This window comes from Bubalus kerabau, chromosome 17, assembly GCF_029407905.1.
Source record: "Bubalus kerabau isolate K-KA32 ecotype Philippines breed swamp buffalo chromosome 17, PCC_UOA_SB_1v2, whole genome shotgun sequence".
Lineage (NCBI taxonomy): Eukaryota > Metazoa > Chordata > Mammalia > Artiodactyla > Bovidae > Bubalus > Bubalus kerabau.
The window spans coordinates 37,958,960-39,081,315 of record NC_073640.1 but is presented as its reverse complement, the minus strand read 5'-3'; the positions used below and the strand labels follow the sequence as shown (position 1 = coordinate 39,081,315).

General features: G+C 48.2%; 49 protein-coding genes, 7 long non-coding RNA genes, 5 other non-coding genes and 1 pseudogene across 140 annotated transcripts; 31 read left to right on the top strand and 31 right to left on the bottom strand.

Moving 5' to 3' along the window:
* Positions 1-4,721: 4,721 nt before the first annotated feature.
* LOC129631875 (uncharacterized) lies at positions 4,722-18,048 on the bottom strand. 2 transcript variants are annotated; one of them, XR_008704218.1, is made up of 3 exons: positions 17,910-18,048; positions 8,864-9,157; positions 4,722-5,006 (listed from the first exon to the last, which is right to left on the bottom strand). It is a non-coding gene; the product is annotated as an uncharacterized LOC129631875 (long non-coding RNA). The 2 variants fall into 2 exon arrangements; XR_008704217.1 differs by lacking the exon at positions 4,722-5,006 and adding an exon at positions 6,061-6,268.
* A 347-nt stretch (positions 18,049-18,395) lies between these two features.
* LOC129631874 (uncharacterized) lies at positions 18,396-19,357 on the top strand. Its single transcript, XR_008704216.1, has 3 exons — positions 18,396-18,523; positions 18,931-19,091; positions 19,207-19,357. It is a non-coding gene; the product is annotated as an uncharacterized LOC129631874 (long non-coding RNA).
* Positions 19,358-46,206: 26,849 nt separating this feature from the next.
* On the bottom strand, positions 46,207-75,956 carry ZFP90 (ZFP90 zinc finger protein). 7 transcript variants are annotated; one of them, XM_055551096.1, is made up of 7 exons: positions 75,106-75,952; positions 74,693-74,788; positions 67,953-68,104; positions 67,075-67,143; positions 52,513-52,639; positions 52,088-52,183; positions 46,207-48,257 (listed from the first exon to the last, which is right to left on the bottom strand). In XM_055551096.1, the coding sequence occupies exons 4-7, from the start codon at positions 67,105-67,107 to the stop codon at positions 46,606-46,608; spliced, it is 1,908 nt and encodes a 635-aa protein (XP_055407071.1). In that variant the 5' UTR covers positions 67,108-67,143; positions 67,953-68,104; positions 74,693-74,788; positions 75,106-75,952; the 3' UTR covers positions 46,207-46,605. The 7 variants fall into 7 exon arrangements, with proteins under 7 accessions (XP_055407071.1, XP_055407072.1, XP_055407070.1 ...); XM_055551097.1 differs by having other exon boundaries at positions 67,953-68,085; XM_055551095.1 differs by lacking the exon at positions 67,953-68,104 and having other exon boundaries at positions 75,106-75,956.
* Positions 75,957-116,934: 40,978 nt separating this feature from the next.
* On the top strand, positions 116,935-117,291 carry LOC129631424 (HIG1 domain family member 1A, mitochondrial). Its single transcript, XM_055552409.1, has one exon. The coding sequence runs from the start codon at positions 116,995-116,997 to the stop codon at positions 117,274-117,276; it is 282 nt and encodes a 93-aa protein (XP_055408384.1). The 5' UTR covers positions 116,935-116,994; the 3' UTR covers positions 117,277-117,291.
* A 3,120-nt stretch (positions 117,292-120,411) lies between these two features.
* Positions 120,412-121,808, top strand: LOC129630810 (uncharacterized). Its single transcript, XR_008703759.1, has 3 exons — positions 120,412-120,452; positions 120,917-121,019; positions 121,481-121,808. It is a non-coding gene; the product is annotated as an uncharacterized LOC129630810 (long non-coding RNA).
* A 23,073-nt stretch (positions 121,809-144,881) lies between these two features.
* SMPD3 (sphingomyelin phosphodiesterase 3) lies at positions 144,882-226,822 on the top strand. 2 transcript variants are annotated; one of them, XM_055553389.1, is made up of 9 exons: positions 144,882-145,076; positions 202,280-202,350; positions 216,335-217,865; positions 222,581-222,656; positions 222,768-222,923; positions 223,433-223,522; positions 223,696-223,759; positions 225,505-225,667; positions 225,918-226,822. In XM_055553389.1, exons 3-9 carry the CDS (start codon positions 216,546-216,548, stop codon positions 226,017-226,019), a joined length of 1,971 nt encoding a protein of 656 aa, XP_055409364.1. In that variant the 5' UTR covers positions 144,882-145,076; positions 202,280-202,350; positions 216,335-216,545; the 3' UTR covers positions 226,020-226,822. The 2 variants fall into 2 exon arrangements, with proteins under 2 accessions (XP_055409364.1, XP_055409363.1); XM_055553388.1 differs by lacking the exon at positions 144,882-145,076 and adding an exon at positions 201,426-201,710.
* On the bottom strand, positions 148,555-171,564 carry LOC129631998 (uncharacterized). 3 transcript variants are annotated; one of them, XR_008704254.1, is made up of 6 exons: positions 170,674-171,564; positions 155,227-155,425; positions 153,670-154,250; positions 151,901-151,936; positions 149,641-149,719; positions 148,555-149,060 (listed from the first exon to the last, which is right to left on the bottom strand). It is a non-coding gene; the product is annotated as an uncharacterized LOC129631998 (long non-coding RNA). The 3 variants fall into 3 exon arrangements; XR_008704255.1 differs by lacking the exon at positions 153,670-154,250 and having other exon boundaries at positions 170,674-171,534; XR_008704253.1 differs by lacking the exons at positions 149,641-149,719; positions 151,901-151,936; positions 153,670-154,250 and having other exon boundaries at positions 170,674-171,349.
* Positions 188,196-199,591, bottom strand: LOC129631999 (uncharacterized). Its single transcript, XR_008704256.1, has 5 exons — positions 199,414-199,591; positions 194,167-194,382; positions 191,277-191,563; positions 189,278-189,550; positions 188,196-188,636 (listed from the first exon to the last, which is right to left on the bottom strand). It is a non-coding gene; the product is annotated as an uncharacterized LOC129631999 (long non-coding RNA).
* On the bottom strand, positions 202,230-212,059 carry LOC129632000 (uncharacterized). The gene is made up of 3 exons (XR_008704257.1): positions 210,097-212,059; positions 207,459-207,678; positions 202,230-202,363 (listed from the first exon to the last, which is right to left on the bottom strand). It is a non-coding gene; the product is annotated as an uncharacterized LOC129632000 (long non-coding RNA).
* A 2,608-nt stretch (positions 226,823-229,430) lies between the features above and the next one.
* PRMT7 (protein arginine methyltransferase 7) lies at positions 229,431-270,925 on the bottom strand. 2 transcript variants are annotated; one of them, XM_055553386.1, is made up of 18 exons: positions 270,806-270,925; positions 267,184-267,361; positions 264,372-264,408; positions 257,684-257,833; positions 250,443-250,551; positions 245,519-245,631; positions 243,200-243,441; positions 242,823-243,003; positions 239,175-239,302; positions 238,633-238,768; positions 237,547-237,630; positions 237,044-237,091; positions 236,269-236,358; positions 234,999-235,160; positions 233,742-233,816; positions 231,412-231,572; positions 230,412-230,508; positions 229,431-230,187 (listed from the first exon to the last, which is right to left on the bottom strand). In XM_055553386.1, the coding sequence occupies exons 2-18, from the start codon at positions 267,276-267,278 to the stop codon at positions 230,008-230,010; spliced, it is 2,088 nt and encodes a 695-aa protein (XP_055409361.1). In that variant the 5' UTR covers positions 267,279-267,361; positions 270,806-270,925; the 3' UTR covers positions 229,431-230,007. The 2 variants fall into 2 exon arrangements, with proteins under 2 accessions (XP_055409361.1, XP_055409362.1); XM_055553387.1 differs by lacking the exons at positions 250,443-250,551; positions 264,372-264,408; positions 267,184-267,361; positions 270,806-270,925 and having other exon boundaries at positions 257,684-257,814.
* On the bottom strand, positions 260,344-260,469 carry LOC129632618 (small nucleolar RNA SNORA19). Its single transcript, XR_008704608.1, has one exon. It is a non-coding gene; the product is annotated as a small nucleolar RNA SNORA19 (small nucleolar RNA).
* Positions 270,923-279,206, top strand: SLC7A6OS (solute carrier family 7 member 6 opposite strand). Its single transcript, XM_055553409.1, has 5 exons — positions 270,923-271,177; positions 271,305-271,583; positions 276,832-277,035; positions 277,600-277,720; positions 278,448-279,206. Exons 1-5 carry the CDS (start codon positions 270,983-270,985, stop codon positions 278,573-278,575), a joined length of 927 nt encoding a protein of 308 aa, XP_055409384.1. The 5' UTR covers positions 270,923-270,982; the 3' UTR covers positions 278,576-279,206.
* A 1,855-nt stretch (positions 279,207-281,061) lies between these two features.
* SLC7A6 (solute carrier family 7 member 6) lies at positions 281,062-309,491 on the bottom strand. 6 transcript variants are annotated; one of them, XM_055553404.1, is made up of 11 exons: positions 309,312-309,491; positions 309,079-309,204; positions 308,804-308,929; positions 290,821-290,946; positions 288,671-288,815; positions 287,926-288,049; positions 287,638-287,741; positions 285,304-285,400; positions 283,255-283,404; positions 282,954-283,137; positions 281,062-282,519 (listed from the first exon to the last, which is right to left on the bottom strand). In XM_055553404.1, exons 2-11 carry the CDS (start codon positions 309,194-309,196, stop codon positions 282,425-282,427), a joined length of 1,269 nt encoding a protein of 422 aa, XP_055409379.1. In that variant the 5' UTR covers positions 309,197-309,204; positions 309,312-309,491; the 3' UTR covers positions 281,062-282,424. The 6 variants fall into 6 exon arrangements, with proteins under 6 accessions (XP_055409379.1, XP_055409374.1, XP_055409375.1 ...); XM_055553399.1 differs by lacking the exons at positions 309,079-309,204; positions 309,312-309,491 and adding exons at positions 301,092-301,648; positions 302,427-302,479 and having other exon boundaries at positions 308,804-308,905; XM_055553400.1 differs by lacking the exons at positions 309,079-309,204; positions 309,312-309,491 and adding exons at positions 301,092-301,648; positions 307,188-307,259 and having other exon boundaries at positions 308,804-308,885.
* A 4,076-nt stretch (positions 309,492-313,567) lies between these two features.
* On the bottom strand, positions 313,568-330,493 carry PLA2G15 (phospholipase A2 group XV). Of its 3 annotated transcripts, none has more exons than XM_055553405.1 (6): positions 329,995-330,493; positions 320,929-321,085; positions 318,333-318,451; positions 317,986-318,084; positions 317,362-317,586; positions 313,568-315,464 (listed from the first exon to the last, which is right to left on the bottom strand). In XM_055553405.1, exons 1-6 carry the CDS (start codon positions 330,239-330,241, stop codon positions 314,953-314,955), a joined length of 1,359 nt encoding a protein of 452 aa, XP_055409380.1. In that variant the 5' UTR covers positions 330,242-330,493; the 3' UTR covers positions 313,568-314,952. The 3 variants fall into 3 exon arrangements, with proteins under 3 accessions (XP_055409380.1, XP_055409381.1, XP_055409382.1); XM_055553406.1 differs by lacking the exon at positions 329,995-330,493 and adding an exon at positions 327,159-327,351; XM_055553407.1 differs by lacking the exon at positions 329,995-330,493 and adding an exon at positions 327,159-327,352 and having other exon boundaries at positions 315,182-315,464; positions 317,362-317,461.
* Positions 322,504-323,158, top strand: LOC129631997 (40S ribosomal protein S15-like; annotated as a pseudogene).
* A 3,041-nt stretch (positions 330,494-333,534) lies between the features above and the next one.
* ESRP2 (epithelial splicing regulatory protein 2) lies at positions 333,535-339,436 on the top strand. 3 transcript variants are annotated; one of them, XM_055553383.1, is made up of 16 exons: positions 333,535-333,732; positions 333,821-333,949; positions 335,431-335,544; positions 335,672-335,786; positions 336,127-336,225; positions 336,451-336,505; positions 336,580-336,687; positions 336,763-336,895; positions 336,974-337,016; positions 337,184-337,485; positions 337,603-337,815; positions 337,912-338,110; positions 338,261-338,447; positions 338,766-338,931; positions 339,007-339,084; positions 339,161-339,436. In XM_055553383.1, exons 1-16 carry the CDS (start codon positions 333,535-333,537, stop codon positions 339,284-339,286), a joined length of 2,265 nt encoding a protein of 754 aa, XP_055409358.1. In that variant the 3' UTR covers positions 339,287-339,436. The 3 variants fall into 3 exon arrangements, with proteins under 3 accessions (XP_055409358.1, XP_055409360.1, XP_055409357.1); XM_055553385.1 differs by having other exon boundaries at positions 336,577-336,687; positions 338,345-338,447; XM_055553382.1 differs by having other exon boundaries at positions 336,577-336,687.
* Positions 339,437-340,045: 609 nt separating this feature from the next.
* Positions 340,046-433,872, bottom strand: NFATC3 (nuclear factor of activated T cells 3). Of its 2 annotated transcripts, XM_055553381.1 has the most exons (11): positions 433,478-433,872; positions 401,531-402,665; positions 399,565-399,727; positions 382,000-382,199; positions 375,663-375,835; positions 372,936-373,076; positions 370,362-370,417; positions 369,137-369,263; positions 362,500-363,501; positions 352,722-352,825; positions 340,046-342,926 (listed from the first exon to the last, which is right to left on the bottom strand). In XM_055553381.1, exons 1-10 carry the CDS (start codon positions 433,578-433,580, stop codon positions 352,725-352,727), a joined length of 3,201 nt encoding a protein of 1,066 aa, XP_055409356.1. In that variant the 5' UTR covers positions 433,581-433,872; the 3' UTR covers positions 340,046-342,926; positions 352,722-352,724. The 2 variants fall into 2 exon arrangements, with proteins under 2 accessions (XP_055409356.1, XP_055409355.1); XM_055553380.1 differs by lacking the exon at positions 352,722-352,825 and having other exon boundaries at positions 433,478-433,871.
* Positions 354,978-355,085, top strand: LOC129632658 (U6 spliceosomal RNA). The gene has a single exon (XR_008704645.1). It is a non-coding gene; the product is annotated as a U6 spliceosomal RNA (small nuclear RNA).
* Positions 359,170-359,241, top strand: TRNAC-GCA (transfer RNA cysteine (anticodon GCA)). Its single transcript has one exon. It is a non-coding gene; the product is annotated as a tRNA-Cys (tRNA).
* Positions 433,873-439,675: 5,803 nt separating the features above from the next.
* On the bottom strand, positions 439,676-471,886 carry DUS2 (dihydrouridine synthase 2). Of its 7 annotated transcripts, XM_055553394.1 has the most exons (20): positions 471,810-471,861; positions 471,262-471,339; positions 469,810-469,886; positions 468,561-468,600; positions 467,674-467,801; positions 467,455-467,559; positions 461,553-461,598; positions 459,164-459,255; positions 457,913-457,956; positions 456,683-456,743; positions 452,642-452,689; positions 450,282-450,347; positions 450,029-450,099; positions 447,991-448,077; positions 446,502-446,670; positions 444,360-444,481; positions 443,016-443,165; positions 441,607-441,694; positions 440,432-440,505; positions 439,676-440,206 (listed from the first exon to the last, which is right to left on the bottom strand). In XM_055553394.1, the coding sequence occupies exons 5-20, from the start codon at positions 467,797-467,799 to the stop codon at positions 439,969-439,971; spliced, it is 1,587 nt and encodes a 528-aa protein (XP_055409369.1). In that variant the 5' UTR covers positions 467,800-467,801; positions 468,561-468,600; positions 469,810-469,886; positions 471,262-471,339; positions 471,810-471,861; the 3' UTR covers positions 439,676-439,968. The 7 variants fall into 7 exon arrangements, with proteins under 7 accessions (XP_055409369.1, XP_055409370.1, XP_055409367.1 ...); XM_055553395.1 differs by lacking the exon at positions 471,262-471,339 and having other exon boundaries at positions 471,810-471,883; XM_055553392.1 differs by lacking the exon at positions 468,561-468,600.
* Positions 471,887-471,927: 41 nt separating this feature from the next.
* DDX28 (DEAD-box helicase 28) lies at positions 471,928-473,825 on the top strand. Its single transcript, XM_055553390.1, has one exon. It carries the CDS (start codon positions 471,959-471,961, stop codon positions 473,636-473,638), a length of 1,680 nt encoding a protein of 559 aa, XP_055409365.1. The 5' UTR covers positions 471,928-471,958; the 3' UTR covers positions 473,639-473,825.
* Positions 473,826-476,505: 2,680 nt separating this feature from the next.
* Positions 476,506-478,959, top strand: DPEP2NB (DPEP2 neighbor). Its single transcript, XM_055553160.1, is given in 3 exon segments — positions 476,506-476,649; positions 476,652-476,691; positions 478,034-478,959. Coding segments are annotated over 3 exon segments (375 nt in total). The 5' UTR covers positions 476,506-476,619; the 3' UTR covers positions 478,339-478,959.
* Positions 478,960-486,383: 7,424 nt separating this feature from the next.
* LOC129631363 (dipeptidase 2-like) lies at positions 486,384-490,988 on the top strand. Its single transcript, XM_055552331.1, has 10 exons — positions 486,384-486,624; positions 486,892-487,018; positions 487,332-487,461; positions 487,548-487,689; positions 487,982-488,051; positions 488,172-488,348; positions 488,958-489,042; positions 489,691-489,766; positions 490,432-490,567; positions 490,657-490,988. Exons 1-10 carry the CDS (start codon positions 486,422-486,424, stop codon positions 490,912-490,914), a joined length of 1,404 nt encoding a protein of 467 aa, XP_055408306.1. The 5' UTR covers positions 486,384-486,421; the 3' UTR covers positions 490,915-490,988.
* A 2,904-nt stretch (positions 490,989-493,892) lies between these two features.
* On the top strand, positions 493,893-498,203 carry DPEP3 (dipeptidase 3). 5 transcript variants are annotated; one of them, XM_055552032.1, is made up of 11 exons: positions 493,904-494,324; positions 494,612-494,738; positions 495,220-495,349; positions 495,435-495,576; positions 495,824-495,890; positions 496,004-496,180; positions 496,472-496,556; positions 497,087-497,162; positions 497,306-497,470; positions 497,638-497,773; positions 497,863-498,203. In XM_055552032.1, exons 1-11 carry the CDS (start codon positions 493,981-493,983, stop codon positions 498,100-498,102), a joined length of 1,689 nt encoding a protein of 562 aa, XP_055408007.1. In that variant the 5' UTR covers positions 493,904-493,980; the 3' UTR covers positions 498,103-498,203. The 5 variants fall into 5 exon arrangements, 4 of the variants coding, with proteins under 4 accessions (XP_055408011.1, XP_055408008.1, XP_055408007.1 ...); XR_008703930.1 differs by lacking the exon at positions 496,472-496,556 and having other exon boundaries at positions 493,893-494,324; positions 497,863-497,999; XM_055552036.1 differs by lacking the exon at positions 497,863-498,203 and having other exon boundaries at positions 493,893-494,324; positions 497,589-497,692.
* A 6,653-nt stretch (positions 498,204-504,856) lies between these two features.
* On the top strand, positions 504,857-526,703 carry SLC12A4 (solute carrier family 12 member 4). The gene is made up of 24 exons (XM_055554172.1): positions 504,857-505,050; positions 509,997-510,091; positions 511,499-511,630; positions 515,279-515,425; positions 515,509-515,563; positions 517,457-517,587; positions 518,791-519,032; positions 519,178-519,392; positions 519,952-520,116; positions 520,194-520,292; positions 520,579-520,636; positions 520,973-521,147; positions 521,508-521,626; positions 523,060-523,158; positions 523,317-523,436; positions 523,636-523,740; positions 523,993-524,161; positions 524,456-524,651; positions 524,765-524,934; positions 525,021-525,152; positions 525,235-525,342; positions 525,513-525,700; positions 525,838-525,969; positions 526,128-526,703. The coding sequence occupies exons 1-24, from the start codon at positions 504,936-504,938 to the stop codon at positions 526,219-526,221; spliced, it is 3,261 nt and encodes a 1,086-aa protein (XP_055410147.1). The 5' UTR covers positions 504,857-504,935; the 3' UTR covers positions 526,222-526,703.
* A 93-nt stretch (positions 526,704-526,796) lies between these two features.
* LCAT (lecithin-cholesterol acyltransferase) lies at positions 526,797-530,189 on the top strand. Of its 2 annotated transcripts, XM_055554178.1 has the most exons (7): positions 526,966-527,078; positions 527,201-527,289; positions 527,798-527,954; positions 528,033-528,148; positions 528,244-528,339; positions 528,425-528,649; positions 529,489-530,189. In XM_055554178.1, the coding sequence occupies exons 3-7, from the start codon at positions 527,860-527,862 to the stop codon at positions 530,061-530,063; spliced, it is 1,107 nt and encodes a 368-aa protein (XP_055410153.1). In that variant the 5' UTR covers positions 526,966-527,078; positions 527,201-527,289; positions 527,798-527,859; the 3' UTR covers positions 530,064-530,189. The 2 variants fall into 2 exon arrangements, with proteins under 2 accessions (XP_055410152.1, XP_055410153.1); XM_055554177.1 differs by lacking the exon at positions 527,201-527,289 and having other exon boundaries at positions 526,797-527,078.
* A 217-nt stretch (positions 530,190-530,406) lies between these two features.
* On the top strand, positions 530,407-534,106 carry PSMB10 (proteasome 20S subunit beta 10). Of its 2 annotated transcripts, XM_055554179.1 has the most exons (8): positions 531,451-531,675; positions 531,910-531,997; positions 532,089-532,186; positions 532,298-532,438; positions 532,715-532,830; positions 532,941-532,999; positions 533,631-533,782; positions 533,907-534,105. In XM_055554179.1, the coding sequence occupies exons 1-8, from the start codon at positions 531,620-531,622 to the stop codon at positions 534,016-534,018; spliced, it is 822 nt and encodes a 273-aa protein (XP_055410154.1). In that variant the 5' UTR covers positions 531,451-531,619; the 3' UTR covers positions 534,019-534,105. The 2 variants fall into 2 exon arrangements, with proteins under 2 accessions (XP_055410155.1, XP_055410154.1); XM_055554180.1 differs by lacking the exon at positions 533,631-533,782 and having other exon boundaries at positions 530,407-531,675; positions 533,907-534,106.
* An 855-nt stretch (positions 534,107-534,961) lies between these two features.
* Positions 534,962-538,292, top strand: CTRL (chymotrypsin like). Its single transcript, XM_055554181.1, is given in 9 exon segments — positions 534,962-536,413; positions 537,041-537,144; positions 537,235-537,311; positions 537,431-537,501; positions 537,555-537,576; positions 537,677-537,819; positions 537,886-537,960; positions 537,963-538,066; positions 538,131-538,292. Coding segments are annotated over 9 exon segments (822 nt in total). The 5' UTR covers positions 534,962-536,349.
* An 84-nt stretch (positions 538,293-538,376) lies between these two features.
* PSKH1 (protein serine kinase H1) lies at positions 538,377-563,807 on the bottom strand. 3 transcript variants are annotated; one of them, XM_055554174.1, is made up of 4 exons: positions 563,598-563,807; positions 554,325-554,434; positions 552,482-553,508; positions 538,377-540,777 (listed from the first exon to the last, which is right to left on the bottom strand). In XM_055554174.1, the coding sequence occupies exons 1-4, from the start codon at positions 563,688-563,690 to the stop codon at positions 540,460-540,462; spliced, it is 1,548 nt and encodes a 515-aa protein (XP_055410149.1). In that variant the 5' UTR covers positions 563,691-563,807; the 3' UTR covers positions 538,377-540,459. The 3 variants fall into 3 exon arrangements, with proteins under 3 accessions (XP_055410149.1, XP_055410150.1, XP_055410151.1); XM_055554175.1 differs by having other exon boundaries at positions 554,349-554,434; XM_055554176.1 differs by lacking the exon at positions 554,325-554,434 and having other exon boundaries at positions 563,598-563,732.
* A 753-nt stretch (positions 563,808-564,560) lies between these two features.
* On the bottom strand, positions 564,561-564,642 carry TRNAS-AGA (transfer RNA serine (anticodon AGA)). Its single transcript has one exon. It is a non-coding gene; the product is annotated as a tRNA-Ser (tRNA).
* A 3,451-nt stretch (positions 564,643-568,093) lies between these two features.
* Positions 568,094-569,500, bottom strand: NRN1L (neuritin 1 like). The gene is made up of 3 exons (XM_055553847.1): positions 569,410-569,500; positions 568,583-568,715; positions 568,094-568,472 (listed from the first exon to the last, which is right to left on the bottom strand). The coding sequence occupies exons 1-3, from the start codon at positions 569,498-569,500 to the stop codon at positions 568,187-568,189; spliced, it is 510 nt and encodes a 169-aa protein (XP_055409822.1). The 3' UTR covers positions 568,094-568,186.
* A 371-nt stretch (positions 569,501-569,871) lies between these two features.
* EDC4 (enhancer of mRNA decapping 4) lies at positions 569,872-581,019 on the bottom strand. 2 transcript variants are annotated; one of them, XM_055554113.1, is made up of 29 exons: positions 580,720-581,019; positions 578,259-578,415; positions 577,761-577,872; positions 577,360-577,459; positions 576,901-577,090; positions 576,647-576,794; positions 576,453-576,557; positions 576,029-576,138; positions 575,868-575,951; positions 575,680-575,775; positions 575,481-575,583; positions 575,189-575,369; positions 575,022-575,094; positions 574,832-574,923; positions 574,569-574,768; positions 574,366-574,481; positions 574,128-574,278; positions 573,373-573,806; positions 573,175-573,279; positions 572,940-573,092; positions 572,819-572,855; positions 572,504-572,681; positions 572,242-572,397; positions 572,023-572,138; positions 571,779-571,944; positions 571,506-571,692; positions 571,195-571,414; positions 570,664-570,827; positions 569,872-570,425 (listed from the first exon to the last, which is right to left on the bottom strand). In XM_055554113.1, the coding sequence occupies exons 1-29, from the start codon at positions 580,802-580,804 to the stop codon at positions 570,233-570,235; spliced, it is 4,212 nt and encodes a 1,403-aa protein (XP_055410088.1). In that variant the 5' UTR covers positions 580,805-581,019; the 3' UTR covers positions 569,872-570,232. The 2 variants fall into 2 exon arrangements, with proteins under 2 accessions (XP_055410088.1, XP_055410089.1); XM_055554114.1 differs by having other exon boundaries at positions 574,569-574,756; positions 580,720-581,018.
* Positions 581,020-582,986: 1,967 nt separating this feature from the next.
* On the bottom strand, positions 582,987-597,815 carry NUTF2 (nuclear transport factor 2). The gene is made up of 5 exons (XM_055554118.1): positions 597,634-597,815; positions 587,103-587,230; positions 585,395-585,466; positions 585,212-585,310; positions 582,987-583,507 (listed from the first exon to the last, which is right to left on the bottom strand). The coding sequence occupies exons 2-5, from the start codon at positions 587,199-587,201 to the stop codon at positions 583,394-583,396; spliced, it is 384 nt and encodes a 127-aa protein (XP_055410093.1). The 5' UTR covers positions 587,202-587,230; positions 597,634-597,815; the 3' UTR covers positions 582,987-583,393.
* A 2,320-nt stretch (positions 597,816-600,135) lies between these two features.
* THAP11 (THAP domain containing 11) lies at positions 600,136-602,088 on the bottom strand. 2 transcript variants are annotated; one of them, XM_055554115.1, is made up of 2 exons: positions 600,855-602,088; positions 600,136-600,382 (listed from the first exon to the last, which is right to left on the bottom strand). In XM_055554115.1, exons 1-2 carry the CDS (start codon positions 601,748-601,750, stop codon positions 600,370-600,372), a joined length of 909 nt encoding a protein of 302 aa, XP_055410090.1. In that variant the 5' UTR covers positions 601,751-602,088; the 3' UTR covers positions 600,136-600,369. The 2 variants fall into 2 exon arrangements, with proteins under 2 accessions (XP_055410090.1, XP_055410091.1); XM_055554116.1 differs by having other exon boundaries at positions 600,136-602,076.
* Positions 602,089-607,146: 5,058 nt separating this feature from the next.
* CENPT (centromere protein T) lies at positions 607,147-613,126 on the top strand. Of its 4 annotated transcripts, none has more exons than XM_055552758.1 (13): positions 607,147-607,342; positions 608,418-608,526; positions 608,667-608,754; positions 609,176-609,245; positions 609,370-609,503; positions 609,610-609,646; positions 609,864-610,012; positions 610,667-610,867; positions 611,176-611,496; positions 611,762-611,852; positions 612,453-612,629; positions 612,711-612,815; positions 612,894-613,126. In XM_055552758.1, the coding sequence occupies exons 1-13, from the start codon at positions 607,230-607,232 to the stop codon at positions 613,015-613,017; spliced, it is 1,719 nt and encodes a 572-aa protein (XP_055408733.1). In that variant the 5' UTR covers positions 607,147-607,229; the 3' UTR covers positions 613,018-613,126. The 4 variants fall into 4 exon arrangements, with proteins under 4 accessions (XP_055408733.1, XP_055408734.1, XP_055408732.1 ...); XM_055552757.1 differs by having other exon boundaries at positions 607,148-607,342; positions 608,436-608,526; positions 609,149-609,245; XM_055552756.1 differs by having other exon boundaries at positions 607,148-607,342; positions 609,149-609,245.
* TSNAXIP1 (translin associated factor X interacting protein 1) lies at positions 612,768-623,932 on the bottom strand. Its single transcript, XM_055551128.1, has 16 exons — positions 623,886-623,932; positions 622,350-622,452; positions 618,876-618,988; positions 618,620-618,779; positions 617,412-617,505; positions 616,654-616,850; positions 616,108-616,243; positions 615,508-615,677; positions 615,277-615,436; positions 615,068-615,198; positions 614,798-614,923; positions 614,489-614,641; positions 614,278-614,387; positions 613,940-614,066; positions 613,740-613,846; positions 612,768-613,530 (listed from the first exon to the last, which is right to left on the bottom strand). The coding sequence occupies exons 1-16, from the start codon at positions 623,930-623,932 to the stop codon at positions 613,290-613,292; spliced, it is 2,175 nt and encodes a 724-aa protein (XP_055407103.1). The 3' UTR covers positions 612,768-613,289.
* Positions 623,933-624,524: 592 nt separating this feature from the next.
* On the top strand, positions 624,525-684,941 carry RANBP10 (RAN binding protein 10). Of its 2 annotated transcripts, none has more exons than XM_055554400.1 (14): positions 624,525-624,802; positions 625,590-625,701; positions 644,960-645,012; positions 666,904-667,071; positions 672,242-672,264; positions 674,028-674,212; positions 676,610-676,722; positions 678,442-678,550; positions 678,652-678,800; positions 678,996-679,200; positions 679,934-680,055; positions 680,547-680,692; positions 680,941-681,052; positions 681,473-684,941. In XM_055554400.1, exons 1-14 carry the CDS (start codon positions 624,568-624,570, stop codon positions 681,601-681,603), a joined length of 1,863 nt encoding a protein of 620 aa, XP_055410375.1. In that variant the 5' UTR covers positions 624,525-624,567; the 3' UTR covers positions 681,604-684,941. The 2 variants fall into 2 exon arrangements, with proteins under 2 accessions (XP_055410375.1, XP_055410374.1); XM_055554399.1 differs by having other exon boundaries at positions 679,934-680,091.
* Positions 649,210-649,282, bottom strand: TRNAG-CCC (transfer RNA glycine (anticodon CCC)). The gene has a single exon. It is a non-coding gene; the product is annotated as a tRNA-Gly (tRNA).
* A 2,322-nt stretch (positions 684,942-687,263) lies between the features above and the next one.
* On the top strand, positions 687,264-727,119 carry GFOD2 (Gfo/Idh/MocA-like oxidoreductase domain containing 2). 6 transcript variants are annotated; one of them, XM_055552401.1, is made up of 4 exons: positions 687,264-687,485; positions 710,007-710,093; positions 715,622-715,967; positions 725,484-727,119. In XM_055552401.1, the coding sequence occupies exons 3-4, from the start codon at positions 715,709-715,711 to the stop codon at positions 726,380-726,382; spliced, it is 1,158 nt and encodes a 385-aa protein (XP_055408376.1). In that variant the 5' UTR covers positions 687,264-687,485; positions 710,007-710,093; positions 715,622-715,708; the 3' UTR covers positions 726,383-727,119. The 6 variants fall into 6 exon arrangements, with proteins under 6 accessions (XP_055408376.1, XP_055408375.1, XP_055408379.1 ...); XM_055552402.1 differs by lacking the exon at positions 687,264-687,485 and adding an exon at positions 702,082-702,123; XM_055552400.1 differs by lacking the exon at positions 710,007-710,093.
* Positions 689,413-689,859, top strand: LOC129631421 (cytochrome c oxidase subunit 7C, mitochondrial-like). The gene has a single exon (XM_055552406.1). The coding sequence runs from the start codon at positions 689,537-689,539 to the stop codon at positions 689,726-689,728; it is 192 nt and encodes a 63-aa protein (XP_055408381.1). The 5' UTR covers positions 689,413-689,536; the 3' UTR covers positions 689,729-689,859.
* A 2,862-nt stretch (positions 727,120-729,981) lies between the features above and the next one.
* Positions 729,982-731,636, bottom strand: C17H16orf86 (chromosome 17 C16orf86 homolog). Its single transcript, XM_055551847.1, has 4 exons — positions 731,532-731,636; positions 731,083-731,309; positions 730,496-730,743; positions 729,982-730,391 (listed from the first exon to the last, which is right to left on the bottom strand). Exons 1-4 carry the CDS (start codon positions 731,634-731,636, stop codon positions 729,982-729,984), a joined length of 990 nt encoding a protein of 329 aa, XP_055407822.1.
* On the top strand, positions 731,330-735,308 carry ENKD1 (enkurin domain containing 1). Of its 2 annotated transcripts, XM_055551844.1 has the most exons (8): positions 731,330-731,963; positions 732,127-732,226; positions 732,314-732,514; positions 733,052-733,224; positions 734,231-734,356; positions 734,444-734,607; positions 734,708-734,844; positions 734,935-735,308. In XM_055551844.1, exons 2-8 carry the CDS (start codon positions 732,142-732,144, stop codon positions 735,093-735,095), a joined length of 1,047 nt encoding a protein of 348 aa, XP_055407819.1. In that variant the 5' UTR covers positions 731,330-731,963; positions 732,127-732,141; the 3' UTR covers positions 735,096-735,308. The 2 variants fall into 2 exon arrangements, with proteins under 2 accessions (XP_055407819.1, XP_055407818.1); XM_055551843.1 differs by having other exon boundaries at positions 731,331-732,226.
* Positions 735,309-735,620: 312 nt separating this feature from the next.
* PARD6A (par-6 family cell polarity regulator alpha) lies at positions 735,621-737,374 on the bottom strand. 2 transcript variants are annotated; one of them, XM_055551845.1, is made up of 3 exons: positions 737,213-737,374; positions 736,611-736,833; positions 735,621-736,369 (listed from the first exon to the last, which is right to left on the bottom strand). In XM_055551845.1, exons 1-3 carry the CDS (start codon positions 737,273-737,275, stop codon positions 735,621-735,623), a joined length of 1,035 nt encoding a protein of 344 aa, XP_055407820.1. In that variant the 5' UTR covers positions 737,276-737,374. The 2 variants fall into 2 exon arrangements, with proteins under 2 accessions (XP_055407820.1, XP_055407821.1); XM_055551846.1 differs by having other exon boundaries at positions 735,621-736,366.
* A 135-nt stretch (positions 737,375-737,509) lies between these two features.
* ACD (ACD shelterin complex subunit and telomerase recruitment factor) lies at positions 737,510-744,029 on the top strand. 3 transcript variants are annotated; one of them, XM_055551842.1, is made up of 12 exons: positions 737,510-738,350; positions 738,451-738,587; positions 738,732-738,825; positions 738,912-738,988; positions 742,219-742,263; positions 742,376-742,410; positions 742,591-742,646; positions 742,726-742,822; positions 742,902-742,988; positions 743,167-743,540; positions 743,654-743,763; positions 743,843-744,029. In XM_055551842.1, the coding sequence occupies exons 1-12, from the start codon at positions 738,231-738,233 to the stop codon at positions 743,919-743,921; spliced, it is 1,311 nt and encodes a 436-aa protein (XP_055407817.1). In that variant the 5' UTR covers positions 737,510-738,230; the 3' UTR covers positions 743,922-744,029. The 3 variants fall into 3 exon arrangements, with proteins under 3 accessions (XP_055407817.1, XP_055407815.1, XP_055407816.1); XM_055551840.1 differs by having other exon boundaries at positions 738,090-738,350; positions 742,495-742,646; XM_055551841.1 differs by having other exon boundaries at positions 738,127-738,350; positions 742,495-742,646; positions 743,672-743,763.
* Positions 743,988-756,435, bottom strand: CARMIL2 (capping protein regulator and myosin 1 linker 2). Its single transcript, XM_055551126.1, is given in 42 exon segments — positions 743,988-744,138; positions 744,225-744,302; positions 744,550-744,630; positions 744,777-744,998; positions 745,103-745,174; positions 745,330-745,366; positions 746,214-746,336; positions 746,422-746,785; positions 746,869-746,969; positions 747,809-748,044; positions 748,523-748,589; positions 748,685-748,834; positions 749,077-749,164; positions 749,245-749,405; positions 749,590-749,703; positions 749,786-749,914; positions 751,069-751,170; positions 751,250-751,412; positions 751,590-751,762; positions 751,867-751,924; positions 752,007-752,103; positions 752,195-752,276; positions 752,413-752,482; positions 752,655-752,759; positions 752,848-752,985; positions 753,021-753,109; positions 753,223-753,335; positions 753,419-753,505; positions 753,586-753,680; positions 753,781-753,869; positions 753,948-754,023; positions 754,168-754,241; positions 754,359-754,429; positions 754,626-754,717; positions 754,848-754,972; positions 755,097-755,159; positions 755,419-755,469; positions 755,565-755,659; positions 755,926-755,968; positions 755,971-756,053; positions 756,056-756,136; positions 756,336-756,435. Coding segments are annotated over 42 exon segments (4,539 nt in total). The 3' UTR covers positions 743,988-744,037.
* Positions 756,436-762,175: 5,740 nt separating this feature from the next.
* CTCF (CCCTC-binding factor) lies at positions 762,176-807,930 on the bottom strand. Of its 6 annotated transcripts, XM_055553555.1 has the most exons (14): positions 807,720-807,930; positions 803,721-803,837; positions 802,165-802,277; positions 801,759-801,839; positions 782,095-782,884; positions 781,586-781,756; positions 778,490-778,623; positions 776,063-776,183; positions 775,328-775,477; positions 769,692-769,852; positions 769,155-769,337; positions 768,195-768,330; positions 764,936-765,097; positions 762,176-763,735 (listed from the first exon to the last, which is right to left on the bottom strand). In XM_055553555.1, exons 5-14 carry the CDS (start codon positions 782,873-782,875, stop codon positions 763,473-763,475), a joined length of 2,262 nt encoding a protein of 753 aa, XP_055409530.1. In that variant the 5' UTR covers positions 782,876-782,884; positions 801,759-801,839; positions 802,165-802,277; positions 803,721-803,837; positions 807,720-807,930; the 3' UTR covers positions 762,176-763,472. The 6 variants fall into 6 exon arrangements, with proteins under 6 accessions (XP_055409530.1, XP_055409528.1, XP_055409532.1 ...); XM_055553553.1 differs by lacking the exon at positions 801,759-801,839; XM_055553557.1 differs by lacking the exon at positions 801,759-801,839 and having other exon boundaries at positions 762,176-763,651; positions 807,720-807,929.
* A 7,483-nt stretch (positions 807,931-815,413) lies between these two features.
* Positions 815,414-836,863, bottom strand: RIPOR1 (RHO family interacting cell polarization regulator 1). Of its 3 annotated transcripts, none has more exons than XM_055553552.1 (23): positions 836,746-836,863; positions 828,986-829,112; positions 828,719-828,871; positions 828,474-828,552; positions 827,732-827,755; positions 827,587-827,640; positions 827,281-827,433; positions 827,105-827,168; positions 826,973-827,016; positions 826,769-826,894; positions 826,225-826,373; positions 826,022-826,151; positions 824,276-825,946; positions 824,071-824,192; positions 823,072-823,204; positions 822,674-822,809; positions 822,390-822,551; positions 821,978-822,133; positions 821,614-821,810; positions 821,442-821,525; positions 821,244-821,334; positions 820,479-821,104; positions 815,414-818,530 (listed from the first exon to the last, which is right to left on the bottom strand). In XM_055553552.1, exons 2-22 carry the CDS (start codon positions 829,087-829,089, stop codon positions 821,007-821,009), a joined length of 3,930 nt encoding a protein of 1,309 aa, XP_055409527.1. In that variant the 5' UTR covers positions 829,090-829,112; positions 836,746-836,863; the 3' UTR covers positions 815,414-818,530; positions 820,479-821,006. The 3 variants fall into 3 exon arrangements, with proteins under 3 accessions (XP_055409527.1, XP_055409525.1, XP_055409526.1); XM_055553550.1 differs by lacking the exon at positions 836,746-836,863 and adding an exon at positions 829,937-834,486; XM_055553551.1 differs by lacking the exon at positions 836,746-836,863 and adding an exon at positions 829,937-834,486 and having other exon boundaries at positions 824,071-824,189.
* LOC129632127 (uncharacterized) lies at positions 829,351-852,612 on the top strand. Of its 2 annotated transcripts, none has more exons than XR_008704307.1 (4): positions 829,351-829,956; positions 846,671-846,797; positions 851,881-851,967; positions 852,501-852,612. It is a non-coding gene; the product is annotated as an uncharacterized LOC129632127 (long non-coding RNA). The 2 variants fall into 2 exon arrangements; XR_008704308.1 differs by lacking the exon at positions 829,351-829,956 and adding an exon at positions 835,396-835,575.
* Positions 852,613-862,683: 10,071 nt separating this feature from the next.
* Positions 862,684-864,217, top strand: AGRP (agouti related neuropeptide). The gene is made up of 4 exons (XM_055551295.1): positions 862,684-862,737; positions 862,852-862,984; positions 863,142-863,233; positions 863,423-864,217. Exons 1-4 carry the CDS (start codon positions 862,693-862,695, stop codon positions 863,603-863,605), a joined length of 453 nt encoding a protein of 150 aa, XP_055407270.1. The 5' UTR covers positions 862,684-862,692; the 3' UTR covers positions 863,606-864,217.
* A 114-nt stretch (positions 864,218-864,331) lies between these two features.
* Positions 864,332-903,606, top strand: ATP6V0D1 (ATPase H+ transporting V0 subunit d1). Of its 2 annotated transcripts, XM_055551290.1 has the most exons (9): positions 864,332-864,607; positions 888,810-888,983; positions 889,415-889,586; positions 897,463-897,641; positions 899,028-899,107; positions 902,341-902,418; positions 902,543-902,719; positions 902,843-902,920; positions 903,017-903,606. In XM_055551290.1, the coding sequence occupies exons 1-9, from the start codon at positions 864,478-864,480 to the stop codon at positions 903,176-903,178; spliced, it is 1,230 nt and encodes a 409-aa protein (XP_055407265.1). In that variant the 5' UTR covers positions 864,332-864,477; the 3' UTR covers positions 903,179-903,606. The 2 variants fall into 2 exon arrangements, with proteins under 2 accessions (XP_055407265.1, XP_055407266.1); XM_055551291.1 differs by lacking the exon at positions 888,810-888,983.
* On the bottom strand, positions 903,417-909,762 carry HSD11B2 (hydroxysteroid 11-beta dehydrogenase 2). Of its 2 annotated transcripts, XM_055551293.1 has the most exons (6): positions 909,388-909,762; positions 905,785-905,997; positions 905,483-905,668; positions 905,236-905,373; positions 904,949-905,032; positions 903,417-904,087 (listed from the first exon to the last, which is right to left on the bottom strand). In XM_055551293.1, exons 1-6 carry the CDS (start codon positions 909,650-909,652, stop codon positions 903,990-903,992), a joined length of 984 nt encoding a protein of 327 aa, XP_055407268.1. In that variant the 5' UTR covers positions 909,653-909,762; the 3' UTR covers positions 903,417-903,989. The 2 variants fall into 2 exon arrangements, with proteins under 2 accessions (XP_055407268.1, XP_055407267.1); XM_055551292.1 differs by having other exon boundaries at positions 904,086-905,032.
* A 129-nt stretch (positions 909,763-909,891) lies between these two features.
* On the top strand, positions 909,892-944,118 carry ZDHHC1 (zinc finger DHHC-type containing 1). 9 transcript variants are annotated; one of them, XM_055552524.1, is made up of 13 exons: positions 909,892-910,087; positions 930,535-930,672; positions 930,966-931,011; positions 932,423-932,665; positions 937,061-937,236; positions 938,904-939,005; positions 939,399-939,523; positions 939,616-939,774; positions 940,048-940,160; positions 942,918-943,000; positions 943,233-943,326; positions 943,468-943,546; positions 943,657-944,118. In XM_055552524.1, exons 3-13 carry the CDS (start codon positions 931,003-931,005, stop codon positions 943,920-943,922), a joined length of 1,449 nt encoding a protein of 482 aa, XP_055408499.1. In that variant the 5' UTR covers positions 909,892-910,087; positions 930,535-930,672; positions 930,966-931,002; the 3' UTR covers positions 943,923-944,118. The 9 variants fall into 9 exon arrangements, with proteins under 9 accessions (XP_055408499.1, XP_055408503.1, XP_055408498.1 ...); XM_055552528.1 differs by having other exon boundaries at positions 909,905-910,020; XM_055552523.1 differs by lacking the exon at positions 909,892-910,087 and adding an exon at positions 923,154-923,431.
* Positions 944,119-944,970: 852 nt separating this feature from the next.
* On the top strand, positions 944,971-948,602 carry TPPP3 (tubulin polymerization promoting protein family member 3). Of its 2 annotated transcripts, none has more exons than XM_055551723.1 (4): positions 944,971-945,128; positions 947,461-947,654; positions 947,767-947,920; positions 948,045-948,602. In XM_055551723.1, the coding sequence occupies exons 2-4, from the start codon at positions 947,467-947,469 to the stop codon at positions 948,231-948,233; spliced, it is 531 nt and encodes a 176-aa protein (XP_055407698.1). In that variant the 5' UTR covers positions 944,971-945,128; positions 947,461-947,466; the 3' UTR covers positions 948,234-948,602. The 2 variants fall into 2 exon arrangements, with proteins under 2 accessions (XP_055407698.1, XP_055407697.1); XM_055551722.1 differs by having other exon boundaries at positions 944,975-945,138.
* Positions 948,603-952,474: 3,872 nt separating this feature from the next.
* Positions 952,475-1,012,792, bottom strand: LRRC36 (leucine rich repeat containing 36). 2 transcript variants are annotated; one of them, XM_055551720.1, is made up of 14 exons: positions 1,012,705-1,012,792; positions 1,001,303-1,001,430; positions 997,746-997,938; positions 996,878-996,974; positions 993,902-993,990; positions 976,281-976,408; positions 970,310-970,361; positions 966,452-966,892; positions 963,393-963,682; positions 960,138-960,303; positions 958,706-958,851; positions 957,808-957,931; positions 955,141-955,255; positions 952,475-952,950 (listed from the first exon to the last, which is right to left on the bottom strand). In XM_055551720.1, the coding sequence occupies exons 1-14, from the start codon at positions 1,012,784-1,012,786 to the stop codon at positions 952,725-952,727; spliced, it is 2,277 nt and encodes a 758-aa protein (XP_055407695.1). In that variant the 5' UTR covers positions 1,012,787-1,012,792; the 3' UTR covers positions 952,475-952,724. The 2 variants fall into 2 exon arrangements, with proteins under 2 accessions (XP_055407695.1, XP_055407696.1); XM_055551721.1 differs by lacking the exon at positions 966,452-966,892 and having other exon boundaries at positions 952,480-952,950.
* A 148-nt stretch (positions 1,012,793-1,012,940) lies between these two features.
* On the top strand, positions 1,012,941-1,040,486 carry KCTD19 (potassium channel tetramerization domain containing 19). The gene is made up of 16 exons (XM_055552006.1): positions 1,012,941-1,012,985; positions 1,015,685-1,015,981; positions 1,026,248-1,026,398; positions 1,027,380-1,027,571; positions 1,028,798-1,028,929; positions 1,031,989-1,032,199; positions 1,033,335-1,033,495; positions 1,034,777-1,034,880; positions 1,035,372-1,035,514; positions 1,035,710-1,035,793; positions 1,036,058-1,036,172; positions 1,036,558-1,037,185; positions 1,038,520-1,038,711; positions 1,038,884-1,039,038; positions 1,039,380-1,039,481; positions 1,040,373-1,040,486. Exons 1-16 carry the CDS (start codon positions 1,012,983-1,012,985, stop codon positions 1,040,484-1,040,486), a joined length of 2,784 nt encoding a protein of 927 aa, XP_055407981.1. The 5' UTR covers positions 1,012,941-1,012,982.
* An 88-nt stretch (positions 1,040,487-1,040,574) lies between these two features.
* PLEKHG4 (pleckstrin homology and RhoGEF domain containing G4) lies at positions 1,040,575-1,049,935 on the bottom strand. 3 transcript variants are annotated; one of them, XM_055552003.1, is made up of 23 exons: positions 1,049,839-1,049,934; positions 1,049,400-1,049,535; positions 1,048,817-1,048,977; positions 1,048,564-1,048,659; positions 1,048,361-1,048,484; positions 1,048,179-1,048,272; positions 1,048,016-1,048,090; positions 1,047,819-1,047,935; positions 1,047,551-1,047,649; positions 1,047,308-1,047,456; positions 1,047,018-1,047,156; positions 1,046,807-1,046,923; positions 1,045,105-1,045,287; positions 1,044,351-1,044,853; positions 1,044,029-1,044,275; positions 1,043,223-1,043,312; positions 1,042,918-1,043,139; positions 1,042,655-1,042,825; positions 1,042,397-1,042,574; positions 1,041,965-1,042,081; positions 1,041,588-1,041,824; positions 1,041,383-1,041,498; positions 1,040,575-1,041,211 (listed from the first exon to the last, which is right to left on the bottom strand). In XM_055552003.1, exons 3-23 carry the CDS (start codon positions 1,048,908-1,048,910, stop codon positions 1,041,206-1,041,208), a joined length of 3,174 nt encoding a protein of 1,057 aa, XP_055407978.1. In that variant the 5' UTR covers positions 1,048,911-1,048,977; positions 1,049,400-1,049,535; positions 1,049,839-1,049,934; the 3' UTR covers positions 1,040,575-1,041,205. The 3 variants fall into 3 exon arrangements, with proteins under 3 accessions (XP_055407978.1, XP_055407977.1, XP_055407976.1); XM_055552002.1 differs by having other exon boundaries at positions 1,041,588-1,041,821; positions 1,048,817-1,049,535; positions 1,049,839-1,049,935; XM_055552001.1 differs by having other exon boundaries at positions 1,048,817-1,049,535.
* Positions 1,049,936-1,053,738: 3,803 nt separating this feature from the next.
* Positions 1,053,739-1,073,828, bottom strand: SLC9A5 (solute carrier family 9 member A5). 2 transcript variants are annotated; one of them, XM_055552004.1, is made up of 16 exons: positions 1,073,581-1,073,828; positions 1,070,313-1,070,615; positions 1,068,621-1,068,784; positions 1,068,396-1,068,474; positions 1,067,930-1,068,107; positions 1,067,029-1,067,249; positions 1,066,619-1,066,821; positions 1,066,305-1,066,394; positions 1,066,137-1,066,207; positions 1,065,296-1,065,425; positions 1,064,730-1,064,818; positions 1,064,443-1,064,569; positions 1,060,355-1,060,525; positions 1,059,770-1,059,839; positions 1,058,986-1,059,120; positions 1,053,744-1,056,187 (listed from the first exon to the last, which is right to left on the bottom strand). In XM_055552004.1, the coding sequence occupies exons 1-16, from the start codon at positions 1,073,771-1,073,773 to the stop codon at positions 1,055,709-1,055,711; spliced, it is 2,703 nt and encodes a 900-aa protein (XP_055407979.1). In that variant the 5' UTR covers positions 1,073,774-1,073,828; the 3' UTR covers positions 1,053,744-1,055,708. The 2 variants fall into 2 exon arrangements, with proteins under 2 accessions (XP_055407980.1, XP_055407979.1); XM_055552005.1 differs by lacking the exons at positions 1,068,621-1,068,784; positions 1,070,313-1,070,615; positions 1,073,581-1,073,828 and having other exon boundaries at positions 1,053,739-1,056,187; positions 1,067,930-1,068,021; positions 1,068,396-1,068,469.
* A 1,550-nt stretch (positions 1,073,829-1,075,378) lies between these two features.
* Positions 1,075,379-1,091,780, top strand: FHOD1 (formin homology 2 domain containing 1). Of its 4 annotated transcripts, XM_055551390.1 has the most exons (25): positions 1,075,538-1,075,660; positions 1,077,343-1,079,410; positions 1,083,531-1,083,637; positions 1,084,035-1,084,099; positions 1,084,361-1,084,428; positions 1,084,505-1,084,610; positions 1,084,687-1,084,781; positions 1,085,048-1,085,159; positions 1,085,243-1,085,337; positions 1,085,447-1,085,590; positions 1,085,729-1,085,862; positions 1,085,944-1,086,159; positions 1,086,292-1,086,315; positions 1,086,704-1,086,757; positions 1,087,609-1,087,724; positions 1,088,217-1,088,422; positions 1,088,732-1,088,887; positions 1,089,106-1,089,288; positions 1,089,374-1,089,493; positions 1,089,571-1,089,732; positions 1,090,395-1,090,585; positions 1,090,677-1,090,869; positions 1,090,948-1,091,110; positions 1,091,185-1,091,385; positions 1,091,458-1,091,780. In XM_055551390.1, exons 2-25 carry the CDS (start codon positions 1,079,312-1,079,314, stop codon positions 1,091,538-1,091,540), a joined length of 3,093 nt encoding a protein of 1,030 aa, XP_055407365.1. In that variant the 5' UTR covers positions 1,075,538-1,075,660; positions 1,077,343-1,079,311; the 3' UTR covers positions 1,091,541-1,091,780. The 4 variants fall into 4 exon arrangements, with proteins under 4 accessions (XP_055407361.1, XP_055407364.1, XP_055407363.1 ...); XM_055551386.1 differs by lacking the exon at positions 1,077,343-1,079,410 and having other exon boundaries at positions 1,075,379-1,075,660; positions 1,087,812-1,088,422; XM_055551389.1 differs by lacking the exon at positions 1,077,343-1,079,410 and having other exon boundaries at positions 1,075,379-1,075,660; positions 1,091,458-1,091,779.
* A 107-nt stretch (positions 1,091,781-1,091,887) lies between these two features.
* On the bottom strand, positions 1,091,888-1,103,722 carry TMEM208 (transmembrane protein 208). 3 transcript variants are annotated; one of them, XR_008703801.1, is made up of 7 exons: positions 1,103,647-1,103,722; positions 1,102,999-1,103,183; positions 1,093,419-1,093,514; positions 1,092,871-1,092,930; positions 1,092,627-1,092,789; positions 1,092,272-1,092,356; positions 1,092,075-1,092,170 (listed from the first exon to the last, which is right to left on the bottom strand). XR_008703801.1 is itself a non-coding variant. In XM_055551391.1 (6 exons), exons 1-6 carry the CDS (start codon positions 1,103,149-1,103,151, stop codon positions 1,092,033-1,092,035), a joined length of 669 nt encoding a protein of 222 aa, XP_055407366.1. In that variant the 5' UTR covers positions 1,103,152-1,103,154; the 3' UTR covers positions 1,091,888-1,092,032. The 3 variants fall into 3 exon arrangements, 2 of the variants coding, with proteins under 2 accessions (XP_055407366.1, XP_055407367.1); XM_055551391.1 differs by lacking the exon at positions 1,103,647-1,103,722 and having other exon boundaries at positions 1,091,888-1,092,170; positions 1,092,653-1,092,789; positions 1,102,999-1,103,154; XM_055551392.1 differs by lacking the exons at positions 1,102,999-1,103,183; positions 1,103,647-1,103,722 and adding an exon at positions 1,093,952-1,094,083 and having other exon boundaries at positions 1,091,888-1,092,170; positions 1,092,653-1,092,789.
* LOC129630614 (F-box/LRR-repeat protein 2-like) lies at positions 1,094,197-1,106,899 on the top strand (the record flags this gene model as incomplete). The annotated part of the gene is made up of 2 exons (XM_055551125.1): positions 1,094,197-1,105,447; positions 1,106,675-1,106,899. Coding segments are annotated over exons 1-2 (936 nt in total), but the record flags the coding sequence as incomplete, so codon positions are not given.
* Positions 1,106,900-1,110,215: 3,316 nt separating this feature from the next.
* On the bottom strand, positions 1,110,216-1,114,739 carry ELMO3 (engulfment and cell motility 3). The gene is made up of 20 exons (XM_055551851.1): positions 1,114,511-1,114,739; positions 1,114,325-1,114,365; positions 1,114,152-1,114,224; positions 1,113,908-1,113,958; positions 1,113,547-1,113,716; positions 1,113,362-1,113,461; positions 1,113,108-1,113,259; positions 1,112,948-1,113,026; positions 1,112,768-1,112,818; positions 1,112,560-1,112,682; positions 1,112,339-1,112,470; positions 1,112,131-1,112,232; positions 1,111,907-1,112,015; positions 1,111,662-1,111,798; positions 1,111,398-1,111,561; positions 1,111,185-1,111,297; positions 1,110,989-1,111,093; positions 1,110,806-1,110,888; positions 1,110,646-1,110,732; positions 1,110,216-1,110,552 (listed from the first exon to the last, which is right to left on the bottom strand). Exons 1-20 carry the CDS (start codon positions 1,114,586-1,114,588, stop codon positions 1,110,340-1,110,342), a joined length of 2,163 nt encoding a protein of 720 aa, XP_055407826.1. The 5' UTR covers positions 1,114,589-1,114,739; the 3' UTR covers positions 1,110,216-1,110,339.
* Positions 1,114,740-1,114,975: 236 nt separating this feature from the next.
* On the bottom strand, positions 1,114,976-1,121,636 carry E2F4 (E2F transcription factor 4). Of its 2 annotated transcripts, none has more exons than XM_055554307.1 (10): positions 1,121,440-1,121,636; positions 1,120,908-1,121,017; positions 1,120,605-1,120,766; positions 1,120,236-1,120,279; positions 1,119,450-1,119,511; positions 1,118,935-1,119,232; positions 1,118,253-1,118,378; positions 1,116,261-1,116,308; positions 1,116,002-1,116,046; positions 1,114,976-1,115,899 (listed from the first exon to the last, which is right to left on the bottom strand). In XM_055554307.1, exons 1-10 carry the CDS (start codon positions 1,121,572-1,121,574, stop codon positions 1,115,784-1,115,786), a joined length of 1,146 nt encoding a protein of 381 aa, XP_055410282.1. In that variant the 5' UTR covers positions 1,121,575-1,121,636; the 3' UTR covers positions 1,114,976-1,115,783. The 2 variants fall into 2 exon arrangements, with proteins under 2 accessions (XP_055410282.1, XP_055410281.1); XM_055554306.1 differs by having other exon boundaries at positions 1,118,253-1,118,447; positions 1,121,440-1,121,635.
* Positions 1,121,637-1,122,356: the final 720 nt, after the last annotated feature.

The window sequence follows — 1,122,356 nt, the reverse complement described above, 5'->3', positions numbered from 1 at the left end:
TCCAAAATCACTGCAGATGGTGACTGCAGCCATGAAATTAAAAGACGCTGACTCCTTGGAAGGAAAGTTATGACCAACCTAGATAGCATATTCAAAAGCAGAGACATTACTTTACCAACAAAGGTCCGTCTAGTCAAGGCTATGGTTTTTCCAGTGGTCATGTATGGATGTGAGAGTTGGACTGTGAAGAAAGCTGAGCACCAAAGAAATGATGCTTTTGAACTGTGGTGTTGGAGAAGACTCTTGAGAGTCCCTTGGACTGCAAGGAGATCCAACCAGTCCATTCTGAAGGAGATGAGCCCTGGGATTTCTTTGGAAGGAATGATGCTAAAGCTTAAACTGCAGTACTTTGGCCACCTCATGTGAAGAGTTGACTCATTGGAAAAGACTCTGATGCTGGGAGGGATTGGGGGCAAGAGGATAAGGGGACGACAGAGGATGAGATGGCTGGATGGCATCACCGACTCGATGGACATGAGTTTGGGTGAACTCCAGGAGTTGGTGATGGACAGGGAGGCCTGGCGTGCTGTGGTTCATGGGGTCTCAAAGAGTTGGACACAACTGAGTGACTAACTGAACTGAACTGAACTGAATGACTAGTGATGGTAAGCCTTTTTTCATGTGTTTGTTGGCCACTTGAATGTCTTAGAGACAGATCTATTCAAATCCTTTGTCCATTTTTAAAATGGGTGCTTGTCTTTTTATTGTTGAGTTGTAAGAGTTCTCTACATATTATGGATACTAGACCCTAATTCAAATAGTTGAATTATTTGGTGTTCAAATACTTTCTCTGGGGGATGTCTATTCATTTTCACAATAGTGTCCTTTAAAGAACAAAAGTTTTTATTTTGATGAAATCCAGTTTATCTATTGTTTCTTTGGTTGCTCATGCTTTTGGTGTTGCATCTAAAAAATTGTTGCCTAATCCAAGATTATGAAGATTTACACCTATGTCTTCTAAGAGTTTTATAGCTTTAGCTCTTACATTTAGGCTTTCAATTCAGTTTGATTTTGCTTTTGAGGATGGTGTGAGATAAGAGTCCAGCTTCATTCTTTTAGATATCCTGTTGTCCCAGTACCATTTGTGGAAAAGATTATTCTTTCTCTGCTGGGACCCTTGTTGAAAATCAGCTGCTACCATTACAATATCAAGTAGTAAGAATGACATCATAAATAAGAATTTTATCACCTACTTTTTCATGCAGGTATTGAGATGATCACATTTTTCTCCTTTAACCATACCGTGTAGTATATTACATAAACAGTTTACTTTTTTTTGGGGGGGGGGTGCTGTTGAAATGCCCCTGCATTCCTGGAATAACCATTTGTGATTATTTTCTGCCCTGAATTCCTTTTCTAGTTCCATGTCTTAGATTATGCTTTGGAGGGGCAATGGCATTTCCTGTCTGGGTCCTCATCAAAAACTCCAGTTTCTTAGTTGAATGTTCTCCCAGGAGCTTCTGGAAGCTTGGATTTGCTCATTAGTAACGTGGTGGGGGTGGCCAAGAGGCTCCAGGGCAAAGCCAGTGCTTTCAGCTGTGTGAGTATTTGCTGCAGAGGAACCAGGTGAAAGTCAGGTGGGAGGCAAGTAGCAGTCTCCCAAAGTCACCTACTTTTGTCCTTAAGCAATGAAATTCAAATTCTCTGTCCTTGTCTCTAAAGTTTATTCTATCTCATGAACTTTTTTTTCCTGTGAAAAGTATAATTGAATCATTCTGTGTTCTGAGCACTTTCTATATGCCAGACACAGTGCTTAGGGCTCTCATGTTAATACATTATTAACAATAATTCCAGCTACCATTGGCTGATACTTTACCTGGTTCTAGGTAATTGTTTTACAAAAGTATTGCATTTAGGGACTTCCCTGGCAGTACATTGGTTAAGACACCATGGTCCCAATGCAAGGGGCATGGGTTCGATCCCTGGTTGGTGAACTAAGATCCCCCATGTCCCACAGTGTAGCCAAAATAGAAAAAAAAATTTTTTTCTAAAAAAAGTATCATCTCTAATTTATAGATGAGGAAGCTGAGACTGAGAGAAGCTAACCTGTAGAGGTTAGGTTCAAAATCAGACAGAGCTGAGGTTCAAAATCAGGTTTGTCTCACTGCAGAACCCATGCCTTTAACCACTGCTGGACACACTGTGGGTAATTAATTCGCTCTGTCAGCCCAAACTCCCATGATCAGTATTAAGCACCAACAGTGCCCTGTCCTGTGACCAGCGCATGACTGAGCAGTGCCACACGTGATAGGCTGGAATCATCTGTGGTCTAACTGGTCTCAGTGTCAGGCCATGACACTTGCTCACATGAGGTGTTCTGCAGTAACATCTCCCTTAGGGAAATTAGTGTGCATGTTTTCATAAAAGCTTTTTACAAAATAACAGCTTTGAAATGTAATGTATCTATCATACAATTCCCCAATTTAAAGTGTACAATTCAGGGGCTTCCATGGCAGTCCAGTGGTTGGGAAATGAAGCTTTCATTGCTGGGGCCTGGGTTTGATCCCTGGTCCAGGAACTAGGATCCTGCAAGTCGTATGGCATGGCCAATAAAAGGTTTCAAAATAGATCAATAAAGTGCACAATCAAATATTTTTTGTATAGTTACAGACTTGAACAATCATCACCATGATCAATTTTAGAATAGTTTCATCACCCCAAAAAGAAGTTTTAAACGCTTTAGTAGTTATTCCTCATTTTCTCCCAAAGTCCCCATTACTGAGCAACTGCCAATCTGCTTCTGTCTCTACAGATTTGCCTATTCTGAGTATTTCACCTAAATGGAATTATACAGTATGTGGTCTTTAGTGACTGGCTTCTTTCACTTTGAACAATGTTTTCAAGGTTCATCCATGTTGTAGCATGTGCCAGTACCTAATTACTTTTTATTTTCAAGTAATATTCCATTGTGTGGATATACCATATTTTGTTTATACATTCATCATTTGATGGACACTTATTGGCTATTGTGAATAATGCTGCTATGAATATACAGAGAAGTTTTTAGGTGGACATATGTTCTCAATTTTCATGCTTCATTTTTTACATGGCATTACTTTTTTTAATGCAATCTTTGTCCTTGTCCAATTCAACCTCTTACAACTTAAAATGCTCAAGAACATGGATAAAGAAATGGCAACCCACTCCAGTTTTCTTGCCTGGAAGATCCCATGGACAGAGGAGCCTGGCAGGCTACAGTCCACGGGACTGAAAAGAGTCAGACAACAACTGAATAACTGAGCCGGAATGAAAGGTGTTAACAGCCTAATCCCTGGAACCTGTTACTTTTCAAGGCACAAAGGATTTTGCAGATGTGATTAAATTAAGGATATTAATTTAAGAGAAGGTAAGATTATCCTTCACTCAGTAGTAGCCACAGGACTGGAAAAGGTCAATTTTCATTCCAATCCCAAAGAAAGGCAATGCCAAAGAATGCTCAAACTACTACACTATTGCACTCATCTCACACTCTAGCAAGGTAATGTTCAAAATTCTCCAAGCCAGCCTTCCAGATGTTCAAGCTGGGTTTAGAAAAGGCAGAGGAACCAGAGCTCAAATTGCCAACATCCGTTGGATCTTCGACAAAGGAAGAGAATTCCAGAAAAACATCTACTTCTGCTTTATTGACTATCTCAAAGCCTTTGACTGTGTGGATCACAACAAACTCTGGTAAATTCTTCAAGATTTGGGAATACCAGACCACCTGACCTGCCTCCTGAGAAATCTGTACACAGGTCAGGAAACAACAGAACTGGACATGGAACAACAGACTGGTTCCAAATAGGGAAAGGAGTACATCAAAGATGTATATTGTCACCCTGCTTATTTACCTTATACGCAGAGTACATCATGAGAAACACTGGGCTGGATGAAGCACAAGCTGGAATCAAGATTGCTGGGAGAAATATCAATAACTTCGGATATGCAGATGACACCACCCTTATGGCAGAAAGCGAAGAAGAACTAAAAAGCCTCTTGATGAAAGTGAAAGAGGAGAGGGAAAAAGTCGGCTTAAAACTCGACATTCAGAAAACTAAGATCATGGCATCTGGTCCCATCACTTCATGGCAAACAGATGGGGAAACAATGGAAACAGTGACAGACTTTATTTTTTTGGGCTCCAAAATCACTTCAGATGGTGACTGCAGCCATGAAATTAAAAGATGCTTGCTCTTTGGAAGAAAAGTTATGACCAACCTAGACAGCATATTAAAAAGAAGAGACATTACTTTGCCAACAAATGTCCATCTAGTCAAAGCTATGGTTTTTCCAGTAGTTATATATGGATGTGAGAGTTGGACTATAAAGAAAGCTGAGCACCAAAGAATTGAGGCTTTTGAACTGTGGTATTGGTGAAGACTCTTGAGAGTTCCTTGGACTGAAAGGAGAACCAACTAGTCTATCCTAAAGGAAATCAGTCCTGAATATTCATGGGAACGACTGATACTGAAGCTGAAACTCCAATACTTTGGCCACCTGATGTGAAGAACTGACTCACTGGAAAAGACCCTGATGCTGGGAAAGATTGAAGGCAGGAGAAGAAGGGGACTATAGAGGATGAGATGGTTGGATGGGATCAATGACTCAATGGACATGAGTTTGGGTAAACTCCAGGAGTTGGTGATGGACAGGGAGGTCTGGTGTGCTGTAGTCCATGGAGTCGTAAAGTCGGACACGACTGAGTGACTGAACTGAACTGAAGATTATTTTGGATTATCTGAGTCAGCCCAATGTCATCAAAAAGTCTGTATTCATGAAAGAGGGAGGGCCAGAGATGGAGAAGGAGATATGACGATAGAAGCCCTGTGATGCCCCGTGAGGAAGGCTCAATCATCGCTTGCTTTGAGGATGGAAGGATGTCATCCTCAGAGAATGTGGGCAGCCTCCAGATGCTGGACAAAGTAAGGGGATACGTTCTCCCGGACAGCTTCCCTGGTAAAAAGGCAGCCCTGTCAACACCTTGATTTTAGCCCAGTGACACGTTTTGGGACTTCAGATCTTCTGAACTGTAAGATAATACATTTGTTCTAAGTCACCAGGTTTGTAGTCATTTGTTACAACAGCAATAGAAAAGTAAGACAATACACTTCTGCTTTCATTCCTTCAGCAAAACTGTTATCAAACACCTTCTATGTGATAGGTAATAGGCACAGGAGACTCTGGAATGAATAACCAGATGATGTCCCTGTCCTCATGGAGTTTATGTTCTAATGGGAGAAAGTAGATACAAAACAAACAAAAATGTAGTATGTTAGGTCGTGTTAAATGCTGTGGAGGAGGGTGAGAGCGTTAGAAACTGATGGAGCTCAGGGTTGGGTGGAGATGGAGGAGTGGGCAATAAAGGAACATCTGAGCAGACATAAGAAGTGAGTCCATTAAGTCTCTGGGGGAGACCATTTTACACAGAGGGGAGCAAGTGCAAAGGCCTGGAGATAGGAAGGCACTTGGTGTGTTTAAGGGACAGCAAAGAGACCACAGTGGCTGAAAACGGGTGAACCAGGGGTAGAGATGCAGAGTGCGATTACAGATACGGGCAAGAGAAGAGGGCCAAATCATGTGGGGTCTTGAAGCCTTAGTAAGGATTTTAACTTTTACTCTGACCAAAATGTGAAGTCCCTGGAGGCTTCTGAGCAGAAGAATGATGGGATATGACTTAAACTCTAAAAGGATCGCTCACTGCCGACTGGAGAACACAGTGGAGCCAGGAGGGCAGCAGAGAGACCAACATGGAGGCCCCAGCAGTAATCCAGGAAAGAGATGATGCAGTTCGGCCCACTGTGATAGCAATGGAGTTGGTAAGGATAGGAGTCAGGATATATTTTGGAGATGATAATACATAATTTGCTGAAAGAGCAGATGTGAGTGTGAGAAAAAGGGAGGAGTCAAGGAACTCCACATTTTTTGGCCTAAGCAACTGGAAGAATAGAGGTAATATCTAGAGAGATGAAGGCTGTGAGAAGAAGGTATATTGGGAAGACTGGTGTTTCAGTTACCTATTGGAACAAAAATAAATCGCCCAAATGTATTAGGTTAACAATGATTTATGATTTCTCTTGACTACTGGGTTGGCAGTCTGGCTGTTCTTCAGCTGATCTAGCCTGGGTTGAGTCAAGTGGTTATCTGATAGCCCATGTGGGGCTAGATGGTCCAAGACGGCCTCCCCAACATGGCTGGATCCAGAGCCAGCTGCTGGATGGGCTGCCTCACTCAGCTTTCCACATGGGCTCTCATTTTTAGTGAGGTGAGTCTGGATTCTTTTCCACGGTGGCTGCAGGATTCCAGAATGAGAAAGTAAAAGCTTCTTATGTCCTAGGTTCTGAAATTTCTACTCCATCACTTTCTACTGATAAAAGCAAAATACAAGGCCAGCCCAGGTTTGGGGACAGGGTAGGGATGTGTGTGAAGAAATTAATGCTCACATTGCAAACAGGCATGGACACAAGGGTGGGGTGATTCACCAGGACAATTCTTATACCAGTTACTACAATGAGGAATTGGTTTGTGGGCACATTAAGTCTGAGATACCTCATAGACATCTGGGTGGAGATGTTAAGTAGGCTGTTGGATACATGAGTCTGGAGTAGAGGAGAAGGGTTTAGGGAGAGCATATATTTGGGAATAATCCTATAGTAATTAAATCCACAAAACTGTAGGAGAAAACCGAGAGAGAGAGAGAGAGAGAGAGAGAGAGAGAGAGAGAGAGAGAGAGTATAGACAGAGAAAATGGTTTAAAAAAGGAGTCCTAAAAAAAAACACAACTGAGTCCTGATGCACTTCAACGTTAACAGGCTGGGTTGACGAGGAGAGATCAACAAAGTTGACTAAAAAGGTAAGAGGAAATGCAGGAGAGAATGTCATTCTGGAATTAAGGAAAGAAATTTTTGTAAGGAGCAAGGAGGAGTCAAATTCTGCAGCTGACAGATTGAGCAAGGCTAGGGACTGATAAATGACTGTTCAGTTTCCTACAGTGGAAATCACTGGCGAGCTTTATGAGAGACATTCTGGTTGTCCACTGAGGCAAAAACTTGATGGGAGTTGGTAAAAGAAAGGATGGGACAAATGGAGACAGATGTTCAGACCAGTTTTTCAGGACTTCCACTGGGAAAGGGAGCAGAGAAATGACGTAACAGCAAAAGGGAGATTTAGGTCAAGATAGAATTTTCCCCCCAATATTTTATTAATGAAAAATTTCAAACACCAAAGGGTTGAAAGAATTTTACACTGAACAAGTAGAGCCACCACTTTGATTCTTCTGCCCACATTTTCCTAGACTTGCTTTATCACATATATGTCCATCTATCTGCCCATCCCCAAAATAGGTTTTTAATTTTTTTTTTAACATTGACACATTATAGCAAGACTGAAGGTTTCTGGGAAAATCCAGTGGGTGGAACAAATTGATGAGGCAAGAGCAAGTCGGGGGAAAGATTATGAGTACAATGGGCTGGGTGGGAAAGAGAGGCTGCGATTGAGTGCTAAGAAAGGGGTTGGCTTTCAAAAAGGAGCACAGACAGACTAGCCATCATTACAGGAATGAAGATGAAGCACGGATGCCAGAAGGTAGGTGCGTGCAAGTGTGGGAGCTTGTGGAAGTTCTCTCCTAATGAAGTCATCCATTGAGAGTGAACACAGTGGGCGGAGAAAGAGTTGTAAATTAGAAGAGAAAGGAAAGAGGTGTGCAATAATCTAGAAGAGTGGGAGGCTGATTTGTCTCAGAAATACAGGAAGAATGCCAAGCAACCCCGGGGGTCCATCGGAAGTTAATGGTCAGGCATTTGAAATGAGACAACACGGCTTTAAGTTTTCCTCAGCCTTGTTCAGGTGCATGGGTACAGGTGCAATCCAAGAGTTAGATGTAATAAATTTTTTTCCCACGTGAGTATAGCAGAGGGGTAGAGAAGTTGAGGATGTACACGCAAGTATGACAATAATACTGGAACATGGAATTAAAGCCACACAAAGAGGGAAGTGAGGAAATGATAAGGGTAACAGACAAGGGAAAAGTGGTGGGATAAATGCACTTCAGGTCTCAAAAGAGTCAGAGGATATAGATAGAGTTTTGAGTCGCAATTAGTGAGCAGGATGCTGGAAACTGAGATTATGGAGGGGCTGAAATTATTGGAATGATAAGGTCAAGGCCATGTTCATGGGAGTGAGTGACTGAGGTGAGGTGTAGAGGACAGAGTATTAGGGGAAAAGAGATCAGGGAACTGAGCAGTTTTTAAAAACAGCTTTCCTGAGATAAACCTCTCATACACTTTGCCCATTGAAAGTGTAAAATTCAATGGTTTTTAGCATACTCAAAGTTGTGAGAATCCATCACTAAAATCAATCTTAAAAACATTTCTTATTACTTTCTAAAGAAACCCATACCTTTTTGCCATCAACTCCTATCTCTCCACATTTCCCAGCCCTAGGCAACCACTACTCTACCTACAGTATCTATGAATTTGCCTCTGGACATTTGACACCAATGGAATCTTATAATATGTGGTCCTCTATGACTGGTTTCTTTCACTTGGCAGGATATATTTGAGAGTCATCCTCTTTGTTAATATTGGAATGACTAAAAAGTTATGACTGTTGGTGTTGGAGAAAAGGACAGTGATCCAGAAGTTAAAAAACCCTCAAGGAAAGGGAAGTGACCCAGTGTCTGCAGAAGTCTGCTGTAAGGAGGGGAAGAAGATGGTACAGTTTGATGAAATCAGAGTCGGCGCAAAGAAAGAACAGTTTACTCCAGGGAGTCCAGTGAGAGAAGATGATAAGGCTGGCTACAAGGTACCAGAACCAGAGGTCAAAAACCAAAGTTGTGCACCCGGGATCCCATGCTGCCTCATGCTGCCGCTCCCTTCCCTCACCTCACCTGCCACAGCCTCCGGAGCTCCCACACTCCATAGCCTTTCCTTTCACGCATGTTATGTTGCTGTCTGATTGACTTCATCACCAGGTCCTACATTCCCAGGACAGGGAATGAGATGGGCTCAACGCAGTCCGAGAGTTGGTGTCCCCCTGGATCTGTTCTTCACTCCCGGTTCAGTCAGTCCTGGCCTGAGTGGTTACGGTGGGGTCATAAGACAACACGGCAGCTCAGGCAGTGGGTTGAGAGCCTCTCAGAACCGACATGACTGAGAAGAGGAGGAGCAGCCTCACGGGATCCCTGAGGAAGGCACCAGAGAAGAAGGCAGGGCAGCTGTGCTTATGTTCAGGGCACTGCTGCCCCTGTGGTGGAGCTTCAGGCTAATGCCACCTGTGGGCTGTCCCAGCCTGGGGAGCAATTTCTGGCTGTCCCACACCTCCCCAACCCTCCCCAATAAACCCTCACTTTTCAGCAGGCAGGAGTCAGCCCTGCTGCTGGAGGAAGCCTGACTAACACACTCTCTTCTCACAAACCAGTGCTGGAGGATTTGCTGAGGCCTCTTCCTCTCATTTCACAGAAACTTCGGGAGACAGAAATTTTATTAAAAGAGGTCAGTCCAACCACAACCCTGCCAATGCCCTGAGCTGATCTGCAGGGAAGAGAGAAGGGAAATAAGAACAAAGGAAAGAACTCTCTGAATTTGAAGGGAAGGGGAGTTGAAGGTTATTTTATTTTTAGAAAGTATTATGATTAAAATAAATAAATAAACATACAGAGACAAACAACACAATTATTGAAATTAAAAATACTCTAGAAGGAATCAATAGCAGAATATCTGAAGCAGAAGAACAAATCAGTGAGCTGGAAGATAAAATGGTGGAAATAAATTCTGAAGAGCAGAATAAAGTAAAAAGAATGAAAAGAACTGAGGATAGTCTCAGAGACCTCTGAGACAATATCAAACGCACCAACATTCGAACTATATGGGTCCCAGAAGAAGAGAAAAAGAAAGGGTATGAGGAAATTTTTGAAGAGATTATAGTTGAAAATTTCCCCAACATGGACAAGGAAATAGTCCATCAACTTCAAGAGGTACAAAGAGTCCCATAAAGGATAAACCCAAGGAGAAACATGCCAAAACACATACTAAGCAAACTAACAAAGACTAAACAAACACAAAGGAAGAATATTAAAAGCAGCAAGGGAGAAGCAACAAGTAACATACAAGGGAAACCCCATATGCTTAACAGCTGATCTTTCAGCAGAAACTCTGCAGGCCAGAAGGGAATGGCAAGATATATTTCAAGTACTGCAAGGGAAAAATCTATAACCAAGAATACTGTGCCTGGGAAGGATCTCATTCAAAATTGATGGAGAAATAAAAAGCTTTTCAGACAAGCAAAGTTAAGAGAATTCAGTACCACCTAACCAGCTTTAAAACAAATGTTAAAGGGACTTACATAGTCAAGAAATACAAAAGAAGAAAAAAGATCTACAAAATCAACCCCAAATAATTAAGAAAATGACAATAGGAACATATATATTAATAATTACTTTAAATGTAAATGGATTAAATGCTCCAACCAAAAGACACAGATTGGCTGAATGGATACAAAAACAAGACCCATATATACGCTGTCTACAAGAAACCTACTTCAGACCTCAAGACACATATAGACTTTCCATGCAAATGGGAAGCAAAAGAAAGCTGGAGTAGCAATCCTCATATCAGACAAAATAGACCTTAAAATAAAGAAGACTACAAGAGATAAAGAAGGACACTACATAATGATCAAGGGATCAATCCAAGAGGAAGACGTAACAATTGTAAATATCTATGCACCCAACCTCAATACATAAGACAAACACTAACAGACATAAAAGGAGAAATTGACAGTAACACAATAATAGTAGGAGACTTTAATACCCCACTCACACTAATGGACACATCATCAAAACAGAAAATTAATAAGGAAATATAAGTCTTAAATGATACATTAGATGAGATGGATCTTATCGATATCTTCAGGACATTGCATCCAAATGCAGAAGAATACACCTTCTTCTCAAGTGCACATGGAACATTCTCCAGAATAGACCACATCTCAGGTCAAAAATCAAAACTCAGTAAATTTAAGAAAACTGAAATTGTATCAAGCATCTTCTCTAACCACAATTCTATGAGACTACATATCAATTACAAGAAAAAAACTGTAAGAAACACATGGAGATTAAACAACACATTTCTAAATAACCAACAGGTTACTGGATAAATCAAAAGGGAAATAAAAAAATTTCTAGAAACAAATGACAATGAAAACATGACAACTCAAAACCTATGGGATGCAGCAAAAGCAGTTCTAAGAGGGAATTTATAGCAATACAATCCTACAAGAAGCAAGAAAAACATCAAATAGACAACCTAACTTTACACCTGAAACAACTGGAAAAAGAAGAAGAAAAAAAACCTCAAAATTAGTAGAAGGAAAGAAATCATAAAGATCTGAACAAAAAGAAATGAAAGAATCCATAGTAAAGATTAGTAAAACTAAAAGCTGGTTCTTAGAGAAGATAAACAAAATTGACAAGCCTTTAGCCAGACTCATCAAGAGAAAAAGAGAAGAATCAAATCAACAAAATTAGAAATGAAAAAGGAGAGGTTACAACAGACAATGCAGAAATACAAAGGATTATAAAAGACTATTATGAATAGCTATATGGCAATAAAATGGACAACCTGGAAGAAATGGGCAGATTCTTAGAAAAGTTCAATCTTCCAAGACTGAACCAGGAAGAAACAGAAATTATCAACAACCCAATTACAAGCACTGAAATTGAAGCTGTGATCAAAAATCTCCCCCAAAAAACAAAAGCCCAGGACCAGATGGCTTCACAGGAGAATTCTATCAAACATTTAGAGAAGAGCTAATGCCTATCCTTCTAAAACTCTTTCAAAAAACTGCAGAGGAAGGAACACTTCCAAACTCATTCTACAAGGCCACCATAACCCTGATACCAAAACCAGAAAAAGACAACACACAAAAAGAAAACTACAGGCCAATATCACTGATGAACATAGGTGCAAAAATCCTCAACAGAATTTCAGCAAACAGAATTCAGCAACACATCAAAAAGCTCATACACCATGATCAAGTTGGGTTTATTCCAGGAATGAAAGGAGTCTTCAATATACGCAAATCAATCAGTGTGATGCACCATTTTAACAAATTGAAAGATAAAATCATTTGATAATCTCAATAGATGCAGAAAAAGACTTTGACAAAATTCAGCACCCATTTATGATTAAAACTCTTCAAAAAAGGGCACAGAAGGAATCTACCTCAACATAGTAAAAGCCATATATGATAAGCCTACAGCAAACATTATACTCAATGGTGAAAAACTGAAAGCATTCCCCCTAAGATCAGGAACAAGACAAGAGTGTCCACTTTCACCACTGTTATTCAACATAGTTCTGGAAGTCCTAGCTACAGAAATCAGAGAAGAAAAAAAAAAAAAAAAAAGGAGTCCAGATTGGAAAAGAAGTAAAGCTATCACTGTTTGCAGATGACATGATACTGTACATAGAAACCCCTAAAGATAATATCAGAAAATTACTAGAGCTAATCAGTGAATTTAGCAAAGTTGCAGGATACAAAATCCACAGAAATCACTTGCATTTCTACATACTAACAATGAAAAATCGGAAAGAGAAATCAAGGAATCAATCCCATTCACCACTGCAACAAAAAGAATTAAATATCCAAGAATAAACTAACCTAAGGAGACAAAAGAACTGTACACAGAAAATTATAAGACTCTAATGAAAGAAATCAAAAGTGACAAAAACAGATGGAGAGATATTCCATGTTCTTGACTAGGAAGAATCAATATTATGAAAATGACTATACTACCAAACGCAATCTACAGATTCAATGCAATCCCTATCAAACTACCAATGGCATTTTTCACAGAACTAGAACAAAAAATTTCACAATTCATAAGGAAACACAAAAGATTCCCAAACAGCCAAAGCAGTCTTAAGAAAGAAGAATGGAGCTGGAGGAATCAACCTTCCTGACTTCAGATTATACTACAAAGCTACAGTCATCAAGACAGTTTGGCACTGGCACAAAAACAGAAATATACACCAATGGAACAAGATAGAAAGCCCAGAAATAAACCCATGCACCTATGGGTACCTTATTTTTGACAAAGGAGGGCAAGAATATACAATGGGGCAAAGACACCTCTTCAATAAATGGTGCTGGGAAAACTGGACAGCTACATGTACAAGAATGAAATTAGAACCCTTCCTAACACCATACACGAAGATAAACTCAAAATGAACTCAAGACCTAAATGGAAGACCAGAAACTTTAAAACTCTTAGAGGAAAACATAGGCAGAACACTCAATGACATAAATCAAAGCAAGATCCTCTTTTACCCACCTCTTTTTTCCACCTAGAGTAATGGAAATAAAAACAAAAGTAAACAAGTGGGACCTGGTTAAACTTAAAAGCTTTTGTACAGCAAAGGAAACTATAAGCAAGGTGAAAAGACAACCCTCAGAATGGGAGAAAATAATAGCAATGGAAACAACTGACAAAGGATTAATTTCCAAAATATACAAGCAACTCATACAACTCAAAGCCAGAGAAACAAACAACCCAATTGAAAAGTGGCAAAAAGACCTAAACAGACATTTCTCCAAAGCAGACATACAGATGGCTAACAAACACATGAAAAGATGCTCAACATCGCTCATTATTAGAGAAATGCAAATCAAAACTAAAATGAGATATCACCTCACACAGGTCAGAATGGACATCATCAAAAAGTCTACAAACAATAAATGCTGGAGAGGGTGTGGGAAAAGGGAACACTCTTGCACTGTTGGTGGGAATGTAAATTGATACAGCCACTATGGAAGATGGTATGGAGATTCCTTAAAAAGGCAAAAATACAATTTAATGAGACAAAGCAAGCATCAGAGCCTGATTCAGACTCAGACATGATAGGGATGTTGCAATTATCAGACCAGGAATTTACAACAATTATGCTAAGGGCTCCAATGGATAAAGTAGACAGCATGTGAGAAAGATGGGCAACATAAACAGAGAGCTGGAAATTCTAAGAAAGAACAAAACAGAAATGCAAGAGATCAAAAACACTGCAACAAAAATGAAGAATGCCTTTGGTGGGCGTATTAGTAGGCTGGACACAGTTGAGGAAAGAATCCCTGAGCCTGAAGATATTTCAGTAGTAACCTCCAAAACTGAAAAATCAAACAATGAGAAAACAGAATGTAATAATGAAGAACTGTGGGACAGTTACAAAAGGTGTCACATATGCGTAATGGGAATATCAGAAAGAGATGAGAAAAATGAACAGAAAATATTTGAAACAATAATGATGGAGAATTCCCTCAAATTAATGTCAAGACACCAAACCACAGAACCAGTAAGCTCACATAATATCAAATAGGATAAATGTTGCCCTACTCCCACACTTCACTAGGCATATCATTTTCAAACTATGGGAAGTCAAAAAAAGAAAAATCCTGAAAGAAGAAAGAAGGGGGGAAATTACCTATAGAGGCTCAATTAGAAACCATTTAAACAAGAAAAAAGCGGAGTGAAATTGCTAAACTGTTGAGAGAGAAATTCCACCAACTCAGAATTCTATACCTTGTGAAATTATCCTTCAAAAGGAAAGGAGAAATACAGATTTTCTCAGACAAAAATCTAGAGAATTTGTTGCCAATACATCTAACTATATGTTGTCTATAAGAAACCCACTTTAAATGTAAAGACACATATAGATTAAAAGTAAATGGATGGAGAAAGATATACCATACTGACACTAATCAAAAGAAAGCAGTGGCAGCTATACTGATTTTGGACTTCAGAGCAAGGATAGTTATCAGGGATAAAGAGGGGCATTGAATAATGACAAAAGGGTCAATTCTCCAAGAAGACATAACAGTCCTTACCATGTAGATGCCTAACCACAGAGCATCAAAATATGTGAGGCAAAAACTTATAGAACTGTAAGGAGAAATAGATGAATCCACTATTACAGCTGGAAACTTCAACAATCCTCTATCAGAAATAGAGAGATCCAGCAGGCAGAAAATCAGTAAGGACATAAACTCAACAACACCATCAATCACCATCAATATAGACTACTTCACCCTCCAACAGCAGAATATATATTCTTCTCAAGCCCATATGAAACATTCACCAAGACAAACCACATTCCAGGCTATAAAATATATCTTACTAAAATTAAAAGGACAGAAATCATACAATGTCTGCTTTCAGACTTCATGGAACTAAACACAAAATCAATAACAGAGAGATAGCTGGAAAATCCCCAAGTACTTGAAGAAAAAACAGTACACTTCTAAATAACACACAGGTCAAAATTCAAGATAAATTTTAAAACATTTTGAACTAAATGAAAATACAATTTATCAAAAGGTGTGGGATGCAGCAAAATTCATGTTTAAAGGGAACTTGTAGCACTGAATCATGTATTAGGAACTTGGAGCACTGAATCATCCATTAGAAAAGAAGATTTCACTTCAATCATCTAAGCTTTCACCATAGGAAACCAGAAAAATAAGAGGAAATTATTTCCTTTTCTTTCGGCCATGCCATGCTACATGTGGGATCTTACTTTCCCAACCTGGGATTGAACATGTCCCCTGCAATGGAAGTGTGGTGTCTTAACCACTGGACCACCAGGGAACTCCCTAAGAGAAAATAAAACTCAAAATCAGGATGAGAAAAGAAATGGTAATTAGGGCAGAAATCAATGAAATTAAAAACTGCAAACCAATAAAGAAAATCAACAAAACTAAAAGCTGGTACTTCGAAAAGATCAACAAAATCAGTAAACCTTTAGCTAGACTAAGGGAAAAAAAGAGAGATAAAAATTTCTAATATTAGAAATGAAAGAGGGAATATCACTATAGATCCCCAGGACATTAAAAATAATCAAGGTATACTATGAACAACTCAATGTCCACAAATATGATAACCCAAATGAAATGGACCAATTTTCTGAAAGATACAATCTGTCAAAACTCACACAAGAAGAAGCAGACAATCTAAATAGACTTGTATCAGTTCAAAAAATTGAGTAAATGATGAATAACCTTTCAAAACAAAAAGCATCAGACCCAGATGGATTCACTACTGAATTCTACCAAACGTTTAAGGAAAAAATTATACCAGTTCACTACAATCTCCCTCAGAAGATCAAAGCAAAGCGAATACTTCCTAACTCATTCTATGAAAACAGTATTAATCTAATACCAAAACCAAACAAAGACATTAAAGAAAAGTACAGAACAATATCTCTTATGAACACAGATGCAAAAATCCTCAACAGAACAATAGCAAATTGAATCAAATAATGTATAAAAATTATACATCATGACCAATTGGGATTTATCTCAGGTATACAAGGCTGGTTCAACATTTGAAAATCAATGTAATTCATCACATCAACTGGTTAAAGACGAAAAATCATATGATAATATCAATAGATGCTGAAAAAGCATTTGACAAAGTTCAACACAAATTCATGATAAAAGTTCTCTGTAAACTAGGAATAGTGGGGAACTTTTTCAACTGAATAAATAATTATCTACAAACCTCCTGAAGTTAACATCATGCTTCATGGTAAGAAACTTGAGGTTTTCCCACTAAGATCAGGGACAAGGTAAATGTCCCCTCTTACCACTGCTTTTCAACATCATACTAGAAGTCCTAAATAATGGACTAAGGTCAAAAAAAGGAAATAAAAAGGATGCATACTGAGAAGAAAGAAATAAAACTGTCTTTGTTTACAGATGACACTATCATCTATGTAGAGAATTAGAAAGAATCAAGCAAAAAATTCTGGAAATAATAAGTGATTATAGCAAGGCTGCAGGGCACATGGTTATTATTTTTTAAAAAGAAAATCACTTTCTAATATATTAGCAATAAACAAGTAGAATTTGAAATTAAAATCACAATACCACTTACATTAGTATCCCTCAAAATGAAATACTTAGGTATGAGTCTAACAAAATAGTACAAGGTCTAAATGAGGAAAACTACACAATTCTGATGAAGGAAATCAAAGTTAATAAATGGAGAGAAGTTACATGTCCATGGATAGAAAGATTCAATACTGTCAAAGTGTCAGTTCTTCCCAACTTGATCACTAAATTCAATGCAACCCTTATCAAAATCCCAGCAACTTATTTTGTGAACACTAACAAACCTCTCTAGAGTTTATATGGAGAGGCAAAAGACCCAGGACGGCCAACACAATACTGAAGGAAAAGAACAAAGTTAGAGGACTGACACTACCCTACTTAAAGATTTATTATTAACCTGCAGTAATCAAGACAGTGTGGTACTAGCAAAAGCACAGACAAATAGATCAATAGAACAGAACAGAGAGCCCAGAAATACACCCACAGAAATACAGTCAACCAATCTTTGACAGAAGAGAAAAAAAATACAATGGAGAGTAATAGTCTTTTCAACAAATAATGCCAGAACAACTGAACAGTCACATGGAAAAAAAAAAAGCATATAGATACAGACTTACACTGCTCACAAAAATTAACTCAAAATAGATCACAGACCGTAAGATAAAACACAAAACTATAAAAACTAGTAGAAGATAACATATGAGAAAATCTAGATGACCTTGGGTTTGGCAATGACTTTTTAGATACAACACCAAAAGCACAATCTCTGAAAGAAAGAACTAATTAGCTGGAGACTTCATTAAAATTAAAAACTTCTGCTCTGTAAAAGACACCTTTAAGAAAATGAAAAGACAAGTCACAGACTGTGTTTGCAAAAGATGTATCTGATAAAGGACTGTTAACGAAAACACACTTAAATTTCAACAACAAGAAAACAAATAACCCAATTAAGAAAAGCACAAAAGATCCAAGAAGACAGAAAGTAAGCATATGAAAAGACACTCCACATCATGTCATGAGGGAAACGCAAGTTAAAACAATGAAATACACACCTATTAAAATGGCCAAAATCCAGAATGCTGTAACACTAACTGCTGACAAGGAGCAACAGGAATTCTCATTCATTGCAGGTGGAACCCTATAGGCAGGGAAGTCTGGGAAGTGTAGGACTTAGCTTTCCTACATCAACAACTAGAAGAGGGTGAATGACCCAGGTGGAGAGAGCCAATCCACAGTATTCACTTCACCCTCTACAGAGGCGTTACCAAATTTCACTCCCAGCAACACAGGATCTTAGCAATACTTTGAGCTTTGCCAATTCAGTAAATGAAAAACATCACCTTATTGTTTCAATCAGCACTTCTTCCCAGGTGGCTTACTGGTAAAGAATCTGCCAGCCAACACAGGAGACAGCTGGTTTGATCCCTGGGTCGGGAAGATTCCCTGGAGGAGGAAATGGCAACCCACTCCAGTATTCTTGCCTGGATAATCCCACAGACCAGAGGAGCCCGGTGGGCTACAGCCCATGGGATCTCAAAGAGCCGGACATGACTTGAGTACTCTCTTCCTTTGGGAGAAGTTGAGTATCCTCTTACAGACCACTACAATGTGCACCTCTGTGAACAGAATTCATTGGGAGTACTGCCCTCTGCTGCTGTGCAACATGGTGAGCCTGTAATATAGTTACATACAATTTTAATTTCCTTTTGTGAATTCTTTAGATCCTATGCCCACAAACTGGCTCCCCCCACCCCAAGATATATTTAACTGAAAACATACATTAGGGCCTGAACATATTGCATCTTCAGTGTCACAGATTTCCAAACCTACCCCTCAGTGTAGGTTAATTTTGTGTCAACATGCCTGGGCTAAGGGATGCCCAGATAGCTGGCAAAACATTACATCTAAGTGTTTCAGGAATAGATTAGTATTTATACCAGAATGAGTGAAAAAGACTGCTTCATCAATACTGGACATTATCAAATCCACTGAAGGCCTAAATAGAACAAAAAGGCAGGAAAAAAGTGAATTTGCTTTCTGCTTGAGCTGGGACATCCATCTTCTCCTGCCCAGGAACACCTGCACTCCTGGTTCTTGGCCTTTGGCCTTGGACTAAGACTTCTACCGCTACCCCTCCTCCGCCGCCAGGCCTCTGAGTTTGGATTGGTACTACATCTCCAGCTTTGCTGAGCTGACTTCTCAGTCTCCGTAATTATATGAGCCAAACCCTCACAGTAAGTCTCATTCTATATGCCTATATCCACCCTATTGGTTCTGTTTCTCTAGAGAACCCTGACTAATACACCAAATCACCACACAACTTTTCTCCCTTTTTTTCTTCCTCCCCAGGGATGGTCCTGGTGAAGGATAAGGGAGGAATAACCTCAACTTGAAATTTAACAAGCATTTCAAGCTCTGGAGCTCTAAGAACTTTAAGTTGCATTCAAAGTGCTTCTCCCAAACAGTTTACATGAAATCCTCTTTTGCCTCCTGCCTGCTGCAGATTTAGTAATGAATCACGCTGGACGGACCCATGAGGACACAGCGTGCCTAGTAAGCTGGGTGGCCTTTCCTGCCTGATGGGCTTGCGTTCTTGAGGTTTATAATGTCTTCTCAGTGAATAATAGCCTCGTGTTCATGCCAAGGCCTTTTCGTCTTTGCTGACCAAAGAAGATGGAAGCCTGAGATCTCAAATTCATCAGCAGGCCTTTTAAAACTGGTCAATCAGGCCACATGGAGCCACAGAAAGTACAAGCTGCTGATGCAGAAGGACCCAAGCACTCAGAAGAACACTGTGGGGCTAAAATATTTTTCTCTGTAAAATGTCCAGTTGCTAAGGGGCTTCAGGTGCTCAGTGGCAGGGCCAGCGAGCAAGGAGTGTACTTAACAGACTTCCCTCTAAGCTCTGATCTGATGCATCAGATTCCATCGTTAGATATTCATTTCTTTGGCCCAAATCTTCCCACAGTAACCCAGCAGTCTCTCCTGACTTGATTATTTTTCACTTGATCAGTCTCAAAGCATCCTAGTCATTTTTAACCCCTTCCTCTTGGTCCCCTCCTCCCATCCCCCATTCAATTAATGATGGAGGTGCCTTGATTATTCCTTCAGTGTGTCACTGGGGAAGGTCTACTGGAGTGGGAAAAGTACTGGTTGTGTGACCTTGAGCAAGTGATTCAGACTCTCTCTGAGCTTCAGTTTCTCCATCCGTAAAGTGGCACTAATAACATCCTACCTCATAGGGCTTTTTGTAAGGATGAAAAATAATTCATGAAAATACACACACACAATGCCATTTCCCCAGAAGCCTCTTCAGTTGGCTAGTGTCAAGCCTAGTGATTTATAAGACCCTTTGCATATATTATAGGACACACAAATAATACATGGTTTTATAAAAATGAGATCAGAGTTCATCTTTTGAAAAGAGAAATGTGGCCCAAGTTGTTTTTCTCTTTTCTGTTCCCTGCTCCACAACCCTAATTCAGGTCATTACTACTTTCTACAAAAGCTTCTTAATGGTCCTCTCTATAACCATCTCCCCCAACCCTGCCCCATGTGAAGTTTCCCTCTCTCTAAAACATCCTCTCCCTCACTGATGCTGCTCAGATAATTTTTCTAAAACAATCTATAGATTAGAACCTCCTCATGCTCAGACACCTTCAATGGCTCCCATTGCCTTTGAGTGTTGAGTCTAAACTCTTTAGCCTGGCACTGAGGGTCTCTCCTGAACTGACCTAAATCTCATCCAGTTCAGCAAGCATTTCCCCAGAGCCCATTGTGTGCCAGCCTCAAGCTTAGCACAGGGATGGGGATTTGAGGCTTAGACATAAGCCTCAAATTGCCTACATTTGTTGGATCATGGAGAAAGCAAGGGAGTTTCAGAAAAACATCTACTTCTGCTTCATTGACTATGCTCAAGCCTTCGACTGTGTGAATCAGGACAAACTGTGGAAGATTCCTCAAGAGCTGGGAGTACCAGACCACCTTACCTGTCTCCTGAGAAACCTCTATGCAGGTCAAGAAGTGACAGTAAGAACCAGACATGGAAGAACTGACTGGTTCTTTTCCAAGTTGGGAAAAGAGTATGACAAAGCTGTATATTGTCACCCTGCTTATTTACCTTCTATGCAGAATGTGAAATACCAGGCTGGATGAATCACAGGCTGGAGTCAAGATTACCAGGAGGAATATCAACAACCTCAGATATGCAGACGATACTACTCTGATGGCAGAAAATGAAGAGGAACTAAAGAGCCTCTTGATGAGGGTGAAAGAGGAGAGTGAACTCAATATTCAAGAAACTAAGATCATGGCATCTGGTCCCATCACTTCACAGCATATACAAGGGAAAAAAGTTGAAGCACTGATAGATTTTCTTTTCTTGGGCTCCAATCACTGCAGACGGTAACTACAGCCATGAAATTAAAAGACATTTACTCCTCAGGAGGAAAGCTATGACAAACCTAGATAGCATATTAAAAAGCAGAGACATCACTTGGCCAGCAAAAGTCTGTATAGTCAAAGTATGGTTTTTACAGTAGTCATTTTCAGATATGAGAGTTGTATAATAAAGAAAGCTGAGCACCAAAGAATTGATGCTTTTGAATTGTGATGCTGGAGAAGACTCTTGAGAGTCCCTTGGACTCTAAGGAGATCCAATCAGTCCTAAAGGAAATCAACCCTGAATATTCATTGAAAGGACTGATGCTGAAGCAGAAGCTCCAATACTTTGGCCACCTGAGATAAAGAGCCAACTCACTGGAAAAGACCCTGATGCTGGGAAAGATTGAAGGCAAAAAAAGAGATGGTTAGATAGCATCACCAACTCAACAGACACAAATTTGAGCAAACTCCAGGAGATACTTATTGTAGAGGAGCCTGGTGTGCTGCAGTCCATGACTTAGCAATGAACAAGATTTACTCAGCTCCACCACCTACTGGGGAGGGAGACAACGAACAGCTATTTTCTGTAAGATAACAGTAGGATAAAGGTAATCAATCCCAAGGCACTCTGAAAACTTGGGAAAGGACCTGTCTACCTGGTCATGTTCTCATCTCTCATCCAAACCCTCCCTATTCTGAGTCCTGCACGTATCAAGGCAATGTTTCACCCTCCAGGTGGGCAGGGCCTGGTGACTCAGATAATAACACTGAAAAAGCGTCTGCTGTCCATTATTGCTTTCATTGATTGCACCACCACCAAGACTGCATACTCTTCAAGGACATCAACAGTAGAACAGACAAATCAACTGACAGGCTCACCCAGTAGAACACTAAACAGTAATGGGAATGAATGGGCTGGAATGACAGTCAACATGGATGAATCTCATGGACATAATGTTGAGTGAAAGCATCCAGACACAGGGACTTCCCTCGTAGTCCAGTGGTGAAGAATCTGCCTGCCAATACAGAGGACATGGGTTTGATCCCTGGTCCGAGTCGATCCCACGTGCCGCAGTGCAATTAAGCCCATGCACCACAACTACTGAGCCTGCACTCTGCAACAAAGAGTAGCCCCCACTCACCGTAACTACAGGAAGTCCGGGCGCAGCAATGAAGACCAAGCGTTGCCAAAAATAAGTAAATAAATAATTTGAAAAATGCTTAGCACACAGTAAATATTAAATAGATATTTGCTAAGTCAGGATTCTTTCCTCTAGGATACTGGAGTTACCTCAACAGCCTCCCACTTCATTTCCTCTTTAAAGGGCTGTATTAGTTAACTGTTACTGTATAGTAAACCATCATGAAACTCAGCGGCTTGAAAAACAATTGCTCATGAGTCTGTGGGCCAGATGGGTGGTTCTGCTGCTCTGAGCAGGCTTGCTCATCTCACCTGGGCTCATTCATGTATCTGTAGTCAGTCAGCTGGCAGGTCAGCAGGTGGCTGGCAGGGCTAGGATGGTCTCATTCATGTCTGGAGTTGGCTGGCTTCTGTCTGGGCAGCAGGGGTGACTGGGCCATGATGATCCAGCAGTCTAGCCTGGGCTTGCTGTCATGCATGCAAGGCTTCTTGGGGCCTGAATGTGATCCACCATCACTTCTCCAGCACTCTATTGGCTAAAGTAAGGCTGGTCCCTATTCAAGGCCTGGGGAACTAGACCCTACCTTTTATATGGAAGAGTAGCTAAGTCATATTATAAAGGGTATGGAGATGGGAGGGCTGAATGTGGCTAGTTTTGATATAAAACTAGCACGAGAGCATTGATGCCTGGGGCGGGGAGTTCAGAATATACTTGTCAGTTGAGGAAGTAGGAGTGTCGCCTCCCAGTTTTAAGGCCAGATCAGAGTGGATTCAAATGCCAGCTCCAGCAACCATCTGAGAGGCCTTTGGGTGACTTACTCCACCTCCCTGACCTTCGGTTTCCTCATAGGGTTGTTGTGAAGGTCAATCAAGAGAACACAGGGAAGGGGCTGAGCACAGGCCAGTGTACCTGACGCTCACAGAGTGAACAGTCAACAACTAGAGCTCACCTCATCCTTAAAACACAGGGTTCATCCTGGGCTCTGCTGACTCCTGCCTTGGCTTCCCAAGGCTGAGAAGGAGATGGAAACCAAGCCATGTGGGGGCATGATTTCATATTGAGAACCATGAAATGTCAGTTACAGAGTAAGATTTTCATTATAGTTCTTTGGGGAAAGAAGGAAGGAATGCGATCTGGTGGGCAGAAGGGAGGGGGCTGAGGAGGAGGATGGGGGCAAGAGAGATAGATGGAGGTCAAGAGGGAAACGCTGAGCCATCGGAAAGGAGTCTCCCCTCATCCCCTAAAAAATAACTTGAATGACATTTTTATTTGATGTTTTGTTTTTGCTCTGATTACAAAATTACTGTGTGTTGACTTGACAGAGTTTTAAAAATGCACAGACCAAGAGCATTATGCTAGGTGAAGTAAGTCCAACACAGAACATGTGTGCTCACTTAGATGTGAAATCTAAAATCAAAACAAAAAACCCAAACTCACAGATACAGAGAACAGATGGATGATTGCCAGAGGTGGGGGGTGGATAAAACGGGTGAAAGGGGTCAAAAGGAGCAAACTTCCAGTGATAAATAACTCATGGGATGTAATATACAACATGGGGACTATAGCTCATTATACTATAGTGCATATCTGAATGTTGGTTAAGAATAGATCTTAAAACTTCTCATCACAAGAAAAAAATGTGTAACTATGTGTAGCGACTAAACCACCACCACCACATGTGGTGATGAATATCAACTAGACATGCTGTAGTGATCATTTAACAATATATGAAAGTGAAAGGCACTCAGTCGTGTCTGATTCTTTGAGACCCCATGGACTATACAGTACATGGAATTCTCCAGGCCAGAACAATGGAGTGGGTAGCCTTTCCCTTCTCCAGTGGATCTTCCCAACCCAGGTCTCCCCCATTGCAGACAGATTCTTTGCCAGCTGAGCCACAAGGGAAGCCCAATATAACAATATATATATATATATTGTATATATACAAACAGCAAATCATTATGTTGTATAGCTTGAAGTAATATAATGTTAATGTCAATAAAAACAAAACAGAACAAAAGCAAAATACACAGACTTTTTCACTCCTAATCCCACCAACCGGGTATCAGCGGCTGATATTTACAAGAGCCTCAGTGTGTGTGCCCACACTGTCACAAATGCTGTGTATGCCCATGACTCTCGTGGTAACTCTAGGAGCTGGATGTCTTGGCCCCATTGCACAGGGGAGGGGCGGACGGGAGCACAGAGAATGTAAATCACTCACCAGGGCCATCAGCTCTGATGAACAGCAGAGCCTGGATTCCAATCCAAGCTACCTAGGGCCTGAAGTCTTGCATGTCCCCACGGGGCAAGGCACCACCTGGGCACGGCTGACACTTGGTATATTTCCCTCTATTTTCTTTCACTTTCTGGAAACGGTACCACTACTTTATTACTTTTTCAAAGGCTATTTGAAAAATGAGTACTTGTTAGATGTGGCTGTCTTCCCCTTCCCATTTTTTTTTTCTGTAATTTGTAATTTTGATATATAGTCATCCCTCCATATCCATGGGTTCCCTAATGAAGGATTCAACCAACCACAGATTGAGAATATTTGGGGGAAAAAAGTCCAGAAAGTTCCAAAAGCAAAACTTGAATTTGCCACATGCCCAGCAACTACTTATATGGCATTTACATTGCATTAGGTATGATAGGTAACCTAGAAATGACTTAGCATATAGGAGGATGTGAGAATGGTGTTATATGCAAATACTGTGCCATTTTCTACAAGGGACTTGAACATCTGTGGATTTCGGTATCTACAGTGGTGGGAAAGGCAGGGGGTGATACTGGGACCAATCCCCTGTGAATACCAAGGGACAACTGTGACTTCAAACTTACAGAAGTGTTGAAAGATTAGTATAAAACACTCTATATCAATCAGTTGTTTACCACATATTTTCTCTCTTCACATAATTATTTATATGTGTGTATGCATTTTTCTGAACACTCTGACATTAAATTGGAGACATCATGGTCTTTAACCCCTGAATGCTTCAACATGCATTTCCTAAAAACAAAGACATGTCCATTCATAACCACAGTACAAAGAGCAAACTCAGGACATTTAGCATTGTAGCAATATTATCATCTAATTTATGGTCCATATTTAAACTGTGTGTGTGTCTGTGTGTGTAATTTTTTTCCCAGTCCAGGATCTAAACCAGGATCCTGTATTGCAAGTAGCAGTCCTATCACTTTAGCCTCCTTTCAACTGGAATACAGTCTCAATCTTTGTCTTTTTCCTTTTTCTTTTAAATGAAGTATATATGATTTACAATATTGTGTTAGTTTTAGATGTACAACATAGCAAGTCAATATTTTTGCAGGTTCTATGCCATTACAGGTTATTTTAAGATAATGGGCATAATTCCATGGTGCACCATATATTTTGGCTGTTTTGAATAATGCTGCTAGGAATGTTTGTGTACAGATTTTGTAAGGACACATTTTCCTTCGTCTGGGGTATATACATGAGAATGGAGTTGCTGGGTCACATGGTAACTCTACATCTAGTCATTTGAGGGACTGGGAGTGTCCCTCAGTGGCTGTTCCATTTTATCTTCCCACCAGCAGTGTAGGAGGATTCCTTTCAAAACACTTCTACAAATAGAAACAACCCCAGAGATGGGCATCACTACTCTCATTTTCCCAACAAAGACAGAGGGGCAGAAAGGGGATATGACTTCTCAGAAGACACCCTGCCACAAGGACTGGGCGCCAATCCTGGGACTGCCCTCCTTCCTTCAGGAAACCTGACTTTCAGGCCAAAACAGTAGGTCTTTGAGAGGTGATGGGGTAAAGGGCAGAGAAAAGGAATCTGCAGATACCAAGCCTCACAACAGAGATGGAAGTTTCTGGTTTTAGGAATGGAGATATCAAAGCCACTTATGTTTTTGTTTTATTAGGCGACAGCCAGAGCCAGGTTCTGACTAATTAATGATGATCAAAGTGCTCTGGCAAGATGGAGTGCTCTGCAAACACCAGCCATGAATTATTCACAACTGGGTCTTCTTAGCTGGAGGGGAGGAGGCTGCCAAGGAGTAGAAAAAATCAAGGTCCTCACTTCCCCCTCAGCTTGCATGAGCCTGAGCCCTCCTGCAGGACTCAAGTTTCTCAATCCAGAAAATGGGTCTAGATATGAGCTCTCATCCCTTTACATTCCTAGGCCAGGACTTGGCAACCTGAGTCCTGTTCCCATCAAGGCAGTACGTACCAAGCTGCCTCCACCAAACAATAATTAATAATCCCACACAAAGTTCAGGGGTAGACAAACGTTTTAGGGGTAGACCAGGTCTTTGGGCTAATTCAACACTTGTGCTTTGCAGGGTGTCACAGCACTCACCCCTGCCCTTGCAGCGCAAAGGCACCACAGACAATACATAAAGGAACGAAAGCAGCTGTCCCATGAATGTTCTTTGTGGACACTGAAATTTGACTTCTGTATAATTTTCACATGTTATAAAATATTCTTCTTCTTTTGATTTCTCCCTACTATTTAAGAATATAAAAACCCTTCCTAGCTCTTGGACTATATAATAACAGGTGTTGCCTTAAAATGTTAAACATAATTGCTGTTTAACTCAACAATTCTACTCCTAAGTATATACCGAAAATAAATGAAAATGTAAGGGACTTCCCTGGCAGTCGAGTGCTTAAGACTCCACACTTCCAATTGCAGGGGATGCGGGTTCGATCCCTGGTCAGGGAACTAAGATCCCATATGCTACATGGCCAAAAAAACAAAGTAGAAGAAAAACACAAATGTCCATCAACTGATGAATGGATAAACAAAATGTGGTATATCCAGTGAAATATTGTTCAACCATAAAAAGGACTAAAGTTTTATATACACATGTTACAATATGGATTAGCCCTGAAAACAGTCAGGCTTTCAAGAAAGCCAAGGCTCAGAGAAAGCACAGACAAGGACATAGGTAACCAGTGGTGAGGTGTGAGCAGAACCAGGTCTTTGAAATCCCTGTCCAGTGCTTGCTGCAGCAGACTTTCCCAGAATTACATTCAGAAACCGAAGTATGTCACTCCTCAAAGCCCCAGGGAAGAAGAGATCTAGGGAGGGGACACCTCCCTAGACCTGTCCCTCCCTCCTATGCCTCTGTATCACCCTTCCTGTTCCTCTCTGCCCCTGGGCTCCTCCCAGTCCTTTTCTCTCCTTTCCTTCCCAGAACCACTAAGCAAGGCTGTCCCTCCCTACTTCTTACTCAGGGTGCTGGGGAGGGGGGCAGTGGGAAGACTACAGGGAGGCTTCTCCAGAAATCCAGTCCATGTGACACATCTGGAAAAGGGCTCCAAAAGTGTGAGGAACAAGTCCAGGTCACACAGCAGATATGCAACATTTGAGTTCCTTGATATTTTTGAGAATGAAGAGAGAGGGTTTGGGGCAAGAATAGGGTTTGCGATGAGCCAAGCTCCATCCCATTCCTTATTTTTCTCCACATAACACATACCCCCATAACTTTCCCCCACCCCTGCCCTGCTTCACACTTTCAAAGGCACTAACTACTACAAGAAGGGCTTTTAAAAATATTAAAATACTAAGTGTAGATAAAACCCAGCACCTGGATTCAAATCCTGGCTTCTTCACTCACCATCGGTGTGACCTCTGGCAGCTCATTTCATATCTCTGACCTCAGTTTCTTCACCTATAATATGGGCATGATAACAGTACCGATTCAAAGAGTTGTGTGACAATTAAATGAGGCTATAAAAACCACTAAAAACAAGTGTATGGCCCTAGCAAGCACTTAATGCATCATTCAATTTCCCCAGTGATTTCCTTCATACATTTTTTTCCCTACAAAAATGAAATCATTCTGTATTCACTATTTTATAATGAATCTCACCCCTCACCTTAACTGAATTAACATCTTTCCATAGCATTAGAAATTTTCCTATAGAACATCTTTCTTTTTCCTTTTTTTTGGCCTCACCATGCATGGCTTTTGGGGATCTTAGTTTTCTGACCAGGGATCGAACCCAGGCCTTTAGCAGTGAAAGGAGAGTCCTAACCACTAGACCACCAGGGAATTACCTAGAACATCTTTCTTAAGATAGCATATGCATATGTACTATTCCATTTCCTGAAGTGGGATCCTTAGTATGATCTTTGTTTTTCCATGACCAAACATGTTCTTCCTTGTCTTTGACCAATTACTGCTTCAGGGTAAATTCCTAGGGAATTGGCTGAGTCAAAGGGTGTGCAGGCGTTTTAGGCTTTCGGCCCGTAACTGTCAAACTGCTTCTAAGAAAAGTTCACAACTAGTTTCACTTCTATCAACTTGGAAAAGAAGGCTCCACGCTCTCCAAGGCCTTGTCTCCTCTTACCGTTTAGAAACGTCATTTCTAACTTGACCCAAGAGAAGTGCTATTTGCTGCCATATTTTGATCTGCAGCCCCAACTCTTCCTAATGGAACTCAATTCAGGCATCTGCTTAACCCTATGATTCTCTGGGTGGCTCTGGGCTGGTCATCAACTTCTCTGAACCCAGAAGTCTCAGCTATAATTCACAAATAAGTCCTTAGTTTCTCTCTCTAGCTTTTTTTTTCCTGCACCAGGTCTTACTTGCAGCATGTAGGTTCTTAGTTGCAGCATTATGGATATAGTTCCCTGACCACGGGTCGAGCCTAGGCCCCTGCACAGCCTTAACCACTGGACCACCAGGGAAGTCCCCTAAGTTTCCTACATAACATAATATATGTAAAAACTCAACTCCAAGTCACATTCCAATTATTTGAAACATGGCTGTAGCAGAAACAAGGATGGCATTTCAGGAGACCCCTGTAGGTAACTGTGGTGCACATGGGGAAACTGAGGCCTGGGATGCGGACGTCTTCCCAATAAGGAAAAATCAGAAATATCTTACAGAAAATGGGTGAAAACATGACTAGGCAATTTAGAGAGGAAATCTAAATGTGTGCTACTAGACAAAGAGATGTTCCAAGTCATTAGTTATCAGGAAAATGCCATCCAAACAAAGAGAAACCAAGTCACAGAGTAGCAAACACTACGAAGTTGGATAAAACCAAGTGTCGCTAGGGTATAGGGAAATGGGGCTTTATACACCACTGCAGAAGCAGACTAAGACCGTGAAACCCAGCAATTCCATTTCTGGAAAAATATCCCAGGGACCTTCCCACCAGCCAGGATGTTTACTGCAGTTGCTGTCTGTGGAAGCTAAATAGTGTAGTGTTAGTCACTCAGTTGTGTCCAACTCTTTGCGACCCCATGGGCTGTGGCCCATCAGGCTTCTCTGTCCATGGAATTCTCCAGGCAAGAATACTGGAATGGGTTGCCACTCCTTTCTCCAGATGATTTTCCCAACCCAGGGATCAAATCTGGGACTCCTGCACTGCAGATTCTTTACTGTCTGAGCCACCAGGGAAGGAGAGAAATGCCCCTCACTGGGAGCAGATATGCAAAATAAGAGAAAGGCATCTTATAGAACAATTATGCAGCAATTTAAAACAATGAAATAGACCAGGGCTCAACAAACAAAGGCCTGTGGGCCAAATGTGACACGTCACCTGTTTTTGTACAACTTCACTCGAGCTGAGAATGATTTACATTTTTAAATGGTGGAGGAAAAAAGAATATGTTGTGACATATGAAAATGAGTAAACATATTATCTCCCTTGACTCCTGTGGGTCAAGAGTTTGGGAATGGCTTGACTGAGTGTTTCTTACTTGGGATCTGTCATGAAGTTGCAGTTAAGATGTCAATGGGGCTGTAATCATCTGAAGGTTTGACTGGGGTGGGAGAATCACTCAAGATGGTCCACTTACATGGCTGGCAAGTTGGAACTGTTGGCAGGAGGCCTCAGTTCTTCTTAGACCACTCCAAAGAGCTGCTTGAGCGTCCTCACAGCATGGCAGCCGGCTTCCCCTAGAGGGGTAATCAAGGGCAGCAAAGAGGATACTGCGATGTCATCTATCCCCGAGCCTTGGAATCTGCACACTGATATCTTTGCCAATAGCCTATTTGTTGAGTAGGGTATGCACTTGCATATAACTGCATACAATTGCAATACAACTGCACTGTATTCAGTGCAATTCAGCAAATATTCAGCTCTCTTCAGGGACTGCTCAAAGATATGAATACTGGGAGATCTCACTGGGGGCCATCTTGGAGGCTGGCTACCACAGTAAGAAACACAATGTGACCTACAGTAGATCCTTTTAATTAAAAAATTAAATTCACAGTCACATAAGACAATACTACACACTTGACAAAGCTACGTACAAATTCAAAGGTATTTATTATAAATGGAATGGGGGAGGAGGGTAATGGGATTGGAGGGGAGGGATGACAAGAAATGAATGAAAGAGTGAATTAATAAAACCAGAGAAAAGCCTTGCACAAACCAACTAAGAGTGGGCTAGGAACTGAGAGGATTAATTCAATTCTCTTTATTCAAGCCCCCACCCTACTCTGTACCGCTCCCACAAAGGGAAGAGAGATGAAAAAAACAGTTTCCTTGATTTCTTAGATCACAAGAACCCAGCCTCCCTCATTAAGCACCCCTTTCTCTGCCTGACACACATTATTCAATTCATGGTTGTCCTGCAGGGTTTCCAGAGTTCCAGTTCCTGGTTAAATAGAGATTTTTGCCTGCAGGAAGGGGTGTGGGGACCAGCAGAACAAGCCTGGGAAGAAAAGCCCTAGCTATTACCCATATAGTGGTGCTGGTGCATTGCTCACCCCTCTTGCTAGGGTTCTTCCTTCTCTGGAGACAAAGGGCTTTCAGAGTGCAGAGATCTGCAAATGCCCTGAGGTCCAGTGTGTGGGTGGTGGGAGAACTGAAACTCATTTCTTTAAAAATATATCTTGTGGCTCTAGGCCTCGTGATTTCTTTTATTTCTTTTAATCTTCATAAGCTCACTATGCAAGAATTGTTATTTCAAGATATCCAGAGAAGTTACATTGTTTTTAACTGTTTTACCTTCTTGTAAAGTCATTCATTCATTCATCCAGCAAATACTTATGGAGAACCTACTATGTGCCAGTACTAGCCATACAGCAGTGAACAAAGCAGGCAAAGCCCCTGTCCTCATAAGGGGGTGGGGGAGTAGTAGGAACAGACATTAGACAGTATACAAACAAAAAATATAATACGTAAACTAAAATCGGCCAAAGAGACAAAAAGTCATTGTGTTATTAGGGAATTCTTGTGTTTGAACTGAGACCTGAAGGGTAATAAGGAGTTAGCCCAGTGAAGAGATGTTTTGGAGGAAAAATAGCAGGTGTAAAGGCCCTGAGGTAGGAATAAACTTGTGTTGGAGGTGATTAGGAAGGCAGGCAGGACTCATATCAGAGAGGTTATGGTAGTTCTTTGTCTAAAGAACTTGGGCTTTATTCTGAGAGTGTCATATACAACTGACTCCACCATAATTAGTCACATGACCTTGGCCAAATTACTTCACTCCTCTGAGCTTAGTTTACCTATCTATAAAGTGGGTAATATTCAGTTAGCCAAAAAAGTTCCTTCAGTTTTAAAGTAAAAATAAAGGACACATTTTCCATGTTCATCAAGAACTTTATTGAACGTATTCACCATTTTGTTCTACTACCTTCTGCCATTTTTCAGGCAACTTCATAATCCCATCTTCCCAGAATTTTTTGTCTTTCTGAGTAAAGAACTGGTCCAGGTGCCTTTTACAGTCTTCCAGGGAACTGAAACTTTTTCCATTAAGAGAATTTTGTAAAGAACGAAATAAATGGAAATCCGAAGGTGCAATGTCTGGTGAATACGGCGGATGAATCAGAACTTCCCAGCCAAGCTGTAACAGTTTTTGCCTGGTCATCAAAGAAACATGTGGCCTTGCATTATCCTGATGGAAGATTATGCGCTCTCTGTTGACTAATTCTGGACGCTTTTCATCGAGTGCTGCTTTCAATTGGTCTAACTGGGAGCAGTACTTGTTGGAATTAATCGTTTGGTTTTCTGGAAGGAGCTCATAATAGAGGACTCCCTTCCAATCCCACCATATACACAACATCACCTTCTTTGGATGAAGACTGGCCTTTGGTGTAGTTGGTGGTAGTTCATTTTGCTCACCCCACGTTTCCTTCTGTTCCACATTATTGTACAGTATCCACTTTTCATCGCCGGTCACAATTTGTTTTAAAAATGGAACGTTTTCATTACGTTTAAGTAGAGAATCACACGTGGAAATACGGTCAAGAAGGTTTTTTTCACTTAAGGTACGTGGGACCCAAACACCAAAGCGATTAACATAACCAAGCTGGTGCAGATGGTTTTCAACACTTGATTTAGACACTTTGAGTATGTCGGCTATCTCCCTTGTGGTATAACGTTGATTGTTCTCAATTAATGTCTCGATTTGACTGCTGTCAACTTCAACTGGTCTACCCAACCGCGGGGCATGGTCCAGTGAGAAATCTCCAGCACGAAACTTTGCAAACCACTTTTGACACGTTCGATCAGTCACAGCACCTTCTCCATACACTGTACAAATCTTCTTTTGTGTTTCAGTTGCATTTTTTCCTTTCTTGAAATAATAAAGCATAATATGTGGGAAATGTTGTTTTTTTTCTTCCATCTTCAGTATTAAAATGGCTACACAAAAATTCACCAATTTTGGTTAAGTTTTTTTTTTTTTAACGCATGCTAATATGACAGCTATCGCAATACAATCTAACAAAATTGTTTCCAATGAAGCTAACGACAACTAAGCACTACTAGATCAATCTTGCAGAAAAAACCAAATGAACGTTTTGGCCACCACATCTTAAGATTCCCATGATGAAGGGAATCAATTACTGGTATTTGCAGAAGGCAATGGCAACCCACTCCAGTACTCTTGCCTGGAGAACCCCAGGGACGGGGGAGCCTGGTGGGCTGCCGTGGATGGGGTCGCAGAGTCGAACACGACTGACGGGACTTAGCAGCAGCAGACAAGGGGTAGAAAAAATGGCTTCAGTCGATCTGAGTTACTCCAGTTTTCTCCATCTTCTGCTACTCTGCGACCCCACCTACCTACCCTTCCTCCTCTTACTGCCCTGAGCACCAAAGCCCCTTCTTTTATAGCTCTGCTTGAGGTCTCCCTCTATACTGGATTTCCCTTCCACCAGCCCCCATCTTTTTCCACCCTCTCCCCTGAGCCCCTCCTCCTCTCGCTTGAATTTGAGCTACAAACACTTTCTATTTCTAGCCCTGCCCACTTTCTGGGACACCTCTATCGACGTCTCTCTTTCCCATCCCTCCTCCAAACTACGCTCCCCACCCCCCACACACACACTTTCTCTCGGACATCTCACCAAGCTGTTTAACCCTTTCTCCTATCTTCCAAGAAAACTCTTTAAACTGCCTTCCTCCACCCACCCTCACCAGTCCCGAAACAGTCTTTGCAACCTGTTCACTGTTCCCAAAGTTTACTCTTGAAACGTTATTCCTTTAACACCCTCATCTTCCAAATCGTTCCCTATTACCCCCAATTCTTAAGTACTTAGCTCCTCAGGACCCGACTCCACCCAACTCTTCTCCGGTCTCTCACTCCACCCACAAAAGAAGCTGGATCACGCTCCAGACAGTCTCTTCCTTCCAGTCACCCTCCCAACTACCGCTACCAGCTGCCTCTCCCTCCACCACTTAAAACGTCCCCTCGAAAGAACCTCACAGTCCTACCCTCCGCTAAGTCCCCTCTCTGATGTTCCCGCTACTTCCTGGGTTCCAGGTCTCCACGACTCTCGCAAGCATCACGCGCAGGGCTCCCTCCCCACCCAGGGAAGAGCCCCTTCCCGCATATACCTCGAGGTTCTGGCCCGCGCCGCCCCTTTCTCCGTCCTCCGCCCGCGCTTGGCCACTCTTTCCCTGTTTCTCCTGCTCCGTCCTGTTCGCCCCCTTCCATTTCTCCGCCTTCCGACTCAAAGCCACTCATTTCCTACTCCACAAAGAGGGGGGCCTCCCTACCCCAGGGGTCCCTCTGGGGCGCCCCTACTTCTGCGCACTTCCAGCCTTGCGCGAGCACTTCCGGGGCAAAGCACGCGAGGGCGTGCACGTGGGGCCGCGGCGCAGAGGATAGCTCCTAGTGTCAAATCCACCAGCTGTATAGCTGGGGAAGGGGCGTGGGGAGCTGGGATGCGCTGGGGATGGGGAGTGATGGTGTGTGGAGTTCGAGCGGATGCAACTTGCGTTGGGGCTAGTGGTTAGAAGAGTGGTTGACAGATGCTGGACTAGTCGTGTGAGAAGCTCTGGGTTCTCCCTGTCCCATGAGTCCCACCGCCACTACAGTAGTTGAGTCTGATCTGCAAACTTGGCATGCAATAGAGATAGATGTTTGCCAAAATGCAGGTTCCAAGCCCCCGGCCCCAAAAGACTGAAATTCTGGAGCCATGGAATAGGACCTAGAATCCTGCGTTTTTTAAAAACCATTTTCCGACATTTTGATGCAGAAGTCTGCGAAACTGAGACTCAAAAGACTGTCAACATTTCGTGCTTCCTTAGACTGGTCGTGGTATTTATTCTCTTCTTCACCAAACTCATCCCTACCCCTCAGAAACCTCACACACAAAATACAAAGGAGACCTTAGTTCTGCCTAGAATACAACTGGTCAGCTCCATGTGACTCCACTCAAATGCGCACTCCCAGTTAGAGAATGAGGTTATAGTCAGTCTTCTGCTCCAAGATCAAGTTTTAGATTCTCGTCCCTCTTTTCCTGGACCACTTCCTTCAAGCAGTTGGCAGGACTGCTAGAAGTCTGGGTGATGCTCTATGTCTTGATATTTTAAATATTTTTTTGCTGAATTTTGATAGAACCTGTGTGTGCCATGAAAACATTAGTTGAATATTTAGAAATAAACGTCCGTTGGACTTCCTGACTGTCCAGTGGTTAACGCTCTTTTCCCTTAATGCAGGGGGCCAAGGTTCCATCCCTGGTCAGGGAACTAGATTTCACATGCCACAACTAAGGGTTTGCACGGATCTAAATAACCAGAAACTAGCTCTCAGGGCCCGGAGAAGGCAATGGCACCCCACTCCAGTACTCTTGCCTGGAAAATCCCATGGACGGAGGAGCCTGGAAGGCTGCAGTCCATGGGGTCGCTGAGGGACTTCACTTTCACTTTTCACTTTCCTGCATTGGAGAAGGAAATGGCAACCCACTCCAGTGTTCTTGCCTGGAGAACCCCAGGGACGGGGGAGCCTGGTGGGCTGCCGTCTATGGGGTCGCACAGAGTCAGACACAACTGAAGTGACTTAGCAGCAGCAGCAGCTCTCAGGGCCTCTATCCGCAAGGGATGCACCTGAGGGGAGGCGATCTGGAGTACCTGGCAATAGGGCAGATCAGCGTCAGCAATGTTAAGACGCATCCAGGCATCCCTGCAACAAGCTCGCCTGGTGCAAGTTCTGCAGCCTCCAGGGCACCCTCTGCGATGCGACACCGCCCTCTGGTGGCCACAAGCATGCTTGCGGCGTCCGGGAAGGGAGACGGACAGGACCCTGCAGGACTAGCTCTCATTGGGACCCGCTTTGGGATAGTTCCCCACAAGGGCCGCGCCCCCGCAATCCCGACTTGTTCACCGTGGGACCAAACATTTTAAAGAACGCCAACTAAGAGCCGGCACAGGGCAAAGCGCTGTACAGATATTAGCTTAATCCTCACATAAATCCTAACAGGTAGCCTCATTTACGGAGAAGGCAATGGGATTTTCCAGGCAAGAGTACTGGAGTTGGGTGCCATTGCCTTCTCCTGCAGCAGCTTCATTTATGAGTTTGCTACAGGTCACTCAGAGAGCAAGTCTTCACTGTTTTTAGTTGTATAAAATATATTTGTCTCCATTTCTGAAAGATTTTGCTATATACAGAGTTCTAGGTTGACAGATTCTTTAAACACAATGAAGACTTCATTCCCCATTCATACATAGGGCTTCCACAGATGCTATTGGGAAGTCAGAAGTTAGTTTTTTTTTTTTCCTCTAATTGCTTATTTACGTTTTATATTACTACTTTTTCAGCATGATGTATCTGTTGTGGACTTACTTTTAGTTATCCTCTTTGAATTTCACTGGGTTTCCTGAATCTGTACCTTGGTATGTCTTTCATATACCTTTTTCTGTATTTTCCTTCTGGGAATCTGATTAAATCTATATTAATCTTTCTACCCAACAGCTTAAGGTATTTGTCTTCTGTACTTCTCTATGCACTAGCTTCTGAACAATTTATTCTCACCTATATTTCAGTTCATTAATTCTTCTTTTATATTCAATTTGCTGTCAAACGTATGGCTGTTTGAATTTTTTTTTAATTAGCTTTTTAAAAAAAAATTTCCATTTGGTTATTTTCTCAAACCTGCTATGTCAATTTTTTAAGGTTTGCCTTCATAGATGTTTTCAACAGGGTCTTTTATCTCTTTAAAAATACTAAGAAAAAAATCAAGAAGTGCTATTTTATACCCTGTTAATCCCAATACCTGATGTGTTTGTGTCTGTATTTGTTGTCTATTATTTCTGCATGTTCTCTTTCACGATTTATTTCCTCGAGTGTCTGATTATCTTTGAGAATGTACTGGACGTTATTTGAAAAAGAAGGGTGTGTGTGAATACTTTAATGTCTGAGACGATAATATCTTTCTCTAAAGGATCATTTTCATTTGCTTTTATCAGGCAACTGAGCGCACCACTAGATCAGTTATAGGGTTTGAAGGCTGAGGATCTCTACACCTCCAAGACAAGCTGAATTTGGGAGACATGTCTATGCCACGGCTTATGTCCAGTTTAACATTTTCATGAGGGTGTCTCCATTTGGGGTCCCAGTTCAAATGTGGGGCGATTATTCAGAGTCCCAGCTTTCAACATATTTACACTTGTATCTCTTATACTGCAAGTCCACCAACCTTACAGCTGGGTTTCACAGGTGTCTCCTTCCACCAGCAAATGTCTTCAGGTAAAAGTAGCTTTGAGCATTGGGATTATGATTTAGTCTCTTGCTTCTCCTAGAGTTTGATCCTTAATTCTTCACTCTCCTCTTAGCTCTTTGGAATGCTTTTCTTTTTCAACGTTTTATTCAGTTGAAGTTATTTTCCATGGAAGAGTCAGCCCTAATTAAGTAGACTACCATTCCCACTAGTGTAACCCTTCACTCAACGCTACGTTATTCTCCCTCCAGCCTACCTGCACAGGACCCTTCCTGTCCCCAGGAAGGGAGCTGACTGGGAGAGAGAAGAGGAGATGGTGTTTCTGGTTTTATGGCTCTGTTTCAAAGTAGAAATTCACAGTTCCTCAGGAAAAGCCACACTTTTTCCAGAAAGTGGAGATAATACCTTAAATTTCTCCACTTACCTAGACTACCTCCTGTCATAGGGTAAGGGAGTTAGAGAAGGCAAGGTTTGGGAAAAGAACTAGACCGGCACTTTACAGGAACAGATCACCTTTAATGAGGCAAGAAGGGGCAACAGTATTAGTGAGCTGCTGCACTAACCCAAGAAAAGTGTAAGTATATATAGACATATATGTGGAAATCTACTGTCTTAAGGGGGCCAGCTCTTCTCCAAGGTTGTTCAGATTAGTTATCTCTTAATCTGCTGGGGCAAGGAATTCTGGAGATCGGCCAGAGGCTGGGCCTGGCTGGGAGCTGGGCATAATCAACCTTAACGTCCATTTTTTTTCTTCTGGTGAGAGTTCTTTGTTTTGCATAGAATGGTGGGGAGGATCCAGAGGGGAGTTTTAACTCCGGGCTATTTTGAGCGGTGTAACTTTCCTTCAGTATGATTCAACGTCTCCCAACTTATCCAGATCAGGTGACAGAGATGGCAGTTTCCGGCCCATGGGCAGAGCGCGGGAAAACAGGACAAGGTCCCGGCCTGGGGTGTTCTAGGCTAGCCATGGGACACGGGTGGTTGCTGGAGGCCACAGGAGGGTAGCCTGGCTCTAGGCAAATATCATGCGCGCGCCCAAGCTCTTGCCCTCTCCGCACTTTCTCAAAAGGGAATGAACACCAGACGGAGTGCAAACGTCCCCGCGCAGCTCGAAACTGAATGTGTCAGGCAGGGGTCAGACCCACGTTCCTCTCGCAAAGAGCGCCCCCGTCGGCGACGGAATACGTCAAACCGGAAGCAGAAGTGCTCCACCGCCAAGGCTTTCGGGAAATGTAGTCTCCAGCCGCGGGATGAGTCCCTGGCCGCTCCGTCCGTATGCGTGTGGCCGAATTTCGTGGACTACACTCCCAACCCAGAGCTGGTACAATGTTCCGGGGTGGAAATGGGCTCCCTTTCTTTTTTCTGGCCTCGCAGCATGCGCGATCATAGTTCCCCAACCAACACCAATGGAACCCGTGCCCCCTGCAGTGTCTTCCTCACAGGGAGATGCGTGCTGGTTTGGGGGCTGCGTTCAGCTTCATCCCAGCCCACTGTATTCATTCATAGAGGAGTGGTCTACTTCAGTCCTCACCTCCAACCCCTCTCCAGGTGGGTCACACGCGAGTTTGGTGGGGTAGCCCCTGGGACACAGTCCAATGGCTCCTGCCCACCGTCTAACTTCTTTCCTTGGGTGAGCTCATGCACAGGATAAACACATGTCCCGGTGTGCCAGCACAATCCCAGCTTCCCATCTAGTTAGCTCCCCCTTGAAAATGAGCTCAATGGTCCTGGTTTAGTGGATCAATAACGAGTGAACACGCACTATATAGTCACCCTAACCCAAGATCCACTGAAATCCTGGTCTTCTAAACGCTGACGGCAAAGTAGTAGGAGAGAGCCGGCTCGTCTGATCCCCTGACACTCAGTTTCAAACTCCACCTACGAACAACACAAAGGCGGACCCTCAGAGGGCTTCACACTCAGTGGGTAGAGTTTACTCCAGCAGCACACCCCTCCCTTCAGAAATCTCCAGACTGTTGCAGGCACCTAGCGGTGTTAGATTACTCCCCACCGCCTTACCACCAAATACACACGACATGAGTGTATGGCGAGCTCACCTAAGAACTGGGGGTAGTAGCCGCGTAGTGGGCCTGTGGTTTTGCTGAAGATAAAGACATAAGCTCCAGCGATTTCAGATGCCCCTAATATCTTTTGGTGCCTGATATACCTAGCACCATGCATGGGGAGGGATAGAGGCCTCACCCTATGACCAGAGGTACCATCTCCTCTGGATACGACTCTCTTCCGTGGTTACATGTCAGTGGGGCCCTAGGAGTGAGAGGCTGTGAATCTCCCACTTCCTAATGAATCCTGTGGGGAGCATGTGCCCAGTTCTTGTGGTGCCCTTTAGAAGGTAGGGGAACATGACATTTTTCATCTTTCAGACTTTAGCAGCAATTCTAAGCTAACAGAAAAATCCATGCCTAAACCCTGTGACAACTCATAACTTTTGAAAATGAATATTAAAATTTGAGAACTCGTAACTGCTAGTTCCTTAATGCACTTTTGTTTTAGTAAAACAAAAACCCCATTAATCATTACAGCTAAAAATTATCTGGTCGTACAAGAATAAAATACCATCTATGTTGGCTTCCATCTATGTTATCAGGTCCAAATTTCTTGGCTCCTTTATCCATTAAAATGTTTACCAAAAAAGTTTTTCCAAAATTATAAGGCTTTCACTAAAATTTGCTAGTAAAAATTAGCTCTTTCCTTCCACCAACACCTGCCAATAATCATTTATGCTGCTTATCTATAGGAAGCCCTCTGCTCCCCTGTCCTCCCTTTCTTTTAAATTATTCCCTCAAATGACATTTCTAGAGAGTGGGAACTGCTGTACTTGATTTTGACAGTACCGAGACATCCCTTTCCTGGGCCTGGATCAACTTCCCATCCTTGGAAACATAACTGCCCATTATTCCTTTTCCTAAATCCTTCAGGCATGCTGAATAGGTCAGCAAAGGTTCATGGTACGAAGGGGGAACCAAGCTTGATTCCCCAGCTTGGTTGTGTGTGAGGAGGGACCAGATTAAGAGCAGGGAGGCAAACTAACTGTAAAAGAGTTTAAAATTCAGAGACACATATACAACAAATATGCATCACCTTCTTTTAACAAATATTTTGAGTTTTATTAAAAAAACAAAACTATAAAAGTTTGTCTGTCTTTATCCCTTCCCATCCCTTTCCCCTCTAACTCCAGAGGAAACCACCACTCTAAAGCTGATATTTTAATACTTTCCTACCTTTACTTCGCAAATTGATTTTTAAAAAGGTGATACGGACCTTTAATAAGCTTTATCACATTGTATATAATCCCTCTGTAACTTTATTTTCAATTGTTTTTGATGTTAGCCTTGTTAGTACATGTACATGCAGTCCAACCATTCATTAAACATTTGCATTATCTCCTATACTGTGGAAAGGGCACTAAGCAAGATATGTAAGTTGCTGTTCTCAACCATCAAGCTGTTCACCTATTTTTGTACTTTAAGAATGTTATGTTTCAATAAAATTTACAAGTAGATCATGAAAAACGCTGGACTGGAAGAAACACAAGCTGGAATCAAGATTGCCGGGAGAAATATCAATAACCTCAGATATGCAGATGACACCACCCTTATGGCAGAAAGAGAAGAGGAACTCAAAAGCCTCTTGATGAAGGTGAAAGTGGAAAGTGAAAAAGTTGGCTTAAAGCTCAACATTCAGAAAACGAAGATCATGGCATCCGGTCCCATCACTTCATGGCAAATAGATGGGGAAACAGTGGAAACAGTGTCAGACTTTATTTTTCTGGGCTCCAAAATCACTGCAGATGGTGACTGCAGCCATGAAATTAAAAGATGCTGACTCCTTGGAAGGAAAGTTATGACCAACCTAGACAGCATATTCAAAAGCAGAGACATTACTTTGCCGACAAAGATCCATCTAGTCAAGGCTATGGTTTTTCCTGTGGTCATGTATGGATGTGAGAGTTGGACTGTGAAGAAGGCTGAGTGCTGAAGAATTGATGCTTTTGAACTGTGGTGTTGGAGAAGACTCTTGAGAGTCCCTTGGACTGCAAGGAGATCCAACCAGTCCATTCTGAAGGAGATTAGCCCTGGGATTTCTTTGGAAGGAATGATGCTAAAGCTGAAACTCCAGTACTTTGGCCACCTCATGCAAAGAGTCGACTCATTGGAAAAGACTCTGATGCTGGGAGGGATTGGGGGCAAGAGGAGAAGGGGATGACAGAGGATGAGATGGCTGGATGGCATCACTGACTTGATGGACATGAGTCTGAGTGAACTCCGGGAGTTGGTGATGGACAGTGAGGCCTGGCGTGCTGCGATTCATGGGGTCGCAAAGAGTCGGACACGACTGAGCGATTGATCTGATCTGATCTGATCTGATACCCCCCCAAAAATAGAAGGGCATATAAAAAGGAAGTAAAATATTTACTAGGTCAGGTGGTGCTAGGTATTGTAGAGAAAATGAAGCTGGGAAGGGAGATGGGAGTATGCCATGAAGGGGCACTGGTTTTCTACTATTATTATTTTTTGGCCACACCACACAGCTTGTGATATCTGAGTTCCCCTCAGCAGGGATTCAACCTGTACCTTCAGCAATAAAAACAGAGAGGCCTAACCATTGGACTGCCAGGAATTCTCACAAATTGCTATTTCGGTACAATAGTCAAGAAAGGGTTCACTGAATAAATACCTGCTGGAGGTGAGGAACCAAACCAAGTGATATCTAGGGGAAGAGGATTCCAGAAAGAGTGAAAAGCAACAAGATATGGCCATCCTCATAGATCCTGCAAGTTAGCAAACAGAACTTAATGAACCTTGGATGCGGGATGTGAAAGAAAGGAATCAAAAATGGTTACCCAGTTTAGGGCTTGAGCAACTGGGGTTACCTTTTCTCAGATGGGAGGTTTGAGGGAGGAACTTGATAAAAGATGAGATTGGGATGGGGAAATCATGAGTTAGTTCATCTCTGGACATATTAAATTTGGAATGTCTGTTAGAAATCCAAGTGGAGAAGTCAAGTAGGCAGTTGGTTATGAGTATGGAATCTTGGAATGGAGATAAAATTTTCAAGTGAGTATTTAAAGCCTTCAGTCTGGATAAAAGCCCCAGTGAGTGGGACTGTAGAAAAAGAAAAGAGGTCCAAAGACAGAGCACTTTAAGTCCTATATCAAGAGCAAGGGAAGATACGGAACTTCCCTTATACTGCCAACAAAATACAAGTTCTCATTTTCCCCCTGCCAGACTTCAAACATTTTGCCAGCCTAATGAATATGAAATAATATCTCACTGCTTTCTTTTGCAGTATTCTGATTTCAAGATAGAACATCTTTTCATTTTGAAAAGCCAATCTTCTTTGACTATCAACACATCTCCACTGTACTGTTAACAAGACTACATTAAGTACCTATTGTGTCCCTGGCATTGTGATAGCAAGGGAACAAAAAAAGTTAGCCAAATGATGTGGACTCTGCCTTCCTGGAACTCACCATCTACTTCAGGGTTGGGAGAAAAACCAATCAATCAAAAGTACAAATCATGGTAAAGTGAAGGACATCAACATAATCTATTAGAATTTAAAAGAAGGCCAATTTAGCCAGCAGTCATTAAAACCTTCCCTGATGTGACATCTGCATTTTTAACAAAAAAGGAATTAACTAGTTCAGTATCTATCAAAGCCCACTGTAGCTATAAAGACCTGAGCACTAGCATCAGTATACCTAATAACAGAATAATTGTTTTCTTATCCACCCTTGCACAGAGAAATGCAAGAGGCTTTGTAGGACATAATGCCTGCCCTGGGGCCTTTCCCCACACATACCCAGGCAGCAGGAGTGGAAGATTGGTTTTCTCCTGTTTCTCTTTTGTAATTTTGGGACTATTATTCCTGCACTATTATATCTAGTTCACTCTTATATGAGCCTCACACCATCTGGTTATACTTACCTATATATGCTGACACAGTAACCCCATTCTAGATATTTATCTCACTATGGGTATTTTAAGAAAAAAAATTCCATGGAAATAAAAAGGCAAGGGTGCTTCAAAAGGTATAAGTATTCAATGTCATTATTATAAAACCAATGCCCCAAACTACCCAAATATTATTGCAATAGTAGTGGATTTCTTAAGGGGATCATGACACTATGTAGCAACATGAAAACATTTATAAGGTTTTTTATTTAAGTATGATACAAGATTTTATCTACAGTACAGGCAAATACAAATAACTGATATATTAAGAGGTGAAGGTTGTGGGTGAATTGGGGGGACTTAATTTACTGAAATAGTCAAGAAAAACCTTCCAAGGTCCTTCATTTTGTTTCCACTTGGGTCTCTGATTTAAACTATCACCATATCCCTTCTTCCATTCACCCTCAAAAGCCTGTTATATGCAGCTCCTTGAACATAACATGGCTCTGAAGACACGATGAAGATTAGAGGTTAAGAGCTGTACTTTTGCAGCCAGGCAGTTCTGGGTTCCAAGTCTGACCTCTCTCTGGGTTTTTCTCCCCATTAGAAAACAAAGATATAATACATACACTGTTTCTTCAATGCAAGAAACAGAAATATAACACAAGGGGAATCATTCCACTGGTCATGGGAAACCCACTGAATCCCAGGAAAAGCTTTGGAAATTGAATCCAGTCCAGGGACTTTGGGAATGAGAAATGAGAATACCATCATGTCACCTCATCCTCCACAACAGCAGACCTGCTCTCTCTGGTAAGGAATCAGGTTCCAAGCAACTTTAGGCCTTCACCTTACCAGCCTAGCAACCTCAAATCAAAGTATCCTTGCTAAAGTCTGTTTTGGAAAAATTCTGTTCAAAGACTCTAATTGCCTCAACAGTCCCTGAAATTATCTTTGAGCTCCTGGATGTCCTGACTTGTGTTCTTGTGGTCAGTACAGTAGGGATTGTTACAAGAGGAAGAGGGGGGCAAAAGCTGAGCAAAGACAAGATACCACAAAACCTATTAGGGGAGCTGTTAGGATTAAATGAAATGATGGCTGTAAAGTACCTAGCAGTGTCTTTCAAGAAGTAAGCATTCAGTAAATGCTATTATTAACTCACCTGGATGTGATGAGTTTAGCAGTTAATCCCTCTTCCTTTGATGCATCACTCTTTAATCTTAGCCAAGTTCTGAAAATGGAAAAAGACAAACTGACTCCCATTCAACTAAGAAGGCTATTTATTGAAATAATACAATGATGTTCCAAGTATGTAATTCATATTGCCTAGAAAGCTCGGTGTTCGTAAATGCATGGTGTGTGGTTGCTGGGACTAGGCAATCCTCCATTCATGCATGCATCCTGGGCTCCCCCTGCCAATGACGATGTGCTGAGATTCAGGGACTGGTTGGATCTAGGCCAGACTCCACACACAAACCAGTGGTCTCCTTTAGGTATCCTGGAACCAAGTCTTTATAAACTTCCGTAACAGTTATGTTGCACTCAACTGGTTACAATTCATGCCATTCTTGCAAACAGTCCACTATGGGGATCCCCAAACAAAAGCAAAAAGAGTTTCTGATAGGCTTCCCAGATAAGAAGCCAATCAGTGGAGGAGGTTCTGAGTAGAATTACTGACAACATAGGCATGGTCTTGGCATTGTGTGTGCACAAAGGACTAAGTGGTGAACATCACAGAAAAGGTATTTTTGAACAGTACAAAAGTCTTGGGAGGACAGATCTGCTACAGAATAACCCATCGTGATTCACGTGTGATAAATGCACTGGGCTAGACATTCCACATTTCTGACCCCACACACATTTTTCCTGCAGAGGATTATGAAGGATGTTTCGGAGCTGCATCACGTTATCCAGGATGAGACAAAAAGGATAGCTCCTGCTACCTGGCATGCAGAGAAACCAGTAAGAAAGGATTACTATCAACACCAACCTTTACCACTCCTCCCCATGATTCATCATTAGGATGGAAAAATCTGCTTATCCTGGGGGCAGGGGCAGAGGCTCTTTCATGAAAAGTGTCAATTTCCACAGCTGCTCCCAAGTTTATCTGCACTACTGGTGCCAGTGAATGAACAAAGATTCTGGAAATTCCTTTAGCACAGCCCATGGGAGATTTTAAGGGATATTAATGACTAGAGTGGGCTCCTGACGTTTACCTCATGCTTTACTGATGGAAAAGCACCATAGAGCCAAAAATGTTAATTTTTTATGATGAAAATTTCCTTGGCACACAAAATGACCCGCTATATGCTGATTCCCTTAACTGATTTATAGGCAAATTTTATGGCAAGAGATAAATGGATTCATACTTTAGAGTAAAATTAAATTGGGGGATTTTTTTTTTCTCTATGGTTCTGTATTGTTTTCCCATTGATCAAATCAATATAGGAAGCTTGGTGCAGTGCTGTCCCATGGGAGGATCATGAAAAGCACAGCAGAAGACTTAATAAATTCTATGAAACTGACCATATTTCCTGAAATATGATACTTGGGAAAAGGAAAGAAGTCATTAGTAGTTCTACTATTTACAACTTTGGTTGTAAGCTTCCAACAAGCTGCTTTAAATAAATATGACAAATTTGCATATGTCTTGCTGCCTCTTATATTCAACTCCTGAGTGCTTCTTAAATATTTGTGCATCGGATTTATTTTAAAACTTATTTTAAAGCCCTGAATTCCAAAATATCTTTTCAGTGGCAAGACCATGGGGCCAAAGATCCAGAAGACCTGCATTTTCCACCCAGCCTTACTGTTATAAACTGTATCAGGCTTGCAAACCACTTCAGATCTTTGGCTTTCAGTTTCATCTGTACAAGGAAGAGGCTGGACCAGCTGATTTAATTCTTTGAACGGTGAATTCCTGGAGGTGAAACTGGTTTCCATGGTAAATTTAATGTAAGAGCTGCAGTTGAATTCATTTGTCAAGCAATTTAAAAATGAGTTTTGGTCATCACTGTGGGAGTTTTATTTATTAAAAAAGGCTGTAAACACTGAGAGTTACAAATTAAATTGTTGAAAGTTGGTGATTCCCTGCATACATATATTCAAAAGCTTTACAAAGTCCAATATATAGGCATGTCATTTCTAACAGATTATATAAGACATCTGTAGTTGTTTTCACATGTATGTAATCAGATCTGAGAATGTGGCTTTTATTTAAAAAAAAAACAACACTGCTAGTACAGAGATCTCTCAACACACAATGCACACAAGCATACACACCTGCACACATGCGTGCGTGCACACACACACAATTCATTATATCCTCAAGCTTCCTCTCCAGTAAAAATCTTCTGATACTGAATAATATTTTAACTAAAGCTTTCTTCGTATTTCTTAATGTCAAGGGTCCTAGAGTTTATTTCGTGTATGAATTCTCATATGTTTAGTAAGAGCTGAGCTTCGACTGAAGTTTTTCCCACATTCCTTACAAGCATAGGGTTTTTCTCCGGTATGGATCCTCTGATGATCATGCAGATTGGTTTTCTTTCGGAAAGCTCGCCCACATTCATTACATTCATAGGGTTTTTCTCCAGTATGAGTTCTCTCATGCTGAATGAGGGATGAACTCTGACTGAAGGCTTTCCCACAGTCAATACATTCATAGGGTTTCTCTCCAGTGTGGGTTCTCTCATGTTGAGTCAGTGATGAGCGCCGACTGAAAGCTTCTCCACATTCATTACATTCATAGGGTTTTTCCCCAGTATGAATTCTGTGATGCTCTATGAAACTCGTACTCCTTTTGAAAGCTTTTCCACATACATTACATTGATAGGGTTTCTCACCAGGATGAGAAATAGGTTGTTGACTGAAGGCCTGTTCACAATCATAGGGGTTCTTGTCTCCAGTGTGGATCCTCTGATGGTCAGAGAAGTCTGCAATGTGACTGAAATCTTCCCCACAGGCATTGCAATGATAGGACTTCACTTCAGGGACATTGCTTTCATCTTGAGTAAGAGATGAGCTGTGCTTGAAATCTATGCTGTAGTTATTGCTTTGGTAAGGTTTGCCTCTCTTATGAATCCTCATGTGTTTGTAAAGGGATGGGCTCTGACCAAAAGCTCTCCCACATATGCTACATTCGAAAGGTTTCTCTCCTGTATGTGTCCTCTCATGTTGGACAAGAGAAGAACATCGACTGAAAGCTTTCCCACATTCCTTACATTGGAAGGGTTTCTCTCCACTATGTGTAACCTCATGCTGAGTGAGGGATGTGCCATGCCTAAACGACCTCCCACACAAATTACATCGATAAGGTTTTTCTCCTGTGTGAATTCTCTGGTGCTGAACGAGAGAGGAGCTGCGCTGGAAGGCTTTCCCACAAAGACTACACTGATAGGGTTTCTCTCCGGTATGAGCGTTCTCATGCTGACCTAGGGAGGAGCTATGCCTGAAGGCCTTCCCACACACATTACATTCAAAGGGTTTCTCTCCAGTGTGAATTCTCTGATGCTCAGTAAGTTGTGTCTTCCAGAGGAAGGTTTTCCCACAGTCAGTACATTCATGGTGCTTCTTTCCAGGATAAATTCCCTGATCTGTACTGTTGGGGAAAGCTCCATCTCCTTTATGAGTTTTCTCATGTTTAGTCAGAGATGATCTGTGAATAAATGCTTTTCTACATTTATTGCATTTATAAGGTTTCTTTTTTGCAAGGATATTATTCTGATTAAGTAAGTCTGAATTATGTCCCAAATTGCTCCCAAGTGTATCACATTCACTAGACCCTGGAGGAATGTTCAGTTGTGTAATCAGGTCTGTGTTCAATCTACAGTTTTCACCAAATGTATTTTGCTCACAAGTTTCCTCTGGTGTGATTATTTTCTTCTGGGTGGATGAATCTGGCCCCAGATGTCTCTTCCAGTTTTCCTTATGCCTTTCTAACTGGCCACTAAGGTCCCAAGCATCTTCTCCCGTGGTATGTGAGAGCTCATCTGTGCTAAGGGATACTTTAGATATACTCTGCTGCAGATGTGAAGATTTGGCTTCAGGCCTGGTCTTCCAGTCTGAAAGAAACCCAAAGTGCAAATATCCCCTATTCCCCTCTGTTAAAACAAACTGCTACAGTAGGAATGAAAAGACAGCAATTATATATCACTTTGTTTTGAAATTAGTCCAATAACTTCAAAAGAAGACCCTGAATGGAGAAAGGAGGAGTGGAGAGAGATGACAGAGCTATCATTGCAGAGCTATCATGAAGGATAAGTCCAGAATGAGAAAGCCCACATAGGGAGTAAGGGAACCAGTCAGCATGAGAGAGTTAGGCACAGATACAAACAGAATAGGATCATAGTCTTTCATGCAGAGTCCTATCTGCTATTCATGCCTCTTTGTCCATTTTACAAACTGCCATGGAATCTATCTTCCTAATACATTCATTTCATAATTTCTTTCAAGTCATTTCTGAAGCTTCAGATCTTCAAACCTTGCTGAGAAAATATGTAGCCAGTTAACTAACTGAAATGATTCTTTGACATAACTGGAGATAGAGGGCTATACTTCCCAAGCAGATAAAAAAGTAGTATTTCAAGAGGCAAATCATCCTTGCCCTTACAACTAGAGCTGTGGTTTTAGTCTATTTGAGTTCTGATTTTACATTAATCACCTCTCTTAACCAAAAACAATTTATTTTAATCTGCCTAAAAAATTGACCTTTAAACCTTTGTTTAACCTCTGAATACTAACAGCAGAAATTAATTACTGTCTAGGTTCTAAGAATGGTAATCTTTTAAAAACTAAGGGGAGGGAGGTTTCTGGAATGCTGGAGATGTTCCATATCAACAGAAGTTTGGGTTAGACAGGAGAATGCATTTGTCAAAGTCAAATAAATGGTGCTTATAAGAGGTGTAAATTTCACTGTAATGTTTTTTTTAATTAAAAAAAAAAAGAACTATGAACAAATACTGAACTCCAGTCAACTATATACATGCTGAAGTATACAGGGGTGAAATGTACTCATGTCTGCAACTCACTAGGAAATGCATCAAAAGAAAGACAGATTAACAGATGGATAAAGAGATATGTGATAAAGCAAATATAATAGGTTACTATATAACAACAGGTTAACAATTATAGCATCATGGTGGTAGTATACAGTGTTCACTGTATAATCTTTTCAACTTCTCAAATGTTTGAAAATTTTCATATAAACATTAAAAGGGGAAAAAAAAAAACCGTAACTAAAGAACCCTGAATTCCAAAATTCCTTACCCTGGAACAAGACTCAATTCTAAATTCCTGAAGACAGAGAATACTTTGCATTCCTTTTAGAATATTTCTTAGTGGGACATTCAAGAAATGTTTGGTGAAATTAATGAATGAGAAAGTTCTTTCCCCAGCAAGATTCCATAACAATCAATAATTTTCTGACTGCCTTCTATATGCTCTGCAACACAGAAGGAAGATATTTAGAAACATAATAAATAGACACTCCAGGAGCTTAAAAATCTAAGAATAAAAACAAGACAATCTTTTGATGACTTAAAAAAAAAAACAATAGATGGCATGTAGTAAATTTGATTTTGTGTGGTAGAGATTATATAAATGGTATTTGTGACCAGGGAAGAAAGAAACAAGTATATTAGCTTATATTAGGTTTCATGAATGAAAGAGACCTTGACTTTATAGATGGCTTTGGACAGAGAAAAACTATTATCTAATGAGGGAAATTGTATGCTTCTTACAGAGAACATCGGAAAGTATGTAGGGGTGAAATGTACTCAGGTCTGTAACTTCAAAAAGAAATTCAGCCTAGTGGAGCTCTCTTTGGCAGGAATAGAAAGATATTACTGGAAGGTATGATGGGGACCTTTAAATCAAGGGAGTTTCTGCTTCCTATAATGAGGTAAAAGGTTCTTTCAGAGAATGGTAGTTTATGAGATAAAGCATTAAAATCCAACATGGTCCATGACGTGATGAATAAACAAAATGTGATATATCCATACAATGCAATATTACTCAGCAATACAAAGGAATGAAGTTCTGATACATGCTACAACATGAATGAACCTTAAGCTAAGTGAAAGAAGCCAATCACAAAGGGCTACATATTATGATTCCATTTATAGAAAATGTCCAGAATAGGCAAATCCATAGAGACAAAAAGTAGCTTAATGGTTGCCAGGAGCTGGGGGGAATGAGGAGTAGAAAGTGACTGCTGATGGGTATAAGATTTCTTTTTGGAGATATTGAACATGTTCTGCTTAATTAGATAGTGGTGATGGCTGCACAACTCTGTATTTATCCCAAAACAACCACTGAAATGTACACTTTTAAAGGGAGAATTTTATGGTATGTCAATTATACTTCAATTAAACTATGATTTTAAAAACCCAATATGGATTACAAAAAGATAGAGTGAGCAATTTCAACTGGGAATTATAGTAATCTAAATCTGAGGTGTGGTTTAAGATGTCACCAGTCCAATTTAAAACGCAGGAAAATCTAAGATATTTCTCAAAGGAGGAAAATAACTTGGATTGAAAGAAAAAGACTAGACTGACTGTGGTTTCTGGCCTGAGGGACTGGCAATCTGATAATTCCTGATGGGCAAGAGGAGATATGGGTAATAGGTAAGGTAGCAAAATGTGCTGACTGGGGATGCAAGATGATTAACTTAGACTTTACATCTTTAATAAGAACTCTGTGGGACTTGCATTGGAGGGGTCCTGTGGGAAGGGAAGAGAAAAAAAAAAGTAACCAGGGTATAAGTAAGGACAATTCTGAGTCTATAGCACAGAATAAAGACTTGTGACTATCAGAAGGCAGGCACCCTTTTATAGAGAAGTAATATAGAATGGGCTTCCCAGGTAGCTCAGCTGATAAAGAATCCACCTGCAATGCAGGAGACACTGGTTTGATTCTTGGGTCTGGAGAGTTCCCCTGGAGAAGGGATAAGTTTACACACTCCAGTATTCTTGGACTTCCCTGGTGGCTCAGACAGTAAAGAATCTGCCATGCAATGTGGGATACCTGGGTTAGATCCCTGGGTTGGGAGGATGCCCTGGAGGAGGGCATGGAAACCCAGTATTCCATGGCATTCCAGTATTCTTGCCTGGAGAATCCCCATGAACAGAGGAGCCTGGAGGGCTATAGTCCATGGGTTAGGAAAGAGTCAGACATGACTGAGCAACTAAGGACAGTATAGAAAGAACGGAGAGGAAACCAGAAGGCAGGCTCCTAATCCTAAAGACAGATTCACTAGGAGGGAAAAGCAAGAAAAGCCAAAGACCTAAAGCCAAGAAGCACTGAACAAGTGGGGAAGTCAGGAGAGAAGGATACTCTAGGAGCTTTGGAGAGTAGAAATGAATCAGATGGGCAGGAGTGCAGGACAAGAGGAAGATAGCATTGGTCCCCAGACAGGTGGAACAGGAGTGCAGTCAGGGAAAGAAGTCTGGAGGGAGGGAGAATCAAGATTATGGGTATTCCTACAAGTCTGGGGCATTGACAGTGAAAGCAGCAAGATGAAACAAAGAGGAGACATGGGAGTTCAATTAATGTCTGAATGAGTAAGAAGAGAGATCGCCAAACAATGCAGGGAGACTGAGGATACTAGAGGAGAAAATGATCCAGAAGTAGGGTTACAAGACAGGGAGAGATGGCATTCTGACTAAGACAAAGGGCTACTTTCAAAAAGGAAAAAGGGGTACCTTTTCCTCCGAGACCTATCAACAGCAACACGCCCTACTGGAGAAGGGAGACACACAAAGGTGTCATCCAGGAGACGGTGCAGCTCTTCTACAGATGGAGGAGCTCCCAAGGCAGCAAAGTGAAGGTGCGTCCCTCTCCCTCAGCTGTGCCACATTCTGCACTGATTCTTGGATTCTCCCTCATTTACCTGGACAGACAGGTCTTTGGATTTCTCCCTCTGCTATCCATGGTTCTTCTCCTTGCTCCAATTTGAAGATCACCTCTGGCTTGGAAACTTGATATCCTGCTCATAGGTAAACACATAAGATTTGGTTGTTTATGCAAGTTGACAAAAGAACCCTCTAAAAGTCAGAACTAAGACTTATCCTCAGCAACTCTGAAGGGAAAAAAAAAAGGTGCAATTTGAGGAGTCATGCAATCAAATGGCCTATTTCTGGTTCCTATTTACCTAAAAAGCAGGCTCAGAAACCCATAAAGCTGGGTCTCAACAAGATGAACAAACTCTAACCCTGAACACCCTGCTCACAGTCACCCAAACTATGAGCCCCACAACCTGATCTTCTGAGAAAGGGAAGACCTGCCAATACATAGACAAGAAGATGTGGTCCTTACCAAGAGAAACCAAGTGGCTATAGTTCTCCAGCATCACATCCCTGTACAAGCGCCTCTGAGCAGCATCCACGTGGTGCCATTCTTCCTGGGTGAAGTTCACAGCTACATCCTTAAATGTCAGTGACTCCTGTAGGAACACATTCTTGCTCAAGTAGGGATCAATCCCACAAATGTTCCCATGGCAATACTGGGAACCTACTATAGGGTCTATCAAAAAAGGTGATCACATGTTTGATATCCTGAGGGGGCAAAGTGGGTTAAATATACTAGTTGTTACACAATTTTATAGAGAATCTAATATGGCACACAGGAAAGTCACGAGGGGCAATATATTCCACAATCCTGTATGCCTACTTAGCTTTCTTCTTGTTCCCTTCAAAGCCAAGTCTGTCTATATTATCACCAATTCCTCACTGCCCATGCACTGTCTTTGCTACAAAACCCAAATACAGCAGGGAATAAAAAGTGACTGCACCCCTCCATCCCCATTGCCAATCCCACTAAACTCCCTACAAGTAACTACTATTAACAGTTTGGTGTATATACTAAGCCGTCCCTTTCCATGTTTCCTTCACCCCCTCCCCTCCCCCACACAGTCTTGTTTTATGAACTATCATTTATATTGTTCTACATCCTGCTTTTTAGATTTAGCTATGCATCTTGGAAGTCTTCCCTTAGTGCTTTGTATACTTTCACCTCATTACTTTCAATTGCTTCACAGCACTCCAGAGTGCATTTGGAGTACCATCACACACCCATCACCTAAAACTCACAGTACTCTACTGTGCTAAGAATAAGATTCAAGCTCACCCCATCCCTCACTGGGCTCTGGCCCTGCTGACCTTGCTGACCCCTGAACACATTAAGCTTCTTCCCACCCTGAGCGCTGGATTGCCACATGGCTGACAACCAGTCACTAGTCCTTTAGGTCTCACATCCAGAATTGCCACCTGAGAAAAGGTGTCTCACCACCTCCTTCTCATTTACTATGCATCATATTACCATGCTTAATTTTCCTCCTAGCACACACAAGTATCTCTCACTGTCCAAATTCCTGCCACCTGAACTTTAACTCAGGAACGAAACAGATGCAGATTTAAAAGGATGCTTGTACTTCTAGTAATTATCTGGAATTTCTTATTAGCTTTTGTGTCTCCCTGACTGCACATTCTGTGAGAATAGGGACTTTACTATCTTATTCAGTTATATGCCCCTCAAGTGCCTAAAGTGATACCCAGCACATAGTAGATGCTGAAAAAAATACTTGGTGAATGAATAAATGGACCAATTCCTTTTGGATATTTGTATTAATTCCAATATTTTGCTATTACAAGCATCACTGCAATACACCCTTTGGGCAAATATGCTAGAATTTCTGTAGGCTGGCTAGCTAGAATTAGAAATGCCAGATTAGAGGTATTTTGCAAGCTATACTCCCCTCCAGTCACTCCTTCCTTACCCCCGACTGAAACCAGGCTGGCTAAGGACTCCCATGCCTCTGAATAGTCAAGTTCTGCTGTTCATGTGTTGATTTCTGTCTTGCCTCACCAAGCCTTGTTAAGATACCTGTCATCATGCTCAATATGAAATACGTCCTTTGGTCTTGGTGAAACTGATTTCTACCTCAAGAAGTACATAATGAAGTATGTAAAGACGATCAGCAGGAAAGCAAAGCCATGAGATTGCTGGAGCTGTAAGGGAAAGTTACATGGTTTCTGCCTGATTTCATGCCCTCCCTGTGTGCTGAGCTATAACTGAACCTAAAGAGTTCTTAGGTTCCTGGAAGACATCATCCTCTCCCCACCCTCCTGTCCATCTGTCCCTTGCTAATTACATTTCACACTTTGGAGGTAGATTAGCACATCTTCACAGAGGTCTTCTATCTCCCAACAGAGGGTCAATCCCCATATGATGTGCTTTAAGCCGATCTGCAAATCCACAACTATTTAAACAGACCTAGTAATCTATTTAATCCTTGTTACCACCCTTATGGCAGAAAGCGAAGAAGAACTAAAGAGCCTCTTGATGAAAGTGAAAGAGGAGAGTGAAAAAGCTGGCTTAAAACTCAACATTCAGAAAACTAAGATCATGGCATCCGGTCCCATCACTTCATGGCAAATAGATGGGGAAACAATGGAAACAGTGACAAACTTTATTTTTCTGGGCTCCAAAATCACTGCAGATGGTGACTGCAGCCATGAAATTAAAAGACGCTTGCTCCTTGGAAGAGAAGCTATGATCAACCTAGACAGCATATTAAAAAGCAGAGACATTACTTTACCAACAAATGTCTGTCTAGTCAAAGCTATGGCTTTCCAGTAGTCCTGTAGGGATGTAAGAGTTGGACTATAAAGAAAGCTGAGCACTGAAGAACTGATGCTTTTCAACTGTGGTGTTGGAGAAGCCTCTTGAGAGTCCCTTGGACTGCAAGGAGATCCAACCAGTCCATCCTAAAGGAAATCAGTTCTGAATACTCATTGAAAGGACTGATGCTGAAGCTGAAACTCCAATACTTTGGCCACCTGATGCAAAGAACCAACTCATTGGAAAAGACCCTGTTGCTGGGAAAGACTGAAGGCAGGAGGAGAAGGGGAAGACAGAGGATGAGATGGTTGGGTGGCATCACCGACGCGATAGACATGAGTCTGAGTAGGCTCCGGGAGTTGGTGATGCACAGAGAAGCCTTGCGTGCTGCAGTCCATGGGGTCGCAGAGTCGCATATGACTGAGCAACTGAACTTCCTAGTTAGATGGTGAGCATTATGAGAGCAGGGGCCATATTTTTTCTTTTTTTAACTCTAAAATACCAGTGTCCAGTAAGTATCTGACCCAACACTAAATATCTGTTTCCAGACTGAGCTGAGCCTTAAGGAGATGGCTGAGATCTGAATTTTAGAGAAAAGGGAGTGGCCCCCATCTCCTAGTGACTGAGGTGCATGATCACATTCATAAACAACAATGGTTCCTCCCTATCATATCTCTGCTCAACACTGTGGCTGTGTCTCCACAAGAACAGTGAAGGGCTGAAAATGTGGTAGATTTTTCTGACAGAGGTCAGGAATCTGACTGTGCCAGGCAAGATGATGCTAGATTAAAAAAGAAAAGAAAGACACTAGATATGTATTAGGTACCTGGCTTTACCATATGCACTGTGGTAGAAGAAAAATGCAAATGAAAAACACTGCAGTCCTTGAATAGGTTTCAGTTTATTTTAAAATGTGTGATTTATTACTGTGTATTGTGAGGTACACAGTAATAATACACAGTAAAGTGAGGTGCTACCAATGTTCTGGGCACAGGAGAGAAACTTTAAGGAAGCTTATGTACTGGGCCTTGAGGGGTAAGTACCATTAGGCAGGGAGAAGAAAGAATGGGAATCCAGTCCTGGGATTGACAAATGAGAGAAGGGAGGCTGGTCTTGGGATGCAGATGACCAGCAGGGAAAAGGTTTGGACCAAAGCAGACATTTTAAGTTAAGTTGTGAGAAGTAACACCTTTCCATTCCTACTCTGTCCTCTAAACATATAGCCCCTGTGGTTTAGGAACAGAGTTGCCAACCAACCTGTATTCCTTTGCTTAACTGGTTCCCTATGTTTAATGCATGGACTCTTGACTTTATTCTGCTTCCCCAAATAGGCTGAATGAATGGTAAAGTACGTGCTGACCAGTAAACATATGTCTAGTCCATGCCACTCATCACTTCTTGCCCTGGTTGGACAGCTAACCTGTTCTACTACTCATGGTTTCACCAATTCTTTCCTATGTACTATCAGAGTCACTTCTCTAAAACACACATTTGATCATGCATACAAACCCTTCATTTCTTCCCACTTTTCCCAATACTTACTGCCCTCACTCAGCGCATGCCACCATCATCTCTTACCTGGGTCACTCCCGCCTTTTCCACTCATGCCCCACCCATCTCAAGTCTGTTTTCCATATAACAACTAGACTCATCTTCTTAAAACCTTTCAGAGCAGGTCATTCCTTTGCTTAAAAGCCTCTGATGACATCCCAATTGACCCCAAGTAAAAGTCAAAGTCTCTACAGTAGCTACACAGTCCTTCACAATCCGCCCCCACGCCCCAACTCCCTGCCTTCATCCTAAACCTCATCTCCAACCTACTGCTCTCTTACCTTCACTCACCCCACCCTCCTAACAACAACTGGAACACAATGCACATGCTTCCACCTTCAGGTCTTTGCTTTGCCTGTTCCTTGACTTGGAAGTCTCTTCCTGAAGATATGCACACGGCTCCCCACTCACTTTCTTCAGCTTTTTGTTCAAATGTCACTTCACCAAAGCAAACTTCCCTGACCACATCATATAAAATAGCACCCCCCACAACCCTCAACTGTCATTCTGTTCTTTTCCCTTTTCATAGTCCTTATACCTGATATGTGACATTTTCATTTGTTTACAGGCTGCATCCCACAGCAGAATATAAATTCCAGGAGTGTAGGAATATTACCTATTTTCTCTATAGCTAATAAATATTTAATAAACTTTCCTTGAGATTAAAAATTAGACTCCTTGTTGTGAGCTCCTGAGCCCTTCCTAAGTCCTCACCTAATCCCACAGCCTCAGCTTTGGCTTCTCTTTCCCTTGCACACCATGGTTCAGTGTGGAGAACATTTACACCTCCTTGACACAAAACGATCTCTTTCTCTTCTGCAAGTTCTGCTTCAAAAGGCTGGTCTTCCCTTCTCTGCCTGCCTAACACTCTCACCAAGACTCAATCAAGTTCTCCCCTTGAGGCTCTATTCCTACCTACAGCTCTGGGTTAAGTCCACACCCACCACAGCTCCCTCCCTGGGTTTCTCTTCAGCACAGCTCCTAAGACTACATAAATCACAGTGACTGTTACCTAATTGTTCAGTGGTCTTCTAGGGGGTCAAGTTCCTTGTCTTAGGAACCTTCAAATCTTCAGAGGCCAGAACCATTTCCGGACATAAGGACAGTCAAGAGTTTGCAAGATTAAATAGGTAAAAAGAGCCTTGGTGTGAGTCAGCCACTATGAATTAGATCACCTTTAGGGCATTCTAATGCAAGTCACACCTCAGACTGTAATGATCCAGTGATGCCTTACAAACACTGCTTATCCTTCTTCCAGATATAACTGGAACTCATAATCAATAAGTTTTAAAAATTAACAAGGAGTATTAAATATTCCCCTCCCTCATGCTGACATAAAGAGGACCTTGGCCAAAAGATGGAGCCCAAAGCAAAGAACTGGAAACAGCACATGCTAAGTTGAGAAGGCCCAATGTCATGGGCCCCTAAAAGGCTCCACAACTAATAAATGTGTAGTTTCCTTAGACAAATCACACACATCTCCTGGAGATCCAATTTTCTCATCTATGACACAGACTCCCTGAACTGAAGAAATAAGAGTTCTACCAGCAAAAGGGTGAAAGAGTATATCCAGAAAGGACATTTACAACTGTAAAGCGACAGGTTCCTTCAACTATACCCTATACCAACCCTGTGGGAGAACTCCCCTAAAACTAATACTCCGGAAACTTTGTAGTTTTAAAACTTTGCAAAGCTGAAAACCAGAGTCTGGCAGCTAATGAGTAAAAATAATCTTAATTATTTGTTATATATTTTAAAATATTATATTTATACTATATGTAATCTTTATTATATTTAATAGAAAATGTAGTATTTAATTAGGTATATTATATACAATTGGCCACACAATGCCCTAACGTGCTAGATCTATGCTGTCTAATACAGTATCCACTAGCCACATGTGAATACTGAATACTTGTAATGTGGCTAGCCCAAATTAGGACATGCAGTTAAGTGTGAAACAATGGATTTCAAAGACTTAGTACAAAAAAAAAAGTAAAACATGTCATTAACAATTTTAAAACGTTGATTTACGTAGAAATGGTAAGATTTTGGCTATATTAGCTTAAATAGTATAAATTACTAAAATTAACTTCACCCGTTTTTTTTAACATTGTGGCTACTAAAAAATTTTAAATTATCCATGTAGCTTGTATTATGTTTGTTTTGGATAACACTGTTCTAAATTGTTCTAGATCTCCACCTCAGGTCATTCTCTCTAGGTGACTGAATCATCTTTCTAATTTTGCATCCTGCCATACATCCCATGCTTTCCACAAGTGGACTCTTTGCCCTAACTATATTATTACTCTTTCACGTTTCCTTGCCTTTGCACATCCTGTTCTGACCATTGTTTATTTTCTTCCCTCAGCTCTAGACGAAAAATTCTGAGTCATCCTTCTAGAACTAGTTCTTCAGTCTCTTTCTTTCTGAAGCTTTTCCAGATCCTGCATCCTCCCCCTGCCACCTCTGGTATTTGGTCTCTATCTCCATTTCAGAACTGTAGCTATATTTTCATGTTCTTCTCCCTCAACAATTTCTCAGACTTCTTTTCACTTCAGTATTTTCAAAACTATGTATGTTGGAATTTTCCAGAATCACATAGGCAAATTAGAAAAATTGACCAAGCGTGAGGGGCCCTACCAGGCAACATTTAAAAGCCCCTCATGTGATACATCATAAAAAAGCAACAATTAACATTTATTGAGCATTCACCACAGCCCACACATCCTCTCACTAAATTTTCTCACTGACTCCTTACTGCCAGCCCACAGGAAGCAGGCACCTTCTCCTGACTGGTTCTGAAGGGCAACTCTGGCTAAGAATACCACCTGGCATAGAGCAGGCATTCCAAAAATGTCTGCTGAGTAAATGAGTAGGGTCTGGGTAATTCTTACCAAAGGAAAATGAGGAGTTATTTTGAGGGTTAAAAAATATAAAAATTAGCAAATTCTGATCTTGAATTATAAAAAGCAGGGGTAAATGGCAAAATGATGGCATTAATAGCCAAATCTAAAAGCTGGCTCCTCTGAAATACTGGCCAAACAGAAAAATCTCTGACAAATCTAGTGAAAGAAGAAATAAAAATAAATAAAATTTTAAATAAGGGGATACAAATGTCCATTGCTCAGGCATATACAAACTAAGGAAGATTTTTAGCAAGAAGACCCACCAGCAAGATTTTCTGATGTCCGGTGGACAAAGAAAGATACCTTGGTTTTGGTGATATGTATAGAACAGGAGCCTGCCAGAAGAATTTTTTTGAATAATCCTGAGGCAGACTAATTTTGAGTGGCCTGTTCTGAAATGATGGATCAAAGGGGCAATGCGGGTCACCTTGAATGCGACTACTAGGTATAGTGGAAATGAGTATGGAACACAGTTTCTGCACTACCAGTGTTTAACAGTTCGGCCAAATGTCATCCTGCTGTGAAGAGATTTACAGCACCCAACTTTACTTTTCCAGATAATTAACGGGTTTCATATGTGATAAAATTTTTTTTTTTGAAAAGCAGAATATTTATAAACATATACAGTAGATGGAGCTTTAAAAACACAAAGAGATTCTACCATGGGGTAAGATATAGTAGTTTGCAGCGGACCAGAACAACAACAAAAGCACTCACAAAAAGCATCTAGTTAAATGCAACTTATTGGTGTAAAAACAGAGAAAGCTAGAATGTTAAAATTCAGGAGAGAAGTAAATGACAGAAAGGATATGGGAAAATATAGTTGTTTTTCCTGGGGGCACTCACCGATTTTGGCTACAGGAAGGAAATTGAATATTGAGTTTGTCTCAAGCAGAGGGCTATAGCTTGCGGGGGTGACAGGTGAGGGTTAAGGGAGATCAGAAACCAGGGAATGGAAGAATTTAGGCAATCAAGGCTGGAGTGAAAATTCAAACACAGCCAGTCTCTTGAAATTTTCGGAATACTGACACAGGGCAGGAACTTGAAAAATCTAAGCTGAAAAACAGTATTGGGGGAAAAAAATGAACAGAATTCATGAACTGCCAGTAGAACAGACTCTTGGAGAACACAACATGCTAACAATAAAAGCACAAGGTCATCCCAGAGGTAGATTGTATCTTATCAAAACTGCAAATAATCCCTGACTCATATTTAAAAATCTACCTAGAAGGAAAACTCAGAAACAGATGTCTTCACTCACTGTAGTTATCTAAATGTTTAAAAAAGAAAGAATACCAAACCTTTATAAACTTTACAAGAGAAAGGAAGGTGGGACCTTTCCTGTTCATTTTATGAGGCCAGTACAACCTCAACACCAAAAACTTTAAGACATTTCAGTAAACTCAAGTTATAGATCGCTTATCTTATGAAATTTAGATGCAAAATCCTAAAATCAAAAAAAAAAATTCCAGCCGTATCAATGGAAAATATACCTTGACTAAATGATGTTTATTAGAGAAATCAAAGGATGGATTTAATATTTAAAATTCAACTGACTTAGCCTTCTACTCCTCTATCTCAGATTCTCCTTTCTCCCTTGCATTTTGTACATTTCTCTTCTGCCTTCCCTTCTCAGAGTTGAAGAGTCAGAACAGCCCTGCCTTGGAAGATGAGAAAGGTGGTATGGCAATGTACCCACCTGCATCAAGAGTGCTGAGGGCAGGTGGAAGAAATTGTTAGCATGGCTGAGATACCAGTAACACTGAGCAGATAAGTAAATGTATTGAGGATGTTGAGAGCCTGGTTTCTCACTGCTGGAAAAAATTATCTAATAAAATTGAAAGGAGAGAAGCTAGGAAAACCACCTGGAGTACTGGACTGGAATGTAACTCAAAATTTTAAATACACAGAAATAGTTATACTAAAAAAAATAAGGGGATAAACCAATAAAATACCCAACAATGTGTTAAGAAATGTGAAAGATCTTAGTGAAGTGGGTAATTTTAAAATCCTAGGCCACCAATGTTGACAGAAAAAAGGAGAGGCAGTAATTGAGGAAGAAATAGAGAAAGTCATCCTTGCTATAAAAAGCCTGGATCTAAATGTTTTATAGGTAAATTATTTCAAAAGACAGAACTGAAAAGCAATCAAAATGTTTCTACAAATTAACTGTGAGCATGCCACCAAAACCTGCCAAAGAGCCACCTCTTGCTCTGAGGGTTGCTTTACTTAAGAACACAGATGTAATTAAAAAAAAAATTGTTTTAATCACCTATTGTAACCAATGGAATTTTATCCCAGTATTAATAGTAGAAGCATTAGAAGCAATTTAAATGTTCTATGAGAAATGGTTAATTTTGGCATATATTTTAAGCAATATAAAACAGCCTTAAAAATGATTTAAAAAATGAAAGATTCTCTCAAAAATTATACTTAATGTTTAAGGGACGTGTTTAAGGGAAAAACATATATAGGGAGAAAAGAAGGAAATTCATGAGAATAATGAAGTGCTAAAAGAATTTTTTACTAAAAAGTCTGTATTAAATATATGCTCACATACTTTGATAAAATGTATTTTAATAAAGGTAATGGAAGTCACAGAAAAGTCAGGAAAAAAATTTTATTTTTGAAATGTGTCTTAGAGGAATAGGTTTTGACATACTAACACTGTCTTAAAAACAAATTTCTTAAAACTGTTCAGTGGAAAAAAAAAAAACTGTTCAGTGAAAGTCACACTGTTTCATGCAGTTACTTTATCAAAAAATGAGCATCACCACAAATGGAAAAATTACATTTTTATTATGTGAGGAGAAGAAAATGCAGAAAGTATAAAATGACTTCTTAGGGTTAAGTGATTATTAATGTTTGTTCATGAGACACCCACTTAAAGCATGTGTACTTTGGAGCAAAGGATGAAAGAAGTCAGGTGGCCCTGCTGCACAAAAGCAGGAAGCCCCATACAGAGACAGATGGGTAAGCACATCACTCCATGACCTAAGAGAGCACTATGACAAGTATGCACAGTGCACAGGAGAGGCACTTGATCTTACCCAGGGGAAGTAGGGTCTGAATTGAAGCTTAGAGACCAGCACAGTCAGCTCGGGAAGAGGTTAAGAAAGGGGGCCTCCACACAGAGGGAGCCTGAACATCCCTGACCACAAATATCCTGATCTGGTTCAGCAAGTGGCTTGGTTTCCCTGGAACATTGTGTCTGAGTTGCAGTGACTTGAGACAGCTTTTGCTGGGTCTGTTCATCCTGATGACCAAGCCAGAGCTCTCTTGGGATCTAAAGTCAACAGACACCAGGGCCTGGTCCCTTTGCAGTGCCTCCCCTTCAAGATACAACACCGAGAAACCTGGTCACCACAAGCAGCTTTTGCTTATAAAACCTTCCTCATTTCCTACTTTTCCAGTGGCTTCAACTTTAAGAATGGTAAACAGCTTTTCAAAATCCTAACTAAAAACACAGTACATATATAATGAAAAAAAAAAAAGAATGCATAGGGTTTACATAGCTATAGTTACTAACAATCTATACATAGATCCCCAAGATTTGGGGGTATCTCACCTGACCCATCTCTGCTCCCACTGCCCTCCCACCATAGGGTGACTTCAATTGTTTGTTAGCCAAGACCTGGGAGAAGGTCTTACCCGCAGGAGCCCCAACTTTCAAACTCTTGCTCCTGCACATCATTCACAGCAATCTTTAATTGTACAGTTCCCAGCTCAAAAACTTGGGCTCAAGCTACAACAATCTCCTCGCAGCTCCTTGAACACACCAGACACACATCCCACTGTTTCTCCAGACATGAATGTTAACTCCCATACTTCCTTCCATTCCTTCATTCATACAGTCATTGAGCATATAGTTAATGAACCCCTATGATATGTTAGGACACTTTTCTAGGCAATTGGGAAACATTAGTAAACAAAAAGCAGAGACCATTACAAATTTTGTTCACTAACGTATCCCAACCATCTAGAAAAGTGTCTTGGGCTTCCCTCATGGCTCAGCTAGTCAAGAATCCATCTACAATGCAGGAGACCTGGGTTTGATCCCTGGGTTGGGAAGATCTCCAACAGAAGGGAAAGGCTACACTCTAGTATTCTGGCCTGGAGAATTCCATGGTCTGTATAGTCCATGGGGTTGCAAAGAGTTGAACACAACTGAGCAACTTTCACTTCTTCAGAAAAGTGTCTTAACACAACATAGGGGTTCAGATAGGGGTTCAGTGACTATCTGCTGAATGAATGAATGGATTACCAAGGCCAAAAAGAAAAAAGCCCAAAATCCCTTGTATTCTCATCTTCCCACACCCACTGTCAGACAGGACAATGGTTTCAGGTGTAGGCCCCTCATCTTCTTGCCTCCCAACCTGTGTTCCCAGATGCTCAGTTGTGTCAGACTCTTTGAGACCTCATGAACGGTAGCCTGCCAGGCTCATCTGTCCACAGGATTCTACAGGCAAGAACACACTGGACTGGGTTGCCATTTCCTTCTGCAGGGGATCTTCCCAATGCAGGGATAAAAACCACATGTCCTGTATTGGCAGGTGGATTTTTTTTTTTACTACTGAGCCACCTGGGAAGCTCCCCAACCCCTGACCACAGTCAGTCAGCTCTACTCCCATTCCCTTCATTTTTACTTGCTTCGAGCCTGCTCCTATTCAAAGATGCAATCTTCATTGAATCTTTCCCACAGGCACACTTTCCTCTCCCTTCTGAACTTAAAGCAGGCTCTGGATCTCTGCAGCAACACTTGACACCACCTTTCTAGTGCTATACTTCTACATGAGGCTGTCTTTCCCTACTAAATTAACTTCCCGGATAAGTAGTCACATGACTCACTATTCAACTTTTGTACTCCTAACAGAAGCAGAAGATATTAAGAAGAGGTGGCAAGAATACACAGAAGAACTGTACAAAAAAGATCTTCACGACCAAGATAATCACGATGGTGTGATCACTCACCTAGAGCCAGACATCCTGGAATGTGAAGTCAAGTGGGCCTTAGGAAGCATCACTACGAACAAAGCTAGTGGAGGTGATGGAATTCCAGTTGAGCTATTTCAAATCCTGGGAAGATGATGCTGTGAAAGTGCTGCACTCAATATGCCAGCAAATTTGGAAAACTCAGCAGTGGCCACAGGACTGGAAAAGGTCGGTTTTCATTCCAATCCCAAAGAAAGGCAATGCCAAAGAATGCTCAAAGTACCGCACAATTGCACTCATCTCACACGCTAAATGCTCAAAATTCTCCAAGGCAGGCTTCAGCAATACGTGAACTATGAACTTCAAGATGTTCAAGCTGGTGTTAGAAAAGGCAGAGTAATCAGAGATCAAATTGCCAACACCCGCTGGATCATAGAAAAAGCAAGAGAGTTCCAGAAAAACATCTATTTCTGCTTTATTGACTATGCCAAAGCCTTTTACTGTGTGGATCACAATAAACTGTGGAAAATTCTGAAAGAGATGGGAATACCAAACCACCTGACCTACCTCTTGAGAAACCTATATGCAGGTCAGGAAGCAACACTTAGAACTGAACATGCAACAACAGACTGGTTCCAAATAGGAAAAGGAGTACGTCAAGGCTGTATATTGTCACCCTGCTTATTTAACTTCTATGCAGAGTACATCATGAGAAACGCTGGACTGGAAGAAACACGAGCTGGAATCAAGATTGCCGGGATAAATATCAATAACCTGAGACATGCAGATGACACCACCCTTATGGCAGAAAGTGAAGAGGAACTAAAAAGCTTCTTGATGAAAGTGAAAGTAGAGAGTGAAAAAGTTGGCTTAAAGCTCAACATTCAGAAAACAAAGATCATGGCATCTGGTCCCATCACTTCATGGCAAATAGATGGGGAAACAGTGGAAACAGTGTCAGACTTTATTTTGGGGGGGCTCCAAAATCACTGCAGATGGTGATTGCAGCCATGAAATAAAAAAACGCTTACTCCTTGGAAGGATGGTTATGACCAACCTAGATAGCATATTGAAAAGCAGAGACATCACTTTGCCAACAAAGGTCCGTCTAGTCAAGGCTATGGTTTTTCCTGTGGTCATGTATGGATGTGAGAGTTGGATTGTGAAGAAAGCTGAGCACCAAAGAAATGATGCTTTTGAACTGTGGTGTTGGAGAAGACACTTGAGTCCCTTGGACTTCAAGGAGATCCAACCAGTCCATTCTGAAGGAGATCAGCCCTGGGATTTCTTTGGAAGGAATGATGCTAAAGCTGAAACTCCAGTACTTTGACCACCTCATGCAAAGAGTTGACTCATTGGAAAAGACTCTGATGCTGGGAGGGATTGGGGGCAGGAGGAGAAGGAGACGACAGAGGATGAGATGGCTGGATGGCATCACCGACTCGATGGACGTGAGTTTGAGTGAACTCTGGGAGTTGGTGATGGACAGGGGGGCCTGGTGTGCTGCAATTCATGGGGTCGCAGAGAGTCGGACACGACTGAAGGGCCATGCTCACAGAAAGAGAACCACTGACAATGGGAAATTTCTGCCTAAAAAGCCCCATTTGTAGGGCCAGTGTTCTGTCATGTCCTGTCCTCCGTCTAGTCATCAACTGCAGCCTGAGGTAGGTAACCCAAGTGAACACCGTCAGGCAATTCTATGAGAATACAGCTGAACCAGAGTGCTTTAGGGAACACAGGCTTAAAAGTGAAGTTTAAAGAGGTCCCTAAGTTCACTGCTCAGAACACAGATCCATTTTCACCATCAAAACGTAATCCTACCCCCAACGTGGAAATGATAATCACCTCCATGATGTGTTAAGTATGTTAAGTCATCTGAATTCTCACAAGCTGAGGAAACACTTTATATGGAAAGGTGCTGATGACAGTGATTTCCTCTGGCTCTCCTAAAACCAAGTAACTGTTTGTTCTAGTTTTGTTACTTGTCTTACTCCTGAAGGCTCACTCATTAAAATGAAAACATGTAACAAGAAGTAAAATAATATAAAGGCATGATATACTGTGTTTAATTTACTGTAAACTGCTTTTAAAGAACATCAGTAATTTTTATCTGCTTCGACTGTCTCCTGCCCTAGCAACTAGAATTTGTGATTTTTTCCCCCTTAACTGTAGGAGAGTGTGGATTAAAACACCAACTGAACCTTGTTGTATTTTCACGGATAGACTCTATGTAATTCAATGGGTAAGCTCAGAGTTGGGATGCTTCTAGAAAGTGCCTCCTCTCTCACAAGAATAAATAGGTTCACAAATCAGTATCATATTAATTAAGTCGAAGGCTGGACATCTTGGGACGTGCATTACTATACCTGTTAAAGCAGAAAAGAACACGAAAAGCTATGGGACAATCTTCCTTTGTTGTTTCCCTCCTTGCCTGGGAAGAGACCATCTCCAGCCTCTTCCTAAACAACTCCAGACCAGGCTTCTGTGGCACCTGGGTCAGAAGCTGGGGCTCCTCTCTCCTTTACTCACAGTCACTTTCCCCTCTACAGTTTTCTATCCTGTCACCCCACCCTCCAGATTCCTAATCGAAAGAGTTCAAGGAATTGGCTTGGCACTCGGGAGTCTCAACATTGGCACTCCCCAACACGTCCACTCTCAACTCCTCCCACAAGACCACCCCTCCCTGGTCCCCTCCTTCCCACAATGCAGGCCCCCTTCGGAGAAGCCCGCTCCGCCCAGCTCTGAACACTCTGGTTTCGCAAGGCTAGGAGGCTCCGAGGGGGCGAAAGAGCCGGGAAGGGGATTCGCTCCAGTGGAGAACAATGACCGCTCCAAATACACCCCGGGGTAGCGACGGGCTGCTCACCTGGTGCCTGGCCGTCGGAGGCCTCGGGGCCATCCCTGGGTCGCCGGGCAGGGCTCCCAGGGACAGGGTCTGGGGAGAGAGAAGAGAGCCCACTCAGCCGGCTGTGACCGCCGACCCCACCGCGGCCCGCCCGCCTCCGCCCCCGAGCCACTTCTCCAGAGTAGAGAGGTGGGGAAGCGCGCGGGCCCCGCGTGGGCCTGCCTTCCCCAAAATGAAAGGCTCGCCGCCGGCCTGACACTCTCCTCCGGCCACGCCCAGTACCACCCGCGGGACCGTGGGCGCGGTCGCGCGCACGCACGCCAAGCCCGTGGGAGGGGCCGTCCCAACCGGCGCACTCGAAATCACCGCCTGCTGGGGCTCCGGACTTCGCGGCCTCGGGCCCATACGGTGCTCCGGCCGGCTCCTCCCGCTCCCGCTGCAGGCCTAGTTCTCGGCAATTCTGAAGCGCTCGGGGCGGCCCAAAGCGGCCCTAGCCGCACCGCGTCTGGACAATGGCACCAGCGGCCCGTTAGAGCGGGAAGTGCGCCTGCGCACGCGGAGCCCAGCTCCCTCCACCCCCGGCCGTGGCGGGCACGCGACTACACTTCCCAGAGGCGCCCGCGCCTGGGTCCCACCGAGGCTGCCGGGGAGGACACGCGTTTTCAGAGGCGCCCAGGTGGGGACTGCTGTGAGGGCCCAACGGGGCAGAGAGTGGAGCTTGAGTACTCCTGCGTGCGAGTAACAATCACCGAGCGTCTTCTCTGTGCCAGGGGCGTGTTGCTCGTGGCAGGATACTGCGATAAATCGGGCAGGAAAGATCCTGCTTTTGGAAAGCGAGCGTGCACTCCTGTGGACTAGGCAGTAAAACGTAAATATATAAACAAGACAATTTCACTTACTGACTTCAGCCATAGGAATGAGACAGTGAAGGGCACGGGGCAACATTGTCTCTTCTATGCCGTCTTCATTCGTGGGTCAGTGCTGAAGGCTTGGACACGGACTCCCCAGACCACATATACTACGACTAAAATACTTGATGAAATAGTTGGTACTAAAGAAAAAACAGAAAGCCTTCAGATGAATCCCCTGGTAGCCTCCTGAACAGTATTAAAAAACAAACTGTACTGTGTTTCCTGTGGTTAGGTCACTAAGTCCTGTTGATCCCTGTTGCCAGCCCATAGACTGCAGCCCACAGGCGCCTCTGTCCATGGGATTTTCCAGGCAAGAATACTGGAGTGGATGGTCATTTCCTTCTCCAGGGGATCTTCCAGACCCAGGGATCCAACCGGGGTCTCCTAAGTTGAAGGTGGATCCTTTACTTGACTGAGCCACCAGGGAATTACAATATTCAATCAGTTCAGCCGCTCAGTCGTCTCCATCTCTTTAGGACCCCATGTTCTGCAGCACAGTCGTCTCCATCTCTTTAAGACCCCATGGACTGCAGCACGCCAAGCTTCCCTGTCCATCAACAACTGCAGCCTACTCAGATTCATGTCCATTGAGTTGGTGATGCCATCCAGCCATCTCATCCTTTGTGGTCCCCTTCTCCTCCTGCCTTCAATCTTTCCGAGCATCAGGGTCTTTTCAAATGAGTGAGTTCTTCACATCAGGTGGCCAAAGTATTGGCGTTTCAGCTTCAGCATCAGTCCTTCCAATGAATATTCAGGACTGATTTCCTTTAGGATGGACTGGTTGGATCTCCTTTTAGTCCAAGGGACTCTCAAGAGTCTTCCCCAGCACCACAGTTTGAAAGCATCAATTCTTTGGTGCTCAGCCTTCTTTATGGTTCAACTCTCACATCTGTACATGACTACTGGAAAAACCAGTTTCAACTATATGGACCTTTGTTGGCAAAGTGATGTCTCTGCTTTTTTAATACGCTAAGTTTGTCATAGTTTTTCTTCCAAGGAACAAGCATCTTTTAATTTCATGGCTGCAGTCACCATCTGCAGTGATTTTGGAGCCCCAAAAATAAAGTCGGTCACTATTTCCACTGTTTCCCTATCTGTTTGCCATGAAGTGATGGGACCAGATGCCATGATCTTCGTTTTCTGAATGTGGAGTTTAAGCCAACTTTTTCACTCTCCACTTTCACTTTCATCAAGAGACTCTTTAGTTCTTTTTCCCTTTCTGCCATAAGGGTGGTGTCATCTGCATATCTGAAGTTATTGATATTTCTCCCAGCAATCTTGATTCCAGCCTGTGCTTCATCTAGCCAGCATTTCTCATGATGTACTCTTCATATAAGTTAAATAAGCAGGGTGACAATGTACAGCCTTGATGTACTCCTTTTCCTATTTGGAACCAGTCTGTTGTTCCATGTCCAGTTCTAACTGTTGCTTCCTGACCTGCATACAGATTTCTCAGGAGGCAGGTCAGGTGGTCTGGTATTCCCATCTCGTGAAGAATTTTCCAGCATTTGTTGTGGTCCACACAGTCAAAGGCTTTGGCATAGTCAATAAAGCAGAAGCAGATGTTTTTCTGGAACTCTCTTGCTTTTTCAATGATCCAGCGTATATTGGCAATTTGATCTCTGGTTCCTCTGCCTTTTTAAAATCCAGGTTGAACATCTAGAAGTTCATGGTTCATGTACTGTTGAAGCCTGGCTTGGAGAATTTTGAGCATTACTTTACTAGCACATAAGATGCATGCAATCGTGTGGTAGTCTGAGCATTCTTTGGCATTGCCTTTCTTTGGGATTGAAATGAAAACGGACCTTTTCTAGTCCTGTGGCCACTGCTGAGTTTTCCAAATTTGCTGGCATATTGAGTGCAGCACTTTCACAGCATCACCTTTTAGGATTTGAAATAGCTCAACTGGAATTCCATCACCTCCACTAGCTTTGTTCATAGTGATGCTTCCTAAGGCCCATTTGACTTCGCATTCCAAGATGTCTGGCTCTAGGTGAGTGATCATACCTTTGTGGTTATCTGGGTCATGAAGATCTTTTTTATATAGTTCTTCTGTGTATTTTTGCCACCTCTTCTTAATATCTTCTGCTTCTGTTAGGTCCATACCATTTCTGTCCTTTATTGTGCCTGTCTTTGCCTGAAATGTTCCTTTGGTATCTCTAATTTTCTTGAAGAGATCTCTAGACTTTCCCATTCTATTGTTTTCCTCTATTTCTTTGCACTGATCGCTGAGGAAGGCTTTCTTATCTCTCCTTGCTATTCTTTGGAACTCTGCATTCACATGGGTATATCTTTCCTTTTCTCCTTTGCCTTTCACTTCTCTTCTATTCACAGCTATTTGTAAGGCTTCCACAGACAACCATTTTGCCTTTTTGCATTTATTTTCCTTGGGGATGGTCTTGATCCCTAACTGCTGTACAATGTCATGAACCTCTGTTCATAGTTCTTCAGGTACTTTGTCTATCAGATCTAATCCCTTGAATCTATTTGTCACTTCCACTGTATAATCATAAGGGATTTAATTTAGGTCATACCTGAATGGTCTTGTGGTTTTTCCTACTTCAATTTAGGTCTGAATTTGGCAATAAGGAGTTCATGGTCTGTGCCACAGTCAACTCCTGGTCTTGTTTTTGCTGACTGTATAGAACTTCTCTGTCTTTGGCTGCAAAGAATATAATCAATCTGATTTCAGTATTGACCATCTGATGATATCCATGTGTAGAGTCTTCTCTTGTGTTGTTGAAAGAGGGTGTTTGCTCTGACCAGTGCATTCTCTTGGCAAAACTCTATTAGCCTTTGCCCTGCTTCATTCTATACTCCAAGGCCAAATTTGCCTGGTTACTCCAGGTATTTCTTGACTTCCTACTTTTGTGTTCCAGTCCCCTATAATGATGGAGAAGGCACTGGCAACCCACTCCAGCACTCTTGCCTGGCAAATCCCATGGACGGAGGAGCCTGGTAGGCTGCAGTCCATGGGGTTGCTAAGAGTCGGACACGACTGAGTGACTTCACTTTGACTTTTCACTTTCATGCATTGGAGAAGGAAATGGCAACCCACTCCAGTGTTCTTGCCTGGAGAATCCCAGGGACGGGGGATCCTGGTGGGGTACTGTCTCTGGGATCACACAGAGTCGGACAGGACTGAAGTGACTTAGCAGCAGCAGCAGCAGCCCCTATAATTAAAAGGACATCTTTTCTGGGTGTTAGTTCTAGAAAGTCTTGTAGGTCTTCATAGAACTGTTCAACTTCTTCAGCGTTACTGGTTGGGGCATAGACTTGGATTACTGTGATATTGAATGGTTTGCCTTGGAAATGAACAGAGATAATTCTATCATTTTTGAGATTGCATCCAAGTAGTGCATTTCAGACTCTTTTGTGGACTATGATGGCTACTCCATTTCTTCTAAGGGATTCTTGTCCACAGTAGTAGATATAATGGTCTTCTGAGCTGAATTCACCCATTGCAGTCCATTTTAGTTCGCTGATTCTTAAAATGTCGACGTTCACTCTTGCCATCTCCTGTTTGACCACTTCCAATTTGCCTTGATTGATGGACCTGACATTCCAGGTTCCTATGCAATATTGCTCTTTACAACTTCGGACTTTATTTCCATCACCAGTCAGATCCATAACTGGGTGGTGTTTTGTTTTGGCTCTGTCTCTTCATTCTTTCTGGAGTTGTTTCTCTACTGATCTCCAGTAGCATATTGGGTACCTACCAACCTGGGGAGTTCATCTTTCAGTGTCCTATCTTTTTGCCTTTTCATACTGTTCATGGGGTTCTCAAGGCAAGAATACTGAAGTGGTTTGCCATTCCCTTCTCCAGTGGACCACGTTTTGTCAGAACTCTCCACCATGACCCGTCTGTCTTGGGTGGCCCTACATGCATGGCTCATAGTTTCATTGAGTTAGACAAGGCTGTGGTCCATGTGATCAGATTACAATGTTATTTGATTACTTATGATAGTTCAGTTGGTAAAGAATCTGCCTGCAATGCAGGAGACCCCAGTTTGATTCCTGGGTCAGGAAGATCCGCTGGGGAAGGGATAGGCTACCCACTCCAGTATTCTTGGTCTTTCCTTGTGTGGTTCAGCTGGTAAAGAATCCGCCTGCAATGCGGGAAACCTGGATTCAATCCCTGGGTTAGGAAGATCCACTGGAGAAGGGAAAGGCTACCCATTCCAATACTCTGGCCTAGAGAATTCCATGGACTGTATAGTCCATGGGGTCATAAAGAGTTGGACATGACTGAGCGACTTTCACTTCATTTCTTGATTCCTTAGTATCAATAGTTTCGAATGCCATTGCTTAGTATCCCCATTTTGTACTTGGGGAAATATATAAATTATGGAAAATTTCAACACAAAGAATTAGATTTACATAATTATGTTTTGTCGGGAAGATCCCCCTGAAGAAGGAAATGGCAACCCACCCCAGTATTCTTGCCCGGAGAACCCCATGAACAGAGGAGCCTGGCAGGCTATAGTCCATGGGTTTGCAAGAGTTGGACACATCTTAGTGACTAAACCATCAATTATGTTTTATATACCACAAATAGTCTAAAAACTTCCTAGACTTAGACTTGACTTTTTGACATTAGAGAATCACACATTCATGTGGTAGAAAATAATTGCAAGTAAATGTTCCTTACATGCTTTATCAAGAGGATGGATATTAAAAAAAATAATGCTTTCCACCACTGCTGCAGGAATATAATGCTCTGGAACAAAGCAAGCATCATTCAGAAATATGAATGAGTGGTCTAAGGAGGCCGCTCTGATGCAGGGACTCAGTAGACTGAGACTTAAGGAGGCAACTGCAGGAACGTGAGGGAGAAAAGAATTTCAGGCTGAAGGAACTGAGGGTGCCGAAGTCCCACGGTGGAAACAAACTTGATGGGTTTTGGAAACTGATACCTAATGGAGCTGTAGCAGAGTGAAGGGGAGGGAGAGTGACACAGAGGTAAGACAGTTAGGCTGGGGTTTGATGAAGCAAAGTTTTAGAGGCTATAAGGAGTGTGGATTTTACTTTAAGTGTGATGGGAACCACTGGATTAGCAGCAGTGAAGTCACTTACTGCTATGAGAGGATAAGAGAAATATTTCCTGTTGTTCCAGAATTGGTAACCAGGACTCAGAGCTAAGATTAAATTCTTCTGCATTGAAAAGAGAGACAAGGGACTTCTCTGTTGGTCCAGTCATTAAGAATCTACCTGCCAATCCCAGGTCCTTCCTGGACCTGGTTGATCCCTGGTCTGGGAAAATTCCACATGCCATGGAGCAACTAAGCCCATGTGCCACAACTACTGTGTACTCTAGAGCCCATGCGCTGCAACAAGAGAAGCCACCGTAATAAGAAACCTGAACACCTCAACTATAGAGTAGCCCCCATTGCGGCAACTAGACAAAGCTCTTGCACAACAACGAAGACTCAGCACAGCCAAAAATTAATTAAAATAAAATAATTAAAAAAGAGAGGGACACATGGCATTTTTCACAGAACTAAAAAAAAATATTCTAAAATGTGTATGGAAACATTAAAAACCCCGAATAGCCAAAACAATTTTGAGAAAAGAAGAACAAAGTCAGAGGTATCACACTTCCTGATGTCAAGCTATATGATGAAGCTGCAGTGATCTAAACGGTATTGGCACAAAAGCAGACACATACATCAATGGAACAGAATAGAGAGCCCAGAAATGAAGCTACACTTATATGGGCAATTAATCTATGACAAAGAAGACAGGAATATACAATGGGGGAAAAAAGATAGTCTCTTTGATAAACAGTGTTGGGAAAACTGGACAGCTACATGCAAAAGAATCAAACTGATACTCTCTCACACTGTGCCCAAAAATAAATTCAAATGGATTAAAGGCTCAAATGTAAAACCTGAAATCATAAAACTTCCAGAAGAAAACATAGGCAGTACTCTATTTGACAGAGGTCTTAGTAATATATTTTTTGATATGTCTATCCAGGCAAGGGAAACAAAAGCAAAAATAAGCTAATGGCGCTACATCAAACAAAAAGCTTTTCCCCAGCAAAGGAAATATCAATAAAATAAAAAGACCACCTACTAATGAAACAGGACACCTACTAACGGAACAGGAAAAAAAAATCTACTGAATAGAAGATACTTGTAAATGATATATCCAATAAGGGGTTAATATCCAAAATATGCAGAGAACTCGTACAACTCAACATAAAAACCAAACAACAAAATTTTAAAAATGGGCAGAAGATCTGGACAGACATTTTTCCAAAGAAGACATACAGACATATGAAAAGATGCTCAACATCACTCATTTTCAAGGAAGTGAAAACAAAACCACAGTAAGATATCACCTCACACCTGTCAGAATAATTATTATAAAAAAGACAACAAATAAAAAATGTTAGGATACTGAGAAAAGGGAACCCTCATGCACTGTTGGTGGGAATGTAAAGTGCGACAGCCACTATGAAAAAAACTGTTAGAGATTTTTCAAAATATTAAAAATAGAACTGCCATGACCCAATAATTTCACTCCTGGGTATTTATCCAAGGAAAACAAAAACAATTACAAAAGATATATGTACCCCTATGTCACAGCAGCATTATTTACAATAGCCAAGTGCCCATCAACCCATGATGGGCAACCCAAGTGCCCATCAACACACGAATGGATAAAGAAGATGTGGTATATACACAATAGAATATTAGCCATAAAAAAGAATGAAATCTTACCATTTTTGACAACATGGATGGACCTAGAGGGCACTATGCAAGGTGAAATATGTCACAGAAAGACAAATACTGTTTGATTTCACTTGTATGTGGAATCTGAAAAACAAATGAAACAGAAACAGTTACAGATACAGAGAACAAACAGGTGGAGAAATAGATGAGGAAGATTAAGAGGTACAAACTTCCAGTCCTGAAATGAGCCACCGGTATAAAATTACAGTGTGGCAAATATAGTCAGTGACAAAGTAATATCTTTGTGGTGATGTACTGTAACTAGGTGATCATTTGATGTGTATAGAAAAAAAATCACTATGTTGTGTAACAGAACTAACAGTGTTGCAGGTCAATTATACTTTAAAACTAAATAAACAAACACACAAAGTCATAGAAAAAAAGATCATATTTGTACTTACCAGAAGCAGAGGGTAGCGGGGAGAGGAAATTGGATAAAAGCAGTCAAGAGATATAAATGTCCAGTTATAAGTAAGTACTAGAGATGTAATGTACAGCGTGAGCTGTATCATTAACACTGCTGTATGTTATACATGATGGCTTTCCATAATGGCTCAGGGGTAAAGAATCCGCCTGACAATGTAGGACACGCAGGAGAAACAGGTTTGATTTCTGGGTTGGGAAGATCGCTTGTAAGAGTAAAAAATAACCCGCTCCAGTAATGGCTGGGAAATCCCTTGGACAGAGGAGCCTGGCAGGCTACATACAGTCCATGGAGTTGCAAAGAGACGCGATTTAAGAGATAGAGCACACACCCACGTGAGAGTAAACGAAGAATTCTTCAGAAGAGCAAGCCTTCCACCTAGTGGGGAATCTGAGGTTCTACACCCTCAGCCAGAAGACTGTGAGAAAGAAAACACTGAGAGCCCCCCAGAAGGGGAGGGTTTATTAACTACCTCAAGGCCTCCCCAAAGAAAGGGAAAGGGGAATTAGAGAAGAGGATGATGGAGTGTAAGGAGAGCAGGCTGAATTTTCATTACTTGTGTATTAAGTGGATGCAGTGGAAAATGACTGGACTTCATTCCCCGGGGTGGTGGGGCACGGGTGCAGCTCACAACAGTTAAGAGGCTTTGAAATTAATTGATTATGAGAAGAAGCTGAGGAGTTAGAAGAGGCCGAAGCAGAGTCAGAGCTCGCAAGTCTAGTATTAGCAGGTTTCCTCTAAAGAACTCAAAAACACACGTCCATTTTATTGATGAAATATTTTAAAAATCTTTTAAAAGGCACTGGGGGATTACAAAATGGGTAAGGAACACACAGAGCCAAAATGAAGCAAAACTAACTCAGAGTAGTAGACAGAACACGGAAAACTAGTTTTCACCTGGAAGTCATTTGCCAAATGAGGCAAACCTGAACTTTGTCTCATGGTCCTGTAAGTACTGAGGCCAGGTGATGAAACTCAAACCCCATCCAAGGATGGGTATCTAACAGAAGACACACAAACACACCCCAATTCAAACTGGGACCCCAAAGGTGAACACCCTCCTGGTGGAGACTAAAGGTAAATTGCCTGTTTCAAATCTTGGCAATGAGTGGAAGAGGCGGAAAATATCTCCCCTGAGAATTTGTAACAACAAGAGGGTCCCTATGTGGATTTGCAACCTGAATTCACAGTCCCTGGGTGGTCTAAAAAACTGCAAGTTAGGGGCTTCCCTGGTGGTGTAGGTGGTTAAGAATCTGCCTGCCAATGTAGGGGACACAGGTTCGATTCCTGGTCTGGGAAGATCTCCGACATGCAACAGAGCGACTAAGCCTGTGCGCCATAGCCCGTGAGCCACAACTACTGAAGCCTAGGAGCCTAGAGCCTGTGCTCTGCAACAAGAGAAGCCAATGCAATGAGAAGCCCGAGCACTGCAACAAAAGGTAGCCTCTCCTTGCCCTGACTACTGAAAGCCCGTGTGCAGCAACGAAGACCAATCACAGCCAAAAAAAAACCCTCGCAAGCTAAAAACTTAGTTTCTGTTGGTCCCAGGTTAATGGAGCATCTGGCAGAAGTAAGCACAAATCCTGCCTGGAGGAAACTACGTTCTCAAGAAATAGAAGCTCACAGTCTTGAATCACAAAACACATATAGGAAACAAGGAACAAAGAATGACAGTAGGAAAAAACTGTATAGTCAGATTTATAACAATGTCAAATAGAGGGAGTTTTCAAACACAGAATTAACAATAATATGTCTAATATGTTTCAAAAATTATTTTAATAAATTCAAGTATGGGTTGAGTGTGTGAGTAGAGATCAAGATTCTTATAATCTTATAAAACAGAACTGAATAAGATCCAAGTAGAATTCTTATAAATGAAAAACTATAGTAGGTTACGGGCTTCCCTGATAGCTCAATTGGTAAAAAATCTGCAATGCAGGAGACCCCGGTTCGATTCCTGGGTCGAAAAGATCCTCTGGAGAAGGGAAAGGCTACCCACTCCAATATTCTTGGGCTTCCCTTGTGGCTCAGCTGGTAAAGAATCTGCCTGCAATGCAAGAGACCTGGGTTCTATCCCCTGGAGAAGGGAAAGGCTACCCACTCCAGTATTCTGGCCTGGAGAATTCCATGGACTGTATAGTCCATGGGGTCGCAAAGAGTTGGACTCGACTGAGTGACTTTCACTTCACTTTCATGTAGGTTACATTTAAAACTTCACACACAGAGTTAACAGCAGATTAGGCATAGCTGGAGAGAAAACCAGTGAGCAGAATCTAGACCTCAGGAAATTATTCACAAAAGGACAAAGAGAAGGAAAAGATGAAAAAAGCAGAGAGCTATAATATATCTGATCTGAGTTTCACCAGTGGCTCAGCAGTAAAGAATCTGCCAACAATGCAGGAGAACCAGGTTCGATCTCTGGGTCAGGAAGATCCCCTGGAGGAGGGCATGGCAATCCACTCCAGTATTCTTGCCTTAGAGAATCCCATGGAGAGAGTAGCCTGGGAGGCTACAGTCCAAAGGCAGACAAAGAGTTGGATATGACAAGTGACTGAGAATGCATATTGTATTTAACTGGGTTCCAAAAGAATAAAAGAAGAAAATAATGAGTCTGAGTAATATTTGAAAAGATAAAGGCTGAGAATTTTCAGAACTGATGAAAGCTACAAACTTACAGATTCTGGAATACCAACATCCCGAGCCAGATAAATAAAAAGACACTTACACTGAGACACATCTTAGTGAAACCAAAAAAACCCCAAAGATCTTAAAAGTAGTGATAGAAAAGACAGGTGATCTTTGAAAGAATGAGATGTCACTCATCACAAGCTCTAGGGATCAGAAAGGATCTCTGAGAGGCAGGAGGGAGACTTGAGCTGGGCTGGAGCTGGGTGTGCTCAGCCTTCGGCGCTCAATGGCAGTAGGATAGCAAAATGGTGCAAAGATTTATTCATTTTTTAACGTAAGATTTAAAAGTCTTCAAATGTCCATTTCAAGGATTATTTGTAAAACCTGAGAAGGGACCACCTGGAGATTTTGGAGGGCAAAGCCCCTTGATTCACATTGCTCTGGTGGCTGGCTTGGATTTCTGCATAGACATATTCACAGACAGACGCACACACCCGGGAGGAATCTCTGATTCCTCCTCATGTTCTGAAATCCCACCCCAAACCGAGGTACCCCTAACTGTTCTCCCAAACCAGTTCACCCAAGGTCTGGGTGGTAACTGGTGCCTGTCAGCTGACTGCTGATCCGGATATCTCACAGGGCTCTGGGCCCTGGGGAGGAAGCCAAACCCACTGAAGAATGGGGGGATGGTCTGCGGGGAGTCCAAGAGCAGCCTTGAGTAGCTCTAGACAGTGGCCCATGGGTCCCAGGCACGGTCCCCTTCCTTCTGCTGGAGGTCTGCACTCTGGACAGGAGGGTAGGGGCACCTCGCAGGGAAAGTGAGGCCGTACCCCATCCGGCTCTGCTGCTGGAGGTCAGGGGACAGTTATAGACTGGCAACAAAGCACAGACATCTGAGTGGCCAGTTTCCTCGAACAGGTTCGTACCTGCGGGTAGACCATCATGCCAGCTTGCAGTTACAAGCCTCCCAGCCAATCAAGAGTCATTTTCTTCTCTGCATCCTCCTGTCTCCATGACAACTACCTCAGCATCTGCTGCAGACTTGGAGTTCTCCCGCTGAAACAACTTTCCTGCAGGTCCAGTCCAGGTTCCCTGCTAGGGGTTGGGCTAGGGAGATCGGGGGGCGGGGGTCTAAGCATGCTAGTGGTACCCCAAAGCCTCTTCACACCCTGAAACCTGGTGGGAAGGGTGTTGTGGAGCAGAAGATGCTAGATTCAGCGGGACTCTGTCTCAGCCAGGGCAGAGGTAATGTGCTTTCTACGGCACCTGCTCTTTTACTGCCCATATAGATTTGACCGTTAACTCTTCACTAGGTCTGCTAAGGGTCTAGGTTTTTGGCTGGGGCCTCCTCTATAACACAAGCATATTCAAGTTCCAGTCATTTTAGAACATTCATTAAAATGTCCCACTCTCCGATTTCCATGAAAATTCGTGAGAGGATACGGGTCCCGGCAAAAGTAGCTGGCCCAAAACAACCCTGTTAAGTCAGAAAACCAGCAATTCCTGGAATACCAGGGAACTCAGGTCTCCTGACTATCTTCCATGTGCACATTTGAGCCAGAAAGACCAGACGGCGGCCCTGAGTGGGGGCTGTGTATCTTCAGCCATCCACTGCAAGATCTTTGGCTGAGCTTTGAGTCGGATTTGGGGAAGCGAGTCTCAGCACCCCGGTCCTCTACTGCAGATAAGACCAAGCACCTGCTTCAGTCAGTTTGCGGCTTCCAGAGCATCCTTCAGCGGAGCGTGGGGCTCGAGGGCCACCTGCCTGCCACTGTGCATCTACTGCTGTAAAGATATCCGCATAGCCAATAATGCAGTTATTGGAAGTTTCTGCCTGGCTAGGTGCCTCACATTCAATACAGCAACTGAATTTAACAACCTATGAAATGGATATTCGCATCCCAATTTTACAGGTTCAGAGAATTTAAGAGACGTGTCAAGGTCACTTAGCTACCAAGGGTCAGATCCAGGATTCATCCTATCTCAGGCATGCTCTTGAAAAGTGAAATGTTAGTTGCTCAGTCATGTCCGACTCTTTGCAACCCCATGAACTGTAGTCCACCAGGCTCCTCTGTCCATGGAATTCTCCAGGCAAGAATACTGTGTGGGTAGCTATTCTCTTCTCCAGTGGATCTTCCCAACCCAGGGATCAAACCTGGGTCTCCTGCATTGCAGGCAGATTCTTTACTGTCTGAGCCACCAGGAAACCCTGTGCATATACTCTCCCACGTTACAGTTGAATCCCTAGTGATCCTGTTCCGAGGGCCCTCCAATGGGGTCTTCTGCCTGCCTCTGACCCTATAGGCTTAGCACAGTTTCCCCCCAGACCTCTCATGCCCCTCTGTGGTTCACCACCCACTAGTCATCAGAACAGAGTCTGGCTGGCACTGAGACTCACCTGATGGTCACTGTGCATGCAGGCCACCACACTTTAAACTGTACCACCGAATTTTTTTCTTATTGCCAGTAGATTCAGGGGCTAAGTTTTCATTCATTACTAGGTTAACCCATTTAATATGTTGTAATGGACATCTTTTTTCCCCTTCTGCTCAACATCCCTTCCCTTCTGTCTCAATAGCACCCCCCTTTCTTGAAGGAATTTCTTATCCCTCCTCTATGAAGGGATGGCTGATGAGGGGTGGGAGAAGGGAACGGGAAAGGGGGATGAGAGAGAGAACATAGGAGCGAAAGATTGTCTGAATGAGTCCTGCACTAGCTGGATTTGTGTGTGCAGCTGTTGCCCAGCTGGTCCATAGTTCGATCACATGCACCAATAATTTCCTCTGTTCTATGCCAGTTTAAAATGACTTCTTCATCTCTTGCCACTAGAGTCCTAGATACTACATTACAGGAACCACCTCTGAACTTGAAATATGCAAAACAGATTAAAGCCACTCACTAGCCCTGTACCCAGTTAACTGGGCTGAGTCCATGAAATGAAGGCTTTGCTTAATCATAGAGGGCGATGGATTTTGAGATCAGCCAGGCCAGCTTCTTCATTTTATAAAAGCAACAGAAGCCCAGACGAGGAAAGACACTAACTGGAGAGGAAGAAAATGGTATAGGAAGGAAAAGATGCATATGATCAGCTAAAGGAGATTCTTCAGTTACATTGTAGCATCATATATATGCATACACACAAGTGTATTTAAACGTGGGGTTTAAAACCTTCTAAACTAAAAAACGGATAATAAAAAATGACACATTGCCATATTGGTCTTTCTCTTCAGCTCCATTTACAGGACCGCTGTTGTGTGGTCTCCTGCATGTGTCTTTCCCTCTCTGGGTTTCTATTTCATCTTTAAAAGGAAGGCTCTAGTTTGGCTGATCCAAAACCCTATTTTATATTTCTTCCACAACTGCTATGCCTGGCTCAACCAGGAAAATAATGACCTGAGTGGAGGTGAGAAAACAGGAAAGTGAAAGTCACCTGAGTCCTTTGTCCCTGCCTTTGCCTGGAGCTGATGGCCACAGATGCGGGAGCTTGGGCGTTCTCTGCACCTCCCTGCCAGAGTAGGGGTAAGGCAGCAGTGGGCTCTGCGGTTACCACGGCAACCCAACTGCTGGCTTATTCTCTGTTTCCCTCTAGTGGACATCCAGGATACCTACAGCTCTGTCATTTTTCCCTTGGGCGGCCTGTTCCGCGGGCGGCTGTCCAGGGAGGAGGCCCTCCTACAGGCCCTGCTCTGCTAGGCCGTTCTGAGCCTTGGCTTCAGTGGGCCTGGTACCCATCCCACCAGTTCAACCATTCCAGCTTCTCTCCCCTGGAGCCATGTTTCTCTGACTTTGTTGCCCATGCCCAATAGTCCTAACCACTCACCCCTTCCAGCCAGAGTCCTGGGGTCTTAAGGGCTCTTACCTAGGGCACTTCCAGAATTCCCCTAGAAAGTGCAAAGTCCAATATGATGTGAAATAAAACACTCTTCCTTCAGCCAGACCCCACCTCTCACCCCAACAACCCTTAATTAGAACTTCAGCTTCTGGAGCCACTTTTCCAGATGGACTTTGTCCATCCTTAGGATGGGGTCCCATAGACACAAGAGCCTGGCCAGGATCCAGGAAGGGACCAGTGTGGTGTGGGCATTACCAGAGCTGGGTATGGCAGCCTCAGTTGGGAAATAGACAAGGCTTCAGACAAACTAATCCAGTATGGGACTTGGTGGCGGTCGGGGACTGGAGGAGGATTTCCCTGGTGGTCCAGTGGCTAAGACTCTGAGCTCCCAAGGCAGGGGACCGGGGTTCATATCACATGCTGCAACTAAGAGTTGGCATCCCACAGCTAAAGATCCCACATGCTGCAACTAAGACCCAGAGCAGCCAAATAAATAAATACTTCTTTAAAAGTATATGCATGAATTAAAAAAAAATGTGACTGGGGATGGGCAGTGACAAGGTTGGTGGTGCAGGGTACACTGGGAGCAGGCATGGGGAAGGGGGACTCTCCCCAGCTTGAACCAGAAAGAAAAGCTTCTTGGTGGATGCGATGTCTGAGTTGAAGCTCCAAGGATGAACAGACACATGGGCTAGAGTAGAGATGTGAAGGGACTGGGAGGTCTTTGGAGTCTGCCTTCCTGAGGATGCTGTTCCTCATCAGGGTCCATGGATCCTGTCCTTGTCCTTTTCCTCTTCTCACCCTGCTCCCTCTCCCTGGGCAGTCTCCCCCAGTCCCAGGATTATAACCAGCATCCCTTTGCTACCTGTGATCCATTCTACCTTGTCACATGCAATCCCTTATACCTGGACTGCCCTTGACTTACATGCCTCGCTGGGGAACCCATCGCTCAAGACCCACCTTGATATTCCTTCCTTTTTGGTGCCTTTTCAAAACCAATCTTTCAATCATACATCCATTCTACAAACTGCTGTTGAGTACCAAGCGTTAGGTCCAGAATGGGTCCCTACATTGTAACTGTTCACCTGTCTGTCTCTCCCCAGCTGACCAGGATCTCTTGGGGGTAGGGGCAGGCAGGATTATGTCTTTCGTTTTCCTAAACCTCAGCTTTTAAGATTATTCCCTGTATGAATGGATGGCTGGCTGAATGAATTTAGGTATAGCATCTGCTTGTAAAACCACAAGAAACACCCCAGTTACCAGAGCTGGAACCCTCTGACTCCCAATTCTGTCTCCTGACACTGTCCCCAAAGAATGTGCCATATGTTATTAAACTGAAGTGAATTAAAATTTGCTTGAAATAACCACAGACTCCCCCGCTCCCCTGAGCCTGCAGTGACCATATTACATCTCTTCCAGGCACAGAAGTTTGACATTTCATTGCAAAGTCATTTTCTTCTCATTTCCTTATGTTGCTAAAATATTCTATTTCTCTTCACTTCCCCTTTGTGTTCCCATTACTCACATTTAGTTAAATTTATCTGCTGCCATTTAATCATCTGAGATAGGCTTGCTGGTGGGGACATTCTTAGGGCACTGCCTTCCAGACCATCTGTCTCCTCTGGGGCCACTCTGAAAACAGGACCCACATCCCTGCCCCAGGGCTTCTAGGCTGACCCTCAGACCTTCAGTTTGTCCCCAAGGCAACTCTGACTTCAGTCCCCTCTCCCTCCCATAGCTATTGCCTTCCTCACCCCAGCTTTCTCCTCTTCTATTTCCTGGGGTCTGGTTTTCATTCTGCCTCTAAGCTTGACATCTTATAAAACCCCTTTGGTCACCCTGAGCAAGGGGCCTCACAACTGTTCTCTCATTGGGTTTCCTGAGAAAATCTTTAATGGTACAAGGTACCCAACAAGGCAGCCAGTGTGGGGGAGTTTGGTGCCTGCTTGGGACTCGGCCATATCCACCATGTTTCTGTGGCTGCTGGACACCTTTCTTCTTACCTGCCCACCTACCCGCATCACGTAAGGGTGGGGAGTATTCTTTTCCCTGGAGACAGTTGGCAAAGATCAGGAAGGCAACTTTGGCTTGAAGTGGAATTCCAGTTTCCCTTCTCAGTAGCTGTCACTTAGGGAGCTGGGGTTGCCCTTGGGACTGAGGGCTTAGAACTGCTCAGGACAGGGGTGGTCAAGGCCCAGTGGCCACAGAGCCCCTGCCTGGGCCCTGGTGGGGGGCAGGACCAGGAGCCCAGGATGGCTGCCATTTCCTGGGCATTTGCAGTGTGCTGGTTGCTGTGGGCACATCTGGAGAGCTGGGGCCATGAATCTCCTCTTCCCAGGGGGATAGTGAAGGATGCTCGCTCCCCACCTCAAGCTTGGGGAAAGGGGCTTCTGGGAGACCACTGCAGAAAGCTCAAGACATGTCCTTTGGAGCCTCAGGGACACAATGAACTGGGGCGACTCGTGCCAGAAAAATCCTGATGGAAGGAGACAGGCTGGCCAGATGGCTTCGCGGTGCAGCTAGGAGAGTAGTCATGTCGGGATCTGCCTGCCCGCCCAGAGATCAGGAGGGCAGAGGATGAACGAACATTTGCAGAGGATGAGAGGTGGCGCTGACAGGAGAGAGCCAGCATGGGGCTGTCTCACGGCCTGATCAGAAAGCCTCCGGGAGGAACAAAAAGACATCAGCCGAGGGGTGAAGAAGGGGTCAGGAGGCGATTTAGCTTAGATTTCACCCAGGGGCTGGAGAAAAGGTAGCTTCATAAGTACGTTTAAAGGACAAAGGGAGACAAAGATAAATTGTTTTATAGTTAGTTCTGTTTTATGAGTCATGTCTGTAGGGCTACACATAAATTCCTCTTTTTCCTTAATGAAATGTACGTCATTCTTGTGTCAATTCAAAACATCTTCATCTTTCTAGAACAAGGTCGTATTTCCAGTCTTTACTTATCTATATTTTCTATGGTCTCTGGTTGCCCTGAGGTTAAAAACATCTATTATCTTTATTATATCTGAAATAGTTTATGCCCTAGAACTCTTATTTCAATTTTCACAACAACCCTGGAAGGGAAGGGCTCATGTTAGCCCTGTTCTGTTTTTGAGGGTCAGAAATTCAGAACGGGGCTAAAGGGTACACAGCAGTGAGTGGCAGAGGCAAAGTCTAATCGGAAAAGCCAGGCCTCTATTGGGGTGAGGGTGCAGGCAATGGTGGTGCAACAGGGGGTGAGGGGCAGCCTCCCCCAAGCTCCATCCCCACCCTCATTATATATATATATATGCACATACATATTTATTTGGCTGGGTCGGGTCTTAATTGTGGCACACGGGAACTTCATTGTGACATGTGGGCTTAGTTGCCTCGAGGCATGTGGGATCTTAGTTTCCTGACCAAGGATCGAACCCTCATCCCCTGCATTGCCAGGCAGATTCTTAGCCACTGGAGCACCAGGGAAGTCCCCCCCCGCCCCCCACTTCCATCTTAAGTATGCACAGCTGTTGTTGAGATGCCCTCTGAGGATGTTCTGGGTGGGGCTTCCTGACAAACACCTATAGGACAGTGGCCCTGGCTGCTCAGGTCTTTCACAAGAGTGCATGAACCACTCTGTCCCCTGGAGACTACCCCACGAAGGAGCCAGAAGGAGGTCTCCTTAGTTGATAGCCGCTCTCACATTACTGGATCAAATGGGATGGTTAGAATTAGTGAGCCCAGAGTCACGCTTGTGTGAGTTCAGGTTTTAGGGGGAGTAGGACCCAGAGCTAGGAGATGGGTGAGCAGCCCCAGGTCCACACCAGGAGATGCTGCCTGTGACTGACAGTTCCTGGGAGGCCTGGAGGGCTCCCACATTTGGTTCCAGCCCAGGATCTCCCTGGATCCCTGCAGGGACACGTCCCCTTGTAACTTTGGCTATTGATGGTTCTATTCTCACATCAATAAACCCCCAACTAAGAAACTAAAAAACTGGCTTTCACAAAAAACTTACAATTCCCTACCTGCACTGACCCACACCAGATTCCTCCTTTCTTAATGCCACTTACTCATCAGCACTGTGTCTCTAAGAATGCTATGTGGTCCCAAGAAGGCCACTAGCCCTGCCTTGGTCCCCTAGCCTCTTTTCTGCTACTTTGTTTCCTTGGACTAGATGGAGAAAAATGGGAAGACTGGTCTAACACCTAGCCCTTTGTCCAGCATGTGGCTGTAGCTTGCAGGAGGGACAGAATGAAGTCCCATGGGTTTTTCTCAGCCCAATCTCACCTGCCTGGTAGGTCAGAGGGGATGTCTGCCAGAGGCTCAGACGCAGCTGACATCAGACTGGTTCTGAGCAGGGGCAGGGGGTACGGGGGAGGGTGCGGGGACAGGGGGGTGAAGGGGTGGGTGGGGGGCGGTGTCTTGCATTTCACTCTTTCCTGGGACTTCACAAGCGATTTAATGTGACTGTGGTAGAGGCCACACTGGGGGTATTTGGCAGGTGCTATTTTCAATCAGAAGCTCCTCTTTCATTTTTTCTGGTGAGGGGGTTTCAGCAGGTGTTGAAGAGTCTGAGGCAGTAGAGGGTGAGCTGCAGTAAGCAGCGTGTGTCTGGCATCTAATTTGATTTGACTTGTTTTCCTGGCCATGCGAACCTGTAGCCAGGAATAAAAAGCACAGGCTGCAGGGGTGACAGCTCCCTGCCTCGTGTCTCTGGCTCCCTCCAGCCCGAGGGCTGGCTCTATAGCTACAGGGCCATGCAAAGGGAGCACAGCCAAGGACTCCTGCTAGGCATACAGCCTGGGAGATTGTTTTTGATTATGTTTGAAAACCTCCAGAAAAATCTCTTCCCCAAACTTTCTGCAATTATGCAAGCAGGTGATTTATGAAGCATGGGTCAGACTGGGCCAGCTCTCCTGGTTGACTAAAATTGGCCTAAAAAATAATGTGTGGTTGTCAGATCCTAAATTAAATGATTCAAATACTACTGCGGCTGATTAAAGGACTTTATTCAATTTCTTCTTGACCACACGCTCTTCTGTGAGGGCAAGAGAGATACCGTTTCTGGAAGAATTGCAATGTTTGGAGACCGTTGGTCTAATGTAATGGATGTTTATTAAATATAGTTCCTCCTCCCTTCTTTGATGAAAGGTGAGACTAAAGAGGGAGGAGGAAATGACTTACTGTTTGTTTTACTATGAACGACCCTCCCTCTGCCAGGCATCTGGTTATGAGCCTCCACAGTGAACCAAGGCTGGGTGGCTGAGGAATTTTTAAGGATCCTTAAGAGACATCTAGGCAATAATAACAAAGGTCAACAAATGAAACTCAAGCATTAGTAAACAGATTAAAACAGTGAATGCATCTGGGACGCTAGCAGACAGTCTTTAGTGGTGCCTGCCGCAGGACTCTAAAGAGCACCCAGAGCCTGGCAGGAGAGACAGCCTTGTGCTGGTCCGTTCATGTCCTCCCTTCTTGGCCCCGCTGACTGGACCAGGAGAGGACTGTGACCCAAAACAACCCATCCAGAGACACACAGCACGCTGCGGCAAACAGCAGGTGAGCAAGCTTGGGAACATGATGGCAGAAGTCCAGCCCTGAGGTGGTGAGCGGCTGGTGCAGACACGGAGAGGAGGAAAGGGAGAGGTCAGGAATTGGGGTCGGCAGTATGTTCAGATGTGAGAAAGCAGGCACTATCTGGAAACGGAAGCTAGGAGACGGGAAAGGAAACTCAGAGTGAAGGAGAAACCAAGGATCTGCTGGTCAGGAGAGAGAAGACAGCAAAGCAGGCTCAGAGACTGAGAGAGACAAGGAGAAGCCCACTGGCCCCAGGAGCGGCCCTTCCCCCTGGCTGCCCTCTGTTCCGGGCTCTGGCCCAGTTTGTGCTCGTCTTGAAAACCCCTTGGTAAGGTGGCCTAAGCAGGACTCTAAAGAGCCCAAGGGAACACAAGAATCAACAGAAGTTTTCAGCACTAAACAACAGGGCAGTTCACCATATGAAACACAGGCAATTTATAGAGAGTGAGTCATCAAATCTCAAAGGGATGTGATGAGGCGAAACCAGCGGGGAAAGGAACGGCCTTTCGGCCGCAGCAAGAAGGACAGTGGCAGGCACTGGGCAAGAACTGGGTTCGCCTCCTCCAGGGCCACCCCTGACCCTCCTCTGGGCTACTGTCTCTGGAGGAAAGTAGGCCATGCAGACAACAGTCATGTCCTGGCCCTTCTACTCCAGGGCGACAGTCAGGGACCTCACTGAAGGGAAGTTCACTTGTGAATCCCAGGTGCCGCCTAGATCTGGAGAGGCAGAAAGACCACGGAGGCCTGGGCACCCACGACCCCGCAGGGCCCATCGAGAGGTGCTCCCTGTACAGGCCGCTCCCTTAGAGTCTGGGGTTTGGGTTGGATGGTCCCCTGGTCATCAAACCTCTTTCATCGCATTTCATAGGGCTGACTTTTGCTGCCATCCCAGCTGAGAAGGGCAGAATCTGGGTTAGTTATCTCCACCCAAATATTCATGGGGGCTTCGCTTCTACTTCCCCACATCACACCCTCCTCTGCTGAGACACATGGGGTCAGCTGTCATGTGGGACTGGTTGCAGAGAAGTGAGCAAATGCCCAGGGCATTTTCCTCACTAAATGGTTAGCAGGCAATCCTCCCTGAACACCTCCCACAGCCTGGGCACTGGTGATAGACCAGGGAGGCGGGACAGGAGCCCACCACCTCCTATCCAGCAGACAGCGCCTTCAGCACTGACCTCAGGGACTTGACCAATGCTCCTCCCACTGACATCCACCAGGCTCCCTCCTTCCCTTTCTTTAGGTCTCACCTCAAGTGTCACCTTCTCAAAGAGGTTCAGTTGATGCCTGATTTAAACAGACCCACTCCTCCCTACCCTGCTATTTCCCCCATGCCCTACCCCACGTGCCATAGAATACGATTTCATGTTCACTGTCTGTCTCTTTGCACTGGAGTGTAAGCTTGAAGTTTTGTATGTTTTGGCATCTATTCCCCTGCATCTGAAATAGGGCCTGGCTCACAATAGGCATCCAATAAATACTTGTAGAATAAATTAATTTACCAAATAGTTTTAATTTACACTTCACTTTTTACCCAGAGTTTATGTTTCTCATATGCTGAGAAACAGTCTGGTGCCGTGAGAAAGGTCCTGGACTCTGGTGCCAGGCTGCATGGTTAGATACTGGCCCTGCCACTTACTTTATAACCTTGAGCAAGTCACTTAGCCTCCTGTGCTTCAGTTTACTCATCTGTGGGATGGGAGTACTCCCTAGTAACGCTTTTGAGATTTAAAGGAGTTGATGCATATAAGGGCTTGCAACAGATCCTGGTATGTAAACATCACCTTAATGTTTTATTGGGCGTTTGCATTTCATTTCAAATGTCTCTGTTCCTGTCCTTTGACCATATTTATGGGGGTACTTTTTCTAATTGATGGGCAGGCTCTTTAAGCCAGTGCCCTCCTGGGTGTGTGCTGCACATTCAGGGCTCGCACCGCCTCCAGAGGGCGCCTGGGCCCCACTGGCACTGGGGCACAGAACTCCAGACGGAGCTAAGACCTGTGGGTTGGTCCTCCTCGTCTCCACCCTCTTCCCGCTCCCTGACCCAAGGACAGGGAGCTGGAGAGGGGTCCAGCGTGGATGGCTGGACTCATCCTCTGGGGAGCACAGCCTCCCAGATCGGCCCCCACTTTGGATGATATCACTACCCACCACCCCCACTACACCCCGCAGAAGCAAGCAGGAATGCCCAAGGGTCTTGGAGGATTACCCTGCAGGTTGCCCACAACTCAAGCAAAAGGCAGCCCTGGTTATTTTACTCAAAAGAATTTGTACATTAACATGTCTTCATGGGTGTCTCACTGTGATGGGAGAAACTAGGGACAGAAGCAGGGGTGGAGTGGGGTGGGGGGAGTGGGAGGGAACTGGGGTGGGGCTCCTGCCAGCCTGGCTAGTAGGGTCACCAGGCAGCGGCTCCCTGCCCAAGCAGGGGTCTTAGACGGCAGCACCTGGAGCCAGGGAGGCAGATGATGGGCTTCAGGGGCCCCAGAGGGAGGTAGTGGGATAGACACAGGGTCCCAGCTGGAAACGAGGGGACACAAAATCCTCAGGGCTGCTGACCAGAGACCTCCTGAGAGAGACACAGGGTGCGGGGTGTGGCCAAGACCGTACGGGGTCCAGTCTGGACACGGCAGCCTGAGGTTGAAGCAAACGGAGGGGCATCAAGGAAGCTTGTGACCTGGATGGTGGGATGGGGCGTTCACACCTCATAAAAGTTACCCAGAGTGAAGACGGGTCTTTGAAGTGGGAAAGGGTGAGTCAGGGCCCAGAGCAAGGACTGGGAAGTCGGGGGACAGCATGAAAGAGCCCCAGAGGTAGGTTGGGGGCTTTGTTTAAGGGCCCAGGAGCCATGGTCTTCAGGGGTGTTTGGGGAGGGGGAGCTGGAGAATGAGCAACAACCCCCAGGGGCTGTGGGGAAGCTGTGGTGGGAGGGGGCGGGTTAACAAAGTAGGAGATGGACAGAGAGGCGAGCACGTTTCTACGGGGATGGTTCCTGTGGTGGGAGGACAGCAGAGGGGAGCAGGTGAGAAGATACGAGACTTCGCTGGATAGGGGTGGGGCGGGGGGAGACTGGGCAGGCCTCAAAGCACCCCAGGGCCTCCAGATAGAGGCCACGACAGCAGAGCCCTCGCCTGTGCCCCGACCTCCCTTCACTGCTGCTGCTTCTTCGCAGGACCCCTCTCCTGTCAAGAACCCCCAGCACCACAACGGAGTCCTTTGGAAGGAGGGAGCCTTGGGCTCTCAGCACACACCCAGGAGCTGCACACGTGAGAAAGCTCCCGGAAGCCTTTAGCGCTTTAAAGGGCCCCAGGCTTGGTGTGCTGGCCCCATTAGAGGGAACATTTTCTCACAGTGGAGGCACAAGTAGGTTGTTTGATGGTAATTGCTTTTCTAACCCATAAAGAAAGTGCATCACAAACCCACCGCAATTAAGTGAAGTGGTCACAGTCCTTTCTTTTTTGATTTAGAGCTATTTAGAAATATAAGCAGCTGACTTTGCTTCCAGTTTTGGTTTTTTTTTTCCCCTTCCCTCAACTGAATTTTTATTTTTTTCCCTTTGAAACCCATTAAATAATCTAAGTGCTCCAGGAGGAAAGAATGAAAAGATGTTTGCGTTTCCAGCTCTGCAGCCAACCACTGTTCAGATAATACCCTCACTGTGTAACCTGGGAGTTTAATATCCTCAAATATTTATAATTATGTAAAAATAGCCCTAAGAAACGTTCAGCTTACTCACAGCTAGGTAATTATCCGTATCCAACATTCACAGACTCAGAGCTGCTTCTCAAAGTTCAGGGGCATTCCTCTGCCACCTGAGGCATTCTGGGTACATGGAATCAGTGGGCAGATCCCTAAAGGGGCAAGGAGATGGCTGCAGGTCCCTCTCCCAGGCACACTGCAGCCCCCTCCCCTGCTAGGTTTCAGATCCCTTTTCCTGGGTTGGGAAGATCCCCTGGAGAAGGGAACAGCTACCCACTCCAGTATTCTGGCCTGGAGAATTCCATGGACTGTATAGTCCATGGGGTAGCAGAGTTAGACATGACTGAGCAACTTTCACTTTTCCTTTGTCAGAGCAAGAAAAGTCCCAACGTACAAAGCAAATGGCGCCCAGCCCCACTAGTCATGAGGAAGAGTCACTACATTGTACAAACACGCACAAAAGGAGGACTCAGTCATTCCCAAGAAATCCTTTAGTCAACCCATGGATGAAGTCCCACACCAGGAGTATCCATGGAGTCTCAGATGCCACCTGGAAAAGGATGCTATGATCAGATAAGCAGGGATAAGCATACTCTACGCCATGGTCCTTTGGAGAGGCACAATGCACAGCCTCTATTAATACATTTCCCCTTTCCTGTCGTCTCTTCTGCTGCTCTCTCTGCTCCACGCACATTTCCAGAAGAATATCAAGAAAACTATTTTCCCTGCATAATTACCCGCCTCCTCCCCACCCACCTACACACATCTTTCCTGCTTTGAAGTGGCAGCTGCTCTGATTTCTTTAAGTGGACTGCACTCTGCATTTACCAGTCAGGTAGAGTTAAAGGGAGGGAGCCCCAGCCAGGCTGGAGGTGAGGGACCTCAGCACCAGCCCTCCCCTCACCAGACCTGCTGCCCCTTGGTTCCTCTGTCTGATTGAGGGCACTTTCCCACCTCTCCTGAGCTGGGGGTGCAAGGCTACAGGTCCCTGAATGGGTCACCAACATCCTGAACCCAGGCAGCCCCAGTTTTGACCTTGCTACCTCATTGGAACTTCCTGTTTAGTGAGATCAGCTAGCATGCTCTCAGCTGGAGGTGACAGATAACCCAGCCCAAACTAACACAACAGAGTGGGGTGGTTCATGCAGCCTCAGAGTCCAGAGGTAGCCGATGTTCCAGCTGAGCAGGGCAGTGTCTCCATCACCCTGGTCCTATCAGGCCTGCCTGCCTCTGGACCTCATCCCCAGCCTGGCCACACTCAAAACCACAAATGGGACAAATTTGGTCCAAACCCATGCCCCCATGTCTGTGCTCTGACCACTCAGAAGAGTCAGTAGATCTTTCTCCAGATGATTAAGATAACATGTCTCAGGGGCCCTTCAAAAGTTCCCCTGGTCTGGTTGACGCAGCTTGGGTATGAGGTCCACCCCTTAGCCAATCACTGGGGCCAGGTGGACAGATGTGCGGACTCATTTCACTCAATCAAGGCCCACCATGAGGCTGGGGGCAGGTGGGAAGTTCACAGGCTGCAGGGGGAAGGATGGGCATCCCAATAAAATGTGGAACAGGGTAACAAGGGAAGGGAGAATGGATGCCAGAGGCCACAGTGGCAAATGTCCCTTTCTCTGGATAAATCACCTTATCTCTTTGAGAAGCAAAGGCGAACCTCCTTCTCTGTGCACCTCAGTAATGAGATTTCCCAAGTAGGGTCCTTGCCTCTCTTGTGTCTCTGGTGCCTGGAACACTGGCTGACCAACCAGGTGCTCTATACCAGGATGAGTGGGAGGAAGGGATCAAAGGGAGGAAGAAACAGGGAAGCCAACTTCCTGCTGGCTTGGTGTGGCTGGCTGTGGGCTCTGGGTGAGTTGACGGACTGTCAGCCCTGGGATCAATGGAGCTGGATGGCAGGGGGCCCAGGGCCCAGAGTGACACATGCCCTTCTCCACAGGCCTCGCTTCTGAGATGGCCAGGAGGAGGGAGAGCTTTTACCAACAGATCTGTGTGTGCCTGGCATGTAAATATTTCACTACCCAGGCTACAGGGGCAATTCAATAAAATTCTGGAAGCATCTGTGGAACGTCCACTTAGCCCAGGTCCAGATATGGGTAGTGCAGAGCTCAGAGCAAGTGGACAAGACACAGCAAGCCTATGCCTTGTGGGTGTACAGTCTGGTGGATGCAGGCCACAACAAAGCTGGCACAGAATCAGGGGCACTTCATCACCGGCTGTGGGAGGGGTCCCCTCAGGGCACCCTCTGTGTCACCTGAGGTCTGTCTCTCTGCAGCCAGGAGGAGCCCCTAGGTGCTCTCGTATAGATGCTGGGTGTGCTGGACATTTTCCTTTTATAAACACATGGTTTGTGAGAAATCAATCCAAACCTGCATGTTTTCACCTTAGATGCTAAGGCTTGAAGGGCAGAGCGCCTCTCCAACTTTCCTTATGAGAAAGTTGGTACCTTGGACATAATGTTCAGCTTCCTTGAGAGCTCTTCTTAGTAAAATGAATACATTTATTTCTTCAGGAAAATAATCTGTTGCTCTAAATTTTTGAAAACTGCCTTAATCTCTATGCCCAGTTCCAGAGTGGATGTGTGTTCAATGTCAGAGGTCAGGAGACAGCCCAGGTCAGGTGCTGGGGCAGTGGCGAGAAGGGATCCTGTGGCCTTGCAAATCCAGCTCCCATTTTCCAAGAAACAGAAAGAGGAATAAAATGAATAAGAGCCACATGGCAGCATGTAACATAAGGGATGCAGCAGGGACTTTGTTAGTAACCTCTCTGGCAGCTCTTTCCTGGATTGACCCCTTCACTGAGACCCCCTAGATCCCCTGAGTCTGGGAGTAGCTGGGTCACCTAAGAGGGGCACTCTTGGGGTTGGGATCCATGGTGTGTTCAGTGGGAGTCCATGTTGGTCACCCCCGGAGGGCACTGCTTCCCCCTCCTTGGCTATTCTGGTTCATTCACCAGACAAATGTATCCATTCACCTTGCAAATAAATGTGTGTTGGTCACCGTCCATGTTTCAAGTTCTGTTCTAGATGCTGGGTCTGAAATGCTGGGCTACCTAACTCTCAGGACTGAAGAGGGTCTCCGTGTTCTCCCCATTTTCTCAGCCCTAAGGAGGAGGCGTGGCTGAGAACAGGTGCCAAGGAAATTTCCAATCCAGGCTTCTCCCTGGGCAGACTGTGTTCCTAGAATACACGTGGGCTCTTCTCACTGACATGTCGAGCAGGCAAGTGCATACCTATGCCATCCACGTTCAAGGCTGCCTTACCAGACACTGGGAAAGCATCCCTGAATAAATCTCACAGGCTTTAGTGGGAAGAATCCCCAGTGACTCTCAAGTTCATCTCTCTTGTTTGATGGGTGAGCAAACTGAGGCCCAGGGAGGCTGGAGGTTTGCCCAGGAGCCCATTAAAGCAGGATGGGGACAGAGTGGTGAACTGAGTCCTGGACTCCTGATCCCCAGGGCAACATTTCTATCGGATGGATTAATTAGGAAAAAGCCCAGCAGTATCTGCTGAGAATGAGGGGACTTGGGTGAACTGCCTGCACTGGAATAACTGCTTTCTGGGCATTATGTCATTTTCTAAGGTGTCCAACTGTCCTGGTTTGTCCACTACTGTCTACTATTGGAAGTCCCCTGAAAGTGGGACTTCCAGTGTAAAAATGGAAAAGTCCCAGGAACTTACCTGGTGGTCCAGTGGCTAACACTGCGCTTCCAATGATGCAGGAGGTCTGGGTCAGATCCCAGGTCAGGGAACCAGATCCCACATGCCACAACTAAGAGTTTGCATGCTGCAACTAAAAATCCCGCGTGCTGCAATGAAGATCAAAGAGCCTGTGTGCTGCAATTAGGACCCGGCACAGTCAAACAAATAGATAAAAATAAACAGTTAATAATAACGAGAAGTCCCAAATGGGACGAGTTAGTCACGCTACATTTAACCCTCTCAAAACCTTATGAAGGGACCACCACTGCCACTTCCATTTTTTCTTTTTTTTTTAATTAATTTATTTTTTTACTGAAGGATTATTGCTTTACAGAATTTTGTTGTTTTCTGTCAAACCTCAACATGAATCAGCCATAGGTTTACATATATGCCCTCCCTTTTGAACCTCCCTCCTATCTTCCTCCCCATCCCACCCCTCTAGGTTGATACAGAGTCCCTGTTTGAGTTTTCTGAGCCATACAGCAAATTCCCATTGGCTATCTATTTTACATATGGTAATGTAAGTTTCCATGTTACTCTTTCCATACATCTCACCCTCTCCTCCCCTCTCCCCATGTCCATAATGCTGCTTCCATTTTAAAGATAAGAAAACTAAGGTTCAGAGATAGCATGTGACATGTTAAAGGTCTCATGCTGCTGCTGCTGCTAAGTCGCTTCAGTCGTGTCCAACTCTGTGTGACCCCATAGATGGCAGCCCACCAGGCTCCCCTGTCCCTGGGATTCTCCAGGCAAGAACACTGGAGTGGGTTGCCATTTCCTTCTCCAATGCATGAAAGTGAAAAGTGAAAGTGAAGTCACTCAGTCGTGTCCGACCCTCAGTGACCCCATGGACTGCAGCCTACCAGGCTCCTCCATCCATGGGATTTTCCAGGCAAGAGTACTGGAGTGGGGTAAGTCAGTTAATAAAAGCAGCAGCCTTGGAACCCAGAAAATTCAACTGCAGAGCCCACCAGCCTAATCACCAAGTCAAATCAGGGACCTTTCCTAAAGGAGGAGGAAACTTGCAAAGTTTGGCCTGTGAGCACATGTATTTGGGAGACTGTTTTTTTCTGGAAGAAGAGTCTAAGGCACTGATCAGATGTTATAGGGGCTTAGGTCCCCACAGAGGCTGAAGAGAAGATCTGGGGGAGGCTTCACAAAGATTCCTATGCCAAGTTCACTTTCCTTTTGCTCTGAAGACAGAAAAGGACTCACGTGTAAGATTAGGCCTCTCAGGGTTCATGTGCAACCGCAGGAAAATACAGATGTGGGCTGTACAATTCTGGATGGGTCCTGAGGAGTTGTAAAACTGCCTTCTTTGGAAGTGTTTGCAAAGGGGAGAGTCCCTGCTCAGCGGCTATGACTCAAGCTTGACCTCCACCCAGCTCTGGGGGCTCTGGGGGTGCTAGCCCTCGGGTGCCCCATCTGGGGAGGCAGGAAGGAGCTCCCAGATTTACCAGCTCAGCAGGTCTGCTTGCCACTTCCTGTCCTCCCTGCTTTGGTCAGGTCAGCAACTAGTAGGGGCGCCTTGGGATTCCCCTGGGAAGGGCTTTTCTAGAATATACCATGTAAGCTAATATTGATGGAGTGGGTATTTACAATTTGAAGTACTGTGCTAAGTGCTTTATGTGAAAGAACTCATTCATTCCTCACCACAGCCTTATGAGGTAGATACTATTACCATCCTCATTTTACAGGGTAAACTGAGGCTCAAAGCTGGTGATGGACTTGCTGAGGTCACCCAGCTGATAAGAACTGGCCCTGTGTTGGAATCTAGGCAGTCTGATGCCAACCACCCCTCTACCAAATGCCTGGCTGTTTGCTTCTCCTGCCATTATGGTCTCTGTGGCTTGTTCCTCTCCCGCTGGGTGCACAGGGGCACTCTGAATGTCCCTCCCCACAGCTTGGTGCTTAACCTGTTTACAGACCCCTTGGGAGACACTACGGACATCAGCATGGTGACAGAGGTCAATGCCCCTGCGTCAAGGATGGAAAGCAAGAGGACAGAGAACGAGGCCTCCCCACCCCGACCCGTGTGGCATTCCCCAGGATGAGCCCAGAGAAGACAGGAGCGAGGGGCCCACAGCTACTCAGCCTGGCAGGGCAGCAGCGGGGCCTCACCTGCAGGATGAGAAGGAGAGCTCTGACCTGGAGAGGAAGGCTCTCATCCACATAGGCACACCCCTGGTCCTTCTTCCCCATGTTGTCTGGGGAGTTGTTTTCCCACCAGCATCCAAATAAGCATCCCATCAGCTGTGGCTCCTGCACAGCCCCACATGCTCCCCTGAGCTCCAGGCCTGTGAGCTGCCTCCAGATGTGAGCTGCCGCACAGAGCTCTGGAATCTGTTTACTGCACAAGGGTGGGTGGGCGGCCAAGGGGACCCACGGGGCTGAGGTCCAGCTGTGCTCTGCTCACCCATCCATGTGCCCTGGCAGGAGGCCATCTTTGCCTGAAGGAAAGGACGGCCTTCCCTCCTCTGCACAAAGGCTCCATGTGGGCTGGTGGAGGCCTTGCATTTGTATCGGTCTCTTGATAGTTCCACTAGGTACCTGACAGGCATCTCAAATGTTGCAGGATCAAGACTTGAGCCCTTGATGTCTGCCCCTTCAACCTGCTCCACTCTGGACTTATTCTTTTCAATGACTCACACCTCCATTCACCCAGTTACTCACCCAAAACACTGGACTCTTCTCCTTTTGTTGCCCCTCATGTGCAAACCAGTGGCAATTCTATCAGCTCCACCTTCAAGCTGGCCAGCTCTCCTGTCCTCCATAGCTCCATCCAGGAGAAAGGCCACTGTCTTTGCCTAGACTGGTACAGTAGACATCTATCATTTCACTGCCCTGCCTCAAACCCTCTGGGGGATTCCCCACATTCTTAGAATGCTAACATCCAAACCTCTCACAGTGGCTGACAGATGCCTACAAAGTGTGCGCTCCACACTCCCAAATCCTCAACAGAAGGGAGCTGGCCTGGGCTCATCATAAAGGGATCTTGCCCAATAGAGCTTCCTTCCAGGTGAGGGGCAGTGACATAAAGAGGCTGGCGTAGATCACAAATGGCCACTGGAGGAGGTGAACCCCATTCTGAGAGCTGCATCTGGAGGTTCCTAGTGGGGAGGGCATGAGGAGGAGCTCTGAGGAACCCATGCAAGCACCCAGCTGAGAAAGATCCAGAAGTTACACATCAGTCACAGAGAAGGTCAGGATGTTGGATCCCAGCTGCAGCATCAAGAAAGACCTTCTTGGGACTTCCCTGGTGGTCAGTGGTTGAGAATCTCCCTGCCAATGCAGAGGACACCAGTTCAATCCCTGGTACTGGAAGATCCCCCATACCATGGAGCAACTAAGCCCTCTGCCGCAAATGCTGAAGCCAGCCTGCCTAGAGTCCATTCTCCGCAACAACAGAAGCCCCTGGTTTCAGCAACAGAAAGCCTGCGTGCAGCAACAAAGACTTGGCACAGCCAAAAATAAATAAATAAATAAAAATTTAAAAGAAAGTCCTTCTTGCTTCTCTCTCCACCTCACACCCCCCTCCCTAGTCCATCCCCAAAGAGATGGACTACACAGCATCTGGCAAGTGGAGGATAACCTGGAGCAAGAAAGACAAGACAGGCCCCCCACAACCTCCTTGTCCCACTGCAGGCTTCTGTGGTGAGCCAAGACGAGGTCAAAGTAGGACAGATACTTGATTACATGAGGGTGGCTGGAAAAGATCTGGAGCGTGCTTGAGAGGTTTCCTGACAGGTGGAGGTGAGACTAGGGAGAAGGCAGGGTTTGCAGAGGCCAAGTCCGGCTCGTTTGATAAACTCCATACAGGAAAGTTGGAGACAGAAAAGTGCCAGGCAGTGTCCAGGGAGCAAGTCACTCCATGTAGCTGCTATGTGGCGCATGCTTAAGGCAGTTGTGGGAATGGTGGTGGGGAGCAGGCAGGGACAGGTCACACCGGCCTAACAGATCAGGTCAAGTCATCTGAACCTTCCCCTGAGGACAGTGGGGAGCCAGAGACAGTGGTAAGCAGGGAGTCCCAAGCTTTGATTCATATGTTATAAAGTTCATTCTGAGTGTGAAGGGTCAGAACTGACGTCTAAGGGGCCTGAACAAGGCCAAAGGAGGTGGGATTGCCAGGGAGGGGGTGGACTGGTGAGAAATCAAGGAACTGAAACTGGCAGCACTTGCTATCTTGGTCCTAGAGTCCTTGCTACACTAATGAGTCACTGAGGCCTTGGGGGAGGAGCTGAGCATTGTAGCATGTCAGCCCCAGGCTGGGTCTTTCCCTTTGCCTCCCACCCAGTCCTTAAATGACCCTGGAGGCGGGGATCATCACTCCAACACGGCCAGTGAGGGGACTGGCTCAGAGAAGCCCAGTGATTTGTTGGAGGCCATACATTTGGGTAGTGAAGCAGCCAGGACTGGCCTCATTGCTAGCCCTGAGGCGGGGATCCTTCCTTTCCTGCCACTCACAGAGGAAAGGGGGTCACAGGAGACCAACTGTCCTTGTCTACTCACTGAGGGACAGAGCAGGGCTGGGACCAGTCTGAGCCACAGGGGTCTGCAAAGTGTCAGGTAGGGTTCTGAGTGTTTCCCGCTTAATTCTTTAACCTTCTCAGTGGTCCTTGGTGTAAGTTACTATTATGACCCACATTTTACAGATGAGTAAATGGAAGAACAGAGAGATTCTCTAACTTGCCCAAGGTCACACAACATCTGGTAATTGACCAGGCTGGGGCTTGAACCCAGGTGGTCTGGCTCAAGTCTAACAGTGTATGTCCTGCCCCCATTCCTCCAAAGGCCCTCCTGTCCCCCTCACCCCCTGCATGTATCCTCTCCTGAGCTTTTCCATCTCACAAGATGTTCCTACTCCCTCAGCCTGAGCGACCTTGATCCAGCCTCAGCCTCTCGTCATTACCATGGCTACTGAGCCCACCCCTAAGCATCTGCCTTGACTTGCTCAAGTGCCTCAGGCCAGGACCTCTGGATGGACCTTCCCTGTCTACTTGGCCTGAGGGGAGTCAAGTAGACCTTCGGGGTGGAGGAAGGGCACCACCCCTGCAAGCATGACCCTCAGGGGGTCAGATGAGGGCTGAGAGCTTGGCCCACTGGCGTCCCTCCCACCACAGTCTCGGCACGTGCACAGGCCACAGACCACAGAGACACCAAGTCCTTTGTTCCACCCAGTTTAAAATAAGTCCAGCCCTGCTCCACAGCAAGGGTGTCAGGCCACCCTCCTCAAATGGACTTGTGCCTAGGGAGCTCTGGGACTGCAACTCAGTGACCACTATGACCACCTTAACCCCTTCCTCTCCATGGAGAGAGTTTCCAGTCCAGACGGTAACCCTCTTGTCTCTACTCTGGGTTCCTCGCCCTCCAGCGGGAGTGGTAACTACAAAGAAGGAGGAGGGGCAGTGGTTCCCTGGACTCCAAAAGGCCTGGGGTCAGAGGTCCGGGGTCCAGGGCAGGCAGAACCGGGCCTCAGCCTCTCCTGATCCTTTGGTGTTTCTAGGGGCACTGTGCAGCCCAGCCTACGAGGAAGCTGAACTGGCCTGTGATCCCATTTTAAAGATAAGGTAGTGAGGCCTGGCCCTGGAGAGGGGAATGGCAACTCAATCCAGTATTCTCGCCTGGAGAATTCCATGGACAGAGGAGCCTGGTGGGAAACCAGGCCATGGGTCGCAAACAGTCGGACACGACTGAGCAACTAACACAACCACAGTGAGGCCTGGAGAGGTAGGAGCTACCTAAGGGCAGGGAGGGAGGCAATGGCAAAGCAATGGTTCAGGCCCATAGCTGTGGGCGCCCTGCCCCACGAACACTCCATAACCACGCCTGAGAAAGGCCGTGTCTTGTTCTGACGCCCTAGGACACCTCAGCCACGCCAACGAGGCAGTGACCTCGAAGCCTGTTCTCTCCAGTAGTTTTTCCTAACCACAACACCATGATTTTCCCTTTCATTTATTTTCCCACTCATCCACATGAAGAGAACATAAAGAAAACATAATAAAAGAGCTCCTTAATTAGAGATGGTCCATAATGGTAAAGAAGTTTAACTATAAATAGAAGAAATCTGACCTCTCCAAGCTGCCCCTGGGATTAGGCAGAGACCTTCACCCTCTCATTAAACAGCACCCCCATCCTACCTCGGGCCCTGGGAGGCAGCTGGGTGGGGCAGAGATGGGGGCAGGGGGCACCTAGGGGCCATGTTGCACAGACACACTTCGAGTGTGGGGGTTTTGGCATCTATTGTGCGCAGCATTTCCTCTGCTGGGGAGGGAGGCCAGGGACAGATCTGGGGGTAGTTCGTGGACGGCATCACCTGGGTTTGGACAAGATGCCTGGCCACTCTCTCAGGACACATTCTTAGACATGGACGTTGGACGTTCAAGGAGATTCAGAAGCAGCTGGTTCAGCACCCTTGACGGCTAACCTTCCTTGGGTATTTACTATATGCCAAACCCAGCACCCCCCACACATGAGCTCATTTAACCCTCACGACAACCTTGTGCTGTAGTATTATGATTGCCTCATTATACAGATGATGCACAGAGAGGTTAAGCAACTGGCCCGGGTCACCCAGCAGATAAAAAGTAGAGACGTTTGAACCAGGAAGCTGCCTCCAGTGCCTGTAGGTCTAACCACAACACAACCCTGCTTCCCGGAAAGGGCTGGGGAAGAGATCTATGTCAGCTTGGAGAGGGGTCTCTGATGCCTTAGCCCTATCTGGTTTGACAGGCCCAGGATAAGGAAAGAGGTAAGTAATAGACTGGCTATGATAGAGGATGACAAGGAGCCACGAGGGAGAGAGGAAGGGAGGGGTGGCTGACGTGAAGGAGGATGTTCCTGATCCTCAGAGTTACCTGGCAGGAGCTACAAACCACCTCCATTAGAATGCAACATCCCTAGGGGGTCATGGAGAGCTGGGAAACAGGTCCTCAGAAACAGGAACCCACGTGGAGGGAAGGTCGTGTGCCATGTCCGAACAGCAGTGCATGCCGCAGGTACCCATCCAAGCGGGTGGTTAGAGAGGCCAACATACTAGAAGCTGGCCCAGGATCACGAGTCAGCAGCCACTAGGTGTATGGCGGCCCTGGGTCAAAGACAACTAGGATCACGGGTACCCTAGGCAGCAAATCCTCAAGACCATGGGCCTCCAGGGTGCCACATCCCCAGGCCTTTGAAGGCACCCAGGGCCACAGATCCTGACCCATACCTCCCTCTACCTCCAACCTCCCTGGTCAGAGAATCATCCCAGTAATGGCAGACGGGTTTGTGGTCCCAGTGTCTGAGGGCAGCAAGGCTCTGAGAGGTGAGGACGTTCTGCTCAGCATGAAGATGCCCAGCACAGACAGGGGCCCTGGAGGCTGGTGTGAGGTGCTCTTGGCTGGGCGGCCCAAAGGGTCAGGTAGTCTGACCAGAGCACAGAACACAGGAGGAGACAGACTGTGCCATGTGGCTTTGGGAGAACTCAGAGCCCGCTAGGGGAGGGTGCTTGAGGGGCCAGGAAGGAGTCACAGACGCGGAAGGCCTGAGCTAAGGCAATGTGGAACGGTTCCTCGCTCACAGGCTGCCCTAGGTTGAAGGCAGAGCCAGTCTCCCATTCAGGGCCCCAGAGCCCTGGCTATATTCAATCCTAGGAGGCATGCTGAACACAAAAAGCAAGGCCATCCAGGAAGACAGCCAGGATCCTCACCAGGGCCCCGAGATTTACAGAAAATGAGACGCCAGATGCCACCTTCTGTAGGCCTTGAGGGACCCTCACCAAGACTGCTGGGGGTGGTCTGCCTGATTGTTCTCTGAAGACCCCCATCAGAAGCCTGGCCACAGTGTTCAGGGTGGCCACCCTGGAGCCCTGGACCAATCCAGACCACTCAAACCCTAGGTGTGGCCTGGAGAGCCAGACAAGGGGCCAGGAGAGACAGCTTCGGCCTGGCCTTGACACCCTGGGACCAGTGTCTCCAGCAAAATAAGGCAGTGCTAAGAAGGCTGACTTCTTTCTCTGGCATAATACGCTGGCACTAATAAGGCCACTGCTGTGCACATTTACAGAACCTCTGATTTCACAATCACCGAGGGCTTTGCAAGTATTAATTAAGGCTCAAAGCCCCTGGAGCCTGGAGCAGATTCTCATTAACCTCAATCTGCAGAGGCTATGACTGCCTCCACCCCCCAGCCCCATGGATGTGGCAAGAGCTCCAGCCCTGGGAGCTGGGCTGGCAGGGCTTCCTCCCCGTGTCTCAGGGTGGCAGGGTAGACAAGGCTCTGGGCTCCTGATGACTTTGTGACACTCAATGTCAGAGCTGGGTCTAGATCAGACAGATCGCAGCTTCTACTAGAGTAGCCGACACAGAAAGGATTTCCCTCCTTTTGGCTTTTTAAAAAACAACCGCTTTGGGAATTCCCTGGTGGTCCAGTGATTAGGATTCTGCACTTTCACCGCCAGGGCCCAGGTTTGATCCCTGGTCTGGGAACTAGATCCCACAAGCTGTGTGGTGCAGTAAAAAAAAAAAAAAAAACAGCTTTATTGAGATATAAGTCAAGCATCACATACTGTGCCCACTGAAAGCGTTCAATTCAATGTTTTCTAGTATATTTGCAGAGTTGTGCATCCGTGACCACAATCAATTTTAGGACAATTTCATGACCACATTCTCATGACCACAAAAGGAAACTCTCACCCCTTGGCCATGACCCCTATTTTCCCAGTATCCTCCCCAGCCCCAGGTAACCACTAATCTACTTTGTGTCTCTATAGATTTGCCTCTTCTGGCTTGTATTTATTTATTTTTATTAGGGGAAAATATGCATAACCTAAAATGTACCAATTTAACCATTCTTAAGCATCCAGCTCAGTGGCATGAAGTACGTTCAAACTGTCCTTCACCACCATCCATCTCTGGAACGTTTTCATCTTTCCAAACAGAAACTCTACACCCATTAGACAGTGGCTCCCTGTCCTCCTTCCTCCCAGCTCCACTGTAACCACTATTTTACTCTTTGACGCTGAATTTGTACCTCTGTTACCTTGTGAAACCATATACAATAACTGTCTTTTTGTGTCTTGCTTTTTTCACTTAGTGTAATGTTTTCAAAGTTCACTCTGGCTTGTTTACTTATGAACTACTTAAGCCAAAGGTAGAGAAAACAATTTGCAACACAGCTCCCTTATTTAAGTCACATATCTCTGATCTATTAAATGTGTTTGTTAGCCTCTTGCTATATTTGCTGTTTTCATCTGTTTTTGCTATTGTCTTCCTCAGAGCTAATCCACTTGTATCTTTCTTGTTCATGTTTTCATATTTTCATGACCTAAGTTTATAACCATAACAACACATGGTACTATTCTGTGTCTTTACAACATACTTACTGCTGCTAAGTCACTTCAGTTGTGTCCAACTCTGTGTGACCCCATAGACGGCAGCCCATCAAGCTCCCCCATCCCTGGGATTCTCCAGGCAAGAACACTGGAGTGGGTTGCCATTTCCTTCTCCAGTGCATGAAAGTGAAAAGTGAAAGTGAAGTCGCTCAGTCATATCCAACTCTTAGCGACCCCATGGACTGCAGCCTACCAGGCTCCTCCATCCATGGGATTTTCCAGGCAAGAGTACTGGAGTGGGGCGCCATTGCCTTCTCCATTACAACATACTTAAACGGTGTCAGATACTGTCCATCTTATCATTTTCCCTCCACTCCATATTGTGTCTCTGAGATGGAGGCGTGTTGGTCTGGGCAGCTCTGGTTTGCTCATTTCTCCTCCTACACAGTGTTCCTGTGCATTGTGTACTCCACTCTGGCTTTCTTCAGGGGCTTCCCACATTTGGATTCTCACGAGAGAAGCTAGGGCCACTCCCATCTAAGCTGGGCAGACACAGATATGCTCCCAAGCAGTGGAGCAGCCACCCAGCAAGAAGGCTGAACATGGCAGTGGGCCCAGAGCCTCCACTATTCATACCAGCGCAGGCTCTGGGCTTGGACCCATGAGGGCCACGGCCTGCCTCCTGTGCGGGGGCCAGCACCACAGAGATGGAGCAAGGGTATCATTCTTTGTTTCATGAACTTGGTCTCTCTTTCTAGGTTGCAGACTCCCTTGAGAGGCTCACTAAGCCAGGATTTTCTCTCCCCATGGAAATGCAACCACAGAGAACCTGCAAGCTCAACCACTGGCCCCCAGGGTTGGGCTCCGGTCACCTCTTCCCATTGGCTTCTCTACACAACTCGGGGAGCCGTGTGGCTTGAAGGTGTTAGGGAGGTTTGACTGGACCTTGTAGAGATGCTTGGTAACTGCTTGCTGAGTGAGCGATCATGTGAATGGATGGATGAGAAAACACACAGAACCTCTGGCACAGTGCCTAGTGGGTGCTCAGAAACAGTGGCTGTGATTAACATGTGTGTGTGTTTAAAGTTAGTTTTAATGAAGTATGTTTTACATAGAGTGGAATCTACCCTTTGTAGTAAACAGTTCTATGAGTTTTGATAAATACATAGTCACATGATCACCATCATATTCAATGTATAAAATATTTCCATCACCCCAAAAGGTTCCCTTGTGCCACTCTGTAGTCAAGAGTCCCAGCCCACCCCACCCCAAAGCCCCAGAAACCACTAATCTGTTTTCTGTTCCTATAATTTCGCTTCTTCCAAAATGCAGATGAAATCAACAGTATGAAGTCTTTGAGTCTGGCTTCTTCCACTCAGCATAATACATCTGACATTGATCTCTAGTGCCACTCATATGTGTAGTTGCTTTCTTTTCATTGCTGAGTAGCATCCTGCTATGTGGACATACCACAGTTTGTTTATCCATTTGCCAGCTGAAGGACATTTGGATTGTTGCCCAGTCTGGGGCAATTAGGTCTAAGGCCACGATAAATGGCGGAATACAGGTTTCTGTGTTAGGTTTCTAACTTAATTTCCCTTGGCTAAATATCTAGGAATTAGGGTTTCTGGATCATATGGTAAGGACATGCTTAGCTTTATAAGAAGATACCAAAGTGTTTTCCAAATTGGTTGTGCCATTTTGCTTCTCTCGAGTTCTCTTTGCTTCTCTATGGCTCAGAGTTCCAGCTGCTTCGTATCCTAACCAGTACTTGGTATTGCCAGCTTTTTTCTTTTGACCATTCTAGTAGGTGTGTGATGGTATCTCCTCATGACTTTAATCTTCTTCCCCCCATGACTAATGATGACGAATCGACATGTTTTATTGCCAGTCAATCCTGCGGCCTGTGGTGTGTGGCTGACCAGCCTCCAGGTGCAGATATTGCAGGGGAAGCGCAAGCAGCACCCCTGTCACCGTGAGGCCCAGGTGGGGACAAAAGGCAGGACTGGACCTGTGCCAACAGCCCCATTTTGCTCAAAATGAGTGGGACACCTGCTGCCTCACCACGCTCAGCTCCTCACCTAGGCCTGGCTGGCTGGCGGGGTGGTAACTTGGCTCAAGCTGTGACAGCTGGTGCTGAGAACACCTTCAGCTACCACGGCGGCCCCACTCGGGGCACAAATGCACTTGTGGTACCAAGAGTAAGGGTGAAGGGTGGGGCAGAGCTGCCCACGGCAAAGGCTCGTTCAAAGGCCACACTTGCTTCCCATGAGCTCCACTCCACACCCGTAAGGACAGAGGCGCTGCCCCATTTTATGGGTAGAGCCCCACAAATAGGGGTATCTACTTCTGTACCCAAATGAGCTCTCAGTGGCTCCCAAGCAGATCCTGTCACCCTGCCCCACACCCAGTTTCTGCTGCCTGAAGTCCCAAGGGAGAGGCTGCAGGTGGTAGGGCTTCAGCCTCACCTCACCAGAGACATCCAGACCCAGGCCTCCTGGCCGCCCCCATTTTCCTGTCTTTTCCACTGACCACAGCCGCAGCTGGTACTCTGAGTGAAGCACCTGCCTGGCCCTACCAGCCCAGCTCTCTGACCAGGCCTCCACTGTTCATCTACACTACCCATCCTGGCAGACTCCAGAGAGATGATCTCCCCTTCGGGCCTAGTTCCCTAGAGTCCTGGTGGCCTCCAACCTCCACTCTGGCCCCACCCAGCTGTAGATCTGCTGGTCTGGGTCTTGCTCACCTCCCACTCCTTTCTCTGGCAGCCTCCCTCACTGGCTCCGCAGCCTGCCTGAGACTGGTAGTGGGACAGGAGTAGATAAGGCAGGATGTCCACAAGGGCTGGGGCAGCAGGGAAAGCGTCCTGCAAGACCTGGAGGACAGAGCGGGCCTGGGAGGGAGCAGAGGAAGTTTGGAAGAGGGAGGAAGGGATGTCAAGGAGCAGGAGTCGAGGTGCTGCTGGGGGTGAAAAGGGCGTGTGGGAAAGGGTGGAGGAGGGTCTGCCACATCTGAAGGACTCGATGTTTGACTCTAGAGGAGCTTGGTGACCAGCAGGAAGGCCAAGGTCAAGGGCTTTCCCAGCCTGTTCATTTCTTCCCACCATCCCCCCATCCAGACCTGCTGGAGCCCCAGTCGCCCTCCCTCCCATGCTAACTAGTGTAAGGCCTGGGGGCTGAGGGCCCATCTGTCTGGCCACTTGCTCCTCCCCTTCCATCACTCACTCAGCAAGCAGCCCATCTCTTCTGCCCCTGAGCAGGCAAGCCCTGAAGGACACAGAGAAAAGCCGGAGGAGACTTTGTGGGGGTGACTTGTGCCTTAGGGCAGAGCCATGTCCCTCTGGACTGTGTACCCCACATCTGCAGCTCCCAGGTAGCACCAGGAGGCCTGGGGAAGTGTTTGCTGCACAAACACAGCACAGAGATCACAGCCCCCCCTCCCCGGTGCATGCCCTGCCCAGTCCTTCCACATTTCTTCTCACTTACCCAAGGTGGGAGGGCAGCCACCCCAAGTGGGCCCCGCTGGCAGTGCTATGGAGATTTACAGAGTGCCCCTTCCTCCAAGTTCCCCAGTCATCAGCAAGAATTCATGCCCTGGGTCCTGGGATGCCCAGCTTGTACCATCTGGCCTGGGGCCAAACACCTCATCATGGGCCTCATTCCTGGGGTTTCTCAGGATGGCACCACCATCCAGTGGCCGGCTCTGGTCTTTCCCATCGAACCAGGGGAGGGTCACCCTGGACTGAGAATAATAACACCTCCGGGCTCCTGCTCTGTGTGCCAAGCACTACCTGCTTAGCCAGCACTGGGCCTCTCCAGCTCCATCCTGCCCGGGGGCTCCTCACCTGTGCTGTCCATGCCTGGACCACTTTCCCCACACCTGCTGCTATCATGGCAATAGTCTGGTGGACAGGGAGGCCCTATCCGCCAGCAGGCCTGACTGGGCAGGCCCTGAGAAAAGTCTCAGTGGTTCAATGGGCAAGGGCAGGAAGGCCCTGATGGTGGTGCCGCAGGGCAGGGAACAGGCCAGTTCTGAGTCAGTGACCACTGGTATCCTGTACCTCACAATGCCAAACACGGAGGACCCTGGGGAGCCCTCAGGGCCCAAGTGAACAAGCGTGGCCCATATCTGCCAGTGCCTGGACTCCTCTTCCAACCTCTCCAGGCCTCCATTTCACCTAACATCAAATGGAGGGTTGAGTGGCCACCTCTAAGTGCCCTCCCAGCTCTGATAAACTAAGGTTCACTCACTGTCAACCTTCAGCATCAGCTAGTCCACGAGTTGCCTCCTGAGCAGGAGAAGCAGGAGTAAACATCTTTGACCCCTTTTCCCAAACCCAATTCAGAGGGTCTGTGCTCAGTGTCTTGACCCTCACAGGGTCCAGATTGAGGCCGAGGGAACGCAGACACAAATACCAACTTGCAGAGCCTGTGACTGGGGTCTGGATTGTCTCAGAGAGGGGAAGGGATTGTCTCCCCTGGTCACCCAGTGAGGGTGGGGCAAGGGATTGGAACTCAGGATTCTCAGCTTCTCCGCATGACCTCCGTGCTCTATCCTCTACACCAGACACACGCACCGCTCCTGCCCATGGCCCCCCCTCAGCTCTCCCACCTAACTCCTCCCATGCACACATTTTGAAGATGAACTCTGGTTATGGTGAATGCCATTCTGAGGTCACCTGGGGACTGAACTCTGCAGGTCAGTCTAAATCACAGAAACCTGCCAGGACGGTGCTGGACTCACTGTGAGTAACCAGAAAAAGGTCACATGGCAGCAAGGCTCAGGGACTACAGCTGAGACGCAGCTCCTCAGCGTCATCAAGCTGAGTCATCAACCTCCCACCAGGCTCTGGCTTCTCCTCCCTTCCCCTCCTGCCCCCAAGGATGGGGACTCCATGGGAAACTGAAGCCTTTCCTTCCCAGAAGTTCAAAGTTATGGTCCTTGACTGCCTGAGGAATCCTGGCAAGAAAGGACAGCAGGGCTCTGTTTCACAGGTGACTGACAGCCTCCAGGAGTCCATTTATTTGCAAGTTATCAGATAGGAATCACTAACATCCTGCTGGGCCAGGGAGACACCTGCAGTCCCCACCTTTGCCTCAGTGAAAGATGGCTGCCCAGGCAGGAGGTGATGGATGGGTGGGCAGAAGATGTGTGCCTTGACTCGCTCCTGAGCCAAATGGCCATCCCTCTAGCCCTCCAACCATCCTTGTATTTATTTTTTATGTATTCTGGGTTTTGATGGAAGCCGGGAAAGAGAAGTGTCACTGAAGCCAAGACAAGAAAGGGCTGGTGGCCATGGGGAGGGAGGACTCTCCTCTCTCTACAAGAAAGTCCCTCCCTTGTCCTCTCACCACCACTACCCACTCAGATCCCCCGTCGCCTCTTCCTAATGACCTTCCTGCCCATGGTGTGTCCACGCTCAAATCCACCCTCTGCTTTGGCTGCCAGGGTCCCTTTCTAAAACACAAGCCTGGTCTAATCACCACTTGTGCCCCTCCCATAAATACCATCCACATCCCTTAGCAGGGACTGGAGGGTTTCACAACCTGACCCCAACCTGCCTGAGTCATATCTGGTTCCAAAGAGGCACTGATTAATGTTGATGAATGAACAAATGGATAAACAAAGAGCACACTCCAAAGTCTGGTGGGGCTCACTCACACCATACAAATATCAAGGTTCAGAAAGGCCAGGCCCCCGCAGTGACCAGAGGGACATGGACGTCAGCCTTGCCTTCTAGTCCTGGACGCTGCTTCACAGCTCCTGCCTGAGGGGAATGGGCCAAGATCAGCAGCCTTGACCTGAGTGGTCCCCAGGGTTCTAGAGCCTTCGGTTCTATGGCTTTTCCTAGGGAAGTCTGGCCTGGAGGCTGCCTCCTTGGAATAGGGCCCTGAGCCAGGGGCCAGACCTCTCCCACAACTGACTGGGGCCCTGACACCAGCTGAAATCACTTATTAACACAAAAATGAACTTCTGTGGAAACTGGGCTGTAACTGTTGGACTGTGGCTCTTTGGGCCCGGAGGAATTTTCTCAAGTGCTGAGCTAGAGATGCCTTAGTTCATTACCCTCAGGTCCTGTTCAATTCCTCCAGCCTCTGGGTAGTATCATTGACAAACAAGCCTCTTAAGATGATGCCAAGTCTGACACCATCTTCTGGAAGGATTTCCAGGAGACCCCTCCCTCCCTGTCTTGGGCCTGAGGAGTGCATGTCTCAGGGATTCAGCTGTAGTCACCAGCTAGACAGATGCAGTGGAGATTCTGTTCTGAGGGTCCACCCTACATTTCATAGCCAGTCAAGAAAGGGTATGTGAAAAAGTCATACATTGTTCATGGGAATGTGAAATCAAACAACCATTTGGAAAATAGTCTGGTAATTTCTTTAAAAGTTAAACATATACCTATCATATGACCCAGTCATTCCATTCCTAGCTGCTTACCCAAACATTCACATGCAGATATTCATCAGCTTCAAACTAGAAACAACCCAAATGTCCATCAGAAGGTGAAGAAATAAACAAACTGTGGTATAATCCATGCAATGAAATACCACTAAGCAATGAAAAGGAATTAATTATTAATATACACAACATGGATGAATTGCAAAACAAATATGCTGAGTGATGAGAACAAGCAAAAGTAGTACATACTAGATGAGTTCATTTCTACAAAATTCAGAAACATATAATCTAAGCTGTAGTGACAGAGAGCAGAGATGGGTGGTTGCCTGGAAACAGTGGGGATGGGATGGAGGGATGACAAAGGGACACAAGGAAACTTCCGGAGGAGATGGATGTGTTCACTGGTGGTGGGGATGGTTTCACATGTGCACACATATATCTGTTATATACACATATACACTAAAGCTCACCAGATTGTACACATTAAGTATGTTCAGTTTACATATGTCAATTATACCTTAATAACACTATTTTTAAAAAGGAATAAACAGGTGAGTCTCCTTGGACCTTCACTGCAGCCTTCAGGACAGAGTCCCCACTCAGCTTGGTCTCTAAGGCCTAGTTTCCTGCATCCTGGCTGTTCTCTCCAGCCTCTTCCCGTGTTTCTCTACTGCATGGCAACCAATCAGCTGTGGCTCCCTGAAGGTGCCAGGCCCCTGTGGCTTTGTGCACACTGTCCCCTCCAGCGGCTGGGTCATCTGCTGCCTCATCCACACAGAGAACTCCTCCTGTGTCAAGCCCTGCTCAGCTGTGCCCTCTCTGGGGAAGCGGGTCACAATGAACAGCTCCCTCCTCTGCACCCCACAGACCACGTACACAATCTGTCACCAGCATTTGTCTGTCCCAGCCAGACTGGGGGCTCCTTGAGGCTAGGGACACTGACATGTCCATCCTTATCTTACCAGCGCGAGGCACATGGACAACCATCAGGCTTTACTCAGGAGATTCCACCTGCCCAAGAAGGTGAGGTGAGTCAGCGTGGGGGTTCAGAACTAAGGAGCTAAGAAATGGGGGAGCAGGGCAGAAGGAACAGCTTCAAGGAGAGGCAGGGTGTCTCCCTGGGAAGGGGAGGACTGCACTGCTCAGGGTTCAGCCAGCACCTCAGGCAGGTGGGGATGGATGGGGTGCACCCCTTCCTCCCTTTCCAAGGGAGCACAAGCAGCCTTCACAGAGAAGAAGGACCGGCTCTGCCTCTTGGTCCTAGGATTCATCGAGAGCTTCCAAAGTCTGTTTGTGCCCCAGGTCGGGTGGGAAACACAAGAAATCCCATCTGCGGTGAGCAGCTCAGAGGAGCAGAGTGGGTGGCAGGCTCTATAGCAATTCCCGGACACAGTGAGAGAGAAACATCACAAAGGGACCCACAGGAGGGCCCCGCGCTATGGGTGACTGTCACCCAGTCCTGACCTCATCCTCCATGGTGCAGGGGTGCTGAGTGAGTCTCTGGCTGAACACTGTGCCAGGGCGACCCTTTTGCCACACAGCCCTGCAGCCTTGACCTTCCTGTTTAGCGTCAGCCTTAGCTAAGCTAGCTCATCTTTATGTTGGGAGCTGGGCCATGCAGGCAGATGAGCGCTCCCACTCAGCCTCATCAATCAGGGAACAGTGCAGAGGCTGAGCGCAGAAGGCCTGGGGGAACTCAGTCTTCAGGGTTCAAATCTGGGAGACTAAATACCCAGAAATGATGCCCCACAAGCTTCTAAGCTAGTAGCTAGAGACACACGTGTGCTTGGGGCTAAAATTCCTGCACCTGAGCAGCATATTAGGGAGGAAGGACATTCATGAGCCAGAGGCACTGCCCAGGGTAACAAGCCTGGGCTGGAGGCAGAATGTTGCTGTTCCAACCCTGGTCAGACTAACTCCTGACACCACAGACAGATGGTCATAAACATTGCACTTGTCTCAGAACTCGAGTATCCCTGTGGGGAACTGCTCCCATTCTTTACCCCTCAGGAGAACCACCTGTGAGCTGGTTGTTCTTGGGTCCCATCCTAACTGGTGTAGTAACTGGTTTCCCCCCAAAGGGCTCATTAAAGTTCAGTCTGTCCTTGAAGGTATCCTGTGACACCTCCCTCAGAGATGTACCTTCTAATGTTGCATTGCTTGCAAGTTTCTCAAGCTGGTATCACCAGGTGAGGTCCTATAAACTCATTCTTAAGTCCACATACTTTGCTTTGGAAAGTTGCCAAGACTTTCAGCATCTTAGCATCTTCCATTTCAAAGGGCCTGCAACTCACTCCCTTTCTTTCACAAGTACTTTGAGCGTGCCCACTAACGTGGAGCTCCATACTAGATGCCTCAGGGAAGACAGATGAACACCCTGCTTCATGGAGGTCGCAGCCTGCATTCCGAAGCTCAATGACCCATAAAGCCTATAGAGTCTGGTCCAGCGAGCCTGGACCTGGGGATGTGGAGAGTAGGAGTGAGGGGTAGGGCAGCACTTGACCCTGTTCACAAGGGGCCTACAGCCCAGTGGGGGGACCAAGAAGCCAACACAATCCCAAGTGCTCTGTGAACTGATCAAAGAATGTTCCAAAACAGGTGTACCAGGAAGGAAGGTTGGGAGTAGCACTTGTTTTATATATTCTCATTCAGAGCTCACTCTCCGGCAGAATTAGATGAGCTGCATCTTTCGATTGGGAGTGTCAATGGTCAGGGCCAGCTTGTGGGGAGGTGCTGCTTGAACAGTCTCTGAGTAATAAACAGAGGTTTGCCAGGTAGGTGAAGGGTGAGAGGGCAGCCCAGGCCAAGGAAACAACACAAGTACCTCTCCAAAAAACATCTTATGATGTGAGATAAGAAGAATCTTGAAAGAATTATAAACTTTGCCATAGGAGTTCAAAGAATTCCAGAGAAATTCCCAGATTTTAAAAAAAAAATGCAGTGATGTTTGCCTCTCAATACAAGAATGGGTGCCTGAATCTGGTGCTGGCCTGATTCTCCTCCCTCTGCTTCTGTAGGGAATGTCTTGGAGACAGCTCATGCTAAAAGCCCTTAGTAATGTTTTCCTCCGAAGACACACCGATTCCCCACTGGATAATTAGGATAGAGCTGAACCTTCCGGGAAGGTTCGAGAAGGATATTGCCTTCCCAAAGGCCCTAAACTGCCGCAGCCCAGGGACCAGGGCTCCTTAATGATGCATTTTATCCCCATTTGAATCTCATTTTCCATTTTGTAAGGGCTTGTACCTTTTTTTAGCTAGATGAGCTTGTTTTAAAAGCTGTCTATTTTATGCATGCGAACAGGTAAAAATGGAAAAAAGGGCTGCACTTGATAAGCCAGTGACTTCCTTCTATAAAGTATTCTATAATGAGTGAGGACGGTGTGACTTTTCATTCTTACAGACCTGGGCTGCTCTATAGCCAATGCGATTGTCTCCAACCTGCTCCCACCCCACCTGACTCTGAGATCAAAAAGGATCTCTCTGGGCTGGGATCCTGCAGTGCACACTGTCAGAGTGGATATCTGGGAACTGGTACAAGGGCCATGGGGACCAAAATGACTGAGGTTAAGCTCAGGGAAGGACAGGAGGGTCCCCAACTAACAGCAAATGGGGCTGAGAGGACAGGATACTGCAGTGTCATCTGACCCTGAGTTTCAGGAATTCTCTTTGGGAATTTTATGTTATTCATAAAAAGCAGTATCTATGACCTTGGAAACATGTTAAAACCCTCTGCAGTCAGGGAGTGCTGTGGTGACCCAGGCTAACACTGGTGGTGGGGTGGGTGTGGGTGGGAGAACTGTAATAGCAGCGGGTGGAGGGGTCAGAATTGACTCCGGGGAGAGCCTGCACAGCCTCCAGGGGACGCCTTTGTTCCAGCTCCTCAGGCCAGAGAGAAGCACTCTGACCTCCTGACTCCAGAAACTGGTTCCTCTGGGAATGAATACTTCCCAGTGATCTTTTAGTCCCAGGGGATTTTTTTTTCCCCCGCCAGAGGCTAGGTTCACAAGCCAAGTGTGAACAAAGGGTGTGCAGTCAAACACCCTTGGAGGCCTAATAGGTATCATTTCTGGGGATGCTGCTGAGGCCGTGGGCCCAGACTTCACCAGGGGCCCTTCATACTCCCCAGCACTGAAGCTGGTAGTCAGGGACCTCCTCTATCACTGGCACCCAGGCCAGCTTGGCTGTGCTACAGACCTTCATGTGTGGGTCAAACTTTAGCTGGTACCTCAGGGGTTGAAAAAGGATACACAACTCTGGGCATTAGCCCCCCAGAACCTTAGGCCTCAGACTTAATGACTGGGCTCCCGCTTTGTCCCAGGGATCCAGCCCCACCAGGACATAAGAGGAAAGGGAACAGCTGTTTACTATGCCAGGAACAAGCACTACGTGTAGAGTTCTGTCTTTACCTTCCTTTTCTCATTTAATTCTCCCAGCCACCCTTTGAAGTAAATAAGACTGATGCCCAGAAAGGAAAACTGACCTACTCAAAATCACACAGCATGAATATATTGTATAGCACAGGGAAATACAAACATTATTTTGTAATAACTTTAAATGGAGCATAATCTATAAAAATACTGAATCACTAGGTTGTACACCTGAGACTAATATTGTAAGTCAACTATACTTCAATCTTTAAAAATCAAACAGAATGAGAAGCTCCTCCAACTTCTGTTTCAGAGAAAACAAGTGCTGAAAACAACCCCAAATACTAGATGAGACATGAAAAACCCTTTTTAAAAAGTATCAAAAAACTGGCAAGAGAGAAAGGAATAAGGTCAAATCAAAAGAGAGGCAAGAATTGTGAAAAGTAAGGAGCACCAAAGTCATTTTGGCTCTGTGGGTGTTGGCAGCTACAGGTATATGTAAATCTCAGTCTGAATGGCTTTGAGGGACAATGGGGACAAATGCTAAAACTTGGGGCCTGTCACAAGTCAGGGACCTACCAGGAGACCCTCTTAGATTAAGCTGGCACCCTAGAAGGCCTTACCTCCAGGGGAAGGCAAAAGAAGAGGGGAGGGTATGTCCCTGAGCACCTGTAACCACAAGCTAGACTCCTTACAGAGTAGCTGCCCAAATTCACATCACTGAGTGGTTCAAAACGGCTCAAGTCATGAATTCAGTTCAAAGCACTCCTGGACTGCTGCCTGGCAGAGGATAAATACTCTCTGGAGGAAGGCAGCTCCACCTCAGGCTTCAGCAAATAACTATCAGTAAAATTTCAAGTAACTTTGAGCAGTACACAAGTCAAAAGTAACCAAGTACACAAGGAAACAACGAACAAAAACCAGCAGAGACCACAGACATGGATGTACAACAACTTCAGATAGCAGACAGATTATAAGCCAATCATGCATACTATGCGTAATGAAATAAAAGACAAGCTTGAAAATATCTGCAGGAAGTAGAAAACTATAAAATGTAACCAAACCAATTTGAGAAAGAAGTAAAGGGAACTTCCAGAAATACAAAATCACATAACTGAAATTTTAAAATGCATTGAAAAAAAAATACATATGTATAACTGAATCACTTTGCTCTACACCTGAGATTAACACAGCATTATTAATCAACTATATTTCAATACAAATTTTTTTAAATAAAATGCATAAGATTAGATTTAGCAAAAGGGACAACTTGTGAACTGGGAGGTGGATTAGAAATAAACAACAGAAAACAGCACAGAGGGACCAAAAGATAGAAAATATGGAATAAAAGCTTAAAAGACACAGAAAAGGAGTGGTGTATCATTAGTAGGAGTTCTGGTAAGAGAGGAGAAAGAAGAGAAGAGAGGCAATACTTGAAGACATACTGGGTAAGAATTTTCCAGAACTTGTAAGAGATGCCATTCACAGAGGTTAAGTATCCCAAGAAATTCCAAGCAGGATTGAAAACAGAAGAGGAAAAGAAAGAAATACACCCTTAAACACATACAGTAAACTGCAGAAAATACGGGCTAGAGAGGGAGAATCAAAGAAAAAGTCAGTGTGCTTAGATTACAGCTGATTTATCAATGGCAACAACAGAAGCTGGGAGTGGGAGAGACCTGACAGGCCAGAATTCTTTATTTGGTGAAAATAACTCATTCACTCTATGAAAGAGCACAAAACAAACATTTTTCAGATGAACAAAACCTGAGAGAATGTATAACCAAGGAATTCTCATTAAAGGATATTGTAAAGAATGTATATTAGGCTAAAAAAAAAAAAAAAAGGCTACAAATGAACTTATCTATGAAATAGAAATAAGATTACAGATGTAGAAAACAAACTTGTGGTGACCAGGTAGGAGGAGGCGAGGGGTAAACTGGAAGATTAAGATTGACATATACACACTACTATACATAAAATTGGAGAAGGCAATGGCACCCCACTCCAGTACTCTTGCTTGGAAAATCCCATGGACGGAGGAGCTGTTAGGCTGCAATCCATGGGTCGCTAAGAGTCAGACATGACTGAGCGACTTCACTTTCACTTTTCACTTTCATGCATTGGAGAAGGAAATGGCAACCCACTCCAGTGTTCTTGCCTGGAGAATCCCAGGGACGGGGGAGCCAGGTGGGCTGCCGTCTATGGGGTCGCACAGAGTCAGACACGACTGAAGTGACTTAGCATAGCATACATAAAATAGATAACTAATAAGAACCACTGTAGAGTACAGAGAACTCTACTCAATACTCTGTAATGGGTCAGAATCCGGTAGGAACCTGAAACGTCTTGAAGTTGTCTGAAGATTCTTCAATCACTATGTCAAGCGACACAGATATTTCTCTTTCTTCATATGATGAAGATCAGGGATCTAAACTTATCCGAAAAGCTAGAGAGGCACCATTTGTCCCCATTGGAATGGCAGGTTTTGCAGCAATTGTTGCATATGGATTATATATATTGAAGAGCAGGGGAAATACTAAAATGTCTGTTCACCTGATCCACATGCGTGTGGCAGCCCAAGGCTTTGTTGTGGGAGCAATGACTCTTGGTATGGGCTATTCCCTGTATCAAGAATTCTGGGGAAAACCTAAACCTTAGAAGAGGAGATTCTGTCTTGGTCTTGTTGGTGGTGCTTGCTTTAGTTAGACATCTCATATTGAGGTTATATGTTTATGCTGAAAATAAATTGTTTGGGTCAGACAAGAACATGGTAATTTGAATACTAGCTTCCTTTCTTGCAGGCTTGATTGCCTGGTGACCAAGTTACTGGTGACTAGTTCACTAACTAGGTAATTCAGGAGAGTCAGATCAGCACAAAAGAAACATGTCACTTTTAAATATACTTGATAGTGGTACCTGTCCACCTTCTTAAACTCTTCTGTTGAAATTAGTTCTAAAGAAGACAACATGCCAATCCTGAAAATGCTCCCAGTTGCTGCAGAATATCATATGCTTTTGATGGAATGTAGGAATCCTATTTACCCCAGTTAATTTAACTTTCTGACGGCCTTGTGGACTGAGTACTGTTTTAAGGGCTGGTTGGCTCTTGAGGAACCCTTTCAGAACAGTGCATGGAATACAACATTATGAACCTCCCTGCAAGTCTGTGTGTGTTTTTAAACGAAAACTAAAAAGCTGGTAACAGAGCCACTTTGAAGTAGTATTTATTTTAGAATCATAGTTATAAACATGAGAGTAACTTAACTTGTGGATCCCTTTTAGCTTTTTTGTAATTGCAGAATTATATTTTGCTGCTGTTATATTAGAATAATTTTAAATTATTTTGAAACATGCATTTTAAGAGCTAATGCAAAGGTAAATGAAAAACACTTTTTAAATGTGTGCAGTATGTTTATTTTCTCCAAAAGTATCATCAACTAAATAAAATGCCTATAATGGAAGTCATTGATGAGCAAGCTGGTTTGGTCAGACATTATACAAACTTTGGTATATCACAGAATGCTTTGTTGTACTGGTGAAATTCTCATCTAACCTGAAATTACATTCCATGGTGATAACATGGTAAATGTAGTGTTATTAAAGTAAATGAACACACACACACACAAAATACTCTGTAATGGCCTATATGAAAAAAGAATCTAAAAAAGAGTGTGTGTATATATATATATACACACATATAAACTGAGTCACTTTGCTGTATACCTGAAACCAACACAACTCTGTAAATCAACCATACCCCTAATAAAAATTGTAAATGGATGTACAGTAGGCAGAAAAAAAAATTATCCCAGATGGAAAATCTGAGATGCTAAAGGTATGAAGAGCCAAAAAAAAAAGTAGTAAATATGTGGGTAAAGCCAAACAAACATTTGCTGTATAATATAACAGGAATTATAAGGTCCTTTGAGGTCACAGTAAAACCAGAGAGAATTAAAGCACATTACAATAATGTAACAGTCAGGAGGGGGTAGACAGGGTTAAAATGTTTCAAGATTTTGCAAAGAGGAAGGTAAATTGATTAACCTTAGATCTTGATAGGTAGGCATGTGGTAATGTCTAAGAAATCTAAAAGGAAAAAGAAAAAGAAATACAGTGTATAACTTTCAATTAATAGAGAAAAAAAGACTAATAAAATAATAAATTCAAAAGAAAAATAAACACAAAAAAATGAGAAAAATAAGAAGCACAAAATAGGATAGTGGATTCAAGATCACTGTGTGTGTGAGTGTGTGTGTGTGTGTGTGAAGCTGGCTTCATTTCTGGCTCCACACAACCTTGGAAACTCATCCTCCATCCCGAGCATCCCCACTGCCTCCTGACACAGCCCCCAGCATTACTTGTCTACTTGTCTACGGCATGGGCTTCACATCCTGCCCCTTCCAGTGACCCTCCAGCAGGGTCGGGCTCCCTAAGGGTAGAGACTCAGCATGGCATTAACAGTGATCATCTGTTGAGTGCCTCCTGACTGACTGTAGGCACACACTGTGCACGCCACAGCCATATCCTCATTTACTCCTCACAGCTACTTCGCATGTTGGTTGTGACATCATCTCAGTTCTACTAATGAGGAAACTGAGGCTTTGAGAAGTGAACTAACTTGCCCAAGGTTACCCAACTATGAAGCCAAGGTTACCCAACCTGCGCCTGTTTGTCTAATTCAGAGGTCATACCCCTGAAACATTAAGCTGGCATTCAAGGATTTTAGCTGGGGGCAGAGGTATGGTAAAATACCTACGACATAAAATATACCATCTGACCATTTTTATATGCCCAGTTCAGTGGTGTTAAGAACAGCCACATTGTTGTGCAACCATCACCCATCCATCTCCAAAACACTTCATGTTACAAAGCTGAAAGTCTGTACCATTAAACAACTCCCTTCTCCCTCCCCCAAGTCCCTGACAGACACCATTCTACCTTCTGCCTCTTGGTTTTCCAGGAATATATACCGACTGGTCCCAAGCTCCCATCTAACCATTTCAGCCTACGCTCAGGCAACTTAGTCCTGTCCTCTGAGTATGCCCTGCATGATCCTAACTCCTTGCCTCTGCTCACGCAGATTCCTCCTCCTGCAATTTCCTTCTCCAAGCCCTAGTCTTCTGAAGTCTCATCCTAAATGTCTCCTCTCCAGGAAATAGCTCCGGCCTTTATCGACTGTCAGGGACTTGCATCATGCCCAAGTTATGTGTTTACATGTCACCTGCCCTACTGGGCGGCGAGTTTACTAAGAGCCGGGACCGTGCATGGTTTGTCCTTCAGCCCCCAAAGTACCCTCTGCAGTGCATGGTGTGCATGTTTTCTGAAACCTTTAAATCCAGTTCAAGCGGACTGGTAGAGGCTGCTCACAAGCAGATCCTTTCCCAAGAAGTGCAGCTTGAAGGACAGGGCACTTTCTCCTGGAGCTGGGCACCGAAAGCATTCCTGCCCTCCCTGTGGGGCAGCAGTGGAGAAGTTTCTGTAGGCAGGGATGCTCCTGGTGGTGGAAGGGCTGCTTCTGAGCTCAGGACCCCTCTTACATAGCGCCTCAACTTCAGGAATGAGCTCCAGCTCCTATTAAGCCCCAGCCTCCAGCCCTGAGAACAGTTTGCATCTCTATGACACCACAGCATGTTTCCTCTCCAGAATTCACAGGAAAACTATTAACTACAGCTGGCAAACCTCTCACCTTCCTTCTAAGACTCAGACCCGGGCAAATCAAACCAAAGCAATCACTGCCAATTTGGTGCTGCACTGATGAGGCCAGGGGCTGAGGAGATACAGTGGAATGAGGAAGGATCAGTCCCGTTCCTGCCCAGGAGGAGCTTACAGTCTAGGTGGGGAGATAAGACACAGGGGAAAGCTATGCAGAGGAAAATGAGATTAGGCCCAATTACCAGTTGCAGGCCATAGGGGAAGAGATTCCACAAGACTGAGCCTCAGAGACAGGCTTAGCACATGTGAGGGGAGCCAGGGCCAGAACAGGCCCGTGCAGCTGAGAGAATCTGGGACCCAAGCTGATTCTCAGGCGACTGAGCACAGGGTCATTCCTATGTGCAAAAATGAGGGACTGGAAGAAGGGTGTAGACCAGGTATGGGGTGTGACCTTGAGGTGACCAGCTTAGATAGGTGGACAGAGGGCTGATGCAAGGGTCGGGGAAAGGAAGGTGAGGTTGGAAATGGGCCAAGCTGGGGACACCAGGCTGAGAAGCTTGGGTCTTGATGGGGACAGGGCTGAGGAAGCACTGAGGAAGATACAGCAGGCAGAGCCCCCCGACCCCTCCCGCTTCTTTCTCCACAGACTCGGCGCAGGGAGCTGACCCCTGAACCCTGCAGAAGCACTCCCTTTCCAGACCCAAAAACAGTAGAAGAAAAAAATAAAGCCTAGATCCACTCAGAAAAGGGTAAACCAGCCTCTCCCAAACTTTCCTTTGATTTGCCCCCAAGACCTTAAATACACCCTTTCAACCCCTTCATTCATCGCAGTTGCTTTTCTTTGAAACCATCAACAAATGTGGGGCTATAGTTTGTCTTGCTGGCAGGAAAATTCCACACACAACTTGCAGCATTTAAAGGGTGGGAATTGCTGGCCTGGGAGTAGAAGTCTGAGTGTGTTTCTTTTCTGGACCCAGGAGTTAAGTTGCATTGTGATGAGCTAGTTGGGTAATCTTGAGCAGGTCACTGAATCTTATGAAACCTCAGTTTGCTCACTTCTGATATGAAGATAACAATACTTGCTCCCACTCAGGAAGGCTTGCCTACCTTCCAAGCACATGGGTTTCTGTAAGTGTCAACTAGGATGTCAGGCTAGTTGAGATTCCACTTGTTTTTAAGAATTCTAAAATTTGCTTCTCTCTCCCAGCAGGGAGTTCCGGACCCTCTGGCTGTCACTGTAAGAGATAAATATCTGGGAAGGCACATTGTCACCAACACTACGGTCCATCAAGGCTGGAATGGCCTCAAACGGATGCTGTCCTGGTCTTTGCCTCCGTGACCAATGCCAGATGGGCATGCTCCAGGACATCCAGAGCAGGGGGAAGGGGGACAGTGTCCCCACCAAGTGCTTGAGTGTGAGCAGGAGATCAGAGGCTGAACAGCTTAGGAGACATCAGAGACAGGACAGTGGCTTCGGGAAGAGGTGGAAATGTGGAAGTGTGGGAGTGGGGAGAGGACAGAATACTAACTCACCCAGAGCACCAGGAATCTTGGAGGAAAATGGCTGAACCTAGACCCTTACCTCACACTGTATACAAGCATTTCAATGGATCATTGACTTCAATGTAAGAACTAACATTATAAAATGACTAGAAAAAAATACAGGAGAAATCTTTTATGGCCTTGGATTTGGCAAAGATTTCCTATATGATACTCAAAAAGCACAAGCTCTGAAAGTCTTCATCAAGATTTAAAACTTTTGTGCTTCAAAATACATTGCTACAAAAATTAAAAGGTAAGCACGGACTAGGATAAAATATTTGCAAACCATGTATCCACCAAAAGGCATATTTTGGTGAATATATATATATATATAATATAAATTATATAAATGTTCAGTTCAGTTCAGTTCAGTCGCTCAGTCATGTTCGACTCTTTGCGACCCCATGAATAGCAACACGCCAGGCCTCCCTGTCCATCACCAAATCCCGCAGTTCACTCAGACTCATGTCCATCGAGTCAGTGATGCCATCCAGCCATCTCATCCTCTGTTGTCCCCTTCTCCTCTTGCCCCCAATCCCTCCCAGAATCAGAGTCTTTTCCAATGAGTCAACTCTTCGCATGAGGTGGCCAAAGTACTGGAGTTTCAGCTTTAGCATCATTCCTTCCAAAGAAATCCCAGGGCTGATCTCCTTCAGAATGGACTGGTTGGATAAGCAAGTATAAACTTTAGTCTCCTTGATGTTTCAATATAGTTGTTACCTGATTCCATTTTACCACAGAAACTGTCAATAAGTTCCCAGAAAGAATATAATATATTTGAATAGATATTTGAAATACAAACCTTTTGGTGGATATACAGTTTGTAAATATTTAAATATAATATATAATCTAAAAATATTTTCTAAACCTAAGATATATTTTAATTTTAATGTATAATATGTAACATATAAAATATGTTATAATTATTTTACCTATTATATTAATGTGAACAACCCAGCTTTAAAAATGGGCAAAGAATTTGAAGGGACACTTCACCAAAGAAAATATATGGATGGCAAATAAACACATGAAAAATGTTCAACATCACTAGTTATTTGGGAAGTAACTAATGGTAAGTTAATAAGATACCATGACACATCCCCTGGAATGGCTAAAATTTAAAAGACCAATCAATTCTGAATGTTGACAGGGATAGGGAGAAACTGTAAGTGGAAATGTAAAATGATTCAACTATTCTGGGGAGAAGTTTGGCAGGTTTTTTTTAAAGTTAGACACATGAGCCAGCCATTTCATGCCCAAGAATCATAAAAACATATACTCACACAAATTCTTGTATTGATATATGAACATTCATTGAAGCTGTATTTCTAGTAGCTCCAAGCTAGAAACAACTCAAATGTCCATCAACATATTAATGGATAAACCACTTGTGGTATATTCATATGGTGGAATACTACTCAGCAACAAAAAGGAACAAAGTAATCATATATGCAACAACATAAATAATAATGTTGAGTAAAAGAAGGCAGATAAAAAAAATACACATACTGTATGATTCCACACACATCCAATTCTAGAAAAAGAAAACCAACCTATAGTGACTGACAGCAGATTGATGGGTGGCTGAGTGGGCAGAAGGGGCAGGAAGGTGGGGCTTCGAAGGGGCACAAGGAAATGAGTGACGAATATGCTCAATGTCCTGACGGTGGTGATGGCTTCACAGGGGAGACCTAGGTCAAACTAATCAAATTGTATTCTTCAAACATGTGAGTTTACTACACATCAATTATACTTCAATAAGGCTATTCAAAAGAAGGAGGAGGAGGGAACGTGGCAGCCTTTGGCCCCTTGGTGGAGACCAGTCACTCTGCTCTCCTGGTTGGGTGCAGGCGTGGGTGTGGGGTTTATCTACAGAACTATGTCTCCTCTGCCATCCAGCTATTCTTTACCTATTTGGCTATATCTCCCCCAGTTGTTTCAAGTTTCTCAAAGGCAGGGCAGTGCCTTCTGTGTCCAGCCTCTCCCCCTGGGGAAGAGGAAGACAAGGATGGAGCAGCCTCCATGGGGAGCAGAAAAAGGGCTGGTTTTTCACTGGGACCAGTGGTGATGACATGAGGATCCTGGAGAGTCCACCCAACCGAGTGGAGCATACAGATGGCTGTCATTCGTGCCTTGTTTGTGGGATGTGTAGCAACGTACTTGGGGAATACTCCTAACACTGCTGCAGAACTGGATAAGGCAGAGCTGAGATGCTGAGCCCTATCTGATTCCCGAATGAGCTTACCCTTCAGGTCAGGCCTGTTGGACAAGATGGTTATTACAAAACCTACAACGAGTTGTGAAATAATTCTGGAGCCAGGAAGACAACGCTGTGTGCAAAGTACTCCTCCAGCAATTGACAGAACCCAAATTCCAATCTTTACCATCCTGACCTCGTTGAGATCTCTATGGTCCTCTGGACAGACTGTCATTCTGGCTGACTCACCCAGAGGTTGGTGACCTTGTAAAGCCAAATTCTTAACTCTCTCCCTTCTAGTACCTAGGCCAGCAATTCTTCATGACATCAGGGCTTGGCTTTCTGAGGGCCACATACTCGACTCCACATGAGGAAGTTAATTTCTATTGCATTCAAGCACTACAAGGGACTACAGTGGCAACGGTTCCCACTGTTGTTTTGTCGGTAAGTCGTTTTCAACTCTTTCGTGACCCCATGGATGGCAGCACGCCTGTCCATGGCTTTTCCCAGGCAAGAACACTGGAGTGGGCTGCCATTTCCTTCTCCAGGGGATCTTCCTGACCCAGGAATCAAACCTGTGTTTCCTGCATTGGCAGGTGAATTCTTTACCACTGAGCCACCAGGGAAGCCCAATGGTTACCATAGATTTATATAAACTGAAGTATGAACAAGGCTGAGAATGCAATTCCCCATCCTGCTGTCAGCCCTGCCAACAACTATGACCCTCCGTCACCCCTTGTGGATTATCCTCGACAGCATCAGCCTCACTGAAGGAAAGCCTGATTCAAAATGTTGACCACAGAGTGGACATTTGGGACTACTTCTTTCATGACCAAAGGAAAAACTGTTTCCTCCACTCACAATACTTCTGATACCAAATGTGTGGGGTTTTCCCTTACATTCAGCAATTCTGACCTAGAATTAGAACAGACCCTAAAGATAAAAGGCTCAGCCCCACAAGATTGCCCCTCTTCAGACAACCATCAGAAGTAGTGGGTCTTCCAGGTTACCCACACTTCCGACTCGGCTACAAATTGGGAGTTTCCATGACCCCCCTCTTCATGTTCCATAGTTTGCTCACAGAACTCAGGGAAGCACTATACTTACTATTATTGGTTTATTATAAAGGTTCCAAGTTGGGAACTGTCAAACAGAAGAGATCCAAGGAGCAAAGTATGGGGAAGGGGCACAGAGCTTCCATGTCCTCTGTGGGCACATCACCTGCCCAGCACCTTAAGAAAAGAAAGAAGAAAGTGTTAGTCACTCAGTCGTGTCTAACACTTTGCGACCCATGGACTGGAGCCCATCAGGTTCCTCTGTTCATGGGATTTTCCAGGCAAGAATACTGGAGTGGGTTGCCATTTCCTCCTGCAGGAGATCTTCCCAACCCAGAGATTGAACCCACATCTCCTGTGTCTCCTGAATTGCAGGCAGATTCTTTACCAGCTGAGCCACTAGGGAAGCCACCACCAGCACCTTAACGCGTTCACTAACCTGGAAGCTCTCTGAAGCCCTTCATTTAAGAAGCTGAGATGCACATGAGCCTGAGACTCTCTGTTGCTGCAGCTGGCTTCCTGTCTCTGCTTTTCACTCGCCACTTCCCTCCAAGCCACCTTCCTCAGGCTTTGGCCTTCTCAGCTGTGAGACTCGTGTTCAGTCTTCACTCACTCTGTGGACTCATACCAAAGCTGGACTTCCTTGGCCTGACTCCTGAGTATCCCTGTGTCCAGCTGCTCTCTCCCTCCTCTGGCTATTTTGTCTCCTATCTGATCTAATCTGGCCTCACCCCACACCCACCTGCCAAAGTATCGAGTTGGCTGGTCGTGCCTTACAGGCATTCCCTGATCCCACTTGATGGAGGATAGTCTAGAAGGAATGAGGGGTATGACAAAGTACGGGGGTTCAGGGTAAGAAACTAGCAGCTCCTCAGGAATTAGATGGGAACAGGAGCTCGAGGCAGGTTCATTCAAGATTTGAGAGATATGCTTGAGGGGGCCGTCATGACTGAGGGTGGAAGCTTCCTGGAGATCCCAGGAGCCAAGCTGAGAAGTTAAGAGCGGCTAAGCTGGGCTTGAGGCCAGGAATCAGAGAGACTGAGGGAACTCAGCATTTGGCTGGAGACAGCTCTCAAACTGGGCACCTTTGTCATCTGGACTCCCTATGTTCTTGTCTGCAGCATCTCAGAGACACTGCTGGGCAAAGCACACCAGAGACTGGAAAGGCCAGAAGAGGAAGAGCCACAGTGGCCAAGAGAGCTCCACCCTGGGGTGTTCTGCTGGGTGCTCTGGAGAGGGTTACATGCTCACCTTGCAGACCTGGCTAGATAATCCCTAGGGCATGACACCACAGGTCTAGAACGTCAAGAGTTCTCTTAGCTCCTTCAGGCCACACAGATACAGTTAGTAAATCCTGCCCTAAGGAATTTCATATTAACTGCTCCCATCTGTTTATCATCCAAAATCTAGAGTAGAGCTGGGATGAGGCAGGAAACACATATTACAGTTCAAGATGCCAGGATCTCAAACAAGCATCAAGGAGTTAATTTGGAAACGTATAATCAACTCCCAAGAAGAATGTGGCTCCAAGGCTTCTAAGAAATGAGAATGACACTGAGATGCCAGCTTCCACCTACGAGCAGCCATGTGGCATGTGCTGACCCAAACCAAGGCAGTGAGAAGCCCAGCGCTGAGCCTAGTTCTGCCACGATTTGCTGCAGGATCCTGGGCAGATCACTTCTTTCCTGGCTTCAGTTTCCTGGTCTTTACGACACTCCCTGCCCTGTGTCAGGCTGCACAGGGAGCCTCACCTGCTGAGCGCAGCTCAGTCTAACCGGCCTGATTCCCCAGTAAAGGCTCTCTGGGCTGTTGATCTTCCCCCATCAGAGAAACTGAACTTCTCTAAACCTCTGTGGCTCTTGGACAGCCTTTTGCTGGCACAGAGCACTTTGGGGCCAGTCCTCTGAAAGTGGCCACTTCTCTCCATGTGACCCTGACAAAGGACAACCAAAAGGAGAACAGAGAAAGGAGAAGCAGACCAGAGGTGCGTGTGCCCCAGAGAGCGCTCGGCTTCCTCCCGCAGGCCACAGGGCTCACTGCTGGTCTTCAGAGGGACAGAGTGTTTGAGCTGGACGGCTCCCATGGCTTCTCTGCTCTGTGGCCTTGCTGAGTGACTGTCCTGCTCTGTGCCTTGGTTTCCCTGTCTGCCAAGGGGCCCAGTCATGAGAATTAAATAAGGATGTGTGTTAAACAAGTGTCATAAAACAAACACCTCACAAGTGTAACTTTCCTCCTTGCTCTCTTTCTAACCACCTCTCACTCGTCTCCAGGCATGGAAGCAGCTGCTCTGTAGCTCTCAGTTTGCCGTAAGTTCAGAGTGGACCTCCAGGCTCTGCATGAAGCAGTTAATGAATGGCTGTAAAAATGTATAGTTATGCTCCGAATAAACGCAATTTTGGGTGTTCCCTGTTGCTTTCTTTAAAATCTATTATTTTTTCCTAGCAAACTCTACCACCAGCTGAATTTTGGAAATCCAGTGTTTTTGATCATTTTAGTGGATAGGAATAGCAAAAAATTATGTTAGCTCAAACCACTTTTTTTAAAAAGGGAGAACAAAATTGAAACTGAATTTATTTTTAGAAATGTCTTTTTGAGGACAAATATGTATTTTTAAGACAGCAAGAATATTAACACACATATGAAAAGGACTTCTCCTACCAAGTATTTGGCTGCTCAGGCTCAAGAAATCCCAGAACTCTTCAAATTTTCCATTCTGATCCAGATCCAATTTCAGGGCTTTCTACTCATACTGAACGGAATATGAAATTAACTCTTCTATTCTAAATAATATTTGTTGAGAAAACAGTCTTACAATTTTAAAAGCAAATTTGTTCAGAAATATTTCAGAACCAGCTTTTATGCTGTTTCTTACCATGCGTTATTATTGTTTGCACTGGAGTATAGTTCGGTTAGTCAAAATTGCCTGACTTTCACTGATGATTATCACGTTGACTTTACATTTCACTAGATTAGACAAGGAGCCACAAACTGGAGAAGCCAATCACAGCTGTAGTTGACTTAGTCTCTAGAAAGAGTTTCCATACTTTTCCATCATATAGTTTAAAAAAAAAAAAACCACACACACATTTATTTTTATTTGGCTGTGTTGGGTTTTAGTTGTGACACACAGGCAAATGAATTAGAGTTACCTGTGTCAATATGGAAGATTCTGAGATGTAACATGGAGCTGCCAGCCCTATGGGCACAGAGCCTTCATGAGCCATGCTCTGTTTCACTGGGTCCTGGAGCAGGTAGGGGATGGCTTCCTAATGGTGAATGTGAGAATCATACACAAGACTGGTCTGCAACAAAGTCACGAAGGGTCCAATGCCCAAATTTCCATCATTAGAAATTTAATCTTCTGGGTTAAAGTTAATGGGCTGTTTTAGAAATCAAAGAGATCCAATAGTTTCTGGTTCCACTGTACTCTGCTGGGCAGCCACCAGCCACAGCCAAACCCCTTCTCACTAAAAAGCTCATGGAAAGAAGCTGAGGCAGGAAGGCTGAGCAGCAGGGCCAAGGACAAAATTGGAGGCACACCAGTAGTTAAGGTTGATGAAAGGATGTCAGAGCAAACAACTGGGAAACATTAGGAGACAAGAAAAGCCAATGAGGGACTTCCCCAGTGGCCCAGTGGCTAAGACTCCAACTCCTAACGCAGGGGGCTGGGGTTTGATCCCTGGTCAGGGAACTAGATCCCGCATGCTGCAACTAAAGATATCACGTATCATGACAAAGATCGAAGATCCTACATACCTCAACCATGAACTGGCACAGCCAAATAAATAAATATATTTTTAAAAAGCCAATGAAATCACAAGAGTTTAAGGAGGCATTACAGAAACTGATCACATATCACAGAGGTAAATCAGTTCACATGAAAAGATGTCATTAATAACTTGACAAAGTGCCGCTAGTGGCCTCAGCAAGGGCAGTCTTGTTAGAATGATGGGGGTAGAGTCCCGACTTGGTGGGGAATCAAAGAGGGAAATGGAGGCTCAAAACATGGGTTACTTTCAAGACCTTTGTTCAAAAGACAGTGTGGGAGGTGCCCAGATGAGATAGTAAAGCTAAGGTTTTCTAGAATGGGACAGAATTATGCTTGTAGAGAGAAGGAAAGGAAAGGGAAGGATTAGGGAATCAGAGAAAGAAAGAAAGGGTAATTTATTGACCTGGGTCCTGGAAGCGGCAAGAGAGGGTAGGAGGGGGAGCCTAGGAGGAAGTTGCCCTTGGAAATGACACATGAATCCTGTTGGCAGCCAGAAAGCTAGGAGCTGAGAACCTGATACACTCCATGCTCCCAGAGCAGCAGACATTACAGTCACTGGAGACAGAGACAGCAGTGGGGTGGTCCATCTGAGGAGAGCTGGACAAGCAGGAAGCAGCCACCATGGGGAATGAAATTAGTGTCTGGCCAAGTGTAAATAAAAGGACTGACAAAGAGCCGGCTGAGGTGGAAACCACATCTCTGTAGTGGTGCTAATTTTCTTTTGTCCCAGTAGAGCTGGACAGACCTGAAGCCCCACAGAGACACTGGAAAGCTGGATTATTCCAGGAGGGGGTAGGCAGAGAGGGTACAGCTGGACATGGAGCTTAAGGCCACCGAGAGTGCTGGTTAGGTGACAGCAGCTCTGGGGACAGCTGGGGTTGGGGAACAAAATAGACTTCTCCAGTTTTCTTTTTCGTAAGAGACAACAGTGTATTGTTGTATCTTAAAAGCCATTATATAGAAAAGCCATCTGAATGACTGGAGTTGACGTTTTCAACATTGAAGTAGCCGGCTGTACCCCACCCTGCTTCTGGGTCACTCACCAGTCAAGAGACTGCTACGGGCACACAATTTTCCCCGCCTACGTTTCTGGGCCTCAGGTCCACTCCACAAACTCAGAGGTAACAATCAGAGGAGATTTCTGTCTTTACTTCCCACCCCTGCACCAGTGACTGGTACTTAAGGTGTTAAAAAGAGAAGTTTACAAGTTTCTAAAATGTGGTATTTTGGTCAACCTGATGAACCATTATTGACAGAATGCCTGGGTTGAAGACTATTGTGTCCAGTCCTTGCTTTTTGAATAGGGACTTGCTGCTGACCACTGCAGCAGTTTTATCACCCTCTTAAACATCTTTAAGCAATTTGTCAGTTTTTCAGAATTCAGAGATGTGTTCTACTTTTTTGCGCTTTACAATTTTTAACTCATTTTCTGGCAACTACTCCTGCTCTGCATTGTTTATACTCATAAAAAATCAGAATTACCTAAATATCCAACAGGAGTTGTTTATAGTCCTCTTTTCTCTTATTAGAAAAACAATGCATGTTCATGTCATAAAAGGTAAAAGTGCAGACAGGAAAAAGAACTGAAAGATGTGTGGACTCCCTCCCAGAGACACCAGTGCTGGTGAACACCCAGAATCAAGCCTTCCAGGTCCTTCTCTAAGCCAGTATATAGTGGGTTCACAGCATATTTACTTTTTGCAACCACTTATAATTGCCTTAAGGAATCCAGAACTCCAGGCTTTCCCCGACACACACCTGCTGCCTGGCTTGTGCCCTAGGGAGGGGGTTTTGTAAGTGAAAGCTGAGGATGCAGTGGGGTAAACTTAAAGAGGAGGAGAAAGACATTGTGGGCTCTTGCTGGAAGGTGAAATGGCCACATCTACCTCAGGGACTGCAACGCCCTCACTGAATAATCATGTTTACCACCACCCCAGGACATCTGTAAGTCATCTAGCACCTTGTAATTTGTGCTTTTGGAGAGTTCCACAAAGCCTTGGGGAGCCCCTCAGCTGGGGACACTCAACTCATGGCCGAGTGGAGACAGCGAAACTTGAACTTGAGCCATAACAGACGAGGAACAAAGTTCAAAGGATTAAATGAACTACAAATGCCAACCACCATCCTTGAATGGTTGTTGTCCTGAAATAACATAGAAAGAGTGCCCTTTTCAGACGGAGCATCCCAGGGTGTGGAATGTGGAATGAGAAGATGTGCTCCAGACCCCCAGAGGTGCTGCCTTTCCCTGCCCACCATCAAATTCTGTGACCCGGTTCTTTCAGCCTCCAGTACAGGAAGATGGAACATGGGGAGTTTCTTTCATGCCCCTAGGACACCGCAGCGGACGGCATTCCCCATGCAGTCTTCAGGAAATTGATGGGTGGATTGGCCTCAGTGGGCCACATGGTATATCATACTTGGTTCTACCCCATTCTAGACCTTGAGAAAGTTACCTAATTTCTCCAATTCTCCAATTACTTGCCCATAAAATAGGGACCCTGGTAGGATTATGAGGACTAAACTGAGGCTGTGTATGAAAAACACCTGGTACCTTCCCTGGCATGTACGTGGTGCCCAGTGAATATTAAACTCTTTACCTCCCAGCCCAGTGGTCCCATCATGCCTTCTCAGACTTACCACAATCTGAGTAAGAGCATCCCAGAGACGGGAGCAAACAGCATGTATTCATTCAAGTCACAGTTACACAAAGTGCCTGTGTGCCTAGCACCCTGGAACGTTGACTTCACTTAAAGATTTTTCAAAATACTATTCTAATATTCAGACAAATCTCATGGAGAAGAAAGCAAAATTTGCATTAACTTTAAAGAAAAATGTGAATCATCTGGCCCATGCCCCAGGATTCCTAGGAATCCCATACAGAGAGGCTTGAAGGTGCTAAGTCGACCAAGGACAGGACCTGAGGCCCAGGTCACACAGATCGTCACATTTTCCTGCAGTGAGTCACAAACCAGAAGTGACATGGGCCCTCCCTAGAAAATCAGGGTGGAAAAGAACTGGTCCAGAGAAAACCAGCCAATTACACAGCGAGGCTTCATGGTCACTGTGTTCACTGTCCCCAGAGCCTTGCTTGCACAGCCTGTCTTGCTGAGAGTCATCCTTGGGTCAACTCTTTCAAGATTATCTCACCTTCAGTTCTCTGGAAAAGATACTCCCATTTCTAGGAAGACATCATGAAATTTGCTGTATGTCAAATCTGGGATGCTCGGCCAGGTCAAAGTTGTTTTCCTCACTTTCTTTCCTCTAGCCTCCAACACTTCCAGGGTCACTCTCCAAGGTCAGATTCTGGGATGTAAACTGGATGTGAATCCATCCATTTACTTTTGTTCTCTGTGCCCTGATGGACTCAGATCTGTGGGGTCCTCTTAACACAGGTCAACCTGGGCTGGAAATCATATCTCCCATGTTTATCTTCTCATCATAAAAATGCAACTCCTTCACTGAATCAATCACCATGTCAGATGTCAGCTAATTTCATATTTGATATAAACAGAAAAATAATAGCCATAACCATCTCTGAGTGGTGGGAATTTTTATCTCTAATTTCATCATTTTGCTTACCTGTATTTTCTCAATTTCAACAATGAAATGTACCTTTTGTGTACAGAGAAAGAGACAAAAATATAAAGATTAGCATTCCTCTCACTTAGCTGTTTCCCAGTAGATTTACATTCTAAATTCAAGCTTAAAATTCAAAACCAAAAGCAACAGAATATTTTTCCATAGGATAGGAGACTAGAAATCCAGAAACCCCTCCTTGCTCTTGACCAAGCTGAACCAAATTCCAGTTTATACTTAGGTTTACCAAATCAAAGGAAAATGTTTTTGAGGCAGGATTATTTACCCAGTGTATTTTGCATATGGTTATGAGCCAAAATCACAACAAAAGCAGAAAACCTACTGGTGAGATAATTCAAAGCCATGGGCTGGGGAGATCACGTTATTCTCCAAAACAATGTAGTAACCTGAGGAGGTGACACCGGTTGTGCAACTAGATTTGCAATTCATTCAACAAATATTTGCATATTCTCTGTGTTCTAGGCACTGGGTATGCAGCAGTAAACAAAACTAGCAAAAATCCCTGGACTCGGGAAATCCCTGGACTCGGGAAACCTGTATTCCGATCAGGGAGACTGAAACAGGAAACTCCTTAGCTTACTATTAATGCTATTTCTATTGTTTTGATTGGTTTCCTGTCATTTTTCTCAGTGAAGGAGAATTTTCTACCAAGTCCCTACTGCCTCCAGTGGCTGGGTATTTCTTGATACAATCCTTTCAGGAGTGGGACAGACTGGATCCCAGTACCTTTGGAGTCACAGTAATTAAAGAACTGGAGAGCTGCCCTGCCTTGATCTTGCTGCAGTGATTGTCACAAGGACTTAGCTGATACCAAGTGGTTCCTTTATTCCTAGAGGAAGAGGATGAAGCGCCCCAGCCATGAATGGAATCGAGAACTGAGCCAGAACCCTGGGAGACCAGGAGCTGCCACAGCGGGCTACAGGGATAAGCTGAAACAGGAATAAGACTGACGTAGGGAGATTTTAGCTCCAGGTAAGTGAAAATATTTCAATAGCCAGAGCTGCCCCACAGTGGAATGCGCTGAAGAAAAGGCAATTCCCAGGCTCTGCTGATGAATGACCAGCTCAGCTCTGCCACTTACTGACTGTGTGACTCTCAGCTACTCCCATAACCTCGATGGGTCTCAGTCTCCCTGTCTGTAAAACGGGAATTGCAGTGGTGCTTAGTTCGTGGAATTGTGGTAAAGATTTAATAAGAGAAGCACATAAAGTTCCAGGGTACTGCCTGATACAAAGTAACTTAGACACTGAAAAACTCTACTTAGATCAAATGATGTTTGAGAACTTACATTCTATGCTGGCTTCATAGTGGATTTTATCTTATTTGATATCAAAATAATATTATATACAATCATATTTGGCAAGAGGATTAAAATCTACAATTGCAGTATTAACATCACAAAGATCACTAGCTAGAGCAGAGATAGAACCTACAGTCATCTGTGAGGATCACTCTGAACAATGTGAACGCATTTCTCATATGCTATGGTCCAGGCCCAGCCCATGACCTCTGGCTGATTTGGACACACCGTGATCTTTGTCCTCCCTGGAGGTGCACCAGGGTACTAGGCAAAGGCCAGGATCAGACCAGTACCAGTGTTCAGCACTCAGGGAGTGCCCTAAGGCAGAAGTACCACCCCCGATACACGTTCCGGGCTGATTTGGGCATGATCTGGGGTTCAGAATAGAAAGTCCCCAGAGAGGCTGTACTCAATGTCACAAAACTCCCAAGGGCCCATTCATGGCACGGCAGCAGTGCCAGCCTCAGCCCCACTCTGGGTCATCCAGGGCTGATGGATTCAGATGGCAGCCTGTGAGGCAGGACTCTGGAGGCACAGCCAGGCAGGGCTGGAGAGCCCCAAGCCACAGCTCAGTCGGACGAAGGGCAGCCTGAGGCAGCGCAGGGTAGAATCCCAACCTACTCATAATCCCTCCTGTGTTTCCTGTGGTGGGGGCCATACTCAGACAGGTCTCCTCTTCTGCCCCAGTGAGGATGCCCAGGGGCAGCTGCACAGCCACAGGTGACCTGCTTAGCCCCGCCTCCGGCCCTGGCTGTTGGTAATGGTCCAAGGGTAGGAGAGGGCAAGTAGCTGGTCCGCCTGTGTGTGCCCAGCAGGCCCTCTGACAACTGCCATCTCCATTCCGACGGCCTTGGGGTCAGTGGTCAGTTTTTAGCTGTTGAGCCAGTTCTAACCCACAAGTTCCTGCCATCACACCCTCTCACCAGCTTGCCAGGCATGCCTAGACCTGTCTGAACTCTCAGCAGGTACAGAGCTCAGGCCTACTGGCTCTGAGTGCACACTACTTAAGTATCAAAATCCCAAACAATAGTATCTTATATGTGTGTGGAGCTTGGCATTTTTCAATGCACTTTTCATATCCCGTGTATGTGCTGTGTCCTGTGCTTAGTCGCTCAGTCATATCCAACTCTTTGTGACCCCATGGACTATAGCCCACCAGGCTCCTCTCTCCATGGGGATTCTCCAGGCAAGAATACTAGAGTGGGTTGCCATGCTCTCCAGAGGATCTTCCCAACCCAGGGATTGAACCCAGGTCTCCTGTATTGCAGGCAGATTCTTTACCATCTGAGCTACCAGGGAAGTCCAAGAATACTGGAGTGGGTAGCCTATCCCTTCTCCAGGGAATCTTCCTGACCCAGGACTCGAAGCAGGGTCTCCTTCATTGCAGGCAGATTCTTTACCAGCTGAGCTACCAGGGAAGCTATCCCATGCATAGCTCACAAAATCTCCAGGAGACTTGAGACTCAATGCCCCAAACCCCAACTCAGCAATGGTCTAAGGAGATACCACCATGACTAGAGCCCAGCATACAGGCCCTGCCACTTGCACCACAGACACCCTTATGCTGGATGGTGCTCATAACACTGCTCTCACTGGAAACTGAGATTGCACCCATCAAGTCCCTACAAGGGTTATGAAGCAGACCCTGCTCCTTTGCTGTCACTGGCTTCTAACTCAAAACTGGTGAGGGGTGGCACAGGTTGCAGGTAGGGCTTGTCTGACTGGAGAAGCCTGAGCCTGAGACCAGTGTCTAGGTCTTAGTTGAAAAGGAAAATGGCTCTACCTCATGAGGCGTGGAATTCCTCAAGCACAGGAGGGAGGCTCAGCTGCCAAGCAACCAAAATGAATGACAAATATCCAGCCTCGCATCTCATTCCATCATCCCACCAACACTTGAAGTTGTCAGAGAGATTCTTATTATCCCCATTTTAGACAGCAGAAACTGACCAGGGCAGCTTCTTTACACATTGAAATAAAACAAGGAGAAAAGCAAAGTCTTGTTTTTGGTCAGGTTTAAACAGATTAGCTGCAGAAGTATGGAATAACAGGAACTGGGTTTGCCTTCAGGTCACGTAAAGACAGTCTTAGAATCTCAGCAGACCTTGAGCTTCATGTGAACCAGCTAAAGAGGCTGCTGACATGGCCACTGCAGACTTGTGAGTGCGACAAGGTCTTGGTCTCTGGGCCTGCCAGACTTACCTGGGGTTGACCATTCCGGTCTGACCACATTTTTGCAGAGACGGGCAGCCAAGGTAGGGAGGTTCTGTAACAACTGGTGCGTGGGCTCTGCTGCTTCAGAGGGCAGAAATGGGGCCACACGGGAGCTACAGGGACCACATGCCACATCAACACCTGTAGAACAGGGCGAAAACAAGACAGGCTTCTTTGTTAGGTGGAGAATACCTTATGTGTGTATACCTTCATGTACAAAGAATACCTTCCTGTGTATACCCCACTGCCAGGAGAATACAAACTCTGGTACAGAAAGCCATCTATCAGAAATTTTAATTGAACTAGATGATAACTACAGTCCCTTCCCACTCTAAGAGGCTATAAGTCAACAATGTGCTCTAAACATTGGGCATAATCTACAAGGTAGGAGAGTGACCCTCCAAGAGCCTCCTAGGGACCCACAGAACTAAACAATGACAAAGAAAAACAGAAGTGTGCGCTCTTCCTAGACATCAATTACATGCAAAAATAAAAGCAAAGGTCATTTTATGTGTTACATTAGCCCAAACTGAAAAGTAACGTTCAGTACTGGAGAGGTTGTGATAAAACTGGAACACTCATGCTGGCAACTAGGTAAAATGGGTACCAATCCTTTTTGAAATCAATGAGGCAGGTGGTATCAAAAAACCAAAAACATATTTAATCCTTGACCCCAATAATTGTTCACTTGGGAATCTACCTTAAAGAATAATTTGTAAAGGGGAGTTACTCTATACTTAGAGGTACTCATTACATCATTATTAATAACAAACAAGCAGTCTTAAACAGAAGAGAGAGATTAAGTATAGTATGGTGTTAGATGTCATATTAGGCAATCATTGTAGATGGTGTTTATAAAGAATCCCTACTCCTCAAGGGCAAGTCCTGCATCCTATTTACTGCTGTAGCCCCAGCACTGTCTGGATCATAGAAATGCCTCATTTGGTATTTGTTGAATGAGTGAATGAACAACTGAACAAAATAATTCAATCTTAGCAAGGGAAAATGCTCATTATATGTTGGAAAAAAACAAGCAGAACTCAAAATTATATCTAATTTATGATTTCCAGAATATGAAAGATTATATACATGTGTCCTACATGTGGACTGTGTGAAAGTGAAAGTGTTAGTAGCTTAGTCGTGCCCGACTCTTTGTGACCCTATGGACTGCAGCCCATCAGGCTCCTCTGTCCATGGGATTTTCCAGACAAGGACACTGGAATAGTTTGCCATTTCCTTCTCCAGGGAATCTTCCCAACCCAGGGATCAAACCCAGGTCTCCTGCATTGCAGGCAGATTCTTTACCAACTGTGCTACCAGGGAAAAATAAAAATAGATGTTAGGGTCATATACTAGGGATGATGTGTTATTCATTCACCATGTTTTTCTGAGTACCTGTTATGTATCAGGTACTATGCTACATGCTGTGAGTAGAGCAGTAAACAAAATAAGACACAGTCTCTACCCTAAAGGAGAGTTAATTCTGGTGGGTTAATGGAGTGAGAGTGGGGAAGAGACAGATAATAAACAAATAAGTAAATGAATATATGTCAGGTGGTAGGTAGTAAGTGCTATCAGATAAAAAAAAAAAAAGAAAGAAAGAAAAGCAGGAAAGAGGGATAGAGAGCTCCAGGAGAGGAAAGGCTGCCATTCTATATGTGATGTCCATGAGCATATTTAGGGAAGATCTTTCAAGCAGTGGGAACAGCAAGTGCAAAGGCCCTGAGGCCAGACTGTGCTTGATGCAATCAAGGAACAGCATGGAAGTCAAAGAGCTGAAGCAGAGGAAACCTAGGGGATGAGGCGAGAAGCTATAGGAGTCAGCATAGATGAGGCCCTTAAGCCATCATCAAGACTTGTAGGGCTTGCACTCAGAGACAAAGAGGCCACTAGAGGCATTTATATAGAGATGTGACTTATGTTTAAAAAGGAATCACTTCTTTTTTATCCTTTTATAAGAATATTTTATGAAAGTTTAAGATGAAAGGGAGAATTTTAAACAATGGACAGATTATCATAACATTCCTGAGTTGATTCACAAAATATTTTCTGAGTCCCCCTGCTTCAGAGGGCTGGAATAGCATGTCTGTTTCAAGATTATAAAGATATATCAACCATACAAAAGTCTTTTTTTTTTTGGCCTCACAGCACAGGATCTTAGTTCCTCGATCAAGGTTTGAACCCAGGCCCTCAAACAGTGAAAGAGCTGATTCCTAACCTGAGACTGCCAGGGAATTCCCCACACACAAAAGTATTTTTAAATAACACTGTTTTTTTCTTTAAGAAGAAAAAAAGAGAGAGAGATTATTCAAATTAATTAACTGATTTTGTCCTTTTTTTCTTCAGAAATTATGGAGGTAATTTTTAAAATTAACATTTGGATGCACATTTCATATTCTATACCAAGTCCCTTAATTGTAAACTAATCTGCTACTTGGGAAATCCTAAAGTTGGCTGCTTATTTGACTCCTCTTAAATATCTCATGCACAACTTCTACAGCATCACTCACAACCCATCATTACTGACAGGAGACCCTTGTGGGAAGTCTGTATGTGCTGGCAAGATGATCTGAAAGACTAATAAAATCCTTTTCAAGGATGCAGAAAGGAAAACGGCTACATTTCAAATTCATGGCATTTCAAAGGCATGAATTAAGCTCTAAACTCTACATTTGAAAAAAAAATCAACACAAGTTCTCTAATTTATGTTTTAAACTGAGAAAACAAATCGTTGCTAAGAAATGAAATTTGCAAAATTCTTAAACACATTTCCTAGTTGATATGCATGTACTTAAAACTACAAACTATACCAAAATATAAATGCAGGAATCACTAGCATTGAACTTGGTTGATATGATTTCATCATGAAATCTGGAATTGTTGTTTGGTTTGGTTAAATTTATTTCTAGATATTCTGCCTTTTAGGTATATATAAAACTGATCATGTGTAGATGATATTGAGATGATACTTCTGTGAAAACATATGAGAGAGTTTATTCCTTCTCTTCCTACTTACCCCTGATGCTCTGGGTAAAAGGGCTCCTTCTTAGCTCTTCAACATCTTGATTACTGTGATAATCATGTCAGAGGGCTCTGCACCCTATCCCTTCTCCTTGCCCTCATCTGTTAACTTCTCACACAACATACAGTTTGGCATGGGGCTACAAGACTTCTTCTCTCCTTCAGAGCAGTCATATTCCTGGAAGACTTCCTAATGACCCATCCAACAAATGTGCTTCTCAAACCCATGACCTCCTCTGTCCACTCCAGCCACCCCGCCCCTGCCTCTGCCCATAGCTCCTCTACCTCTGACCAGCATGTCTGACCTCTCTGCTCTTCCCCACTGAGAACCCCACCCCTCCCATCTTTCCACCCCATTCTGGCTTCCCCTCCTTCCTTTTTCTTGGTGTACTACCTCTTCTACCTCTCTTGTCAGCATCTCCAGCTTCCTGGAAGAATTGTCTCCCTTGTCCTGAAAGCCCAGCCCTGGATCAGGCTCACCAGTAGCTTTCTCCCTATCTCAGGGCTGATGGGATGATGAAGAAAGCCCATGCCTCACAGATTAGTGCTCCCACAAATCCATGGCCTCCGGCCTCATCAGTCCCTCACCACTAGCCCGCAGTCTCTGTGGGCTGCTCTTAGCTTTCACTCCTCTTCTCCACAGCAGCCATCTTGAATATTTCCTTCTTTCTTCAAGCTTCCCACCCCATCTCACTTCCTCACACTGAGCAGGTATTCTTGCCTCCCATCCCAAGAGAAGTAATAGCCGTCAGGCGTGAATTCCCTCCATTTCCTGAACCCACCTCCCGACTACCTACCAACCAACTTTTGATCTACCTGCATCTCCAACTCCTCCTTCTGCCTGAGGCTCACTCTGAACCTCACTGCCCCACCTCCATCCTCTTGCTGACCTCACTTCATTCTTTAATCCTTCTCTTTCCTATATCCTCAACTATTCATATACAGGCTTTTCCCTACGAACATTTTTAAAGGTCCTAATCTCTCCCAATTTAAAACTGTCTCCCAATGCTATTTCCTTTCTGGTTTTCTCTCTCCTCCCCTTCAAAACTGCTAACAAGAGTTATCTACATCTACCTCCCACACACTCAGACTTCCACCCTGCTGCTCCATTGAACCTGCTCTCTCTAGGATTGCCAGTGACCTCTTTGTTGCTAAATTTGGTGTTCATTTGTTCAGACTTTGGCTTACTAGACTGTTCTACAGCATGTCAACTCAAATCCTCCATGTGGCTTCTGTGCACACTATTCTTTGGTTTTCCTCCTATTTGTCTGTTCTAACCTTTCCTTCTGGGCTCTTCTTCCTCTACTTGTCCCTTAAATGTTGGCATATCTCAAGAGATTTTGTTTTCTCTTTCACCCTCTCTACAGAAGATTTCGGAGAAGGCAATGGCAACCCACTCCAGTACTCTTGCCTGGCAAATCCCATGGACAGATGAGCCAGGTAGGCTGCAGTCAATGAGGTCGCTAGGAGTCGGACAGGACTAAGCAACTTCACTTTCACTTTTCACTTTCATGCATTGGAGAAGGAAAGGGCAACCCATTCCAATGTTCTTGCCTGGAAAATCCCAGGGATGGTGGAGCCTGGTGGGCTGCCCTCTATGGGGTCGCACAGAGTCGGACATGACTGAAGTGACTTAGCAGCAGCAGCAGCAACAGAAGAGTTACATTCATTTCCATAGCTTCAGTTATGATGTATATGTTAAGAGCCTGATAACTTAAGGTACTTTCTCCAGATCACATCTCTCAAGGATGACAGGCTCTCAGGCTCTTTTTGGTTGGAATTAGGTTCAGAGTAATAGTATCCATGATCACTTCTTCTTTGGCCTGAATTCATTACTCCCATATATTAAGGCATTCTCCCAAGATAAACTCCACATTACCCAATGGACATCTCACCTGATGTCCCACACACCTCAGACTTATCTCCTCCTCTTCCTGCCTAAGCCTGCTCTTTTACTATTCCATACCTCACAGGAAAGCACCACCATCCACACACCTAGTTATCCAATGCAGATACCTGAACATCATCCTTGACTCACCACTCTCCTCCTCACCCTCAGCTTATCACACACAAAGTCCTCTTACTATTTCTTTCTTTTTTTTTTTTTTGGCCATATTATGCAACTTGTGGAATCTTAGGTCCCCGAGCAGGGATCGAACCCAGGTCCCTGGCAGTGAAAGCAGTGAGTCCTAACCACTGGACAGCCAGGGAATTCCTTGAATATTTACCTCCTTAATACAGCTCAGATACACCCCTTTTTTCATCTTCATGGACTCTGTGCTTGATAACCGCAGCAGCTTCCAACCTACATCTAAGCCTCATTCTCTCCTGGTCATTCTCCACACAGGCCCTGAAAGTGCAAGTATTAGTCACTTAGTCCTGTCAGACTCTTTGCGACCCCATGGACTGTAGCCTACCAGGCTCCTCTGTCCATGGAATTCTTCAGGCAAGAATACTGGAGTGGGTAGCCATTCTCTTCTCCAGGGAATCTTCCCAATCCAGGGGATTGAACCCAGGACTCCTGCATTGCAGGCAGATTCTTTACTGTCTGAGCCAATAGGGAAGCCCCCACACAGGCCCTAGACCTTTTCAAAATGTACATCTTCTTAAAAATCTTCATTATCGTTAAAATAAAGTTATATTTCTGATATACTAGGCTCTTCGGGAGCCCACCCCGATTAATTACTCCAGCTCCATGTCTGAGATTCAGCAGCCAAGTTAATCCCCTCATTATTGAATTAGAAGACATATGGAACTTCACCAAGACCTTTTGTCTCTAACAAGGTAAGAGGCTAGATCAGGGTTCCCCTGGAATCCTTTGCAACTCCAGTTTATAACCATCTAGAATTTTTCCTACAATTCTCTGCTCTGAAACCACCCCTCCACCCTTAAAAAAGACAAAACAGGGGACTTCCCTGGTGGCCCAGTGGCTAGGACTCTATGCTCCCAATGCAGGAGGCCTGGGTTTGATCGCTGGTCAGGGAACTGGAACCCACATGCTGCAACTAAGAGTTTGCAGACCACAGCTAAAGATCCTGCATGCTGCAAATAATACACAGTGCAGCAAACAAAAAACAAAACAAATATGTGGAGCGCATGTCTGAGCAAAATCATATAATCATAAGAGAGGGAATGGGGATTTGAACTCAGATTACCCAGAACATTACCTCCTGTCTATTTATTCATAGTCAAACCAACTTCTGATTAATTCAAGATGAAGATTGTGGAAAGAGACAAACATTCATTCAGTGCTTAATATTTACGAAGTGTTTTACATAAGGCATTTCATTTCTCCCTTTCAACACTGTCAAATAAGCAAACTGTAGATCTGAGAAGGTGGTTTTACAAGGTCACACAGCTAGTAAATGGGTTTGAATTCCCCACCTCCACCTTATTAGCTGCTCCCTACCACCAATAAACAGCATTTTACAACTGAAGAAACAGGTCCAGCCTAGGGTCATATACACCTAGTCAGAGGCAAAGTCAGAATTAGAATCTGGATTTCCCGACTCAGCTTGGGTGAGTGGATGCTATTTTAGTCCCTGCTTTTTGGGAGAATTGTGGAACCCTGACTTTTACCCTGCAGATAACAATTTCCTGAAAACTAGCACTACTCCTGAAAGGCTAAGCTGACCTCTCAAGTTTCAACTGTTGCTCCAGGAGGTCTTCTTGGGCAGCCTCCTGCTGATACTGTGCTGCTGCTGGGCTGATGCCCACCCTGTGGTGTAGTCCTCCCCCCTTCCCACTTTTCCAACAACCTCTGCTCTCACTGCATCCACAGAACTAGGCACTATGTGTCAGCACAAATCCCATTTCCCCCTGCCTCCTACACTTTCCTCATCCTCAGTAATAAGACACTCAACTGTCCATTTAGCTCCAAAGGCCTTTCCTCGTGGTTTAACCAAGATCAAAGCCTCTCTGTCATGCCCCGTAGAAATCCTGTTAGTTCTTCTCTAACTGCAATCTATTTGACTCCTTCTCCCATTCTAGCCTTCCCTCCCTGCATGTCATCAACACAAGGACTTCAGGGTTGCTTTCTCGGGCTCTGTCCTTTTGGTTTGAATCAGAATCAGATTCAGATAAACCTCCTTGTTACTTCTCTGGCCAAAAATTAACTATTCCTGTTTATTAAAGCATTTTTCCAAGAATGCTTTAACTAAAATATATCCAAAATGCCTGGACATAGTGACGTGTGAAGCACGTGTGGGATTAATTGGACCATCTGGCCAATACCAGGGTTCCGAATGGGGAAAAAAATCAGAAAAGATGCTACCTAGCAAGGTGGGATAGCACACCAGGGCTCTATGATGCTGAGAAGAGGGCTGAAAGAAGGGCAGGGATCTCAGACTGTTTTTACTTCATTACTGACAGGAGCAGGAGCTCTTTCCCAGAAAGGGAGTGGGAGGCAGAATGTTTAGGCACAGAAAGAAGAAGGGCCAACAGCTAGAAATAGAGGAACACGAAGAACTGATGACATTTAGGGGAGAATTCACAGGACTTCTAAGGAATAATAAGCATAAATCTATCACTCCCTGCGTCACAGGACTGAAAACGTCAAAGGCCCTCTAAGCACTCAGGCAAAATTTCAATCCATTTTGTGAATAATATAAACTTTTCTTCAAAGGGGTGGCATCTCTCTAGTTGAACACTTTCAGCAATGGGAAATGTCTAACCTTAAGAGATTAAAATCATGGAGGTGGAAGGCAAATTCAATTACACTACATTCAGTTTCAACTCTACAAGTATCTACTATGTGCCAGACACTATAGGCACTGGACTCTATGTGTGAATAAAAGGCACGGTTCCTGCTCTGTGGATCTTATCTGTGGAAGACAGATATTCGAACAAGTAGAATGAGGGAAGTAGAGAGTGCAGCTCAAACACAAGGTGAGGTATCTCATAAGTAGCCGGGCATCTGGGAAGGCTTCACTAAGGAGGCAGCGTCTAGGCTGGGGCTTGAAGAGCGTGAGTTAGCTGAGCGCAAGGTGGAGGGACCCACGGGAGAGAACGGGTGCTTAAGGCGTCCCAGCTTCCAGAGAAGTTCAGAGTGTGGCAAGAAAGTGGAGTCTAGATCTCGAGGGGCCTTTAGATTGATACTGAGGAATGTGGTTTAATTCCAGAGGCAATGGGAAGCCTGGTGAACGCTTTTTTAAAAAAGCAGGAGAAGCGCCCTCTCTACGCTGTGAAAGACGTTGCGGTACGGGGAGGAAGGGCGTGAAGGAGGCCAGAAGCCGGGTGGGAAGGCCTTGATGGCACAAAGAAAATGACCCAAAGTAAAGCGCCTCTCTACGACAAGACAGGGCCAAAAACAAAGGGATGGAGTTCAGAATGCGCCCCTTCCACTCTCAAGCCAAAAGTCTCCGTCCTCTCTCACCATTGCTGGGCAAAGCACGGAGGCTCGCTCTCTGTTTCCCCTCACACCGTGGAGTGTGGGCGGAGAGACGACTCCACGCCCTTTTTCCCATATAAGAAAACTGAGGCCCACAGTCCTGGTGTGGGGACCAAGGCGAAAAAACAATGCAAACGGCCTCCCAAGAGGCTGCCCGAAGTCAGGCACAATCCGTCGAGGGTCCCGTGGCCTGCCCCATTTCTCCATCAGCCATTCCCAACTGGCCGCCTTTGCTATAGAAACAGTCCTCCCGCCCTCCTCAGCGCTTCGGTTTCGTCAATGCACCCTGGGAAATGCAGTCTATCTCTCGTTACCTGTCCGATGCATGAGCCCACTCTGCGTCCCTAAAGGACTACAAGTTCCAGAAGGCTATGCGAAAACTCCGGTGGTCTCTCGGGGATGCTGTCTTGTACAAGAGACAGAGGAACCCCGCGGGCGGGGCCGAAGGGAGTGGGGATGGCGCCCCCAATGGGCGGCCTCCTGGGCGGAGCCCAGGCCACCATTGGCTACGGCGGCACGGAGGAGGCGGGGACAGCGGAATGAGGCGCGGAGCTGTTCGCAGCTCCAGGTGCTGAGTCCGAGGGAGGCTCTGGACCGGAGAGCCGCGGTCGCAGCCGTCGCCGCCGCTGCCGCCGCGAGAGCCATCGCCTGGAAGCTGAAGCCGTGAGGAGCCCAGAGGAGCTGGGTGCGCTGCCGGGCGGCGATAGCCCTCCCGCCTCTCTGAGGTCGGTGCTGCTGAATTCGCTTTTGTTTTATTGGGGAAGGAATGAACCGAGGCGTGAGGGGACCTGGGAGTTGATGGGACCAGTCCTCGCCGCCCCCAAGACCATCTGTCCCGGAGAGCTGCTGACCGGCTCCTCGTGAGTCTCCCTGTGGCCCCGTGCCTGGGACCGGAGCAGCTTTGGTTAGTTTTTGTCTTATGGTGAAGGAGGTTCTTGAGCGTGAGGGGCGAGGAGAGGACTGGGGACCTGCCCCACCGTCTCTCCTGAGAGGGCGTTGAGAGACGGGAGCCTGTCTCAGCCTGTGCCTGAAGTCGAGGCTGCTTGGATTATTGAGGATGGGAGGGAGTGTTCCGGGACGAAAGATTCGGAGGCAGGAGGACCCTTCCCCACAACACCTCGGCTGCTTGGCGTTACAAAGAAGGTCTGGATGTGATGGATGAAACTGCGGTGCTCCACCTCCTCTGCTCAGACCCTCCTGAGGAAGGGCTGTTTGGGGACGTCAGAAAGACCCTTCCTCGAACCCACCCCTCCCCTGAATCCTAGGGTTTTTGTGAAAGGGGAGGGGGGCGGGAACAGGATGAACATGGAGACAGAGGACTCTTCCCCCTCCCAGTTGGACCCACCTAGATTATTGCGGGGGGATGGGGGTGTAGGGGGGAATGCGATGTGAAAAAGCTGAGAGACCCCTCCCCACCCTGTTAGGAGTCGCTGGGACAGGAAAGCACTGGCGGATTCTCCGGGTCCTCTGCGATCTGGGCCCCGTGTCTAAGGTCGGAGTGGCCTGGGGGTGGGGTGTGTGGTGGGGAAAAGTAAGAGGGATTGAGGAACCCCCTCCCGATCTCTCCCCTCCCGGGCTTTATCGCCTTGTCGCTCTCTAACTGGATTCAGGCCAGGGGCCCTAAGTTGAGACGACCCTCCCCGCCCCGCCCCGCCTTCGGGCTCCTGAACCGCAGCGGGTAGCCAAACCTGGATGGGCACGTGCTGGGCGGGACGGGGCTGGTCTTCTCTCAAGCGCCTTAGAGCTCCAGGCAGACGCTTCTCCGCCCCCCGCACCCGCCCCGTCCCCACAGACCCTTGGGCTGTTCCGCTCGGCGAGGGGCGCGCCTCAGATCCGACTGCCGAGACCTGTGTCCCAGGCATGCGGCGGCCACTCGGGGCGCGGGGCTTTCGCGCTCAGCCCCCGAATCCACGCGCGAGAGGACAAAGCCGCGGTCGCCGCACTGGCGGGCCTGCGCCACTGGCTGGGCGCGGGGCGCGGCCAGGAAAGGGGTGGGGGTGTCTTCGGGCGCGGCGCGGGGAGCTTCTGCGGAAACGTGCGAGAAAGCAGGCGGGAGACAAAGCGCGCTCGCTCCTTGCCGAGGGCCCGCGCGAGCCGGGATGGAAAATCCCGAGGGAGGAGGCGGCTGCTCCGGGCAAGGCACTATACCCCGCACCCTTCTTCCCCGCACACCACCACTCTCGCTGGTCCGGCACCCAGGATGCCGTGTGTGCGACGGTAGCCAGGGTCCCTTCTGTGGAGCGTTCAAGACCTGTGACCACGAGGACGTGGACAATTAAGGGGCTCCGCCTCGCGAGGAGGGTCCGGGGTTCAGGATGCATGAGTGGGCCAGGGTCGGTAGGGGCATCCTGACTGGACCCCCTAACCCCACTCCATCAGCCGGTGTTGGGTCAAATTTGGTTCCAGGATTCAAATGTGTGTGTATGTGTCACAGTGTGTTTGCAAGGGTGATGGTGTGGATCCGAGTGTGAGTGTGAATGTGTATGCCTGGGTGAGGTGCCAATGTGTGCTCCAGTGTTCGTGTGTGTGTCATGGTGAGCTTGTGCATCTAGCTGGTTGTATGTGAAAAGAATCAACTGCTGGCCTTGGATGGTGGGGGTTGGGGTAGGGTAGTCATCCCGTCAACTCTCAGGCCTCCGTAATGTCCTAGGGTCCCAGTGCATGCCCTCAAGGTGGAGGTACCTTCAGAGCATGTGCATGTGGTGTGGCCCAGAAAGTGGGGCCTCACAAGTATGTGGAGCTCTTGTCAGCCCTTCTGGTGCTTTGAGTCTGACCCTGATAGCCTCACCAGCACCCTCCCCTTCCCATCCCTCAGAAACCTTATCCTGCTGTAATGGGCTGCCCTGAGGACCAGAACTCTGCTCCCCACCATCCTGGGCTGACAAGTGGAGCTTGGGGAGCTCATCAGCAGAATCCTTTATGGGGCGGGTGCAAGATTGTGTGGCAAGACAATTTTCGTCACTTTGGCCTCTATCTGCAAGGGCCATGAGACCGGAGTTGCTGGTCAGTTGACAGGTGGGCTCTCAGTAATACCAAACACTTATGGTGAAGGCACGACCATGACAGAGATATCACTGTGGGTAGATATCTTACAGGATGAGGATAGCCTTCCCAAACCTGCCCACTCCCACCAAGTGACCTCAGTTATACAGCACTTTGACAGCAAAGGTGCTGTCACCAGAGACTCCTTTCTCGTATGAGGGGTAGACAGTGGCCAATGGAACCACAGGAAGAACAGTTATCAGACAGAGCCGCCCTACCCGGCGTCTCCACAAGTGTCCACAGCGACCTCTGCTGGGCAGAAGTGTAACCAAGCTGAAATTTGGCAACGAACACTCCCTCACATTGTGAAAGCTCAGGTGGGTGTGGGCATTGTTAGGTAAAAACCATTTGGGGGCTACTTGTCTGCTTTTGGAGTCCTGAGTTGAAGTTCTTGTCTGCAGTTCCTTCAAGCAATGGAACAGCCACTATCCTCCCCCGTATAGAAATATTTAAAGAGAGCCTAAAGACCTTTGTTCAAGGTTTCATCCAACTGAGGGTGGACATTAAATCTGTTTAAGAGAAAAATGCATGAAAAGCATTCATCAAGCTCAGGGAGGTTTAAGCATATTTCCTGTCTTTTCCTCTCTTTCTTCAATTCTTTTCTTTTTTTTATTCCTATTCTACCTCTATCCTCCCCTCTTCCTCATTATTAATCAAAAGCATATTTTTCAAACATATACTTTCTTTTTCTCATCAACAATATGGCCTAGAAAGTATCAGACCCAGGTATCAGGGTGCTATTTTTAAATGCAAAGAGCTAGTAAACACTGGCTCCTCCAGGCCTAATGATGGGAATAGGGGGGTGGATGGGATATGCTCAGTCTTAAATGCCCACCTGCTGACACACATCTCCCCTCCTGGAGTTGCTCTAATGTGATTTCAGGCAGCCACAAACTCTTCAGTGCTCCTTAAAGTAAAAGAGATATTTAAATACCTGGTATTGTTCTTACTTTGGCATCCGTGTGATTTGCATTGAACTACATGACTCAGTATCATAAAGTAAAAATAGGACTTAATCTCTTCCTTGCCTGTTCAGAAGGTGACTGTGTATGTGTGTTGTGTTCTGCACTGGAGAGTGAAAAGATAAATTATCTCATAAATTGAACTACCTGCTTATCCTGATTAGAGATTGTCACTTAACATCACATACAGGCAATGACATTATGTTGTTTTTTTTTTAATTCATACATGAGTCTCTGTCTTATAAAGCCTTTCTTCACACTCATACATTATTACTTTCACTCAAGGTTAATCAAGAAGGTTTAATCCTTGTACTGAAGCCAAACAAAGTAAATATCAGCGGATACAGGAAGATGTGGGTGGTATTTTTGTTCTTCTTGGGCTCAAAAAAGGAAAAAAAAAAATCCTTGGAGTTCCTAGGAGAGAAGGAAAGGCCCTGATGATTTGGTAACTCTTACGGATAGGGTTTCTGAGGAGGAGAGGCTCCTCAGAATTTGCCAGGAGGGCTGGTTGTGTTGAAGAATCTGAACATGCAGTCACTGGTACACTTTCTGGGAGTGAGACTGAGGCCCTTGGGATCCCTAAATCCCCACACTAATGCAGCCCTTCTGGGAAAATCCCCCAAGTCCTTCATGCTCCCTCAAGGCGCTCAGCAGTCCGTAAGGAGTGGAGCTGTCCAAGGTTCTGGAGCACTGGCCTCAGCCCACCTAGAGAAAAAGCAGAGTTTTAGGGCATGGAGTAGGAGCAAACTCTGAGAACCAAGGCCTCTGTAAGGATTTCCCCACAGCTGGTCACAGAACATAGCTGTAGATGATCTACTGCATCACTTTGAATGAACCCACCAGCAGTCCCTATTTAAAGAATTGCAGGCTAATAATAAGAGGAAACATTTCTGAGTCAGGCTCTTCACATGTAAGAATGTATTTAATTCTCAGAGTCCTATGAGATGGGTGGTGGTGTTATTCCCACTTTCAAGATAAGCAAATGAAGCTTCGAGAGGAAAGGGGTTTGCCCATGGTTATACAGATCAGAAGGAGCAACATTTATATTCCAATCTGGAAATCTTAAAACTCCAGAGATTCCTCTTTACCACTAATTTTTTCCCTACTGCTATTGTAAAAGAAATATTGAAGTATTGTCGTGTCCTCTAAGATATTCTAACCAAATTTTACAGGAATTAAATTGGGGCCCAACTAAGATTCAGACATAAATCACAGAGTCCTTTCAAACTGTGCAAGCGTATTGTCACATACATATTACATTTTATCCTGACAAAGGGCTCCTAACCTGAACTTGATTACCAAAGAAGGAGAAAGGTATATGGCCCTCATGGCCAGTGGTGCAGGATTTTCTTTCCAGCATGGAACTGTTTCACAGGAAGCCAAGCATGCAAGAAGAGAGAGAGAACCATGAGGATGCTGTTATTATTCAACAGAGTTCATATAGAGCTAAAGAAGTAGGGCTTATCTTTATCGGCTAGCATCCTGTTCCAGTGCTGAGAACACTTGGATATTAAGAGGCTTCTTCCACCCATTCCCACTCTCAGATTTTTCACATCAAACTTTCTAACACAAAAATAAATTTTTTCACTGTTTTGAGCCTCACCTAATCTCAGGAAAACATCGCATTTCTGCCCTCATGTCATCACAGCCAATGTTCCACTTCCATATGTGGCTACAGGAGTCCTGAAGGTGGGCAGGTTTGGGGCTTGACAGGCTTCAAGCCACATATCCTCCAGGTGGCAATGCCAATTGCCCTGGTCTTGCAACACACACACAGGAGGCCTGTGCCTGAGAACTGCCCGTGCAGTTGCTGCAGGTTTGGGTGTCTAAAGAGAGGAGAGAGAAACAGGCTTGTGCTTTTTCTCCTCTCCCTAGAGCTCAGTATGCACAACACCCAGGCAGGGGGCTGGCCTTTTAAGAAACTGTTTCATGTTATGGTGGTTCTCCAAGACATTTTGAGCAACTCCTTCCCCTTCTAGGTTGGGATTTTGCAGGGCTCTGACGTCTGGAGCAAAAGCTGCTATTGCTTTCCCCCAGGGCACTTGGAGGCCAAGGACTGGCTCCCATCTGGGTCCGCTCTGACTCATATGACTGCAGACAGATTTGATTGTTTTCTTATTTAGAGTCATTAATTAACTCTCCTCAGCATCAGAACAGCATGTAATAAGAGGGAGACCGTTTGCGGGGGTCTCCAGGCAGCCATGCCTATAGCTGAGCACCATCTCCTTGGCTAACAGGATCAGGAAATGGTTTCTAATCCTGGCTATTACCCTTCAGAAAGCTTAGATTGTCAGGGTTTTAGGCTAATATGAGAAAGGAAATAAGAGTATAATTAATTGCTAAGGCTGCTATAGTTACTCTAGCAAAAACCAAGAGGCCCAGGGGTCCCTCAGAGAACTGGATTTTCCTTCACTCAACAAGCATTTCTTGTGCCTGCAGCATGCCAGGCACAGAGCTGGGCATAGGGATCACATTACTCCAGCTTGGGATAAGCCCTGTCACACAAAAATTGTGCCTGGAAAGAGGAAACGGCTGCAGAAACCCTGGAAAGGGTGTGTGCAGTAAGCAGAAAGAGATTTTTAGAAATGGAAAGAAACAGTAATCACAAACCATCATCTTTTTTTTTTTTTTTTTGGCCACACACGCATGGCATGTGGAATCTTGGTTCTCCGACCAACGATTGAACCTGCACGCCCTGCATTGGGAGCATGAAGTCTTAACCACTGGACTGCCAGGGAAGTCCCCATCACCTCTCTTTCAACATGAGGAAAGAGGCTGAGGGAAGTTGAGTGTTGCCACTGGCCACAGCCCCAGTTAGTTGTGAGAACTGAAACCTAGATTTTATAACTCCTGAGGTATGTTCCCTGGGTTGGGAAGATCCCCTGGAGAAGGGAAAGGCTACGCACTCCAGTATTCTGGCCTGGAGAATTCCATGGACTGTATAGTCCATGGGGTCACAGAGTCGGGACATGACTGAGCAACTTTCACTTTCTTTTAAGGTATGGTCTTTCTCCTGTCCTAAACAGCTGCTATGTTTTATTACATTATCCAAAGGGCACATTTCCATTAAGGTAGCCTTTTATGATCCAATCCTAATGCAAAACCAAAATTTAAAGTTGAAATAGAAACAAATAGATGAAATAGGAAAAGGAGAATGCCTATTTATATCTGTGTTGTCCAGTATAATAGCCATATGTGGACTGAGCACTTGAGCTATGACCAGTCTGAATTGAGACTAGTGCTTTAAGTATAAAATATACATCAGATTTTGAAAAGCTAGTGTGAAAAATATAAAATAGCTCAATAATGTTTTGGATAAAATATAGTAACATTTTGGATACATTCAGTTAAATAAACAATATTAAAATTAATTTCATTTGTTTCTTTTTACTTAGCTGCTGTTATCATCAGAAGGGGTTCATAGAATCTTACAAGACAGAGGCAGGAGAAAGAGAAACAAGCAATTTTCAGATAAATCAAGCAAAAGATTTACTACTAGTTAAAACATGATTGAAAACATTTGCAAGTATGAGCTCATGAATTACCTTGATGTAGGCCCCATTTTCTTGCCAATAAGAATACTAGGGGAGAAAGAGAAAGACAAATACTGTATATTTTTAATGAATATATATTGAATCTAGAAACATGGTACCAGTGTTCCTACGAGGGGCAGCAAAGGAGACTCAGACATAAAGAACAGACCTTTGAACTCATTGGGAGAAGGAGAGGGTGGGATGATTTGAGAAAATAGCATTGAAATATACACATTACCATATGTAAAACAGATAGCCAGTGGGAGTTTGATGCTGACACAAGGCACCCAAGGTCAGTGCTCTGTGACAACCTGAAGGGATGGGGTGGCAAGCAAGGTGGGAGGGGGCTTAAGGAGAGAGGGGACACATGTATGCCTATGGCCAATTCATGATGATGTACGGCAAAAACCATCACAATATTGTAAAGTAATTATCCTCCATTCAAATAAATATTTAAAAAAGAATACTGGGGAAATATTTCAAGCCATTTACATAAGCATACGATGAATAGACAAATCAGCTAACTGAATTATGCACAGGGCTTGACCTCGGCTAACGAGTTGAGGAAGAGGATGATTAGAGGGTACGTATAACAGATGACCGAAAAGCTCTAAGTCTCTTGGACTCCAAGATTCCTCAGGGGAAATGAGAGCCTTGTGCTTTAGGAAAAAGATGCTGGACAGGAGTCAGACATACATGAGGTCAAAGCTGCTCTGCCACCCATTGGCCTTGATCAAGACACGGAGTTTTAAGCACTCAAAAAATGACAGCTATGACTAGCTGGGATTTCAGGTGTTCTATAACAGAAAAGTTTCTAATCAGAACCTGCATGGTCTTCTCGATAATGCTACTGCTTCACTCCTTATCTTTGCTTGGTCCCCAGGAGGCTTAAAGGACAGTTTCATTTGATTATGTCTACACCAAAACATTGGGTCTCAATAATGTGGGGCACACCTCCCCATCTTTCATGTTCTCATCTGTCCAATTAACTCACATGAGGTTCTGTGTCTGGGATGGTGAGGCAAGCAGCAAAATGGACATCATTCTGCCATATTTAAAGTTCTAACAGTCTGATATTAGTATTTAGAGCACTTTACATGCAGTTTTACTTTAAAAATAAAGGGATGTAAATCCAGAAACCATAGCCCCAGGAGAATGTGGCCGTGGTCCCTTTACTTCACAGCTCTGAGGGAGTACATCATTGCTATCCTTGACCATCTCTTTTCCAAACGTTTGCCTTCCAGATCAAAGAAATACATGTTAAGCTCAGTGAAGACTTATGTTAACAGACTGTGTTGGAACCAAACTCCTTCCTATAGACTAGTCCCACGGGAAGTGCAGGAATTTCTGGAGGTGTTTTAGAAGGAGAGAGACACAGTCAGAAATCCTGGATCAGTGTGGTGAGTGGTGGTGAGTGGTGGTGAGTGGGCTGATGTGGAGAAGAGCCTGGAGGAGGGCTCACCCCTGGTTCTGTTGAGAGGCCCCTGACTTCCATTGACTTAAGTACCAGGGCTAGGTTCTTCGGGGATAGAGTCTGGTCTTGAAATGTATTTTCCCCATCCATTCACTTTTTTGTCCACTCAACAGATACTGAATGATACATAACTGGGGTAAGGAGATTTGAGAAACATTGCTCTGGAGGAACCCAGGGTCTGGCTGGGGATAGAAGGAAGGCCCACATGAAGGGTAAACTGAGGAATAAGGGCTGACCTAGCCACAGGAGGCCTATTAGGTGGGTTGGCTATGGCAGTGCAAAAGCTGTGGATCTCAACCAGACATACCTGACTCTGCATCTCAGCTCCATGACCAAATATGTGACCTTGGGCAAGTGCTTTAACCTTTCTGAGCTTCATTTTCATCATCTGGGGCAATGAAATCTACTTTTCCTGGGCTGTTACAACCTTACATGGCAACATATAAAGAAAATTCTTAGGATAATGCTAACTCTCCTTTACTGAGTGGTTACAGTGCATCAGGCATTGTGCTCAGCCCTTTAAATGCAGAAAAGAGCTCCTGTTATTATCCGTATTTTATAGCTGAGGAAAGCAATGCCCAGGAACTTCCAGTAACTTGCCCAAGGTCACACAAGCAGTAAGAAGTGGGCAACCTGACTGCAGAGCCTCCTCTTAACCAGTGTGATTACTGCCTCCCTGGCTCAAGGTCAGCAGAAACACAATAAGTTCTTTTGAAGGAGGGCAGGGTGCTTTGTGGATCAGCTTGAGGCGAGGTCTTCTGCTTGGTCTTCAAGGGTGGGGACAACATGGAGAAGCTCTGAAGGGTAAGCAGGGTGGGGAGGGCAGGCAGGGAAAAGCTGTGACCACAGAAACAGGGCTGGGGATGCTGGTGGTGTATTCTGGAGGCCCTGAAATGGAGAAGAGAGTTTCAGTAGGAAATGGATGTTTGGAAATAAGGGTTTAGAAGATCTATGGCTAACAAGTGTTGGCCAAAAAGAAGTTCATAGACAAAGAAAGGGTTGTAAAATCTGAAACTACCAATTTGGGGTATCTCACTGAAATGGGGCATTTTGTTGCAGTATGGAACGTGTTCATCAAGCGTGCCCAAAGCCAGAGCTTGTGGAGGGTGTGGCCAGACAGCACTTCATCCAGCATTCCTACCAGTGCTCTTTGCTTTTTAGAGAACATGCAAGGACTTTTCTTTCATTCAGTCTTCATGAAAGCCCTAGGCAGGAGAAGGGTGGGAGGTCTGCTCCAAGGATCGCTGCCTGTGTCAAGTGACAGGCAGCACGAGCTGCCAGGAAGCACACATTCTAAGCAGAGTGCCCAAGTCCAGGCATAAAGCTAAGGAGGGCTTTTTCTGTGAAGGAGGAGGCAGAAGGTTTGCCCCCTGGGCTGAGACCTTTTCTCTGTGCTCCAGGAGGCAGGTGGTATTATCCTTTGGTTCATGATTCTCCAGTGACAGCCCTGAAGGGCTGTCTCCCAGAGTGGCTGCTGTGAGAGGCTGCACTGGGGTCACTGTAAATCCCACAGCCCATTCTGGATGCAGCATCTGTCAATCAGTAACCACTCCCATGCAAAGAGCTTGTTTCACAAAAAGGGATTTTTGGGGGGGACTTGCCATCTTGAAATTGTTCAGCTTATTCTCTGCAAACCGCAGGGACTAGACACCAGACCCCATTCTCCTTAGTAAGATGAAAAGGAAAATCTATCTTTTCTAATGGCTGCAGTCGCTTCTGACCACCAGATTTCTCTCCATGGCTACGCTTCTAATAACAATGGAAAACAAAGGCAGGAAGGGAGAGGGACATGGATGCGGCACTTCTTGCAAGAGGCATCTGCGGTTCTGTGAAGGGTGAGAGGCAGTAGGGAGGTAATACTCACAGCTATGCAAGAGTCCCTTGATGAGTGGAGGGGGAGTTTTGATGTGTAAGATGATAGAAGATGAAAGAGATCATGGTGCTGCACTGCGTTTCCTCTGGAAAGTCATGCGAGTTCCAGATGCCCTCCACGCTTCTGGAAGGATAAATCCACGGTTTGGCAAGGCCATGCAGATTTTGACAAGTTGTCCAGGGAGAAGTCCCTAGCGATTACAAACATAACTCTAATGAGAAATGACAAACACGTGGTAATGGAATGTTAAGGGCTCATCTGGTCATTGACCCCAGTAATGATTAATGTGTGTCCACACACACTGAGTGTGACAGAGTGGAATGGTGACTTCTGAAGAATAACATCAAATTGAGAAGTCAGAATAATAATAAAGGCAGGGATGTTTGGAATGGCTGGGTTTCAGGAAGTAGAGCTGTAGTTTCTTCAGAGCAGCTTCCCAGCCAGGTCTCTTTTACCTGATCATTCTGACCCCCAGGCTCTGACATGCCAATTCTTAGACATTCCCAGCACAGCACCTGCAGCTACTCTGTGTTAAGCCCTGCACTAAGCATTGGAGAGATGGAAGCGAATGACACACAGTCCCTGTCCTTAGGGGGTTAACTGAATCTAAAGCAGAACATGGAGTACAAAGTAGGAAATGTGAAAATGAACATGGCTACTTTGTGTTGTTTACTTATAAGTGCCGCCTCACCTGTAGCCCAGCTGCTGAGCCAAACTGGTATCTTAGAAATATTGCTAACCAAATCGAAGCAGCTGGGATTCCAACTATGGACTCTAGGGTAGCAGAGTGAGGGCAAAGGAGGCATAGGCTGGTGTATTTCAGAAACCTGTTGCATACATTCAGCAAAAATGTTTTTTCTTTACATGTCTCCTTTGAAAGACCTATTCTTGAGACCCTTTGCCTGCAATTAGAGCATGCTGCCACAAGGGGCACCATGAAGCAGTGTGGCCCAAGCAGCTATGCTCCTCACAGGCTCAGTCAGCTTAGCAGAATTTTTCAGTTATTAACCTTCAGAAGAACATAATTTTCAATTAATTGATCATAGAAAGATTGCATATTTAATAGAGCCAAGAAGTGGTTACCTGTTTATAGTGAGTAGACAGTGAATTCATCAACATTCATTTAACAAAATTCATGTGTGCCTACTGTATATAAAAAACAGCACCAAGTACTTTAGGTACTCACTCCTGTCAGGAGGACAAACACAGATAATTCCCGTGCAGCTAGATAAATGGTATGATGGAGGGATGAGCAGACAGCACTGGAAACACAGAAGAGGAACGACTATCACTGACAGCGGGAATCATACACAAACACACACACACACGCTTGTTGGGTCTGGACATTAACACCTGAGTCAGAGGGTTTACACCAATTCATATGAAGAAGAAAAGCGAATGCGTCAAAATATTTTGAAATACTGTAAAGAATTGGAATCAGCCTGTTGAGTGACCTTGGATATGTCGTCTACATCTCTGGACCTCAGTTTCTTCATCTGATGCTCCAAGAGCTGGACAGTAGCCATTGTGACCATGTGGGTCTGGAGCAGCAGGGAGATTAGACTGATGACCTTGACTCCAGTGGCCAGGCGTGGCTTTGTCCCTCCTTGGCACCTGCTTGTACTAGACCCTGATGATGCTACCTCTTGATTCTGGCTTAAATGTTCCAAGCGTTCCCAGAGGATCAGCTGAGGTGCTGGTCCCGAAGAAACATGGTGTTTGTAAGGTGTCAGCCTCTCGTGTCTGATGGAAACGGTCTAGCTCTCCTGAGTAGTTACTGGCTCACCACCCTCCCCAGGAGCCAGGCTGGCCCTGTCAAAGCTCTGACCAGTGCAGGCACCCCCCTTTTTACCAGCTGGTCTTCTGACCTGTGGCCACTCTGAGGAAAGCCTGGGTCCTGTCAGGCAGAGGATCCCTGGTGGTAGGATAGCCCCACCCTCGCCTCTCAGGTCCTACAGAAGACGAAGCCTTGTGATAATCATTTCACAACATATACATGCATCAAATCATCACATTGTTCACACACACACGTTTCAGATCAGATCAGATCATGTCAGTCGCTCAGTCGTGTCCGACTCTTTGTGACCCCATGAATCACAGCACGCCAGGTCTCCCTGTCCATCACCAACTTCCGGAGTTCACTCAGACTCACGTCCATCGAGTCAGTGATGCCATCCAGCCATCTCATCCTCTGTTGTCCCCTTCTCCTCTTGCCCCCAATCCCTCCCAGCATCAGAGTCTTTTTCCAATGAGTTAACTCTTCGCATGAGGTGGCCAAAGTACTGGAGTTTCAGCTTTAGCATCATTCCTTCCAAAGAAATCCGTTTACTTCTCTACATAGCTGGGAAAAGCAAAAAACGGACAACAGTGAAGTCCAGCCTGTCTCCCTCTGGAGACCTTCTTGGCCTTGGCAAACTGTCCTCCCCAAGCAGCCCCACCTGCCTTTCCCAGACCCCAGCCCTCCCCCATCTGTGGCTGTGGTACTGTCATCTCTGGAACTGGCATCTCTGTGGTAAGGGATACAGAGGAGCAACTTTCTTGCATAAATTTAAAAAATACCAGAGTGTTTAAATTCAAATAAGTCATTTAAAGCTGTTAATTACCCCATAGAATACCTGGGAGCAATACCTGATTAAGAGAGAAGACAAATTGAGGCCCTGAGAAAGCCCTCACTGAAATTCCATTTACAAGTCTTAAAAAGCACACCCACCCTGGCCCTACACACACACACGCACAATATTTTTTGGCATGTGGAATCTTAGTTCCCCAGAGACTGAACCTGTGTCCCCTGCAGTGGAAGCATGAGTCTTAACCACTGAGTGCCAGGGAATTCCCAAAACAAGCATAATAATTTATGTGCCCACAACACTGTAAATCAACTATACTTCAATTTTAGGAAAAGAATATAAAAAAAATTTATGTGCCTGAGAATTTTCATGCTGGAGACTGACAGGCCCTGAACTACCTGTCTACACCAGACCCCGCCAGCTCTGGTCTGCCATTCCCCACCCACCCTCACTCTGGTCCCTCAGCCCTGGGACACTCTCTCTGCAGAGAGCTCACCCTTGCCAGCTGGGCCGGGTCTGCTCAGGCCACTTTTCTCAACCAAAGGCCAATAGGCACTTCTTCCCCAGGCTTCCACAGGCAGCAATAATGACACTTCCTGCCCTCTCCCATCACCATCATCACCCCCCCACCCCCCGCTGGCTAGAGCCTGGATGGTCCCTCCATCTCGCTGGAAACATGGGGCACCTCCTCTGGAGAGAAGCTCCTGCCCAGCTACGCGAGAACTCCCTTCCCAGAGTGAGCAAACAAAGAAATCAACAGAGGGCCTTTCAGCCATTCTGCAGAGGGTGTCACCTCCCAGAGATGCTAAGGGCCAGGCTGAGATAAGCAGAGCTGCTTACAAACCAAACACAGAGACAAATTAACACTTTGTTGGAGGCCGAAGGATGCAGACCAGTGGAGTGAGAAACAAGATGTCTCCCTTCCAGATCACTGTGGAAGGCAAAAGAAAGCATCAGCTATGGCTCACAAAAGTCAGAAAAGAAATGAAATGCAGAAAACACAAACCAAGATGACAGAAGGCCACCCGCAATGACTGGACAATAAATGAAAAGTCTTTCCCACTCCCTTGTTAGAAGACAAAGTCTCCCGGATTAAACAAATACAAGAGACTCACCTAAAATAAAATGATTCCAGAGTAGGCAAAGCTATACCAGGTAAATGCAAACAAAAGAAAAAGCGTGAGAGGCTCTGTCAGACAAAGCACAATTTGAAGCAAAAAGCAGCGTCAAGCAGAATAAAAAGGGTAATTTTATATTCATAGGAGCAATTGTGAAAGCATAAATGTTCTGAACATTTGTACACTTAGTATTTTAGCATCAAAATACTTGAGGCAAAAACCTGTTACCATCAGAAATACACGATGAAGACAGTTGTGGGCATAAATTTACATACTACTCTCAGTACCTGACATCAAGTAACTAAAATATAACAGAAAGGAGGAATTTAATGAAGATGATTGAATTGAAAGGTGGGTGCTGACCTTTGTAGCAGTATGAATGATGTTGGCCATGTTTTAAAAGACCAACCCTAGATTGATGCTTGTGGTATAAATGTTAAATTATGTATAAATATATATATATGGTATAATTATAATTGCAATTTTAAAAACCACTGAAAACCTGCAAAAGTCGCTGAAAGAAAATGTACCAAAATGTTAACATGTAGTGTGTTCAAAAAGGGTGGAAATTAAGTATTTAAAATTTTAACTTTCCACTTTCTCTTCCAAATGTTCTTTAGTGATCATATCATATTCTAATGACTATGTAAAAACAATTGGAAAAAAACAAACTGTAAGACTCCTCCCCACAGCATAGGATTGATAATTTCCAAGATTTGGGTAAAATTTAAAAAACAAAAGCAGCAAAGGGAGTCCCAGCAGGCTCCACAGAGCCCTGGCCTCTGGGCTGGGCCCTCCTGCTCACTCCCTTCTTGAAACCCTCTGCTTCTTTGCCCTGAGGCACTGTGTTTCCCCAACCGTCTCTTCTGTGCCTCAACCCTTCCGCCCTCTACTGACAGCTCAGGCATGGCTGCCCCAAGACAGATCCCAGTCTTTCCCCCTCTGCCCACACCCCTGGTGACCTCACCTACTCTTTTTATTTTTAAATTATTTATTTGGCAGTGCCAGGTCTTTGACCTTCCATTGTGGCATGTGAGATCTAGTTCCCTGACCAGGGATTGAACCCGGGCCCCCTGTCCTGGGGACTCAGGGCCTTAGCCACGGGACAGCTAGGGAAGTGCCCTCACCTATTCTTGTAGAGATGTGTAGCTCCCCTCCATATGCCAAGGACTCCTAAATTCATCTCTAGCTCCAAATTCATCAAAGTTCCAAGTACATCAACCTACAGACTGGATGTCACACTATATGTGGGGGTCAGGTGTGGTGGACATAACTTCAGAGGAAACTGCCACTGAAGCCCCTCTGAACATATGACAACGCGGGGCAGGATTGATTGAGTGTGAAGCAGGGATGTCCCAAGGGGTGGTCATGAGAGCATTTCATCATCCAATCAGATGTAGGTTTCATGACAGACTCAGAATAAATCATCATCATGAGCAAGGCCCATTTGAAAACAAAACCTATGGTTCTGATTTATAGGACTATGAATATATTGTTGCAGTAATCAAGAAAAACAACGGTCAAATTGTAAAAACTAGGTCCAGGCTCCCCTACCCCTTGGAATGCTCACCCGGGGTCCATCAAATCCCCTTCTGCTCACCACACACATCTAGCCGCCAGTTCAGTGCATAGACCTTGATCTAGCACCAAGATTTGCTGGGCAGTGGTTTCTGGTCTGGCCTCCTGACTTTTCAAGACAGAGTAGGAAGTCTGTAAATAGCCTAGTCTTTAATCTACTGGCAAAGCGAGTGAGATGAGATCAGGTTGTGAGCCCACTTATGTGGTATGGTAATTTAAAGGTACAGACTCTTTTGAAAATGACCAAAATAAACTTAAGTACTAATTCTAACCATACATGCTTATCAATTTCAGCTCTAAGTACATACTCTCATTGGAAAGTAAATGACTTTAAGAGAGCTTTCTAAAATTATTCCATATAATTTCTCTTGCATTCCTAGGTCTAGATTGCTATCCAGTTACCGTTTTATTCTGAAAGGCAAAGATGCATGGGATCCCTCTTTAGAAAGGGGGTTACATGAAATACTATGCAGCTACCTGGTTTGGAGAAGAGAAGTCATCTCTAGGGAATCATTTCATGTCTGACTCTTTGGGGCCCCATGGACTGTAGCCTGCCAGGCTCCTCTGTCCATGGGATTTCCCAGGCAAGAATCCTGGAGGGGGTTGCCATTTCCTTCTTCAGGGGATCTTCCGGATCCAGAGGTCAAACCCTTGTCTCTTGCACTGGCAGGTGGATTCTTTACCACTAGTGCCACCTGAGAAGCCCTTTCTAATTCACAAACTCTTCTTAATCATGAAAAGAATCATCTCTACCATAAAATACTGTTATAGAGTCATATTTGCTCATATAAAGTGCATTATACAGTGTCTGTCTTGAAGCAGGAGCTCCGTGAAAAGCAGTTACTATTCTCATATTAGTGGCTTGCAGCCTCCCTGCCCTAGCCCATGCACACGATGGAGGGGAGTCCCAGTTACCCCAGTTTCTCCAAGTACAGCTCGACCTCCACATCCTTTCCCTTCCTACTCTAGAACCATCAGTAGGCACATGATTGAAATGGAAGTGATGACAGGAAAAGCTCCTAGAATGTCTGCCTGTTTGTTTTTTAGGTATTGGGTTGGCCAAAAAGTTTGTTCAGGTTTTTCCAGAAGATGGTATGGAAAACCCGAATGAACTTTTTAGCCAACCCAATAAGATAGTTTCGAACTTTATTACTTTTCTCATCAGTAACAAATTGGTAGTGCTTCCCTGGTGGCTCAGTGGTGAAGAATCTGCCTGCCAGTGCAGGAGGCACGGGTTTGACCCTTGATCCAGCGAGATCTCACATGCCACAGGACAACTAAGACCATGTACCGCAACCTCTGAGCCTGTGCTCTAAAGCCCACGAGCCACAGCTCTTGAGCCTGTGCACTGCAACTACTGAAGCCTGCATGCCTAGAGCCCATGCTCCACGACAAGAGAAGCCACCGCGGTGAGAAGCCCACACATTGCCACTAGAGTCACTCCTGCTCACTCCAACTAGAGAAAGCCCATGAGCAGCAGTGAAGACCCAGCACAGTCAAAAATAAACCTTAAAAAAAAAACCCAAAAAACTAGTTGCTTAAAAAAAAAAAACAAAAAAAAACTCAGTGAGGATGCATCAGTGTTTAAAAGATAAGTCCCAATTATTTGAGAACCCAGTTTCTCAGAACCAGCTATAATATAACTTCCCTAGGGAGCAGAAGCCCTAATATCCATCCCCCTCCCCCATCCATCCATCCATCATGTGAGACCTGGTGTGCTGTCTCCATGCCCCAACCAGACTCTCAAGCCACTGGGTGTCTAGGGCCACATTTCTTACTCCCCTAAACCTTGTTCTCTCCCCTGTGGCATGTTTCCTGGTCTTTAACTGACAATTAATAAATATTTCATGAATAAATGCATCTGAAATCTGGCCCCACTTTTGCACCTCCTTGCACTGGGACTGGCAAATGTGTGTTATGAGCCAAAATCAGGTCAGGTGACCTGGCTTCCAGCAATAATGTGCACAGAAGACAAGTGATTAAATAATGCACGTCTACCCACTCGACACGACATTCTGCAGCCAGTGGAAATGATGCTCTTGAAGACTCAAAGGCCACACAGAGTTGCATCTAACATTAACTGAATAAATAGACCATAAAGAGAATTCCCAGGTCCAGCCACCACACACATGGGTGCAGATCGAAGGGGGAAACCTAACAGAATTTGTTGCTCTGAGACAGGCACAATTCCACATGACGTATTTCCAAATTATCTTCCATAATGTTTGGTTTTCATGCTGAACAGTAGGGGTGACAGGGGGAAAGGCCCCCAAGGTTGGAAATTAGCCCAGGGCTTCCACACAGGCACATGGCCAACTCAGTGTGTGGACTCAGAATGAAACCTAAGGAGCTGAACCAGGGAAAGGAGGGGTAAGCCAGAGTCCATTCAGGAGTGAAATGTAGACTTGACCCAAAATAGCTGTCATGTTCAGAGTCCGGATTAATCCTCCTCTTAGTTTATTGACATCTATGAAATTGATTCTCGCCACAGAATCACAAGCTGTGGCCCTGGCATTGCAGTCGATAAAAAGCGTGACTGGGGAGGCAAAAGAAAGCAGCTGCTCCAAATATTTGCAGAGGGACACTGTAGTGGGCTTTGCTGAGCTTCACGTGTTCTCTCTGGGAAATGTTCCTGTGCATTCCCAGAAAGAAAAAGAAAGGGAGAGAGGGGAAGGGGAAAGTGGGAGGTAGCATTATGTGGGTAGAGGAGCTGGCAGGAAGGGCAGGAGAGCAAGTATTGTCTCCTCTCACAATCACCCTGGAAGCCTGGCCCCACTTTAAATTCCTTTCCTCACTGCAGACCCAGAAATTACTCCACTCTCTTCAGATGGGGGGCTCTGTAGTAAAGAATCTGCCTCCCAAGCAGGAGACCTGGGTTTGATCCCTGGGTTGGGAAGATCCTCTGGAGAAGGAAATGGCTACCTACTCCAGTATTCTTGCCTGGAGAATTCCATGGACAGAGGAGCCTGGCAGGCTACAATCCATGGGGTCGCAAAAGAGTCAGACACAACTTAGAGACTAAACAACAACTTCAGATGGGCCCCACTGTTTGGTCCAGGAAGAGCTTCCTCCCTTAGTCCTCAAGTTCTTCATTTGGAAAAAGAACTGGGAAGGGCATAGCCCAAGGGGCTGGTAGAGACTCATGTTGACAAGGAGAACTGGGACAGGCCTGTGTCAGCCTTGAGCTACACAGCTCTGCTCATCCCCAACCAGGCTGTAGTTGATCAGGCTTCACTGCAGGCCAGGAAGGAAGGGGCCATCACATGAGCACCGAGCTCCCACTGAGAGCAGAAATGACGGTTCTCCTGGAATCAGTGTTGTAGCTCCGAGGCCCAGCATCCCCCAACCCACTCAGAGCCTTCCCAGGAAATCCAGTCAGGCACCAAGGTTGCCAGGGCAGTCAGAGTTCCCTGGTCCCCAGACACAGAGGCTGGTGGAGTTTTTAGAACAACCATGCTCCAGGACAGAGCATGAACCTGCCTGCATGTGGTTCTGACTGGTTGGTACCTGGCTCTGTAAGTGAAAGTGCAAATGTTAGTTCGACTCTTTGTGACCCCAAGGAACCCATCAGTCTCCTGTGTCCATGGGATTCTCGAGGTAAGAATACTGGCGTGGGTTGCCATTTCCTTCTCCAGAGGATCTTCCCAACCCAGATATTGAACCTGGGTCTCTCACATTGCAGGCAGAGTCTTTACCATCTGAGCCCCTATTACACTGAGCTTCACCCCAGAAGTGCAGGGTCTGGCAGGCAGATTGGACTGAACCTACTACGTCCAGCAGTAAAGCAGACAGCCTTGGCTTTCCTACATAGGAGCCCAGATTTCCAGTAACACAGCTCTTAGCTTCCTTATATCCTAGCCTCGGGGCACCTGGTGGACCAGGACCAACTCCAGATCCATAACCCTGCAGGAGCCTAGACCCTCACCCATGTCTGCCTCATCTTCGGCACCTGTTGTGCAGCCATAACAGAGGGATCACCTCTCATGGGGCAGCCAAGTTTGGGCACATCATTGAGGCTCCCCTGGCTGGGGCAGGCTAGCCTGCTCTGACTGTCCACTGGGATTTCTGACCTCACTGTAGTTCCCAGAATCAACAGCTTGACTGATCATGACCTGCTCTGGGTTATTTGTACATAGCAGCGTGGCCACCTGTGTCCTCATCTGACCCTCTCCAGCCCCTAGTCCAGGCTCAAGCACAGATGGAAAGTTCCAGGGTGTGGGAACCTCAGGGAGGTCTTGTAAACGTCCCAAACACTGCTTCTTCTCCTTCCATAATCAGAACAGGAAAGGAGTTGGATGTCCCAAGTCTAGCATCACACCCTGGGAAGGCCCTTTACTCCCCGTGACTAGTGCTGCAATCAACCTCCTGCCCTTTTGGTCCAGACATCGAGGCTCAAGGCAGCATGAGGACAAAGGGTAAATCCATCCCAGCCCTTGAAAGCCCACGGCAAGGACGCCCCTCTGCAGCAAGTTGCTCAGGTCCTTTTGGCACTGCACTACCACCCCCACATCTGCAGGGTGCAGCAGAAGCTGGTGGAGGGGCATATTCAGTTTGCAAAACCAAAAGCCGAGTGGCCGAGGCAGCCCGTAAGGCTGTCCTATTGAGTGTTGCCTCTGATGCCTTGTCAGGGATCTTCCCAAGTCTTTCTGAGGGCAGTTTATTGCCCTCGGCTTCCAATATTTTTTTCCATGGGCAATGCTTGGGCAAAGCTTCTAGGGCAATGTTCACAGAAGCAAAGGGCCTTTGAATTAGAAAATCGCAGGCCGTCAGTCACTGTAAGTGGAGCCAAGTGAGTTTGTCTCCACGGTGATGTTTATTTTCCAGCTCCCAGGATGAGGCACAGGCTGCTTGGATGCTCCAAAGCAAACAAAGGAAAAGGATGTGGACGGAGGTGCACACAGCTCACAGGAAGTCTAGGGCACCTGGCAGAGGGACAGGAAGCTGCTTCCCCTTGGGGCAGAACCACTAGCTGACACTGAGAAGACTTCTTTCCTTCACATTCATGGGGCGTTAGCTCAGAGAACAAGGGACTGGGTCCTCGGATGAACTCCTCTGATACCTGCCTCCACCCTCCAAGCCCCTCCTCTCGCCTCTCCCTGCCCACTCCTCCCTCCCTCCTTTCTGTGATTTAAGGTCTCAGCTCCCACACCTAGAGGTGACTGCAGAGGCCTCACCCACTGAGGCCTGAGCTCACGGCATGCCAGCTTGGGCCCCAGCCATTTTCAATTCCCTGTCCTGTTCCTATGACCCAAATGCACGAGTTGCACAGATCCTGATCTAGTGCCATCCTGCTGGTTTCTGCCCCCAGCCCTCGGTGAGTATTAGTCCAGCACAGTAGCCACTAGCCACATATGGCTATTTAGCATAAGTTAAAAACTCAGGGGACTTCCCTGGTGGTACAGTGGGTAAGAATCCACATGCCAATGTAAGGGATACAGGTTTGATCTCTGGTCTGGGAGGATTCCACAGGCCACAGAGCAACTAAGCCCATACGCCACAACTACTGAACCCACGCTCTAGATCTCATGAGCCACAACTATTGAAACCTGTGCCCCCCAGAGCCCGTGCTCCACAACAAGAGAGGCCACTGCAATGAGAATCCCACGCGCTGCAACACAGTAGTAGCCTCTGTTCATAGCAGAAAGCCCATGTGCAGCAACAAAGACCCAGGGCAACCAAAAATAAATACATTTTTTTTAATGCAGTTTTTCAGTCACATTTCATGTTCCCTATAGCCATGCGTGGCTAGTGGCAGCCGAGGTGGATAGCCCAGACACAGAACACTTGCATCATCACAGTTCTATCGGACAGTGCTGCCCAGGGCCTCAGGATATCTTAGGGGCCTCTTTCACTAAACACGTTCCCAGTTCTTCCCAGCTCTTCCCTGCCACCTTCAAGTCTGACAACCAGAGAGAAGTAGAAAGGCCATCTTGTTGGAATCAGACAGAGTTTAAATCTCTGAAACTTGGGAGCTGAGCGACTGTCAGTATCTATGAAATGGTAAAAATCATGGACCTAAGCAGATTGATGGGAGGATTGAATGAGCAGGTTTAAAGCACCTGGCAGAGGGAAATTTTCAAATGTATTGTTGTTCTTATTAATAAGGCAGTGAGCAGCACAGGGCCGAGGCCCAAGTCTGGCTGGTGGATGTAAACGCAGGCACAGCCACAACTGGGAAGCAAGGGCCGTGCCAGGAAGAGTCTCGAGGAGTGTAGATCTGTCTCTCAGCCTCTCGGGGATATTTCTATGTGGGGTGCTATTTCCTCATTGGATTGATTTTATATCAGTTGTTAGGAGCTTTTCATTGTTGCATGTTTTCTGAAGGCTGTCTCTCCCTCGGACACTCAGCAGCTGCCACTGGAAATGCCATCAGTGAGTCACTTCTGTAAGAGTCATGGTGAGCTGCTGGGCCAGCTGGCAGTCAGCTTGAGGTGGCCATGGGGAAAGCCAGAGGACTTCCTGGTCTGATCATGAACTGCTTATCAGTTTGACCTTGGCCAACCTGCTTGCTGTTTCCTCTTCTCCCAGTGCCCTGTCCCCATGCTGACAGGGTTGTCGTAGACCAAATGAGGTTATCAAGTCAACATTCATTTCCTTGTGGGTGTACCTATGCCTGGCCCCCCTGGAACCTGGTTCTGCATGAAACGTTGGACACTCAGCACACATGTTGCCTGAATGGCTGATCATAGAAAAATCCTGTTTAGAACTATGCTCTGCACTTTGCAAAAACGGGGCAGGATGATTAGTGCAATAGATAAGAGAGCCTAAAATAGACCCTCTTTTATTTTTAACTTTGTTCTACTCTCTGAACTCTAAAGATTTTCCTTAGAAAAATCCAGTCCATGGTCAGTACCAGGGGTCCCCATTCCTTTTTTGGTCAAACCCACCCCCTTAGCACTCCTCTGGGCACCCCCAAATGCCAAGCTCTGTGCTGGTGGTACATCATCAACCTCAGGGACACACGTGCAGTTGCCTTCTTTGCAGTGTAAGACAAGAGAGGGGCTGGCACCCCTCGGTGCATCCCCTCTGGGTCGTGTGCATTGCCCTCACTCAGCAGGGCTGCCTGTTCTCCAAATCCCTGCCACTGGGCACTAGCCGGGGGTGGGCCTGGTCCAAACATCTTGTTTAGTATCCACCAGCCTCCCAGCATAGAGGAAGTCTTCTCACAGCTCCAACAATCCAAAGAGCTTAGGATCTGCTGCTTCCCACAGGGCCTCCAGCTTCCTGCCTCTGTCCACCCAGACTTTTGTTATGCCTTCTTCCCATCCTAGATCTGCTCCAGTGGCCAGATCTCTGGCTCCTTAGGGGCCTCCCTCTGTCCCCCTGGCATCCAGCTGAGTTTCCTCTCATTCCTGCCATGTCCCCCAGATCCAAAGGTTCTCTTGGGGAGATGAGGAAGCTGGTCCCTGTCCCTCCCCACTGGGGGAAACCCAGCCACTGACTCTTCACATAGACTCTTTGAACCTTGTGGCTGGAAGAGACCCTCTTGGCCTGCAGGGCTCCTGCCTATACTACATCTGCCCCAAGCATCAGGGTTGTTGCTGTTCAGTTGCTAAGTAGTGTACGACTCTGTGACCCCACTGGCTGCAGCATTCCAGGGTTCCATCTTTCACTATATCCCAGAGTTTGCTCAAACTCATGCCCATTGAGTTGGTGATACCATCCAACCATCTCATCCTCTGTCACCCGCTTCTCCTCCTGCCCTCAATCTTTCCCAGCATCAGGGTCTTTTCCAATGACTCAGCTCTTCGCATCAGGTGGCCAAAGTACTGAAGCTTCAGCTTCAGCATCAGTCCTTCCAATGAATATTCAGGATTGATTTCCTTTAGGATTGGCTGGTTTGATCTTCTTGCAGCCCACGGGACTTTGAAGAGTCTTCTCCAGCACCACAGTCTGAAAGCATCAATTCTTTGGTGCTCAGCCTTCTTTATGGTCCAATTCTCACATCCATACACAAAGCATCCTACTTCTTTTCAATAGAGAAGGTCCCCCTCATTAGTTCCAGCCTTGACTGCAGGCCACTTCTAGTGACATCCATGAGGATTATCTTTTTGTTCTGTGTGCTGAGAATCTACAACCAAGAGTGTAAAGCCAGAGTTTCTGATTCTGGCTCTTCTAAGCCTATTATTGTCGGATGATGTGGGGGTGGTATGCCATGATGGACAGCATTCTATCGGCTGAGGCCCAGGCCCCTCTTCCACCCTGTCTTGTGAGATTTCTGTACCCTTTATTGGGGACTGTTTTTTTTAAGGATCTCTTCTGGTTTACAAGAGTCACCAGGGCCACAGTTTTGCAGGGGAACTACATAGCATCTATTGAGCTTTTGGGTGCCTGGAACAGTGCTAAAACATTCTATAAGAATTTTCTCATTTCTTCCTCTCAACCATCTTATAGATGAGAGAACTGGGGTTCAGAAGTGAAGTTACTTTACCAGTCATGGCACACTTGGGTCCAACCTGACTTCCATGATGCCACACACCCCTGGCACCCACCACCAATGCTCTCCATGTAGTGTCCAGGAGTCACAAGGGTCTCCAGAGAGGCCTACTCCCCTGCAGCCCCCATGACACCACCTGGAAGGGCGAGCAAAGTGGGCAGTAGAGCAGGGCTGATGCCCTGCGGGAAGGTGCAAGATTCAAAGCCCCCAGACAGCATCTGCAGGACAGTGATATTATGTCATGTACACACAGAGCCGCTCTAGTGGTATAAGGACATCGCAGCGCTCCCGGCCAAAGAAAGGGGTCAGAGGAGACAGCTGTCCCTGTGGCAGGACGGGAGGGCGGTGATCACCCCCTGGCCCTGGGCACCAACCTGCTGTGCTTCTGTGTGTGCTGGCCCAGCATCTCCCCACCACCTCAAACCCACACCTGAATCCCTGAAGGGTGAAGCCAGGGCTCTGTAGGGGTTTCCTCTGATGGAGCAAAGGGAAGGGCTAGTAAGGAAAGCAACATCTGGAGAAGGTGGAACCAGATCGTCTGACTTTGTGCAGGGAGGGCTTGCCTCCCTTTGAGCAGGAGTGCTTCCCAGTCCCTGGTCACCTCGACCTCTTACCCTCATGCTTTTGGCCACGTCCACCCCAGTGTGGGCTGCCCCACCCTCTACTGAGACCTCTGAATGGTCCGTCTTTCCAACGCCGCTGAACAGCAGCCCCCACTCAGGCCCTGCTGGGCTCCAGGGCCACCCATGCCAGCTTCCATGACTTGCTGCATCTGTCAGCCTGTTCCTTCATGCTTAGGGCTCCCCAAGGCCTGGAACAGGGCCAAGCTCAGAAATATCTGATAGCAGGTAAACAGTGGGGTGGGCCAAGGCCCCCCGTCCAGGCCTGAAGCAGAGGTATCCCAGGACAAGTTTGGAGCCCTGCCAGGTGTGGTCACAGAGCAGGCCTGAACAGGATGTTCTTCAAGCTCCCTGCTGCGTCATAAGGAGGCCAGAAAAGCTCAGTCAAGATTCTGGTTCTGAGGACTTCCATGGGGGTCCAGTGGCTAAGACTCCACACTCCCAGTGCAGGGGGCCCAGGCTCAATCCCTGCTCAGGGAACTAGATCTCACATGCCACAGCTAAAGATCCTGCATGCTGCAACCAATGCCTGAATAAATTTTTTTTTTAAAAAATCCTGGCTCTGACAACTAACTTGACCCAAACACATCACCTCTCTGAGCCTTGGTTTCCTCAACTGCAAGATGGGACAATACCAGTTCCAGCCTCAGAGGCTGTGATCAATGAACTCTTAACTTTGCAAACAACCACAAACTGCCCCTCACCCCAGGACAGTGTGAATGTGATTAATCATAACCAAAGCCCTATAGACCAGGGCAGGTCCACGTATATGTACAATGGTAAAAGAAACTTCCTTGTCAAAGAGAATTTGACACTTTAAGCTGGAAAGGGGCCTCAGAAATCCTAACTGTAACCCCCTCACTTTGATGAAGAACCAGTGTGGCTCCACCCAGGCACTCCCACCTCTGCCTCCCTCTCTGTGGCAGATTAGTCCACAGGAGGCAGAGATTCACTCTTCTCTCCCTGGAGGTTAAACTGAGGGGAAGGAATCTGCCTTCATCTCAGATCTGTGCCTCAGGGGACGTTGCCTCCACCCCTTTCTCTGCAGATCCTTGGCATCATCCACCTATGGCAGAGACCACCAGTAGCAACCGGAACTCCTCCCCACCGCTTCTCACCTTGCCCGGCACTTCAAGCCACTGGGGCTCATACTTCTGTGACAATGGTGAAATTCTCGTTTTCCTCCTCCGAGTACCTTCCTATCTTCTGTTGCCCACACTCTTCCGGCCCGTTTCCAGGGGGCTCATCCCTCTGTCTTGCCCAGGGCCAGGCCTGGCACCCATGGCTTCCCCCGTTCTGGGCAAGGAAAGAGGCTGATTGTGATTTTGTGTTGGCCTGAGCAGAATCCAAACAAACCTCTTCTCTTGCCCAGATTAAACGATACCTCCTACTGGGAACTTCTGATGTACTTGGACGATGCTGAGGAATTTATTATCTCACAGTTTCAGAGGTCAGAAGCCTGAAATAAGCTCTGGGCTCAAATCAGTGTCAGCTGTTTGCCGCTCCTTCTGGAAGCTCCAGGGAAGAATCCATTTCCTTGCTTTTTCTAACTTCTAGGGACTGCCTATATTCCTTGGCTGATGGTGCCCTCCTCCATCTTTAAAATACATCACTTCTGCTTTTATCTGCCTGTCTCCTTCTGCCACCTTTGGCGTTACCACTTCCTCTTACAAGGACCGTTGTAATTACATCGGGCCCCCTGGATAACACAGGGTAATCTCTCCAGGTGAAAATCCTTGACTTAATCACATCTGCAGAGTTCCCTCTACCAGGTAAAGTAACGCAGTCACAGGTTTCAGGGATGAGGGCATGAACACCTTTCAGGGGCCACCACTCAGCCCAGGTAGGCAGGTCACTTAACCCCTGAGCCTTGGTTTCATCAGCCAAGTGGGGGACAAATGCCCACCCCCAGACTCACGTGAGTCAATTCAGGGGTGGCCTGGCATGTCCACAGCCCAGGAGTGGAGGATGAGTGCTCAGTACTGGGCCTCAATCCCTGGCCAAGCCAGAAAGGATGGTGCCTGGGAGATGGGAGGGGACAGCAAGGGGTTTGGGTCTGGTTGCTCCCTCTGACATGACTTCACTGGGGAAGTTGGGGGAGCCCATCTGCACTAACAATGCCAAGTTGGTCACAAGTTCCCTGAGCCCAGTGCTGGACACGGAGGGCATAACTGCCCAGTGGAATGGATCTGATAGCCCAGAGGGGCGTCTAGGGATCCTCCTCCTTTCTCATGCTGCCTCCAGGTAGTTACGAAGTCCTGTCAATCTCCTCTCTATCAACATGTACACACTGCTATATTTAAAATGGATAACCAACAGGGACCTACTGTAAAGCACAGGGAACTCTGTTCAATGTTATGTGGTAGCCTGGATGGGAAGGGAGTCTGGAGGACAATGGATACATGTATATGTATGGCTGAATCTTTCTGCTGTCCACCTGAAACTGTCACTGTTAATTGGCTATACTCCATTATAAACTAAAAAGTTAAAAATCTCCTCTCTAAACGCCTCTCAAGCTCCTTCCCTCCACTGACACGGCCCACTAGAGTCTCATCCCTGCTCCCCTGGCTCATCACCCCGGCCTCCTCTTGGCCCCACGACCTCTGGCCTCCCCCTCCCTCACCTCCCACACATGTCTCCCTGAACCGTCATCTCAAAGCATAAATCTGACCCTGCCCATCCCTTTTGTGGTTCCCCCACATCCTTGGGTAGAAGCCCAAGCTTTCTACCCTGAGTTATGTGGTCTCTTCCCACCTCCGCACTAGCTCCAGATGTCAGAGCCACAGTAGGCAAGCGGCAGACATCTGAGGGTAGAACCAGGAGTGAAGGGTGGGGACACTGCAGAGGTGGTGCAGGGCCAGGCCTGACCCGAAGGCCCCATGTACAACACAGTGGGTTTCAACACACTGGAAGGAGCCAGCTGTGGGCTACATTGGCTCCCCGTTAACTGAGATGGGCCAGGGGGTGGGCACCAGGTAGCGCCCAGCCAGGGAGCTCTTGGCCTGGACCTAACTCAAATGGGAAATGGCTTCTAAGTACTGGCTATTATTCTGAAGTCTGGAAGAACAAGCGGAAGTCTTTTCTCTGCAAATGATTCTGGTCAAACCCCAGGGATGAGGAATGCCCACTGGGGCCTGGCCAGGCTGAAGGCCAGGGCTTGCTAGGGGAGAGACTTGGTGTCTTCTTGCATCAGCTAAAGACATGGAGAGTGAATCCAGGGCCCCCGTGTACCTGAGCCGCAGCCATGAAGCTTAATTAATGCTTGCAAAGTACTTGGAGGCCTTGGCTGAGAGGCCTCCCGTGAATGCAGAATGTCCTTATTAATCACTGCCGCAGTGCCAAGTGGGATGGCCAGGGGGGCAGCTGCCTCCATGCACAGAACAATGGACGCAGCAGAGCAGTTAAATTGTGATTCTGAAGAGCGGTCCTGATCAGCTGGCTCAAAAGCAGCTTAGCCAGGGGAGGCAGGCCTGTGTGGGTGCTGCTTAACTCACCTGGCCATTATCTCCATGCATTAAGTAGAAGCAGTAGACCCTCCTATCCGGCTGGGCGGGAATCATGATGAAGCGCCACTTATCATCCCAGTAACCAGGCTGTACAGCTTTGCAAGGGTGAGACCAGCTCCGTACCAGGCTGAGTATCTTTGGGCAAGTCCATCAACCTCTCTGAGCCTCAGTTTCCTCACCTATAAGGAGTGATGATAACAATAATAATATCTTCTCCCTTATAGGATTGTGAGAGTCAAATGATATAGTACATGAAAAGGCCTTGTGCCTACAGCAATGATATCAATAAAATAAGAAGAGCCATAGCTGGTAAGAACGCTAGCACGTGTCAGGCACCCATCTAAACACATCCCATAATTAGGCACTGAGCCCCATTTTATAGATGAGGGAGCCTGGCACAAAGAAGTCAAGCAACCTCCAGTTTCCCACGGCCAGTGAGAGGTGGAGCTGGCCTTCGGACCCAGGCAGTCTGACTCCAAAGTCTGTTCTCTCTTTGACGCTCTGCTGCTGCCTTTATCATTGTTGTCATTATCCTTGTTTGAGGAATAAGGCTGTGTGCTTCATCACCACCACCACCATCACCATCATCGTTACTCGGGGTAAATGCACCAGCCAGTGCTTGGAAACTGGACTCTGAGGCATCTGCTATGTGGAGCATGGGGGAGGGTCCCTGGTCATCTCCGACCCTCTATCTGCCATGGGAAGAGAAGAAACTTATTGAGATGGAGGTGAAGTATGTGGGTTTTCTCACTCATCAAAATTCTGGAAGTGCAAGGAAATGTGTAGGTAACAGGTTTTTAAGACAAAAAGTCAATAGATGCTAAAAGAGACTGAAAATGGAGCCCTGCCCCACCTGCTTCCTCAGGCTGTGCACTGAGGGGGACAGACAAGGGGCTGCCTGTGTGATAGAGGAGGACATCCCTGGTTCCCCATGCATCAAGTGTCCCTCTGCACTGACTGATCCCAGAAAGGAAGGCTCTTGAAGCCTGAGCTGAAGGGTCGTCAACCCTCAGCCTCTCCCCCTCTCACTAGTGGCCATAGCAGCTCAGCAGCAGTTCCTCCCAGATTCACCTGGCCCCTCTCAAGCCAGCCTCAGGGGTATGGCCTGCTACCCCTCACCCTTCCAGGAGTAAATGCCCAGCCAGGTACTTGTTGGGCCCCAGCCTCCCTCTACTTCTTTGATCTTCTCCCTCTTCCTGAGGCCCACTCCTACAAAAAGACCAACTGGGGCTTCCTCCGTGCCCACCCGCTCTCCATCCTGCCCTTGAGCCCCATCCTCAGCATCCTGCCCTCACACCATCCCCGTGTCCTCCCTAAGAGGATGCACCCAGGAGGCCTGTCCTAGACCTGCCTGAGGGCGGTTCCTGCTCCATAGACCTCACCCCCAAGAAAAACTAGCATCTCTAGTTTCACACCCAGTTGTGGATGAGCTCCAGAGCAAGGGTCAGGTCCGTGTGGCTTTTACGAGGGGAAGAGTAGGGACCTGTTGACCTTAGGGACAAATAAAAGCTTTTCCTAAGCCACCACCCTCTTGAAATGGGCTTTTCTGTTCCAATACAGGTTCCAAACTGGTTTGCAAGGTGAATGAGTGGCACGCGGGGAGTGAGGGCAGACTACAAAATGCTTAGAAACCCTCCTAAGCTGGCTGGGGGAGGGGAATGCGGTGGGGATGTTATTCTTCACCTTTTCCACTTGCCTTTTGGGGAACGTGTCTCTGCAGGAAAGTGAGTCTCTCACCCGAGGGAAGATCTCAGCTTTAAAAAATTTAGTGCAATTCTTTTTATATCAAGCTGTTATATTTAAAGTATTCAAAAACCTAGATTTACATCGTCTTGGTTAAATTACTCATCACCAATCTCTCATCTACAACGTTTTTTTTTTTCATTTTCTGAAGGTTCAGTTTACATGAAGAAGTTCTAGTTTTTCTCCAGTCAAGTATGTGCTCATTTATATCGTGAGTGTTTTAATTGTGTATCCACCTGCCTGGATAAACAATCTGTGAACATCTCCACTGGCCCTGCTACTGGTCCACACAGTCTGCTGGGAGCTGTGGATGCCTGGGTGGGCATCCTTCTTCCACAAGAAAGTATAAACTCAAGGGCCCAGAAATGCATCTTGGTTAACAGCCAGCATGTGACAGGGAGTAATGAAGGAGATCAGACTACCTGGAAGGACAGGTTTGCGAGAGCAACACAATTTCATTTAAAAAGTGTTATTAACGTCTTCCATTTATTGAGCACTTGATATGTATTAGCCATGTGTTTACTGTATGTATCTTCAAAATAATCTAGTGATGCAGGCATCAGGCCCACTCTCTGGCTGAAGAAACTATGGTTCAGAGAAGTTGTGACTTGGCAAATGTCCTACCTGATAACCAACAGCCAGGTCTGTCTGACAACACAGCCTTAATGCTGTATGTATGTGCTTACTCGTTGATACCAACCTCATTCCAAACAGACATGAAGGCAACTCTGAGAGAGTTGCATGATACCGCAAAGCAACCCAAATAACAATACTGAGGAAGGTGTGTTAAGGGAACTCAGAAGGTACCAGGGTGTCTTGCAACACACGGAATGGGGTCCAAGCTTCCTGCAGCCAAAGCAGAGAAAGCCCGATCATGAGCCCAGTTGTTGGTGTTGGTGGCATAGCTACAAATCAAAGACAGACTAGGTCTTCCCTGGTGGCTCAGTGGTAAAGAATCTCGGGTTCGATCCCTGGTGTGGGAAGATCTCACATGCCTCAGAGCAACTAAGGCCATGAGCCACAGCTATAGAGCCTGTGCTCTAGAGCCTAGGAACCCCAACTACTGAGTCCATGAGCTCCAACTACAGAAGCCCGGCACCCTGGAGCCCGTGCTCCTCAACAAGAGAAGCCACTGCAATGAGAAGCCTGCACACCAGCAATTAGAGAGTAGCCCTTGCTCCCTGCAACTAGAGAAAAGCTTAGCACAGCAACAAAGAACCAGCACAGCCTAAATAAATTTTTTTTTTTTTTAAACCCAGACCAAGGGCCCAAAGCAGCACAATTTTTTCCGACTGTCCAAAACCATGTATCTCCCAAGTAACCTCTTAGGAAGGCTTGAGTGTAAGAACAGAACACCTGAGATACTTCAGCAGCCCTGACACAGCATGGCCAGGCAGGTGGCTCTGGATTGAGAGTTTGGGGTGGGGGGTGCATGCTGGGTCAGCCCTGCCTCTCCCTGAGCTCAGCCACGACAGCTCTCTTAGACTGGGTTCCCCGAGTTGTGTGCAAACTTGACAGTGAGTGCAAGGAAGAAAAAAAGGCAGGACTGAGCAGAGGGAGAAACTAAGCCTGACTGCCGTTGTACCTGAGATCTCAACAGTTCTCCAGGGAACTCAGGGGCTGAGATGGCCCCTCAGAATTGTCCCAAACAGTGGCCTAAGGGCCTGGGCTTGGAGCCTCCTCCCCTTCAGCTGGTCATGGCCACAGGCCAACCTCTGGGAAGGGGCTTAACCTTGAGAGATGTAGGTCACCTCCCCCGAGGGCAATTCCAGGAAGGGACGTGGCTGTGAGACAGTCACAGCTCCATCAAGGGGATGGTGGTGCCAACCCTAAAGACTTGGGCTAGGCAGACCCCACAGCAGCCACTGCACAGAGCTCCTGGGCACAGCCTTCATGACTGAGTGCCCCGGCACTCCGTAGGGAGCTCTCCCACCACAAAGCTCTTGGTGGGGACTGACACATCCTCCAAGGACACAGGCCTCTCGCCTGGGCTTGGACAGAGCGGACCCTGGGACCAGCCAAGGCGTCCCGGGAATATAGCATTGCCTGTGCTCTGACACACCAAGCAGACAGTGCTGGAGCCCCTGGGGCTGCTAGGGTTACGTGGGCAGCCATTAACTTCAGCCTGGAAACTGCTTAACACCCACCGAAGGTACACCTACCTACACATACGCAGCTTCAAAAAGTAAAGGTCCATCAAGCGCCCGCCTTTAGCAGTATTATTGCTTCCTGGTGAACTTGTCAAGGTAAACTATTTGCTAAGCATACGAGGAGGAGGCAGGGTGAGTTGGGTGGTGCCGGTGAGAGGAAACCTTCCAGGGTTGGGAGAAGACAACAATGGCCTGAGGCTTTGCAGTTTGCTGGTGCCCTGCTGCCTGAGAGAGTCAGGAGGGATTAGGGGCAAACCCTGCTGGGGCGGCTGCAATGATTTGGGGAGGCAAGACGGGGGCGGGAGTGTAGGCCTAGGACAGCTGAGGGTCCGAGGCCCCAGGGAGGGGTAGATGAGAAGGGCCTGGCAGGACACAAGGGAGAGATGAGGGCAGGGAGGAGCAAGGCAGAGCAAGAGAAGAGTTCAGCTCTGAGCCGTGCCCATGACAGTTTTCCTTCCCAGCGAGGAGTCCTCCCTGATTGGGGTCCGGCAGGCAGCGGCTGGCACCTGCCTGATCACCAGGCAAGAAGGCGACAGCAACCTGGAACTTGTCTTGATGGAGGTCTGCTCTCGGAGCCCCGCGGAAGGCAGAATCCACAGCTCCATACAGGTTCCACTTGGTTCTACCCAGCCTCGCCTAGCTGCCCTTGCCGCGCAGCTGTTGTTGGTTTGAAGCCGATTCAATGAACTCTTTAAATAGCTGCCCTAATGGATAATCAATCATTTCAGAGCTTTAATACTAAATCAGGCTGTTGGACACATCTGGGGGCAAAGCTGCTGTATCCGAGCCAAAAACAGCCCTTTCTCTTTTGCTTTGCAAAGCAGAGTGTGTCACATTAAATACCTAATGGCCTAAGACAGGTCCCTGGTGACCTGAAATAAAGCTGAAGAGGTAGATTCTCTCTGAGAGCCTACAAATTACACATGTAATTTGCAGATCTTTTAAAATTAGGCTCTTCATTGAAGAGCCTAAAGGACAGTAAAATAGAACCTCATGTTAATGTTTAATATAAGCATTTACTATAAACATTTTTTAAGTCAGGTTAAAATAATATAAACACAGTAGCCCTGGTTACATTTTAATCTAAATTAAAAAGATCCTGTCAGGGAGATAATTTAAGATGTGGGATAAAGTTTCCATTGACAGATCTCCTGGAAACTCCCAAGGAGCCCACCTTGAATCTTCTCTCCAGGAAAACAGACCATCTGCAGAGCTAGCTGAAACCACAGCATGAACCTTAGCATTGCTGGCTGAGCCAAATCCACCTCAATCACCCACAGGTTAACCCAACCAGGAGCCCAGTCTCTAAGGCAACCCTTTCCACGGCCCTGACCCCTGCAGACTCTCATCTCGGGGTTCCCTGGACACCACACTCTCCCAGTCACCCTTCTTTCCACTCCTTAGGTTTCTCCATGGAGTCTGTTTCCTTAAGCCTGAATGTCCGTCATTCCTGGAGCTTGTCCTGGCCCTCTTTAGGCCTCACCCTATGCCTTCCCTGGGAGATCTCGTCCACTCTTTGGCTTCAGTTACTGGCCACCTGTGAGCTGGCCTCATCCACTTTTCCGTCATTCCTGGAGCTTGTCCTGGCCCTCTTTAGGCCTCACCCTATGCCTTCCCTGGGAGATCTCGTCCACTCTTTGGCTTCAGTTACTGGCCACCTGTGAGCTGGCCTCATCCACTTTTCCACCTCTCTCTTGACTCTCTCCCTTACTGTGCACGTCTGTGTTCCACGGCACCTCAGTCACCAGGATAACCCTCAGGCACCTCAACCTGCATGACTGACTCACCATAAACATCCACATCCATACCACCTCTCCCTTCGCGCTCATCCCATGCTGAGCCCTCACATCTGTGCAAGTGGCCAGGCCTCCTCCCAGGCCCATCTGTCCCTTGCCCTCCATGTCACACCACCCCACCAGCTCTCCAGATTCATCATCTCTGCTTCCCCTGCCACCATGTCCCCGGGTGACTAAGGCGACCGGGTCCTGCTTCCTCTGAGCCCTTCCCCTCCCGCAGCCCATGTGACCTTTGTAGAGCACAAAGGAGACATGCCACTCTCTCCAGCTGATGGCTGTGGGATCTGGCTGTGGCCTCGTCTCCTGCCACACCCCAGCTGGCTGGAGCTGAGAGCCAGCACTCTCCCCTGAAGATTTCGGCCCATGCCATTTCTTCTGTTTCTCTGTGTGTGCTCTGTCATGTCCAGCTCTTTGCAACCCCATGGACTGTAGCCCGCCATTCTCCTCTATCCATGGGATTTCCCAGGCAAGCATACTGGAGTGGGTTGCCATGCCCTCCTCCAGGGGAATCTTTTTCCCAACCCAGGAATTGAACCCACATCTCCTGCGTCTCCTGCATTGGCAGGCGGATTCTCTACCACCGCACCACCTGGGTTACTTGGACACAAATCAAGAAACAAAAGTCAGGTCCCATATGTGGGAGCCTCCCACGTCTTGGAGGGTCTGCCACCAGGAAACCTGACTGCCATCTCCTAGATGCCATCAGTCGGGGTGCTAGTGCGGGAGAGACAAGGCTGGGCCTATTTCATGAGCAGGGCTGCACAAAATTGACCAGAGATGGGGCCTTGACTTAATAAAGAGGGGACACAGCTGTTCCTTATCTTCTCAAAAAACACTCTTAAAGATCTTCTCCAAGTTTTTAATAAAGAGGAAAGCCAGGATTTTCCTGTCCAGGCTGAATTTTCAAGATACTCTATCATTCCCCCAACACTTGCTCAGCTTCACAAAAGCAGTTAAATTACCAAGTGCCCTTTAAATGTCCTCGTGATAGGGATCTCACAGATACTTGTTTATCTTCTAGCTGCAAGGCCTTCACAGGTCACCCAAGTCCATTTGGCAGAGCCCATCAGAGTCTGGGAACGTCTAGGGGGCCAGAGGTGGGGAAGAAGGCCAGAGCAGGGGATCTGTCTCCGGGCCAGGTTGTGGTCCAGAAGCACCCTCCATACTGCCAGCAAGCCAAGCCAGGACACACTTGTCTGCCTCTCAGGTGGAGAGTGTGGACGGGCTAGTGGGAAGGTTCTCAAAGGCCCACAGGCCTGCACCTTGCCAGGCAGCACCCAGGCCACTAAGGACAGCACCGAGACCAGGGCTCTTCCCCATTCTGCAGGTGAGGGAAATGAGGTTCAAGGGGTGAGGGTACTCACTCCAGGCTTCTGGTGTGGAGTGGCTGGTCAGAGATTCTCAGCCAGGACCCGGGTCTGCATGGCCCAGGCTCCACCCATTCAGTCACTTTCATGTCCTTGAACTTAAAAACAGAAACTTAACACACATCGGGGAGAGTAAAGGGGGGGATTATTATTATGAGCTGTTTCTGAAGGAGGATTAAATCCCTTTGGGGATCCATTTTAATACACCGCCACGTTTTCGTGACTAGCCTGGATTTCTCTGAGTCCACTTATCTTTTTATAGTTTGACCTTTACACAGGAAAAACCTCAATGATTACGGAGATGGATGTATTTTTCTGAATGATTAGGGAATGAAAAACAGAGCCTGTCAGCATTAGAGTCCTTCAGGAGTGATCTTCCCTGGAGGATGGGGTTCACAAAACCACCCCTTATGATGGGGCTCTCGTAGCTGCGATTTGTCTTTCAGCTGCAAACACCTTGCTGCTCATGGTCTGCCCGTGGAGAGGGGGTAGGAGGCTTTGTCCCGAATTCAGGGGCAGGAGTGGGGCTGGTCCCCCCCGCCGCCACCCCTCAGACTTTCCAAGGCTGTGGAGGCTGAGGCAGGAACATCGGGCCCCACATTGAGCTGATGGGGCAGTGCCAGCATCAGCACTGCCCCAGAGAGCATCACCTGGGCTCCAGCCCAGGGCACCCACTTGTTGTCAGAGAGCAGGCTTTCCACACACGCCCCTGCCAGGAAACCGCAGGAAGCCAAGGGTGACATGGAAAAAGCATTAGCAGTGTGTCTGGGACAAATCACTTCAGCTCTGTTTTCTTTTCTATAAAGTGATAAAGATAATAATTACTTGCAGGATTGTTAGGAGGTAAAGGTATTTAGGTGGGTGAATATACAGTAAGGTTTCCCTGGTGACTCAAGTCAGTAAAGAATCTGCCTGGAGACCCAGGTTCGATCCCTGGATTGGGAAGATCCTCTGTGGAATGAAATGGCAACCCACTCCAGTATTCTTGCTTGGAAAATCCCATGAACAGAGGAGCCTGGCGGGCTACCGTCCATGGGATCACAAGAGTTGGACACGAATTAGTGACTAAACCACCGTACACAGTAAGCGCTCAGTAAATGGGGTTTCATTCCCTGCTCAAGAACCTAAACTTTTAAAAACACTTCCTAACATGTACCATACACTGCCCTGCCTTCTTTTTTAAAAAATTAATTTTTATTGGGGTATAGATGATTTGCAAGCCTGTGTTAGTTTCTGCTGTATAGCAAAGTGAATCAATTATATCCACTCTTTCTTAGATTATTTTCCCATATAGGTCATTACAGAGAATTGAGTAGAGTTCCCTGTGCTATACAGTAGGTTCTTATTAGTTATCTATTTTATATACAATAGTGTGTATATGTCAGTCCTAATTTTCCAATTTATCCCTCCCTTCCTCCATAGTAACCATAGGTTTATTTTCTACATCTGTGACTCTGTATCTGTTCTGTAAATAGGTTCACTTGTACCTTTTTTTTGGATTTAGATTCCACATCTAAGTAATATATGATATTTGTCTTCCTCTGTTTGACTTACCTCACTCGGTACGATAATCTCTATTGTCCATCCACATCTCTGCAAATGGCATTTTTCATTCTTTTTTATGGCTGGGTAATATTCCATTGTGTATATGTACCACTTCTTCTTTATCCATTCCCCCATCGATGGACATCTTTGTTCCTTCCATGTCCTGGCTATCATAAATAGTGCTGCAATGAACCCTGGGGTGATAATACATGTATCTTTTTGAGTTGCCCTGCCTTCTTAAGCAATGGAGATGGAGTATTATTCCACAATGTCTTCGTAACTCTAGATCCTCTTTATGAAAATGTGGCAGTCATACACTGTCAGTCTTCAGTGGGAACTGAGAGCTTGGCCAGGCCAAGCCCTCCCCATCATGATCTCACACGTTAGAGATTTGCACTGCCATTTACCTTGTGCTTTTTCCTCTTGATTTTGATTTTTTTAAAAAGTTGAAACCAGGTTACAATGTTGATCAGAACTATGTGTTACGTAAAAGCAAGTCAGCTCTTGGCGGAGGTGGTGGGGTGAAGGATGAGGGAAAGGATAGTTAGGGAGTTTGGAATGGACATGTACACTCTGCTATTAAAAGGATAATCACTCTGTTAAAAAGGATAACCAACATGGACCTACTGTATGGCACATGGAACTCTGCTCAATGTTACGTGGCAGCCTGGATGGGAGAGGGGTTTGGGGGAGAATGGATGCATGTGTATGTATGACTGAGTCCCTTTGCTGTTCACCTGAAACTATCACAGCATTTTTAATCTGCTATATCCCAATACAAAAGTTTAAAAAATAATAAAATAAAATAGCCTGAATTGGAAAAAAAGCAAGCTGGCTCTGAGTGAGGGTTTCAGGGTCCTCCCCTCTTATCGGGGGCAGTGGCAGCCATTATGACTGATTACTTCTGGATTCACAGCTATGTTTGGGGAGGTACAAGTGGCTGGAAATCTGCTGAATGTCCTGATCCTGACCGTTTATATGTTTGGTGTTAGGTGGTCTGATCACTTGTGGGACTTGAGGGCTGTCACCCAGGCTGTGGACTTCCTCCCCGCCCATGCCCAAGGGCTGTGTCTGGCAGCCAGAAATGGCAAGTATTATGGCACTGGGGCATTGGGCTAGTGGGGACTCATGGTTCTATGAGGTGCTATGTGGGGAACCCTGACTGTCAGTAAAATGTTCCTCTATGTCCTCACCATCCCCTCATTCCTCGTAATCTGCATGCCATCCCCATCCCTCTGCCATTCCTCTCCTGCACAGCTCTGCCCATCACCCCAGCCTCCACGGGATGCACTTTCCCAGCCATCTCCTGCTTCATCTCCTCCCTCCTGTCACCTCCTCTAGATGCATCCCGATGCATCACTGCTTCTAGATGACCGCCCTCCCCTCAGCACTACCTTTGGCTTGTTTCTCTGCTCAGCAAATGCCCCTTAATTCGCTCAGTCGTGTCTGACTCTTTGCGACCCCATGGACTGTAACCCACCAGGCTCCTCTGTCCATGGAATTCTCCAGGCACAAATACTGGAGTGGGTTACCATTCCCTTCTCCAGGGGGTCTTCCCAATCTAGGGTCTCCTGCACTGGAGGCAGATTCTTTACCATCTGAGCCAGCAGGGAAGCCCCTTGGCTCTTCATAAACTTTCTGCTGCAACCAACCCTCACCAGCCTCCCGCCTCTGTGGCTTCCTTGGTCCAGGGCCATTTTTGCAGCTGCCAGTCACCTTCTTGAATTCATCATGTCAAAAAGCACATTTCCTCCACACCCTCATTCCTACTCAAGGCACACTGGCCTCCCAGCCACCCTGTCTCCAAACCTGGTGATGAGACTCCTGAATTCCTTGGGTCTGCACATCACTTCCACTCTACCCCCCAACTCCTACCCTCTGCACTTCCTGATGGCCATCCACCTGCCCTGGGGTCTCTGGGGTATCAGAGCCCCTTCCCATGGGTACTACCAGGACAGAGCAGGGAGGGAGCTTCATTTCACAGAGTCAGAAGTCGAGATAAAGCTTGGGGCTCACTTTAGTCACCCAGCTGGTTTTAGAAGGATGCTCTGCATGTTGGCTGTGCCTTCCTCTGCTGCTGCCTCCTCCTCATCTTTGATCTTTAGCCATTGTCACTTCCACCTACCCCACCTTGATTCTTGTGGGTGGCCCAGCTGGCCATCAGCTCAGCCTCAGTCCAAACCCTGCCCCTTCCTCTCTCATCCATCGCTCCCCACACCTCCATCTGTGACTGCAGGGGAGGCAGAGGTGACTAAGCCAGGAGTCAAGACAGGGGCTTGACTGGGCCCCACAGGCCTCCATCCTGAACTTTACTGGCCACATTGGCAGAGGATGGTGAAGGGTGTCAGGAAATTGCCCTCAGACCCCAGCTCTTGGCCCCTACCTGGCCAGGCAGCATGATCCCTGTAACTGGAGCTCCCCACTCCAACCCCACAGCAATGCCCCAGTACCAAGTGCCCAAGGAGTGTGTGCTGGCCTCTGATCACTGGATTGAGGTGGTCCTGGCAGGAAGACAGGCCTCCGGGAGCAGGGGGACTGGGTTTACCCTCCCCACAGGTACAGCCACCCGAGGGATGGCACACACGCTGGCACTGTCTGGACACTGCCTGCGCCACCCCTACCCCACCCTGCCCCATGACCTCAGAGGCATTCAGATCTTAGGCCAGTTCAGCCACATGGTCTCCTCCTGCCGCTTTCTCATTCTGGTCTCTCTTCACACCTTCATGCTGAGCAGCCCCCACTCTCTCGCAGTGGCCGCCAAGCTGGCCGGCAGAATCCTCACTTGGGCAGAACCCCAGCATCTGCTGCGGAGTCTGAGCGACTCCTGACGGCACATTTCAGATGCTGTGGTCCAGCTGTTAGAGGAGTCCTCACTCCGCCTAAACCCTCTCCGTCCACTGCAGACTCAGGGCCCACACTTGCAACCAGTATCGCCATCACTGTTTATTTCACCTGACTGACTTGCTGGCCCTTCCTCTGGCTTATACGTCCTTTTCCATGTCTGGGCAACTTTGCAACTAACAAACAAAAAATCTAGGACCTAACTCCAGTATTTCCATCCATGGTGGTAGAGAAACAGACAAAATGATTCTCACTGGAACCCTGATGCTAAAATCTGTGCCCGGAGCCCTGTATTTCCTAGCCTGTGGAGCAACCCTAGTTTCTAACACTAACGCCAGCCCTTGTGGGGCATTTGTGTGTATGGCTCTGTGCTGTGAGCCTTCTCTGGGGGCCTTCACAGCACTCAGTTCGCAGCCCTCAGGGGACAGGCAGGGCAGTCAGAGAGCCCTACTTCTCGCACAGGGTTAGCCAGACCACAACGCTTCCCTGAGTGGCTGATAACCTCAGTGTCTCCTCCATCGAGGGAGTGAGGACTTGCAGGGATGGAACTGGAGGGTCCTTCAGCCTCCAGGGGAGGGTCACCAGCACAGTAAACCACAGCTACTGGAGTCTGGGCTCCAAGCCAGACACTGCAACAGGACTTCGAGAGGCCTTTACCCTCCAGACCCCTTGATCCAGTGTTACTGAGCAACTATGCCAATCCCCACTTCAGAGATGCCCCCTGCTGTCCTGCCCAGACCAGTGCTTCTGCCGTCTCCCAGCACCTCACTTCAGACGCAAATGCCCCCACAACACACACCCAGTATGGGACCCCAGGGACCCACACAGCCTACCCTGGCCACAGGCCACATCCTGCTGGCAGAGGCATCCCCCTTCCTGGGGGCTTGACGTCCACGTCACAGCCTCCTGTGTGGCGGCCCCAGCATTCCAGACCTCAGGGGCCTCCATGAGACCCTGCCCCTCTGAGCCCAGGGCTCCACCCTGTGGCAAAATCATTCTCTGCAGGGCCAAAATGAGCCCTCGAGGGACTCCTCAAAGAAAAGGGTGAAACAGAAAGGCTCTTCAGAGCAGCTCAGGAATCTGCTGGGTGACTGAGGATAAAAGGCGGCTGCAAACTTGCTGGTGGAATGTGGCACCTGCTCGAATCTCACCCTCAAGCCTGCTGGGAAGACAGCTAGAGACAGATCAGCGCTGTCACTGAGGGTCCCTCCCCCACCTCCCCGCTGGCAGGGCCACAGGAGAACCTACACAGCCTGCAGAGCCCTGCAGTCAGCATTCTGTCAGAAGGGCCACAACAGAGCTCTTGAAAAAGAAGTCCAACATCACAACTGCACCCACTCATCCAACTCTTCATAACTACGCGCCCGCCCCACACCACCCCGGCAGGTCCATCCAGGAGTTCTCCACCACGAAAGCTGGCAGATTTGACTGCGGCCACTGAGAGTTGTGAAAATGCTCCCACTAAGTTGCTCCCATGAACGGTGGTTGGCATTTTATGGTACGTTTCCCATTTTTAGTTTGTGAGCTATTAGCATCCAACTCCATCCAGCTGAGTGGCTACTAGGAGCCACTATTAGGACTAGGCGTCCCGGGGTGTTGGGACTGCGTCCTTGCCCTCCTGGAGTTCTCAGCCCGGGAGAAACAGAGCCATGGTTGAGTTCTTTATGTGCACGATGTACCAGGCACTGGTACAGAGAAATAGGACACGGCCTCTTCCCAAGGACAGGCCAGGCACACCAAATGCCTGGGTCCTGGTCATGACCTTGGCTCGCTCACCACTGAAGTGATTTATTCAACAATAAACTGACTGCATCGGAGCCACCCCAGGTTCACCCACCCAGATCTTAGTGAGTGCATCAGTCATTGTTGCCTAAGCTTTGCTCCTCACCCCAAAATTTCAAAATCCATCCTTCCTTTCCCAGATATTTTAAAAAAATCTTTCCCCCCATTTTTACAGACGTTTCCTCTGCCTCTCTTACTTTTATAAATTCACAAATAATCAATACTCATGAGTTGACATGCTTTGTCCTAAACGTAGCTGAACCTATGTAATTGATTGCTTTCCCTCTTCACCTTGGATTCCAGGGAGTTCGGGATTAAATTTAGAGGTTGATCACAGAAGGTTAGTCACTATAGTTAGAAATTTTGTATTCTCTTTTCTGACTGGGTTTTAATTTCCCATTTCTATTTTAATAACTTCACTGTCATATCTTTTGTTATAAGCCTCTAAAACCCTTTTTTGATAAGAGGCGGAGAATGAACAAAGTCAATTTTTAAAAGGCATATACCCTCCAGGTATTCTTTCAAGAGGTTATTGATCATTTAAATTATCCTTTTCTGAGGAAGATGGCTTTAATTTATACCTATAAGGAGCATTCTCTGTACTTCCAGCATGCTGTCTCAGATGTGAATTTTACAAATTGATGAGGACAGTTCTCATTGCCTACATTCTATTTTCCCTAAATGCCTTTAGTAATCTGTGTGTGAATCAATGCGTCCGGCCAAGCTCCATTTATGATTAAGCATTAATTATAATATGCCTGGCCCTGTACCTCAAAGGTTAATCTCAAGCCAAAATGTGTGTCCCCTTTCCTCTTTTCCTGACCAAGCCTCTGCCTCCTATCTGGCCCCCATACCCCATCCTCATTGGGAAGTAATCGGAAGACCCTGTTAATGAACAAACAGCCTGGAACACTGGAGCACCCATCTGATTTTAGAAGATTTCCCGCAGGCGAACGTTAAATCCTGTCTCTACCACCACCCTCCCCGCCGCCAACTACCCCGTGCTCTGCTGTGCTGCTTTGAGCGACTTTCATGCCTAACAGCTGATTCTGTTCAGCAAAATGTTTGTAAATGTCGGTGGCCATGTCTCCTCCATGCTCCCGCCCCCTGAAACTGTGTTTTCTGAGGCTTTTGTGTCTCCTAATGGCGCCTGGAACATTTTGAACATGATAAGGAACTCAAATAAAATGAACAATACACATTCCCAACCAGCTAGAGCTTTTGATGAGGCCCTTAATGAAAACACTGAGCCGCATCAACGTGTGATAAAGGCAAACATCTGGAAATGCCAGCGGCAGATGTCCGATCCTGCTGAGGCTGATGAATGGGCACCAAGCTCTGTGGGCTCAGCTGGGCCTGCTGCTACCTCAGCGACAGCCGTCCCCCTTCCCAGGACACCATATGGGCTGGAGAGGGCTGAGAATGCCGGCGTGCCCACTCACTAGCCTGAGCCACCCCAGTCGACCACCGACAGGGGATTGTGCCCAGTCTTCAAGGAAGAGGAGGGGCAGGTTAAATGTATCTTCTCTTTCACTTTTCCATTTCACGGAAATATATTTTCTAGATGAAAGTGTTAATTATACCATAGGCACCATCAAATGGCACTAAGTGATAACTAAATGCTCAGGAGGCTGACATGTATAGTGTTCCAAGTGGCTCTGTGATTTATTACCTAATTTAGATAAACGGCAGATAGTGGTATCGTAATAGCCCCCTTTTATTCTGGTTTACGCCTCATTGTCTCTGGGTGTAGAATAAGACATGAATCATCAGACAGGCCTCATGGGAAGAATGGCAGACAGGCTAAGAGCACAGGCTCCAGCATTAGACTCATGGGGCTTGAAACCCCAGTCCCACTGCTGAGCAAGGGCTAAAGCCATGACCACTGAGGGCTTCTGGGATGGGACCAGGGTTAAGTACAGAGTGAGGTGAACCCCTTGGCCCCATGTCCAGCATAAAGCATGGGCTCCACCTGTGTTGGCTATTGTTAAGTCTTGGATTGAGGGCTGAGGGATGACTGGATCTCCACTCTCAGAGGTGAGGGGCACTTGAGCCCCCAAATTGCACACAGCAAGGAGGGGGTATGAACCAGGGGTATTACTATGAAAGGGTAGCCCCTGTGGAGTGCCATCCTGTGGCTGAGATGGCATCTCTCCAGGGCCCTGGCCATGTTTACTTACATTTCCGAAAGAGGAAAAGGCCTTTCAGGCTACATGTTTTGCTCCAAGTCACTATTTTCTTCTGAGTGTAGCTTGGCTCCTCCTGATGAAAGAGGAACATAAGGCATCCCAGACAGAATGACTTTGCGCGTCTCCTTTCATGAGGGAGGCAGTCTTGGGAACCACGTGGTCCTGCCATGGGGACAGGAGACACAGGGCAGCCATGAGTCCTAAGGATGTGACCCCAAACCTTTATCAAAACACCTGCCTTGGGGGGAAGTAACCTCGCTGTCTCTACCCATAGTGCCTCAGATGTAGGTATCCACTAAAAGCTACAAATTCCAGAAATAAGTTAAAAATCAAATCATCAGAAGAGGGAAATCCCATTTTCTAAGAGTTACCAAGTGTCTGGGTAAGAGCCAGGGTCTTTCCCAGCTAGGCCCACAGGCCCTCACAAGTCCGCACACATGTGACCAAGGTCACATCGGTTGCCCCACATCTGGTGTTGCCAAGAACAAGGTCTCCTGCAGAGTGTTCCAAGTCACTGGAGAGGCCCCGCCAAGTATCAGTGCCTTTTCAATTCCAATTCGGGCAGAGAGCTTTCTTGTCTATGCTCTATTCTTGGAAACTGTTTCAGGCTGTCGTGATCCCCCTGATTCTGTACTGGGCTGGGCTGTGCACAGCCTCTGTGGCCAGGAACCTCATGACAGGTGGGCCAGAGACACAGGTGCTCACCTCCTGCTTCTGAGGGACCTAGACTCGTCCAGCAGTCCCACTACTAGAGGTTCCCCTCTGACCCAGAGTCTCCTCGCGCCCCAGCCTTGCACACTCACCCCTGCAACTGCTGAGCTGTGGTCGTGGGTACTCCAGGAGGAAACACGGTAACCAGGCCAGGGATGGCCTGCTGCCCCTCATCTCAGGACTGGCACTCCCTGCAGAGTGAAGCCCCTAGGTGTTCTGAGAGTTCCTCAAGGGCCTCAGCCCATTCAGTCACAGGCATTCTGTAAAAATGGGGATCTTCTCTCCTCCACTTAGGAGGATCCAGTGACGTATCCTTCAGGGTGCTGGCCCAGCCTTGGGGCTGAGGGAAGCCGGGGTGAATGATCCTGCAGACGATCAAACATCAGCAAATCCACTCTAATCCACTTCATTTAAAACTTTTGTTTTCCATAAAGAATTAAGCTAGGAAAGAATTTAATCATACCAAATCCACTTCCAAAATGGTTACAGATTCCATGATCAAGAGTAGTGATTAGGAAAAAAAAAAGATTTAAAAAACTCAAAAACCCTGGATGTTGAGAACTCCTGTTTGGTACCTAACCGATCAAAGCAGCCTTCCTGACTCCAAGAAGTAGCCTTCCTCTGGGTTAGGAGGAGAAAGACAAATGGAGGGGAGATCAGGACACTTTTCTTTACACAGAAGGCAGTTCTGACCTGCAGCGAATTTGCACTGGTGTCTTCTATGAGCCTGATGACTCAGTGGTAAAGAATCCTCCTGCCAATGCAGAAGTCATGGGTTGGATCCCTGGGTTGGGAAGATCTCCCAGAGAAGGAAATGGCACCCCACTCCAGTATTCTTGCCTGGAAAATCCCACGGACAGAGCCTGACGGGCTACAGTCCACGGTGTCACAGAGTTGGACACGACTGAGTGACTAAACAACAACTGCTCTAAGCTGGCGCTGTTCTGGGTGATCATGGGGAACAAGACAGACGCAGTCCCTGCCTTGATGGGCTTTACCTCCTATTGGAGGAGGAAAGACAATACAGAACTGCATACTGTGTGAAACGGTGATATTCGGGAAAGGAAAGTGGAGCCAGGTAAGGGCATAGAGAGTGATGGAAAGAGTGTTATTTTATATAGGGTGGTAGAGGCCATGTCAAGGAGATGATGTTTGAGCAGGGACCTGAATATAGTGGGCAGGTGTGCTGTGTGGATAGCCCCTGGGACAGAGGCGGTGGTTACAAATCTCATCTCCAGCTTCAAAGAGGCAAGACTAGCTCCTCATCATTCCAGGAACAAAGCCTCCTTACCAGCAAGTCAGCAGAGCTGGTCTCAGTCCCAGTGAGCCATTCTTCCCTTCTCAGCATCTTCCTGGAAGCCTCCTAATTCAGCACAGACTGGCTTCCAGGGGAATGATGTGCCAACTTGGGGGTGAGTCCTGGACTGAGATACCAGCATCTGAAAGGAAAGGCTGTACCCAGCCATTGCCTTTAACACTCAGTTACAGTGCCCACTGGGCTGGGCAACCAGTCAGACCTTGGGAAGGCCACCCACACCTTCCACCACCAGCATGACCATGTCTGCCGAGCTCATGTGAGCCCTGCTCTGCGGGGCTCCCACCACCGGAGCCAGAACACTAAAGCCCAACTGAGATGATTCTGGCCTAAAGCTTGTCCTCTTACTCCTCGTGCTTAGCTGTATCTGACTCTTCGCAACCCTACGGACTGTAGCCCGCCGGGCGGATTCTCCAGAAAAGAATACTGGAGTGGGTTGCCATTTCCTTCTCCAGGAGATCTTCCCAACCCAGGGATCAAACCTTGCATCTCCAGCATCGCCTGCACTGGCAGGTAGGTTCTTTATCACTAGCACCACCCAGGAAATCCTCAGCTTGTACTCAGATGGTGACAAATGTACCTGCCAGGATCAATCCCAGGCTCACAGCCCTTAGCACCTGGATGCAGTCCTCCTCTAAGGCCTGGTATATCTCACACCACCCCCATTTTATGGGGGAGAGACACTGAGGGTGCTGATACGCTCAGGGCTCAGTCAGGAAGTCAGAACCATACAAACACGATGGCATGAGATATTTATTATAGGAGTTAGACCTTACCACCTGTGAGAGCAGCTGGGGAAGCACAGTCCTAAAGAGGAGCTTGATGGATCAGAGGAAAGTCACTAGCCGGCCCTGGTGTGGGTGGGGAGTGTTCTTCCTTGCAGAGGGGTCTAGAAGGCAGGCTTCTGCAGCAAAGGGAGGCTGGGGTAGGAGTCTGCGGAACATTGTTGGCTCTTAGTGGCCACCACCTCTGTGAGCTTGCAGAGAAGGGTCTTGGATCACTCCTTGGTGGTCAGCTGGGCTGGCAGTCGGGAACAAAGTGGGGACCAAAATTTCAACCTAATCTGGAAGTAACAGATCCAATCAGTCCTCACTAATATGATTATGATCTGGCCTATGTGACTCCCAAACCACCAGTTAGCAGAGAAATTCTTTCCCACTCAGAGCTGGTCAGACATTTTCTATGTCCACAAACTCCATGGCTGAGAATTTTATGATCCTCAGGCACAGAAAGGGAAGGGCCAGCCCCATTTACTGGCTGATCTCCCAGCTTCGGTTTTGAACAGGGCAGTGTTCCAGGGGTCTAGGTACCTCTGTCAGGACTGGAAAGATGAGACCATAGCAGGATGAGGCTGCAGGTGTGCACGTAGCCAGTCTGAAAGTCACCCCCATCTACATTCGGGACACATGACTGTGTATACCTATAACGTATGGCACTGAGAAAGTTTCTCTTCCATTTAATTTTTTTTAAAGCTCTCAGAAAGTACTGGTTGGTTCTTCTTATGAGTCTAATCCAACCATCACTGTTGTCTAACTCACTAGACCAGCTTCTGTATCTTGATAAATGTTGATAGAGTCACTCCATTGAATTAGCAGCTGATTATATCTGATTTACCCTATAACAGGGTTAGGTCCATTTCCTGGCATGTAGCAGAAAGGCCTGATGGTCACCAAGCTGATCACGATTGCTTCTTAAATTGCAGTCCAGATGGGTCACGCTAACAGGTCCCCCAACTAAGAAGGACACCCAAGGAGACCTGGGCAAGACTTGATAAGAAGCACCATGGCTTCTAGTACCTCCATAGAGCCCTTGACCCTCACCCAGGACCACATCAGCCATGATGCTGACATCTGAGGATGCCCCCTTCCAGAGACCACTTGCCAAAGGCAGGAGGTGAGACCAGGATGCTCTGTGACAGGATAGATTGAGAAGCTCTCTGGTTTCAGAATCAGATGGACCTGGATTCAAATCCCAACTCCTCCCTTGCGATCTCAGGCAGCGTGCTTTACCTCTCTGGGCCTCAGTTTCCTCATCTGTAAAATGGTTAACAATAGCAGTTGACCTGCTACGATGTCAGATGGGGAGGTGTGGCAATGTCAGGAACTCAGCCTCAGACCCACAAAGCCGATGGCTTTGCAGTATCACAGGCCTCACCGACCTGCTGCGTTTGTAACAAGGCACTCCTCTCTGGACGTGGTCATTTCAGAAGTGATGTCGATACCTAGCTGCTGGTCAAGTCCTCTGATCAATAAGGACAGGGAACTGGGCAGTCTGGGCAAGAAGCAGCCGACTGGGCTCTGAGTCATCCAGGAGCCACGGGGACCACCATCCTCCCCCCACAGTGCAGTCAGCTACATCTGGGGGAAGTCTGGGCCTGGAGGGTCCTGGTATGTCAGTGTCCCCAAGATGGAATGGATGGCATTTAGCTCTTCTGACTCTGTGGGACTAGAAGGGGTCCCCTCCACTCCCCCTCCCCTCCATCCCAGGTAGCAGCCACGGTGGGGAGAATTGGGGTCGGGGGGACTCCCCTGTCATCCTGTTTACATACAAACCTGTGGGACCAGGGACCAATACCCATTCAGGAAGCAAGGTGGTGACATATGTGTAGTGCAGCATCAGGCCACCGGGCAGCGGAAGCTGGCCCCTTCCACCTCACCCTCCCCACCTCCACCCTGAACCCAGAGTAGGAGCCCAGCTAGATAGAGAGGCCAGAAGTCCCCACGTGGGGGACGTGAGCCTTACCCTGCAGCCCAGCCAGGCCTGATTTTGAATCCTGAAGTGACTCCCCCCACCCAGCAAACCCCCATCCAGGTAAATGAAAGCGTTAGTTACTCAGTCATGTCCAACTCTTTCTGATCCCATGGACTATATAGCCCGCTAGGCTCCTCTGTCCATGGAATTCTCCAAGCAAGAATACTAGAGTGGGTAGCCATTCTCTCCTCCAGGGGATTTTCCTGACCCAGGGATCAAACCCAGGTCTCCCATACTGGAGGCAGATTCTTTACTATCTGAGCCACCAGGGAAGCCAGAAGGACAGTTTTCTTCCTTCAGTGGTCCAATGAGAGGCCGAGAGCCCAGGCAAATGGGGAGAAGCTTCAAGGCCCGAGGAGGCCTGGAGGATCTGTTCTGTCTGTTCTGAGCCAGAAGCTACAGGCTCGGTGTTTAAAAACATTTGCATCAACAGAGGAACTGTTTATCAAAATTTAAAAAAAGAAATGTAATTAGAGGTTGGCGCACCCTCAGGGCTCCAGGCCATATATGTCAGGGTTCCTTGATCTGGAGCCTGGGGGCGGGAGGGGTGGGAGGAGGACAGGGTGAAAAGAGACCACAGACATGGGCTGCTATCCCGCAAACCCCACTGGGCAGGGCTCCCAGTCAAGGCTGATGAAAGCCGCCGTGGTTGATGGAATGGCATTTCACATGCGTCCACATTTTTCTCTTCTAGGTGGTTTTTCTTTCTAAACTTGGGAATACGGACATTCTATTTTAAGGACATTAATTACTGTCCAATTTTAATGTTTAACTAGTACGAACAAAAAACCCCAACTCTGAACCAAGGAAAGGAAACAAAAGTAAATTTATGGGGTGATTCCGTGTTCACATCCCTCAAGACTGCCTGTGGACATATGTCTAACGCATTTATTTCTGGTCAAGAAAAGTGAATACCTGGCTTTTTGGTGGTGGTTTCTGGAGAACGAGCTGAGGGCTGGCTGAATCTGCCTCAGAGACGCCAGCTCGGGCCACCTCAGGCCAGGATGCCTCCTCCAGGCTCAAAGAGGTAGTGTGAGGAAGGTAAAAATAGAGAAGGACTCGGCAGCAGCTTTGACACACGTTTTTTTCATCCCAGGGACTGCCACGTAGGGCCCTCCTGTTTCAGCTATTCTAAGGGAAACAAAAAAAATTAAGACTATCTGAGAACTAAATAAAAACAGTGCTATATCTTAGCTTCCTTTTTTTTTTTTTCTTCTGCATTCTTCCGCTTTTTCCCAAGTGCTCTTTTTGGCTCCTCTTTCCTCACCAAGCCAAAAATGGGATAAGTCTCCAAGTCTGTCCTTGACCTCTTTCTTTCCTCCCCCTGCCTTCCTCGAGAATGGTGTTCACAGCTGTGGCTTCAGCTTGGGGTCCACGTGGCCACAGCCCTGCACGTTCCAGGCACTGCCTGCCTCTTCGACAATCCCCCTCCCACCATAAGACCCCAACATTCTGCAACCAGATTTGGCATCTCCCTCTGGAGGGTCACACTTGGGGTTCGTTGCTGCCCCCATGTGTCAGTCCCCTTGCCCTTGTCAGTATGCAGGTGGCTAGGTCCCAGCCCCTTCCAAGCTCACCTGGGAGGCAGGGCTGGGAGCTTCCGCAGGAGGTCCTAATACTGAACGCTGGGGGAAATCAGGAGGGCTTCCCTGAGGAGGACACTTTTCAGCTGAGGAGCTATCAACCAAACAAGGCGGGGGGACTTCAGCACGAGGGGACAGAGTGAGGAAAGGCCTGCCCTGAGAGAGACAGGGACCACAGAGGAAAGTCCTCCTCCACAAGCAGAGGAGGAGACTAGCAGAGAATTTGGGAGAGGACGGTGGGCTCAGGGCAGGGATTTTATTCTGGGGGCAATGAAAGTGTGTTAAGCCTGGAAGGTGCTCAGGTTTGCATGCAGAAAGATCACTTTGGTTTCTGGGTGAGAACAGATGGTGGGGGGCCAGGCTGAAGGAGCAGGTAAGATAAACTGAGCTTGGCCAGCATGTCCCCTCAACCCCTCCCTGGCCCCACGACCAGAGCTCTATCTGGCTCCTGCTGGTTCTATCCTTCCGAGCCTCACCAGCTGTCTGTCCAAGGCAACAGCCCCATCCGCACTCTGGTGCTAAGTTCCCCAGGGACAGAGGATGAGGGCATCAGAGAAGGGAGGGTGGAGGCTACAAGGCTTCCCGGACCCCTGGGGTATTTGTCCCTGGACTGCACATGCCTCTGTGGCATTAGGGAGTCCTGGGTGGAGGGTCAAAATCTGAGCCAGGAGGGGGCCATAGATAAGTCCTCCCCACAGAGTCTGGGCTCTGCCACTTTGACTTGGACAAGTCACTTACCCTCCTCAAGCCTCTGTTTCCCTCTCCAAGTATGGGAACAATAATACCCAACCTTCCCAGGCTGTTCAGAGAATTAAACAAGTGGTTCTGCATGGAATATCCTCAACACAGTTTCTGGCACACGGTGGGTGCCCCTAAACATGGGTGATGGTGATGGTGTGGTCTCAGCCAGCTGCAGGCACTACACACGGGAGTTCACATGGGTCCTTTCACCTTTAAGGCAGCCTAATCAATGCACTAGTTCAAACAGTGGGGAGTTTTCTCACAGCTCCTGCTGTGCCACCTGGAATGTACAGAGGGAACTGAACCTTCTGGAACTTCTGGAACTGAACCTGGCCAGAAACCATTTTATTATTTCAACCAAGGTTGAAAGTGTGTTAAGCTTGGAAGGTGCTCAGGTTTGCATGCAGACATCCCTGGGTGCCTCTCAGGGACTGGGCTCAGTGCTTGCTGCTTTGGGGGCTCTGGGCTGCCAGCACAAAGCCCAGTGGGGGTGCGACTGAAGGGAGGGGCTTGAGAGCTGCAGTGCTGAACCTTAGAGGCTGGGTGCCAGGTAGACCAGTTGGGGAGGGTGTTCCAGATACAGGGAACAGCATGTGCAAAGGCACAGAGGTGTGAAAGAGCATGGCATGTTCCAGGAAAGAGGAAAGCCACAGGTTGAGGCCATCTGAATGAATCATGGCAGAAGCGAGGCTGTGGAGGGCAGGGCCCCCAAATCAGGCAAGGGAGGTGGATTTTCTGAGTGTGGAGGGAGATTTGAGGCACTGGCCAAGGGCAGGAGGAACTCAGACTGCTTGTGGTGGGGATCACGGGCTTGGACTTGGAGCAAGAAGGTGCCACACATAGGCTTGGGGACTGTGCCACCATACTGGCAAGAAATGAGGAGGCCTAAGTGGAGATGACAGCCAGAGAAAGGGGAAACAGGGACTGAAAACGAACCACAGAGCTGGGAGGGACTGCCTCTGAACAGGACAAGGTGAGGGAGAGGAAGAGGCCAAGGAACAAGTCTCTGCCCACAAGACTGCAGGGGCCGGGCCTGTGGGGCTGGGAGCAGGGATGGCAGGGTGGGGCAAGGAGGGGGGCGGTGGGGGGGCGGTGGTCCCTGGAGGCAGGACTCTGGCCCCTGCCTTCTCTCCACTGCTTTCAATCTCCTCTCTTTCTCTCTTCTTTAAGTGCCACCAATAGGAAAGCAAATACTTTTTAAATTGTTTAATATATTTCCTTGATTTTCAGTTCAGTTCAGTTCAGTCGCCCAGTCGTGTCCGACTCTTTGCGAGCCCATGAGATGCAACACGCCAGGCCTCCCTGCCCATCACCACCTCCCAGAGTTTACCCAAACTCATGTCCATTGAGTCAGAGATGCCATCCAACCATCTCATCCTCTGTTATCCCCTTCTCCTCCTGCCCCCAATCTTTCCCAGCATCAGGATCTTTTCATGTTTTTACTGTTAAAAAAAAAAAGTAAGTGGAATGTTTTCTATCTCTTCCTCAAATAGAAAAGCAAAATTACCCACACATGAGGATTCATGTGCATGAATCTCTTGATGTTTATGTTCCTTTGATGCATTAAAATAAAAGTGGGGGGACATCATTTCAGGCACCAGGATGAGGTCTGGCAACATCCTTTGGTGCCCAGCTGGCCCTGGGTGCCCTCCCCTCACCACAAGAGAGCCCAGGCTGGCGGCCACAGCCAAGCTCATTACTCAAGGGCTCAAGTGAGACCCTGACATTACAGCTCTTTACCTGTGGGATCTGCCAATCTTCCCTTGAAACCAGAGGGCAAGTTTTCAAATCCCAGGACGATGACATTTTGATAAAGTTAAAAAAAAAAAAAAAAAAAACTGATTTCACTTTGCAAGACAAACAGCTAATAAAACAAGATCTTTTTTGGTAACCACCCATACAGCAATCAATCTGTCACTCGGAAGGCTGTTTCCTGAGAGGTGTGAAATAAGGCCACCCTGGCGCGCTACGGGAACAGAGAACCCCCACCCAGAAGACACCTGCCACCCCAAAACAGGGAAACAATCCAATTTAGAGCACAGGAAATACACAGCTAATTAGCTGCTCAATCAATACTGACTTTTGAAAGACAAGTAAGAGGTATCTTCCAGTGTTTACATGCAGCCGCTCACACATCATGAATATATCTCACCTCTGTTTCTTTTCAACTCCATTCCTATTGGGAACAAAACAAAAAAGTATTTCCCACCCTGGGGTCTTGCAGACTGAGCTGCACCAGGGAGCTGTTCTGTGCTGTAGCCGTTCAAGAAAGAACTTGAAGGGTCAACACCAACAAACATCAAAAGGACAGGTTTTAGTCATAAAATGAATCCCCTCTGTGCCCATCTGAGGTCAGAATCAAGATCCCCTCTTTCACTCCATCCTCCCATCTCTGCTTCATGTTTTTTCCACCTTTATTTTCCCTTAGCCCTAATTTTCTCACTCCTTAAAAAAAAAAAAAAAAAATCTTAGTACATTGCACATAGAACATCTTTTCAAAAACAAGATGCAATAAATCTTAGTTAATCAGAATCTCCCTCAAAGCAGCTCTAACTGCACAGTTCTGAGTTAAACTTGGAAGGGAAGCAGTTACCACAAGCTAGGTGCTGAGCAGCTGTATCTCCACACAGTGGACTCTCAAGAAACATCAATTAACTTGTTTTTTAGATGATGGAATCTGCAAAGCCTCCAGAGCAAGTAAGGCAAACTTAGTAGTAACTACTTTGAAAGAAATACATGAACAAAAAACTATTAACGGGAACAGATCAGAATGACAACAACAACAAATGGCTGTAATTCCATGACTATAAAAGAACTGAAAACATCTGGAGGTAGCAGTTTGCATAACTGAAACAAGAGAACAAAGGAAATAGTGATGTTGAGGATAAAAGAAAATATCCAGCCAGAAATGGAGACACAGAAAACAAAGAGAGGCGTAAATAACTGATTTGAAAAATGGGAAATGGGAAGCCCCCAAAATAGGAGACAGAGTGATGAATGGGGTAGGGTATATGATGAGGGAAACATCTGGAAAGAAATAATACAAGAAAAGATTCCAGAGATGAAAAAAAAGTTCAGCCTAGAACTAAAGTACACACACTGTGCCTTTCAAGTTTGACTCTCAAGGAAAGAAATAAACATTTGCCAGTTATATTTTTGAATGATAAATTATCTGGCAAGCTGAAATGAAGAAAGAGGTTCTTTTGAAATTAAAATGACAAAAGGACTAACATCTTGAGAGATGAAGCTGAACCTAAGGGGAAAATGTGCAATTCTACCCATGTATTAGTTATGCTCTGAAATGAGATTTGCTCTGTACAAGTGGAAAGAAGAAACAAACTCCTCTCACTAGCCACACCTAGTAGTTACTCTAGGATATTTCTGCATCCCCTCTAAGGTCCCAACCAAATGCACAGACTGGCCATCTCAGCTTGCCTGTCCAGCCATGCCTCTTCCCTTATTTCTCTATTGGGTTTCTAGGGGTAACTCTTTCACCAGAGTTCAGTCAAGACATTTTTCCAAGGCCAGCAGATGCTCCCTACCTTCACCTCAAGGGGTTTCTGCCAGCCCAACTTAGTCTCAGGTCTGCACGAAGTCTGACTCTGACACTCAGCTAAAGGGCTGTGTGACTTTGTGTAAGTTACCAAACCTCTCTGGGCTTGAACCTTGTTGACAGTAACCTGACTCCAGCATCATCATGTGGATAAATAAATCAGCCTCTTAGGTGCTAGAACCTTTGCAAACATTATTTCTGAACCTATGAAGTCAGTGTTATCCTCATTTTAAGAAAGTAGAAACCAAGACTCGTGAGATACCCTGCTTGATGCCCACTACTTACTGGTCTTGGGAGCAGGTCTATCCAACTCCACAGTTGGTTCTGCTGCCCAGGCAGGCTGTGTCTCAGGACAGGAAGAGGTATCCAGGAACCCGGACCAAGCTCCGTGTGTCTGGGCACGTGGTCTCACTTGGAGCAGCACGTCCATCAGGGGTCATCCCAGGTGCTGGTCTGTGGTCTAGGGGCCTGTGGGCGTGAGGCTTACGGTGGACAAGCAGGCAGGCGCATGCTTAGGACCACTGCTGGCTCGGCAGACACTGCCTGGCTGTGCTGGGTAAATGGCCCACTTTCCATGCCGGCCCCCCCCCAGACCCTCCCACTGCCTATTTAAGCAACAGGCCCTGACTCCACTGGCCCCAGACACCGCCAGCTTCCGGACCTAGGAGAGCAGTGCTGCAGGCCTCGCTCACTCAGGATGAAAGGCCCTTCTGTTTCACCATTTCCTACCGGTGCGTTCTGAATGATGATGCTGAGCTGGGTTGTAATGGGAGCTGATTCTGCTCGCCTAGGAGTGTACTGAGATGTATAACTGGCAGAGGGAGGTTCTGATTGAATTTTTCCCATTTCTAATCCCTGACTTGATGTGATCTTATTTTCAAAGATGGAGAAAGGCTGTAGTTTGTTATAGGACAGAGGGGAGCATATTTCAGAACAAGGTCTGGCTCAGAATACCAGTGCTCTGACATGTTTTTCTTTTGAGAAAAGAAAAGGTTCTGTAATCTCAAGGTTGCAGAGATTCCTTCCACTTCCCCTCAGGAAACCCTCCCTAAATAGTTCCTGTCGATTAATTTTATTTTGAAAAACAAACACACAGGGGATTTTTCAGAAGAGTCTGGTAGGGGAGAGATGCTATACAGCCTATGGGGGATAGTATGGGGAACATCTAAGGACAAAGACCCTCCTTAACAAATTTCTCATTGAGAGATGAGGTGGGAGCTCCTCACTGCTCGTGGAGAAGGCACAGGTTGGGATTGCCGCACAGGTTGGGATGGCTCCAGAGAGGAATGCCTCTTTTATGTCCACTTCCAGATGCATGCCAGCCTGTGGTCTAGGGGCAGGTCAGCCCGATGAGAGGGTGAAAGAGAGAGGTGAGGGTGGGTTGTCAGCTTACTGAGGGTGAGGAGGCTGGTGTCCAAGGCACAGGGGACAAGGCACCCCCTGGAGGCCAAGACAGTAGGCCATCCTCTAACCTCTCGGCAGGGTGGACTCCCTACACCACAGGTGGAGAGGGAAGACTGGGAAGGAAATAAGCTCATCAGGAAACTCAGGAAAATAAGCCAGTAAATAAGCCAGGGTGTCCCCATGGAAACAAGGGCCCCCTCCTGCACAGTGAGGACCTAGGGTTCCTCCGCTTCCTTCTTCCCACTCTGATCTGGTAACATCAGTCCCTGTGCTCACTTGGTCCTGGCCATGACCATCCAAGACTCTGTAGTGACCCCCAGTGTTACAGGGGAGGGGGCATCTGAGGCTCAGAAGTTAAATGACTTGTCCAAGACCTTTCAGCGGGCTAGAATTCTTGTCTCACTGGAGCTTTTCGAGTGTAACCCTAATCAGGAGGTCGCCAACTATTTCCCAAGTGAGAAGACACACCTTCCAGCTCCACTCAGGCTTGAGGGCAGAGGGCTTGGAACACAAATTTCAGGTTCCTCTGAAACAATTTGGGTGATTTGCAAAATAAGTGTAACTAAAGGACAGAGGCTGGTCCACAGGGATTCTGGGGAGTGAGTGACTTCTGCCTCGCCTGCGATGGGAGGGTGGTTAAGAGGGCTCTGCGCCGACGGGCAGCAGGACTGCCTTGAGAAAGTGGAAGACCAACGAGCTCCACGCGGGGTGCGGGCTGGGCAGAATCAAAAAGCCAGGGATTCAGCTGGAAAGTCGGGGGCGGGACTTGGGGTTGGAAGGAGGGACTAAAGAGCTAGGACTTTGCCTGAGGCCAGGGGGCGCGGCCAGAGAGCTCTTGCCTAGGGCCAGGTTTCAGGAGGCGGGGCCAGAGAGTCAGTCCGGGCAGTGTCCGAGACCCAGGGGCCGGGACCAGAAGTCGGGGCGGGTCCGGCACCTGAGGCCGGGGCGGGGCTAGAACGGAGGGGCGGAGCCAGAGATCGAGCCCGGGCCCAAGAGACCCTCCTGTGGAGTGAGTGTCTGAGCCCGCCCGATCCTCCAACTGGGTCAGCAGGGAATGCGGGGAGCCGGTGGCTTCGTGTCCAAAGGTCTCCGCGTACACGAGTGCCCTCCCAAACGCACCCCCCTCCGAAGACCCCACTGGGTTCACGAAGTGTCCGCGCCGAGCCTTCCCTCTGCCGGTCTGTCTCCTCCACTCCTTATCTGCTGCCAAACGGCTTCCTCCTCCCACCCACCCCTGTCCCAGTAGCCACGGTCCCTCTTTTTCCGGGTCTGGGTTCAGCTCTCCACCCCTCCTCCCCCCGCCCTCAGGTATCTCGGGAGGCTGAGATTATACAAAGCTCCTGGGAAGAGCTCTGATTGTTCTAGCTTCAGTTATCAGATCAAACCCTGGCCCCACTGCTGACGCTCTGAATTCGCCTCTCCCCGCCCCTCACCCTGCACAGCTCTGGCCTGGTCTGGGTCCAGCTGTTCACATGGAAGCCTCATGCCTCCCACCCACAGAGTCTTCCCCACCTGTCAACCCGCGTATCCCCAGCCTGTCTATCCCACAAACCTCCGCCCCCACCCCTTCTGGCTGAACTTCGTGGGGACCGTGGGGCCCACACCCTCTCCTTGGCGACGTGGAGGGTGTGGCGGTGCCTCCTGCACAGGTGCGGCCCCTAGGTCTTTGTGCCTGGCTCACCTGTACTGGGCTGCTCGCTGACTGTTGAGTTCCGGGCACTTCTGTGAACCGCTCATTTCTTTTCAGGTCCTTGACTCCGAAGTGAGTGCTCCCTCTTCTGCCAGAAGGACGAGAAGCTCCCAGCAGCGCCTCCTCAGGTATGAGGGGCTTCTGGAAGGGAGAGGGGGATGGGAGAGGACCCTTCAGGCCTCCCTTCATAGATTACTTATCCACATTTTATATAAAGAGGTGCTGTCTGAGATTGAGATAAGGTTCTGCTTCTTGGATAAAAAGTTTGAAAACACAGCTCTAGTGTAAGCAGTCTGGGGCAAACAGTTTGCTCCCATTCTGAACCCACCCTCGTGGTTCAGTGCCTGCAGAAGGGGTATGTCTGACGCAGGCAAATCTATGGAGACTGAAAATGCAAACTCCTTCAATAAGGCGGAAAAAGATTGAGGCAGTATTTTGCAAAAATGAAGGAATACAATTTAAATATCCTGGAAAATACAATCAGATATCATTTCCCACTGAACTATAAAAAAAGTTTTTTTTAGTGCTAAAACCTGGAGCTGGCAAGGATACTGTGAAACAGGCACTCTCAAATGACCTTCGAGAAAAGCAGTGTGGCAATGTGTATCAGAAGTTTTGAACTTTACCTTGTAATTCTAGTCTTGAGTCCATCTCAGAGAAATAATTCAAACCATTAGAATAAAAGTGGAAACCAGAAACACAGAGACCCCTGGAAAGTTCGGAACCTCAGTCCAGTAGCCAGGACAGCAAGATCATTTTAAGAACCTGCTTCCTCCCAAATATGCAAATTAGATGCTTTCCTGGTTTCTGGGGAGGTCACCAAGCTGGGGGAAGGGAGATATGGGGGTTCAAGGTGATGATGACTAGATGGAAAAACAAAAAGGGAGCTGGATGAGGCTGGCAGTTCACATGGAAGATTATTGGGGTCTTCACTAAGGGATCAGTGGGGGTAGGTGACAAATGTAACCTTCAGGAACTGGAAAAGGGAGGCGTAAGAACAGGCAGATAGTGTGGTGAACTTGTCCCAGAGGTAGGTGGGCTTGGTGCTGGACAGCGCTCACTTGCATATTTTGCATGTGTTTGCATATCATTTGTATTTAATCTTGGTGGAAATGCAGAGAGGAAAGGAGAATTGAGATCCGGTGACCAGGCTACACCGCTCAGGGACTGTTGTTTAGTTTTCAGAGTTTCAGTTTTCTTATCTGTAAATGGAACCAGTGGTATCTGGTTGGGATGGTTGTACCATGTAGATGCACCATTCAGTGTCAAGAGCTCATTCTGGGAGGTGCGTTCTGTGCAGCATCTGCTCAGATTCCCCATGAGGTGCATCTGTTTGTTCTGCCTCTCTGAGGCTCATTTCTAGTCTCCCTCATGTCTCTGCCATGGACGGGCTCATAGCCCCCCACCCCCACCCCACCCCCTGCACAGAGAGACAGCATGGAGGGGAGGGAGGGAGAGGATGAATTTGAGGTCCTGATGGGCCACCCTGGATGAACTGGATTGCTGAAGCCACCCAGGCCTGCAGGGGGCAGGGCTGTCGCCTGTCAGTCAGTCATCAGGGGTTCTAAGTATCTGCCTACTCTGTGCCCAACATACTGATAAAATACTGAGTGCCTACAAGGGGAAAAAGGAGCTCGAATTCCCCAGGACTGGAGGTTGAAGTGGGTGGATGAGCTCCCAAGCGGGTGGTGTCACCATGTGGGCAGGGTCCCTGGCCCTGCAAACACCTCACTGGGCCACACACAATAAGCCCTCCCTTCCTTTGTGTGAGGGATGAGATTTGCCAATGTTGCTCAAGCCTCCCCTCTCTAGGTTCTGTGTCTAGTGTGGTAGATCTGAGCATGTGGGAGGCTGGTTATCCTTCTGGTGTGCAGCCGGCTCAGGGGCAATAAATGCATGGACACTGCCAGCTGTCAGGAGAGAAATAGCTCGTTTCAGCCTGGTCAAAGGTCTCTAGTTACCCCTGGGGCCACAGAGGAGGGGACTGGCAGTGGTTGGTTATAAGATCATCATCGTGACTTCCAAACCCTGAGCGCCTCTGCTGAGGCTTTTGCACAGATAATAGCTGCAAGGAAACGGCCTCAGCAGAGGCATGGAGCACGGGAAGGGCTTGGGGGGAAATTGCGCAGGTTGGGTGGTGGTGGGGATGCCCTGGGACTTCAGAAGTAGGCAGGGTCACTGAGCAATCAGGCTGCTGGGCCTGCCTGCTCTTTCCTGCCAGGTGCAGCTCCCTGGGGTCAGCAAGGACCACTAAAAGTTTAGCAGGCCATGTGGTCCGATGTGTAGTTTAGAAAGGTGCCACCAGCTGCCACAAGGACCAAGAAGGGAGGCCAGCTCCAAACCAGGTGATGGCTGTCACAGGGTCTAGGTGGGACAAGATGAGGCCTGAATTGGGTGTGGCCAATGGGAATGGATGCCAGGGATTAGGGAGGCAGAACCATGGACCGGTGAGAGGAGGGGGTGGGTTTGGAAGAGGTCCAGGGACCTAGGAGTACTCAGGAGACAGAGCTGGTGTTGGAGAAGTGGAGGAAGACAAATGATAAACTTTTAAGGGAAGATGGAGAGCTGGTCAACTACTTAAATTCATGGGATCAGAGATCAGGAGAGACACCTGGGAATAGGTAACCCACAAAAGATCAACCAAGAGAAGAAGAGGCAGGGAAAGGTACAGCACTTCCAGGGTAGTGGGCCAGGGAGGAGGGAACAACAAAGGGCTCAGAGAAAGAGCAGTCCCAAGGGCAGGGAGGGAACGAGAAGAACAGAGGTCCAGGACCAGGGGGAAGGGCTGAGGGACAGATGAGGAGAAGCAGCTGAGGTGTCCTGTTGGGCCTGTATCTTAGAGCAAATCTGATTGAAACTGCATAGACTGTTTTCTCAGCAGTGCTGACCTCTGTTCCACAAATTTTCTTTCCACATCTCTACCAGAAAGGCCAATAAGACACCCTGTCCACCTTCTGTCTAGCAGTGGGGGGAGAGTGCAGGTAGCCTCAAGTTGGGGGCTGCCCAGACTCCCAGCCTACCAGAGGGTCACAGCCAGAGGGTTACTCAATCCTCCCAGAGCACGGCCAGCACGCACCATGTGCTCTCACTATTCTGAGACCCAGGATGGGATGTTAACCAGACATTCTAAGCACTTAAGTGAAACAAACCCAACGAGGGTAAACTGCAAGTGAATGAGTTGGAGCCCCCTCTCAGGGCCAATTTCCACGGCTGCCCCTCCCCTGCTGTCTCCTCCTGGCCTGTAACCTGGGTCACTGTGGCCGCCAAGGGCACAGGCTGGCAAGCTGGACTCCTGAGTGTCCCTGTCCTCCTCGTGCCTACTTGCAGTTCTCTCCACCTCACCTCCTTCCCTTGCTCAGTGCTTGCTCCACCCACCACCCACCACTTTCCTGTCTCCATCTAGAAGGACACCCCCACACTCAAATATACATACCTAGAAAGCAAGGCTCTGCCCCCAGGAATTCTGGGGCAGAGTGAAATACCCCAAGCAGTAAGGGTGCTGCCTCTGACTCTCAGGGATGGAGGCCAAGCACCCCCAGCCTCCCGCCTTGACAGTCACTGCCCTGCTCCTGCTCCTGCCCCTCCAGCCCTGGCAGGTACCATCAGCCAGCAAGACCTAACAGTGTCTGACCATGCCTGGTCCCTGGGCTCTGACCCCACCAAGCTGCTGGCTTCATCTCCAAGCTCCCTCTTCCCATCCCCTGCAGGCCCAGTGTGGCCCCTGGGACCAAGCTGGCACACCTGCTGTGCAGTACCCTGGCTCCTCTGAGATACCCATAGCCTTCACTGACAGCTTGTGGGGCAGACCTAGTCACTCGATCCCACCCAACTGCAAGGGGCCCAGGAGATGCAGTCTTGCCTGATGCCCACAAAGTAGGCCCAGAAGAAGTAAGGCAAAAGTCCTGTCCTAGGCTTGCAGGCAGGATACAGGCTAAAGCGAAGAAAAGCCTACCCGGATCTTCACAGAGTGCTTATCTTTTTAAGTCAGTCACTGTCTACACTAGCACGTCTACACCAGCCATCTGGGGACATGTGGTCTCCAGCCAAGAGTTCTTTTCTCCCTTTTCCGAAGTGTATGATTCAGCAGCAGGTGTAGACAGGGCACCACTACCAGAGAGGCAGGGATTTACTGGAACCCAGAGGCTCAGAAGACCCTTGGCAGCAGGTTTGGTGGCAGCAAATAGAGGGGAATGGAGGGCTATAGACTCCCCCAAGACAGCTTCCCTGTTGGTCTTTGCTGTGGACAAACACTAATTTACAGTCTTATTCAAATGAACCTCTAAGTCCCACTCCCTGGGGTAGCAGACAGCAGCCCCAAATCCCCTCCATTATATCTTCTGGAGCAGGCCCAGGACAACCCTGCAGGCAGGTCAGAGGCCTCCCTAAGCAAGTAGTTCATAGTTCAGCCAGAGCTGGGCCATCCTCCTTCAGGAGGTCTTCTGGTTGATTCTATCAGAGCCAAAGCCTCCTGTAATATCCTGAGCAGAGGGAGGACCTGAGAGGGGCAGTGACCAAGGGTCCAAGGTCTCTGAAGAGGCCCAGGACCAGGGCCTCAGCCCTCAGTGGTAAGTGATCCCAGAAACTCAGCCCTCGGGCCCAGCTGCCCAGGGCTATACCGGAAGGCTGGTGAGACACTGATGCCTGATTTTATTTACTCATCCGCACTGATTTGCTTTTTAATCTTTGCATGAATTCTCCTCTCTACGACTCAGTTTGTTAAATGTTCTTTGCATAGAAAACCTGAGGTTGAGTGTGAAGTGATTTCCTTCAGAAGAATTTGAGCAAGTCCCTGCCGTGTCAGGGAGGTGTATTGTCTTCATCTGTGTTCTCTGGTGCCTTGAAATGTCTGCATGCTGCTCAGTGGGCCAATCCATTCCAGGAGGAAGCGCTGTACTTGAAATGCAGCTGAACACTGAGTCTGCATAAATCCTGCCGTTTGTGTGGACTTGTATTTAAAGCTCTACTCCCACAGAAAGTATGCTGTCACTTGTTCTTAAGTGAAGTGTGTTCCCAGCCTTGTTCGGCTCAGGAACCATTAACATCAGCTCTCGTGTCAGGGAAGCAGGGACTTTGCTGGGACAGAAGCCTCAAAAACAGAGCCTGAGAGAAGCGAGGTTCCTCCTAGTGTTGGTCCCTGAGGAGGGCCTCTCCTGAGTGTGGAGGTGGTACTGGGCAGCAGGGAGCTGGTTGGGGGCTGGTACTCAGTCAGTTACGCAGCAGATACCCCAGGGCTCACCTGATGCAGTGACGTGACCTGCTGGGGAGTTCCAGGATCCCCAGCTTCCGGCCACTTGCCAGGTGAGGCTCAGGCGCAGACCTCAGCACACAGGAGGCTCAGAGCTCTTGAAGTAAGAGGTCCAGCCCCATCCAGATGCTTGGCTGTTCGTACATGGTCTCTCCAGTAGTCACAACTGCCTGCTCCAGTCCTGTCCAGTCAAAGCCAAGTGGAGCAGACCCTGTGAATGGGGCAATCTCAGACCTGATATTCATCATGCAGGAAGCCCTCATCCCCCAAGAACACCCCTACCCCGGGCTCAGCCACCATGAGGGCACAGGACTGGTGGGCACATATGAGCTCCAGCCCTCAGCAGACTCTAGGCAGACAGATCTGGCTGCAGACAGATGCTTGAGCCTTAGATAAGGGTAAATGGGAAGAAGAGAAGATGCCACTCAGGATGGCTCAGGTGTAGATTTAGATATCAGCCATCATCCAGCCTTCTCCTTAATGGCCCCCTTTTCAGTTACCAATAGATGATTCTGGAATGGCAGGTCATAGAGGGCTGGGTGGCCAGATCTTCAAACTCAGCCCCCTCCCATGATGGAGCCCATACCCCAAGGGCAACTGACCTATGACCTTGCAGCACAAGGTCCTGAACCCAGATGTACAACAATTTTAAACACTAGGTAGTATGGGGTGCCCTGGTGCATCTACCTCCCACCTGCTTAAGATTTGCTTTCCAGTCATGCAGAAATTGGCTTTATCTGGGCTTTCTGAGCTCTGACATGGAAATGCTGAGGCTGACTGATTGAAGGAGTGCCACAGAGCTGCTTGCAGCCTGTTCTATTCTCAGAAACCACATGACGCATTAATAGCTCCCTTGGAAAGTTTCTTTTTGAAAATTTTATCACCCCTCTACCTGCATCTGGCTTCTGCAGAGGCCTGTGACTTGCGCTTGCACGAGCAGCCCACAACAGACAGTCCTGCCCGGAGATGGAGGCCCCTGCACCATCCCTGCCCCTCACGTGGGAGAGCAAGCAGGGCATATTTTCTGTCAAGCAACTGACCACACAAGGAGGAAACTTTGAAGGTTCCAGCTGTATCTTCAGGGCCATTGCAACAAGGAAATTAACAGTAGTAGTAGTAATAAAATGGGCTTCCCTGGTGGCTCAGTCGGTAAAGAATCTGCCTGCAATGCAGGAGACTCAGGTTTGATCCTGGGTCAGGAAGATTCCCTGGAGAAGGAAATGGTAACCCACTCCAGTATTCTTGCCTGGGAAATCCCATGGACAGAGGAGCCTGGCAGGCTACAGTCCATGGGGTTGCAAAGAGTCAGACATGACTGAGACCACCACCACCACAGTAATAAAATATTACAGTCTTCCCTCACTATCCACAGGGGATTGGTTCCAGGACCTCCCACAGATACCAAAGTCCACAGATGCTCAAGTCCCTTAAGGTCAGCTCTCTGTGACTGCAGGTTCCACATCCATGGATATGGAGAACTGAGGAACCACAGAAACGGAGCGCTGACTAGTACTGTACTAGAGATGTGTGCGGCACTGTGCTAAGCGCTGCCCATCTGTCATCTCCAACTACCCTGAGATGTTACTATGTGTGCTTAACGGATGAGGAAACTGCAGCTCAGAGTCAGGCAAGCACCCTATCCAGGATCGGCAGCAGGACTTGAACCTGGCACGGCTGACAACAGAGTTAGTGCATGGCTGTCTCTTGAGGGATGCTCATGGGGCACAAACCACAGGCGCTAGGTCTTGCCAGGCCTTCGGGGAACTCAGAAGAGAGACTCCCCCTTTGCCCAGCAGGCAGGCCAGGGGGCACCACAGGAGGTTTGCACAGGAAAGGAAATGATGAGAATTAAGTTTTAGAAAGATGAAGTAAAAGGTTGATATTAGACCAGATCCTTTTAGTGGCAGAAACCCAACTCAAACTGTCTAGAGCAAGGAAAAGGGTATTTTGCCAACCCATTAATTAGAAATTCTGGGGGCTGTGTTGGCCTCAGGCACAAGGAAACTGAAGCTCAAAGGTGTCACCAGGACTCAGCCTCATTCTGCAGCCCTAAGGTCTGTTTTCCTCCAAATTGGATTCACTCTCCAGGAAGGCTCTGGAAGCTTCAGGTTCTTAGTGCTTCCGTCTCAGAGAAAATGCAGGCCTCTTGCCTGAGGGGTCCAGAAAGAGCTAGGGTTATGTGACCATGTAGTTGGGGGTCGAGAGGTTGTGGTGCTGAGTGGCCTGGTAGGGCTCACTGCCCCCCACCCAGATGGCTGTGGGGCAGACAAAAGTGGGTCTGTCACAGCCAGAGAGCTGGAGCCGGCTAAGATTTGGGCCTGTGCTGGTGCTTGAGACTCCACTAGGCGCTCCCAGGCTGGTGGGGGCTGATGTGCAAACTGGCACGTGCCTGATGAGATGGGCAGATGCGGGTGTGCAAGGGAGGGAGAGTGTAGGAGGGGCAGGGAGGCTGGGGAAGGCTACAGGAAGGGGAGGCAGGGACTCTGGCTCTGGAGGGGTGAACAGGCGTCTACCTGGCACCGCTGTGTCAGCAGAAGGCGTTGCTAAGCACATGTGTGGACACTGGACCCCAGTCCCCAGTTCTGCTTCTGGGACTTGGTTTGCAGGGATTAGCCCAGATTTGTCTGACCTGCTTCACTCGGGAAGGCATCCTCTTCCGTCGTTCTTTGTGTCCTCCCAGCCACGAGCTGACTCCAAGTTTCAGCAGCTCAGAGCTCATGTTGCCATGCCAACCCCTCCCAGCAGGCATCCAGGCAGAAATGGGCCGCCCCGATCTCAGCGCTGCCAGCTAGGCGAGCACATTTTGATAATTGTATTGGAGCAGTCTTCTCCACCTTCCTTGAGGAAACCTGGGGCTTGGCCCAGCTCCTGCTAGACATGAGCCTGTGGACATGATGAGGATAAGAGGAGATCCCACTGCTCCAGTACTCTCAGCCCTGCTGCCAGGAAGAGCGCTCAGCAGGCATGAGGACCAGATGGAAGTGAGGGAGGGCCTGGGTCCAGACTAGCCCTACATGGGCAACACCTGACCCTCATTGAATCCCCAGAAGTTCCCAGAGCAAGGCTTAGAGATTCCAGAAGATGGCGTGGGCTTCCTCAGAGGGAGCAGGGCTTGCCTTCACCAGCAGGACTGATCTGGCTTACTCACTTTCGCACCGCAGGAGAAATGTAATTCAAAGTCAGCACTCCTGGACCCCGTGGGCCTCTGTGCAGCTCACCGTGGGGGCCAGCACACATGCTAGGTCCACTTCCCAGGAAGCTGGAAGTGGGCTAGCATCTCGGTGCCGGTGCCAGAGCTGTCCATTGCGGCTCGCCCACAAGGGCTGTCAGGGACCTGTCTCTCTACCCTCCTATTCCCTGCATCTTCACCCAAATAGGACCAGGCCCTATTCCTGAGGATGCCCTCCCCAGGGGGATGGCAGATCAGTCAGCCCTGGAGCCCTGAGCACAGTGACTTTGATGGAGCTCAGGCCTCTGAGCAGTCTGAGGCCCCATTCCTCATGCTGTGGTGGCTGTAGGTCACAGGTTAGCAACCAGGGGTCTCCATGGTGACACGTCACCGCAGATCATCAGTCACCTGCAGGAGCAGCTGCTGGCAGTCCATGGCCCAGGCGTTGCCTGCCTGGGAGTGGCTGGGCCCGTGACCTCCCAGGTCCTGCCCAGTCACCTCTTCCTCTCTCACCTGCAAACTGTGGAGTTCTCTGCTCCTTTGTCCATCCTGGCTCCACAGCCCAGTCTCCTTGTCACAATCAGACCCAGTCTAGTCCTCACCACGGTGGGAGGAACAAGTTAGTGAAGGACACCTCTGAGGATCCGAAGGCACTGCAGGTCAGTGTGGGGCCTACAAGTTCAACAGGTGAGTTCAGGCTTCCCACAGAACAGCACACAGAACCAGCTTGTCTTGTCTGCAAACTCCACTGAGTTTACAGGTCAAGGAGAGCAAACAGGGTGCACAGGGGCCAGCGTCAGGGGAAGGGTGGTCAGGGAGGTCCTGCAAAGAGCAGGGGAAGGTAGAAAGGAAGCAGGGTCAGCCCTGTGAGCCGCGTGACCCCTCTAATCCTCAGGATGGTCCTGGGAGGCAGGTATCGTACTCCCACAATGAGACAGAGCCTGATTCCAGTGCCAGGATTTCAATCAGGTCAGCCTGAACCTTGAGCCCGTGCTGAACGTTAAGCAATGCAGCCAGGGGTGAGGAAGCGAGTCAGGGGTTCTCTGCTTCTAGAACAGAGTGTTTTGAGTCCTGGGAGCCCTCCCTTGGGAGCTGTGTAGACCCCTTCCTGAGCCTAGAGCTCAGAAGTGACTACGAGGACCTGAGGGTGTCGGGTACGCCAGGTGAGTTCTGGAAACACTAGTTTTAGGGAAGAGGTCATCCCAAGCTACCCTGGAAGCCACACACCAGGATTCACAATAGGGATAATCCTGGGAGTGACTGTTGGCTTTAAAACAGAAACCTCAAAAAAGCAACCCTGCCGTGTGCTTGGCTGGCCACAGCTCAGCACACAGGGCCTTTGAGGGATCCATCAGCTCCATCAGAAATGGCCACAGTGGACTTTGCTTGGCAGAGGTGCCAACCCCAGGACACAGAAGCAGAGATCTGGACAGGGAGGAGGGATGGGTGTTCTCCCTGGGAGAAAGAACTCTGGCCGGGGGACACCCGTGCTCTGGACTCTGGACACCCGTGCCCCGCCATCCTGCCCTCCAGCCTGCTGAGGACTCTCGGGCTCCCTGAGAAGCTGCCAGCCTCCAGTGTTTAACTTTGCTCTTCTCTTTGGTGGGGAAAGTGTAGATCAGACTAATTAATGTGTTGTTGTTTGTTTACCCTCCTTTCATTTCACTGAGACAAAATAATTAACCACAAAGCTTTAGAAACTGGCTCCATTGGTGGCAATCCCTTCTGTGTCAACTGCGTCAGCAGCTCCCATGCCTGGAGGCAGGGACTGTGAGTGGCTACAGGGCAGGGGGGCAGCACCTGAGGTTCCCTCTGCCCAGGACACTGTGGGAGGGGGATGTGGGGGGCATTCTGGAAACAGGACCCAGGGGAGCTGTGAAGGGCCGGGGTGCTTGGATCTACCCCATCTTGGAGAAGCACCGTAGATCTCTGGGCTGCCAGCCCATCGATGCCTGAATGGGGACAAAAACATTCCTATGACCAATCCAGGGGAGGCAGAAAGGTCACACCTACCACTCAAGCGAGGCTAGGGAGGGAACTTGCCCAGAAGTGTTCCTGTGGCCACAGCAGGAGTGAGGAGGACCCAAGGAAGCTGCAGGGGGACACCCACCCCCCACCCAATAGCCCTATCCCAGCCAGTGTTGGGGATGAGCCACACAGAACAGAAGGTTAAACCATTTCTCTCAGGAAGCCTTTTATGAAGTGAGGCTGCATGTACCTGGCCAGGGAGGGCAGGGGCATAGAGGACCCCTAGACAGAGATTGGGAGACTGGACTTTGTCCCTGAGACAATGAGACCACCACTGGGAGAACATAATCAGATTGTTTCCAAAGCTCCACTGACTGCTGTGCAGACTGTGGGTCTGGGGCTTGTGGTCTGAGACTGGTGGTGCTGGATGGGGCGGTGCTCAGGGGAAGATGGTGTTGGTTGGGCTGGGCTGATGACCTCAGGCTACAGAAAGAGGGGAGGGAGGCGGGGGAGGAGGCCTGCTCTGTGACACTGGGCCAATGTCCTGGGGTCCCCAGGTGTCTGGCCTGGACCCTTACCCTCAGCACCTTGGTACCAACCACAGGTGCTGCTGGCAGCTGGGGTATCTCTGGACAATCCCTGCACCCTCCCCAGCCATAGGAACAGGACCTGCAGGCTCTTCCTCTGGGCCATGTCCTCTCCTGTAGCTCTCGCTCCAGCCAGTCTGAAGTTGGCAGACTCCACACAATGAAGTGTGCCAGTCTGTGTACACGTTGTGTGCCAGAGGTGGTGGGGGCAAACCCATCAGGCTACATGGGCACGTGAGTGGGCTGTCAACCCAATTCCAGGTTAAACTCACATGAAACTGCTAGGATTTAAATAAAGAACAAGTGAGTGTGTCAAGATGGCAGATGTGGCCTGCCTGGGCCACCAGCCTCTCCAAGCCTGAGTCACAGAGGTAACACTGCTCTGCTGGGGGTGGTTAGAGGAGACCACGGCACAGAGGGTCAGCAGGCTTGCAGCAAACCCTCCAATTTCAACCACTGTCGTTACAAAGTTGGTCTTGGGGCCCTAAGCCCACCAGTCTGGCCCAAGTTCACAGGCCCACTGAAACAGCTGAGGCCATCACGGTGAGGACATCCCCAACCCGGGGTCTGGCCTACAGAGGCCAGGATTTGGGCTGGATGTGGGGCAGCTGGTGAAAGCCACTGGCTGAGTCCGAGGCTCCAGGCCCCACAGCAGCTGGCGGGGGGTGGGGGGTGGCAGGGGTGGTGGGGGGTGGGTGGGCGCGGGACACTGAGGCCCGCTCTCTGGCCTCACCACAGGGAGCCCCGTTGCTCACACCTGAGAGACTCCTAGTCAGATGGCTGTGGTTTGGGTAGACAAACCTGCTTTGAAACGTAACCTTCCAGTGTTTGCTTCAAAACGATTTTCTCTAAAGGAAGTAAAGATCTTGGTGAAACGCATCCTATAGAACCAGACACTACCACCAGCTTAAGTTTATCTTTCAACAGGAAGCTCTGTTCTGGGGAGAGCGCCTCACCCTCATGTCAGACGGTGGCTGCAGGACAGCAACTGGGTGACGGAAACTCCCCCTCCTTAGACCGCGAGGCAGGTTGATCTGCATTTACTCACTCGTTTCCTGAGCTCCTGTTGGCGCAGCTCCAGGGGCCCTGGCACCCTCAGGGCAGCTCCGTCTCTCAAGGAGCCCCCAGTTCCGCAAGGCGGCAACCTCATCTCACACGCAGTCATGATCTAGAACTGCAGAAAGCAGGCCATGCACAGGGGGCACGGGAGCCCCCAGTGGAGCTAATGGAGCCACCTAGCCGGGGGCACAGAAGGACCCGAGGAGGTGATCTTTAAGCCGAGTCTTAGAAGACAGGAGATGAACTAGATGACGGGCAGAGGAAACAGCAGGGCATGGGCAGGAAATCACATCTGGAGGCTGGGAGGTGAACACAAAGAGGGCTGGGGCCACAGACAGGGGTGGGCCTGGCTGGGGAGATGCAATGCCCAACAGGGGCTGAGCGAGGCTTCTGTGGGGCTGAGGCGTCTGCAACCTGATCAGATCAGAGTCCCTCCAGCCATCCTGTGGAGGATGGCCTGATGAGGAAGAGGCGGAATATGTGGGTGGCATGTGATGCAGTCCTGGAGCAGCAGGGGGCTCCAAGGGGCTTGGGTGGGTAGCGGGACTGATGGGATGTGGGAACTGAGAGAGAGGGCAGAGTCCAGATGACATCCAACTTCCAGCTGAGGTGGGCCAGGAAGGCAGGAGGAAGAGAGGGCATGGGGCCAGGATGGATGGCATCGGGGACACAGACCCCCAAGGGGCCATGGCAGCAGACTGGCTGGGCTGGTGAGATGATGAACAGGAAATGAGTTCCCCGGCTGATCTGGCCATGAAAACTCTGGGTTATGTTTGTACCAGCTGCACCACAGAATGATCACCCTGGGTCCCTGGAGGCTGGGTAAACACTCCAGAATCTTGTCTTTATTGATTCTACGTTTAGCACAATGAACGCACCTGTGGCTTCTCCCAGGCGGGGCCCTGAGCCAGCTCTAAAACCCATGGCAGCTCCCATATGGGCTGGGGTGGACTTACTCTGGCAGTTCTGGGCCTCAGTTGGACCCTGGAGCTTATCTCAAGGACTTAAGGGGGAAGTCACAGGACCATCAGGGTCCCCTGTAACTGGGTGACTCTGAGCATTCTGGAGCTTGGGAAGAGCCATGCTGTGTGCTTGGGTCCCCATCAGGCAGGGGTTCCTGCAGGAATGGGAAGGCAGAGATGGTCTGATGCTGCAGGCTGGGGCACAGTGAAAGCCTGGTTATGGGGGGCCCTCCTCTCAGGGGTCCTGCCAGCCACACTGCCCTCTGCCCCAGGACCCTCTAGCCCCTTTTCTCTGTAGTTTGTTCCCTCACCGTCCTGACCCAGTGGGCACCTGGTGACAGGTGGCTGTGTCCACAGCTCCTGACTCAGGCTCACCCCTTGTCTGTTCTAAACACACCCCCTGGCTCGCGATGGGCTGCTCCAGGCCAGCGTTCTGCACACCCACAGCCTGTGCTCAAATCCTGGGCCAATTTCTAAGCAATTAGGTCACAAGGTCAAAATGGTCACCTAGGGAATTACCTGGCAGTCCAGTGGTTAGAACTCTGAACTTCCAATACCTGAGATCCAGGTTTGATCCCTACTTGGGGAACTAAGATCCTGCAAGCCACAAGGCACAGCCAAAAAAAAAAAAAAAACATGAACTAGAGGCAGTCACATCATTAGTCAGTTTCCTCCAAGAGAACCAACAAACACTTTGCCTGTGTTTACAAAGACAAAGAGTGCCAGGCTGCCTTCTGGCCCCAAACACCCCCATGTGAGCCTGCTGGCTCCAACCTGGTCCTCAGAGCAGTCCTGCTGGGGTCAGAGGAGGCAGGAACAGGGTGAGTGGGGCAATGGCTCAGCATCTGATCTACCCCACTAAAGATGAATAAAAGCCCCTCACTTTCTGTGTTGGGCTTTCCTGGTGGCTCAGTGGTAAAGAATCCACCTGCCAATGGAGGAGACACGGGTTTGATCCCTGGGTCAGGGAGATCCCCTGGAGAAGAGAATGGCAACCCACTCCAGTATTCTTGTTTAGGAAATCCCATGGACAGAGGAGCTTGGTGGGCTATAGTCCATCGGGTTGCAAAGAATCAGACATGATTTAGTGACTAAACAGCAACCACACTTTCTGTCTTGCAGGTTCTCCAGCAGACCTTGGTGGCCCAGAATGGCCCACTGAAGGAACCATGACTGGCTGGCCAACACACACCACTGACCACCCAGAGCCGTGTCTCACCAGGAGGTGACCCTCCTCCAGCTGCTCCCCTACTCACCTGCCCCACCCAGGAAAGTGCTCTCGCTGCCAGGGACACCATGTAGTAGGGCTGGCCACAGTGCCCAATGAGCTGCGATGGTTTTGTACACGACCCCCTTTCCCAACAGCTGTCTGTCCGCCCTGCACGCCGTGTCCTGGGCCCTCATCTTCCCGTGCTACTGGCTGGCAGACCGGCTCCTGGCCTCCTTCATACCCACCACCTACGAGAAGCGCCAGCGGGCAGACGACCCCTGCTACCTCCAGCTGCTCTGCACCGTGCTCTTCACGCCCGTCTACCTGGCCCTCCTGGTCGCCTCGCTGCCCTTTGCATTCCTTGGCTTCCTCCTCTGGTCCCCACTGCAGTCTGCCCGCCGGCCCTACGTCTACTCCTGGCTGGAGGACAAGGGCCCCACCGGTGGGGCAGCCCTGCTCAACGAATGGAAGGGTACAGGTCCTGGAAAAAGCTTCTGCTTCGCCACCGCCAACCTCTGCCTCCTCCCGGACTCGCTGGCCAGGCTCAACAATGTGTTCAACACCCAAGCCCGTGCCAAAGAGATCGGGCAGAGAATCCGCAATGGGGCCAGTAGACCCCAGATCAAAATCTACATCGACTCGCCCACCAACACCTCCATCAGCGCTGCCAGCTTCAGCAGCCTGGTGTCACCACAGGGCAGTGATGGTGTGCCACGGGCCGTCCCTGGGAGCATCAAGAGGACGGCCTCTGTGGAGTACAAGGGCGACGGCGGGCATCATCCTAGTGATGAGGCTGCCAACGGCCTGGCCTCCGGGGACCCAGCTGACGGAGGCAACCTTGAGGATGCCTGCATCGTGCGCATCAGTGGTGACGAGGGGGGTCGGCCCCCTGAAGCTGGCGATCCCCCCAATGGGGGCCAGGCCAGGAACGGGGCTGGTGGGGGCCCACGGGGCCAGACACCCAACCACAGTCAGCGAGATGGGGACTCGGGGAGCCTGGGCAGCCCCTCGGCCTCCAGGGAGTCCCTGGTGAAGGGCCGGGCCGGGGCTGATGGTGGCAGCGGGGAGCCGGGCGCCAACAGCAAGCTCCCATACAAGGCCTCGGTGGTGAAGAAGGCCGCCACGCGCAGGAGGCGCCACCCAGATGAGGCCTTTGACCATGAGGTCTCAGCCTTCTTCCCTGCCAACCTGGACTTCCTGTGCCTGCAGGAGGTATTTGACAAGCGGGCAGCCGCCAAGTTGAAAGACCAGCTGCACAGCTACTTCGAGTACATCCTGTACGACGTCGGGGTGTACGGCTGCCATGGCTGCTGCAGCTTCAAGTGTCTCAACAGCGGCCTCTTCTTCGCCAGCCGCTACCCTATCATGGATGTGGCCTATCACTGTTACCCCAACGGGCGGTTCTCCGATAGCCTGGCCTCAAAGGGAGCGCTGTATCTCAAGGTAGGGGGGCCTCCACCAGCAGGCCTCTGAGTTTGGAGGGTAGTGGGGAGGCAGGCTGCAGCTGGTCACTCTCTGGGAGGGCAAGGGGCAGACAAGGCCTTTCATGGAGCTGAATTAAGGGGGCCCTGGCTCAGAGACAAGGGAAATAATGACAGGAGCCAAGTCTCCAGATTGGGTGATCTCTGCATCACCATTTTCCTGTCTGTAAAGCGGGGGCAACGTAGAGCCTACTCACGTGGTGGGAGCCATGTGGGAGGGGCAAGGCCTGGGAGCTTCTCAGGGTGCCGGTGGTGAAGGTGGCAGACGGTGCTGAGAGGAGGTGGCAGGGAGCCCCTGCTCTGAATCATTGCAGACAAGCGGGTGCAGCTTGCAGGCAGAGTTCTCAGGCCTGGCTGTTACCAAAGCCGCTCCCTCAGGCCACCAGCCCTCCCTGCCGGGATGTCCTCTCCCTCCTGGCTGTCACGCAGCTGCCACGCCAGGCACTCTGCCCACCAGCTCCAGGCTTCACTTCCGGAGTCACTAATTAAAGTGAATCATAATTATTTCTGCTAATTTGGATGCAATTGCAGGAGTTTTTAGACCATGGTAATTTGGTCATTACACATTATCTTCTCCTGAGCCTGACATGCTCAGCATGTCGACTTTCTGCTCCCTATCAAAAAGCTGCTCTTGGTGCCTCCAGAGTTTTCTAAAGCCCCGTCTGGCCAGCTGTTACAGAATAGGCGTTTCTGCCCCTAGAGGCAGCAACTGCTTTGGGTGTGGATTCTCTCCACACTCCCCTTGAGGCTTCTCAGTTCCGCTAGCAGGGGTCCATGATGGAGCTGGCTGGTGAGGCTACTGAGGAGGCCCAGTGTCGGGGGTGCTCATCCCCAGGCCTCAGCTCTGACCTGTCCAGGAAGCTGCTGCCTGTCAGCCAAGGTTCTGCCAGGAGTGTGGGCCCAGGCGGATCATCTGCACGGAGCCTGCCAGGGCCCCAGCCCAGCACCCAGACACCCCCAACTCCTGTGCTCAGGCCTCTTGTGTGGCTCAGCAGGTGCAGAGCTGGGGTCCCCAGCTCTCCATTCATAGCCTTAGATGCTGAAATTGAAGACACTCCTCTTACAGGAGACCAACCTCCCCATTCTGGCATGTGGTTCGTCACTGTTTCATTCCACAGATATATTTTTGTCTCAGCAGCCAGAGTGACTTTCTGGGGAAGGAGGCACCATGCTGTCAGTTCGGGGGTTGGGGGAATGTACCCTTTCCCTTGCACCTGCCCTACTACAGATGGCTCAAAGGCCAGGGTCCCCCTTAACCCTGCTCCCAGCCCACACACCACCTCTTCCTCCTCTCTCCCCTCAGGCCAGCACCCCAACTATCATGCACACCAGGGCCAGCCCCTCTGCCACGGAATTTCCTCCCAGCCCCTAGCTCTCCGGCTGTTCCTTCCGGGCCTCTTCTCACCTGCTCATCTTTTAAACACTTGTGCCTCTACCTCCTGGATCTAAAACTAGTCTGCAGATATGTTTAATTTGGTTCCTGCCATTAAAAAATTTTTCATGTTGGCCAACATTTAAAAATCAAGCTATTTCACATAGAGCCCAGTTTGCAGCTCCTCTCCCCACCCTGGCAAATCTGGCAGCACCAGGCCTGCTACATTCTGCCCAGCTCCCAGCCTGAGCTGGGGGGTTGGCAGCTCCCAGAGCAGACAACCCCACTTAGCCAGCACTCTTCACTGCTGAGTCGTTACCATGGGCAGTCAGCCCCAGGAACCTGCCCTGGGGTGCCTCTGCAGCTTCCATTTCCAGACTTGCTGAGGACTCTCTAACCCTGAGCCCAGTGAATCCACCCAGGCTCCCAATTTCACCTCTGGGTCCACCCTGTATGTCCAGCTGCAATGTCATGGTTCAGGCCACCATTCCTCTGAGATTTGGGACTGTCCTCCCTCTTCTACCATCCTTCTGGTGTCGGGTCTGACTCCTGTTACCCTCTTACCACGCCTCAGGGAGAAGCCAGCCTCCACCTGCCACCCTCCCCGAGCTCTGCTCCAGCTGCATTCTTAGGGGCCTCCGTATGTCACCCTATGTCAGTGGAAGTTTCCTTGGTGGCGTCCAGCACAAGCCAATTTTCCTTTGCCGGTTCCTCAGCCCTGGCCCCAGGGCCTTGCGCCCCACCTCTCCTGTAAGGCAGAACTCAAGAGTGGAGCGGAGGTGCCTGGCACACCAGAGCCAGCTCATCTCTGTGGGTGACAGCGTGCCTCTCTCCACGTGGAGGAGTGAAATAAGTGAGGTTTCAGGAGCCAGCCCCAGCAGGGCCTGGCTGCTCCCTTCACCTGGGGTCCCCCACCCAGCCCCACCTCCCCATCCACTCCTTGAGCTCCTCATCCTCAGAGAGGGTCCAAGAGATGCCTGAGGAGGGAGGGAGGGACTGGACCAGCTTCTGCCTCCTGAGCAAGAGCCTGGTTCTGGGCCCTGCCCTGTTGACGGTCTTTGCCCACCAGGACTAAAGGCACAGCCTCTCAGAGTGATTGTTTTTGCAAGTGAAACACGAGCCTCTGCAGCTCCCCAGTACTCAAGCCCTGGAATCAATAAGTCCCAGCACATAATAAAGCAGATCTTGGACTGACTGGAGGAAGCGGGTGGAGGGGCTGCTGTACCTTCTTCTGGGTGCCTCCCCTCCGGGAGGGATCTCCTCAGAAGCAGGGCCTCCCTGCACTTGTCTCTGTCCCCGCCCAGGGCTCGGCACAGGGAGGTGACTCCAAGTGCTGAGTGTGGGGCTCCTGCACTAGAAACATCACATGGCTGGTGGCTGAAAAGCTTGGCTCAGTCACCAGCTCAGAGAGTAGCGTAAGGCAGCGGGAGGAGCTGGGTGTGAGGATCAGATTTCAACCTGCCTCAGTCACCAGAGCCTCATGACCCCAGCCACCGATGGTGTTAACTTTAGTGTAATCCTCATAGTTGCAAGGCTCCAGTAAGGCTGCATCCATGAAGCAGCTGGGCATAAGTATTACTATTGAGAAGAGAAAACAGGCTCTTGGCCGGAGGATGCAGAAAGCACCATCGTGTGGCCTTTGGGAGCACTGTGGTTTTAAACTGTGTTGTTTTTGCAACAGGGGGCACCAATGGTGTGTGATTTCCAAGGGATTCTAGAGGCAGGGATACCACTGGGCTGAGCTGTGGGTTCGGACTATGGGCAAGACGTGAATGGTGAACATATGAACTTATCAACAGTCCCAAATCTGGGCCCATTATCAAGTAATCAGACATCCATCCACCTGGGCACTGGAAAATGAAAGATGTACACCTTGCCAGGCTGGGAAATGAGATGAAGAGCTGTGGAAAGCTCAAAGTGTTTAATAAAGAGAAAGTCCTCATGGAGGGCAATGCCAATCTGACTTCAGCAATACAAGGATGGACGCCTCCCAAGGCTCTCAGAGCAGAGGGCCTGTGCCGAGTCTCGGCCACCTCAGCTAGAGGACAGGCAGAACTCTGCTCAGTAGAAGCCAGGGCACCCGCCCTGCTGCTGCCACACCTCAGCTAAGAATTGGCCTCCATGGTCACGCTCCCTGGAGACTTCCCAGGGTTCAGGGTCTCGTCGTCACAGAAAACCCAGGCCAGAATAGATTAGCAAAATTTGGGGAAGACAGCTGAGGCTCAGAGGGAAGAAAGCCCAGAGAGGTCCAGGGTGAGGATCCAGTCAGAAGCCTCTGGTCAGGGTGCCCAAAGATGGAGCCTCCAGCAGAGGGCCTGAGAACCCGAGGCTGGGTTGTCAACCCTCACCTCCCAACCACAGCCTGACTAGGGCTCAGGCTTGCACCACACTCACCACTGGGGGCCGAGTTGTCTGTACTGAACAATTGAGGTGCTTGTTTTCATTATGCCAACCTGTGGAGATGGTCTGCCAGGGTCACCTGTGGTTGGGCAGGGAGTCAGTGAGGAGCTCTCAGCCCCACCCCACCTGCCAGGGACTCTGTCTCCAGTGGAGGAGAACAAGAGGCAAGGACGGGTTGGGCAAGTAGAATGAAGAGGCCCCTGTGGAGGAAGGGCTGGGCGTGGGGTGGCAGTCACAGGGGGCCTGGGGTCAGCCATGACAGGTGCATGGAGACACCAGCCACAGCTGTCATCCCAGATCTGGGGACTAATGGGAACCACGGCCAAGAAGCAGGTAAAATAATTGCTCATGAAGCCAGAGAGTCAAAGACTGGGATGAGAAGACAGAAAGCAAGGTCCAAGGCCTCTCACGGGGACAAGGGTATTGAACTACGTGGCTGGGCCACATCCTAGAGGAAGCCTGACTTAGACTTCAGAGGAACAGGCTCCACGTCATGATCAGGTCCAGGGTGTGACCGAGGGGAGGAGGAAGGAGCCACGCGAGTGGACAAAGCAGTGAGGGACATTCGTGTGAACACTCTGGTCATCAGGAGATGGCAGGGGTTTCGGGAGGAGGTCTGTGGTGGTTTCTGCATCTCTCTCCCACAAAGCGCTGCAGGAACTGTCGGTGGCATTAACCCTGCCATAAAGTGGGTATTTCTTCATGCATCTGCCTCCCACACTGGAGCAGACGCTCCTAGAAGCAGGCAATGTGCTGTTCTTCTCAGGCCCCAGGCTAGCCAGAAGTCGACAGAGCTGGGTTTCTGAGGGTTAGACCTGGCTGGGGTCGGGCATCGCCAGCGTCCCTTTGTGCTCAGAGCAATGGTAACTCTAGGTCTCATCACCAACACTTCCTCCTCCCCACAGGTGCAGGTGGGAAGCACACCTCAGGACCAAAGAATCGTCGGGTACATCTCCTGCACACACCTGCACGCCCTGTCAGGTAGGGTCCAGGGGCCCGAGCTTCAGCAGGTGGGATCCTCAGAGGGCTAGGATTCGCCTGGCAGGGGTCCTGGCAGCAGCCTCATCACCTCCCTGTGCTTCTGCCCCACAGAGGACAGTGACATCCGGTGTGAGCAGCTTAACATGCTTCAGGACTGGCTGGCTGATTTCCGAAAATCTACCTCCTCGTCCAGCGCAGCCAACCCCGAGGAGCTGGTGGCGTTTGACATCATCTGCGGAGATTTTAACTTTGACAATTGCTCCTCCGGTGAGGCGGGCTCCTCCCCATTAGGGTAAACCATGCAGGAGGCATGGGCTCTGCTCCTCAGGAGCACAAAAGTGGGACACAGAGAGACTATGATTTCTCTGCCCTCAAGAAATCCTAGAAGAACCCCTGCTCTGCCTAGAAAGCTTAGAGGCCACCTTGCTGGAGGTCAGGAGATGCCCTGCAGATAAACCTCTGGCAGTGAAGGCAGGGAGCCTCTGAAATCCAGACTAATGGGGTGAGGTCATGATACTCACCAGGTCTGTATTCAGCTCTTACTTTGTACCAGCCACAGTTGTGATGGCTGTTACAGGGGCCATTCTCAAGGACACAGAAAGCCAGTGACAGATGAACCACAGCTCCATCTGTCCGGGAACACAGACCCTACCCAGAAGCAGTTACCTGAGGGACAGGATCTGATGACTCTGCTCAAACCAGAACCAGAGGCAGGTAGCCCTCCAGGGCATGCCAGACACCCTGAGCCTCACAGCACTCCTTCCCTCCCTGCACAGATGACAAGCTGGAGCAGCAGCACTCCCTGTTTACACGCTACAAGGACCCCTGCCGCCTGGGGCCTGGGGAGGAGAAGCCGTGGGCAATTGGTGAGCTGGGGCTGGGGACAGGCACAGGGGCGGGAGGGGCACTGCTGAGGCCTGACACCCCATGGACTTCCTGAAGAGACCGCACCACTGGGGGGAGGGGGGCACTGAGCTGCCGAGCTAGCAGAAGCCCTGGTTACTGCCCACAGTAACCTCTCTCACCGCCTTGTCCCCAGGAACTCTGCTGAACCAGGACCGTCTCTATGATGAGGAAGTGTGCACCCCCGACAATCTGCAAAAGTAAGTGGCTGGCACCCACAGTGCTATGGTCAGGCAGGTAGGCAGACCCAGGCGGCTCCCAGGTCTGGGATGAGCACGAACCCAGACTAGGTGTGGAGAGGTGGGCTGTGTGGGCCGATGAGAGCCCACAGTTCCCTGGGACGAGACGCCTCTTAAAAGCGTCAGGGATCCAAGTTTGGGGTGGGCAGAGGCTGTGGTGGACCTCATGCCCCAGGGGTGTCCTTACCAAGAAGAGGATCCCGAGGAGGCCTGGGGTCTCGAGGTGGTTTTTCTTACACCAGCACCCCAAGTCTGGGCTCATTCTACCAGAGCTTGGCCTGCCCTGAGCCCCAGCCTGCCTCAGGCACAGGAAAAAGGACCATAACCTCCCAGGGCGAGGCCAGGCGCCGCAGAGATCCCTGTCAAAGGGCCCTGGGGATGGCATCTGTGGCAGGGGACCAGAAGCCACCAGACAGGTAAAAACACAGAGCTAACACAAGCCAGTCAATGTAGAGACAGATCCACCCCAGCCAAACTGTATTCTTGAATCTGAGACTTCTGAAAAGGACACATTTGAGAGGCCAGCAGCAGAGCCAATTTATAATTCACAGCCCGAGACAGCCCAGAGCCCCAGCGATGGTTCCCTGAAGCTAATTTGAGCCAATTAATTAGATTATAGACTAAATTTGAAACATCATCCCAGGCCGAGAAAATTATCTTTTTATGAGATGACGATTTAAAAATGACTTATCAGTAACTCTTAGATCACTGATGCTAGAATTAATTATCAAAGGCACAGGGCAGGAATGGATTACATTTCTGAGATGGAAAGATGTTCTGTGTGTCATCAGTGTATATATCTCAAGGCTGATAAAGACCTTGCAGAAACTCGTGTTTGCTGCCATGCCTGTGCAGGTGCCCTGTTCATGTGTCCAGGCGTTAGTTGGGCGGGTGGGCCTTTGCGTGTCTCTTGGTGGCTGTGCCTCTCGCCCCAACACTGCCCTCTGAGATGGGGTGTCCCTTGAAGGCTCATTCCCAATGGTGCTCGGACTCTGGAGGAAACTTGGCAGGAAGCAGAAGGTAGACAAGGAGTCAGAAGAGACCTGGACTCAGGGCATAATGTTCCACCTGAGCGCCCTGCCCTCCCTGTAGAATTCTGACCAGCAACTGTATCAGTTTCGTTCCTCTGAAACATGGGGTGACAGCCGCATCCCACCTTGTTCCTAACACACCTGGTCCTCAAAGTGTCCTGGGGTCTTGGGAACAGACTGACACAGGAGTCCGGTCCTGGGATGGGGTCTGGGTGCTTTCCTGGCTCCCCTGCTGACCTTAAATGGGAATCATGGGGGGCCTGGGGACTTCCAGAAGAGAAGGGCCTCTGGGGTTCACTGCAAAGAACAAGTTCCCCCCAAACAGGATCCTATTAGCTCAGAGCACAACACTACCCTGGAGAGGGGGTGGGCAGTTCTGTCCCCAGCTTGGTTACAGGTTTTGGGTGGTGCCAACATTCTAGTTCAGAAAGGGAATGTGAGTGCTGCTGACCCCAGGTGGGCATGGGACACTCCCTGCCAGTGGCTCAGTCAGTCAGGAACTCAGAGGCTCAGACCCAGTCTCTATCCACCCCAGTCCCTTTCTGGGCCCACGGAGAAGACAGATCTTAAATGTAGGGGTTTGGTCTGACTTGGGGGATGGAATGTGGCTCCACCCTTAGGACCTGGGGCTGGGGCTGTGTTCACCTTGCCTTCCTGTGCCTTCTGTGTGAGCAGGGTCTTGGAGAGTGAGGAAGGTCGCCGGGAGTACCTCGCCTTCCCCACCAGCAAGAGCCCCGGGGCAGGCCAGAAGGGACGCAAAGAGCTGCTGAAAGGCAACGGCAGGCGCATCGACTACATGCTGCACGGGGAGGAGGGGCTGTGCCCAGACTGGAAGGCCGTGAGTCTGGGCTGGGCTGGGCTGGGCTGGGCAGCCAGGCTGTGCCCGTAGCAGGACATTCTTGCTCTACACCCCTTTGCAGCACCGAGCTCTCCTCTGAAAGGGACATGCCACTCCAGGAGGCCTTTGGGGCCCCCCAGGATACTCCCACTCTCTGCCTTCAGGAAGGTCCAACCAGGCCCCTGCTTTATAGGATGCCCTCTGGGTCTAACAGGGATATTTCTTCCTTCTCCCCTCCCCACTCCCGCAGGAGGTGGAAGAATTCAGTTTTATCACCCAGCTGTCAGGCCTGACGGACCACCTCCCAGTGGCCATGCGACTGATGGTGTCTGCAGGGGACGACGAGGCATAGACCAGCCCAGTCACCATGAGCAGCGGGGCCTCCGCCAGCCCTTTGAGTCGCAGTCCCTCCCTGGCCGTGTCCCTTCCAGCGAGCACCACTGGTGCTGGCGGAGGAGGGCAGGGGCCTGGGAGAGCCGCGGCCAGTCCTGGGTGAGCTGGAACCAGCGCTGCCCGGCACCTCTGGGCACTCGCCATGGACAGGAGTCAGGCCGGCCTGGGGAGTCCTGGCTGCCCAACCAGTGCCATTCTTTCGAATCGTTGATTTTCTACAAATCTACAGCACAAGCTAGTTTATAACCCGTGGGTTAGTATGAGATCCGGGTTTCTGTACTCTTTGTATCTCTTCTCAAGCTTCGTCCAGGGTTCATTATTTCTGTCTGCTGCCATGTTGTCTCGCATGCCTGCACCCTCGCATGCACGCTGCCCGCATGCCACATGCCACACCGTAGCCACAGACCCCTCACTCGGGCCTCACCCAAGGCCAAACTCCAAACACAATCAGAACCAGCCAAAGAAGCATTCCTGGACACGGGACCGCCAGCTCGCCGCCTCCAGCCTGGACAGCTCATGAGCAGGGACCACGAAGGCTGTGTCCAGTTACCAGCGAGCCCGGGCTCTTTCCCAGGGTCTTGCATTCAAGGGCGATTACATTTTAAAAAGAAAAACAGAAAAAGAACAAAAATAACCCTTCATTTTAAAGGGTCTGCAAGCCACAAGGGAGAACGCTGTTCTTCCTGAAAGGGGCTCCCTTCCCCTGGCACAGCAGAGCCCGGGGCCTCCGTTGGAGACTCCAACGTGGGCCATGGAGCCATAGACAGGATTCTAAAGAGAGAGCATCCTTTTTTTTTTTACAGGAAGAAGGGCCACTCACGGTTTAAGGGGGGAGGGGGACTTCTTGTTTTGAAAACGGTAAGATTTGTAGCTTCTGTTCTGTCAGAACCAACACATTCTCTTTCTGCCTGATCCTGTCTCCCGTCCGGACACTCTTCTGGTTCAGGACCAATCATCCCTTGGTGACTGTCCCTATCCGCGTGCTGGATGAGCTCAGGAACTGTCCCCCTACATCTGGGAGTGGGGGGGCTGTGGCTCTGTCCTCCTAGGCCCATCCTCCACAGTGACCCCAGCCCTGGATGAAGGGACTTGGGGATCAAGGCGCAGAGCAGCCTGTCACCTCACCAGTGTGCAGCCTGAGGGGGCAAGGCTGATGGCCACTGCTCGTCCCACACAGGAAGCAGTACTGGTTGGTGTTCAGGTGCACAGGCATCCAGTCTGCCACCATGCAACCAGGGCCAGCCCCGGGTACCTGTGCAGTGTGGCAGAGCCTGCAGGGGAAGCCCATAGCTCCTCATCCCATGGCAGCACTGCCTCTGCCCACCTGCCTTTTTAAACACACCTGAGAACGCCCCCTGCCCCCAGTCACACAGGGAGGGTTTTGTCTATTTCCAGGTGCAAGGCCCCTCCAATTCAGGGGGTTACTAACAACCCCTCACTGATCTCCCCTCCTCACAGCGCCCCAACCAACGTGCCACCTGGCTTGAAGCCAGTTTTGCCCAACGAGGCTGGGGACGTACCAGGACTCTGCTACCAGGAGCCTCCTGGTGCTAGTATGCTGACGCTGTGCCTTGTCACCCACTGAGCTGCAAGAGGGACCAAGAGGGGCAAGGTCAGAGGCCAGGCCCTGCACTGAAGGGGGACACTCCCAAGAGCTGCACGCAAGGCGGTGCGGGCTGGTCTGAAGCCCCCTGGCCAGGGCAGCAGCTGGGCAGAGGGCCTCACTGCCTGGTGCACTCCCCTGGCCAGGCCCCCAGCCCAACCTCCCACATCAAGCCAAGAGGGCAGCTCACCATCCAGGGTACAGTCCTCCCTGGCTCTCCACTGCACCGCTCCTCCAGGGCCGTGGCTCCTGGGGCCCTGGCTAGGCTTCCCTGGGTCAGAGGCCTCTAATCCTAGGAGCGGCCAGAAATCTGCTCGCAGGTGGAGCTCAACAGGGCAGATGTGATACCCAGACGTCTGGGCCAGAGCCAAGGCTCCAGGCTGTGGGCCAGCTGTGTGCCCAGGAGAGCCGTGGAGGCAGGGCCTGGCTCCTGAAGTGGAATGACTCTAGCACAGATTCCAGCCCTCAGAGGGGCTGCTGGAAGGGAGCCAGGGCACGGGGCACATGCTTCTCTCCCTACTCATGGGGCGGCCTTAGGCAAGTCATACCTCCCTGTGCCTCCGTCATTCTCCCGTCCTAACAAAGTCGCCTCTGCCCAGCCTGCCTGGTCTCCAGAGAAGGGCCTGCCTGCCTCCCCACTCCCCTCGCGCCGCCCTCTGGGGCCTCCAGTGCTGAGGCTGCCATTGCTCAGCCACGAGTTTCATCAAACCTGTGCACCCCTGGGGCTGTGTACAAGCCAGACTTTTCCATTTCGATTTTTAAAAAAGGAACACCTCAGATGTTTCTGTGGCATCTAGGCCTGGAAGGACGGACACAGGTGTCACCTAAATCCCCAAGGCCCTGCACCTGCCCCGGCCCAGCCTCCTCCACAGAAGCCAGGAGGCCAGAGGTCAGCTTCAGAGAAAAATGGTCACTTCATCTGTCCAAACCACCTTCAGTTTTAAGTATGGGTATTAATCTTGATGCTTTTTAACTATTGTATTAACCTGCTGAAATTTAGAAATACTGTTTTAAAAAAGAAAAAAAAAAAACACTTTTTTAATTTCTGTATTTTTTTCTGTATTGTATCCTCATGGGACATTAGGGGTTTTCTATGGTAAGCACACCTAAGGTTTTGGTAAAAATGTTATCAAATATATTATCCAAACAATTCTTCCCTTGAAGAAAAACAATCTTTACACCTGATAAAGTATTTTGAAAAGAGAAGTGTTTTTTTTTTTTTCCTTTACTGGTGCTGAAAAGAAGGATGGATGAGGAAAAAAAAATAAAACTGTGAGGCTCAAGGCTGGTGTTCTGCACTTATTTGACTGAAAAGCTGGTCTGGACCCTGCTTTGACTCCAGCAGGCGAGGTGGCCAGGCAGGGCTATGGGGAGACCGCCATGGAGGGCCTACCTTTCCTGCCCTTCCCCATGGGATGAGCACAGCCTGAGTCTGCCCTGAACCACTCAAAAACCAGGCCACTTGGGTTCTCTTACTCACTCCCCCTGGAACTAGAGTAAACAGCAGAACGGGACCTTGTGTGTGGGAAGAAACCAGGCTGGGCCTCCTTGGGACTCCCTGCCCTTCTCTGGCAAGGTGAGGCTGGGGTGCCTGCACTAGTACCCATCTGCCCAGACTGCTGGGGGATGAGGTCCTTTTGCGAGAAGGGGGCACGTGGGAAAGGGCTGTACCTTCAGGCTCCCTCCTCCTGCCGGCTGGTATCCTGGATCTGCATCTGAACTGCTCTGGGACAGCCTCCTCCCTGACTTCAGAAGAGCAGCCTGGTGTCCAGGTGCTGGTCTTGGTCACCTGATGATGCTGCACACGGAGGCCAAACCCTTACAAATGTGGATTGGGGCCATTACCTAGCAAACAAAAAGAGTCTGAACTTGGTCCTCAGTCTGGCCCTACCAGGGTCTTCAAGACCCAGAGCCCAGCCACATCAGTAACTCTGCCCATAGGAGCCTCTCTGAGCTGGAATGGGCAGGTGGACGCAAAGGTCCCCAGAGCTCAAAGCCAGGCTGGCCCAGCTCCAGGAGAGTAGCAGACCCACCCAGCCCAGTCAGCCCTGGCTCCCTCCCAGGGAGAGCAGGAGGGACACTGTGGCCGGGAAGCTCTCTGAGCACTTTAAAAGCCACTGCAGGTGGGCTCCTTGGTGCCTTCTCAGTTCCAAAGTAATCCCCACTTCCTGCCATATCTGGAGCAAGGAGCCAGCAGTACAAAAACACAAAACGGGAAGTGGTCTCCTCCAATCCCCGAGGTCAAGATGGGTCCTGAAAGGCAACGTGCCTTCACTTTTCTCCATGGAAAGCCACCATTCAGAGCCCAGAGCCCTCCTCCACTTTATTTCTCAACAAGTGAGGGTCAGCACCCACTGTCCAGCGCATCTGAGAGCGTGAAATCCATGGTGATGTCTCCAGTGTCGGGGTGGAACTCCACAGTGTAGGTGACGGTCTGCGAGTTGCCCGGCAGCACTCTGGGGTCAAGTGTGGTGTTGAAGAAGTACACGGCCTGCTTACAGTGGGGGTTCCAGCAACAGTCCCCCTGCAGAGAAAGCAGCAAGAAGGCAGTGAGGCTTCTGATGTCCCAGCCAGCCCTCTCCTGGCGAGCCTCCAGCCCAGGCAGCTCTCAGTGAGAAGCTGCTGTTCGGAGCTAGATGACCCGGGACCACTGAGGAGTCACTACCCGGAACGCCCAGAGCACACGCGAGTGGCGCGATGGCTCCCGCTCTCAGGGTCCGCCTCCTCGGGGCCTGTACACAGCACTACCTCGTCCTCTGCAGGCTTCAGGAGGCCGGTGCTGACTGTGCTGTCCGCGGTCAGGTAGTATTCCATCCACAGGACAGCTCCGTGGCTCCTCCCGCGCCTAGAGACGGGCCGGGGGGTGGAAAGAGACCAGAAACAAACAGCTGCACGAAAGACTGGCATGGCCATGGCTGTCCTCTGCTTTTCAGAAACCTCTCATCCTCCCTACTTCCATCCTGCCCTGTCAGGAGGCTCCTAAGACTCCACCTGAATGAAGGCCACTCAGTAAATGTGGCCTTACTAAGCAACCAAAGTGCCCACTCACTCCCCACAGTCTGGCCAAGTATTCAGAGTAACCCTAGGGCAGGGCCAGCTGGCTGCCAGCCTGGCCTCCTCTGCCTGAGATCATGGAAAGGTTGGCCCAGAAGGTTGAGAGAGGAGTCCAGGCATCGAAGTCTAGATTGCTCCCAGATAAGTCTGGGCAGCAGGCACAGACAGGCAGCTGCCTTGGCTCCTCCTTGTCAGAGGAGCCCCAAGGGGCTCTGGGCTCATGGCTTCCACCCAGTTATAAGAGGGAGCTTCCTCCAGGAAGCAGCCGCCCCTCCCCGTGAAGGAAGCTGGAGCTGGATGGGCCTGACCATGTAGCACGACGATAGCCCCTGCCAATTCCTAAGCTGCTTCAATTCCCAGGAGGGTTCAGGGAAGAATATGGTCCAATGGGTAACCATAGCAACCAAATTCACGTTTCTCTGCAGCTGTGTGTAACATACTGCTGAGCTCAAAGGGAGCCTCAGACGTGGGAGGATGAGCAAGCCCACTCTGGCTTTTTCCCCCACCCAGAAGCTATGGGGACCCCCACACATTTCAGGGTCACTTGAAAAAGCACAAGCCTGAGATAAGGACAGCCATCCCACCCACATGAAAGTGACCAAAGTAAGTGCTTATAGCCATTCAGACAATAACTATTAGAAAGCAAGCCCTGCCACTTCCTTCCTCACTCCCTGGCCCTGGAGCCTCTGCTCACCTTCTCAGTTCGATGGTGCCCTCAGCATGGATAGGCTGCAGGGGGACTGGCTGCCGAAAATCAAAGGTCAGGATCTGCTGGGGCTCGGAGAGGCTGCGGCACGGGTACTCCCACAGTGGGTGGGGCTCGGCCTCCTTGCTCTCCCTGAAGTCCAGGGCACGCTGAGAAGGGAAGAGAAGGCGGGGCTCTGCAGAGATAGAGCCAGGTGGCCAGGAAACAAGGGGGTCCTGTCCCCATCTCCAGAGTTTATCTACGCCAGTGGTCCCTAATCGCCATGGCCCTGTCCCTCAGGGTATTTGCCATGGTCATGTGGGGTAAGTAAGCCCCCATAAAAGACCACAGGCGCCTGGCCAGACCAGCTGGCTTCTGGTACCACTCACAAGCAATCTCCTCAGCAAGGCACTCTAAGCTTTATTTTCTGCTTTTTAAAACTCAAAAGCCCCTGCCCATCTCACAAGCTACCTTGACCAACTGCCTACACTGGTGAAATCACCCATCACTTGGACACTTGCCCATTCAGTGACCCTTACTGATCACTACAGCTGCCAGATCACCACCCTACAAGGCTCCCAGTCTAGAAGGAGACAATTGGGGAGCAACTGCAGTGTCTAGGGGACACTGACAGGCTAAGAACAGGGTTGAGCAGGAAAGCTGCCCGGAGGGGTGACCTGTAGGCTGCCTCTTGAAGGTTACCCAGGAGCTGTTAGCAAAGAGGCGAGTGCACACAGCCCAGCAGGGAATGGTCAGAGAGCAAAGCGGAGCCAACAGAGTGGCAGGGGCTGGCTGCAGGGGTGAAGGTGGGGGCTCAGGGTTTTCCCACAGAGGACAGACAGGGCCAGACTTCAGATCTACAGATTCACTGAAGCTCCCTGTGGAGAAAGGCTGACGGGAGAAGGAGCGGGGTATACGGTCAGACACAAGATGCAAGTGGCCCAGATGAGTAACAGCAGGGAAAGAAAACTTGTTCACAGAGGACCTGATTGTTATGGAACCCAACAACCAACTGAATGAGAAGGCAAAGGCTTGTCTGGGAGGTTGCCGGGGCTCTGAGCCCAGCTGGCAGGTATGAAGTGACAGCAGGTCTAGGACAGCAGCACTGGGAGGGCCAGACTAGGGGCGGGGGAGGAGTAGGTGGATTCTGGAGGCAACGGACAGGAGCGCCTGAAGACATCTCAATGGAGTCACTGCTCTCAGCTATTTGGTCAGAGCTCAGGAGAGAGGCAGGCAATGGCCAGCAAATAGAGAGAATGGAGACAGCCACAGGGGTCTGGGCAGGGACCTCGGGGAGCCCTAGAACACAGGACACCTCAGGGGATAAGAAGAGGGGAGGAATCCAGGAAGGAGCCTGAGAAGTGGCCAGAGGGAGCTAGAGTGTGTGGTGTTCCCAGGAGCATGGAACAGTCAGTGGTCTGCTGTGGACAGGCAGGTAAGATGAAAAACTGCAAATGTTCCCCCAATTTTTTTTACTTAAAAAATGTTTACACAAGGAATCCACAATCACTGTAGAACATGTAAACAGAAAGAAGCAAAAGGGAGGAAAAAACTAAGCACTTCCTATCAGAGAACTAACATTTTGGTGTCTGCACTCCACCCCTTTTTCACTACATGTGTAATTTTTTTTATAATTAAAAAAAAATTTTAATGTTGTATATACTTTGTACAGGTCACTTTCCATTTACAGTTATTACATGTGTGAATTTTCTTAATACATAAAAACGTGATGGTGTCCTGCCCTTCTCACAGGGCTCGTGACTCTTCACATCTATCCTGGCCAAGTATTGCTGGCACTTTCATGACTGCCCTCGTTTCTGGGAGCCGCAGACCCTGGTGGCTGGCTGGATCCCCTACTAATGTACAGATAACCCTGCAGGAACCCTCCTTCTACATCCCACCCACCTCCATCCTCAAGCACCTTCCCCTAAAATGGAGTCCCCAGAATGAAAACAGCTGGCTCAGAAGGTTGCCAAAATCACCTTCTAGAGAGGCCATCCCAAACAAGAACTAGCTGCTGACACCGGCAGGAATGGTTCCAGTGGTCTGGTGACAGACGGGCCCCAGCCCAAAATTTTGATTCCGGGATTACAGCCCCAGGCTGAGAATGGCCTAACACCAGCCAGACTTGGAGATGCAGTGGCTCTCAGGTTCATGCTCACGGTGAACCAAGAAGAACAGATATGCCTGTCCCTGCTGCCCCCAACAGAGGAGCTCTCTGCGTACTGCCCACATTGCCCAACCCAGGTCCCTCCATGGAAGCCAGACATCCCCTTCAGAAGCCTGTGGCCCGATGGGAGTGTGGATGGAACAGTGGCGGGAGCTGCGGCCCTGCATACCTTAATCATGTCATCCATGATGTGCACATCAAAGCCTTCACAGTCACCACAGGGGCTCCGGATCCGCCACAGGTCCTGAAAGGAAGGTACAGCCTTCACTGACACCCGCCCGCCAGAGCACGCCAACACCCCCACCCATCAATGGGGGTGGGTGGGCAGGCACGGCCATGGTTCTGTGGGACAGCACATAGATGTCGACACCCACTCAGGCACACCACGTGTGGTGACAAGAGTAGGAAGGGTAAGAGGCTGGGGCTGCCCCAACTCCACACCTGAGGCACATCTTGCTGCTCCCACAGGCCTGGAAGAGACTCCCACAGCTGAAGGGACCCAAAGACACCAAAGACCCAGGATGGTTCCTCAGACCTGCAAAGCCTCTCATGATCCCAAGCCCTCTCCACTGAGGGACAGCTGACCAGAGCTACTCAGACAGGCTCTCTAACCCCTCCCTGTCCATCCTGAACACTGATTCATTGGGAAGAACTCTGTCAACCACTTCTTGAGTCTCTATGCCCATAAAGAGAGTGTGAGGACGACAGGATCCTAGGAGGAGACCAGAGGTTACTCAACCCAGTCACTCAGTATCCTGTGTCTCTTGGACACATACCTGGGAACAGCATCGTTCTCCCCAGTCCCTCATTGGCCATGAAAACCAGTATTCCTGTGGAAATCTGGTCAAGTAAATAAGTAACGCAGAAGAAATGGCCATAAAATTAAGTGATAGAACCACTAAGCTACCAAGGCATAAAGCCATCCTTATCAAAGAGACATCAAATGAAGTTCACTCTGTATTTCAGGTTAAAAGCATTTCAAAATCCTTTTAATAAAAAATACCTTTCCCAAAATGACTTTTTGACTATGGTTCTGCTTTGATGAGAAAATGAAAATGAAGCTTTCAATTTTTCTTGCATAAGGAAGCTGACTCGCCCATCTCAAAATGCTTTTAACAACTGGAGCCTCAGCTGTTAATGAGAGCAGAGCAAGCTGCACAGCTTGTCTTCTGAAACTCTTAATTTATATTTTAAAATTATTCTGATAAGCCGTAATTGTAAAATGACAACACACAACCATTTCCATTTCATGTGCTAAATTACTTCATTTTTACAAAGGCGAGCCTCTTCTATTCAGCCCTGAGGTGTGCTGATATAGAAAAAGAGGTTCAAACCCATTAAGACCCTAGGTGCTCCACCTGCATTCAAGGTCCACACAAGAAAACAACTCCCCACCCGCTGCCAAGAAAACCTCCGGGTGGCCTACCCTGAACTCCACGACCACCACGTGCAGCGAGGCGGCCTGAGGCATCACCACAGCGCCAGGCCCCAGGTGTTGGTCCACAGCAGTCCGCACATACCAGAAGTACAAGTTGTGCCATGGAAGCAGGCTGGTGGTGAAGAACGGCTCACCCAGCAGGAGAGAAACCTGCCAATCAGAGAGAAGCAGGCCCAGGTATCAGAAGGATTCAGCTGAGTAATAAAGGACAAGTTTCACAGGCACATTCATTCTTTCACTCACTCACCCACTTGGTCGGTCAGTCAGTCCACATGCACGTCAAGGCCTGCACCTACCCTTGAGGATATAAAGATGAGAAACAGACACGAGCCCTGCCCTCAGAAGCGCAGAGTGGAAAAAGGGAGCAGACGAGGCTAGGCGCCGTCCTCAGAGAGTGCGGTAGGCTCTGACAGAAGCAAGGAAGGGGCTCACAGAGGGACCCTAGAAGTAAGAGCTTCAGGAAGAGATTCCAGGATGGCATCCTGGAAATCCTACTCAAAGCTTTATCCTGACAATTCATTGTCAGTGCTAGTCTGTCTCCCTCACCAGGCTCAGAGACCAGGGAAGTGGGGACACTGGCAGACACAGTATTCCCAGCACAGTGCCTGGCCCAGAGCAGATGTCAGTGAAGGTTTGTTGATCAGATGAATAAATGCATGAACAGGAGACAGAAAAGCAAAAGAGTGGGGAGTCCAGGCAGAGGTGTGGGCAGAGGCCAAAGCAGGAGTGTGAATGACAATGAGAGTAAGGCCCTTCTGGGAGCTCGCCAGACGAGCAGGTAGGGTAGGACAGTAAAGGAAGAGGCCAGAGCAGTGGAGAGGAGCCAGGTCACCCAAAGGCAGCTGATGACAGGAAAAGGAGACTGAACTATGCCTTGGAGGCAAGAGGGGATCACTAAAAGCTTTAATCAGGGCTTAATATGAGAAGGAATGTGCTTTAGAAAGATTCTCAGGAGTTCCCTGGTGGCCTAGTGGTTGGGACTTGGGGTTCTCACCACAGCCTGGGCTCAGGAGCAGTGTGCTGTGACAGAAAAAGGGAGGGGACACTGTGTATCTCTGTCCATCCCAGCAGAGCTGTTCTGCTCTTGCTGAAGGAGCAGCGATTGGAGCGCAATGCAAGTATTCATTCATCAAGCATCTCTGCGAACCTCATCACACCCTCAACAGTGGGGGACCCACGGTGAGGCCCAGAGAAGGGGGCAGTCAGGCCATCTCAGAACTGTGCTATCCAGAGCAAATGCACAGTGCTCTCTACTCACCTTTTTACCCTCCAAGTCTGCAGGTGTTAATAATTCAGGCCGTTTCTCTATTATATTAATTTTGTCTTCCAAGTGGTTGGCCTTGAAGATCTTAGAGAGAAAACAAAAGTGTTGGTTTTGTTGAGAAAAAGAACACATCTCAGAGTTGCTTTATCTGTGTGCAGTTCTCTGGCCAAACAGTTCTGGAGCACCACTTTCAGCTACTCTGCTGAACTTCTCCCCTCCAAGGGCCTCCTACAGACTGCAGGTGACATCGTGAACAAAATGTCTTAAGAACAATAGAAATTTCTCTTGCAGGCACACTGGCAAGGCTCAGAAGTAGGCTTGTAGTCCTGGTGGGGTGGGTTATCCTTCAGAAAGGAAATCAAAACCAGTCACTGGCCAGGACGTGAAACACCATCACAGAACCAAGCAGTCAGGACAGCTTGTGAGCAGTGACTCCCCGGGTGCTGGTGCCCCAGAAACAAAACTTTAGTTCTATCACCGCAAGGAGTTTTGGTTTTTTAGTTTTAAGTGAAGTGAGGAGAAAAGCCTACACTTCTTCAGCCACAAAACACAAAGTAGAGTCTAAACTTTGCTCACTGCTATTCAATGACAGCTCCAGAAGACCTCCAGGCCAGCTCTCGACTCAGGATTCACAAGAGAGTCACTGGCAGCTGCTAATCCCCCCAATTCCCTCAGCACTGACACTGATTCAAAGCAATCGATCCCAGACTCAGGAAGGCAAGCCCCACAGGTCCCCAACATTATTTCAATAATGACAAGTATCACTTACTTTTTTCATCAGTCTATGAGAAGCTGCTGAATTCTCTATTGTAAATACCTAAAGGGAATATCATATTAGTTGTAAGAGATGCACTTAACAGAAAAAGTAAATAAACAGATTAAAATGCAACTCCAGGGACTTTACTGGTGGTCCAGGGGTTAAGACACTTTCAATGCAGGGGGTATGGGTGTCATTGCTGGTTGGGAAACCACAATCCCACATGAAAAGCAACTCCAAAGCAAAGGACAATACCTAACCAACTACGTCTGTGCTCACGATCCCCCCGGATAGTACAACATTCTGTGCTGACCCCGGATTCAGACTCAGGAGCTGCAGCTACATGGCAACAGCTATAGTCTGACTCCTGCCTGCACCTGAGGCAACAACCCCTCAGACACCAACCCAAGCACACCCACAACGTATGTGGCAGCTGCACTTGCAAAGAGTTTTAGTCACAAAACTGTGACTAAAGAGCATCATCAGGAAGCTGGCAGAAGGCACACGGCCAGTACCTGCTCCGCCCCAAGGTGATAGGCCAGCATGGACAGCAGACTGCCATCACTGACGCACAGGCAGACACTGTCCGGCTTCAGCACCTGCAGGAAAAGAGCAACCTCAGCACAGATTTTCTTACAACGTTGAGAAAATTCTTGTTGACAAACTGACAGGCACGTTTTCCATCTGACCCCCTAGCCCACTCTGTGATCATTCAATCCCATCTCCTCCTCACTCCATCGCCCACATGGCCTGGCTGCATTTTCCTGTGCCCCAACAACGGTCAAACCTGCCTCCCAGGCCCCGGTGGCAACCAGCCTCACCCTCCAACACACCCTCTGCCTCACCTCTCCCCACTCAGACCCCACTGTCAGGAGACTCTCCTCAAGCCATCCTAGAAGGCCCCACTGAAGGCCTGCCCTGTTTATCGGAGGCCACCCCCCAGTCACGACCACAGGCCTCTTCCCTGTGAAGTCACAGCACAGACAGCCACGGGCATGTCGAATGACTCCTCACATCAGGGATGCCTTTGTGGGTCACAGATCCCTCTGAGAGAAACTCAGAATGTCTGCGATCCTCCCCCCGCCCCGACAAAATGCAGGCATGTGCATACAAGCACACATATTTCTGCATACAACTCCAAGGGGTCCAGAGACCCCCATCCAAACCTTGTGGTCCGCAGGCTGAGACCCCTTCTATAGGCAGCAGGGAGCAAAGGTTTTTCAGAAGAGCTATATGACCAGATTTACAATCTAGAACATTTTAGAAAGAAAACAGCAAATGAGAGGAATAATGGGGTGGCTGAACCCACAAGGATCGCCAAAGGAATTGCTGGTGACCATAAAGGCAAAGTGTCCAGAGGGACAATAGCAAGGGCCAGGGAGAGGCTCCTATAGAAGAGCAGAGAACAAGCCCCTACTGATCCAGAAACAAGCTCCCAGCCTTGGCTCGAACGCCCACCCAGTAGGAGCTGGTTGAAGCTACTCGTGGACAGACAGGAGAGCACAGAAGACAAAACCAACTGATCATAAGTGAGCAGTGGGTTGGGGTCCACAGGACAAACCCCTTCTGGCCTGTGACCACCCAAAGGGCTGGACACTCACCGTCCTCAGGGCCTGGATGTATTGATCAGTTCTGTTCTGATCATTGATCTCTCCAAACCGAGGCCGGTTCCAGAGCAGGTGAGCCTGGCAGTCACACACGGGGCGCACTGGGTGGACTCTCCCATTCTTTTCAGGACTGGATCAGAAAATGAACAGATACAGGCTGATGACCTGCTAGGCAATGGCGAGCATGAAGGCACAGCACAGGGACCTGCACCAGGGAAATCGAGGTGGACAGGGGACACATCCATGGTCCTCTAGGGGACATGAGTCTAGGCACTGGCTCTCGAGTGGGCCTTAGAGGTTGGAGGCCCTCCAATTCAAGACTTCTCATATATATATCTGCCCCAAATGGGGGTCCTACCACCGGGGTAGCCTCTTCTCAGTAGACACAAACAGGCACCCAGCCACAAACTTTTGCCCTTATTTGGTTCAGATACAAATGTGCCCATTCAAAATCTCTACAGGGTCTGTGGAGGGAATTTACATGAACACACAATGTCATAAGCCTAGTGTCCCACCCCACAAGGCCAGAGGCACACCTGGTCTTCTGAAGGCTGTACCACACACAGTAGTCGTCGTGGTGGGCTACCAGGCAGAGGGCTGAGCCCTGGACAACGGGCTCCTCCTGTGGCAGGAAGTACACACACTGCATCCAGTGGTCCCGCCACTGAAACAGGAAGAGAATCAGCTGTCACCAAGCTGCAACAAGGGCAATGCATCAAATCCAGGGGCCGAAACCCAAGCCAAAAACCAATTTGCTGGGAGACCACTGTGTGAACTACACATTGCTACTATGGCCAAAGAGATAAAGAAAATTTTTAAATTAGAAATGCTAAAGGCCCAAAAAATTCATGGAACACTGCTGGCTTTAGGAAGACAGAATGTAGCTGATAGCAGTGGTCTTTAGGGTGGGCTCAGATGAGGGGACTCCAGCCCCTGCCCTGTATGTGTGTTGGGGCAGAGGGGGAAGGGGTGGAGTTGGAAGGAGGGAGGGAGAATTCAAATATGGTAAACATTAACAACTGGTAAATTTAAGTAGAGGGCATACTGATGTTCGTTTTCACTTACTTTATGGATTCAAAATTTTCAAAATAAAAAATCGGAAAAATAGCTAGCACCACTTCTCAGGAGGGCATTTAGCAACCAAATACTGTTTGTTCACCACTGGTTCTGTAAGAACAAAGTAACTAGCCACTGCAGTCCCTACTTTCAACATATCCTGAAAGGAGTTTGGGGTAGAAATCAGGAATGAGAGAGCCAGTGGTCTGGGAAAAACTCACAGAACAGGGCTTCAGACAGTTATTTTCAGAAAACCTTATGAACCCAATTTCTTGTATATTCTCATATCCAGAAAAGCACTAAATTCATTAACAGAGATACCTGATGACTAACAACAACCTTCTGCCAGAATGTGTACTTAACTGCAAGTATCTCCCTTTCATTAAAATCACATACTGATCTTCACACACACACACACACACACTCCTTCTCCTCCTTCAGAGCAGCTCCTCAGAGCTATCTTAGAGGCTATAATCCTCATTTGGCTTCAAATGAAACTTAACTTGCAACTCTCTTGCTGCGTTCTTTTTCCCCCAGTTTATCCTACCCGGTCTTGAATTTAACTTAAAGTCCAGTGAATGCCATTCCTATCTCTCTAAGATGTCTATTTGTAGGTGAAAGTCGCTGAGTTGTGTCTGACTCTTAGGTCATATCTCTTTGCAACCCCATACAGTACATGGAATTCTCCAGGCCAGAAAACCGGAGTGGGTAGCCTTTCCTTTCTCCAGGGGATCTTCCCAACTCAGGGATGGAACCCAGGTCTCCTGCATTGCAGGTAGATTCTTTATGAGCTAAGCCACAAGGGAAACCCCTGAAGGTAAAAGCTAGGAATCAAATCTAACCAGATACACTCTGGGGATAATAAACAGTAACAAGGAGGGGGGAAAAAGATTCTCAAACTTGTTATTCATCCTTTACTCTGCCCTCCCTGACTCCTCCCAGGCTCCCGCGATACTTCCCTGTCACCATGTCCTTTCCACACACCAGACTCCCAGGTCCGAATGCTAAAGAGCTGTGACAGAAGCCACTGTCTGAGGCTGATCAAGGGCAGCTCAGTGAAGTCCTGAGGGAGATTCATTAGCAGCTCTTCAAACTCTAAACAGTCCAAAAGTCACCACTGGCAGAGGGAGGACACAAGCCCCGTAGCCAGGAGACTTGGAGACAAGCACCCACCACTGCTGCCTAGACACGAGGTCCTGCTCCCTGCACTGGGCCAGGCTCTCTGTGGTTACCCAGGGGGTCTTATATGAAGATTCAAGGAGAAACTACAAACAGGAACACTCTGAAGATATGCAAATGAGAATCATTAACATTTTAATGAAATTCTTATGCTCGTATTGCAACTACCACACTCCTGGAGAAGAAAGCATCCCAGTGTCGACCTGAATTCTGTGGGAGAATTCTCCCCCACCCCCAACCTGTACCACACACACACAGAGACTCAGCCTGCAGTGGACTGAGGCTGTGAAGAGTCGAGCTGGGACAGCTCAAGGACCCAGGAGGACTGACTGAAATCCCGCAGCAGTCATGACCCTGTGGCCTAAGCAGGAACTCAGGAACTTGGGGAGATGCTAAGGCCTTCCATCAAGTCACCATGTGTACACCCAGAACCATCAGCTGAGCAATCAAAATAAAGCCAGTGCCCAGCAAGTGGTAACTGAAATCAGAATACATACAGGATGGTGCCCAAGGCCTCCCAGCTAGAGGGAAGATTTGATTCCTTGGCCCTAAAGCATCTTTCCCACTTTCTTCCCCTTGTGTATAATGCTCAGTTGCTCAGTCGTCTCCGACTCTTTGCAGCCCCAGGGACTGCAGCCCACCAGGCTTCTCTGTCCATGGTATTTTCTAGGCAAGAATACTGACATGGGTTGCCACTTCCTACTCCAAGGGATCTTCCTGACCAGGGATCAAACTCAAGTCTGTTGTGTCTTCTGCACTGGCAAGTGGATAATTTACCACTAGTGCCACCTGGGAAGCTCCAGTGTGTATAGAGGGGTGGATAACACGCACATGAGAGAAAATTCAAAAGATATAAAAGGCTCATGGAGTGAAAAGTAAGCCTCCTTTCCATCCCTAACCTCAGCCCCCTTCCCAGAAGCAACCTTTTTTACCAATTTCTGTGAATTCCTCCAAAGATACCCTCATATAACACACCACACATATACACTCAGAAACACATACATTTTCCCCCAAGATCGCACCACACACACTATTCTGCACCTCTCGTTGTTTCACTTGATCTATCCTTGAGACATTCCCACACCAGTGCAGAGAGAGCCACCTTACCCTCTGAGCATGCAGGAAAACTGACTTAGCTAGTCCCTGCTGGTGGCCTCTAGGCTGTTCCAGTCTCTTCCATTAGAGTAGGGCTGTACTGAGCATCCTGGTACACATGCCATGCTACACATATGCAGATCCAACCAGAGCCTAAATATTTAGAAGTGGCGTCACTTTCCATCCTGCCATACTGTGGGCCTCACTGCACTCTGTGACGCTCTGACCATCACTTTCCTGCTCTGCCCCACGGCTCTACCAATAGTCTGCAGACTCTGAACTTTATTCACGAACAGGTGAAAAATGGTATTTCATTGCATTTTAAATCTGCATGGTTCTTATGAGTGAGGCTGAACAGCTTTCCACACATTAAAGAGGAATAAAATATGGAATTAAATATGTATTTCCTTTTCTGTATGTCACATCCTCCCCACTTTCCATTGAACTGAAGGTAGATTTTAAGGTCACAGAAAATGAGGCTGCAGACAGGCTGTTGTTCTCTGCTGTTCAGCTGCTAAGTCGGGTCTGAGTCTTTGCAACCCCGAGGACTGCAGCACGCCAGGCTCCTCTGTCCTTCACTATCTCCCAGAGTAGTTCTCTACTCCAAGCTAATCTGAGGTCCCCTGGGAGTACTCTAGGGGCCAGGTCTAACAGTGGCTGTGCCAAGACACAGGAGAGCCAGCACACAAAAGCTGCCCAGTGGTTCACTGTGACCACTGGTGCTGGCCATGAACTCAGTCCCTTCTGTCTCTAAATGCTTGTGAATCTAAGACCCAACATGCTCCTTTCCCAGGACCAAAAGTGGATGACAACTTGCTGATTTCATGAAAATGTGTTTAGCTCCTGCCTCTTACCTGGAGCTCCTCTGGGTCTGAGTGTGCCCAGGAGGGGGCCATGGTGCACTTGATCTTCCCCTCAGGGTCCATTTCAATGTCCCACCAGGAGAGAACCACCTGAGCTCGGCCAGACACTAGCGGTTCAAACTGCCTGCTATGGCAGGCTGCTGAGCTACTGACTTGCTTGCTGAAGTCCACACTGTAAAGAACATTCGGGAACTGAGGCAGATTTTAAGCTCACACAGTCCATTTTTAAGCTTTTATGGTGACCTCACCTACAATGAGACTTGTTTGCAATGGACGCCTGATGTCAAAATGAATACAAAAACGACTGCCAAAGACCCAATTCCACCAAGTGTCTCCAAGCGTCATGACCCTAGGTGGCTCCGTGGTACCTGAACATAGGCAGCACGTCACTGAGGATGGTGAAGTCAGCGGGCGACACCTGGTTTAGCTGAATGTCACAGACAGAGGGCGCACCAGGGCACCTCTCCAGTTCCAAGGGGGGGATGATGACCCGCTCTCCACGGCTGGTCTGAACACGGATGGGAAACAGCTTATTCCACGACCACATCCTCCTGGACTCTACCAGCTGTGCATAGATGGTTGCTCTGTGAGGCACTGCTTCACAATTTGCCTAAGTTTATATTCAAAAAGTATAACAAAAGAACAAAAAAATAACCAGTTACACTGACCCACAGTAATTCCCATTGAGCAAAAGAGATTTATTCCCTAATATGAGGCAAGTTTAGTAACATCTAACGCCTTATATATTAGGACAGTGAACTGTTTTCAGCCCAAAGCCCTTGGGAAAGGAAGAAACTACACTGCAGAAAGAACACACATTATGTCTAAGATCATTTATGTCAGCTAAGTTCCTAGTTACCTGACACTCTTGAATATTTCAAAAATAAACCTTAATTGTCATCATGCTGATTAACTCCCACACAGACTTTGAAGAAAGAGTCTAAGTCTTCCTGTTAAACAGAAATCCTAGCACTAGGCTCAGAGCTTCCCTTCAGTGCAGCTCTCACCCAGACACTAGAACCTTCTTATGGCACAGCCCAGTAGACAAGTGTCCATCCTCAACCGACCTGACCTCCTGGCTGGGCACTGCCGACTTGGCTGTGGCTGCAGCCTCTCATCCAGTTTTCCTCCAACCCTCCAATACGTTCATCTGACACCCTCTACACGCCAAGCACTAGGGGTCTCCCCACCCTCCCCCAGCAGGGTGGGCAAGACCTCACCCCACCAACCTCCATCAGAGCGGACCTCAAACCGTACTGTGACCACCTGCCCACCTATCTGCCTTGCCAGGAGCTCACCTTCATATTCTTGGTACCCTAAAAAGGGCCCAGCAAAATGAAGGCACCAATAAAGGTGTCTTCTGAGACCAATTCCTGGGCTACTGCAACACCACATGGCCTGTCAGATGCCCCAGTGCCCCAGTTTCATGACCTCCAATGTGGCAGGAAGAGGGACAAGGTACTGGAGACCATGTTGCCATAGCTCCTTCAAGTTCAGGCTGGGCAGCTAGGGACAATGATTAGAGTGGACAGCAAACACCCGGCTGCTATGGGCCAACTGGGAGAGGAAGCTGAGAATAGCTGCTAGCGCACCTTTTAATTATGAGATGAATCAGAGAAAGACAAACTGGACAACATTAACATAACTCTAAATATCCTTGTTCTCTATTTCAAGGATTCATCTAATTGATGGCTTTAATGTAGAGAAAAAATAATTTCAAACACAGAATTCTGTATTTTGGAAATGACGAGACATCTCACACAGTATGGGAATCTGCAGGACAATTACCTCACATGCTGACCATGTGAGCAATGTGGACTCAGGCACCAATTGCATTGGGAGGAGCCTCCTTCCTCTCTTCAGGGGCACTAAGCGCCCCCAAAGAGAGTTCCAGGTTAGGACAGTTACAGACTCATGAGAATGCTGCCCATATGGCAGGTGTTGGCAGAAGCAGTAGACACACATGCCTTCCCAGCTGGCCTCTGCCTCAGTCTCTACCTCCCCGTTTATGTTCATAAAAAAACAAGGCCAATGTCTCTGAACTAACATGTTCAGTATATCTTTCCCTTCTCAAAACAACTGTCAAAGGCTATCACCACTCAAGGTTATCAACAGCCTGGCATTCAAGGCCTACCCTCTACCCATTCTCCACTGTGAGCTCACAAGCACCACAGACTGGTGCTCTCACTGCCCACTAAACAGGTCCTCGGCCTGGGACATCTCTCCTTTTCCTCAGCGCCTTCGCAGATTCCACCCTCTCCGTGCAGGCCCTCATCTCCCTCCTGATCCTTGACTTTTTCCACTGGCCTTAAACCAAACATCAGCAGTGCTTCTGCCTACCTCTCCATTCGGCCCATCAAGTCCTCACCACTGCTGACTGGTGTGGATCTTAGAAGCAAGAAGGACATCTTACACTTCTCCCTGGATGCTAGAAGACCTTATACACAGTGTAAGAATGCTTGTTGAACTGAATCTGAAGATAGTTTCTAGTCTTTTGACTCTAACCTACTAAGACTCAGCATTCAAGAGGAAGTCATGACTGAGGAGAACCAAAATCTCGTAGGAATCAAAGGGTGCCCGAGGGGATACAGAGAGGTGCTGGGGCTGGGGCTGTGCAGAGTACTGTGCAGTGATAAGAGCCATGTGAGATCACACCAATTTGCCCGAGGGCAGCTGCAGTCCCCTACCTGCACGAGATGCCTGTGTGCATGCTCATAGGAGGGCAGGGCTCCCTCCCCAATCAGTTCCGTGTCAAATAGCTCCGTGATCAGGATGTTGGCACGGCATGGCATGTCACCATCTGAGAAACACAAGGGAAGAGTCAGAAGTAAGCAACAGATTAGAGCAAATATTTACAACAAATATGTAAAAAAAAAAGGTTAATAGGTCATTATAACTAAAAGCACACACATATGCTAAAGTGTTTAGAAGAGTCATCATGTCTGCAACTGATTTCCCAACAGTTCAGAAAACAAATAAAATCCACCTTGGTATGCATGTGTATGTCAAAATGCCAGCAACTGATTAAGTCTTGCTTAAGAGAACGTGGGTGTTCACTGTACTACTCTTTCAATTTTTCTATTTAATATTGCAAGGGGCTTGTAAAACTGATTTAAAACAGACAAACAAAAAAAACTACAAACATTCCAAAAGAACACCAGGCAAAAATACAGACAATTCAAAATAGAAAGCAAATCAATCAACTATATGAAAATGTTTTCATTTTTATTAGCAAATTGAAGAGATACAATTAAATTATTAACTATTAAATTAGCAAAAATGATTTGAAAAGCAGAGACTGAATGCTGGTACTTCAAATATTTCTAGGCTGCAGAGAAGGAGAGAAAATCAAAGTAAGAGAGAGGTTGATTCCACTGATACCTAAAGATACAACTGAGATCCAGAACTCAGAGGCCCCAGTTCATTAATATTAAATCCCCCTGAATCAAGTTAGTTTCTTGCTGCCAAACAATCCCCTAAATAGCACTTTTCTTGGATAGCAGGATTATGGAAGGTCTTTCTGCTTTTCTACTTTTTAAACCTCCATAATACAATGTAATATTACTTCTACAATTACAATTTTTAATGAGCCGAAACAAAACTGACTTTGGAAGGGGTATTCATCATGGAGAATTAACTGTAAATACTCCTAATGGCTCATGAATTATAATTTGACAAAGCCCACTCATCTTCCCTACACAGAGGACAAGGACGGGTGATGCAAGAAAAGAACAGCATTAAGAGTTCAAAGGCAAGTGTAGCAGAGACAGCATGAGCCTTGAGTCATAGAGTCCTGGGCCTGGATCCCACTTTCTAACCTTGAACCTTCAGTCCTGACCATCAGTCACCTCATCTGTAAAAGAGGGGTTGGTCACGAGATCTGCTTCACATGGTGGTGGTAATTAGATAACAGAGGTCAGCCTGTCCAGTTCCTGTGAAGTACATGTGTGCTCAAAGGCAGCACGACATGAAAACAGGCTGAGAAGAAACTTCTATCTCCTGGTACACAGACCACCCTCCAAGTCACTGCCCATCCTCTCTGATATCAAGGGAGACTCCAAGTGAAATACATTGTCCCAAACTAAGCTGACCAACCCACGCACACACGTGCTTCTCTGTCCAATGTTTCTGCTCAATGAATGGCACCACCAATCACAGAGTCCTGAAACATGGGCATCACTGGCCAGCTCCAGGATGGTACCCTGACTGGCCTGGTGACCTCTGCACCCCAGGGCCTGGAACAGTGCCTAGCAGCACCCCAAAATAGTCAACAAACATCAGCTAAATGCTTGAACCCTCCCTCTTTGTCACCCTACATCCCAATCAATCACCAAGCCCTGCCAATTCTACCTTGTGAATACTTCTTAAGCCAATTATGTAACTTAAAATGATTTACTGTCCAAATCTGCTTCAAAGATAAAGCTTTATGATCCAATGGATTTCAAGAAATACTTCTTGAGAGCCTGTGAATGCTACTGTAGAAGGGAAGAGACATGCAGGGGGAGCCTGAGTGGGGGCGGTTACCCCAGGGGCCTCAGACATTTTCACCAAATGACTCGATGGATGAATAAATGCCGCCCCAAGTCGGCCACTACACATCTTGGTGCATAATCCATCTTGGGGGAACAGGTAACAAACCCAGATGCCGTTTTTTAAAAGAGCTCAGAACAGAAGCTTGGAAATAAGCATTTGGGAGTAGGAAGGAAGCTGCAAAGGAGAACAAAGACTGGGAGATGTCCCTGAGGCCTGGGAAGAGAGAGTTTTCAGAAGGCCTGAACTGCAGCAGTATCGAAGCTGCAGTGTTTCCCATTTACCACGAGTTAAGGACCAAGCAAAGTTGACAGTCTACTCACTAAACAAATATGACTGAATTCTTCCATGTGCCAGGCCCTGTGCCAAATCATGGAATGGAATAATTAGTAAGATCACACAGCCCATGAGCTCAGGATGCTTCAGCTGTGTGGCGATAGAAACATTAAATATGTAATTACGTAATTATTTCATTATTGAGGTTAAAATCACTACATAGAAAGATATTAAGAAAGCTGTGTGTGTGAACACACAGCCTGGAGGTGGCACAGGACAGGGCACAGAATAAGTGACATGGCACACGTTCGCCACCTTGGGTCAAAATGGAGTAAGTGGGTTCAGACTTATCTACCATCATAATCAACTAGAAAACACGGCAAAATATATAAAACAAGTGTTTTTGGACACTGAACAGCAGGAAACAAAGTGAACCCTTGCCCTGGCTCCTAGCCGGCAGGCACTTTCCAGACCTTTGTCCACATAGTGAGAAGCCAAACAAAGTGTCTTGCTGAATGAGACAGAAGAGACGAGTTCAGGGGAGTGAGAGTCAGAGAGGAAGCTACATGGGAAAAGGGCTTCGGAAATCTGCACAAGGCTCCCCTCATGTCTCTTGCTGAATATATCCAAACACACACACATAGGGTAAGCCTCTAGAAGGCTGGACAAAGGATGACCATGTAGCTATAACCTGAACAATTGTCAGAGCTCAGAGGACTGAGCAACATTCTAGTTCTGATCAGCCATGACCCAGGCTCTCAGCAGACACTCCAGAAAGGTCACGCTGTACTAGTATAGCTGAAGCAGCCCTAGAGCAGGGGTTCTCAACAGGGTGAGATTTTGCATACACACACCCCACACTTGGCACATTCGGCAATACCTGGAGACATTTCTGATAGGCACAAATGGTGCTGAGGAAGGAGATGCTATGAGCTTCCACCAGTTAAGAGGCCAGGAGTAAACATTCCACAATGCACAGGACAACTTTCCCAGCAAAGAATTACTAAACCCACAATGTCAACAGTGCTGCAAGTAAGAAACCCTATCTTAAAGCTATTCTAAGCCTGTGCCAACAAAGCTTAAAAATAAGCCTTGAAAGGCTTATATCTGCAAGAAACCCAACTGCATGCCAGACAAAGCTTTTAAGGGAAGACAACAAAACTCAGCACTTAGCAATGTAAATCTCCCAATATACACAACATGTGAATAAAAATTACCAGACAGGCAAAGAAGGAAAACAGGACCCAGAACCAGGGTAAAAATGAGTCAAAACAAGAAACCCAGAAAAGACAAAGAGAGGCAGTGGAATAGAGGGATGTTAAAACAGCTAATATAAATCTGCTAACTATTTAAAGGAACACACGAACACATAAGAACAACAGAAGTTATTAAAAAAAAGAAAAAACCACAAAGGGAATTTTAAAGATGAAAAATACAGTATCAGAAATGAAAAGTTCACTAGATGTGCTTGACAGCAGATCAGACACTGTAGAAAAAGGGATCGGTGAACCAAAAGACCCATCCAGGAAACTACCCATGTCCATCAGTAGGTAAAGCAATGAACAGAGTATGGAATGTATCCACATGAGTGATGCTCACTAACAGAAAGAAATGAACACTTGATACATAAAACACTGGACAAAACTCAAAAACCCTGTACTACAAAAAAGAAAGCAGACACAGAAAAGTACACACTATAATTGTACTCAAAATTCTAGAAAAGGCAGATCTAATCTATAATGGAGAAAGCAGATGAGTGAGTGCCTAGGGCCACAGATATGGATGGAATGCCTGTAAAGGGTCACGAGGAATCTCTTTGGGCACGATGGAGACATTCTAGTATCTTGATGGTAGAAGTGGTGACAACTGTGTTTACATTTGTTAAAACTGAAACTATACACTTCAAATGGGTACATCCACGTTATATAAATTACACCTCAATAGGAAATTCCCTAGCAGCCAGTGGTTAAGACTCTGTACTTTCACCGCTGAGGGCCCGGGTTCAATCCCTGGTCAGGGAACTAAGATCCCACAAGCCATGCGGTGTGGCCAAATAAATAAATAAATAAATCATACCTCAGTAATGTTGATTAAAAATGGGATGATCTGTGCACTCTTTTGTATGTATGGTACATTTTAAAAATAAATAAAGGGAGTATCAATCCCTTCTTTTGTGCATGTTCCAGATCTTCCATAAAAAAAAAGCTTTTCAAATGTGAGAAAAATGCTAAATTTAGGTAGATGCTTTTTTTAAAATACTGCATGTTTAATATCCATAACCTCATGCTAGAAGTTTCTCTTGTAAATCTTTTTCACTGTACTCTCCCTGTATCAGTAGCATGTGAAATGTCAAAAGTCCGATTCAAATTCCCAAACTATAAAAAGTATTCTGAAAATCTGAAGACCAAGTTACACAGGCAAACCTCTTATGCTGGATACTGAGACCGGATACTGGAACTAAGCGAACCTCTCACTGTCAACCTTTTACTGTTTTGCTTCTGTCTAATAAAACTCAAAACCAGATAAATTGAGCCAGACAAGTATTTCAACTTGCTTAAGCAAAAGGTTTCATTTATTTACATCAACACTCATATACTTGATTAGCTCTGGTTTACTCATTCCTCATTTATTTTAATTAGTGGAGAAATAAACTAATAGAGAAGTGCTTATCTTTAGACCAGCACATGGAGAGGTCCCAATTCTGTGCAATTACCTGGGTATATCTCTCCCAGAAGCTGGAATAAACCTTTTTCTCTCTCCCACAAGAGCAAGTAAAGCTTTTGTCACAAGATATGTTGCTCTCACCTGGTCCTATAGTCACCTCAGTGGAATGCTTATTGATAACCTTAATCTTATCACTGAAGCCGTTTTTCTCCACAATCTTCACAGCAGCGTCAGCCATAGGCTTGAAAACCTAAAAATTAGTGAAAACCCAAATAAAAATAAGCAGTAAGTTAAATAACATCCTAACACCCGGTTTTTGCAATAGTCATGTATGGATGTGAGAGTTGGACTATAAAGAAAGCTGAGCGCCGAAGAATTGATGCTTTTGAACTGTGGTGTTGGAGAAGACTCTTGAGAGTCCCTTGGACTGCAAGGAGATCCAACCAGTCCATTCTGAAGGAGATCAGTCCTGGGTGTTCATTGGAAGGACTGATGCTGAAGCTGAAACTCCTATACTTTGGCCACCTGATGTGAACAGCTGATTCATCGGAAAAGACCCTGATGCTAGGAAAGATTGAGGGCAGGAGGAGAAGGGGACGGCAGAGGATGAGATGGCTGGATGGCATCACCAACTCAATGGACATGGGTTTGGGTGGACTCCAGGAGTTGGTGATGGACAGGGAGGCCTGGCACGCTGCGGTTCATGGGGTCACAAAGAGTTGGACAAGACTGAGTGACTGAACTGAACTGAACTGTAGTTTAACGTTCTTGACTTCTTGCTGGACTCAGGGGCCTGTGAGCCTCTCTGATTTTTAGTGTCATCTCCAGAGAGGGTCCTTTTTGACCCAGCTTCCAGAAGGCTGAGCAACTGAATTGAACTGAACACCTGGTTAGCAAGATATACCTTGATTCTGGTCCTCTGATTTGAAGTAAAAGAGGCCTCAATTATGGAATTTCTTCCTGAATACACAAAATGTACCTTTGTTACCATTTGATACAGGCAAAATATTTTGTTGGGCTGTTTTGATCTAAATACACAAGATTTCACCTATGTAATTTAAATGCATCTCTAAATGTGTGTCATGGAAATGAACACAAAAGGATGAGATTCTACTAGGTTTAACTTGCAGCTAGGTGTTCCCATTACATGCCAGGCAAAGGAGGGCTGCAGAGGACTTCCAAGGAGACTACACCACCTAGTAAGGATGGCAGTATCAGTGCTATGCTAGAGGGAGATGCAAAGGGGATGTGCCTCACAAAACCATGACTGGGGACCTGGGATGTGAAGTGATGTGCTCTCTAGAGGAAGGTGAGACTATATTAGATATGAAGTGTGAGCACCTCACCCTCCTGCTCAAAACTGTCTCAAATCCCCACTGCTAGTGGAACACAGCCTCTATTCTCTTATGGTATCTGAGGCCCTCCATACTACGGACCACCTTACTTTTACCCAGCCTTCCTCCCCTCCCACCACCACCCCCAATACACGTATGCACTACCAATGCTACAGCCACACTCATCTCCTGACTGTATAGGCAGGAGGCAAGCCTGAGCCTTCTCTGCCCTACCACCACCTGCCAAAGCAAACCCAGCTTTTCAGGGCAGCACAAATCCCCTTCTGATGGAAGTCCTTCCTGAACCCTTCATGTGTCCCTAAACATAAGCTCCTCTATCTCTTCGTTTCCCACCTGCCCAATTTAGATTGCATAGCTCTGACTACATCACTGCATGAAACATACAGATGCACATGCAGCCATGCGCACATAGAGGAAATTTCAGTTCAGCTGGTCAACTGTGTCCGACTCTTTGCAACCCCATGAACAGCAGCATGCCAGGCTTCCCTATCCATCACTAACTCCCAGAGCTTGCTCTAACTCATGCCCATCAAGTTGGTGATGCCATCCAACCATCTTATCCTCTGTCATTCCCTTCTCCTCCTGCCTTCAATCTTTCCCAGCATCAGAGTATTTTCCAGTGAGTCAATTCTTTGCATCAGATGATCAAAGTATTGGAGTTTCAGCTTCAGCATCAGTCCTTCCAATGAATATTCAGGACTCATTTCCTGAATATACAGGAAATTGACTGGTTGGATCTCCTTGCAGTCCAAGGGAATCTCAAGAGTCTTCTCCAACACCACAGTTCAAAAGCATCAATTCTTCGGCACTCAGCTTTCTTTACAGTCCAACTCTTACATCCATACATGACTACTGGAAAAACCATAGCTTTGACTAGGCAGACCTTTGTCAGCAATGTCTCTGCTTTTTAATATGCTGTCTAGGTTGGTCATAAATTTTCTTTCAAGGAGTAAGTGTCTTTTAATTTCATGGCTGCACTCACCATCTGCAGTGATTCTGGAGCCCCCCAAAACAGTCAGCCACTGTTTCCCCATCTATTTGCCATGAAGTGATGGGACCAGATGCCATGATCTTAGGTTTCTGAATGTTGAGTTTTAAGGCAACTTTTTCACTCTCCTCTTTCACTTTCATCAAGAGGTGCTTTAGTTCTTCTTCACTTTCTGCCATAAGAGTGGTGTCATCTGCATATCTGAGGTTATTGATATTTCTCCCAGCAATCTTGATTCCAGCCTGTGCTTCATCCAGCCCCGCATTTCACATGATGTTCTCTGCATATACGTTAAATAAGCAGGGTGACAATATACAGCCTTGACGTACTCCTTTTCCTATTTGGAACCAGTCTGTTGTTCCATGTCCAGTTCTAACTGTTGTTGCATACAGATTTCTCAGGTGGAAGGTAAGGTGGTCTGGTATTCCCATCTCCTGAAGAATGTTCCACAGTTTGTTGTGATCCACATAGTCAAAAGCTTGGTGTAGTCACAAAGCAGAATTAGATGTTTTTCTATAACTCTCTGCTTTTTCAAAGATGTCGTGAATGCTGGCAATTTGATCTCTGGTTCCTCTGGCTTTTCTAAATCCAGCTTGAACATCTGGAAGTTCTCGGTTCACATACTGTTGAAACCTGGCTTGGAAAATTTTGAGCATTACTTTGCTAGAGTGTGAGATGAGTGCAACTGTGTGGTAGTTTGAACATTCTTTGGCATTGCCATTCTTTGGGATTGGAATGAAAACTGACCTTTTCCAGTCCTGTGGCCACTGCTGAGTTTTCCAAATTTTCTGGCATATGGAGTGCAGTACTTTCACAGCACCATCTTTTAGGATTTGAAATAACGCAACTGGAATTCCATCACCTCCACTAGCTTTGCTCATAGTGATGCTTCCTGCTGCTGCTGCTGCTGCTGCGTCACTTCAGTCGTGTCCGACTCTGTGCAACCCCATAGACGGCAGCCCACCAGGCTCCCCCGTCCCTGGGATTCTCCAGGCAAGAACACTGGAGTGGGTTGCCATTTCCTTCTTCCAATGCGTGAAAGTAAAAAGTGAAAGTGAAGTCGCTCAGTCATATCCGACTCTTCGCGACCCCATGGACTGCAGCCTACCAGGCTCCTCCATCCATGGGATTTTCCAGGCAAGAGTACTGGAGTGGGGTGCCACTGCCTTCTGTCTGGCTCTAGGTGGATGATCACGCCATTGTAGTCATCTGGGTCATGAAGATCTTTTTTGCATAGTTCTTCTATGTATTCTTGCCACCTCCTCTTAATATCTTCTGCTTCTGTTAGGTCCATACCATTTCTGTCCTTTATCGAGCCCATCTTTGCATGAAATGTTCCCTTGGTATCTCTAATTTTCTTGAAGAGATCTCTAGTCTTTCCCATTCTATTGTTTTCCTCTATTTCTTTGCATTGTTCACTTAGGAAGGTTTTCTTATCTCTCCTTGCTATTCTTTGGAACTCTGTATTCAGATGGGTATATCTTTCCTTTTCTCCTTTGCCTTTCATGTCTCTTCTCTTCTCAGCTATTTTAAGGCCTCCTCGGACAACTATTTTGCCTTTTTCAATTTTAGAAATGATTTTGATTCTAGAAAATGATAAAGTGACCAGTCATAATGACAAGATTTCCATTTTTTTCTAAGACCTTTTCTGCATCCACCTATATTTTCTGCACAAAAGCATATTTCTATTACAATTAAGAGGAAAATGCTATATACTTCTACAAAAAATATGTGCTCGGGTAGGGGGAAAAAAACATTCACAATCTGTTTCAAATTATTTCAAGGCTCTAGTTTGATGGTTTTGATGTCGTTGGAGGGCCTCAGACCCTCAATTCTCACCAATCAGTCTGCCTCCACCCCAAAAGTATCACGTGCTCTTACCATCCTCTCAGCCCTCCTGCCCCTTCATTTATCTCCTCTGCTGACCCTGCAGAGTCTGTCCTTCACAGCCTCTTCCTCAGCCACCAAGAACTCAAGAACTCACCTCAAACAGTATCGAATGAACCCTGAAGCTGATTTCTCAACATCATCATCCTGTGTTCTCCCCTAGCCCTCAAATCAGTTTGCAGAACTAATCTTCTTTCAAGGGATGTACTGTCTGGTCTAAGAGCAAGTGAATCTTTCTTGCCAGGTAAATGAAATAAATTAAACAGCATTTAACTTTATTTTGGCCAATGATATATCCAAGGAGAGGTTTGCTAGAGATTCCTGGGAATGTTCTTTTTGCCCTTAAAAAGGAGAAAGAAAATGAGGAAGCCAGGATCATGCTTGGTTTTCAAGGCATTGTGCCACAGAAGTCACTGTAACCAACACACCTTCCCCAAGATTCCTTCCTTTTCAAATGTACTAAAAGAGTAGCCTGCAGACAATGCAGGTAATTTCTTATATTCCATCCAATCCTCAACCCTACTCTCCTGAAAATATTGCCTAAAGGGGGTCACCAATAACCTCTTAGCTGCCAACCCATAGCTTTCTCAGCCCCCATTCTGCTTAATTTCCATACTTGCACTAATACAGTAGCCACATGTAGCTATTTAGATGTAAATGGATTAAAATGGAGTAATATTTTAAAATTTCAGCTCCTTAGGCCTAGGAGGAGCTGTCCTCCTAGTCACATTTCAAGTACTTAGCAGCCACATGTGGCTAGGGACCATGATACGGGACAGCACAGTCACAGATTTTCACCATCACAAAGTTCTAATAGACAGTGCTGCTCTAGTAACATCCACACTTGCTGATCACTCCCTCTTTCTCATGACTTCCACGCCATCTGCACCTGCCTTCTAGGGTCTCTTCACTTCTGACTGGACTTGACTTCATGGCCACTCTTGTTCCCTCAGCCCCCTGAACACATCCTGCCTTTGCTTTTTTCAGTCTACTCTCTCGCCCTGGACAGCCCCCTACACTGCCAGCTTTAACCTGTCATATCTTTAGCAAGTGAGTCCCAAATCCACTGTACACGCCACCCTCAAAAGGTTCAGACTCCCGTCTCTAGGGACCATCAGGTTCTCTCTCACTCATTCTTCTGGACCTGTCTTTCCTGTTGCCATGCAGTTCAGGCGGAGCTGCAAACCACAGGGCAGTCCAAAGACAGGAAGACCAAAGAATCAACCAGGTAGTCATCAGAGCAAAAACTGGGAGGCCACCATAAAGATCTGAAGAGTCAAATGGAAGAGGTCTGACAGTCACAAGCCAGGATAGCAAGAGATTAGAAATCCAGGTAAGTGAGATGGAAATATGGAAAAATCTAAGAAAACAGTTCTACCAATACTATCAAAAAGTATGTTCTCATCCTATATTTTTCATTAGCAGTCCACAAAGGTACTGGCTCCTGCCCCAACAGCTGTCTCATACATAACATGTCCAAAATGAAATGCAGGGTCTTTCCCACAAAATAAGTTACTGGAAAGAGGGACTCCTCTTATCATCAATGGCATCCCTGCCTCCACCCTAGACACCCACACTAGCACTCTCTCTCACACACACATACACCGTCCTATCAAAGCTACCAGTGTGGAGTGAGCACCAAATTAGGAACCAAAAGACCAAGATCCAGGTCTAGCCCTCCTACTTATTAAATGTGGGACTTAAGACTTTAACCTCTGTGTCTTGGCTTCTTCATTTATGAAGATAAAATCTACTTGAGGCTATCAAGGCAACTATCCTCAAATACTGATTTCTCTGTATCAGCTCAGAGCCTTGATGACACCCCCAAAGGCAAAGAATGACCCTTAATCATTTTAATGAAATGCTAAGACAAGTGTACAGAATTGCATGTGGGTACATGCACACACACACAACCTTACCACTACCATTGGACTATCACAGAAACTTGAAGCCCATTAACACCTAACTCACAATATTAAAGTCTTTAATGTGACACTCAGGTCTTCCAGAGTCTGGCTACAATCTACCTTTCTGGGTTTTTCTACCATGACACCATTTGCCACAACTCTGGACAACACTGTTCCAAACACACCATGGTATTCCCTCAGCCTAAACTGTCACCCTTCTAGACTATGTGCTTGAGGGCCACCCTGTAGACATGGGGGTAGGGGGCAGGTGCTGGAAGGAGTCTAGGCAGAACACCCTAGAGTGCTGACCTCTATACTTTATGGGAGAAAGCAAAAAACTTCTGTTTAAGCCACTGTTATTTTGGGACTTTGTCATCTGCAACTTAATCGCCATATGAAACAACTTTTGTAGGGCAAAATACACCAAAATTTTAACAATGGTTAGTTATCTATTGAGTCAATACACTTCTTCATATTTACCAAATTTCCTATAGTGGTATGTATTATTCACATTGCACGCATGGATGCATGTGTGCTAAGCTGTTTCAGACTCGTCTGACTCCTTGAAACCCTATGGACTATAGCCCACCAAGCTCCTTTGTCCATGGGATTCTCCAGGCAAGAATACTGGAGTGGGTTGCCATACCCTCCTCCAGCTCTAGGGTATCTCTGATCAAGGAATCCAACCTGTGTCTCTTGCATCTCCTGCATTGGCAGGCGGGTTCTTTACCACTACTGCCACCTGGGAAGCTTATTATTTGCATTACCAGAAAAATAATTTTGTTTAATATTTTATTAAAGGAGTGAAATGGCAGATTGCCAAACTATGGGTAAATGCAGTAAGATAGCTAGCTCTGTCAGGACATTTAAGGTAGTAGATCTCAACCTTGATGCACTTTAAAAAATCCCAATGCTCAGGCCACATTCCAGAACTATTAATTAAAATCGGGGGCGGGGGCGTGCAGGACAATGACTGATTAGGCATTAGAATTTTTTAAAAGCTCCTCAGTGATTCTGATGTTCAGTCAAGGCTGAGAATCACTGTTTTCAGAGAAGAAAATATTTGAGCTCCTGGAGGAAAGAATGGTGTCTGATTCATCTCTGTGTCCTCAGAACCTGGCACTGTGCTTGGCATGGAGCGAACACTCCATGTATGTCTGTGAAGAAACGGACCGGGAGAGTGCAAGGCACACAAGAGACTTTCCACACAGGACAGAGAACATACACATGAAGAGCGTGGCTCACCTCAATGGCATAGCAGAAGTCGGCACCAGCCGTGACCGCCATCATTGACAAGAGTCCTGTGCCAGTGCCAATGTCAAGAACCAAGGCCTTCTGTCCTCTGTCCTTCACCCGGCTCACAGCAGCCCGGATGCCCTGGTAGTATTTCATATTCTAAGAGAAAGGGAGAAACAACTGTTACTTCATACCAGTTATTATAAGTGCTTTGTGAAGTTTTAGAGTCACGGATAGCAGCAGCAGAGTGAAGTCCCGACCCTGTGGCCTCTGTGGCTTGCACTGGTTGAGTTGAACAGGCCTCCCGAGGCTCCGGGAGCACTGGGTCAGCCTCTTAAATTTATAAAGTAATTGCGTCTCTCCTCCACACCCACTCTTCCATAATCTGCTTAGAGATGCTGAGGCTCACGCTCTGCAAACCACACTCTCCTCTTTCCAGCTTTTAGACGACTGGACAACATGCGAACTAGAGAATGGAGAAAGCTTGTTCCTTCCCACATGTGCACTCTCTTCAGGCCCTTCAGAGCTAGGAGCAGCACTCAAGCAGCAATTCCCTTCAGAGATCTGAGCATCAGCTCCACAGGACCTCTCCTCCACACGTCTAGGTTCTGGGAACTCCAGTCTTCTCCCTTTGTGTCCCCAGGTAAAGGAACTGCTTTCTGCAATTACTACCACAAGGTTACCCTGGTGCTTCCCAGTCCTCCCATACCTCTGTAACCAATTCCTTCTCTTGAAACAGATGCATATGCTTGTGTGCCCAGTGGTGTCTGACTCTTTGCAACCCCATGGACTGTAGCCCACCAGACTCGTCTGTTCATGGAATTTTCTAGGTAAGAACACTGGAGTGGGTTGCCATTTCCTCCTCCAGGGTATCTTCAAGACCCAGGGATTGAACTCATGTCTCCTGCATTGGCAGGGGGATTCTTTACCACTAAGCCACCAGGGGAGCCCACTGAAACATATAATGTGGCTTTTGGTTTCCTCACTAGACTCTTAATTCATACAGCTTCCTGGGCTAAAAAATATTTTCTTCTCAGGAAATTGTTTCTTTGTTTTTAGTTCAGGTCCTTAGTAATTTAATCAGATATATATATATTTTTTTTTTTCCTCTGTAACACTTTGGCTAATTAAGTACCTGGCCCTAGGATCTCACAGGCTGTGTGGTGCAGCCAAAAAAAAAAAAAAAAAGAATAGTACTATATTTCAAAATAGCAACACTGAACTCTAAAAGCAAATGGAGTGATAATGTCAAAATTATGAAGTGATTTCCAAACTAGAATCCAGCCCTTAGTGTGAGGACAGAATAAAGACGTTTTCAGGTAAGCCAAGCCTCAAAAACCTTACTCCCCATGAACCCTCTCAGAGTAATGTGATAAAGGATGAGCTTCACTAAAGAGGGAGGGAACCAAAGAGGAACACAAGGAGACCCAGGAAATGGAGGACTCAATACAAAAAGAGGAGCAAAGGAGATCTGCAGACAACAAGAATCGCAGGTCTAGAATGCACCTAGTCCAGACTGAGGCCAGGGAAAATGACCCAGGAACAATCTCTAAGATGAAACTGACAGAACAGCTGACTGTTTTGACCTTCCTTTGGAAAGAAATTTTAGACTACTGGGAGAAAGTATGGACATAAAAGGATGACTACATAAAACATAAAGCAAAAATAAGTTAATTATTAACAAAGAATAATGCAAGAAAGGAACAGCAATCAAAATTATCACATAGCTCAACTGTGAACAGTGTTTATACATGCCTAATAAAGTCAACATGATTTTAACTAACACACGTTTATATAAGCGCTTACCTCATCACAAAAGGGGGTATTATTGCTATCCCTATTTTACAGATGAGAAAACAGAGGCATAAACAATTTAAGTGACTTGCCTACTGAAACACTGAATATTAATTTTGCAAAAACTATAACTGTGCTGGGAGGAAAGGAGAACGAGTGGGAAGGAGGAGCTGAAAGAATATCAGATTCTTAGCTCTTACAGTGGGAAGTCAATAGATAATAGTTATTTAGGTCTGGAAGTAAACATAAAACAAACAGCTCAAAGAGAAGAAAGGAGGTTGCCTCTGAGTGTAAGCATAAAAATGTTTTGTCTGGGGGAAATGATACACCAGGGGACTGTTATTTTTCACAATAAGCCTCATAGAAATATTTGACTCCTAAAGTAATTGCATTTTTGTCTTGGATAAAATCAGTATGGCATTTTATGTTACGTGCTTTTTATGGCAAAGAAAGAAAAAAAGTTAAAATAAATCAGGATGGCAACTGATAGAATTGTTGAACTAGGAAAATGAACATCAAATACACTATTTCCACAAAAAGCAGGAGGGTGCAGATTTCTCTGTGTAGCTGTGGCTGTGCGGTAATGGAAAGAGAGCAGGTCTAGGAGCTGGTTCGGGAGCTTCAGTTCAGTCTGCGAGCCGATCACCTGAGAACCCTCATCAGCAGCATCCTCAACAGGAAACAGGGTTGGGATACGTGCCAAATAAATAACATACATTAAATGAGCTATCATTTTAATTATTTTTTAATTTAAAAAAGTTGTATTTTCTATACAACAAATACTAAAATACCTGCAATACTTTTTCAATTTTCCTAACATACAAAACCATCACACAATGCAAAAAAATACAAAATGTAACTTGGAAGTTATTGACTGTTGTCTGAAGGTGACTGACAGCAATGACTAAATTAGTCATGCTGCTAATTTACCTCCACGTTTATTTAGCACATCAGAAATATCTTTTCTCTGACATAAACAAAAAAGACAATGAAATGTGCACAGCGATCACTTTTTAAACATCCAACTTTGAAGTTACTACTGCTGCTGCTGCTGCTAAGTCGCTTCAGTCGTGTCCAACTCTGTGCGACCCCATTGACGGCAGCCCACCAGGTTCCCCCATCCCTGGGATTCTCCAGGCAAGAACACTGGAGTGGGTTGCTGCCAGGAGCCGGCCAGAGACATTCCACTCGTGACAAAGGTCATGAGGAAGGAGGCTTGGCATACGCAAAGGCGGGATCGAGCCTCGGGAGTCCCCCCCCGGATATTCTCGAGCATCTACCCCCAAAAAACCAGAGTCTGCCTACTTTATTGCTTTGTGCTCTCACCTCTGACTTTACTGGGGGCTGTCCCCCATCACCATCTCACTCTCTCTGTCAAAGAGCTAACTTACAGCTCTAATTAATAAAGTTCCTGGGCAATTAGGAGTGTTTAAATCCAAACCCTTCAGATGGCTCTCTAACTCGCCTGACAAGTTTACCCGGACTCCTACAGCTATGCATACGATTGTTTACAGTCTCCCAGCCTCGAGAGGCACGGGAAGCTTAAGATATTCAAATAGCTTAGAGCCTCTCAGAGAGTTAGAAACTGTCAGAATAAAACTAGTAAAAGATTTCATTGATGAGCCAATGCTTGTTGCCAAGTTTCCACATCCCCTGAATTGTATCCTTGAATGTGTATTAATTAATATAGTTGGTATGTAGAAAAAAGAAGTAGTGGCCTTGGTGTTAGTAACTTTAGACCCTTAAGGTAATAAATTCTTTCCTTTGTAAACCCATTACACATCCACCCTATAGGAATGCAATTTTATCTTCGGAAGATGGCGCCAAACCTTAAAATAATTACTCTTAGAGAAAATAAGTCTTATGGTTGATAAGTCCTTGTCAAGAGTCATAAAATGTTAATAGGCCTTCTGGCCAGATGATGTAAATCACCTAAACCATTTGTATACGATAAATTTACAGGAAAGAAACCCTGGTTTTTGATAAGGATCAAAGACTGCTGACTTTGCATCCCCTATTATCCTCTATGTGTAACTTAGGGTATAAAAGCCCCTGTTGAAAATAAAGCTACGGGCCTTGCTCACCAGAGCTTGGTCTCCCCATGTCATTCTTTCTTTTCACATTCTGGCTGAAGTCTCCATCTGGAGCACGGAGGTCCTCTGTGACCATTTATTTGCCTGGGCTTCTAAGACCCACTCGAGAAGGTGTCTAAGGTGGGGCACCTTCCGCTATTCAAGAGGGCGCCTGCGGCCTCCCTGGTCAGAGCTAACCTGGTGTCACAGGTTATATTGATTTTCCGCGTAAACCAAGCTACTCAGCCTCTTTTCTCCACTGAATTTTCCCACTGAGCTATCCTCATTCTATTACTCTTTATATCTCTAATTAACATTTGAATAGGTCGCCGACACCATCTCCCCTTCGAATACCCTGGATCAGCCGGGGCTGGACCTCGGCAGGTTGCCATTTCCTTCTCCAATGCATGAAAGTGAAAAGTGAAAGTGAAGTCGCTCAGGCATGTCCGACTCCTAGCGACCCCATGGACTGCAGCCTACTAGGCTCCTCCATCCACGGGATTTTCCAGGCAAGGGTACTGGAGTGGGGTGCCATTGCCTGGAGCTTCTTAAAAGACAACTAGCAGTATCCATAAAGAGTCCTATGTGAGTTCATAATCCTAGACTACACTAAAGATGATATTTGGATGGCAAATAAGCACATAAAATGATGTTTGACACTATTAGTCATTAGAAAAAATAATTTCATGTGCTTATTTGCCTTCCAAATATATTAAAACTACAAAGTTAAATAATGTACATTCAACATATAGACCCAGCAATTCTACTCTGATATATTTATATGAAAGAAATGAAAACATGTCCACACAAAGACTTACATGTGAATGTTCAAAGCAGGACTATTCAGAACAGCCAAAAACTGGAAACAATCCAAATGTCTATCAACTGGTAAATGGATAAAATACAGTTTATCCATATAATGGAGTATTACTCAGCAATACAAAGGAATGGATACTAACACACTCAACATGAATGACCCTCAAATGATGAATGAAGGAAAAAAGACACATAGACTACAAATTATATGACTTCATTAAGATGAAATTTCCAAAAAAGGCAAAAACTATACAGACAGAAAAATCTATCAGTGGTTGCCTTGTGGGGGGGGGGGGGGGGGGGCGCAACCAGAAGATTGAGTACCAGGATTGATTTTATGGGATAATAGAAGTGTTTTAAAACAACAACAAAATGTAAGGAACCATACAAAAGTACAGAGAAACATGTTTTTCTTGACTGTCACTAACCAGCAACTTCTGACTCCATTTCCTCATGTGTAGAACTGGGAAGAGGAGAATAGAAGTTAAGAGTTAAATAATGAAGACTCGGGAATGTTCCATCAAGGAATTTGAAGTTTACCTCAAAGGCAGCAAGAGGACACTGAAGGGTTTTAGGGCTGCTGTACAGAGGAAGGCGGAGAAGGCAATGGCACCCCACTCCAGTACCCTTGCCTGGAAAATACCATGGATGGAGGAGCCTGGTAGGCTGCAGTCCATGGGGTCGCTAAGAGTCGGGCACGACTGAGCGACTTTACTTTCACTTTTTACTTTCATGCATTGGAGAAGGAAATGGCAACCCACTCCAGTGTTCTTGCCTAGAGAATCCCAGGGACGGGGGAGCCTCATGGGCTGCCGTCTATGGGGTCGCACAGAGTTGGACACGACTGAAGCGACTTAGCAGCAGCAGCACAGAGGAAGGAAAAGAGGGGCCAACACCAGTCAATGACTGCTGAGCAGGCAGTGGGGTTGAAAGAACAATAGAATTTGGTGGTCAATCAACTACAGGCTTAGATAAGGGAAAGACATCATCTTTCTAGCTTGGCTGACCGGATGCATGATACCACCATTTGTCCAAATCCTCTGGAAGCTGAGTCAAAAAGGACTCTCTCTAGAGACGACACTAAAAATCAGAGAGGCTCACAGGCCCATGAGTCCAACAAGAAGTCAAGAACATTAAACTACAGAGGATTAGTCAAAAGCCAACAATGTTTGTTCCCCATTCTGTAATTCCTCAGCACATCAGCAAAGGCACTTGGATATTTGACAAAAATGAGGGAGGCACTTAGCCCCTGTGGTGTAGTCTGAACACTAATGGTGCTTAAGGAGGCCCTTCTGTCACAGTGTTGCCAAGAAGCAGGCAGTTAATCCGGGCTGGGTGAAAGAGACACTGCCATCAACACAGCCTCATGACCAGCCCTACCATGTGCCTTGATCCTTCTGCCAAGCACTGCTCAGTTTTTAAGCCTGGCTCTGCATCCCTCTCCTTCAAGCCTCCCAATTTCCGAACGATCTGGATGAGGCTGACTAGTTAAGCACTCTGGGAGACCAGGAAATCCTGGGTTGCTAACCATGATAAGACCAGAATTATAACATAATTCAAACAAAGAGAACTCAGATGAAACAAAAATGAAGGAGAAAAGCTGAAATGTAATTCTGCAGTGAAAGCCAAATATACTTTACAAAATACAGTCTGCAGTGACCTCTAGAGATTCTATTTTAAAATTACAAAGTAACTATTCCAGGTAAAACTGTATTTTGTATCTAGAGATCATGGAAATCAGCTAGTATGGCCCACTCATTATAAATTCTATTAAGTGAGATCTGCAGAGGTCTCATGTTTTCTCCAAGGTCATGCTCAAGTCAGTAACAGAGGAGCAAGAAGGACCCAGACTCCTTCTTTCCCAAGCAGTGCACCCTATTGCTGCCTCTCTGTGTCATCCTAACAGCGTGCCTCTGGGGGCAGTTTTTAACCACATAGTGGAAGGTTTCAAACACCACTTTAAGATAACAGTTTCAAAAAGACAAATAAATAAATAAGTTTCCTTTTACACTTACCCTATCTTTGTCATGCAACATATCAGCATAGGATGACCTAAAAAAAATAAAAAGACAAGTTAGAAACCTCTGCTAATAATGATAAACATCAACGTATGAGAATATTCACATACATAAATGCATTCCTACATCAGACAGAACAAACATCCTGGTCCATTTTAAACTATTTTAACAGAGCTATAAGCTGTCATTCTCTCATACTGCAGCAAAAAAAAATCTTAGTGAAACATGTTTATTTTTAGTAAAGAATCTTGGATTGAAACTCCTGTGATAGTTAGCCCTGTCACAGTAATTCCACAGTCCCAGCATACTGATCATGTTATATATCATATAATTTTTTTCCTCAGGAACAACTCAGATGTGTCTAACACTTCACATAGTCTTACATATATTTGTATACAGGGATAACCACAGACGGAAGGAACACCAAGGAGAACAATCAGGGAAAGAGAATCTATATGCCTGCTGTGTATATGAAGGCACTTTCCCTTATGTCATCAGGGACAACTAGGAAGAGCTCATCAAACTACAGAGAAGAGGGCTGCTTATCTGTATGTTCTACCATAGTAATACACAAATCTGAAAAATCTCTGGCAGGGTTAGGATAATCCCCAGAACTCAGCAGATTCAACCCAAAGATGCTTTCTGAGAGTTCCAGGTGAGAATTAAGGCACTCTCAAGAAAAAGAGGGCCTCCAGCTTCCGATCAACATCAGAATTAATGGAGAGCTTTTTTTTTTTTTTAACATGTGGCTTCCCACAATACATGCAAAGAACTTCTGATCCAGAAGATGGAGCTGGAGTTTGGAAATCTGCACTTGAACTGGTGCTCCAGGCAACTGTGACACAGGCACTTCATACTCCACATTTTGAGGAGCACTGCACCAAAAGCAAACAGTTCTGCTGCTTCTTTTTTTAAATGACATACCAAGGTTTTTAACATGTGAACCTACCTACGAGTGTTTAGTTGAAATCTGGTCCTTTCTACTTTCCTTCACCTCAAAAGGGACATTTTCACACCCAATCTTCCCTGCCTCATCACCCACCCACTCCTCCCACTCCACTGACATCACTCTCCCTAAGCACCACCAGCTCATTCCCATCACTTAACAGCTAAGATTTCTCTGACCCTGCTAGACACTCCCCTTTCTGAAATGTTCTCTTCCTTTCTACTCTCTGGCCATCCCCTGCTTGTTGTCTTGCCTCACCAGATATTCCAGGATTCTTTCTTCAGCCCTCTACCTTTCTTATCCCACACGATCTCTGAAAGCCTGCAATCTCTTCCAGCTTCAACTCTCACTAATAACTGCAAACTGTCCAGATCCATAATTTATCTGTCTACTGGCATTTCCATCTGGATGGCCAAACCCAGATACTGATCTTCATCTCCCAACAACGTTCATTCCTCCTGTGTTCTCCTTGGGATGGAACTGTTTTCCATCCACTTACTCAAATCAGAAATCTTGGTGCTTCTTGAATTTTCTCTCTCTTTCCATCATTGCACCCAAGAGTTACCAAACTTAGGCTCCCTCAAAGCTTTCTCCTCCTCTCTCCACCTCTGCTGTCTCAGCCATGGGGCTGCGGTATCTACCCAAATGCCCACAAGTTGTTTGCTCTTTCCACACTGCTCTCAGGGAATGTTCCAAAATGCAACCTCATCTATTTTCTTCCCTATTTAACATTTCAATCACTCAGAAAATAACATTCAAAATACTTGGAAAGTAATGTGTTTGAGCTCTTATTTTGTACCAAACATTGTACTTCATTCAATCATCAAACGATGGTAAGAAAAGGGTATCATACTATGGGATACATGTTATTATACTGAGGCATGTACTGTTATACTGTACATGGGGCACATATTACTACTTCGAGGCTCAGAGAAGTTTAGAAGCTTGGCCAATGTCACAGACTTAAGTGGCAAAGCTAGAACTTAAGAGAACTGTGCTCCTCTTCCAGCATTTTGCTCCCATCAACTACAACATGACCCCACCTACCTTTTCAGCAGCCGCCCTCACCACAGCGCTACTTTTTCACCACACTCCAGTCACACTGACCTGCTAGTCATTCCCCAAACTAGCTCATCTGCAAGTCTGCACATAATCCCTGCTGCCTGGAAAGCAATCACTCTCTCTTTAGATTTGGGAAATCATTCAAATTATCACTCTCCCAGCAGAGCTGGTTCTTGATGCTTCCATGCACTTTTGTGCCCATTTCCACTGATCTTCATCTCATGGTGTCATAATTTTTTATATATCTGTCTCTTCCACGAATCTGCATGTTCTTTGAGAACCAGAACCTTATCTTCTTCATTTTGGTATTCACAGCCTTCACACAGTGTTGTATACACTTAATGATCGCTTAATAACAGTAACTCACTGACATACTTTTAAACATCCCTCCAAAGGAAAAAAAATAATTCACTTTCCCCCACGTTTTCCATTAAAGAGAATTTAACCATATGATAAATGTGTCATCATTTCAGTGACTCAATAATTAAATTTCGTAAGTTCGTCTATTGCTGTTATTACTACTGAACCCTGGGTCCTCTTTGGTCCACTAGACAAATCCTCTGGGGCTCTGATATGGCTGCTACACAATGTCTGACTCTCCACACAGGTATGACTTTGTGGAACTCCCACACAAACCTACCTAGCTGAGCAGACCTGCTGGTGAGCAACACTGCCCTGGTCAGAAGCACTTGGTGACAATCTATTCCCCACTCAGACTGGATTCCAAGGAATTGGCTTTGAGATCAACGGCCCTACCCAGCTACAGTGAACTGTGGGGAAAAACAAAAAAACCCCCATTACCTTGCAATCTCCTGGTGGTAGTCATAATGCTCATCCTCCTCCAGCCACTCCACAGATCCTGTGGTCGGATTGGCCCGCCCACAGAAGACTTTCATGATGTCAATCAGCTTCTCAGCTTTAGCAGAGAAAAGCAGCCTTGCCAGTTGACTTCTTGTAGACAAGTCTGATCGTCAGAAATCTATTCAAATCATAACGCCCCAAAATACAGAGGGAAATGAATTTTTTTAAGACAAGGGGTAAAAAAAAGAACTCATGAAATGGATGAAAATGTCAGAGACACTGAAAATATTAGTTCATCAGAATTTCGATCTTCCCATCAAGAGTTACTTAGTTTTATATTCAGCACACATCAAAAATCATTAAGACAAAAATTCAGAAAGCTATCTGGAAACTTCAGCAGGCCTCCATGGTTTCAATGGGGTCAAATGAGCCTCAGAGTTGCACCTGAGTACAGCCTCAGGTGAAGGCAGGTGAGAAGAGAAATAATGCAGAAGAAAGGCCTAGAAGGAAAAGGGAGAACACAGAGACTGCTGCTGCTGCTGCTGCTAAGTCGCTTCAGTCGTGTCCAATTCTGTGCGATCCCATAGATGGCAGCCCACCAGGCTCCCCGGTCCCTGGGATTCTCCAGGCAAAAACACTGGAGTGGGTTGCCATTTCCTTCTCCAATGCATGAAAGTGAAAAGTGAAAGTGAAGTGGTAAAGGAGTGTCAGCAATACTGTCTTAGAATAGTAAAATTTAGTTTAAGGAAATATGCAAAGAAATAGTAATTCAATTCACCTAAGTAAACCTCACCTGAGCAAATAAATCATAGCTAATATTCAACATGAACAATCCCAAAAATATAACACCAAGCCAAAGAATAAGCAAACCACAGAGTATACATGATTGTATTCATATGAAATTCATAATTATGCAACAGAGAATATAGTCTTCAGGGATCACACCGAAAGCATAACAGGGAATGATGATAGTGGTTACCTATAGGAATGAAGGGAAAAGGATGGAATCCACAAAGGCCTTCAAAATCAAAGGCCTTCACAGGAGACTTCAAAAGTAATAGTAATTGTTCTTTTTCTAATTATACTGTTTTTCTTAGTGCCTCACTATTATGTTATATTATTATGTTATTATATTACTGTTATGTCAATTACTTATCTACTCAGTACTGAATTTTAAAAGCAATTTTAACTTTCTTCGTCTAAAAAAAGGCCTCGAATAAATGAAACGTCACCAGATCAATGTCTTATATGGCCTGTTTCCTGCCAAAGATCTATTTCTGAGAGAGAAATCCCACAGCTCAAAATCTGAAGGTTCTTCTCAGCAAACATGGCCTCTCACAGTGCCCTTCCTCTTATTATTCAAAAAACAGTAAGTGTTCCACCCTTTCCTTCATTTCTTGATAAGCACTGATCCATCATCTGTAAACTTTAAAAAGAATGCCCACTCCGCAAGACCCTAAACATTTGTAAGGCATTTTACTGGCCAGAGTTACTGACTTTCTTCTGAAATCATCTAAACTAAGTAAACACTGAATTCTTATACTAGAGGATGGGGAACAATCTTTTCTGAAAAGACTCAGTCACTAGCCTGGTTCAAAGTAGTCAATTAGTCCTTCAGCAAAACTCTTACTTCAGTATATCTAGTCTCTAATTTAGTGGTTATCAAGCTTTCTGACAACCCCAGTAAGAAATATATTTTACCTTGAGACACAACACACACACGCAATATAAAGTTTCACAAAACAATTACTTAGTCTTCATGTAGGCAAGACCCTCTGATATAGTCCACTCTATTTAATTTTTATTTGTCATGCAGGTCATAATCCACTAAATTGTTTTAATAACTCACCAAAGGGTTTCAACCTACAGCTTGAAAAGCACTGCTAGAATCAGCTCTGCATATCTCATAAGCTAATGTCATTAAAAGGGAGAGTATCTAGAACTACCATAATCTGTAATATGCTTTAGAAAACACTTCCAACAAATGCTGTAGTAGAAAGAAGTTTAAAAGATGGGTAGGATTTAGATGGGGGAAGGGAGGGAGAAAGTACTTCACCAGATTAGAGAGGCTTAAAAAATCATGCACAGTGAACTAATAAATTAACCTGAAGTTCCATTGAACAAGAAGTCAAACACGTTGATGGGGTCCATACTGTGGAGACTCCTAAAACCCTTATCCTCTGGTCCATGTGTAATCAATCGTGAAGTCACTTAAAGGTTAAGGGGAAGTAAAGTATTGTAATTTATGGAATTCTCTTTTCATCTATGATGTTGCAGAGGCTGTAACTAGGACCACAGTGTCTTTTCAGAACTGTAGAGAAGTCACTGGTTTCATATAAATCTAAACAAATGCTTGAGGACAGAAACTATGTCCTGTAACCTCTCTGGGTGAACACTATATCTTCCACACATGAATCCCCTCATGTATTACTATGACTTGTCCTCTCTCCCAGAAGGAGTCCACAATCTAGATTCAGGATACTCTAATCTCCTCCTCATTCTCCAAGAGCTGTGTGATCACATGGTTATTTACAAGGAGAGGATGGAAATCAACTGCCAAGCCCTAATTGCTTTACTAGTCAGATTTCAGAGTAGACCTCTGGTTCAGTCACTCAAAATTTACTAGGCACCTTCTGTATGCCAGGTACTGTATTAGGACTGGAGGACTACCATAAAGAGAAAGGAGGTTCTTGTCCTCCAAGAATTTATAGATCCTAATAAGAGTAAATAAAATAATTACAGACTACCTGAGGGCAAGAAAGGAAATGCATAGGGTGCTATGAAAGAGAATAACAAAGTTATGGAAAGGCTCTCTGAGGAAAACAGCATCTAAATTGAGGCCTGAAAGATAAGCGGGGTTAAAAGCTATGATAGTGTAGTGCTCATATTTCAGGAATCCTTACCCCAACTTTTCCAAGAACAGGACGTAAAATGTCAAGAATTAGGTGCAGAGTTACAAAAATCTGAGTGACTGAAGCACTCTGAGCAGAAGAAATGATGGGAGATTAGGCATGTGGGCTTCTGCAAACCGTTGTGCCATGCTGACTTTGGAAAGGTGTTTTGATTTTGTTCTAGATGCACTGAGAGCCACTCAACGGTTTTAAGCAAAGGAGTATCTACGGCGGATGTCGCAAAGAGTCGGACACGACTGAGCGACTGAACAACAAACGGTGGGTGTACGCTTTTACAGGGACTCTCTGACCAATGTTTGGTAAACAGACTGGTTTCCAACTACTGAGAACACTGTGACTGGGAAAGACCTATGAACCAGGGGACCATGGACCAGTCAGGGTGCGACAGCTGAAGCTCCGAAAGACTGACGTGCGGGTCTCTGTCGCTGAGAGGAGGCGCCAGGTACTCCCCGCGAAGGTGCTCAGTCACAAGCCAAGCTAGAAGCAATTACCTGACTGAATGGCAGAGGCGGGGACCCCCTAGAAACCCGCACTACCGCCGTTCGGGAGCTCTGAGCCTCCCCATGCAGACTCTAGAAGTTCCTTCGGAGTCCCGAAGAGGTGTGTACCTCAGTGTTCAAGTACGACCGAGGCCGTGGGCTGAGTACGTTTCTGGCTGCATTCGAGCCTTCAACCGCGACCCCACCTTCCCAACCCGTCCAGCGTCTCACCCGAGGCGGGAACAGCTCCATTCACTTTTTCCGTCTCCGCCATCTTGCCGCGACAGGCGTGGGAGGGCGGGACCTCCCTAGACGCTCTGAGTGTGCCGGGGGCGGGGCCCGGAAGCGGAACTGAAAAGCTCTTCCGTCACACCCAACACATTCCCACAGTGCTCCACGGCAGCAGCTATGGAGGCTGGAAGTACAGCTGTGCTCCGGGTGAAGCGGAAGCTCGGCACAGAGCCCGCCGAGGCTTTGGTCCTCGCTTGTAAACGCCTCCGCTCCAGTGCAGTTGAATTGGAAACTCCAAAGACGTCTCCAGAGGGTCTGGAGAGAGCAGCAGAAAATAATGTCTTCCAGTTGGTGGCCACCGTGCGCTCACAGGTATTGGGCCTGGAAGGAGCCGCTGTGAAAGGGATCTTAGGGTACAGCTGGGGTGCATCCTTATCCGTGACCCTTTCACCAACCCCTGTTTATGCCGCCCCACACCTCTGCTTCTCCCCAACCCTAGGAGGAGCCAGTCCAGCCGCTCCTGCGGGCCGCCCTGCGCCCGTCCCAGGGCAGCCAGCAACGTATCCGCCATCATCTCCGCGCCTCTGCTCGGGAGATCCGACAGGAAGGCCGCTACAGACTAGTCTCTAGCCGCCGATCCTCGGGAATTCCCTCGGACAGCTTGGAGTCCGAGGATGCGTCAGGAACCCCAAAAGCCGCCGACGACGCAAGCTTTCAGCTATTAGACCTGGTCCACGAAGAAGATGCAGAGGTCGCCGCCGCCGCGATCTCCTGCAAAGTGAGTACAGCCCCAGAGTCGACCTCTGGGCTTCTCTGCGCAAAGTCAGAACACAGTTAAAGAGGGTACACGTGGCCTCACTTCAGTGATGGATGATCCACCCAGCTTGATAGCCACAATTTTCAGGTTAGGTTATCCACTCAACATTTACTCAGCGCCCACTCTGTGCCAGGTATGATTCTTAGGTTCTGTGGGTACAGCAATGAGGACCCAGCATTCAGGTGGAGAAGAGAAACATCAAACATATAAATTCAGTATCACATGGTGTTTATATCTTTCCTTTTCTCCTTTGCTTTTCGCTTCTCTTCTTTTCTCAGCTATTTGTAAGGCCTCCCCAGACAGCCATTTTGATTTTTTGCATTTCTTTTCCTTGGGGATGGTCTTGATCCCTGTCTCCTGTACAATGTCACGAACCTCATTCCATAGTTCATGAGACTGTGAAGAAGGCTGAGCGCTGAAGAATGGATGCTTTTGAACTGTGGTGTTGGAGAAGACTCTTAAGAGTCCCTTGGACTGCAAGGAGATCCAACCAGTCCATTCTGAAGGAGATCAGCCCTGGGATTTCTTTGGAAGAAATGATGCTAAAGCTGAAACTCCAGTACTTGTGCCACCTCATGTGAAGAGTTGACTCATTGGAAAAGACTCTGATGCTGGGAGGGATTAGGGGCAAGAGAAGGGGACGATAGAGGATGAGATGGCTGGATGGCATCACTGACTCGATGGACATGACTCTCTGTGAACTCCGGGAGTTGGTGATGGACAGGGTGGCCTGGTGGGCTGCGATTCATGGGGTCACAAAGAGTCGGACACGACTGAGCGACTGATCTGATCTGATCGGATCACATGGTGATATGGGCCATAAAAGGGGCAAAGAAAAGAGGAAAAGCGTGGTCCCATTTCAGTGTCATTTTCACTGAGATGACTTTTGAGTGAAGACTTGAAGGAGGTGAATGGCTGGGCACTACAGATGTCTTGGGGAAAGGGATTCCATACTGAGGAGCTGTAAGTGCAGAGACCCAGAAGCCAAATTTGTCTGATGTTTGCAAGGTCAGTGTGCCTGGAGCCCAGTGAGTTGGGAGAAGATAGTAAGGAATTTTGGAAGAGGGTATCTGCTAGATCCTTTCAAGTCAGTACTTGAAAGGACACCTTGCCTTTCACCCTGAGATGGGGAATCGCTGGAGATTTTGACCAATGTAAAAATAAAGCCGATGGGAAAACTCATCAAAGAGAGATTAAAGGACCAGGCCTGGGTAGCATACCAAGTTTGAGGCAGATTTAGGATTAGAACGCAAGTCGTCCTCACATTTAATTCAGTGTCACTTTCTACTAATTACATTTTCTAAATTAGTACCTCACTTCCAAAAAACAAAGTCAACTACATGCATAAGACCAGAGAAATAGAAAATTCTCAATCTAAGGTATGCCTTCTCTTGATAAACATTTTTCAAATATCAATCTTTTTAACGGTTTCTGAAGTTTAAAAAATGAAAAACAAACAAAACAGTTTTTGGCTATGTTGGGTCTTTGTTGCTGCCTGGGCTTTTCTCTAGTTGCGGTGAGTGGGGGGCTACCCCCTAGTTGCAGTGCACGATCTTCTCATTGTGGTGGCTTGTCTTGTTGCAGAGCACAGGCTGTAGCACGAGCTTCAGTAGTTGCAACACGTGGACTCAGAAGTTGCAGCTCCCAGGCTCTAGAGCACGAGCTCAGTAGTTGTAGCTCACAGGCTTAGTTACTCCAAGGCATGTGTGATCTTCATGGAACAGGGATTGAACCCATGTCTCCTGCATTGGCAGGCAGGTTCTTTACCACTGAGGCACCAGGGAAGCCCCCCAAAATGAAATTTAAATTCAAAATATATCAAGCAAAAAATATTTAATTGTATTACTAGTATACCTGGACATGACAGCCATCTGTTTTACCAAAACTAATTCCAGACTGTGTCATAAGTTACACATTTTAAAAGTGAACCCATGTTCAGTGGAATCAAGTCAGTTAAATAGCCCATTAAATAATCTAAGAAAAATTAGTAGATAAGCTAGGAAGGACCTAAACATAGGTTTTCCCGACAATGCAGTACAAACTGTAAACACATCAAAAATGTTTGCAGATTATTAAAAAACATAAATTTAAACAGAAAGCACACGAGGTTTTATGCTTACTAGATGACTAGGAAAAGGGTTGCTGATAGCACTGTTTGCGAGGTTCTGATTAAAATTGTACATGATCGTAGTGCTTAAAATTGATGCAAGCCTTTGGGCTTTACAGTAATATCAGGCATCCTAAAAATACATTGGAGCCTATTTTTCAAACTATTTTTATTGTTTGCACTTTAAAGCCATCCAAAAATCTAAAGAAAATTTAAAATTGGTGATAGCAATCTCACCCCCAGGATTTATCCTAGGGAAATAATTCCACAGAATCAAATAGCTGTGGTATTAACAAAAGCTACTGTTCGTATACTAAGTAATGTGTCCAGTACTATGCTAGGTTCTTTTTTTTTTACTTTAACTCATTTTATCCTCACAAAAACCATATAAGGTAGGTATTCTTATCTCCATTTTTCAAATGCAAGAAATGACACGTTCATCATAGCGCTGTGTATGGAGGCTAACAATTATGTATAGAAACTGATGTATATACAACTGGTTAGACCATTAAATTGGTAACCATGAAGACTGGCAAGATGGGAAAATACTTTAACAACAGAATGTAGCATAATTGCAAATATAGGTAAAGAAACACATAGACTAGATTTAAATTTTTTTTTCTTTTATGAAGAAAAGAGAGCAAAATAAAGGGAGGAGTGGGTAAATTCCTTAGCAGTGCAGTGTTAAGACTCCTTGCTTCTACTGCAGGGGGTGTGGGTTCAATCCCTGGTCAGGTGTAGCCCCAAAAAATAAAGTAGGAGAAAAATGCATTCATTTTACCCCCATCCCAAAGATAATTGGAACAAAGCTGGTTTATTTTTTTGTCTAGCACTTTTGTTTTGCTAACTTCTGTAAATTTTTTTTTAATATTTAATGGCTGCATAAGTTGTTGAACTGAGGTCTGTGGACTTGTGAGTTACAGTCAGAACTTTTCTTGTAAACAGCTTTGAGGTTGGTCAAGAGTCTTCACAAAACCTGACATGTCTAGTTCTTCTTAACTTTAGAACAAGGAAGAATTCTGTTTAGCTTGTAAAAGATGAGAACATTGCTCTCCCTTTATCTGCCTTGACCATGGGGCACACCCTCTTCCCCCCATATGGTGTTTGGTTTGAGCTGTACAGCTTGTAAATGATGAGAACATTGCTCTCCGTCCATCTGCCTTGACCATGGGGCACACCCTCTTCCCCCCATATGGTGTTTGGTTTGAGCTCTACAACTCTCAGTGATGAACCCGTCAAGAGTGACTTGCAGCATGTCCCTCTCGTTTCCAAATTAACCCATGCTACAAAGGCAGAGGAACCAGAGATCAAATTGCCAACATCCGCTGGATCATGGAAAAAGCAAGAGAGTTCCAGAAAAACATCTATTTCTGCTTTATTGACTATGCCAAAGCCTTTGACTGTGTGGATCACAATAAACTGTGGGAAATTCTGAAAGAGATGGGAATACCAGACCACCTGATCTGCCTCTTGAGAAATTTGTATGCAGGTCAGGAAGCAACAGTTAGAACTGGACATGGAACAACAGACTAATTCCAAATAGGAAAAGGAGTTCGTCAAGGCTGTATATTGTCACCCTGTTTATTTAACTGATATGCAGAGTACATCATGAGAAACGCTGGACTGGAAGAAACACAAGCTGGAATCAAGATTGCCGGGAGAAATATCAATAACCTCAGATATGCAGATGACACCACCCTTAATGCAGAAAGTGAAGAGGAACTAAAAAGCCTCTTGATGAAAGTGAAAGTGGAGAGTGAAAAAGTTGGCTTAAAGCTCAACATTCAGAAAACGAAGATCATGGCATCCGGTCCCACCACTTCATGGGAAATAGATGGGGAAACAGTGCAAACAGTGTCAGACTTTATTTTTGGGGGCTCCAAAATCACTGCAGATGGTAACTGCAGCCATGAAATTAAAAGATGCTTACTCCTTGGAAGGAAAGTTATGACCAACCTAGATAGCGTATTCAAAAGCAGAGACAGTACTTTGCCAACAAAGGTTCATCTAGTCAAGGCTATGGTTTTTCCTGTGGTCATGTATGGATGTAAGAGTTGGACTGTGAAGAAGGCTGAGCACTGAAGAATTGATGCTTTTGAACTGTGCTGTTGGAGAAGACTCTTGAGAGTCCCTTGGACTGCAAGGAGATCCAACCAGTCCATTCTGAAGGAGATCAGCCCTGGGATTTCTTTGGAAGGAATGCTGCTAAAGCTGAAACTCCAGTACTTTGGCCACCTCATGTGAAGAGTTGACTCATTGGAAAAGACTCTGATGCTGGGAGGGATTGGGGGCAAGAGGAGAAGGGGACGACAGAGGATGAGATGGCTGGATGGCATCACTGACTCGATGGACATGAGTCTCGTTGAACTCCGGGAGTTGGTGTTGGACAGGGAGGCCTGGCGTGCTGCGACTCATGGGGTTGCAGAGTCGGACACGACTGAGTGATCTGATCTGACCCTGGATAACACAGCCTCTTGCCACTGGAGCACATCTTACCTGGGCAAGTTCTGTTCTGGGGCAGTACATCTCTCAAACTATCAGAAAAAGGATTATCGAGTCCCCTCCTAGTTTGTCAGCAAAAGCAGGATGTCAGTGTGAGCAAGCTAGTGGTGGGTGATGGCTGGTACTAGTCACCAGGTACCAAGAAACGCCCTTAGGCCCCTAGAGGTGGCCACACAAAATACAGACCCATTTGATTGTCAACCACAGGGGTGCTGCAGTGGGCCTGTGGATCTCCAAAGGGAGAACATCATACCAAAGGAACTCAGAGAAGGCCTGCAGAAGCAGAGCCTGGGGTGAGATGAACCACTTGTGCTGGCTCTCCCCTTCCTCTAGTGTTCCTTTGGGCTCTCTTGTGTCAACCCACAGAAGACTAGCCAACTATCTTGTAAGCTTCTCCCTTAAAAGTACTACTACATGTTAATTTTATAGACTTTATTTATTTCATAGATAAATGAAAAAAGACTAGTTGGCCATGGGGATAAGAATCTTGAATTCCATGTAGAACTGCAGGAATGCCTCCTTCACCAAGCTCTTAGGTTCCTCCTCTTGGGACATCCATGTTTTAGGTTATGCATGTATCATCTCCTGTTCTCTTTACAGAAATCTGACCCAGATGTGATCCTCTGCAACTGTGTAGAGTTGATCCGTGAGGGGTTGAATGTATCTCAATATGGACCAAGTTCTGGGCATCAGAAGGAACAAAAGGACGACTTTGTGTATGACATTTACTGTTTGGAAAGGGCGACTCCAGGATGGATTGAGAACATCCTCTCTGTGCAGCCCTACAGCCACGAGTGGGAGTTGGTAAGGGGCCCCACGAAGCAGCCTAAGCTTATTACCCAATCACATGCTTTGCCTCCCTAGGTTCTATTCCTGATCATTGTTCTTACCCTTTCTTAAAAGGAAAAATTTATTATAAATGCCTGAGGTTACTATCGGAGAAGGCAATGGCACCCCACTCCAGTACTCTTGCCTGGAAAATCCCATGGATGGAAGAGCCTGGTGGGCTGCAGTCCATGGGGTCGCTGGGAGTTGGACACGACTGAGAAACTTCACTTTCACTTTTCACTTTCATGCATTGGAGAAGGAAATGGCGACCCACTCCAGTGTTCTTGCCTGGAGAATCCCAGGGACGGGGCAGCCTGATGGGCTGCCGTCTAAGGGGTCGCACAGAGTCGGACACAACTGAAGCGACTTAGCAGCAGCAGCAGCAGAGGTTACTACAGCCACTAGCAGACTGCTCCGTTTTCTCTTTTTCACACATCACCCTTAAATGACGTCTCTCCAAGTTGGTCTGCTAATAGCTTCCCTCAGAGCATACCTTTAGAGGTTTTGACTTAACACTCACGTTTGTGTTGAGATGTGCAGGTGAATGATGACCAACAACCAGAGGACATTTATGATGATGAAGATGATGAAAACAGTGAGAATAACTGGCGCAATGAGTACCCAGAGGAGGAGAACAGTGATGAAGATGAAGATTCCAGAGGTAGGTAATAGCAGCCCTGGTTGGGGAGGGATTGATGTGATGTGGGACTGAGATGTGAGCAAGATTGACAGGTATATCTTAGCTGGTTTTCCTTTTCTGCCATTTGAGCTCCACTAGCTCAACCATAAGCTGTTGGAGCTGTAGGAGATGGAAGGACCGGTGTTTCCATGGGGGCTGCCGGAGGTATAATGTCAGTCAGGCCTAGGTTCAAATCCTTAGTTCTGTCATTGCCTACCAACAATCCTTTTCCCTTCTACTCTGAATAAAGTACTGGAGAGGTTCATCAGTAGGAGTAGTCCAAGGGTTTTCTCAGGTACTTGTAAATTGTTGCATTTACAAGTGTAACAACACAGACTAGGTACCTCGGGGAAGAGAAAGGAAGGATGCTCTGGCACCACCATTCCTTGAATTTCTTAGTGTTTGGTAACAGAGGAACAATTCAACTACGAATATTCTACTGGGGAAGTGGCAAGGAACAAAATTAGATGTGCAATATGACAGCTGTTATAATAAAAAAAAAGTCCCATACTTAGGGGAGAAATGATGAAACACTCCAATGTTAAAGCGCTTGGTTTACATGGTAAGAATTTTATTGCTTCTTTTTTAATTGTTCTATATTCTAGCAAGTATTTTATAATACAAAACAAACTTTTTGAGAAGGGAAGGGACTTTTGTGGTCATTTAGAAAACCATACAATTAGAGCCCATTCTTATTATCTTATTCTAGGCTCTGACAATTACAGCAGCAGCGAAGAAGAAAGAGACAACAGCAGACCACCAATGTGGAGCAAATACCCTTTGGATGTGCAGAAGGAGTTTGACTATGACAGCCCCCATGACCTCGATTCAGACTGATGATGCTGTGATAACCACGAGGTTCTACCACAAGCCCCTGGGGGATCTGTGACCGTAGGGTCCGCCACAGTAGTTAGCATCCTCCTAGCCTAATACAGGGAAAGAAAAAGCATATCCACCCGCACCATTCCACCACAGGGAAAACATGCACTAAGGGAATGTCCTTTCTACTATCTGTAGGGCCCGTTTATCTTGATCAAAATCAACCCTGCAGTCCACAGGCGGGAAATGCTATAAAAGCGAAGCTTCCTGGCCCAGGCATTTTCCCAACATTCCCATTCTCCTACGCTGAAACCAGTTAAGTGGAAGAGAGTCTCTTATTTTATCAGCACTAAGCCTGGGCTTTTCCAGGTTACCTGCCTCTAGTAAAAGCCAGTTTCTTTTGATAGAGGGACTCTAGAAAGGCTGCAGTGAGTCCCTTACAGTGGCACAGACTGGACAGTAACGACCATTAGGAAAGGAAATAGAATCTGCCTGCGACATGAGGTTTTAAACAGCTATCCCTACCTCCCTGCTTCCTGACTCTGATAACACTTGTAAAGATTGCTTGTTTCCTCTGGCAGTGGTGCCAAGGAACAAGGTATGTATAAATGTATTTAATAAAAACTTTGAACATTGGGAGCAAGTAAAATTTGTCTTACATGTTTTCCCACCATATTCCCTGCTTCCCCTAACACCTGCCAAAAGGAAGTGAGAAGTTTCAAACACTGAGGACTTAAAGCAAGTGAGGAAAAGCAAAGCACATCCTAAACTTGGCTTTCCACTGAGAAATGTTTTAACTAGTCACAGCAGTCACCAAAAACAAACTGCCGTCAACAGGACCAATATTGTTACCAAAACTGGTATCTCTTGTAAGCAAACTCTGTCCCTACTCCTTTCCAAACCACAAATGCCTTAACTTTGACTAAGATGGCATTTATTCTGTAATGACGAATATGTTCTCTATCTGCACTGTGCAGTAGAAGCCATTAGCCACATACAGCTGTTGAGCATGTGAAATGTGATTATTGCAATGGAGGAACTGAATACTTTAGCTCTTTTTGAATACTTTAGCTCTTTATAGCTAGTAGCTACCATGTTGCACAGGTCTAGGGAAACAATACACAGAACCTTCGATTCAAGGTGTGCCCTCTTGCTCTGGGGCACAGACTTACTCTCACAAGGGAAGATAAACAAGGAAATGTCTTCCTGCCCATTCTAAGATTTCATAAGCATTTCTACTTTTCTATCCTACCTCCACCCATTTCACTTTCTATTTTATGTACATCTTTGCCTATATTCTTAACTACATGAAGTTGTTAAACCTCCTAAAGTGATTCACTTCTGTCCTACTCTTGCAGTTATAAAACCAATAGACAGACTTGGTTTCCTATCCTAAGTATCCACTAAGGTGCAGTTCAGTGCTGCAAGCAACAGGCAACAACTTCCAGGTTTAATACCAGTCATCTCAGTTTTCTGCAGGCATAGAAGCAAAGGATTGAAAACCACTCTGCTATTATAACGTGCTCACTGCTCTTAATGTACTCATTAAAGTTTGCCAATATTAAAGGGCTGACAGCTTCACCAACTGTACCCACTGCAGAAGGATTAGCACACCATGAGAAGGACTGAAGGAGATCAACAACAAAGACCTCGAAGAAATTATACAACAAAGCTGTAGTGCTGTAGGGAGTCTCTGGCTTCCCTCCCTCAGAAGGGTTCCTGGGAGAAGTCTGTATCCAACACAGAGGGGAAGAACACGGTCACCATCCAGTAATGAGAGGGGGTGACCTGGCTCACTAAGCAAGTATGAGGGAACCCAGAGCGTGAGGTCCTTGCTTGCCTGGCAGCCACTGGGAGATGACAAGTTCCTGAGATAAGCTGGTCATTTACTTCAGTGAAGAAAATTAAAGCATGCGTGGGGGATCCTTCAAGACAAGCATACTCGAAGGATTAGCTCCAGAGGATCCCTGGGATAGGTGCCAGCTTGGGTCAGACAGGAGTCATGTTTACATAGTCTGGGCAAGTCAGCCTTTGCAAAAGACTCCCTGTTGTCAGGCAAATCCACAACCCATGACAGGAGGAATGTACTCCTGTGTTCTCACAGAGGCATACCCTGAACCAAAGGCAGCTGTGAGCATGCTCCCCTAAATCGCCTTAATTGAACAAGTATGACCAATGTCACTCCCTTGTCTGCAGCTAGGGCCAGTATGGTGGAGAAGAATGCTCAGAAAGGTAGACTGCCTCATAGTTCCTGTCTTTATCATTGATTTCAAAACCTAAGGACAAGAACCCCATGGGGGCATACCAAGCCAGCAGGTTCTTCTGGGTCCGGGATGAGTTTCTGGAAGCAACACTGGACGGCTGTCCAATCCAGAGCAGCCTGGTGGCCCATGAAGGAACATCCGTTAGGTCAGATGTACCACTCTGGCCACACCTAGGAGCTAAAGCGCAGCCTGAGCACCAGAATTAGTTGCTTCTGATCGTGAGTCTGCTGAAGAGCCAGGTGGAGGTGGAAGCAGCTTTATTCCAGAGTCGTCACTGATGTCCACAGGGAGAAAACAAGTTCCCACAAGTACCAAGCTCTTCCTGAGACTGCAGCCCCCCCAAACCTCAGGCAAGGGGAGGCAGGCAGAAGAGGACTGCAGTGTCCAGATGACCCACACCAAGGTGGCTCAGAGTGTAAACAAAGCCTGGTGTTGGGGACAAGGAGGACGATGCAGCCTAATGTGAGGTTTCCAGGAAAATGACCACTTCTAGCACCACAATGGGCTTGCATGGGTCTGCACAGCAGCCCCTCAGAGCAGCCCTTACAGAGAGGAACAACTTACTTGTCAGCTTGGGTCCCGGAAATGGTCTCTAAGCCACTGTCAGCTGAAAGAATTCAAGTGATTCACCTGAATCCTAGGACAGTTTCTGCCTTCTTAGACTTCATACCAGAAACCAGGGATTTGCCAACTAGAGCAAAGAACTAAGGTCTCAAGTAAAATAAAGGATTAGCCTTCAAAGTAGCAGTTTTACCAGGCTTCTGACTCTCGCATTTGTTCATCTGTCCTTGCTGGACTTGAACCAGGTGATTGTTAACGTGTGACCTAGTGTAACCGGTACAGGAGTAAAAAAAAAAAATCTTTCCAGAAGACTGTGCTAAAACTAAGCAAAAAAATCTGTGGTCAGAGTCTCACCAACCACCACAGAGATACCTCTAAGGTCAGAGGGACTCACTTTGGGGTACTTTCCATTTTTAAATACAATCAGCCTATTACATCCTGTAAATTAATGAAGACCAATGCTTTGCTGGAACTGGTGTTCTGGATTAAATAATATCAATAAATAATGGAAGACAACCCTCTCCCCAAGGAAGGATTCTGAGCCAGAGGAAGAAATGGTAATATTTCAGACCTCTAAAGTCAGGTGCTTGGACCTGGTCAGAGGAAAACTTTCCACAGAGCATCCCCTTAAGAGAAACTCCTGGTTCAAATGTCAAATTCAGAAACCAACAGCCCCAGCTGTTAACCTAGCACTCCCTCTTCCCCCAGTGCAACTCACCAAGTAAGTGTTTGGAAAGGCTGCACCTACTCACCAGAACAAAACTGAACCACCATTCCCCTACTGCCCAAGTCCTCTCCCACCACCACCCTCTGAAGTCCCCACCTTCAGGCTGGCCCCAGACCCTGAGATTCCTCCCATAGCTTACCAATGAGAGTGAACACCTGAGCAGGCCATCAGCCCTAATCCCCCTTACATAATGTGGGCCAACAGCCCTCCTTTAGCACAAAAGGCTTGGGTCCACACAGTCTTGTAATCTGGACTTCGGTGGCTGTGGCCACAGGTAGCAGTCTTCCAGGCCTTGGGGGATATCACCTCTGGCCTCTACTCAGTTTTCCTCTCAGCCTGTCTCTCTTCAGCTACATCTAGCTCAGTCAGGACGCAAAAGCAAAGCTTCTGGGTGACTTTGGTGATAGCAGCTAAATGAAAATAGAGAAGAGAATTTAGCAAACTGATATTCAGTGACAGAATGACAGCCCCAATCTAAACAACACAAGGCTGATTAAAGTACGTGGTTCCTCCCACCTGTCCCCTGGGCAACCTGTGCCAGTCTCACCCCCAGCAAACCTCACTGTTCTCTACTCCATACCCAACCAGAGGGTCTGATGCATGACTCCTTGTCTTGCTACGTGGACTGCACTTTCAGGGAGGGGGTGTTTAACTGCAAAATAGGACTCTAAAGTTAGAATTAAAGTGATCATGTCAAGATCAAAAGGGGCAGCCAGGTCTCCAGCATATCACTAGTAAGGGGAAGCCATTAGCCATCACACCCACCTGTGCACACATCTTTGTACACACACACACACACACACACACACACACAAAGCCAGTGTGTAACAGGCAAAGAGCTCACCAAGGACATTCCGAATGAAGAGTGGCCTCCGAGACTCTGGCAGATAAACACCCAGGAAGTAGATGGGAACCCCAGAGAGGGTGATTCCAATGCCAATGAGGGAATTTATGGTGTCACTGAAGAGGGGCACAATCACCAGAAACAAGGAGCATATGCAGAACACGATGGGAAAAAACAGGCTCAGCTGAAATGAAAAGAGGTGAGATGTTAGGTAAAGCGTGATGAGGGAATGGGGGAATGGGAGAGGGGGAAGACCTTGCAGAGATGGCCCACCCCTCCTGGTCTGCCCAGAGTCACTGACCTTGAGAGGTCGTGGCCGATCAGGCTCCTTCCAGCGAAGGTAGAGCTGTCCAGCAACAGAAAGGCCCACAAAGAACCAGTAGCTGAAGCTGAAGTAGTTGATGAGCAGGAAAACATCCTCCACAGTGAGGTAGATGAGTGTCATGGTGCACTGGAGGGGGAGAGTAGGGGGAAAAGGAGTGGGCACTGTTACCACCGCCACCTGGAGACTCCGTCACTCAACAGTCAGCACCAGATCGGCTGAGAGCTGACTCAGCTTCACCAATGACCTCTGGCTCTTTTCAGTGACCCCCCTTGGCATCAGATAGGTCCATTCTCCAGACTGGCCTTCCCTCCTGTCTCTGTTGGAGGCTCTTCCTGCATTCAATGCCTCCCTTCTTTTCGCAAGCACTTCAGTAACAAGCTAGACTCCTTTCCCCTTCTGATGGCAGACAGTGAGGCCCTCCTCACCGTGATGCACGAGCCTCAACGTGTCACCCAGTGCCCTCTGAGACTGTCATACATGGGTCCCAACTACCTGGCTGAAAGAGGAGGAAGTGTCTCCAGAACCATCTCACTATCCTGGAGCCTTAAAAATGCAGATTAGCAAAACAGACCCATACCCCTGGGAAGAAGTATAACAGGATTTGCCCTCTGGAACAAAAGAGTTCTGGAAGACAGAAGTAAGGGAGTATAGAGTCTGAGGAGAAGGATTTGCTTTAACTTCAAGGATATGGAGTTCCCTCTACCCATCTTTTCAGATTATCAACAAAGGATTGAAAACAAAAAGAGCCCATTCTAGAGAGAGAAGGAGACCCAATACTGAGAGGAGAAAAGTAGGGTGCAAGGTGATTAATTTAAAAGCTATGATGTCAGACTGTCCTAAATTTATACATTTAGTTTTATTCCAATCAATATATTGAGGGTATTTTTTATTTTGATAAAATGATACCACAGTTTATCAAGACAAATAAACAAACAGGTGAGAACTGCCATGAAAATTTCAGGGAGAGGGGTGAACTGAACAAGTACCCTCAGCCCCACTTTAGTTCTCAAATATTCAGTATAAAGCTAAATAAGGAAGCTTGGTGCTGATGGAAGGATGAATTGAGATGATTAAACATTTAAGGGGCAAATCGCTGTACATGGCACATAAGAAGCATGCTAAAAAATTATCATATGATAAAAATCTGAAAACTGTGGGGACTTCCCTGGCAGCCCAGTGGTTAAGATGCTGCACTTCCACTGCAGGGGGTACAGGTTTGATTCCTGGTCTGGGAACTAAGATCCCATATGCTACAAGGCACAGCAAAAAAAATCCTAAAAAAAATTTTTTTTAATTTGTTTGAAAAATGTAGAAAAATGGACTATTCAATAAGTGATATTGGTATAACTGGCTAGCCATGTGAGAAAAAAAATTAAGTAAATCTCTTCCTCATTCCATTCACCAGATATAAACTCCAGATGAATACAAAAAAAAAAGTAATAAAACCATAAAAAAAAAAGAAACTAAATGATAAAAACAATGAACTATATTTCAAATCTTGGAGTAAGGCTTTCCTCAGGGTCCTTGCTATCCTTTACATCTAATAACACCTCAGTGCAAATTAGAAAATGACAGTTCTTCAGGACTCCTTCCATCTGTCAGAATACTTCATCATTTACTAATTTTGTTGAAAGAAAACACTGTAATGCTATCTACTATATAGAAATCTATGATGCCTACAATATGAACAGAGGCTTCTAGGGTAGCGGGTGTACAATGGCCTGGATTTATAAGTATGATTTAAAAAATAAAAACGAGGAGCTAGAAGGAGCAGGAGGAGAAAAAAGAAGCCACTGACAGAAGAGACAGATAAATCTGACTGATTCACTTTTATATTCTTTTGTAGCATTTGCCTTTTCTATGTTTTACTTTTATGTTTTTAAAAATTGTGGGAAAAAGAAACACTGAGAGGCTCAGGAAGTACCCCAAGAAGCTAGTATACCTCGCCCCAACCAGTCCTCTCATAGACTCAGCAGGAGTACCACACAGGTATGTCCAATGCCCACACTCCCCAGCACAGCTTACATTAAACAGTAAAGCAGGGATAGGTGTGAAACGCTCAATGTGGATCATGGACAGGAGGTCCGGGAGGTGGCCCTCACGGGAGCCCACAAAAAACAACCTGGAAGGACAAGAAATGTCAGGAGAATCCTTATACTCAGCCATGCAGCCACACTCCCCACTTAAATTAGGCTCAGGCAGGCCCAGAAGCCTGCAGGGCCAGTCTCTCAGGATCCTCCCATGTTCTCTATGCACAACCAAGCCAACCTTCACCTCCTTTATCCATGGATATCCCCACCATAAGCCATGACCCACTCTTACCCACTGACACCCCCACGCCGCTGCGATGCAACTCACCATCACCCAACTGATACCTCACCCTGCCATCACCCACTGGCACCCCAATCCACTCCCCTGGGGTACCCTACTCTGGCACCCCACAGACTTCCTACTTAACATAATGGCTTTTTAAAGAAGGGCAGCCAGACTTCTGATTGTCTGACCTCTGTTCATCTTCCCTGAGCTCCAGATACATAAAAGGTCAGGGAGAGTCTGGGACTCAAAGAGACAACTCAAGTTTCCTTTCTGCATCTGAAGAGCTCCACTGACTGGAAACAGAGCAGCTGAGGTGTGAAAGCATCCAGGTAGTCAGCAGCATCATGGTGCACATAGCACCTGGCTCGGGGTGGGCTGGGGAACAAAAAACTCCTCAAGAGATGACCACATCTATGCTGGGGAGATGAGCTGGGGTTTTCCAGAAGATGAGTGTTGGGTGGGGACACAATATAGGCAAAGGCAAAAAAGGTTTAGAGGCAATGAAAGGGCATAGCCTCTTTGAATGTTGATACTAGAATGCCCGTAGTTCCAGGATAAGGTATGTGAGAAGTGTGCTGGGAAGAACTTGCTTATGAGGCCGTGCTGTGGACACTTAACTAACACCAAGAGCCAGCAGTGGTTCTAAAGTAAGGGCTTGACTGGACTTGACACAGAGACTCTGGTAGCATCACTGAGGCCAACTAAAGCAGGGAGAGGCCAGGGTATGGGGGGAAGGCCAGACAAGAAGTTTATCTGGGACAACAGTCCCATAAGAGAGGGGGCCTGAATGAGGGTGGACCCCCTGGCGGAGGACAAATCTGGTGGTCTTCTGTGCCTGCACATATATTTGAGGCTGGGAAATGAGGGTGGACATCAAGGGAAAAATGAAGAGGCCAAGAGGCTGGGAATTCCCTGTGGTCCAGTGGTTAGGACTTTGAGCTTTCCCTGCTGAGGGCCCAGGTTCAATCTCTGGGTAGGGAACTAAGATCCCACAAGCTGTGTGACACGGTCCCTCCACTGAAAAGAAAAAAAAGATGCCAAGTAAGGAGGGCTGATGGATCATAACTGGAGACAAGAACAGGCAGAGTGCATGTTAAGTTTGAGATATTTATGGGCCATCCAGGTGGAGCCACAGGAGTTGCTGGTATCATCTGGAAGGGTGTCAGAGGTTCACAAGGCTAGTATCTGTACTGAAGTAGAGAAGCAGTAGAGCAGGTATAATGCTGGAGAGGACGTGTAAATGAGCCAAAGGTAGCGAGTACAGAGCCAAAGACAGCAGAACAGGTAATAAGGAGAAAGTGAAGAAGGTAACACAGGCGGAAACAGCTGTGCATTATCTTGACATGGCTGCAGTCCACCTTATGTGCAGGTCCACATTCTTACTCTGAGTCCCCTACCTTCATCCTGTCAATGCCACAAGATAGCTCAGGATGGACTTACTACCTAAGTATTTGGGGGCAACTGGCAGAGCCAGAACCTGGGAATCCTGGGATCAGGTAGCAGAATCAGCCTGGAAAGGCAAAATCAGTCCTCTCTCTGAAACAACAGTGCTCTAACAGGTAAGTCTCTAACAGGTGTGGGGAAGAGAGCTGGAGCCCACCTGTTGGCCTCAGTGTTTTCTCTGACGTGAGGGGCAGAGTCGTCCTGTACCAGTACAGGTACACAGCAAGTGCTCAATAATAATTCATCACAAGAATGAATCCTGTGCTAGGCCTGCAGCATAATCCACAGGAACATAGAGTCTGGTCTGATCCCCAACAGGATGGCTACTGTCCAAGCTAATGCCTTCCTCCCTTGACCTCTTACCAATCTGTCCTCACCTCGGGTGAAAATGTGAGCTCCCAGCATACAAATGTTTGCACAAAGGCAAGCACACCGTGTGCACACCCGCATACACAACACAGAGTACTAACCACTACACGATCACATATACACTCTGCAAGTCCAAGAGACAGAGAAAGGAAAGGGGCTCTGATGGAGTCACCTAGACCCTCAGAGAATTAGATACTGTGGTGTGTTATCGGTGAAGCAGAGACACAGTACCTTGATGAAGCGAAGATAGACGCATTGAGGCCCCCAAAACAGGACAGGGCGACAGCAATGGGAATGGTCCAGCTAAACATGCCAAACGTCTGGTCAGCAAATGTCTGGGGACAGAGCACAGAAGGGCACTCAGCACAGGACAGAGTGTCCACAGCTTCCTGAAATGCCATCACTGCTGCAAAGCTCACCCTCAGGCCCAGACCCACCACGTGGAGTGGCTGCAGAAACAGAAGATTCAGCCATTCAGTATCAGAAGATGACGAGCAAATGGGATCCCAAGAGACTCACCACAGCTACAGCATCACTGCCAAGGACATCAGAAATGCTCAGCACTGTGTAATAGGCCACGTTGGTTAGGATGTAGATGAGCGTCACAATTGGCATAGAAATCCCAATGGCCAGGGGCAAATTTCTGTCAGAACAAATGAGACAGAACTACCTGGAACCAACCTCTCCTTGAGGGTCAGAGCTACCCAGGAATTCCCTGGCCTCTGGATCTTTGAGGCTGACTCCTCCTTCCCACATGGCTTAAGGGCAGGATGTGTCCCATGCCCTGGGCTCTTTCTACTAAGAAAGGAAGAAAGCCCCTTCTCTGGGAAGATGACTCAGGATGAGTATTTGATCCTTGTCCCAGTGGGACCACTGGGTCTCTCTGAAGGAATAGCAATGTCCTTTAGGGACTGGAGGACAGGCTGGGGACCTGGCTGCTCAGAGTAAGCTTCTGGCTCCGCAGGCTTCAGCATCAGCACCAGTCCAAGGTCTTAACATCTAAGCCCCAGCTGGGCTGGCTGTGGCCCACCGAAGGACTTCTCCTCCAGGAAGGACCTTGGGGATCCTCCAACATTAACGTGAGGCTGAGGAGCCAGGGGTTTCCCTCCCTACTCCCATCCTAGCCCCTCATTCCTCCGAGCTGGAAAAGGGGGGAGTAGGGAGAAGTGATGAGAGACGAAGGAGGAGGGGTGGGAGGGGGCAAGTGTACCCACTATCAGCAGGAGTTCCAGCCAAGTTGAGGAGAATGGGATCTCGCCTTTACCTTTCTGGGTTTTTGATTTCTTCTGTTACAAAATTAAGGGTGTCCCAACCTGAGTAAGAGAAGAGGGCAGAGTAGAGGGCAAGAGAGAGGTCTCCCACATCCCAGGAGGAACCCTTAAAGGCATCCTGAAAGTGCTCAGAGTGTCCTGTGGGGGCAAAGGTAGGTGGGGGTGCAGAGAGGAGAAAGAGGGAGGAGGAGGAGGAGGACAGGAGAGATGGAAGGTGTAAAGAGAAAAAGAAGGGGGTGCAGGGCAGTGAGAAAGAGGAAGGGTAGATGGGGAAAAAAGGAGAGAGGAGCATCAAGAAAAGAAGGAAAAGCAAGCAGGCAGGGAAAAGAAAAAAAGAAAAACAATTTAGTACCAAAAGAACCACCACCTCCAGCTCCCTGTACTTCACCATCCCACCCACTCCTTCTGAATCTTTCATTTTCCTTCAGCAGAACCTGACAATCTGAGAAGAAAAAAAAAAAAAAAAAGGCATTTCTGGCTGCCTTCTGAAGTGATAATCCCTTTTTGAAAGCCCTAAGGAATTGCCATTTCCTGCAAGAGACCATGCGGTCAGCCACAGCTCTTCCTCCTATTTTTAGAAAGAACCCTCTTTCACGTAAAGGAATCATTTTTTCATTAACAATTAGATCTTCCTGTGGAACTACTTCTCTTGGCCCAGACCACTGCCTATTTTGGTTCAATGGGTTTCTCAGTCTCACGGAAAGAACTCTGTTGCTCTATTCGCAGTGGTTATTCCACAGGAAATGGTAGGCTTTGTAGGAACTGAGATCTTATTTATCATGGGGTCTGGGGTTAGGTATGGGCCACCTCCACCTTTGGAGAGCCTCCCTAGACAAGTCAGCCTCCTTGAGGCCTTCAGAGACTGCACACTTGCAAGCCAAGGGAACAGCACCCCACTGTCCAAGAGACAGACCTTCTAGACACTCTAGTCTTATCTTTCAACAAGACCTAGACTTCTAAGGAAGCCTGCTGTGACCTCCTCAGAAGGCCTAAACCCATCCTTCAATGTGGCCAAAAGGGCTGGGTATGCAACAAAGAGGAAGGAAAACAGAGTCCTGCGAGCCCCCAGCATACCAGTCATCATGCACGGCAGTTATTCCCAGGGCACAGATCTTGGGGGGAGAATTACTCAACTACCCAATTTGGCCTCAAGATATTTCAGAGACTCTAGGAACATCCAGATGGCTGGCTATACTAACTTGCACAAAGGTTCTAGGTCAGCTGCCTAAGATTCAACCAGGGCACTTTTTAAAAACATAGCTTTTTCTTTGTTTGATTTTTTAGTTGCACCACGCAGCATCTTAGTTCTCTAACCAGAGATTGAACCTGGGCCCTCAGCTGTGAAAGCACGGAGTCCTAACCACTGGACCACCAGAGAATTCCCCAAAACACACCTTTTTCAACTCCAAACCAACCAGAGTTGGATGGGTTGAGATGGGAGCCTCAGCTCTTCAGCTGACTGTAAACACAGCCAAGTTTAGAGAAAGATGCCCTAGAGAACTGGGATGATCGAGACATCCTTGGCCAAGGACACCTCAAGGCTTCTCTAAGGGGTCAGGGGATCTTAAGAAGCCTGTAACCCTCATTACCAACCTGCTGTGGTCTAGGAATGAAAAGCTCTCTAAAGTCAACATGCACAAAAGTCAGTGCCATCTTTGCAATGTTTTAATATTTTTGCTGAGAGCTGACTCTCGGAGGGAATGCTAAATAAGAGCAAGTCCAGATGAAAAGTAAAGGCTGCAAAATAACCACTCATTTCCAGACCCCATCTCCCCGCCACATACACCTCTCACCCCTCTTAAGAAGGGCTGAGCCCTCCTCCCCACTGCCTGCGGTCACACACCAAAAACAGGAACCAGGGCTCACTTTATCTTGATCACTTTTATGACCCAATTACAACCCAAGTTTCAAAAGCTCCTAGGCCCTTGGCTCACATCTTACAATACTCCCCACCTCCACAAAGGGATGGAGGCCCAAGAAACTCGAGAACAGATTTCTCGTTCTCACTGACACAGTCTAGCAGGTACACAGAAAGAGCTGAGCAGTAAACCTAATGGAGTCCCCACGTTGCATGTTTTTCTCAAGGAACCCAGGGGAACTCCCAGAGTCACCCACCCTCCTTCCCACCTGGGATTCTCCTTACCCTGGCACAGTTTAACAAGGCCCATGACAATGATGGCAATGAGTGCCAGGACCTTGGCATAAGTGAACATGTCCTGCACACGTGTGCCCCACTTGACGTAGGCGCAGTTCACAAATGTCAGCAGACCTAGGAAGAAAACCACAACGTCAGTGGCAGGCGTGAGATGAGGGCACCAACGCCCAATCTCTCTTTACAAAGCACATCATTTGTATCCTGTCTGCCTAAGGCAAAGAGGCCAAAGGACTGGTCAGAACCAGGAGAACAGGCAAACGGGGTACATCTTCTATCTGCCCCAGCTGAGAGGAGAACATCCCACCACTGTGGACAAGATACAAAGGCATGTACTACCGCATATTCATACATTCTGACAGCCAGAACCGTTTTTGGAAATTCCCCCTAGGCCCAGGAATGGTGAACTTTACCCACTCTTCCCCACTGAGACTCCCAAAGTTTCAAACCCCCTGGGGCATTAGAGACTGGGGACAAGAGAAGTCCAACAACAACAAATGAGGTCAATTTAAATGCAGGTGGCAGGTCACCGAGGAATTAGACAGGCAATGTTTTTATTTTTAAAAAGTCTGTCATGTGCCTGACAATTTCACATACATCCTCTCAATTAATTCTCACAACCACAACAGACATTCCTATTCCCATTTTCTGGATGAGGAAACTTGAGGTTGAGAGAGGTCAGCTACCATTCCCAAGCTTACATGGCGCCCCCACTGATCTCCCCCACCACCATTCCTATCCAAACACCCTAATTCTCAGATAGGCCCGTGGAGACGTGGACTCGCATCAGCACTGCTGGCTTTATGTTCCAGCTCCTCACGTACCTCAGTGATATCTGGTCCTGTGTTAGGGCTCCCACCACCTTACTCCTGCTATACAGGAACTGCTCTAATCCATGGAGAGAACATGAGAACAATATCCAAGGGGCTCCACAGTGACACCTCTAAGTAATGCCCCTAGCCTCCAAAAATGACTTTTATGGGAACCTCAAATGTTATTACAAAATTTGGGGGCCCATCCTCCTGGCCATATCTGCCTACTTCTACCCTCGCTGTGCACTCTCCTTCAGCAGACCCTCTCTGTACTGATGCTGTATATATACATAAGAGAAATATCCTCCCCTCCTCCTTCTGCCTTAACCAACAGCAAGTCCCACTTTCAAGGTCTAACTCAGTCCCCACTCCCTGCAAAACCTTGCCCAAATACATCAGCCCGCTCCTGCCTCAGCTCTCTCTCCCTCAACCTACCATGTCCTCACTTCACAGCACAGCTTAGAACTGCGTGCTATGGTCATAGGGACACCTGTCACAGCAAGGTCCCTCTCTCTTCCTCAGGCATTTGGGTGGTACTTCCAAGGATACCACAAATTCTTAGTGGGAAACAAAAGCATACGGTTTTCTTAAGCTTATTGCCAAGCAAATATAGGAACTGATGAACCATGGTTGGAATCAAGATGGTGACTTTCATTTAACTGCCAATCCCCTGGAGCAAGGGAACTTTCAGAAAGTTGGACATTCCTCCACGCAAATGGAGAGGAGAGCCATCAGCCAATGTGTGGTTATAAATATGAGTGGCTGAATAGCCTCCACAGGGCACTTAAAGAGCTTTCACGTAGTACTCTGGCAAATGACACAGGTGTTTACTAGTCAGTCATAAAGATGTGTGGCAGCAGGGGGTCAAATAATGGCCAAAAGGGAGGGGAGAAGACCAAAAGAATGCACACTGTCAGGCAGGTCTTTCCAAGGACCTGCCCTGCTAATCCAAGTTCATTGTGGGGAGCTAAGCCTGGATCAACTAGTGAGGATCACCTAGTTCACAGCCACCAGTAATCCAGACTCCTGTGCAATAGAGTCAGCATATTTTGAAGTACCTGCCAGGCCCCTTCTTGGGAACTGCTCCTCCTACCCTATCATGGCTGGTAGAGCCCAACTGTGGACCCAAGCTGAGCCTATTTTGATCATCTCTGCCAAAAATATGAGTTCGGATGCCAAGAGACTGAACCTAACGAACAGCAGCTGGGTCAGGAGCAAGTAAAAATCACATACAAGCCCTTGTAATAGAGGAAGAAAAGCCACAAAAAGCAGAGGAAGGAAGTGGGACTACAAAAAGAAGCAGAAGTGACAGCAGTCTGTGAGGAGCTGTGCAGCTTGTGAGAAAAAAAGACTGATGAAAAGACGCAGAAACATACACAAAACAGAGGTGGAGAAGAGACAATGACGAGGAGGCAGAGACAAAGAGAAAGAGACAAAAAAGAGACAGAGACAGAAAGATGGCCACACCCATGGAGAAAAAGGCTGTCTTACAACGTCCTGACTGCGCTTACTGTGCTCTGGTTTCCACCACGAAGATGAAGATGCGACTACAGGATGGGGACAGAAGCTCACACATTCCTTGGCCAGCTGACAGGCACACTCTCCTCTAGCTTCTGCTCCTTTTCCTTCCCTCCATCCTGCTACAAACTACCCCCACGGCTTGGTCCTCTGTGCACACAGTGGGAATTCAACAAGTAAAAGCACCGCCTCATGGCAGCCCCTGCAGAGCCCCTACTCAAAGGCCAGCTGGAAGGATACAGAAGAGCCTGGTCATTGCCTCAGGGAGGAAGACTAAAGCTGAGAGGCAGATTTTTTTCACTGTACACCCTTTTAAACTTTGACCTATTTACCATGCACATACACTTCTTTCTCAATAAAAGTACTTCATTTAAAACAACATGTAGCCAGGCAGCAGGGCCAAGTGTAGAGTAAGGTGAGTAAGGAGCCTACGACATAAAAGTGAAGGAGGCACTCACTGTCACGGGATAGCTTGGCAAACCTGCAAGTACTGGCCCCAGGAGCCTCACTTGCTTCACCGGACTCTCAGCCCTGCCAGAGAACACAGAGCTCCAAGAATAGCATACCAAGCAAAAGCCAACTACCTCAGATGCTTTCCTGATTCTAATTAGGAAACAAAATTTTACCATCTGACCCCCACCCCTCCTGCCTCCCAGAACTCCTGTTCCCATCCAACACCAAGGATCCTATCAGAGCTCAAGCACCAGACAACCAGGCTGAGCCTGGAGGCCACAATTCAACTACCACAATAAAAACACCCAAGTCCTTGCTCTTCCCTGATCTCATTTCTTTGCTGAAAACCTGCACCAATGGCTGCGGGACCCATGTGAGGGTCTTTTCAGGCTCTCTAGGGGCCTGTTGCTGGGAAATACTCAGCAGATACAGACCCAACCCCTGTGTGTGTGTGTGTGTGTGTGTTGGTCATTCAGTCGTGTCCGACTTTTTGTGATCCCATGGACTATAGCTCACCAGGCTTCTCTGTCCATGGAATTCTCCAGGCAAAAATACTGGAGTGGGTTGCTATTCCCTTCTGCAGGGGATCTTCCCAACCAAGGGATCTAACCCAGGTCTCCAGCATTGCAGGCAGATTCTTTACCACCTGAGCCACCAGGGAAGCCCCAGACCCAATCCCTAAGCAGAAACAATCCCCAAAGGCTATGTGGCAAAGATGGCTATGTATCTTCTAATATCTGTTCTTCCATCTTCCTTTAGTAATAGAAATTTTAACTGGAGTCTGGTTGCCCAAAATAAAGATGACATTTCCCAGCCCCTTTTGCAGGCAGGTGTGGCCAAGTAACTAAGTGGTTAACCTAGGGATATAAGCAAAGTTTCACATAAATTACACCTTAGAGGAGTATCTTTGATGGGTGAGAGGTTCTTTTTTTGTGCTTCCCATTGGCCACACGCAGACATGACTAGAGCTTGAGCGTCCATCCTTGACCACCAGCCAAAAGTCACATGTTGAAAATGGCAGAGCCATAAAACAGAAAGAAGGAACTGACTCCTTGAAGAATTATGAAGTCATTCTACCAGCCCCTCACTGCCTACTTTTAAGATGTGAGAGAAATAAATTTCAATATGCCCTGAGCCATGTTCCTTTTGGCTTTCAGTTGTTTGAAACCCAAACTAATCCTGATTAATCCATGTGCCCTCAGACAAAACTGCACCTCTTGCTGATAAGGAGATGGCCTGGCATCTGAGGCTGTAGTTCTAGTTATGCTGATTATCACAGCTTCCTTCTCCTATAGGAGAAGCACTGGAAGGAGAGGGAGCCTCCCAATTCCTCCCACAAACAAGCTGGGTATGACAAAGGGTCGTTCAAGGATAGAGGAGTACAGTCCTGAACAACAATGACAAAGTGGGAAAAGAAAAAGAAGCAGAAACAAACATCTTAAGAGAGAAATGTTTTACAAGAGTCCAGGAGAAGTAAACCCTTCCAAATGGAGCTCCCAGAATCAGAAGCTGCCTCTGGGCATGTGTATGGATATGTACCTGCCTTCTAAAAAAAAATAAAGCCTCCTTTTTTTTAATTACACAAATATACACATTGAGTCTTATTATCAAAACATTCAAACTGTATATAGAGTTAGAGTCCAGGACCTTTGAGCAACTGCTGTCAAGACCAGTCCTCCTCAGGCCTGTTACTGTCAGAATATGAAAGCTGTCTATGTGTAACAACAACTGACCAAAATAGGAGAGAGCAGCCTTCCTGCTCAGAGTAGAACCTTGCCCAGAATTAAAAAAAAAAAAGAACCCTGCCCAGGCATGAGTCCAAGACAGCAAAAGGCAATAGGAAGCCATTCAGACATCACACAGTGCTTCCTCACTGCAGTCTCACCCTTGACTATCTCCCTTTTCTTCTTCTTTCCCCTCCTCCTCCTCCTTCCTTGTCAGCCTTACCAAATAAACCCTTGCGGACAATGGAGTCTCAGCTGTGAGCAGACCTCTGCTGATGCCATGGTGTCAGTACTGAACTGACTTCCATGTCAGTTCATGGCAAATACTCTTCAATGATGTATTTGAGTTTACATAACAGGATCCCACAAAGATAAATGCACCAAAACCTAAGCCAGAAACACACACTTCCCTAAACAAATCAAGTACTCCTACATAATGCTGAGCAGCTGGGTTACCAAGAATGCTGCTGGTCACCTGGCCAGAGAAAGGAACTATGAAACCTCAAGAAGTGCCATTTGCCTCCGCAGTCCCAGAAGTGAATTAGAGCCCCAAGCATATTGAGTTCAGTGGGCAGCCTGAGGTCCCACTAACCACAGAAGAGCCCAAGATCCCAGAATATATATGACGAGAATGACAGTTTCTAAATTTCAGCACAATTGACATTTTGGGCCAGAGAAGTCTGTTGTGCGGGGCTGTCCTGTGCGTTATAAGATGTTCAGCAGCAGCATCCTTGACCTCTACCCATTAGATGCCAGCAGCATCCCTTCCCAGAAGTTGTGACAATGAAAACTGTCTCCAGACCAAATGTCTCCTGGGGAGCAAACTCACCTCCAATTGACAACCACTGTTCTGATATAATGAGTAGCTAAGACAATCTGAAATTAAAAAAAAAAAAATGCTGCTTGGATCTATCTTCCTGCAGTGTAACCTGGGACTGGGGTGGGGGGTTGTCGTAAGACACGATCTAAAATAGCAGTGCCTTCAGGACCCAAGAAGGTAATATAAATGAGCAAAGACAAGTATGTCTGGATATAAAATGAGAGGGAGTGGAGGACTGGGGTGAACAAGAGACTATATGCTTCATTTAGAGGAGTAACCACTATTCAAATGCAACTGCTGGTGTAAGGATGGAATATAGGTCCAAGTTTGCCAGAACTCTAGATTTTTCAAGAGAAAGGGCAAGTCCTGATTTTTAAATGTTGGCAAGTAACTCAAAATTTTTAGAACACTGTATAGGCCCAATACATGTGTGGACCAAGTCTGGTCTGTGAGCCATAGGCTTGCAGCTTCCACCTAGAGTTAGCTACATGGAAACTGCCTGGACCCCTTCTTCTAGGATGGAACCTTAACAGTCTACCCTGGCATGGATATAACTTCTTTAGGCAGTCTTCCAATAAACAACCTGGATCCCTGTCATGTCTCAGTTTCAAGACTGACTTAATTCTCCTACCCGAGCCTCACAGTGGATTCAGTGCAGATCCTTGTCTTTTGCCCTAATTATAACATAATTGCTTTCTTCCCATGTATATCTCTTGAGACCAGGCTGCTTTCAGTACCACCCCTGCCCAAGGAGGCTCCCTCCAACACACCCCATCTTAGCTGGATGATACCTCAACCTGATTCTACACCCTAATTTCCAAAGAGAAAAGTAAACTGAGCCCTAAAATCTAGTCTGTTAGGATGGGTCAAGGTTTTAACAACTTGGCTGCAACTTTGACAAGTTCCTGCCCTCAGGCCTGCTTTATGGAAAAGCCTTAGTTTCTAGAAAGCGAGTTTTCAGGAATTCAAATACTGAGTAATCTGAGTAAAGGTACATTTGAATAAAAGAAGTTATATGATATAACCACATTTTCTAACAGGTGAAGCTGCTGCTGCTAAGTTGCTTCAGTCGTGTCCGACTCTGTGCGACCCCATAGACGGCAGCCCACCAAGCTCCCCCGTCCCTGGGATTCTCCAGGCAAGAACACTGGAGTGGGTGGGTTGCCATTTCCTTCTCCAATGCATGAAAGTGAAAAGTGAAAGTGAAGTCGCTCAGTCGTGTCCGACTTTTAGCGACCCCATGGACTACAGGCTACCAGGCTCCTCTATCCATGGGATTTTCCAGGCAAAAGTACTGAGTGGGGTGCCATTGCCTTCTCCGAACAGGTGAAGACTCTCCTCCAATCAAAAAATTAGCTCCTAGTGTGGAGACAGGCTTCCTAAGCACAAAAAACAATGGGAAAAATGATAAAGGAAAACAAGATTTAACAAATAAAAATCTTCTTTATATGAAAAATGATGTAGAGAAGTGCCCTTTGACATAGGGCTTCCCAGGTGGCACTATGTAAAGAATCGGCTTGCCAATGCAGGAGATGTGGGTTCGACTCCAGGGTTGGGAAGATCCCCTGGAGAAGGAAATGGCAACCCACTCCAGTCCTCTTGCCTGAAGAATCCCATGGACAGAGAAACCTGGCAGTCTACAGTCCATGGGGCTGCAAAGAGTCAGACAGGACTGAGCTCTCTGATTTAGTTATTCTTGGAATTCATCCTAAGGCCATCACCAGACCAATGCACAGACACTTACAGGTACTCAGAAAGAGTATAGATTCATAAAACCTTCTAAAAAGCAACACAAAGAAACTTAAAACAGCTTAATTCTTTAGACACAGGGTTTTCTCTTATATAATTCTACCCTATTAGAATATGAAAAAACTCTGAAAATGATTTCTACACAAAGATTTCCCATAGCAGCATTATTTTTAATAATAATATTATAAGGCACTCACTACATGCCAGGCAGAGAGAAGTATTATACGTGTACTGATTCATTTATTCCTCACAACAATCTTTTCAGATAGATACTATCAACAAACTGAAAAAAAAAAAAAAAAAAATTGCCTGCCCTATCAGCCGAACAAGGAATGCTGCAGCCATCAAACCATTACAGCTGCCCCTCAGGGAGCCCCAGGGGAACTCAGGATGAAACAGGATGCCCACCAACTAGCAGGCAGCCACTCCCTGACACAGTACCCTGAGGAGACTCAGGATGTTTAGCAGAGGTATATATCAAAGGAAGGATGTCAATGACCCCTGACTTTTCTCATAAATAGAAAAGCACTAAATTCTTTAACCTGGGATATCTGGTTTTCTTTAACTAACAGTAATCTTTTGGGACTTCTCTGGTGATCGAGTGGATAAGACTCTGAGCTTCCACTGCAGTGGGCATGGGTTCAATCCTGGTCAGAGAACTAAGATCCCACATGCCTCGAAGCAAAAAAAAACAAAACAAACAGTAATCTTTTAATGTTCCAACTACTGGATTTGCTGCAAAAATTCCTATATATCCTGGCTCCTCCCTTACCTCTTCAGAAGCTATCTTAAGATGCTGTGCCCCAGGCTTAAGTCCTCAGTTTTGTCTGCCAAATAAAACCTAACTCTCAACATTTAGGTTGTGTATTTTTTTTCCAGTCAACAGTACAGTCAATATTCTCATTTTACAAACAAGAACACTAAGGCAATAGTCATATCCCCTCCAAGGTCAATAGCTGCTCAATGGTAAAGCTGGAATCAAACCCAGTCTAGCATGGGAGCCTATGATTCCCCAGCCCCCAACCCATAATTCCCCCAACCCACCCCCCTCCCCATGGCATGCAGGGTCTTAGATCCTAGTTTCCTGATCAGGGAGCAAACCATGCTCCCTGCAGTGGAAGTGAGGCGCCTCACTGGACCACCGGGGAAGCCTCCCGTCCACCACCACCACTGCCGTCTTTTCTTGGCCAGGCAGAGCAGCTTGCAGGATCTCAGCTCCCCAGCCAGGGACTGAACCCAGGCCACGGTTTCAGAATCCTAACCACTAGGCCACCACCAGGGAACTCCTAAGGAGTCTATGATTTTAACCATTACACTGCATGGAAACTACTTCTGTGTCCCAAACCACGTTTTCTAGCAATATTTGATGAAAGGGATTTAATATTAAAAATTATTAAATACAGTATACAAATCACAAGGAGTATGATCATAAGGGTTGCTGTGTCCAACTGTTTGTCACCCCATGGGCCATAGCCTGCCAGGTTCCTCTGTCCATGGGATTCTCCAGGCAAGATTACTGGAGTAGGTCGCCATTTCCTTTCTGACCCAGGGACTGAATCTATGTCTGCTGCACCGCAGCCACCAGGGAAGCTCTGATCTCAAGGGTACTTTTTTAAAATGATGAATAAACAGAAAAAAAAAAATACTGGGAGGTATTTCACACAATATTTATAGTAATAGTTCTCTCAGAGGTAAAATCATGGGTGATTTTAATTTTCTTTTTTCTTTTTGCATTTTTCTAATTGTCTGTAGAGTCTATGCATTATCTTTTAATAAAAGGAATATATTTATGTTACTTAAAAATGTTTCTTTTGAACATTTCACAAAAGGGAGGGAAATTCATGATATACTAAATTTAAAAAGTAGAATATAAAGTTATATACAAAATATGGTTCCAATTCTATAACAGAAAGAAATGTGACTGAACTATTAAAAGTACTCCTGTCTTGGGGTAGATTACAGGTGATTTGAGGCTAATTTAATTTTCTCCTTAACAAACATGTTTTATAATCAGAAAATTACTGCCTTTTTTAGAGATCTCAGTCAGGCTAGAGACCCCTGGTGAAACCCTATCAGATACATAGCTGAGTAACCACCTTCTCTCCTCCCACGGGTATCTGTAGAAAAGTTTCCTTTAATATCTGTCTTTAATAAATTCCTTAAAGTCAGGAAGCACAGCATATTGTACAATCCTTTACTGCTAACTCCAAGGTACTGTCTATTTTTAACACTGGATAAGCCGCACATATTGCCAAAGTTTTGCAAGCAAAGATATGGAAAAAAACAGTATAATTAAGTGCCTCTGGCAGCACCGTGCTAAGAGACACAGGGATTTCTGGGTCACTTCTCAGCTAAAACACTAGCTTTACTGGACTAAGTTCACAATAATCTTCTCTCCCGTCCAGTGATTTCACACAAAATTCCTCCTTACTACCTCATTAGAAAAAGGAAGATAAAGAGAGATCCACTGGGATCTCTCAGGTTCTGTCCTCAGAAATCCAAATACAGGGAAGAAGCCACCTTCCTTACTGGCTGTAGAAGGAGCTTGTTTACACAGTCTGCATAAAAGAAATCTGAAACACCAATGGGAAAAAGCCATTTTGGTGTGGTGCCTGCTGCTTAGATCAGCCTGCAGAGAGTAGAAGTTGCAGGAAGGAGGGGTTTCACCATGCGCCTACAGGATACAAAGTCTTGGGACCCCCATAGTCTAAAGAAGACCATTTCCTCACTGATGACTTTAAACTGTTTTAAGATTAAAAGAGGGGAAGCAAAATAACTTTTTTTGGGGAGTAGCAGAATAAAGGCCTCAGCACTGAGGGATTTTTCCTGGGTCAAGTTACAACTAGCCATATTGACACCAATCTAAACATCTGACAAGATAAATATAAGACATTCACCAACCTGTCACGTAGACTAAGGAACAGAACTCAGGGACAGCCAAAAGTGGAAGGAAAGGAAGGCACCAAAAGCCACAGACAGGTTCAAACATCCCCCATCCCTATCATTTACCCTCACTGATCTCAGGAACAAATGACTTCGGTAAAACTGCTTCTTCAAAAAAGTTAAGATGCCTCTGTTCCCAATACATACACAAAAAAGCAAAATAGGCTGTTCAAATATAAATTACCATTAGAATTATAAAAATCACCCCGCATACACACTCCCCCATCAAGCCCTCAGACTTACACATGCAGGCTGCAGCGAGGAGACGGCAGGCCAGGTACGGGGGCTCACAGGTGGGAAAGGAAGGCTGGATGATGTAGTTGGCAAAGGTGATAGCGATGATGGCCTGACCGGTGGGCTCAACAATTAGCAGTGAGGCCCAGAGGCGGATAAAAGCAATGAAGCCCCCAAAGGCCTCAAGAATATAAGCGTAGCTGGCTCCAGATTTGGTGATGGTGGTCCCCAGTTCTGCATAGCAAAGGGCACCCACAACGGAGAAAAGCCCACCAACAGCCCAGATGACCAGTGACAACCCATAGGAGGCAGTGTAGACCAGCACGCCCTTGGGTGAGACGAAGATTCCTGAGCCGATCATGTTGCCTACTACCAAGCTGACGCCATTCAGCAGAGAGATCTCCTTCTTCAGCTGCATAGTTTCTGTGGCCTGCTGAGGCAGCATGCGGTCACCTTCTTCCTCCCTAGGCTGGCTGGCCTCAGGAATGAGATGGTATGTGGGTGTGGGACTCTCCAGCTCCCTGGCTTCCATGGCAAGTGGTTCTTTCACCTGTGTTTACTACAGCCTGGCAAAGAATATAAGTATTGTCAGTCTAGGGTAACTGCTGATAATGCTCTAGTTTAGAACTGCAAAGCAGGCGGATTTCCCTACCCACCTCTTATGTAGGGACCGTGTGACTCATATACAGACCTAAATACAATGAGCCTGTCTCAGTTCCCACCACAGGATACAGAGAAATGGAGGCAGACTAACCTCCACTACTCCAAGAAAGACACCAAAAGGGCTCAGGCACCATATGCTGGTGACTTCCAACAGAATGCCCAGGGTAGGCTAACATTAGGTTTATCCATAGCATAAATTCTCCCTGAGATGTAGGTTTTGCTCTGTTTTTTGCCCCCCCCCCCCTTTTTTTCTGTACTGCCTAGCTTGTGGAATCTTGGTTCTCTGACCAGGGACTGAAGTTGGGCCCTCAGCACTGAGAGCCTAGAGTCCATACCACTGGACTGTCCGGCAATTCTCTGTTTTGCTCTGTTCTTGCCAACTTAAAACCTGCAAACTTGCCCTGCAGAGAAGACCAAAGTCCCAGTACTAGCCAGCCTGCCAGGCCTCTCACTTTCCATGCCCACTTACCTCTGCCCAAACATAAACAGGCACTTCTGCAGTCTCTAGCTACATGTGGAGAGCTCTATAGCTACTCTCAGGCCAGTAAAGAACATGAACATGTGATGGGAAGGGCTAGGAAGATCCTAAAGATAGGGCATAACACTATTGCAGAGACTGGACCAAGGAGAGAAACTCCATGAAAACATACACCCATGTGTTGCTATGTCCACAACACTCACCTTACTTCCCACACTGCTGCTTGCCCGATCAACCTTTCTTTTTCAAAAGTGCCCTAAAGAGAGGGATAACATAATAAGAACAGAAGGAGAAAGAGCATCCAGGGAGCACCCTAACGTGAGACTCGTCTGCTATTGGCTTATTTGCTTTCCTCCTCAGCACACCCCTCACTACCACCTGGGGGTGCAAAGAGATTTCCCCTTAACAGGACCCAGAACTTTGACAGCCAAACAAAAACTGTAAGGCTCCTCTTATCCACAGATCTGGTATTGGAAGGCAACCTGTAGGGAGATGGTGTGCACATGTACATACACACACACACATACACACACACACTCGCTGCTACTTTTGGAAAACGATTGGGCCAGTCCAGAACCTCAAGGAAGTTGGATCCCATACCAACCTATGGATGAAAAACCCAGAATCTCTCAGAGGAAGGCAAGCACCTTCCTGATCTTCCACTCAGCAGAACCTTCTCGCTCCCTCAATTCCTACGCCCTAGGAATTGGGAATTCAGATCCCCAACCCCTAGTTCATCTTCCTCATCTTCAGGAGGAAAGAGTCTGATAGGCCACTTGATTCCACCCAGGAGGAGTCAGTCCTTTAAGGTCACAGAGATAACTTCCAGGAATAAGAATGGGAACAGTACATCATCTTCCCAGAAGCTTTTCATCTAGTCATAAAAATGGGTATGCTGGAGTCCTGCCTCACGGAGCTTGGAGCAAGTGAACCACAGCCACTCAAGAGTGAGTAGAAAACTCCAATCTCCACAGGCCCCATTCAAAACTCCTGCCTTACCTGCCCCAGCCCCACTTGAGAGTCTAGACCTCAGGCCGAGTGAAAAAGCTTCTCTGGGGCCTTTAATAACCCTTCCCCCACTCCCAGAGGTTGAGCCAGCCTACTTCTGCTTATTATGAGGCCTGGCTTTAAGGCAGCACCACTTTGCCTTTCATTCCTGGCACCAAGCCATGAAGGTGACTCTCTGCAAGCATGTGGGAAAATATTTGTTTTCACGTATCTGTCAGGTGAGCTCAGATATGTATGAAAACAAAACTAGGAAACACCAGAGAAGCCTACCGACTCACATGAATCAGGTGAAGGGTCTTCATTCATCAGTGAGTGCTTTCATGTGTATACTCTATGCATATTAATAAACTTGATTGTTTTTCTCGTCAGTCTGTCTTTTACCAGTCTAATTTACAACACCCCACCCAAGGAACCTAAAGTGGGTGAAGGGAAAAGGTCTTTTTCTCCCCTCCCTTACATTCCTTAAAAAAAAAAAAAAAAAAAGTGCAAAGATACTTAGGTGGCACTTTTTCACTCACCCCAACATGGAGGCAAGCAGAGAACCTGGCCTTCCCCTATTTATCACCCTAGCTGGCAGGGAGAGGGCTGGGGCTTGGACTTCTGATACCAGGCGTGTATGTTTTCCACCAAACAGTTCTGCAACACCAAGCAGATCTGGTGTCTGCTACAGTTTAATCAACTCTTACACCATCTACCTGAAGGCAGCAACAGATTCCCCAGGTTAAGTGCTCAATCCTACTAAACAGCCCTTTCCCACCCAACTTAAGAGGCCAAATTGCAAGTCCAGTTGTTCCTTTGCTTCTGACCAATTAGCTATGAATCAGAGGTTTTACTACTCCCTCCTCAGGTTCAATTAATTTGCTAGAGCAACCCACAGAACTCAGGAAAAGTTTACTTACTAGGTTACCAGTTTATTGTAAAGGCTGTAAGTCAGGAACAGCCAGATGGAAGAGATGCAGGTGGCAAGGTATGGAGAAAGAGGCATGGGAAGATCTCCAAAACTTGCCCTTTTGGATGCTTCATTACAAAGGCAACACTAATCAAATCACTGACCACTGGTGATTGATTCAACCTCCAGACCCTCTCCCTTCCCAGGAGGTCAGACCTTAACTAAAACTTCCAACCCTCTAATCACAGGGTTGGTTCCTGGGGCAAGCAACCCCCATCCTCAGAGGATCTAGATGCTTCCAAAAGTCACTTCATTGACATAGACTCATGAATGTTGAAAGAGGCTTGTTATATAAATAACAAAAGATATCCATTTAACCTTTATTGATCTGGAGCTATTTGAGGAACTGGGAACAAAACTAATATTATAATAAAAGATGCCTCTATGGCTCTTATAAGGAAATTTCAGGAGCTGTGTGACAGAACAGTGGACAAAGACCAAATAAATATTTTATCACGGGGTGGGGGGAGAAAGAGAGGTAAGCTCATTTCACTGGAAAATTTTAAAACAATGGGAAATGTAATTGCCTTGACTTTTAACTTTCACTTAAGATATAGCAAGCTGAGAAAAGCATCACTCCCACTCCAATGTCAAGAAAAAACAGATAATCTACAGAACTATAACTTTTCTTGAAGTCATTAGCGAGATGAGGTTACAGGCCAACCAACGAGACTGAAATTTAAGGAAAAACGAGTATCCCCAGAGAGATGCAAGCTCTGGCTTACCTGTGGCAGAAGGAGAACGATGGAACCACTATACAGGCAGGAAAGAAGAATTTAGGTACAATTTTTAATAAATTACTAAAGGTCAAGTTTAGAAATTTATTACTAATAAAAGTCAATTAAAAGCCATAAACACTCAAAGGGTTTTCTCCAGTGAGACCTCAGTGGGTGCTCACGGGAAATACAGCGTCGGAGAAAGCCTCTCAGGCAGGCTGGCCTGGAGGAGGAAAGCAGGGACTGCTCTGGGAAAAATACAAAGGTCCACCTGCTCCCTTCTCTAAAGAATACAATCTTAAACCCCTGGGAAATGGGCAAACTCTGTCACTCCCAAGGCAGCTGAGACCGAGTGAAAGAAAAATAAAACCACCCTCTTTGGCTGGGGGAGGGGCCGGAAATTCTGGTCCAGACCATAGGAGGTGGCAGGCTCACCCAGATAGATCCACTCCCCAGGCTCACGGCAACAGGGCCTGCCTAAGGCTGAGGCTGATCCAAGACAACAGAGAACCCCTCTACTCCCCACCACCAGGTGAGCAAGCATCCAGCAACAAGGCTGCGGGAGAGTGTGCACTGAGGCACAGGTGCACAAAGAAGACCTAAAGCTGAGGGTGGAGCATAAACACTGAGAAAAATCCACTCTCAGGGCCGGGGGCACTTCCCAGGTGGCTCAGTGGTAAAGAATCCGCCTGCCAATGCAGGACGCACAAGAGACGCAGGTTTGATCCCTAGGTCGGGAAGATCCCCTGGAGTAGGAAATGGCAACCTGCTCCAGTGTTCTTGCCTGGAAAATTCCATGGACAGAGGAGCCTGGTGGCTTATAGTCCATGGGGTCCCAAGGAGTCAGAGGTGACTAAACACACACACACACACACACACACACACACGGTAAGGAAACAGCAGAGGAATTTGAAGCCGCTAGTGCACCTAAGGTAACCACAGCAACAACAAAACCCAAACCCAACTCATTTCTGACTCAAACCCCCACATTAACAGGCTAGCAAAAGAAGACCTGTACCCTCTGCCAGTATATACCTCAGTCTCTACTTTCCCACATATTTTATCTGGCAATCAGTAACAAATCACAAGCCACCTAAAAAAAGCAAGAAAAACAACCCACTATCAAAAGGCAAATCAATCAACAGGACAAGACTTAGAGATGATCCAGATATTGCAACTATGAGATAGGGAATTGAAAATAACTATGATTAACACATGAAAAGCTTTAATGGAAACATTAGCCAACATGTAGGAACAGAGGTGGAATTTCAGCAGAGAAATGAAAACCTTAAGAATCAGAAGTGGGGAAATAAAAAAAGAGCACCTAAGAGTTGTAAGACAGGGAATTAATTCCCTGACAGTCCAGTGATTAGGGGTCTGCACTTCCACTGCAAGGGACACGGGTTTGATCCTTGGTCAGAGAACTAAAATCCCACATGCCTCCAGGCACAACCAAAAAAAAAAAAAAAAAAAAGAGAGAATTCTATGACAATATCAAATAGTCTGAGATAAATATTAAAAATATAATTTTTGCTTATTTTAATTGCTTTAGAATATATCTAACTACCTAAAGCAAAAACAGTAGTAATACAGTGTTAATGCATATGTAAAAGTAAAATGTATGAAAACAGCACAGAGATAGAAAAAAAGAACTTGGAGTTAAACTATTGTAAGGTTCTTATATGTGAAAATGATGTAATACTATATAAGGTATATGTTGAGATATTACATATAAACTACAAAGTGGACAAATTCTAACTGTACAACTTAATAAATATTTATACATATGTACTATGGAAAAATACTATTTAAGATAGACTGTAATTAATTAAAGATGTACATTGAGAAACTAGGGCACCCACTAAAAAATTAAAATAAGTATAAACAGTAAGCCAACAGTACAGCTAAAACAGATCAAAGAAATACTCAGTCCAAAAGTAGGTAGAAAACAGAAGCAAAGAACATATGAAATAGAAAACAGAAAACAACTAGCAAAGCGGCACATTTTAATCCAACCACATCAATAACAACACAAAATGTAAATGATCTAGACACATCAATTATAAGACAGACACTGTTGGATTAGATAAAAATGCAAAATCCAATATGCAATTTATAGGATGCCCACTAGAAATATAAAGACATAAATAAATTACAGATAAAAAGATGGTGAAAAACCATATAACAATAATCAGAACAAACGGGGAGTTAACTATAGTAACATCAGACAAAAGACTTCAGAGTAAGAAGATAAACAGAGACATTATATAATGATAAAGAGGTCAATTCACCAAGAAGAAAATTCTGAAACTATCTCCTCCAACAGGATAGCTTCAAAATACACGAAGCAAAAACTGATAGATCTGAAAGGAAAAACAGATAAATCCATAATTATAGTTGGAAATGTCAAGACACCTCTCTGTCATCAATAGAACAAGTTAACATAAAATCAGCAAGGATCTAGAACACCTGAAAATGGAAGGCCCCAACATAGTTCTTGGCTAAAAGTATGTGAATTCTGAGGGGAAAAAAAAAAGAGCCTTCAACAATAGGGCTTACCTCCATGAAGGAGACGGATGTAGCTCAGGAGTAGGAAACAGACTTACAAAAGGAAAAGACTGCTTTGGCTCCTCAGTTGCACCACAGAATAACCTTATTATCTACTGAGCTGGTTGGTATCAGACCATAGTTAGAAACCCTTCCTCAGTTGCTGCTTGAGAGGTTTAGGATCAATTTCAAACTTCTTAGCAGGGCCTTATCACTAGACCCCCTGCTGCAGACTAGTCCCTCCCATGGTCCAGTCACAATGAATCATTTGCAGTTTCCAGAAACCGAAGGAGTCCAGGGCTTCCAGAGCTCATCAGACAAACGTCTTGGCTCATATACCCTTTGTCTCTAACACAAATCTTTGTTTCTAACACTGTTCTTCCACCTTTTTCCTCAGCATTCTGGCTGACATCTTTCTCCACACATTTCCTTGTGTCCCTGAGTGTGTATGTCTCAGTCTCCCTTTCTCTAAAAGTCTCTAAAATCATTGTTAAAGACAAATTCCATTAAACAATTCCACGCACCCGTTCTTGTCTTGAGAAACTAGTGTTAAACCCCACTTGTAAGGACACAGACACAGCTTTCTGACAGCTTTTATCCTATTTTCCAAGTTCCTGAGGCAAATAATAAAGAATTCACCAGACCACTAAAATTTCATGAAAATTTAACCATGAAAATAACATATGCAATTTTCTGGGGGGAAAAAGTGGATCTTTCACAGTTCAATTATGAAGAATATTTTACAAGCTAGATTTGAAAACTTTTATAATTGATGACTATGCCAAAAAAATTGCCGTCGAAAAAGATAAAATCTTAAATGCGGTGACAACACAGAGGACCTTTTTTTAATTCTTTGAGTTTTACAAAACTTCACGATGAAAATGCATTGCTATTTTTAATGCTTAAACTTAAATTATATGTGTATATATTTATTATTTATGTTTATTTACTATTGTACTTTATTATTTCATAAATAGTGAAAATTATGTGACTGTTTACATTTGAGTTTTCACCTAGGATACCAGGAAACTCAAGATCTAACTCATTTCCCAATCACAATGAACAGATATCTTCACTTTTCAACAATACTTGATATCTAGTCTTTTCCATGGCTTTGGTTTCCTATTTTTACTTGCTCATTGCAAGTATCATTAATTATAAACCACCACAATTACTCTTTAGAAAGAGATATAATAAATATATAATTTATCTAATAAAATTTAGTGTTACATAATTATTAATTACGTGTGAGCCATTCTCTTCATTATTATTGTATCCACATTGTACTCAAGTAACTAAAACTCTTTACAACTCACAAAGATCCAAGAAAGTTAAGGAAGAGCAGAGCAATTTTATTCACCTGTGAGGAAATAAGCAACCATCACACTTTCACAAGCCACTTCATCATAAATGGTCAGGTACAAAGAAGAAAATGAAGTCTCCCCAGTCAGACTAATTCCAAGTGTCTGTCTTGTCGAATTAATCTCTGCAACAAAAAGTGAGAGACAATTTATCCAAACACGAACCTAGTAAGCAGCAAGACCCTATTTCCTTTTGTAAAATCTAATTTTGACATGCCCAGCAGGGGTAGCACTGGAAGTCCCATCACACCCACAGTGGGGTGTAACTGAATACCTGTCTTGAGAACTAGCCTGGTCACTTCAAACCATGCATGTCTAGACAACTGCAGCTCCTCTGCCCCAGGTCCCATGAGCACCACTTCAGTCACTTTTATAGAAAAGTATCCACACATCCTGGAGACTACAACAGGAAGCAGAGGACATAGGTCAGGAAATTTCCTGTACCAAGAAATGCCAGGGAAATCAGCCATATAACTGGTATTTACTTTTAGGCGGTAATAAAAATACCTTCATAGACAGGGAAGGAGGCAGACAGGAGAACATCAGACTTGCAGTTTCCCACATATTTGTCACGAAAGAAAAATCAAACATAAAGAACTTTAAATGATAATCTGAGACCAAAGTTAGCAAGCAAAAGCCACCAGCACACAGCAGGACCTCAGCATTGCAAGCAGCCTGGGTCGTTTACTCAAGGGCCTCCCAGCAAGAAAAGAAGAGAGTTGAAAATGATTTCAGGAAGCACTCACAGGCTTTCAAAAGTCTGCTCCTCCCAGATCTTCAAAATCAGGCATCAGTCCTCAGAGATAAGCACCAGTTGGCTGAACTTTCTGCCACCGGGCGCTAGATTTGTTGGCAGTATTTTTTTTTTTCCCCCATCAAGGGCAGAGATTGAATTCTTTTTACAAGCACAGACCATTGCACACAGATGTATTCGAAAACAAATGTTAAATTAAATATTGATTCCTGCTTATCACTGCCTATAACAGTGGTGCCCAGTTTGCTCAGTGCTTAGTGAAGAATTCTTTGAATGCTTCACAAATACCGCCTTCCTTTTAACATGAGATGATCAAACAAGATGACGGAATGTGAAGACACTAAGAGGAGCACACCGTCCTCCCTCCAACAGGCTAGACTCCAAGCCCAGCAGGAGCCTGTGCGCCCCCCCCAACCCCCGCCAAACCCCCCCCCCCAACCCCCGCCAAACCCCCCCCCCCCCCCAGAGAGCTCGGCTCAGGCGCTCACATGCTCAGTCTTGCCCCGTGAGCCGTGCTCAGTTTGAGTCTCTCCCACGCAGCACAGGTTCTTTCTCAGCATGAGACCCACATGCGCTCTCTCTCGTGTTCCCAGGGCCACACTCGGGGCCACTCTGACCGCGGTCTCTCTCACACTCACGGCCTCTCACCATCTCCTCTCTCCGTCTCTCGCACACTCATGGGAGTCATGCTCACGCCCAGGGTCTCTCTCACACACAGCGTCACCTTCACACTGCGTCTCGCACACTCAGAGTCACCCTCAGACCAACTCTCTCTCTTTCCAACAAACACACACACGCCGCGTCTTCCTCACACACTCAGTCCTTACACTTCTGCAATTCCCCTCACGCTCAAGGTCCCGCTCACACGCACGGCTTTCCCCTCAGGAGGGAGCGAGCTCACGCGCAGCGTCTCTCACGTGCCCGCGGCCTGCGTGGCCCGCGCGGGGTTCCCGGGACTGCATCCCGCACGCGGCGCCGGCGCGGCCCGGGCCTGGCTCCCCGGGCCCCGCTCCCCTCGCCCGGCCCCCTAGCCCCCTGCCGCGCTCTTCCAGCCCCGCTCCCCCGGCGCGCCCGCCCGCGGCCCGTTACCTCGCGGTGGCCCGGCGCCTCCAGGATGCTCGGTCGTACTGCCACCGCCCCCGCCGCGACCGCTCAGGCCCCGCCCCCGCCACGTCACCCGCAGCCGGATCGCGATAGCGCGCGCCGCGTCGGGACAGAGCGCGCGGCTCAGAGCGGGCCTCGCGGGCGGCGGCGCTTCCGGCCAGCAGGAGGCCGCAGCTGTTTCAGAGATTCAGCGGGCTGCGCTTCGGCGCCCGTCGGTGCGGTCCCGGCTCCCGTGACCCGGGCCCAGCCATGCTCGCCGACTGGATGTCCGCTCCCAGACTCAGGGGACTCTCTGGGCCACTGAGAGGACGCATCCGCGGGGGAACTCTAAATGACCCCACACGCGTTTCCTCTGTAGTTCTTGGCCTGGGCCACACTCCCGCTTGTGGGGGGGGGGGGTACCCCATACAGCTCACACGAGGAACTCTGAAGAGCCTCCATACTTTGTTCGCCGCCAACACTGCTACTAGAGACCCTGGGGAGACACAGACCCAGGACGCAACTTCCGACTACCGCGCATTTTTTATAGTCCCCACAGACACATAGACACCGCCGGGCTTCCAGAGTAAACCCCAGGCCTCCCTGGGGCCCAGGCGTGAGGATCGTTTTCAGTCTTCATCCTGCCTGACTCGTTTTGGAACTGCATCTTCCTTTCTTCCTCTCTCTGGTTCCTCCTCCTCTGTCTTCTTCTAGGGATCCTTTTCCTCTGGTAGCTCCGGGGCTGTGTTTAGGGCCTCCTGTTCTCACGGAAAGCTGAGCTTAGCCCGTAACTTCCACACCTCAAGCCATGATTCTCTTCTAGGCCATAGAGGCATTTCCCCCAGACACATGTTCACAACTGCACATCCTCTCCTTTCAGACTGACTACACAAAAAACCTCCCCACCAGGCAGTGACCCTGCAGAAGATGACCCTTCCTGGCCCCTAGGCCCTCCATCTCATGATTTTCTTCTCCCAGCCAGAAGAGCCTTCCAATTCCTATCTGTCTCTAATCCATTCCCCACAGAGTAAGCTGTGCTCCTAAAATAGAGATTGGAATGATTTCATATCTAAATGCCTAAAAGCCCTTCCATCTCCTCCCTATAGACCTGAAATGATGATCCTTGAAAAGCTTTCACTGGTGCTGCCCTCCTTGCGCTCGCTGCTTGGATTATTTTCCCTAAATGTGAATGAGAGTACAGGCATAACATGTCTTATTGCTCTTCGCTTTATTGTGATTTGCAGATATTGCATCTTTTACAATTAGAAAGTTTTTGGCAACCCGATTTTGTCAAATGATGGTTAGCATTCTTTGGCAATCAAGTATTTTTAACGTAAGGTATGTACATTTTTTTAGACATAATGCTACTGCACACTTAATAGGCTATAGTGTAAACAGCTTTTAGATGCACCAGAAAAAAAAATTCATGTGACTCATTTTACTGCGATACTCACTATTGCAGTTGTCTGGAAATGAACTCGCAGTATGTCTGAGGTATGTCTGCTTGTATATATTTGGAATCATTAGAGTCTGACCCTTTGCCCCCCCGGATCAGTCCCTCCTGCCTCCCTGGCCTGGAGAGGAAGGGCTCTGGATACTTGTGTCACTCAATGGCAGCCAGTCCACTTGTCCTTGTATCAGCAACATACATGACCTGCAAACTCCCAAAACCTCGGGCTTCACTGTCTCACACCCTGCCAGCATCCTGCCACCTGAAAGCTATTATGAACCAAGTGCTGAATCAGATGTTCTGTAACACCATCAGTGTTCCTCAGGACTACTGTGGAAGGGACATTTATTCATACCCATTCTTCAAATGAACTGAGGCTCAGGGAGTCAGACTACTTAGCTAGAGCTGGTAAAGCTCATATTTGAACCCGTCTGCCAGTTCTGAAGTGTGCTCTGACTTCATATCCTTTCTCTGCAGCTGTGAAACCGAGGGTAGAAGTGGGGTTGAAATAGGCCAGGGGTGAAGATGGCTATAAGGCAGTGAGTATCAGATAAGATGTCAGGGCATAGCTAACAGGCTGGGCAGGACCTGAGGGTAAGGCCAGAGATGCAGCTGGATTTCTAGACATCCAGCTGTATTTCTATTTCTAGAAATACATCCAATATACTTCTAGACATCCTAACCCTCAGAGCAACACATTTTTCCAGGTTGGGCCAGTAACTGGTGTAGTGAGAGGGTTCAGATCGCCCTCTACTGGCCCAGGATGTATTGATGCCTAAAACCTAGGCTAGCCAGGCTCCTACTGAAGAAGGCAGGAATTGGGGTTCCCACCACTCACACTGGCCCTCAGCTCTGCACAACAGAATTCAGGCCTGAATCCCATCCCTATGCATGTTTTCCTGTCTCAGACGCTCTGTTCCTCTGTCCTTATCCATCTCCGTTTGCTCCCCAGTCTCTCAGTCCCTGTCTCTGCCCATCTTGGTCTCTCCCCCTTCCTCAGTCTTACCCTGTCCCCAAAGATGGACAGATGGTGGGCAGATGACCTTATGAAGCTAAGTAGAAGGGTGGCATCCTAAAAAATTCCAAGGATGCTGAGACCTGTAAGTTGAGGGTGGGTAGAGGCTGGGAAGGGGAGTCCAGCCAGAGTGACTAGCAGAATTGCCCTTGGCTGCCAGCTCTCAGGTGGCATTTGGGGTCTGTTGACCAGATAGGTGCAGGGAGAGGACAGGAGATTCTCTCCAACAGGAATGTTTCACGTCCTGGTTCTCAGTCCCAGGACGGGAACTAGATGCCCGGAGAGAGGGCAGGAGGATAAAGCCCAAAGAGGAGCACAGGAGCCACGGTTTGGTGCTGTGAGACCGCATCAAGGCTCCACAAAAGGTCAGGGTCTAACCCCCTGATTACCTGCCTCTCTAGCCCCTTCACCTTCCACTACCTCCCTCCTCTCATGCTCAGAGCAGAGGCTAGGCCAGGGCATTTTACAGCATCCAGAATACTTTTATTGCCAGAATCGAGGTACAGCCTGCTCAGACTCCCATACGGGGCCCCCCACTCAGGAACAAAGGGAAAAACTGATGCTAGGTATGAATGTGACAGAGAAAATCCCACTTCACAGAAACCTTGTAGGAGCGAAGCACAGTCCAGCCTGACTGTGGCTTTAGGGCCCCACCCTAGAGGCCAGACCCAAGTCTTGGCCGTCGCCCACTTGGAGACCACCAAGGCAGATCCTGATCCTCCATCCCTCCTGTCACAGGGAGAGTCATGCAGTGCCTCTGGAGCAGGAAGAAAACCCCCAGGGATCCCTCAAGGCACCTGGCTTTCTCAGGGGCCCACTCAAGTTTCTGGGCTCGTCCCTGCTGACTAAACACCACTGAGCTACCTGCTGGAGATAGGTGCTGGGCAGAGTGGGCAAGAGTCCCACCTCCTCTCAGTCCTGTGCCAGCCTATGTGGGTGCTACAGAGACCCTAGGGCAGGGCAGCTAGCTATGTGGCAGGTTAGCAAGAGGGCAGCTCTGGGCGGCTCTGATTGGCCTTGGCTGCTTCCTTGAGTTCTGTTTCTTCATGAGTACCTAAAGGGCAAGGCACCAGGCCCGCTCTCATCCTTGACCCACAGCCCCAGGGTGAAGGGAGATAGCATCAATACTGTGTGCACAGCCCAACCATGGAGATCAGGGCTCCTGGGACCCCGTCCCCAGCCCTGAGCTAGGCTGTTCTTAGAGGTAAGAGAGGTAGGAGTTAATGCCCCAGGCCCTGGGAACACTCAAGGAACACTGGGAACACACGGAGAAGACAACAACCCACCCCTGCCTGCAGGGGGAACTGGGCAGCTCCCAGAAAGCCACAGTTGGAGTGAGCGAGCAGTTAGGCCACAGGCAATCCAGCAGCTCCAGCCACTCATGGCCAGTAGCAGGCCAACGTGTGGCCAGTGTGTGAGAAGGTGCACCCTAGGGACATGGAGCCCATCCTAGGGACCACAGGCCAGTAAGATCCCTCATCAAAAGGCTGAGGAGCCAGGGCCTGGTGGGCGAGTGTGAAAAGGCCACGGGGGTAGGAAGAACACACGGTCCCAGCACTGGCGAGTGGGGCCAGGTGCCAGTCAGTCCCCCTATGGAGCTATCCTGAGGTCACAATTCCACCAGCAGTAGCACTCTTGCCATCAAGGGTCCCTCAAGTAAGTCCAGACTATGTCTTCCTCGATTCCAGAGAGGAAGGATAAAAAAACACCATTTCCCCATTTCACAACCCAAGATCTAGGAGTTTAGATGATCAGTCACAAACCGCTAAACTTGTGGGCCATGGGAGAAGAAGCCAGAATCAGCAGCGGCGGCTGGGTCACCCCATGGCCCTGCCCACCACGGCCATCAGGGCCCAAGAAGCACACGTTTCAGGTAGGCCAGGGTAGTGGTGTTGGCCAGCATAGCGATGTGCTCATTGCCTGGCAGTGCCTGCAATGACACTTCTTGCTTCTGGAGGCCGCGCCAGGTATGGCAGTGCAGGGCACTCTGCAAGTTCACAGTGCCATCACCGGTGCCATAGTGGATTTTTGGGTCATGGTCTGGGAAGCTCTCGTAGTCAAAGGACTCTGGCGTGGGGACCCCCGTGCCGTAGAGGCAGTGCAGTCGCACGCCAGGCGGCACTGTGGCCTCAACCAGCCCCTCCGTGTCCTGCCGCATGGACCAGCCATCTTTGAAGCCGATGTCCTGGAAGAACTGGCGGTAGTCCTGCAGCGTGTAGTTGGCCTTAGGTGTGCGCACGAAGACTTTCTGCGGTGACCAGGTATAGCTGTAGGGCAGCAGCCAAGTGGTGGAGACGGCAGACCGCTGCTGTGCCCGGATCTTCAGGGACCTGATGACCGGGATCCGGTTGTTGTCTCCTGTGGGGTTAGGTCAGTCTTTGCTAAGGAATGCCAACTAGCTGGGCAGAGTGCTAACCGCCAGGCCCCCTGCCAGCCCCCAGCCAGTGCCCAGCCAGCACTCCACCATTGCTACACTGTGAACATCATTGACAACTCCCCTATTTCCCTGTATTTTTGCTCCACCTGGGAAGCACATGACCAAGACTCGTTCCTTTCCTTCTGCATTTTGTCACTAAGGGTTCAAGAGCACACACCCATGGGGTGATTTGTGGTTAAAAACAATACCTTCCTCAGAGTACTTATCACCTGGCCGGTATGCACTGACCCTGTCGAAGGTGAATCAGCAGGCTGGCAGCCCAGAGACCCATTCTTCTGAATCTTTTATCACATGGAGCTTTATAAACCTTTTTCCCTTCCTATGCTCAGGCCTACAGCCAAGCCAGCCCTGGTCTCATCCATCCATCTACCTGGCACGTGGGCACCCGGGCCTGCAGGAGACAGGGCAGGAGGGGAGGCCGCAGACAGAGAAATGACAACAACACAAACACATCACCAGCCAGTGAGATCTCCAGAGGAGAAGCAGGAAACATGGACCCCGTGTCCTACTCAGAATCCAGGGCCACCCATCACCCCCTCTCTGACGGCAGACCTTCAGTTCTGCCTGACAGGGCCTGGTTCCAGGACCCCTCAGGAAAGGGAATCCCTAGCTATGGGTCCATGACTGCCACCCTTCCTGCCCCACCCCCACTCCCAGACTGCCAAGGCCTGCCTGACAGCAGTTTCCCAGAGTCTGAAGCAAAGCTCTAAGGGGGCTCATGGGGAAGCTCTGAAAGGGCCAGCTCTGAATTCCCCTATAGCAACTTGTCTCAAACTCAGAGGATGCCCACATCTGTCCTTTCAGGTCCAGGCTGGACAGAGTAGACAGTGTGATGAGTCCTTACTATAACTGGATCCACTGTCCAACTAATTCAGGGTCACTACGGACAGAAGCCTGATCACAGTGATCACGTGACCAACAGGCAGGTCAGGCAGTGCTGGTCACTTGAGGAAGAACGCTCATCAGATGCTTGGCCCAGCCCCTGGCTCACGGCTCCCACAGTCAGGGGCCACGGGGCTCACGTCCAGTCCTAGCAGAGGGAGGAAAGCCCTCTGGCTCCAGCTGCCAGGTTCTAACAGTTGTGAAAAGGCAGGTGGATTGGAAAGGAACAGGGAAGGAGGTGGTTTTCCCAACTGCCAAGCAAGCGGGCCCGGATAAATCTGCACCTGCTTCCTCTTTGTGTTGCCCACAGAGGCTGCCTGCGGCTGCAGAGGGAGGTGTAACTCATAAACAGGAAGCCGAAGCCCAGCCTTTCTTCTCTGGGGTGAAGGTGGGGATGAAGAAATGAGGAGGGGGGTCAAAGAGAGGGAGAAGTCTCCTGCAGAGAACTTTTTTTTTTAATTTTTTATTGTTTGGCAGTGACATCTTAGTTTCCTGACAGGGATTGAACCTGCACCCCCTGCAGTGGAAGCACAGTCTTAACCACTGGACCATCAGGGAAGTCCCTCCTCCAGAAAATTCTGGATCAAACCAAGTTAGACCAGCCAGGCCCACACAGTGTGTGTGTGTGTGTGTGTGTGTGTGTCTGTGTATGTGTACATGTGTGCCCTATATGACCAACAGTTATGTCCCTCTACATACATGCTGCAAGCAACTTACACAGATAACAAAAGTCATCGACTAGAGAGGTGAATTTAGAGGTAGTGTTATATTCTCTTTTAGAAAGAGATATCTGGAAAAGAATACCACTCTGGAGAGGGAAGGCTCTGGACCCAAGAGAAGAGACATGAGGGTGGCCCAGGAAGACACGAGAGAGGGAAAGAGACTGTGTCACCCCCAGCACCAGCCCTCCTGACGCTGGGCCAGGTGGGATCTTACCTGAGGCCAGGACACGCAGGGTCTTGGGCACGCCCCCCCAGGGCGGACCCAGTGCTACGAAGGCACGGATGTACTTGTCCTTCCAGTCCTGTGGCTGATGCTGCAGAAAGTAGAGCATGTACATGTTGCCCATACTGTGGGCCACCAGCACCACAGGGCCCCCGTACAGCTGGTACATCTCCTCGATCATCTTGCGGAGGGCCAGGAAGTAGGGCCTGTTTTCATCTGCAGGCCAAAGCCAGGCGGGGGTTAGGCAGGAAGGGTCCTTGGGCCTGAACCACCGACCATGTCTCAGGCCAGACCCAGGACTACACGGGTGGGGAGAGTGTGAAAATTCCAAGGGGAGGGGGTCTGGTTTCCCCTCAATTTCCACAAAGGGAGCAAACAGAGGAGCTCCTTTCCTCTTCCTCTGCCTCATTTGCTATTTCCAGGGCTCAGAGGCCCGGAAATCTTGGGCCGAGGGTCGGGGAAAGACAGAACAGGGTGACCAGGGATGGGAGCAGTGACGGCTGGGCTGGATGCCAGAGACTCGGGCGTAAGGGAAGGCCCAGAGCCTGTGGTGGCTGTGATCTCCTCCTTCCCACCTCCCATGGCCTCTGGGAGGAAACCAGAGCAGCCACTTACTTGGAGCTCGGCGCCAGTCATAGGGGGCCCCCCGGACATCCTTGCCTCGTTCGTAGCCCCAGCTCACAAGGCTTTCCACCATGGTATGTAAATAGGAACCTATAGGCAGAAATGCTTAGGTTTAGACAGAGTACAGCCACTGTCAGCCAGCCATACCACGCCTACCAAGGAGATTGTGACATCTACAGCCAGGAGATCCCCAGGAGAGCGCTCTACAGCTCTGTGCCCACATGGATCAGAGATGGTTCACAAGCCACCTCTTCAAACCAGCAGGGTTCCTCCCACTCTAGGAATCCCTCAGAATCTCCATCTCCATTCCCTAGGGGGCATGAGGAAGGGCTACATACCCACACTGCTTTTGCTGGGGTCCAGGAACTCCATTGAGAAGGTGTCCCCAAAGCCAGGGACACGCACATCCACACCTTCGGGAAACTGGGTGGTGTGGGACGTTTGATTGTAGATCAGCCTGCCAGGAAGGGATACTGAACCAGTGACCCAGAGGCAACACCAAAGTTGACATGTCCCAATACTGTCCTGGGGCCTGAGCCATATTCCCTTCCCATCCTCAAGTCTGGTCAGATGTATAGAGACCAAAAAGTAACAAAGCAAGTTTGTAAAGCATAGATCCAAGTTGTTGTTGTTGTTTAGTTGCTAAATCATGTCTGACTCTTTTGCAGCCCCATAGACTGTAGCCTGCCATGCTCCTCTGTCCATGGAATTTTTCAGGCAAGAATACTGGAGTAGGTTGCCATTTCCTTCTCCAGGGGATCTTCTTGACCCACGGATTGAACCTGCGTCTCCTGCATTGGCAGGCAGATTCTTTACCACTGAGCCACCAGGGAAGCCCACAGATCTGAGTAAGCCCATCTAAATGAGGACCCCATCAAGGCTCACTCCAGAGACTGGCTCCAGAACCCATCGGGGAATATTCCCTTCTCCTCAATGTCACCCACATGAGAATGCACATTTTAGATCTTGTGGGGAGAGAGACCTGGCTGCCAGGCCTGGCTCTGCAATGAACATCACACTTTACCCCAAAACTCAAGCAGCCTAACTTTGCAGGCTCCCACCACTTCCTCTCCATGGATTCAGTTCCCACCATCCACCCTAACATGACCCAGGGCAAAGCAGATGATGAATGCAACATACAAAGAAACCTGACAGAGAAACCCTGAACACCAGTGGCTGCTGTGTGAGCTGGTGGGCAAGGCCTGGAGAAATGATGGGGCCAGGGTGGTAGGAGACAGGAGGAGAGCCTTGTGCCAGGTCAGGACCTCTGCTCTAGCCTCCCCTGATAATAAGAAGGCAAAGGTGCCCGAAGAAACACAGGTTAGACCTGCAGTCCCCAGAAGTCCTGAGTCCCACCCACCCTTAGGGATCAGCCACAGAAAGCTGATAAGTACCCAACACTGGCCCAAATAAAAGTCCTGGGACCCACTCTCTCTAGGGTGATCTGGAGATGATCCCAATGGCCACTCAACAAAGTTCTAGAAGGCCAAAGCACATCTGGTCTGGATGCAAGTCCCAACAGGTCAGGGGCCCAAGAAAGGTAGACAAGCCCCTCTCAGGGTGAGTCTGCCCCTCCTGCTGGCATTACCTGAGACCATTACGTCTCCACCACAAAAATAGAAATGCAGATCAACATCCTAGAAATAGCCCTGATCACACAAGGAGGAGGAAAGAGTCAAGAAAGCTGGTGAAATAAACAACAGGGAAAGGCAGGACACCCAGAGAACTGGCTGGAACCAGGCAGTGTGCCTCCGAGGAAAACATTTTAATTTGTAAGATTCCACTCAGTTCAAATACTTACTGAACACCAATTATGTTTCAGGTTCTACAGCTTTAAAGATAAAAGAGACACAGTCCCTGCCTTCAGGGAGCTCAGTGTGCTCAGAATATGCTCAGGAACCCTGAGCTCAGAGATACACAACTCTGGGTTGAATTCCAGTTTGCCATTTATTAGCTGAGTAACCCCAAACAATTTTGTAACCATTTTGAGCTTCCAGATTTCCTCATCTGTAACACAAGTTACAGCACTATTTCATAGGGTTGCTGTAAGACTCAATGAAAAAAAGTGGAGGAGGTGTTCCCTGGTGGTCTAGCAGCTAGGACTTAGCACTTTTACAGCTGGGGTCTGGGTTCAATCCATGATTGGGGAAATGAGATCACGCAAGCCACACAATGCGACCAGAAAAAAAGAAAGAAAGAAGAAAATACGTAAAATATATAGTGTCTATGTTCAATAATGAGTAATTCTCATCAATGACTATCTTATAATGGGAGAAACAGCCTAGAAAACTACGTTTGGCAGGCCAGGAATGCAAGTTAGAAGAGGCAGAAAGAGAGATTAAGAGCTCTGAGGGGTGGCAGGGAGACTTCACAAAGGAATCAGTCTCGGGGAGAGGGATGGTGGAGATTTGTTTGTTTGGCTGCACCACGTGGCATGTGAAATCTAGTTCTCTGACCACAGATCGAACCTGAGCCCCCTGCGCTGGAAGTGCAGAGTCTTAACTACTGGACCACCAGGGAAGTCCCAGGCTTGGGTTTTAAAGAGTGAATGGGAGAGAGTTGATCAGGCAAAGGGTGGAGAGAGAGATTCCAGAGTGAAAGAGCAAGTGGAAAGGAATCCCAGGAAAAACAAGCAGCTGGAGAAGCAGGCGTGACCAAGGCAGAGGCAAGGGAAGGGGTGGGGGTGGGGGGGTGAAGCAAGGCTGTGAATAGCAACTGGGGCCTAGAAACCACAAACAGGGCAAGAAGCACTGGAGAAGGGAAGGGGAGAAAGTTCTGGCTGGGAGGGCACAGAGGCAGTGCAGACCAGATTGGGGAAGGGAGAAAGGTCAGTGACCTGGAGGTCCCTTGAAGCACAGATGAGCTAGAAACAGGCTCTGGAGGCCTCTCTGGACTAGGTCAGGGAGCAGCACCCTGCTGTGCCCCAGCCCTCACCGGACATTGTCGATCCAACAGTCAATGATGACGGGCAGCAGCAGCTCCAGGTTCAGCCACAGTGTGAAGTAGTGATCCGTCCTCTTGGAGCAGACGTAGTGCACGACGGACGGCTTGTCCAGCTTTGCCTCCAGCTGGTTGCCCATGTCACCGGGCACTGCGGGAGGACACAGAGCATGAATGAGGCCCTGGCCCTGGCTGGATACCCAGCGGCCTTCTCCCCACAGCTGTCCCAGGCTGCAGAGCAGGTGACACTCAGCAGGGCCCTGTGGGGCTCCTGGACACAAAAGCCTTTCTGTGTCCACCATTTCTTTGGTTATGGGAAATAGGCTTCTTTCCGCCTCATGACTTCCCTGAGTTCCAAGGGGCAGATTCAAGCAGTAGTTAATTAGCAAAGGGAGGGGATGGGAGACCTGGGAGAAAAGTTAGTCAGAAGACAACCGTGCAGCCTTGGGGCAAGGCGCACACACAATATAGCTTTGAGCTATTTTTCAGATTTCAAAACCCCCTCCAGGTAGAAGTTAACATGGTATGGATGGTATGCTGCCCACAGCAGAAGTGACAAGCACATTCAAGGGATTAGATCTGTTAGAGTGCCTGAAGAACTATGGACAGAGGTTAGTGACATTGTATAGGAGGCAGTGATCAAGAGCACCTCCAAGAAAAAGAAATGCAAAAAGGCAAAATGGTTGTCTGAGGAGGCCTTACAAAAGGCTGAGAAAGGAAAAGACTTGAAAGGTAAAAAAAAAAAAAAAAAAAAGGAAAGATATACCCATCCGACTGCTGCTGCTGCTGCTGCTAAGTTGCTTCAGTTGTGTTCGACTCTGTGCAACCCCATAGACGGCAGCCCACCAGGCTCCGCCGTCCCTGGGATTCTCCAGGCAAGAATACGGGAGCGGAGCAGGTTGCCATTTCCTTCTCCAACGCATGAAAGTGAAAAGTGAAAGTGAAGTCGCTCAGTCGTGCCCAACTCTTCGCGACCCCATGGACTGCAGCCTACCAGGCTCCTCCATCCATGGGATTTTCCAGGCAAGAGTACTGGAGTGGGTTGCCATTGCCTTCTCCGACCCATCTGACTGCAGAGTTCCAAAGAATAGCAAGGAGAGATAAGAAAGCCTTCCTCAGTGATCAATGCAAAGAAATAGAGGAAAATAATAGAATGGGAAAGACTAGAAGCACAAGTTGGAATTAAGATTACTGGGAGAAATATCAATAACCTCAGATACGCAGATGACACCACCTTTATGGCAGAAAGTGAAGAGGAATTCAAAAGCCTCTTGATGAAAGTGAAAGAGGAGAGTGAAAAAGCTGGCTTAACTCTCAACATTCAGAAAACTAAGATCATGGCATCTGGTCCCATCACCTTATGGCAGATAGATAGGGAAACAATGGAAACAGTGACAGACTTTCTTTTCTTGGGCTCCAGAATCACTGCAGATGGTGACTGCAGCCATGAAATTAAAAGACACTTGCTCCTTGGAAGAAAAGTTAGGACCAACCTAGACAGCATATTCAAAAGCAGAGACATTACTTTGCCAACAAAGGTCCGTCCAGTCTTTCTGAAGAACCGACAAGATGACGGAAGTGGAACAGAAGAGGAAGCGGAGGTTCTGCAAGTTCACCTACTGCGGTGGCGTGGACCTCAACCAGCTGCTGGACATGGCCTATGAGCAGCTGATGTAGCTATACAGTGTGTGCCAGCAGCGGGAGCTAAACCGCGGTAAGCGGAGGAAGCAGCACTGCTGCTGAAGCGGCTACTCAAGGCCAAGAAGGATGCACCGCCCATGGAGAACCTCCAGGTGGTGAAGACACACCTGCCACATAATCATCCTGCCTGAGATGGTGGGCGTCTACAACTGCAAGACCTTCAACCAGGTGGAAATCAAGCCTGAGATGATCAGCCACTACTTAGGAGAGTTTTCCATCACCTACAAGCCCGTGAAGCACGGCCAGCCTGGTATCGGGGCTACCCATTCCTCCCACTTCATCCCTCTCAAGTAAAGTAACCTGCTGGCCAATAATAGCAACACCTGCTGCTGCTGCTGCTAAGTCGTTTCAGTTGTGTCCAACTCTGTGCGGGCCCCAGAGATGGCAGCTCACCAGGCACCCCCGTCCCTGGGACTTTCCAGGCAAGAACACTGGAGTGGGTTGCCATTTCCTTCTCCAATGCATGAAAGTGAAAAGGGAAAGTGAAGTCGCTCAGTCGTGTCCGACTCCTAGCGACCCCATGGAGTGCAGCATACCAGGCGCCTCCGTCCATGGGATTTTCCAGGCAAGAGTACTGGAGTGGGTTGCTGCTGCCTTCTCCAAGAAAGGCAAAGACTTCTCTAAAAAAAAAAAAAGGTTTGTCTAGTCAAAGCTATAGTTTTTCCAATAGTCATGTATGGATGTGAGAGTTGGACTATAAAGAAAGCTGAGCACAGAAGAATTGATGCTTTTGAACTGTGGTATTGGAGAAGACTCTTGAGATTCCCTTGGACTGCACGGAAATCCAACCAGTCCACCCTAAAGGAAATCAGTCCTGAATATTCATTGGAAGGACTGATGCTGAAGCTGAAACTCCAATACATTGGCCACCTGATGGGAAGAACTGACTCTTGGAAAAGACTCTGATGCTGGGCAAGATCGAAGGCAGGAGGAGAAGGGGATGACAGAGGATGAGATGGTTGGATGTCATCACAGACTCCATGGACATGAGTTTGAGCAAGCTCCGGGAGTTGGTGACGGACAGGGAAGCCTGGGTGCTGCAGTCCATGGGGTCGCAAAGAGTCAGACACGGCTGAGCGACGGAACTGAACTGAACTGATGCTGTCCACAAGCATGTAGATGCCCACAGACTGGCTGGAACCAGAAGGTTGATGATCCTCCTTATCTCACCACCAGCCCATCAGAAGAATATCTAGAAGAATGTTCACAAGCTGATTACACTCTCTTTGAATCTTAACTATAAAACTTATCACCCTCTCCAAGTTGGGACACACAGTTTTGAGGGCATGAGCCCACTGTGGCCCCCTTTGCCTGGCAAAGCAATAAAGCTATTCTTTTCTACTTCACCCAAACTTCTGTCTCCGAGATCTAATTCGCTGTCAGGGTACAGAGGCCAGCTACAGCTTCATAGGCAGGGTCTTATACTCTGAAAGAAGGATCAAGAAACAGGACAGTGCACATGGCCACTTAACCAGTCAAAGCTAAATCCAAAGAAGGCACTCTGGGACAGGCTTGTGGAAGGGGACTATGAACAAAAAAGGTTGAGAGAAGCTGGCACCGGCCAGACTACCAAGGTCCTCAGACCTTACTAAAGGTCAGAGCCCAGCTGCTAAATCCTGCTACAGATTCCCGAGGGCAACTCATCTGGGGACCCCAGCACCTTGGCACACCTGGACCCTGGGTTGGAAATGGCTCTCCAGAAGCTACATACGGTTCCAGCTACAGCCCCATGGGGATGGGTGTGGCCAGGCTCCACTGATGACTTTTCTCTACCTGTTCAGTCTATACAGAGTCCTGCATTACTGCTTTGCCAGGCAAAGGGGGCCATGGTAGGCTCATGCCCTCAAAACTGTGTGTCCCAACTTGAAGAGGGTGATAAGAAGTTTTATAGTAAAGGTTCAAAGAGACCGTGATCAGCTCATGGACATTCTTCTGATGGGTTGGTGGTGAGATAAGGGGGATCATCAACTTGCTGGTTCCAGCCAGTCTGCAGGTGTCTACTTGCTTGTGGGCAGCATGCTGCTGCTGCTGCTAAGTTGCTTCAGTCGTGTCCGACTCTGTGCGGCCCCAGAGACGGCAGCCCACCAGGCACCCCCGTCCCTGGGACTCTCCAGGCAAGAACACTGGAGTGGGTTGCCATTTCCTTCTCCAATGCATGAAAGTGAAAAGTGAAAGAGAAGTCACTCAGGCATGTCCGACTCTTAGCAACCCCATGGAGTGCAGCCTACCAGGCTCCTCCGTCCATGGGATTTGCCAGGCAAGAGTACTGGAGTGGGTTGCCATTGCCTTCTCCGTGTGGGCAGCATACCGTCAACTTCTTGTGACACTCAAACCCACCCATCTCCATTCCTTCACCAACCCACCTTCAAGGCCCTTCTCTTTCCCAGTGACCTTTACCTTTTCTGCCAGTGACCTTTCAGACCTCAGTGCTCCCACATGTCACAAACATAGCCCCATGTAGGATCCATGATCACTAAGTGGACAACCAGTGTTTGGCTCTTGTGAGCATTCACTGGGCTCCAGCTGTGTACCCAGCTCTGCAGAGGACACGCCCTCCTTGGGCACTGACCTACAGTGTCCTCAGGGCAGCCACGGGAGGGAGGTATGGCACTGGCTCTTATCTCCCTTTGTGCTGTGGTACAGAAGTGGGGAGCATGACAGCCCCTAGATGACACGCCTGTGGACTAGACAGTGCAGTGGCGAAACCTTGGTCACTGTGTCCACCACAGAGGAAATATCTGAAAGAGGAAGTCACCAGATCTGCTCTGCCTGGATACACTTTGCCTTGGTCAGGGCATGTGGTCTCTAAAAGCGTCTCTTCCTAGAACTAGGGAAAGAGCCATCCCCATGCCTTTCACCTCAAGTAACACTGGAAGACGTGGAAATAGCTTGCTACAGTTCCATCCCACTGCCCAGGACCTTCTGTATCCCTCCTCTGGCCTCTACTTCCTCTACTACCAATTGGAGACCCACTCACGAAGACTGGTCACCCTTGGATGCTGATCCTCTGATGGCCAAGGTCAGCTCCCTGCTTTGTGCCCAGAAACAACTTGTCTGCTGCCCACCATGGGGTTTCCCAGGACTAATGTCAATAGCCTCATTCTCTGAGAAGCTAGGCAGGTTAGGATTCCAGTTGCTCTGTGTCTCTAGGTACACCCTGAGGCTCCTCTGCTGTGATGGAGGATAACTAAGAACTGAATGAATAAATGAGTCCATTTAGCACCAATCCAGGAGAAAGGGCCTAGGATCTGTCCAATCAGAGACCACATACTTCCCAACGCCACATTCTTCATACTCAGTACTCCATAGGTCCACACAATGCTCCTGGCAGGCCCCCAGGGTGATATCCAGGTGACCCAACCAGTCTCGAGCCCTGACCATCCACTATTACCCCCACTCCATTATAGACAGCCTGCACTGCTCAGCTTTCTCCCTCTGATACATAGTTCCCTCTGCCTGGAACTCTCCTGGCCTCGGCTCCAGCTGCGTACTCCAGGAAACCTTTCCTGACCCTTGATGTTATGGATGGATTCTCTGTGTTTGCCTAGCACAGACCTTACCTCTGGGGATCATCCTGCAAACTTACAGAAGGCAAGGACAAATATGCCCAAACTCCATGGTGAACCTGGGCCCACCATCCCCCAGGGAGCATGTCCTGGCCCAGAGTTCCTGGTGAAGGACCCCTGGGATCACAATGCCTGCCAACCCCAGCTCTTCATGGGAATGATGGCTTGAATGAGGCATCCAAAGCCCCCAAGACAGAGATCTCATCCCTGCCATACCCACCACAAGGAAATACTGCTGGCTTCTGTACAGCTCCCTGGGCTAGAAGCGAGGAGGAGATAAGACTGGGAGGTTGCCTAGCCCCAACACAGCACAGTCCAAGTAGGTCTGACAGGGGTAAGGGTGCCATACAACATCTGTTCATAGCAAGGGTCTCAACCCTTCCCTCCACCTGTATCCATCCTCAGATTCCCTTGGGCCTCCTCCCTCAGGCTCAAGGCCACATATTTGATAAGTTAGGGGAAAGCCCTGGCAGCAGGTTAGGAGAGTAATCCTTCTCCAAAGAGCTTATTTTCAGTAATGCCCCCTCTAAATGTGTCGGGCTGGAAGGGTGGAGGGAGACAGCCTACTAGCCAAGCCCAAGTCAACGCTGAAGCCTCTGGGGCCAACTTCGAGGGCACTCTACCGCCTACCCTCAGGAGTAGGGTAAAAAAGCCTCGGTCTTTCCAGCTAAAAAATGGGGATAAGCAGAGGCGAAGCTTGGAAATGAGACGACCCCGCGGACCGATGTATAAACACGCGATAACCCTCCCACTTAGCCCCACGTTCTACAGAGAAAGGTGACAAGAGTTTGACCACACCCGCGCCCACCATAGCGGGAAGTGGACGGACCGACCCAGGTGACAAGACAGTCATACGCTCCCCCACCTCGTGCTTAGAGGAGATGCAGACAGCCCCGCCTGCACCCCATCCAGCCGGACGCACAAACCAACGGACCCACAACTGGACGCGCGCCTCACCCAGCACCACCGGTGGCCGACTTCCAGCCGGGAACGCCGGATCTGCGAGCATCAGGAGGAACAGGAGGCCACCCGTGAGCAGGGTGGAGCGGTAGAGGCAGAGGCAACCCATGGCAGGGATCTCAGCTCCGGGTCAGAGGGGCGGACTCAGCTCTCGGGTCTCGTGCCTAGGCCCGGCAGTCAGCGACGTTCTTAACCCCGCCGCTAGCAGCCTTCACAGCAGCCGGGCCAATCAGGGCCCGCCTCCTGCAAACGTCCAGCCAATAGGAACTAGCCGCTAGGGTAGTCCTTCCCAGTCGGAGCTCACCGCCCCGCCCCTACCCATCCCTGGCCAACTCTATTAACCGCGCTGCACGCCGAGCGCATCGATCGATAAAGGCTCAGCCCTGCTTTCGCGCACGCTCTCAGCGGTTCTCACCCAACCCGCCTCTGCTGGGTACCCAGCCCAGCCCTCCGCATCTTAAGTCTGCGATGAGCAGTTCTTATCCCTGATTCCTGGCGCTCCCCTGATCTAGGATGCGCCGGGCCAAGTGGGAATTCAGGGTACAATACTCAGTAGCTCGCTGCTGCTGAGCTACCCGGGCCAAGCCTGAGGAAGAGGATAAGTGAACCTCGGGCTGTTCTTGAGCCGGAGGAAACTGACCAAGACCTTTGTTCAACTCCCAAAGCGATTCTTGGCACCATTCCCCGAGAGCACCTGAGTTCAGGCAACATTGACCCAAGGACCCACCTGCCATCTGCCTGGGGTAAGGCCAGGTCAGCGTGTTTCGCTTCCCAGTGAGAGTTCAGCCCGCCTGTTTCTGGTTCTGGAGTGTGGAATCACCCTCTCACCCCCATCCCTGGCCAGTTTGTTCGCCGGGTTAAGAGTGGGCTTGAACCTCAACCCTGCGCCTGCCCAAAGGCGAGTTCCCCTGATGTTCCTCCACCATTGTCACCCCACGCAAACCGGGCATCCAGAGAGGACACAGGTTCTCTATGCATGGAATGGTGGTGGTGGGGGTGGGGGGTGGCAGGGACAGGTAGCAAATAGAGTGGGCAAAGGTTTGACAGCCAGTAATATTCTGGGACCCGGCATTACTTTGGAATAGAGAACCAGCATGTTTGGAGAGGAGCTCTTGACCCTTCACACATCCCTTTCTTGAGAGCCAGTCAACACCCTGGTCATCCCTGGCTGATTCTGAGACCTCTTCCTGCCCCTTCCTCCCTCCTTCTCTCCCTCCCTTTCTTTCTCTTAGTCAGTGGCTGATAGTTTCTAACCTCCTGGAGTGACCCTCAATGAATCTACTCACCACCTTGGCCTGCCCCTCCCATGTGCTTTTAGTGAAACACATTTGTGGTTGGGATACCCTCCTCTCTTAAGGTCCAACTATCTTCCACCTCAGACCCTGGCCCAGGGACCCCCTTCCAAAACCCTTCCTCACCTCCATCCCAGACCCCAGCAGAGTGGCTGCTGAGGACTGATATGGTGCAGACCCAGTATGGGTGACCATACTAGGCAGATGTCTAGAGCCAAGGGTCAAGTGGGGACAAGGTGGAGATCAGGACAGCCTGGGCTGCCTTGGATTCTGATCACAGTCTAAATGCCTTGTCAGCCCAGTGGGCTCAGGTGCCTATGGGCCCCTCAGAAGGTGGCCCTGTCCTTGAGAGTGTTTCCCTGCTGGCCCCCTCCCATAGGCCCTGAAGATGATAGAGCCATGACCACTGGAGGAGGGGGTGCCAAGGTCTAGTCAGTAATAAACCAGTGCAGGCACTGTGGAGAGGGGCCAGAGGGTGAGGGTCCCCCATTTTTAACATGATCCCCTGGGCTGCCGGAGAAGGCAATGGCACCCCACTCCAGTACTCTTGCCTGGAAAATCCCATGGACAGAGGAGCCTGGTAGGCTGTAGTCCATGGAGTCACTAAGAGTTGGACACGACTAAGCGACTTCACTTTCACTTTTTACTTTGATGCATTGGAGAAGGAAATGGCAACCCACTCCAGTGTTCTTGCCTGGAGAATCCCAGGGACGGGGGAGCCTGGTGGGCTTCTGTCTATGGGGTCGCATAGAGTCGGACACGACTGAAGCGACTTAGCAGCCTGGGCTGCAGACCTCTAGATACCTCCTTGACTTTCAGACGCACAACTACGTGGTCAGGTCACCAAATTTTCCCAGCTCTACTCTCCCAAAGCCAGATTACCCGTATCTCCCTAGCAGCCTCCTTACTTATGTCCCAGTTTATGCCCTTATTCCTGTGGCATTAAACATTAAATCAGATCACATTGAGACTTCCCTGGCAGTCCGGTAGTTAAGATTCTGTGCTTCCACTGCAGGGGGGCACAGGTTCGATCCCTGGTCTGGGAACTAAGAATTCTCAGGGGAGGTAAGTGACCTGGGAGGCGATGTTAAGGGCTTCTCCTTTCACCTCGACTATTCTAGGGTGAAGTCTCCAATGCCAGCAGCTCCTCCCTACTCTGCAACACCAGGTTCCGTCGATGGAATCAATACGCCCTCTGGTGGGTAGTCAGCGGATATTCGCGGAGCAAATGCATGGAAATGGAAACTCCAGGGAACCCAGTGCGCTAGCTATTCTGGAGGCTTGCTAGAATAGGTAAGAAAGGGTCGCAGCTTTTCTGGGGGCCGCTGGCCGCTGAGGGTGGGGATGGGCCTGGGCTGGCGACTCTGGATCGCCGCGATGGACCCCAGGCAAGCGCTCAGCCTCAAACCCTCCGACACCGGAATATTTCCTGGGAGTGAGGAGAGTGATTTTACACCATTCCTCGTCTTGGAGTTCCAGGAGAAAAGCCACACTCCTCAGGTGATGAACCCCACCCTGTATCTGCTCAGACCTTCACGTACCTGCAGCTGGAGCGCCCACTGCTTTAGTGGCAGGCTTCCAAGCGCTGCAGTGAGGACGGGATTCCGCTAGCTTGCGGGCAGGCTCACCGGACCACGTTGCTTTTCCTGAATACCCAAAGTACTGTTTGGAAAAGGAATCTGGCTGTGCCGTTGGAGCCTCGCTGACGTCTCTTGCGTATCTTATCTCTGATTCATTCATTCGTGACTTGTGAACACTAGCTAGTAGCAGGGTGAGGATGGGGGACATTTATCAGTGAACTACAGAAATCTCAAACCGCAGTGGGTACCCTTGCTACAGAGGGAGGTGCCTTGAGGGGAAAATCTGGAGGGAGAGCAGGGGTTAACTAGGGCAAGGGCGGGTTGGAAGGAGAGGAAAGGGCACAGATGAGACTCTAGTACAAAGGTCCTGTGGCCACAGGGAAGGTTACTTTTGATGGAATATGGGAAAAGTGCTTAGTCAACCATTCATTCATTCTTGAGTTACTACTATGTGCCCAGCAGATCCAGTGATAGATTTTGGATAAGCCTTTCCTCAAGGATATTCTCATGGGGCTGGGTTACAGTGGGGGATGGATAGGGGATGGATGGTGGGGTAGGGAGACAATAAATGATTTATCGTGTTAGGAGTTGTTTTAGTGGTGGCAGAAGACGTGAGAGCCAGTTGGGGGACAGGAATGTGGGTTGTTTAGTATTAATGGGGTGATCTGGGAGGACCACCTGAAAATGAGCAAGGGAGCTCAGCAAAGCAGGGGGACCAATGTAGTTTTAACAAATTTTAGTTTTTCAAGAGTCCTAGGAATTATCATTTGGGGGATAGGGGGCGGACAGGTGCGCGGGTATCTGGGGGAGCCGTCCCATGCTTGGGTTTACTACTCCGCAAGGATCTGTACACTTATGAATGCGTCTCCAATGGAAATGCGCTCAGGTTGGCTAGACGTACCAAGGGGTTACCTCGAGCGGGAGGCTTCCCCAGGAACCTGACGTTGAGACCTACCTGCGCTGAATGATGAATAAAAAAGGACCTAGCGCGATGGGAATATCAGACCACCTGACCTGCCTCTTGAGAAATCTGTATGCAGGTCAGGAAGCAACAGTTAGAACTGGACATGGAACAACAGACTGGTTCCAAATAGGAAAAGGAGTACGTCAAGGATGTATATTGTCACCCTGCTTATTTAACTTATATGCAGAGTACATCATGAGAAACGCTGGAGCTGGAAGAAGCACAAGCTGGAATCAAAATTGCCGGGAAAAATAGCAATAACCTCAGATATGCAGATGACACCACCCTTATGGCAGAAAGTGAAGAGGAACTCAAAAGCCTCTTGATGAAAGTGAAAGAGGAAAGTGAAAAAGTTGGCTTAAAGCTCAACATTCAGAAAACGAAGATCATGGCATCTGGTCCCATCACTTCATGGGAAATAGATGGGGAAACAGTGGAAACAGTGTCAGACTTTATTTTTGGGGGCTCCAAAATCACTGCAGATGGTGATTGCAGCCATGAAATTAAAAGACGCTTACTCCTTGGAAGGAAAGTTATGACCAACCTAGATAGCATATTCAAAAGCAGAGACATTACTTTGCCAAAAGGTCCGTCTAGTCAAGGCTATGGTTTTTCCAGTAGTCATGTATGGATGTGAGAGTTGGACTGTGAAGAAAGCTGAGCGCCGAAGAATTGATGCTTTTGAACTGTGGTGTTGGAGAAGACTCTTGAGAGTCCCTTGGACTGCAAGGAGATCCAACCAGTCCATTCTCAAGGAGATCAGTCCAGGATGTTCTTTGGAAGGAATGCTGCTAAAGCTGAAACTCCAGTACTTTGGCCACCTCATGCGAAAAGTTGACAATTAGCTGCAAGGCCGTGGCCGGGAGGAAGACCGGACTCAGCCTGGCGCACGCGCTCTCCTAGTCGGGTGAGGGAGGGCTTTACCTCCCTGTTGCGTCCCGCCCACCGAACAAATATTTGACATTCCAGGCTTATCTAGAGGAGGGTGGTGCCCGAAGAGCGCTTTTCCTCCTCCCCCCGGACCTAACTGGCTCAGTGAGTCCAGGGGTGGGGTCAGCGGGCTGGCAGTTGGGTGGCTGTCTAACCTGGGGCAGCGAAGCGCGGACACTCGCCTGCACTCAAAGATGAAGCGCGGGTCGCCAGCAGCCGCTGGAAGGCCAGTCTGCCTCCCAGCCGCCGTGTCCCGGGCGCCTCAGTCTCTTCATCCGCCTAGGGGGGACGCCGGTGCAGTGTGTATTAGAGGGTAAGGCCTCGGAGGCGCCTCCTCTACGCCGGGCTTTTTCGCTCTCACTCGTCCGAAAGTCAGAACGCAGCGCCCAGCGTCTCTGAAAGCGTGAAATGCGGCTCGCGCCCCAATTCCAGCTCGGCTTCGCAACCAGGTGTGTCTACTCTTCGCTGGGCTGGAGCCCCTTCTCACCGGATTCTTCTTCAGTTTCTCAGTCACATAAACGGGAGAATTTGGGGAAGTCCGGGGCGGCCTGGAAACTCACCGTAAAGGAGCTTCACCAAGCCCGACGGGACGAAAGGGTGCTGGGAGCCCTCCACGAGAGACTGTCCAAAGAAGAGAAGAGATGGAGGATCTGCGGCCCCCTTGAGCACATTGCACTTTCGCCGCTAGCCCTCATCGGCTAACTCAGCAACAGGCCTGTTATCCAGGCGGAAGGGCGAAAGCATACCGCAACTCTAACGTCGGGTGGGGGCGAGGCTCCTTGCTGGGGCAGTCCGGCTCAGCGCCGTCTAGAGGCCCGCTCTCGGGAGCTGGGGCGGGGGATGTGGGAGACGCGCTTCTTCCTTCCCGAGAAACGAGGCCTGCGCAAGTCCGACCGCGCTCTAGCATCGCAGGCACTTCCAAGAGCCCGGCTAAGGCCCAGACTTCGCACCTGTGTTCACAAACTCTGCCCTGAACCCCCCAATGGTTCTAATGCTCTCTTGTGCTTCCTGCCACTCTCCTCCCACCCCTGTCGACCTCTGGCAATCACCCCACAAGCCTTGGGGTGATACCTGGTAACTCTTACCTCCCCTTTGACTTTACCCCTCCAGACCGGCCGTCGTGACCCCCTACAACCTCTAGGCTGCCGCTTACGGACTGAAGAAGGCCCCCAGTTTTGCACTTTCCTTGGTAGAGCCTTGGTGGGAGAGGGGAGTGGGAGGGGATGGGGGGTCGCCCCAGAAGTCAGGCAGGGTCGGCTGCGGGAGTGGAGTCTGGGTCTTGAGCGCGAGCCCAGGCCGGGAGAGCGAGTGTGAGCGTCCAGGGCTGGATTCTAGCGGCCCTCCCCCAACGTTCCCGGGCCCTCGATCACGTGGCCGGCGGGGCAGACAGGTAACTCGCCCAGAGAGGGCGGGGGCCGGTAGCCGCCCCGCCCCGCGGGGCGCCGCGGGCGGGTCTCAGCAGCGCCCACTGCGCCAGCCGGGCCGCAGGTGCCGCCCCCAACACACGGTGTCCCGCCCCAGCCGGGCCGCGTCTGCCGTCGGTCGGTGCGTGCGTGCGCTTCGTCGATCCGCGTGTGTCTGGCCGAGCGCCCCTCTCCTCTGCGGCCATGACTCCGCCGCCACCCCAGCCGCCGCCCCCAGGCCCGAACCCCACTGCAGACTCCGCTGCCGACCCCCGTCCCGGGCCTGGACCCCTGGTCGTACTGTTCGGGGCCACGGCCGGTGCGCTGGGGCCGGACCTGGGTTCCGACGAGACCGACTTAATCCTCCTAGTCTGGCAAGTGGTGGAGCCGCGGAGCCGCCAGGTAGGATAGGAAGTGGGCACTGAGATCTCCAGAGAGCTTCGGGATCCCAGGAGCGCAGTGGCTGATCGGTTTTCCCCGCCGTTCGCAGGTGGGGACATTGCATAAGTCACTGGTTCGCGCCGAGGCGGCCGCGCTGAGCCCGCAGTGCCGCGAGGCGAGCGGCCTGAGCTCCGACAGCCTGGCGCGGGCCGAGCCGCTGGACAAAGTGCTGCAGCAGGTGAGCGCCGGGGCTGGGGTGAAAGGAGGCACGGCCGGGCTGCAGGGACATTTCTCGGCGGGAGAGGCGTCAGGAGGGGAGGCCTGGCGCACCACAGCCAAGTGGCCAGGGTGGTAGGACGGGTTCCTGTTTGAAACTTTCAGCGACTCCCTAATGTGCGTGTGTCCGCATGTGTCGGCCGTTCCAGGGGGGCGTCTTTTCAGACTTCGCAGTGATCCACTCCTAATGAAGGGGTGGAGATGGAGGCTACGAGACCCCTCCCAGAGTCCCAGGCCTGCGGGGGGAGGTAGGTGAGACGCCTTTGGGAACCTGCCTGGCCAGGTCGTCCAAAACAGCAGCCGGAAGCTGAAAGGGCCGAGGGGCCCAGACTTGGCCACAGGTCACGGTCCGTGCCGCTTGTGTCCTCGGCCCACCCACCCGCCTGGGAGACGCTGCAGCGGGGGCGTAGGGCGGTGTCTGTCCCCGAGGTAGACGCCGCCAGGTGTAAGCTGCTCGTCCAGGCCTGTCCCGGTCGGCTAGCCAGGCATGGGCGCTGTCCGGACCCCGCCTGGGGGCTACCTGGCTCCTGAGTGCAAAGGCCTGGGTGAAGTGGAAGGCGGTTCCCTTTGCTGTTTTTCTTATCTTCTTTACTGCGCTCACCCTGTGCCTGACTCTTGGGTGGAATGAGTGAAAGTGCTTTACTAGCACAAATTCTTTTATCTTCCGACAACTTTGGTGGTTCCTGATGAGGAAACAGGCACAACGATGTGGAACATGAGTCTGTTACGGGACTCCCAAACTAGCCCCCACTTGGGATGCGTGGGCTGGGTCGCCTTGCTCTGCTAGCCTCAGATGGGAAAGCTCTGGCTAGGGAAGGTTCTTGGGCCTGTGGTTTGTGCTCATACGTGTTCGCCGGCGGGGATGAGAATGGGGGAGGGGCTGGGCCGCTTCCCGCCCCCTCTATGAGCAAACACCTCAGTGCCAGCCGGTCGATCGGGTCTGGGTCAAAGCTCATGCTGCCCCTGGCGTTCAGGTGCGGAGCTCTGTCCTTGGAGTTTCTCGGCCCCCGGGTTGGTCAGACCTAGGGGCGGGGCTGCCATTGACCATGAGCAGGCTGGGCCTCCCACAGGACTGGGCCTCCCTCACCTGTCTGAGGGTGGTGCCTGGCCAGGGACAGGTTTAACCTGCTTTGTCCCGCCCCTCCCCACCTACTTGTCCCACTCCACCAGGTGTTTGCTCTGGCCCCATTCCAGACTCCTGGAGTGTGTGTGATGGGGGCTTGGGTGATCTGTGACTACTCCCATTTGGCCTGGAGAAGGTGACAGTGGATGGGGAGGGAGCGGGTGGGACACAGAGCCAAGCCCAGCAGGCGTGGCAGCCTCCTTCCCAGGCAGGGAAGGGCTGAACATCTGGCTGAACCAGCTTTGCAAGCCTGCACCCTCCCTCCCCCTGCCCACCTGGCTGTGAGTCCCTCTGTCTCTCTCTTCACTCCCTATTCCCAGTTCTCACAGCTGGTGAGCGGGGATGTGGCTCTGCTGGGCGGGGGCCCCTACATGCTCTGCACTGATGGGCAGCAACTGTTGCGACAGGTCCTGCACCCTGAGGCCTCCAGGAAGGTATGCCACCACTGAGGGTGCAACAGGGGGCACAGTTCCCAGGATGCCCACTCTCACAGGGCGGGGGGCGGTGGGAGGCCAGGGCAGCTCAGTTCCCCCATTCATCCCCATTCCCATGTGCCCCCAGAACCTGGTGCTCCCCGACACCTTCTTCTCCTTCTACGACCTCCGCAGAGAGTTCCACGTGCAGCACCCGAGTGCCTGCTCTGCCAGGGACCTCACCGTGGCCACCATGGCACAGGGTATCTGTGACCCAGCAGAGTGAGGGTGGAAGGGTGGCTGCAGGCTGAATATGTCTTGAGTATGTGCATGCTGGCAGGTTGGATGAACACATGCAAGTTTACATGAACCGCTCAACCCCTGACTGCAAGTCTGTGTGTCTGTGCTGGGGCACATTTGGAATGTGGGCATGTATCTCCATTTATCTAGGCTGCGGACCTGTAATGGCACAGATGAGCCAAGCCAAAACAAATGTGTTTGCTGGGATTCTGTGTGTGTTAATGTAGGGGCTGTGAGCTTCAGTGGGACATGCCAGTTGCCCTCTTGTGCTGGGATTTCCTCATTGTTATTCTCTGCTCATAGAGTTGGGGCTGGAGACAGATGCCACAGAGGATGATTTTGGGGTGTGGGAAGTGAAGACAATGGTAGCCATCATCCTCCACCTGCTTGAAAGTCCCAGCGGTAAGGTTCCCCTCACCACCTTTCACCTGTTCTCACGGCTGGGTGAATGCCTGCCTCTTTCTTCCTCCAAGTTCCCCTCCCCATGTGTCACCTTCTCTGAGAGGCCACAGGTGAAAGCTCCTTTGTTGCCTCCTCATCCCCCTCAACTGTCCTTTTTGCAGAGCTTGGTGGGGAGACACCCCTCCCCCACCAGACCCTGCTGACCCACATGCTATCTCCTCTCAGGTCAACTGTTTTTGAAGCCTGAAGGGGTGAAGCAGAAATATGAGACAGGGCCTTGGTGAGTGAGGGAGGGGGCAGGGTTGGGGGTGACAGCAGCTGGACAGCTCTGATTGTGCCTTGCCCCCACAGCAGCAAGGCTGACGTGGTGGACAGCGAGACTGTGGTTCGGGCTCGTGGGCTGCCTTGGCAGTCATCAGACCAGGACGTGGCTCGATTCTTCAAAGGGCTCAATATTGCCAGGTAGGTACAGCAGGGTGGATGGGCACAGGAGGGCAGGCCCACCCAGGAGGGACTAACGCAGTGCTGGCTCTGCAGGGGTGGTGTAGCACTGTGCCTCAACGCCCAGGGCCGCAGAAATGGTGAGGCCCTCATCCGTTTTGTGGACAGCGAACAGCGGGACCTAGCGCTGCAGAGACACAAGCACCACATGGGCGTCCGCTATATCGAGGTGGGGCTCTAGGGTTGGGAGCGGAGCAGGGCAGAGCTGAGGCTGGGCAGGCATGAGACCCATGGGCTGTCCCCACAGGTGTATAAAGCAACAGGAGAGGAGTTTGTGAAGATCGCAGGGGGTGAGTGTGCTCCCGAAAGTGCCTACTGCCCCCTGGCTCTTGACATATGTCCTGTTTCCTCATGCCTCGTGCCTTCCTACTTCCCTGGGTGCCGGTGTGGGTGGGTATTTGGAAGGGCACAGATCAAGTCAGTAGGTGACTCCCACGCCCCCCCTCCCCCCCCCAAGGCACATCACTAGAGGTGGCGCGTTTCCTGTCACGGGAAGACCAAGTGATCCTGCGGCTGCGGGGACTGCCCTTCTCGGCTGGGCCAGCAGACGTGCTAGGCTTCCTGGGGCCAGAGTGCCCAGTGACGGGGGGCGCTGATGGGCTGCTCTTTGTGCGCCACCCTGATGGCCGGCCCACGGGTGATGCCTTTGCCCTCTTCGCCTGTGAGGAGCTGGCACAGGCTGCGTTACGCAGGCATAAAGGCATGCTGGGTAAGCGATACATTGAACTCTTCCGGAGCACTGCAGCTGAGGTGCAGCAGGTGAGCCCCCCAGGCCCCATGCCCCACACCCATGTACCTCTCCAGGGTGCCCCTTCTCTCCCTGCCTTGGCCTTGTCCTCCTTGGCATAATCAGCCTGCTGCTTCCTTTCCTTCTAGGTCCTGAACCGCTACGCCTCCAGCCCACTCCTTCCCACCCTGACTGCTCCACTGCTGCCCATCCCCTTCCCACTGGCAGCCGGGACCGGGAGAGACTGTGTACGCCTGCGAGGCCTGCCCTACACAGCCACCATTGAAGACATCCTTAGCTTTCTGGGGGAGGCAGCAGCTGACATTCGGCCTCATGGTGTGCACATGGTGCTCAACCAGCAGGTAAAGCTGCTGCCCAGGAGGGCCAGGGGGGGGCAGCATGGTTAGGAGTAAGGGATCCTCGCACATGACAGGCAGCTCACAAGGTGGTGTGCACAGGGCCGGCCGTCAGGTGATGCCTTCATCCAGATGACATCAGCAGAGCGGGCCCTAGCTGCTGCTCAGCGCTGCCATAAGAAAGCAATGAAGGAACGCTATGTGGAGGTGGTCCCCTGCTCCACAGAGGAGATGAGCCGTGTCCTGATGGGGGGCACCTTGGGCCGCAGTGGCATGTCCCCTCCACCCTGCAAGCTACCTTGTGAGTGTCCCAGGGGCTGGGGAAGGAAGTGGCATGTGGGAGCCAGGCTGTTACCACCCTTACTTTCTACGTGGGGGGACTCTTCTCTGGCTGCCCCACCCAGGGCAGTGCTGGGCTCCCTGCAGATACACTCTCTGCTTCTGCCTCTAGGCCTCTCACCACCCGCCTACGCCACCTTCCAGGCCACCCCGACCCTCATTCCCACTGAGACAGCAGCTCTGTATCCCTCTTCAGCACTGCTCCCAGCTGCCAGGGTGCCTGCTGCTCCCACCCCAGTCGCCTACTACCCAGGGCCAGCCACTCAACTCTACATGAACTACACAGCATACTACCCCAGGTACCCTGCTGCTAAAAGAACTTCAGTCTTGCCCTCTTGTCTTGGTTTGCAGGAGTCTCAGGATCCATGATCCCCTTCCTGAACCACGTAACTCAAGGTCTCTTGGAGCTCCCTTATTCTGAGACAGTGAGGGAATGACAACTAGGGGCTGATTGATGCCACCTACATACTGGAATAGGGAGGACTCTGTGGAGGCAGGGGTTTCAGGGAGGAGGAAATGAACCAAAGCACAAGGCAGAGGCAAGGGAGGAGGCGGGTAGGGCTCAGTCTAGGCCATAACTGGGACTACACTACTAAACCCCTGCCTTTTCCCCCCAGCCCCCCCGTTTCCCCCACCACTGTGGGCTACCTCACCACACCCCCTGCAGCCCTGGCCTCTGCTCCCACCTCCGTGTTGTCCCAGCCAGGAGCCCTGGTCCGTATGCAGGGTGTCCCATACACAGCTGGTATGAAGGATCTGCTCAGCATCTTCCAGGCCTACCAGGTGAGGTGTGGCTGGAGTGCTGGGGAAGCTGGCTGAGTCTGGGGCTCCCTGCCTAAACCTCTGTCCTTCCTACAGCTAGCCCCTGATGACTACACCAGCCTGATGCCTGTTGGTGACCCAGCTCGCACTGTGCTACAGGCCCCCAAAGAATGGGTGTGTTTGTAGGTGAGGGAGCCAGGAGGTAAGAGCTGACTGATGTCCTCAGCTAATGGGACTCTCCTGTCTCCAGAGAACCAGCGGCCTCAACCTGGTGGCTTCTTTTTGGCTTTTCAAAATTCTCAGAAGGCCCCCAGAGGAGATCAAGCCCCAGCTCCATCCCCCAACTTATTGCTCTGCCTGTCCACCTCAGAGATGACGGCTGGACCCTGCATGCAGGGCTGGGGGTGGAATGGCGCTACCCTGCTCCCAGTGGTCGGATCTGGGCTCCTTAAGTAGCACCCAGAGAGCCTTTGTTCTGTTCTGGCTATGGCCTGTACCTACAGGTTCCAGGGGGCTGATGTCCACAGCAGGCTTGGTTTCTTTTAAAAAAATGTAAGCCCTGGTGTTTTCAGCGTATGACTCCAGGGAGCTTCTTTCTGAGTAAAGATACCAGTGTCCTATCTTCCCGTCCCTTCTGACGGGGCGCAGGGCAGCAGAGAGTGCTGGTCCCACTCCCCAGGATACTTGGACCTCAATGACCACATTGTGTCAGGGGTGGTCCCACGTAAGGATGATGGCCCCCCTGGAGCTTGGCACAAGGAATAGCAGATGGCAAAAATCACAAACAGTTTTGATGGACTGTACTGCAGTATCCCCAGAGGACACTAGGGGGCAGGAGGCCCCCACAGAAAAACTCAGGCTTGACTTGTAAAGGGACTTCTGCCTACTTTTCATGTACACCTTGGGCAGGTCAGTTTTCCTGAACTCAACAGACACCTTGGAATGTCCTCTGCACCCACTGCAGGGTGCCCAACTGAAGCTTCAGAAGGAATTTGGAATTCTACCCTCTCCTCTGTAAAATAAAGGTTCCTAACCAAATGGACATTTTAAAAGCCCAAGTGCCCTTCCCTTTGGCACACAGTGAGGGGCTCCACACCAGCCCCATGCAGAGGAACACTCAGGCAGATTTCAAGGAGACTGTTGACCTGTCACCGTTTATTATTTCAGCACTGTAACTGAGGAGCCTGAATTGCTGGCTTCTTCCCTTTGTATTTGTGTAAGGAGCACTGTACTCCTATAAAAGGTTTTAAAATACAAAATGTACAAGAAAACACAATCTCAAGTGCTGTAAACATAACTAAGAACCAGTTCCTTAACTGAACATCATCCATTTTATAAAATACAAGGTTTCAACTTGAACCCACCTGAGCCATACAGATGACCATCTGTTCTGAGTATCAACAACAGGGCTTTACAGCCGGACTCAGCAAAGCTCTGTTGATAGGGGCTAGCCCTGGGCAGGTGTGGGATGCACCCTGGGCAGCAGCACCACACTCGAACTCGAAGACATCTGTTCCTTTAAAAGCTGTTTTCAGCCAAGTTTCTTAGTGCATCTCCAGTAAGCAGAAGGCTGCTCATCCCATTCCTCAACCCACGGTCTAGCAGGACTGGAGCGGGCAAGGGAGGGTGCTAGCACGTGCCAGTTGCTCAGTGCTGTTGAGTTCAATTGCATAGTCCAGTGGATGTGTGCTCTAACACCACTATGTTGCACAAAAAGTAAGGTCTCTGTCTACAAAGCCAAAAAATACTGTCTCTTACACCAAAGCTTTTACAAAGCTGATACAAAACTGCTTATGTAGTATACAAAGCTCTATTTTAAAATTTAACTTTTATTTTAAATAGGAAAGCATTTCTAGTGCTACAGGCATCAAGGTATTTAAAAGGCATCAAATTTTGGTGCATAGCAACTCTGGATCATAGAGGTTTTTATTCTTAAGGGCAACAGAGCAACCCCCAAAGGGTCTTGCAAGGGAAGCTCTTGTAAGGACCCCATGTGAGGTGGCTACCCCAGGGGTGTGAGGGTGGAGGAAAGTCTGGCCATCTCAAGAGGGTCAGCCCCCCAAAACCCTCCAGAGGAAGCTCTGGGCTTCCAACCACAGGCCCCAAAGCAAATCTCACTATCTACATTCTGTGACACAAAACTCACTTTCAAAGAAAATGTGAAAACACTGGGCTCCAAGAAGGACTAGAGTGATTTGCTGAAAGTAGACATTTTTCTAACTAATTTTAGGGAGAAATTGAAAACATTGTGGCTTAAAGGGAAAAAAAAGACCATACCTCATTGTAGGTCAACAGTTCCTATCTGGCTGACTAGAGATGGTGGACACTGAGCTGGCTCCCTCCACCCAGGCCTCACTTGGCCTCAGTAGAGAGTCCTGGCATCTGGGACCTACAATCCCCTGGGGTAACAGCAATGGAGCCTGTGACCAGCCCACCACACTGTCTCTCCTATGTAGGCACTCAGAAAATTTACTTCCTGAATAGAAGTACTACATTTCATTTGAAAACATACTGCAAGCTTCAGGGGCCCTGAAATAGGCCCAAGCCTTGGAACAGGAAACTAATCCCACTAAGGGGATAGGTAAGGGCAGGGTTTGAAGAGAACCCAAGTTGGGCACCTCCTTTGGTAGACAGCAGGCTGGAGTTTCTTGCTGGCCCCTCTTTGGGCACCAGCCTTACCAGCAGCAGCACCAGGGCATCTTTGGTGTGGAGGGTCAGGTTTACAATGGTATCTCATTTTTGGATTTGCCTCAAAGCCTTCTAGGGAAAGGTTGTTTTTTACGCCATGTGGATGGGGCAGGATAGGCCAGGATCATTTCAGGCTGTAAACAATGAGGGAAAAGCCTCCCATGCCAGTGCAGATCTTAAGAGCTTCCCATCTGGAATCCTGCAGGTCCTCTGCCCGGGTCCTGAAGCATAGCTCATTTGTGCTTGGCTTCTGACACAGCCTGGCCTCTAGAGATGAGCTAGAAGCAGCAAAGTTGCCTAAACAAACCATCAAGAGACTGTGGCAGCCAAATGCTGATGCTTCCACTTGGAAAAGGTCTGGGACCAGAGGACATAAAAAGGAAAAATACCCCACAGCCTACCTGTTAGTAGGATGGCAGGAATTCAAGATATCAAGCTAAAAAAACCCCCATCTTTCAAAGCTCCCTTACATGTAGTTAATTTACCCAAGGCCCTGAGGGAAAAAAAGGAATTTCAACATGGAGAAGGTATGGAGAGACAGCAGGAAGATTACCTAAAAAGTTACAAAAATGCTATGCTCTGGAATGTCATTTTGTATTCCAACACTTCAGTGATTGGAATGGTCTCTTCTCATTTTACCTAAGAGTTTACTTTTATAAAGAAGTATGAGCTACATTTGGCTTTACTTCCTATGAATCTATGAAAGGCTTCCAGGACACATGCTGAGTTTCTGAGGCATAGGTGTGGGCTTGGGGTAAATTTTTTTTTTTTTTTTTCTTTTACCTCTGGAAAGTTTTATCAAAAGTTTCTACTTTAAAAATATCATCAAAACTAAAGAGTCCTTTAAATGACCTAAAGCAGTACAAATCACCAATCCTAGCTAAGCAACCAGGTCACCTGCAGAAGCAGCACCTCTGAAATGGAGAGCCTGCTGCATTCACACTCAAAGCACCCATCATATAAAAGTATCCTATTTAAATATAAAAGGCAAAGCTCATTTCTCCAAAGATCAAACAGCCTGTACTACTCCTGTTCTCTTACAAAATCTTCCCAAGGCCTGAGTTGGAGGAATGCTGCTTTCCCCACATTCGGTGATCCCAACTCCTGGCTCCATCCTGAAGGTTGCAGAGTTGGAAACCCAAGGTCCAAGGAGAGAAACATGCTGAGAAGTACATGATGGTGGACACAAGGCTGCAGTGAGCACTGTCAGAGCCCGTCGGATCTTCCTAAATCCAGGGAACTGGGACCCGGGAGGGGAGCCTGCCTGCTCGCCCCTGTCCCTTGGGAAACGGAAATCTGGGACATGTCTCTCCCAATTACCTCGTTCACTGAAAAACAAGAAAGGGAAGAGTAATTAGTGACCTCTGTGTGACTGACCATATGATGCTCGAAGCCGAGCTCTATTTCAAAGATGTTTTTTCCCTTTCTCTGGCTTTCTAATGAAGCCTACTCTTGAACTGGATGGAAACATCGTTCCAAAAGTTTTTCCAGGCCCCCCTTTCTCTATCTTTCAGGTCAGTTTTATTGGGAAGGGGAATGGCTCAGAGAAAAGGGAAACGTTCCTACCCTCACTGTGAAGGCTCAGGCTGCAGAGCAGAAGACAGGATTCTTATTCACTTAACCTAACTTTTCCTTAATCTGCATCCCTTTAGGAGAGTTTTCCTTTCCTGATTCCTGCAGTGCACCTTGGATATAAAATGAATAAATAAATACTTTGATGAGAGTTGAGATTTGGGGATTACTTTGTTACCCTATGCTAATACAAACATCCTTTATTATGTACGGGCATTTGTATTATTGCTGATCCTTTCAGAAAAGGCTCTTGATTTTGTTGATTTATAGTCTTCTGTGAGGTCCAATGCAAAGAATTTTAATCTTAGGAACCAATATAGAAGCAAACATCCCAAATATGAACCTTTAGTTCTCTCACCATTAGAATTCTTTGCTTTGAAATGAAAATTCTTTTGCTTCATCAACTAAAAATTCTATACTAAGACCACTCCTAAGCATATACTCAAGGGATCTGAAAACTACTTCCACATAAAAACCTGTACTCAAATGTTCATACCAGCATTATTCTTAATAGCCCCAAAGTGGAAACAACCCAGTTGTCTACCATTGATGAGTGGATAAACAAAATGTGGTCTGTTCCATACAATGAAATATTATTCAGCCTTAGAAAAGAATGAGGTTCTAAACACATGTTGCAACATGGATTGAACTTTGGGAACATTATACTAAGTGAAAGAAGCCAAACACAAAAGGTCCTATCTTGTCTGATTCTATTTATATAAAATGGTCAGAACTGACAGAAAATAAACAGGTGGTTGCCAGGTATTATGGGGACAAAGGAACAGAGAATGACTGCAAAGAGGTATGGGGTTTCTTTCTGGAGTAACGAAAATGTTTTAAAATTAGATACTGATGATGGTTGTACAACTTTATGAATATACTAAAAACCACTGAACTGTATTATTTTCAAAGATGAATTCTAAAGTAATGAATGAATAATGAATCTCAGTACAGCTTTTATAAATAAAAATAGACCAAGAGAAAAAAAACTTTCCATAATTAGCATCTGAAGTGATCATAGAGCAAAGGAGACACTACTGATCATTAAAAAAAAACTTCAAGTATTAATATCTAATCTATTCTTTAGGTAGTTAAGAAAAAAATTTTTCAAACTCATATACTCATTATGGCTATAAGGAAAAGGGAAGTAACATTCACTCCACAAATATTTATTGAGCATCTATGGGTTAAACTTAACTGAAAATTTGTATCTTGTTTCAGCTCATCTTGACAACAATTTAGGATCAGTATTATCCCTCTTTACAGATAGATAATAGAGGTTGTGTCACACAATTTGCTTAGTAAATGGTAGAATCAGTTTCAAAACACCCGTTCAGCTTCTTGAAAGTCAAAGAGTAGAAGAGGATGGAAATCATTTAGACAAACAAAATGCAAAGGATTTGGACAAAAACAATTCTAAGAGTGAGTGTGGTGACTGTAAGAAGAGGAAAGGATTGATTCGTTACTACCACCAAGGCTCTAAGTCTAGGAAGAATAGTGCTGTCACTACTGGAGAAAAGCTGAGGAGGAATTTAGAGGAGAAGGTGGTAGAGGTCAGCTCTGGAACTGAATTTGGAAATTAGAACAACCAAAAGGAAAAATCCTATGGGTAAGAAACTACAGTGAACGATCAAGAGGAGATTTATGCACCTTCTTACTAGAGACTTGCAAGTATGGGAGCAGTTTCACAGTCCCACTGAAGAGCAAAAGGCTGAGAAAAAAATGAGTGGGAGTAGCCTTGTGACCCGAGGAGAAAATAAGACCTGGGAAAGCAAAATATGTAAGCAAAGGAATGGCCTGGAAATTAGGTTTGGTTTGAATGCAGGCTTTGCCACTAATTCCATGTGTATCCTTGACAAATTATTTCACATATCCAAGATTCCCATTTCCTTAGCTAATCAATAATGGTGTTATAAACTAATAAGGTCTCTAACCATAGAAGTCTGTGATTCTCAACAGACAAATTTTCAAGTAGCAGCATTCAGAAAGGCAAAGAAGTGAAGGATGAAAATATGGCTTGACTGGCATTAGTAATCACACTGACTGTAATTAGTTCAACAGTATGTGAACCGTGAATTTCCAGATGTTCAAGCTGGATTTAGAAAAGGCAGAGGAACCAGCGATCAAATTGCCAGCATTTGCTGCATCTTTGAAAAAGCAACACAGTTACAGAAAAACATCTACTTCTGCTTTATGACTAGGCCAAAGTCTTTGACTGTGTGGATCACAGTCAAAGATCCACACAGTCTTTGTGTGGAACATTCTTAATGAGATAGGAATACCAGGCCACCTTACCTGCCTCCTGAGAAATCTGTATGTAGGTCAAGAAGCAAGTTAGAACCGGACATGGAACAACAGATTGGTTCCAAACTGGGAATGGAGTACATCAAGGCTGTATATCGTCACCCTGCTTATTTAACTTATATGCAGAGTACATCATGCAAAATGCTGGACTGGATGAAGCACAAGCTGGAATCAAGACTGCAAGGAGAAATATCGATAACCTCAGATACACAGATGATACCACCTGTATGGCAGAAAGTGAAGAGGAACTAAAGAGCCTCTTGATGAAAGTGAAAGAGAAGAGTGAAAAAGCTGGCTTAATATTCAAAAAACTAAGATCACGGCATCTGGTCCTGTCACTCCATGGCAAACAGATGGAGAAACAATAGAAACAATGACAGACTTTCTTTTCTTGGGCTCCAGTATCACTGCAGATGGTGACTGCAGCCATGAACTTGAAAAATGCTTGATCCTTGGAAGAAAAGCTATGACCAACCTAGACAGCATATTAAAAATCAGAGATATTACTTTGCCAACAAAGGTCCATCTAGTCAAAGCTGTGGTTTTTCCAGTGGTCACGTATGGACGTGAGAGTTGGACCATAAAGAAAGCTGAGAGCCGAAGAATTGATGCTTTTGAACTGTGGTGTTGGAGAAGACTCTTGAGAGTCTCTTGGACTGCAAGGAGACCCAACCAGTCTATCCTAAAGGAAATCAGTCTTGAATGTTCACTGGAAGGACTGATGCTGAAGCTGAAACTCCAAATACTTTGCCCACCTGATGGGAAGAACTGACTTACTGGAAAAGACCCTGATGCTGGGAAAGACTGAAGTCAAGAGAAGTGGATGACAGAGGATGAGGTGGTTGGGTGGCATCACCGACTTGATGGACATGGGTTTGAACAAGCTCCGGGAGTTGGTGATGGACAGGGAGGCCTGGCGTGCTGCAGTCCATGGGGCTGCAAAGAGTCAGAAATGACTAAGCGACTGAACTGAACTATGATTAGTATTTAATGCAGAATAGTAAAGAAACAGAACTATAAGCTAAAGTAATTAAGTACAAAAGGGTGAAGATTAAGTAGTGCTGGCTAGCTCCAATAATCATTAATTGAGATCAATTTCTGAAGGTCATTGATACACAGACTTATGAAGGCCTGTGCCAAATAGATGGTGCTTTTTAAATAAATTTTCCAGGCTAGGACTTATTGACCATTCTTGATGGTCTGCACAGAACGATAGAATTAATCTAAACTGACTCTTGACTGCTAGAAATAACTCACTGAAATAGTATGTAAATGAAAAGTTATGGGGATGTATGTCAGAACATTTTCTCTTCAGTTTCCTTCTAAGTATAATGAAGATTTTTTAAAAATCTTATATAGTATATATATGTATTATATGTGTATATATATATATATATATATATATATATATATATATATATATGGGATTCCCTGGTGGCTCAGCTGCTAAAGAAATCGCCTGCAATGGGAGAGACCTGGGTTCGATCCCTGGGTTGGGAAGATCCCCTGGAGAAGGGAACGGCTACCCACTCCAGTATTCTGGCCTGGAGAATTCCATGGGCTGTATATAGTCCATATATATAGTAAATAAAGGGACATAAATAGACAAGGCAGCCTTTGACACCTCTGTCATAACAACAGGGAACAGTGTTTTCATTGTGGATTCTACACGTGGGTCTATGGGTTAGTTCTGTGCCAAGAGAGAGCCCAAGGATGGCTGTGATCTCTGTGCATGGCCTCTAATGTTATTCATCTCATTAGACTATCAGTACGTATCAGTATTATCTGTCTCTCAAATAGCTTATGAGCTCCCAAAGGACAAGGACCTTACTACCAAGGAAACATCAATTTCTGATAACTGAATAAATGGATCCTAATTGTCTATGCCAAAGCCTTTGACTGTGTGGATCACAATAAACTGTGGAAAATTCTGAAAGAGATGGGAATACCAGACCACCTGACCTGCCTCTTGAGAAACCTATATGCAGGTCAGGAAGCAACAGTTAGAACTGGACATGGAACAACAGACGGGTTCCAAATAGGAAAAGGAGTATGTCCAGGCTGTATATTGTCACCCTGCTTATTTAACTTATATGCAGAGTACATCATGAGAAATGCTGGAGCTGGAAGAAACACAAGCTGGAATCAAGATTGCTGGGAGAAATATCAATAACCTCAGATATGCAGATGACACCACCCTTATGGCAGAAAGTGAAGAGGAACTCAAAAGCCTCTTGATGAAAGTGAAAGAGGAAAGTGAAAAGGCTGGCTTAAAGTTCAACATTCAGAAAACGAAGACCATGGCATCTGGTCCCATCACTGCATGGCAAATAGATGGAAAACAGTGGAAACAGTGTCAGACTTTATTTTGGGGGGCTCCAAAATCACTGCAGATGGTGATTGCAGCCATGAAATTAAAAAACTCTTACTCCTTGGAAGGAAAGTTATGACCAACCTAGATAGCATATTCAAAAGCAGAGACATTACTTTGCCAACAAAGGTCCATCTAGTCAAGGCTGTGGTTTTTCCAGTGGTCATGTATGGATGTGAGAGTTGGACTGTGAAGAAGGCTGAGTGCCGAAGAATTGATGCTTTTGAACTGTGGTGTTGGAGAAGACTCTTGAGAGTCCCTTGGACTGCAAAGAGATCCAACCAGTCCATTCTAAAGGAGATCAGTCCAGGGTGTTCATTGGAAGGACTGATGCTAAAGCTGAAACTCCAATACTGTGGCCACCTCGTGCGAAGAGTTGACTCATTGGAAAAGACTCTGATGCTGGGAGGGATTGGGGGCAGGAGGAAAAGGGGACGACAGAGGATAAGATGGCTGGATGGCATCACCAACTCGATGTACATGAGTCTGAGTAAACTCCGGGAGCTGGTGATGGACAGGGAGGCCTGGCGTGCTGCAGTCCATGGGGTCGCAAAGAGTCGGACACGACTGAGCGACTGAACTGAACTGAATTCAATACAATTACTTGGAAGCTATTTGGAATTAGTACCCTGAAAGTTCATTAGGTGGTGTGGTAGGAAAGGGACCAGAGAATGTTATTAAAATTCAGACATGGCATCTGATTTTGACTTGGACAGTGTCTATTTTAAACAGGTCTCACAGCAGTGGCAAAAAGCCAAATATAGAATCAAGTACTCAGCTCACAGTCATCTTTTCTGTTGCTTATTCCTTCCAAAGATGATAATTTCAGAGATATTATAGGCTGCCATAAAACCACAGCTTTTTCAACTCTTATCTCACTGTTCAAGTTTTAAAACAAGATGATTAAAAATGGTGCTCTATCATCATAAAAAAACACGTAATACAGTTTTCGTGTGTCTTTATGAGGAAGTCAGTGCTTACATCTTGAGAATGAGAGTCTATAACCAGCACTATCCACCCACTCACCAAGTACATTTTAATGATAAACACATGATTTCCTGAAAAAGTCAGGTGATAATCTTTATAGCAAAAGCCTGATCCAAGCTGTGTTATTTCTGCTTCCCTTCACCAAAGTTCTGCTCTCCTTTTGCCTAGTGTGCTTAACTTCATTTTGCTAAAACAACCTGGAAGGTTCTTGACAGTTCCAGATTTTAAGACTAAGATAAATCCAAGATTCTTCACAAAGAAGCACTCAAGCTGACTATACACAAAAACACTTTGATATATAATATTAATACATAATAATTAGCTAGTAGATTTAATTTCCAATGGGGCAAAGAACTCGTCTATTTTGGTCTCCACTGACTCCTTAGTGCTTGGTAAATACTGAGTACTGAATAAAATTACATGCCATTGAATCTTTAATGGTATGCTGGCAAAACAACAACAAAAATTATGCTCAAATAATAGCTACTGAATATGAATTTTAGGCCAGGGAGTCAGTACTGCAACAAAGCAGTCTTGTCACCATTCTTCAGCAATAACTTGAGAGCAGTGTGGTATACAAGTCCACTGCTCTCCCTTGCCCCTCACTTTTCCCTTAGATTGGGAGCTCTAGGCTCTGGCTCCCTAAGATAGCCTTCTAATGTGGCCAAAATTTGTCAACTTAAGCAAATCAAAATTATTACTGATAAACAAATCTATAATGTAATTTATAGGTAAATCATTAACAATCTTGATAAATACAGTACTTCTTAAAAACATTAATGCTTACAATTTCATTTTTACTTCCTTTTGAATGTATATATGCATGAATTTATTGATTTAAATCCTATTCCATGAGGATAGGATTGGCTTTGAGTTGGCTTTATATTTTTCACCAATTTAAGGTAAAAACAAAGTTATTTATACCCCTCCTATACAACATTCTCACTTTCTCTCTCTAAAGAGTAAAATGCAGTAAAAGCCTAGAACAACAGTCAACAGCCATCAACACCCGTGGTAAGAGGTTATGTAGGTCACAGCATTTGGCCCACTTGTGGCATCCACTGTCCTTGACTCCCATGACCCCAACACCTGGATTGCCTGTGTCACCACAACAGAAGTAGTCAGAGCCATCAGCAATATTTGCTGTAAGAAAAAACTTTTTTTTAAAATCCAGGAAATGTTCAAACTGTAGTCCGCTAAAATGCTATCTACACACAAGAATGAGGTGTCTGAGTAACACAGGCCTCTTCTTTAGAGCTATTTCCAAAGCTTACGAATTCAGAGTTAGAGCTGGGCATGGTATGGTATGAAATCTCACCACCAGGTGGAGGGGCAGGGTAACCTACAGCCCTGCCTCTGGAGTAGGCACACACACATTGTCAAACACACACCAGTTTAAAGGGTCTTCATAACTAGCATTTGAGCATCTTGATCATTTTTGTAAACTATTTTTAGGTCTAATTAGTCTCCATTTATGTATACTATTTCATTTTAAGCTCCAATCAATGAACATTCATAAAAGTTTGGCAAGTTAATCTTTTCTTCCTTTCCTTACACCCCAAGATTAAAGGTACAGTTCATTCTCTGGCAGAACAATTTTATGGAGATATTATTTTTTATAAAATGAAGGTACAATCATTTTCTAAATTTCCCTTGAAGAAACCAGAGACATTTGGAAGTAAAGGAATAGAAATTATTTTAAATGGATGAGAAACTAGTACTACTTTATGGTTTATTACTCTAAAGCAGAGTTTTCCTAAGATTTACTTTCAGGTTATTAGGTAAATTATAAGAATACTATCTAAATAAAATACATAAAATACTGAACTCAACTAGTAATTATTTTGCATTTATCAAAATCAGACTAATTTGCCTTTTCAAGCTAAAGATAGAAAAACATTCCTGAAAATTTAGAAGTCTACCTATGGTAGACTGCTACTGTCCTAATTCATTCTTCTCTAGTAACTGAGCTTACACTGAACTCTAGATATTTCCAGCTCTAGGGCAGATTCAATTTATAGGCACAATGATCAGAGATATCCTTCACTTTTAACATTAGGTTTAACACTACTAGTAAAGGGAAATTATGACACTTTTTGTTTTCACAACTGACTGAGGGGGAGGTCAGTCCTGCTATTACAGGCCCTAAGAAACCTTTTATATATGTGATACTACACTGTTATACAGACCTTTCCTCTAAAAGAAGTTGTGACTCAAAACATTCTACAAAGACAAACACTGAGTCTCCAGCTAAGTAAATAGTACACAGTTACTTGAAAGTACATTCAAGTATCAGCACGTGTGTTTTTCTATCAGCAAAAAAATGAAACGTTGGGGGACCCCAAGACAAAAAACTTCTTTTCAATTTGGGTTAAGATGTGAGATTCTGAATTTTAGGCTTATCAGAAGACTGTCCTTTTCCTTTTTTTTTTTAATTTGAACATTTTCTCTGAGTAATCTTGTTCATTTCTGTATACTGTCAACTCCTAAATCTACTGTCTTCAGATCCCAAACCTGAGCTCCAGAGTTGTAAACCCACACAACTTATTCCACACCTATGCTATGAATCCCACACGCTTGCCTCTTCAAGACCTTGTTCCATCAAATTTCTTCACTTTTCCATCTCTTTAATCAAGCTACCCACCCACCCTCTCCTAAGATTCTTCTCATCATTACTTAAATATGGGTAAGTCTCCATCTAAAACCAGCTAGCAAATAAAAACCCTAGACCTACATGGCCCTCTATCTCTAATTTTTTTTTTCATTGTTTAATATCTTAAAGGAGTTATCTTCCCTGCCTGCTGTTTTTCTGTTCTTACCTCCTGTTCATTCCTTAGCCATCCCTTCACTCCACAGAAACACTTCTTACTAAGATCACAAGTGAGCAACTTGTTGGCTTCATACATGGGAAGGGCAATGGGGTAAACGCTGGGAGAAATAAGCTTTAATTTTGGTTCAGCTGTGATGTGACTAGGGCAACCTAAACTTTGTTCAACTGATTTTTCTCCACTATAATACTAGGAAATTCATTTAAATCCTGGTTATAACTCTCCTGAGAGTTTTAATTTCTTTTTTGTTGTTGGTTTCTTTCTTTCTTTCTTTTTTTTTTTTACTATTTTTAAAATATTTATTTTTTGACCATGCTGTGTGCTGTATGGGATCTTAGTTCCCCAACCTGAGGTCAAACCGTCCGCCCTTTTATTGGGAGCACAGAGTTTTAACCACTGGACCACGAGGGAAGTCCCTATAATTTCTATCACAGACTTTCTCAGGTGGCTTTGAGAGTCTTTGAAGAAAGGAGCTGTATGAGGGAAAGGGAGGGTTATGGTTGCTTGCTGAGGCAGAAAGGCTTGGCTCCCTCAAAAGCACAGATTCCTCCCAAATAAAGTCCCAGATGAAACTACCAGAAATGGAAAGATGGGCCTAAAGGGCAGGTTCAAGGGTAAATAATCCAAGTTGCCTCTGGCAAATGGCTAACATTTCCTGCTTTATTTCCATTCCATACTGCCTTATGTCAAAACCTAAAAAGATACTCGATCAGAAATGAGTAGGCTTATACGCCTGATCAGCAATTACATCTACTCAGCACGCAAGCCATAGAATTCATACAGATAGGCCTCCCTCTGCTTTGGTTTAATAAATCCAATCAAACACTCATTTTCCTTTCATTCAAACCCACACTAAAATTGTTAAGTACAAATGTGAGAGCCTGAGTGTGGTTAAATTTACAAAGCAGAGTGTTAAAGTTTAGCTCCAAAGATGACGAGTGGGCCCCTACCAGAAGATGCCCATGGATACCCCCTCCTCTGTAGCACATGCAAATCCTGCCACTGCATGCAAATATCAGACTTGGGCACAAAAATAATCATACATTTCAATCAACACTCACCCTCTAGATTCTCCAGAAAGGAGGTGGACATGAGAGCTCACTGTGGTTAGGCCATTTCTCTGCTGAACCTGATGGCTGGTGTTCCAAGTCAGACATAAACTGGTCTGTGTCAAAGAAGACAACATCACTACTGAATGGAACAAACCAGAGGGTAACAATCTACTACATGCCCAGCTTGTTTTTTTCTATAATCAAGACGAATTTAGTTTTCCTTTACCTGCCAGTCATGGAATACAATAGCTCCCCACATTTTACTGGATAATATAAATACTGGAGTCCAGAGAGTTTAGGTAATGCTGATTTATTTTCTAAATTTAAAAGGGAAGTAATTTTTAAAAGTTACAGTGATGGTTTGCAGTGATTGTCAAGGATAGATTTAATTTTCAATAAACTAGTTTCCACATACTTGTCTGTGGCTGTATCTTTTTTTTTGGCCGAGATATGTGTTATGCAGAACCTTAGTTCCCCGACCAGGGATCGAACCTGTGGTTACTGCAGTAGAACAACTGGAAGCATGAAGTCTTAACCACTGGACCACCAGGGAAGTCCCTCTGTGGCCACATCAGAGTTATTTGGGCACTTAATAAAAAAAAAACTTCTGGGCTCTAGAGCACAGAATCAAAATGTCTAAGGGTAGGGGCCCAGAACACTATATGCATAAGTAAATTTGCAGGTCATGAAGGAATGTTTTTTAAACTAAAGTTCACATCTATTAGCTTGTTATGAAATCAATAGAGTAAGCTGAAATCAGTATTAAAAAAATAGAACAAAATAGAAGATGGGCTACATTTTCTTTAATAAAGGTTAAGAATTGGCTTGTGAGACTTTCACATTAGTTGTCTGTTTTTTGTTATGTAACGGATCCATGCTATAAAACTTATTGTTAGAAGTAGTCAAAGTGTTTGAAAGTCACTGTACTCAAGGAGAGTCACTATTGTCAGTTTTGTGCTAATGGATGACACACTCAGATGCCCAGCTAAAGAGTCCACTATACAATGAGGCAGCCTCCTCCTCTGGCCTATAAAAAATTATTTTTGGCCTTTGCTGTATGAATTCAAATAAAAGGACATAACCTTCTATTAGATTCTAGAAGAATGCTTATTTTATTGTGGAAGAGAAGAAACTGTACATAATCTCGGTGAACTAACTGATACCATACCCTCCCTGTTAGGCAGATAAAAGAGGGAAAACCAAGGAGCAGCCAATCTCCTTGCATTCTAATGACTGCAAAATGCAGTCTCACTAAATGGGTCAAAACAAAACACAAAAGCCAGGAACTCTTTATGCTTAGGCAAAATTTTTCTGCCTGAAGCTTTTTTATTACTAAATTTGAGATCACTCACCTAGCTTCAGGGGTGACTTAAGCATTATAATACCTTCAAAGGTCTCCTTTATGAGGCTGCCCAATCTTCACAACTGAATCCTTCAAAACAGACTCTTTGGTACAGAACATGGGATTTCAGGTAAATCAGCACATAAATTAGAAGAAAGAGAAGTCCAGGCCAAGATACACTGGGGGCTTTTGTGAGTTGGCTGACACAGTGGTACTTCCAGATTGTACTTATGGAAACTTGCAGCCCTCAAGACATTCTTCTAGTTCCTTGAAACACTGCTGCCAGCTCCAAAGAACAACTGATTTATCTCTATCACAAAAACTTTGGCCAGACATTTAAAGAATTAATACTAATCCTTAAACTCTTCCAGAAGATTGAAGAGAAGGGAACACTTCCTCTCATTCTAAAGCCACTATTACCCTGATTATCAAGGTCAGACAGACACTACAAGAAAAGAAAACTACAGAATATAAATGGGAAAACATCCCATGTTCAAGGGCTGGAAGACTTATATTGTGAAAATGATACTACTACTTAGAGCAAGGTATAGATTCAATGCGATCAAAATCCAACAGTGCTTTTGCAGAAACAGGAAAATCCCATTCTGAAATTCATATGGAGTCTCCAAGGACCCTCAAGAGCCAGAAAATGAAGTGAAAGTGAAGTCACTCAGTCGCATCCGACTCTCTGTGACCCCGTGGACTGTAGCCCATCAGGCTCCTCCATCCATGGGATTCTCCAGGTAAGAATACTGGAGTGGGTTGCCATTTCCTTCTCCAAGAACAGTCTTGAGAAAGAATAAAGATGGAAGACCAACACTTCCTGATTTCAAAACTTACTATAAAGCTACAGTAATCAAAACAGTATTACACTGGCATCAGGACAGACATACAGACCAAAGGAATAAAACAACCCAGAACCAGTGCTCACTTCAGCAGCATGTATACTAAAATTGGAATGATTATAGAGGAGATTAACATGGCCCCTGTGCAAGTATGACACACAAATTTGTGAAGCATTCGGTATTTCTAAAGAATTTTAAGAGTGTGTGTGTGTGTGTGTGTATATATATATATATATACACACATGTATAACTGATTCACTGTGTTGTACAGCAGAAACTAACACAACACTGTAAACCAACTACACCCCAAATAAAAAAAATAGCCCAGAAACAAACCCTCACAATACATGGTCAATTAATTTTCACTTTCAAACAAGGGTTCTATTGGATATACACAGGCCAAAGAATGGAAGCTGGACTCACCCCTCGCACAAAATTAATACAAAATTAACTCAAAACAGATCAAAGGCCTAAACATAAGAGCTAAAATTGTAAAACTCTTAGAAGAAAACATAGGGCAAATCTTTATGATCATGGATTGGGCAATGATTTCTTAGGTATGACACTAAAAGCACAGGCAATAAAATAAAAAAAATAAGATAAATTGTACTTCATCAAAATTAAAAACATCAAAGAATCATATCAAGAGAGTAAAAAGACAATCCATAGAATGGGAGAAAATATATGCAAATAATTTACCTGATAAGAATTTTTTTTAATTAATTTTTAACTGAAGGATAACTGCTTTACAATACTGTATTGGCTTCTGCCATACATCAACATGATGGTAAGGATTTAATATTTGAAATATATAAAGAACTCCCATAACTTAACAACAAAAACCTAAACAACTCAACCAAAAAAAAATAGGTGAAAGATCTGACTAGCCAGGTCTCCAGAAAAGATAAACAAATGACCAATTAGCTCATGAAAAAGATATGCAACATCATTAGTCACCAGGGAAATGCAAATTAAAACTGCCATGATACCACTTCACACCCATTTAGGGTGGCTACTTTTTTTATATATGTAAGTGTTGGCAAGAATGTGGAGATACTGGAGCCCTCGTGCACTATAAATGTAAAATGTTACAGGCACTGTGAGGAAAATTCTAGTTGGGCAGTTCCTCAAAAAGTTGAACAAAGAATTCTACATAATCCAACAATTCTACTCCTAGAAAACCCAATGGAATTGAAAATAAAGACTCAGATACCTATACTCCAATATTTATAGCATCATTATTCACAACAGGCAAAAGGTGGAAACAAACCAAATTTCTTTCAACAGATATATGGACCAAAAAAATATGGCATACACATACAATGTAATATTATTCAACCATAAAAAGGAATGAAATTCTGATATATGCTTTTAACATGCTGAAACTTGGAACCATTACACTATGTGAAATAAGCCAGACACAGGAGGACAACTGTCGTATTCTACTTGCATGAGGTATCTTGAGAAAGGAAAGTTATAGAAATAAAAAGCTGAACACAGGTGACCACAGGCTGGACTAGGATGAGATAATGAGGAATTATTGCTTAATGCCTGTAGAGCTGTTGCTTAGGGTGATGAAAAAGTTCTCTAAATAGACAGCAGTGATGACTACACCCTACTGTGAATGTACTTAATGTCACTGGACTGTACACTTAAAATGGTTAAGCTTTATGTTATACATATTTTACTGAATTCTTAAAATTTCAAAAACAAACTGGGTTTTCTCATGGGAAAACACTGTACGAAATGACTGAATGAGTTTTTCACAGCTCTGTCATTAACTCAAAGCAACACCCAGAGGATTTTTAGTGTCAAGTTGTTCAAATAGAGTAGCTACACGATGGGTATTATTTATGGGAACTTTCTGCCTCTGGAATTATTCATCATAAATATGTTTAAGGCTGGATGGCACATACACACCTCCCAGCAGAGTATTCATGAGAATCGTTGAATCCTAGTTAAAAGAGAACGTTCAGTATTATCTACCTTCCTCCACTTCTGAGTCCCTAAGTGACTAAACACCTCATTTGTGACCCATCCTCATCATTGGCTATGCATTTATTTATTTAAATACAACACACACCAGTAAAATGAGCATACAACAGGTGGACTAGAACACTGACAATATTAGCTGTGCTGTTCCTCCATACCAGCATCCTGATTCTCCCATCCAAGTTAATCACCTGAGTCTTGCACTTATCTTTCCCTAGGAACTTGAAAGCAGGTTCATCTGCTTGTCACCTATACCGAACCACAACAGCTGAGGTCACATTAGAGTCCCTGTTTACAGTCAAATTAGCAATTGCCCTACATTCAAGATCAGCATGTTACTGCAGAGCCTGCAAGTGGCAGTGTCAGTTTTCACCACAACAGCAGGTCAGGCTATATTTAACGTGTACCCTCTTCTCTGCTGAAGAGCTGCAGCTGCGATTCTGTTAGTCTGTGAACAGAGGAGGACAAGAGGGAACTGAGGGATTCTAATTGAAAGTTCTCACTGGTATCAGCTCAATCACAAATTAGAAGAACCTGCATTTAAAGGTCTAAGACTAGTTTAACAATATTATAATCTTAATTAAAAATGCTTAAAACACAGCTGTGACAATTTCTACATTTTTGTACTGTTTTAATGTATATCACTTGGTCCAAATCTGGGACATACACACGATAAAGCACAGAAATGTTTAGGAAAAATTACAGTTCCAGGCACACAAACTTTAACACTGGAGTAAAAACTCAGAAGTAACACATGCTTGTTAAGCAGGGACAATGGTATTAATACATCTAGGTAGCAAGGAAAAAAAAAGTAGCAAAGGAGTTTTGAACAATATTCTAACTGGCTGAATAAGTATATATTACAAGCCTTCTAAGGAGACTGCTTGAAAGAGAACATCAATTGGTAAAAGCTGGTATTCTGCTGTTGCTATTATCCCAAGGAATAAACCCCTCTGAGGAGGGAGCCACATTACTCTGAAAATGTTTCTGAGACTCACCTGAGCCTGGAAGACTGATGTGAGGAACCCAAATCACCTCAATGAAACCAAACAAGGATAACTGCAAAGTTTAGTCTTGGGTTCCAAAAACAATACATGTAAAAATCCACGGAGGTGGGGCATGGGGTGGGGATACAAAATGGACATGATTCAGTTATGACTAATGACTAGTGCTTATGATTCACTAAATTAACAGCAAGATGGAACTAAGAAAATCCCCTAACCTACACCAAACTGATAAAATTTTCTGAACAAGGAAGGTGACGCCCAATCCACTTCTGAGCTGGCTAGAGTGTTGCCTTCTGGATACGGCACTATGAAAAGAACTAAACCCCAGGGTTCAAACAAGGGAACAAGCATGTTAGTAAGGCTGAGGGAAGGATGAGATTGCTCGAGTGTTTTTAACACTTAGGAAAGAGATAAAGATTTCACACACATGAAGGATTATTACAGAAGAATGATTAGATTTGCTCTGTATGATTCCAGACACATCAGAGCCCACACAAAACAAGGGCAGCTGGAACTTAAAAGGCCCTGAGATGTTCCAAAGAGCTGGAGAGGAAGAGACTAACAGGAATATAATATTACTAGGGACACCAGATAATGAATTCCAGTGTGAAAAAGGAGGGTGGAATAGAGAGGCTTTAAGACTTCATCTCTAATGAGAATCTAAAATTTTAAGCCCTGGTCCCTCTCACAAACCAAAGCTCTGCTGAGAAAATAGCATTTTCTCTCATCTATTCTGCTGAACAGATGCTACTCTGCGGATGCTCTACATCCACAGTTTCAGACTACAGACTGATGAGAAACATGACTGCAAATACTGAAAAAACTCCTAGAGTCCTGAACTAGGAGCTCTGATTTGGGTTTTATTTATTTTTCTGACTTGGGTTTTACTCTGCTATTAAATCAGTGTTAACCTGGATGAATACCATAAGCTCTGTAAAACTCAGATCCTCTACCTATAAAATGAAGGGGAGCTGTATTATTTTCAATTCTGTAAGTCTTGAATTTCCAAGCTGAGGTGCACTAATATCTTCTCTATTAAATGTCACTGAATTTATAATAAAAAATTAAGGTGTTAATGTCTGCATATCTAAAGGTAACAGACAAGTTTGAATGAGTCTTGACAAATTCTATTTTAATTAGAAATCTCAAAAATAAAAAGGATATTTTATTTGCTTTAATCTTTGATTAAAAAAAGAAAGGGGTAAATAAATATAAAACAGAAACAGGATTAACAAAAGTTATTAAGATTAGATGATAAATATATTTTTCCTTCCCTGGTGGCTCAGAGGTTAAAGTACCTGCCTGCAATGCAGGAGACCCAGGTTCAATCCCTGGGTTGGGAAGATTCCCTGCAGAAGGAAATGGCAACCCACTCCAGTAATCTTACCTGGAGAATCCCATGGACGGAGGAGCCTGGTAGGCCACAATCCATGGGGTCACAAAAAGTCAGACACGACTGAGCAACTTAATTTACTTCACTATTTAACTAGTGTAACACAAATTTTAAAAAAAATTACTCATGTCCTCTAGTTGTAGAGTGGAAAATTACTTTGTACTTAATGCTTAGCACAATATAGAAAAGTTAAAGTAAAATCTGAGCTCAAGTTAACTGCGAAGTTCACTTTAAGTAGTATACTTTCAGTCATTTTTGGTATGTTTCATGGCTAACTTTTTTTTTACTCTATTTTATTAAAAATTATTGTTAATCTCCTACTGTACCTAATTTATAAATTAAATTTTATCATATGTATGTATACTTGTATAGGATGCTCAGGCGCTCAGTCATGTCTGTTTACAACTCCATGGATTGTAGCCCACCAGGCTCCTCTGTCCATGGGATTTCCCAGGCAAGAATACTGGGTGGGTTTTTATGACTTACTTTTAAAGCTTATCATAAAGTGGACATTCAAGTGCTACAGAGTTCAAGGACTATGAAATACATAACTGTCGTTTTTTAATGAATTTATATTAAAACTCTGCAGAACCGTAGGATTTTCTAAGCATCTAGAAGTTTACCTTCAAAGGCAAATCTAAATAACGTAATCAATGAATCAGTTGGCAAATATCAAAAATTCATTTTAGAGTTCATGTTAAGCACCAAAATGCAAAAATTATACATCTAAGATGTATAATCCAAGATATACAACCCATCCAAGATATACAATCCAAGATGAGCAGGAGTGTATTTTAATCCCTGAAACCCCTCTTTGATTACGGCTAGCGCCACTGAGCTCCTGTCAAGTCTCCTGAAGGGTGGCAATGAGGGAATTCTGCAGCCAGTCCTTGTCCTCTGTGGGGCTGCCATCTGGGAACTTTGCTTAATTGTGAAGGGGACAAAACGGAAACTGTTTTACTTGCCCTCATAGATCTCATTTTTCTAGATTCTCTGCAATACATTTTCACATATTCAAAAGATGAAATAAAATCTTCATAAAACCTTTCTAAAAGTTCCAATTTGCTGTGCCCCCAAATCACTGTCTGTAGTAAATTATAAAGAGTAAATTCCAGTTTTGGTGTGTTTTTAGAAGAAAAAAAGTCTTCACTTAGAAAGAAAATGAGCTGGAATATCCCATGAGACCTGCTTAATAAATCTTGTATCTTCAGTGCCATTACTGAAGAGGTAGGTTATCATACTCCAGGTCTCACCCTATGTTTCAGGGACTAAAATTTTAAACACGAACCCTGAAAGCAATACTAGTGTGACGAATCAGATGCAGTTGTGTACACACATTCATGCAGAGAAATTCTACACATGCATTCTGGATAATGTTCCACTATTCTCGAGGAATGAAAAAAAGCATGAGGGATCCCATTAAGCACTCAATTAGTTCTAACCATCATGGTCTGCTACTGGTGGGGGCAGCTGCAGTGCTGCAAAAGAAAAAAAAAAGACTAGACTGAAAAGATCTGATTCCAGTCTCAGCTCTACAACTTACCAGCTATGTGACCTTCAAAAAGCCTAATTCCCTAAATGAAGCTATCTAGAGGATTCAGAGCATCACCAACTCAATGGACATGAGTTTGAGGAAGCTCCGGGGGTTGGTGATGGGCAGAGAAGCCTGGCATGCTGCAGTCCATGGGGTTGCAAAGAGCTGGACATGCCTGAGCAACTGAACTGAACTGAGAGGATTCAGTAAGAGTCTAATTAGACAACAATGCTACGAAAATTGTAGGTTTTGCTTTAGTTTATTATACCTTTTGTTTACACACAAATGACCTGGCCAATCCCCTTGGCGCTTTGAAAGCCATCCTCTACTTGCCATCTGCCCTCCAGCCACAGATAATCACGCTTTCCCAGACACAGCTTTATGTTTCTGCTTCCGTTGTCTGATTTTCCCTTTGATTCTCATTTACTGATACTACACTTGATCTTAGCCAAAAGGTTAAGAAGTGATTGATCCTCATTTACTGAAAAACATACTCATCTTCCAAGACTGGCTTAAATGTCATCTCCTCAAGGAAGCCTCTCTGAATCCTTCCTATAGAATCTTTTACATCTTTTTGCTGATCTCCTAATGTGCTTCTTTTATATCTTGGTTGTAAGTGACTAAGACCTACTGTATCATTGTTTCCTCATGACACTGTATCCTCATTTAATATGACAGTAAAGCCGTGGTGTCAAGTTGGGGATAGGGGTAGGGGCTCCCACATTTTATCATTTTATTTATCTTCCTTTTCTCTTTTGCTTGGAATTTGGAATTTAACACCAGCTTTGCAACCAAGGAGTAAATAGCCTCTCCAGATGTATAAAGGAGAGGACTGACCTAGTGTTAACTTTTCAATAGATTACAGAATGAGAACTAAAATTCTATTTCCATATTTCATACTGAAAAAATGTTACAGCTAGATTTCACTGCATTCCTATTTAGACAGTTTTTCACTACCATATAAATAACAAAGCCAAGAATAAACTCTAAAATTATTACCTGAAAATTCTACCTTGGGGGAATTTTCAACTATTAATACCGCAGAATCTGCTGTCCAATTTATGATATCATAAAATCAGAGGTCTACACACCAACTTGTTACATTTATATAAATAGCTTCTTTTTATCATGGTGCCAACAGTTGTACCAGCAGCAGCAAACCAGTCTGGACTTGTACCATCATCACTATCTGACTCAGCAAGCTGGCAGGGCCACAGAGAAGCAGGTTCTTTACTTGTGAAGAATCTCCTCAAGGACAGGAACTCTACCCTGATACATTTCTAGTATTTCTAGCATCTAACTCTGTGTCTTGCAAAGGGATAGGACTCTACAATGTTTACTGAATTAACATTTCTGAATTCCATTCCCTTCGACGCTGCAACCTCACTATATGTTCTGGAAGAAAAACTGCCCAATAAAGCTCACATCTTCAGTTTCATCACAAATAGGTGGTAGGTTATTACTCAAGGTCTTAGCCTTCACAACAGATATAAGTAGTAAAATAGACTTTAAAGCATGTATGTTCATGTCTATCTGTCCAGAATCATATATTAACATATTTCTAGTAACAGCCCAACCATATGCAATAAACAATCGATGGTAACTTTCTCAAGACTCTTAAGAGAAGGAAGGTCCTGAATCGTTACTGCTTCAAGAACATAAAGATGAACTTACCATCATCTAAAGTGATGTCCTGCAGACCAATTGTAGAAAAATTAGGTTCTTGCTCTTCAGGTTCAGGTTTAATGTTCACAGTTGCCTCATCAGGTGGAAATGAAGCTGGATCACACAAACTGTGACATAATAAAGATGAAGGTGCAGAAATACCTCCCTGGCCTGTACTTTGTGCTTGAGCTGAGTGCTGTCCAGGATGCATTCTGGTGGCTAGAGACGGTGATGAGGCAGTTCCTGAGCTAGGAGAATGGTAAGGCATAGGCTGCAGCTGAGGAGATGGTGGCCCAGAAAGTGGCGAATTGGCCAGGGGATGAGAGGCTGCTGGGGAAGCGGTTGTAGCAGTCCCTGAATGTGAAGGACCATACATAATGGGTTGTAACTGAGAGGAAGGCTGACCTGTGACCTGATCGGCCACTGGAGAAGAAAGAGATCTTTGTCCTGTGTTTGAACAATGGTATCCCACTGTCTGCAGATGAGGCAGGGTCTGCACAGAATGAGGTGTGTGGGCTAAGAGATGTCCTGTTGAGCCTGAATTTGAAGAATGAAAAGGTATGGATGATGGTGTTTGACAGCCAAGATTTATTAAATTAGGAAGAGTTGCATCCTGCTGAAACAAAACTGCATCAAATTCTTGACTAGAGGCAGCATTAATAGGAAGACACGTTGGTCCATTGAATACAACATTAGTTTGCATAGGCTGATAGGAAGACCCCATAGGAGGTGTTGGTGTGACTTGAAAAGGCTGATGCACGACTGAAGAAGATATCATATGCTGTTCTTTACCAGCACTTTCATCCCTACACTGCAGCTGTGGCAGATGGGATGCAGTTACCATGGATGCGTATGTTTGCTGGATGGGACAAACCAAGCTTCTCTGTGCAGACAGTACGCTGTCATGTAGGTGTCCTGTATCTGAAGAAGTCCTCTGAGTCTGGGCAGGATGAGGCAACGATGGAACTGAAGACAAGTCAATCTCTTCTCTGTGTTCTTGCTTCATCAAAACTGAAAAGGAGAGATTAAAGCAAATGTTATTATATAATACATAAAATAATTATGAATAGTCTTCATTCTAGGCTATACAACTATATCATACATTCAAGTTTAGGGGTTAAAAACTCAAAAGGCTTCAGGGAAGCCAGATAATTTAACCATATGTTTTTGCTTATACATTATGAATATCTCTGGAAAGATGTACAAGAAACTGGTTAACTGTTGGGTTTACTACTGGGAAGGGAAAATAGGTGAACAGGAGAAGACTTACTTTTTACTGTAAAAAGTTTTGGGGCCTTTTGAATGTTTCTCACCATGTATATATATTATCTATTAAAAAATAAATAGTTTTTTAAAAACCTAAAGATCTTTATGAGGTAGAGATTATTATTACCCTGCCTCACAGATGACTATACTGAAGAGGAGATTAAAGACACTAAGATCTCACAGCAGCTAAGTGATATCATAAGGTCTTGAACACAGGTTTCTCTGCCTTCTGATTCTTGTTCAGGTATTTCAAGTTTGGTTCATTGTGTCTATTGGCTCCTGACCTCTCTAATGTCTTTTTACTTCTCCCCTTAATGTCTTGATGTACTTACTTTTCTTCGACTTTGGCAGAACTAGAACTCTGTCCCTGTACTACTGGATTTTTTTCATCTTTTACTTTGCCTCCAACTCTGGTCTCAGGAAGCCACAGTGAATCCTATACCCAGAGTCATATTTCTACCTAAGGAGGGAGAATATCCAAGAAAGCCTATTCTCATCCTTTAATCCTGAATGGAACAGCTGGGATCCTTGGTTACATAAATGGGTGGTTATCGTGTACTAAAAAGGACACAGAGGGACTGAAAACTACAGCATAACATCCACCTTTTTTGTGTGTGTGATCTAATCCTTATTTCTACATTCCTGACCAATATCGGGGTATCCAGTCTGAGAACTCTGCTTTACTAAATCAAGTGCATGTTCACTCTGCCACATCAAGAATTATTCTTTTGGTCTATAAGGAATTCAGACTCCAACATGAGGTCCTCAACACTGGTCTATGGTAATTTATTCTTGTTTGGAGGGAAATACAGTTAAACATATCTTGCAATATCTACAATGAGACAAGTTTTGGAAACAGATTAATTCTACCTTTTGTATTATACAATCTATTTCTCAAATTTAGAATGTTGAAGAACAGAGGAATCCAGAAAAAGAAAAAATCAACTGGTCTAGTGGTTTTCAAACCATGAGAAGTCTCGCACTCTTCTTCAAGTGACGGATATAGAATAGGATCCAAAGAGTAAAAGCTCTGGACTTCCCTTTCCAGTGCTAAAAGAGCACCCAAGCCAGCTTTATTCTCATAAAATTGCTATTTGCATAGGATTTTATTTGAAGAATGTGTGCTGTGCTCAGTCACACCTGACTCTTTGTGATCCCCATGGACTGTAGCCTGCCAGGCTTCTCTGTCCATGGGATTTCCCTGGCAAGAATACTGGAGTGGGTTGCCATTTCCTCCTCCAGGGTATCTTCCCAACAAAGGCATCAAACCCATGTCTCCTACATTGGCAGACAGATTCTTTACCACTATGCCTCCTGGGAAGCCCTTATTTGAAGAATAAAACAATCCAAACAATTTGAAAATCACTGTTTAGTATTATATCCTCTTTTACAGAGGTTAGGCAGTAGATACACTCCGTGGCAGAACTGAGATTTGATCTTCTGATTGTAAGGCATGCTTTTCCCCCCAATCAAAACAACCAAAATATAAAAGTCAGTTTACCCAGTCAACTATTTAGAATACAGACTATACCCTCCCACAAGCGAAATATTATATATGAGAGTTTGACTCTAACACTGTCTGAAAAATCCCCATGATTCCAAAAACCAGAGCTCAGATGGTATCCCCATGTACAAATAACTTCTGCTGGACTTCAGAGGGAGATACACTTTCTCTGGGGTGGGGGTAGGGTCCCCCACATTGGAAGTTCTGAAGCTATTGAATACAAGCTGGGCAGAAGTTCAAGTAGCTGAACCCCAGGGAAGGGCTGTGTGCCTTATTACCGTCTGTGGTAAGGTTAATGTGTAAATCATACACATATGCTGTGTCAGAAAGCAAATGGATTGTGGGACAAATAATACTAAATATAATCCCTAATTAAAAACAATTTGTTTTTAAATTAGCCACTTGTAGTTAATGATTATTCCCCCACTGGATATTGACACTGGTCAGATCCCTACTGTGAGGAAGTTGCCAAAAAGGAGGCAAATAAACAAATCCTTTAATTAAAAATAAGCAACTTACAAATATATAAAGTTTTTATAAGTAAAAATTAAAAAGGAATTATTGTTACACATAAAATGGCTAAAATCTCTACTATAAAGCATTCATACAAATTAATGACAAACATAGTAACTCTACCATAACAAAGGGTCATACAATAGAATACTAAAAAGCTATTAAGATTCTGTAAAATTATCTGCTGATAAGAAAAAATAAAAATGTTCAGGTTATAAAATTAGAATATATATAAGATAGTATGGTCTCAGTTCTGTTTTTAAGATGATATAGTTATATATGGAATTAAAAGATCTAAAGAAGAGAATGATAGAGTGAAAGAGAATACGGATGCTTTAAAAAATTTTTTCAACTTGTCCTTTAAAAACGTTCACAGTAACATATTTGCCTTTGTAAAAACTTTATTCAAAATTTAATTTTAGAAAAAAGGTGAAAAAAGTCAAATGTGACAGACAAAAGGTAATAATCAAGCAGAATAAGGACTGTCCAAACACTTGTGTGTCCACTCTTCCTTCACTAGTGTGTGCCACCTGATTTGTATTCTGTCAACCACAAGGCCAGTGATGACAGCTCCAGTCCAATCCAGTGTTCTCTCTGCACTCCAGGGCCCCACTGATTTCCATTCTCATATGGAATGCCCTCTAGGACTCTGCTTTTATATTGTCCTCTCAATTCAAGAGCTGCTAATGTAGAGGCATGATATTTGCTCCTTTCTGTCTGCCTGCTACCACCACTATGATGGTAGTAAGCAACACCTCTAACATGCTGACACTACTGCCTTTTCCCCCCAACTCCAGAAGCTCTCTTCCTTCTTATTCAGGTTAGATTCTATAGTTCCTCATCTCAAAAGAATTTAGTAACATTCTTGGACCCTGGATGAGCCCTATTATTCATATTTCACCACCTGCCCTGAAGAATCTGAGTGCTGCTTAAGAAATCTACACAGGAGAGCTAATTCGTATCCATAAATTCACCAATATCAACATCAAAGGTGTCCTTTGATTATCCTGTTAGGTTTCGGTGGTAACTTACTCTCCCTTCTCTTTACAATAACTTTTTCATATTTCTCCACACCATTAAACTGCCAAATCACCCACATTCTCCTCTCTCTGCTCACAGAAGGAGGCCGCATGTCATTCTTTATAGAAACAAAACTGAAGCTATCATTTGGAAACTCCCTAAACTCTACTCCCTAAACACTACTAAGTCTGTAAACGTTCTTAATGTGCATCCATCTTGTTCATCTTCTTTACCTTCCCTCCTTTTCTTTTCCCATTTAAGGTCCATGCCAATTGGGATATTTTAAATCCTATCCTTTCCCTCTTCTCAGAAACCTGATATTCTTTATTATCACTGATGCTCTTGCCTTTGTATACTCAAAATACACTAGCTGTTTGAATCACGTTTTATTCTTCCTGGTCTTTCCTATATAAATTTCACACTCTATAGTTAGTTAATTTGAGGAAAGACTAAACTGGTCATTGACATCTTATAAACTGACAAAAGAACCATGGGAAAAAATCATTTTTGAAATACAGATCTGATCATGTCACCTCCCTGTTAAAGTTCACTTCTTACAACTCTTTTAATACTCTCTGATCCAACCAACAGTAAGGCCTTTGCATATGCTACAGCCTTTATGTGGAATGTTCTCCCACTCTTTATCTAATAGTAATTAACAGTATAGACTATTCAGCCATACTGCAAAGATTCATATCTCACGTTTGCCTTTGTTAGCTATGGGATCTCACTTCACTCACTTGCCAAATGGGGAGGGCAACACTATCTACCTTATAGCGTTATGGGAGAATAAATGAGTTTGTATGTGTAAACTGCTTAAAATAGCACCTGGCACACACAAAATGCTGTTTGCGAAATAAATGAACAAATGGATGTAGTCTAGGTTAAGTCAGGAGCCCAGACTCTGGAACCTGACTATATATGATGTTTGGCTCTAGAATATATGCTTTGGGACCTTGGGCACATTACTTAGCCACTCAGTGTCCTCATTTGTAAAATACGGCAACAACCTACCCCACAGGTTTAAGAGGATTAAATGAATACAGAAAGGGCTGAGAACAGTACTAAAACATAGTAAATGTTATGTAATTATAAACTATTACTGTTATTTTTCAGTTATTAACTCAAGCATCACTTGACAACCAGTTAGTCTAGCAAGAGTCCCTCTCTTATTTTCACCCACAGCATTGTTTCCCTTTCCTTAACAGTTCTTATATGTCTAACTACAAATTTATAAATTATTTACTTAGAGATTTATTAGCTTCTATTTGTTCCACTAGATTATAAGCTCCATGAGAGAGAAGCTGAGAGGTTTTGCTCACTTAGTGTGCACCCTTAAATACTTATTGAATTAATGAATAAATGAAATGGCTAACCAAAATCCTTAGTTTTCAAAGGTCTGAAAATTATCTGAAATATTTTATTACCAAGTATTGTACTAACATGATCAGGTAATAGTAATTTTCAGATTCTGGAATATAAGCAGTCTTCAGAGGCTATAAATGAAATACAGCCAGGCTTTAAAAAGAATATGGTGACAAATGAATGACTAATAACCAGAACCCTCTCAAACTCAGTGTTTGTTCTTTTCATTTACAATAAATCCTTTAAAAGTTTTTTACAAGAATAAGTTTTGGAGAATAAGCTTCATTATAATTTTTTTATCATACGTTCTGATGACTAATAATATAGCATCTAGCACAGAGAAGACCTCTATAAATGTTTGTTCTCTAAGAATGTAAACATCAGTATGAATTACTGCATATAATATTTATGTGTCACAATCCAGACCTGGAAAATTACAGCACTTGAGCTGCTGCAGAAAGAGGTGTGGAAGTCTTCTTTGTTAGGGTGTCTCTATAAAATTAGGAATTCTGCCATCAATGTTATATTCCCCCAAAGCCAACACAGGCTATAGTTGCTGCTTGCCAAATGAAAAATTTAAGGAGAAATTTTCCATTTTGATTGGAAGTGGTTGAGATGAATACACTACAAAACAGGCACACTGCTTTTTTGCAGTGCAAGGGGCAGAAGGAAAGTTCACACGTATTCAGACATCTATCCTTCCAACAGTGCTGGTGACCTTTGGTAACTCCTGAAAAATGGACTTCAAATCTACATTCAACCTTCTAATTTCCTTATAACAAATGACAACAAAAAATAATTGTTATCGGCTCTAACATTTGAAATAAATACAAACTTTACAGACAAGGCGTATATTGGGATTTTTATTCATTATAAGCACCCTATCTTAAACACACTAACTAATACAGGATTCACTGAATAACCTTATTCATTATGAAAGCAAGCTCTATAGCAAACCATCACAATAACTCCTCATACCTGGTGTGTAAGTAAAACGTTGAGACTGGCTTTTTTTCCTCTTGCCATTGCAAAGATAAAAGTGCACCTGCACTGCAGCTGTAACTGCTGGGTTATGATATGGAGGAACTTCAAGGACAATGTGGGCCTAAGGAGCATGGAAAGCAAGATTGTGTTACACTCAGAACTAAAAATGAAATGCACCTGCTAAACTCAACACATCTCATGAGTCTTAACTACTCGGGCTCATTATGCACATTAACTGGTCATATAAGTCATCTGGGGATTTACTCCAAGGATACTTCAGTCTTAACAGAGAAAAGCTCTTTCAAGTAAACCATTAAAGGAGAAACTGCTTTTCACTCACCTACTTGGGTTTCTAGTTGCAGCAGAAATCAAAAGTCTTATTATTTACTATGTAGTCAGATATTTTGCTCTAATAAATATTACATGTTACTATACATCTTAAGTGAAAGCTTGTTCTAATTTTTAATCAAAGCTTAATAGCTCCCATATTGTGTTATAGATGTCTTATCATTTTTTTTTCTGGCCTCACTGCGAGGCCTGAGGGATCTCAGTTCCCTCACCAGGGATTGAACCTGGGCTACAGGAGGAAAAGCATCAAATCCTAACCACTAGCGAACGCCTTTATCTTAAATTTTACATTGAAAATGTTCTAAATGGCAAAACACAAAATCTGTATCTATATCAAGAATAATCTTACATATGCATAGAGAAAATTTTTAGTCCCAAGTCAACCACAATCCTTAATCTTAACTTCTCTAGGTCTTTAGAGAACACTGTGAGAAGTGATATTGCCTACCCCAGAGAAAATTCTGTCTCCATTCCAACCAGGATGAAGGGATCACAGCTTTCAGTGTTGAATCCTGGAAGGCTTAATGTGGAGGAGTTGGAAAGAGTATGTTAAATACAAAACCCCTGAGGGCTTGTCCTCCTATTTTTTTGCCCATTGTTTAAAGATCTTCACTGAATTCAGAGAAGTAAATCAATGATAACTTCAGTAAGAACTTCTAATAATCTTTCATTTCTAATTTCTCCTTCCCTATCCACAAAAAAGGGGAAGACACCAACAGTTTATCTTTCCTAAACTTTATTTTAGTACCAGGAAAGCAGTCTATCTCATGTCCAAACTTCTAAAAAAGACTCCTCATCTATACCACAAAGCAACATTATCTAATTTTCACATTAAACATCTCAAATATTTCCAAAGAAATAAACTTCTTACCCCTTGACATTTTTCCTTGATTATTTTCCCTTCTACTTCCCACTGAGGTCGTCCATCTATTGAAAGAAACAATTTACAGTTAAAAAGAAGTCAAAGAGTATGCAAACAAAATCTAACTTATTTAGTATTACAAGTTTATTGGCAAAAGGAATCTTAATCTCACTGACTTCTGTTATGAAAATGTCTACCCATGGGGAAAAAAATGTGAAGAAAGATCTTAGGCTACCTGAATTTGCACGGCCTGTAGACTTTAGTCTACTAAGTGATGTATGAAAATCTTCTGAGAACACCTCTACAAAGTGGCGGCCAACTTCTTTCTGCTTGTGTGCCTTAAAGTAATGAGAAACTCATTCCCTAACCAAGTAACCCATTTCATCTTTGGATAATAACTGCTGCTAGAAAACTGCTCTGTCTTCATGATAGATAACATGTCTCCTTCAAGTACCCAACCTCTGGCCTAAGCACTACTCCTTGTAGCCACCCCCTAAAAATCTTGAGTGTCTCTGTGAGACAGTATTTCATATGTTTAAAAGCATCTGTGTTTTCCTGTGTCTCCTTTTCTGCTGCCTAGCACCTCTAGTTCCGCATCTGTTCCCTAAATGATATTTTAGCCCTCCTAGTCACTCTTCTTTGAACAGTCTTCCAGTGTGACCATCTCCCTCCAAATGGATCAGGCTGAGGACTGAATAGACCAGGTGAGAAATGATTCAACATGACAGAGACTGACTGAGGCTCTTGTTGTCTTACACGTAGATGCTATGTCTCTGTGAATATAAGTTATCTGAGGCAGCTACACTATAAAGAGTCTGACACTTCGCATGTGGCCAGCAAGTGTCCCTCAGTCTGCCACATTTCCTACTGCCAAGCTCAAGCTCCCACACTGTGTACTCATGCAGCTGGGTTTGATTTTTGTTTTTTTTTTTTAACCCCCAGCCCTTGCTATGTGAGTTTCCCCCAACTAGACTTCATTTTCTAGGATTGCTTGGCTTGTCAAGGTCTTAGAAACAGATGGTCTTGTGAATAATTTGCTAGGCTTTCCAGATTTGGGTCACCACAGATCTTTATTATCTGGCCAGCACATTTTCTGTCTCTTCGTCACAAGTGACTTGTTTACCTGGGGAGCACCCCATCTGCTACTAGTGCTCGCATTCCAGTCTAATGTGCAGCTATTCTAAAGCATTCTTTTTATGTCATGGGCATTCACCCAGTGACAAAACCAAAAAGTACCTTCACTGCTAGGATGACTTCATCTGGTCTGTGAAGACTCGGTGAAATGCCTTTTCACCACTTTCTATTCCAACAACTAAGTATGAGCTACCCTTGTGCATAAATGCTATGCCTACTCAGAACTACAGCTCAGTTCAGCAATCATCTGCTGGGTCTCAACTTGCCAGGCACTCTGGGTTGCAGAAATAAGAGACAGGATACCCTACCTTCTGTCTGTGGATGAAAGGCAAATATAAACAGTTCACTATAATGAAATGTGGTGGTTACAATAATTAATAAAGATGCATTCTGGATGTACTAGGAGCATAGATGCCAGGGTCCTTATAACTGAGTCTTGGCTACTGTAAACGCTGTGCAATGAACATGGGACTCTGTATGTTTTTTGAGAGAGTATGTCTGTTTTCTTCAGATAAATACCCAGAAGTGGAACTGCTGGATCATATGGTAGTTCTACTTTAAATTTTTTAAGGAATCTCCAAAATATTTTCTGTAGTGACTGCATCAGTTCACATTCCCACAAACAGTATACAATTCCCTTTTGTTCACAGACTTGCCAACACTTGTTTCTTCCAGCTTTTTTTTTTTTTAAACAATAGCCATTCTAAGAGGTGTGAGGTAGTATCTATGGTTTTGTGTTTTTCTTTTTTTGGGGGGGCTTTGCGGGGTCTTCACTGCGGCATGTAGGATCTAGTTCCCTGACCAGGGAATGAACCTGAGACCCCTACATTGAGAGAATGGAGTCTTAGCCACTGGACTACCAGGGAAGAAGTCCCTCTCTATGGTTTTGAATTGCATTTCACTGATGCTTAACAATGTAGAGAAAGAATCTTCGTATTTGTTGGTTATCTATGTTCTTCTTTGGAAAAATGTCTACTGGGATCTTCTGTTTATTTCTTAATTGGGATTGTCTGATTTTTTACTATTGAGCTGTATGAGCTCTTTATGTGCTTTGGAAATATTTTCTCTCATTCAGTAGGCTGCTTTCTCATCTTGTGGATAGTTTGTTTTGTTGTGCGGCTTTTTAAGTTTGATGTAGTCTGTTTTATTTCTGCTATTGCTGCTTTTGGTGTCAGATTCAAAAAATCACTGTCAAGACCTATGCCATGGCTTACTACCTAAGTTTTCTTTCAGTTTTACTGTTTCAGGTTTTACATTTAAGTCTTCAATCTATTTTGAGTTCATTTTTGTGTATGGTTTAAGAGAGTGGCCCAGTTCATCTATTTTATATATAGTAGTTTGTATCTTCTTATCCCAAACTCCTAATTTATCCCTTCTCTCTCCTATCCCCTTTGGTAACCATAAGTTTGTTTTCTATGTCTGTGTCAACTCAAATCTTATATTATTTACCTTGTCCTTTCTCAAGAAAGATGATTTTGGATTCTGGAAGAAAATTAGATCCAGTAACAATCATTTCATGACCTCCATTTACAGAACAACTGTTGATACTGTACTTCTCAATATGAGGAAGTTCTTGGGCAGACCGCTGAGCTGTTTTTTAAGAGTGGAGAAAAATAAATACTAGTTTACAGTCTTTCACATGTAAATGACCAATTCTAGCTATAAAAGAAGAAAATTCTGGGCTTTTATAAAATGCAGGACAATATTAACAATATCTACTAAATAACTATGCTATTTAGAAAACAAAATACTTATTAGTCATGTGATTCTACATTATTATTAGACTACAACTATAGAGAAACTAATAAAGAGAAATTAATCAACGCCCGCAACTTATGTGGACTCCAACACATTTACCTCATCCACTTTTCTCTTTTTAGCTTAATACATTTCTTCCCCACAATTTGCCTTTTAAAATTGGCAAATTTAATATAAGAAGAAAACTAAGTCCAAAGATGCATAATTATATTACATACAATTAAAAGAAGACAAGTTTCTAAAGGACAAACACCAAGTAAATCTTTCATCAAGAAAATAGCCAGATCATCATGACATCAGGATTACATTTTTGATGATCTTCTGAATAACTAAACAAAGTATACATGAAGTACATATTTAAATACAGAATTTTTTAAAATGAACATAAATATTTCTTAGTGCACTCTACTCTTCCTTCCCAGGATATATGAACACAATTTATCTTAAAGCTTGTAAGTTATTATTTAAAGTATTAACTTTTCCTTGGTGCCATCGTTTTCTGATATCAACTGATTTCAATTGTTGGTTTTCTGGAGATCCTATTTCTAGCCTTTCTTTTCTTTTTTTAAAAAATGCTTGAGTTTCAAGCTATACTTCTTTTGACTGCTTAGGTTCTCTAAAGGTTTATTCCTGTCAAAGGCCTCAATAACTATGTTTCTCTCTGGATTAAAATAAAGTGTGGACTATACTTTCTTCTTCATGTTTTGGAAACAGGTCTACTTTTAGTCCTACTACTTGGGTGGAAAATTGGTGGCTTAGAGGGTCAGCTGTGTTTTGTTTGGCCAAAACACATTTTTAAGAAATTTAAACAATTTGACTGCCTTTATGATGCATGCAGTCCCAGTTCACTATGTCTCTTCCAAGTACTTCACACCAAGCCACAAAAGGTATATGAACTGGGATCCTAGTCCCATTCAAAGAGAATGTGTCATAGGGGATGGGTCTGGTTAGGATGAGCTACAATTTGGAAAGTACCAAGTACCAACCTAGATCTCAGAAAACATTTATGAAAACATTATGTCCCTATTTATGTTCTAAATGGCCCAACAGAGAAGGAGCATAAAAACAAGCACTGACCAGCCTAGGGAGTAAGACTAGTTATTTATGGTGGAAACCAGCCATCACAAGTACATTTGCTGAACACTCAAATTGTGTTCAGCAAATAGTATAGCCATAATAAAATATTATGCATGTGCTAAAAGTATTTTTGAAGAATATTTAACAATATGAAAAAATGCCCATTATAAGTGAAAATACCAAATACTCAAATACTTAGACCCCAAAAAAATCCAAAAAATGGTTAATAGTGACTATATCAGAGAAGTGACATTACAAAAGATTTTAATGCTACTCTTTATACCATTCTGTGCTTTCTATATTCTCAATAGTCACACATTAAGTTAATAAACTAAAAGAGAAAACAAAATAATTTTAGCATAAATTCATCTCAAAAACTCAAGCTACTCTATGAACTTAAAATTATTTAAATTATGTTGCTAAAAATTAGAGAAATATATGCTTAAATGGGCACTTGTCTGGCAGAGTAACAAAAATTATGGCAACAAAAGCTGTTTCTAAGAAGAGGAATTAGCTGACTTGAAAATTTACTATTAATTCTATACTTTTTTTTTAGGTAAGAAGTGGATTTATTCAGATTTAGAGAGAAGCACACTCCATAGATAGTGTGGGCCACCACAGAGGGCAAGTGCAGGGGCCTAACTCTATACTTTTATTCATTTAAAATTCTGCACCATATACCTGTATTATCTATTAAAAGTTAATACAAAAATTATGCCCTAAAGGATCTAAACCACAATCTCAGTATTTCAGTACTAACAGCTAACCTGCCTGAGGTCCACAGTTCTCAATCCACAGCTTGAGTAGATATCGGGTTCTAGGGCCTTTTTCAATTTCTTGGCCTTGAAAATCTGGGTAAATGATATTCACTTTCTCAAGCTGGTGTAAATAAATATACGATTAAAAGCCAAAAGCCTGTGAGTCCATAGTTAGGTGAAGTGTCAGCTCATAAAGACAGACATCTTCCAACATTTTAATAAAACGAAGGTGACCAAGTAATAGTGACACTTAGTGTCAGACTCAATAGCTTCATGACTTGGTCCTCAGGGGTCATCAAGCCCCATTCCTCATTTACAGGTAAGAAAACTGTAGTCAAGAGAATAATGTCTATAGTCACACAGGCTACCTAGGGTCTGATTATAATGCAAAGCCATTTCCTAACTCCAAGATCAGTACTTACTCCCACTACACATGTAGTTTATTTCTATATAAGAAAATCACACCAGCTATCCAGACCCTGGGTTTCAGTTTACTTTTGATCTCAACATAATAAATAAAACAGAAAATGAAAATGACCTTTTATAAACAAAATTTAAAAAACAGCATCACAAGCTCACTTACAGCATTCAACAGGTATAGAAGCTGTTTGCAGAGAAAGGACTTTTCCATTGGGCTGTGGGATGTGTACACGAAACACAAGTCGAACTCTAGTATTCTTTCTGCCAATATCAGTTTCTCCTTTTCGAAGTTCTATATCTGAATTTCGGAGTTTCAAAATACCGGCACAGTCAATACTAGCGGAAAAGAATATACAAGTGTTATTGGCTAACTGAAATTAGTGGTTCCAAAAAACTCAGCTAAACAGTTATTGTTAACTGGCCAGGCACAACTATCACAACCTAAAATCAGGTCAAAAAAGAAAGATATGACTGCTATTTTCTGCTATTTAAATTAAAAATAGGATTAAAAATGTTTTGGATGACAAATACTAAGTGTACCAACTGACTGTAAAGAGGGATGTAAATAATTCCTCCCCATACCTGTATTCCCATGCCACTTTTCCTATTAAGAGGTAGAGTAACGATGTCCCCTCTCCTTGATAGTGGGCCTTATGATTTCCTTTGACAAACAATGTGGCCAAGTGATGCTGTGTAAGTTACAAGTCTAGCCCTGAAGAAGCTCTGGAGCTTCCACTTTTGTTCTTTTGGAGCCCTGAGACACAATGAAGAAGTCCAACTAGTATGCTGGAGAGAAAGGCCCAGATAATCCTCAACTACTATGCACTACTCCAGCTGAAATCAGGTACACGAATGATTCCAGCTACCACCACATGAATGGACCAGCCGAGTCCAGCCAACGAAAAGAATCATGAAAAATAATAAACAGTTACTATTTTAAGCCACTAAATTTTGAGGTGGTTTGTTACAGAACTACATAAGTGAAATATAAAGTGAAAGGCTCTAATTCTATACATATAACTTAGCCCAGAAAAGATTAATTTATAGGACCACAAATAAGTCATCAATAACATATTAAAACTTTTATATATGTTTATTAATAAAAACAACTCATCAGGCTCGAACCAAAAAAGCTCAAGAAGAATCTGAAAAATATAATATTTTCACCTTCAAAAAGGCAAGGAAATTTCTAAAAAAGTAATACTTTTTAAAATAAACATTTTTATTTATAAATAAACTGTATTTAGCTAATATTGAAAAACTGTACCTTAGCTCAAAACAGTGCTGATCAAACTGTATCAAGGTAGTATTCATGCTAATATGCCAAATGAGTATTTGGTGGGAAATACCAGAGATTATCCATTTTTATTGAGTTTCAAGGGAAGGTATTTTAGCAGACAGTTAAGTTTCTAGCAGATGACGTGGAGTATCAGAAATGACTATCTTAAACTCTGGCTAAGCAATGCGAAAAAAGAAAAAAGCAACCAAACAAAACCTAAATTTATAGGAATGATAGTAACTATTAATTTCTACTTACAACACAATTATATCCTAGATCAGAATATAACACTGCCACATCCATATTCATCAAGTTCTAAATCAAGGAGGAGTTATGAGTAGGGTAAGGCAATGAATATTGGCATACTATATTTAAAGCATCTTGTAGAGTGGTTCTATGGTTATGGGTTGAATATCAGTCTTAATTAAAGGATATTACCCATACAAGATAGATTAGGTTTGAAACGACCAAATTTATGGGATAGCAGGCAGAATAAAGGGACTATCTCCCAATCTTCCCCCACGCTACTGCTTTGAGAGAACAGTAGAGCTTTTTCTTTCTTTTGGCCGCATCATACAGGATACTAGATCCCTGTCTAGGGATAAAACTGGCACACCCTGCAGTGGAAGTTGTTGCACAGTCATGTCAAACTCTGTGACACCATGGACTGCAGCACGCTAGGCTTCCCTGTCCTTCCCCATCTCCCACAGCTTGCTCAAACTCATGTTCACTGAGTCAGGGATGCCATCCAATCATCTCATCCTCTGTCATCCCCTTCTCCTTCTGCCTTCAATATTTCCCAGAATTAAGGTCTTTTCTAGTAAGTTGGCTCTTTCGCATCAGGTGGCCAAAGTATTGGAACTTCAGCATTAGCCCTTCTAATGAATATTCAGGATTGATCTCCTTTAGAATGGACTGGTTTGATCTCCTTGCTGTCCAAGCGACTCTCACGAGTCTTCTCCAACACCACAGCTCACAAGCATCAATTCTTTGGCACTCAGCCTTCTTTATGGTCCAACTCTCACATCCATACATGACTACTGGAAAAACCACAGCTTTGACTAGACGGACCTTTGCTGGTAATGTCATGTCTCTGCTTTTTAATATGCTGTCTATGTTTGTCACAGCTTTTCTTCCAAGGAGCAAGGGTCTTTTAACTTCATGGCTGCAGTCACCATCTGCAGTGATACTGGAGCCCAAGAAAAGAAAGTCTGTCACTGTTTCCATTATTTCCCCATCTATTTGCCATGAAGTGATGGGACTGGATGCCATGATCTTCATTTTTTAATGTTGAGTTTTAAGATAACTTTTTCACTCTCCTCTTTCACTTTCATCAAGAGGTTCCTCAGTTTCTCTTCGCTTTCTGCCATAAGGGTGGTGTGTCATCTGCGTATCTGAGGTCACTGATATTTCTCCCCACAATCTTGATTCCAGCCTGTGCTTCATCCAGCCCTGCATTTCGTATGATATACTCTGCATATAACTTAAACAAGCCAAGTGACAATATACAGCCTTGACACACTCCTTTCTCAATTTGGAACCAGTCTGCTGTTCCATGCCCTGTTCTAATTGTTGCTTCTTGACCTACATACAGGTTTCCCAGGAGGCAGGTTAAGGTAGTCTGGTATTCCCATCTCTTTAAGAATGTTTCACAGTTTGTTGTGATCCACACAGTCAAAGGCTTTGACTCCACTAGCTTTGTTCATAATGATGCTTCCTAAGGCCCACTTGACTTCGCATTGCAGGATGTCTGGCTCTAGATAAGTTATCACACCATGGGTCATTAAGACTTTTTGTGTATAGTTCTTCTGCATATTCTTGCCATTTCTTCTTAGTATCTTCTGCTTCTGTTAGGTCCACACTGTTTCTGTCCTTTAGTGTTCCCATCTTTGCATGAAATGTTCCCTTGGTATTGCTAATTTTCTTGAAGAGATCTCTAGCCTTTCCCATTCTACTGTTTTCCTCTATTTCTTTGCATTGTTCACTTAGGAGGGCTTTCTTATTTTTCCTTGCTATTCTTTGGAACTCTGGATTCAGAAGGGTATACCTTTCCTTTTCGCCTTTGCCTTTCACTTCTCTTCTTTTCTCAACTAAATTTTAAGGCCTCCTCAGACAACCATTTTGCCTTTGTGCATTTCTTTTTCTTGGGGATGGTTTTGATCACTGCCTCCTGTACAATGACACGAACCTCTGTCCATGGTTCTTCAGGCACTCTCTATCAGATCTAATCCCTTGAATCTATTTGTCACTTCCACTGTATAATTGTAAGGGATCTAATTTAGGTCATACTTGAATGGCTTAGTGGTTTTCCCTACTTTCTTCAATTTAAGTCTGAATTTGTTCTTTCTGGTCTATTCCAGGCAGGCAGTGTCTGCCACCTCCGGTTGGGGAAGGGAACATGAATCTTGACTACCACCTCTATTTCATGTTTGGATCCTACAGTTCTGATAAGTTCACATTATTTGGTATGTAAGGCTTTCTTAAATTCTTGAAAATTTGTCTTAGAAACTCATGTACTCTGTTTTCTTTAATTTATTGATTTATACATTATTTTAAAAAATGATTTGAGGCATTTTACAACATAAACATGAATAACGTCAAGAAGAAATAGAAAAAAAATTTTAAATAGAAGAAACAGGAAATAAATATATCCCAAATCTAATGTTATGTGAATTACTATCATTACTATAATTGAGCTTGATCATGAACTTCCAGGAAGCTGAGGTAAAAAATAACGATGATAAAGTTTTTGTAGGTCTCTCCTTGTCTGGTAAAGTCTACTGCTTAAAATATCCAGAGGAATGAATGGAAACATGGCCTGCAAACTGTCACCTAAGAAGCAATTTTATGAATTCTTAGAAAAAGATAGTTCAAAGTTGATTTTCAAATTCCCCTCTGCATCTGAATAACAGTATTTTCATGTGTTTTTGATGCTAAATGAAAAAGATCCTAGGGAATTCCCTGGTCATCCTGTGGTTAGAACTCTGTGCTTCCACTGCCAAGGACCGGGGTTTGATCCCTGGTTGGGGAACTAAGATCCCATAAGTCTTGTGGTGCAGCTAAAAAAAATTTAAAAAGTAAGATCCAAGAGTAAAAGGGAGGAAGGGAGGTAAGCCTTCTTGCATTCTCATTAGAAGCTGGCCACCTCACCTTTTTTGAAAATGGGTCAAATAGGATGCCTGGAAACAGAGTTAACATTTTTCTTTAAGAGTTTTGCTCATGTACCTGAATAAGGATCACCTGAGAATACAAAGTTCTTTTTATACACTGCAGAACACAAAAAGTATAAGAGTAGAGATTATCAGCTAACAGTGCCCCAGCCATGAAAAAACTCTCATTTTAGCCCATGTATTGACTTAATAGGATTGAGTTCTCGAGTACTATTGACTTGAACAAAGCAGGCAAAGATAAGGTTTTATTTAAATCTATATTAATTTGTCTTTTCTGCTAGTAAGTAAAAAGCAATTCTTATTTTATAATTGTACAGTTATATCATAAATTACCATGTCTTCAGGGGTATATTCAATTAAATAAAAATATAAATTTAAAAGAGGAGAGCCTGAGACTGAAATCCGATTTTAACAGGACTATTCTTCCAATAGCCTGGGACAGATATCAACGCCACCTTAAGAAAGACCTATATTATAGTTTGAAACAATTTCTCTAAAAAAGTCACTGTAAGTTTCACATACCTGATTGTGGCAAAGTAATAGTTGCCTACTAAATATCCTTTTTCTGTTTTTCTCAGTAACAGACCCCTATTTTTTTAGGGGTGGCAATGTACTCAAGTTAAAAACAAAACAAAACAAAACATATCCAGGTCTTCCCTATATACAAGGATGATCAATGAGATGCAATAAAAGTGTTGGGTAAGTTTCTGGGAAAAGCTGTTTAAAGAGGCCTGACTCAGATGAAAATTCTCTCCCACCCTTCCTCCTACCCCTTCTTCCTATTCCTTCTAGGATTACAGTTATGATGGCAAAAGCTCTAGCTGCCACTGTGGATCATGAGGTAATCTTGAGGATGAAAACTACAACCTAAAAATAGCAAAGAAAAAACAGAAGGAGCTTGGGGCCCCAGTGACTTATGGAGCCACTATGCCAGCCCTAAAATGCCTATCTATATATTTCTTTTGCAGAAAGAAAAATTAAACCTCTCGCTGTTTAAGCCACTGCACTTCAGGTTTCTATTACAGGTACTATACATTCCTAACTAATCCACTTGAACAAAACTCTACTGCATTCTCATTCAGAATTTGGCAAAATCTCATTTTATTTGGATATGGATAAAATGGGACATCTGAAAGCAGTCAAAAGTTTTCTTTAAGGAAACTTATCATTCACAATTGTACTGCAATTATTTATTGTCGACCCTATGAAATTAAAAGACATTTACTCCTTGGAAGGAAAGTTATGACCAACCTAGACAGCATATTAAAAAGCAGAGACATTACTTTGCCAACAAAGATCCATCTAGTCAAGGCTATGGTTTTTCTGTTAGTCGGGTATGGATGTGAGAGTTGAACTATAAAGAAAGCTGAGCGCCGAAGAATTGATGCTTTTGAACTGTGGTGTTGGAGAAGACTCTTCAAAGTCCCTTGGACTGCAAGGAGATCCAACCAGTCCATCCTTAAGGAGATCAGTCCTGGGTGTTCACTGGAAGGACTGATGTTGAAGCTGAAACTCCAATACTTTGGCCATCTGATGTGAAGAGCTGACTCATTTGAAAAAACTCTTGATGCTGGGAAAGATTGAGGGCAGGAGGAGAGGGAGACGACAGAGGATGAGATGGTTGGATGTCATCACCAACTCAATGGACATGGGTTTGGGTAGACTCCAGCAGTTGGTGATGGACAGGGAGGCCTGGCGTGCTGTGGTTCATGGTGCATGTGGTTCACAAAGAGTCGGACACGACTGAGCAACTGAACTGATCAGACTGTGGGCTACTTGAAAAAAGTTCACATATTTGTGTCTCTATCAACTAGCATGATGCTTGCCTGGTAAATACATGGTCATAAACTTTTGCTGAATTGAATTTTCTTTATGGAAATATGATACCAACCTTAGCAAATATACTCTAATTGTTTATAAAATGTTATTCAGTTAATTCAGAATAGTGACTATTTTATTTTTGTGCTATTAATATAAAAATAATTATATTTTCTTCTGAAAATTATTTCAGGAAAAGAAAAAACAGTCCATTTCAGGATGTTTCAAGATACCTGGCTGACATATTATTTTCAGGAAGAAGTGGAATTTCCAGAACCTTTGTGCTGGCAATTATTATCTCTTGGCTTGCAGTAGCAACTGTCTTCCCAGTGATTCGATGCACCTGGTAAAATGCATGAGGCCGTAAATATCGGTCATCTGCTGTTCCAATAAACATCTGTAGATTTATTGGCTTTTCACTGTAGCCCAGGAGCTAATTTGGAAGAGCAAACACAGAAAAATAACAACTCATTATCCATGCATTTTACAGTAAGTTTACAACAATAAGTCTTGTATTTGTATCATATACTATTGATACATAAAATGTTATCTCAACAGTCAAAACAAGTAATAGGTGAACAACCCTCAAAACTACAGAAATATTTTAAGAGTTATAAAATGCTGAAATATATTACAAAGGGATGAGCGGGTTTTGGGGGATTAAAAGCTGCTGCTACTAAGTCGCTTTAGTCGTGTCCGACTCTGTGCAACCCCACAGACGGCAGCCCACCAGGCTCCCCCGTCCCTGGGATTCTCCAGGCAAGAACACTGGAGTGGGTTGACATTTCCTTCTCCAATGCATGAAAATGAAAAGTGAAAGGAAGTCGCTCAGTTGTGTCCAACTCTTAGCGACCCCATGGACTGCAGCCTACCAGGCTCCTCTGTCCATTGGATTTTCCAAGCAAGAGTACTGGAGTGGGGTGCCATTGCCTTCTCCAGATTAAAAGCTAGATCAACCTAAATTCTGAAAAGCCTTGATAAAGTGCTATGTAGAATATAAAAGAAATGTTGATTCTGTGCCCTAGGCAACATTAACCATCCAGATTGGACTTACAGATCAGCGTATGTGGGAAGGTCCCCTATCAGGCTATTAAAATCAGAGACACTTTTAGTAGAAATGACCTGAAAAGTCCTTTTCCATGTTTCCAACTTAGAATTTCAACTGACTTAAAAAGCTAGGCTACTTGACTTTCTTTGGTACTCTTCGGCTATTGCCTGGGTTAAAACAGCAACACAGGATGAAGAAGGGTGATGGCTAGGAGGTACTGGAGGTAAAAATGGTGACCACAAGAAAAGAGGCGGTTAAAAGAAACAGAGCCTCAAGCACTTAGGGAGACTCCTGTGTTCAGTCTGATGGCTGAGTAGCACCCACTGGACCTGCCATCATGCAGACAGCAACTACGTTTGCTGTACTGTGCTTAGTCGCTCAGTCGTGTCCGACTCTTGGCGACCCCACGGACTATAGCCCACCAGGCACCTCTGTCCATGAGGATTCTCCAGGTAAGAATACTGGAGAGGATTGCCATGCCCTCCTCCAGGCAATCTTCCCAACCCAGGGATCGAACCCAGGTCTCCCACATTGCAGGCAGATTCTTTACCTTCTGAGCCACCAGGGGAGCCAACAGCAACTATACACTGGAATAAATATAAACAATGACTTTGAAAGGAAGGAAAGTATCAAAGTAAAGAGACACTAGAAACTGACATATGTAAGAAGAAAATAAGGGAAGGTGTGTTTCCTGTTTTTAAGGCTTTAATCTGAGGGAAAGCCACAGTCCATGCTTTAGCAGTGTGGCTGAAACTACCAAAGAAATCTACAGTCTGAAGGGCTTGAAGAAACAAGGACAGAGCCTGTCATAACCTCTGGAAAGTAGAGGCAAATCCCAGAAAAGAGAGCCAGAGAAGGGGTGCTCCAAGTTTTATATATATACACACACACACACACTGGAGAGGCAATGGCACCCCACTCCAGGACTCTTGCCTGGAGAATCCCATGGACGGAGGAGCCTAGTAGGCTGCAGTCCATGGGGTCGCTAAGAGTCGGACACTACTGAGCGACTTCACTTTCACTTTTCACTTTCATGCATTGGAGAAGGAAATAGCAACCCACTCCACTGTTCTTGCCTGGAGAACCCCAGGGACGGGGGAGCCTGGTGGGCTGCCGTCTACGGGGTCGCACAGAGTCGGACACGACTGAAGCGACCCAGCAGCAGCAGCAGCAGCATACACACACACACACACACACACACACACACACACACACTCTCTCTCTCTCTCTCTCTCTCTCTCTCTCTCCACCCAGTTCTTTGGCTGACCTGTAAACCATCCATAACAGAACAGACTCAAGCAGCCTAAGGCTAAAATAACTGAAATGAGATAATGAGCTACCACCAAGCACAGGGAGACAGGTTTTACAGGTTGACTCCAACCAAGTTAAGTGCCTGCTTAAACAAAAAAGTTCAACATTCTTTGGGAGTACATATGGGTGGGCATTTATATTTGTTTTGATGTTGTTCATCAAAGTTGTATGAGTTATTCACATAATCTGAATATTAATCCCTTGCAGATATGTGATCTACAAATACTATCTCCCATTCCGCAGGTTATTTTTTTTTACTTTCTTGGTTGTGTCCTTTGACACACAAAAGTTTTTAAATTTTGCCTTTTGCCTTTGTGCATGCTCAGTCATGTCCAACTCTGCAAACCTGGACTGTAGCCCACCAGGCTCCTCCGTTCTTGATTTTCCCAGGCAAGAATTACTAGAGAGGGTTACCATTTCCTACTCCAGGGGATCTTCCCAATCCAGGGGTTGAACCCATGTCTCTTGTGTCTCCTACATTGGCAGGTGGATTTTTAACCAACTGCACCACCTGGAAAGACCCTTTTTAATTTTGATGGAGTCTGATTTGTTTCTTTTGTTGCTTGTGCTTTAGCTAACATACTTAAGAAACCACTACCAAGTCCAATGTTGAGAAGATTTTCCTCAAGTTTTCTTCAAAGATTTTATAGTTTTAGGTCTTACATTAGGTCTCTGATCCACTTTGAGTTAATTTTTGTATATCATATAAGGCAAGGATTCAACTACATTGTCTTGCTTGTGAATATCTAATTTTCCCAGCACCATCTGTTGAAAAGACTCATTTCTCCCACTGAATGGTCTTGGAACCCCATCAAAAATTAATTCATCATATATATTAGAACTTATTTCTGGGCTTTCTATTCTACTTCATTGGTCTTTATGCCAGCATCATACTGCTTAAAATACTGTAGTTTTGTAGTATGTTACAAGTCAGGGAGAGGAAATCCTCCAACTTTATTCTTCTTTTTCAGGACTGTTTCAGCTACTTGAGGCCCCTTGCAATTCCATATGAATTTGAGAATATGATTTTCCATTTTGCAAAAAGGACTGTTGGAATCTGGCTAAGTACTGCATTAAATCTGTAGATTTCTTTGGAGAGCACTGATATCTTAATTAAGTCTCCTTCCCATGAAAATGGGATGTCTATTTTTGTTCCAAATATACTTAGATTTTATTTTTACTTTATATTTTTTTAAACAATATTGTTTAAGTAGACCATTTTTAAAAGTCTTTATTGAATTTGTTGTATATTGCTTTCTATCTTATGTTTTGTTTTTTTTGGCCTGGAGACACATGGGATCTTAGCTCCTCAACCAGGGACTGAACTTGCACCCTCTGCACTGGAAAACAAAGTCTTAACCACTCAATTGCCAGGGAAGTCCCTATTTTTACTTTATATATATATTTTAATTACTTTATATATTTCCATTTAGTTTTCTTTCAGCAATATTTTATAATTTTCAGCATACAAGTCTTATATCTCCTTGGTTAAATTAATTCATAACTATTTCTTTTAGATGCTATTGTAAGTGAAACTGCTTTCTTAATGTCCTCTTTGGGTTGTTTATCACCTATACGTGCTTCCCTGGTGGCTTAGATAGTAAAGAATCTGCCTGCAATGTGGGGACCTGGGTTCGATCCCTGAGTTGGGACGATCCCCTGGAGAAGAGAACTAGCTACCCACCCCAGTATTCTGGCCTGAAGAACTCCATGGACTGAAAATAGTCCATGGGGTCGCAAAGAGTCAGATACGACTGAGCAACTTTCACACAGAAATACACAGAAACACAGATGCTTAAGTATGAGTTGATCTCCTGCCCAGAAACTTCCCTGAACTAATTTATTAGCTCTAGCAGCTTTCTTGGGGATTATTTGGGATTTTTAAAGTAGATGAGCATGTCATCTGTTAATAGAGATAATTTTACCTCTTCCTCTCTAATTTTGATGTCTTTTATTTCTTTTTCTTGCCTAATAGCTCTGGCTAGAACTTCAGGCATAAATGCTGAATAGCTGTGACAAAAGCAAGCAACCTTGTCTTGTTCCTGATCTTAGGGGAAAAGCTGGCAGTCTTTTACCAGGATGATGTCAGCTATGGGCTTTTCATAAATGACCTTGATCATGTTAAGGACTTCCCCACTTTTCCTAGTTTGCTTGGGTGTTCTTGTTTTTTTTAATGAAAGCTGTTAAATTTTATCAAATGCCTTTTCTGTGTCAATTGAGATGATCATGTGGTTTTTATGCCTTCTTTCTATTAATATGATTATAACAACTGATTTTCATTTGTTGAATCACCTTCTGCATTCTTGAGGTAAATCCCATTTAGTCATGCTGTATAATCCTTTTTAAAAAATTATTTATTTGGCTGCATTGGGTCTTAGTGGTGGCTTGCAGGTGTACTTGCTCTGTAGTATGTGGGATCTCTGTTCTCTGGCCAGGGATTGAACACACTCCCCTACATTACAAGGATTCTTAACCACTGCACCACCAGGGAAGTCCCTGGTGGGGGAAGTCCCTGTATAATCCTTTTAATGTGTTGATGGATTCGGTTTGCTAGTTTTTTTGTTGAGGATTTTTGTCTTATATATTTTAGGGATATTGTTCTTGTAGTTTTCTTGTATCTTTGTCCTTATTATCCTTTCAATTAAAAAAATTTTTTCCACATCTCTACTGGAATTCCTTCATCCCTTCACATATTTAGCCCACCTTTTCTACTAGCTAATTTAGCATTTTTATCACTGTTATGTCAAAGTCTCTTTCTAATAAGTCCAACCCAGATGTAGGGCCAGATTTGGGCCACCTCTGGGTCTGTTTCTATTGACTGTTTTCTCTTCACTGTGGTTCACAGTTGTTGTTTTTTTAATTTTATATAATTATGTATTTATTTAGTTTTGGCTTTGCTGGGTCTCTGTTGCTTCACTGGCTTTTCTCTAGATGCAGTGCACAGGCTTCTTACTACAGTGGCTTCTCGTCGCTGAGCACAGGCTCTAGGGAGTGCAGGCTTCAGTAATTGTGGCACATGGCTCAGTAGTTGCAGCTCCCAGGCCCTAGAGCACAGGCTCAACAGCTGCGGCACATAGGCTTAGCTGCTCTGCAGCACGTGGGATCTTCCTGGATCAGGTGCTGAACCCGTGTCTCCTGCATTGGCAGGCAGATTCTTTACCACTAAACCACTAGGGAAGCCCTGGTTCACACTTTCTTGTGTGTGTATGCATTGTTTAACATATACTAGATATTTTGTATAAAAGAACTCTAGGAATTGAAGTAGAAAATATTTATCTCCAGAAAGAGGCATGCTATTTAAAAAAATTTTTTATTTGGTCAGTTCACAGTTCTTAAGCTGTCTCAGCTCTACTACTGCAGCTTTAGTCAGATTCCTCTGCTTTGGGATGGTGGTTTACATGGCACCTGGTGGGGAGGTCTTATAAGCTTCAGAGAGATACTCTCAGCAATCCTCACTCCTACTTTTGGACCTAAGTGCCCCTGGGAAGAAAATTTGCCAAGGGCACAGTATGATAATATAGACTGCATAAAGTTTATTTTTCAGTAAGCACAGTGGAGGAGCTCTTCAAGGCAGTGTAGTTTCTGGTGCCCAGACCCAAGCACTGTCTCTACAAGCTGTGGATGCTGAGTCAGAGTCAGTGATGTTTTCACTAGAGCAAAACTGAGTAGGGTGGCTGGACACTGTTCCAGGCCACATAGCTTTCAAACCTGAGATTTTATGAGCTACTTAATAACCTTAAAAGAAATTCTCTTCTATTTGTATATTATGGTTTTGTAAAGTATCCTGACATATGGTATCAATAGAGTGCCTAGTACAGTGCTTGGCATGTAGCCAACAAATGTTAGCTATTAGTGTGCATCCGGAGTCTAAGTATGGAATCTAGTCAGAGTTTCAAATTTAGTTGATTATGTTGTCCTTCAGGTGAGTGTTTTACTCCCTCAGGCTTGCCCATCCCTGGCGTTACACTGGAGTCTGTAACCAAGCAACATCATAATTTATTGATTATCCTCCTCTACCCAGGAAAGGACATGAAATTTTTTGCCTATTATCAGAAAAAAAGGATTTACTCAGGATGCTTTTCAGTCCTGTAACATTTAGAGAAGCAAATAAAGCCTGAACCATTGCAACAGCCTTATAACTGCTCTCCCTGTTCTTACTCTTGCTCCTTGATAGCCTGTTTTCTGTCGAGGAGCCAGAACAAACTTGTAACATTAACCGGATAACTTTACCTCCCTGCTCAGAACTCTCTAGTAGTGGCTTCCTTCCACACTGAGAACTAAATTCAAATGCCCTACAAATATTTACAAGTCCTTTGTGATCTGGGCCCTAGATAATCTGCTGCCTTACCTTCTCCTACTCTCTCCCTTCCACAGTCTGTTCTGATCATCCTGGCCTTATTGCATGAACCACTTAAGCTCATTCGGACCCTCAGGAGCTTCACACATAATATTTTATCCCTTTGGAATATTCTTCCCTCTGATCGTCACATTACCTCAGCTTGCACTCAAAGGTCAGCTCCTCAGAGAAAACCACCCTATCTGAAACATCGTATTTCACCCCTTTATCCTGTTTTATTATTTTTCATAGTATTTATTACTATTAAAAGTATTTTATATATTTGTTTATATCTGTTTGCCTCAGTACCAAATAAGTTTCAAAAAGGCAAAAACTCTGTCTTGTTTACCACTCTATCTTTTCCTCTTTTTACTGAGGATGTGTTATGAAAATATCTCTATCAGTGTCACTGCTTCAGCCAGTATTATATAGGTGACACTAAAACAAAGAACAAAGTGGCATGTATTAAATTTTAAGGAATTAGTGAAGACCTTTAAAGGCAGAAATCTATTAATCATAATAATATAGGAAATAGGGAAGTACATGATAAAAAGCAATTAAGGCTCTGTTTAGGAAAGAAAAGACAAAATCATGGAAACCAGCTAAGAGGCTAAAGCATTAAAATCATGTGTACTCAAAATTTAAACAAGGGTAGAAGTGAGAACATGAATAGAAAATAGGAATGAAGATGGATTAATGCAATAAATCTTTCTTATGAGTCCCTGAAGGGATTTTTATAACTGACTACATATAGAACAATAAAGAGAAGGGAACAAAGAAATTAGAAGTTCTGAGCTTCAGTACGCAGGAGAATGATGGTATCCCTAGCAAATAAAGAAGTCACTTATTTAGAATACATTTGGAGAAAGATAAGGCCATGTCTTCAATGTTAGTCATGTTGTATTCAAGGTAATGCTGAGATATCTAGATGGAAATGTGAGGCTATGTAAGACATACATTCTTTTAGCCTAGCCATAGCGCTATTGCGCAATAACAAAATTATATACTCTACTGTGCTTTAAAAGGAGTGAAATGCTTTCTGTTTCTTATTTTGACATGATGAGAATGATGACATCATGACAACATGAGTATACACTGTGAAAGTTTCAGTACTCACAGCTCCTGAAACACTACCAAGTTTTAACTGTATCACTGATTTGTAGCTTCCTGAGCAGCACTGTGAAATGATTAGAGTGCCAGTATACTCTCTATCTTAACTACTCTGTCACTGTTGCACAAAAAATAGCCACAGTTAATATACAAATGAATGAGTATGGCAACATGATGACTGACGTGCACTAACGGTATTTAATGCAAAAGAGCCAGAAATCCAAATTCCTATCACTTCATGAGATACTCACTGTTCTTCAAATACCTATCAATGTATGAGATAATCATTGTTCTTCAAAGAGCAGAACTAGCCTGTGTTGCCCAGAACTTCTGAATGTCCCATCATGTATATATATTTATACAGAAAAGTTTGTGAACTTGGAACTCAACTCCTTAGAATATATAAATATCACCCAAATCACAGTTTTAACACATAAGAATTTCTCATGAATATAACTGCCATGTAAATTGAAGAAAACTTAAGCAAGAGTTGATCATTTCAGAAAATCATGTCATTGTCAGTAATGCCACTCACTTGTGGCATTCAGGCTGCTGATCAACACATCTGCCTTTGTGCCTGCGACACTGTAGTGATGCTGTAGGTACAAATATCTAGCTACTTTATTGTGTTTTGTACAGTTGTTACCACTTCCCTTATGGCTCAGCTGGCAAAGAATCTGCCTGCAGTGTGGGAATCCAGGGTTCGATTCCTGGTTTGGGAAGATACCCTGGAGAAGGGAAAGGCTACCCACTCCAGTATTCTAGCCTGGAGAAGTCCATGGACTGTATAGTCCACAGGGATGCAAGCTGAGCACTGAAGAATTGATGCCTTTGAACTACGGTGTTGGAGAAGACTCTTGAGATTCCCTTGGACTGCAAGGAGATCAAACCAGTCAATCCTAAAGGAAATCAGTCCTGAATATTCACTGGAAGGACTGATGCTGAAGCTTCAATACTTAGGCCACCTGATGCGAAGAAATGACTCATGGAAAAGACCCTGATGCTGGGAAAGATTGAAGGCGGGAGGAAAAGGGAACGACAGAGGATGAGATGGTTGGATGCCATCACCAACTCAATGTACATGAGTTTGAGTAGACTCCAGGTGCTGGTGATGGACAGGGAGGCCTGGCGTGCTGCAGTCCATGGGGTTGCTGAGTCGGACACAACTGAGAGACTAAACAATTGTTACCAAGCCTTTTCATTTTGAAACATAACTTTTTGCTATAATTTAGTTTTCTAAATGTATTCCCTCAATATTAAAGCATTATATTGATATTTCTAAAATTATATTATGTAGGCTGATTATATTATCTTTGCATTTCCATTCCAGGTAAATAAAGTAGTATTATAAAATATTTGTTTAAAATTTTGAGAGTGGGGTTGGGTCTGATAGGGTTGAGAACCACTGGTCTAGAATATTTGCAAGTCAAGAGGCACAAAGGTATTTTATCTTGACCAGTTTGCCTAAAAGCAAATCCTCCAGTCTCCTGTCTAGGGAACATAAACCTTTAGGAGTCAAGAGGAGTTAGAAGTCTCTCTATTCAGGACACAGACTTTTATTATGCCTCCTCTTTCAGCCCCATACCATTTTCTGTATAAAGGCCCAAACCCTGCTTCAATTATTCTAGAACCTAGAACTTCTATTTCACACTCTCTAAACAATAAATTTCCAAAATTCTCCCAAGGTAAGCCAGTGGTTATCACTTGGTTATACCACATAAGAAACGAAAAACTGTGACGTTTGCTTGTTTTGTAGATCTTCAACCAATTCTTCTGTTTTCAGCCTCACCTCACACCCCACTTTCAGAGATATCAGTGCTTCAACCCTTTGAGCCTTCCCAAGGTTCTTTAGTGTAAAATGATTTCTGGTTCTTATGTAAAATGATTTCTCCAACCAACAAGCTTAAGCTTTAACTGCTTAATGTCTAATGAAGGTAAACGTGTTTAATCCAGTATATTGAACTGGAAATTTCAGTTTCCTGTAAATACTTAAATATTGTGTATTTAAGAAATCTATTAATATTAGTTGTGATATCTTTTTACATCTTGGTATAAACAAGTTAATAAATTTTAAAGCTTTAAATGAATGGAAAATATTCCATAAAATGATAAAATGTCAATATGATTACAGTAGGAAAAAAAAAAAGCCTAAATAAATCGCTAACTAAAGAAGAAATAGTAAAAATGAGGGTGTACATGTACATATGCACACAAATAAAGTTCAGTCATTTTTCCCTTTTGGTTTGTATGGAGGCAGATGGGGTAAGTGACAATGCAGAAACAGATTCCTCCACATTTTGACCCAGAGGTGAAAAAATAAAGATAGAGAGTAGAGATACACTTTAACTAAATTAGCTCATTTAATTCTAAAACTCCCATGGAATTTATGCCATTTTCTTTATAGATGAAGAATCTGAAGCTAAGAAAGGTTAAGGAACTACCCCCAAATTCATGGTTAACCATCCTTTCTGCTATACTTACTGCTTTTTCATGTTTAATCCTACATTGAACAAATTACTCTATGGAACCAAGTGTTCATATAGTGGAAGAGAAAATACCAACAACTTTACCACTTGCCCCACAGTACTGTGAAGAGGACAGCGTCCATTTTGTCATCTCCAGAGCCTAGTATAGCACCTAGCATGTTAGAGGCATCTAATCATTGCTGAATGAATGAATTTTGGAACGAGAGAGTACAATTTGGTGGAACAAAATGACACCAGGTTAGTCAACAGAATTATTTAAATAAGAATTACAGCCACTAAAGTGATTACTTTAAATGAAGTAGTAAAATCTAAAATAGAAAATATAAATTAAAAACTTTATTACTATCTATAAAGTTACCCAAATATCACATAACATACCAGTAAGTACTATTCAATATATTCCAAAGTATGCCAGTTGTATTAGATGACTCATATTAATACCAGTTTGGCAAAGACATAAGCCACCTGTCCTTTATATTTGATAGTAAAATGAGCCAGTGATGGAGGAAGGTAATCAGGCATATAAAATTTCAAAGGGAACATATTCCATAATACATAGTTCAGCCAACATCTGCTCCAAGCATATATACTACAGCACAGGAAAAACAGGGCTTCTCCTTCGCATTTCAAGGATTTTAAAAGAAGATCAAATTAATTAGACTATTATTCCATCCCATCCCATCCCATCCCATTTGTTACCCATGTTATAGGAAACAAATTATTGTTACTGTTAACACTACTCTAAAATCTTTCTTTTGGTATCAGGACACTTCTCTTCAGATCACCTTCTGGGCTGCAGAAGAAAGTAAGCTGTTTGTTATGATTCTGTATGTTTCCATAGCAAAGGTCTGTGTGTGCTTAATTTAACTAAAGCTGGAGGGTTAAAGCCCGAAGGTCACTACAGGACAGACTAGAGCAGCTTCAAAAAGGGGAGTTCTATTATCAGTTCTGCTACCTTACTTGGAGGGAGGGGATCTGAATATATTAATATTAGAAACATGATATACAATGTAGAGATACTAAAAGTTCAAAACTTCCAAAATATCAACTGCTTCAAACTGTAAATGTGCATATAACAATATCATATAAAAAGTCATTACCTGGAAACGAATCTTAGTATATGATGAATACAAAGTCTAGTTATGGAAAAAAATACTATAATCTCCATCTTAAATTTCAGTAACATTCAGGGTAAGACTCAAAATATTTATTCCTTTATAAAACTTATCACTGTATAACAAAGTATGTGTGTAGTTTTATGCAATTTTATCCCATATGTAGATTCAAGTAACCACTGTAACAGGATCCAGAACGCCTCATTACCACAAAGGAATGCTCTTGTGCTACCCCTTTACATTCACAATCTTCAACCAATTCCTGTTCCCTGGCAACACTAATCTAGTCTCCATCTCTACTAATAGTGTCACCTATACAAATGCAATCACAATAATGTAACCATTTGAGACTGCAGCCTGGCTTGCTGCAGTCCATGGGGTTGGAGAAACTCAGACACAAATAAGTGACTAAACAACAACAAATACTTACTGAGCATTTTTTTTTTTTTTTTACTGAGCATTTATTATGTTCTTTACATGCAACATTTCGTTTGATCCCCCTTAACTCTTTTTTTTTTTTTTTCCCTACACCCTAACCATTCCCCTTAACTCTTAACTAGGTGTATTATTATCCTCATTTTAAGAAAAAGGAACAGGAGGTAAGGTTCCATCCATAATTAACCTCTATCACATCACAGATTAATCTTATCTACAGAAAGTGTTAGTCGCTTAGTCATGTCCGATTCTTTGCAACCCCACAGGCTGTAGCCTGCCAAGCTTCTCTGTCCATGGGATTCCCCAGGCAAGAATACTAGAGTGGAAAGCCATTCCCTTCTCCAGGGGATCTTCCCAACCCAGAGATTGAACCCAGGTCTCCCACACTGCAGGCGGATTCTTTACTATCTGAGCCACTAGGGAAGCCCCTTCTCTACAGAAAACTAACAATTCTACCAAAAAACCAAAAACTGCTGGAGATAATAAATGAATTCAACAAAGCAGAAGCACATAAAGTCAACACATGAAAATCAGCTGCATTTCTATACACAATGAACAACCTGAAAAGGAAATTACAAAAACAATTCCACTTACAATAGCACCAAAAAGAATAAAATACCCAGGAATTAACACAATGAAAACTACAGAACATTGCTGAAAAAAATTAAAGACATGAATAAATAGAAAAAATCCTATGCTCAAGAACTGGAACCTAAAGCAATCGACAGATTCAATGCAATCTGCATAAAAATCCCAAGTTATTTTTACAGAAATAGAAAAATCCATCCCAGAAGTCATATGGAATCTCAAGGGACTCTGAATAGCCAAAACAATTTTCAAAAACAAAGAACAAAGGTGAATACACCCACTCTTAGATTTCAAAACTTACTATAAAGCTACTGTAATCAAAACACTGTGGGACTAGCATAAAGGCATCAAGACCAATGGAGTAGAATAGACAGCCTAGAAATAGAACTCTTGCACTTATGGTCAAATGATTTTTTTTCAGTTTTGTTTTTGGCCATGCCACACAGCTTGCAGGATCTTATTTCTCCAAACAAGGACTGAACCTGGGCCCCAGCAGTGAAAGAGCTGAGCCCTAACCACTGGATCACTAGGAATGATTTTTAACATTCAATGAGGAAAGAACTTTTTTCAACAAATAATGCTAAGAAAACTAGGTACCTACATGCAAAAGAATATAAATGAATCCATACCTAACACCATATACAAAAATTAACTCAAATTGAGAAAAGACCTAAATATTGTATGATTTAAACTATAAAATTCTTAGGGAATCTTTTTTTTTTCTTGGCTGCTGTCACATGGATTGTGGGGTCTTAGCTCCCTGGTCAGGGATTGAACCTGGGGCCCTGGCAATGGAAATACTAAGTCCTAGCCAATGGACTGCCAGGGAATTGCCCCTTCCCTTATTTGGGGGTAGGAAATTCATTTAAGCACGTGTAAATAATTTTTCTCCTGGTAAAAGAAGTCAATTTCTTAACTTTCTATGATGACCTACAAAGTTCTATGATGACCTATAAGACCTTCTAGAACTAACACCATGAAAAGATGTCATTTTCATCATAGGGGACCGGGTGGCAAAAGTAGGAAGTCAAGAGATACCTGGAGTAACAGGCAAGTTTGGCCTTGGAGTACAAAATGAAGCAGGGCAAAGGCTAACAGAGTTTTGCCAAGAGAATGCACTAGTCATAGCAAACATCCTCTTGCAACAACACAAGAGATGACTCTACACATGGACATCACCAGGTAGTCAATACCGAAATCAGAGTGATTATATTCTTTGCAGCAGAAGATGGAGAAGCTCTATACAGACATCAAATACAAGACCGGGAGCTGATGGTGGCTCACATCATGAACTCCTTATTGTAAAATTCAGACTTAAACTGAAGAAAGTAGGGAAAACCATCAGACCATTCAGGTATGACCTAAATCAAATCCCTTACGATTATACAGTGGAAGTGACAAATAGACTCAAGGGATTAGATCTGATAGACAGAGTGCTTGAAGAACTATGGATGGAGGTTCATGACACTGTATAGGAGGCGGTGATCAAAACCATCCCCAAGAAAAAGAAATGCAAAAAGGCAAAATGGCTGTCTGAGGAGAACTTTCAAATAGCTGAGAAGTGAAAGGCAAAGGCGAAAAGGAAAGATATACCCATCTGAATGCAGAGTTCTAAAGAAGAGCAAGAAGAAATAAGAAAGCCTTCCTAAGTGAACAATGCAAAAAAAAAAAAAATAGAGGAAAACAATAGAATGGGCAAGACTAGACAGCTCTTTGAAAAAATCAGAGATACCAAGGGAATATTTCCTGCAAAGATGGGCACAATAAAAGACAGAAATGTGATGGGCCTAACAGAAGCAGAAGATATTAAGAAGAGGTGGTAAGAATACACATAAGAACTATGCAAAAAAGATCTTAATGATCTGGATAACCATAATGTGATCATTCACCTAGAGCCAGACATCCTGGAATGCAAAGTCAAGTGGGCCTTAGGAAGCATCACTACGAACAAAGCTAGTGGAGGTGATGAAATTCCAGTTGAGCTATTTCAAATCCTAATAGATGATGCTGTTAATGATGCATTCAGTATGCCAGCAAATATGGAAAACTCAGCAGTGGCCACAGGACTGGAAAAGCTCAGTTTTCATTCCAATCCCAAAGACAGACAATGCCAAAGAATGTTCAAGCTACTGCACAATTGCACTCATCTCACACGCTAGCAAAGTAATGCTCAAAATTCTCCAAGTCAGACTTCAACAGTATGTGAACCGAGAACTTCCAGATGTTCAAGCTAGATTTAGAAAAGGCAGAGGAACCAGAGATCAAATTGCCAACATCTGCTGGATCATAGAAAAAGCAAGAGAGTTCCAGAAAAACATCTACTTCTGCTTTACTGACCATGCCAAAGCCTTTGACTGTGTGGATCACAACAAACTGAAAAATTCTTCACGAGATGGGAATACCAGACCACCTTACCTGCCACCTGAGAAATCTGTATGCAGGTCCAGAAGCAACAGTTAGACCTGGACATGGAATAACAGACTGGTTCCAAATTGGGAAAGGAGTACGTCAAAGCTGTATACTGTCACCCTGCTTTTTAACTTATATGCAGAGTACATTGTGCAAAATGCGGGGCAGGATGAAGCACAAGCTGGAATCAAGACTGCCAGGAGAAATATCAATAACCTCAGATACTCAGATGACACCACCCTTATGGCACAAAGTAAAGAGGAACTAAAGGGTCCTTTGATGAAGGTAGAAGAGGAGAGTGAAAAAGCTGGCTTAAAATTCAACATTCAAAGAACAAAGATCACGGTGTCCAGTCCCATCACTTCATGGCAAATAGATGGTGAAATAATGGAAACAGTGACAGACTTTCTTTTCTTGGGCTCTAAAATCACTGCAGATGGTGACTGCAGCAATGAAATTAAAAGATGCTTGCTCCTTGGAAGGAAAGCTATGACCAACCTAGGCAGCATATTAAAAAGCAGAGGCATTACTCTGCCAACAAAGGTCCGTCTAGTCAAAGCTATGGTTTTTCCAGTAGTCATGTATGGATATGAGAGTTGGACTATAAAGAAAGCTGAGCGCCGAAGAATTGATGCTTTTGAACTGTGGTGTTGGAGAAGACTCTTGAGAGTCCCTTGGACTGCAAGGAGATCCAACCAGTCCATCCTAAAGGAGATCAGTCCTGGCTGTTCATTGGAAGGACTGATGCTGAAGCTGAAACTCCAATACTTTGGCCACCTGATGAGAAGAACTGATTTACTGGAAAAGACCTTGATGCTGGGAAAAACTGAAGGTAGGAGAAGGGGACAACAGAGGATGAGATGTTGGATATCATCACCAACTTGATGGACATGAGTTTGAGCAAGCTCTGGGAGTTGGTGATGGACAGGGAAGCCTGAAGTGCTGCAGTCCATGGGGTCGCAAAGAGTCGGACACAACTGAGTGACTGAACTGAACTGAAGAAAAGTCAAAGACACAAGAAATGGGGAATTTCCTGGTGGTCTAGTGGCTAAGACTTAGTGTTTTCACTGCCAGGGCCCTGGTTCAATCCCTAATCAGCAAACTAAGACTCCGGAAGCTGCATGGTATGGCTTAAAAAAAAAAAAAAAAAAAAAAGGTAAAAGAATGAACCAAAGAATCCTTCTTCTAAATGAAGCTCTCATTTAAGAGTAAACTAAAGTTCTAATAACAAATGGTAAAATTCCTATGTTGAGTTTTCCTGAGCTTTCTTTTTCTTTCAGTTTTATTGAGCTATAATTGGCATACAGTACTGAAATTTTAAGGTACACAGCATAATTGCTTGATTTACATATATTGCAAACTTACTACCATGATAAATTTCATTAACATCCATGACTTCTTACAGTTATATGGGGGGAGGGTGTTTCTCGTGATGAGAACTTTAGGATCTACTCTCCTAGCAACTCTCAAACATAACATAACTACAGTCACCATATTGTACATTACATCCCCACTACTAATGTTTTAACTGGAAGTTCATATCTTTTGACTACCCTCATCCATTCCCCCTCTTCCAACCCCCTGCCTCTGGTAACCATAAATCTGATCTCTTTTTCTAGAACTGACATTTCTTCTTACAAGTCATTTAAAAACCCACCTAAAATGTAAAGGTTTGTTTGTTCTTCATGTTTAGATAATGAAAATAAATCATAAAATATGGCTAGTATAGGAAATGATCAGCTATAAACTGTATTTGTTCAATTAATTTCTCCACTACAATACACAATGCCGTAAGACAAGCACTAAGAGAAAAAAATAAATGACAACATATTACAACATTGCCGTTCTGATGTTTGAGTATATAAAAGCAACAAATAATTTCATACATGAAAGAATCCAGGGAATAAAGAATCCAAAGCCCTCCTTAAACATTTAAACAAAAAAAAGCACTTTAAAAAGAAATAAAAAAGAATTAGTACTAAACCTGGAATCCAACTACATATAGAACTAAGCTAAACAATAGGAGTGGTGGGACATAAGGCAGAGAGATGACTACAGATTTGAAAAGAAGATTAATTAATATAAGCAGCAAAATTCAGGAGGTAGACAGCAATGCAGGGAGAAGAAGTTTAAGAGAGACAATTACCTCATTTTTCAGAGTAGGGAGCAATTTGTAACATTTAAATCTAAGACAAAAATTCAATTTATCAATAATTTATTTAATTTCTTTAGCCTTAGAAAGACTGTTCAGTATCTCTTAAAGTGAAGAACAATATCCAGAATTTAGCAGTTCATATAGTTTTGGTTCCTTTTTTTTAATGTTTCATTCAAGTAAAATTAAAGTTAATATTCAACTCTTAAAACTTACATATTGTATTTTATACACTCAGATATAATTTTAATCATTTCACTTTAGTTTTATTTTCTAATAAATTAATTTAATTACAAAGATGTTCAATATATAGTCCTAAAAAATCCATTCATTTTTCTAGTCATCCATCTACTCTTCCACTAAACATACAAACAGAATTACCTGGATTGTTAATCAAATGCCAACGACTGCTTATTTCTGAAGGATTTAGACTTGAGGTAATTCATTGCTTTATTCTTTTTACTTTTCTGTATTATTTGGACCTTAAACAAACATGCATTGTACTTATAAACATAAACAGTCTTTTCTTTTAGTCAGAAAAACAATTATTTGACCATTATGATCTTTCCCTAGAGGTTTACTAGCTGAAGAGTCAGTCCAGTAAGAATATCTTTTAGCCTAGCCAAAAAAAAAAAGAAAAAAACCCATAATGCAGAAGTGCAACTGTATCAACAAGGACACAAAACCTCAATGGAAGCTTTTCAGGTTTGAAAATTTTCTCTCTTCAGGCTCAGCAGTACCTGACTGAATGGACCCTACCAACAACAGATATATGGTATCTGCAAAACAGACCCCTAAAATCTCATACCTTCACCACAGGATGTCCCCCAGTAGATGCTTTTACTGCTCCTCGGCTACCTTCAGTTTCATAATGGGCTCGGTGATGAGTTTTAGGTTGCACTTCTATTTTCAGTTCACATTGTCCAAAATGAGTTGGTAAAGGCCAGTCTAGTGGAGGTAATGAAGATGTGCTATAAACAAAACACACAAAGACCCATTTCACCATGCTATTATTGCCAGCCAAACAGTGATTCAAATTATTTCTTTGAAGGCACCAACATTTCTTCCTATGATCTTTGAAGTGAAGTATTTAAAAAATAAAATTTAAAGAAAAAGAAAAAAAACACAAAACTTCTCTTAGTAAGTTGTAACCTGGATACAGAGGGCATTTTAGAAATAATTAACCTGATAATAAAATCAATTTTATTTATTTTTGGTTTCTATTTTTTTAAAAAAAGGACAAATTCTAATATTTCATTTAAAAATAAAAAATTCCATAAAACTATAACTATTTCTCAACTATGTGTATAACCACAAAAACAATCAAAACAATTTTTAAATAGCTTAAAGGGGACAGGTTCATTTAGATATGTTAACAATGAAAATATGGAATTAGAAAAGAAACATCTTCTAAGTCTATAGGTATATTAATGGACCCAAAGCTAGAATGATTTGTATTAAAAAGTAATATCTTCTATTTAAAAAAATATCTTAATAATTGGTGAAATGAGACTTTAAACGTCTTTTCTACCTTTGAATGCTACCATGCCTGGAGTAAATTTCTAAGTTATTTCATTGTTCCCCTTAATATCCTTGGCCTAGCATTACCAGCTACTCTGAAGCTCAAAGGTAGTAATTTTTATTAGTCTGAAACAACAACTCAACTTCATCAACTCTCAGCAAGTTTCTGCACTTGTTTAAGCAAATCCCTAAAAAGATTAAGATAATTTTCAGAAGCAAAGTGATGGGTTCAAAGGAGTCTTCAATAGCATAATTCCACATTATAATTTTCTAAATATCTAGATTCAGAAATAAACATTTGTACCAATAACAAAGCATTTTTTAAAAAAGTAAACAGACCCACCTTTAACACATGATAACTTATCTTCCCTAATCAATTACAGATTAGATTGATTCTAAAAATGGCACTGTGATAACTGATAAGCCATTTAGAAAACAGTCATTACAACAGTCTTCAGTCCTTAGGTGGATTCAAGATTCGAAAAAATATATATATGTACAAATACAAACAGCATTTATGTTACATACATATATTATAAAAATTATACATAAAAATTAGAAACGTGAAAGTTAGATTTTCTCTTTATTTGTAGTTATTTTAGAGTGGGATAGGCTTTCAAATATAACATAAAATCTAAAAGCTGTGAAGGAAAAGACAAATTTGAATATATAAAATTTAAAAATTCCTCTAAACCAACAATAAAAATCACACACTTATATGAAGTCTAAAAACAAAATAAATTATGGAAAAAACCACTTGTCACAAATATAAAAAAGGCAAATTTCACTTGTATATTATTGAGTTCTTAAAAATATAAAAATTCAAAAATATATATATAACATCCCTAAGTGGGAATAATTAGTAATTTAATTTATACTATTATCTTTTTTTTTTTTTAAACTTTACAAAATTGTATTCGTTTTGCCAAATATACTATTATCTTTTATAAGAAGCTTTTGTGGATAAGAAAATTCATTCTGAAAAAAGAAAATTCATTCTAGGGCTTCTAATGCAATTTGTTATTCTTTACAATTCATTATACACTTTTAAAATGATAACTTTAACCTATTTAAAGACACTTTTAAGACTACAAGGAAAATAAATGTGGTCTTTTAAGTTGTCTGGAAGAAACTAAAGAACAAAAAGGAGGAGGAAAGATGGTCAAATTATTCTACATAGATAATGTAGTAATTACATGCCACCAATAAACATAAACATGAAAAATGACCATTCGTCATTTCCATCAACTCACCGAAATATAGGGGTGTGACCAGGCTTTGGTTTGCTCCAGGTAAAGGGTGAAGGAACTGAAAGAAATTGGTCACCAGATGAATCTTTCTTTAAAGGATACTGAGATCCAAGGCCATCATCTATTGAAGTTTCCCGTGATGGTGAAAGATTCCCTTGGTCATCTGAACAGAGTTCTAATTTTCCTGGTAGAATGAGAGCTTGATCTTCAGAAGTCTTCCTTGTTTTCAGAGGAATATCAGTTTCTGCACAGTACTGAAATGGAAAAATCGCAGGGCCAAGCCCTGATCCACCCTGGACGGAAGCATTGAGCCAGGTATCTTCTGTTACACTTCCCCTGGGGGAGTGACCAGGAGAAGGAACAGGCGAATGATGCGGTGAAAGGGACCCAGGGTAACAAACCTCAGCACTAGAGTGCCGCCGTTTCCCACAAGGGGAAGTAGGCCTTGATGAGGGTCCTGAGGCTGGCCTGGGGCTCAGCCAATTCTCATCAGTGATACTAGATCTAGGAGAGTGGCAAGGAGATTGCCTAGGTGACAAGGAATGTCCAAGTCCATACTGTTGATGCCAGGACTCTTCTCCAGGGCAGCCTCCTGGAGAGCCACCAGGAGAAGTCAGAGGGGATCCGAGAGTAAATCGGGCAGCAGCTTCATTCAACTCCGAATCCACATCATCATAAATATGTGAAAGAGATTCACAAGAAGACGCATCTGAGAACCAGCTCCTAGAAGAGATGCTACTGGCAGGACTAGGACTAAGGGAAGATTCCCGGTAGGATGGCTCAAGAGGAAGATAGAGATGATCTCTAGAAGGCCTTTCCAAATATTCCCTTTCTGGGTCATTTATGTGTAGGTCATCTTCATGAGCATCAATTTCTTGATGACAGTTAGGAGAGATGGATGTAATTTGAATACTTGGGCACTCAAAGGGTTTGGGACCACTTAATGGGCTGTATTTAGATTCAGGAATTTCACAAGTTCCTTCATAGTTTTTGTGACCTTGGAGCTGAAACGATGGTGACAAAACAGAAGAGTGAGACGGTAATCCATGATGTGGTAAGCAAAGTGGTGAGTTTAAAGTAGATGGAGGTGGATCTACATTAAAGATGTAAATGGATGCACAATCATCTGGCTCAAGATCTATGGGGGTTGGGGGGAGCAAAAAAGAAAAATAATTAACAAAACAAGAAATTCGAAATTTTAGATGTATAAATTACTAGATGAGAACGTAAATAATAATAATCTTGAGAGAAGAGAGTGGAACAAAAAATGTACATCATTAGCTCCACTAAAGAGTGGCGTGTCTGTGTGTTTTAATGTATCTGTGGATACATGCAATTATCATTTTTTATGCAATTTTTTCTTTTTCTTTATTTCCACATTTTTCTAAAATTGAGAATCTGAAAACAATAAATGCTTTTATAAAAGAAATAATCACATCCATAATTCTAAAAAAATATCCACAAAACTATATAAGGATACGATCATATAAATTCAGCCTCATCTGGAGTCAGCAGGTTAAAATGAAGTAAATAAAGGATAAAGCAGAGTTTTTGAAAAGTTTTTAATTGTAAATATACACACTAGTTTATTAATGGAAAGGATACATTGTTGTTTAGTCGCCAAGTCGTGTCTGACTCCTTGTGACCCCCTGGACTGCAACACACCAGGCTTCCCTGTCTTTCACTATTTTCTGGAGTTTACTCAAATTCATGTCTATTGAATAGGTGATGCTATCTAACCATCTCATCCTCTGCCACCCTCTTCTCCTTTTGCCTACAATCTTTCCCTGCATCAGGCTCTTTTCCAATGAGTCAGCTCTGGGTATCAGGTGGCCAAAGTACTGGAGCTTCAGCTTCACCATCAGCCCTTTCAATGAATATTCAAGGTTGATTTCCTTTAGGATTGACTGGTTTAATCTCCTTGCAGACCATGGGACTCTCAAGAGTCTTCTCAAGCACTATAGTTCACAAGCATCAATTCTTTGGTGCTCAGCCTTTCTTATGGTCTAACTCGCACATCTATACATGACTACTGGAAAAACCAGTAGCTTTGACTATATGGACCTTTGCTGGCAAAGCAATGTCTTTGCTAATTTTTAATACGATGTCTAGGTTTGTCAAAGCTTTCCTTCCAAGGAGCAAGCGTCTTTTAATTTCATGACTGCAGTCACCGTCCACAGTGATTTTGGAGCCCACGAGAATAAAATCTGTCACTGCCTCCACTTTTGCCCTTCTATTTACCATGAAGTGATGGGACCGCATGCCACGATCTCAGTTTTTTTATTGCTGAGTTTTAAGCCAACTTTTTCACTCTCCTCTTTCACCTTCATCAACAGGCTCTTTAGTTCCTCTTTGCTTTCTGCCATTAGAGTGGTATAATCTGCATATCTGAGGTTTTTGACACTTTTCCCAGCATTCCTGATTCCAGGTTGTGATTTATCCAGCCTGGCATTTCGTATGATATATTTTGCATGTAAGTTAAATAAGCAGGGTGATAATATACAGCCTTGACATATTCCTTTCCCAATGTCAAACCAGTCAGCTGTCCCATGTAAGGTTCTAACTGCTGCTTCTGGACCCACATACAGGTTTCTCAGGAGACTGGTAAGGTAGTCTGGTGTTTTCATCGCTTCAAGAATATTCCACAGTTTGTTGTGATCCACACAGTCAAAGGCTTTCTTGTAGTCAATGAAGCAGATGTTTTTCTGGAATTCCCTTGCTTTCTCTATAATCCAATGAATGTTGGCAATTTGCAACACTGGAGGGACAGAAGAATCAGTTTCTTCAATCAAGATGTTATTTTTAAATTTAGTGTAATTTAGGGCCTTCCCTGGCGGTCCAGGGTTAAAACTCCATACTTCCAATACAGGCAGGGAGTATGGGTTCGATCTCTGGTTGGCTGCATGGTGTGGACAATAAATAAAGTTTTTTTAAAATTTAGTGCTATTTAGGATTGAAATGATTCTGTATGAAATATGATGTTTTCGGGGTGGGGCGGGGGCAAAAAAAAAAAAAAAAAGAAATATGATGTTTTCAGGCTGCAAAGGATGGAAAACTGAACTCAAAAACAGCTGAAGGGGAGGTGATATTTATCATTCAGCAATAACACAATATCCAAAGGTAGAACAGCTCCAGTATTGGTTATTTCTTCAGTTCAACAACAGTTTCTTTCCATATTCCCATTTTGCCCGTCGTAACTTTGTCGTATTCACTTTTCAATCATATATGTGTATTTTGCCCTAAAGCCAAAAGTAATGTGATCATTCAGTTAAATATTTTTCGAGTAGGTACTATATAGCAGACACGTTGTAGACACTGAAAACATATGAATAAACAAAAAAAGTCCCCATCCTCTTAGATCTTACATTCTAGTAAAATGTCAGATGGCTATATTTGCTATAAGGAAAAATAAAAAAGAGTAAGGAGAATGGACTAAGTAGGAGGGGAAGTTAATTTGGATAGGTTAGGAGATTGACAAAAACAAAAATTATAAGTATTACTAAGTAGGGGGAAACAGTCTAAAGAAGGAACCTATTTTACCGAGTACTGGGATGGCCTTTCTGAGAAGACAGCACAAGAACCAGCAAGCAAAGAAAAGGGAGGTGGTGGTGGTGGAGAGGCATGGGTACACAAGCTTCAACACCAGGGCAGCTCCAACACCGCAGGACAGCACCAGCAAACAGTGAGTCAGATAAGAGCTCGGCTTCTCTGAAGAAATGAAAGGCCCAACTATGCTAGAGCTAGCTAACAGCTGAAAGGGGAAAACTGAAAGAGGCAAAACCTAGAAGGATCATGGTAAAGAGTTTAAATATTATTCTAAGGACAATATAAACCAGCAAAATTTTAAAAAGGGAATGGCACGATCTCTACTATATTTGAGGATAATTTCATTCCTAGTTACTACAGTAAACCTAGGATTGACCAGAACAGGAGGGTTTCATTTTTTTGGATCAAGAGTTTAAAATGGCAGATTAAAAAAACTCACCCCTGTAGTTGAACAAAAATGGGACTATACTTAATGCTACTAAACTATATACTTATAAACGGCTAAGATGGTAGATTTTATGCTACGTATAGTTTACTAAAATTTAAAAAACAAAAATACAAAAAACTGCTGGTACATTAGTTCAAAGCAAGATAGCAACACCTAACTATACAAAGTCACTGACTTCTTTACTACCATACTCTCATAGTTAAAACCCAGCTTTACTTAGAAATGTACTTAATAAAGTAGCAAAAATTATCAATATATTAAACTTGAAGCCTTTGAGTGGGAAGAAAAGGGTGGGTGAAAAGAGAATAAAGTTACCCTTGGAAGATATGGGTTCATTCAAATGTATTATTGTACCAGTGCCATTTTGTGTAGAATAATGCTGAAATTCACACCCTTCACACGAATAAATTGCAGATGAAGAGATATATTTTATATCAGAATGATGTCTTAAAGCACTGTTGAGATTTGCATACAAAATTTCGGGGAGTGCTGTTTTATCTTTTTCCCTAAGTGTCACCAAAGCCCACATTCTGGAAATAATGAGTTGCCACTACAATCTCCCTATGATAAATAGTCCTACATCTAGATTTCCAACTCTAGAATTCTCAGATTCATGGTGCTTCAAAAATTTGACCATCTCAAGACTTATTTGCTCCCTTCAGCCACCAGGGGGCCCCAGGCAAGCATGCAGTAATCTAGGCAACACAGGCTGCCTACCAATGTATTTAAACTGTAAAGCAGGCACTGGCAGAATACAGCCCACAGGCCAAACCTGGCCTACCACCTGTTTCTGCATGGGCTACAAGCTAAGAATGGCTTTCAAATGGTAAGAAGAAAATCAAAATAATACTGTTTAATGACACAAAATAATATGAAATTCAAATTCTGGTATCCACAAATAAAGTTTTATTGGAATATAACCATGCTCATTCACTTCTGTACAGCCTATGGTTAATCTCACAGAACAATGGTAGAGCTGAGGAGCTGTGAGAGATGTTTCCCACTGTTACTTGGTGCACTAACAGATTGCAGTGACACACTGGACAGCATTCTGAGTGCAGTGCATACTGAGGTAACACTGCAACATTTTTAAAAACTTACCAGTGCAAGGACTTCCTGGTGGTCCAATGGTTAAGAAACCACCTTGCAATGCAGGGGATACAGGTTTGATACCTGGTGAGGGAACTGAGATCCCACCTGCTGCAGAGCGACTAAGCATGAACATGTCACAACTACTGAGCCTGAGCTCTCTGGAGCCTGTGCACCACAACTAGAGAGTCAGCACCCCATAACGAAAGATCCTGCATGTCACAACTAAGACCCAACACAGCCAAATAAATAAATACTAAAAAAAAAAAAAAAAAAAATTCAGGCAGGCGACGGGACGTAAAAAAGAAACAAACAAAAAACTTGTCAGTGCATAGATATCACTAAAAAGAGGAAAGACAAGAGTGGACTTCAAATTGAATGTCATGCTTCTAAGGCACAATGGAGTGTGGGCTATCTCCTTATCAAATTAGAGGGCAAAGCATTATGTTTATTGTGCAACAACATTATGGCTGTGCTGTAAGAATACCTTATACATCAGCATTACCAGTAAGCATTCATCACAATACCCCTACTACTACTACTACTACTACTACTAAGTCGCTTCAGTCGTGTCCGACTCTGTGCAACCCCATGGACTGCAGCCTACCAGGCAAGATTTTTTCACAAGAAGAAAAGGTTAAAATGAGGCTGTAACCAAAGAAAGTTTCTGAATGGTTCACTTGTCAGGTAGGCAAAAAAAGCCATTTACTAATGGTGAAACTTAAACTGTGTCTGATTGCTGTGACTGAAGAAATGTCAGAGAAAATAAACTGGTAAAGACCATCAGCAAGAATGACTGAAAGACTGAAAACACTGGTAGCAACAAGAAGCAATTACAAAACAAGGCAAAAAGTTTCAAGGTTTTCCTTGGCTCCTGATGTGTAACCAAATGTTACTGATTCAACTTATTTATTATTTACTTGAAGACTCAATGCAGAGTTTACTGAAGAATTATTAGCCTCCTATGAATAGTCTGCATAAGCTTCCCAGGTGGCTCAGTGGTAAAGAATCTACCTGCCAATGCAAAGAGATGCTGGAGACACAGGTTATGTTCCCTGCGTCAGGAAGATCCCTTGGAGAAGCAAATGGCAACCCATGCCAGTATTCTTGCCTGCGAAGTCCCATGGACACAGGAGCCTAGTGGGCTACATACAGTCCATGGGGTCGCAAAGAGTTGGATACAACTTAGTGACTGAACACGCATGCATGAACAGTTTGCATGGAACAACTTCAAGCAACAATGTTTTCAAAATTGAGAAAATAGTTTAGTACCACCTAAGTGGACTCTGTTAGGATGTTATTATAACTGGTACTGGTAGAAATATATGTGAGAATACTATGATAACAAGAATACTATGAACAACTGCACACCAGCAACTTAGGCAATAGACAACAAACAGGCAAATTCTTACAAGCACACAAATTACCGAAAGTGATTTGGAAGAAACAAAAATTCTCAAGAGGCTGATATCAAGTAAACAGACTGAATCACTAGCAAAAAAATTTCCCAACAAAAGAAGTCCAAGACAACGTGGTTTCATTGGTAAATTCTACCAAACATTTAGAGGAGAGTTAACAGCAATCCTTTTCAAACTCTTCCAAAATATAGACGAGTAGATATCACTTCCTAAACATTCTATGAGGCCAGTTTTACCCCGATGCCAAAGCAGGACAAAAATACCACAAGAAAACTACAGGCCAATATCCCTTATAAATATAGAAAGAAAAATTCTCAACAAAATACTAAACAAATCCCACACCACATTAAAAGGATCAAGTGGAATTTATCCCAAGAACGTAAGGATAGTTCAACATACAAAATTCACTTGCCTCATTACCAGAATAAAAAAAAAAAAAAAAACAAAAAAAAAAACACATGATCATCTGAATTGACAGAGAAAATATATGTGAAAGATTTCAATACCCAATCATGATGGCAGGGGAGGGGAGGGATATTCAGCAAACTAAGAACAGAAAGAAAGTCCTTAAAATGAACAGCGGAGTTTACAAAAAACCCACAGGTAGTAGTATCATACTTAACAGTGAAAAACTGGAGGCTTTCTCCCCTAAATCAGGAACAAGACAAAGGCACCAGCTTTCACCACTGCTATTCAACATTGTACTGGAAGTCCTAGTCAGCAATTAGACAATAAAAGAAAATAGAAAGCATCCAATTTGGAAAGGAAGAAGTAAAACTATCTCTATTTGCCAATGACATGATTCTATACATAGAAACTCTCATAGAATCCACAAAACACAACTAAAGCTAATAAACAAATTCAGGGAAGTTGCCGGTTAAAATATCAACACCTACAATTCAGCTGTGCTTCTATATGTTGCAAAGAACAATCCAAAAAGGAAATTAAGAGAATTCTATGTATAACAACCTCCAAAATATAATATTTAGGAATAAATTTAACTAAAGAGGTGATACTTGCACACTAAAAACAACAAAATATTGCTGAAAGAAATGAAGGAAAACCTAAATAAATGGTAAGAGACTTCCTTGTTCATGAACTGGAAGACTTTAATGTTGTTAACACTGCAATACTTTACAAAGAAACCTACAGAGTCAATGCAATCTCTACCAAAATTTCAGTGGCTTTTTCTGCAGAAATGGAAAAACCAATCCTCAAATTTATATGAAACTGAGAGGCCTAGATCAGCCAAAATAATATTGAAAATGAAAATCAAAGCAGAACTCACACCTCACAATTCAAAACTTACTACAAACAGTGCACAAGGAAAGATGTACAAACTAATGGAACAAACAGAACTGGGAGTGGTATATGGGATACAGTTCCCTGTGTTATATAGTAGGTCCTTGTTTATTTTTTTATATAGTAGTGTCTGTCTGTTAATCCCAAACTCCTAACATATCCCTCCCCACTCCTTCCCCTTTGGTAACCATAAATTTGTTTTCATGTCCGTGAGTCTATTTTGGAAATAAGCTGATTTCTCTAATTCTTTTTAGATTCCACATATAAGTGATATCATATTATACTTTGAGTCTGACTTAGTTCATTTTATATGATAATCTCTAGGTCCATCCATGTTGCTGCAAATGGCATTAATTTCATTCTTTTTTATAGCTGAGTAACATTCCATTGTTAAACATACTGCATCTTCTTTATCCACACATCTATTGATGGACATTTCCATTGCTTCCATGTGTTGACTATTGTAAATAGAGCTACTATGAACATAGGGGTGCATATACCTTTTTGAATGTTAGCTTCTGTGTTTTCTGGATGTATGTCCAGTAGTCGGATTGCTAGATCATATGGTAACTCAATTTTTAGTTTTTTAAAGAATCTCCATACTGTTCTCCATAGCGGCTGCACCAATCTACATTCCCACAAACAGTATAGTATGCTTCCCTTTTTCCCATACCATTTTCAGTATTTGTTATCTGTAGACTTTTTGATGATGGCCACTCTAACTGGTGTGAAATGATATCTCACTATAATTTTGATTTGCATTTCTCTAATAATTAGCAATGTTGAGAATCTGACCAAATGAATTTTTAAATTTTTATTTGTTTATTTTTGGCTGTACTGGGTCTTCATTGCTGCATGTGAGCTTTCTCTAGTTGTGGCAAGTAGGGGCTACTCTCTAATTGCAGTGTGCAGGCTTCTCACTGCAGTGGCTTCTCCCGTTGTAGAACATGGCCTCTAGGGTGAGCGGGCCTCCATAGTTGTGGCATGAGGGCTTAGTTGTCCCACAGCTTGTCGAATCTTCCCAGGCCAGAGATTGAACCTGTGTTCCCTGCATTGGAAGGAAGCTACTTAACCACTGGACCACCAGAAGTTCTGGCCAATTAATTTTTGACAAGGCTGCTAAGACAATTCAATGGCGAAAGAATAGCCCCTTCAACAAATGGTGCTGGGACAACTAAATAACCACATACAAAAGAATGAAGTTGAACCCCACCTCACATCACACACAAAAATTAACTCAAAATGGATCAATGACCTAACTGTAACAGCTAAACCCATTAAACGCTTAGAAGAAAACACAGGTGCATACTTTCATGACCTCAGATTTGGCATGGATTCTTAGATTTGACACTAAAAGCATGAACAACAAAAGAAAAACTAGATGAAATGGATTTCATAAAAATTAAAAACTTTTGTTCTTCAAAAGATACTATCAATAAAGTGAAGAAAATCCAGAGTATGGAAGAAAATATCTGCAAATCATATATCTAATAAGGGTTTGGTATCCAGAAAATATAAAGAACTCTTTACAACTCAACAACCAAAAGACAATCAATTTTTTAAAAGGGCAAAGGACCTGAACAGACATTTCTCCAAATAAGATACATAAATTGTCAGCAAGCATGTGAAAAGATGTTCAACATCACTGGTCAGTAAGAAATGCAAATAAAAACCACAATACCACTTCAGACCCACTAGAATGGTTTTAATTTTAAAAGAAAAGACAAACAAAAAAACCCTAGAAAATAATAAGTGTTGTATTGGTGAGGATGTGGAAAAATAGGAATCATTATACATTAATGGTGGCCAAGTAAAATGGTGCAGAGGCTATGGAAAACAATCTGACATTCAGATTGCTTCAAAAAAAGTAAACATAAAATTACCACAGGATCCAACAATTCTATCTCTAGGTATATACCTTAGAGAACACAAATATATGTCTTGAAAGAAGCTTATACACAAATATTTATAGCAACATTACTCATAACAGTCGCTAAGTTGTATCTGACTCTTCTCGACCCCCATGGACTGCAGCACACCAGGCTCCTCTGTCCTCCACTATCTCCCAGAGTTTGCTCAAATTCATGTCCACTGAGTAGATGAGGCTAACCATCTCATCCTCTGCCACCCCTTTCTCCTTTTGCCTTCAATCTTTCCCACTGTCATGAAAAAAGCTGCCAACATTCATTGGATCATGGAGAAAGCAAGGGAATTCCAGAAAAACATCTACTTCTGCTTCACTGACTACAGTAAAGCCTTTGACAGTGTGGATCACAACAAACTGTGGAAAATTCTTAAGGAGATGGGAATACCAGGTCACCTTACTGGTCTCCTGAGAAACCTGTATGTGGGTCAAGAAGCAACAGTTAGAACTGGACATGGAACAACTAACTGGATCAGTGAATGAATAGGGCAGCAAATTATGGTGTATACATACAATGGAATACTATTCAACCATAAAAAGAGGCAAAATATTAACAGATGCTGCAACCTGGATGAACCTGAGAAACACACCAAGGAAAAAAAGCCAGACTGAAAAGGTCACATATTGTATGATGCCTTTTATATGATAGTTTCAGAATACGCAGAAGCAGATTACAGGTTACTGAGGTTTGGGGAGGAGAGGAAATGGGGAGTGATTACTTAATGGTATGGGGTGTTTTCAAGAGGTGATGAAAAAGTTTTGAAACTACAGAACTGATAGTTGCACAACACTGTGAATACACCAAACACCACTTAACTGTAATCTTCAAAATATTTAATTGTGTTATAAATTTATAAATTTACCTCAATAAAAAAACAAAATCAAATCGAAAGAACTCTCACACAGAGAACTGAAAACACACATTCACCCATTCCTTACTGAAACTCCGTTAAAGGATAGTAAAAGGGTTTTTTTAAGGGTGTAAACTCACAAGAAAAACAACAACAAAACAGGACATGAAACCATGCCAACAAAACTTTTAGAAGCTGGAATGTAGGACACATGGTAACTGATTTAGCACCTGAAAAAGCTAAATCTTGAGCCAACAACAGGGAAAAGAAAACTTATTTCCAATAAAGAAATCCAAACACTCAGGAAATACACTACCAGGTACTTTTGGAAGTAGACAGGAAGGCAAAGTTGAAAACAAGATTGACACCAAGTTTACTTATTTAGTGAGTCACTAATCACCTCCCCAATTTCACATACCTTCTAACTCTGCACTACTGGACGACTGTCCCTCTAGGCAGAAGGCTAGAGATTTTCTGAAGAAGTAAAACAAGATAACTGAGAGCCAGTAACCGAAAACAGAGTGAGGAACTAAAAAGTCTCTCTAAAAACGTGTATATTGAAACCCCCAGGACTTTTTCTTCCCTTGTCATAGTACAATGGACTTATACTCTGCAAGCAACACACTGAGCACACAGCTGACCTAGCAAAAACCCTATAATGAGGCCTGCAGTTACCAAGTGCCACTTGTGATCATGGAACTGCCATTAAGATTTTGGTGCCCCATTAAAAAAAAATAAGCAAATAGCCAAAGATCATCAAAGATCCAAGAAAAGCTTCAACATTAAAGACAGAGGCAAGTAGAGAAGAAAAGAAATATGGAAGGAAAAGACTATGCAGTAAGATGGAAATCTCAACAATAAAACTCATCTCAACAACCTCGGAGAAAAAAGAAGACATTGCAACCCCAAAACAAGAACATATGGTTACTTAAAAAGATAAAAGAAAGAGCCCCTAGAAATTAAAAATAACAAATGAAAGGCTCAAAGAAAAACTGAAAGATCAAGTTGAAGAAATTCACCCAAAAAGTTCAGCAAAAAGACAAACAGGAAATGGGAGAGAATATCAGAATTGGTCCTGGAGTTCCAGCTAAAACTTTTTTAAGTTCCAGAAGAAGAGAATAGAAAAATGAAGAGGAATAAAGGATCACTGAAGAGTCCAGCACAATGGGTGAAAAACAGATCCTGACTGATTCACATCATCACTAAATTTCGGAATACAAAAAACTAAGAGGAAAAACTCTAAAAATGGAAGGCGAGAAACAGGTTATACATGAAGAACATAGAAATCAGAATGTCATCAGACTTCTCAAAAGCAGTTCTGGAAGCTAGAAGAAAAATGGAGAGCTATACCTTCAAAAACTTGAGAAAAAATTATATTTAATCTAGATATCTAAAACCAGGAATAATGAAGTGTGAGGAGAGAATATAGACATTTTAAAACATTGAGTTGGCCAGAAAGTTCCATAACATCATACAGAAAAACCCAAACAAACTTTCTGGCCAACCCATATGTAAGCTCTTGAATATTTACCTCCCATTACCTCTCATATGCTCCTGGAGTAAATACTCCACCAAAATGACTGTGAAGTAACCAAGCAAAAGGAGAATATATGATATATAGCCAAGAAACAGATGATGCAATAAAAGGCAAAGGGACTCCTTAAGACGATGGAGAAGAGAGATCTCAGAATGACAGACGTACAACTGCCTAAGCTGCACAACCAGTCCAGATTTGAGAAATTTAGAAGGCTCTAAGAGAGAAATTTTCAAGAAAATAAAATTGATAGACCAACTAATGTGTCTGAAAGTGTTGAGAAGAGATTCAGGCACCTGGAGGAGACCTTAGGAATGAATTAGTTTAAGTACACAGAACAGTACTTGAACCATGAAATTCCAGATGTTCAAGCTGGATTTAGAAAAGGCAAAGGAACCAGAGATCAAACTGCCAACATCCGCTGGTATCATCGAAAAAGCCAGAGAGTTCCAGAAAAACATCTACTCCTGCTTTATTGACTATGCCAAAGCCTTTGACTGTGTGGATCACAACAAACTGTGGAAAATTCTTCAAGAGATGGGAATACCAGACCACCTGACCTGCCTCTTGAGAAATCTGTATGCAGGTCAAGAAGCAACAGTTAGAACTGGACATGGAACAATGGACTGCTCCATATCAGGAAAGGAGTACGTCAAGGCTGTATATTGTCACCCTGCTTATTTAACTTATATGCAGAGGACATCATGAGAAACGCTGACTGGATGAAGCACAAGCTGGAATCAAGATTGCCAGGAGAAATATCAATAACCTCAGATATGCAGATAACACCACACTTTTGGCAGAAAGAGAAGAACTAAAGAGCCTCTTGATGAACGTGAAAGAGGAGAGTGAAAAAGCTGGCTTAAAACTCAACAATCAGAAAACAAAGATCATGGCATTGGGTCCCATCACTTCATGGCAAATAGATGGGGAAACAGTGGAAACAGTGACAGACTTTATTTTTTCAGGCTCCAAAATCACTGTAGATGGTGACTGCAGCCATGAAATTAAAAGACGCTTGCTCCTTGGAAAGTAAGCTACGACCAATCTAGACAGCATATTAAAAAGCAGAGACGTTACTTTGCCAACAAAGGTCTGTCTAGTCAAAGCTTTGGTTTTTCCAGTAGTCACGTATGGATGTGAGAGTTGGACCATAAAGAAAGCTGAGCGCCGAAGAATTGATCCTTTTGAACTATGGTGTTGGAGAAGGCTCCTGAGAGTCCCTTGAACACTAAGGAGATCCAACCAGTCCATCCTAAAGGAAATCAGTCCTGAATATTCATTGGAAGGACCGAAGCTGAAGCTGAAACTCCAATACTTTGGCCACCTGATGCGAAGAACTGACTCACTGGAAAAGACCCTGATGCTGGGAAAGATTGAAGGCGGGAGGAGAAGGGGACAACAGAGGATGAGAAGGTTGGATGGCATCACCGACTCAATAGACATGAGTTTGAGTAAGCACCAGGAGCTGGTGATGGACAAGGAAGCCTGGCATACCGCGGTCCATGGGGTTGCAGAGAGTCGGACACGACTGAGTGACTGAACTGAACTGAAGTACATAGAACAGTAATGACCACAGGGCTTCCCTGGTGGTCCAGTGGTTAAGAGTCTGCCTACTAATACAGGGGACAATGGGTTTAATCCCTGGTCCGAGAGGATGTCACATGCCATGGAGTAACTAGGCCCATTACCACAACTACTCAGCCCACGGCTCTACAGCTGCAACTACTGAAGCCTGCATGCCCTAGAGCTGGTGCTCTGCAACAAGAAGAAGCCATTGCAATGAGAAGCCCACTCACCTAAGCCAGAGAAAACCGGAGTGCAGCAATGAAGATCCAGCAGAGCCAAAAACTAATTAATTTTAAAAAAGCCTAAATGGGGGACTTAAAGGAGAAAACTACAACGGAGAACACTGCCTTAAAGTCAAATCTACCACTTACTAGCTGTCTTATCTTCATCAGTTTTTCCTGCTCAGCTTCCTCCCTTATTTACCATATCCCAAACCTCTCATCTCTTCAGTCATCTTCTCCATAGTGACACCTCATTTAGCAAGGGATCTTGACCCTACTTGACAAAGGTAGCAGAAAGTGAGGATCTTCCATATCACCCTCAAAAAAATATATATCTATACAAATTCTACGATCATCTTTTCATTTCCTTCCTCATAAAAAGTGCCTTGTCTTAGATATAAACCAACTCTCCCCACCTCTGATCTAAATTCCATACCCAAGTTCCATCAGCTATCTTCTCTTTTATAACTTCAACCTTCCCCTTCTCTCTTTTTCTTACTCGCTACTTCCCTCAATCTCTTACTTTCTTTAAAAAGCTTCCCTAAGGGCTTCCCTGATGGCCAGTGGTAAAGAATCCTCCTGCTAATGTAGCAGACACAGGTTTGATCCCTGGTCCAGGAGGATCCCACATGCCGAGGAGCAACTAACCCCTTGAGACACAACTACTAAGCCTGTGCTCTAAACTCCAGAAACCACAACTACTGAGAGCATGCGCTGCAATTATTGAAAACTGCGTGCCCTAGAGCCCGTGCTCCACAACAAGAGAAGCCACCATAATGAGACACCTGTGCGATGCAACTAGAGAGTAGCCCCCACTCTGCACAACTAGAGAAAAGCTGGAGCAGCAATGAAGACCCAGCACAGCTAAATATAAATAATAAATAAGTAATTTAAAAAAACAAAAGCTTCCTTGATATGAGTTCTTCTTTAGGGTCTTCTCTCTCCTCCTTCCTCTAAAACTATAGCTTCTCATGATGAGCAATTCTGCCCTCCTGGAACATTTGATAATGTCTAGAAGCATTTTTGATTGTCACAACTAGAGGGCTACAACTGGCATACAGGGACCAAAGATGCTACTAAAGAACTTACAATACACAACTCAGCACCTCTACTTATTTTTTTGGCTGCACCATGCAACTCATGGGATGTTAGTTCCCCAACCAGGGATCAAACCCGGGCCCCCTGCAACGGAAGCATAAGTACCAAACACTGGACCACCAGGGAATTTCCTCAGCCCCCTTTAAAACAAAGAATTATCTAGTCCAAAATGTCAGTAATGCCAAAGCTGAAAGACTTTGCTCCAGAAACTAAGTTTTTAAAAAGAATAATGTACTGTCACTGTCACCACTTCACTCTTTAGCATCATCTGGCTTCCAGTCTCATCCATTCACTGCACCTGTGTTGATCTCCTTGAAGAAACAGATACATCAACCACTCCTCTTTCTTAAAATTCTGTTTGAAAAGCAATGATGAAGATGAAAGCAGAGAATAGAGAAAAATTAATGAAACCGAAACATGACTGTAAGAGAAGACCAAGTGAATTAAAAACTTACGGTCACACAAAATCCTGTATGTGACTCTTTACAGAAGATTTATTCATAACTGCCAAATATCAAGAAGAACCGAAACATCTTTCAACAGGTAAGTAGATTAACTGTGACACATCCATACAATGGAATACTTTACAGTGATAAAAAGGAACTAGATATTTCTTCATACAATGACATGAATGAATCTTAAATGCTTTTTGCAAAGTGAATGAAACCAGACACAAAGGAAAGAAGGAGTGGGTGAATTTTTAAAATAACGCATCTGTTTTTTATGGTATTCAGGTAAGGAATAAATAACTCTATGCATTTGCCAAAACCCAAAGAACTGTACATCACAAAGAATGAAACTTTAACCTATGCAAATTTTAAAAAATCAACAAGGAGTTTGGGGAATTCCAGGATGGAATGCATACAACGCAAAAAGAATGTACTGTTTTACAAGCATATGATATAATCTCAAAAAGTATCCAGAATATACAAAGAATTCTTAAGACTCAACAACAAGTAAACAAACAACCCTATTTAAAAATGGAAATATATTTAGGACTTGAATACACATTTCAGCAAAGAAGATGTAAAAATAGCCAGTAAACACATGAAAAGATGCTCAACATAATTAGTAATTAAAGAAGTGAAAATCAAAAGCACATTGAGAAAACACAATGGAAAAATAACAAGTATTAGCAAGGATGTAGAGAAACTGGAACTCTCATACACTGCTAACAGGAATATAAAATGGTGCAGCTCTTTTAAAAATAGTTTGGTATTCCTCAAAAGGTTAAACATAGAATTAATCTATGATCCAGCAATTCCACTCTCAGGTATATGCCCAAGAGAAATGAAAATAAAGGTCTTACACAAACTCTGTATATGAATATTCATAACAACACTTACAATAACATCAAAAAATATTAACTACATAAGGATAAATCAGACAAAAAATGTATAAGACTTGAACACAAGAAACTCCAAACTATTGTTGAAATTAAATAATAGCAATATAATAAAATAAAAATATATTTAATAAAATATATGAAGAGATACATTTCTGAATTTAAAGACTCAATCCTGATATTTGTTCTCCTGAAACTGGTCTATAGATTCAACACAATCCTAGTTAAAATTTTACTAGGCATTTTTGTAGAAGATGGCAAGCAGATTCTAAAATTTATACGGATAGGTAGAAGGTTTAGAATAGCCAAAACAATCTGGAAAAGAACAAATTTGGAAAAAATGACACTATCTGATTTCAAGAGTATTATAAAGGTACAGAAATGACAGTATAATAATGGTAAAGGACAGACACACAGCTTAACACAGAACAGAGTCCAAAAATAAGCTCATACATATATGGTCAACTGAGTTTTCAAAAAAGTTCAAAGGCAATGCAGTGGGGAAAAGGATAGCTTTATCAAGAAATAGGGCTGGAAGAACTGGACATCCATATGTAAAAACAGTGAGCTTCGGTCCATACCTCACACCACATGCACAAAAAATTAATAGATATATCAAAATAGATCACAGAACTAAATACGATACCCCAACTATAAAACTTCCAAAAGAAAACCTTGGAGAGAATCTTTGTGAACTCGAGTTAGGCAAAGATTTCTTTTTTTCCTTGCAATTTATTTCTTTTAAAAGTGAAGTGATGTCACTCAGTCGTGTCCGACTCTTTGCGACCCCGTGGACTGTAGCCTACCAGGCTTCTCTGTCCATGTGATTCTCCAGGCAAGAATACTGGAGTGGGTTACCATTTCCTTCTCCAGAGGATCTTCCCGACCCAGGGATCAAACCCAGGTCTCCCACATTGGAGGCAGACGCTTTAACCTCTGAGCCACGAGGGAAGCCTATATTCCCCATGTTGTACAATATATAATTGTAGCTTATTTTCTATCTAATATTTTTTACCTCTCAATGCTCTACCCTTCTAGTGCCCCTCTTCCTTTCCCTCTCTCCACTGTTAACTACTAGTTTCTTCTCTATGAGGTCTGCTTCTTTTTTGTTATATAGGTTAGGCACAATTTCTCAGCTATAATATCAAAAGCATAATCCATAAAGGAACAAATGTCATCAAAACTAAAAACCTCTGCAAAGGACAGTTAATGAAAAGACAAGCCATAGATTAGGAGAAACTCTTGTAAAGCATACATCTGATAAAGACTTGTGTTTAAAAAAAGACTTCTCAAAACTCAACAATAAAAAACAATTTAAAGGATGCAAAGACTTGAACAGACACTTGACCAAAAAATTATACATGGATGATTTAAAAAGATGCTTAATAGTGTAGTCCTTTAGAGGACTATCAATTAAAACCACAATAAGATGTCATTACACACACATCAGAATGGCTCAAAAGGTTAAACACTGTATGACTCAATTTATGTAACATTTTCTACACACATAGACACACAGACAGTGTGCGTAAAAATGGGAACAAGTGTAAAAATGGGAACAAGTGAATAAGTCTGGTGGATTGCAGCAATGTCATTTTCCTGGTCTTGATACTATACTATAGTTTTGCAAGAGTTTATCATTAGAAGAAACTGAGTAAAGGATACTCAGAAACTCCCTCTATTTTTTGCAACACTCTGTGAATCTACAATTATTTTGAAATAAAAAGCTTTTTTAAATATGCAAACGATTTAAATGACACTTCACCAAAAAAGACATACAGATGGCGAAAAAGCACATAAAAAGATGTTCAACAGCATTTAGTCATTAGGGAAATATAAAAAGACAAGGAAATACTACTGTGCACCTGTTAGAACTAAAACTACAATTCAGACATTGGTGAAAATGTGGAAATGTACATTTCCACTGCTAGTAAGGTTTGTGAAATGATACATCCAGTTTGGAAAACAGTTTATCAGTTTCTCAAAAAGTTAAACTTACACCTACGATATGACCAACCACAGATTTAAGGGTAAAGGAAATAAGTGCCCACACGAAGACTTATACATAATGTTCATAAGTTTTATTTGTAAGCCAAAACAATCCAAAAGTCTGTCAAGAGGTGAATAGATAAACAAATTGTGGGATATGCACAGAATGGAAACTATTCTCCAGTAAGAATGACCTACTGATATGCTCACTAACATGGATGAATCTCAAAATAACAATGACAAATGAAAGAAACTAGAACAACAACAACAAACCAAAACTATATACTTCATGATTCCATTTAGATGTTTTCTATAGTGATTTCAGTGGCTGTCTGGGAAAAGGGGAAAGGTGAAGGTGTGGGAATGATGACAAAGCATATAAGGAAATTTTCGGAGGTGATGGATATGTTCACCATCTTTAATGTGATGAAATTTTCATAGGTACACATGTGTCAAAACATATCAAATAGCACAATTCAAATAAATAGTTTATTATTGAAGGAGATCAGAATATGCTATTCCAAAATATGCTACTTTGGCATAAGGATTATTTGAGCTGAAGTCAACTGAAAAATAGCAAACAGGAAAACCTCTCTATCCTCTCTCTCCCTTTCTGCCCAAAAGCTGGGCATAAATTTCCCTTTGTAAAGGTGTTCCCCTCTCCCATATCATGAAGAGAACTACTCTTAACTGCACAACAAATCTTACAAAAACAACATTTATAATACATTTCCTAGTCACCTTCCCATAATGTAAAACCCACCAAAAGTCCAAACCCCCTTTTTACTTTGTCTAGTCTCTTCTCCATATTTTTCCACTCTTTGATAAAACAGTATATAAGCCTCCCAGACTTTGCACAGTGCCTGGTATATTTTATTAAAATAAATCACTTTCCCCCTTCCTACTTCTAAATCTGCTTCTCCTATCACAATTGACCCAAATTAGAAAAAAAGAAATAATCCTAGTCTCTTTCCTCTCTTTATTCAGCTGATACCAGGTCCTTTTGATTGCTTTCCCCTAAATCTATCTCAGCGTCATTCCCAACTTGCCATCTCTACACCTCTGCCCATTATCATTTCTCAGACACAACACTGCTTTTGCCTCCATTCCTGCCTTATTCAGTCCATTATCCGCAGGGTAGCAGAGAGATCTAAGTCATAAATCTGACATTCTTGTCCAGCTTGGAATTCTTTGACAGCTCCCTGTCTTCAGTCTAAAATCCAGCTCCTTAATACAGCACAACAGGCTCTCCTTTTCCAGCCACATCTGGATACTACAGCCTCATCTTCCAACAAGAAAGGACCACACTAACTTGTGTTTTTGGAAGTGGGCCTGAAATGTACTTCCTACCCTATCTAGGCAAATAATCCTATTGGATTCAGCTCAGCTTTAACTTCTGTGACCTCTCCAAGTTAAACTGTCATTTATGCTCTCAGAGGGCCTTCTCTATACCTGTATTACTGCTGTATTTAGTACACATCCACTCCAATAAACTGAATCATATTCATATGTAATAATATTGACACAGTAAGCTATATTAAAAGACTGAACATTTTAGTATATTCACTCAGCTAATGATCTAGAGGTCCCTTCCCACTCAGTTACTCTGAGATCTTATACAACATCCCTGTCTGGTTTCTACTTTCTCTTCCCCATGCATATCCTTCTGTTTTATCTTTTAACAAGTGTTAGTTATTTTTAGACTAGCTTTAAAGAAAAAGGATGAAATAAAATACTTTTAAAAGCATTTATGAAGAATTCCCTTGGGCTCCAGTGGTTAGGACTCTGCACTTTCACTGCCAAGGGCCAAGATTCAATCCCTGGTCAGGGAACTAAGATCCTGCAAGTCACAAGGCAAGACCAAAAGATAGACAGACAGTTAGATAGATATCTACACAGATAGATCAGGTAAATACATAAAGCATGTAAAAAATACTTTACTATGTCTATTTTTAAAAATTGGGATTGGTTTAGAAAGATGGTTCTGATGAATTTATTTGCAAGGCAGCAATGGAGAAACAGACATAGAGAACAGACTTATAGACATGAGAAGAGGAGAGGTATGGAGATGTATGGAGAGAATAACATCAAAGTTTACACTTATCATATGTAAAATAGATAGCCAATGGGAATTTGCTGTATGTCTCAGGGAACTCAAACAGGGGCTCTGTATCAACCTAAAGAGGTGGGATGGGAAGAGAGGCTCAAGAGGGAGGGGACATACATCTATAGCTGATTCATGCTGATGTTTGACAGAAAACAACAAAATTTTGTAAAGCAATTATCCTTCAATTAAAAAATAAATAAAAAATTTTTTAAACTGGGATTGGTTTAACTAGAAGGTTCTTTCCTTATGTTTCTGTATGTCTGCAAGACCATCTGATTCCATTTGTACCATACAAGGAACATGATTTGGTGCCTCATATATGCCATCCACCAGATACCAAGCCCACTAGAAACCTACTAGCCATACTTCATCCTCTTTCCCTGCACTTATATAGGCTCCCCTGTCTACCAGAAGAACTTTAACAAAGCAAGAAACTCAAGTGCCAGTAAAAGTAATTGCAAAGGAAAAGTCTCATCTACATTTTAAAGTTCCTCAACTGCTAGCATACTGTGGATAGAAAAAACAGAGGGTTATTTTGGAGGATCTCAAATCTCCTGCCCCCAGCATCCGTTTCCTCCTAACAGGTTTTCTGCCATGTATCCACTCTTCTCCTGTGCAGCCTTGTACTTCAGGGAAAGCCAATCACCTCCTCAGGCCAAGGGATGGGCCTGGTTGGCTAAGAATAATTCCATTTGTCTTTACTAGTTACTAATTTAGGAAAGGGAATGTAACCCAATTTTGGTCAATGAAATGAGAGGTTATATTTGCTTTAGGCTTCTGGAAAAATCCGTCCTCATGCTTAAAAAGAAGCATGTGAGGTCAGTGTTTGTGTCTCTTCCCCCTCCCTCACCAAATGTCAACCCCAAACATACCTATTTTGCATATGTTTAAACTAGAAAATAAAAAGCACTACTATTTCCTTTAAACAGTGATCAGATGATAAAAAGTCAAAGCAAGTTTCAAAACAATGATCAGTCAACATGTACCAGGTAACATAACAAAAGAACCTTCTTGCTTTTGCTCTGAAAGGAGAGTTCCGGTTAGAGTCATAAGAGTGTATGTAAAAAGAAATAGGTAGTAGACAAAGAGAAGCCCAAAGGCAGTACTGATCTTGGGAGATAAGATTAAGTAGCAGATGGCACACTGATCAAAACATCAAGGCAAAAATGTGTGTCAGCACTAGTGGCTACAGAAGGTAGAGCAGTTTCACTTCAGTTCTAAATTCAACCAAAGAAATAAGTAGTACTGATGTATCTGTTGAAACATTTGAAAGCAAAATGTTTAAATTAAAAAAAAAAAAAAAAAAAACTATCTTAACTACTAATTTAGCATTTTTAAAATTTTGAACTTTTGTCTAATTTAGGTTTAGGATAATTTTCATGACAAATCTAAAAGTGCTTTAAATTTTAAGAGGTGCATAATTGGCCTGCAAAGGCCACAAGCCAGACCCTAATTAGGACAACTTGGGAGAGAATTACCAAAGAGAAAGACGAAATCCTCACTACTTAAAACCTAGAAAGTACGACTTCTCAACCTCCAGATCCATAAGGAAGGAAAGAAATCCAAAAGAGCCAAATTTTGGCCGAGCATGGTTAGCTGCGTGGTACCCTTTATTGGTCTGGCTGTACTACAGCTACCATTTAAAAATGTCTAGGGCAGGCAGGAGTAAGAGGCATTCCTCAAGTGGCCACTCTGAGCCCAAAGCAGAAAGTCTAGTCACAGGAACACAGGTAACTCTGCCTCAGGTACGTTTGATTCCATGTGCTCATCATGAGTCTTGGTTTTACCAAAGGGAAAACTATTTCTGTACTTGAACTCTTTCTGGGGTAGAGAGGCAAGGGAAATACCAGAAAGAGCCCAAGTCAGAAAACCAGGGTTCAAATCCCAACCCTTCTACTTTCTAGAAGGTCAAATCTACCTTCATTTATGCTTCCTCAGGTAAAATGGAAATAGTATCTACCTCTTCAGGTTATCATAAGACTTATAAATAATATATATAAAAATAACTCGCATATAATAGTCCTCAATAATGTTGGGTTAAGTATTTACTTAACACCACATACAAAAAAACAGAAGCTACAAAAATGATGAAAATTACAGGCTAGGCAAAAAAAGTTCAGGATTTTCAAGTAGAAATTAAGCAATTTACTAAAGAAAAACAAAAACTAGGAGCCAGAGATCCCGGGCCTCTGTTTTGTAACTAACTAGTTAAATGACCCTGGACAAGCCCACTTGAACCTACGTTTCCTCTCTTATAAAATGAAACAATAAAATGAGCCTGAAATTATTCTGTCCTTTTTGGCAGTGTCACTCAACTAGCAACGGATATGAATTTAGAACCCAGACCTAGTTCAATACTACCTCAAAATAATGTTTCTAAACTGTCTCACAAAAGAGACTATGAAACAATATGTGGCTGGCAGAGGCAGTTTGGACAAATGGGTAGAAAGAAAGATTTCATACTGGGCCTGAAACGAGATGATATTAATTTATAAAATTAATATTAATAAAGAGAATGTTATATTAATGTATAGAGTAAGGGATATAAAAAAGGTAAAGCACAATGAGGAAAACCAGTTTAGAGGCAGGTTATAGACAGAAGGGGGCAGGAATCAAAGATAATTTTAGCTGTGACTTTTAAAATTGAATTAGGGAATAAAATATGAAGAGAAAACTACATAAATCCAAATAGAAGCTGACCAAGACTTGAGTTAGAACAAAGAGCGGAGAGAAAGGGGGAGATATAACTCATTTTCAGGAAGTGGCAAAATTCAGCAATAAAAATACAGCAATATGCTGTATATAAAATAAAAAGACAGCAATATGCTAATTCAACAAAAAAATAATGTAAATCAGTAGAGCTGATTTACAATGCTGTGCCAATCTTACACCAAAATGACTCAGTGTTACATACATATACATTCTTTTTTAAATATTCTTTTCCATTATGATTGTTCCCAGGAGACTGGATATAGTTATATAGTACAGCCTTGTAGTTTATCCATTCTAAATATAATAGTTTGCATCTATCAACCCCAAATCCCCAGTCCATCCTTCTTCCCTCCTCTCCCCCCTTGACAACCATGACAACCACAATAAAAAATATTTTTTTGTATTGTATTAAAGAACTACAGACATAGGAAATATGGCTTGAATAATAATAACTTGTCAATGACCTACCAGTTTTAATATAATCAGAAATATGAAACCATCTTTTAGAGCTCAGTTTTTCAAACTGAAGGTAGTTATCTATTAGTGAGACATGACCAACAATATTTTAAAATTAACGAAAAAGAAAATATGAAAGTAATGCCAGAATAAAGGTAAATGCTACTTTATTGACACTTCTGTCTCAGTTTTCTCTGTTTAAACAAGTATCTGTTTGCTGGCTCAAAACAAAATTTATTACTCTGCATCATGGCCTAAAGGTTTTGAAACTCTCTATTATAGAAATTTTCAAACATAAAGTAGTGAATACAGTATAATTAGTCCCCATATATTTATCATGTAACTTCAACAATTTCTGAACGTCATTCTTCACTGAACCTTTACTGAAAGGAAGTGAAAACTATAAGGAAATGTTGCTGGCAGAGGAAATATCAAGTTTCCTTAAAATGCTTATACAACAATAAAAAATTAAAAAGTAACTTTTAAAAAATAATTTCATTTATTTATTTACGTTACGCTGGGTCTTCACTATGGTGTGCAGAGCACGCGTGGGCTTCAGTAGTTGTGGTGCACAGGCTTAGTTGCCCCGTGGCATGTGGAATCTTCCTGGACCAGGGATCGAACCTGTGTCCCCTGCATTGGCAGGTGGATTCTTAACCACTGGATTACCAGGGAAGTCCCTAAAAAGTAACATTTAAATACAACTTTCTATATTTTCCCCAAAGACTTTCTTCATATAAAGGACAAGGTTAAAACTTCATATTCCTTTAGAATTCAATATGATTCATAAATGGCAAAACATAAGATATAAATTTCAAATCTTCTTTGCTCTGAAAGGTACACAATCAAAAGAATTTATATGTGCATTATTTTTGTGAATTAATCCCTACTAATTACGTACAGGGCTTCCCTTGTGGCTCAGATGGTAAAGAATCCGCCTGCAATGCAGGAGACCTGGGTTCAATCCCTGGGTTGGGAAGATCCCCTGGAGAAGGGAAAGACTACCCACTAAGATTTAAAATCTAGTCTTAAAATTAAGATCAAGTTATCTAGTTTCATTTCATAATTTAAAACTTTAAGAGATTAACAATACTTAATAAGTATTAGACTGATGGATATAAGCAACATGGTCAAACATTAAAACTTCTTTTCAAACATTAAAAAACTTTTAAATTTCAAGCCATTAAATCATTAAACATTAAGTGACTTTTTCTGATCCCATGTAGTTACTTAGAAAATATTTTAGAAAAACTACTTAGAAAAACTAAAAAATACCTACTCAAAAGCACATCACAAGATCAGTTTCCTTCCTATTTATGTACACCACCAACATCCCACTGCTAATTCTACCCAAAGAGAGAAATGGGTTTTGGAAATCAGACATACCACAACTAGCTTTTGTTAAACCAGTTTTCAAAAAAAGTACATGCCACAGCAAATTCTATCAACTTCACAATGCTACTTTTTAAGTGAATATTTTTCTTATCCTAATAGAGAGCCTTGAAGAGTTTTGTCATTTTAAAACTTTCTATTATGGAAATTTTAAAACATACATAAAAATACAGAATATTATAATGAATTCCCATATATCCATCATCTAGCTTCAACAATTTCTGAATGTCATATTTTTCCTGAATGCTATTTTTTTAATTTAAAAATATTTTTATTTTAAACTAATACTGAAAAATATTTACATTTAAGTATGACTCACAAACTGTCCAATAAAAGTGTTCTGGCCGATGATGTAAAAATGTTTTTAGAAATATTTTTACATGTGACATAAATCAACATTATTAAAAAAAAGTTATAATTTCAAAGCTCACATAATCCTACCTATTTTCAAATTAAACCGCAAAGATGATAAAAATTTAATACAAAATTAAGAAATATAAAAATTTTAAGACACTGAAAATAGATTTTAAAACATTAAAAATCTCACCCACTTCTAAAACATAAGATAAATAGAAACTATACATTTTGTAAGAAAATGAAACCGTCGAGTGACTTTTCCAGTGTACCTGAGATTTTCAGGTTTTCATAAAGACGCACTTCCCTTACACACAGGAATATCAATATGTTAATTAGAACTGTCCCAACAACTAAAGTTCAGCTATCAATTCATAGACAATTCATAGAATATTCTGCTTAAATCTTACAGATCCAATCGTTCCTGTCTTCTCAAGTCCACTGAATTCATGCAAACAGGTGAGACTCATGCTATATAATTTATAAACATTACCAGAAACACTGAAATATATGCAGACTCACGCTATGTATGAGCTAAAATTATGGCTGTTAAAAAAGCTTGCTACTGCTTGTGACTCTCCTAAGCCTCCCTGAACAAATTCACTCCTCTTAAATTCCACTGTTACTTGAACCTCATATGGCATGCCTGGGCAAATTTGATGACTTGGATTTTGTTTTAGAAGCCAGGCTTACTGCCAAGTCTGCTATGTCTACTCCCCTGACCCACTAGAACAGCTTTAGACAACACCTTCCTTATTTATGTTACTGCTGTGAGCAGTCAAACCACTGCTTTCTATCAAATGAGGCTCAACTAACTCAGGTTTCCTATCTCTTAGGAGTAATGCAATTGACTTCAATGTATTCTGGCTTCCTCAATCCCACCTCTTATTTAATATAAAACATCACCATACTGAATCACATACTAAGAAGGAAAGTAAAAGATACATTAAACGTCACAATCAGTAACACAACTCATTATCTTATCTTAATATGTTTTCATTTTATATTAGTATTTATCATTTTTTCTGAAGAACAATGAACTTCACATTTTCTTACCAAAAATGTCTTCATGATCACACTTCATTGAAAAAATAAACTCAGAGCAAGACTCAAAAGCAAAGTCTGGGATATAATTCAGTAAAAATACATACAATAATTTTAGGCAAAGTTCATTGGTTGATACCAAAGGCAAGTCATAATAATAAGTTAATTCTACAACTTATCTTAATATTTCAAATGCCCTTAAATACTTAAGTTTTAGGCCTTACTAGACCCTCCCCGCAGTATCTTGGCAATATACACAATACCCAAATTTTAATTTTTATATTATCTAATAAAATTACTATAGTATTACCTCCGGTAATAGTTTAGAATATATGCCAAAATAACCTTTCTGTACTGGCAAAATCCCACTGACAGAGGAACCTGACAGGTTACAGTCCATGGGGTAGTAAAAGAGTTGGACACAACTGAGCAACTAAAGACTTTTGAGAGTCCCTTGGACTGCAAGGTGATCTAACCAGTCCATCCTAAAGGAGACCAGTCCTGAGTGTTCATTGGAAGGACTGATTTGAAGCTGAAACTCCAATACTTTGGCCACCTGATGTGAAGAGCTGACTCATTGGAAAAGATCCTGATGCTGGGAAAGATTGAAGGCAGGAGAAGTGGACAACAGAGGATGAGATGGTTGGATGTCATCACCGACTCAATGGACGTGAGTTTGGGTAAACTCCGGGAGTTGGTGACGGACAGGGAAGCCTGGCGTGCTGCGGTCCATGGGGTCACAAAGAGTTGGACACAACTGAGCGACTGAACTGAACTGAGCAACTATAAACAACAACAAAAACAATTAGCAAATGGGAAAATCTAAGAAAGCACAGGTATAGCAATGCTCTTACAATGATAAAGTTTTAACAAAACAACTAAAATGTTTTCCTTAATTTTCCCCCATACTCACTAAAACACAGTTATTCACTAATCTCCATCACAAAATTCTGCTAATACCCTCAGGAGTATTGTCTATGTCTATCAGGAAAAATGTCAAGGAAACAGAATATTATTTTTCCAAGTGAAATGGTGAAGCGTTTATCATTGACTCAATCACCAAATACGTATTCTCACTGCATTCAAGTCTAAGGGAAAAGCTGACCGATGGTATGAAAGTAAGGTTCAGCAGTAATCAAATCTTCCTTTATAGTATCTAATGTGCTGTATAAACACACCATTAATTTCTACAGGAAACCATACACGCAACTTCCCTTTTTCATACTGATTTAAATATCCAATTATACTTAGTATGGTTAGTAAAGCAACCATCCTTCACACCATACTGAGTTAGTGACAACCTAATTCAAGTAAGTAGAAAAATGTAATTAAAAGCAAGTGACCTTCAGTGCACATATTTAGTAAGATATGAGAAAGGAGGTAACATTGAAAACAGGAATAGAATTAAAAGGAAAAAATAAAAATATTTAAGACAAATATTCCAACTCATTTAGTAAGGTTTAAAAGACTGGATCTCTCATCTCTCTCTCAATATTTTAGTTTACTATAGAAAAAAGGTCTAGAAAATAGGAGGAAATAAAAAAATAATCAATCATCAATTTTCAGGTGTTTTTTTAAAAATCTTACCATTTTGAAAAAAAATTACCACCACTTACTGAGTATCACTGGACCAAGGACTGTGCTAAGACCTTTAAATACATTATCTCATTTAAAACAAGAGAAACAAAAACAGTACAAATTTTAATAAAAACAAAAAGTGAGAAAATGAAATTATCTAAAAGACAGTAAATTATAAAGAATACATGAATCAGATGTCCAAGCACTAAACAAAGTCAAACACTACAGATTAAAGATTAGGACAATGATCTAGAAAAAGTTCCTCAAATTCATTTTTTAATTTTTATTAAAAAAAAATTTCCCCTCAACTTTATGTGTGAAAAAGCTGCATATTAAAGTGGTATCTGACAAAACTACACTTATCATAAAGTAAATTTCTAACAAAAATACATATTCCATCTACTTCTCTCCTTTTAAAAACGAACAACAGATAAAATACAACACACCTACAGCACACCCTCCTCCCAGTGACTCTCCTCCGGGACTAGAAAGTCCAAGTTTACTAGCGAACAAATCCTAAGAATGAAACTTTAAATCTGAAACATAAAGATTATTACAACATCTAACTAATATATATCAATACACTAAAATAGAGCACCAGAAGCTACCCTTCATGATGGCAAATAATATTAGCAAAATACATTAAACACCAATTTAAAATTCTCTATTTACTCATGAGGTATATCTTCATTTTCAAACTAGGTATTAAGTAAAGGATATGTGAACATAGTATTTTGATTCACTTTTAACTGGAAAAATGTCAAAGTTAACCCTGTCCTCATATTTAAAAAAAAAAAAAAAAAGCTAAAGACTCTAGAATCTTAAATTTTCTTTAATGGAAAAAAATCTCAAAATACCTTGGTAAGTAATAAACTTAAGTCAGTCACAATGTATTGACTTTATCCAGTGTCAAATCATCTAATTTGTATTTTACAAGCATGCTTAGGATATTCACTAAATTCAGCTTCTTGCCTTGTCCTCAGTCTCCATCCACTATCCTCTCCACCTCCAAATATTTTTTAAAATCTTCTGTATGGAAATTTAGATATGACACAAGTACTCTCAAGCCTTTAGAGAGAAGGAAAACCTGGAACCCAAAATGACCAAGATCTGCCGTCTTATGGTATTGACCAATAAAAGTCAAAGAACTAAGACAAGTCTCATAAACTTCCCTTACCACACACAAAAAAGAAAAAACAACTGACTCAAAACTTAAGTGGTACTTTTTCATTAACTGAACAAATACTGGGTGCCTACTATGTTAAAGGCACTGTGCAAAGCATCTATAAACAAGATACCAATATTATCCCTGCCCTTGTGGAATGTTCCACTTCACTAAGGAAGAGAACTCAGACACAAGCAAACTCACTGACACGAGCCAATACTGATCTGAATTCTAGTAAGCAATTTTACTCTCATGGCCCACCTTACTGCATATTATCATCCTAAAAGGATGTTAGTTAATCCACTTAGTCCTTCAAACTACACACTCTTAATTATGTTTAATAAAATGAAACTTTGAACTTCAAAATGAAATTTTGAACTTCCCTGGTGCTCCAGTGACGAAGACTGCACTCCCCATGCAGGGGCCTGAGTTCAATCCTGAGTTAGAGAGCTAGAATCCCATATGCCTCAACTAACACACAGCACAGCCTAATAAATAAATAAATATTTTTTAATGAAAATTAATAGGACAAGTAACTTTGAAACCTTAATTTTGAACATTTAACACATCATTTTCAAAAGAATTTAAAAATTAGCTAGTAGGTGTTCATAGCAGCACTATTTACAACTGCCAAAAAGTAGAAAAAAACTCATGTCCATCAATGAATGAATAGATAAAGAAATCGGAGTAAATATACGATAGAATATAATCCAGTCATAAAAAGGAACAAAATACTGCTATGTTCCATAGCGCGGATGAACCACAAAACACTGCACTAAGTGAAAGAAGCCAGACACTAAAGGTCATATACGTATGATTCCATTTATATAAAATATCCAGACTAGGTAAATCCATAGAGACAGATCCCAGATTAGAGACTGGGCTGCCAGGGACTGGGAGGGGGCAAGGGAGAAAGAAAAGCAACTGCTTAATGGGTTTGGGGATTCCTTTTAGGGTGATGAAAATGTTTTGAAACTAGATAGATGTGGTTGCACAATGCTGTGACTGCACTAAATGCCACTGAATCATTCAATTAAAAATGGTTTGTGTCATGTGTATTTTACCTTAAGTTTTTAAGACTTAAAAAAATAGCTACTAGACTACTTTAAAAGGGACGTTTTGTCAGAAATAAAACTGCTCAAGTTTAACTTTGGGAAAACCAGTTATAATCAAGTTTCAAATCTTAACTTCTAGACCCATTTTGATTTTGACCCATGTCTAAATGTTTTTTAGAGGACTTATGGCAAAAATCATTCCTTAAAAAGCTGTGTTCATAGCTTGTAAATGTTAATGTTTGAGATGTACATACAATTCCAACTACATGATGATTCTCCTTTATTACATGTTTGATTAACATCCTTATGGATCATCTGTTTGGTATGCCATGTTCTCAATCAAGTCTGTGTCCAATAAAAGTTTGCTGACATCATTAACTGTTTATCTTCTCTATAATGAAAATACTCATTCAAACGATGTATTTTTTTTGTTAAACCCCAATAATCTAAGTACAATTCAATGCAACCCTCTCCATAAAAGCCACTTTTCCCGTTTCTACCTCTATCATAAGCTGCACCATTCGGTCAGCCTAGTAGCACAGTTATTTGGGTTATGTGCCTCCATCCCATTTCCCAAGTTCCTTGAGGGGCCTCTCAGTTCTTTCTGCGCCCATCATAACACTACCAAAACACCATCCTGAGCATAACAGGTGCTCAAACGATGTCAATGGAATTGAAAAAGACATCTAACATAAAAAAAAACCTAAGAGAACTGATAACACAATACAAATACTTCGCAGAGATTCTTTATATAATATGTTCTGATATGTTTTTCAGTGCAAGCCTACAGAACAGTTTGTTGAACATCAGTATGAACATTAAGTAATTCACCTAACACCCGGAAAGAATAAAGGGGGATTAGTCTTATCCATTTCCCTTTTGAGGTTCGCTTGCATAAGTAATAGGGAAACTGAACTTAATGAACCACAGTATTCCAAACCAGGTCACAGGAGAGTTCCAAGTCCCCAGCCATCCTGTTTCTATTTCCTGATTGGTCTGACCTCCAAGCATTATGGTGCCCAGCCTTTCACGATCTCCTTTAAACTCAATACAGGATCTCCTTCAAAACATCTTCCGAGGTGAGCTTTTTCTGAAAATAAAAACTGACTTCCAGAACTTTCTAGGAGAATTACGGACAAGGCACCCCACTTTTAAAAATGTTCCGAAACACTCTGCTGCAAAAAAAAAGAAAAGAAAAGAAACCTATTTTTCAGAAAAGTGCCGTTACAGTTACACTTCTAATTAAATGTGAGCCATTAACTTGCACAAGTGGAAATTTAACACTACAGCATTACTCTCCTAGCGAAGTATATTTAAATAGACATGAGCACGAATTTTAGAGAGCTCCTCCACTTCCAGAATGCGCATCTTTCAAATGGAGATTGTTTTTAACACTTAGAATAGATGAAAAACCAAGCCTGCTTACACTTCACAGGGACATTTCCTTCACACCACGCTGGCAAAGCAGCGACAACCAGACGCCACCTGGGCAGCGGCCCCGACCCTCGGCCTCCAAACCCCCGGAGTCCAGGTCCCCACTAGTTTGCTTCCAGCCAAGCCCGCAGCCACTGCCAAGTCGTTGCGACTCACACGCCTCCTCAGCGGTTTAAATCCGCTCTTTACTCACCACACACACACACCCACACACACACGACGTTACCAGACTCGGGACGACCAAGGGACCAGGGAGGGGGCGAGCTCGTGCGAGCGAGAAGAGCTGACGCTCCCCATTCCCGCCCCGCCCGGCACCCACCTGCAGGCCGCGAGCCCGGGGGCGGCGGCGCCGGCGCCCCGTCCTCGCCGAAGACGAGTTTAAAGTCGAGCTCGTCGTGGGCGCCACAGTTTGCAGTAGTCATCGGCGTGGCCCGGGGTGCTGCGGCTCCTCCTCAGGCGGCTGCGGCGGAGGCGGCGGCTCCTCAGCGCCGCTTCATGCCGGGCCGCTCCGGCCAGGAGTTCGCGGCTCCGGAGCAAACTTTCCGGGCGGGGACCGCGACGCCGAGCTTTCCGTTCCGAACTCGAAAACTGGCCGCGCGCCGAGCCGCACCACGAGCCGCCCCCACTGGCAGTCGTCGGTGCCCAAGCTGCCACGGTCGCCTTAGACGATATTCCCCGCCCCCCAACAGCCGCCGCCACCGGCGCGCTCCCGCGCCGTAACGCGCGCCAGGCCCCGCCCCCTACCGCGCGCCCGTCTGACCCGGCAGCCCATAGGCCACTGGCGCCGCGGGCTAGCCCGACGGCCCCGCCCTCTCAACCGGCCTACCGCGTGACTCCCTCTCCCGGAGAAGGAAGCCATGTGATCATGGAGAGTCGGGTAGTCCTGCTACCTCTTGGGAGTTGTAGTTTGGCCTCTACTCCATCACCTCCAGACCTGGTACCAGGTGTGGGGTCCATAGCCCTCTAATTAGATTGAGGGGCCCACTACCAGCCAACCAGAGATCCCCTTCCTTCTTGGGTGGAGCCCTAGCTGGGGAAGGGGCGCTAAGAGCCTTGGGGTTAAGGGTGCGGTGATTGGCGGCTGCAGAGTTACTTCTGCTGGCTGAGTTTTGGGAAAGCAACAGCGCTCGAGAGGGTTATGTGGCTATCAGTCACACCCTCATCTCTTCACCCCAACCTTGATGGCGGAGTCTCCAGAGGGCGGGGACTGGGTTGGCCTTCCAGCTAAGCAAGAGCGGAGCGGGAGAAGACCTGGGTTGCGCGACGATCCTCAAGCCTGAGTTACCCGTAGCTGCAGACCCACTCCTGAGGGGCGGAGCCCGCGCTTCGCCGACTGAGCCTTTGTCTACCCCCGTCAGCCCGCCTAGCAACTGCTCTCTCGAGGACAGTCGGCGCATTCGAGACCTTGGCGAAGTCCTAGAAGCAGGGTCTGTCCCCTGCTGTGTCAGGCTAACAGAACGGGAAAGCCCATCGTGAACTCACGCCACTGTAAGGGCTCTTGTGACCTCTGCATCCCGATGCACATCCATTAAAGCGGGAGTAACTGTACTACCCAAACTGAGTGGCTGTTAGTGGGAAGGAAGTGACACTGTATCAACAGTTTTCAAACTCTCGGCCCCTCCCCAGCGGGCCAGTCTTCCCCCGAGACAACCTAACGCCTCCTGGAGCCTGGGGTAGAGGCTGTGCCCAGGGACGCTGAGCCTGGCTTGTTTACTTAGGACTCCTCCAAGGCACAGGGTGAACCAAAGTCTGGGAGAGGTGACAGTGACCATCTCTCCTAGTTCCAGGCCCTGAAGGGCATAGCATCCCTAGAAGTGTGTTGCCAGAAGAACCAGGGTCTCAGGCAGATGCAAGAGCCCAGGCATATTCTACACTGTCTACAAAAAAAACCCTGGCTAGAGACTTGAGAATCCCTTGGACTGGAACATCAAACCAGTCAATCCTAAAGGAAATCAGTTCTGAATATTCATTGGTAGGACTGTTGCTGAAGCTGAAGCTCCAATACTTTGGCCACTTGATGTGAAGAACTGACTCATTGGAAAAGACTGAAGGCAGAAGGGGACGACAAGAGGATGAAATAGTTGGATGGCATCACCGACTCGATGGACATAAGTTTGAGGACACTCCGGGAGTTGGTGATGGACAGGGAAGCCTGGGGTGTTGCAGTCCACTGGGTCGCAAAGAGTCAGGCATGACTGACTGACTGACTGAACTGAAGAGGGCAAGGTGGACCACCCTGAAGAAATGTCTCAATATGTGGACTGACAACATGAGCTACCAGGGAACCCTAGGGAGAGCCCAACTAAGCCTAGGGTCAGGAAGACAGGGCATGTCCAGACCAGTGAGACGTCTATCTTGGATTGGTTCATCCCTTAGGTCAGAAAACTTTTCCTGCCCTATGCTCTGTACCCATACCTGTGCTGGACCTGGGGAGGCAGAGATAAATTAATCTCCCTTCAGGCATCAGGGAGAGGCCAGCAAATCTAATCACTGTGCAAAGAGATTATGGCTCTGCCAAGAACTCAGAGGAAACTCATAATCACCCTGGCTGCAGGGCTAAGTAGGAACTGGAGAGATGGGCATGATGGTTCCAGGCAGAAAACAGATTTCCAAAGACTTGGAAACCAGAGAGTACATGCAGTGAATAAAAGCCAAAAATAAGGCCCGATGAATGGGGAGAGTGGTTCATGCCACTGTGAGCTCTCTGGACTTTATCCTGAGTGCAGGAGGGAGCCACGAAAGGGTTTAGAGCAGATTTCCATTTCAGAATCCTGAATGAATCTCTGGCTTGGAGTGGGGGAGGGGAAGATTCGAGGCAGAAGACAACAGTAGTCAAGGAGAGGGAGCAAACAGCATTAAGTGGGTGAAAGAGCCTTCCAATAAGCAGTCCTGCCTTCAGAGGATCTCCAACCTTGAGGGCCTAAGTATGGAATTTAGAGTCCAGACATCACACTAACTTCAGCCTTCTGCCCCCGGCAGATGTTTGGTCTGCCAATTAGTATTACATGTAACACGACCCTTAGTATACTAAAAGGCCCCAGAAGTTTAGCCAGCTCACCTCTTCCTCATCATAAAATGATGCAATCTCAGGATGTGTCATCCCTACTGTCCTCACATACACACACACACACATACACCAATACCTCCCAGGTTATCTGGATGGAGAAAATGAACCTTTATCTAACCCCTCTGCCCTCCACATATGACTTTATCTGAACCAGGGGCTCAGCCAGTCAGGCCAGGGAGAAGACAGAAGGAAGATCGTGGGCCCACCAGCCCCACCACTGGGCAGGGACCACAGAAGCTATAGACAGTTGCAGAAATTCACTCATTCATCAAATGTTCAGCGATGCATCTGTGTTCCCAGCCACTGTGCACTTGGAGAACACTTAAAAGGGCTCATGTCTTGGGGAAGGTTTCTGCTATGGAGGAGACTGAGAACCCTAATCTGGAGTGTGATGAGGGCTGGGGCAGAAGTGAGCACCAACTGCAGGAAGAGTATTAGCACCTTTGGAAGAAAGGCGGCAATGGCTGGGAGCCCTGCAGGCTGTGAGGAATCAACATACATCCATATACAAATTCTCTCTACCCCTTTTCCTTACCCAGGGCCAGGATTCAGGTCAGCTCCCAAAGCTCTTTTAGACGGCAGGCAGCCATCTGACCCATCTCCAGCCTCCTGAGAGCCCCGTGCAAAACCAGGAGACTCAGGGACCCAGTGCAATAGACAGAACCCCAGACTGGGCCAGGATCATGGACAGGGATGGTGTGGGTCCCTTCTCCCTCCTGTGTGTATGCCAGTCAGGGTCTGAGATGAGGGAAGCCATCCCTTTTGTCAGCTGCCACATGCTTGGCCCTGAGCCCTCATCATTGAAGGCTCTCCTGTGGCCTCTGAGGGATGGTACAGCTTAGCTCAGTCCAGCCCACCTTGTTCCAGGGACAACAGGAATTAGGGACAACAGGAGCCTTGGAGAAAAGTCAGGGTTTAGAAAAGTTCTTCCTCTCCACGGCACACATTCCCCACCTCCACCACAAGCTCGTTTGACTTTTCCTCTGTGCCTGCTCCCCACCCCCACGCCCAGGCTGGCCAGAGGGGCACAAGGACTGCCCTTGAGCAGCTCCCAATCTGGCGGAGGGGATATGACCAGCAAACTACAATCGAGAAAAGTTAGTTGCTGAAGTCAGCACAGGGTGCTAAGAAGACAGGGTCAGCACTTTGTCCTCAAGCGCTAGGCTGTGGAGTTTGGACTTAATCCAGAGGGCAGTGGAGAGCGCTGGAGGAGTTTCTGAGCAGGAGTGACACCTGGAAGGACAGAGTGAGCAGAACGGCAGGAGCAAGAGATCCCCCACCCATCACTGCATCCAGTCCAGTCTGTTTGCTATAGCCTTCATAAGACCTGCCCACCTCTTCCTCCCATGCTCATATTAAATCCATGTGTGGGACTTCCCTGGTGGTCCAATGGTTAAGATTTCACCTTCCAGTGCCAGGGGTTCGAGTTAGATCCTTGATCAGGGAGCTAAGATCCCACATGCCTCACGCCAAAAAAACCCAAAATATATATATATATATAAGAAAAAAAAAAAACAAAACAGAAACAATGCTGTAACAAATTCAATAAAGACTTTAAAAATGGTCCACATGGAAAAAAATCTTTAAAAAAAAAAAGTGTCCCCAAAATATGATGCGTTAAGAGGATGTCCTCAATCAAGGTGGCTGGAATGGATAGATAAGTGTGGTGGCCACTAGATCAGAGAGCGGTTTGGGTATCTAAGTGGCCTGTGTTTAAGGTGAGCATGGTGAGCACAGTGGGTGCAGCTTTCAGATCTGATTGGGCCCTCCCAGTTGGTCCCAGGTTTTACGTCTCTCTGAGACCAGGGCAGGCATCACTGAGGAGTGCTAAAGTGAGATTATTTGAGGGGCAACATATTCAAGCAGAATTCTGCTGGACATCCTCAGTCAACGAACACACACTAGCCCCCATACTTGCTCCCCTGTGACTCACCCTCTCCCCGATACTTTTCCTGGCCCCTGAAAGTCCCCACACTCTAACCTCTATCTCAGCAGCTGACCTCTACCCCTGCCTTTCCTTGCCCATAGTCCAGAAATAGACCTGACCACTCTAGAGCAGGGACCCCGGCCCCGGCCCCAGGAAAACCACACTGATGGAAGAAGAGGTCTGAGGACAGAGCCCCACCCCACCAGGGAAGTGGATCTCCGGACTTGGTACCTGGCCTACCAGGGTCCTCCCATAAGCTCTGACAAGCTCAGGATGCCTGGAGGGTCGATCCCCTGGGACCTGTCTGTGCTGTTCCATTTGGGTATGAAGAAAAGCAAAGGGGGCATTTTGACTGAAAATAGTTTTTTGTAGGAAAAATCAGAAATAAATTATGCCTAAAGTTGGATGGCTGAGAACCAAGCCTCAGTCTGTCTCCTGGGTGGGGCTCTTTCTCTGGAGGCTCTGGCCTGGGAAGTAAGGGCAGCCTCACCATAGAGTGACCCCATTAGCTGCACAGTGCCAGGTGAGGCTATTTATCCTTTGGCCTCAGGCAGTAGAACAGCCGATCCCACTCGGAGAAGGGCTCTTGGGCCCAGCAAGGACTAGAAGTGACTCGCCCAAGGTCAAAGAGTGATGGGCTCCTGGAGGCCCTGGTTTTGTGGTATCCTTATCTGCAAACAGAAGAGCAAGTGTGGGTGCAGGGAGGGACCGCTCCGGGATTGAGGCAGGGGCCTCACCCACCCAACCCTTGACTCAGGTCCTCAGGGCCAGGAGTACAGACTGGAGATGAGAGGAACAAGGCCTTGACCCAGAGGGGAATCCCCCCTCCACACAGAGCTCTAAAAGGAGGAGAAGCTGCATGTTTACAGCTGAGGAAGCGGGGGCGGTGCTGGGCAGAGACCTTTGGTCAGAAGGCCCCTCCCAGTTAAGTGGGGGAGGCCCCACAAATGTGGTAGCCCATTTGTTTGCTTCTCACTGCCAGGAGGAAATTAAAGAGAATCTGCCACTTCCTTCCGGCCCAATGGGATGGGATGGTGGGGGCGGAAGGCGGGGGGGAGCAGTGGCGTGGGCGGGCAATCACAAGGGGCCCAAATTGCTGTCATCAGCAGTCTCCCGTGTCCTCTGCCCAGAGCGCTCTCATAGGTCTGAACTCCAGCTAGGTGGGGTGGGTCACACTGAGCACCCCCTACCCCGCCACTCGCCTGACCTGGTCCCTTACTAGGGTACCAGATACCCTAACAGTTCCCCTAGATTCCATCTCATCTCTCATCAGGAAAGCCAATTGATGGCCAGTGCCTCAGGTTTAGCATCTGCAGAATGGGCCTCTTGGGCCTTCCTGGCTCAACTTGAGTCCAGGAGTCCAGTGAGCATTAAAGGTGATACCCCATCCCCCACCTCCATCTAGGATGGGTAGGAGAAATGCTTCAGGAAGCCCCAGCTCTGTCCAGAGGCTGGAAGCAGACTAATGCCAAGACATCCATCCATGGGTAAAGAGCCAGGCTGAAGCAGCCAGCCGGGGGTAAGGGTGGTGGGTGTCTTTATTGCACTGTACCAATGTCAGGTTGGGGAGGTGCCACCTGAGAGCTCCTGTTTTCAAAGAAAATACTGAGGTAGCTCTGCTGCTCAGACCCACTGAGGGAGATGGACACTCTGGGCACCCCTTGGCCTATGCTCCAGGCTGCTGACCCAAGCCAGAACCTCTCAATTCCTGTCCAGCAGGGGCAGAAAATTGTCCAATGGCATCTGCCTGGTGCTCTGCACCCACAGCCATCCTAGGGCCAGGCCCAGGGAGGGGCTGACCAGGGAAGGACAGTGGTCACCAGCCTTCCAGGGGGCTCTCTTGACCACTTGCCAAGGCTACAAAAGGCTTCTTGCACAGCTCCTCAGGCATGGCTGGCTCCTGAGTTCTGGGGTCCCCAGGGTCTTGGTCAAAGGCCTCCCGCTTGCGCTTGTGCAAGGAGGGGATCTCCTCACCCAGCCGACCCTCTGGGAGGCCCTGGCTCCGCAGACAAACGATGGCTGCAGCCTGCTCCGCCAGTTTCTTGGACTTGTCCCTGGGTAGACGAGGTAAGGGGCAATAAATCAGGGAGACAGGCAGACTGGTTACAGGCTGAGGCTTGACTCTATACACCCTTGGCAGAAATTCTGACAAAACTGGGGAAGGGGTCATCACCCAGGGATACCACTATCTAGGTACACCGGCCCCCCTAGCCCTCCCAGGCCAATGCAAGGATCAGGCCCTGCCACTAAGCCTCATGCCCACTGATGAGAAAACTCACCACAAGGTAGACTGGTACTTTTGTTCAGCAACAGTGACAACAGAACAGAAGAGGCGATCCAGGGGGCGCTGGACCTGGTACAGAGAGAGCAAAGAAAACAGGGACAGCTGCACGAAAGCCAGACGGCCAAGCCCTGGAGGCCCACCTGCCAGGGTCACAACAAAGGCAGAGAAAAGGAAGTACCTTCACCTAAGTCACACGAAGGCTACCTCTATCACATGCTCCTCCCCAGAAGGGCCTGTATGCATCTTCCAGGGAAGAAAGGCAGATACACAGTCAACAACATCCCAGTGTGTCAGGGGTTCTGTCATGGACCTAAGTGAAAGGCCATCACAGCCCTCAGCTGCGCGTGACTGTGGAGCTTTCTCCCGCTGACATCTGGATGGGCCAGGTCCCCTCGGTGAGGAGGAGCTCACCAGATGGCAAAGGGGTGAAAGGGGACAAGGACAGGGGCACAGAAAGTACACCAGGCAGAGCGACCAGGTGGAGTGGTGGGTGGGGAGCTGAGTGGGCGCGACCTGAAGTGGAAAGACACGTGGGGCGCGTGTGCTCTGTGCTGAGGTGGGAGGGCTGGATCCCAAGGTGCTGGGGAGCTGATGAGGATGTGAGCAAGGCAGACAGAGTCAGATTCGTTTGGAAAAGTCACTCTGGCAGAGGGGGACACCAGGCCCAGAAGATACAAGCTTGGAGGTCCACAGGCCAGTACAGAAGAAACAGGGCAACCTAAACAGGCACGGCCATGGGGACCAAAGGAAGTGAAGCAAGACTATCTCAAAGTTTCCACTGAGGGGCCCAGATGTGGGGGGCCCAATTCTGTGCCCCATTGGCTGAGGCCTGGTCCAAAAACCCGTCAGTCTAACTTTTAGGTTGGATCATCCTTCCTAAGCCAGACAGCCCTTTCCAGAGACGAGACCCCTGCCCAGGCAATGCCACCAGAAGGGACTGGCCTGAGCACTACTTACTTAAGTCTCTAGTTCAGTTTTATGAAAGTGGCCAGAACTAGACAGTAGGGCCACCGTCACCGGGAAGGACCTAGTGGCAACCAGCCCACAGAAGGCAACACCAGGCTCCAGCCAAGTGGCCTGAAGCCCAGGTGGAGCTATGGGCGGGCTTGGGGCACGGCGGCAGCGGGAGTGCATGGGCTGGACGAGGGCAGGATACAGCCAGGAACTCACCGTTTCATACACCGGCTGTGCTAGCTTCTCCCTCCGGCACCACTCCAGCAGGCACATCTTGGGGGTGATCTGGGGTGAATATGCTCGCCTGGAGAGAGGCGGGGAAGGGGTCAGGGCCCACCAACCATCAGCACTGCATTCCTCAGCAGGGGCCTGACTCAGTGCCTGGAGGAGCTGCAGGAACTGAGGCCACAGACTGCTGCCTCAGGACTCCTGCTCCAAGTCCCTGAATCTCCCGCTTCTGTCCCACCTGCAGCTCAGGACCTGCGTTCTACCTGAAGGGAAGATGGGCTTCAGCTGCTTGGGGAATCAGGGTGGGAAGTGCACTCCAGCCTGGAAAACAGCCTTAAACAGCCAAGAAGGGAGGTACCATTTGCTTCTCAAGACAACCTCAGGAGGGAATGGGTAGGAGTGGGGAGCAAGGTTGTCATACAATGGTCTCAGGCTCTAGCTCCACCCCGATTATGTCCCCTGAGTGTCAGTGAGCACAGTGGACCCTGGCTCCAGAGCCAGGTAGTGACATGGACGGAAGCACCATATTCCAACTTCCCACCCAGAGCTCTCCCGGGGTATGACTGCCCAACAGTTGAGCCCACTTCCCGCCTCCCAAGTCCCTGCCAGACAAGACTGACTCCTTGTCTGGGTCTGGGGACCAGAGAAAGGTTCAGATCCTAGATCACAGAGGATAAGGGCCAGGGCCCCATTTGAAGCTGAGTCACTGGCTGAGGCAATAATTGGCCTGAGGCTACTTCTGCCTAGAGACAGCACCGCAGGCCTAACAAGGGGCAGTGAGGGGTGGACTGCTCAGCTAGATAAGGGCTCAGGGCCTGACGCTCTTTTGGAGCTTCTTATGGGCAGCTAATTCCTGAGGACCAAGGTAAAAACCGGAGCTTCCCTGGTGACTCAAATGGTAAAGAATCTGCTTGCAACGCGGGAGACCTGGGTTCAATCCCTGGGTCAGGAAGATCCCCTGTAGAAGGAAATGGCAACCCACTCTAGTATTCTTGTCTGGAGAATTCCGTGGACAGAGGAGCTTGCCGGGCTACAGTCCATAGGGTCACAATGAGTCAGACATTACTGAGCGACTAATACTTTCACTACTTTTTCAGGGAGAAAACACATATTTTCAGTAACAGAAGGGGACAAGTCTCTTCAGATTGAGTTGTGGGAGGGGATGGGTCTGGAAAAAGGTATAGTTTAGTCACCCTTGGGACAGCATGCACACCCTGACAGCACTGCCTGGACTTTCAGGGACTGTCTTCTCCAAAGTGCCTTCTTTGGGTTGCTGAAAACTGAAAACAAGCGTCCAAAATAAAGGAGGCCGGTGGTCCCATGGCTTGGCATTAACCAGCCAGCTTGCTGGCCCAGTCAGGCCTGAGGACTGGCCCTGGCCCAAGCTGGAGACCTACCGGTCAAACTTGATGGCCATCTTAATGATACCAGAAGTATCTTCAGCTGGTTCCTCTGCTTCCTCTGGGCTCCTGGCCAGAAGTTTGGCCCGCCGGGCGTCCAGCTCTCGTGTGGTCTCCTCATAGAAGGCACCAAGGCCAAAGGCCTCACTTTGAAGGGATGAGAAGAGTAGGGCAAGACCCTTAGTGCAGCCAGCGCTCAGGAAACTGCTGCAGAAACCCAGGGCCCGCCACTGAGAAATGCACTGGAACACCACCAGGGTTGAGCCATTGGAAGGTGCTTCCTACAACTCCCTGTGATCAGCCTGAACTAGCAGATGGAGAATGGAGCAGATGCCCCCTAAGCATGAGCACTGGAGAGTGGGCTGGGCTGGGTGGAAAAGGTTCCAAACGTCATTGCAGCCTTTCTTCCTAGGAGGAACACACAGGCAGGTGTCCCCAGCCGGCAATGGGTGAGGTAAGCTACACAGACCAAGCACTGGGGGTATGCACAGCCTCATTCTCATGTGGGCCCACGGGAGGAAGACACGGAAGCCTGACCACTGACTGGTTCCCCACTTCCCGCCCTGACCACAAACAGTTAGGCCAAACATAAAAAGAGGTACTACCCAGAGCGACAGAGTGATACTCTTGAGAGTTATCCCCAAGCTCACAAGGTACTGAGGTCGAGCTGGTTAAGCCACATGGGAGAAGGACAGACTGAGCACCATAAGCCCAGGGAGAGGAGGAAGGTTCTGGCAAGGCTCTTCCCTCTGGGAGCATCTTAAAGACTGGAGGCTGCCTGAGGGCAAGCCTGGTCCAGAAAGCCTTCTCTGGGGGAAGGAGGGTAAAGACAGCAAATGTGCAGGGGAGACAGCATCCAGGCAGGAGGCCCCGTACAAGCACAGGAAGCTGTGGGGACAGGCATGAGGCCAGGTTGTGATGGCCCCCAAAGTCTACCACCTGAATTGGAGCTCCAGCAGATCTAGAGAACCAAGGGGTGGCCTCTAGATGGGGTGAAGGCGTGGGCACAGGGGGTTCCATTCTAAGACCCCAAGTCTCCTAACCATTGGATCCTGGTGGCCTGGCATGTGATAGATCTGTGACCAGGAAAGCCCCTTCCTCCCCAGGGATTCCCAAGCCCAGCCCTCACCTTCCTCCATCCCACTGGTGCCCTAGTTTCCAAAATTTTGCTGCTGAGATCAGTCCAGGGATGGTAAGTTCTAAAGCTTTGCAAGTACCCCCATCTGTGAGGCAAAGCTGTACCCCACATCTGGATTCTGCAAATCCACCCCCAGGGTCTCCTGGTAGTTAGTTTAGGGCTCAGGATCAGGTCTGGGGATGACAGCCTGTTGTCCCTCTCACCAAATTTCCTGGGAAGACTGGGCAGCATGGAGTAACCTTCCCTGGGGTGATTCCAGCTGTTCTCGCAGCATCTGGCACAAGCAGTACTTGGTGTTGGTGTAGTGGTTGTCATACTGCACAGCCTGTGAGAAGAACTGCCGTGAGCCCCCCTACTGCCGAGGCGGGCTCTGAGGCCCACGCTGCTCTGACAGCAGGGAAAGTGGCTCCAAGGAGGCCTGAGAGGGGCCTGGAGCTGAGGCCACCACAAAAGAGCCGCTTCCACCTTGGCCATCTACTCCTCTGGTTAGTGATACAAGGCTTGAGGGTTTCAGCCAAGGCCCCCGGTCAGAAGAACACTCTACCGGACAGCCTGACGAAGGTCCAGATGTGCAGGGAGCTGCTCCCACATCAGCTACCACGGAGGACCTGCTGCCAAGTATCTTCCATGGCAGGGAGCAGGGAATAGCCAAGCGCTGGTGTGGCAGGACCAGCCCTAGGACAGGGGTGAGATTCCTTTACTCCTTATAACCCTGGCAGGCACCTGCCACTCCCACATCCTAAACAGCCTGTCTACAACTTCCCCCAACGTGGGAAAACCCAGCATCACTGACCAAGCATGTTCACATGTGTTACGAGCTCGACAAATGGGTATCACTACTCAGATGGGGAAATGCAGGCTCAAGGAGGCAAGTCGAGTGCCTGGGGATGCCCATTGGAAGTTGGCCTGGCTGGGGAGGGCAGGAGAGCAAGGGTCGAAGGGTGCCCCAGCCCCCCAGAACCCACCCTTCCACCACTCACCCCCTACATTCTTCTAATCCCTCCACCTAGGCCTGTGTCTTCAGGCCTTGCCTCAGTGCGTCACGACAAAGCAGAGACCCAGGGGTAAGTCCCGGCCGGCGGCAAGGCCTTGACTCAGCTTGTTTGGGACAGAGGCACCTGGCTGGACCAGAAGCAGCTCTGCCTGTGCTGGAAAGCCACTCCCTTTCTCTGGCCCAATGCACCCTCGTGAGGTGCTGCCAAGGGATGGGCTGTTCAGGAAGGATACCATCACCATTCAGCCAGTGAGACAGCTTGGCTCTATTGACTGTGCCATCCCAGCCACAGGCCACCAGCCAGCCCATCTAGGCTGAGCCCAGCCCCTCACCTCTGGCTGACCTAGGCCGTCGGAGAACCTGGTGGTCTCTAACCTGGCCAATAGGACATCTGGGACCAAGGGGATGAAGGCTGCAGCAATGAGCAGAAGAGGCTTGAGAACAGAGGCTGCCAGCTCTGGGCACTGGCCTCAGGGCCTCCCCGACCCCCAGCTTGCTCAGCACTGAGGACACCCACATGTCATGGCAGCCACAATTGCCCAGGCATGGTCATGGCCTCCTGGGTGTCCTGACCCCCCAGGTGGGTGGGGGGCTTCAGGACTGAAGAGGAGGGAGGGAGTCTGTGGACCACTCACTGTCTCTGCCGACAGTCACACACACACAGCTAGTCACAGAGTCCCACAGGGTGCCAGGGCTATGCCAATGAGACACAGTAGGTAACAAAAAACTCCTTTACAGTAAATGCCCTGGCACTATCATCACCATCCTGGTGAGAAGAAAAAGCTATTCCCTAAGGAAAGGGTTAGAGTTAGGCTACTTCCTGAATCAGAGGAAGTAGCCTAACTGGGAATTACATTTTGGTTTTTTTTGCTTTCTGGAAATTACAAGAGAAGAGCTTGAGAAGTTATTATGCCTGATGGCCAGGTGACACGTCTTTATGGACAGAATCTGTCAGCAACAGCCGCTATGATGGCTACTCCTGGCTGTGGCTGCTGAAGTGCCTACCCACTGGCACTGGCACCATGCACACGGAGGGCAGAGGGGTGACAGGGACTTAGAGAAAGGTATCATGGGTTAGGGGCCCCGACAGCATCCGGGATCCAGAGGCCCATGCGATGACCCCCACACGTTGGAGGCTTTAGAAGAGGGTGACGGTAGGGCCATGACCCCCTCCCCACCAGCAGCCCACTCTTTACACTGCAGCCAGGAAAACCCAATGCCTCGCGACACAACAAAGAAAAAGAGAGGAACCACATGGGCTGCCGGGGGCCGGAGGCTCACCCAAAGCACTTTCTGCAGAAAGCGGGCAGACAGACAGAAAAGTTTGTTGTGAAAAAGTGTGTAGACATACATATCTGATGTACTTCTGCATGACCTCTTCCAAGGGCCGTGGACCCTCCTTAAGGAAGATGGACGGGTTCCACATGGCCGCCCGGGCCACCATCACTGAAGAGGCTGCTGTGGCTCGTCGGAAGTCCTCTATATCCAGATACCCTTGGATGTGGTCGTGAGATCCTCCACTGAAAAGCAACAGCCGGCGGAGATAGGGGGTTGGTGAAGGGTAGCCCCAGCCTCGTACCAGCATTGTCAGAAACAGGCAACTCCTGGATCTGCTGCTTATTAAGTATGTGGCTTTGGCCAAGCCCTTCAGCTATGACAGCTTCAGAGACTGGAGAGCACAACACGCACCCTGCTGTGGGGCCAGGAACAGTGAGTGAGATGATAGAGTACGGCAGCCCAGACCGTGCCTGGCACTTCACAGGTACTCAGGAACATTACCCTCCCCAGCCCCCCATCCTCAACAGTGACTAAAGCCAGCCCATGTCCAAAGGACAGGTATCTGTACATGGATACAGGGATGACAGGAAAAGCCCCAGGCTGGGGCCCTACATGCCCACTAATGGCTGGATTAAACCCTAGAAAGGGAACAGATGCAGGGCGGTCGTGAGAGGAAGGAAGGAGGCCTGGCATGGTCGCAACTTCCCTTCAGGCCATGCTATGGCCGCTTGGAAACTGCTCTTTGCCTGTTTCATCAGGAGCCAGGTGGCACCCTCAGCTCAGAGACAGCACTGTGTGTGGGATGATGGGTGGAGGAGCTCTCTCAGGTAGCAACAGCGTCTAGGGTCTTGAGCAGCCCCATCCTCTCTCCAAGCCACCACTAACCCACCTTGGCCTGGGCAAAGTGGGCCTGGCTGCCACCACCCCCCCCACCCCTGCCTTAGCTTCCCACTCCCTGACTCCAGGCAGGCAGGACTTCTGTCAGGGCTTTAAAACATCTCTGTTTCCAACCTGCCATTGGGCAGCAACAGGGCTGAGCTGGACTCCCAACTGGCTGACACAGGCCAGCTCCCTAGTGACACCAGGACACTGCTGTCCCACTGCTGAGCCGGCAGGCTGGTCATCAGTCCCTGACACCTGCCAGGACCTGGGCTTTGGCCTGTGACCTGCCTCCTGGCCCTGAGTCGCGGCTCTCTGTGCTCTGGCATGGATCGCCTCCCCCTACACCCCACACACCTAGCCCTGGTGTGACGCCACCTTCCCCAGGGGCCTTTCGGCAGCCCCTTTTCTTGCTCTCTCCCTAAACGCTCCCACCTCGACCCTTCCATCAGAATGCCCTGGGCCCCTACCTACCACATACTTATGTCGGCCACTCACCAGAGGCCAAGGGACACGACGGACACTTTGCAGCCTTGTTCCCAAGTTCATTTTTGCCACATTCTTGTCTTTTCCCGGAGGGTCATTTTTCTGATGCTATCTCATTCCATTTTCTGTTTGTCAGTTAAAGTCCCTCTGAGTAAAATGAGGCATAAAAGAACAAACAAGGAGGAAGGGAGGCTTACTTGGCTATGACGGGAATGGAGAGGGTTTCAGCGATGGCTTTGATGGCTTCGCAGCTGACAGGGTGCTGGGGCCGCTCCTCTCGCTTCCTTGGAGATAAAGAGATGGGGCTGGGGGCTGAATGCCAAAGGCTGAGTCACAATGAGCCCCAGTGACATGAGCCAGGCCCAACAGTCCTCCCTGCTGGCACTCAAGAAGGCTACGTGGCCAGCAGGGACAGGGCTCCAGGCTACAAGGCAGGGCTCTCCCTGACCCCAGCTGCAGGAGGCAGGGGCAGCACGGGTACACACCGCGTCCAGCCCTCAGAGGCCCACAGGTGAGGCGTGGCTATCGGGAGCCGAGGAGGGTGGTCACACGGCCACCCCCAACTTCTCCTTGTCTCTGCCGGAGATGAGGGACACAGCCCTAAGAATGCTGCCCCTACTGTCCTGGTCTTGCCCTTCCCGGGGGACAGGGAACAGCTGCCGCCACTCAGACGGGCCACTCCCACACAGCTGCCTGTGCTGAAGTCAAGCTGGGCAGCTGATCCTGGGGAGAGGCAGCTGGCACGGGCAGGCCACAGACCAGGGCTGTCACCAAGGGTCACGGGAAGGCGGGGCCACAGCCTGAGGCCCCTGAATCTAAGATCAGCTGCAAGAAGTTCCTGTGTATGAGTGAGTGAGTCTTAGGGATGCTAAGGTAAACCCCAACCTGAGCTGTGCTCACGGGCGAACCAGATGGCCGACCAAACAGCCCTTGCCCAGGCCCTGTCTATGGTGTCCCTCTGCTATACTCCTCAACCAAAGTGTCAGGGCCCATGGGCCCAAGAAAGTCCCATCAATCCAGCCTCCACTTCCACCTTCCCACACCCCTAGCAGCCCAATTCTAACCCATCCTTAACAGCTTTGATAGCCAGAAAGTCCCTCTTTAAACTTGCCCAATTCTGTCTTCCTAGTCTTCCCAACTACTGGGAAAAAGGAATAGCTTTATTTATTCAGGGAACACTATCTGCCAGGCACTATGCCAAGACTGTATATTCACAATCTCATAAAAGCTTTGCAACAACCCTATAAAGCAGAAACTATCTTAATTTCCAAATGAGGACTGTAGTTCTCAGAGAGGTTAAATAACTTGTCCAAGGACACACAGCCAACCAGCAGCAGAGCTGGGATTTGAAGCCAGGCATTTGAGCCCAGAGCCTGCTGCCTCTGGAAGGGGTGTGTATGTACAGGTGTGTGGCCTTTCACCTCCCCCTGCTGGCTTCAACACACACAGCTCTGCTTTTCTCTGTTTCTATATGTTGAAGTTCTGGGTTCCCTTCTCTGAAAATGCTGTAATAGACACACCTGCAAGAAATGGGCTGTTCCTATAAGACCCTTGAACTCACAAGGAACATCATTCAGAAGGGAGGTCACTCCAGCCGACATTTGCCAACCTGGGATTTGGTACACAAGTACATCCTGGACACAGGGAGCAAGTTCGACTGGGAAACCAAGGATAGCCTTCAGCAACACCTCAGCTCTCAACAGAGAACACATTCACTACAGACCTAAGGACTGTTTAAAGCAGTCCCTGTGACAGCTGGTAGTCCAACGAGGGCAGACAAAAGAGGTGGTGCCTATAAAAGAACAGCGGTCTGCCTGGGGTCATTTGGGAGAAAAGCTAGAGCTGAATGTAGTGGAAAGAAAATGAGATTCAGAAGCAGAGTTCTAGTTCCACCACTTCCTGACTGCACGACCCAGTTTTGAGCAAATCACTCGATCTCTAGCATTTGCACATCCTGAGGGTAGGGGCATTTCTCCTTCCCTTTGGTGTATCTGTATCTCTAAAGCTCAGTGCAGTCTCTACCACACAGTAGATGCTCAATGAATGAAACAAAGAAAAATGCAACCCAGAAAGGGTTGGACCGCCCTCCAGATTCAGCGGGGGTCAAAGAGCTAAGCAAAAAGCTAGGCTGGGTACATAGAAGAGAAGCTGGTAGGTGCCCGGGGTCTGGTGAAGAAGCATCAAAATGGCTGAGGACCTCCCTGCAAGTCGGTCACTAGCAAAGGGACAACTCACCTCCCGTGAACCGCGATGGCGGCAATGCCGGTCCTCTCTATCCGCTTCACAAGGCTCAGGGTGTCTTCCAGCTGAGGGATGGGGCCACACAGGGTGGTTACTGCAGCCACACAGGGAGCAGCTGCCAGCTCCCAAAGTGGGCTCAGATCTCCCCACTCCTCCAAACCTGACTCGTCCCCTCAGGAATCATTCACACCCCCCGACCAACATCTGCAGAGAAAATGGACCTTCAGGTGTAACACACCATCCTTACCGATGGCAGGATGCGAATCTTGCAGGTCACAGGTCTGCGCGTCCCTTTCACAAGAGTGCTGAGGATCTATGGTAGGGGAGAACACAAGAACATCTGCCTCTTCCAGAATAATCACCACAGCTGCTTGTACTGATGAATTTCACTCCAGACCCGTGTGGCCCACTGGCACAGACGCATTTATGTCCATGTATGGGTCCATGTGAATGCATCTGTTGCACACCATCTACATGGAAGCTCCGTGAAGAAAAGAGCTCACCTTTTTTCTCCACTAGAGCCCCGGCCCCAGCAGTCCCTTACCTGGCTCACAGCAGGATACATATATTTGGTAAATGAATGAGTGAGGGAATGAATGTATGGATGGATCTACATACATGCCTGTGCAGGACACAATGTGATCCTTTGCCAGGACAAGCATCAGAATCAGCTGGAGAGCCTAAGAAATGCAGCACCATAGATTCCACCTCATCTTTCCTGAAAGGCCGGGTTCAGGAGCAGGGCTTAGGAACATATGTTTTCAAAAGACTCTGTCCAACATGGTCTCTCCTCAAAATGATTCTGAGGCCTAACGCTGGTTGAGAACACATGGCTCACAGCTCCATTCCTGTCTGAAGGCATGTTCCCTGAGTGCTGTGCCAGGGTCTGCCAAGTGTGGGAACAGGAGAGCTTGAACGGGTCCTGGGCCCTGTCCTCCCTTTTGGGGAGTCAGATATACAGCAGAGAAACTGGGAAAGGAAAAGACAACATTGTCATCCTACTTAAAAGGGTTTATTTTGCACATTAATTGCAAAGGACTCCAAACACAGATCAAGAAAGTCACATAGGAAAGTGTCAGGGAAGTAACAACACCAGACCAGGAGTCAGAGACCAAGAAAAGGGTAGATGACACTGCGTGTCTGTGACCTTGCTATCTTTATCTTCTTCCCTCATCAAAAATTTTGGGCCAGGAAAGCTAGAGGGAAGGTGATCCCAAGAGCCCTCTTCCAAGAAACTAGATCCCTGTCCAGCAGAGCACAGGGGACATTCAGGCAGCCGTTGCCAGTCTGGTTCTAGACAGGAGGGGGCAGCAGACAGCCGGGTTACAAGAACCAGCGAAGGAGGCCTCTCTCAGGGGCAGGCTAAGGCAGGGCCCTCCAGGAGACATTGGACCAAGAGGCTAGGCTGTTAGGACAGATCACAGGCAAGACAGGGCCTGCTGGCCCAGGTGCCACTTAAAAATAGTTAAGACAGAAATGAAGTGAGCTTCTGAGGTGAGCTGCGAATTCTGCTGCCTCTTGTATGCAACGTGCCCAAAGAAGGGCAGTGGTGAAGACAGAGCTAACAGCATAGGTGGAGAAGCCAGGAGGCCAGAGGATAATGGAAATGCCTGTATGTACATGTTGTGAAGAAAACCACCCCCTACTGAGGCCCCTCCCCTAAGGGTGGATACCCACAACTGTCCACATACACTCCAGCCTGCAGAAAGGTGTCTGAGGTCATTTTCTGTGCCTATCCATACCCAGGAAAAATGAGAAGGCCCCTAAATCACAAATATGCTGGATTTCCTAGACCCCAGAGACAGTGGGGCTGGAGGAATATACAAGGTTGAGCTGCTGACATGGCAATGGCACCTCTTATCAGTGGTGCCGTAGCCCATGTTGTTAGCACGTGGGAGGCATTAGGGGGGCTTAAGGCCCAGAGACAGAAGTGGGAATGGAGGAGGAAAAGGAAATCAAAGTAGCTAATAGGAACAGCAAGGAGAAAGCTAGTGAACCGACAGAGGAAAGTCAAAGGTGCATGTGGTGTGACAGAAAATGTTACTCCCGCATGCCTTGGCAGCTCACAACACTGGGTGGCAAACATCAGTCTGACCCTAACGCCTTGGAAACCTAGCCACCAGAATCGCAGGGGAAGGGGACCAGAGGGGACTAACTCAGCTTACCTTGTATGGCCCTAGCTTGGCTTGCTCTCGTACTGACGGTGGACTCTGTCAGTGTGCAGGGGACCCATTGGGAGAGGCCAATACCCTATGCCTTGACACATGTGGCCACTGAGCATGTCCACAACCCACAGGTAGCCTGACCTGTGCTCTCATGAGCTTCTCAGAAGGAAGAGAGGCATATAGAGGTGGTTCTAAATGAGTCCTCAGGGCCCTTGGCTCTCGGCTGACATGTCCCTAGCCCTGGCCTTTTCAGGAACACCAAGGCTGCTGCAGGATGGCTCAGGAGTTCCTGAATCTGGCTGCATGTCAAAATCACTGGGAATGATTTCCAGACCCTGGTGGAGTGAGTGATTCTCTCAATCTCAGGGGAGGGGAGGGAAGGTGCTCCCAACAGCTCTAGCTCACAGGCACACTGAAGAGACCTCTTAAGGGCAAGACTTACCTTCTCGATTTTGTCAGGATCTGACAGCAGGGCAGCTCCCATTCCTCCCTAAGAAAAAGCACATACAGGGGGCTCTTACAGCTGAAGGAGGGCAGCTCCTCCCTGTGGGATGGCAACCTGGCAGCACCTCAGCACCTGCCTCCCAGAAACCAAGGTCCACTGGTGATCAGCACTTCTCCTGGGCAAGCAAGAAAGCAGCAGCATCCGTGCCCACAACACCAGGGATCAGTTTGACGAATTCTAAAAGCCGTCACTCTGATCCCCTTAGCAAGACCCGCAGGTCTACCTGGAAACGGGTTCTAAAAAAATCATTTTTCAGCATTGCCCATTTCCTACCAAGGGTTTCAGTGCCTTAACAAACTAAACCCCACCAGCTGCCAAGCCTCTTAAAAAAAATAAATGGATTGGTCTTCCTTTGAAATGAGATCGAATCCACCTTCTTCCTGTCCTACCATCACTTGCCACCACTGCCAGCAAAGCCACACAGAGGCACACGATCTGCAATAATGTCCAGGCCCTGCTCCCCTGCCAGCAACAACGGCCCCCCAGTCCTGAGCACTCAGCCCAATGTCAAAATCTAACAAAATCCCCAACTAATGGAAACCAACAATCCCCAGAGCCACTTAAATCTTAACATGAATAACAGTCGTCATCTCTTGATGGTGAGATTACTGATGATTTTCCTGTTTTTGCTTTTTGTTTTCTGGGTTTTTTTTTTTTTTTGTCCTTTTCTATATTATCCAAGTTCTGGACAATGGTATGAATTACTTTAATAATCGGAAGAGGGGAGGAATGTTAAAAATCTGAACCCATTCAGAATGAGGTGAAGGGAAGAAAGACAAATCCAATAAATATATGCTGTCAGTATATAAACTACAAACTAATAAATGCTCACGGAATGTGCTCAGGAGGTTTAAATTTACTTATTACAGTTTAATGTCATGTTTCAGAAATACACATTAGAACCAGAGAGAACGCTGAACCAGTGCAGACTGAGTCTGCATTTCAGAGGAGAACAGGAAGAGCAGGGCTTCTAGCCCTGGACTACCTCAGACACAACCTTAGAGGCCTCGAGGAAGCCCTGGCCACTCACCCTGGCTCCACTGTCCCTCACCTCACGCACAATCCAGCCCTTCCTTATAGAATCGCAGAATCTAAACTCTGGTGTCTCTGCTCCGTCTCCAGCAATGGCTTTTCTAACTGGCATTTCTTTCCTTCCTCTCTCCTTCCCTCCCTTCCTTCTTTCCTTTCTATTTAACTTCTTAATTTGCTTTTTTGAATAGGCAACATATTAAAAATCTTAAAGGTTCAAAAGGATGAAGAGTAAGAACTCTCCCTGCTTAGAAGCAGAAAAAACTATTCAATTTATTTTTTAATATGACTTCCATTTCTGAACCACGAGAAGAGAGCAGATAGTCAGCGGGCAGGGACTGGGTACAGCACACTGGGAGGTATCTGTTCTGACTGGTCAGTGCCAGTGCTGTGACCTTGTTAATTATCTGGAGTGGCACCCCTGCAAGGGAACCTTATTTCTTCTGCAAAACCAAAGAAAAACTTAGTTTCCTTCCCCAGGGGAAACAAGTGTCACCAGTTTCTTGTGTATCTTTCCAAATATATAAAAAGAAGTGTAAATATACATATTAATTCCCTATTTCCCACACAGATATGGTGACACATCATATACGATTCTGCTCCTTGCTTTTTTCACTCCATTATGTCAGAGGGAATATTCCAACCATTTCAGCTCTGCTCCGTACACAACTCAGGTGCATGAGGGAATAATTAGAAGGTAGCAAAACAGAGCCTAATGTTTTCAACTCCTTGCATGCATGCTCAGCCATGTCCAATTCTCTGCCACCCTATGGACTGTATTCTGCCAGGCTCCTCTGCCCATGGGATTTCCCAGGCAAGAATACTGGAATGGGTTGCCATTTCCTACTCCAGGGGATCTTCCCGACCCAGGGATTGAATCTGCTTCTCCTGCATCTCCTGTGTTGGCAGGCAGGTTCTTTACCACTGAGCCACTTAGGAAGAGACAAGGGCAAACTTCCATGATTCCTTGAAGCAGCCACCTACAAAGGTCCTTGGGTTTTCAAGTATCCCAAGGGCCTTTCTCTCAGGCAGTCTCAGCCTCCTGGCCTAAAGCAAAGGTCCTCAGGCCAACCAGCTTCTGAGAGCAGACTCTGGGCAGAGGGCTATGGGGACAATCTGCCACATCTAGACTGCAGACCCTTGCACCCTATGATCAGGTTTCCGAGGTGACCCTGCAGGAGTCGCTCTGGTGCCTTGCACCCAGTTAGCTCCAAGTTGCCCTTTACATCCTCTCCAGGCCACTTCTTCCTCCCGCAGTCCCAGTGACTGAGACCAACCATCTTCTTGGCTGCCAGTCTACCCTCCCTCTGCCCCCACAACTCACCCCACCTCCCACTCCTAGTGTGATCATTTGCCAGCCAAGCACTGCCAAATTCAGCCCCAATTTGGCTTTTCTTCTCTCCATCCTTGGTTTCCCCTGTGGACCCAAGATACTCATCTCGGATATCTGTGTCCCGACCTCTAGCCTCTTTACACTTGAATCCACTAGACACATGGCTTCTAGATTAGCATTTCTATTTATAGAATATATTTGGAAAGACACACAAGAAACTAGCAACGCTGGCTTCCCCTGGGGGAAGAGACTAAGTTTCTGATCACAAGCCTTCTCTGTTCCAAAACAGGTCAGAGATAATCTAAAAAGTCAAAGTTCAGTTAACCTGGTCTCAACCAAGATTTTCAATCACATGTTCCTCTGCTGCCTCTTCCCCTCCCAGTTCTCAACCCTCTGGTCAAATCGAGGTTCCCTGCTTCTACTTCATGTTGGCCTCCGGGTCCCAGCTTGTACCATTCCCTTGGCCTGCCAGTTCCCAGGCCTCCTCTTCAGGGACCACATTTCCCCACAAGAGCCTGTGTTTAAGGGCTGCCCTTCTGTTTCTTTCTCAGAGCTTCCACTGCAGTCCTGTCTGGTCTCTTCTGATATGACAATTGGGATACATATATTGCATCCTCTATTTTTATCATGAAAAAGACAGAGCTCTGTTCACATTTTTCTTTTAACATTTACACCATTTATTACTTGGGCACGAGTGCTCTGTGTGTGTGTGAATATTTATTTATGTATATATGTGTATGTGTACGCACATCTAAAATTTTTCCTGGACTTTTCTGGTGATCCAGTGGTTAAGAATCCACCTGCCGATGCTGGGGACACCAGTTCGATCCCTAATCCAGGAAGATTGCACATGCCTCGGGGCAAGTAAGGCATTTTCATCTGCTCCAAACCACCTCCAAAACCACAATTGCACGTGCCTCATTGCTCCCCAACTGCTGAGTCAGCAGGCCCTAGAGCCTGTGCTCTGCAACAAGAGAAACCATGGCAATGAGAAACCCATGCTACACAGCTAGAGTGGTCCCCACTCATCCCACTTAGAGAAAGCCAGTATGGAGCAACAAAGACCCAGCACAGACAAAAATAAGTAAATAAAATTTAAAAAAATTTTTCCCTGGACCATTTCAGGGTAATTTTATATATATCTCATAGCCCTTGACCCCTAAATATTTGTGTGTATTTTCTAATAGAGATATTCTTTTTTTTTTTTTTTTTTAATTTTATTATTCTTATTGTTATTTTATTCATTTTTTTTTTTGGCTGTGCCATGCAGCATGTGGGATCTTTGTTCCCCCACCAGGAATCGAACCCATGCCCCCTGCATTGGAAGCACAGAATCTTAACCACTGGGCTGCCAGGGAAGTCCCTAATAGAGATATTCTTACATAACCACAGAAGTTATCAACTTCATATATTTTCACTGATACAGTACTTTTTAGCTCATCTACCATCATCTATATTCCAATCTTGCCAGCTGATCTAATAACACCCTCTTGAGTTTCTTCTTATGAGTACAGGATCTAGTCCAGAGTCAGGCACTGTACTTAGCTGTCACCTCCAGTCACTGCCCTTTAATCTGCACCCTACATTTTGTGAAGAGTACAATGAAAGCAGTTTACCTTGGTGGAATACTCTTTAGGACAGCCCATGTTGACGTCAATACCAGCCACATCATTTTCTCTGGAAAAACATGAAGGAGGAAAGGTAATAAATATTCAACTTGAGGGTAGGACATAAAGTCAAAGGTATGGGTCTGTGCTCCTGAAATTCTTACTGGCTCCTGAAACACACCAACCCTCAGGAACAGGAAATGAAAAATTCTGTCTCTAAAATATAACTGCCTCTCCTCCTGGGCAGAGCTCCGGAAGAAGAATATAAGGTGTTCACACATGTAGGAAAGGCTAGTTGTAGAGGATTCTGCCAGCTTTGAGTTGTATCAGATGACTCGAATATTGAGTGACAGCCACATGGAACTCCATCCCAGAATTCCAGTCCTAACTGGGTGGTGAAAGCCATTTGCTGATGCACAAAAGTGACCCAGGGACAACAGCCCTTTCCCAGAGCACTGGTTCTGGTGGAAGTGGGGGGCTGTCTTGGTGTGCTCGGCTACATAGTTAGCTTCCTCCGAACAGTCCTCAGACATAGAAAGGACCCTTTCCTCATCATCCGGTACATACACAGTTACTTGTCTGTGACCAGCAGCAACTACTACCCAAGTTTCTTCTCACGTTCATTGTAATTAATAACAAGACCTAACAACTTCCCAAGCACTCACTACATGCCACATATTGCAAAGATATTTACATGCATCATCTCATGTACCCTTCCCTATAATGCCAGAGGGAGGTGGGACTACTGGTCTCATTTTATAGATGAGGAAACCTAAATTCTCAGTGAGGTTAAGTAATGGATCTAAGGTCACATGGTCAGCAGATAGCAAAGTCAGGATTCCTGCCCAGAGCTAACACAAAAGCCCATCTCCTGAACCACATTACTCTGCTGCCTTCATCAATTTAGAAAGCAGTAAGTCTTACTTACACTTCATGAGATTTAAAAGCTCAGGGTTCATAGTCATGGTAGTCTCCAGAAAGAAAACCCCATAAATAAACACTAACAAACAGGCTCCCACCCAAAGGTTCTCTGGGGTCCAGACACAGTGGGTTCACATCATACCTGGGGCAGCCCCTATTCACCACAAATAGAGAAGGAAATATGACCCTCTGAACCTGAAAACAGAAGGTAGTGGACTAGGAAGCAGAAGGGTGGTCACTTCCAAGGTCACAGGGAACAGTAAGACCTCAGGGGCCACAGGAGAGGCAAAGGCAGTCCCCCAAGAGGGAAGAACTTACACAAGCCTGGCCACAGCAAGGGCTCGCTCTGCATCTGAAGTCCCCTGGGAAAACAAGAGGCTAAATCAACCAAGGACCTGACACAGTCCATATGCACAGACAACCACACTCAGGCACATGATGCACACATGCACGGGCATATACAGGCAAAGACACACATACACACACATACACACACACACACACCAGCAAGTGGAGACCAGCTGTCATTCTCTCAAATAGCTAGCCCACTAGACTGGCTCACTGGAGAGCTAAGAAAATGTCATCCATGGTGTCAATACTTTGAAACATACAAAAAAGTTGGAAAGATTTTAGAGTGAACATTCATATACCCATCACTTAGATTCCACAATTAACATTCTTCTGTATCTACTTTATCATATGGTTACTCATTGATATCAATTTTTAAAAAACTTTTGTTGTTGCTGTGCACAGGCTTTCTCTAGCTACAGCAAGCAGACTTGTGGTGGCTTCTTTTGTTGAAAAGCACCGGCTCTAGGGCATGCAGGCTCGCTAGCCGCAATGCACGGGCTTAGTTGCACCACTGCATGTGGAATCTTCCTGGACCAGGGATCAAACCCATGTCCCCTGCATTGGCGGGCAGATTCTTAACCACTGGGCCACCAGGGAAGTCCTGTTATCAAGTTTTTTTTTTAACAAACCTAAATGTTATCCAGGAAGTATTTCTGAAAAAATACTGAGAAATACCCAAAGTGAGAGAACAACAGAATCACTATGACTCTAACACAAATCCTAACCATTCTTTTTTTTCCCCTGGTGGTACTGCATGGCATGTGGGATCTTACTCCCTCAACCAAGGACCAAACCCATGCCCCCTGTAGTAAAAGCACAGAGTCTTAACCACTAGACTACTAGGGAAGTCCCCAAAAACTACTCTTGAAGAAACCTAATTTCTTTAAATGGTAAATATATATAGACAATACAAAACAAAGACCATGATCTGAACAAGTGATGCTAGGGAATAAAAATACATATAAGTCATGATAAACAGATAATCCATACAATGAAGGAAATTAAATTTGAGACTGGAAGCATGTAATAGACCGCTAATAGCTTGACTTCCATAAACGGTCTCCAAGAGTATAATCACTCATGAGCAGATCTCTGAAACCATTGAATGCAGGATCTTCAGGAAGACTGAAGACCACTGTGTAACGGAGCCCAGGCACGTAACACTCCCCCGGCCCAGGGCATGAGATGGGAAGTGCACTTGGCCCTGGGATGTCCTACCATCTGGAAGACGACCTTGCTCTGCTCCCTTTCACAGGTGCGGAAGACCACTCGGTCATCGGGAGCAACAAAGTCCACTGTGCTGAGCGCCTCTGCAAGAAAACACAAATGTCTTCGTATTAATAGAAAAGCAAGGGGCAAAACATGTATCATTTCCTTGCCGTGGGCCTTGCCCATGGGCTGGGATAGGGAACAGGGGAGAGGCAGGGCACGGACGAGAGACCGGGGACGTCACAGGGAGGCCCTGCCGTCCCCTTTCCTGGGGAGAACATGCATGGTCGGGGGGCCGGTGGCAAGCCTGTTGCCGCTGTCACACGTCCGTGCCCATGTCCTTCCCTCCGTCCCTGGTGACGGGGAGACGGATGATGGCATGCAGCCATTCGCGGGCCCCTTGCCCTCTTTCTCACCCAAAACAAAAAACAAAAAAACGTGTATCATGATCCCAAGTGTGTGTAAAAAGTACATGTCATTTCTCTTTGTGATTACTCTTCAAGCATGGGATTATGTGGAATTTTCATTTTCTAGGATTGGGAAAAGAGTATGTCAAGGCTATACATTGTCACCCTGCTTATTTAATTTATATGCAGAGTACATTCTGCAAAATGCAGGATGAAGCACAAGCTGGAATCAAGATTGCTGGGAGAAATATCAATAACCTCAGATATGCAGATGACACCACTATATGTAAATAAGTGAAGAGGAACTAAAGAGCCTCTTGATGAAGGTGAAAGAGGAGAGTGAAAAAGCTGGCTTAAAACCCAATATTCAAAAAATGAAGATCATGGCATCCAGTCCCATCACCTCATAGCAAATAGATGGGGAAACAATGGAAACAGTGACAGACTTTCTTTTCTTGGGCTCCAAAATTACTGCAGATGGTGACTGCATCCATGAAATTAAAAGACGCTTGCTCCTTTTATTTCAGGAGTAATAATTTAAAAAGCTATGACCAACCCAGACAGCATATTAAAAAGCAGAGACCTTTGCTGACAAAGGTTCATCTAGTCAATGGTTTTTCCAGTAGTCATGTATGGATGTGAGAGTTGGACCATAAAGAAAGCTGAGCACCGAAGAATTGATGCTTTTGAACTGTGGTGTTGGAGAAGACTCTTGAGAGTCCCTTGGACTGCAAGGAGATCAAACCAGCCAATCCTAAAGGAAATCAGTTCTGAATATTCATTGAAATGACCGATGTTGAAGCTGAAGCTCCAATACTTTGGCCACCTGATGCAAAGAACTGACTCATTGGAAAAGACTCTGATGTTGGGCAAGATTGAAGGCAGGAGAAGGGGACGACAGAAGATGAGAAGGTTGGATGGCATCACTGACTCAACAGACATGAGTTTGAGCAAGCTCTGGGAATTGGTGATAGACAGGGAAGCCTGGCATGCTGCAGTCCATGGGGTCACAAAGAATCAGACACAACTGAGTGACTGGACTGAACTGATATCTACAACATTGAATTTCTCATAACACAAAGAAAATATATATCTAAAAGAATTAAACATGAAATCGACAAAACTTCAAGTGGACTTATTTTAAGATTTCACAAGCGTGTATACATTTCAAAAACCTCAAACAATACCACAATTCTCATTAAAGCAGAATCAGCCTTATCAATAAAGTATAAGCAAAACCATGATTTAGCACAACTACTTCCATTTGCAAAGTATTTACATGTCCCTTATCTTATTTGATCCTTACTCCAATCCTATGATTTAAATAAAGCAGGGATAGTGATTTTCCTTTTACAGCTAAAGACACTGAGGCAGAGGTCATGTGACTTGCCAGAGAGTTGTACAAGACTTGTACAAGACTTGCTCTTGTACAGTCAGAGAGCAGCAGGGTCAGGATCAGTGCTGAAGCCACCCTGACCCCAAGGGGGTCACCTGTACTACAAAACCTCGTGATTCATATGCCAGTAAGCCTTCAGGCAGAAGGTATTCACTGCCTGCTTCACAACTGGCAGTTTGTCATGGTCTCTGGAGAGCAGTGACTATTCTCAAGAGACCATGATGGCGGTGGTTTAGTTACTAAGTCATGTTCGACTCTTGTGACCCCATGGACCACAGCCCACCAAGCTCCGCTGTCCATGGGACTTCCCACTCAAGAATACTGGTGTGGGTTGCCATTTCCTTCTCCAGGGGATCTTCTCGACCCAGGGATCAAACTTGGGTTTCCTGCATTGCAGGTGGTCTCCTGATTTGCAAGAGGATTCTTAACCAACTGAGCCCCCAGGGAAGCCCTACTCAAGAGAGCATGGGAGCCACAAAATGACACAGCCAGGCAAGGAGCACCAGAGGACACTGACACCCAGGCAAAGGCAATGTTAGCACAGCCTGGGCATGACTGGGCACACACACAATCCTAGGACCAGAGCTGCACTCACCATTGACAACTCTCTTGCACTGAAGCATCTTGAGGTCGATCAGCTCCTGCAGAGGAATCAAAGGGCACATGTCAGTCCTAGACACACAGGTCCTGGGTACAGCAGGGAAGACCAGTGATCCTGGTTGCAAGGGTAGGCAAGAAGGCCAGTGCGTAAATGGGCAGCACTGAGTGACCTATGTTATGGAAAGGGCTGCAGCCAGGCCGAACTTTGGCTGAGAATGAGTCTGGGAAAGTGAGCTGAGTGAAAGTGAGAGTAAGCTGGGGTTGATACTGCTGGGATCCCAGCCCTGGCAGCAGTTAACTTGTCCCCCTCGGGATTCCTCAAACCCTCTGCCACGTCCACCTTCATGGCTGGACCACTTCTCTGTATGCTAGTTACAGATGCACCCGTCATTCCTTTACCATTAGATGATGAATACTCTGAGGAAGGTTCTGGATTCACACAAAGGTGGGCTTTGAGGACCTGAGAGCAGGAGCTAAGGCAAAATGGCCCTTGAAATGTCTTATTTTCTCTTCTGTCTCCCCATTATACCCAAAGAGCCTCTGGGGCTTGGACACAGTCTCATTCATCTTTGTGTCCCTAGCGCCCAGCATGTTACAAGTTCTTACTGAACATCTGGTGAAGCTGCTTCAATGCCTTACATGCAGCAGATGCTCAGCTGATTGTTAGGTGGAGAAATTAATTTCAATTGTCACCAGTAAAACCACACGTGTGCCTGCTCACCCACATGTCCTCAACACTATTGTTTATCAATTTTATTCATTTTAGTCAGTTCTTTGGTTATAGTGTAGAACTTCACAGGTTTTTCTCTTTTTTTTTCACTGTATTTCCTTCATTGGTGAAAACAAACATTGTTTTTCCATGTGATAGAGTTTATCATCTGTGCATCTTCCTACCAAGCTGACTTTTACATCTATAAAAGTTGTGCAGAAAAAAAGCTATTCTTTGTCAAATAGGATATTATTTTTCCACCTCAATTATCACAACTATTTTTCTTATATCCATGTCATTCCCTCAATTTTTATCATATATGACATTTATTTTTATAGAAAAGACAACTCGAATTTTGCCACAAACAATGCTTTCTAGTTCCCAAATCTATCTCCATCACAGTTAAGAATATAATTTGAATTGGCTTTTATCTTCTTGGTAAAACTAATTTTGCCTTTTTAACTTACCTGATAAGTAAGGCCATTTATAAGTCAGTTATGGTCTCCTGTACTGCAAGCGGATTTTTTTTTTTTTCAGTTCTACCAGTTTATTTCTATCAGCCCATCTCCTTCCACCCTCCTCATGTATGCATGCTCAGTCATGTAACCCCATGGACTACAGCCTGCCAGGCTCCTCTGTCCATGGACTTTTCCAGGCAAGAATACTGGAGTGGGTTGCCATTTCCTTCTCCGGCAAGCAAATTATTTTATTCATATGGCTACCAAATGTTTGAACAGCATTTAATTTTCAAGTGCCTTATCATGTATGGGCTTATTCTTCCTTTTTTGTCAGATATTATTTTCCTATATCTGAACTACAGCCTGCTACCTTCATCTCCTCCATTCCACCCTGCCAGGCTCCTCTGTTGATGTAATTCTCCAAGCTATTTGCTTCTCTAAGGGATCTTTCCAACACAGGGATCAAACCTTGTTCTCCTGCATTTCAGGCAGATTCTTTACCATCTGAGCCACCAAGGAAGCCCCTTAGAGATGATACCAAAAGCACAAACAACAAAGGAAAGTATTAGATAAATTGAACTTCATTAAAATTAAAATTTTTTGTGCATCAAAGATACTATCAATAAAGTAAATCAATTATACTTGTATAAAATTTTAAAAAATTAAAATAAAGTCTTAAAAAAATAAATAAATGAAAAATAAACTGAAAAGACAATCCACAGAATGGGAGAAAATATTTGCAAATCATGTATCTGTTAAAGGTCTAATGTTCAGAGTATATAAAGAACTCTTAAAACTCCTAGAATAAAAAAACAATAATTTTAAAATGTGCATAAGATATGAAGAGATATTTCTGCAAAAAAGATATATAAATGGAAAATAAACATAGCAAAAGATGCTCAATATCATTAACAGGAAATGCAAATCAAAACCACAATGTCCATAATGGGGAGAATTTCCTGGCAGTCCAGAGGTTAGGACTCTGTGTTCTCAATGCTGAGGGCCTGGGTTCAATTCCTAGTGTGGTAAAAAATAATAAATAGAACCTATCTTTAAAAACAGACAAACAAAAAAACCTACAGTGAGATACCATTTCAGGGCGACTAGGATGGCAACAATTGCAAAGAAAAAAAGACAGAAAGAGACTTCCCTGGCAATCCAATGGTTAAGACTTCGCCTTCCAATGAACAGGGTACAGGTTTAATCAGGGGAATTAAGACCCCACATGCCTCGGCCAGAAACAAACAAACAAACAAAACCATAAAAAACAGATTCAATAAAGACTTTAAAAATGGCCGCACCCAAAAAAAAAAAAATCTTAAAAAAAGAATGACTTTATTATTAGAAAATATCATGAAGTATTTGAGAAGTAATACATCACACTATATGAAACTTTCAAATAGTTATGGAGAAAATACATATATTAGAGAGAGAGAACAAATTATAAAACAAATCAAGCAAAATGTTAACAGTAGGTCAATCTGGGTAAATGGTATATGGATGTTCTTTGTCCATTCCTGCAATTTTTTCCATAAATAATTTCCTTGTAAGTTTTAACAAATTACCCATTCTGGGCAGAAGATTTGAATAGAAATTTCTTCAAAGATGATATACCAATGGCCATGAAGCATACAAAAACATGCTCAATATCATTCATCATCAGAGAAATGCAAATCAAAGGCACAACAAGCTATCACTTCACACCCATTAGCATGGGTAATATTAAAAAAGAAGAGAAAATAATAAGTGTTAGGAAAGATTTCAAAAACTATACACTGCTGGTGGGAGTGTAAAATAGTCCAAAAGACAGAGAAAACAGTACAGAGATGCCTCAAAAAATGAAAAAACTACCACATGATCCAGCAAATCCTATTTCTGGGTATATACATCCCAAAGAACTGAAAGCAGGATCTCGAAGAGGGATCTGCACACCTACATTCACAGCAGCACTATTCAAAATAGCCAAGAAATAAAAGCGACCCAAATGTCCATCGACAGATAAATGAACAGATAAGCAAAATGCAGTGCATATACCATGGAATATTATTCAGCCTAAAAATGGAAGGAAAACCTGTCACACAGTACAACACAGATGAACCTTGAGGATATTATGCTAAATAAAACAAGTGAAAGTCGCTCAGTCGTGTCCAACTCTTTGTGACCTCATGGACTATATGATCCATGGAATTCTCCAGACCAGAATACTGGAGTAGGTAGCCTTTCCCTTCTCCAGGGCATCTTCCCAACCCAGGGATTGAACCCAGGTCTCCCACATTGCAGGAAGATTCTTTACCAGCTGAGCCACAATAAGCCAGTCACAAAAAGACAAATATTGCATATTTCCACTTACATGAGGTATCTAAAATATTCAGATTCATAGAAACAGAAAGTAGAATGGTGAAGGGGCTATGGGGAATGGGGGAAAGGGGAATTTTTGTTTAATGGGTATAGAGTTTCAGTTTGCAAGATGAAAAGGTTCTGCAGATCTGTTTCACAACTACAGAACTGTACACTTAAAAACAGTTAAGATGGTAAATCTTATGTGTTTTTTACCATAAAAAAAAATTTAAGTACCCATTTTGGTAATCAAGTTCTCTAAAGGCCACTGTCTTCTCCCTTCATCTTGCTTATTAAAGGGCAGGTGTCCTCTCACGTCTGGGCCACTAGAGTCCCATTTTATTTTGGTTTGTTGTTTATTTATTTCATTTTTATTGGCATGTAGGTGATTTATAATGTTGTGTTAGTTTCAGGTGAAGAGCACAGTGAATCAGTTACACATATACACATATCCAGTTTTTTAGATTCCTTTCCCATATAGGTCATTACAGAGCATTGAGCAGAGTTTCTATTCTATATAGTAGGTTCTTATTATATAGGTAACCTATTTTATATATAGTAGTAAAGCTGAAACTCCAGAACTTTGGCCACCTCATGCGAAGAGTTGACTCACTGGAAAAGACTCTGATGCTGGGAGGGATTGGGGGCAGGAGGAGAAGGGCACGACAGAGGATGAGATGGCTGGATGGCATCACTGACTCGATGGACGTGAGTCTGGGTGAACTCTGGGAGTTGGTGATGGATAGGGAGGCCTGGCGTGCTGCGATTCATGGGGTCGCAAAGAGTCGGACACGACTGAGCAACTGAACTGAACTGAGTGTGTATATGTTAATCCCACTCTCCCAATGTATCCCCCTCTCTTTGCCCTCTTGGTAACCATAAGTTTCTTTTCTACATCTGTGACCCTTTCTGTATTGTAAATAGGTTAATTTGTACCATTTTTTTAGATTTCACATACAAGTGGTAGCACATGATATGTGTCTTTCTCTGTCTTACTTCACTCAGTAGGACAATCTCTAGGTCCATCTATCCATTGTAATAACATTTTTACAATGTTACAATAATATTTTTATAATAATAGAAAGGAATAAGTATGTGACATCTGATAAATTCCTAGAAAACTCCGTCAATAGGGCAGACTTTGGTGGGGAATAACCTTAACCTTTGCTGAGCTGGTTCATCCTTTCTTCACCTACAGCTGCAGAGGAGCCTGTACACATGGACTACCCAAAGTCCCACACTAGGTCCTGAGAGGTGGATGAAGTGATTTGACTAACCTTACAGATGGGTTGGTCACCTCATGTGAACACAGAGAGAGCATCACAAGGCTGACCTGCAGAGCAACTCGGGATCCACCAGGGGGCACCAGGCACCATGCTGTGCCTTTCCCAGTACTCAGGGCTCAGTTCCCAGAGATCGATCTGCTCACCACAAGCAGGGGCCAGCTGGCCTGCATGCCTGCCTGTCTGACTCTGCTCCACAGGAGCTAGGTCTGGGTAAAGGGCCTATTCTTCCCAAATTCACTCTTAAGCCCTCTCTTCTTTTCCTTTTTAAAAAATATTTATTTTACTTATTTATTTTGGATTCGCTGGGTCTTAGTTGCAGCATGCAGGCTTCTTAGATGCATCATGTGGGATCTAGTTCCCTGACCAGGGATTGAACCTGGGTTCCCTGCATTGGGAGCACAGAGTCTTAGCCACTGGACCTCCATGGAAGTCCCAGACCCTCTCTTCTTTCTACACCTTTCTTTTTAATAAAACTTTTTATTTTGAGATAATTGGAGGTTCACAGGCAATTGAACCTGAATGTGAGATCCTGTGTACCCACTGCCCAATTTCTCCCTATGGTAACGTCTTGCAAAGCTGTAGTAACAATATTGCAACCGGGATATTGACACAGAATAGATCCATCAGCACAAGGATTCCTTGTGTAGCCCTCTTATAGCCACAGTTCTCCCTCCACAGATGGCTCTTCAAGATGGAAATGTCAGAAGCACTTGGGTAGTTTCTTTAACCTCTCACCCCCACTAGAGAGGCATAGCAGGATTAAGGGTTTCGGGGGAAGCTTATCTACCCAACTGAGAACCACTGCTCACAGTCCCTATCCAATATCAGCTACTCCTTTAACTGTTTTTCCTAGAAGATGTTTTCTAAACCTGAGTCTGAAGTCCTATTAATAATATTCTTCAAAGCAGCAGGCCAGTAACTGGCCTACTAGCTATTGATATCAGAAAATTCTATGGCTTCCCAAACCAACCCCATCCAGTTTCTCTGGCCTGAATCTGGTCCTTTTCCTTCTCACTCTGAAACTGAGCTTCCTCATTCACATAATGAATGTGTATTAACTCCTACAGGAGCCACAGCAGTGACCTGACACAATGCTCATCTACCCACCTGGCCCAGGTGTCCCACAATGCCTCCATGCAGCCCAGGTTCCTGATCCTTGGCAGGGCTCACAAAACTCCTGTGTTTTTGTCTTCTGATGCTTTCAGTGAACACCTGTGAAGGGAGGGCCCATTCTGCCTCCTCTAGCTTCTGAACACAGGCACCCACAGGTGAGGAGGCTGCACTTGTGGAAAAGCTCTCTGTCTGGGAGGATTAGGAGCCCCTTACCTCACAGTACACAATGTCCGCTCCATAGTCCAGGGCCAGAAGCCGCATTGGGAGAGTCCCTACCCGAACCATAGGGGCTAAGATGAGTTTGTTGTGGTAGCACAGAGAGAGGTTGTTCACAATCATTCCTGAAGAAAGAAGAGTCAGAAATTCAAATGGAGAAAAATCTCTTCTGTTATCCAGAGCAGGCTTTCCTTTTCCTCCCAACAGGTAGTACTTTGTTTTCCTTTTCTCTGATCATAAAAACAATGCAAGCTCGTTCACACATCCAACAAATATTTATTAAGTGTGTGGTGTGTGCCAGTCACTGTCCTAGTCTTTGTGGATACATTAGAGAAGAAAACAAAGATTCCTGTTCTGCTAGAGCTTTCATGCTGGTGGGGAATGAAGAGTGCACAGCAGAGGAAACAGTCAGTGCAAAGGCCCTGGGGCAGGAGCAAGTCTGATGTGTTAGAAGACTAGTACAAAGACATAGTCGAGCACAGAAAGAAGAAGAGTAATGGACGTCAGATACAGGATGGATGTCCTAAGCAGATAGGACACAATGGTGAGATCCCAAATGGCCTTGTAGGATGCTCTGTGGGCTTTGTTAGCTCTTCACGATATGAGCCAGCAAGGGTTTCAAGGAGAGGAGTGGCATGACTGATCACATTTCCCCATGATCACAGTCATTGCTGCATGAAAAGCCATGATAGACCCAGAGAGACCAATTAGACTCTTCAGTCACTGACATGAGAGATGATGGTGGCTCAGGATGGGGAGAGAGTTGTGGAGGTGGTGAGAAGTGGTCATGTTCTGAATATACTTTGAAGGTAAAGTTAACAGGAGTAAAACAAGCAAAAAAAAAACCCTGAAATCTTTAAAAAGGATAACCAACAAGGACCTACCGTACAGCACAGGGAACTCTGCTCGATGTTATGTGACAGCCTGGATGGGAAGGGAGTTTCGGGGAGAATGGATACATGTATATATATGGCTGAGTCCCTTTATTGTTCATCTGAAACTATTATAACATTGTTAAACGGCTATACCCCAATATAAAATAAAAAGTTAAAAAAAATACCAATGTCCAGGCCTGCCCTCAAGTCAATTAAATCAGAATATGAAGCTCAGTAGGGCAAGAATTTTGCCTGTTTTGTTCACATGAAAAGTACCTGGCACGTACATGGTGCTCAGAAAATATTTACTGCTTGAATAAATGAATGAATATACCACTATCACCTGAGACTCAAGGAAAAATTCCTTTTAAAATTTAGGGAGTAACTAGGCAACATAAGTTTCCATGGCAGCTCTGAGAAAAACATTACCTAATGAAGCTACCACTCGCAGGAGCTTGCATTTTTTCCACAATAAGTAAACCTTTCTTATTTCTAGAAGACTCTTAAGAGTCCCTTGGACTGCAAGGAGATTCAACCAGTCCATCCTAAAGGAAATCAGTCCTGAATATTCATTGGAAGGACTGATGCTGAAGCTGAAACTCCAATACTTTGGCCACCTGATGCAAAGAACTGACTCACTGGAAAAGACCCTGACGCTGGGAAAGATTGAAGGCAGGAGGAGAAGAGGATGAAATGGTTGCATGGCATCACCGACTCAACGGACATGAGTTTGAGTAAGCTTCAGGAGTTGGTGATGGACAGGGAAGTCTGGTGTGCTGCAGTCCATGGGGTCGCAAAAAGTCAGACACAACTGAGCGACTGAACTGAACTGATAAAGTGCTTTGTAAAACATCTTGTAAAATATCCATCTCAATAACAACTAGAGGTTACTCAATGTCTGCTGTGAGCAAGAGGGAAAGAGGGGATTTACAGAATATCTAAAGAAATGATAAGAAAGGGACTTCCCCGGTGGTCCAGTGGTTAAGACTCCATGCTTCCAACTGCACAGGGCACTGGTTTGATTCCCAGTCAGGGAACTAAGATCCAGCATGCCATGCAGGGTAGCCAAAAAAAAAAAAAAAAAGAAATCAGAGTAAGAAACTAGGGGCTATGAGAAGAGACAGACAGGCTTAGACAGGCTCTAATCCCTATGACATTTTGAGGTAATCTCATTGTAAGGGCTCGAGCATGAGAAAGCAGCCACTAACCAGTTACCCTGTCCCAAATATTTGGATGAAAGTCAAATGCAAATACATACCTATGTATTATTCTTTTCTGATAATTCTTTCAATGTATCTGTTCTGCCTCGGTGCAAAACAATTCTTTGTTTTGTATCTGAAAAAAGAGTAGCACAGGTAAATGGATGAAACCTGACAAATCAGACATCCAAGGAGCCCTTCAGCTAAGGAACAAGGAGGTCTGAGTTCTGGGAAAGAATCATAAAAGTAGTGTAGAATCACAATATCATAGCATATTCTTTGTATCGACTCCCCTCTATCATATCACCACTCAGTGGTCATTGACCTGTACATGAAATTTTCAGTGACAGAAAATCCAGCACTCTCCAGACAGATCTGGGCATTTCTGGTTGCTACAGTAGTCTTTATGTCAAATTCAGAATCTGACTCCATCATCAGTCCCAGTCTGCCTTCTGGAATGGTTCATCCCGTGGCACACTTCATCTCTTTTCCATCTGACACAGTCCCCAAACACACGAGGACAATTTTATTCTTCCTGAAGTTCTCTTCTCCTGCACCGCCCTCCTTAAATCACCCCTTTCTGTGCTTATGGCTTTCAGGGGCCCCTCAAGGTTTCTTGATCCCAAGGGCATGACAAGCAATGACGTCAATATGCCCGCTACAGATTCTGGGGAAGGGGCTGGGCCACCGAGAACCCGGCAAATGTAGCTCCCTGAAGCGAGAGTACATGCGGCAACCTCAGCCTCTCTTCAGTCCCCATCCTCTATCCAAGGTTCTGAACAGCACACTGTTGATATTTTGGGCCAGATCATTCTTTTTATTGGAGGGGGGGGGGGCTGTCCTGTGCATTGTGCGATATTTAGTAATATCCTGGTCTTTACCCACTAGAAGCTGTAGCATTTCCCCAGATGTGACAAATAAAGATGTCCCCAGCCATTGTCAAATGTCCTGGGGGAAGGGTGGGGGCAAAAATCACTCCCACTCAAGAGCCACCACTCTATCCAGTGACTCTGTCTACCTGTCATTACTCAAAACTCTCTCCTCCTCTAGTTTAACAGGTAACTCTCCAGAAAAGCCTATCGTGTATCAAAATACTATTTGAAATATAGTAGTATTTGTCTTTATAACAGTATCTAATGAAAGTAAAACTTTTCTCCAGGGACTTCCCTGGTGGTCCAGTGGTTAAGATTCCATACTTGCACAGCAGGCAGCACCAACAGGCTGTGCAGCAGTGGCCAAAAAAACCCAAAAACCTCTTTCTTCAGATGTTAAGACTCTTCCAAGTAGTTAACCCACATTTACCTTATCTCCTACCCCAGGCACTAGAGATTACAGAAATGATCTGATGCCCATTTTCTGGATCCGTTCAGGAAGTACCAATAGTGTAAGGTTTTTTTCGCAACCTGAACTGAATTTAGGTAAAATATTCTGCCTGACCATGGCTTTGTGAGTCGTCATATACCTGTAGCAGGACCCTCCTCACTACTATTCAAGTAATTTAGGTATCTAACCTGAAAGCCGGTGGAGCTAGGCGAGCTTCAGGATGAGAAGTTGGAAAGGGTGACAAGAGAAGGAAGAATGAACCGCAGCTGAAAAGCAAGCGGAAAAGGTCCGAAGAGATGAGTTCTCTTGAGTGAAGAGATGATATGCTGAAGTCCATCGGCTCGCCCTCTGGGCCCTCAGCTCTTTGGGCGGTGGGGGAACGCTGAGCCTAGATCTACTCCTGGTCTCGGCCCCCAGGCCTGACCATTCACTCAGATTCTCAATAAATATTTATATTAGAAGACCTTACAAGGGGAGCACATCTGTGAAAACACCGCTGCACCCTCACAGTTTACACGGGGCGATCAGAACTGGACATGCCATCACAGGAGCTGTGAGGGCGACAAAGAATTGTAGGGATCCGACATCGGATCGCCAGAAGCCCTCAGCCCTCCTGATTCCTAATGCCAGGGCCCCATCGCCGCCTGTCGCCGGACCCCGGTCCTGCCTTCATCGCGCACCCTTCCCCAAGGTTGGCCGGGGCCTGGACGTCACCATCCAGTTTGGACCTACAGACCTCGCCGCTGCTGAACTCTACAGATCCTCCCTCCTTCCACACAGTTCGCCAATTCCTCATGCGTTACTGAGCCACGCCGGCCACCGTCCGCGAGGCCTTGGCGCGCGCATGACGTCACTGTTGTGCGCCTTTTCCGCACCAAGGGGACTATGGCTCTAGCACGGCAACTACGGCTCCGCACCAAGGGGACTATGGCTCTAGCACGGCAACTACGGCTGTTGTCGCTCGCGACTCGGTTGCTTCTGGCGCCTCGACGGGACCTGACAGGCCGCGGTCCCGACGAGCCCCTGCCCGTGGTGCGCATCCCGCGGGCTCTACAGAGGCGGCATGAACAGCGGCAGAGCGGGCAGCGGAGCCCCCTGCGGCCGGTGTTGGTGCGACCTGGCCCGCTGCTGATCTCGGCGCGGCGGCCGGAGTTGAACCAGCCCGCACGCCAAACGCTGGGCCGTTGGGAGGTTGCGCCACTCGTTTCGCGAGGCTGGAAGCATCGGCGCGCTCGCCAGGACTATTTCTCCATTGAGCGTGCTCAGCATGAGGCCCCAGCGCTGCGGAACCTCTCGTCCAAGGGCAGCTTCGCCGATCTGGGTCTGGAGCCCCGTGTGCTGAGCGCACTCCAAGAAGCTGCTCCCGAAGTCGTTCGGCCCACAACCGTGCAGTCGAGTACCATTCCCCCATTACTTCGCGGCCGCCACATCCTCTGCGCCGCGGAAACCGGCAGTGGCAAGACTCTCGGCTACATGCTACCTCTGCTTCAACGGCTCTTGGGCCAGCCAAGCCTGTACACCAGTCGTATCCCTGCTCCTCGAGGCCTGGTTCTTGTGCCTTCTCGAGAATTAGCTGAACAGGTGCGGGCCGTGGCCCAGCCCTTGGGCAGCTCCTTAGGCCTCCGGGTGCAGGAGTTAGGGGGAGGCCATGGCATGAGTAGGATCAGGCTGCAACTGTCCAAACATCCTCCAGCAGAAGTACTGGTGGCCACTCCAGGGGCTCTGTGGAAGGCCCTGAAAGGTCAACTGATCAGCCTGGCGCAGCTCTCTTTCTTGGTGTTGGATGAGGTAGATACATTGTTGGATGAAAGTTTCCTGGAACTGGTGGATTACATCTTGGAGAAGAGTCACATAGCAGAAGGCCCCGCTGACTTAAAAGACCCTTTCAATCCCAAAGCTCAGTTAGTGCTGGTGGGGGCCACATTTCCCGAAGGCGTAGGCCAGCTGCTGAGTAAAGTTGCCAGCTTAGACTCTCTAACCACCATTACCAGTTCCAAGCTCCACTGCATCATGCCTCATGTCAAACAGACGTTCATGAGGCTGAAAGGAGCAGAGAAGGTGACTGAGTTAGTGCAGATCCTCAAGCAGCATGACAGAGCACACAGGACTGGCTCCACAGGAACTGTTCTCGTGTTCTGTAACAGCTCCAGCACTGTGAACTGGCTGGGATATATTCTGGATGACCACAGAATCCAACACTTAAGACTGCAGGGACAAATGCCAGCCTCCATGAGGGCAGGTATCTTCCAGTCCTTCCAGAAGGGTTCCCGAGACATACTTCTCTGCACAGACATCGCCTCTCGGGGCCTGGACAGCACCCAGGTGGAACTCGTCATCAATTATGATTTCCCTCTCACCCTGCAGGATTACATCCACAGAGCAGGGAGGGTGGGCCGTGTAGGGAGTGAGGTGCCAGGAACAGTCATCAGCTTTGTGACCCATCCCTGGGATGTGAGCCTGGTTCAGAAGATTGAGCTGGCAGCTCGCAGGAGGAGAAGCCTTCCAGGTCTAGGATCCTCAGTAAGTGAGCCTTTGCACAAGGAAACCTTACTGCAGCAGGCTTAAATATGATGCCATAACTGGGATCTTTCCCTGTGTGCTGGGTGGGTGAGCGCACTTGTTAGCAGGATGCGCTGGGCTGCTTAGTCACCTTCTAAAGGCCCCAGCTGCTGGTCAACACTGGAGGGTGAACTACTGAACGTGGCTCTCTGTAGTCTTTCACACGAAGAATAAAGTTGATTTTGGCTTTGTATCATGTCGTGATTTCTAACAATAAGTGATGTTTCTGTAGTTTCCACCTGGGGCACAATTCACTGGATTCTGAGAAAATTCACACTCCAAACTACTACACCTAGGACAAAGGTTCCTTCAGTTGATGTTTTTGTTTCAACTTTATTTCCTTCCCCCAAAACCATCCATTAAGGGGACTTCCCTGGTGGTCCAGTGGTTAAGAATCTGCCTTCTAATGCAGGAGATGTGGGTTTGAACCCTGGTGGGGTAACTAAGATCCCACACGCTGTGGGACAGGGCAGCTAAATCCCAGCCTCACCCTGTGGCCACAGCTAAGACCTTACATAGGCAAATTAAAAAAAAAAAATCCATTAAGCCCTCAGGAGAAGAAAAAGGGGATATGACTAGCAATAGAGAAATTTTCTCTATGAACAATGGCCGTGGCAAGCCTTAGGCTCTCTTAGTGAAATCTCTCTGGAAAGTAGTGGCAGAAGAATAAAAGGCAGACTGACACAGATGTATTCCTTAGTGTGCATTTCCAGCCTCGGAGTTCTTTCTCATCTCTTGGTTGCAGAGGAAGAGGAGAGGTTAAACATTTTTATAAAACTGGCAAAATAAGCTTATAGCATCCCATCACTATCTCCTAGGTTCTAGGAGCGTTCTATAAGCGTTATAGAACCTAGCAGCATTTGCCTAAAGTAAGGAACAGTTGAAAGAGATAATACTTAAGAAAACAACTTAAAACTGCTCACACACTGAAAAGGACTAAGTTGCAGAGAACAGAAATGGGCTCAGAGCAACCTTTGCCAAAAGAGAATATTGTGCTAAATGTACAGTTTTTCCCATATAAGGAAACAGAGTCAGAAAGATAAAAGAACTTGTTCAAAATCACACAAATAAGGACAGAATCTGATCTGTGTCCTAAGAGTTGTGTTCTTTAACCACTAGGCTAAGTTTTCTCAAATGTGATTCACATGTAGAATAACTATACATTTCTGTTTGCCTTGAATATTCCTTGTTTATATCCATGCCTGCTGCAATTTTTAATATTGCCCACTTGGACTCTCAAAAGCAACCCCAAATAGACAATAATTTAGTCACTATCCGTGGACCACTTTGGTGCAACTGCCCAGGAAGCTTGTTAAAAGTACAGATCCCTGAGCCCTACTCCACAGCTATGTAAGTTTTCTGAGGATTGGTGCAAAAATCCACATACAAGTCTTTGTTGTTTTGTGGAATCCCCAGATGAGTCTCCCACCCTCTTAAGTTAATAAACCATGTATTCTGCCTTCCCCAGGTGCCCAGCCGAGTTATAATAAGGTATTGGTACCCCCACCGCACCAGAGGGATGCTCTCAGACAAGTAATCTCTGAAGCCTTGAACAATTGGTGGTCTCACTCTGGCCCACCTGCCATGACAAACCTACAGAGCATTTCCCTTCACATTTACCTTCTAGCATTCCCAAAGGCAGTCTGCTCTAATTAGGCCTGACTTCATCTGTCCTATTGTGCATCCGCCAATTCAAGCAATTTAGTAGAGAGAAGGAAGGTTTTTGTGATTTGCAACCAGAGTGGCCCAACCGCTCAAATAATAGCCCAAGACATCTCCACCTCCTGGGCACATCCCCTCTGCAACAGCCCCAGTAAACAAATGTCCCATCTTTGCTTTTTTAAGGTCAGCCACAGGGAGCCCCTGAAGAAGGTTATCTTACATTGCCACATTACCAAAGGCTGCCCCAAAGGCTCCTTCCTATGAACCTGATCAGGCTAAGGGCAGAGCTGTCTCTTTCCTTCTTTGAGTCGGATCAGACCGTCTTAGTAACACCTCTTCACGGTGTTAACCATGTTTTTCACCTGGGTTGCTACTTAGCCTGTTATCTCATCCTTTCATGGTGGCGAGAGGGGGGATTATAATGATTTTTGCTTTTAAGGGAGAGAGGAATGTAATGTTTACGTTGTCATTTTGTCATGAGTTTGTTTTGAATTTCCTATTAAAATGGGTCCATCACTCCCACTTTGTGAAGTCATCAGGGCCCACATTTTGCACTTTTAACATCTCTCGGTGTCAGTTTAAATTGGGATGAGCTTGTCCTCACATTCCTTTCGGCTGTAAATCCAGACCCTGATATGAACCTACCATTGAGCAGAACCACTCCACTGCCTGTGTAGCCTTGGGTAGGCCCCTTAACCTCTTGGTCTTTTAAGTCTTGGCAGTTTTAAAAATGTGAGAGGGCTATGAATTTATATTTGGGGCAGAACAAGGTTGAGAAGAGTGTGTCTTTGCTTTTATTCTTTCAAACTGGAATGACTCCCGACTCGTCCCCATGGGTCCATATCTCACTTGTCCTTCAGGCCCACTGCCAAGCAGCCTTCCCCAATTCCCCAGTCCACACAAATCTCTGTCTCTCTTTAGGTTAGTACCATACAGCCTAGAGTCTCTTAGGTCAATTTTGCCTCTCAGGCCAATCTCAGAATGTGGGTTTCTCTTGCCCTCCCATGGCACCAGGGGCTGTGCCAGCCCACAGGCATGCTCCCCAGGGGGGCGCTACTAGACTAGGGCATGCATGGGGAGGCCCAGGTGTGAGGGGCCAGGCAAGGTGCCTCTCTGCCTTCACTCTGCTCTCCTCCAAAAAACCCCGAGAGCCTGCAGCCTCCCCCTCAAGTCACAGGTTCCTTATATGACCTCACTGGGTAGTGATGACCTTACAGCCCTTATCGCAGTTTCCATGGCAGGGTAACTGCACAAACATGCTGCTTTTGGAGAAACTTCCCTACCAGTCCTCTACCAGATAGCAGTCTTTGGCTGTGTAAGAGAGAATGTCTAATCGAATCTTCTATCTAATCTTCACTCTAACTTGTCCTCTGTCCCCTGGAAGGGCAACACAGCAGGTAGGCTGAGACTGGACATCTGTACAAGAGGCATTGTGTATACACAGCCTCACCTGGCCACCACGTGTTCCTTTGGGGCTTACCCACACACACCTCAGCACTTTCCCAACTGTAAGTAATACGAGTGCCCTGGGGCACCTTCAGGGACCCACAGTGCTCATTGCTGAGGATAAGCAAAAGGTCATCCCTGGGCAAGTGAGCAGGAAGGTCCTGGTCTTTAAATGTAGCCTTACTCTTTGGGCTACAAGATGCTTCCATTCAGATCCTTTCCTGATTGGCCTGTTAGCAATAGGCAAATGCATTTTTGTCGGCAAATGATAAATGGAGCAGTTTGAGGAAGAGGGCTGCTCTTGAATTTCACCTTCAAGCCCAGGCACCTTCATGCAGTTATGGGGACATCTACATGGGTCCCCTCGGACACATTCCAGACTGAGCTGGTGCATACTGGGGGAAAGAGTGGTGTGGTATTGAGGGAAAGACCAGAAGAACCCAGGGGAGTGATGAAATGCTAATAAGACTGGAGGGCTGAGGAGATGGTGTCCCAGGAGGCTGATGCCTAGACTTGGTACCCACAATCTGGTTCTGAATCTCCTGGTCACTCTGCCTTAGTATTTTCTAATCTAGATAAAAGTATCAGAGGGCTAGAGTTCAGCGTGGATGAAACAGGCAATATAAATGGGGCCCAAGAGGGGTTGCCAAGGTGGGAGGGGTTCTTACCAAATTAGACTCCTTTTCCCAAAACTTGAAATGCATTTCCATTAAAAACAGACCTTAAGGAATGTTTTCTCTGGTGTGGAAGGGAGAGATGGAGGGGATCCTGATTGCAATTATTTTAAGGTTTTCTCTGGAAATGGAAAACAGAGTTCCTCATCTGCTGTAGTCACAGGCTCTAGGAATTGCTTTGGCAGCCAATAATGGCACCCCACTCCAGTACTCTTGCCTGGAAAATCCCATGGATGGAGGAGCCTGGTAGGCTGCAGTCCATGAGGTCGCTAAGAGTCGGACATGGCTGAGTGACTTCACTTTGACTTTTCACTTTCATGCATTGGAGAAGGAAATAGCAACCCACTCCAGTGTTCTTGCCTGGAGAATCCCAAGGACAGGGGAGCCTGGTGGGCTGCCGTCTATGGGGTTGCACAGAGTCGGACACGACTGAAGCAACTTAGCAGCAGCAGCAGCAGTCCCTTCTCTAGGGACTCATGGGGTGATGGGCAGAAACTGTGTTTTGGATGTCAAGCAGACTAAAGGGCTTCAGCCAGAAACTGGGAGAGAGGTGAGAGGGGGAAATTCCGGCAGGAGACTGTGAACAGCAGAAGTGACTGATCAATTGTTTTCTTTGCAGCAGCTCTGGCTCCCACTTCCCCTCCTACACCTGGTCACTGCCGTGTCCTCTACCGAGGGCGTGGAAAAGCACAGGTAGGCTGGCCTGGGGAGACACGCTGCCTGGTCGGTGGCTACTGAGCCTACGGGGATGCTCCTGTGGCCACCCCAGCCGAGGTGGAAGCAGAGAAGCCAGTCCTCAGCCACAATCTCAAGAGACAGCGAGCTCTGGCGGAATAGGATAAAGACTTCAGTTGCTCCAGCCCCAAAATTCAGTGACTGCAGCATGGTGGCAGGAGGCTGACCCCACAGAAGCCTGCTGGCTGAGCCACACTCTGAAGAGAGGGCAATGATTTAACTGCCTAAGGGCAGCAAATGCTGCTTCCTGCAGTGACCCCCCACTGCCACAGATTAGAACCTGCGCCATTCTGTCTGAGCCTTCCTTCCTCAACCAGGAGCCTCCTTCCACACTAAATGGCTATGAGCAAGGAACCTCAGAAACAGGGTTGAGAGTCTTCTCTGAACATCCCAGGACTGAAGCTGGCCTGGAGGAAAACCTGATGTTCCTCTGCTCAATTCTCGGGAGCCCCTTTGTGAGCAGAAGAAAGAACAATCTTCACACTGTGAGCCAATGAGGACCCAGGAGCAGAGAAGTGCAGAGTGGCCTTCGCAGGGGCCCTGTCTACCACATAGGCTCCTGCCTGAGCCATTGGCCAGAGCCACCACCACACACCAAGGGGAGCTGGGCTTTTCGAAACTGAAAGAAGCAATGTGCGACTTCCCAAAAAGCCTCCTGCCTTGAATCAGGAGGCAGGATAAAGAGACCCAGGAAGACCTGCTCCCTGGAGCAAGAACATATGGAGAGTCAAGTGGCAGCAACCCCTCCCCGAGGCTCACATGCTCCTTTATTCCCAGCCTTTTCTAGCCCCAACGGGGTCCCTTACTGCTCAATAAAATGTTTTTCTGTAACAGTGTCAGACTTGAAATCCAAGTTATTTAAGGCCAGGTCCCAAATCTCCCTGTTTCCTTTAAGTATATTCCCACATGGGGTTCCTGGTCCTTTGAGAACTTCTGCCTCTAAAAAGACCCTTGGGGGTAGTTTCTACCTATGCGGCTCCTGCAAAGACACCTGTGTAAATTGGGGCAGGATGTAGGCAGGTTCTTTAAGAAATATAGAGCCTGATAAGTACTTCCCTGGGTGAGTGAGAGTGTGTGTGTGTGTAAGGAGAAAAGAGGAAGGACTGGGAAGATGTCATTCCATCTGTCGATCCATTTATTCAACAAATATTTACTGAGTACCCAGGTGGTGCTAGTGGTAAAGAACCTGTCTGCCAATACAGGAGACCTAAGAAATGCAGTTTCGACCCCTTTTTTTTGGAAGATCCCCTGGAGGAGAGCATGGCAACCCACTCCGGTATTCCTGCCTGGAGACAGAGGAGCCTGGTGAGCTACAGTCCATTGGGCTGCAAAGAGTCGGACATGACTGGAGCAACTTAGCAAGCACACATGCACCCGTTACATACCAGCCGCTGTGCTGGTTGCTTGAGATGTTTCAGTGAATGAGATGATCGAACACCCTCTTCTCATGGCACCCACAACCTAAAAGAAGACACAAACAATAATTTCAAGTAATTATAATTGCTATACAGAAAAGTAGAACAGGATAATGGGGTAGAGTGATGAGGGGTTGCTATGTTATACTAGGTAGTCAGGGAAGGCTTCTTTGAAGAGCTGACATTTCAGTGGGGATGCGAGTGAAAGAATCCTGTGAGGAGCTGGGAAGAGAATTTCTGAAGGAGGACATGGCAAGCACAAAGACCTTGAGGCAGGAGTGAGGCTGGCCTGTATTAGGACCAGCAGAAGGGCCAGTGTGATCAGGGAGGAAAGAGAATGAAAGATGTGGTTGGAGAAGTAGGAACAAGCCAGATCATAGTAGGCCTCATCAGCCATACTGAAGAGTGTGGCTCTTAAGTGTGATGGGAAGTTGCGGAAAGGATTTGAGCAGGGGAGTGAAGTGATCTGATGCAGGTGCTAGAAAGACCACTCTGACTGCTGTGTGCCATGGCAGTGAATTGCTGGATGTTACTGGTGGAATGCTTCTCTCAGCAGTTAAGGGGACAGTTGGTCCTGGGGAGTTGGGGCAGGGGAATATTAGGAGGGAATAAAGAGTACAGGGTTTGGGCCTGTATCTCAGGCCCACCTGCCTCATCAGCACATTGGATGTATATACCACATCTTTTTTTTTTTTGAGCTACTTTTTAAATTCCTTTTAATTGGAGACTAATTACAATATTGTGGTGGTTTTTGCCATACATTCACATGAATCAGCCATGGGTGTACATGTTGTGTTCCCCATCCTGAACCCCCATTCCACTTCTTCTTCATCCACTCATCCACGATGGACACTTAGGTGGCTTCCATATTTGGTTATTGTAAATAATGTTTCAGTGAACATGGGGGTGCATATATCTTGAGTTAGTGTTTTTGTTACCTTTGGACAAATGCCCAGAAGTGGAATCACTAGATCATCTGATAGTCTTATTTTTAATTTTTTTGAGTAACCTTCAAAATATTTTCCATAGTGATTGCACCAATTTAATTCCCACCAACAGTGTTCAAGGGTTCCCTTCTCTTCAGGTCCTCTCCAACACTGGTTTTCTTTTTTTGATAACAGCCATCCTAACAGGTGTGAGGTGACAAGTCATTGTGGTTTTGATTTGCATTTCCCCGAAGGTTAGTGATGCTCAGCACATTTTCATATACCTCTTGGCCATCTGTATGTCTTCTTCAGGAAAATGTCTATTCAGATCCTTTGCCAGGATCCGACTTTTAAAAAGAGCCCCTCAGGAAGTTCCCTTGGAGAAGAAACTGGCAACCACTCCAGTTTTCTTGCCTGGAGAATCTCATGGACAGAAGAGCCTAGTGGGCTAGAGTCCATGGGGTCACAAAGAATCAGACATGACTGAGCGACTAACACACCTATCTTTTAGAGATGCAACCTTAAATATGGATGAAATAAATGTCTGATTTGCTTTAAAATATTCTGCAAAAGTGGATGGTAAGGTATAGATGAAATAAGGGCATTAGTTGATAACTGTTGAAGCTAAGCAATGGGTACAAAGGGGTTCAATATACTCTTCTCTCTACTTTTTCATATGTTTGAACATTTTCCCTAATAGGTAAAAAGAAATAAAAACTTCTCAGATGGAGCCTATGTTCAACCAGGTTTGGAATCAGTGAGGACTCAGGTGGTCAGCTTCACAGGGTGAGCTAGTTTGGGCAAGCCCTGGAAGTCAGGCAGAGCAGGGCAAGCTTCCCATATAAACGCAGGGAGCGGGGCGGGCGGGTCTGGGGCAGGGCGTGCTATGTGCAGCATGGTGTAGTGGAGGACAGGTCTTAGAGGCCTGAGAGATGAGCAGGAAAGAGACTACAAGTCTGAACTCGAGGCTAAATGAGCAATCACATACGTTGTCAAGCAAACGTTTGCTTGCTCAGGGCTGGCTCCCAGCACCTGGCGCCCCCACAGCCAACTCTTCTGTGTGTTATGCCGGCACATGTGATTGATCACTGGAGACTCGTCCAGCCCTCTCACTGCACACCTCAGCAAAAGGCCGCACTGGCAGGTAATCAGCAAAGGATATCAGGACAAAGAGATGGATGAAGGGGATTCTCCTCAAGAGTGGTAGCAGCTGGAAATCGAGACATCCAAAGAACTATCTGACTTGCCAGGAGGGCACCACTGCGATCGTGTGCCTACCCAGCAGCTGGTCTCCCCACACCTTCTCAGCCAGGTTTAAGGCAGGTTCCACCCCAGGGCCAGTGGGCTACTTTGCCTACCACTGCTGGCTTTCCCAGGTGCCTGCCTTATGAACCATGAACTCTCCTCACCGAAGACAGAGCCAACCCTGGTGAGCCCGGCAGCAGTGAACAGGAGGTATGCAGAGTCAGACATGGCAAACTTGACCAAACAGCTGGCTGTCATTCTTCAGAGCTCTGGTCTGTCAGGGCCTGAAGCACACACAGAGGATGAGCCAAAAGAGACAAAGTCTGAGTAGGTCTGGCTTGGGGTTCCAGAGCCCCAGACAACAGAAAACTAAGGATATTTCTCCTTCATAGAATCTTAGTTCCATTGTCCTTACAAGCTGCCCCCAAATGGGAGGCATGGGAATAAATAAGGAGCTTGGGATTAACATATACACACTACTGTATATAAAACACAACTAACAAGGACCTATTGTATAGCACAGGGAACTATATTAAGTATTTTGTAATAAACTCTAAGGGAAAAGAGGCTTCCCTGGCGGCTCAGGAGTAAAGAATCTGCCTGCCAATGCAGGAGATGCAGGTTCCAGTCCCGAGTCAGGAAGATCCCCTGGAGAAGGATATGGCAACCCACTCCAGTATTCTTCCCTGGGAAATCCCATGGACAGAGGAGCCTGGCAGGTTACAGTCCATGGGGTCACAAAAGAGTCAGACACAACTTAGTGACTAAACATCACATGAACACGTAAAGGAAAAGAATCTGAAAAAGAAAAAATATATATATACACACACACACATATCTGTGTGTGCATGTGTGGCTGAATCACCTTGCAGTAACCTGAAATGACACAACTTTGTAAATCAACCATAGCAAAAAAGTGAAAGCGTTAGTCACTCTGTTGTGTCTGACTCTGTGACCCCATGGACTGTAGACTGCCAGGCTCCTCTGTCCATGGAATTCTCCAGGCAAGAATACTGGAGTGGGTAGCCATTCCCTTCTCCAGGGGATCTTCCTGACCCAAGGATCAAACCCGGGTCTCTTGTATTGCAGGCAGCTTCTTTACCATCTGAGCCACCAGGGAAGCCCAAATCAACTATAATTCAATTTTAAAACAAAACAAAACAAATCAATCAGAAAAAAAGCGAGGCTGGTAAAAACCTACCTCGTGGGCTATTGTGAAGACTGAATGCACTATGTGCTACTAACTGGCAGCAGAGCTCTGGGCGCACAGTAACTCTGGCTTCCCTGATGCACTGCCACTGACGTCACATCTCCTTGTTCTGGGAAGGAAGGGAAGGCAGCAGCCTCCTGTGCTCCCAGTCAACGCACTCTTCACTGAACGCTGGTCACGTGCTTGCTGTGCTCAGGTGTGGTGCCCGGTGCCAGAATGTGGTGGTCGAGGCCTTACTGAGTTTACTTGCCAGCTCCAACAGGGGCAACCACTTCTGACTGCTGGGGCAGGGTGGGGTGGGGAGGAAGAGAGAGAGGTCCCAGCAAAACCTGAACCTGAGCAGTCTGAGAGGTTCACTCATGCCCCTGTTTTTAAAGAGGGTAATTTGCCAAAGAGGGTTTGGATTTAGCAGAGTTCTCCATGGTATGTTCAACCCTTCCTGATGGCAAGATTTCCTCCCCTGGCCCTGCCTCAACAGCGCCACCATTTGGAGGCTGAGGGGCAGCATGGCTGGTGTGGCCAGAAAATAGGGGGCAAAGTGGTGGTGGTGGTGCTTTAGTCGCTAAGACATGTCTGACTTCTGGGACCCCGTGGACAGTAGCCCACCAGGCTCCTCTGTCCATGGGATTTTCCAGGCAAGAATACTGGAGTGGATTGCCATTTCTTTCTCCAGGGGATCTTAGAGGTTTGTGTTATTTGTTGAAACTGGAGAAGCAGGTGAGGGCAGACTCCCCAGGACTTGAAAGCCAAATAAAGGAATCCAAGGTTTAGGAGCAACAAGAAGCCACAAAAAAACGTTGGGGAGGAGGATGGCACCAGATTTTTCAAAGAGAGACAGGGTATGCCTGCTCTGTGGGAAATGAACTGGAGATGGGGAGACCAGAAGGAGGTGAGAGATGAAAATGACCTGTACCGGGAAAGGAAAGGTGGGCATGGAAAGGAGACATACCCAGGAGATGTTTGGAGGTTGAATCAGCAGAACTTAAAGATGCCCTGAAAGGGGAGGGGTGGGCAGAGAGTAGAGGGTATCATGGATGACATTCAGGTCAGCTCTGGAGCCAGGCCCTGGGCTTTTCTGCCTCCATCCTCTTTTCACTTCCACCCACTGTCGGCAGCACCTGGAAAACTTTTGTCACAACCTCTGCCCACAAACTGTCCCTGTGTCTGGGGGGATCCTACAGGACAAGACTTTGCTAGGGTGCTCCTTTTCCCCTGGTGGGGATGGGGCATGAAGATGCCTTGGGTGAGATTAAGGGAACGACATGTCACCTTTTTGGCTAAAATCTGCTTGCCGCTTGGGTGTGAGTACTCCCATGCCCCTGAGTATATAAGAATGTACATGTGTGTGTGTTTCCATGATCAGCTTTATATGGTCACCTCAAGGCCATGGCCACCAGTGCCAGCCTGTTTAAGGACTGAAGCTGAACGTTACAGAAAATTTGTTGCCTGGCTAATCTTCTACAGTAATGGTGCCTACCTCCTCTAGGTCAAAACAGACTGTGTAGACATCTGGTCCTTGCAGAATAGCTAAAAAAAGAAAGAAAAAAAAAAGGCTAAATTCTCTTTTTTCATTCCTCTGTCAGCAGCTGCTGTTTGTCTGCACTTCCTGGAGGTCTATCAAGAGTGGAATGAACTGTTTATCCCCCAAACTCATATTTTTTTTTTTGCCTGGAAACCAGCCCAAGAATTTCTCCTCCCTCTCCCCACTGTGAGAGTGACTGTGGGGGCTGCTGACCAGCAAGGGGAGGGAAAGGAGCCAGGTCTGAGTTTGGGTGCCCAGGGCAGGGATACACCCTGCTGTTCTCAGCAGCAGAGCCCTAGGGGACACACGCTCTGCAGGCAGGCTGCCTAGAGAACCCTCCAGCTGCAGTGAGCAGGGAGCAGACTCACCTCCAACACTACCTCCAGCACTACCAGTGTGCCCTTCCTTCTGGCCTGTAGGCACTGGGCAATGTCAAATGCAATATACATGAGCCTTGAAATATACACAAGCAGGGATTCTTCCCCTCCCAGGTAGCCCAGGACCTCTAGTTCTGCTGGAAGAGTTTTACTCATTTCATTTTTAGAGAGATTTCTAGGGTCTCCAGCACTCAGACTTAGGTCCTTACCCCTGAGATAGTCACTCCTGCCACCTGGGAAAGGTTCCAAAGGCCAAACAGCTCCATGGGGCGCCAAGGATCAGAGCAGAAACTTGAGAGGCTGGAGATGAAGGAGTTTGGGCAAGGTTCCAAAAGCATCTCAGTGGCTGAGCTTCTGTGAGAAGGCACATCCCCAGTGTATGTGTGTGGTGGTGGTGGGAGGGGGCTGTTACTAGAGGAGTCAGCTAGGGTGAGGGCCTGAAACTAGAAATGAGGAATGGGGTGGGGCCTCAGAGCAAGCACAGGAACTTAGACCTTGAGGTTTCTGGGAGAGCTAGAGCCACAAGGGCCATGAGATACAACAACTGTAGCAGCAGAACCCAGATGCCAGGCATTCCACACTGAGGTAGGAGGGATCCTGGCCAGCAGGTCAGCCCACAACTCTGGGAGGAAGCTTCCTGGGGTGGGGAATCTCCTGCCATGGAAGTGACTTCAACTCCTTCCACTCAATAGCCTACCAACTGGGTTCTTGCTCTGTTGAGTAAAAGGTTCCTTAACTTTTCCCAGATGGTTGTTCAGTTCACATCACCAAAGTTCCTCAAGTGAGGCCCTGGAGAAGTGCAGCAACACCTGAAGGCGCTCTTTCCAGAGGGTGACTGGGGGGAATGGGGGAGGGGTGCCCCTGACAATTCCCAGTTGCTGGCTGAAGTCCCCTGAGAATGGTCATGCACGCTGGGGAGTCAAGTAGGGGGAGACAGAAGGTCGGGGGCAGAGGGGCCGTTTCTGAATCTAGAACCCCCAAGTTTAACCCTCCATTTCTAAAAACTATCTCTTCCCTCACACCCACCCCTCATGGCCCAGCACATGGAAACTGGGAGCCCAGATCGATGGGGACACAGAGACACTGGCACGCAGCCCTGGGGTGGGCGGGGCAGGCTGCAGACAGATGGGGACAAGCTGTGCTCCTGGGAAGGGCTGCCTGGGGCTGACGGCCACTCTCTGACAGAAGCGCCCTGGACTCTCTCTTGGACAGCAAGGTTAGAGGCCGGGGGAGAGCAATTTAGGGCGGCCCCCTCAGAATACAGGGGTCGGGAGAGGGGCGGGGGCGGAGGGAACCCAAGATGGGAGGGGAATGGGCTCAAGGTGGAGGCCAGGTTAGCCCACAAGAGCCGCCTCTTAGCAGAGGGCAGGAGGGTAGTTCGGGCCTCCATGGCACCTGGGCTTTGCGGATTACGGCTCTCTGCACAGGGGTCACAGGGTCCTGTGACTCTGTGTCCCCTCTGTCCATGCCCCTCTCCCAGAGGCTGCGCAACTACGTGATCTGTGTCGACTGGCAGAACCCCAGCACCCGCACCGCTCTCAGACCTGCCTCTGCCCACCTGCCTGGCCCTGTGCAGCATGCCGAGTGGGGGCCTCGAGCATCCCCACATGCTCACCCAGCGGCCTCTGCTGCTCCTGCTGTGGCTGCTGTTGCGGCTGGTAACCCGCGCCCAAACAGCACCGGCTGCCCCTATTGCCCTGACCAGTCTGGACACCTCCAGCACACTGAGTCTGGGGGAGCGTGCACGGGCCCTGATGCGGGACTTCCCACTTGTGGATGGGTGCGTGGGGGCTGGTGGGGGCCTAGCCCGGCCCTGGGCAGGGGAGGAAGTCCAGAGCATGCAGAGCTAGTGGGGCAGCTCCCTCACACCACCCCTGGGTGTCCTCTCCATCATCTTTGGGTGCCCTTCTCCTCTTCTGTCACCGTCTCTGGTGGGAACCCCCTCAGCCCAGGCCTCAGCTAGTCTATGTGGCAGTGTGAGGTGGGGGAGTCTCCCGGCTGGCCTGAGCCCGAAGGAGCCCACCCATTTGCCTTGACCTCCCTCCAGCCACAACGACATGCCCCTGGTCCTGAGGCAGTTTAACCGCAAGAGCCTACAGGATGTTAATCTGCGCAATTTCAGCCACGGCCAGACCAGCTTGGATAGGCTTAAAGACGGTCTCGTGGGTGCCCAGGTACCAAGGGGACACACAAGATGCCACCATGGCTCTGGGGGAATGTGGGGGAGTTTGGGGGCCTCAGAGACCACGGGTTAGTCACATCGGAACTCAGTTACCACAGCAACCTAGAAAGTGCCATGACAAGGATGCTGGGGGCTAACAGGGGTCACAGTGAGTCAACATGATGGGCATCCAAGTACCACAGAACAAGCCATGCATCACATGTGACACTGAGCACAGGCAGTGCTGCACCAGCTGTGGAGGCGGTGAGAAGCCCAAGAAGTTCTAAAGGAACCCCTACCCAAACCATCCCCTGGCCTTCCCTCAGTTCTGGTCAGCCTACGTCCCATGCCAGACCCAGGAACGGGATGCTGTGCGCCTCACCCTAGAGCAGATTGATCTCATCCACCGCATGTGTGCCTCCTATTCTGAGCTAGAGCTTGTGACCTCAGTTAAAGGTAGACGGATGGGTGGTGGTGGGTGTCAGGGGCTTAAGCTACCCATGTCTCTGACAATGACAACCCTAACCCTAACCTGCCCCCAGCTCTGAATGGTACCCAGAAGTTGGCTTGCCTCATTGGTGTGGAGGGTGGCCACTCACTGGACAGCAGCCTCTCCGTCTTGCGTACTTTCTATGTGCTGGGTGTGCGCTACCTGACACTCACGCACACCTGCAACACACCCTGGTGAGCTTGGTACAGATGGTATGGGCCCAGTGAGGCAGGGATCTGCCCAAGATCATGCTGGGGCCCACATCAAGATTCACCCCTGGGACTTGGCCCCGAACCTGGAGTGGGGAGGTCTACAAAGCAAGACTGGATCCCCAGAAGAGCCCTCGTACTGCCACACACAGCCCTGCTTGGGTCCCTCCTCTTGCTCCAGGGAGTTGCAGGTGTAGAGGGCTTGACGGAACCTCTGTCTAGCTTCTTGTAGCTGAGTCATGACCACCAGTCAGACTGCCTCCTGGCCACCCTGCAGGGCAGAGAGCTCAGCTAAGGGCATCCACCCCTTCTACAGCGATGTCAGAGGGCTGACCAGCTTCGGTGAGGTGAGGACCCTGGCTCCATACCCTGCCCCATGTGAATGCACAGCCCCACCTGGTCCCTCCAGATAAACGCACCTAAGACAAATGCAGCCCTGACACCCTCTCCCCAACCCATCCCTGCAGAAGGTGGTGGCAGAAATGAACCGTCTGGGCATGATGGTGGACTTGTCCCATGTCTCAGACGCCGTGGCACGGCGAGCCCTAGAAGTGTCGCAGGCACCTGTGATCTTCTCCCACTCAGCTGCCCGGGCTGTGTGCGAGAGCACCCGGAATGTTCCTGATGACATCCTACAGCTTTTGGTGAGAGACTGCCCTTGCCTGCAAACCTAAAGCAAGACATTCAAACCAGGAGCCCCTGAACCTGAGCTTCTGCTCCCTCAATTTCCTCAAACCCTAGGTTAAAGATCTTCTGCCCCAAAAACACACGAACCACAGCCCCTGAACTCTTGAACTCTACGTGGGGGTTCTAGGTGGTAAACATTCCTTGAGAACCTCCCTGGTGGTCCAGTGGCTAAGACTCCGTGCTCCCAATGTAGGGGATCCGGGTTCCATCCCTGGTCGATAGATCCCACCCACCGCAACTGATAGCTCACATGTTGCAACTAAAGACCCTGCCTGCCCCAATAGGAGATCCCGCATGCGACAAGTAAGATGGAGGCTCCCACGTGCCACAACTAAGACATGGTGCAGCTAAAAGAATAAATAAAAATACTCCTCCAAACCCCCAAACCAAGTGCCAAGACACCACCCAGACCCAGAGCTGAGGCTCCCCCATTCACACAAACCCAGAGAGGAGACGTCTCTGATCTCAAAGCCAGGACTGAACACCTTCCTCAGAGGGCTGAGAGAGTGAAGAGGCAGGTGGTTGTGCCAGGGGCCAAGTCAAATGTCCATTGTCCAACCCTGCAGAAGAACAACGGTGGCATTGTGATGGTGTCCTTATCCGTGGGGGTGTTACAGTGCAACCCGCTAGCCAACGTGTCTACTGTGGCAGGTAAGCCTCACCCTGGGCTCTCTGAACAGTTCTGATTTGGACCTGAAGCAGGGCACAAATTTGAGGAGGACCTCAGAAGGGCCCCAGGGGTTTGACCCACTGTTGGCAAGAGGCACTGCTCCCCCAAGCCCAATAATGAATAGTACACAGTTCTTGGTGCCATGTGGAACTGGAGCCACGGAATTGAAATGGATGCTGATGGGTATCCGGGAAGCAGTCAGACACAGAGTCCAGGTGCTGCCCATCTGTACCTCTGCAGGGGCTCCAAAGCATGTTGCCTGTGCTTCTGGTCAAGGGACTGGGCAGCTCCATAGGTCCCTGGGGTCTCTGTCAGTTGTTTCCTTGTTCCTTTCTCACCACCCATGGAGAGGCTACGTCACAGGTTCTCAAGGGAACTGAGAGGCAGAGTGAATCTTGGCCCAAATGGGTGGCTCTGAGGTCCACTCCAAATCTGAAGTCCAGTCTGGAGCCAGCCGGGATCACTTCAGACCAAACCTCAGGGCTCTCTACTCGGTGATCTGGGTGCCAGGCCATGAAGGAACTGGCCTGTCTGGCCTAAGGCTGCAATAAGGGGAATCAACAGAGTTCAGTCCTCACCACCTCCCCCTGACCCTAGAAGTCCCACACTGCTGACTTTCCATCCTTCAGATCACTTTGACCACATCAGGGCCATCATTGGATCCAAGTTCATCGGAATTGGAGGAGATTATGATGGGGCTGGCCGGTGAGTGCATCCATGTGGGCTTGTCTGGGGCTGGATGTGTCACGGGGGGCTTTCATAGCCACGGTGCTCACCATACTATGGTCCTCATGGCCTTGACCACAGCCTCAGGTCTGCTGGCCCCACTGGTATCTCCCCTCTCCCAGGGTCTGTTTGCTGGGCTCTCCTGTCTATCTGCAACCCATTGGCCCTACTCTAGATCATCATATTTGGCTAACCCAACCAGACAGACCTCATCTGCCCAGCATGTGTACCCAGCCAGTGTCAGTAGACCCATGGCCTCTGAGCAGACTCTTAGCAGGGTCTGGGGTGGGCTAACCATCTTCTCTGCCTGAAGTTGGGTCTGTGCATGCAAGGGGGTCAACCTAGTTCTTCAAAAGCTTTTCTTCTTTTTATAAACAGAAGGAAAAGTTTGCGTTCAGTGAAAGGCATAGATCTTAATAGTTCAATTCAAAGAATTTTGATGAATATTAAAGGAGCTTTAGGGCCCTTCTTCTGAAGGATGAAGAGCAGGCTTGAATCATTTACTCTCTCCAAGTCTCCATTTCCCATATTTGACCAGGGCTGGGGTTCAGTGGACCCTGCACACACAGGAAACTGGTTCTGACTCAGGACCAGGGGGCAGGTCTGAGGCCCAATAGCTGGCTGGCTGGCTGGTGGCCACACAGGTTCCCACAGGGTCTGGAAGACGTGTCCACATACCCAGTACTCATAGAAGAGTTGCTGAGGCGTGGCTGGAGTGAGGAAGAGCTCTGGGGTGTCCTTCGAGGAAACCTGCTGCGGGTCTTCAGTCGGGTGGAGCAGGTATGCTGGGCTGGGCTGCAGAGGAGCTCTGAGCATGTGTATTGGGGCGGGTGCTGTGGGAGCTGCTGCCCACTGACTGACGCCTCCAGGTTCGGGAGGAAAACAAGGGACAGAGTCCCTTGGAAGATGAGTTCCCAGATGAGCAGCTGGGGAGCTCCTGCCGCTCCGTCCTCTCGCATCTGCAGCAGAGAGAGAATCTGGCTCAAGACCAGAAACTAACCAGAACTCCAAGGCATGGGAATCCTGTTTTGTCAACTATGCGGTCATTCTCAAAATCTTCCCCCAACACAGCCCCAGGCCTCATAGTTATTGCTGCCTTCCTGGTCCTCATTCTTTGGCTCTGGTGATCCATTAATCCTGCCAGATGTCACTTTGGCAGATGCAGACATCCACAAAGTTTCCTCTCATGCAAGCACAAACATTTCCCAAAAATAAATGTTTCAAAAATGGAATCAGCATGAGCTGTCCTTGTCTGTAGTGGAGCCTGTGGTACAGGCCCCAACACTGGGGTTTGGTGGGGGACCCTGCAGTTCAGACACCAGGTACTCAAGGCAGACCTGTTGGCAGAGGCCTGAGGAATCCCAGGGGGGTTGGCTCAGCACCAGAAGAGAGTGGGAGGCTCTGGCTGCAGGAAGGCAGACTTTACTCATTCCCTCTGAGTAGCTCACCTCAATCCTGACCCATCGTCTACCACCTGGAGATCTTTTAGGGAATTCTGGCTCAGATTCCCAAGAAGAGAACCTGCTTGGATCACAAATGATCTTTGTTCCTATTTGGACAGAGCCAGAATGTCAGGCTACTTAATGGGCCACAGACCTCTAATGGCTGGACAGCTCTGGAGGTGGGCCCACCCCTCCCCCTGCTCCTCAGGGGCTTTCTAAGACATTCAGTCTACTTAGCCACTACATCTTCCCCCAGTCCATAAATGATAATGTGCTAGGGACTTCCCTGGTGGTCCAGTGGCTAAGACTCTGCATTCCCAATGTGGGGGGCCCGGGTTCAATCCCTGGTCAGGCAACTAGATCCCACATGCAGAAACTAAGAGTTCACATGCCTCAACTAGAAGGTCCCCCTTTGTGCAACTCAGACCCTGTGCAGCCAAATAAGCTAAAGAAAAAAATACAAAAAAAGATGAGACATAAATTGACCAGGGAGTAGGTAACCCCCTTCCTAAAACGGTTAGGACTACCCTGTAGCTCAAACGGTAAAGAATCTGCCTTTGATGCAGGAGACCAGGGTTCAATCCCTGGGTTGGGAAGTTCCTCTGGAGAAGGAAATGCAATCCACCACAGTATTCTTGCCTGGAGAACTCCAAGGACAGAGAAGCCTGGCAGGCCACAGTCCATAGGGTCACAAAGAGTCGGACATGATTGAGAGACTAACACACATAAGTGAAAGTTAAAGTGAAGTCGCTCAGTCGTGTCCGACTCTGCGACCCGTGGACTGCAGCCCACCAAGCTCCTCCGTCCATTGGATTCTCCAGGCAAGAATACTGGAGTGGGTTGCCATTTCCTTCTCCAGGGGATCTTCCCAACCCAGGGATCAAACCCAGGTCTCCCACATTGCAGGCAGATGCTTTAACCTCTGCGCCACCAGGGAAGCCCCCTCTTCCCAAGATGGCTATTATTAACTAAAGTTTAGCATGTATATTCCTCTAGAGTCTTTTTTTGTGTATGTGTAAAGAAACACAAGCTGGAATCAAGATTGCCAGGAGAAATATCAATAACCTCAGATATGCAGATGACACCACCCTTATGGCAGAAAGTAAAGAAGAACTAAAGAGCCTCTTGATGAAAGTCAAAGAGGAGAGTGAAAAAGTTGGCTTAAAGCTCAACATTCAAAAAACTAAGATCATGGCATCCAGTCCCATCACTTCATGGGAAATAGATGGGGAAACAGTGTCAGACTTTATTTTTTTGGGCTCCAAAATCACTGCAGATGGTGACTGCAGCCATGAGATTAAAAGATGCTTACTTCTTGGAAGGAAAGTTATGATCAACCTAGATAGCATATTAAAAAGCAGAGACATTCCTTTGCCAACAAAGGTTCGTCTAGTCAAGGCTATGGTTTTTTCTGTGGTCATGTATGGATGTGAGAGTTGGACTGTGAAGAAGGCTGAGCGCCGAAGAATTGACGCTTTTGAACTGTGGTGTTGGAGAAGACTCTTGAGAGTCCCTTGGACTGCAAGGAGATCCAACCAGTCCATTCTGAAGGAGATCAGCCCTGGGATTTCTTTGGAAGGAATGATGCTAAAGCTGAGACTCCAGTACTTTGGCCACCTCATGGGAAGAGTTGACTCACTGGAAAAGACTCTGATGCTGGGAGGGATTGGGGGCAGGAGGAGAAGGGCACGACAGAGGATGAGATGGCTGGATGGCATCACTGACTCGATGGATGTGGGTCTGGGTGAACTCCGGGAGTTGGTGATGGACAGGGAGGCCTGGCGTGCTGCGATTCATGGGGTCGCAAAGAGTCGGACACGACTGAGCGACTGAACTGAACTGAACTGATGTCAACATAGGTACAGAAGTAAATTTGGGGGAGGATTTTTGTTTTCTGGGTGGAGGCACACCCTATAAAACGAACCCATGTCCCCCGCATTAGGAGCACACAGTCTTAACCACTGGACCACCAAGAAGTCCCCAGAAGTAAATTTTAATAAGAGATGTGGTAAAGAATCCGCCTGCCAATGCAGGAGATGCAAGAGATGTGGGTTTGATCCCTGGGGAAGATCCCCTGGAGAAGGAAATGTCAACCCACTCCAGTGTTCTTGCCTGGGAAATCCCACACACAGAGGGGCCTGGCAGCCTACAGTCCATGGGGTGACAGAAAAGTCGGACACAACTTAGTGAATGAGCAGGCACTAAAACAAAATGGTCTCCCATAAATATTATACAAATTTAATTTTTGTTAAAAATATATAGGGGATCTTTTTCTTCCGCCAATCAAAACATACAGATCAAATTCACTCTTTTAAATTTTAATTCTTCCCAGAATTTCATGGAATATTTAACCAGTTGGAGTGCAGGCATATCCCTGCAGCTAAAACCCCACATGGGCTTGCGACCTGTCTGCCTAGAGGTGAAACTGGGAAGATTCCTGGGCCCCTCCTAGTCACCCCCTGGCCTCCTCCCCGAATCAGTAGGCCCCTGGCGCTTGGGAGGGGTGGGTGCAGGGCAGGAAGCAGGGACAGAGGTAACCCGTGGTGCGCCGCCTGAGGGCGCTCGGGGCAAAGGCTGGCCTGGCCTATTGGGGCGCGACCCTAGATGGGAGGGAAGGGCCTACCGCCCCCTGCCGGCAACGCTGGGCGGCGGCATTACGGATCCCCGAGCTAATCTGCCTAGCGTCCTGACTCCAGCCGCTTCTCACGAAGCCGTGCCGCTGGGTCACCAGCATCGACGGTCGGGACCCCAATGTCGCCCTCTGCCCCTCGCCCGCTCCTCTTAGTTCTCGAGACCCGCCTCTGCCCGGCTGCTCGGCCCTGTGCAGCAATGCTGTCCCTAGGCCTCGAGCGTCCCCACGTGCTCACTCAGCGGCCTCTGCTGCGTCTGCTGCTCCTGCTCTGGCTGCTGCTGCGGCTGGTAACCAGCGCCCAGACCACCCCGGGCGGTCCCAGCGCCCAGACCACGTGGGGAACCCCTAGCGCCCTGACCAGGCCGGCCACCTCCAGCACCCCAACAACTCCAGGCACCCCTAGAGGCCTGAGTCTCCAGGAGCGCGCGCGGGCCCTGATGCGGCACTTCCGGCTGGTGGATGGGTGCGTAGGTGGGGGTGTGCGGGCTGGTGGTCGCTGAACCCGTTCCTGGGCAGGAGAGGAGGTCCAGAGCGTGAAGAGTTAGAAGGCTCCCTGATACACCCCTCTCCTCCACCACCCCCATAGGGCGCCTTCCTCCTCATTACGCTGTTGCTGGTAGAAATCCCTATCTAATAGCGGCTCTTCAGGACTATCATCTTTGTGAGGTGGGGACATGGGGTGGGACAGGGTAGGCCCATAACCTGGAGGCCATGTCCCCTACTCTTCTTACTTTGTCCTGACAACCCCAGCCACAACCACCTGCCGCTGCTCCTGAAACGGCATTTCCAGAACAAGCTACAGGGTGTGAACCTGCGCAATTTCAGACTCGGCCAGACCAACCTAGACAAGCTCAGGGATGGCTTCGTGGGTGCACAGGTACCAGATGGACACACATAATGGCCTCTGGGGAATCTGGGGGCTACAGAAACCTTGGAAGACAGGCCTCTGATGGACATAGGACACACTATGTGCCATCATGTGGCTGCTGGGGAGTGAGTTTAGGGGTGTTGGAGGTCAAGACAGGCCAGCTGTATGGGTGCCCAGGTTCTGTGGAGACACAGAAAGGGATCGGAAAATCCTTGGTGAGGGTGGGGCTCTGAAACCACAAAGGATATGGTGGATTGCCCTTGGGGCATTCACATAGCCCATGGACAAACAGCAAGCAATGATGTGTCATGATTTCAACTGGGCTGCTGGCAACAAGCTGAATAGTCATCAGGGTACCACAGGGTCATGCAGTGCTGCACTCGGGCCACTGACCCACGTGAGTACCCTGAGGGCTGAGGAAGAGTAAGTAGCAGGCCTATAGCATTGAGACCAGCCTAATCTCATTCTGGACCCCTGGGCCAACCACCAGTTCTGGTCAGCCTACGCCCCGTGCCAGACTCAGGACCAGGATGCCGTGCGCCTCACACTGGAGCAGATTGACCTCATCCGCCGCATGTGTGACTCCTACAATGAACTGGAGCTCGTGACTTCAGCTGAAGGTGGGCTGGGGGAAGGGAGGGGAGTCAGGGGCTACTCTGGTGGTTCTGGCCCTGGCCTCTGACCACTTGATCCATCTTCTTCTAGGACTGAACAGCACTCAAAAGCTGGCCTGCCTTATTGGCGTGGAGGGTGGTCACTCACTTGACAGCAGCCTGGCTGTGCTACGCAGTTTCTATCTGCTGGGAGTTCGCTACCTGACGCTCACCTTTACCTGCAACACGCCCTGGTGAGCAGACTGCCTGGCCTGGGGTGGAATGGTAGATGCTTGGTGGGGAAAATGCCAGAGAGGTGAGGATAGAGGGGTCCACAGAAGGAGGCTGGACTCTCAGCAGGTCCCTCACACTCCCAGAAAGCAGCTGGTCTGAATCCTCACCCTGTTCTGAGGTGGGACACGTGGACAGAGAGTCTGGATGTCCAGGCTCTGTTGGCCAAGGTGTGGCCTGCTAGATTGCCCTCCTCTGGCTGTCTTTCAGGGCAGAGAGCTCCACCAAGTTTCAGCTCTTCTACACCAACATTAGTGGGTTGACAAGCTTTGGTGAGGTAAGAACTCCTTTTCAATACCCTACCTCAGCCACCCCCTACAGGTATGCACACACGTGCATCCCTCCTTACAACACCCCCCCCCAAAAAAAATCCTCCATTTGTCCCTGCAGAAGGTGATAGAGGAAATGAATCGCCTGGGCATGATGGTGGACTTGTCCTATGGGTCGCATGCCCTGGCACAGCAAGCCCTGAAGGTGTCAAAGGCTCCTGTGATCTTCTCCCACTCGGCTGCCAAAGCTGTGTGTGACAACATGCTTAACATTCCTGATGACATCCTGCAACTTCTGGTGAGTGGCCACCCCGGCTCTCAAACCCAGGACTTCATCCAAAGATCCTTGACCCTGAGCAAAGCTACCAGTCCAGTCCTCACTCACCCTTGGACCTGAGGCTGGTTAACCCTCCCCCATCTCTGAAACTCAAGGCCAAATCAGTTCCCACCCAGGGGCCAAGAGAGGTAAAGCCTCACCCAAGCCCTCAGGCGAGGACTCAGCATTTGCCTTATCAGGACCCCCAGGGCATAGGTGGCAGGCCATCAGGTCAGAAGGGGCAACTGAGTGTTCCTTTGTTCATCCACGTAGAAGAAGAATGGTGGCATTGTGATGGTGTCGCTGTCCATGGGGGTGCTGCAGTGTAACCTGTTTGCTAATGTGTCCACCGTGGCAGGTGAGCCCCACTTACAATTCTTCGTGCAGTTGTAGCTTGGCCTGTGGCTGCTCAGGCCATCAAGAGAGCTCTAGCTTTCTAGCACACCCTGGGCCCTGGGCAGGCCTCCCAACAGTCTGGGGGAGCAGACACAGCTCTTCACTGCCCTGAACCCAGATCTGGGGCTCCAACCAGTGCAACGGGTTTTGGGGGAGGCAACTGCCTCTGCTTCTGAGTTTCTCTTTTGCTCCCATATCCCTAGACAGGACAGGCAGAACCCTGTGACCAGGCTCTCAAGGAACCAGAGGCATGGTGGCTCTTAGGCAAGAAAACGTCCTAAGGGGTTCGGGCCCTGAGGTTCACTCTGGGTCCAGTGTCTAGCCTGAGGCCGCTCCAGAACTCACAGCAGGCTAGGAGCTCCATGGGGTCAGCTGTCCTGTCTTGGATTTCCTTGGACAGGGGAACTGGTCACGCTGAGCTTCCTCAGATCAGGGCTGGTCCCAGGATCTAACTCCAGCCTCATGCTACCCACCACTACCCTCATCCTCTAGATCACTTTGACCACATCAGGGCAGTCATGGGATCTGAGTTCATCGGGATTAGCGGGAGTTACGATGGGTCTGGCCGGTGAGTGTTTCCCTGGGGTTTGTCTTGGCTGGGGTACAGTGGGGAGTCCCTTAGTCTCAGTTCCCCATCCATGGTCCTCCCATCCTTCATCCTCCATTACAGACTCTGGTCTTTTAGCCCACCTGGCATCTTTCCCCTCCCAGGACCTGGTTCCTGGATTCTCCTTGTCCTTCCTGTGGTCCATTTGACCCATTCCCACTCCAGGGCATCACAGTTGTTAAGAACCCCACCCCCTTTCAAGACCTGTCCAGCACCTGCTCCACTGCTAGCCCAGCAGATGTGCTGTGGGCTGAGCATCTGCCCAGCAGGTAAGTGCTGCCGAAGCCCAGTCTTCCAGGAGCTTCCAAAGTTGCATTCAGTAGCCTGAGGAACACGGCCTTTAACTTCCCATATGTGGTTGGAGCTGGTGCCACAGTGGGCCCTCAGCCAGGACTGGGGCTGAGGAGCCACAGTTAGCCAGCTGGTGGCCACGCAGGTTCCCCGAGGGGCTGGAGGATGTGTCCACATACCCGGTACTCATAGAGGAGTTGCTGAGGCGAGGCTGGAGGGAGGAAGAGCTTCAGGGCGTCCTTCGTGGAAACCTGCTGCGGGTCTTCAGTCAGGTGGAACAGGTATGCTGGGCTGGACAAAAGAGGGTTCAGTGGCTTCAGCGGGTGAGGGGGCACTGTGGAAGGCACTGACTGCTGACTTTTATCTTCAGGTGAGAGAGGAAAGCAAAGGTCAGAGTCCTTTGGAGGATGAATTTCCAAACAGACAGGTGGGCAGGTCGTGCCATTCCCACCTCCTGACTCAGCCTCAGAGTAAGCCTCGGGCCACACACCGGGTGAGAAACAAGTGGCTAACCAACCAGGCCCTCCAGAGGCCCCCAAAAGCCTCCCCACAACTCGTTTTAGGCCTTGTGGCTGCTGCCACCTTCTCAGTCCTCATCCTGTGGCTCTAGTGACCTGGCTAGTCCCCCAGAGGTCACTGTGGCAAAGTCTCACGAAGTTTCCCTTCTAGTCATCCAGGCACAAACATATATATGCTGAGAATAAACATTTCGAGTACAGAGCCAGGTGTGACTGTCCTTTCTTCACGGGGAAAGGGGGTTCGGTCTGATGGGCTCTTGGTTGGTGAGGGGTCTTAGGTTCTACCCCCAGCTGCCCAGTATGTTTGGTTCCCACTGGCTTCCAGCTTTGTCTCTCTCTCTGGAAAGGCAGAAGAACCTTACCTTATTCTTACGCTAAAAGCCTGAGCCCACAAAACAGCGGTAAAGAATCAAGTTCAAAGTTGATCCCATCATGGAGTGTAACAGGGTACATTCCCAATCTCTCTCTGAAAGGTTTTTAAAAAAAATTTTTTTAAAGGATGATACCTTTTATAGAATAAACTAATGTGTTTGGAAATATCAAGAGAGAAAGCGTGGGAAGATTTTTCACATAAGGTACTCTGATTTTTGTTAAACTGATTTTTTTTTTAATGGGCTGGGGTGGGAATCAAGTTGTTAAAAGAAAGAAAAGAAACTGTTCAGCTCTACATCTGCTCAGCTTCCTACAGACCCTCCATCTTTTGGCCACTTTTCTCTCCCAGTCCACAGGGTGGGCCAGAGCCAGATCTAAGTTCCTTCCACGGGAAATTTAAATTAGCAGAGTCTGCAGTGCCAACTATGTTATAAATTGTGTCCATACACTTGTCGGTCTCTCTTTGAATTCTGTTCTATTTATTAAAACAAGTTGATATCTAGGAGAGTGAGTCTTCCACTTAGGAGTATCATCTCAGGAACTTCCCTGGTGATCCAGTGGGTAAAACTCTGGGCTCCCAGTGCAGGGAACCCGGGTTCAATCACTAGGGAACTAGATCCCACATGCTGCAACTAAGACTTTGCATGCCGCAACTAAATATCCTGCCTGCTGCAATGAACATCAAAGATCCTTTGTGCCGCAACTAAGACCTGGCGCAGCCAAATAAATAAATAAACATTAAAAAAGAGTGAAAAAGCAAGTCACAGAGTGGGGGAAGTTTTCAACATGTATAACTGACAAAAGGTATATATCCAGAGGCAGACAAGCCAGTACAAAAATGGGCAAGACATTTGCAAAGGAACTTAACAAAGGAGGATATCCAAGTGGCCAATAAGAAAATGAAAAGAGAGAAAGCAGGGAGGCCAGGTTTGATCCCTGGTCAGGAAACTGGATCCCACGTGCTGCAACTAAAAGCATGTGCATGGCAACGAAGATCCCAAGTGCTGTGTCTAAGACCTGGTACAGCCAAATAAATAAAAAATAAAGTTAAAAAAAATTAAAACAACTTTACTAGTCACTGCTGCTGCTGCTGCTGCTGCTAAGTCGCTTCGGTCGTGTCCGACTCTGTGCGACCCCATAGATGGCAGCCCACCGGGCTCCCCCGTCCCTGGGATTCTCCAGGAAAGAACACTGGAGTGGGTTGCCATTTCCTTCTCCAATGCATGAAAGTGAAAAGTGAAAGGGAAGTCGCTCAGTCGTGTCCGACTCTTAGCCACCCCATGGACTGTAGCCTACCCGGCTCCTCCGCCCATGGGATTTTCCAGGCAAGAGTACTGGAGTGGGGTGCCATTGCCTTCTCTGTACTAGTTACTGCTGCTGCTGCTGCTAAGTCACTTCAGTCGTGTCCGACTCTGTGCGACCCTAGAGACGGAAGCCCACCAGGCTCCCCTGTCCTTGGGATTCTCCAGGCAAGAACACTGGAGTAGGTTGCCATTTCCTTCTCCAATGCATGAAAGTGAAAAGTGAAAGGGAAGTCGCTCAGTCGTGTCCGACTCTTAACGACCCCATGGACTGCAGCCCACCAGGCTCCTTCATCCATGGGATTTTCCAGGCAAGAGTGCTGGAGTGGGGTGCCATTGCCTTCTCCGATACTAGTCACTAGAGAAATGCAAAGTAAAACTCACAGAAAAAGATAACTAAAATTCAACAGATGAACAATAGGGTGTTATTAAGGATGTGCAGCATAAGGTTTTCTCATACCCAGCTGGTGGCAGTGTAAACTGATTTAAAAAAAAAAAAAAACTGTTTTGAAAAACTGTTTCACATTATTTACTAAAATTAAAGACACATATCAGTTCAGTTCAGTTGCTCAGTCATGTCTGACTCTTTGCAACCCCAGGGATTGCAGCACACCAGGCTTCCCTGTCCATCACCAACTCCTGGAGCTTACTCAAACTCATGTCCATTGAGTCAGTGATGCCGTCCAAACATCTCATTCTCTGTCATCCCCTTCTCCCGCCTTCAATCTTTCCCAGCATCAGGTTCTTTTCCAATGAGTCAGCTCTTCGAATCAGGTGGCTGAAGTATTGGAGTTTCAGCTTCAGCATCAGTCCTTCTAATGAATATTCAGACACATATACCCAAGGATTTAACCATTTTTCTCCCCTAAAGACTCAACAGAAAGGCCTGCACACATGTGCACAGAAAGACATGAACAAACATATTTAGAGAAGCACTGTTTTTAGTAATTTCAAACTGAAAATAACCCAACAGTAGAGAAATCAATGGTGTGGTATTAACTCCATGGAAGAGAACACAGCAATGAAAAAGAACAAATTACAGGGGACTTCCCAGGGAGGCCAGGTTTGATCCCTGGTCAGGAAACTGGATCCCACGTGCTGCAACTAAAAGCATGCGCATGGCAACGAAGATCCCAAGTGCTGTGTCTAAGACCTGGTACAGCCAAATAAATAAAATATAAAGTTAAAAAAAATTAAAATAAAGTGAATAATTCAGTGGCATTTAGTACATTCACAATGTCATACAACCACCACTTGTATCTAGTTCCAAAATATTTTGACCATCCTAAAAGGAAACCCTCTATCTATTAAGCAGTTGCACCTGATCCTGTGATTCCCCCAGCCACCAATCTGCTCTCTGTGTCTATGTATTTCCCTGTTCTGGATGTTTCTTACAAATGGAGTCATATAATATGTGACCTTTGTATCTGGCTTCCTACAGTTAACATAATGTTGTCGAGGTTCATTCATGTTGCACTTTTCCTCCATTTTTATTTTACTCTTTTTCTGAAATTCCTATTGTGCAGATACTAGAACTTCTTTTTCTATCTCATATCTCTCTTGTTTTCTTTTTCTTCTTTCGGGAGAATTCCTTAACTTGGTCTTTCTAATTTATGGATTCATTCTCAATGAAAATTTTCTGCTATTAGATCACCTATTGTGTTGTCTGACATACTATTGTGGTAATTTTTATACATGGTCCTGTATTTCTTAGATGCTTTTCCCATCCAAAGATGGATTCTATGTCTGCCCACCCCTTGAATCTGGGCTTTGTACCTGCTTGACCAGTAAAATATGGCATAAGTGATGTTGTGCCCATCCAGGCCTGGGCCCAGGGAACTGTCCTGCTTCTTAGGATGCTTACTCACTCATGGACTGTAGCCACTGTACTATGAGGAAGTCAAGCTGCCCAGGGAGAGGTTCACATGAGAAGGACCCAGTGTTCCTGGTCCACAGTCCCCCTGAGCTCTTAGCCTACAGCCAATAACAATGTACTGGTCATGTGAGAGAATCATCTTTTTTTTGTTCATGCCCCTTGGCTTGTGGGATCTCAGTTTCCTGACCAGGGCCCCTGGCAGTGGAAGCACGGAGTCCTAACCACTGGACCCAGGGGGAATTCCCATGAATCATTTTCAAAATGAATCCTCCAGCCCCAAGTGATGCCATGTGGAGTAGAGACAAGCTTACTCAGTTTACAGATTTGTGAGCAAATAAATATTTTTGTTGATTGTCACTGTAAGTCACTCTCTTATGGGGTAATTTGTTAGGAAGCCATATTTCTCTACCTTATATTTCTGCTTGTTCTTTTAAAAGATATTTATTTATTATTTGGCTGCACTGGGTCTTGGTTGCCACTCTCAGGGGCTTTTCTCTTGTTGCCATGTAGCGGCTTCTCTTGTTGCAAAGCATGGTCTGTAGAGTGCACGGGCTTCAGTAGTTGTGGCATGCAGGCTCAATTGCCCTGCAGCATGTGGGATCTTATGTTTGACCCCTGACCAGGGGTCAAACCTACTTTACCTGCATTGCAAGGCAGATTTTTAACCACTGGACCACCAGGGAAGTCCCCTCTGCTTGTTCTTTTTTATACTTTATTGTTTCATATGGCTAATATTCTACCTTATCTTTTGTAATATGTTTATTTGGCTAGTTTTGAATTTTTGATCCATGTATTCTGATCCTTTCCCCAATAAATGTTTTCTTTTTCTTTTTTAAAAATTAATTTATTTATTTTAATTGGAGGCTAATTACTTTACAATATTGTAGTGGTTTTTGCCATACATTGACATGAATCAGCCACTGGTGTACATGTGTCCCCCATCCTGAACTCCCCTCCCACCTCCCTCCCCGTCCCTTCCCTCTGGATCATCCCAGTGCACCAGCCCTGAGCACCCTGTTTCATGCATCGAAGCTGGACTGGAGATCTGTTTCACATATGATAATATACATGTTTCAATGCTATTCTCTCAAATCATCCCACCCTCGCCTTCTCCCACAGAGTACAAAAGACTGTTCTTTAAGATGTTTTCTTTTGAAATGTCTGTGCTTGTCAAATGTCTGTTTCTTTTTGCCTATTATTTTTGCCCATGAGTACCCTGATGGTGCAGGCTACTTGACCAGTCAATAGTATGAGGGAAATTGTATCCTAGCTACAGAGTCTTGCAGAGTCTAAGGTTTCAGTTGGACTATAGTAGCCTATCTTCCCCACATAGCACCTGACCCTACCCCTGAGGAGAGAGGCCAGGTGTGGGGGCTGCACCTATTTGTTCTTTAGTCAAAAAATGTGTTGGGGCCAAGACTGAAGATACCAAGGTGAGGAGACTGAAACAGTCCTGCCAGTGTGAGATCCACACACAAGAAACATTAAAGATCTCCACCAACACACTTCTCCCTGCAGTGAGTCCTATGAAAGGAAAGTGCCTCACACGAGGATGAAGTGGGGTGGTGGGAAGGCGGGGTGTGTTTCAGAGACGTTTTCTGGAGAAGAAGCAGTATTCCAAGCTGAGACCCCCTCCATACAAAGGAGTTTGGTAAATGGCGGGGGTGGTGGGGGACAGGTAGAAAGGCATCCTGTCAGGCACAGGTGCTGCACAGAAACCCCTTGAGTTTGGGGAAGTGAAAGAAGCCAGAAAGGCTGAGGCTGGGGCAGAGGATGAGGAGAGATACAGCTGAAGAGACTGGAGGGGCCGGATGGAGCAGGGCTGTGTGGACCAAGAGAAGAGTTTGGGCTTTCTTTTCAAAAGAGGTGGCTCTTAGGACTTCCCTGGTGGTCGTAGCTAAGACTCCATACTCCCAATGCAGGGGGTCCAGGTTCGATCCCTGGTCAAGGAACTAGATCACATATGCCGTAACTAAGAGTTCACGTGCCCGCAACTAAAGTTCTGGCGTGCCGCAATGAAGACCTGGTGCAGTCAAATAAATAAGTAAATTTTTTTTTTTTAAAGAAGAGATGGCTCTACCATGAGCAGGGAGTTCATTGGAAGGCTGCTACTGTGAGCAACTGAATGTGGCATGAAAGACAGACCAAAGCAACAGGTCTTGGCTGGGATGAGAGTGGGGTAGGGGCCAGAATAGAGGTCAGCTCCCAGGTCCTCCTGCAGGGCCCAGAGACTGATTCCTGATTCCATCCCAGAGACAAAGGTCAGAGAATGCAGAGTCTATAGTAGGTTGGAAAGATACCACTAATTCTAAAACCCTCTGAGTCATAAAAGGGAGAAAAAAATGGAGGTGGGCCTGGGGTTTTCTGATAAATAGCTGAAAGAATGGTCTAGATGTTAAAGTAAAGCCCCCTAAATAAACTTATCTGAAGCAATGGCATAGAAAGTGAAAGAAAATTAAGAGTAAAGAAATAAATGGCTTGGGTAGATAGCATCACCAACTCAATGGACATGAATTTGAGCAAAGGGAGATAGTGGAGGACAGAGCAGCCTGGTGTGCTTCAGTCCCTAGGGTAGCAAAGAGTCGGACATGACTTAGCGACTGCACAATAACAAAAAGGAATCCCCAGGAGGTGAGACAGAAAAAGATAAAATTGAGATGAAAGAACTTGGCTAAAGAATCCAGTGCAGCGTCTGAAGAGGCCCATGGGGCTGGACGAGGGGCAATGGGTGTCCTTACTTCCAAGAAGGAAGCAGCCTCTAGTGAAAGGGCACGGATCCCCCCAGCAGTCTCCAACAGAGAGACACTGTCGAGTGGGCGAAGGGATGGGATCTTCCTGGGGCTCCCTCGGTTTCCAGGGACGCGGAGGAGAGGTGGAAGACAGAGACGATGAAAATGGGAATAGGGTGCCGAGGAGGCCCCTGGGCGGTTCTTGAATGAGCTCTGGGCTCCTGCCTACTCTTCCCCGGCCCTGCATCACAGAAATGTCACTGAGCGCTCACTAGGCACAAAGCTCACCTCGTGCCCCACCTCAGGAGCCCTCATCAGCCCCAAGCGCATTTCCTCATTTTACAAGCACTGCATCTGAAGCTCAGAGAGGGCGGCTCACCACCCGAGGTCACACAGGAATCGGGCCTCCCCAGGGCGTGGAATAGTACTCCCGCCCCGGGGGTTTCACTCCTCCGGGGCCCCCCTCAGGGAGGAGCCGGCCCCGAGCCCCTCCTGCTCCCCGCCCCCGAGGGGCGGCCCGGGGGGCGGGCGGAGGAAGTGAGCGCAGCGGGGAGGAATGTGAGCGGGCGGGGCGCGCCGGCCCGGAGCGGCGGGGACAGCCGGGCAGGCGGCCGGGGCGGCGGGCGCGGCAGGGCCGAGCGCGCGGGATGCCTCACTTCACCGTGGTACCGGTAGACGGGCCGCGGCGCGGCGATTATGACAACCTCGAGGGTCTGAGTTGGGTGGACTACGGGGAGCGCGCCGATCGGGAGGACGCGGACGGTGAGGGGCCGCCCGGTGGGGTCCCGGGCCGGGGCGGGGAGCGGGCCATGCGGGACCGGCTGGCGCACAGACGCCGGGCCGTGCGCGCACACGTCGATGAAGGCCCAACTTTTCTTAAGACTCCTTCGCCGCTAAACAGTCCCCAACTCCTCGCGCGCAGACACAATTTTCCTGGGCCCCCGGCGCCTGCTGTCGCGGTCGGGCCTCCCTCCTCACCCCAGCTCCTCCCTTGAGGGCCGCGGGCGGGGGCTGCAGACGTGGCCAGGCCAGCGGGGCCGCCTGGGGCGCGAAGAGCGCTGAACCTCCATCTCTGGCTCTTCCCGCCTGGGAGCGACACCCAGGCGGGAACCCAGCCCTCTCACCTCCTGCCAACCGCCCCTAACCTCTTCTCGTCTCGCCTACACTTTTGTGCTTCAGCATCTCTTTCCCTAAAACCACCCTCTCTCCTCCGCTCCCCTCCCCTTCTCCTTCCTTCTGTGTGCCGCCCAGCACTCCAGTCCCCTCGGAGGGAAGCCTGAAGGGGTCTGTGGGCCACTGCCTGAGTGCTACATGGATCCCAGCTTACATCTGTAGGTACAGTGGACACTCCACCCGTGTGGAGCACTCACACGGGACCAGGCTTGTCTAGGCACTTTACCTGAATTAACTCGTTTAATCCTCCTAATTTCCCGCTCTGGGATAGGTAGTGTTACTCTCTATTAGGAATGGGTGAAGTGAGGCATGGAGTAGTTCTGTAACTTGCTCTAGGGGATTCAGATCGAGGGTGGGAGACTCCAGAGCCCTCTTAGCTGTTAAACTGGGCCTGAAGGTAAACCCGGCTTCCCCCTCCTAGGTGCCTGCCCTTGACTTTCACCATCTCTTTCCCCAGGAGGCCCCCAGGGCCCTGTTCTTGCAGGGCTCACTCTTGTGTGAACACTCCAAGAACCTGTGTCTGTGTGTGCAGCAGCACATGCATGTGTAGTTGTGCTTCTGCAAGTGTACAGCTGTGGGGTACCGCAGAGCCAGAGTGGGGTTAGGATAGCACATTCTTGTGGGCTACGGTGATGAGGATGGTGATGTGACTGATGACAAATGCTTGGTCTGTTACTGACCGTGATGGAGATCTGCAGGGGACATGCATGTTGGTGGCATGTGTCAGGTGATGTTATCTTGATCTGACTTGGATCTGTCTCTGATGGGGGCCTGACTGAGGTGATCCACGCTTCATGTGGGTGATGGCTGTATGTGTGTCACTTGACTGCTGTGTGTGGAGATGGCACAGCGCAGTGGCATGGGCTGCTGGACATCATGGAAATTTAAACAGGCTTGACAGCTTGTGAGGGTGTACACACCTCAACCCCTGCCGGCACCTGCCCCAGCCTGGTACCAGTGGAGAGAGCAGAAGCCAGCAGCCACCCTGCTCCTCTGATAGCCCTTGGAGGCTCTCTCTCCCCAGAGGCTGGGTTGGGCTGCATCCCTAAGATCAGCCTGGACCAGCAGGTAGGCAGAGCGAAGCCCAGCCTCAGGCTCCGCCTTGGCCTCTCACAGGGGACTATAGGGAACTGGTTCCCTCACATTGGCTAAGTCCTGCCAGGTCCCTCCAGGCTGGGCCAGCTCCTCCCACTATCCCCCCCCACCTCCTCTTCCTCCCTTTCAGCCAGATCGTGACTGTGTCTGCAGTATGGGGGACATTCTGCACCCTGGTGAGTGGTTATGATCCTTCTAGTTGGGGGCTGCAAAGGGTCAGGGGCACAAAAATAGTGACCCTGAGGGCATCTCATGGGACTCCCCCTCCCCTCCGTCGGCCTGGTATCTGAATCTCTCAAGGCCCATACCTCTGTTCCAAGGGCATAGATGGACTTGTTCATCCAGCCCACCATGGCCTGTGGGCAGAGGGCAAAGAGGTTCTAGAGGAGTACCCCTGGCAGATACCTGTACAGGAATACCAGGAGTGTCACCTGGATCCCTGCTTGCAGCTGGCGCATTCACAGCTGCTGGCCAGAACACACATATCAGAGGCAGCCCCCAGGCCCAGCCTTCATGCTGTGGTTCACCAGGGGTCTCAGGTGGCATCTGAGTAGCTTTGGCCTGGCAGGCATGCCCAGACCTGCTCCGGGATTTTTGGAATAGCTGAGGGCAGTACAGATACCCAGGCACTGCTTAGACCCTACCTCCCCCCAATTCCCACAATCCCATGGGAGCGGTCCTTAACTGAGGCAGTTTTGGGGAACTCCATGGAATCCCTGCTGGGTATCTGGCACCAGACTGTCCCTTTTCTGAGGCATTTGGGCAGTTGGAAGAGTGGATGTTATTAGCTCTACTTCATAGGAAAAGAAAGCAAGGCAGCACAGAGAGGGTAAGCAGGTTGCCCTAGATCACACAAAGGGAGGCACAGGAATCCAAGCTTGGCTTCTGGCCACTGAACACCAGGAGCCTTGGATATACACATCATGGTCAAACTGCAAACCCCAGACACTCTTTAGTTGTGGCCTGCACTGCAACCCTGGGATGCCTCCTGGGATGGAAGGGGGTCCTAAGCAGGAGTAGGGAACCCACAGCTCAGCTCTTACCTGGATCTAGGGGATCCTGGGATCCAAGTTTGGCCCTCTCACTGAGTCACCTTGCCTCTGAATCTGAGCTTTACATTCTTTGTTACTAAAAGAGGGTAAATGATACCTATTGGAGTATTGCTATGAGAACTAAAGGTAACCTTTGGAAGGGCTCTGAGCTGCCCTGGCATCATGGCTGAAGGGACAAGGGATTGACTGGGTCTTGTAGGACCATCCACAGGCATTTTGGGGGGACTGCTATGTGCTCAGCTCTGTTTTCTAGATGCTAATACAGTCCTTAGGTGAGGTTAGGGTTAGACAATGGTGGTGGTGGTGGGGGAAAGGCTGCGGTGCAGGAGTTTAGAATGATTTATCCTTTACTTTCAACCTACTTCCACAGAAGGGTCAGAAGAGATAGACAACAAAAATTCCTCCCCAAAGGACTCTTACTGTAAGAAAGATCAAAACCATGCAGAGGAAAGGGGCAAGGACTCTGAGGCAGATGGTGACTGGATCTAAGAAATAAATTTAGCTTAGAGATTCCTGGCAGCCAAGGCAGAAAGGGAAACAAGATGAGCTCTTATAGTTGCCTTTTTTGGACAGAAGAAAGCCTCTGACTTATTCAGGGAAGATATTTTTGTCACAAAAATCTAAGAGTAGTTTTCAGGGACTTCTCACTGAAGGACCATCCATGTACTGGGTTTTCAGGTTTTTCTTGTGACTCCTTATCCTCATCCTGAACAAGCATCAAGGGCATAGCAAATGTCTTAGGGTGTCTGAGTAGTTTTGTGACCACCTCCCCCCACCCCGAGGCTCTAAAGTGATTCTGTAGGCTGGCCTCACCTCTCACTATCTCTGTCCACTTTTCCCTTAGCACTGACCTACACACAGACATGTAGCTTCTGGTACTGAGCTGCTTCACTTAGCTAGTCCAGGTTCCTAGAGGAGGTGATGTAGTTTTTTTACATCCTGTGGGAAGGAACAGCTGATTTTGCCCCAGAAATTGTCATCAACATGCTTTACCTGTCAGTCTCTTGGGGCAGTAAAGAATCCACAGCAGAGCACCTGCTGAGTAATTGTTGGCTCAGAGAAGTTAAGTTTCATATTGATGGCAAGAGGATGTATCAAATGGAGGAGGCGTAATTCAGTATTTTTCACTGCAAACAAGAGAAATGGATTGGGGGCTATTTAACAAGAGAAGGTTGCCAGGTAGCTCTCACAAAACCAGGCATGGCCAGAATACCCCATTAGTCTGGATCAGTGAAGACACTTCTGTTGGCCACCTCCATCACAGGACACCAGGCCAACACTGCTGCTGTAGCCATTGCCATCCAACACCACCGTGGCTTCTTGGAACCAAGATGTCAGCTGTGAGGCCTTCAGCCACTGCCACCAGTTTCCAAACAAGGGTTTTTTTCTCCCTTAGCAACTAGAAAAGGACTCTTGGTGTCTTCTGCCTGCTTCATGGAAAGCTGGGAATGTCACCCACTGAGACACACAATGGAGACGGTTTGGAAAACGAAAGAGTGAATGCTGGGTGGCCAGAAAAAGCGGCCCAGTTTTGAGTGTTGAGGCAGCCGTATTAAAAGAAGGTGCATCTGGCTCCTTTCTGTGAGGTTTCCTTGGTGCTGAGGCCCTACCTCACCGGCCTGGGGGGTAGGTGGACGTGGGGACTGGCCACGCGCCTAGTTTCGGGCAAGCGGCTGGTATCTGGGGACAGGGAGGTAAACAAGCGAGTCCTGCCTACAGTCCTTGCCCAGTCCCACACCACCTGGTCAGGCTTTCGTAGGGCTTTCCCAGACGACCCTAGACAGCTCTGGGCGCCCACTTCGTACACTGGACAGTCTCCTGCTTGCCGCTCCTCCCGGCATGCCTCAGGCGGCCCTCAAGAAGGCCGTCCCCGCGCGGTGCATGATGGAGTGGCTAGTAGGTGGCTGGCTGATCATGGCGGCAGAAGGCGCCATGTGTGGCTTTCTCTATCTGGAGGGTAGCTCTTGGGGGAGCCCTGAGGACACTGAGCCCTTGGCACCTGGCACACTGGGTATTCCAGAAGGGCTGGGAAAAACGGGAGTGTGTGTCTCAGGGGTGGTCTGAAGGCGGGCTTTGATTGAGCCACGCCCTTCTGCAGCAGACTCCGCCCCTTGGTGTTAACAGTGCTGAGCTAGTGCGTCTGGGCCCTTCGCTCGGGTGCCCCCTGCTAGATGAGTGTTCGTGCTGGGTTTTGATCATTGGCCAGGCTGCTAATTCTGGCTCTTTCAAGGAGGCTGACAGGGTATGTTGGGGAAACTGAGGCCCAGTATTGTTACACTGGTCCCTAAAGTGCGCCACAGAGATGACAGCAGGCCTGCTGGGGAGAAGTGCATGCTGGGGGCTCAGTAGGCAGCCCCTGACTAGGATTCTGTTTCTCTCTCTCTACAGGACATGGCAACCATAAAGAGAGCAGCCCTTTCCTTTGTCCCATGGAGGCTTCCAGAGGAAGTGACTACCATGACAGGAACCTGGCACTGTTTGAGGTAGCTGAGGAGCCATTTTGGGCCATGGGTGTGGGCGCGCAGGGACCTGTCAGGACCTAAGCCTTAGCTAAGCAAGCCGGCTGGGTGTTGTGCCTCTTTATGTCTGGGCTCCTCCTCCAGTCTCTGCTTGTCTGTCTCGCTCCCTTGGCAGCCAAGCTGCGGTTCTCTTGGTCCTTTTAACTGAAACTGCTTTCCCAGAGGCCTCTACCCCATTACTACCTCCAAGAGTGTTTACCTTTGACTTCCATGCAGCCCCTCAGCAAGGTCACCACCTCTCAGGATTTCTGACTTCAGGATTTCCTTTGTCTCCTTCACATCTGGGACTTTTCACAGTCCACAGTTCTTCCCTCTCCTGTGAACTCTTCCTTGTCCTTCCTGATTGACTCCTCCAACTCTAGCCCCATCAAGTTCACCAAGACCGGGTCCTTCTCACTGAATCTGCCCTCTCTCTCCATATCTATAACCTCAGTGGATCTCTCTTTGGAGACATTCACAGTCACAAATTTTGTGATCTCTCTTTGGAAGCATTCACAGTCACAAATTTTGTGACTTTGGCCTTGAATTTTATCATTTTCAGACTCAAATCAGAAGTTGGCTCTGAATTGAAGTCATGGTTTAGGCCCCTAAGTTCTGACCCACACCTACCCACATTCTTTGCAAGTCTCGTAGGCTCTTCAGTCTCCATAGACTTTCAAAGACCTGCATCCTCACTTCTTACTCCAAGCCAGTTTCTCCTTGTGTGTAGGGTCAGAAGGGAGCTGATTGATAGGGAAAAACTAAACGTGGGAACAGGCAGGTGGAGACACAGTGCTCAGGATGCTGTGCTGGATGCTGTGCCATACCTTGAGCCCTGGGAGGCCTCTTGACTTGGCCTCTCCCAAAGACGGGCTAGGGGGCTAGGATCCCACCTTGGGGATTGAGGTGGGTTATTCACAGGGTGTGGGGAAGACCATCCAGGAGGATCAGGGTTTGGGCAGATAAGAGAGACTTCACTTGTCCCAGGCATCTCTCTTTTGACTCCTCATTTAATTTCTTTGTTTCCCTGGGATGACTAGGGTGGCTATTGAGCACAGATGTGAGTTCCAAAGGCCTACTCATAGCTGGGAGGTGGCCAGCCAGAACAGGCAGGATGAAGTGTGCCGGTCGCCTGTCTGCCCTGCCCTTTCCCTGAGGCAGGTAGTTTTGCAAATGGGCTGGTAGTGATTGAGCCAAGGTGGGGCAGAGAGAAGTGAGTGCTGGGGTGGGGCACCCACACCTGCCCAGTTGGCTGGCTTGGGCTTCCCCAGGCAGGAGCCCAAGCCTGCCTCAGGGCTTGGCAAGGGACCAGAGGCCAGGCTGCTGGCTACACACAGGTAGCCTGGTGCCAGTTGGGCCCATTGCCAGAATGCCCTGTGGCTCTGTTTACAGGAAGAGCTGGACATCCGCCCAAAGGTGTCATCTCTTCTGGGCAAGCTCGTCAGCTACACCAACCTCACACAGGGCGCCAAGGAGCATGAGGAGGCTGAGAATGGAGAGGGTGCCCGTCGGAGAGCAGCCAAGGTGAGCTGGTCAGAGAGGCTGCTCCTAGGAGGACAGAGTCAACACCGTGGAGTTGGCAGTTTCCCCACGTAGCTATTAGCATCCCGGGGAAGTAGGTGCCAGATGTGGTGAGCATGGAGGATGGGCACTGAGTACTTTGGGCTCAAGAAGGCTTCAAGGGCTGGGCTGAGGAGGAGCCCCTCAGGGCAGAGAACCAGGGAGACCCTCAGAAATAATGGTGGGAGCGACCACTGCCTTTACTTAGGCCTGTGTGTGTGCGTGTGTGTGAGGCATCATGCTAAGCAGTGGGCCAGGGTTCTTGCATGTCATCTTCACAAAAAATCTGTGAGGCAGTTTCTGTTATCATCCCTGCTTTACAGGTGAGGAAACTTGAGTGTCAAAGATGTTACATAACTTGCCTAAGGTGACTGAGCTAAAGGTCAACACATAACACTGGGAGACTTGTGGGTTTCCTGTGAGGTATGTGACTGTGTAGAATGCCAGATCACTGGCATCCCATCAGGATGGGTAAGGGTGTTACCTTTGGAACTAGGAACCTTGGGGCTATGTGACCTAGAGCAGATGACTAAACCCTTCTGCCCCTCTTTGTTGGCTCCATTGGCAGACCTCTCCAATAGCCCCTTGGAGTGCTGAGACTGAGGGTGATAGGAGTAAAACATTGCCTCCTGGGGCTTCCCTATCTCTCTCCTGGTCTTATTCCTGTTCACTCTGCAGGCCTCTGGCCCTCTAGTCGTCCTCTCTTTGGGATGACTTTGTTGTTGTTCAGTCGCTTGGTTGTATCCAACTCTTTTGCGACCCCATTGTAGCCTGACAGGCTTCTCTATCCATGGATTTCCCAGGCACGAATACTGGAGTGGGTTGCCATTTCCTCCTCCAGGGGATCTTCCCAACCCAGGGATCAAACCCACGTCTCCTTCATTGGCAGGTGGGTTCTTTACCACTGGAGCCACCAGGGATGACTTTACCCTGTCCCTAACCTATGTGATGGGGCTCAGTTTAACCAAAGGCTGGGTTGTTTTTTTCCTGCTACGTATTCAGTTTAGAGGCAAAGCAGCTTCTCTCCACGTCTCCTGACTCCCTGAGGTTTGGGAAACAGCTGTGACCCAAAAGGAACTTGGGTCTGGCACTAGCTGACCTCTTGCTGGAGGTCAGCACAGGCAGGAGGAGCCCTTGGCTGGAATAAACCGCATCCCCCAGTCTCAGACCTGCCGTTGAGATTTGGGCAGGTATTTGAGATTGCCCATGAGATTGCCTTTGCCCTTGAGATTACTGAGGTGGGTGAGGAGAGAGGATCGACCAGGCAGCTGTACACCCCTCATGTCACTCTTCTCGGAGGCAACCCAGCCCACACTTGAGAGAGGACAGCTGAGATCTTGGGGTCACACAGACCTGACCCTCACCCTATCCTGTTGGTTGTGATTTTGATGATATTTTCTGAACTGCAGATACCAGAGAACTCTGTTTATCTCTGGCTATCCCTGTTTAGCCCTGCAGTGAGGGGTGAGATCCTTGGGTAAGAGTCTCCTCTCTGTCCTTTCAGGCCAAGTCCAGGAAGCCACTGGCTGGGAGTAAAAAGGTCCCTAAGAAAGGCTAGAGTACATCTCAGCAAGGTGTTCTGGGTTGGTGAAGGGCTGTGGTCCCTTGGCCTTATGAAAAGCCCATGAGGATGCTGGGTTCCAGCCTCAGCTTACCTGCCAGCTCCCCTGGCCCTGGGTTTAAAGAGGCAGAGGATGGCTGAGTGTCCCAGCACTAGTAGCTGTTTCATGGAGAAAGGAGGAGCCTGGTCAAGTCCACAGCAAATCAGCAGAAAGCTAGGGAGCTGGGGCCACTGAGCTGTGGTCCTCACCCAGGCGGGTGTGAGCAGGGGCCTCAGAAAAAAAAGCTTAAAGCCGGAAGGGTGGGCCTTCAGCCAGACCACACCAAGACCCAAGGCAGCCTCTTCATGGCAGCCGCTCTGGCTGTGGCCTGGTGACCTTCTGAGGCTGCCAGAGGTTATTTAGAGATGCAGAAAGCATTTCCGGCCCTGCCCTTTCCCATACTGCCCTTTTCCCAGAGTGACTCAGCCTTGAATGGGGAGGCTGGGAGCTGCCACTATCCTGTGGGTGGTCCAGGACCTCTGAGAAGGGCTCAGTCAGAACCCACATTGAGGTGTATCCATTACCTGCTCTGTGCAGGACAGCTTGAGAGACCATTTGTTTTTACTCGGGGCCCTCCCAGGCCCTTCTGGGGTCCTTTAGGCTGTGCATGGATCTTGCACCTGGCCTGGGCCCTGGAGAAGAGTTCCTGTGGCCACAGAGTTCTTTCTCCCACCCTGGCTCTAGAGCAGCAGGCTTTGCTGGAGGCTCTGGTGGAAGCTCTTAGGACCCCACAACTCTGTGCTGTTTTCATGTAGGGCTCAGTTCTTCAAGAAGGTACCAGCCCTAACTCTGTGCTTCAGCATTTGCCCTGGCCTCCTGTTTAGCCCCTACTCTGTTCTTAGGTAGTTGAGAAATCCTGCCTGGATGTGCCCATTGAGACAGACTTTCCTTACCTGCCCTCCAGCCTGAGTCTCCACTCTATATGCAGGACTTTCCCAATAGGTTATCCCAGAGGCCTTCTAAGGCATCACTCACTGGGCTTAGGAGCACCTTTTGAGTACCTGCAGGGCCTGCTGATGACAGAACAGTGAACAAGCCAAGTTTACTCCACTATGGTCACTCAAGTAAACAGTTACCGTGACCTGTTGTGACCACTATGATAGAAGAGTAGATCAGATACTGAGGGAATGCAAGAGGAAGTACAAACTCCACCTAAGGCAACCTGGGGGAACTTCCTGGAAGAGGCAACAGTTAAGTCTCCTGAAGGTTTAACTGAAGAGGAATTTGCCAGGCCGTAAGGCAGGGATAACCATCCCAGGCAGAGCCCAGCACATGCCCTGGTTCAGAGGCTCTGAGGGTCTGATGTTGTCCGGGGGCATGCCTGGCAGCCCAGGCCAAGGAGCCTGGCCCACGCTGGATTACAGTATAGACAATGCAGAGGAGTTTTAGTAAGGATGATGCGACTGGTCTTGATTTTCAGAGTCCTGCTCTGGCAGCAGAGTGGGCTGGAGCATGGAGAGGTTAACAGGCATAAGAAGGCACTATCCAGGTATAGTGCCTTAGCTTCAGGGGATTAAGACCAAGGCAAGACAGACTGATCTCAGGGCACCTTGAGAGGTACACTGGGCACGACTTACTTTCCCCTGGACTGGATGGGGGCGTGGGAGAGAGGGAGGGTCAGGAACAACGTTTTAGACTCTGACCTGGGTACAATAGGGCCTGCTGGCTGAGAAAGTGGAGGTCTGATATAGACCTCACTTTCTGGAAGTGTGAAAGAAGAGAGGAAGGGAAAGTAGGACCATGAAGGGGAGGTGAGGCTCAAAAGCTCACACATAGGGTTTGGAAAAGAATCAGGTTTTGTACCTTCCCACTCCCCAAGTGTTTGTTAATGTATGAAGGTCAGCGCGGACATCCAGTCAGCTCACCCGGACATCCAGTCAGCTCACCCTCTGTATCCCCAGGTCTCCTTCTCCAGCCTGTTCTCTGGCTGAATACCCTGGAGGTGGGGGACTGCCAAGCAATGAGGGGCCCCTCTGATGCTCCGTCTCCCCCCTCCCCTCCTGCTCCATAGGCACCCAGCATGGGCACCCTCATGGGGGTGTACCTGCCCTGCCTGCAGAACATCTTTGGGGTTATCCTCTTCCTGCGGCTGACCTGGATGGTGGGCACAGCTGGCGTGCTGCAGGCCCTCCTCATTGTGCTCATCTGCTGCTGCTGTGTGAGTATTCTGGGCGGGGGCAGGGCCACGGCTGCCCCACAGAGCCCGCCCAGCTGAGCTGCTCACCTCTGTCCTTCCCACAGACCTTGCTGACGGCCATCTCCATGAGCGCCATCGCCACCAATGGTGTGGTTCCAGGTGGGTGAGTGCCATTCAGGCCTGAGGTGGGGAATGGGCCCAGAATCCCCCTTGACATGCCCGGAAACACTCATTCCCTGCCCCCCAGACAGTTTTCTGGTGGGGTCTTAGTCCTTGAATCCGGAAAGTGTCACCACTTAGGAGCATCCCTGCTTGATAGAATTTGAGATCGCTGTTGTTTTATTTGTTCGGGGTTTGTTTTGTTTTGTTTATAGTATAAAAGTAATTTTTTAAAGTGGGTGCTGGGGCTGATAAAGAAGGTGATAGGGCATTCTTGGTGACCCAAGCCAATGAGCCTGGCCCACACTATGGATTGTAGGGTTTTCCATGATGAGACTGGACTTGGTTTTCAGAGACTCCGCTTACTTATTTATTTAGCCATGTATTTATACCTTCCCTGTGGACTCCTGGATACTTATTTTATTCTTTGGTTCATAACCTTAGTATTATCATTTAATTTTTTGCTTGCACTGTTCCACTTTGGCTATTTGGCTATTCAGGTTGGCTCCTGTGTTTGAATCCTTTTTTATTTTTTTCAAATAACAATTTTATTAGTATTAGTATAAAAGTAATAGGGAAAAAGCAATATATGTTTATCAGAAGAGGGATTTAAAGTATAAAAAAATGTAGAAAAAAACTGAAGAGTACCCATAATCCCATCATCCTGAGTTCATAACGATTAGTTAGCCTTTTGGTCCACGGTTTTAGGGTGTTATAAAGTATTGAGATGTATTGTTTTCCCCAAACTCTGTGTGTGTATGTGTGTGTGTATTTCTCAAATGCTGAAAACAGTTTATTTGGTTTTTTAAAGTGGATTGATATTATCTAATTTATGTGATTATTCTCCTATTCTCTACTTTTTCACTGTTGTAAACATTGTCTTGAACAGTCTTGCACACTGATCTTTGTTCATGCCCCTGGCAGTTTCCTTAGGAGAAGGTCCTCAGTTCAGTTCAGTTGCTCAGTCGTGTCCGATTGCGACCCCATGGACTACAGCATGCCAGGCCTCCCTGTTCATCACCAACTCCTGGAGTCTACTCAAACTCATGTCCATTGAGTTGGTGATGCCATCCAACCATCTCATCCTCTGTCATCCCCTTCTCTTCCCGCCTTCAATCTTGCCCAGCATCAGGGTCTTTTCAAATGAGTCAGCTCTTCCCATCAGGTGGCCAAAGTATTGGAGTTTCAGCTTCAACATCAGTCCTTCCAATGAATAGGACAAGGTCCTAGAGGTGGGATTATAGCGTGAAAAGGAGTAGCCTTTTTAAAGCTTCTTGATCCTTGTTCCCAGATTTTTCACAGATAAGATTTATCAGGAGCAGTTTCAACCAGAAGCATGGGATGGCTCTTGTCGCCTGCACCCTCACTGGCCCTGAGGCCCAGGGTTGACTCAGTCTTGCCAGGGGTGTGAGACTGTGATGGAAGCACAGATTCAAGGCAGGAGAGTCAGCCATGGACAGTTACCCTGTGGCTGGCCCTAGGGGCAAAAAACTAGATAAGATACAGTCCCTTCCCTGGTCTGGAGGGTCAACTAACAGAGTTAGTTAGCCCTTGGGAAGGGTGCTGTGTGCTGAGATTGGACACAATTAGCCAGGGGAGTCAGTAGGGACTGACCTAACTCCACTGAGGCTTTGCTGAGGACCTAGAGCTGCCCAGTAGAGTAGTCATCTCACTGGCCCATGCTGTGTGTTCGAGTCAAATGAAATCAGGTCCACCCCCAGCCTGGCCACTTATTAACCATGCTATCTTAGGCAAGGTTGTCTAAACCTTCTGCTCATTTGTAAATAGGAAAAGCAGTTCCTGTGCCCCTGGATGGTTGTGAAGGGTTGTCATGGGAGAGGCCTTCTTGAAGAAAAACCAGCCTTGACCTGTTGTATGCTTTTTCTGTTGTAGCTGGGGGCTCCTATTTCATGATCTCCCGCTCGCTGGGGCCAGAATTTGGAGGTGCCGTGGGCCTGTGCTTCTACCTGGGAACAACATTTGCGGCAGCCATGTACATCCTAGGGGCCATTGAGATCCTGCTGGTAAGTCAGGCTAAGTCCTGGCCGTTTCTGTTCTTGTCGGAACAGCCCCTTTCCTATAAGCCCAGGCTCTTCATGCTCCCCTCACGTCTGGCCCAGATCTAGGGCTTACAATGAGGAAGGCCTCTCTGAGGGAGAAAGATCTTTGTTCAAGCCAGTCTCCCCTTCAGCCCTTTCCCAGTTTGGATCAGGCATGGAAGGGGCCTAGCAGTCTTCCCCTTGGCCCTGGATGTTCCAGCTGCCCAGGCACTATTTCAGCTGTGGCAGGTGGTCTGTGAACTACCGCCTATAACGCTGTGATGGATCTCGGTGGTGATGCACAGCCTGTCTCCTGGGCTCATGTGGGCTCTGTCAAGCTCTGTCTCCAGGGTTCTGTGCCAAGGCCTCTCAGATCCATCTTATCCTCTTACCGAAATCAGGGAAGTCAGTACCCTGTCTTTGGGCCCCAAGTGTGCTCTGACTCAGCTTCCTGCCTCCCACTGGACTGCCCTGGTGGTGGGGAATGAGTGGGAGGGGCAATGGGGAACATAGGTTAACCAGTGCCCGCCCCGGGCAGCTAGACAATAGACGTTTAGAGGAACTGCCTGCCTACTTCCACCTCCAGATCCTCTGTCTGTAGTATAGAGCCTATTCCTGGATATTCTGGGGGTTTTATTTTTGTTTTTCTATTTCCCACATTCCTACATTTATTATCTGGATTTCTTCTGTAAGGAAGTTTGTCCTTTTTCCATTTGTTTATTTATTCAATCATGTATTTATATCAGTATGGACTCCTGGATATTTATTTTTATTCTTTGGCTCATAATCCTGTACTATCATTATTTATTTTGTTGCTCCTCAAACTATTCCACTTCTATTTAGCTATTCAGGTCAGCTCCTGTGTCTGGATCCTTTTTTTTTTTTCTTTTTTGTAAATAATTGCTTTATTAAGATATATTTCACATAAAATTCACTGCTTCCCAAATAACTAAGTGGTAAAGAATCTGCCTGCCAACGCAGGAGATGAGGGTTTGATCCCTGAGTCTGGAAGATCCCCTGGAGGATGAAATGGCAACCACTCCAGTATTCTTGGCTGGAGAATCCCATGGACAGAGGAGCCTGGCGGGCTACAGTCCATGGGTTGCAAAGAGTTGGACACGACTGAGTGACTAAGCACATACTCCACACAGGAAAATTGAACCTCCTTTATCTGTCTTCTTGTTTCAGACCTACATTGCCCCTCCAGCCGCCATTTTTTACCCAACAGGCACTCATGACACATCAAGTGCCACCTTGAACAATATGCGGGTATATGGGACCATTTTTCTGACCTTCATGACCCTAGTGGTATTCGTTGGTGTCAAGTATGTGAACAAATTTGCCTCACTCTTCCTGGCCTGTGTGATCATCTCCATCCTCTCCATCTATGCTGGAGGCATCAAGTCTATTTTTGACCCTCCTGTTTTTCCGTAAGTAACCTGGGAGAATCTCCAGGCATTATACTGACATCCCCCCTACATGGATGGTCTTCTCTGTAGAGGCTGCCAGATGGGAGCAAGTTGGGGTCTCGGGCTGAGCAGCTGCTGATACTTTGACCTGCCCCACGCCCCACAGAGTATGTATGCTGGGCAACAGGACACTGTCCCGGGACCAGTTTGATGTCTGCGCCAAGACGGCTGTGGTGGACAACGAGACAGTGGCCACCCAGCTCTGGAGCCTCTTCTGCCATGGCCCCAACCTCACGGCTGAGTCCTGTGACCCCTACTTCCTGCTCAACAATGTGACCGAGATCCCGGGCATCCCTGGTGCAGCTGCCGGCGTACTCCAGGGTGTGTGCTCCCTTCCGCCTGCTTCCCCACCCCTCCCCCCCACCCCCGCAACAGAGCAGAAGGAGGGAATGAGCGTGGAGGGACAGGGTAGCACAGAGCCGTCCTTGTGTGGCCAGCTCAGGAATGGAGGGTGGTTCTGGCTGCCTTCCCAGTCCAGCAGTGTCCTCTCAGCCCAGCTCTTGGCAGCTAAATTTCGGTTGAATGGAGCCTGTTTTGGCCAGTGTCCCAGGCCTGCAGCAGCCCCCCAGAAAATTCTGGCAGCCCCTCTCTCCCCAGCCACCAGCCCCTGACGCTGCCTGGGATAGTTCTCACAGGAGCCATAAAGGGCCTCTGTCTCAGAGGCAGGCAGTGGCGGACAATGGCAGTTCAGCTACCTTTGCCTTCCAGACTTTCAGCCAGCCAGTCCTTCCCTGTGGCCAGAGTGGCCCTGTGGCTGAAACCACAGCCATCGGACTGAGGTCACCCCCTTGAGCCCCCAGAACCTCTTACACCTGCAGCCCCTGGCTGGGCTGCCCCAGACTTCCCTGGGGCTGCAGTGGTGATGCGGCCGCCCCCACAGAAAACCTATGGAGCGCCTACCTGGAGAAGGGTGAGGTCGTGGAGAAGCACGGGCTGCCCTCCACGGACGCCCTTGGCTTGAAGGAGAGCCTGCCCCTGTACGTGGTGGCTGACATCGCCACATCCTTCACTGTGCTGGTTGGCATCTTCTTCCCCTCAGTAACAGGTGAGCCCTCTTGCCCACCCACACTCCCTGCCCCGACTCCCGAGGGAGCCCCTGAGGGAGTCTCATTGTTTTTGGAGGCATCATGGCTGGCTCCAACCGCTCTGGGGACCTCCGAGACGCGCAGAAGTCCATCCCAGTGGGGACCATTCTGGCCATTGTTACCACTTCCCTTGTCTGTATCCTTTCCCAGGCCTGGCATTGTGGCAGGGGGGTGCGCGGGCAGGAGGCACGTCCTTGTGTTTAAGTCACCATCTGGCATATGCAGACACACCACACACGCATGCACGTATACATCAACCCTCACACACATGCACACATTCAAGGGGTTTATTTGTACCCGACATGAAACCTCAGTTGCAGGTGTCCCGAAACTTGGGCAAGGGGGACCCTGGGGCCCTGTGTGGGGAGTGAGTGGGGGCAGCAGTGGCAACAGAGGTCCAGCTTTCCTTGACGTGGCTGCAGACTTCAGCAGTGTGGTTCTCTTCGGCGCTTGCATCGAGGGTGTGGTCCTCCGGGACAAGTGAGTGAGCTGGGCCCCTCCCTGTGGCTGTGGGCTCAAGCTTTTGCTGCCCAGACCCCAGACCCCCTCATACTCATGGTCCCACACATGTTCTCAGGCTGCTGGTTGTCAGTGGTCAGTCAGTCGTACCAGGACTTTGGCTTCTAAGAGGATGGTGACATCAGATTGGGTCTGGGCTGGAAGGATAGGGGCTGCTGGACTGGCCTCTGCTGAGGGCCAGAGCTCTGTCCCCCATAGCTGTCCTTCTTGACCCTTGCCAGCCCTCACACTGGGTGGCCCCAGCCAGGGTTTCAGGGGCTCCTTGTATGGAGCATGGTCTGAGCCCGGCCCTTGCAGGTATGGCGACGGTGTCAGCAGAAACCTGGTGGTGGGCACGTTAGCCTGGCCTTCGCCCTGGGTCATCGTCATCGGCTCCTTCTTCTCCACCTGCGGTGCTGGCCTGCAGAGCCTCACTGGGGCACCACGCCTGTTGCAGGCCATTGCCAAGGACAACATCATCCCTTTCCTCCGGGTGAGCCTCTTGCACTCCCCCACCGTTTGGGTGCTCTTAGCCCCTCATGCTGGCCAGGGAGAGAAGTAGACAGTAAATCCGGGTGCATGCTATCCTGCTAGGGGCCAGGGCCAGGCAGCCATCCAGGGAGAGCTGCTGTTGGCAGAGCTGCCTGGGCCCAGAAGCCCCAAGGCCTGTCTCCACTCACAGCAGAGAGGCCTGGGGAATTGGAGGGCAGAGTACCTGTCAGGATAGGTTTGGCTGTGACTTGAGCCCCTGAGGGACTTGGAGATGGTGGAGGCCAGGCTGTGACTTGTGTCCTGATGTGTGGAATGGGACCAACTTCTTCGCTTCTGACCCCATTGCCCCCGGTGTGTGCAGGTTTTCGGCCATGGCAAGGCAAATGGCGAACCGACATGGGCCCTCCTCCTGACGGCGCTCATCGCCGAGCTGGGCATCCTCATTGCCTCGCTGGACATGGTGGCCCCCATTCTATCCATGTGAGCTGGGGGCCAGGGCAGGGCAAGGGCCCTGGGAAAGTCTCCTTGCACCCTCAGCCACACCCTAGCCGGGACCCCTGCCCAGCAGCTCATCTGTGACCCCGTCTAGGGTTGAGGACGCAGCTGGGAGACGGGTCAGGCTGTTGGGGGATGTTTGCCTGGCAGAGCTCAACCTTCTGAACCACTGCCTTCCAGTGCTTACTCAGATGTTTTAAAGAGACCAGTAGGTCCCTTGTGCCTCTGTGGGAGACCCCCAGAGCAGGGATGGGCAAGCAGCAATCTCAGCACCCTTGATGAGCCACCACTGTCCCATCCACCTGTTTTCAAGTTGCTTGCTTTTAAAGTTCTGGAGTCAGCTGGGCATTTGAATCTGCCAGTGTCCTGCAGAGGTGGCAAACACGCAGCAGTTTCCAGGGGTCTCGGAGGCAGAGTTCATGTCCTCGCTCTGTTCACCTCCACCAGGGCCAGGGCCACTGTGCCCCTCCTCACACACCTTGCTCCACAGCCGGTGCTCCCTCTTGCTTGTTCATTATGTCTGAGCCACCCTTCACCACCCCACTCAGCCGGTAGGGCTGACTGAACTCCCGTCCCCCTGAAGCTGCGCCCCCAGCCACAGCCAGGCCTGCCGGAGTCAGTGCTCCCCTGTTCCCCCAACACACCTCCGCCCGTCACTGCCCGGCTCCACCCACACCTGGAAGTATCCTTGCCGCAGTTGTCTCGGGTGGTGGCCCCTTAGTGCCCATGTCAGGATGTGTCAGCCTTGATGCTGAGGCTGCTTCTCCTGTAGCCCTAACGGGCCCGAGCACTGCCCCTGCCGTGATAGTCCCTGCCCCCGCCTGCCCTCTCTCGTCAGCCCTGCTGCCTCCTTGTCTGTCCTTCCTCACCCACCAGCTGAGGGTAGGAGTGGGCAGCCACTCCCCTCAGCCCTCTGCCTTTCCTGTCTTTCCCGGGGGGCTCACGCACCTCTTCCATCCTGGTCTCCCACGCCCACTGAAGTGTCCCTCAAGCGTCTCTAATGCAGTGACTCAAAATGGCCCTCCTCGTCTTCCTCTGACCCCCTCTCCCCACACTCATGACAGCCCCTCATCCAACTGGTCCCCCAGGCCAGAGGCTTGGCTTTTGCCTAGCTGTATCAGGCACTGAACTCCCCTTTACACCATCCTCTTCCACAGCTGTTCCCCCTGCCCACAGCCCCCTCGCCTTCTGCCCAGAACATCCTCTGAGACCAGGCTCTGCGGGCACCACCGCAGTGTCCCATCCACATCTGGCCCTGGGCGTGGGCGAAGTGAGGCCGAGACGACCTGCCTGACTGTGCCGGGCAGGGCTGTGACAGTCTCGGCTCCTCACCTAGGCCCAACCTGGGGAGGGTCTGGGACGTCAGGCACCTAGCTGCCAAGGGGGCTGCTCAGTCCCAGCCGCTCGCTGTGCCGCAGGTTCTTCCTGATGTGCTACCTGTTTGTGAACCTGGCCTGTGCTGTGCAGACGCTCCTGAGGACCCCCAACTGGCGGCCTCGGTTTAAGTACTATCACTGGTATGTGCCAGCTGGGCCCCTGAGCCAGGTTGTCCGACATGAGAGTTATGTGGGAAACCATCCTGGATGGGGTTTGAACTTTCTGGGCAACAGTTTCTATTGGTGAGAGACTGGGAGGTCCTTCCCTGACTCTGGCCCTTTTCCCATCTCTGGCCCAGGGCGCTGTCCTTCCTGGGCATGAGCCTCTGCTTGGCCTTGATGTTTGTCTCCTCCTGGTACTATGCCCTGGTTGCCATGCTCATTGCTGGCATGATCTACAAGTACATTGAGTACCAAGGGTGAGTGCGCATGCACCCGCTCGGGTGCTCAGGGCTGCTGGGCTGGGCTGTAGTTGGGTGTGGGGAGCTGAGCCATCCTTCATTAAGCCACCATGGCGCTGGGGTTGGGGGGCTGTGACTTGGGCCTGGTCCCTTCCATCCCACATACACATGGACACAAGTCTTGGGGGGACTCACCAGCCTTTGGGGGCTTCTGCAGGGCTGAGAAGGAATGGGGTGATGGGATCCGAGGCCTGTCCCTGAGCGCCGCCCGCTATGCCCTGTTGCGGCTAGAGGAGGGACCTCCTCACACCAAGAACTGGCGGTGAGTCACCTGGGCCTGGCGGGGGAGGTCGAGGTTCTCAGGGGGGCGACCTTGTGAGAGGGGAGAGTCACAAGGTACTGGCTTCCCTCCCTAGTCCGTGTTCCCTGTCCTGAGCTGCCAGGGGCACCGTCCTGCTTATCAGGCCTTGGATCACTGCTATCTGAGGGGGCCTGTGAGCCAAGAGAGGAGGGAGCTGGGTCCCTGCAGACCTCTGGCCCTGGTCTCAGGCTGCCTCTCCATCCGGCCACTCAGGCCTCAGCTACTGGTGTTGCTGAAGCTAGATGAGGACCTTCATGTGAAGTACCCGCGGCTCCTCACTTTCGCCTCCCAGCTTAAAGCTGGCAAGGGCCTGACCATCGTCGGTTCTGTCATCCAGGGCAGCTTCTTGGAGAGCTACGGCGAGGCCCAGGCCGCTGAGCAGGTACTGCTGGGGCGGGAGTTGGGGGTGGGAGGACCCTGAACCAGACTGGAGATGTCCGGGCTGTAGCTGGTGCATAGGGGAGGGGACCGGTCCTGGCTAGCTAGGTGAGAGCTGAGAGCTGAGAGCAGGAGCCAGGTGGATATGAAGGTTCCATCTAGCAAGCATGGTCTCTGGGTGGGCACCTTGCCCCCATCTCCTCCCCCACCACCAAGCAGCTCTGTACCCTGGGGCCTGGGCAGGGAACAAAGGGGACATGGATGGCCTTGCCTTCTGACCTGGGTATGTTCCCTACAGACAATCAAGAACATGATGGAGATTGAGAAGGTGAAGGGCTTCTGCCAGGTGGTGGTGGCCAGCAAGGTGCGGGAAGGGCTGGCCCACCTCATCCAGTCTTGCGGGCTGGGTGGCATGAGGCACAACACCGTGGTGCTGGGCTGGCCCTATGGCTGGCGACAGAGCGAGGACCCACGCGCCTGGAAGACCTTTATTGGTGTGTGAGACTCAGGGCCTGGGCTCAACCACATTGGGCAGGGGCCAGGGGTTAAGCAAGGGCAGAGACCAGAGGGTCATGGGCTGACAATCGATAATGCCCCTTCTCCCCAGACACTGTGCGCTGCACCACGGCTGCCCATCTGGCCCTGCTTGTGCCCAAGAACATCGCCTTCTACCCCAGCAACCATGAGCGCTACCTGGAGGGCCACATCGACGTGTGGTGGATTGTCCACGACGGCGGCATGCTCATGCTCCTGCCCTTCCTGCTGCGCCAGCACAAGGTGGGCCAGGCGCTCAGGCCATGGCACGAGGGGCTGGGCCTGTGGAGGAGGGCGTGGGCCTGAACCACCACCCTCCCTGGCCGCAGGTTTGGAGGAAATGCCGGATGCGCATCTTCACGGTGGCCCAGATGGACGACAACAGCATCCAGATGAAGAAGGATCTAGCCATCTTCCTATACCACCTGCGTCTAGAGGCAGAGGTGGAGGTGGTGGAGATGGTGAGCCTCCTGCCCACCTTAGCCCTGTGGATGCCCCGCCCCACCCCTGTAGCTTGGTCCTCATGGCTTACCCTTTCCCCAGCATAACAGCGACATCTCTGCGTATACCTACGAGCGGACACTGATGATGGAGCAGCGCTCCCAGATGCTGCGGCAGATGAGGCTGACCAAGACAGAGCGGGAGCGAGAGGTCAGTGACCTTTCTCAGCTCAGGGCAGGGTCCAGCCTGGGAAGAGGCCATCAAGTGGGGGCATCAGAATGACTCACTGCAGCCCCCCTCATTTCCCTGAGGCTGAGTGATCACTCTGGGCCAGCTTGGCCCCCGATGGCACTGAGGCGACCTCCTCTTGTTGTCCTCAGGCCCAGCTAGTCAAGGACCGGCACTCAGCCCTGCGGCTGGAGAGCCTGTACTCGGATGAGGAGGATGAGTCTGCAGCTGGGACTGACAAGATCCAGATGACATGGACCAGGGACAAGTACATGGCCACGGAACCCTGGGACCCCAGCCACACGCCTGACAACTTCCGGGAGCTGGTGCATATTAAGCCGTGAGTACAGCAGAAATGGACCCAGCCATATCCAGGCCGGGGGTGGAGGTGGGATGGGGGCGAAGGTGGGATGGGGGCAGATGAGCCTGGTGGGGTGTTCCAGGGGTGGGATCCATGATCAGCCACGTTATCTGCAGGGACCAGTCTAATGTGCGGCGCATGCACACGGCCGTGAAACTCAATGAAGTCATTGTCACACGCTCCCATGACGCCCGCCTGGTCCTTCTGAACATGCCCGGCCCACCCAAGAACAGCGAGGGTGATGAGAACTGGATCCTTTGGTGGGGAGGTGGGCAATGTATGAGGTCAGGCTGGGAGCTCCTGTCCCTGGATGCCCTGGGGGTTTGCAGGGTACCCCAGCTCTGCTTGATGGGCTAGACTTCCCTGGGTGCTTCCCTGGGCACTGCTTCCTTGACTGATGCCCCACAGACATGGAGTTCCTGGAGGTGCTGACTGAGGGCCTCGAACGAGTGCTGTTGGTACGTGGAGGTGGCCGTGAAGTCATCACCATCTACTCCTGAGCCCAGTACAGACTTGTGGCCTAGAGTGAAGGTGTCCAGGGTAACACACAACCCCCTCCAGCACCCACCTGCCAGCCCCACTTTGCCTGGCCTCACCCTGGACCCAGCTTTACTAGGTCTCCTTGGAGACTGGGCCCAGACCTGGCCATGGAGATGGATCCGAGGTCCCTCGGGACCCTGAGAGGTTTGGGGACTTGCCTGTCCAGCACGCCAGGATGCCTGTCCTGACTGGAGAAGACTGGTGGGGGCTGACGTGGGGATTGAAGGCAGCTGGCCTGGGAGCGCTATTTATTGCATATTTATTGTTTGGATGTCACCATCAGAGAGGAGGGGAAGGGTGACGAGGGAGGGATCTGGCCCAGCCCGCCTGCAGGAAGATCTGACTCAGCTCCTGTGGGCGGGGACCCCCACCAAGCCAAGTTGAATGGAACCAGCCAGCTGAAGCCTGACTTTTTTCAATAAAACATTGTGTACTTCTGGGCCTCCCGCTGCCCCGGCTCTGTTTCCCCTGGCACGGGGGAAGAAGGCGGGACTGAATCCAGGCCCAGAGCCGGCTCCCTAAGGCTGTGCCCCTTTCCGGCAACCGCTGGCCAGCCCCATTGGCCAGGCTGTCCCTCCCACTGGCCCTGGGGCCCCTCCCACCCCCACTCCAGATAAGGCCAGCCCAGGACCGCTTTAGCGGGCACCAGGCACTAGGGCTGGAATGGGGCTGCCCGGCTCCCCGCGGCAGTGGGTCCTGCTGCTGCTGGGGCTGCTGCTCCCCCCCGCCGCCCCTTTCTGGCTCTTCAATGTGCTGTTTCCCCCGCACACCACGCCCAAGGCTGAGCTCAGTAACCACACACGGCCCGTCATCCTCGGTAAGCCCCCACCAGGCCCCTGATACACCCGGCCAGCCCTTGGGGAACCAGGGCCCCCACCCCTGGTAGCAGAGCCTGCCAACGCCCTTCTGCCCGTGCATTAGCCCTGATTCTTAATTCAGTGTTTGGAGGGGCCAGAGGCTTGTCCTGAGGAGAAATCCACCCCTTCGTGCACCACACTGTTCCTGTGTCTCCAGGGTGTCTCCCCCAGGTGGGTGGAGTGGAGGGTGGGTGTGCCGGAGGGCTTGGTCAGGGCATTACAAGCTGTGGTCAGCTGTAGCTGTAGCCAGACCCTGGGTCCAGCCCCCTCCCTCCCCCCAGCCGCTCCTTCCTCAGCCCCCACCCCAGCAAGGACGAGGTGCCCAGCCCAGGAGAGCAGGAGAGGCCTGTCAAGTCCTGCCCCCACTCCCCACTCTATTTGTTCTCCTCTTGGACTTTGGCAGAGATGGAGAGTCATGCTATCTGTTTGCTCTGTGGGGGCAGTGGTCAGTGGCCTTGGCCCCTGGATCTTCCCTCCCTGGGGGGAGTCTGGGCTTTGGGGAGATGGAGCAGTGGATATGAACAGAAAGAGAGGATCTTGTCCTTAGTCTCTGGGGGTTGACGGTGTGTATAGGAGAGGAAGGGGTGGGGCTAGTCACTGTGGTGTCGGGGAGGTGAGGCTAGGGTGGGTCCACCACGGGAGAATGGAAGGGATCCAGAGTGAAGGCTGGTGCCCGCAGTGCCCGGCTGCCTGGGGAATCAGCTGGAAGCCAAGCTGGATAAACCGAGTGTGGTGAACTGGATGTGCTACCGCAAGACGGAGGACTTTTTCACCATCTGGCTAGACCTCAACATGTTCCTGCCCCTTGGGGTAGACTGCTGGATTGACAACACCAGGTGGGTGCCGTCCCCTCTGGCCTAGTCCCTTGCCCTCCTTCTTGGCTGCGGGTCCGCTGAATGTCCCACTGTCCCCAGGGTTGTGTACAATCGCAGCTCTGGGCGGGTGTCCAATGCCCCCGGTGTACAGATCCGTGTCCCTGGCTTTGGCAAGACCTACTCTGTCGAATACCTGGACAGCAGCAAGTTGGCAGGTGTGTGTGTGCTGAGGGAGAGGGTGGGGCTCTAGGCTGTGTTGGGCTTGCAGGGGCCATGGCCACAGCCCCTGGTGCCGCTGCCTCCCTGACAGGTTATATGCACACACTGGTACAGAACCTGGTCAACAATGGGTACGTGCGGGATGAGACAGTGCGGGCCGCCCCCTACGACTGGCGGCTGGAGCCTAGTGAGTGTCTCCATGTTTAGGGGGCTTGGGGGGCAGGGCGGAGGCCCCCACCTCCAGCCATGCTGACCCATCCACCCCACTGCAGGCCAGCAGGAGGAGTACTACCTGAAGCTTGCTGGACTGGTGGAGGAGATGCATGCCACATATGGGAAGCCCGTCTTCCTCATTGGGCACAGCCTTGGCTGCCTGCACCTGCTCTATTTCTTACTGCGCCAACCCCAGACCTGGAAGGACCGCTTCATCGACGGTTTCATCTCTCTCGGGGCTCCCTGGGGTGGCTCCATCAAGCCTATGTTAGTCTTGGCCTCAGGTGAGAGGGCCTCCTGTTTCTTCTCACATTGCCCAGCTGGGGGGTGTTGTCTACCACCTCTGGGAAATAGCCCCTTTCATTGTCCTTGGAGAGCAGTGAGCCCAGCCTGGACTGTTAGACAAACTCCTGACAGTTTGTCTCAGCAATGACAAAGGGGAGGTAAACAAAGATGAAGTGAATCCCAGCAATCTGACTCATTGCTGAGTCTGACTGAGGTCTGTTCCTTGTGGCCTCAGGTCTACCCACTCAGCTCCCAGGAGCTGCTTTGCACACGGATCTTCCCTAAGCCAGGCCACAGCAGATCTGCCAAAGCCAGGGCCAGACCCCAGGAGCCCCTCCTGCCCTTCCCCGATACCTCATGTGGAGCACCTGCTGTAGGCTGAGCACAGCTGGACATGGTCTTACCCCTAGGAGCTGAAGTGAAGGAAACACTCCTCAGACCACATCAATGGGTGTCAAACAGAGATGGGTCTCATCTCATCCTTCCCAGAACACAGCTCTGAGCCCTGTGCAGCACAGGCCACAAGGGTCGACAGACACTTGCCTGAGACAGAACTGCCAGCACTATATCCCCCCAACTCATACTCCCGTCCTCAGGAAACACTGCTCCCCTGCCCTCCTGTTGAAGCCCTCCAGCTCTGCCTGTCAGAGGTGCCATCGGGGCTTCTCAGTTAACAAGTACACATGAGCACCTCCTGAATGCTAGGCCAGTTCTAGTCTGAGACTTGGATTCTGTGTTTGGATTGGGCAAGGACAAGATTGAGTGTCCAGCGGAGCTTGGGCTGGGGGGTAAGTTGTGGGCCTGGAGTAGCCCTGCCCACCTTGCTCTCTGTCCTCAGGTGACAACCAAGGCATCCCAATCATGTCCAGCATCAAGCTGAAAGAGGAGCAGCGCATGACGACAACGTCACCCTGGATGTTTCCCGCCAGGCAGACGTGGCCTGAGGACCATGTGTTCATTTCCACCCCCAGTATCAACTACACAAGCCGTGACATGCAGCGCTTCTTTACAGACCTGCACTTTGAGGAAGGCTGGTACATGTGGCTCCAGTCACGTGACCTGCTGGCAGGCCTCCCAGCACCTGGCGTGGAAGTGTACTGTCTCTATGGCATAGGCCTGCCCACTCCCAGCACCTACATCTATGACCACGGCTTCCCCTACACAGACCCTGTGGATGTGCTATATGAGGATGGTGATGACACTGTGGCCACACGCAGCACCGAGCTCTGTGCCCGCTGGCAGGGCCGCCAGAAACAGCCCGTGCACCTGCTGCCTCTGCCAGGGACACAGCACCTCAATATGGTCTTCAGCAATCAGACACTGGAGCACATCAATGCCATCCTGCTGGGTATATACCGAAATAGCACTGCTGTACCCCCGACTGCCAGTCCAAATCCCATGCCCCCTGAATAAAGACATTCCTTTGCTGTTAAAAGCCCTGACATGTGTGTTGTGGGTTGAAGGAAAAGCACTAGGGTCCTCACACCAGGATGCATTCATCTGCAGCCACAGGCCTGGTGCTTTGTGGAGTAAAGAGCTTTGCTAAAGCCTGGGACTGAACTGGGCACCTTGAGATGTATAGCTTCCCACAAGAAGGGCGTGGCAACCTAGCCTGGCAGGCTACAGTCCATAGAGTCACAAAGACGGACACGACTGGAGCGATTTAGCTTGCACAAACTGCTGGTTGAGCTGTTTAAGCAGCCTGCCTGTGCCTACCTCTGCTCTGGGCATGGGGACTGGAGGCAGCTGCACACATAGCAGTGGAATGGGCATACATGGAGCCAAGGGTACAGGATGTAGAAGATCTGAAATGTCCCTCCTAGCTCCCAAATGGGCAGGCGAGACCCCACCTCTGGACAGAGGCTTTTGAGTGCTAGGTGGATGACAGAAGCACAAGAGTTTAGAATGTAGGAGAGTGACAGCCATTAAATAGGTCACTTCACTAGTGAAGATTTAATTTTTAGGTAATGGAGCTAAGTGATCTGAGAGAAAGGTATAGAGAGCAACAAGGTGGTGAGTCTTGTGGGTCAGGAAAGGCTTCCCAGAGGAGGTGTTGCCAATGCAGAGATCAGATGGAATGAATGAGAAGGGTGACTGTAAAGACTCGTTTGAGCCTAAGAGCTGTGTGCAACTGATACAGGGTTTAACCAGGGGGTGTGACCAGATTTCCAACCTAGAAAAGAGTCCCCTCTCTACAGAGCATGGAGTGTAGTCTGGGGTGGAGGGTGAAGGGCAGGAATTGTGGGGAAACCAGGGAGGCCAATGCTGTGCCCAGCAGGGAAAGGATGCTAGCCAAGACAAGTAGTAATCCAGAGAAAGAAGTGGCTAGATAAAGGGTCCTTTGGGAGGTGAAATAAGGCTTGGCCATGGGCAGAGCCCAGCATGCCTACAGGCCACCTGAGGGACAATCATGATGCCCCTCCTGAGAGAGGGGATGGCATCTGAAACATGGAAGACAGATCAGCATCGCCTTGGCTGAGAGGACTGAGCCTCAGTGTTTGAGTTTTGGGAAGAAGGCAAAGACAGCAAACAAGAGGCAGGAGTTGGGAGAAGGACAAAAGGCAGCCATGACTGATGCTGTTGAAGATGGGTAATAATAAGAACAGAGACTTGGTCAATGTGATAGCCTTAGGGCACTGAGACTTGAGGTTAAAGGTAGGGGTCAGGGTAGGCAGAGCTCGGGGCTCAGGCTGGACAATGGCCAAAGAGGAGGGATTTGTCCCTCTGTTCAGACAGAGGACCCAGGAGCAGCTTGGAGTGCCAGGCAAGGGACATCTCCCCTCTTCCTAAGTTGCAAAAGACAGAGCTGAAGGTGAAAGTGAAAGAGAAGCTGCAGAAAGGGACCAGCATGCTTTGAGGAAAGGTGAAAGCGAAAGGGGGAAACAATAGTGCAGCCGTGCAGAGGACAAGCCTTCCGCCTTCTTTTATTCCTGCTGATCCCACTGCTCTGACCCCCTGCCCACCTGGAGATGCAGAAGACAGTGCTAGAGCCCCAAAGGGGTTTCTCCTTCGAGAACTGTGACAGGTGAGGGCGGGAATGGTTGGTTCCCCAGCTGCCTATGCCCTTCAGCGAGGGCTTCCGGGAGTGACAACCCCAGGATCTTTAAAATTCCTGGGGGCGAGAGTGGGGGAGGGTACGTGTGTTGAAAGACGGGTTCCCAGGTTTACCGCAGGAGGTGAGGGAAACCGGGACAGAGGTAGGGGATGTGATGAGGGTCCCAGAAGAACTGAAACCTGGGCCTCTCCTCTCCGTTTCCAGAAACGCAGCCTTGCAACGCACCCTCCCGGGGCTCCGGGTCCCTCACGCACGCAAGACCGGGACCACCATTGCAGGCCTTGTGTTCCAAGTAAGCAGGGAGCTGGGATGGCGCGGCCTAGAAGGGCGGCGGGAAATGGGACGTGGGGACTAGGCCAACGGCTCCTCCCTCCCATCCCCAGGACGGGGTCATCTTGGGCGCGGATACTCGGGCCACTAACGATTCGGTCGTCGCGGACAAGATCTGTGAAAAGATCCACTTCATCGCCCCCAAAATCTAGTGAGCATCCCCCCGCCTAACTCTCCCCCTCCAAGAACCGCCCCCTCGTTCCCATCCGGGGTGCCAGCACATCCCAGCAACGCCCACACGGACCCCTCCTTTCGCCCTCAGCTGCTGTGGGGCTGGAGTAGCCGCGGACGCCGAGATGACCACGCGGATGGCGGCGTCCAACATGGAGCTACACGCGCTGTCCACGGGCCGCGAGTGCCGCGTGGCCACCGTCACCCGCATGCTGCGCCAGACGCTCTTCCGGTGCTGAGGCGGGTCTAAGCTGACCCCGTGGAGGGGCAGCTGCGGGGAGGGCGGGGCTGAGAGGACACAGGACCGGAGAAAGGGCGGGGCTGAGAAGTCCGAGAGCCCGGAAGAGGCGGGCCTAAGAGGAGCTAAGAGGGCAACGGCGAGGAGCGCTGTCAGTTACGGGGAGCCAGACCGCGGGAAGGGGCGGGGTTCGGACGCAGGGGCGGTTTCGTGGAGGGGCGGGACTTGGGCTCCGGTGCGTTCCGCTGACCGTACCCACTCGGCGAAAAGGTACCAGGGCTACGTGGGAGCGTCACTGATCGTGGGCGGCGTGGACTTCACAGGACCGCAGCTCTACAGCGTGCACCCCCATGGCTCCTACAGCCGGCTGCCCTTCACGGCCCTGGGTGAGCGCTTCTGCCCGCTGTCCACGAACCTTGCTATGCGACCCTGACCTCAACGTTTATCCCACGACTGGGCCGCCGCAGTTGATCTCAGATGCCCCTCTTGCTTGCAGGATCCGGCCAGGATGCGGCCATAGCAGTGCTAGAGGACCGGTTCCAGCCGAACATGACGGTGAGTGACACCTGCCCCCACTCCCCGACCACCACATTATGCGAGCATTGATGGGAAGTGCACCCGCGAGCTGGGGAAACGCAGAGGAACCCTGGCCTAGTCGGGGAAGGCTTCTCGGAGGTGACGATTGAGTGGAGACTGAGGGGCCAGTGGAATGAGGGCGAGGTGCTATTCTAACAGTGCCAAAGCTTGTACTGCCTCAGAAGTCAAAACTCAGTGCCACTTGAAGTTGAGGAGAGAGGAACAGCAGGTGGGGTCTGGGGTCTGGATTTCGTTTGGGATGGATGGAAGCAGAAGGCATATGTATGTCACTTTATAAGCGGCTAAGGCCCAGAAAGAAAAGGCAGTGAGTGGGGAATTGGGGGTGGGTGAACAGGCCAGTGGAAGCAGAGCCACAAGTGTGACTCAGAAGTTTGTGAAGATGGGGGCAGTGGGAACATGGTGTCACGGTACAGGGGACACTGAAACCAGGGTAGAGGAGCTTGGGGTGGAGATGGGGGTGTAGGGCGAGAGAGAGGGAAGTTTGGGTGTGAGCAAATGAGGCCTGGCTTCAAGATGAACTGTGTCCAGGCTACAGCCTAAGGGTGATCTAGAAGGGTTCATCAGGCCTCATTGACACACATCATTGCAGCTGGAGGCAGCGCAGGAGCTGCTGGTGGAAGCCATCACTGCAGGGATCCTGGGTGACCTGGGCTCTGGGGGCAATGTGGATGCATGTGTGATCACCGCGGCTGGTGCCAAGATGCTGCGAGCCCTGAGCTCTCCCACAAAGCCTATAGAGAGGTAGGAGCACCGGGGGTGGAGGAATCCCAGGGGAGGATGGATGGGGTAGTAGCAGAAGACAGGGCTATAGCGGACGGGACACTTGATGGGCCCCTTTTGAGGAGTCATCCCTGCTTCTTCCCAGGTCCAGCCAGTACCGCTTTGCCCCTGGCACCACACCTGTCCTGTCCCAGACAGTGGTACCGCTGACCCTGGAGCTGGTGGAGGAAACTGTGCAGGCCATGGATGTGGAGTGAAGGAGGGTGAGGCTTAGAGCTTGGAACAAGGAGGAATAAACCCAGAAAACACAAACACCTACCTCAGCAGATGACTGTGTCTTTCTTGGGTGGAGGGGAACAAGCAGCCAGCAGGGCTCTGTGGCTAAGTTGTCCCTGCAAAGGCCATTCCTTCCCATGGCTGCAGAGTCTGGCCTGAGGGGCACCATTCACTCACCACCTTAGTCATCTACCCCTCTAGAACCCCAGCCCTGGCAAGCCACTGCAGGCTCAAGGTGGAAAGACCCCTCTCCATACCATGGAGGATCCCCCTATCACTCCCATGCCTGGCTTTTGCCCTCTGGTTCATGGGAGACCATTGTACAACCCAAAAGGCTCTATGTACTGCCCCCACCTAGAGCCTTTACTTGCCTCATCAGTGACCAAGGACCAAGCCCACAGCTCCCAGTCAGACCACACCCCACACACACCCCGCATTGCCCCACTATGGCTAAAATGCCGATGGAGGAGCTGCTTCCTGATTCCAACGGCAAGTTCTCACAAGCACACTCCTACAACGCCTTTATCTGTGAAACCCCTCTGATGACCAGGCACACCTGAGGTACTAACACGACGCTGAGCTTCTGTTTGCACTTGTTGGGCTATGACTAGGGGGACTGACTCTGTTTTCTGACTGCCAGGGGTCACAGGGCTCACGTGGGAAGAGATGACATGACACATTTATCCAGAAGACTTTTGCTGAGCACCCAGGTGCTAGGTGCTGGTGGGAGCATCCTGCCCTGGGAGAGAATGGCATAATTCCCCTGGAGCTTTGGAACTGCTAGAATCTGCCCAGTCCCTGGGGATAGCCTACTCCAGGCTGGACATCCCTAGGTCCCTGATTGTGCTTTTTCTCTCAGTGTTTTTATTATGTTTTATTATGAAGGGTTTTATTTTTATAAACATAAAAACTGAAAAAATTGCACACTGGGGGCTTCCCTGGTGGCTCAGTGGTAAAGAATCCGCCTGCCAATGTGGGAGACAGGGGTTTGCTACCTGGTCCAGGAAGATCCCACATACTGAGGAGCATGGGCCACAACTACTGAGCCTGTGCTCTAGAGCTGGGAAAGCTCAACAATCAAGCCCATGTGCCGCAACTACTGAAGTCCATGCATCCTACAGCCTGTGCGCCACCAGAGAAGCCACTGCAATGAGAAGCCTGTGCATTGCAACAAAGAGTAGCCCTTGATCACCACAACCAGAGAAACGCCTGCATAGCAACGAAGCTCCAGCACAGACAAAAATAAATAAGTAAAATTATATACATAAAAAAAACTTCTCCCTGAAAACCATCAGAGTGTTTGGGTTTAAAAAAAAAAAAATTCCACATTGAACACCTATATACCCACCACAGACTTTACAATTAGTATTTTGTTATATTTGCTTTATTACCTATCTATCCTTCTCTCCAGTCAACAATTAACTTATTTTTTTTTCATCTTGTTGTTTTGACTGATGTGTTCTTGAATCAGCCACAGTGCTCACACTCTTAAAAGGAGGCAAACCAACTTACCCATTGCAACTCTGCACACAGGTGTGTCTTCTCTCCCTCAGTTCAGGCTCAGCTTGGAGCTCTTCAGTGAATGGGCTGTAGATACCAGGGCTTGTTCATGGGAGCCCCAAGGGCTGGACGCTGTGAGATTTGATGGCTGTCACCCTTCTACCCCTGGTCTCCATCCAGGGTAGGTCAGTCACCAAGAGCTCATACCTTGCCCTCCTGTGCACAAGACCCTTCCCAGACATCATCATGAACAGTGTGGGCTCTGGAACCAGACAGATGAAGCTTTGGGCCCACGCATACCATGTGGCAGGAGAGTCATCACCTCCCTGACCAAACCATGACTTCTGTTCCAAGTTGACAAGGAATCACTGAGATGATGTGTTAGGATTTGCCCTGTCCTGGCCACTGGCCCTGGCTCTCCACAGTAGAGCTGGTACAGGTCTACTCTACCAGTCAGGAACACCCCTGAGTGCTAAGCAGACTTTTTTGGGTCTGGCACTCCTGATAACCGTGGGAGACTTCCCTGATACCAGCCGCCAAGTGGTCAGCATTAAGGCTAAGCACAAGTCCTTAGTACCTGGTGCTCAACACTTGAGAGGTGAGGTGGGGAGCCAATCAGAGGACAGGATTTGGGGGATGGAGAAGGTGAGAGCCTCACACCTGGGCTCTATCTGCTAAGGCCTGGGTGGAGGGCTCTGACACAGGAGAACCCTCCTGCTGACACAGCATGGGAAGGAGCTGCTTGGCTTCACTCCTGGGACTTTGGTGCAAGGACAAGGAGACCCATAAAGCCAGGCCCAGTTCTCAGCCTCATGTCTGCTGTAATGTTGCTGCTCAGACTGACCCTCAGCCTCATCCTCCTTAGCTCCTCCTGGGGTGAGTGGGCCTGGCCCAGCCCTGACTGAACAGCCTTAGGGCAACACAGTATCAGCCCAGGCTTCCTGCTCAGGGGCTGAGAAGGGGCTGGGGTGGCTAGAAGGCAAGCAGGTAGATAAGAGTGGGCAAAGGAAAAAGGGTGTGGCAGGGCTGGGAGAAAGCAAGAGGTGGGCAGGGGCCAGTCTCCCAAATGGGATGGGAGCTTAGGCCGGGTCCAGGAGCAGGGGAGGGTTTAGGAAGCTTCAAAGCAAAAGGATGTATAGTTTAAAAGCCATCTGGCTGTATGTGGGGTCCAGACTGCTGAGGTCTGGAGTGAGTGGAGAGGTTAGAAAGGAAGGGGACAACATACACCTGGGTCAGAGGGAAGAATGGCCTGGGATGGGGGGTGGAGTAGAGCTGGTGTGAGTAGGATGGAGAGAGATGTGGAAGAATGGACAGGACTTCGGGGCTGGTTGGACGGGGCAGCTGAGATTGCTGTAGAGGCCCAGAGGTGCTCATGAGAGGAAGAGCAGTGATAAGAGCCCTCTTGATCTGGACCCCTTTGGAGACACAGCCTGGGGGTACCCAGGAGGAGAGGAGAAGTGGGCTGGGATGCGGGAAGCAGGTCCTTTCCAGTCCAATGGCCAGGCTGTGGCGTTCTTGCCATTAAACCAGCGCTGCACTTCAGCCAGAGGACTGTCAATGGGAAGATGATAGTGCTGGGCTCCTGGCCCTGGGAGGTGTCCCCGTAGGTACAGGACCCTGGTGGTGGGGCAGGATCTCAGGTGTTTCATGCCTGGGTTTAGCCTGGGCCCACCCCCACTGCTAACCCCTGACCCCAGGACAGCAAAGGCTTCTGCTTCTGCGGTGGGTCTGTCATTGGCCAGTCCAGGGCGGTCACGGCTGCCCAATGCAATGTTGTGGGAGTGCTTCCCCTCTCCCTGCCCCACCCCTGCCCCACCTCCCCACCGCCTTGCTCTGGAGGCCCCTCTCGTGTCACTCTGCCCTCCCTCTGGCTGCCCAACCCCACTCTCACTGCAGCCCTGGCTGCCACTTTGTCATCCTGGGTGAGTACGACCGAGCATCTGGTGCTGAGCCTTTGCAGGTCTGTCCATCTTGTGCTGAGTGCCTGGGCCGCAGACGGGAAAGGAAGGGTGGGCAGTGTAGGTGTGTAGGCCCTGGGGGTGAGGAACTCACAGGATGCCCTGGTCTAAACCCTGGCACCCATCACCCTGGGGGCCTGTGCCCATGCCCATCCTACACGGCCCCTTCCTGGCTCCACAGGCACACTTCCTGGAATCCCACCACTATGAACAATGATCTCACATTACTGACACTCGCCTCCCCAGCCCAGTACACAATGTGCGTCTCACCAGTTTTCCTGGCTTCCTCAAATGAGGCACTGTCTGAAGGCCTCACATGGCTGGGTGCCTCAGTGGTGTGGGTAGGAACTTGGGTCAAAAATCTGGGTGGAAGGGAAGGGTAGGGGCAAGCCATGTGGGGCATAACCAGCCCTGCCCGGCCCACAGGCAGTGTGACTCGGGCACACCTGCGGCAGCGGGTTCTGCCCTGCTCACTGTGAGACGGTGCCAGCAGTACCGGGGCTCATGCATCACCAGCTCCACGATCTGTCAGGGGCCTCCTTGCGCCAGCTGAGTGCTGGCCCCCTGTCCTGTCCTCAGCACTTTCCTGTGGTACTCCCACCCCCCATGCAGACTTCTCCCCTCTCTTCCGCCAGGGTGATTCTGGAGGCCTGCTTGTCTGCCAGAAGGGGAACACATGGGTGCTCACTGATACGGTCTCCTGGGGCACCAGTGACTGCAGTGTGCCCACGCCTGCCATGTACACTCAGGTCAGCAGGTTCAGTACCTGGGTCAATCAGGTCACAGCCTACAACTGAGCCTGCCACAGGCTCCGCAGGGGTCCAATAAATACCCCCAGTCCTGCTCTCTATTCTGTCTTCCTGGTTCAGGAGAAAGGAGAGGCTTTTGGGGGTCCCCCTCCCCAAGTGAACTCTGTCCTCTGACCCAACACAGGCTGAGGAGTCAAGAACCTGCTAGACTAGCTGCGTCTGGGCTGAGCTCCCCACCCCCACCTCCTGGGCAACCCCTTGGTCTGCAGCAAGGAGGCTGGGCTGTCAGAATGAAGCGGCAGCTTTCCCTGGGGAAGGCAGCCTGTTTATTGAGTACAGAGGATACCTTTACAGACTGAGTACACAAAATAAATAACTGCACATTCTCCATCCACAGTCCATGGCATCACAAGGCCCAAGTCTCCAAACTTCCTCGGTCCTCCTCTCAGGACCAGGTGCATCCTGGCCAAGAGGAAATAAATCCCCAGAGGCACCTGGGGACGTGGGGGGGAATTCTGAGGACAGGGGACTTGGGCTTGCCGCTGCCGTGTGCAAGGAGCACTGGAGACAGAGGATCGGGTGTACAAGGCACAGGCGACGTGGCCCAGAGTGGTCTCTTTGGGTGTGGTTCCCACTGAAGGTGGCACATGCAAAAAGTTGCGGGCCTGGCCCAAGGGAACCCACTATGAGGAACTGAGAGCCAAACCCTCCCTGCTGGCAGGGGACCCACAATCCAGCTAAAGCTAAAGCTGGGCCCTGGCTCCTCCCCACCTGCAAAGAGCAGCTGTGGAGGGAGAGGGCTTGGGCTCCAGCCCCCGTCTGTGGTGGAGGGGAGGCACAAGACTGACGGGGGATGGTCGGAAAGCAGTCATCCAATTTCACCCACCTCTCACGGGGCTCCCTCCAGACGGAGATTCAGTGGGGCCCAGAATGGAAGGGTAATGCTGTGAAAAGAAGCAGGGACAGGGTGGACCAAGCAAGGCCACCGTGAGGAGGGCAGTGCCCCCACACTCAGGGTTCAGAGGCAGGTCACACAGTATGGCTAAGTTCCAGGGGGAGCTGCAACAGAAGCTCAGCAGAAGGGGAGACAGTTGAGCAGCCCCAGGACCCTCCTTCCTTCCCACTTCCTCTTGGAGGATAAAAGGAGAGCACAGTGGGCATTCCTAGGCTGTCCACACGTGTGCCCGACACTAGATGGCGCCTTCGTGCAGCTGCAGAGGAGGGAAGAGAGTGCCTGAAGAGAGGCAACAACCGGCAGCACCAAGGTTGGAACCAGGGCTGGTGCTGGAATCCGGATGGGGCTCTCCCTCAGAAGCCCCTGTCCTTTGCTTTGACCCAGGTGCCCCATCCCCCAGGTAGCAGCAGTGGGGCTCCTTTTAACCCCCCACAGTTGGGAAGGAGGCACCTGGGGAATAGAAAGAACGGGCATCCAAGGGAGAGAGTGAGGTGATAGGAGGCTCTGCAAAGAAGGCACTGAGGATGGTGGGCTGGTGGCAGGAACCCTCACAGCCAGAGGCTGGAGCCTGGAGCAAGCCCACTACCAACGCAGCCACACAGTCCAGAGGGCCAAGGGCCACTCCATGGCCTTCCCACGAGAGATCCTGGCAAGTTCTGGGGCCAGGTGGGGTCCCTGGGGACACCGGGAAGGAAGACAGATTTGGGCTGGGAGGTGGAAGACTGTTTAGACTTAGCCAGGGGCTGAAAGTCCAGCCAAGGCACAAGTTATGGGCCTACCTGGGCCTCTCACTAGAGGATAATCATGAGGGTCAGGATGCCATGAAACATGCGGGCAGGAGGTTAGGGAGGAAGGCTTGGTAGAGGAAAGGGAGTTCCAGAAGTAACTGTCCCAAAGAGTCCTGAGACCACAGGACACCCTCTAGCTGGCAGTACATGCCCCTTTGGTCTCGGGGAGAGCCAAGAAAGAGGTGAGACTGAAGGCCAAGTGCCGCCCTTTCCCCAATATACACCAGAGCACTTGTCCACCAAGAGGAGCATCTGCGCCAAATCAGGTTTGGGGCTTATAGGGCCTAGGACTCCCTCCGCTCTGTCGCACCAGGTTCAGGCCCAGGGTGAAGATGGGGACACTGCAGGCACAGAGAAGGGGCTGGGGCCATTTACCTACCCTGGACCATGCAGGTCTATCTCTAGAGAGGTCGCTGGCCCCAGCAGTGTGTGGCCTGGCTGGGGCCCGCCACGTCTGCATCCCACTGGCAGCTCAGCCATTGTACTGCTGCTGGTAGCGCAAGTTGAGCTCCCGCAGCTCTCGCTCCCGCACTCGGCGGGACTTGTTGGAGCGTGTTGAGCGGCTGGACCGTGTGGACTGGGCAGATTTAGTGCTCTGGCAGCGTGAGGAGGCGCGTTTGAGGAGGTTCTGGGAGATGGAGCGGTGCAGATTCTTCATAGACGAAGAGGCTGCCATGCTCACCACCCACGGATGCCTCAGGGCCTGCAGTGCAGTCATACGGGCGCCAGGGTCCACCGTCAACAGGCGGTCAATGAAGTCCTTGGCCAGATTGGACACACTGGGCCAGGGCTAGAGGCCAAGGACAAGCATTAGAGCGAGCACACTAATCACTGCCCTCCCCAGGACGAAGATGTCACCCACACAGCATTCAAGACCTGTCCAGCAGCGCTGCGCTCGCCCCACAGAGAGGCACCGCCCCGCTTCTCCCATGTAGATTATTCTGAGACTCCCCTTCCCACCCAGTGCTGAGCAGAGGCTACTCTCCAGGTGACATGGAGTGTGACAGGAGAAGGACCCACCCCTCCCCAAGGAACAAACTTCTAAGGTGCCGTGGACTCAAAGCCTAGTTCAAGGAGGCAGCCCCAGTCAAGACCACCCATCCTACCCTAGGACACTACAACTCAGGGGGATCTAATGAGAATGACCAAATCTTCCACCACATCTTAAGCTGCACTTAAGCTCCCATCCCTGGACACCCCATCCCTGGACACCCCATTCCAGGCCACTTCCTAGTCCTTACAGAGAGGGCCTGTCCTCTCTCCAACTGAAAGAGTGGCCAAAATGACCACTGCATTCTCTGCATCAGCCTCAGCCTCTCAGCCATGGAGAGAAGAGGAAAAAATTCAAGGCAACTAGATTTCTTCACCTGATGGGAGGGCAGGGGGATCGCGGGAGCCCAGCAGGGACCGGGACCCTTCTCAGGGGTACTTCTCATGTCTGCATGACTTCCCTAAGTCACACAGCACTCCTGGCAGTGTCCTGTACCAGCTTCATCTTAGTGTATTCTTTCCTCAGCACAAAGCCTGCTCCGCTACATGCACCCACAGCTGCCTCATCACAGCCACACACCAAGCAGTCGTCTGTCTCCAGATCTCAGCCTGCACAACCCTTCACCTGGCTGAATCCCCATTTCTCTGGTTACAAGACATTTGCTCATACTCCCTCTTAGCCCCCAGTGCTAAACAATTATTCCAACAATTTCAGGTTTACTGTGCTCATTAGACCATGCTCAGCTAGTCATCAGTGCCTATTGCTGGGTATAAAGGAGGCACTCAGCAAATAGAGACTCAGTGAGTAAACAACCCACGCATGGCACCTGATGGGTACTCTCTCCTGCAGCTGCTTCTAGGACATGGGGCTCAGAGGCCCAGGCCCTCAGGTTACTCTGCTGAAGGAGGGTGCATGCAGCACTGCTCTGAGCCCCTGCCTCTCTTGGGAACACTCTGGCACGGGGTCTGACACTCTCCAAAGGGTAGGTGGCTCGGACTTTTGCTGAGCCTGTTCCAGACGGCTTGGTTGGGAGGTCAGGGAGACCATCACCCTCCTTTCTGCCAGGTGAGAGGGTGGTCTGCCTGGTCTACCCCATGATGCCCTTCACCTTAAGGAACCCCTGAGCACACACACCAAGGGACTCAGGAAAGTCTGAGAGCCCACACTTGGGGCGGCTGCATGTCTACCCAGCAGACGCTCTTACACACCATCACCACCCTGCTTCTGGCTTCTTTGAGCTCCAACTCTTCCCCAAGCCCTTCCCCACTGATGCTGATGTACTGATGGGGGGCAGGGGGGCAGTGGGTGGGGAGGGGTAGGTGACAGAGAAAAGACCCATCTGGAGTCCTGAAGATAGGATGGGACAATGTGGAGTTGTTATCATTACTTGCCCTTTGGAAAGCAAATCTCATATCAACTTCTACTGAGCCAAACTGGAAGAAAGTGACTGAAAGCCCAGGTTTCTAAACAGCTACCTACCAGGGTCCTCCTCACCAATGGGCCAGCTTCTAGTGATTCCTGGGGAGCTACTGGCCTCCAGGAGGCCACAGCTCTCCCACACCGGCAGCCTGGTCCAGTTTCCCCACAGGTGGGCCTGTGTAGCTCGGGGCTCCGATACTGAGGCCGACATGCAGGGGGACTGGACTGGATGGACTGGACAGCTGCCACGCAGCTCCAGGCTCACAGTGCCAGAAAGCCCGGGGCTTGCTGCTGCCACCTGAACACAAGCAACCACTGTGAGGGGCCAGCCAAACTAAACCCCAGACCATCTGCACCCCCGTCACTCATTTGAGAGGGAGAAAAATGAAGGCATAATGCGGCACAGATGGAAAGCAAACCCGGAGCTGGAACGGCTGGGTCATGGGAATACCTGGGTTTGTGCTGCCCTTTTATGGTCTCCAAGAAAAGGAAAAATCACTGGGGAGCACGCTGCCACTCAGCCTGGCCTGCTGGTGGGACAGCTCCAAGACAGGGCTGCAGCGCAGGCTGGCCAAACAGGGATGGGGCATGGACTCTGCCCCTGGCCCTCGGTCCAGTCAAGCCAGAAGAAAGGCAGCTCCTCCTCAAATGACAGAACAAACAAGTCAGGAGCCTGAACATGGATGGATGGGAGGCACCCCCACTTCAGATCCACACCCCGGCAAACCAAGGCCTCCTGCAGCTCCGGACCAGTCCAGGGCAGTCTCAGAGGTGCCTCTCCCCAGAACCGTACTGGGGTCTTAAGCATCTTCATCTCCAAAGTGACACAGCTCACACCAGGCATCACCTCCTACTGCTTGTTGCCGTTAGCACCAAAGAGAGCCCAATTGATCGCCCTCCCCTCTCCCCAGGAGGCGCTCGCCTCTCCAATTACTGTGTTCGGAGGGCACTGTGAGGAATGCCGATGAGCTCATTAATCTGAGGGCCAGCACACCCTCGCTGGCAGTGCCCCCGCCCCCAATCTTTGAAGAGCTGTGAGTAGCTGAGCCAGATGGGTCCCTTAAGGCAATGTGACTTGAGCTTTCCTGTCCTGAGAGCCAGATTGTGCAGTGGCACCCAGCCTAACCCTCACACACTGAGGAACTTTGCAGTGGGAAGCCAAACAGGCCCAATACAGAAAGGTGGTTCCCAAGTCAGCCCCCTGACAGTGGGGCAGGGGCTTATGCTGACCTCCAGAAGAGTGACCCCTTGGAGTCCCGCTGAAGCCTCCAACAGGGCTCACAAAGGAAAAGCAAGGCTTTCCACATCCACACCTGGCCACGCTTCTAGCCAAGTCAAATTCAGCACCTCTTAAGAAAGTGATCAACACCTCCAGACCAACCCACTTGCCTCCCGAACATGCTCGGGCCTCTGAAGCCACATGAGCATGTCTGGCAGCATCTGACTGACCGGCCAGGTAGCATTCTGTTCCTCACATGCAGCCAAGTGAGGAAAAAGAAAAGGAACATGAGATGGGACTTCCTTGGCAGTCCAGCAGAAAGGGGCGCGGGTCTGATCCCTAGTCAGGGAACTAAGATCCTGTATGGCCGCATGATGCAGTCAAAACAAGAAACAGAAAAAGGGCAACCTGTCATGCCCTCCAGTTTCCACAGCTCTAACTGCCGGCTGCAGATAAAGGATGGAACTCTTGCCTCAGTGTACTTGGGGCCAGATCAAGGACACATACGGGCCTCAGGTGGGTGGCAGAAGGGATAGGCCCCAGGTACCACTGGCCAGTCTCCCAGAGGCTTCCACCCGTTTCTGGGCTGGCAGAGGCATGGAAAGGAACATCACAGTGTCAGCCTGCCTTGGCCCCAGTCACTCCAGTCTCCCTCTACTGTGGGACTAGAGGACAGCTGCAGTCCTCCGGGTGACAGCCCCCATGCTTCTGTCCACTCTCATGAGCTATGCAGGCGAGGGGCCTGGCCCCGAGAGGACGACGAGGAGAGGCTGTAGGAAGAAGGGCATCACCTCCACCCTGTTTCTGACCAGCCAGCCAGCCACCCTTCTCCTTACACTCTAACTGCCAGAGTCCCTGCAATTCCCGATACTGTAACAGCACAGAAACCAACAGGGTGGAGAAAGGACCTCATGCATGAGCACTCCCTTAGCAACTTCACTCATCTTCATGGCCCTGCTTCTGCAGAACCGTTCCCTCCTGGTGATGCACAGCAGCAGAATCTGACTTTCCCTTTGGAGGGGGCACCAGACTGGAAAGGGCTTCCACTCCGGCTCAGAGGCTGCACTTCCTCCCACCCCAGCCTCATTCACTCGCTCCAGCTCTACCATCACAAGGGCCCAGCAAGGATGTTACCTGAACTACAACCAAGTAGCTAAGTCCAAGGGCTAAAGCATGAGAACAAGGACGAACCAGCTCTCTTGGCTGCAGAGGGAGGAGGAAGATGCTTTCTTCCAGCACCAGGCCCAGCTCACGGAGCTCACCCAAGATTCCCTCCAGTAAGTGGGTCTGACCGCTCTCAAGCAAGGGGAGAAAGAGGTCCAGGGTCTCTTTGGGATGACATCTGGGTGACAGACTTAAGTGATAGGCTGGAATGCCCATGACCTGCATTCTAGGTCCACCTTGTCTGCTCACCATGGAGAAATGACAGCCTCACTTTTAAAATGGAGGAACTGAATGAATGCTAAGTGTTTTTGAAGCCTGGGTTCTAAGAAGATGGCTCCCCAGCTTTTTTTCCCACTTGGCTGCATGTGAGGAAGAGAAGCAGAGCCTCTGACACTTAAGCTGTGTTGATGTTCTGACCTCCACGGGTTCTTTTCCAGCCCATGACGACTCTGGGGAAGGTTCCCTGGCAGAGGAGGGAGGCCCAGCAAAGAGCTGCTGGGGGAAAAAGGGAGGAGAGAAGCCTGGGCTTTGCTGCCATGACTCAGTTCTTCCCTCAGCTTTGTCTCAAGACGTGTTTTCAGCTCCAGCACTGCCGGCCTCAGAGGTCGCCTTCCTGGAGTGACGCGAGCCTGAATGAGAGCAGGCAAAAGGGCACAAAGGGAATTCTGGGAAGTGAAGCTTCAGGCTTTCTCAGGAGAGCAGAACTGTTAATATGACAAGAACAGCACACTCTGTCTGATGTGGACCATGAGGAAAAATGTTTTGAAAAAATCGGCAGGATTAGACACTGTGTGGCGATAGAGCCCGCACCTCCTCCTCTGAGCAAGACACTCACATCCTGGTGTCTGGACTTCCAGACCAGAGAGAACCCACCATGCTGGGGTGGGATGTGGGTAGGGGGACCTGAGCAGCAGAGAAAGATGTTGAGGGAAGGAGTCTGACAGGAGAAAAAGAAGGAAGATAACAGAGTTTTTTAAAAAGGCAGAGAATCTCGAAGATAAAAATAAAATAAGAAAAGGCGTGACAACTTAAAGGTTACCAAAGCTGTGTTCTAAACTTGAGATGAGTAACGAGATGAAATCCTGCGCCCCCACGTGTCCCTGCCCAGAGTCCGCAGTGTGAGGACAGGGACAGGGGGGTGACAGGGCGCAAGTCAAGAGTGAGGAAGGGTGCTGAGTGCTGGCCTTGGAATCGAGGATGTTGACAACCTGTGTCAGTGACCAAGTGATGTCTGCTTTTACCAGTGTCCTAGAACAGCCCCTAAAAGGTTCTGGATTTCAGAGCCAGCTGCATAATGGTCTCCTCTATCTCCACTCATGAGTTCTGCTGAAGTGAAGTGATTTCCAAGGCCCACGCTGGCATTTGCTTTTTGTAAAACTTCCTACCATTCTAACAATTTCTGAGGCAGTTTGAATCCTGGTGGCTGTCAGCATGTCATCCATACCGTGGCCTCTATCCCCAGAGGCCTGTGTCTCTGCCACCCTGGGTGCAAATGATTTGGCAGAGGGCAGGCACTTGGTCTGCGTGCGCAGGCAGGAAGAGTGAAGAGATGAGGTGACTCAGGGCCCCCCTGGAGCGAAGTTCAGGTCTGGGCATCACCCTCACACTGGGAGACAGGAACCTCTGAAGAAGAAGAGCTTGGAGAGGTGCGGCCACGCAGGGTGGTTGGATCAGGTCATCATTAACCACCTCAGTGGGGGTGGCTGGGGGATGAGTGTGGGAGGTCGCAGCAGATTTAAAGAGGTCAGAATGTGGGAGCAACCGCCCCATCAGCTCCCAGAGAAACTCAAGGGCCTAGAAACAACAGGGCCTGTGAAACAGCAGAGCTCTGCAGGCGGAGACAGACAATGTGAAGAGCAGGAGAGGGAGGGGATGGATGCGGCACCAGAAGCTGCTCCAAACACAACCCACGATAAACCCCTTTGTTGAAGAGACCTTGGCAGGGGGTGGGAAACAGCAGTGATGAAAGGACCTTGGGGTAACAAGGTGCCGTAGGTGGGCAGAGTAAAGTATTTTGGCTAAACTGGCTTAGTGCAACAATGTGGGGAGATGGGCATTTGCTTCTGCCAGCACAGGAGGTGAGTGTGTAACCAAGGCAACAGTAGCAGAGAAGACGGCGGGGCTCCACGGAGCCAGCGGCGGGCCAGCGGCGCACATGAGCCCCTACCCACATGGACAGTGGGGACACGAGGCAATTAAAGGCGTCTAGTAGAATCCAAACACAAGCCTGGAAATCCACCACCTGCCTCCTTGCATTCTGCTCTGCTGCCTGTAACGTCAAATCTCCAGCTCTCCCATGGCCCCTGGCCACCCTCCCCCAGCTCCCAGGCAAGGCCCTACCCTGCTCCCCTGCCAGCTCCCTGTTGGAGCATGTGAAGCAGGCTGCACGAGCAGCCCCAAGGCTCTGGCCCCCTTTGCCTGGAGAGCAGGACACACCACACACTCCACACCTCATTTTATCTTCGACATCCCAGGGGAGAATGGCACATGTCTTAGTTGCTACGAGATGCGGCAGTGAGCTGGGATGGTCTCGTAAACGTCCACTCTGGCTCCGGGCAGTCACGCTACTGCAGGGCTCTCAGAACAACCACAGGGTGCAACTCGCTGGCCCTGAGCAGGTGTCCCTTGGCCCAAATGGATGGATAGTCAGCCTGCAGCCCAGAGACGCCCCCCTGGAGAGCCACCCCCTCACCAACACAATGCCCCGGGGAGTGGCAGGTGGGCTTCCTCTCCCACCGGGGTTCAGGCCCCTGCCTGGCAGCACTCACTCTCCTAAGCAAGGCTCTGGGAGGAGCTCTGCCCAAGCCCACCTGTTCCTGGTGCCGTCACCTGGGCCCGCCCACAGCTCACAGACTGCCCAAGCAGAGGAGGGTGACAATTAAAAGCTGCTAAATGTGGCAGACAGCAAAGCTGCTGATGGCCTCACTCTGTCATCAGTCCCACAAGAACCTCTTCATCCATCCTGCCTCTAGGAATAGAACTCTTGACAAAAGCAATGACATTAGGCCCACAATGTCACATTTCATGTCAAGTGAATCATAGCATCTCCAAGTTGGTGGGACCATAACAGCCCTCTAGTATGGTCTACAGATGGTGATTCACCTTCTGTGTCACTCCTTTAGCAGCAGCTGCGCCAGATCTCCTGGGGCTCCTGTGAGAGGAAGCTCCTTCAAGGTGACTGTGTCTCCAACCTGCTCTCAGACTCACACAGGCCTTCCTCGTATCTGGCCAACCTGTCTCCCTATCACTTCCAGCATGACCCCAGCTTGGCCCTCTCCACTCCAGTACCTCCAGACACTGGACAAAAATTCATATTTCTCCTCTCAAAATCACCTGCCACAGCCTTCTCCTTCCCAGAACTCTCTGTTCTCCCAAGATTCCTGCATTTGCTTCTAGGCAGGTTTGGCCAACAACCCCCTAACTGCATCTCCAAGAGGTGCCCCACTTCTTCCTGGGGTCCAGCCCCAGAAGAGAACACTCCAGGTAGCAGGTGCGACCTCGTCTGCCTGACAGTCACGTTTGGGTCCTTGCCCAGGGCATCACTGACAACCACTGGTGCAGCCCTCGAGAGAAGCTGGAAAAATCACTGTGAACATATGTGCTGATACACATGCTGTCCTCAGAAACCTACAGGCCGGGGAGGGCAGAGACGTCCACAGATGATGGCCTAGGACCGGGCGGAAACGAAGACTCCAGCAACATGCTGACGCACGCATGCTGGGGAAAGCAGACTATGGGTCTGGGAAGGTCAAGAACTCTGAAGCTAAGAGGGCCGGCCGAGATTCAAATCCTAGTCCTGCCACCCTCTGTGAGGCCCTGGACAAGCTACTTCCTCACTAGCCTCAGTTTACTAATCTGTAAAACAAGGGGATTATACCCACTGGCAAGATTATTGTCGAGATTAGACATGCTGGGTGTAGCATCCTCAGCCCTGTGCCTGGTACTCAGTAAGCTACACGATGGCGTGGGTTGGCACTATTTTTAATGGAAGCAATCTTTGAACTGAATAGCTGAGAGCTGGTCAAACTTCTTAGGTTGACACTGGGAACAGAGGGAAAGTCCTGAGCGAAAGCCTCGTGTGAGGAGTGAAAGGAGCAAACGTCTCGGACCTGGATGGAGGGGAGTATGGGACTACGGCTGGGGGCTGGAGCATCCAGTGTCAGCATCGTGGGGCAGGTATGAAGGAGGCTCCACTTGTGTGCCTCCTTCCACCGCTGGGCCCCAGACAGGGCTGTCAAAGCAGGGCTGGACACACTCTCCGGGTATGAAGGCAGTTGGAGGTCCCTTCTAGATCTGCCTCATAAGATGATGCTCCTCCTGCAGCTCTGCGGGAGGGTTCTGCCCCACAACTCCTCTTCCCTAACTACGGCTCACGTGTACCATGTGGGGCCTACTCTCCGGAACCCCCGATCTGCCCCAAACATCCCCAGGACACCAGGATCCCTCATTCCAAACGGGGATTATTCCACCAGCCCCCAGTGGGTCTTCCTCTGCGAGTCTCCCGTAGCACTTCCTAATGCATTTCCTTGCTATCGAGAACCTAGACGCCACCCTCCCACCTAATGCTTGGAATCTCCAAAGAATCCCTGGCACTACAGAGCTCCAAGCAACACACACAGGCCCAGCCCGGCCTCATCAACCTCTGCTCTATTGCTCCCAATCATCTCCTGTTTATTCTGGAGGACACTCAGCAACATCCCCTTCTCTGAGCTTCCACCTTCTCAAAGCCCACCTGCTGAAGGATGTCCTCTATTCAGGTCCACAGAAACCACTGAGTCTGACAGAGGGCTCAGGGACAGAAAGGAGCACACCAGAGAGGGCCTGGTACACAAGAGAAACCACTATAAGGGGGCAGGGTGCCGCTGAGAAAGGCACCAAGTGCCACGGGACTTACTGTCAGAAGAGAAACGCACACCTCCCAAACTTGCTGGGCTCAAAGTGGGCAGGGCTTTACTTGCACAAGCAGCTAGATGCAAACCCCGCTGTAAGACTGTCCTTTCTGACTCAGAAACACCTTCTTATTCAGAATGCCTTCATAAGGGTGAATGACCATCACACAGTGTGACTACTTCACATAGTAGAAGATAGGTGGCTAGTGAGGATGGAGGCAGAGCCCAGTGCTAAGAAGGGGGACCAGTTCCACCACCTGACGGGAGCCCCATGGCCCATGTTCCAGACCGCAGGCCTGTGCTGGAACATGCCTGCCAACAAGGGTCCATCCTGTGCTCACTTCCTATTCCTCGTCTTTTCTCCTGGGAAATCTCAAGTTTCCTGGGGATGGGGAACAGGCCTTTCTGTCTCTTTGTGTCTTCCCCAGTGCTGATGGGTAGGCATGGACATTCTTGTCCATGGGGACAAGGACAGAAAGATGCCTGGTCTCCAGCTTAGAGCCTGATCTAATGATAAGGCCTGCTTTCCTAGCTAACATCCCGGACAAACTCCTCCCAGCCCAGAGCTCTCTGCACATGGTGGTGGAACCTGCCCCTGGGGCAGCCAAGCTCCTGGGAACAGAGAGGGGCCACCAGGGCTGCCCAGGGATTTGCCCCTGGAACTGGGAGCTGTTTTCAGCTTCAGATGAAGAGTAGTGGGGGCCAATGACTGGGTAGTGTCCCCCTCTCACTGGGAGCCCAACTCAAGCCACATGACTGCAGTGGAGCAGAAAGCAGAGACTTGGAGACCCAGACTGTGCCCACAATCCCCACCCCATTCATTTGTCATTCTCTCATCCTCAGGTAATCAATAGCCAGTTAGCAAGACTCTGAAAGCTCCCATAAGATAAACTGCCTGATCAACAATTGCCAGAATCAGGAACTCTTGGGTAAACCTACAGACTTTTGGTAAGTCTCTCCTTTGCTGGCAACTCCTGGGAAACCTCCTTCCCTCCGTAGCTTTGCTACACCACACGGAGCTCCAAGGGCAAGCCAGGCAGGGTCCTGGCACAACAATGCCGCTGTGGGGTGGATTTCGGGTCTTCTGACCTGTGATGAAACCCGGCCCAGAGGGTGGCCAGGGTGGTGTCTGCTGTGACCACCCCATCACAGCTGGGGCTTCCCAGCCAGTGGGTGTTTGTTCTATTGAATCCATTTGCAACAAGAAAGAAAACATGAAAAAAACTTTAGGTAAGAGCTAGAAAATGTCACCATTTCTCCTTCATCTGTGGTCAGCACAGAGCTGAAGAAGACAGTTTCCCTCCCTTCCTCACATCACCCTGAAGTATGACCTGGGGACCCCCCCTCCAGGGAAGGCCAGCCCCCAGGCCCACAGCAGGGAAGTCCCTGACTGACCACGACCATGGCCTGAAGCTGTCAGGGAAGATGATGGCATAGGATCTCAAGTGCTGAGGGCACTTTGCCTTCAAGAAGCTTCAGGGCGACTCCTGTAGGAAATGCTGCTCTGGGTCAACCGGTTGAGGCTAGGGAGGAAAGCTGGGCTGCAGAAAGGGGCTAGTCCCAGAGCTCCTTCTGCTCTCTCTGGGCTGTCTGGGAGGCAAGAACAGCAGTGCAGGCCTGGGAGGAACACCGTGGGGAGCACTCTACAGGGTCCCTCCCTGCCTTGGCAGAATCCTGTCATCAGCAAAGCCTACCTCATCTCCCACATAAAGCCACCCCACATACTTCTCTTCATAGCCTCCCCAAGTGCACAATTCTATCCAGCTTGCCATGCTCGACGTTTCCTGGGGTGAGCCTTGTCTCCTACCCGGTCGGCACCCTGCCTGAGGACCGACTAGTTCTTACTCTTTCGGCACTCCCTTCGGCTTCCAGCAGTGCTGAAACCTAACAGATCTTGTCAGGCATTAGGATTATCAGTGGATCCAAAGACACAAGACTGAAGGCCGCCCGGCCGACTTAGGCCGGGAGGTAAGCATCTGCTGGCTTAAGTACGAGGTCCTGCTTAAATTATACTTCAACATTTTAAGATCAGATTTTCTGGCTTCTCTTTTAAAAATTGAAATGTCTGGGTGCGTGGAGTCCTCCCTGTTCTGTGGCAAAACCGGGCTGAGATGAGAAGCAGCTATTCCATTAGAGAAGGCACGGTCATGGGCTCGCCCGAGGCCACTGGAGCAGGTGTGGGGGACGCCCTGCTCCGTGATCTCTCGGCCCACCGCTGGGCTCGCCTGCAGCGGCAGCGCTCTCAGCTGACAGCTTCTCACTGCCAGCGCCTGAATCTCTCTGCCTCCTTCGCCTGAGGACTTTCTCCACCACTAGCTGACATGCAGAACAGCGTGGAAGTGCCAGGGATTTAAAGCCTCAGTGAAGAAATGCTCGACTCATACAACGGTCAGCAGATGAAAACCCACCCTCTTTCCTACCCCTCAGTGGGATGATTCTGAGCACATTCTGCATGATTATTCGCAGGGCGCCCAGTGGAGCTGAGTTCCCTGGGCCACAGCAGCTGTCCACTCCTCCTTGTACCCATCACGGTGTTTCTCCCTTTCTGCCTCACACTCCCCAGCCTTCACTTGTGCTTACTGAAATCACATCCCAATTAAACTATCTGCTCCCAAGTCCTTGTCTCAGGGCTCAATTTGGGGGGAATCCAAACTAAGATACCCTACTAGGCTCACTTCATTATTTCTATGTCATCTGCCTGGCCCCGCAAACATGGTCCCAAGAGCATGTCCACCCTGATCAAGGGCTGCCTGATAGGAACCCCCACCCACCCAGGGCCCTCCCCAACATCCCTAAGATGGGGAAGACTCACCTCCCCCGAGTAACTGTACTTGCCCCGGAGGATCTGCCGGTACAGCCGGGTGCGGTTGTCATCCTCGAAGGGCATGGTGCCACTGAGCAGGATGTAGGCGATGACGCCCAGTGCCCACATGTCGACAGAGTTGGTGTAGGGCTTGCGGACCAAGACCTCGGGGGCAATGTACTCAGGCGTGCCACAGGTGGTCTTCATCAGGCAGTCATCACCCTTCTTGCGGGCACTGGCCAGGCCGAAGTCAGTGATGATGATCTTGGAGTCGGTGCCAGGGTGGTAGTAGAGCAGATTCTCCGGCTTGAGGTCTCGGTGTGTGATGCCCAGTGCATGCAGGTATCGGACGCCATCCAATACCATCTGTAGCACCCGAGTGGCGTCGCGCTCAGTGAAAGAGCCCTTGGCAATGATGCGGTCGAAGAGCTCTCCGCCAGTGGCCAGCTCCATCACCATATACACGCGCTCCTGAGTCTCAAACACTTCCACCAGCTGGATGATGTTGGCGTGGCGCACCCGGCGCAGCACACGCAGCTCTGACTCACACACCTCCCGCCCCTCCCGGTACTTGGTCTCGATCATCTTAATGGCATAGGGCTGCCGGGTGGCCCGATGCTCCACTCGTACCACTCGGCTGAAGCTGCCTCGGCCGATCAGAGCTTTGATGTCGTATTTGGCCGTCACACGAGGGTCGAACTTGGCCCTGTACTTAGCTACCCTGGCCCTGCGTGGTGGTTCCGAGGGAGGCTCTGTGTGGCCGGTGCGGGGGGCACCAGGGCCGGGGTTTGCACCCTGACTGGCTGCTGGGAACCCACCTTTGAGAGGGCCAACACTGTCCACCTCTGTGATGAAGTGCTTGTACACATCACTCTTAGTGCCACTGAAGGGCTCCACCTTCTTGACCAGATCCAGCTGGACATCCTTGGGCGGCTCAGGAAGGACCTTGCTTGTCCCACAGCCCATCACGGACACGGGGGCATCCTCTCTAGCGAGGCTGGCAGGACCTGCTCTGCAGGCAGTGCCCCATCTACACCTACATAGATGGAAGAAAGGACAACTCAGCAAAGCAGGGACATTTTTGAAAGGGCCCCAGCCATCCTCCTGACTCCCTCCCCCTCCGTCTGTGGATAAACCTAGCCTGATGACATGACCCTAATATGGTTCCCTGGAAAGGAGGATGGCTTTGGCCCCTGAGTGCTCAGAGACCAGATGCCATGAAGGACCTTGATGAAAGACTGGGTGTGAGTTCCACGGTCTTGATGGACCTCTCCCTGGGTCTGCTTTTCAAGCTGCTCTTCAACTTCAAAGAGGAGCAGGAACACGCACCAGGCTCAGCTGTCACTGCCTCCACCCTCCCCCCTACTCTCCCTGGGTCCCTATCACAGTTGAAGTCCTGTGTTTTTTAAAGGTTAAAATCATTCCTCTTATTACTCTGACTCATCTTTTCTGAAACAAGGGTGTGGCATGTTGGAGGCCTGTTCACCAATACTTATCACCCACTAGGGTGAGGAAAGCTGCTTTTCCCCAAGGCTTCCTCCCTCATGGATACTTTCCTGGCCCCCCAAGCCCCCTGTAGGGATTGATCCCCACCCTACTACAACAAACCACCACCCCCTGCCCTGGGTCTCTGCCCTACCTTCACTCTTCCCTGGATTGCACCCACTACTTTGCTAATGCACCATCTTCACCCAAGTAGTTAACACCTTGTTCCTTGTGTGGCTAAAATGCCACACAAGTCCCAGCACTGGATAAAAATCAATCCCAGTGAAATAGGGACCACAAGCCTTAGCACGCTGCCATCAGGGGGCCACCAAACTAGCCTGGGCTTCATTTAAGAGGCAGAGGAGACCTTGAGCTCAGAAAGGACACTAACAACTTCATCCAGATGAGACTGAAGCTGTGGATCGGTGCACTCTGCTTCTGTGGGAAGAGGATCCAGGAGCCTTCCCCGTTTGTTTCCTAGACAAAGATGTTCCAACTATTAACACCATGTGGCTAGTGGGGCCCTGGGAGAAGCTGAAGTGCTAAAGTACCACTTTCCAGAGGGTGCTTCTATCCAAGTTTCCCTTCTCAAAGTTTACATGAGGGCCTCATGGGTGAAAGAAAAAAGCTGAGAATGTCCTGTTCATGAGGACATACAGAACTGGGAATAAAATGATCAACTCAGATCAAGCATTTACTGAACATCTACTAGGGATACAAGAGTGAATAAGACTTCCAATGCAGGTTATATTTTAACATACCCCAAAGTATGTTAATACTTGGGAAATACCTGGCAAAGCCTGGTCAATAAACTCACAATCTAAATGAAGAGCAAAACATCAAAACTGGGAATTTCAACAAAACTTTCGTAAGTTCTAGGCTTGAGAAACAACAGGGGACACATGTAGAATGACACTGGGTTTAGGGGAAGCTTCGTGGAGGAGGTGACCCCCGCGCTGGATTTGAAGTGAGACTGAGTCAGGTGAGGAAAGGTGGGCATGTTGTTGCCGGCAGAGAGAATAACACACTCAAAGCCCAAAGGTCCAGAGCGGCGCCCTGTGCCTGGGCAGGGACAGTGTGGAGATGCGAAGACAGGACTGGGGACTGAAGTGTTAGAAGGCCAGCGGGAACTAGGTTGTGGAGAGCAGCTCAAGTCACAGTGAGGAGCCAGCACCTTCCTGGGAGGTGACAGGAAGCTACCAAAGGGTTTACAAGGAGAGGTGTTTCTGTTTCCAAAGAAATATAAAGCTGAACTGGGGAAGGGTCAAGATGGACTGAAAGGGCCAGTGAAGAGGGTGGCAGCCCAGACGGTGGGGTGGAACGGAGAGCGGTCAGCAGGAGAACTGACAGGGATTGGAGGCTGGACACAGGGGTCAAAGGGAGGCGAGGACGCCACTCCAGTCTGTCGCTCAGGATCCTGGGCAGAAGGTGAGAAGTGCAGCAGGAAGGACAGGTTTGGGAAGCAGTGGGAAGGGTTCACTTCCGGATGTTTTGAAGTGGGGTGACTGGATGTAGAATCTAATGGTTGAAAAGAGTTGGTCAGGGTCAGAGACTCTGACTGCCCAGGGGCAACACCAACCCCCACCTGCAGCCCCGTTCAAAGCCCACAAAAGATCACAGGAAAGGCGGCAGAGAGAGACCCAGGGAGGCTTTGCTGGGGCACCATGAGGGCCACAGAGCACCCACACAGAGACCCTGGGGGGATCTGAGTCCAAGATGGTGCTAACTGATCGATACAGCCAAGTCTCCCCAGGAACAAGCTTATCTCGGAAACATACTCAAGACCTTGATTACCAATCAGCCCATCAGCGAAAAAGACCAGAGATTAAGTGCTCAGGTCTTAATCAGTATGTCAATAAGACTCTCAGAATGAGACTTATTATCTTTCCTCACAGATGAAGAGTCCTCAACCATCACAAGGCTTTTCTCATTCCAATGCCCAGGAGATCCCATATAGGAGCTTAGGAAATCACATTTAAACAAAGGCATTTATAAACCAAGTTCTTTTTCACAGAAGCCAAAGATTAGGACTATGGGGCTTCCTTGGTGGTTCAATGGTTGGGATTCTGCACTCCCACTGCAGGGGGCTCAGGTTCAACCCCTGGTGGGGGAAATTGTAAGCTGTGGCAAACAAAACAAAACAAAAACTGTGGACTTTGGAATTTTGCAGACTCATCTCTTTCTTCAGAGAAAATACAAGACTGAATGCAGTAAAGGGCTACAGCTCAGGAAAAAAAAAAATAGCTCTTGGGCCAGGATTCCTGAGGCAAAACACAGGCCCAGATCCCTAAGACCACATGGTAAGCAACACCTACCACCCTTCAGAAAGAAGACAAACTGCACGGCTGACCCCAGCACAGCTCCTCAAATGTCACTTCTTCCCAGTGGGGAGGCAGAATCCTACAGCCACAAAATAAATAACTGTCTCCAGATATTTCCACTGGCTCTTATGGTTTAAATGTGCATACCTAGTCTGGTCCTGATGAGAAAAACTAAGGTTTACAAAAGAAAAGGCCTGACTTTTCACTTTAAATTAGGGTAAACAGGGATCTCAAGTCAGCAGCAACACAGTCAAGGATTATCCCTCTCTGACCTTCCTTCTTCCTTTCTGAGACATCATTTTTCTCACATTTGTTCCAGTTGGAAACATTTCAAAGATAGGCTGATGCTGGTACTCAACCTTCCCAACTACAGACTGAGAGTGGAGGAAAGAGGGTGCCAATTCTGAGAAGGGGAATTGCTGATGATCTCCAGATCATCACAGCTGCTCCACACTCCAATCACACCTGCTAAATTCTCTTTCCACAGCGGTTAGGTGAAAAGGCAAACACAAGAGAAGAGGCTGGCAAAATTCCTGCTGGGAAGCAGGGCAGAGTTTTCCTGTCCTTAGCTCTCATGTATGTGTTCCCAGCAGAGTGACCAGGGTGGCGGTGAATGAAGAAAGTCTCAGGAAGTGTCCTCCCAGGAAGGGCACACTATACCAGCTCTCACAAGTCACTATTCCATCTCAAGACACCAATGTCTGTAGAGTCGGTTTCCACACTTTCAACTCTCAAAGTGAAAAGTGAAAGTCGCTCAGTTGTGTCTGACTCTTTGTGACCCCAGAATACTGGAGTGGGTAGCCTTTCCCTTCTCCAGGGGATCTTCCAAACCCAGGGACCGAACCCAGGTCTGCATTGCAGGGGAATTCTTTACCAGCTGAGCCATAAGGGAAGCTCTGGAGTCAAAGTACTCCTCACAGAAGGTAAGTGTGAGCGGCAGGCGTGTGCACTCAGCACTACTGTCCTCACTTACAGATGTGACAGGCCAGAAAGGCAGAAATTTACCGAAGCCACTCAGAGGGTGACGGCCAACACCAAACCAAAATCTGGTTCTCCATCCAGAGCTCCTTTTGCCAAACCAGAAAGACTCCAGAAGTGCCTGGGGCCCAGCCAAGCTCAGACTCACCAAGTCAAGGCTGTGATCCCTCCTCATACCACTCAGCTGGTGAATCAAAGAACCTTTACCATGGATCTTTTCTGAGGGGCGTGTCTTCTGAAACCTCCATTCCAGGTACGACCTGGGTCATGCTGCTCACTGCTATGCTCTAGATTATGTTTAGATCTAGATGTAACAAGTCAAGATCACCAGATTTGTCAGCCTCTTGAGGGAAGAGGACACTTCTCAGATTTCTAGAACTCTCTGGCTCCCAACAAAGTGGTGAAGTCAGGGCAGCCATTCAGTGTTTGTTAACACTGAGCGAAAGGTGGTCTGGTTCTCAGATTTCTTTTGGCTGCAGGGCAACAATTCCAGAACCTCAGAAATTTTCAAGTGGCAGGAAGAGGCCAGACTGGCGGTTAGACCAGAGCCACCATTTCTGGGCATCTGTATAAATGTCCTCAACAACAGAGGAAGCCGATGCTCTTGGGTCTGTTTGGGTCTTATGGATTGTTATCTGAACTCCAAAGCAGTTTGTTCATAAGCTGCCAGACCCATCTGTGGGGAGCTCAGGGACCTCGCAGCAGGGGACAAGGATAGATCCTGAAAGTTGTCCTGGCCACAGGAGTCTGTGGATGTCTCCCAGGCCGGGGCCCCTAGGCACCCTGTCCTCTTCAGTAACACGTAAGATTGTTCTCCATGACAAAGCTTCACAACCTCTTGCCTGCAAAGATCTCTATGTTCTGCTCTCGTGTTTTGAAAGGGTATCAAAATGAAGTAGGCAGTTATCTCTCAGGAATCCCAAAATAAGGAACTGCTTAAAGCTCAACCTTCAGAAAACAAAGATCATGGCATCTGATCCCATCACTTCATGGCAAATAGATAGGGAAACAGTGGAACAGCGTCAGACTTTATTTTTGGGGGCTCCAAAATCACTGCAGATGGTGATTGCAGCCATGAAATTAAAAGACTCTTACTCCTTGGAAGGAAAGTTATGACAAACCTAGATAGCATATTCAAAAGCAGAGACATTACTTTGCCAACAAAGGTCCATCTAGTCTAGGTTATGGTTTTTCCAGTGGTCATGTATGGATGTGAGAGTTGGACTGTGAAGAAAGCTGAGCGCCAAAGAATTGATGCTTTTGAACTGTGGTGCTGGAGAAGACTCTTGAGAGTCCCTTGGACTTCAAGAAGATCCAACCAGTCCATTCTAAAGGAAATTGGTCCTGGGTGTTCTTTGGAAGGACTGATGCTAAAGCTGAAACTCCAGTACTTTGGCCACCTCATGCAAAGAGTTGACTCATTGGAAAAGACTCTGATGCTGGGAGGGATTGGGGGCAGGAGGAGAAGGGGACGACAGACGATGGGATGGATGGATGGCATCACCAACTCGATGGATGTGAGTTTGAGTGAACTCCGGGAGTTGGTGATGGACAGGGAGGCCTAGCATGCTGCAATTCATGGGGTCGAAAAGAGCCGGACACGACTGAGTGACTGAACTGAACTGAACACAGCACTTACTCAACATTCAAAAAACTAAGATCAGGGTATCCAGTCCCATCACTTCCTGGCAAATAGATGGGGAAACAATGGAGACCATGACAGACTTTATTTTCTTGAGCTCTAAAATCATTGCAGATGGTAACTGCAGCCATGAAATTAAAAGACACTTGTTCCTTGGAAGAAAAGCTATGACCAACCTAGACAGCATATTAAAAAGCAGAGACATTACTTTACCAACAAAGGTCCATCTAGTCAAAGGTATGGTTTTTCCAGTAGTCATGTATGGATGTGAGAGCTGGACTATAAAGAAAGCTGAGTGCCAAAGAATTGATGCTTTTGAACCATGGCTTTGGAGAAGACTCTTGAGAGTCCCCTGGATTGCAAAGAGATCAAACCAGTCCATTCTGAAGGAAATCAGTCCTGAATATTCATTGGAAGAACTGATGCTGAAGCTGAAACTCCAATACTTTGCCCCCCGATGTGAAGAACTGACTCATTAGAAAAGACCCTGTTGCTGGGAAAGACTGAAGGCCGGTGGAGAAGGTGACGACAGAGGATGAGATGGTTGGATGGCATCATTGACTCACTGGACATGAATCTGAGCAAGCTCTGGAAGTTGGTGATGGATGGGGAGGCCTGGCATGCTGCAGTCCTTGGGGTTTCAAAGAGTCAGACACGACTGAGCGACTGAACTGAACTGAACACAGCACTTCTAACCATCACAAGGCAAGCGAGGATAACAGGCAAGAGTCTATTACATTAGATAAAAAACCCCTGACCCTCACATCATACACAAAAATAAACTCAGAATGGCTCAAAGACTTAACTATGAGACAAAACACCATAAAATTCCTAGAAGAGAACATAGGCAAAACATTTTCTGATATAAACTGTATCGATGTTTTCTTAGATCAGTTTCCCAAGGCAACAGAAATAAAAGCAAAAATAAGCAAACTGGACCTAATCAAACGTAAAAGCTTTAGCCCAGCAAAGGAAACCATAAGGGAAACAAAAAATGAAAAGACAACATACTGTACAAATGTATAGACTGGCGACGCAAAAGAAAAAAACTGGAGGGATATACACCAAATACACAACAAATTACTTTTTAAAAATGACTAATGTTTGCATCTAAAGACATGGTTCATTATTCATGTCCATAATGCTTTAACTTTTAACACTGTTTCATAATAAGAATAGTTACAACTTCTTTCTGGAATACAGTAACTCAGGATCCCATTGCTTGTCAAACTCCAGCTATGCACCACTGCTCTACATGGTAATAATTAGTGAGCAGAGACTTCTGCTTTAGGGCTAAGATGAAAATTTTAAAGTTTGTCCTGTCTTCATTTATCCTGACCCACAACTGCATCTGAGACATCTCACCAACTGCCCATCCTATCATCAGAAATACAGCCTCTGGCAATGTACCTGGGGGTCTCCTTCCAAAATGCCAAAGTTCAACCCACAATTATTTCCTGAGCTCCTGCTCAGGGCCAGGAACTCTGCCAGGGGCTGTGACGGACAAAAAGAAGGCAGTTATAACCTCTGCTCTCAAGGAACTTACAACACAGATGGTTCCACATCAAGAGTCCCCTGATTTATTACTCTTATGATACCCTGCTAGGCCACTTCCAGGCCAGCAAACTAGAAGGGGGCCCTTTGTGACCATTTTCCTCCAGCAAATGAAAACAGCACATTTTTCTACTTAAGCATCACATGGGATGCCAAGGCAACAGAGGGCTGTACCAAGAATTAGCTCAGTGATGATCAAGCCAACACAAACTGGCTTAATACTCACTGAGTAAGATTCTTGGAAGAAAAGAAAGTTCAAATAAATAAATCTTTCTCCAGCTCTCAACAAGCAGAATTGTTTCCTTTCTTTCAGTGCTGTATTTCTCAAATACTTCTCTGTGTGCTTCGGGTCAATGGAGCTATTCTCAGCTGTCTAAAAGCTTAAGGGTCAATACCTAGGCACAACTACAGCCAATTCGTACCACACTCTTAGGAAGCACTGAAGATCAAAGCTGCCCACATAAAGTGCTCACACTTATTAAGTAAAATAAAAACCTAAACCGAAGTCTCACTCGTTTAACTATGAACTTGTGAGTGACAGGGAATCCTAGTATGTATTAGTTCAAATTTCACAGGCACTAGTATCTTCAGAGTATTCCATTCCCAGTGAGGCGTAGCTCTAGCTCAGTGTAAGAAGCAAACAGGTTTCCTGAAAGCTGCACTTTCTTTAGCTCATTTATACAACTTAATAGGAACTGCAATTAGACCTGGACAACATACTGAGTTAGCAAGCCCGCCCTCCTATGAGTCAGCAATCCAAATGTCTTCTAGGGGAACAGCCAACTGCAACTGCCCTCAGTAGAGGCACAGTTTTGCCAAAGCTTTCCTGGATGACTAGAAATTATCTCAACGAAATGTATAACATAAGGTAGCTTCCTACACAAGTCTCCATCTGCAGAGCAAACAGGCTTACTAAGATGAGATCCCCTTTTGATAAGGGATAACTCTGGGAAGAATAGCCATTAGTAATAACAGTGGCTTTCATTTTCTGAGTTCCAAGCATGCTAAGCCTCTTATATAAGGGCTTCCCTGGTGGCTCAGATGGTAAAGAATACGCCTGCAGTGCAGGAGACCGGGGTTCAATCCCTGGGTTGGGAAGATCCCCTGGAGAAGGGAATGGCAAACCACTCTCCAGTATTCTTGCCTGGGAAATACTGTGGACAGAGGAGTCTGGCAGGCTATACAGTCCATGGGGTCACAAAGAGTCAGACATGACTGAGCAAGCATCTTAAATGCACTCTCACTCCTCTCTCCAACCACATAAAGTAGGTGTGATTACTCCTATTATGGGATGAGCAAACTAGGACTCAAAGAACCTCAAGATATCATCAAAGTCAAGAACTGAACCTAATTTTTTCTTACGCCAAAGCCCATACTTCTAACCACCAAATCTTCCTGCATCCCCAAGATACAGACAATGAGACTGCAACAGTTGTGTGTGCCACAAGGCACAGCTAGCCCTTCCCACTGGACAAAGATGCAACCGTTTCCTGGTGTGATGACAAAGATCTTCAAACAAAGAGACCAGTAAAGTCATCAGAGGAGGTTTTTGCTTTTTGAGATATTTTTTGGCTATGCCAACAGAGTCTTAGCTGAGGCACACAGGATCTTCAATCTTCGTTGCAGCATGCAGGATCTTTAGTTACAGAATTTGAACTCTCAGCTTAAACATGCGAACTCTTAGTTGTGGCATGTGGGAATCTAGTTCCCTGACCAGGGATCAAACCTGGGCCCCCTGTATTGTGAGCAAAGTCTTAGTTAGCCACTGGACTACCACATGGAGGTAAGTCCATGGGAAGTCCATGGGACTCTCCAGGGAAGTTTTTGGTTTTTTTTTAAATACAGATTCCTACCAGGTTCCAGATACCCTGAATAAAAATCTCAGAGAATGAAACTCTTGAGTTTGTATTGTGAAAAACCACCCCAGGAGACTTCAGACCATCAAGGCTGCCAAGGCTACACCATCTATCACATGCATAAATGTGCATGTGCAAACAGGACATAGACATTTGCTGTGCTCATCACAGGTCGTGGCCCCTGATACGTGCTCAGGGGCATAGCTGGATTTGTATGCATTCTTAAATCAGCAACCTATCACAGCCAAGTTAGCTTCTGTGCCAGCAGAGCCAGACACTGAGATGCAGGCAGAAGACACAGTCCCCAGGCCAACCATCAGATGACACAACACAATAAACTCCAAAAGTAGTCACATAAACTGAAGTACAGAGGAGTCAACAGTTATGTGTGAAGGGAGGCGTTTCCAAGGAAATTAAATCTAAGGTGGATTTTAAGGGACAGATGTAAAATCTCCATACTGGTGGGGGAAAAGAAGAGAACTGTAAAGTGAGAAAATTGCATATTTAAAGCAAAAGTGTATTAAAACATGAAGTTAAGGGCAGATTCACATACTTCCAACACGAAACGGTAAACAGGAGACAGAAGGGCCCAGGTGTTGACCTCGGGGTTATGCCTCTACCAGATTATGAAGAGACCTGAACATCTTGCTTTAGGCTTGGCCTTTATCCTCTAGATACCAAGAAGCCCGTTTTGGGCAATGAAAGGACTTATTCAGATTTTCAAGTGGGAATTAGCACTTCACAGCTTCAAGGAGAGGGAGTGAACGTGGGGAGCAGGATTTCCCCTTATAAAAGCAGAGGGATAACTGGTTTGCAAAGCAAGCGACCCGGCTCGACTTGGGTGTGCTCTTCCCCAGCCTGAACAAGGAAGCGACCAGCTGTCCCCCAGCGCTGGCGTTCAGTCGCAAAGGAGGAGGTGTGGAGTAGGTGCCAGACACGAGAAGGCAGTGAAGACAACCAGGTTAGTTCACCCTGATCAACACCGACTGGTTGGCCAGCAAGCAGATCAGCTGACCACGTCCACCTGGCCCTGAGACGGGATACTCAGCACAGCAGCATGTTCAAAGCCAGTTAAGCCGTAGACACTGGGGACCCCAAGCAGCCATAGCCTGGCCTGCTCCGCAGTCCCGTAGGCCCCGGCGCAGCTTGCATGGGCCGAGGACCTCGGGCATGGGCCGAGGGCTCCGGGCTGGGCAGGGATGGGCCCAGTGCTTCAGAAAGCGACCGGAGCTGCAGCTCGTCAGCCCCTCCCGCCCATGGGGCCGTCGCCCTGAGCTGGGCCGCCTCACCTCGCGCGGGCGGCGGGCTCTTCGGCGTCTGAGAGACTGGGCTGACCCTCTCCAGGCCGCGGGTATAGCCACGGCCACCACCGCCGCCGCCATCCTCAGGCGTCAGCGTCGTGGCGTCATCACAGCGCGCACTTGACGCCAAAACAAATCCCAGCCGCCCACGGGGCGGGGCGGAGGCGGGCTCGGGAGAGCCCGCTACGCGGTTGGTTGCGCTCCAAGCCTGTCCTGCCAATCAACGTCTTAAGTACAGGGTCGTTCTCATTTCCCGGAGGGAGTGTCTCTGTATCTCCAGGTATCTTGACTCTAGGTTTGGGCAGGCACCATGGGTAGTGGGGGAAAGTTCCAAGATCCTGGTTCACGTGGAGGGCGCTTTATAGTGCGAGGTTGGGGACGTAGTGCATTTTAAGAGGTTTCTGGAAGTGTCTCTGGAACTCCGCAAAGGATCGGTCTACATGTAATTAAATAATCTGTATTTTTTTAAACTGCCGTTAAAATAATTCAGGCACTCAGATGTGTTGAATTTGACCCCCATCACAGCGGAGTTGGAAGTAGTTAACTTGAGAATCGGTGAAATTAGTTTGGGGCCAACTACAGAGTAACAGTTGTTTTTTTTTTTTTGTCCGTTTTAAATGTTATTTTGACTGAATTTAAGTATTGATATATCCTATAAAGCAAGTAGATTAAAGAAAAAAAAGTTACCATTAACGATTCTATAGGATTAGAATTATCTACTTTACAATCAACTCAATTGGGGGTAGAGAGCAGAAAATGTTAATAGATGTCTCAATAAAGGGGTTTTAACCCCCTTTTAAAATAATATTTTTACCATTACTGTTGGGGTGCAATGTGGAACTTTTCACCGGGCAACCATAAAGAGCAAGATTGGAAAAGAACCAAGGCAATAAATAGCATTCTTCCTAAACTGGCTATGCCCCAATAGGAATCATCATAAGGGAAAGATACCGTAGTCGGCAGGATTTGAACCTGCGCGGGGAAACCCCAATGGATTTCTAGTCCATCGCCTTAACCACTCGGCCACGACTACTTTCAGTTATTAAAAGGAGTGTAATCTCCATACATCTTCCTCATTTCTGTCTGTTTATTAAAATTTTTATTGAACCCTTATTTCATACATGGAATTGTCTTTGTGTAAATTAATCTTATACTTTAAACCTGAACATATATTAACACCATAAAACATCATGGTCTGTTTTATGTACTAGGGCTTCATAAAAGATTAAAAAATAAAACTTTTAGGGACTTCCCTGGTGGTCCAGTGGTAAAGACTCTGTGTTTTCACTGCAGGGGGCACAGGTTTGATACCTGGTTGGGGAACTAAGATTCCCTGCAAACTGCTTGGCCAAAATAAATAAACAAATAAACATTAAAAATTATTTCCATATGTCTAGTGTTATGCTTCAAGGAATGAACTTAGGGGCCAAACAAACGGAATTATATTCCAGCTCTGACACTTCCACAGTTGCATGAACTTAAGGAAGATATCTTCCTCTCCCTAAACCCCATGTTGGTTTGTTTGTTTTCCTTTTTAAAAGATTTATTTATTTAGTCTGAACTGGGTTTTTGTTGCTGTGCTTGGGCTTTCTCTAGTTGCAGCAAATGGGGGCTATTCTTTGTGGTGGTGTACAGGCTTCTTACTGCAGTGGTTTCTCTTGTTGCAGAGCAAAGGCTCTTAGGCATGTGGGCTCAGTAGTTGTGGCCCGGTGATATGTGGGATCCTCCTGGACCAGTGGTTGAACCTGTGTCCCCTGCATTGGCAGGTAGATTCCCAACCCCTGGACTAGCAGGGGAAGCTCTAGCCTCATGTGTCTTATTTGTATAATGGGGATAAAAATCCTGACCCCCACAGTTATTGTGAGGATAGAAAATAATATAGAATTCCAAGGTTGATGGGGTTTAGAAATCCACACCTCTGTTTTACAGAAATTCAGTAAATTAATTCAACAGATATTTATCGAGCAAGCTGTGGGCAGGTGCTGGGCTCTGGTGAAGAACTCCAGAGCCCTGAGATAAAGAGGTATGTTGAGGCAAGGGGAACTGGGCTCAGGATATCTAGCCCCCAGATTTTCTCCTGAACAATAGCTATTCCATGTCTGCAGAGCTGCAAATGTGAGAAGCACCATTACCATGATCCTCTGCCCTGGGCAGCTGTGTCTAGGACCCAGTCCAGTTGGCCATCAGCCCACCCCTTCCCTCTAGCTCTGGGATAAAACACACAAAGCTCTTAAGCCCCTGGCCAGAGAGCAGATTCTGTCCCCATCCCCAACCCCATGCATACACTCCAGGTCACTCAATTCCAGGGAAGAGCAGGGACTTAGGGAGCAAAAACCAGGGGAAAGTAGGTCACAGCAGGAGGATGGTAATCCCCTTGACGGCTGGCCAGCACTACAGAGCCCCTGCTCCTGGAAGCAGGCTGCTCCTGGCCACCCACCTCGAGTAGCTCTGGGAAGATTTTTGGGGTTTGGAGCCCCAGCACCATCCGTCCCAATAGTATGCTCAGGTTAATAGCCCAAAGAAGACATACCCTCCATACTGAAGTCATTCTTAGGCCAAGCTCTTGCCGACGGTAACATTTCCTATGCAGGTTTTAGCGATTCTGTTTTTCATTCCACACAGTCCCACAAGTGCATTCTTTATACCCACCCCTATGTTGGGTGCTGGAGACACAAAGAGGACCCCTGGGGAATCCACGGTGGGGAATTCTGACCTAGACCCAGGCAATAACAAGCCAGTGAGCCAGGGCTATCAGTACTGAGGCAGAAGAAAGCCCGGGAGCTGTGTGGACCTGAAGGAGGCTTCTGATTCAGCCTGGATTCAGGGATAGGGAGGAGGGGATACTGAACAACAAGTAGGAGTTTGCCAGGAGAAAATAAGGAAGGGTATTCTGAGCACAGAGAATAGATGTATAAAGATCCAGAGGAATAAAAGTCTGGCGTGTCCTTCCAGAAGATACTGGTGGTCAGCAGGTGGTTTTTGACTTGAACTTTCTCCTTTAGGTGAGAAGATGGGTAAGGAATGGTTGGGAGAGCGAAGTGGGGATAAAAGTACAGGTGAAGGAAATACAGGAGCAAAGACAGGGCAGAGTGAGTTAATTGAGGCATCTTAGCTAACTGGAATGAGAGGGTGTTTGGGAAGCCTTGCTGAAGTAGGGCTCCTCTGGATGAAGTAGAGTGGAGGTCCCTGGAGGCTCCTGTCACCTTGGAGCCTAAGCAAGGGTCCTACCAGGCCTGATTCTGTCCTAGGGCCAACAACCCCTCAGCACGCGCTTTAGTGCAAACCTGGCCTGACAAGTTCTGGACTCCCACCCGTCCTCCCCTCCCAGCTGATTCCTTGGGCCCCTCTTGTAAAGCCCTCTCCAGCTCAGCGCCACTTCTCCTCCACCATTTGTCACTCTGGCATCTTTACCACCTATCACTCTCTATCATGCTCCTTCTCTGAAACCTCCCCTTACCCCAAGGACTGAGCAGGTAGATCATTCCTCTGTGCTACTATAGACTGCGAGTTACTCAGGAGACTGAATAAACAATCCTACATAGACACACAGCTGACTTACATAGGGCCTTGCAGACAATGAAAAGGAGTTTAATATCGGGATCAGTTTTTCAATGGAGAATAAAGTAGAGGGAGTGAGAGAGAGTAGAAGCCAATGAGGAGGCCATGGCAGTGTTCACTCAAGTCGTGTGGTGTAAACTTGGTAAAGGGTCCTGAGAGGGATGGTAGAGGGTCTCCCCCTCTCCGAGGCCTTCTTCTTCCCTCAGGATTGTGCTCATGCTGATTCTTGCTCTTCTTCTCCACCATGAAGAACAGGGGCTCCTCACACATGGCACATTCATCTGTGTGTCCAGAAAGTCCTCCGGGATTTCTCTGACCTCATGCAGCACACCTCTTCTCAGAGAACAAGCTTGTGCAGAGCAGAGGCCAGAAGAACCCTCATTGTGACCCAGTTTCTGCCGTTCCCGGTCACCTCAGAGACTTGAGTGTCGACTCCAACAGGGGTTCCCCATCTTCTGGAACAGGCTCCCCTCAGATGAACCATGACCCCAGAGAAGGAGAGGAAAGGGTACTTAATCTGAGCTTTGTCTTGAAGGCTAAGGGGGTAGTTCAGCAGAGGGAGCATGAGGTGAGATGGTCAGGAGCCTGGAAGTTGGGAGAGGGGTGGACTGGCTGGGGGTGGGGATGGGGACGTTCTACCACCTCACGAGGCCCCTACAGGCCAGCGCAGGAGGGGCAGGAAGGTAGGAGTGCCAGCCTGGGAGAACGGAGAGAGAGATTCCGGGGCAGAACTCTTGGAACCTGCTGGCAGTGGAAAGCTCTGCCTTGCCCCTGGGAAATGAGTGTTTGTGAGGAGAAAGACTGAGTCCCCTGTGGCAGCCTTTGGCCCCGCCCATGTCATCTTGGGGATCAGTTTCTGGAGGCCTCAACCCCAGCCAAGCGGGCCTCAGCAGAAAGGAAGGAAGGAACTTAGTACAAATATAAATACCTTTTATGAAAGCCAAGTGTGCTCTGAGGAGGCTGACAGCAGCCACCAGAGCAGGGCTGGAGGCGGGGGCATCACTACCCAACTGGACTGGCTAGGCCAGGGGCCCCAGGAGGCAGGCCAGCGCCAGAGCAGCTGCCAGCAGCGGGGGCATGGGGGCCGGGGCGGGCGCCGGCGCTGTTGCCCGCAGGGTTTCCTGGTTGGTCTCTGGGCCCACCCCGCGCTCCTGAAGGCGCACAGGGGTGCCACAGAGAGTGTGCAAGTTATCTGGGTGTGGGGCCCGGCGAGCTTCTTGCTGTAGTGACTCCCACACGGCGGCTGCCTCCTCCGGGCAGCCCAATAGGACTCTCGAGGCACAAGTGTGGAAGTCATTCCAAGACCTGTTAAGGGTATGGGGTTAGGGGAATTAGGTGGGGCGGGGGGGGGCTTTGGGATGGGAGGGAAAAGGCTCAGATCCCAAGGGTGATGTTGCCCTTGCACCTGCCCATACCTGCAGACAGTCTCCAGTTCGCCTCCGTGGCCCATGCCGTCTCCCAAGCGGATGAGACACTCAGCAAAGCCCTGGTATATGGTGTCACAGCGGCCTGGGCCCGCTGCAGCTGCTGCCAGGGGAGATACAGGGACTGCGGGTGGGGGTGGAGACTAATTGATAGGATGAGGCAGTGCACCCTCAACCCCCCAACTCCCAGAGGCTTGTTTACCAGGGAGCTTTCTGGGGACGTGACTCAGCGTGAAGGGGGCACCCCAGGGAACCAAGGGGCACACCTGGGGACCACCTGCCACCACCCCCTTCTAGGAGAACCCAGACAGGATAGGTGGGTGTGGGAGAAGTCTCATCCCAGGGGTTGGCTTTCTCCAAGTTCTGGGCCCCAGGTCAGGTGAGAACGGTCCAATTGAAGGAGGATGGACATGGGTAATGGGGACAGGGCCCCTGGCAAAAGCCAGTTTCTCTGTAGCCTAGACACCTCCCTGAACACAGGTGTTTCCCAATGGGTCAGGATAGAGGGGGTTGAGATCCAGGCCCGAGCCTAGGAGAGGACCTCAGAGATCCCAGGGTTGGTCTGGGAGTCCCACAAGAGGTTAAGCCTCTGCTTATCAGACTGTGGAATTTGGGGGTTCTTCCCTCTGAAACCAGGGTTCAGTTCACACCCCTCACTTTACATCTTTCAGTCACTGGGTCACATTCTTCCCTCCCTGGAGCCCTTTCACCTCTCCACCCTGGCTCTCGGCACTCAGGAAGGCTGTGCCTCAGCTCCCACACAGCCTACACCCAGCCTGTGGGGAGGGCGTGTGGACAGTATGGGTCTGGGCACTCACCGAGGGGCGGCAGCAGCAGCAACAGCAGCAGCCCCAGCGCACAGGGCGGTTGCCGGTGGTGACAGCAGCAGCAGCAGCAGCAGCGCATCATCCCCAGCTGGGAGCCTACTAACAGGGCTAGCAGCTTGGAGGGCAGCCCTTCGGCCCAGCCTCCGGGAGGAGGCACTGTGATTGGATGGGGGGCGGGGCTCAGCCACCCAGAAGCCCCACCCCAGTTCCAATAGGCAAAAGAGGAGGGAGGGACTCCAGAGAGGAGAACCAGGAGCATAGTGGGGTGCTGAGCTGACCCCGGGGGGCCCTTGCCTTGGAGATGGAGAGGAGAGATCTGGGAGAGTAGCTGGGCAGATGAGGGTGGTGTCCAGGCCCCCTGGGATGGGTTTGCCTAGACAGAGCTCCGCATAGGGAGAAGAGAGGGGGCAGGTTAAGAGAGGGCAGTTATCAAAATCACACCAAAGACACATGAAAAGCACACACATACTCCATTTTATTCCAAAAACATTTACTTGAATTTCTCAATGTTTTTTCAAAAACAAAAAGACCCAAATCGAAGGTAAAAAGGAACATGGAAAATTCAACTTAAGTGGTGTCATAATCTCGGGGGTTATGCTCCAGGCATGGCAGAACCCAAGAAGGCACAATACCCACCCTGGGCCCAGCCTACACCTGCTGGCTACCCCAGCCTGCAGACCACAGCCAGTGCTATCCCCGTAAAACTCTCCAAAGGTGGGAGCCTGAGCAGGTAACGGGCAGGTATGACCCTACTTTGGCCTAAGCCTGTCTGTTGGCCTTCAGTGCCACCTCATCCTGGACAAAGCAGGCTTAGCTAAGGGAGGCTGGGGGTCATAAGGCCGTGCAGCATGAGGCTGAGACGCCGGGCTGCTTTGCCAAGTGAGTTGTGTGGCTCCGCCTGCAGGAACTGGAAGAGCTTCTGGCGCACCTGAGCCATGACGGAGCCCATGTGGTCCCGAGTGATGGGGTCACTGTGGTCCAGGTGCATTACAGCCTCTTCCAGGTAGCTGGGGATGGAGGAAAAAGACTGACTACAGGTGGCCTCCAGCAGAGGAGAACGCCCCCTGGTGGCTATGAGGCCCAGAGGGGCTGCTGACAATGGAGGTCTCAAAGCCTGAGATGGGTGGGGGCAGAGGGGACTGGTGGAGAACACTAGGAAGGGGAGTCAGGTAGGAGTGGGAGTCTCTGCTTTGAAGTACTCACCCACCTTCACCCCAGCTCTAGTCCCCGACTATTCCCACTCACCTGAGCTTGAGGTCAGTTCGAGTGCCAAGATCAGAGGCCAGTTGCTGGATGAGAGAAAGGAGTACAGGCTGGGAGAGGGGGCAAGGTGGCTGCCCAAAAACCTGGCCTGGGTCCACTGTTTCACACACGTATAGCACCAGGTTCAGGTCGGCAGCTGTCAGGGCCTGAGTAGAGAAGAGTTTATAGCTGATGTCAAGATGGAATGCCTGCTTGTCTGGCTAGGTGGCCTGGGAGAGGATGACTGCAGAGTAGGGCATCCTGAGGGAGTTGCTCAGGGGCCCAGAGAGCACTGAAGGGCTGCTGTTACTCTAGAGGATCAGGAAAGATTTCTGAGAAGGGTAGTGACAAAGCAAGATGGACTGAGGTAGAAATAAAGGGATCCAGGGTCCAGGCAGAGGGAAAAGCAAGGGAAATGGCCTGGAGGCAAAGAGAACCAAGAAAAGTCTGCTGCCAGACCACCCGAAGTCTGATGGGGAGCGTGGGTCTTGTCAGGAGACACTGGCCTCTACCTGGGCCCAGTGCCTGGCTTACCTGCTGGAAGGCCTGATTGAGGTGGCCCTGCTGCAGCAGCTGCAGGATATGGGCTTGCTGGGCTTGGCAGTCGAGGTGGGCAGCGGGGACAGGTGTGCCGGCGGCTGAGCGCATGGCCTGCATGATGCTAGAGGTGACGGCGGCCTGCTGCTCCTTGAGAGCCACACTCACCTCGCCCTTCACGATGCGCTGTACCTGTGCTAGAATCGCCTCCTGCAGGCTACGAGGCAAGTGAGGGAGACGAGGTCAATATGCGGTTGGGTCTGGCCCTTTCCACACCCACCACCTAGCTCTGTGCCCAGGCCACCCACCTGCCCACGGCCACGTGCAGCTGGTGCTGCACCTCAGCCCGAACGCTGCCAGACACAGTGGCCGCCATCTGCTCCGTGGCCCCCTGCAGGGTGCTGACCAGGCCCCGCAGCTGGGCCAGCACAGGCTCCCGTGCCTCCTGCTCTCGTGCCTTGCGGCTCTTCATGTGGCTCTCCAACTGCTGCAAGTCTGAAAAGTGACCATGGGAGCCATGAGAGGGACAATGGGGAAAAGAGGATGGCCTCTCCCTCCCTGAGGCAGAAGACCCCACTCACACTCCTGTGTGCCCAGTCGGAAGCTATCATTGATCTGCTGGAACATGGCCTGGCAGCTCTTCTCGAAGGCGGGCAGGACCACACTCTGGAAGGCTTCCCGGTAGGCAGCCTGCATTGGCCCCTGTAATGTGTCTGCAGCTGCTCGGGCAATGGCATCTGTCAAGTTCTGGGGTGGAGGAGGGGATGAGTTGAGTCTTGAGCTCATGCCCACCACCCACTTCCCTCATTTTGGGCCCTACAGCACCTTGGACTTGAGCAGCTTAGAGATGTTCTCTTTCATGCTACTCTCCACAGCTGTGAGTTTGGTGGCCACCGAGTTGCTGAGCTGGCCAGCCACGGGCTCCAGACTCCGGGAGACACCTGGGACAGGGAAGGAGGGAGGGGGTCGAGCCATGAGACGAGGCTTGACAGGGAGAGGGCCCTTCGAATCTGGCCTGCCCAGAAATCTCCATGTGAAACTCACATGGAGGAACTGTCTTCTTGATCTCGTCTCGTATGCTGCGCTCCAGCCGCCCTGCCACCGCTGAAGACAGTGCCTGGGATAGCTGCTGTGTCAGCTGCTCCTGCAGCTGCCCACCCCGCTGCTGCCCCTCGGCCAGGGCCCGCTCCAGTCGCCGCTCTGTGCTGTTGCTAAGGAACAGACCCGGAGGAGGTCCCACATCCTGTCCTGGGCGGAGAACATGGGTGCATCCCTGTCCCAGCTGTGCCCTTGCCCCCAAGGATACGCTCCTGCTCGTGCCTTGACTCCAGGGCTCGCTCCACGTGGCCTGTGACGGTGCTCTGCAGGCCTTCAAGCTGGGCGCACAGGCGCTGCAGCAGCTCTTCTTGGCTGTGCCGCAGCTGTGCCAGCTCTCTCTGCTGCTGCCAGATCAGTGCTGGCCAGTCCTCAGGGGTTTCTGCCACCTGCCAGTAATACCACAAGTCACCTGATGCCTGCCCTGCTCATCCCCCACATCAGACCAGGGGAAGGTCTGGCCACCTCCCCCACTCCCACAGGCAGGAGTCCCAGAAGCAGAAAGGGACTCTCTCTGCTCACTCACCTGGTGCTCTGTGAGCCGGGATCCCAAGGATGAATCCCTGCCATAGGTGAGAAGCACCTCAGGCCATGTCACGCAGGCAGCCTGAAGACCACCCCCTCCCTGGCCCCAGGACCCCTCCTACCCATCATCCTTTTTGCCCTTTCTCTTGAGCTTGGGTGAGGCCCGAGGGGATCCTTTGGTCTTCCAGTCCTTGGCTGGAAGACGTGGAGTGGGCACTTTGGTGCCAAAGTTCCCTGCAGCAGAGGCGAGGCTGGCCACCTCGTCATCATGGTCACTGGGGGAAGAGGAAGGAGAGAGATAGGCACTTGCCCACTGGCTGGCCCTCCCGGGAGAGGAATGTGCAGGGTGATGCCTACCTTTGCTCGGCACTGGCGTCCTGGCTGTCGTGTTGCTGCAGCAGGTGATAAGGTGGTCGATGGAAGGCCAGGCTCTTGTGCTTTTCCTGGAGGCCATTCCGGGGGCTGGGGAGGGCCAAGCCAAGTCAGTGGTGGATGACTCTACCTGAAGCCCCTACCATTGGCACACTCCCCCCACCTACCCTCCAAGCTCCTCACCTCTCTGCCAGGCTGCTGCAGGTCTCACGAGTGATGTCTGGAGCTGTAGGCCAGACCTGACTGTCAGGGGCCGTGGCCTCCTGGGTCAAGGCTGCCTCCAGGAGGGAAGGGGTACTATGCCGATCCCCATCCCCAGGGACCCCATCCAGGCTAAGCTGGGGGCCGAGCTCGGGCCCTGGCCGGGGCCGTGGAGACAACAGGTGGAGCGCCGAGGCCGCTGAGGCCATGCTGTCTGGCTCCAGGCCCTCAGGAGCAGAGGCGCCAAAGCCACGGGACAGTGCCTCAGATGCAATCTCAGGGATGTCCTGGGACAAGGCAGTGGAGGCTGAGGAGATAACATCGGGGGAGCGGGTGCGGCTGGGGGAAGCCTGAGGCAGCCCCAGGGGTTCCACTTCCTGCAGCTCCAGGGCGAGTGCAGAGGCAGCAGTAGGCACCTGAGGGGGCCAAGATAAGACTTAAATGGTGGGAGGTAGGGCTAAAACAAGTATGGAGATGATGCACTGGTGTGTGCAGTGATAAGAGATGGGGCACGGGGGATGGGGACGCAAGTCATAAATGGTCACAGTCAGAAGAGGAGGGGGAAAGAGAGGCTGAGGGGCTGCTCACCAGGGACACCGGGGGCTAAGATACCCTCAGGGGAAACATGAGCTATCTGAGGCAGAGTAGGACCAGCACACAGGAAACTGGGAGATCGCCCCCAACCTCCCCACCCTCAAACGCCTGCCACCCTGCACTTCACACACCCACACACACACCTGACCAGACCCTTTAGGAGTCAGTTTGTCGGCCGGACCTGGGAGCAGGCCGGGCAGGAGCCCACGTGGGCTTGCCTGCAGGCTGCTGCTGCTCATGGCCAGACTGCCATCCAGCTGTAGCTTGGGGCTCAAGGTCAGCTCCTCAGGTGGCCTGGTGGCAGGAGGATGAAGTATAAGTAGACAAAGCCTGGTGCCACCTGGCACCAGCCCCTGCCCCTCTCTCTGCCCCTCACTTCACCTGGGCAAGGAGGGGTCCACGGCCGAAGTACTGCTCATGGCAGACACGGCTGTGAGAGAGGAGCTGCTGCTGCTGCTACTGCTGCTGCTGCTGCTGCTGCTGGGAGATGCAGCGATCTGGGGAAACACGGAGAATTAGGGCTGTGGCTGTGGAGAGCATCCCCAGGTACCACCTTCCTCAAAGCCCACTCCTCCCAAGCACACCTGCTGCAGGGAGGCGCTAGGCGTCATGAAGGCGTCAGGTGTCATCAGCTTGGGCTTGGTCTCACTGCTCAGACTGAGGAAGTCAGCTGGTGCAGGTAACTCCACGATACGTCGGAGGTCAGGCTGGGAGCCATGAGTGGCTGATCCCAGGCCCTCTGAGCCCAGCTCCGGCCGAGACTCTCCAAATGCTGTGGGGAAGGCTGCCACTTGAGTCAGATCTCACACCCTGGTCAAAACCCACTTCCCTCTCACCCCTAACTCACCAAAGTCTTCATGGGTAGAGTGCGAGGGGAGTGGGGCCACAACGTCAGGGTTCAGCTGCGGCTGAAAGCGGATCTGGACGTCCTGTAATGCCCTGCAGGATGAGCAGAGAAAGAAAATGACAGTCAGAGGCAGGACGGTAGGGAGGGGCACTGACTGGGAACAGGCGGCCCCCCTTCCCAATACACTTACTTAGTGTGCACACAAAAGAGCTTGATAAGCACACCAGCTGCAGACTCCATTGCACCTGCTCCATGGGTCCCATCTATAAGGACAATGTGGATGACTAAGCCCCTGACACTCTGTACCTTAGCACTCCCCTACCTCCCAACACAGACCCCTGACCCTGAGCAGCTCACCGGCCCCAAGGCTGTCATTCTCCTCCTCGGCAGGCAGCACCTCTGTGTGCCGCAGCCGGCAGCGACTCACAACCTGGATACCGAAGCTCAGGACAGGGTGGGTGAGAAGGAACTCAGAGATGGAGCTGAAGCAGGCCCGGCCCTCCTCCTGGTTCTGCAGCAGTTCCATCACGTAGAGGACCTGCACAGGTGGCAAGGTCACAGCTGAGTTCAGGGGCTAGGGAGGCCCCAGATGAGCCACACACACCTTCATCCCCCTGATGCTACCCACTCTGCTCCCACTGCAGCCCACCTTCCGCTGTACATCACTGAGGATCAGGTATTCCGCTGAGAGGTCCAGGCAAACCTTGAGGCTGGGGGGCACACTCACTGGGCTGAAGATATCTGGGGAGAAGCTGGATGGGGGGATGAGGCAGGATAAATGAGACTTAGGATGGGAAGGACCTATATCACCAAGCCTGCCCCTGCCCAGCCCCACAGCCCCTGCTTACCGAATGGTCTGCAGGCAGGTCCAGGACACCGTGCACCACATCTTCAGCTCCCGATTCTGGTCAGCGCCAGTAATGAGGAATCTCCAGAAAGGGACCCTGCAAAGCAGCAAGGCACTGAGTGGCTGGCGGGGCCCTTTATAGTAGCCCAAGGTCCAGCCCACCACCCTCCAGCCTACCCACTCACTCACTCAGGATCCTGTTTCTTGTGGTTGTCACAGAACAGGAGGCAGGAGAGGGGCCGCCCATCATGAGGCTTCCACTCATGTAAACACCTGCGGTAAATGAGGGGCCCGAGTGGGTGATCTGATCCCCTACCTAGGGGAGCCCAGTCCCTCAGGCTCTGCCTTACCGTGGCTCATCCTGTCCCTCAATGTAGATCTGCCAGAACTTGACAAAGCCATCATGACTTGCAGTAGCCAGGACAGTCCCATCAGGTGAGAGGGCCCCTTCACTCAAGCACTGAGAAGAACCCAAAAAGCCTTGCTTTGCCACCAACTAGAGGTGGGAGCAAGTCCTTCTCAGGTGAGGATGGAAGTGAGCTAGGCTGACCCACAGTGGATCTGCATGTGTGTTTGAAAGACTGACTGAATGGACCCCTGTGGAGAAGCCCAGATCCAGGGGGGTATAGCCAGGTCAGGTGTGAGCACCACAGGAGAGGGGTCACTCTGTGCTCAGAGGTCCCATGGGCAGAGTGCTGAAAAGCTGTCTGGGCAGCTGTGGGTCCAGAGAATAGACGAGGGACACAGTGGGGTGGGGCGAGAGGGCAGGCTTACTGTGCTGTGGCCTTTTACCACGATGAAGCCCTGCTTGATCTGGCTGACATCCACGGGCCAGGTGCTGTGGTTGGTACGGAGCATGTCCAGGTCCCACACCTCAGCCTGGCAGGTACCGGGAGGTGAGCGCTCAGCCCATGACTACCCCACTGCTACTCAGCCCCTTCCTGTCCCCCCAGGCCCAGCCCCCTCACCCGGTCCTCATGCAACAGGGCCACCGTTGGGCTGCCCTCCTCACAGCAGTCCTCACTCTCTTCGGGGATGAAGGGGCACCAGATGATCCTGCGGAAGTGGTTCAGCGGAGTGCCCTCTGGCTGGCGGATGTGGACCAAGATCTCCTCTCTGAGCAGGGTGTTAAGGGCTAGTCGGAGGGATGATGCGGTGCGTCTGGCAGACCCAGCTCCACCCACTTTTCTCCAGTCCCCCATCCCACCCTGGGAAAGGATACTGAATTTTGCCATTAATCAGGGCCAAGCGCCATACAAACAGGTTGCCTGCCTCATCCAGGCAGGCCAGCTGTGGGGAATTGAGGTGTGCAAAGGCCAGATCAGCCACGCTGCCTGTGAAGCCTTTGAGCAGGGTCCGCTCTGAAGTGCTGACACTGATCACTCGCACCATTGCTGAGCCGTTGTTGGCAGCTGGAATCAGGAGAGTGGTAGGCCGTGAATAAACTCAGGACCAGGTGGCAACAGAGAGGCCCTGCCCTTGCCTGCCTCTCTGCCATTACTGGTCTGAGGCTCAGTTTTCTCACTGGGCTCCAGAGGGCTGGGCAGAGCTGGGGGCATTGCAGACGAGCCTGCCATCACACCTCTACAGTCTGAGGGGGCTGAGTGACCCGACGACCGCAGAGCTTCCCCTCTGGGGCTTCAAGCAGAACATGTTCCTCCTCTGTACTGCTCCTACTCACCCCGAATAGCATAGGCCAAGAAAGAGTTGGACACAGCAATCAAGTTGCCATAGTAGTATTTCTGCTCCCAGTCATACTTGGCGACAGGCTGAATTTTCACCTGAGAACCGAGAGTGAGGAAGGTCACAGAAGTCAAGGGCTGCGGCGCCTTTCCTGGAGCTGAAGTAGCCCCCAGCATGCCTGGGGACAGGAGAGGCCATATGTGCAAGCCCAGCCACCCAGTCACAACTCTTAGGGTCAGATTCCCACAAAGACTTGGCAGCCAACACTGGCTTCCTGAGACTGGGGTACACTATCTGTCTGTTAGGATAGTCCCCATAGGAACTGGCAGCATGGAATAAGGGAGGGACAGCCTAACTGTGCCCCAGCCATTATACATGCCACAACATCTTGGTGCCCACCTTGTTGCTCCCCCGTGCCTTGCTCGAGATGCTAGAGTCACTGCTGGCCACAATCTCCACCTCCTTGGCCAAAATTCCAATGCCAGTGGAACTGTCGTCTCCTAAGAGGCAGCTGAAGGGAAGGGTGCACAAGCATGACTCTTGTTCACCCGAAGTCTCAATGGGCAGGGTTGAGGGGAGAAGATGCAGCCACTCTGGTGAAAGTGTCAAGCCCCAGATGCCCTGATCTGCCTGATTCACTGGTCCCGAAATCCATAGCTTCTCTTGCTCACCTCCCTCCTTGGGAATGGTTCTACTTTCATGCTAAACCAGGAGCCCAAATTTCAGATTGAGGCCAAGCCCTTGTCTGTGGCCCTCATCCAAGTGAAGCATTCTACCCCAGGCTGTCTTGCGGGGAAGCAGCAGAGACTGCCGGACCCTCTTCCCCCACCTTATGCCTTTAGTTAGCAAATACCTCAAAGACCCCATCACCACCACTACCATCTCCCAGACACTCACATGACCTGCTTTTCCTGCAGGTTAATAGGTGGCATGGCTCGGAGACCAGGCTTGTTTGTTGAAGCACTGTCACCTGAGCAGAGGGGGTCTGGGACCAGGAGCCCATTGAGATCTCCATTGTAGGCATTAGATGATCGTTGGTTCTCTGCACTGGGGCCTAGGGGCAGAAAGGGCCACTCTGACGAGTTTGTTCCACCTGCCCACTGGCCTCTCCTTCTGCAGGGTTCCATTCAAGAATCATGAGGTGCTCTAGAAACACTCAACAAGGCACGTCAGTGGGGAGGAGGGCCCTTTGTTCAATTCATTCTATAAGCACTGACGGTGAACCCAATGTATGCTAGGACCAAGGATGAGCATGAGGCTCTTCTACCTGGGGGAGGGGTGTAAGTCATCAAGAACCCTCTGTGACCAGTTAATATTTAGGCCTGGGTCAGTACAGAAGGACTCTGTGTACTTGAAGAAGGGCAGAGAAATAGTCAGGACAGACTTTACAGTAGTAGTGTGGCTGGAACACAAACATGGGAAGGATGGAGGGAAAACAAGGCTGCAGAGGTCTCAGGAATGAGGTTGGGGTGTTTTGATTTTCCCTGTGGTAATGAGAGCACAGAAGAGTTTTGAATGGGAAGGTAACATGATCTGCTATGGCCAGAGGACTGACTGTTCTAAAGTGACATGTAGGATAGTTTAGAATCCAGGTGAGAGATATCAGGACCTGGACCAAAGTAGTGGAGGCACTGGGGAAGAGAGGATGACCTCCTAAGGCATGGAAAGACATGATTAAGATGTGGAAGAAAGAAAGGAAGGAGACTGCCTCACAAAGACATGGGCTCAGAAGAAACCACTATGGACGTGAAGGAGCTGGCCAAAGAGGAGAGAAATTATGGGGTAGAGTGTATGAGTAGGACAGATAGCATTTCAGTTGTTTACCATTGGTTTTACCATTAGCTGTATTTCAAGCAGTCTCATAGGCTCAAACACTACTCCAAAACTCCCAGGTGGCAAGGAGACTAGTGCTTCATATTCAGGAATCTGGCAAGTTTCTAGTCACAAAACAGCCTGGGATCTCACATTGTCCTCCAGTAAGAGGAGACAAGCAAGTACTACTTGGCAAACAGGGGAATCAAGTTTCAATCTAAGAGGAAAAACTACAGGCCACCTCACTTGCATCAGAGTGAGTGATGCTAAGAGGTAAGGTGACCACTCTCCCTTCCAGGGAGGCTAGTATGAGGGCAAACAAGCTACATGTTACCCATGCCAGGCTCCATCAAACCTTTGTGGCAGTTAAGAAGCATGAGAGGGCCACGCCAAGCCCAAGAGTAACGGGAGCACACACTCTAGGCCTGGGGAAAGGGGTTTCAGGCAGCAGGTGGATTTTCTCAGAGATTAGAGGTTAGCTGAACCCAGCAGTGGGGACCCCTGCCTGTGTCCAAAAGGGGCCAGTTTGGGCTTTTCAGCAGGTTTAACAACAGGGTCTGAGGAAACACAGTCCTCAGCTCTGGGTGCTGCACATCCATACCACCATCACCAGCCAGTCTCTCGACCACTACAACTTTCCACGGGTCTCTGAATCTGCCATGAAACTTTGGTACATTCACACATGCTATTTCCTCTCTGTAGAAGGTCTTTCCTGACACCCCAGTCTCTCTCCCTATTACAAGACCTGGCCTAAATACTGCTCTTCTCTCAGCTGTTCTCAGGCATTGACCAGCCCCTACCCCACCCACTCCATCCTCCTCATAGAACCAAAACACTTCTCTCTCTCAATGAGAAGAACATTATATTACACCTCATTAACTCTGTGGCCTAGGAGCTCACTGAGGGCAGGAGGAGCTTTGGCAGTACCACTGCAAACCCAGGTAAATTAGAAATGAATGGAGATTAACTACCGCTTGCAAATGTTTGCAGCCTGATCCAATCAGCACTGTGCAATCTGTGATTTGCCTTAATCCCAGAGAGCACACGGGAACTGGTTGATCATCTACCTCCAGAAAATCAGTCTTAAAATTGCAGGCCTAGAGTCTGCATTCCAGAAGGAAAGGCGAGTTGCTTTGGTGCTCAGCACAGCGCCTAGTTCAAGACCCAGAACTCGGTGTACAGAGCCCAGATTAGCCCTGTGAACTATGGTAAAAGGGTAGGGAACCCGGGCCAGTTCCAGGAACACTCGAGACGTTGCTGCCAGGACATCTGGTGGGCTTTGCGGATTCAGAGAAGAGCCCTCACCTTCAGCCGAGATGCTGAAGGACAGGGCAGAGCGGCACGGCTCCGGGATGGGGAAGGATCGCATCATGGGGTCTCCGCACTTGGGTAAGCACACCCCTCCGACCCTCCGACCCTCGTCTGCCCTTACCAGATGGAAGGATGCGGAGCTGGTCCTGAGGGACCCCAGGGCCATGAAGGCAGCCAAGGCCCGCGCCGCCCTTCTGCCCGCTCATGGGGGCCCACCCCCACTGTCCCGGCTCACCTCCCGCCGGCCGGTCCAGCTTGAGGATATCCCGCAGGTGCTGCGTGGCGTCCTCTATGTCGATGCTCGCGCAAGAGGAGGCCATGGGCCCAGTCGCCGGCGCCTGAGTCCGCGCCGCGTTCGTTTCACTGCCGCCGCGCACCGTCCAGCCGGGCACAACCCCGCCAGGGCCAAACAGCGGGACGCCGGTCACTATACTCGACCCACCCGAAGCTCACAAACCGCCGCCCGCGCTGCGTCCCTGAGCCCCGCCAACCCCACCAACCGCCTCCACTTCCGGCCCGCCCGAGCTTCAGCTCCCGGAACCTGAGCCGGGCGGAGAAGAAAGGTTCCGGGCTCGTGAGGAGGACGCTTCGCCCCTCCAGAAGCCCGCCCCTGCGCTAGTAGGGTGGGGAGAGTTCCTTGGGGCTGAGGCAGAGCAAATGTCCACCTTCTGGACCGCTCCAAACCCTACTTGCTTCAGAATAACCCGCCTAGTCCATGTCCACTCCCAAAGCATGGACTCATGATGGGCCTAGACCGGGTCAACTCTGTTGCCTAAGCCAAATCTCTTACATACCCCAGAACAAGTTGAATTGGCAAAAATTTAGGTTTCTACTTTGTGAAGTGGGTCAGTGTAACCCAAGGCCTGAGCGGGCGAGCCTGCTGTCGCGTCCGACTCTGCGACGCCATGGGCTATAGCCTGCCAGGCTCCTCTGTCCATGGGATTTCCCAGGCAAGAATTCTGGAGTGGGTTGCCATTCCCTTCTCCAGGGGATCTTCTAGACCCAGGGATCAAACCTGTCTCCTGCATCTACCTGCATTGGCAGGCGGATTCTTTACCACTGAGCCACCTGGGAAGGTCTGAAGGGACCTGTTAATTCATGGACCCAGGAATTGCAAGGGCAGACATGGTCTCACCACAAACATCACCTTGTTCCCTAATGTCTCTCAGCATCCCTCTGCATGACCTCGCACCATCAGGCAAAAAGAAAGAAACCATGGTTTACAAACACTTCTTTATTGCAGACATTTCAGGCACAGGTACATGGAAAAGCTGTATTGCAAATTTTATACAGGGTGGTTTAAGAGGCAGCAGGTTTCTACCTCTCCCCAACCTCTATCCCCCAAATACAGAGCAGCCAAGAAACTAGTCCCACTGAAACCTCCTGAGTATGCTGTTATTTCAAACAGCACACCATCCAGCCCAGTGCCCAGCATAGCTAGGCTACCAGTGGGGGTCTGAGGAAGTTCCTGGCTTCCATCCACAGTGCAGGAGGGAAGGGGGCTGTGCATATCAGGCAAAGCTGTGGTGCCCTCACCAATCCTAAAACCCCAAACAGGTAAACAGACCAAATCCTGGGTTTGGTTCTGGTCTGTGGCTGCTACCTTGCCATCAGTTTTACACCACCAGTCTCAGGGCTAAAGGGCTGGATTTGTATTGATACTAGGCAGTCTGTCCCCAAAACTGAGGAGGAGAAACTGCCCCAACAGCTGAGATTTCCTGGGATTTGAGGATAGTAGTGTGAGTTTGTGTTTGTGGTCAGGGAGGGAATAGGAGAAGGCCTAGAGATGCCTTGCAGAGGTCTCAGGCATGAGAAATCCTACAACCTGAATTCCCTCAAACTCAGAATGCTTTCTTTCAGTTTTAAATCTATACTCCAACCCAACCAGGCCTGGCTCTGGGCATTGGAGGCTGGCTGTTTGAGGCACTCCCGTTGTGGTAGTGACATCCGAAGCAGATGGTACAGGGTAAGAGCTGCCCTCTGCTTGGCCGGGGATTTACGGGGCATGCTGGATGTGACATTGACCCTTCTGTGGCTAGAACAGGCCCTTTGCCCTCAAATGCCTGCTCATACTTGGTCCTGCTGAGCCCTCAGTCCAGAGGGCCTGAACCTAATGGGCCATTTTTGCCAAGGCTTTTCAATCTTCGGTAGGATTCTGCATCATCTCGCCTGTCATTAGAGCCCTGATGCTACCCAGTGTAGAGGTCACAGGAAATGTCAGGACTGACTGCCGAGGCTTCAAGGGACTCTTCCGTTCAGACCTGAGCTCTCCCTGTCTGCAGCTCACTTTTCCAAGGCCAGGTGGAGGGAACACTATGCCCTACAGGGCTTCTAAGAGAAGTGAGTGCAGAGTGCTGCCTGAGCTCAGAGTGCTGCTTCGGTGTTTTCTCCTTGCAACAGGTATTGCTGAGTGGGCGTAGATGTGGGATGGTGAGACATGAGAGAGCCAATGAGGCAGGGTAGTTATGGATGCCCGGCCCACTATTCAACTAATTCAAACAATTTAAACTGTTAAGAAAATTTTCGTGGTTTTATTGTATCATGAGGCATTGAAACATCTGAACAAATCAATATCTGGGCGGTGAGGCAGCTGCTTTCTCCTTCACTTCTTTGGGTTACTAGAGCAACTTGTCAGTAGATTAAAAAAAAAAAAAAAAAAAAGACAACCTTTTGCATTACTTAAGTCTTTCCAAGGCATGCGCTGGTACAACACAAACTTCTCCTGTCAGATGCAACTAGTCTAGCGTCCAAACATCATGCACAACACCTCGGTAGCAGCAGCGCACTGCGCCCACGCCCACCGCGGCCCTGCTCATTTGTGAATGATATTTGGAGCATCTGGAGGAGTGTGAATAGTATTGGGAAGAGGAGGGAGGAGGAAACAGCATGAGTGCCTGGCTGGGAGGAGGTCAGCCAAAGTTGTGCAGGGCAAGCCTGAACATGTCATTGGTGCAAACCCAAGCATCATTGATGTTCTTTAATAGGAACATCTGGTGGAACCCCATGATGGGGTCTTCATCGGCCTGTGAGGAGAGAAAAAAATGGTTCAGTTAAGTTGGCCAAGGAACAGGAAGGGTGTTCAGTTGGAGGAGAATGCTGACTTTGCAATCAGGCCTTTCTATCTTGGACACAAATCCTAGGAGAGCCCAGGGTACTCTTGATTGTGAACTAACATAATGTATGTAACACTGAACTTGGCACAAAGGGGACTTGAGGTGGCAGCTCATACTGCTATGTACACTCAAACTGCAGAACAACTCACCAGTTAGCTACAGCAATATAGCAGACAACATAGCGCCTCTGTGTTCATGTTTCTGGGCAAAAGTGACCAATCTGAAAGAGTTCTGTGGTGCTTATCATGTAACTCATGGTAGTCTAAAAACTAAACAGTCTTAGTGTCTGATTATGTTAGTTAGTCCACCCATGAGAAGATACTACTAATGACTTTGTACATGAGAAAAGGCTCAAAACCAAGCTCACACCAATTACAACTCTGCAGAGAGAAAAAAACTAATGCATCCCTATCAGGTAATCTGTTTCTTGTCACGTAACGTATAATACTTCCAACAAAAAAAGGGTGAGAGACCTCCAGCCAAACTGCAGAACACCCAGATGAGGCCTAGTCGAGGTAGAAGCCTAACTAACCAGCTGTGTTTCCAACATCACTGTTTTTTCCAGGAATTATCATCAGCAAGGAGGCAAATCAGTCTTTTGGGGGTTGGACAGAAACACCAGAAAGAACTTGAAGCCAGGTGGAAAGAGGCACTGCTTAATGACCCCAGCCTGGGAAAGTGTGCCCTGAGACCCCAGAAAAGACCTCCTCACTCCCAAGGCCTATCTGAGCACACTCTCTGGGCAGGGTATCTTGGACAGGCAGGAGAAACTGACAGGAAAAACCAGGCCAAAAGGCAGGTCCATCCAGGTCCAGTGGAGAGGCCTAGAGGGCCGCCCTTTCCCTCCACCCTTGTATTGGACTCAGGAAGCCCTGCCTAACCTAGGGAGAAGGCATGTGGATCTCATATTCTGCGGACCATGATGCCACATGCCCAGGAGGCTGGAACCTGGTTAAGGGGCAGCTCATCTGTCCTGCTTTGGGAAGGAGAGGCTTTTTGGAAATCTTCAGTCGGTTAGAGTATAACAAGTAGGAGTTCCTGGAAGGGGGGTGGGGTGTACGGGCAGAGGCACCAAAGGACCACAGGAAAGCTTTGAAGGTTAACAGGTCTTGAGAAGTGGAACTAGAAATCCAAAGAGAAGCAGGAGTTCCCAGAATCTGCTTTGTTCAGCAGGTGGAAGAGCCAGCAGCCAGCTTGGGGAATAGCAGCATAGACTCCAGTTCAGGGTCAGCTGCCTGCAGAAGGCTCCCCTACAGCTTCGGGGCAGTACAAAGGCCCAGTGGCTGGGATCACAGCCCTATCCTGTTCCTGTACCTCACTGTCCCTTTTCCAAGGCTTTATACCAGTGCTCTCCAGTAGGACTTGTTGCAATAACAGAAATGTTTTATGTTTGTGTTGTCCAATAGGCAGCCATGAGTAACTCTGAGCACCTGAAATATGACTAATGCAACTGAGGAACTACATTTTAATTTTATTTCATTTTACTTCATGCAATTTAAAAATCACCCCGTGTGGCTGATGGCTAGAGTACTGAGCTACAAAGCTCCAGGCATTACTAGTCTGGGTGTCCCTGAGGAGCAGGACAGTGGTGCTGCAAGGCAGCAGCACCATTACCTTGAGCTGGCCCACAACCATGCTGATGATGCAGCTGTCTGGTGTGGGCTGATGGTCCTGCGCCGTGATGCTGTGCTGGATTTTCTGGAATGGAAGGCTCTGCAAGAGAAAAAATAGGTGGTGGGCTGTGGCCAGCAGGGTGGGGAAGGAGCTGCCTGCAGCCCAGCCCTGGCCCTTACTTACAGACAATTTCTCCACAATGGCAGCTTTCCCCTGGAATTGCTGTCCTTCCCACGTAAGGCATGACGCATCAATCTGAAAACCAGGAAATCTGGGGTCAGAGCTTCAGAGCACAAGGAATATCGCTGAGGCCCTGAAAAGACCCCCAAAAGGGTCCTGCTTGGGGAACATGAGTCCATGTCTGTTTCCCTGTCTGTAAAGAAGGGAAATGAGGGTAATTTCCAAACTTCAGAAGATTAACAACTTTAATTACACCCCAGCATCTCAGAGCCCAAGCTCTGAAAGACTATGTAAGAAAACACAAACTTATTAATAATAAGTAAGCTCATCTCCCACTTTTTATCCAAAAAGTTGTATGGCCTTTGATATGGATGAGCTCCAGGCTGGCCATATGTGGCCAAGACTCAGTCAAAAACCATCCTGTTGTTTGGGTAGTCAGCACCAGTCCCAGAATAACCATCAGAAATAACTTGGAAGAAAAAAAAGAATGAACGAACTAGGAAACATCTATGTTCAACACCATCTCTAGAGCCCAGAGTCAGTTCCACAGAGGCCCTTCCCATGGGGTCAAGGAGGGGTGGAGGCTGACAAGGCCTCTCCTGGGACCCTCCCAACCATCAACGTGTAACCCACAGCTTCACTGCCTCCCCACCCCATCTTTCCTACCAGAGACTCCTGGGCCAGAGCTCAAAAGTGTCTCTGCTACTCAGCAGCTCTGACATTAGGCAAACTAGTTTTTTATCCACCTCCCCCCACCCCAATCTGTTTCCTGATGTTTAAAGGGAAAACGTGATGAGCTTCCATAAAATGACATACATAAAGTACTCCTTAAAGACGTTGCTAACTCTTCTCTGGGTCAGACTTGCTTTAATTGATTTCAAAGGCAACAAGACAGAAGTGCCAAAGATCCCAGTCAGGCCAGTTTGAGTTTTTAAAACCCTCTACCTGTGATAATGACAATCAATTACCTGGGCCGGATGTGGCCTTCCACCGCTAAGATCCCTTTCTTTTCTTCAAAATGTCTGAACTGGCCCTGACTTTTTGAGGGAGACAGAGGAGTTTGCCCACAGCCCATCAGGCTGCAAGGCTGTGCATGATGACTCCTATCACTTCTATCCTGGGCAGACCTGCCAGGCATGGCTTGATCAATCACATTTCTGTCTTGGGCAGGGTCAAATACAAGTAACTTTTGGTATATATGAACATCATTAACACAGCAGTAAAAAATGCCTACATAGAAGGGTTTCTCAAGAAACACCCGCCTCCCATGAGCATTCAGGGGCTTTTAGCTCTTCAAAGGACACTGGACCTGGGGCCTCCAGAAGCCATCTGAGGTGCACTGATGATTCTTACAGCTGCTGCCTCCAGGGGGCACCAGAAGCCCTAGCCTCTGTCTGCCGCTGCCTAGTCTGGACCAGAGGCACTCCCAGGACCATGGAAGGGCGAGCCCAGAAAGTGCTGCCTATGGTACCACTCATGTAGATCCACTAGATTACCTAAGAATCTCACTCATGCAGAAGATGACAGAAAGGTCCATGTGCCCTGGGGAGCTGGGCTAGGCCTTAAGCCCCCTACCCCGTGGAGAGTAGCTCAGATAAAAGGGCTCAGCCAATCCAGTGAGGGGTGCCAGAACTTGTGAATTGGAGGCACGGGCCCCACATCTGAATTGATCCCCTGGAATCCCGTTTTGGTGCTAAAGCAGAAGACTTACATAAATTGCGCCTAGTTGAGTTCTGTCATTATCAAATAACTGGTAGTAATGTTGAATGAAGCTGGATCCAATCTGCTCCCAAATTGGCTTGTCTCCCATTCTGGAGCGTCACCCGGCCTCGTTGAGACCTGTAAGTCCAGCAAGACAGGAAGGGAAGCGTTGGTACCATGGAAGCAGCAGGTAGCCAGTCAGTCTCTTCACTGACCCCCACCCCTCCCAGACCTCCTTGAGCAGGCAGTGCTCTGCTGAGGTGTGTGCTCCTGGAGAACACGGAGAGGACCCAGGGAACTGATAAGCAATCCCTCAATACAGACAAGTGCAGGGAGCCCAGAGATGGACAACTCAGACCCTCCTGGTGTCAGGATCATAGAGAAGGATGGGTCCTGAGGGGGGAGCCCGGACGAAGGAAGGTCAGAGCAAGTACTACAGAGGATGAGCTTTTGAGGCGGAGCTAAGCACTCTCCCCATTTCTTTTCATTTAATCCTCACAACAACCTGCACAGCCAGTTACTGCTATTCTTCCCACTTTGCAGGTCAGGAACTACTGATGTCTGAGTCAAGTGTCTTTGACTGCAGCACTCAGGCCCTTAACATTACCCCAGGGCCTTACTGGCAGGTAGAAGACCCAGTGAGACTGGGGAGAAATGGTTCCTCAAGGTCCCACTTGAGGAACAAAGACAGCAAGTGACCCTCCCTCACTTTGTCTTAAGGGGGAAGTTTATTTCTTTGAGGCCACATGACATCATTTCAGCACCAAGAGGGGTTACATATACCAACTGCAGAGCTGGGACCATGAGTTCAGAGGATCACAGATGACAACAGAAATGCTGGGAGGGCAAAGGAAGGTTGGGAGGGGAAAATGAGTCATGTCTCTACACCCCATCCCAGCACTGGCTCCATCAGAAAGGCTGCCCCTCTCCGGTCTCCGAGCAAGAGGGGAGCCGTACCCCCTCCAACCCACCCTGCTACAGATATCAGGGATCCAAGGCTGCTAGATGAAAATTCCAAGCCCCGGACGAAAGAGCCGCTCAGGCTTTGATAGGCTCCTCCTGGGTAGAGTGGAGCGCATCTCGCTGCAGGACCCACAACAGCAGACCTCTGTTGTTCTATAGCTGTTTCTGACTGCACAGGAACCCACCCACTCTCTCCTAATAACAGGACTCTGAACCAAAGCTGTAAGGAGGTGGGTTTGACCGCAGCAGACAACCACTGGCAGTGGTGGGATCTGATGCAAGTCACTGCCATCCTGAGGGCCTCAGCCCTCTTCTCTATAAGGGGGTGGAACCCTGCTGTTGCCAGTGGGGGTCTCACTAAGGGAACCTAGTAAAGCTCTTGACTCAGCTTGGTTAGTGCTGGTTTGCTCTGGTCCCTAGGGCCTCACCCTAGGCCAGAGGAACCAGAGGAAGGACAGTAGAAGTGGGTAGTAGCTTATGCCCAATTCAGCCAATCTCCCAGCCTGTGACCAACGCTCCAGCCAATGAGGGGCCAGGAAGCTGAGCCAGCTTTATTTTAGGTTCCCTAGGAGGTGGTGGCACTAAAAATAGCAGCACGGTGCTGGGATGACTAAATGTCCAGGAAAGTCTAAAAGAAGCACAGGAGAAAGCTTGGGCCCAGCCGCGCCTGCCTGGGACAAGGAGTGTCCCAGCTTGCTCTCTGCCAAGAAACAGAACAAGTGGGAAAAACACAGGATACGCAGCTGCTCTCAGCTGCTCTGTCTTGGTCACATTTTCAAGGGGTCAGACTGTGACAGCACCACATGCAAACTCGGGTCACTGGAGGCACAAGAGCCCGGCATCGCGCATCTCTGCCCCTTCCACCAGATGACTCACCCATCGCGGCCCAACCCCACCACATCACACTCCCAAGGTGCCCTGCTGAGCCCCCCTAAGACTTCTAGGGCACAGAGGAATGAACTAGGGCCATCTTGCCCTCTGTTCTCAGCAGCCCTCGGAGAAGGTCTTGAAGGAGTGTGCCAGTCAGGAGAAACAACATGAGCACGTGCCTGGGGACACAAGAAGAGATAAGGGCAGGAAACCGGGAAGCGGGAGATGGAGGATGAGGGGAAATAAGACTAGAAGCTATCCAAAGAAAAGTGGCGCCATGTAGTGGGACACTGAGGTGAAGGAAGTGAGGTGTTTTTTCCTTTCTCAACATTGTTCTTAATGGTGTGATAAGTTTCTAACACAAAAACGACTTGGCAGAAGCAGAGGTGGAGTAAAGAGGTAGGAGGGATAAAGGGACAGAAGAGCCCTTTGGCCGGGTGGAGGGGGCAGGGCAAAGGGAGCTCTCCTGAGGGACAGGACTATTCAAAAAGGGTGAGCAGGAACCTTCAAAGCTATGTGGATTGAAGACTTTGCTTTAGAGATGTCAAGTGGTGCCTCTGAAGCCCACAGTAACCTTGTTCAAGGCTTGCTTGACCCTGATGTGTTTACCTCTGTGTAGTAATCATGCGGTTGATTTCACCGTCAGCCCACTTTACAGGTGGAAAAACCAAGATTCAGCCTGTGGCCCCAACTTGCCCAGCACCAGTGCTGATCCTGAGTTCTCTGGTTAAGGCCACTGCTTATTTTCTGCTAATTTTGCGTCGAGTTCTAAGCCACAAGGCTGGCCATGTCCCTCCCCTACAAACCCCTCACCCTTGGGTTCAAGGTCAAACACCTGAAGGCCCACAGGTGGCTATTCACACCTGTCCCTAACTCCTTAGCCGTTCTCTCCTGCCTCGATCCAGCACCACAGCAAAACACACCGGAACTTCAGAGTTTGCTCCCGGGGTTTTTGCACAGGTGAGTCCGCCCGCTGGGATGCCCGCCCTCCCCTCACGTCACCATTCAGATGCCTCCCATCTGGGTCTTCCTTTGCAGACTCAACTGTTGACCTCCAACACCATGTGCAAGCCTGGATCGGCACACCCAGGGCCCACTCCACTGTGGCTCTGGGCTGTGAGCGTTCCCATTTGGTTCTTGCCACATCCCATCCCACCCCCTCAATCTCCCAGCACAGAATCCAGTAAACTATGGGACTTCCAGTTTCTGACTCCACATCTTCCACAAAGCTTTCACCCTGTAGTTGGGAGGTGGTATTCTTGAGCCTAGAAAAAGCAGCCGAGTGCGGGGGCCACCTCCCATCCCCATGGGACACAGGGGAGGGGTGGCTGGACTGGGGGTTCCCCAGGATGGCCAGACAGCCCCGGCCTTGCTTCTAATATATTTACTGTGGAAAGAATAGCCTGGAAAGAAACACAATGCAAGGCTGATGGGCAGCCTCGCATGAGACTGGGGACTGACCTTCATGATACCTTCTCCTACAGCTCTTCCGAGAGGGCCGCTGACCACCGCCTCCTGCTTCACTCAGGCTGACTGAGGCCAGGCTCCTCGAGGAGCAGAAATGATCTCGGTGACCTCTCACCCACTGAGCATCAGCCTTCACTGACCCTTAAGTCTCTGTGGGTGCAAAGACTCTCTAAGAATGTCTTATACACTGCGGCCCACTCCCAATCAATCCACACAGAGGCAGAGATGCCCCAGTCTTGTCACTGACTTCAAGTAGTTCATACTCCCTGAGGCTGTCATACACATCAGGTTAAAAGCTCTGGCCCAGGGGATCCCACAGGGTAACAGAAAAAAAAACCCTTCATTTTGCTCCTCAAATTCTGGGTCAGAGTTTCCAGTATTTTGAAACTTGAAACAGTAGTGTCCAGCTGACGTCTCATTTTCACTAATGCGTATTCAGTGTAGAAATGTGCTCATGGCTTTACATGCATTTTGTTCTAACACCCTGTGAGTCAACTCCCATATTAGAGATGAGCAAAACAAGGCCCAGCAAGGTCAGCTAAATTTGCTCAAGGTCACGAGCCTAATAAATGGTGGAACTGGATGGAACCAGGCTTAGTGGGCTCCAGGACCAAGACTTCCAGTGACAACTGGTCTGGAGATAAAAACGAATGACACGTAGGGCTGAAGCCCTGATCTCTAACCTTGGCTTTTGATGAAAGGGGCAAGACAGGCTTGAACCAGGGCTTCTGCCTCCAAACAAAGGCACCAGGCAGACTGCCACACTAAACAATGGATGTTTTCATGGGGGATGATCTCACGCTTTTCCTAAACCTTCAAAGTCACAACCCCATTTCACCATCTCAGCGAAGTAGAGATAAATGTGGGCCTAGCTGGATCTAGGGCACGACTGGGGTCAGAAGAGTGACGAGAAAGAGGAAGAGGACATTCATTACTAACTCCACACTTTCAAACAGAAGGATGTTCATGTTGGATGGCCTATCACTGAGGCCCACAGGGAACACCAGATGTGTGAGCTTATAGTGTGATCCTTGAACTCACACCAACTCAGCACCACAACCTTCACACCTACTGTCTGCTAGGCCTCAAGAGCCCTGAAGCAGAGGCTGGGAAGGACTCCGACAGGTAGAACTGACAACTTTGGCTTAAACCCAGAGCACAGGCGTGGACTAAACAGAGTGAGGGAACATTGTGGACTGCAACCAGAGTGGTGTGTATCCTGTGCAGCAGCCTTCCCATTCTCCACTGACAAAATCTCAACCATTTATCCTGCCTTCAAGGCCCAGGGTGACCTGGCCTCCCAGCTATCCAACCTCATCTCTGGCCACCCACTCCTCCCCGTCCTCTGCAGCCACTCTGGGCATTTTCCTATTTCTGGAACATCTTGAGCCTGTTCTCACTGGAGGGCTCTGCAACTGTTGATCCTTCTACTTGGATCATCCTTCCTCCCAGATGTATCCAGATCCTCCTTCATGTGTCTAGCTCCTTGTCACATGTGTGTCCACTCAAAGGTCACCTCCTCATAGACACCTTCCCTGACCATTCAGTCTAAAGTGGCCTCCCAGGTACTCATTTCATCATCCTGCTTCATCTTCTTAGCACTTGTCACTGCATGAGATTATCACATTTACATATATGTTAGTGGTCCCTCTCCCTGACTGGGGCACCCCTGTCTGTGTCTGCAAGGTGCCTCACCTAGGCCCTCTTCTCTGGAGAAGTGTGTTCTGGGAAAACCCTGTTCAATTTAAGTGGCCAGGTGACCCACTTCACCTCCACCCACACCTTCTGTCCAATTTGTCAGGAAACAATCCTTTGCCTTCCACCCAGCCATCTGTCTGAGGTGTGTGTTAGTGGTGCTTGGCCCCTCCCTCCCACCCCAATTCCCAAGGTTCTGATCACCTGAGGGACAACTGTGGCTGAAGAGGAGGCACAGGACCATGCCGTCAAAGGCCTGGCCGCTAGTCTGCTCCTCCTCTCCCTCATGGCAGGACCCTCGGACCCTGTCTTCATCAGTAATTATGAGGATGTTAGGGGTAATCAACTGCGGATATAAAGCAGGACTCAGCTGGCGGGTACGAGGTGAACACTGGGTCAAGAGCTGGGAAGGAGGGTTATCTCAGCCTCCTGTAGGACACCACACTAAGGAACAGCCTTGACCCAGGACTGGCAACAGCCTCATTCACCACTCACTTGCCTGCAGTTGGGAGAGACAGCAGCCAAAGTCTGCTGCCCAGGACAGAACCCTTTCCCGGGGCAGACCCCTGAGGCCTAGGTGCCCCCAGCACGCTAAGGGCCTTCCCCTCTTCTATTTGGAGAGGGCTTCAGAGGTGTCAGGTTGCCCTGGTTGGCCCAGAAGCTGAATCCTGAGACCTGCATTCTAGTCCCTCTGCTCTGCCCATACTCAGTTCCTGAGTAGCCCCCTTTCCGAGGTGGTTCAGGGATCTCTGGGGCCCTGGCCTAGACAGTTCCCATCCATGAACTTGGTATTTCGTGTACCATCAGTCAAAGCCCTGTAAACCAAACAGTTATTACATACACGTCTTCTCTCATTCCAGCCTCTCAGTTCTGTAAAGCTGGTATGATTACTGCAACTTTGTAGATGAAACCAAGACTCTTGAGAGGTTAAGAATTCAAGACCACGCAAGGCCACTGGGGCATAGCCGGCATGAAAATGTCTATAAAATTGGCCTGGACTGGAATAGTTGAGAGCCCATGTCAAGTAGCAAGAAGCATAGATGGAAAAACGAAGAATGGAGCTCAGGCCTTTTCTTCCCCTTTGAAATCGGCAAGCTCTACGCCCGTCAGAAGGGAAACCCTTTAAGTGCATGCTCAGCCTGTCACAGCAGGTGTACAACCTGCAAATGAGACCATGTATTGACCTGGGCCTGAACCACTTCTGCAAGTGGAACCAATGTCTCTATACAGATGTCCTTCCAGGGGGCTGCAATTTCTGCCCTGGAGAGACCCAGTGGCTCTGATGGAGTACCTGAGGCTTTAGGAAACAAACATTTCTGAATCCCCCGTTTACTGAGGCAAACAACCCTCAGCTCCCAGGTTCCTTGGACGCATCTCTCTCATGAGAGGAGGTTCTCCTTTGCAGGGTAGACCCTTCTCCAGCCTGAGTGGTTAAGGAGTTGGCGTATAGCAGGTACCAGCAATAAATAAAGGCCCAGGGTAGTGACAAGGACCAACCGCAGTCCTCTTGTGTCCCTCTTCCCTGGCCAGCTTCCTGAGTCACAGTCAGACCTGAACAAATGATTCCTCCCAGGAAGACACATTTCAGCTGACAGAGTGAGGATGGAGACGGTGCCACACAGACCTGGTGGTGTGGGTGCTGACCAGCAGCACTGGTCACTCCTGGAGCCACTGCAGGGATAACCCGCACGCTAGCACCTCCCTCAGGAAGAATCTTCAGGAACTCCTGCCATATGTGGTCAAAGCAAGAAATCACAAAATCTCAAAATTGGGGAAGGCGTTGTTGTTCAGTTGCTAACTGGTGTCTGACTCTTTGCGACCCCATGGACCGCAGCACACCAGGCTCCCCTGTCCTTCACTATCTCCAGGAGTGTACTCAAATTCATGTCTTTGAGTCTGTGATGCTGTTTAACCATCTCATCCACTGCCGTTCCCTTCTCTTTCTGCCCTCAATCTTTCCCAGCATCAGGGTCTTTTCCAATGAGTTGGCTCTTCACATCAGGTGGCCAAAGTACTGGAGCTTCAGCTTCAGCAGAAGTCCTTCCAATGAATATTTAGGGTTGATTTCCTTTAGGACTGACTGGTTTGATCTCCTAGTAGTCCAAAGGACTCTCAAGTCTTCTCCAATACCACGCAAACCCAACCTCCCACATACAAACATTCTCATGGCCCATCAGAAAAAAAAATACTAACTTTAAAAACAGGCCCATCAGGAGGTTCAGCTCAAGCTGTCCACAGAAATCCTGCCTAACATTCAATGTCCACCCTGTGGAGAACTTTTTGGATTCACTCCCCAATCTCCAAAAGTACTACTCCCTTTCACTTCTGGGGAGGGCGCCTGTTTCACTCTGGCAAGATGTCCTGATAGAAATCATTCCAAGAGCACTGGGCACTTGAATAAGTGACCTGAAAGGTCTCAGTCAAAGAGGTAGAAGCCACCAAGCCAGGTTCAGGCAGGGAAGGAGGTCATGGACCACAAAATGCTGGTTAGATTCTCAGGTACTGGGAGAACACCCCAGCAGAGACCTCTGAGGGACGAGGAGCTGGTGACAGAAGATCTATCTAGACTCAATAGCAACAGCAATTTGGAGTGGTGATGGTCAAGTTGCTCAAGGGATCCCAGACCTTCCTGGGCCCAGCATCCTGAGGGATACCTTGCTCCATGGTTTCTTCAGGCACTGGAAAGGAGAGTGGGCTCACTAACAGCCTTTACTCTTCGGTAACAGCCTCTACTCTGTCACTCAGAAGCCCCCCTCACCCCAGCCTTTTGCAAAGGGCCAAGAGTCCCTTGTGGGTCTCTTCAACTTAGACCTCAATACATAATAGCAACATTCTGTCTCCCTGACTACTGTGACCTCCTTTCCCCAGCACTGGGACTTGGTAGGAACTCATTATTCTACCTCCAGCTTCTGCCCAGAGCCTGACATACAGAAAAGGGCCGCAAGAATGGTGCCTGAGTAAAATGCATCATTGGTGAGAGAAGAGAAAAAAATAATTCAAGCAAGATACTAATGCCTCAGTAAAGGGATTCTAGAATTTTTTGATATAAGGTGCCTTCCAATCCTAAATTTGAGCATTCTTTCACATAAATCATTCTTTCCATCCCAACCCACCAGTTGGAAAGACAGAATAAAGTGAAATGTGACTCAGAGAGGTGAGTTCCATGTCACCAAGGGACACAGTTTTGAGCTGGTTGAGAACCCAGTCTCCTCACAGCCTGACCCTTTATTACGCAGCCATATCCTGACTGTCCCAGGCCAGGCCCCACCACCCAAGTCAGCGGTACAAGACTAGAGAGGGTGCATACTGATTGTGGACAACCTCGGTGTTCTCCTCTTATCTCTGAGCTCTGAGATGCAGACAGCTTGCCAAATTCCAGAAAGGTCAAGGACTTATGGGGGTCAGGATGCGTAGCAATGGCTACATGATTGACCCCAGACACAGAAGTTATACAGAACTTAAGGTGTGGAATGAGAAGGAGGGACCTGAATCCCTTCCCCTCCCAGGTAACCTAAGAGAAAGAACAACAGCATTTTGACCTCAAAGAAAACCCTTGTGATCAAGTCACCTATGGCTTTGGAATCTGTGAACTAATCCATAGCCATAAAGCCTAACTCACCTGACACCAGTGGCCTAGAAAGAAGCAACCCAGACAATCTCAAGATCTTGAAACAACTGCTTATGGCACGAAGACATCCAATCACACTGACCCTGCATGTGTCCTGGGGGTAGTCCCTCCTTGTTGCCCACCTCCACAGGCAAACCAGGCCTCTCCAGAGCCTGTTGAATGAACCTGACTAGTTCACGCTCGTAGGCTAGGATGTGAACTAGGAGAAAGAGAAAGACAAGGAGAAAACAGGCCTGGTGAGGAGATCTAGACAGGTCCTTGCCTATCCTTCTTAACCTTAACAGCGGGGACTTAAAATGCAACTGCAGGAAAAATTCCAAGGCTTGAGTTCAATGACCAGAAAAATACTACCTGGGGAAATAATCAAGAAAAGGAAAAAAAAAAAAAAATTCCAAGGGTGCTGCATCATGGGCTTAACTCAACTCTCCTAAGAGACCTGCCTGCTGCTGAGGCCAGGTGTGCAAAGACTTGGCTGCTTCTTTAGTACCTGGGAGAACTGTGGCTCGTTAGCTGCATTGGGTCAGAAAATTCAAGGCTTGACAAACTGTCTTTTCCCCATATCCCATGGTCTTCTCTGGACTTGTCCCTTAATTTATCATCACTCAGTCAGGAAGGGCCTTCCCAAAACCAGCCTGAGGACCGCTCTATGGCTAGCTACTCCCCTTCCTCCAGAACTCAATGGAGACCCGGTGCCTTCATTAAAGGCAATTTCCCAAGGCCCAACCAGCTTTCTGCCTATTCAGAGGTCGCTCTGAATGTTCGATGAATGAGCCAGCAAGAGAAGGAAGCCTGACTTTCTGCAGTCTCCAGCCCTAGTTCTGCCACCCAGGCTTCAGAAGGGCCTCACAGCCCATAAGTGCACCTCCCCCAATGTCGCTTGCAGCCCAGCCTCGTTTGGCATTAGGCTCACCGACCTCAGACCTGGATTGTGCCTTCCCCTCCATCAAACCCCACCTTGTTGTTACCACCCTCATGGAATCATCCTTCTCTATGAAGAAGGGCAGACGACTCTGGGAGCAGCAGATGGGAGATTAGGCTGTGCTGAAGATATCTAACAATGTGTTGGAGGCTCACATATTCAGCTTCACCTCCTTGGCTTCCTCCCTCCCTCCCTCCACTAACACAGCCGGCCAACCCACCCACGGCTGAGGTCTGGTCACTGATAGAAAAGAAGGGCGGGGGCTGAGCCTACGAGTCCGGAGCCGCCTCGTCTCCTCAGGCCAGATTCTCCAAGGCTGCTGGGGGTTAAGTCCCACGTGGAACCCCCTCCCGCGCCAGATTCCTTGACCCTGCCCTCCACGCAGAAGAACCTACGCATGAGTTCCGGAGTGGGAGATAGGTTTCGTGCACTCTCAGCCGGCAAAAAAGCAAGTGAGCGCTCACCTACATCCTAACCGAGCCGTGGTTCAGAACCGGAGGAGGGTAGGGTTGCTGCACGCAGGCGCCCTTACCCAATGCTGACTCCGGAACGGGCTGGGTGGCGTCTACCCATCCCCGAATCCTTGGCGGGCTGGCGGCAGGACGTGGGGATGGGGTCCGCCTGCTAGCCTGCCTGCAGTTTGCGGGACTCGGGCAGGCCTGGCTAGGCCAGACGGGGCGGGGCCCGGAGCGCCCCATCTGGGTGGTCCAGACCAGAGAAAAAGGCCTGGCTTCGAAGCGGTCCAGTGTGCCCGCCACCTGCACGGTACGCCCGAAATAGGTTCCTGGCTTCCTCTGTGTTCCCCCGGCCGCCGCCTCAGAGGACCGGCGGGAGGCGGAGCCGCGCGCGACACATGGCCCCGGCCCCGCGCGGCTTTGGGGCCGCCGGGGGGGGGTAGGGGAGGGGCCGCCCGGGGACTTGCAGCAGAAGCTCCAGGCGACCCGGAGCACAGCTCCTGCGGCCCAGCCCCCGCCCCGGCGCGCTAGACCCGACACTCACCCGAGGGGATGGCACGATGGCGGCAACAGCGGCGGCAACCCAGCGCGGTCTGCGACCGACTGTCCCTTCCCCCCTGCCTTCCCTTGCCACCCCGCTGCACTCTGGGAAACGCAGTCCTCCTCGTGCTCTTTTCTGGTATAGGTGCGCTGGGAGAAAACTACCATTCCCGACGTCCTATGCGCCGAGGCCCAGACACGGCCCGTAGCGCGGGAGGTGAGGCTAAGTTAGGGAGGGAGGCCGCCGGGGCGAGCCCCTGAGAATTGTGGTCTAGCGGAAGCCTCTGGAATACCCGAGCTTGGCGCCAGGCTGGGGTCAGGCCTCGGTTGTCGCCAAGTCCCAGCTGGTCCGGCCCCGCCCAGCTTTCGCGGCCTTTCGGTGTTGGCCCCGCCTCCGTGGGAGCTCGGCCTGTTCTCAAACTGGCCTAGCCGCCCCTCCCTGGGCCCGTGAGGTGTTTCCGCTCGCAAACCCCCCTCCCCTTTGGTACTGTGGCCGCCCCTGCGGCTCTTCCTAGTGGAGCTCCAAGGCTACCCGGGGCGGAACCCACAGCTTCTGTTGTCCCAACATTCTTGCGCCCTGCCGGGTGCAAGTGGACCCAAAGCTGGTTTCAAGCAAGCGAGGCTTTCCTGGGCTGGAAACAAGCTTACTCTTCGATTTCTGCAGTTAGGGTGTACAAAGCATTCTCACAAGTTTTTTGTTGTTGGGTTTTGCATCAGGCAGGGCCGCTAAGAATCGTGGTTTTATTAATGAAAAAAGATAAACTGGTGCGCCCAAACCTTCCCCGTGATTTAAGTGATTAAATTGTCCATAATCTCCCTCCCGCCCATTACTCTTTTCTTTCAACGCCCATTTTCGTTGTCGTTTCCTGGGTAACACAAACATTTGAAGTAACGTGTGTCTCGGTCAGGCCTGCTGGGATTCTGCAGCTAAGCGGGGGGACCACAGGTTAAGTTTATAGAGACAAGGTTTCTCCTAGTCAGAGATGGCTCAGTACTCCTGTTCGTCCAGAAATTTTATACCTTTACAGATCCTCACCATCACCCCCACCCCTCCACCTGGGGATGGCCAGTAAGACCAGACCAGGCTTCTGTTCATTAAATCCCAGATCTGTATTATTTTGCCTGACTAGATTCTTCTATAGTCAGGGAGACTGCATTGCCCTGCTTGTGGTGTATCTAGGGCCTCCCTTGCTCTGAGCTGTCCTCCTCCCTTCTAGAAGATAAAACACCCCAGAGATTGTGTGCTCATCATATCCAGACACTAGCGAATCCTGACCAGTTTGGCTCTTCTCACTCTGTCCTGGGAGTGCTGCTGAGAGGTTCAAGAGACCCAAAGTTTAAAGTCTTAAATCCGTTCAGCAAACAGGAGCTAAATGATACACTAAGGAGCATGGCTGGAGCCTGGGAAAATCCTCACTCCTAATGAAGGTGGATGGGGACAGCTGAGTGAGTGACCCAACAGCTGCCCATAAAGGGCTACAGTCCCTGCTGGCCTGGAAGGGTACTGCTGTGCTTCCACCACCTTATGACCAGCCAGACCTAACCCCAGGAAGGGAGACATACAGTCCTTTCCCCAACTAGGCACCTGCACAACCTATCTCCCACTTCTCCTCCCCAACAGACACTTGTTTCTCAAGTCAATGCCAAGGGGTCAAAAGGACAGCAGAGACTGGAGGGATATTTTAGAGTCATTCTAGTTCGAAACTACAGGGAAAGCCCCCGGGTAAGTGGCTTTTTCCATAAGTAACAGAGAAAAGAATCATGTTTTATGGAGCCCAGTAAGTATCATTTGTGCCCCAATACCTATGTTAAACACTGCTAGCTTTAAAGGCATTTGTTGCCAGCTTTCGGCTAAATGACTTGGAACCACAGATAAAAATGTCACCTTGTCACTACAACATCCAGTCTAAATAAAGATGCTAACAGCCAAGAAAATGAGTCAAGAGATGACAAATCCCAACTCATCCTTAAATTCCTCTGAGGATCCACCTCCTTCACAATGAAAGTGCACCAAGGTCAAAGGTATCCATATTCCTTGTAAGAACCCATGGCTGGCTCCAGCTGTGGTCTTCACTGATGTAAGTAACTGTATGCCCATGTGTGCCAGACACTGTACTAGGCCTAAGGGGAAAATAGTGAGCAAAATTCAATTCCAGCTGAAAATTCTTAAGGAATTCAAAACCCCCAGGGAAGTGCCACAATTTAGCTTAGTTCTCAGTTGATTCTTCCCCCAGTTGAAAGCACACAGGGAGCTAACCCATAGGCAAACCAGGACCATTTGGTGCAATTTCCAAACTCTTCAGGATGCGTTGGAACTCTGAGAAGACCTTATGAGGGTTAGAGCCCCTTTATGGAGAAACCTGGTCACCGAAGCATCTCTACTCCCAGGGTCAGCCTGTCTTGGAGACCAAGGCGGAAAAGGGGGAGGCCTATCAGGAAGTCCATCTGCCCACGTTTCAAGGATCCTGAGCTGAGTCCTTATAAAAATAAAATGGCGAGACCCAAATAAAAACCTTATTTTCTGTTTAATTCGTTTTGCCAAACAAACACAGTGAAAACTTTAGTCTGACTAATTGTACAGAAAATAGAATTTGTAACCAGTAGCAAACATAACAGGATAGACCTAAGTCCCTGGCAGGCTGGATTTCCATCAACAGGTCACCTAGATCCCCTTGTAGATGGCCTCCTGGGAGGGAGGTCCTAGGAAGCCGAGGCACAGATCTGCCAGTCCCCATCAGAATCACAGGCTGCACCTGGGAAGGAAAAGCACAAAAAAGTAGAACTGATGTTACTTGGATCTCTTATCACTACACACAGAAGAATTGTCTCTGATTGCCAGCCAAACTCAAGGTGTTGTCTTCCCAAAGCCATAGTCCTCCAGCATCCCACCTGCATCCCTAAGGGATAAGTTTCAAGTTCAGTGGTTCTGAAGCCTCTGCTTAACCAGAACCTGCAATATAAACTTGGGGTTAGGGAGTGAAGGTGTGGATGGGTAGACAAAGTCATAACTGCTGGTGTCCCTAGTGCAGTCTCAGACTTCAGGACGTTGCTTCAGGAGGAAATGAGAGGGTACTAGGTCACCAGCAAAAGAGTCCAGCTGCCCTAAGCCTCAGTACTGTCAAACAGTGCCCCAGGAGTATGAGGGAGTTCAACAACGGTGGCCTCAGGTCCCTCTAAGCTGGCAGGGATCTGGGAGTCCGGAGGGCCAAAAAGGGACTCGTTTACATTCCGTGCTTCTTGCGGATGACAGCCATGGCCAGCAGCCGATCCTTCTCGCGAAGTTCTTCGCGGAGCTTGGCCTCGGTGAGACGCAGGTGACGGATGCTGCCCTTCATCTCCTTCATCTTCACCTCCATCAGCGCCAGGATGTCCCGCTGCTCGTTCAGCTTGCGCAAGAGCTCCTCCTCCGTGGTGCCTGACGACAACGAGTACGAGTGGTCGGAGCCAGTATCAGGGAAGCCCTCTTCGCCCACCACCACCAACTGTGGGCCCATGGGGCACTCGGCGGCCTCCAGCCCTGCTGTAGCAGCCTCTAGCTCCGACGCAGCGGCGGCGGCGGCTGCGCCCTCTGCGGCCGCGAACTCCACTTGCACCGTCAGGTCGATGGGCTTAACGTCTTCTCCCGTGGGAGTGGTGGGCGCCGGCGGCACGGTTCCTGGAGCCTGGCTGCTGTCTACAGCGGCCTGAAGGGTGAGGAGCACAGCCGCAGAAGCAGATACAAGGTTAGGCTGCAGCTGAGTGGTCTGGGCAGTGGAAGCGGACGGCGACGGCTGCTGCTGCTGTTGCTGCTGCTGCTGTTGCTGCTGCTGCTGCCTGCGGCGGGCGGCTGCGGCCCCCGCGGGTCTGCGTGCTACTTTGCGCTCGTTTACGCCGCGCAGTGGGAAGATGGTGGGGACCCGCACAGTGTAGGTTTTGCGGCCGCCCTGGAAGTGAACGCTGCAGAGACGGTGGCCCGTGGTGGGCTGGAAGGTGGAGAAGCACCCGCTGACGCCGGCACGGGACACATTCTTGAGCCAGAGGCGCCGCAGCTCAGCGTCCTTGGGAAACGTGTAGAAGTGCAACGCCTTGTCCCGGTGCGAGTTGTTGTAGCAGCCCGGCACGCAGCACGTAAATCCAGGCATGGCTGCGCCGCGCGGCCCGACCCGGCCCACCGGCCTCCTGCGCTTTTCGACGGTCGGGTCTGTCTGCCGCCGCCCGCCCCTCGACGGGCGGCGCCGCGCGAGGCCTTGGGCGGCCTCCCACTACTGCCGCCCGGCACGGCCGGCCTAACTCAACGCCCCGTGCCCAGAATACGCCTCCCGCCGGCCCGCGCCGCGCCGCCGGTCCAGCCGCCCGCCTGCGCTCCGGAGTGGGCCCCGGGGACGCCGCGAAGGACCGCCTGAGGAGGAGGACTACGCCCCCCACAATGCACTGCGCCAGAAGCCGCTCACTTCCGGAGCGGGGGCGGGCTTATTCCGGCCGCTTTCCAGTGCACGGCGACGAGCCACGTAGAGAGGACTCTTCCCCTACTCGGCTCACCCTCGGCGGACTAGAGAGGCGTATTCGGTTGGAGCTCTGTCGCTTGGAGAGCCCTTCGCAAGGACCTGGAATCCTGCAGGGGGTTGGGTGGAGCGCGCCTCTCCAGTGCGCATGCGCCCTGGGCATGTGGCCAGCGAAACTACAAATCCCTTAATGCCTTGCGCTAAACTTGGCGGCTGCGGCCTGGAGCGCCGCCTAAGGGAAAGGTCGCGTTGCAAGCTGATCAGGATTCGGATTAGGTTGTGCTGTACGCCGGAAGCGGTCTCACAACCCGAGCCGCTCTGTTCGCGGCATTCCTGCGGGGGAGGGGAGGCAGGGCCTTAGCCTCCCACCGGGGCCTCAGGAGCGTCTTTGTCTGCGTTGGAGACTCCCACCGACTTTGACGCTGCTTGCGTTGACTCACTTACTGACCAATGATCACATATAGTCAATCACTGGGTGCCTACTGTGTGCGGAACACAGTGCACGGAGTTGGAAATCATGTAGGAACCAAGTCGACCCGACACGACTGTAGAGGGACTGAGGGTCGGACTTGGATAATAGATGTGAATGCACGCTAATGGATGTCTAATCACAGAAATAAACACTCCCAAAAAAAAGAACACGAGAGGAAGAATTCGGAGGCCAGAAGAAAAAAATCCATGAGGGACTTCTCTGGTGGTCCAGTGTTTAAGACTCAGCTTCCACTGCATAGGGCACGTGTCGCATCCCTGTTCCCGGAACTACGACCCCCAAAGTTGTGTAACGTAAAAAACAAAAACAAAAACTTAAACATCCACGAAAGCTTGGGTAGCTAGGAGCAGCCGGTTCTTTCCCTGGGCGCCAGCCTGTAACGCCCTGAGGCAAGCAGGAGCTAGGCTCCGCCCTTAAAGAGACAGAATGGCAGAAGCTCCGAAAGATAACCAAACCAGGCCACCTTAAAAGATTTGTGGTTTTATTATGACAGCGACTGCGAACTGTTGGAAGGGTGTGAAACGAAAGGATGGAAAGGATTTGTATTGTAACAAGTTACCTACCGATTCCCTCGACTTCTCTGGGGAAAGTGTTCTAAAGGGCAAGAGAGACTGGAAAACCAAGGAAGCAGGCTCTTGTTCAGAAGAATTACCTGTAAGCTAGCCCTCCTCCTTTGCTGAGTACCCCGTTCCTCTTACTTCTTGCCCTTCTTCTCCCTTTCTCCAGACGCTCCCTCCTCATTTTGTGCTTTTCTGATTACAAACCACAGGTATTCATTCAAAGCCTAGTATACATTATTTCTAATTATTTGATATAAAAAAAATAGATCGGGCCTTTTAAAAAGAACAATAGCGCTCCAAGTTAACTGCAGAAGAGAACAATAGCACTACAAGTTAACTGTTATTTTTTTTTTTAAGTTTGTTATTTATTGTAAAACAAACCCATACATAAAATGTTCTAGAAGCATACAGGACAGTGCGGGAAGGGGGAAGAACTATTTTTCTGGTCCCAACACCCAAACATTATCTGTTTACATTTCTGTTTACAACCAGTGTGATCCTTTGTTATTTGTGTGGGTTCCACAGAACCATCCCTCCTGGCCAATGCTGTTGAGGTCCACAGCTTGAACCAATTTAGATTCAGAAATGCATTCTCTAGTATGTGCAGCTCATGCTGAAACATGTGCATTCATTTGGGTGAATCATTTATACTATTAAAACATGAATACACACTTTGTTATATGTTTGAATGTCTATAAAATGTGTGCAGTAGAGATAAAACTCAGCAAAAGATCATTGTATTGTTATATATTTTCATTGTCATACAGTTACCAATATGGTTCTACTCCTACCAGTCTCAAGATATACCTTACTCAAAAAAAATTGGTGAGAGGTCAAATTGATGTCATTTCTTTGTGTACAGAACATTGAAGATTATGTTTTATAGAACTCTACCTTCTAGTACATAAAATGACTTCTAATCTACATAGCATTCTACACTGAAAAAAATACCTGGAATGCAATGCATGGTTTTCTCTCTACCCTCACTGCCCTGGCCACCTTTTATCTTGTCACCTCTGGAGAAAGGCAAGAACTTTTGTCACATGTCTCCCTACTTCCAATCTTGCCTCCCCTGCAATCTGTTCTTTACATCATTGCCAGAGAAAATATGATTATGTAATACATCTGCTTAAATCCCTCCAGTGGCCTGTTGCATTTAGAATATTGTTCAAACTCCTTTGCAGAACCTGTGAGGTCATGTGAAGACCTCACGTGGTCTGGTCCCATGAACCTAGTTTTTTTGTCTGTTAGTTTTGGGGTTTTTTGTTTGTTTGTTTTTTGGCTGTGCAACATTGTTTGTGGGATTTCAGTTCCTGAAACAGGGATTAAACCTAGGCCCTCAGCAATGAGAGCACAGAGTCCTAACTGTTGAATTGCCAGAGAATTCCCCCTTTTTCTTTTTTGACAAGTAATATAAAGCCACAAGGTTTCCCCGCGTGGCTCAGATGGTAGAGAGTCTGCCTGCAATGCAGGAAACCCGGGTTTGATTCCTGGGTCAGGAAGATCCTCTGGAAAAGGAAATAGCAACCCACTGTAGTATTCTTGCCTGGGAAATCCCATGGACAGAGGAGCCTGGTGGACTACGTCCCATGGGGTCACAAAGAGTCCAACACGACTGAGCAACTAACACACACACAAGTATAAAGTTTAATCAATCATGAAAACACAGGACAGTCTATGGAAACAATACTATGCTAAAGTAAGCTTGTTCTCAAATTGTTTTGAAAAGGTTTTTATGTGAAAAAATATTAAAGGTTTTTATGTGAAAAACATGTGTATCATCCAGTTCAAGGCTTTATAAATAATAAATAAATGTACTTAGGTTGATAGTGATGGTAGAAAAGTGCCTGCAAAGGGCTAGCGAATTAAGTCAGGTAACACAGAAAGTGAAAGTGAAAGTTGCTCAGTTGTGTCCAACTCTTTGTGACCCCATGGACTGTAGTCCATGGAATTCTCCAGGCCAGAATACAGAAGTGGGTAGCCTTTCCCTTCTGCAGGGGATCTTCCCAGCCCAGGGATCGAACCCAGATCTCCCGCATTGCAGGCGGATTCTTTACTGGCTGAGCCACAAGGGAAGCCATCATAGAGGTCAGATCTAAATGACAGGGTGCAAGGTAAGGGAGTTAGAGAAGGTGAGGTTCAGAAAAAAAAACAAAACCGGCACTTTACAGGAACAGATCACCTTTAATGAGGCGAGAAGGGGCAGCAGTCCCATTAGTTGGCTGCTGTGCTAAGTCAAGAAGAGAGTAGGTATATATAGAAAACATATATATGTGGAGATACATCATTTTGAGGCGGGGGGGGGGGGGTGTCCTGTTTTTCCTCATGATTATTTTTTATTAGTTAGCTTTCAACAACTGGGGTAAGGAATTCCTGAGACCTGCCGGAGACTGGCATAGGCTGGGAGCTGAATGTAATCAATCTTAATGCCCATTCTTTTCTTCGGGGGAAAAAGTTCTTTATTTTGTTTAGAATGGCGGGGAGGACCTGGAGGGGAGTTTTAACTCCAGGCTATTTTGAGCCGTGTAGCTTTCCTTCACAGGGAATATTGATATGATTTTCCTCCGCAGTTCTCTTATTTTGAGACGCAAAAATATATTTTTTTTAATTTTTGAGATGCAAAAATCTTATATTTTCTTTAATCTGTGTTTAAACACAAACACAAATGTGCCCATGCCTGTTTCCAGTATCTGATACTTCACACTCAATTTAGGATCATGAAGGAAAACTCCACAGGAAATGCATAACTCAAGTTCTACTTCAGTTCCCACTAAAACTTAAGAAAGGTGAGCAATGGGGCTATCAATTGGTGAAAATATAGTAACGGAGTCTCCAATATTAACAGAACTTTTGAGGGCCGGAATTCATCTCGAAATTGCTTGTGTTTGGAAATTTTAACATCTCTGCTGGATCACAAACAGCTCACTAGCCTCCTAGCCTGAAAACTGATCTATTGTGATAGATACAGACACATTGGTTGGCAAATGCAAATTTGACCAGATCACATATAGAATACAGTAACTTTTTAGTGGCCCAAATGTGTCTCTCCTCATCTTCAGAGAGGGAGATGAGAGTGAGAGACATTCTAACAATAGTAGCTGCTCTTTTTTTGTGTGGCCTGGCTTATTATATGTCAGATCTTGAGTTAAACATTATCTCTTTGAGTCATTACACACATACACACATACCCTTATTAGGTGGGTATCACCCTCCTCTTACAGGTAAGAAAGCCGAGGTTTTGAATGGTTGCCTATATTTGCCCAGGTTTAAGGATGGGGCTTCTTCCCCAGTGGCTTAGTGGGAAGGAATCTGCCTGCAGTGCAGGAAATACAGGAGACGAAGGTTCGATCCCGGGGTTGGGAAGATCCGGTGTAGGCTGCTGCTGCTGCTGCTAAGTCGCTTCAGTCGTGTCCGACTCTGTGCGACCCCATAGACGGCAGCCCACCAGGCTCCCCGGTCCCTGGGATTCTCCAGGCAAGAACACTGGAGGAGGAAATTGCAACCGTACTTTTGCCTGGAAAATCCCATGGACGGAGGAGCCTGGTGGGCTGCAGTCCATGGGGTTGCTAGAGTCGGACACGACTGAGCGACTTCACTTTCACTTTTCACTTTCATGCATTGGAGAAGGAAATGGCAACCCACTCCAGTGTTCTTGCCTGGAGAATCCCAAGGACAGGGGAGCCTGGTAGGCTACTGTCTATGGGGTCGCACAGAGTCGGACACGACTGAAGCGATTTAGCAGCAGCAGCAGCCAGTATTTTTGTCAGGAAAATTCTACGGGCAGAGGAGTCTAGCGGCCTACAGTCCACAGGGTCGCTAAGAGTCGGACACGACTGAGCAATTGAACACAACACACAAGGTAAGGATGCCTGCAAAACCAGTTTGCAACCACCATTGTACACACCGAGAGAAGGCCGCTGCAGCACTAGAACTGCAATTCCCATGGGGCTGTGCGGCTGCCTTACGAGAGTTGACCTATTCGGAAGCATCGCGATAGTTGGCTTAAATGTGGCGGCGGGAAGGAAACTGCTAGGGATATTCAAGCCGTTGGAAAGTGGGCAATGAGGCGATGGCCGACAACCTCAGCCCTGACAGCGAGCCCACGACACGCACACTGCTACGGCGGGTGCTGGATACAGCGGACCCGCGCACACCGCGGCGAGCTCGGAGTACTCGGCCTGGGTATGTGAGGGCGCTGCCCCAGCACAAGAGCAACCACCGGCCCTGGGAGATGGGGTCCCGCGCTGACTCAGTTTGGAGAGGGAAACTTGAGTTCCGGAGAAGAGCAGAGCCCAGGACTCAGACCAGGCTCCTTTCTCCCCGCTGGGCTCGGGTCATATGTTTGTGCCCCAACCCCTGAGCCTCCAGGCCACTCAGGACCTCAGAACTCAATTATGCAGGCGTCACTGTGGGGGCCGCTTTTGGAAGCGAAGGATATTTGCTCAGAATCTGGTCTTCTGCTCTGTTCTCTAGGCCAGTTTTCCATTGTTGTCCAGGCATCTGCCCTGAACTGCCTCCCAGGCGGTTCGTTCCCAGCTGAAAGATGGGAAAGGAATTGGAGAGAACAGCCTGAGTAGCAGTCGGGAGGCAGGAACTGGAACGATGCTTTGCTAGGGAGCAGGGAATTTGGCCGGACGTTGTGGGTGTGTCAGTGGGTGAGGGCGGTGGTGAGCTCATGGTGCAGGTGTGGAAGATGGTGTCTGCTGACATTCTGCGGCGCTGCAGTTCCTTTATAGACAATGAGAAGCCATTCACTATAGGTTTTACACCTATGAGTGACGAGGTGGGAGTTATGCCATAGGAACATTTATGTAGTTCTGGAATCTGAGAGGAGATTGGACTGGAAAAACTAGGGCTAGATTGACCCATGTGGAGGTTGCTGTCCGACCTTGAAGAGTACTTAAGAGGTTTAAAACATTTTTTAAATATCCTTGGTTTGTTTTAATGTCTAGAACAGATACTTTTCCAGTTGTTCAGCTTATCAGTGTGGTTAACCCCTGATTCTGCCAAAGTCACCTCTGTGAAGTTTTCCTCAGCCCTTCTCTCTGGCTGGGTTGTCATATTTCCTTTCTCTTCCCATTCTTCTCTGGCTCCCTTTTATCCACAACCCTGTTGACACAGGACTGGGAACACAGCTATGGGAGGGGCAAGTGGTTTCTGGGTCCCTGTCCCTGAGGGTAGAAGACTTCAGCCAAGATCCCAGATGAAGATACGTCTCTAATTCCTCTTGTTACCCTTTCCTACATGATTCTCACAGTTGCTGGTCTTTACACAGTGCCCAGAGAGACCTGCTTGAAACACCTTCCTCTAGGAGGCAGAGGAGTCAAACAAAGATGACTGCCAGGCGTCGTTCTCATACAGCCACGGTAAGGGCCCTACCCACTGACCACTATAGGGCTCTGGTTGCCTTCAGGGGACCCTTGAGTTCTAGCTCTGCTCTGGAGCCCACCTGGAGGGACTCTCAAGGCAAAAGAACAGACTGATTGCTTGGTGCTTTTCCCCAAAGTCTGTTGACAGATTGGCCCGTGTTCAAGCCAGTGGACACCTGGAGGAACAGACACCCCGGACTCTGTTGAAGAACATCATACTAACTGGTGAGCAAGCACTGGCCTGCAGTAAGAGTCAGGCTCCAGCCCCATGGTATCCCTCATTTAGGGTAGCCTGCCCTGTCAGCTTCATGCTCTCTTTGCTATTTCTTTATTTTTGGTTGCAATGAGTCTTTGTTGCTGTGTGTGGGCTTTCTCTAGTTGCAGCAAGTGCAGGCTACTCTTCATTGCAGTGCGTGGGTTTCTCATTGCAGTGGCTTCTCTTACTGCAGAGCACAGGCTCTAGGGTGCATGGGCTTCAGTAGTTGTGCCACTCAGGGTTAGTTGCTGCACAGCATGTGGAATCTTCCCAACCAGAGAGCGAACCTGTGTCCCCTGCATTGGCAGGCAGATTCTTACCCCCTGCATCACCTGGGAAGTCCTCTCCTTGCTATTTCTATAGCTCCAGAATCTTCCATTGTAATGCCAGAGGCTGTGGTGAAGCTGGTGCCATCACCACAGGTGGTCCAGCCTTCCAGACGGGAAAGCAGTCGGGGCAGGTACAGTAAATCCCCCCCTTGGACTGGGCTGTTGGGGGCATTATTGGTCAGGGAGTCTCTTGGGGGGCCCCAAGAGCCAGAATTGGGTGTCCTACTCTGTCTGAGATAAGCTCCGTCCTTGTAGTCTGGAGCTGCAACTTCCTGAACTTGAGCCCCCCACAACCCTGGCTCCAGGTCTGCTGGCTCCTGGCAGAAGGAAGCAGAGGCTGAGGTTGTCAGAGTTTCAGCAAGGAATGGACTGGGGACATCTTTCCCAAGGTGAGGTCCTGGACAACACCTGTGGCCACCCTCCTCTGTCCTCTGGAGAGACTGAGGAGGCCTGAGAGGCCTGGTGACTTATGGTTTCTTTTTACATCTTCTGTAGAGCCTCGTGAGAATGCTGATGCCTCTTCCCTCACCAGGTGCTGTTGCCTATTTATTCTTGGAATTGGTGGAAGAGAGGCTTGGGAAAGGAGGTGCTGACTAGGAGGGAATCTGACCATACTCCTCCATGCTCACAGCATGGTGGCTCTTCTAAGAGATGAGACCACCAGGGGAGCTGGGGGAATTTCTGGGGTGGGGGAAGGGGGTTAGGCCTCAGGTACCTGACTTTCCTTTGTGCCTTATCCCTCCCATCAGCTCTCTCAACTTGACCTTTGCTGTGCCTCTCCAGCCACAATCAGTGAAGAGGCCTGGTTTGGCTCGTAGACCGCCTACTCGCCGAGTGGTAGATGTGGGTACATTTTTGCAGGATCTGCAAGATACTTCCCTGGCTGTTGCTCCTCCAGGTAAGGTTGAGATTTTCCTCTTCTAGTCGATGGGGAAAGCTTCCACCCCATGATTGATGGGAGGTGCTGTTGGGTCCAAGGTTGCTTCTCTCTCCTTTGTGTCAGGAATGGTGAGCAGTCCTGGCCAGTAGGTCTATGAGGACTTGCTGGTTTCTTTCCACAAGTTGCCTCTTATCTTGTGGATCCAGTCTTAGTCCCTCAGTGTCTTCCAGAACCCTGTATCCTTGAAGAGCTACAGGACTCAGGGTAGGAAAGGGGTGTGATATGGTGGCTGGAGCTTATTGAAAGATTGAAAAGGGCTAAGTTTCAGGATGAGTTGGTCAGCCAGAGCTGACCTGGGAGCCTGATTCTAGAAAAATGAAGTTCATCACGGCAAGAGAAGGGTTTCTGGCAGAGGGACCTGAGAAAGAAGTGGAGAATGGAGGCATGGGTGAGCAGTTTGAGTGGGGCAAGCTCTGGAGCCTGGGGATGCCAGGCTGAGGAGCAGGGAGGTAAGCAAGGAGAGCTGTGGAAGGGAGATTAAGCTGAGTGCTAGGTAGTCTTCTCTTTCTGAGGGCCACTTGGGCAGACCCATAGACCTACTACTTAGGCCCTGATGACTGGGTAGCAGCAGGTGGGCAAAATTCTGAGTGCCACCTGGCCTTTGATTTCCAGGTGAGAGCCACAGAACCCCTGTTGCTACTGTGCCAACGGACACAGTGTTGGAGGACACCCAGCCCTTCTCTCAGCCCTTGGCTGGCCATTCCCCCAGTGTACACCACTCCCTGCCTTGTCCCTCTCCCTCTGGGGCCAAAGAAGTGGAGGGGGCTGCCAGTCGCAGGACACGGAGCAGTGGGCCTGGACTTCAAAACAACTGTGAGTATGTGGGGCATGCGACCTGGAGTCAAGCCTAGCTTGAGCAAGAATTGGCATTGGTGGTTTTTCCTCCTCAGGCCCATAGGTGTGCCCTTCCCCCTCCCCCAAGTCCCTTTAGAGGGCTCTTGATCCCTTCATCCAATAGCAAAGTCAGTGTTGGGCCAGGACACTCCAAACCAGTACCCTGGTGCCGCCTCTGGCCTTCTTCCTTCCTTGATGGGCTAGACTGGGTTTTACTACTCCATCTTTACCTTCTCAGAGCTACAGCCCTGGCCTACGGCTTCTCTAGTGTGTATTCTGTCCCCTAGACTCAGGTCCTGGAAAACCAGCCCAGCTTCTTGCAAGAAAGATGGAGGAGGCTGAAGCCATTGCTTTGGGCTTGCCAAACACCAGCAGTGTCTCTGGAGAAGATGGCATAGAGCCCCTACAGAATGGAGTAGGTGAGGAAGCAGAGGAAAGTATGGAAGAAAGCATGAGTGTGAGGGAAGTGGAGAAGGCAGCAGAAGAACAAGGATCTGCCAGGGCAGAAGAGCCTGAAGGACACACAGAGGTGGCAGCAGCAGCAGGATCCTTGGGGGCTATTGAGGCCAAGGAGCCAGAAGGATCTTCAGAGGATGAAGACACTTCTGGTAGGTTGGGTACAGGGCCCAGTGCAGGGATCAGGGAGTAGGTGGGTAAGTAACAGCTGTTTTCCTGGCCTCGGAGGAGGGACTTAACCTGGCTTGTGTTTCTGAGCGCAGGTAGTCTTGGGCCAGGGAAACTCTGTGAAGGGCACCTTGCTTGACCGGAGCTAGTTGGAACCATCAAAAGAACAGGATAAGGGAGCTGCGGGCCTTCAAGGTTGGGTGAGATGGTCAGGCCTGAGCCTCCTATAACCCTGTGCTTCCTCTGCAGCAAGTCCAGAATTGCCCCCCAGCACTCCAGAGTTCCTTCGGACCAGGCGACTTCAGTTTCCTGAGCCGGCTCCACCACCAAGCACTGCAGTGTAAGAGTCCATGACCGTGTTCCACACGGGCCTCTTAGAAGGGGACAGGCACTGAAGTTGGCATTGGGCACCATAGGGTTATTACTCTTCCTAAGGTATGCAGATGTTATACCCAGTAGAGCACCCTGAGGTGGGCTGGGCAGGGCTCACTGAGAGCACATCTGTCATCCCATGCTGCTTGCAGGGGCTTAGAAGAGCCTGGCCAGGGGGAAGTACCTGGGCTAATAAGTAGTCAGAGGAGGCTTCCTGGAGGAGGATTAGCAGAATGGGACAGGCAGCAATAGCTAGGGGTGAGGCAGGGGTGGGGGAGTGTCTGTGCCAAAGCCTGAGGATTATGGGCCTGAGCAAGTAGTGGTTTGTATGATGAGGTGAGACGGGGACATTGTGTCCAGTTTGTGAAGCATCAGGGCCCCAGGGAAAGACCAGGCTTCTACATAGCCCCACATTTCCATTGCCCACCAGAATTGGTTGGAACTGTAGGCCCAGACTGGCCAAGGAGCACAAGGACCCCAATCTTGGCAGGAGCCAGCAAGATTTATCTTTGATTAGGGACCTCTTAAGGGAGCATTTAGCTTAACTCTGTTCACTTCTTGTCTCCAGGTTACCTTCAGAACTCCCAAAGCATCTGTCGGCCAGGATTCCTCCCAGGCCCCGAATCCCTGGCTCCAGACCCCGTCAAGATCCCTACAAGGCTGGACTGAACCACTATGCAAAACTCTTTAGCTTCTATGCTAAGATGCCCATGGAGAAGAAGGCTGTAGAGATGGTGGAGAAGTGGTGAGTCCTTGACATTTATAGGCTGGGGAGAGGAGCCCCTCAGATCATGAACAGTCTGTCCTACCCCAACCTTCCTGGCAGCCTGGACAAGTACTTCCAGCATCTTTGTAACGACTTGGAGGTATTTGCTGCTCATGCTGGGCGCAAGACTGTGAGGCCAGAGGACCTGGAACTGCTGTTGCGAAGGTAAGCGGATGGAAGCAGGGAGGTGCTGGGTGTGGGAATGCTGGCACTGATTCTCTCATTCTCTGTCCTCTGCTGCAGGCAGGGCCTGGTCACTGACCAAGTCTCCCTGCATGTGCTCGTGGAGCGGCACCTGCCCCTGGAGTACCGGCAGCTGCTCATCCCTTGTGCCTTCAGTGGCAACTCTGTCTTCCCCTCCCAGTAGGGGCCAGGACTCAACACCTGCCCTGTTCCCACCTGGGGTTGCTTGGCCCCACATACACTTCTAGGTTTCCTCCCCACCCCTCAGCATCAATAAAGTGTCACAAACAGAATATGCTGTGTTTTGATGCATTTCCTGGGACAGCCAGGCAGGGACCAAGCCCCTCTCCTTGACTCCCCATCATAACCTAGAGAATAGCATGGGTTCAGACAAAGAATTTTATAACAACAATCAGCGGTTAGCGGCACGGGAGCACTTAGGCTGCCCCAGTGGCCTTAGCTTGCAGGTTCCTGCTCCCGAGGCCCCATACGCCTAATGTCACTCATCTGAAGCTGTTCTAGTGCAGTCTGGAGCTGTGTCACAATGCCTTCTTCCCTTTCCTCACCCTCCTCTGGCATTTCTGTCATGGGGAGCTGGAAGGCCTGCCTCAAATAGTGGTTCAGGGTCTGCTTGTCCAGGCTGGGATCAATGTTCATCAGGGCCTCACGTACCTTGGGTAGGGTTACCTCCTCGTTCCTGTTCCGCAAAGAAAGAGAGAGACAGACCTTGACCCTCTGCTCTCTACCCAGACCCCAAGATGCCCTCTTCTGGGCTTGAGTGTTATGTAAGGCCCAGCAGCAAGCTTGGTGCTTAGGGAGACCTAGGGGCTGGAGGTGCTACTTTGTGGCCCAGCCTGCAGGACTTGCCTATGACTGGATGAGCCTGTGGGCCCCAGGATCACTCACAGTTCCAGGCCCAGCTCCTGCTTTAACTCGTTTAAGTATTCATCCTTTTCCACCACGTACTGTTCCCACAGCTTTTGCACAAAGGGCACGCTCTGGCCCTCCTCATCCTGGGAAGGGGCCACAAGGCAGGGTGAAGATACACGGGCTAGTCTAGGCAGAGGCTAGGTCAGGGCTGGGCAAGTTCCTGGGCCCCGACCCACCTCCATAAACAACAGGCGGTAGTCGAGCAAGTCTGCATTGCTGCTGCTGGGATGCCAGCCCCCTGCCTCCATCAACTCCTGAATTCTCTCATCCTTCTTCAAGGGGAAGGTGCTCTTGAGGACAGTACTGTAGGGAGACATGAGGGCCGACAGGCCTGGCAGAGGCCTGCTTACTCATCTTCCTGCACCCCTCTGCCAGTCCTACTAGTGCTCAAAAGGGCAGCATGCCTTGAGGTTCTGGCCTTTTCCCACCAGGCTCCCCTGCCCCCTGCACAGCTGGGAACCAGGCCAGAGGGCATGTTGGGCTAGAATTTAGGGTGACCCAACTGGTCTCTCACCTTAACTGCTCCATGGTTAGTAGCCCCTCATTCTGGCTGTCAACGTTTGTCATCTCCTTCAGCAGCTGTGCTATGGTCTGCTTCTGCTTGATGTACACACTCTCTTTCCTCTATGGGAGGAAGCATTGACTATCTCACTGTTTCCTAGAGGAGTAGGGACAGAGCTGGCCTATGCTGGGGACAAAGGGTAGAGAGCCAGGCCCAAGCTTACCTTTCCCATCAAGACTGCATAGAACTGACTCATGACTTCATTGGTATGGAAGAGCTTGATATATTCAAAAATGGTGTAAGCCCAGGCCATGGCATCACCAGGCCCAAAGTGGCGCTCCAGGAAACTGAAGAAGAAATCTGGGAACTTCTCTTTCTGCAGGGTAGAGGGAAGACTGCTTGGTTGGCCCTCCTCCTAGTTCCCTAGCACTTCGAGGGAATACCACCCCCCCACCGCCCCATCCACATCCACCCTCCACCATTGGAGGATTCAGGCAGCCATGCCAGGCTAAAACAGCTGGAGAGATCTGACCTGCTCCTCAGTGATACGTTCCTTCCAGGCATCCTTGAGGAGTTTTACCACTTCCTTCTTGGTTGGCTTCTTGTTCTCCACAATGCCATCAAACCGAAGGAAAGGGGGGATGGATTCCCCATAGCCCTGAAAGGAACCATGTCAGCTCGTCTCTGGGCCCAGCTGTAGCCCCACCAACAAGCAGGGCAAAGCCCCAAATCGTTCCCCCAGAACCTCAAGTTTTCTCAGCCGTGAGGCCTGGCTATTCCCCGAGCCCAGGGACTACCCTACCAGACCAGGGAAGAAGTCTTTCTCCCGGAGCAGCCCCTCGCCAATCTCCTCCAGAAGCACATCCACCAGCTGGTCGCTGTTCTTGCCCTCGGCCAGCATGTGCCAACGATCTCGTCCTCCAGCCACCATATCTGCAGGGGTTGGGGAGAGGGAGCTGGAGTCCAGACCACACACTTGTGCAGTCCCTAGGGCCCGAGGGCCAGCGTTACCTTCACACTTGGACCAGTCCGGCCGTGGCGTGGAGGTGCGCTGGATCTCCTGCAGCTCGGAGTAGAACTGGTCCCGCTCCTTCAGTGTGCTCATGTGCAACTGCAGCAGCATCTCGTGCTCCTTGCGGACCTCTTCGTAGTCGTCTCTCAGGCTCTCCAGCTGTGGGCAGGGTGATTGGTCCTTGCTACCCACCTGTGTGGCCCTGCCCTACCCTGTCTGCCCACCAGCACCTGCTCCTGCAGTTCCTTGAGGGTTTTCTCCTGCATTTCAAAGTCCCTCCTGGGCACCACATCTCCAAAGTTGGCCTTCATGGTGTTGAGTTCCATCTGTGTGCGGGTCAGGTCTTGCCGGGCCATCTTCAGAGCCACTGTTAGCTTCACGGGGTCCTCCCCCCAGACGCCTGCCAGGAGGCCCGCCAGCTCGTATCACCCTGGCTCTGGGGCCTGTAGCCCAGGACAGGGTTGAGTGTCCCTCAGGGCACATCCCAGGTCTTCCTGCTCTCCCAGGATGGGAACCACTGAGTCTTTCCATCATGCTACCACTGTAGGACTTTGAGCTTAAATAGAGAAGCCCAGGACGTGGAGTACCAGGCCTGTGCAGCCCTTGGGGAGTCTAGGTTGTCTCAACTGCCAGCAATTGTTTCCTACATAAACAACAAGTCTGTGATTCTCAGGCCAGCTCAGAAGATCCACAGACCCTGGTGGCAGCAGGAACTTCTCTCACTGGGAGTGAGCATGGAATGAGCAGATATCAGGAGCAATGAATACATGGGAGTGAGTGGTGAGAGTCAGACTCCTCTCCAGCAGGGCAGAAACCCACCTCAGGCTTACCTGGGGACTGGGCTAGTGACATGTCTTCCCGCTGGTAGCGTAGCTCATTCAGGTCTGCAATGAGGATCTTGCGGGCATCTCTCTCACTGAGGTAGTGCAGATACTCCTCAGCCAGGTTCTTCCTCAGTTTGGTCACCTGTTGGGGAGATGGCTCTGTGGTCAGGGGCTGTCTCTGGACAGCTCATCACCACAGCGGATGGGTGGGTGCTGGGCGGCCCTTCCAGGGCCTGGGAACAGGAAAGGAAGGAAGGGGAGGAGACTGGTTGTTCCTGTCAAAGTGTCGAAGCTTCCTCCTGTGGAGAAAGTCTGGCAGCCAAGGAGTAGGACTCTGCTAGCACTGAGGGCCACACTGAGGCAGTGCTGGGCCAAGGAGGAGGGCAGCATGTGGAAGCAGGGTTTGGGATCAGGTGGTGGCTCTGTATGTTATTCCAGGTAGAAGGACAGAGAGAGCCAGGGGGTCACACCAGTGCCAAAGGCCTCAAGGTCACCTGTGGGGTGGGATGGCAGGAATTCAGGGAGTTGGGCACCACATTACTCCCTTTTCACCTCAATCTGCAATGAGATCTTCTCCTCATTCTTCTTGTCAATGAGTTTTAGCAAATTCATCTTCTCTTTCTTCAGCATGGAGATTTCATCTCTCTCCTCAGCCCTCATGGCCAGGATCCTCTCGTTGCAGTTCTCATTCACAGTGATCAGCTTGGCCTTCAGGGGCTCCAGAGCCCGAATTTTTTCCCTCTGGTGGGCTAAGCAGGGACAGGTAGGGGAGGCCCTTTGGGGCCATGGAAGACAAACAGCCAGCAGACACTGATCTGAGGTCACAGTGTGCAACTATGTCCCTTGCAAACTCAGGCCTATACTCCCATTCAAAGAAGTCTATACTCCCTGCTTAAGGACTTCCTGCACTTGCTTTTCAACCAGGGGCAGAGTCCAGATGAGGACCGGGGTCTCACCTCTGCGCCTTCCCTGTACAGTTTTTAGTTCTGCAGCTGTGCCATGCCCAGTACCTCCTGAGCCTGGGGAGGGAAGCCCCCTCACTTCCCTGAACTACACACTCCCTTCTGGGCTTCAGTCTCAATAGAAAAGATGCTCTGTTTCCTACAGATACCGCCCCACCATGCTACCAAGAATGGGCGGTAGTCAGTTGCCCTGGGGTGCCCTATCACAGAAGGGTGTAAGCAAGAAGGCTTGGTGACCCCAAAGCCCAGTTTGTAGGTACCCCAGACCCCTGCAGAACCCAGAAGATCAAAATAGGATCTTCTGTGCCTCTTCCAGGCTGGGCCCAGGCAGAGAGGCTGCAGTCTTACCCAGCATCACCTCATATGCATTCTTGATGGAGGACAGCAATGGCTTGTATGTTTTGAAGTCCTCTATGAAGAATTCAAAGATCTCTCTGTAAGGCTGGCAAGAAAAGGGAAACTGTCATCTCCTGGCCTATAGCTGCCACACTCAGTGGGACCTAAGTGTTTCTTTGCTCAACTTAGAAGGGTTGTAGTGTGAAGCTGCCAGTCAATTCACATTCAAATAAATGCCACAGGCACCCTAGGGTCTCGCACAGTCCAGGAGCTGAGTCCATCCCTCTAAACTGCTCTCTGGAGACCTGGCAGGCAACCTGGGTCAGGGCCTCCCCCTCTCTACCTGTGCCCCCTCTCTGGCTCTCCAGACAGCCGGCCTCCTCCATTCACTGAGCTTCAGCTGGCCTCTCACCAACACCCCTCCCTGTTTACAGCACTTTAGGCTTTAACCTTACATTCCAAACTCCAATGAGACATGTGCTTTCCTGTCCTACCTGGACACACCAGAAGCTTTTGGAAGCAACATTGTCTACTGGAATGAGCACAGACTCCTGAACCCACCCTGAGTTTGAGTCCTAGCTCCACTGCTGTGAAGCTGGATACCCTCTCAGCTTCTGCTTCCTTGTTAGCAAGGTTCCTTTTAGCTCATGAGGCCATATCTAGGCCCCATCCAGAGCTTGCACACAGATGGTGCTCAGCAAATGCTTGTGGCAGTGATTAAGTCAGAATTGTGGGGTTCCCCATCATCATTTCCATTTGAGCAGGAATTGGGTGATTACTTCCCTGATATGCATCAGAATCTAGGTTACATCCAGATTTCTTTCTGTCTTGGCTAAGTTCTTCAAGCTTGGGGCTGGTGTGACTGGGCTGGTGGACATTTTATGACCCCTGCTTGCCCAACTGTCAGGCTTCAGGCTCCATTCACTAATATCGAATGACCCAAGGTGGGTGCTGGGGATCACAGAAGGGACTGGAGACTGTATCCAGGCCACCTACTCAGGTCAAGAAGCCCAAGCCTCAGGAGAGTTTTGGTTCCACCCTGGTGGCTTTGCTTGCTCACTGGCTTTGTCATAGAACCTGTTTCTCTTACCAGGAATGGGGAACCCAAAAGAGCTGGGGAAGGCTGGTCTCTGCAGAAAATCTGAAGTGCCCAGTCCCGGTGAGTAAGGTTTCTTGGCAGCCCTGCCCCTGCCTCCCCGCAGGGTTTCTGTGGTTCTGACCTGCAGCCTTAGTTCCTGGGCAGAATCTGTGCTTAGGTCCAGCAGGAGGAGCTCCTTGCGCAGGTAGTTCTCAAGCTGCTCCAGGTACCTCGGCTTGGTTGTGCCCAGGGGCTGCTGCAAGCTACTGCAGGGGGTGGTGAGCTGAGATGCCATGGACACCCTGCCGGACCCTCATGCCCCACAGGTCTGTGGCAGCACACATCCCTGTACTGTTTCTGGGCCCAGTCTATCCACCATCAGGCTGACCCTGGCTTACCCTGCCCGCTTCCGGTAGTCATCTGAACAGGGCTTTCGATTATGCAGAATGGTCTGGTCACTGATGTATCTGGGCCATGGGGACAGGTGGCCACCGATGGAGAAGGAACCAGACTATAAGAAGGGACAGGTGGGGTTACCATGACAACATTGCTCCCCTTCCTGATGTTCTTTTCCAGGCTTCTCCTTCTACTCCTGGGTCTTTCCTCCCCCACACATGTCTTAATACGGTTCACAATTAAGACTGTGGTCCTTATGGGAATTCCCTGGTGGTCCAGTGCTTAGGACTCCACACTTCCACTGCCTGGGTAGCACCAATACCTCAGGGAAACAGCAACACTTTTGAAGAGCTATGAACGGGCCTATGCCCATGGACAGGAGGCCAGCTGAGGCTGAGGTCTGGGCTGGCCACTGCAGAGGGCACAGAGGTGAGGTGGCAGCTCTATCATAAGGTCCCCAAAGCCTTACTTATGACTATGAAAAAAGTCAGAAAACTCCCTACGTATCTAAAAATGGAAGACTATTGTGCAGCCATGAAATATTTACAAAGAGGCTTAACATGGGTTATAGCAAGGGTTAAGTAAAGCCTGAAATTAGGGAATAAGCACAACCAGGTAAGATGAAAAACCAGAAAAGAAGGAAGAAATAACCCAAAAGAATATCAGCAGTTATTCTGTAATGATAGGCCATTGGGTGCTTTTGTATCTATAATTGTGTATTTTTCAAAATTTTCTACAATGCATAAATTACTTTGAAATTAAAAAAAACATTGAATTATTGAATTCAATATTAAAGCCTGCTCTGTGGCCCTGAGCCCAGCTTCCAGGTTCTTCTGGGATGGAGGCCAGGCCTACCTCCCATGTCCCACATATCCAGGTTCTAGGAGTCCTTCCAGACTAATGGTAGCTGGCTCCTGACCCTCTTAGGGTGGAAATTGCCCCTGTCTCCTTGGGCTCTTCTTTGCATTCTTAATTCTACCTATTTTATCTCAATCTTGCAATCATCCATCCTTTCCCTAAATATTTTGGAAAGTACATAGTAAGTCTTGTTGCTAGGTCTCAGGGAGGACTCCAGCCTCTGGGAGTTTGGGTTGACCTATCTCTGTACTTCCAGAATTGATGGCATCACACTTCATACTCTTCATAGTCTTTTTTGCCCCTTAATTCCAGTATGGTTGATTTACAGTGTTGTGTTAACACTCTTCATAGTCTTAAGTAGCATTTAGCAAGTATTGTGGAATAAATATTTAGGGAAGCATGATTTAGTTGGATGCATGATATAATAAAAACAGAAATGCTACTTATTGGGTGTATATGTTCACACATGCTTTGCCAGGGTCAAGAATGCTCCAGGTTGGCTATTCATATTTAGGATCTCAGGGGTTCTCCCTGATACTCTTTTCAATCCCAACACCCACTCTTTCCCATCATCACACCCCCATCTTCTCTCAGAAACAAGAGTAGAGTCTTGCTTACCACTGTATCACCAATGCCTGACACACAGTGGAAATCAACAAATATTTGTTGAATAAATAAAAACATAGCATGGGAGGGGGAAGCGATGATGAAACAGAATTGTAAAGAGTTAAAAGCTCAAAGAAAATGTGGTACATATATACATCGTGGAATACTACCCAGCCATAAAAAAGAATGAAATAATGCCATTTGCAGCAATGTGGATGGACCTAGAGAGTATCCTATTAATGAAGCAAGTCAGAGAAAGATAAATATAATATCAATTACATGTGGAATCTAAAATAATTATACAAGTTAACTTATTTACAAAACATAGACTCACATAGAAAACAAACCTAGTTACCAAAGGGGATAGCCGAGTGGGCATGGGGGAGATAAATTAGGATTTGGGGATTAACATATACACACTACTATATATAAAATTGGTAAACAACAGGACCTGTTGTATAGCACAGGGAAATATACTCAATATCTTGTCTTACTAACCTATAAGATAATAAGTACTATATAATTGTAATAATAACCTATAATGGAAAAGAACCTGAAAAAGAATATATGTATAATGGAATCACTTTTCTGTACACTTGAAACTAACACATTGTAAAGTAACCATACTTCAACAAAAAAGAACAGAAAATATAAGAGTAACAAAGGGAGACCAGCCTTGAAAATTCCCTGAGAAGACAAAACCAGTTTAGTCATAGAAATAAAGCTTAATTTAACTTATTTTGGGAGACTTAAAAAATAAAAGAGGCCAGATCTCGCGTTCTGTCTGCCGTTTCTGTCAAGAGAAGACGGAGTTACCCTATTTTGTTTTCCCGGCATACGCTGCTTTCTTGGTCTGGTTATCAAACGGCCGTAAGCCGGTGGCTGGAAGGCGGTGTTCCCGTGAGCTGTGCTCTCTGCTTCCCCCTGCAGGTGAAAACGGGAAGGGCGGCCCCGGGGGTCGGAGGGACTGCAGGAGAGTGCAACGCCCCCTGGTGGTTGAGTACGGTATCACTGCCGACGAGCAAAATAAAGGGAGTGAGAGCCGGGTCCCACTTCCATTGAATAGCTGGCAGCCCCAAGTAATCGGGATCATGCGGTAATGAGGCTGCGCTTGGTCTCCGCTTAGAGTCCACACTACCCCTTTCTCGCCCTGATATCAGGTTTTTGATGTTTGAAGTCCCCAGCCTCACAAAGGGTACAGATCATGTTGCCACCTTCTACATAAGACACACTCACCTAAGTGTGTGTTAGAAAACTACCACAGCCCACAATTCTCCACGGTGAGCTGGACTTACAAGTTTGCTCAAATGTGTTTTTTTCACCTGTGATTTTTGGACAACGGCTGTTTGGTGATGAAATAGTAATAACAATCTTATGATAATATCAACAAAACTCCTAAATCTTAACTTAGCATTTTTTTAAATTTGTGGGGAGAATCAGCAATGGCACTCATTCCCTACTGCAGTGAAAGTGTAGAGTCCTAACCACTGGACTGCCAGGGAATTCCCCAGCATTCATTTCTATATAAAAACTTCAAAGAACAGGAATGGAGGGAGAGACTGTCCTGAGACTGATAGAGTCCCTACTTCCAGTGCAGAGCCAACAACACAATGGATGAACATCCTTTGCTACTGCCTTCACACACTTACTCACAGCAGTTATGGCACACATTATAGCAGCCACTCAAGTGCTACATCAGGCACTAGGGCTGTAAAGACAAAAAAGATACAGTCATTGTTCTAAAAGACCCTGACAGATCTGGCGGGACCGTTCCAGCACCACGCACAACGCCTGGCCCATGATCAGCTGGATGAAGAAATGAGGTCCACTCCAGAATGCTGTGTTGCAAGAGAAGATTATCTGTGGGCAGGGGCTGGTCTGGGAAGGCTTTTCAGGTGAGGTGTGGCAAGTGTGCATGCTCCCACCCCAGAGGCTGGTGGGCCTGGCCTCTGACCCACACACCCCTGACTGGGGATCAAAATTTGGAGATCCCACAGGACATTGCCACTAACCAGCAGTGTCTTCCGTTTCTGAGAAAGCTTGCGTTTCTGGGTATTCTTGGTTTCTGTGAAGAGGGAATCATCTATGGACACTCCTAAAGGCCGTAGGTGTGCTCTGCACAGAGAAGGAGAAGGAAGGGGTGGGTGACAGAGCCTTGAGTGGGGAGTGCACTTCCACCCTTCCCAGAACCACAAGACATGGCCTCCTCTCTCCTCCAAGCCAGGTTCTGTGTCTTCCCAGTGCTGCCTCCAGATTCCCAGAGGTGCTGTCAACAAGCTCCAGATTCTGGGCTCAAAGTATTTTCCCACATTCCCTGAAACATTCTCCTCATCACTGGAATCTCATGTACTCCTGCAGTGGTATAACACCCCTTACCAGGAACCCATAAAACCATGCAGGCCTACACTTCCTTCAGCATTCATCTGTGGCTCTAATGATCATTGTATGTACATTACCAGCACATTCTAGGGGTATGATACCAAAGGCAGGTGCTATAGGACAAGAAGTACAGAGTCTGGAGTCAAGAGTCAGGGTGAGAGTCTTGAGCTTCTACTTACTAGTTAATAGGACCCAGAGGCTGACATCTATCTTCTAACAGGAACCCTCTTGGGCATGTAATTTAACTTCGCTCAGCCCAGTTTCCTTACAAGGAGATGGAGAAAATTCTTTCTTTTTTTCTAACACATAATCCTCTGAGGAGTTCTAGTGTTTTGTTTTTAAATTTTTTTAAAAAATATTTATTTGGCTGTGGCTTTTCTGGCTATAGGAGCTTGTTATCATATTTGCAGTGTCCAGATGCTGCACCTGTGAATACAGGCAGGAGCTACCCTGAGGCTACGGGATGTTCTTGGGCTGCTTACAGATGCTTTTTTATCTTCAGCCAGTGGGTAAAGAGGCTGTTTATCCTGTGGCTAAGAGTGCAAATCTAGAGACTCACATGGCTGAGATCAAATACCAGCTCCATGACTTATAAACATGTGTAAAACACATGATGTCTTCAGATTTCTATTTCTTTGTTTGTAAAATGGTGATATTACCACCTCATAGAGTTGCTGTGAGGGTTAAATATGGTGTATGGAGCACTTGACACTTAATACACGCTCAACACGAAAAAGCTGGCTGTTGCTAATGATAAAGTGCGCCTCCCCTTTTACTGGGCTTCCCCTGTGGCTCAGCTGGTAAAGAATCCGCCTGCAATGCGAAAGACCTGGGTTGGATCCCTGGGTTGGAAAGATCCCCTGGAGAAAGGGAAGGCTACCCACTCCAGTATTCTGGCCTGGAGAATTCCATGGACTATAAATCCATGGGGTCGCAAAGAGTCGGACATGACTGAGTGACTTTCACTTTCACTTTCCCCTTTTACTAGAATGTAACTACCTTCCTGGGCTGACAAATCATTTGAGATTGTTTCTGTACCACTGTTCCAGTGGGGCTGGAGCCCCAGACCAATAGACAGAGGCAGGAGGTGCAGAGGTCTGAAGCAGGTACCCTTTCTCTTTCTGGAAGTACTCAAGGCCTCCTCTCCGGCCTCAGACCTCCAAGCCTACCTCGACGTGGTGGGGAAGTTGAGGGGTTGCGAGTTCGGGGAATCCATGACCCTAGGGCAGCCGGGCAGCCGGACAGCCGGGCAGCCCGCACCCGTGGCCTGGGAAGCTCTGGTAGTGTACAGTCCGTCACCATGGCGACCAGATCCCAGCAGCCCATCGGCGGGGGCAGGATCAGGATTGTGTCACGCCCCCGAATCCGGCTCCCGCGCGCCGGGAGGAAAGCCAAGCAGCAAAGGTGTACTCGGACGGGGAATAGGGGCTGAGGGTCTCCTTAAAGTCAGTCATTACAGCGGATATGACCCTAGCGACCAGAGCTGAGGCTGGGGCATAAACAGAGGCCACGGGGGAGGGAGGTGAACTGAGAGGCCGCAGCAGCGTTGCCAGCGGGAACTGTAGTTTTCGGTGTCTCAATGTCTTAGCTGAGCAGGCTTATGGCTGAGCATGTTTGTACTACATCTCCCAGAGATCCTCACCAGCCTGAGCTGGTCCGCCCCTGGAGAACTCTGCATTATGGGAAGTGGAGTCCGAAATGTGTCGAGGCGTGGCGGGGTCCAAAGCGAGTTGCAGGACGGGGACTCGGTTTCCCTGCGGCCCGGGTTGGCTCTCTGGTCATTGGCTGAGCGGGGCGGATCTGGTCTTGCTCTTCCCCGCCCCCAGTGACACAATAGCAGCTCCCTCCAAGATGGCGGCGGCGACGGCGGACCCGGGAGCAGGGAGCCCTCAGGTTGGAGACTCCTCCGGCGGGGCCACTGGGTGCGGGCTGCCGTTCCCAGGGGAGCAGGAACTGAGCCGGCGCTTGCAGCGCCTGTATCCTGCGGTCAACCAGCACGAGACGCCGCTGCCGCGCTCCTGGAGCCCCAAGGACAAGTACAACTACATCGGCCTCTCCCAGGGCAACCTCCGCGTCCACTATAAAGGTATCGGCCTTCTGGCCGAGGGGAGGAAAAGGCCAGACTGTCCACGGGGTAGCTGTGCTGCCCAGCTGGTGCTGCATCATGTCCCTTCCCCAGCTCGGGTGCTCCGGGTTGGGCCTTAACTCCTGTAGGGTGTCTAGGGTGGTGGAGCTGACCAGGCCAGTGATTGACTGCCTTGTGTATTCTGCCCTGAGACACCCGGTGTCAGGAGAACCGCAACAGGTGTCCGAACCAGTTCTGGGTTGGACCTTCTTCCCAGGGCCTTCCTGCTTGTCCTGAGGTAGCTCCAGGGACTCTAGCTGAGCCCTTTACCACTGCTTAGTTTCAAAAGTGTCTGAAGAAAAGGGTGGTCACATCCCCTCCATCACCAGAGGTCCATGAGCTTGCTCACCTGCCAGACATCCCAGACAGGGCCTGAGGTTCTGCCCCAAATCGTGGGGGCATCTTCCAGGGCTGCCTCTCCCTCCGCTATTCTTCCAAGTGGGCTGCCTGTGTCCTGAGGAGTCTGCCAGCAGCACTAGGAAATCTCTCATGTAGGCACCCACATTGCAGGTACCCTCCTGTGGTTTCTGTGGTGGAGAGAGTCCCAGGCAGGGCTGCTGTGCTTAGCAGGAGGTGAACCAAAGGTGGGAGGTTTATGTATTTGCTTAGTTGTTGTCTGATTATTTCTTGGACTGTGCAAGGGCTTCCTCTGGCTGTGAAGGGGTAAAGTTGCCATGGAGCAGAGAGGAATGAAGCTTCCATTTGTATCTCCCTCTGCTGAAATTTCTTCCTTGTCCTCTTCTATTAGGTCATGGCAAAAATCACAAAGATGCGGCGTCAGTGCGTGCCACCCATCCCATACCTGCTGCCTGTGGCATTTATTACTTTGAGGTGAAGATTGTCAGCAAAGGAAGAGATGGGTAAGCCCCTCCTGACCACCTTGCCCCCAACACTGAGCTGTTCCCTGTGGTCAGAGTTTGAGGTCTCCTGGTTGACACTTGTGCCTGTATGAGCTGCTGAGCTGCATGGGTCTGAGCTGCAAAGGGTTGAGTAGTGGGTGCCTGTCACCTGGCTGTGGTCATGAACTGGTCTAAGCAGTAGCTTTTGATGGCAAGTAGGTGCATTTTGTAGAAGAGGGGCTTCTCTTTGGTGATGATGTAATGACTGTTTCCCTCACAAGTCAGGGAAACAAGTAACAAGTTTACATTAACAGTTGAGCGTCCGGAATGAAGTTCCTCCACGTTGTGTGATGTTTGTCACTTCCCTCCTTTCAGGCTGTTGCTGTATTCAAGATTCCTTTTTATGGCATTTAGTCATGTAGAGGCCCCTGGGGGCTTCAAAGAGATAGTAGAGTCTTTGCAGCATTCATCAAAGCTGTGGCAACCACTGGCCTGTCATCTTAGGGTAAACAGCATGGACATGGTCAGAATCAGGTGACCTTGCTACTCATAAACTTGTTTTTCAGTCCAGTGACTTGAACACCAGTTGGACCAGCTTTAGGAAGGTCCTCATTAAAGTCAGCACTGGGGAGGCTCCCTAGTTTAGGGTGATCTAAGCAGATATAGGAAATCAGAGGGGAAATTTTTCATTTCTCTTCCTATTCTTCTCCTAGTTTGCCTCTTTTCTTTCCTGGTGATTATCACAAAGCAGGTGTTTAAGTTACGAAATAAAATGATTTTAGCTGGCTTGGAAAGATTTTCCTCATCAAACCTTAGGTCTGGTTTGGGTGGTTTGCCAACCCCACCAGTGACCTTTGTTCCTACCCTGAATGTGTGTTTTTGAGCATTCAGAGTACTTCCTTTCTCAAGGGACAGTCCCCCTTGTGGTACATGCAAAATGCACGGCCAGGGGGCTTTGCTAGGGGCAGGACTGCTGGAGTTGGAGCTTTGTCTGCTTCCTCGGTGAAGTTGTAACATCCCTGCCTGGGAGGGCTCTGTGGTTGTGGGTAGTAACAGGGCTTCCATCTGCTTGTCTGTCCTCTGGGGAGCTAGGCCAACATCTGAGCTACCTTTAATCCCAGAATTCTGTGAAATTCTGACCATGGCGAGCTATTACATCTTTTACTTTTATCCCCATGTAGTGAATTTACAGATAGGAAGTTTATATTATCGGAGCTCTTTATTTATTTATTTTTAAATATATTTCTTTATTTGGCTGTGCCAGGTCTTACTTGTGGCATGTGGGACCTTAGCCCCCCAACCCGGGATTGAATGCAGGTCCACCTGCATTGGGAGCGTGGAATCTTTGTCACTGGACCACCAGGGAAGTCCCTATCGGTGCCCTTTAGAGACCCTGGTTCAATTCCTGGGTCGGGAAGGTCCACTGCAGAAAGGATAGGCTCCCCACTCCAGTATTCTTGGGCTTCCCTTGTGGCTCAGCTGTTAGAGAAGCTGCCTGCGATGCAGAAGACCTGGGTTCAATCCCTGGGTTGGGAAGATCCCCTGGAGAAGGGAAAGGCTACCCACTCCAGTATTCTGGCCTGAAGAATTCCATGGACTGTATAGTCCATGGGGTTGCAAAGAGTCGGACGTGACTGAACGATTTTCACTTTGAACCTTCTATTTTCCCTTTCCGCTGTCTGATAAAAGCACATACATTTAATGTGCTTGAACTCACATGAATAAGAATGGCCTCTTAAGATGAAACAAACACGGCAAAAATAGTTGCAGTGTAGACTGAAACGTTGGTGCTTCAGTCTTATATTGCCAAAGAAGTAGATTGGCATGTCCTAACCTTGTAGGCAGGAAAGTGGATCATTTTGGGTAACAGCTGAGCTAGTAAAAGGAGAGAATAGTTTTTCAGAAGGGGAGTGTTTAAATGCAGAGACCGATTTCCTTCACCTGGCTTTTAACCTTTCAGTTATAAGTGGATCTTGCTGTAAAAGACCCCATGTCTTGTCAGATTGTCATACTGTTGGTGTTGCCTGCAAATCCACAGAAAGTTGAACATCTTCTCCCAGCTTTCCCAGCAGTTTTACATGTGGTAAATATAGCTGTGAGGTTGACCTGGAAACCTCAGTCATAGCAAGGTCGCAAGTCACGTATGCTTGTGGTGGCCTGCTTTAGTTGACCGCTTTCAGAGGAAAGGTGTACAAATGTCCCCTATGGCCTCTTAATGGAATTACTGAAAGCCGTCTCATGGCTAGGATATAGCCAGATGGGCCAGCTGTGGTTTTGAGGAGGCCAGGGGCTGTTCCAGGGCAGACAGTCATCAGCTTGTTTCCTGTTTGCCGTCAGTGTTGAAGGTGTGTTTCTGACCTGGGTTTGGTCCACGACCCAGGTGTTAACCTGTTGTGTAGCTTTCCTGTATTATCTAGTTCCATCTTCATGCATCTCTGGAAAGTGGCTGGAGCGAATGATGATGTACCTGTTTCATGGGTGAGCCTTGAGCCCCGGGGATGTTTGGCGACCTACCCTGGCCACAGGGCTTAGGGTGTGCAGTGGAGTAGCCTAACTTGTCAGTGCCTTCACCTGATCCCAGACACGTGCGTCCACGCCGCTGCCACCTTTCCCTGTTGCATTCTTCCCCTGGGTGGAGAGAATGTCCAGTCGGAGTCTTAGGAGGTCCTAGTGTTCTTAGAGAGCCAAAAGGTGCTTAGTGCTGATTGGGACCAGAGAAGTGTGGCATGCGGTGGACTGGGCTTGGTTGACTTACCATTCTGCTGAATCTGTAGACCTGTTTTTCTGCAGATTTGGGGACAGGCCTCCTTTTTAAAAGGTGTTGATGAACCGAGTCATCAGTGTCACTGTTTTTCAGAAAGGCCTTTGTTCTGAAGATGTCTTTTGTAGAAGAATACACTAAGCATGTCTGATTGCATTATGGCTCAGACAGTAAAGAATCTGCCTGCAATGCGGGAGACCCAGGTCTGATCCCTGGGTCGGAATTCCAGGGATTGGGAAGATGCCCCGGAGAAGGAAATGACAATCCACTCCAGTATTCTTGCCTAGAGAGTTCCATGGAGAGAGGGGCCTGGCGGGCTGCAGTCCACAGGGTCACAAAGAGTCAGAGGTGACTTTGACTTTCAAGCGTGTCTAGTTAGAAAGATTTCATTTCAAGGGTTATATTGATTTGTACCTGCTATGTGCCAAGTGCATGCTTGGTACAGGGAGAACAACAGGAAAGCCTGCACAGGCCAGCCTTATCCTCAGAAAGCCTTTGGCCTACCTACCAAAGAGTGGACTGAAGGGTTGTCTGCGTGAGGAGGCAGAGCCTGGGCATGGTTTTGAGGGATGAGTAGGAGTTTCTCAGCAAGTGAGACCTGTTGGACTTAAAAATGAGCCTGGTTGGTAACTGGCTTGACGTCTGGGCACTTCACATATAAGGGAGGGCTGGAGAAGGAAGGGGTTATGTTTGAGCTAAGAGCTGGGCTCACACTGACGGGTTTTAGCTGCATTTTGCCGAGTCACCAGAGCTGGGAACCCCAAGAGGAGACATCAGAGCCCTGCCCCTGGTGCCAGGAGATAAGGGCTTCTCGGTTGGTTTTGTTAGGAAGCCAAGGAGGCCCTGAAACCGAGGGTCCCTGGGGAGTGATGTGCTCAGGCAGAGTTTGTGGACCTTTGGGTGTCTCCGGCTCTTAGTGATGACACATAGAGGGTGTGGCTGGCCAGGCTGACAGATGCTCCAGTGTGACCCTCAAAATAGACTGTAACATCATCCCAGCAGCAGCGGTGGCAGCCTCCTGACATGTGATGAGTGGCTCTGCCCAAGAACAGCAAGCCTGGGCTAGAGCACCGGATGGAATGGTGGGGGTAGGGGGTCTCCTCTCCTCTGCAGCTGGTGCTCAGGCCCTGTGGCCCTCTGGCCACAGCCAGCCTGCCTTTCCTTGCACTTGTAGCTGACTTTCTTTGGCCAGTCAGCAGTGTGGTCATCATTAATTCTCCATATCACAGCAAAGCATGCATCGTTTTGTCCCGGTCTCAGGCCTGGGCCCCAGGAACACAGGCCTGAGGCCCATCTGGAGAGGAGGCAGGTATGCATGTGCACATGCCCTCACAGGGTGGTGTAGCAGAAGCCCATCCATGATGTGTGCCGTCCCCAGGGGTGGCCCAGAGGTTGGATTTCCTCCTGTACCTGAGAATTTGGGAAAACTTCATAGAAGAGGTGATGATGCTGAATCTGGAAGGGCAGATTGGAGCATTCCAGGTGAACAAAGCGAGAAGCGAGACCCTAGACAGAGGGAGCAGTGCATCAAAAGATGGGGAACACAGAGCGTGAGAGAGGCAGGGGCCAGGTCAGAAATACCTGGCCAGTGTGCTTTGGCTAAGGAGCTTGGCCTTATCCTGAGGACAGCAATGTATGAGGATTTTGGATCTGCCTGCACTTTTGAGCGTGGATAGGGGAGAAGAGACTCCACTGGTCTGGTTCCACCAGGCCCCGCTGGCTGAGATCCCAGTCCGGTGCAGGCTGGTGCTTTTAGGTCCTCGATTCCAGCCGTGGCTTCCCTCCAGTAGTTATCTTTTCTCTCTCTTGGCTGGCCTCTCCCCTGTTTGGTGGGATGCGGAGGCAGGAGGTTGAAGACTGGCAGCCAGAGTGACTTCTCAGAGGCAGAAGGCCTCTGTGTGTGCTGGTATTCTCTGGTACTCTGATTTGTTAAGTCCCATCTGAAAGGCAACACGGTCCATAATTTTCCGTCCAGACTCAGAGATCCACTCACCTAATTAAGACCTCACCTGCCATGTTTCTGGTTTGGTGGGCCACTTGAGCACAGGCCTTCCAGTGAGAGGCAGCCTGTGGCTGGCCCCTCACCCTGGGATTCCCCACTCCAGTCTCTGTGCTGTGTACAGTGCAGTTGAGAAACTTGGTGCCCCTCTGTGGACCTGGGGAAGGCCTTGTCCTGCCAACCCTGAGAAGTTGGTGCTGTCTTTGCCCAAGGCGGCTGCTGACGGTGGTTCTTCCTTGTTCGTGCTGACTGCCCCCCAGTGCTGATGGCCTCCTGGGCAGACACTGACTGCATCTCTCCCTAGTAACGCGTGGCACTGTTTCTGGAGACCCAGCATATTGAGGCTCTGGAGCAGCTGTGACTTGTGTTGGGTATTAAAGTCCAGGTCTAGTTGGGTGGGTGTACTCAGGTGTGATCTGGCCTAGAGCAAGAAGACTGGAGTCCACGTGGCTTCCACTTTTCTGGTAAGACCCACTCCTGCCCTGAGCACATCTGGGCTTCCCTGAGACCTCTCTGCCCATTGTATGTCACCACCCAGGCTCCACCAGTGAGCTGAGAGTGGGGAGTGTGGCTTCTTTCTTCAGAACTGGGGACTTCCTTGTCAAGGATCAGCCTGTAGAGAAATTTCTAAAATTCACTTCACGCCTCCCCCCACCCCCTGCACCACACCCCCATCATTTTTTGTTCTTAGGCATGTTTGGTCTGTTGCCTGGATAGGTCGCCATGCAAGGGGGATTTCCCATTAGAAGGGCAGCAGGAGCTCCTTGGAGTGGAGCAAATAGGAGGATGGGCTCAGCAGCTCTGCATTTCAGGCACCATGTGCCATCCTATTCTGGGACCATTGAGAAGGAATCAGGGGCCCCAGAGTGGGTCTCTATAGTCAGAGGTCAGTTAGAAAGAAGGGACTGACCACTAGGAGAGGGGTGGATAACACCACGTCTAAATGGAAGGATGTTCCTCTGCCTCCCTAGAAATCCGTCTAGCTCCAAGATCCTTGGTGTTTTGTCGTAATTGAAATGTGAGGTTGTGACTCGGTTGCTAGAAAAGAAGCAGTGGGGTGGGGGGCTTGCTGCTGGAACAGGGCCCAGCCCCCTGTCAGGAAAGGGCTAGTTAAAATATGCTCTGGACTGTTTAGGGAAGCAGGGGAGGGGTAAGTCTTTGTGTTCTTCACATGCTCTCTGCCGCTCCTACCTCTTGGACCTTAGAGGTGGCTTGGGATTCAGAGAAGTTTACTTTAGGTTATGGACCCCAAGTGTCAAGGCTCAAATACCTGCACTGTCTGCTCAGCTTCCATGGAAAACATTGCGGACCAATAGCAGCACTCATTTTCGTCCAGACAGAGCCCCAGAAGTTTTCTTATTGCCCAGCACACCAGGCAGCTACTGTCTTTTTGTCAGAGTTTCATATGATACAGAAACCTACTGGTCCTTGGGGCAGAGACAATTTCGATGAGAAGAGGTAGAGAGAGGAGAAAGGCAGTATGCCCCGATGGTCCGAGGGCTCAGCTCTTGTCTTCTGGAGGACGTTGCTGAGGCCAAGCTGAACCAAGAGGAAAGAAGTAGAGGAGACAGTCTGCTAAGTAGAATTGGTTATAACCCAGTTTACAAAGCCATGTGTCTGAAATTGGCATGTGCTATTTTATACAGGGTTCTCTTTTAATATCAACTGTTGTGCCAGGAGTTTATTGGTAGTTATATATGCCTTGCCTTTTTTCTTTTTTTAACCAAAATGTATTTTTATTTTACCTATAATTTTTTTTTAACTGTAAAAGAATACTCTTGCAACACCTGACACAGTGTACATTTTAAAAATAGCAGAGGGGACAGAGAGATGCAGGTTTAAACAAATGCAGGTTATTGCTGTTATATATGTTGTATCATTTGGGAACATTGCATAGAACAGAAAATGATTTCAGGTACTGTAAGCAGGTAGGGGGTTTATTACGTGGAATTCAATGCTTTCAAAATCATTCAGATCAGTCGCTCAGTCATGTCTGACTCTTTGCGACCCCATGAATCTCAGCACGCCAGGCCTCCCTGTCCATCACCAACTCCCGGAGTTCACTCAGACTCATGTCCATCGAGTCAGTGATGCCATCCAGCCATCTCATCCTCTGTCATCCCCTTCGCCTCTTGCCCCCAGTCCCTCCCAGCATCAGAATCTTTTCCAGTGAGTCAACTCTTCGCATGAGGTGGCCAAAGTACTGGAGTTTCAGCTTCAGCATCTTTCCTTCCAAAGAAATCCCAGGGCTGATCTCCTTCAGAATGGACTGGTTGGATCTCCTTGCAGTCCAAGGGACTCTCAAGAGTCTTCTCCAACACCACAGTTCAAAAGCATCAATTCTTCGGCGCTCAGCCTTCTTCACAGTCCAACCGTCACATCCATACATGACCACAGGAAAAACCATAGCCTTGACTAGACGGACCTTTGTTGGCAAAGTAATGTCTCTGCTTTTGAATATGCTATCTAGGTTGGTCATAACTTTCCTTCCAAGGAGTAAGCATCTTTTAATTTCATGGCTGCAGTCACCATCTGTAGTGATTTTGGAGCCCAGAAAAATAAAGTCTGACACTGTTTCCACTGTTTCCCTATCTGCTTGCCATGAAGTGATGGGACCGGATGCCATGATCTTCGTTTTCTGAATGTTGAGCTTTAAGCCAACTTTTTCACTCTCCACTTTCACTTTCATCAAGAGGCTTTTTAGTTCCTCTTCACTTTCTGCCATAAGGGTGGTGTCATCTGCATATCTGAGGTTATTGATATTTCTCCCAGCAATCTTGATTCCAGCTTGTGTTGCTTCCAGTCCAGCGTTTCTCATGATGTACTCTGCATATAAGTTAAATAAGCAGGGTGACAATATACAGCCTTGACGTACTCCTTTTCCTATTTGGAACCAGTCTGTTGTTCCATGTCCAGTTCTAACTGTTGCTTCCTGACCTGCATACAGATTTCTCAAGAGGCAGGTCAGGTGGTCTGGTATTCCCATCTCTTTCAGAATTTTCCACAGTTGATTGTGATCCACACAGTCAAAGGCTTTGGCATAGTCAATAAAGCAGAAATAGATGTTTTTCTGGAACTCTCTTGCTTTTTCCATGATCCAGCGGATGTTGGCAATTTGATCTCTGGTTCCTCTGCCTTTTCTAAAACCAGCTTGATCATCAGGAAGTTCACGGTTCACATATTGCTGAAGCCTGGCTTGGAGAATTTTGAGCATTACTTTACTAGCGTGTGAGATGAGTGCAATTGTGCGATAGTTTGAGCATTCTTTGGCATTGCCTTTCTTTGGGATTGGAATGAAAACTGACCTTTTCCAGTCCTGTGGGCACAAGAGGGCCTAGAGGAGCTATCCCACGTTGAAGGTCAGGAAGGGCGGCGGTGAGGAGATACCCCTTGTCCAAGGTAAGGAGCATTGGCTGCGTTTTGCTGGCGCAGCTGTGAAGAGATACCCCACGCCAAAGGTAAGAGAAACCCAAGTAAGACGGTAGGTGTTGCAAGAGGGCATCAGAGGGCAGACGCACTGAAACCATACTCACAGAAAAGTAGTCAATCTAATCACACTAGGACCACAGCCTTGTCTAACTCAGTGAAACTAAGCCATGCCCGTGGGGCAGCCCAAAATGGGTGGGTCATGGTGGAGAGATCTGACAGAATATGGTCCACTGGAGAAGGGAATGGCAAACCACTTCAGTATTCTTGCCTTGAGAACCCCATGAACAGTATGAAAAGGCAAAATGATAGGATACTGCAAGAGAAACTCCCCAGGTCAGTAGGTGCCCAGTATGCTACTGGAGATCAGTGGAGAAATAACTCCAGAAAGAATGAAGGGATGGAGCCAAAGCAAAAAGAATACCCAGCTGTGGATGTGACTGGTGATAGAAGCAAGGTCCGATGCTGTAAAGAGCAATATTGCATAGCAACCTGAAATTCAGGTCCATGAATCAAGGCAAATTGGAAGTGGTCAAACAAGAGATGGCAAGAGTGAACACGTCGACATTCTAGCAATCAGCGAACTGAAATGGACTGGAATGGGTGAATTTAACTCAGATGACCATTATATCTATTACTGTGGGCAGGAATCCCTCAAAAGAAATGGAGTGGCCATCATGGTCAACAAAAGAGTTCAAAATGCAGTACTTGGATGCAATCTCAAAAACGACAGAATGATCTCTGTTCGTTTCCAAGGCAAACCATTCAGTATCACAGTAATCCAAGTCTATGCCCCAACCAGTAACGCTGAAGAAGCTGAAGTTGAACGGTTCTGTGAAGACCTACAAGACCTTTTAGAACTAACACCCAAAAAAGATGTCCTTTTCATTATAGGGGACTGGAATGCAAAAGTAGGAAGTCAAGAAACACCTGGAGTAACAGGCAAAGGTGGCCTTGGAATACGGAATGAAGCAGGGCAAAGACTAATAGAGTTTTGCCAAGAAAATGCTCTGGTCATAACAAACACCCTCTCCCAACAACACGAGAAGACTACACATGGACATCACCAGATGGTCAACACCGAAATCAGATTAATTATATTCTTTGCAGCCAAAGATGGAGAAGCTCTATACAGTCAGCAAAAACAAGACCAGGAGCTGACTGTGGCTCAGACCATGAACCCCTTATTGCCAAATTCAGACTTAAATTGAAGAAAGTAGGGAAAAACACTAGACCATTGAGGTATGACCTAAATCAAAATCATTAGGACTTAGTTTCCAGGTAATGGCAGGCTACTTGAATAAAACCCTGTGCTGAGAATGATGAAAAGGTGCTGACTTACAAAGAAGCAAACTCAAGGCCAGTTTCTGGATGAACACCTGTAACTAGGGAGCTAAGGGTACTATCTGAGAACCTAAGAGCATTTGCTGTGTCCACACTCAGCTCTGCTCCAGCTTTGACACACAGTGCCAGAGAGGTTAGTGTCTGGAGCTTATGGGTTGTGGGGGTCTGGGAAGAACCTGCTCACATTAAGGTGGGGTGCCAATGTGCTATTATAGTTAAGGGCAGCGTATTTGGTAATACGCTGGAATATGATAAGCTCTGTAAATTCAAGGCTTGGTCCTTGAGTCTCCCAAGAGATTCTTTAAGGAAGGAGGCAGAGTCCAGGGTTATGAATAACCTGCCTAGAGCCATCCATGGGGGCTGTTCTGTCTGTTCCTGTCTCGTGGGCTCTCTGGGTGCTTTGATGGTGCTGGTGGTGGTGGATGCATGAGGGTCTCCGGACACACATTCAAAACCGCCTTCCTCCCTGCAAGCACGTCCTGTCTCATGACTCCTTTGCCTTCAGATATGGTCTTCCTTATGTTGCTGGGTTGGGTCCATTCATCTCTGTAATATCCCTCCTCTTGGGGGAGTCAGTGGGCTACACAGAGTTGGGCTTAGTGGGTCACTGGGTGGCTTCCTGGCAGAGGGCCAGGGTAGAGGGATGACTGCTGGAGAAGCAGCTTGTACCTGAGGTGCAAGTGTCCTGATGGACTGTGGCTTTAAGCAGGCCCATCAGACCACAAACTAAAATCCCCAGCATCAAATATCAGCCCTCATTTCAGAACCAAGTGTCAGTTGGGGTTTTTCCTGAAATGTCTCCCGTGGACCATTTTGTAACCATGACCCCAGTTGTTGTTGTCACTAAGTTGTGTCTGACTCTTTGCGACCCTGTGGACTGCAGCACACCAGGCTTCCCTGTCCTTCACCATCTCCTGGAGTTTGCTCAGACTCATGTCCATTGAGTCAGTGATGACCCCAGAGGTCCTCTCTGATGTAGAGGTGTTGATTTCTTATCTGGGGCAGATTCTGATATGAACGAGATTGCCAGCCTTCCGATCTGTGGCTGAGGTGTTAGATGTCAGGATGAAACTGTCTGGTGAGATTCCAGCAGCACCTTGCAGGGCTGAGGCAGGGGATGGGGCAGTGGTGACAGACCCTTTGACTTGGGAGGCTCGGCGGCCAAACTACCTTCCTGCAGCCCGCAAGAGCCATCTCAGCCCTGAGGCTGAGGAGCTTGTCCCTTCTCTCCTTGTCACATCCTACCAGAGCTCTGTGGGCCTGGAGACAGTTAATTGATGGAGCTTAAATTAAAAATGTTCAGGGAATTCCCTGGTGGTCCAGTGGTTAGGACTCAGCATTTTCACTGCCAGGCCAGGTTGGATCCCTGATTGGGGAACTAAGATCCCTCAAGCTGTGCAGTGTGGCTGGGAAAAAAAAGTTCAGGTCCCATAGTCATTGGTTCATATATCTAATGTAACATTTGTTAAAAGTGTCTCTGGGCTTGCCAGCCCATAAAATCTACCTTCCCTCAAAGGGGAAGTTGATAAAAGTAAAAAAAAAGAGCTAGGTCTGTATTCTTCACTCTTGTTATCTGCTGTGTGCTTATGGTGAGGGACTTCTTTCTTCTGGCCCCGACAAGAGGCCTGGATACTCTGATGCTTTACACTGAGCTCTGTGCCAAGCCCTACTTGTCTCGTCCGGAAAAGCCAGATGAGGCTAATGCTGGCCTGCAGGGCCATATGGGTGTTTTTGATGACTCCCATGTGTGTGCTAAAATAAATACAACATTAAACATGCCATTTTAACCATTTTTAAGTGTAAAATACAGTGGTATTAATTGTGTTAAACTTGTGCAACTATCACTACTGTTTTCCAGAACTTTTTCATCACCCCAGACAGAAACTCTGTACCCATTAAGCAATAACTCCCCATCCACCCCTGGCTCCTCCCAGCCCCTGGTAACCTCTAATCTCCTTTCTGTCTCTATGAATTTGCCTATTGTAGATATTTCATATAAGTAGAATCATACGGCATTGTCCTTTTATGTCTGGTTTATTTCATTTAGCATAATGTTTGCAGGGTTTATCTTATGTTGTGACCTGTGTCAGAATCTTACTCTTTTTTATGGCTGTTTGTATTTACCACATTTTCTTTATCCATTCATCTGTTGATGGACACTTGAGCTTTTTACATCTTTGACTATTGTGAGTAATGGTATAATGAACACTGGCATACAAGTATCTGTTTGAGTTTGTCTTTTCAATTCTTTTGAGTGTATACTTAAGAATTGCTTGATTGAGTGTATACTTAAGAATTCCCTGGTGGCTGAGCAGTTGGGGCTTTGCACTTTGTGCAGACAGGGAAAAAAAAATTTGCTTGATTGTTCTGTTTAACTTCTTGAGGAATTACCAGATTGTTTTCCACAGTGGCTATACAGTTTTATATCTCTACCAGCAATGTGTGAAGTTTCTAATTTCTTTACTTTTTCACCAGTAACTTAACTTCCTTTTTCCTTTCTCCCTTCCTCTTATCCTTCTTTATTTCCTTCCCCATCCTATGTGTGAATTAGTATCTCATTTTGGTTTGCAGTTCTAGTGGATTAGTAATGTTGAGCATCTTTTCATGTATTTATTGGCCGCTTGTATATCTTCTTTGGAGAAATGTCTACTCAAGTCCTTTGGCTAGTTTATAATTGAGTTTTTTGTCTTTTTGTTGTTAAGTTGTAGGAATTCTGTATATTTTTGAATATTAGATCCTCATAAAGCTATGATTTAGAAATATTTTCTCCCATTTTCCAAGTTGTCTTTTCACTCTTTGTTTTTTAACCTTCCTGCACAGCTTGTGAGATCTTAGTTCCCCAAGCAGGGATCAAACCCGTGCTCCCTGCACTGGAAGCATGAAGCCCTAAGCACTGGACCGCCAGAGAATTCTCTCTTCACTTTCTTGATAATGATCTTTGATGCATAAAAGTTTTAATTTTGATGAAGTCCAATTCATCTATTTTTTCTTTTGGTGTCATATCTAAGAATCCATTGCCTAAACCACAGTCATGAATCTTTTAAGTGTTTTATTGTTTTAGCTCTTATATTAAGATCATTGATCTGTTTTGAGTTAATTTTTATAAAAGCTATGAAGTAGAGATCCAATTGTCTCAGCACCAATTTTTGAGGAGACTATTCTTTCCCCATTGAATGGACTTGGCACCCTTGTTGGAAGTGATTTGGCTGTATAAATTTACTTACGGACTTTCAATTCTTTTCTACTAGTCTATATGTCTGCCTATGCCAGTGCCACACTGTTTTGATTACTCTAGTTCTACAGTGAGTTTTGAAATCAGGAAACAAATCTTTTAACTTTGTTCTTTCTTTAAGATTGTTTTAGCTACTTGGGGTCCCTAGCAAGTCTGTATGGATTTTGAGGGTTCTCTTTTCCACTTCTACAAAAAAGACTGTTGGAATTTTGGCAGGGATTGTGCTGAATCTGTAGACCAACTTAGAATGTATTAACAACACTTTCCATCTACAATATGAAGTCTTCCAGTCCATGAACACAGGATGTCTTTCCATTTATTTTTGTCTTCTTTAATTTCTTTCAGCAATGTTCTATAATTTTTCATGTACAAGCATTTTCACCTCCTTGGTTAAATTTATTCCTGAGGGTTTTGTTTGTTTTTTTGATTTTAGATGCTATTGTAAATAGAATTGTTGTCTTAATTTTCTCCTTTAAGTGTTCAGTGTTAGTATATAGAAACACAGCTGCTTTTTGTGTGTTGATTTTGTATCCTGCAATTTGGGTATTTATTAACTCTAGTAAGCTTCCTGTATATCATTTGGGATTCTCTCTATACAGAATTTTCTGTAGGTAGGATCATGTCCTCTGCAAATAGAAATAGTTTTACTTATTTCTTTCCAATTTTTATACCTTTTCTTTTCTTTTCTTGTCTAATCAATCTGAATAGAACTGCCAGTACAGTGTTGAATAGCAGTGGGGAAATGTCGACTCCTTGTGTTGCTCCTCATCTTAGGGTAAAAGTTTTCAGTCTTTCACCATTGGGTATGTTGGCTGTGAATTTTTCCTAAATGCCATTTATCATGTTGAAGAAGTTCCCTTTTGTTCCTAGTTTTCTGAGTGTTTTTATCATGAAAGGGTGTTGGATTTTTCAGATGCTTTTTCTGTCAATTGAGATGATCATGTGTTTTTTTTTTTTTTTCCCCTTCGTTCTGTTAATGTGGTTTATTATATTCATTGATTTTCTTATGTTAAATTGCCTGTGACTTCCTGGCATAAATCCCCTTTGGTTGTGGTATTAATCCTTTTAATGTTGTTGAATTTGGTTTGTTATAGTTTTGTTGAAATTTTGTGCATCTCCATTCAGAAGGTGTATTGATCTATAATTTCCTTTTCTTTTGGTGTCTTTTCTTGTTGGCTTTTGATCACTGCTCCAGGGTCTCTACCATTTTGGGCTTGCATCTGGGTTCAGCACACTTGGAACAGTACCCAAACATTATTCGGCCCAGAGCTGAAGTCTCTAGGTGAGAGCTAGGTGAGCTCTTAGGAGACTGTTAGTCCAACCTGTCTTTTTCTGACAGGGAACCTGAGCTGTGAGGCGAAATCCAAGACTCATAGTCCTGAGTTAGGCTGGAGTGTCTGAGGCCAGGCTTCAGAGTCTGAGGTGTTGTCTCTGGAGCCCAGCTGCCAAGTGTCCCTGTCACTTTAGAATCCTCGTGTGCTTCTCTTCAGGAGGCAGGAAGGGAATATCAGACTTGTTGCCAAAGAGGTTCCTTGGGTGGAGTACTCCAAGCTGTCTTTCCTGTCTGGGTTGGGGCTTACAGCAAAGGGTGGTCTCCTCCCTCCAGGCCTTGTTGTACATCTCTGGAGGATGTGAGAGTCCAGAGGCCTGCTTTCTAAGGTCCTGTCCTCTGTCTACCCCAGGCTGGCCTGGGTCATGGAAGAATCTCCAGTCGGTGAGAGCTGTGCTGAGGCTGTGTCACTGTGTCCGCGGGGTCTCCCGAGGGTGTGCTCTGGGAGGTGCTTAGGATGCACCAGGGGCCGTGTGAGCCAGAGCCCCAGCTCCTCTGCTGAGCATGGAGTTGGACCCTTTTTGGCTGTTTCTGCGGGTGTGCTCTTTGCATGCAGCTTCCGCTCTCCTGTCAAGGTTCAGGGAAGTAAGAATACCGAGAAGCTGACACGAAGGCCCAGTCCCCCCATTGTGTCTCCCTGGTATTGAAATGTTGCCCTGGGACAGCCCAGAGAGAGTCTGATGGCTGAGAGCCAGCAACCTCCTCAGTGTGCAGCCATCAGCTGGCTCTTGAAAATGATTTTTTCTATGACTCTCAAAGTAATTTATATTAATTGTAGAAAATCTGGAAAACTAAAGAGAAAGGAGAAGAATGCAAGCCGCCTGGAGTGTTCTCGCGACTCTCCGCATGACTGCAGTGGATCCAGTGGGCTGTTGCTTTTGTGGGAGAGTCAGCAGAGCGGGTGGAGGGCAGCACAGGCCCCGGAGGCCACCAGTCCATTCTCAAGGCTGGTCATCTTGCAGGGCCCCAGTTTACCTCTGCCGCCCCAGGGCGGACCTGGCGGTGGTCTGCAGGGGCCACTGCTGCCACCGCGCCTCCTCTGTCCTGCTCTCCGGTGGATCCCTACCCAGCTTGGCTCAAGCAGGGCCACTTGGCACCCTCCTCTCTAGAGCCTGACAGAGACGCAGAGTCACTCTTCAGGCTCACGTGTTTTTTTGCAGGAAAGGATAGGGATTAAGGTGGATGCCGACTGATGGCCTCCCTGCCAGGTAGCTTGTCGGTTGTCTCTCTATATTTACTGTGTCTAATGTGATAGACACATGATAGTCTTCAGATGGGTTTAGCTTACTTTCAGTTATTTTATAAGGTAAATAACTTTTCCTGCAAGCTCCTCAGATGTATCCTGCTGCTTGAAAAGAAAGCCCTGGTGGACATATGAACCATCGGGGAGCTAAGCTCTGTCTATTCTAGTCACTGGCTTGGGGAGCGAGAGCCCCTTTTGCCTCCCAGGAGACCATGGCAGCCTGTGTCTGTGAGTGTTCCTAGCGTTGCCTGACTTTTTACCAAGAAGGAAGCAAATTCTCACCTCCTTTTTCCTTGGTAATTCCATGTAAAACAGGCATTCCTCTTTAGATGTCCCAAGATCCAGGCCTTTAAGGATGGCCTGCTTTCCTTTACCAGATTGCAGTACTCGAAGGGCCTCCAGTGGACAAACTGGACTCTAGGGTTGTAGTCATCCACCATACTATCTTTATGCCAGTACCAACACTGTTTTGATTATTGTAGCTTTCTTGTAAGTTTTGAAATAAAAAAATATGATTCTAACTTTTTTTTTTAACACCCTCATTGATTCTATGTATTGCTTTGGATGGTATTGACATCATAACAATATTGTCTTCCAGTCCATGTATGGGCAGATGTTTTTCCATTTGTGTCTTTTCATGTTTATTTATTTACTTAAATTAAAAAAATGTATTTTTCAGCCATGCCATGTGCCTGTGGGATCTTAGTTCCCCAACTAGGGATTGAACCCAGCCCCCCCTGCAGCAAAAGTGCTAAGTCCTACTGGTCCCTGGACTGCCAAGGAGCTCACTATTTGTGTATTTTTAAATTTCAGCAACATTTTAGGGGTTTTAGTGTATAAGCTTTTTGCCTTCTTGGCAAAGTTAATTCCTAAGTATTTTATTCTTTCGATGCTATTGTAAATGGAATTATTTTCTCTTTTCCTTTTTTGATTGTTCAGTATTAGTATGTTGAAACACAGCTGTTTTCTGTGTGTTGTTTTTGTATCCTGAAACTTTGCTGAATTTGTTTGTTCTAACAGTTTTTTGTGGAATGTAGAACTTTCTACGTATAGAATCATGTCATTTGTGAAGAGATAGTTTTACCCATTCCTTTCCAATTTGGATGCCTTTTTATTTCTTTCTCTTGTCTAATTGCTTTAGCTAGAACTTCTGATATTCTGTTGAATAGAAGTGGCAAAAGCAGGCACCTTTCCTGTTCCTAATATTAGAGGAAAAGTCTTCAGACTTTCACCATTGAATACAATATTAGCTGTGGTTTTCTCATATAAGACCTTTTATTATGTTGAGACTGTTTCCTTTTATGCCTAGTTTGAGTGTTTTTGAGAAGTAATATACCATACAGTCCACTCACTCACAGTGTACAATCCAGTGTTTTTTAGTGTCCTTATAGTTTTTTTTCGCCTCTTTGCTTATCTTAACCTGGTTGGATAACAGTTTTCAACTGTATGAATACTTGCTAGAAGGCTGCATGTTTTTGAAATTTTAGGACATCATACTTTTGGAAAGACTTAATGTCACACAGTGTTTGAAGAGTTGGGACTCATTCCCTTTGAACTCTGACTTAGCTTGACCTCATATGAACATTTCAAGTTAGGGTCCTGTGGGGCTGCTCCCTGTATCAATGACACTCACAGGGGCATGACATTCAAGTGTGGAGACTGGTCTCTTCTGGGTGCTCTACCCTTAGCTTACCTACTCAGATTCTCAAGATGACCCTGGGGTTTGTACAGAGGCTCCCAGACCATCCGCTGGTAAACACTGCCCCAGCTGTGGGGTAGCGTCTATAGGAAGGTGTTGAGGGGTAGCTGCCAGAGGTGGAAGGGGCTTCTCCTGTTGAGAGACCTAAGTAACTTGTGTTTGAGTACATGTGCCTTAGTAGTTCCCTGTTCTCTTGGGAAGTTGTGGAACCAGATCTCTGTTGCTAGTGGCCAAGCATACATTCCCTGGATGACCCTTGACCTCCCCTATTTGTAGGCCTAAGCAGTCAGGGGTCACCCAGGAAGCACATGTGCTTCAAACACATAAGCCTTCATCTTAGTGTCAGGAAAGCTGAATGTGAGGGGTGAGATCGCATGTGGTGTTGGGCTCTAAAACAGGGCAGGATTAGTAGCCTGGCATCCAAGTTAGGAAAACTCCAAACTCCTGGCTCTATTGCACTTGCATATGTTGATTGATGACTGCAGGGTAGTCAGGGTCATTTGCTGTTTGGTCAGAGATGGCATAAAGGGAATGGAGACTAACTCTTGGCAGCCTCTTCCATGTAAAGTCAGGAAGCTGATTATTTGGGCTGCTATTTTTCTGGGAAAATGTGCAGGTTTTAGCCTAATGGGAATCCTGCCAGCAGGCTTACACAGCTTCTGCTCTTGATGGTTGCTGAAGGTCCCCTTTTGGCAATAAGTAGCAGGCAGTTTGAGAGTCTCAAATCCTTTGAACCATAGAAGCCTTTCTTTGAAGTGTTGTTCCTTCCCCTTTTCTCCCTTGCCTTCCCTCTCCTTTCCCCTAACCCTTGCAGGCCAGTTATTAGGGCCATGTGTTGATTGGTGTCTTTCATGGGTTCTGCCCACAAAGATGCGAAAGCTGGTTTCAGGGGAAAATGGGTAGGTTAGACCCTTCCTTTCTTCTCCTCCAATACCCATTGTTGCAGCCAGCCAGAGAAGGGCATTCCGTTTACTGCAGATGGAAGGCTCGCAGGTTCTGGAGCACCATGTGGTGGGGTCTCTGGTAGTGTTAGGATACTGGTCCATATGTTTCGTGGAACATGCCGGAAGAGGAAGAGAAGAATCCAAGATGGAGAAACGAGGTGGTTCCTTGCACAGTTACAACAGGGAGCAGTTGGAATGTAATTTCCAGCTTCTTGGAAATGGTCAAAATAAGGCAACCCCATGTGATTGCTTTACAAGAAAAACATTTTTATTGTGGTAAAATATGCATCACATAAATTTTACCATTTTAATTATTTTTCAGTGAACAATTCAGTGGCTTGAAGTACACTTACATTGTTATGCAACCAAAAGTTACATCTTAGCCATCTTGGTTGGTGTTTTCACTGTTGCGATCTTCTCAGCCACATGTTGATACTCATATGTGGTTAACAGTAGGCATTGTATGTGGGTTTCTAGTATTTTACACTTAGATGGTGGTGACTTGTTTCTCTAGTTTCTGAGTTCTTGGGGAAATACCTTACTGTGTCTTTGTATACTACAACTATATAGACTAAAAAAACCTGTTCATTCCCTTCTCTGACCTTCCCTCTCACGAGTGCAACTGAGATATCTTTGACAGAGTTGCCCAGCACGGGTCCCACCTGGTTGTGGCTGCCTTGGTTGTTTAGGTTCTTGGCTGGAAGGAGTAGAGGGTGGGTCTCTGGGGCCTCACACACTATCACCTTCAGCTTTGGATGATTAAAGAGGCCAGTGGTGAATGTATGGGGCAGGGTAGTTAATTTGGAGACCTCAAGAGAAGAAACCCTGTGTGATGAGGGGTCTTTATGACTCTATATGGATCCAGCTGGCTGTGCTTTTTCCATGTCTTGGTTCTTGCTGAAGAGTGGCTTGTCCCTGTGGCTTAATCTTGCATTATTCTGCCAAACACTCTGTAGGATTGAACTACTTACTTTAGGTACTTCTTGAGAATAGATTCCACTGCCTTAGCTGGGAGCCAGAAGCCAAAGGACGGGAAGCAGTGATTCCAGGAAACTTTCCTCTGAAACTGAAGCCAGTGATTCCTGGTTGTAGACACTACCTCCTGTTTTTCCAGCTGCTTAAGGCATTGAGAGATTTCCATTAGAAAATCAAAATACAAAGGTTCTCCCAGATCCACTAGTGTGTTAAAGGAGTCTCTGCCTTCATTGCTTTTCCTGTTTTTATTTTACCAAGAAATATTTGAGAAGGGAGATGCGTAACCATTTGTTAACCAAAATGTTTGTGTGTGTGCTTTTTCAAAGGTACATGGGAATAGGACTCTCAGCTCAAGGCGTCAACATGAACAGACTTCCTGGTGAGTCACTGGCTAAGAGAACATTTGTCCTGGTGTCTTGATCCATTCTGTGATGAGAATCATGGTGGCAGCCAGCAGGCTGGAGAGGACTTTGTTTGCTGGCTGCCTACCCGCCAAGCCAAGCCATTGGGTGGAGGATCCTAAAAGGTAGCCACTGGGTCGGGATGGCATGGGCTTCTATTCCAAAAATGAACTGGCAAGTGATTGTCCTTTATGGAATTTGAACTGTTTACAGTCAGAACCAAGCGACCTGAGCTTGCTCTCTGTGGGGATACGCCTCAGTAGCTCTCACTCCCATTGACCTTTGCTTGACCAGTCTGGGACTCTGGCATTTTGGAGAGGAAGGCTGCCATCAACCTAGGTCCTATTTTCACTTTACCATGTTAATGGCCAAAGCCTTAAGGGACCTCCCACGTGGAAGACAGTTGAGGCAGTATCTTAATAAATAGGATGTGCGTGAGACTTCGGCTTACAGTCAGCAACCTCAGATTTATAAAGGAGCACTCTGGGCCTGCTGGTGGGCCTCCTCAACCACCCAGGTGCCCTTTCAGTTGTTTTCTGCCCAGCAGCTCATGCCCAGGCCTGGGCTAGGCACAGTTGAGAGGACAAAAGCCTCTACCAGAAGCTAGTGGATTCTAGAAGATGGTCCCAAATTCATTTGTCGGCCTGAGTGGCCTAAGTGACAAGGTATACACTACCCTGACTCTGTCAGGTAGGCAGGCAGAGTCCCTATGTTTTGCCCAGGCCCTCTCTGGTGTTTGTGCCTCTGACACAAAGAAGGCAGCTGGCTTTTTCCAAAGAGGGAACACCACTTAAACCTTCCAGTTTTTTTCCAATCTGTGTTTAATATTACTCAGGCTTTTTTTCCCTAATTGACTCCTTTCAAGCATTAGAAATCTTGACTTGCTCAGGATGGATTACAATTATCTGGAATCTGACTTTTTAAAAAAATTGGCTTCAATCTGAGCAAAACTGGCCTTTAGTTATTAATCAGAATGTGTGTGGCATGTTTGGCCTCTTTGTGCAGCGTGCAGCTGTGATGTTTGTTATTCTAGCCTTGGCCGACTAGATATATCTACAGTGGTCATAGCTCTGCCTCTTTGTGAACAGGGAGCTTAGAAAGATAATTTCTCGTCAAGGGTAAACTGATTCTTAACCTTTGTCTTGCACTAAATGTGCTCTTGAACCTTTGCATGGCTTTGGTTGCAGAGAAAAGAGGCTTTTATAGGTTCATTACACAAAAATAACTATTATAATCTGTTATTGAGTGGGACTTTAAGCAATTCTGAACACTGGTTAAATGAATTTTTGTTAATCTCTGTGAAGGAATACTGTGCAGCCATGAAAAGAATGAGGAGCCTCTTCAGGTACTGCTTTGGAGTAATCTCTGGGATGTATTATTAAGTAAAAAGTATAAGGCATAGAACAATGTATATTATGTTACCAAATGTTTTTTTAAAAAAGGGGAAAATGTGCGTCACTATATCTGTTTGTACATGCATAGAATATCTTTGGAAAGTTAAAGAAAAACTTAAAATATCGGCTGTCCCTTGAATCAGGGTGACTGGGGAGAGGACTGGGAAGAAAATTTTTCCCTTTTGAAGCTTTCAAATATTCTTTCTTGTGAATATGTTATCTGTTTTAAAATAAATAAATAAAATGAAAATAACTGAAAGCCCCTTCATCAAGAAGTCCTCATGCCTGTCTTTTAGCTGGTCTCGGGATGTGGTTTTTTACCATGTGCAAAGCATGGTGTTCTGGGTTCCACACGTTCATCCTTCTTTAGTAAGAACCGTTTTCACATGGCCAAAGGCTTCAGGATCCAGGGAGTGGAGCATATGAGGTTAGAAGGGGTTCAAGGGACGCTGAACTGACCTGAAACTCTTGAGATGTAGCCGTGTGGAGCTGACTTAGTCTCTTTGTCTTGTTCATAAGATGGGGCTTTTGACCCCTCTGGGCTGCTTAGAGGTCAGCTGAGGGTCATATGCTTTGACATTGTTAATGCAATGTTGTTGTGAAGTCAGACTCTGCCTGGGCATGGGAGGTGACTGTAGGGAGAAGGGGCTTGGGGACAGTGGATAAGATGTTAGTTCCCACACTAACACATCAGGAGGGCTAGCGCCTTATTTACAGCCTCACTGGTGCATCTGTCTTTTGGCAAGAGAAGGGAGCCTCGGTGTTCTATGCATATAGCACCTGTCTTCGTTTTCACTCTGCCTGCCAGCTCCTGAGGGTTTTCCTTCCTGCCATATCTGATCATCTCCCTGATTGTTCCGTAAGTTGGAAACTAGGAATCAGGTTGCATCTAGGTAGGGATGCACCCTAGGAATGATGGATGCCTCTGGCTTTCCTGGATATAGGACTGGCTGAGTGGCTGGGCAGACCTAGCACAGGACAGATGTAGGGACAGAGGGGAGACACCCCCTCGCTTCTCAGGAATGATGGGGGCCTGCCACTGTTCACCTCAGTGCTGTATTTGGAAGATCAGAATCCCCTTTGGTGCTTTCCATTTTCTGGGGTCACTTTGTATATGTGTGTGTGTGTGTGTGTGTGTGTTTGTGTGTGTATGTGATGAGCATATGTTCTCCAAAACCAGAAGAATCATCATTCAAAAATGGTTATACCTGAAATTACTTGCATGTATTTTGGTGGTGAAGTGAGAGATGGAGTATGATAGTAGTTAAAACCTTCCTGCCAGATTCATCTCATTTCTAAGAGGCCATTGGTTGAGATGAAGGCTATTTGGACCATTTAGATGTATGGTTGGTGGGAAGGGAGCGATAGTGGTGGCCTTAGCTGTGTCTAGAATTTGAGACTTTGGTGTTAACTCCAGATGAGATGTTGAGGGGTGATGTATCTCTTGATAAATTCAGGTGTACTTAGTGGAGGGTGGTGGTAGGGATGATTATGGTTGAGCAACAGTGTGAAGCGCTATCTCACCCTGGTTGCCTGGAAAATCCCATGGACGGCGGAGCCTGGTAGGCTGCAGTCCATGGGGTCGCTAAGAGTCAGACACGACTGAGCAACTTCTCTTTCACTTTTCACTTTCATGCAGCGGAGAAGGAAATGGCAACCCACTCCAGTGTTCTTGCCTGGAGATTCCCAGGGACAGGGGAGCCTGGTGGGCTTCCATCTATGGGGTCGTACAGAGTCGGACACGGCTGAAGCGACTTAGCAGCAGCAGCAGCAGCAGTAGGAGTTTGCCAGATGGTTTTGGGCAGTGATCCTATGGGGCCTGTGAGTGGGTCTCTTAAGTTGACTGCTGTGATGGGATGGTTTCCTGGGAACAGTCAGGATGAGCCAGTTGAGGGAAGAGTCTTATTACTATGGCAAGGGGCCTAGACTTTTATGTATATAAGCAGTGGGGGCTGCAGGACTGTTGTTTTTTTTTGTTTTTTTTTTGTTTTTTTTGCAGTGTACTTGATTTACAATGGTGTGTTAGTTTCAGGTGTATAGCACAGTGAATCAGTTGTACATACAGCCACTCTTTTTTTTTTTTTTTGAGATTCTTTTCCCATATAGGCCATTACAGAGTACCGAGTGGAGTTCCCTGTGCTATACCGCAGGTTTTTTTTAAATTATTTTAATTAGAGGATAATTACTTTACAGTATTGTGGTGGTTTTTGCCGTACACCAGCATGAATCGTGGAGAAGGCAATGGCACCCCACTCCAGTACTCCTGCCTGGAAAATCCCATGGACGGGGGAGCCTGGTAGGCTGCAGTCCTTGGGGTCGCTGAGGGTCGGACATGACTGAGCAACTTCACTTTGACTTTTCACTTTCATGCCTTGGAGAAGGAAATGGCAACCCACTCCAGTGTTCTTGCCTAGAGAATCCCAGGGATGGGGGAGCCTGGTGGGCTGCCGTCTTTGGGGTCGCACAGAGTCGGACACGACTGAAGCAACTTGGCAGCAGCAGCAGCATGAATCGGCCATAAGCATACATGAGTCCCCTCCCTCCTGAACCCCCTTCCCACAGCAGGTTCTTATTATTTATCTATTATATACATAGTAGTGTATATATGTTAGTCCCAGTCTCCCAATTTATCCCTTCCCCGCCTTATCACCTGGTAACCATAAGTTTGTTTTCTATCTGTGACTTTACTTCTGTTTTGTAAATGAATTCATTTGTATCCTTTATTTTTTATTTATTCCCCTGACCCCTTTTTTGGCATCCCTGTGGAATGTGGGATCTTAGTTCCCCGCTCAGGGATTGAACCTGTGTTCTCTGCATTGGGAATGCAGAGTCTTAACCACTGGACCACCAGGGAAGTCCATACTCTTTTTTTTTTTTTTTCTTTTAGATTCCATATATAAGTGGTAACATGATATTTATCTTTCTGAGTCTGACTTACTTCACTCAGTATGACAGTCTTTTGGTTCATCTGTGTTGCTGCAAATGGCATTATTTTGTTCTTTTTTTATGGCTGAGTTGCAGGAGTGTTTTAAGCAAAGGCAAGATGCAATCAGATTTGCTAGTTCAGGAGTACCTAATTTAGAGGAGGCCTTCTAGATGGGGTCAAGGTTAGACCAGGGATCTTGGGCAGTAGGATTTCTAAGAGCTCAGGCATGTCAGGGAGCTTCAGGAGGTGGTAGATTATGGTTTAATAAAAAAAAAAACAACTTTCTTTCCTTGTCCTAAAATATTGAACTGGAAACATTTCATTAGAAGTGGACAGTTAAATTTATAAATGTCTATGAGTGTATATTGAGGTAACTCAATGTATCTGGTTTATTTGAGAAGAATCCTACTAGGTCTTTGGGAGGGGTTCCTTATTTTCGTTGCTGTATATGTAGATTATTTTCTATTTGCAAGTTTAGAATAATTTATCAGTGCCAGTTGCTCTTTGGGGAGGACATTTTTTGTGTCCTCTTCCTCTCTTATTAGCTGGTTCAAGTAGCAGCTTGTTTTCTGTGGCATTGCTTTTAGTGTATTCTGCTTTGCCCTTCTGGTTCTCTTAATTTATAGGAAAATGACTGTGATTACTATTATCAGAACCTAAAAACATTGTCGTGATTGATCTTTTTGATTAATTAATTAATCCATTTTGTTAATTAGTAAAAAAGAACAATTACTGTTATCAGTCTCGTTTTTCTATGTAGTTTTAATTTGAGATATAATTAACATCCAGTAAAATTCACTCCTCTGAAGTATACAATTCGATGGTTTTAGTATAGTTACAAAGTTGTGCTACCATCACTGCTATCTAATTCCAGATTATTTTCACCATCCCATATAAAAACTCCATACCCATTAATAGTCATTCCTGGATTTTCCCTCCTTCTGGCCTCTGGAAACCACTGATCTACTTTCTGTCTCCATGAACTTTTCCTGTTCTGGAGATTTCATACCAATGGAATCATTATACATAATATGTGGCCTTTTGTGACTGGCTTCTTTTCAGTTAGCATAATGTTTTTGAGGTTCATCTACACTATAGTATATATCAGAGCTTCATTCCTTCCTCTGGCAGAATAATACTCTGTTGTATAGACATATCACATTTTGCTTATCCATGCATCTGTTGATGGTCATTTGGGTTGTTTCTGTATTTTGGCTGTTTTAATTGATGCTTTTATAAACACTTGTATACAAGCTGTTGCACAGACATGTGTTTTTATTTCTCTTGACTATACGTAGGTGTAGAAATGCTGGGTCATATAGTAACACTGTTTAGTCATTTGAGGAACTACCACTGATTTCCATGGTGGCTGCCCCATTTACATTCCCATTAGCCTGTATATAAGGGTTGATTTCTCCATATCTTTGCCAACACTTGTAATTATCTGACTTTTTGATTGCTGCTGCTGCTGCTAAGTCGCATCAGTCGTGTCTGACTCTGTGCGACCCAGTAGACGGAAGCCCACCATGCTCCTCTGTCCCTGGGATTCTCCAGGCAAGAACACTGGAGTGGGTTGCCATTTCCTTCAGTGTATGAAAGTGAAAAGTGAAAGTGAAGTCACTCAGTCATGTCCGACTCTTAGCGGCCCCATGGACTATAGCCTACCAGGCTCCTCCGTCCATGGGATTTTCCAGGCAAGAGTACTGGAGTGGGGTGCCATTGCCTTCTCCGGACTTTTTGATTATAGCCACCCTATTGGGTATGAGGCTTCCCAGGTGGTGCTAGTGGTAAAGAATGTCTGCCAGTGCAGGAGACGCAAGAAACTTGGGTTTGATCCCTGAGTCGAGAAGATCCCCTGGAGTAGGAAACGGCAACCCCACTCCAGTATTCTTGCCTGGAAAATTACATGGACAGAGGAGCCTGGTGGGCTACAGTCCATGGAGTTGCAAAGAGTCAGACACGACTGAGCCATTTACAAACAGCAGCCCCAGTGGGTATGAAGTGGTGTCTCATTGTGCTTTTCATTTCATTTCCCTGACTAGTAATATCAAGCCTCTCTTCGTGTGCTTAGTGACCATTTATCTATCTTCCTTGGAGAAATGTCTGTTAAATATCTTCTGCCCTTTTTTTTTTTTTTTTTTTTTTTGCCACACAATGTGACTTGACTGTTTTTAAGTTGGGTTATTAATCTTTTTATTATTGAGTTGTAAGAGTTCTTTATATGTTCAGAATATAAGTTTCTTGTCAGTGACATGATTTGCCATTTTTTTCCCCTATTTAGGTTGTCTTTTTTTTCTTTTTTCATATTCTTTCTTATTATGATTTATTATAAGATATTAAATATAAATCCTTGTGCTATACAGTAGGACCGTGTTTATTTTATATGTAGTAGTTTGTATTTCCTAGTCCTAAAGTCCTAATTTATCCCTTCCCTTATCCCTCCTTTCCCCTTTGGTAACTGAAAGTTTGTTCTTTATGTCTGTGAATCTGTTTCTATTTTGTAAATAAACTCATTTGTATCATATTTTAGATTCCACACTTAGGTCATTTCATATGATGTTTGTCTTTCTGACTTCACTTAGTGTGATGATCTCTTGCTGCAAATGGCATTATTTTCTTCTTTTTCATGGCTGAGTAGTAGTCCTCTGTGTGTGTGTGTGTGTGTGTGTGTGTGTGTGTGTGCGCGCGCGCGCGCGTGCACACACACACACACACACACACACACTAGACTGTCTTTTCTTTTATTCTTTTATATTTATTTTTATTGGTCTGGCTGCCCCAGGTCTTCCTTGCAGCATGTGGGATCCAGCCTGTGAAGTCTTAGTTGAGGCATGTGGGATCCAGTTCCCTGACCAGGGATCGAACCAGGCCCCCTGCATTGGGAGCATGGAGTCTCAGCCATTAGACCACCATGGGAGTCTCTTTGATTCTTTCCTTTTGTCTGGACTGCATAGCATGTGGGATCTCTTTTCCCAGACCAGGGATCAAACCTAGGCCATTGCAGTGAAAGCACTAACCACGAGTTCTAACCACTGGATTTCCAGGGCATTCCCATCTGGGTCTTATTCTTGATTAGAACTTATAATAGCTGGGTGACGTGGGTATGGAGACGGTGGAGGCAATTTTCTCCTTCCTTGAGGGACCCGGCAGACTCTCTGTGGCCCCTGAATGGTTGATGGTGCTTTGCCAGGTCCTGAAAGTTTAATGAAGGGGCAGCTGAAGAGCCCTCCAGGCAAGAGTGTACAACTCACTCCTTTCTCCACTCTGAGCAGATTGCACTTCCAGAATCCTCAGTGTTTTGCTTAAGGTCTAGTAGACAGTGAACCTGCTTGCCCCAGAGTGAGGTTTATCTTCCTGCAAAACCTAGATCCTCATGTGTTCCCAGTCTCTGTTGACAGTCACTGTCCACCCTGGCCCCTAAGTAGGATCTTTCCTCCTTTTCCCTCATCCCATGGTTCTACAACTCTTAAGCATCTCTTTAATCTGGCCTTCCTCTCTATTCCTCCTCCACTGCACCTCCAGCCTTTATAGCTTCTCCACTGGGCTGTTTTCATGGCCTCCTGATTAATCTCTCTGCCTTGGGTCTCTGTTCTCTGTTCCCCTTGTACACTCTGTCCCTTGCCTGCTTTGGACCTCTGACCCCCCTCTTTCCATCAGACACAGGTGTTGTGGGCCCTGCTCACCTTTTTCTGCCACCTTTACTCTCCACACACGCTGCATACCAGCAGGTCTGTGTGGGACCCCAAACACCCTGCAAACATTTCCTTCTCTGCCCCTTGGCTGATGTCCTTCTTGCCGTGGAGGTGTCCTCCTTGCTTGTGAGCTCTCGTGCAGTCTTCCCGATCCCCTCAGCCCTAATTGCGTCTCTGGTGGCACCACCTTGTTCCACGTGATTCCTTCCCATTTGCCCAGTATCCTTTCTGGATTGTGAACTCCTTGGGACTGGGTCACGTCTTTTTATGCAGCTTTCCCAGAGTGAGACAGATGTCCTTGGGCTGTGGGAGCAGGCCATTTCTGAATCTCCCTGGGCTTTGCCTCAATGCACTGGCGCAGTAAGCCAGGTGTGGTTCTGGAACCAATGTTGAGTCAAGTCCCCCTGGCCTGCAGCCTGTCTTGGGCTAGAAGCCTTTATCTGGAGCTCAGCCTCCCTGCACTGCTCTGTCATGGCACTGATTGTGCATGGGGGTTGACTGTCTACCCTTTCCTGTGTGTCGGGGCTCAGTATGGTTGAACCAGCTACTGGCTCTCTTTTGCTCGTGTGAGGAAGCCAACCCTTGGGTGGTTGGCTTCTGGATCCGTGTAGCTCAATGGCTGAGAACATGACTCCGGAGTCATGCTGTATTTGTATCCTGGCAGCTGTGTTTCGTGGAGCAAGTCACCTAACTGCTCTGGGTCTCAGTTTCCTCATATGTAAATGGGACGTGATATACTAGTACTGAACTCATATATGGGATGATTATGGGGATTGAGTGCTTAAAGTGCTTAGAATAGTGCCTGACACAGGAAAAGGGGATTCACAAGTGTTAGCTTATTGTTATTGATTTTTTTCCTGTCTGAGGAAGAAAGTACCTATACATTTAAAATTCTTTAATGGGTGTTTGTGCATCAGAGTGGAGTTAGGTGTACTCTAAACGACATTTTCTCTCCAGTGTTGTGTTTTCTGTATTTAAGTAGACATGTTTAGTGAATTAGCTGGAGCTGAATTATGGAGAATGAAGATGGATAGCAACCAAAGTCGGGATGTTGATGTTTTCAGTGTTTTCTTACAGGTTTTCCTGTACTAGCTCAGGGAGGACATGTTTGCCTCTGAGGCTGTCGGGGGTAGAGGGTAGCCACCCTGGGGTCTCATTTGGCCCTGGAAGCAGGTGGTAACAGAGAGCGCCTCTCGAATGAGGCCTTGTGTTCAGTCTTTCCCCAGGAACATATGGGCATGTTGTAGCTTGCAAGGTCAAAGGTTTCTGATGGAAGATGTCGAAGTTTTGATGTTTATCTTTGGTAAGGTGTTTTTGGCCTTCTTAAGTGTGAACCAAGGAACAGGTGTGGCCAAAGTAAGACTGTCAGAACCCTTGGCTAAATGGTTTTGAAGCCAGTCAGGATGGTCTGTGGGCAGGTGAGTGTACCTGCGGCCCCACCCTTCCGTTGTTGAGCTGGCAGCAGAGCATGTGGGCTGGGATCCCTGGGTTGGAGAAGCAGGAAGAAAGTCAGGGGTGTGGGTAGAGGGGATTTGGGCTCCTCCCAGGCTCAGGTGCTTTGAAGGGGGCGAGGCTAGGACAGATCTTCCTTCTGTGTCTTGTACCTCAGACAGGGCCGGGGAGACTAGGCTGTGTTACTAGGCAGCCTCGCCTGCAGCAAGCTGGACAGCTAATCATTTCCTCCTTGCCGTTTCTGTGGAGGAGGCATATGTTCTCTTGGGGTAGCATCTATTACCTTCATCATTACAACCCCTCAAAGGAGAGCCCAGGCCCACTGGGGCATCCTTTCCTTGAAATGTTGGAAAAGAAGCAACTGGAAGAACCACAGCTGGGAGTTGGGGATGGGGGCGTATCTCCTGAAGCAGATGGCACCTGGCAGCCAGGACTTGGTGGGGGTGAAAGGAGAGGGCATAGTGGGAGAGGAGGGGGGTGGCGGAGGGAATGTCTGCTCGTTCCACACGATCCTTGGGTTCCAGTGAGCATCTTTTCCTCTCCCTGGAGCTGACCTTACTACGCCCATTCCTTACTCAGAGTGGGCTATCAGGAGCACACCCCTGGGAGTGTTTGCGTCCCTGCTTCTCCTGGGTGGGACACCTTCTGCACACCGTTGATATTTCATATCTGCATGTGCCACAGGAAAGCAGCAGCAGATAGCAGAGATCAGGACAGACCAGTGAGGGTCCATGTCAGGTTCCTGAGGGCAGGTGCTAGGGTACAGCAACAAATAACAGAGTGCTGGACATCCTTCCTCTCTGTGCTCCTGAAGATACACAGGGGAAGGTGTCTGCTCAGAGCAGGTAGCAGTAGCAGGTGGCTTTTTGCAGGTGGCACGGAGGTGGGTTTTCAGTAGGCTGTAAATGCTGTTTGTCTGTACCCACCACATGGGGGGCTCCTTCTGTCTCCCTCCACGTGGGCTGAGATCCTTGTTCCCCACAGCTCATGAGCCCCCTTCGGATTCACCATTGATAACCACCTGTCTTTGGAGCATCTTTTACCCCAGGATCTGCATTGTTTCCCAGGGGTCTGCCCTGGGGCTGCTCAGTCCCTTCCGTGGGGAAGTCATACATCTTTCCCACTGGGTGGGTTGAATCATCAGAGTGCCCCTGGGCATCTGGGATACCCCTCCTAATGCCAGCAACACCCCTGGGAACAGGCCTCAAGAACCTGGGCTTGATGGTAGACACCATGCAAGCCTCCCCAGCGAGTATCCCTTGAGGCTGGTGAAGCGAAGAAGCTGGCGGGTGCTGGCCCTGTGTTCATGCCTCTGGGTGCCTCGAGGCAGCCCGGCCTGGGGAAGGAGGACAGCCGGGGGGCCCCCCCCCAGAAGCCACTGGAGCAGCTCCCAGGACCAGGGCTGTGGGAAGATAGGTTGGGGTTTCTGTGCTGGGTGTGTCTCGTCCCCTTGCTGCCTTTCTCATTCTGTTCCGTTTTTGAGGTATCCTTGGGAAATGACCCCGGCGGGAGTGGAGGGAGAGAAACCTAGGGACCTTGGAGCTCTGGCAACAGCTTCCACTGGGCGGTCCAGGCAGAGGGTGGTCTAAACTCCTGGTGGTTCACTGGAGTTAATGGTGTTGGTGCCGCAGGGCCTTCCTCAGTCCCTCCTGTGGAGCTTGTTCTGTGTCAGAGCCCTCTGTTTCCCTGCAGCCCTTGCCTGGGCCGGCGATGCCCTTGGCCCCACGGCCAGTTAAACCCGTGGTCCTTTTGCATGGGCCTTTCTTCCCTCAACTAAGTAACAAGTTATTCCTGGGCCTGGGGATTTCTAGTCTACAGTGCCCTGCTCTTCTTCCAGATACTAGCTGCCACCTCTCTGTAGCACAGAAGTAAAAATTCTGGATTGAAGGCTGTGTTTTTCAGGGCAAGTTAAGTCCTTTGAGACAAAAGGTTTCATCAACAGCAGAAGAGCCAGTTCTGAAACCTGAGTTTGTCAGTCTCTGAAAACAGAGATTATCAAGTGTCGTCTATCGTGGCTGGAGACTGGGGCCACATGAGGGAAGAGCTGAGTGGGACCAGTTACTAGTCAACCTCTTGCTGCCTCCTTAGTGCTGGGTTGAAGGAGTCTGGATGTAGGGCTCCTGGAAGTAGTACAGTGTCACACTGGGCCTTCTTTGGGGAAGGCTTTTACCCATGCCCACTTCTCAGGATCTGGCAGCAGGTGCAGGACGTCACAGGCGCTTACCTTACCAGGGGTCATCTGTCCAGTGACTTTGCCCAGATGTTTGGGAGGAGCTTAGTGGCAAGAAGGGCAAGCCAAACCCAACCCCAGAGGAGAGATACCAAGGCCAGGGAGCTGAGGTTGCGCCTCAGCTTAGGGGGAGACGGTCACCCCTTTCCTTAGCCTGATTCAGCATGGATGAGAGACCTGGCTTGTCCTCTGGGAGCCTGAGGTGTGGGCAGGTAGCCCTGCCAAATGTTCCCCATGCCACTTGAGCCATGTCCTGTCCAGACCCACCCATCCTGGCTGTCCCTGCGCCTCTCCTGATGATTGGGTATCTGTTTCTGAGGGTAGATACGACCCATGGAAGGCCCGTTCACATGCAGGTGCTGGCTGCATAGTCACTCAGCCCGCCCAGGGCTTCAGCTGACACCTGGATCTACCTCAGTGGAGGGCCTGGGTGCCCCTACGAGGACAGACTCCTAGAGTCACAGCTGTCTGCAGAGACAGCCTTTCCTCCTGCCTGCTTTGCCTTGGTCTTCGTGTTGAGCCACCATAAAGACAAGACCCTCCAGGGCCCCTCTAGCCCCTTTAGTCTGGAGCTCTCAGAGTCATCACCTGAGGCTTGTGTTGGTTCTGTTCTTGATGTTAAGGTTCCTAGAGCTTGGGGTAACAGTCTTGTGAGCACTGTGATGAGGCTTCTCTGATGCTACCCTCACAGAGTTTGCTGAATGAGAAAATCTCTTTCGCTTTCCCATTATCCGTTGTTGACCTGCTCCAGGCTACGGGCCCCATCAGATTTTTTAAGATATTTGAGGTTATCGGAAGAACAATTATCTGATGGATTTCTGGGGATGGCTGACCCTGAGTGAGTGACCATGCTTGAGAAGCAGCCCTGCCAGGGGATCTCCTAAGACATTTGCGCTCCCCCCACAGCAACCCCAGGTTTCGGAAGCACCCTGGCCAAGCCAGCCCAGCGCCTTCCCTCTGTAGCCAACCCCACAAGTAGCATGGCCAAGTGCTCTGAGGGCCAGGTGACCTACCCAGGAAGCCGGGGACCAGCAAGAGTGGAGCCCGCCTGGTGCTGCCTTGGTGGGCTGTGAGTTAGGAAAGCTGGCTCCATTTCTGCTCACTCCCTCAAGGCAGGAGGAAGAGGAAGTGTGAAGTGCCCAGGCTTGACCAGGGAGCTGGTAGTAAAGAGAGAGGGGGCAGGGAAACTTGCCAGGGAGTGCCTCCTGCAGGCTGGTTTTCCATGTCCTTTGTCAACCCTGAAAGGGTTCAGCCAGGGGAACTCAGAGGGCTAAGAAGTGACAGAATTGGGATTCAGACCCAAGGCTTCCTGATCTCAAAGTCCAGTGATGATCAGGATCTGTTTGTTGGGGAGAGAGGGCTGATTTGGTGCCCTAGGGGCTATTGCTCAGGCTGGTTTATGAGGTCTGGGATGGAGCCTGTGTGTTGGTCATTTGTGGGCCAGGACTAGAGCCTGGTAGGCAGGCACAGCACCAGCCCCACTCCCCGCTTTGGTGCTAATGTGGTGATGATGTGGAACTCTCTCCATGCAGCATTAAGCGTCCCCTCCCTTCCTAGTTCCCCTGGGATTGAGCCCTTGACATATCCTGGCAGATGGGAGTGGCAGGCGGAGGGGCTCTTGGAGCAGTCACGCTGGAGTTCCTGGCACCCCTAGAGGGAGTCGCCCACCTCGAGGTCACTGTAACCAGGGATGGCATCTGGGAGTGCCGAGATGATGAGCCTTGTCCTCAGCCACCCCCGTACCTCTGTGATTGGGAATTCCCCTCCGGTAATGATGGAGAGGGAAGTGGGTGGTGCCAGAGCATCAGAATGGGACACTTGGGGCCTCCTGCCTTCTGGCCTGAATGTGGCGTGGCTTCTCCTTGCATCACCGGCATCTGGTAGGTGTCTGACGTGGCAGGGATAGGCTTTTCTGTGTGGGTGCCAGCCCGGCGACCCATCCATTCTCTGTGGGAGGGACAGAGTTCTTTCTTTTTGGAGAGGGAAGAATGGTTAGTTGGGTGGCACTCACTGTCACAGTGCTGTCCCTATTGTGCAGCACCAGCATCAGTCGTCCCCAAGCCCCTGGAGCTGTTTCCCTGAAGGGCAGTTGAGCCCCCTCATTCTCTTCTGGCCCTCACAGCCTGCTATCCTCTGAGACAGCTGGCTCCGGCCCTGTGGTGAGGGTGATAACCCTCATTCCTGGTCTCATCACCCCAGCTTCACACCAGGCCCACCCAGGGAGGGGTGACTGCCAGGGTCCACACTTAGAAAGTGGCTGACTTTGGCTCTGGTGCAGGAATGGGGGGTGGGAGGAGGTCTGTCCCGGAGCTGAGGTTGATAGGGCTGCAGGGGAGACTCACCTAGGCAGAGGTCGGGGAAAGACCATGGTTGCTAGACCCTCCTAATGGGAAGGAGGACTAAGAACTATGGATTCTTCCAGAGCTGGCAGGGACACTTATATCAGCTGCCCTCCTTCAGAGGTGAGGAAGCTGAAACCCAGAAAAGTTAAAGGACTTTCCCAGGGGATGAGCCAGGTCTGCAGCCTCTTTGGGGGTCCAGAAGTGGCTTTACCATTAATCTATACAAATGGGGGCATGATGCAGGCAGATAGCTCTAATAACTTAGCTTTTCTTAAAAAGAAAAGTCGCAGTAACCAAACTCTTGGTAGAGCCCAGGATGGCCCCTGGGTGGTGTGTCGGTCAGCATGGTCTGACACAGGGACTTGTGCTTCAGGAGTCCTGCCAGCCCTTGACCCATTTCCCTTTCCATTTCAACAGATATTTCTTGAGCACCTACTGTGGGCCACGTGTTAGGCAACGTAAAGATGCTTGGATGTGGCCCCTTTAGTCAGAGAACTTTGTTTCCAGGATGAGAATCCCATCTCTCACCAGCTGGGTCAGCCAGCCCTCAAGCAGGGCAAGGAGAGGCACAAAGTCTTGGGGACTCAAATGCCATCTGGGATTTAGTCTTTCAGTCTCTCTCCCTGTCTTTTGTCTGCTTTCTGCTTATTAGCTTTAGTCTGTCAAACTGGCTTTCTACATGAGGTTGGAACAATGGCAGCACAGGGCTTTGAGGCCTACTCTCCTCCCAGCTCCCTTGTACAGAAATTCCAGAAAGATCTCTTACTGGTCCAGCTTGGGTCAGGGAGGAGGCTCCCTAGGATTAGCAACTGGAGCCCTAGGGTTGACACAGGGGAGGAGCTACCTCTTGAGAACAGGAGTGCTATCCCCCAGTGAAGGGGGCTGGCAGACATATCCTGGCACTCCTTGTTCCCTGATCCTGCTGTTTGTTCCCACAGCCTTGGGGGCTGGGTGCCAGCAGCGTGGTGCCCAGTCCCTTCGTAAAAGTTGACGGAACCCAGCCAGTCACCTACAGGGAGTAGCGCTGGTCAGGTGGCTGAGCCTAGGCTCCAGAAGCCTGGGGTTCCCTGCAGTTTGTGCTGATGGAGCCCAGTCTGGTCTTCAGAGCATCTTCCTCTTCCCTGTGATTGGATCGGGGACCACCCCAGGAAGGAGGAGGCTTCACCTTCACTCTCGTGGGTACCTGCTTGGAGCCTACTTGAAAGTCTCTCAGAAAAGAAGAGACCAGAGGCCCTCCCTAGCAGTTCAGTGGGTGCCTAAGACTCCATGCTTCCACTGAGGGGGGCGCGTGTGAGTCCATCCCCAGTTGCAGAACTAAAGGTCCCACATGCTGCATCATACAGCGCCCTCCCCCCCCTCCCCCCCCCCCCCCGCAGAAAAAAGGAAGATAGGAGATCCAAGCCTCTGAGAGTGTAATCTATAAGACCATAGGCCTTTGTGGAGCCTCTCAGTGCCTCAGTTTCCTCAGCCTTCAGATGGGGATTACCATACTTAATGATTGGTTTGGACTCTTGGAGTGTTCTTGTAAGTAGATACCTAGGGCCCTTTGACAATGATGTCTAATTGCTCCCCCTGATTTGTAGAGAAGGGAACCAAGGTCTGAGAAGGTGAGTGATGACCCGGGGTCTGCCACCTGAGAAGGGACAGTGCTGTGTGCGAGAGCAGACCGCAGAGGCCCTTCAGGCCACATGAGCTACCCTGGCATCCAGGACAGCAGTGTCTCTTTCTAACAGAGGCCAGATCCCCTCTCCTTAGTACCTTAGCCTCAGACTGACAGCAAAAACCAGAGTCACTGCAGAACGTGTAACAGCATTTAGGCCTTGGCCTCACAGTTTTTCTTCTGTCTGCCTGATACCTCAAGAATGGCCTTGTAGTACCAGCTTCTGTGGTGTGTGTGTGTGTGTGTCTGTATGTGTGTCTTTGTGTGTGCAGTCCAGCTTCTGTCTGGTGTGTGTGTGTGTGTGCGTGCGCGTGCGTGCAGTCCTGATCCAGGGATTGAACCCATGTCTCTTACGTCTCCTGCACTGGCAGGCAGGTTCTTCACCACTGGCACCTCCTGGGGAGTCCTTCTGTCTGCTGCACAGCTTCTCAAGCCCTGGGGGGAAGGTCCATTGAGGGCGGGGGTGACTGAGTCCATTTCGAGTGACTTTGTGCCCTTTAACATGTCCTCATCTATTTGGGCCTCTGGTACCTTTCTCTTGTGTTTGTTCTGCCCTTTCTAGTCCTTGACTAGCCTGAATTTTTCTCCGAAAGAAAAACAGAAAGTCATTGTATGAGGATAGCGCACAGGAAAATCCTCCAGTGACTTCACTTTAAGTTTTCTGTCCACACCACTGTTTGTTTAGTGAGTGTTCCCCATGGCAACCTTACCACATCTGGGACGAGCCACAGTCATCTCACCTGCCTTGTATTGTCACCCAGCTGCTTTGATGTCAAATAAGACATGTCAAATTTAACGTGTCCTGAAGATCTCTTCCTTCTGTCCATCTTCCCCATCTCTTAGTGAGTGGTACCACCATCATCCACCCATTTGCCCAGGACAGAAACCTGGGAGTCGTCTTCACTTCCCCTCACGCTGTCAGCGCCCACATTCAGCAAACCCTGTTGACTCCACTCCCAGTCTTTCCTCAGTCTCACTCAACTCCAGCCCTCCTGGCTGCCTTTCTGTTTCTCAGACATGCTGAACTCATTCCTCTTACCTCGAAAGTTCTTCCTTCTGATACTCTGGTCAAGCTGACCTCTGCTCGGGGTCATTCCTCATCCCCACTCCCACTTCCAGCTCATCATCTGGCTCAGTTTTTTTCAGAGCATGTTTTTTCTACCAGGTGTTTTCTTGTTTGCTCGTTGATTTACTTAGATGTTATATCTTCTCTGCTCCTTTCACACCACCCACCACCCTTATTTGTCAGCTCCATGGAGCAGGCCTTTGTTAACTAAGTGATAACAGTTAGATGATGCTTGTTCTTTCCAGAAGATGGAAAACTAGCACAGTGGTCTTAAACCAAACTGCTGCTGCTGCAGCTACTGTTACTAAATGAGCCATATACTCATATTCTGTTTTTAACCCAAGTTAAAAACCCTTTCACATGCATTCATACACATCTTACACACACACAGACACACACACACGCAAGCTCTTAATGGTGTTTGGAAAAAATACTGGCTATGAAATGATAGCTTCTATTGAAGATACATTACAGCCCTGTGATCTTCTTTGAAAAGCTTTTAACTTCATAGCGCTTTGAAGAGCAGGAGACAAGTAGCTGAGGTGTTGCTTCTCTGCACTGATAATTCCAAACGCTCAGAAACTTCTGTAGCCGTGAATGAGTGAGTGAAGGCGCTCAGTCATGTCTGACTCTTTGCGACCCCATGGACTGTAGGAGCCTACCATGCTCCTCTGTCCATGGGATTTTCCAGGCAAGCCATAGCGGACTGTATTAGTTTCCTGTTGTTGCTGTTACAATAGTAGTAGATTAAAATAATCCTTTTACAGTTCTAGAGGACAAAAGTCCTGAAACCCAGGTGTCAGCAGGGTGGTAGTCTTTCTGGAGGCTGTTGGGGAGGATCTACTTCCTTGCCTTTTCTAGATTCTGGAGCCCACTTACATACCTTGACTGATGGCCCCCGACCTCCGTCTTCAAAGCCAGCAGTGTAATGGCGTCTTCTGTTCTCTCTCTGCTGCCACTATCACATCACCTTTTCTGACTTGATGCCCCTGCCTCTCTCTTACATGTATCCTTGTAACTGCATTACTGTACTCTCCCCATCCCAGATAATCCAGGATCATCTCCCCATTTCAAGAGCCTTGACTTAATCACTTCTGCAAAATCTTTATTGCCATGCAAAGAAGCATATTTTACAGGTTCTGGACATTAGGATGTAGACATCTTTGGGAGGCCTTATTCGGTATGCTCCTGGAGAAGGGAATGGCTACCCACTCTAGTATTCTGGCCTGGAGAATTCCTTGGCCTGTATAGTCCATGGGGTCTCAAAGATTCGGACATGACTGAGCAACTTTGACTTCACATTCAGTATGCCACAGGGATTGTAAATTTTCTTCCTCTGGCAAGTCTGTATAACTGATAAAAATTCATTTGGGGATTAAAGAAAAGCAAAACAGGAAAGTATATCTATTTTTCAGTCAAACTGAGATAATGGTGAATCCTGAACTGACTCTAAATAGATATTTTGGATTTTTATTTGAGTTCTTTAGTTTTTAAAAACTTAAAATCCATATTTATAGCTTGAGTAGCTTGAGTTAAAAATCCAAAAATTCTATGGTAGGTTTGTCAAAATAATTACATAGTTTATCTTTGAAGAAAAGTATTCAAAATACTCAAATTTTAATTTTAGGTCTTTGAAAATATAAACATCTGTTGTTTTGGCGATGGCTATTGAGCTCCCATACACTGAGACAGAAATAGCTCACAAATGTCCTTGAGTCACTGACTAAGTTGGAAACAGTTCTGGTGATGATTTCACTAGCTTCAGTAAATCAAATGGCCACATTTGTATTCATTTTTAAAGAGTACCTGCTGCTTCAGTTGGAGAAGGCTAAAAAAAGAAACAAAAGAAAACCTTCCAGCATGTGTCTTCTATCTTCTAGACTATAGAATCTGCACAAAAGATCTGTCACACAGGATCATCCTTGTGTGAGAAAGAAGTGGACTGGAACTAGTCACTGCACACAAATACACACCACATGTATGCACACACCTGTGTCATCTCTCATCTCTCAGATTCCTGATGACAAGGGTTGGAGGGAGGCTTAGAAGTGGTGAGTGAGACAGGGACAGCCCCAGAAACAGTAACTGGTGACCAGAGAGGCTCAACAGGAACCAGGACTGATCAAGAATGTGGGTGGTATACTAGGGGTGGACCAAAGAATGTTATAGTAATCTTCAGAGGGCAAGCATTGGCAAACCTTGATGCACTGGCAAAAGAGAGAACTCAGTGGGCATCAATCAGCAACTGTGGGCATAGTTCTGAGAGGAACAATAGAAACAGCAAGCCAGCCCTGCTACAAGGATTCTTTGCGAAGAGCTAGAATGGACAGTGGTTTTGTTGGACAGTCTTCTCCCGACAGCCACTGGCCTCAGGAGGTGGTAAGCAGTGGGCTTGGCTTTAGGGAAGGCTGTGCTGGTCAGACAGCATTAAGAGAGTCCACCACTGTCCCTGGCATCCCAGGCCCCTGGAGCAGAAGTTTGGGTTTCTAGTAGCTTCAGCCACTGAAGCCTGTCTTGGGAGACTCCATGCTGAGAACTCGGCCTGTGGCCTCAAGTCTGGTGCTCCTGATGCTTTCTCTGAACTACACATATGTTCTTTGTATGTGGGAAGTGGGGCGGCTTCTTGCTTAGGAACCCTTTTTCAGTGGACACTGCAGTCTTTACAAAAGCCACCAGAACTGATTGGTGGGTTTGACAAGGATGCAGGATACCAGATGAATAAATAAAAAGTCAAATACATTTGCGTGTTTAATAGCTTTATGGAGATAAAATTTGCATCCCACAAAGTCTGGTCTTTTAAAGTGGCAGTCCAAGACTTCCCTGGCAGTCCAGTGGTTAAGACGCCACACATGGAGTGTAGGGGACATGGATTTGATCCCTGGTCACTGAAGATCCTGCATGCTGCATGCTGCAGCCAAAAAAGAAATAAAATGTACAGTTCAGTGGGTTTTTAGCATGTTTGCACAGTTGTGCAGCCAGTATCATACTCTAATTTTAGGACAATTTTATCACTCCAGAAAGAAACCTTGACCCCATCCTCCCACCCCGAAAATCAATTATATTTTGATATAATACCAAGAAACAATTAGAAATTAAAATTTTAAAATAACATAATAACATCAAAAGTGAAGTATTTAGTGATAAATTTGACAAAACACTGCTGAGAGAAACTAAAGAAGAAGACCTGAATAAATGGAGAAGTATACCATGTTCATGGATTTGAATAATCAATATTATTATACTGCCCATTCTTTCCAAGTTGATCTGTAGATTCAGTACAATCCCAGTCAAAATCCCAGCAGGAAATCAACTATATTCGAAATTTTAAAAATGATTTAAAAAATCCCAACAGGCCTTGGAAAGATACTGTTAAGAAAATGAAAAAAGACAAATCACAGACTGGAAGAAAATATTTGCAAAACACATTTTGTATCCAAAATAGATCTAGAACTCTTACCACTCAATAAGATTTACAAACCAGTTTTTTAAAAAAGATTTGCTGGAGAAGGAAATGGCAAACCACTCCATTACTCTTGCCTGTAAAATCCCATGGACAGAGGAGCCTGGTAGGTTGCAAAGAGTCGCATATGACTGAGTGACTTCACATGGTTCCATATAAATGAAAAAAAAAAGATTTGAATAGATAGTTCAATAATTTTCTAATAAACTGAATGTAAAGAAGTATATGAAAAGATGCTTAAGGTCCTTGGACATTGGGGAAATACAAATTACAGCCACTGCGTACATGTTAAAACGTCTTAAGAGAAAAAGAAGAAACGAAAAACAGTTGACAGTACCAAGTGCTGATGAAATTGTGAAACTCATACATTGCTGGTAGGGATGCATAACAGTATAGCCGCTTTGGAAAACAGTTTGACAGTTTGTTATCAAGTAAAACATATACTTATCTTATGACCCAGCAGTCCCCCATCTAAGTATAAAGAGAAATGAAAGCATATGTCTGTACAAAGACCTGTATACAAATGTCTAGTGGCTTTATTCATATTAGCCAAAAATTAGAAACAACTGTATGCCATCAACTAGTAAATGGACAGACTGTGGTATGTCCATACAATGGAGTTCTACTCAGCAATCAAAAGAAACAAAATACAGGTACACCTAACAATGTGGATGAATTTCAAAGGCATTATGCTGAGTGAAAGAAGCTAGACACGAGAAAACTCCATATTCTGTGATTCCATTTTTTTTAATTATTTTTTAAATTTTTGACTGTGCTGGGTCTTCATTGCTGTACAGGCTTTTCTCTAGTTGTGGCAGGCGGGCTTCTCATTTCAGTGGCTTCTCGTTGCGGAGCATGGGCTCTAGGGCTCACTGCTTCAGTAGTTGCAGCGCTCTGGCTGTGGAGTGCTGACTCAATGGTTGTCTTGCATGTTGGGCTTAGTTGCTCCGTGGCCTGTAGGATCTTCCTGGACCAGGGTTTGAACCCATGTCTCCTGCATTGGCAGGCAGATTCTTTACCACTGACCCACCAGGGAAAGCCCTGTGATTCCATTTATATGACGTTCTGGTAAAGGCAAAACCATAGGAACAAATCAGATCAGTGTTGCCAAAGGCTTAGGGGTGAGTGGAATGGAATCGGCTGCAAAGAGGCATGAGGGAAAACTTTTTGGATTGATGGAAATGTTCTATATCTTGATAGTGGTGGTGGTAATATTTGTTAAAACTTGTTGAACTGTGAGTTAAAAAGGAAGAATCTTATTACATGTAAATAATACTTCAGTTTAAAAAAGCATTTAAAAAAACCCATGATATACCTCAGGGTTCAGTTCAAGCCCCTTCTCCTTCATGAGGCTTCCCCCAGTCATCTCCTTGTTTCATGGCCCTCTGGTAAGTCCCTTCCAGGGCTCGCATGTTTTTGGTTCCTGTTAACCCCAGCTTGGGCTCGCTCTTTGGGAGGGCTGCCTCACCAGTGACTTGCTGAACTCACTGCTCATTTAACACAGCCAGACCCTGCCCGCAGCCAGCTCTGAGAGGCCAGACATGCTGGTGAGGTGGTGGAGGCTAGAGCTCAGCCTGAGTGGGCTTCTTTGACTGTCTTGTTCTCTCAAGTACCTCACTTCAGCTCTTGCTCTCTTTTCCTCCACAGGTTGGGATAAACATTCCTATGGTTACCATGGTGATGATGGGCATTCCTTCTGCTCCTCTGGGACTGGCCAACCCTATGGTCCCACATTCACTACAGGAGACGTGATTGGCTGCTGTGTCAACCTCATCAACGGCACTTGCTTCTACACCAAGAATGGCCATAGCCTTGGTGGGTACATAGGGGACCTGGGAGGGTCTGCCCTGTGGAGCCACTTTGGTTGACGAGAGGTTTTGAAGCCAGAGCCGTGCCGTATATCCTCTGCTGAGCTCTGGGGAACTGCAGCCCTTTCTAAGCATTGGAGCCTTGAAAGGGGAAGGGAGTGTGTAGGGGTTCTCCCTTTGCTAATCTATCCATTCAACAGCATTTATTGAGCCTGGGTCAGTGCTCAGGGAGAGTAATGTCATGGTCATGCTCCTGGCCTGTGTGACACTCACTGGAGCAAGATTTAGGGTTGATAAGAAGTTTGAGGGGCTCTAGAACATACTGGACAGTGGAAGTGATTTGTATGCCAGTCACCTGGGCCCAGACTTTGGCTGGCCCTTCTGTAGGGCACTGGTTGCTATGGAGCAACAGTGAGGGCTGCTCTAGTACACGAGGTAAACAGACAAGCTGGAGTCAGATGGGGCCAGGTCTCTTCTGACCTTTTTGTGGTTAACAGACAGCAGCTTTGAAAGAATTACGTTGGAAAGGTCCCTTTGGTTAAACTGAGAAGGATGAACTGACTGGAGTAAGGGCTGAGGAGGAGGCAGATGACCTGAGACACAGCTGTGGTGATGGGTGCAGACAGTGGAGAACAGGCCTGCAGAGGCCTTGGGGTGGTGCAGCATAGGTTAGTGACAGGTGGGGCACACTGGCAAGAAGGGAACATGAGAAAGTAGCTGGATTAGTGGCGCCATCAGCCAGTCAGAAATCCAGGAGCAGCAGCAGGCAGGTGGAGGTTCCCTTGCAGAGCAGTCCTGTACACACAGAGAGACTTAGGATAGAACTTCAGAGAGAGGGGAACTCTGGCTATTCTGACACCTTGCCCTGGTAGGGGTGGGTACTGTTTGGCCGTTGAGGGAGTGGAACCCACAAGCCAGAGTGGCTGTGAGGTGGTACCTAACTGCTAGGCAGGCCTGCCTGAGTTTGCAGAGGTCTCTAATCTGGCAGAACCCTCCCAGCCAGGTTGACCAGAGGCTTTGCCACGAAAGGGAGTTGGGCATTTGACTTTGAACCCAACTCATCAGAGGCTCACTTCCCCTAGCTTCAGGGGCAGTCAGAAGGTGGCTGCCACTCCCCACATCCCCTCTGTGGCTTCTCCAAGCCCTGGCAAAATCAGGGGATCTGTGTGGAGATCAGGTCTACTTGTGGCAGGTGATCAGGAGCCAGTATTCCTCAGCAGGGCACTCAGATGCCACAGCCCAGTGTGGGCGGCCAGGAGCATAGCACAGACGCCGCAGAGCTGACCCAGCCGCACGTCCGGGAAACCCTCCCCTGACCCGTGGCCACCTAGCTGCAAGTGCTGGTATCCAGCTGCAAGGAGCTAGCTGCTCCAGGGCAAGGCCTCATTCCCGCTGTATTCTTGGACTCCAACCATTTTCTGCCTCTTCACTCTTCTGCTGTCAGAATCCAGGGCCTGCTGTTATGGGCTCTCAGTCCTTGCCCAAGTCCTGCTTCGCTTGCTCCTCCAAGCCAGGCCCAGTCCTGCCTCCCTGCTCTGAACACCTGCCCTCCTTACTTACCTCTCTTCAGCTTGTCCTTACTTTGCTCAGAGCATGGCACCTGCCGTGGGACACGAGATTTGGGACATGCTTGTTGTTCTCTCTGCACCTGCACCTCCCTCCTCTGGGCCCTCAACCCTTTGTCGGTCTAGATCCCTAAAGAGCTCATGGCCACCTCAGTGTCAGCCAGACCCTCTCACTGTTTTTAAAAACTTATCTCCCTAGTAGATGTTTATGTACACCCCATGCTAGACCTTACATTTCTCATAATTAAACTTCCTTTAGGTCTATATTGTCAATTTTCTTAGTCTGTCAAGATCTGCTTTGGTCTTGCTCATCCTGTCTCCAATGTTTGGTATCCTCTTCAGCTGTTCAGTTCAGTTCTGTTGCTCAGTCGTGTCCTACTCTTTGCGACCCCATGAACTGCAGCACGTCAGGCTTCCCTGTCCATCCCCAACTCCCGGAGTTTACTCAAACTCATGTCCATAGAGTCAGTGATGCCATCCAACCATCTCATCCTCTGTCATCCCCTTCTTCTCCCACCTTCAATCTTTCCCAGCATCAGGGTCTCTTCCAGTGAGTCAGTTCTTTGCATCAGGTGGCCCAAGTATTGGTGTTTCAGCTTCAGCATCAGTCCTCCCAATGAAAATTCAGGACTAATTTCCTTTAGGATGGACTGGTTGGATCTCCTTGGAGTCCAAGGGACTCTGAAGAGTCTTCTCCAACACCACAGCTGTATGTTAACGGCTACATGTTAACAATCTTCAGCTGTGTGTTAACCTAAATTTGGGTAAGCATGTTTCTATGTGTTTTCATCAAGATACTGATAAAAATATTGGAAGAGGACAAGGCTAGATTTGAGCCCTTCAGCCTACAGCTTGTCCAGGTAGACACCAGCCATTTAAGAAGCACTTCACTATGTTATTCTGAAGCTCACGTGTTTCTGTCTTGTCCACAAGGATACTGCTGAGACCTTACTAAAAAATGAATCTGACCTATCCTCTGCATCTTCTAGATCACAAAATTTAAAGGAAGGTCAGTGAGCTCTGAGTGATAGACCACTTGGTGACTCTTCTAATGACCTTGTTTCCTTCTCACAAGCCTGCATGTCAGTATAATGTGCTTCAGAATCTCACGCAGAATCAGTGAGCCAGTGACTGCTCTCTCACCTCAGAACCTTTTTCCCTTTAGAGAAGCAGAGTGGCAATTCTTGCCTCCAGCCGCCCTGCTCCTTTTATTTGCTCCCTCGTCCTCTGTCAGAGCACTCGCCCTGTGTGTCACTGGTGAGCTGTCTGTGTCATTACTAGTTGGACACCATCTCTCTTGCTGGAGTTGGCAGCACTTTTAGGGCCAGGCTTACAGCTGGTTTTCTAGTGCCTCACGCAGGGCCTGGCTCCTGCGAGGTCTCAGCAAATACTTGATGGGAGGACAAATGAATGTTCTGAGTGAATGGAGACTGATGTCTCACTCACAAGTGGTCCCTGTGCTTCCAGAGTAATTTTTTTTTTTTCTGCAAACCTTGGGATTTTAGTTCCCTGATTAGGGATCAGAATCAGACCCCCTGCAGTGGAAGTATGGATTCTTAACCACCAGATCACCAGGAAAGTCCCCAGAGTAATTTTTATACAGCTTCTTTATATCCTCAGCCTCAGTGATCCCTGAGCTTTGTGTCTTTGGCTCAGGGTACTTCTCATCAGTGGGTTTGTATGTCCTGTTTGCATTCTGGATCTTTGCCTGGACTTCTCAGATCTTCCCATGGGCCATCTCATATCTTGCTATCACAGTGGCTTTGTGGAGACTCCTGGAGACCTGCAGGGCTGTGGGAAGCAGTGTTGCCCTTGTCCAGTGCAATAGGGGGTGGAGTATCCTCTCTCCTCATCCTCATGGATGCCTTCCCAAGTGCCAGTGTGAGATAGAGCTAGGTGAGCTGGGTAGGTCATCCCCTGGGCAGGAGCTTGGTAGGTGCCTTGCCCTGTGGTGCAAGTCTAGTCGGCTTGTACCTGGACCTCACAGTTGATGAGGCAGCTTTCACAGAGAATCCGTTTCTCCTTTCTTCTTGGGGTGTTGGGTGTATCATTACCCTCTTTTGTCAGATAGGCTCAGAAAGGTGGGGTAGCTTGTCAGAGATCACACAGCAGGTAATTGATAGAGCCTGGACTCCCCCTTCTTCCAGAGTTCTGCGGGCCTCTCCACGAGCCTGGGAGCATAGCAGCAGTAGCCCGGCCACACTGAGGTCCGTGGGGGCAGCTCCCATGTAGACCTGGTGGGTGGACATTGAGGGGCTTCCAGAGTCCATCCTGCTGGTTCTGTGACTGCTGACTGTGCACATGGGGCCGGAAGTGGCCACAGGCAGGCAGGTCATGGGTTTATGAACTTCCTTCACTGAGGAGCAAAATAGCCCAGTAAAGAAAGTAAACATTTCTCTGTGCCTTGGTTTTTTCATACGTAAACCGGTGTCAGAGACAGTATACAACCTTCCAGGCCTGTTCTGATAATTAAATGCCTCCTTGGAAGAGGTGAACTAAGTGCCCAGCACAGAGGAAGCACATGGGATGCGCTGGCTAGCTGTCAGGATTCTGGCCCGAGGTTTCCTGGGAGACCTGTCGTCAGACCCTCCCCTGTTCTTTTGTCCTGCTGGGTTTCCATTTCTTTTCTGGGTGGAGCTGAGTGAGAAGACGGGGACCTCTAAGTAGTCAGTGGTTTGAAAATCTCTCAGGCCAGAAGCTTAGGAACTTAGAGGATGTAATAAGAATTTATCTTAAAAAATGGGAAGACTATGAGTCCTTGGGAGAGTCTCCTTTGGCTTTGAGTCATTTCTCAACCTGCAAAACATGAATGCTCTGGTTTATATACCGAGGCCCCTCTCCTGCTCCGGCCTGCTGATACGTTTTAGGTCTTGCTCCCCTCTGCCCTCACTTCCTGTTCAGGACTGGGGTCCCTAGAAACACAGCCTCTTTTCTTGGCAGCAAGGCTCAGAGGGTACACAGGCCAGTGTTAACTTGGGCTTGTCAGCTCAGAATCTCTGGGGACCCTGGGCAAGTAGGGGCTGAAGATGGGCAGCTGCCACCCTCTCTGTCGCCACATCTCTGTCAGTGTTGGCACAAAAGACTAGTTTCTGCTGATTTTATGACTGCTGGCAAATCATTTAACTGCTGAGGCTTACTTTCTACATCTGTAAAATGGGGATAAGAAAGCCTGCTCCCTTAGTTGGTCTAAGCCCCAGATGTTAACACCTAACTAAGCACTCCCTTAGTTAGCACCAGAGTTGGTCTAAGGATAGATGAGGTAATGGGTGGAAAAGAGCCTGGCATGCAGAGTAGTTGTCCAGAAATATGTGTTGGATCAAGAGAGTGTGATCAGGCCTGGAGAGTCCTCAGGATCTATCATTTGGGTGTTGGTTATTCCTGGCAGATTTTCCCCGAGAGGTTAAAAATGCTGTGGATAAATAACCAAATATCAGACTTCACTTCTGGCCAGGGTGTAAACCTATCAGGCCCTGGCTCATGCTGGCCCTGGATCCACCATAGGGGAGATGTGGTGACCAGCCCCTCTCCCAGCCATTGTGACAGGCGCTCTGGGGGCCCACAGAGGTGTGGGAATCCACCACATGGTCTGATGACTGTTTTTTCCCTCCACAGGTATAGCCTTCACAGACCTCCCGGTAAGTACTGCTGTGGGATCTTCCGCTCTGGCCCCTAGGGGCTGACAGGCATAGTGCAGGCACAGTGGGGTCCTGCCCTCTCCTCAGCCAGTGGTATGTGCTGTGCCATCAGCTTGAAAGTATCAGTAAGGGGCCCTGCCAGCCTTCTCTCTCCAGCAGCAAGGCCTGGTCTTCCTCCATGACTCTTAGCAGGTGACCATGATTTGTGGCATTTCCAGAGGCAGCCGGCAGGTTGGGGACAGTGTAGGCAGAGATGAGGTAGCTCCATGGCTTGGCTGGTCTGAACCAGTTCTGTGTGGCTTATACCCAGTGGACTTGTGGGCAGAGTATAGAAAATTGTTCCTGAAGTGTTAGGGAGCTGGATCCGTGTACATCCCCATCTGAGATCCCTGAGGAAAGCCAGCACCCTTGGGGAGTGAGCCTGCTATCATTCAGGGTACCCCTGAGCCAGAGAAATGAGCTTTATGGTGAAAAGGTCAGGTTTTCCTGCTGACTTAGTTCAGGGCTCATCCCACCTCCTGCACCCCAGTCCTTCTTGCTTGTGAGTCATCCCGGGCCTCGTCACATGCAGGGCCTCCACCCAGAATGGTGGGAGTCTGGCTTGGCTGTGTGCCCTGGCTGGTTCTGGAAGGAGGAAGGGTTTGCTGGCCCTGGGGGCTACTTAGGGATCCTGGGCACCCCTGTGATGCTCTAGGAATAGGAAATGCCCTCATGATCTGAGGGCCCTCCTCAAGCTCAGTTTACAGCACCTCTGTCTGTGTATCAAAATCCTTCCCTCCTGCCTGGAGTCCCCAAAGGGTGGGCTGTGGTCCTAGGTGAAGTGCACAAACACAGGAGGAGAATTCTGACCCTGAGTGGGGAAGGGTCTAGTGTTGGAGATGTGACACGAAACGCTCAGACATGGGTGTGACGGCACTCTCTGCCAAGTGCTGGAAAGGCTGAGCCCAGAGTGCGGTAACAGCACGTGATAAGAATGATACGGGGCCTGATTATGGAAGGTGGAAGAGAAGACTGGGAGCCCGGGGACAATGGGGAAGATGCTGGCGAGACAGTGGGCTGTAGCATGGGAGCCATAGGAGATGTGAGGGAGTGACCTGGTAGAACCTGGTCCAGGGAAGCAGGGAGCCTGACACCCAGAGGACATGCCCAGACGTCCTCTGGCCAGAAGATCCTCCTCTAAGTGAGCCTCAGACAGGAAGGGCCTTTCTTTACCCTTTTCCATTGTCAGGGGGTCCAAACCACTTAATGTCCTTGGCCCTACTCTCCCCTTCTTCCCTTCCTTTCCTGTCTCCCCGCATCCTTTCCTGCCCCCTCATAACCCCTTTTTTTGTGTGGTAAAGGGATCCTTGGTCCTGATCGCTCTGAGAGGAGCCATCACCCACCCCTGCAGCAGATTTTCACAGGCATGCCTGCAGGGTGGTGGGGTCCGGCCTGCCTCTGTGTGCCCTGGCCAAGTCCCAAATGGGGGCCTTGGGTTTTGGGGATACTACAGCCTCTAATGCGGGGAAGGAGACTCCGCATCGAGCCTGGCTTTTCTTTTGCTTTTTCCCCTCTAACTCTGGGGAGCAGTTTCTCTGCTCGGGAGGTGGGCAGCACTTGGCTTAGCCCTGCCTCCCCCCGGCCATGTTGCAGTTCTCTCAGAGCCGAAGCAGCGGCCTGCAGGAGCCAACGCCTCCCTGCTCTGTGCGAGGGTGAGATGAGGCGAGGCCCTGCTGCCCCCGCTTGCCCTCAGGGCCCAACTGACATTTCATTCTCCTCCTCAGGCCAACCTCTACCCCACCGTAGGCCTGCAGACACCCGGGGAGATTGTGGACGCCAACTTTGGGCAGCAGCCCTTCCTGTTTGACATTGAGGACTACATGCGGGAGTGGCGTGCCAAGGTCCAGGGCACTGTCCACTGCTTCCCCATCAGTGCCCGGCTTGGCGAGTGGCAGGCGGTGCTGCAGAAGTGAGTCCCCCGCCCCTGCCCTTTCCCTCCCTGCCCCCTCCCAAGGGCCTCACTGTCCTGTAGACCCCTGAACTGCTGCAAGCTGCTCTTGGGAACTCTAGTGAGTAGTGCTCCTTCTGGAAAGCACTCCCAGGATGACTCTGCCTGCTGCTTTCCTGCCCCTCTCTTAGTTCACTTCTCCAGAGCTGCTCCTGGTTGAGCCTGTGCCCCTCCACTGGATCAGAAGGCCCTGGATGTAATATCACTGGCAGGGCTGTTTCTCTTCCCCAGCTCATCTTGCAGAGGATGTACTAGGATGCCCTGTGGCCTCTTCCTTTGTGGACTTTTTTTCCATCATAGGGAGTATCTGTCATGCCGTGACTCTGGCCTCAGGTCACTGCTCAGGGTCGGATCCACCTAAACCCCTCGGCTCTGCAGCAGTGGTGGTGGGAAGAGAGACCTCCCTAGGGCCCACCTAGCTGACTCTTGGCCGATTAATTCCCAGACTCTCCTGGGGGCCAGTCTTGCTGAGACACCCAAGGGAGGTCAGATACAGGTCTCTCTTCCACTTGCCAGCTGCAGGCCTGAGTGGGGCAATGAGCTGTACCCACTCTGCCAGGAGGTGTGTTAGTTTGTTTTGGCTCTCAAGGATGAACAGAGGAAGGCTGGTCCCCTCCTAGCCCGGGTCATTGGCCTGTAGATGCCAGGGTCCTAGAGTCCAGGGGGTGGGGATGGGGTATACACTCGGTTCTTCGTGCAGCCTTTCTTGAGGGATGGATATTGTGCGAGGACTGAGGCAGGTGGCAGGTGGCCAGAGCCTTCTCAGGAATAGCAGCACGACTCCATCTTGTCCCCAGCCCCAGAACTTAGAAGCAGCCCCTCCTTGGAGGGCCAGATGGTGCCAGTCCCCACAGTAGGCTTGCTGGGACAGGCAAGGGGAGGGGTGAGCTGCCCCAGCTGTGTGGGGGAGGGGCTGATGCTCTCAGCTGACAGGGCCTGGCCTCAGCACATGGGTGTGTTTGTTTATGTGTATGTATCTGTGTGCCTGTGTGTGTTCATAGGTAGTATTTGCTAAGTATTTCATATAACCCATATCCTGTGACTTCATATAATTTCACTTTAGGGGCATTGTTAATGGCTATATTATCTCACAGACACATTTTCCACAAGCCCCTTGGGTGGCTTCCCTTGGTGGTAGCTTCAGGTTATTTCCTCTCTCTCGCTTGAGTAGGTCACCCTTTTATACATTAGGAGTTTTCCATATTTAAGATTATTTTCTGGGTATCCTTTCAAGAAGTAGAATTACTGAATCAAGGGGACTATACATTTTAGTGGCCTCTGATATGTGTATATGTGTATGGCCTCATCTGAACCTTGTTTTGTCAAGAATTTTTGCCCTTGTGTTTTTAATAGTATAATTATTATAATTCTTATTTGTAAGAAAATGTTATGAATACATAATTTCATAATAAGAGGTCGTATATATTGACTTCTTGCTTTGTGCTAGGCACTGTATATGGATCGTCTCATTTACCCATTAAAACATAAGGGAACACCCAACTGAACTTCTGAGCCTTCCACAGGACAGCCCTACAGACATTCGGCTTGGGCAGTTACAATAATGACATTGACATATGCACACACCAAGGTGTTCACTTTCATGCACATCAGACACGAGGGCTCCACGTGTGCCGCTGCTTATGTGTGCCAGTTTCAGGCGGGATTAAATGATTTCTGGGCATCAGGTTTCTCAGGGCCATCTCCCAAAGACTGTGTTCCTGTTGGCCATGTTACTGCCTGAAACTGTGGCTTCTGGACAGACCCTAGATTTGTGGTCTATTGTGGAGTAACCTGGGTCATGGGTTAGCTCCCCATCACCCTCTAGAGCCAGCACTCCTGAGGGCCAGGCTCACCTGAGCTGGAATGCTTCTGCCAGGCATGTGGGGCGCCTGCACAGGAGCTCCTGTGTCTGGAGAAGGTACGCACGTGGCATGCCTCATCCCCATCTGGGCTGCTGCCAGACTGCTTGGCTGGCTGCCCTCCCAGGAAGCCCTCGGAGAGGCTCGCAGCAGCTGTCTCTGGGTTTGCCACAGGTCACAGGAGGCGGCCGCTTCTGTGAGGAGACGGTCTGTACTTTCCTTATGTACTCGTGTTACCACACTTGCCCGCTTGTGGGCAGCATAACCCAGAGAACTGCAGCCACTCCTCAAGCGGCGAGGACCACCCTGGTGACCTGCCCCTCCCCCTGCCTGACTGCATGAGCCCTGGGGGAAGTTTTCATTTGGTTTCAGCTCCTATATTCTCATTCTGTGGAGATTGCATCTTTAAGATATGTTTAGGGAGATAGTCTGTCCCGCCAGGGGGTCAGTGAGAAATGTAGTTCTTAAGTGTCAACCTTGAGCATTTCCTTTTTTCTAGCATGGTCTCGTCTTACCTGGTGCATCATGGGTATTGTGCCACGGCCACGGCTTTTGCCCGAATGACTGAAACCCCGATTCAGGAAGAACAAGCATCCATAAAGAACAGACAAAGTAAGGTTGACTCTCCTCTGCCCCTACCTTCCCTCCCTCACCTGTCCCTGCTCTTTGGCTCGTGGCAGCCTTGGGTAACCTGTCAGGAGTCTGTTCAGCTCAGATCCTCCCCAGAAGACCAGCCCACCACCCAGCCCTGAGCCCTGCTTCTATCCCTCTTTCAAGGCAACACTGCCCCCAGGGACTGTCCCAGCATGGGATGTCTCCATGCAGGCGTCCTAATGCACTCTTTGATGGCTGGCTGCAAGCTGGGCCCTGTGTGGCTGGCTACCCCCGCCTCCATGCTTGTTTCCTTCCCCCGGCATGCTGGATTCCACTTAGCCCCCCATTCATGGTCTTCTGGAAAGAGTGTATTTGCATCTTACCAGTCCAGTGCCCTGCCTTGTCCACCATTTACTCAACCTGAGTCATTTTGCCTGCCCCTGGCCAGAGAGAGGATGAAGTTTTCAGACGGGGAAGGCTGATGCTCCATGGCTGCTGTGGTAGAACTCTCTGCTTCCCACCTCTGCTCCTGCCCTTTGCCTTTGAAGGAGCCCAAGGAAGCTTTCCTGGTGTTCGTACAGGCCTGCCTGCTGTGTGTGGGGGGCTCTTTTGTGGAGGAGGGTGTGGGGAAAGAGGAAACAGCCCAGAAAGGAGATCGGGCGAGGAGCGGAGAGTGAGGGAGAGTAGGTGTGTGGACACGTGTCTGTGTGTGCCTGCCTGGGTCTCTTGGAGCCTGTGTCTCTCTGTGCATGTGGATGTGTCTGTGTCTCTCAGAGAATCTGTGCCCAGCCTGGCAGACGGGAAGGGATCCCAGACTTGGGGTCTGTGAGTGAGAGAGGCCCAGACCCAGAAGGCCCTCCCAGCAAGACGCACCAGGCCCCAGGGCAGGAGCACGATGCCAAGGGCCTTGTTGTTGCTAAGTCGCTTCAGTCGTGTCCGACTCTGTGCGACCCCATAGACGGCAGCCCACCAGGCTCCCCCGTCCCTGGGATTCTCCAGGCAAGAACACTAGAATGGGTTGCCATTTCCTTCTCCAATGCATGAAAGTGAAAAGTCAAAGTGAAGTTGCTCAGTCGTGTCCGACTCTTAGCGACTCCATGGACTGCAGCCTACCAGGCTCCTCTGTCCATGGGATTTTCCAGGCAAGAGGACTGGAGTGGGGTGCCATTGCCTTCTCCAGCCAAGGGCCTGAGAGGTGTCAATGCCGGAGCTGCCAGCATGAGGAGGGTGGTCTCCTCTCTCAGCAGGGGCCGCTGCAGCCCCTGAACACCACTGAGCCGTGGGCACTAGCCCAGAGACCATGAACTCCCATTGCCATCCCTATGAGGCCTAAGGAGAGGAGTCTGGGTTTAAGAGGAGCCTGTCAGGCCACAAAGCTGCCCAGGTGCCCACTCCCAGATTACACTCTCATAGCCAAGACCTCTGCCCCTGCCAGGCCCCTGGCAACCTGTGCTCCATAGGCGCAGGCCTTCGAACTCGCCCTCCTGCTTTTCTGGGCTGGGGCGCCCACTCCTCCCTTTCCCCATGATTCTCTGAGGACTCCTGACACTTGACAGAAACCAGGATCTGTTGTGGGCCTGGTGGCCAGGTTCTTTCTTCGGTCTCTTCTGTGAGCATCTCAGGGGGCTTGAGCCTACCCACTGGACTGGTGGCTGGCCTGTGCCCGGGCCTGGCAGTGCGGAGACGTGTGGGGGGTCTGTGGCTGCTCTCTCACTGCCTTGCTCTTTCTCTCCTCAGAGATTCAGAAGCTGGTGCTGGAGGGCCGAGTAGGGGAGGCCATTGAGACCACACAGCGCTTCTACCCAGGGCTGCTGGAGCATAATCCCAACCTGCTCTTCATGCTCAAGTAAGTTTGGGGCCCTGCCAGCTCCCCCCGTTTCCCCACTGGTAGTGGGAATATGCAACCCGGACCAAGCCCAGAGCATGGCTACTCTGCTTCTTCCGCAGGTGCCGACAGTTTGTGGAGATGGTGAACGGGACTGACAGTGAGGTCCGCAGCTTGAGCTCTCGAAGCCCCAAGTCCCAGGACAGCTACCCTGGCTCCCCCAGCCTCAGCCCCCGACACGGCCCCACTAGTTCCCACACGCACAACACAGGTCAGCCGCTCTCCGGAGGGCTCTGGGAAGAACTGGTGTGGAGAAGCAAGGCCATCCAGACACCCTTCCCCAGGATGGGCTCGGGGCTTGCTGCCGGATGTGGGGGGGATGGGAAACGGGACCACTGCAGTTACTCCCGGGCCCCCGCTGGGCAGCATGCTGGCCCTCCTCTTCTGACCGTCCCCCGGCTTTTAGGAGCAGACAGTCCCAGCTGCAGCAACGGCGTCGCCTCCACCAAGAGCAAACCGAACCACAGTAAATACCCTGCACCCAGCTCCTCCTCGTCCTCGTCATCCTCCTCATCCTCCTCATCTCCCTCCTCAGTGAATTACTCAGAGTCCAACTCTACAGATTCCACCAAGTCCCAGCCCCACAGCAGTACCAGTAACCAGGAGACCAGGTACCTGTTCTGCTCAGCTTCTTCCTCCCGCTCTGTGCCCACTGCAGCCTGTCCTGTGAGCAGCCCCCTGCCCTGTATCCCCAACTTCCCTACCAGCTCTGTGCCTGGAATAGTAGTTGTGGGCCTGCCAGGCCAGGCTTTGGCTCCAGCTTCCCGTCTAGCTCGTGATTCAGCTGCCGCTTCCGTTGGCCCCATCTTTCTCCAGAGGCGCTGGCACTGAGAATGTGGTTGCCTCCAAGGATACCAGGCCTCCCAGAATGCCCCAGGGTCTATACCAAAGGAGTTTTTTCTGGGCTCAGCTCTCAGCCAGACAGTTTGGGCCGGTAGAGGTTGTAGACTGCAGACTGTAGGTGGCTCTCAGCACCCCGGCTTGCTTCAAGGCTGACCTGGGTTTGGCTCCTAGACATACCTGTCATGACTCACTTGCCCTGGTCATTGGGGATCTAGAGGTGCATAGAAGGGGTGTGCCAACTCAGAAGAGGGCCGGGGGGACGAGGGTCACAGAGACAGCATCGGGACTGGAGTGGGAATGAGGTGACAAGCCTCTGGGGATGGCTGGCGTCATAGTAGGGCCCAAGCGTTGGAGCCTGGGAACCTGGGAGCTATCCTTTCATGCCCTTTGGGGACCTCAGTTTATCCACAGCAGCCTGTGGCTGAAGCCTCAATGGAGGCCCACCCAGGCTGCTCCAACCACATTCCCTTAGCCAGCTCCCATCTCCACCCTTCTCCACAGCGACAGTGAGATGGAGATGGAGGCGGAGCATTACCCCAACGGTGTGCTGGAGAGCATGTCCACACGCATCGTCAATGGTGCCTACAAGCACGAGGACCTGCAGACGGATGAGTCCAGCATGGGTAAGGCCGTGCCCTCGCCTGCCCACTGTTCCACAGGTGACCGTGCTCAGTCCCGGTGCCCTCTCCCCTCGGTGGGGGTAGGGGTGGGGCTGGGCAGGCTGATCCACTGCCTCTGTAGCTATCACAAATGGGTGTTTGCGATGGGAGGACCTTGGCCTGCTGCCCAGGCTAGGTTACCGCATTAGTGGCTGGAAGGGGTTGGTGAGAGCAGGTACCCTTATGAACCCCTTGCATCTTGCACAGGGTGGGAGAGGGAAAGCTTCCAAGTCCTGCCTGACCCCTAGACCCTATGCTGGGTAGATTTTGAACAGCTCAGCTCAGGGTGGCCCCCCTGCACCTCTTAGCCCTCGCTTGCCTCCACCAGAAGTGCACTCCCACCCGCATCCCCAACCTAGGTCCTTCTTGCCATGTTCTCTTTGGGGTCCCCACCCTAGTCCTCCCTTGTTTCTTTGTGCCCTCCCAATGTGCCCCCTGCTGGGCTCTGGGTGCAGATGATGGGCATCCGCGGCGGCAGCTCTGCGGGGGCAATCAGGCGGCCACGGAAAGAATTATCCTGTTTGGCCGCGAGTTGCAGGCACTGAGTGAGCAGCTGGGGCGGGAGTACGGCAAGAATTTGGCCCACACGGAGATGCTGCAGGTATGGAGCAAGCCAGGCCTTCGTACAGAATGGGCCCCTGTTTGGTAGTAGGGGGGTGTGGTGACTCTGGGAGGGCACTGGGGGCAGCAGCAATAGGAGAGAGTGAGCTCTAGATAAGACCTCAGTGGGAAATGGGACATCGGGGTATTTTGTGCCTCCCTGACACCATGCAGGGCCCCGTATCCCCCTGGAGCCATGGGGGGTGTTGGTGCGTACCACAGTCCTCTCAGAAGTGCCCTGTTCCTTAGGATGCCTTTAGCCTGCTTGCCTACTCAGACCCCTGGAGCTGCCCAGTTGGCCAGCAGCTTGACCCCATCCAGAGGGAGCCTGTGTGTGCCGCCCTCAACAGCGCCATTTTAGGTAAGTGGTTCTAACGAAAATAGGCTGCCCCAGGAGTGCCTGGGGTGCCCAGTCACCCCTTCCTGTTTGTCCAAATCAGGGCAGCGAACTCTGCCTAGAGGCTGTCTGGTGGCCCGCGGGACTCTTGGGCTCCCATGACAGAACCCTGACCTCCCTCTGCCCAATTGAGTTGGCCAGCTAGATCACAATGGGCCCTAGACTATGACCTGGGCCCAGGCCAGCTCATTGCTCCCAAGAAAGCTAAGGTCCACAGGCTCTTGACAGGGCCATAGCCTGGTGGTTTGGACACACATGGAGGCATATGAACTCTTTCTTCCGAGAGATTCTGTCCACTCCCCCCAGCCTTCTGCTCCCAAAGGAACTTGGACCTGGGCTCAGCCCTGATCAGGGCAGTGATCAGGTCTTGTCTCTTCTCCACAGAGTCTCAGAACCTGCCAAAACAGCCCCCGCTGATGCTCGCCCTGGGCCAGGCATCTGAATGTCTACGGCTCATGGCCCGAGCGGGCCTGGGATCTTGCTCTTTTGCCAGAGTCGACGACTACTTGCACTAGCTGACCACACTGGCTGTCCCCGCCTGGCCCTCCCTCGGCCCCAGGGCTGGAGCAGCCCTGCCCTCCATCGGCACCTGGTGCAGGGACCCAGAAGCCACGGGCAGAGCCCACTCCTCCTGCCTAGCCTCTTCTGTTCCTTTTCTCCCTTTCTTCCTTCCTTTCTTTTTCTCCCACCTTCAGTCTCTCTCTCTCTCTCCCCCCTTCACGTGCAGCGGCCTATGACACAGTATTGGCTGATTACTCTTCATGTAGCGCCTTCTATTTTGAAAAGAGGGGGGTTGTTTTGAGGAAAGGTTGGGGTTTTTTAATCTTTTTTTTTTCCCTCCTCCTGACTGAGCCACCAGTATTTATCTCTGGAGAGTTTGTGCTGAGCTGGTTTCTGCTAATTTAGTGCTGAAGCCTATCCACGTTGGTGATAGCTTATTATTTTCATAAGTAAAAAAAAAAAATGAGATTATATATATAAATATATATATTAAAAAAAGACACAGTATTTATCGTAGTGTTAGTGGTCCAGCACCTCTTGGGTGAGGCTGTCCAGACACCATGTTTTTATTTGAGTCCAACTCATCAAAAAAGAATCATCTCTGTCACCTCAGCCAAGGGATTTCTTTATTTCAGGCTTCCCCTTTGTTGAACCACAGGCCCAGCTGCAGCCTAGGGAAGCCCAGTAGGCTTTGGGAGCCTCATAGTGGGCAGGATAGGCTAAGCTGGTTTGCAGCATCCGAGAGGTGTGGATGCCTAGGCCTCTGAGAGTTGAACTGAGCAGAGAACTGCAGGGCCAAGGGGCCACAGAAGAGATGACTTGGCCCAGGGCTAACAGCAGAGCGAGGGAGGAGAGGGTCCTCGGCCAGCACGCTGTCCCCCATCCTACCCTGCCTCTCACTGCCTGCCTTGACTCACTCTCTCTCTTCCCTTTTCAACATCCCGCCTTTCCTTGTTGTTAAGATGGCCAAATACTTCATTTCCTCTAAATTGATTGCCTGGAAACTACCTGCCTTCAACCTGAGAGCTGCTGTGTGTCAAGCTGCAGGGAGGGAGTCTCCTACCAGGACAGAGGCCCCTGGGCACAGGGGCTGCCTTCTCCCTGCCTGGGTCTTCACCGTCTCTGCACAGCTTGGATGGAATCGACACTTCCTGTTGAGAAGCCAGGACCTTGTGGAGGCAGATTTGTGGACTGCCAGTCGCCAGAGTGGATGGAACCTTGGACCCCCCCAGGCCAAGCCTCACTGTAGCTGTGCCAGGCAGCTCAGTTTGTGCAGTTTGGCCCCAGTCATTCTTAGTAAAGACTGTTATGAGTGTTTGCTGGCCAGAGGAAGGGACCTCATGGGCTTGACAGATGTCCTACTGTCCATGTCCAACGGATCTTCACAGCTAGTGTCAGAAACCGTCTTAGTACTGCCATCAGGGAATCAGGAGAGGAAGGGCTAAGATGGCGGCCAGGACTTGAGCAGGCTATCTGTGGAGAGGACTGACCGCCCAAGGGAAGGAAAGGGAGGTGCCCTCCCAGAGGAGCAGGAGGAAGGCCAGGATTTCCCCATCTGCTTCACAATGGGAGGGAATGCACAGACAGCCCCTGCTAAGGGGCAAGGTCGGAAGTCAAGCTTCTAGTCCCTGCCTGGATCTGGGCTCTCCATCAGTGCATACTGGAATGGTTGGAATGGCCTGAGGTGCCCACTGGGACTTGCTGGGCCTACAGCTGAACAAGAGAAATAATTGAGTTGGACTAAATGCTGGTGATGGGGTCAGGGCCTTTGGCTCTGTGCTCCCTCAGAATTCTGTCCTGGGACACAATCCTGAAGGTTGCTGCTTTTTCTTGGTCCCCACTGGGGCCCTGGCTGGCAGCCCAGAGACCACAAACCATCAGAAAGGTGGTGTCCTGTCTGTGAAGGAAATTCATCCTCTGCAAACCTGGGAATGCCCAGCTCCCAAACCAAGGGGTTGGAAAAATCAGGCTGTTAAAATGGTCGGAAGCACTCAGGACTGGGAATTAAAACCAGAGGCTTTTGCAATTGGAATGAAGTTCAGAGACCATCTACTCCACCAATCCTCTCCTCTTATAGATAAGGAAACAGGCCCAGGAGATTAAGTGACTCAACATATGGGGGCAGAACTGGGACTAAGCTCATCCCTGTGGCTTGGACACTGTTTAGGCCTAAAGCTGAATGGCAGGCAAGGGATTAGGCTGGTGAGGCCTCCAGCAATGTCTGAGCAGCTGGTACCTTCAGGGGTGTGTCAGGGGTGGGGATGGGTGCCTGGGCTTGGGTTGTGGAGCGGCTGAGAGGGCCCCGGAGGGCTCAGGACAGCTGTGTGCTGCTCGGGGTTGGGTGTCCGCCTGGCTCACGCTCAGTGCCCACGGCCACCTCCCCATTTTCTGTGCCTTATCTCACTGTTTCAGCTGAGTCCAAGTTGTTTACTCTGTTCCTCTCCAGAGGGGCACTGTGTCCCAGTTGGACAGCTCACCTTTGGGACATTAGCCTTTGCCCCACAAGCCGTGGAGAGGACCAAAATCAAGCTGCTTGAGCCCACTGTCTTGCTGATAGTCCAGGCCTGCCTGCCAACCAGCGGAGCCCCTGCTGCACACCCAGTCCTACCAGCCTACTTCCAGGAGCCGAGAGTGGGGAAGGCACCTGGGAGGAGTCCTGGTGAAGAGCTGGACTTCAGCCAAGGAGGCAGGAGGAAGACCTGGGTCTTTTGGGTCGTTCAACTCTGGGGGAGCAGCCTTTCCCTCTTACCTTTTCCTCTTGTTCCACCAAATGGTCGCTGTTTTCCAGAGCAGAAACTGGCGGATACACAATGATAGCCAGAACCCCTGTTCCTCACCCACCTGGGTCTGTAGCTGGACGTGGGCTGGCAGAACAGGGACACCAAGAGATGGAGAAGGGGGCTTCCCAGCCTCCAGCAACTTCCTAGCCCATAAGCAAGCACAAAGATGAGGCAGAGATCTGTCAGAGCTGAAAGTTCCTTTGGTTGCTCACAACTCAGGTATGCACACCGTGTGGCAGCTGGGCAGCAGAGCCCTACTTGACCGCAAGTCCCGTGCACCCAGACCTGTGGCCAGATTGTGGACTCTGGCTGCCTCAGGCGCCACCTCTTTGCATAGGGTTCTCCTCCATTAGTAACTACAGCCGACTCAGACATCCTCCACATTGTGCACACTGGTTCTGCCTTTGTCCTCGCAAGTTGATACTTGGCATTAGCATGAAACTTGTGGGTGTGGGAGGGTTTAGAGAGAATTCTAACACAAAACATCCTATTAAATTGTACTTGAGAGATGAAAAAACTCCTGTTGTATTTTGACAGAATTATTTTTATTAAAATATACATCCATGAGCAGTCATGAGTGTCTGGTCTCTGTTGTGAGTCTTACTGGGATTGAACCATCCCTAATGTAACACAGGTGTCCTGGAAAGCTTGGCCCCTTCCCAGTTCATTTGTTGGGAGTCTCCAGGGCCTTGGTGTCTCCTCAAGGACCCTCAAGACTTTTGCAAGACCCCAAAGAACATAGGTACTCAAGCTTTTGATTCTCTCCTGCGAAACGGCCTTCATCCGAAACAACAAGTAGCAAATTCAAAAAGGTGGGCCATAAGACCTCCTCTCCTCAAAATAAGATATTTATTCACTTATTTGGCTGTGCCAGGTCTTAGTTTCGGCAATCAAGATCTTTGCTGTGGCACACCGTCTGCCTAGTTGTGGTGCACGGGCTCCAAAGCACATGGGTTTCACTGCCCCATGGCATGTGGGATCTTAGTGATTGAACCTGAGTCCGCTGCATTGCAAGGAGGATTCTTAACCATTAGACCACTAGGGAAGTCCGCAAATAAGATGTTAATACATTCCAAATATGCTCACTTCAGACACTGGACAGAAAGAACTCTGAGGGGTATCAAAATTAGCTTCCTTTCAGTCCAAGGGAAAAACTCATGCTGAAAAATCAGTTTGGGTGACCCTGTGAAATTAACCTTTCTCAGCTTCAGTTTCCCCATTAACATGGTTAATTCTGCTACCCCATGGTAATAGAGGATTATAGCATGCATAGAGCAGGGCTTGGCAATCAGAGAAAGAACATATATGACTGCCCTGCCTCCATGAGGATGCCCCCTGGTGTGACAGTCCTGCTCCTGCCTCAAGCTGCCTGCTCTGCCCACAAGGCACCAGGATTTTATGCAGAGGAGGGATAAAATAGATGCTTCTGTTCACTTGGAGGTAAGATTAGAAGCAAAGAAAAGGCCAAGGTCAAAAACAAGAAGGTAGGTTTGAGAAATATTTAGCGGATGTTAGCACAACAGGAAATGGCAACCCACTCCAGTGTTCTTGCCTGGAGAATCCCAGGGATGGGGGAGCCTGGTGGGCTGCCATCTATGGGGTCGCACAGAGTCGAATACGACTGACGTGACTTAGTAGTAGTAGCACCACAGGATGAGTGACCCGATGTGAGGGAGATTAGCAAGAGACAAGGCAGTTGCATGCAAGATAATACAGGGAACCGGTCGGTGGTGGCTAAGTCACAGGCGTGAGGAGGTTTGCTGGAGAGCATATAAACCCGTATCTCAGACAGACATGTTTCCTGGAACTGGAAAAGGATTCTGTGCCCTAGTAAACAGCAAAAACTGTCATGGATGCTCCGAGTAAACATCACCTGCTAATTAAAAGCTCTAAAAATTCTGTCTTAAGATGTGTAGCTTAATCCAGCATTTTCCAAACTTGCATTACTACAGAATGTTTCACTCAAGGCCATTTTACAGGACTTTCAGGGAAAAGCTTCTCGCTTCCCGGCCTTTTGGCTAAGATCAAGTGTAGTATGGGGGTTTCCCAGGTGGCAGAGTGGTAAAGAACCCGCCTGCTAATGCAGGGGATGCGAGAGACTGCAATTTGGATCCCTGGGTCGGGAAGATTCCCCTAGAGTAGGAAATGGCAAACTGCTCCAATACTCTTGCCTGAAGAATTCCTTGGACAGAGGAGCCTGGTGGGCTAGAGTCCATGGGGTTGCAAAGAGTCAGACACCACTGAACGACTGCGCAAAGGGAAAAGCTAGTGTAGAAGGAAAAGTGGAGTATTAGATTAAGCACAAATGTCCTGGTTCCATAAGTAAAGCCACAGTAAATTCACTTCCCTCCAGACACATTTCCAGCACAGCTTGTTTTATACTAAGGTTTATAGGTTATTTTCACTGCTCTAGCGGACAGTCTGGTGAAACAAAGGGTAGTCTCATTACAAAGTCGTATTTATTGGGGGGGAAAACCGGTTCCAGTAAAGAGATCAAGGGGCACTGAGGCCGCAGTCTTGAAAAACACTGACATGTAAGCACAACCAAAGAACACCCAGAAGAGGCGCCCAGATACGCACGAAAAGCGAGTCTTTAGGAGTCAGAAAGCCGGGAAGTCCGGCGACTTCGAGAGACATGCTGTTCTGCAAAGATAGATTAGTCATCCAGCAGCCGACTTTCCTTCATTCCGAGACAACCAAGGCCCACCACAGTACTCAGAATCTCCTTGCTCTTCCAGCCAGGCGACCGACCGGAAAAGAGCCTAGGGTGGGGAACCGTCGCCTCCACCGCCGGAAACGAATGACCAGGGCTTCCAGCCAGACAGCTTTACCTCCGCCCGGAGCCAGTGAGCATGCGTAGCTCCTGGACACGGCCCCTCCCAGCGCTGGTCCTCCCCAGTCATGGAGCATGCGCACACTTCCCGCCGTCCCGCCCCTGCTTTTCCAGAGACCCCGGTTCCTTAGAAACCAGGCGGCGCGTTCCCGGTGGCGGCGCGCTAGATTCCGGGGCCCGAGCGTCCCTGCAAGCCTCCCTCACGCAGCACCAGCGGCTGCCGAGACCCGTCCGGGCCCATGGTTTCCAGGGCGGCGCAGGGCGGGGGATGCCAGCGTGCCAGGTGAGAGACGGCCCGCGACTGCGGGTGAGGATGTAGAAGGGCATGGCGCGGCGGCGAGCGGGCGCTGGCCGGGCCTCCTCGGCGGGGATACGCTGCGCAGGGGCTGGAGGGGGCCGTTCTAACTGCCAGCGCGGGCTCGGAGTTCGGGAGTCGCCCCGGAGTTGGTCCTCTCACCTCAGAGATAGGACCTGCAAGTTTGGTCGTAGAATTGTAGAATTTTGGCTCCTGGAAGGACGTTGGCCATAACCCATCCCTTTACTGGACGCGAAAACCTAGGCTCCCCTGTCCGTTGCCGACCAGCACCCCTTACCTGTGAGGACCGCTGCTTTGTGGCTAAGGATGTGAGGTATGGGAACCTCAGACAAAGGGCCCGCGGCGTAGCTGGTCCATCGTCTTTCACAGTGAGAAGGGACCTGAGGTGACATGTCTTTATTTAAGGAAAGAGAGTTCAGGTGGCAGGTGGGAGAAGGGACACTCCAGAAGGTGCGGGTGGCTCAGCCAGTCCCGGCGTATCCACTGGCCACATCTCTCTCGGCCTGGCTTACCTCTGAAGCTCAAGAAGGAAGCAGATGAACTTGCGGAGACAAAAGGTGAGGTGAAGTATTCTCAAGGCATTATCACATGAATGGTGAGGGAGAAAGAGGGGTCCTGGAGATCAGGACTTGTGAATGGTTGTGTGAAGCGTTTATTGCAGAATCTAAAGAACCAGACAGGAATAGAAAAGTTTAAAGCTGCCTTGGAGAAACACCAAGGAAGATTATAAACGTTATTTGTCTTCAGCGTTCTCACGGTGTCATTGCTGAGGGCAGGACACGGTAGGAAGGAAGTGGTGACTTTTGATCCAGAGCCTGGTGGCGCAGGGCTCAGAGGACCTTTGAAGCTATGGGGCACAAAGGTTGGAGATGGAAGAGCCCTGAATCTGTGACCCTTCAGTTGAAAGGAACAACTGTTTAAATTAGGAAAGACATTTCATGTGTTACTGTGATATGGAGAAGATGGAAGTTAGAGAATCTAAATACATTCTTGATAAGGAAACTCCTTTCCTTCTGAAAAGCTACACCAGGGAACAAGAGTTTTAAGGCCATCCATTTTACAGAAAATATGCAAAAGTTACTGCTTTTGGACTAGGGTTTTTAGCAGACAGTTCTGTTGGATGAATGGGCTTCCCTGGTGGCTCAGACCTTAAAGAATCTGCCTGCAGTGTGGGAGACACAACTTCAATCCCTGGGTGGTGAAGATCCCCCTGGAGAAGAGAATGCCTATCCACTTCTGTATTCTTGCCTGGAGAACTCCATGGACAGTGGAGTCTGGTGGGCTACAGTCCATGGGGTTGCATAGGGTCAGATATAACTGTGAGACTAACACTTTAACTTTTTTTTTTTGGGTGGGAGGACCCCCCCCACCCCCCACCCCATGCACACACACACAGTTTTTACAGTTTAAAGCTTCTGTTGTGAGAGGCTTTCCCATACCACCTGGTTGTCCTACTTTTCCTGTAGAATGAGTACTTTGGATCTGATCTGTTATTTTTACTTGCTGGGAAAATTCAAATATGTGATTTCTGTAGTAACACTGGAACCCACTAGAAGTAGAATTAGCAGTCAGAATCTAAAATATGGCACAAATGAACCTATCTGCAAAATAGAAACAGATTCTCATAGAGATCAGACTTGTGGTTGGCATGGGGGAGGAGAAAAAGGAGGGATGGACTGGGAATTTGGGGTTGGTAGAGGCAAACTATTATATTTAGAATGGATAAACTACAAGGCCCCACTGCATAGCACAGGGAACTATATCCAAACTCATGGAATAAATTGTAATGGAAAAGAATTTTAAAGAATGTGTATATGTGTGAAACTGAGTCACTTTGCTGTACAGCAGAGACTGGCACAACATTGTAAATCAACTGTACTTCAGTAAAAAAAAATTTAAATTTTAAAAAGGGAAGGCAGTTAGAGGAGCAAGGTCATGAGGCAAGGAGCGGTAGTTTTGCAGCCGCCATTTCTTCCGCCTCCGGTCTCTGGATCTTTTGTAGAGCGTCCAACAGCGCTATGTTGGGACAGAGCATCCGGAGGTTCACAACCTCAGTGGTTCGTCGGAGCCACTATGAGGAGGGTCCAGGGAAGAATATACTATTTTCAGTGGAAAACAAGTGGAGATTACTAGCTATGATGACTTTGTTCTTTGGGTCTGGATTTGCTGCACCTTTCTTTATCGTCAGACACCAACTGCTTAAAAAGTAATCCATGAGACAGATAGGAAGAGGAGCATATTAAGAGGTGCAGTCTCTTAAAAGGATCAGTCCCTTGAACTCAGCATCCTAGATGTTTGTAAATAAACTTATAGCATTAAAAAATAAATAAATAAATAAAAAGGGAAGAAAGTAGTCTCCCAAAAGACATAAAGATTTGTAATATGGGGAAAAGAAATGTGTGATTTTTAAAAGGTGGCCTGTGATTCTAATCATCAAAGTCAGTTTGGCACTTGATAAAACTAATTTCCACTGTATATTTGAAATGGCAGCAGGTTTTTTTCCCCCTTCAGAGTGATAAGAGAAGATGCATTGAAACTATGATAATGTTAATAGATTAAATTAGTTTTTTAAGAAAGCTTTGTTCTTCTCTTGCTCATAAATCAGTGCCGGCCCATAACTGTGGATATTATGGCTGTACATTTTATTGACTTTTCTTCTATCTCTGGAAATACTTGTATAAATAACTCAAGAGAGAAGGGTATATGATCTGGGGGAAACATTGGCACTGTTAACCAAATCCTGTCAGAAAAGCTTTGTGAAAATCATTGTATTCTATGTAGAAACCCTCATTACGCTAGCATTGGCCCACATAGAAGACAGACAAGTAGGCCAAAATCCAAGTAGGATGGAAGGGAGCAATTACCATCTGTAGTGCTGGAGAGGGTGTGGGAGGGTGCTTTGAATGTCAGTACAAATACTTCCTTGAATGAGCATTTGGAGAAGATATGGCTTAAATGTGGTGAGTGTGCCCTATGGATGTGTATGCATTATTTCAGCCCCTATAATCAGAAGGAGACTTATTTTCAGATAAGAAAGATGGGCATACAGACTCTCAAAGTGTTTCTTCATCACTATGGCAGTGAACTTTTGACAAATAATTGCTTAACATCCATTCCATTTTCTGGGGCAGCTGAGGGCAGTTATCAAATCTGGCCTGTAATAAAGTAATCAACAGTATTTAACAGGCTAACTTACCAGATAAACCACTAATGCTAACAGGATTTACTTTCTCTGAACTGATTCTCTGTTTATACAATAAGAGGAGAAATGAAATGGGGGCACAGTGTGATCTGATATGGGAGGTTGTAATATAAAGTTGGTGTTCACAGAACATAAGAATCAGTGACCAGTCACTTAGAAGCAGGAGAGGAGTCCTTCTGATGCCTAGTAAGTCACTCATGTGTATATATAATAGGAGTTTCAATCTAGGATAAATCCACTATTGAAATCAGACAGTGTCTAGGAAAAAATTGGAGGTTTTGCTGTTTTTGAGAATTCATATGCTGTATAGTAGTAGGACATTATTTTTCTTTTTTGGGGGGAGGACCTCTCATATTTCTCTTTTTTTTAGTTAGTTTATTTATTTTTGGTTGTGCTGGGTCTTCATTGCTACCCATGGGCTTTCGCTAGTTGGGGTGAGCGAGGGCTGCTCTTCGTTGCGGTGCACAGGCTTCTCATTGCTGTGGCCTCTCTTGTTGCAGAGCACAGGCTCTAGTTGTGTGGGCTTCTGTAGTTTGAGCACATAGGCTTAGAAGTAGTGGCGCACGGGCCCTGGTGCCCTGAGGCATGTGGAATCCTCCTGGACCAGGGATCAAACCCACGTCCTCTGCATTGGCAGGCAGACTCCCATGCACTGTATCACCAGGGAAGTCCCAGTACACTGTATACGAGTCCCAGGACATACATACAAAAAAAGCAGCTTTGTATAAGTAAACTTCAAGAAAGCCTAAGAGTCCAAATTACTTGGAAATTTAGATGTCAGGTGTTTTTAAAAGTGAGGAATGAAAGATAATTCAAATAAGGTTGGGCTTGTGAAAATCAAAATGGAAAAAAGGTGCTGAGAAAAACCTGAGAACAGACGTTCTAGCACACTAACATTCACTCATGAATTAGCCATCAGGTCAGGAATAGCTCGTTAATGTACCATCTCTTTAAATCCAGACAAAGGAAGTGACAAAGGGAGTAAATATTTCAGTTGCATGATGATGGGAATGAACACTTAGGAAGTAGGATTAAACATTAAGAAGGAAGGAGTATTCCTGCATTACTTACATACAGTCAAACCCTGCCCTTAACATGTGCTCTTTAGTTCCCGTTCCTAGAGGAGGAGCTGCGAGCAGTGCCTTTGTCCTAGGTTCTGTTAGTTTCCAAGGTTCCCAGTGACAAAATGCCGCATCTCTTTGGGATCCAGGATTGCCGTGGCGATAGCTCCGGCTCCCCACCACCTCCCAGAGCCATTCCCAGAAGCATCTGTAAGGGTTCCTGTCTGTCTGCTACCGTGAAAGATTAGGAATGAAGGCTTTGAGGAGTGGAAACGAAGTACTGAGTACAGTCTTCCTTCCTGGCCTGGGATAACTGTGCTCCTCCCCAACTGTCAACTTTCACTTTCTCATGAGAATAGATAATTCCAAAATATAACGGGAAGTACTTCCTACTTGGCTTTGAGATTTACTGTATCGCTTTACAATCTCAAAATCTTCATTATTTCTTTCAGAATTATATTTTTGCTTAGAATGCTAATGCTAGGCAAATCATGTAATTGTTGTTTTAGTTGCTAAGTCATGTCCAACTCTTGCGGCCCCATGGACTGTAGACCACCGGGCTCCTCAGGCTTTCCAAGGCAAGAAGACTAGAATGGGTTGCCATTTCCTTCTCCAGGGGTCTTCCTGACCCAGGTATTGAACCTGAGTCTCCTGCATTGCAGTCGGATTCTTTACCACTGAGCCACCTGCAAAGCCCACATCATATAATTACTGGGCCCTAGTTTCTTAATCTTTGTAATTTATAACAGAAAACAATTTAAAAATGACAGAAATGTCTAACACTAGAGAAAGGAAGAGCTGGTTCAGATAATTAGTAATCCTTAAAAACTGTGATAACGTGAAAAATGCTTATGTCAAAATAGTAAGTGAAAAAAATCAGGAACAAAGTTGTGAATATAATTTGATTACAAGTACATTGAACGAATGTAAAACTTAGCAAAAAAGAGTGTAAGAAGAACACATAGGAATTTTCTGTAGTGAGTGAATATTAAAAAAAAAAAAAAAACAACTTCCTAAAAGTTTCTTGCTTGTGTAAAGAATGATACTGAACTTGTTTTCTCTCTGCGGGCCTTCAGCCTCTTCTTGCTCTGACTGAATTAAAAGTGGTGGAGGGGGACTCCCCACGTGGTCCAATGGCTGAGACTCTACACTCCCGATATAGGGGCCCAGGTTAAATCACTGGTGTGGGAACTAGATCCCACTTTACCATCTGAGCCACCTGGGAAGCCCCTAGATCCCACATACCACATCTAAGACTTTGCATGCTGCACCTAAGGCCCGGCACAGCCAAATAAATTTTATTTTTTTTTAAGTGGAGGGAGAATGATGGCAGGGACCAGGAAGCACCGATGTTTCCTCACTCAGGTGTCATGAACCAAACAGCAGTGTTGTTCCCTAGGATAATGAATTCACTTGTATGTATTTGAAAGGTGACCATAGAGCTCTTACACTGCTTTCTAAGACTTTCTTTGGTGCTTGTTGATGAATAGTTTTGACCCTTAGGGTCTCTGGGTGCTTGCTGACGGATGGCTTTGTGTTTCTGCATCCCACAGCATATTGGAGGATGTTCCACATGGTTAATGGCTTCTGCAGCCCAGTGGTGGTTCCTGCTAGGAAATGGTTATCGTCTCAGAGGGGCCTCTCTGGGGGTGGCTCTGGGAGCGTGTGAGATATGCATTTGTCATCCAGGCATCCTCTCATTGTCAGGGAGATGGGGGATGGTGGAGAGATCAGCTGTACTTCCTGTTACTTGTCAGCCTTTTGCACTCATATTCCTGTGCCAGGGACTAAGGGGACAAAGCCTGGTTGTTGTTATTGTTGTTGTTTTTTGAAGTAATGGGGGCAAGGGTTGAACGTCGTATTTCTCATCAGATCTTATTTTCAAAATTAAATTATTGTGCTCAAATGGCTGTTTTGGTTGCCCCAGCCCAGGGCTTGCTCCTGGTCATAGTGGTTATTCTTTCAAAATTGCTGTCTTTGTTTCTCCTTGCTTCGCTACTTTTTCTTTTTTTTAATGGCTGTGCTGGGTCTTCGTTGCTGCTTGGGCTTTCTCTAGTTGTGGTGAGTGAGGGCTGCTCCCTAGTTGTGGCGCACGGGCTTCTCATTGCGCTGGCGTCTCTAGTTGCGCAGCGCAGGCTCTAGGCACCCAGGCTTCAGTAGTTGCGGCATGTGGTTCAGTAGTTGTGGTGCCCGGGCGTGGTTGCTCCTTGCATGTGGAGTCTTCCCAGACCAGGAATGGAATCTGTGTCTCCTGCACTGGCAGGCAGATTTCTTTACCACTGAGCCACCAGGGAAGCCCCTTCACTGCTTAATATCCCTAATATGCTAAGATTGTTGTGCAAAGAACATTTAAATGCCTTCAAGTATTATAGGAATGTTAGCAAAATACCTTGAAGTGTTAAGTTTCAGGGACCTGTGATCTCCTTAATTACACAGTCTTGGTCCTGAAAGACCGTAGAGTCTCATAGTAAGACACTGAGCATCATTTAAACAATAATCAGAAAATTATAAAATACTCAAATGAATGGCTATTTTCAGGTGGGCATATCCCAGATACATTCTGTATTTTATAACCAACCTCCTTCATTACACATTAACCAAAAGGAAAACAGGAAAAGGGGGTTGGTGTGGCAAAGACTGTCCTGAGATTAGATTATTTTACATGTCACAATTAATAGCTAGAACATTGTTAAACTACAGCTGAGCATAATCGTGGCCTAGTTGGTAAGCAGTTTTTGATGTTTGTGAAGGACACCGGGCATTTCCATTCACAGGAGAGCTACTTAACCTTCCTGGTGACCAGAAGCCACATAACAGAGTTAGAGAACACCAGTCAGGGTTGTTGTGCTCTGGGGTGCCCTAAGAACACCCTATACCCGAAATCTGAAGGAAGGCAGATTAGGTGACTCTGAAGTGTCTCTTGCTGCCATAGAAATAGCCATTTTCACAGCAACAGGATACTTGTATCCATATAGAAGGTAGAAAACACAAAACTTTAGTAAGTTCGGTTTTCATGTTGAAAAATATTTTATGAGTATAATTAAAAACTCATTGTCTTCTCAGGATTACATGTAAAATACACCTCTCTCTAGGGCTGGGTACTTCACAGGCATCGTGGCCAAGTGTACTTTACCTCAGCAAAGGCAGGGTCTTTGTCACATGCCTTTGTCATTGTGTTCCCTCTGTCAAATCACTCCTTGGTATTCAGCTGTGGGTGTAGCAAGAAATGGGAACTAAGCTCCTGGGACCTGGCCTGTCTGGATCACTGCCCTGTGCCCCACCTTATGGCACAATGCCTGACCCATTGTTGCCCTCACAGATACTGGGGAATGAATGAGGAAAGAACTCTGGTGACTGGGTATCATGCCATTAAATGGGGGTGAGGGCACACAGGAGAAGGAAAGGAAAGATAAATTTGGGTTGGAAGAAGCTGATAGGTTGGTACAGGGCCAATTGAGTATGTTTGCCTGGAGGTCAGAGTGAAATTGAAGGGTTAGATAACATTGCTCTGTGAGAGTAGGGATGAGGATGGAATTTTCAGGTCAGTGTCAGTCTAGAACTTGCTGTTAAAGCAGTCTCAGGAAAATAGTCATCTTGTTATTGCCAGACTTTCAGAAGCAATATTTAATATAACTGGTAGCAAAGTACTTTTTCTTACTGTAACCATCAGCTGAAACTAACTTTCAGACCAGGTAGGTCATGATCCAGATACCTCTGTGGGTGTTAGTTAAATTTACGTCTCCTTCATGACTCAATTTTAGCTGACCTTTTTGTCCACTGGGTAGTTATGCCTCATTAGACAGGTCATTAGGCCTTTCGCTAATGTCCCTCTTAGGACACTGTGACGGCAGCACAGAGCCCGGGAGCCGGCATCTTTGGCTGGGTGTGGGTGTGCGCTCTCGAGATCTGGTGGTTGCTTAGCAGTTTACCTCCATGTCGGCTTGCAGAATTGGAGGAGGAGTCTTTCTTTCCTTTGTCACGTTTTTGCAGTCAGTGAGAAGGCAGCGACATCTGTGTCACTGAGTCCGTGTATGACAAACAAATTGTAGGAAAATGAAACCTTCTCCACAGGATCTTTGGATTTTTTGAGATCCAGGGACATTTATCATAACTCCTTTGTAAAACTCAATACCTGTTTGTTTAGTTAGACTTTTATTTTTCAGTGGAAACATAAATGTAGATAAAGACATACTTTCTCTTTTATCTGAAAACTGCAGAAAGCATGTTACCCTTTCAGACTGGGAGTACAAGCTGGTTCATGGGGACCTCTAACGGTACCGCAGGTAGTCCCTTGGCTGTGAAAACGCAGCTCAGAACTCAGGCTGCAGACTCCCCCCAGCTCCTGGCTGAGCTCCAGTGCTGAGGTGTGGTTGTCTTTCCTCTTTGGGTCCAGCTCTACTGACCATGCAACAACAGTCTGTCTATCAGAGTGGCTCAGTTTCCAGGTGTTGTGGGGGTGGCCTGGAAGGTGGGCTCTTGGTTCTTAGTACATGGTTGATGTTGATGACCACATGAAAGACTACTTATTTCCCCCACCAGATTCTTGGGTTTTGCAAAATGAGAATTAAACTTAACATTTACCTTTACCTTTTAATTTTGTCTCCTTTTAGTGTGCTCAGGAATTATGCTCTTATGTTATAAATCTAGATCTCTTTGCAACTGGATGTTAACATCATGGCACCCCTCTCCTAGGGTGATGGTTATCATATCAGTTCTGGAACATCATTCAAAGAAGCTTATATTCAGGGAATTCCCTGGCAGTCCAGTGGTTAGAATTTGTTGCTTTCACTTCCAAGGCCCAGGTTCAATCCTTGGTTGGGGAACTAAGATTCCACAAGCCCCCAGCATTGCCAAAAAAAAAACCAATCTTATCCTCTTTAAGATTTTAAAACATTTTATTTAAAATAGGAAGGAAAAGAAGGACTTGAGCAGGAAAAGCTGTTGCCTTCTAGTTGGTGCAGCTGCCACACAGGCTTTGACCTGACTTCTTGATTTCTGTGTTCTCACACTTACTCATTCCTCAGTCATCACTCAGCACCTACTCAGTGTCGGGTGCTGCTCAGTCCTGGTGACAGCATTGTGTGAGACAGGCAGCCTCTTGACATCATGACAGATCCCAGTGGAGTGTGATGGGCACTGTGAAAGACAGAGCTCAGGCACAGCTTCTCTGAAGAAGTGGTGTTTAAGTGGAGACATAACAAATCTGAGAAGGAGTTATCCTGAGAAATTGAAGAAAAAATTATTGCAGGCAGAGCAAATAGTTTGGACCAGAACCTCAGAGCAAAACTGAAGGAGTTAGATGTGGTAGCTGCCAGCATACTGAGCTGAGTGCAGTGTAAGGGGAAAGTGGTAAGGTGGAGAGATGGGGAAAGGTCCAACCCACGCTGGGGAGAGCCCATCAGGGAATCTGGGCTTTATCCTAGAGAGGCTAGGGGAAGAAATGGCCAATTCAGGAAAACCGTCTGGTTTATGGAACCAGAGCAGTGGATGGAAATCAAGGGATATTCGGATGTCCAGTTGGTGGGACATAGGGATAGACTGGCCATGGGGGCAGGAAAGCTTCAGTGCAGCTAGAGTGATTCCTTATCAGATGGTCAGGTTGGAATCACCATCACTTGAGTCCACTGTCACTTCCTTTCCCTTCATGATTGTTGGCATTTGACTGAACATAGCCCCTACGTGCTAGGTCACTGGGATCCTGCAAGGCTTGACGTAGAGTATGCTTCTGTTAGAGGAGGAAGCTTGACTACAAGGGGACTAACAGATAAGGAGCTAACAGATAAGCATGAGTCACATTATGTGAGGAGGTGGGGTAGTTGGAGAGACAGTTCTGGTTGCAGGCACCCTCTTGACAGGTCAAGTTGTAGTTTAAGACTGAGAGCCTCGGCTCATTTTCCTAATCCCAGCTGGCAGGCAGAGCTATTCTATGATGTTTTCTTTCCTAAACCATTATACCAGATTCTGCCTCAAACTATTTAATTATCAGCATAAGTACTCTCTTTATTACATTTGTGAACATACCCCAAGATTGTACAGAATTATTTACAGTTTTGATGAGTTCAGTATATATATCTTGGTTTATTGATTAACTATACAGGAGCAAGGTCTGGAATCTTTTCACCTTTTTCCAGCAAATATTTATTGAGCACCCACTGCATATTAGGCCTTGGGGGAAGGAACTTGGGGGTACAGCAGTGCACAAAACAGACAAAAAATTCCCTTTTCTCAAGGAGCATTCTAGGAGGCGTGGTAGGAGACTAACAATGGGAGGATAAACCTGTTTCTAATAAGACAGCATTTGAGTAGAGACCTGAAGGAAGTGAGGGAGTATGTAGACCCAGTTGATCTCATCAGTACAGTAGAGGGAACCACCAGCACAGAAACCCTGAAACAGAGACATACCTGGAATGTTTGCGATACACACAGCAGCGAACCATGGTAACTGGAGTTGAGTGAGCAAGGGAAAGAGAAATAGGATGTAAAGTCAGAAAGAGGATAGGGGGCAGACAGGCCTTTTGTAGGTCAGAGGAAGAACCTTGGCTTTTATGCTAAAGTGAAAGTGAAAGTCACTCAGCCGTGTCCGACTCTGTGACCCGATGGACTATACATTCCATGGAATTCTCCAGGCCAGAATACTGGAGTGGGTAGCCTTTGCCTTCTCCAGGGGATCTTCCCAACCCAGGGATCGAACCCAGGTCTCGTGCATTGCAGGCAAATTCTTTACCAGCAGAATCACAAGAGAAGCCCAAGAATACTGGAGTGGGTAGCCTATCCCTTCTCCAGCGGATCTTCCTGACCCAGGAAGAGATGCAAAGCCTATGCAGCCTTTGGGCAGAGGAGTGGCATGATCTGACTTACATTTTAATGGCATCGCCCTCAGTGCTAGATGAGAGTAAACTGGGAGTACAGTACAAGAAGGGGCAGGGTAGAATCTGCCCTGGGAGACCAGGAAGACCAGGTGGGCTCTCACAGTAGCACAGGAGAGAGGACAGTGACTGGAATCTAGGCGGTGGCAGCAAAGTAGTGGGAAGTGCTCAGATTCAGGGTGTGTTTTGAAGAGAGACAGCCACTAAGACATGTTTTTACGGATCGGATGAGACGTATGAGAAAAAGAAGGATCAAAGATTACTCCAAGCTTTTGATTTAAACAGCTGGAAAATTTGTGTTACCAGTTTCTGTGGGGAAAAGTGAGTTTGGTGGGGAGAAACATCAGGAGTTTAGTTCTGGACACCAAGTCGAAATGTACATCAGATAGGTGGTTGTTTATGCTAGTCTGAAGCTCAAGGAAGAGGACCTGGCTGACAGCTTTGAAAGTCATCAGAGAACAGATAGTATTTAAAGCTATGAGAGTGAATATGAATAGACTCATCAGTCTTGAGGCAAGAGCCATGGTTACCACAGTCCTCATCAGGAGAAACAAGCAGAGAAATGGCCAGAGAGGTAGGAAGAAACAGCCAATGTCACAATCTACTTCAAAATTAGATTGGAAATTTCCTTGGTGGTCCAGTGGTTAGGACTCTCTGCTTTCAGTGCTGAGGGCATGAGTTCAATCCGTGGTTGGGGAAGTAAGATCCTGCGAGCTGTGTGGCCTGACAAACAAATAAAGTTAGATTGAGGCCCCAACTCACTTAATAATTAGGGTCCTGGCCGCATCATTGGCCACAGTGCTTTATTTTAGAGTATTTTATATTAAGATACAATTACTGAAGAAATTCATCCACAGAAAAGTCTAATTCCCAAACAAGCCCCTTGACGCTGGCACCTGGGAATGTGTCTGAGAGGGCAGAGGCCCGCCGCCAAATCTGTCGAGGGTGCCCAGAGGGTGCCCCGCTGGGGAATTCCAGCCATGGGCTGGTTCTGGGGTGTGGTGGGGGTGGAAGCTGAGCTTAGGCTTCCTACCCATGTGATGAGCCAACCTGTTGCCCAACCTGTCCAGCTGCAGCCGCAACCTGTTGCATGTTATTTCTCACTTACAGCCATCCTTCCTTGGCTTGCCTGCAGCAATACCAGAGAAGAACCCCTCTTTCAGCCCTCACTTCCTGAGTACGAGTTGTTCGTGAGTGCTGAGGATTTGCCTAACCCCGGCAGCTCAGCAGCTTGCCTAGTTTGATGTTGGCTATGGGAAAGGGCAACCTTCTGATCCTCAGCAAGTGCCCACACTCACTAGATCGTTGGCTTCTGCTTGGCTTCAGCCATTGTCTTTATACAGTCCTCCCTTGGTATCTAGGAGGCTGGGGTTGGTTCCAAAACCCCTTGGGATCCCAAAATCCACAGATGCTCAAAGTGTTAGTCGTTCAGTCGTGTCCAACTCTTTGCAACCCCATGGTCGGTAGCCCATTAGGCTCTTCTGTCCATGGGATTCTCCAGACCAGAATACTGGAGGAGGTTGCCATTCTCTTCTTCAGGGGATCTTCCTGACTCAGGCAGGGATCAAACCTGGGTCTCCTGCATCAATGTAGGCAGATTCTTGACTGTCTGAGCCACTAGAACATAGAAAAAGTGCTCAACGGATGCTCAAGCCCCTCATATAAAATGGCATATGACATATACTTATCCTCTTGTATACTTTGTCATCTCTAAATTACTTACAATATCTAATACAATGTAAATAGTTGTAAATACAATGTAAAGCTATGTGAATAGTCACTGGCGTGCAAACAACTTCAGGTTTTGTGTTTAAAGGAAAGAGACTTAATTCACAATGTCCATTTAATTTGATTATAGATGTAAATCCACATGGTGCAAATAGGTTGTTCTATGCCCTCAGCCATAACTTACAGTAATTAAAAATTGATGTAAAATTTACATACAATTAAATACACAGATCCTAAGTATTCAACTTGATGAATTGTGACAAATATATCCCCATGTAACCACAGTGCAACGCAAGATATAGAATATTTCCATCCTCATTCATTTCCTCATGCCCTTTTCTAGTCAGTCCCACACCTCCTTGCGCCACCTCCCCACCCACCAGCCATCCCGCTATCACTTCTGACTCCTGTTGCTAACAGTAAGTTTGCCTGTACTTCAAGTAAATGAGGTCCTACAGTAAGGACTGTTTTTTTGGGTGTGTGCGCCTAGCGTCTTTCACTCAAAGTAATATTTTTAAGATTCATGCATGTGGTTGCATGCATTAGTAGTTCATTAATTTTTGCTGCTTTTTTCTGTATTTCATTGTATGACCATACCATAATTTATTTATCTAATCTCCTATTCCTAAGCATTTGGGTTGATTTCCAATTTAGGGCTAAGATGAATAAGGTGCTGAGAATATTTTGTGTAAGGTTTTGTGGACATATGTTTTCATTTTCGTGGGTAAATATCTACGAATGGAGTTGTTGTGTCATTGAGTTGATATATCTTTATAAGAAAATGTCAGTTTTCCAAAGTGTACTATTTCACACTGCCACCAACAATGTGTGAGAGTTCTGTTGCTCCATATCCTCTCCAGACTTTGAGATTGTTAGTCTCTCCCTCTCTCTTTTTTTACCTTTTCCATTCTAGCAAGGTTTGGTTTTAGCTTGCATGTCCCTGATGACTAGTGATATGGAGCACCTTTTCACATGCGTATTGGCTGTTTTTGTATCTTTGGTGTGACTCGATCTAATCTTTTGACATTTTAGAAAATCAGGTTATTCTTTTGTGTGTGTCTGTGTCGTCGTCATCGTCTTTTTTTTGTGACTGCCACAGGAGTGTGGGATCTTAGTTCCCTGACCAGGGATTGAACCCAGGCCCCCTGCAGTGAAACCATGGAGTCCTAACCACCTGACTACCAGGCAAGTCCCAGTGGTTTTTTTAATCCTGGACCCAGTGTACTCTCTTTATTAATTTATATTTTTATAATATTTTACCAAAAGATCACAACAGTAAAAATAGAGGGATAGTGAAAATCATTTAGAAGTTTTAATAAAAATTTGAGCATAGTAAGCTCAAATTTACAGTTCCTACTTTCATGATTTTAATGTTTCATATATATGCCTAAAATGGAAAAAATCTTTTACTTTATTTTTTAAGAGGGTTTATATATATATATATGTTTTAAAATTTATTTTTTTTAATTGAAGGATAATTGCTTTATTTTTTAAGAGGGTTTATATATATATATGTTTTAAAATTTATTTATTTTTTAATTGAAGGATAATTGCTTTACAGAATTTTGTTGTTTTCTGTCAAACCTCAATATGAATCACCCATAGGTGTATATTTATCCCATCCCTTTTGAACCTCCCTCTCATCTCCCTCCCTATTCCACCCCTCTAGGTTGATTCAGAGTCCCTGTTTGAGTTTCCTGAGACATAACAGCAAATTCCCATTGGCTGTCTATTTTACATATGGTAATGTAAGTTTCCATGTTACTCTCTCCATACATCTCGCCCTCTCTTCCCCTCTCCCCAAGTCCATAAGTCTGTTCTCTATGTCTTTTTCTCCATTACTGCCCTGCAAATAAATTATTCAGTGCCATTTTTCTAGATTCCATATATATGTGTTTTTGTAATGAGCAGAAATTCTTTTAACATCAGTGGGTTAGGGCTTTGTGTGTTCTGTCCAAGAAATCTTTATGTATCCTGTGATCTTGAAAATATTCTCTGACATGTTTTTCTAGAAGCTTCGTGTATGGTGGGTGCGTACTCGGTTGTGTCTGACTTTTTGCCACCCCATGAACTGTAGCCCGCCAGGCTCCTCTCTCCATGTAATTTTCCAGCCAAGAATACCAGAGTGGGTTGCCATTTCCTACTCCAGGGGCTTTTCCTGACCCAGGGATAGAACTCTCTTCTCTGGCATCTTCTGCATTGACAGGTGGATTCTTTACCACTAGCACCACCTGAGAATCCCAGAAGCTCTGTGGTTCTGGCTTTTACATTTAGATCTTTGATTCATTTTGGATTAATTTTTGTGTACACAGTGAGAAAAGAAGGGTCAAGGGTTTTTGTTTGCCATGTGCTGTGTTTAGTCGTTTAGTCATGTCCAACTCTTTGTGACCCCATGGGCTGTAGCCCGCCAGGCTCCTCTATCCATGGGGCTTCTCCAGGCAAGAATACTGGATTGGGTTGCCACGCCCTCCTCCAGGGGATCTTCCCAACCCAGGGATCGAACCCAGGTTTCCTGCATTGCAGGCGGATTCTTTTCCGTCTGAGCCATTAGGGAAACTCAAGAATACTGGAGTGGGTAGCCTACCCCTTCACCAGGGGATCTTCCTGACCCAGGAATCGAACCTGAGTCTCCTGCATTGCAGGCGGATTCTTTACCAGCTGAGCTACCAGGGAAGCCCATATGGATATCCAGTTGTTACACCATTTATTAAAAAGAGTTTTCTTTCCCCATGAATTGATATAATACCTCGGCTGAAAATCAGTTGGCTGCATTTGTGTGGCTTGCAGTGTAAATATACTATTACAAGGCAGTAACTATCTAGAAATCTCTAATGGCTCTTTCTGAAACCTGGCACTGAAAAAGAGAAAGCACAATTTGTAATTAAAAAATATGTAGTTACAGGGAAAACTATAATAGATAGGTTTCCATATAGCTTGGATGGAACCACCCAGGCTCCACCATATGTAAGCTTCTCAATGGCTTGATAATTCTAATGGCATCAGGAAGACACAATCCCAGAACAAGTAATGACCCTTGAAAAAAAACTACGGTCAGTCAAAAGCATGCTTAAGGATATACTGCGAGTTGTTTCGGAATAAAGGATAACATGACAGAAAACAACACTACTCAGTTCTTCTGTTATAATTCTCCTCTCACCAAAGACCTCGCTAGAAGAGCAGGCATGGGGAAGGGAGACTGCCTCTTTCTCCGTGAGTGTTTACCTCTGGTCCATTTGAATGACGTCCCAAGGGGTGGAGAAAACTAGCAGGTAACCATTGCTGTAGCCCCATATCCTGTCAATAAACTTTGAGGCATTGTGGAGCAGAGGGAGATGAAAGAAGATGGATGAGGTGATACCATTTCTCATTTTCATGAACTTTATATCCTCATCAGTATTTGATATCAGATTTTCTGCATTTTACCCATTCCAATAGGTGTGTAGTTGTGATAAGTTTTAATTTGCATTCCTAATTAATGCAGTTTAATAACTAATCTAATGGCTTGATATGTTGAAGTATACTAATTGATTTTAGAATATTGAACCAGGCTTACATTCTCCTGGTCATCATATATTGATGATGCTAATAGCTTATTAAGGATTTTGATCCTGTGTTCATGAGGGATGTTGGTCTATAATTTGATGCCATTTTTGGCTTTTTCCTCTCCCCTCATAACCCCAAGTCCTATTGATAGCTTTCTGCTCCATTTCATTCCCTCCATCAGACCCTCCTTATCTCTTATTTTTATCTTAACTGGTTCTCGGTGTCTGTCTCCTGAACTCTATTCCACTTACCTCAAGTTAAAAAAAAATTCAGTGGTTCTCATTACTCACTGTTGTTAGTTAGGGTCCAGGCAGGAAACAGCCAGCACGTTCAGAGAGTTATGGAAATGCCTTTAAGGGAGGGGTTATTTACAGTGGTGACGGGGTAAGGGAAACCTGCAAGGGATGGTGGCGCACTGGAGGACCGGCAGGGGCCAGTTGTAGCTGGTACTGGTACCACCTCAAGTGCAATGAGGGAAGGGAGGGGCACCAGAACCCAGAATAGTCTGTGACTATGGGAAAAGGGATCCTCCTGAGGCATGTGACCTTGGTCAAGGATCACAGCCCCTGCCAGAGCCGCATCCTGGTAGGGAGAGAGGCAGGTACTGTAACCTTTTGGCTGTGCTCTGATCACCTCTTGAGATTGGCTGAACCCAGATGGAAGCCAGAGGGCCTGGAGCCCACGTGATGTAGTCCCTAGAGACTGACCTTCTCATCCACAGGAGGCAGAGCAGAGCAGAGGGAGATCAGGTGGCAAAGGCGGGACAGACCAAAAGTATCGAGGATACCCGCCCATCAACCTCCACACTCCTTAGATTAGCACTTGTGCCACCAGCTCTGGCTCCTACTCCCTTTCTGACCGGTTGCTCCTGAAATAATGAAGACTGTGTCTTTTCATCTTTTATTCATTACAGTCTTCCTGTTAGGGCCCTCAGTAAAGGTGTGATGTGTGAACAGAGCAGTATTGGTTTGAGTGACGGAGCTGAGGCAAGTGGTCGCCAAGCCAGGGAGCAGAACGAACTTTCCTGGTTCACGCTTGTTGCTAAGGATGCAAGAGCTGTTCCACACACATTTTTATGGAGGCTTAGCGAAGAGCTGACTCATTGGAAAAGACCCTGATGCTGGGAAAGATTGAGGACAGGAGGAGAAGGAGACGATAGGATGAGATGGTTGGATGGCATCATTGACTCGATGGACTTGGGTTTGGGTGGACTCTGGGAGTTGGTGATGGACAGGGAGGCCTGGCGTGCTGCGATTCATGGGGTCACAAAGAGTCGGGCACGACTGAGCGACTGAACTGAATTGAGAGAAGCTCAGTAACCTGCTCCAGGTCTCACAGCGGGTTGTGGCAGGTCTGTTACACAAAGCCAGCTGTGGAGCCCTGGAAAAGTTACCTTGCCTCCCCAAGATTCTGTGTTCCTCATCTGTAAGACAGGGTGGCGTGGACTTGGAGGGATAATACTATATATTACACTAAACACTATATAGTTTACACTAAACACTGCCTGGCCTATTGCACTCACTACATATTAGCTTAGAATATTATCTTCATATTTCTATATGCTTTTGAAGAGGAGATATCTAAGTCAGTCATATATAGCTTAAAAAAAAATCCATGTAGTGACTTCCTATGTGCCAGGTCCTATTTTATTTATTTATTTTCATAAAGATGTTATTTGTTTCTTTTTAGTGGAGGATAATTGCTTAACAATGTGTTGGTTTCTGCTGTACAACAGCATGATTCAGCCATAGGTATACATGTGTCCCCTCCCTCTTGGGCATCCCTCTCACCCCCCACCCCATCTTACCCGCTAGGTTGTCACAGAGGGTCGGGTTGAGCTCCCTGTGTTACCTAGCGCCTCCCCACTAGCTCTCTGTTTTACACGTGGCAGTGTGTGTTTCACTGCTACCATCTCATCCCGCCCTCTTCTTCCTCCCTGCTATGTCTACAAGTCTATTCTCTATGTCTGTGTCTCTGTTGCTGCCCTGTGAATGGGTTCATCAGTACCATTTTTCTAGATTCCATATATATGCGTTAATATACGATATTTGTCATTCTCTTTTTGACTTACTTCACTCTGTATAACAGGCTCTAGGTTCATCCACCTGACTAGAACTGACTCAAATTTGCAATTTTTCTGGCTGAGTAATATTCCATTGAGCTTATCCATTCACCTGTCTATTGACATTAGGTTATTTCCATGTCCTGGCTGTTATAAATAGCGCTGCAATAAACATTAGGGGACATGTGTCTTTTAGAATTGTGGTTTTCCCAGGGTATATGCCCAGTAGTGGAGTTGCTAAATCATATGGTAGTTTTATTTCTAGTTTTTTTGTTTTTTTTAAGAATCTCCACACTGTTCTCCATAGTGTCTGTATCAATTTACATCTCCACCAACAGTGCAAGAGGGTTCCTTTTCTCCACATCCTCTCCAGCATTTATTGTTTGTAGGTTTTTTTGATGATGGCTAGGCCCTATTTTAAATGCTTCATGAAGGCTGACTCATTTAATCCTTAAGTACCCTGTGAGGTAGATACAGTTAACCCCCTTTTACAGAATGATTGAGAAACTTACCTGACATCACCCAGCTGGTAGGAGGTGGAGCCAGGATTTGAGCCCAGGCGAGGCTAGCCGCAGATGCACGCCTCTGACCTCTGTGCTGCCTTCCCTATAACCTGTGGCCTCATTGGAGCGTGTATAGTCGGTGCTGTCAAGGCGCTTTCCCTGCTTTGTTCCTGACCAGGCTGTGGTGACTGGAATGCAGGTGAGCTTGGCAGGGCTGGGTTTATGGAGATCTTTGGAGGCACATGAAAGGTATGTACAAGGATGTTAGGGGCAAGCAACAAGGCCATGTTAGGAGTAAGAAAGGGTAATCACTGAAATAAATGTGGAAAACCATCTCTGTCTACCGGAGCAGGAAAACACCTAGTCAAGCCTGCCTAGCTTCATGCCATCTGGCTTCCTCAGAGGCCGGCTCTTGCCCTTTTATTTATTGGTGTTGATGAAGCTGCCCTTTGAGTCAGTGTCAATAAAACAGAGGTTATTAACATTTCTTCTAATCCATTCTGTTGTTTTAAGCTACCAGTGCAAATATACACCCAAATATAATTAGAACATGAAAAAATGAAATGTGAGAGAGGAGGAAGTGTGCCCTGGGCGTGAATTTAGAGAGGACATGGACATCGTTGCTTTTGGTGGCTCTGTCTCACTCCCTGGCCCTTAGAGCTGTTGTAATGAATGACCCACAGAACTTAAGCAGAATCTTACTTACGTAGCACTACAAAGTTTACACTTTCAAGGTCCCAGAATATCCATGACCTGTAAGTAACCCCCCAAAAACCTATAAATACAGAAAGTGACAAAAATAGCTAAAGAGAATTCAGGACATGAAAATAATAGAAGGTAGTATGTGACTGACCTGTTTTCTAACTAGAAAGGAAGCCTGTAAGGGCAAGAGAATTATCAGCAAAGATGAAACAGAGGTGGCTGGGAGACCACGGACATAATAGTAGAAATAGTAGAGTTCAGGGAATGAGACAAAACTCTACAGCCCAAAAACTTAGAGACACGAGGAGGCAGGAAGCTGACAGGGGTTTGGGGTTACAGACAGCTCAAATCTTGCTTATTTCCATGGTTCACAAAGGCACAGTTGCCTTCGGGGTAGGATCAAGCAGTACAGGATGCTGTACTGTGGGCTGTACGGGCAAACCAAGCCCTGACAGAGATGAATACTTTACACCGTCCACTTTTATCTACAGTAGAAGCAAAAGAAAAGCTGGATCTGAAAATGAAATTAAAGCAATTCTATTTACTATAGCATTAAATAAAATAACAAGTAAATTTAATAAAAAAGTGTGTAACTTATACTGTGAAAACTATAAAATATTGTTTAAATAAATTAGACACACCATGTTCATGAATCAGAAGTCTTAAGATTGTTATGATGAAAACAGTTCCCAAATTGATCTGCAGATTCAAAGCAATCTCTTTCAAAATCCCAGATTGATAAACTGGTCATTAAAATTTATAGGAATGTGCAAGGGTTCCAGAATAGCCAAAATAATATTTCGAAAGAAAAAGTCAGAAGATTCACATTTAGTGATTTTAGAACTTACTGAAGTAATCAAGATAAGGTACTGGAGTAAGGACAGACTATAGACCAGTGGAATAAAATTCAGTTCAGTTCAGCCACTCAGTGGTGTCTGACTCTTTGCAACCCCATGGACTTGCCTGCTGCTGCTGCTGCTAAGTTGCTTCATTTGTGTCTGACTCTGTGCGACCCCATAGACGGCAGCACACCAGGCTCCGTCATCCCTGGGATTCTCCAGGCAAGAACACTGGAGTGGGTTGCCATTTCCTTCTCCAATGCATGAAAGTGAAAAGTCAAAGTGAAGTCGCTCAGTCATGTCCAACCCTCAGCGACCCCATGGACTGCAGCCTACCAGGCTCCGTCCATGGGATTTTCCAGGCAAGAGTACTGGAGTGGGGTGTCATTGCCTTCTCCGATGAACTTGCCTATCCATCACCAACTCCCAGAGCTTGCTCAAACTCATGTCCATTGAGTCAGTGATGCCATCCAATCATCTCATCCTCTGTTGTCCCCTTCTCCTCCTGCCTTCAATCTTTCCCAGCATCACAGTCTTTCCAATGAGTCAGTTCTTCATATCGGGGGGGCAAAGTATTGGAGTTTTAGCTTCAACATCAGTTCTTCCAATGGATATTCAGTACTAATTTCCTTCAGGATTGGTTGATTTGATCTCCTTGTAGTCCAGGGGACTCTCAAGAGTCTTCTCCAACACCACAGTTCAAAAGCATCAATTCTTCAACCCTCAGCTTTCTTTGTAGTCCAACTCTCACATCCATACATGACTATGGGAAAAACCATAGCTTTGACTAGACAGACCTTTGTTGGTAAAGTAATGTCTCTGCTTTTTAATATGCTGTCTAGGTTGGTCATAGCTTTTCTTCCAAGGAGTAAACATCTTTTAATTTCATGGCTGCAGTCACCATCTGCAGTGATTTTTGGAACCCCAAAAAGCAAAGTCTGTCACCGTTTCCATTGTTTCTCCATCTATTTGCCATAAAGTGATAGGACTGGTTGCGTTGATCTTAGTTTTCTGAATGTTGAGTTTTAAGCCAACATTTTCACTCTCGTCTTTCACTTTCATCAAGAGGCTCTTTAGTTCTTCGCTTTCTGCCATAAGGGTAGTGACATCTGCATATCTGATATAATCTGCATATCAGAATAAAATTGAGAGTCCACAAAAAAACCCATATATTTATGATCAACTTATTTTCAGTAAAGCTACCAAGGTCATTCTGGTGGAAAAAAATACTTTCTTCAACAGTTGGGGCTGGAACAAGTAGATAACCACATGTCAAAGAATAGTTAGGCCTCTGTACCTCCCAATTCCTTCCTTCCCCTAACTTACTTTGTCTCCATGGATTTGCCGATTCTGAACATTGTATATAAATGGAGTCATATAATATATGGTCTTCTGTGACTAGCTTCTTTGACTCAGCATAATGTTTTCAAGGTTCATCTGTGTTGTAGCTTGTATCAGTACTTCATTAATTGTTGTGGCTGAATAGTACTACTTTATCAGATTTTGTTTACCCATTCAGCAGTTGATGGACATTTGGGTTGTTTCTACTTTTTGGCTGTTATGATTAATTCTCCTGTGAACATTCATGTACAAACTTACCATGTCTAAAAGCGGCTCAATAAACAACTGTTCCCCACTATTTAATTTTCCCAGAAAGAAAAATTACACTCATCATCTGTTAACCTGAAGTGATTGTTTTCATTTTGAGTAACTGTCTCCACAACTTTTCCCTGGTTTATAGCTAGTAATTTCACAGATCGTTCTTCCTATTAGGTTTTCTATGTATGTGTTTTGAAACTCGTCTTATTTGGAGATAACTCTTGAAAGTGACCCTACACAAAACTAGACCTGTCTTGAGATTTCTGGATTTTGCAGGGCCTTGTAAGTCATACTGAAGCATCTGAACTTCATACTGAGTCCATTGGGAAGTCACTGAAGTGTTCAAGCAGGAAGGGAGTGATGTGATTCCATTTGCATTTTAGAAAAATCCCTTTGCAAAATGAGGAATGGATGAAGGAAGGAAAGGATGGAAGCAGGAGAGATCAAGTAGAAGGTTGTTGCATCATCAGGTGAGTGGTGCTGGGGACTAGACTAGGGCAGTGGTGGAAGGGCTGTCAGGAAGGGGTGGGGGTGGATTTAAGAGATAATGAAGAGAGAGGATCATCAAGGCTTGATGATGAGTTACCTGTACAGGTGAGAGAATAAAGAGGTTGCAGATGGGTTGAAGAACCGAATTGGTGATGGTGACATGCCATGAAATAGAAAATAGAGGAAGAAAATGTTTAAGGGAAGGTTTATGATAATTATTAAATGCAGACTATACACCAGACACTTTGTTAGGCACTTTTAACCAGATCTCATTTCATCTTCAAAAGACCCCTTGAGCTAAACAGCATTAGACCTGCTTTTCCAAGAAAAACGTTTCATTCGGCTCAGAACTGGGGAGGCCAGGATTTGGACCCATAGATGCATTTGCTGTGTGTTCTCACTGTCTTTACTGCTTCTGTTCAGATTTAGTCACGTGGGTTTTGTGGAGCTTAGAATACATGGGTATGTGCAGCTCTGGAGAGAAAGCTAGGGTTGTGTTTCAGATTTGAAAGTCATTGGTATGCTAATTAAAGCCTGGGACATGAGTAGTAAAAAAACATGTAGAGCAAGAAGAGAAGAGGGCGCCTCTGACCGGATCTCAAGAACCTTATTGAAGGGGCAGGGGAGCCTGAAAGCTGCACCCAGAAATGAGCAGGAAGTGGGAGGGTATCATGGATGGGGAAGGAAGAGCTGTATGTATCCCTACTACTCACAGTTGGGGAGTGAAGTAGTTAATTACTATGGATTTACAGAAGGAATGCCATGACTCTGATCTGTGAGGAGGAGCAAGTGAAGCAATGTTATATGGATAAAAGTAGAACAGCACTTGGATAGTCAGCATTTGGATACAACTTTTCAAAAATTGTGATTTGCAGCATCAAAGATCAAAAAGTAGTCAGATTTATTTTTTAAAAAAAGATATTAGGTAGACTAAGGGACTGTTAGGTGTTTATAAAATTACTATTTAAAATGATACAGGAGTTTGGGAGTTCCCTGGTGGTCCAGTGGTTAAGACTTGGTGCTTGTATTGCCGCAGGCCCCAGTTCAATCCCTGGTTGAGAAACGGAGATCCCGCAAGCCATGCAACACAGCCTAAATAAATAAGCAAAATTTAAAAATAATACTAAAAAGTAAATTAAATGGTGCAGGATCTGTGGGAAACAGTATGCCAGTTCCAAAATAGATTTACCATATGATCCAGCAATTCCACCTCTGAGTATATACCCAAAAAAATTGAAAGCTGAGTCTGGAAGAGATACCTGCATACCCATGTTCACAGCAGCGTTATTCACAGTAGCTACCCAGGTGTCCATGGACAGGTGAATAGATAAGCAAAATATGGTATATGCACACAATGGAGTATTTTCAACCTCCAAAAAAGGAAGAAATTCTGACATAAGCTACACATAAGATGACATAAGATGAACCTTGAGAACATGCTCAGTGAAGTAAGCCAGTCACAAAAGGACCAATGCTTTGTGATTCCACTTTATGAAGTACCTACTCATAATAGTCAGATTCATAGAAACATGGTGGTTGCCAGGGGCTGCAGGGAAAGGTTGAAATGAGAAGTCACTGTTAATTAACTGTTGAAATGAGAAGTCACTGTTGAAATGAGAAATCGCTCTCTGTTAAGACAGAGTTTCGATTTTGCAAGGTGAAAGAGTTTTGGAAGTGGGTGATGGTGATGGTTACACAGCAGTATGAAGGTACTTAATTCCACTGAACTGTACACTTAAAAATGGCTAACATAGTAAATTTTATGAGTATTTTATCACGATAAGATAAGAACCAAAAGAAAAAAGAAAGTGATGTGACATAGCCTCATCCCCACAGTTTGATTCAGTGGGTCTGGGGTCATCAGTGACCCCACACACAGCTAGAGTGGGACCACTGGTTTGCTTGACGGATTGCCTCAGAGGGAAACCTATTCCCTGCACACATCAAAATCTCGCTGTAATTTCCAAGCAGACTTTAGTTCAGTCGCTCAGTTGTGTCCAGCTCTTTGCGACCCCATGGACAGTAGCACACCAAGCTTCCCTGTCCATCATCACCTCCCAGAGCTTGCTCAAACTCATGTCCATTGAGACAGTGATGCCATCCAACCATCTCATCCTCTGTCATCCCCTTCTCCTCCTGCCTTCAAAATTTCCCCAGCATCAGGATCTTTTCCAATGAGTCAGTTCTTCACATCAGGTGGCCAAAGTATTCAGCTTCAGCATCAGTCCTTCCAGTGAATATTCAGACTGATTTCCTTCGGGATTGACTGGTTTGATCTCCTTGCAGTCCAAGGGACTTTCAAGAGTCTTCTCCAACACCACAGTTCAGAAATATCAATTCTTCGATGCTCAGCTTTCTTTATAGTCCAACTTTCACATCCATACATTAATACTGAAAAAACCATAGCCTTGACTAGATAGACCTTTGTTGTCAAAGTAATGTCTCTGCTTTTGAATATGCTGTCTAGGTTGGTCATAGCTTTTCTTCCAAGGAGCAAGCATCTTTTAATTTCATGGCTGCAGTCACCATCTGCAGTGATTTTGGAGCCCAAGAAAAGAAAGTCTGTCACTGTTTCCGTTGTTTCCCCATCTATTTCCCATGAAGTGATGGGACCGGATGCTATGATCTTCGTTTTTTGAATGTTGAGTTTTAAGCCAGCTTTTTCACTCTCATCTTTCACTTTCATCAAGAGGCTCTTTAGTTCTTCTTCGCTTTCTGCCATAAGGGTGGTGTCATCTGTATATCTGAGGTTATTGATATTTCTCCCGCCAATCTTGATTCCAGCTTGTGCTTGGATTCCAGCCTGGGATTTTGCAAGATGTACTCTGCATATAAGTTAAATAAGCAGGGTGACCACATACAGCCTTGACATACTGCTTTCCCAATCTGGAACTAGTTCGATGTTCCATCTCCAGTTCTAAATGTTGCTTCTTGACCTGCATACAGATTTCTCAGGAGGCAGGTAAGGTGATCTGGTATTTCCATCTCTTGAAGAATTTTCCACAGTTTGTTGTGGTCCACACAGTTGAAGGCTTTGGCGTAGTCAATAAACCAGAAGTAGATGTTTTTCTGGAACTCTCTTGCTTTTTTGATGATCCAGCGGATGTTGTTGGTTTGATCTCTGGTTCCTCTGCCTTTTCTAAATCCAGCTTGAACATCTGGAAGTTCATGATTCATGTATTGTTGAAGCCTGGTTTAGAGAATTTTGAGCATTACTTTGCTAGTGTGTGAGATGAGTGCAATTGTGCAGTAGTTTGAACATTCTTTGGCATTGCCTTTCTTTAGGATTGGAATTAAAACTGACCTTTTCCAGTCCTGTGGCCACTGCCAACTTGTCCAAATTTGCTGGCATATTGAGTGCAGCACTTTCACAGCATCATCTTTTAGGATTTGAAATAGCTCAACTGTAATTCCATCACCTCCACTAGCTTTGTTTGTAGTGATGCTTCCTAAGGCCTACTTAACTTTGCATTCCTGGATGTCTGGCTCTAGGTGAGTGATCATACCATTGTGATTATCTGGGTCAGTAAGATCTCTTTTGTATAGTTCTTCTGTGTATTCTTGCCACCTCCTCTTAATATCTTCTGCTTCTGTTAGGTTCATACCATTTCTGTCCTTTATTGTACCCATGTTTGCATGAAATGTTCCCTTGGTATCTCTAATGAAGAGCTCTCTAGTCTTTCCCATTCTGTAATTTCCCTCTATTTCTTTACATAGATCACTGAGGAAGCCTTTCTTATCTCTCCTTGCTATTCTTTGGAACTCTGGATTCATATGGGTATATCTTTCCTTTTCTCCTTTACCTTTAGCTTCTCTTCTTTTCTCACCTATTTGTAAGGCCTCTTCAGACAACCATTTTGCTTTTTTGCGTTTCTTTTTCTTGGGAATGATCTTGATCACTGCCTCCTGTACAGTGTCACTAACCTCCGTCCATAGTTCTTCAGGCACTCTATCAGGTCTAATCCCTTGACTCTATTTGTCACTTCCACTGTATAATCGTAAGGGATTTGATTTAGGTCATACCCGAATGGTCTAGTGGGTTTCTCTACTTTCTTCAATTTAAGTCTGAATTTGTCAATAAGGAGTTCATGATCTGAGCCATAGTCAGCTCCCAGTCTTGTTTTTGCTGACTGTGTAGAGCTTCTTCATCTTCTGCTGCAAAGAATATAATCAGTCTGATTTCAGTATTGACCATCTGGTGATGTCCATGGCCTTCTATTCATGATTACTTGGATTACTGTGATATTGAATGATTTGCCTTGAAAACAAACAGAGATCACTCTGTCATTTTTGAGATTGCACCCAAGTACTGCATTGCGTCCACATAATGCAGTACTTCATTCTTTATTTCATTTTACAACCCTTATGATCAGAAGGGAAAATGCTACAAAAAGTAAGACACATTCATTGTTGAAAATATGGCAAAGTTCAGAAAACAAAAATCATTCACAGTTCTATCAAGTTATCATTATTAAATTAGGTCCTTCAGTTACGTCCTCTCTGTGGAGTATGGTTATTGATGTAGATATCCTTGTATATTCTCATACATATATACATTTTTTGTGCTTTTTTTGGTTTGTTTTAAAGACTATTGATGTCATGCTTCACATATTGTTTTCCCCTTTTCAAGGAATACATGGTGAAGTCTTTCAGGTCGCTGAGGGCCTTCTACTCATGATTTTCAGTGGCTCCATAGTGTTGTTGATTTAACCCACTACTGTTATTGAACATGTATCTCATTTTCCAATTTTTCACTATCATAGTCAACATTGGCATGGACATTTTTATATAAAAATATCCTTGTAAATCACTGCTGCTGCTGCCCGTTTGGTAGTTTTATGTTGGTATTTTGGTTTCTAGTGAACATTTTCCTATGCTTGCTACCATAAACTTTTAAATCATAACGTGTATAGTACCTGGGCTTCCTGGGTAGCTCAAATGGTAAACAGTCTGCCTGCAATGAGGGAGACCTGGGTTGGAAAGATACCCTGGAGAAGGGCATGGCAACCCACTACAGTATTCTTGCATGGAGAATTCCATGGACAGAGGAACCTGGCAGGCTGTAGTCCATGGGGTCGCAAAGAGTCAGACACGACTGGGAGACTAACACTTCTACTTTCATAGCACCTAGGTAGTTCTCTTTTGTCTTTTAACTGTAATATAAAACACTCTTCTTTTCCTTTCTGTAATATAGTATCAGAGAACCATGAACTTGTACAGTTAAGGCCCCGAAGGTTAATGATTTGAGCAGAGTCACACAGAAAATTAAGTATAGCAGGACAGGAATTTGAACACAGCTGTTCTCATATTTCATCTCTCCTCCTCCTAGTAGATAGATACTGTTAATATCCTGAGTCTCCACGTGAGAAGCTTCTGCAGCGTTCCCCTCTGGAGCAGTGTGTCTTTTGTCCTGTGTGGCAGAGAACTTGTTGCTTCCAAATCACCCCAGGAAATTGCCTCTGCTGAGCACGCCCTCCCCTAATAGCCAGTGTCCTGCTTGCTGTTCCAGGAGCCATGTGTGACCGAGACTGCAAGACAGTCGTGCTCTTGCCGGAGACTCTGGTGAGGAGATGAGTTGGTGAACGGAGAAGGTGGCATGAAGATGCTTCCAGGCGTGGGTGTGTTTGGGACCGGCAGCTCCGCCCGTGTTCTGGTCCCACTGCTGCGGGCAGAGGGGTTCACGGTGCAGGCCCTGTGGGGGAAAACCGAGGAGGAGGCCAAGCAGCTCGCTGAGGAGATGAACATCGCCTTCTACACCAGCCGGACCGACGACGTCTTGCTGCATCAAGACGTGGATCTGGTGTGCATCAACATGCCCCCTCCACTCACCCGGCAGATATCTGTGAAGGCTCTAGGTACGGGCAGATGGCGTCTTCCTCTCGGGGGTCCTTGAACATCTGCTCTCCTCTGGGCCTGGGTAGGCCCTCTTGGGCTTGGGTCTGGGACAGCTCTCGTCCCTGAAGCAGTGCTGAGGGAGGACACTTTGGGAGGCCTGTGGCTGCGGGAGGAAATGCCCCAATGTCTGGGAAAGACACAGCCTTCCCCACCTCCCATAAGTAAATCCCCAAGCAAAAATTAAGCAGATGCCTTCAGAGCTGGCCTGTCACAGGGGGTAGAGATGATACATTCAGGCATTGTAAAGTTCGCCTCTGTGAAATCAGAATCTAAAGACCTGGGCCCGGGGGAATTGGCTGTGATTGATGCGTTTGTTCTTCATTTCCGTGGCATACAGCACCACAGAAAGGAGAAGAGGGTGTGTATCAAGGCTGCCATTTCCCATATTTTGTCAGTCCTTGACTAGACTGAGCACACACCCTTCCTGTCATGCTTTGCAATTGTGTACGCCAGAGGCAGGAAGGTTGTCCCAATGCGCTGTGTCTCCCCCGCAGGACCCACAGGTTGGCCTGCTCGCATCCCTGCTCCCTCTGGAAGCAGTGGGCCTAGCCACCTCCTGCCCCAGCTGGGTGTGGTTTGGTGAACTGTTCTCTTGCAGTTCCTGTTGGGCTGCTCTTTCCTGTCGACAGTAGGAAAAATTCTCCTTTGTCTCACATGAATCAGAATCTAATTTAATAGGGAAACAAACCAGTCAATATTCATCCAGCAATTCTTTAAAAAAAAAAAAAAACTCCTGTGTGCTAGACACTGGCACGGTATCATTCTTGACATTCAGAGCAGTGTTGAAATAGAGCTGTCTCTGCTTTCAGATTTCACAGTCCAATCAGAGAGACTAGAAGTAACGGTAACATTTACTGGCCAGGTAAATGAGAAAAGACTTAAGTAACAATTTGGGTAGCGTATAATTAATTGACAGAGTAATTGTTGTATATAAGGTGACAGGAGCCAGGTGCCCATCTCTGACCCAGAGATCTCTGGGTCCAGGAACTGCTATGCCATGAGGCTGACCGCCACTCCTCCTGGCCACTGCCATGGTGCAGGATCCAAGACTGCTTCTCTTTCCTGTAGTCTGAAGAGAGTGTCTGTCACCTCAACAAGCGTCTGTCTGGTTGTTGATTTGGGGCATATAAGTTTTGACCAAAAATTATAGATGGTTTGTCTTTTCCAGAGGGCTCTCTCTGAGGGTGTTGTGACATTGGAGCTATTCACTGGCCCTAGATGTTTAGAGCAGATCATGCTCCCAGATTGAGTTTAGAAGTAGACTTAAGTCAGCACTTTAACAGAGGGCTGGTTCAAGGGAATCAAGCTACCATGGTCTCTTGACTTCTCACCATTCCTGTGGCATGAGTGCAGGTTGGTGAGGGTGTGTGCGGAGGCAGAGTTCTAGAGGCTCTCAGTCAGCTTCTTGAACTTTAGGGTTCCCACAGAGGCCATTTCTTAGCTGTGTAAGGAGAAAGAAGAGACCCAGAGTTCTTTGGGCACAAGCCTGCCGGGTGTTTTCCTCATACAGGAAAACACTGGACTTTGGTCCGTTTAATACAAACAGGAAGGACAGCTTCTGGGGTCTTGTATCCCAGCCTTCAGTGAAGTAAAACCATCAGCCCTGTCTCCATACCTCTGTTGTCAGCAGGGAGGAGGGTATGAATGCGGGTCCTTGGTCTGTTCTTGCAGGTACATGATCCCAGGGCCAAGTTGGTTGGGCTGAGAGAGCCATGTCGACTGGATGTGCCATCAGGCACTGCCCACTTAGGCCTCAAAGGAGTCACCGAGCCTATTGCAACCATGAGGTTAACTCCCTGTGTGCTTGCTTGCTTGCTTTGTGAGAATTCTGACTTAACTTTCGCTCATACGGAAGAGGCCATGAGAACTGCTCTAGTTTTCCCAAATGACTGGATATGAGTGCATAAACTGCTGTAGGCAGAACACCAAACTGACCTTGACATCAGACCCCGCTTCTGGTCCTGTTTCTGTCCCTCTCAACCTCTGGGGGCCCCTGTGAAATGAAGGTATCATTCAGTCTTTCCAGCATGATATGACTGCCTCCATATGCTGACCAAGAAAGACACTGGCATCGCGTTACAGGGGAAAGCCTGGCTTTCCTGTTGTCCCAAGTGGAAGAACAGATTTGTTTAAGTTAAATTCACATCAAAAATAAATAGTAGGAGTCTCCTCTGGATGTTCACTAGGTAAATGTTCAGATGTTCATGAGTTGAATGTAGCTCAGAAATGAAACTTAGCATTCTAAGTCATCTCAAATGTGAAAAACTTTTCTGTGGGTTGGGGGACTATGTTTAAGTTAATTCCTCAAAAGCAGGACCCGTTCTTTCTTCCTGTAATGTAAAGCTCTGGCAGTATCTGGTTCTTGTACATCGTTTAGATGAAGAACAGAATAGACACATTGATAGTTACAAAAATGCAGTGTATTTAAAAGGGCTCAGACTCAGCATTCCAGAACACCCCCACCGCTGTTCCACCTGTGTGTTCCCGTGTATGAGTCCCTCTATATATGCATGAAAGGATATTTTTCTGTTTTTCCCACCTACATGTCTTTTTTCTTTTTTACTCTTTCTGTTATGGGTGCTATGTCTCTTATGTTTCATTAAGGATATAAGCTTTAGGGACTTCGCTGACAGTCCAGTGGTTAGGACTCCATGCTTCTGCTGCAGGGGGCATGAGTTCGCTCCCTGGTCTGGGGAACTAAGGTCCCCGCATGGCCTGTTAATTAATTAATTTAAAGGATATAAGCTTTAGATCCTCAATCATTTTAGAACCAGGGGAAAAAAAGACATGTTTACTTAACAGGATAGCTGTTGAAGTACTCTAATTTTAGATAAGCTCTTCTAGATTTTGAACCCATGAGAAGTTAAATCGTAATTGTCTCCAGTCTCTATTGTGTGAAGGATTCTTCTTGCATTGCCCAGCATGGGGAAAGGTTAAGTCAGAGAGATGAGAAGCAGTTAAGTGAGGCATGAAGCACCTGTCCCCATTTGTAGCTATAAAGCGAATCTATGACTTAGACTTTTCTTCTTCTAAAACTTTTGATGTCAGAGTACCGCATTTTCTTCTTTTGAAATTCACAGGCATAAAGTCAGAAATGTTGGACGTGCAGGGACAATGAAGAGAGTATCTAGTCCAGCCTTTCTCAGAGATGCTGGGCCAGCAGCAGCAGCATCACCTGGGAAATTGTTATGAATCCAAATTCTGGGCCCCTTCCCAGACCTTCTGAATCTCAGTGGGTGAGGCCTACCAATTTTTGAACAAGCATTCTGGGTGATTCTGATCCACACTAAGGATTGCGAGCCACTGGTCTCATCCAACATCTTCATTTCCAGTTACAGAAGCCCAGGCCCAGAAACGTGTAAGGTCACAGCATCTCACTAAGACTTAGTGCTGTAGGCAAAATCGCATTTTCCTCAGCTTCTGAGATCACTGTGTTCTTATGTCATTTCTGAGGCCATAAGTGTTTCTTCCCTCATTCTTATTAGTTTTTTTTCTAATAAGTTTATAAGTTTTTTCCTAAAACTAATCCTTGGACTTATCCTCTAGAGATGTACTTTTCACTCCACAGCTCTTTTCTATAGCTTCTTGCATGCATGCTTGCTAAGTGGCTTCAATCATATCCAACTCTTTGCCCCCCAGTGGACGGTAGCCCACGAGCCTCCTCTGTCCATGGGATTCTCCAAGCAAGCATACTGGAGTGGGTTGCCATGCCCTCCTCCAAGGGGTCTTCTCTGACCCAGGGATCGAACCCGTGTCTCTTATGTCTCCTGCATTGGCAAGCGGGTTCTTTACTACTAGTGCCACCTGGGAAGCCCCTGTGGCATCTTACTTTCCACCTTTATTTGACTTTTCACTTTCTTCCACCTCAGATTTCACCCTTATGGCTTTCCCATGAATTCCTTAGAGGAGAAGGAGGAACTCTATATGTTTCCTTTCTCAATTTAGAAGTGGTTCCAAACAATTTTAATGTACAAAGTGCCCAAGCATTTTTGCTACAGTTGAATGTTTTCCTAAGTCCATTGCTAGAAGGTAATTTTCTGTGCCTACTTCTTAGCACTTGTGGCTTCATTAGAAAAACACTGAGTGTGCCAGTCCTTTTCCCATGGGCTGTTGAGATAACAAGGGACCATTCCTCAAGCAGCCTGACCCAGATAATTTACTCCCAAGAACACCAGGCCCTTGGGGTACCTTCTCTGGCCCCCAGTCCAGATCATGTCCCTGCTATGGACTCTCATGTTAACATTTATATCATCTTCATTGCCTTGATCACAAGGGCAGTTCTGCATGTATTCACGTGATAATTTGATTCATGGCACTCTTTGCCACTGAAGTGTAAGTTGTCTGAAGGTAGCCATCATGCCTGATGTATTCCAGAGCTTGGCACCAGGCCCAGCACTCTGGTTGAATGATAGTGTCACAACTTCTGGCTGTACAAGCCCAGCCTGCTGGTGTGACCCAGGGAGCTGACAGGGGCCTGTGACCCAAGAGAGAGTGGGCTGTGGACAGCAGTGATTCTGTCTGGTGGCTTTCAAACTTTTTTTTTAAGTTCAGTTCAGTTCAGTCACTCAGTCGTGTCCGACTCTTTGCGACCCCATGAACCGCAGCATGCCAGGCCTCCCTGTCCATCACCAACTCCCAGAGTCCACCCAAACCCATGTCCATTGAATTGGTAATGCCATCCAACCATCTCATCCTCTGTTGTCCCCTTCTCCTCCTGCCCTCAACCTTTCCCAGCATCAAGGTCTTTTCCAATCAGTCAGCTCTTTGCATCAGGTGGCCAAAGTATTCGAGTTTCAGCTTCAACATCAGTCCTTCCAATGAACACCCAGGACTGATCTCCTTTAGGATGGACTGGTTGGATCTCCTTGCAGTCCAAGGGACTCTCAAGAGTCTTCTCCAACACCACAGTTCAAAAGTATCAATTCTTCTGTGCTCAGCTTTCTTTATAGTACAGCTCTCACATATTTTTCTAAGTAGCAGAACCTTTTTTGTTTTGTTTGTTTTTAAAGGCAGAATCCATGGATTTTGTAAAACATGAAAGTGGTGCTTTTTCTGGGGCTGCTCCTCCCCCTGCTGTTTGAAATCACATATCTAGTCCCACACCTCTAGAGAGAGGGGCGGTGGTGTTGTCCCAGAGCTGTCATGCATTACTGAGAAACAAAAAGTGGTCTAGGACAGCTTCTCGGGGGTGCCTCACTCCAGGGTTGTCTGGGGAGTGTGAGCCGGGAGAGGCTTGTTCAACCTCCAGATTTCATCTGAGCTAATGGCACTCAGCATCCATGCTTCCCCATTCCGTGGAGACAGAAAGTGACTTTCAGCTTCTCTAACCTTTCTTTCAACTTTCTAACAGGAAAGCTCGATAAACTTGGGTAAACATGTCTCTGGAGGCACCCTCAATACCTTCCTCAAGCTACACACCCTGTGGCCGGCAGAGGCCTGTTTCACTCCAGATGGCCTTTAGCCCCCACACTGATTGCACTGCTGGGTCCCAAGTTCAGAAACCCCTGTCGTTCAGCCTCAGGAAGGCCTCTCCTCTTCCCTGACTGCCCGTGGCATGAAACCAGAGATGCCTTTAGATTCTGGTTTTATCACCACCGGACTCTCAGCAGCATTGTGAGTCCTTTTCCTCCCAGCCCGCCCCCTTTCCTCCCCAGCGTCCACCCCCCACCTCCCGCTGTGCACAGTCAAAGCAAGAAGCCTCTGGGTTGGCCAGAGAGGCAGCTCTCACATGGGGGATCTGAGAACCTAATTTCTCATTACTTCCCTCGTCAGCCGCATGTTCAGCAGCCAAGTGACCAGGTTCTCCCCCAGTATTGTGATTCTCCTGTCCCTAATCCTAAAACCCCTCAAGTATGGGGAAGGATTGGAGGCCCTCCAGGAGCAGACAGTGATAGCAGTCAGGGGCGACTCTCTCCGCAGGGCCCCCCTCCAGCTCCAGACCCCAGTACAAGGGCCTGTCCCCTTGCCCAGGCCCCCTGCTCTGTGCACACGGCTCCCTGCCTTGGGCGTGTGGCACTTGGCTAGCCGTTCTCCTGGTGGTCCTGCCAGTACCTGTTGTAAAGCTTTTGTTATTATTTGGAGAAGAACGAGAGATTTCAAGAGCTTTGTAAAGTGAGGAGATTGAATTACGTCACAGGCACCTGATCTACATGTGCTCCTCCTTGCCACAGCACTGGGAGTTCACACCCGAGAATTCCGTCTGGGTAGATGGCGAAGGCCATGTGGGGTTCTCAAGGGTCAGGGTGGCGGGGAGAGGGCAGGAAGTGAGGGGAGCTTGGAAGGACTGGCCAAAGGCACAAGATTATCCACTGTGGGCTTTGTCAGGATGTGAGCTTCTGAAGGGCCGGGCTGGACTTAGCTCTCTGAGAGGCCTGGTACACAGTACATTGAATAAGAAATCTTGTCTGTGTTCATGTTGATGTTTAAATACCTTTTTAAAAATTAAAATTTCAAAATATTGAACATCAGTATTATTGGCCTAGAAAATGTAGCTTCTGTGTGAGTCATAAAATCTAGGTCAGAGTGGGCCCCTTTTTCCTGTATTTATGACATCCGCTGAGTCTCCCATCGTGATGGTTATAAACTGTACCAATGACAGAGCTGGGCTGGCCATTTACATATACCGCCTCATTTGACTTACTCTTCTCTCCTACCCTGCATGGTAAATGTGACTCTCCTTCTACAGCGTGGTAAACCAGAACCCAGAGAGGTTCAGAAATGTCCCAGGTCATGCAGCAATCAAGTGAGAGAACCAGACTTTGAACCCCAGTGTCTGGGTCCAAAGCGTGGACTGCCCTTTCTGGGCAGTCAGCTGTCCTGGGTCCCTATTGTTTCTACTGCAAGGTGACCAGCTGAGTTCCCCCCAAGCCTGTGTGAATGGAATCCAGATTCATCAGAAGCTACACCCTGTAGTGGGCCACCAGAAATTATCTGTGTCCCAGCCATTCCCCCTCTGAAAACACTGAGAAAACTTTTCAGGGGACCAAGGGAATGACCCCAGAGTTACTGGAGATACACATACCTGGAGAAAGCATAATCTTGATCTGGCTGCCCCGAGATACAAGTGTCCAGGCTTGGAAACTGCTCTGCCAACCGGTAAGTGCCTATGCAGTGGGAGAGTGGAGCCTGGATGGCACTGGAGGAGAAGCCTGAATGTGAACATTGTTCCAGGAGAGTAAGCAGCAAGAGAGATTCCAGCCCAAGACTCTGTGTCCTGAGCACAGTGGCTAGGCCTGGCCCTGCCTGTCCATCGTCTCTGTTTAGCAATCAGCGCCTCTCCCCAGCCACCAGGTCTTTGTGTAAGAAGCAGCCCTCTTCTCATATTCAGTGGCTCAAGCAGAATGAATAGGAGAGGGACCACAGGAGGCAAAGGGATCAAAAAGAAAACTTTAGAGGGGTGTACAAAGCATGTATGTATGACCTTGTGGGTAGGCAACTGTAAGGACTCTGGCTCATTCTGAATGAGGTGAGAAGCCAGCAGAGGGTTTGATGCAGCACAGAGATATGATCTGATCCATCTTAAATTTCAACAGAGTTCCCCTGGCTTCTGTGTTAAGAAAAAACTGAGGGAAACCAGTTACGTTGCCATGGCAATAATCCAGGTGAAAAAGAGTGGTAACTTGGATGAGGCAGGTGGCAGTGCTGGTAGTGAGAACTGGTGAGATCCTGGAAGTAGTTTGAAAGCCAAGCCAACAGGATTTATTGATGATTGAAAGTGGGATGTGAGAGTGATTTCAGTGATTTTGGCTTGAAAAACTAGAGTGGCATCGCCATTGTCTGAGATGGAGAAACTCAAGGACAGGATTCCATCCCCACTCCTACTCCTGACCTTCAATGTCTTTGTGAGAGATGCTACCAGCTCTCTATCCCATTTCCTCCATTGCTTATAGACCCCGTGTAATCCCTCCAGCCGGTTTCCTGGTATGCACTCAGGGCTTTAGGAATCCTGGCTCCTGGGCCTTTCCTGCCTCAGTGCCTTTGCACATGCAGTTCCCTGCCTGGATATCCTTTCCTGCTTAGGGGAACATCTCCCTGGAACATCTGCATCCTTAAGGATAACCCCTTCCCTTATCCTGCCATTTGTACCAGACCCTTGAGCTTGTTCCCTCAAGAAGCCCATGACTTCTTGGAGGAATTGAGGAGGTTGGGTTTGAGTCACACCCCAAGGACAGTGTCTGTGCAATGACTAATGGAATAACTGGATGTCTTCACCCTTCCCAGCTTGCTGTACCCCAAAACTATGTGTGTGTCTAGTCCATACCACTTCTTGGGCTTTTAAAATTTTCTATTGAAGATACGAGCATAAGACTTTCTTCTACTTAAACCTCACCAAGTTGACGGGAATGCTCCAGGAATTGGTGTCTTATGGCCGTTCGTACCCTATGAGCTTCTCATCTTGTGATGTGGAAGAGTGTTCATCCTTTCCTTTTCCTCGTGTGGGAGCTGCTCAAGTCCTCTTGCTCTCTCTCTTCAGGGCTTTGTCTAGCTTTGTTTTGCTCCCTGGGTGCCTTCCAGCTGCGGTGCACTCAGAACAGGCTTGAGACAGGATGTTTTCTCTCCCTTTCCCCTCCGACTATAGCCAAGCATCTTCTGGCTTTTGACTACACTAATATGTTGGACCAGTGTTTTTCGAGGACAGTCTGCAGGGATTCTTAGAGTCCTTTCTGCAATTACAACTGAGAATGCCAAGCCCATCCCCTAGAATATAGATTTTATTTTCTTACCCCAACCTGATGATCTAATAAATGCATGAACCATAAGATAAGCATATCCACCTCTCCAGCCCACTTGTATTAGGCAGTGTTTTCCAGAGAAACAGAACCAACAGGATGTATATTGAGAGAGAGGGTAGAGATTTATTTTAAAGAATTGGCTCATCTGGTTGTAGGAGCTGGTAGATCCAAAATCCACAGAGCAAATGTGAATTCTAGCAAGAGTTGATGCTGCAGACTTGACTCTGAAGGCAATATGGAGGCAGAATTTCTTCCTCTATGGGGAACTTCAGTCTTTTTTGTTTTTGTTTTTCCCCCCAAGGCCTTCATCTGATGAGTTGAGGCCCACCCACATTATGGAGGGCAATCTGCTCTATTCAAAGTCTACTGCTTTAAATGTTAATTAGATCTAAAGGGATCTTCTCAGCAATGTCTAGGCTAGTATTTGATGGGCACCATAACCTAACCAGGTTGACACATAATATTAACCATGGTACCACCTCTCTGTACCTCCCACTCCTGGTTTGCACCTTCTGCCTCTACTCATTTCCCTTTAAGAACTTCTCTTTCTCTAACCCATAACTCTTTTTCCAGGCACAGTCCCTGGGTACCATTTTCTTCCAGGCCAATCACCTTCCTCTTGTCCTAGGCCACCACCTAGCCTCAGAGCCGACTTTCCTGAGTCATCTGCCTTCCAGAAATGGGTTTTCTTTTCCCAGTGTGAACCCCCTGGATCTTTGAGATTTCCTCTTGTTTTCTTCTCAGGTATTGGGAAGAATGTGGTTTGTGAGAAGGCGGCAACCTCAGTGGATGCTTTCCGGATGGTGACAGCCTCACGCTACTACCCTCAGCTGATGAGCCTTGTGGGGAACGTGTTGCGCTTCCTGCCGGCCTTTGTGCGCATGAAGCAGCTGATCGCCGAGCACTACGTGGGCGCAGTGATGATCTGTGACGCCCGCGTCTACTCGGGCAGCCTGCTCAGCCCGAACTATGGCTGGATCTGTGATGAGCTCATGGGCGGCGGGGGCCTGCACACCATGGGCACCTACATTGTGGACCTGCTGACCCACCTGACCGGCCAGAGAGCCGAGAAGGTCCACGGGCTGCTCAAGACCTTTGTGAGGCAGAATGCGGCCATCCGTGGCATCCGGCACGTCACCAGCGATGACTTCTGTTTCTTCCAGATGCTCATGGGCGGGGGTGTGTGCAGCACAGTAACTCTCAACTTCAACATGCCAGGCGCCTTTGTGCACGAGGTCATGGTGGTGGGCTCTGCGGGACGCCTGGTTGCCCGGGGTGCGGACCTCTATGGGCAGAAAAACTCTGCCCCGCACGAGGAGCTGCTGCTGAGGGACTCACTGGCTGTGGGTGCGGGGCTGCCCGAGCAGGGCGCCCAGGACGTCCCGCTGCTCTACCTGAAGGGCATGGTCTACATGGTGCAGGCCCTGCGCCAGTCCTTCCAGGGGCAGGGGGACCGCCGCACGTGGGACCACACCCCGGTCTCCATGGCTGCCTCGTTCGAGGACGGGCTCTACATGCAGAGTGTGGTGGATGCCATCAAACGGTCGAGCCGATCTGGGGAGTGGGAGGCGGTAGAGGTGCTGGCAGAGGAGCCCGATGCCAACCAGAACCTGTGCGAGGCGCTCCAGCGGAACAACCTGTGAGCCTGTGCGTGGGCTCCCTGCCGTGGTGCAGAGGACAGAGCAGGACCAGGAGCTGTGATGGGAGGGCTTCGCGGTAGCACAGACGGTATCTTTCGTTTGATAGGTCCGCTTGGGCAGAGTTGAATTCTAGTGAATTCGAAGGTGGCCCTGTGGAACCCCCCACCCCAGTGCCCACTCTGCGGGCTGGTGAGGGAGTGGCATTCTGTTGCCAGGGCTGAGAGGCCAGTACACCGTGCAAGGCAGAAGGGACCCGGGTCTGTGAGCAGGGCCGGCAGAAGCTTGACTGGGGGGTTTCACAGCCTGTTTGTGGTTTTAGCCGGATGAGCAGGCACAGTAAGGAGCCAGCCTGGGTGATGCCCCAGGCCTGAGAAGTGATGTGGGGCCTTGTTGCCATGCCCTTCTTGGGCTGGGGCACCTCAGGAACGGTGAGGGTGGCAGCTCATCCCTTGGGGATCCACACCTGCCCTCTCCCCACATGACCAGGCCCTTCTGGCCTCCAGGCACTACCCCTTCCCTGGCTGGGAGGGGGTTTCTGTAGCAGGTGAGCTTTCAGGGGCTGAAGTTGACCCTGGGAGAAGGCCCCTGCTTTGGCAGAGAGGAGCCAAGGTGGAGAGCTCTGGGACATATGAGAAATGTAATAAATCAGAAGGTCTGACACTATGGCATGTGGTTGTTGTCTGTTTGGTAGGTTGGGTTTAATAATGAAAGGCTTGTTGTTGCTGTAGATGGTTTGTATTTTTCTCTTTCCTCATGGCTCTGTGGCAGCTCCAACCCCACTGGATCCGTCACTGTCTAGCGGGCCATCCAGCTTCCTACCACTGCCTGCCCTCCCCTCCTGGCTTATTCCCTGCGGCTGAATCCCTGCAAGAAGTCTTTCCTCAGTGCTCAAGTCTTTACACAGGACTCATGACTGCAGGGGGCCGATCTGGCCTGGTATTTAAAAGACAGTGGGAGAGTCTGAGGTCTACCTGGGCTGGAGGTCAGAAGGGGTTCTGTTCTTGAAACCAAGGGGTTGTCTCCAGGGGAGCCCTGGAAGAGGAGAGGTGGGGTGTGGGGGCCAGGGAGGCTGGACAGCATGAACTTAATGAAGGCACTACCCTCTGGCTAGGCCAGCCAAGCATGGCCTGGCCTAGCCAGCCAGTGTCCAGCTCTGTATTTAGGATCCTGTTCTAGCCACAGGAAGAGCCTCCTCACCGTGTCAGTCAGGCTGGAAAGAATACCTCTCCTCCTTTGTTTCCTCTGCCAGGATTAAACCCGGACCAAACTCTTTCCCCTTCTCTAATCTTCCCTCCCTCTGCCCTGCCCTGGACTCCTCGCCAGAAAGAGAAAGGCTCAGAGAGGATGCTCTCTCTTCCTCCTGCCCTTAGAGGAGTCACCAGGCCTGTTTTCCCATATTGTCCTGGTTTCAGACCTTGTGAGATAAAATAACAGTTACTAGTGTTGGGGTGTACTTACTGTGTGCTGGGCCCCCCGGAGAGACACTTCACATGTATTATTTCATTTAATATCCAAACCAGTCAACGAGGTACTACTATTAATATTCCCATTATCCAGAGCAGAGAGGGACGGAGCTACATGAACTGGTCGGGGTCCTCTGACCACAGAGCCCAACTCTGAACTACTCCTTTCCCTATGGCTCCTCAGACTCTAGTGCCAGGCACTGTCCCTCCCTGCTTGGGACCCATCCAGGTTACCACCTCTCTACAACAGGCATCTCAGTCTGGCCTGAACTAGGACCGTAGAGAGAACCCCACCAGGCAGGATGCTGGGAGAAGTGAAGGAGAAGCTGCCCCCTTCCTCCCAGCTCAGCTCCAGGTCATCCTTCTCTGTGTTAATAGGATGTTGCTATCCCCCTCTAAGTTTGAGAGTTGACCAAGAAAGCACATTCATCCATTGCATCTGACTGAGATGCCCTTATTAAGAAAGGGCCATGCTGTTGACCCACAGTGGCACTTAAGTTTTATAGGACGCTGCAGCAAAACCTCTTGTTTACAGTGGTGTATTCCGAGAAGTCCTGGTGCAGACTGAACATGGGCTTAGGGCAGAGTTACTTTTATGAGGTCCCAGGTCCTCTGTTGGTACTCCCCAAGAGCCTAGGTCCATGGCCATCCCTCAGACAGCTCTACCATCATGTATCTCTTGGCTTGGTCCCGGGGAGGAGATGTACCTTGAAGTGGCCTAGACGCCTGTGACCAAGGAAGCCAGCAGGGTTCTGGTTCCCAGAAGTGACAGGAGTCCCCAACTGGTTCCAGACTTGTCCTACAGCGCCGCCTCCTGGAGGAGGCTAGCATCACCTAGCAGGGTCTATTACTCAAATCTCAGAATGTCCCCCAGAGTCAAAGTAAAGTTTTTCCGAGCCAGTGAAAATGCAGCTCACTTTTCCTCTGTTACAGCAAGCAGAAGAGAACTTCCAGAATACCTCTTGCTTGTTTTCCAACCACCAACCAAATCTAGGACTCACATTCACGCAGACAGTGGCAGCAGTCTCCTCACCTCTCTATCCCTAGGCTTTCCCTTCCTTATTCTGCCCTTCATGCTGCTGCCCAGGCAATCTCTCCAGAATAGCAAACCAGGATCCCTTGTTGCCTGCATCCCTCCTTATCCCTCCCAGACTCACCCAGCCTGGTCTGATGGCCATGCATCTGCTTCAGCAGACCCTTCTCCAGGGGGTTGATGTCTTCCACACTAATGAGGCTTCATCCCTGGCAAACTTTCTGCCTGGAAGGCCACCCTGCCCTCTCCTTCAGGAAGAAAGCTGCCTCTTCACTCCGCCAGGCAAAGTGGCAGTCACCCCACCACCTGTGGCCTATTCCCTGGGAGACAGGGAGCAAGGCCACATGCCCGCTTCCTATGACCTGACAGCCCCTTTCCTTTCTCTTCCCCAGGCTCTTCCTTACCACCCTTCTCCATCCCAGGTGTTACCTTGTCTGACTTTCAGGTTCATCTGAGGAGACTTTAAATGCTTAGACTAGGCCCCACCCTTACAGATTCTGATTCAGTTAGGTCTGGGGTGCTGTGCTGTGGTTAGTCACTCAGGTGGGTCCAACTCTTTGCAACCCCATGGACTGCAGCCTGCCAGGCTGGGGTTCTCCAGGCAAGAATACTGGAATGGGTTGCCATGCTGTCCTCTAGGGATCAAACCCAGGTCTCCTGCATTGCAGGTAGATTCTGTACCAACTGAGCCACCAGGGAAACCCAAGAATACTGGACTGGATAGCCTATCCCTACACCAGGGGATCTTCCCGACCCAAGGATTGAACCAGGGTCTCCTGCATTGCAGGCAGATTCTTTACCAGCTGAGCCACCAGGGAAGCCTAGGACTGAGGTAGTGCCCAGGAATCTATATTTTTGCAAATTCCCAGGCGATCCAGTGACTATACTGGGGAATCCTTCACCCTTCTCAGCTGCTTCCTCTTCAGGCATCTTATTTGGGGAATCACAGTCTGAGAAAAGGAAGAATGTTTATTTTTATCAAACTCGGGATCCCAAGGAGGGGCAGGGGCTGAGTCCCCTCCTCCATCTGAGGGCCTCAGGCCTTAGACTGCTGCTCTGGCTCAGGCTTGGGAGGGAGGGGAGTCATGGGGTGGGGGTCAGGACAGTCACTTGTACTGAGGAGAGAGTGGGGGCACAAGCGGGGCATTGCAGACACTTAGCATCTTGTTGATGTCCACCTGAGTTGACTTGTCCATCTCAGCCTTGATGCAACCGCTGACTCCCAAGCTGGGCAGACCCCCAGGCTCCTCACTGGCTTCCTCCCCCAGGGGAACCAGAATGTGGGTGGGGGGCACAGACATACTGGGGCAGGGCAGAGTGAGGTCGGAGCCCAGCTCACCTGCCACTGGCAGCAAAGCCTGTGGTTGCTCCACACCCGCCTCCTCGGGGACCACGGTCAGCTCCGACTCAGGCTCCACCTCAGCCTCAGCCTCCCTGTCCCCTTCTCCTGCCTGGTTCAGTTCAGGGTTGCAATAGTTGATGTACTGGTACAGGGGCCGCAGGCGCTGGGCCTTTCCTACAAGAACCCGGGGCAGGGCAGCGGCTGGAGTGCCAAGCTGGGCCATGTCAGGGGTCCAGCTGACTGGGGACAAAAGGGAAGGCTCAGGAAATGCCACTCACGCTCAGGCCCCAAGGTCACTGAGGGTGCCGACACTGTGCTGGCCACCACTGGGAGCACTGGGGTTCCCAGACTCTTGCGCTTCTTGGCTTTTTTGTGCTGTTTGGCAGTTGGTGAGGGCTCACTCTGATTATTCTCTGGCTCCTCCCTCTGCAGCAACAGCCCCTGTGGCAGCTCACTCTCTGCCCTAGGAAGGGCTTGGTGGCTCGGGCCTGTGAGACTGGGGAACAAGGAGGCCTGAGGAGTCAGCCTGCATTCTTGGCTCCTGTGCTCTGTCCTAGGGAACAATCCTGCCTGACTACCTCCCCAGGCCGTGATCCTTGTCCTTTTACTGGTCACTGAGGCCCCGGACTGGACAGGGACCCAGAGATCATGGGAGCTCAGTCCCCTACCAGGCCTTGAGACTTCCGCTCTGCATGTTCCCTACATCAGGGCTCTGGAGGGTCAGCAGAGGTGAGGAATGATGGTGGTGGCAGGGGATAAGGATGGACACTGCTGTAAGGCCCCATTTAGAAATCCAACTGGGGTATGAGCCACCCACACACCACCTCCCCAGCCCCTAGCCTCTCCCCTCTGAAAGCCCCCTCACTTGACCGGCTTCCTCTTCGGACCATGACTGGGCCTCACAGTGGAGGCCATAGGCCTGGGACCTCTCTCCTCCAGTGCCTCCACCTCTGGCTTGTGCCTGTCTTCCTCCAGCTTGAGTCTCTCCTGGATCTTTTGCTCTGAGGTGGATCTTATTGGACATTTATCTTCACCCTGGGTTTGGCAGGCCTCATGGGCTGGCACCAGGCACTGGTCTCTCATCACTGGACACTAGAGGTGACACATAGGTAAGTGGTCACCATGGCCAGGCAAAGGATACAGGGACCAGCCATTAGACACTAAATACAGATGAAGGGCACCAGCCCATGCCCCTCCCAGCCTGTGGAACCTGGCCTGGCAGTTAGGGGGTAGTTGCAGTTAGGGGGTAGTTGCAGTTTGGTCTGTTAAAGAGCTATGACCAAGTGTTTGAAGGTTAGACAGCCCGATGGTCACCTCAGAATTCTGAGCATGGCCACCAGCCACCTCTGTAAGCTGTGACTGCCCCACGGCTATCCCTTCTTGGGCCCCTGGCCGCTTCTCAGCCCCTGCTGAGTCCATAGCTGCGGCGAATCAGCACTTCCTCGACGGTTGCTTGAGGGGCATCGAGGGTGGAGGGCGGATCCTGAGGGGCCAGACTAGTAGACCCTGAGCGGACCCAAGAGAGAACCGGGTTGGGAAGGGCAACTGACAGTCGTTCTGCCCCTCACCCTCAGCTGGAACTACAAGCCCCAGAAGGCTTTGCGCCAAGGCCATTGGCCCCTGACCTCACGGACGGAAACCATTGTTGCCTGGCAACAGCAAACCCGTCGGGTGGCTGTAGTGGGCGGCAAAACCGCTCTGGTGAGCCCCTTGCCCGAGTGAGGAGCCTGCCAACCGTACAGAGAGGTGGGCTGAGAGCAGAGGTGGCGAGCGCGGGGTGGGGGCCGGGAACGCAGACAGGGCACGGCTGAGGTTAGGACCCGGGCCCTGGAAGGAGGCACTGGGCTGAGAAGCGGGGTTTGGCGCCAGAGACGCGTAGCCCGGCAGGCCTCAGGTGCACCGTTTGCAGGACGACGACGGCGGTATGTGTGAGGGTCCGTCCCGCATCTCGGGGCCCATCCCCCCAGACCCTACGCTCTGTCCTGACTACTACCGGAGGCCGTCTTCGGGTGAGTTTAAGGGGGTGAAAGCGGCCTGGCAAGGGTCGGGCCCAGCTCCACCACTGACTCCGCACTCCGCCCCGTCTGGCCTCTCAGCCCAAGGGCGCCTTGAGGGAAATGCGCTGAAGCTGGACCTGCTGACGCCGGACACGGACCGGGACCTAGACGCCACCCCTCCCCGCGCCCCCCGCATCCGTCCGGGAGGCCTAGAAATCCTGGAGCGTGGCCGTCGCGGCGTGGGTGGTGTGCTGCTGCAGCTCGGGGGTATCTCCCTAGGCCCAGGGGCCTCTCCCAAGAGTAAGTTATGGTCAGAACGGACAGCGAGGTGGCTCTGAAGTCAAAACAGGTCAAAAGACGGCTGCTTCCCCTTCCCTGCTCTGGGCTCAGGCTTTACCTCTCAGAGTGTCTGTTTCCCCAACTGTAGAAGGAGCGGGAAATGCACTTCTTCGCAGGAGAGGACTAAATGGGGTATACCCCGGAAAACCCTGTAGCTCAGCTTCATGGATTTATGCATGGTAGTTTGTTGAGTGTCTACTGTGCTCCGCGCCCTATAGACGCTAGGAGAACAAGGTCCAGAAGAGCATCATTGAATCAAGGTGGGAGACAGTAAAACAAGTGAAGAGGTGAATAGGCTATGCAAGGTGATTAATAGTATACTTCATAATCAAATATGTATAAAATCATCAGAAACAGAAGATAATTATGGTGCGAGGAAGGGAACAAGGTTATGTGGTGGACTTTAGAGTATGTCAGGGAGGCAGGGTGTGGGCTTGTGTGTCCACTGGGGTAAGTTGGATTGTATGGGCTGTATGTAGGGCAACATCTTTTCTCCAGGGAAGGACCCCAAAGATCATGAGAAGGAGAACATGAGGCGGATCAGGGAGATCCAGAGGCGATTCCGTGAGCAGGAGCACAGCCGGGAGCAGGGCCAGTCCAGGCCCCTAAAGGCCCTGTGGCGCTCACCCAAGTATGACAAAGTGGAGTCGCGTGTCAAGGCTCAGCTGCAGGTACCTGCCTCAGGGATCCCCAAGTGTTGCCCATCTTGTTGGCCAACAGGACATTATACTCTGGCCTGAGTTATGAGGAGGGAGGAAACCCACAGCGGGCTGAGGTCACAGGGGATGAAGAGCTGGTTCTGCTGCAGAGTGGGACTGGGGCCTTTCTCCGAAGTGATGATGGCTGGGCGATTCTGAGGGGCAAGTCGGAATTAGGCAAGGGAAGAATAGAGGAGAACATTTTATAGAGATGGAACCTCGTGGTTCCAGGGTCCCTGGGACTGTGGGCAGTGGGGATGCTGTGTTCAGTTCACTATGAGGGAAGAAGAGCGTGAGGTTAGGCTAAGAAGTCAGCTGGACCCACATCATAAAGGGCCACATAAATCTGTTTTGTTAAACCTTTATTTCTAAGGACAATGGGAAGGGGAGGGGTATGTATGGTGGTAAGATTCTGTCTGGGGTAGCTAGTGGTGCCACTTCTTTATCCAGGGGTCTGAGAAGGAGAAGCAGGACTGAGAAAAAAAGACAAGGTCATATGTGGGTGTGTTGAAGCTGAAGCTTTTGTGGGGCTTCCAGGGAGTGGGAATGTGTCCAAGAGGCAGATGGAGAATCAGGTCTGGATCTCAGAAGTGAGACCCAGGAGTTATTGAGGATGAGGCTGAGGACAGCGAGACCAGGGAAGTGACCCTGGATTTGGGGGCTTGGAGACCAGCTGTTGGTGGCCTTGGTGGGGACAGAGCCAGAAAGCTTGGCTAGGAAGGAGAGAAAAAGAGAACAATGACTGAAGCCAGGACTGAGGTAGAGGGAGGGATATTTGTTTTCTGAGAGATGTGAAAAACACACAGGTTTAAATGCTGATGTGACGGAAATACTTATCCAAGGGGAAGGAGGCCAGGGCCAGAGGACTGGTGATAGAGAAAGATCCCGAAAGGCAAGAGGGACAGAGGCATGGTCTTATGGCTTGAGACCCTGACCTCAGCCTGACTGACCCCCCTCCCTACTCTGCCTTGGCCTCCAGGAGCCAGGCCCTGCCTCTGGAACTGAGCCAGCCCACTTTCTGCGGGCCCATTCCCGTTGCGGCCCCGGGCTCCCACCACCCCGTGTCCCCAGTCCCCAGCTAACCCTACCAGGTCCCAGTGCTAAGGTGAGAGGATATGTGGGGGCTGGGAGGTGGGGCAGGGATTCGGGGGCACCACACAGTGCTGTTTCATCATGCTGGCGTGTCCCGCAGGCCCCAGGCCCGGGTGTGGACTTCATTACCCACAATGCTCGCACTGCCAAGAGGGCCCCCCGGCGGCATTCTCGCTCACTGCAAGTCCTGGCACAGGTGCTGGAGCAGCAGCGGCAAGCCCAGGAGCACTACAACGCCACACAGAAGGGTCACGTGCCCCAGTAGTAGGTCCTACTGGTCTCCCCACTCCTGGGAAGGGGCACTTATGGAGGGTGGAAGCCCACATCTGCCTGGGGTCATCAACCCTGGGTCTGTGCATCGCAGCTTGTTGGAGCGCAGGGACCTGTGGCGGCGGGAGGCTGAGGCTCGTCAGCACAGCCAACCGGACCCGGCCATGCCCCCTGGCCACACTCGCATGCCTGAGAATCAGCGGCTGGAGACACTGAGCAGTCTGCTCCAGAGTGAGTATGCGGGCAAGGGGAGCTGGCTGGGGAACCCACCAGGTACTGTGCACCCCTGCCCAGCATTTACTGTTCCTGGGGGCCCTGTAGGCCAGAGCCAGCTGCTGCGTGAGCTGGTGCTGCTGCCTGCGGGGGCGGATTCACTGAGGGCCCAGAGCCACCGTGCTGAGCTGGACCGGAAGCTGGTGCAGGTAGAGGAGGCCATCAAGATCTTTTCCCGCCCCAAAGTCTTTGTGAAGATGGATTCCTGAGCCCTTTTATGGGGACAGTGACTGGGTCTTACTGAAGGTGGCAGCATGGTTGCAAAGGGCAGGATTGGGCCCCATCATAGAGTGGAGTTCGAAGACAGGAGCAGTGGAGAGGGGGCAGTGTCCCCAGAGCCCTCTTCCCAGCCGCTGGTGGCTGTGGAAGGGCCATCCCAGCCTCGTAACCCTTTATCAAAATTAAACCTTTTGTACACAGTGGGGTTTGTTTCCATAAGCACTTTTCTTACCCTAGAAATGCCAAACCTGGTGTTCCTCCCACAGCATGACTACAGGAAGGCTTCTCTGATGCCCTTATCACACTCACTCCTGCCACATGTCCAAGGCAGAAGGCAAAATTGTTGGATCAGGGAGAAGGCTAGGGCTGGGAAACAGAATGACCATAACTGCATTTGTAGAAAACCTTTAATGTTCCCCGGACTGAGAGGGCCCATGAGCACGCTGAAACCTCCCACTGGGAAAGTCCTTGGAATGTCCCAAGCCTGGAATGGCAAGGGGCTGCATCCTTCCCTGTCAGAGGCTGAAGCCACTACCATCTCCTCGAATGCTACTCCCCCAACCAGAGCTGGCCTGCTCCCGATCATCCAGGGAGGGCAGAGAGCTGCGGGCAGCAGGAAGTAGGCGGCTAGTGTGCAGGTCCCAGCACGGAGGCCCTTGAGACAGCCCATTGGAACAGGGAGGCTGGCGGTTCTCAATGACCAGATCGCTACTGTCATCATCGCTGTCAGGCTCAGCAGGCCCAGCAGAAGGAGGCCCTGCCAGACGCCCAGATGCCCCACGCACCACATTATTGCGCTGATTGGCTGGCTTGACAGTGACAATGAGGTTGTGGCTGTTGGCGACCATCATGTCGGTCACTTGGTCCAAGGTCTTCCCAGCTACCTCAATGCCATTGACCTCGAGGATCTCATCACTGACTGCCAGCAGCCCTGTACTCTCAGCCAGGCCCCCTCGTACCAGGCGGGAGATGAAGATGCCTGGAACCCGTTCCAGGCCCTGGGGAGCTACTCGCACGCTCATGCCATCTCGGATGTAGAAACCCAGGGGGCGGTCGGAACCATGCTTATGTAGCCGCACCCGTCGGTGGGTCTCAGGCAGTAGGTCCACATCTATGACTGAAGAAACCTGGCGGAAATCTTGTGGCAGGCTGATCAGTAGTGGTGGCCGGGTGCGCAGGGGTGCCACTGGCCGAAGTAGGAGCCCTTTCTTGCGCCGTTGCAGAGAGTTGGAGGCAAAGGCCAGGCCACTGGAATCAGCTTCTGCTGCAGGAGAGGGAAGCGCTGAGATCAGAAACCCTGCTCTCCCATTTGGGCCCTTTTCCATCGGGCCCAGGCCTCCTTGAGGAAGGGGGCACTGTAGCTATTTCTTGACACTTGGAGGTCAGGCCAAGGGCAGGGACTGCAGAGGGTGAAGCCTGGATATCTTGGGCATAGACTAACCCTGGTAGACCTGCCCGGTCACCCTACCCCACAGAGGCTGCCCATTGTACCCCATCCTCCTCACCCCGCTTCTGCACTAGCAGGCGCAGTGGTGGGGGCCCGCTGGACAGGGCCCGGTGCAGGCTGTCATCGTTGGTGAGGGGTAGTAGGTCGCCGTGAGCATCAGTATAGCCAAGCAGCACGTCCAGGCCCGGGATCTGGTGAACTGCACGCAGCAACCGAGAAAACTCCTGGAAGTCGCTCACTGAAGCGCGAGGCAGAGCAAAGCGTCGGAACTCAGCATCAAACTGGAGGCAGGGGGTGTGAGGAAAGGAGAGGTTAGAATGGACTCCGTGCCCTTTCTCACCATAGGTCCGAAGGTGGCAGAGGTGGGAGACAGGGGTTCACAACAGCTGTAGCCTTGCACACAGACCTCAGCTCCAGTACAAGGGACGCTGTCCAAGGTCTACCCCCACCCTACACGTACCCAGGCCACAAAGGGACTCCAGAGGCCGGCAGTAAAGGAAGGAGGATGGATGGGGGAAAGTGAGAAGACAAGCCGGAAAAGGGAAGGGGAGGATGGAGAAGAGGAAAAGGTGGTGGGGACCAAGGAGCCAGGAAGGGGAGAATGAGGGAATTGGAAGCGCCTAGGGCCGAGGCCGGAGCCAGGGCTGGAGGGGCCCTTACTTTGCTCTTCACCTCGACGATGCTGTCGGGACTGCGTGCCGGAGTCCTCTGTGGCCTGGCCATGGCGGGGCCGGGCAGGCCTGGGACTATGCCCCAGACGGCCCGCCGAGGCGCAGGTGCACAGCCCCTCCAGTCGCCCGCGCCGCCCCGCCCTCCTATCCGAACCGTGACGTCAAGGGGGCAGCGACGCAGAAAGGAAAGCGGAGTCCACGTTTCCTAGGAAACGGAGATGGGGTGGAGGAGTCTTTGCGTCTTCTTACGTCATTACGCTACGGTCCGAGCGTCCCTGGAGTCTGGGGAGGGGCTTGGCCAATCCGAGGGGAGAGTGAGAGAAGTGGTGTTTATTGAATAGTGTGTACTCTTATTTCCACTGGCCTAACGAGCCTGGTAGGCTGCAGTCCATGGGGTCGCTAAAAGTCGGACACGACTGAGCGACTTCACTTTCACTTTTCACTTTCATGCACTGGAGAAGGAAATGGCAACCCACTCCGGTGTTCTTGCCTGGAGAATCCCAGGGACGGGGGAGCCTTGTGGGCTGCCGTCTATGGGGTCGCACAGAGTCGGACACGACTGAAGTGACTTAGCAGCAGCAGCAACAAGACTGCGCATTTTGTAGATGAGGAAAGTGGAGTCACAACAAATACTTGCTGAACTCCTTGAGGTCACAGGCGTTGAAGTGGCTTCGAGCCACTCGCTCGCACCATGCTTGGAACCAGCCTCAGGTTCCAGAGCTCTCCCTCTCCATCAGAGCCAGTTCTTGGCCCCTTCTTGCCCAGCGCCACAGGAGACTTGAAGAACAGCCCCAACGCCTCGCCGCTGCTTGGAGAGATGCTCGGGTAAGCGTAAACAGGACGGAATCCAATTGAACCGAGTTCCCGACCAAGACGCTCTCGTGCGCACGCGCGGACACGCTCCTGGGCGGGGCCTCGACCTCTAGTCCCGCCCAGACGTCCGGCGTTTCCCCTCTAGCGGCGAGGCGGGGCCGCGTCGCACGGGAAAAACGCGGGCTAGAGGCTGCATGCGGGCTCCAGCAGCGGGAATGGCAAGTTTTGGGGGCCTGGTCCTGCGACCCTGGATTCGAGAGCTGGTCCTAGGGTCAGACGCACTCTCAAGCCCGCGGGCGGGGCAGCTGCTCAAGGTGAGTTCCGCGCCCCCCCCGACACACACACCCTTCTCAGAGCCCGGAGACCTGGGCGGGGCCCCAAGGCGGTGGGTTTGACGCCGGTCGCCGCCCTCAGGTACTGCAGGAGGCCAAGGCCCAGAGCCCGTCCTGTGCCCCTGACCCGCCCGACGCGGAGGCCATGCTGCTTGTATCCGACGGGACCCACAGTATCCGATGCCTAGTGACGGGGGAGGCCCTGAACGCCTCAGACTGGTGAGAGAGGCTCCACGGAGCTTGGGAACTTTGGAGTCGGGTGAGACAGCACGAGCCTTGAGCCCTGAGCCCGAGGTGGGCGGGTCCCAGGCGGGCAGGGCTGCGTTCTGGCGAGCGCTGCAGTGAGGACCGCGCTCGCCGCAGGGAGGAGAAGGAGTTCGGCTTCAGAGGGACAGAAGGCCGGATACTGCTGCTGCGGGACTGCAAGGTCCGCGTCCAGGTCGCCGAGGGAGACACGGTGAGTGGTGAAGCTGGCTTGGGTGGATTACTGGGCCTGATTTCCTGAAAACTCCTGAGACCCGGTCCCTGAACTCACCCCTCCAGCCCGCGGAGTTCTACCTCCAGGTGGACCGTTTCGCTCTGCTGCCCACGGAACAACCCCGGGAACAGGTGACTGGTTGGTAAGTGATGCCTCCACTGTTGAGCTGTACTCTTCACCCAGGCCGGGCTGGCGTTGGCATAGGCCTTATGGGTTTGAGGGCTTGGGGCTTTAGTAACATGGAGCACTTGTTGTTTTTGTTCACTTGCTAAGTGGTGTCTGACTCTGTGACCCCTTGGACAGCAGCACACCAGGCTCCTCTGTCCTCCACTATCTCTCGGAGTTTGCTCAAATTCATGTTCATTGAGTTGGTGATGCTATCTAATCATCTCATTCTCTGCTACCCCCTTCTCCTGCCTTCAGTCTTACCCAGCATCAGGGTCTTTTCCAGTAAGTCAGTTCTTCGCATCAGGTGGCCAAAGTATTGGAGCTTCAGCTTCAGCAACAGTCCTTCCAGTAGATATTTAGGGTTTATTTCCTTTAGGGTTGACTCGTTTGATCTCTTTGCATTCCAAGAGAGTCTTCTCCAGCACCACAATTCCAAAGCATCAGTTCTTCAGCACTCAGCCTTCTTTACGGTCCAGCTTTCACATCCATACATGACTACTGGAAAAACCATAGCTTTGAATATATGGACATTTGTCAACAAGTAATGGTTTTGCTTTTTAATGCACTGTCTAGATTGATCATAGCTTTCCTTTCAAGGAACAAGTGCCTTTTAATTTCATGGCTGCAGTCACTGTCCGCGGTGATTTTGGAGCCAAAGAAAATAAACACTGTCACTGCTTCCACTTTTCCCCTTCTATTTGCCAGGAAGTGATGGGACTGGATGCTAACGATCTTTTGAATGGTGAGTTTCAAACCAGCTTTTTCACCCTCCTCTTTCACCCTCCTCACAAGCTCTTTAGTTCCTCTTCACTTTCTGCCATTAGAGTGGTATCTGTATATCTGAGGTTATTGATTTTTCTCCCAACAAACTTGATTCCAGCTGTGATTCATCCAGCCTGGCATTTCACATGAGGTACTCTGCATATCAGTTGTACTCTTTTCCCAATTTCGAACCAACCAGTTGTTCATGTCCAGTTATAACTCCTGCTTCTTGACTTATATACAGATTTCTTAGGAGATAGGTAAGGTGGTCTGGTATTCCCATCTTTTTACGAATTTTCCAGTTTGTTGTGATCCACACAAAGGCTTTAGCATAGTCAATGAACAGAAGTAAATGTTTTTCTGGAACTCTTCTGCTTTCTCCATAATCCAGTGTTGGCAGTTTGATATCCGGTTCCTCTTGACTCTTTGAAACTCAACTTGTACATCTGGAAGTTCTTGGTTCACCTATTGCTGAAGCCTAACTTGAAGGATTTTTGAGCTAGCATGGAGTGCAATTGTCCAGTAATTTGAACATTTTTAGGCATTGTCCTTCTTTGGGGTTGAAATGAAAACTGACCTTTTCCAGTTCTGTGGTCACTGCTGAGTTTTCCAAATTTGCTGACACATTGAATGCAGCACTTTAACAGCATCATCATTTAGGATTTTAAATAGTTCAGCTAGAATTCTATCATCTGCACTAGTTTTGTTTGTAGTAATGCTTCCTAAGGCCCACTTGACTTCACAGTCCAGGATGTTCACTTCTAGATGATTGACCACATCATCATGGTTATTGGAGAAATAGGGCCTTTCTTGTATAGTTTTTCTGTGTGTTCTTGGCCATCTCCTCTTAATCTCTTCTGTTTCTGTTAGGTTCTTACTGTTCCTGTCCTTTATCGTGCCCATCCTTAGATGAAATGTTTCCTTGAAATATCCAGTTTTCTTAAAGAGATCTCTAGTCTTTCCCGTTCTGTTCTTTTCCTCCGTTTCTTTGCATTGTTCACTTAAGAAGGCTTTTTTTTTTTACCTCTCCTTGGTGTTCTCTGGAACTCCGCATTCATTTGGGTATATCTTTCCCTTTCTCTCTTGCCTTTTGCTTCTCTTCTTTCCTCAGCTATCTGTAAGGCCTTCCCAGACAACCACTTTGCCTTCTTGCATTTTTTTCCTTTGGGTTAGTTTTGGTCACCACTTCCTATACAGTGTTACTAACTTTTGTCCATAGTTCTTCAGGCACTCTGTTAAGTCTAATCCCTTGACTTTTTTACCTCCCCTGTATAAGCATAAGGAATTTGATTTAGGTCATACCTGAATGGCCTAGTGGTTTTCCCTACTTTCTTCAATTTAAGCCTGAATTTTGCAATATGGAGCTCATGATCTGAACCACAGTCAGCTCCAGGTCTTGTTTTTGCTGATTCTATGGAGCTTCCCCATCTTTGGCTGCAAAGAACACAATCTGATTTCAGTATTGACCATCTTGTGATGTTCATGTGTAGAGTTGTCTCTTGGGTTGTTGGAAAAGGATGTTTGCTATGACCAGTGTATTCTCTTGACAAAACTCTGTTAGCCTTTGCTCTGCTTCATTTTGTACCCTAAGGCCAAACTTGCCTGTTATTCTGGTTATTTCTTGATTTCCTGCTTTTGCATTCCAATCGCCTGTGATGAAAAGAACATCTTTTTTTGGTGTTACTTCCAGAAAGTCTTCATAGAACCAGTCAACTTCAGCTTCTTCGGCATCACTGACTGTGATGTTGAATGGTTTGCCTTGGAAATGAACCAAGATCATGCTGTCATTTTTGAGATTGTACTCAAGTACTGCATTTCAGATTCTCTTGTTGACCATGAGGGCTACTGCATTTCTTCTAAGGGATTCTTGCCCACAGTAGTAGATATAATGGTCATCTGAATTAAATTCACCCATTCCCATCCATTTTAGTTCACTGATTCCTACCTAAGATTTGATGTCACTCTTGCCATCTCCTACTTGGCCACATCCAGTTCACCTTGATTCATGGACATAACATTCCAGGTTCCTGTGCAGTATTCTTTACAGCATTGGCTTTACTTTCATCACCAGGTACAGCTGAACGTCGTTTCCACTTTGACCCAATCACTTTATTCTTTCTGAAGCTTTTAGTAATTGCTCTCTGGTCTTCCCCAGTAGCTATTGGACACCTTCCAACCTTGTGGGGGAAGGCGGGGCTCATCTTCCAGTGTCATACCTTTTTGCCTTTCATACTGTCCATGGGGTTCTCCAGGCAAGAATACTGGAGTGGGTTGCCATTTTCTCCTCCAGTGGACCAAGTTTTGTCAGAAGTCTTCACTGTCACCTGTCTGTCTTGGGTGGCCCTTCAAGCATGGCTCTAGCTTCACAGAGTTATGCCCCTTCACCATGACCAGGCTGTGATTCATAAAGAACAGTGATTGCCTACCACTCCTCTTTTCCAGCAACGAGGACCCAGATGTGCGGAAAAAGCTCTGTGACTGCTTGGAGTGAGTATGGGGTTGGTTTTCTTGGGTCAGGTGTGGTTCAGTCAGGGGGTGACAGATCTGTGTAGGTAGGCTTCAGGATTGTTCCTCAGACTTGTCCCCTCTGTTTCTCTAGGGAGCACCTTTCAGAGTCCACGTCATCCAATACAGGTAACCGGCAACCCCACTGCTTCCTTAAGTAAAGCCTCCCCTCCTCCTTTGAGCTTCAGCCCATCCTCTGATCCCCTGCCGTAGGTCTTTCACTGTCCCAGCTTCTGAATGAGGTAGAGGTGGACCAGGAGCATCAGAAGGCACTAGTGCGCCTGGCTGAGAGCTGTCTGATACTGGCAGGTCCTGACATGGCAGCCCCCATCACACCCTGGGCTGCCTCTCGCTGCAGAGACACGGTCAGTCTGGGGCTTCTCTTGGGAAATGTCAGTGTGGGAAGTTGGGCAAGGGCCCAGACTGAACGTTCTCATCCCACAGGGAGAAGCTGTGTACACTGTCCCCAGCCTACGGCTGCACATCTCTGAGAATGACCAGCAAATCCTGAGCTCTCTGGGCCCAACTCAGAGGGCACAGGGTAAGGAGGACTGGAGAGGTCAAGAGGGAGGTAAGCCTGCCCAGTGCCCCCAGTGCTAATAAGCACCCCCCACCCCCAGGCCCTGAGCGATCCCCATCACACCTGGCTCTGCAGGACCTGTCACTGAGTCTGATCTCCTCCCCTCCTTCCTCGCCCAGTTCCTCAGGTAAGGTGATGCTCAGGCCCTGTGTTCTTGCTGCTGTCAATCAATTAGGTGCCTGGGCTCTGAAAGGGTACCCAGCTGGGCGGGGGTGAACACAGTCCCTGCAAGCCTCCGCTCACAGGTCCTTCAGCTGATCTGAGCTGAGGGGACTGTGCCCATGGTGAGTCCCCCTCCTCCTCAGGAACCCCTGCCATACCCAGCCACCTGCTGTCAAAGGAGAACAGTGCCAGCGTCAGCCTTCTGCCTCCTCTGCCCTTGGCTGCTCCAGACCCAGTACAGAAGGGCAGCTCCCAGCCCCTGTCAACCATCTGCTCAGCCCACGGCTCCCTGCCCCCCGGGTCCCCACACCCCAGCAGTATACCCAACGCCCCACTCCTGAGCTGTACCCCAAGCCTGTCACGACTTGGCCATGCCCCCAGTATACACCAGGCCCATATAAGCAGGGCCCAGAAACCTAGCCTGGAGTTCAAAGAGTTTGGGTTACCCCCCAAGACCTTGCATCATTCTCCAAGGACAAGAACCACCAAGGGAGCCCTGGAGTCCAGCTGTGTCTGGGTGAGCACAGCCCCCACAGCTGGAGGGTAGAAGGGGGTGGACCTTGGGTAGAGCTGGGCTGGGGGCTGGGGCAGCCTTGGATGAGGTTAGAGGCCTTTTTGGCCCCTTTCCAGACACCATGTCCCCTTCAGGACCCCCCAGAGAGGCATCGTGATGGTTCTGCCTTCCAGTATGAGTACAAGCCACCTTGCCCCTCCCTGTGTGCCCAGGTCCAGGCTGCCAGGTGAGTGCCTGGGGCTGCCCCTGCTGTCTTAGTTGCCTGTCCCCGTCCCCCCGACCTAAAACCTTGGTTCTCTTCTCAGGCTCCCTCCCCAGCTTGTGGCCTGGGCCTTGCACTTTTTGATGGAGCCACAGCCGGACTCTGAACTGACCCAGATGTGAGGGCTCATGGGAGGATATGTGCACAGGTCCAGGCCTGGGGGCGGATAAACAAAGCTCCACACTAGCTTCCTTTGAGTTTTTTAATAAAATAATCTCATGCGGCAGAAAGGAAGAGGTCAGGGGTTGGGGCCGCCGCCTCTTTGGTTTGTGGTTGGGGAGGGTGGGCTGGAGGGCTCTGTAGACTGGGTGGGTAGAGGCTCGGCTTCAAGGCCAGATCCTGCACAGAAAGAGAGGGAGAGAGGAAGGGTTAGGACTGAACCAAGCAGCCCTGCCGCCCTCCCAGCTGGCCCTGGCCCCCCTTACCTATGCTTGGAGATGGTGGCGCCTCAAGCTTTGGCCTGCGCTTGAGGACAGGGGAGCGCTGTAGCCGCAGGGGCCGGTCTGTGGGATACAGACAGACCTGGGGAGGGATGTTAAGGGCCCCCCTCCCAACACTTACTTGCCTTTGGAGCCTCCGCCTTCCCCTCACCCTCCCATCCCCGGCAGTGGTAGCTCCTAGCCCTCTGCCTCCAATTTTTCAACCCCTCAGGACACTGGTGGCCCTTCAAGGACCAGAGCCACAAAGGGAGCCCACTCCTCCCCCATCTCCTTCTGTATTCCAGCCCACAGGGAGGTGTTTCCCCCTCACCAGCAGGGGCCTGGAGCTGGTCCTCATGCACAGACACTGCTCGTCGCCCTGCCAAACGGGGCTGCGGCCTCAGCCGGCCATCTGGGGGAGGCCAGGGGGGTCAGGGTGTGGGCCCAACAGCCGCCCTTGCTCCAGCCCTTGCCTCCCACCTTCAGGGTCTGAGTTCCCAGAGGGGACTCCTCCAGTCCCTAGCCCAGTATTGAGTGGAAGCTGGGGTATTTGCTTACCTTCATTCCTGGAGCCTAAGCAGGGATCCTCTGGGAGGCCCAGGCTGTCTGGGGAGGGGCTGGATCTTCGGGGGCTTGGGCTGGGACATGGGGACGGGGGGCCTGGACCATCCTGTTGGCCCCAACCACGGCCCCTGAGCTCTGCATTCAACTGTTGCCCCAGTGTCTTCCAGGTGGCAGACTCAGGCCCTTGGCCCCCTGGCCCAGGTCTGCATGAAGGGTCTGTGGGGAGAGGGGTGTCAGCCAAGGCCTGGGTCAGGCAATGGTCCGATCCCCTGCAGCTTGTCTGTCCCCACATGCTCCCCAGCACTGTGGCTCTCACTCACCAGCAGACACTGAGTGGGTGCGGGACTTGATCGAGATGGGAGGAGCTTCTGTGGAACTATCCATAATGTCACCTGCAAAGGCAGAGTCGGGGGCTTAGGCACCAGACCTTAGTGAGGGGAAGAAAAAACATGGCTTCTACTCCTCTTAACCCCCAGGAGAGCAAATGCCTTGTGGACTGTCTCTTCCTCCCCCAAAATGTACTGCAGCAGCCCAGGGTTCCACTTACCATCTGAGCCAGCCTTCTTGATTTCTCCATCTTTGCTCTGTGGGAAACAGGGAAGTCAAGCTTAGTCCTGTCCCACCCTCATGCTAGCCTTGTTTTCTTATTTATTATTGTTCTGTATCTGCCACTAACAGCCACCATGGGTTGGGTAAGAACATGGCAGACCCAGTCCTGGTCTTGGAGCTCAGTCTGTGGTGGCGGACAGTTAACACAGAAGCATATGCAGGCACAAACACACACAGTGACTTCTCAGTTCTGTGATTCACTTCCTATAACTTAGTGTTTCTAAATTCAAGCTGAGTCTCACTTCACATGTGTTTTGATTTTCCTGCAAAGTTATTATAGGGTTAGTCCATAGGGTGGTGATTCTTACTAGGAACTGTGATCAGAGAGTGGCATTAGCAGGATGCATGGAAGAGTCAAGGAAGGTCCATAGGGAAACAGAGATGGAGGAAGAGGGAGGGACCTTGTGTAGCCCTTGGATGGTGGTGAGAGGCTGGAAGTGGGGCAGAGAGGAGTTCCAGACAGCAGAGCCTGTATGGAGGTCCGGAGATGCAACTGGGGTTGACAGCAGTGAAATGAAGGCAGTGACCAGGGCTGAGGCCCCGTTGGGCCCTGAGGCAGTATTAGAAGTCAAGTCCCCTAGAGGATTTGCTGTTTCAAATGAAGATGACTTTCAAAAGTCAGATTTCTGTTAGATCTGCAGAGAATGGGACTGTCACCGCTGCAAGGAGGAGATACTGGTGGCCTGGGTCAGAGCAGAAACCAAGAGGGAAGAAAGGGTGAATCGGACAGACCTGTCAGGAGTCTCCTGGTCACATAAATCACCCACATAAAGCCAGCTGCGTCACCTGCCTCATTTCCCACAGCACCCCTTTCCAACTCACTTGTTTCCTCTTGCCTTCGGCACTCCCACTGCCTCTGCTCACACCGATCCTCTGCAGCATCACTTGTACTCGCTGCTCAAAGGATGGGGCCAGCTCTGTGTCTCCCCGCTCCAGGGGCCGCCGCTGGGGACAGAGACACCGAGTGGTGAGAGGGCCTGCTGCCCCCACCGTTCCAGCGGAGCCCTTGCTCCTGGTCACCAGGCCTCACCTTGTCAGGCCTGGCACCCACTGTCTCCTCCTCCTCAGCAGGGAGCAGTATCAGGGAGTAGGCCTTGCTTTCACGGGTGTATCGAGGCCGACTCCTGCGGGTTGGGTCTGGGCTGCTGGTGCCCCCCTCGGCCCCTGCAGCAGGCTCCTCACCACGGCCAGGACGGGCCGGTGGTCGAAGCAAGTCCCCGAGTGTGGTTTTTCGAGAGCGGGGAGCCACGCCAGGGCTGGTCTCAAGATCAGGTCGTGACCCACGTGTTGAACGAGGCTTCTTGAAGGCAAAGAGGGTGCCCAGCTTCTTGCGAAGTGTACGGGGCACAGGGGTGGTACCTCCCTCGGCTGCCGGGTCCTCCTCAGGGGCCCAGCTGTGGGAACAGTCAACAGTGAGTGGGAAGGCCCATGGAGCAGCCCACCCTCTCCCCAACCCTTCCAACTGCCCCTTACTCACAGGCGATCCTGGTGGATCAGCCTTTTGGAGAAGAATTCCTCCACGCCCTCATCCACACGGGCACTGAGCCCATTCCCTTCCTGCGGCAGGGCTGGGGGCACCTGAGAGACACCACAGGGTTAAAGGGCTGAGTTCAGTTGTGACTTCTTCCCACCTTCCTTGTCCAGCGGCAGGCTCTGGGCAACTCCAGGACCTGGGAGCTGCAGTGACCCTTTGGAGCTGCTGTTACGAGCTCCCCCACTGTCCAGCGGCCGGGCAGAGATGCTGGTTTCACATACCCCCCTCACCTGTACTTGGCCCTGGATGTACACAGCTCACACCCGTTCTCGTCCCACTGAGTACCCTAAACACCCCAAACCACCTGATCACCAGCAGACTAGAACCCAGGTGTCCCCTGGGTCGCACGTTCCCACTCGCCACCCTCTCTGCTCCAAACAGTCCCTGCAGTACCCTCCACCCCCACCCCACTCGGCCTGCTGCCGGCTCAGCGGCGCCTGCTGCTGCGTCAGACCCTCTGGGGGGCCTCAAGCGGGCTCCTCCCCACCTCCGGCCCTGTGCCCACGACCAGCGCCAGTTCCCAGCCCACACATACACCCGCGCTGGACGTGCGGTAGACGCAGGACTGTCCCCATGGGAGGAGGGGGCAGCATCTTTCAGTAACCCTGGGGGAGGGAGGGTAAGACAGACACCCCCTCTCACACATCTACCCATGCAGCAGCCAACCCAAGGCAGAGTCCTACCCCAGGCGCTCCCCCAACGAAATCCACACACTCGTGACCCCGCATGAGCATGGCTTGAGGAAGAGGGTGGCCAGGAAGACGCCAGAACTCAGCTGCGTGACCCCACCACCCACCTCCCTGCCCCCCATCACCCTTAAGAGCGAATGGGCCGCCTGAGACCCCCAATTCCACGAGCTCTGGAGTGGGGGTAGGGCGCTCACCTGGGGGCCCCCCGGCGGCGGGCGGTGGTGGTGCTGGCGCCGCGGCCGCGGTCGGGTCCGGGTCGGATGGCGCAGGGGCTGCCCGGAGGGCGGCAGGTCCATGCGAGGCAACGGGCCGGCCGGGGGCCCTGGGGCGGCGGGGCTCGGCGAGCCACGAGCGGATGGCCCCGCCTGCGGCTCTGCATCTTCCCCTGGAGCCGCCAGCTCGGGTTCCGGCTCTAGCTCCTCAGCAGCACCTGAGTGGAGTGCACCAGAAGAGCACCGAGCGCCAAGCCCGGGGAGGTGGCGGCGGCGGCAGCAGCGGTGGCGCTAGGGTGGCGGGGGACCCGCCCAGGGCGTGGGGAGGGGCTGGGCTACGCCGCCCGCCCCCCTGCCCGCCCCTCCCCCGCTGCCGCTGTCCGTGGTGCTGAGCGCGGCCCCGAGCGGCGCGCGGCCCCGCGACGCCGCCAGGCATGCGCATCCCGCGGGTTGGAAAGGGAGGGGGCGGTAGAGTAGGGAACGAATCGAGAGAAGACTGTGTCCCGGCCCTGGTCTGAGGTCCCACCCTGTGCTAACGGACCCCAACTTTATAGTTGTACGGGGTCTTGGCCTGGCCCACTCAACGGTCAGGGAGTTCCCAGGGCAGAGATGAATATATTGTGTCCAGGTGGCCAGGTCTATCTAATGGAACTTTAGTCCAACCTGAGTAACTCTTCCCCTGGGGCCCTGACTTACTGTGAGTGGAGGAGTCCAGATGAAGACAGTAGAGGGATTCAGGCCATTTCTGTGGAGGACTTGCATCCTGGTGAGGAGGGCACAAATTCAGCCTGGGGTCCATACCCCAGAACAAGATGGGAAGATCTAGAGTTCTAGGCCCAGAGTTCCGCGACCACCTACCTTCTGCTCCTCTTCATCATCCTTTTCTTTCTCCTCAGGGAAGAAAAGACCTTCCAATTCCCCAGGCCCAAGGGGGCTGGACTCATCTCCATCTAGGGCCGATATGACAGGGGGCATTGCCTCTGTTGCCTGTTGAGCCAGACTCTCCACCTGCAATACCAGGCACCCCAAAGATGGGGAGACAGGGCCTCAGCCATAGTCCTATCAGTGCTAAGAGAACCCCTAAATACTGGGCTACATGACCCCAAAAGACATTACAGAACCTCTGCAAGGCAGTGGCCATGTGTGTATGTAAGCACATAATCCCTGCTCAAGACATTACAGAACCCCTGCAAGGCAGTGACCAGGTGTGTCTGTGTCTGTGTGTGTGTAAGCCCGCAGTTCCTCCTCACCAGCCGATCCCGGGCTGCACTCAGACCTGCCACAGCCTGAGCCACAATGCTCTCTGCCAAGGTCCCTGTGACTGACAGGCGCATGTTCCTGATGGCAACAGAGGACAGGGGTTAGTGTGCTGTCTTTATCCAGTCTAGCCCGGTCCTGCCCAGCCCAATCCAGCCTACCTGAGCCGAGTGAAGGCATCTTGCAGCAGGTGCTCTGGGAGCAGCTCTGGGAGACCCCTTGAGCCCCCGAGGACCCCTTCTAGCTGCTCCCTCCACCTGGGACCCTGCAATGTCTGTGGGCAGAGACTCCTTGTTGTGTCCAATGTGGCCTGAGTGAAGTCCTGGTCGAAGGTCAGAGCACAGTGAGTTTTGTGGCCGGGGCCCAGCCTCACTGGCTTGGGGCTCCTAACCCCCAAAGAACACTGGGGGTTACCACAGACTCGGGATACCACAATCACACCTCTGGATGGGGGTCAAGGCTGCATATGGGGAAGGGGGGCAGCTGGGGCCAGGGCACTATCTCACCTGAATGTCCCGGCGGCACACCTCTCCCACCTGTCCCAGTAGGCCCTCCAGCTTCTGCCGCAGCTGCCATTGGTGGCTTGGGGAACTTCCAGCCTCATAGAGAATGGGGAGAATCTGGAGGCCAAGGAAGAAAAGGAGTTGCAAGCTGACCCCTAACTAAGAGGGAGGCGTCCTCGTGGTGGGAGGGAGTGCTCACGCTGAGAGAGAAGTTGGCATTTTGGATGGCATCCTCAGCCTGGTGCACAGCAGCTTCACCCTGGGGTCCAGCCCCACAGCCCAGCAACTCCACGTGCTCCTGCACCGACTGACACAGTTCATTCACTTCCTGGGGGGCAAGAGGGACTCAATTGTAGCCTGGTCCCCTCCCTGTCCCCCAGATCCTGACTGCCCCCTTCCCAAGGTCTCTGCAGGGTGGGTGAGGTCCTGAAGCTGACACCATCAGGACAGTCACTTGGGAATCTTATCTGTTCAAGAAGAGAGGTCAGTGTCTCCTTTGGTTCATTGCAGGGACATTATATATACTTCCTAAACGTCCAGAATAGGAAGGAAAAGAGTGGTTAGTCATGTCAGTGTTTTAGAAGTTCAACCTGTTCATCATCGACCTAGAGGACAGATTGAGGGATGGAGAGAAATGTGAGTGAGGAGCTGTGGAGGAGAGACAAGGGGGAAGCAAAGGATAGTTGGGTGGGAGTAAGGAGCGGTGTTGGAGAATGGGTCAAGATGCAGAACCAAGGAGGTCTGTGGAGGCTGCAATGTGGCCAAGAGAGACCTGGACTGAAGCTCTGTCCACAGCACTTGGTGGGTGTGGGCACCAGTGAGACTGGGCTCCAGAGTAAAAGAGTTTTGTGAGAAATGGCGAGATCACTTGTAGAATGTGAAGCTCTGAAGTTGTCAAGATGCCTGGGCTCTGGAGCTTGGGAGAGAAGTGGGATTTGGGAACAGGTGGATGGGGAACATCTCACCAAGTAGTGGAGGGAGATGAAGCCAGAAGAAGGGTCATTGGGTTGGGCCACAACAGACAGGGAAGTTCACAAGTGGGGCTACAGTTGGGAATGGGGAGAACTGATTGAGGATTTAAAATACCTCCTGTCTTTAACTAGGGAGCCTATTTAAATGATTTAAGGGAATTTCCTGTGGTCTAATGGTTAAGACTCCATGCTTTCACTGCAGGGGCCTGGGTTCATTCCTTAGTTAGAGAAATGATATCTCGCAAATCAGCTGTGTGCAGTAGCCTCCCCACGCCCAGTTTTTTTTTAATTGAAAAAAAAAAATGCTTTCAAAAGGCAGCTAGTAGTGTTATGTGGGGGAGCTATTTCAAGAGCTATCAGTTCCACTGCAGATCAAGGAGAAGGACTTGTCTGGGACAGTAGGATTCAGGCACACTGGCTACCCTCAGACTCATGGTGTCTCTCAGCAGCCACAACCCTCCCCATTCTCTACAGTCTGTTGGTGCTCAAGGCTGAGTAGGGGAACTCTGACCTGTTCGGAGGGGTCTGACCCCAGACCCAGGGGCTTCGGGCAGGAGGTGCAGTCAGTAGAGGTGTGGTCTGTGCGATTGTTCCTCAAGAGACAGGCTTGGATCTGGGCACAAGAGAGCCTGAGAAGTGGTAGGGCAGGACCAAGGCACAGGGCAAGTCAGGGGAAGAGAGGGAACCCCCACCTGATGCACGGCCCGTGCTGTCAGTTCAGGACGGCTGCGCTGAGCCTGGGCCACATCGTTCAGTGGCAGAGGCATGGCCTTCAGGCTGCGGTTCTGTTCCAGGGCCTGTGCCACGTCCAGCAGGCCCAGAGCAGATGTGTGGTTCCGGTCCCAGACCACAGACCTGGGCCGGGCTGGGCTTTAGTTGGGGGCGGAGCTCTGCAAGGAGCTCCCAACCCCTCTGGCCTTTTCATTAGCACCCCTGAGCTCCACCTGCTCTGCTTCATTCAGCCCTACCCCAGTAAACCCCTCTATACACGCCCTCTTCCCCCGTTGGTCCCACCCCTGTGACCCCGCCCACCTGAGCCTCGTGTTAACCCGAAGCGCCTTGGCCAGCATCTTGGCACCCGTGTCCCCCATGGCGTTGCCGCTGATATCCAGGGCTGTCAGGTTAGGATTGGTGCCCAGGGCCCGGAGCAGGACGCCGGCGCCCAGCTTCAGCCGTGACTCAGCCACAGACAGAGACTGCAGGGGCTGGGGTTAAGAGAAAGCCATTTGCAGTTGGAGTCAGGGGCCAGCAAGGAGGACGGGTCTCAGAGTCCATTGCCTGAGGATCCCACGTGGTCCCGTGAACTCACACAGTCGTCATCCTGCATGAGCTGAACAATCCGGTGCAGGACGTCGTCCAGGGTCTCCCTGTGGGCGGGGGGCAGCAGTTGGCAGAAGACCCGGGTGGTGGGGTGCAGTTGGGAGGCCCAGGAGGGGGATAGGGGCTCACTTGCACCGGACGTTGAAGTTCCTTCCAAGCGCCACGTGTCGCAGGGACCGACTCCTCCCGATGGCCAGCACCAGAGTCACCATGTCTGAGCCAAAGCCTGGGGGGTGGCTCGGGTCACACACAAGGCGAGGCTGCGGGGGGTGGGAATTTGGTGGGTGGTGGGAGGATGGGTTTCTGGACGGCCTCACCATTATCTGCCAGATCCAGGGAGCTCACTGCGCCAGCATCACACACCAAGTCTTGTATCACCTGAGCACCCGCCGAGCGCAGCTGAAGGTGGGAAGAGGAGCGTGCTCAGGCCAACAGGCCACAGGTGGGGAGGATCACGAGCCCAACGGCCCAGCGCTCCCGCCTCGCAGCCCCAGCCCCAAAGGGCAAGTCCCGTGGCTCCGGGCAGGCTGCTCACCTCACACGCGCTGAGGTCCAGGTGTAGGTCATTAAGGTGCGTGTTGAGTGCCAGGCCTTCCAGAAGCGCCCTGGGAGAGGGTGTCACAGGGGATAGCGGAAGCTGGAAGAAGGGTCCCCAGAGCAGAGCGCGAACAGCAAGAAGGAACGATGCCCGGGAGATCAAGGGTGCGGTAAGAGCGGGGTGAGGTGCCGAGGCGAAGCCTGGGTGTTGGCCGACAGGCAAGGGCATGGGACACTGACCTGAGTGCGTCGGGTGGCAGTTTGCAGCCCGATAGGCCCAGGTGCCGAAGCGTCCCGGCGCGACTGAGGAAGAGTTGCAGAGCGTCGGGCACAGCCCTGGACTTCCTGGGGTGGGGAGTGGGCAGAGTGGGCGTCCTGGCGCGGGGAGGCGGGGTCCGGCAGAGTCCTGCCCCCTCCCGCCCCGCCCCCTTACGTGCGGGAGAAGACGTTCCTCGAGGCGTCTAGGTGCGCCAGGCTGGAGCAGCCGCCGCGGGACAGCGCCGCGAAGAGCTGCGAGAGGAGGTTGTGGGCTACACCGGCCGGAGGACTGAGCACCCAGCCTCCAGTCGCCCTTGGGCCACAGGCCTGCCCGGCCCTACAGATCACCCCCCACTCACAGTGTCCAGGGCGGTGTCGGTGCCTGCGAGATTCAGGAACGTCAGAACGTTAGGACGGCTCAGGAAACTATAGAGGCCCTGGCGGGAGGATGGAGATGGGAAAGAGTCAGGGATGACTCCACCAAGAGCTTCCCGACACCCCACTGCCTGCGGCGGCGTCCCCAATCACCTCCCTAAAGACAGCCACTCACCCCACGGTCCTCCGAAGCCCCCAGTGCCCCGGGGTTCCCGGAAAGGTCCAAGTGGGTCAGGGCAGAGTCAAAGGCTGAATTGGAAGCCAGTGCCCGGCCTAGAGCCCTCATTCCTGGTGATGGAGGAGGGGGGCTCACCATCAGGAGACCCCACCTCCCAGCTCCACCACCCCACACCATCCTCGGGCCTGCCTACCTCGCGGCGTCAACCCAGTCTGCGCTAGGCTGAGTCTCCTCAGGGCTCCAGGATGCTTCTCTAGGTGTCTGCTAAGGGCAGCCACACCTGCGGGATGGGGGTAGTAGCCGTGTGGGTCTCATCACCTCCAGCACCAGCCCCCAGGGCTTCCCCAAGCTCAGGTGTACCTCGGTCATCCAGCAGGTTCCCAGCCAGGCTGAGCTCCCGCAATCCCGAGCTGGTGTGTCCCGCCAGTGCCTGGGCCAGTCGCCGGACAAAGTCTCTGGGGACCAGACCACACCCCAGGTGTGAAGCTTTGAGCCTGGATTCCCTGCTCCTCCCCAGGCCACTAGTCTCTCCAACCCAAGCCCTGTCCCCCCTACCCCCTCAGGCCACAGGTCTCCAGCACCAGCTCCTCCAGGTGGGATGACTGATTCATCATGTGCAGAATCTGTTCTGAGACCTCAAGGCTCTGAGAACCAGAGTGGGAGAGAGAGCTCAGTGGGCTGCCCACTGACCCACGCTCCCCGCTCTCCCCTGTGCTTCTCACCAGCTTCATGTCCACGCAGGAGAGGCACCGGAACCAGAGATTGTAGGACAGGGCAGCCACACTCAAGGCCAGGTCCCTGGGGGGAAGAAGGGGCAGGAGCAGAGCTCAGGACCCCTCAGCCAGATCTAAGTCCAGTATCCCCTCTCTCCATGGAGAAGCTAAAGCCAGGAATGTGGTTCATGCAGTCCTCCCCTCCTTACAGCCCTGGCGGGTCACTCACCGACTTCCCAGATGGCTGAAGTCTCCTAGGCTGAAATGGCGGCAGCCCTGACGATGGTAGATGGTGTCCACATCCTGGGTGGGAAGAAAGTACCTCCAACTTGCTTGGGACCACAAGAGGTAGGGGGGACTTCTCAAAGCACCAGGGGAATTAGATGTCTCCAGAGCCCCCAGAGAGGGCCCTACTCTCACCCACTGAATCTCCTCTCGGAAAGGGAAGCCATTGTAGTCACACAGGGCCTCGTATGTCTCCGAGAAGCCCCCTGGGTTGGCGCCAAGGGTGTGATGGGGCAGGAATTGGGGCAAGAGAGAGACAAAAGGTCAGAGATGGAGAATAATCAGCCCCAGGATGGGTAGTGGCTGAGTGGTTCTGTTCAGTTTGTTGAGCCCTTAAAATCCAGGGGTCATGCAGGAGGGGGTCAGCTGGAAGCCCTAAGTGGCCTCCGCCTTGGCCCTTACCACAGGGGCTGCTGGGTGAGGTGGCTTCTGAGGAGCTGCTTTTCTCCAGCCGAGCCAGCATGGAGGGGGGTGTGGGCCTCCGGAAGAGTTTCCTGAGGAGGGGATGAAGGAGAAGGGGGCAAGGAACTTCTAGGCCCTGGGAGTGAGGCCCCCCACAGCAACATCCAGGGCACCCCTCGCTGCCTCCCTTCCCTGCCAGCCCTGTCAGCTGCTGGGCCTCACCCAAGGGTTGAGCGAGGGAAGACCTTCCTGATGGCAGCAGCGATGTGCTGGGCCAGCTGTTCCAGGGCAGCCACACCAGTAAACTCCAGGACCAGTTCAGGCAGGGACTCCAGCTCAAAGGTGACCTGGGGGTGGGGGTGGGGTGAGGGATGGGTTCCAGGGTGAGGGATGGGCTCCATGTGGGGGCGGGGGTGGGGAATGGAGGACAAGACCAGACTGCAGGCCCCGGTGGGGTACTAGGGGTCTCACCTGAGGGGGTGTCTCCTGCAGCACCATGGCCTGGACCTCCAGGTAGCTGAATGTGCAGTCCACCTATGGAGTGCCTGGGTGAGCTTGGACCAAAGTGCAAGACCCAAAGCGCAAGACCCACCCTCTTGGGAGCCCAGTCCTTTGTGCAGCCTGGATCTCAGAGCAAGACCTGTCTAGACTCCAGTCCTGCCTGATGTTGGCAGCCCAGTGCTGTTGGGAGGGCAGAGTCCACAAGGACAAGATGGACAACGTCACAGATGCAACCCTCATCAGGAAAGCTGCTAGAGGGCAAGGGGGCTGTGGCCAGGCCATTGGGACTCACCCTCAGAGGGAGGCAGGTGTGGAGCAGGTAGGCTCTCCATCGGAGCAGTGCCTGAGGGGAGAGAGTGTCTCACCTTGGGCAGGGCAAGAGGCTCCTTCTGCTTGGGCCCCAGTGGCCCTCCCAGGCAGGCTCTGCCCCAGCCATACCAGGACATGACCTTGCTCGGCACCCTCCCGCTCTGGCAGCCAGGTTTTCAGCAGCAGTTCTGCCTCCTTGGGCCACAGGAACTTGGTGATCTCGCCTGTGGAAGGGCAGCCTGCTGGGAGATGGTTCCTGCCATGGAGGTCAGTTCGTGCCCATGGTCTGTGGTCTGTATGGGGCTAGGGGGCCTGGGCTCATCTAGGGGGCCAGCTAGGAAGCAGTGGAGTGGATCTGGGCCGCCAAGCCCTCCTGATGACCAGAGGGAACCACTTGCCGGGTGCCCCAGGACTCTGGGTGGGCCACCGGTTGGTACCGGGGCCGCACGGCTTCCTCCCAGCCAAGTAGGAGAGAAGGACCAGCGCTTACCTCGCAGCTCGCAGGATATGCCGTCGGGGGTCTGGGCCATGCGGCCGGCCCTGCGGCCGGAGCTGGCCCAAGGAACTCACACGAGAAATGGCAGCAGCGGCGGGTGAGCACAGGAAGCCTGGGGCCCCGGCAGCATAGCAGCCACCTGCTCCTCCTGCAGCGGAAGGTACGCACCGCTTCCTGCCCCCGGCCCGGCTCCTCCCCGCCCGGCCTCCGCGGGCCGGGAGATGTCAGGCGGGTACGAAGGAGGTGGGCAGATGCCAGCTGCCCGCCCGCGCCGTCGCTACTCTGTAAGGGTAGATCTGAGGAGGGAAGGGAGAGGTGTGCCCGGGAGGGTGTCGCACGTCGCGTGCCTCTTTTGGTTCCTAGCCCCCTAACTTCCACCCTGCTACAGTCCCTCCTGAGAGCACCAGGGGGCGCTGCCCGCTCGGGGAATCTGCGGCCCGCCTCGGCCAGGCCCCTCCAAAGCCCAGCGAGGGAGGTGGACCGCAGGCAGGATACATAGGGCATCTGTTCAGAACGGAGAATCGGATTTCTCCTAACCCTGAGGACCCTATCTGTTGCTCCTAACCTGGAGTCCCTCACCGCGTCGGAGAGACACAAACTGTTGAAAGGGTGGGAAAAACACCAGATGAGCCCAGATGCCCTTCTCTGTGGCAGAGGTCCTTAGCTTTCATCAGGTTCAAGCTGGGTCAGGGCCAGAAGGTGCCACTGCAGGGAGGGGTGGAGTGACTCATGAGCAAAGGCAATGGATGTAGGGGTCCTCCCATGTCTGCCTTCTCCCAGTGCTGGAGAGAGCTTGGGGAGGGGGAACCACTAGCAGAGAGGAAAGCTACTGTCTGCAGGACTAGGTGGCCATCAGGTCATGGGATGCATGATGCCCTATAGAAGACCAGGGACCTAGATTCTGGAGAGTTGACAGGAGGGGATTTAACCTTTTTCTTCCATTACAATCTAATTAAACTCTATGAGAAGAGAAACAAGCCTCGGCCCTGCCCATAGCTCAACCAGGCGGGGTGAAATAACCTGAGACACTGGGCAGTCCCTTGGTTTCATCCCACCTCCTGCTATCCCTCCTCACATTGAGGCCTGGAAACAGTGAGAGCATTTTTCAGTTATCTGACCATCAGCAGCATCTCCCCCTGCCCTGAGGACCACCAAAGACTAGGACAAAGTGGAAAGTAGAGATTGAATCGTAAAAAAACTTTGCAGGAAGCCACCTCCCTTAAAGCCAACAGGCCCAGCTGTAGCAGCCCAGGGGCCACAGGGATGGACTCAGTTGGAGAGGGAGCTAAGTTCCTGCCAACAGAGGCAAGAGGAAGTCCTGTTCTGCTGCCTCCCAATCTGAAAGGAGGGAGTTCAAGTTAAGACTCTGGGAAGACCACAGAAGCCATCAACTGCTTCTAGGGCGTGAGCTCACACACAGTATGGCCAAGTGGTCAGGAATGAAAGTTCTGAAGGTACGCTGCCTGAATTCAAGTCCTGACTCTGCTTAACAGCTGTTTGACACTGAGTAAATCACCTCCTCTTTCTGTTTTGGGCTTCCAGTTCCTGTTTTCTAAGCTGGAACTTTAAACTTACCTCGGAGTATAAAGATTAAATGTTTATTAAGAGAAGTGCTCACAATAGTATCTGGAACTCAGTGAACACTCACAGTTGCCAAGTCTTACTGTGACAAACCTAAGACTCCAGAACAGGACAGAAAACCTCCCTCCCTGGGATTTTTCTGTTCAGAATGATTCGAATGAGAAAAACAAGAGGGAATAAATGCCAAAGGCTTCGAGCTGCTCCCAGGTGGCAGGATTCTCAAGACCAACAGCCACACTGGTAGCATCAGCCCTTGTCTAGTGACTGCTATGGGAACAAGCAGAGGGCTGTGGAGGAGGAAACCAGATCAGCCTGGAGATCAGGACAGGGGCGCTGGGCTAGCCACATATCTCCTTAACTGCTTGCTGTCAAGGTGGCAGTGACAAAACAAACCTAACTGCCATCAGAGGCCTAGAGAACACATGGGACTCAGCTCCCACAAGTTAGTGACTCAAGGAGAGAAGCCTTCAATTTGTTCAAGACCGTCTGTGTGTTCTAGACAGCGTGACACCCTGTAGGCGCTCAAGAAATGCTTAGAGCTCATAATGAGGAATAAGCCCCACCTGTTCCAGCAGTACAGATGACAGGCCAGGCTGCAGCTCCCGGAAGTGCCACAAGGTTCCTGTCGAAAGTTCTCTGGTACGGAGTACTGGGAGAAGGTTTTACATTTAATGGAGTCATACAGGATGTATTATGGGGATGTGCCAATGGTGAGGATGGTTAGGGAGGTAGGGAGGGAATCCCCTTCCAGCCTTCTCTACATCAGAATGTCATTTTTCTTGCCCCCTCCCCAAGCAAAACCAATCTGCTTGTAAACAGTTTGAATGTACACAATGGAAAAGTTATGCTGAAAATACATATAAACTGCTTGCTGTTCTATTAAGAGATTTTCTATTGTATTAAATTTATTTGGGGGGGGGGGCATGCCACATGGCTTGCAATATCTTAATATTCCGACCTGGGATTGAACTTGGGCTCCTTGTAGTGGAAACATGGAGTCCCAACTACTGGACCACCAGGGAATTGTCTATAATTAAAAAAACTTTTTATAAAAATAGCTAGCTAGTGGGAAGCTACTATAAAACATAAGAAGCTCAGCTCGGTGCTCTGTGATGACCTAAATGGGTGGGATGGAGGTGAGGTGGGAAGGAGGTCCAAGAGGGAGGGGATATATGTATACATATAGCTGATTCACTTCACTGTACAGCAGAAACTAACACAACACTGTAAACCAATTATACTAATTTAAAAAATTAAATTTTTTTAAAAAGCTGCCTGCCCACTGAAACAACTCAGGTAGCAGGTACTCTGCTCCCTGGTGGCAGTGGAGGTTAGCCCATGCATGGGATAGAGACCAAATGCCCTGACAGCCTCAGGCCACTAACAGTCAATCCAAGTTGTTGACTGCCTGGTTCATAGTCCCAGATGATACCAATTTTCCTGGGAGATCCCACTGCATGAACACTACCAACCAGCCAAAGACTTCACACATCTAGTCTTCTGTACTTACTTTTCACTGAAAACTGGTAAGTTCAAATTCTGCTTAAAACCCCCTGGACTTCCTTAGTGGTCCAGTGGTTAAGATTCCATGCTTCCAATGCAGGGGGACAACGGCTTTGGTCCCTGGTCAGGGAAGTGCCTCATGCCATGGGGTGTGGCCAAAAAAAGAAAAGGACCCTATAATTACCTTAAGATAATAAAAGCTATTTATGACAAACCCACAGCCAATATAATATTCAATGGTGAAAAGCTACAAGCCTTCCCATGAAAACCTGGAATAAGACAACAATGCCCACTTTCACCTCTTCTCTTCAACAGAGCATTGGAAGTCCCAGCCACAGTAACCAGACAAGAAAAATAAAAGGTATCCAAATTGGAAGGAAGAGGTAGAATTATCATTATATGCAGATGAAATAATACTATATATAGAAAACCTTAAAGACTCCACACAAAAGCTACTAGAACTGATAAATGAATTCAGCAAGGCAGCAGGATACAAGATTACACAGAGAAACTGGCTGTTAATTTCTTTACACCAACAATGAAACATCAGAAAGGATATGTACAAAAATCAATACCTCTTAAAATCATAACCCCCAAAAACAACACACTTAGGAATAAACTTCACCAAGGAAGTGAAAGACTTAAATATGATGAGAACTATATAAAACATTAATAAAGAAAATTGAAGATAATTCAAGGAAATAGATATCCCCTGCTCTTGGATTAGAAAAGGTAATGGTGTCAAAATATCCAAACTACCCAAAGCAATCTACAGTTGTAATGCAATCCCTATCAAACTACCCATGACATTTTTCATAGAACTAGGACACAGAACCCTAAAATTCATATGAACCATAAAGACCCAGGATTGCCAAAGCAGTCCTAAAGAAAAACAAAGCAGGAGGCATAACCCTCCTAGACTTGATACAGACTGTAAGCTACAGTAATCAAAACTGGCACAGAAACAGACACAAGCATCAATGGAACAGAGGAGACAGCCCAGAAATAAGCCCACACCTACAGTCGATTAATCTTTGACAAAGGAGGCAAGAATATGCCATGAGAAAAAGTGTCTACAGCAAGTGGTGCTGGGGAAGTTGCACAGATGCATGTAAATCAATGAAGTTAGAAAACACCCTCTCACCATGCGCAAAAATAAACACAAATGGCTTAAAGACTTAGAACAGAACAAGACACCATAAAACTCCTAGAAAACACAGACAAAACATTCTCTGTCTCTCGTACCAATGTTTTAAGTCAGTGTCCCAAAGCAATAGAAATAAAAACAAAACTAAATAAATGGGACCTTATCAAACTTACAAGCTTTTGCATAGGAAAGGAAAACCATATAAAATCTAAGAGACAACATATGGAATGGAAAAAATATTTGCAAATAATGCAACTGACAAGGGCTTAATCTCCTAAATATATGAAGAGTTCATACAACTCAACAATTAAAAATTAAACAATCCAACCCAAAAATGGGCAGAAGACTTAAGTCATTCCTCCAAAGAAACACAGATGGCCAATATGCACATGATATTCAACATCACTAATTATTAGAGAAATGCAAATCAAAACTACAGTGAGGTACCACTTCTTAACAGTCTGAATGGCCATCATAAAAAAAATTTGATCCAGCAATCCCACTCCTGCTCACATATCTGGGCAAAATTATAATTTAAACACATACACACACTCTGTGTTCATACCTGCACTATTCACAATTGCCAAGACATGGAAGCCACCTAGATGTCCATCAACAGATAAAGACGTGGTACATATACACAATGGAATACTACTCAGCCACAAAAAAGAATGCTAAGTGCTACTTGCAGCAACATGGATGCAACTAGAGATTATTATGTTAAGTGAAGTAAATCAGAAAAAGACAAATACCATATGATATCACTTATATGTGGAATCTCAAATATGATACAAATGAAGTTATCTATGAATCACAGACATGGAGAACAGACTGGCGGTTACCAAGAGGGAAGGACAGAGAGGGAGGCTGAGATTAGCAGATGTTGAGCTTTTATATATAGAATGGATTAAAAAAAAAAGGTCCTACTGTATGGCACAGAGAACTATATTCAATAGTCTATGATAAACCAAAATGGAAAGGAGTATTTAAAAAAAAAGAATGTATATATAACTGAATCACACTGCTGGACAGCAGTAAGTAATACAACATTATAAATCAACTATACTTCAGTAACCAAAAAACCCTGTAATGTGTGGCCAAAGCTTTCACCTAAAATGGGTCTGCCAGAGCAATCTGCCCAGAAATGGACAACAGCAAGATGGTAATTCACCAATACAGAAACTTCCTAATGCATTCCCTTCCCATCCTGCTCCCCAGGTGCTAACAGGGAGCTATGTTCTCTAGGTGTCTCTCCCCACAGTCTGGTAGTGGCACATTGGTACCCCCTTTCAAGTGAACTTCTCTAGGGCAGACGAGAGAACTACTCTAGGGCCCAGTTTCTTTCTGTTCCCCTGCATTTAGCAAAGCTTGATGCATTGATCCCGGTCCTCCGTGAGCCAATTTTTTAAAGTTACTATTAATCTTTTTACATTTGGGTTCTGCTGGGTCTTTGTTGCTATATGAATGCATTCTCTAGTTGTGGTTGAGTGGGGTTCACAGGCTTCTCATTGCAATGGCTTCTTTTTTTGTGGAGTACAGGCTCTAGGTGCATGGCCTTTAGTAGCTGTGGTGCCAGGCTTAGCTGCCATGCGGCATGTGGAATCTTCCTGGACCAGGGATCGAACTCATGTCCCCTGAATTGGCAGGCAGATTCTTATCCACTTTACCACCTGAGATCATGAGGCCAGAGCTTCCCATTGGCCCCTTTTTCTTTAAGCTCTATGGTCCACCTGCTCTACCACAGGGAATCCACTCTTTACGTGGATCATGGGGGCTGGCAGCTATATAGACTCACATCTATACTCATATACTTTTGGGGCATTAAAAACTTGTAGCAGGATGCCCTCAATATTCCATCACTTGCCAAGATCATCGCCCATCTGCTAGATAGAAGTGGTCATCCTGGAAGCACAGCTTGCTTCTGAAACAGGCCTGCGCTGTCTGAGGTTATGCACACAGACCCCTCTGGGCCCTTGGTTAGGCAGGAATCACACGAGTGAGGGTGTTCGGAGCACTTGTTAATCCGTTATGATTTATTAGCTGTACAGCAGTAGATCCTCCTCCCCAGCTTTCAACCCCATTACATAGTTTATTACAGGTCTCATGTTGGCGTCCTAAAATAATGAAAAATATCACACAGTACAGCTAAGTACAAAATGCATCAACCTAGAGTCTGATAGCTAACTGATGGCTCTCTTAAAAGCAATACACAGAAGAAAAAAGTGTTTGAAATAAGCAAGACTGAGGCTCTCTAAAAAACACATTTTAAACATGTGACAGTTCATGTGCAAGAATCACTTTGAGTTGGTTTTGCTTCACATTATTATTTTTTTGAAGATCCGAAGTTTAAATTACTGACCTAGTGAAATTTCCTGGCCCAGCTTTTAAGAGCTGCTGTGACCCACTCATAATCACCCTTCTGCTTCAACAGAGGATTTATAAAACATGAAACTCAGCTACGAACAAAGCAAAGAAAATGTAGATGGGAAATCATAACCGAAAGTTAATTGTACAAGGTTCAAATGCTGGCTCCATGGGTTGGAATCATGATGTTCCATGTGGGTGTCCATCACGAGCGGGCAGCAGTCTCGGTGCCGTTCTGCAACATGATTGTGATCCAATTCCTCGTCAACGTTTACAAACTACCGTCTGTAGTAACTTAATTTGCAAGTAATTAAAATGCTGGGTTTTCTTACACTGTACTTCTTTTCAACCTCATAATTAATGGAAAAGATTAAAATGTAAAAAAAGTTATTTACAAGCTTGACCATACCAGAAACTTTGCCAAGAAAGAGGCAAAGTCTTCAGGACAGAAACCAATCGTAGCATGCCATACTACTGGTGTGCAGCTGACTCCAAGCAAAGGGAGTCAGGGAAAAGCAAAAGCAAAAACCAGTTTAAAAGTCTAAGTCCTTCCCAAGTCTGCATTTACAATTAAAAACTCTCCTGGGAAGAAGACCATAAGAACTCTGGGAAACCCGGTGGTGGTTTCTGGAGTGGTTTACCATTGCAAGAGAGAGGGTTCAATGTCTCTGTTTCCAGCTAAGAAAACCAGGGAGGCGTGAACACTGTCCTCAGCACTTCACAGTAAACCCTCAGGGACTCAGAACATTCCATGATTTGCTAACATCAAACAGCAAGTTCTAGTTAAATCACATTTTCTAACATCATCCTTGAAGTTTTAGTTCTCAGTATGTTTGGTAAAATGATGCTTTTCCCAAAGCCAAAAGAAGAAAGAAGGGAGAAAATTAAGATGCAGGCCGTTTAAACACAGCCCAGAGCAGTCCTGGCAAGGAGCAAGGCCCCGCCATCACCGGTCCATCATGCTGAGGATCATCTCAGGCGTGAGGTCTCCGTTGGGGGCATCTGTGGCAGCTGGCTGGGCCTCCTCTTCCTCCCCCTCCGCAGGCTCTGCGTCTGGCTCTTTTTTGACTTCAACTATAATGTTCTCAATTGCACCTGTATTCTGGTCTTCGACCTGAATGATGGCTGTTGCTGGCAAAGAAGAGCACGAAGAAAACAAATGCTCCATTAAAGCCCCCAAGAATTGCAAGGGTCTTTTCAGACTTGACACTAAATGAAAGTGAGCAACACAGGAAAGCCTCAGTTTCAATATAGAGAACATCAATAAAAAAGGCTTAATAACCTATAATGTGGCCATACACAAACCCCAAATACTCTAGATAATACCAAAAAACAAAGCACTGACATTCCTCTTCATATGCCTCCCAAATCATGTATTAAAAATCTTAAGTTTTCCTTTATCTCATAAATTAGGGCTTCACAATAGTCAGTGTGACACAGGCAAAAAATGCAGACAGTACAAGACAAGGAATACTTCAGAGTGCAGGATGTAGGCAGGTCTGTTTTAGAGATGACCCACCTACAGCAAAAGAACCTGACATTTTAACAAACTTATCTGTGCCAGGTCTTAGTTGCAGCACACGAGCTTAGTTGTGGCCTGCAGGATCTAGTTCCCTTATCAGGGATAGAACCTGGGGCCCCCTGCATTGGGAGTGCAGTCTTAGCCACTGAACCTCCAGAGAAGTTCCAGAACCTGATATCTTTGCGTCTGAAGCTGTCCAACACCGAGGGTCCTACCACCAGTTGGTTCACTCAAATCTTTGTAGGTCAAGTAGTTCCCCAACCACCCCACTGTAACAAGACATTTCAACATGGGGCTCAAGGAACATACTAAAAAAAACAGATGAAACGCTGCATTTGTTGAAGAAAGAAAGAGAACTGCCAGCTTTTAGGAGATTCATGAATAGAACAGAGACCTGAGACTCCAAAGAGCCTGCAATTACAAGGGCCATGTCTAGTACAGGACTGCTCCCCAATGTCCTCTCATAAATCAGGAAGCCAGCAACAGAATCCATGGGTCTGGGTTTCTTAGGAGGGACACTGTCATCATGGAAATCCCTTTATTCCTCCATCCTTTAAGGGCTCTTATACATTACATTCATTACCATGTCAGTTTTGCCAGGTAAGACTCTGTTTTGTAAAACCCTCCCACACTGACAGTACCCATCTCAAAGAAAGCACCCTTCAACTCTGGACTTTATCTTGCTGAAACTTAACAGTCCTCTAGAGACTTTCTCAGATGTTCCCCAATAAAAAACTAAAAAATCGCTTCCTGAGAATTTGTTCCCAGCGTGACCTTAACTTGTTCTCATGGCTCAGCTCCCATCTACCCAAAGAAAAAGGACCCGTCTGGCTTCTCCACATGTTGGGAGAGGACGCCAGCCTACTGAGCTGAGACAAGCAACTTACGCTGGGTCTGTTTGGGCTGGTTGGTTCTGCCAGGGGGGCGTCCTCTCCGTTTCTTGGCAGGTGGTGGGGCTGGGGTCACTGGCTGGGGCTCTGGCTCGGGTTCAATCTCCACAGCAGGCTCCTCCTCATCCTCATTGTCATCCAAGTCTGGCTCAGCATTTTCTTCTCATGAAATCAGGAAGAAGAGGTGGTGGGGCAAGGAGATGAGTGGTGGAAGGAAAAGCAACACACAAATAATCATGTATCCTGTGAAGTCTAGTTAAATATTTATTTTCATCGTTAACAGCCCATTTAAAAATTCCATTTCACTGGAATTTTTGTTTTCAGCACTAAACAAAGTAAGCTCATATTAATGCTAAGTTAATAAGCAAATCAACTTGGATACCATTATTCATATTTTATGTGGACTGGATATTCTTTTGGCTTTAGATATCAAAATATTGAGCTTCAAATTCTTAAAGGCAACTCCAGCTTACGCCAGTTATATAAACGTCCCCGCCAAGTGGTGTTTTAAGCTGAAACTGAAACAAATGTTCCCTCTACCTACTATACACAGATAAAACAGGACACGAAGCCTGAGATGGACCCCTGAAGAGTGGTGGAAGATGTGTGTGTGTTTGTGTGTATAAAGTTCTTGAAGCACCGTGAGTCCCCATTTACTAGGAAAAGTGTTGAGGTCAAATTTTGGAATTTAATTCCCAGCTGCCCCAAACCTAGTAGGTCCTCCTAACTCCCTTACCTTCTCCCTAAAGCAATTACCACGTAAAAGGAGAGGGAACTATTGTAGAAAGAACACTGATGAAGAGCCTGATAATACAGTTTTGAGTCTCAGATCTCCTAAGTGTGTGACCTGGGATGATAACCACACTGAACCTCAGTTTCCTTGTGTAATCTCTAAAGCACTCTCAAGGATCACAAAGAGATAACGCCTGTAATTGTGCTCTGCAACTTACATTCTACCACATCATCACAGATGCTTTTTACACTAGACATCAGAGTTTATAAAAATTCTCCATTATTCCATATAGGCTTCATTAAGTAAGAGGTATTACCCTCATTTTATAGAAACGGAGAAACTAAAGTGATTTATAAGGCACAACTAACCACAGTTTAGGGGTGTTCTGCTGCCCACACCTGTAGGCAACTGAAGAGCTCTTGCTACCCCTCCCCCACTGCCATGGCACAAAAGATATCCTGCCTGCCTTCCTCCAAGAAGCACAGGTTACAAGCACATTCTCTTTTGCTCACACCAAATGTTTAAATTTAGAAATCTGTGGGTAAATGCCTGATCATCAGGACAAAAAGCCTTGTCTGGTGACTGAAATCCTAAGTGAAAATGTGGGGAACGTACTGGTACGTGGCAGCGTGTCAAGAACGACATGCTTCCCTGCTGAACTTATTCAAGTCCCCTATTGCCTAAGTTGGCCCAACGCCTAGAAAGCTAAACAAATTCAGTCAGAACTAAGCAGGGGGCAGGGGGAGAAGCACACAAAGTTAATAGGGTCAAAAGCTTACTGGATTGGAGAGATTTTGGTTAAAAGCCTTGAAAATAGTATTAGACTCTGGTGGTCAATTTCTCTCGATGACCAACAGGCAGAACTTCTGGGAGGGAACATATATGATTCTGGCCTTCACCAGTCCAAACATTCTGGGATAAAGAGACAACAGGCCCCAAACAAAGCCGTGCAACTCCTCCTCCTGTCTTCTCCAGTGCAGAAGACGAAAGGAGGAACCATAGAAACCTATTAGGAACTCTCATTAAACTGTGCAGCTGATTCTGGTAAAAGTACAATTAGGAGAGTGGAGCTGGTCTAGCTGGGAGATGAACCACAGAAGTGACCATGGCAGTGCCATGAGAAAAAAGGCATGTCTGTGGCTGGAGAAGGTTCGGCAGCCAAGAGCTACGCAAGTGTCCTGAAGCTCAAGTTTATCTGGGCATCTCTGCTGGTTCTTGAGGCCCACTGACATTACTTGGCACCTCCAACAGTCCACTCAATTTCTTTACCAAAGGGATTCCACAATGATTCTCAGTAGAGTGTGATGTGCTTTTATAAAAATTAAACAACAAAAACAAAAAATTAAACAAAGTGAAAAAAGAAAATTAAGCAAAGTGACATTTTAAAGGAGGCATTCACTTAAAACCCAAGATTTTCCACTAGAGAAGGCAGCAAAAATTAAATTACTCTTATGCTTAGATGAATATTCCCCCATAAAAAGTTCTGAATAGAAAAGTGAAGGCTTTATTAAGATAAAAAACCAAAAGGGACTTTCTTATATATTTAAATATAAAAGACCTAGTATTTTCACGAACAACTTTTATAATAAAACCAATAAAGTGATACATATATTCAGTTTTCAGAAATTTCCTTTCCTTTCCCACTATTTCTGACAAAGCAACATGGAAGACAAACTTAGAGCTTCTCAGAAATCCATCAGGCATCATCTGTACGCACCTTCCCCAAAACAGAACTCCTCTGCACCCTTTTCCACAAGTCTCAAACACTGAAGCCATGGATGGGCCTTCTCAACTAGGTGCCAGTAACCCAAGCATCCACATTATAAAACCTCACACTTTGGAATGTCTCATTCAATCAATGTCTCATCAAATGTGACTCCTACATTACCAACACTCTTGCTCTCCACCCCACTGCATGAGTTTATCGCCTCAACACATATACCTTCTGCCTGGATTTCATGACTAACACCCCAAAGAACATCAATGTTAGGAAAATTGGCAAAGTTTTAAATTATAAATGGGGAGATTAAGGTAGGAAGAGAAAGGCTGACCTTCATGGATTTGATCAACACATCTCAAGGCTAGGCTGACACAGGCAGTCAAACCAGAAGTTGGTCAGGATGCTTAAGCAACCTTCTTCATGTCCATTAGATTCACTGCTCAAATCTAGACCAGCTTCCTAAATGTAAAAGCTATGAACATAGAAAAGAAACTCTGCTGGCCTTAGAATATCACTAATCTGAGTAAACTGAGTATAAAGATATTAATTTTGCTTCAGCTTTAACTGATAATAACATATCTTATCAAGCAATGGAACACCATAAGGAAAAAAAAAAAACTTGCTCTGGGAATAAGCTAACTGCTGTTGTAAATATATACACACATCAGGAAGATTAGAGGTTTAAAGGAAGCACGAGAGAGTGGCCTATCTCTGTATTCCAGCACGTCCTTACATAAATACACTGTAAACTCTGCACCAAAACCTGCCACTTTTAACTAACTCAAGAAACAAAAGTCACTTACCACTGTCAGAGGAGTCCTCCTTTTTAGAACGCATCTTTCTCTTTCTTCCACGTTTACTCTTCTTCGTTTCTCCTCCATTTTCCCCTTCTACACCATCTGGACCAGCACAATTATCCGCATGTCTTGCCATAGTATTCTAACAAAAGGAACAAAATTCTCGTTCACATTACTAAAAAAGGTAAGATTAAAATTGGAAGTTCTCTTTTAGTTTAATTAAAAAAACAACTGGGCGGTGGTTATCCATATTAAGTCTCAATGTTCTCGTGTCTGCTAAATGTGTCCTCAACATACTCTTCCTTTTCAGGGAAAATGGTCTCCATCTGGGGTGGGTGGAGAGAGAGAAAAGGGTGGGTGGGAGAGGAGAGCTGCTCAGAAGATGGGGTTAGGTCCTCTGAGCAGGGGAGAATCAGACCAAGCTCCCTGTCCTGTGCAGACCTGACTAACATGACCCTAAGTGAAGGCAGGGGAGAAGGCAATGGCACCCCACTCCAGTACTGTTGCCTGGAAAATCCCATGGATGGAGGAGCCTGGTGGGCTGCAGTCCATGGGATTGCTAAGAGTCAGACACGACTGAGTGACTTCACTTTCACTTTCCACTTTCATGCATTGGAGAAGGAAATGGCAACCCACTCCAGTGTTCTTGCCTGGAGAATCCCATGGACAGAGAAGCCTGGTAGGCTGCAGTCCATGGGGTCGCACAGAGTCGGACATGACTGAAGCGACTTGGCAGCAGCAGCAGCAAGTGAAGACAGACCTGTTAAAAATACTGAGTTCCCCATCAGTGGAAAGGTTCACACATGGACATGTGTGATGTGGTGGGGTGGAAATGACTGACCCTTTCCAAATGATAGTTTATCTCTATAATCTCAGTGGAGAAAACTGCCCTGCTTTGCAACAGAAGATCAAGAACATGGATGGTATCAAGAACTGTAAGGGAGGAAGTCAAGTTCTGACTCTTACCCGACGTGTAAATGTTTTCCCACACTTAGAACAGACAAAGGCCGCAGGGACAAAGTTGGGGTCATGATAGCGTTTGAAGTGCATGTCAAGGAGCTGTTTCTGACGGAAGGTCTTGTCGCAGTGGCTGCAGGCATAAGGCTTCTCCCCAGTGTGGGTGCGCTTGTGCATGATCATGTGCCTCTCCTGCAAGAGAACGAGGTGAAGGAAAGTCTCAGATCCTGTCTTAGGGCTGCTATCCCCCACCACCTGCACGCGTAACTCTAAAGACCTTTCTCTTCCAAGGGTCCAGGCCCAGAACCGCTTGCTGAGAGGATAATGTAAACCTGATCGGGGTACAAAACTGCTTCCCCAAATCCTAGCAGATACACTCACTTCTGCTGCTTCTGTAGATCACTCCCAAGCATCAGGCCCCAGTACCAAATTCTTCCCTTCTCTCAAGTCCTGGACTTAATTTCATATAAGGTATATATAAAAACCCTCTGATAAAACCCAACACTGATGAGACATCAATCGTTTTCTAACTATGAAGGTTCCTACCTGTCTACAAGCGTAATCACACTGATCACACTTAAAGCGCTTCTCGTTCTTGTGTGACTTCTGGTGCTGGATGAGGGCATAGCGTTCATGAAACACAGCATCGCAGTACCGGCATTTCTTGCCCTGCTCAATGTAGGAATGCTGCTTTCGCAAGTGGACACCTAAAAGCAAAACACAAAGCCCAGGCCAACTTGTGAAAACACAAACATCTCAAAGAGTTAAGAACACATTTCTTTCTGCTTCTGAATATAGTTACTCTGGCTGCTATACGGAAAATGGAAAAAAAGGAGTAAAAACAGATATGGAGAGACCAGTTGAGACGTTAAAACTCAACAGGTGAGGGAAGGTGGTGGTTTGGAGACGGCAGTGGGTATGGAGGGAAGGGGAACTGACGAGAGACCTAAGAAGCTGAATCAACAGGACTTAGTGACTGACCAGAGTGAGGAAGAGAAAGGTGGGTATCAGGAATGACCTCCAGGTTCCTGGCTTGGAAAACTGAGCAGATGGTGGAGCCACTTACTGAGACAAGGAGTAAGTGGAACAGGGCTGAAGCCTGAGCTGTGTGTCTGCAAGGGGGCAAGGACATTTAGAGTTGAGGGGAAAGATTAAGGAGAACTTGAAAATGAAGGTAAAGAGGCAATACTTGATCATGTAAAGGTTGCGAGGACACAGGAGAATGGGATCAGGGCAAAGGGACAGGCCACAGACACGAAGAGTGACACAAGGTCTCTAGAAGCCGACGGGGAAAGAGGATGAATGCAGGTAAGTTACACATCTGGAAAGAGGAAATTTGAAGTTTCAACATGCTGCATTTTCTGTGTATCTAAAGTAAGAAAAGAGGTTACATACTGAGGCCAAGGAGGCAAAGAGAAAAGGGAAGGAAGATTAGAGGTTTAAAATGATTTACCCTACTGTCATAGGACTTCCCACATAGCAGGTGCTCAAGAATCTGTGGAATGAACGGGACACAGCTGATGAGGACAAACAGTTGGAAACTGAGGAGCCAGCTGCGTTTAGGGTCAAGAATTTACGGCTCAATCAAGGTGCTATCACTTCCAACTTTTGTTGTTGTTTAGTTGCTAAATAGTGACTTCTTTGCGACCCCATGGACTACAGCCACCAGGCACTTCTGTCCATGGTATTTCCCAGGCAAGAATACTGGAGTGGGTTGCCATTTCCTCCTCTAGGCATTGGCAGGTGGATTCTTTACCACTGAGCCACAAGGGAAGCCTCACATCAAACTTAAAGAGGGCCAATTCTGGGGAATGGAAATAGGTAAGAGAAAGGGATGGCATATTTTTTTACTCCCTATACATGTTCACTATATGAAGACTTTTTATACATAAATATATCATTTCAAATAATTCTTAGACTCAACTTCTGCTCCTCAGATAGAGATACCTAACAGTCAATGTCAAAGACTTTCTTATGTTTTTATTAAATATTTACAATAATAATTCTGTAAAGTTGGAATTATTCCTATATTATCAGTTAAAACAAAAAACAAAAAAAAACCTTATTAGAACAGTAAGTATTTGGAGGTGAATCTTGATCTGGTAGGTCTGCCTCCAAAGCCCATGCCTTCCTGTGTCCCAAGGTGATGAATCTTAATTATTGCACATTAATGTGAAATCAGACCTGCTTTAAAGAGGGAACACAAACTTGTCTGGGAATGGTTTGGGCAGATAACTATTATTTGACAGCTCCTTAACTACCTCATAAAGAGTTCACTATGTAAGGCCTAAGAGGCTATCATTACAAGCGTGGGCGGCTTGTAACAGAATGAACAGAATGATTTCTGTTTGTTTCCAAGGCAAACTATTCAATATCACAGTAATCCAAGTCTATGCCCCAACCAGTAACGCTGAAGAAGCTGAAGTTGAATGGTTCTATGAAGACCTACAAGACCTTTTAGAACTAACACCCAAAAAAGATGTCCTTTTCATTATAGGGGACTGGAATGCAAAAGTAGGAAGTCAAGCAACACCTGGAGTAACAGGCAAATTTGGCCTTGGAGTACAGAATGAAGCATGGCAAAGGCTAATAGAATTTTGCCAAGAGAACACACTGGTCATAGCAAACACCTTCTTCCAACAACACAAGAGAAGACTCTACATATGGACATCACCAGATGGTCAACACTGAAATCAGACTGATTATATTCTTTGCAGCCAAAGATGGAGAAGCTCTAAAGAGTCAGCAAAAACAAGACCGGGAGCTGACTGTGGTTCAGATCATGAGCTCCTTATTGCCACTGAAGAAAGTAGGGAAAACCACTAGTCCATTCAGGTATGACCTAAATCAAATCCCTTATGATTATAAGTGGAAGTGAGAAATAGATTTAAGGGACTAGATCTGATAGAATGCCTGATGAATTATGGACGGAGGTTTGGGACATTGTACAGGAGACAGGGATCAAGACCACCCCATGGAAAAGAAATGTAAAAAAGCAAAATGGCTGTCTGGAGAGGTCTTACAAATAGCTGTGAAAAGAAGAGAAGCGAAAAGCAAAGGAGAAAAGGAAAGATAAGCATCTGAATGCAGAGTTCCAAAGAATAGCAAGAAGAGATAAGAAAGCCTTCCTCAGCAATCAATGCAAAGAAATAGTGGAAAACAGTAGAATGGGAAAGACTAGAGATCTCTTCAAGAAAAATTAGAGATACCAAGAACATTTCATGCAAAGATGGGCTCAATAAAGGACAGAAATGGTATGGACTTAACAGAAGCAGAAGATATTAAGAAGAGGTGGCAAGAATACACAGAAGAACTGTACAAAAAAGATCTTCATGATCAAGATAATCACGATGATATATCACTCACCTAGAGCCAGACATCCTGGAATGTGAAGTCAAGTGGGCCTTAGAAACCATCACTATGAACAAAGCTAGTGGAGGTGATGGAATTCCAGTTAAGCTATTTCAAATCCTGAAAGATGATGCTGTCAAAGTGCTGCACCCAATATGCCAGCAAATTCGGAAAACTCAGCAGTGGCCACAGGACTGGAAAAGGTCAGTTTTCATTCCAATCCCAAAGAAAGGCAATGCCAAAGAATGCTCAAACTATCGCACAATTGCACTCATCTCACATGCTAGTAAAGTAATGCTCAAAATTCTCCAAGCCAGGCTTCAGCAATATGTGAACCGTGAACTTCCAGATGTTCAAGCTGATTTTAGAAAAGGCAGAGGAACCAGAGATCAAATTGCCAACATCCGCTGGATCATGGAAAAAGCAAGAGTTCCAGAAAAACATCTATTTCTGCTTTATTGACTACGCCAAAGCCTTTGACTGTGTGGATCACAATAAACTGTGGAAAATTCTGAAAGCAATGGGAATACCAGACCACCTGACCTGCCTCTTGAGAAACCTGTATGCAGGGCAGGAAACAACAGTTAGAACTGGACATGGAACAACAGACTGGTTCCAAATAGGAAAAGGAGTACGTTAAGGCTGTATATTGTCACCCTGCTTATTTAACTTATATGCAGAGTACATCATGAGGAACGCTGGGCTGGAAGAAGCACAAGCTGGAATCAAGATTGCCGGGAGAAATATCAATAACCTCAGATATGCAGATGACACCACCCTTATGGCAGAAAGTGAAGAGGAACTAAAAAGCCTCTTGATGAAAGTGAAAGAAGAGAGTGAAAAAGTTGGCTTAAAGCTCAACATTCAGAAAACGAAGATCATGGCATTCGGTCCCATCACTTCATGGCAAGTAGATAGGGAAACAGTGGAAACAGTGTCAGACTTTATTTTTCTGGGCTCCAAAATCACTGCAGATGGTGACTGCAGCCATGAAATAAAAGACGCTTACTCCTTGAAAGGAAAGTTATGACCAACCTAGATAGCATATTCAAAAGCAGAGACATTACTTTGCCAACAAAGGTCCGTCTAGTCAAGGCTATGGTTTTTCCAGTGGTCATGCATGGATGTGAAGAAAGCTGAGTGCCGAAGAATTGATGCTTTTCAACTGTGGTGTTGAAGCAGACTCTTGAGAGTCCCTTGGACTGCAAGGAGATCCAACCAGTCCATTCTAAAGGAGATCAGCCCTGGGTGTTCTTTGGAAGGAACGATGCTAAAGCTGAAACTCCAATACTTTGGCCACGTCATACGAAGAGCTGACTCATTGGAAAAGGCTCTGATGCTGGGAGGGATTGGGGGCAGGAGGAGAAGGGGACAACAGAGGATGAGATAGCTGGATGGCATCACCGACTCGATGGACGTGAGTTTGAGTGAACTCCAGGAGATGGTGATGGACAGGGAAGCCTGGCGTGCTGCGATTCATGGGGTCGCAAAGAGTCAGACACGACTGAGCAACTGAACTGAACTGAACTGAAGAGGTTATCATGCAAGTATAAAACACTCAAGGTTTTCATTTGCATCAGGATAGTGAATAAATTAAAAAAATTGAATAATCCAAACAGTGGCCTAACAGTTCACACGGTGCCATGAGATATTACTGGTTTAGGTTTTAGTTTCTATATGGTAAGAACAGTAAAACTCTTTCTTTTATCTGAGAACAGTACTTCTTAAATTTTTCTAAAATCCTTTCTACACCAGAGTAGGATGACACATGACCCACTGGATCTTATGTGGAATCCAATGGACTCTACTTCAAGCTCACAGTTTCATCTTAAAAATGTTTTATGTTGGTCTGCAGTTTGTTCAATATAGTCGTATTAATGTAAAAATGTTTTAAGATACTAGTTCAATTGTATAACTTTACTCAAAACCTTTTGAGTAAAACCAATGCTGCAGGAAGACAGTCCAGGTTTATGATATGGTTTGGTATGTTCCTGATATGAGCTGGGTACTTATACACGCCCCAGTGTGAGAAACAGCTCTAGAGGATTCCAGAAGACTCAAGTCCAGCTTTGCCACTCATAAGCTGTGTTGTATCACTTTGGTCAAGACACCTGGTTATCACCTACAAAGCTCGAATAAATATGCCTTGATGACTTCATATGGTTGCTGTGAAGATCAATTAAGTAAAAAAGTAAAATAAAAGTATAAAGACAACCTGAAAGGTACAATTTATCTAAATGCATTATTATTTTGTAGGGAGCAATGCATTTTGGACAGAGAACAGACTGGGGCAGTATTTTTAACTATTTTAAATAAGAAACACAAAGGGATAAATTCAGGTGACCTTATCCTAAAATTTCTACCACTAAACTCTGCCTTTATATTAACTGTAGCTTAGTTATGTACAGAATTACAGCTATCACCAAATCAATACAACAGTCTAATTACCTAAACAAAGTACAAATATTCTGGGGGGAAAAACCCCCAAAACTGAAGTGGACTGGCCTGAGTTCGAACCATACTATGTTACTTCTCTATTTGGGGACTTTTAACATTACCAATGAAGGCTACTAACTAAAAATACACTTTTCTCTCATTATAGCTGCCATTTATTTATAGATGAGCTATAGTCAGGAAAAAATTTTGTAGTGTAGCTTCAGTAAGAGAAAGAAGAGACAGAAAAAAATAGCATAAGCAATGACTTTTATTAAATAGCAGGCCATTCACAACACACAAAACTCACAAAGTCAGAAAAGGAAGTAACCTGTGATCATTATCTTCATAGAGTTGTCAAAATTTATTTTTCATTTGCCACTAGTTAACTGACTTACCCAGATCACTTTTTCGGGCTATGACAGTGTCACAGTGGGGACAGTGAAATTTGGCCACATTTTCTGTGTGCTTCTGTAAAATGTGCATCTTCATGGTACCACTTTGGGTAAACCGTGCATGACAAATATAACATTCATAAGGTTTTTCCCCTTCAAAGAAAAAATACAGAATGAACAAATTAGATGAAATGACTAAATAACTACCATTTAATTGGAGGGTTACCAGGTGGCAGATATGCCAAGCCACAGATGATCTACAGTTCTTAACTCAGGAAGGATGAGGCTCAGGCCCACTGCCTGGCTCAGGCCTATCTTGAGAGATGAGTAAGAAGTCCCAAACTGTGGCCACCACCTCTGCTCTGCCCAGCTCTGCCACAGAGTCCTTCATGTTAGTAAAAGTAGTTTCTACAGCAGTACTTAACTTTGAAGGAGAGCAGATGGGATGATAGCGGGAGGACCTGCAAGTTTTTCTTTTTAGAAAAAGACTGTACTTTGAAAAACTGACAAGCTGGGTTAGGTAATCTACCCAGACTTCTAACAGTAAAAAATTTCCATTCTCCGGTATATATTCAGAGCAATGAATTCTGAAGGTATGCCAGAGAACATGTGTCAATTATATACTATTCTCATGCCCGTTTCCATTTGGGTAACTAATAAGGGTATGTGGTGGTTCCCAGGGTGCCATGGGATCTACTAAAAAGTGGTTCATTAATGCAAGCAAGGGAGAAGTCCTACCTGAATGGGTTCGCATGTGCCTTTTCAGCTTGTATGTGTCCCTGCTGGCATAACTGCACAAGCTGCACTGGAAAGGACGCTCCCCAGTGTGAGAGCGAATGTGACGTTTTAATTTGCTGACCTGAAAAAGCAACAAAACCTCTTAAACCTGTATTAACATAGGTTATGACATGAACACCGTGGGTCAAGCCCAAAAGCTTTGGTTTTGGAAACTGAAATTCGTAACAGAAAAAGTCTAAAGGACAGTATTTCTTCCTCTTTAACTGTTGCCACTAAAATCCCTATCATAATCTAAGGACGAGGGTAAAATGGATAGGGCATGAGTCAAGATGAGTTACTATTAACTGTTTAGGCTAGGTGATAGGTCCATGGGGTTGTGATACACTATTCTATCTACTTCTTTATATGTCTAAAATTCTCCAGAATAGTTTTAAAATAATTCATGCTTCTTGATGGATCAAGTTGCTAACAAACTTGAATCCAAGCTTATAAGTGCATTTTAATTCTCCTCAGTCTCTCTTTCTTTCAACAGCACTTCCCAGACAGGCCAGGCACCAGCGGCCTCTCACCTTCCTCCCTATGGACTTATGCTTTTCATCTTCAATTGGGTATCTTTTCAACAAAAGAGTGACTCTAAGGAGGGTTTCAAATACTCACTAACATTTGACTTGAAAATTTTAAAAAGTGTTCCAATTTTTACACTAAAATCCCCCTGTACTTCTACACAGTAAAAATTTCACACACTGTCTAAGGCTAAAGAATGGTTCCAACAATATTATTGAATAATTCTCTTTCTAGGACTATAGTTCAGTTCAGTTCTAGGACTTATCACATATTAAATTCCTGTACACCATAGGATCTATTCTTTTTCAGCCAACTCTTTTTTCTGGCTCCAATATCACACTGTCTTCATTTATCATATAGTTTTACAATAGCCAATAGCAAAAGCCCTTCATTCCCTTTTCAAAAATTTTTTAGTCATTCATATATACACTTCCAGTTGAAATTCAGAATCAACTTGACATGTGTATTTATTAATGTCCTTTGGAAAATTCTGAGACATTTTCTTCTTATAGGTATTAGGTGCTTTTTGCTGTTCAGTTTACCCCCAGGTCATTTTTACTGCTGTTAGAATTTGAACCTGTTTTCTAGTATTGGTATTGCATAAAATAAGTCATTAATTCCTGTGTATTCACCTTGGATCTGACCACTAGACTGAACTCAAATGTTCTAGGTTTTTCAGCCAACTCTTAGATTTTCTATGTAAGAAAATATGTCTGTAAGAAAAGACAGTTTTGTCTTTCCATTTATAATTCATTACTTATTTTATGCTATTATCTAGGATTTCAAATACAATGTTGAAATTCTAACTGTGATGGGTATCTTGTTCCAAAGTTACTTAGACTGGGTTTACTATAGGCTGCCAGTAGATACTTCTCATAAAAAAGACATTTTCTTCTACACTTGACTTGCTAGAACTTTAAACAGTATCAACTATCAAATTTTATAGTTTTTCAATTACAGAAATGATCATGTGGTTTTTCTTTAATCTCTCAATGTAGTACACACCAATAATTTCCTAATGTTAAATTACTCTTGCATTTTAGATATCTTCTATTTAATAATCACATTTTAGTAATACTTTATTACTAAATTTGGTCTGTTAATTTATTTAAAATTTTGGCTTTTCTGTGAGAAAAAGATACAGTTTTCTTTTTAGAAGTATCCTAATCCAACCAGTCCATTCTAAAGGAGATCAGTCCTGGGTGTTCTTTGGAAGGAATGATGCTAAAGCTGAAACTCCAATACTTTGGCCACCTCATGTGAAGAGTTGACTCATTGGAAAAGACTCTGATGCTGGGAGGGACTGGGGGCAGGAGGAGAAGGGGACGACAGAAGATGAGATGGCTGGATGGCATCACCGACTCGATGGCCGTGAGTCTGAGTGAACTCCGGGGAGTTGGTGATGGACAGGCAGGCCTGGCGTGCTGCGATTCATGGGGTCGCAAAGAGTCGGACATGACTGAGCGACTGAACTAAACTGAATCCAGTTTTGGTAAAGAGTCAGACATGACTGAGCGACTGAACTGAACTGAATCCAGTTTTGGTAACAAGGTAACCTCAAATGATTATGGTGAGAAAATCTTCCATTTTTAAAATACTCTTGGTATAGTGACTTGTTTCTTTGCAGTTTGGTAGAATTTGCCTGTAACATTAATAACATGTGGATTAGTACTCTTTTTTTAATGGGTAAACCTTTCACACTCATTACAAATTTTTCTTTCTAGTGGTGGGGAGGAGGAGTGGTAGTAATCTAGTAAGATACTCTATCTTGTATTATGAGGATATAAACTACCCTCACACAGGAGTCAGGATCTTCTTAAAACAAGGAACCAACAAGGAGCTGAACTTCTACACCGAACTTACTTCTACACTGGCGTAATCGCACATGGAACACTTAAATGGCTTCTCATGGGTGTGTTTGTAACGACGATGCCGCACCAATTCTCCACTAGTCACAAAGGCCATATCACAGTCTGGGCACTTGTGAGGACGAGTACCTGGACAAAGGAGGACATAACAGAAAGACAAGGACATGGTTAATTTCAGAGCTCAATGTGTGGCACAACTGCAGCATGAGGCTGGACCCTGGGTATCTCACCGACCATGCCTGAGAATAGCTCCAAAAGCTACAGGTAAGCCCAGCTGACTTTATAACACCAATCTCAAAATATTAAAAACACATGCCAAACGTTTAGTTTTTCTTAATTACCATTTTGAGTCTGCTGTCTTTGAATACAAAATCATTTTTATCCCTATTTTGTGAATATTCTGATCACTATGGATTAAAGGTTAATAGAAATACCTGTTTCAACCCATCTAAAAAAATACAGAACACATCTTTTAAACCTCAATGTCTATCAAGTAGAGGTCACAGAATTAATAGTCATTTGACTCAAGATTCTTCTACACATCAAAACTTACTGTATTGAAATTATATATACAGAACCAGTGAGCTGTCCATATTGACCAACTTTTTCTTAAAAAAAAAAAAAAAAAAAAAAAAAGAAATATAATAACATGTTTTCTATTTTAATTTGGTTTCATATGGTATTCTAGAGATTTACCAAAGGCTTTAAAAGTATATTGCCTTTTATGTTATGTGATTTAAATAGACTGTTTTCAAATATCCGTATCTAATATTCTGTGATTTGAATGTTAAATCATAGAATATTTAAATATTTTTTGAACTAATACTATATCTTCTATGGACTTCCCTCGTGGCTCAGACAGTAAAGCATCTGCCTACAATGTGGGAGACCTGGGTTCAATCCCTGGGTTGGGAAGATCTCCTGGAGGAGGAAATGGCAACCCACTCCAGTATTCTTGCCTGGAAAATCCCATAGACAGAACAGCCTGGTAGGCTACAGTCCACGGGGTCGCAAAGAGTCGGACACGACTGAGCGACTTCACTTTCACTTATATCTTCTATATTTCTTGGTTTTTTTCTTGTTTTATTTTTCCTTTCACTGAGATAATCTTATTGTTTTTAATATGTCTTCCCATAGTAGCCTCATAATGTAACATGACTTTAGAAGATCTTCTCTAGCCACTTTATATTCTGAACACTGCACTTGAAATATTATGACCAAGTAATATTCACAACAAAGAGATAAAGCTGACAGCAGAACACAGTACTGTTTTCATAGGTTGTTATCATCACCATCTGTAATCGTGGGTAAGAAGTGAACAGCAAGGTCATCTCAAACACCAAAATCAAAGGCAGGCTACCTTTGAGAATGGAATCAGGAAGACTCACAATGTTATGAATGGGACCAGCCATTTGCAGAAATGATTTTCCCAGAGATTGAGAATACTGGAGAGGGCAATGTGTTTGGATATGACAGCAATTATTAGAAAATTCCAAAGAATGTTCATTTATTCAGTTTGCTTCTTTAGTTCCACTGAGGATTAAGAGTGAAGGATAGAGTTCTTATGTATGAAAAATGTACAGTCTGGAGATACAGATAGGTAAGTAAAACAACAATTAACAAGAGAAGGAAAGCAACATCAATTCCTATTAGGACACGGTAAGCTGAAAACAAAGAATTTCCAATGTTTACCTAGCATTACCAAAGGGGGAGAAAGAGGCCTGCCTCCGATAGACCTAAGCATGGCAATTAGGAAACAAGCAGACACCGCTGTGGGACATGAATTTTCATCAGGTTGTACCACATGACTGACTATGTCCCTCTGCTCAAGGTCCACGCTCACCAGGACACCGTTCAATTGCTACAGCATCTGGACATAGGCAAGGGTGCCCCCTAGGATGCAATACTATTGCATCTACAAAATAAAAAGGTGCATTCTTCACCATAAACTGATGTTCTGTTATGCTCCTGACTCTTGAGGGTTTGGTTAGTATGAATTGGTCCTGCTAAATCACTTGTAAATAGCCAAATTTCTTATTTTCAAAGCTGAGGACTTGACCATGACACAGTGCCCACATCAAGGCACTCCCATTTTGGCAGTCCTATAATGTGTTCAGCTGCTTTTATCCAGTCTTGTGCCTTTTCCCTAGGATTTTCAAACTACCAAATAAAACATATTATCATCGTCAAGAGTCTGGGTAGAAACTAGGGAGTTGGTGAGAAGTGACTACGTCACATTAACAAATACACTACTGCACAGCATACTGCTTACAGGCCAACCCTTACTTGATCATGTTCATCAGACAACCAACAAATCAGAGAAAACAAGAGTCGTCATGTAAAATGAGGTGGAGAATCTGGATAGAAGAAAGCTATTCTGCATGAAGAATCAGGTGAGAGAAGTTTCTATTTGCACTTGGAGCCAATTATCAACACCATAAGTGTGTAAGAGCCCAGAAGAGAGTCTCAGGAGAGCTTCAGCCCACAGTTCTCCCCTGTAGTGACTCCAGAATCTGACCACGGTCTACACGAAGCTAATATTAGAATATTGAGTATGTGTGGACCATGAATGAACAAATGTTTGAAATGCTGGGACAGTGTCTTAAATTTTTCATTCTGGGTTTATGAACTATAGCTTTTTCTTTGAGGTAAAACAACCAGAAACCATGGTTTTTACAGAGGACCACATTTCTATTTCTAATGTTCTTCCTCATAGTGCCTGGCAACTGTTGCCTGGGATTTTGGGGGGTTAGTTTTTCTCATTGTTGTTAAAACTTTAGCAACACAATGGTGATGTCCCTCAGGAAATATTATAGATTGTAAATATCATAGGTTGGTTAACTACCATAGAAAATCTTTATCTGAATCACCATCCTTACATAATTTGGATTATTTCCCATAAATTTTCTTTGTATTTGCCCATAAGTCCACTTGCTTACAATAAATCAAGATTACAAAAAGGGTATTATAAGAAAAGAACAAAGAAGTCTTACTACTTTTACTCCCACTGGGATCAGCTTAGAAGATATTTAAAACTCAAGTTTAAGCCTTTGCTAAGCTGTAGTCCCCAACATGTTTATCCAGCACCTACCTGTGTGTGTGTTAAGGTGATTCCTCAGAAGGGTGACTGTTCTGAATGCCCTGCCACAGAGATGGCACTTATGTGGTCTCTCATCAGTGTGACTTTTCATATGCCGATCCAAATTTGAACGCCGTGGACATGTGTAACTGCAAAGCTCACACTGGAATGTCTTCTTTACACCTATATGCAAAATAAAACACTTACTTGTTGCAGGGTTTCAAAATTTTTAAGATTAATCCTAAGCTTAAACTTCTACAGATATATTTTGTTAGCTTTTTATAACTAAACCCAATTAAGTCATATTTAGTCATAATTATCTCATGCTACCAATAGATTTCTTTCTTTTCAGGACTTAAAGTACTCAATCTGAAAACACTTTAGACTGGCTAAAAAAATTGATACCCACATCACAATCTTTAAAAAAATAAATCCATTTAATATAAAATAATCTACATATGTACTGTTATGTGCTTTATCCCAAAATGGTTTTGAGAATATAATAGATAAACTTATTTTACCTTTCTTTTTAATTTTTGTTGGCTTTGGAGGCTTCATGTTACCAACCACTTTCTCTGCATTAACCTCTGACAGCAGACCCTCCTGCTGCTCTTCCTCAAAATCATACACAGACACATCCACATCTTTGCCCTCCTCTGTGTAACGCAGTTTGCTCTTTTTGGTTTTCTTTGTTTTTTTGGCTGGTGGCTGATAGTCTGGGTCTTTTTGCCAACTAGGATCTTCCTGAGGTGGAAGTTCCCCTTGCTCTAAGGTCTCCACCTCTCCATTGGCCCCCACTTTTACCACTTGAAACCCTTCAGGCAAAGGTAAGGTGTGACATATCACAGGTTCACTTTCTGCAAGGCCCTCTTTAGACACTTCATTCTCATAAGCCCCCTGAAGTTCTTCTACTGAAGTGGTAGCAACAGGTACAGTCACAGGAACAGGTACTTGTACAAGCTGAAGCTCTCCTATGTTGATAGGCTGTTCCTCCATATTTACAACCTGCAAGGTTATAATCTGGGTATCGTCCACGGCAGCCTCTGCTTCTGGAGCGACTGCACCCTCCATGACTTCAGTCTTCATCTGAAGAAGGGTAGGATCCAGCTGTTCCATCATCACCATCTGTACACTGCTATTGACATCCTGGACCACCTCACCACCATCAGTCTGGTTCTGGGGAAGGTGGCAAGCGTCCTCTTCCTGGCCCCCTTCCCGGCGTCTCTGGTAAGTCTTTCTCTCCTTTCCTTTAATGAAAGTTTCAGACTCTTCCACAATGGCTTCAACCGCCTCACCTTCCATTTCCCCTTCCTTTATTAAAGGAGAACACAGATTGTTATTTAAAATAAAATTTATCTAAACGAAAACATATATTTTAAAACAAAAAAGGACCACCAATGTTTGTTAATATTACAAAAAGACATAACAGATATTATGCACCTCTTGGTAGAAGAAGGGAATACTATCTACGAAGTAGTCTTTTAAGACAAAACAAAAAAATCTTGAATCAAGCCTCTAGATCCAACTACCAATTAACAGGAAATTGGTGACAGAGGATATTAATTTACACTCCAGGGATGAAATTCATGAAACCCAAACTAAAGGAAACTGCAGGAATAACTACTCATTGTCTTCTGTAAAGAAATCACCAGGAAGAAAAAAAAAATGTGAAGGGTACAGGGAGAACCTACAGATCAGTGGTTCTTATGCCAGGAGACATTTGGCAAGGCCTGGACATGTTTCTGACTGTGTGGATAACAACAAACTGTGGAAAATTCTTAAAGAGACGGGAGACCAGACCACCTGACCAGCTTCCTGAGAAATCTGTATCAGGTCAAGAAGCAGTTAGAACTGGACATAGAACAACGGACTGATTCCAAATTACAAAAGGAGTACGTCAAGTACTTATATGCAGAGTATATCATGCGAAATGCCAGGCTGGATGAAGCACAAGCTGGAATCAAGACTGCTGGGAGAAATATCAAATAACCTCCAATATGCAAATACCACCACCTTTATGGCAGAAAGTGAAGAGGAACTGAAGAGCCTCTTGATGAAAGTCAAAGAGGAGAGTGAAAAAGCTGGCTTAAAACTCAACATTCAAAAAACGAAGATCATGGCATCTGGTCCCATCACTTTATGGCAAATAGATGGGGAAACAGTGACAGATTTTCTTATCTTGGGCTCCAAAATTACTGCAGATGGTGACTGTAGTCATGAAATTAAAAGACACTTGCTCCTTGGAAGAAAAGTTTTGACCAACCTAGACAGCATATTAAAAAGCAGAGATATTACTTTGCCAACAAAGGTCCGTCTAGTCAAGGCTATGGTTTTTCCAATAGTCATGTATGGATGTGAGAGTTGGACTATAAAGAAACCTGAGCACCGAAGAACTGATGCTTTTGAACTGTGGAGTTGGAGAAGACTCTTGAGAGTCCTTTGGACTGCAAGGAGATTCAACCAGTCAATCCTAAAGGAAATCAGTCCTGAATATTCATTGGAAGGACTGATGCTGAAGCTCCGATACTTTGGCCACCTGATGTGAAAAACTGACTCACTAGAAAAGACCCTGATGCTGGGCAAGATTGAAGGCAGGAGGAGAAGGGGACGAGATGAGGGTGAGATGGTTGGATGGCATCACCAACTAGATAGACATGAGTTTGAGCAAGCTCTGGGAGTTGGTGATGGACAGGGAAGCCTGGCATCCTGCAGTCCATGGGTTAGCAAAGAGTCGGACATGACTGAGCGACCCAACTTGACTTGGACATGTTTCTGGTTGTCACTACTTGTGCAGGTAAGCTACCAGTATCTAGTGCTATCTAGTGGATAGAGGCCAGAGACGTTACTAAGCATCCTCCTCTGCACAGGTGAGTCTTTCACAACAAAGAATTATTGGTCCCCAAATGTCAGTAAGTGCAGAGGTTGAGAAACCCTGATACAGACAAAAGAAGCTTAAGAGATATAGCAACCACAATCTATGGATCTTGTTTGTATTGATTCAAACCAACAAATGTTATTTAAAAATGCCATGAGACAATGGGATTCAACTCTGTCTGGATATTTGATATTAAAGTTATTAACAAAACTGGTTTACATCTTACACATTTCTTACATCTGGCAGACGACCTGTTTTTAGCTAAATTCTCCCTTAGAAAACAAGTCATCGGAATGCCTTTTCTCCATGCTCTTCTTTTTCTCTGAGCCAGAGTCAGAACTTGAATCCGGAGTCCAATGGCCCTGCTTGTAGCTACCATACACCTCCACTTCCTGTCTCATATCATCATCTCATACCTGAAATACATTCACGTATTTCTCTTCTCTGTAAGACCATAAGTTTGTTGAGGACAGAGACCACGTATATAACAAGTAGTTTTTACCCTTTAGCACTGTGCCTAGGTTATTAAGAACACAATAAATGCTAACTGAATACATAATAGAAAATAGAAAAATCAGTTTCTCTCTGATTTATAGTTTCTGGCTCTTACATCTTCTGAGTGCTGAGAATACCTAGGTATCTAAGAGTAAAATGAGTCTGCGCAATGTCCAATTCCTATCAATAAACTGACTTAACAAAACCAATAAGTATATAAAAAGTTAATTCAAAATTAAAATTTAAAGTGTTTTGTATTCTTGCTCTCATCTCAAAGCTTCTGCCATGCCTATCAGAGACCCATCTCTTCAATTCAGGTACCTAAACACTATCCATAATAGCAGTCAGAGAAGGCTCCTTAAGTCAGGACCACCTGCAAGGTAGTACAAAGACCAAGATTATGCAGACTTGATCTGCGTTTTAGGAGTTACTGTCTAACAAAACAGAGAATAGGTACAATGGCTCAAGGTAAAAGAAGGTAGATTTGGCCAGGTGTGAGATCAAGATGGTCAGGACTTTTAAAGGCAACACGGTGCATGTGTGCATGTGTGCACACACATGCTTAAAAAGCATACAATAGAGGAAAGAACAGAAAGAGGAGAAAGATGTGTTGGTTCTGGCCATAGACTGGATGGTCTTGAATGACAAAATATTAAGACTATACCCATTTGGTTGTCAATGGAAATCACATATGCTTTCTAAGCACTGAAAATTGAGACTTACTTGATTCATAAAGAACAGTGCTTGATTTCTTCAACAAAGTGTATCTGTATATTTGCAAAGAGGAGAGATGTACTGACCCCAGATAATCTATTCAGATTCATGACTGGTTGGTCTTTAAGCCATTATTTTTCCTTGAATGTATCTGCTGATAAAACAACCACACTATTATGCACTTAAATTTTTCTCAAAATCATCTGTTTCCCCAGTGGGTTTGTTAAAACTCTTTGAGGGAAAAAGCCAGGGTTGAAGCAACCCTACATATTTGGACTGATTCAGCAAACCTCACTATCTGCATAGAACAAAACCAAGCCTAATGGAAAACCTTGTGGGTTGCTGGGTTTCCCTGATTTGTTCTGCCATTACCTACTTTCCTTAGCCCCTTGTATTCAACAACCAAGAGTATACTACAATGCTCGATGCAAAGACCTCTTACTATCTGTTCCATTAACAGGACAAATATAACAAAATGCTACCACAGAACATGAGGGTCAAGGGACATTTGTGAAGTGCTTTATAATTTGCCTATAAATGAAAAATGTCTGAGCATGAATGTGCTAGCATTGTTATAAGATTTTATTTATATTTCTGATAGTGAAAAACTACTTTAGGCATGATCCTAGCTATAATTTCTTTTATATAATCACTACTGTTCAGACATATCATTCTTGGGATAAGAATGTTCTATACTAGAACCATCCAACAGAAACGTGAGCTACATACATATAATTCAAATTTTTCCAGTAGCCATATTTCAAAGTAAAAAGAAACAGACAAAATCAATTTTAGTAATCTAACCCAATATATCCAAAATAGTATCATTTCAAGATGAAATCAATAAAAAAAAGTTGAGATACTGTACCTTCTTTTTTTATAATAAGCCTTTGAAATCTGGTATAAATTTTATAGTAAATCTCAATTTGAACCAGTCACATGGTAAATTCTCAATGGCCACAAGTGGCTAGGTGCTACTGAGGACCAGGAACACTGGCTTAACCTCGGAACTTCTAAAAACAGAATTTCAGGCTCTATCCTTGACTCACAGAATTACAACTTGCAATTTAACAGATCCCCGAATGGTGTCATATATTAAAGTCTGAGATGCACTACTTTATACTATTACTTTCCTCATTCCCATCCCCCCCAAAAAAAACCTTCCTAGGCCATGATGGTCTGAAATCAATACCCCAACAGATGATGATAACTTCAATGCTGGAGTTAGGAACAGAGAGAAGAATGCCCCATAATGATGGAAACATTCTTGGAAAAGTATGAAAAAACAAAAAATTTCACACGCTGTAAATGCTAATGCTGGCCCTGCCAGAGAATCACTACATAACCCAGGCTATTCAGATATCCTCAACAATGAAACTGGTGGAGGAAAAGCATTTAATCTCTGAGCTCGGTGAGATTTTGTAGCACACAACAATCTGAAGAACAATGAAAAATCCATCTTGTCTCTGCCATGAATTTGAAAACTTAAAATACTAGAAATCGCTTGTAAATAACCAAGTCCAACCCAAAAGAGGTTGTGGAATTATAAACCAGGCAGAAAGAGAATTGGTGCAAAGGAATCAAATTGAAACCAATTATGCTGCCTGGGAGTTAAGCTGACAAGAGTACCCTCTCATCATGAATAAACACATGGCATAAGGTCCATGAACATCACTATCTATTCAGGGTCTTATAGCAGTAAGTTCTATTTTTACAGAGAAAAAATCAGACACAAAGTAGCAAGCCACCAGCCTCTCCCATTCACAGCTTGGAAGTCCCAGGGCATGCCTTCCAGGAGTGGATCCTCTACTTCCTCTGGGGGTGGGGGGTGCAGGTGGAAGGGAAGGAGTCTACCAGTCAGTAACTCACCTAACAGGCTGGCGGAGGTCTCTCTCCCCACTCCCTGGAGACTGTGCTATCCTAGCTGTTTCACCCCATTAGTGGTTTGGATCCATCCTTTCCCTCCTCCACAGGCTCAGCTGTGCCTCCCGCTTTCCACTCAGTTTCTGTTGAGTCTGTCATATTCTTGGCCTCTCTGCTTACTTGAGTCAGGTGTGCTTTCTAGGTTCTGTCAAATCTTCTAGTGGACCAATGTCATTAAGAACAGGTTTACATTAACCTCTGGACAAAACTCTTTTAGATTATCAAAGTATATTGCTTATTCATAGAAGTCTGAAAAATGAAGCACAAATAGGACTTAAAAAAAATTGTTCACAATTTCTACACCTAATCACCTAGTACTTTGATGCTATTTTCCTCTTAGGGATGTATTTTTAAATATAGATGAAACTATATACATAAAATTTACATACATTTCTATATGGCTTTGCGGTGTTTTAAATACTTTACTAAATACCTTACTAAAAAGGACTCCACTCCCAACTCAACCCTCTCTAGTCTTGCTTGATACACAAGCACCATTCACCAGGAACTACACCAGCCAACCTGAAGGTCTTCCCCTCATCCTCAAACTCAATTTTTCTTTGGCATCTAACAGCATGAAGCTGATTCCTCCTTCATCAGCCTCTTTTCTCTCTTGGTTCCTGTTTTCCTAGGTCTCTCCCTTGTTTCTGAGAGCTCTCCCCCCAGGTGCTCTGAGCAACATCAAGACTCTGTTCCTTTCTCTGTAGTCATTCAGCTCATGAACCTTTTTATTTTTTACTTCAGTTGTCTCAACCCAGAGGTCTTCTAAGTCCACATGTGCAATTCCTCCGTTTCAATGCCTAAAGGATCTCTCTCTTCTATGGGTGTCTGGCTATCACCTTCAACTCAGTGGCACTGGATAAGGAATAAAGAAACCTGGGGAATTCCCTGGCAGTCCAGGGGCTAGGACTCAGTGCTCTCACTGCTATGGCCCAGGTTCAATCCCTGGTTGGGGAACTAAGATCCTGCAAGCCGTGTGGCACAGCTAAAATAAAAGAAAGAAAAAATAATAATAATAAAAGAAAGAAACCCAGACTTGAAACCCTCATCATCCCTAACCAACCAAATGAGCTTGGCAAAATGGGTTAGTCCTCTGGGTTGCAGTAGCACACAAAAAATGGAATTCTGTAGAACAGACCCTTCCCTGTACCCTCTACCATCTTAAAACTGAAGCTTGGGAGTATTAATTAAAAAAAAAAAATCATTCGATCAGATCAACTTATGGGTAGAAGATGGGGCAAGATGGGGTTCCCTTAGACTGAGGCAGGGTGAAACTGGCATATGAGGGTGAGGAACCTGCAAGAGAGGAAAACTGGTATCTGAGTACCTCTTGCTCACCACTATTCTCTCACTGTGGAAAAAAAAACACACGCTGACTGGCTGAGTGGAAGGGTACACAGGCCCAGACTCTCCACAAAGTATCCAGAAGTCTGCCTATGCTCCTGCACCACCAACCTGACCTGCATCCTAAGGGAACCTGCTGGATCAGCTCTTCCCTTCTTGCCTGTCAGTGCTGTATCAGCTCTCTATTGCTCAAATCTTTTTCTCTTAAAATTCCCCTTAACCCCACTTGACAACTTAGCATCTGCTGTCTCTGTATTCCTCCTTGATCAACCCCACAGTAGCTGTCTCTATTCCTTAACATCTCTTCCACGCCTCAGTTCACCAGTTTGGTTTCTGTTCCCCAATACTCAATACTGGCTCTGAAGCCAGTAATGGCCCTTAACTGGTAAACCCAAAGGAGACTTTTCTGTCCTTGTCTGACTTGACCTCTTTGTGGAATTCAGCATTCTATTCTAGGCTTTAACCCATTAAATTATGGGTTAAAATTATAAAATTATGCCAGACCACCAGAAAGCTGGGTATACTTGGGTCACTTGGTCTTATTCCTTACAGAACTGCTCTCACCAAGTTTTATTTTGACATTATGCCCTTGACTTACACTAAAGAATACATGGAAGAAATTTCGAGTTACCTGCTTGGAAAAGCTTTGTTTCAACTAAGGAATTTTTTTCTTACATTCTGAGACCTATGTAACAGGATCATGTTACCATTATTTTAGCTGGCCACACCTTTATGAATCTTTTCCCTCTCAAACTATGTAATAACTTTTTATTCTAATTTGTATTTTCTGGGGTTTTGAATTTATATCATTTACTATTTATATTTTCTATACATTTCTTCAATTTCTTTGTGGAACAAGATGAGTTATAAATAAACAAAATTATATATACCTATTATTTAATAAATAGGAAATTCAGAAAAACATATAGAAATATAAACTTACAACATTCTTAACACAACCTCAATTCAAAATTTGCAGACCTTTTTGAAGATCACAAAACTCTTCTAGGAGGCATAAAAGACGTCACTCAATAGGCACACTGCTATCCTATATCCATGATCAGAAAGGCCAAACATCAAGATGTTAATTATTTCTGGTTCATATAATTTTCAAAATCTGGCTGAAAAATGAAGGCCACCCTTTATTTCCAAATATTAACATAGTAAGTAATATAGTATTAACACAATAAGTAATATAGTGTAGTACTGTCACTATCACAGCCAGCCAATATAAACAGATTGGAGAATCCAGAAACAACTCGTAGCATATATAAAGCTGTCAGTTTAAAATTACTTGGGGAGGACTTCCCTGGTGGTCCAGAGGTTAAGAATTAGAACTCCCAAGGCAGGGGTCCAGGTCCCTTCCCTGGTCAGGAAACTGTGTGGCACTAGATTCCATGTGCCACACTGAAGAGTTTCACCACAAAAAAGATCCTGAGTACCACAACTAGGACCTAGTGGAGCCAAATAAATATTTAAAAAATTAAATCAGGAAGGAAAGAGGATTATTTTGATAAAAGGTGCCAGAAAAACTATAAATGAGTAGAGTATTTAAGTTACAGTAAGTTACACCTTTGATCCACCTGGAATATATTCTGTTCTAAGAGATAAGGAGACATTAACAAAAACAAAAAAGAAATGGGAATTCCCTGGTGGTCCAGTGGTTAGGACTCCATGCTCTCACTGCCAAGGTCTCAGGTTTGATCCCTGCCTGGGGATCTGGGATCCCACAAGCCAAATCTGAAAACCAAAGTTGAAAAAGATATAGGTAAATGGTCTTCTGATCTCAGAATGAGGAAGGCTTTATGTTTAAGATTCCTAAATAATAGGAGAGCATAGAGGAAACTGTTGAAATTTTGACCACCTTGAAGCTTAAAAAACACCCCCAAAACTGTAAAAACAAATACATGTTGAATAAAATGACCAAAAAGAACATAACTACAGCATATATGACAAAAGATTAATAATAATATCCTTATTATATTAGCAGTTATAAATTTTATAAGAAAAAGACAAATACCAAAAAAGAAGGCTGGGAAAAGGACACAAGTAGATCACTCAAAGAAATACAAATGGTAGATGAATAAAAAAACCAAAAAAAACAACTAAGTCTAAACATTAAGAAGAATACAAATTAAAACAATGTGACAGCACTGTACCTCTATTAAACCTTAAGACTATTTTAAAGGATAACTCTCAACCCAGTGAGAACAGCAAGGTAACTCACAGATACAGCGAACAATCTAGTGGTTGCCAGAGAGGAGGTGAGCTGGGGGTGGGTGACACAGGTGAACAAGACTAAGAGGTACAAACTACCAGTTATAAAATAAATGTTACAAAGAACAAAAAATATTAACTTTGTATGGTGTGCAATCTAAAAAAATATCGAATCACTATGCTGCACACCTGAAACTAATATAATATTCTAAGTAAACTACAAAAAAAAAAAAAAATCAGCAAGGTAACTGGTGATATGAGTCAAGAATTTTTAATATTCAAATTGTGATCCAATAATTTAGCTTCAGATTTTATGCTCAGAAATAATCAGAGATTATAAGGACATTGTTAATCAGAGTGAATAATTATAAACAACCTAAAATTACAACAATAGGGAAAAGTTTAATTTGGTAAATGATGACACATCCATAAAACAGTTATCACACAGATATTAAAAATCATGTTTTAATATAATCCTCATATGAGGAAAATGCTTGTTCCATACTAAAAAAGGGGGGGGCGGGGAGAGAAATAGAATGAAATAGTCATTAAGAGCTAGGCTTTCCTGCCAGAGACCTGAATCCCATTTCTGGTTCTTTCACCTACTAGGAGTGTGACCTGGAGTCAAACATGCTACGCTTCTGCGCCTTATTTTCCTTCCTACAAAACAAAGATAATAATGGCACCCACTTCACTGGCTGTTGTAAAAATTAAATAAAACAACATGGGCAAAACCTGGCTACTGTGCTCTTCTATATCTTTATAGGTCACCCCAGAAGGCAAACGAACACGTTAGCTGAATACATGACCTTTCAGTTTCTTAGAATTCTAATCACAAACCTTAGATAAATTTTCCCCACAAAAATTACTTCTCTGACAAACTACTAATTACCTTTGGAATCAAGGTAGTTGACAGAAATCTGTTGACTGATCAAATCCAGGAATGAAAGAGAGTCAAAAGAACAGAACAGCCTCCCAGGCTGGTCTCTTACTAGTCTGTCTAGCATATTGCTGCCGGACTAAATCTTCCTGAAATGAGGCACAAAAACTCATGAGGACTGAGGGTTACTCAATCAACTCCTTTGGCTTCACTCCCAGAGCTCTGTAAGATTTGTTATCATCCTTTCAAACCATCCAACCTCACCTTTGGTGCATCTTACACACAAGTGCCTATTGTCCTGTCTCCTCCAGGTCTGCTGCTGCTGCTGCTAAGTCGCTTCAGTCGTGTCCGACTCTGTGCGACCCCATAGACGGCAGCCCAACAGGCTCCCCCGTCCCTGGGATTCTCCAGGCAAGAACACTGGATGGGTTGCCATTTCCTTCTCCAACTCATCCCCTATTCAAAGATTTCTCAACCTTGACTAGTGGAGACTGACTCTAATTTATTTTGCTTTTGTTATTTTATTTATTTGAATACACTGTTCTGTGTATCTGTCTTTCCCCTAATAGATTATTAGCTTGTCAAGGGCAGGAACTATGCCTTTCACTTCTGAATATTCTATAGCAATGAGCACAAAACAGTGTTAGGTAAGCAGCAGACATTCAATACTAGTGTCACTGTCATCTGGAACATGTATATAAATGGTTCCTGCACGTGACAAAAGCAGGAAGAGAACATAAAAAACAAAACACTGTTTGTATGCTAAGTGGAAGCTTAACTATATGAATTTATATCCTTCACTGCTATGTTTATGTCGTTTCACAAAAAGAAAAAAGTAAGCCCTGACAATACAAGTATAGGTTTAGATTTTAAAAATACTGCCACAAAAATAAAGGCTAATTGTGAATACACTAATTTTTGAAGATGTTAAGGCTTAGTAATTTATCACCTGATAATGTGGCTTCATAGCAAATGTGTCAGGTTATTTCTCAAAGGGAAACTACCAAAATAATCTTTCATACTCACACCACTGCATAGTCATTTGGGGAGACTGGTTATTATAAAATATACATGTACTAAGAATAAGACATGTGCACTGAGAATAAGACAGTAGAGAAGGATAACTTCCAGAAGTCCACTTTACAAATAAAATCACCAAAACTTTTGTTTAATACGCTACTGTTTTCTACAAGGGACAACTGACTGCTAAAAACCCCAATTTATTTCTTGGAGCAGATCAGAAGACCGTCTACACTCTTGGCAGGAAACAGCAGCCCCAACTCCCCACTGAGCTTCCACAAGCCACAGCAATTTTGAAACAATCTAACATGGAGGTCACCTAACAACTTGCCTTCAGACTGCTCAATACAAAACATCAGACATCATTAGAAGACAGAGAAGAAAAGAGACACTTTGTAGCTTTCTCTTTTCTAGATCTCTAAATCACAAGAATGTTTTCATACCAGGAGAATGAAAAACCGAGTCCAGTATCTGCACTGTGGGGCGTGGGTGTACCTGCTCAGTCAAGTCTGACTCTGCGACCCCTTGGACTGTAGCCATTCTGACTGCAGAGGATACTAAGAGCCATTATGACAAAGGGAAAAAATGAATTATAAATAAGTAACCAGTCTCTCCTGAGAGTGAAAGGAAAAGCTGACTTATTGGATTGCATAACACTAGCCAAAAATAATTTACCCCTTTGGAACAAAAGTTGAAAAAATCAAAATAGGAACGTAAAATAACTATTTTACTCTACTATTCCTAGAAATATATACATCATCATTTTATCTGACAGCTGAAGATAAAGTGAAGTATCATGCCCATAAATACTGAGTACCGGGAAAGCTGCAGACTACAGAAAAGAATGGGAAGGAGCTGGGTGGAAGGGATGACTCAATCTGAGAAGCAGAAAAATATCAGTGACCATTTATTTCAGGATGGTCAGAAGCAGCCTTTATCTGAAGTAGCACTCACCTACTCAGTCACATGTACACTTTTCTCTTCCCTGTTATATACCGTTAACTTTAAAAAGAACAGCTGGGGCATTTAGGGGACGAGAGAGAGGAAATTAAAAGGGAAACAAAATTGTATCTCTTAAGTAATAAAGGTTAAGAGCATCCCAGTTTTTAACAATCCTTCTCCCCATTTGTTAATATTAAAAGATACAGTCAAAACAATTACTCTAATACCTACTTGAAAAAAAATCTAAGGAGCTTCAAATGTAGGAAATACATACATAATAAAATATTTGTAACGGCAACAGCAAAACAACTATAGGAGGTGAAAGAGTGCTTTTGCTACAAAGAACAATAAGTGCTAAACCAATAATAATTATTTTATCAAAAGGCACTGATACTGGGTACACAGAAATGAACTTCCCTTTTAATTACCTAAAAATTTTTAGAAAAGTCCTAACGGCATAGCTCTCTCCTCAGAGAGCTCCTCATCTGACAGGGAGACAAAGAGAACAAACAGCTATACAGTGTGTGCTATAACAGAGGTTAACACATACTTTCCACCTCGTGGCAAAAAGGATGGCTTAAGCTGGTGAACATGGGCTTTAAGGAGAAATTGCTAAAGCTAGATCTTAAAGGATGAGATGGACCTTGCCAGACAAACTATAGTAGAGAGGAACATTCTAGCAAAGGAAAATAGTAAATGTAGAAAATTTAAGCCCCTCATTAAGAGTAGTCTGTTTATTTCACTCATTGGAAATTTATACACGAAACAGAAGACAAAGCTTTTCTGGCTGTCAGCACCCTAGTGCCACAGTATGCACTGGAGGCAGCCTCCCAAGCATGAGCTATCCCTCTCTGCCTTCTATAGCCTGAATGATACTTAGCTGGCATACAGCAACCTAATGCCTCATTTCTCTGTTCTCTCATTTCTCTAGTCCCCCAAGGGTGACTATGTCAGGGGCCCAAAGTTTCTCCTTGCCCTGCTCCAGGCCCATATTCCTAAAAGCAGCTCAGAATTAAGACTGTTTACAGTGGTCCTGGGATTTCTTTGGAAGGAATGATGCTAAGGCTGAAACTCCAGTACTTTGGCCACCTCATGCGAAGAGTTGACTCATTGGAAAAGACTCTGATGCTGGGAGGGGTTGGGGGCAGGAAGAGAAGGGGACGACAGAGAATGAGATGGCTGGATGGCATCACTGACTCAATGGACGTGAGTCTGAGTGAACTCTGGGAGTTGGTGATGGACAGGGAGGCCTGGCATGCTGCGATTCATGGGGTCGCAAAGAGTCAGACACGACTGAGCGACTGAACTGAACATGGTCTTGCAGTGTTTCATCACTGAAAATATAAGAAAGGCTGGGGATGTACATACAGCAAGTCTACCACTTTGAACAAATAATTATGTTATAAAAAGGAATAAATTATACACATAGTATAAAATATACAAAACATCTAATAAGTACACCTATGGATTTGGGGGCTGTTCTACCTGAGCAGTGGTTCCCAAAAACTTGGTTGGCATTAAAATCACCTGATGAGATTTAAAATGCACAGATCCCAGAGACTTTCAGTAAGTCTGGGGAGACAGAGACCTTATTTCAAAAGGTCCCCAGGTGATTGACATAGCATATTTGCTTTCACTGACTGAAAGGTCAGTGACTGACCTACAATACAATCGTTATTCACCCTAAATGCAGGCTGACATAACTCAAAACTATTCAAATACCCATAGTGTTCTACTATTAGAATTTCTGGTTCCTTCTTTAGAATAATTTCGTTTGCTGCATGACTCGAGAAGAAAGTTCTAAAATTTCACCTCTATCATGGGTAGCAACAATATAAAACAATCACTCTAGGTGGTATGGACAAACTCAACATATGACAAAAGGAAAAAAAGGGCCGGGGAAGGAGAGAAATGGACACACACAGCAGAGTGAATTCATGGTTTTGTAGGGAGTCTCAGTGACCATATGGCCACTGCTTAACCCAAAACTCACTCATGAAGGCTACTCAGTAGAAATTAAGACCATTTTTATCTGGTCAATGGTGTCTCCTATATAAGGTCAAGACTAAATAAGAAGTCAACAGCTTAAACTCAGCAATGTCTATACCAAAGGTATAGTGATAGTAATATTAATAAATGGCAATATGCCATTTTTGAACAAAGATCAAGAAAGTTACATGAAAAAACAAGATATCCTTAGTGACTAAACAGTATAACACAAAATATGAATAATAAAGTGCTATCCAACAGAATAAAAGTAATCTAAAAAACAGAAAAAGGATATATACATATATACCTATAGGAACAGAGAGAGACGTTTAAACAATAAAAGAAACAAAATGCTACTTTGAACTACTATTAGGTTATAAAAAGAAGTAATCTGCTAACTTGGTTACTCCTGAGAAATACGGAAACAAACAGAGGAAAACAAGAAATAGAAGAAGGATCAAAGGCCTTGTCTACCAGGAAGCCAGAAAGAAAAAGAATGTACTAAAAGATAAAATTTACTTGCAACAGAAAACAAAGTTACTATTACTTTATAGTTTCAAAATATACCTATAACAACAACAACAAAAAATTAAACAAGCAGAAAGCTGTAAGATACAAATAAAACAGAAATGCTAAAAACAATTAGTGGGCCCTCTATTACTACAGCTCTGTATCATAATCTGTGAATGTATATAGTATCTTGCATACTTTACAATATGGGACAGAGTTTTGTTATACTAGAGTTTATCTAAAAAGCAGTGGGCTGAAATAATTCTGAACTTTCAGTGGTCCAACTGAGCTATACTAAAATAGAGATGCTGAACTTCCCTGGTGGTCCAGGGGTTGGGACTCCAAGCTCCACTATAGAAGGTGCAGGTTTGATTCCTGGTCAGGGAACTAGGGCGGGGCGCTTCCCTGGTGGCTCAGATGGTAAAGAATCTGCCTGCAATGTGGGAGGCCCAGGTTTGATACGTGGATTGGGATGATCCCCTGGAAAAGGGCATGGCAACCCACTCCAGTATTCTTGCCTGGAGAATCCCATGGACAGAGAAGCCTGGTGGGCTATACAGTCCATGGGGTCGCACAGAGTCGGGACACGACTGAGCCACTAACGCTTTCACTTTCAGGGAATGAGGATCCTGCATGCTGCACAGTGCAGCCAAAAAGCAAAACAGACAGACAAATATCTGTCTCCAAGGACGGTCTGTTCTTATCACAGAGAAATAAACTGAAGGATTCTAAAAAAGTCCTGGATTATAAAGAAAGAGATGAATGAGCTCAAAATCCTAACACCCCTGGTATTAGATACCAAACTTTAATATTAGCAACACCAGAGCCTAGTGATACACTGTGCACATTGAACAAACTTTAAGGTTTGGGGAAATATTTTTAAAAATTCTGACAAATATACACTGAAAACTTAAGGTATGCCAGTGCACAGGTGTACAACACTAGAGAGCAGTAAGGTAGTCTCTTAAAATTTATTTTTCTAGTGACATACACTGATGTGTTTCTCTTAAAAGAGATCTAAAAAACCAAATGTACATACATCAAGTACATTAGTTAGAGAACCAAATGCAGCAGGATATTCCATGAAACCCAGAGACTATTCAGAGTCAGTCTGAAGAATAAAAAAAAAGGCAGATGTACTTGTCCTACATTCATGACCTTGGGTAAATCACTTTCCCTCTTAGGGTTGTTATCTGTATTATGAGCAAACTGTATGAAAGTGAAAGTCTCTCAGCCGTGTCCAACTCTTTGCAACCCCATGGACTATACGGTCCATGGAATTCTCCAGACCAAAATACCAGAGTGGGCAGCCTTTCCCTTCTCCAGGGGATCTTTTCAACCCAGGGATCGAACCCAGGTCTCCCACATTGCTGGCGGATTCTTTCCCAGCTGAGCCACAAGGGAAGCCCAAGAATACTGGAGTGGGTAGCCTATCCTTTGTTCAGCGAATCTTCCTGACCCAGGAATTGAACTGGGGTCTCCTGTATTGCAGGAAGATTCTTAACCAACTGAGCTAATCAGGGAAGCCCTAAGAACTGTACAGTGACTTAAAATCTCACCTGGCTTTAAATGCTAGACTTCTAGGTTATCAATTAGATTCATTCTCAAAGCTAAGAAGGGAACAAATATCACCATGTCTCAGCTAAAAAAAAAAAAAAAAGTCAGAAAATTTTAACAACTACATATAGTGAAGCTGTACAACAATCGGTTCTCTATCTTTGCAGTCCCCTTTTCTATAACCGAGCAATCAGGCAGAAGTCTCTGAAACCTCTTTAGATGGAAATGGCTAATAATTAATAATAAACGTACACCATTCTGAGTGGCTTTACATCTGAAGTCCAGTAAATTTAAAGAGGAATCCCTGTATCAGGCAAAAAAGTGATATATAAGATTCAGTCTACTAGACTGGCTCTGCCCTCACATCCATTAGGGTAAAGTTTTAAACTGGAAAGGCTGCTCTAAGTCAGGGCATAATCTCCCTTCTCCCTCTCCACTGCACACAAAGCATCAAGATACCTATCTACTCTTTTCTTCAAAGGCCCTCACTAAGCTAGGACATTTCAGGACTCTATCTCCTTCTTCCTTTTTGGGGAAGCTGGTACATCATTATTACTCTATCCAAGAATGAAACTAAACATTACTCGAATGATACAAAACAAATTTAAGATCCAATTTGAGAGGAAAATTTTAAGAACTGCCACTGCAACCTCAATTCACTCTAAAACTTGGACAGATACATGGCTGCCAGCGCCCCACTCCTGCCTGCACTTCTGCAACTGTTACAGCAAGGCTCTGGAGCCTACCTTTACTAGGCAAAAACTACTTTTTATTACTTCATTATATTTATCAGAAAGCTTCAGTGTTACTTCCTATTCCTTTTTCCCTTTAAAGATTATGAAATACAGATAAAAGAAAATTCTGATAAGTAAGAATATATAAACTTATACGTTTTACATAAACATGCTGGTTTATATCCATAGTGTCCTCCCAATTTATACACATATTTACTCTTACATGAGATCACACTGTGCATTGTTGTGGCACTGTGCACACTATTTGATAATTTGCTTTATGTAGTGTCTCAAATCCCCCTCCATTTCAATAATTTCTATACATAATAAAACAGTTGCATGACATTCTATTACAGCTGTCCCTGGGTATCCACAGGGAATTGGTTCCAGCACACCACCCCCACCCGTCTCTGGCCAGATACCCAGGTCTGTGGATGCTCAAGTCTCTTATGTAAAATGGCACAAGACAGCGGTCATGCTTTATTGCAGCTAGTTGAATCTGCAGATACAGAGGAGGTGTATCATAATTTAATTAATTTCCCTATTATTGAATGCTGCTACTCCCAAATTTTGGTTAATTCTGAGGGGGGGGAAAAAACCTATTTGCATTATAAAATAACTGTTATAAAACTACAGAAAACCAAACCCAACCACCCTCACACTACCAGTTTATTTTGCAGTTTGTTTTGACCAGTGTTTCGATGCCTATCCATTTAGTCTTTTACCCTGGGCATTCATTCATCCAAACAATTATTTATTGAGCTCTTGCTATGTACCAGGTTATATTATACACACACACACACACACACATATAATATAACCTATAGTCTACAGGTTATTACTGTCTGGGTTTTCTTTACTTTTCCTCCGTAACAATTTATTTTCGGTAATTTTTTCCTCCCAGTTTTATTTAGATATAATTGATGTATCTGCTGTTTGTTGTTGTTTAGTTGCTAAGTTGTGTCCGACTCTTTAGCAACCCTATGGACTGTAGCCCACCAGGATCCTCTCTGTTCATGGGACTTCCCAGGCAAGAACACTGGAGTGGGTTGCCATTTCCTTCTTATATAGCACTATGTAAGTTTAAGGTATAAAGCATAAGATTTGACTTACATATAATATTTCATGATATATGGATTTCCCAGATAAAGTTTAGCAAACATTCATACTCTTTAAGTTTCATATGTAACATACAGCAGTGTTAACTATACTTATCACATTGCATTACATCCCTGCCTACTCTTCCCCTCACCATGTACTATATTAAGACAAAACAAAACTCAAAAACAGCCCAAACTTCTCATAAGCACTTTGCTAGTTAATAATCTTTCCAATCAGCTTTTTTCAGTGGTTGTCAAATATCACTCCCAACATGGAATTTGATCCTGTTTATTTATCCATTTGTCTACTGCTCTATTTATTTTCTAATTAATTTTTTGATAAGTCCCACGTAAGTGGTTCAGTTCAGTTCAGTCGTTCAGTCGTGTCCAACCCTTTGCAACCCCATGAACCACAGCAGGCCAGGCCTCCATGTCCATCACCTACTCCCGGAGTTTACCCAAACTCATGTCCATCGAGTCAGTGATGCCATCCAACCATCTCATGCTCTGTCGTCCCCTTCTCCTCCCAGCATCAGGGTCTTTTCAAATGAGTTAGCTCTTCGCATCAGGTGGCCAAAGTATTGGAGTTTCAGCTTCAACATCAGTCCAGTGAACACCCAGGACTGATCTCCTTGCAGTCCAAGGGACTCTCAAGAGTCTTCTCTTGTCTGGTAGTCATCAGTAGTCAATTTAATGTAAAATATATACAATGACCAACTACTGCTAAAGTCTAAAGATCCCTGCTTTACCTCTGTGTAGCACATTATAGTTAGTTACAAATATATAGCTGACTCAATGAATGGGGGTTTCAGTGTACTGACCCTCCACACAGTTTAAAATTCAATATAATCTATAGTTACCCCTCCATATATACCGTTCCCCCATCAGTGGATTCAGCCAACTGTAGTTATTTGTAGTTGCAGTTATTTACTATGGGAAAAAAATCCACATATAAGTGGACCCAGCAGTTCAAGCTCACATTGTTCAAGGGTCAACTGTATGTATTTCCCCCTTCATTTAACTGTCAAAAGCCTCCAGTAAAGTAGATAAGTCATTTTACAAATAGGGAAAGGAAAGGACAAAGAATTCACCCTTAATGAACTTGCCCAAGGCCATACAGCTATTAAGCTGCATGCTGGTTAAGCCTTGGTACCCTAGTAAGATTAAAATCTAATTTTATGCTTCTTTTGTATTTCCTGATACACTTAGATCAAGGTCTCTCCTGCAGAAAGCCTATCCTAACATCTTTCATTAACTTCTGTAACTGACCATCCCTCCCTGCACACCAAACACACTTTTATCACAGCACCAACAACACATTTATAGATCTCTTGCCCTATATTCTACTTAAGCTTCTCAGGAAAAGATCTTTTTCTTATTCTTCTTGAAATCCCCAGTACCTAATACATGCCTGGCACAAAGCAGAAAGGTATAAGTGTTCAAAGAATGGAATAAGCACATTACAAGTGTTCAATAAATAAACACTACAGATACTTAGACACATCTAAATATCTGGGTTGATCCAATTTATATCATTGCAGAGAAAGTCACACTTCAGTATATGTAGAACCATTCAAGTTCAAATATAAAACCTATATTCAAAGAACAGGCATCATCAATAGAGAAAATGTAATTTTTAAGTGCCATTTACATTAAGAACAATACCAGTAACAATACTTAGAAACTGTAAAACACACAAAACAGTTAAGAATAGATGCTTTTGAATAATTAGGAGTCATAATGTCCATAGCTTAGAATTTAGCCATTTTTATTATGACTCTAAGTAACCTGGGGGAGGGCCAAAAATCAGTAAAAATCAGTAAAAATGACTATGTTGGAGTTAATATATTTTCAAAATTGTTTTATAAAATTTATGGTTTCAGACCTGATTTTGCTCATTGCTGCTTTTCTTTTAAATCGTAATTCTTATATCATCGGAATGGTCTTCATGACCTGGTCCAGCCATCTAGAATTGTCAACCAGAATGCACAGAACTGTTGGGCATGCTGGGCACATATAGGAATGTGCATACAAGCAAACAAGCTCCATTTAATACAGTTTAACTTCTATATTCTACAGTAGATGCTACAGGGGACAAAGTAAGGAGCTGGATGGTAACGCTGTTACATAGCTCAAAAGTACTGCTTCTCAAATGTTTTCACTACAAACAGGGTTTCCTGCTCCAGGCACTCATGCCCCATTTTGTTTGTTATCTTAGATAGTCAAAGAGTTCACATTCTTCTCTTAAAATATATATTTGTTTTAATGTAAAAGTATTTATAATTACTTACCCGTTAAATTACTTAACTCACCGCCCCCTCAGTGAGCACAACTGAAGCTCCAAGAAGATGAGTCATGTTTATCTTGTGGCTTCAAGTACCCCGGAATCATACCACTTTGTACCCTAAGGGTATTCATATCCCAGTTTGAGAACCAGGGATCTAAATAATTAAACTAGCCATAATACTTTAAAGTGATCAAAATGTTCTTATAACCCCATTCCCCAAACTCTTAAGGCTATTTTTCTCTATAGCTTTTCAAATCAGTATTGTTTCTCTTTTCAAGCAGCTCATTAGTATGCACTACCTGTCAACACTAAAGAACCTGCAGGGCACAAGTTATTTCTGGAGCAATAGAACACTAGCACATAGAGCTTGTCCGTCCCATCTACTAGGTACCAAGCTGCCCATACAGAAAACTGATTAGAAGAACAGCTTTCACTCCTGTTTCCTTCTTCCTCTCTGTGTGCTCCAGGCATAGCTTGTAAGAAAAAACTTAGTAGTCACTTAGATGATTCATTCATGTAAGCTTATCTAATCTCGGCATTTGTAATTCTCACCTCTACACTCTTTTTCACCATTACACAAGTGCAATTAAACTATTTTCACATTTCCTAGGGATTAAAAATATCTTCTTCCCAGTAGCCTGAGAAGAGAGATTTTTCACACCCAGAACCCTTCTTTATTGTTAATGAGATCCCAAGTCTAGTAGACACTGACATTTATGAGAAGCCTGTTTCAAGTATCCTGTACTGTTCATTATATTTCACAGCAGAAATTGTAAAGTAAATTATAAGTGACCCTTGCAAATGTTTCCCAACAAAATTATTTATAAGGACTGTAACACTATGATATAAACATGGGTCATTAGCTAGGTTAACTCAAATTTAGTGAACAATTTTTACCTAGGATATCAGCTTCTCCAAGCACAGGATTCCATCTGTTCCTCACCAAAATTACAAATTGCCACAAGCCATGGACTTTTGAGGTCATTTGCCAAGAGTCAAAATCTATAGTTCAAGGGTTTCTACAGAATGAGTGAGTGAAGTCGCTCAGTCGTGTCCGACTCTTTGCGACCCCATGGACTATAGCCTACCAGGCTTCTCCGTCCATGGGATTTTCCAGGCAAGAATACTGGAATGGGTTACCATTTCCTTCTCCAGGGGATCTTCCCGACCCAGGGATCAAACCCGGGTCTCCCGCATTGGAGGCAGACGCTTTAACCTCTGAGCATCCTGGGGTCTTCCTACGTACATATTCAGAATGGTACTTAATGCTTTATACACATTCACATAACTCTGATAATAACCTCATTAACTGGTGTTATTCTCACAAATAACAACTGTAGGAGTAGAAAGGTTAAGTAATCTACCCAGTGTCAGCCAGCTAGTGTATGGCAGTGCAAAGAGAGTTTCAAATGGAGTATTGCTTGAATATAAAGCTTAAATGCTCTCAATTATCCACTGTCCTGTATCTCCTATACTTAAGAATGATCCAGCAAATCCTTCAACCCCAGAAAGGTTTTATTACTCCTATTTGTAAGACCAAGAAGTGGAAATAGCATTTACCTCTCCGTGGCTGCAAAGTCAGTTTGAGCAGGGAAAACAGAACTCAGATCTCAAGCCTCTGGTCAGCAATCTGTCCGCTACTGCATCTTGTTCTTTGGACCCAGGTCTGTAATCATTCTGAAACAGAAGCACACATCATTTTATGGACACCAAATACACACAAATGCAGACATAGTATGAAAAGCAAAATGAAAGCAAGAGGAAGACAGATAAAATTGGGAAAAAACAGTATACTTGCTAAAATGTCACATTACTATTACTATTTAGGTAGTGGTTTTACTGATTGTTAGTTTAAACCTCAAGACTATATTTTTCAGTGTAATAAGATAACTATGGAGGGAGCTTTCACTGACCTTCAACAGTCCTAAAAGCACAGCAATGAAATACCTTTTCTTAGACAAATAACAAAATACTTTTTTAAAGTCAAATTGCTACTTAACAATTCTGTCCCTAAAATACAAATAAATGGACTGTCAAGCTTCAGGCAATGGTAGAGTGGTACTTAACTCCATGGCAGGGGTGGGGATGGACATTACTCTTAAATCAAAGAGCTAAATTTAACCATTTCCAAAGAATCTGGCGTATGAGGTACAATTAAGAGGAATTCATCTCATAAAACTAATATGATACTTTATCAGATGAAGCTAAAGAAAAGTCTTCGCTGCTGAAAAAAAAAAAGGCAATTTATAACAACATAAGTAGATAATTAGTGTATTTAATCCAAGAAACACTTTTATATTGGATTCATATATTGTCACTAAGGTGCCTCAAAAGGAATGAAATTTTATGCCCCTAAAAATTGGAAGGGTGACTAAAAATAAGATCAACTGAGGAAAAAACCCATTATTCTTGGGGTATATATTAGCAGTCTATATTCAATAGCCACATCTTTGCATTTAAATACTAAACACTGAGAAAATGCAAAGGTACAGCCAGGGAAGAGCTGAACACAGCAACTAGAGAAAGCTTGGGGACGTTTAAAAAAATAAATACGGTGTGCCTAATTCACACATTTGTGAACCATGTACCTCAATGTTATGTATTACTATTCTTTCCAAACCTGTATGTTCTTTCTCAATGCATTAAATCATGATAAATCTTACTTGTTTGAAGGGGGACCTAATTTTTTGCAAAAGCATTTCTAGTCATCTGAAACCAAGATAGATAAATAAAGTTAGACAGATGGTCAGCTAGGTATCTGGTTTTAAAAAATGACATAGAGCCTATAAAGTAGATAATGTGGAGTGGATTTGATGCCAGTAGCATCCCTCAAGCAAAAAACCAGTCTCCAGAGATACATTCTGCCAGCAGGCACCACTCCGCAAAGCTCTGCCACAGGATTCCTCAGAACCCTAGTTAGCCACAGGTGGCTTCTGCCACTCGTAAGGAACTCCCCAAGCCACTCAGAGAAGTCCTTGGTGGGTGCCCTCATTTTTGTATGTTCTTTAAAGCAAAATCCTAAAGCTCTTAGGACTTTAACGCATATTAAGGATAACTTTTACAGCTACTCTTAAATAAGCAGTATTTTCCTATGCAGGTAAACATTCCTATTGTAATCTTTCCTATACTAGCAATACGTTTCTTTGGGTAATCTTAGGTCCTCAATTTATTCTCTCTGTAGACTTCGTTTTCCAATAAAAACAAAGGCGACTTCCAGCAGTCCAATGGTTAAGACTCCTCAGTCCCACTGCAGGGGACATGGGTGAAAAGATATAACTAAGATCCTTGCATGCCTCATGGCATGGGGGGAAAAAAAAACAGCACAAAATCAAATAAACAACAAAGTATGAATCCTGGCATACAGGAAATCTCAAAGGATAGCAACCCTGTGGACAAGAGCTATACCTTTAGAACAAAATAAATGATGTGTAAAACCAAGAAGCTGGTGACTCTATATAGCGCAACTGAAATCAAGAAGCAAAATATGGTCTATGGAGCACAATGCTAACCTGGGAAAACAAGCTTTCCTGCTGACTCAATCACAGACCTGCTGGATTTATCCCGTGTGGAGCTTATTTTAAGTAAAACATGCCACCTGCCATCCACAGTTTCAAAAGGAAAGCAAAACCGAAAATTACTAGAATGCCAAAAACTACACAAATGGACCTATGTATTAGGCAATTAAGTGTGGTTCTATTCTCAAGACTGACCCTCCATCAACACTGCTGCATATAGTTACTTAGTGCAATCTTATTTTGGAGAGGGAAAAGGAACATTTTATAGGGTTCAAAAAAGGAATGTTGAAAAGATTCCCCTATGGAGGCAGTTGCCGCAAAATTCTACAGAGATTACACACAGTAGATCGGTCAATTTCACTTAGCACCAGGCTATTTTAATGTTCTTATGAATTTAACATAGCCTCCCTGCTCTCCTTCCCCACTCCCTGCCCGTCGGTTAATGAAGACTTTCTTTCCTCTCTCCAAAGCAACTGCTGCATGATATTGTATTAAGGTACTAGCTAGCATATTGGGGGAGGGGGGAAACCTGGCAATTCAACAGGAAGCTTTTTAATGATGCAAGAGGGCTTAAAGACAGAGTGAATTTAACATACATGCCCCCAGTTTAACTTCTTTTACTGCCTAAGGGGAACCTGGAATTTTAACTTTTATAGTTGATCTAAACTCAAAGAAAGCAGGAAGACGCTTCATATGCGAATGTTTACTTACTGCTGAACTCAAAGCTACAGGAAGTCAGCTACTAGAGTAGTTACATTAGGCGTAGATATTTATAAACCAACTGCAACTAGTGACCCAGGATTCAATTACAACACCAACCCTCATATTTCAGCATATGGGCAAATTACCAGTGGAGTCAAGAACAAATTCATTCTGCCCTACTGGCGCTTTAGATCGGGTTGCACAATCCCGCGACAGAACTGCCTTCGCCTAGCCCTGAAGCATCAGGTACTAAGTACAATAGTAAGTCATCGTCAGGAAGTTTCAAAGCGAGACAGAAACTCAAAGAGTTGCCTCAATCAATTTAGCCAACCCAAAATCCCGAATTCAGGAATTTGTCACGTCACTGAGATCAGAATTAAATTAAGTCTTGGTCCCTTTGCGATCTCTTAGTGCATGAAGTCAGACTGCTATCAATGCAACGAGAACCCGACCCTAGCTCGAGAAAAAAACTACTTGTTGGGGAATTGTGTCCTTTCCGTCCGGCGTGCGGGACCGCATCGGTCGGATCACGCAAGGAGCCCGGCGCTAGTTTGGGGGCGCAGTGGGGCCCGGCGGGGGCGGCGAGCGCGCGTCCCCCCGCCCGCTCAGGCGGCGTCGAGGCGCGAGCAGCTCAGCCAGCCTTGCAGAGGGAGCTCTCGGCAGCTCTGGGGTCCCTCTACTCGCAGCCGCAGCAGCGCCGCCTGCGCCACTCGGTGGAGACGGAGACCAGCGGCGGCGACGCGCGGACTGGGAGCGACCGCGGAGCAGCCGGGCGGCGGGGGACGCTCGCCAGGCCGCCGGGTAGGTTCCGGGGACCGGGCAGGCTGGAGGATGGGCAGCCGGAGAGGCGTCGGCAAGGACCTGACACCCATACCGCACGGAGACTCGACTGCGCGCGCGGTGGCTGTGTCTGGACCCTTGAGCGAGGGGGTCGCGGAAAACGGGGCATAGAGATCGCCTCTCGGCTGAGGCCACCCGCCGCGGGAGGGGTGGAGGGCAGAGGGCGGGCCGCGGCCGGGCCAAGAGCCGGCCTCGAGGGCAGAGACAAAGGAAGGAAAATGGAGTCGCCAGCGCGCGGGCCTCTGTAGCTGCCACCGCCGGAGGCCTAGCGCGCCGCAGGAGGGAGGCCTAGCGGGCGGGTTGGGGGGGGGAGGGGGGCCCGGCCCGGCCGCGGCGGGGACGGGCAATGGCGGCGGCCGCGCCGCAGCAGGGACGGTAGAGGGAGACAAACACCCCCCGGCGGCGGCGCTGGCGCCGGGCTGCAGCCAGCGCCGACCGGAGCGGCCCCATCGTGACACCTAGAGGCGGCCCGCGAAACCTCCTCCACCCGGGGCCCCCTTACCTCCGCGCCACACCCCCCGCAGCGCTCGCTCCGCCGCCGCTCCACCGCTCCGGCCACCCGGCGTCCCCAGCCAGCTCCGCGCACCCGCACCGGCTTCCGCCGCCGCCGCTGCCGCCAAAGAAGCAGCTCCGCGCACGGTTTAATCGCTCCACAGGCTCGGACACAAAATGGCGGCGGCGCGGTGCAGTGCGCCTGCGTCGGCGCTGCCGGGGCCGCGGGTGCTGATAAGGGAAGGGACGGGTGGGGGGGCTGGCCGGGCTACGAGTGAAGGGCGGGGGAGGAAAGGTGAGGGGAGGGGTTGGCGCAGGGCAGCATGGGAGGCGGCCCCGGGCGCCAACTTTCAAAAGCGGGCGCGATGGCGTCACGGGACGCGCTGCGGGTCGCGTCACGCCGCACGCGCCCTCAACTGGTCGCGCGTGGGTTCTTAGGGAGCCCGACGTCCGGGCTCCCGCTGGGTGGGGCTTCCTGGGCGGAGGCAGTCCCTTCTGGGCGGCCCAGGATCCCGGCCCAGTTGACCTGCTTAGCTGCAGTCTCCCGCCCTCAATCCGAAAGGGCGGACGTGGGGCGGGGGGAGGGTGTCTGGAGGAAGCGCGCGCGGGACTAGGCCGTGGGGCTGAGGCGGTTCTTGGGCGGAGCCCCGCCCTAGTCTCCGCCCTCGACGGGCCGGACCCACCCTCCGAGAGCCGCACGGCAGCCCGCCACGGGTAAGGCCGGGCGGGTCCCATCTCACTCCCAAGTCCTCAGAAACAATCCTCCCCCCGCGAGCCAAGACAGGCAGGGCTGTCCTGGGGATCTCTATGCCCTACAAGAGGGCTTCCTAATACTGGGTGTGAGAGAAGAGGGCTTTCTCCTGGTGTGCCCAGGCCACTTCGGCCGGGAGAGGCCAGCGGAAGGCCAGACTTACTGCTTTTACACGAACGATCATACCGGTCTTTTGCCAAAAGGATGTTCTCTATTTGGCGCAGTGTAATTGTGTATTTGAAAATGTAAGTTTCTTGTTTTTGCCTAAGAACTGTTAAGCTCTCTGTAGGCGGAGTCCTTAAGCCCCTCACTGTGCGGTCGCCCCTCCCCCTCCCAAGGATGCACCTGCAGACTCTTCTACCCAACCAGCAATAAAGTTTCCTGAAGACTGACGGGAAGATGTTCTGGTGGCTCAGGAGGAGAACCTTTGATACTTAACGAGAATCTGGTTCAGGACTGTATCTTTAATTCCGTTACCTTAGATCAAGGGGGAACAAACGGACCCAGCGTCAAGTGAACAGCTGCTGCTCCATTGAGCTGATTGTTCCATTATGAAAATGGCCCAATACTGACACCTATTTTGTTTTTTCTTTTTAAAGGAAATCTGGTTTTTGTTTTTTTTTTCTTACTGTAAAATCTCCAGGTGTGGGCAACTGTATTAGATGTTTTAAAAGTGCATAAGCTGATTAAGCCACACACAAGCCCTGTCAGTTTATATGACCTCTGACTTGAAGGAAAGAGTGAAGAGAAGTTCCACGGCCAAATCCTAGGCACCCCAGCATTTAAGATAGCATAATGGAGAAGGAGACTTGAGAGCGAACAGCCAGGAAGACAGAAGGAAATCCACTGAGTGTTAAATTTGGAATCTGAGGGCAGAGAAGGATTCAGGTAGGAGAGGAATGGTCAACTGTGTTTAGTGCTGCTGAGAGGTCATCTTGGGCCAGAAACATGGCTATATTGAATTGGCTACCTTGTAAGTCACTGGTGATTATCACTGGTGAGTTTGGCTTGATTTATGTTGGTTAATCAGAGATGTGGACCTGACTAGAATGGGTTGACCTGAGAAGGAAATGGCAACGCACTCCAGTGTTCTTGCCTGGAGGATCCCATGGACAGAGGAGCATAACCGGCTACAGTCCATAGGGTCGCAAAGAGTCCTACACAGCTGAAGCGACTGAGCAGGCTGCAGAATGGGTTGAAGCATGATCGGGAAAGTAAGGAAATAGAGACAGCACACATAAGCAACATGAAGTTTAGCCACAAAGGGAGCAAAGAAATTCAGGGATAAATGTGGAAGGATATGGGGTCAAGGGAGGATGACAAGATGAAAGGATTATAGCATGTTTATTTGTCATTGGGAGTGCCACAGGAGAACAAAGTCTTGCTTGACTTTTTTTTTTCTTTTGCCCACACTGCAGGGCTTGCAGGATCTTACAGGATCGAACCCAGACCCCCAGGAGTGAAAGCGCTGTCTTAACCACTGGACCGCCAGGAAATTCCCTTGTTTGATTTAAATCAGGTGAAATTCATGAAAGAATATAAGGAAACTGGGAGGTTTGACCCTGGATAGGAACAGGATGCTTCCACTGTGGAAATTAGAGTAACAAGGGTGAAGATGGATGCAAATGCAGGGGAGAGGTAAAACAAGCTTGCAGTTTTCCTAGTGGGACTGCCTTAGTGGTATTGGTACCCATTTGAAGTTTGCGGTCATGAGTTCATTATTATTATTTTGGTCACATAGCATTCAGGATCTCAGTTCCCTAAGAGGGATCAAACCCACACCCTCTGCAGTGGAAGTGGGAACTCTTAACCACTGGACTTGCCAGGGAAGTCCTGACCATGAGTTTAAAGTTAAACCAATTGGCCCGGTGTGTGATTTTCCTCCAACAACATTTAACTGGGTACAGACGTGAAGAAAAGGGATAATTTGATTTCTCAGGACCAGGACCCAAGTTTTCTGATACCTAGTCTTAGGTACTTGCCTTATGTGATTAACTATTCTAGAAATGGTGAAATATTTGGAAAATTTACATGTGACCCCTTTTTCTAGAAACCAAATTATTCCCGTTATCTCATGTATACTTGAGGACTCAGGCATAAAGAAAAGGCAAACTTTTTGAGAAAAATTACCAGACATCTCTGGCATATTTGCATTTTGTATTTTTTTCAGCCTGCCACTCCAAAAAGCTCCTGGTATACTTAGGAACTTTGTACTGGAAACAAAGCTGATTTACGCTTCAATTCTTAGCTTCTTTTTCTTCTAGTACTTGTAATAATCTAATTCACTTTCTCTAAGACCTTACCTCATACATCTTATCTTTAAGCTTCAAGAATGTCATCTAAAGCTTTAATGTAGGTAAATGTAAAGCAATATATTTAAGTGACAAAAAAAACCTCAGCTGTACTTACAATTATCTTTACAGCTGCTATGGTCTAAATCTTTGTGTCCTCTCCAAAACTCATATGTGGAAATCCTAATGTTAGATATGATGGTATTAGTAAGTGGGACCTTTGGGAGGTGCTTACGTCCCTCAGAAATGGGTCTGCTGCTGCTGCTAAGTTGCTTCAGTCGTGTCCAACTCTGTGCGCCCCATAGACGGCAGCCTACCAGGCTCCCCCGTCCCTGGGATTCTCCAGGCAAGAATACTGGAGTGGGTTGCCATTTCCTTCTCCAATGCAGAAATAGGTCTACTGCCTTATAAAAGAAGCTTCATAGAGATCCCAGCCCCTGCCACCACGTGAGGACACAGCCAGAAGGCACCAGCTGTGAACCAAGAAAAGGGCCTTCACCAGAATGTGACCATGTTGGTGCTTTGACCTCAGATTTTCCAGCCTCCAGAACTGTGAACAGTAAACATCTGCTGTTTATAAGCACCCAGTTGGTGGTATTTTGTTATAGCAGCCTGAACAGACTAACTACTGAACAGACAACTACTATATTTACACTGTATCAACTATCATTACAACTATACGACCTCTGAGGAATCAATTAGAAACCAGAATGAGGTCCAAGTGGCCTTACAGCCTGCTCTCTGCTCTCTGAAGACAAAGATCCCATGTGCTGCTCTGACATGGCTGAGAAAATGCTGAGAATCACTAGGAAGGAACAAAAGGAAATGTTTTCTTCTTGCAGGAAATGGTGATATGTCCTACTTTGTGCATGAAGTTGGCTCTAAAGATCAAGGGACAGAAAGCCAGTCCAAAAGGATAGTCTGTTTCAGGCCGGACAGAAACAGGCTGAGAAGAGGAATATAGTGAGAGCCTGCGGAACAGTTGGGATGATAAAAATAAGGACAAGTTTGTTGCCTGTAGTACTATCCCAGACTATGTCACCCAGAGAGAACTGTGGTGATTTAAAACCGCCCAGTGATTTAAGATGGAGAAGGCAATGGCACCCCACTCCAGTACTCTTGCCTGGAAAATCCCATGGACGGAGGAGTCTGGTGGGCTGCAGTCCATGGGGTCGCTAAGAGTTGGACACGACTGAGCGACTTCACTTTCACTTTTCACTTTGATGCATTAGAGAAGAAAATGGCAACCCACTCCAGTGTTTTTGCCTGGAGAATCCCAGGGACGGGGGAGCCTGGTGGGCTGCCGCCTATGGGGTAGCACAGAGTCAGACATGACTGAAGCGACTTAGCAGCAGCAGTAATTTCAAAAGTGTTCTTCCCATGGACTGTCTCAGGTTTGTAGTCCACAGGAGTTCAAGGCATTATCACCAGAAGGCTGTCAGCTTACCTCGTGGCAGTAGTGAAGTCACTAGGTTCTAAGACCTGGCCCTGAGCCTCCAGAGTGGATTCCTTCCTTAGAGACTCATCAGGTTCACAGGAGCTTGATGCATAAGCCAAGTGACATTTTACTAACTGAGAGGTGGACTGGTGCTCACATGCTGGCAAAAGGTATGTTCTCTCCCTGTAGGAGAGCCTCCTGGGAAGCCATATTACCAGGAAGCTTCAGTAAGCAGTTAATTTATATAATGTAAATGTTTAATATGCTGGAGTCATATTGTCCGGCATTTGAATCTTATCTTGGTTTCTTATTAGCTGGGTGATCTTGGGTGAATTAGTAACAACTCAACTGCAGGTTTCTTCTCTATAACACTTCTTCACAAAGTGGTAAGGACTGAATGAGACAATCCAAATAAAACATTAGGCATAGTTCGAGGCACTGATAATCACACAATAAATGTAAACTATAATTTATTTTTATGCTTATTAACCTACCCTCACTCCCAAATCTGCCTTCTGATGGCCATGGTCTTTAATTAATTAATAGGATTAATTAATTGAATTACTTACTGACTAGGCTTTCCTTGGCCTGGAAGCCATTCTTTCTGAGGAAAGTGTATTTTGTGCTATTATTCTCAGAAGAACAATTCTATTTCCAAATCTTCCTTAGCTCCCACTGTTGTCCCCAGGTGAAGCTTGCAATAATCGTGATCATTTATATGTTTTTGGGGAACTCATTAAACAAGAGTCTCAATGAACTGAGGAGAGATGTCCTGATTTTCTGAGGAACAATGGGCAAGACTCTTCCCCACTTTGTGGGGTAAGACGTAAAGCTACACCTGAGGACTCTATTGCTCTGTGTCTACTGAGGACGTGTGTGAGGCATAATCCAGTGCAGCAAAGATTTACTGAGTACTGCTGTCTTCAGCTGGAGAAAGCAATGGCACCCCACTCCAGTACTCTTGCCTGGAAAATCCCATGGACGAAGGAGCCTGGTAGGCTGCAGTCCATGGGGTCGCTAAGAGTCGGACACAACTGAGCGACTTCACTGTCACTTTTCACTTTCATGCGTTGGAGAAGGAAATGGCAACCCACTCCAGTGTTCTTGCCTGGAGAATCCCAGGGACGGGGGAGCCTGGTGGGCTGCCGTCTATGGGGTTGCGCAGAGTTGGACACGACTGAAGCGACTTAACAGCAGCAGCTGTCTTCAGCTCCCTTTCTAGGCACTGGGGATACAAAGATGACCCAAGATGTGTTTCCTGCTCATAAAGTTTAGAAAACAAAACCAAAACACATTAATGCATAACTGTGATAATGGGAAGAAATGGACTCATAAAGGAGCAAATCATTTCCCAGGGGTATCTCATTTCAGCTTTGTGTTAATAGGATCTGAAGGGCTTCCCCGGTGGCTCAGTGGTAAAGAATCCACCTTTCCAATGCAGGAGACGTGGGTTTGATCCCTGGGTTGGGAAGATCCCCTGGAGGAGGAAATGGTAACCTACTCCAGTATTCTTGCCTGGAGAATCCCATGGACAGAGGAGTCTGGCAGGCTACAGTCCATGGGGTCGCAAAGAGTCAGACATGACTGAGCACACAGGCACGCAAAAGCTCAGAAGGCATTAACAAGGCAAGGCATGTAAGGTGAAGAGCCATAATCAAGGGCATAAAAGGGTACAAGAGTGTTGGGGGACAGTAAGTCATCCCATTCTTTTGGATGAGGGTGTAGTGAGTGATACTAAATCTTATAAGATATTTGGAAAGCTTTCAATCTCAACTACCAAGGCCAACCACTTTCTCCTAAATTTTAAAGACCTGCCCTTCTATATCATCTCCTACCCAGACCACAGGAATTTGTTTCCTTATTGATATCTGCTTTCTTCAGATCCCTATGAAAATTCTCTTTTACTTCCCAGCTCAAACTACTGCTCTCTACAGTCTAAAGGATTTTGCCTGGGCCTACATCTCACATTTGAGCAGTAGGTTACTTTTGTTCTCTGTGCTCTTACCTGCATTTTTCAGATATGCATTGATCACCCTTAAATAATCCACCTAATCTGTTCACTTTTTTTTTAATCTGTTCACTTTTGATTTTAAAAAAACGCCTTCATGCCTGCCCTGTTAATTGATGTTCACAGTTCTTTTTGAAGAGCCAGCCAGTTTTGTCCTTAACTCTAGAAGTGAAGTGACTTGCTCAGAGTCGTCCAGTAACTTGTTGACAAAACCAGAATGAGTACTCAGATCTTCCAGCCCCACCCTCTGTCTTCCTGTTCTTTCACTGGCCACTCTGCGCTCTTCACTCTGTTAGGTAACATTTCCATTTTTATAGGGATCCTCTGTACTTGATGCTTTAGCTCAGGGACTGCTTGGGAGGGGGAAAAGGAAGGGAGGTCTATCAGGGAGCTCCCTCATTTTCTCCCCTCCGAATTTTATGTGATTTGTTTAGAGGTAAAAAGGTTTCGTCCCCTCCATGCAAGTTGGACAGTGCCTTAACCCAAAGGGAGGGCTTTAATGGTGAAAATTTCAGGCTCTTAGTAAATAGAAGAGGTATTTGGAATCACGATTTACTAATCTGTAAGTAAACCTTGAATAGGGCTTCCCAGGTGGCTCAGGAACCCTATTAATTAATTGAAGACCATGGCCATCAGACTCAGGAGCCTGGCAGTCCATGGGATCACAAAGAGTCAGAAATGATGAAGCAACTGAGCATGCGCACATGCAAGTCCTGAATCAACTGCTCTATGCCCAGGTCTGTGTTCAAGGTGCTACTGGAGAGAGATGATGCCCCTAGCCCTCAGGTGCCTCATGTTTTGTCTTGTATTAATCTGGAGACACTAAACCCTCATGAGTATTAGTAGGTAAGAATCAAGGATGGAGAAACAAGTAAAAGAAGGGTATGGGTAGCAGGTGTGGGAGGACCAGATTGGTCACCAGATATCACTGTGGTCATACGAGACTTCACAAGGAAGCAAGGATGACTCTCCAACTTCTCCCTCTAGCCTACATACTTCTCTTCTTGCCCAGATCTACATGTCTAGCTTCTTTCTGGACACTTCTCCTGGATGGCTCCCAGGCTACCCTTAGGAGCCTTGTCATTCTCCTCCTCATTTGCTTCGCTAGGGCTCCCCCTTTACAGTGAAAAATACCCCCATCCATCCACCACACCAGCCAGAAACCTAAGCTTCATTCTCTCATCTCCCACATCCCATCAGTCTCCAAATCCCGTCCATTCTACCTTCTGAACATTTCACTCTAACCTCCTCTCAATCTCTACCTGGCTTAGCATCAGGCTCCTCACTGCTCCCTGCCTCCTCCCTCAACACAAAGCGACCTTTCCAAACCACAGATGGGATCACAAAATTCCCCCGCTTCAAGTCCATGCATGAGTCCCCAGTGTCCTAGGAGTAAATCCCAACTCCTCAGCCACTCCACAAGCCCCTTTCTAACTGCCGCCTCTGGATTCAATTTGCCTCCTCCACTCATCTGACCTCAGTTCTCTCTGCCTGTATTGTCCCCTGCTCAGGCTTCCATTCCATTCCTTTATTTGAGAACCCAGTGGTAAAAGTGCATTCTAAGGAGCTATGTTTCATAGGGGACTCTGAGGGGTATTTTTATCCAGACTTTTTCTGCACTAAACATATACTGTTCTTTCATATTCACAATGTTTTCATATTGTGTTAAGTTTTAGAGATATGCATCAAAAGCTATTTCTTGACCACTTACTATATATTTGGCCTTAGTTGCTGGGAACAGTAAAGGCAGATGCAGCCTGATTAAACAAGAATTGCCTGGAGCACATGTTTAAAATAAAGATTCCTTGGTCTCTGAATTTGAATCTCCAGGGAAGTTCTCAAGTGAATCTTAGAACTGAGTAAGTTGGAAAGACCTAACCTGATTTCATTTATAAGAAATATCCAGGGACCTCCCAGTGGCTAAGATTCCCACTTCCACTGCTGGGGATGCAGGTTCAATCCCTAATTAGGGAACTAAGATCCCACATGCCAGGTGACTCAGCCAAAAAAGAAAAGAAAAGAAATACCCAGAATAGGCAAAATCTATAGAATCTGTGGTTTCAGTAAATTAGTGGTTGCCTTGAGGGCTGGGGGGCAGGAAAGGGAAAGCGATGCAGAGGTCCTGGGGATGATACTTAAGGAGTGTTGAGTTTCTTTTGAGGTTGATGAAATCTCTAAAATTGATTTGGTGATGATTGTACAACCCTAAATACACTAAAAGCCACTACTGAATTATACATTTTAAACGGATGAATTGTATGGTATGCGGACTAAATCTCAATAAAGCTGTTTAAAAACAAAACAAAAAACTTGGACCAAGCTCTACAAGGAAGGCAACAATCATCTTTCCCAGACTTTGGTGGTATGCGTTACCTAGCTGACTAGTCAGCAAATACTTACAGGTGTATATATTGGAGGTGTAAACAGTGATTGCAATGGGGTGTGATTCCCCTAAAACTGTACTAGGGGAAACGCATGCTCCTATGATAGGAGCACAGTGGAAGGGAAGCTTCCTGAGGAAATTTGTGATGTTTAGGTTGAAGCCTATCAGGTAACCAGGCATTAGCAAGGCAAGATGAGGAGTGTACCACAGAGGGGCAAGCAAGCCCCAAGGATGGTTCAGTGAGGTCCCGTGCAGACTGAGAAGTTAGGTGGCAGAAGTGGGGCTGGAGAGAGGAACCCACTTAAAAGCCTTTTGAGCCAGGTTGAGGGGGCTGGAATTTTCCCTAAGAAACAGACTGTAGTGATAGGTCTGTTTTTAGAAATCACTTTGCACCTTGGAGACTGGCTGGAAGAAGGGCAAGACCAGAGACAGGGAGCCTGTGAGGGGGCAGTTTTAGTGTTTAGGAGAGAGGTCAACCTGTCTGGAAACTGAGTGGTGCCAATGGGGATGAAGAGAAACAGAACTTAGCAATATTTAGGGCATTTAATTGCGAAGATTCTGATGGTTGGGATGAGGGCACAGGGGCAAGAATCAAGAGTGAGGCCCAGTTGTGTGGCTTGAGTACCTAGGTAGTTGGTAACCCCGAGAGTCTGGGAGGAAAAGCAGGTTTTGAGATGTTTGATTTTGAGCATGCTCTTCAAAAGGCGTCCACTCAGCAGTTGGATATGAGGGTCAGGAGATGAGGAGAGAGCCATGTGAATCACAGCCATGAGGCATACAGCCTTAGCATATAGATGGAAGCCAGAGAAATGGATAAGGTGGTTCAGGGAGTGTGTTTCAAAAGAGAGGAGCAAGGGGCCTAGAATGGAATGCTGTGGAGTGACGTTTGTAAGAGGATGCTTGAGGAGGAAGAGAAAGCTTTAGGGAGATTCAGAGGAAACAGCTAGAAACATCAGTGTTAGCATGGCAATTCAGTTGCTTATTCAGCTTTTCCAAGTCAATACTCTTGGCAGATCCAATATGCTCTGGGTGTCTTCAGAGAAAAATGAGACTTGACCATTGATATCAAACTCAAACTGTGACCGTCACCTCATTGCAGCCTTCTGAAACAAGAGGCCTCTCCCTGCAGGCCAATGACAGTCTTATTTTCCAAATGATAGATGTTTTTCCTTAGCAGTTCATATAGATCTGGGAGTCCTTCCCAAGCTCACCCTCTGTATTACGTCGGCCCAGGAGAGCCAGGTCCAGCAGTCAGGCCAACAGCCTTCTGTCCATGGCCGAGAGATGGCCTAAATAGGGTCCTCCTGGGATGCCAGGGGTGGGGGGAACATGTCATATGCCCAGGGTTCAGCAAATTGTACCCACACACCAGGCAGAAGCCCACAAGGAAGGCACCCCCACTCTGTGGGCAAGACAAAGAAGCAGTTCTCTTTCTACATGCCGACCCATCTGCCTCTTTGCCTTTACCAACGTGTTTTTTTCTTTCTTTCTTCTTTTTTTGGTTTTCTGCAGCTCTGAATACATGAGGAAGGAGAGTAGGAGACTGGAGGAAAGGTAAGGTTGGAAGAGGGCAAAAGGAAAGGAGGCGGGGTGGGGGGATCCAGTGCCCACCGACCCAATAAACTGTATCCTGGACTACCTCAGCCTGGTCCCTTTTTTTGCAGCGTGGGCTTATAAGTTTCTCCAGGGGAGAGCCCCAGAAATAGTAGCCAGGGCATGGCTGCAGCCTTGATGACTTGATCGATGGGGCGTTTCTCAGGGTGTCACAGACCTTGGAGGCCCACTTCCTTCTGTCCCCTCACAGAGCTGGCACAGGCTCCACAGGACAGCTGGGTACAGGCTTTCCCTGCTCTGGTGCATCTGACTCCTGGTGGTGTCATCAGCCTCCCATCACCGGAGGCAGCAGGCTCAAAACTGTCCAGAGTCGCCAGAGTGAGAGCCTCTCCGAACCTGTGTGACAGCAGGGGAGGAGGTGTGCTGGGAGCAGCTTTGCCCTGTGGGAAGACCTATGGGAGCACCTGTGAGGGTTTGCGTGTGCTGGGGGAGGGCAGGGTGTGCAGAAGGGAGGACAAGGGCTTCCTCTGCCACCCCCCCATCCCTGCCACCTCATAGACGTGGGCCTGAGCATAGGAGGCCATACAGCCTGACTTTAAGTAATTGATGGAGAGGGGTTGGGTGGCTGTTCTGGGGTTGATCCACTGCTCTGAACTGGGTAGGCTTGATGGGGTCAAGGCCTGAGGCTCTTTCTGTCTCAGCCTTGACAGTGCTTCCGCTGTACCTCACAGCGCCCTAATTCTAGCTCCTACTCACCGTGACCCTCCAATCCACTCTCACCTAGAGCTGAATACGAGGCTCAGGATTCAGGGCTCTCCTTGTAGAGGACAGAGTTAGGTACCCTATCCCTTCCCAGAATAGGAAAGCAGAGATGTAGGGCCACTCGAATTTCCAGTGACCTGTTGACCCCTGGCAGGGGTGTTTTTCCACCCTCCATTTCTTGCCTAGGCCCTGTCCTCTCCTGTGGGTTGAGCCATGAGCTACTGCTGGTCCAGTCACCTCGCAGCACTTTCCCAGGACCTGCTAGGCCTGTGTTCACTTCCTCTTTCCCCAGCACACAGGCCATGCTTTGGATGTCAGTGGACAGTCCTGTCCTCCCAGTGGGGCTCTTGTGGGGCCGCAGGCCTAAGGGACTCTAGGGGTGGTTGTGGGCCTGCAACGCTGCTTCGGGGGCCCTTACAGCAAGCCCAGGCTGTGGCCAGCTTTGGGTGCTGGCTCAGTCTCTATCAGTTGTTTGCCTTCCCCTGCTACGGCAGCCGATCATCCCCCCAAAACTGAGCTGACCATCTCTCCCGTACCGCCCTTCACAGTTACAGAGGGAACACACAGCCCATGTGCTGAGGGCGGTCAGCCTGCCCCCACCCCCGCGCCCGCCCCCCCAATTGGAATGAGCCACCTGCATCCACACACAGGTGTTTCCTGTGCTCCTTCCTGTTACCGTTTTTTTTTTCTGCTCAGCTTGGCTTCCCCAGCAGGTGGTTAAAGGCCCAGCTACATACACAGCTCTGAAGCACAGGGGGGCAGAGCTCTCTGGGGATCTGGGTCACCCCTGAGGGGGCAGGGGGGCTGTTGGCACCTCATTGGCTCTTCCTGAGTGCAGGCATACAGATTGTCCCCAGGGTGTTACGCTGCTGTGCTACGGGGACACCAGAGTGGGCTCAGGGACCGGGGAAGGCCCTCCCCTGCGCTGTCGCCACTGAAAGCTCTGGCGGGACAGGGGGAAGGTGCAAGACCTGTTCCTCCAGCCTTGAGTGTGGGCTTTTCTCCAGTCCTCCTAAGAACAGACCTGCCATCCTGCAGTCCCACCCTACCCTCAGGTCCCTCCCACTGAACTCGTTAACTTTCTGGGGTTAATAAACTCACGTGAGCCCTCTCCCTGGGGCAGCACGAGTCTGCCAGCTGTGGCACGGTCACAAGGTTTAGTCAGGTTTGTTATTACAGAGGGGAGGCGGCTCAGGGACAGGAGGGACTTACTGTTAAGAGAGTCATAGGGCAGCCACCCACGTCACCTGTCTTCCCGGCCCCAGCTCTCCCCTCTGCAAGAACCTCCTCTCAACCCACCCACCTCCTTGGGCACAGCCTCTTCTGTAGGAAGCTGCCTTTGCTGAAGTCAAGACCCAGAAGCCTGGCATTCCCTGACGGGGTTCTGCTGCCCCCTGGTGGCCAGAAGCTCCAGCCACCACCACACCGTCTCTTCCTGCCTGCTTCCTCTTTGCCTCCCAGCCAAGCCAGCTGCTGCTAGGGAGCCATTCCCAGGACTGGCACCCTTTGAGCCTTCTCTAGGCCAGCTCCAGAGTTTAGCTCCAGACTAGTCCTATAGCTTCCAGGCCCAGGGTACACCCACCTGCAGGCCGGGCCTCCTCAGCAACACTCCACCACCCTCTTCCTCTGCCCTTTTTTCCAAGCCCATTTCCAGCCTCTGGGCTTCTTCCATGTGGATTTCCAGGGCAAAAGCACATGGTACTGTCACAGTTGGAGTGTGGACACACTAGTGTCAGGGCCACAGCCAGAAGATGCTGGAGCAGGAGATTAGAAGTGCACCAGTCCAGGCTATGTAGGAAAGGCATTTCTGCTTTTTTTTTTATTTTCTGTAAAACTCTGTAAATAAAATACAAAACCAAGGGCAGGGCAAAGGCAGGACGGCCAGGCCCAGGACACGATCTATGGCAAGTGTGCTGAGCCAAGGCTGGGAGGCACTTGACTGTGGCACTGACTCCACCAACCCCAAGGGCAACAGGAGAATATATTAGATTTTCAGTGATAGGAATCTGTGAGGGAGGGATGCCTGGAGCCAGCCCTCACCCTCCCTGCCAGTGCCTGGTAAGCCCTGAAGGTGCGGGGAAGGGGCACTGGGGGCCGCTGGGTGGGGAGTTTAGAATGCCGTGCTGGCCATGCTGCCGGGCCCAAAGATGCGGGGCAGGGCATCCAGTGACTCCTCCAGCCTTCGGTGGGCAGACTGTCCCTCCTCTCCTGGAATGGATAAGGATGGGGTCAGGAGTGGTCCTAGCTCCACCCTTCCCTCCCGCCCCGAACCCATCTCACCCCTACTCCCAGCAGCCAAATGTCCTAGAACTCAACTAGACCCATGCCTCCTGATCCCCAGCCTCACCACACTGCTGCAGGCTCTGCCGAGCTGCTTCCCTCACGGCTTCTGTGTCCGTCTGGCAGAGGTACACCAGGGGCTCAATGCCTTCTGGAGCCTACCAGGGGAGAGAGCACTGAGGTGGGCCCAGGGGAGCAGGCTCAGGACCCAGGGCTCGGGGAGCTGGGAGGGGAGACAGAGAGTGGGAAGGTTGGCAGGGGTCACCTTGATGCAGCCCAGAGCCAGGCAGCCGGCCACTCTGGTCTGCACATCCTCATCCTCCAGCTGGTCCAGGAAGCACAGCAGGGCCTGGGTAGGGGTGGGAGGGTAAATTCAGCCTGGGACTCAGCCTGGGAGCCCAGCCTCCACCCTCCAGGGAGGCCTGCCCAACTCTCACCCTTTCCCTGAAGGCGGGGCCCAGCGACAGGCTCCGGAGCTGAGTGCTGACAGCAGCCATGACCTTGTTGTTCCCATGGACAAGCAAAGAGCTGAGGGCCCGGAGCCCATCCCTTTGGAGCCGCCCCTCAGGTGCCAACCTCAGTGCCTTCAGCACAATAGCCTGGTCATCCGAGTTCAGATTCCGCACCAGTAACACTGAAAGAAGGAAGTTGGGCAGTGGGGGAGGGGGTTGTCAGTTGGAACAAGGTGGCAGGGCAAAGAGCCTCCAGGGGTAGGGTCTTTTGTACCCTCGTGTCCTGAATCTACACCTTCAGACCCACCCACAGGGCCAGGCCACTTTGTGACCAGGGCCACTGCCTCACCCTCCTCAGCTGTCTCAGTTACATAGGCCTCCATAGAGGAGCAGTCCAAGGCTTCGACGTAACTCCAGAACTGGAAGACGGTGAGCTGCTCTCCAGGGCCTGCCTGGCTCCGGGGCAGCTTCTGGCCCAGGGCATCCTCCAGGAACTTGACGCACACTGTGGGAGGCAGGGTTGCAGGTCTCAGGGAGTGGAGGGACCTGGGTCATTAGAGGGAAGGGTGCCCCATCCCTGGTGCACGTCCAGGAAGTCCCTGTCCAATCTGGGCCCTTTTGTGCTGAGGCATGTGCCTTTGCTATTTCTTCCCAGTGCTCAACTCAGCGTGTCTGTGTGGGCTGACCTGGCTTTCCCTAAGGTCCCATCACTGGGGATCTGAGAAAGGAGGGTAGAGGGGGAAGGCCAGCAGCCCACTCACCGGCCTCGGCTAAGCCTGGCTGGCGCAAGGAAAGACGGGCGCTGTACTGATTGCAGAAGGTGAGGAGCACCCGCTCCACAGGGCAGATGAAAGGGCTGAGTCCCTCTGTGCATTGGTCCCAGAAGGTCAGGAAGCCGGGCCGAGAGGCTGAGAACTGCACCACTGTGAGGAGATGCAGGAAACTGTCAGCAACAGAGCAAGCCGGTGGTGAGACAGGTGTGCAGGTGGGGCAGGGCAAGGCGGGAGCTCCAGGACACACACACCAGGGCCCACACAGCCTTTACCTTCCTGGGCAGAGGTGGCAGGTATTTCCCATCGCCTGCTGAGCTCGCATACTGCTTCAAGCACTCGGGCCTCCCGCAGTAGCCGCTCCAGGGCCCACGCCTCCTGGCAGCGCAGGGGCCCAAATGTGCCCAGTTTCTGGAGAACAGGGGTGGCCAAGTGGCTCAGACCTCAAGGTAGAGCTTAGAGAGGATGGAGACCGGGGACTGCAAGTCCCAGCATGCATCGGGAGAGGCTTGGGGGAGCCAGAGTGTGGGAAGTGTTCCATTTAGCAAAAGCCAGGCCCTGGGACATTGGGGAGTGGAACTCAGAGGAGGGGTGAAGGGCCAGGAATGAGGCGCAGGGCTCCCTGGGGGAAGTGGCTACCAGGGGAGGGTGGGGGGAACACCACTAGCCTCACCAGCAGGAGGCGGCTGCAGTGATACAGGTGCTGAACCAAGGCAGCATCCAGAGCTGGACACTCTGTGCTGAGGGGTCGGGCACTGGGCGAGTCAAGGCTGTCCTCAGCCCCAGGTGCTAGGCTGTTTGGGGGCCTGAGAGAAAGATGGGGTCAACCGCCCCAGGAGCAGACATCATCATCTGGTCACCAGTGAATTTTTATTAAGCTCCCCTCCGCCATCCCAGAACAGAACAGATGACACACAAACAACAGACAATGGGCAAGTTCACAGAAGACTTCCAGAAGGAGGAAAGGGCTGGGACCAACAGGTGGTAGCAGGGGTCTGCCCAGAGCCCATCTGCCCAGGGCCACCTCCAGCTACGACTGCCAGCACCGCTGGGGCCAGGACGGGCAGGAGTAGGGCTGCAGGCGGGATGGTCTATGCAAAGTGGACTGCGAGAGGCTGTGGCCCAAGGGGCGCGGAGCATGGGGTCGTAACCTGGGCAGCATCAGAGGGAGGAGGGGCCGCGTAAGATCTTCAACTGGGAGTTGGCAAAGGCCACTTCGCAACAGAGAGCCAAGGGGCCCAGGTCTCTGGGCAGATCAGGATCCAGACAGTGGAGGCTGATGCCAAGGGACCCAGGACACACAGGGAGGCACAGAAAGGGCTCTTTCATAGCGTGGGTTCAAGGTGAGGCCAAGGAAGAGAGGAGGAGCTGGAGACTCAGGAGCTGACAGGGACCGATGGGGGAGGCAGACACTGCAGGGATGAGGAGGAAAGTGGCCAGAAGCACTGGGGATACAGATGGGGTTGAAAACATGGGCACCAAGGACACACGAGTACATGGGTGGGGTGAACACAGAGGCACCCACCAGCAACCCCGCTCCTCCCGCCCACCTCTCGTCTTGCTGCTGTCTCTACGTGGTCCACCTGGCCTCACCTCACCTGTTCCCCTTTCTCACCTTTCTCCTTCACCTGGTACTCACCTCCCCTCTTCCCCCTCCCCTCGCCCTTCTCACCTGTCCCCAGGACTGTCATTGCCTTCATCTTCATCCTCGTTGAGAAAGCTGAAGCTCTCCAGGGCATGCTCCACAGTGATGCTTAGACTGGAGGCCCGGCTCCGAGTCAGGCCTTGTCTCTGCTGGGGTTTTGAAGGGCGTCAGAGCTGCTGCCCCTGCCTGGCTGCCCTCCCTGTACACTGCAGCCCAGTCCGGCCCTCCTCACCATGAGCAGACTCTCCAGCCGGGTCACCTCCTGCTCTAGGCCCTGCAGCTCGGGAAACTGGCCACGATAGTCATCCAGGGCAGCCATCAGGGCCCCCAGAGCCTCTTCCAGCCTCCTATCCCCAGCCCCTCCAGCTGCCCCTGGAACTGGGGCCGGAGTAGCCCTGGCCACTTTAGGGTCTGGATTCTGGGGCACGGGGGCTAGGGGTGAGGGAGGGAGACTTGGGCTCTGACGCATGGCTTCTGGGGGATCTGGGGAAGGGGTTGTGAGGGGCTCCCAACTGGAACAAGCAGGACTTGGATGGGAGGTGCTGGGGGATATGGGGTCTGCCTGAGTGCAAGGAGCGGAGGCTAGGTAACTACCAGACAGGGGGTCAGTGCCTAGGTGGGGAGGGTCTGTATTTGCAGAGGGGCTGGAGAGCTTGGCAAAGTCTAGAAAAGTGGACGGGCTTACAGTTATAAGAGTGGGGCTTGTGACAGAATGGGTGGGACTCCTGGTGGTCTGGACTGGGTCCTTAGCATTGGGTGTAGTGGTGTTAGTTGACATCTTGGCTTTGGGGGTAGTGGTTGCAGTAGTGTGGGTGGGGCCTGTGGTGGTGTGCGTGGGGCTTGCAGTAGTGTGGGTAGGGCCTGTGGTGATATAGGTGGGGCTTGCAGTAGTATGGGTGGGGCCTGTGGTGGTATAGGTGGGGCTTGCAGTAGTATGGGTGGGGCTTGCAACAGTGTGGGTGGGGCTTGTGGTGGTGTGGGTGGGGCTTGTGGTGGTGTGGGTGGGGCTAGTGGTAGTCTGCACTGGACCTGTGGCACTGGCTGTAGGGCCTGCGGTCATGAGAGTAGAGACCATGGGCTTGTTGGTAGCGCTTGTGACAGTGTGCGTCAAGTTTGTGACAGTGTGGCTGAGGCTTGCGGTGGTCTGGACTGGGTCTGTAGCATTGGGGGTAGGAGCTGCAGGAGTGAGGGTAGAAAGCACTGGTTTGTGGGTGGGACTTGTGGTCTGGACTGGCCCTGTGGTACTGGGGGTAGGACCTGTGGTAGTGAGGATAGAGACCATGGTCTTGTGGGTAGAAGCTGTGGTACAGTGAATGAGGCTTGGAGCACTATGGGTAGGGCTCATGGCACAATAGGTGGAGCCTGTAGTGGTCTGGGTGGGCAGTTCAGGAGAGCTAGAATTTATGGTCTTGTTCGCCGAGCCTAGGTGAGCAGATGGGGCAGGGCCTGTTGTACTGAGAGTGGGGTTTGTGGCAGAATGGCCAGCATCCAGGGCAGGAGGGACATGAGCAGGGTGCTCCCCATGGGTGGGAACTGGGCACGCAGGTGGGCTAGGTCCCCGGACTAGACTTTCTAGGTCTGCAGCCTCCACTGAAGCCTCAGCCAGGGCAGCGTCCACGCTGGCCTCACTAATGTGGCTCAGAGTCCGGCTGTAGGGGGCATGCCCATTGGCTAGGGCTGGGGCCACAGCCCCCTCCTCATCCATGGGCCCAGAAGTGGAGGTCTCAGCCCTACGGAAGGCAACTTGGATGGGCAGAGGCTCAGGCTGCTGCACCAGGGGCCTGGGGGCTGAGGAGTGGCGGGCAGTGCCTGAGAGCTGTGGGCTGGATGAGTCATCAGAGGATTCAGATGACAGGGACCATGCTGTCCCATTCTCCAGCTCCTCCTGCCGCCTCAGCATATTCTGGGAGAGAGGAAAAGACATTTCAGGACCACCTCTTCTTGGGGAAGGTGGTGCTTAGCCTGGGATGTGACTCACATAAAAGGCCTGTTCCCGAAGTGAGGGTGTGTCTGGTGGGCTCTGGCTATAGGTGGAGAAGCGCTTGGTGACTGTAGAGGCCTTGTTGACAGTAGAAGCAGCTGAGGGCTGGTCATCCTTGTCGAAGGGACTGGAGAGGAAAGAATCTGTTAGCAGACGCCACAAACCCCAGCCCTGTCTCCAAGTCCCTCAGCCCTACCAACCTCCATGTCACTTCCAAGCTGAGTTTGATGGTGCCGAGGTCATTAATGTCCACTGCTACAACCTGGGGCAAGGCAGCGAACAGGTCCTTGGTCTCACAGGAGACGCTACCTACAACCACGTGGTTGGCTAGGCCCTTCAGTTCTGTCACCTGTAGCCAAGAATGCATGGTAGGGTCATCAGGGTGTAGGGATCATGAGATTGTGGGGGATTAGAGGTCTGAACCTGCACAGTCACAGGGTCATGGGGCCATGCAGGCTTGAAGCATTCTGGGAGCATGGGGATCACAGAAGTCCAAATCTGTAGTCACTATTGTCATGAAGTCACAGCCTCATGGGAGTTCAGGGGTCAAATATTCACCTGGTCAGAAGATCATGGGGAAATCACAGGGTCATGAAGGTCAAGGGGGTCACACATTCACAGGGACAAGGAACCACGTGGGGGTCACAGGCATTAAGGGTCTCAAGGTCATGAAGGTCCAAAGGGGTTCACGGGTCACAGAGTCACAGCATCTTGGTATCCTATGGTCTGGGGCAGAGACGTCACCTTGATGGACAGGAATTCCGTGAGAAGAGGCAGAAAGACGGTTTCCTCGCTGTCCCACACCTGCTTTCCACTACTCTCTATGCGGCCCCGTAGTTTCCAGCGCTGACGCCCATATTTCATGTAGATCTAGGGGAAGAGGCAAGATAAAGCAGACTTCCATGTTGCGACCCCGCCACCCCAGCCCCTCCCTTCCCACCTTTCTACCTCATACTGGTCACCAACACACAGCCTGGCGAAGCCGGCCAGCCCTGGGAGTGGGGGAGAAGGAGATGAGCTGGGTCGAGAGGTCTCAAGCACACACTTCCCCGCCCCGGCTGACACTTCACTGCTTGGTACCTTTCATCCGGAGGTGGAACTCGCCCAGCTGTGCTTCCAGCTCGCTCTCCAGCAGACACATGCTCTGGACAGAGAGACAGGGGCGGGGAGAACCACAGGAAGAGGTCAAAAGCCAGTCCCCTCTCACCAACTCTACTGTACCCTGTGCCTCGGCCTCAGGGGCACACACCCCTCACCTCTGTGTACTCGCGATGCCCTCGAGTGGCCTCGGCCAGGCTGTCCCGGGCCTCGCGGCTCCCCGGAGAGCCGGTGCTGTAGGCACGGACCATGTTGTAGGCGCCATCCCGGAGACGCCGCTGCACACAGTATGACTCATACAGTTCATCAATCTGGGCAGAGGAGTGGGTGGCAGACAGGGACTGAGACTCACTGCTGGGGTTGCTCCCTCAGGGCCTCCCCCAGGGCCTACCATCACCCACTCTCCCTGACACCCGACCCCCGACCCCAGGCTGCAAGCACACACAGGTATGCCGCACCAGTACCTTGCTGGCATGGAACTCCAGCCGTCGCAGGAAGCGTTCAATGGACTTGACTTGCTGGGGGAAAGGTGTGTTAGAAGCCTGAGGCCCAGGGCTCTTTACCTACCTCTGAGTCAACCTCTGCCAACACCATTCTCTATACACTCACCTTGTCCAGGTCATACAGGAAGCCCTGCAGGGAGAGGTTGGGGGGAGGGGGGCACATTAGGAGGTAGGAGAAGAACTCCAGCAGGGGCACCGGCTTGGCCAGACCATCCAGCGCCTTTCCCTCCCAGGGTTCCTCCTCTCACACCACAGTCCGCAGCCATTCCAGTCAAAGGGGGGACTGGCCTACCTTCTCACATGCCTGGTCTCTGCTGGTGTCAGAGATCTGGTCCCCAGGACCACTCCAGTACTCTTCCCCCTGCCTCTTCTGTGAGATCCCTCCCCTGGCCCACTGCCTTTGCGACCATCCCTAGGACGAGAGCTCTGCGCCTCCTCATGCTTGGTTCCCCCTAACAGGGAACTCCTGTTAGACCCAGCAGAAATGGTTCTTTCTCTGCGAAGCCCTGAACTGTTCCCCAGAAAAAACCACAGCTCTCGCTAAGAACCACCAAAACCTAATCTCAACATAATCTCCCGCTGTCCATGTCAGCGGGGTTTGACCCACCCCACTGGAAGTTCCCAGGGGGCAGGCACTGGGTCACAGGCAGAAAGTACACGCAGCCTGGGAAGGCAGAAGAAAGAAACCTATCAGTTTAGCCTGATACCCCTTTTTTAGTCACAGCTGGACTGAGTCACCCCAGAAAACAGCCCTGATGTTAGCCAGCACTGGCCCTGCCCAGCCCCCCAACACCACAAGAGCAAAGAGCATTAAACCAGGACATACAGGATGTCAACTCTTCACTCACCAGGCGGGAATTCCTCTTGGACTCCCTTATCTGTCCTTGGAGTTTCTCCTGCTCCTGCTGGTGCACTTCCAAATAGGCCCTGGGTAAACGGTGACCAGAGAGTTCTCTTACTTCTCCAGCCTCTATCTGCCCAAGGAAGGGGCAGTGAGGAGAGGGAGTGAAGCTGGGGAAGGTTCCCATTAGCAGGAAGGGTAGAGGCCTTAGGGAGGGATCCCAGGACAAGGGGTTGGGAAAGCACTGCTTACGTCAGGCCTCGCTTGAGCGCAGTGTACACCAGGTCTAGGCGCTCAGGCTGCGGGACCTTGGGGGCCGGGTGTGCCACTGAAAACATCTTGGACACTCGGGAGAGCACCGGGGGCTTCCTAGGGGGCCCCGGGGGACTGAAGGCCGGGAAGCTCCTGAAGAAGAGACTGCACTCAGAAAGAGGCAAGAAGTCCTCCCCCACACCCTCACTAGCACACTCCAACCCGGTTAGCCTCTCTGGACCCAGTCAGCCCCACTCTGGTGCGTACCTGGGCCCCCGCTCCTGGCTTCCAAGGACGCCTGCGAAGGACTGGCTCCTACTGACCCGGGCGCTGAGCAGGCGGCGCTGCGGCCGCACCGACAGGGACATCATGGAATGAGTCCGCGCGGGGCTCCCTGGGGGTGGCGGGGGGGTGGGGTGGGGGGTGGGTGTGTGTCCAGCGCCAGTCAGGCCCTTGAAGCCCCCTTCCTGCAGCCCAGCCTCTGTTTCTCAGTCCTGCTGGATACCACCGCTTGCCGCCGGCAGTCCAAAACGCACCGGCCGGGGCCCTAATGACAGGGCGGCCGCGGGTGACTCGGTCTCGGACTCAGCGTGGCCTCAGCTCGGCCCCCACTTCCTGCAGAGGTGCAGGCTCCGCCTGCCTCGCGGGGCAGGAAGGGGGGTCGCGCTGGGACCCTCCCTGGGCTTGGAAGGGGCAGGAAAGGGGAGGGGCACGCAAAGAATGTGCGGAAGCGTCTGTTTACCCGGGCGTGGGGCGGGCTCCCCAGCCCTGCCCCTGACCTCCTCCCCCAAGTGGGACCAGGAGCTCCCACGCCCGCACCCCGAGAGGCCGCGGGAGGTCACGGGGCGGGGCGGGGTGCATGCTTGGAGCCCAGCGGAGCGGTCTGGCAGGCCTGGCCTGCGCAGGTTGGGCTCCCCAGACCCGCCCGCCCCGCGGAAGCAGCTCCCCTCTAGCCGCCACCCGCCCGGAGGCGCCCAGAGCCCGGGGATTCCCAGGGTGGGGGGCAGTGCCGAGAAGGGCCCCGCCCCCTCCTCTTCCCTGAGACTCCTACTGGGAAACTGAGTCACAGACAGCCGCCTTCGCCCGGACCTTAGAGGGAAGAGATCCTCGGCAAAGCCCCACACAGATCCAGCGAACCCCGCGCCCCGGGCGCCCAGAACTCGGCCCGCACGCCCCTGGGACAGCCCCGGAGCCTCCGCAGCCCAGACGGGGTCCTACCTCTCTTCTTGGCGCTCATGGTAGGTCCGGGACAGCCCCCTAACCCCCGCGCTGGCCCTCCCGAGTCCACGCCGGCCCAGGGCCCCTCGGTGCCGGCCCGGCTGGCCTCCGTGCTCACTCCCAGAGACTCTGGCTCCGGCTTCAGCTCCTCCCGGCGCCGCCCCCCGCCCAGTTCCTGCCGCCTGACTCAGCCCGCCGGGATGGGGCGGGACCGGCCCGATTAGGGGGGCACCGGGCCCTCGGCCCCCCTGGCTTCTGGGAGGGGTGACTGGGGGTTCCCCTCGGGCTGGGGACTGGCGGGGATCTTCTCAGCTGGGTCTGGAGCGCGGGTAAAGGGAGTCGAGCGTGGCTAAACCGAGTGAAGACAACGAGGGGAGGGGGGCTGAACTGAATGTAGTTAACACAGGGGGCTCACAGAGCGCCTGTTGGAGGGTGCTGAGAGAGGGCTGAGTTCAGAGGGCTGAGAGATGGGGTTCTGGGTGTGTGAGGTCTTCTGAGAGAGCAGAAGTAAGGGCTGCGGGTGCTGAGTGGAGGGACTGTGCGGAAGGATGGCAGAGAGGCACCGAACATGAGGCGACCCTGAGGCTGAGAAGGGCGGACCTTGAAGTGGGCGCAGGGATCAACCCCATATTATGTGCTGCTGCCCCCAGAAGGAAGAGAAGGAACTGGGTGCAGAGAGTCCCACAGCACCGTGCACCAACCCCATCCCTCCACCCACAGAAGCGGTGCTTAGTCTGGGGGACTCCCTCCACCCCCAGGCCATGAGGAGAGGATCAGGTCCCACTGCTGATCAGCGCCTTCTCTCTAGCAGAAACTGCCTCCTAAGACAGAGGCCCCATCCTCTGGCTCCCAGCTTGCATGGGCTGAATCCCCTTGGTGTTGGCCCTTTCTTGCCCCCAGTATCTCTCCATTGACCATCCCCATCCAATTCTTGCCTGGATAGAGGCCACCATGTCCAGGGTCCACTGGGCATCTCATTCCATCAGAGGGGCTAGGTGCTCCCCCACCCCGTAAACACTCCTGCTCCCTGATGCTCCATTCAGCCGTCCTGGGCTTACTTTCTCCTCAAAAGACTGAGGTGGGCCCAGGCATCTGCATTTCCAGTCAGACACCCCCACCCCCGGAAACAGATGCAGATGCAAGATGTCCTAGGATCCTAGTATGAGAAGTGCTATTTCCCCCTCCCTCCTTGAAGACAGTGCTGTGCCCCCCTCCTCTGGCAGCTATTGATTCCTGTGGATTGCCCACCTCTCTCTGCTCCCTGCAGCCACCCTCCATTTGAAGACCCCAGCCTCATCACCTGGCTCTAGAGTGCCCCCCTTCCTAAATCAGAACCACACTGACCACAACTTTCAGGCTCTCTCCATCACCCCCACCTCACCTGCCTTCTACCTGAGACCTCCTGAAGCTCTCAGCTCATTTATTCAACTGTTTACTAAGTAACAATCTTATTCTAGTCGCTGGAGAGGCAGCACTTATTGCACAGACATGGCCCTGCACAAAGCTCATAACCTGCCTCTGCTTCCTTTCTCCCTGCCACCTCCATCCCACGTTCCCAGCACAGCCTTCTCCCCAGCCTGGATCTGCAGCCACCACTCCAGCTTGCCTGCCTGCTACCAATATCCCCGGCACTCTGGGCTACTCCCTTACCTGGCAGAAACCAACCCTGGGCAACCCAATCCCCTGCCTTCTCTGCACCTGCACACAGGCTAGCGGGAGCCACCAGAGGTCTTGGCACAGCAGCTGGGCTGGAAAAGAACAAGTCTCAACCTCAGCCAGGCTCTTGTTTCCCATGCGGGAAATCCTCACGTGTGGCCCTAGCCATCCCTCTCCCTTCCCATGGAAGATGTTTCAGTCTTTCACCACAAACCTCAAACAAGTTCCAGTCACTCCCACATAAAAGGTGAAAACAACCCTGGAAATACCCAAATGCCCACCAGTAAATATAATAGAATGTTATACAATGAAAAGAATGAACAATATACAATTACATGCAACAACAGGGATGAATCCTACAGACATAATGTTGAGTGAAAGAAGAAAGACCACAAGAGAGGATATATGTATGAGTTGATATGACGTTCAAAAACAGTTAACCTATGGTGGCAGAAGTCAGAATAGTAGTGACTATTAATAGCAGTGACACTAGCCCTGGGGAGCAGTGACTGGAAGGGAGCCCAAGGGGGCTGACAGGGTACTGATTATGTTCTGTCTCCTAATCTGGGTTCTATTTCCTGATCCTAGATGGGTGTGTTCCTTTGTGAAAATGTACTGTGAGCTGTCCACTTAGGGCATGTACCCTTTCTGTGTGAATATTCTATTTCAATACAAAGCTAACTGTAAATAAATCAACTATAAAAAGAAATGACCCCTCTGTGGACTCCCAGTCTCTTTCCAGCTACCCCACCCCTCACCCTATTTGGCTCTTTCAGAGCCAAGTTTCTTGAAGAGGTGTGTCCACCTCCACCTCCTCTCCCCATCCACCCACTCCTCTTCCTACTCTGTCCAGTTTCTGTACCCAGCATTCCTGACTGGTCTGGATGACAAGGTTTCCAGTGACTTCCCCGCCTCTGAATTGCCTGTTCAATGTTTAGTCCTTATCCTGCTTGATCTGAGCAAAGCTTTTCACTGGGCAGTTCTCTTCCTCTTCCTCAAGCCTTTCCTTCTTTGGATTTCAAGGAACACGTCCCTGGCTTTCTACCTCTCCCTCTGGCTGCACATCTTACTTTCCCACAGGGGATCTGTGTTTCTCCCCATCCCCAAATTGTCCTCATCCTCCTCCCCACTCATGGACTGGGCCCCTCTCGCACAGCTCAATGCCATCTAAAGGTTCCCAGCTTCCTTCTCTCTTCCTTGCCCAAACCGTTCTGAGCACCAGGCCTGTCCATCCAGCTGCCTGCCTGATGCCTCCCGGAAGCTGAGTAACAAACTGGAGTGAGTTACTAGGGATGTGCTGAATTTGAAGTCCCCAAACTAAAGTCACCACTTTGCTCCTCAAACCTGACTCTCCCTTCTCTCTCCATGACAGGCCCATCATCTATGTATCCAGTTGTTTAAGACAGAAACTAAGAATCATCCTGGATGCCTCAGTCTCTGTTACCCACCAACACATCTACTCAGTCACCTACTCCTGCCATCTCTGGCATCTGTCCCATCACATCCACCCCCTCAGCTAGAACTCAAGTTCAAGCCATCACTGGTTCTCACCTAGAATCCTACAACAGCTTCCTAATGGATTCCCTGTCTCCATGCTAACCCACAATGATCTGTTTGTTTGTTTGTTTTTAGTTTTATTTATTTGGCTGCACTGGGACTTAGCTGCGGCACTCAGGATCTTTAGTTGCGACATGTGGGATCTTAGTTCCCTGACCAGGGATGGAACCTGGGCCCCCTGCATCGGGAGCATGGCATCTTAGCCACTGGACCACCAGGGAAGTCCCATGATCTGTTCTTCATTCAATAACAGCATTACCCCTCTTGAAACTTCAGTCACCTGACAATACTAAAAACTGTCCTTTATCAAGTGCTTTCTATGCCAGGCATTGTACTTAATTAATAAACATCATCTCATTTAATTCTGGCAACAACCCTATGGGTGAGTCCTATTAGCCCCACTTCACAGATGAGAAACCTGAGGCTAACTGGCTGTGTGACTTCAGGAAAGACATTTCCTAATGTTTCTGGGCTGCAGATATCCATCTGTTAAATCAAGATAACAACAGTAATAACAACAACTACCTCTCAGGGCTATTGGGAGGATGAAATGAGATACTTCCTCTATTGGGAGTTTTCGGGGAAGGGAGAATTGCATGTGGGGTAGGGAAGTTGGGGTGGATACAATACCTCATTGTAAGCACCCAGCAAATATTAACTGCTGTTATTTACAATTATTAATCTGCCCAAGATGACCCAGCTGTTAAGTAGCAGGGCCGGGACTCTATATATCTTTCACATCCCTCTATTTGAATTCTTGTGAAACATCCATGGGCATCCTCCTATCCCAAGGATAAACTCCAGACTCTCTAACATGACCCACAAGACCTTCAGGCTCTGTTCCTCCCCTCACATACCTTCCTCCTCCCCTCACAGTCCTCTGCTCCCCCAAGGTCATTCTGTTCCAGCTACCGTGAATTCTCTCCAGGCCTACAAGCAGCAGCTCTCATTGACCCTATACCCCCTTCCCACTACTCTCAGCCTGACCAGCTCGCTCTCTTTTTCTTTTACTCTACTACTTCTTCCTTCAGGAAGCCTGCCCTCAATTGGTTCCCCCTTGTAGGCACCTCATAGCTTCCTCTCTCTGATCCCTGAGGTCACATAACTCTGTTGTCAGTTCTCCTTTAGGGTCTGTCTTCTAACCAGACTGTGAGCTCTGGGGGCTGAGGCCTGCCTGCTCTGCTCACTGCGGTGTCCGTGCCCTGCACCAAAGCAGTGGAGGCGGGCAGGAGCTGAGTCTGCGCTGGAGGCTGATGGAACTGGGATGCTCTGAGCTGCTGCAGGGGTACATTTCCAGTCTCTGTCCCCCCAACTCCCCTACCTCATGGTCAGTTTCCTCTTCCCTTCCTTCCTTTTTGATTGTATCAGCAAGTGGAGTTTGCTGCCTGCTCCCCCCCCCACCCCCGCCACCCCCCTTCCCCCAGGATAGGGCATGGTAGGGGATCCCTGGGAGTCTGGAACTGAGTGGGTGGGCTGGACTCAAAGGAGGCTGACCTTCCCATTAATTTTCTTTCTCTGACTGGGCTTCTGCCACAGGGATCTGATGGTCCAAATGACCATCAGAATATTAATCTAACTGACAATTCCAGGGGGTGACTAGGCAAGATCTCCCCTTCCGGGGGCGGGAAGAAAAGCTGAACCCCTTGAGCTAAGAGGGTCTACCTCAACCGGAGGAGGGGCTGGCTGATAAGTCAGGGGACTCTCTCGACTCGCCAGCCCTTAAGTCTGTTCTGGAGATGGGAAAGAACCCAGGTCTCAAGGGTGTTGGGACCTGTGGCATGGCCAGCTGGAGCAGCTAAGAAAGGAACACTGGTCGCCTGCGTGGCCCCAGATCCCACAGCCTTCAATCCCCTCTTCAGGCTGAAACTGCTGCACTTATGTGGGGCAGGAGGTCTTGCCACCTGTCTGCCTAGCTCAGAGGAATGCCAGGCCAGCCACTTTCCCGGGAGTCCCCCAGCCCGCCCCGCCCTACCGCAGGGCCGCCCAGGACAGAGGTAAACAGACGCTAAAAATAACCCGGGCCAGGGGCGGCTACGAGGAAGAATGGGGTCCCTCCCGAGCCTGCCCCTGTCTCCATGGCAACTGCCCCAAACCCGGCTGCTGACGTCATGCCGCAGCTGCGGGAGTAGGGAGGGAGAGGGGCCGCGGTGCGGCCTGGGACCCCCCACCCCGGAACCGGGCGGAGGCGGCCGGGTGGCCTCACTTCCTGCCGGCCCCCTCCCTGGTCAGCTGGTCACATTCCCCGGACGGCGGCGCACTGGAAGCCTGTGGCCTCCCCCGGGCTGGGCCTAGCAGAGGCGCTAGTCGGAGCTGCAGCCAGCGAGGGGCCCGCAGTGACTCAGCCACGTCCTCCTTGCCTGCTTTTCCACCCAGGGAGGACCCAGCCCGGTGCCCTGTGTGCTCCCCTCACACCCACCCATTTCCAGGTACCCCTCTGCAACTGCTGCCCCACAGGACCCAGGACAGGGAGGGCGGGCTGAAGTAGGAAATGAACCTCCTGTCTCCCTGGACTATTTTGTACCTCACACTCCAGTTCTCATCTCTCCCCCAGCCCCATCTCTACCCTCCATGCCAGGGAAGTGGTTAGTACAGTGGCAATACTTAAGACCTGGGTCTAATTCCCACTTCTCTCCAAACCAGCTGTGTGACCTTCAGAATATTACTTAACCTCTCTGGGCCAGTTTCTGCATCTGCCAGATTGTCTGTTAACCGTCCTCAGAAGGCTGTGCCGACAATTGGGTAATACAGGCCCAGGGCAAGCCCCGCAGATGGCCCATCTTTATGTTACACTAGACTGCACACAGTAGGTGCTTGGCCAACCAACCCGGACTTGTATTAGAAAGCTACCCAGAACTGGCTGAGATGGGTCAATCTCTGAGGCCAGACTCTAGTCTCGGGGAGAGGAGAATAGAGGGTGCTAAAGCCAGGCTTACCCAGAACCCTAGCCCGGGTGAGGAGCCCCTTCCCCAAACCGGTTCTGCAGGGTGCCTAGGCCTGGCTGCTTGCAGAGTCCCCACACCAGCCTTTCGTTTTCAGGTACAGGGTCTGTTCCCCCACCGAGCCAGGCGATTCTCTCCAGCCTCCGCCAGATTTGGGCGAAGAGTCCAGTCCAAGGCCAGATTGGCTACCGCGGGTCGGGCCCCAAAGCGGCTTAGTCCAGCCGGTGGAGCCAGAGAGATTAGCTCATCTAGTAGGCTGGCCTGTGCCCCTCGGGGCCCTCTCCCCAGTCCCAGCTCAGTTTCTCCCGCGGCGAGGGCAGCGGGGCTCCCGGTGAGCGTCTGTGCCAGCACCCAGGCTGACGCCTAGGACCCACCCTCAGGCCTGGCCCACCCCAGAGCCCCAGGGCACGGGCCGCCTGGGCCTGGCCGTGGGAGGGGAGGCGGCAGAGCCGGGTGCGGCAGGCCCCGAGGCGGCAGCCTTTGTGGCCGTGTTCCGCGCCCGAGGGAAGGGTAGGAACGACACCGTGGGGCCTGGGTCCCGGGAATTGGGCGACATGGGACAGGGCCGCAGCGGGGGCTGCAGATCCGGGACTCCCCAGACGGGGGGCAGGCACCAGAACCGCCGCCCCGGGCCCCGGAAACGGCGGGGACACTCACATGGCTGCGCTGGCTGAGCGGACCTCGCTCTCTCCGTGCACTCGTCGCTGCCGGGTCAGGTCGCGCCGCAGCTGCCGCTGTCGCCACCGCCGGTGCCCGCCCCTCCCTCTGCTCCGCCGCCTGCCGCCCAGACGCCCCGCTCCTCCCCCGGCCGGCTGGGCCCCACCCCCTGCGCGCCGGAGGCTCTAGCACCCCTGGAGGCGCCCGCGACTCGCTCCGCCCTCTCTGCTAACCCGGCAGGGGGGTGGCCCGCGGCGTCCACCGGCTTGACCGGGCAGGGTGGAGACGAGAGGGATCCTGGAGGGTACGCAGGCGCTGGGAGTTCTCAGCGCTTGGGGTCGGGATCCACGGGAATTGGGCGGCTTTCGGAGAACCATTAGCAAAGGCAGGAAGGAGACATTCCTTCCTACTGCTGCTGCTGCTGCTAAGTCGCTTCCCCCAAATCTAGTGCACCGGGGAGCCTGGCTTGCCTGGTATCTCCACAGATCCCGTGGGCTCCAGAGAACTTTCAGGCCCCTATATCTGAAACAGGTCCTGGAGCGGCCACTGCTGGGTTGGGCTGGCTGGAGGAAACGATCAGGGCCAGTTTCAGGGAGCGGAATAGGAAGGCCTGAAGCCTGCTCATCAGACAGACACCTTCTGGGTCTGGACACTGCTTCTCAGCCCTGCCCCTCTGCCAGCCTCAGTTTCCCTGCTCTGGGGGCAGGCTGCCCTTCCTGCCACTATCTGGCCAGTAAGTCTGAGCTCTTAGCTAGGCCACGTGTTTACCACTCCCTGGGTACCAGCATCTGTGGAGCTCAGGCTTACTCTGGGAGCATGGGTGAGGACCCTGGCAAGATCTGGGTACCTGCTGGCCAAGGGGGCCAGAACCCAGTCTTTTCAGTAAGGGGCTACAATGCTGGCTCTCCCCTGGAGTGGGCTGAGGTGGAGCTCATGGCTGACCTCACACTGAACTCAAAGGGTCAGCTCCACTCCCCAACCCCTCCCCTCAGTAAAATAACACTGGTCTTCTCCAACCCTGAAAGCTCTCCCACCCATCAGGCTTCACTCTGTAGTCCATCATCTTTAAAGGCTGCACAGACATATCCAGAAGTGGTTTGAGGGATTTTAAAAGATTTCTAAATATCTGCCTCCTTTCCTCCTGAGGGTTGGTCTTGACTATACAGAGGTTCGGAGTGAGGGCGGCATGGGCCCTCAGGGGCACTGACATCCTCTCCCTCATCCTCTCTTACCAGAGACACAAGTCACCCCATTCTCCCCTGTCTCCAGCTCCTCCTCTTTGCCTTCCTTTGCAGCACCCTTTCTTTTCTGTATCAGTAGACCTGGGGGCTTCCAGAGACTGGGTTCTTCTTTCTGTTTCCCCCACCCTATAATATCATCCAGTGGCAGGACTTCATCCATCCACTGCTGAACATCCCAAGCCTTCCTCTGTGCGGAGCCCTCTCCTGTTCTGAGCCCCTGGATGACCCACCAGATCTCATGACCTTCCCAGAGGGACTTTTCTTCCCTGATTCTCATTTCTGCAAAGCACCACTGCAAAACACCCAGGCTCCCACCTGAGTGAGGCTGGGCCTCTCTGGAGCTCTCAAAACTGGCACCAGTCTGTCCGTGCCCACGTGTAAAGTCATCTTCACAGCAAGGCAAACTCTGACCACCTTCTCTGAAGACAGCCTCTCCTTGGTACTTTCTGTCCCCACGTCTTATGGACTCATGCCTTTGTGTCACCACCAGGAAGCGCGTGTGCTCATGTGTGCTCACTGTGAGGCTCTAAGCTCTGTAGGCAATACAGCTCTCCTTATCACCAGTGTCCCTGGCTCACGAATTCAAAAAATTCCCATTGTTGAATTAGAGTGAACGCATGAGTAAATGCATGAACCCCTGGCATCCCTCTCTCTCACCCCACCTCAATTCAGCCTCCTAGTCCTGTAGACCCTACGCCCTTAACATGTCTCACATTCACTCCTTCCCTGCACCCATCCTCCTGCTACCAGAGGTTGTTCTGTTGTTTATTAATTCACTCGACACTCACTGAGAACTCAGGTCTGGGTAGCATGTTGGCCCATGGGGCAGCAGTGGCATACAGTTGTCCTGGTGCCCTTGTTTGGGGCTTCCCAGGTAGTGCTCAGTCAGTTCAGTTCAGTTGTGTCCAACTCTTTGTGACCCCATGGACTACAGCACGCCAGGCCTCCCTGTCCATCACCAACTCCTGGAGCTTGCTCAAACTCATGTCCATTGAGTCAGTGATGCCATCCAACCATCTCCTCCTCTGTTATGCCCTTCTCCTCCTTCCTTCAATCTTTCCCAGCATCAGGGTCTTTTCCAGTGAGTCAGTTCTTCACATCAGGTGACCAAAGTATTGCAGCTTCAGCTTCAGCATCTGTCCTTCCAATGAATATTCAGGACTGATTTCCTTTAGGATTAACTGGATTGATCTCCTTGCTGTCCAAGGGACTCTCAAGAGTCTTCTCCAACATCACAGTTCAAAAGCATCAATTCTTTGGCACTCAGCTTTCTTCATGATCCAACTCTTACATCCATACACAACTACTGGAAAAGCCATAGCTTTGACTAGATGGACCTTTGTCAGCAAAGTAATGTTTCTGCTTTTTAATATGCTGTCTAAGTTTGTCACAGCTTTTCTTCCAAGGAGCAAGCATCTTTTAATTTCATGGCTGTAATCACCATCTGCAGTGATTTTGGAGCCCAAGAAAATAAAGTCTGTCACTGTTTCCATTGTTTCCCCATCTATTTGCCTTGAAGTAAATAGATGGGACCGGATGCCATGATCTTAGTTTTTTGAATGTTGAGTTTTAAGCCTGCCAATTCAAGAGACGTAAGACAACACTTCGAACCCTGGGTTGAGAAGATCTGCAGGAGGAGGAAATGGCAACCCACTCCAGTATCCTTGCCTGGAGAATCCCATGGACAGAGGAGCCTGGCGGGCTACCGTCCATGGGGTCGCAAAGAGTCAGACATGACTGAAGTGACTTAGCACACATGCACGCACACACTGATGAGGCAGCAGTGATTACAGGGGCTTACTAGGGCACTGTCCAAGGAATTCTTTCTTGGTCTGGAATTCCACTTCCAGAAAATTCCCACTTTTAACAGACGACGCCCTTGCTCTTCACAGTCATCAGTCTCTGTCCGGTGTCTGGCCACATTTCTGCATGTGGCCTTTTCTGGCCTTCCTGCCTCCTTCTATGTACCTAACAACTTGAGTAATTTTTTTTTGGCTGTGCCATGCTACTTATGGAATCTTAGTTCTCCAACCAGGGATCAAACTCAGGCCCCCTGAAGTGGAAGCATGGAGTCCTGACCACTGGACTGCCTAGGAATTTCCTTGAATGATCTTTTAAACCATAAGTCAGGTCATATTGGTTCCGCAATGTCCTCAGGGTAAATCCAGACTGTGGTGGGGCCTCCAAGACATAAGAGATGTGGCCTAGATGACCTCATCTCCCACCTGTCCTGCCAGCCCTTCCTGCTCTGTTTCCACCACATCAGCCTCCCTGAGGCTCCCTGGACATGCTCCCTCCTCTCTGGCCTTGCCCTCCTCTTCCAGCTTCCCTTCTCCGTGGATGCTCCTCTCCCTTATTCACTTGAAAAACAGCTCAAACGTCACTTCCTCCTAGAAACCTGTGTCCTCTGGCTTCCCACTCACCCCTTCTGAGGACCTATCACCACCTACTGTCCTTGTCTGTGACCAGTCCTGGTTCCCCGCCCTTTTCCCACCAGGGCCAGGGATGGATGGGGCGACCTCCAGCAAACAGGACCCCCGAGGCTTCACCTGGCCCTCTGCCACTCTGTTCAGGGGTCCTGAGGGAGGGACAGCATCTGAGAATCAGGGGGTGCTAGAGGCCTCTCCCCAGTAACCAGTGAGCCAGGGGAGGTAGGACTCAGCTGAAACCCATTTCACAGAGGCCTCTTTCTGTGGTCAGAGGAAGGGGTGGAGTCTGAGCTTCAGCTCAGCTCACTGAATCCTAATCTGTTTGGCTCTGAGTCGGGCTCATTCCCTGAATAGTCCTCTCCTGGCGCTGGCTGGGAGCTAGGGCAGAGCCCCGAATCATCGTCTTCATTCCTGGAGGAATGGGCTCTGTTCTGAGAAAAAATATCCCTCTAATAGATCGCAGAGGGTGGTGAGAACCATAGAGAATCCCAGTTCCTCACATATGGCACAGCTAGTTCCACTTTTGAAAGTAATGCAGTTTGAGTCCCAAAACCCAAGAAAATGGAAGCTTCCCTCACCCTGCCCAACTCCCACCATGGCTGTGAGGGGACAGAATAAAAAGTCTGCCCCCCAAGATGCCTGTGGTCACACACCTCAGTACACGTTCATTCATTCACCAGATACTCACTCAGGAAGCTTTCATGTATGCTTGGCCCCGGGGGTACCAGAAGTAAGGGGACAGAGGTCAGGCCCTCCAGTCCCTGAGCTCAGGGGCTGTCAATGAGGACAGATCATCCCTGAGTCTCTACACCTCTTATGTCACCAATGTGAGTGACTGTGACTGTGTCTGTGTGCACATCGGTCTGTGTGGGAGAAAGTGTGTGTGCTGGTTAGGAAGGGCTTTGTAGGGGCAGGGCAAGTTGAAGCCCCAACAAGGAGCCCCCAGAAGACTCCTTCGGCATGCAGGCAATGGGCAGGTCTTCAGAGGAGTGTCTGGGGAGAGAGCACAGCAGAGTTCAAGGTGCAGTAGGGAGGAGCAGCCTCCTTTGCTGGCAGGAAGCAGAAAGTGTGGTGGGAGAATTGTGTATGTGCTGGGGGATGTGGACACCTGGTGACGGGCTTTGGGCACTAGCTAAAGAGTATGGAGGGTGATAGATAGCCTGGGCTTTAAGCTGGGGAATTCTGTGGTCATGCCTTTGGTTTGCAAAGGTCACTCAGGCAGTGCTTAGGGGGGACAGGTAGAGGCAGCAAGGTGGCTGCTATCATTTCCCTGCTAAAGTCACGGTGGCCTGAGCCAGAATGGGGGCAGTAGAGATAGAGACATTTAAGAGAGGCTCAGGAGATAGAATGGAGGGCTGGGGGCTGATGGGATGTGAGGTCTAGAGAGGCCAGCATTCTAGATCATGCCAGTTTTGGGTCTGGGTGATGGGTGGATGATGGTATTTTTCAATGATGTGGAGAGGCCTGGAGGGGCACGTTATGGGAAGGTGATATGGTCAGTTTGGGCAGGTGGCCTCTGAGGGGTCTGGGGACTAGCCATCCAGGAGGAGATGGCCAGAAGGCAGTTGGACACATGCATAGAGGAAAGAGGGATCAAGGCTAGAGACAGTTCAGAGGTGATGATGGTCAACTCGTTTACCAAGAGGCCACATGAGAGCAGGAGCAGGGCACCATGCTCTGCTAAGGCACTTCAGTGAGTGGTGGGGCAGTTGTGGGCTTGAAAGGGGGTAAATCTTGGGCTATAGGTATGCCTGTTCCCACCACCAACTCCATTCACCTTCAATCCCAGCCTGGACCACCTCCAATCACAGCTACTGCCCACTGTGTGTGTCTGAGAGTTGGGCATAATAGGGAGTGAGGGTTTTGTATCTCTGAATAGGGAAAAGTGCTCAACACAGTAGTTATGGAGGGCTGGGGTAAGGCACCAGAAAAGCCACTCCGTTCTCCAGTAGCAGCAGCCTCCTTGGCTCAAACCTGCATCCACTGCCCCCAAGAGCCATCAGGAGTTTCATCCCTGAGCCCGAATTGGGGCAGAGGCTCAGGAGGTAGAATGGAGGGCTGGGGGCTGATGGGATGTGAGGTCTAGAGAGGCCACCATTCTAGATCATGCCAGAGTTTTGGGTCTGGGTGATGTGTGGATGGCGGTATTTTTCAATGATGTGGAGAGGTCCAGTTTTCATGCCAGCAGTGGCCATCATCTCTGGGCATAATTTCACCTGGCTTTATTTTCTTCTTTGTATTTACTTATTCAAAGAATGGTTTGCAATAAACATGTCATCATTTTCAAAGACACCATGGCCCCTTACGCCATGCATTCGGGCATTTCCAGGTCTGCCACTACACCAGGTGGGGGTAAGCTTCTACTCCAGGCACATTAGGTGACCTCCCTGGGTTCTCTCTCCCAGGTGGGGCCATCTCTGCCACTGTTCCTGCTGAGGCAGCTTTGGCCTCCAGGGGGATCTGTGAGCAGGGCCTTGGTGGGGTGGGGTGACTGTGTCCCTCAGGCTGGGCAAGGCGCTCTTCCTTCCTTCCTGAGACTCCCTTCTCCTAAGGGACAAGTGGGAGAGATGACCATGCCTCTCCCAGATCATGGGATGAGTTGTTCCCCTGGGACCCATTCAGGCCAGCCCCCCTGGCAAAGGCTACAGTGGGCGTAGTTTATTTCTGAGTTCCTACTGCTAGAACTGTTCTGACAGAGATTTGGAGGGCGTCAAGGTGGGCAAGGTCCTAGCCACTTGGCATCCGGCAATACCCACGGCAATACCCACCACACGTGGGATGACGATCTGGAGGCCAACCATCTTCATCAAACCGACCCCTGCCCTGCCCTAGCCAAGCCCAAGACATACGGTGTTGGTCTTTGGCGCCACCGTGTGGGAAGTCTCCACACTGCAGTAACACACAGGCTTCACAAAATACCGCCTAACTCCAGGGGGTGCCCACTTATCCCAAGTTACATTTTTGTGGAAAGGTGTGCGCGCTGGAGTGTGCAGTGCACAAGTTCTTCAGCCCCGTGCAGCGGTCTTGCTCACACTCAGACCTAATTACATATCACGGTCACTGGGGAAGCCCACTACCACCATTAAACCCCCCTTCACTGCTTGAGCCGCTCTGTAGAAAGGTCCCTGACCTTCAGCTTCTCAGTCCCCTCTGCCTTTGACTTGACTGCCCCCCTCTTCTGAAACTTCTCTGGCTGCTCTGACTGCTCCTCTTGGGTTTCTAGCTGCTGCTCTGGCTACATCTCTTGATGCCCCACAATGGGCTTCACAGTGTGCCAGGCCCCCTCCCCTCATCCTTGATTCTTTTCCCCAGCCCATCCTGACAATGTCCAGGCCTTTGTTTCTGTTCCACAGTGATGCCTTGAGCCTTGGCTCCCCATCTCTTGTGCTGTTTCCCCACTGAAGATGACCCTTGGGCATCCCAAACTCACTGTGTAAAGTCGACCCCATCTCGTCTCCTCAGAACTGCTCTCCCTCCCAGGTTCTCAGGTTAGTCTGGAGCGGGAGGGCCTTTCCTCTGACACCTCTTCAGCCACTAGGTCTGCCCCATCCTCCCTGCCCCTTGGCCAAGGCACCACCTGCAGTCCTTTCCTTGGTTTCACCCAGCCTGGTCCATTCCCCACAGAGCCGCTGGATGGCTCCGGCGTTATCAGGCCCTGTGCCTTCTCACTTCCCTGCTGGTCCTTACTCTCTGGCCAGTTCCTCCCCATGAGGTCCCAGCTCTAGCCAGACTGAACTTCTTTGTTCCCCAAATACATCCTGCTTTCCTATGTCCCTGTGTCCTTGCATAAGCTGTTCCAGCATCTTTTTTCTCTTTCCTTCACCTGGTGCCTCCTGTCCACCCTTCAGGTCTCAGCTCAGACACTACTTCCTCTGGATCCCAAGCCAGGTCAGCAACCTCTTCTTTGCTCTCACAATGCCCTGTGCTTCTCCTGCCACAGCCCTTGTCTGCTTCCTCTCCCCAAAGGGTCACCTGCTCCTCTCCAGGGATCTGACACCAAGGCTGGTTCTAGATCAGGTCACCAGACTCTGCCCAGTTCCCACACTCAGAGGCCCTAGATCTCCAAAGTCATCAAGCTGCAAAGAGAGCAAGGCCAGGCCTGAGGCCAGTGAATCTGTGGCCAGGCTGGGATGGGAACCAAGATGCTTACCTTCCCTCCCAGGACTGCCCTGCTCCCCGAGATGTCATTGCTGAATTGAGTCAGGATTCTGGAGGGCCCAAAGGACTCTGACCAGCAGAGAGTTGGTAAGTCTCTGGCCTGGGGGGAAGGCGGCCATCAGCCCAGTCTCTTTGGAAGCCCAGAGAGCTGGCAGAGGCTATCCCAAGAGGCAGACTGGTGTGAGGGGGGACTCCAGGCCAGCACATCTGATAAAAGTGTCTAACAGGACTCCTTTCTCCCACAGAGCTGTGCAGCAGGAGTGTGGCCTGGATGTCACACAGGGAGGGCCTGAGGGCGGTGGTGGCAGCTGTGTGGGCCCCTGGGTTAATTATTAATATCCCCAGAGTCACATGGAAGAGAATGTGCTGAGGAGGACCTCCCCCACCTGGCCTCGGCTTCTTGGGGCCAGAATCTCTCCAGGACTCATCCGGCTCCCCACCAGGCTGGAGTCTGAAGATCAGCTCGGTCTTCCCTAAGGCCTCAGCTCTCTCATCCCACTCTGGCCCCCAAGGGACTCCTGACTCTTCCCTGAGACTTTTCTGTGGGTTCCCATCTCTGGGCCTTCGCTTTTGCTATGCCCTCTACCTGCTCCGTGGCTGGGCCCAGCTCACTTCCTCAGGGAGCTCAGTAAACACTGGCAAATTGAATCACTCAGAAAATAAAGTGTCAAATATACTGCTTGACACTTAGGAGACGTACCTCCTTAAATTGGCTAAGCAAACAATAATCCAAAATGAGAAAAGAGAAAGGATCCATCCAGTCTTTTCTTGTGCTTCTGTTCCCCAAACTGCTCTCCATTCATTTCTTCCAAGGAGTCCTGCTCTCTCTGATCCAGGCCTCTGCCTGAAATTTAGCCTGACCTTCAATGTGTCTTAACAGTCCTATCCTAGGTGTCAAGAAGCCTTTGAGGCTCGGCACAGTGGCTCACACTTTGAATCTTCCTCCTGTCGCCTGGCACAAGTGCGATGACTTGCTCAGTGGCTGTGAATTCTGTTGGATTAGGACTAGTTGCGGGGCCTTGAAACACTGGGGGATTTTCTCCCTCTCTAAAGCTGCCTGGATAATTTGCCCAGTTCGTTTTATCAGTCATTCTAAATTGCCCCAATGCACAGGCTCTCACTTGAGCCCTGTCTGGTCCCTTGCTGTTTCTCTAGTCTTTCTCACTGTCTCACTGTTGTTTTTCTTCAGTTCCCACAAGAGCATAGAGACTTGACAGCTTCACACTGAAGCTGAAAACTTTCTCCAAGCCTCTTCCTTGCTTGTTTCCTGGAGTCTGTCTTCCGTCTCTCTTGGCTTATAAAGCCAGTGACTCATTTACTGAGCCAGGAGTCTCCGCCGGGCTTTCTTTCTTGTAGGAAATATGAAAGGAGCAGGTGACACCATCCTTCCTGCCCACCCTCTCTTGGTCCTGGCTTTTAAACTTTAACCTCCCAGATATGTTGTATCATGAGCGGTAGTGGAATTGCTGGTTTACCCCTTGACATAGGTAGCCCTCCTTAAACCAGGGCTCTTGTATCCCCAGTGGCTCACCTTAAGGCGTTTTCAGAGTTTTCGGATCCCCAAACTCCACAAGGGCACAGAATCACCTCTGTTTCCTTGCTAAGTTTTCACATAATTACAACCTCTGGCTCTCCCTGGAAATCTAGAAAACTATAGAAATATACCTAGTGCCCTTTCAAGATGCCAACCCTTCTCATCCTTCTTAGGCACTAGAAATCATACACATGCATAATTTCTAATTTGTGATAGAAATTTTCAAATGAAAATGATAGGGTTGCTCATCAGCTGTCCCTGGCAAGAATTTTCAGACCGAACTGGTGGAATCGTACAGACATCACCCACACTCACCCAGATGACCTGGGAGTATGTGGGTGCCTGTCTGTGAATTCTGAGACTCTGTGGCAGCGGGGTGGGGGGGTGGGATGGGATTTTAGGAACTGTTGATACAACTGTTTGGATGCGGGTTAAACGAAGAGTGTGTAAAAACCTTAGTGGGTGTTTGAAAGCCTAGGTATGTGTTTGTGTTAAGTTCCTGAGGGTCAAAGGCACCGCTTGAATAAAAAATGCTTTGCATTTTTTCACTGTTTTCATTTCAGCGAAGCAAAACAGAGGGATGGCTCATGGACAGTGAGTTAATCAGGCTTAAATGAAGTCTGAAGAACAATGCTGGAGGAGTCCAATAACTCTTATCATCATCTTCATAGTCATCGTCAACAACAGAGGGTAACAATAGTCATCATTTTTGAGGACCTAACAAGTAGCATTCTGCTGTGCATACAGACACACACACACACACACACATACAGGTATCATGGCACATACAGATCAAGGCAGTCTTATCTTCTATGGGTCCTCTATTCTGCACTTGTCTTGGAACCTTTTACCCAGGACCTGTTTTGTGGGATTCAGTGCAAAATAAAAGTGCAGAGAACCTTGCTCAGAACAATTATGAATTTCCAGATGGCGACAGCAGAGCATTAAACAACTGTGGGACCCTTTCGAGCAGGCTGTGACAAAACAGCTCTCAGGCCCAGGAAGCAGCTCTTGCTTTCACCTCTGGCTACGCGCACTGCTCAAAATTTTCTCCACTAGGGAGACCTCCTCTCACAGCTGGGGGTGTAATGGAAGAGCAGTTCATTTTCAGTTTGTCTCCTTCATACCAAGATAATGTGTCCTTGAACCAAGTTTGGGGCTTCTCCCCTTCTATTAGCCATTTTCTGGATACACCACATAATGTATGGGTGTGAGATGATGCAAGAGGCATCAGGGCAACAGTGTTAGGCAACACTGGTGTTTGAGCCATCTGTTTAAAGAGATCAGTTATACTATTTGGATCTGCCTAAGCTTGATCTGGGATATACAACATCTGAATAATGATGGATTGGATGCCTGGCCTGGCCAACCTAATGATTCTGTGGGTCTGCCAGCACCCAGATCATGACAGGCAGGTCTAGCCACATGGTCACATGACCACCCACAGTCATGAACTCAGTCAATTCCAAGGTCAGCAATTACTCTTCTAATGTTGGCTGGGGCTTGCCCAAGGCTCCCTACAGCATCTTCCTCTACAATGGAATCTACCTGATTGTTTGACGGAAGTGGCAGGACTGCTCATATTGTAGCCTTGGACCTGCTGCAGAGTTCATTCCAGTTCTAAAAATCACTCAAAGGGACTTCCCTGGTGGACTAGTGGCTAAGACTCCATGCTGTCAATACAGGGGACCCAGCTTCAAGCCCAGGTCAGGGAACTGGATCCCACATGCCACAACTAAGACCTGGTACGGTCAAATAAATAAATGTTTAAAAGTAAATAAATACCTAAAAAATTTTTAAAATCACTCAAAATTAGCACAGAACCTGATAAATGATTGGAATAGAGTGCCAAAAATGGTATATTCTTCCTCCACAATCCAAACAGGAACAGAGGCATAAAAACAGGAAAACCAGAAAGCAAGTAGTAAAATCCTGGAACTAAGTCAACCATATCAAAAATGTGTGTAATGATTAGATGTAAATGTACTAAAATACAAATTAAAGGGCAGAGATCCTCCAGTGAACAGAAAAGACCCAACTATTAATATATGCTGTCTATAATAAGGCTCACTTTAAATATAAAGACACAAATCAGGTGAAAGTAAAGAATGGATAAAGATATGCTAAGCTGGCAGTGAGCCTAGGAAAGCTGTGGTGGTGGTAATGCTATCAGACATGGTGGACTTTAAAGGGGATGAGTGTTACCCAAGCTACACAGGGAACTCCCTATGGATATAATCATAATAATCATACATGCATGTGTGTGTGTGCAGCAACAGAGCTTCAAAACATTTGAAGAAAAAAACTGACCAAAACAGGGACGAGGCTAAACTGTAACAATCATTGAAGCTTTTTATACCCCACACCATCAGAGGACAGAATAGCTCTGGACTAAATAATGAGGAAACACACAGAAGAGCAGAAGAACACTGTCAAGCACCCTGACTGGAAGTGACATTTACAAGCATGAAACTCAACAGCTGCAGCAGTCACTTTCTTTTCCAGCAAACGTGCCACCTTCACCATGATAGACCATATGTTCACCCACCAAACGATATTCATAAAATCCAAAGAATGTGCCAAGTATGTCCTCTGCCCACAGTGGAAGGAAATGAAAATAAATGACAATGAGATACATGGAAAAATCTCAAATATTTGGAAATTATACAACACACATAAAGAATCCATAGGTCACAGACATATTAAGGGAAATTAGAAAATATTCTGAATGGAGTGATATAAAGCCTAAACATATCAAAACTTATGAGATATCCTGGGGCAGTGGTTAAGGGAAATTTATGGCTTAAAACACATTGTAGAAAAAAAAATATAAAGCGGGGAGATTCGTCCCCCAGTGTTCTCAAGGCTTCGTGGCAACAACGCAGAGGAGGGGCACCACAGGGCAAGAGACACCTTTCTCTTGATTTCCTGCTACATGCTCCCACCCCTCACACAGCGGCCTGCAAGCTCTAAAATACACAACCACTGTGTCTCTCCCTTGCTCTAAACCCTCCCACCGCTCCCCACTGCTTCAAGGCGAAACTCAAAAGGGACCTCAGCAGGCTGACCTTTCATGACTTTGCTCCTACTCACCTTTATCTCCCTTGCCTCTGGGTGCTGTTTGCCTGTGTGCTACATCTGGCTTTCTGAACTGTCCCTTGAAATCAGGAGCGTTTTTTTCCTTCTCGCCTTTTCCCCTAGAACTAGGGTTGCCAAATAAAATACAGGACTCCCAGTTAAACCTGAATTTCAAATAAATAATGAACAATTTTTCAGAATGTCCCCAATATTGCATGGGGCGCGCGCACATACACACACACGTATATATACACTAAAAAACGATTTGCTGTTTATATGAAATTCAAATTTAACTGGATGCTAAATTTTTATTTATTTTTTTATTTGCCAAATCTGGTGACCTTAGCCAGAACAAGTACGTGGTACTCCATCTGCCCTTTCTCTGCTTCTCTGCATGGGTGACTCCTTTTCAAGAGTCAGGTCTCAGGTTAGAAGTAACATACCTGCCCCCCACCCCGTCCCCCCCTCCCCCGCCGCACTCCCCCCCCCCGCCCCCGCCCCCTCGCGCCCCTACCCCCCACAGACAGTTCTCCCTCCCCCTTTCTCAGGCTGAGGCTACAGTCGTCTCATTTCCTTGCCTGAGCTGTGCCCACCAGGCAGGGTTAGGTGGCCTGGTATGAGGCCCACCTCATTCACTGCTAACTCCTCATCCTCTGGTACAGTGTCCAGCACTTGGTTGCCACTCAATAGGTACTTGTTGAAGGAACAAGCACTGATCTAGGACCCAGCTGTGGGGATAGCAAGCTGGCCTCTTCTGCCCCCTCCACCCCCAGTAGGGGATGCATCAATTACCTATCACTGCAAACAAACCACTCCTGACATTAGTAACTTTAAAACGCCGCAAGCATGTAGTTTGCTCATGAATCTACAAAATGAGCTGAACTCAGTGGGTACAGTTCATCGTTGCGTCCTGCACCCCCTCCTCCCAACACATACACAGCTGGGGCAGGAGAATCCACGTCCACGAGGACTCCCTCACAGGGCCTTCTCGCACGCGCTCTATGCTGCTCCCCTCCACGTGTGCCTCTCCATGGGGTGGCCTGGGCTTCCTTACAGCACTGCAGCTGGGTTCCAGCAGCAACATCTCAGCGGAGACACAAAAGGGCAGATGCTAGTTTTCTAAGGCCTAGATCTGGAAACTAATACAGTGTCATTTCCACCATATTCTATCAGTTAAGTAGCTGTGGAGTCCATATTCGAGGAGATGGGTCATAGACCCCCCATCTCTAAATGGAACAATACTAAAGAATTTCATGGCTGTGTTTTAAAGCAACCACAGGAGAGAACACTCACTACCAAGGAACTGGCAGAGCCCAGCCTCAGTACCAGGCTGAGTGTGTAATAGGTCACAGGATGCTATTCTTTCCATAGGTGAGTGTGCAGCACAGATAGGTCAGTATGTTCAAGGAATCTGGGAGTGAGATAGGGCAGGAAGGATGGAGGGAGGGAGCAAGGGAGTGAGAAAGATAAGGAAAGAGTCCTCCCTCGGAGGATGAAGCAGCTCACCCAATGCAGGCACTCATGAGAACGGCACCTGAAAGAAAGCTGTGCAGCTGGCACCTGTCAGGGCTCCCTTGGGATGCTGTAAACAAAAAATTCCAAGTTGAATTCTTTTCTTTTGTTTTTTTTTTTTTTTTTTTTAAAAATCAGTCTATAGAACGTTGACAGAATAGTCAAATGAACAACACATACACCTGTCACCTAGTGTCGCCAATGGTGAACATTTTACTGCATTTGCGATTTGAAAGTAAGTTACAAATAAGGTACTTCCCTACCCAGTCCTTTGGCCTGCATTCCCTCCTGCCCCACCCCCGCCCCCTGCAGCAGTGTACTCTGCACCAGTGGTTTTAGCCAGGGGTGATTCTGTCCCCCAGGGGATAGCTGACAAAGTCAAGTGGAGACTTTTTTGGCTGTTGGCTATACCATGTGGCATGTGGGATGCGGGATCTTAGTCCCCCAACCAGGGATTGAACCTGTGCCCCCTGCACTCGGAGTATAGAGTCTTAACCACTGGACCAGAGACATTTTTTGATTTATATTTTTTTTAACTAAGAAAAAAATTCATGTAACTTAAAATTCACCATTTAACCATTTTCAAGTGTTTCTCATGACGAGAGGCAGCCTTCATTCCTGTGTGCTCAGTTGTGTCTGATCTTTGTGACCCCGTGAAATGTAGGCTCCCCAGGTTCCTCTGTCCATGGAATTTCCCAGGCAAGAACACTGGAGTAGGTTGCCATTTCCTCCTCCAAAATCTTCCCAACCCAGGGATCGAACCCAAGTCTTCTGCACTGGCAGCCAGATTGTTTACCACTGCACCACCTGGGAAATTTTATTCCTCTGCTAATCCTAAAACATCTCTGACTCTTCAGCTTGTTGCACCTGAACGGGTTTGGTGCTCCTGACACCTAGTGGGCAGGGACCAGAAATGCTGCTAAATTCCCAGAAGACAGAATTATTTGGCCCCAAAATGTTGAGGCAAAGAGAGCCCCTCTGCACCATCAGAGCACCACCATTACATTCATGAAAATCAACAGCCATTCAGTCACTGGTCTCAAGAATGTCCCTTGTAGCATTTTTATTTCAGTTCAGGAGGCAAGGTTTACATATTTGGTGGTGAGGTCTCTTTAGTCTCTCTTAATATAGAAGAGTATTCTCTGCCCTACACTTGGCCTTTTTGTCTGATTACTTTTTGTAGGAGTCGAAGCCAGTTTTGGCACTGGATACAGTATTCTGGATTTACCTGATTGCTTCCTCAAGATCAGATTCGTGGTAAACCATGCTGGTAAGAATACTAGTTTGATGATTACTGCATCACATCAGAGGGCTCATAAGATGAGGTTGCTATGCCGTTTATGATACTGAAATTGGATGATGATGTAGCTCACAAGATAGAAAGTGCTGCCCTCCCCACCCCACCCACCCAAGCAAGGTGTCCAGGCAGCTGCCCTAGTTGGCTTAACCTTTCTGAAGACTAGTGATAGTCTCAGGAGGCTGACTCTCACCCAATAGGGAATCCTCAGGCCTTCTTCCTTCTCTTCTGGACAAGGGGAAGGCCCCAAGAGCCAGCAGTTCCCCTTGCAGGCCCCAGGGAGCAGGCCCCAGCTGAGGTCCTGAGAGGCCTTAGTTCCCAGGAAGAAGAAAACTGAAGTGCAGGCATGAGCTGAGCCCCTCAAGGCTGGAGGCAGGAAGCTGAGGGTATGGCTCAGAGGAGGCCGGGGGTTGTGAAGCTGGAAATTCCACGGCCCATTAGCATTCCTGTGATAAACAACTGTGCAAAAGCTGTACTGAGGTTACTCTCTACCTTCTTCCTTTCAGAATGCAGAGTTCACATACCGCAACTAAAGATCCCACATGCTGCAATGAAGATTAAAGATTCTGCATGCCAGAACTAAGACCTCGTGAAGCCAAGTAAATAAATAAAATGACCCATTTAAAAAAATAATCAAATGGCACTGTGTCAACATTCAACTGAAACCAGCTCCATTTCTGGAGTGTTCAATTACATAAGCCAATACATTATGTTTATAACTGAAGACAGTTTGAACCAAGCTTTCTGTCCATTACAACTGCTGTCATCTCATTGATAGCATTTTTTTTAACACTAAAAAAAAAATCAGTGACAACCAGAAAAATACTGCTTTTCTTCACATTTGTATGGATTTTAGGAAATTATTATCTTTTCCCCAGGAGAAATAAGCTACAGACAAAACTAGAAGTAGAACCACACTGTAAAATCTGCAAAGATTTCCCCAGGGACAGGGAAGAAAACATATGTCACAAGACATGAGACAAACACACGTAAGGACAACAAGCTGGGGAAACAGTTTTCAGCACTGACCCCCACACTAGGTACCCTTTTTCTCCTGGCACCCACTGCCACCACCTCCATGGGGTCATTTCTGGTCTAAGGTATGAAGAACTTTTCAAACACCACAAGCTGCTTTGAGGAGAGGTGCAACAAGAGAGGTTCAAGTATGAGTAAAAATCATGTGAAAGTCCAAACTGTGGGAAGAACCCACAGTGAAAAGGAAACCCGTGTGACTACCACCCAGACAGAAAACATTTCCAGCGCTGCGTAAGTCTTCCTAGTTTCCCTCGCTTAGTCCATAATGCCCCAAGTTAACCACTATGGAGCTGTATCACCATTTATTATAGTTTATGGCTTTGAATGACTGTAAGTAGAATCATACCATATTCACTCTTCTGTGGCTGACACCTTTCATTCAACCTTATGTATGTGAGATTCCTCTGTGTTGTGTACAGCAGTTCATTCACTTTTATTGCTGTGTAGTTTTCAGATGTATGCTGCTAAGTCACTGCAGTCGTGTCCGACTCTGTGCGACCCCATAGACGGCAGCCCACCAGGCTCCCCGGTCCCTGGGATTCTCCAGGCAAGAACACTGGAGTGGGTTGCCATTTCCTTCTCCAATGCATGAAAGGGAAAAGCGAAAGTGAAGTCGCTCAGTCGTGTCCGACTCTTCGCAACCCCATGGTCTGCAGCCTACCAGGCTCCTCCGTCCATGGGATTTTCCAGACAAGAGTACTGGAGTGGGGTGCCATTGCCTTCTCCTCAGATGTATGAATACACCATTATTTATCCATTTTCCTGTTGATGGATATTTGGATTGTTCTTTGTTTTTAATCTATTGTGAATAAAGTTGCTAAGAACACTGTATATATATATCTTCTAAAAAAATATATACATATCTTCTAGTAAACATTACACTCATATCTCTTGGGCTTTTATCAAACAGTAAACTTGCTAGGTGGAAGGTCAGCTGTAGTAAACACCACAGTTTTCTTTTTTCATGTTCTCTGCCCAGCATTAAGTGAAAATAACCTTACGGAGGTAAGGACAGAAATGGTATGGACCAAACAGAGGCAGAATATATTAAGAAGAGGTGGCAAGAATACACAGAAGAACTATACAAAAAAGTTCTTCATGACCCAGATAAACATGATGGTGTGATCACTCACCTAGAGCCACATCCTGGAACGTGAAGTCAAGTGAGCCTTAGGAAGCATCAGTACAAACAAAGCTAGTGGAGGTGATGGAATTTCAGTTGAGCTATTTCAAATCCTAAAAGATGATGCTGTGAAAGTGCTGCACTCAATATGCCAGCAAATTTGGGAAACTCAGCAGTGGCCACAGGCCTGGAAAAGGTCAGTTTTCATTCCAATCCCAAAGAAAGGCAATGCCAAAGAATGTTCAAACTACTGCACAATTGCACTTATCTCACATGCTAGCAAAGTAATGCTCAGAATTCACCAAGCCAAGCTTCAACAGTACGTGAACTGTGAACTTCCAGATGTCCAAGCTGGATTTAGAAAAGGCAGAGGAACCAGAGATCAAATTGCCAACATCTGTTGGATCTTGAGAAACCAAGAGAGTTCCAGAAAAACATCTATTTCTGCTTTATTGACTACACCAAAGCCTTTGACTATGTGGATCACAACAAACTGGAAAATTCTTCAAGAGATGGGAATACCAGACCACCTGACCTGCCTCCTGAGAAATTTGTATGCAGGTCAAGAAGCAACTGGACATGGTTCCAATTTGGAACTGGACATGGAACAGACTGGTTCCAAATCGGGAAACAAGTACATCAAGGCTGTATACTGTCACCCTGCTTATTTAACTTATATGCAGAGTACATCATGAGAAATGCCAGGCTGGATGAAGCACAAGCTGGAATCAATATTGCCAGGAGAAATATCAGTAACCTCAGATACGCAGATGACACCACGCTTACAGCAGAAAGCAAAGAACTAAAGAGCCTCTTGATGAAAGTCAAAGAGGAGAGTAAAAAGGTTGGCTTAAAACTCAACATTCAAAAAACTAAGATCATGGCATCTGGTCCCATCATTTCATGGCAAATAGATGGGGAAACAATGGAAACAGTGAGAGACTACTTTTTTGGGCTCCGAAATCACTGCAGATGGTGACTGCAGTCATGAAATTAAAAGACACTTGCTCCTTGGAAGAAAAGCTATGACCAATCTAGATAGCATATTAAAAAGCAGAGATATTACTTTGCCAACAAAGGTCCGTCTAGTCAAAGCTATGGTTTTTCCAGTAGTCATGGATGGATGTGAGAGTTGGATTGTGAAGAAAGCTGAGCACCAAAGAACTGATGCTTTTGAACTGTGGTGTTGCAGAAGACTCTTGAGAGTCCCTTGGACTGCAAGGAGATCCAACCAGTCAATCCTAAAGGAAATTAGTCCTGAATATTCATTGGAAGGACTGATGCTGAAGCTCCAATACTTTAGCCACCTGATGTGAAAAACTGACTCACTAGAAAAGACCCTGATGCTGGGCAAGATTGAAGGTAGGAGGAGAAGGGAACGACAGAGGATGAGATGGCTGGCTGGCATCACCGACTCGATGGACATGAGTTTGAGTAAACTCTGGGAGTTGGTAATGGACAGGGAGGCCTGCCATGCTGTGATTCATGGGGTCGCAAAGAGTCAGACATGACTGAGCGACTGAACTGAATTGAACTGAGTCAGTACATAGCAGTATCTCACTGTGGTTTTAATTCAGATTTCTCTATGAATTACATTTCTCTAGTGATGTTGAGCACCTTTCCATATGCTTGTCGGCCATTTGGAAATCCTCTATTGTGAAGGGTCTGTTCAAGTCCTTTTTCTTTAATGACTATGGAATTCTTTGAGTCATATTTTGAGTCTATGCATTCATTGTAATGATCTTTTCCCAGTTTGTGGCTTATCACTTTACTTTCTTAATTATCTTTAATTAATGACCAGAAGTTCTTAGTTTTTATGAAGTCAAATTTATTGGCTTTTGATGGTTAGTACTTTGTCCTATTTAAGAAATCTTTGCCTACTCCCAGGTTATGAAGGTATTCTATTTTTTCTAGAATCTTTATTTGGTTTTACCTTCACAATTATATTGAAGATCTATCTCAAATTAATTTTTGTGAAGGCAGGTAAAGGTGCAGGTAAAACAGTTACTTGCTCCCACACTGTTTATTGAAAATATCTTTCCCCCACTTGAAAAAGCTTATGTAATTAATTTTCAACCAGTCTTATTTTCTAGTAAGTCTACTTAAATACGCATTGTTTTAGATGCTTCCCATAAGTTTTTAAAAATTTTTTAAATATTTTTTATTTGGCTGTGCCAGGTCTTAGTTGTGCCATGCAGGATCTTTGATCTTTAGTTGCAGCATGTGGGATCTAGTTCTCTGCCCAGGGATTGAACCTAGGCCTCCTGCTTTGGGAGCAGGGAGTCTTAGCCACTGGATCGCCAGGGGAGTCCATTCCCATAAGTTTTGATACACTGTTTTTCATTATCATTCAATTTGAAACATTTCTAGTTTCTTTTGTGATTTCTCCTTTGATTCATGAGTTACTTAGAAATGTGATTGAGAGTAAAGGACACTCAGCACAGCTCTGGCAGCCAACCTAGCCCACTGGAGTGGCTGACTTGCTTTCGTCTTTGCACTCCTGGCAGCTCTGTAGGTGAGTGAAAGTTCCCACAAGCAGGAGGTGTGTGTGGAGAGACACCATAGGGTTGAGCCTGCCCTGGCATGAGCACACACACAGAATAACCAGGCCTCTTCTCTAACTCTAAAACATACCCTGGGCCATGAGAGAAAGAAGGAAAATCAGGCTAGCCCTTCTTTAGCTGAGTAATCAAAGCAAAGTCACTTAAAGCTTTCTAATCTGTAAAACGGGGATGATAATGTTTAGTTCCATGTTCTCCCTGCATGCTAAGTCGCTTCAGTTGTGTCCCATTCTTTATGACCTCACGGACTATAGCCCACCAGGTTCCTCTATCCATGGAATTCTCCAGGCAAGAATACTGGGGTGGGTTGCCATGCCCTTCTCCAGGGGATCTTCCCAGCCCAGGGATCAAATCTCTGTCTCCTGCATTGGCAGACAGGTTCTTTACCACTAGTGCCACCTGGGAAGTTCCATGTTCCACTGAGAGTACATGGAATGGGAGTCTTGCGATGGGACATTAGGCAAACCTTAGCAGGTAAACGGATGAGGCCAGGAGGAAAACTTGCCTCTATGACAGGTTCTGACACAATGTCTGCGTTTGGCCAGAGCTGGGAGGAGGACCCCCACCCAGGGCTTTGTGGAGACAATTAATGCAGGGCCTACAGAGGCAAAATTGGGAAGTGGTGACCAATGGGGCTGCTGGCGGGGGCCACCCTATGAGCTCTTCCCCCCATACCAGGCAAGGGCTTGCTGCCTGGGTGAGATGTGCCCCAGGGGGTCTGGTTTCAGCTGGAAGGTTATCCTTTCCATCCAACACCCCCAGATGATTGCTCCCCAGAAGGACTCAATCCCCTCCCAGCTCCCATACCTACACCTCCTAGACCTTCTTTGTAGCTGGAGGCAGAGGGGATGAGGAGGGGTAACTGCAGAAAAGAGTGAGTCCAGAGAACTCTGGGAGCAGCTGCAGCTCTCTCTGCTTTCTTGAGCTGATCTTGGGCTCACTTTGAACCTGTCAAGCCAGGTACTGTCATACCTCTGTGCCCATTACCCTAGGCTGCATCTTTTTGCCTATGTCCAGACTTCCTGTAGCCTCTGTTCTTACCTGCATAGAACATGAGTGGCAGAGGTGAGCAGGTAGGCGGATCCCTGGGTCTTTAGCAGAAAGACCAGTTGCTAGGTTGAGAATCATTTCCAGACAGTCCAGTGGTTCCTGTTACGCAATCACCTTTGCTCCTAGGGCTGCAGCTGAGCCACTAAACATCCTCACAGAGCCAGGTTGCTTCATTCTATGGGGGTTAAATAGAAACAATTCAGGAGACATCCCAAGTGCCCCCTCCCTAGTCCAATAGTGCCATGCCACGGCGGAGGGTTGCTGGGGACTCAGTTTCACTCCCCAGAAACTTTGCTGTACTCAGGGGTCCTCTTATCACCCGGAACGGAACAAGCTCTCCACCATTTTGGTGGATTTCTTGGGAGTGTGGGGGCTGGTGTACTGCTTTGGACATACTCAGGGCAGGGATAACCTGAGGCAGAAGGTAGGGTCCTGCAACATCTCCAGAGACTGAAGATTTCACCCAGAAAAGTAGGACCTGGCAGGGAGGAGTAAGGACTGGTTACCTCTCTGGGTGTCTGAAGATTTGGACACTGGAGTTTGCAGATGTCTTCAGAAGGGGCTGAAGCTGGAGTTGAGAATGCCCTTTGCCACCTTGGAGGGGCCCATGAGCCCAAATTGCAAGTCACATGCTATGAGTCAGATTGGCTGGTCCTATTTGTCTTCCTTGGGACTTTTCGGAAGTTTCATCTGAGCGCTCCAGCCACAGCTCAGCTGTTCTGCAGGCCTCCAATTAAGGCCCCACCATCTGCATGGAAGGGGAGGCCTGTGTGGGGAGAGGAAGAGAGAGTTAGAGCAAGGTCTGAGGGGGAAGGAGTGTCTCTGGGCCTGAGCCCTTTTACAGTCAGGGGAAGGGGTGTTCCATCCAAAGCTGGCCCTGCACCATGCCCCGCTCTCCTTGGCTTGACCTCAGCCTACACTTCCATGGCAATAGGCAATCCCATGAAGTTTGGTTGACCCCAGAATGAGGAGCTTCAGGTCATCACAGTGTCTGACCTAGCCTTGAAGTCTAGACACCTTGGCACAGTGCTGGTCATGAAGCATGTGCTCAAACAGTTCGCAAATGAATGGGAGAATGGCAAGCACTGGTTTTTGTGCAACAAACACAACTCTCCCACCTAGGGGCGCCTGATCACAGTGGGACACCCCTCAGGTGAGGGCTCAAGAGACACCAGCCTGGAATATCTAAATATACATCTCTCCAAAGACATACAGATGGCCAATACGCACATGAAAAGATGCTCAACACTGATAATTATAAGAGAAATGCAAATCAAAATTATAGTGAGGTACCATCTCACATTGATCAGAATGGTCATCATTAAAAAGTCTACAAATAGCAAATGCTGGAGAGGGTGGTGGAGAAAAGGGGATCTTCCTACATTGTTGGTGGGAATGTAAATTGATACAACCATGTTGGGTAACAGTATGGAAGTTCCTCAAAAAACTAAAAATACAGTTGCTATATGATCCAGCAATCCCATTCCTGGGCATATATCCAGACAAAACTATAATTCAAAAAGATACATGCACCCCTACATCAACAGCTGTACTATTCCTAATAACTAAGACATGGAAACAACCTAAATGTCCACTGAAAAATGAGATAAAGATGTAGCATATATACATAATGGAATATCACTCAGTTGTAAAAAAGAACAAAATAATGCCATTTGCAGCTACATGGATAGACCTAGAGATTATCACACTAAATGAAGTAAGTCAGAAAGAGAAAAAACAATACCATATAAACATCACTTAAATGTGGAATCTAAAATATAACACAAATGAACTCATTTGCAAAATAGGAACAGACTCCCAGACATAGAGAACAGACTTGTGGTTGCTGAGTTGGGGACAGGAGGGGTTAGATTTTGAGTGTGGGATTAGTAGATACAAACTATTATATACAGAATGGATAAACAACAAGGTCCTATTGTATAGCATAGGGAATTATAGCCAATATCCTGTAATGAACCATAATGGAAAAGAATATGAAAAAGAAGATATGTAGGTATAACTGACCCACTTTGCTGTACTCCAGAAACTAACACATTATGTCAACTATGCGTCAATCAAAAAATTACATATATATATATATATATATATATACACACACATATACATATGTATCAGATCAGATCATATATATAAACAGAGAGACAGAAACAGGGAGGGAGGGGGAGAGAGAGACAGAAACAGTGGGAGGGAAGCCCTACGGATGAGCCATGGGGCTGAGGGGGCGGGGGCGGGGGAAGTGTTCCAGCTGGGGATCTGGGGATCTGGATAAAGCTGGATTGGGAGTGCCAGTGGGTGCTCTGCTGCTCCCTGCAGGATAATGCAGGAACAGCACCCCTGGGCTGAGGACTAAATTGCTGGAAGAAAAAGAGGAGGCACACAGGGTTCAAGCATCCCTCTTTGTCCCCATACTTGATATCTGGCACAGCACATTCACACTCTCCCCTTCCTCCTCCTTGAAGCCAGGGTCCTGATGCCTGGGGTCCGTCCCCAGCCTCACGAAGCAGGCTCTGTATCTTCCCAGGTCTCCCAAATCCTCCATCCAGGACATGTCACATATTTCTGAAGGTCCTTTTGCCAAAAACCTTGTCTTGGGAATATCAGGCCAATTCCAGACCTGAAAAATCACTCATGCAGTGTTGGTATTCAGCAGATGGAAAGGGCTCCCGAGGAGCCTTTGTAGACTACTAGGTGTAGGCAACACTGTTCATCGGGAAGAAAGACAAATGTAAGGATCAACAAACACTATGAAAATAGAAAATGATAGAAAGGCAGGAACTTAATTGTAACAAAATTTGAAAGATCAAGCTGAAGACTGATTATTTGTTAAACGTATAAAATTTGATAAGCCAATGGAATATTAACTTTAAATACTGATGCACAAGTCATAGATACACATAGATAAAAAAAGAGATATAGAGCTGTAACAAGAAACCCATAGATCATGCTTTGGGCCTATTCAGTGGTAGGAAGGTAGCTGGGTGAAACTGAGCTGAGGGCAGGAGGAGGATGGGGTGGGAAAGGCCATCAGCAAATGTTTATTATGGAAAATTTCAAATATATACAAAAGTAGCAGTATCAGGATAATTAAGCCCATGTACTCATCACCCACCTTCAACAATTACTAACTCCACTAACAATTTTGTTCCATCTATATCACCTCCTGCTATTCCCCCACCTCAGATTATTTTGAAGCAAACCTCATATTTCATATCATTTTATAATTAAATACATTATTTTTCTTTAAACGAGAACAATGCTTTAAAAAGTCATGAGTACAGTACCATCATCACAAGTAAAAAAGTTAACAGTTATTCTTTAATATCTTTAAATATCCAATGTTTATATTTCTCCGGGCATTCTGTTTTTGTATGTTTTTTTTTGGGGGGGGGGGCCTGCTGTGGGTATGGCTTCCCTGCTGGCCCAGACGGTAAAGAGTCTGCCTGGAATGCGGGAGACCTGGGTTTGATCCTTAGGTTGGGAAGACCCCCTGGAGAAGGAAATGGCAACCCACTCCAGTACTCTTGCCTGGAAAATCCCCTGGACGGAGGAACCTGGTAGACTACAGCTCACTGGGAAGCAAAGAGTCAGACACAACTGAGCCACTTCACTTTCATTTTCATGCTGTGTGGCATGTGGTATCTTAGTTCCCTGACCAGAGATCAAACCCAAGTCCCCTGCACTGGGAGCATGGAGTCTTAACTACTGGACCACCAGGGAAGTCCCTCCACTATGTTTTGATGGTTGTTTTTCTTGATTGTCTTCCCCATCGGACCTAACCAGGGACCTGGGCAGTCCCTGAGGCCAATACCCTGTGTCCACATACCCAAGTGAAGACAGCCACTGAGCTCCAGATGATAACCTATGGTTTTCAACCACTTTCTAGAAGGACTTCCTTAGGCCTCGCCCTGATCAAAATAGCCCATGTGAACCCGGGCTGCGAGCCCCAACAGCCTCTTCATCCTCCTGCTGTCTTAGGTCAGCTCAGATTGTACATCAAGTCCTGGAAGCTGATTCAGCCTGCATCCCTTTCCCCAACTGGCAAGCGTGTGATAAAGTGCCCTTTGGGGAGGTGGTGGTGAGGGGAGGCTGAGGCAGGAAGTCCTGTGTGTCCCACCATCTCTATGAAATGGCAGGCCTCACACTCGCCTTGTGCTGACGCGACCAGGCATGGGCAAAAGTCTGACAACACAGGGCGGAAAGGAGCAGCCATTAGCACTAATGAAGCAGGCGGTCTGAAAGCTTTTTACTTTGAAGCTGCTCGCCCACCTGGGGAGAGAACAGTCTGTTCAGTCACCTTGGTTTCCAGGAACTGCAGGCAGAAAATGCTGTGGGGGTAGGAGCAGGGGTGGGATCTTGGAGAAACCTGGAGGAAGAAGGGGAGCAGGGATAGATCCAGAGAGGGAGGCAGAGGGCCTATTTTTGGCTAAGTGTTCTTTTCCCTTCCTTTCTCCTATCCAAAACCCAGGGTCTGGGTCTGCACCCCAACCCCACCTGGCTTTGGCCACTGGCCCATCACCCCCCTTTCAATGCCCTTGACCCAAGTTCCTGGAAACAAAGGAAACATGCCATGCGTAGGGTCTGAATGACCATCTCCAGGGCCACAAATTAAATTAAGCGTTCAGGGCTGCCTGCCTTGTTACTGCTAATGACTCCGGCCTACCCATCCCCCAGGTCCCTGTCCTGCAGAAATCTGGGGGCCCTGGGCACCCTATCTTGTTCCCAAATTTTGATGGGCTCCCGGAGACCTCACTCCAAATTGGAGATGGGCACCCCTCTTGTAGAGCCTTGGTTCCAGTGAGAGAGGCCTGAATCATGCTCCCACCTTCTGGGGAGGGCCCCTCATACCCTGGCTGCAGGAAGCAGTCACGTGTGGGCCCTTCATTAGATCCTGCCATATAAGCAGGGGACATGGAATGGTCAGCAACTCCTGGGGCAAGGATCCAGCAAGCAGAGGTAAGTCCTCAGGTTGGGCTGAGACTCCTACTCTCTAGAGGTCTGGGATAGGGCACCTAGAGGGTGCTCCAGGGATGAAGATGGACTAAGTGGTGGGTTTTCCCGCTGAGCCAGGCCATGCTGACTGCAGTACTGCTGAGCTGTGCCCTGCTGCTGGCAATGCCCCCCATGCAGGGGGCCCAAATGGGCCCTGCTCCCCTGGAGGGCATCGGAAGGCCTGAGGAAGCCTTATTCCTAGAGTTCCAAGGTCAGTGTGGGCAGTGATGGGGCTGGGTGGGGCCTGGACACTCTCTGGTCACAAATTGTTCTGCCTTGTATTAGCCTCTTTCCCCCTCCCCAATCCCAGGCCTGGGAGGCGGTGTCTTGTGCATGGGGGGTTTCTGCCCTCACATTACCTGTCCCAGGCCTAAGCCTGCAACCCTCGCTGAAGAGGATAACGGAGGAACAGGCCGAAGAGTCGCTGCTGCAGGAGGCAGAGGCCAAGGCCTTAGCAGAGGTAACTGCTCAGGGCAAGGGGTGTGGCCACAATATTTAAATGGAGGGCGTCAATCTCTATCTCTACTTGACTCTCTCACCTGGGGCAACACTGCAGACCATCCTTCCCCATGCTCCACTCCTCTCCTAACTTGATCAGGGCAGGTCCCTGAACCTGCCTTTGGAGGCCCATGTTCCCCAAACCCTGCAGGTGCTAGATCCGGAAGGACGCAAGCCACGCTCCCCACGTCGCTGCGTAAGGCTGCATGAATCCTGTCTGGGACACCAGGTACCCTGCTGTGACCCGTGCGCCACGTGCTATTGCCGTTTCTTCAACGCCTTCTGCTACTGCCGCAAGCTGGGTACCACCACGAACCCCTGCAGCCGCACCTAGCTGGTTGATGTCTGGGTCGGGGCTGGGGAGCACCAATAAAAGGATGGAACCAACCCCAGGGTTGTGGCGTTATTTCGAACGTGACCGCCGTCGGAGGTGGGGGAGATCTCGGCAGGGGCGAAGGTTCCTCTAAGCCACGACACCACACACACTCCCCTTACTCCAGGGCCTGCGTTATCCCATCAAGAGCCACTTACATGCGAGCTCTTAGAGCGCCAGGCACCGCTGGGAGAAACAGAGGAGGGCCGCGCTCCTGCTCTTGAGAATCTCTGATGATAAATGCGAGAAAGGGGGTCACAGGGCGGCAGAGGGGTTGTACCTCCCAGCATGCTAACAAGCCTCAGGCTCCAGGGCCTGCTTGCGGCTAACTCGACGCGTGACTCTTAGCGAAGCATGGCCCTCACCGGACCTCAGTCCCTCTCAGAGGAAGGATGGCTCAACAGTCTGGAACATTTCCAAGCAAAAGAGGGGCCGCCCACTCCCATCTTTACTTCTGGGGCTGTCACAGCACCAGGGTATACCAGACTCAGAAAATCTAGAGTGAAGGCCCAATCGAATCCCCCGCATCACGGGCGCCACCAAGCGGCTGGCCTGGAACATTCCAAGCCTCTCCCTCCAGGGAGCAGGAGGGCCGCCTCCGCCTCCCCTCAGCGCGCAGGCGCCAGAGGGCAGGCCGCAGCCTACACCTGCGCAAGCGTTCTGCACCGAAATCGTCTGGAAACGGAGCCCCGCCCCGTCGTGGTCACGTGAGCCGCTTGCGCGTCACCTGACGCTCTTGACAGCCTGCTGTGGGCGCCGAGTCAGCTGATCTTAAGAGTTGTGCTGCGTGCCGGCCGGTCCGGGCCCTCCGGTCCAGCCGCCCCGCCGCAGCCATGTCGTTCTTCCCGGAGCTTTACTTCAACGTGGACAATGGCTACTTGGAGGGACTGGTGCGCGGCCTGAAGGCTGGGGTGCTCAGCCAGGCGGACTACCTCAACCTGGTGCAGTGCGAGACGCTCGAGGGTGAGCCGCGGGGCCGGGGTGCTGGGCCTCGAAAGCCCGGCAAGGAGATCGAGCCAGGCCTGAAGGTTCTGAGGTCTGGGAGGGGGATCTGGGGGTGCTCGAAGGGCCTGAGAGGTCGGGGAGCCGGATCTGGGCCTGAAAGGCCTGCTGGGAATCCAGGAGCTGATGGGTGCGCCGGAAGGGAATGTACCTCTAGTTGCAGCTCCGTGAAGGCCCAAACGCAAAAGAAGCTTTAATTAAGAACCGTAGTGGTTCGCCTCTGCTGGGGCCGCTTCTTTCTCCGTTTTGCCCGACGTGTAGTTTGGAAGACAGGGCCTCTTGGGAGTGGTTAGTTGCTGCGAGATGTGCTCATACAAGTCTCTTTATCCTGACGTAGCGAAAGAGCTGTCTCCTGGCAGCGCTTAGGGAAGCTAATCGGAAAAGTCCCCTGCTTTCCCTCCCAACACGTACACCAAGGCCTTTGGCATCATTGTGTTTTCCTGCGGAGTGAGCCTTTCGGGACAATTGCTGGGCCAGCTTAGCTAGAGTTGTCCTTCCGTCGCCGATCCACTGGCTGGGGATGCTGAAGGCACTTCACTCCTGAAGGCAGTGTTTGGGAGAGCCCTGAAAGTCTGGAGGTTCATACACGTGTATCTGACAATAATTCCCACCCCCTCCATGAGGATGCGTGTTCAGATAGGGTTGCTTAGCACAGGAGTGGTGAGAAGTGGAGTTTCCCTTTCTTCTCAGGATGCGCAGCTCCGAAGTGGGATTGACTCCCTGAGGCACAGCATCGACTTCCCTGAGTCCAGCCTTCTCTTCTTCCTCTCCCTTCCCACCCCTGACCCCTAGGTGGTACTGAAGGGCACAGTGGCTGGGCTGTGAGCTCCCATCCCTGACCTCCAGGTGATATGCCTTGAACAGAAGTACTGCTAGCCTTCTGGTTGGTAGCTGGAGCGGGAAGATGGCCGGATGATTCACGTTCAGGAGAAAATTTTCTCATTATAAATTTACTGAGGTTAAAAGTGAGCTCAATTAAAAAAAAAAAAAAAAAAAAAAAAAAAAAACAACCAACCAAACAGTTATTATGGATCTTGCAAACTAGGCCAGTGATGTGAAAATAAATCCTTTAAAATTTTAAAACTTAGTGAAGTTCAAATACGATTGTGGGCATTATGGTTTTAACGTAAATGTGCAAAAAATGTCTTTCACCTCCCTGATGAGAGTGGTTGTGCTGGGTTGTAGGAACTTGCCAGCAGCCTCATTGTCCTCACTGTGGCAAACAGAGGAGAAACAGGGAGGCTGCACAGGGCAGGGTGGCACACAGTGGTATTTAATGGGAATTTTGTGGACTGACTGGGACTGGAGGAAGATCTTTATTTGATTAAATCTGAATGTGGATAGCTTAGATTACCAGCTGGCATTTGGTAAATTTGTTTCTTTTTTAGGCTTTCCTCACTCCTGCTGCTGCCCTCCTGTCCCACCCCTGTAGAGTTTCTGGGGACACAGAGTTCCCAAAAGATCTTTCATCATCCTCCATAAACACATTAGGCCATTCTTCCTACAGCACTGCTCACACATGGTCCCCCTTGTGGATCACCATCCAGTCCTTCAGTGTGACATTCAGCGATTCCCTCACTCTTTCACATATGTTCCTTTCCTTCATGTAAGCCACTCCCAACTTTTGGTGCACATTTTGTGGTGGACTTTGGACTTTCAAATCTGACTGAATCCCAGCCCCACCAGTTACTGAATCACCTAATTTAACCAAGTTATTCAACACCTTTAGGCCTTGGATCCTTCATCTGACACATTAACAGTGCCTGTCTCACCAAATCCTTAGATAACAACAAGTTATTATGTGTAAAACACTTAGCTCAGCACCAAGCACTGAGATAGATAAATGTTAGCTCCTTTCAGGATTATTTGCGTATGCCACTTCCTCTGTTTCTTTCTTATCCTGGTGAAGCCCAGTGATTCTTACTCTTTAAGGCCCAGACCCTGTACCATACCATCTGAGAACCCCTTTGTGGCCATGCTAGGCTAGAATTTTGGCCCCCTCCATCCAGTTGCAGCTCTTGTGGTGTCTGGGCTGCTTTCCTAGAAATCACTTAACTTAGAGTTTGAGATTCTTGGGACTCTGATGGATATGCTCAGGAATTTCAGGGTCTGGAGATAACCAGAGGCAGGAAGAAGTGCCCAGAAACTCTTCTTGTCCTCTACAAGAAGGCCTTCTGAAGGTCACATCAGAGGCCTGGCCTCCAGCCCTTTGTTCCTGAATGCTTTTGCCTCCTTATCTCCAGGGAAAAGGGAAAGAGTGGGGAGGAAGGTGGGAAGGAGAAACCAAGGAAGCCTGTGGTCCCTGGTGAGATCTATAGGTGTATCTTGAGAAGATGAGGCTTCCAAAGAATATGTTTAGAAATGGGACAGTTTCCAGAAGGCTCGGGGCATTGGGTGGTGAGTGGGTGTTTGTTCTGCGAGGTAGGGCCAGTACTTCTTGATCCTCCACCACACCCTCGCCCTCCTTCCTGCATTCCACTTCCTCAGAGCATCTGCTACTGACCTCTTTTCCTAGAACTTGGTCTCTTAGGACCTCTGAAGTCCATGTATCCTCCATTGTCCACCTTGCTTGTCTCTTCTCAGAGATAGGGGAAAGTCCTACCTCTTGGTGAACTGAGGGGACAGAGCTGGGTGGTCACAAAAGCTCTTCCCAGCTCTAAGTATTTCTGCATGTGCTTAATACCTTCTGGAAGCTGGGTCCTGTGCCTAGGGACTTGTGGGGAAGAGGAGGTGGGTCAGAGATAGAGAAAGAGAAATCACATAGTGTTACTTTTTTTTTTTCCTTTTAACACAGTATTGCTTTGAATGCTTTCATGCATTCCACATATACTTAGGGAGCACCTGTTTTATGCCAGGCATTGTGGTAGGATTTGAGATACTTTGTTGAATAATGTTCTCTTGTTCCCTTAAAGTCTGAGGGTGGAGACTGTAAGGGGCCAGGAAAAGACATTAAGCAATCGGTGTAGCACAGTGGTTACAAGTGTGGGCTTACTATTTCAGGGCTCTGTGGCCCTGTAACTGCTCTGTCCTGAGTTTCATCATTTGCAAAAGGTTAATAATAATAAATACAAATTTAAGGCAATGGCACCCCACTCGAGTACTCTTGCCTGGAAAGTCCCATGGACGGAGGAGCCCGGCAGGCTGCAGTCCATGAGGTCGCTAAGAGTCGAACACGAGTGAGCGACTTCACTTTGACTTTTCACTTTCATGCATTGGAGAAGGAAATGGCAACCCACTCCAGTATTCTTGCCTGGAGAATCCCAGGGACGGGGGAGCCTGGTGGCTGCTGTCTGTGAGGTCACGCAGAGTCGGACACAACTGAAGCGACTTAGCAAAAAAAAAAAAAAAATATATATATATATATATATATATATATATATATATATATATTTACTGATGGAGCGATTGTGAAGGCTAAACAAAATAATTCTTTTAGGGACTTCCCTGGCAGCCCAGTGGTTAAGACTCTGCATTCCAATGCAGGGGGCATGGGTTTGATCCCTGATGGGGAGCTAAGATCCCACATGCCTCACAGTGCGGCCAAATAAATAAAGAGAACTGTTTAGGGAAAAAAAAAAAGATAATCCCTGTAAAACACTTGGCATGAACTTGGCACATGGTAAGTACTCAGTCAGTGTGTTAACTGCTATTACTGTTACGGTCAAGCAAAGGAATATTAAGGGTGATGCTTGTGAAAAGGACAATGGAGAAGTGATAGAGAATCAGAGGTGAACTCTCTTTAAGGAGGGCTGGTTAAGGCCCTGCTGAGAAAAGGATTTTCCAGATGAAGTGTGAACCATGAGGAGCCAGTTGAGCAAGAGCTGGGGTGGGTGTGAGATGGGGTGTGCCGGGCGGGAGCATTTCAGGCAGAGAGACCAGCAGGTTGGGGAGAAATAGTTAGGCCTTCAGCGGGACCAAAAGGAGTCCTGGCTGGTGGGGTTTGGAGGATGAGAGCACAAATCTGGGAATTCAGACCCTTGGTTTAAAAAAATTGGGGTGAGGGACTTCCCTGGTAGTCCAGTGGTTAAGAATTTGCCTTGCCCTGCAGGGGACATGGGTTCAATCCCTGATCAGGGAACTAAGATCCCACGTGCCTTGGAGCAATTAAGCCCCCGCAACACAACTATGGAAGCCTTTATGCCGCAACTAATACCTGTTGCAGCCAATGAATAAAATTAAAAAATTTTTTTTAATTGAGGTGAGCCCAGGAGAGGAAGCCCCAGCCCCTCGGCCCTGGACGTGGGGGCAGAGAGAGTGGTGGCTTGGGGCACCACCTTCTGCAGAAGCTGGCTGAATTTGAGGTGTTTGTATGTGACTAAGTGAACATATTTCAGATCGTGAGGAATATGTGTAGCACTATTTCGATGTTCGAGTCTTCATTTGTTCATTCAAAAACGCACTTCCTGAAGGCTTACTCTGTGCAAGCTTCTGGGCCAAATAAAGAGCCAAGTAGGTGTTCCAGGGATTAACATAGTTCTGATCTTGAACCCTCAGCTTTGACCTTGGTTTCAGCCTAAAAGCATTGCTATTAATTTGACTGGCTGCTGGGAATACAAGTATGAGTGAGGCTCTGGTTGTGCCCTCCAAAGTCTCCCCTTTCCTTTTAAAAACTGCTTATCATTCACTTTCATTTATTATGGAAATCATTAAACATATATAAATTGGAGGGAATAGTGTAATGACTCTGTAAGTAATAGACACCTAATTACAACTTGTTCAGTTCTTGTTACCTTTATCAATCTTGTGTTGATAATAGCTGCATTTATCACCCCACTCCAGTTATTTTGAAGTCAATCCCAGACAGTGTATCATTTCAGCTGTAAATATTTTGGTGTTTCTAAAAAAAGATCATGACTTTTTTGTTAACATAACCACAACCCTATTATTCCTCCTTTAAAAGAAACATTAGTTTTGGGTGTCATCAAATATCCACTTAGGGTTTAAATTTGTCTGATTGTCTCAAATGATTTTTTAATACAATTTGTTTCACTTGGAGTCCGGTTATGATCCATCAGTCAAGCAATTGATGCTGTCACAAGTCTTTTAGTATATAGGTTTTCTCTTTCACTTTTCCTTTTATTTGTTGAAGAAGCTGGGTCATTTAATTTACAGATTTTCCTTTTTTTAAATTAATTTAATTGGAGGCTAGTTACTTTACAATATTGTAGTGGTTTTTGCCATACATTGACATGAATCAGCCATGGGTGTACGTGTGTTCCCCATCCTGAACCCGCCTCCCACCTCCCTATAGATTTTCCTTCATCTCAGTTTTGCTGGTTTTCTCTCTGCTGTATAGTTTAACGTGCCCCCTGTTAATTGGTAGTTAGATCAAGAAACTTAATTAGAATCGGGTTATTTGTTAAAAGCAATATTTAATAGGTAATGTTTGTGTTTCTATTGAGAGCTGTTTCTGTTTAGTTGTTTCTCTTTTTATGCCAAAGGAATCATTGATGTTTATTGCCTAGAACCGTGATTTCATTAGGGGTTGCAAAATGGTAATATTTTAATTTTATCTTTCCTTCTGGAATTGCTAGCAGAATTCCTTCTAAAGCTGGAAAGTTCTAGTACTTTGAACCCTGTAGTACTTTGAATCTAGTACTTGATTACCTTGACATACCATCTGTATAGGAGAGGCAAGATAAATACTTGATTATTTCCCTTATTTCAGTTCAGTTAGTTCAGTTCAGTCGCTCAGTCGTGTCTGACTCTTTGCGACCCCATGAATCGCAGCACACCAGGCCTCCCTGTCCATCACAAACTCCCGGAGTTCACTCAGACTCACGTCCATCGAGTCAGTGATGCCATCCAGCCATCTCATCCTCTGTCGTCCCCTTCTCCTCTTGCCCCCAATCCCTCCCAGCATCAGAGTCTTTTCCAATGAGTCAGCTCTTCGCATGAGGTGGCCAAAGTACTGGAGTTTCAGCTTTAGCATCATTCCCTCCAAAGAAATCCCAGGGCTGATCTCCTTCAGAATGGACTGGATGGATCTCCTTGCAGTCCAAGGGACTCTCAAGAGTCTTCTCCAACACCACAGTTCAAAGGCATCAATTCTTTGGCGCTCAGCCTTCTTCACAGTCCAACTCTCACATCAATACATGACCACAGGAAAAACCATAGCCTTGACTAGACGAACCTTTGTTGGCAAAGTAATGTCTCTGCTTTTGAATATGCTATCTAGGTTGGTCTAGCTTCCAAAATAATGAGTTGGTTTTCCAACATCCTGCAAAGATGACTAATGAGGTTTGTTTACTCTTCTTTTTGTTTGTTTAGAATCATAACACACAGGCTTTTAATACATTTGTTGTGCTTCAGTCTCTCAACTTTATTGATGCTCAAATTGTCCTTTGGCCAATGGGAGATGATACAATATGCTGCCTATTGTATAAGTTTTTTGACATAACCCTGTAATCTTTACTGCTGAGATGACAGTATATTCTAATGTTATCTTGTACATTTTTTGATCCAGACCTAGAGTCATCATTTCTCTTAGGCAACCTGTTTCTTTTTATAGGAAAAAAGATATTTAGGGACCATAATCTGAGTCCAGGGGTTCCTCATTGTTGCTGAGTTGGTCATTATTTCCAGGATTTTGCAATGAATTAGCTCTCCTCTTACTCAGAAACTTGGAAAATACTGAAAAAGCATGTGACTTGCTGGATTATGCAGCTGTAACTCGGCTGATGGGTACCAGATGTGAGTTCCTAATTTGGAATGGGGGCTCTCCCTGACACTTGGACCATTCAGCGCATCTCCTTCCTGTTGTAAAGAAATATATTAACATTCAGGAGGAGGAGCTCTGTGATATTCTCAGCTTCCATGTGAGCTCGGTGGTCCCAAGGATGGTTTTCCTCAGCCAGTGAATTAGATGCTCAGGGATCATGGTTGAAGAGCTCACATGCTTGATTTGCTGGTTGTCTTCCAGAGCACTTTTTCCCTCTCTGTCGTGACTCACTTGCCTTCTGTTCATTACAGCATTTTCTTCTGCATTTCAACATTATTTCACAAGAGGCAGTCTTCTATAGGAAGAGGAAAGTGAGACTCCAGGCTGGTCTTGGCCACATCAAACTGAAGATGCAAACATAGATGGTGTCTCCAGGAGTGGCACTAATGAGTTATTAGTGGCACAGTTAGGTATTCAGCACTAATTGTGATGTGGCCAGGAATGTGGCTGGAAAGAGTTTATCTTTGTTGTTGCTGCTTTTTAAAAATTTTTGGCTTTACCTTGTGGCATGCAGGATCTTAGTTTCCTGACAAGGGACTGAACCCACACCCCCTGCAGTGGAAGCGTGGAGTCTTAGCCACTGGCCACCAGGGAAGTCCCAAGAGATTAACTTTGAAGAACTGCAAAAACTGCAGGAAGGGCTTTGTCCTGAACACAGGAAGTGGGAGGGTAAGACTACTTGCTTTGTACTGTAGAATGTACCTGCAGTCTGAAACGTGTGTTTCCAAGGGATTGGGGCCACACTGGAGGTGGGAAGAACAGTCTGCAGGGTCTTAGAAGTAACCCGGGGCAGAGAAGATGTCCTCAGGCATTGGCAGGGAGCATTGTGGGGGAATTTATAGGGAGAGGAATTAATAGGATATGAGGGTTGGATAAGGAGGCTGAGGAAGAATGAAGAGTCAAGGCTGATGTCTCCACCCTGGCTTAGGCACCTATGTAGGTGGCAGGTGAAATGACAGAGGAATGCGGAAGGAACAGTTTGGAGAAAGAGCAAGAAGATGGGATTGAGGGATCTGTGAGCCATTTGAGTGAAGAGGTGGAGGCTATTTTTGCTGCTCAGGTGTGAGCTTGGGGAATCAGTGTAGAAGTGTGGCCACTGACCCCAGGAGAGAATTGAGTCAGAAGAGTAGACACCCTAGATGGTGAGACCCTCCCCCAGGAAGAGCTTCCATTAAGCAAGAATGGGGCAAAAGATGGTCCTGCCAGAAAGGCCAAAGGCATCCCCTGAGAGATGGGTAGGAGAGAAAGGAAGGGGTGGTGACTGACAGAGGTGTCCTGGATATTGAAATAAAGTCAGACAGCTCTCTATTTGGTTTGCTGTTCAGAGGTCGTCGGTGACCTTGATGAGAACAGAGAAGAGCGGGGCTGGAAACTGACGACCAGGCACAGAGTGGATGGACAGAGACAGTAGATGGACAGAGCGGAGCTCACAGATGAACTCGGCTCACTGAGGAATCTCAGCTCAGCCTCTTACTGGCTTTGTGATCCTGGGCAAGTGGTTTATCCTCAGCTGCACAATGAGAGCATTAATAGAATCGCTCTGAGATGTTAGCGGCATGAAGTACAGGGCCTGGTGCCGAGTGAGCAGTCAGGGAAGCCAGCTGCTCCCACTATGGTCATTCCTTCTCGTCACTCCTGGGAGGCGGGTGCCATGCTGGGCCCTGAGTGGGCAATGAAAACATATCACACAGGCCTTGCCTGGGGGGCCCATGCACCTAATGGACAGACTGGCGGAGATCAAAACAGAATTGAGGGTTTGCCTGGCGGTCCAGTTGTTAAGACTTCACCTTCCAATGCATGGGGTGCGGGTTTGATCCCTGGTCAGGAAGTTTAAGATCCCACATGGCTCATGGCCCAAAACAACAGAACATAAACAAAAGAAGCAATATTATAACAAATTCAGTAGAGACTTTTAAAAAAGATAGTGCTGAATGTCCAGTAGGCATGAAGCATACTTTGGGACAGTGGGAGCATGTGAGGAGTAACAGCTTACAGGGCTTCTTTTTGGGGCAATGAAAATGTTGTAAAATTAATTGTGATGGTTGTGCAACTCTGAATATACTAAAAGCCATTGAATTGTACATTTTAAATGGGAAAATTGTATGGCATATGAACTATATCTCAGTAAAACTGTCTACACAAAAAAGTAGCCAGGTTAGGGAGGTGGGAAGAAGGCATTTGTAGTTTCAGAAACATCAAACCGCGTAGAAGATCAGGAGAAATTGGGAACCAGGAAGAGAATAGAGCACGTGTCAGGGGTACGCAGGGCTGAGGGTGGATAGTTGCCCTGGGCTGATTCATCAAAGGCTTCGGGTGCCTTGGGAAGATACGTGGCTTAGGAGGGATGAAAGTTGTAATAGAGCAGGAGGGAGATCCTTCACTTAGGTCAGGGTCAGTGTGTGGGAAATGTCTTGCTCAAGAGTTTCTGTTTATTTTCTTGCCTGGAAACATTTTGTATGTTCCATTTTGTTTGTCAGAGAAGAATATATTGGTTTGATGAAATTGGGTGACCATGGCTTAGACAGCAAGACAAACTTAGCTCAGCCCAGAACTCCTCAGAGCCAGATGTGATCCAGAGGGAGAGAGGACACAGTTCTGGCAACCCGATGACCACAAGCACGACAGAGCAGCTCTGGGAGGGGGGCCCCTCAGGGGAAGGGTGTACACATGGAGAGGGTTAGCACATGGACCAAAGCCACAGGTACTTCGAGTCTCCTGAGTTGTGAGGGCCCCCCACACGCACCTGAAATTTTCCCCTCAGTGTTTGATGGCCTGTGTTGTCCCAGCTGCCCTGGCCAGTGACGTTGCTGTGTGAAGAGACCCCTTTCCCCCATGCCCAAAGACTGATGAGCTGGCACAGATCCGTGGTGGCGACTAGACTGTTCCTCTCCCAGTGCTGCTGCAAGAGGATGAGGCCCCAGAGCAGGGGCGGAGGCCAGGGGTGGGCAGGAGGGAGGTCTTGCTGCCATGAGCCAGCTTGGACTTGATCCCTCAGTACATGGAGGAGGGAAGGACTGTGAAGGGGGTGAGGGTTGGTGGTGTGATGCGATTAGAAACGGGATACGGGGCTCTGGAGGTTTGGTTTAGGAGGAGCCAGGCTAGAGGATATGCTTTCCTAGCTCTCCAGGTGAGTGAATGGGGCTGAACTGGGGCAGGAGTGGCAGGTGGGCAGAAGAAGAACTGGGTCAGAGACCAGCATAGGGAATGAGACCCACAAGATTGGGCCAGTTTGCTTTAGTTATAGAGGTGAGAGGGGTTAGAGATCAGGATTTTGACCTCAGATGTCTGGGTGGGTGCTGGAACTGCTTCTGAGATGGGCCCCACCAGGAGAGGAGAAGGTCTGGGGCATGGACAGGTGGTGGAGGAGGTGCTCCATCTCAGAAGCACTCAGTCTGCGTGTCTGAGGGAGGTGGCTGTGTGGATCTGGAGCTCCAGGGAAGCAGCACTGATGATTCCAGTCTGGAAGTCATCAGCATGCTGGCCGGCGGCAGCTCGGCCTGCGCCATCTGTTGGCCTGCCACCAGGGCAAACTCCCTTAGAAGCCTCATCCTGCCCACAAGTCCTGCCAGGAGGCTGGGGAGCAGCCTTCACAGCAGGCCAAGGGGACACAAGCTTGCCCTGAGGAGTATACTTGGCGTGGAGCCTAATTTGGCGAGCAGAGCACAGAGAGCCACAGCCAGGGGTTCCCCTTCACACCCCTGCCATGCCTCCTTCCTGCATGACTGGGCAGGGTGATTTCTTTCTTTTCTTACTTTTTTTTTTTTTTTTTAATGTAGGTGTCTTAAAAAAAAAAAAAGTTAATTAATTAGTTTTGGCCTCGCTACGTGACTAGTGAGATCCTAGTTCCCTGACCAGGGATCGAACCCGTGCCTCCCAAGGTGGAAGCCGAGAGTCTCAACCACTGGACTGCCACGGAAGTCCCTTCTGTTTTTCTTTTTTGATCTTCTTTTTAACTAAACATAATTTTTACTTATTTATTTTTGGCTGTGCCTCGTGGCATGTGGGATCTCAGTTTCTCCTGCTGACCAGAGATTATACCAGTGATGATCATACCAACATGGGTTCTTAACCATTGGACTGCCGGGGAAGTCCTAAACATCATTTTTTTTTTTTTTAATTCCAAAAGTGGAGTTGGAAGGGTAACTTGGTATAGATCCTTGGGGAACAAGCTTTTACTGCCTTGTTTAAATACTGCACGTGCAGGTACTGTGTGACCCTGCACACCCACCTACAGGGTCGCATCCCATAGGTGAGCACAGGATGGCATGCACAGAGGTGTCCACACCAGCCTTGTAGGTAACTAACTGCAACCTGTTCGAACCAGAGGGATTGCTGTGGACAGGGGAATGGTTAAATAAACTATGGTCTGTGCTCACAGTGGAATACTATTCAGGTGCTCAAAAGTGTAGTGTTCCATGAAGATTGATTTAGAAATATCTTGTTAAGTGAGAAGTTGCAAAGTGTGTGTAATATAGTCCCATTTTAGTAGAGCACCAGGTAATGTGCACATGAAAATGTGTTTGGAAGCATAGACAACCAACGTGGAGTGGCAGCCTCTGCAGAGGAAGGGTTGGAGGGACTGGGAGGGGAAATATGTCAGTCTTTAATTTTAAGTACTCTTCAATCGTTCAGATGTGTTGTATTGAACAAACGTTTTATCGTTTAAAATATCTGCTGAAGATATCTAAAATAAGAGAAATTTGAACATATAGGTGAGCAAAGAGAAGGCACTTAACCCTTCAGCCATCCAAGCCGAGACCCCTGCTGGTGACGCTAGGGCATTCTTCCAGATTTTTGTTCACAGCGTTGTAGGGCTGGTCTGACTCTTAGGGAGCCCCCATCAACCCCCTTCCCTTATCTTTACACCAGAAGACTCAGAGTCCAAGGGATGCATGAGGCCCAGGCCCTCATGTCACTCAGAACAGAGCCCCAGAGCCCCGTCCATATTCAGCTCACCTCTCACCTGTCCATTTTTCTCTTTTCCCTTTGTTGCCTTCCCCCAACCCCCCATACATGTGTTGTTTTCTCTTCACTGATTACACCTTGCACTGGTGTATACTGTAGCTTGATTTTATCTGGGAAGCTGTTTATGGTCAGGACAGTCCACACAGGAACTGATAACCCTTGTTTCAGAAGCCCTGCCCTGGGAGTTCATGTCAGAACTTGCTCTGGTGGGTGATAACACTCTTGTCCCTCAGTTTTCTCACTGATTTCTTGGGCCTGGTTTCTGAGGTGGAGCCAGTGTCTGAACCACAGGGCCTTTTGAAGTGACCTCAGCACAGGCAAATGTCAGCCATTCAGGACCCTTAAAGATGAGACTTCCAGGGTGACCAGGGTTTCTGGATGGCAGAGAAGGAAAGATCCAGATTTTAAACATCTTGCATAACCCCTTTCTGGAATGTATTAGTCTTGCTTTCTTGCTTTCATAGCAGCCTACACTGAACATAGCAGAGCTTCTCTCTAATTAGGGCCATTAGATGTTAAATGAAATGGGACCAAGCCACAGTCTCTGAGGGCCCAGGTCTGCCTCCAGTGGTTTGTCCCTGGCCCCATGTGGTCAGCGGTGTCGACTACAGCACACTAGACATCTTTTCCTACTTGTAGCTGTTCTTGTGCTTTGGGCTCAGCTTTCAAACATGCTCCAGCTTGTTAGGAGGGTTGACATCAAGAATGAACAGGTGTAAGCACATGATGTAATGGTCTCTCTTGTAAATCCCGGCCTCTCTGGGTCACCAGGACCTTTCTTAAGTTGTGTGTGAGGCCAGGCAGCAGGAGACTGTGGCTCCCTTTCTGGCCAACCATGTGACGCTGTCCATTGTGATTTAATGCCTTGAAGCTGGTTTGCTGATCTGTAAAATGAAACGAATCACTTGCATGTTGTTAGTTCTCGACAGCACAGTGCCCACCAGTGTGAATGCTCAGTAGGTATTTGCGTGATTGGATGAGAGATCACTCTTTTTGGGTTTTGGCAGAGGGCTAGGATGTGAGGTATGGGAGAGGAGTGCACCATGTTGTAGATTGTTCTGCTTTTGTGTTATTAAGCACTTTGAAAAAAGGATATATTATTAGGCATTAAAGACAAGGAGCTGGAAAAGGCAGTGGCACCCCACTCCAGTACTCTTGCCTGGAAAATCCCATGGGCGGAGGAGCCTGGTAGGCTGCAGTCCATGGGGTCGCTAAGAGTCGGACACGACTGAGCGACTGCACTTTCACTTTCATGATTTGGAGAAGGAAATGGCAACCCACTCCAGTGTTCTTGCCTGGAGAATCCCAGGGATGGGGGAGCCTGGTGGGCGGCCATCTATGGGGTTGCACAAGAGTCGGACACGACTGAAGCTACTTAGCAGCAGCAGAGACAGGGAGCAGAGAGCTGAATTAAGGGATATGGAGCCTTGGGAGGGTCTTGGGGAACTGGAGGACAAGAGTGTAGAGGGCTGAACATGCCCAGGCTTCCTCTGCACACTGTTCACTCTTACACCTCAGAAGGTCACTTATTTCACTGATGCAAGACAGACCAGTCCCTCATGACCAGATTCAGGCTCCCTTTGTCTCCATTCTGGCTTTCTTGACTTATGTCCACCCCAGTCCTTTTCTTGTTCCATTTGGCTCTGCAGGTGCCTGCAGCCTTTCCCCCCATTTAACCCCAGGGGAAATACGTACCTGGAGTCCAAGGCTGTTACAATCACAGGGAGCCAGAGCTGAGCTCTGGACTGTTGACAGTGCCATCCTCCCTTTGGCCACAAGGGGGTGCACCAGGACCATTCAGCTGTCTGAGGGCCAGGGAAGAGGGTGTGGCTGGACCCACTGTTGCATCTTCTCTGCTTCTCTGTGCAGCATCTGCCTTAAGCCGCTGTCCCCTTGGGACTCTGCCCTGGGCCCTACTTCCCTCACCCAAGTTCCCAGTCAGCCTTCCCAGGTTATATAGGGCTTGTGGCTCAGTGTCTCCTGTCAGTCCATCTCTTCCCACCCTCACCTCCCTGTGCCCCTGCTTCCTGGGTAAGGAAGAGGAAGGCCAGGGAATTCTCCTGGGATGCTGTCCACCATAGTGCCCAGTGCAGACTGCTGCAGGCTTGATATCCAAGTTGTCTTCATTTACCTCCACCTGGGTCACACTGGCAGTCCTCAGAGTTGGAGCAGCAGCTTCAGTGCAGTGTGCCAGCTATGAATCAAGGGTCTTGGGGGCACCAGGTAGGAGCTTAAGCTTGCCAGGAGTCAAGGCCATGCTCCCCAGGCTCCCAGAAGCACCATCCTTCCCTGGGTGGCCTCCACTCTGGTTCTTCTACTCTCGTCCCTCCAGGAGATGGAAAATTCATCCTCAAGACAGACTCCTCTCCTCCCAGCTTTCTTCAGCACTTTGGGGGGGGGGGCATGTAGGGGTGCCTGTGGCACACACAGGGACATGTGTGTAGGGTGACTCTGGGAGAGACCAAATCAGGCACCCCAGGCTCTATAGTGTATAGGTACACACAGTCAGGTTATCAAGTAATTGACAATTCTCCACCTTGTACCCCAATTTGGAGTAGTCTTTCCATTGGCCTCCCTGGCTTCTGCCTCAGCCAACACCCACTCCTTAGATGATTTAAAAAAAAAAAAAAAAACTACTCTGCATGGGAATAATGGCCTTCCTTCTCTTTTAGAGAGAGGAAAATCAAGGCCCTGAAGGGCCACATGGGCTGGGCCTGGCGCCTGCTCTGCCTGTCTGCACCCAGCACCGTGTAGCTCACCCTGCAGCTCCAGGGCCTAGGGTGCGACTGCCCACCACCACCCCAACCCCACCACCATGTGAGTGCGGGTGGTCCTGGTGGGGGGGCAGACTTAAGGAAGGTAAAGGGATGTGTGGAGGAACAGCCCCCACTGAGGACCAGGCCCCACTTTCCTGGCCAACCCTGGCCTGGCCCTGGGCCAGAGCTTGTCCCCCTCTTTGGCCGCTCAGGCAATGGTTTTTAGGCTTTGACTTCAGCTGAGGCTTTGTGTTTGGCTGATGGATGGGGCTTTCCCCTCCAAGGAGTCGTCTGTGGTATCTTTGCTGCTTCAGCTTGGCCTCTCCTGTTTGCCACTGCTCCACAGCCCCAGGCCTTCCCTGCACCTGTTGAGAGCTCTGAAAGGGCTGTTTCAGGGGTAGCCAGGCCACTGGGCTCACCCTGAGCACCTGCATGGCCCTCAGGGACTGGAGTTGCAGAGAGTCAGTGAGATCCAGGCTTGATCAGAGTAGAATATCAGAGCTGACTGGGCCCCTGCAAGTAACCTTATCCAACCCTCGTAGCTTCCCAGGGAAACTGGGACCAGGTGAGGCTCAAGGCCTTGCTTATGGCCTCCTGACATCTATCTTGGCTCCTCCAGTCCCATCTCTCTAGATTTTTTGATAGTTTACTTCACTTATTCACTGAAGACTACCTGTACTGTGCCTCTTGGTGCCCAGCCTCCAACTTGGGAAGGGGTGGTCAGGTGAAAGAGACCCTGATTCTGGGGTGCTTTCCATCCCCCCAGGTGTCTTGCCACATGGTATCCAGTGTGGAAATTAAGGTTTGGGAGTTGAGGAATACAGGTGAGCTATGACCCATGACCTGACACAGAAGGCCCAAGACTGCTGGTCATGGTTTGTAGCTCACTCATTTATCCCCACCCTCAATACTTTAACCTCTAAGCCAGATGCCATGTGGCAAAGCTTAGGGAAAGTGAGAGTCCTGGAGTGTTATCCCTCAGGCCTGGCCCAGGCTCCATGCCTCCCTGTCACCCGCACTCTTCCACTGACTTACATCATTGAACCTAACTTCTGCTATGAGATTCCCTGAGGGGGCAATTGCCTCTCTCCCAGGGCCTGAGTACTGATCAGGCTCAGTCTGGTGTCTTACTGTTTCTCCTGCGTGCGTCCTGTCAGCCCCTAGAGCAGGGTGTGTGAGGAGTCCGTGATGCAGGACAGGACCAGCGTGGATGCTACTTCCTGCCACTTCCTGCCTGGCCCAGGCCTCTTGACTCAGCTGGATGTGGGTATGGAGTGGGTCAACTCTGCTTCTGACCCAGGTTGCTTGGTCTTGTTTCTGTGAGCTTCAGGGAATGAGACTTCATGCTGAGAGCTGCCCGGCTCACAGCCCCAGATGAGGCCTGATCCTCTGAGCCCATCCACAGGCCCTAGGTCTCAGCACCGTGAGTATTTCCATAGCTTGGACTCTTAAGTACTGTGGAGCTGGCCAGATGCCCCTCCAGGATCCAGCCTGACTTGGCTTAAATTTTACTGGGAACAGCAGCCCCTGGGGGTCTTAAAACTGCTTTTCTGTAGTTGAAGTGAGCTCCAATTTTTCTTTGGGTCCTTCTTCTAGAGGACAATGCATGTAGAACAGAAGCCAAGCACTAAGGGCAGAGAGGATTGCTCAGGTGGTGTGGACCAGTGGACCCAGGAGCCTGATAGGACACAGGCCAGCTTTTGGGAAGCTCCCTGCCACAGCTGGCCTTTTCCTGGGCTGCCTGGCACCTGGCCACACCGGACCTCTATCCCTCTTCTCATTCAACACCCAGGCAGACTTACATCTTTGAGAAAGTGCAAAGAAGTTCTTGCCAAGAAGCCCCAGGTCCACTCCAGCCTGCGGGCTCTGTAACTGAGGTGGTGAGCCTGGAAAAGAAAGAGCCTGCTCAGGGTCAAAGTACAGGCAGCAGCAGAGGTGTGGCCCCTGCCTCCCAGGGTGAGGCAGGCTGGCTAAGTCTCAGGGGAGGGCAACAGGGGAAGCCACCCTCCAAGCCCTGTGTCTCCTGGGACATGCCAGTTCTGGTGAGCCCTGGGTGGGGATGTCCTGGTGAGGGGCTGTCCAGGTGGATCTCCACTCAGTCAGCGGAGAGCTTCTTGGAACTTGCCCTGGGTGCAGCCGTAACCAGTTCTGCCCCTCCCTTTGGCACGTGGGACCGTCGCCCGCCTGGCACCCTCCTGACTATCGGATGGGTTGACTTCCTCATGGGTTGTGAGTGATGCTTTCATTCTCCCAGCCACAGGGACAAGGTGTTCCTGAGAGCATGAGGGTAATTAAATGTGCTCTGCCAGCACCTGCCACCTGTCTTGGAGCAGGGAGAAGGGTGGTGAACCCGAGTCAGACATCCTGCTGCCTCCTAGACCAGGGAGTGACACTCCTGCTTATCAGATCCCCGTATCTGATATGCAGGTGGGTGGTGTCACCAACCCCAGCGTCAGCTGGGCCCTGGCTACAGCTCAGTCCCATCCCCCCTCTGGGAATGCCGCACCTCACTGAAAGGCCTCCAAGGGTGAGACAAAATGCTAGTCTAGGGACCTGGGAAGGAGAACTCGCTGTCCTTTTCCTGCAGGGTCTTTGCCTCATGCCAGCTGAAACCCAGTAACTTGCATGTGACCGTGCCAGCAGTAGTCTCCAGGTTCTTCCCAAGACTGCTGGCATGCTGGCCCAGGGGCTTCCCATGGAGCAAGAGCTGTCCTTGGCTGCACCAGCTCCTGAGGGCAGCAGGGCAGTAGCTCACCATATTGTTGGGGGTGCAGACCTGGGTCCTAGCCTCTGTCCAGGTGCCTGGGGCTGGGCTGCCCAAAGCTCTGTGTGATCCTGCTCATAGATGAGGTGGGACGTGGGCTTAGGCACCGGAGTCCCAGCTTTTGAGCCCACTCTGTTCGTCCTTCCCCAGGAGAGAGCAGAGTGTGGCCTGTGTGCGTGCATGCCCGCGTTACCCAAGGACCCCTGGGGAGAGGACACACCAGAGCCCCCAGGAAAGGTCAGGGTCGTGGGAAGGAAGGGCAGGGGTACTCTGTGGAATGCCAGGGGGGACAGCTTGAGCAATGGCCCAGAGTCAGAACACAGACCACCTGATTGGGGCCAGGCCCATCAGCTGGGGAGCCCTGGGTGAGAACCTTCACCAGGAGAGAGGGAGAGAGACTGCTGTGCAGGGCTTGGTTTTCTCTGGGCAACACCATTTCTGGGCCACCATTTCTGTGGCTACCCTGGGAAGCTGGCACTGCAGGACCTTTCACCAGGTGACAGCCAGGAGCCTGGGTCCAGAGATTCTACCAGCTGCTCAGGGTCAAGCTGTGGGGCAAGATTTAAACTCAGGTCACTGTGGCCCGAAAGCCTAGGGTGTCTCCCCATCGTCCCACTAAGGTACCTAAGGAACTATGTCCTGAGACCAGTGACCTGGCGAAGTGGGGCTGTAGTTGTCTATGGACCTTTTCCTGGGCCAGCAAGAGGCCATGGGCACCTCAGTTTGGGATGGGAGCAATGCCAAGGCTCTGGATAGGGAATGCCAGTTGACATCTGAGGGAGGAAGGGGAAAAGTTGGCCTTTGATAGGAAGAGTTGGAAAGCAGGGCTGGTCACTTACATGAGGTTGGCAGGGAACCTGTGATGGGCCCTGGCAGAGCCTGGGGGTGAGAGGATGCTTAGTCTGTGCTGCAGGTAAACCCAGGGTTAATGGTTTGTGTGCTGTGGCTCCCACACTAGGAGTTCCAGATGTGGTACTCTGACCCTGCACAGCCAGCCAGCCAGTGCATACATCTGCTTTGGAGCTGATGCGAAGAGAGGTTCCCCCCTCTCTCCCCACACCCAGAGCCTGGAGAGGAGACCCAAACACAGTCCATTTGCTGAGGGGGAGTTATAGTTCTTTTGAGCCACCAACCTGGCCATCTGTCCACATCTGTCCCTCTGTCTGAGTTTTGCTGCTTTGAGCTCCTGGAAGTTGCAGCATTAGTGAGCTCATAGGGCCAAACGAGCACTGGAGGAAGAGCCCAGAGCCAGTTCCTTCAAAATAGCCACTTCACCTGGGCCCAGGGAAGTGGTGGAACAGGCTCCAGGGCTCCGCCGCTCTCGCAGGGAGTGGCAGGATGGGCACACTGGGCTCTAGGGAGTGTATTTGTACATCTGGTTTCACTCAGCGGGCCTCAATTCCTGAAAACCCCTGAGCTCCCCAGGAGAGCATCGTTGAGTGACCTCTGGAAAAGCAGAAGTGAAGTCTGGGAACACACTGTCCTCTCATACTCAGCCGTGGCCAGCTGGCCAGCAGGGCCCCTTCACGGGCCATGAGGCCATGGGTGAGTCGAGAGTCGGGGGCTGCCCCGCCTTGCGGACTGTGCCAGGGCCGCCTCTGTGCCTGCTGGGCCCCTGGGGCAGCCTGAGACCAACCACTGGCCTGGGCCAAGACCCTCCCTTCCTGCCTCTCTCAGGCCCGTGGGGAGAAGCTGCAGAGATTAGGGACTGGAGACACCATGTACTGCCCACGCCTGGAAGCCCTGGTGAGGCCAAAAAATGACTTTCAGGGCTGGCAGGATCTAGGAAAGATTTCAGGAAGCGGGTGGGAGGCAGGGCTGCCCAGCTGCCACCTCTCAAGGCCTGGCTGGAGCTGGCTGCCAAGCCCATACTTGGTCCTTCAGAGAGAAGAGAGCATTGGACAGGCTAGGGGTCCCCATGCTCTTCTGCTAATCTGGGTGAGAGTGGTAATCAGAGGTGCTAGCTGGGGCCAGGGCTCTGCTCTGAGGGGTCCTGGCCTGGAGGACCTGGGTTGGAATAGGCAGGAAGTGGAGGGACAGGTGGCGGCTGTGGGCCCTCCAGGACTCTGCAGGGCCCTGGGAGGAACCGCCACACCAGGTGGGTGTTGGGCTACAGCCCGCCCGGGTGCCTTCTGAGCGCTTGGCTGATCCTGCTGGAGTAGGATCTTTGCCTGTGTCTTTGACACAGGCAACCTCAGGGAGGATAGGAGCCCTGTGGAGGAGGGAGGGCAGGCCTCTCAACTCAGCATGCTGGGGGTGTGCCCTCCCAGCCCAGCCTCTCCCTCTGGGCCTGAGGAAGCGGCCCTGTTTCCCGGACTTCAGGGCTTCCCTCGGGTACCCTGTGCACTTCCCGGGAGCACTTCCTTGGAGCGGAGCTCACAGACGGGTCACCCTCACTGGAGAACAGCACTGGAGGCGGAGGCAGTGCTGGGCCGGAGCTGTGGGGCCTCACCAGCTAGGGGAGGAGGTCAGACTCGGGGGCCACGGGGCCTGCTAGCAGAGGTGACAGCGACACGTTGGAGTTGGAAGACTGTCCTCGGGTGATGGTGTGGAGAGTGGGCTTGGGAACAGGGAGCGAAGGTGTGGAACAGGAGGCCAGCAAGAGAGCCCTGCGGCAGTGAGGAGGCCTCGGTGGCCCCAGGAGGCAGAGTTGGAAGAACAATCACAGAACATTGGGACAGCAACACCGGGAAGCAGAGGAGGTCTGGGGGGTCTTGGGTGGGTTTGAGGGGTCCTGAGGAGCAAGTCCCAGACCCTCAGGGGAGACTGGAGGCACTGGGAAACCGAGCTGATCAGCCTTCTCAGGAGGGCTTCAAGTCAGACTTCAGAGAGAACTTCCTGACAGCAGCAGCAGCAGCATCTTCTTGGACATGAGAACTCAGCCTCTGAGGAAGTCTTTTGCTGTGAGAGATCCCAAGCTGGCCAGACATTCCTGGTTCTGGGCCACGGATGGGAGGATTTGGGGTAGACAGCTGGGCTTGTGGGTAGACCAGAGTGGTCCCCCGAGTCTGTGCTAACCAGAACACTGCTCCAGCCTCAGCCCAGGCATGTCTGGGGCTCTCAGGGCCTGTCACCTCTCAGGGGCTGTGGAGCTCAGGGCACAGAGCAGAGTTAGCCCCGGCCTTCCCAGAGCCCCTGGCGTCCTTGTCTGCCCTCGGGGGCCAGGCCAGGGCTGGGTGGCTGAGTCTCCCATGGAGCTCTTAACAAGTTCCAGGCCTCTCCTCCTGTGCTCTGATCCCACCCCCGGTCACACCTCCTCCACATCCCTCAGAGAAAGCAGAAAGCTGGAGGGCTGAAGGGGATGGTTTCTAATGGGCTTGTCTCAGCCCTGAGGACTAAGTAAAGGGCTTGGGGCTGCCAGCCACTAGGCCTGGGTGCCAGCTTTCTCCAGCAGGGTCAGAGCTGTTTCAAGAGCCCTGTGTGGTCCAAGCCGAAAGATCAGCTAGCCTGCCAGCCTCCAAGTCGGCGCCTTGGCTGGTGGGCTGTCCCCTCACCCTGGGTCACAGGGAAAAGTGGGGCTTGGCCAGGGGAAGTGGTCTGGAATGGCCCTTTGACAGCGTCACTGGGGGCTTTTAAACATGAGTTTCCTGGTAAGGAAGATTCCTCAGGCCTTGGGCAGCAGTCTCAGTAGAATCTCCCGGGTTTGCTCTCATCTGACAAAAGCCAGCAGAAACCACCCGGCCGTCTACTTTCCAGCAGCCAAGTCCCTAGATGCAGTGTCAGCAGAACGCAGCAGCCAAGGCACAAGGATGTTTGCTTTAACGACCATGGGAAGCCCCAGGGGCGGGGGACGTGCAGAGGAGAACCCATCCGTCAGCTTGGCCCTCTTACATGTACTGTCTTCTCTGGGAACGACCAGCACCACAGGTGATGACAGAGGGGTTGTCCTTGAGTCCTGCCAGTGCAGGGCCTCTGTCAGGTGGGCAGTGAGTGTCCAGGTGGCCTCCGAGGTTCTGCAGGGGCGTGCCCTGGCTCCTCTCATCTCTCTGTCATCTGCCAGCTCTTCTGGAACAAGAGTCTGCCTGAGTGACTGGGTCCATATCCGAAAGGCCCATCGTGGGCCACTTCCCAATGGGAAGTGAAGTTGCTCAGTCGTGTGTGACTTTTTGTGATTCCATGGACTGTAGCTTACCAGGCTGCTCCGTCCATGGAATTTTCCAGGCAAGAGTACTGGAGTGGGTTGCAGAAGGGTCAAAAATGTAAGGGTTGGGGGCTCCCAGCTCTTCTGGAATGAAGGTCTGCCTGAGCAGCTAGGTCCATATCCAAAAGGCCCATCTGGGCCAAGGGCCATGGTAGAAGGGTAAAAAATGCAAGGGTTGGGGGAGGAATGGAGACTGGAGTTGAGGGTGGAGAGAACCCAGCAGGCCTGATCCCAGTCCCCTGCCCCACTATACTTGACTGTGGGATTCTGGACACCTGTCATGTTCCCTTTGATTGCCTTTTTCCGAAACAGCAAAATAAATGGGCATGGCTGGGAGATCCAGCACACCGGTCGCTGCTGGCCTGGGGCTGAGTACTCAGCAGGGCCCCATCCGTTTCCAGGTAGGGTCTTGTTTCCCACTATGGGTTGGGGTACTGCCTCCCACCTGATCAGTGCCAGTCATTAAATGGAGTTGGTGGGAGCTGGAGAGGAGAGGGTGCTTGGTGGGGGAGCTGTGGAGTGGGCCTGCCGAGGCAGAGCAGCCCCGCGGAGGTGAGGCTGGAGCAGAGAGGTTTCAGGCTACTAGAGACCTTGCGCGGCTCTTGTGGAGGGGCAGCGCAGCACGTGGGGAAGCCTTCCAGCAGCAGGGATGCCAGGGGCAGGGTGGGTGTGGGTGGGAGGCCTAGTCCCTGGGTGCTGTGGAGGGTAGGAATCAGGAGACTGGGCTGGGGTCCAGCACCCAAACTCACTGTCCCAGAGAACAGTGCCCTGTGCATCTGGTCTGACTTCCAAGTCCTGGCTGGGACCTGGAGAGGCAGGAGGCTCACTGCCCGAGAAGGACTTTGCTGGCTGTGGTGGCTGGATGGATAAACATGGATAAATGGACAGGTTTGAGCCGCCAGCTGCCGTGCCAGACTGTCTGACCCAGAACACCATATGCCAGACTGGGCTTCTAGCCGCTGTCCACGCTGTGGCTTCCCCAAGTGGGGATTGGAACACCTGCTGTGTTTGGGCCAGAAATCCCTGCCCGCTAGTTTTTTCAAGTATCACAGTATTTACTGATAGATAAAAGTATATAAAAGCAGGGCATGTGACATATGACTTGATAAGTAGAGTTCATTTCAGAGGGACCAGTTCATACTCACAATTTGTTTCACAACAACCAAAACCACTTTGCGAGCATTAACAGGCTCTTAAAACCAACCAGTTTTGTGCAAGTAAACCATGTTTCTTTAAAAAAAAAAGTTCTGCACTTATCCAGAGCCAGTCATATTGAAATCTAGCATATAAAACCTATTACTAGAGATAGAAATACAGGCTTTTGCTAATACAGTGAAACTCCTCCATTAAGAGTTTTTCTGTAGCAGTCAGATGGTTAATGCTCAACAAGTTGAGTGTTACTGAGCGAAGCATCCTCTCACCCGTGCCTTTTTCAGGCATAGGTGGGCCTTGGCCAGACTAGTGAGGAGCAGGAAGAGTGGAGCCAAGGCAGATGGCCTGGGGTGAGGACGGAGGGGTGTGGGGTCCTTGGGGCAGAGCAGGGACTGGTGGCTTCTCCCTGCCCTGACTTGTCTGCATTTCTGTCCCTCTTCTGGGTGGCATGGGAAAAAGGTGTGAATAGTAGAGCAGTGGTAAAAGCAGCAGAGGAAGGCTCCCTGCCGGCCTCACGAGGTTAAAGTTCACTGCGCACCCAGGAACTGCAAAGGAACACGAGTGCTGCGTGCCACTCGGGCCACCGAGAGACGCAGGTGTCGAGTTCACCACAGTGGCGAGCACCGCTCCCTCCTTCCCTCCACCCCTCCACATCTCCCTCGGAGGCATTCTTCCATCTCTTCTCTGATACACCTGACTGCGGGCCAGGAGCATTCTTCTCCTGATGAGGTGCAGGAGGAGGGGCACCGAGGGGTCCCCTCAGTCTGTGGAGTGATGATGTGCCCCACTTGCCCCTCCTCTCTCAGCGTCCCAGGATAGCACGGCCCTGTAGGCCCCCGGACCCATGGCTGGGGCACTTGTGGAAGTGTTCCCACTTGTGGCCCTTCCTCTCATCCCTCTGGGCAGCCTCCTCAGCGGACAGAAGGCATGCAGAAGCCAGCCTCTGCTGCCGAGCCTTAATCCACACTCCCCTGCACGTGCCCACATAGCCACTGTCCTTGGTGCTGCCATGGCCACCGCAGTGTCCTGCATCTGCGAGTTCAGGAGCAAACCCTCCTGCTGTCTTCACCAGTGCTCTTCCCAGTCTTCCGTTTGTTCCACAGTAATTTACTGAACAGGAAAACGCACCAGAATAGCCTTGGTTCTTGCCTCTAGGATACTGCAGTGACCCAGACTCCCTGCGATCGTGGTTTGTGTGCCCCATGCCAGATGGGATGTGATAACAAAGAAAAGTGGCCCAAGTGAAGGAATAGAGTGGTAGGGCTGCAGGACTGGCTTCTGGAGAGGGGCATTGGAGGAGAGCTCATCACTTTCTAGCAGGGGGACAGGGAGAGACCCTGAGGTCAGGGTGTGCAGATGCGGTGGGGGGTTCTGCCTGGTGTTGTAAGAGCACTCTGGCTGTGGGATGGAGAAGAGACTGAGGTGTGGGAGGCACGAGCAGAAGCTGGGAGACTAGTTGTTGCCACAATCCCCCGGGACTCACCTGTCTGCTTCCCCAGGGCCCTTCTGCTCTGTCTTCTCACCTCTGTGCCTGTTCCCTCACCTCTGTTCAGAAGAGCTCAGGAGAGCCTGTGGGCTTGGCTACCTGCCTCCAGCTGCTCTCGGGCACGGCCAGTCTGTCTTCCCAGCTCGCCTCCTGCTCACACCCCTCATTTGCCCTCTAGGCCACTCCTTGCTCATGCCATCCTGCAGCTGTTTCCTTTGCATTTTCCTGTCTGCGTTTTACCTGGCCCAGCCTGGAGCGCTCCCTCATCCTCTGCCCTGCCTTGGTTCCCTCTCGACTTTACCTGCGGCATGGGACATGTCCTTAATTTCATATGCATCATTTCTGCCACAGGGTATGTTGGCTTGCTTCTCTGGGACTTTGGAGGGTAGGGCCCGTGTCTCATTCTTCACTAAATTAGGTCCCCTGGAGCCCACCAGGCAGGAGAGCCTCAAAGGCTGCAGGTTGTGAATGGCATCTTGGGTTGGGGTTTCCCAGGCCTTCTTGTCGTTTGGAGAAACAATGCTTCCACTTGTGCTTGGACTCTGGGCCCCATTGTACTGGCTCGGGGCCCAAGGGTCTGGAGCATCTCAGGGCCTTGGCCTGACTGCCCTGGAGTAGGCTCTGAGCCAACAGGGAGGCGGAGGTGGGGATGGGAGCTCAGGGTAGCAGCAGGACACAACGGCAGGGGAGGGGCTGGGGCCCAGAGTTGGGGTGGGGACGAGGACTTAGGATCCTGGGGAGGCTCAGCATGGCCAGCTCTCACCCTCCACCCTTGGGTTTCAGACCTGAAGCTGCACCTGCAGAGCACGGACTATGGCAACTTCCTGGCCAATGAGGCTTCGCCGCTGACAGTGTCCGTCATTGATGACCGGCTCAAGGAGAAGATGGTGGTGGAGTTCCGTCACATGAGGAACCATGCGTATGAGCCGCTCGCCAGCTTCCTGGACTTCATTACGTGAGCATCCTCTATAGTGCCTTTCCTCCTCTGCCTGCAGGGTCCTCCCAGGTTGAGTGGCCAGTCTGGTCGTTCAACAGCCCTGGGCCCAGGCCATCACCTATAAAATGGGTCACCAGCCACTTCCTGCTGTCTGGGAGTCAGGTGGCACAAGTGTCCCATGTGGTTGTGCTGGGTGAAGCTGCTTTCCCTGCACCCCTGGTGTCATGGAGATGAGGGGTGACAGGAGGCCTTTTTCTCATTCACTTTGAACATTCACAGGTCCCACCTCCCACCCCCCAGGATGGGGTCAGGGAACGGGCAGAGCTCTGAAGAGTCAGGTTTTGAGGAGGGACTGTTAAGGCCCTGTGACCCTGTCTGGGCTGTGGCTCCTCTGTTGTCTCTGCCCATGGCCCTGGGTCTCAGGGAGCAGGGGGCAGGGTGGGGAGGGTGCTGAGCACCTGGCCGCCTTTCTGAGTTCTGGCCCAGGCCCCTGTCCTGATGTCTCCTGGCTGCCAAGATTTCCTGTGCTCTAACCCTTGGGTGCAGGCCTACATCCATGAAACTCCTGGAGAAGCTGACAGGAAAGTTCCCTGGGTCCTCCAGGCTGGGGAGGCACGTGGATGAGGCAGCCTCTGCTTGCCAGGCACGCCTGTGGAAACAGGGAGATAGAGAGGCCCCTCTGCCAGGACGGCCCAGGAGCCAGGGCCTGGTGGACAAAGAGATGGCCCGTGCCAGGTGGTTGCCCAGTGCAGGTGGTGGACAGAGGCGTGGGTGGCTGGCATCCAGAAGCGCACTCCTCGTCATTGGAGTGTACGCTTGTGTTGTGGGAAGCCTTTCAGGTACTCTTTTGTGTACTGTCTAGCTTTAACCATTCCCTGATGGTGGTGCCCCCAGACCTGTGAATCTGCACATCTGCCACACCTACACATGCAGGAACAGGGCTGGAAGCCTGCTGCCCACCCCCAGCCAGGAGCAGCCGTTTACTCGAGATTTTTCAAGTAGGGGCTATAGCCGAAAGGGCCCTGTCCTGGGGTAGGGGTCACAGCCTGGGACACCCGAAGGGCTCAGACTCTCTCCTGGCCTCCGGCCTCCTTCCGGGGGGCCGCCCTGCTGTCCCGGCTGGGTCTGTGATCACACTGCCCTTGCCTCTGTCAGTGTACAGCCAACATGGTCCTACTGGGCAGGAGGCCAGAGAAGGGGTGGATCTCATGCTGCTGCGTTGGGGCTTATACTGCAGTGCCTGTCTGTCTGTCAGTCAACCCCTAGCCTGGGCCTGTGTGGCATTCACCCCAAGGCCAGGGCCGAAGGACATACCAGGAAGCAGTGCGTTTATTACCAGAGCCCAGCCTTCGCCTTGTTTGCACAGGGCTCCCTCAGCTTCCTGGTGAAGTTCTGGCCTTGCCAGCTAGGCCGGCCAGAGGAGGCTGACCTCCTGCCAGCGGTCGGAGGGCAGATGTCATCCATCTTGCTGCCGGCTTGGCCTCCTGCCTGTGCCGCCTGGCCTGTCTTGGTGCCCTCAGAGACTTGATCTCAGCCTGCCAGGCCATGAAACTGGAGACGACTCTGAGCGTGACTGAGGCCTCACGGCTGCCAGCTCTTTGCTGGAGGTTGGCTGCAGGCACCAAGCGTGCTTAAAGTGGCCAAGCGCTGTCCTGGGGCGGACCGTCACTTCCCCACCCCTTCCATCCATAGGTGATTGTGGCTCACAGTGTCCCATCCCCTCACTCCTGCTCTCTCCCAGGAAGGACTCAGCAGCCACGTGTCAGCCCCTCTGAGCCTGTGGCTGCTCGCTCCATGACCTCGTCATCTTAGTGACCCACTCCTCTGGTCTCCATTTCAGCCACCCCCGCGATGGCTGCCCAAGACCATGTCACCACCTGGAACTGCTCCACCCCTGAAACCGCTGAGTCAGGCACCCCCTCTCTACCCACGGCCTTCAGGCCCTCCAGCCCACTCTCAGTCCCTTGTGGGACATGGGTTCCGGACTCAGCAGGGTCTGGACCTTGCTTCCTTCCCCGCCACCCCTTCTGTCTTGGTTGTCCTCGCTCCCCAGCTGAGGTTCCCTGATCCATCATTCGAGTGCTCTTCTGCCAACATCCGCAGCTCTCTTGGCTGCCCAGCTCATGGTCCCGCCCGGCTGGCAGCTCCCCAGCCCTGGAGGAAGCCCAGCAGCCTCCAGCCTGCAGGCACCCGCCCCCACCTCCGCTGCCGGGAGCGGAGCTGGGGAAGCCAGTGTTGGTGGATTTTCCCTGCTGCCAGACAGGCACGCTCACCAGTTCAGCTGGCCTGGCCTGTCCCTGCCCAGCTGGCTGCTTGCTCTCCCCACTCAGCACCCTGTAGCTCCCCAAGCTTCCCTCAAGGTGGGGCGACCACCTCCCCATCTTAAACACCATCTATCTCCTGCCTCCAACCTTCTCTCTGGGTAGACGGCCTACCTCTTCACTTCCAAATTCTTCCCAACAGCATCTAAAACAAGCTCAGATCTCTCACACCATTAAAAGCCCATCTCGTGTAGCCTAAATTTTTTACATTCACTCTCTGTTCTCTCACCTCCTCCATCCTGAGCCTCCAGCCTGCTTCCAGCCATCCTATCATTACACCACAAGGCCCTGGCTAAGATCACCGCTGACCTTCATGTGGCCAAGGTCTCCAGGCTTAATTAGGAGCCACATACACCTTACCTCCTTCCAGCAGTCTTCCTCCTCTCGCGGTCTCTCTTTGATCTAATTTCTGCCTCCCTGGCTGCTCCTCCACCTCCTCTTCCTCTTCCTTTCCACCTTCTTAACCTCCTCCACCCTGAGTCACCCCAGGAGTAAGGAGTGTTGCAGAAAGGAGTGAAGCCTTCGATAGAGAAGCCTTCCCCTGTCCAGGGGACCTTCCCCCACCCTGGGGACTCACCACTGGCTTCCTTGAGGAGATGGCTGTTTGGCTGAGGCGAAGGGCATTTGAAAGAAGAATTGGGGGAAGGCTGAGGGAACCATACACATCCCGAGCTTCTAGAGCCTGAATCCCCTGGCTCTGTTACCTTCTGGGAAAGAGATACCCAAGACATGTCCAGAAAAGGGAGCATCAGCTAGATACCCCATCATGGGTGTAGAGGCTTGCAGGAGCAACGCCACTCCTGTCCACAGACAAAGCCAGCCCAGCTAGGGCGGAGGTTGGGACCTGCACAGGTTAATCTTCGCTCCAGCTTTCAGAGTCTCTTAGTTGCCTTTGGAGCTGCCCCAGGATGGTGGGCAGGCTCCTGCAGGTGAGTTCCTTGTCACTTAGGATGTTCAGGCAGAAGCTGGGCAAGGCTTCCTCTGTCCTCCCATGAGGAGAGACAGTATCCAGTGCTTTTGTAGACCCCATCCAGCCTTCAGCCAGCACACATGACCAGTGTGAGCTCTGGGCCAGTGCCAGGAGGGAGGGAGATATATGGGTGCAATGGGATGGGTGCCCATGGTGGTGCAGATAGCTTCTGGGGATGCTTGTGGGCAGTTTCCACAGATGGAACCGGGGTCACAGGAGGCTTTCTCATTGAGAGAACTCCAGGGGTAGATGGGGTTCGAGAGGCCATTCAGAGAGTGGGTGGCCAGAGTGGGGGCAGCTGCCTCATGTTCAGTGGAAAGGGCCCGAGTGAGAGACATCCCACTGAAGTATGCCATCACCAGTCGTGTGGTTTTGAGATGATTCAGCTCAATTTCATGGTGAAAACATGTGATACTGCACCAACAGCTCCTTCCAGGCCCAGCCATTCACTTGCATGTCTGACATGGGACAGAGCCTCTATAGGGCTTCTTAGCTTTGGAGGGGACCTTAATCTGGGCCATCTGATGATGGCTTCCCAGAGGAGAGTAGGCCCCAGAAGGGGAGCTAGGAGAGGGGCTTGTGGGAGGAGTGAGTTTGGTCTCTGGGGAGTTGCAGGTGGCCTCAAAGTTCTCTGATCTTAGATAACTGAGCCTCCCTGGAGGGGACCATCCCCAGTGGGTAGCACCTGCCTACAGTCCAGGGCACCCACTGGCAGAGCCTAGGTGACCCGCACCATCTTGGGGAGGAGAGGCCTCATATTCTGGTGTGCCAGGGGCTTCAGTGTCACCAGTCAGGTGTGGGCAGCTGGAAAGAAGTTTTGTCTCAGAACTGTGACCTCAAATGCCCAGTGTGCCTGTCAGCACACGTGCCACTCTCCCCAGGTCACATTGCTCAAGCCTTGGGCTCTGCTGGGTCACAGCAGGCATCAGGTATCCTTAGGCTTCCTATTTCTGGCCCCCCAGCCTTCACTGTCCACAGCTACCACCTCTGAGTTGCGGCAGAGTCTCTGTAGGCTGGGGTGCTGGACTAGGCCTCACTCCTGCCCTGAGCAACAGCTAGTGATGACACTGTTCTTCTGGGCCTGATGGAGAGGGTGCAAGTGCTCTGTGATGCCCAGAAGGCTCAGGTTGAGTGGGAGGACCCAAATGGACCTCGGGAGAGGGCAGGATTTTAATAAGGTGAGGGTCAGGGTCTCACCAGCTCTGCTGGGGGCTGTATTTCAGTCATCCTGATTGCAGAGGGGAAACTGAGGCCTGACAGGTAAGGCCTGTCTTCTTTCCAAGCCTGAAGCCATAGCTTGATATCTCTTCACTTTCCACTGGGGCAGGGCTTGATAGGACCCAGATGTGATTGAGCACAAGTATGATTACTAGCAGCCTCCGTTCGGAGCTGTAGATGGGCCAATTGGCTGAGCTGGCTGGGGTGCATAGTCGTCGTGGCCTCCTCACCAGCCTCAGACCTGGCCCCCAGGGCCAAGGTGATGAGACCGTGGGAGTAAGCCATCATGCTCCAGCAGGTGGCGCCAGAGGGCACAGCAGAGGGACAGGGCTTGGCTGGGGGCTCCGAAGACTTCTTGGAGGAAGTGGCTTTCTGAACTCCATCCCAAGACTTCTGTCAGCCCAAGCTGACTCTTTGAAGGCACAGGGTGAAGGAAGGCCTCTGGGCAGAAGAATACAGACTGCCCCACTCCTACCCCAAGAAGGCCTCTTTGGCCTGGCGGGCAGACGCCTGTCCACTCCCCAGCTGTCTTTCTCTGGAGGGAGACGCTGACCAGCTGGAACCTCACTCACTCCTATTAAGGCCAAGTAAGGGGAGGGCTGGGGGAGTGACTTTCTGAGGGCAGGGAGGCAGCTGCTGAAGCCAGACTACGACAAGGAGGAGGATTTCCCTGCCTGCTGAAAGCCTTCACCTTGGGGGAAGAGCAGACAGCTGGGCCAGCAGCATCTCTGCCTTGCCCTGCCTCCTTTCATCCCAGAAAAGGAGATCCTGGCTCTCAGGGGAGAGAAGCAGGGGCTGCTGCCATAGCAACTTTGTCATTGACCTGGGGGAGGGAGCTGCTGGTCCTGGAGCAGGGTCGTCCAAGGCTGGCCTAACCTAGATAGAAGGGGGGCCTTGGAAGGAAGTAGGGGGCTTTACTTGGCTTAGCATTTCCCTTGGTGCCCAGCCAGGACTTCTAGCAGGAGTCTGCGGGCAGCCGGAGGTGGGCTATCACCAGCCCCCACATCTGCTGTCGGTGAATCATAGCTGGCCTGTTCCACATCACTGGAGGGACGGCCGCAAAGCCAGACAGTGGGAGCCTTCCCCCAAGGCTCACCTCCAAGCCAGGTCAGGAGGGCCCTGATGCCAGTCTCATGCTTAACATACATGAATACCCTGTGGTACAAGGAGTGGGGAGGTTTAGAGAAAGGAAACTGACTTGTGGAGAGTCCTCTAAGAAGACACGGTAAGATGGGGAGTGTAGAGTCAGGGCATGCAGACCTGGACATGGGTGGAGGTATGTAGACACTGGCCAAGGGACATCGTGCTCATCTGCTTCGTGGGGTGACAGGACCTGGGGCCTGCAGTCTCTGCACCTTACATCCTCTGACAGTGGGGCTGCTGATGCTGGTGGTGAGGGATTGGTTGGATAGTACAGCTCGAAGAGGTACGGTGTTCCCCGCCTGCCTGTCCAAAACCTGGTGAGAGCATGAAAGAGCGTCTTCAGGTTTGGCATGGGGTTTCTGTGGCTCTCTTAGGGAACATCAGTGGGGGATGGGTCACAAGTGGAATGTTGTGGGTCTTGGGGTGCATGCGAGGCAGCAGGGGCAGGATAGCTGTGCTGTGCACGGTAGGGGATGATGTGGGCTTGGACTGGAGACCACAGCACAGAACCCTAGCGGGTTCTCTTCGAAGTCCCTCCATGCTGCCAGCTGGGTCAGGTCAGGGACAAAAGGCTGGCCGTTTGGGCCTCGTGGCCGCGAATAGCCTCTGTCTGCCGCCCTCGGTTTGAGGAGGCAGGCCTGTCTCTTCTCAGCACACATCCTGCAGCTGACCCAGCCGGGTTGGGGCGGAGAGAGGGCAGCTGCCTGGCCCAAAGCCCAGGAGAGCAGAGGTCATAGCAGGGCGCTGGGCTGGGTGGGAGCTGGGGGAGTGTGTAGCAAGCAGGGGGGTGGGGGTCAGGTCGGGACAGGAACTGTGGTTTTCTCCTCCTGCCGCCTTCCTGGCAGGCCCTGTGGGAGCTCCCCCAGTAGCCAGCCCTGAGCTGAGGCCTAGGCCACCACCTTCCTGCTTTTCTTCCCTTGGAGTTGGGGGCACTTCCTACCTTGGACAGTCTCAACACTGGGTGCCCAAGGTACTGTCACAGGACAGCTGGTGGCCCACCTGACAGCTAGGTAGGGTCTGTGCTCAGTGTTCAGGGCAGCAGCCTCTAGGCCAGCTCCCACCCTTCAGTGGGAGCCTCTCTCTGGCCTTGGAGCAGTCCCCCCTCATGCCCCGAGCTCATCACTGGTGACAAGCCGTAGGAGTGTTGTGGCTCCTGCAGCCCGACTGGGGCCCTCTGTCCCTCTTCACCCCATTCCTCACGCAGGTGACTACATAGAGCTCTGGGCCACGGCCCCTTTGTGGCCTTGTCTTAACGGGCAGAGGCAGAGCCCCTTGCCAAGTCTGAAACGGGAGGCCCCAGCTCTCCAGCCCCATCTGCTGCCCGTGTGCTGTCCAGAGCCGGCCTTCTGGGCCGGAGGGCACTGACCTGAGCCCCAGCTCCTTCCAGGTCTCTGGGTCCCTTCCAGGCCATCCTGGGTGGATGACTCGCACTGGCCTCAAGCCCTAAAGGAGGAAGCAGCGCCCTGTTCTCGCAGTGGGCTGCATAGGACAGCTGTCTACCTGTCCATCTCGGCCTGACCTGCGGCCTTACTCTAGAGGGGGCCTCCCACTGTGTCTGATTTTCCCTAGACACACCTCTTCCTACCCAACTCCTCAACCTTCCCCTCCTCTGGCCATCTCCCCCCGCCGCCCCACCCCCATCTCCCCACAGCAGCCAGAGTGACTGTGCTGCTCTTGCTTGTATCCTGCTCATGACCCCTCACGCTCCAGATGAAGTCAGGACCCTCAGCCAGGCCGATGGGACCCGCCTCCAGGCTCCAGGCGCTGGCAGCACCGCCCTGGTTCCCCTCCCTCTGCCAGCCCTGACAGAGTTCAGTTCCTCGAATGCGTCTGCCACTCAGCAAATGCCTCCAGGTCTTTGCACACACTGTTCCCTCTTCCTAGAACATGCTTTCATCTCTCAGTTCTTTCATCCCCCAAGCTGGCCTCTGTGTCCCACCTCCGTGCACCCATGCTTCCCACGTCCTGCCAAAACCCTGGTTAAGGCCCTGGGGGGAGTTAGTGACCTGCTTCCCCGTCACTTGCTCACTCACAGGGCATGAAGTACCCCCCTCACAACCCTCAGGGGGGGCCATGTCTGTCCTGTGCTTCTGGTGCTGAAGGAGGGGGCACCCTTGGACAGGGAGAGGAGCCTGAGGCGGTGCTTGCAGTTGAGGGGTTGACAGCCTGCACCAAGTGGGGGATGGGGCAGGGCATTGTGTCCAGACTTCAAGGGCGCCGTGCTGTTGTGTGCCTCCCGCAGTTACAGCTACATGATCGACAACGTAATCCTGCTCATCACGGGCACGCTGCACCAGCGCTCTATCGCCGAGCTTGTGCCTAAGTGCCACCCGCTTGGCAGTTTCGAGCAGATGGAGGCCGTGAACATCGCACAGACACCCGCCGAGCTCTACAATGCTATTCTGGTGGACACGCCCCTGGGTGAGCGGCCCTGGCGGAGGAGGGAGAGGCGAGCAGTGGCATCAATGTCAGTGCCTCTGGGTGGGGTTTTTTGGACCCCTGGGGGCAGCCCAGAGCCCGAAGGTGAGGCCCACCCATGGCTGCTTACCTTTTTCTTCCAGTCTGATTTGCCTCCCATTCTCTTCTCTTTGTCCTGCCTTCTGCTCCCTTCCGCTGCTTTCACTGGGCCAGGCTGACTACCCCCAGGGCCTGACTCAGACGATCTAACTTCGTGAATCTGGCTGATTCCTCAGAATGCAGAGGAAGGCTGAGCTCGGGGAGCCTGGGTCCCTTAGAGTCTTGGGAGTTCTGACAGACCGTGGCCCTAAGCTGGGCTGTAGTGACTTGCTGTCCATGAGGCAGAGGAGGGACACAAACAACTTCACTTGCTCCACCAAGCAGGTCCCAGGGGCCAAGTCAGGCAGTGTCCAGCAGGATGCAGAGTTCATGTCAGAAGCCAAGGAAGGAAGGGGAACCGGGAGCTTCCTGCAGGCCCCCCCCCAGGCAGCACTGGCTCCTGCCTGCCTTGGAGTGGGGCTGGAGAGAGGCACTAAGGCTATCGCCAACTAGTGTCTTCATAGCCAGCATGCTAGTCCCCAGGACACCACCTCCAGGAAGCTGCCAGGATTGTACAGCTGGGCCCAAAGCTGCACTTGGTCCTGCACTAAGAGGCATAGGCCTTACCTGCTTGGCCTTATCTACTCAATATCTTACCTCTCATGATAACTCTGAGCTAGTTCTAGGCTGTTGCTGGCTTCTTCAGTTTCTCCATCTCTAAAGAAGAAACAGACCAGTCAGTCCATGAGCTCCCTGGAGATCAAAGGGCTCTCTTCTGCTTTGGCCTCTAATGCCAGCCCTAAAATGGTTCCCTGGGTCCCTGGTCCCTGCTCACCCAGCTGTCATACTCAGGCCTTGTTCTGAGGAAAAGGATTTTCCACATGTGGGCCCCAGGCCCTCCTGGGAGATGCAGAGAAGTGGGCGCCAGGCCCTGTATCCACAGCTGCCCCTGGAGAAGGGAGGATGTCACAGCCTCTTATGCAAGCCTGTCTTTGGCATGATCTGAGCTTGGGTCTGCCCAGAGGCGATTAGATCATGTTATGGCCGGCCGCCTCCTTTATAAATAAATTTTAGTAGCAAGAAGGCAGGAGAACTCAGGTCAGTATACATGGCCTGGAGTATGGCTTCGGTCACTTCTAAGGCAATAGTCTAGGCCAGGTTGGTGCGCCCCCCCACCCCCAACTTCCCAGCCAGATGGGCCTTGTGGCAGGGGTCCTCGGTGCCCTGCAGGGGGAGTTGAGCATCAGCAGGATTCTTGCCTAGGCTGAGAGTCCGCTAGCCCACCCCTCATACCATGTCTCTCCTCCCCAGCGGCTTTTTTCCAGGACTGCATCTCAGAGCAGGACCTCGACGAGATGAACATCGAGATCATCCGCAACACGCTCTACAAGGTAGTGCCCCCGGGCCCGATGGTGGTGGTGAAGTAGGTTGGTGGGGCAGTGGGCATGGTGGGCTGGTGATTATTGGGTGCTGGGACAGGACGCAGTTACATGGGCTCCTTTCCCAGGGGCTTATCTGCTCACTTTCTGGCTCCCGTGACTGGCGCAAAACTGCATGGAACAGGTTTTCCATTCCTTGGGCCCAGATAAAATCGGCAGGAATGGCTAGCACTCCTGGATTGCCACTCCCCCTGCATCCAGGAGGTTTACTGGCCACCACCCAGGCCATAACTCTCAGGCTCACCCCACCTGTACTGTTGCCCGCAAGGAGCACCTGAGCATGGTGGGAGAGGGACCCAGCCAGGTGTGGCCAGGTCCCTGCGTCCCTCTGTTTCCCAGGTCTAGGGCTGGTGCCACGTGCCACCATCTTCAACACTACCCACCTTCTGCTTCCCATCAGGCTGTGCACAAGCTGATGACCCCTGAAAATAGAGTGGGCTTGGGATTCCTGGGTCAGCACTGCCCCGGCTCAAAGAGGTTAGGAGCAGGCTTGGGAGCCAGGGAAGTGTGCTGGCCAGGGACCAGTGAGGACCGTTTGGGGCAGACTGAGCTCTGACCATAGTGAGGACCTCTGATGGGTCAGCAGTGGGCAGGCCCTGAAGGGGGCCTGAAGATAAGGAACACTTGCTGACAGCCCTGCTGACCTAACCCTGAGAACATCTGTCTTTTAGATCTTTACAATGAGGCTCTTCTCCTTCCCTACTTGGAACTAGGTGGCCAAGACAGTGGCAGCCTGAGCCCACGCCCTCTAGTCTCGCTGCAGGGGTCTGGGCCAGAGGGCAGGGCAAGTGTGCAGGTGGGTGAAGGGCCCACCTGGAGGTTGTAGTAGTGAAGGCACAGGACCAGTACATGCAGAAGCCAGTGTGGAACACGAGCCAAGTGGCAGGCAGTTCGCTGTGGAAGTGCCGGTTCCGGCTGGACAGTGGGAGATAGACCTGGAAAGAAAGGATCAAGTCAAGCACAGGATCAGGTGCCCCAGGGCCTTGAATGCCAGGCCAGAAGTTTGACTTTTACCCTGTAGGGCAGGGTCAGCCAGCGAGGATTTTTAGCAGGGCAGAGTATCATCAGAGTTTGGCAGACAGACTAGAGGGGATGAGATGAGAGGCAGGAAGGCTGTTGGCTTCTGTAGTACTTGGGGCTGCTCTGGGAGCTAGGTAGGCATCAGTATGCCAGTTGTAAGAGGAGATTGAGGGCTCAGAAAAGTGGGGTAGGCTGCCTGAAGCCACAGCCACTTGCTAGACCCTGGGCAGCACTGTGCGTTGCACCTGGCTCAGCCTGTCTGCAAAGCAAGTGCTCTCCTCTGCTAATGGGGAGATGGGGAGCGTGAGGCAGGCATGAGAGCTGGCTCTTGTGTGTTAGTGTTCACAACCCCCCCCCCTCCCCCTGCAGTGCTCCTGGCTCCTTGCCGGGTTCCCTGCCCTGAGGCAGGGTGAGGGGTGGGTAAGGCTGTCCCCTCAGCCTCACCCATGCCCTCACCGGGCCTGACTGGTTCTAGCTGGAGTCACTGGCGAGGGCTGCCTGGGCACCAGCTTGTAAACACCGACCCAATGCTATGGGCGCCATGCCAGGCCCGCCTGTCAGGCCATGTCCCAGCCCAGTAGCCACAGATGGGAGATTAGGCAGACCCCCAGTAGCGGGTGGGAACTGTAGGCAGCTGGTGCAGCAGACATGGGCTGGCAGACGCCAGGGTACAGGGTTGGGGTGGGAAGGTGACCTTGGTACTTGGGCCTTTGGGGTCTTGCCAGTTTTCTTCAGCTGCTCAGCCTCCAGAAGAAAGTCTGGGTCTATTCCACCAGCCTCCACCACCCTGGGGTTAGTCTTTTCAGAGTCAGCCCAGCTCAGCAAAGGCTGGTGGATTCCCCCACAGAGAGGAACTGCAGTCCCCTCTGGGACAGGCCTAAGACTTGGACACACCCATGTTGGCTGGTCATAGGAAAGGAGATGGCAGGGGATGGTCCCAGGGGAGACCAGTGCCACTAATCCATGGTAGGATTGGCAGCTATTTCTATCACCCAAGTCCTCTGCTCTGCTGGGGTCCACTCTCCCTTACCAAGCTGCTTACTCCCTGACTGGTTCTAGAGTTTTGTTTCCTGTGACTCAGTGGTCCCCTCGGGTTTTCCCCTGAGCCCAGCTTGCCCAGTGCTGCTGGCCAGGTTTGGCCTGGGCTCATGGACTCCTGGGTCTCATTCTCACCTCCTCTCTTAGGCCAGTAGAACCCATGCCCACATCATACAGTGGGCGGAATGTTCTCTGCAGCTTGGAGGGCAGACCTCCACACAGAAAGCTTCCCCTGCCTCCCCAGCTCTCACCCCCAGCTCAGAAGCCTGTGGAGCCAGAGTCCCTGTGGCTGTGCCACCAGCTGGGACCCTGGAGGATCTGAGTAGAGGAAGCTCCCCAGAGGTCATGAGACTCTGCCCCCCTTCCTTGACACGAAGAGGTTCAGGGAAGGAAGCCTGGGTCTGGCTGGTCTCAGGAGTTAGTCCTTGGAGGGACCTGAGGCCTGGGCTGACCTGCCTTCTCCTTACGCCCGGCAGATCCAATTTGCCTGGGCAGCAAGTGCTTGTTCCCGCTGGCAGCCCGAGTGTCCAGCTATCGCACTGCAGGGCTGACGTCCGCGCAGTCAATAACCATCCCTCAGCAGGAGCTGGGTTGACAATCTGGTTCCTGCTGTGTGACTGCCTAGGGCATGGGAAGAGGAGGAGGTGCTCTTTAAGGTGGGGTGCTGAGAGAGGCTGGGGCACCCAGTCCAGGCCCTCTCCATGAACTCTAAGGAGTCACCATTCTTCACTAGCCCATCAACACGTGATTTTCTGAGGCTGAGGGGAGATTTGGAGAAAAGGCAGGCAGAGAAGCAGGGGCAAGACAGGGCCCCTCTCTGAGCCCGATCCTCTGTGGGATGAGGGTGTGAGGGGCACCACACCATGAGGCAGGCAGTGGGTCAGAAATTGCTCTGTCGCTGCTGGGTGGGGGAGGCAGCAGGCTACTGCTGCTTGGCTGATGCCCAGTGAAAATTTGTGGCTGTTTTGGGGGCTCTGACATGGGGGCTGCCCTGCCAAGTCCAGGGGTACATTTGGATTAATGATGAAAGGAGCTGGGGAGGGAAGAAAGGAACTGTCGGGGGGAAGCCTGGCAGGCCGGCCTCGAGTCTCCCTGCCTAGGCTGATTGAGCCCTATGCCCTGCACAGGCCTACCTGGAGTCCTTCTACAAGTTCTGCACCCTGCTGGGCGGGACCACGGCCGATGCCATGTGCCCTATCCTGGAGGTGAGTGCCTGCCCCTGTCCCACCTGCTGGTGCCCTGTCCCTGGCATGGGGAAGCCCTGATAACTGACTGACTACTGCCTCCCTCCCATTCTCTCTCTCCGGCATCTGTGCACTGGCCCCACAGTTTGAAGCAGACCGCCGCGCCTTCATCATCACCATTAACTCCTTCGGCACAGAGCTGTCCAAGGAGGACCGTGCCAAGCTCTTCCCGCACTGTGGACGGCTCTACCCAGAGGGCCTGGCCCAGCTGGCTCGAGCCGACGACTATGAGCAGGTCAAGAACGTGGCCGACTACTACCCGGTGAGTGCCCTGTGGGGCAGGGGGCAGGCCTGTTGGCACCCACATCCCCACCCCACACCCAACAGCGCCCTCGTGCTAATGCTTCCCTTCCCCCCACGCCCCGCCCCCGCTCTCCTGCGTCAGGAGTACAAGCTGCTTTTCGAAGGTGCGGGCAGCAACCCTGGAGACAAGACCCTGGAGGACCGATTCTTCGAGCACGAGGTGAGTGCTGGGTCTGCTTGTCGAAGGGAAGGGTTGGCGGCCCAGGCCTGACTCTGGTCCCAGCCCCTTGCACACCACTCCTTCCTGTGTCTGCAGGTGAAACTGAACAAGTTGGCCTTTCTGAACCAGTTCCACTTTGGTGTTTTCTACGCCTTTGTGAAGCTCAAGGAGCAGGAGTGTCGCAACATCGTGTGGATTGCCGAGTGCATCGCCCAACGCCACCGGGCCAAGATCGACAACTACATCCCTATCTTCTAGCACCCTGGACCAAGGCTCCCCAGTGCATGTGTACATGTGTGTCCGTGTGCTGTGACAAAGCTCACAGCTCACCCACTTGCCCTGGGGGAGCACGCTGTCCCCGTGGCTGCCCTGCCTCCCTGACCCTCTCCGAGACTGCTCTTGGGCCTGCAGGGGGGCTGGGCACCTGCTCCCACACCAAGAATGGACCAAGCCCCCACCTCCAGAGCAAGGAGGCCCCCTCAGCCCTGTGTTTACAGCTGCTGACGTGTCTGAGAAGCATGTGGTCACTTTTGTGTCCCTCCCTAACCCGAGAAAACCTGGGGGGAGCGTAAAACTTCTCTTCCCTCAGTGGGCCCCCCAGAGCCATGGCCAGGATAAAGTATGTGTGTTCTTGGGAAATGGAGTAGCTCTGCCCTTCCAAGATAATAAAAACTTCTCTAAGCCCAGCTGTCTTCTGTCTCCTTTGGGCCCTGGCGCCTCTCCCAGATCCCCAACTTGCCTCAGGCCTGCTGAGCCCACCCCCACCTAAGCTTTCTACCTCCCTTCCTCAGGTGGCAGCCCTCGGCTGGCCTTGTCCCTGTGCAGCCAGGCTCCTCGGGGCAGGTCAGTGGCAGGTGGCCCCTTTCTCTGCTGGAGGCTCCGACAGGCTCATGGAGTGGGCTTCTGACTCTGGAGGGCCCCCAGGGCTCCCTGTTTGCTTCACTGAGCACCACAACTCCCTGGGCTGGGGTCATTACCCCCCTTTCATGCTGAGGAAACCTATGGATACGTGATCTGCCCAAGGTCACTGAAGGGGGTTGGATGTAAACCAGGTCCTGTGCCCAGAGCCTCAGCCCCTATGCTGAGCCCCGGGGGTTGCCCAGGCAGTTTCCAGTCTGTCACACGGCCACAGCCTGTCACCTAGGCAAACAGAGCATCTCCCCCATTCTAGGAGAAATAAAAATTTGTCTTTATTCAAAAAGTGGCAGTAAGGTGAGTATGTAGCCTCCCTGTGGCTTGGGGGGCTTGGGGTGGGTGGTCAGGGCCCTAATCCTTGAGCCAGTCAAGAAACAGGGTTCACCCTTCAAATCACAGCACTGAGGCACTGGTGCCAAGAAATAATCCTGAGGGGGTCCCCAACCTACCTAATCTCGCCTTAGTTTGCAGAGGCACTGCCTGTAGGATCCTGGCTAAGGCTCTAGTTAAGCCTTGAACTAAACTCCCCATCCAGCTGGGTTCTGCAAGCTGCATGGTGGAGCCTTGTGCCCAGGAGGGTCTGTTTGGGCTCATGAAGCAGGAGAGGCCCAGAGGTTCACTGAAAAGCCTTCACCTCACCAGGCCTGGCCTGTGGCATCGGCAGTGCATGGGGTGGGGTCCTTTGGGCCAGGCTCTAGGGCAGACCTTGGGGGTCAGAATACCTGGAGGAGGAGCAAGGGCACAAGGAACCTCCTCTGCTGGAGCTGCTCTACGTGTGACCTGCTCACTGGGCATTGGGAGAAGGGTCCAGTCTAGGGCCTTGGTCCTGGGCTATGTCCCAGGCAGAGGTAAGGCCAGGCTGGCCAGCCTGTAGTGCTCTCGGCACATAGGGACTGATGAAGAAGGACTGCAGGAAACGCTGCCGCAGACCCTCGGGCAGGTAGTAGTGGATGAAGTATATGAGCCCCAGGCCATGACCTGGGTAATAGCGGCGGCGTGGCTGGGCCGCCAGCAGCGCATCGGTGATGGCATCTACCACCGGGCTGAGGTCTGGCAGGGCCTGGCTCAGAGAGTGCAGGAACTGCCCATTCAAGTGCTCGATGTAGTCCTCACCATAGGCCTGCAGCAGCTCTTGAGGCAGGGTGGCCAGCAGCTGCTGCTTGCGCTCTTCCCACTGGTGCACGTCCTTCACTGACTCTGCGGAAGGAGTGCCAAGGCCAGAGTGGGGTCAGTGAGGGAGGCTAAAGCCAGACCCAGTTCTCTAACTCACAACCTGAGACCTGCCCCCAGCCAAAGTCACGCCCATTCCTCAGACCCAATCCCACTCCAGAGAAGACCACACCCACCCTGCCTTCCTCCTCTCCCCCCACAGGCCTCACCCCCAAATCCCTGAGCCTCACCTGTCTTGAAGCAGGCAGGCTGGATGATGCTGACCTTGACACCCCAGGGCAGAAGTTCACAGCTAAAATTGCCCATGAGCAATGCCAAGGCTGCTTTGGAGGTCCCATAGGCAGCCAAGCATGGAAATGGCATGTCTCCTGGGGATGGATTGGGAGTGGGGGATGCCTCAGCCTGGGCCGGGGACTCCAGTATCTCTCCCCGCCCAGCAGAGGCATCTTTTCTGCTCCAGTGCGGGAGGACCCTCACCTGCTGGGCTGCTCACGGTCACAATTCGACCACTCGAACGACGCAGCAGTGGCAAGAGGCCTTTGGTCATCTCTAGTGCACCAAAGAAGTTCACCTCCATGCAGGTGCGGAAAGTGGCCACTGGACACAGCTCTGCATCTGCCACAAAGATGTTCTGGCCCGCGTTGTTGACCAGGCCCCACAGACCTGAGGGCATGGAGCCAGGAGGGAAGCTGCAGGTCAGTCCCGCAGCACACCTCCAATCCCGGTCCCCTCACATCTGCCCAGCTACGCCCTTTCCTGGCGAAGTTGAGCCTACTGACCTGTGCTGGCGGTGTGGACCTTGGTGAACTCCAGCACACGGCTAATGTCTGCTGGCTTGGTCAGGTCCATCTGCAGCAGCTTCAGACGAGAAGAACAGCAGGCACGCAGCTCTAGGGCCCCAGGGCTATTCAGATCCAACACGGTGGCCAACACTGTGAAGCCCATGGCGTCAAGCTTCTTGGCCGTCGCGTTGCCAAAACCAGAGTCACAGCCTGGTCAGGGAAGGATGGACAGCCAGTGAACTCCACTATGGCCCAGTTCAGCCTGAGACAACCCAGGGTCACCATGGCCGGGATGGGATCCAGGCTTCCGACTCCCGACTTCACAGCATCAGCAGTGATGGGCCTCCCTTCCTAGGCCCATCTCTGGGAGGCTTGGACCCTCTAGCTGAGCTCCTGAGGACTAACTCTTTCACAGCTGTCATCTCCCCGACCCCTCAGAGCTACCCTATCAAACGTAGCTTATGATCCCCACTTTACAGATGAGGAAACTGAGACCTAGTAATGCTATGTTGCTTCCCCCAAAGTCACTCAGCTGGCACACAGTAAGGTCAGGACTCTGTTGGTAGGTCAGCCAGTCCCAGCTGAGACCCAGCCTCAGCCCTGATGTCCTTCTGTCTGCTTGAGATCAGGCCTCAGCTCGCATATGCAGATATGACTCCCTAGCCTCCCTTCCTTTCTCACTGCCCTTGCCCAGCATTCTTCCTCTTACGTGGACACTGAAGCAGCCCCCTTTTTTCGTTCTGTCCCACCTTGCCCCCTTGAATCCATTCTCTGCCTAAGTAGCCCGAGGGATCCTTCCCAAAATGACAATACCCTCTGCTTCTGAAAACCTCTCCAAGGCTCCCCAGGGCCCTTAGGATAAAGCCAACGTGCTCTGTTCCCATCATCTAGGCCCTGTACCACCTGAGCTCCCCCTTCCTTTCCAGTTCAGCACCCTCTACTATTGTTCCAGGCTCCAGGCAGGCTGGAGGCCCATCCCCACCTCATGCTTGACCCTTGGAATTCCAGGGAATGGCAACACTGGGACATTCTCTGAGCCTCAAATAACTTGCCCCCAGGACAGGGTCACAGTGGATGAAGACAAAAACAGACCTGCATTAGAATCCCTTCCCACATCCATCAAATGTGATCTGAGGTCAGTTACCACTCTTGGAGGCTTAATTTCCTGGTTTTGGTATGCAGAGAGATAAACCACGAGGCAGAGCCAGTGTAGGGGTCTAATAAACCCCGGCTCCTTTGATTGTTCCCATTCCAATCCAGCTCCTTGGGTGGTCAACAAGAGGGGGTGTGGGGAAGGGGGTGACCAGGGAGGAAGGAAGCTCTTTAGAGCCTGCCCCCATGGTGGTCCTGCTGATCAGAGGTTACAAAGTGGTTCAGCTCCCCCCCCCCACCCCGTTCTCTCTGTTGAGGGAGAAAACAAAGCTGGGGGACTGCAAGCTGGGCTTTGTGTAGCTGGGAGCCCACTAGCCAGCCCCAGCTGAGGGGTACTTCCTGGGCAAGTCTGGCTGGAGGAGGGGAGTGAGAACGTGTGTGTGTCCCCACTTGCCTAAGCTCCCTTCCACAGCAGACAAGCCCTTCACAGGGAAACTAAGGCCTCCCAGAACCTCAGCTCTGAGGTCCCAACAAAATCACCCACATCTTTCATACCCTCTTGCTTACCTGTACACACTCAGAAACCTACGCATACCTCCAACCTACCTGCAGAGAGGCGTGAACAACAATGGCTCACTCCCATGAGACCCATACTGCCCAGAAGTGCACAGATGTGCACACAAAGCACCCAGCCACTTGACCCAAACCCTGACCCCAGGGCTGAGCTCCCCAAGTAGCCTCGGCTAGGGGTTCTCAGGAGCATTCCCAGGGAGGGGTGTGTGGCAGCTCTGGCAGGCTCAAGGCACAGTGTTCCTAGCAAGTGAGGCAGGGCCTGGTCACCTACTTGTACTGCAGTCAGTAGTAGTGAGTGAAGAAACCCCAGAGTTTAGGGGCATTGGGAAGCTTGGAGGTCAACTCTCGATGTTTAGATGGGGTGGGTTGGGCAGTCTGCTTCCCCTCCTCCATTGCGGGACTTTGCAGCCAGAACTGAAGGAAGACTCAGTCTTACCTCACTCTCAAGCTCAAGGCTAGGAGATGTAACAGTAGTGGCACAAGGACCTGAGGTGAGATCCCAGGAAAGACTGCCTGGGGCACTAGCATCTGAAGAAGGCCTGGGTCTTGAAGAGGCGGAACTCACTAATTAGAAGGCAGGAGGGGAGCTGCCCTGTCCTTGGGGGCAGAAGCTCTTTGCTTTCATATTAGGAAGTCTGTCATCTCTCCTTCCTCAAACCACTAAAACTGGGGTCCCTTGAACCTTCTCACTCTACCCTGAACTCACATCTCTCCCACCCAGCCTGAGCCATCCTCTATCTCCACCATCTTTACTGAAGCTCAAACCCTCCTGCTACCTTCACCTCAGTACATTCTGGCTTCTTGCTGGGCATTCGAGGCCCCTTCCAAGGAAACAAATGCTTGTCTCACCACATCTCAGCAGCCGGACTGCTCATTCCTGCCTCAAGCCTCTGTCCCACACCCTTTGTCTGATCCAAAACACCTTCCACACTCTTACCTATCTCCACCTATCTTCTGAGGCCCAGCTCAAGGATGGCCTCCTCTGGGAAGTTTCCCCAGCTTCGTCTGATCATGCAGGGCCCCCTACTGGACTGAGGTCTCTGAGAAGCCACTCACCAGTGCAAGAGAGCAGAACTCCGAGCACCTGTCCAAAGCCATGGGGTTAGGGGAGAGACCAGGCTCCCCCTCCCCAATACTAGAGCCAGTAGTGTCCTATACAGTAGTGCCCACTGACTTTTCTCTCCCTCTCCACTTCTAGGTCTCAGCTCCTCCTCCCCTCCTTCTAGTGATAGATTTATACCTTGTTCCAGACAAAGAGAGCTCAACAAGGTGGCCAGAAGCACCTGAGCCCAGCTCTCTAAGACCTCACCTCCTTCCCAGGCACAGAGGACCAGGAAGAATGGTGGTGCAAATGAGAGCAAACTCCGGACAACTCCTTCACAGTTTGGGTCTGGGTGGCGGGATCTGAGAGGTGGCTGAATGTCCAGCTGTCCCTCATGATGACCTCCAGCTTTTCTGAATTCCAAGGAGCCAATTGGGAGAAGGGGGTCCCAACTCTCCATTTAAGCCTATTCCTCCTGGTCCCAGGGAAGAGACAGGACCTCCCACGTGGGGGTGTTAGGCAGAGTTCAAGGGGTGAGGATTCTCTGAAGTCCCTCAGAGCAGTGTCCTCTGTCGGAAGCCTGCTGTCTTGGAGAGGGACATAGCATAAACCCCAAGCTCCAGGAGGTTGCTTTCGCAGTCTCCCCTGCGCACCTGCCCACTCCCTGCCTCCTTTTCCCTTCAACACTCCCCAAGCCGTAGGTAGTCAACCCGGACTTGGGGAGGTGCCCTGCGCTCCCTACTTGGCTGGCTCCCTGAACCCAAGGGAGAGGGGCTTCCCCACTTCTCGGCTGGGGGTCCCGCGTTGCCGTGGCATGCCCACAGGGAGCCCTCTGGGTGTCCGGTCCCGCCCTCGAACCGGGAGTCGCCGCGCTCCGCGCCCCGCGCACTCACCGGTGATGAGCACCGCGCGAGTCGCCACGGGCAGGCGCTGCGGGCGCGCCAGGCGGGACAACACGATCCAGCCGGTGGCGGCCAACACGGCAACTGCGGCCAGCGGGGGTAGCAGGCGCTGGCACAGCCAGTCGAGCGCGGCCAGCAGCGCCAGCGCCGCCAGCAGCGGGCGGCCCAGACGCAGGTCTGCGCGCAGCAGCTGCAGTAGCGCACGGGCAGCCACGAGCAGCCAGGCGCCGCCCGACGGCCAGGGCCAGCTTTCCATGGCGGCCGGGCCGGGGCGGGGCAGGGACTGGGCTGAAGAGCAGGGATTGGGACTCGGGGCTGGGACGCGGGGTGCAGCAGGACACCAGCCAGGGGCGGGAGGGAATACTCGCTTTCTCTGTTCGCCCTCGGGCCGAGCTTTTAAAGAGCCCCGGGGGCGGGGGCGAGGGCGGAACGGAGGCGGGGAAGGGGCGGGGCTTTCCTTTACTTCTCTGCCCGCACCCCTTGCCGGGCAGGTGCCCCCACCTCTACCTCCCGCCCTCTGCCCCGCCCCCGCGGTCAGATCAGCTTTCGAAGAAGCCGGAACCAAGTCCCAAAGTTGCTGCTCAACTGCTCAACTCGCCGCTGGCCGTGCCCAGGAGAGGTGCGGTAGGTCTAGCCCTAGTGCCCCGCATGCGCTCACTCCTGCGCTGGTCCGCTGAGCCACGACTGCCAGGTGAGCGCACATGCACAGCTCACACTTGCCCGGGACACCAGAGGACACACGCAACCTCCATCCTCACATTGACCGCACCTCCGCGGCCAGCGTGCCTGCCAGAACACCTCGGGGAACCAGCCCGCCCTCACCTGGCAGCCTAGGCCAACGCCGGCGTACGCACCACGCCTTGAGCGGCCGCAGGTGCCTAGCACACACGCTCATACCTAAGCTACCTGCGGCTACCGACCGATTTGGGGCTGGGGGCTGGGTGGAGCAGGGTAACAGACCAGATTCTTGGGAGTCTCTGCCCCGCAATCCCCCCCACTTCCTTCCACTTTCCAGCCCTGGGTTTGCAGCAACCTCCTCCCCACAATCTACCCCCCACACAATCCCTCCCCCCTGCCCCCATCCTCCTGCCACACAAGTGTATGTGTGTGGGCCCGGGTGTGTGGAGGGGGGTTCTGAGGAAGCATCTAGGCCTCCCATTAACTCCAGCCCACTCTCCAACCCCAGGGACCCCAAGAGCCAGGCCAATGGGGACACCCGGGGAAGTCAGTGAGGGCAGCCTCTCGGACAGGGTGATCCCTGCCCTGCTCCCAGGATCCCCCAGGGTATAAAGTAAGTGAGTGTGGGTGCATTTCCCTGCCTGTGTGTATGAAGGTCTGTGTTTGTGTGTGGCCCTTTGGGCCCCCACTCTGCCCACCCCCATGTCTGGCACCCTGTGCTTGGCATCCATACCAGGCTCTGCCAGCACAGGGAAGTGGTGCCAGCACCTCACTGCCAGGTGCTGTGCTGAGGCCAGTAGGTCAGCCCATGGTACAGGGGGTCCCTGCTTCTTCTGAGCCCTTGCCCAGTGCCTCATCTATGCCCATACTAGGTCCTGGGGGGCTCATGGACCCCTCCCAATTATGTTGCCCATTCTCTATCTTAGATGCTCAGGTTCTGTGCCAGGGCTTCAAAGCAATGCCTCCTCGAAGCCTTCTCTGCCACCCAGGCATGGCCCCCTGGTGAGCCAGGGGCATCTCAAGGAGGAGCAGGGAGACAGACCCACTTAAGAGGTCCTTTCCAGAGCCACTTCTGAGCTTCTACTTCTTCCTCCTCCTACTGTTTAAGTATGGATGACAAGTTAGCCCTGGCCCTGGGAGGCAGGGCTGGGGAGGGTATGTGTGTCTGACCCTGGGTACATGACCTTGTGTACCTGTGTATTCCTATATTTGTGTACACTCTGTCCATGGACTCCATAGCTTGTCCATACACAAATGACATGTCTCTCCCCATGCCATGACCCTGTATATGCATGTAAGTCCATTTGTGTATGTGTGTGTTTTTGGTGACTCCCTTGGTCTGCATCATTTTTTGGAAACTCACGGAAACATTCATTTTCCAAAATGTGCTGACTCCTATCGTTCTGAACCTGTGGCCTAGTCTCACAGGTGGACACAGCAACCTTGACCTGGCATCCCAACATGAGCTGTAGACTCTGGGTTGTGGGACCTACACCCTCCCAGCACCCTACTGAGAGTCTGAGTGTGATTTCTGCAGCTTCAGACCATTAAGTCCCTTGGAACTGTGGAGGGGATGTAGAGGAGAGGATGAGGTGGGGGGAGGGGTGGTCTCAGGCAGCCTTCAAGGTTAAGGCCACACAGGTAGTACCAGAGCTTGCCAGAGTAGGAGTCAAAGGGCAGGGAGTTGGAGGACTTCCCTGGTGGTCCATTGGTTGAGAATCCATCTGCTACTGTAGGGGATGCAGGTTTGATCCCTGGTCTGGAAAGATTCCACGTGCTACTGGGGGGACAAAGCATGTGTACTGCAATTACTGAGCCTGCGCTCTAGAGCCTGTGCTCCACAACAAGAGAAGCCACCGCAATGAGAAGCCTCCACACCGCAACAAAGACCAACCCCTGCTCACCATAACAGAGAAAGCCTGTGCACAGCGACAAAGACCCAGCGAAGCCAAAATACATAAAATTTTTAAAGAAGGGTAGGGAAGTGGAAGTTGGAAAGCACGGTGAGGACAGAGTCTGAGAAACAAGATCCTACACTCCTGGGAAGGAACCATGAAGGGCTCTGACCCACTGGGAAGCGTGGGTTGGGGAGACAGACTTGCTTAGAGTCTTAGAGGGGAATTTAGGGAATTGTCTTTGGTTGTGGAGTGTAGGATGCTAGGATGGGTGGGGCATGTTTCCAGTTCAGCTTCTGGGACACTGCGCCACCTTAGACAGAAATATTTGTCTTGTGTGGTTTGGGTCTCGTGGATGATCTGCCACATTTGTATTTAACACCCTTCTCTCCCAGAAATTCATCCCACTTCCTAGGCCAGGCCTTCCTCCCAGGATCTATACTCCAGCCCACTGTGGCCACCTGAGCAGCTGACTCCTTACCTTTCATCAGGTGGAGACATTCTGGAAATAGAAAGAAGGTGGTTTAGGCAGTCATGGCTGGGAGGGGCTGGCCCAGCCCTGTCTGAGGCTTGGTGCCAGGCTGTGCCTGCCCAAGGGCAGAGAACCAGCCTCTGCCAGAACCAGGAGTCTGGGCTGGCAGGGCCCTCCAAGGAGAAGGAGGAGCAGAGGGCAGGAGCCCCAGCAGATAAGGCAGGGTTGGCAGGGGCAGAGGAATGAAGGGCAACCAGAAGGAGCGGAGCCCCTGAACCACCTCACCTCTAGGCCCTCAACCCACAGTCTCCCTTAGTCTCACCCTGCCCTCACCACCCACCCAACTCCTTAATCAGAAACTTGGTGAGCCAAACCTTCAGCATGCCCCAGGCTCTGGAGGGCCATGAGGTGGGTTGGGGGCTGGCAGTCTGGCTCCAGTCGGCTCCAGCTGAGGCCAACAGCTCACTGGCACCACCTTCTGGCCTTTGGGGGAGGGCACGGCTCTGAAGGGGATAAAGTGAAGGTGACTGTCGGATGTGAGGATGGGAGGAACAGAAATCCAGGATGGGGCCTGCCAAGTAGTAGTCTCTAAGAGCTCACTTTCTGTTCTCTTACCACACTGTGTTTCTGGAGCCAAGCGCTGCCTATCACCCCTTTCTTCCTCTGTGGTCAGGTTCAGAGGCAGCAGAATCCCAAGGAGGCCCTGCTCTCTGCTCACCCATGGCAGAGGGGAGCCTCTTCCTGCCAATGGCCACCCCCTTGCCCAAGTTCCACACCCCATCCCTCCCCGTCCTCAAAGACAGCAAACCTGTATTGCATTCCTACTGTGTGCCTGGCCCTGTGCTGGGCACTGTGGCTATAACAACTAACCACTGGCTCCTTTCTGGCAGCATGCACCCCAGTTTGGCTCTGCCCTCTCCCCCTGGGAACCACCATAAAGAACTTCTCTCACTCAATCCTGTATCCCTTTCCCCAAGCATTGTTCTCATGCTCTCCTCCCCACAACACCCGCCCCCTTTCTCGGCTGCATTTCTCGAAAACTGTCTCCAGCCACCATCTTCACTCTCCTCTCTCCCACTCTAGCTCTGAGTCAGCTCCGGCTCCTGGCCACGCCAGAGGTCACCAGTGAATGACAGTCTAGTCCTCAAATACCAAGGACACATCTTTGCTTTCAGTTAATTCCTCTGTACCCTGGGCCCTTTCTCCCTTCGGCACCTGCAAAGCCACTGCTACTGGGTTCCCTCCTACCTGTCCGGCTCTCCCTCCCGGCCTCCTTCATAAGCTTCTCTTCCCTGTGGGTGAACCTCTGGCTGTGGAGGGCTCATGCTCTGTCCCTCCCCTACCATGAGCTCATCTTCCTACTCGCATGTTGGTGACTCCCACGCTCCTTTCCAGCCAAGACTCTTAATTCCAGGCCCACATGTCCAGCTGCCCCTGGATGCCTCCCCTGGACACCCATAGGCCCCTTACACTCAGCATGTCCAAAACTGGTCTCATCATCTTCTCTAGTTCTGGCAGCCACACCCTTCCCAGCTCATCCTCAGTCTTCATTCCATGCACTGGCCTCCAAACTTCTTGCTCTATTCCAAGCCTTGGGTTCGGTGCAGAGGCCTCACAATAGCCCTTTGTAGTGGGTGTCATCTGGAGAAGGCAATGGCACCCCACTCCAGTACTCCTGCCTGAAAAATCCCATGGACAGAGGAGCCTGGTAGGCTGCAGTCCATGGGGTCGCTAAGAGTCGGACACAACTGAGCGACTTCACTTTCACTTTTCACTTTCGTGCATTGGAGAAGGAAATGGCAACCCACTCCAGTGTTCTTGCCTGGAGAATCCCAGGGATGGGGGAGCCTGGTGGGCTGCCGTCTGTGAGGTCACACAGAGTCGGACACGACTGAAGTGACTTAGCAGCAGCAGCAGCAGTGGGTGTCATCATTACTATTTTATATTCAAGGAATATAAAATATAACTGAGGCTTCCAGGGGCTAAGAAAATTGTTCAAGGTCTCAAACTCAGGTTCACCTAAGTTTGAATCTTGGACCAGCCCCAAGATTCAAACTCAGGTATAACGGAGCTCGAAGACCGAGAACTGTGTTAACACAGAGCTATGTTTGCCATGCACTTCCTTGGTGGCTCAGTGGTAAAGAATCCACCTGCCAATGCAGGAGATACAAGGTCAATCCATGGGTCAGGAAGATCCCCTAGAGAAGGAAATGGCAACCTACTCCAGTATTCTTGCCTGAGATATCCCGTGGACAGAGAGAGGAGCCTGGTGGGCTACAGTCTATGTGGTCCCAAAAGAGTTGAACATGACTTAGCTACTAAACAACAACATTTCACCACCTCTGACTTCATTCTGAGGGCAAAGGAGAGCTGGGAAAGGTCTTGAGCAAATAAGACCCTGTCCTGGTTGGCTAGGAAATGGGTTTGGGGACAAGGCACGAGGGGAGGCTGGGCGTCTTGTTGGTGCATCCCTGCGAGGGACAGCAGTCTGTTTTGGACAAACTGAACCTGAAGTGCTCGTGGACATGTGAGGGTTGAGCCCAGAGGTAGCTGGGTGCCTGTGGTCCCCAGCACACCACTCATGTGGTACAAATGCCTGGGAGATTGTCAACTCACCAGGCATGAATGAGTGCCCCGTCCGTCTCCTCTAGCTGTGCACTTGGAAGCCAGGCCCTTCGCTTACTGGGCAGAAGGAATGGGGACATGCGGGAGCCAGAAGTATTCCTTGTATTTTCAAACTGTGTCCAGCACCCTCCCTGAACTTCTTTGCTTCCAGGATTGAAGGCAGATATTTGGGGATTAGGGCCCTTGAGCTTGGGAAACACTAAGAGAATTTGCTCTCAAGGGTTTTCTGGACCAGTCCCAGGGGAAAGGCAAGTCCCAGCTGAGAACATTTACTGGGCTAGCTTGGCTGACTCCAGATGAAACTGGTCATCTTGAGTCCTGCAGGGCAGCTCTGAGTTATTCCTAATCCTCTGCCACATTTACTATGTGCTTGCCAGTCCTTGTGTTCGACTTCCTCATACTTAATTTTATGTACTATCCTCACATCATCCGAATGAAGCAGCTACCACAATTCTATATATAAGAAGTTCAGTGATTACTCAGCCATCCAGATGCTCTGCTCCCCAGCCATCAGGCAGCACTGTCCCCTGTCAGCCAAGGAGGTTGGCATTATTCAGTGGGCAATACCCAGGCAAAAGACTATCAACCTTTTAAAACTTGCTTCTGGGAGTTCAGGGTTTTTGAGCACGAGCCACCTATTTTCCTTGCTTGGCCCTGCAATAAGCCCTTCTCTGTTCCAAAAAAATAAAAGAATAATAAATAAATAAAATTTGCCTCTGGATTAGAAACATGTCTCCCAATGGTAGAATTAAGGCAAGTTGTTAAAAACTAATTCCAAAACTTGCTTCCTTACAGCTTCCATCACCCTGATTCAGGCCTTTTCTTGGCAGAACAACTGCAAAAGAAACAAAAATTAGTTGCTGTTGGCTGGCTGGTTTAATTCATTTGCATATACATAATTCAGTCCCACCCCTCGTGGCTAATACCCTACTTGGGGAGCTGTGGCTGTTTTCTGATTGCTGGTAGGAGGCCTATGTGTGTTGTTTTTTTTAATAAACTGAAACCAGATGGAGAAGGGTTTTGTTCACTGCCTTGCCTACAATTTTCTCCAGCAAATTCCTTGAAAAGCCAACCACCTATGAGTGGTGCCTATTCTCTTTGGAGGTCCCTCACCGCTGGCATGCAAATAGCAAGCAGGGCTGGGATTTATAAAAGTGAAAACAAAAAGGAGAAAGAGAAGCTTCTTGGCCCAAGGGCTCTTGGGTACACAGTGGGGTCATCTCCTCATGGAGCCCCAATTTTAGGTCTGCACTTACAGTTTTTGTCTTCCTCTCCTTCTCTCTTGAGTTGGGAACTGAGCTGGGCTTGAATCAGAATCACCTGGACTACTACTTGGTGAAAATATGGATTCCAGACCCCCACCCGCTTTGCAGCACTAACTGCTGGCAGGAGACCCTGACTCTCAGGATGGGTTGATCTTTGAGTCAGTTATCCTCTGGAAGGGGTCCAAGCCACTCTTGCTTTCATCTTGGGAAGACTAGCTGCTCAAGATGGTTATAGAAATATTTTTAACCGCCAGCCAGGTCTAAGGCTTTATAATGCCCCTTGAGCACCTTGTCAAGAGATTCCTTGTTCCGAAAAATAAGCAAGTACAACCCCTGGTCAAGGGGTTAAGATTTTTCTTTGGAAGTTGAATTGAGCATTGTCCTAGTGAAGTATGACCCACTCCCTAGGCAGGAGAGAACATGTCTTTCCCAGCTCCGACCTTCATTCCTAGCTCAGATCTCTGTTCTTTTGGATTCCAAGGCTTTTTAGATAATTGTGTCAGGTTACATAAGCTTTTGAGATATGAGGGAGCACTCAAAGGAAATTCCTCTGGGAGCAGGCATGAGAGGTTCCGCCACATAATTTGCTTTAAAGTATTTGAGGAAAAATTCAGGTGCCTCAGCCCTGCACATTTCTGAAATAAAGTAAGAACAGTCAACGACTTTGTACGTATGCACCATTCCCCCATAGAAATGAGGAAACAAAAAGATATGCTGAAGAGCGAGCGAAACTGCTCCCAGGGAGCACGTGCAGGGCCAGGTGGCCAGTTGCAAAGAGGGCAGCTTTGACTGAGCTGCCATGGAAGTCCTTATCAGCACAGGATACCTTTCCCTATCCGCCTTTCTGCGTATTAGATAACACATATAGTAAATACAAGCCTTCATTTTTCTAAGAAACATAAAATAAAAACTGAATTACTGCCAGAGAAGCTTTAAAATCATTAGTTCCTAGGACACTGTAGGCACATTCTCCACACACCATCATTTTCATGTCATTTGCCTCCGAGGGATGGCCCTGCATCAGCTCTGTTGCATAAGGTGCTGCTTCCAAACACCTTGTTCCTGACTGGAGACACAGAATAAGTTTTATCTAGGTCTGCGAGAGTTCTGGAGGGGTGACATCGTGTTCCAAGCTGTACCAGTTAGTGACAATAGTGAGAAAGCTGCCAGAGTCTTCTTACCAAGGAAGCTGAGAGAATATTGTATACACCAAACAGCGCTCTTTCTTAAAGCACAAAGTGGTCACAGAAGCTACTCAAGAAGGGAAAATTAATGGGAGGAAAATGTATTCAATGTAGTGAAGGAAAAAAAAATCTTTACAAGGGACGTGGAAATAACAGATTTACTATGATGGAGGGACGGTAGTATAGGAAAGTCCATTTTTACACCAAAAATAATTCAACAGGTATTATTTACAAAAGGCTTCACAAAAGAATTCCTGTTAAGTAACACTATCCTTTCATTTGTTTGTTCCTGCCTTCATTCATACAACAAACATCTATTGAGTGCATTTGTGTTCCAGGCTCCATGCTCAGGGAATGCCATGGTGAGCTAGATAACTATTCCCCACCCTGAGGGCTCTGCATGTGGCTGGAGGACAGCCCCTAATCAGATCACTACACAGTCAAGCAGCCGCGACAGACAGGAGGCACTAGAAAGCAGAGTCTCATGGCCTCTTCTATTCTGAGGGCTGGAGAAAGCTTTCTAGGAGGAGGTGGTGTTCCAGGTAGCAAGAACATCTCATGCAAAGACCCCTAATATAAGAGGGAATCTAGTCCTTCGAGGAGAGAGGAGCCAGGAGGCTGCAGAGGTCAGAGGAAGCCAGGGCGTAAGGGAGGTCTTGGAGGCTGTGGTGAATGAGGAGGTTTTTATTCTAATTTCATGGTATATGGAGATGCTGCTTCCTGTGAAGCAGGGAGAGTCACTGAGAGTGGTAGCAAGAAGTAAAATAATCAGTTCGCCTTCCTTTCTTCCTTCCTTCCTTCCTTCCTTTCATTTATTTATTTTTGGCTGTGCTGGGTCTTCATTGCTACATGTGGGCTTTCTCCGGTTGCGGCAAGCAGGGGCTACTCTAGTTGCAGTGTGTGGGTGTCTTGTTGCCGTGACTTCTCTGTTTGCAGAGTATGGGCTCTAGAGCACAGGCTCAATAGTTGTGGTACACAGGCTTTGTTGCTCCAGGGATGTGGGATCTTTCCAGACCAGGTATCGAACCCATGTCTTCTTAACCACTAGATCACCAGGGCAGGCCCTCTTCCCTTTTTCTTTTCTTTCTTTCTTCTTTTTTTTTTTGACAGCCCCAAGCTATCAGGAGAATGGACTGATGGGGAGGGGAGCCACCAGTGGAGGTAGAAAGAGCGACAGTCACAAGGCCTCTATGTTTGCCAGAGCAAGAGGTGCTTGTGGCCATGGGGACAAGCCAAGTAAATGGGCTGACTCATCCAAGGCCCATTGGAAAGGGTACTGTGATTCAGACAAAACGGACCCAGAGAACAAGATCTATGGCTAACCACATCCCACCAGTGAATCTGATAATTAAAATTTAATTCCATTAGTTAATGAAACAGAGAGCATAATTTCCTGATAGAAAGACAAGTAGGGTCTAGATTATATGTACCAGTGTCCATTTCCAGTGGAACATTCTGTGTGCTTCATATGCAGGACCACATTTTCAGGCCTTGTCATGGCTCTATCCAGTAAGGAGCTGTTGTTACTGCTACTTCACATAGGAGCAAACTGGATTTAGAGAAGTTGGGGAATTTACCCAGCTGGCGACTGGCAAAGCTGGTATTGAAACAGGTAACCATTGATATGCCCTGGGACGAGAAACAAGTCCCAGGAAGCCTGGGGATACATTGACTCTAATTAAGGATGGGCTGTGGGTCTAGCCCAGGTTGGGGTGAACTGCCCCGGGGTCTCTTCTGGCAATTCTAGGAGGCAGGTAAGTGAACTTGCAACCTTCTCATACACATGTGTACAAGTTCTTTAAACCACAATTAGGTCTTTTTGTCTCTCTAGCCTGGGCTGTTCACCATGGACAGACTTGCCTTGCTAGTCAGGGACAGCCACTCTGGACAAGAACACGTCCTGCCCTAGGAGATGACTTCTGTCCCAGAAAAATGTGTCTCATGTTTTCAAAGAAACTGGCCAGAGCGGGGCAGGAGGACCTGAGACTAACTACACTTTGAGTAAAAGGAATACTGTGCGAAAGAGCCTGGGGGTGGGAGCTAATGCCTTGTGTTCCAGGAGATGCACCAATCAGGGGACAGGGATGAGGGGGTGGACAGGAGCTAGCTGAGCTGGGCTTTGGAAGCCAAGCTTTGGCATTTCAGTTGATCCTAAGGGCAAAGAATGCCCTGGAGGTAACTTAAACAGAAGACTGATGAGGTGGTGTTAGCAAAGTGCGGCCTTCCTCAGTAGGTGATGCCCTGGGCAGTGTCAGGTTCTGGACTGGTGACCACACCACGATGACAGAATCAGGACACCATCAAACTGCCTGTGCTATTAAAACTCATATTTGGCCAGAGGAAGTCTTTTCAGAGAGCTTGGTCTGGAGTCACTCAGATACCTGGGCAGTCATTTTTGTTTCAAATGAAACAGCTTTGGGACTTCCCTGGTGATCCAGTGGCTACGACTCCATGCTTCCAATGCAGGGGGTGTGAGTTTGATCCTTGGTCAGGGAAACTGCAACCAAGTTTGCATGCTACAACTAAAGATCCCGTGTGCCGCAATGAAGATTGAAGATCCTGCATAACACAACTAAGACCTGGTGCCACCAAATAAATAAATATTTTTTAAAAATGAAACAGCTTTCAGTGGTTAAATATACATGTACTTAATCCTATTTGAAACCCACTGTATTAGTTTCCTATTGCTGATACAACAAAGTGCCACTAATTCAGTGGCTTTGTTGTTGTTCAGTCGCTAAGCTGTGTCTAGCTCTTTGCAACCCCATGGACTGTAGCAACCAGGCTCCTCTGTCCATGGGATTTTCCAGGCAAGAATGCTGGAGTGGGTTGCCATTTCCTTCGCCAAGGGATCTTCCCAACCCAGGGATCGAACCCACATCTCCTGCATTGCAGGCGATTGTTTACCCATGAGCCACCAGGGAAGCCAATTCAGTGGCTTAAAACAACACAGGTGTATTATCTTCCACTTCTAGAGGTAAAAAGTTTGAAATGGGTGTCACTGGGCTAAAGTTAAGGTGTCAGCTAATTGGTTCTTTCTGGAAGTTCTAGGGGAGAATGTTTCCTTGCCTTTTCTAGATCCTAGAGGACACCTGCATTTGTTGGCTCATGGCTTCTTTCTCTGTATTAAAAACCAGAAGTATAGTGTTTTCAAATCTCTCTGACTTCTGTTTTCATCATCACGTCTCCTCCCACTCTGACCATCCCATGCCTCTCTCTTGTAAGGGTCCTTGTGATTACATTGAGCTCACCTGGGTAATCCAGGATACTCTCTTCCATCTCAAGACCCTTTCATATCTGCAAAGTACACTTTGCCTTGAGAGGCAGCGTATTCATAGATTTCAGAAATTAGGATATGTACATCTTTGGGAGTCCATTATTCAGGCTGCTGCTGCTACTGCTGCTAAGTCGCTTCAGTCGTGTCCGACTCTGTGCGACCCCATAGACAGCAGCCCACCAGGCTGCCCCGTCCCTGGAATTCTCCAGGCAAGAACACTAGAGTGATTTGCCATTTCCTTCTCCAATATTATTCAGGCTACTACCCACTTTAACAAATGATCAGAAAGAATGGTAAGCCTGGCAGCTAAGAGGAGAAGGGACTGGAAGCAGGCAGGCTGATGTTAGGGAGACAGACAGAAGGCTGCTGCAGAGACAGCAAAGGGGAAACTAGTTCTGTGGGCTAGAGTGGAGTGGGAAGAATGGACACAGGACATATTTCAGAGGGAGTGAGAAGAATGGACATAGGACATATTTTGGAGGGAGGAACTGCCTGTTTGTGGGGACTGTCTGGATTAGATGGGCAAGGACTAGGAGGAGACTGGGTAGGTGGTGGTGCCCTTTGGAGGGCCTAAAGGGAGAAGGAGGTTTGTGGCAAGGACAAAAAGGGCATATAGGGATATGCTGCATTTAGATACTCATGGGACAGCTAGAGGGGACTTCCCAGGTGACACTAGTGGTAAAGAACCTGCCTGCCAACGCAGGTAGACATAAGAGACCTGGGTTCTATCCCTAGGTTGGGAAGCTCCCCTGGAGAAGGGCATGGCAACCCTCTCCAGTATTCTTGCCTGGAGAATCCCATGGACAGAGTAGCCTGGTGGGCTATGGTCCATAGGGTCACAGAGTCAGGCATGACTGAAGTGAATTAACATGCATGCATGCACAGAACATCTAGGAGCAGTGCCTGGGAGGCAGATGGACCCAGGGTTTGGTGGCTTGACTCTCCAGTCCCTGCCTTCCCTGTGGGCATATAATGGCTCATCCTCCACCTTGATTTTTGGGTCACCATCTCTCTTCAGCCCTAAGTTCTACAACTCCAGATTAGAGTTGAGTTGTCTTGTACTTTTGAGGCCAAAGTAGCATTGATATTTAGTCCATATAGTTTACCAGTCCTGGAAACAAGCATTTATATGGTAGACAGATAAAGACACTTGCATAAGACCCAGAATCATAACATGACCGAGCAGGAGTTGCTATTTTGCCTTTAGTGCATGCTTGTGGCTGATAATTTTAGGGATTGGGGTGTTTTTTGTCCTGCCCATGTTGAGCAAGCAGCCAGCCAGCTGCTCACTTTCCTATGGCCTAGAAATATGGATAGGGCACCTGGTGGAAGACAGAGCCTCTTCCTGTCTTTTGAGAAAGCCTGAGTTCATGAGAGGGTCCATTCTGAGTGTCCCCAAGTGGAGGGGAGAGGGTGCATTCAGGAAAACCAAGTTCAGCAGGGAGGGAAGAGAGTCTGAAGCCCCTGGAATGGAGGAGGCAGGTGCCTGTCTCCCAGCAGCCCCAGGGCAGCAGGCATGATCCCATGAAGCCCAAATCTGAAAGTCCTGTGGGTTGGGGCAATGACTGTGGCCTTAGTACCAGAGAGGACACATGACCAGAGAGTGCTTCTCACAGTGTTTGCTGCTGCAGGAGATTCTGAATCCTTGGAATAAACTGTGTAAGGAGGAACCTAGTAGAGACCAAGACCAAATTTCCCTCCAGCCTGGAATATCGGAAATCCCAGTAGGATTTATGCTTGACTTAAAGGAAAAAAGAAAAGAGAACTTATTCTTTTGGCCACATGGTGCCAAAAGTGGGACCATAAGTCTGTGGGACCTTAGTTCCCCTACCAGAGACTGCACCCGACCAAGGATTGAACCCAGGCCCTCGACAATGAGCGCACAAAGTTCTAACCACTGGACCCAGGGAAGTCCCAGAAAGGAGATATTTTCAGCTCTTACACTTCACACATTATATTATGGACCACCTTCATATTTATTTGATTTTCGATATATATATTCCTCTTAGCCTGTTATCTCCCTGAAGGGCAGGGATCTCGTGGGTATTCCCTAGGGTACGTCCAGTGCCCAGCACATACTCTTATTAAAAGTGTGCAGGCTGGCTGAGGGTTTCCCTGAGTGATGGGCTCAGAGGAGAAAATGGAGCGTAACGCTTATGGGACAAGTTAGGATTTCGAGAAGACAAGCTGTGGATTGGGGGTAGAGAAAAGTGTGTTTTGAGGAAGAATGTTGAAAAGGAATGGAGAATGGGGAGCCAGGGGGTCCGCTTGAGCCCCGCCCGAGCCTGGGTGCCAGCGCGACGTGACGCAGCTCGGTTTGGCCGCTGTGGGGCGCCGTAGCCCACGCCGTTGCCAGGGGAACGGGCCCAGCGCCGGACGAGGCCCAGCCAGCGTCTGCCTGGCCGGGTGGTACAGCCAGCCCGCTCGACTCGGAGCCGGAGGACTTGCGGGCCTAACCTCCGCCTCGCGTCACGGAATGGGGCTCGGATCCGGGGCGCACCGCCGCCCGGTCCCAGGGACCGTCTCTACCGCGAGAGTCTGAAGCGCGGCCGCTCTGGGGTGGGTGGACGGCCGGGCGCTGGGGCTGAGCCGCTGAGTGACCTTGGCAGGGCCGATCTGGCTCGGCCGACGACGCGCAGGTGAGGAGCCCCCTGTGCAGTTCTCACCTCGAAGCTGAGCCACGGGGGCAGAGCTGCCGCCGCCCGGCCGAGCTTTTCGCCTGGAGCCCGCGCGCGGCCTGGGCTGCAGGTCCTGGGCAGGGCGCCCGGCTTCCTTCTAGCATTCATCAGGTTCGCATATCTGCATTGAGCGTCTGCTATGTGCCAGGCTCTTTGCCAGGCGCGGGGCCACCAAGGGCTCCAGAGAGGACGCCGCAGTTCTCCAGAACCTGCAGTGTTAAGAAGGGGTCGGGCGGGGGTTGCGGGGAGCAGGCGCCAGATACACGACTAAAGTGATTTCAGGTCAGGTTAAATGGCCTAGTGCTGAAATGAAGGGAGGTCAGGGAGAATCCCCTCTCTCATGCGACTTTTAAGCCAAGATCTAAGGTTGAGAGTCAGCATTGTGATCGGGATAAGGGTGTTTCTGGAAGAGGCAAAAGGAAATGCAAAGATCTGGAGGCAGCAGGTACAGAGGAACAGAAAGGGTGAGGGGCACTTTGAAGGATGTGGTGGAGCTTTCAACTTTATCCTAGCAGGAGGAGTAAACCACTGAGGAGTTTTGATGTGTTTTTAACTTTTGAAAATCTCACCTCACTCTGGCTGCTGTGGGCAATGTGGTTGTGACAGGGCATACCAGGAAGTCAGTTGAGGGCCATCCTAGTTCTGCCAGTATAGCTGTGCCTCCTAGAACTTAGTCTCTCTGAGCCTCTGTGTCCTCATCTGTGAAAAGGGCATATTGCTCTGCATGTTGTTTATGAGAGAGAAAGTGAGAGGCTAGCAACATCTCAGACCGATGACTAGAGAGGCCTATGAGGGCAGTTTGAAATGATCAGACCTACTTCAGAGAGTTGTGAGGGATAATAAGCAGATTCCATCAAAACACTTAAAGCGATAGCACAGAAGTGCCTTCTAAATGGCTACTGCTGCTAAGTCGCTTCAGTCGTGTCCGACTCTGTGCGACCCCATAGACGGCAGCCCACCAGGCTCTGTCATCCCTGGGATTCCCCAGGCAGGAACACTGGAGTGGGTTGCCATTTCCTTCTCCAATGCATGAAAGTGAAAAGTGAAAGTGAAGTCGCTCAGTCGTGTCCGTCTGACTCTTCGCAACCCCATGGACTGCAGCCCACCAGGCTCCTCCATCTATGGATTTTCCAGGCAAGAGTACTGGAGTGGGGTGCCATTGCCTTCTCCATCTAAATGGCTAGCAATGGTTATTGTTGTTGTTGAGACACTATAGGGGAGCAATGATTGGGGCTTGGAATAGAGTGATGGCAGCAGAAATAGTAAGAAGTGGCTTAACTTCCCTTCTTGAAGGACAGTTGGATTTAGAGATGAGTAAGGGGTGGTCCCCGGAGAAGGCAATGGCACCCCACTCCAGTACTCTTGCCTGGAAAATCCCATGGGCGGAGGAGCCTGGTAGGCTGCAGTCCTTGGGGTCGCGAAGAGTCGGACACGACTGAGCGACTTCACTTTCACTTTTCACTTTCATGCATTAGAGAAGGAAATGGCAACCCACTCCAGTGCTCTTGCCTGGAGAATTCCAGGGACGGGGGAGCCTGGTGGGCTGCCATCTATGGGGTCGCACAGAGTCGGACACGACTGAAGCGACTTAGCAGCAGCAGCAGCAGCAAGGGGTGGTCCCTGTTTTTGGAAAACTGGTGATTCACAGCGGGAGACGGGTTTATAAACAGATAATCACCATGAGATTCAATAAAAGCAACATTGGTACTTAATTAGTCAGGTTTTGTTTTGTTTTTCTTACTTTGTTCTGTCACAACTTTGTTCTAAATGACTGTTTCTTGGTGGGTGTTCCTTAAGGCTTGCTTCCACAATCATGGGATTTGATTTCCTGGTTAAAACCAACAACCCTTGCCTCTGCTCATTGGCCTTATTTCAGCTCCATGTTGCTCCCTTCTTCTTGTCCTCTTTCCTTGGTTTAACTTGAAGCCCAAACAGTTTGCAGTTATTGCTTCAGGAGGAAAATGGCACAGGGAATGTTTGCAGACCACGTCAACTCAGAAATGACTAAGGTTTCAAGCCTTTCTTGCCCTAGCATCAGACTTCTGCATGTTGTTGATGTGAGGAGCCCAGCCACATCTGAGACCAATGACTGAAGAGGTCTATGAGAAAGGCCTGAAGCTCCAATTTATTTTCTGGGAGTTTCTGTGATGTGTGTCTCTTATACACATAAGCACTTCCCAGAATTTTAAAGCCAGAGACTTCTCTGGCACCTGTGGGGAATTCTAATAAGCAAAGTACTTGCCCCTTGAAAGTTTTTTTTTTTTTTAATGACATTTTTTGCTGTAAAACAGTGTGAACCAATCAGCATTTTCTTTTCAGCCCCTCCTTTTGGAGGGGTTAAATTGGGCATTGGTCAGATCTCAGTGAAAATGGGTTTAAAGTAGATCCTGGGGGAAAAAAACAAAATGGAAAACTTGTTTTGAAATATCCACAGAAAAGCACACATAGGCAACCATAAATCCTCTAGCAAAAGAAAAGGTTGTTGGGAGTGAAACCTTCCTGTGGCGTGCACCTTCCCTTTGGGTTCTGGAGTCATGGGAAGCTTAGCTGACCTTCAGCCGAGAACTGGAGCAAGGTTCCACCTGGCTGCTCTTCTGTTGTGCCGCCTGGTTGTCTGATTCCAGCTTGGACAAAATCCCCAACAGCTCATAGGGAGCTCTTCAGCTGAACAACTCAGAACTGCTTTTGAGAATGAGAAAGTATTGAACTACAACTGAGTGCTCTTTTGTTGCATGGTTGTTAGGCAGGATTTCCTTGTTTGTCTGGTGTGATACTACGCTCTAGATCACACGTGCATATTTGGTCCACATGGAAGCCCATTGGGGCCAGGAGGGTAAGAGATGACACCCTTCAATTACTTATTTGACTTTTTGTTTCAAAAGTAGTACACGCACATGGTGAAAAAAGAAATCCAAACAGCACCAAGGAGTACGTAGTAAAAACAGATCTCTCTCATCCCTAGCCACTAGATTTCCTTCTCACAGGCTACCTATGTGTTTGCTTTTTTGTATTTCTTTCCAGAGGGAATCTGTGAATATAGGAATATACATATCTATCCATCCACCTTGGCTTTCACTTACTGGTAAGCACACTCTACAACCGTCCCACATCTTGCTTTTCTACTTAGTTCAGTTCAGTCGCTCAGCTGTAACTGACTCTTTGCGACCCCATGGACCACAGCAAGCCAGGCCTCCCTGTCCATCACCAACTCCCAGAGTTTACCCAAACTCATGTACATTGAGTCGGTGATGCCATCCAACCATCTCATCCTCTGTTGCGCCCTTCTCCTCCCTCCTTCAATCTTTCCCAGCATCAGGGTCTTTTCAAATGAGTCAGCTTTTCACATCAGGTGGCCAAAATATTGGAGTTTCAGCTTCTACTTACCTGTGTATCAAAAGTCATTTCATCCCTCATTTTTGATGTTATGTAGCATTCCATTGTGTGGATGTGCCATATATTTTTTTAATATTGGTTTTTTTGGTCCTTTCTTATTACCAACATGACTGCAATGGATCTCTGTGTACTTTATAAGCATCTGTATAAGATAAATACCTAGAAATGGAATGTCTGGGCCCAAGGGTATATGTGTTCTCAAGTTTGGTGCATGTGTGTGTGTGTGTGTGTGCGCGTGCTAAATCTCTTCAATCGTGTCTGACTCTTTGCGACCCCATGGACTGTAGCCCACCGGGCTCCTCTGTCCATGGGGATTCTCCAGGCAAGAACACTGGAGTGGGTTGCCATGCCCTCCTCCAGGGGATCTTCCCAACCCAGGGATTGATCCCGAGTCTCTTATGTCTCCTACATTAGCAGGTGGGTTCTTTACCCCTAGTGACACCTGTGAAGCCCCCTCAAATTTGGTAGACATTACCAAATTGCTTTCCAGCTAACCTTTTTGAAAAATAAAGGAGTGATCTAAAGTGACGGCTTTGTGAAATTCACCTGCCAGTTTCCTCAATCTGTGGGCATTATGCAGGGACTAGAAGCAGGCTCTGTCTCCAACCCTAACCCATTTCCCTTGCTCCACCGTGTTTGTAACTCAACTCCTGTTGGTAACTCAGTTCTCCAGGCCCTCCAAGCCTCCACATTGGCCCTGTCACCTCTCTTCTGATCCCAGCAGTCTACCCTTCCAGTTCTGTGGCCTCCACCAACAAACCCTCTTTAGTAGTGAAGTAGATTCTTTGCTGAAATTCTCAGACATCTTGCAGAAATGCAGGGATGCCTACAGCCTCTCCAGGGCTAGTACTTTTCAGCTCAGTCTGGTTCTTTTGACAGCACTATTCATGAATCTCAGAACAGCATTCCTAAATTTTTTTTTTTTTGGTGGGAGCAGAGGTGGGCAAGAGGGAAGTGAACCTGTCAGGTAACTGTTCTCTAGGTCATAATGAGAACTTGAATGGTAAGCTTTTCCTCACTTAAATTAGGCATGTGAGTTAAAGTAGCCTAACATTTTTCAAATGCTATTTTAGGCTTTTAGCAAGTGAAGGTTAACATAGCTTATTGTCATCCCAGCAATGGCCTTCACTTTGTTGGGACAGGGAGAGACCTGCATAGCCCTTTCAGCCTACCTCAGAAGCCAGGTGAGCCCTGGGTTTACCAGGCCAGCAACTACCTATGGTGGTTAACACTCCATGGGGCCTCTTTGTTCTTGCCTTCTTTCTGTCTCCACCAACTTAACTCTGTAGTTTGTTCTATGGCAGCTGAAGGTACTTGAAAATCTTTATCAAGGTCCACATACCTGTCAGCCCACCAAAGATGCAGTGGGTCATCAGGCAGGCAGTGGGGGAACTTGTGGGCTTCACCCCCACCTCCCGCCCATCTCCTTCCAAAGCACTGGGCTGCTGGGCGATTGCCCTCCCTGAGCCAGTCTGCTGTGGTGTCACTTCCCCCAAGTCCATTCTCTTCTTGCTCATGCCCTCCTTCCCACTGTGAATAGAAAGCTTTCTAAAACACCCATCGCCTTTATGTCAATTCCCCTGTTTAAATTTTCTGTGACTCACCATGGCTCTTTCATTAGTACCTAAGGTTACTCACCTGGCCTCCTGTCATCACCTTCTTAAGGAACTGAAGTTGGATCTGCTTTCCTAGCACACAGCAAAACCAATCTGCTGACACCGGGCTGTGGTGAAGGAAAGTACACCATTTATTGCAGGGAGTGAGAGCTGAGAGAGGGAGTGGGAGATATGCCTCAGGTCCACTCCACCGTGGTCTTTGAGTTAGGGTTTTGTTTGTTTTGTTTTTTAAGGGAAAGAACAAAGAGGCTGGGATTAATCATCATCTTGTGACATTTTTGTGACATGTCTTAATCGTAGTTTCTGGAGTATTCTAGTCTCTGGTTTATGATTTTCTATCCAGGTGGTCCATGGCACAGGGATCTGTTAGTTCATCTTGCACGGGAGAGAAAACCAGAGTTTCTGTGTTGATGATGACATCTATAGTAGCCATTTTAGTACATGTTTTCAGTAATTTTAGTCATATGATTCTGGTTGTTTAGTTTTCAGTTAGCACAAGACTGAAGATACAGGAGACTCTAAAGGGAACAAAGTTTTACATAGAGAGATTAATCACAATTTCAGTACGGGAACTTGATTTTAGGGAGACTTGGTTTCAACCTAGGATCTGACCCTGAACCTTCCCAGGGCTCATCTCTCTCTCTCTCTCTCCCTCTGAATCTTGCTCTCTGATCCCAAATCCATCCACTCTGTGTCCTGTCATACTAGGCTGCCGAAATACCCATTCACCCACTTCCCTGATATCTGTCTGGGTCTGGCTGGGCCTGCAGAAAGCAGTCCTCTGAGGGCAGGAACCTGGTCCTCAGAGGACTGCTTTCTGCAGGCACATATGAATGTGTTTACATCTTTAGTGCACAAGGGGGCTGGGCCAAGACATGAGTGCACAAGCTGGCCATGTCTGGGAGCAGGATGACAGGTCTTTTAGTCTGATCTCCTAGGGAAGGGCTGAGAGGGGAAGGACAGCCAGAAAAGTCCCTGGGTCTGATGACAGTGCTTAGTCCCATCCATGCTTAAAGCCCTATCTCCTATTCTCTCCTACCTTAGAGCCCTTTTAATAAATTTTTTGGGGGGTCAAAATAATCTGTGGCCACCAACTCCATAAGGGAAAATGTCATCAGTTAAGAGTGGGTTGGCTCAGACTTTTAATGCAGGTGGCATGCCACCTGGGCAGCTCAGTCTACTCTAGAGTGCTGCCACTTCTACAGGGGACTTAGACCCAATAGCACCATTCCCCTATCCACGGTCTCATACAAGGGGTACCTCTCTGGGCCAAGGGTACTGGGGTTTGGAATCAGAGCAGTCTCTAAGGCTGTTGGTGGTAGGCTCCTGGCCTCAAATGGTGACTTCTCCTGCCTCAGGCATCAGGGACACAGCAGCACTGGGGGGTGCCTGTGGCCACTGCCAGCCCACTCCAGCAGTGGGGACATGTCAGCCAGCCATGTGCCTCTGCTTCTTTCTTTATAAACTACCACAAGGTGTAGGGCTATTCAGGAGTGAGGATGGCAAGGAGAAAGTCAGGATTTAGGGCCCCTAATGGATGGGTTCCCTTCAAAGAAGTTGCCCTCTTGGATCACCAGAGAACCTATGTTGGAGCCACAAAGATTTGTCTTCCTGAGCAGAACTGCCCAGCTCAACTGTATTCACTGGGCTTGACCCGATGACCTTTGTTTCCAAAAATCAAGGACAAAGATTAGCTACCTCTGGGGACCTTCCAAATAAAGTGATGCCAGCTTTTTGATCACCTTTGTTATCTTTCATCAAAGCTGAGAAGTTTAGAATGACAACCCAGTGGCTCAGCTGTTATGACATTGTGTTCCTTGGGACTACTGACTTAAGAAAGCAACTTCAACCCACCCCATTACTTTGGGCATAAACCTCATAAAACCTCTTAGGATACCAGATATAGTAGCCTCCTCATTCTGGAGAGATGAGGATACTCCAGAGGGCTATTTAAGGGTAATCATAATGTCTACCATTTAGAGAGCATTTATGTGTCACTGTATGTTACTGATCTGTGTATAGCCCTAGGTGGGCATCTCTACCCCTGTTTTTCAGATGAAGAAACTCAAGCCCTTCAGCTAGTAAGAAAAGAACCAGAAGTTGAACCTAGATCTGTTTCCTCCAAAGCTGGGGTTCTTTTCCCACCTTTCATTGGTTTTTACTGAAGACAAAGCAAATGACCAAAGGATTCCAGTTGAGTCCCTGGGAGAAAACTAGGGTCACTCCATTTAGTTTGGGATGAGGCTACTCAGAATCTCCAGGTTTGGTTTGTGGGAGGCCCTGGGCCTTGGGTGGTATGAAGGGCAGAATAGCTGAGTATGAATGTTTGGCAGTTAGGGTAATAGCCATGGGGTGGGAGGAGATGGGGTGGGGGTATGGGTGCCTGGTGACTATACAGATTGAAGGCAGGGCAGAACAGGGCAGGAGGCTTTGAGTGGGTCAGGATTTCACATCATTTACTGTGCCCATATTTCCTTTTATTTCAGATGTTTTCAAGTCAGCAAACATTACTGAGCGCCTACTATGTACAAGGTATGTTCTGCATGTTTGGGGGAAGGGATGTGGGGGAACAGAGGTGGATGAATCACAGTACCATTGCTGCCCTTAGGGTAAGCTGGCATAACATGGGGGCAGACATAGAGATGGCAAAGTGCACCAAATAGCAAAGTGACCTGCCCAATAAAAACTGAGTGCGAAGACCCCCTGACTCACTTGGAGCATCAAGGAAAGCTTCCTGGATGAGGTGGTGCTCGCAGTGGACTCTGAAGATCAAGTCACATTTTGTTGAGTTGAGAAGTGAGGAAGGTGTTATAGGCAGATGTGCTGGTGGGGGAAAGGGTCCTGCCATACCCTTTGTCTTAGTCAGACTTCCTGGCCAAAGGCATGGGCTCCTGAAAGGAGAGTCCAGCTGCCAGGGATTTTGATCTTCCCACCAAGACCTCCAAGTTGGCCTGTCCACCCAAGTGGGGCACTACCTGCCCAGGCTCTGGTTTCATCTCAGGTTCAGAAGATACTGGGGGTTGGGTTCTTTTTCCTGTAATACTAGGCCCTCTCTCTGCTCTGCACGTATCCTTTGACAACCAGGTCAGCTCTTGGGCTGAGGGATGGTGGGATGGGGGTGGAAGAGTGCTGCCATCTGGTGGTTTGGCTCTGGACAATGCTTGTCTTTCCCTGAGCTCCCTCAAGTGAGTCAAAAGGCATCAGCTCACCTTTTTGTTCTCACTGCACTAGGCCCAGGTTTACTTAGAGATACATGGTCATTTCCCCTGCTGGAGAGAACCAGTGAGGAATCCTCCCCCTCTCCCTTGTGTGCTGTTTTCTCTTCAGCCAAGAAGCCCGGGCAGCTTATCTGAGGCACAGGGGAGATGGTTCAGTGTCCCCCAGTCCTTGAAGAGTGTGTATATGTTTGCTAGGACCAGAAGCCAGATCCCTCTCCTGAGTACTTCCACTCCCTATTTCCCTTAGCAGAGCGTATGGGGGCCTTCTCTGAGGGCCCTCGTACTTGCATTTGGGCCTCAGGACAGAGGTGACTAATCCTAACAGAATCAGCATGTGTTCTCATCACTCTGGCTCCAGCCTGATATTGTTACCAGATGAGAACATGTCTTATTGGGTTTAATTTTGATGGCTGTGGAAACAGAGCACTTTGAGTAACAGGCAGTCACACTGTGTCCTAAATAAACCCTGGACCCTCCTACCTTGTCTTGGCTAAGGCTGGGGCCAGAGCTCGCTCTGGGGCTTTGAGGCCAGCACTCTACTGCCATCCTCCCCTCACTATCAGGCTCCTCATGCTAGGGTCCTGGATCCCCCTGCAGAGTAACTGGGAGAGAGCTTCACATTCCAGCCTGCCCCTCCTGCTGAAAGCTGACTGCAGGCATGGGGCTTTGGGCTCCAGCCTGGGCCTCCTAGGCTAATGCTGTCTCTACTCTTTCTCCCTCTGGAGATGAACATCTGCAACAAGCCCTCTAACAAGACAGCCCCTGAGAAGAATGTGTGGACCGCACCTGCACAGGCCAGCGGACCCTCCCCGGAGCTGCAGGGCCAGCGGTCCCGCCGGAATGGGTGGAGCTGGCCCCCGCACCCACTCCAGATTGTGGCCTGGCTGCTGTACCTCTTCTTTGCTGTGATTGGCTTTGGGGTCCTAGTTCCCCTCCTGCCTCACCACTGGGTACCTGCTGGCTATGCTGTATCCTTGGGAAAGTATGGGGCTGGTACGTGGGAGAGTGTAGACAGTGGATGAAGGGACATGGGCAAAGCCTGAAGCTGGGTTCCAGAGCCTCAGACAGTGCAAATGGGCCCTATCTCTGCCTCAGGGTCCAGCTGCCTACCTGCTGGCCTCCAACACACATCTGACCCCTCTGCCTGACTGGATGAGGGAAAAGACCTAATGAACCTTGGAGCATTGAAAGCCCCACACAGATGGGAACCTCATCAACTGAGGTACAACAAGAGCAGTTATAGATGAGAACCTTAAAGCTCTCTTTAAGCTAATTGTATCCAGAGCTCAATGAAGGATGAAAGAGATGTTCCATTTATGAAATACTTTTTCACTTTTTGGAAGGAATCATGGTAGTTTCCTTTACATATTAAATTCCTGGTATATTTAAAATATGGTTTTATTTACAGAGATGATTATGCCATACCCAGGACTGTTTAGGAGCTCATTGATTTTATAAATCAGACTCTTTTAGGGTAAGGAAAGTTGAATTGACAAAAGGAGGGATAAAGATGCCCTGGAAACTCCTGGGAACTGTGACAAATATGCACTTGCCTGATCTTGGTGATGTGACTGTCCCTGCCCTGGCCATAACCCCCAGGAACAGAGGATTAAGGTGCAGCAGGTGGCTATGTGCCCCAGTCCAGAGGGTGCCTATGAGAATGTGCCCTGGTATGTATGCTTCGTGGAGACGATTCCTTGGGCCTCTGGGAGAAGGTAGCCTAGGGTGAGCTAAAGGAGTTAACAGGGATAAATTTGAAAGTCTCAGGAGTAGAGTTAGCACCCTTCAACTCAGCCCTTGCAGGGCTGCACGAGGCTGAACAGCTTCTGCCAACTGCACATCTCAGCCTCCTCCTCTGTCTGACAGGAAGAATCCTGCCTGCTTCCCAGGCAGGGGACAGGGAGCACACCAGATGTGTGTGTGAGCACCAGAATGTATGAGCCATGAATGTGAGCATGCTCTCTTGGGAAACCATAGAGCCCTTGGCTGGTAGGTGACAAGGGCAGGTGAGTGGAGAAAGACTCTAGAGAAGGTTGTTGGTCTCAGATGCCAGCAGTGTCACAGGGGACTTCCTGGTTCACTGGGACCCAGGACCTAGTCCTCAACTCTGAAAACTCGAGTTTCTCTAAGGTAACCCACAGGGCTTATTCAGTACTGTTAAGTAGAATGCTTCATGGGACATTCCTCCCATGACCTGAAATGGGTACACCACTTACTCAAGACTACTGGGTTTCTGCCATCAAGGTACCTGATTAATAACCACATGGTTTGGAGTGAGTAGAATTAGAGCAAATAATAGTAAACATGAGTAACTAGAATTTATTGAGCACCTATATGTGCCAGGCACTGTACCAACCCTGTACATGGATGATCTCATTCAATCCTCATAATAATCTATAAGGAAGGCGTTCCCCTGACTTTAACTAAAAAAAAAAAGAAAGAAAGAAACTGGGGCTTAGAGAGATTAAATGACTTCATGAGGTCACATCGCTGGTATCCAGTGAGGCCAGAAGGACTGCCCAGGCAGCCTGACTCGGAGGCAAGTGGGATGGTTTGAGGGTTTTGTCTTCTCCATATTTACTGCTTTGGGTAATGCTGGAGGCTCACAGAACCACCTGGTTTGCACTCTCATTTCTTGGCCTGAATGGTTCTGTCTTTCCATCAAAGCTACCTTCCTTCTGCAGGCTCCCTTAGGGCCCCTGAAGAATGAAGTAGGGTAATTGTGTGTACCAAGCACTCACCTTGTGCCTAGAACTGGCCTGGGCCCTGGGGTTGCAAGGATGAGAACACAGGGCCCCAGTTCTCGGTGCTCAGCTTCCAACTGGAGGAAAGCCTAGTAGTGTGGAGATTATCACTTGGTAAGTAAGAGGGCAGGGACTCATTCAGCAGAATGTGGGTGCAGGAGGAGGGCCATGTAGACAAACATCACTGGGGGCCCGAATGCGCTCCTATTGCTCTCAGCTCCCTGCCTTCCTTCCTCCTGGCCTCGCTCAGTATTCTTGGCTCCACCCTCTCCCTTCATCATCTATATCCAGTCAGTCATCAGGTCCTGTTGATTTTGCCTCCTAAAAGGTATTGTATTTGCCCTCTTTTCTCCCCACTGCCAGCTGCCTCTCTTACCTAGATGACCATTTCGTCTCCAAACAGGTCTCCCTGCACATGCTCTCACTCCAGCCATTCTGTCTCTCTCTGTAGCCAGAGTGCCCTTTCAAAAAACAAAAATGATAAAGTTACTAATACCCTCTAATGGCTTCTTCCTGCTATAAGGTTTAAGATCCTCAAGGCTCTCCACATTCTGGACTCTGCCCATTTCCCCATCATCTTCTTATTTTATTTCCTCTGTTGTTCTCTGTTGTGACAACACTGGTCTCTGGGGAAGCCCTTAGCTCCTCTCTCCACCCCAATACCCAGCTAAGTTAGAAGTCAAGAACTAGCAGTCCATGGGCCAGTTTGGCCTATTGATTTTTTTTTAATTGAGTGATAATGAACACACTAAATAGACATATCTGAAGGGCTTCTTCAGCAGGTACATTTTAAAAATTACTTATTTCCTTGTCAGCATTTTAAAATTTTAAAAATTAAAAAAATGAGATGCCTCATATATCCAATACAAACCCAGATTTCTGGTTTTGAAAAGCCAGAATTTGGTGACATAGGCTCTATTTCTGGCATGGCACCAACGAGTTGAGCTGGAGCCACACATCAGCTACCCCGTTATTTGGGGCTCTGCTTGCTCCCAGCACCCAGCCAGGCCCCCTTTCCTCTTTATATTTCCTGCTGGTTCCTGTGCCACTCCAAGTATCAGCTGACATAATACTTCCTCAGGGAAGCTTTCCATATCCCTTTCGACTAGATGAGGTCACCCAGTTACAAACTCACATAGTCCCATGAACTTTCTTTATCACAATCAACCTACTCTTCGATTAACATCTGTGTTTCCTGCAAGACTGTGGGCTCCTTGGGGATAGGGACCAAGTCTGTTTGTTCCTGCCATATGCCTCAGTGCCTGAGGTAGAGAAAGACCTCAGTAAATAGTTGAATGAATGAACCAAGGGATGGGGGGTGGGAGAAGTGTTGAAGCAGGCAGGAAACTAAATGTTTGCCCACATTCAGTGTGTCTGAAAAGAGGTTGGAATGGTGAGGAGTAGTGGTTGGTAATACCAAGAGGTTTGAGAGGAACCAGAATGAAAGTGGCCATGAGCATTGAACCTGAAGAGTAAACTTTAGCTTGAGAGCCATTGAAAGCCACTGCAGGAGTTTAAGCAGTCAAGGCCTTAAGTTTAAGCTTTTCAGAGCTCACTTTAGGACCAAGTGAAGAGTACACTCAAGGGGACCCAGACAGGAGGAGCAGAGTCCAGAGACTATGGAATAGCCCAAGCAAGAGGTGAAGGCCTGATCCAGAGCCAGGGTTGTAGGGATAGAGAGGTTGTGGTGGGCCACAGGATTGTCTCTGTCAGCTCTGGTACAGCATGTTAGGGTGGAGCCTGGCTCCTGCAGACGTGTAAGAAAATTTGGCTGCTGGGAGGAGGAAGAAAAAAGGTTGGACAGCTGATGGATGGAGGATAAATGATGGAGAGATATCTGACTGGCTAGCAAAAGGACAGATGGATGGATGAATAACTAGATGGAGGGTGGATGGCTGACTGGGTGGAATCTATTTGTAAAGTTTTATTATACATTCACTTTGCAGTAAGTTGTCAGCATACTTGTGCCCAGCCTTTGGTCCAGTTGCTGAGCAGATAGATCCTGGAAGATCTGTGTTTCAGGAATTGGCCATGTGCCCACTGGCCAGCCCTTAAACATGTCAGGCCATCCCAGACATTCAGCCCCAGGATTCTGAGTACCTGAACTTAAGGAGGCAGTGGGTCTATGAGGCTCCATCTGCAAGTGATTCTCCAGCTGGCCTGGCTTCTGGGAGGGGATGTTTGCATCCTTCTCAGAAGCAAGATAAATGAGCTTAGAATTTGTATTTTGGGTCCTTCAACCTTAGAGGACGATCTCTTTTAGTCTTATTTCACCATTCAGAATCTGAAACCAGGTCAGATTCTGAGGTAAGACCAGCCAGGGTCTGCACCACGTCTGGGGCAGTGAGGCCAGGGCCCTGTAGTTGGTCTCCTCAACAGCAGCAGTGCTGGTTTGTGAGCTCCATTACAAGACAGCCCCTCTGTTCTTCCATCTAGGGCACGGGTATGCTAGAGATGTCTGACAAGGAGGCTCTTGGGGGACTGGAGATAGGAGGTAGCACAGGCAGAGGGTCTGCACTGGGGAATTGCATACAGGTAGAGAACAGTTCTTTGGCCACAGGAAGCAGGGGTGGGCTCTCAGCCAGCAGTGTGGAGTGAGTCTTTAACCTGTTGGGCCAGTGCATGGGTGCCGTCTTTGCTGGTCATCTCGTGGTGCACCTGACTGCTGTTTCCATCGATCCAGCAGATGCCAATGTGCGGGACAAGAGCTATGCAGGGCCTCTGCCCATCTTCAACCGCAGCCAACATGCACACGTCATTGAAGACCTACACTGCAACTTGTGCGACGTGGATGTGTGAGTGCATGTGGATTGGGTGTGTGTGGCCAATGAGTGTGCCTGGGGAACTGCCAGCGGGAGCTCAAGGCAGACAGGGGCATGCCCAAGCTTTACAGTCGTCCTGAAGCCTCAGAACCCTTGTATTTCACACAGTCAAGAATCTTGGTGGAGTGACAGAGAACTGGGTGAAGGAGAAGGTGAGGAGAAGGTGCCTGGAAGCAGAAGATGAGGAATAGCATTTCCATCAGTTAAAGTAGGAAACATTTGGCACTGCTACAAACATTGCTAATGACTAACTCTGCCAGTAACCACCCCCTTCTCTCACTAGCATCCCTAGGTATGGGCAGGGAGGGGAACTAACAGAAGCTAACACCCAAGTACTTATCATGTGCTAAGTGCTTATGAACAACCACCCCGCAGGGTCGGTAACATCTTTCTCACTTCACAGAAGAGGAAGAATCCAGTGTTCCGAAAGGCTGAGGTTGGTCATATGGCTCTTGGGCAGCAGAGCCAGATTCATAACCCAGCCTGCCTGAAGCTGGAGCCAATATACTGTTATCCTTGTTTATGCACAACTCTGAGGCCTAGAGAAGCCAAGTGACTTAATCCAGGTCACATTGAGGGATTAGAATGTACAGAGCCCAAACCCTTTGGCTGGTCCAGACTGCCTCCCTAGGCCCTTCCCTGGAGCATCCCAGTCTCTCAGCCTTAAGAAGGGGATCTGGAATTGGGTATGGTTCAAGGCTAGCTCCCCCCACCCCCCACCAACTTTTAATATTAAGACCCCAGGAAGTTTGTTGAAGGGGCTCTGTCCGTAGGACAGAGAAAGAGTCAGTGGCGTTAAGATGCTGAGGACTTTGGCATCAGACAATCCTTTCCTTCACTAGACATCAGTCAGTGTCCTGTTCCTCAGTGGATGCTTTGGCAGTTGCTGCCTGTTCCAGGGCTCCATTCTGTTCTGTGAAAGGGGACTGAAACTTATCCTTCCACTCTCCTTTGGGCTTTCCTTGTTCCTCCCTGGGGCAGGGAGATTCACTTGCATCCCTAACTTGGCCTCCCTTCATCTTATCCCCTGTGGTGAACTGCTTGCTGCTCACCCAGATGTCTGCCTGCGCTGCTCCCTTTGGCTCCTTTGGCTTATCCCAGATAGACTGGAGTTTTCTGGAAGAATGTCAGAAAAATTCCCACAGTCTGGCAGAGAAGCAGAGACTCAAAAAAATGGTGATGTCAGGAAGAGCAATGCAAGCCCTGGGTCCAGCAGCCTTGCTCTCTTCTGCTACCTGGCCCAATACCTGCATTCTCTCCTGACTGGGCAAAGGGGGCCCTTGCTTGGAAAGGAACCTCCATTTTCATTTCACACCAGCATCACCCATATGCATAGTTCCAGAGGGGGACAATATAACGCTGTCTCCTCCTCTCACCCCTGGGTCCCCACAGCCTTCTGGGTCTCACCCCTTCCCGCCCACGCCTCCCCACCTCTTCAGAAGCGCTGTCTCCTCTAGGTGTCCCGCCCCACCGTGCCCGTCACCAGAGGGCGCGCGCGCTCCCTGTAGACGCGCTGTGCTCTCCGCTTAGGCGCGGGTGAGTGACCCGCTCCAGGCACAGAACCGGCAACCCCCAGGCCAGGATGGTTCAACAAAGGGTAGGGTAAGCCCGCGATCGCTCTGTGCCCCCTCCCACCGCAGGAGTGCTCGTTCCAAGCACTGCAGCGCCTGCAACAAATGCGTGTGCGGCTTTGACCACCACTGCAAGTGGCTCAACAACTGTGTGGGCGAGAGGAACTACCGGTGAGAGCCAGATCCGGGCCACAGGGGTACCTGGGGATGCGTGTTGAAGTGTGTGAACCAGGGCCCTTGAACTTTCATATGGGGCCAGGAGAGGATGGGAGGTACTTGGGGAACCTGTGCACTGGTCCTCAGGGTGAGGCTCTCCATGGCTTCCACCTGACAGGGCTGAGGGTAGGTTTGGAATCTTTCTCCTCCTGGCCCAGGGAAAGGTGGAGAGCCTATTGGGGGTGGCAGCCTATCTCCACCTTTGCCCTAAGCCTTCGGCTTCCTGAGGAGTTAGGGCTGTGGGGTCAGAGGCCTAGCTCCCCCTCCCAACCACAGGCCCTTCTGAGCTCTGGGCCCTTGCCCAGCTGGAGCACCTGGGTGCTGACAGCTGCCCATGGCTGGGCCCAGGCTCTTTCTACACAGTGTGGCATCTGCCTTACTGGGCGTCCTGCTCCTCGTGCTGGTGGCCACTTATGTCTTTGTGGAGTTCTTTGTCAACCCCATGCGGCTGCGTACCAACCGCCACTTTGAAGGTCAGTCTGGTTTCCAGGCCCACTCCCACCCCCTAGCCTGTCTGGTCACTTGTCACAGCTCTGGCTGAGCACAGTCTGCTCGTGCCTTGCAGTCCTGAAGAATCACACAGATGTGTGGTTTGTGTTCCTGCCTGCTGCCCCTGTGGAGACGCAGGCTCCTGCCATCCTGGCTCTGGCTGCCCTACTCATCCTTCTGGGCCTGCTCTCCACAGCCCTGCTCGGCCACCTGCTCTGCTTCCACATTTATCTCAGTAAGTGCCACCCCGGCCCACATACACACCCACACCTTCCTTGCAGGGGATGGGGTCCCTAGGCTGGAGGAAGTTACCCAGTTTGGGCTGTGGAGCCCTGAAACTATGCCCCTTCCTGGTGCTGGCTCTCTAATGGTGACTCGTCTCACTCTGTGGCTTAGTGGATATGGACACAATGGGTTTTAGCCTGCAGCTGGGTACCCTCCCTCACCTTCTGAACCCCAGGTTCACCTTCCTTTTCCATTACACTGAGCCCTATCTTCACCCCCTCAGTGTGGCACAAGCTCACCACCTATGAGTACATTGTGCAGCATCGTCCACCACAGGAGGCAAAGGGGGCCCACAGGGAGCTCGAGTCATGTCCGCCGAAGATGCGGCCCATTCAGGTATAGAAGTGTCCCAGAATGCTGAGGGAGTGGGAGAAGGGGTGTGGGAGGGGTGGTGGGCTACGCAGCAAGTAGTCAATGATAAGACAGGGCAAAGGGAAGCAGGCCTGGAATAGCAGCTGGGATAGTGGGTGCTGGAGGCAGCAGGGGCGAGGGCAAGTGTGTATTAAGCATGTTCCTGCTTGTTCAAGTGTGGGCACAGCCAGAGGGAGCCCTGCATTTCCCTGACCCCAGGGGAAAGGCTCCGAGCATGCGCTGGAGGGCGCAGAAAGCGGGAGCCTGGAAGTGGGCAGGGTGGGGCTGAAGGAGGAGAGAGGGATGGACCAAGGACTGGGTCACCAGGATGGAGCCATCAGTTCTCTCCACCTGTGACCCTGAGCCTTTATACCCATTACCCCATTCAAATCTTGAAACAGCCCATGAGGCAGGTCATGCTACTATCTCCATGTTGCAGATGAACAAATTGAGGCCAAGAAAGATTTAAAAAGCTGGGTCTAGGAAGAGTTAAGGTCTCCACACTCTGAAGCAGGAATCCTCCAGCCCAGGCTCGGGGCCTGGCCAGCCCAGCTGCTAATCAGCCTATCCCCATTCCCACGCCCCTTGGCTTCCTGAGGTCAACAGCTGGGGGTGGGGTGGGCCTGTCCTTGGAGCCCCCAGGGACTGGGAAGGCAGGGGGCCCAGGCAGGCCTTGTTGGGAAGGCTGAGTTCTGGATCCAAAGTCCTCATGGCAACTGGACACAAACACAGGCTAGTGGGTGGACTGAGGAAGGATTTGGGATCCCACCTCTCCTCTCCTCATTGCCATGGGGTGGACCAGGCTGCCAGGTCTGTGAAGGCCTGGGGGAGTGATGGCTTTTAGTGGAGAAACCTCCCCCCAACCCCAGCCACATTGCTGAGTACCTGCCCAAGTGCTGGGCCCTGAACCCATCCGTGTAAGCACAGTGGCAGCCATCCTGGGAGTGGGCATCACCCCACTTCACAGAAGAGACAAGCTCAGAGAGGTAGGCAGGAGACTTCAAGCTTCACAGCAGTGCCCATTTGGGCTGGCCTTGGGATCCCCAAACTCAAAGGCTCAGGGCCTTGGCTCTGCAGTTACTGCCTGCTTAGGCTTTGAGGCTAGATGTGCCAGCAGCCAGGGCACTTAATATCATCTGAAAATGACCTGAGGGAGACCTTCGCAGAGGGAGCAGGGTGGAGAGCTGAGGTGGAAAGGTGCCATGTATTATACCACTCAGGAATGGGCATGTTTTGAAGGTCTCAAGGAGGATTGTAGGGACAACTGTGAGGAGGGGAGTTTGAATGGGGACACCCTGGTGGCACCTTCAAACCTCCTCAGATGGCTAGGGCCTGGCTCCTGTCCCACTGTGAACCGTCAGGCTTATGGGACAATCCTCTACAACTGCTGCCCTCAGTCCTCCGCTTCTGGACCCCAGGAGCACCAGGGTAGGCTTTGCCTCCTCTCTCCTGGGCCCTGGAGGGGTACTAAGTCCACACTGGTGCAGAGGAAATGTGTGGGGAAAGGATTACCTTGATGTCCCAGTCCTTGTGACTGGGCTTTGGTCCTCTCCAAAGGGCCAGCCTGAGCAGATGTTGCACACAGGGCTTGCCTGGGGCCTCCTTCTCCGCATCTGTGTAGCCAACCCATGACTGGCTGGGCTCGTCCCCCAGACCTGCTAGGGCTGTCCTGCAGGCAGCCTCCCCACCCCCACCCTGAGCAGGAATGCGGGAGGGGCCCCACTCTGGAGCCGTTGCCCCCAAACATAGGCTTGTTTTAGAGACGGCGTTGCTGTTACAGTGTCTTCTCTGCATTAGTCAGGACGCCTGGGTCTCCATGGAAACAACTGTCGAGCCAGCGACAGCTGTCCGGTGCCCTGCCCCCAGCTCGATGGGGGCGGGGCCAGGACGAGGCCCCGCCCCACATCCTCCTCCAGGTTCCCATCTCTGGCCGCTTTTCTGGCTTTTGTTTCCTCACCTGCAGTCTTCTCGGGCGCGGCAGGGGCGCACGCTGTGTGCTAGGGTGCAAGCCCAGGCCACTCCTGCTACCTCCCGGCCTCACTTTCAGGCGTTGGGTCGGCTGCTCCAACGGTCACTGCGAGGATCAGCAACTAAACAAGACAGAGAACTCACCCATAAGCCTGGTCCCAGGTGGGACCGCGGTGCTGTTTTTCCCACCACTTACTGCCTTCCCTTTACCAACAGAAGTTGGGGAGACCACTCATCCCCCCAATTCCCTCCAAGAGCTGAGATTGTGTCTGGTACTCTGAGGACTCAGCTCTCAGGGAGCCATGGATCCCTGCATGTAGCCTTGCAGCCGCAGGTGCACACACGAGTGTGTGAAGTGCCAGGTCTCCCAACCAGGTAAAAAAGTTGGTTTAAAGACTGAAGAGCTAGAAGGAGCCAGGAGCAAAAGGAGGCCTCTCTGAGTCCCTCTTTGCCCCGCCCCAACTTGGCCAGAACAGCTCTAGACCGGGTACATTGGACCCATGACGCTGGAGGCTTCCCAGAGGAGGTGGAATTTGAAGTGAGGAAAACAATGGGGATGGGGTAAGGTACAAACACAGGTGTTTTAAGCCTCATTCTGCATTGGGGTTTTCCCAGCATAACTGGGAAGCCTAGAGAACAGCCCTAGACCTCTTTGCCCACACCTCCCAGAGAGAACAGTAAGGGGGTGTGTCCTAGACAGAGTGGGCCTAAGGACCCAGGAGGCCCTGGACCCATACCTGGCCTCCCAGCCTCCCTCACCTCCACCTTCCCCAGGAGATGGAGCTCTACATGCGGACCTTCAGCCATGTGCGCCCAGAGCCCCCTGGCCAGGCCAGGCCTGCCGCAGTGAATGCCAAGTGAGTGCAACTTGGGCAAGGGCCACCTCACATCTCCCATTGGCGTGGCAATGAGGTGGAAGAAAGGAGTTAGGCCACAGCCAAGGCATGGGTCTTGGTCCAGCCCAATGTGGCCTTGGACAGATCAATGCCTCCTTCCAGCTAGGAAGGGAGGCTTATTTTAGAACCTCCAACAGGGTGGTATTTGAAGGAACAGCAGCATCCAGCACTTACCCTCGCACTTCCCCTTCAGTCCCTCCCGATTCCTTGCTACCCGCGGCCAAGTGGAGCCTCCACCGCCCTCCTCCCCAGAGACTCTCGCTCTGCCCCCCCGGATACGACCCCAGGTAGGGGGGACTGTGCTGGGCTCCTTCCTGCCCAGGTGGAAGGGGATGGGAAAGAAGTCTCTACCCCTCTCCATTCCTCCGCGTCTTTTGGCGAGGTGAGGTCTGGGGAAGGGTTATTCAGGCTTCCTCCTGTCTCTGCAGAAAAAGAGGAAGCGGCGCATGTATAAGGTACCGACCTCTGGGACCTTGAACCGAGAGCCCCAGTTGCCCAGGCTGCCGGGTGAGCGCCCCTTCCTGACCGGAATCTGCTCGGGGAGCTCCGAGGGAGGGAAAGGTAGGGCCCTTAGTGAGTAGCAGCTCCTAGTCTTACGTTCTCTTCCAACCCCATAGGGCCCCGGACCCCCGGCCGCCGCTCCAGCTCGTTGTCGGACTCCGCGGACGCCAGCCCTGCAGAAGTCTATCACTCGGCGTCTGGCGAGTCCTTGGACGAGATCCCAGTGGCTCAAACGCGGTTAGGCAGCGCCGCTCTGGCCGCCCCGGTGGGTAGGCCCCGAGAGCCCGGGCTGGCGCTGCAGGCGCGTGCGCCCGCCGTTTTCGTGAGCCCGAGCAGCGGCGAGCCCCGCGCGCGGGGCGGCCCCGAGGCTGATCTGGCTTAGCTGGGCGAAGAAGCAGGGATGGCGGAGGAGCGGCGGGACCGACTCTCTATGCAAAAACCCCATCCCTGCCGCACCGAGTGCACTTTAGGGGCCCCTAAGGGCCGGCGGGATCGGCCCCACTCCCCACTCCACTACTCAGCAATACCCGCCCAATCAGCTGTGATGCTCCAATAAACTTTTTTATGCTTTTGCGGACTTGGTGCACACTTTTTTAACGACAGGGGTCACGGGCCCTCCTGGAGCCGCATCATTGCCTGTTGGCCTAGGAGCACAGGGTGAGGTGGGTCCCCCACATTGGGTGGCCATCCAGATTGTCATATGGAGAAACTCAAGTACCAGGCTCCTGGTTGGGAAAGGCCCTAGAAGCTCCCTAGTGGAGGTTATTTTTCTTGAAGATAGGGTTTGCACTTGGAGAGAGGAGGAAAGCAGCATTTGTGTTAGGAAGGCAGCAGCGGAACCAGAGACGCCGAGGCTAATACCCGGGTGGGGTGGGAATAAATGAGGACACGGACCCAGGAGGTCCAGGAGCTTTTCCCCGGCCGCAAGACCGAAGTCGGTGTAGATCGCGGAGCATTCCGGATTCGTTCACTGTCCCCTCCCACCCCCAGTGACGCGTAGTTGTGACCTGGGATGCTACACGTTCATTGGAGAGCTGTGGTCTTGAGCCGGCTCTAGACCCCATGTCACTAAGGGAAGGGACCGCCTCACTCCTCTGCTCGTCTCCCCTTCCCCGCCCCCCCAACCCCGTCCCCCACCAAAGGCCTTTTTGGTTGCTGCTCTGGGAAGCTGGATCTCCCCTGAAGGTGGGGACCAGCTTTGAACCTCGGGCGGAGGCCAGGATGGGGGTCTTCCGAGGACCGCCAGAACTACAAAGGTCTGGCTTCCCCCTCCACAGAGCTGCCCGGGGAGCAGCGGGATGAGACTGCTGCAGCAGCTCCGCCCCCCGCGGATCGGGGAGAAGGCGGGGTCGGGTAGGTGGAGCCAGTGTGACCTTGGTCACTCTCGAGCTGAGACAGCCCCGAAGGTGGGGCTCGCCGTCTCTATGGAGACCAAGAAACAAGGGATAATACGGCGAAACCGCCCCGGCTGCAGTCCCGCCCCAGAGCCGGCAGGGAGCAGAGCTGCGGACCCGCCTAAGTCTCCTGCTACCATCGGTTCATTCTTGTGTCCTGTCCATCGAACGCGCACTGTAGGAGCAGCCACGAGGTAGAAAACGGTAGGAAATCCCGGCGCGAGCCACTCTAGTCAGTATGCAGCACGATAAGAAGCGGGTGGGGTGGAAGCGGCGTGGGAGCGGTCCCAACCCCCTATGGTCCTGAGCTGAGGACACCAGCTGAGCGGCCCTGCCCTGGGCCCAAGTGTTCCACCCCACCCCCACCTGCTTGCTGATTGATGACTCCAGCTGTCCCAGAGGAGCCTGCAGACCCCTGGGACTAGAGTCTGTGACTTGGTGCCACCTGATCAGCCTGCCATTACCCTGGGACAAGCATCCCGTGGCACTCAAACTCCCTCAGACTAGCCTTAGTGAACAAAGTGCTGGTCTCCTCCAGGTCCCTGGTGGGAGATTGCAGTGCAGGGATAGGGAAGAGGAGTGCTGTTTGAAAGGGAGCCTGGGCCCACAGAGTAGCTGCAATGTAGGAGCTGTGGGTGCTCTCAGTTCCCAAAGCCACAACTTAGGGATGGGTGTGTGTGCTGATCCGGAGAGGGTTTTCAGTGAAGGCTAGTGGTAGTGGAAGGGAGCTAGACAGGCAGGGATCCAGGCTGTGGTCACTGGAGGCTCTAGTATAAAAGGGAGAGGTGGAAGATAGTTGCTGAGGACACAATTGAGGGTGTGGTCAGGAGGCTGCAGTGGATGAGATGGGAGTCTCAACACAGGGGTGTCATGGCATAGTACCTGGGAGTCTGGAAACGCAAGTCTGTGGATGTGTGAAGGGGATTATAGAGGGTGTGGTCAGGGGCTGCAGGTGTGTGGAGAGAGGGTGAGTTGTGAGGCTCTGGTTAGGGGTCTCAGTAAGGGCTGTGGGTGTGTGGATGGGGGACCCAGTTCCAGGGCTTCCAGGGTATGGATAGAGGCGGGCTGCATTGAGGGTGTGGTCAGGGAGGCTTCTGTACCAGGCTGTGTTACATGGAGGGAGTTTCAGTGCAGAACTGAGGGTGTGGTCCGGGAATGCAGTGGGGGCTGTGGGCAAGTGTAGGGAAGACCCTTCAGTGCACGGCTGAGGGTATTATTGGGGGGCCTTGATACAGGCTATTAGTGTATGTGTGGGGGCTGAATGCTGAGGGAGTGGTCCAGGCCCCAGTCCCTGGGCTGTGGGTGTGGTCAGAGGACTGCAGTGAGGACTGTGGGGGACACTTCAGTGCAGGGCTGGTGTGGTCAGGGAAGTCTGAGTACCAGGTAAGGGTGTGGTCAGTGGGAATAAGGCTGAGGGCATGGAGGGCCAGGGCTGAGTGCTCTCAGCTGTGGAGTGTGGACTAGTGTGGTGGTGCTCAGGGTGTGGCCAGGAGGCATCCACGGAGGGCTGAAGGTGTGAAGGTATAGACATGGGGGAAGTGTGCTTCAGTGCAGAGGGTAGATGTGAAGCAACAGGGCCAGGGCTCATAACTCTACAACCCCCACTCAGGCTAGCCCCCCCCACAATCTTCTGCTCTTAAACTCCACAAACGGAGGTTACAGCCCCAGTGGCTGGCAAGGGGCCAAGAAGCCATGGTTGTGCCCCAGGTGCTGGGAGTGCTAGTGTGCCCCACCCGTAAGCCCATTCTCCAGCCCAGCCCAGCCCAGCAGCACTGGGAGCTTCTCCCTAAGCCGCCCTGACACCATCCTGCCCTTAGCAGCATTCTCCAAGCAGCACCACCCTCCCTTAGCAACTGTCTCCAGGCTTCACAAACTGTGGCCGGGCCAGCCCCAAGTTCCCCCTTCCCTCATGTTTTTGTTTAACAGAAAATAGTAACAAGGTTGCAGCTGGGCCAGCTGCACCCCTGCCTGGGGCATGCACCCCTGCCTGTGCCCTGGCTCCCTTCTCAGCCTGGGCTGAGTCCTCATGACCCTGACAGAGACACCGTCCTCACTAAATACCTGCCCAACCAGCAGCCTGGCCAGGGCCTGACCCAGCTTAGCATGAAACTCCCAGGGAGGGGGCCTGATCTGCCACCATCACTTCCACCCAAGCAGGCCTTGTGCCAGGGCCAGACAAAGCCATAGCCCCAGCTGCTGCCCTCACAGTTTTTCTGGACAGTGCCACTCTGTTCCCAGCCTGGTGCAAGGATCATGATTTCATCTTCTGAACTCCACTCTGAGCCAAGGCTGGCATTAAGTGACAGGACCTTTCCTCTCAGTGCTCTTCCTCATGGCTCTGGGGCCCAGTCGGACACTGAATACTGGCCCCTCTCCTCAGGTAGCTCCATCTCCAGCTCTGAGAGTGTATGGCAGAGTGCCTGAAACTTCAACCTTGCAGGTTTTGAGCTAGAGGCAGTGATACACTGAGCCTTGGTGGAAGAGGGAAGAACTTGGCTGGGAGGTGACTGAGGTGGGTCCCTACAGGGTGGCATGGCAGCGAGCACAGATGTGGCTGGGCTGGAGGAAAGCTTCCGCAAGTTTGCCATCCATGGTGACCCCAAGGCCAGTGGGCACGAGATGAATGGCAAGAACTGGGCCAAGCTGTGCAAGGACTGCAAGGTGGCTGACGGAAAGGCTGTGACAGGGACCGATGTCGACATCGTCTTCTCCAAAGTCAAGTGAGCCCCAGGCATTTCCTGCTTCTGATGTCCCCAGAAGGGGAACTGGGGGGCTGGAACCAGGGAGATTGTGGAGCAGGGGGCAAACTCATGGTGTCCACATACCTGGCAGGGCGAAGTCTGCCCGGGTCATCAACTATGAGGAGTTCAAGAAGGCCCTAGAAGAGCTGGCTCCCAAGCGATTTAAGGGGAAGAGCAAGGAGGAGGCCTTTGATGCCATCTGCCAGCTGGTGGCAGGCAAGGAACCAGCCAACGTAGGCGTTACTGTAAGTGCCCTAATAGTTTTGAATGACCACTGATGGGTTGGGGGGGGCGGGGGCGGGAATCCTGGCTGGTGTTGGAAGGGCTGTCTCTAACCAGGTACCCCTGGGGGGATCTCTGTTCAAACAGAAAGCAAAAACAGGGGGTGCTGTGGAACGGCTGACTGACACCAGCAAGTACACGGGCTCCCACAAGGAACGCTTTGATGAGAGTGGCAAGGGCAAAGGTATTGCTGGGCGGCAGGACATCCTGGATGACAGTGGCTACGTGAGTGCCTACAAGAATGCAGGTACCTATGATGCCAAGGTGAAGAAGTGAGGCCTAGGAAGGCCCCCTCCCCGCCCACCAGCACGACTGCCCCTGCCAGAGGCTCGGGCCTGGCCTAAGGGGCACGTGGAGCAAGAGAGCCTGGTCCCTTCCTTGCTGGATCTGCCACCCAGAGCTTCCTGCCCAGCCCTTCAGGGCCAGCCCACCAGGCCTCTGACCCAGACTGCTCTGCGTCCCCTTCCCCCTTTTCTTTCCTCCTCAGCCTCTCTGTCTGAGGACAGTCTGTACCTATAACCTCACCACCCCAACCTAGCCCTGGGCATGGCTAACCCCCTGCCTGCTTGCCTCATATTTAAGCTGCTGCTCTGGCCAAGTGCCTAATTCTTTCCTGGACCTCAATAAAGATACCTTTTGTACCAATATGGACTGTTCAGGTATATGACATCAAGGATAATGACATTCACATCCTGATGACCTCTCAGTGTCATCAACCCCCTCCATGCCACACTCTATACTGATTCTTCCACTGGCAGCCCTGCCCAGAAAAAGACATACACCAGGCCCCTTCCATTAGCACCAAGCCAGGCTGCCTGGGGATGCTGCAGAGGGATATCAAAAGCCTTTTACCTCAGCCCTGACCCAGAGATCTGGCAGCATGGCTGCTTTCCTGTAGTTAGGGCCTCAGTCTTGGCCTCTCTGCTTTCACAGCAGGGGGAGGGATGAGACAGCAAACTCAGCCTGGGCTAAGCGCTGCTGGGGCCCAATGCCAGGCCTCAGCTCTAAGCTTGCTGACAGGCCTCCACTTCAGGGAGCCACCAAGGCAAGTCACTTTGGGCTGCATCTCAGAAGTTCAGAAATTGCAAGACTAGAAAGAACCTTAGACAGTAGACAGTTCAACACCCAGTTTTATAGTGGAGGAAACTCAGGCCCAAAGAGTTAAGGAGCTTCTGCAGTATAGAGGCCAGAAGCATGCCTCTGTCTCCCTGGCCAGGCTCTAACACAGCAAGCCCAAACACTGATTTCCAAAAATGATGCTGGAGGCCCAGTGATAGAACTTGGCACTCAACATCAGCCTTTGACGGGCAAGCAGGGTGTCCAACAATGAATGGGCCTCTTCTTGCTGATCCCCTCCCATCTGTTCACCACCCCAGGCTGGGTGAGAAGGGGTGTCTTTCTCTGATCCTGAGAAATCCTGGGAGCTGCCAGATCAACCTTTTCTCCCCTCTAGGTTCTCAGTGTTAGGACAGAGTTACTCCCTAGTCTAAGGCTTTGGGGCAAACTCTCCTTCCTTCCTGCTGACAAGTGGACTGGATGGAACTTAGGGACTGTCCATTTCTAGTAATTAAAAGCACACATTCACAAATATTTTCTTTCCTGACTCAGATAACAAAGCAAAGCAACACATCTATTTATTTCCTCATCCCTTGAGCTGTTCGGGCATGTTTCTGCCCCAGGTGGCCCCGGAGTCCCTTGAGCCCAGAGTCACTTGGAGCAGGGGTTTAGAGGGGTAGGGAAACTTGAAACAGACTCTGGGGATTAAGTGAAAATTAGAGAGCAGAGACCATCACCTGATCACAGCAGAGCCTTGCCTAATGGCTGACAGCTGTGGGATCTCCTGACTCAGCTGCCCTTGTATTGCTCAGAGAAGAGTTTCAAAGAGCTCTACCTCTCCCACCAGCAAGTAGTAAGAGGAATATTTCCTCCAGCCCTGGGGAATTGGTTTAAATTGAAAGTTTACTTAAATGAGCCTAACAGGAGTGAAATCCAAATCCTGCAAATTGGCCTGGTCCAGGTTATTAAGCTGCAGGTGAGATGACCGTCTAGTACATATGGGAGCAGCATGCTGGCCCCTCCTATGATTGGCAGTGTGGCTTAGGGGAGCCCAGAAAGAGAAGTGGCTGAGTCCTGAAACTCACCTTGTAGGAGTAAAGTCCCCTCTTCTTGAAAAGTGGTTATGGAACCTGAAAGAAATCAAGGCCCACCCAAAGCCAGAAAACCTTTAGTCTAATAGAATCTGGTTTCTGGCAGCAACTGACCAAACAATGCCACTTCAGCCCTTTGGTTATCACTGCTCCACTCCCCACAGCTCCTCATGGTGGACAGGTTTGGATACCCTTGCTAGCAAACCCAGTTGGGCAAGGAAGAAAGGTTAGGATCAGTGGGATGAAGCCATCAGAACCCACTATGTATAGCTGGTAGGAAGTTGAAACCTGTCAGGGGGCCCTGCCTCTCCTTTTGAGCACAGAACTTTCCTGAGGACCTGTTTTCCATGTCAGCCTTGTTTCTGTCTTTCTTCCAACAGTCCCAGGTCCAGGGTGAGGAATTCTTCTCCACTTATTTTCTATTCGATACTTGCTTCAGGGGACTTCCCCTGCTTCATGTTGAGCCCACTTAGCCCCATAGGGCAACAACACTTTGGCCCTTCCCTGATGCCACAAATCTACTGCTGCCCCTGGACCAAGGCCACACAGGGAAAATCAGAACCATAGCTGACTTCTGCAGGAATGACCAGCAACCCTAGAGAGGGGCCTGGCCTAGTGCAGTAATGGCCATTTTCGGTGATAATAGAAAATAGGGTGGAAGGTGACTTAGTCTTAGTCAGGCTCTGCTTCTCCTTAGAGGTACTCTGAATAGGTTCCAGGTTGGCATTATCAGATAGGAGAAGGAAGTGAGCCTGGGTTGTAGAAAGAAGCACATTATCCCTGTCCCCATCTCCCCTAAACCTCATTGGCTGTCAAGTAAGTTGGGCTGTGCACTGGGTTGGGACCATGAAATAGGTCAACACAGGGCTATAAGGCTATTGACTAAGGCTACACTACCTGGGCAAGACTTAGGCTCTTTGGAGGGCTCTCAGTGGAGTCAAGACAGGACCAGCAAAGTAGGGTGGGGGGCTGTCCTTACTGACACTTCCACAGAAAACAAGTTCACTCTTAGCTCCCTCAGAGCCATGCCGCACAAAGAAACTTATGGCTCCACTGCACATGCTCCTTTTGGGAACTCACATGAAGTCAAGAGGTCTGTAGATTTTAACCTAGAGATGTGTGATCTTAGTTGTGATTTTCATGTCTCATTATTACAGCATAGCTCTCCTTCCCTGCACAGCACCTGGGTCAGAGAAGCAAATAAGTATCTAATCTTTCCACCTTCCTCTCTCTCTGACATGACCCTGCAGATGAAGAGAAGTACAATATGATGTTAGGTTGACAGTCCTTCACTCTCTAGAGCTCTCTGGCAACATGAGCTACTTGGGCAACCTTGAAGCAGAAACACAAGAGTCACTTTCATTATCCTTTCCCATTGATGCCTAATCAATCAGGATTAAAGAAAAGATTGATCCTCAGTCTGAAATACCAGGTATTCATGTGTAAAGTGGATGCTCAGCTCAGAGCTAACTTTCAGAGGCTGCACCTCTGGTCTGGACTGAGCCAGCCTTCTCTCTCATCTTTCTAGCTCCTCTCTGATCCAGCCCACTCCACATGGCCAGACATCAATCCACTCGTTCTACAGAGAAAGCTTCTCAAACACAAATCTACTACCCCTCTGCGTTCCCAATCTAAAATCCTTAAGGAGCCATGCAACCTAGACGGTGCGTATCTCTTCTCAGGCCTTCTGTCCCCTGATTGGACTTTCTTCCCATTCCATGGCCTTGACTTATACTATTTCTCTCTGCAGCTCTCCCCACTGCCTCTGCCTTCAATCCTATGTTTGCCTGGTGATCTTCCATTCCAATTCTTCAGATTTTGGTTGAAAGATCGTTTCTTTAGGGGACATATTCCTGACATTATACCTCCCTCCCAAACTAGGAAGGTCCCCTAGTTACATACTTCATGGCACCATGACCTACATTTTCCCTGCCTAGTGATCCCTGGGGGCCCAGACATTTTCTACCCTGTACCCTTAGCCTAGGAGGCTCTGCACCCTGCTGTACCTGGTACCATTATACTCATTTTGCATCTTCCACTCAAACACGTCCTCACTGACACCTTCTCCAATTCTCCAGAGTAGGAATTACCTACTCTCTATTTCCAGGGTGTCTCTAGGCTTTTATTTAGGCCTATTTGGTACCAATGGAAGCTTTCAGCTCCATCACACAACTAAACTGTTGGGCTGCTCCAGCAGACCTTGTCACCTCTAACTATGATGGGAGGAAACCCAAAACACATTTGATGAACTGATCAGTAGAGATTCTCTGATATTTCCTCTAACACAAAACATACCTGGCCATGGATATTATTTTCTAAATTCCTACTACACAGTTTCAACTGACACTTGGGAAAAATATCTAGTGTTTTTTTCCTTTTTGACATTTTCAGCCAAGTGTTCCTATGTGATATGATGCCTAGGACTAAGTGCCAACTATTTATGTGGGCAGAAGGAAAGAATGACTTGATGGGAGGAGATAGAAAGAGAAATAAAAAGAAAGACCAATACAGTGTAATTAAGATTTTTTTTCTTAATCTTGTGGGAAAATACCACCATACTAGTGGTAATGACACTGAGAGCCCCCTGGGGCTGAGAGACAAGCTGCAAAGGTGTACAGTGTTAGCTCCATAGACTAGGCTCTGGGACAGAGTCTGAAACAGTCTGTATTAAATACTGACCCATATCATGTGCTACTGGTGAGGAGGAAGACAGCGTGCTTTTCCCAAAGGGTGATGATCTCCCCAAATGATGACTCTTCTCAGGAGGCAGGAGTGCTTTCCCAGAATAACCTTTTTGCTCTTTATTCAGCTGCTGCAGCAGATACTCATTAGTTACCACCAGGGATCTGAGACACGGGGGGAAAGATAGTTGTGAAGTCATAAAAGCAAAGTAGATGTCATTCAGACCTGAAATGTTTGCTAAAGATAAATGTAAAATGAAGTAATACCTTTAAATAGAAAGAACTATCTGATTTATGAGTGGGTTATTTTAAAAGTGGGACAACAGTTTCTTTATTACAGTCCTGTTTGATTATGTTCCAGGTTGACTGTAGCAATAACAGTGTTCACCTTTTACATAGTGACTGTTCTATTCTTTCCAAAGCACTTTTCATGATGAAATAAGTAGAAACACCAGGAGACTGGCCCCTGACCAGGCCTGCAATTTCTATTCCTATTCCCAGATGTTAATTTCTACTTCTTCTAATCTATACTGCCTCAGCAATTAAACTAATGGTGCTAATAATTGTATTCTTGGACCCTGCATTACCACGTAATGTTAGAAGCTATCAGAGACTTCCCCTCCCTGCCAAAAAAGATGTATGCACAATGCTATTCACTGCAGCACTATTTGTAACAGCAAGATACCATCAGCCTAAATGTCTATTAGAGGATTAATTATCTTGGAGTCCTATTTATGTATAAAAAGGAGTGAGAACTTACTCTAAACATCACTGTGAAATGATTTCTAAGATAAAATGTTAAAGTAACATTATGCCTCTTTTTATATACTAGAGGGAATACAAATACACACCCACGCCTGCAATGGAAGGCTAATGGGAGGGAAGGAAAGGATATAGGAGACAGGTAAGGAAGCTAAATTTGTTTGAATTTATCTGATTTCACAGATCTGACTTTGGGGCCATGTAAGTTTAACATAACTGTACTCAGGATTAAATCAAAATAATAAAAATATTCCCTATAAATCAAAAACAAAATGAAACAAATTGAACCTATATATTGAAGTGATGGTTTAACAAAACAGAGAATTAATTCAAGTTACTCTAAAATATAGCCATTAATACATCACTAAAGAGATAAACCTTAATGTTCTCAAAGTGTAGTCCTCAGGCCAGAAGCAACAGCATCACCTGAAAACTTACTAGAAATGCAAATTCTCAGTTCCCAGCCCAGATCTGCAGAATCAGAAACTCTGGGGATGAGACCCAGCACTCTGTAGTTCAACAAGTTTTCAGGTGATTCTGTACACATCCAAGTGTGATAAACATGAATTTATGCTATTCACTATACTCTTGTATGGGCTACCCCTATACTATACCCTTATAGTATAGGGGTATGGTGTGTATACCTATACCCCTATATAGTGGTGGGTCAGATGGTAAAGAATCTGCCTGCAATGTGGAAGACCCGGGTTCAATCTGTGGGTAGGTTGGGAAGATTCCCCTGGAGAAGAGAATAGCTCCCCACTCCAGTATTCTTGCCTGGAGAATTCCATGGACAGAGGAGCCTGATGGGCTACAGTCCACGAGGTCTAAACGAGTCGGACATGACCGAGCCGCTAACACACACACACACTTTTGTATATGTTTGCAATAATTAGAAAAAAAGTTTTTAAAAAAGTCAGCCAGAATGGATCTGGGTTGAATCCTCCTTATATTAAGCAGTTCCAAGAAAAATTAGGAAGTGAAGTTAGGGACTGACGGCTTGGGGAGTAGAGTTCTTCTATTTAAGCTTCACTGATGGTCCTAGGAAAGGTGTTTGGCAAATCAAAATTTCAAGGGCTTGTCTAAATATACCAATAGTCTTGAGGCCTCTTCTGATTTGTCTAGCCTATAGCCTGGGGAAACTGTTCTTTGAAGAGCCTCATGTTATTGAACTCCTCTGAAAAGAACACATACATTGGATTCTTTCCCTATCACTCTGAGTGTGCTTGACCTCTCTTCTATGACCAAGAGTAGGTAGACATTTTTCAGAAGAGCAAGATGGCTGATTTTAGGGGTACATTGTGACTGAGGAAAGTTAGCTGACCCAAACAAGGGTCCTGTTGGATCCAGTGAGAAACTACTTATTATTGAGGTGCTGTAACCCACCAGTGCCAGCAAAGATATTTAGTCCCTGGTGTGTTCTGGAAAGCAGTATTTTGACCCCTGAGCTAACTGGCCTGGATATAGGTTGTTTACATACAGAATATAGTTAATTTGAAAAGTATATAGATATTAACTTGCCAAGTAAAACAAAGGAGATAAAGGAAGGTAAACATCTGCTTCCAGAAGCCAGCTAGATGGATCCAATCCTACCTCTGACTTTCATGGAGAAGAGTCACGGTCTCCTCTAGCTTTTTCAGCTGGGCAAGCTCCTGGTTCAGGCAAGACACCTGCATGTTCAGCTGTTGGTTTTTGCACAGAAGATCATCTACAAAGGTTACAGTATATGGGGGTGAGAGGATTCCAAGTGGCTAGTGTTTGAGAAGAGCTTGAGTGAACGGGTGGGCATCTTGAAGAATTGGAGGCCCCACTGCACCCACCTCCACACTCCATTCACCATTCCTTCTCTTGAAGACAGCAGATATAGTGACAAGAATATACAGTTTAGCAGAAGACATATCTGAGTTAAAATTCAACCACTTGATCTTGCACGTTAGTTCATTTTTGTGAATTTCACAACCCTGTCCCGCAGCACTGTTATGAGGAGTCAGTGAGACACCTGCAGTCATAGGCATAGGCAGTCAACAAATATTAGGTCTCCCTGTATTCTGCATTTTAATTCATGCATGTATGTCCCTCACTCTGTATGGAATATGTGAAAACACCTAGAATTGTGTTGGGCGCAAGATAATAGCTCAATGAGCACTTGCAGAAACTGAATTTGTGGCCAAGGCATTCATATTTAGCTTTCCAAATATGTTACCAAGGCTTGCAACAATAAGGCAGTGAAAGCACAAGAACTCTGGATCTTAAGCAAGTCAGTCTTCTAGAACAGTACTTAAACTTTAATATGCTTACAAATTGCCTGGGGAATCTTATTAAAAAACAGATTCTGATTCAGTAGGTCTGCTGCTAAGTCACTTCAGTCGTGTCCGACTCTGTGCAACCCCATAGACGGCAGCCCACCAGGCTCCCCCATCCCTGGGATTCTCTAAGCAAGAATACTGGAGTGGGTTGCCATTTCCTTCTCCAATGCATGAAAGTGAAAAGTCAAAGTGAAGTCGCTTAGTCGTGTTCAACTCTTAGCAACCCCATGAACTGCAGCCTACCAGGCTCCTCCGTCCATGGGATTTTCCAGGCAAGAGTACTGGAGTGGGGTGCCATTGCCTTCTCCATCAGTAGGTCTGAGGTGAGGCCAAGTATTCTATATATGTAACAAATCCCCAGGTGATGCTAATGTTGCTGATCTCTGGTTCACACTTTGAGTAGCAAGGTTCTGGAAAGTAGAAATCAGGGCTGCAACAGCCGTATTTATCACCAGTAATCCAAAGAGAGTACTGGGCCTCACAGCTGGTTGAAAATAAGTATCTAGTGAATAAACACCTATTTATTTTCAGTATAGGTAAGTGGAAACTGATGTATTGATTATTCAGGCTTATAAATATTAGATAGACGAGATTCAACTCTGGAAATTCAATGCTGATTTCCAAATCAAATTTCTCATACAAATATCCAAATACCCACAATGTTTGTTTCAGTCTGCTGAACTAGAAGTTTAAAGTCAAGGGTAGACTTTTATCTACCTAAACTATACTAAAAATAAAATAGAACAAATCACAAATTCAATAGGATATTACTTTTCACTTGTCATAATGAAGAAAAATATACAATACCCAGTGTTGGCAAGGGTGAAATGAAAAGGCATTCAAATACATACTTGCTGCTGATATATACAATACCCAGTGTTGGCAAGGGTGAAATGAAAAGGCATTCAAATACATACTTGCTGCTGATGTGCGTATAAACGGAAACTACCTTTTTAGGAATGATTTGGTAATGTGTAACAAAAACCTCAAAAATGTCCACATCCTTGGACCCACTAATTCTACTTCAAGGAATGTCTCCTAGGAAAACTGGTCAAAAATGTACACAACAATTTATGCACACAGATATTAATAGCTGAATTATTTATCACAGCATAAATATTAGGTCTCTCAGCTCCATCAGAAGAGAAGATGATCTTAGAGAAGTATTTTCACTCTAGGGTCTTTTATTTCAAGTCTTTGAATGTTTGGAAATTCTTTGAATTATTTATAATATAAATAATGACAGCTTTATTTATAATAACTAACATTAAAAACAACTATATAGAGGACTAAATAGATAAATATGGTATAGTCATGTGATATTAGAGGAAATGCCTATGCTATTAAATTAATAACATTAGTAGCTTGTAGAAATCAGATTGCTGAGGGTCGATAGTAGGGGAACCTAAATGCACCAGGGTTGATCTTTTTAGAGTAGAGAAGAGTTCTGTATTTTGATTGGATGGAATTAAGTGAGTATACATTTTGAGAAACTCATCAAACTTAGAATGTGTGCATTTTGTTGTATGTAAATTCGTTTTGAAAAATCAAAACACAAATTTCAGTTCTGAATTTAAAATATATGTATAGGGATATAGGTGAAAGAAAATACACCCAAAACACTAATGGTAGTTATTTCTGGGTAGTGCGATTTTATTTTCCTTATATTTTTCAAACTTTCTGTAAGGAACATGATCTTCTGCTATAATCAGAAAAAAACAAGTATCATTCTCAAAAAATAATGTCAATAATAATGTTTGTAAATGCTTTACACTGATAAAAGAGTAAACTCTTACTCTGGTAACTCAAGTCACCTGCATTACAACTCTGAGGCAAAACGATTGTTTCCATTTAGGAAGCCATGTGAGCTCTGGATGATGAAGCTTATTAAATGGGTCATCTATAAACAAAATGTTGTCTTGAGATGCACCATACATTCCTTTCCTGAACTTACCGTAAGTGTGGGATGGGTGCCTACTGACAATCGAAGTGGTAGCACCTTCCTCCAAACGCTGGACTTTTTCTGACAAAATGAGGTTTTCCTCCAGCACTCTGACTAGTTTTTGCTTCAAACTTTCCTTTAGATTAGAAAACAAAACACAAACACATTAAGAATCTGAAATTCTGGGAAGTGTTTTTAGAAGATTGAAAGAATCTTTGCTCTTTTTAGTGATAAACTGAATGGAGGTCAGCTTCTCTCTTTCTCACTAGAATTTTAATTCATTGGTAAACATAGTTCAAGTGCAGCAAAGAAACTTACCACATGCATTTTACCACATGTGAAATATCCGCTACTATTACAGAACAAGTGGTTGTTTTGACAAGTGGCCAGCATTATGAATCACCTATTTAAAGTTTCTAGAAAATAAACTTGATGTCTGAAAATCCTCTAATGTTAAGAAAAGGTTAGGGGGAGGAGTCTAAGAAAATGAATCCCTTCTTTCCCTCCCAGCACCAGAACCCTAACGCTCTAGGAGTGGCCCCTGGATTAGGGCTCTCCATCAGAACGGAGGAAAGACAATCCCAGAGACATTTAACTTCCCTCATCTGAATCATAACCCTCAAGAACACAATCCTAAATGTTTTTACTCTAGGGCCTTTTTTTTTTTCTTTTCCATTTCAAGCCTTTCCTTAGAATTTTTGGGTTAGGGAGTCAACCCTGAAGAACCTCAAAGCTGTCCCTGCAAGTTTTGTGTTCCTAATTTGCACAGACTGACTTTTCTATATTTCAGTTCATAAGCATCTAGGTATTCAGGTGATGATGATCTTTACGGCACAGAGCTGTTCTAGCCTTGCTGCCTTGTCCTTTTCTAGTAAAGGAAGAGTAGGAAAAGAAGATGAGAGCAGCATACCATGTCATTAGGAACCAGCTGCCCTGTCTCCTTCAGTTCCATCTCCCTCCTGTGGAAGGCTTTTGATGTATCTTCTGGATGTGAGCGACACCACTGCTGAGAAGGAGCAGGGACTACCAAGGTCAGAAGCAGATCTCGGGCAGGACCTGCCAAAAATTCAGGTTGGGCACACAGGCCAGTCTTAAAAGCTAAAGCAGAGAATTCCTAGTCAATAACTACCAGCTCTGTTGGACAAATAGGGTAATCTAATGTCTCCTTTTTACAAGAATTTAGTAAGTAACTGTAAGAGATATTTCATGATGGAGATAAAAAAAGCTATATCCCACATCTATGGAGAAACAACAGCAGACTCTCATGAGTGCATGCTCTGTGCTATTCTCTAATCACTGATGAATGGCTCCTGGGGATAATTTCCTACAAAACAAGAGCAAAGGATCAATGTGGGAAGGAAAGTAACTGAGATAAGACTTTTTCTTCTGTATGTTGCTTTAGATATTAAAAAACAACAAAAAAAGCTAAGCCTAAACAACTTTAAAGGCATATCTGACTCTTTTATGACCCCATGGACAGCCCGCAAGGCTCTTCTGTCCATGGAGTTCTCCAGGCAAGAATACTGGAGTGGGTTACCATGTCTTTCTCCAGAGAATCCTCCTGACCCAGGGATCAAACCCGGGTCTCCTGCACTGCAGGAGGATTCTTTACTTCCTGAGCCAACAAGGAAGCCCTTAAAGTTCCTAGTTTTTACTTAAACTCTTACCACTACTATTAAGCAACAAATAGACACATGGGGACAATATTTGCAAAACTGTTTTTCCCCAAGTTCCTAAAAACAAAGTCCTGAAAAAGAGTCCAGGTCATTTAGTCATTAGAGTTTTACAAATCACAACATTTCCAGTCATCTCAGACCTCTGATGATCAAACTCAGTTTCTATTGTATTTATTATTGGCATTCTCCCCAAGGATCATAAAATCCTTTTGTAATCATTAACATGACCATGCTTTATTTTATATATAATCACTTAAAGACTACCAAAAAAAAAAAAAAGTTACCGGAAAACAAGACAACTGGTGGAGGGAAGAGTGCTTATGAAAACAGAGAACAGAATTCCCTGGCGGTAGAGCAGTTAGGACTTGGTGTTTTCACTGCCATGGCACTGATTGACCAGGTTCAATCCCTGGTCAGGGAAGTAAGAGCCTGCATAGAGCTGGCAAGCTGCACGGTGCAACCAAAAAAGGAAAAACAGGGAAGATGATTATAAGAAAAATGCAGATTTGTCTATCACTGTGTGGCTGACAAATTTTGGTAAGTGTTCATGAGAACAATTTCCCCCACAAGTAAAGGGGGCTGAGCAGCTTTTATCAGAATGTAGAGCAGAAACAGCAGAAGCAAGGCTGAGCCCTTCTCTGGGAACTGAGAATGAATTCACTTTACCGAGAAACTTCTTGTTCAGGAGGAGGGAGCCGGAGCCGTTCCAGTGCTTATCCACAAGCTCTAGGAGCTGTCTGAGGACAGTGGCCACATGGGAGGTTCTGGCAGAGACTGGAGGACTGTGGTTTCCTGGCAAACCATGCAAACTGCCCAGGTCACTAGAGAGAGGCTCAAGAAAAAAAAAACAAACACCCAACCATTTGTCATTCTTACACAATAAGGGAAGTAAAAACCCAGATATTTAAAGGGTTAACATTAAGCAAAAGAGAAAGTTGACTTCATCCTTCAGTTTGGATTTAATAGAATATTACTTATGTCTAAGACAAATACAATAATATATACAAGGATAATTTCAAAGCAAACAGTATCTTGTATCATAATTTTCTATAGAGATTTTCAGAAGAGTACAAAAAATGTTTTAACACCCATGTCTATGGCTTAACATATTATGTTATGAATATGGAAAGATTAAACTGCAGAACATTTTTTAAGGTATTATATTATCATAAAATAAAATGGGGAGTAATTTAATAAAAGTTATAACTCATAAGCTTATATTTAGTATATTAATATATAATAAACATAACTGTCCTATAACATTTTAAGTGTTATGTTAAATGCTATTGTTGGACCCAGTACTAAAGATACTTTTTATTCAGTAAAAATCTTATGTATATAGATGCATAGGTAGAGCTCTCTCTCCAGTGAAACTTCCAATTGTTTTTAATTCATTCAGATATGATGTATATGTCTATATATTTAGTCATGTCTGAATGAATTAAAAAACAATTGGGGACTTCCCTGGTGGTCCAGTGGTTAAGAATCCACCTGCCAATGCAGGAGACACAGGTTCAATCACTGGTCCAGGAAGATCCCACATGCCACAGGGCAACTAAGCCCACGCACCACAACTACTGAGCCAGCGTGCCCTAGAGCCTGTGCTCTGCAACAAGAGAAGCCACTGCAACGAGAAGCCCAAACACTACAACTAGAGAAAGTTCATGAGCAGTACCAAAGACCCAGAGCAGCCAGTAAATAAATTAATTAAAATTTTCAAAAATTAAAAAAAAATTCTGAATTTTACTGGACAGATCAATCTTGTCTGTGAGTTCTCAAGGGACTTCAAGAAAGCTGTTACATATTAAAAACAGCCAAATTATTTCTCAATCTTTGGCTCTTTTGATATTAAAAATACATAAATGATTAATTAGCTAATGCTGTCATATCTGACAACCATGAAACAGAACACCAGACAGTGATATTTATGACTTGAGTCACACATGTGGCCTATGATTAATAAGGAAAAGCATTATAAATGGGATAAACATTTATTAAACAGATCTGTATTGAATACTGATCATGTGCATTGAGAGTTCTATATAAGGTCTGTGAACATATGAACTAAAAGATGAAGTCCTTAAGAAATTAATCTGATTAGGAAGGAAAGTCTTAGAAAGACTGGTTACACTACTCTTGTGAAAAATGGATATTGAAATGTCCATTTCAAAATCCAATCAAAATATCATTGGTTTTTCATGTATTGGTAATACTGTGTGTACATCATGAAGCAACTTAGAAACACACATATGCCTTATGTATTTTCTTTCACTTTTCATAATGTGGTGAGAGTGGGGGGTAATTTTTTTATGAACTTTGGAATAATTCTGTTACTTTTAATTTTCAGCAAATTATGCCTTATGATTTTTTAAATTTAATTTTTATAATTTGTGATTCTAAAGTCAGTTGGTTAAAAATAAATTTTCTAATCAAGAATTCATATTTAATTTTGTGTTTTTTTATATGGGATTATTTTTTAAACAACTTTTAAATGCTCTTCTGATTTATACCTTTCTAGAAACTAAACAGTGTATTTCTTTTATAGTTATATTCAAGCAGCTCTTTTATAACTTTTCATATAAACAAATACAGTATCTAACAGGAAAAAAGAAATGGGAACTTTTAAGACAGTCCAGAAGAATGCATTGAGATTTTAATTACTGTTTTAACAATATAACATGAAATAGAGGTGAGAAAATTTCCTAGAACATATCTTACTAATATAGCACCTAAATATCCTAAATGTTGTTATGGCTTTACCCTAAATACATTAACACTAGTGCTCTTTTCTAGAACAATAGGCATCAGTGACTGAAGATGGAAAACAAAAAAGGACCAAAAAGTCGAAAAAAAGTATTGCAAGACTGCCCCCTTTGGTACACAAAAATTATAACCAATTCCAAAGTTTTGAAAACTGAATAGAAAGTTTTTAAAAGCTAAAAAAAGCCAACCAACCAACCAACAACAAAATCCCTTTATAAGCCCATGTTGATGTGCAAAAAGATCTCCAGCAAGTGAAACAAAAGTGACTAGAAATAGTTGTTTTTGACCAAATAACCTGCTTTCTCACAAGGCAGTAAGTCATTAAATGACAAATGATTCGTATGACTAAGACTATGGGTTCAAGGGAAGGGAATGTCCTGAGAGCTATAGTTCCTTTAACTAATGAGAAGAAGGTTTCATGATGGAATTAAAACCTGGAGAAAAATTAATATTCAGATAGATGAGAGGAGAGAAGACGGCATTCTCCATGGAGGGATGTATACAAAGGCAGTGACAAAACTTAGTTAATGAGTAAGAACAACACTAACTATCGTACTACAATTTTATAAAATGAATTAAATAATATGTGTGGGAATGTTTTTTGATTTGTTGTTTATTCCCTGAGCCAACTGTCAGCTAAAAATCCTTTGGCTTATTTAATTCATCATCTTAATCTAATTCATTCTGGGGAAAAACTAGAATAATTTTAGTTTCTGGACAGGAAAGCAATGCTTTCAGAAGAAAGGTCCCTAGCAAGTTAGTCATTTGTAGCCAAAGCAAATGTGTAAACATGGTAAGATTATAAGCAACAATGAAACAGAGATCATTCTTCAACCAACCCTGAGCCCCTGGCAACTTGTGTATTCTTTCCTATCGTAAACTCTGTCCACTTATTATCAAAGTACTTCTCCCCATGTTTATGCTCTGGAAGTAGATTAGGGACCATTCTTCCTGTGACAGAAATGCAGCAGAAGGGGACTGACTTTCCCAAAGGCAAAAGAATCACAGCCTTTGGCCTGGCAGTATTGCCCACTGACCTCTGAAAATCCCTTTGAATTTCTATCACTCTTGATCGAAACTACCATCACAAAAACAGAACCCCATTCTAATCTTGGACCTGATGTGTTTTTGTACAAGCACAAACAAGCCAACACTTGCCTCACTGCCTGTAGCATCTCTGAAACCATGTTTTGTATTCAGGGTGGCAAGGATATTTTCTTTCCGTCTGAATCCTCTTCTTGATGGGCTTAATGACCTCTTGGTCAAATTCTCTCTGTTTTCTGATGTCCCAGTAGGCAACAGCAGTGTCCTCAGAGAGTCTCCCAGGATGGAGTTGTTTGGGAAAGAACCATGTGCTTGCGTTAAATCACTGAGGCTCGTGGCTAATTGTTGCTCTACATTCACCACCAGAGCAGGGTCACTGTTGAAATGGGTTGCGGCATACAGATCTGTGAAGGAAACAGGCCAGGAGATGAACCTGCTCTTCAACTCTCTCAAGTCTCCCTTCCTTCCTTAACCTGTCTGAAGTCCAAGGGTCACAATGGCCTCTCCTTAGTATATACTCTCAACTGTCTGGATTCTCCCTCCCCATCCACCTGACAAAGCCCCAAATCTGGTTAAATACTCTGTGCACATACTCCAAACCCACAGCAGAGCAGTGGGAAGTGACTGGAGAACAATATGCATCTCTTTCGACCATCTTCACTTTAAATTCATAACCATTATCTTAACTGGGCCCAGCTATTTTAATACATTACCCTAATCAATTTACTCTCCTATTCTTTGAGATCACTATTTCACATCTCTTCTCAAACTTCCAACTGGGTCATTTCCACCATGTTCTCTTTGATCTCATCCCCCTTCCAGCTACATTTCCACATCTTCGCTCCCCTTCACTGCAAAACTCCTTGAAGGTGTTGTATATATTCGGTAATTCTATTGCTTCTCCTTTGATTCTTTCTTTAATTCACCTCAACAAGGCTTTTATTAATCACGCATCTCCTGAAGCTGCTCACTACATGGGTTCGATCCCTGGGTTAGGAAAATCTCCTGGAGAAGGAAATGACAACCTACTCCAGTATTCTTGCCTGTGAAATCCCATGAACAGAGGAATCTGGCCAGGGCTACAGTCCATGGGGTCGCAAGAGTCAGACACGACTTAGTGACCAAACCATCACCACCAATGCACTGCCAAACACCATGATCATTTCTCAGTCCCAGAAATGTTAAAGGCATCTATTAAAAACATCTGACACTGTATTTATCACTCTCTCCTTCCTGAAACACATTTTTCATGTGGCTTCCTGGTTATCACTCACTCTTTGGCTTTTTTCTTTTCTCTTACTTAGTGGCTGCCACTTTCTTGCTCTCCATGATGGTTTCTCTTCATCAGCAAGATTTCTAATTGTTGGAGGACTCAAGTTAGTCCTCAGATATCTTTTATATCTATATTTGCCCCCTTGGGGAGATTATATCCAGTCTGTTTTAATGCCAACCACACACTTTTAATTCCCAGCCCCACCTTCTTCCCTGAACTCCAGACTAATATATCTAATTATCAAATTGGCATCTCTGAGAAGTTCTAATAGGCACCTCAAACTCAACATGTCTAAGACCAACTCTTGGTATCTATCCTAAAACCTGTTCCTCATACTCTTTTCCATCTGAGTAAATGGTAACTCCATCCTTCCATTTATTCAGACTTGAAACCTGAGAGTTATACTTGACTTGCTTTCTCTCATACTTCATCCTCAACCCAGCAGCAAATCATGGAGTGTTATCTTTGGAACATATTCAGAATCTATTTCTCACCACCTATACTGCTTTCTCTCTAGTTCAAGTTACCATCATCTCTTATACAGATTCTGATCTACTTTTAGAATTTTAGAAACTTCTATCCTTGCCCCCCATCGTGTATTCTCAACTAAGTAGCAAGAGTAATTTTTAAGTTAGATGTCACTTCTCTGCTACAAACTCTCCAACAGCTCCTGATCTGACCCAGAATAAATGTCTGATTATCTGACTTTATCTATACACCTCATCTACCTCACTCTACTGTAGCAGCCTTGTTTCCTCATTGTTCCTTGAACATGCTAAGCACGTTCCAGTTTTAGGAACTTTGCACTTACTATTTCCACTGTCTAAAATTTCTCCCCCCACAAGTTATCGACATGACTCACATGCATTTTATTTAAGTCTGTACTCTTACTTCTCATTTGAGAAGCTTTCCCTGACCATTCCATCTAAAGCTTTACCTCCTTCATATACTCTCTAATAAGTGCTACATGCATGTGTGCATGCTAAGTTGCTTCAGTCATGTCAGACTCTTTATGACCTTATGGACTATAGCCCACCAAGCTCCTCTGTCCATAGGATTCTCCAGGTAAGAATACTGGAGTGGGTTGCCATGCCCTCCTCCAGGGAATCTTCCTGACCCAGGGAACAAACCCATGTCTCTTATGTCTTCTACATTGGCAGGTGGGTTCTTTACTGCTGGAGTCATCTGGGAAGCCATTCTCTAATACACTTATGTTATTTTTCTTCACAACACTTATCATAAGCTGACTTCTATATTTATAATTTATTTATCATCTGTCTTACCTCTTTAGAATAGAATTTCCATGAAAGTAGGGACCTTTTTTATTAATGCAAAAATACACATGGATTTTCACTTTTGTTTGCTATGTTATCTACAGAGCTAGAATAGCATCTGGCATATAGTAGGTATTTAATACATTTTGTTGAATAAATACATAACTAAAGAGTGGTCTCCCAACACTTTCCTAAAACTAGCTTTTTCTGAAAAAGTAACTCTCAATAGAAGTGATTGAGACCAGAGAAAACTAAATGTTACTAGAAATATATCCCAGGATGCTATTTAACTGAAATAACATATAGTTATCAAGTTTGCATTTATACAAATTTTCTCTAATATATCTATCATGTTAAACTCATACCCTGTAGATTTCTCGAGGCTCTGACTACTGGTCATGATATATTTATTTACTTTTGGCTGCACCGTGCAGCTTGCAGGATATTTTAGTTCCCCGGCCAGGAACTGAGCCCACATCCTCAGCAGCGAAAGTGCAGAATCCTAACCATTGGACTGACAAGGAATTCCCCAATGTAAGAAATATTTATTCCAAAAGATCCAGTTAAACTTCAATCTTCACATCTATTAAAGAAAAGAGGCCTACAAACTTATAGGAAGCTATTACCTGAACTAAGCTTCAAAAGCCTTCCGGTGCTGGAGTCAGGGTTTGACAGAGAAGTCAGTAAGTCTCCACAGGAATGGGATGTAGTGGCTTTCATGTTATTTGAAGGCTTTGTGCTATATTCTCGGTAGTTCTTGTTTCTCTGAGGCCTTTTACCAATACTTCCATGAAGGGACAGATTTTGAGAATAATGACTATCATAATTTTCTAGACCAACATCTGAAGGTAACTGATAGGGATGAATCTGGCTAGAATCACCCACATCCAGGCGTTTACCCAATGAGGCATCATGGGTAAGCTGATAAGTATCAGGTTTTGGTATCAAGTCCTTTTCTGGAGAAGAACCTGAAGACTTGTTGTCCAAAAAAGATATTCGGTACCCATCTTTAGCCATCTTCTCTGGGGATCGAACTGTCAACTGATGAGGTGAGTAGCGTCTGATTTCTAACCATCACCAAGGGGGTGGGAAAAAGACAATGAGAATTTTTAGGGTAGCTTTGTTCACTAGATAAACTCTTGTCTACCAAAAAAAAAAAAAAAAAAAAAAAAAAACCAGTTCTCAGGAAGAGATGGTTTGTAATTTTTATAAGTGGTAGCATAAAATTATGGAGGGATTCCTACATGGAAGAACAACAAAACATGCTGGACATTGTGTAAACAGTAAAGACTATAACATTCTGAAGATAAATTTTACGTTAACCTAATTCCCTAGGAATTTCCTTTGAAAACTAGTGTCAGAGTTTTCTATGTTTACACTTCCACTATTTTGGTGCACCCCCACATGACAAAAGTTGTGATCTTATGTATTCAGTCTATGGACAACAATTGGTAGGTCTCTGATTTCACAGACTCCTCACAATAAAGCTAAACCCATTCCCACTCCAAATCTCCACCCAGAGGATATAGGTTCACACACTGGGAACCACTATCATAAGCCAATTAAATGACAGGAAATGCAAAACCTATGAAAACCCCTAAACCAATTCCAAAACATTTCTCTCAGTCAGCTGTATCAGAATCTCTGAAAAGCCTCAGAGTGGGGCAACTAAAGCATCAGACAAAGAGAGAGGTCTCTGTGTTCTTTGGGGTTTTCAGATATTCATATGTTTCAAAGGCCTTCAAGGCCTTCCTGAGTTAGTCACATTAACTCAGAACAGTGGAACTTTCTATCTCTATAGAATCTTTAAGAATATCAATGTTTTTACTAAGCGCCAGTCCGTACAGTGGAAGAAATGTTGAAGAACAATATTTTTATGTAAGGAAAAGAATCTAAGAACAAGTAATGAGATTAGATAATTCAGACTATCCCTCCTGTTGAAGATATCTAAAAAGTGGGATGATATATATATCCTTAAAAGCATTAAAGAGCTAACAAGCTAGTGAGGAATTTCTAGGCCAAAATCTAGAAAACAGCAAGAACTCTTATAGATGAGTCTAGCACTTAAAGTCACTTTTTCTCTAAGGAGATTTAGGATAAAAGGTATAAAATCCTAGTCCAGGATCCATCCAAGGTAAAGAGTATGAGAAACCACCCCCTCACCACCCACCCAACATTAAGATGGGAACCTAAGCAGGATACAATTTTCAGAATAAAGGTAAACTGGAAATAAACTAGCCCTTGTACACTGGTAATCCAGGCTTGTATTATCTGGGTGGTCCAGGGAACCTCAAGTTTTGAGCATGGATTAAGATGATCCCAGATTGATAGTCCCCTAGCCAACTGGTAAAAGCAAATGAAAGTCTGATCTGGAAAAGATACTTTCACGTAAGACTTTAAACCATTCCTACAAATAGTTTTAAAAATATAATATCCACAGCTTTGGTACATATACAAAATGGAGTATTAACTCAGCCATTAAAAAGAATACATTTGAATCAGTTCTAATGAGGTGGATGAAACTGGAGCCTATTATACAGATGAAGTAAGCCAGAAAGAAAAACACCAATACAGTATACTAACGCATATATATGGAATTTAGAAAGATGGCAACAATAACCCTGTATAGGAGACAGCAAAAGAGACACTGATGTATAGAACAGTCTTTTGGACTCTGTGGGACAGGGAGAGGGTGGGATGATTTGGGAGAATGGCATTGAAATATGTATAATATCATATATGAAACGAGTCGCCAGTCCAGGTTGGATGCACAATACTGGATGCTTGGGGCTGGTGCACTGGGACGACCCAGAGGGATGGTATGGGGAGGGAGGAGGGAGGAGGGTTCAGGATGGGGAACACATGTATACCTATGGCAGATTCATTTTGATATATGGCAAAACCAATACAATATTGTACAGTTTAATAAAATAAAATTAAAAAAAAAATAAAACCAACTATCTTGAAAAAAATAAAAATAAAAAAATATAATATCCAGCAAGTAGCCAAAGGAAACAAAAAAGGAAATAAGACAAGTGAGAATGAGTAGGAAAAAACAGACAACACAGGCACACAAAAATTGGAATTAATACATGCAGCCTATACAATGACAATTTTTACTATGTTTAAAGATATAAAACATCTGGGAAATTTCTGCTTATTAAAAAGTGGCCCAGCAGATTTGAAAAAGAACCAAATCAAATTTGTAAAACTGAAAATAAAACTAGTGAAATTAAGAATTCAGCAAACAAGCTTAACAGCAGATTAGACACAGCTGAAAAGAATGAATTTAAAGTATGGGTCAGAAGGAATTATCCAGAATGTAGATCAAACAAAAAAGATGAATTATATGAAGAATAAGAGGCAAAGACGACAATGTAAAAGTCTCAGACATATATTTACTTAATCAAGAGTTATAGAGGGACAAGATAGAAAAAATAGGACACATTATTTTTGAAGCATTCTGCAGAAATAATGAGACAGAATGTACCAATTCAAGTGCAATAAATACCAAACAAGATAAATAAAAAGAAATTCACACATCATAGTGAAATCACAAAAACATCAAACACAATTGGAAAATCTTAAAAGCAGCCAGAAGAAAAAAACATTATCCTTGCAGGAGTGACAAATTTCTAGCTAACTTCTCAAAAGCAGCCATAAAAGACAGACTACAGTGGAATACCTGCAATATTTTGAAAGAAATAACTGCCAACATAGAAATTTATACCCAGCCAAAATACCCTTTAAGAATGATAGTGAGATAGGGGCATTTTCAGACAATCAAAAACTGAAAGAATTCATTACCAGTAGACATACACTAAAGAAAATTCTAAAAGATGTACTATGAACTACAGGAAAATTATCTCAGATGGGAAGTCTAGGATTAAAAAAAGAAGAAGAAATAAGGAGCAAAACAAAGTAGTAAATATATGGATAAGCTTAAATAAACATTGACTTTATAAAAATAGTATCTACTGAGTTTTTAAAAATATAATTAAAATCCATAATAACAGTACATTAATTAGAAGGGATTAAAAGGAGTAAAGTACTTTGAATTTTCCAAGAGAAGTGTTAAGGTGTTGATTAATTTTGAAGTTGAACAAGTTAAGGACTCATATTATAATTTGGGGCATAATAATATCAAAAGTACAGAAAGAGTGTATAACTTATAAATTAGCAGAAAGAAAAAATTGGTGATTAAAAACATAATAAATCCAAAAGAAGGTAAGAAAGGTAAAAGAAACAAGGAATAGTTAGCCAATACAAAAAGTCAAGAATAAAGGAAGTCAGACTATCTTCTCCTCAACTAGAAAAACCTCAGACGTCACTAAGCATCCAGGGCAACCCTTTATGAAAGCAGAAAAGAATTCATCGTGTAGTGCCCCTGGACGGAGACATATCCTTCCATCTTCTCTCAAATCCCATCATATCTAGATTTCTCTGACTAGCATGGAGAAAAATATTGTAAGCAAAATATTTACCATCTTCCTGGTTATTCTCACTTGGCATCTCCCTTCTTGCCACTTCCTGCATCTAAAAAGAAAGGTTTTTAGAAGAGCATCAGTGGGCATTCAGACATGAGTTTAACTAGAGCAGAGAGGGGGAAGGGTTCAGAATAGTTTCCTGTTAGTAAGTAAGTCCATTCTTGCAAACTAGGGACCCCCCAAAAAAAACTAAATAAAATTTTGGGGAAAAATTATTTAAACTAGCCACAATGCAAAGAGTTTCTAGAGTTGTTTTGAAGCAGATAAAGAGATGCCTTGCAAAGATAAAATACTCTTTAGATAGTAAAGAACACACCAAATGGTGAGATATTCTATTTTCTCTGTTTTTGATAACTCAGCATAGAATTTAGATGGTACCACCTTTCCAAACTTATTTTTGTTTAAAGAACTCACATATTTATATTACCTCTGGTAAAGCTGAGCATCAAGTACAGGAGCTACTGGGACCTTTAATAGGCTGAAAATTAATCTAAGGCATAATTAAGCAAGGATTTATACAAAGTAGAAAGCCATCTCAGTTCAGTTAGTTGCTCAGTTGTGTCCAACTCTTTGTGACCCCATGGATTGCAGCATGCCAGGCTTCCCTGTCCATCACCAACTCCCAAAGCTTACTCAAAACTCATGTCCATCGAGTCAGTGATGCCATCCAACTATCTCATCCTCTGTCGTCCCCTTCTCCTCCCGCCTTCAGTCTTTCCCAGCATCAGGGTCTTTTCCAATGAGTCAGTTCTTCGCATCAGGTGGCCAAAGTATTGGAGCTTCAGCTTCAGCATCAGGTCTTCCAATGAATATTCATTCAGGACTGATTTCCTTTAGGACTGACTGGTTGGATCTCCTTGCAGTCCAAGAGACTCTCAAGAGTGTTCTCTAACACCGCAGTTCAAAAGCATCAATTCTTTGATTGCTCAGCTTTCTTTATAGTCCAACTCTCACATCCATACATGACTACTGGAAAAACCGTAGCTTTGACTAGATGGACATTACTTGTTGGCAAAGTGATGTCTCTGCTTTTTAATATGCTGTCTAGGTTGGTCATAGCTTTTCTGACAAGGAATAAGTTTCTTTTAATTTCGTGGCTGCAGTCACCATCTGCAGTGATTTTGGAGCCCCCCAAAATACAGTCTGTCACTGTTTTCACTGTTTCCCCATCTATTTCCCATGAAGTGATGGGACCAGACGCCATGATCTTAGTTTTCTGAATGTTGAGTTTTAAGCCAACTTTTTCACTCTCCTCTTTCACTTTCATCAAGAGGCTCTTTAGTTCTTCTTCACTTTCTGTCATAAGGGTAGTGTCATCTGCATATCTGAGGTTATTAATATTTCTCCCAGTGATCTTGATTCCAGCTTGTGCTTCATCTATCCTGGCATTTCGCATGATGTACTCTGCATATAAGTTAAATAAGCAGGGTGACAATATGCAGCCTTGATGTACTCCTTTCCCGATTTGGAACCAGTCTGTTGTTCCATGTCCAGTTCTAACTGTTGCTTCTTGACCTGCATACAGGTTTCTCAGGAGGCAGGTCAGGTGTCTCATATTCCCATCTCTTGAAGAATTTTCCACAGTTTGTTGTGATCCACACAGTCAAAGGCTTTGGCGTAGTCAATAAAGCAGAAGTAGATGTTTTTCTGGAACTCTCTTGCTTTTTCAATGATCCAACAGATGTTGGCAATTTGATCTCTGGTTCCTCTGCCTTTTCTAAAACCAGCTTGAACATCTAGAAGTTCACGGTTCATGTACTGTTGAAGACTGGCTTGGAGAATTTTGAGTATTACTTTGCTAGCATGTGAGATGAGTGCAATTGTGTGGTAGTTTGAACATTCTTTAGCATTGCCTTTCTTTGGGATTGGAATGAAAACTGACCTTTTCCAGTCCTGTGGCCACTGCTGAGTTTTCCAAATTTGCTGGCATATTGAGTGCAGCACTTTCAAAGCATCATCTTTTAGGATTTGAAATAGCTCAACTGGAATTCTGTCACCTTCACTAGCTTTGTTCGTAGTGATACTTCCTAAGACCCCCTTGACTTTGCATTCCACAATGTCTGGCTCTTAGGTGAGTGATCACACCATTGTGGGTATCTGAGTCATGAAGATCTTTTTTGTATAGTTCTTCTGTGTATTCTCGCCACCTTTTAATATTTTCTGCTTCTGTTAGGTCCATACATTTCTGTCCTTTATTGTGCCCATCTTTGCATGAAATGTTCCCCTGGTAGCTCTAATTTTCTTGGAAGAGATTGCTAGTCTTTCCCATTCTATTGTTTTCCTCTATTTCTTTGCATTGATCACTGAGGAAGGCTTTCTTATTCTCCCTGCTATTCTTTGGAACTCTGCATTCAAATGGGTATATCTTTCCTTTTCTCCTTTGCCTTTATCTTCTCTTCTTTTCATAGCTATTTGTAAGGCCTCCTCAGACAACCATTTTGCCCTTTTGCATTTCTTTATCTTGGGTATGGTCTTGATCACTGCCTCTTATACAATGTCACGAACCTCCATAGTTCTTCAGGCACTCTGTCTATCAGATCTAATCCCCTGAATCTATTTGTCACTTCCACTGTATAATTGTAAGGGATTTGATTTAGGTCATACCTGAATGGTCTGGTGGTTTTCCCTACTTTCTTCAATTTAAGTCTGAATTTGGCAGTAAGGAGTATTCATGATCTGAGCCACAGTCAGCTCCCGGTCTTGTTTTTGTTGACTGTATAGAACTTCTCCATCTTTGGCTGCAAAGAATATAATCAATCTGATTATGGTATTGACCATCTGTTGATGTCTATGTGTAGAGTCTTCTCTTTTGTTGTTGGAAGAGGGTGTTTGCTATGACCAGTGCCTTCTCTTGGCAAAACTCTGTCAGCCTTTGACCTGCTTCGTTTTGTACTCCAAGGCCAAATTTGCCTGTTACTCCAGGTATCTCTTGACTTCCTACTTTTGCATCTAGAAAGCCATCTAGAGTTTGCTTTTTAAAACACCATCTTCAAGTATTCAGTATCTTTTAGGTAGTTATGCAGAGAAAGAAATCCTACTTCCTATTTCTTAAACTAAGAGGACATAAAGCAGGCTATTTATTCAATTTTCTTTTTCCTCTCACTTCAAGAAGTTATTTCAAAGTTTTGGGTTTTTTTTAAATATAAAAAGTGCTATTTAATGTTAACTGTAAATTAGAGTAAGGCTTTCCTAATGGCTCAGCAGTAAAGAATCTGCCTGCCAATGCAGGAGACACAGGTTTGATTTCTGGGTTATGAAGGTCCCCTGGAGGAAGAAGTGGCAAGGACAGAGGAGCTGGTAGGCTACAGTCCCTGAAGTCACAAAGAATCAGACACGACTAAGCATGCACATGCATGTAGATATAGAATATACTTTTGTCTCCATTACTTTAAAACAATACCAAGTTTTTAAAAAAATGGTAATTGAAGTAGTTTCTAAACTACCCAAGGAGAATCTCCAAAAACAGAGAAACCAACTAAATGCTAATCTGTCCTTTTATAAAATGAAGGCATTATAACAGTTCAACCTGAAAGGAAATCTTACTATCTTTTTCCTTGTATATAGTGTTGATTATCCAAATTGTGGATTAATCAGTCTTTCCTTCTTTTCTTTCTCCTTCTGGATATTTTCAGCAAATTTACTACTCAATAACTTATTAAAGAAAATGCAAACAAAAGAAGTTGAATATAAAGTCATCGATTCTGCTGCCTGCATCATATTCATTCATATAAATAAGTAATGGACTCCCACCAATTTTTTCTCTAAGAACTTTTTAAATTCTTCCCCCATCTTACATGATCTCTGCCTCTTCATTGCTCAAGAGGCAGTGTTAGGAGAGCCATCCCTGAGATGTTAAGAATCCAGTAATTAAAAGGCTAAGAAGTAGAAAATGTAAAGAAGCCAGGTAACAGGAAATGGAGACACTGGGAGAGAGGAGAAAGCTGAAAACCAGCCCAAGTCTGTAACAGTTGTATCCCTCTTTGAGTGTCAAAATGCCTGGCATACAATGTGTTAAAATTATATGTACATTTGATCAGGTACTGGGCGAGAGAGAAAGGGGAGACTAAAATTAATGGAAAAGGCTCTTTGCATCCTGTCTTGTGCTTTCCTTTTCCTGTGTCTAACATGCCTTCATCAAAAAAGTGTCTTAAGTCAAAGACAAATGTCATATATCATCACTTACATGTGGAATCTTAAAAAAAAAAGTACAAATGAACTTATTTACAAGACAGAGTCACAGTACTTAGTGTGCATGTGTCAATTCCAATCTCCCAATTTATCCCTCCCCTCCTTTACCCCTTGGTAACCCTAAAATTGTTTTTTACATCTGTGACTCTGTCTTGTAAATAAGGGGGCTTCCCTGATAGCTCAGTTGCTAAAGAATCCACCTGTAATGCAGGAGACCCTGGTTCAATTCCTGGGTTGGGAAGATCTGCTGGAGAAGGGATAGGCTATCCACTCCAGTATTCTTGGGCTTCCCTTGTGGCTCGGCTGGTAAAGAGTCTGCCTGCAATGCAGAAGACCTGGGTTTGATCCCTGGGTTGGGAAGATCCCCTGGAGAAGGGAAAGGTCACCCACTCCAGTATTCTGGCCTAGAGAATTCCAAGGACTATATAGTCCATGGGGTTGAAAAGAGTCAGACATGACTGGGCGACTTTCACTTTATACCACAGGGAACTCTACTGGACACTCTATAATGACCTATATGGGAAAAAAATCTGAAAAAGAGTAGATATATGTATATGTATAACTGATTCACTTTGCTGTGCAGCAGAAACTAACAACATTATAAATCAACTACACTCCACCTCCTACACTGCTGGTGGGAATGTAAATTGAAACAGCTGCTATAGAGAACAGTATGGAGAGTCCTTAAAAAAAAACAACTAGGAATAAAACTACCATATGATCCAGCAATTCTACTACTGGGCATATACCCTGAGAAAACCATAACTGAAAAAGACACATGTACCCCAATGTTTATAGCAGCACTATTTACAGTAGCTAGGACATTGGAAGCAATCTGTATGTCCATCAACAGATGAAAGGATAAATAAGATGTGGTACATATATACAATGGAATATTGCTCAGCCATAAAAAAGAACAAATTTGAGTCTGTTCTAGTGAGGTAGATGAAACTAGAGCCTGTTATACAGAGTGAAGCAAGCAGAAAAACAAATATCATATATTAACACATATATATGGAATCTAGAAAAATGGTGTTGATAAACCTATTTGCAGGGAATGAATGGAGACTCAGATATAGAGAATGGACTTGTGAACACAGTGGGGAACGGAGAGAGTGGGACAAACAGAGAAAGTAGCATTGACATATATACACTACCATGTGTAAAACAGATAGCTGGTAGGAAGTTGCTGTGTAACACAGGGAGCCCAACCTGGCACTTTGTGATGACCTAAAGGGGTGGAGGAGAAGGCAATGGCACCCCACTCCAGTACTCTTGCCTGGAAAATCCCATGGATGGAGGAGCCTGGTGGGCTACAGTCCATAGGGTCGCTGAGAGTCAGACACGACTGAGCGACTTCACTTTCACTTTTCACTCTTATGCATTGGAGAAGGAAATGGCAACCCACTCCAGTGTTCTTGCCTTGAGAATCCCAGGGAGAGGGGAGCCTGGTGGGCTGCCGTCTATGGGGTCGCACAGAGTCGGACACGACTGAAGCGACTTAGCAGCAGCAGCAGCAGCAGCAAAGGGGTGGAGTGAGGGGAGGGGAGGGAGGTTCAAGAGGAAGGTGATATATGTATAATTATGGTTGATTTGCATTGTTGTACAACAGAGACTAACACAACATTGTAAAGCAATTTTCCCCAAATAAAATTTTTTAAAAAGAGAGAAAAAATATTTAAAGTCCTCTTAGACCTTCATGAATAACTGAGAATCTACTGGATTATTAGCATTGATCATTGACTAGTCAATAGATCCAGCAGGAGGGTGAATACATTACCTGTGTTCCCAATAGGAAAGGGTCTAATTTCTGATCTGGTATAACACTGCCCTGGGTTGCAGAAGTACTTGTTAGGGAGTCCTTTATTTCCCGGTTAGGGAAGGGAATAAAAAGTCCTTTGTTTGAGTCTGTGTTAAAAGAAAAGGCATACAATGAAGCACTGACCAGACTTTAAAGGCAACATGTCTTATGGAAAGATACTAGAAGTCACAAGATTGAGAGTACTATGTCACCACTTGGAAACAATGTGAATTTGGGCAAACTGCTAAACCTCTCTCAATCCCTCCACTTGTAAAACAGTGATGATAAAATCTAAATTTTCCATCTCTCAGAGTCAAGGTAAGGTTAAAATAAGATAATGCATATGAAAGGTTTCATAAATTATGAAATTCTCAAGAAAAATTAAAAAGTCAAATATTTTTGCACACTTCTGAAATGAACATACAATAAAATTTGACATCAATTCAACAATCTCCAGCTACAGGGGGAGATGGCTGGAAATAGATTCCTGACATCAGGCATCTCCAGGGCATTAATCAGCAGTCTGCAGTGATTCATCATTTCAAATCAGCTTCATCATTTCTTTTTTAAAATTTTGTTTGTTTATTTATTTAAGCTGTGCTGGGTCTTCTTTGCCATGAAGGCTGTTTTTATCTAGTTGTGGTGAGCAGGGGCTACTCTCTAACCATGGTGCACAGGCTTCTTATTGTAGTGACTTCTCTTGTTGCAGAGTAGTGGCTCTAGGGCAGGTAGGCTTCAGTAGTTGCAGCATGCAGGCTCAGTAGTTGCCCTCCTGGGCTCTAGAGCACAAGCTCAGTAGTTGTGGCATATGGACTTAGCTGCTCCATGGCATGTGGGATCCTCCCAGATTAGGGATCAAACTCAAGTCTCCTGCATTAGCAGGTGGATTCTTTACCACTGAGCCACCAGGGAAGCCCCAGCTTCATCATTTCTAACCAGCTTCTTTCCACCATGATTTCCTCATTTATAGAAAGAAAAAGACTAATCAAGACCTATTTCATAGAGAAGAATACCAAATCTTTAGGTCTCCTAGTATTTTTTTCTTTTTGCCTATTATTAGAGAAACAACTTTAAAAATAGAAAGGAAAAGCAAGTAAAAACTATATCCTAGTCCTGGCCACCTCAAAAGGAGCTAGTTAAGATTTCTATTAAATTGTAACACTTGTACAAAAGGTTTTGCACATCCTTGATCAAAACATTAATTGCAGAATTCTGGGATTTGGAGTCTTCTGGGGGACTCATTAATAAAAATAAGAGAGTTTTGTTTAGAGAGGCTTTTTTCTTTAGTAGGATTGTATATAAGAATTAAGATATTAATAGTTTCAAACATTTGTGCTCTTCACCTAGTTCCCATTTGCAAGCTCTGGCAGTAGAAAGCTACCGTAAGGCAGGGCAACTGAGAACCCAGGATGAGAATAAAGCCAGCCTTTCTAAAATCCAGCCCCTCAGTCCATTTGGGGTTCTAAAATGCTTCTTACTTCTGAGTTGCCTTCTGGGAATGAAACGTCATGCTATTTCAGTACAAAATGTCCTTCTATCCTTGTACTTGACATAATTTTATTTCTCAAAGTGACATAAGCTCTCAAAGTTTATGTTCTCTGGTTCCTTTGCAATTGCAACACAGAAAAAAAGGGGGGGGGCAGAAATTGCTGTTTTAAAATCTGATTCTTAGTGGGAAATTAGAACGGTTAGTAAGCTGTGACTTTGGGTTCAGGGCTCCTCTTACCCCTTTCCTACAGAACAACACAAACTTCCCAGGTATCCAAGACCCTGTTCCATCTTGGTTTTCCTATCTTTCTAATGCTCTTTTCTAGATTCACAGGTTTTTTTTTTGTTTGTTTTGTTTTTAATCCAATCTATTTCTTGGTTCAAACAAATCTCCCGGGGTCCCAGCTCTTTGTTGAATGCAATCATAACTTCTCTCTGGTTTTAGCTATCAGTCAAGTCTGGATGACCCTAAGTCTAAATATCTTAACTCTTATCTGTCTTTTCATGTCCAGACTTAAGTTTTTTGAACTGCTCCCCAAAAGAGTGCTCTACAGACAACTGAAAAGTCAGTATTTTATCTCTTTTTTCTTTTTGTTGTGCTGCATGGCTTGTGGGATCTTAATTCCCCGACCAGGGACGGAACCTGGGCATTGGCAGTGAAAGTGCCGAGTCCTAACCACAGGACCACTAGGGAAATCCCAAATATTTTCTTTTTAAAAAATGTCTTTTATTGAATTTGCTACACTATTGTTTCTGTTTTATGTTTTGTCTTTTTGTCCAAGAGGCATGTGGGATCTTAGCTCCCCCACCAAGGATTAAACCCCAAAACCCAGCATTGGAAGGCAGTGTCTTAACCACTGGACTAACAGGGAAGTACTCTAAATATTTTCTAAATTAAACTCATAATCTTTACTTCCAGGACTACTTCTGCTGATGTCCCACCTCCAACCCTAACCCTCATTTTAATACTGGCATTACTATTCACCTAATCCTTCAAGATAGAAAATTTTTCTTTGACTTTCTCTCACTTATCTCAAATGTCAATTATCAAATTCTATAGAATTACTTTTTTTGGAGGGGGGCATATTTAATTGAGGTATAATGTACATGCCATATAAGTCATCATTTTACAGTATGCAATTCAGTGATTTTCAGTGCATTTACAAAGTTGTACCACCATCACCATCTTCTACTCTCATCACCCCAAAAGAGGCCAAATTAACTGTGACTCTTAATTCTCTCTTCTTCATCAGTCCCTAGCAAACATCAAATAGGATTTGCCTATTCTGGACATTTCATGAAGATGGAATAATACAATATTTAACCTTTTGTATCTAGTTTCTGTCAATTAGTATGATATTCTCAGGACAAACATTGTAGCATGTATCAGTACTTCAATCCTTTTTAGGCTGAAAAATATGCCTTATATGGATATGCCGTTACTTTGTTTCTCCATTCATGAGTTGATAGATTTTTTGGCTATTATGAATAATGCTGTTTTCATTCCTGCACAAATCTTTGTGTGGACATATGTTTTCATGTCTCTTGGGTATATATCTAGAAGTGGAATTGGTGGGTCAAATGGTAACTCTAACTTTTTGAGGAACTTCCAAATTGTTTTCCAAAGAAGCTATACCATTTTATTTTCCCACCAGAAATGTATGAGGGTTCCAATTTCTCCACATCTTTGTTGTTACTTGTTATCTGTCCTTTTGATTCTAGCCATCCTAGTGGATATGAAATGTTATCCTCTTTGTGGTTTTGACTTGCATTTCCCTTATGGCTAGTGATATTGAACATCTTTCATGTGCTTGTTGGCTAGCTGCATATCTTCTTTGGAGAAACGTTTGTTCAATCTTTTGCCCATTTTCTAATTTGGTTGTTTGCCTTTCCGTTGTTGATTTTATAAGAGTCTACATACATATATACACACATATATATGTGTGTGTGTGTGTGTGTATATATATATATATATATGCTCCACCCTTCCTGGGATTCTCCAGGCAAGAACACTGGAGTGGGTTGTCATTTCCTTCTCCAATGCATGAAAAATGAAAAGTGAAACTGAAGTCGCTCAGTCGTGTCCGACCCTATGCGACCCCATAGACAGCAGCCTACCAGGCTCCTCTGTTCATGGGATTTTCCAGGCAAGAGTACTGGAGTGGGTTGCCATTGCCTTCTCTGATATATAATGGATATCAGACTCTTGTCAGACATATGATTTGCAAATATTTTCTCCTATTCTGTGGGTTGCTTTACTTTTTAAATAAAATTAATTATTATTTTGGTCATACAATGCAGCATTTGGGATTTTAGCTCCCCCACCAGGGATTGAACCCATCTCCCCAGCAGTGAAAGCACAGAGTCCTAACCACTGGACTGCCAGGGAATATCCTAGCTTTTTTACCATCTTGATAGTGTCCTTTGAAGTACAAAGTTTTTTTAATATTTATTTTTATTTATTTGGCTGTGTGGCATCTGAGTTGCAGCACATGGGCTCTTTTAGTTCTGGCATTCGGGATCTTTTTTTTTAGGAGTAGCATGCGGGATCTAGTTCCCTGACCAGGGCCCCTGCATTGGGAGTGCTGAGTCTTAGCCACTGGACCACCAAGGAAGTCCCAGTTCTCAAGGATTTAATTAATCTGTACCTCCTCATTTGTATTCACACTATTATTGTCCTATGTCAGGACAGGTCCTTATTATCTCCCACTTGGACTGCTGTCTTTAGTTGCTGCCTATCTAAATCAATCTTGAGTTATTGCTCTAAATTATACATTTAATCATGCTTACCACCTAAAATATCTTTGTCACCCATTTTCAAGAGAATAAAATGAAAATGTTTCATAAAGAGACCGTTTGCAACTTGGCTTTAATCAACCACCTTAGCTCCAGTCACGTGCATGCACGCATGCCAAGACGCTTCAGTCGTGTTCAACTCTCTGCGACCCAATGGACTGTATCCTGCCAGGCTCCTCTGTCCATGGGATTCTGCAGGCAAGAATACTGGAGTGAGTTGCCATTTTCTTCTCCAGGGGATCTTCCCTATTCAGGGATCAAACACATCTCTTCTGTTTCCTGCACTGGCAGGCAGGTTCTTTTCCATTAGCACCACCTGAGAAGCCCCCTGTCACAAGCTGAGTCACAAGCTGAGTCAATTTCCTAATCTGTCACACCTGTTTTTTCTACTTCTGTTTTCTATGCATTGAATGCCCAACTATGCCCAATGAATTCTATTTGAATTCCCAACTTAAATGTATCCTTTTTGGGAAGGCTTTACCCAGGTCAACTGCTAGTGTCTCTCCCCCACAGTTCCTTACCTCTGCTGAAGTCGAACTCATGTCTCAGCCTGACTTCTAACCTAATCAACTATGATAAATCTCTCTGGTGTGGGAGTAGCCGAAGCTCTTACATTGTTGTGTCATTTCCTAATATGCCTAGCCTCTAACACAGGAATTTTCCAGTAGATAGACACAGGAAAACAACAGAATGGGAAAGACTAGGGATCTCTTCAAGAAAATCAGAGATACCAAAGGAACATTTCATGCAAAGATGGGCTTGATAAAGGACAGAAATGGTATGGACCTAACAGAAGCAGAAGATATTAAGAAGAGATGGCAAGAATACACAGAAGAACTGTACAAAAAAGATCTTCATGACCCAGATAATCACGATGGTGTGATTACTGATCTAGAGCCAGACATCCTGGAATGTGAAGTCAAGTGGGCCTTAGAAAGCATCACTACGAACAAAGCTAGTGGAGGTGATGGAATTCCAGTTGAGCTATTCCAAATCCTGAAAGATGATGCTGTGAAAGTGCTGCACTCAATATGCCAGCAAACTTGGAAAACTCAGCAGTGGCCCCAGGACTGGAAAAGGTCAGTTTTCATTCCAATCCCAAAGAAAGGCAATACCAAAGAATGCTCAAAGTACCGCACAATTGCAGTCATCTCACACGCTAGTAATGCTCAAAATTCTCCAAGCCAGGCTTCAGCAATATGCGAACCGTGAACTTCCTGATGTTCAAGCTGGTTTTAGAAAAGGCGGAGGAACCAGAGATCAAATTGCCAACATCCGATGGATCATGGAAAAAGCAAGAGAGTTCCAGAAAAACATCTATTTCTGCTTTATTGACTATGCCAAAGCCTTTGACTGTGTGGATCACAATAAACTGTGGAAAATTCTGAAAGAGATGGGAATACCAGACCACCTGATCTGCCTCTTGAGAAACCTGTATGCAGGTCAGGAAGAAACAGTTAGAACTGGACATGGAACAACAGACTGCTTCCAAATAGGAAAAGGAGTACGTCAACGCTGTATATTGTCACCCTGTTTATTTAACTTATATGCAGAGTACATCATGAGAAACTCTGGACTGGAAGAAACACAAGCTGGAATCAAGATTGCTGGGAGAAATATCAATAACCTCAGATATGCAGATGACACCACCTTTATGGCAGAAAGTGAAGAGGAACTAAAAAGCCTCTTGATGAAAGTGAAAGTGGAAAGTGAAAGTTGGCTTAAAGCTCAACATTCAGAAAATGAAGATCATGGCATCTGGTCCCATCACTTCATGGGAAATAGATGGGGAAAAAGTGGAAACAGTGTCAGACTTTATTTTTCTGGGCTCCAAAATCACTGCAGATGGTGACTGCAGCCATGAAATTAAAAGACGCTTACTCCTTGGAAGGAAAGTTATGACCAACCTAGATAGCATATTCAAAAGCAGAGACATTACTTTGCCAACAAAGGTCCATCTAGTCAAGGCTATGGTTTTTCCTGCGGTCATGTATGGATGTGAGAGTTGGACTGTGAAGAAGGCTGAGCGCCGAAGAATTGATGCTTTTGAACTGTGGTGTTGGAGAAGACTCTTGAGAGTCCCTTGGACTTCAAGGAGATCCAACCAGTCCATTCTGAAGAAGATCAGCCCTGGGATTTCTTTGGAAGGAATGATGCTGAAGCTGAAACTCCAGTACTTTGGCCACCTCATGCGAAGAGTTGACTCATTGGAAAAGACTCTGATGCTGGGAGGGATTGGGGGCAAGAGGAGAAGGGGACGACAGAGGATGAGATGGCTGGATGGCATCACTGACTCGATGGACGTGAGTCTGAGTGAACTCTGGGAGTTTGTGATGGACAGGGAGGCCTGGCGTGCTGCGATTCATGGGCTCACAAAGAGTTGGACACGACTGACCGACTGATCTGATCTGAGACACCTGTTTGCTGAATTGCTCTTATATCCATCGCACCAGAGAATGCCAGTTGCCTCTCACTATATCCTTTTTCATGTGTTAGAACCCCCAGTAACAGCCCTAGATTGCCAACATCCAGATTTCTATATGAGAGAGAAATGAATTTCTGTCACAAAACCTTTCCCCATCTGCTCCTAGTACACTCTGAGCCTCTACAGCATATGCCCATCTACATCAGTGTTTCTCAAACTCAACATTCTCATAAACCCTGAGACTATCAATCTAGTTTGAGAAATTTCAGTTCAAGAAACTCAGTGTGTAAAAAGATATTTTACAAAGAAGATTATATTAGGTGACAGTTTGGCAATTTCTTACAAAACTAAAAACTTGGTATTTACCCAAAGGAGTTGAAAGCTTATGTCCATACGAACACCTGCATATAGATGTTTATAGCAACTTTTTGCATAATTGCCAAAACCTGGGAGCAACCAAGATGTTCTTCAGTAGGTGAGTGGGTAAATAAATAATCCAGATAATAATAATAGAATATTCAGTTCAGTTGCTCAGTCATGTCCGACTCTTTGCGGACCCCATGGACCACAGCACCATTAAGCCCTAAAAACAAAGTAGCTACTAAGCCACAAAAAGATACAGAAGAAACCACTGCATATCACTAAGCAGACAAAGCCAATCTGAAAAGGCTACATACGGTATGACTCCAATTATATGAAATTCTGGAAAAGGCAAAACTGTGGCAACAGGTGAAAATGCAGTGAGAAGCATCTTGCATCTGTCTCCCCCCTAGACAACAACTGCACTGGCAGAATTCTCTGATATAACTGTTTTAGAATTCTGGAGTCTACTGAAGGCTTGCAACTTCTGGGGGAAGGCATGGAAGGTAAATTAGGGTTAATTTTGGTTAATTTCAGTTCTTAGCAAAGTAGCTAAGGCTTCCCTGGTAGCTCAGCTGGTAAAGAATCCACCTGCAATGCAGGAGACCCAGGTTTGATTCCTGGGTCAGGAATATCTCCTGGAGAGGGATAGGCTACCCACTTCAGTATTCTAGGGCTTCCCTTGTGGCTCAGATGGTAAAGAATCTGTCTGCAATGTGGGGGACCTGGGTTTGATCCCTTGGTAAAGAAGATTCCCTGGAGAAGGGATAGGCTACACACTCCAGTGTTTTTGCCTGAAGAATTCCATGGCGAGGAACCTGGTGGGCTACAGTCCATGCGGTCACAACAAGTCGGAAACAATTGAGTGACTTTCACTTTCAGCAAAGAAGCAGCTACCAGTCCTTCACCCCTCATGCAAAAAATTTAAGCTGGACCCTTACCTAACACATACACAAAAATTAACTGGATGGATTAATGCATCAAAGAGTTAAATGTAATACATTAAAGTATAAAACTCAGCATTTCTCCAGTGGTCCAGTGGCTAAGACTCCACACTCCCAATGCATGGGGCTGGGGTTAGATCCCTGGTCAGGGAACTAGATCCCACATAGCCCAACAAATACCGGGGGCATCCAAATATATATAAAAATATATATATACATATTTTTTATATATAAACTATAAAACTCTTAGAAGAAAACATAGAGAACATGCTTACTGGTTTTAGCACTATGACACCTAAAGCAAAGCAATATAGCAGACAAATTGAACTTCATGAAAAATTAAAAATTTTGTGCATCTAAAAACAATACACACAGAGTAGCAGCCCACAGGCAGCCCACAGAATGGGAGAAAATATTTGCAAATCATATATCTGATACAGAATTAATGTTTAGAGTATATAGAGAACTCCTAATACTCAACAACAGCAAAAAAGCAACTTGGTTCAAAAGTGGGCAAAGGACTTGAATAGACATTTCTCCAAACAAAGATTTACAAATGGCCAATAAGCACACACACAAAAATACTCAACATCACTGATCATCAGGGAAATACAAATTAAAAACACGAGATACCACCTCACACCCAGTAGGATGGCTACTACCAAAAAATCAGAAAATAACAAGTGTTGGTAAGGAGGTAGAGAAATCAGAACTCTTGTACACTGTTGGTGGGAGTGTAAAATGATACAGTGGCTATAGACAACAGTATGGCAATTCCTGAAAAAAATTAAAAATAAAATTACTATATGATCCAATAATTTCACTTCTGGGTACATACCCCAAAGAAGTGAAAGCAGGGTCTTGAAGAGATAGTTGTATACCCCTGTTCATAGCAGCATTATTCACAATAGCTAAAACACGGGAGTAACCCAAGTGTCCATCGACAAATGAATGGATAAACAAAATGTGCTCTATACATACAATGGAATATTATTGACCCTTAAAAAGGAAGGAAATTCTGACAAATGCTACCATGTGGATGAACTTTGAGGACATTGTGGTTGTTCAGTCACTAAGTCATGTACAACTCTTTACGACTCCATGGACTGCAGCATACCAGGCTTCCATGTCCTTTACTAGCTCCTGGAGTTTGCTCAAACTCATGTCCATTGAGTCAGTAATGCCATCCAACCATCTCATCCTCTGTCCCCCCTTTCTCCTCCTACTATCAATCTTTCCCAGCATCAGATCTTTACCAATGAGTTGGCTCTTCGCATCAGTTGGCAGAAGTATTGGAGCTTCAGCTTCAGCATCAGTCCTTCCAATGAATATTCAGGGTTGATTTCCTTTAGGATTGACTGGTTTGATCTCCTTGCTGTCCAAAGGACTCTCAAGAGTCTTTTCCAGCATCACAATTCAAAAGCATAAATTCTTCCACACTCAGCATTCTTTATGGTCCAACTCTCACATCCATAGATGACTACTGGAAAAACCACAGCTTTGACCTTTGTTGGGAAAGTGATGTCTCTGCTTTATACTATGCTGTCTAGGTTTGTCATAACTTTTCTTCCAAAGAGCAAGCATCTTTTAATTTCATGGCTGCAGTCACCTTCCACAGTAATGTTGGAGCCCAGGAAAATAAAATCTGTCACTGTTTCCCCTTTTTCCCCATCTATTTGCATAAAGTGATAGGACTGGAAGCCATGGATCTTAGTTTTCTGAATGTTGAGTTTTAAGCCATATTTTTCACTCTCCTCTTTCACCCTCATCAAGAGGCACTTTAATTCATCTTTGCTTTCTGCCGGTATCATCTGCATATCTAAGGTTGTTGTTACTTCTTGCAATCTTGATTCCAGTCTGTGATTCATCCAGCTTGGTATTTCACATAATGTACTCTGCATATAAGTTAAATAAACAGGGTGACAATATACAGCCTTGACGTACTCCTTTTCCAATTTGGAACCAGTCTGTTGTTCCATGTCTGGTTCTAATTGCTTCTTGATCTGCATATAGGTTTCTCAGGAGGCAAGTAAGGTAGACTGGTGTCCCTACCTCTTTCAGAATTTTCCAGTTTGTTGTGATCCACACAGTCAAAGCCTTTAGTGTAGTCAATGAAGCAGATATTTTTTTGGAATTCCCTTGCTTTTTCTACGATCCAACAGATGTTGGCAATTTGATCTCTGGTTCCTTTGCCTTTTCTAAATCCAGTTTGTACATCTGAAAGTTCTCTTCATATACTGCTGAAGCCTAGCCAGAAGGATTTTGAGCATTACCTTGCTATCATGTGAAATGAGTGAAATAGCACAGTAGTTTGAACATTCTTTGGCATTGCCTTTCCTTGTGATTAGAATGAAAATTGATCTTTTCCAGTCCTGTGGCCATTGCTGAGTTTTCTAAATTTGCTGGCATACTGAGTGCAGCACTTTAACAGAATCATCTTTTAGGATTAGCAATAGCTCAGCTGGAATTTAATCACCTCCACCAGCTTTGTCCATAGTAATGCTTTCTAAGGCCCACTTGATTTCACATTCCAGGATGTCTGGCTCTAGGAGAGTGATCATACCATCGTGATTATCTGAGACATTCAGTTCAGTTCAGTCACTCAGTCGTGTCCTCACCAACTCCCAGAGCTCACTCAAACTCATGTCCATCAAGTCAGTGATGCCATCCAGCCATCTCATCCTCTGTTATCCCCTTCTCCTCCTGCCCCCAATACCTCCCAGCATCAGAGTCTTTTCCAATGAGTCAACTCTTCGCATGAGGTGGCCAAAGTACTGGAGTTTCAGCTTCAGCATCACTCCTTCCAAAGAACACCCAGGGATGATCTCCTTCAGAATGGACTGGTTGGATCTCCTTGAAGTCCAAGGGACTCTCAAGAGTCTTCTCCAACACCACAGTTCAAAAGCATCAATTCTTCGGCGCTCAGCCTTCTTCACAGTCCAACTCTCACATCCATACATGATCACAGGAAAAACCACAGCCTTGACTAGACAGACCTTTGTTGGCAAAGTAATGTCTCTGCTTTTGAATATGCCATCTAGGTTGGTTATAACTTTCCTTCCAAGGAGTAAGCGTTTTTTAATTTCATGGCTGCAGTCACCATCTGCAGTGATTTTGGAGCCCCAAAAATAAAGTCTGACACTGTTTCCACTGTTTCCCCATCTATTTCCCATAAAGTGATGGGACCAGATGCCATGATCTTCGTTTTCTGAATGTTGAGCTTTAAGCCAACTTTTTCACTCTCCTCTTTCACTTTCATCAAGAGGCTTTTTAGTTCCTCTTCACTTTCTGCTACAAGGGTGGTGTCATCTGCATATCTGAGGTTATTGATATTTCTCCCGGCAATCTTGATTCCAGCTTGTGCTTCTTCCAGCCCAGCGTTTCTCATGATGTATTCTGCATAAATAAGCAGGGTGACAATATACAGCCTTGACGTACACCTTTTCCTATTTGGAACCAGTCTGTTGTTCCATGTCCAGTTCTAACTGTTTCTTCCTGACCTGCATACAGGTTTCTCAAGAGGCAGATCAGGTGGTCTGGTATTCTCATCTCTTTCAGAATTTTCCACAGTTTATTGTGATCCACACAGTCAAAAGCTTTGGCATTGTCAACAAAGCAGAAATAGATGTTTTTCTGGAACTCTCTTGCTTTTTCGATGATCCAGCGGATGTTGGCAATTTGATCTCTGGTTCCTCTGCCTTTTCTAAAACCAGCTTGAACATCTGGAAGTTCATGGTTCACGTATTGCTGAAGCCTGGCTTTAAGAATTTTGAGCATTACTTTACTAGCATGTGAGATGAGTGCAACTGTGCAGTAGTTTGAACATTCTTTGGTATTGCCTTTCTTTGGGATTGGAATGAAAACTGACCTTTTCCAATCCTGTGGTCACCACTGAGTTTTCCAAGTTTGCTGGCATATTGAGTGCAGCACTTTCACAGCATCATCTTTCAAGATTTGAAATAGCTCAACTGGAATTCTATCACCTCCACTAGCTTTGTTCATAGTGATGCTTTCTAAGGCCCACTTGACTTCACATTCCAGGATGTCTGGCTCTAGGTGAGTGATCATACCATCGTGATTATCTTGGTCATGAACATCTTTTTTGTACAGTTCTTCTGTGTATTTTTGCCACCTCTTCTTAATATCTTCTGCTTCTGTTAAGTCCATACCATTTCTGTCCTTTATCGAGCCCATCTTTGCATGAAATGTTCCCTTGGTATCTCTAATTTTCTTGAAGAGATCTCTAGTCTTCCCCATTCTGTTGTTTCCTTAATCTGGGTCATTAAGGCCTTTATTGTACAATTCTTCTGTGTATTCTTGCTGCCTCTTCTTAAGCTCTTCTGCTTCTGTTAGGTCCCGTTTACTTGAATATGCCCATCCGGTTTTCTTGAAGAGGTCTCTAGTCTTTTCCATTCTATTGTTTTCCTCTATTTCTTTGCATTGTTCTCTTACAGCTTTCTTATCTCTTCTTACTATTCTCTGGAACTCTGCATTCAGTGTGCATATCTTTCCCTTTCTATTTTGCCTTTTGCTTCTCTTCTCAGCTATCTGTAAGACCTCTTCAGATAACCATTTTGCCTTCTTGCATTTCTTTTTCCTTTGGGATGGTTTTGGTCACTGCCTCCTGTGCAATGTTACCAATCTCCGTCCATAGTTCTTCAGGCATTCTGTTTACCAGATCTAATCCCTTGAATCTACTTGTCACCTCCACTGTATAATCATAAGGAATTTGATTTAAATCACACCTGAATGGTCTAGTGGTTTTCCCTACTTTCTTCAATTTAAGTGTAAATTTTGCCCTAAGAAGGTCATGATCTAAGCCATACTCAGCTCTAGTTCTTGTTTTTGCTGACTGTAGTATAGAGCTTCTCCACCTTTGGCTGCAAAGAATATAATCAATCTGATTTTTGTATTGACCATCTGGTGATGTCCATGTGTAGAGTCATCTCTTGTGTTGTTGGAAGAGGGCAACAACATTGAGGACATTATGCTAAGTGAAATAAACCAGTCACAAAAAGACAAATACTGTATGATTTCTCTTCTATAAGAGACTCAGAGCAATCAGTATCAGAAAGAGAGAAAATAGAATGGTGATTTCTAGGGGCTACAGGGAGGGTAAGATGGGGAGTTATCATTTAATGGGTGTAGTTCAGTTTTATAAGATGAAAAGAGTTCCAGAGGGCTGGTGGTGATGGTTGCACAATGTTATGAATGCATTTAATACCAGTGAACTGTTCACTTAAAAATGGTTAAGATGGGAGAAGGAAATGGCAACCCACTCCAGTAATCTTGCCTGGAAAACACCATGGACAGAGGAGCCTGGCAGGCTGCAGTCCATGGGATCACAAGAGTCAGACACGACTTAGCGACTAAACCATCCACCACTACAAAGTGAATATATGCCTAAAGATAATATGTGAAAAGGATATTTGCCATATACTAGCTAGTTTTTTGGTGGGAGGGTGGGAGTCAAGGAAGACTTGGGATTATTTTTTCATCAACTTCCATTTTATACTTATTTATAATGGTCATTATTTTTACTAATACTGTAAAACTATGAAAATGAATAAAATACTAAAAGTTTCATATAAAAAAATGGTTAAGATGGTAAATCTTATACACATTTTACCACAATAAACATTTCTGAGAAAAAAAAAACATAAAGAGATGGAAAAAAGATCAGTAGTTGCCAGGGGTAAGAGGGGAGTAAGGGAAGACTACGTGAGCACAGCGTTTAGGCCAGTGAAACTATTCTGTATGATACTAAAATGGTGGATACATGTCATTATATTAATACATTTACCAAACCCATAGAATGTACACTACCAAAAAGGAACCCTAATGTAAACTAAGGACTTCAGGTGATAATAATGTGTCAATGTAGGTTCATCAGTTGTAACAAAAGCACCACTCTGATGCCTGTTGTTGGCAGTGAGAGAGGCTATACATGTGTAGAGGCAGGAGGTATATAGGAACCCTGTATTTCCTGTTCAGCTTTGCTGTGGATCTAAAACTATTCTAAAAAACAGTCTATTTTTTCAAATAGCAGACTAATATTGCAAAGCAGTATTTCTGCTCTTACATCTTTTAAATATTTTCCATAACTGCATCAAACAAAAACATGAAATTAAAGGGCCTCACACTGCCTGTGGACCTCTGAAAGTATCCCTGCTCTAGGAGTTCACAACACTGAGTTTGAGGAATACTGATCTGTGTCATTTATTTAACGTTTTCATATGCACTGCCTGAAATTGTGTTACTTAGCTTTTTCATGTTTTGTCTCATTATCTTATATTGCAAGTGATTCAGGAAATGACTGAATTTTCTATTTCCAGAGTATATGTTTCAGAAGATAATTTATGTGAGTTTACAAAAAGAAAAGAGGAAAAAAAGTTGGATGAGAATCAAAAATTTCACTAAAAAGATTGGACTTTGATTTGGGTCATAAAGAGAAGGATTTTAATTCAAGCACTGAAGGCAGAAGGGACAGCATTAGTTCAACGGCTAAAGAGAGAAAAAGGAGAGAGTGGTTTGACTTGATTGAAGCATCGTATATTGTAGTTGAGAAACAGGAGATATAAGGTTTCAGGGTAGGCTGAAGAGATGAGCTCCAGCAGTTTTGTTTTTTTTTTGTAATTAATTATTTGGCTGTGCTGTGTCTTAGCTGCTGCACATGGGACCTTTGATCTTTGTTGCGGCACGTGGAAACTTTAGTTGCAGCAAGTGGGATCTAGCACCCTGACCAAGGATTGAAGCCAGGCCCCCTGCATTGTGTGTACAGTCTTAGCCACCAGGGAATTTCCACAGCTACAACTTAGAGGAGCCCTGTGTGTCAGATTGAGGACTCTAACTTCAGCTATGAGTGGGAGCCATGCAAGTTTTTGAGCAGGCAAATATAATAATCACAGTTGAGTTTTAAGAGAATTAATCTGACAGGAAATACAAAATGAACTGAATAAAGAAGAAACTAGGAGGCAGCACAGTATAATATTTAAGAGGACTTTGATGACTGACAGACTAGAGTTTACATCACAGCTTTGCCACTTAGTGTATAATTAGAGCAAATTATTTCACCTCTTTTGGGCCTGGTTTCCTCACACATGAAACAAGGATAATTATAATCACCTTCAAGGTTATTGTGAGGATTTAATGAGATTATATACATAGCCTGGCCTAGAATTTATACTCAGTGCATGATAGATATTAAACATGCCTGTTAAGAGACAGCAAAGGGAAAAGAAAGCTCGTTAATTGTGAATCATACTCTATGGTATAAACATTCAACTGGATTTGGGGGAGGGAGAGAATTATAACCCTCTCTGATTCTGAGCCTGAATAATGGGAAAGTGGTGGTAACACTAAGGAAACCCTGAGAGCTGTTTAGGTCTGGAGGAAATGGCGTTCGTTTGAGTTTTTAACATGTTTAGTGTAAGAGGCTGGAAAATTATTCAGTGGTGATTCCAAGTGTATGTTAATAGTTAGTCAACAGAAATGGGGAACTGATGCAGAGAAACTGTACAAGTTGTCAAAGCTAGACCATTTTGTTTAAGAGTCATCAACAGGGAGGAAATAAAGCTAACTGTGCAAACAGATGAGCTCAATAGGGCAAAGAGTAGACAAAGAGAATCTGAAGGCATAGCCTAGGTATGCTTATTTTAGGGGTATGGGAAAAGAGAGAGGGAACTTTGAAACAGTCAAAGATTATACAGTGAAGAGACCAGGATGAGGATACAAGACAGTGAAGATTCCCTGCCATCCTAAATGACTGGTGGGAAAGCACTGTTTGAACAATTGAGCTGCTGCTGCTGCTGCTAAGTCACTTCAGTCATGTCCGACTCTGTGAGACCCCATAGACGGCAGCCCCCCAGGCTCCCCTGTCCCTGGGATTCTCCAGGCAAGAACAGTGGAGTGGGTTGCCATTTCCTTCTCCAATGTAAGAAAGTGAAAAGTGAAAGTGAAGTCTCTCAGTCGTGTCCAACTCTTCACGACCCCATGAACTGCAGCCCACCAGGCTCCTCCATCCATGGGATTTTCCAGGCAAGAGTACTGGAGTGGGGTGCCATCGCCTTCTCCAGAACAATTGAACTAGTGGGTAATATTTTCTAGAAAGTTTTGTCTTAGCCTGTGGCACAAACATTAATGTGGTATAACCACTTTAGTCATACTGGATTACTAACAGTGCTTACAGGCAACACTCCCCAGGGATCTAGCACAAAACATAATTTTCAGCAGAAAGCAAAGATTTTTAACGTTTCAAAGCAGCAAAATAAATTTAATATTAAAAAAAAAATTCCAGCAACAGCTGGAGCTTCTGAGCACCTTTAGAAACGGGCCCTGTGTCTAGTAAAGCCGTTTGTTCTCAGTAAAGGCTGTGTACTTTAAAACATTTTAATTCACAGAGTGACTGTGTGTGCTTATGACATATAATGATATAAATGACCTTTAATTCAGCTCATACAAAAAATGTAATCAAATTATGCTTCAGTGTATCTTTGTCTTTCTGGAAATGGATACATAGATGCTTATACTTACAAAAAGATAGGAAAGCTGTATATCAAATTAACTGAGATTTTCTTTAGGGGAAAGTCTTCTGAGTGATTAAAATGTTCTTTGGGCTTTTCAGTACTTTCCAAAATAATTACAATAGAATTTTATCAATTTTGAAATATAAAAAATGCTATTTAAAATTAAATAGAGCAATCTATGGTCCATGACTTACATGTGACCTCTAAGACCTCTGAGACCTCTAAGAAAGGAAAATAAATATCATACCTCACTATGGCTTAATTTACCATGAAATTTTACATGAAAATAATTTGTCAATTAATATCTACATAGATAGATACAAAGTCAGGAAATAAAATACTGTATATTACAAATTGAAAACCCTTTGTGTCTAAACTACATCATCAATCTATTAATTACTGTTGAGATTTTAAGGATTAATTTTTAGAGTTTGTAGACCCTTCAAAAAAAGGGACAGAGACCTCAAGCCAGAAAAAATTTTCTCAAGTGAAAGGTCATCTGATGAGTGCCAAATTAATCCATATGGGCCCACTGCATGCAAGTTCTCTACTGTAAAGCTTTCTTCTAGCCTGTGGCATGACCATGAATGTAGCATAACATTTTATTCACGTTGGATTTCCAATACTGCTTACAGGCAACAATCCCCAAGAATATAGCACAAATAGATTCTGCAGCTGCAAAGTTTCAAGGTGGAGACACCAAGAGGCTAAGGGTGTGAGCTGCACTGATGCAGATGAGTCCTGAGTCTGTGGCTAATGAATCCTGTGGGGATTGGCAATGCAATTTTCAGGATGTACTAATGATATAAAGTGATGTAAGTGAAACTGAACTCTCTGAGTACAGCTTGTACACTTTGATGGGTTCTGGCTTAGGCCTGCTTAGTAAATAGGGCTTCTCTGGCAGTGAGAGAAAGAAGGAAAAACACAAACTGGTAAACCTTGTGCTTGCTTCAAATCTATGTTATTTCTCAACTATTTTGTCTTCATCCTACTCAAAATTGGCCATAATAACAGAAACAATTAATGTTTTAATTGTTTTGTGGTCAGAAAGGGAAAACTTACCAGTTTCAATTCTGTTATCACTATCAGTGCTGACTTTTGATGCAGTGCTCTCATTTGTTACACAGTTTTTTACTGTCTTCTCCCTAGAGCTGTCACATCAAATAAATTATTTAAAACTGAAAGAAGCTTCTGAGATCATGAGTAAAGGCTATTTAGAAAAAAACATTTCAGGGTAATCAGATTTTTTTTTTCCAAATGCTCCAGAACATATTATTTTCACAAATATTTCAGTTAAAGCTATTTTTTTTAAAGTCATAGTATTTTCATTGGGAAATGAGAAAGAAAGACACTACAGTTCACCCTCCAAAGCATGAAAGCCAGAAAATTCCGAACTTAGATACTCTGTTTTCTTGACATAAACTTAGGTCTGGATGACTCAAGGAGTATTATTTTATATTATAAAATAAAAATGTTTTCTTTTGAATTAAAAACTTCATAGGACACAGAAAGGATGGTTCTTCTACCAAGAATTACAATGGAGACAACTATAACCATTAGTTTGAAAAAGAAATAAGAAAGGCGAGTGTTTGCACTTGATTGATGTAGTATGGTAAGACTGGTGTGTACAGATTGGGAAATACATTAAGTACAAACAGCCTAAACTATGAGCCAAGCACTTTACTCTCATCATTTCATTTAATCATAAAAGCTCTCCCATTAATCTATAATCACCATTTTATAGGTTGGGAGACTTGGGACTCAGAAAGGCTTAAAAGAAAAGTCCTTCACCCAAGGTTGGAGAGCTTATAGAGTACTAATGTTAATTCTGGACACTTGAGCAACATTTTACTTCTGTTTTTGCAATCACTATAAGGTAACTAAACAGAAATATAGTGGTGATAATTGTTTGCCTCACTAGGAAGTTTATTCAGTTATACATTAACTCACCTCTGGATTTCTGTAGTAAACAAGGTACTCCAATGCATTTAAAATAGGAATTAATTTACAAAGTACATATACAAATAATTTTTAAGAAATATTCCATTTCTTTCTAGGGTGAATTTTAGTCTATGTAAATTAATCTCATTAACCTCAGGGCTTCCCAGGTGGCCCAATGGTAAAGAATCCACCTGCAAGGAAGGAGACCTGGGTTCAATCCCTGGGTCAGGAAGATTCCCTGGAGAAGGAAATGGCAACCAACCCCAGTATTCTTGCTTGGGAAATCCCATGGGCAGAGGAGCCTAGCAGACTACAGTTCATGGGGGTCACAAAAGAGTCAGACTTAGCGAATATACAACAACAACAAATTAAACTGGACTTTAAAATATAGGGAACTTATGGGCTTCCATGGTGGCTCAGTAGTAAAGAATCCACCTGACAATGCAGAAGCCACAGGTTTGACCCCTAATCCAGAAAGATCTCACATGTCAAAGAGCAACTAAGCCCATGCACCACAACTATTGAGCCTGTGCTCTAGAGCCACAGCTACTAAATTCCTCGTGTGTGGAGTCCATGCTGTGCAACAAGAGAAGCCATCTTAATGAGAAGCCTGCACACTATAGCTATAGAGTAGCCCTTGCTTGCTGCATCTAGAGACAAGTCCAAGCAGCAATGAAGACTGAGCAGAGCCAAAAATAAACAAATATTTTTTAAAATAGGGAACTTAAAAAAAATAGAGAAATAAGGCTGCTCTCTGAGGGTTACATTACAAAACATATAATGGATGAGAACAGAGACAGGCAGAGTCACCAGAAAAGAGCAGGATCCCAGGCCAACAGGCATGGACTTCACTTAATCATCATTCAGCAAACTATTTCTCAGCACCGCTCATGGGCCAGACATTGTTCTAGGCGCTAGGGATACTGCCGTAAACAAGACAAGCAAGGTCTTTGTTCTCATGGAGCTTATATTCTAGTGGAGGGGAAAGATAATAAAGAGGTAAACAAAAAACATTCTGAGGAAGAATATTTAGTGTTGTGTGGACATTTTCATATCTTATCAAATTAAAAATGGTATGTATAGGAAGCAAACTGCTATAAAATAAATATATTTATTATTTTATTATTAATATATTTATATATTGATTGTATGATATATAAGGTCCTATGTTGTTATAATATATAAACATGCACAGACAAAATACACACACACATATACATATACCTAAAACTAAGAAGATATTTACCATAATATAATTAGTGTTTCTTTCTGGATAGTGTGATTATAAGTGGCTAACATTGTTTTTTTCTCTACTTTCCATATTCTCACAATAAATACACATTCTTTCTATCATCAGAAAAAAAGTACTAATAATACATCTACATATGTGTATAGGTACACAGATGTCTGAAAGGATGTATACCAAACATTACTAGTAGTTAACTTAGTAGCAAAATATAGGGTGATTCTGACTTTTTCTCCTGCACTTCTGTGTTATTTAAATTGTTTATCATAAACTTCTATTTTTCAAAAATAATAAAACAACTTTTTTTAAAAAGCATGAATTTGGGGGTAGAAGATATGGTACCTTATTTTGACAGAATTTTAGTAATAAAAAATGGAAAAATCTACCATTCTGATACTTTAGAGCTTAAAGGGCCATTTACTTTTGGTTTTGTACAAAAATGCTTCTCTTACCATTCTTTAACAAATTTATCTCTAATGATCCTACCCATGGTAATGTATGTAATCCTCCTAATTCAATAGGAAAAGACCATGTATAACTCTACCAAGAAAGGGCTGACAAACATTTATGGGAATAAGTAATCCCATAAAATCCCTATCTATAAACTCTGAACAATAACTTTAGAGAATGTACAATTATATCCAAAGAAGACACAGTGGTTCAAGAAAGCAGAAATGTTCCACTGATGGCCAGATTCTCACCCTAGATAAATCTGAAAATTCTGCATAGATTCTAATCTGAGGGTTCTTACAACTTGTAGAGATTTCTGCTGGATAATGAAAAAAGTTAAGCAGGAATTCACTACTCTCTGTCCAGAACCAAACTAAAAAAATTTTTGGTAAAAATCTTACCTTTTTTCCACCTCTAAAAGAAAATTTTCACTGTTGCCCAACTGACTAAAATGCAGCTTGGCAGCTTTTCTCTCACTTTCTCGTACAGCTCGGTCATCTGGAGGCAAAAACCGTGGTCTGAGCATATTTCTTTTTTGGAGTAAACAGTAGTGGGTCAGAAAAGCATTTTCACAGAGTAAAAACTAAAGATCAGTCTCATCTTTTGTTTGAGACGGGTCACAGAATAATGCTATTATGTTGTCACTGGAGTAAGTAGTAACTCAGGGAGACTACAGGGACACCATAGCAACAACTGTCACCTAAGTGTAACTATCACTACAAGAAAGTACAGTTTAGGCAGCAAACAATCCAAATGGCCTAATCTTAAAGGCTGAAAGTCACAACATTTCTAAAAGACTTTAGCTTCCCTATAACTTTCCCAGGAGCATGTAACACAGAAGTTTATATCAATGAGAATAAAATTATAAAGAAATACAGACTAACTCATTTGAAGGAATATTTATTGTTCCTCGCTAACTAAGCCTCAAAAAGTTGCTATATTCATTTTCTACTGCTAATGTAGTTACAAAGTTGGGGCACCTGGAAAAATAAATGTCAACCTGGAAACTTTTTGTTGGGGAGGAAGTGGTGGTGAAACCATCAACTGAAGAAAACTAAAGCTGGAAGTAACTGATAAAATCATAGATTGTCATTCAATAAACAATAAAAGGACTCGTCATACATCCTGCCAACACAAACGTTACATAAATATTGACTAATAAACAAATATATCCTGTCAGTGCACACTCTGGGCCAACATCCAAAAGGTTAGGAGGCAGCTGGTTTAAAGTAAGAATTGGGGACAAAGAACAAGGGAGGAGGGTCTCACCCAGTTTCTCCAGAGTTTGTAGCGTATAGACAGCAAAGAGCCTATAATCTGTATCTTTCCTGACAACAGGATTGAGTCTCAAATCTAGTTCTTTAAGGAAGGGTAAAGGCTGTAGGCGGGACACCTCCACTAATGAAGGAATGTTGTTATAATATAAATTCAGGTCTTGGAGTGAACATAAATACTGGATGCCCTGCAAGGAAAAGACCACATTATGAAAGTGCACGTTGGGAAGGATTAGGAATCTCACAGATAAAGGTAGAAATATAAATATTATTTTTCATCCTTAAACAATTACCCGAGTCACCCATGACAAAGGCAGGGTTGAAATTCCCATTTAGTTGCCTGAGAATAAGAATGCTGCAGCCCATGGGCACTGGGTGTGCTATACATTAAATAATTCACTGATATCATACATTTCCTCCTTTATAAGCTCTGACATCCATATATCTGCAGTCAGTTCTATACTTCTGTTGCCTCTCATCACTTTCCCAATCTAATCCTTCCTGGTAGTAGCCAAACCAAGTCACTTTTGCACTTCTCTCACCCTTGCTACAACCACTCGCCTGACTCCAAAAGCCCTCAAGAGGGAGGGAGGCAAAAGAGAGATGGTTCTAAGGAAAGGATTTGGAGAAAAATTAAGTGTGTATGTATTTTGTTGTTGTTCTGTCACTAAGTCGTGTCTGACTCATTGTGACCCTATGGACTGCAGCACGCCAGGCTCCTCTGTGCTTCACTATCTCCTAGACTTTGCTCAGATTCATATCCATTGAGTTGGTGATGCTATCTAACCATCTCATCCTCTGCTGCCCCCTTCTCCTTTTGCCTTCAATCCTTCCCAGCATCAGGGTCTTTTCCAATGAGTTGGCTCATCACATCAGGTGGCCAAAGTATTCCATGTATATGTTCTTATATTAATATCTCAAGACCTCACTTTTAGGATAAAAGGACTACATGGCAAAACCAAACAATTCAATCTCCAAATCTTCCCTCCTGGACCAATCTGGAGCCCTCTTTTTCCCCTTCAGAGTTACTGCCACCACACAAGCTCCCCATCCTCCAATTAGTCAGTTCCTCTTGGTAGAAATGCTCTTCTTCTTCTGTTCTCTCTCTGTGGACTTAGCAACCCCATCCCCTCCACTTCTCTAGCAACAGTGCAATCAGAACTGGTACACTTGAGAGGAAAAGCCACAGTTTTTCTCCTTTACTAAAACCTACTATTGAAACTAATTGCTTAATTTTCATGTATTTAGCTAGTTAGATGCTTTGGCCCAACACTAAATTTCAGGACAATATTTCAAAACATGTACATATATGTATAGTCACACACTTTTAATATTAAAAATGCTTACCATAAAAGGAACTCTGTCATTGAGAGTTATTTCAGAAAGGTAAAATTATTTTCCATCACCTATTTATAAAATAATGTTTATCTTCTTTTCTCATTTAAAATTAACCTTTTTTAATTGCAGGAAGTTTAGAAAACTCAAGGTATATTCAAAACATTTCTGAATTGAACCCTGCCTACAGTTCAACACATTTCTTTCTGGCTATTTTCAGTTCCATTAACTTCTACATTGTGAAAGGATCAACGGTTAGGAGTATTTATCAATGCTTTTGGCGTCACTCTCAGGGTAGCACACCATTAGGGCTGTCTTTAAATGTATCTAATATCCCAGCTCAAGTAATCTTTTTGTGTCTACTTACTAAAGTAGATTACTACTTTAGATTACTACTAAAGATTACTAAAAGTAATCTTTTAATGTCTCAGTATAATAGTCAAGGAAACGATTCCAATCCTCCTCTCACGTTTCCCCATTGGCATAAATTCATGTATTCTCAATGCTACACTAGAAATAAACACAAAACATTTCCCCCTTGAAAAAATTAAGCAAAATGATCAGAGCTGCTAGAGATGAATACCTGCAGATAAATCACAGAAGTAAAAAAAAAAATCTAGAAAACTGGCATTTACTAAGTGCTTTCTATATGCCAAACACTACCAGGAATCTTATATATGTAATTTTTGATTAGTTGTGCTAATTGATTAATCTTCACAACAGTTTTTCAGGCAATTTACAGAAGTAGAAAGAAAGGGAGTGCAAAAGCAAATGACAGCAATGTTCATTCAATCTTTTTAGTCTGAAAAAACAAACAGATAAAAATACATATGAGAAGAGGAGGCCTAAATAACTCTGTATTAATACTTTCTGATATAGGTGAGCCAGATACAAAGGGCTGTTATCGAAGATTCTAAAGACCTAGTTTAACTTGGAATTTCTGCTCTTAGAACCCTACTTGGAAATTTGATCTAGCTTAGATTTCTTCTTTCAGGGCCCTTAGTTTTAGATCTTGAGATCGGGTCTGATTTGTGTTGTTGAACAAGTTTCCCCTAAGAAATGCAAAACTGGCAGAATAATCCAGATCAGTAACCAATCTTGGACAGCATCGGTAAGTCTTTCACCTTCAATCTTGCAAAGAAGGGTTTTATCAAGAGAGACTTGTAGCTGGGCAAAAAGGGAATAGTGGAAGAAATACTATTTGGGGGTCTACACAAAGAAAAGAAATTTTCCATTTCTGTGTGTGAGGGTGTTTATGTTTGTAGAGTTCTTGCTTTGTTTGCTAATCCTCACACTTTCTGCTTAAGCATCTACTTTCCTGAACTGTCCTCTGCTCCACCAGCTCCTGGCCTGGAAGTTTTTCTTTGTTTTCAAGACCATCATTTTCTCCCCCTCCTGGAAAAAAATCACAATAGCAATCTAGGCCAGTGTTTCTCCATATATGTTCCATGCATCAACATCATCAGAATCCCCTGGGAATGTCCTGGACCCACTGCATATTAACTGAAACTCTCTCTCAAAATAGGGACTAAGATTCTACATTTTTATTAATATTTTATTTATTATTTTTTATTATTTATTTTGCCATGTCACACAGCTTGTGGGATCTTAAACATGAGTCCTAATCACTAGACTGCCATCCAATCTCTAAGAATCTGTACTTTTAACAGTGTTCCTCATAATTTTTTTCACACACATTAAGAATCACTGGAGAAGGCAATGGCAACCCACTCCAGTACTCTTGCCTGGAAAGTCCCATGGATGGAGAAGCCTGGTGGGTTGCAGTCCATGGGGTCACTGGAGTCGGACATGACTGAGTGACTTCACTTTCACTTTTCACTTTCATGCATTGGAGAGGGAAATGGCAACCCACTCCAGTATTCTTGCCTGGAGAATCCCAGGGACGGGGGAGCCTGGTGGGCTGCCGTCTATGGGGTCGCACAGAGTCGGACACGACTGAAGTGACTTAGCAGCAGCAAGAATCATAACTATTGCCCTAGGCAGTGACAGTTTTCTTTCAGTATAAAGGAAATTTTTTCCCACTATCTTATAATTTAAAATGTCAAATGTAAAGCAAAATTGAAAGAATTTTATGGTGAATAACAAAATTTAGTTTGGAAACATTTAAAAGGATATTCCCCAAGCTGATATTCTTTTATTTTTTCCCATCAAAAAAAAAAAACAAAAAACTGTCTGGTCATAAAACACAGAACTTACCTTCAGGCTAGTGATCAAATTTCTTGATAAATCTAAGGATCGGAGACTTTTAAAATTTCTAAAGGCATCACCGATGGAATGGATTTTTCCAGCATAAGATCCCTGCAATGAAAGAGACTCCACCAGTTCTGAAAAGAGATCATCAGTAGATATATTATGATCTTTGCTTGGAAAAAGAGCAGAGTCATTGAAAAACAGGCCTTCCTTTCTCCCATATCTCATCTGTGAAAGGTCCTACATTTAAGGCTCATAAAAAGAACAGATCTTCCTTTTAAAATTAGCAATATGGTCTAATGCAGTGACATCAAGACTTGGTTTTACAGAAACCTTGAGTTTCTTTAATTACCCTGAATGATGTAGTAAAAATCTCCCAAAGTTCTCAAAACAAACAACAAATTCAGCAATCCCACTGCTAGGATTTAGCCCTATAGATAGTACAGCATTTTGCCAGGACATATGATATAGACCAGAAGGATGTCAATTTCAGGAAAGTTTCAGGATAGTGAAAGAAAGAAAGAGAGGGAAGGAGGGAGGGAAGAAGAAAGGGAGGGAAGGAGAAAGGAAAAGGAGAAAAAGAAAACCGTCAAAGGGCTCATCAGTAGAAGAGCAGAACCAGATGGTCTAAGCAGCAGTGCATTGAACAATGTACTAGATCTGTGACCTTGTAAAAGTCACTTAACTTCTCTGTGCATCCATTTCCTCATGTGAAAAATGGAGATTACAACATTACTTACCTCATAAGATGTTGTAAGGATTTAATGACTATATGTATTGTGTATATACAAATATATAGTTATTGCTGTTGTTTAGTCTCTAAGTCATGTTCAACTCTTTGCGACCCCATGGACTGTAGCCCACCAGGCTTTTCTGTCCATGGGATTTCTTAGGCAAGAATACTGTTATGGGTTGCCATTTCCTTCTCCAGGGAATCTTCCCAACCCAGGGATTGAATCCGCATCTCCTTCATTGGCAGGTGAGTTCTTTACTGCTGAGCCACCAGGAAAGCCCATAAACATATACACATATATGTGTGTGTGTGTGTTGTGTGTGTGTGTGTGATAGAGAGAGGGAGACAGAGAGAATACAAAACTTAGAATAGTGTCTGACATATGGTGCTATATACATGCTAATTATTATTATATAGTCATTTAAAACAATGAGGTAGATTTGTAGATGTTTATATGGAAAGATCTCAAAGACACTGAGGAAAAAGTGTGACTTTGTGTCTGTATATGTATGACTGTGTTTTAAAGAATGTATGTGTGTGTGTACTTATGTGTGTATATGTGTGTGTATATATATATACATACATCAGATCAGATCAGATGAGTCGCTCAGTCGTGTCCGACTCTTTGCGACCCCATGAATCGCAGCACACCAGGCCTCCCTGTCCATCACCAACTCCCGGAGTTCACTCAGACTCACGTCCATCGAGTCAGTGATGCCATCCAGCCATCTCATCCTCTGTTGTCCCCTTCTCCTCCTGCCCCCAATCCCTCCCAGCATCAGAGCCTTTTCCAATGAGTCAACTCTTCGCATGAGGTGGCCAAAGTACTGGAGTTTCAGCTTTAGCATCATTTCTTCCAAAGAAATCCCAGGGCTGATCTCCTTCAGAATGGACTGGTTGGATCTCCTTGAAGTCCAAGGGACTCTCAAGAGTCTTCTCCAACACCACAGTTCAAAAGCATCAATTCTTCGGCGCTCAGCCTTTTTCACAGTCCAACTCTCACATCCATACATGACCACAGGAAAAACCATAGCCTTGACTAGACGAACCTTTGTTGGCAAAGTAATGTCTCTGCTTTTCAATATGCCATCTAGGTTGGTCATAACTTTCCTTCCAAGGAGTAAGTGTCTTTTAATTTCATGGCTGCAGTCATCATCTGTAGTGATTTCGGAGCCCAGAAAAATAAAGTCTGACACTGTTTCCACTATTTCCAGTGTTGCCCCATCTATTTCCCATGAAGTGATGGGACCGGATGTCAAACTAGACTTCTGACAGCACTGAAAAGAGGAGAAGTTCAAAAGCAAGCCAATAGGAACTCACTGATAAGTGTGGTGGGCCAAAATGAGAACAGGAACAAAAACTGGAAGGAGGTTCTGCAGAATCCCATTTGCAGGTGACTGCCAAGGAACTGCACCAAAATAAGTTCTTAAGGTACTGGAGCAGTCTAGGCCCTATAAACTATTAAAAACATGAAACAAGATCCTTTTCAAGACAGATTCATCCCTGAAAGAAATAACTGGAACAGAATTCACATTGAATGGAATACAGACAATAGGTTCAAAAGAAAGAGAAGGTATAGATACAAGTCCGGGAGGGAAGCAGAGACTGCAGATCTCAGGAAGCTTAAAGCCCTATTTTCAATTCTTCGTGAACACAACAGAAGAGGGAGCTCCAAACCCTGAAACTAGAAAAGTTATTCTGGCCCAGCTAAAAGTATAGAAAACTTAACGCACTTTAACAAAGAGACACAGAAAAGGTTTATAGTCAAATTGTATATGAGGTTATTGAAACAAAAGAGAACAAAAACAGAATAGCATCCCTAAAGAATGAAAGCACTCCAAAAAGATACATCCACAAAACAAATGAAACTTTTAACTTAGTATTTCAAAACAAATTTCAAAAGCTAAAAGATGTCATAACAAAGTGTAGCAGTTCTCAAAACATCGTCCCTAGATCCCTGGAGGTCCCTGAGACATGTACAGGGGTCCACAAAATCAAAACTATTTTTAAAAATTATTTTCATAATAATATTAAAACATTAACAACTCTTTTTACTATGCTGATATTTGCACATATGGTATAAAAGCAAAAACTACTGAGGCCTTAGAATGACTTGAGGCAGTGGCATCAAACTTTACTCTTAGTCATAATATTGTATTCTTCACCATTATACGCATGCAGTTAAAAAAAGAGCCACTTTTTCTTAAGAATGTCCTTGAAAAAGCAGTAAAAATGGTTAATTTTAGTAAATCTTGACCCTTGAGTATGTCTTTTTTATATAGTGTTCCTAAATGGTAGGTATTCATGAAGTATTTCTGCTGCATACTGAAGTATGGTGGATGCCTAGCAAGAAAACACTTGTGTGGGTTTCGAGATGCCAGCTTAACTAGCCATTTTTTTGGGGGGAGGTAACTATTGTTACTATAAAATTCTGACATACTTGAATGGCTGTGAGACATTTTCTTAAAAATAAAGTGAGACCATCACTTCAGTCAAAACAAGTAATAACTGTTGCCAATTATTAACATATAAGCTTTCAAGCCGAAATTAGAATTTTGATAAACTTGTATTTGCCACCATAAACTTGACAGATTCCAAAACCTAAAGCTCTCTCTAGTGAAATTTGTGATGATATTAACAAATATGATTTTTTAATGTTATATAATGAAATTTGTCAATATTTGGAAGATCTACATAAGTCAGTGAGTTAATATCTTTTAAATGATGGATGCATGATGTTGATGTACCAATGGATTTTAATATAACAGAGTACAAAAAGTTCAACAATATGGTTTTAGATTTCAGATACAACTAACCTTTAAGAAACTACCACTTGCTCAGTTTTCATGTCATAGCAAAGAAGGAAATATGCACTGAAGGAAATATGCAAAGAAGGAAATTCACTGAAAATGCTATTTAAATACTTCTTCCTTCTAGGAGGGCTTCCCTGGTGGTCCAGTGGTTAAGAATCCATCTTGCAATGCAGGAGACACCAATTGGATCCCTAGTCTGAAAGATACCACATGGCACAGGGCAACTACAGCTTTGCACCACAACAACTGAGCCTGTGCTTTGGAGCCCACCAATTATGACTACTGAGTCTGTGCAGCAACTACTGAAGCCTGTGCACTCTACAGCTTGTGCTCCACAAGAGAAGCCACTGCAATGAGAAGCCCGCAAACTGCAACTGAAGAGTAGCCTCCATTCTCTGCAAGCAGAGAAAGCCAGTGTGCAGCAGTGAAGAGCTGACATACCCTAAATAAATATTCCCCTTTTCCAACTATATATCTATATAAGGCATGACTTCATATATATATATATTTCAAACAACATATTTAACACAGAAGAAGATATGAGAATATGGATGTCTTCAATTAAGACATTAAAAAGACATTATATATGTTAACATGTAATGGTTATGTTACGGTTATCTTTTAATGAATTACAAATAAATATTTTAAAATTTTCTGTTTCAACATCAAATATGGTAAATATAAATAGATATAATAATCCACATTAACCAAAGCTCTTTGCATAATATTTAAGTAAGAGTATAATGGAATCCTGATACCAAAAATTTTGAGAATTGTTAAAAAATATAAATTAGACTGAGTGGCTTATAAACAACAATTATTTCTCACAGTCTGGCGACTGGAAGTCCAAGTTCAGGGTGTTGGCATGACCAGGTTCTGGTGAAAGCCTTCTTCCAGGTTCCAGACTGCCTACTTCTCCAGTGTCCTCACAAAGTGGAAGAGGGCAAGGGAACATTCTCTTTGATCTCCATTATAAAATCATTAATCTCTTTTATGAGGGCTTCCCTGGTGGCTCAGACAGTAAAGAATTGGCCCACAATGCGGGAGACCTGGGTTCAATTCCTGTGTCAGGACGATCCCTTGGAGACGGGAATGGCAACCCACTCCATTATTCTTGCCTGGAAAATTCCATGGACAGAGGAGCCTGGTGGGTTACAGTCCATGGAGTTGCAAAGAGTTGGACACAACCGAGCGACTAACACTCTCCTTCACTTTCAAGACCTGATCACCTCCCAGAGGCCATACCTCTTACTACCATCATATTAGGCATTAGAATTTCAACATATGAATAGTTTGGGGGGAGACACAAGTATTCAGACTAGAGCATGCGGGCAATAGGAACTCTCATTCACTGCTAGTGAAATGCAAAGGAATAGCCACTTTAAAAGATAGTTTGGCAGTTTTTTACAAAGCTAAAGATGGCATGCTGCAGTGCTGCAGTCCATGGTGTCACAGAGTCAGACATGACTGAGCGACAACTGAACTGAAACACGGCTTTTACTGTAAGATCTAGCAATTATAGCTCCTTGGTATTTACTCAAGTAAGTTGAAAGTTTATGTCCCCACAGAAACCTGAATGTAAATGTTTATGGCAGCTTTATTCATAACTGCCACAACTCAGAAGCAACCAAGATATCCTTCAATAAGTAAATGAATAAACAAAACTATGGAACATTCATATAGTGGAATATTACCCAGCAATAAAATCACCTATGGACCAAGCCATGGAAAGACATGGAGCACCCTTAAATACACATAACTAAATGAAAGAAGTCAGGTTGAAAACATTCTGCATAATATTCTGAAAAAGGTAACACCAAAAATATCAATGATATACAGTATGATGACTAGTTACTAATACTGCATTGCATATTTGAAAGTTGCTAAGAGTAGATCTTAAAAAGTTGTCATTCTAAGAAAAGAAAATTTTGTTACTATGTAAAATGATAAATGTTACATAGACATATTGGTACGATCATTTTGCAATGTATACAAACATCATGCATTATGTTGTACACCTGAAACTAAGTTAATATTATATGTCAATTATACATCAGTGAAAAGATTTTTTTTTTAATTTTTAAAGAATCAGTGGTTCCCAGGGAATATATACTGTATGATTACAACTACATGACATTCTGAAAAAGGCAACAGGATAAAGGTCAGTGGTTTCCAGAGGTTCACTGGTGGGGGAGGGATGAACAGGTATAACAGTGAGGATTCTTAGGACAGTGAAACTGTTCTTTTGATACTTTAATGGTGCACACATGACTATATATTTGTCAAAGCACATGGAACTGTACAACACAAAGAGTGAATCCTAATGTAAACTATAGATCTTAGTTAATAATAATGTATAATTATTGGTTCAACAACCATAACAAATGTACTGCGTGAATGCAAGATATTATTAATAGGAAAACTGGAAGGGGATATAAGGAAGGTGTGATGAAGGAAGAGTATATGGAAACTCTGTACTTTCTGCTCAATTTTTCTGTAAACCTAAAACTGCTTTAAAAATTAAAGTCTATTAATAATAATTTTTAAAAGAAATCAAGTACACTTTGTGCTAAAATATGGATGAACCTTAATAACAACATGCTCAGTGAAAGAAGCCAGACACAAAAGACCACATATTGTATGATTCCATTTATATGAAATATCTAGAACAAACAAATCCATGGAGACAGAAAGCAGATTTGTGGTTGCCTGGGACCACTTATTGTGAGGAGCTGGAAATAAGGACTGACTGCCTAAAGAATACGAGGTCTCCTTTTATGCTCTGGAACTATACAGTGGTGATGGTTATACAATGCACTAAGTGATACTGAAATGCATACTTTAAATTTTACAGGATGTGAATTATATCTCAAAAAAAAGGGAAAAAAATCCCTTGAGGGCACCATATTGGTAGCTCTGTAGTATGCAATGACCTAATACACTGAGAATCTTGTTCAGTTCAGTTCAGTTCAGTCACTCAGTCGTGTTGGACTCTTTGCGACCCCATGAATCGCAGCACACCAGGCCTCCCTGTCCATCACCAACTCCCGGAGTTCACTCAGACTCATGTCCATTGAGTCAGTGATACCATCCAGCCATCTCATCCTCTGTCATCCCCTTCTCCTCCTGCCCCCAATCCCACCCAGCATCAGAGTCTTTTCCAATGAGTCAGCTCTTCGCATGAAGTGGCCAAAGTACTGGAGTTTCAGCTTCAGCATCACTCCTTCCAAAGAACACCCAGGGATGATCTCCTTTAGGATGGACTGGTTGGATCTCCTTGCAGTCCAAGGGACTCTAAGGAGTCTTCTCCAAAATCACAGTTCAAAAGCATCAATTCTTCGGTGCTCAGCCTTCTTCACAGTCCAACTCTCACATCAATACATGACCACTGGAAAAACCATAGCCTCGACTAGACGAACCTTTGTTGGCAAAGTAATGTCTCTGCTTTTCAATAGGCTATCTAGGTTGGTCATAACTTTTCTTCCAAGGAGTAAGCGTCTTGTTACCATGGGCCAAAAGCTAAGGTCAGTTATGATTTCATTCACTGCCCTGGCTGCATTTCACATGCCTTTCACTGTATTCTATTTCAAAAAGCAGACGTTTTAACATTTTTAAAGGGAACTAGAATTATCAATCAAATGATAAACTGCCACTGGGACAGATGTTCTTTGATGATTCATATGAAGTACAGGTCTTGGGCTTTCCTGGTGGCTCAGACAGTAAAGAATCCACCTGTAATTTGGGAGACCTGGGTTCTATCTCTGGGTCAGGAAGATTCCCTGGAGAAGGGAATGGCTACCCACTCCAGTATTCTTGCCTGGAGAATTCCAAGGACAGAGGAGCCTGGTGGGCTATGTTCACAAAGAGTCAAACACGACTTACCGACTAACACACACAGTTAAGAGATTATGCACTCAGTTTCAACAGTTATAGAGTGAAGACAAATAGACTGTAGAACAAATCAAACATTACACATTATAGATCTCAAGAACAACAGAACGATCTTCCAATTTTACTCCATGAGCTATAATAACTCCACTGCGCAAAAACATGTTTTATTGATGACAACAACAAGTAATCCCTTTATAGAAAACCATTTATATAGTTCACTTACAAACTGAATTAATAATAAAGCTTATTTATAATAATGATGAAACAGTTTCAAGTAAATAAAACAAATAAAAAAGGCCTCGGGAATCTACATGAAAGATCTCCCACTACTAAATTCAGGACAAATTCAGCATCAATTATAATAACTGCAAGGGACTGGAATACACCAAAATATTTAAATCCATAAGTTTATAATTATATTAAGAAAACAATGCTACAACTAGTGAAGCCCACACACCTAGAGCCCAAGCTCCACAACAAAAGAAGCCACCATAATGAGAAGCCCATGCACTGCAACTAGAGAATAGCCCCTGCTCGCTGCAACTAGAAAAACCCAGCACACAGCAACGAAGATCCAGCAGAGTCAAAAATAAAAGAAAGATATTACTGTTAAATATTTTTAGGTTTTATGTGTGATTTTTAAAATAGTTCTAATCTCTTGAAGATAAATACTAAAATATTCATGGGTTAAGTCATATGACTAGGACTTGTTTCAAACTAAACAGTGCACAGAGCTTTCCTGGTGGTCTAGTGGTTGAGAATCCACCTGCCAATGCAGGGGACACAGATTCCATCCCTGCTCCTGGAAGAGCCCACATGCCTCATGGCAACTAAACCCATGTGCCACAACTACTGAAGCCTGTGCTCCTAGAGCCTGTGCTCTGCAACAAGAGAAGCCATCACAATCAGGAGCCCTTGCATCACAACTAAAGAGCAACCTACACTTTCTGCAACTACAGAAAGCCCACGAGCAGCATCAAAGACTCAACACAGTCAAAAATAAATAAATAAATCTTAAAAAAAAAATAGTTCAGGGGTCTGAGGGTAGATAGATGATAGGCAGGGTATAGATGAAAGAAGATTGGCCATGAACTGATGATAACTATTGATATTAGGTTGATTGCAATTCACTATTCTGTCATCTCTACTCTTGGATATATTTGTGAATTGCCATAATAAAAAATTGTAAAGTAAGTACAAATGCTCATATATGTAGAGAATATGTAGAGAGAGCTATCCAAAATATTAGAAACAGTGATCACTGTTAGGAAGGAAAACTGGGGCAGGGCCAAGGAGGGGGGGAGAGGCTCAAGACTTACTTTTCATAGTACAGTTATTATAGTATGCATATAATAAGTTAATTAATGGAATTATTTTTAGGAACCAAAAAGTATATAATTGCATATTTTATCTTCCTTCCTAGTAATTATCATTAGCCTGCAAATATGCTCTAGGGTATCATGTCTTTAAAAACTTGTTCTTAATTCCATTTCATATCCTCTAGCTAATATTCCACTTATGCATTATCCTTTATAGCCAAATTTCTCAGCAAAAGTTTTTATCTTCTCTATTTCTTTTCCCTCACATATTATTCCCTTTTCATCCCAACCCGGCCTGGCTTGCTTCCTCCCTACTCTTCTCTAGTTAGTTACCATTGAGTTCCATGTTGCCAAATCTAACAGACACTTCTCTGCATTAGGTTGCTCAGCCTGTCAATAGCATTTGACACTTCTGACCACTCCCTCCTTGAAACAGTGGTTGTGGTTTAGTCGCTAACTCCTGTCCAACTGTTGTGATCCCATAGACTGCAGCCCACAAACTCCTCTGGTGGTTTAGTTGCTAAGTCTTGAAACACCATGGACTGTAGCCCGCTAGGCTCCTCTGTCCATGGGATTTTCCAGGCAAGAATACTGGAGTGGGTTGCCATTTTCTTCTCCAGGGGACCTTCCAGACCCAGGGATCGAACCCGGGTCTCCTGTGCTGCAGGCAGTCTCCTGCATTGCAGGTGGATCCTTTGCTGACTGAGCCACCAGGGAATTACTTGATACAGTGCAAGTGAAAGTGAAGTTGTTCAGTTGTGTCCGACTCTTTGTGACCCTATGGACTGTAGCCTACCAGGTTCCTCCGACCATGGGATTCTCCAGGCAAGAGTACTGGAATGGGTTGCCGTTTACCCTTTATTAAATTCCAAAACATCACTTTCTTTCTCCCCTATTTAAGCTTTAAACATTGAAATGCCCTAGGGCTGAGTCTTAAGCCTTCTATTGTCTATCTACATTATCCAGCCCCATGGCTTTAAACACCATTTATGGGACTTCCCTAGTGGTCCACTGGTTAGGACTCCATGTTCTCACAGCCCCAGGCCTGAATTCATTCCCTGATTGGAGAACTAATATTGCACAAGCCAAGTGGCAGCCAAAAGAAAGAAAGAAAAAAGGTATCTATGTTTTATTGGTAGTAAAAAAGCAAATTGCCAAATCATATTGATATATATGCTCTATTCCTTAAAAAAAAAAAAAGGAATATGTTTGTAAAAGCAGTGGAAAAGTATAGAAGGAGGGAGAGGGAAGAATTTTTTTTTACTTTAGAGACTTTTGTATTGTTTGAATTGTCAGAATGAGCAAAATTAATTTTGTTATTCACATATAATAAAAACAAGCAAAGAAGCCCCCCCCCAAAAAAATCCTGCCACATATTATTCTAGCTGGATAATGGAAGGCATATGTGCCCCCCCCAATCAAATTGAATAAATTGTTTAAAACAAAGGAGAGGAAGAAAGAAAGAAAGAAAGGTACACCAGTACGTCAAGCCAATGAAGCTTTTCAAATTAGGGGAGCACAAAGTGGTTTGGAAAAGAAAAACCTGAAATACCTACATCAATCTATTGATATGCACACCAAACCATCATGTAGTGTTTGTTACCAGCATGTACTAATTTCGATAAATTTTAAATAAATTTAAATAAAATAAAACCAAATTATTGCATATTCCCCCAATAAAAAGTACTAGAGAAAGCAAGAAAGGCAACTTTTTGTTGTGGTTAGAGGACAGGCTCTGGAATCAGAGTCTGGATTAATAAACCATCACTGGATTACTTAGGGCTGTGCGACTTGGGGCATGAGTCTAAACCTAATTTTCCTCAACTGTTAAAAAAAGGGGGGAGGGTTCAAAATTGAATCAGGAACGCTGATAACTTTTCCAACATTTCTACTCCATAAAAACTTAGAAAAGCAAGCTGAGTGACTCAGACCCCAGGTCAAAGGTGGGGTCATTGGTCACTACGCCAGGTTCACCTCAGGACGAAGCGATCTAAACGCTTCGATCTATCAGCTACTATTCCTTTTACCTCAGGCCCCTTTCGAGTCTCATGAGGCGACACATACAGATGGATCAAGGAAATGGCCAAGTTCTAGAGGAGAAGACTGGACGAAGAGAGGGCTGGCTCATCAAGAAACATCCTTTTCTATTTCACCCTAATCAAGCAAATTGGGGTGGAAGTTTCCGGAACTGCCAAAATCAACCTTTCGTGTCTCCTCCAATAGCACCCCAACTTCGAACGGCCTTTCTCACAGCGCTTCCCTTCTCCCACTAGTAGCCCCTCTTGGGGCTCAGTTTCCTTCCACTTAGTCCAGTTCTCTGTTCCTGGCCTCAGGGTCCGCTTAACCCCGTTTCTCCTTCTCCCTTTTAGACTCTGCTCCCCTGCCTCAATTTCTCGCCCTCTGCCCCAGACTCCCCGGTAACTGCAGTTCCTTCACCGCTACCTCCGCGTAACCCCTCCTCCGCTTCAGGGGCCGCTCCTCTAACTTAGGGGGGGGCCCCTCTACCTCAGGGAGCGCTCCTCTACCTCAGAGACTGCTCCGCCGCCGCCGTTCCCCCGTGACTACCTCAGGTTCCTCTGCCTCGCCCTCAGTTTGCTCCCCTCAGCTTCGAATCCCGGGCTCCCGGCCCAGACCCTCCCAGCCGGGCCCTACCGGGCTGCTCCAGGGTCAGCGCCCCCAGGCGGCGGATGCCCTCCTCGTCCAGCTCCCACTGCTCCGCCATCCCTGCCCGCATGCCCCGCGGCGTCGCTCACCTGTCGCGGCCCGCGAGACCTCCTGTCGCGCCCCAAGCCCCGCCCAGCGCCGCCAGGCCCCGCCAGGCCCCGCCCCGCCCCGCCCCGCGCCCCGCCCCGCCCCGCGCGCCGCCGCGCTCCCGAGGTCCGTTATAGTTCTCGTCACGTGCCTGTCCACCCGCTTCTGGAGCCTGGACCATGGTATGGAGCCCACCCTGGCGGGGGCGCCAAAAACACTAAAACAGGGAATGGGTGCGATGTGGTCGAGGACTGGGGCTGTGGGGTTAGGGACCTGACTCTGGGACACAGGGTGGATATAGCCTCAGCTTTGAAGAGTTTGGGGGCTAGTTTTGAGGAGTCAGAAGAATGTGCCTGCTTTGTCAGTTGAAGGAACTCTGGGGATGGGGGGTGGGACTCCAGGTCTGAAAGGTGAGGCTGTGCCTCGGACGGGGTAAAGTTCTTCAATCTCAGTGCTTGGGGAATGTTGACTTTGAGGCAAAGCGGTGCCCTGATGGGTGAACGTAATGGCGGGTGGAGGATCGGAAGGATTGGGTTGGAGGGCAGCTCTCTGAAGCATGATGGAAAGCTCCAGATACGAAACCCTGGCTCTGAGGAGTTGAGGTCCTGTATGTAGACCATGAGGTAGTTCTAGTTCTAGAAATTGATTTGGAAGCAGGATCAACTGATTGATCTTTAGGGTTGAGGAATCAGTGTGGGGAAGAGAGATGCACTCTTTGGGACAGAGCCGTCTATGGGGTCGCACAGAGTCGGACACGACTGAAGCGACTTAGCAGCAGCAGCAGCAGTCATGACTACAGGCTACCCTGTTTCCTGAAGTCAATCTGACAAGAAGCCTTTTGTCTTTCAAGAACTACAGGCCCTTGTAGGGCCAGCTAATCACCTTTAAGGAGAATAGAAAGCAAAATCGTGTTTGCGTGCCTATTCATGCTTTCTGGTCTAGGTGAGGTCCTTACTCTCAGCTTGTTGTGTTCAGCCTTAGCCATGTTTAGAAAGGCCAGGATTTAAAAGCTTTGCGACTCTTTAAAAGCTGTCCGACTCTTTGCGACCCCATAGGCTGTAGCCTACCAGGCTCCTCTATCCATGGGAGTTTCTAGGCAATAGTACTGGAGTGGATTGCCATTTCCTTCTCCAGAGATCTTCCCAACCCAGGGCTCAAACCCGGGTCTCCCGCATTGTAGACAGACGCTTTACCCTCTGAGCCACCAGGGAAGTTTTAAAAGCTTATGCTATGCTAAGTCACTTCAGTTGTGTCCGACTCTGTGCGACCCCATAGACGGCAGCCCACCAGGCTCCCCCGTCCCTGGGATTCTTCAGGCAAGAACACTGGAGTGGGTTGCCATTTCCTTCTCCAATGCATGAAAGTGAAAAGTGAAAGTGAAGTCGCTCAGTCGTGTCCGACTCTTAGCGACCGGATGGATTGCAGCCTAACAGGCTCCTCCGTCCATGGGATTTTCCAGGCAAGAGTACTGGAGCGGGGTGCCATTGCCTTCTCCGTTTAAAAGCTTAGATTAGCTTATTAGATTGGTTTTTCCACCTCTGCTTCTGAGAGTCTTGTCACCATTTTAGAATTTATAATCCTTCTCTTCATGTCCCCTTTAATCTAGCCTCAAACATGACATGTATAATTGTTTTTCTTTATATCTGAATATTTAAATCAGGCTTCTTATGAGAGAAAAGAACCTCACTCCCTTCTTCATGGCATGCATTTTTTTCTTTACCCAGATGTCAAAATTGGAGATGGCAGGTTTTTGTTGGAGAAATGGACTTTTCCTCCCTTGAGCAACAATCTCCCCTACCTCCCAGCATTCTAATGCAGATTTTGAAACATTTAGAAAGTTTGAAAGAATTTTACAGTGAAACTATATAGCCACCACCTAGATTCTATGATGAACATTTCGCTGTAGTTGTTTAATCGCATATCCTCTATCCATTTCTCCATTGATTCATCTTATCTTTTGATAAATTTAAAAATAAATTAGAAATACCGGTACATTGCACCCCAATCACTTCAACGTGCCTAATTTTTACCTAGAATTTGTTAACCTGAAACAATTAGGTTTTGTTTTTGACCAATAAAACAGGTTTATTTGGGAACAGTAAAGAACTGCAACTCAGGACATGCAATTATGGTGAACCACATGCAAGACTGGTAAAGTGGAAGAGAGGAAACTTTTGTAGAGGAGAAGGGAAAGTTGGGAAGGGCTGTTATTTAAAAAAAAAAAAAAAATACACTGGAGGAAACTGGGAGTTTGAAGTTTAGTGACTTTTCATTGGCTGAGTTGTGGCAGTGTCTCATTGGTTGAGCTGTCCTAGGCAAGGAGAAAATCATTCTTCCTCTGTTGGCCAATAATAGGGTATGAATTTTAACATCAGCTTGTGAATTTTTGCAAAAGAAAAAAAATCAGTTGGAATTTTCATAGGGATTGTGTTTCATAGGGATCAATTTGAAGAGTATTGCTACCATAACAAGATTGTCTTCTGATCCATGAACATGGAAAGATTTTCCATTTATTTAGGTATTTTAAATTATCTTTCAACAATGTTTTGGGGTTTTCAGAGTACAAGTATTATACTTCTTTTGTTAAATTTATTCCCAAATACTTTGTTCATTTTGACACTATTGTGAATGGAATTGTTTTCTTAATTTCAATTTTGTATTGTTCATTGCTAGCATATAAAAATACAGTTGATTTTTTATATTGATCTCTACCCTTCAACCTTCTTGAACTTATTTCTAGTAATTTCCTAGTGAATTCCTCAGGATTTTCTATTGCAAGATCACATCATCTACAAATAGAGATAACTTTACTTCTTCCTTTCCAATATGGGTGCTTTTTATTTCCTTTTATTGCATAGATCTCTTTTCATTTTCTCTTTAGGAGGAGCCTGGTATGCCTCATGAGTCAGCAGAGGATTTGTTTCATTTCAATGTTGGGGGCTGGCATTTCTCAGTTCCCAGAAGCAAACTCGCTCAGTTCCCAGACTCCCTGCTATGGAAAGAGGCTTCAGCACTGACCTCTTCAGAAAACCAGAGGTTGTTCATCGACAGAGATGGTTCCACATTCAGACATGTGCACTATTACCTCTACACCTCCAAACTCTCCTTCTCCAGTTGTGCAGAGCTGAACTTGCTCTATGAGCAAGCACTGGGTTTGCAGCTGATGCCTTTGCTGCAGGTAAGATATGCTTAACTTCCAGAAGTGATGCTCAATAATATAGGCTTTACATCGCTAAAAACTTGTGTCCTTTTATATATTGGTTGCTGAGAAGATCCTCTAATGAGAAGGTGTGATGAGAGAGTTAAAGTAATAAACAGTACACTGTAAATGCATGTTCTGAATAAAGGATTTCATCCTAACTCGGCCTTGTCTATACCAGCAGTCACCACAGACCCCCGGATAGACCTTTCCATCCCCTGAGAGGGTGATCTTAACTCTTGGAAATCCTAATTTAAGCTTCTTTTTGTTGTTGAATTTTTAAAGGTGAGTACGCTAGAAATTATAGGATTTACTACATGCACTGTGTCTGAGATTTAAAATCTGAAAGATGTGTCAGATAACATTACTTCTCATTGTGCCTGTTAGGTACATAGTGTTCACTTACAGCAAAGCAAAAAAGTCCTGCAAACTGCAGAATCTTTCCTTTGTCTTCATTTCTCTGTTTTCCAAGACTATTCTTGGTGTAAGAGCTTTAAATACCTTTACTTTGAAACCATCATAGTATCATCAGAGAACATTACCTTCTTTCCTAATTTTTCTTCCAACTACAGAAATCATTTCTATGGTTTATCTTAAGTAGTTTATTTTTTGTTTTTGAACAATGACTTTTTTAACCTGGAAGAGCTAAATATTATAACTGGGAAAGACCATTGGTGTTGCTCCATATTAATCCCACTGTCTGGACAAGGTGTTGTTTACTCTGTCTTCAGAAGCACTGACTCAACAAGCCACAGTGCAGCTCAGTGTGCTACCAACCATGCCTCCCCAACACCTCAAAGAGGAGAACTGATGTAGTCCCTGCATATCTGGGTCATACAGGATCGAGAACATCTCACAATGCATGTTTTTTATGGACACTGTTTACTAAATCAGTATTTAATGTTTAAAAGGTATTATATATTTGGAAATCAAAACCCATATACTCATCAGTGCAAATTGTTGTATATTCTTTTTATTTTTTTTAAGTTACACACCTGAAATAAAAATTTTTTCAACTATCCCAGGAACTGAACACTAGAATTGCTTACAATTGCTTCATATTCACTTAAAGGACCTGGAATGTCAAGATAGCTGCTGACTTTTTTTTTGCTCCACCATATGACTTCCGCAACCAGGATCAAACCCAGGCCCTTAGCAGTGGAAATGCAGGGTCCTTATACTGAACTGTCAGGGAATTCCCAAGCACCATGTAATGGGGGAAAGGAGGGAGTCAGTTGTTCATTGCAGAAAATCAAAGAGATCTATGCAACTTTTTGAAGAACTATTTTAAAGAGCACAAGGCTATTACACAATTTATCAAGCCCTTTAATTCCTTTGATGTCCTTATTTCCCAAATTGAGACAAAATATATTTGGTAAGCAATTTCTAAATGGGTGGTAACAACTCAGCAGCCAATGAATTGGTCCAATTCCAAAGTTGCAAGTTGTGTGAGCAGTAGCAGTATTTGAAGAATCATATGGATCTGCCTCCCAAAACAGACCATAAAACAAGTGCTTATGTTTCAGAAATGTTGCTCTCAAAGAAATAAACATTTAGGCCAACCCAGCTTAAGTGGTATTTATTCACTGAAGCAGAGTGTAAATCCAGCTGGAGAAAAACACAGCAATCTCAAGCAAATCAATAGCCTCACACATTTCCATCACTTTCCTCACTGTTAAGCCCTGTCCACATACTCAGGTTCTTGCCTAAATATACAAACAGTTTGCTTGGAGAAAACGGAGTTTGCCAATTCTTAGTCTAAAGACCCTTCTCAGGCAGCTGGCTTCTATGCATTTAGCCAGTATTTACTGAAAACTTTCTAGGTACCAGACATTATTCCTATGGGTTTTAAGGAACACATAAGATGATCCAATAAAAATATAATGTTAACTACATTTGTGAGCCATATGTATAACTTAATTTTTCTAGTAGCCACATTAAAAAAAAAAGCAAGTGCAATTAACAGTATATTTTATTTAACCCAGTATATTTAATGTTGTAATTTCAATATGTAATCGATATTTTCTTTTTTATAAAGTATTTATTTTTAATTCATTTATTTTTGGCTGTTCTGTGTCTTCATTGCTGCACACGGGCTTTCTCTGGTTGCATTTCTCTTCTCGTTGTGGTGCCTTCTCTTGTTGTGGAGCATGGGCTCTATAGAGCACAGGCTGTAGGACACTCAGGCTTCAGTAGCTGTGGGGCATGGGCTTAGTTACCCTGCTCATGTGGAATCATCCCAGACCAGAGGTCGAACCTGTATCCCCTGCACTGGCAGGCAGATTCTTTAGTCACTGGACCACCAGGGAAGTCCATGTAATCAGTATTTTAAAATTAATATATTTTACATTCTTTTCATGTACCAAGTCTTCAAAATCTGATGTGTGTTTTACACTTACAGCACATCTCAGATTCAGGCTATCACATTTCAAGTACTCAATAGTCACATATTGGACAACACTATTCTCAATTGTTCTAACCTGTTAGTGCTGCTTGCTCATTGTAGAGTCCTTCAGATTTAGCCCCTAACAATAAAAACGGGACTTTGCCTCCCACTAACTAAAGTTCCCATGCTCTTAACACGTGGCATATCCTACTCAAGATTATCTATAATATAGTAAGTTTTGTTGGAAAACCATACAGGAACCAACTAGTAGAATGAGATGGGAAGCATCTGGAGGACAGATGGTTGAGCTCACAGTCCTACTCTACTCTCTACCCTTCCTCATTCCCTCACATCCCTACCATTTATCTCTCCCATTCCTCCTTGCCATCTACCTGCCCATCCTACCTCCTTCCGGCCTATAGCTTTGGCCTTCAAAGGGCACACTCAGTACCTATTATTGTCTTGATTCTAAGTGTAACATTAACATGTATTGAGCACCAATCACAGGCCAAGTACTGGAGACACAGAATGAACTATATAGTCATATAAGGTCAGATAGAGATGTGTGCTATGAAGAATAGAGCAGTGTTTCCTGTGTAATAGTGAAAGAGGAGGACATTTCTGTATTCTAGAACTTCTTGGGGTTTAAGAATGTGTTTATATGATTTTCTCTTTAAGAAAATTTTTTAGGTTCACTTGTTTGTTGTTTATTTCTTGGCCACATTGCATGGCATGTGGGATCTTAGTTCCCCAACCAGGGATTGAACCTACGCTCCCTGTATTGAAAGGGCAGAGTCTTAACCCCTGGACCACCAGGGAAGTCTCTGATTTTCTTTTTTTCATGTCTAACTTTTATTTATTCTATCAGGCACCACCCTTATAGTACTGGAATATGTTGAAAGAATAAAGCATTTATATCTAATCTGTTTTTTAATATACAGTTGTGTAGTATGTCATAAGTGTAGCAAGTTACTGAGGTCAGCTACTCCTTTAGAAAGAATGGTCAGGGCTGGATTTATTGAAGGCAATATTTGAGCAGAAGACTGAATGAAAAAGGGATAAGATATGGAGATGTCTAGGAAAAAGCTTTGAGGCATAAGAACAACAAACACAAATGCCCTGAGGTTAGAATGCCTTGGAAGAGGCAGACTCAGCAGCCATTGTCAGGTGCAGCGAGAAGCAGGGAGATGCCAGGACTTCCCTGGTGGTCCAGTGGTTAAGACTCCACACTTCCATTGCAGGGGACAAAGATTCAACCCCTTGTCAGGGAACAAAGATCCCACATGCCACACAGTGTGGTGGTGGGGAGTAGAGAGATGTCAAAAGTAGATGAGGTCAGAGGATGTTACAGATCAGATCTTGCAGAGTTGTATAGGTGACTATACAGGATCTATTCTAAATGTTATAGGTAGCTTTTGGAAATGTTTAAAGAAAGAAATAAAATTATCAAATTTAAAATTTTAAAAGATCATTATACCTTAAGTTACAATGGTTGTCAGGTACAATGTCAGAAACATGAGCAACAAAAGAATTAGATGAATTTTCAATTTCATCGAAATTCTAAAATTTTATGCTTCAAAGGACACCATCGAGAAAGTGAAAAGACAACACACAGAAGGGAACGAAATATTTGCAAATCACTAATCTGATAAGGGACATGTAATCAAAATACATAAAGAACTCTTACAACTAAACAACAAAACGACAATCAAATTTAAAATGAGCAAAGGGGATTTCCCTGCTGGTCCAGTGAAAGTCCACTGGAGAGTTGAGAGTCCACCCTCCAATGCAGGGGACACGAATTTGATCCCTGGTCCAGGATGATCCCACATGCCATGGAGCAAGTGGGCCCATCTGCCACAACTACTAAGCCCGAGCTCTAGAGCCTATGAACGGCAACTAATGAGCCCATGTGTTGCAACTACTGAAGCCTGAGTGCCTAGAGCCTATACTTTGCCAACAAGCATAACCACCACAACGAGAAGCCCGCACACTGCAATGAAGAGTAGCCCCCGCTCACTACAACTAAAGAAAGTCTGCACTCAGCTACAAAGATCTGGTGCAACCAAAATAAATAAATTTTAAAAGTATTTGAATAGACATTTCTCCAAACAAGATATACAAATGGGCAATAAGCACATGAAAAGGTGCTCAATATCACTAGCCATCAAGGAAATGCAAATCAAAACCACCATTAAGTTACTACTTCATACCCACTAGGATGCCTCTCATCAAAAAGACAGTAACAGGTGTTGGCAAAGATAGGGTGAAATTAGAACCCTCATACACTGCTGATAGGAATGTAAATTTGTACAACCTCTTTGGCAAGCAGTCTGGCAGTTCCTCAAAAAGTTAAACATGGTGTTACCATATGACCCAGCATATACCCCAAATAAATTAAAACCTACAGGATGTCCACACAGACACTTGTAGACTAATGTTCATTAGCAGAATTATTCATAAAAGCCAAAAAGTGAAAACAACCTGTATGTTCATCAGCTAATGAACAAACAAAATAGTATATTTATAAAATGAAATGTTATTTGTCAATAAAAGGAATGAAGTACTGATACATGTAACAATGAAAATGAACTTTGAAATGTTGTGCAAAGTGAAAGAATCAGACGCAAAAGACCATATATTGTATGACTCCATTTATATAAAACGTACAGAATAGGCAAAGTTACAGGAACAGAAAGTAGATCAGTGGTTGCCTAAGGCCAAGGTACAGGGTGAGAAGGATACAGTGAGCAAAAATGGGCAACGGACTCTTAAATGAGCATAGGGTTTCTTTTTATGATGTTAAAATAGATTGTGGTGATGGCTGCAAATTCTGTGAATATGCTAAAAATTACTGAATTGTATAATTTAGGTGAGTAAATTTTTTCATTTATATATATAATATGAAATTTATTCACATTACATCTCCTGCATTGGCAGGCAGATTCTTTATGACTAACACTACCTGGGAAGCCCATATAATATGAAATTTATTCACATTAGAAATAATATGAAACATTTCAATAGCGCTATAAAAAAATCATTAACTTCCGGCTTAACATTAGGAGTCAGCAAACTACATCATGGACCAAATTCAGCCCATTACCTTTTTTGTACAACTTATGAACTAAGAATTGTTTTTACATTTTTAGATGGTTGAAAAAAATCAAAAGAAATATATTTGTGACACATAAAATTTATATAAAAGTCAAATTTCAGGGTTCTGAGGTGCAGGCTCAGAGGGAAAAATCAGGAGTTTGGATTTGAATGTATTAAGTTTGACAGGCAAGAAAATGGTGCTCGTTAAAATTCTGGATGGTGGTGGGGGCAGGCAGCCAGATGTATAGATCTGGAATTCAGGGAAGCAGTCAGGTCTAGAGACATAAATTTGGAGTCCTCAAGGTTGGTATGTAAATCCTCAAGCCTGGATGGTTAGGAATGTCGTATCTTGTTCACAGGGGGAGCATAAACTAGTCTGTACATTAATGCCACAGTGCTTCATAGATTTTTCTGTGTAATTCGGGAAGTCCCCTTTGTGTAAATGTAAGCTGCTCCAAGTCTCACACATACTATCAGCTTGGTTGGGAGTCACAGCTGCTACTGCAAAGTGTGAGATTTTTCTTCAGGATAACTCACAAGGCTTCAAGGTTCACGGCAGACTGTTGATTCCCTTTTTATTGCCTGCCTGAAGTCCACCAAGGACTTAGTATGTTGAATACATGCTAATTGTATTTCCTTTTTCATGCCTTCTGAGGACTTGTAAGTTTGGAAACTTGAATTGTTCCACCTGTGAGTGTTCTGCTACCGGCAAGCAAACCAAATAGGCCTGCAACCTTTGTGCTCAAGGGGGCCAGGAGTGTTTTTATGTTGATCACACAAATGTTGATCACACTTTTAAGAGAAAAGACCACTGACAAGTCTCACATTTCCATTTTCTTATGATATGAGACAGATTTACACTGTGATCTTGTAAAGGCAGATTTCATAAACAGCAGATACTTACCCCAACAGTGTACCTCCTCTGTGGATGTGGGTAAGTGGACAACTCAAGTATAAATGCTTCAACATGGCATCAGGGCTCCTCACAGGACAGCCCATCTGCTTGTCCTGGCTCATGTCCCAACACATAGATAAACCTACATGCATGCATAGACACACATGCATGCAGACATGCTCACACTCAAACACACACATACACACACGCCCACCTCTTAATGTCCAGTCATGTCACTGAGCACCCTAAATGCTTCCTCTCAACATTTTTTCACTTGCTGTTCCCTCTTTCTAGAACATTTCCCCTTCAAGAATTAGCTGAAATGAGGCCCACAGGAAGACTAGCCTGATATTTCCAGGTAGTTTGCCTCTGCTCTCAGATCAGTGCTAATTCTGTTGGGATCATGTATTCATATGTCTTCCTCCCTCACTAGCTTGTATTCTTTACATGTTTACATTCCCAGCATCATAGTACTGGGCCTATAGAGGGGTTTAATAAATATGTGCTGACTGAACACTGAATGATGTATCCAAGATGATGAGTGAAGGCCGAATCTACTTCAGGGTGGGGGGCTGGAGCTAGCAGTGGAGGGGCAGGTTAGAGAAGCTGATAGGTGTGTCTTATTTGGCTTGTTTGACTGATAGCATCTATTCTGCGTATCCTTTTGTTCAACCAGTCTTGCTCCTCTGAGCTTCCAAGTGGTGCTGGCCCTTCTTGTCTTTACAAAGCACTTGGAGATTTGCAAGCTCCCCCAGGCTCTCTTACCATCACATTCCTTCCAACAGCCCACATCAGAGCATAAGGCTTCTCTGAGCACTGCTGCTGTTTTGGAAAAGCTAGGTTAAGTCCCAGGGCTCTGCCAGTAGGACATTTGTCAGCCATCTTTTGGCAACAGTGCATACACACACTCGCCCCCATGCCATCAGTTTTATGTTACTTCTGATTGACATGTTTTCACTATAATCTGAGCCAAAAGCAACATTAATTACCTTGTGCTAGCAGTTAGCCATTTGAATTCGGGTCTGTATTTCCATAAAGAAATCCTCCCTCTGATAATTTCTAGGTCATAACATATGAAGAGTAAAAGTACTAGGAGTAGTATTCAGGCAGACAAAAGGGGAATTAAAGTCCATGGAAGACCAGCCACACACTCTGGCAACTTTAGTCAGCAAAGCCAAGGGGCAACTGAAAGCATAAACTCTCTGACGTGCTCTTCACTCATTCATTCATTCCACAAAAATACATTGAGATCCCACAAACACTACTGTGGTTGCTGTAAATGCAGCGGAGAACAAAACAGGCAGGGTCCTCATGGTCTTGAAGGTTATATATATTCGGGGAGACTGGGAGACAGTAAATGAACAAGTAGGTGTTACTGAGAATAATAAAGCAGAGTAAAGGGGTTAGGGGTTCCATGGATTCTTAGAGCAGCCAAATGGCTTCCCATGAGTGGAAGGCCTTATATTTCTAGAAATCAGAGCAGGGATTGTCTGAGAGAGTTTAGGAAAAAACCTAGTTGAGGCTCCTGGGTCTAATGCATGTGGCATGTTCCTGACTGGCAAGAATTGCAATCCTTGTAGATTTACTTGTTTGGGATTTTTTTTTTTTTTCTTCCCTGTTTTAGATTTGTCAAACACTTCTTGGAGGAAATGATACTGCTCACACTTTACATTAGTGGAAGTAGCAGGAAATGGAGACAATTTATAAAAATTTGATTTTTATAAATTAGACCATTCCTTCAACTAGCACACCTCTCAAGCTAATTAAACTCTCACTTCTGACCTGCCCCAAAGGACACACCTGGGTACCAAACAGCATCTCCAGATAGGGGATTTAGGTCCATCCTCAAACAGGTTGTTCTCCTGGGTGGCATTTCCCTCCCCCAAGAAGTCCCCTCCCCAGAGGCCAATTTAGAATTGTTCAAGAGTGCCATTGTTCCTTCCACTGAGACAGAATCTCAGGATTTAAATCTGCAGATGAACTAAATGGCCAGTTCAGGTTACTGTGATCTGGTTAGATTAGGATAGGCTTGAAATGATAGGATGTCTCTTGCAAGCTCTCACTAGTTTCACTCCCTTTTCATACTACTTCACCCAATTTTGCTGCTGTTGTTGTTGTGCCAGGTCTCAGCTACAGCAGGCAACCATTTCTCAAATGAATACATGACAGACTCTCTTCTGCTGTTTCACTTATGCAGTTTTCTCTTCCATTGTTCATTGCCTCCAGGAAAGCACTCCCCATGACCTCACCATTATCCAGTCCTTCCACAAATCCACCAGCCACTCAAAGTTGGGAAGATTCCCCACTGTGGTCCCCTCCTTTTGCAGGTCTTAAGCAGTTATGGGGGTGCAGTTTATAGCCATGGCCACCAGAGGGCTCTTCTCAAAGCTCAGGATTCCTTGGGCAGCTTTTGGAGAGCACCTGTACATCAAGGCTGTATATTGTCACCCTGCTTATTTAACTTATATAGAGTTATATTGTACTTATATAGAGTACATCATGAGAAATGCTAGGCTGGAAGAAGCACAAACTGGAATCAAGATTGCCAGGAGAAATATCAATAACCTCAGATATGCAGATGACACCACCCTTACGGCAGAAAGTGAAGAGGAACTCAAAAGCCTCTTGATGAAAGTGAAAGAGGAGAGTGAAAAAGTTGGCTTAAAGCTCAACATTCAGAAAACGAAGATCATGGCATCTGGTCCCATCACTTCATGGGAAATAGATGGGGAAACAGTGGAAACAGTGTCAGACCTTACATTTTTGGGCTCCAAAATCACTGCAGATGGTGACTGCAGCCATGAAATTAAAAGACACTTACTCCTTGAAAGGAAAGTTATGACCAACCTAGGTAGCATATTGAAAAGGAGAGACATTACTTTGCCAACAAAGGTCCGTCTAGTCAAGGCTATGGTTTTTCCAGTGGTCATGTACGGATGTGAAAGTTGGACTGTGAAGAAAGCTGAGCGCCGAAGAATTGATGCTTTTGAACTGTGGTGTTGGAGAAGACTCTTGAGAGTCCCTTGGACTTCAAGGAGATCCAACCAGTCCATTCTAAAGGAGATCAGTCCTGGGTGTTCTTTGGAAGGACTGATGCTAAAGCTGAAACTCCAATACTTTGGCCACCTTCATGCGAAGAGTTGACTCATTGGAAAAGACTGATGCTGGGAGGGATTGGGGGCAGGAGGAGAAGGGGACGACAGAGGATGAGATGGCTGGATGGCGTCACTGACTCGATGGACATGAGTTTGAGTGAACTCTGGGAGTTGGTGACGGACATGGAGGCCTGGCATGCTGCAATTCATGGGGTCGCAAAGAGTCAGATATGACTGAGCAAGTGAACTGAACTGTGTAGTAAGCAGGTTCTTTAATTAGCTTCACACTGAATCTGAGGTGTTCTGTCCATTATGAGGCTCTTTGAGAATAAAACACCCACTCCAGTGTTCTTGCCTGGAGAATCCCAGGGACGGGGGAGCCTGGTGGGCTGCTGTCTATGGGGTTGCACAGAGTCGGACATGACTGAAGCGACTTAGCAGCAGCAGCAGAGAATAAAACTGGTCATGTGGTGCCTTTAGAGGACTACTTTTTAATTATTAACTATAAATTACTCTTAAAGTTGTATAAGACAAATTTTTATCACTCAAAATTATAAAGCAGAAAAAACTGCTTCAAAATCATAATGGAAATATTCATCGATATTTTGAATAACAGCATATCATCTTATAGACTTAAATTCTTACCTAAATTGAGTGAGTGACTCAATTTATTTCAAAACACTTTACCAAATCCTAGTATTTTACCCCGGAATTGGTAGATATTTACTTGGTTTAAAATTTTCAAAGCAATAACCTTCTTTATCTAACAGACTCTAGATAATCTGAAGGAAGGGAAACACCATCTACGTGTGAGGCCTGCAGACATACCTGTTGCTGAGAGAGCATCTCTGAACTACTGGCGAACGTGGAAGTGTATCAGCAAACCCTCAGAATTTCCTATAAAAAGCCCAGCCTTCACAGGTATCACCACAGGTTGACCTTTTCTGAAGCCCAGATCGGCTTCCCTTCTCCTCACTCTAACAGAAGTGGAGAGTGCCCTGATTTCTGAACTAGTTCTAAATGATTTCTCTACCTTCCTGTCATCTCCTTTGATTTTGTACCTGCCACATGCCCTCTCCATGGCTGCTTACCCGCTGGAACTAAGCATCCTTCTCCATGTTCATTCCTCTGCATACTGGTTTCACCTGGGCAAGGCCAGGCTGCCCTCCACCCTGTCCTAGTGGTCAGGGAACTCTACCATCAAGTCACCTCTGACCGCCACACAAGGAATATCTCCAAATGACCACTGCTTGGTGGGTGCCTTGTAGTATAGACTGACCTATTTGAGACACAAGAATAGACATTCATGATTATTGATGGGTTTAGAGCTTTGGGGAGAGTTAAAAGGATCTATTTTATTTGTAGGTCATTTATTTTATCTATAGTCGGTTTGACCAATTAGAAAGAAACAAATGAGTAACCAGTATGAATTTTTCAAAATTATTTTTCCATTTTATTACTTAAAAAAACTAAACTTCTCACCATAGCCCACCCCAGGCCCTTTCTTACTATCCTAACTTCATTTTGGCCATTTCCCTCCCCCATGCCTTCCTAAGCTCTGGTCACCTTGGCTCCCTTTCATTCCGTGAATCCTGCAAGTAATGTCTCCCCAGCTGGAAAACAGTATGAATTTAATGACTTTAAGTATATGAGCCAAAATTTCACATGTCCCACTGCCCTTCACTGTAGAATAGATAGATTTCTCTTGCCCTGTTCCCCACCATACCCTTGCCAAACCTAGGGTTACACTGAAAGGCGTGAGAACGAGGAGGCATCTGGCAGGGGCCATCTCTGGGATGGTCTCTCCAGCTTCCTCTGGGCCCCCTGGGTCAGTGAGCGCCCCACCTCTGAAAGCCCTGACCTCTGGAAGTTGGTGATGCCCTTCTGCACATTTTCCTCCAGGCCTACATGATAAGGCGCCTTTGGGACTCATGGATACACCACTGTTAGACACAGAAGAGGAAGTGCACTACTGCTTCCTGCCTCTAGACCTAGTGGCCAAGCATCCAAGCCTGGTGACTGAAGACAACCTGCTGTGGCTGGCTGAGACCATGGCCCTGATCGAGTGCGAGTGCAGCGAGTTCCGCTTCATTGGTGATTGTTTTATCATGGGGGAGGGGAGGTGTGTACGGGTGGGTGGATAGGGCCCATCCACCCCTCCTGACCCCGCACCCCTTGGAAGCCCAGCTTGGGCCTTAGGGCCTCAAGACCTTCCCTGAGCAGAGCTGGTGGAAGTATGACAGAGCCTTCCTGGAGGCAGATGGATTCCCAACATTAGGCTGCCACTAGCCTCAGGGCTATTTTATTCCCTGTTCATTTTGGAAGGGCCTGGGTGTAAAGCGGCACTGGAAACCACCTGTAGTGGTAGCAGGGGCCACAAGAGTTGATGTGAAGGGCAAGACCTTGAGCAGAACTCCAAACTACTCTTATTTCTCTGCTTTTATGTATCCATCTAGGCTGTAGACCTCAGTTTCTCTTGCCATAAAATGAGGAAATAGAGTTGTTTCAAAGGGTAGTCCCTTCCTGCTCTCATCTGCATTAAACTCAGGATAAAGGGGAAGAAGAGGGGATGGTGAAAGGTTCCCCAAAATCATTGCAGAATTGTCTGCTTGAGCTAGTGGCCTAAAGAGGGATAAAATTTTCAACCCTGGACAGAAGAGAGCCTCCATTCTGCATTGCCCAGGACAGGGTCTGGTGAGGTGTGAACTGAACTGACTCTAAGATGCTGCCTCTGCCTAGACAAACAGGGAAGGAAACGCCCAAATGGTATTGGGGCCCAAATGCCTGGAACCCCAGCCTTTCCTGTTCATAGTCACCTGGGAATTTGTCTATAATGTTTCTGAATCTTGAAGTTGATTCACACAGGACAGTAGCGCTGGCTCCCTCTCTGCCTCCCACACTGAATCCAGGCAGGGGCAAACTGCACGTGCCACCAGCCAGCCCAGGCTCGCCCAGGCCCTTCCTCTCTAAGCGACAAGACAGCTCCCTCTTTTGGAATGACCTGCTCTTGGGTCAAGACTCATAGGGTAAGTCTCAGGGCCAGTGTGCTCACCAAGAAGGCCTACCTGGCTTGGGAGCCCAAGGCCAGGCCATGGGAAGCCATACCCACGGACTCAAACACAGGAAAATAAAGTAATTTGGGATCTTTCACCTTGAAAACCACAGACTGAAAGCTAATCTAACCAGGTATGTTCAGTACTTGTTTCAGAACAAGGAGTGCCTAGGATAAGCTGCAGCATCAAAAACCTCCCAAAACCTGGACCTACAATTAGATCAGAAATAACCTTCTTAACCCATTTTGTTTCCCCTTGCTTTTCAAGTGAATTTTCTCCGCTCACAGAAGATTTTGCTACCAGATAATTTCTCCAATATAGATGTGCTTGAAGCAGAAGTGGAAATTCTGGAAATCCCTGAGCTCAGTGAAGCTGTGAGGTTGTACCGAATGAACATGGGTATGTCCCCAGGGGAAACGTGCCCTCCCCTTGACATCCTGGGGCAGTCTGGGCTTTGACCAGAAAAGCCAAAAACAAACATCTTCCCTCCCACCAACCACTTTGGTTGGTGGTGACAGAAGCGGGTGTTTTGGCTGACTTAGAATCTGAGAAGAGAAATTTCAGCCTGAAACCTGGCATGCCCTCTGTCTGCTCAGTCTTCCCACTGAAATGTAGGCAGCTCAGCCCAGACTGGCTGGGGAGGGAGGCTGGGCCTGAGAGCAGGTTTCCCAAGGTCAGGGGAGGTCTGCCCCCCTTTTGGACAAGTCAAACAATTGGGAACTTATAACTAACGGTTACCCCACCTGCCACTCCCGCTGTCCTTCTTCTTCCAGGCACAGCTGGAGGGCATGGGAAATTCTTGGGCGAATTCTCCATAGTACTTCAGTTATCCCACCCACGCCCAAATTCCCTTGTCCTTCCTCCTTCGAACCCCTGGCTGCTGTGCCTGTTTCTGCCTGCTCCTGCCACTTCCTGACCCTGATCCAGTCCAGCCTTCAGGCTCCCAGTCCAATCTCATGCTAATTTGTCCCTCATATTTTTTTATTAGCCTTTCACCATCTCATTTCCAAACCCTGCATGTCTATGGAAGCTACTGTATATATTGCAAGAGTCAACTACCTTTGCATGGCCTCAGCGGGCATTCTGAGAATGCATAGAACTCTTACACATGTGAAGTTTGGCCTGCATGTTGCCAGACATTTATTCTGTGGGAATCAGATCTTCCCTGCTTTGAGGCCCAGTTCTTCCAGACTTCTCCCCAGACAATTGGAGTCCTATTCTATTTGGTGGTAGTAGAATCCTGCAGCAGGTCTCAGGAGCCTCTTAGGATCTTCCAATCCACTTCAGAGGGTGTGAGTTCAAACCTCTCCCCCAGGGCTTCTGTTCCCCAGAGAACAGAGGTCAGAGAGCTGAGCAGAGTAGGGCCTGCTGTTCAGGAGTTATGTGAAGCTGGAAGGGAGGCATGCTGCTGGACGGGCTCTGTAAGCCATCAGCAGCTCCCAAACACAAAGCCTGTTTTTTTGCCTTTCATAAAGCACCATAAGTAATGGAAACAGCCCTGGTAGTCTTGAAAATAGAGTCACCCTCAAACCCCTGCTCTGGCCCACCTAGCTTTGCTGTTTGGGGCAAGTACTTAGTAACTAACTATGCTCTCAGGACATAGTTTCCTCATCTGTGATAGGAGGAGAATACCACTGCTCCTGCAGGGTTGGAGACAACCCACAAAAATCACCCAGCAGCTTGCCGTTGGCCCACAGGTGCCCCTGGGACAGGCTCATGTAGACTGAGCATTATGGCCACTGCAGGAGAACAGTGAGCCAGGAACACGACCACCCAACCTAAAAGTAACACTAGACAGTGTGTCTCGGGAAAATTCTGCCCAGGCGTGTTAGGGACTGTGAGTCTGGGAAGCCTGTAATGATATCAGGTTCTCTGCTATAGTTGTCGTTCTTTCAGTTGTTTAGTCACTCAGTCGTGTCCGACTCTTTGCGACCCCATGAATCGCAGCACACCAGGCCTCCCTGTCCATCACAAACTCCCAGAGTTCACTCAGACTCACGTCCATTGAGTCAGTGATGCCATCCAGCCATCTCATCCTCTGTCCTCCCCTTCTCCTCCTGCCCCCAATCCCTCCCAGCATCAGACTCTTTTCCAATGAGTCAACTCTTCGCATGAGATGGCCAAAGTACTGGAGTTTCAGCTTCAGCATCATTCCCTCCAAAGAATCCCAGGGCTGATTTCTTTCAGAATGGACTGGTTAGATCTCCTTTCAGTCCCAGGGACTCTCAAGAGTCTTCTCCAACACCACAGTTCAAAAGCATCAATTCTTCGGCGCTCAGCCTTCTTCACAGTCCAACTCTCACATCCATACATGACCACAGGAAAAACCATAGCCTTGACTAGACAGACCTTTGTTGGCAAAGTAATGTCTCTGCTTTTGAATATGCTATCTAGGTTGGTCATAACTTTCCTTCCAAGGAGTAAGCGTCTTTTAATTTCATGGCTGCAGTCACCATCTGCAGTGATTTTGGAGCCCCAAAAATAAAGTCTGACACTGTTTCCACTGTTTCCCCATCTATTTCCTGTGAAGTGATGGGACCGGATGCCATGATCTTTGTTTTCTGAATGTTGAGCTTTAAGCCAACTTTTTCACTCTCCTCTTTCACTTTCATCAAGAGGCTTTTGAGTTCCTCTTCACTTTCTGCCATAAGGGTGGTGTCATCCGCATATCTGAGGTTATTGATATTTCTCCCGGCAATCTTGATTCCAGCTTGTGCTTCTTCCAGTCCAGCGTTTCTCATAATGTACTCTGCATATAAGTTAAATAAGCAGGGTGATAATATACAGCCTTGACATACTCCTTTTCCTATTTGGAACCAGTCTGTTGCTCCATGTCCAGTTCTAACTGTTGCTTCCTGACCTGCATACAGATTTCTCAAGAGGCAGGTCAGTGGTCTGGTATTGCCATCTCTTTCAGAATTTTCCACAGTTTATTGTGATCCACACAGTCAAAGGCTTTGGCATAGTCAATAAGGCAGAAATAGATGTTTTTCTGGAACTCTCTTGCTTTTTCCATGATCCAGCAGATGTTGGCAATTTGATCTCTGGTTCCTCTGCCTTTTCTAAAACCAGCTTGATCATCAGGAAGTTCACAGTTCACATATTGCTGTCGTTCTTTACCCATGGATAATTAGAGCAGAGCTTAGAACTAAGGGAAATTCCTGCTGAGACTGGGCCAGATGGCTGTTCTGAAATTCAAGTGTTAGCGATACAGCAAATTAATCCATCTCCCACACCCACCTCACCTCCCTTCCAGTGGATAGTTTTGACCTCAAGCAGACTGAATATAAAAACTATACTGATGTTCAGCAGATTCAGATGTGGCTGTGCCAGGAAATAAGCTCCCACTAAGCCTCTTCAGTACAGATTCAAGACAACAGTTGGAAGCAAGACCCAAAGCTTCCAATACCGTTTTGACCATGAGCACCCTAGGAGTCATCCCTTTCTCTCCGGCACAGGTGGCTGTTCCCGGACCTCCTGTCCTCCTCCAAGCCCTGGGAAGGGGGGCCGTTCAGCAGGCCTAGAGTCCGTGAAGCCACTGTACATGATGGCCCTGGGTCTGCTTGTCAAGTACCCAGACTCCGCACTGGGACAGCTCTGCATCGAGAGCACACTGGATGGGAGCAGACTGTACATCACCGGGAACGGGGTCCTCTTCCAGCATGTTAAGTAAGGCTCTCCTTAGAGAATGCATCGTCCCAACTCAGGCTGAGCTTTACCTTTCTTTAGGAACCACCCTGGGGCCCTGTCCATGAGTCAGAGGAAATATAGGACAAACCCATCATTTTAGCCACTCCCACCATCTGCATCAGTACCACCAAATCTGGGCCTCAGAAGAGAGGGCTGGTGCCAAGGCATACGGTTCCTAAGGTTCAAAAGTCTCAAACTGTATCCTCTGCAATCCGTCTTGGTTCTAGCCCTGTGCTAGGTCCAAGGTGGCCAGGCCACAGCCGCAACACTCAGGGTGCTGGATATTCCCCCTGCCATATTCCCCCTCCTACAAAAGTCCTCCCCAAGGACACACAGAAAGTCTAGAACCAGGGATGAGCACCCTGCCCCCCGCCAAGAGCAAGGCAAAATAGGCTTCTTGAAGGAAGTGATACCTGGCCTATGCCCTGGGGAATGAGCTGAGACTGTTCCTACTAGTGCTGGGCACGGATTCTAATCCTGTTTTATAAAAGGGCAAACAGGTTCTGAATAGAACTCTCTTAGGTCACAAAATACACTGGTACCAAAACTAAAGATAGAAGTGGCTTTTCCTAAGCACCTGTGGAGAGGTGCTATCTTACCCCAAGGGTGGGCCTTTGTGACCCACCCCCATCCATCTCTCCCAGAGATGTCCCACCCCTGAGGTCACAGGGCACAGAGGGCAAAGAAAAGCGCGTTTAGAGGCAGTGGGGTTGATATTCAGGTCCCTAGCTTCTTTCCTGGGCATACAAGGTATCAGTTATCTCCCAAACCATGACAGGCTGCCACACAGTGATTGAGATGTCTTGGGGTGGAAATAGAGTGGCTAGGCCCTGGCTGGATTCTGGAACCCAAGACAGGGCCTGGAGGCTTGCAACTAGTCTATTTAGATGGCTTTGCTGAAACAGATCAAGCTCAGCCCCAAAAGGATGAGTCTATGTGTCCAAATTTACCCACTATGAGACATCAACAGAAACCAGTTAAGGAAATGATGTTAGTGGCCACAGGTTTGAGTCAGTGTTTAGGGCAAGACATTCTAGATATGGAAAGTTGACAGGCTGGACTCCCTTGGGGCGCAGTGCTTGAGCACTCTGTGACAGGTCTTTCCTCTTGGCAGGAACTGGCTGGGGACATGCCGTCTGCCCCTGACTGAGACTGTTTCTGAGGTGTACGAGCTCTGTGCCTTCCTGGACAAGAGGGACATCACCTATGAGCCAATGAAAGTGGCTCTCAAGACTCATCTGGAGCCAAGGACTCTGGCATCCATGGATGTGCTCAGTAAATAAAGAAGCTTCTCAGTTTGGATGCAGCATCAGAGGAGGGTCTAGGGGATAGGAAAGGAGATAAAGCTGGCCAGAGCCAGAAACTATAGATGGAACAGGAAAGGAAAGCCAGACTAACATTTATGGGTTTTGCCTAAAAGGAAACTTTCATGTTAGGTGACTCCCTCCCCACACCAAGCCCACAAGTAGCCTCAAGTAGTACAGGCTAAGCAGCGCAGACGGGCCTGGTGGGGGCTGCATGGGTCCCCCAAGGGCAGGCCCGCTCTGGCCCTGGGAGCTGACACTGTGCCCCTTGGGTCTTCACAGCCATCCAAAGAATGGTCCCTGGGTTCATTTAACAGAGGACATGGAGGGTCAGGGAGGGAACCTGCTCATATTATGAGATTGTGGTCAAGCTGGGATTTAAATCTGAGTCTAAAACCAATGTTGTTTCACCAGCTGCCTATAACTATTTACTAAAAAAAAGTTTTATGTCAACTTATGCTATATTACTATCATTCAGAAACAATGTTTATTGGAGCACCTACCATAAACCAGGACATCAGATAACACTAGGAGTATAGAAGAGAGCAAAACAGACCCAGTCTCTTATTTTCATAGGGTTCACAGTCTAATCATATACCTCTTAGTTATATCATCTGTTTATATACCCTTCATTCATGACAAAGTTCACTAGAAACTAATTCTCAAATACCAGAACAAAGCCTAAGTCTAGTCATCCCCAGGAAAAGGGTCATGAATTCACCTTCCCAGAATAAAGCCTATTCTCAAGGCTTGGTCTCTGTAATGATTTGATGAGAGGCTGGGTCTGTGATATCTGCCAAACCATAAGCACAAACGTACAGAGGGACTCCTAGCTCCAGTCTGAGTGGCCATGTGGAAAATTACACACCCAGGACACACCCAGCCAGAAACTGAAGGGCTTAGCAATGTAGGTAGAAAGGAACATTAGTCAAGCTTTCTTGGGAGAGGTGGGCTAGGGGTAGAACAGCGGTGCCCTTGGGGTTGGTGGCCCTCCCCCAACTCAGAATCACCAGCTGACCCTCCAAGCTACTGTTCTAAACCCATCTCACCACGCAGGAAACTCTATGGTAAGCCACAGGGGAGGCCTGAGGAGCAGAGAGGGCTGGTGTTAGGGATTTCTGCTTCTCAGAGTAGGCAACAAAATATGACTGATGAAGATACTGAGTCTTAACATGTGATACCTTATTGACCAAATGCCCTACCTAATGTCCTTCTGGCCATGTGACATGTTCCCTCTCATTGGTTTCCTTAGATGAGGAGTGGACGGCAGAAATCACTGTGTATTCCTCCCAACAGATCATCAAAGTTTATGTTGGAAGCCACTGGTATGCAACCACCCTGCAGACGCTGCTGAAGGTACTGCTGGCATGAGGCTGCCCTCCTCTCCTTGCGGCTTCTGTGGCTGAGATGCTCTGGAATCTGTCACTGACTCTCACTCAGACTCCAGCACCTGCTTAGATCAAGGATTTTTCCCCCTACTCTTAGGTCCAGAGTGCTCTTACTGCATGAGCAGCACGCTGGGAAAGCCTTTAGGAGTCTGGGTAGGGAGGGGCCTGGACCAAGGCAGGATGTAGGGTGAGGTCCCCAACGCCTCAAGGGAGTGGTTGAGGAGCCAGCAATCCTTTGAGCAGAGATGACGTGCTCCCCCCTGGATGCTCTGCTCCTCATGTGTCTTCCTGTGGCCAACAAGACGGGGAGATAGAAATCCCAAAGCCTCTGCTCTGGAATGGGTGGGAAAACGAAGACTGCCCTACTCCTTAATGAGGACATAGCCCTTTAACTAACAGACTAACAGACTAACTAACTAACTAACAGACTAACAGAGTCTGATGTCCAACCCTTTGCAGTATCCAGAACTGTTGTCCAACCCTCAGAGAGTGTACTGGATAACATACGGACAGACCCTGCTGATCTACGGGGATGGCCAAATGTTCCGACACATTCTCAACTTCCTGAGGCTTGGAAAACTATTTTTACCATCTGAATTTAAGTGAGTGCAGGAAGGAAATCATATGATGAAACTCCCATCCCTCTGCAAGGAGGAAATTTGAGTTTGCAGCCTTGACAGAGATTATGTTATTTCCAACATGTGAGCTGCTGTTCAGAGCAGCCGCTCGGGAGGCCAACAACCCCATCCGCATTCCCACCCCAGATGCCCAGTGTGACCTCTTCTTGTCATTCACAGGGAATGGCCCCTCCTTTGCCAGGAGGTGGAGGAATACCACATCCCATCTCTCTCAGAAGCACTTGTCCAGTGTGAGGCATACAAGTAAGGAAACCACTCCCTTGACACCATGATCTAAAGTTTGAACCTTTATATGCTTCTTGGGAATCCTGTCCTAAGTCCCACCTCCCAGTAGGACCTGTTCTCCTTACGGTTAAGGGGGTGGGGCAGGCCCAGGACTGGGCAGGGACCTAAGCAAAACTCTCTAAGGCTCCTCCTCCCTGAGTGAACTTTCAGCCAAAAGGCACACCTGGTCAATGGACTAGTGAAAGCTTCTGCTCACTAACCAAATCCTCTTGGGATCTGCAGGTCATGGATCCAGGATAAAGAATCTGAAAGTGAAGAAGCTTTTCCCATCAGAAGGCTGCACGTGGTAACAGAAGGGCCAGGGTCACTGGTGGAGTTCAGCAGAGACACCAAAGAAGTAAGTTCCAGCCTCCTCTGGTTTGGTGGTGTCCTGAAAGGGCACCAGCACAGGGCTCAGGGGGCAGATCCCACTCCTGGGGAGCATGGCAAAATGAAAGAGACAGGCCTACATGGCTCTGGCACAGTGACTGGTTTCTGAACACAAGTAAGTGCTGGCCACATGAGGCCTGGCATGCCGATATGCCCTTTTGGTGTGTGAGAGTCCCCTGGGCTGGTTACCAACCCCACTCCAACTGAGCAGATCTCAAATGTTAGACCCATGTGGGGGATGAAATTGTTCTGGGTAAGCAAGTGAAGTCTTAAGAGACCCAGCTTATCAGATCTTGGGTAAGGCTTCAGTGTGGAAGTACAACATGCCCAGAGCTGCTGTGCCCTCTCCCCAGACCACAGCTTGCATGCCAATGGAGTTCCAAGACTGCAATGACCGAACTCTGTGGAACAAGGCCAAGGGGACCCTGGCCAGGTCCAGCCAGATAGAGGAGGCCGAACAGTACTCCCAGACAATCCAGATGTCCTTGTGCCGAGGTGCCAAGAGGGCAGGTAATCCCAGCACATACTCACACTGTCCTGGCCTATGTGCCAACCCTAGACACTGGGAGGGCCACCCTGAGAGTCCTCCCAAGAAGAAGTGTACCACTGTCAACCTCACACAGAAATCTGAAACCAAAGACCCTCCTGTCACCCCCATGCAAAAACTTATCTCCCTGGTAAGGGAGTGGGACATGGTCAACTGCAAACAGTGGGAATTCCAGCCACTGCCAGCCCCCCGGAGCAGCTCCTTGGAGGAAGCCACCCTGCAGCACTCCTCAGGAAGTGAGGCTGTTTCCCAGCCCAGCACCTCAGCTTCCTGGAAAGGCCATTCCACAGCCTCAGAGAAGAACCCAGGCCCACAGGCAGGGGCTGGAGCCGGAACCAAAGACAAAGGGCCAGAGCCAAACTTTAATCCATACTTCCCCATGAAAAGAGCTGTCGCCCTGAAGGACTGGGGCAAGCAGAGGTCAAAGGAGAAAGGTGAGTCCTATCCCATCCTTGACCCAAGTCCCATTTACAACAGAGAAGGCAAACCTTGGCCAAGACCACAGAGTGAGTTAGTGATTAAAGGAGACTAGAACTGCGCTTTCACTACTGCCAAGCAAAAGACCCAGAAACGACAGGCACGCTGGCATGGCCTGGGGGCTTGAGAAGCCACATAAGGCATATGAAAGGAAGGACCTATAAAGCAATAGGGGCACAAAGAAGGGTTCAGGGCTGAGGAGTCAATGGAGGAAAGGAGAAATCTTGGGTGCTTGTGGAAACCTAAGTCATGGGTCTAGCAGCTGGAAACCAGTCTTCATAAAGTGATGAAAGATAAGGCTGATGACATTAGGAATCAGGACAGGTCTTATGGGTCAAGTTCAGGACCTGGTACTTTGTTCCAATCCTAAGTGGAGCAGCCAGCCACTGAAGCATCCTATACAAGGGAGCAAGCACAATCAGGTACGCATTTAGGAAGTTTGTTCCAGGGGCAGAGGAAATGCAGTAGCAGAAGGTAAGTGTTGGAAGTGCCAAGACCATACTAGGTGAAACAGGTTAGGCAGTTCGAGGAAACACGAAAGGATTGGGCCAAGGAGGGGACAGGTTTCTGATTTGGGTGACTGAAAGGGGGTGGACAGTTACTGAGGTGGGAAGGAGAGGAGTAGGACTTGGGGAAGAGGACAGTGTGTTTGAAGTACTGATGGGCATCCAAGGGAAGAAGTCCGGGAGACAGGAAAGTATATGGGGAGCAGGCTGAACAGAGAGGAATGTGTGTGTTGGAGAAGTGAGGAGCAGCCCAGAGAAGTGGGCTGAGAACTGCTATTATGGACTGTTTCCTCTGCTCTCTCAAACCCTTCCTCTAGTATTCTGTCATTTTCTCTTTCAGTGGCTTGTGTCATGCTTGGAGGGGTCTTCCTGGGCCCTGCCTGTGAGCCCACAGTTGGTTTGTCAAGCATATTCTTCAGAGTAGACATGCATCAGCAACCCACCCCCCCGCCCGCCCCCCACAAAAGCTCATCTCATAATTTTACAAAGATTTCCAGTCCCAATTCCAGCTGGGTTGTGATCAGCTCTATTTACTACTAGCCTAGTTCAACAGATGATTTGGAAAGTTCCTTGGAGTTCTGAAATTGAGGATGTGGCTTTCAGTGATTCCAGGGTGATGAAGAGAGGAGAGTTAGAACATGGCCCTGCCAGCCCAGGCTCCCGCTTCTGAGAAGCTGGAGGCGAGGGCTGGTGACTGACTGCACTGGTCTGTTGCCAGAGGTCTCCTCCCTGCTTGGGCTCTGATGGAACTTAAGGAGAGACCTCTCCCCACGTTGTTTTCACAGAAAATCCTGCCCCTGAGCTGACCCTGCCTGAGGCCAGTGAGGGGGACAACACAGGGGTCATCCTCAAGGTGACCCACCCCCCCGTGGTGGGCAGTGATGGCTCGTGCATGTTCTTTGAGGACAGCATCATCTACACCACGCACATGGACCACCTCAGGCGCACGCCGCCCCCAGCCAGCCCCCAGCCCCGAGGTGAGGCTCTGGAGCCGGGCCTGGCCCTGCCCATGGGCAGATGCCTGAGTCCCCAGCCAGTTACTTCAGGGATGGGGTCTCCCTGGAAGCCCTGCACTTCTCCCCCTAACCAAGGGTGGCTCTGAGGCCCTCGCTGTGGCAGATGTGGCCACACCCCCTCTCTCCTCCACAGAGGTGACTTTCCTGAGTTTCTCTCTGTCCTGGGAAGAGATGTTTTATGCAGAGAAATGTCACTGCTTCCTGACTGACATCATTCTGGATTCCATCCGGCAAAATGACCCCAAAGCCATCACAGCCAAGGTGGTCTCCCTGGTCAACCGGCTGTGGGTATGTATGATTGGCCCCAAGCCCTGTTCCTTCTCCACTGTCCCCTCACTTCCACAATAACAGTGCAAGACAAGAGGGGGCAGCCAAGACAAGGGGGAGCAGCTAGGGGAAGAGATCAGGGGCAGAAGGGTGGCAAGAAGGGTAGGGACCAGGAGACAGGGCGGCAGCATCTGGGCCAAGCCATGGCCAAGAGGCAGGTTGAAGTGACGGTACCCCTTGACCTCTGCGGCTTCTCCAGGCCCAGAGAAGCCCCTGCTCCGCATCCCACTTTAAGGGGCTGGGAGCAAATGTGGGTCAGGCTGTGGCCTCCAGCCCTGGCTGACTGTGGGCTCTTCTGGCAGACCCTGCACATAAGCCCCAAGCAGTTTGTGGTGGATTTGCTGGCCATCACTGGATTCAAGGATGACCGGCACACCCAGGAACGCCTATACAGCTGGGTCGAGGTGAGGGCCACCTGTACCCCATGGGAAATAGCGACCCTCTGGATGCCTCAGATGGACACTGTCTTGCTGCATGAGGGCCAAGCCAGTGCTGCCCAGAAGGCGAAGATAGGGAACTGGAACTCTAGTCGCTGGTCCCAGGGAGGGAGGAACAGTGGCTGAAATTAACCTGTCCAGAGTGGTCAAAAAGCAGTATTTGGGTCACTAGTTTTCTCCAGTGTTTACCAAATTAGCCTTCATCACTAACAACCCTGACCAGGGATGCACATCATATGAGCTCGTTTTGAGGTGTTGAAATCACAGACACTATTGGCAGTCACATGCTTTCAGTGAGTTATAGATACCAACAGCACCTGATGTCAATACTTTGGTATTATACATTCCTTTTCTACTTAAGCTGCTATAAAGCAGTTTTTACAAAGAAAATTCTTCAATAAGGGCAAAGGAATAACTCAGGTTTTTGTTTTTTGAGTCCTTAAAATAATTTTAGGATTCAAATTTTTATTTGAACGTTGGAGGTGAAAAAGATTTGCCTAATTTTTCATTAATCTGGTATTTCTGTCATCAAGTACATTATTATAACACCTTTCACCATAAACATAATAGTGCCAAGTTACTAGCCTCTGCCTAGTCTGTTGATTGGAAATGAAGTCAGCATCTACGATTAGGAAGTGGAAAACCAGTGACAGGAAACATGCACTTTTGATCCTCTATTCATTTCATTCTGTGCCCTGGTAGCCACTCTGAGCCCCAGGTCTGTGAGATGCCTTTAGGCAGAACTGAGGTCAACAGCACTAGCTGGCCTTGCCCCCAACCCTGCCCCCACCCAGATAGGAGGACCTCACAAAGCTAGAGTAGCAACCAGCTAGGAATAAGACCAGCCTTTCCTTCCAGCTCACGTTGCCTTTCGCCAGGAAATATGGCCGCTGTGTGGACCTGCTCATCCAGAGGGGCCTGTCAAAGTCTGTCTCTTACTCTGTCCTGAGCAAGTACCTACAAGATGGCTAAGGTGCCTGGCCACGCTTGGGGAGATATGCTGCCCCCACATCCCACCCATCCCATTGCCAAGATGCATTTTAACCAGGGATGTCTCCACTGAAGGGTGCATTATCAGTTTATTTTTTATTATAAACAAATAAAGAATAAATCACAAGTCAAGGGTCTGGACTCCATCTCTGAGAACCAAAGACCTTACAACCAGTGAAATGATCTTATACAACTCTAACTGAAAGCTATTCAAAAACCTCTGAGTCCATGTAACCAAACTGGACTGGGGAGCTAGGGCAGGCAAGAAGAAGAGTCCAGTAGGGATGAGCCTGGCTTTGAGACCAGGAGTTGGGAAGCAGTGGCGAGGAACCCACCTCTGTTCCTCCTGAAGGGTGGGGCAGCTTAGTCACTACCAGAGCCACTCAACATCCCACTAGCCTACAGCATAGAAACATCCACCTTCTGCTCTGGGTGGGAGAAGATGGGGACCGAAGGGGACATGGGCCAGGAACCCAAAATGAGGGTGCTTATTTAGGCTCTGCTGCCAGAATCCCCTGGAGAGGTCACTGCCGATCTGTCCAATGGACACAGACATCAGAATGGGTGGTTGACAGGACTGTGCATATGGGCTGGAGGTGACCCAGGTGCTGCCCATGGCCTGGTCATAGCAGATCTCCAGGGAGGTGATGCTCCTTGGATCTAAAGACTCCTGGATCCACTGCCCACCTTCAAGCCCAGGCTCAGACCTGTGGTACAAAGCCAGGTATGAACATGTATTTCCCTGGCTCAGGATCCAGGTGGGGTCTCTAAGGAATGGCTCTGTCTTACCACCCTCGTTTCCACCTAAAGACAAGGGTGCCATAGGCCCAGGTAGAGCTGAGAAAGCACTGGTAGGTACGAGGCAAAATGACACTCACGTAGGACAAGTCCTCCAGGCCCTTGCCCAGGATCTGCCCTGACACACAGCTGCTGTCTGAGCCACTGGAGCCACTGGCTGATGGGCATTGGGAGGAAACCTCTGAGTCCTCAGGAGCTGGGAAGAGAGACCAGGTGAGCTGTCAGCAGGGGAGGCCCAGATCCCAAGCCATGCCCTCCTGCCTCTGGGAAAGCCCAGAAACCTACTCAAAGATGGCTGGCTGCCCAGTTCGGCATCAGTCTCCAGTGCTGCTTCTTCTGGGAAACTGGTGGAATACAGGGGCCAGCGGAACCCCAGAAGAGCTGGGTCTCTGTGCAGATGCAGGTTGAGGGACCCCAGTACAGAGCAAGAGGCAGGATCTCCAGGAAGGGCGCCTGAGGCCCCCAGGTAGGGGCTGTCAGAGTCAAGAGGAGCCACAGCAATGGAGGCCCGAGAGCGAACTGCTGCATGAGAGAGTCCGGTTGGGTCAGGCCAGAGCCCATCTGGGCCGAGGTCCTGAGGGGAGTGCAGGCTAGGGCTGCCAGAGGCCCACATCGCTCCCTGAGCAGCTCTCCCCACCCCACCCCTGCAGCCTGCCTGCTACCTTGGCACTTCAGGATATAGTTGACGGTGCGGTCGTTGATAGCTTCTTCGCTGGGTGCAATGTCCCGGAAGGCCTTGTTCCCCACACCCATAGACACCATCTCAGCCATGCGCACCTCTGGGTGGAAAGTGGGTGTCTGGACATCAGCCCAGCCCTTTATCACTCCTCCTCCTCATACAAGTCTCTCCTGGACACCCATAGCCTGGGGACTGTCCTGTGCACCAAACACTCAGAGGTTTACATGTCCTCAGCCTGAGATGGTGACATCAGGACTGCCTGACTTGAGTTCTTTCTCCTGTGCTGGCTGTTGCTGCTGGACCTTTTCCACCCTCCCCAGTGTTTCCAGTTCCTGAGGCCCTCGCTGGGGCCCCTCTGGGACAATGTAAGCTCTCCAAGGAGGGGATCATGGGATGAAATGGGGCAGACACCCACCCTTGTTGTGGACAGCCTGCCTCCAGAGCAGGCGGGAGATGTCAGCTGTCCAGGCCTGCTTGGTGGCCAAGCTGGCAGCTTGTAGCACAAAGGTGTCCCTAGCCTTGCGACGGCGAAACCAGATCTCAAAGCGCAGGTTGTTGTCCCCACAGCACTCAGTGAGGCCAAGGTCTGCCATCTGTGTGGCCAGGAGAGGAGCTCAGTGAGGCTGTAGGGTGGGGGCGCTGGGGGTACGGGGAGGGGCCTGGTTGGGCCTACCTTGAAGGAGCGCTTGTAGGTAAACATGTCGATGCCTGTGGGTCCTCGGCGAGGCTTGCTGAAGAGCAACAGCTCCTCAAAGAGGAAAATGCGACGCAGGGATTTGTGGCGCCCACAGCGGACTGTGAACTCATCCTGCCGGACCAACTGGCCCTGTTCCTTGAGGTTGACCTGCCAAGTGGGGGCCTGGTGGGTGCCTGGCCTCTTCTGCCCCCTCCCTTCGCACCCACTGCCCCTGGCCACCATGGCCTGCCAAGACTCACGTCACAGCCCTGGATGGCATCCATGGCTAGCAAGTCATTGCCATGTCGCAGCTGGAAGTGCACGAGGCTCTGGGCAGCCCGCAGGGCACTCAGCTCCTGTGCGGGTCCCCCGCAGGCCCGTGCCAGCTCCTGCAGCAGCAGCGCATACTTGCTCATGCGCTGGATGGGCTTCAGCAGGTAGGAGGCCAAGTCCAAGTGGTCCCCCAGTGCCTGCTGCTTGTCCTGCTGGGTGCATCAGACACCGTCAGGGAGCTTCCCGTTGTTTGCTCCATCCCTCCTCCCACTACAGTCTCAGGCTCACCCACCCTGAAGAAGACGTGACCATAGCTGGTCATCAGGGCATCGGAGCGCGGTTTATTCTTGCTGTAGAGTGCGTACATCCCAAACTGCACCCTCTGCAAAGATACACAGCTTGACCAGGTGCCAATGGGCCAGCATCCAAGGGAGTCAGACCACTCTCAGCTTGGGAGGCCCAAATGGCCAACGTGTTCCCAAGAGACCTCCCACTGACAGATCCTACCTGCCCTGCTTGGAGTGACGGGTGATCTGGAAGGAACAGGCGCTGTGCAGGGAGGGGCTTGCCTACAGGGCCCTGGGGATGAGGTCCTGCACACAGCCCTGCCACTCCCACAGCCCCAAGAGCTCTGCTCTGGTCTCATCTCACTTCAGAAGACCCTTCCCCTGCTCACAACACTAAGCTACACTGACCCGTCTCCTTCTCAACTACTGGGCCACTTTCCTGCCCAGCACGTTGTACTTGATCTTTCCTCTGAATGGGATGCTCTGACTACAGCCCCTCCCTCTGGCCTTAGCTCAAACATCAGCTTCTCTTAAGATGCCTCTAACTGTTCTCTCTAAAGGGGGTACCCCTGCCTCACTGCTAACTCACTATCACCTATCTGGATTTTTTTCTAATCCCAATTATAATCTGGAATTATCTATTTCACAGTCACATCTCCTCTGCTAAACTAAAAGCACCCTGGAGAACAGGGGCCGGTTGGTCCTGCTCATAGCTGTACCCATCACAGGACCTGACACCAAGGTCAGACCCAGTAGCTCGCTGTTGAGTGTGGCAGGATCAGCCAGGGGCCGCGTGGCCTGTGGGGCTTACATGGCGCAGGAAGGCATAGGCCACCCGGGGCGGGTGCTGGGTACAGGCCTCCAGCTCACGCAAGAAAAAATGGCGGTGGAAGTCCCACAGCTTCTCCAGGTTGCCAAAGAGTTGGGCACGCTGGCCACGGAGGCCCTGGGGCACATCAGGGCGATCCAGCTCAGGGAAGTAGTTCTCCATGGTGTAGTCCAGGGCACGGACATACTCCCGCTCCGTAGCCACCATCTCCGCCAGCACCAGCTGAAGTCTACCAGGGAGGTGGAGTCAGGACCCGAGACATCCGCCCTGCCACCGCCCTCCCTGCCCTGCCCACTCTCTGTACCTGTTGGGGCTCCTGGGGTCACAGCTCCCTGGAGGAGGCACGGTGGGGCATGACCCTGACTGGGCACCACCTCCAGCCTCTGGTCTGTGGTAGGCAGGTACAATGGCCTCATGGTGGCACTGGTGGGCAGGTTCTCTAAGACTCAATCCCAGATTCCGATCAAGGCTATAGGCTTTCCTCAGGGGAGGGACAGCAGGTACGGCTGGGACCCGGCTGACACACAGGCTAGCTGTGCTACCCGTCGGGGGTGACTTCAGAGCAGCTTCTAACTTCTGATCCAGGGCCAGCCAGGTGTCCTGGCACTGCGCCCAGGCCCAGCGGCACTCGTGGCGAATGGCCTCAGATCCCAGCCCTGTGGCTAAAGCCCACATCTTTCGGAAGTGGGCAGGAGGCAAGTCCGGGTGCTTGGTCCAATGCAGCTGCAGCCGCTGCAGCACAACCCCTGGGCGCTCCTGTTCCAGCTCTGCCAACACTTGCCGCCCCTCCTCGGCCCAGGTCAAGGCCTGCAACACCAAGGCCAGATGGGCACTGAGGAAGGATCTCCCCAAGACTGCTAAGCCTTCTCCTCTATCTACCCCCATCCCCACAGAACGGTGGCCCCAGGCTGCATCCCCAGTAGATTTGCGCATCAGACTGAAAACAGGGAGAGAAAACAGGCATGATATCCTTCAAAGCTCAGGCTGCCGTAGCACTAAGCAGCCACCCCTCTGACTTCACTGACCACCTGGAACCAGGGACAGGACCCCTCACGCACCTGCTTGAAGAACTGCAAGAGTCTCTCAGCATCTGCCAGTCGCTGCCGCCGCTGGGCCAAAGCCCTAGAGAAGTCGGCCAGCTGGGTTTGCAGGGTCAGAAAGCGGGCCCCAAAGGGGCCCAGTTCGGCCGCATCACAGCCAACCAGTGGCTGCAGACATTTCTCCCCTCGCCTGACCTGTTCCTGGAGACAGAGCCTGGAATCAGCAAGCCTAGGCCTGGCATTGCAGTTGCTGAGCCCAGGTCTTTTCCATGGATGTCTGCAGGCATCATCAAGTCACTTCTGTGCAGACCAGACCTCCGCAACCCCTCCCCCAACCCCCTCTCTCTGTTCTCCTCTCCACAGCGAAACTCCCTGGAGAAACCATTATTTTCATCATTACTTGTTAACTATGTTGGCCTTCTGCAACCCCACTTCACTCCCCATCCCCAGTGCCTCTCAGGCTTCCTCTGACTCTTACCATTCAGTAGTATTAAACCTCTCTCCTCTAGCTCCCCTGACCTCTCCCCACTCCCTGATTCTCCTTGGCTTTCTCTAGTGCTTCCCCCCTCCTGATCCCCCATCCCTTAGCTCAGTTGTTAAACCTCGGTGTTCCTGAAGACGGCCCACTCTCTCTCAGGCAATCATATGCACACACTCTTCAAATATCACCCATACACCTACAACCACCAAATGAGCCTCTACACTCAGTGCTCCCTCTCCTTCCCTCATGGTCATTTCCAAAGTACATCCAAGGCTAGACAGATGAATGCCCTTTCCCCCAGAAGGTCTGTCTCTCAGGGAACAGTACCTATTCACCTTTGTAAACACTTCTCCTTCTCACAGCTTCACATGTATCCACCACTGAATCCCATCAACTTCTCAAATGTTATCTCCTCTGCCACCATCCTGGCCAGAGTAAGCATCATTCCCACCTGGACCACTACAAGTGCCTCTTCAATGGACTCTGCATGTCCATCCACCAAATCACTGTCTACCCAGGAACTATGGTAATATTTCTAGAATACAGATCTGATTGTATGATTTTCCTGCTTAAATTGTACTCCATTACAGGAGCAGTTCCTGGCCACTGGCCATTCTTCCAGCCTCATTTTACCTCATCTCACCCTACTCTCTCTCCCTCTTCTGCACTGTATTTCATCCTCGCTGACTTTCTGATGGTTCCTCAGGCAAGCCACGCTCCCTCCTATCACAGGACCTTTGTACATGCTTTTTGCTTCCTCAGTCTGAAACATGTCTTATCTCTAACCCTCTTTTGCCTGGTTAACATCAACCTATCCTTCAGATCTCAGATCAAAGTCACTATCTCAAGAGAGTTTGCCCAATACCCCTCCTCGTTCAGGACTTTATCATACACTCAGATAGAAATACCTGTATTGCTTCTCTCTAGAACTTTTGCACACAAAGAACAAATGTGCTCAGTCACACAGTCATGTCCAACTCTTTGCAACCTCATGGATGGTAGTTTGCCAGGCTCCCCTGTCCATGGGATTCTCTAGGCAAGAATACTGGAGTGGGTTGCCATTCCCTTCTCCAAAAAAGAACATACACATGACTTTCAATCTTTGGTTACAACTGATCTCCTCGGCTTGACTGTAATTTCCAAGAGAATAAAGACTAGATTTACTTTCACCCACTTTGCATTCCAAGTTTCTGGCAAAGTGCTCCAATACCTACACGAGGAACAAGTAACCAAACTCACCTGAGCAATCTGGTCCAGCTCCCGAAAAGGGCCTTGGGCCTGAAGCAGCATGTCCAGTGAAGGCTCCCTGGGCTCCTCAAGTGCTGGCCAGCCCACCTGCTGAAGCCACACTTCCATCTGGAGGAGTACAAACAAGGAAAGGAGAGTTGCTATGGGGTAGGGGTGATGCTTAAAATTAGAGGTGAGGCCCACCAGGGCGAATAGCTCCCACCTGGTGCAGCTCGCCCTCCTGGGCCTCCAGCGTCTGGACCAACTCCAGTGCTTGTATTCGGCGGTTACCCTGCAGTGTCAGTTGGTGCAACAATCCATCCACGCGGCCATACAGCTCCTCAACCTCGTCCACTGCTGACCTGGTGCATGGTACATGTCTTAGTGCCCCTTCCAGGTGCCTAGCTCCACTTGACCCTGTCCTGGGACCATAATCCTGGCTGGTCTGGGCCAGACACTGAGTCCTTGGCATGAGATATAGTGGGCTGGGGCAAGACCTGGGCTTGTACCTACCTGTAGTCTGGACTCAGGGTCACATCTGGGACCTCTTGCTTTAGCCACGTCAGCTCCAAGGCTCCCTGGCATTGTAGCCATGCCAACCGTGGAGAGTCTAGCACATGCTCCATCAGGACCCGTGCCTGCCGCAGCAGTCGACCAACTTCCTATGATTAAGAGCAACGGGTGGTAGAAGCGCATGTGGGAGAAGGGGAAGGAAGAAAGGAAGAATTTGGGGAGGTGTCAAGAGGGGACACTCACCCCAGACTCCACAGGCTGAGGCACAGCCTTCATGCTCTCAATGGCTCCCTGAAGCAGGGCACAAACCACCTGGCAGCTCTGCAGGAGGGCTTCCAGACGCTGTGAACAGAGGCAGGCATGACCAGCACAGAGCACAGGGCTGGTCCCAGGCATCTTGGATCCTAGGCCACTGCAGCCAGCTATGCACTGCCCAAGCCAGCCCAGGGGGAGCTCCTCTGCTGACCATATTGCCTGCCCATCCACCCAATGCCCCACCCAGTGTACTGACCATCCGGAAGTCCAGCCAAGCTTGGTGACAGTAAGGCAGGCCTCCTCCTAGTGAAGTGAGCAACTCTGAGGTGGAGATGTGGGTCAGCAGGCTTTGGTGAGAGGATAGATGCTCTATCTGCAGAAAAAGAAGGTGTAGTAGACTCGGGCCTGGTGGGGACTCACCCCATCTCCACCCTGACCAAAATGGCTCAGTACCTGAAGCCCTGCAGGCACTTCCTCCGGCAGCTTTCCCACCAGCAGCACACGATGCACTGATCCTGGGACTGCTTTCTGCAAAGAATCTGAGCTCAGGCCTGATCCCGACCCTACACAAAAGGAATGGCTAGGGGGAAGAAGGGAGCTACAATCCTGTACTCACTTGCAGTTGGCTGAGCCCCCAGAATATGGAAGAGCTTGGGGAACAAATCCGGGCGTCCACTAGCACGGTCAATCCCAAGGTCTGTACTTTGGGCCTAAAGGAGCAGGCTTTGGTTGAGTATCTATTTCCCCAACCCAACCATCTCCTGGCTCAGGTTCTGTCCCCCAACCTCCTCCCCCAACCTGGGGATGCTTTGCAAGTAGAGCAGGAGGCGGACGAGCTCATGGCTGTTGCACTTGGGGTGATTCCAAGCTGAGTTATGGGCACACAGAAGCAGCACTGCCCGGCCTTCTACATCTCGAGTCCCTATGGGGAAAAGGCAGTGAACATCTGCTCAATCAAGCCACCCCACCTGTACCGCCTTTAGTGTCTCCCAGCTAGCTACCTGGCAGGGCAGCCATGCCACTGGCAAGTAGCTCCCAGGCAAGGTCTTGGGCCAGGAGGTAGTCAGTGGACTTCAAGAGCCTGGATCTGCGGGAGTCTTGGCGAGGAAAACCGCTTGGGTCTACACTGGGCAATCTACCCAGAGACCCCCTATTTGCACCTGGGCTTTAGCCTGAGTAGGATCAGAAGCCTCCCCACCTTCAGGTACCCTCCCTTCTTCCCTCCCAAGACTTCCCTGGCCCAGCCTTCCTTACCTGCCTCCAGTAGCTCTGACGATGTCTCAGATAAAAGACCTCCATGGTTCACAGGGTCACTGTCCAACACTTCAGGGTCCAAGCGGACTGGCATGACCCTGCCTGAAACTGAGTCCCCTGCCAAGTCTCCTCCTTGGCTGTCATTCTCACCCTGTGCCAGACTAAGGTGGGAAGACATTGGACTTAGGAGGATCTTCACTCCAGAGGAGTCTGGTTCCTTCATGTGGACAGAAGACCCTCTTAATGTGCCCTTCTGACCATGCCCCGACTCATCTGCAACCATCTGTCCTGTGGGTGACTGAAGCTCACCAGGCAGAGGGCTGCCCTGGAGCTCCTCCCCCTGGGCTGCCCCTGCTGGGGGGCTTGGAGGATGGGGGTTCTTAGCCTGCATCTGGGGAGCAGGTTCCCCCTCATCCCAAGCATCTCTGAAACTGCACACAGCAAATCTCCAGTCGGTGGCATGGCCCTGGGACTCTGGAGACTCATCCCCATCCTTCAGGGGCCCTTCCATCTCCCCTTCCTTAAGCGTGGGCCTGCTCCAAGCAAAAGGGAGAGGAGCTAAGCCCTCGGTGTGAACTAAGACCTCAGCTCATCCAGGAAACACGTTGAAGATGGCCGGGTAGGGCTCGGAGGGTGATGCAGGCAGAAGGCACTAGGCCGTAGGAGGCACCAGTCTTGGTGCCCGGCACCGGGAGCACAGCGGCTGTCGCAGTTGAGGCCTGAGGAGAAGGGAGAAAGGCTGGGGTCTCTCCGTCCAGCTCGGGACCGGCGGTGCCGCGCTCCCGTGGGCTTTCGCCCGGAGGGCCCCACGCTGGGGGGCGGCCTGCGCGGTTGCGACGCTCACGACAAGGGCGGGGCGCGGCCTCGTGCTCGCGCTCAAGGCGGCCCGGCCGACCCCGGCCTCGCCATGGGCTCGCGCGCCCGTTCCCTCGCCCGCCCCCCGGTCACGCTCACAACCCCAGGACGCGCCGACGGGGAACCGCGAACCCCGGACGCCAGGCAGCCGAAGCCCTCGAACGTACCGCACCGCTGCCTCGACGGCGGCTACTGCGCGCAGCCTCCAGACCGCGGGGGCGGCACGGGCGCAGCAGGGAACACGGCGGCGCCGCACCGCCCCCTGGGGGCCGGAGGACGCAGCCACCGCCCACCCCGCCGGGCCCGACGGCAGCTGCCCGAGCCCCAGCCGGCCGGAGAGCGCCGAGACGCCGGCTCTCGCAGCGCCCCCTGCCGAGCCGCCCCCTCGTCCCCCGCGGGCCGGGAGGACTCGGCTTCACCCCCGGGGCTTCCAGCTGACTTTGACTTGGCTTCTCAGCCCGCCGGTAGGGGCAACGACCAGCGGCCTTCCCACGGCGCCCACTCCCCCGGCCTGCTCTGCGCGCCAGAAGCGCTCCCCCGCTGGGAAGGCGGCGTAGGTGCGCGAGGGTGAGTGAGCCAGGGGTCCGCCTGGGAGTGAGGGAGGGGGCTGGCGGACCGAGGTGGGGAGGCTTCTGCTCTTGAATGCACGCAGGATGGGGGGAGTACAGCCCCAGCCTCCCTGGGCAAAACAAGGAGCGCTCTGTCAGCCTGGAGACCCCTAGGAAGAGAGACTCCGGAAGCCCAGACTAGCTATTTGGTGCTGCTGGCAGCCAGTAGGGGTATCTTCATGGAGGGAGAGGCCCTTCCATTGCAGCCCCTATCTTCCTTTCCAGTCCTCAGGCCCAGGCACTGAGAGACAGCTTGTATGATCCTATGATGGGACGTGGGGGCCGCTATCTGGGCTAGAGGAAAGGAGGGATCTCTGTAGTGGGTGCTGACCCAGATTCGCCAGAATCCACCAGGCCCGGACTCTCCACTCCCTTGCATTCTTGGCACTTCTGTCATATACACCCTCTCCCCAGCTCCACACCCCCTGCCACAAAATCCAGCCAAAGAGGCTGGAACTGAGGACAGGATTCTGAAAGCAGAGGTCCAGGTGTGCCCTTCCACTTACCTGCTAGGTGAACTCCTGCAACTCAGTGCCCCTTGAGCCTCGTCTTACTCACCTGTAAAAGAAAGAAGGAAAGTCGTTCCTTTCTCCTGGGATTCCCCCCTGAGAACTAGGAAAGACCTGTATGTCAGAGGTCCACTTGCTGCCAGCTCTTGGGCTGTGTTGGAGCCCTGCCCTTCATTTCATGCTCGGTCAGAGGATCCTGAACTGGTGAAAATCACTTGGACAGTTGACCTGTGAGATTCGCTCAGCTCTGAGGTGTGAAGTCCCTTTGGGGACATGTGGGTCTGGACTGACACTCCCCCAAACTTGTGGGAAGATTATAAGAAGGTAGGCTATGTGGCCAGAAGAAGACACTGTGCCCCATAACCTTATTCAGGCCCTGGGTTCCTTGTAGAGAGAGGGCAGTAGGTACAGTGGCTTCCCTGGCTCTAGGGTAGTCACCTCCTTCAAGAAGCTGCCAGAGGAGAGAATCAGGGCATCAGAAGGAGCACCAGCAATCCTCCCCTCCCCACCATTCCAGCTGCCACATCAGCACCAAGTCAGCCTCCCAGGAGCCTCCTTCAGGGGATGTGGCTGCGAGTAAGGAGGCTTGGGGTTACCCTGCTCCATCCCCAACCCCCCGCAGGCCCTCTCATCCCACCCTCCTCTAGCTTCAGCGAGCATCAGGACCAGCCTTGGCTCCCTCCCCAGCTGTTTTAGAGCCGCCCCACTGAGTCACTGCCTCCAGCTCCCTCCCTCCCCTTCTGCTGCCCACTGTCTGCCACCCCCACCCTAGCCAGGCCCCCTGTGAGCCCGAAGAGCTGGTTAGACCTGCTGGCCGGCACATGTACCCCTCCAGAGCCAAAGACAAGAGGCCTCAAGCCATAGGCCATAGCTGACCCCAGCACCCCTGGGCACAGGCAGATAGATTCAGGGGCAGGGCCAGGCCTTGGTTTAGTCACTCTGCACAGAATGTGCATTGTAAGTCTTGTGAAGACAGAGACCATGTATTGCCCACTTCTGTATTTCTTGTATCTAGCACAGGGCTTGGAATAAATATTGAGGGGTACCTGAGACTGGTCACACCAGCCCTGCCCTCCTGAGGCTCTCCATTTATGAGCCAGATGTAAACCAGAGTCACAAATGGAAGCAGATTCAGAGGCTCAGTCGGAGAGGGCCACAGAAGAGGCAGAGAGTGGCAAGATGCACAGCCCCAGGATGGCAGAGAGACAGATAGAAATGGGGACAAACTGGGCCTAGTGGGGAACACTGGGGGCTGGGCCTGGAGCCAACCTGAGCCACTGACCACAGCAGGGTCTGTGGGCTGAGCTTGCAGGACTGAGCAGTGACTCATGGGGCCCAGCTCTGTGGCTCTCCTGGCAGCAAAATGTCCTCACAGCAGCCTTTTCCACTGAGATCATGAAATGGGGATGGGCCTCCCTCCCCTGACCCTTCGCCAGCCAGCTTCACATTTCTTACCAACATGAGCCAATCAAAAATGGAGTGGGAGCTCTGTGCTTCTGTGGGCCTAGTGATAAGAGAACCACAGTCATTGCCCTCATTCCACCCCAAACCTTCCCCTCTTCAGTACTGCCCTAGACAGCGAGGGTGACAAATACCCTACACCTTCCAGACCTCTCACCTCTAGCCTAAATAAGCTCTAAACTCCTTAGTGTGGCATTCAAAGCCATCCAGAGGCATAATCACAGCCTTCCTGTCCAGCTCTTACATAGGCCTGAAAAACTCACCTGATCAGAAGTCTTGTCGCAATATGTCTCCCTGTTCCTGGAATGCCCAGGTGGCGCAGTGGTAAAGGATCTGCCTGTCAATGCAGGAGACACAGGAGATGTGGGTTTGATCTCTGGGTCAGGAAGATCCCCTGGAGGAGGAAATGGCAACCCACTCCAGTATTCTTGCCTGGGAAATCCTATGGACAGAGGAGCCTGGCGGGCTACAGTCCATGAGGTCACAATTGGACACGACTGAGTATACACACATACACACACCTGGAATGCTCATGCTCATCCCTCCAGGTCAAAACTCTTCCTCCTTCAAGGCACTGGAGGTCATTCCCACCATCCTGACCAACCGTTTTCTTGGAAGTCCCCCCATTCTTAGTTACCCAGCTCTAGGCCCAGGAGCCCCTCTGCACCCTTTCCTACACTATCAGTTGTGGATTTCATTTCTGAACCTTCCTAATCTAGTAATTTTTGAAGGATGTGGTCTCTGGGCCATCTCCTTCTGGAGAGGTGGTTCAGATTACAGATTTCTGGGCTCCCGTAGACCAGCTGAGTCAGAACCTTGGGGTAGGCCCAGGAATCTGTGTTTGACAAGCTCCCAGTGGTTCTGACACCAGAGTCTGAGAATAGCTGCCGGCCATCTCCAACACAAGCACCTTCATATCCCTGGGCCTCCCAGCAGGTCTTCCATCTCTGGCCTTTCCTCCTACTGAGCTTTCCTCCTCGTGGGCTTTCAACCATCCTCCCCCCAGCACCAGCTACATTCATGCTCCCTACTGCACATCACTGCCCACACTCTCTAGGTCACAATTCTCCCAGGCTGCCACCTCCGAAACTCGGCAGGGTCACCCCACCCAAGCCTTTGTGTCCTTGGCTGGCCTCTCCCCAGCATGTCACCCCCTGCTCCTTGCTTCTCACTGTGTGTGCTCCAGATGTCTTTTATTCATGCTGCTCTTCCCACCTGAAATGCACCCACATAGCTTCACCCATGCTGTCTGAGCCCTGTCACACACACACACACACACACACACACACATTCATACCCCTCTCAAAGCTATTCCCCCCCCACTAGATCTCCTCGGGCCTCACAGCACTTTCTATGCTCTTGGGCTTGTAATGTAACACCAACAATGACTAACATTTGTAATCCTTTACCACGGGCCAGGCTGTGTACTAGATTCTTCTCATTTCATCATCTAATCCAGACAGCAGCGGTATGAAGTAAGCATCCCACTTAACAGATGAAGACACTGGAACTCAGAGAGAGTATGTAACATGCCTAAGGTAACATCCTTAGCAAGGGAGGGCTGGGACCAGCTGCTCGGCCTTATCGCAGCCGACTGTAAGCCGTGTGAGGGCAAAGCCTGAAAGTCACTCTTCCTTCTCTTCCCACATTCCCCAAGCATAAGTCAGAAAAAAAGGCTGACTAAATGTGTAAGCGTTGCAGTGTGTTCAGGATTTCAGATCTGTAAGGACGAACGACAAATCAGTGATTACCTAGGGCTCAGCAGAGGGTGAGGAGTGAATGCCGACAGTACGGAGTTTCTCTGGGAGATGATGAAACTGTTCCAAACTTAGCTTGTGGGGAGGGTTGCACAACTCTGTGAATATGTTAGAAAACCACCAAGCTGTACATTTTAAATGGGTGAATTTTATGGGGGGGGTGTGTGTGTGTGGTATCAATAGAAAGGCCCAGTGGAAACTGGATCTGCTGTCATCAGGGATTTCTATTCCTAGATGTTTCTGGACCCCACTCTCTCCAATTTGTATCAGAAACACTCAGGGTAACCAGCTCCCTTGAGATTGTCCTCCCACCTGCCATGTGTGGAACACATCTTTTCATTTGTCCTACCCCTCCCTCCAGGCATTGGAGGAATGTTTATCTGGTGCCAGTGTGTGTTGGCTGCATCTTTGGGCACCTTGGCATCTGACCTCTGGGGTCTTTCTTCCTGCAAGTCATTCCCATTTTGTGGACTCCCAGTTCTGTGACTCCGTGCGCAGAGAACAATCCCCTGGACTTGCTGCAGGCTTCCTGTAAGGTGATATAGTGGGAAAGAATGGGAGCAGAGGGAGGGAGGGCCGTAGGGCCTAACACTCCTGCCCAGGACCTCCTCCCCCCACCCCCCACCACCCATATCTGGGAAGCCCTGGGGCACGGAGTAGAAAGTTTCCATCTCCCTCACCACATGCCCTCTTGCCCCCTTCTCACTCCTCAAAACACCCAGACACATGGGTGCAGGACACACATCCATCTGAGAGATGTTTAATGTATCTTAGGTTCAAGGTACGCAATTCAGGGCAGGTGCTAACCCCAGGAAAGTCACCTGCCACCCAGTCAGCCCCCTTTCCATTATAGTCAGGCCTCTCAGCCCCAGAGCAGTGGCAGTGATCCTGGGATACCTAGCTCCTTTCCTGTTCAGGAAATAACTGGACAGTGCGGGAGGCCAGGGGCCACCATCTCCCCTCCTCACAAATCTCAGACCCAAGGATCTGAAAGGTCCAAAGCCAGACACAGAGCAGCAGATCCCCAGAGTGATGCTGGCTAGAAAGCAGCCATGACCCGAAGCCTGGCCCAACCCTGTGGCCTCAGTCCTGGAAATGGAGGAACTATTGCCCCAGAGACTGGCAGCAAAGGGAGGAAGACAAAGCAAGGAGTGGAGACAGATTCCCACTGCCCCAAACCAAATGGCTGTGGGTAGCTGAGCCAACAGGGCAGCAAAGCCTGCTGCACCTCCCAGCCCAGTCCCTCTGAGGACCAGCCCCTTGTGGAGCCTCACTGCCAGGGTACTGTCCTTTAGCTGACGCTGGGGCAGGGTGGAGTGCAGGACAGCTCAGTGTCAGCTGAGGAGAGATGTCCTTGCTTGGGGGACAGGAACTGCTCCCAGGATGACCCGCTGGGGATGGGGCATCAGCTCCCCTTGTCTCTGGGCCTTGCCTCTAAAACATCTGGACTGGGTCTTGAACCAGAGTTAGGGCCTTACTGAAAGGGAAGGTGGCAGGAGTTTAGGAACAAGGAGGGTGGTGAAAAGGGTTCCTGTGAGGACCAGCCCAGGAGACCCTTCTGACCCGCCCCAAGGGAGCCCAGCTGCTACTTTCAGTCCAGGCCCCTCTAACCCCATGTCCGGTTGAGTGGGCTCCTCCGCCCATTGTGCAGGGAAGACTTCCAGGGGGCCTCCGGCCCCCTGCTCCTCCCCAAGTGTCTGGGCTACAGCCGGCCGCCTTTGTTGAAGTGGATGCACCAGTGGGAGTTGGCGGTGCCCGGGCTGAGATGGGTGTGGTCCTCGTGTCCCATGAGGGGCTGCAGCTCCTGCTGCCGGGGGATGTCAGCGCTGCTCTCACTGCGAGAACGGCCCGCCTTGGCCAGGCTCGGGGGGAAGGCAAAGCAAGAGCGAGGATCAGAGGAGAGAGGCAGCTTGAGAGGGGCCTGGGGCTCTTCTGGGGCCCGTGGGCAGGGAGGCAGGCGGGTCATTGTTGGGGCCTGAGTACATGGCGGGGATGCCAAGCTCTCCAGGGACGAGATGCTCTGGTTCCAGCCTGTCTGCATGTCCACGGGCACAATCTTGGTGGTTTCTGAGGACACGTAGACGGCCAGGTCCCCCTGCGCACTCTTCCAAGGCAGCTCCTTCTCCGCACAGGTTGGGGATGGGGGGATGATGCGTGGGCTGGGGCACACCTCAAGGCTCCCTGGGGACAGAGCACACATGCACTCATTGCCAATCCAGTGGACACTTTCTCAAGTATAAGCACAGAAGTTCATTTTGCAGTTGCCATGCAGCATCCATTTGTGCAGTTACTGGATGCATGCCTGGCCAAGGGGAAGCACCACAGCTGGGTCTGCTCCCCACTGTATCCCCAGCACCTAGCACAGGACTGAGCATGTAGCAGTTGCTCAACAAATACCTACTGAACAAATGAAAACAACTAGAACAAGACAAAGCGAGAGCAAGGCAGGAAAAAACCCATCTATGATCAGCCCTCAGCCAACTTGCAGTGCCAGGCTTAAACCACATCCTGCTGGGCCCCCGGCCCAGGGTGAGGAAGATCTCGAGGCTTGGCCACTGCGCTCCTTGCCTGAGTTCCTACCACAGCCCTTTGGTGGTACAGAGTCCAGGAGTCTGAGCTCACAAAAAATTAATAAACAGGCTAAAGCTGAGCCACAAAAGGGATGCCAGAGCACAGAGGATGTGAGCCGAGAATCCCAGAAGTGCTGGCAGCCATAACGGAAGGCTCAGCCACAGCATTACAGAAAGGCTGAGGCTCTGAAAGAGGAAAGCAGGGAAGGAGCAGCCCTCTGGCTATCTACCACCCCTTAATCTCCAAAGTCAAGCTCAGTACCTTGCATATAATAGGTGCTCAGTATGTGTCTGCTCACTGATAAAGTCCTGAGCAGTCCTGTGAACTTAACTTCAAATGCTCCATGTTATGAAATGTATTGATGCTGTGACTGAGAGTGAAACTACCTCCCTGGAATGCTGTATTAAATTTTAACAACAAAAAAACTTCAGTGTTCACCTTTAGAGGATGCCAGGTAACTATTGGTCTGAAAACTGATAAGGGAAAGGAAAAATTCAAGCATTTAGCCATTCTTACCTATATGAACTGTACCTCAGACTGACTAAGTAATTGATGAGGGAAGGCTTTTTTTTAAATACAAGAATTCCTGCTAATCAATGCAAACAAAAAATAGACATAGAATATCAGCATTGCGCAACCCAGAATGAACTGTTGGATGTGGCAGTGATCACCAGTGACTGCAAGACCACCTGATGAAAAACTGACAGGGACTTTGATAATGGGTGGCTCAGGCTAACAACAACTGAAGCCAATAGTCAATACTAACCTACAAAAAGAGAGACAGCCAGATGGTATATGCTCCCTAGTGAGATGCAGTGGGAGGTATAACATCACCACCTATGGAGTATGCTTATCAAGTCTGATCTAGATTTAATTACTGATTTGAAGGAAATATAAAGGTCAGTGAAACAGACATATTAAATGATGCTTAGGGGATGCAATCAGCAAAATCCAGACAAGGAAAGACGGGGACAAATAACCAAGTTATTTCAATAAATACAGTGCAAGGAAAGAAAGTATGGTGGGGGGACCTGTAAATCAGGGTTTTTCAAACTTGACACTGTCACAGGTTGGAGCAGAGACTTCGCTGTAGGGAGCTGTCCTGTGTGTTGTAGGGTGTTTTAACAACATCCTTGGCCTCTACCCACACATCACAGAGGTACCCTGCCCGCTGTGACAACACAAGATGTCTCCAGACAGTACCCTAGGGCAGGGGTCCCCAACCTCCAAGCTGGGGACCGCCACCTCCTGTCAGATCAGCAGCGGCACTAGATCAGAAACAATAAATGTAATACGCTTGACTCATCCACACCCATCCCCCGTCTGTGGACAAAATGTCTTCCATGAAATCAGTCCCTGGTGCCAAAAACATTGGGGACCGCTGCTCTAGGGGACAAAATCACTATTACTACCTCCTTAAGAATCAGTGTTATAGGTTAAAAGAGACTTATCCACCAAATTTCATGTGTGGGTCTTTGTCTGGATTTTTATTTGAACAACCTACTGTAAAAATAATGAAGACAATCAGGGACATTTGAACACGGACTGGATATCTGATAACAAAGATTTTGGATATGATAATTGTTGGATATGATAAATGTATTGTTACATTTTTAAGAAGGATCCTTATCTTTTAGAGATACTTGCTGAAGTATTTAGCAATAAAGTGGTATGATATTTGCAATTTGCTTCAAAAGAATCCAGTGAAGAGAGGGGCATAGTGAAGGTGTAAGTGAAATAAGATCAGTTAGGAGTAGGTAATTATTGAAGATGGGTGGTAGAGAGATGGGAGTTTATTCTACTATTCTGTCTACTGTTTATTTTGAAATGTTCTACAATAGGATGTTTTTTAAAAGACACCTGAGAATTCTTGAGCCAACTGGCAGTGGTAGTTAGCATTCTGAGTTCATTAGGTCTCCACATACGGAAGTACATATATGTTGGTTTTTATCTACAGTAATGCCATTTTGATGAATGCAGGCTCCTCTCTCAGGTCTGGCTGCCACCCTTACTGGGGGCTGTACCCGAGGGCTGGTGTGCTGAGCATGGGTCACAGCAGAACCTGGTGTTAGGTTTGCTTGTCACCTTGTGTTTCTCGCCAGAGTGTAAAGGGAGGCAAGTGAAATGGCTGTGAGCTTTGGAATCAAATTCTGGTTCTGCTGATTTCTAGACAAGTCCCAAGTTCCTTTGAGCTCAGTTTTGCCATCTTGATTGTTGTGAGGATTGAATCAGATCAGAGATGTCAGATGTCTGACATAAAAGAAATGCTGAGTAAATGCTGGTTGATGAATGAATGAGCAGATAGGTGGAGTGACTGTCTGGAGTAAAGGCCATCAGCAAAGGGGAAGGAAGCCAACTGTGTAGCTCCAGTTTGCTCCAGAGGGAGGCAGGCAGGAGGAAGCCATTACCTGAGACCTTGCCCTCTTGGAGAACCTCACTGGTGGCCCGAGCCACAAAGATGATCCCCTCGTCATCCTCCTTCTCTGTCTCCGAACTGTCGCTGTCCTCCTCCTCCTCAGACTCCACGGTTAAGATCACAGCAGCTAGACAGGGACAAGAGCTGAATGGGATTGGCCAGCCCAGCAGCTGCCTCTTTGTACCGCACCACCCGGAGCCCAACCCCTTGTCCATCTAGGCAGAGCCCCACTGTTGGTAGAGACACCTACTTTGTCCTGTGGCTGTTACAGCACTGGCCTAGGTGGGTGGGGAGCTTAAAAGGAAGGGGCATGGGGCTCCAGGGCCCCAGGAGGCAACGAAAGACAGATCCTCAGAGGAAGCCATCAGGGAATCACACTTCCCAGCACCTTCATCTTCTCTCAACCCCAGATCCCATCGTCAACTGGAAGCATAAACATCTGGAAGGCTGGAAGGCCCATCAGTGTGCAGCTCTTCTAGGCCCCTGGTTTTACTGCAGGGACACTGGACCCCAGGGCCCACCCATCCTTCAAGGCCCAGACCAGGCTCCATTTATGACACATTCTCCAGGTCCTCAGGGTCTGTAGCCTGGAGTTAACTCTCAGGTGTCACAGACGTCTAGTAACTGCTGAGACCTGTCCATCTAGTTCTAAGGGGAAGAGCCCCAGCTCATGACATTGAGTGCTGTGCAGAGGAGGTCCTTCAGGCTTCCAGTCAATGGGCCCCTGCCCTTCCCCTCCCCATCCCATCCTCAACACCACCCCACTCCCTGCTTGCCTGTGTCATGGAAGCCCAGGTCTCGAGGAGGTTTCCCGTCTGTAGCCTCAGTGTTAGCCACGCCATCCTTCTAAGGACAAAAAAAAAAAAAAAAAGCCCTAAGCCTCTTGCCCTGACTCCAAACCCCAATCCTGTCATCTGGTGGGGTCAACAAGAAGACAGGTCTTCCTGATGCCACAGAGAAGGGAATCTGCGTCAATTACAGTGGTTCTATCATCCCTTGACCCCCCACCCCCAGCAAGTGTTGTAGAGTCTGATGGCCCCAGCAGAGATGCTCAGTACATCAGCCTGGGCTGAATAAGAAATTCATGGAGTCCCCGCACCCCTTCCCCAACAAGGAATCTGCCTCTTTCCTGCTCACTCCACCTCTGGTAGGTGGTCCTGCTGCCTTGGGCAGGTGACTACAAGAGGCTGCTCTCCCTCTGAAGGCTTCACCTTCCCCTCTGGGGCTCCAGGAAGATGCAAAAGGGAACCCAAGCTGCTGCAGCCCCCAGGTCCCCGAGGCTGGATTCCAAAACCTGTGAGCTCAAAACTGCATGCCATCAGCCTGCAGCTGCAAACAGGAGTCCTAGAGAAAGCACATGCCTTCTTGCGGCTGGCCTTGCGGAGTCGTGGCTTGCTCTTGGTGAAGCAGATGTTGTGCTTGGTGGACTTAAAGGACTCCAGCCGCCGCTTCATGTTCTGCTGGAAGACCTCCTTGTCCTGGCGCTCCTGCGCGTCCTCAGAGATGAAGTGGCGGCTGCAGCTGGCTTTGTACTGGCAATGACAGCCCCACCTTGCCATGAGGCTGGGTGTCCTGCCTCCCACAGGAACCCCACACCACAGCCCCAAGTTCACCATTGTTCCTACCAGCCCGCTGTTTCCACAACTAGCCATGGAGTGAAAAAAAAAAAAAAAAAAAATTAAAAATACAATAGAGACCCAGCCAGACTCTATATTTTCAGTTCTTTATCCCAGAACCTACTCCCTCAAATTTGGCTTTTCTTATCCCCTCTTGCCCTCTCCCAGTTTTCTCAGATGTGAAGTGACAAGACACAGGGGATCCTGTGTCCTATCCTCAGGGCTACCATGAAACCAAGGCAGGCTTTTCCTTCTTTGCACCTCAGTTTATCTGAGCCTAGTCCACATGCCTGGCCCATTTGCCTTGTGACAACACAGGACTCTGTCCAGCTGGCCCTCCCCACTTAGCCCTTTCTGCAGCTGCCACCATGACTCCTCAGGCTGCAGGAACTTCCGTGACTATCTCTTGTGCCCAGTTCAGTACCACTCCCATCATCTGCTCTTTCCAAGTCTTCCTCATAAAGACCAAGCCCACTACACCCTCACCTAACCTGTCTCCACCTCTGGCCGTGACTGCTTAGCAGCCTTTTCATTACCTCCTGGTAATTTCCCGAAGTACCACCCATGTAGTCCCAATCATTCTTGTCCTGCGGCACACCCCCAGGCTGGTCTCTTTCCTTTACCCTTCATATTTTCTGCTTCCCTGAGCCAGATCTAAGAATCCCCTTTAAGTCTCCTCCCAACTTCCCTCTTCTACACACTGATGCAGAGGTGTGCCTCTCTCCCTAGGGTGGGGGTGGGTGGGTGCAGAAGCTCAACTCCTTCACAGGGCTCCTCACTCCCCACTCCCCGCGTCCATCAGTTCGCTTCTCTCCATCAGTTCCTCCTTCCCAGTCCTCCACTCTTGCATCTTCAATCCTTCCCTGGCCACCGGCCCCTGCCTCTGCTTTTAGACCTGTTCCTGCCCTTACCTCCTTGAAAAACACCTTTCCATTGACACCATTGCCTTGCTTTTACTGCTAAACCTTTACACTTACATTCTGACACTTCCCCTAGTACCCATTAATTCTTTGAATGTCAGAAATACAGCTGGGGTGGGAGCAAGGGGGGTTGCCTGACTGCAGCACCACTGTGCAGCTTTTTGACTGGTCATCAGTACCTTGGCCTCTGGTTAGGCAACATCCGTGCAAAGTCCAGCCCTCCTCTTGCCCCAGGCCTCCGAGACAGCTCTGAGGGGCATCAGCTACTGCCCCTCCAAGGGCTCCTTCTCTCTCCTCCTCTGCTGGCTTCCCTCCCTTTTCTTCCATGTGCATTCCCCAGCATTATCCTTGGCCTCCTCTCCCATCTCAATGCCCTCCCCAGTGAAAGTATTGACTCTCTCAGCGCCAGCCAGCCCAGTGATAAATCTGTGCTTCCCAGACACCAGCCATCAGACCAGCTGCATTTCAACCCCCTCAAGGGGCTTATTAAGAGCAGATTCCTCATCCCACTCCACTAGTCAGACTCTGCAGGAGGTGAAGCCAGGAATATGTATTCTAGTAAGCTCCCTAGGAGATTCTGATGTAGCCAGGCCAGGAAACCTTTGCTCTAGATTGCTTCCAAATCTTTTATCTCCAGCCTGTCTGTCTCTTTTAAACTATAATCTTGTGTTTCTAACTGTATACTAGACACTTCTGTCTCTAATGATATTTCTGTGAAGAACATGAGGAATTATGGATTGCGTGCAGGCATAACTAAGTGGATTTAGAACTGGTTGAGTAACCATACCCCCAAAATTCTTGATCCAGGTCAGTCTGGAGGAAAGTCTTTAGTAGCAGACCACAGTGCTCTGTCCTCAGCTCTATCATGTTCATTTTTATGTTGATTTTGATGAATACAGAGTTAACAGGCTTAACAGAATTTTATATGATGGGAATCTGAGGAGATTTTTGGTGACCAACATGGGATCCAAACGATGGAATGATGGGCTAAATCAAATAAAATGACATTTAACAAGGATAAGCACAATCATAATCCAGATTTTTTTTAGTCGACTACACAAGAACAGGTTGGACCAAACCCATTGACCAATCTTACATACACACACACACATCAACAGCCAGCCAATCATTAGGTATCAATACTTCCTAATGTAATATAATAAGAAATACATAGCACAGCTATCGAATGTTCCTGAATACAACCAGGCCTCTCGATTGAACTACCAAGAAATACAGGGTACCAAGGATAACATGTCAGATACCACCTCTGGAATACAATCAGCAAAATTGGCAAAATGGAGAATTTTCTAAGACAATCTATCCAGTTTCTTTAGTAAATTAAAAGGAGGGGGAAAAGGAAGAAGAAACTATTACAATTAAAAAAAAAAAAGACATACTTACTAAAAATGCAAAGTGTGGACTTTATTTGGATCCTGACTTGAACAAACCAGATGGAAAAAGATATGTATTGAACTCTGGCTGGATATTTGAGGTGATGTGAGAAGGAGTCACTGTTACTTGTTGTATGTAGTAATGGTACTATGGCTTTTTTGAAAAAAAAAAAAAAAAAAAAAAAAGAATTCTTGCCACCTAGAGATACATATGGACATATTTAGAGATGATATGCTGTCTGGAGTTTGCTTTAAGATTAAATAAAGTGTAGATAGGGTGTAAGGGGGAATTATTGGAGCTGAGTGATGGTTAAATGAGTTTCTTTATTCTCTCTAGTTTTGTGAATGACTGAAATTTTCTATAAGAAAAAGTAAACAAAATCAAAAAACAAACAAAAGATCCACAAGTTGTATGAGACAGGGTTTCACAGTCATTAATTGAGGAAGACATGGGGAGTAGGTTGCCTGATTGTACGAACAGTGTGAGGTCTCAGGGTGATGAGCCAGAGCTGGAGGGATCCTGGGCTGCGAGAAGAGAAAGGCAAGTTCCATAACTAGAAAGGTTAAAGGTCCCCTGTGTCTGGTCCTGGTCAACCACAACTACCGTAGCATCTCCATCTGGGGCCTCTTTGGCCACGGCAGTGAAAGCCTGGAATCCTAACCACTAGTCCACCATAGAATTCCTAGGGGCCTCATTTTTAACGGCTGAAGGAGACACACCAGGGACAGAAGCTGCTGGCCCGAAGGCAAGAAGGCCTCTGTGTGGAAGGAAGCTGTTTTGACATCTTTGCAGGCTTTTGCTCTGCAGAGGTGCAGAGAGTCAAATCAGGCCCAGAGGGAGCAAATTAAAGGGAAAGAATTCCCATCTCTGTAGAAACGGCCTTGACTGTTAAAGCTGCCAAGAATGGTCACAGCTGGCTTCTCATTTCAGAAAGGTTCAAGGTAATGGCTTGCTGCCCCCTTGTGGGGTTGCAGCGGATTCCTGCCTGGATGGGTTGGGCCTTTCCAACCCCGAGGCTTCACAACCTGAATGGGACTCACTCATGTTACCTAAACTGGATGTCAGCCTCCCCCAGGTTAAGCTGCACCCACAGGCCTCCTTGGCACTCCTGCTTCTGTCTGTGACCCCCATCAAGCCCTCTATACCTCCTCTCCCCTTCCTGGCAGATTTCACAGTCCTCTGTGCCCCTCTTCCTTCCAGCCACCCAGCTCTAATCCGCAGTGTTTCACTCCAGCTTCTCAACTGGCTCTCCCGGCCTCTCAACTCACCCCGTCCAATTAGATCTGCTCTCTGCTACCAGAGAAGACATCCTTAAACCATCCTTGTAACAGGCCAACCTTCCTCAAAACAACAACAACAAAAACAAAACTAAAGGTTATAACCAACAAGATGAAGCCCATGCTCTTCAACTGGGCATCTACAGCTCTCCACAAGCTGGTGCCAGTTGCCTCTTGAGCCTTGGATCGCGGCCTCCCCAGACCTCACTCCCCCTCAGGACTCAGAGGCCCTGCCTGCTCTCACCCTGCGGCGCGGCTTGTAGAGGCCTCCGCAGAGCAGATGGTGCATCACCGCGTCCTCCCGGTCCCGGCCACTACGCACTGTGTCAATCACCTGCAGATCCAGACACGCTCCACTGCCACTCTCCCTCCTGCGGGCGGTGGGAACACATGTGCTGGGGAGGGGCTGGGAGGCGCGGACCAGGGGAAGGGCAGAAGCAGAGGTGCTCACGGGTCTTCCCCAGAAGGGATTCAGAGAGAGGGCCCAGTAGGAAGGAGCGTGGGGAAGCGGGAGGGGGCTCCAGGACTTACAGCAGGTTGGTGACAGAGGTCTCTGCCACAGAATTGCGGCTGGGCATGGAGGGCAGAGTGAGCCCAGTGGAGGACAAGACGTGGCCTCCCTGCAGGGGCCATGTCAGAGGTCAGATGGCAGTCAGATGAAGGTGGCGCAGATAGAGGGGAACAAAAGGAGTAACACTGGTTAACACACTTTGCTCTCAATGTTCCAGGGACTGCGCTAGGTGCTTTTTTGTACTGCACCTACAAAACTCTGTGACAGAGGTACTCTTACTGTCGCTTTCTTTCAGTTGAGGAAACCGAAGCTCAGAGAGGACAAACGACTTACCCAAGGTCACAAGCCTGAGATGATAAGAATCTGAACCACGTCTGCTGACGCCAGAGTCCAGCTGTCTCCCACCTTTCTGCACTGCCCACTAGACTCTAAATGTCAGCGTCAGGCCGGGCTCGTTCCTGTAGCTGCCACTTCACAAGTCCATGGATCTACTGGGAATTTCCAACTCCCTGCTCAGGGCCTGCCTGCCTGCTTCCTGCCTTGCCCTGCTGGCCACCCGCCCATTCTCCATTGTCTGCTGGCCCACCTGATCCACGAAGCTGATGGCGTCCCGGATGTTGAGTCTGTAATACACATCCCAGATCTGGTCCCGGATGCGGTAGGCTGAGCGCCGCATCAACAGCTGACTCAGGTACTTCTTATCAAACTGCTCCCACCTACAGAGGATGCCAGGCCCCGTCCTGAGTGCTGGCCCTTCCTCAGACAGGGCCGGGGCACCGCCAGTGTGGGGCCCACATCTCTTGATGTGGGCATCGGTCAGGGAAAATCTGGAAGCTGGTCCCTGCCCTTACTGAACTGACAGCGCCTGACATTGATGAAGTTATGACATGTAACTATAAAATCGCAACCATAACAGGAACTACAAAGGATAATTATAGAGTATGATGGGGATTTGTCCTAGTCAGGGAAGCCTCCCTAAGGACATGATGCCTGTGGTAATATCTGAAGGATGAACAGAGAGGTTAAGGAGGCGAGATGGAGGGGAGGGAATGTTCTAGTAGAAAGAATAACGTGCAAAGGTCCCAGTGACCAGGGCAGGGGGAGCATGGTGGGTCCTGAGTTTCTAAAACAGGGTTCATTTCATTGGCAGGCCGAGAGTCAAAGTCACAGCGGACCACAAGGCGGCTGGAGTCTGGAGGTGCCAGACCACGCAGGGCAGGGCCGGGCAGGCCTCACTGGGGAACCTTGTCTTATCCTGAGAGTACGGGGACACCAGCACTGCCTGAGGGGCTTCAGGGACAGGTCACCCAGCCTGCACCTTGATGTGACCCTTCTCAGAAGTGTGGCATGTCCCCCATGCTGCCCTGGCTGGAGGGGGAGGGGGTGCTTCTGCTGCTGCTGAAGGAGCCTGGGGGCAGCTCCCTCACCTGTCCCTCCAGTAGTGATAGCCATGGTGCCCCACAACGTCCTCCACTGCAGCCAGAATGTGGTCAAAAGTCTAGAAGGGGGGTGGGTAGGGGGACTGGATCAGGACTCTGCTCAGAATAGGAGAAGGGAGAGAGGGACAGGTGGGGGCATGGGGTTCTGGTACCCACGTGCTCATGCAGCTCCTGGTTCAGGGTGGGTTTGTGATGCTCACTCCTCTTCACCTTCAGCCACTTGACCAGTGGCTTGATGGTCAGGCCCTATGGACAGGCAGCCAGTGAGCCCTGCCCTGGCCAATTCTCTGCTGCCTTTCTCTCCCCGCAGTTAGGCTTCAGTTTCCATATCTCCACCTCACTGCTCTCAGAGTCTGGGAAGTCAAGCCCCTGCGGCCCCCAACAGGAAAAGGAACCCCTCTCCCATAGGCTCCAGGCCTCCCCAGGGCCTGCCAGACCCTCTCCCCATCCAGCCTCCTGGGTGCTCCCACCTGCACGATGACTGTGAAGAAGACCACCACAATTGTGGTGGCTACAAAGTAGTCCTTGGCAGGGACCTTGGTCCTGTCCAGGAGGATGACGAGAGCGAAGGCCACAGCCCCCCGCAGGCCCCCATAGGACATCACCACCTGGTCAATCTTGTCCAGAGGGACCAGCCGGAACTGATTCAGCACCCACGTCTGCAGGACTACGCCTACAGCAGGAGGGAGGCCAGTGGGAGCAGGGTGTTGGGAGTGGAGGGCACTGGCTGCAGCTGGCACCCAGTATCAGGGCTCAGGTCTGAAGGGCTGGGAGGGCTGAGCAACACTAGGAGGACAAGGATGTGGACTCAGAGGGTGAGATGAGCTGGGGTGGGGGGCAGGGGCAGGGGGGATAGGAAAGCAGAGGGTTCCGGCTATACCGAGGGCTCGGAAGAACAGGATGAAGAAGAGGGTGCCCAGCACCAGCCCAGAGTCCCAGGCCCACTTGGAAGAGTCCACGGCCGAGATGCCGAGCAGCATGAAGATGACGGTCTCCGCGCAGCTGGCTAGAGTCTTCATGGTGTACTTGACAGCTGTGCGGGACTTATGGGAGATGTTGGCCTCCACATACTTCTTACAGCCCAGGCCACACATAGTCACCCTGGGAAAGGAATGGAGAGTCAGGGCGATGAGGAGGGGCCGCAGGAAGCACAGCCTCTGGGGTCTGAGCATGCACAGGAGAGGATGCCCGTCACAGGATGTCAGACTCAGAGCCAAAGCACAGCGAGGCACGGAGCCCATCCCAGGCTGGTAGTGGTAGTCCTGGGCTAAAAGGGTCGGAATCGCCAGGCTTCCCACTCAGTGCCTTCTGGAGGGGAAGGCAGAGAAAACATGATCTGACTGGCACAGACTGCCTGAAGCACCTTTCAGAGTTGTGTGACCACCAGAGCCATGGCACCAGGCCTCAAAGTCCACGTTTGGCTCAGCCCACACCCCAGAGAACACTTTGCTGCTAAGTCGCTTCAGTCGTGTCCAACTCTATGCGACCCCATAGACAGCAGCCCACCAGGCTCCCCCATCCCTGGGATTCTCCAGGCAAGAACACTGGAGTGGGTTGCCATTTCCTTAGGCATGGGAAAAATGGGTTCTGGGGGCCCAGGACAGTTCTAGAAGTGGGTCCTGTAATGTTCCCTGAGGTTTAGTGTCTCCCCTGGGAAATTTGAAGCTCCCACTCAGGGAAACCTATAGACTTCTCAAGGTCCTGCGTCTGTCTGTGTGAAGGGCAACCATCTCCAGCGCCCCCTCCCAGCTGCCTGCGTGCTCGGCGCCCACAGGACTCACGCAAGAATGGCAGAGAGCGAGGCCATTTCAGCGGTAAGGTAGGCTGCGTAGGCGAGGAGGAAGACCAGCAGCGGCTCGATGATGCGGACCCGCTTGGTGAAGCGTGTGGTCAGGGCCAGGAGGAAGGCAAAGACTAAGCCCACGGCTGCCCCGCCCAGACTGACCACAAACAAGGAGGCTGGGGGAGGAGTGGGTTGTCAGCATGACCCCTGGCTGGGACCCCTCCCGGGCCAACAAGACTGCTGCCTGGGGGGAGTGGAGAAGGATGCCCACCATGCTCCCCAGGGGTCAGGAGTGCAGGAAAGCCCCTCCTTCTCGGGTTCTCAGGGCCCTGTTTCTCCGTGGAGGAGGGAAGGGAGGAATGAGGCACCCCAGCAGCATCCTCTGTCCAGATGCAGTGGGGGAGGGGCTCAGCAACCCAAGGGAGGCAGCCTCCAGCGCCCGCCAAGAAGGGGGAGATACTGACCGACTCCCTTCAGGTAGTCAGTGGCCCGCACGTTGGCAGAGCCCATCTCCACAAAAGAGTTGCAGACCTTGTACAGCACCTGAGTGAGAAGTGGTGCATCAGGAGTGATGATGGGGGAAGGCGGAGACCGGATTTCTTCCCCAGGGGATCTGGGGAAGGGTCTGAGCCTGGTCAAAAGCATGGCAGTGTGGGGTCAAGCAACGGCAGCCCACTGTGCACTCTCACCACGGTGACTGCATCGTTGAGCAGGGACTCGCCAAAGACGATGATAAAGAGGGTCTCGTTGACGTGCACCTCCTCAAAGACAGCCAGCACGGCCACGGGATCCACTGCTGAGATGAGGCTCCCAAACAGCAGGAAGTCCAGCAAGCCAGCCTGCACTCTAGGGGCTTTCGAGGGACAGCAGACAGTGAGGTACTGAATTGCCTACAGCAGCCCCAGCAACAGGCCCAGACTGTTGAAACAAGGATGCCCTGAGAGGACTTGGTACGGTGAAAAGCGCGTCAGCCTGCAACAGGAGACCTTAGGTCCTGAGCCTAAGGGCTGTCTTTGCCACTTACCCGCTCTATGACATGGGCACGGGCACTGCCACCTGACTTCTCATAAGCCATATCTCCTCATATGCCTGCCTGACAAGACTGCTGCAGAAATCAAGCAGGGAAATGGCTACAAAAGCTCTGTGTAACCTGGAGAGCTAAGATGGCACTAACAAGAAAAAACTTAGCAACAGCAATAATAACCACCATCAGGTGGAAATAGGCTGCTGACTGGCTTTATTAGGAGAACAAAAGAGTGCCTTCTCCCACATCGTAGTTCTCAGCCTAAGGAAGGCAACATGCACAATTCTTAGCAGGAGGGGGAGGGGCTATCCATCCATGAGGGCTGAATACAGTATGAAAAGCACTCACCACTGGTGGGACTCGAACATCCTGTGCAACCTCTGGGAACCTCAGTTTCCACTTCTACATACTGAGAATAATCATAGTGTCTACCTCAGAAAGTTCCTTATTTAACCAGTGCCTTAATACATAGGCACAGAGTCGGACACGACTGAAGTGACTTAGCAGCAATACATAGTAAGCACTCAGTAGTTATTACCTATTACTAGGATTACTATGATTATGGTCTGATGTTCTCCCCTCCCTTCCTGCCCCCAAAGAGTTCACTGAACCCATAGGAAAACCAGGTTGGAGACCTGAGTGGAAATTGCAAACCTCCCCTTGCCCCTGGGAAGAAGTCTGAATTACCAACTTTCAAGGTTGAATGGGTTTGGGGCCCAGAAAATGAGAAAGAAGGGAGCAGAACAGGGCAGCCTGAAGGCAAAGAGCTCAGTAAAATGACCCTCTCCTGCTAACCTTGGACCTGATATCAAATGAGTTTAAGGGCCTCTATTTCCTTGTCCATTAAACGGGATAAATGATACCCCCAGCAAGGTTGATATGAAGAGCCAGTGGGATGAGCAAAGAGAGAACACCCAGTGTAGTGTCTTGCGTTCTGCAGACATATGATATGTATTTATTAAAATAATAAAAACAGAAAACCACCCTGATGTGACCTGGGCAGAGCCCTCAAAGGGATGTTGAGCTGTGCCTCAGGGGAACCAGGCTGGCAGTGTGGTAACAGAGGGCAGGAGGAAGCAGGTGGTAATGCAGGCTTCCCAGCCTTGGCAGCCCACGCACAGCTGGGAGCCAGGCCCCTACTCAGCTGTCATCTGCAGAAGCCCAGACTCATCTGGCAGGGACCTAAACCAAGGCTGCAGGCCCATCTGGAGCACTGCCCAGTTGGGAAGGACCTAAGATGGAGGTCTCAGGGCATGGCTCTGGTCAACATAGGATCTTCAGAGCTGGAGGAGAAGGGAGCTGGGTGAGGAGTCTGGCAAAGCCCCCCACGGCTGGTCCACATTTTAGAGTCACTCACCCACAAGTCCAGCCTGCTGCAGGCCCCAGAGGGCAGCACCCGTTGTGAAGGCATTCCAGAGTGTGCCCACCATGGCATAGGTGAGGATGGCACCCAAATTGTCAAAGAACAGCCGGCTGGGCATGAAATAGCCCGAGTCCAGCACAATAGGAGGCAACAAGAAGAGGAAGAAGGTGCCTGGCTCCAGCTGGTACTCTGCTTTCTTGGCCACAGCCAAGACAATGCCCCCCAGTGCCAGTCCCAGCAAAATCAGCAGACAGCTCTCGGGGACCAGAGACGTCACCTTCCGAGACAAGTGAAACACTACAACACAAGAATAGGGCAGGAGGTGTCATCAATTTATGAAGCATGCATGCGCGTGCACTCACACACACACACACACACACACACACACACACACACACGCACTGGCCTAAAGCCTCCCAGTCTTAGATATTTATTCAAGGTCAGGACCCCCAATCCTGGGACCAAGGAAGAAGAAATTCAGGACTGCTAGAATCTCCGGCCTCCAGAGCTTCAAACTGTCCACTGCAGCCACAGTTGTCTGTTTCTTAGTGCTCCTGTCATGGTAACCTAGGTCTCTGCTTACTTTTTCCACTTCTAAAAATACCCCATCCTCTCTACTGTCATCCTCAAAGGACCTCACCTTTTTCTGCTCTCCCTTATCCATTTTCGTTATTTGAACCTCAGCAAATATTAGGTACATTTTTATGCATAACATAGTTGTAAAAATCAGGGCCTGTGGAGTCAGTCTCCCTGGGTTCAAAGCCTAGCTCTTTCATTTACCAGTTCTGTGACTTTGAAGCAAATATCTTCACTTTTTTTTTTTTAAATTGTTGGGCCGGGTGTTAGTTGCAATATGCAAAATCTCCAGTTGCAGCATGAGGGGATCTAGTTTCCTGACCAGGGATGGAACCCAGGCCCCTGACACGGGGAGCTCGGAGTCTTAGCACTGGACAGTCAAGGAAGTCCCAGTCCCTTTTTGACTTGCAGTTTTTTTCATCAGTAAAATGAGAATAAAGACAGTACTGATCTTATAAGATTGTTGCAAGGTTTAAGTAAGACGATCTGCTCAAAAGCAGTTAGCCCAGCGCCTTGTAGTAAGTGCTCTATAAATGTTACCTTTTATTCTATTATTGTGTCCTGCCCTAGACCATAATGCATATTATACCTCCTAGGAGTACAGCAGATCTCTTAGCCCTGTGTGCTTTTTCATTATGTAGGCTCACTAAGGGCTCAGTAGTTTTACAAGCAATAGACTTAGCAGTTAAACCTCCAGTTCTTCTTGTGGCTCCATCCTATCCTAATTGTGTGATCTCAGGCAAATTATTTAAATTCCTGAACTTCAATTTCTTCTCCTGTAATATGGGGAAGAATAACCTTCACAGAGTGAGTATAAAAATGATATAGTGTGAATGTGCCTAGCAGAATGTCAGACACATAATAGAATCTCAACAGATGTTAATTCAATATGATTCTGGGGAAAAGTAATAACATATGGAATGATTTTCTAGCACTATCGCCACTCCTATCTTTGCCTCATCATATACTCTTTGGGCTTTCGATTGGGCCCTGGGCCAGGTGAGCTCCTCTCCCTAGACAATCCTTGGAGTGGTGGGTAGTGAGGGATACCTTGGTGTTAGGCTGTATGAGACGCAATGCTAAGACAGTGCCCTTTGGAAGCTGTACCCAGAGAGCCTAGCACAGTGCCTGGCCTGTGGTGGGATCTACCTAAATATTTGGTGAATAAAAGGGAAAGAAAAATCCTAGCAATGAAGCTGGGGGAAGGTATTTCTGAACATTCTACCTATCTCTCCCCACCCCTAATCCCAAGGATTTTTTTTCTTTTTTTGGTTGATGAGCAAAAGGCTCTCTTCAACCTCTTCAACCTCCATAGGAGATGTCATCCAAGCTAGAAAAAGAATTATGATTTATGGGGAAAACTACAGCCATTGCTGCAAACCCTAAATAAGACAGGAACTCTCCACCTGGCAGACTTCTCAGCAGACCCAATTTTGGTTCCCAGATCTGAGGCTCCTCCCACCTTGCTCTCATTGCTGCCAGGCCCTAAGGTGAGCTCAGCCACAGCTCTCCCCACACTCAGCCCTACCTTTGGTCCCCCTTTCCTCTACTTCAGGGACCTTATTCCATCCTTATCTCCAGAGCATGCATTAATCCCAGCACTGCAATCCAAAACCCTTCACAAAAGCCTGTTCTCTGACAGAACTAGGCTCCTTGAAGGCATTTCAAGCCCCGTTTTCCATTATTAATGGGCTGCCACGGCAGAGTGGAGAGCTCCTCTGTTCCTGCCCAACCCCCACTCCCAACTGTGTCCCTGGGGGAAGAGGGGCAAACTCTTGACGGTGCGATTCCTATGTGAAGACTGTACTGGTGAGACTGGGAGTACAGGCTGTGCCAGCTTAGATGGGGAGTGAGTAGCAACGGCTCAGCTATAATTAGTCACCCCCACAGCGCAGTCTGCACAACAGGGAGAGGGAGGAGGGTCTCTGGTGGGAGGAGGGACCTCTGGCTGCTCAAAAGTGGGGAGGAAGGGGCAGAGGCAAGGAAAAGCAGCTCTATTCAAGAAAAGGAGTCTGAAGCACAGCCCTCAGTACTGTGCAGACTGAAGGAAATTAGATGTGTGAAAGCCTCTAGGGCAGGCAGCACATAGTAAGGCCCAATAAATGGAAGTTTCCCATACCCTGAAGTGGGAAGAGGTAGACTTGAATTGGAAGCGGGGGCGGGGGGGGACACACAGCTGGGCACAAGTAGGAGACATCTTTAGGGGATAGAGGTGGGTAGAGGAAAAGTGACATTTTAGCATCCCAAGAGAATGGACATTTGGAGGTGGCCTCCAGGGAAGGCTGCTTCCTCGGGACCAGGATGCTGGGGTTTGCCTGAGAATACCATCCCCTCAATGTCCCACACGCCCTGACTGCTGACAGGGGCTGGGGATTGGTGCAGGGGAGCCCAAACCAAAGAGCTGACTGCAAGAAGAGGGGAAAGAGAGGGCAAAGTAGGCTAGGGATAGGGTTGGAGAGCACTGGGGCGGCCCTCTGAGAAGGCAAATCCTCAGGGCTCCCACGCGAGAAGGGGAGGAGGGGGATCCACAAGAGGAGGCGCAGAAACAAGGTGAGATCCCGGATTTGCGGAATCGGAACCTAAAGTCGGGGCACTCTGCAAAAATCTGGCCCGGATTTGGGGACTAGGGGTTGGGGGCGGGTCCGCTGCCCGCTGCCGGCCCTGGCGCACGCACACACGCACTCACCGATTTTAGCCAGGCTGGCCACCAGGATCCAGAGGGCTACCAAGTAGGGCGCCTCCACCTCGTGCCACTGCCAGCGGAAGAGCGCCAACCCTGGGGGAGGCTCACCCAGCGACCCCGACTCCTGGGTGGGCTCTTCGGTTGCTCCTGCTCCCGCCAGGGGCAACCCGAGCAGCGGCAGTGCGGCGCGCAGCATCCTGCCGCCTGCCTAGCAGCCCTCCAGGCACCGCACGGCCGCCGGCCCCGTGTCGCCGCCGCCGCCGCCGCCGCCTACCCGCCTCCCCCGCGTCACAGGCACGTGGGGTCCGCTCCCCCCAATCCCGGCCCGGATACCCCCAACCCAGGTCCGGACTCCGAGACCCTGTCCCGGGCGTCCGTAGTCCGGACGCCTGCCCCTCCGCTCTAAACCAGTCTCGACTCTGGAAATCCCCCAGTGCATCCCTCCCCCACAAGCCCTGCAACCTAGTCCTTCAAGCCCGCTCCCTCAAACCCTCCCCAAATCTCCCCCGATCCGTATTCAGAGCTGTGAGTGGCCACAGTCCCCAAGGGGCACCGCCGGGTCCCACCCGCCAGCGGCGACAGCCAGTCGCGGGAGTGACGGGGGTCTTCTGGATGGCGGGGTTCAGGCGAGAGGAGGGCGGCCCCGCCACCGAGAGTGCGGTCGGCGACTGGCAGACGGCCAGTACAGAGGCCGCGGACCCCGACGCTACCCCGTGCAGACTGCAGGGGGCAGTGCGCCGTCGCCTTCAGCTCAGCCCTCTGGAGCCTAAGACCCCTGCGGGCCCCGCTCTCAGACCAGAGCTGCGCACGCGCACTAGGCCCTTTTAGAAAGCTGTGAGGGATAACTGTCCCCATCGTCCCCAGAAACCCCAAGGCCCAGATTGGGCCGAGTTCATCTAAGGCTGAGGAGGACTCTCCTCCTCTTCATTCACCAAATCGAGGGGCAACCGCCCTCCCTTTCCCCTAAACTAGTGAACTCTTCTCACCCTTTCCATGAGACAATGAAGAGAACGTATCTTCTTCCCTAAACTACGAAAACCCCAGCCTATCGATTCCCTTCAAACCAAAAGGAATTCACTCAACCTTTTTCCCAAACCTGAGGGGGCATTCGGCTTATCCCGCCCTAAACTGAAAAGGACCGTTTCCCCTTTTCATTGAAGTATAGCCCATCCCTGTTCTTCCCCCAAATTGAGGGGAATCGGAATCGATTCTAGCTAGTGTTCTACCTAGCGGCCAAACTGAGTCATTCTATCCTTTTCCCAAAATTAAGAGCACCCGTCCCTCTTTCTTTTCCAACTAAGGGTAAATCATCCCACCTCCTCCTTTGAATTGAGTGTAATCTATTTGCACTTCTTGCTCCAGACTGAAAGGGACCCATCTCCTTGCTTCCTCCAAATGAAGGACGCCCATCCACTTCATACCTCAGCTGAAAGAAATCAGGACCTTCTAGTCCCTAAACCTAGGCGGACCTGGCGGGCCACGATCTGAAGAAACTTCCACCCCATCTTGCCCTAGCAGTCTCTCAAGAGAGCACAGCCTCGCCGCCCTCAAGCCCAAAGAAAGCCTCTCGACGCACTGCGCGTTCTCGCAGTGGGTGGGGGGGACGCGCGAGCTCGGGTTTTCCCGGGACTAGCCTGTGAACTAACGGGACCACGATCACGCCCTCTGAATGATTGGCTGCAAGCTCCACCAACCGCAGTACTGCCCTCGACCCCGGGCGTCCGGAGACTAGTATTGGCTCCACCCCCTTTCTCGGCCCCGCCTCCGCCTGGCCCCGCCCCTCTCCCTAGGCGTCCTGCCCGGCCCTGCCTAGACAGCGAACTAGTTGAGTAGAAGCGGCGGCGCGGCCCGGACCCGCCCGGAGGCAGGCAGTGGCGGAGCCATGGCGGGCGAGGAAGACCGCGGGGACGGGGAGCTTGTATCACTGGTGACCGTGCGGGTGCAGTACCTAGAGGACACCGACCCTTTCGCATGTGCCAACTTCCCGGAGCCGCGCCGGGCCCCCACCTGCAGCCTGGACGGGGCGCTGCCCCTGGGCGCGCAGATACCCGCCCTGCACCGCCTGCTGGGGGCGCCGCTCAAGGTGAGGGGAGCCGGAGAAAGATTGGGGGCGACTGATGGTTCAGGGTCGGCTCTATGAAAGCTTTTGGGAGCCTCTCGAGGAGAGGCTGAAGCAAGCGGGTGCACTCCTCTGGGAAAGTTTTGGGCTGAGCACCCAAGGTACACGTTGCCTGGCCGGTGGGAAACGCCTTTCGAGTTGAGGGAAACTGAAGAAGGGAGATGAAAGCTTGTACTCTGCGGCACCCAGACTGCCCTTCGAAATGAGGCCCACCTGGGGAGGCGCTCGGGGTCCGCTCCCTGCCTGTCTGCTCTGCATGGGGGTAGCGTTGGCGTTTGGGTGGTAGCGGTCCTAAAAGACGCAACTGAGGATGGACCAGCTTTCACCTGCTTTAGGTGAGGTGGGGGCGGGACCACGAGGAGGGGCGGGCCTGAGGCGGGCCACCAGAGGTGTCTTGAGGCAGGATTGGGTCCTTCCGGATAGAGTATTGTCCGTGCCGGGTGAGGCCCCGCTAGGGAGTGCCGGCGGAGGTGAGACCACAGGGTGAGGGGAGTTCCCTGGAAGCGGCCTGGCCTGGGACATCCTGAGCGCGGGAGGCTGCACTGGTGGAAAAGCCCTTTAAGTCACCGCCCCCACCATCTCCGCAGCAGCCGCCGGCCGGGGGCTGGAAGGGAAGTAGCGAGCCGGGCTAATTTTAAACCGTCGGCCTGCCCTAGTTTGCCTGCACCCCAGAGCCTACTCGTGCACGGTGCCGGGAGAGGCCCTTTTGCAGATGACCCGCCCTACCTCCCCTCCTGCTCGCCGCGCTCAGCCCCCCGCAGGCAGCCCTTTCCGGCGTATTCGGTTTCCGGGCCAGGACTCTGGGAGGCACACCACCACCTCCCGGGGTGCCCCGCCAGCCCGTCGGCACCAAGTGGTGAAGCGAGAGTTGGTGGAAGTGTCCTCCCTTGCTCCCAGGCTTAACTGGGTGCCGAGTTGCGCAAACTTGCCCCCCGGGCCTGGGGTCTCCCCTGGAATGTGCCCCAGGCGCCAGGCCCCCAGCCTGCATTCCTAGCGCTGCGGGCCTGCCCCGCCTCTGAGCGCGGGCGGGAGAAGCGCTGAGACTCGGCCTGGGGAGTGGCGCGTGTCTGAGCGGAGCTCAGGCTTCAAGGACAAGGATTGAAGATAGCAGCGCATTGCCCTCTCCAGACTTTTGGTGACCCCTTCTTGTTCTGCCCTGTTCAAAGGAGCATACCGAAGTGGACCCAATAGAAGCACGTCCAGCCAGAAGCCACCTCCCATTCAGAATGGGCGCTGGGGAGAGAGGGGTGCTGAACTGAGGCCAGGTTCCTGCCTCCAGACTCCTGGAACACCCAGTACTGAAATAAGCCTGGAGCACGACAGGGAACATAGTATTCCTCCCACCCCCCACCCCTGGAGGACACAGCTTAGCCCTAACACCCCTTCTCCAATCAGGGACGAGTTTGGGAGGATCATCATTACCCCTTACCTCTCCCTCTCATTTAGGGACCCGTCACCACCACCGCCTCACCAGGTGCTTTGCCCTGTTCTCTGCTCCCTAGCTGAGAACTGGGATTGATATATGTGTGTGTGCTCAGTTGCATCCAGCTCTTTGCGACCTCTTGGATTGTAGCTTGCCAGGCTCCTCTGTCCATGGCATTTTCTAGGCAGGAATACTAAAGCAGGTTGCCATTTTCCTACTCTAGGGGATCTTCCTGACCCAGGGATCCAACCCTCATCTCTTGTGTATCCTGCATTGGCAGGTGGATTCTTTTACCACTGCTCCACCCGGGAAGGAAGCACCAGGATAATGTGTTAAGTAACCCCCACCTCAGTCCTTTCTGATCTCCCCACTTTCATGATTTCCCACCTGGTCTACCTGAGGACTGCCATATCCCCTACAGGCAGGATAGGGGGGCCCGGACACTGGGTTACCACTGTGCCTGGAGCCAGGACTCCCTGGGGCTGGCATCTCTGCCAGGAATGGTCAGATGCACTGTGATGTGCATATCCCAAATATAAACTGTGACCACAGCCCCAGAATAGAAGGCCAGAGGAAGAAGGGCTGAGAATACGGTAGGGGCAGGGACATCAGAGAGCAGGGCTCCTCCTTGTAGGAACTGTCAACAACTGGTCCCTCCCCTAGTCCTGGAAGTGGTGCCCCAGGGGCACAGACATGACTCAGGCCTGCTTCCACAGCTCTCTAGAGGGGAGAGGTGGCCCCAAAACCCAGGCCTCCCCATCCCAGGCTGTAGAGTAAAAATAGGCTCACTGCTTCATCCTCTGCACAGTTGTCCAGCAGGAGAACAGTTCACAGCCGAGTGACCTCTGCTCCCATCCCCCCAACTCAGGGTACTGACCCCCTTCAACCCTGCAGACCCTGCCGGATCCCTGGGAAAGGACAGAGGCCCAACCCGCTTTCTCTCTGGGGCTCCACCCCCCACACCCCATTGGGCTGTGGCTAGCCTATAGAGTTCCCCGCTGAGGGCTTCCTTTTTAAATGTTCAGAGTTTTCAGGTCTGAGAAGGCCTTGCTCATTTCCTCCCAGTCTAGGAGGAAGCTCCTGGCCACAGCCTCTGACTCATCCCCTGGCCCTGGGGAGGTGGAGGGTGGGGGTGTGTCCGGGCAGTGCCTTGGGTCATGTGTAGTGTCCCCAGGGGATCTGTCTGGAGACAGGGGCCCCTGCCCCAAGGGAGAACCTAGCCCTCTGGCCCTGACCCAAAGCTGCCCAGTCCCACCCTCTTTGCTACCTTTTGCCCTTCTGGGCCTGCCTCTGGAGCCCCTCCCTGATATCCCAAGGCCCTGCCACATCTGGGATGGCACAGACTTCCTTCTCCCTGGGCTCCAGGCAGAGGGACCTGGGTTCTGCTCTGACCCTGATGCGAAGGCCAAAGGGGCCCCCATTCCAAGCAGCAGAGATGGCCCTAGAAATCTGTTCATTCCCAGCAACTTTGTTTCCCCAGCTGTGGCTAAACATTGCAGGGGAACAGGTGTGGTACTTGTTTCCTGTCCTTGCCCCTCCCTACTCCAGCCTCAGTTTACCCCTTAGGAGCAGCTGTGGCAAAGGGGCTAAAGTGTGAACCTGACCTTCTGGGACAGGGACCATGTGGCAGTGTCCCAGAGGATTCTTAATAAGATGGGGTGCTCTGGTGATCAACTGAGCCCTTTGGAGATCTCTTTGGGAGACTGTAGAAGATTGTGATGTGAGCATGAGTCATGGTCTCCCCCCAGCTTTCCCTGGGGCCAGCATGTCCAATTTGCTGTTCATTCTGGGCTGCAGCCTGGTAAGGGACCCCATGATCTTGGTCCTGGCAGAAGTTGGCCCTGTTACCCCAGCAGGTACGATGTGCGAGTGTTCATTCGTGTTCCCTTGCCGGAACTGGGAGGACCAGTTTGGGGTATTTGCACAGTTCAGAAAGCTGAGGGGCATTCTCTAGCCCTTGGCAACCCCGCAGGCCCCAGCCCTCACTCCACCTCCTGCCCAGGATTCCCTGGAGCATTTCCAAAGTCCATGAACCCAAGATCAGTTCAGGGAGCCCTGGTCCCATTCCTGATTGTGCAACCTGGGGCAAATTCACAGAATTTCTGAGCCTTGGTTTCCTCACCTATAGAAGGATTATCAGGAGAATCAAGGCACCAGGCAGCCCAGTATGTGGCACAGAGAAGGCATAACAAATGCGGGCTCCCACCCTCAAGGCCCATTCATGTCATCTCATTCAGGAAGCCAAAGTCCAATTGGAGACCCAAGATAAAAGGGAGGAAAGAAAATTACAGGTCAGTATCGCTGATAAACATAGATGCTAAAATCCTCAACAAAATGCTATCAGATAGAATCCAACAACACATTAAAGGATCATGCACCACAATCAAGTGGGTTTTTCCCCAGGGATGCAAGGATTCTTCACAAATCAATCATGTGATACACCATATTAACAAATTAAAATAGAAAACATCAGAACACAAGGTCTTAAGAAAGGAGAAGAAACAGTTAAATTATTTCCTAAAACAAGAATCCTTCAACATGTAATTCTTCACTTTTCTCCATCTTCCTTGCCCCTGGCATTCTCACCCAATTATACTGTTATGAAAAATATTGGGGAGTAGACACCATGGTCCCCTAAGCTTGCCCTGAATGTAAAACCACATGTGACAAGTTGGTTTGAGCTGCCAGAAAAGCCTGAGTCCAAGGAATGAAGAGAAAAATGGGCAAGACAGAGGTAGGAAATTAAGAGGTACAAGCTGCTATATATAAAATAAGTTACAAAGGCTTCCTCAATGGCTCAGATGGTAAAGAATCCTCTTTACCTGGGGGATCAATCCTGGGTTCGATCCCTGACTCAGGAAGATCCCCTGGAGGAGGGCATGGCAACCCACTCTAGTATTCTTGCCTGGAGAATCCCATGGACTGAGGGGCTTAGCAAGCTACAGTACATAGGGTCGCAAAGTGTCAGACATAACTGAGTGACTGAGCGAGCATGCATGCTTGCATGCACAAGAATATATAGTACAGCATAGGGAATATAGCTAGTATTTTATAATAACTTTAAATAAAATATCTTTATTTTTTTTATTTTGGCTGCACCACGCGGCTTATGGGATGACCAGTGGCTGAACTGGGGCCCTCGGTAGTGAAAGCTTGGAGTCCTAACCACTGGACCACCAAGGAATTCCCAAGCATAATCTTTACAAATTGTGGACTACTACATTGTACACCTGAAACTTATACAATATTATAAAATCAATATCTCAATACAAATAAGCAGATAAATAGAGAAAAATGAGCTAGAGCTGGGAGCCTCCACCCCAAGGCAAACATCAGAGAAGTGAGGAAGACAAGAGCCTGGAGGCAATCCGAGATATGGGCCTATGCTTACCCTGTACTGACCCCAGGCACTGTCAGCAGGGACCAGAGTTTGGGCTGCCTCCAGGCTGGCCCAGCCCCAGGGTGCAAGAAACAAGGCCCAGAGGGTTGGCGCTCCGAATGGTGACCCCAGGAAGGGGCCAGGGCTGTGAGGGACCAGCAGCACCCAGCTGGCAGGAAGTCTCCACTCTGCAGCTTGCCTGACCCCGCCCCCCACTCCATCTCCCCAGAACAGACAGCTAGAAGTGGGGGGAGGGGAATCATCCTAGAGGCTCTGGACCTCCCCCCAAGAACTGGGGCCTAGGCAGGATAAGATAGGCAAAGTGGCTGGAAAAGCCATGGCTACCATCACAGAGAGAAGGGCTCATCTGAGGAGGCGGGGGGTGCTGGAGCATTCAGTCTTCAGGACCCTGCCCCAAAGGGACGTGGGCATCCTAGGGGTTCTGAAAGGAAAGGGCCATTCTCAGCTCACAGAATTAGAGCCTGGATGTGGGCCTGCAGGAGGGGAAGAGAATGTTCTGTGGATGTGCTCACCTGTGCACAGCCAGTAGCATGTGTATGTGTGTGTGTGTACACCCTGCCTGACCATATACTTGGGTGTGTGAGCTGCTACCAGGCATAATCTGCTCACCCCTCCAGTGTTTACCTTCACAGTCTCCTCTCAGCACCCGAGGCTGTGCTTCTACATTTATTTGTGACCTTTTTCTGAGTCAAACCTGCCTACCTCCCCAACAGAGTTGGCAGACAGGGAAGGCAAAGGCAGTAGCTTGTTCCCTGTTGTGTCCTGAGCACCTAAAACTAGCCAGGTTCGTGAATATTTGAATGAATGAGCTCTTCTACATGTGTGTGACTTGAGGGATCTCTGAGCGGGGGTTGTGGCTTTGGGGTCCCAGAGTCTTCCAGTCCAAAGTGGAAGGAGATGTGGCTGCGCCTGGCTGGGGGTGGAGTAGGGTGGCTGCTTAGTCACTGTGTGGGAAGAGGGATCAAGAGAAACGCGGGACTGCCCTTAGCTGAGCTGGCCCCAGACAAAGTTCCTCAGCCCTGGGGCCTTGCCTCTCTATCGCAGGGCCCATTCCCAGTAGGCCCTGGAGAAGATGACTCTGCTCCCAGGGAGGGGAGAGAGGCCAGGCCCTCCCAAGGCGCCCAGGGGAGGGCAGGCAGCCAAGCAGGAAGTGGGACAGAACAGGCTGGAGTGTTTGTCCTATGTCCCACGCAGGAACCCGGGGGGAGGGGGGGGGGAGGGGTGTCACCCAAGGGCCTTACAGGCTGAACTGCCAGGAAGGAGCCGGGTCAGGCTCTCAGGCATGAGCAAGAATACTAAGCGGAGGCAGGACAGGGGCAGGAGCCAGACTCCCTTAACCCCATGGGACCGAGGGCAGCTGGAAACCTTGGGCTGGGTCCAGAGGAGTGCAGGGCTGACAGAACAACAAGGCACATGTTGAGGTTGACTTGCCCAGTAAGATGGAGACCAGAAGACGCCTTGCCTCTCCAGAGGTGGGCTTTCCCTGGGCCTCTCAAGTCAAGAGAACTTAGCTGAGCCCTGCACACTGGCATGGTGCTGTGGAGGAGGTGGCGAGGAGAGGCACAGTGCTGCCCTCAGACTCTCAGGAGTCACCTCACTAGGCTTCTCTACCGGCATTTCTCAAGGGGCCAAGCATCCTGCCGGGTGGTGGTGGTGGTGTTCCCAGTGGTAATTGTGTGGAGCCAGGCTCGGGTGGGTGGGAGGCATGGGCAGTGAACTCATGGATGGAGCATGTACTTTCTTGTTATACTTCAGGTTCCAGGGACCCACTATAGGCTGACTGTGAAAGTGAAAGTGTTAGTTGCTCAGTCACATCCAACTCTTCGCCACCCCATAGACTGTAGCCTGCCAGGCTCCTCTGTCCATGGAATTCTCCAGGCAAGAATACTGTAGTGGGTTGCCATCTCCTTCTCTAGGGAATCGTCCCAACCCAGGAATCGAACCCGGGTCTCCTGTATAGTAGGTGGATTCTTTATCATCTGAGCCACCAGGGCAGCCCTCAGTAGGCTGACTGAGTTACACCCTAAAATCTGGTGCTCAATAGGCCTCTTGGAGGCCTCTGAGGTTTAGCTAGGACCATGGGGACTGTCTGAGTCTTTGCATCAACTGAGCAACTGAACTGAACTATGGGGACTAGAGCCCATTTGGGGATAAAGCAAAGACCCTCAGGCCTGGAGGGACTGGGAGCCCTTCTTCTCACTATCTTGACTTGGGGTGACACTCATCCTCCCCGAGCTGGGTTTGCACCTCCCAGCATTCTTTTTTTTTTTTTTTCTCCCAACATTCTTAACACTTTCTCCTTTGACTTGAATGCTTGTGGCTGCAACTTATCACCCCACAGAGCTGTGAACTTCCTTGAAGGCAGGAACTTCCTCCTATCTTGTCTCCATCCCCCTTCCTCATTCATGTGTATTGGCTCAACAACCATTTAGGGAGTATTTGCTGTGCCCCAAGTGTGTGCTAGGCTCTGCAGATGTCGTATGGACAAGACAGACGTGGTGCCTGGACTCAGAGTAATCACAGTTAGTGGGGAGGGATCCTAGTGCCTAGGATGTGCTGATGCCATGTGGAAGGCCTCAGAGGAGGGTTCACATGAGGGCTGGAGGGATTTGCATAGCAATGGCTAGAGGAGTCCAAGAAGGCTTTGCAAAAAGGCATTATCTGATAATTCCCTGGTGGTTCAGTGATTAGGACTCTGCGTTTTCACTGCCGAGAGTGCAAGTTCAAACTCTGATCAGCGAACTAAGATTCTGCAAGCTGCATTGGCACAGCCCCCCAAAAGCATTATCTAATCAGAAACCTAAAAAATTGGGTAGGTGTGAGCCACGAGAAAGCTCTTTGCATGAGTTTTGCACAGAGTAGGCCCAAGAGAACTGACTGCTCAGGGAATGCATGGCTGCAGTGCAGGCCTCTGCCAGTACCCTGGGTGGGGAGGTAGGAGGTCATGGGCTCTCCATGCATACTCCTGCCACCTCTTTCCCAGCCCTGACAGCTGGTCCCTTTGCCCCCAGCTCGAGGACTGTGCCCTGCAAGTGTCTCCATCTGGATATTACCTGGACCCTGAGCTGTCCCTGGAAGAGCAGCGGGAGATGTTGGAGGGCTTCTTTGAAGAGATCAGGTCAGAGCGGATGGGGTCAGGAAGGCGAGGCTGGCTCCCACCCTTGCCGCCATGCTGGAGGGGCTGGCTCAGGGGTCAGTGGCCAAGACACCTGATCTCTAGCCAGGGCTGTGGGTCACCTCCTGCTGCCCAGGGGAACCATGCCAGGGGAATCCCAAGGCCTGGCCAGTGTTACCTGCTGCCTGGGATGGGAGTGGGGGCTCACCCACATAACTGAGATGCCTGTGTTTGCGCAAACCTTCCTATCTGAACAACCCCTGGGCTCAGAGAAGCAGCTGGTGATGAAGGAGCTGGGCCAGGGAGGGTTGGCATGCGGGGAGGTCTTTGGCTGCCTTGGCATGGATGGAGGGACCCCAGGAAAGGGCTGAGAACTGCTGACTAGGCTACTTGATTCCAGCAAAGGGCGGAAGCCTACTCTGATCCTGCGAACCCAGCTCTCCGTGAGGGTCAATGCCATCTTAGGTGAGTGTGTGAGGATATCAGCATATCCAGCAATTATACCCCCTTCATACACCCCGCTTCCCAGTTGGCTCAGTTTCTTTCAGGCCTGTGCTGGACAGTGGACAGGACAGATGAGAGGCAGGATGTGTTTCCCCTCCTATTCCTGTCCTGACCCCTTCTCCCAGGGCCAGGGCAGCTGCTGGACTGTGATAAGTGTTGCCCAGAGTCAGGGAGTTGTGATTGTGTCCCCTTGAGATTTCCATGCCCACCTACCCCTTGCAGAAAAGTTGTATGGCTCCAGTGGCCCTGAGCTCCGCCGCTCCCTCTTCTCACTAAAGCAGATCTTCCAGGTGAGGCTCAGAGGTGGGCCGGGGATGGGCATTCAGGCTGAGCCCCACCCCCCTAAACCCCCCTTGGTGCCCCCAGGAGGACAAGGACCTGGTGCCTGAATTCGTGCACTCTGAGGGGCTGAGTTGCCTGACCCGCGTGGGCGCCGCTGCTGACCACAACTACCAGACCTACATCCTCCGAGGTCAGCCCCACCCCTCTCCCATGATCCCTGCCTTCAGTGACCCCTTCCTGACCTCTTCTTGTCCCTGTGTCCCCAGCCCTAGGCCAGCTGATGCTGTTTGTGGATGGGATGCTGGGGGTGGTGGCCCACACTGAGACCGTGCAGTGGCTGTACACGCTGTGTGCCAGCCTGGTAAGTGGCCTTCCACCCAGCCACGCACCCTTTTCCCACTGCCTCTCTCTGGCCCTTAGTTTCCTCAGCAAAGTGGGCTGGAATGGAGTGGGTCTGTGGCCCCTCTAAGCCTCAAAGGCAGTTCAACACCTGGTCCTAGAGATGGCTCTTTCTGCTTAGACTGTCCTCTCTGGGTCCACCCCCCCCCGAGCCCTTTCTCCTCCCTACCAGGAGCCAGCACAGGTCTGGCCCCAGCCCCACTCACACGTGGTGACCCCTCCCCCCAGTCCCGCTTGGTGGTGAAGACAGCCCTGAAACTGCTACTGGTGTTCGTGGAATACTCTGAGAGCAACGCACCGCTGTTCATCCGTGCAGTCAACTCTGTGGCCAGCACCACGGGTCAGAGACTGTCCCTCCCTCCACCGCTGGGAACCCTCTCTCCTACTTGTTCCCACGTGAACTCTCCCCTTTCTGGGTGGCAGGTGCTCCTCCGTGGGCCAATTTGGTGTCCATCCTGGAGGAGAAGAACGGCACTGACCCCGAGCTGCTGGTGTACACTGTCACCCTCATCAACAAGGTGGGATGTGGGGAGCCAAGGGGAAACCCAGGGCCATCCTAGGCCGCTCAGTCTCTTGTCCTCTGATCCGTATCAGCTTCAGCCTTGCCCTCCTATCCCCACCCTCCAGACTCTGGCAGCCCTCCCGGACCAGGACTCCTTCTACGACGTGACAGATGCACTGGAGCAGCAGGGCATGGAAGCACTGATCCAGCACCACTTGGGCAAGGCGGGCACTGACGTCGACCTGCGAGCCCAACTTGTACTCTATGAGGTGGGCTGGGCCATCAGGGCCGGAGAGAGGAGGGGAAGGAGGGGCTGAAGGGGAGGAAAGAGAGGGGGCGCCATTATCCAGGGCCCCACTCCATCGAGTTGGGCCTCAGCCACTCCCTTCTGGGCCCAACTCTGCTAGAACGCCCTGCGGTTGGAGGATGGAGACCTCGAAGAAGTCGTCACAGGTGGGCGGCGCACCACCCGCCGAAAACCTTCCTCAGAGGAGGGCAAGAGGAGCCGCCGATCTCTGGAAGTGCGCTCCCCAGAGCCTGGGTAAGAACAAGCTACCTTGGCGCCTGGGGAGGGGTGGATCAGCCAGGAATAGCCCCGCCTCCTGACAGGCCACACCTCCAGCTCCACAGGCCCCGCCTCTCCGGTCGTCTCCACCTCCGCTGCCAGCCTGGTCCTGCCGACCAGCTCCACCTCCCGCCCCGTAGGCCCCGCCTCACCTCCAAGCCCCGCCTCCAGCCCCGTGGGCCCTGCCTCTGGCCTCCATAGCACCTTGAGACTCTTTCCTAGCGTCTCCGTGGCGCCCTCATCCGACAGCTCCTGTGAGAGGAGCGTCTACAAGTAAGTAGGGAGATACAGGCTGTCGTGGGAGTCTTCTCTCCATCTGTCCCTCCTCTCTGCGCCCTTCCACGGGCCCTCCGCCTCCTCTGCCCGAACTTCTCTGCCAAACGCGTGCTTTCTCTTTCTTTCCAGACTTCACCAAACTGCTCCTGTTTGGTAAGTGACTGCTGGGGGGTGGGGTTCGGCTCTGACTGGACCTCGTCCTTCTGCGGCTTTTCTTCATCTCTTTCTGGCATTCCACCTGTATTGTCAATGTCATCTGTCTCTCTACCCCCTTCTGTCTCAGTTTCTCTGTCACTGCCTGTGACTCTCTCATTTCGCTGTCTTTGTCTTTTACTGCACCCTGTCCTGCGTCATGTCCGTCTCTCCTCTCCATTTCCAGTTTCCTCGCATCACGCCTCCCCAACTCCCTCCTATTCCCATTGTGACTGGGAAGGGACCCCTGATATCACTGCCCGGCTCTGCGTGGGTGTGAGCAACTGGGCACTGTAGGGTGGAGCAGGCACCACAATTACCATTTCTTCCTCTCATCCCCCCGACCCAGGGCCCCTGAGAGCCCACCTGTCCCCCAGGTCCCTACTGGGGAGGCCAGGCTGGAGTAAGTACAGAGGCCAGCCTGCCAGGCCTGCCATGTGCTCAGGGCTTCAGCATTGCTTCCCCCAGCGGGGGTTGCATGTGCCTGATGCAACCAGAGCTGGGGGGCTCTCCCAGACTTATGCCTCCTCAGATACCCAAGGACTAAGCACTGGAAAACAGCTCACTGAGGTCATAGAGGTCCCTGTACTTTAACCGTGGCACCTTAACAGCTTTGACCAGTGATGAGGATGTGAATTCCCAACCTGGAGCCGATTCTGGATCCTCAGCCCAGGATTAGTGCTGGGAGGGACCTAGGGTGCTACGCGGTGCGGAGGTGGAGGAGCAACCTCTGTCTAAGGGCAGGACAGAGACTGAGTGCCAGCAGAGGCTGGAGGGGCCAAAAGAGACGGGATCACCTTCATTATGTCAACATAAACTGAGCGCCTGTCATTTACCGGGCCCCTCTCTAGGCATCGGTCATGGCTCTTGGAAGCTGCCAGACCTGCCAAGGGAGGGACAGCCTGGTGTGGCCATTGGGACAGCTAGCCCCTTCCCCTGCTCTAAGGGTCCTTGTCTAGAATCAGAACAGTGAGCATGAGCATGAACAACAGCAAGACTGCAAGTTAGATGTCACATAGAAGTTTTCCCATTTGTTGACCTAGGAGTACTGGGTTGGTAGTGACCTCCCCAAATGTGGAAGACTGAATGGGGACTGGCCTTGGGCAGGTCCTGGTCTGCTCAGCGCATGGACTGTTCCCTGTGTGTCTGTGTGTGCCTGCAAGTAGGGGCAGTGCCCAGGGGCCCAGCAAGGCATGCGCACCACCCTGGGCTGGGGTATGTCAGACACCTTCACTGACAAGTTCCTCCCCCCAGAGCCCGGTTCCTGGAGAATGTAGCAGCAGCAGAAACAGAAAAGCAGGCTGCGCTGGCCCAGGGCCGGGCAGAAACATTGGCCGGTGCCATGCCGGATGATATGGACGGGTGTCCAGGTGAGTGGGTGGGTGGGCAGTATCCACCCACGTTGCCCTGTTGCTCTAGAGAAGACATGACACTGACAGCTGCTTCCCTTTGTCTAGACACCCGAGAATCAAGGTACTCTCAGGAACCCACCCCTGCACCCAGGACACCCCAGAGTGCTGCCCCCCGAATCCTGCTGTGTGCCCAGCAGAGCCTTGAGCCAGAGCCCAGGGAGCCATTGGCCCCACCAAGCCCCAAGGCTGAGCCTGTGTGGGAGCTCCCTGCCCGTGTACCCAGGCTCTGCATTGGGGACCTGGACTTCTCAGATCTGGGGGAGGATGAAGACCAGGACATGCTGAACATGGAGTCTGTGGAGGCGGAGAAAGGGATCCCACCCCCACCACCCCCACCACCCCTGCTCTCTGGAAGCCTCCCACCTCCTCCACCTCCACCTCCCCCACCCCTCAAAAGTCCCTTCCCACCAACCCCACCCCCACCCCCTGCTGTCCCTGTTCCCCACTCAGCACCTGATGGCCCTGCCCTCCCCACCAAGAGGAAGACAGTAAAACTCTTCTGGCGGGAGCTAAAGTTGGCTGGAGTCCGTGGAGGCTCTGGCAGTCGCTTTGGGCCCAGCCCCACCCTGTGGGCCTCACTAGAGCCTGTCTCAGTGGATACAGCCCGGCTAGAACACCTGTTTGAGTCCCGAGCCAAGGACGTGTTGCCTTCCAAGGTAAGCACATCCTCATCTGTGGGGTAACCCCAGGGGAGAGGGGAGGGAGCCAGAGCTCAAGGGTCTGAACTGCTGGGGAAACTGAGACAAAGAAAGGAGGGGGGACTTGTCTGAGGTCCTTCAATGAGGGTTTAGCCCATCCCTAACTAGCATCTAAGCCCATCCCAAGGCCTTGCACATCCCAGAGCCCTGGCTGTGGGGTAATTGCACCATTTGGGCTACTGAGAGTGGGGCCTTGGTGTGCCCTCTTAGGTTGTTGCCCGTTAGACCCTTTCCCAGTCTTATACTGCCCTTCCCACAATGTCAAAGAAAGCTGGTGAGGGCCGCCGTACAATGACCACAGTGCTGGACCCCAAGCGCAGCAATGCCATCAACATCGGCCTAACCACACTGCCACCTGTGCACGTGATCAAGGCTGCCCTGCTCAACTTTGATGAGTTTGCTGTAAGCAAGGATGGCATCGAGGTAAGGATACACAGTGAAGGGTGTGGGGAGCTGGGCCCTCTCCTTTGGTTGGTGGCCACTTCCTGTCCCTCCAGTGGTGGGCATGGGCTTGGCATTTCTGCAGAGCAGTCCTCAGACTCTGGGATTGCCCCAGATGACCTAGGGAGGAGTCAAGGTCAATACCCAAGGCCTCAGGCCAGCACTGAGTGGCCTCTGTGGGGTGGTGGGTGCATTCTTAGAAGCTACTGACCATGATGCCCACGGAGGAGGAGCGGCAGAAGATCGAGGAGGCCCAGCTGGCCAATCCTGACGTACCCTTGGGCCCAGCTGAGAATTTCCTGATGACTCTCGCCTCCATCGGGGGCCTGGCTGCCCGCCTACAACTCTGGGCCTTCAAACTGGATTATGACAGCATGGAGCGGGTACTTGGGTCATGGGATGGGACAGGCAGTAGGGACATGGGAGCATGATGACCGTGTAGTCTGAGTCCCTGATCTCCCCTACCAGGAAATTGCAGAGCCACTGTTCGACCTGAAAGTGGGCATGGAACAACTGGTGCAAAATGCCACCTTCCGCTGCATCCTGGCCACCCTGCTGGCTGTGGGCAACTTCCTCAATGGCTCCCAGGTGAGTTGATAGCCTGTGAGGGTGGGGACCGGGACTCTGGAGCCGCCCGGGCCCAGGCTCAGACGGGGTCGTTTCAGAGCAGCGGCTTTGAGCTGAGCTACCTGGAGAAGGTGTCAGAAGTGAAGGACACGGTGCGCCGCCAGCCCCTGCTGCACCACCTGTGCGCTCTGGTGCTGCAGGCCCGGCCCGACTCCTCCGACCTGTACTCGGAGATCCCCGCCCTGGCCCGCTGTGCCAAGGTCAGCACCCGACCTCTACTCAGAAATCCCTGCCCTGGCCCGCTGCACCAAGGTTAGCACCCAACGGGCCTGACTAAGGCTGGCCATGGCACGAGGGGCACCACTTCCCTCCCTCCCCCGAGTGGGCTGCCGGGCCAGGGCTTGCTCAGGTTCCAGGCTTGCGTGTGGGCTCTCTCCTCTGCCAGAAACACTCTTCTCTTGGCCTGGCTACACCTACTCAGTTTTGGGTCTGTTTAGCTGCCACTTATCCCAGGAAGGGGCTTCCCTGGTGGCTCAGATGGTAAAAGAATTTGCCCGCAATGCAGGAGACCCAGGTTCGATCCCTGGGTCAGGAAGATCCCCTGGAGGAGGGAATAGCAACCCACTCTAGTATTCTTGCCTGGAGAATCCTATGGGCAGAGGAGCCTGGTGAGCTCCAGTCCATGGGGTCAAAAAGATTTAGACATGACTGAGCAGCTAACACTTTCACTATCCCAAGAAACCTCTATTCCCTACTGTATCACATGGACTTGCTAGTCTCTTGCAGGAGACTGGGAGCTTTTGGATGGCAGGGGTCGGATCTGCTGTTTGCTCAGGGCCCAGGCTGACCATCCCAGCACAGAGGTAGCCTTAGGCAGTGTCTGTCTGTGGGGGGATTGCATGTTTACCCCCTGCTTTTCCAGGTGGACTTTGAGCAGCTGACTGAGAACCTGGGGCAGCTGGAGCGCCGGAGCCGGGCAGCTGAAGACAGCCTGCGGAGCCTGGCCAAGCACGATCTGGCTCCAGCCTTGCGTGCCCGCCTCACCCACTTCCTGGTGCACTGTACCCGCCGTGTTGCCATGCTGAGGGTCGTACACCGCCGTGTCTGCAACAGGTGGGGGCATTGCAGAGAGAGGCAAGACCGCCACCGCCATCCCTCAGACCCCAAGCAGGACTCAGACCTCCTCTCCATTCCACCCACCTAGGTTCCATGCCTTCCTGCTGTACCTGGGGTACACGGCAGAGGCAGCCCGTGAGGTCCGCATCATGCAGTTTTGCCACACGCTGCGGGAGTTCGCACTGGAGTATCGGACCTGCCGGGACCGGGTGCTGCAGCAGCAACAGAAGCGGGCCACATACCGTGAGCGCAACAAGACTCGGGGACGTATGATCACTGAGGTGGGTGTGCCTTCTGGTCTTGACTGCCACCCCCGTGGTTTTCTTCTACACCCCATTCACCCCTTTCCCCCTCTCTAGACAGAGAAGTTCTCAGGTGTGGCTGGGGAAACCCCCAGCAAGCCGTCTGTCCCTGTGGCTGTGAGCAGTGGGCCGGGAGAAGGTGATGCTGATAGTCATGCCACCATGAAGAGTCTGCTGGCCAGCAAGCCCGAGGATGCCACACATGGCCGTCGCAGCAGAGGTGGGACCAGTGGCTGCTGGGGGCAGTGGGCTCTGGGGCCACTCTAGCCTGACCTTTTTACCTGGCTCCCACAGGCATGGTCCAGAGCAGCTCCCCAGTCATGCCTACAGCAGTGGGGCCCTCCACTGTACCCCCGGAAGAACCTCCAGGCTCCAGTTTACCCAGTGACACTTCAGATGAGATCATGGACCTGCTGGTGCAGTCAGTGACCAAGAGCAGCCCCCGTGCCTTAGCTGCTAGGGAACGCAAGCGTTCCCGTGGCAACCGCAAGTCTTGTGAGTATTCCTTGCATGCCCACTGCCCACCTTAACCCCATCAAGCCCCACCAACCCTGCTCTGTCTTGCAGTGAGACGGACGCTGAAGAGCGGGCTGGGAGAGGATCTGGTACAGGCACTTGGACTGAGCAAGGGTCCTGGCCTGGAAGTGTGAAGGTGCTGCCTCCGGGACCCCTATCTGGGCCACAGCCCACAGTGCAGGAGACTACAGTGAGGAGGCACCAAAGCAGAATTCTGGGCCTCTTCTCAACTCTAGGGCCACTCTGGGCCTGTGGCCAGTGCCGTGAGCAGTATTAGCTGTGTGTGCCTGTGTGGATGTGCGTGTGCATGTGTGAGCTCCCTGGATACATGGAGCATAATAAAGAAGTTTTCCTAGCCAATCAAGAGTCTTTTTCTTCCTTCAGGGTACCCACCACGCTGGGCCCGTAGCAGAGAAGAAAATTCCAAACAACTGGCTGTTTCTGCCTTAGCTCTCTCATTATCACCCACAAAGCCATTAGCCACGTTATAAGCCATTTATTCAACAATCCTATACCCTAGACTGCTTTTGGCCCCTGGACTAGGCCCTCACTGCTCCTGGCATGGGGACCACACAGCCTGATAGAGCCACCCAGGGCTCAGAAACCCGGGGCCATAATGTCAGTGGCTATAACCGCTTCATCTGCCGCCGCTCCTGTCGGCGCTGCCGTTTCTCGTTGTGCTCTGGCGCTGGGGCGCCACTGTCCGCTGTGAACCAGGGGCCCAGGACATTGACCCACAGGAGGTAAAGAGCTCTGCCTGGAGCCTAGAAGAAAAAAAAGGTAACTTGAAGCCAGGTGCAGGAAATCAAAGAAGAGAAGGCTTAGATGCTTCGGCGGCTCCTCGGGAGCCCCGCAACCTACGTACCAGGAGCCAGAAGGACCAGATGTAGAGGGAGAAACAGCTGAGCACCTGCACAATAGCTGTCAGTAGGATCACATCTTTAAGGTGCCTGTGGAGAGAAGGGAAGCTGCAAGGGCCAAAAGTAGTAGCTGGGGAATTCCCTGCTGGTCCAGTGGTTAGGATTCCATGCTTTCACTGCTGAAGGCCTGGGTTCAATCCCTGGTTGGGGAACTAAGATCCCACAAACTGTGCAGCACAGCCAAAAATTTTTACATAAAAATAAGAGATGGGCCCTAGTTCAACTCCCTTCTACCCTCTTCAAGTTGCTGTGGGTCTTGGGCTATCTGGGCCCCAGCACCCCAGCCCTGGCGCTGCTCACCTGGGCTGACAGCGGGGGACACTCACTCTGCCATGCCCTGCTCCATGTTGAGATCCATTCCACCATCCACCAGGGCCCCATCCTCAGAGAAGGCTGCCCTTGCCATCGAGCTCATAGAGTGGTAGCTGGCCCCGTATACTGCCAGACTAAAGAGCAGGGCCATCTGTGGAACAAGAATGGGGGTGTTAAAAGGGCAGCCACTGACCCTATGGGCTTCCCACTTCCCAGGATGGGGGACACTTACCCAGGCCCAAAATGAGGCAGATGAGTAGAAGACGACCAAGGTCACAAGACAGTAAATGGCCTGTAAGCAGACACGGGTCAGGCTAGTATCAAAAGCTTACTTAACCATGGACCTTCCTTGACTCTGACTCTAGACCAGGTGATAAAAGGAGACAAATCATTTCTTACAGGGTTGGGGGAAGAGATCTGCTCCCAGAATATCCAGACATCCCTGACACAGGAAAGAAGCCCCTGTGCATTTAGGATGGGAAAGGCTCAAGTCCATTTGAGACTTACACCCTCTTTTTGCTTTTGTTTTTCGTTTTGACTATTCAGCACTTTCTCTGCACCAGGATTCTTTCTCATTTACTTGGCTGCACTCGGTCTTAATTTTAGCATATGGGATCTAGGGAGTCTTAGCCACTGGACCACCAGGGAAGTCCCTCTCTCTTATTTTTAATTGGAACTTTCTTCTGGAGCTTTGGCTGTCACACACCCCCACCACTCTACCCGACCAGACCTGACTATGGAACCTTGGGTGGGCACAGAAGCAAGGAGGGAGGCACTTACATTAGCCCCCAGTATGATTCGCAGGTAGAACTTCAGGGTCTCTTTGTTCTCCTCAAATATTTGCTTCTTCCCTCTCGTGCCCACTTTTCCTTTGGGCTGCAGAGAGATAACGAGATACTATCAAAATCCTCAGCAGTCAGGATCTTCCTTAGCCGCCCCACCATTCCGGTTAGCTGAATGGGCTTGACTGGAGTCCCTCTCCGGCCTCTGCTGGAGTAAACCCGATCTGGGCTGACGCTATCCTGCCTCAAGCCCCTCACATCTCTAGCTAGTCCTGATATTGTTCGATACCGACGCCCATCGCCCTCAGGCCCCTCGATGTCTGCAGCCCTGGTACTGTCTGCTACAGACTCCCAGCCCTCTCTGGCACCAGCTGTGGTATGGTCCTGGATGGCCACTGGATGGCGCCCCCCTCCAGTTGGGGGGGGGGGCATTGGATTGACCCATTTCCCTTGAAGCCCTTCCTCTGATTTCAGTCTCCCGGCCCCGGGAGCGTTTTGCCACGGGGACCACGCCCTACTCGCCCTCCTTACCGCCATAGTGAGACGCAAATACCCAACCAAGGAAAGAAGGGAGAGCGACCGAAACCGCACTCAGTTGGTACCACATCGGCAGCACATGCACTTCCGGTGCAGATCCAATACGTCACACCTGGGACGGAAGTTGGAGGTCCACTTCCTTCCCAAGCTCCGCCTTCCAGAGTCGGCGGGACTACACTTCCCAGAAAGCCTTGCGCGGGGGCGGAGGCGGCAGGGATGCGATGGCGGAGTCGCTGCCGCTGGAGGTGAGAGGAGGCCGCCCTCAGGCCTAGCTCGGGACAGGCCCCGCCCTCGGGGTCCCAGGCTGTGGGGAGGGGCTGTCAGACAGCTCTCCCGGCCCCGCCCGTCTGGCGGAAAAGACCCGGCCGGGAGATCCCTGGACCTGTAGGCTATGGGTAACGGCCCCGCCTTTGGGCCACTCTGTCCCCTTACCTTGGGGGACCATCCTCTCCTTCCCCATCGGCCCCAGGAGATAGCTGCTGTCACCTCAGCGAGGACAGGGCCTCTGCCTACCCCTGACCTCTTGAGATGGCCGTCCCTCCCTCTCAGTTCTGGAAGATGTCCGCTGCATCCCATCAGCCCCGAAGGGTAACCGATCTTACCCCCATTGGTCCCTTGGAATGGTCGCTCCATTCCCTTCCCTTCGAGAGACGGCTGCCCCTTCCCCTGGCGGTGGAAGACAGACTGCCCCTTCCCATCAACTTCGGGCATGGTCTCTGAGTTCCCTCACCGAGGACAGGCCTGCTCCCCACTTCCTCAGCCCCTAGTGATGGCCATCCGTGCCTCCTTCACCTTCATCCTTCATGGGATGTTTGCTCCTTCTACTTAAACTGGAGCAAGATCACTCTGCTGCTATTGTCGCGAGACAGATAAGTTTTGTCCCAGTGGCCTCTTGGGATGGCCTCTCCATCCTGTTTGCCCAGAAAGTTGGCAGCCCCCTCCCACTGCCCAAGAGAGACAGGGCACCCTTTCCCCATCGGCCCTTGGAATGATGTTCCACCCCCAGTGAGTCCCCTGCGATGCCATCCTTTCCCCCTTCTGCCCCAGAGGATATCTGTCCCATCACCGTGGATCACAAAGATGACCAGTCATATCTTTAGTAGCTCCTTGGAATGGAGTTCCTGGGAAGGCCACTCCACTCTTAGCACTGCCTCTTCTGTTCCCTCTAGAAAGGCTTTCCCCCTTCTCAGCCTCCCCTCAGTGAGGACAGATTTGTTGCCCTCCTGTTGCTCTGTGGTTTGGCTGCTGAACCCCAGAAGACAGGATGGCCACTATCTTACCTCAGCTCAGACAAGTTTTCCTGCCTGCTCTTGGGGATCGGAGCGTGGTCAGTCCCAGCCCCCATCAAAGTTCTCTTACCCAGGCCTAGCCTCTCTGGCCCAGAGGCTGTTCTCACCAGTCATTCTCCTCTCAGTAATGATCTGTTTTATCTTCCCATCCCTTCCTTGAGCAAACCTTTGGTGAAAAGAGAGGTAAAAGACAGTCCATCCTTATTTAATTCAATCCAGTAAGTACTGACTGAGTACCTTCATGTACTAGCAATCAGGGAAGGGAAGAAGAGACCAAGTGGGCTGGTGAGGGTCAAGCTTAAGGGCATTCCAGTAAAAAGGTCCACATAGGCAAAAGGAAATAAGAAAATCAACATGCTGTGTTTGTAGGACACTGAGAAGACTGGCTTGTGGAAGCTCTGGGATCAGGGGTCCAGTCAGGCATGGAGGCCTGGCAGTGCTGACCCAGGAGAAGAAATTTTGTCTTGAGGGTATTGGCGAACCCCAAAGGTTTTCATCAGGAGTGCACTGAGACTGAAAGCTGTTTCTTAGGAAAATTAACCTTGTTGCAGTCTGTGGAATGATTAGCAAGGATGAACCTGGAGGCAAGGAGATCAGGTGGGAGACTGTGGAAGGAACCCTGGTCTGGGGTGATGAAGATCTGGGCTACTTAAGGTGGTAAGGTTTCAAAGGTAGAATTATTCATAACAGCAATCCAGGAACCATTTATGGACCATCTACTAGGTGTGAAGCATATTATATTAAATATATATATATATAATTTAATCCCTGTCATAAGACTGTGAGGGCAGCTGGTAAAGAATCCTCCTGCAATGCAGGAGACCTCAGTTCGATTCCTACGTTGGCAAGTTCCCCTGGAGAAGGGAAAGGCTACCCACTCTAATATTCTTGGGCTTCCCTGGTGACTCAGACGGTAAAGAATTCGTCTGCAATGTGGGAGACCTGGGTTTGATCCCTGGGTTGGGAAGATGCCCTGGAGAAGGGCATGGCAGCCTACTCCAGTATTCTTGCCTGGAGAATCCCCATGGACAGAGGAGCCTGGCGGGCTACAGTCCATGGGGTCGCAGAGTTGGACATGACTGAACAACTAAGCACAGCACATAAGACTGTGATCTAGATTTTTTTAATAACCCCATTTTACAGGTGTGGGTTGAGGTTCAGAGACATCACATACCTTGCCTGAGGTCACACAGCTAGGAACTAGTGGAGCTGGGATTTGAATGAGTCTAAGTAAAGGCTATGCTTTACACCTGTATCTGGAGCAAGGGACAGACGAGTATGAAGAGTATAAAGTTTTATCAGGATCTTCAGACGAGATGCTCTGTTGCCACTGAAGCTCGGGGGCTGGAAAGTTGGGAGGAGGGGCTGCTTTGGACTGAGGTGAAGGTGATGGTAAAACATTTGGATGAAGAATCCTGTGGACAGTTGGCAATACTAGACTAGCACATGAATGATAAAACAATATGGAATACTGAATTGTTGGTTATTCTTATAGAGGTAATTGTTAAAGCAATGCAAGTGAATTTATTATCCTAGAAAGTGAACAAATTTAAAGACTCAGGTCTGAGCCCTGGGAGCCACAGAAGAATCTAGAAACAGGGCAATTTGGAGTGGTGAGTGGAGCCCTAGAAAACACAGTCACAGAAGTCAAGGAGGGAAGATTCCAGAAGAAAAGAATAGTTAATATCAGATAATTCTTGGTCTCACAAGCAGCTCCCTTCCCCAGTCCCTAAGAAGGCCTCCACCCCCAGCCTCATACAGCATAGGTGGAGTGAGGGCCTTAGCCTGCCAGGATGGGTCTTGCTGAGAATTGTAACAGCTGGCTGAGAAGCCAAGTTGGCAGTGAAGAAGATGGAAGAGTGCAGTCCCAGTGTGACTTCCTGAAGATCAGCACTTGCCTTGCTGTGCTCTAGATCCTACGCAAGACACTTTACCAGGATATTTAACTGTCACAGCAACCCACTTAAATCTCACTACAACTGTCTTGTTATAGATAAGAAAAATAAGGCTCAGAGGGGTCGGTTGAGAGAATAAGGATCTAAACTAGGTTCATCTAGTCCCAGTGCCCAGGCCCTTTTTATCAAATTGAGCAGGAAGTTTGATTTTTATCAGAACAAACCTGCATCCAGATGGTGCTCAGGAAAGGTTTGTTCCCAGTAAAGATACCTGGAGACCGGAGAGGAGAAGTGAAGACTCTTTGAAGCTTAGGATCCAAGATGAGCTAGAAGCCAGCACTCTAGTCCCCTCTGACCTACCGTGCTGCCAGAAAGAGAAGATTTCAGAGGGCCCCACCAGCACTAACAGCCCCGATGCCCTGTCTTTTTCCCTCAGATGGTCACATATATTCTGAGCTTCCTGCCTCTGTCAGATCAGAAAGAGGCCTCCCTCGTGAGCCGGGCTTGGTACTGTGCAGCCCAGATTGCCCTTCGGGAGGTAAGGTGCCTACCCTCACCTACCCCATTCCCAGTGGTCTCACTTTAGCTTGCTTGTGGCCCTGCTCATACATCATCCATCCATTCATTTCTGCATATTTATTCATACATACTTGGCTCTGGGTCCAGTACTGGGACTCTACAGATGAACCAAACATAGTCCCCTCTCCTGAGAAACTCAGTCCAGTGAAGGAAAAAGACAAATACCTGAGTGACCATGATGTTGTGTGCTCAGGGCATTGGCATGAAGGGGGCCAAGGGAACATGAAGGACACGGAAGGAGACTGGCAGCATCAGGGAAGGCTTCCTGAAGGAACAGGATGAGGAGCATGAAGGTTGGTCTTCAGGACTCATAACCGCACTGGCGAAGGCACCAAGGTGTGAAATAGTTCTGGAAACGACCACCCAGGTTCGCTATGACTGGAACTTAGGTGTGTGGGAGAGAAGTGGTGGGAGATGAGGCTAGAAAGGGGTCAGACAGCAAGACAGATGTGGCAGGTGGTATTGCTAGGGCTTTCTCCTGGTTACCATCATGGGTAACCAGGTAACCCATGGAACTTTAGGAACATTAAAGGAACATTAGGCAGGGGAGTGACATGCATTGATTTATGTCTTAGACCTCCACAGTGCAGAGTGGACTGAGAGGTGAGTCGTAGGGAGACAACCCACTAGGAGGTGAGTGCAGGCATTTGTGTTAGTTTGGAAGGCAAGCAATGAGTGCCCTTTGTTTCAGTTTTGACTGTCACTGAGGTTGAACAATTTTCTCATTAGCAGACCATTTATATTTCCCTCTTTTGTGTATTTCTGTTCCTTGTCTAATTATTGGGGTCTTAGTATTTTTCTTATCGATTTGTATGAACTTTTTATACATTAAAGAAGTTAATCTTTTACATACTTACTGAAATATATTCCTCATATATTTGTCTTTTTAAATTTGATTTGTAGATATGTGTTATTTATGAGATATACAGGGGTTAAATTTCTGGGTTGTTGACTCTGAACATCCTTTTCTTTATTTCTGCCATTGCTTTAGAGATACTTTGCCTCTTCAGAGATCTGATAAATATACACTCATATTTTGCTTTTATTTTAAATTTGGATTTACTTCTTAGATCAGTTTTAGGTTCACAGCAAAACTGTTTTATGGCTTGAATTTTTATATATATATATATATATTTGGTGTAATTTATTTTGACTTGTGCTGTAAGGTAAGGAGCTAAACTGATTAGTTTTCCAGTAGCCCAAGTACCATTTATGTATAATGGATTGGAAGCCTCCTCTGTCAAATTTTAAATGAGTGTTTAAGTACGGTCTGTTGTTGAGTTCTCTCTCCAGTGTCATTGAGCCTAGTTTCTAAAGAAATTTGATTTGAACTTGTTGAAAATTTGAAGTATAAAACATCTAAATGGTAAGATCCAGTTGGTAGTTGGACTTCTGAGAGAGGAATTCAAGGGAAAGATCCGGGTAATAAATATAGGTGAAGGTGTCATTTAAGAACGGACGGAGGTTTAAGCCTTGGATCTCAGTCACTTTCCCTGGGGAGAACAAGAGGAGCCAGAAGAGCAGGCCACAGAGACTGCCCAGGAAGGATACCAGTCCAGAGGCAAGCAGAGGAGGAGGGGCCTGTAGAGAGGCCTCCCTCATCTGGATGGTGATGCTACCTCTGTGCCCAGCACTGTGCTAGGCCCCAGGGCTGGGGCAGACACAGCACTCAGAGTTAATAGTGAGAGAGACAGCACTGCACTCAAAATCTTAAGAAAGGTGCACAGACGCATACCAAAGATGCAGAGAAGATTCACAGAAGACTTCATGGAGAAGGGGATGCTTGTGTTAAATCTTAAGAGAGGATACATATTTTGTTAAGGAATAGGTGAGAGGTCAGACCCCCCCCCCAACCCCCAGAAAAAAACAGGTGAACCCAGGTATGGAAGTATGAGACAGTGGTCTGAAATTAGCATTCCACAGCCAGAGTGCAGAGCAGGCATGGGAAAGCTGGGGCCGAAGAAGTAGGCAGGGGGCTGACATAAAAGGGCTTGAATGCCAGCCAAGAAGCTCAGCTTCCATCCTGTGCAGTGGTGAACCATCAAAGGGCCTGAAAAGTGTGGTCAGCTGCCTTTTGTCAGGATCACTTACCAAGAGTAGACTGGAGCCAGAGAGGCTGAAGGCCAAGAGGAAATAGGAGATGGGCTGGAAAGGACCTTGGGCACTGTGGATATGAGGGAGCAGTCTAGGATGATTCCCAGATTTCTGACTTAGGTGATTTGGTAGAAGGCGCTGCGAGTTTGGGAGAAGCGGGGATAAGGCAGTAAATTCAGATTGGGCCATACTGCATCCTTGTATCTGGAGAGAGGTCCATAAGGCCATGGCTCCCAGTATCTGGTGCTCAGGAAGAAGGTGTGGGAAACAGAGTAGGTGGAATGGGATGAAGTCTGCTGGGGTGCACGTGGAGGGAAACTCTGTGTGTGTGTGTGTGTGTGGTGGAATGGAACAATTCATGGAGAACCCACTGGTCCATGGGTTGGGTCTTTCTGCTCTTTGATGACCCCAAATGGGGAGCAGGCTAGAAGGTAGGAGAGACAAGAGGCCAGAGTCTCAGAACCCCCAGTAGGAGAGAACACCAGGGAGACAGGCCATCCCGAGTAGGCACCATGGCGCAGCAGAGAGGAAGGACACTTGTGGGAGGTCTGCAGAGGAGCCCTCAGGTGTTGGTGACCTTGATGGAGAGGGGCTGTTTCTGGGAATGAAGGATTCTGTGGGGACAGTGGTGGAGGGGTCAGTGGGCAAAGCTATGGTCAAGAGGTGGCCGCAGTGGGTATGGGCACCCATGTGCTTCCAAAAAGCATGATGGTAAAGGGGAGGGGCGAGGGGGGTTGCAGAGTCAAGGGAAGCCTTTATTAAGACTCTGGGGTGTTTGTGGTCTCTGAGGAAGGAGAAGTGGAAAGGCAGAGATTTCGGGGTTCACAGAGGAGAGGGTAGGGACAGGCTCAGTAGGCTGGGAGAACGGGGTCTCCTTGAACCCAAGAGCAAAATAGGGAAGGAGGTTCTGATGAGTCCTGCCAAGGATGGGCTGGTGCATGTGAACAGGGCAGGAGGGCCTTCCCACCTAAGGGCTTTGGTTTCTATTTGAAACATCTCTGAGAAGGCTGGAGTGAGGGCAGGGAGCTGCAGTAGCACCAGGGGCTTGGAAAGAAGTCTAGGGGAGTGAGAAGAGAGGGGGGCTGTGAGGAGAGGGGTGCCAGTGCAGACAGGAAGGGAGGCTGTGACTTCCTCGGACAGCACATACCCAGAGGCAGCCATGGTCTCATCATCCCTGGCTGGCAGAGGGCACAGAGAGCAGATGCACCCACATGATGGGCAGGGCCACGGGGGCCCTCACGAGAGGCCATCAGTCAGGGAGGCTTCTTGGAGTCTAGCAAAGAAGCAGGGTGCAGAAGAAGCCAAGTGGGCAGTCAGGCCCTAGGGATGAAGGTGAGACTGGAACAAGAGTGAGGGAAGGAAGAGGAGGAGGAGGCCGGGGTCAGAGTTTGGGATCCAGAGTCTACCATTTTAGCACTGGAGCTTCTGCAGTGAACCCTGAGCTCCAGATAGAGCACTGACAAAGACCCGTTCGGTGACTCTGCAAAGCTCAGCCCCCTACTCCACCGCCAAGACTGGGAGCCCTGGGAAGCCAGGCCACAGATACCTGGGCATCTAGGGCCGACACCACCGAACAATCTCTGGAGCCCTATTGGCAGGAACCATCTCCCAGGGTGCAGCGGGTTGAGGAGGTGGTGCCCCAGCTAGTAGATGCTGTGGAAGATTCTGGCTCACCAAGGCCAAGCTGTGTGGCTCCAGGCCAGGCTAGGATGCTCGACTTGGTAACTTCTTAATCTCCCTCACCTGCCCCGACTTAATTCCACTTTTTCTCAAATAAGCAGACAGACAAAGGCAGCACCTGACATACACCTGGGCTCCGTCCATACCTGGGACTGGGGTGGAGGTGCTGCCACCGGGCTGGTCACTGTGAAGATCTCAAGATGGCTCCTGCCCCCTGCTGCCTTTTCCTGCCTGAGTTGTCTATAAAAGCCTCTAGATATGAGCCCCAAAGTCTTATTCCTGTCTGGAGACCAAAGCCCCTAGGCGCCAGGACATAGGCTTCCTCAAGGTCCTTCTGGAAAACAGGCGTGCTAACTTTGGATTCCTGTGCTGGCAGACAGGAGGGTCATGTCTCTCTCAGATGGCTTTCCAAGTCTGCACACAGGCCTGCTGTCTCAGCTCAGGACTTCAGTAGTTACAATAGAGTCCTGGCCTCTCACAGTCAAGGGACGTGTATTGCTTTTAGCAGGTTTAGGGCATTTTCCAAATGAGTCTGCATTTACTCTCAAGATGCCAGCATTAAGAAGGGAGGAGACGGGGGGCTAGTTGGCCCCTCTGTGCTGAGGCAACTGAAGCTGGAGCAGGTACCCCTGTTGTACTCCCTTGGGGCTTTAGAAGCATCTTCCCAGGCCCTGGGGAGGGGCACTTTCCTACACTGGGGCAAAGACCAGAACCCAGAAGGCTGCCGCTCGGCCCCCACAGACAGTAAATATCCCCAACAGACTGCTCCTGGACTTCTGTATGAGTCCCAGGTAGACCACCTGGGTGATGGCTTAGAGGCTGTCTTCTCCCCACCAAGAAAAACTGTGGGGAGCAGGGAGGTGGCCTCAAAACTCACCCGGCCCCATAGTTGGAAGTCCTTTAGGCCAGGCCCTGCCCCTTCACTAGGTAGCTCTTGGGGCCACCTGCCAGCCCTGCACTTGGACCTGGGCTGTTCGTTTACCTTGTGTATAAGAAGGCAGTGGGAGAGGGAAGAACACTGCTGGCAGCCAAGGCTCAGGCAGATAGGGAAAGAAGGAAGATTGAAGGCGGCTGGAGCTGGGGGCTGTGGGGTGCCATGTGACTGGTGGGGGCAGGTGCTGCCTGGCAACCAGCACTGCTCTACACTCCCCCAACCAGAGTTCATTCTACTCATCATGAGACTGGCTCATCTAGCACTGCAGGGCTTTGAAATGGCTGGAGGCATGCTTTACCGTTCTTTTCTAAAACCTTTTCTCCTTGATTTTTTCAGTACGCTCCCCAGCCTCACACACTGGCATCTTTGCTAGCTCTCCTTCAATCTGAGAGAGGGACCCAGGTCTCTGGCGTCCCCATGGCGTCCCCACTCCCCACTGTCTCCTGGTGTCCACGGCGGGGATCTATGGGCAGAGCTCCTCTCACCTGAATTGACCATGGGGTCTGAACTGGGCACCTGGTTTGACTCCCAGACTCCCATGAAATTGGTGGGAGCTGGTCTCTGTCTTACCACAGGCTCGTTCCCGGAACAACAGCCCTCGGGGGCTGCTTCTCTCTGGGGCAGAAGCCAGGCGGGGTCTCCACACCTGGAATGAGTTCCACCTGTCTTCCTGGAAGAATCCTGTTGATAAGCATCTTGCAGGGAGCGCATATTACGCATCATTTTGACCTTTCTGGTTCCCTTTTGATGATTTTCTGTGGGGGACAAGCAGGGAATGTCAGCTTATTCTTCCTGTTACTCATTGGACAGGTTTCTGGGGGAGCCTGCTTGTGAAAACAAGAATCTATGAGTATCACTTGCCTGCAGCCTGGGCGTTGGTGGGGGTAGAGAAATGGGGCTAGGGTTTCAGAAGCCAAGCCCTCTTCTCCCTCCCCCACAGACCAGTTCCACAATTCCTGTACTTTCTGTCCTTTGGCTCCCTCTGGCACAAGATCAGGGAAGCTTCTCTGAAAACAACTACTGGCGGGTCCTCACACTCCTAAACAAGCCAACCCTTCCCGACAACTAGCCCTGAGCTTGCCACCCCGCCCCACCGGAATCCAGCTCTGTGCTCCCCAAGCTCCCCGGTTCCTCTCCAGTAGGGCCAACCTCCTCCCTGCCTCTGAAATTCGTTCTCTGAGCTCCTGTCCACAGAAATAGACACTTCTCCCTCCTCACCTGCAGGAATCAGACAGACCCTCCAGAGATAAGACCAGGGATCACAAGCGCATCTCGAACCTCCAGCCTAAAGGGCCTTCACGTGTGCGTATACGTACGCATACACGCATGCGCACACCACACTTACATGCGTAGGCATATTTTTCACTTACACACGAAAGCCAGGTTTGCAAACATTTTTGTGGCCAAGACACTGAGGCCACCAAGGTACCTTGGCCTCACTGCCTGCCCCAGATCTCTGGCATCTGGGCCACAGGGCGTTGTGGTGAGCGACACCTGCCGTTGCTTCTTCCCGCCTTCAGCTGCTCTGAGGGCTATTTATATGCTCTTGAGAAAGTGGGGGAGGCTGATTGCTTAGCTAACACTAAGCTGAGGCCCTGGATTTGGAGTCCGTGGGTCCCAAGGCCACCTTCTGCAAGTCCCCAAAGTTGGGGTCCAGAATGCTTTGTCCTCCTGCTCCCAGGGGCCTTCGCTGGCTCTCTTCCAGGGCACCCCCCAGCCCTCCTGTACCCAGCATGCCAAGTCCCCACTCTGGCCCAGCCTCTCCATAGGCGCTCAGCCCCGGCCATCACTAACTTTCTGTCCTCCCCTTGTAGTCCTCCCCCTTGAGCCCCAGTATGACCCGTTCTCCCTGCTCCCACGTCCCATCAGCACCCCGTCAGGCACGTGACACCACAGTGGGTTCCCGTTGTAGAAGGGCCCTTCCCTGGTCTTCCCTCAAACTCTGGCCAGCAAATTGCCACCAGACTCAATGGCTGGCACACTGTGAGGCCAGAGGGCTAACCCCAGGCCCGCTGCTGCCTTGTAGGCCAGCGTGCAGTACAACATCCCCGTGTCGTCTGCCTCCCTTCCGGCCATCAAGAGCCTGGGTCTCAGGGGCATCACCTGCATCAGCCTGACCAACCTGGATGGCTCACCGGCTTCACTCCAGGTGTTGCGGTCTGTTACCCACCACTTGGGCCCGCACCTGCAGAGCTTGTGCCTTGGTGGGGGCAGCCCCACAGAGGCCTCCTTCGTGGCCCTGATCCTGGGCTGCCCGGCTCTGCGTATCCTAGACCTCAGTGGCTGCAACAGCCTCTTCACGTCAGGCATGCTGCTGGCTCAGCCCCAGACGGCGCAGCAGGTCCAGCAGGCGCTGAGCGGCCTTCGTGAGCTCAGCCTGGCTAGCCTTCGGGACCTGGCCGACCTCAGCTTCAACCGGCTCAGCAGTTGTGCCCCCTGCCTGGAGCGCCTCTCCTTGGCCTACTGCCACCTCACCTTCCAGCTAGGCCCAGCCTGGGGCACCATCGGCCCCCAGGACTCCTCCCCCTCCCAACTCTCCTTCCGCAACCTGCTGCGATTCCTGAAGGAGCGGGCCGGCAGGCTGCACGCCCTGGACCTGAGCGGCACTGGTTTGCCGCCCGAGGCCCTGCGGGCACTGGGCCAGGTGGCCGGGCTGCAGCTGCAGGAACTGAGCCTGCATAGCTGCCGGGACCTCTCCACAGAGGCTGTGGCCACCCTTTGCCACCAGCAACCAGGACTTACCTCCCTGGACCTCAGTGGCTGCTCAGAACTGGCTGATGGAGCAGTCCTGGCCGTGAGCCGGGGCCTGCGGCACCTGCGGCGCCTGAGCCTGAGGAAGCTGCAGCGACTGACAGATGCAGGATGCTCAGCCCTAGGGGGCCTGCGGGAGCTGCAGAGCCTCGACATGGCCGAGTGCTGCCTGGTGAGAGGGCAGGAACTGGCCCAGTCCCTGGGCTCGGTGTGCGCAGCTCCACCCCCACTGGCCTCCCTCAGCCTGGCCTACTGCTCCTCACTCAAGGTGAGCGTTCCACCCCTTCCTTCCATCCTCACCAGGGCCAGGGATTAGGGGAACTGGGAGCCTGGCACCAGGGAGGTGCCCCATGTTTGTGTCCAAGTGAACTGGAAGAGGAAAGGTGCCTAGACAGACAGTGCTGCTGCCCACACTCCTCCCTGCAGCCCCCGTGGTGGGTCCCTGCAGAGGGAGGTCCCGGAGACCAGAGGGGCCCACCCACAAGGTGACCCACACCTCACAAGTCCAGTGCTTGGTGATCACTGCAGTCTCAGGAGGGGACTGAGGGCGGGTGTTCCCGGGGCAGGGGTGACAGAACCAAGCCCTGGGGGATGGGGCACCAAGGTTACACAGCAGTAGTTGCTCAGGAGGGGCCCTGGGGAGGCCATGTGACAAGGAAGGAAGAGGGTCATTTCTTGGTTGATGCCGGTTACTTCAATAGGGCTCAGCCCTGTCCCTCTGGGTGGTGTCCCTGTCTTAGCAGTGTTGCCCTCTCCCTCTTTAGCAGATTATTCCTTCAATCTATGGCTGTGCCCAGAGCATTCCCCACCTGAAAACTGTCTCAACATTTTCCCCCAAGTGCCTCTCTTCTCTTGCCCTACTCCATTCTCACTGTGTCGATCGTGTGTCTCTTAGCCATTCTTTCTGGAGGCCCATGTTCCCATGTCTGCATCTCTACAAAGCAGCTTCCTCTGTCCTGCCCTTAGTTCTTGCCCCGCCATCCCCCAACTGCTCCTGGCAGGTGGCAGCTCTGCCATATGTCCCCCCAGTTCTAGAGGGAGCGTATCTGATTGACTGGTGCTGGGAGCACAGAGAAGGTGAACACCTTAGAGATTTTCACCTGCATCCTTCCCACACCAGCCAATCTAGGTATTTGTCCTTCTCCCTGGGTCCCCCTTCTCAGCCCACCACGTCCACTGTGACACACAGCACAGGAACACTGATGCACCCTTCCTTGGGCCCTGTGAGAGTCTCCTGTTGCCTGTGGGGCTGTAATTTTGGGCAGAACCTTCCTAGGGACCCCTCCCTGCCTGAGCAGCAAAGGCTTCCTCCTACAGCCCCACCAAGAGCTGGAGCACTAGGCCTCCAGCCCTAAGGACCCCTCTTCCTGGCCACAGGGCCTCTGTGGCCATGCTGCAGGCCCCGTGGGAGCTGGACCTCACAGCCTGCCACGCCTCGTGACACAGGCAACGGGCACCTCCCCATCATCCGCTCCCTTTTCCACTTCCCTCCTAGGATGCCTCGGTGCTCTCCCTGATCCCAGGGCTGGGCCCACGCCTCAGGGTGCTAGACTTGTCCTCCTGTGTGGCCCTCACCAACCAGACCCTGCAGGCCATCTGTATCTACCTCACCCGCCTCTCAGTCCTGCGCCTGGCCTGGTGCAAGGAGCTGGGTGACTGGGGGCTCCTGGGGCTGGGGGGGCCCATCCAGGCACCTTCGCAGGAGCCTCAGGTGCGAGACCCTCAAAGTCATGGCGGGTGGGGGGCCCCTGGGCTCAGCTGCCCTCCTTCATCCCTCTCTGGCAACAGTTGAGGGCCAAACTCAGGAGGAACCTGAGCAGGAGCTTCCTCCCACAGCCCCACGAAGAGCTGGAGTACCGGGCCTCCAGCCCCAAGGACCGCTCTCCCCAGCCACAGGGCCCCTCCCTGCTCATGCTGCAGGCCCTGCAGGAGCTGGACCTCACAGCCTGCAGCAAGCTGACTGATGCCAGTTTAACCAAGGTGTGAGGCTGGGGGCGTGGATAGGCTGAGGACCCCAGGGCTAGAGCTTTTTGCTTGGAACAAGCCCTTTTCTCGTGGGCTTCTGCTGGATGTGGCAGTTCCTCTGGCTGGGGGTACGGGGAGCCGGAAGGGCTCCAGGGCCTCGTTACCCTCCCTGTCCCTACCGCATCCTCGCAGGTGCTCCGGTTCCCCCAGCTGAGGCAGCTGTCACTGAGCCTGCTGCCAGCACTCACAGACAAGGCCTTGGTGGCTGTGGCCAAGGGCTGCCCCAGCCTGGAGCGCTTGGCGCTGAGCCACTGCAGCCTCCTCAGCGACCAGGGCTGGGCGCAGGCGGCCAGCTCCTGGCCGAGGCTGCAGCACCTCAACCTGTCCAGCTGCAGTCAGCTCACGGAGCAGTTGAGTGTGTCGGGGGCTGCCCACGGTGGGGGCTGGCTGGGCCTGGGCTGGGTCAGGTGCTCACTCGGCAGCTTCCCTGCAGAACTCTGGATTCCATCGGGCAGGCGTGCAGGCAGCTGCGGATGGTAGATGTGGCCATGTGTCCCGGCATCAGCATAGCCTCCGTCAGGCGCTTCCAAGCCCGACTGCCTGAGGTGATCTGCATCCAGTCCCGCTTCGTGGGAGGGGCGGACCTGACCCTAACGCTCTGAGGCCAGATCAGTGACAGGTGGCTCGGCCTCTGTCACCTCCAGCATCCCCGGCCCTGGCCTCTTGACCTGGAGTTTGACTCAGCGCCTCCTGCCCCTCTCTGTTACATGCCCCAGAGGGCCTTCCCCAAGCTAGAAACCCCTTCACTGGGTCTGAGAGTGGGATGATACCAGGACAGCCCACCGGGCTTCTTGCCTGCCTGCCGCACAGCCCACAGGAACCTTCTCCAGGTACATGGCACTGCCACAGGCCCCCGAAAATGCCAGATCCTGCTCGCCTGTCCAGGCATGGGTCCAGAGGCCAGGCCATTGGTGGGCTGGGTCTGGTGCTAGAAAAAGTGGACCCCGGTACCTTTTGTTCCACCCACTTCTCACACTAAGGCCTGTGCCCGGCCTTGTTCCCTACAGCTCTCCCAGCGCCCCCACCAGCACTGAGTTTTAGCAGCTAAGCCACAGTCTTTGCTGTATACCCAAGATTAAAAATTCCAGATCTTTCTTCCTTGTCTGAAGTTCTCAGACCAAAGGGCCCCTCCCCACCTCAGTGAAGCGGCCCGGCCCAGCCCAGGGACAATGTGTAGGAAATGCCAGAGGGACAGACAGCTTCTTTCTCACACCTGGCCCAACAAGTGCCCCAAGCAGGTCCTAGCTTCTTCCCCACATGGTGGGAGATGCCAGAGGCGTCTCCCCAGCACGAGCCCTGGCACATGTCCCACGGCAAAGCCATGTCCATGTGAAGATCCCAGGAGCATAGTGATTAAAGGATGGCTGAGTCAATGGGGTTGTTTTTCAGCATACACACATAAGACATGAGAGAGAGAACATCTCTGGGTAGGAAAGGTCATTAGAGGTCCAACCTTCTAAAACAGAGAAAGAAGCTCCTGGGCCTGGGAGCCCAGGGGAGCAGTGAGCTTAGCCTGGGAAGTCAAGGAAAGTGAAAGAAGTCAAGTCGGTGAAAGCAGAGGGAGGAAATGGGACAAATAAGCAGAAGGGACCAGGGAGGTGCAGGTGGGCAGGCCAGAGTTGGCGCTGGGTGGGGGTAGGGGGTTCCCAGCCCCCAGAGTGAGCAGGGAGGATGCCAGCTTGGACAAAGCATCAAGAACTCTGTAAGCTGCAGTCACGCTGTTGAAAGGGGTAAACCACGGCATGTCTGCGTCCCAGCTCAGTTCTGTTCAGTCATGGCACCATGACCATTATTCGTGGACAACAGGGAGACACGGGAGAATACAGGAGGGGGTGATGTGTGTAATCAGGTCAGTTTCCTGTTTGAGAAAGCAGTTGGAGTATGTGGTATTGAGAAGGCTGGAGGGGCAAGACAGGAAGCAGGAAGTCGGGAGGTTCTTGCCAAGATGATGGTGGCCTGAATGAGGGACTGGAGACATTGAGAAAGAACTGAAGGTATCAGGAGACGTAAGTGCGTCTGGGTGCTCCATTTTCACCTTGAACTCAACAGGGACTATTCTCAGTGGGGTGGGAAGTCTGAATACAGGGGTGGGCACGTGGGGCCCTAGATGCCCAAGTAAGAAGCATAGCTAGTGGGTGGGAAGAAAGCTCCCCCGGAACATTCTTCAAGGGAGGTGCCATACCATCAGTTTCTAGGCAACGTGGTGATGGTTAACACTTAAAGATATTTTGAGGAGGCACTGGGAAGGAGAGGCAGTGAGAGGCATGGAGATCAGAGGGTGATGGCCAGCAGCTTCCAGCCTGTCTGTGGGTCCTAGGGGTGGGTGTGCTCCTCTCTGCCTCAGAGGCTTGGGGTCCCTGACCACAGCCTCTGAGCTTCACCTCCAGCTGGCCTATCTGTGGCTCCCACCTCACCCATGCTGCTGCAGATGAGTTTTAATCAGAATGCAGGCTTCCTGCACTGAATTCCATCTTGTCGGAATCAGCCTACATCCTCCCACTGGCCTGGTGGACATCTACTGGAACCCTGAGTTTGCCTTTCAGCACGAAGCATACCCAACTTCATTTCTCTCCCTTCAAGTCTCTCGAAAGCGGGCCTTTAGGACCCGCAGAGAAGACAGGAAGGGCCAGGCAGGGTGGAGAACTAAGCTCAGACTGTCCGGAGCCTTCTGGAAACACAGCTCCCAAACTAGGCCCCTGTTAAAATTGGGGAAATACTTCCCACCCTGCCATCTCTCCCTCATCTGGCTGGCTGCCCCACACCTCTCTCAGCTGGCGGCCCCCAGACTGCAGTCCATTCTGCTCTTCAGAGGGTGGGCTGGAGACTCACTCTGGAGAAGGGTAACAGGGCCAGCCTGTCCTCACCCTCCTTCAGAACACCAGCCCCGCAACTGGAGTTGCCCAGGTTCATAGCCCCAAGCTGTGGCCCTGGCCTGATGCCTCCTCTCATTTGCCAGCCAAGATGGAAGGCAGGTTTAGCCTGCGAAGTTCAGAGTTGGCTGGACACACATCTAAGAGCCAAGCAGACTTTTATTTCTGCCACAGCCTCTGCTGGTCAAGGCGCCTGTGCTTCTCCCCCTCCACCCTTTGCGGCCACCATGGTGGCAGCAGCTGTGGCCCTTGGCCAACCTCACTGTCAAGGTTCGGCAATGCTGCAGTCATAGCAGAAGTTGAAGTTGGTGGGGGGCGGGGGCACAGGGGGTGGTTGCTCAGGGATGGGCACGTTCTCCAGCTCCAGCAGCCGCAGCTTGGTCTCCATGGTTAGCAGCTGCTCCAGGTCCAGCCGTGTCTGTTCACTGCCCATGGGATTGCCCAGCAGGGCGCTCAGCCCATCTGTCCACAGGTGGAACTGGGGATAGGGCCAGCTCCATGAGGGCCTCTCCATTTCTCCCCCTGCCCGTCTGTTCCCCTGCCCGTCTGCTCAGCCTGCCCAGATACTCACCTCCCGTTTGGACGGGGCAATGAAGTTGAGGTATGCCTCTTCCTCCCCATGGTCATAGCTGACTGAGAAAGCTAACTCACAGACGTCCTGGAGAAGCAAGGGAGCCAGGAGCGCTGAGCAGGGGCCAGTGGGAAGCAGCCCTGGTGCCCACCGAACTCACCTTGTTTTGCTTCCCAGAGCCTTTCTCCCGGACGTGGGGACAGTCCTTGCCTGTCAGCAGTGCCCTGATGTCAGCCACAGGAACTGCAGGAAAAAGGCTGGGTTGACCACTGAGACCCCTGGCGACCCCGGGGTGGGGTGGCTCGGGGCAGCACATGTCTGCCCGCCCCAATGCCCTCCTCACGCTGCTCGGGCAGGCTCTCAGGGGTCGGTGGGCCTACTCCCTCCTCCACGTCCCCGTACTGCAGCACTTTGTGGTTGGGAGACAGGCAGCAGAACCACAGCTTGTCTGTGGGTGGAAAGGGCGGTGGGGAGCAATGAGAGGGCCTCCCCAGCCCCGCCCAGCCGCCCTCCAACCCCACCACTGCCCACACAGTGACCCTGGCGCCGCCGGCTGCTGATCTTGTGGAAGAGGGTCCCCTCGCAGAGGCGGAGCAGACGCTGCTGGCGGATCAGGCCCATGAGCTCTGGCTTCAGTTTCTCCCGAAGCTCCCTGGGTGCAGGGGAGGGGGCTCACTGAGCTGGATAGCCGGGCCTGGGCAAGGCAGCAGGGCAGGTGGGCACTAGGCCTGGGATCTACCCCCATGACTCACAGAATTGGAGGGGCCAGCGTGCCTTCCTGGTGCAGCCGCTCCGTCTGCCGCAGCCGAAGCACCTCCCCGTAGGTGAGTGCGTTCACCTTCGTTCGGAAGAGCTCCAGAGAGCTGGGCTTCAGGGCCAGCGTGCGGGCCAGCTGCTCCCGCACCACTTGCATGACCTGGGGCCATCCCAAGCTGAGCTCAGGGCCTGAGTTCCGGGCCCCAACCCCAGAACCACCTCTGCCCTGGCCTGGGTCTCCCCACTGCTGCCCTCCGCACCTTGTCAAAGTCCTCCTGAGTGGCCCGCATCTCCTTCCAGGTCTTATTCAGCAGCTGGATGCTCACACAGAAGAGCTCATGGAAGCTCTGGTCTTGACCAAAGAACATGGGTGAAAAGTCCTGGGCTGTTTCGGAGCCTGGAGCAGGGGGGCAGGAGGGGCTCAGGGAGATAGTGTGTGCTGCCCCTGGCCCTCTCTGCCCTTCCGTCCCCCGTTCCTGAACACGCTGTGCCCAGCGCCACTCACAGGGCTCCCCAACATGGAGCAGATCACACAGCAGCACAGTCAGCTGGATGCTGCTCCGCGCAAAGGGGCACTCGTGCTTGTCCTCACGGCTGCTGTTCTCTAGCACAAACTGAGGAGGCGGGAGCACAGGATGGGCTGGGGAGTCATGACTAAGCCCCGGGAGGGCCCCGCTTAGGTGCCCTGTACCCCATTCATCCATACCCCACCCCACCCCCACCACTGACCCGGCTGTAGGCGCTGGGTGCCTGTCTGGAGAAGTAGAGCATGTTGTCCAGGGCCAGCAGGCCAGGGGGCACGCGCTCCAAGTCCTGGGCAGGGTTGCTGTTCTGGGGGGCAGGAGAGAGGAAGCTGAGGAAGGTCCCAGCCCTCTGGAGCAGTAGCAGCAGCCCTGGGTAGAGGGAGGGGGCAGGGGGCTGGGTAGGGGTCACTCACAGAGAAGCCCAGTTTGCGGAACTCGCGGGCACACAGGGAGCGGCGACGGTCAGCGCTCAGCCCGGGGCCCACGGACTCCCCCTCCGGCTCAAAGGCAGCTTGGCGCAGGGCCTGCAGCTGCTCCCGCTGCTCCTGGGGTCATTGTTGGAGCGGTGGCAAGATTGAAGATCCAAAGCCAAGCTCCGGCCAGCCCCAGCCTTCTGCACGCTCAAGGCACCTACCTGACTGTAGGGGTCCAGTGGTGTCCGCATGCGTGGCTCCAGCAGCCCCAGCATCAGGGCCTGCAGTACGTACAGGTGGTGAGCCATCTCGTCACCCAGTGGTGCTGCACTGTGGATGATGTTCTGAAGGACAGCCAGCCCACGGCTGTGAGCGTGGGCTTCCAAGGAGGGGAATGGGGAGGGGTCTGCCAGGCCTGGTCCTTCCTACCTTGTAGATGAACTGGCGAAGGTTTCTCTGCCATAGGTAGTCGAGCATGTGCTGGTGGGTGGGAAGGGGGCTTGAGTGATTTAGCCCCACCACGAGCGCCTATTTTTTTCGGCCCACTGCTCTGAGCACAGCACCCACCAGCTCCTGCCCACCCCAACCAGTCACTGGATGGATGCCCACCTTACGTTCTGCAGGGGTGGCCCCCTGTAGCAAAGCTGTCAGCAGTGCCATGGCCTTGGTTTGCAGCTGCTGGTTCATCCTGGGTGAAAAGGAGGGCTCAGCCGGCCATCCAGGGCCCAGTCCTGCTCTCCTCTCTGGTCCCCCACCTTCAGACACTTACACCTGTAGGTGCACCAGCAGCCTGTCTAGCGGCACCTCGCTCTTGACCAGCTGGCCCAGGGTAGGGCTGCTCAAGGTCACATTCTCCAGCAAGCCCAGGGCCAAGGGCTGCACAGAGGCATCCATCAGGTTCATGTTCACGTAGCACACCACCTTTGGTGGAGCAGAGGCTGTCACCACCTCATCACCGTGGAAGGCCAGGCCCTGACACCTCTCCACCACCCCCACCTGCTTCCCCGAGAAAAGCCCACCCACCTTCCTAACAAAGGGGATGCTGAGTGTCTCCCAGGACACCACGCCGTGCTCCATAAGCTCCAAGAAGGCCCTCAGTGCAAGGGCCAGCACCTCTCCTAGGCTGGAGGGACATCCGAGGCTGAGCAAAGCCAGACCAGGATCCGCGGTCCCACTGTGTCCCCCGCCCACCACAGCCCTGGGCTCACTCGTCCCCATCCTCAATGATGGTGCCCAGTCTCTGAAGCCCATCACGGCTGATGACCTCCCGGGCGAAGGTCAGGTCCGGGGCCAGCAGGAGGAGGTGCCGCAGGGCTTCCCGGCGCCCTTCACGACTTTCACTCTGCAGCCCCCGCAACAGCCGCTCCGCCTCGCGGTCCTGGCGGGGTGGGAGCAAGGGCAGAGCACAGGTGAGGAGGTAAGGAGAGAGAACTGGGGGTGTGGGGACGCGGGTATCCGCTAGGTGGGGCACTTCTGGGCTGGAGCTGGGACTGGGCCCCCGGTCGCCAGGTGCAGAAAAGAGGCACAGCAGAGGGGCAGGGAAGGAGAGCGGGGTCGGAGGGGCATTACTGGGGCCGTGCTGAGGCACAGGATGCTGCCATTCTTGATCTCCATGCGGTTCTGGAAAAGATGGCAGAGAACGGAAAGAAGTCAAGAAGAGCCCTGAGGACTGGCTAGTTGGGGCTGTCAAGAAGGGAGGATTTGGGAGTCAGTAAAAGATCAGGTTGCAGAGAGTGGGACAATGACTGCGAGTCGGAGCCAGAGTTAGAAGGGATCACAGGGTGGAATGTGGGGCAGAGGGGAGGGGACTCACGTTCTCGGTGATGTATCTCCGGTGCCCATCCGCAAACTGCAGGGCATAGCGCTCAGAGTGAGGCAAGCTCCACCTGCAGGCAGCAGAGGCTCCGTGAGGCAGGTAGGGGGCGCCCTCTCCCTCCTGCCCCGCCCCATCCCCTACTCCTCGCGCCCCACGCGACCCGCACTCACGCGTCGCACACCTCCTTCAGCACAGCAGCCAGGGGTTTTGCCTACAAGCGGAAGAGTCACTCACGGGACGGGAGTGGGAAGAGGTTGCCGAGGAGCCTGGGGAGGGGTGGGGTGGGCTATTCGAGGGGAAGGGGGCGACCCGAAGGTAGGTGGTGGGGTGGATGGAGGCCAGCCAGGCCTAGTGACCTGGTCCAGCTGGATGAGCTGCGGGATGGCGTCACGCATCTGGACGGCGATCTTCACCACATTCCGCGGGGGCGCCATGGTCTAGCCGTAGGGGTTCTATACTTTCCAGATGTGCCACCTCCGCTGAGAGCACACCTGGCCTGGGGCCCCTGGGAACGAAGGTGTTCCTCAGCCCGAGGCTTGGCTCCCGTGGCTCAGGCTCCCACTCGCAACAAGGTGCCGCGGCCTTCCCTAGGGAGCCGGATCCAAGGCCAGTTCCGGGTTGGAGTCCCGAGGATAGGAGAGCGCCTGCCCCGCCCCGCCCCACCAAGGAGGCCCCGCCCCGCCCCAAGGTGCGGCAGGTGGGGGTGCGGAGGGCGGGCTGTCAGCACAGCCACACCTCCTTTTCCAAGAGTTGACCCACCCAGTTCCACCACCAACCCAGCACAGTCCCAGGGAAGGGCCCTGAAAGAACCAGATCAAAGATAGCCTTAGGCACGATCTTTATTCACTTGGACACTGTACAAATATTACAATTTCCTTTTGTTGCAAAAAGTATAAAAATAATCTTTATATAGGAATCCATCCGTTACTGCAAATCTTTCTAAATCTCTGCAAATGGCTCTAAATGAGGGTAAATGAATAAACAAGAGGGGGGCTATGGGGAGAGGGAGGCTGGGCCAATCCTTAGGGACTCAGCAGCCCAGATTCTTAGCTAGAAATCTCCATTCCTTCCTGTTAGCACCCCCATGTCAACAGGTCCTCAGGGCCAAGGGCCCAGCAGAAGGGGGGGCACACAAGAAGTCCAGGAGGAGGTTTGTGATCGGGCATGGGGAGAAGTTAAGGAGGCCAGGGGTGGTGCTGGCATGTGCCCATCCCCACCCCAGACTTCCTCCTGGAAGGGGGAAGGCCTGGCAGGTACAGGGCAATGGCAATGGACAAGTGGCCCTGTGAAGGTGATGGAGGGTCCTTGGTTCTGTGCCACTGGGTGGCAGCTGAACCTGAACTCTGGGAGGGCTCGAGGAGGATACTAGGTAGGGTAAGGCCCCCCAAAAGGAGAGGCAAACACTTTGGCTCCATGGTGGAAGGGGCTATGCTCCTTTCCCCGGCTCTCCCAGCACAGAACAGGTGGACTTGCAGGAGCAGGACTTGGGGCCAGAACTGTGCAGTGAGGGAAGGCTGGGGAAGCCAGAAGTCTGCGGCTCTCAAGCTGTGGGGGAGTGGGGAGAGGTCCTCAGGCAGCCCCCAGGTCAGACAGTCTGTGTCCCAGCCACAAAGGGCATGCTCCTGTCAGTCAGAGGTTGAGAACAGGCACATCAAAGAGGTCACAGACACCTTCACTCTCATCCAGGTTGTAGATGTAATCGTGGTCTCCAGGGGGCGGAGAAAGGCGGAGGAGGGGTGCAAACACTGCAGAGAACAACAAGCTGAGGCCTCACAGCCGAGGCCCCACCCACGGCCACCCAAACTCTGCCCACATACACTTACCCCCCACCTTGCTGGGCCACCTACCTTCTGAGGACATCAGTTCCTCCAAGAGCTCTGAGCTCATGCATTCTGGGGACAGAGGGAGAGCTCAGTTACATCCTGGCTCCCCACTCTCCACCCACCAAAGTTCATGAAGGGGACCACCGAACCCCCCACCAGGAACTCTGACCCTTTGCCCAGATAACAGGCACAACCATAAGGTCCTCAGAAGGGCAAGAAAACAGCTCTAAGACCCAATGAACTGTGCCCCTTACACCAGCCCCCGGGAGGAACACAGTCCTACCTCGAGTGGGATCAAAGATTTCCGACAGCTCTTTCGGGAGCTCCAAAACTGAAAGACAAAAAAACCATGATCAAGGGCACAGAGGTCCATCCCAGTTCCACTCTAGCCCTTGCTTCCCCAGATCCTATACCACCCACTCAGGGGGTGCCATACAGCTGAGATGTAGGCCCCACACCAGGCCAAGCTGGCACTATCAGTAGAGGTGGTGGCAGTGATCCTGAGTGTTAGGATCCATGAGGCCATCCATGGGGAATATCTGGGAGAGAATTCATTTAGCTGATGTGGGGTGGGGAGCAGGAGAAAGAGGGAGCTTGAGCGACACCAGGGTGTCAGATCTGAATTCCTCTGCGCCAAAGGCCTACCATTAAGTTATTGGTACAGTGCTTCCAACTCAGTGGTTCAGCAGGACAACACATCCCACTTTCATTTCTAGGTCCAGAGCATATACCCTGTCTGATGGAGGATGCCCTGTGTGATGAAAGGATGTCCTGTCTATCCCTACCCTAGCTAAGCACCTACTTGTGCCAGGCTGAGACCACACCCCAGGCCAGGTCACTTGGCGGAGAAGGAGGCACTCTTAAGTAGGGAACAGTGCTACAGGGTGACGATGCTGCTACAAAGGTCCAACCAGGACACACGTGGGAAACAGGGAAGAAGTGTTGGAGCCTGGTCAGCAGGGATTTCATATGCCAGGTTTAGGGGCTCTGGTTTTATCCAGTATACCTGAGGAAGCTGTTAAAAGAATTTTTGTAAATAGAGAAAAGCCAGTCAGGGTGTGTTTCAGAATTAGGCAGGGTAAAGACAACAATGTTGAAGAACATAAGACAGAGGTGGTGGCAGTGATCCTGAGTGTTAGGATCCATGAGGCCATCCATGCGGGATGTCTGGGAAAGAATTCATTTAGCTGATGTGGGGTGGGGAGCAGGAGAAGGAGAGAGCTTGAGCGACACCAGGGTGTCAGGTCTGGGTGACTAGGGCCAATGGTCGGGTACTCACAGAGGTGGAAAAACAAGTTCCAGTTGAGGACACATAGAAATGAAGTGCCCATTGGATGTGCAAAAGGCACATGGACACAGAGGTAAGGTTCAGGCAAAAGACCTAGGAAAGACGAAGGGTGGGATTCACCTACCCACAACTGGGGGCCAGAGATCTGGGAAGCCAGATGTAAAAAGATGCCAAGGAGAGGTCAGAAGCAGAAGTCAATTAACAGAGAAGAGCCAAAAGCTGACATTATGGATGCTAAAAAGGGAAAAGAGCATCAACACAGAGAAAGAGAGGACCAGAGTAAATCACTGAGAAACCCGCTGAAGCTAGCTGGGCAGGGCTGGGTGACTGATTAAGAGCAACACTAGTATGGAATGGGGTGGAGGAGTTAGGGCTGGGGTCCTGACTGCTGCAACCTGAAGCTTGACCAGGGAACCAGAATATGGAATAGAATGGAGATGACTTTTTCAAGGAGTCTAAACACAGAGATAATAGGGAAGGCGAGAGAGGGAGACACAGGGGATGAAGTGTCATTTAATGAAAGACTTAACAGTGCTTGAGGGCTGAGAGAATGAGTCCTGGAAAAAGCAAACACTCAAGTCACAGGATGACTTGAATGTTAGGATCCATGAGGCCATCCATGCGGCTGGATGACGAGGGGACACCAGACAGATGACACTGTTTCTCCTAAGACACTCACTGCCCCACTTTGGGGCCTGAGGGCCATACCACAGCCCATTCCCTAGGAGAGCGCTCATACCTTCATGAGACCTGAGTCCAAGGGGTGGCAGGCAGGGCTTGAGAGAGGACCAGGAAAGGGGACAAAGGGGCACCTGCACCAAGCAAGAGGCCAGGCTCCTCGCCTTAGCTGGCAGAGCTCTAGCTGATGGCAGGGGGCTGGCCAGCTTTGACAGAGGAGATAGGAGAGTTCGGTTCCAAGCCTGATTCTATTGAACTAGGTCTTTCTGAGGCTGGGTTCTTCCTGCTCCCAAGGGTACAAGTACTCACCACCTGTGGGGTCTGCCTTGATGGGCTCAAAGGAGGTAGAAGGATTGGGTCCAGATGAACTGCTGTTGCTGCTGCTGCTGCTGCTGTCCAACAGGGCAGAGGACTGCAGCGGCCGGGTGTCCAGAGCTGCCAGGCCCAGCGGGAGGGAGCTGAGCTCACCACTGTCCTTGCTCTCGGTTCCATGGCCTCCCCTCACTGCAACCACATCCCCCAAACCTGGTCACTCAGGGACAGGAAGCAGGATACTGAAGCTGGCCATGCTAGAATCCACAGCCAGGATGACTACAGCCCTGTCCTCGGCCCAGGGAGACTTAGGCATGCTCACCCTCCCAGGAAGGTAATGTGAAGATCAGTCACTGAAGGAGATGGGGCATGAAGCCCACAGGAGGGAGACTCACAGATGACTACTGCAACCACACTTCAAGAGGGGTGCCAGGGCAAATACGACACAGGCAGACCTGGTGGAAAACTGCCACCACCAATGCCCCTTCACACAGTCACAATGTCCGTTAAAAAGGGCTCAATGGCTGCACCAGCGAAGAGAGGCCAGTGGGGTGGGGGGGATGGTTAAGATAACCTCTACAGGGTCTCATTCAACTCTGAGTATTTCATCTTGTCACAAAGAAATATTGCTTCTTGGGTCCCCAAAGTCCCTCATTACCACATACCCATTGTGCCTCACCTGGAATCTCAGCTGCTGGACCAGCCACCCCCTGGGCCTCAGTGCTGCTGGGGACAGCGTTGGGGGTGGTCGCCTGGGGACTGCTCGGGCGTGAGGCATCCTGGGGCTGGGCCAGGGAAGGCTTGGGCAGAAGGGGAGGGGTAGAGACCGCAGGCGGGTTCTGGAGCAGGTCTTCGGGTGGTGGCACAGGCACTGCCACAGGCGGTGAGCTCCATGCCTCCTTGTTCACCAGAAGCACCTCAATGGGGCCGCTTACACTCTTCAAGTGAATCTGGTACTTCTTCTGCCCATTGAGGCCCTGGAGGTGGGAGTGGAGGACAGGTGGAATTGGAAGCAGATTTGGCTCCTGCCTGACCCTGGGCCAGGGCCAGTATCTTCTCCCACCCTGGGCTGCCCGTTCTCCTAGATAACTTCAAACCCTAGGCCTCCCCTTACCTGCCCCACCCGCGACTTATCGGGCTCCACAGCCAGCACCCGCCCTCAATCCACCCCACCCGGCTGGGCTGAGCACCCACCTCTGGGATGGGCACCTCCAGGCTGGTGCCCGACGGGGCCCGGATGGCAAGGAGGGTGTCTCCTAGGATGACAAAGAGGATGGATCAAGGCCCATGGGCTCAATTTGAACTGGGAATGGGGTGCCTATCCCTCAGAACAAGGAAGGAGATCATAGTCCCAGAGGGCCTGGACAGTAGGCTTCACTCACTCCCTATTAAGGATGGGGGAGAGAACTAAAGCTCTTCTCTCCTAAGAACCCAGAGGTCAGTAACCAGAAAATCTGGGTTCACACATGTGCAGCAAAAGATTAGTGGCCATGGGCACCTCATTCAATTGATGGGGCTGCTCCCTAGGCAAAGACGTTCTGGCCAAGGCCAACATCTCTTCCCCAGAAACAGCCTGGGAGATGCAAGATGGACAAGGAAGAGTTTCTGTACCTACAGTGCAACTAAACTACAGGTTGGAAGTGGGTACCACTGCCCCCTGCACACAAGCATACACAAACAGGCACACACACTTTCTCCCCTTGTACGCTCCTGTCACACCTGAGAAGCCAAACCTAGGGGGCAATGCAGGTGGTGGCTGACCCAGGGACCCAGTCCAGGCTTCCTGTACCCTCTTAGCATGGTTAGCCTATTGGGTCCCAGAGATCCTCAAATCCAGGACTTACCCTGTCTGGATCTTCTTTGAGCAGGCCCCAGGAACCCTCTTAAGAGACGGAAGTCTCTCAAGCACCGAGTCCACTGCTCAGGGCTGTGGCTCAGCCCAGTCCCACCCCCATTTCCCCCTACCCAGGCTCTGCTCACCAGCAAAGCATCTGCAGATGTCCTCATGAGTCACGTAGGCCAAGGTGTGGGGGTTAAGGAGAATGGCTGATGCCCTGCCTATGGTGACAGATAACTGACACAGCAAAGACCCAGCTTTGCAGCGGAGGTCTGACATACACGCTTACAAAAAAAGCCCTGAGGCCTGGGGTCTACATGGGGGAGGGATCACAGGCCAAGACTGTGGGTAGAGAGGCTCCGAGGAGGGAACGCGAGGCTGAAACCTGGCCAGGAGCTGGAGGACCACCCTCCCAAGGGGAACAGAGACTAGGGGACCACAGAGCAAACCCAGCTGGACTAGAGGGCCCATTGCCCACTCCCCGGGAGCCAGGACCGCCGACAGGAGGATATCAGCTGTTCTGCACGTCCTCTGTGACGTTCCGGATGCTCTGCTGCACCCACACCTTGTGCTGGTCTAGTTCTTGCTCCCGCTGCTGCAGCTCCTCGATCTCTGCCTTGAGCTCAATCAGCTTGTCCGCAATCTCCCGGGTATTGCAGCCAGGCCCCACACCCCTGAATCCAGGAAGGAGAGCTGAGGGGGGCTGCCTGGCACTCTGGGTCCCACGGCCCCTGTTCTCTCTGCCACCCTCCACCCCACACCCCTGACACTTATGGGTAGGAGATCCCATTGCCGTCCCCGGTGCCCCAACTCACTTCCACTGGATGCTATTCTTGGATTTTTTCTCGATCAACCCGATACCTTCCAGTACGTTAGTAATGTCATATATCCGCCGCTTCTGGCGCACAGCTAGAGTGTCAGCTGCCTGGCAGGGAGAAGAGAATGGAAAATGCTCAGTCCCACTCTCACGGGGGACTCGGTCTGGAGTAGTCTGAAAAGGGGGTGGCGTGAATTCTAGCCCTCCTCTCCAGGCACTACAGCAGCTCAGGACTGTGGGGAGGGAAGGGGCCAGACGAAGCCTGAGCTGATGATGTTCCGATACTCTTTTCCCCACACCTGCTGGAGAAGGCCACGAGGACTAGCACCCGCAGCCCCAAGCCTGGCACAAAGCTGACATCCGATGAACAGCCTCAGCCGAATGAATGAAACAGCTCCCGGCCTCCCGCTTGTGAGAAGCACATGTATGGCGGCCTGCTCCGAGGGCTCAGCTGGGCCGCCCCGGGGGTTCCCTCTACCGGCTCAGGCCTGGTCCACCATCCCCCCGTCGCCCCTTAGCCCGGGCCGCACCAGCTTGAGGTCAAGCACGCCGTCCTTGGCTTCCTGCAGAAGCGACACGAACTTGGTAGTGAGAAGTCCCAAGCTCTTCTCGTGCCGGCTTGGGGTGCCTGGGGGCGGCGGCGCCTGTGGCCCGGCCTCCGCCATCGCGCCCGCCCGCCGCCTCCCCTCAGCCAGGCCAGGCCAGGCCGGCGCCGCCGCCACTTCCGCTTCCGTTCCTGGCCGCTCGGCCGCCGGCGCCAGCCTCGCTACTTCCGCTTCCGCTTCGTTCCCTTCCAGGGAGTCGTCACAATTCCTTTCAGCAGACATGGCCGAAAAACTTCAGGGACCATCAACAAATGTCCAACCGCCGAAGAGGACGAAAATAACCCCAGGATCCGGGAAGACAGGTGTGGTCGAGGAAGCATGTGGAGGAAGTGGTTGGGTAGCCCCAGGAGAAGTAAGGAGGAATCACTGGAACCTTCCTGGCTGGCAAACCTGCCCCAACTCCACTAACTGTGCCCCAACCCTCATCTCAGGAGAGGAGACCCTGCTGCCTGATGAACCCAAAGTGTTTTCCCAAACCTGCTCCCCATTGTCTTGGGATCACCTACCCTATTCCTGTCCTTCACTTCCTGCCAAACAGCAAGCACTAATTACATCTAGCTTATCCGCCTGTCTGCATCCCCACTTTCTTCCCCTGATCCCACCTTCACCTTTCTCTTGTGTCCACACTACAGTGCTTAGAAGCCATGGGATTAAAACCACTTTTCAACCAATGCAAACATATTTCAGTTCAGTTCAGTCACTCAGTCGTGTCCGACTCTGCGACCCCATGAATCGCAGCTTGCCAGGCCTCCCTGTCCATCACCAACTCCTGGAGTTCACTCAGACTCACATCCATCGAGTCAGTGATGCCATCCAGCCATCTCATTCTCTGTCATCCCCTT

Coding starts and splice junctions, on each gene's coding strand:
- SMPD3 (XM_055553389.1), top strand. CDS start 216,546: ATGGTTTTGTACACGACCCCCTTTCCCAACAGCTGTCTGTCCGCCCTG. Junction 223,523..223,695: donor GGAGAAGCCGTGGGCAATTG/GTGAGCTGGGGC, acceptor CCTTGTCCCCAG/GAACTCTGCTGAACCAGGAC. Junction 225,668..225,917: donor TGTGCCCAGACTGGAAGGCC/GTGAGTCTGGGC, acceptor CCACTCCCGCAG/GAGGTGGAAGAATTCAGTTT.
- RIPOR1 (XM_055553550.1), bottom strand. Junction 825,947..826,021: donor TTCGGGAACAGGCCTTTTAT/GTGAGTCACATC, acceptor CCTCTCTCCCAG/AATATGCTGAGGCGGCAGGA. Junction 821,105..821,243: donor GCAGAGCCTGCAGCAGTGTG/GTGAGGCTGGGG, acceptor TATCCATTCCAG/GAGAGGAGGGACAGTCTGCC.
- CTCF (XM_055553555.1), bottom strand. CDS start 782,875: ATGGAAGGTGAGGCGGTTGAAGCCATTGTGGAAGAGTCTGAAACTTTC. Junction 775,478..776,062: donor GCACATGCGAACCCATTCAG/GTAGGACTTCTC, acceptor TTTTCTTTGAAG/GGGAAAAACCTTATGAATGT. Junction 768,331..769,154: donor GGAAAACATTTACACGTCGG/GTAAGAGTCAGA, acceptor TCCTTTTGTTAG/AATACTATGGCAAGACATGC.
- SLC7A6OS (XM_055553409.1), top strand. CDS start 270,983: ATGGAGGCTGGAAGTACAGCTGTGCTCCGGGTGAAGCGGAAGCTCGGC. Junction 271,584..276,831: donor CCGCCGCGATCTCCTGCAAA/GTGAGTACAGCC, acceptor TTCTCTTTACAG/AAATCTGACCCAGATGTGAT. Junction 277,721..278,447: donor TGAAGATGAAGATTCCAGAG/GTAGGTAATAGC, acceptor ATCTTATTCTAG/GCTCTGACAATTACAGCAGC.
- E2F4 (XM_055554306.1), bottom strand. CDS start 1,121,574: ATGGCGGAGGCCGGGCCACAGGCGCCGCCGCCCCCAGGCACCCCAAGC. Junction 1,120,767..1,120,907: donor AAGAATAGCATCCAGTGGAA/GTGAGTTGGGGC, acceptor TCCTGGATTCAG/GGGTGTGGGGCCTGGCTGCA. Junction 1,115,900..1,116,001: donor GGAACTGATGTCCTCAGAAG/GTAGGTGGCCCA, acceptor TGTTCTCTGCAG/TGTTTGCACCCCTCCTCCGC.
- LOC129631424 (XM_055552409.1), top strand. CDS start 116,995: ATGTCAAGCGACACAGATATTTCTCTTTCTTCATATGATGAAGATCAG.
- THAP11 (XM_055554115.1), bottom strand. CDS start 601,750: ATGCCTGGATTTACGTGCTGCGTGCCGGGCTGCTACAACAACTCGCAC.
- ATP6V0D1 (XM_055551290.1), top strand. CDS start 864,478: ATGTCGTTCTTCCCGGAGCTTTACTTCAACGTGGACAATGGCTACTTG. Junction 889,587..897,462: donor AGCTTCCTGGACTTCATTAC/GTGAGCATCCTC, acceptor TGCCTCCCGCAG/TTACAGCTACATGATCGACA. Junction 902,720..902,842: donor ACGTGGCCGACTACTACCCG/GTGAGTGCCCTG, acceptor CTCCTGCGTCAG/GAGTACAAGCTGCTTTTCGA.
- ZFP90 (XM_055551093.1), bottom strand. CDS start 67,458: ATGGGCCCGAGGCCGCGAAGTCCGGAGCCCCAGCAGGCG. Junction 52,184..52,512: donor TAGCCACTTGGTTTCTCTTG/GTAAGGACCACA, acceptor ACCTATGAGCAG/GATATCAAGTTTCCAAGCCA. Junction 48,258..52,087: donor CCAAAGACCTGTCTGTCCAG/GTAAATGAGGGA, acceptor GGTTTCTTTCAG/ACTGGAAGACCAGGCCTGAA.
- ENKD1 (XM_055551844.1), top strand. CDS start 732,142: ATGTGTGAGGGTCCGTCCCGCATCTCGGGGCCCATCCCCCCAGACCCT. Junction 734,608..734,707: donor AAGGGTCACGTGCCCCAGTA/GTAGGTCCTACT, acceptor TGTGCATCGCAG/CTTGTTGGAGCGCAGGGACC. Junction 734,845..734,934: donor ACTGAGCAGTCTGCTCCAGA/GTGAGTATGCGG, acceptor GGGGCCCTGTAG/GCCAGAGCCAGCTGCTGCGT.
- ELMO3 (XM_055551851.1), bottom strand. CDS start 1,114,588: ATGGCGCCCCCGCGGAATGTGGTGAAGATCGCCGTCCAGATGCGTGAC. Junction 1,113,959..1,114,151: donor GGAGATACATCACCGAGAAC/GTGAGTCCCCTC, acceptor CATCTTTTCCAG/AACCGCATGGAGATCAAGAA. Junction 1,112,683..1,112,767: donor TTCGCCAGTTCATCTACAAG/GTAGGAAGGACC, acceptor GCTGTCCTTCAG/AACATCATCCACAGTGCAGC.
- TPPP3 (XM_055551723.1), top strand. CDS start 947,467: ATGGCAGCGAGCACAGATGTGGCTGGGCTGGAGGAAAGCTTCCGCAAG. Junction 947,655..947,766: donor ATCGTCTTCTCCAAAGTCAA/GTGAGCCCCAGG, acceptor CATACCTGGCAG/GGCGAAGTCTGCCCGGGTCA. Junction 947,921..948,044: donor CAGCCAACGTAGGCGTTACT/GTAAGTGCCCTA, acceptor CTGTTCAAACAG/AAAGCAAAAACAGGGGGTGC.
- SLC7A6 (XM_055553403.1), bottom strand. CDS start 301,614: ATGGAAGCCAGGGAGCTGGAGAGTCCCACACCCACATACCATCTCATT. Junction 288,050..288,670: donor GAAATCAAAAACCCAGAAAG/GTAAAGGCGAGA, acceptor TTGTTCTGACAG/AAATTTGCCCCTGGCCATTG. Junction 282,520..282,953: donor CTTCATTCGGAATGTCCTTG/GTGAGCTCTTTG, acceptor ATTTTCATTTAG/CTGCTATCACCAAAGTCACC.
- RANBP10 (XM_055554399.1), top strand. CDS start 624,568: ATGGCGGCGGCGACGGCGGACCCGGGAGCAGGGAGCCCTCAGGTTGGA. Junction 674,213..676,609: donor TGGCAGGCGGTGCTGCAGAA/GTGAGTCCCCCG, acceptor CCTTTTTTCTAG/CATGGTCTCGTCTTACCTGG. Junction 676,723..678,441: donor ATCCATAAAGAACAGACAAA/GTAAGGTTGACT, acceptor TTCTCTCCTCAG/AGATTCAGAAGCTGGTGCTG.
- LOC129631421 (XM_055552406.1), top strand. CDS start 689,537: ATGTTGGGACAGAGCATCCGGAGGTTCACAACCTCAGTGGTTCGTCGG.
- AGRP (XM_055551295.1), top strand. CDS start 862,693: ATGGAATGGTCAGCAACTCCTGGGGCAAGGATCCAGCAAGCAGAG. Junction 862,738..862,851: donor CAAGGATCCAGCAAGCAGAG/GTAAGTCCTCAG, acceptor CCGCTGAGCCAG/GCCATGCTGACTGCAGTACT. Junction 863,234..863,422: donor AGGCCAAGGCCTTAGCAGAG/GTAACTGCTCAG, acceptor CAAACCCTGCAG/GTGCTAGATCCGGAAGGACG.
- ESRP2 (XM_055553382.1), top strand. CDS start 333,535: ATGACTCCGCCGCCACCCCAGCCGCCGCCCCCAGGCCCGAACCCCACT. Junction 333,733..333,820: donor TGGAGCCGCGGAGCCGCCAG/GTAGGATAGGAA, acceptor CGCCGTTCGCAG/GTGGGGACATTGCATAAGTC. Junction 337,816..337,911: donor ACATGGTGCTCAACCAGCAG/GTAAAGCTGCTG, acceptor TGGTGTGCACAG/GGCCGGCCGTCAGGTGATGC.
- PARD6A (XM_055551845.1), bottom strand. CDS start 737,275: ATGGCCAGGCCACAGAGGACTCCGGCACGCAGTCCCGACAGCATCGTC. Junction 736,834..737,212: donor TCGTCGAGGTGAAGAGCAAA/GTAAGGGCCCCT, acceptor CCCTGCCTCCAG/TTTGATGCTGAGTTCCGACG. Junction 736,370..736,610: donor CCTGCTAGTGCAGAAGCGGG/GTGAGGAGGATG, acceptor CCTCTCCTGCAG/CAGAAGCTGATTCCAGTGGC.
- GFOD2 (XM_055552400.1), top strand. CDS start 715,709: ATGAAGATGCTTCCAGGCGTGGGTGTGTTTGGGACCGGCAGCTCCGCC. Junction 715,968..725,483: donor GATATCTGTGAAGGCTCTAG/GTACGGGCAGAT, acceptor TTTTCTTCTCAG/GTATTGGGAAGAATGTGGTT.
- SLC12A4 (XM_055554172.1), top strand. CDS start 504,936: ATGCCTCACTTCACCGTGGTACCGGTAGACGGGCCGCGGCGCGGCGAT. Junction 511,631..515,278: donor CCCGTCGGAGAGCAGCCAAG/GTGAGCTGGTCA, acceptor CCTGCTCCATAG/GCACCCAGCATGGGCACCCT. Junction 525,970..526,127: donor AACAGCGAGGGTGATGAGAA/CTGGATCCTTTG, acceptor CTGATGCCCCAC/AGACATGGAGTTCCTGGAGG.
- NUTF2 (XM_055554118.1), bottom strand. CDS start 587,201: ATGGGAGACAAGCCAATTTGGGAGCAGATTGGATCCAGCTTCATTCAA. Junction 585,467..587,102: donor CTCAACTAGGCGCAATTTAT/GTAAGTCTTCTG, acceptor CCTGGTTTTCAG/ATTGATGCGTCATGCCTTAC. Junction 583,508..585,211: donor TGGTTGTGGGCCAGCTCAAG/GTAATGGTGCTG, acceptor CTCTCCTCACAG/GCCGATGAAGACCCCATCAT.
- HSD11B2 (XM_055551292.1), bottom strand. CDS start 909,652: ATGGAAAGCTGGCCCTGGCCGTCGGGCGGCGCCTGGCTGCTCGTGGCT. Junction 905,998..909,387: donor TCGCGCGGTGCTCATCACCG/GTGAGTGCGCGG, acceptor TTCCCTGACCAG/GCTGTGACTCTGGTTTTGGC. Junction 905,033..905,235: donor GCCTGCCTGCTTCAAGACAG/GTGAGGCTCAGG, acceptor CTCCTTCCGCAG/AGTCAGTGAAGGACGTGCAC.
- DDX28 (XM_055553390.1), top strand. CDS start 471,959: ATGGCTCTAGCACGGCAACTACGGCTCCGCACCAAGGGGACTATGGCT.
- TSNAXIP1 (XM_055551128.1), bottom strand. CDS start 623,932: ATGGATTCCCCGAACTCGCAACCCCTCAACTTCCCCACCACGTCGAG. Junction 616,851..617,411: donor TGCATATGAGGTGATGCTGG/GTAAGACTGCAG, acceptor GTCCCTGCTTAG/CCCACCAGAGGGAAAAAATT. Junction 614,642..614,797: donor AACGTATCACTGAGGAGCAG/GTCAGATCTCTC, acceptor TCTACCCTGCAG/AAAGAGAAGTTCCCAGATTT.
- EDC4 (XM_055554113.1), bottom strand. CDS start 580,804: ATGGCCTCCTCTTGCGCGAGCATCGACATAGAGGACGCCACGCAGCAC. Junction 578,416..580,719: donor GCTGGACCGGCCGGCGGGAG/GTGAGCCGGGAC, acceptor TTCTGCCCCTAG/GCCCCAGTGCAGAGAACCAA. Junction 573,093..573,174: donor GACGCCAGTGCCGAGCAAAG/GTAGGCATCACC, acceptor CTCTTCCCCCAG/TGACCATGATGACGAGGTGG.
- ACD (XM_055551840.1), top strand. CDS start 738,231: ATGCGGGCTCCAGCAGCGGGAATGGCAAGTTTTGGGGGCCTGGTCCTG. Junction 742,647..742,725: donor CCTCTCGCTGCAGAGACACG/GTCAGTCTGGGG, acceptor CTCATCCCACAG/GGAGAAGCTGTGTACACTGT. Junction 743,541..743,653: donor TGGAGTCCAGCTGTGTCTGG/GTGAGCACAGCC, acceptor GCCCCTTTCCAG/ACACCATGTCCCCTTCAGGA.
- DPEP3 (XM_055552032.1), top strand. CDS start 493,981: ATGTCGCCCTCTGCCCCTCGCCCGCTCCTCTTAGTTCTCGAGACCCGC. Junction 496,557..497,086: donor TAATGTGTCCACCGTGGCAG/GTGAGCCCCACT, acceptor CTCATCCTCTAG/ATCACTTTGACCACATCAGG. Junction 497,774..497,862: donor TCTTCAGTCAGGTGGAACAG/GTATGCTGGGCT, acceptor TTTTATCTTCAG/GTGAGAGAGGAAAGCAAAGG.
- LRRC36 (XM_055551720.1), bottom strand. CDS start 1,012,786: ATGCGGGCAGGGATGGCGGAGCAGTGGGAGCTGGACGAGGAGGGCATC. Junction 970,362..976,280: donor CTTTCCTATTGGGAACACAG/GTAATGTATTCA, acceptor CTTTCTTTTTAG/ATGCAGGAAGTGGCAAGAAG. Junction 960,304..963,392: donor GAGATGCTACAGGCAGTGAG/GCAAGTGTTGGC, acceptor TTTTTTCTTGAG/CCTCTCTCTAGTGACCTGGG.
- SLC9A5 (XM_055552004.1), bottom strand. CDS start 1,073,773: ATGCTGCGCGCCGCACTGCCGCTGCTCGGGTTGCCCCTGGCGGGAGCA. Junction 1,068,475..1,068,620: donor TCAACGATGCAGTCACCGTG/GTGAGAGTGCAC, acceptor CTTCTCACTCAG/GTGCTGTACAAGGTCTGCAA. Junction 1,059,840..1,060,354: donor GCAAGGCCAGCCGCAAGAAG/GCATGTGCTTTC, acceptor TTTTGTCCTTAG/AAGGATGGCGTGGCTAACAC.
- DUS2 (XM_055553391.1), bottom strand. CDS start 467,799: ATGATTGTGAACAACCTCTCTCTGTGCTACCACAACAAACTCATCTTA. Junction 461,599..467,454: donor TTGTGGGACACCTGGGCCAG/GTGGGTAGATGA, acceptor ATTCCTCTGCAG/GAGCTGATCGACCTCAAGAT. Junction 448,078..450,028: donor GCCATCGCGGTTCACGGGAG/GTGAGTTGTCCC, acceptor TTTATCTCCAAG/GAAGCGAGAGGAGCGGCCCC.
- NFATC3 (XM_055553380.1), bottom strand. CDS start 433,580: ATGACTACTGCAAACTGTGGCGCCCACGACGAGCTCGACTTTAAACTC. Junction 375,836..381,999: donor GAAAATAATATGTCAGCCAG/GTATCTTGAAAC, acceptor CTTTTCCGCTAG/TATTGACTGTGCCGGTATTT. Junction 370,418..372,935: donor CTTTCTTGAGAAAGGACAAG/GTAAATAATATA, acceptor TTCTTTCAATAG/ATGGACGACCTCAGTGGGAA.
- TMEM208 (XM_055551391.1), bottom strand. CDS start 1,103,151: ATGATGCGTAATATGCGCTCCCTGCAAGATGCTTATCAACAGGATTCT. Junction 1,092,931..1,093,418: donor GAATCATACTGGGGGCTAAT/GTAAGTGCCTCC, acceptor GTCTGCTTACAG/GCCATTTACTGTCTTGTGAC. Junction 1,092,357..1,092,652: donor ATGGAGCAGGGCATGGCAGA/GTGAGTGTCCCC, acceptor TTCTCTCCACAG/GCACCTTAAAGATGTGATCC.
- PLEKHG4 (XM_055552001.1), bottom strand. CDS start 1,049,327: ATGGAAGGGCCCCTGAAGGATGGGGATGAGTCTCCAGAGTCCCAGGGC. Junction 1,047,936..1,048,015: donor AAGTGCCTGCAGGGCTTCAG/GTACTGAGCCAT, acceptor CTTTTTCTGCAG/ATAGAGCATCTATCCTCTCA. Junction 1,043,140..1,043,222: donor ATGGTCACGTCTTCTTCAGG/GTGGGTGAGCCT, acceptor TGCACCCAGCAG/GACAAGCAGCAGGCACTGGG.
- PRMT7 (XM_055553386.1), bottom strand. CDS start 267,278: ATGAAAGTCTTCTGTGGGCGGGCCAATCCGACCACAGGATCTGTGGAG. Junction 264,409..267,183: donor TACCACCAGGAGATTGCAAG/GTAATGGGGGTT, acceptor TATTTTTTTTAG/GTCATCCTATGCTGATATGT. Junction 231,573..233,741: donor TCATGGATGACATGATTAAG/GTATGCAGGGCC, acceptor TTCCCTTCTCAG/CGTGCCCTGGACTTCAGGGA.
- PSMB10 (XM_055554179.1), top strand. CDS start 531,620: ATGCAGAAGACAGTGCTAGAGCCCCAAAGGGGTTTCTCCTTCGAGAAC. Junction 531,998..532,088: donor TTGCAGGCCTTGTGTTCCAA/GTAAGCAGGGAG, acceptor TCCCATCCCCAG/GACGGGGTCATCTTGGGCGC. Junction 533,783..533,906: donor CCCACAAAGCCTATAGAGAG/GTAGGAGCACCG, acceptor GCTTCTTCCCAG/GTCCAGCCAGTACCGCTTTG.
- PSKH1 (XM_055554174.1), bottom strand. CDS start 563,690: ATGGCGGCGGCGGTGGTGGCCGTGGCTATACCCGCGGCCTGGAGAGGG. Junction 553,509..554,324: donor GTGTCCTTTCTGAGCTCAAG/GTCTCCTCTGCC, acceptor CCATCTATGTAG/GTGTAGATGGGGCACTGCCT. Junction 540,778..552,481: donor AGTACAGTTACTCGGGGGAG/GTGAGTCTTCCC, acceptor CTTGGCCTCTAG/CCCTGGCCCAGTGTGTCCAA.
- CENPT (XM_055552756.1), top strand. CDS start 607,230: ATGGCCGACAACCTCAGCCCTGACAGCGAGCCCACGACACGCACACTG. Junction 608,755..609,148: donor GAAGAACATCATACTAACTG/GTGAGCAAGCAC, acceptor CTATTTCTATAG/CTCCAGAATCTTCCATTGTA. Junction 609,504..609,609: donor CTGGGGACATCTTTCCCAAG/GTGAGGTCCTGG, acceptor CATCTTCTGTAG/AGCCTCGTGAGAATGCTGAT.
- LCAT (XM_055554177.1), top strand. CDS start 526,925: ATGGGGCTGCCCGGCTCCCCGCGGCAGTGGGTCCTGCTGCTGCTGGGG. Junction 528,149..528,243: donor GGACAGCAGCAAGTTGGCAG/GTGTGTGTGTGC, acceptor CCTCCCTGACAG/GTTATATGCACACACTGGTA. Junction 528,340..528,424: donor CGACTGGCGGCTGGAGCCTA/GTGAGTGTCTCC, acceptor ACCCCACTGCAG/GCCAGCAGGAGGAGTACTAC.
- KCTD19 (XM_055552006.1), top strand. Junction 1,027,572..1,028,797: donor CAGCGAGTTCCGCTTCATTG/GTGATTGTTTTA, acceptor TTGCTTTTCAAG/TGAATTTTCTCCGCTCACAG. Junction 1,028,930..1,031,988: donor GTTGTACCGAATGAACATGG/GTATGTCCCCAG, acceptor TCTCCGGCACAG/GTGGCTGTTCCCGGACCTCC.
- NRN1L (XM_055553847.1), bottom strand. CDS start 569,500: ATGATGCGCTGCTGCTGCTGCTGCTGCTGTCACCACCGGCAACCGCCC. Junction 568,716..569,409: donor GCTGCTGCTGCCGCCCCTCG/GTGAGTGCCCAG, acceptor CCCCACCCGCAG/TCCCTGTATCTCCCCTGGCA. Junction 568,473..568,582: donor GAACTGGAGACTGTCTGCAG/GTATGGGCAGGT, acceptor TACCCTTAACAG/GTCTTGGAATGACTTCCACA.
- FHOD1 (XM_055551386.1), top strand. CDS start 1,075,460: ATGGCGGGCGAGGAAGACCGCGGGGACGGGGAGCTTGTATCACTGGTG. Junction 1,086,316..1,086,703: donor CACCAAACTGCTCCTGTTTG/GTAAGTGACTGC, acceptor CCCCCGACCCAG/GGCCCCTGAGAGCCCACCTG. Junction 1,087,725..1,087,811: donor TGATATGGACGGGTGTCCAG/GTGAGTGGGTGG, acceptor CCCTTTGTCTAG/ACACCCGAGAATCAAGGTAC.
- C17H16orf86 (XM_055551847.1), bottom strand. CDS start 731,636: ATGGACTCAGCAGGGGCTGAGAAGCGGCCAGGGGCCCAAGAAGGGATA. Junction 730,744..731,082: donor CCGAAGAGGAAGCCGGTCAA/GTGAGGGGGCTT, acceptor CCAAGAATGCAG/GCTGACTCCTCAGGCCTCCT. Junction 730,392..730,495: donor AGTGACCTTGGGGCCTGAGC/GTGAGTGGCATT, acceptor GGGTTCTTGTAG/GAAAGGCCCAGCGCCTGCGG.
- ZDHHC1 (XM_055552524.1), top strand. Junction 939,524..939,615: donor TACCAACCGCCACTTTGAAG/GTCAGTCTGGTT, acceptor CGTGCCTTGCAG/TCCTGAAGAATCACACAGAT. Junction 939,775..940,047: donor CTGCTTCCACATTTATCTCA/GTAAGTGCCACC, acceptor TCACCCCCTCAG/TGTGGCACAAGCTCACCACC.
- LOC129631363 (XM_055552331.1), top strand. CDS start 486,422: ATGCCGAGTGGGGGCCTCGAGCATCCCCACATGCTCACCCAGCGGCCT. Junction 486,625..486,891: donor GACTTCCCACTTGTGGATGG/GTGCGTGGGGGC, acceptor ACCTCCCTCCAG/CCACAACGACATGCCCCTGG. Junction 489,767..490,431: donor GATTATGATGGGGCTGGCCG/GTGAGTGCATCC, acceptor GTGGCCACACAG/GTTCCCACAGGGTCTGGAAG.
- PLA2G15 (XM_055553405.1), bottom strand. CDS start 330,241: ATGTCCCCCATCCTCACCCTGCTACTAGCTAGTGTTCACAAGTCACGA. Junction 318,085..318,332: donor CCCCAGCAAAAGCAGTGTGG/GTATGTAGCCCT, acceptor TTCTGCCTATAG/GTTCCTATTTACATACCATG. Junction 317,587..317,985: donor TGACTGGCGCCGAGCTCCAA/GTAAGTGGCTGC, acceptor TTTGGCCTGCAG/ATGAAAACAGGCCCTACTTC.